This window comes from Pantherophis guttatus, chromosome 5 (assembly GCF_059756535.1).
Source record: "Pantherophis guttatus breed Tessera chromosome 5, ASM5975653v1, whole genome shotgun sequence".
In the NCBI taxonomy this organism is placed as follows: Eukaryota; Metazoa; Chordata; class Lepidosauria; order Squamata; family Colubridae; genus Pantherophis; species Pantherophis guttatus.
In genome coordinates this window covers 81,213,903-82,367,335 of record NC_142067.1, presented here as the reverse complement: position 1 = coordinate 82,367,335, position 1,153,433 = coordinate 81,213,903, and the positions used below count along the sequence as shown (strand labels likewise).

General features: G+C 41.0%; 8 protein-coding genes, 3 long non-coding RNA genes, 1 other non-coding gene and 2 pseudogenes across 24 annotated transcripts; 5 read left to right on the top strand and 9 right to left on the bottom strand.

Moving 5' to 3' along the window:
• Positions 1 to 216,487: 216,487 nt before the first annotated feature.
• NHS (NHS actin remodeling regulator) lies at positions 216,488 to 756,909 on the top strand. 3 transcript variants are annotated; one of them, XM_034434585.3, is made up of 9 exons: positions 216,488 to 217,462; positions 690,249 to 690,401; positions 719,557 to 719,681; positions 722,764 to 722,826; positions 724,896 to 725,091; positions 737,323 to 737,454; positions 738,725 to 741,670; positions 743,119 to 743,245; positions 749,797 to 756,909. In XM_034434585.3, exons 1-9 carry the CDS (start codon positions 217,036 to 217,038, stop codon positions 750,425 to 750,427), a joined length of 4,800 nt encoding a protein of 1,599 aa, XP_034290476.1. In that variant the 5' UTR covers positions 216,488 to 217,035; the 3' UTR covers positions 750,428 to 756,909. The 3 variants fall into 3 exon arrangements, with proteins under 3 accessions (XP_034290476.1, XP_034290485.1, XP_087727536.1); XM_087871410.1 differs by lacking the exon at positions 216,488 to 217,462 and adding an exon at positions 673,271 to 673,441; XM_034434594.3 differs by lacking the exon at positions 722,764 to 722,826.
• Positions 253,628 to 259,910, top strand: LOC117675694 (uncharacterized). Its single transcript, XM_034434618.3, has 3 exons — positions 253,628 to 256,477; positions 257,549 to 259,516; positions 259,728 to 259,910. The coding sequence occupies exons 1-2, from the start codon at positions 254,798 to 254,800 to the stop codon at positions 259,514 to 259,516; spliced, it is 3,648 nt and encodes a 1,215-aa protein (XP_034290509.2). The 5' UTR covers positions 253,628 to 254,797; the 3' UTR covers positions 259,728 to 259,910.
• LOC117675701 (uncharacterized) lies at positions 532,587 to 535,326 on the bottom strand. The gene is made up of 3 exons (XR_004594262.1): positions 535,239 to 535,326; positions 534,274 to 534,323; positions 532,587 to 532,820 (listed from the first exon to the last, which is right to left on the bottom strand). It is a non-coding gene; the product is annotated as an uncharacterized LOC117675701 (long non-coding RNA).
• LOC148113487 (uncharacterized) lies at positions 608,240 to 616,515 on the bottom strand. Its single transcript, XM_087871412.1, has one exon. The coding sequence runs from the start codon at positions 613,364 to 613,366 to the stop codon at positions 612,368 to 612,370; it is 999 nt and encodes a 332-aa protein (XP_087727538.1). The 5' UTR covers positions 613,367 to 616,515; the 3' UTR covers positions 608,240 to 612,367.
• Positions 756,910 to 763,730: 6,821 nt separating the features above from the next.
• On the bottom strand, positions 763,731 to 1,051,965 carry SCML2 (Scm polycomb group protein like 2). Of its 8 annotated transcripts, none has more exons than XM_060686707.2 (13): positions 1,051,830 to 1,051,965; positions 1,027,603 to 1,027,673; positions 1,026,350 to 1,026,584; positions 1,026,039 to 1,026,127; positions 1,019,761 to 1,020,004; positions 1,003,294 to 1,003,547; positions 1,002,277 to 1,002,391; positions 1,000,848 to 1,001,051; positions 999,308 to 999,490; positions 991,363 to 991,476; positions 978,288 to 978,560; positions 976,218 to 976,381; positions 763,731 to 763,864 (listed from the first exon to the last, which is right to left on the bottom strand). In XM_060686707.2, exons 1-13 carry the CDS (start codon positions 1,051,963 to 1,051,965, stop codon positions 763,760 to 763,762), a joined length of 2,187 nt encoding a protein of 728 aa, XP_060542690.1. In that variant the 3' UTR covers positions 763,731 to 763,759. The 8 variants fall into 8 exon arrangements, 6 of the variants coding, with proteins under 6 accessions (XP_060542690.1, XP_060542688.1, XP_060542691.1 ...); XR_015728262.1 differs by lacking the exon at positions 763,731 to 763,864 and adding an exon at positions 971,327 to 974,423 and having other exon boundaries at positions 976,218 to 976,413; XR_015728263.1 differs by lacking the exons at positions 763,731 to 763,864; positions 1,051,830 to 1,051,965 and adding exons at positions 971,327 to 974,423; positions 1,041,762 to 1,041,859 and having other exon boundaries at positions 976,218 to 976,413; positions 978,288 to 978,557.
• Positions 767,442 to 770,971, bottom strand: LOC148113486 (uncharacterized). Its single transcript, XM_087895641.1, has one exon. The coding sequence runs from the start codon at positions 769,314 to 769,316 to the stop codon at positions 767,442 to 767,444; it is 1,875 nt and encodes a 624-aa protein (XP_087751767.1). The 5' UTR covers positions 769,317 to 770,971.
• Positions 819,361 to 819,485, bottom strand: LOC117676533 (U6atac minor spliceosomal RNA). Its single transcript, XR_004594437.1, has one exon. It is a non-coding gene; the product is annotated as a U6atac minor spliceosomal RNA (small nuclear RNA).
• LOC148113485 (uncharacterized) lies at positions 823,315 to 825,212 on the bottom strand (annotated as a pseudogene).
• Positions 898,660 to 1,001,366, top strand: RAI2 (retinoic acid induced 2). 4 transcript variants are annotated; one of them, XM_087871408.1, is made up of 5 exons: positions 898,682 to 899,089; positions 956,536 to 956,731; positions 961,477 to 961,656; positions 963,856 to 965,939; positions 967,894 to 968,591. In XM_087871408.1, exon 4 carries the CDS (start codon positions 963,961 to 963,963, stop codon positions 965,581 to 965,583), a length of 1,623 nt encoding a protein of 540 aa, XP_087727534.1. In that variant the 5' UTR covers positions 898,682 to 899,089; positions 956,536 to 956,731; positions 961,477 to 961,656; positions 963,856 to 963,960; the 3' UTR covers positions 965,584 to 965,939; positions 967,894 to 968,591. The 4 variants fall into 4 exon arrangements, with proteins under 4 accessions (XP_087727531.1, XP_087727534.1, XP_087727530.1 ...); XM_087871404.1 differs by lacking the exon at positions 961,477 to 961,656 and adding an exon at positions 1,000,579 to 1,001,366 and having other exon boundaries at positions 898,734 to 899,089; positions 967,894 to 968,026; XM_087871407.1 differs by lacking the exon at positions 961,477 to 961,656 and adding an exon at positions 955,543 to 955,741 and having other exon boundaries at positions 898,734 to 899,089.
• Positions 1,051,966 to 1,054,637: 2,672 nt separating the features above from the next.
• Positions 1,054,638 to 1,064,385, top strand: LOC132710480 (uncharacterized). The gene is made up of 7 exons (XM_060686714.2): positions 1,054,638 to 1,055,907; positions 1,057,204 to 1,057,289; positions 1,061,476 to 1,061,549; positions 1,061,698 to 1,061,903; positions 1,062,458 to 1,062,552; positions 1,062,833 to 1,062,918; positions 1,063,199 to 1,064,385. Exons 1-7 carry the CDS (start codon positions 1,055,873 to 1,055,875, stop codon positions 1,063,361 to 1,063,363), a joined length of 747 nt encoding a protein of 248 aa, XP_060542697.1. The 5' UTR covers positions 1,054,638 to 1,055,872; the 3' UTR covers positions 1,063,364 to 1,064,385.
• A 16,739-nt stretch (positions 1,064,386 to 1,081,124) lies between these two features.
• Positions 1,081,125 to 1,104,945, bottom strand: LOC148113484 (uncharacterized). Its single transcript, XR_015728264.1, has 3 exons — positions 1,104,877 to 1,104,945; positions 1,100,640 to 1,100,799; positions 1,081,125 to 1,081,219 (listed from the first exon to the last, which is right to left on the bottom strand). It is a non-coding gene; the product is annotated as an uncharacterized LOC148113484 (long non-coding RNA).
• Positions 1,104,946 to 1,105,615: 670 nt separating this feature from the next.
• Positions 1,105,616 to 1,123,728, top strand: LOC132710424 (uncharacterized protein F54H12.2-like). Its single transcript, XM_087871564.1, has 3 exons — positions 1,105,616 to 1,106,072; positions 1,106,188 to 1,106,712; positions 1,123,616 to 1,123,728. The coding sequence occupies exons 1-3, from the start codon at positions 1,105,616 to 1,105,618 to the stop codon at positions 1,123,726 to 1,123,728; spliced, it is 1,095 nt and encodes a 364-aa protein (XP_087727690.1).
• A 105-nt stretch (positions 1,123,729 to 1,123,833) lies between these two features.
• LOC148113483 (uncharacterized) lies at positions 1,123,834 to 1,147,967 on the bottom strand (annotated as a pseudogene).
• A 654-nt stretch (positions 1,147,968 to 1,148,621) lies between these two features.
• On the bottom strand, positions 1,148,622 to 1,150,611 carry LOC148113482 (uncharacterized). Its single transcript, XR_015728261.1, has 2 exons — positions 1,148,977 to 1,150,611; positions 1,148,622 to 1,148,848 (listed from the first exon to the last, which is right to left on the bottom strand). It is a non-coding gene; the product is annotated as an uncharacterized LOC148113482 (long non-coding RNA).
• Positions 1,150,612 to 1,153,433: the final 2,822 nt, after the last annotated feature.

Here is a 1,153,433-nt window from a genome sequence, read left to right as displayed (position 1 = left end):
AATCATGCTAAAATATTAATATTTGTGGATTCAAACCTATACCAGAATAATTAGAATAAATGAAACACATGCTTTCTTATTTCAAATATTTTTGCTCTTTTTGGGGATGGGCAGCAATGGGACTTTCGGAATCAAAAGTTCAGAGGCAGGGGTGAAATTTACTTACCTTTGTTACCGGTTCGTAAATGTGAGCGTGCGCGCATGCTCGCTACGCTCGTGTGCGCCTTCTCCACACATGCACAGAGCCTTCTGCGCATGCGCAGAGGGTCAAAAATGGGATTTGATGACATCCGGGTGGGTGGGCGGAGCCTCCCGCCACTAGCACTACCAGTTCAGATAGAACCAGCTGAATTTCATCACTGAAAGGACATCTTCCATCCTTAGAAGCACTTCATTAGCCCTGCTCAGATGTTTAGCTAAACTGTTCTCTAGGTAGAGAACAAAGAGCATATACATAGGTCTGACCAGTGGTGGGATTCAAATTAACTGGTTCTCTGCCCTAATGACCAGCTGGGTAGGTGTGGCCAACTCAATGTCACCCCTGTCGAGGGGTGCCTCACCTCAGCCAGCCTGTCCTTGCCATGCCTGGCCTTCCCTCACCCCTCCCCTCCCCTCCCAGCCACTCCTTGTCATGCCTGGCCTGGCCTTTCCTACCTCTTACGATCACAATTGAGACCAAAATTTATGTTGCTAAGTGGGAAATTTATTAAGTGAATTTTGTCCCATTTCACAACTTTTATTGTCCCATTTGTTAAGTGAATCATGGCAGTTGTTAAGTTAGTAACATGGCTGTTAAGTGAATCTGGCCTCCCCATTGACTTTGCTTGTTAGAAGGTTGCCAAAGGGAATCACATAACACTGAGAAACTACAACCATCATAAATGTGAGATAGTTGTCAACCATCTGAATTTTTATCACGTGACTATGGCGATGCTGCAATGGTTGTAAGTGTGAAAAACGGTCATAAGTCACTTTTTTCAGTGCCATTGTAACTTTGAATGGTCACTAAATGAACTGTTGTAAGTCATGGATTACTTGTACAAAAATACAAACAACTTCTCTGCTTGCAAAAAGCTGCCCTAAATACCAATCATTAGATTAGAAATGGGGGATTACACACTGAAGATCAATGAGTCACAGCCATCATGAAAACCTAAACCATTCTGTCAGAATACTTTCCTTTTCATCAGCAATACCTGCAACCCAGAGTTACAAATCAGGCAAGGTGCCAGAGCACCGTGAGGAATTAAAATAGTTAAAATGCAATGATAACTATCGGCAGCTAACTCTTGCTCATAAAGTGAAACCCTTTAGTAGAGAGGTATTTAAGCTCTCCAGAAAGTGGGTGGGCATACTTGGGCTTCAAAATGCTGAGCTAAAGAGACAAATTAACAAAGTATATAGGGCACCTAGGTTCGAGTCTCTGCCCTCCCAAGCTTGTCAGGATCACAATTAAAGTAGTACATGCCACAGATATCTAAATAAACTTCAAGCCTGGTGCCATGTTACTAAGCCTTATTATCATGAGAGAAAACTAAAACAAATTGGAAGGAGGATCCACTTATTATCAGTGGGCAATCATGTGCTTTGCCCACTCCAAAGCAAGGCAAGAGACTCCTGTCCCAAAGGTGCTTTTTCAAGAGGCAACTGGACTTTCTGGAAACCAAGAAAGTCCAGTTGCCTCTTGAAAAAAGCACCTTTGGGACAACCATGACCTGGATGACTGAAGAATCCCCATAGACAAGAGACTCCTATGCTCAGTGAACTGACAAAGCACCCTTTTCCACTCAGGAGAAGCAATCCTTAGATCCATTTCCACTACTTAAAGATACCAGCTGGTCTCACTCACTTCACAAGATATCCTAAGGAAATCATCCAGATTTAAGGAAAGATTGTATTGGAGGTAAGAGAGAAAGACTCAGCTTAAAAAAGATTTTTTTTAAAGGATTAACTTGATCAGGCAGGCAGCGGCAGTCCAAAAACTTTACCTCATCACTTTTTTATCAATTGGGGGGGGGGAAAGACCTACCAAAGCCCCCCTTTTTTTGGTAACAAACAAACAAAGAAGCCAAAGACTAGCCAAATCGCTCCATTTAGAGAAGATTACAGATCCAGGGAAGAAAGAGGCCTGTGATCGCCCCCTGCCACCCTTAATTGGGGACAGAGGAGGCAAGTAGTGGCCAGGAGGGGATTCAACCATGTTGGAAGTACATCCCAAAAGGACAGTGCCAGGAACAATTAAAACAGTGTAAAAGGCTTAAAACAACCCTTCCCCTTAAAAAAAGTCAAGCCCTGGAATAAAAGTACCAGCAAAGGGGGAAAAAAAAAACTCCAGAGAAGCCGCTCGGGCTATAGAAAGTCTGGGTGTATTGCCAAGAACCATTAAACAGCTGTTACAATGTAAGAAAGCTTAACCCTGGTGTCGGCAACTTGTGGCCCGAGAGCTGCATGCGGCTCTTTGACCCCTCTCCTATGGCTTCCTGCTGACCCGGTTGTGCAATCTGCTCTCCACTCTGAGAAGGCGCAAGCCTCCTTTGCAAAGCCATGTGGCTGAAGCGACCCTAGCATTTTCTCCACACTGCCCATGACTGGCTGCTTTTTGCGATTCCGCGTCCTTCCCAGGCAGCTCAGCGCCAGCCACAGTCCCCTTCATATCAGCTCAGGAAGGAGGGGAATGGGGAGGAGCAGCACAGCAGTTGCTGTCATCAGATGCAGGGAGGGAAGAGCTCCACCTCTCCTGTGCAATGTGGCTCTTCTGCACTGTGCAGGCTCTCCTCTGCTGCACAGCAATCTCCTGCGCAGCATGGCTCTCCTGTGCTGCGTGGATCTCCTGTGTTGCACAGGAATCTCCTGTGCAGTGTGGCTCTCCTGCTCTGTGCATGACTCTCCTGCACAGCGTGGCTCTCCTGTGCAGTGCAGGAGAGCCACACTGTGCAGCCGGCTACTCACCTCACTGTGCAGTGGCGGCAGTGGGAGGAGGAGTCACCGTCCTTGCAGCTGCAACTGTGATCCCGGCCCAGGAGGGTATTTGGTTTGTGTGTGCGCATGCGTGCAAGAAAGAGATGAGAGAGAGAAAGGGGGAGAGAAAGAAAGATAGAAATGAGAAAATGATGGAGGGAGAGAATGAGAGGAAAAAGAGAGAAACAATTGAGAGAGAGAGAAGGGGGGAGAGAGTGGGAGAAAAATGAAAGAGAGCTGGAGGGAAAGAATGAAAGAGAGGGAAAGAGAGGGAAACAAATGAGAGAAAAAAGAGGGAGAAAGAAAGGAAGGAAGAGAAAGAAAGAAAGAGGAAGGAAGGAAGGAAGGAAGGAAGGAAGAAAGAAAGAAAGAAAGAAAGAAAGAAAGAAAGAAAGAAAGAAAGAAAGAAAGAAAGAAAGAAAGAAAGAAAGAAAGAAAGAACTCCCTCAGACCTATGATGAAAGCAGTGGCAAGCTAGATCTCTTGCCAAGAAAACTGCAGTTTGCCAGAAGGCACGAATTGGAAGAAAGTCTGATTAAAAAAAAAAAAAAGGAAATAACAGAGGTGGCAAAAATGCATCTGAAAATAAGATTATTTATAATTTTGGATAATGTATTATATTGTCAAACTCAAAAGAAATCACAATATATATGCTGTTGCTGTTAGTACAATGTTGCCAGCTTCTATCAACTTAGAGTTCACTATGAAAAGATTAATGAGAAGCAATTTCCCACAATTAATAACTTTATTTTGGATTTGCTATCGTATTCAATGAGAAAGAAAGAAAAAGAAAGAGGGAAAGGGAAGGAAGGAAAGGAAGGAAGGAAAGAAAGAAAGGAGGAGGGAGGGAGAGGAAAAAGAGAAAAACAGAAATGAGATGGAGGGAGGGAGTGGGAGTGGGAGTGGGAGTGAGTGAGAGAGAGAGAGACAGAGAGAGACAGAGACAGAGAGAGACAGAGAGAGACAGAGAGAGAGAGAGAGACCCATTTCCCACAGAAAACACTAAGAGCCATGTAACCTGGGTAGGCGTGGCTGGGGCGGTTATGAGCCTGGGTGGGAGTGACATTGAGTTGGCCATGCCCACCTAGGTTTTGTGGCTTCTGGTGTTTTCTTTTCTGTGGGAAACAGGTCCAAATGGCTCTTTGAGAGTTTAAGGTAGCAGACCCCTGGCTTAACCAAAGAAGCAGTTTCTGAAAACACTTAAGCAGGGCAGTAAAGATAAAATGGATTAGGCTAGAAATAACACACAGAGGCACCTTCCTGCCTTCCTGACAGGATTAACACGTTAAGGTGGGAAAAACAAAAGGCTGTTGGAAGGAGATTTCTTCCAACAGCCAGTTCGCCGAACTGGCTGAATCCCACCATTGGGTCTGCTCCTTCATCTTAACTGCCACAGGCCTGAAGATGAAACATCTTTGTATTTGCTTGAATGTAACTACAAGTCTCTTCATGATCTAAGACCCTTCTTAAGCCCTTATTTCTAGATCAATATTAAAACAATGCTTCATTAGCTGTTGTTGTTAGTTGCGAAGTCATGTCCGACCCATCGCGACTCCATGGACAACTTTCCTCCAGACCTTCCTGTCCTCTACCATACTCCAGAAACCATTTAAGCTCACGCCAACTGCTTCAGTGACTCCATCCAGCCACCTCATTCTCTGCCGTCCCTTTCTTCTTTTGTCCTCAAACATTCCCAGCATTAGGCTCTTCTCCAGTGAGTCCTTTCTTCTCATTATGTGGCAAAGTATTTCAGTTTCATCTTCAGGATCTGGCCTTCTAAAGAGCAGTCAGGGTTGATCTCCCCTAGGACTGACCGGTTTGATTGCCTTGCAGTCCAAGGGATTCACAGGAGTCTTCTCCAGCACCATAGTTCAAAGGCCTCAATTCTTTAGCGCTCAGCCTTCCTTATGGTCCAAGTTTCACAACCATACATTGCAACTGGGAAAACCATAGCCTTGACTATACGCACTTTTGTTGGCAGGGTAATGTCTCTGCTTTTTAATATGCTGTCTCTGCTTTTTAGTATGCTGTCTAGCTTTCCTCCCCAGGAGCAAGCGCCTTTAATTTCTTGGCTGTAGTCCCCATGTGGAGTGATCTTGGAGCCCAAGAAAATAAAATAAAATCTGTCACTACCTCCATTTCTTCCCCATTTATTTGCCAGGAACTGAAAGGGCTGGGAGCCATGATCTTAGTTTTCTTAATGTTGAATTTCAAGCCAACTTTTGCACTCTCCTCCTTTACCAACATCAAGAGGCTGTTTAGTTCCTCTTCACCTCCTGCCATTAGAGTGGTATCATCTGCATATCTGAGGTTTTTGATATTTCTTCTGGAAATCTTAATTCCAACGTGATTTATCTAGCCCTGCCTTTCTCATGATGTGCTCTGCATATAAGTTAAATGGGCAAGGTGACAGTATACAGCCTTGCCAAACTCCTTTCCCAATTTTGAACCAATCAGTGATTCTGTGTCCAGTTCTCATTTTTGCTTCTTGACTCGCATATAGGTTTCTCAAGAGACAAATAAGGTCTGGTACTCCCATCTCTTTAAGAGCTTGCCACAGTTTTTTGTGACCCACACAATCAAAGGCTTTAGCATTTCATTTCTTTTCATTTTCATTTTATTAGATTTATATACCGCCCTACTCCTGAAGGACTCAGGGCGGTGAACAGCCAAAGAGATAAAACATACAGACTACAAAATTTAAAAGACAATATAAAACCCAATTAAATCGTTTGGCCCGAAACAGATTAAAATACCCCTAAGATTGTAAAACAGATTTAAAATTTACAATTAAAAAGATAAGTTAGGCCAGGCCAGCCTGTTGAAATAAAAAGGTCTTGACGGCACAGTGGAAGGTGCGTAAATCCGGGATCCTCCATATCTCCGGGGGGAGCTCATTCCAGATAGCAGGTGCCCCCACAGAGAAGGCTCTCCCCCTGGGGGCCGCCAGTTGACACTGTTTGGCCGACGGCACCCTGAGGAGCCCCTCTCTATGAGAGTGTACTGGCCGGTGAGAGGCTACTGGTGACAGCAGGCGGTCCCGTAAGTACCCAGGTCCTAAGCCATGGAGCGCTCTAAAGGTGGTAACCAAGACCTTGAAGCACACCCGGAAGATCACTGGGAGCCAGTGCAGCTCGCGCAGGAGAGGCGTTACATGGGAACGCCACATCGCTCCCATAACCACCCATGCAGCCGCACTCTGCACCAGTTGGAGCCTCCGGGTGCTCCTCAAGGGGAGTCCCATGTAGAGAGCATTGCAGTAGTCCAGACGGGAAGTGACGAGGGCATGAGTGACCACGCGTAATGAGTTCCGATCTAAAAAGGGATGCAACTGGCAGATCAGGCAAACCTGATAAAAAGTCCTCCCGGCCACAGCCGTCAAGTGCTCTTCTAAAGACAGCCACAAATCCAGGAGGACACCCAAGTTGCGAGCCCCCTCCGTGGGGGCCAACAACTTGCCCCTGATAGTCAGTGATGGCACCAACTGACTATATCAGGATGCTGGAAACCACAGCCACTTGGTCTTGGATGGGTTTAGCCTGAATCTGTTTCTCCCCATCCAGCTCCACACGGCCTCCAGGCACCAGGACATCACTTCAAGGGCATCATTGGGGTGGTCAGGGGTGGAGATGTACAGCTGAGTGTCATCAGCGTACTGATGGTACTTCACCCTGAAACCATGGATGATCTCACCCAGTGGCTTCACATAAATGTTGAACAGAAGGGGCGAGAGAACCGACCCCTGTGGCACCCCACATATAAGGTGCCTCGGGGTCGACCTCTGCCCCCCTGCCAACATAGACTGTGACCAGTCAGAGAGAAAGGAGGAGAACCACTGCAACACAGTGCCTCCCACCCCCAACTCTTCCAGCTGGTGCAGCATGATACCATGGTCGATGGTCAAAAGCCACTGAGAGATCTAATAGGACCAGGACAGAGGAACAACCCCTGTCCCGAGCCCTCCAGAGATCATCAACCAACGCGACCAATGCCGTTTCCGTGCTGTATCCAGGCCTGAAGCCCGACTGGAACGGATCCAGATAAACCGTTTCATCCAGGTACTGGGGAAGCTGTTGCGCGACCACACTCTCAACAACCTTCGCCACAAAGCGAAGGTTGGAGACTGGACGATAGTTTGCTAACACTGCCAGGTCCAGGGAAGGCTTCTTGAGGAGAGGCCTCACCACCGCCTCTTTCAAGGTGGCGGGAAAGTCACCCTTACTCAACGAAGCATTTATAATCTCCTGGAGCCAGCCTCATGTCACCTCCTGAGAAGCCAGCACCAACCAGGAGGGACACGGGTCCAATAAACATGTAGCTGCATTCAATCTACCCAGAATCCTGTCCACGTCTTCGGGAGTCACAGAGTCAAACTCTTCCCAGATAACATTCTCAAGACCTGCCTCCATCATCCCTCCTGAATCTACCCAGTCAGAGTCCAAGTCTTCCCGAATCTGGGCGATTTTGTCATACAGATACTGGACAAAGTCCTCAGCCCTTCCATAATCAATGAAGCAGAAATAGATGTTCTTCTGGAACTCCCTAGCTTTCTCCATGATCCAGCATATGTTGGCAATTTGATCTCTAGTTCCTCTAGCTCTTCGAAATCTTGCCTGTACTTCCGGTAGTTCTCGGTCCACATACTGCTGGAGCCTAGCTTATAGGATTTTGAGCATAACTTTGCTAGCATGTGAAATGAGTGCAATGGTGCACAGTGGTACTCCAAAATCAAACTTGCCTAATATTCTGGTTATCTTTTGACTTCCTATCTTAGCATTCCAATCTCCCATCAACATAATTTTTTGGTTTTAATTCTAACAGGTGTTGTAGGTTCCTCATAGAACTGGTCAACTTCAGCCTCTTCAGCACCAGTGGTTGGGGCATAGACTTGGACTACTGTGATCTTGAATGGTTTGCCTTGGATTTGAACTGAGATCATTCTGTCATTTTAGGGATTGTATTCCAGTAGTTTTTCCTATTCTTTTATTGACTATGATGGCCTCCATTTCTTCTGAGGGATTCTTGCCCGCAGTAGTATACCTGACAGTCATCTGAATTCACCCATTCCTGTCCATTTTAGTTCACTGATTCCTAAGATGTCGATGTTCAGTCTTTTCATCTCTTGTTTGACCACGTCCAGCTTGCCTTGATTCATGGATCTTACATTCCAGGTTCCTATGGAGTATAGAGATTTACAGCATTGGACTTTCCTTTCACCACCAGATGCATCCACAGCTGAGCGTCCTTTCAGCTTTGGCCCAGTCGCTTCACTCTTTCTGGCGCTACTAGTATTAGCCCTCTGCTCTTCCCCAGTAGCATATTGGACAACTTCCGACCTGAGGGGCTCATCTTCCAGCATCATATCTTTTTTCCTTTTGGTACTGTCCCTGGGGTTTTCATGGCAAAGATACTGGAGTGGGCTGTCATTTCCTTCTCCACGGGATCACATTTTGTCAGAACTCTCTGCTATGACTTGTCTGTCTTGGCTGGCCCTCTACGGCATTGCAATAGCTTCATTGTGCTGTGCAAGCCCCTTCGCCATGACAAGGCAGTGATTCATGAAAGGGTTCATTAGACTAATCATTATATCATTATAATTATATCATTATATCATTATATCAAGGAGCCTAGGTGGCGTAGGAGGTTAATGCCTCCTACTAAGGCAGCATTTCACATCCAGCTGCCTGCAATTACTCCGAGTTCAATTCTCACCAGGCTCAAGGTCGACTCAGCCTTCCATCCTTTCTAAGGTGGGTAAAATGAGGACCCGGTTTGTGGGGGCAATAAGCTGACTTTGTATAAAATATACAAAAGTAGGAAGGCTGTTGCTTAACGCATTGTAAGCCACCCTGAGTCTCTGGAGAAGGGCAGCATATAAAAATAAATAATTTTTTTTTAAAAAAAATAAAATTAAAAACTGATCAATATATCAGACCTTATATCCAAATAAGCCTCATCATTTTATGAACCTTCAGTTCGTCAAATCAGGTATGATATTATCTAACTATGGATTTCACAATCTCCCTCTCCTCTCCTCTCCTCCATGTTAAAGCATTTCTCATCTAACTGAACAACACATTGTAAAATATTGATCTATGACATAAAAATACTTGTCATTCATCAGTAGCTAAAGTTATATCTTCAAGTACCTGTTGCTCCCGTCCTGTGCCCAAATCCGTTTGAATAAATCCTGCCTTAGCATCAGCCTATAAGACATTCTGTCTAGAATGCAGGCTAGCATATATTTCCATTGGTAATTTCCTGTTTATATGCCGTCCTCTATCAGGAAGTAATGATCAATTATTTTCTTTATCAAAGTAATGGTAAATAATTTCCCCATGTCTGGGCAGGTGTTCCTTTGGCATTTTGTTGTATGTGTATAATATAGTATAGATTGTATATTCTGTATATATAATTTTAACTTTATGTGTCAGTGGGAGGGGGATGTGTGTAAAGCATAAAAGTAGAAGGCTTTCATCTTAACTTCCAAACAAACCATAGAATATTTGGGCTGTCCAAAAGTTGAGGGTGAAACTCAGCTCAGGTAACTGGAAAATGAATGAAATGGTGGAACTGTACTGTTAGAATAAATAAGCAGAAGATAAAAGAAAGGTAAGAAGCTTGGAAAGAAAAAAGTAATTAAAAAGAAAACATCTTATTCTGTTTTAAACCAGCAACATTTGTTTTACACAACAAACATTTTATTAACTATACCATTCTAACAAATGGAATAAAATAGTGTTTGTCAACACCAGCATGCTGGCTAGGGAATTCTGGGAGAAGTTCACACGTCTTAAATTTGCTGAGGTTGAGAAACATTGACCTAAAACACTAGTATTACCACTTACCATTATATCAATTGAAGAGTTGGTTGTTCCTCTGCTAAATAGCTAACAAATTGGTCAGATTAGGCAAAATGAAAGTTTTCTAACTCAAACAAATGGGATTGCTCAGGCCAACATAAGGAAGAAATGTGGAGGTTGATTTCAGAGTAGGTGAAGGATCAATATCTGTCCATAAATGGTTGCCACAATGCAAGAAGTAAGTCTGGATCTGCTGTTACTATGTATTTTACAGCATATTGCTAATGTAAGGTTACTGAAACAGTATTTAAAAAGAACATAATCAGCTTGACATAGCAGTACTTGGGAGCTAGGGCACTCCCCTTCTTTTAGATCAATAATTTTAGTTTCCCTACAGTACTGCTACAACCATGTGTTTACACATCCAAAAAGTTGAATGAGACTGAGCAAAGGTGGGCCATTTGGGAGAAAGAGGCTTATGCAGTTTGTTGGGCATTGTTAACCTGGAGGCACTTCCTAGAAGGCAGTAAGACCCCTTTTGAAGTCTGGACTGATCATAAAAATCTAGAAGACCTAAAGACCCCAAGGAAACTCTCCCCAAAACAAGTACGATGGACTCAGTACTTTAAACGGCTTGATTTTACTCTACAATACCTCCCGTGGGGTGAAAAACTTTCTGGCAGATGCACTATCCAGAAAACCGCAATACAATAGTGCAAGGTCAGATGTAATCAAACCCATAATACAAAACAATCAACTAGCCGCTAAAGTAGTCACCAGATTCCAGGCAAAACAAGAAACATTGATGGGCAATGACACCACCCAAACTTTTAAACAAGCACTGGCCACTGATGAATGGTTTATCTAGCTGTCCGATGAAAGATGACGTGGCTTGGGTAGGAGGGAAGTTGTACGTTCCAGCCAGCCAAAGACTATGCTTAATGGTAAGGTGCCATGACTCCAAATTAGCTGGACATTTTGGGTTTGTGAAAACTGTACACCTGATTAAAAGACAATTTTGGTGGCCGTCACTAAAAAAGGACATAGAAAGCTATGTAGCTAGCTGCCTCATTTGTGCAGCAGCAAAAAGATGTCAGGTCTATTGCAGAAGGTAGGTGAATCTTCAACACCTTGGAGAGAGATTGTTATGGATTTCATCATAGAATTGCCAAACAGTGAGGGAAATACTGTTATTTGGGTCGTGACAGATCTGTTTTCAAAACAGGCACATTTTATACCCTGCCAAAAGATCCCAACTGCTAAAAGTTTAGCCAAATTATTCCTAATACACATTTATCGACTTCATGGTGCTCCCCAAAGGATCATCTCCGACAGAGGGGTTCAATTCACCTCCAACTTTTGGAGGGCATTTTTGGACTTACTTGATGCTGGCCAGGGGTTGAGCTCATCACATCATCCGGCTACTAATGGAAATTCTGAAATTTTGAACTCGGTATTAGAACAATATTTAAGATGTTTCTTTAATTTTCAACAGGATAACTGGACCGAACTTTTGCCTTTTGCTGAAGTTACGTTTAATAATGCTGTCCATTCAAACACTGGTTTTACCCCTTTTAGAGTAGCAACAGGCCAGGATTTCAGTCCCATGCCTGAAGTACCCACAGAAAAACCCACCATCCCTCACTTAAGGAGTGGATGGATAATTTGCAAAACACGTGGCCAGTGGTTAGATTAGCCTTAAAGGAAGCTAGAGAAGCTTTTAAAATTCAAGCGAACAAGAAAAGGATGGAACCCAAACCTTTTCATATTGGAGACAGAGTATACTTATCTACAAAATTCCTGAAATCATTACAGCCATTGAAGAAACTAGGGCCAAAGTTCATTGGACCTTTCTGCATCACTAGAATCATCAATCCAGTAACAGTTGAACTACTCCTTCCAAAGATGCTCAGACAAGTCCACCCAGTATTCCATATCAGTTTACTCAAGTGAGAAGTAATCTCATCCCTCAGACCACCTGCATCTACACCACCCGTCCCCATCATGATTGAAGATGAACAACACTTTGAAATCAAGGAAATTCTTGATTCTAGGATCCACAGAGGGAAAATCCAATACTTAGTTGCTTGGAAACATTTACCATCAGCACACAATGAATGGGTCGCTAAACACCACCTTAGGGCTCCAATCTTATTGAGAAAATTTCACTCCCAATATCCTAACAAACCTTATTACTATCATGAAATCTTATGTATATTTGTTTTTTTTACAGGTGGACCCTTTCGCTTTCTAAGGAGGGTAGCATGTCAGATCCCTAAAAGTGATACTGCCATTCAATTGGAGGAAGGGGGAGACTTGGATTCAATTTACGAGCATTGCCTGTGTCAACAGATATTTTACAACATATATCCTGGCGCCAAAGAGCCCTGAGATCCTCTTTACCTGGAGGAATTTTTATGATAGCCATGTGGGCTGTTTCACTTTAAAGGGGAACAGTGGGAATGCATGGTTGTTCGGGTTCTCAGGGAAATTGGGAAAGAAAATATCTTCACACTTGTGTATTGGCTAAAATCTGCATTCTGACTTAAAGGGAGGGGTCTCTATTGCTTTATTCCTGCTTGTCTTGCCTAAGGGTATTCAGATTGTGCTTTAGCTGGATGGCTTTCACTTCTGCTTAATAAAAGAATCCTTTTGAACAACCATGTTTCAAGAGTTCGTACTTTCTTAAATTAGAAGGAGAGGCAATCCTTACAGTAGGCTTCCTCTTTGGATTAGGTTCAATTTATGTTTTAAGTCCTTTTTCTCTTTTCTCTTATTTTTTTTGTGGGTCTTTCTGCAGTTCTGTCTCTAATCTTTTAAGCTCATCCTGTAGTAAATTTTGCTGTTTTTTTCTTTCTTTTTTCTTTCTTCTTGCTATATATGTTATTGCTAATCCTCGCATGTATGCTTTTGGTATATCCCAAACATTTTGCACTGATATTTTTCTTTTCTATTTCCTTTAAAGAGTTTCATTTCCTTTTCCATCATTTGTGTAAACTCCTTGTATTTTAGGATGGCTTGATTCATTGTCCATCTCATTTTCTTATTTTGTCCCTTCCATATAACTTTTATGGGGTTGTGGTCTACCCATATATTTATCGTTATATCTACCTCTTGGATGTCTGTTCTCATTCCTGATATCATCCACACCATGTCTATTCTCGACCACAATCGATAACTATTGAAATAGAATATGCATTGGTTTCTTTTTAAGTTTAACTTTCTCCATGCGTTGATCTGTCCCCGTACCTACACACACACACACACAGCCAGTCGAGGGTTAAGGAAACACTTTGGAACGCACCCAGGTCTTATCTTCCACTTGGCAGCGATAGACACACCGTCTGCCAAGTGACTTTATTTTCAAAGTAAAAACAGAAAGATAAATACTCAAGAGTCCAAATGTCCGACACTTTAAATTTTTCTCTCAGCAGTTCCGGACGAGGCTTTAGTGACTATCTAAGGTTTGCTTTGTTCGTCACAAGGATCCTTTGACCACTACCCTCTATTATATAGTCTCTGGGGTGTGGTCCAGTGACTCAGTTCTAATCCCTAGCACGCCTCCTAAGATGCTGCAAACGTTTATCACGCCTTCGGAGGCGTGCGTCCAGGAATGATGTTTCCTCATCACTCTGATTTGAATCAGCTGTCTCTTCTCCCTCGGCCGGCACTTGAGACAATGCCAGAGGGGAGGGGCCTGGAGAGGGAGGCCTGGCTGACTCCTCTTCCTCATGCTCGGAGCTTTCTTCCTCCGATGGGACAGGCTCAGAGGGCGGGGCCACAACACTATCCCCCACCGCAGGGCCCTTCCCCTGGGTCTGACGGTCGGGATGGGGTCGGGACGGGAACTGTTCGTGGAAAGCCCGCACCAGGTCAGGGGCCTGAACGGCAGACGCGTCCACCCAGGTGAAATCCTCGGGCCCGTACCCCTTCCAGGCGATGAGGTATTGGAAGCGCCCCTTCAGCCAACGGGAGTCCCGAATACTGTCCACCTCGTATGTCGAGGCGTCGTCCTCGTCGGCTGCGGCTGGGGGGGCAGGCATCGGCGGGCTCGCGGGGGCCTCAAGGACCAGGAGGGACTGATGAAAAACAGGGTGGAGCCGCATGGAGCGGGGTAGAGTCAATCGGTAGGCCACAGGATTGATGACCGCCTCGATAGGGAAGGGACCGATAAAGCGGTGGGCCAGTTTCCTCACCGGCCGGTCCGTGGGGAGGTGTTTCGTGGACAACCACACCCGATCTCCTACTTCCAGCGGTGGCGTCGCCCGGCGGGCGCGATCGGCGAACCGTTTATAATCCTCTTTCGCCCGGATCAGCTGCCGCCGCACCAGTTGCTGCACCGCCTGCAGCTCTGAGAGGAAGTCCCGGGTCTCGGGAACAGGGGAGTCCATGATGGTCAACGGGAAAAGCCGTGGATGGTATCCGACGTTGGCATGGAACGGGGTCATCTGGGTGGAGGTGTGTTGGGAGTTATTAAAAGCGAACTCCACCAGGGGAAGGTACTCGGCCCAGTTGTCCTGCTGCTGGTTGACAAAACAGCGGAGGTACTGCTCCAGTATGCTGATGACCTTCTCCGTGCCCCCGTCAGTCTCCGGATGGTGCGACGACGACAGGCACACCTGCACCTCCAGCGCGGCCATCAGGCTTTTCCAGAAGCGGGCCGTGAACTGGGCCCCGCGGTCCGAAACCACCCGGTCCGGCAGGCCGTGGAGGCGGAAGATATGTTGCAGGAACAAGCGAGCTGTGGTGCGGGCCGAGGGCAGGCCGCGGCATGGGATGAAATGTGCCATTTTCGTGAGCGCATCCACCACCACGAGGACGGTCGTGTACGTAGCGGACAGGGGCAGGTCTGTCAGGAAGTCCATGGAGATGGCTCCCCACGGTCTCTCCGGTGTCGGCAGCGGCTGGAGGAGTCCAGGAGGGGGGCCGGACGCAGCTTTGGCCTGTCGGCACGTCACACAGGACGTCACGTAGGCGTGCACGTCGTGCCGTACCCGAGGCCACCAAAAAGTCCGCGTCACCAAGTTCAAAGTCTTAAAGAAGCCGAAGTGCCCCGCCGCGGGGTTGTCATGGCACTGGTTCATGACGAGGGCTCGGAGCGGACTCGTGGGCACGTACAGCCGACCCCGGTGTCTGAGCAAGCCCTCCTCCACGGTCCATGGGGACGCGGGGCCGACGTCCGCTCTCCGCTGCTGCGACCAGTCGTCCCGTCGCTGCGCTTCCAGCACCTGAGCCCGCAGGTCCACCGGTTCCTGGACCACAGCCAAGGAGTCCGCTGGCAGCACCGTCCGGGGGGGAAGGGAGTCCTTGGGGCAAAAGTATTCCGGCTTACGGGATAGCGCGTCTGCCCTCTGGTTGAGGTTACTCGGAATGTATGTGACGTGGAAGTTGAACCGGGCGAAAAACAACGACCACCGGATCTGCCGCTGGTTCAACTTCCGGGCCGTGGTGAGGTGCTCCAGGTTCCGATGGTCCGTCCGCACCTCCACCTGGTGTCGGGCCCCCTCGAGGTGATGTCGCCAAGCCTCGAACGCGGCCTTGATGGCCAGCAACTCCTTTTCCCAGATGGTGTAGTTGCGCCGGAAGGGTTGAGTTTCCGGGAGTAGTATGCGCAGGGAAAAAGAGTGCCGCCATCCACCGGAGCCTGTAGCAGCACCGCCCCAATCGCCACGTTGGACGCGTCCGTTTCCACCACGAACGGACGGTGTGGATTGGGGTGCCTCAGGACTGGCTCTGTGAGGAAGGCCTGCTTGAGGACCTCGAAGGCCTGCTGCTGCGGGGGCCCCCACTGGAACGGGACCTTCTTCCGAAGGAGCTGGGTCAACGGCAAGGTCAGGGTGGCGAAGCCCGGGATGAAGGTCCGATAGTAGTTGGCGAATCCCAACAGACGCTGGACGTCCTTCACCCGACGCGGGGGTTCCCAACTGCGCAAGGCCTCCACCTTGCGCGGGTCCATCGCGATGCCCTCTGGGGTGATGATGTGCCTGAGGAACTCTATGGAAGTCTGGAAGAAGTAGCATTTCTCCAACTTCGCATAGAGCTGGTGCTCCCGCAGGCGCTGCAGGACCTGGCGGACATGCTGGAGGTGACTTTCCGGGGTCCGGGAATAGATCAAAATGTCATCCAAGTAGATCACCACGAACTGATCCAGCATGTCCCGGAACACATCGTTCATCAAGTGCTGGAAGACCGCGGGAGTGTTGGTCAATCCGAACGGCATGACGGTATACTCGAAGTGTCCGTACCGAGTGCCGAACGCCGTCTTCCACTTGTCCCCCTCTCTCACGCGCACCAGGTTGTAGGCCCCTCGGAGATCGAGCTTAGTGAAGATCGAGGCCTCCCGCAACCTCTCCATGAGCTCCGGGATCAGCGGCAGGGGGTAGCAATTTCGCACTGTGATGGCGTTCAAGCGCCGGTAGTCGCAACACAGGCGCAAGTCCCCCGTCTTCTTTTTAACGAAGAGGACCGGGGCCGAGAGCGGGGAGGTCGAAGGCCGGATGAACCCACGGGCCAGGTTCTTTTCCAGAAAGTCCCGTAAGGCGGCCAGCTCGGGCTCCGACATGGAGTACAGGCGTCCCGAGGGCAGGGGCGCGTTGGGCATTAGGTCCACCGCACAGTCGTAGGGTCGGTGTGGGGGCAAGCGGTCCGCCTCCTTCTCGCTGAACACGTCAGCGAAGGGTGTCAGCTCCAGAGGCAAGGAGACGTTTGGGGCAGAGACCTCCTGGCCGGCGCAGGTGTGGCGAAGGTGGTCGACACACTGCAGGCTCGGAAACGAGATGGCGTTTCTCGACCACGCCACCTGAGGGTCGTGCGCCCGAAGCCAGGCCATCCCCAGGACCAAGGGAAAGTGCAGATCCGCCGTTACGTAAAACTGGATCGCCTCCTTGTGATTCCCAATGGCGAGGCGCAAGGGCTGGGTAGCGGTTTTGATGGGCCCCGCCACGAGTTCCCGCCCATCTATAGTTTCGACCCTCAACGGAGGGTCCACTGGAACCAAGGGGACTTTGTAATGGGCCACAAAGGCCTGGTCCATAAAGTTCGTGGTGGCCCCCGAGTCCACCAGCGCGTGCGCCTGTAGCCCCTCCGACCGGTTAGCCAACAACACCCGGGTGTTCAAAATCAGGTGCCGAGGGGGCTCACAGTCCACAGCCACCGACTCCGGTGGGGCATGGTCACGTGCCTGACCCAGAGTTTCCCCTAGGTCAGGCCTGGCCCGTTTCCCGGCTGGTCAAGCCGAGACTCCGGAACAGGCTTGAGCGGTCCACTCCGCTTCCGGGGACACGAGGTGGCAAAATGTCCCGCCTCACCGCAATAGAGGCACAACCCCCCTTGACGTCTCCGCATCCGCTCCTGGGCCGTCAGTTGAGGTCTGGCTGCTCCGAGCTCCATGGGATCCTCAGCCGTCGCCACAAAACGCTGTGCGGTCCGGAGCGCTGTCGGTGCGAAACGCGGGGGTGCCGACGCTGTCGATGGTTCTGGAAGAGCCCAACGGGGCCGTCGCCATTGCAGGCGGGCGTCGATGCGCAGGCATTGGGTCACCAGCGCATCGAGGGTCGGTGGCGCCTCCACACGAACCAGCTCGTCCTGCATCTCGTCGGAAAGGCTGTCCTGGAAGGCGTCCATCAGCGCCACCTCATTCCAAGCCGAATCCTGGCCTAGCAGTCGGAACTCTGCAATATAGTCCTGCAGGGGGCGCTTGCCTTGGTGGAGGTCCTTGATGCGCCTCGCTGCCGTCTGCACCCGGAGGGGGTCCTCAAACATGGTGCGCAGGTGTTGTAAAAAGCCCTGAAAGTCCAGGAGCAAGGGGCTATCTTGCAACAACAGGGGCGTGGCCCATCGGGTGGCAGTGCCAGAGAGGGAGCTGATAACAAATGCCACCCAAGCCCAGTCATCCGGAAAATCCTCCGGCCTCATCGCCATAAACAGTTGGCATTGTCCCAAGAAGGCCGGAAACATCTCCTGCTGCCCAGAAAACCTATCTGGCACATTCACTGGGCATCTCGGACGGGGAGGGGGAGGAGGTGGAGCTGCAGGAGCATTTCCCAAAGCAAGTTGGGCAGTTAGCTGTGCTACTTGCTGTTGCAGAAGCTGATTGGCCTCCAGCATCTGCTGTATCTGCTGCTGCAGCTGTTGGTCCATCGTGGGTTAACGATGGAGTATGGGGTGACGAACAAGATGATCTGTCCCCGTACCCACACACACACACACACAGCCAGTCGAGGGTTAAGGAAACACTTTGGAACGCACCCAGGTCTTATCTTCCACTTGGCAGCGATAGACACACCGTCTGCCAAGTGACTTTATTTTCAAAGTAAAAACAGAAAGATAAATACTCAAGAGTCCAAATGTCCGACACTTTAAATCTTTCTCTCAGCAGTTCCGGACGAGGCTTTAGTGACTATCTAAGGTTTGCTTTGTTCGTCACAAGGATCCTTTGACCACTACCCTCTATTATATAGTCTCTGGGGTGTGGTCCAGTGACTCAGTTCTAATCCCTAGCACGCCTCCTAAACTGCTGCAAACGTTTATCACGCCTTCGGAGGCGTGCGTCCAGGAATGCTGTTTCCTCATCACTCTGATTTGAATCAGCTGTCTCTTCTCCCTCGGCCAGCACTTGAGACAATGCCAGAGGGGAGGGGCCTGGAGAGGGAGGCCTGGCTGACTCCTCTTCCTCATGCTCGGAGCTTTCTTCCTCCGATGGGACAGGCTCAGAGGGCGGGGCCACAACATGCGTCTTGCAGGCCTAACTCTTGTGTCATCTCGAAGATTTTTGGAAGTGTTCTTCTTACTTTTTTATTTCTTTTGCTACTTCTGTAATCTTTTTTTTTTTGGATTTTTCAATTGCATTGAAGTCCCCTATTAAACATATATTTTCATAGTCCATTTCTGTTATCTTTTTGTGAAGTCTTTTGTAAAACTCTTCCTGTTTATTATTTGGGGCATATATTGCAATCAGAAGGGTTGTTTCTGGTTTATTGACATCTCTGTCATTAGTATTCTTCCTTATTCATCTGTGTATATTTGTTTGGATTTTAGCGATTCTCTAATATATAATGCTATTCCTCTCTTCCTTTTTTTTATAAAAAGTTTTTTTTATTTTATACACAAACACACACACAAACATACAATGTATTTTTGCTGAACAGAGTATTTGCCTGGTTAAACAGTTTTTAGTCCTTTCAACTAAAATTACAATTTCTATATCTCCTTTTTTGCCATAATATTTAATTCATCTATTTTTTACCAATATTACCCTTCATTTTCATCTCCAATTTTAACCAAATTCCATTTTCCATTCTATTTTATATTCAACCCCTTCACATTATCATCTATTTTTATATCCATCATCAAATTAGTTAATTTTGTGGTGTTACAGTTATTCAATTCTTATAGTAATAGTAAACTCACTTATTTTATGATATACATTTCCTTAAATAATACAGTCCAACATTTTAATATAAATCAATTAATTATGTAGATATCTTTTTCATTTATATATTCAAACAAGAAGAGAAAAAAAATGTAAACGTGGATATTCCATTTTGTTCCATTTTCATACATCAAATAATTTCCCCCATATGTTCCTCCAAACCACATCTTAATCATTTCTACTTTCACCACAATATGCAATTAAAGATATTTCATTTATTAGTTTCCTTAGTTAGATTTAAAAATATTCTAGCTATTTATCCTCTAATCATATAGCTTTCCCCATATATTGTTCCAAATTATCACTTAGTTGTTTCTACACACACCACCATAAACCATTTAAAATATTTCAATTATTATTCCAATTATTTTTCAATTCATTTTCACCATCATATGATTTAACATTATTTTTGACTACAATTCATATTTCAATTCTAGTTATATACATCATATTTCTCTTTCATTTCATTCCTTTTCTCTCTTTTCATTTTCATTTTCATTTTTTCTTTCCCTTTTTTTCCTTTTGTGCTTTAAAATCCTGATCTCTCCTGTTTTGCCCTATATTTCCCATTGTTCCCCTGCTCTTTTCTCTTTTTTTAATTTCACCATTGTTTAGCCCACTGTTTATCCCAGTATTATCATTTTGTATTTCAAAGTCCTGGATTCTTCTATTTTGTCCTATATTTCCTGTTGTTTTCCACTCTTTTTCTCTCTTTTTTATCTTTTCACTGTAAATCCCAGTGTAATCATTTAAGTTCCTTATATTCTTTCTGTTCCACCCTTCTTTCCTTATTTGTCTCCTTCCATCCTCTTTATTTTTTCATTGTTAATCCCAATGTAATCTCTAAAAACCTCCTTTTTATTACTGCTATCCACATGTTCAGTTACTTTTTCATATTTAATCACATTGTCTTTATCTTCTTTATTTTTAGCCTCTGTGTCTTGCTTCTCCGTCTTTATTTCCTTGTCCGCTTGTGTATGCTCAATCTCAATTTTTGTGTCCTCAGATTTTAATCATCTGTGTAGCATTGTTGTTATTTCTCTTATTTCCATTTTCCATGACAAGTACATCAATTTAATCGTTTCTCTAATTTCCTGCACCATTTTATTCTTTTTGAGTTAGTATTATTCCAATTTTAAAAGTTCCATTGTATTCCTTCCCCCTCCTCCCCCAAAATCAAGCCACTTGCAGACAAATAAATCCTCCCCAAAAGTTCTCATGGCTGTTATCTGTAAAGTTCACAATTTTTCAAAACAAAGACCAAGTTGCAATGTTCCTTTTTACTCCTGAAGGTGTCTCTCTGCAATCCACAATTTCCAATTGTCTAACAAGCATCCATTTTATTTCAATCTACATTAACAATCTTAATTAGCTTCTCTTTTTCTTTTTAGCTTTAAAGATATCAAATCAGTTTTATAGTCCAGTCCGAATTTAAACAGTTCTTTTCACTTCTTTTTTCCTTTTTCCTTTTGTTTATACAACACTTCTGTTATAGGGCTTATTGTCCATTCTCTTTTGTTTTTCTTAAGATTCGAAAACAAAAGGAAAAAAAAAGGATCTATTTATTTCTTTCCGATCCTTTAACCAATCTTGGGATAATTTCTCTAGTTTTTAAAAATTTCCAGATTATTTTCCAAATAATTTTGTTCAAAAGTCAATTTTATACCTGGGTTTTTGTCCCTTTAAGATTATGCTTCAAGATCTTCTTTTCTTCCCCCCGTGCTCATTAGGCACCGTTTTATCGCTTAACCTGTGGGTTGGCTGTCACTCACCCAGCTTCAAAAAACTCTGTTCCATTCACCGCTCCTGCTCAATTCTTAGTCCGGTTGCCCCAGCTTCGTGACAACCTCAATGGCTGCCCCCCCCCGCACCGCTGAGTCATAGAGAGTTTCCTCTGACCTTTGAGGAACTTGCCTGTTCCTTTTGGTCTTCTGAGGTGCCTCTCCTTTATCCCCATCCCTACAGGATGGTTCCGATCTGAAGACCCCTCGGTGGCGGTTCGTCACTCTGGGTTTTTGTGAAGCTCATCAGAGCCTGCTAATTCCCCGACTGCCTCACCACAATGCTTCCGGTCAAACCCCTCTCTTCTTTTGATGTGCCAGAGATGAGTACAGCTTCCCGATTTTGGGGTGTTCTAATAGGTTGCCATTTTATTTTTTAATGTGTACTTCTTGGAGGCAGATTATATCCAATTTTAATCTTTGTAGTTTTGTAAATATTTTTATTTTTGTGGGGGAATTCAATCCATTTATGTTAACAGATATCTTAACTTCCTGTTCTGTCCCCGTCTCACACACGCACACAAGCAGACAGCCGGGGGTTAAATAAACTGGCAGACAACCAATTCTTCCAATAAGACGCTTGGCAGCAACCCAGTAGCTGCTTGCCAAGAACTTTACTCAATAAAGTAAAGTCAAGAATTGTCCAGTTCGTAAAATAAATCCAAAGCTGATAATGTTGTTTCCAAAGATGCAATGTGACTCGGTAGTAGTTAGTTTTGTCCGTCACAGAGTCTGAATGGCCACCTCACCCCCTTTTATACCCTGTGGGGTGTGGTCCAGTGACTCAGCCTAATCTCTGGCATGCCTTTTCTTCTGTTGCGCGTGCTTATCTCTGCGACGCTGCCGAGGATCCAGCCAAGACTCATTACCCTCATCACTGTCCACCTGTGGCTGCATGGATGTGCTTGGTCCTGGCCCTATCTCTTGCCCTTCGGCGGACATCAAAGGCATTGCCAGAGAGGAGGGTCCTGGAGAGGGAGGCCTTGCCAACTCCTCTCCTTCACTCTCAGAGTCCTCTCCTGCTGATGACACAGGCTCAGATAACAGAGCCACAACACTTCCTCATCCATCTTTTCACTTATACATAGGTCTTGCCAGTGGTAGGATTCAAATTTTTCCACTACCGGTTCTGTGGGCATGGCTTGCTGGGGTGGCACCTTGCTGTGAGTGACATGAAATTGGCCATGCCCACTCAGTCACATGACCCACCAAGCCATGCCCACCAAGCCATGCCCACAGAACCCGTTAGGAAAATTTTTTGAACCTACAGCTATTGCAGCTTTTCTACATATTTTCTGCCCAGGGTCTGAGGTGGCTAAACTCAGAATCTGTCAAAGGCCTCCTCCTGCATGCTGCCCACTCTCCGTTCCCCCTCCTTCAGAGGCCCCGGCCCTTATTCAATCTCCCCACTTCCTCCCCCATGACCACATCTTTCTTCATCCTTACTTTACCTTCCTCCCATGGCTAGCTGCCAGGGATGGCAAGCCAGGGCTGAGCTATCACTGCTGGGCTCCCCCAGCCTGCATTTGTTTGCCCCCCCTTGTCGCAAGATGCCTGCAGCCGCCGCATCTTTTTTTTGGTGCAAGAAGCCTCCCAGCTGCTGCCTCTTTGCCAGACGGAACTGAGCCAGTAGCGGCGGCTGGCTGCAGGCTTCCTGCACCAAAAACTACCATCCTCCACTTCTTGAACATGCTGAAAAAGAGCTTCAGTCAGTCCTGTCACTACTGTTGCTGCCCTGTTTTTTGCACCAGCTGCACACACACACACCATTGCCTGCTGCACTGGAGGGACCACTCTGAAGGAGGGGAAACGGGGTGATATGTGATGAAGGGAGAGCAGGTAGCATGCAGGAAGAGGCCCCAGGAAGGCCGGAGCTGGGGTATAGCATGTTCCCCGACCCTGCCGAGGCAGGCAGTGGGTGGCAAGTGGGCAGAGGCTCCAGAGCCTCAGGGAATGGCACATCTCTGAGTCCCGGGCCCTGACCCAAGGCAAAGGGCAAGCAGGTGGCATGCTTACCTTTAGTGAGCTGAGCAGAGTGGGCAAGGCACGGAGGCAACTGGCAAGGCAATTAGCTGGGCTGCATGGCGAAGGCAACATATATAGGCTGGGGGTGGGCAGAGTGAGTGTCAAGAAGGCAGGGCAAGTGTCGAGCGGGTGAGCGGGTGGGCAGATGAGGGGCCAGCGAGAGGTGGTATTTACCAGTTTGGTGAACCAGTTAAAATTGCCACTACCAGTTCACCCGAACCAGTCCGAACCATCTGAATACCACCTCTGGGTCTTGCCCTTCTGGTTGTTCTCCTCTCTCTCTGACCTTTTGTTTTTGCACCTTCTTGTTCTGCATGCTAGTTTTCCACCCTCACTCTTTCTTCTTGTTCTAAAGCTTTTTCCTCTGTTTGCAATTCATCTTGACTTTTACTTTCTATCTCCTCTCTACTTTTCTGATCTTCATTTGTCGTGAAGTGCTGTTCAAAAAAATTGTTTGGACATGGCTTCCTGGGTTTGGGTCATGGCTTCTTGTATCGATAGTAACATCACTTGCATATTCTGCATAGAGTTTGACTTCTCCAGGCCTAGCATGGTTTCTATTGATCATTGATTGGAAGGAGATGAGGGCATCAATCAGATTTTCTTTCCTATCTTTGATATGTTTGATGTGCTTGTCATCTCTAATGGTCAAAATGTATTTCTCTAAAATTACAAATACAATAATTATTTTTACGCTGCTAGGGATTTTTTCTCACACCCCCTGGTGTATCTCCTTCAACACTCTATTATAACAGTAAAGATCTACCTACAACTCAATAGAATATATAGAATATATCGGCTATATATGTATATCTTTTAGCCTAAACAATTAATAATTAATAACAAACTGCGAAAGCTAATACTTCTATTGGTTCTATTGATTACTCATAAATCTTAAGTGTAGGTGTCTCTTCTTTCTTCACCCATCAAATTTGTAATCCACACAAAATTTGTCCCCACTGTTGTTATCATTTTTCTGAAAGTCTTTTTGCAGGTTAAAATTTATAATCCACAAAACCCCCCAAACCCATCAAATATTCAAACTTAATTTATGTCCTCTAAATGTTTTAAAAGGTCTTTTGTAATCTTTATAGGTATTGCATCAGTCACTTCACTTTTATATGCACTCTTGTCAGTAGATGGCATTGTTGCTCTTTTTAATAGTAAAACAGCTTCTTCCCAAGCGCTTTAAGTCCCCCCTCAGTCAAAAACAAAGAGGACAGAAACAAAGACAAGATAAGGTCCTTTCAAAGTAATTAGTCTAGACTTTCTACCAGCTTGGTCTCTGTTTCTTTATAGTTATTCTGTAATTCTATTCCGGATCTGTCAATTGCTCCAACCACTTAGTTGCCGCTACTCTCCTGGAGCGGAAATCCTGCTCTGGTCACACTTTCAAACTTTTCTATTGCTATACCAGGGTAAATTCATTGCAGAGAGTTGGAATTGAAAAGTTCTCACCCAGCACTTCCACATTGCTTCTTGATTTTTGCCTTCCTGTCTCTTGCCTAGGTGTCACAGCTTCGGGTCGGCCATGTTGACCGTCTTTTGTTTGTTTTCCCTCTTTTTCATTGTCTTATCAAGGTTCCCTGTAAATTTAGCATAGACTTAATTTGCTTTCTTCTCTTATTATTGTTGCTATGGTTATATTTTGAATTTTTGCATCTTTCATTTTGCTTTTATTCTAACCTGTTTGCTGTCTAGACAGCTTGCTTGGAAAAGATTAATTAAGCACACAGCATTTTTCAGTGTGTTGTTTTTTCTAATATCTTTTTTTAAGAAAAAATTGTCATTAGTGATATGATTCAAGTTTTTAATCAAAGGCATCCAAATGCTGTTTAGCCCAATACAAATCAAATACAGGGCTATAAAGAACTTCAGTTTCCATGAAAATTGCAATTGTTTGTTCCTGTATGATGGGCTTCTGTGGGAAAGAATAGATGGAAGATGGAAGGGAAAACAAACAGGCTTGTTTGCCTTTTAACAAACATGTCTGGATGCCAATTGACTTTCCCTGTTTTTCACAGGACATTCAAATTTCTATCCCAAAATTGTATTATTTGAATATTGAGAGCCAGTTTAGTCTAGTGATTAAGGCACCAGGCTAGAAAGCAAAGACACTGAGTTCTAGTCCTGCCTCAGGCATGAAAGCCAGCTGGGTGAATTTGGGCCAGTCACTCTCTCTCAGTCCAACTTACCACACAGAGTTGTTGTGGTGGGAAAAATAGGAGGAGGAAAGGGTATTAGGCATGTTTACTGCCTTGAATTATTTGTAAAAATAATAAAGGTGGAATACAAATAAATAAATTCCGTATTTTTTGGAGTATAAGATGCTCTGGAGTATAAGACGCACATTAGTTTTTGGTAAGGAAAACAAGAAAAAAAAATTCTGCCTCTGCCTACCAGCATCCATTGGTATTCATCTGGCTAGCGTCCTTGCAGCAAACAGCAAACACTCTGGTCAGCTTTAGCATGTTATCACAGCCTGATTTAGCATGAGCAGCTGATTGGTGGTTGGATCAGCTTCCTGGAATACCACCAATCAGCTGTTCAAGGCTTCAGGGATTGCCACAACCCATCGCCACCTCCGCGCATCGAGTTTTTAGCCTCCGTGTGTTGTGTTTTTGGCCTCTGGACACCCCATTTTAGACCTGTTTTAGGCTGTGGGGATCACCACAGGACATCGCCACTGATCGCCGCCTCCGCGCGTTGCATTTTCAGACTCTGCATGTCATGTCTTCGGTCTCCGCATGCCCCATTTTTGGCCTCCGTGCATTGCATTTTCGGCTGGTTCCAGGTGGCAGGGATTACAGCTGATCCCCACCACATGGAACCAGTCAAAAATGTTATGCAGGGAGGCCAAAAATGGGACTTGTGGAGGCTGAAAATGCGACACGCGGAGGCGGTGATCAGCGGCGATCTTTTGCCACAGGACCTTGTCCATCAGCTAATTTTCCTTGCAAACAGTTCCTATTTTGCAAATAATTTCTTCCTTGCAAATAGTTTTTCCTTTGCAAACAGTCCTTTAAATGTGTTCTTCCACCACAAATGAAGCACCGCCTCTGTTGCTGGGCTGTAATCTGATATTTTCTGCTGCTACATTTCTCTTTGCAGACAGCCAGTCTGTGGAACTTTCTGTTGCTCTTCTCTCTTTGCTCCTTGGGCCCCCACCTCAGGAATTTCTCCTTGTGGCTTTTTCTAAAATTGTTCTCCTCAGCAATCAAGCAAGCCTTTAAAGCCTCCAAACATAATTCCTGCTCTGGTTTGCACTCAAATACTGCAGAAACAATGTCCCACATTTCATCCAGACTGTTTAACACCAACAGCACTTTCTGAGACTCAGGAAACTTCATTCCACACTTTTCTAACTCCACAAACAAAGCTTGCATTTGTACAAAATGCTGTTCCACAGAATCATGTGGTTCAAGCTGGGCTCTATAATTTTCTTGATAATTATACAATATTGCATGCTAACACACTCACATGCACACTTCTTAACTTCAGCCAGACTTCATTTGCAGTCTTTAAATCAGCTACATTGATAAATTGTCTATCTTCTAAACTTAAGATGATATAAGCTACTGTTTTATCATTCTGCCTCTGATCTGCAGCTGCTAATGGTGCTTGTGTCAGCATTCCAGAAGAACCCAACTCCAATTAAAAACTCTGAGACAGGCATTTTCTCAAAATTCCAATTTATTAAAGTAGGTTTAGAGGCACATCTGGGAAAACCCGAATCTGAGAGTTCTGGGTTTTCCCTCAGAAAATCAACATCCCAAATCCAGCCCCTGCACCCCTCAGTCCGTCACTTGGCCCAATCACCATCCATCTCATCTTGAGCCACCACTTCAACCACTCCTCTTCCAGATGCAGGAACAACCTGACCTTGACCGAAAAGAAAAGTGCTATTATGTCTAACTACAAATCCTCTACTAAATCCCCCCTCCTTTCCCAAGCACAAGAAAGTGGCAGTGTGGAAGCTTCCGGTGCTAATATGGCTTCCAAAGCTGACAGCCTGGGGTGGATTAACAACAATATCCCACAGCTCCTTAGCCTTCAGGAAAAATTCCATCTTTGCAGCCCAAATTATATAATTCTTCTGTCCCAAACAAGGCAGAGAGCTCTCAAATTCAACAGCAGCCATTCTAAAGCTTTCTCTGCTTTGTTTCTCCTTTTAAACACAGGCAGTCTCTCAGCTTAATTATAGTTCAGTCTTTCTATGTGCACTGGGCCCATAACCTGTCAGAGTTTGTTGCAAAATCAAATCCAGAAAGCACACACAGGTAAACTGAATCAGCAGGATTTATTAACTTCTTTATATACATAATAACACATGAAGTAAATTTACAATACCAACAGCAGAGTCTTCCAACATGGTAGAGAGGAGAGATTGTTTTCAGTTCCAGCAGTTCAGAGCAGACTAGTTTGCTAGACTCAGAGCACAGAGTTTAAAGCTGCAGAGCCACGCCCAGGCTCCTTCCAGTTTCAGTTTCCAACTCAGCTCCCATTGGCTGATCTGTTGCCATACCTATTCATTGGCTGACCTTGTTACTATGTCTTCCCAGTCATGAATATTCTGACAGAAATGTTGGAGGCAGCACTACTATGTACATTAATTTCCTGAATGAAGTGCTTTATATAAACTGAACTCCAACATATTTTGGAAGTCTTATGTGTTTATGATAATGAAATAAGTTATGCTGTCAACATTCCTGTGGTTTTTGATAAGAAAATAATGCATTGAAACCTGTAATAAAATTCATGAGGCCAATGAAAGCAGACTAATACAGTATATAAAGAATTTGTCCTTCAAGGGCAAACAGTCAGACAATAAATGCTGAAGTGTTTATGATTGCTTGACTTATCTCTTTTCATGCTCAAAATTTCAAATTGCTTAAATTGGAATATTATGCCATTTTGGAATTCCCCTATAATATAATGTAATTGGCGTGTGTGTTTGTGTGTGTATGTATGCATATGTATATGTATATAGGAAATATTTTTTTGCATCCTCTAGACCAGTGCCAACCTTTTGGGCACCAGGAACCGGTTCCATGGAGAGAGGTTTTTTGTGGCCTGGAAGGGGTATGGTTTCATGTGCTGCCTGCATCCTGTGGATGGGACTTTGCTTGTTTGCACGGCCCAGTTTCTGGCATGCCACAGACTGGTGCTGGTCCATGGACCGGGGGTTGGGGACCCCTGCTCTACACAACATGGGGATTAAGAGAAATGAGCATCACAGAAGAGATGAAGAAATTGAAGTAATTACTAATGAAACTGCTTGTACGAAATCTACTGTCAACTCGCAAAGCATCCTTGGCTTGCTCTTGAGTTGCCATAGGCAAGGGGGATGGGAAAATAAACTTTGCAGCTGCAGCAAGGTAGCACGTCAATCAAAACAAATGCACATTCCAGCCATATCTCTGTCAAGGCTGTCTGCAGAGTTACCCACAGTGGCCGGACGGAAGTGATCTCTACAACCCGCAAAATTGCTTCATTGGAGAATGTGACTGATGACACACCTTGCGGGGAGGGGGGAAACAGAGTCAGAATTGGAACATAAATTATGTGGGGTCAGAGTTGGTTTCACTTGGAATGTGCCAACATGAAGCTCCTAATAAATAACTGGTTTTCTTTTGAAGCTTGGCTCAAGGCTCATGATTTAATTATGGCATCTGTCAGAACCCTGACAGCAAGCCAACTCTCTCAAAACTATCCAAAATAACCAGGACTCCTGAGCCCCAGGCTCTCCAGTTGCTCCCCGACCACTGGGGTGCATTGAGAGATACTCAGGCTACCATGGCAGAGGGCAGACTATCTGAAGAGAGCCTGCTGCAGGTGACCCAGAAAGAGGTAGAACTTGCCTCCACCCAGAGACTTCCAGGACCCAGCAGCCCAATCGAAACTGGAGTGCAGCCCTGCCTGACCATCAAAGCCAAGATGCATGCCCGAGTTACTGAAGCAAAAAGGGATGAGTATTGCTGGAAAAAAATCCCTAAAGCAGCTGAGGTCGAGTTCCCCCACCCTAGCGCCCAAGGATGGAGAAAGCCCCTGAGCGAGCTAGGAAGAGTAGAATGGATGTGGGACTGGGCACAGGCCAGGCTCCCAAAGCCCCTGACAGAACCCTTGGGGAGATCCATAGAGCAGCTGAGGGAGGAATTTGACTGAGCCACCCTTCGTGATGAGGGGGCGTTGTGCCACCCAAAAGAGAGGGGGGTTGCAGCTGAGTCCTTTGAAGTGAGGAGACGCAGACAGGAATGCAGCCCCCCTTCTCCACCCACCAGAAGGAGAAGGAGCCCGAGGCTTCAGCCATTGCCTCCCCCATGCAACAGGCAAGTCACCAGGGCAGACAGCCCCTCCCCTCTCTATGAACTAGAGCCAAGGAAGACTGCCAGCCACATCAAACACAGGCTTACAGGCAGGGCCGGATTTAGGTGAAAAGAGGCCCTAGGCTATTCCACTTATGAGGCCCTTTCACCTATAGTGAAAGTGTAATTTTAATTTTGCTAACAATTTGAATGTAGGGAATGTAGGCCCCTCTTGATCTTGAGGCCCTAGGCTGAAGCCTAGTTAGCCTATAGGAAAATCCGGCCCTGCTTACAGGGGCCAACATGAGGAGGGAGGAGCAGTGCTGAATGAACTACCCCAATTCAGGGGGAAATTCGATAGGGACTCAGATCAGCTGGCTCTATTCCTTGACTTGGCTGAGATCCATCTAGAGCGCTATGGACATCTCTAACTATGCCACATAGCCATGGTGAATACCATTGCCGAGGTGCTAGAGGGAGAAGCAAGGGAATGGCTAGCAGCCCTCCACAAGAGGAGAGCCCCCACAACTACAAGATGTAGACGACTTCCTACAACAACTAGAAGCCAGATTTGAGGACGCAAAGAAGGATCCGTACACAGAAGATGAGCTCCGAAACCTAAAGCAGAGAGGGCGACCCATTAAGGAACACATCAGTGAGTTCAGGAGAGTCATGGGGAAGCTACCCTCTTTGCCAGAGTGGCTGTCAGTTCATTTTTTCAGAACAAGCCTGGATAAGCAAATTACCCAGGTGATCACCTATTGGGACATCCTGAACCGACTCTCTGACTGGTTCTGAGTAGCCATAAAGGTTAATGGCGGATTGTGTGCCAATGACATGAGAAAGCAATCAGATACCAAGGAGAGAAGACAACAAGAATGGAGACCACCTGGCCAACAGGAAGCCACAGCACCATAGCCGGCCCCAAAATCAACTCTTCAACAAAGCCAACTGAAATGCTACAGATGCAGAGGGATAGGCCACATGGCATCAGCATGTGCAACCCTAGCCCTGAAACCAAAGCCAGAGCCACCACCCAGGGCACAACCAGAACGAGGCCCCAGGCATGCCACTGACATGTCCCAAAAAGCCCTTGAGGCCGCAGAGGTCCCTCCCTACCCAACCAAAGGGCGGGGGGGATTCCAAACAATGATGACCAGTCACTGGATTCTTGTGACAGTGAGGACCAAGGCAAAAATGACCCAATGGTGAGTGAACTGATCCACCCTTTCATCTTCCTAATATGCCTCACAGCCCTAAAAACAGGAACCCAGGGGACTTTTAAAGCCCTAATAGACTCAGGCTGCACTAGATGTTTGATCAACCTAACCACTCTCCTGAAATTAGGATTAGACCGAAAAGACTGGCCCACCCGATCAGGTTTGAACAGGTTGATGGGTCCCTATTGGGGGTAGCCTATGTCACCCACCTGACCGAACCAGTGAAGCTAGAGCTAGCAAATCATTGGGAAGCAATTCAATTCGTAATAGCCCCCAAAATAACAGACATGGTCATACTGGGGGTCTCCTGGCTAGACAAGTGGGGCCCGACCATCTGGTGTGCAAGGAGGCTGAGGAGAGTAAGGGGACCCCAACCCCCTCCACACCAGCAAATAGAAGCATCCCCCACACAGGGAACCCTCCCAAAGACCCTAACAGAACAAATGGCAGCCACCTCTGACAAAACCCCAGAGGTTGAACAGATCCCCAGAGAATATCAGGACCTCACGGAAACATTCAGCATGGCCAAGAGCAATGTCCTACCCCGCCATCGTAAAACAGACTGAGCCATCAAAATCATCCCCGGAGCAAAACTACTCAAACCCATGCCATGGCGCCCTGTGAAATGCAAGAAATGCACAAATACATAGACAAAAACCTAACAAGGGGGTTCATAGAGCCAGCCAAGCCATGGGTCACAGCCCTAGTCCTATTCAGAAGAAAAACAGACAGAACTATAAGATTATGCATGGATTTTAGAGGAATAAACTATGTGTGAGTACACAATCTATACCCCCTCCCTCTCATGAAGGACATGCTATCTCACCTAGCCAAGGGAAAAGTCTTTACCAAATTAGACCTCAGGGAAGCATACTACCGAGTCCACACAAGATGAATGGAAAAGAGCATTCAACTGCCCCCTAGGGAGCTTCTAATTCAAAGTGATGCCTTTCAGACTGCAGGGCCCCCCGGCGGTGTTCATGCATTTATAAACAAGGTGCTGCATGAGCAACTCTATAAGGGGGTCCTTAAACAAGTCTGCTGGGCTCAATACTTCAACTGGTTTGACTTGGTGCTAAAGCGCATCCCAGGGGGGGAGGAACTTCCTCGCTGACACCCTCTCCCAGATGCCCCAGGACAAATGCGAACGGGAGGAGATAGTATATGCCATCATCCAAGCAGCCACCCAAGTGACCACAAGATGACAAAGTTGCAACCGGCAAGATCAACCTGCAAGCGATCTAACCATGAAACTCAAAACTGAACTGCTAGCAGACCTCTGATTCTGTGACAAACAACACATCTTGACAAAAAGAGATGACCTAGCGTGGAAGGGGATGAAACTCTACATCCCAGAATCCCTATGCACCCTAATCCTCCAGAGGAGCCATGGGGTTCATCAGGCCACTTCGGGTTCCTAAAGACTCTACAACTCGCGGAATTGCTTCATTGGAGAATGTGACTGATGACACATCTTGGGGGAGGGGGGGAAACAGGGTCAGAGCTGGAACATAAATTACATGGGGTCAGAGTTGGCTTCACTTGGAACATGCCAACATGAAGCTCCTAATAAATAACTGGTTTTCTTTTGAAGCTTAGCTTAAGGCTTATGATTTAATTAGAGTATCAGTCAGAACCCTGACATCTACAAAATATCATAGAATATCCATAAATTTGCACTTTAATTCTGGAGCTTTTTGACTGAGCACATTTTTCTTGTTAAGAAAAAATGATGGACAAAATGTAGTGTGTGTGTGTGTGTGCATGTATGGCATGTGTCTAAAATATGAGCTAAAAATAAAATTGTATGTACAGGCACATTGTAATAACTACTACAATGAACTGTACACATTGCACATTAAAGGCAAGTTCTTTTTTTAAATATAATTTTATTAAATTTTTATAAAAGAAATGTTAAAAAATAAAAATACACATTTTGGAAGAAAAAAGTAAGAAAAGTAAAAAGTAAGCAAAAAAGTGCAAAAAAAATAGGGAAGGAAAAAAATAGAATAGAATAACAGAGTTGGGAGGAGGCGGGGCTGGCATCGCGACGGGATGACGGAAAGTTTCGGGGCTACAAAACTACCGCCGATATCTCTACCGCTGGATGGTCCAATTTGGACCTCACTGTCCTGCTGAGACAGTGATAGAGGAGGGCACATTCTGCTGATCCCAGGGACACTGCAAAGTCCCTGGTTGATCCAGGAGGAACTCTTTCTTCCGGCGCTGAAGAGGCAGCCATTAAGCTGCTGAAGTTGGGACAGCCCTGAACAGAAGAGAATGAGTGAAAGTGTTACGATCTGGTGAGAGTTTTTTAAACTTGATTTTAAGAACATGTCAGCATCTCAGCGCTGGCATAGAGAGGAGAGAGATAAGCTCTGAACTTTTGCCTGCTAAATCCCTTTGAAGCCGGGTTGTCGTGGAAATGAGGAGGGGGGAGACATTCCTGGGAAATGATGAGACAAGAAGTCTGGAGAATGACTTGGAAGATAGCCAATGAGAAGCAGAGATTTGGGGATCAGAAAAGGAGGGATTGGAGGGCAAAAGGTCAGTCTTGTCCGCATCAAGTCATGATCCGGTTGCTGTGCTCAATTAAAGAAAAGATTTCCTTAAAGATTGGCAGTTTGAAAATTCATTTATTTTGAGATAGCATCGAAGTCTGACAGAACACCCTGAAGAGCAAATGTAACTAGAATTCAATATAGAAGTAATTTAGTGGCGGAATTGAGCTTGAATTTAAGTTAATTTTCCTAAAATATAAACTATTTCTACGTGTGAATGCCAGTGGAAAGTTTCATTTTAATTTGGGCTGGACTGGATTGGAAAGGAGATTCACTTTTCTATCTGTTTAAATACTAAATTTTTGATTCATTTTGAGTTTATAAATTTTGGAATTAGCTTTGTCATTTTTATTTTTGGTTGATTTTTACTTTTTAACTTTTTTTGTTTGTTTTATTGTTAATTGGAAATAGAACAAGGAGAAGTGGAAGAAATAAGAGACATTGCCATCTAGTGGATTGAAACATTGTATTTTCTTCTTGTTTCTTTTAACTGAGGGGAAAGGGGAAAAAAGTAGCAACTGTGTTATTTTTCAAGGTCAATTGGCCAACTCATAGATAAAATTTAAAAGAGCATCAAAGAGTGTCTACAAGATTGTTTATACAGGTGCTCTGCTGGAAAAAACATTGCTGAAAGGTGATTAAAACTGGAAAGGAGAAGATAACAGTGATTCTGGAAAAGAGAGCTGTTAAACCAAGTGCGGCACAAGAAAGAGATTTGGGGGTGGAGCCTGACAGCCTGATGAGCCGGTAAGAGTTTTTCCCGGCTCCGGAATAGTGGGCCGATAAAATTTATCATCTAATTAAAATGGACAGAAAGTTGTGAAGGTCTGTTTATGATTATCTGGGCCAACAGCGGAGGAAAAAAGAGAGTTGTCTGGGACAGTGAAAAACCGATAAAAAGTGTTTAAAGTGTGGGGCCTAATCGCTGTTGTTGGAATGCCACAGAAGAATGTTTGGAATTGTTTTTAGACAGCAGCTAGCTTCAAGGAGTGATTAATAACTCTACAACCTCACACAGTTAAGCAGCCGATTTTATTACGGACAAAAAAGAAAAACAGGGAAAAAAAAAAAACCACCCGCTGGAAGCAGAAGGTTTATTTGATTGTTGCCCAGGCTTTGAAGAGTTATGCCACCGAAAAAACAAAAAGGTGTTAGCAAATATAAGTGGCAATGTATCCATCCTTCAAATCACACCGCGGCACGATTAAAAAGACAATCTCTGGGTGAATCAGAGCAAGAGAGCTCAGAAAGTGAAACAATAATGGCGGCGAAAACTGGCTCACAGCCAGCAACAGTTGATGAACTCAGAGAAATGCTGACTAGCACTAAAGAAGCAATATTCAAAAGAATGGATGATTATGCAGAAAAAGTTGACAAGCACATGGACCAATTAGCTATAAATATTAGTCATAATGATAAACAGATTAAGTTTCTTAGAGTGGAAACTGACCAATTAGGGAAACAAATGAGGCAGTTTGAAGAAAAGCACTCTTTGGAGTTTGATGAGCATGAGAAAAGGCTGATTTCTCTGGAAGATCAAAGCAGAAGATCATCAATACGAATTCGAAATTTACCAGAGATGACAGGAGAGGATTTGAGGAAATTGATCCCACAATGGTTTAAAGAAATAATCCCTAATTTGGCCATGGGAGAAGAGGACATTGAACGTGTCCACAGAGTGGGCGCTTTTAGAGCTGGATTTCGCCCCAGAGACATTTTGGTAAAATTTTCTAATTATTATAAAAAAGAGCAGCTGATGATGAAACTGAGGTCGTTAGCTGTGCTGAAGTTTCAAGGATCTACAATTCAAGTTTATAACGATCTTTGTTACCAAACAATTAAGTGGAGGCGCAGCATTAAATCAATCACTGAAGAGCTCAAGAGAAGAGAGATAAAGTACGCATGGGGATACCCAGTATTTATGAGGTTTATGTATGATGGGAAACAATATAGGATTACCTCTTTGGAGCAAGGAATTGAGCTACTTAAAAGTCTGGGGCTGGAATTCCAGGACGATGCTATTCCTAAAAGTGCCAATGGTGGAGGAAGAGGAGCCACGGCAAGTGGGAAGTGAAATTGACAAGACTGAGATGATAAATCTGTAAAATATTAATACTAGAAGGCTTGCTGGTTCTGGACTGTGGGCTTCATCTCCCCCCCTTTAAGGGCTGGAGCATTAGGCTACTGGGGATTTAGTGGGGGGAAAAGAGTTTGGGGAGATTTGGGGGTGGGGGTGGGGAAGGGGGGTAGGTTATGTGGGTTATTTAGTTGAGGTTGTTTTGTGTTTTCTTATATGTTGGTTTAAGTTAAAGTGCACAAGGGATCGTAAAGAATTTGTATCTGCTGAATATGGATAAAACTATAAGAATTACAACACTCATGTCAAAGGTTTGGGGGCAGTAGTGAAAAGGAGGAGAATCGAACAATTGTTAAACAAGGAAAGATCTGACATCATTTTCTTGCAGGAAACTCACCAGGATAAGGAGGGAGTAAAGGAAGTGCGTTTGAAGTGGTCACTCCATTATGAAAAGTCACTGGGGACTTAAAAAAATGGGAAGGCCATACTGATTTCTAAAAGAACTGGATTTATTATGGAGAGTATAAAAAAAGATGGGCATGGTAAATTTATTATGATTAAAGGTCAAATTGAAAGTATAAAATATACGTTGGTTAATGTTTATGCCCCAAATGCGGGACATAGAGAATTTTTTTTAGAATTGTTTAAAGTAATAGAAGAATTTAAAGAAGGACATGTCATTTTAGGTGGAGATTTTAATATGGTTATGAATAATAGATTGGACAGGACCAATCCCACAAGTTCTGAAAGGAGGAATAATATCACCATTTTAAATAAATTAATAAAAGAAAAAGATTATGTGGATGGGTGGCATTTTCTTAAAGGTGGGGAGCCTGGCCCAACCAGAGACCTGGTTGGGCCCGGAGGGAGGGGTCCCTCTGGTAGAAATGTGCCCACCAGGCTTCCATGCATTCCATCAGCTGAGGTCACAGGGGAGGGGTGGGGGAGTAGCGGTTGTTATTAGAGAAGGCCTTAGGCCGAGGGAGGCCACTGTCCCTCAGACGGCTGGCTGTGAGTCTCTCCTCGTGAAGTGAGGTCATGGGGTTCAGATGGGTTTGCTGATCACGTACCTGGCTCCCTGCCACGTGGCAGCAGCTCTGCCCGAGCTTCTCAATGTTATCGCCGCGGTGGCAGTTGATACCCCCAGACTTATGGTCATGGGGGATTTCAACCTGCCGTCCATGGGTGAGTCATCTGAGGTGGCTCGGGAGTTCATGGGTTCCATGATGGCTATGGACCTAACCCAGTTAATTCATGGCCCTACACACATGGGGGGAAACACACTGGACTTGGTTTTTGTCTCTGGACAGTGGCTGAGTGATCTCGAGATAGGGGATATAGTCATCGAGCCCTTGTCATGGTCGGATCACTCTCTCCTTCGCCTTGACCTTCGAACCACTGCACCCCGCCGCAGGGAGGCGGAACCGACAAGATGGTACCGCCCCAGGCGCTTGATGGAACCTGACAGGTTCCAGATGGAGCTTGGGCCAATCCCTGAGGTTCTGGCTCATGCCTCGACTGGAGACCTAGCGGCCGCCTGGGATAGGGCGGCCGCTGGAGCTCTGGATCGAGTCGTGCCTTTGTGGCCTCTGACCCAGTGCCGATGTCACCTGGCTCCTTGGTTCACCGAGGAGCTAAGGGAGATGAAGCGCTGGAAAAGACACCTAGAGAGTACTTGGAGGGCCAGTCATGCTGAATCTGACCGGACACTGGTAAGATCTCATATTAAGAATTACTTAGTGGCGATAAAAACAGCAAAATGTACTCATTTTGCTGCTCTTATTGCGTCATCAGATAATCGCCCGGCTGCCCTGTTTAGGGTGACCCGCTCCCTGCTCCACCAGGAAGTGCGGGAGGACCCCTTGGAGGGAAGAGCCAAGGATTTTGTTCAGTATCCGCATGACAAAATCACTCAGATTCGGGAAGATCTGGACTCCGACTGGGTAGATCCAGCGGGGATGATGGAGGCAGGTCCTGAGAATGTTATCTGGGATAAGTTTGATCCTGTGACCCCTGAGGACGTGGACAGGATTCTGGGTAGACTGAATGCGACCACATGTTTGTTGGACCCGTGCCCCTCCTGGTTAGTGCTGGCTTCCTGGGAGGTGATGCGAGGCTGGCTCCAGGGGATTATAAATGCTTCATTGGGTGAGGGTGTCTTTCCCACCGCCTTGAGACCTCTCCTCAAGAAGTCTTCCCTGGACCCGGCAGTATTGGTTAACTATTGTCCAGTCTCCAACCTTCGCTTTGTGGTGAAGGTTGTTGAGAGTGTGGTTGCACGACAACTCCCCCAGTACCTGGATGAAACGACGTATCTAGATCCGTTCCAGTCGAGCTTCAGGCCTGGGTACAGCACAGAAACGGCATTGGTCGCGTTGGTGGATGATCTCTGGAGGGCTCGGGACAGGGGGTGCTCCTCTTTCCTGGTCCTGTTAGATCTCTCAGCAGCTTTTGATACCATCGACCATGGTATCATGCTGCACCGGTTGGAAGAGCTGGGGGTGGGAGGCACCATACTCTCCGACCGGTCGCAGTCTGTGTTGACGGGGGGGGCAGAGGTCGACCCCGAGGCCCCTTATATGTGGGGTGCCACAAGGATCAGTCCTCTCACCCCTTTTGTTCAACATTTATGAAAGCCGCTGGGCGAGATCATCCATGGTTTCGGGGTGGAGTACCATCAGTACGCTGATGACACCCAGCTTTGCATCTCCACCCCAGACCACCCCAACGATGCCCTTGAAGTAATGTCCTGGTGCCTGGAGGCCGTACGGATCTGGATGGGAAGAAACAGGCTCAGGCTCAACCTATCCAAGACCGAGTGGCTGTGGTTTCCGATGTCCCAATATAGTCAGCTGGTGCCATCACTGACTATTGGGGGCGAATCATTGGCCCCCACAGAAAGGACTCACGGCTGTCTTTAGAAGAGCACTTGACAGCCGTGACCAGGAGGATTTTTCATCAGGTTCGCCTGATTTGCCAGTTGCATCTCTTTCTAGATCGGGACTCCTTACGCATGGTCACTCATGCCCTCGTCACCTCCTGTCTGGACTATTGTAATGCTCTCTACATGGGGCTCCCCTTGAGGAGCACTCGGAGGCTGTAACTGGCGCAGAGTGTGGCCACGCGGGTGGTGATGGGAGCGACGTGGCGCTCCCATGTAACACCTCTCCTGTGCGAGCTGCACTGGCTCCCGGTGGTCTTCCGAGTGCGCTTCAAGGTTTTGGTTATCACCTTTAGAGCGCTCCATGGCTTAGGACCTGGTTATTTATGGGACCGCCTGCTACCACCAATAGCCCCCCACCGACCAGTACGCTCCCATAGAGAGGGGCTCCTCCGGGTGCCATCAGCCAAACAATGTCGACTGGCGGCCCCCAGGGGGAGAGCCTTCTCTGTGGGGGCACCTACTATCTGGAACGAGCTCCCCCCGGAGATACAGAGGATCCCGGATCTGCGTACCTTCCATCGCGCGCTCAAGACCTTCCTATTTCATCAAGCCGTCCTGACCTAAGTCTTTCCCCTTTTTAAATGGAAATTTTAAATCTGGTTTTAAATTATTGGGGTTTTAAATTTGTTCAGCCAAATTATTTAATTCGTTTTAATCTATTTTAAATTTTGTATTTATATGTTTTATTCTATGGCTGTTCACCTCCCTGAGTCCTTCGGGAGTAGGGCGGTATACAAATTCAATAAAATAAAATAAATAAATAAATAAAAATATTCCAGCAATTTTATCAAGAGTTGTACAAGGGTAAGGAGGTTAAGAAGGATAGAATGGAAGCTCATATTGGGAAATATATAAAAAGGGGTGTGGAAACGGAGCATAAAGAATTAATGGAAAGGAGTATATCGCAAAGGGAAATTGCAGAAGTAATTGAAAGTTTAAAGGTGGGTAAATCTGGGGTAGACGGATTAGGAACAGAATTCTATAAAACATTTAAAACATTATTAGTACCGAAATCATTAAAGCTGTATAATGCAATATTAGAAGGGGAAAAGATTCCAGAATCATGGGAGCAGTCGTTAATAATATTAATACTTAAACCAGATAAGGATCCGACGCTCCCTGACTCGTACAGACCAATATCATTAATAATCAAGATGCAAAAAATTTTTCAACTATTTTAGCAAGAAGAATGAATAATTTTATAGGTAACTATATAAGGGAAGATCAATGTGGATTTGTAATGGGCCGTCAAATGCATAATTTGGTTGGAAGAGTGCTAAATGTAATTCACGAGATCAAAAATCTAAAGCTTAAAGCGGGGATATTAGCGTTAGATATCTTTAAGGCCTTTGATGTGTGAGCTGGCAGGCATTAAAGATGGTAATAAACAGAATGGGGTTTGGAAAGAAATTTAAAGGCGTAATAGATCAATTATATTCTCGGAACTCTGCCTTAGTGGTAGTGAATGATGGAGTTACAGACAAGATACAACTCGCCAGAGGAACAAGGCAAGAGTGCCCACTCTCACCTGTCCTATTTGTATTGGTTATGGAACTTTTGGCCAATGCATTAAGAGATGACAGGGAGATAGAAGGGATAGGTAAAATAAAACTAAATATGTTTGCTGATGATACATTGTTAACAGTTAAGAATATAGTGGATAAGATGGAAAGAATTGGATGGCATCTAAAAGAATTTGAAGAAATAACTGGATTAAGAATAAATTGGTCAAAATCTGAGTTGATGCTGTTTAATTACACTAATAGGGAAGAGAAGGATTGTGAAGGGAAGCAAAGCGAAATGAGAATTAAAGATCATATTAAATACCTGGGAGTTAGAATTACAAAAAATTTGGAGAAATTAGAAAAGGAAAATCTAGGCAGCTTAAAGAAGGAGATTTTGGAAAGTTTGAATAAATATAAAAGGTTGAATTTATCATGGTTTGGAAGAATTGCCTTAGTAAAAATGAAGATTTTAGCGAAGATCAATTTTGCTTTTAGGATGCTACCAATAAAAATATCAGAATTAGAGTTAAAGAGTTGGCAGAATATACTGAACAACTATTGTAACGGGAATAAGAAAGCGAGGATAAATAAAAAAAAGTGGTATCTAAGCCAAAAAAAAGGGGGTTTAGGACTCCCAAATATTAAATTATATTATGTCGCTAACAGGCTTAGACATGTTATAGAGGCAATTTTAGGAATAGGGGAATTGGAATGGTTGGAAGATAAATCTAAAATTAAAACCAAATTAGAATGGAAGTTGGAAAATATATTTTTTATGGAAGGTGGAAAGAAATGGGCTGAGAGCATAAGCAATCTTTTCCTGAAGTTTCATTGGGAAATTTGGAGTAAATATAAAGGGAGGTTGCTTCCGAAGAACTCTCCATTATCACCAGTAGTAATTTTGGAAAAGTTCCCAGGAAATTTGAAGAATAAAGTGAATGAAATTTTAAAAGAGAAAAATAAAATGAAATTAAGGGAATGGTTAGGAGGAATGAGGACACGTGGGGAATTGGAAGAGGTTCTAGGAGGAAAACGGTTGTCTTGGTTAAATTATAGCCAAGTGGAACAATGGACTAAAAATTGGATAAGAGAAAATGGAGAGTGTAGAGAGTTAACGAGGCTTGAGGAATTAATTGAAAAAAAATCAAACTGTAAAGGAAGAAAATAAAGGGATAAAAGGCTTAATGAGCGGAATCTATAAAATATTGTTGGAGGAAGAGGAGAGGGGAAATTTAGAAAAGATGGTATGGGAAACCGATTTGAAGATACAAATAGGGCAACAGAGTTGGGACAGAATTTGGCAACAAAGAGTGTTGAGAAATATGTCAGTAAGAATAAAAGAGAATTACTACAAAATGGTATGGAGGTGGTACTTAACTCCGGTTAGATTAAGCAATATGAATCAGCACTATTCAGATAACTGTTGAAGAGGTTGTGGGGAAAAAGGAACATATTTACATATGTAGTGGGACTGTAAATTTGTGCAAAAATTGTGGAAGATGGTGTTTAAGGAGATAGAAGAAATTGTAGGAATAAAGGTAGAAGAGGCACTATTGGAAGATATAAAATGTAAAAAAGAGACTAAAGAATTGATAATAAATTTGTTGACCGCAGCAAGGCTAATGATTTCTAGGAACTGGAAGATACAAGGTGTTTATAATTTGGAAGAATGGTATACGGAAGTATGGGATATTGCCATAAATGATAAATTGACTTGCAATATTAAAGTAAGGAAGGGCATAATGAAGGTAAACGATTTCAATGGAATCTGGAAACAGTTCCTAATATACAGTATGTGTTTTCTGGAGGAAGAGGGATACCACCACCTGAAGAAGCTTTAAGATTCTGGAAGCAGGAATGATCCCGAGGGGTGGGGGTGAAGAGGTTAAAGTTCAGGTAATTGAGAATTCTTTGGTCAAATCCCAAAGCCTCAATATATAGGCCTGAAACTTTGGTCAAGGTTACATATTTGCTTTATGCCAGTAAGGAGTTGCTGAGATGACAGAGAGTATTTTTATCTGAAGAGAGCAGACTGACCCAGACAGATGCATCTTGTTGCTGACTTCTGCTGACTTCTGCATTTAATTTCAAATGTGTGCTATGTATAATTATACCCCAATACATTTGTATTATTTCCTCTTTCTTGATATCTATTGCTAAATGTCTGGACTAAACATCTTTCATTTCCTCTAAGACCAAATATGTCTTAATGCACCCTCGACAAATATCTACGTAGTTTAAAAGTATATAAGTAACGCCTCTGTACACCCTTCGGGGTTCAGACAATTTGCTGTGTTAACTGCTGTTTGAACCTTATGCATAATAAATCTTTCCTGCATTGAAGGGCTTGGTCTGGTCCTGTGGTTTTTTCCTACAACAGGGGAGCACTTGTTGATTGTTTGTATTCTGTATATTGTTATATATTATATATTATGATTCATGTATGTTATGTATGTTAATTTCTTTTTTTTATATGTTAATAATAAAAAAATATGGAAAAAAAAACAAGAAAGAGATTTTGAATGTTACACAGTTGTGGACTTTTAAATTAGATGGAAAGCCTTCCCCTTTCTATTTTCACCTCTCCACTTCTCCAATATTTTTATTTTTAAATTGTTGGAACATACATATATATACATATATACATAATCTGGCTACACGGGAAAGAAAAACTGGACAACTTCCTCACACACCTCAACAGCCTACACCCCAAAATACAGTTCACCATGGAAACAGAAGCTAACAACCAACTTCCCTTCCTGGATGTCTTAGTCTACAAAAATTCCAATGGCTCACTAGGACACACCATTTACCAGAAGAAAACACACACAAACCGCTATCTGCATGCACTCTCACACCACCACCCAGCACAGATCAACTCCATAGCCAAGACACTCATCTCCAGAACAAAACACTTAACTGACGAACAACACCTAAAAACCGAACTACACACTCTCACTAACGTACTAACATCCAACGGATTCCAAAGAAATAAGATTACTAACCTAATCCAAAAAGAAACCCCCACTAAAACCCAAGACAGAGAACAAGAAAACGGCAAAGCCCTCCTCCCATACATAAAAGGCACCACAGACAGAATCAGCAACATCCTCCACAAACACAACATCAAGACAGCATTCTGCACAAACCAAAAAATATCCACCATCCTAAGAAACCCCAAAGACAAAATTGAGTTAGAAAATCAAGGAGTATATGAAATCCCATGCACTGCCTGCCCCACCACATACATCGGACAAACCAACAGAAGAATAAGTGCATGCATTGAAGAACACAAGAACTCAGTTAGAAAAGAGGAACCAACTTCTTCACTGGTCCAACACCTTAAAGCCACAGGACATGATATTGACTTTAAAAAGACCAGAACTATCGCCAAAACTGAACACTTCAGAGAAGCCATCGAGATAGAAAAATGCCCACACAGCATGAATAAACGAGATGAAACCTCCCACCTACCAGCCATTTGGAAACCCGCCCTCATTGACAAACAAGTCCCTAACACAAAGAATGACACCAGACCCACACTCACGAAAACCACACAGGATGTCACCACCACACATCCATGCAAAAAGCAAACCCACATCGATGAAGCACGGCCACAAACCAGAAGCCAGACCACAGCTGCATCATTAGCCACTTTAAATCCCTCCAATCCATACATGAAGCAAACTGACACCTACCATGAAGATGTGGCACGACCACGAACGCGAAGCCAAACAACAGCAATGCAGCTCACCAGCTCAAATCCCCCTGCAACTCAGACTAACACGAGCACAACCAAGCCCCCACCTAAACAGAACACACCCCCATCCAATCAGAACACAGCCAAGCTCCCACCCAATCAGTTCACACCCCCACTAGCAGTTAAAAGGAAGAAACAGCTGCAATCTCACATTGCTCCTAGAAGCACGAAGCTGAAAACACCAGCCTGAAGATGACGAATGAGACTTCGTCGAAACGTCTCCAAGACACTTCCAATTTTACGCAGGAGAAAACCCGAATAACCAAAGACCTACATACAAACACCCGCGAAAACCTCAGAAAACACACACACACACACACACACACACACACACACACATTTTTTTTCTCCCTTTTTTCTTTCTCTTCTTTTATTCCTCCACAATACATGTTTATTTAATTGGATTAAGGCATATAAGAGCCTGAAGAAATTCTTTTTTCCTTTTCTTTCTTTTTTTCTTTTCCTTTTTTTTTTTTTGGCATTTTTCTTACTTACTGATTGGAGATTGTTATTTGAATTTGTTTTTGGCTATTTCATGTGATTGGATTAGGGCACACAAGAGTCTGAAGAGTGTCTATTCAAATGGATTAAGGCATACAAGAGTCTGAAGAAACTTTTTTTGGCCTTTTTTTTACTTACTGATTGGAGATTCTTATTTCAAATTGTTTTTGGCTATTCCATGTGACTGAATTAGGGCACACAAGAGCCTGAAGAGTGTTTTTTCTTTGTTTTTTTCCCTTTTTTCTCTTTTTCCCTTTTTCTTTTTGGTCTTTCCTTGTTTCTTTTTTTATTTTTATTTTTGTTCCTCCTGCCATTTATAAAAACAGATTAGGGTTGAGAAGAACCTGAAGATATTTTATTCTACTGTTTTGATTTGGATTACCTATAGAAATGAGCAAAAAAGCAGCAATTGTTAGCTCTGCTGGATTGACCCCTTCCTCATCACCAGTGGGAGGACAATGATCAATACAGGCAATGATCCAGCAGGAAAAAGAGAAAGAATGTGAGAAAGAAAAGGATGCGACAATGCAGATGATTTTGCAAGGAATACAAGATATAAAATTAAAAATAGAGAAAACAGATGAAAAAGTGGAGAATATACAACAGATGATGAAGAAATTTGAAGACTTGAAAAAATTGAAGAAAAAGAGGAACAAAGAGATAAAAAAATCAGAGACATGGATAATAGATTAGAAGAAGTTGAACGTGATAGAAGCAGCCTAGGATGGGAGATGGATAAATCAGAATTTTACTTAAGATTTCAAAATGTGAAGGAAGAAAAAGGAGAAAATTTGGTGGAAAAAATGATAGAAATTCTTGCAGGAGCTCTAGAAATTTCTAAAGAAAAAATGTCGGATGGCGTTGATGAAATGTACCAAGTATATACTAGATATGCAATGAGAAATAGGCTACCAAGAGAAGTCCATATAAGATTTACTAAAAAATAAATTAAAGCACAAATATTGCAGATTGCAAAAGAGAAAGCATTGCAATACAAGGGTAAGGAAATTATGGTGCTGAAGCAAATACCAAGAAGAGTAAGAGAATTGAGAAGAGAGTATCAATTTTTGACAAAAATATTGCTCCAGAAAGGAGTGAACTACAGATGGCTGATACCAGAAGGATTGGTGTTTACATGGCAAATGCAAAGATTTAAAATAGATTCAATCAATAAAGCTAAAGCATTTTTTGTGGAATATTTAAGAGAAAAAGATGCTGAGCCAAGAAGGGAAGAGATACTGCTCCAATTACAAGAAGAGGATCTAGTGATGATGGAGAAGGAGGAGGGTGCACTAGAGGGTGCAGTAGGAGGTGCCATAGAATATAAAGAACAGTGTGAACTGAGATCCACTAGATCAGCAAAACCTCTATATAAAGTATAAACATGGAGGAGAAAAAATTAATTACAATGAACATAAATGGACTTAATATAGCAACTAAAAAAAGGAAATTATTCCACAAATTGAAGAAATTAAAAATGGATGTAATTTGTTTACAAGAAGTGCATATCAAAAAGCAGCATGAATTACTTTTGGTACAGCCTAAATTAGGGAAATTATTTGCTTCATTGCCACAATGTAAGAAAAGAGGAGTGGTTTTGTATATCAAAGACACAATATTAGCGGAAAAAATTTATGAAGATGGAGAAGGACGAATTCTGATGGTGGAAATCATAGGCAATAATAGGAAAATATTGTTAATAGTGATATATGCTCCTAGCGACAACCAAGAAAATTTTTATAGAAAATTACATATGAAATTAATAGAGCTGGATTATGACAACATTTGTATGATAGGAATACGGAATAGTAGATGAGAAAATGAGACTATAATACACAAAAGACAATAAAACAAAGTAGAAAAACTTTGCCAAAATCCTTTTTCAAGATGATAGAGGAAATAAATTTAAAAGATATATGGAGAGAAAGAAATGCAAAAAACAGACAATACACTTTTTATTCTAATAGACATTTATCATGGTCCAGAATAGATATGATATGGTTGACAATGGACTTGACCTCAAACATAGAAGAAATAGCCATAGAGGCTAATACCTGGGCAGACCATTATTGAATGACGGTGAGATGGAAAGGACAAAGGAGAAGGTCTAGATGGACTCTAAATACTACAATATTAAAAGAAAAGGATTTTCTACAGAAAATGGAGAAAGAATTAGCCTTTTTTCCCAAAGAAAATAGAAAAGAGGATACATCAATGCAGAATCGGTGGGACACTATGAAAGGCTATGCCAGAGGCCTGATTATTGACTATACAAGAAAAAGAAATATTAAGAAAAGACAAGAATATAAAACGTTAGAGGATGATTACAAGAAATTTGAAAAAGAACTGAAGAAGTTCCCACAAAAAAAAGACATTAAAATGAAAATGGACACAATCAAACATAAAATGGGATTACTAGAGAAAGAAGATTTAGCACAAAAAATCAGGAATGCTAAAAAGAAATATTTTGAAGATGCTAATAAACCAGGCAGATGGCTAGCATATAAATTGCAAATAGAAAGGGACTCAAGGAAAATATCTAAAACAGCTAATAGTTGAGCAAGGACAAATTAGATTTGGAAATGAGGAGAAGAAAAACATTGTACTAGACTACTATAAAAAACTATATGAAAAAGAAAAGATAGAAGGGGAAAGTATTAAACAATATTTACACAATGGACTTCTGGTGGCACCATAGACGTTGATGGTCGCTCCCTTCGGAGCGCTAGCCCCGCGATTGCGTTAAAGCCGCTAGAACAGTGAAAATCAGCTGTCTAGCGGCTTGGAAATTTTCCCCTCGGGAAAAGGGGGGAAAGAGAGCAGCCGGGCGTGGGTAGAGTTCCCCAAGAGCCTTAGGAGTAATTCTGGGGCTTGGAGGATGAGAGCTCCCTGGAAGCCCGACTGAGCTCCGGATCCAGGATTTTTCTGCTTAAGCAGAACAAGACACCATGACCACCCCTGCAATCAACATTCAGCTTTAAAAATAATCTCAAAGCAGGCAGAACAGAAACAGGAGTCCTAGCAACTGCAAGTACTGAACTTTAACTCTGTGTCTATATTTTTTCCTTCGAAGATTTTTAAAAAGGAAAGGAAAAATGGCACCTGAACTGTAACAGGGCATGGAAAAAGTGAAAGTTATAGTGAAAGTGATTGTTAACATCGTTAGCGCTTTAAAGGCTGTTTAAGTGTATTGGATTCTATACTAAAGAAAGAAAGATTTAAAGTGGAAAGACTACAATTTGGACTCTAAATAAACTATAATACTTATAAAAGACCTAAAAATAATTGGACTTACTGATTTGGTTGCTGTAAGAAGTATAAACTGAAAGTTAAAAATGGCTTCTAAGCAAATAAAATCTGGCTTTAAAAGTGCTGGAGGATCGCCAGCACAACCATCAAAGCTACAGTCTTTCTCTACTTCAAACCCACAAATATTGACTTTGGAAGCTCTACAAGAATCTTTACAGGAGGCTTTTAAGCAACAAACCTCTGTTTTAGAGGGGAAAATTAAGGGAGTGTCTGATGAGATGGCTGAAATTAAGGAAGTTATTCAAACTCGGAATAAGGAAATAAGAGAAGATATAGTAATGGCATTTCAGGGTCTGGCAAAACATATTGAATTGTTGGATGAAAGAGTAGAAGAAATTAATCAGTCTAATATAAATTTGGAAAATAAAATGGATGAAGTCCAGACCAAGGTGGATAGGGCAGATGATGAAGTGGTGATGTTACAATATAGAGTGATGGAGTTTGTGCTGAGAGTAAGAGGTTTGAGAGAGCACAATCAAGAGAACTTGAGAGAGACTTCCGGTTTCCCTGTCTTCGGCGACGGTGGCGCCTTTTGAAGCTCCGCCAGCCCCGCCGCCTGTAGAGCCGCTTCGAGATGAAGAAGCGGCTCGAAAACTTCAAAATCCACCGGATTGAGGAAGTAGAGATCGCAGGGCACAGGTCGAGCCCCTGTAACCCCCCAGGAAAGTTTCTGGGGAGAGAACAGGCGTGGCTCCCTCCCAACCTGCTGAAACTCCGGGCGACGTGGGACGATTCTGCTTTTGCAGAACAAGCCGGCTGCAGGAAACTCAAAGCGAAAAGAACCAGCTTTAATAAACAGCGAAATTACCTGAATCCTGAAACTTGGAAATGCAAGTATTAGCGCTTTGTTGACTTTTTAATCTGAGAAAAATGCGAATGAGTGAAAGTGCTTTGAAAAAACATGGCGCTCAGCCTTAGAGTTAACGAGCCAGCGAGTGTGGATTGGTGAAGTTATCTTGCTTTGTTACAAAGTTTCCAAGTTGCTACAAAGTTGCCTTGTTTGTAATAAGAGAAACAAGTGGAAAATTTCTCCCTTTTCAATACTTGACTTTGCTTTACTTCAACCTTTATTTGATCAAATCTGGGGGACATTTTTAGAAGTCTTTGTGCAGGAGGGAAAGGAAAAGGAACTTCCCTCTTTAGAAAAACTAGATCAAGTGGCAGGATGGCTTCAAAGAAGCAGGAAGGGAAGGCAACAGGGGGGGGATCCCCCACACACAAACATGAAACGCAGCTTCCCCCTGCTCAACAGCTACAGACTCAGAAAAAAGAATTTGATGTGGGAGATTTAAAAGAATTTATTTCTAAAACTTTGGATGATAAATTTCAAAAATCTCAACAGGAGATAGATGATAAACTTCAAAAATCACATCAGGAATTTATGCAGGAAATTAATGAAGTTAAAGATATGATGAAACAGAACCAAAACAAGGTGACCAAAAAAATATCAGAAGTGGCATCTGGCCTGGCAGAATTTATTGGGAAAGTTGATTTTAAAGTTGAAGAACTTAAATCAGAAGTTAATGTTAAGATGAAAGACAATGATTATAAAATTGCTGATGTTGACAATAAAATGCAAAGAGTTGAAAATGAGATTGTCATGATACAATTCAGGGCAATGGAGTTTGCTATACGGCTTCGAGGAATTCGAGAGGAGGAAAGACAGGATTTGAGACAAGTTTGTTCTGAGGCCCTGGCCAAGATTCTACAAGTTAATCCTGATGTGGTTTTTCACAAAATAGATAAAATTTACAGAGTGAACTCCTGGGTGGCCAGACAAAGACCTAGAGATGTGGTCATATATTTTACAGATAGAGAAATAAGAAATGATATCCTGCAAAAATCCTTTTACACTTCTGTACAAGTGGGGGGCTCACGAATTGGAATTTATAAAGAATTGCCTCCTAAAATGCTGAAAGCTAGAAAAGAATTTGGCTTTCTTGTTAAGGAATTGCAAAATTTACAGATACCTTTCCGGTGGGACGCACCAGTTGGCATAATTTTCAGATACAAGGGAGAAAGATACCGTTTGAATACCGTGGAGAAGGCACAGCACTTCTATACTACTATTCTTAAGGAAAGAACACCATCTCCATGTACATCTACAGTTTTGGAGATTAAAGAGAGTGAAGAGAAGCAACCTCAACGAGAATTGCAAGAACAGTCTAAGCAGGAATTAGAGGAAGTGCAAGGTGCAGAAGGAGGTTTTCTGGATGAGCCCTTGCTGGAATCTTCTCCAATCTTGGACCCGGTTCGGATGATTGAAGTTAAGGATCAACGTATAACTCGAGCTCAATCTAAGTTACTTAAACAAAAGCAACAACAACAACAGGAAAGACAAGACAAGGAGGCAGTTAAGAGTACTGCACAAGAGACTGGAGCCATGGGGGGAGCGAGATCGAAGCTTTCGGATGACCTTCAATTATTTTGCTCTTTGCTCCAGAAAGAGGGTGATGATGTTTAAGTGTTTATCTTGGAATGTTAATGGGTTGAATTCAGCACAGAAAAGGAAGAAATTATTTACATATTTGAAACAATTTAATAATGATATAATTTGTTTACAAGAAACGCATATCACAACTCAAGATCAAAAATATTTGATAAACTCCAAACTAGGAACACATTTTATATCTTCAACTTCGCAAAAAAAGAATGGTGTGGTTATTTATGTAAATAAAAAGTTAACAGCTAAAGTTATAGAAACAGATGAAGATGGTAGGTTTGTAGCAATTGAATTGCCTACAGCAAATGGCCAAATTCTTCTGATTGGAATTTATGCTCCCAATCAACAACAGGACTATTTCTATAAGATGTTACATACTAAAATATTGCAATGGGATTACAGATCTATTTTAATTATGGGAGACTGGAATGGAGTAATCGACTCTAAATTAGATAAAAAGAGTTTGGCAAAGTCTAGGATCAGATTACCACAGACCTTTTTTGACATGAAAGAAGATATGGAACTAAAAGATGTTTGGAGAATACATAATCCAAAAGAATTGGACTATACTTTTTTTTTCTGACAGACACAGATCCTTCTCTAGGATTGACTTTATTTTGTTGACAGATGATTTACTTGTTAAGACAAAAAGAACAAAGATTTTTCCAAGAACTTTGACTGACCATAGCCCAGTATGGATAGAAATTGAGATGGACAAGGTTGAGAGACGTTCTTGGAGATTAAATGAGAATTTGTTTAGATATGAAAAAAATACAACAGAACTTAAAAAGCATTTGAAAGAATTTTTTGAAATAAATTTGAATAAAGGTACCCCAATTGAAATTGTGTGGGATGCAAGTAAAGCTTATATGAGAGGGGTACTTATCTACATGAACTCTAAACATAGACTGTTCTGACAAAAGAAAAGATCTGAACTGGAAATAGAAATAAAGAATAAAGAACAGTTACTTATTAAAAATCCAACAGATGAAAGAATACGTAGTGCTATAAAACTTTTGAAAGACCAATTTCAAATGCTTATGGCGGAACAAGTTGCAACAAACTTACAATATGCGAAGCATAACACATTTTGTAACGCTAATAAACCGGGCAGATGGTTGGCTTACACATTGAGGAAAAAACAAAGTATACGGACTATTGATAGTATTGATATTGGAGGGAAAGAAATCTTTCAACAAAAATTAATTAAAGAAGCCTTTGTGGACTATTATACTAAATTATATGCTAAAGAGGAGGTGCAGAATGGACTTATAGAAAAATATTTAAACGACAAAAGAGTTACAAAAATTACTGATCAACAAAAGGAAAGAATGAATTATCCTATAACAGAGGAGGAGATAATAGTAGCAATTAAACAGTTAAAAACAGCCAAAGCTCCTGGCACGGATGGTTTGACCGCAGTGTATTACAAAACTTTGCAAGCTGAAATGGTGGAACAACTTAGAGATTTATTTTGCAATATTCAGCAAGGGGGTAAAATACCCCCATCATGGACAACAGCTTACATATCTTTGATACCAAAAGAACAAATCGGTCCTAAAAAACCAGAGAACTATAGACCAATATCTCTTTTGAATACAGATTATAAAATCTTTGCGAAAGTACTAGCCAACAGGTTGATGCCAGTAATTCAAAAGGTGATTCATGATGATCAAGCGGGATTTATCGAGGGCAGATACATGAAGGACAATGTAAGGCAAGTAATAGATTTATTGGAATATCTTGAGAAGAATAAACAGATTCCTGCAGTGCTGGTCTTTTTGGACGCAGAGAAGGCCTTTGATAGAGTGGATTGGAATTTTCTACTAAAGACTTTAAAAAAGATGGACTTTGGGGATCAATTTATACAGGCGATTTCAGCAATTTATCAAGAGCAAAAAGCACAGATCATTATTAATGGAAGTCTGACAACAGAGTTTAAAATTGAAAAAGGAACAAGACAGGGATGTCCGTTGTCCCCACTTTTATTTATTTTAACACTAGAAGTCTTGCTAAATACAATACGGGACTCTAATATCTTGAAAGGTATAAAGATTAGGCAAGAGGATTACAGAATAAAGGCATTTGCAGATGATCTGGTTGTTACCCTATCACAACCAATGGAATCAATAATCTTGATGAAGGACATTATACAAGACTATGGTAAAGTTTCAGGTTTTAGACTGAATCCAAAAAAGACTAAAATGATAGCTAAAAACATGACACAAGATCGTAAACATGAGCTTGAAAGGAGGGCAGGTTTTGAGACTGTACCTAAGGTAAAATATCTAGGAGTTCAGGTTGCAGAATCAAACATGAAATTGTTTCAAAATAACTATGAGGTGTTGTGGCGAGAGGTGCAGAAAGATATGGAGACTTGGAAAAAACTGCAACTGTCTCTACTTGGAAGAATAGCAGCAGTTAAGATGAATATTTTGCCAAGATTTCTTTTTTTGTTTCAAATGATTCCGGTGCTTAAAAGTGATAAACAATTGAAAGTTTGGCAATCTGGAGTGAATAAGTTCGTCTGGAACGAGAAGAAGCCGAGAGTGAAATTGAAAATTATGCAAGATGTTCCAGAAAGAGGAGGTCTTAAACTTCCAAACCTACAGCTATATTATGATGCAGCAGCTTTAACTTTAACAAGTGATTGGTTTGGAAGTAAAAAGGCTGGAATGCAGAAAGTTTTGATCTTCAATTTGGATGGCATGCTTACTTATTTTATGATGACAAAGTTGATAAAGTATTTAAAAGTCATATACTTAGGGACTCTTTGATGAGAGTTTGGAAGAAGCATCGACTCAAATGGGATTATAAAATACCGCTATGGCTGGATCTTGGTCATACTTTGTGGAATACAAATATAATGTCACTCGGGGGGTTTTTATACAAAGAGGTTCTTTTTACAGATGCGGGCAGATGGCAGCTGAAGACATTGCAGACACTGTTGGACGAAGGGATTAATTTAACTTGGTTACAATATAATCAATTACAATTGAGATGGAAAGAGGACCAAAAAACTGGTATTATGTTGCACGAGGAAGAATTGGTTAGACATATAAGAGAGAAAGGTCCAATGCATATCAAAAGGCTTTATAATGTTTTGCTAGAAAGGGACTCAGAAACCGAATTAGTTAAAGACTGTATGATTAAGTGGGCACAAAATTTTGAAGAATCAGTGATGTTGGAAACATGGGAAAAAATTTGGGTTCAGAATGTTAAATTTACACAGTCGCAGAACCTGAGGGAAAATTTCTATAAAATGTTTTATAGATGGCATTTAGATCCCAAAAAGTTGTTATGTATGTACCCTAATGTTCAGCCAAAATGTTGGAGATGTGAATGTTTGGATGCTACGTATTATCATGTTTGGTGGACCTGTAGGAAAGTTAAGGCTTTTTGGATAAAAATTTGGTGGGTCATGCAGAATGTTTTGAAGAAAAAAATTCAATTTTCTCCACAACTGTTTTTATTGGGTATAGTTAAGGGTTTTACATTGGGTGAAACAAAATTGATATTGTATATGATAACAGCAGCAAGATTGTTGATAGGTAAATACTGGAAGAATGAAGCTTTGCCCACTATCGAGGAATGGACTTTGAAGATGGCCAGTTTTGCAGAGATGGCGAAGATTTCAGCATATTTAAAAGATTGTTCACAAGAGACTTATGAATGGGAATGGAAAAGGTGGATAGAATATGTTCAGAACAAATATCAAACTAGAAAGTATCAAATAGCTTTTATTTGAAAATAATGTATTGGAAATATTTTAATGTAATGAGGTAAAGAGAAAAATTATACAGGGGAGGGAGGGGTTCAAGTTTATATATAAGTGTTATATTAAGGGTTTTTTATGAGTATGAGTATATTATAGGGAAGTCTGGGGGGAGGGGAGGGTTAGGGAGGGTTAGGGTGGTTGGGAAGTTTGGGGGGGGAGGTGGAGGGGGAAAAGGGGTGAAAATGTAATTGTAAAACTTTTGCAATAAAAAAAAAAAGAGAACTTGAGAGAGATCTTTGCAGAGGCTTTTGCAAAGATAACTGGTGAACAACAAGCAGATCTCTCATTGCAAATTGACAAAATATATCGTGTTAATTCCTGATTTGCTAGACAGAATCAACTGCCAAGAGATATTGTGATTTATTTTACAACAAGGAGGACCCGAAATGAAATTTACAAGCCTTTTATAAAAATAAACTTCAACTGGCAGGACAAGAGGTTTTAGTACTGAAAGAAATTCCTCCAAAAATGTTGAGAAGCAGAAAGGAGTTTGCTTTTTTGGTGGATGAACTTAGAAATCGACAGATTCAGTTTAGATGGGATGTTCCAGCTGGACTGGTGGTGAACTACATGGGAGAAAGGCATCGCCTTAACACAATTTGGAAGGCAAAAGATTTTTTAAAAAAAATATTTTATTGATTTTATTATATATACATAAAAATATAATAACAATTCTATTTAACATTGGATATGCAGTGTTTATACATAATTACATGAAAAAAAAAACTGGTGTCACTTATACTATATATTTCTAATTGGTTTCTGTACCTTTTTCTCCTTCCTTAATTTTATCATTCATCCATTCGTACCACCTTCCCCACACAGTATAGTAGTATGAATTCTCATCATTATTTATTTCATGGGTTAATTTACTTATCTCTGCGCAGTCCAATATTTTCCTAATGATAAGTTCTTCCGGTGGTGGGTCTTTCTCTTTCCAGTATTGTGCATATGCCAGTCTAGCAGCTGTAGTTATGTGAATCAGGAGATGAACCTTTTCTTTTCCATACCCTTTCTTTACTATTCCCAGGAGAAATATTTCTGGTGTCAATTCAATATCTTCTCCAATTATTTCTTGCAACCATCTCCGAATCCTACTCCAATATCTTTTTGCCTCGGGGCATGTCCACCACATATGAAAGAAGGTGCCCTGGCTATGACCACATTTCCAACAGTTTGGATGCATATTAGGAAACATCTTTGCTAATCTAGCAGGTGCTAAATGCCACCTGTGGAGCATTTTGTAATGGTTTTCTTTATATGTGGCAGCTCTTGTCAATTTGTAATTTTTGTTCCACGCCTCTTCCCATTCATTAAAGTTTAGACTATGCCCAATATTTCTCTCCCATGCTGTCAGTTGATTTCTGGCTACATCCTCGGCTCTCTCTTCGTCTAATAAATAGTTATATAGCTTGGCCAAAGCTTTTTTTCCTGTTCCCATCAAAATTTTGTCTATTCCATTATATCCTAATTCTAAACCGTATTCATCCTTATCTCTCTGGTATCTTGATTTTATTTGCAGATAGGTCCACCAATCTAGAATTATACCTTGATCTCTCAATACATCATTTGATTTGATATTTCCTCCTCCGTCCACAATGTCTTTATATCTGCACAGTTTCTCCATTCCCCATCTATTGGGGTAAATCAATGCCTCCACCGTGGAGAGCCATTTTGGGACTTTTACATAGTATCTCTGCCTAATTCCCGTCCATGTTTGTATTAAGGAGTCCCTAATTTTATGTCTATGGAAATAGGTTTTCTTTTTCTTCTCTGTGTCCCATAAATAAGCGTGCCACCCTTTCTGTAAGTCGTGGCCTTCTAGAGTTAGAATTCTCTTATTTTCCAGAGTGACCCATTCCTTTATCCATATTAGTTTGGCTGCCCTATAGTAGATTTCCCAATCTGGGAGTCCGAATCCTCCCATGTTCCTTTTTCCCTGTAAGATTTTAAGAGAAATCCTCGGTCTTTTCCCCTCCCATACAAATTCCCTAATATTTTTATTTAATTCTGAAAAAAATTTCTTTTCTAAATTTATTGGTATATTCTGATATAAGAATAAAATTCTGGGGAGGATATTCATCTTAACTGTGGCAATTTTGCCTATAAGTGACAGTTTGGTTTTCCTCCATCTGTCCAAATCTTGTTTCATTTTGTTAATTAGCGGGATATAATTGTCTTCCTTTAGGGATGAGCACCTTTTAGTTATCCAAATTCCTAAATACTTTATCTTTTTGGCAACTTGCAGTCCCAGAGTTCCTTCTATCTCTTTCTGCTGCACCTCAGTTACATTCTTAGTTAATATTTTGGTTTTGGATTTGTTCAATTTAAGGCCTGCCACCTCTCCATATTTGCCCAACTCTTCTAGTACTTTTTGCCCAGATTCTATTGGGTCTTCTAATATTAGTGCCACGTTGTCCGCAAACGCTTGCGTTTTATAGACCTCCTTCCTAATTTTTAGACCTTTGATTTCCTCACTCTTCCTAATTTTTCATAACAGAACTTCTAGGACCAAGATGAATAATAACGGCGACAGGGGACAACCCTGTCTTACCCCCTTCTTAATCTGAAATGTTCTTGTCCTATCTCCGTTTACTAAGATGCTCGCCCTCTGGTTATTGTAAATAATTTTTATCATCTTTTCAAAGTTTTGCCCAAACCCCATTATTCTAATTTGTTTAATCATAAAATTCCAATTAACATTGTTGAATGCCTTTTGGGCATCCCAAAAAACTAAGGCCATCTGCTTTTCGGGATGCTCTTCATAGTACTCTAAAGTATCTAAAACAATTCTCAAATTGTCTCTAATTTGTCTCCCCGGGAGAAATCCATTTTGGTCTTTATGGATCCAGGCGTTTAATATTTTTTTTGTTCTTTCTGCCATGATGCACATAAATAATTTATAATCTGTGTTTAGAAGCGAAATTGGCCTGTAATTTTGGATTTGTCTTAGGTCGGCACCTTCTTTTGGCAGTAGTGTAACATGAGCTTCCCTCCAGGAGTCAGGAATTTTTGAGCCCATCAAAACCTCATTAAAAATTTCGATTAATTTGGGTTGTAATATTTCTTCCAATTTTTTGTATATTTCTCCTGGGAATCCGTCCGGGCCTGGAGCTTTATTGTTTTTGAGTTTAGAGAGGGCTGTTTTAAGTTCTTCAGTTGTTATCTTAGCATTTAACATCTCTCTCTTTTCCTCAGTTATTTGAGGGAGCTCAGCGTTCATCAAGTATTGATCTATTTTTTCCTCCAAGACCTGCTCTTCTTTGTATAGGGCTTCATAGTATTCTCTCGCTCTTTCTAATTTGTCTTCTTCTTTATTTAAAAGATTGCCCTCAGCATCTTCTAGTATCTGAATTGTCCCTTTTTCATTTTCTTTTTTTAATTTATAGGCCAGCCATCTGCCCGACTTATTAGCATTTTCAAAATAATACTGTTTTGTTCTTTTTATTTTTTGAGCTAGCTCCTCTTGATCCAAGATGTTTAATTTATGTCTCCACATCAGCCAGTTCTCTTTTGCTACTTTATCTCTGGGATTTTCCTGGAGTTTTCTTTCTGCTTCCTCTAAATGTTTAGTGAGGTCTTCCCAGGATTTTCTTTTTACTTTGTTTTTATATGCTGAATATGATATTACTACCCCTCTTAGATAGGCTTTCATTGTATCCCACACTATTTCGAGGGATGTCCCTTGGTTTCCATTTTCTATAAAGAAGGTCTTTACTTCTTCTTTCAATTTTTCTACACACTCGTTGTCATTCAGTAGTTTCACATTGAACCTCCATCTCTGGTTTTTCTTTCTCTTTGCATTTCTCCATTTTATTTCCAAGGGGTTATGATCCGCCCAAGTATTTGGGCTGATTTCTCCATTTCTATTTCTAAGCCCAGCTTCCTGGTGACCCATGCCATGTCTATTCTCGACCATGACTGTTGCGGGTTAGAATAGAATGTATACTGACTTTCACTTGGGTGTAAAGTTCACCATATGTCAATTAGGTTCATTTCCTCAACTAAATCAGAGAATGCTTTCGGTAAAGTTGCCCTTTTATTTTTATTAATTTTATTGCTTTTATAGTCTTTGTCTGGGTCCACAATTCCGTTAAAATCACCTATCATGCAAATTCATTGTATTCCATTTTTCCTAATTGCTCATGAAGCTTTTGAAAATATTCTCCTTGTTTTTTATTTAGGGCATAAATGCCCACTAATAATATTTTGGCATTGTCTCTCGTAACTTCAACCATAAGGGTTCTTCCCTTTGTATCATTGTATTTCAGTTCTGCTTCGATTCCTTTTTTAACATAGATTGCTACCCCACTCTTTTTTTCCCCTGCTAATGAGGTAAATAATTTACCATATTTTTTGTACTCAAGACATTTACCCTCATCCTTTTTTATATGAACCTCCTGTAAGCAAATTATATCGAGATTTTGTTTTGCTAGCTTTGTAATTTCCTCTTTTTGCTTTCATTTAGTCCATTAACGTTTACTGAAATTAGTTTCAGATCATCCATTTCTGTTTTCCTTGTCTGGTCTTAGTTTCTATTTGTTCTTACAGCTCTTACTGGTCTCGCTTTTTTTCCCTTGGCTTCTTCTTCGGTCTTCTTCTCCTCTGCGGTTCCTTCCTTGATGTCCCGTTGCTGTGCGGTCCCCTCTTCCAGATTTACCACTTCTATTTCCTCTCTGCTACTATGTTCTTCTTCTGCACCTCTTAACTGATCGAGAAAATCTTGCGCAGTGCTCAAACTGTCTATTTTTATTTTCCTCCCCTGCCAGGTGATTTGCATCCCTTCTGGCAGGAGCCATCTAAATAATATATTCCTTTTGTTCAGTTGCACCGCTAAAAATCTGTAATCCTTTCTCGTCTCCCTCACTCTTCTTGGAACCTGTTTTAGTATTATCACTTCTTTTCCTCTGTAAGTTATTTGTCCTTCTCTCGCCATATTATACAGGATGTCTTTTACTTTTTTTTCTTGCGAACCTAATATGAACTTCCCTGGGGAGCCTATTCCTCCTTGCATAGTTTGTTTGGACTCTATAGACATCGTCCAGTTCTCTAATAATCTCGTGCTTATCCTGTTGAAGTACTTCCGCAATCAATTTGGCCATCTTTTCCCCCAAATCCTCCTCTTTATCTTCTTCAACATTCTGGAAGCGTAGATAGAATGATGCCCTATCTATCTCCAATTGGATTAACGAGTCTTCAAGTTCCTTGTTTTGGGTCGTCAGTGTCTGGTCCATCATATCCAATTTCTTCTCATTTTGTTCTATTCTTAACTCTACCTTCTGAATTCTCTGTTCATTGTTAGAGATTGAGACTTGAATCTCGTTCATCTTTTGGTCTAGTTGGTGGATATCTGATTTTAATTCCGTGTGATTGCTGGACATTTTTTCCTGCATAGCCATCATCGTTTCTTGGATTAATGTCAAAGTTGATTGCACCGTTTGTAGTGTTGGTGTTGCTGTGGCTTTTTCTGTTTTTGATAGTCCTTCCGTAGACTTTTGGGTAGCCGGAGAGGTCATGGTTATGGTGGGATTCGAGGGGATTTTTTTCCCTGTTTTCAGAATAGTTGACGACATGCTCGTTATTTCTTTCAAAATTATTTTTTGTTCTTTGATTATTTTCTCAATGTTTCTCCAGATTTTCATGCACTGGCTGCCACCTCTTTTTATACCTCTTCAAAAATGAATAGGATTTATTTATCAGTTGATTTCAATTAATCACTCTATATCACTTCCAATCAATTTCTTAAAAATATAGCCTAAGATAATTTATACTTTTATACATAGTTGATTTGTGTTTAATTAATGTAATACTAATAAGAATTCATAATACTTAATTCAATCCCTCCTGATTTTCTTTAATAACTTAAATGACAGTGCTACCTAAATAAATTACAGTTATAAACTTAGCTAAATATCTTATATCCTTCTTCTTCTTTTTTTTTTCCTTTAGGATAATTTTAAATAATGATACTTTTAAAATAGTTTTTAAAAAAGATTTAAATAGTTTTCCTTCAAACTCCTATATGACTATATACCAATGAATTAATTAGCTGAATACTGTAATTCTTATATTACTAAATATCGATAAGTTAATATATAAAATATGCAAAGTTACTATAGGTACAAGTAAGTATACTTAGATAATTAATTAAATGAATGCAAATCAAATATCACTATATAAGAGTATATCTTGTAAGCAAGGAAAAGTCAGGACTTAAATAACCTAAAAATTAACAGTTCTTATTAATAACACTATTACTATGCAGAAGGTCAGAAAGTTAAGGACAGCGTTATCAAAAGTAAAAAGAATAAAGAGGAAAGTTATCAGGTTGCAATAAGGGACAAATGGTATTTTCCACAAAGATAAAGTTTTTTGATTTTGGTTTTTTTTTTCTTTTCACTCAGCCATCAATCTCCTCCAAGCCTTCCTTAGCCACAGCCGAAGCTCTATGATAAATCTCGCAGCTAGATTGTCTCTGTGCCTGTCCTTTTCAGTTTTTGCTCTGTCAGGCTTCTTTAATGGCTGGACTTCCTGTTCTCTGGTACAGGCAAGTAAGGTCCGATCTCCAGCTTAATTCACCTTCCTGCTATGGCCAGCAAATGAGGAACAAAATTTTTCTGGGTTCTTATGTGTTCCTTGCTCTCTGTGTCCACCAAACCTCTTTTTACGCAGGCAGTTTCAGCGTCCTTGGTCTTTCCTTTTCTGCGCTGGCTAGACGAGCTCTGTGCCTTAGCAAATTGCTCTCTGATCTCCGGCGCCGCTTGTTTCCACTCTGAGCCCCTCGCGCTCATCTACGCCGACCCCTTTTTGATGTTCAAATCCACATAGGCAGGGAAAGTAAGTTTCGATCACACCACTGCAACCTCTGATCTTCCTTGCTTCCCTCTAGTTGTCAGCTACCACAGCTTCAAGTCAGCCATTGAGAGGCTGACTCACTCACGCTGGTTTGACAGAGCCGCCCGGTTTTTGCGAGAAGTGCTTGCACTTCACTTTCTCGCTCACCCGACTCTCTCTATTGTCTGCGAGGCTCTCCAGGTCCCGCGCCCCCGAAGGGATCCCCAAACGTGGTGACAGGCAGTGTTGAGGAGTAGCGATCTCTAACTCAGCACCATATCGCTGCAGCTCACCAACCGGTAGTCCGCCATCCAGAAATTTTTATACTAATGTATTAAAGGCTGGATGCCCATCATCTCCGGAAATGAAGGAGAAGAATAGAAGAGCTGGCAATACAGGGACAGAAGGAAAGTAAACAGCCAGAAGCTGCAGCAGAGACATCGCTTATTGAAGAAGATTTATTGCAACTTTTGGGCACCGTTCAACCTTTGGAAGTAGTAGAAAAAAGAGAAGAACCAAAAGATCAAAGACAGACTCAAGCTGCAGCTAAATGAAGAGAACAAGATTTAAAGACACAGCAAACCCAAATGAAAGTTCAAGAAGCTACAAAAACAGAAGCAGTGGGAGGAGCAAGGCCAAAGAAAAAGGTGTGGGAGGATCTTCAGCTGGTGCTTCAGAAGCTTCAAGGTGCCACAAATGGCAACTAAATTTCTGACCTGGAATGTCAATGGTTTAAATTCACCGCAAAAGAGAAAGAAAATATTTCACTATCTGAAACAGTTTAAAAATGATGTAATTTGTCTACAAGAAACACATATTAGAGTGACAGACCAAAAATATTTGATAAATTCAAGATTGGGAACACATTTTGTTGCATCTGCTCCAGAGAAGAAAAATGGTATAGTTATATACCTAAAGACAGATTTAACAGCCAAACTAATTGACACAGATGTTCAAGGAAGATACATTGCAATTGAATTTCTAATAGAAGGAAAGAAAACACTTTTAATTGGAGTATATGCTCCCAATCAACAGCAAGAAAAATTTTATAAGCTTTTGCATACCAATATAATACAATGGGATTATAAATCGTGTATATTAATGGGTAATTGGAATGGAGTACTGGATTCTCAAAAGGACAAAAAAGGATTACTTCAAAATACCCAAAATCGTGCAAGATTGCCTAAATCTTTTTTTGACATGATGTATGATATGGAGCTGAGAAATATCTGGCGAGAGCGAAATGTTAAAAAAAAGGATTTTACTTTCTTTTCTGATAGACACCAATCTTTTTCTAGGATTGATTTCATACTAAACACTAATGATTTTTTTTCTAGAGTGAAGAAGACGAAGATATGCTCAAGAACTTTAACTGATCATAGCCCGGTGTGGATGGAATTAGAACAGGAAAAGGGAGCTAGAAGGTCTTGGAGGATAAATGAAAATTTGTTTAGATATGAGGAAAATGTGAAAGAATGTAAAAAACAAATGAAAGAATTTTTTGTTATGAATATATATAAGGGTACACCTAAGGAAATGGTTTGGGATGCAAGCAAAGCATATATGAGAGGAACCTTAATACATTTGAATAATAAATATAGACATAGACAAGAAAAGAAATGGAAGGACTTAGAAGAGGAAATAAAAAAGAAAGAGCAGGCACTTATATTGAATCCAACAGATAAGAAAATAAAGGAAACAATACATTTGCTGTGACGGCAGTTCAGCACGTTGATGGCAGATCAAGTGGCAGCTAACTTACAATATGCTAAACATAATACTTTCTGTAATGCGAATAAACCAGGTAGATGGTTAGCTTATTTGTTAAGGAAAAAACAAAAGCTACGTACCATAGAAAAAATAGAATATAAAGGTAAAGGGGTATATCAACAAAATATGATTTCAAAAGCCTTTTTAGAATTTTATACAAAGTTATATGCTAGTGATACAATTCAAGGTAAAGACATAGATAGATATTTACAGGAGGAGAATATTCCTGTAGTTACACCAGAGCAAAGGGAAGGACTGAATCAACCAATAACTTCGGAGGAAATTATTTTAGCAATTAAACAGTTAAAAGGGGGTAAAGCTCCAGGCACAACTGGATTGACAGCTGTTTATTATAAAAATTTGCAGTTAGAAATGGTAGAACCGCTTAAGGAATTATTTAGTAAGATTCAAGCCGGAGGAGATGTACCCCCATCCTGGAGAACAGCTTTTATTTCATTGATTCTAAAGCAGGATCAAGATCGTAGTCAACCCAAAAATTATAGGCCAATATCGCTTTTAAATACTGATTATAAGATTTTTGCTAAAATATTAGCAAATAGCTTAATGATAGTTATGCAACAAAATATTCATAATGATCAATCTGGATTTATAAGTGGGAGACAAATGAAAAGTAATGTAAGACAAATTGTAAATTTATTGGAATTTGGAAAGAAACAACTAAGTCCCTGCAGCGCTTATTTTTTTGGACGCGGAGAAGGCATTTGATCGATTGAATTGGCAATTTTTACTGAAAATAATAGAAAAGATGCAGTTTGGAGAGTACTTTACACAATCTATTAGGGCAATATATCAGAGACAAACAGCACAAATAATAATTAATGGTGGTTTAACAGAAACGTTTAAAATTAAAAAAGGAACAAGACAGGGGTGCCCTTTATCACCACTATTATTTATTTTAACTTTGGAACTTTTACTGAATAAAATACAAGGGTCAAATAAAATAAAGGGAATTAAAATTAGACATCATGATTATAAACTAAGAGCATTCGCAGATGACTTGGTTGTTACTTTAACTCAACCAGTACAATCAGTTACAGGTTTAATGGATATAATTAGCCAATATGGACAAATGTCTGGATTTAAAATAAATAAACAAAAAACAAAGATAATAACTAAAAATATGACGGTAAAGCAAAAAGAAGAATTAGAAAGATTAACAGGATTTGAAATAGTAAAAAAGGTTAAATATTTAGGGCTATATATCACAGCTTCAAATGTAAAATTATATAAAAATAATGAGTTGTTATGGCAAAAAATACAGGAAAAAAATGGAGAATTGGGGAAAATTACAATTATCCTTGTTGGGAAGAATAGCAGCAATAAAAATGAAAGTTTTACCCAGGTTTTTATTTTTGTTCCAAATGATACCAATACTCAAGAAAGATGAAAATTTGAGAGAATGGCAGAAGGGTATTAATAACTTTGGGCAGGGAAAAGACTGAGAATAAAGTTAAAAATAATGCAAGATATATGCGAAAGAGGAGGTCTTAAAATGCCTAATTTAAGATTATACTATGAAGCAGCTGTCCTATCAATAATTAGTGATTGGATTAATTCAACAGAAGAAAGAATATTGAATATTGAAGGATATGATTTGTTATATGGTTGGCATGCTTACTTATTATATGATAAGAAGGTGGATAAGACTTTTAAAAGCCATATATTAAGGAATGCCTTGTTACGAGTTTGGAAAAAGTATCAATATAAGTTAAATTATAAGATACCTATTTGGGCAATACCCAGACATGCGATAGAGAATATAAGTATAGAACAAAAGCAAGAGGTGATTACCTATAAAGAGCTTCTTAAAATGGAAAGGGGTACATGGCAGTTAAAGTCTTTAAATGCACTAAAAGAAGAAAGGATAATTCAAACTTGGTTTCAGTCTGGACAGTTGCAAGCCAGATGGAAAGAAGATCAGAGAATTGGTATCATGCAGAACAAGGAAAATTTGATAAAGCAAATTAGAGATCAAGGCCAAATGCATATAAAAAGATTATATAATATGTTGATAGAAATAGATTCAGAAACGGAATTAGTTAAGGATTGCATGATAAAATGGGCACAAAATATTCAGGAACCAATAATGTTGGAAACTTGGGAAAAAATATGGGTTAGAAATGTGAAATTTATGCAAGCACAAAATTTAAGAGAAAATTTTTATAAAATGTTTTATAGATGGCATTTAGATCCTAAAAAGTTAGCTTGTATGTGTCCGAATTTGCAATCTAAGTATTGGAGATGTGATTGTGATGATGCCACTTATTATCATATATGGTGGACTTGTAAAAAAGTTAAAGCATTTTGGATTAAAATATGGTGGATTATCCAAAATATTCTTAAAAAGAAGATAAAGTTTACTCCACAGTTGTTTTTGTTGGGTATAATCACAGATTGTACGGTTATAGAGACTAAATTGATCTTAAATTTAATAACTGCAGCTAGACTTTTGGTGGCGCAATATTGGAAGAAGGAAGACTTGCCTACTATTGAAGAATGGACATTAAAAGTAGCGAATTTAGCAGAAATAGTGAAAATTTCAGCTTATTTGGAAGATCACTCAAAAGAAAGATATATATTGGAATGGAGGAGATGGATCGATTATATTCAAAATATCGGACTAAAAAGTATCAAATAGCTTATGAATGAATAGAAAAATTAAGAGTATTCACATGTAGTTAAGTAAAAGGGGAGTTAAAGTGTGAAGGGGGGGATAGGAATCCATAGTTAGTTAGCTTAGTTTAGTATATGATTGTCAATTGTTTTACCCTGTATTTTGTTCTGGGAAGTTCGGGGGGGTGGGTGGTTAAGGAAGGGAGGGGGGATGGGGAAATATTTGTAAAAAAATTTTTTTGTAAAACTTTTTAATAATAATAAAAAAACAATATTTACACAAGGCGAACTTACCCCAGATTCCAAAAGATGTTGAGATGATGCTAGAAGGAAATATAACAATGATGGAATTGACCAAAGCAATTAAAATACAAAAAAGTGGGAAGGCACCAGGTCCAGATGGACTACCGGCGGAATATTATAAGACTTTATAGGAATCCCTGAGTTTCCCATTATTAGAAGTTATGAATGAAGTAATGTTAAAGAAGGAAATACCCAACTCATGGTTAGAAGCATCTATTACACTTATTCCAAAAGAGGATACCGACCTACAACAAGTCAAAAACTATAGGCCTATATCTCTGCTAAATTCAGATTATAAAATCTTCGCTACAATACTAGCAGAAAGATTTAAAAGATACTTAAATAATTTTATACACTCGGATCAAAATGGATTTCTGCCGAAAAAGCAGATTAGGGACAATTTGAGGATAATTCTGGATACTTTGGAATATTATGAGGTGCACCCAGAAAAGCAAATGGCTTTGATGTTTTTAGATGCACATAAAGCCTTCGACAATGTGAACTGGCGATTTATGATATTACAATTGAAACAGAAGGGCTTTGGAGAGAAATTTGTTCAAGCTATAGAAGCTATATATTACAAGCAAATAGCAAAAGTAATGATAAATGGAGAGCTGACAGAATTCATTGAAATACAAAAAGGAATGAGACAAGGTTGCCCATTGTCACCACTGTTGTTTGTGTTAACATTAGAAGTACTAAACAGAAACATTAGAGAAGAAAAAGGAATAAGAGGAATGAAAATTCAAAACCAAGAATATAAATTGCAAGCATTTGCGGATGACCTGGTGTTTATTTTGGAAGATCCACTTCAATCTATAAATAAAATGATAGATAAAATAGGAGATTTTGGGAAGGTGGCAGGCTTGAAAATAAATAAAGATAAAACGAAGATTTTGACCAAAATATGTTAAAAAAACAGAAAGAAGAGTTGGTGGAAGTATCAAGGATGCAGGTCACGAACAAGATCAAGTATTTGGGGATACATTTGACAGCAAGATGTGGTACTCTTAAGGAGAATAACTATGATAAGCTTAAACAACAAATAGCAACAGATCTGGCAAAATGGGAGAATTTGCATTTATCATTGATAGAAAGAATATCAACTATTAAAATGAATATATTGCCCAGACTCTTATATTTATTTCAGACAATTCCAATAAGTTGGGAAAAAATATTTTGAAGATTTAAATAAAATTGTATTAAAATATATATGGCAGGGTAAAAAGGCAAGGATAAAATTAAAATTGTTGCAAGATGTTAGACTAAGAGGAGGTTTTGGTTTGCCGGATTGGGAATTATATTATCAAGTTTGTAATTTGATGTGGATTAAAGAATGGATAACGTTAAGGAATATCAGATTGTTGACTTTAGAAGGACATGATTTGTTGTTGGGCTGGCACGTTTTTATATGGTAAAAATGTACAAAAATACAGGGTTATTTTAGAAGGTATAGGATATGAGGATCGTTGTTATTAAATTGGGAGAAGATCAAACAATGTCATTATTTAAAAATTCCAGTCTGGTTATCTCCCATTGAAGCAGTTTCACACTGAATAACATTTAGAAAGGAACAAATTGTCAGATATAGTGAATTATTAAATGAAAAGGGTGAACTTAAGTTGAAGCAAGAATTAGAAGAACAAGAGATTGAAATGGATTGGTTTTCATATATGCAAATACAGTCTAGATATGATAAAGATTCTAAAATGGAGAGTTTTAATAGTAATTTGACGAATTTAGATAAAATTTTAACAGGTTCTGATGACTATGTAATTAAAAAACTGTACGGTTACTTATTAGAAGTAAAATTGGCAGAAGAACAAGTTAAGGAAACAATGGGGGAAAATGTTGGTCATGGGATTGATTTAGAGAAATGGGAAAAACTGTGGTCGCAGAATTATAAAATGACAATGTCAACAGCATATAAGGAGAACTTGTATAAGATGTTTTACAGGTGGCATTTACCCCAGCGAGAATAGCCAGAATCTACAAGAATAAATCAGAGAAATGTTGGAAGTGTCATCAGACTCCGGGTTCATATTACCATATATGGTGGACATGTGCAGAAGCTAAAAGATATTGGACTAAAATCCACACATGGCTGGAAAAAATGATAAAGAAACACATTGACTTTAAACCAGAAATATTTTTATTAGGGATCTTACCAGAAACATACAATAGAGAATTGAGATATTTAATTGTGAATGTTTTAACGGCAGCTAGAATTGTATCTGCTAAAAACTGGAAAGGAGAGAGATACCTACGGATGACGATGTTATTAAGAAAATTTTGGAGTGTGCTGAAATGAGTAAATTGACATTTGAAATTAGGGAACAAGAAGATAAACAATATTATTTGATATGGGATTTATTTTATCAATGGTTAGACAAGAAAGCATGGAAATGAAATATGAAACATGAAATGGATAAAATAATAAATCATATAAAGAGGGGTTTATTTCCCTTATGGAGGATAAGCTACTGTCAAATAATTTGTAAATGAGAATAATAATGTAATAAACTGTTAAATAAGAAAATGTGGATAGAGGATTAAGCACAAAAGATTTGTAATCGATCAATACACTTTCTGTAATTGTAATGGATGATAATTGTTTTATATTTTAAGTTTTGTTTAAAAATAAAAAAAATGGGAAAAAAAAGAATAACAGAGTTGGAATGGACCTTGGAGGTCTTCTAGTCCAACCCCCTGCTTAGGAAGGAAACCCTATAGCATTTCAGACAAATGGTTATCCAATCTCTTCTTAAAACAGTGTAAGAGTGTTTACAACTTTTGGAGGCAAGTTGTTCCACTGATTAATTGTCTCCAGTCCCCCAATCATCTTTCTTTCTTGAGTCGCAACATCTTTTTTACATCGTGGTGACCAAAACTGAATGCAGTATTCCAAGTGTGGCCTTACCAAGGCATTATAAAGTGGTATTAACACTTCACATGATCTTGATTCTATCCCTCTGTTTATGCAGCCTAGAATTGTATTGGCTTTTTTGGCAGCTGCAGCACACTGCTAGCTCATTTTTAAATGATTGTCCACTAGGACTCCAAGATCCCTCTCACAGTTACTACTATTGAGCGTGGTACCACATATACTGCACTTGTGCATTTTGTTTTTCTTACCTAAATGTAGAACCTTACTTTTTTCACCATTGAATTTCATTGTGTTAGATAGTGCCCAATGTTCAAGTCTATCAAGATCCTTCTGCATTTTAAGCCTATCTTCTGGAGTGTTGGCTATTCCTGCCAGCTTGGTGTCATTTGCAAATTTGATGAGTTCCCTATCTATCCCCTCGTCCAAGTCATTGATGAAGATGTTGAAGAGTACTGGGCCTAAAACAGAGCCTTGGGGTACCCCACTGCATACTTCCCTCCATGTAGATGCAGTTCCTTTGAGGACTACATGTTGATTGCAGTTGGTCATCCAGTTATGAATCCATCAGGTGGTAATGCTGGTCAACCCACATTTTTCTATCTTACCAAGTAGCATGTTACGGTCTACTTTATCAAACACCTTACTGAAGTCCAAGTAAATTATATCGACAGCATTCCTCTGGTCCTCTAATTTTGTCACTTTGTCAAATAATGCAATAAGATTAGTCTGGCATGATCTGTTTTTGACATGCTGGCTTTTGGTTATTACTTTGTTTTCTTCTAGGTGTTCACTGATTCGTTGCTTGATTATCTTTTCCAGAATCCTCTCTGGTATTGAGGTCAGGCTGACAGATCTGTAGTTTCCTGGATTTATTTTTCTGCAAGACAAAGTCGCTCAGACCCGGACAGGATTAGACTCTGACTGGGCAGGATCCGACCAGGAAGTGGGAGCTAGTCTTGAAGGCAACATCTGGGTTGACTTTGACCCTGTTTCCATTGATGAAGTGGACAGGATTGTGGGTAGATTGGGGGCCTCCACATGATTGTTGGACCCTTGTCCCTCCTGGCTTGTTACGGCAACCAGAGAGGTGACTGGAGACTGGATCCAGGCAATTATCAATGCTTCTTTGAGAGATGGGGTCTTCCCCGCCGTACTTAAGGAGGCGGTGGTTCGACCCCTCCTCAAGAAGCCTGCTCTGGATCCAGCCTCCTTGAACAACTTTTGTCCCATCTCCAACCTTCGCTTTATAGCGAAGGTTGTTGAGTCTGTGGTGGCATACCAACTTCCACAATTCCTGGAGGAAACTGATTATCTGGTCCCATACCAATCGGGCTTCAGGCGTGGGCATAGCACTGAAACGGCATTGGTCGCCCTGGTGAATGATCTCTGGTGGGCCCGGGATGGGGGGTTTTCCTCCATTTTGGTGCTACTTGACCTCTCAGCAGCTTTTGATACCATCGACCATGGTATCCTGCTGTGACGGCTCCGGGGGTTGGGGGTGGGAGGCACTGTTTTACAATGGTTCCCCTCCTATCTCTCGGGCCATATGCAGTTTGTTTGGGCAGGAGGTCAGAGTTCCTCCCTGAGGCCCCTCACCTGTGGGGTGCCGCAATGGTCAGTTCTCTCCCCCTGCTCTTTAATATCTACATGAAGCCGCTGGGTGAGATTATTTGTAGTTTTGGGGTGGGGTATCATCAGTATGCTGATGATACCCAGCTCTACATCTCCACCCCAGACCAACCCGGGGATGCCCTTTCTGTGATGTCCCAGTGCCTGGAGGCGGTACGGGTCTGGATGGGTAGAAACAGGCTCAGACTCAACACCTCCAAGACTGAGTGGCTGTGGATGCCGGTATCTCCTGATCTAGCTGCCCCATCAGTTCAGATGGGAGGGGAGTCTCTCGCTCCCTCTGGAAGGGTTCGTAATCTTGGCGTCCTTCTTGATTCTCGGCTGTCCTTGGTGGAACATCTGACGGCCATGACAAGGGGGGCTTTTGCACAGGTTTGCCTGGTACGCCAGTTACACCCTTTCCTAGACAGGGATGCCCTCCGTACAGTCACTCATGCTCTCATTATTTCTCGGTTTGATTACTGCAATGCCCTCTACGTGGGGCTGCCCTTGGGGTGCACTCGGAGGCCGCAGCTGGTCCAGAATGTGGCCACGCGGGTTGTTATGGGAGCTTCTCGTTACTCCCATGTGACACCTCTCCTGCGCGAGTTGCACTGGCTGCTGGTTGTTCTTTGGATCCGCTTCAAGGTGCTGGTTCTTACCTATAAAGCCCTTCATGGCATGGGCCCGAGATACTTGCAGGACCACCTCCTACCGGCCTCCCACTGCCCTGTGCGGTCACATAGGGCTGCCCTCCTCTGGGTACTATCAGCCAGACAATGTCGGCTGGTGGCCTCCAGGATGAGGGTGTTCTCAGTGGCTGCACCGACCCTCTGGAATGGGTTACCCATCGGGTTCCGGATGGCCCCCGACCTCCGCACTTTCTGCACCGACCTGAAGACATGGCTGTTTCAGCGAATTCCCTGATCTGCTACGAGATTTTTATTTTGTTTGGGGTTTTTATTGGCTGCTTTTAGGATTTCTATTGTTATATGTTTTAATTTTGTACGCTGCCCCGAGTCATACGGGAAGAGGGCGGCATATAAATTTAATATAAATAAATAAATAAATAAATAAATAAATAAATAAATAAATAAATATCCCCCCCCTTTTTTTTGAAGATGGGAACTACATCAGCTCTTTTTCAGTCCTCTGGCAGTTCCCCGGTGCTCCAGGATCTTTGAAAGATATAATTCAGTGGTTTTGAGCTCATGTCTACCAGTTCCTTCAGAACCTTGGGGTGTAATCCATCTGGTCCTGGTGATTTGAATTTGTTTAGGGTGGACAGGTGCTTACTTACCATTTTCTTCCCTATTTTGATTTGTTCTCCTAATCTGTTTTTTGTGGTGCTGAAAAGAAAAGAAGAAAAGGAAAGGAAAAGAAAAGTTATAAAGGAGCAGCTTCCACCTTTCTTAACAGCAGTTACAAAGTACATTTATGTTTTAGCCTTCTTTCTATAATCTACCCTATCTAATGATCAAACCTTAAATCACAAGTCCATTTTTTTAGCAAAAAGTCAAAAATGGGTTTCCAGTCACTAGTAAATGTAGTTATTGCCCTTTCTCTAACCAGCATATCTAAAGCAAATTGTATTACTTCTGTGTACAGTAGACCATTATGCATAGTGCACTTATTATTAATTGTCCTAAATTTACAAACAATGAAAGTACCACTTCCAGTTAAAAATCCAAATGGAAACCTCAAAATCTTATATTTTGCATGATGGTTCTATTAGCAAAATGTCAAATATATCCATTCCTCTATATGATATAATGCAAGTTCCTGTTTTACAAAACTGACAGAAAATAATAGCTAGTAGTTTAGTTGAATAGTTGAATTTGCTATTTTCTTCAGCTTTAAAAACAGCATTTAACACTGCAATAAAAAATGATGACCAGTTACTCATGGATCTCTTCAAGATTTTTAAATACTAATATCAAAAATTTTGCTTCTATTTGGATTCCAGCTAAACATGTTTCATTAAGGAGGGAAAAGCTACAAATGCTACATTTATTATTTATGGTTTATAGTTTTATTTGTTGAATTACCAACTACCTCAGATGTCCTGTACATATGATATTACAGGTTGTCCTCAACATATGACCATAATAGAGCCTATCTATTACTGTCATAAATCATAAAATGGGTCACCTACATAACCAACTCAATTTTATCTAGGATACTTGAAAATATATAACTGTTATGTGGAAACTGGGAAACAATCTGTGCATGTGGTAAAACAGATAAAATATTGTATTTCATAAGATCTCTTGCTCTTATTGAAAACACAGTGATATATATATATATATATATATATATATATATATATATATATATATATATATATATATATATATATATATATATATATATATATATATATATATATATATATGTATATATATGTGTATGTAAGTTTTCACGGGTATGTATGTGTGTATAGTTAATATTTCGGGTTTCTTCCCGTGTAATTGTGGATATATCCCTAAAAGGGTAGAAGCGACGTTTCGGCAGAATCCCATCTGCCATCATCAGGCTTATGCCAGTAGTCATTTTGCACTAACTGACGTTGGAATTTCAAATCTGGTGCTGGTATTCTGGGATGGCTCCACCTTTTCATTCTGATTGGTTGGGAGTCCCAGTATGTGTTTATTGGCTTGGCTTCGGGTGTATGGTCGGTTTTTCTCCACTAGGTGGCAGGGCTTTATCTTTGTGGCTGGTTTGAATATGATTTGGTTGGGATTTTTTTTGTGCAATGTTTGGTCCATGTTCCACATATGGTGTCAAGATTCGTCTATCTATGAGAGCAGGTTTCCAAATAGTAGGCAGACGTGAAGTGTCATCCCGTTTATTCATGCAATATGGTCTTTTTTCCATTTCTATTGCTTCTCTGATTATCCTGCCATTGAGATGTTCTATTTTTGCAACTGTTTTTGTTTTATTAAAATTAATGTTGTGTCCTGTTGTATTTATATGTTGAACTAATGATGATGTGTGTTCTTGCTTTTGTATTGAGTTTTTGTGTTCCTCGATGTGCACACTCATTCTTCTGTTGGTCTGTCCAATGTATGTTGATGGGCAGGAAGCACATGGGATTTCATATATGCCTTGATCTTCTAATTCTATTTTGTCTTTGGGGTTTCTCAGAATGGACGATATCTTTCTATCTGTGCAAAATCACATTCGTCATCTTCTGGCTGAAGTTTTCGGTTTGGTCCTTATGGGCAAACTGTGTGATCGTAACTGATGTTTTTGTATGAAAAGAGGCAAAGGTGTATTCTGATTGGTCGACAGTGTTGTTGTATTCTGATTGGCTGATGCTGTAGTTGTATTTTGATTGGGTGGAAGCGCTGTTGCTTGGTTGTGGGTTAATGGATAAGTTGTGCTGGAAATGGTGGCAACACAGGCATTATGATGAATCTTTGATCTATGGTTTATATTTTGTGTTAAGATTCGTCTGTCTATGAGAGCAGATTTCCAAATAGTAGGCAGACGAGAAGTGTCATCACGTTTATTCATACAGTATGGTCTTTTCTTGTGATACACAGGAAATGCCTGTCACCCAGAAAATAATTGACAGAGAGTTGAGAGATAAGACAAGAATACAATTTATTAATTATTTCTTTGCAAAGGTCCCCCTCAAAGTGAGAGAGCGAATTACCATTCGTTCTCACCATCTTTTATACAATTTCAGGTTACACCTTACAGGATACAAGCATGTCCCTTGAGTACAATTCCAGACTTTATATAACAGATAAACACATGATATTCCCATTATGGAAAGTACCCATAACTCCAGTATATAAAAATACCCCACTTAAAAATATTGCTTATACATGTAATATTAGCATATGCGCACTTCCCCTTCTTAACGAGGTCAAGCTGACCTGAACATACTTCCTCCTAAATAATCTCAAGACCACAACTTCCTCCAAAAACACAGGAACCACACGATTCCGTTCTCATGCTCCTTAAACTGTCAGCTAAATTATATAATCAGGTTATACAGAGTAAAATAAAGCCTTAACATGATTTTAAAATGGCGTAACTTAGGCTATATTGTTTTACAGGAATAATCCTAATTTCTTTATTTCTCACATTTCTCTATTTCAATGGCCTCTCTGATTATTCTGCCATTGAGATGTTCTATTTTTGCAACTGTTTTTGTGTTATTAAAATTAATATTATGTCCTGTGGCATTTATGTGTTGTACTAATGATGATGTGTGTTCTTTCTTTTGTATTGAACTTTTATGTTCCTCGATGCGCACACTCGTTCTTCTGTTGGTCTGTCCAATATATGTTGAGGGGCAGGAAGCACACGGGATTTCGTATATGCCTTGATCTTCTAATTCTATTTTGTCTTTAGGGTTTCTCAGAATAGACGATATTTATTTTATTTATTTATTTTTCATATTTGTATACCGCCCTACTCCCGAAGGACTCAGGGTGGTGAACAGCCATAATAAATACAAATACATATAGAAGTTAAAAACTATTAAGAAACAGATTAAGTAATTTAGGCTCAAAGATTAAAAACATCCAAATTTATCTAAAGAGGTTTAAAACCCAATTTAAAAGCCAGTTTAAAAGCCAATTAAAAAGGGAGAGTTAGGCCAGATTAGCTTGTTGGAATAGAAATGTTTTCAGGGCACGGCGGAATATGTGTAAGTCTTGGATGTTTCGTAACTCCGGGGGAAGCCCGTTCCAGATGGTAGGTGCCTCCACAGAAAAGGCTCTCCCCCTGGGGGCCGTCAGTCGACATTGTTTGGCCGACGGCACCCTGAGGAGTCCCTCTCTATGGGAGCGAACTGGTCGGTGAGAGGCTATTGGTGGCAGGAGGTGGTCTCGTAAGTACCCTGGTCCTGAGCCATGGAGCGCTCTAAAGATAGTAACCAAAACCTTGAAGCGCACCCGGAAGACCACTGGGAGCCAGTGCAGCTCGCGCAGGAGGGGGGTTACATGAGAGCGCCACATTGCTCCCATTACCACCCGCGCAGATATCTTTCTATCTGTGCAAAATATGGTTTTGATGTTGGGTCTATGTAGTATTTTGCTAATTTTATCCGTTGTTCCATATATATATATATATATGTGTGTGTGTGTGTGTGTGTGTGTGTGTGTGTGTGTGTGTATTTCTCTTTTTTTAATTTTAAAAAACAAACTTTATTAAATTTAAAAATATTAACAACAAAAAAAGAAAATACACAAATTTTCTCAATCATAAAATTACATTTTCAATCCACAATTACACTAACAAACTAAATACATGTGATTATATAAACACATATATACAAATATACAAACAGTGACTTATTTACCTATTCTATTTATCTGACAGTGCATTCCTTATTGCTTGAATTTCCCCTAATTCTTCTCTTTACCCTTTTTTCCTTTGGTTTATCCATTTATACCATCTATTCCATACTATAAAATATTTTGAGTCTTCCTTGTCTTTTAATTCTAGAGTTAATTTATCCATTTCTGTGCATGTATAAATTTTTTGAATTACTTCCTGATCTGTTGGCATACGATCTGTTTTCCACAATTGTGCTAATGCCAGTCTGGCTGCCGTAATTATATGTAGTGTTAAATATTTTATGTCTTTTCTAATATTCCTTTTTATCACGCCTAATAAGAAAACTTCTGGTTCTAATTCAATTTCTTGATCTATTATTTCTACTATCCATGTTTTTATTTTTTTCCAATATTTCTTTATTTCTGGGCAAAGCCACCAAACATGGAAAAAAGTACCCTGAACTTGTTTACATTTCCAACAAACAGGATTTACATTCGGGTACATTTTCGCTAGCCTCGAGGGAGCTAGATACCATCTGTACCACATCTTATAATGGTTCTCCTTATGTGCTGCCCATTTTGTCATACTATAATTATTTTCCCATACCCTCTCCCATTCTTCTAACTGTATATTATGCCTGTGTTCTTTGCCCATGCTGTCATCTGTCCTTTAACCAGTTCTTCTGCCAAATCAAATTCTAATAAGTATTTGTAAATTTTTGAAATTAGTTTTCCTTCCTTGGATTCTAATAATTTATCTAATCTGTTTGGTTTTGGGTCTATTCCTCCCTCCTCCTGGTCTTTTCTGTATCTTATTTTTATTTGTGAATAGGGCCACTAGTCTTTTAATATTTCTTGTTCATTAAGTTCTTCCCTTGTTTTCAATACTCCTTGTGAGTCTAATATTTCTCTGTATCTTAACAGTTTTTGTTTTACTAATAAATTGGGATGAGTTATTGCTTCTATCGTTGATAACCAGCCAGGAACTTTCATATAATATTTGCTTTTTATCTCTTGCCATATGTCAGTTAATGATTTCCTAATAATATGGTTATTAAAATGCTTGAATATTTTATTTCTGGGACTCCATAAAAAGGCATGCCATCCCTTCATTAAATCGTGACCCTCTAAATTTAATAATCTTTGATTTTCCAGGGTTACCCATTCTCTAATCCATGTTAAACTTGAGGCTTTATAATATTTTTCCCATGCTGGGAGTCCAAATCCGCCTTTAGTTTTGTCATCTTGTAATATACTTAATTTAATTCTTGATTTTTTCCCCTCCCACACAAATTTTGTAGTTATTTTATCCAAATTGCTAAAAAAATTCTTATCTAATTTTATTGGGATTGTTTGGAATAAATAAAGGAGCCTTGGCAGTATATTTGATTTTATTGCTGCAATTCTCCCCAACAATGACAATTTTAATTTTCCCCATTTTTCCAAATCTTCTTTTATTTTTTGGACCAAAGGTCCATAGTTATTCTCTTTTATCATTGTACTTCTGGCTGTCATATTTATCCCTAGATATTTCACTTTTTTGACTACTTGCAATCCTGAATCTTTTGCTAATTTCTCTACCTGTTTTGCTGTTATATTTTTTGTTATCATTTTAATCTTCTCCTTATTAATTTTTAGACTGGCTACATTTCCAAATTCCTCAATTTCTTTTATTAATTTGGGTGTTATTTTTATTGGCTCTTCTATGAAGAAGACAAGGTCGTCCGCAAAGGCTTGGACCTTGTATTCTTCTTTTTTTACTTTTAATCCTTTTATTTCTTTATTTGACCTAATTCTGATTAGCAAGTTTTATTGCAAGTCATGATAAAAAGTAAGGGCGACAATGGGCAGCCCTGCCTTACTCCTTTATTTATTCCAAAGAATTTTGTTGGGTCCCCATTTACTAATACACTAGCCTTTTGATTCTTATATATTGACGATATCATTCTTGTAAATTTCTCTCCGAATTTCATATTTTTAATTTGGTATGTCATAAACTGCCAATTAACTTGGTCAAATGCTTTTTGTGCATCCAGAAATATCAGTGCTACCTGTCTTTCTGGATGCATCTCACAGTATTCTAAAACATTTATTACCATTCTTATATTATTTTTTATTTGTCTTGTAGGCAAGAAACTGTTTTGATCCTGATATATTCTATTATTTAGTATTTTTTTCATCCTATTTGCAATTATGCCCATAAAAATTTTATAATTGGTATTTAATAAGGAGATCGGTCTGTAATTTTTTATTAATGTTGTATCTGCTCCCTCTTTTGGTATCAGGGAAATATATGCTTCCCTCCATGTATTTGGTAACTTTGCCTCTGTCAATGCCTCATTATATATTTCTAATAGTATCTCATTTAGTGAGTCCCCTAAACTTTTATAAAACTCCATTGGCAGGCCGTCGGTCCCCGGCATTTTTTTGTCTCTTCAATGCTTCTTTTAACTCCCCCATAGTAATTTCCTTATCTAATAATTCTTTTTCTTCCTCTGTTAATTTTGACATCCCTTCCCCACTTAGGTATTGTTCTATTTCCTCTGTTGTTACTTCATCTTTCTCATAAATCTCTTGATAGTATTGAATTATTATCTCCTTTTTCTTCTCTAAACTCTGTTGGATTATACCCTTTTTGTCCTGTAATTTCTGAATTGTTCTTTTTTCCTTCTCTTTTCTCAACCTATATGCTAGCCACCTCCCCGGCTTGTTTGCTTGCTCAAAGTAATTCTGTTTTATGAATTTCAATGTCATTGCATATTTCCCCTGTTCTAATATGTTCAAATTGTGTTTCGCTGCCATCCAATTAATCCTAATTTGTTCATCTCCCGGATTCTCTTGTAATTTTCTTTCCCATTTTTGAATTTCTTCTAGTGCTTTATTGTAATCTTTTCCCCTCTCTTTTTTCCATTTTGCATTATAGGCTATCGTCAAGCCTTTTACATACACCTTAGTTGTGTCCCATAAATTTTGTAGGGAGGTGTGCTGTTTTGTGTTTTCCTTATAGAACAATTCTAATTCCTTCTCCATGTACTCCTTATATTCCTTTTCTTTCAAAATCTGTGTATTCATTGTCCATCTACTTTTTTTTCCTCCACCGTCCCTTCCATGTTAACATTATTGGGTTATGATCCGCCCATTTATTAGACAATATTTCTACTGATTCTATTTCTGGCATCAATGTATTAGTAACCCATGCCATGTCTAACTTGGACCAGGACCTATGTGGGTTTGAATAGTATGTAAAATTTTTAATTTCCGGGTTATAAAATCTCCAACTGTCTACCATATTTAACTCTTCTACCAAGTCTTTAAATGTTCTAGGCAGTACATTTTTCTTACTTTTATTTCTCTGACCACTTTTATAATCTTTTCTTACATCCATAATCACATTAAAATCACCGATCAAACATACATTTTCCATTTTTTGTTCTATTATTTTCTCATGCACATTTTTATAAAATTCTAATTGTCGGCTGTTTGGAGCATATATAACCATCAATAAAATGTTTTTACCATTGACCTTCAACTCTATCATCACTGTTCTCTCTATCATGTCAACATATTTTAAATTGCTATCTATTCCTTCTTTCACATATACTACAACCCCTCTTTTTTTCTCCTCCACCAATGCTGCATATGCTTTGCCTAGTTTCTTATATTGTACATACTTTTCATCTTGTTTTCTTATGTGTACCTCCTGGAGGCACACAATATCTGTTTTTTGTTTCACAATTTTTCTTAAGATTTGGTGTCTTTTGGATGGTGAATTGAGACAGTTTACCTTCAAAGATAGAATTTTTAGATCTTGTTCCATTTCTTAGTGGTTTTCCTGTTGTTTCTTTTTTGTTTCTTCCTGTTCCTTTCCCCCCTTGTTTGTACTCCTTCTTCCTCTTGAATCTCTCCTTCTTCCTCTTTTTCTCCTTCCTTTGACACTCTTTCATGCTCTCGTTTCTGTTTTCCTCTGGTGTTTCGTCCCAACTCCTCTTTACTATTACTTGTTGTTTCATTACCCATCACTTGATCATGTAATTCCCTTGCTTTGCTTTGTGTGCCCACGCTTATTTTCTTTCCCAGCCACGTTACCAGCATCCCTTCTGGTGTTATCCATCTAAAAGGTATATATCTCTTGTTTAGTAACGTGGCTAAGAACCAATAATCTTTCCGCATCTCTCTTATTCTTTTAGGGATTTGTTTCAGGGTAATTATTTCTTTATTCCTGTAAAACATGGGATCATCCTTTGTTATTTTATATACAATGTCTCTGACTTTCTTTCTCACAAATCGTATATGTATCTCCCGGGGTAATTTGTTTTGTTGAGCATAATTTGTATGGACTCTGTATACTTCGTCCAATTCATTTATTATTTAGTCCTTCTCTCTTTGGAGGGCATTTGCTATCATCTCCGCCATTACTAACATTAGATCCTCTTCTCTGTCTTCAGCCACATTTTGAAAACGTAAATAAAATGCAGCTCTTTCCATCTCTAATTGCGCCACAGTATTTTCTAATTCTTTATTTAGTCCCATCATTTTTAAGTCTAAAGATTCCAATTTTTCTTCAGTCAGTTCTGTTTTCTTTTCTATGGCTATTATCCTTTGGTCGTTTTTTGTTATAATTTCCAGTATCGAATCCATCTTTTCATCTATCTTCTGGAAATCACTCTTTACCTCTCTCTTAACCTCGTCCATGTCCTTCCTGATTTCTTTGTGTTTCCTAGTCATAAACTCCTGCATTTTAACCATAGTCTCTTGTATTGTCATGAGTGTGGCCTGCATTGTTGGCATATTTAATACAGTCGGCTGCTTCTCTGATGAAAACATTCCCTCTAAGGTCTTCTGTGTCACTGGGGAGGCCGATGGTCCAGCTAGTATTGATGCGGTTTTCTTCCCTGCTTTCAGCGTCGTTGTGGTGGTACTAGTCACCTCCTTAAGTATTCTGTATTGTTCCACCAATATCTTATCTACCTTCTCCCAAATCACCATCCAAATTCTATATAGCTTCTTTCTTTCTCTACTTTCCTTTTTTTTTTTTTTGACCTCCAACTATATTGGGCTGCTTCATTCCTAATTTATTTTTATATATTCAATTCATTAATACTTTTACAATTTCTCCAAAATCAACACGCCTACCTATTAATCGATCAATTAATCAGTCAATCTATCTATTGTTCAATCAATTAAATAGTAAATACTTAATTACTACTATATAAATATTAAACTTGAAATGACAAAATAAGCACTTAAATAATATCTAATACTTCAATAATTAAATAATCAATACTTAATTATAAAACAGTTAGTAACAATTGCTATAAATAATTATATATATGAAATTTTGCAGTTATAAATAATTCTAAAAGATATTCTAAAAGATATTTATAGGTTATTTATAAGTTATAGAATATGTACTGTTTATATTTCTATAACGTTTCAATTAATTTACTACAAAGTCAATAAGAATAAATATGAAAGGACTAACAGATTACTGTAGATGTATGATTATATCCAGAGGAAGAGGGGAAAAAGGAATAATGATATATTATCATGAGTTCTATATTATTATTATTATTATTATTATTATTATTATTATTATTATTATTATTATTATTATTATTATTATTATTATTATTATTATTATTATTATTATTATTATTAATATTAATATTAATATTAATATTAATATTAATATTAATATTAATATTAATATTAATATTAATATTAATATTTCTATACCACCCTTCTCCTGCAGGACTCAGGGCGGTGTACAGCCAGGATAAAACATAGCATATAAAATTTAAAAACATTTTAAAAAACAATTAAATAATTTTGGCCTGAATTTAAAACAACCCAATTAAAACCAAAATTCGATTAAAAAACAGAGAAGATGGGATCAAGCCAGCCCAGCTAGATGGAACAAGTGTGTCTTCAGGACCCGATGAAAAGTCCGGAGGTCTGATATTGTGCGTATCGCTGGGGGCAGGTCATTCCAGAGGGCAGGTGCTGCCACAGAGAAGGCTCTCCCCCTGGGGGTCACCAGCCAGCACTGCCTGGCCGACAGCACCCTGAGGAGGCCCTCTCTGTGTGAGCGAACCAGTCAGTGGAAGGCTATCGGCGGCAGAAGGCGGTCTCGCAAATACCCTGGCCCTAAGCCATGGAGCGCTTTAAAGGTGGTCACCAACACCTTGAAGTGCACCCGGAAGACCACAGGAAGCCAGTGCAGCTCACGCAGGAGAAGTGTTATATGTGAGCACCCCATCGCTCCCATAATCCCCCATGTGGCCGCGTTCTAGACCAACTGCAGCCTCCGGGTGCACCCCAAGGGGAGCCCCATGTAGAGAGCATTACAATAGTCCAGGCGGGAAGTGACGAGTGCTTGAGTGACCGTGCATAGGGAGTCCCGATCCAGAAAGGGATGCAACTGGCATATCAGGCGAACCTGATAAAAAGCCCCTCTGGCCACGGCCGTCATATGCTCTTCTAAAGTCAGCCGTGCATCCAGGAGGATGCCTAAGTTGTGAGCCCTCTCTGTGGGGGCTAGTGATTCACCCCCAATAGCCAGCGATGGCACCAGCTGGCTATATCGGGACACCAGAAGCCACAGCCACTCGGTCTTGGAAGGGTTGAGTCAGAGTCTGTTTCTCCCCATCCAGGCCTGCACGGCCTCCAGGCACTGGGACATCACTTCAAGGGCATCGTTGGGGTGGCCTGGGGTGGAGATGTACAGCTGAGTGTCATCAGCGTCCCCAAAGCCATGGATGATCTCGCCCAGCGGCTTTACATAAATGTTGAACAGAAGGGCTGAGAGGACCGACCCTTGTGGCACCCCACAAACAAGGCGCCTCGGGGTCGACCGCTGCCCCCCTGTCAACATGGATTGTGACCGGTCAGAGAGGTAGGAGGAGAACCACCGCAGGACGGTGCCCTCCACCCCCAGCCCCTTCAACCGGTGCAACATGATACCATGGTCGATGGTATCAAAAGCCGCTGAGAGATCTAACAGGACCAGGATAGAGGAACAACCCCTATCCCGAGCCCTCCAGAGATCATCCACCAACATGACCAATGCCGTTTCCATGCTGTGCTCAGGCCGGAAACTGGACTGGAGCGGGTCTAGATAGACAGCTTCATCCAGGTACTGGGAAAGCTGCCGCGCTACCACACTCTCAACAACCTTTGCAACGATGCGAAGGTTGGAGACTGGACGATAGTTAGCCAAAATAGCTCGATCCAGGGAGGACTTCTTGAGGAGGGGCCTCACCACCGCTTCTTTCAAAGCGGCCGGCAGGACCCCCTCACTCAGAGAAGCGTTAACAATCCCCTGGAGCCAGCCTCATGTAACCTCCCGGGAAGCCAGTACCAACCAGGAGGGACACGGGTCCAATAAACATGTGGTCGCGTTCAGCCGTCCCAGGATCCTGTCCATGTCCTTGGGAGCCACAGGATCAAACTCCTCCCAGATAACACTCTCAAGACCTGCCTCAGTCATCCCATCCGGACTTACCCAGTCAGAGGCCAGACCTTCCCGAATCTGAGCGATCTTGTCATACAGATACGGCACAAAGTCCCAATTGTTGTATATTTTTAGAAAAGTTTCCGGTATCTCTTCACTGTAACCTTTTTTTCCATTTCTGATTTCCTTTCCGGCTTAGAATGTTTCAATCTGCACAGTCACACGTAAGTGTTTCTTACTTTGCCAAACAACCTCTTTCTTTCCATTGGGGCAGCTAAAAAGCGGATGAATGTAGTGTCCAATTCCTTTCTCAATCCAGCTATTCAAACAAGCCTCTCTCCACATTCTATTTTTTTGTATATTAGCGTTCAGTCTTTTAATTTTTGCGTCTGGTTGAAGTTCGCCCTCTTCCTTTTAACTCTCCTTGTCGTTTGCTGCCCGTTTAAATTCTGAGTTTTTCTCTTGCCCACTGCCCCTCCGAAAATCACCTTCTCATCTTCGGTCTCCCACAGAATAAAAGTATTCAAATTATTCTCAGTCTGCTCACACCACCGGTCTTTGCATCGTACTCACTATTCTGCTTCCCGTTGGTCTCTCTCGGGGCATTGGGCCTCTGAGTCAGCCGCGCCGGCCAGCTTCTTCTAAGTTCAGAATGAGGGTCCTTCTTGGTGTGGTAGGAGATCACACCTCTCCTCGTCTCCTCCAAAGATTCCCCTCCTTACTGCCGATCTCTCCAGGACCAATCTTCACCCAAAAGGGCTCCAAAAACTTAGAAATTTGGCACTGGGAACAGAGCGCTTCTTTTCCCATGCCGCCATGACCCTACGTCACTACTGGAAGTCTGTATGTATGTATTTCTCTTTAGCCAGGTTCTTCCTACGTAAACCAAGATTTTTATGCAGCCCTAGTTCAGTGAAATCACAATCCACTAGTTTCTAGGCTTTTTTCAGGCAGCCAGCAAGCACCCTGCTGCTCATTGGGAGACTAATCTTGGTTTACGTAGGAAGAACCTGGCTAAAGAGAAATACACATAAAGGCATATTTTTCTGGATTATTTTTTTTCATCCCAAAGAAGGGGAAAAAACATCCTAAAGGAGAAAAAGAAGCAGAGACTCAGGGCTAAAAGATGTTTGAAGATAATTGGGGACAGTGCCATCCCATGTAGCACTGAGAAGAATTTAGCAGCCAATCTGAATGGAGAGAACACATGAAAGACAGAATAAATTGGGATAAATAGCCATTCTCACTGGTGGCCATCTATGGTGCAGGGGTGAAATTCACTTACCTTCCCTACTAGTTTGTAAATGTGTGCATGCAACGTCTGCACATGCGCAAAGCCTTCTGTGCATGCGCAGAGGCTTAAAATGTTGCAAAAAAGCAACGTCATGATATCTGTGTGTGTGGGCAGAGCCTCCCGCAGCCGCTGCTACTGGTTTGCCTGAGCCGGATAGAACTGGCTGAATTTACCCCTGCTATGGTGTATATAAAAGCTCAGGTTTTTTTCTCAACCTTTGCTGTGTCTGCAACATCTTGCTTCAGCTCCTATCAAATGGCTATGGTTCCTTGTCTATATATTTGATTCAACCAACTCAATGCTCCTCTTCCAATTTCATTTTCAAACTCTCTATGGAAGTTTCTTTTAGCTGTGAATGAACTTCTACATTCTCAGGTGCTACATCTCTTCATATAGTTTACTAGGAAGAAATGATAAAAGCATGGTGAATATTTAACAAAACCCTATCTTTGGCCTATAGTAACATTGTAGGTATGGTTAATGAGTCAATGTGTTATTTTGAAAGGTTAATTAACTATGTCCTTATTTTTTTAAAATCAAAATAAATCTGGATTATAAAACTTGCTAGCCATTTTTCTTTGCAATTTTGTATGATTCAATCTTCATGTGTGTACGTGTACCTACATGCAACCAGACACATACAAAGAGAGAGTCAGCAAATCTGCTTTAAATGAGCACAAATGGTAAAAACAGTTTAGCTAGAGGGTAAATCAACAGAACAAAAGACCCCAAGACTTTATTTCACTTCTGAACATATTTCTAATTCCCTTTCCAAACTTACATTTCATAAAATAAACTGTCGTGTATCAGGAATGTAATCAAGTCTGGGCAGCTGGTTTGGGATTATAGTTTAGCTGCTCTGTCTTTTGGCAATGCAACCATAGCCCAAGCCATATTGTAAGAGGTAAAGGAAATTGCAAGGGCAGGTTAGAAGACTCACCCCCACAATGGTAACTAAAGCGGGTGGTCCCTATGGCAGGACCACATTTCCTGCTTTCTCCACAATCCTTCACAAAGCCCTGTGGAATTCAACATTGAAGAATGAATGTGATGAATATGAATCTTCTTCATATACTTCTTAGCTGGAGCCTAAGCCTCAGCCCAGAGAGTCTGGGAAGGTTAGTGGAACATAAAACTACCCTGTGCTGTTTTTGGCAAGGATATCATATTTTCTATAAAGGTTTGTGCTGCTTTCTCTTGATATGTTACAGTATTCTATCTCTCTTCCCCATTTTTCTGATATTACCATATTAATCATCTTAGAATATATGGTCTCTGACTCAGCAGTCGATGTGTAACATAGAGTGTGGCAAGTGGAACCTCTATTATTATTGTTGTTGTTGTTGTTGTATTTACCTGGGCTTACTGCATATTCAGCATTTGGCCTTGAGCCAGTTTCTGCTCCTTATTTCTTTCTTTACCCATTTTCCATCTGGGTTGACATAAGAAGAAAGATGAAATGGAGTTTTCAAAAGTTATGCAGCAGAGGCATGGTTCAGTCAAGAATTGCAACACCTAAGTGATACAATTCTCCCCCACCCACCCATTTCCTTGTGTTGATGTACTCTGTGATTCCTGACATTGCTGTAATAAAATAATTGCTTTACTATACAGTAAATAAATAATACAGTAAATAAAGTAGTATAGTAAAGTAATAAATCCCTTTCATGGATTACTGCCTTGTCACGGTGAAGGGGCTTGCGTAGCTATGAGTTATGCCATTCAGGGCCACCCAAGATGGACAGGTCATAGCAGAGAGTTCTGACAAAACGTTATCCACTGGAGAAGGAAATGGCAACCCACTCCAGTATCTTTGCCATGAAAACCCCATGGACAGTTCCAAAAGGAAAAAAGATATGATGCTGGAAGATGAGCCCCTCAGGTCAGAAGGTGTCCAATATGCTACTGGGGAAGAGCAGAGGGCTAGTACTAGTAGCACCAGAAAGAGTGAAGCAACTGGGCCAAAGCCGAAAGGACGCTCAGCTGTGGATGCATCTAGTGCTGAAAGGAAAGTCCGATGCTATAAAGATTTTTTTTCTCCATAGGAACCTGGAATGTAAGATCCATGAATCAAGGCAAGCTGGACGTGGTCAAACAAGAGGTGAAAAGACTGAACATCGACATCTTAGGAATCAGTGAACTAAAATGGACAGGAATGGGTGAATTTAATTCAGATGACTGTCAGGTATACTACTGTGGGCAAGAATCCCTCAGAAGAAATGGAGTAGCCTTCATAATCAATAAAAGAGTAGGAAAAGCAATACTGAGATACAATCCCCAAAATGGCAGAATGATCTCAGTTCGAATCCAAGGCAAACCATTCAATATCACAGCAATCCAAGTCTATGCCCCAACTACTGGTGCTGAAGAGGATGAAACTGACCAGTTCTATGAAGCCCTACAGCACCTTATAGAATTAACAACAAAAATGATGTCCTTATCATCATGGGGGATTGGAATGTTAAAGTAAGAAGCCAAAAGATAACCAGAATAACAGCAAGTTTGGCCTTGGAGTACAAAATGAAGTAGGGCACAGGCTGATAGAATTTTGTCAAGATAATACAATGGTCATAACAAACAGTCTTTTCCAACAACCCAAGAGACGACTCTATACATGGACATCACCAGACGGTCAATGCAGAAATCAGATTGACTATGTGCTCTGCAGCCAAAGCTGGAGAAGCTCTATACAGACAGTAAAAACAAGACCAGGAGCTGACTGTGACTCAGATCATGAGCTTCTCATCCCAAAATTTAGACTTAAATTGAAGAAAGTAGGGAAAAGCACTAGGCCACTCAGGTATGAACTAAATCATATCCCTGATGAATATACAGTACAGGTGACAAATAGATTTAATGAATTAGATCTGATAGACAGAGTGCCTCAAGAACTATGGACGGAGGTTCACAACATTGTACAAGAAGTAGCAACTAAAACCATCCCAAAGAAAAAGAAAGGCAAGAAAGCAAAATGGTTGTCTGAGGAAGCTTTGCAAATAGCTGAGGAAAGAAGGGAAGCGAAAGGCAAGGGAGAAAGAGAAAGATACACCCAGTTGAATGCAGAATTCCAGAGAATGGCTAGAAGAGATAAGAATGCATTCTTTTCTTTTTTTGAACAAATTTTTTTTTTTAAAACACATAAACATACAAAAATCTTTTCAGAAAGAGCCATTGATCCAGTCATAAGTAGGTACAATTACTAATTCCTCTTTAACAAAAGCTTTTCCCAAATCCCCACTAATTACCATAAAAAAAGAAAAAAAAGAAAAAAAACATTTTCTTTCTAACATATTTTTTTACACAAATCAATTACCTTCTATTATTTCACCACAAATCTTAATTTTCAAATAACACAACTTAATTTTCTCTAACATTATTGCCCTAAATTCTATCTGAAAAAAGAAAAAATTCTTAAAACCCATTACACTAATCTTAAAATCCTTAATTCAATATCATTTCAATTTCTTTTCCTTTTAACATGGATGGATATATTTTAAAGACATAAATCAACAAAATATTTATGCAGTATTTTAACTGTTAGTATTTATCATCTTCATTTTACTACTTATCTCCGCTTAACCCTTTTAATCACAACATAATCTTTCATTATTAGTATCAGTTCTACCATGGTCATCTTTATTTCTAAAAGTTTATCCCAGTATATAATCTTCCTCTTAATCATCCTCTTTTGGCTGTTAATCACAGCATAGTCTTCTTAGGTTTTACTGTTATTTCCAGTATAATAATAGTTTTTGCTATCAATCCCAGCATAATTATTTTTATCATTACTGTTATTCCCAGTATAATCATCTTGTTTTGCTGTCAAACCCAGCATAATCTTCTTAACATTTTACTGTTATACCCAGTATAATTCTCTAAATTTTGCTGTCTGTCCCAGCATAATCACCCCTTTTTTTAATTTTACCATCCATCAATACATTACTTGTTAATATTCAATCACATTATCATTATCATCTTTATAACAATTTAACATTGAGGCTTAGTTCTTACTCCAAACACTTTCTTATATAAATTAGTAAATTTCTGTTAATATATTCTATTCCTCTCATATTCTTACTTTTTTCTTTATTTCAGTTTTTTACATATTATATCAAATTCTTCTCATATTCATATTCATTTTTATTAATCTATAAAAACCTCCCTTTTATTATTACTGTCCATCTATACCTTGCTTTATTTTTAATCACATTGTTTCTATCTTCTTTTTTCCAGCCGAGTGTATATCATTCCTCCTTTCCTTGTCTATAACATATATTCCATTTCAGTGTCAATGTTCACAATTTAATTCTCCATATATCAATTTAGTTATTTTTCTTACTTCTATTTCAAACAAATCACATCAATTTTTTTCTTTTGTTCCTGCGCCATTTAACTTCTTTTGTTCCTGCGCCAATTAGTCCAATTATAAGAGTTCCATCATACTTTCCCTTTTTTTCGACACAGTCAAATTGTCTGCAGACAAAGAAAAAACAGCTCCATCTCCAAAATCCCATGGTTGTTATCTGAAGTATTCACAATGTTCCCAAACAAGAAGTCAGTTACAATGTTTCTTTTTAGTCCAGAAGGTGTCCCTCTACAATCCACAGTTTCCTTTAGTCATGCAAATCACCATTTTGTTTCAATTATATAACATTCCAGCCCAATTCTCTCCTTCTTCTATGTTTTAAAAGTAGTAATTCTTCTTTATCTTCTTTTCTTTAAAAGTCTAATTCAAATTTAAAGTTGTTCAATTTTGAACCAAATCTCAATGTTTATTTTTCAAATTTAATCTATTCAGATATCAATTTTCAATTGGATCTTTTTCCTTTCTTTTAACAATTTCATCTTAATATCTTCTATGCCCCTTAGTTCTGCAGCTGCTGATTTAAAGCTTACAAAGTCTTACAAAGTAAAAAGCCATTACTCCAAGTGTTGTTTCAAGCCTGGGGTGGTTGTCACTCACCCGGCTTCAAAAGGTATCACTCTTTTCCGCTTTCCTCCTGCACATCACTTGGTTTGTCCCAGCTTCGTGGCAGCCACTATGGCTGCCGCCCCCACCGCCGACTCACAGAGAGCTCCCTCCAACCTCTGAGGAACTTGCCCATTCCTCTAGTCGTCCGAGGTGCCTCTCTTTCATCCCCATCCCTGCAGGATGATTCCAGCCTGAAGACCCATTGGCGGCGGTTTGGCAGCCCGCTATTTCCCGACTGTCTCGCCGTGACATCAAACCGGACATCCAAAAGAATGCATTCTTAAATGAACAGTGCAAAGAAATAAAAGAAAACAATAGAATAGGGAGGACCAGAGATTTCTTCAAAAAAATTGGAGATGTTAAGGGAATGTTTCATACAAAGATGGGCATGATAAAGGACCAAAATGGCAGGGAGCTAACAGAGGCAGAAGAGATTAAGAAGAGGTGGCAAAATTACACATAAGAACTATACAAGAACAAGCTTAACATCCCTGATAACCATGATGGGGTGGTCACTGACCTTGAGCCAGACATCCTAGAATGTGAAGTCAAATGGGCCTTAGGAAATCTAGCAGAGAAGACAGTATTCCAGCTGAGCTATTCAAAATCTTAAAAGACGATGCAGTAAAAGTGCTACAATTTGCCAGCAAATTTGGAGAACTCAACAGTGGCCACAGGATTGGAAAAAGTCAGTTTACATTCCAATTCCAAAGAAAGGCAATGCCAAAGAATGTTCAAACTATTGCACCATTGCACTCATTTCACATGCTAGTAAGGTTATGCTTAAAATCCTATAAGCTAGGCTCCAGCAGTATGTGGATCAAGAACTACCAGAGGTACAGGCAGGATTTCAAAGAGGCAGAGGAACTAGAGATCAAATTGCCAATATACGCTGGATCATGAAGAAAGCGAGGGAGTTCCAGAAAAACATCTACTTCTGCTTCATTGACTATGCTAAAGCCTTTGATTGTGTGGATCACAACAAATTGTTGCAAGTTCTTAAAGAGATGGGAATACCAGACCATCTTATTTGTCTCTTGAAAAACCTATATGCGGGTCAAGAAGCAACAGTGAGAACTGGACACAGAACCATTGATTGGTTCAATATTGTATATTGTATACAGTATACAGGCTGTATGTTGTCACCCTGCCTATTTACCTTATATGCAGAGCACATCATGAGAAAGGCAGGGCTAAATGAATCAAAAGGTGTTGGTGACCACCTTTAAAGCGCTCCATGGCTTAGGGGCGGGGTACTTACGAGACCGCCTTCTGCCACCAATAGCCTCCCACCGGCCAGTACGCTCGCACAGAGTAGGCCTCCTCAGGGTGCCGTCCGCCAGACAATGTCGGCTGGCGACTCCCAGGGGGAAAGCCTTCTCTGTGGTGGCACCCACCCTCTGGAACAACCTCCCCCCAGAGATACGTACAATAACAGACCTCCGGATTTTTTGTCGGGTCCTGAAAACCCATTTATTTCAACTAGCTGGGCTGGCTTGAGTTAAATTTTAAATTGATTTTAAATTGGGTTGATTTAATTTACGGCCAAAATATTTAATTATTTTAAACTGCTTTTAAATTTTGTGTGTTCTGTTTTTTTTACTTTGGCTGTTCACCGCCCTGAGTCCTATTTGGAGAAGGGCGGTATAGAAATAGGAACAAATAAATAAATAAATAAATAAATAAATAAATAAATAAATAAATAAATAAATAAATGTTGAAATTAAGATTGCCAGGAGAAATATCAACAACCTCAGATATGCAAATGATACCATGTTAATGGCAGAAAGTGAAAAGGAACTAAAGAGCCTCTTGATTCAGGTGAAGAAGGAGAGTGCAAAAGTTGGCTTGAAACCTCAAAAAGAAAACTAAGATCATGGCATCCGGCCCTCTCAATTCCTGGCAAATAGATGGGGAAGAAATGGAGGTAGTGACAGATTTTATTTTCCTGGGCTCCAAGATCACTGCAGATGAGGACTGCAGCCAAGAAATTAAAAGAGGCTTGCTCCGGGGGAGGAAAGCTATGGGAAATCTAGATAGCATACTAAAAAGCAGAGACATCACCCTGCCAACAAAAGTGCATATAATCAAGGCTATGGTTTTCCCAGTTACAATGTATGGCTGTGAAAGTTGGACCATAAGAAAGGCTGAGTGCCAAAGAATTGAGGTCTCTGAACTATGGTGCTGGAGAAGACTCCTGTGAGTCCCTTGGACTGCAAGGCGATCAAACCGGTCAGTCTTAGAGGAGATCAACCCTGAGTGCTCTTTAGAAGGCCAGATCCTGAAGATATAACTCAAATACTTTGGCCACCTAAAGAGAAGGAAGGACTCACTGGAGAAGTGCCTAATCTGGGGAAAGATTGAGGGCAAAAGAAGAAGGGGACGACAGAGAACGAGGTGGCTGGATGGAGTCACTGAAGCGGTAGGCATGAGCTTAAATGGACTCCAGAGGATGGTAGAGGACAGGAAGGCCTGGAGGAATGTTGTCCATGGGGTCGCGATGGGTCGTACACGATTTCACAACTAACAACAACAATGTTAGATAGGGTGAATGAGGAGCCAGGAGCCAAGTCGAAGTGAACAACAACTCTTTAATGTACAGTGAGAATCCAGCAACTTTACAGTCTAACAGCTCTAGCCAATGATCTTTGAGCTTTTTCCCGCTCTAATTTTCCCTCCAAAATTAGATACATAACACTTCTCCTCTCCCAGAAGGCATTTTACCAACTATTTACATATGTAATCATGCAAATGGCTAGGGTGTTCCCTGATTCTAGTTGACCTGCGCAATTCAGTTTGAGGCGGAGATTTGGGTTGGTCGGAGGGACCCTTTGTCTCTCCCAGCCCAGCCAATGGAACCTCCTGGAATTTCTTATGGGTGTCACACATTTTTGATGGCCCTGGCTTCTTGTGGAGGTGGCAGTGGACACCGAAGTCATCAGGTAAGGCTTCCGGCCCTTTTGGGTTTGAGTTAGCTGTTGGATTAATGATTGGTGAGTCAGGGACTGGATTGTATTTGTTGTACTCTGGTTTGTCGAGCTTTGCCTGGGCAATATGCTTTCTTAGCTGATCAGTATGCCTTCACCATACCTTCCCATTACTAACTTCCACAATACATGATTGGGACCCAGTGATTTCCCGAATATGCCCAAGGGACCCTCCACATAATTCCTTGCGAATACAGCGGACCCTATGGGAAAACTCCTGGTCTATTTTCGGCTTCCATATACCCCTCAGGGGAGTAATTGGGATGGAGTCTATCTAGGGTGCAGCAGAGTCATTGACTCATTAGGAGCTCCTCCGGGCTTCTTCCTGTTGCCATGCATGGGGTAACATGTTGTGCCGCTAGAAAAGTGTCAATCCTGGCCTGCCAATCCCCCAGACCAAATCTGGCCAAGGCCTCTTTGGCCAATCTGACCATCCTTTCAGTTTGATCATTACTGGCTGGATGAAAAGGTGCCGTGAGGGTGTGTCGGACCCCTATTTCAGCCAAGTACCCCTCAAATTGTGTTACCGTAAGTTGAGGCCCATTGTCCGAGACCAGGGTGTCTGGTAGGCCATGTGTGGTGAATAGCCTCTGGAGTGCCTGAACTACAGCCTCCGCAGTGGTGGACTGCAATAGGATAACGTCCAGCCACTTAGAATAAGTGTCCACTACGATCAGAAATGTTTGGCCATGGAATGGTCCCGCAAAGTCAATGTGAATGCGTGACCAGGGTGCTCAGGGCCTTTCCCACTCTTTGGTCTGGGCTACCAGGGGAGCTGGGTGAGACTCTTGACAGGGAGTACACTTAGCCACCCATTCAGCAATACAATTGTCCATATTAGGCCACCATACATAGCTTCTCGCCAATCCCTTCATTCTAACAATACCCAGATGGCCAATATGTAATGTAGCCAATACTGTTTCTCTTAGGCAAGGCAGAATTATGACCCAGTCCCCCCATAGTAAACAGCCCCCGTGCGTAGACAGTTCATGTTGTTTACAGACAAACAGTTTGAATTCCCTGCCAACAGGGCCGTTCGGCCATCCCCTATGCACCCAGCTAATAACAGTTCTCAACACAGAGTTTTTAGCAGAGGTCCTCACAACTTCAGCAGAAGTGATACGGCCAGAGTCCATATAGTCAATAAGCAAAACAGGGATGCTTGGAGTCAGGTCTTCCAGCAATTCCAGCAGCGGGCACCTGCTGAGAGCATCGGCATGCCCAAGGCTCCAACCAGATGGATGGACAAGTCAGTATGAGTAGGCAGCCAGAAAAATAGCCCACCTAGTAAGACGGGGGGACATGGTCGCCAGGGTGGGGTGATCCCCAGCCAAAAGTCCTAGCAGGGGTTGGTGATCAGTAACAAGTTCAAAAGTCCTTCCAAACAGATACTCATGAAATTTTTTAACCCTGGTGACAGCCACCAGTGCCTCCCTGTCCATCTGGCTGTAATTTCTCTCAGCATTGGACAGGGTGTGGGAGAAATAGGCGATGGGGGCTTCTAATCCAGTCGGCAGTCTGTGACTCAAAACAGCCACAATGCCAAAAGGGGAGGCAGTTCATTGTGTTGGATCAGGAGGCTGTCAGCTGAAAGAAGTCTTTTGACAGCTGCAAATGCCACGGCTTCCGCCCTACCCCAAACCCACAAAGACTTTTTGGCCAATAGTTTGTGGAGTGGTTTGGCCACTGTGGTTTTATCTTTCAAGAAAATAGTATAAAAGTTTAAAAGTCCCAGGAACACCTGCAATTCCGCCTGGTTCGTTGGGGTAGGTGCGTTGCAAGTAGCCCGGACTTTGCTCTCTGTGGGGTGGATACCAGCCCCATTGATCTTGTACCCTAGAAACTCAACTGTGGGAACAGCAATCTGGCATTTGTCCCTTTTAACTTGTAGCCCTGCATTCCTGAATATAATTAGCACTCCCCTCAATCAGCTGTTCCTCATCTGCTGTGGTAACTAAAACATCATCAAAATAGGGTACAACTCTCGGCAGTCCTTGCAACAGGCGTTCCATGACACTTTGAAGCAGTCTGGGGGCAACGCTAACCCTGAATTGCAACTTGGTGCACTTGAAGGCACCTCTATGTGTTACTATAGTCTGTGCTTCCACGGTGCCGTCATCTACCGACAGTTGCTGGTACACCTGCGCAAGGTATAACTTAGCGAAAACCTTGCCGGGACCCAGGGAATAGAGTAGGTGTTGCACAATAGGGACAGGATAGGTGCTCTGTTGTAGGGCTTTATTGAGGGTGCACTTATAGTCGACGCATATGCTCACAGACCCATCAGATTTAATTGGGGTGACTATCGGGGTCTCCCATTTTGCACGGTCCAGCTCCTGGTCTATCTTAGGTTTAAGCGCAAATGGCACCCTCCTCGCTTTCAGTCTAATGGGGGCTATCTGGGGGTCCAGATTAAAAGAAATAGGAGTCCCCACATACTTGCCAAGGTGGTTGTCAAAAACATCCTGGATTTCACGGAGCAGGTCGTCCGTCAGGCTGCTGGTGATGGAATGGATACCAGTCACTTCCATGCCCAGGGTCTTGAACCAATCAAGTCCGAGAAGGCTTGGCAGATATTCGCTAACCATGGTGATTGGCAACTACTCATTGAACTTGCCGAATTTCACCTGGAATGTCCCATAGCCTTCCACAGGGATGTGATTACTCTGGTAATCGTTCAGTCTTAGACGCTGACATTTCAGCTGGTGTTTCTGCAATTTTGGAATGGCTGCCTTTAGTTTGACCCAGGACATGATTGTGATAGATGAGCCAGTGTCTATCTCCATTTGGCATGACGATCCCTCAATCTTGACTGTCACATGCAGCTTCTGCTCCAGAGATGTGGTAGCCTGGCTGATGCGAGTCTGGAATGCCTCGGGGGGGGGGGGTAGAATAGGCGCTTCTCCTCTGAAGGTTGTCCCTGTCCCTCTTGGGGGGTCGTGGTTGGCCATCCTGGCTGGTAGACATTCGCTGCCTGTGATTGGACAGTTGAGATGCCCTGCAGACTCGCGCCAAATGCCCTTTCTTATTACAGCGCCTGTAAATGGCATCTTTGAAACGGCATGTCTGTCTCTGGTGAAAACCCCCACAGCTAGCACAGCTCTGCTTCTGGTCATCATTATTGTTCTGCCTCTTGCTTTCTGTTTTGACTACTTCTTTCTCACTTTCTTCAGCGCTGTCGGGTTGAGATGATTCAGTATGGATGGGGGTGGATTTTTGTGTCACCTGGGGTGGCGGTTGCCACTGCAGAGACTCTGCTTATTCGACAATTCATGTGCTCTGGCTTCATCTAGGGCAATGTGAAGGGTGAGGTTTGTCTTGGCCCGCAGTTGCCTCTGGAGGCGAATGTCCTTGACCCCACAGATTAGTTGATCTAGGAGAATATCATCTAGATCATGGTACTCGCAATACTTGGTGGCCTTGCATAGCGCTGCCACGTATGTATTTATCGACTCGCCATCCCTCTGGAGTCTTTGCCGGAACTTGTAGCACTGAACGAATTTGGATGGCAAAGGGGCATAGTGTGTCCTCAATGTGGTCTGCAGGACCTACCAGGGTACAGACTGCACCGGTGTTGGCTCTGACAGTGATTCGGCTGTGTCAAACATTTCATGGCCACAGTGGCTCAGGAAGAGGGCTCGCTTCCAATTGTTGGACAGCCCTTGGAGGTCATTTGCTTCAAGGAAGCATTCAAACCACGTCATGTACAATCCCCATTTTTCTTTCGCGGGATCGAACGGCATTGGCGGTGCGAAGGTGGACATTGCTCTGCTGTGTTCGGCTCATGCAGATTTTCCCACCTGGCTGGATTCAGTTGTCAGCTTTTATTTGCTCAACCTGTCTACCTCAATCCCACCTTCGTCGCCAGTGTTAGATAGGGTGAATGAGGTGACAGGAGCCAGGTCGAAGTGAACAACAACTCTTTAATGTACAGTGTGAATCTAGCAACTTTACAATCTAACAGCTCTCTTTATATAGCTACTTGCCAAGTGTGTTAGCCAATGATCATCGAGCTTTTTCCCACTCTAATTTTCCCTCCAAAATTAGATACATAAAAACAATATTTATTATTTTTATATAAGCCCCTTTGTGAAAGTTTTTTGCTTAAAGACAAATGCTATGAAAGGGTTGACAGTACAGTGAAACACATGCATCTTTGCTTGCCTCCATTAGGTAAAGATGCATCTAATAGAAGATGAGATGATTATTAAATATGCCACACTTGCAGTCAACCCAGGTAACTCAATTTACAGATCAAAGAATCCATTGTCTGTTGAAGGCATCTAATAATGTTGAATACTGAATTATACTTTTGGAAGAGTTTCCTCTTTCCCCAGGGCTTGAGCTAATTACTCCATTTCTTCCATGTATCCATTTTAAGTGTAAATATTATGTGAAATGCAAAATTCTGCAATAAGAACTGAACTGCAGCCAGAATTATTGCCTGCACTATGCTTATATGAAGTTTCTCAAACATTGTGGTAATGCAAAACCTAAAGTAATACATGAACCAAGTTTCAGCCCATTATGAAAAAAACCTCTCCAATATTTAATTGAAAGAAGCCTTGTAACAGAAATAATCATACCACTTATTAAAAGATATGTAACTTTCATCATGCTTTCTTGAGTCAGGCTTTACATTTCAGCAACACCAGTGGTGATCACATTTGCTTTTGCTCTTATCAGCAAATAAGTTTTTTAAAACTTTATTTCATAGGTTAGACACTTAAAATAGTGAGTGAAAACATTAACCCTATCATTTGCACAGACAAAACAAAAATTAAGCTATACTATTATGTGCCAATCAGGAAATCACTAGCCACCAAGGACCACCCCACAATTGTAATGGTGGTATGATTGCCTATGGTTTTCATAGATGGCTTGACTCAGAGATTTAGCTGTCTCTTAAAATGTGTTCTAGACTTTGTCTGCCAAAGGCTGCTATGGAGAAGAAAAAGAATGTTTTGGTATTGCTATCTGCACGTACCTGATTAGTGTTTTTTTTAAATGCAATTTTCCCCATTTGCTCTTGACCTGATCCCCATGGTATCAAAACCTACTATTTGAGAACCCCTGTTCCTACTTTAATGGCTTGAGATAAATAACAAATCATCCAATTTTGGGGACATGCACATTGATACTAGATTATACAGTTGGTTTTCATTAAATCAATTCTGGCTTTCATTGGAGAGCTTTATTGCAATGTATGCTGCTGACTTAAGATATAATGTATTCCCAGATACTCTTATTTTTAGCCACATTTTTTTAATTAAAGTAGTTCAGACATAACCCAAAAATAAGGAAAGTCTTATGAGGTTTTGAGCATTCTTAAAAAATTCTTCTCATTCATACTTAATTTAAACTTGAGCAGTAACCAGCTTTGACAGGGACAGAACACAATGTAGCTGCAATTATTTTCTTTTGAGCTGTATGTTCTCCCTTTATCCTGGAGATATTTCTTAGACTTAGTAAGTCCCCTCTTCTGCTTATAATACTGTATTTTCATATTTATACCATCACACATTCTAAATGTAAATTCATGGGCAAGTTGAAGCTTGCAGAACATGTACATTTGGCATCAGAAATAATCACAGAAAGGAAAAGTAATATTGGATAACCATGTGATGGTATTAAAAGTATATCTGGACTGGATAATTATAGGATATAGAGGATGTTATGCTATATAAGTATTTGTTTTATATCTGTTGGTCAGTAGGGACATATGGCTATTTTTAGTTTTATATGCAATTGCCTCATCTCTGAGCTATTAGGACAGTGGGTAGCAAATAAAGTATTTGCAGCCTATAGTACAGTGATGGTGAACCTTTTAGACACCTAGTGCCCAAACTGCACACGTGCATGGCTAAACTGAAAGGTGCATGCACATGTGCAAATGCACGCATGCGTGGAAATGCATGCATATGTGGAAATGTGTGAATGCATGCATGCACAAACATGTGCATGGCTATAGTATTTACAGTTCAACATATCTGGGGAGTACCAGACTGGGAAGGTTTGACTGAGTCCTTGATCCAACCAGTTTTGTAGCTCAACCAGATCTTGAGAAATTGCTTCAGTCAGGCGATAGAGAAATGAAAGCACTAAAGAGAAGATTCAGATTAAAAGCATCATAGTTTGAAAGCTTGTAGCATTTAGGTGCATTCTAATAAATTTATTGCCCTATTTATTTATTCAATTTCTATAGTCAACCATCTCAATAAATGACTAGGTGATTTACAATTCAAAAAATATATTACAATTAAAACACTAAAACATTTTAAAACAATGAAAACATCCAAAATAAATGCATATAACAGTTGAGATACTTTCCCAGTTAGCAATACAGCTAGGGAAGGGTGCCCTTGATGCATTCAACACTCCAGGCTCAGGAACATGGTCAGGTTTTTAGGGCCTTATGAAAGGCTAACAGGGTGGGGCATTCTAATCTGTGAGGGAGGTTGTTCCATAGAGCAGTGGCCACTGCAGAAAAAGCCTGTCTTGTCTGTCTAGTCCCCATCAGCCAATTGGTATATTTACTGTATGTCCATAGCTTGTCTGTCTGTCTGTCTGTCTGTCTGTCTGTCTCTCTCTCTCTCTCTCTCCATCCATCCATCCATCCATCACCTATCACTCCTCCTCCTCCTCCTCCTCCTCCATCATCTCATTTTTCAAAAGCCTGCTTGATCAGAATATACTATGAACTTAACATTTAAAAGTTTATATAATGATGAAACAATCTCATATATTAAAAAGCAGTTATGTTTTTTTTATTAAAAAGTTTTACAAAAAAGAGAAAATTCCCCCCCTGTTCCCCCCACCCTTTACCCCCCTTCATCCCCCCCTCCCCCCCTGACTTCCCAGAGCAAAATACAAGGTATTTCATTTAGTCAAACATAAACTAGATTAATCTACTTATTCTCAAAGTACTACCTCCCCCACTGAAACCTTAACTCCACTATCGATAACCAAATACTTCTAATACTAACAGTCATTCATAAGCTATTTTTTAAAAAAAATTTGATTTATATGCCGCCCTTCTCCGGAGACTCAGGGTGGCTTACAATGCGTTAAGCAATAGCCTTCATACTTTTGTATATTTTATACAAAGACAGCTTATTGCCCCCACAAACTGGGTCCTCATTTCACCTACCTTAGAAAGGATGGAAGGCTGAGTCAACCTTGAGTCTTGGAGAGATTCGAACCAGCAGAAATTGCAGGCAGCTGTGTTAATAACAGGGTGCATTAAACCACTGTACTATCAAGGCTTTATATTTGATATTTTCTTGTCTTGTTCTTATTTTGAATAGTCAATCCATCTTCTCCATTCCGATACGTATCTTTCTTGCATGTGGTCCTTCAAATACGCCGAGATTTTCGCCATTTCTGCTAGGTTTGTTACTTTCAATGTCCACTCTTCAATAATAGGCAAAGAGTCTTTCTTACAATATTGGGCTACCAGCAGCCTAGCTGCTGATATTAAGTTCAAAATCAATTTAGTCTCTAAAACTGTAGTTATACTCAATAGAAACAATTGAGGAGTAAATTTTAACCTTCTTTTCAAAATGTTCTGCATCACCCACCAAATTTTTATCCAAAATGCCTTGATTTTCTTGCAAGTCCACCATATATGGTAATAGGTTGCATCATTACATTCACATCTCCAACATTTAGCTTGCAAATTCGAGTACATATATGATAATTTCTTAGGATCTAAGTGCCATCTATAAAACATTTTATAAAAATTCTCTCTCAAATTTTGTGCTTGCGTAAATTTAACATTTCTGACCCAAATCTTTTCCCACGTTTCCATCATCACTGGTTCCTGAAAGTTTTGTGCCCATTTAATCATACAATCTTTAACCAATTCAGTTTCTGAGTCTATTTCCAGTAATGCATTATACAACCTTTTAATATGCATCTGACTTTGATCTCTAATCTGTTTCATCAAATTTTCCTCATTTTGCATAACTCCAATTTTTTGATCCTCCCTCCATCTAGCTTGGAGCTGACCATACTGAAACCAAGTAAAAATTATCCCTTCTTCTTTTAATTCATCTAGAGATTTCAATTGCAACTTGCCCCTTTCCAAAAGAAGAAGCTCTTTATAAGTAATCACCTCTATTCTTTGCTCTGTGCTTATATTTTCTATTACATGTCTGGGGTTTGCCCATATAGGTATCTTGTAGTTCAGTTTATATTGGTACTTTTTCCAAACCCTCAACAATGCATTTCTAAGTATATGACCCTTAAACACTTTATCCACTTTTTTTTCATACAACAAATAAGCATGCCATCCATATAACAAATCATAACCTTCTATATTTAACATTCTTTCTTCAGTTAAGTTGAACCAGTCACTAATTTGCGATAAAGCTGCAGCTTCATAATACAATCTTAAATTAGGCATTTTAAGGCCTCCTCTCTCACGTGTATCCTGTATAATTTTCAGTTTCACTCTTGGTTTCTTCCCAGCCCAAATAAAAGTATTAACCCCTTTCTGCCATTCCATCAAATTTCCATCTTTTTTAAGCACTGGTATCATTTGAAACAGAAATAAAAACCTAGGTAGTACATTCATTTTTATTGCTGCTATCCTTCCCAATAGTGATAGTTGTAACTTTTTCCATTTTTCCATTTCTTTCTGTACTTTTTGCCAGAGAATTTCATAATTGTTTTTATACAATTTCATATTTGAGGCTGCAATATATACTCCTAGAGACTTAACCTTTTTAACTACTTCAAACCCCGTTATCCTCCCTAACTCTTCTCTTTGAGTCACATATAGATTCTTAATTATCATCTTTGTCTTGTGTAGATTTACTTTAAATCCAGATACTTTACCATATTCAGCTACCAAATCCAGCCACTTCTATAAGTTGAGATAAAGTAAGAACCAGGTCGTCTGCAAACGCTCTTAATCTATAATCCTGCTGTCTAATTACAATTCCTTTTATTTTGTCAGACTCACGTATCTTATTCAGCAAAACTTCTAAAGTTAAAATAAACAACAGTGGCGACAATGGACAACCCTGCCTCATACCTTTCTCAATTTTAAACACATCTGTTAAACCTCTATTGATTATTATTTGTGCTGTTTGTTCCTGATATATTGCTCTAATTGAGTGTATGAAATACTCCCCAAAGTGCATTTTTTCTACTATTCTAAACAAAAATTGCCAATTCAATCAATCAAATGCTTTCTCTGCATCCACGAATATAAAGGCTGCAGGGACCTGGTTATTTTTCTCCAAATATTCCAATAAGTTTATAATTTGCCTAACATTACTTTTCATCTGTCTCCCTTTTATAAAACCTGATTGGTCATTGTGAATAATTTGTTGCATAACTGGCATTAGTCTATTCGATAATATCTTAGCAAAAATTTTGTAATCCGTGTTCAGAAGTGAGATTGGCCTAAAATTTTCAGGTTTGGTACAGTTTTGGTCTTCCTTTGGAATCAATGAAACAAAAGCTGTTCTCCAAGAGGGTGGGACTCCTCCCCCTAATTGAATTTTACAAAATAGAGTTTTAAGCGGGTCTACCATTTCAAGCTGTAAATTCTTATAATAAACAGCTGTTAGTCCATCTGTTCCTGGAGCTTTCCCTATTTTTAACTGCTTAATTGCCGCAACAATCTCCTCCGAAGTTATTGGTTGATTCAATCCTTCCCTCTATTCCGACGTTAGTTCCAAGATATTCCCTTCCTTTAGATATCTATCTATATCTATACCTTGTATTGAGTCACTAGCATATAGCTTTGTATAAAATTCCAAAAAAGCCTTTTTAATCAAATTCTGTTGGTAAACTTCCTTACCTCTATATTCTATCTTACTAATGACTCGTGCTTTCTGTTTTTTCCTCAACATGTAGGCCAACCATCTACCTGGTTTATTGGAATTACAAAATGTATTATGTTTAGCATATTGTAAACTAGTTGCCACTTGATCAGCCATTAACATATTGAATTGTCGTAGTATGTTTATTGTTTCTTTTACTTTCTTATCTGCTGGATTAGATATAAGTATTTGTTCTTTCTTTTTTATTTCTTCCTCTATCTCTTTACGCTTCTTCTGTTGTTTTGATCTATATTTATTATTCATATGTATTAAGATACCCCTCATGTAAGCCTTACTAGCATCCCAAACCATTTCTATAGGAGTACCCTTATTCATGTTAATAACAAAAAATTCTCTCATCTGTTTTTTAAGCTCCTTTACATTTTCTTCATATCTAAATAAGTTTTCATTCAACCTCCAAGACCTTCTTTCTCCCCTCTCCTGTTCAAATTCAATCCAAACTGGACTATGATCAGTTAAAGTTCTTGGAAATATCTTCGTCTTCTTCACCCTGGAAATAAAATCATTTGTGATTAGTATAAAATCAATCCTGGAGAAGGATTGATGTCTATCAGAAAAAAAGGTAAAATCTTTTTCCTCCAGGTTAAGTTCTCTCCAGATATCTCTCAATTCTATATCTTCCATCATATCAAAAAAAGATTTAGGTAATTTTGCACATACTGCAGTCTTTGATAAGCTTTTTTCATCTTTCTGCGTATCAATTACTCCATTCCAGTCGCCCATTAGTATAAAAGATTTATAATCCCACTGTATTATTTTAGTATGTAAAAGTTTATAAAACTTGTCTTGTTGCTGGTTAGGGGCATATATTCCGATAAGAAGCATTTTTCCAGACTGTGTCAATAACTCAATTGCAATATATCTTCCTTGATCGTCTGCCTCAATTAAGTTAGCTGATAGTCCTTTCCTTACATATATAACTAGTCCATTTTTCTTCTCTGGCGCTGAGGCCACAAAGTTTGTACCTAATCTTGAATTTATCAAATATTTTTGGTCTGATAATCTAATATGTGTTTCTTGTAAGCAAATAACATCGTTGTTAAATTGTTTCAGGTAATGAAATACTTTCTTTCTTTTTTGTGGAGAGTTTAGGCCATTAACATTCCAAGATAGGAATTTAGTTGCCATCTTTAGCCTTTCGAAGCCTTGCGAGCACCAGCTGAAGCTTCTCCTCCACTTTACTCTTCGGCCTAGCTCCCCCCACTGCTTCTGTTTTTTGTACTACTTGAGATGAATCTTGAGATTGTTGCCCTTTTGGTTGTTGTTGTTGCAATTTATAAGTTGCTCAGGTCAATCGTTGTGTTTTCGGCTCTCCATTCTTAGGTGGTTCCAAGGTTGGGGGTAAACCCCCAAGATCCAAATCTTCTTCCATAATAATTCCTCCAGCTGCAGCTTCAGCATAAGTTTGTATCTGTTTTCCATCTTTTCCTTGTTGTATCATCTCCATTTTCTTCCTCCCCCCCCCCCCGGTGAGGGTGGGTATCCAGCCTGTAACACGTTTACATAAAAATCTTTTGCCTTGCAAATTGTGTTTAATTGGTATCTTTCTCCTTTATAAGTCACTATTAGACCAGGTGGAACATCCCATCTATATGCCACCTATTGATTTCTCAGCTCATTAACCAAAAAGCCAAAGTCTTTCCTGCTCCTCAGCATCTTTGGAGGAATCTCTTTCAAGACCACCACCTCCTGCCCAGCCATCTGAACTTTATTATTGTAAGAAGCTTGTAAAATTTCATTTCTGATCCTCCTAGTTGTGAAATAAATCACCACATCTCATGGCAGCTGTCTTTGTTTTGCCAACCAGGAATTAACCCTGTAAATTTTGTCAATTTGGAATGCCACATCTTCTGGTTTTTCTTTAATTATCTCTACAATAGCATCAGCACAAATGTCTTTTAAATTTTCTTTGCTATTTTCCTTCAGGCCTCTCAGTCTCAAAGCAAACTCCATAGATCTGTATTGTAACATTACCAATTCATCATCTACTTTTTCTGTTCTAGTCATAACATCACCCATTTTGCTTTCCAGATTTAAATTGGCTTCATTAATTTCCTCAACTTTCCCATCAAGCTGGTTAACAAGATTTGAGAGTCCTGATACAGCAAAAACAATGTCATCTCTTATTTTATCATGCTCCTTTGCAACTGCTCCCTTGATCGAACCTATATCTTCCTCTATTTTCTTAAATTTCCCTTCAACAAGTAAAGTTAAATTGTTCATTGCTTCTCTCATTGCTATTGCTTGATTGTTCATGGCTTCTTTCATAGCTTCCTTAAAATCATTAAGTGCTGCTTCTTGACTCTGGGTCTGGCTCTGTGAATCAGCCAGAAATTGCGCTTTCTGTGTCACTACTGACACAACTGGGGAGCCTCCCCCTCCTTTAGAAACTCCTGGTTTCACTTGCTTAGAAGCCATTTTCTTCCTTTTTTTCCTTCCCCCCCCCCTCTTTTCTTTGAAAGCGACAAAGTCTTTAAAGATGTTAATTTAAAGTCTCTGAGTTGCCAGACAAAGTAGTTTTTTCCCTTTGTTCTCTTCCCTCCACAATCTCCGTTCCCAGCAGTTAATAGGCAGCTAATCCACTCTCCCAGTGCAAAGTTCTCAAACACTTTTGTTTCAGGCTTTCACTTTCAAAGCCCTAACAAAGACGCCATCTTCCTCCTTCAGCTCAGGATTCAGATCGAAACAAAGTAACTTTGGAGTTAAGCTCTGTATTTTTAAGGCTTATTCTCTTGTTTTCAGCTCTGTCTGCGCTTGGGATCAGTCAAACTCCCGTTTTAAAAGCAGGATCGGATCGCAGCTTCTCGCCCTGCTTTTGCAGGGTTGTCCTGGCTCCGGAGCTTCTTGGCAGGCTGACTGAGGAACTCTCACCCTCCAAGCCTCTGGAAATGATCCAGAGAGCTTTTGGGGGGGGGCTCTACTCTCGCCCACCAGCTCTCCTCTCCTTCTTTTCCCGAAGGAGAGTTTTTTCAGCTGTTTGACAGCTGATTTGCGCTGTCAAGACGGCTTTTACGGAGACACAGGGCTGGCGGTCATAAATGACCATCCCACGGAGCCTGCAGTGCCAACAGGAAGTCTCAAAAATCAGTTATGTTATATTCAGTATTTGTGAATAGGACTGAAAAGAAAACATTGTGTTGAAGAAGGAAATTTTGAAAGTAATTAAATGACCAGAAGAAAATGCTAAATTTTATATAAGTTTAGGAAATTCTTTAGGAAGAGACAATACTGTGAATACTGTGAATCCACAGCAGAGGCTTCCCTCCTCCTCCTCCGCTCCTCCTCCTCTTGCAACTCCCTGGCCAGCTGTGGCAGGGCTGAGAGGGTGCACAGGAAGTGGGGAGGGGGAGGAGGAGGGAAGCCTCCACCGTGGGTTCGTTCGTTCCTCAGCCAGCCTGGATTTTCAAAAGGAAGAAAGAAAAATGGGTAACAAAAAACCCCAAGGAGAGCACACAAGGCTTTCCAAGAGAGTCAGAAGGGACACAGAGATGTGGAGCAAGAGAGAGCGAGAGATACACAGCAACAAACTTAGAGAGACACGGGGGGGGGGGGGAGAAAGGGAAGAGAGGGAAAGAAAGAATGAGAAAGAGAGATGAGGGAGAGGGGGATGAGGGAGATAGAGAGAAAAAGAGAGAGATGAGAGGGAGGGAGACAAAAAAAGAAAGATGAGAGAGTGAAAGAGAGAGAGAGAGAAGGAAATGAGAGAGGGAGGAGAAGATAGAGAGAGAGGGTGATAGAGAGGGAGAGAAAGAAAAAGAAAGACATGAGAGAAAAGGAAAGATGAGAGGGAGAGGGACATAGAGAAAGGGAGATTAGATAGAGGGAGAAAGAGATGAGGAGGGAAAGAGAGAGAGAAATACCTATTTCCCATAGAAAACACGGGGAGCAACAAAATCTGGGTAGGCATGGCTGGGGGGGTAATGTGACTGGGTGGGAGTGAGTGACATCGAGTTGGCCATGCCCACCCAGGTTTTGTGGCTCCCTGTGTTTTGTTTTCTGCGGGAAATGGGTCCAAGTGGCTCTTTGAGTGTTTAAGGTTGCAGACCCCTGGTCTATGACAACTTGACGCCACTAGCTGATGCGGCCAGCAGGGGGTGACCTTCTTGCCACTACTGACTCCTTGCTGCCAACTTGCTACCACCATCTCTTTGCAGGACATCTCAACACCATAAATTTGCTTCAAAGACAACTCACTGAGGGCACTGGATGGAGAGCCGAGTGGGTGGACCGTCAGAGGAGAGCAGCGATGAACGGGACTTGTCAGAGTTTCTTGCAAAAATCAAATCCAGAAGCACACACAGATAAACTGATTCAGCTGGATTCATTAACTTCTTTATATACATAATAACAGATGAAGTATTTACAATACCAATATAGGTTTTTCTTCAACGTTGTAGCAGTTACAACACAAGGCAGGAGAGAACAGTTAGCTTCATTTCAGCAGAGCACACATACACACAGGTTTCAGTTTCTCTTTACAGAATCAGAAGCTGCAGACTAAGACATGCCCTGGCTCCAGTCTGTCTTAGCTCCCAATTGGCTGACTTAGTTGCTATGCCTATTCATTGGCTGACCTTGTTACCATGTCTTCCCAGTCATGAATATTCTAACAGGACTGTACCGGATGGGAAGCGAAATTTGAATTGCATTCAAATCTTTGCCCATCAAGCAGATTACAAAGGTTGCAGCTGCATTTAGCTGCGGGTCTAATGCACTATAGAAATGAGGCTGCATGGACAGGAAAGTTTGGAGTCCAACCTGAAAAAAACCCTCATCTCAGCATTACTCTTTTGTTGGCTTTGGGGGGGGAACACTCTGCACATGACCAGAAGCACCATGAAAACACTCCGCATGTGATCAGAAACACCATGAAATCATCTACCTGGCTTTGGACAGAAAGCACTCAGGACATGACCAGAAACACTATGATTTCCTGGCTATCCTGCAGAGTGCTTTCATGGTGTTTCTCTCATGTGCAGAGTGCTTTTCCCCAATGCCAGGTGGGTGATTTCATGGTATTTCTGGTCACATGGAGAGTGATTTCATGGTGTTTCTGGTCATGTGCAGAGTGATTTCATGGTGTTTCTGGTCATGTGCAGAGTGCTTCCCCTTCAAAGCTGACACAGATGCTATGAAAAGAATAATGCTGAGATGAGGGTTTTTTTTTCAGTTTGGACTCCAAACTCTCCTGTTCATGCAGCCCTATTTCTGTAGTGCACCAGACCCACAACTAAATGTGGCTGCAAACTTTGCAATCTCCTTGATTGGCAAGGATTTGAATGCAACTCAAAACAAGCCTTTTTAGTTTTTTTTAAAAAAGCTGACATCCCACCCTATTGTTTCCAAAGCTGCCCTTATTTTCAGAGCAAGTTATACATTAAGTATAACTTTAAAAAAAAACTTGCAGGGCAGTGGGGGCTTGCTGCTTGCGTACCTGGCTCCCTGCCGCGTGGCAGCAGCCCTGCCTGAGCTACTCGACGTGATAGCCACGGTGGCAGTTGATACACCCAGGCTTATGGTCATGAGTGATTTCAACTTGCCATCCGTTGGTGAAACGTCTGGGATGGCTCGGGAGTTCATGGCTTCCATGACGGCCATGGACCTGACCCAGTTAGTTCATGGCCCCACTCACGGGGGGGGACACACTCTAGACTTGATTTTTGTCTCTGGCCAGTGGTTGAGTGATCTTGTTATAGGGGATATAGACATGGAACCCTTGTCATGGTCAGATCACTCACTCCTTCGTCTGGACTTTCGTACCGCTACACCCCGCCGCAGGGAGGCGGTCCCAATTAGATGGGTCCGCCCCAGGCGCCTGATGGATCCTGATAGGTTCCAGACGGAGCTTGGGCCAATTCCTGATGATCTGGCACACGACTCGGCCGAGGACCTGGTAGCTGCCTGGGATCGGGCGGCTGGTGGGGCCTTGGATCGAGTCGTGCCTTTGCGGCCTCTGACCCGCTGTCGATCCCTCGCGGCTCCTTGGTTCACCGAGGAGCTGAGGGAGATGAAACGCCGGAAAAGACGCCTAGAGAGCGGTTGGAGGGCCAGTCGCGCTGAATCTGACCGAACACTGGTAAGGTCGCATATTAAGACCTACCTAGTGGCGATAAAGACGGCAAAGTGTAATTACTTTTCCGCCTCTATTGCATCATCAGGGAATCGTCCGGCAGCCCTGTTCAGGGTAACCCGCTCCCTGCTCCATCTGGGAGCGCGGGAGGATCCCTTGGAAGGCAGGGCGGAAGATTTCGGACAATACCTGTATGACAAAATTGCTCAGATCCGGGGGGACTTGGACTCTGACTGGGTAGATCAGGGCAGGGTGACGAGGAATAGTCTTGAGAATGTTATCTGGGAGGAGTTTGATGCTGTCACTCCCGATGATGTGGACAGGATTTTGGGGAGACTTAGTGCGGCCACGTGTTTACTGGACCCGTGTCCCTCCTGGTTGGTACTGGCCTCCCGGGAGGTTACACGAGGCTGGCTCCAGGGTGTTATCAACGCTTCATTGAGTGAGGGTTACTTCCCCACGGCCTTGAAAGAGGCGGTGGTGAGGCCTCTCCTCAAGAAGCCGTCCCTGGATCCGGCAATATTGGCCAACTATCGTCCTGTCTCCAACCTTCGCTTTCTGGCGAAGGTTGTTGAGAGTGTGGTCGCGCGACAGTTTCCGCAATTCCTGGAGGAAACATCCTATCTGGATCCGTTCCAGTCTTGTTTCAGGCCTGGGCACAGCACGGAAACGGCATTGGTCGCGTTGGTTGATGATCTCTGGAGGGCTCGGGACAGGGGTTGCTCCTCTGTTCTGGTCCTGTTAGACCTCTCAGCGGCTTTTGATACCATCGACCATGGTATCATGCTGCACCGGTTGGAAGAGTTGGGGATGGGGGGCACCGTGTTACGGTGGTTCTCCTCCTTTCTCTCCGACCGGTCGCAGTTCGTGTTGACAGGGGGGCAGAGGTCGACCTCGAGGCCTCTTATATGTGGAGTGCCTCAGGGGTCGGTCCTCTCGCCCCTCCTGTTCAACATTTATGTGAAGCCGCTGGGCGAGATCATCCGTGGCTTTGGGGTGAGATACCATCAGTACGCTGATGATACTCAGCTGTACATCTCCACCCCAGGCCACCCCAATGATGCCCTTGAAGTGATGTCCCAGTGCCTGGAGGCTGTACGGATCTGGATGGGGAGGAACAGGCTCAAGCTCAACCCTTCCAAGACTGAGTGGCTGTGGTTCCCGGCATCCCGATATAGTCAGTTGACTCCATCACTGACTATTGGGGGCAAGTCTTTGGCCCCCACAGAGAGGGCTCGCAATCTGGGAGTCCTCCTGGATACACAGCTTTCCTTGGAGGAACATCTGACGGCTGTAACCAGGGGGACCTTTTATCAGGTTCGCCTGATCCGCCAGTTGCGGCCCTTTCTTGATCGGGATTCCCTGTGCACAGTCACTCATGCCCTCGTGACCTCTCGCCTTGATTACTGTAATGCTCTCTACATGGGGCTCCCCTTGAAGAGCACCCAGAGGCTCCAACTGGTCCAGAACGCAGCAGCGCGGGTAGTGACGGGAGCAGCATGGCGCTCCCATGTAACACCGCTCCTGCGCGAGCTGCACTGGCTCCCAGTGGTCTTCCAGGTGCACTTCAAGGTGTTGGTTATCACCTTTAAAGCGCTCCATGGCATAGGGCCTAGCTATCTCTGAGACCGCCTGCTGCCACCGACGACCTCCCATCGACCCGTGCGCTCCCACAGAGAGGGCCTCCTCGGGGTGCCATCAGCCAAACAATGCAGGCTGGTGACCCCCAGGGGGAGGGCCTTCTCTGTGGGGGCTCCCACCCTCTGGAATCAGTTGCCCCCTGAGATAAGGAGAATCCATGACCTCAGTGCCTTCCGCCGTGCCCTTAAAACCTTCCTTTTCCAACAAGCCGGGCTGGCCTAATTCTTTTTAAGTGTTTTTAATTGTTTGGTTTATTGTTTTAACTAATGGGGCCAAATTTATATATATATTTTAACTGTATTTTAATATTTGTATTTGATGTTTTTATTTGGCTGTTCACCGCCCTGAGTCCTCAGGGAGAAGGGCGGTATACAAATTCAAAAATAAAATAAAATAAAATAAATAAAGTGGGGGCTTCCCATTTTGATACCCCATCCCATTCGCTTCCCATCTGGTGCAGCCCTGCCCATCACTGCTCTCCTCTCACAGCCCACTCACCTGCCCATCCGGCTCTCTATTCAGTGCCCCCAGCGAGTTATTCCTGCAGCGAATTTATGGTGTTGAGATGCCCCACGAAGAAATAGTGGCAGCGAGTTGGCAGGAAGAATTCAGTGGTGGCAAGAAGGCCTCCCTCTGCTGGCTATGTTAAGCTTGTAGCATCAAGTCCTCTCATTCCATAAAAATATACAATCAACATGGATAAGATGTATTAATGTGCATTGGACATTTTTGTGCATTGAACAAGAGAGCCACAATTATAATTACTCTGACCTAGTGGTAACCAGATATATACACCGATAATTTTCTGTACATGATACATTCCAGACTTCTTTCTGTCTAGATCTGAAGTCCCCAAACTGTGTGCTGGGACACCCCAGTATGCTGCAGCACACTCACAGGGATGCTATGGGATATTTCCCCACTGTTCTGACCTAAGCTTCCTTAGAAAGTATAAAGCACAATCTTAATTCCGGCAAAACCTCTTTTATTTACACAGCTGTTAATTATTGTCATTCACGGTCCACAAGGCTTCACAAACAGTCTTTCAGGGGAATGTTTATAAACACCCACCTTATTTCCCTTGGAATGCTGCCAGAGAACTAATTGCCAAATGCAGGGCAAGGCCAAACTTGGCACAGAGTCAAACCGAACTTTTCAAAGTTTGAACCGACCAGCTGAACTAATTGTTTCCTGCAAAAGCTCACATCCCATTCGCTCCTCTTTTATATCTTATGGGAGGGGCCAATCATCTCCAAGCCTTACTCCCAAGTCGACCCTGTTTTCTTAATTGTTCTTGTCTTCTGGCAGCTCTGCGCATGTGCACACTAGGAACAGGCTTCCCCTGTTCTTCTGCATCACTGATGTCAGACTCTGGAGGCTCCAGAGACTCCGGAGGCAGCACGTAACTATCAGATGGCCTTGGCCTCCTCTCTGCCTCCATTGCAGAACCCTCATCCGAGCTTTCCCCAGCCCCCAGGACTGGCCCAAGATCCTCCCTAACCTCCTCACTGTCCGACTCTGCTGCCAGCTCTGCTGGCCACTGGCGGGCCACAACACCCACTTAGGACAGTTCCATTTATTAAGAAGTAAAATATCCTGCTAATGTTAGTTTTCCTGCTAATGTGAGTTTTCTGTGACTGGAATCACTATGAAAAAATGAGACACAAAGTATGCTGTGAACTGAGAAAGTTGGGAATTTCCAGTCTAATACCTGAGTAGCCTTATGTGTTTCACTCCAAATACTTCCTAGTGTCCTAAACATTGCATAATTCATCACTACATAACTTATTCATGAATATTGTTTGGAATGCTGATGTTAAAAACAAAAGAAAGCACACTGTAAATATAGATCTCTAGGGCAGACCTTTTCTGGTACTCAGGGCAGTGGTGGGTTCCTCCCGGTTCGGCCCGGTTCTGCCGAGATGGTAGCAGTATGATGTCATCAAACCGGTTCTGCCCCCCCGTCCCCACTCCCCCTGCCCCCCCACCCCCCCCCACCCACCCCCCGCATTATTCTTACCTTTTATTTGGCCCCACCCCCAATCTATTACTGCCTCCTGAGTCCCAGCTGATGGTAGAGGGAAAAAATCTGTTTAAACTCTTGCTGCAGGGCTTCAAAGGGCCACCCTAAAGCTGATCAGTGTTAAAATAAAACAAATGAGTAGACCGGTGCCTGCAAAAATACATCAGCAGATCAGTGCCTGCAAAAATAAATGGGTAGATCGGTACAGCCTGGTAGACCAGTACCTCTGCTAAATCCTAAATAATTGTCACATGACCATCAAGGCCATGCCCACAAAATAAGCCACACCCACAAAATAAGCCATGCCCACAGAACCGGTAGTAAAAAAATTTAGAACCCACCCCTTAGTCAGGGCTTATACATATAAGCTGTTCTGAGGGATGAACAACTGAGCAGCCTTAGGGCCCTTTCAGGCCTGCCACCATTCAAAACTCAAGAAAGAAAACCCACAACTCCATTGATTTAGAGAAGAGGTACTTTTACTAAGTTTGAAATAATAGCAGTGAAAGCAAGGCAAGATGTGATTCAAAACACACAAAAGTTACAGATCACCCCAAATCCCTCCCCCCAGGGTCCAGCACTGAGAGTCCAATCAACATCCAGTATGATGTTGTGAAAAAGCTCATCTTTAGATATTTCTCCCATCTGGAGTCTCAGGACGGTTGGCCTTGACAGAGTGTAAACAACTCCACTCAGCAGCGGCATACTTCATGAGTGCAAACCTCCCTTTCAGTTCTCATGGGACTACTACACACCAGCTCACTTCCCCATCCCAAATGCATGAGGCCCCCGTCCCCATTACTATGGCAGCTGATAATGAGCATGCTGAAGAAACCCATGCTAGAGATCTGGCTGATAGGCCCTTTCTCAAAGGAGTGCCAGCAGATTGCATCAATATGAGGGCTTTCTGTTCTACACTTCAAAAACTCAGAACACTACTAGATAGCAGCAAAGAGTTTTTTGTTGATCTTTGCTGCTCCCTGGTGGTCTACCTGTCCTACTATGCCCAAATTGTCTATTTTCCTTGATTCCTGTCAATTTATTTATTTCACCCACATCCAAGTGAGGTAAATGCCTCACTTCCTCTTTTAGCACTGCAGTAGTCCATCAGCAAGATAGCTAAAGCAGCAAGTCTCCCTGTGTTTACTTGGGCCAATGTGGTCACCAACTTGCCAGTCTTGTGGAAATCATAGGTGTACTACTACTCATAGTTATACAGTATTTAAAAATGTGTTAAGGGGGGGGGGAAGGCTGTGGGTGTGTTCAGTCAGGGTCACTGTGTTTTCAAGTGAGCTATAGTTCTCTAGAATGATAAGATTCTTCTTTAGGATCCTTGCAGATTCCTTGTGTTAAGACAATCAGGTAACTTGTTATCAAGTGATGCTGTTGTCCCAATTCCAACCCTGTCTGAAGATACGTAAGTTGGTTGCAATGTTCTCATCTAGGAAACACATGGTAATGTTAATAAGAATTTTAACCAGGATTAAACATTTTGCTCAGGGATTGCAGTCTTTATGTTCCATGGGGAGTATTCCCAACCATTGCTTCCTCCTTCCTTCAAAAGAACAATATTCCCTGATATTCTCATGACTGACCCTCTCCCTTCTAGCTTTTAGAAGCCAATTAAAACATGTTTTTTTTTTATATCAGGCCTGGGAGGCTAAAATGATGTATTCTATTCCATTTAGCAGTATAAGTTGTGTTTTATTTGGTGGACTTGATTCCTGGTGCTACATGTTGCCATCTGTTTCTCTATATTGAAATTATGGCAAATTGTGGGTCCACCAGTGGTGGGTTTCTCCCGGTTCTGCCCGGTTCCGCCAAGCCGGTAGTGGTGACGATATGATGTCACCAAACTGGGTTTTGGCCCCTGCCTCCCACAGCCCGCCCCCGCATTATTCTTACCTTTTATTTGGCCCCACCCCCAATCTATTGCTGCCTCCTGAGTCCCAGGTGATCGGCTAGAGGGGAAAAAACTGTTTAAACTCTTGCCGCGGGGCTTCAAAGGGCCACTCTACAGCTGATCAGTGTTAGTAGAAAACAAATGAGTAGACCAGTGGTTCCCAAAGTGGGCAGTACCGCCCCCTGGGGAACGGTGGGATGCCTTAGGGGGGCGGTAAGAGGCAAGGGGGCGGCAGGGGGGCACTAGAGGCAAAAGGGGGCGGCAGGGGGGTGCTAAGTGGCAAGGAGCGTGGCCCCCACCCTTTGGCCTGTGCAATTACCTCCTTGCAAGCAAAGAGCAAGAAAAAACAACTCCTTTCAGCTTCAGCATAGGCTAATTAGCCCGTTGATTAGATCGGCCTCCTGACTTTCAACTGATTTGCTCAGGGCTCTGCTGCTTGCTGCAAAGAGCTAAATTGCTGGAGCAGATTTTTTTTTCTCCTTGTGCAAATCAAGCTGAAAACGAAACCAAAAGTAAAGCAGGCTGTTGGCTTTGCTGTTTGCTGCAACGTTGGAAAATTAGGCAGAGGCAGATTTCTTTTCTTTTTCCTCACCAAAAAAGGTAGGTGCAAACAATGGGAAATTTAGGGCAAAAGAGGAGAGTTCAAGATTTTAAAACGCAAAAGAAAAAAAAGCTCTATTTAACTAGGGAATTGTAATAATTGAGATACTATTGTATATTGTGTTGAAAGCAGAAATGGTTAAGTTGTGGTTTGGAGGAATATATGGGGGAAATTATTTGGTTTATTATTATTGGTAAATATAATTAACTGATTTGTAAGAAATTGGATTGCATGGAAATAATTGGAATATTTATGTTCATATTGATTAATATACAAAAAAGATAGTTATATAACTAATTGATTTATAGTAAAATGTTGAATTTGTATTAAACAACTGTAATATTACATAATTAACCAATGTGAGGATGGATATAAAAATAGATGACAATGGGAAGGGGTATAATATAGAATAGAAGGAAAAAATTGAATTTGATTAAGCTTAGAGATGAGGATGAAGGATAATATTGGGTTTTTTAAAAAAATAGATGAGGAATAAATATGGCAAAAAGGAAATATAGAAATTGTAAATTTAATTGAAATGACTAAAAACACTGTTTAAATTTGTGAACCGGCCAAATACTCTGTTCAAAGAAAATACATTGTATGTTTGTATGTGTGTTTCTAATTATTGTTATTTATTCATATTTGTTCTCTTTTATTCTTTAAAGTTTAACAATTCATTCTTTATCTTAATATCTTTATATTTGTTTGGGGTTGCCTTTCTTCCATTTCATCTTTTTTATTGTACAGCAATCTTTCTCCTCAAACTCTATTGCTGTATTCATTTTCAATTTTATATTTTTCACCATGGAGTCCCCATTCTTTCTTTCATTTATCAAGTAAATTTCTCAAAATTTCCCCTCATCTTTTTAATTATTAGCAGTATATTTCATCTTATTCCATTTTTATTATTGAACCCAGTGTAATCATCTTTATCTTTTTTTCAATTATTTCCTTCTCAATATTATTTCCTTGTTTCTCTTGCTTCTCATTCATCTTTTCTCTTTCTTTTTTTTTTTTGCAAGCTAACCAATTCTTTGCTTCTTTATTTCCCTTAAATGCCTCCCTTACTTTTTGAAATATGTCCCTTAGTGTCTCATATTCATCCTCCCAGTTCTCCATATTTTCAATTTTAAAAGGCTAGGATTTTTAAGCTTATTCTTTTCATTTACATATGTGTGTGTGGGGGGGGTGCTTTTCAAGGAGCCACAAAAGGGGCTGAGAGCAGAGTCATTCTGACAGTATCTTTTAAAATTGCTTGGAAGACCCATTTTTTCCCTAATAATAATGGTTTGTATACTTTGGAATAAAACATATACCTGGAAAAAGTATTTGCAAAACTTGGACAGAAGGAAAAGAAAGGCAGGACTGGACTCATTATCAGTAGCTAGTTAGTTCATTGTTATTGTCATATATAAATGCCTCATCCTTGAATGAAAGAAACACATATCCACAGAATGTCAAGAGTTAATTCTTTCTCTCCTTCATAATGTATTCCTCACTAACCACTCCCCACTCCTAACCCCGCCTTCCTGGTATAAAAGATGATGCACTCTCATTCTCCTTGCTTTCTTTCTGCAATCACTTTGTAAATAAAGAATGCCTTCTGTAAATAAACTATCTTCTGTTTGAATAACAAGAAGTCTGGATTTATTATTGAGTCTGATCCTCAAATTATGGCAACAATCTGGTAGCAGAGGATGGTTGGACTGACTCAATAAATAAACAAAAAGATGCCAAAGAAAGAAAACTCCAGAAACAAAAGAAAAAGACCCAACACCAGGGCACACACCAAAGAAATGGAAACAGATCAAGAAATAACCAACGAAACTACAGTTAAAATGACAGAAGAATCTGAAAACCTTACCACAGACGACGAAAAGGTAATCGATGAATCCAGCGACCAAGAAGCGAGCGAGACAGAAAACAACTCACTCAGACTAGAAATACTAAGACTGGTGAAAAGCCAAAAAGACGACAAAAATCTCATCGCGAACCTCCAGGACATCATAAAAGACAGCGGAGCAGCGAGAGAAAAATACATCAACACATCAGAACTGAAAGACCACGAAACGGTGAGCAAATTACCCATAGATGAAAATATGGCCAAGGAAAAGACTAACGATACTGCGCAAAATTTTGAATGGCAGCCATCTTGGATTTGCCAGCCCGCCAAAATGACTGACCCAGAACCAATCAGAAAGCAGAGTTTGAAATGGCTGGTGCAAAAAACTCTACACAACTTAAAAAATAAAGAAGAAAAATTCTACTCATCAGAAGAATCCGATACAGACACCGAAGAAACATCAACTGAACTACAAATCAAAGCAGCTATGAAAACCCTCTTCACAGCCTTCGGCCCAAAGTTAAAAATCACTAAAGAATCAACAAAAGTATCTAAAACAACCAATCAAATAATAAAGAAAAGGCAAACTACATGATCCAATGACGAGGACACAGAAACGAACACACAAGTGTCCCAGCATCGATTAAAGCCTACTCCGATCCGATCGACAAGAGCGCTAACGCCCGAACCCAGAGAGCCTTGCAAGTACTCGCCCACACTGCAGACGCTTCCGGGAGCCAGAAACCTCAGCCGAGGCGACTACAATGAAAAGAAACAGAATCCGATCCACACCTGGACACCCAAGGTCGAGCCAGAGAGCGAATCATCGGAGGAGGAGCACTACGAGACCCTTCCCCGACAGCTTCAGGAACGAAATGATCAACACGCATGCGCAAATACACCCAGACGAACTTAGAGACAATAAGAAACAGAGGGAACCATTCAGACTGATTGCGAGTATTCCTACACCATTCTGCAATTACCAGCATATACAGGACCATGGACAGCCACCAGCTGTAAGTAATGCAACTAATAACATTGGAAATTTGCCTAATGATTTCCCAAAACTGAGAGTAGACGGTGTTAACTTACAGGAATGGAGTCAACAACTCCAGCTTGTTTTCTTAAAAGAAAACTTACTGTTTTTCATAACTAACCCTCCTAAAAAACCATGGACACTGAAATTGGACTGCCTACACCACAGAGCCTTTTATTTACTAATCTCTAGTATCTCACCTGCTATTTATCATAGTATTAAACATAACTTAACTATCTCAGAAATAATTCATTGTATGTTTAAACTATTTCATAGTGAAAGTGTGGCAACCACAACTAGAATGTCTAAAAACTTTTTCTCTGCCAGGATAAAACCTGGCACTACTATAAGTGAACATTTATTGTTACTAAACACTACCAGAGCAGAACTTCATTTGAGGGGAGAAATAATATCTGACCAGACAATGAAAAGCGTTATTATTAATTCATTAGATTCATCATGGGATAACTTCATATCTCATCTAGACACAATTAACTTGCGCTATCTATCTATAGAGAGTTTGTCAAACAGATTAATTGCTGAAGATAATTTGAGAAGGAGTCGCTACAGTGCACATAAAGAACATAGACAGATAAAAAGGGTAGTATTCCAAGACAGGCATCAAGACACAATAGAGTGTTATAACTGTGGGTCTAAAGAACATTATAGGAGAGACTGTCCAAGACCTCCTAGAGAGAGACAAAGACTTGACACAAGAAACAGATATCATGATAGACAGTCATCCACTGATAGATATAGACACAGAAATTCACCAAATTTTAGAGAACATAGAGGGGGCAGAGATAACTCAAGAGACAGGAAGTCAGGATCCTTATACGGAATAGATAAACACACAATAATCAAAAATCAAGAATCAAAAGACAATGCTTGGCTCATTGATTCCGGGGCAACAAATCATACAACACATGATAAGAAAATATTGTCTTCCTTCGTCGAAGATAAATTTCTAATAAAGGTAGCTAACCAAGAGGAAGTCCAAGTTGTTGGAAGAGGAAATGTAGAATTACCTGGTCTAGGGAAAATAGAGGGGGTACTATTAATACCCAAAATACCTCACAACATTCTCAGTGCAGTAAAGCTAAGCAGGGACTCACACGTAAATATAATATTTTCAAAGGGAAAGGTAACTCTAGAAAGAAATAAAATGAACATAGGTAATATAATTACCAAAGAGGACCTACCATACTTATTCACAGAAGAAAAATGTTTACACAACATTAATTCAAACATAGAAACTAACACTAACACAGAAACAGAAAATGATATAGATAGTGACAATGAAGAACATGAACCAAAACATGATGATGAAACTACACCTGACAACAATACACACTTAAACAGAAAACCCATAATTGGAAAACCAATTCATGATGAATGTGCACATATATTACATAGAAAATTAGGACATGCCAGTTTTCCTGTGATACAGAAAATGAATGAACATGCAGAAGGTGTTAAAATAAAAGATTGTAACAATTATCTGGAATGTTCAGTATGTAAATCTTCAAAGCTGAAAACTATGCCCAGACCCAAAAAGGCAACAAGGTCATCAAGTCATATTTTTAATTTAGTGCATATGGATCTAGTTGGCCCATTAACTCCATCAATTACATACAAAAAGCGATACTTTCTCACCATTGTAGACGACTTCAGTCGTTATGGTTTTGGTATGAATGCTTGGTTAACGTACTCAAGACTATGAATTTCAATGCTACAACGGCAGATAATTGTTTTTTTGTCAAAAGAGAAGGTGAATCATTAGAATTTGTATTAATTTATGTGGATGACATTTTGTACATTGGCAAACATAAAGATAAGAAAGATATTTTTGTAACAAAACTGGGGGAACATTTCTCACTAAAGTCATTGGGGAAAGTAAACAAATATCTTGGAGTACACATCAGCAAGACTGAGAAAGGATTTAGTTTATCACAAAAGGATAAAATAATTGAGCTCTTAAACAAATGTAATATGAATAATGCAAAAACTTGTGACACTCCAATGCAAACTGATTTCATAAGAAATATGAATGAATCATCTCCTGAATTTAATGACAATACACTTTACAGGTCAGTTATCGGTTCTCTTTTATATATTGCTAATTGGACCAGACCTGATATTGCTTTACCCCTTAATTTATTGTCTAGATATGTCAGTAAACCTTTAGTCTATTATTGGGAAGCAGTTAAAAGAGTATTGAGATATTTGAAACACAGTTTAGATTTCTGTCTTCTATTAGAACCAAACAACATTAAAGAGCCTATTCTCACTTGTTACGCTGACTGGGCTGGTGACACTAAGAGTAGGAAGAGCACTTCTGGTTATGTATTCTTCCTAAACAACTGCCCAGTCTACTGGTATACCGGGAAACAAAATTTGGTAGCCACTTCAACAACTGAAGCAGAATATATTTGCCTGTCAAAAGCATTTAACAACCTCATATGGTTCAATGACTTATTGACTAATGTTTGGAAGAGCCCATTACTACCCTTCATTATACATGAAGATAATAAAGCTGCAATAGAAATATTGAGAGCAGATGCTATTGGACAAAGGTCTAGGCATATAGATATCAAATACAAACATGTAAGACAATTATCTGTAAATGGGTTCATCAAAGCTATTCATTGTGACACTACAGAACAAATAGCTGATATATTGACTAAACCTTTGCAATCCAAACAACATAAGTATTTAACTTCTAAATTGTGTATTCAATATTGTCCTAATTCTGAGTGTAATTATTGTTGTGTATCGAATCGGCATTTAGAGGGGGATTTGTCATATTTAAATGCCTCATCCTTGAATGAAAGAAACACATATCCACAGAATGTCAAGAGTTAATTCTTTCTCTCCTTCATAATGTATTCCTCACTAACCACTCCCCACTCCTAACCCCGCCTTCCTGGTATAAAAGATGATGCACTCTCATTCTCCTTGCTTTCTTTCTGCAATCACTTTGTAAATAAAGAATGCCTTCTGTAAATAAACTATCTTCTGTTTGAATAACAAGAAGTCTGGATTTATTATTGAGTCTGATCCTCAAATTACGGCAACAATTATCAGTGACTCCCACTGATTCTAAACTCATTTTAAGACTGGGATTGGTGACTACTGAAATTTAAGTATTCAACATTGGTCTCAGAAATCTTTGATTTGAACTTTGATTTGAACTATGGCAAGAAAAATCATAAAATGGGGCAAAACTCACTTAACCATAATAATTTCTAGATATTTTAAGTGTAGAGAATTCAAGTGTTGAGAATGACCCATTATTTCGTCTCTTTTTCCGCACCAGGTACCACTATTTGATTTCTTTTCATGTTATTCAAATAACAACAGAAAATCCAATACAGTTCAGTATGAATTGGTTTTCCAGTCCTTCCTTGATGCACTTTTTCACATTAGTTATCTAGTTTAAATGCCAAAGAAAAATCCATGATATATTTTTCAGACCTTTGGAGGATTACACTGTCAATTGTTCATACTGCTCAAGCAAAACTAATAGGTGTGAATTAAGTTTTAGCTAAAGAATGGAGCTTTAATTCCAGATGTCAATTCTTTAAACTTGGACTTCTGGAATTAAAAGGCTCTGGATTAAATGGTACTCCAGACAAAAGATGGAGGAGAGTATCTTGCTTTTAGACATGATAATAGCTGTTTAGAAAGGTGAGTTATGAGCTATTTTTACGTCATCAGAAATTTAATTTATTACCTGTTAAAAATGCAAAGACAAGGAGTACAAGGAACAAATAAAAGACCTTCATATTGGGGTTGGTTCTGGACCAAATCTTACTTGTGGGACAGAAACCAGCTCTCAGCCCTCTTTGTGACTTCTTGAAAAGCATCCCCCCCCACATGCTACACCACCTTAGGAGGCAGGGGAGGGCTGCAGGTTGATCCCAAGGGGGTCTGGGGCTACTGGTCTACCAGTTAAAAGCCTGGTAGACCAGTACCTCTGCTAAATCCTAAAGAATTGTCACATGACCATCAAGCCATGCCCACAAAATAAGCCACACCCACAGATCCAGTAGTAAAATATTTTAGAACCCACCCCTGGGCTCCACCATCTTATTGTAATGTACATTGTATGTTTTAACATAATTGTATTCTGGTTGGGATGTATACCACACACTCAGCTTCAACTAGGAGACCAATAAAACAAATTCATGAAATAGCTCAACTAGCTATTTCATCTCATCTAGCTTCTCATCATTTACATTTCTGTGGGGTCCCCCCCCCCTAAAAAACCACTTTCTGGCTTGGATTCTCAGCATAAATAATTTCACACAAGCATATAGAATAGAATAATAGCGTTGGAAGGGACCTTGGAAGTCTTCCAGTCCAATCCCCTGCCCAGGCAGGAAATCCTATACCACTTCAGACAAATGGTTATCCAATCTCTTCTTAAAAACATCCACTGTTGAAGCATTTACAACTTCTGGAGGCAAGTTGTTCCACTGATTAATTGTTCTAACTCTCAGGAAATTTCTCCTTAGTTCTAAGTTGCTTCTCTCCTTGATTAGTTTCCACCCATTGCTTCGTGTCCTACCCTCAGGTACTTTGGAAAATAGCTTGACTCCCTCTTCTTTGTGGCAGCCCCTGAGATATTGGAACACTGCTATCATGTCACCTCCATTCCTTCTTTTCATCAGACTAGACATACCCAGTTCCCGCAACCATTCTTTATATGTTTTGGCCTTCAGCCCCCCAATCATCTTTGTGTCTCTTCTAGAGTCTCAACATCTTTTTTACATCATGGCGACCAAAACTAAATGCAGTATTCCAAGTGTGGCTTTACCAAGGCATTATAAAGTGGTATTAACACTTCATGTGATCTTGATTCTATCCCTCTGTTTATGCAGCCTAGAACTGTGTTGGCTTTTTTGGCAGCTGCTACACACTGCTGGCTCATATCTAAATGGTTGTCCACTAGGACTCCAAGATCCCTCTCACAGTTACCACTATTGAGCAAGGTACCTGTGCATTTTGTTTTTCTTGCCTAAATGTAGAACCTTACTTTTTTCACCATTGAATTTCATTGTGTTAAATAGTGCCCAGTGTTCAAGTCTGTCAAGATCCTTCTATATCTTAAGTCTATCTTCTGGAGTGTTGACTATTCCTGCTAGCTTGGTGTCATCTGCAAATTTGATGAGTTCCCCATCTATCCCCTCATCCAAATCATTGATGAAGATGTTTAAGAGTATTTTTTTTCCCTTTTTTGAAGATGGGAACTACGCCAGCTCTTTTCCAGTCTTCTGGCAGTTCCCCAGTGCTCCAGGATCTTTGAAAGATATTATTCAGTGGTTTTGAGATCTCGTCTCCCAGTTCCTTCAGAACCTTGGGGTGTAATCCATCTGATCCTGGTGATTTGAACTCATCTAGGGTAGACAGGTGCTCACTTACCATTTTCTTCCCGATTTTAACTTGTGTCCCTTATCTGTTTTTTGTGGTGCTGTTTTTGATAGGTTGAACTCTTTTTTCCCTTTGTGTAAAGGCAGATGGGAAAAAAAAGTTAAGTAGTTCTGCTTTCTCCCTTTTGCTTGTCACCTTCCACTTTCTCCCATCAATTGTTTCCTTGACGTTTTTCTTGTTTTTAACATGTTGGAAGAAGCTTTTTTTTGTTATTTTTGACTTTTGTCGCAAGCCATTGTTCATTGTGAGCCTTAGCTTTCCTCACTTCATCTTTGTAGGCTCGGGCTATTTGTTGATATTCTGTTTTAGATATGTGTCCCTCTTTCCACTTTTTATACTTGTCCTTTTTGTCTTTCAATTTGTCAGAGAGTTCTTTATGCAGCCATGCTGGTTTCTTTTGAGAGTTATTTTTTTTCTTCATTGGTATTGTGCTAGTCTGGACTTTTATAATCTCATTTTTCAAAATTTCCCAAGCTTCTTGAGTTGTTTTCCCCTTGAGGATTCTCATCATGGAATCCTTCCCAAGCTCTCTCTAAATTTATTGAAATTATCTCTCTTAAAGTCCAAGATTGTAGTTTGACTTTATTCTATTGCTTGTGCTTGTATAATGTTGAATTCCAATATTGCATGCATATATAATTATAGAAAAACTGAGTGCAGTATGTGAACCTAGTTATTGTTGATTGAAAACATGGTTTATGGCACAGTGAAGATAAACTGCAGCTTTTTCAGAAATCTGTGATTAAATAAGCCATGTCTTGGTATAGTATTGAACTCAGTTACACAATTTGTGGACTTGATGCCTCCTCCTAGATGTACCATCCTGCATCCCAAAAACCTCTATGGAGATATTCCTTGGGGTCATCTCATGCTGAAATTTGGCAAGTGACTCCACTGATAACAGTTAAAAAAAAATTATACAGAAAACTTGTCATGATTTCTTTCCCTCATCGGATTTTGACTTTTTGTTTTTCTAGGTGTTTGAAATCTGTACTGTGTTAGACCCTATTACAGTATGTTTTATTTCTTGGCTGGGTTTTGTTCTTAACCTTTAAAAAGTTAATTGTATGTTGTAATGCTGAGAGTTTATTTTTTTAAAAAAAAACCTTGGCTTTCTTATATGCATTTATGTTTTCTAATCATGTCTGGCATTGTTCTTTTTTAGGTATTTGCATTAGATTGCATTTATATTTTAAAACAACTACATAATTTATAAATACAAATAATAACCCAATGGATGAAAACTGAATTTGTCTCTCCAATTTCATTGTCGGCATTTTAATTGGTTGATAATTAACTCATATCCCAGCATGGAGAAGCAGTCATGAGAATTGTTTCAAACCCAAATGTAGACAGTCTATAATCTATGAAGAGCTTTCTGGTAAAAAATTTGTGAATGTAGGCCAGTAGCCCCCAAAAGTTTGAGCACCAGGGACCAGTTCCGTGGAGAGAGGTTTATCCACGGACTGAAGGAGGCATGGTTTCTTGTTTACCTGCCCCAGTTTCTGGCATGCCACAGACTGGGGCCGGTCCACAGACTGGGGGTTGAGGACCCCTGATGTAAACAGTCTGTAATCTGTGAAGAATTTATTGATGAAAAATTAGTGGTGGTAGCATGATGAAAATTTCTTTAAGGTCATTGGCCTATTTCCTGACTCTTCCAAAAGGAATGGGTTTTGTGGATTTCTTTTAAAGCAGATGTATCACTTCCCAACTGGGCCTCTTCAGCAATAGGAAAATCACAAAGTACAGTGCATTTTACTGCTTCCCAAACTTTTCAGAATTGCTTAGTTTTTATTTGGGGATAATAGTATCCTTACAGTGCTAAATGAGGGATATCAGTCCTCTCATGTTCAGGTCTAAAAACTTCCTTCCTAACCCACAGAAGTGAAACTCTTTATGCTCTTATACAAAAGGCATCTATCTTGCTGCCGAGAGTGTCTCACTCATAGGCATAGCCATCTCTTCTACAAATAAATCCAAGGTGGTCTTTTCCTTTCCAAAGAATTCACAAGCTGTAATTACAGAGTGCACTGGGTCAAACTATTTTTCTTTTGACTTGGCTTAATGCAATGTACGAACACAGCCATGTGTGGCATATTTAGCAAACCAAGATTAAGACAGTCAGGTTTAGCATAATGCATCAATCCACTCAGTGTTTCTTTTCAGGGGTATGGGAAATGTCAGGAATCTATGGCCCTGTGTATGTTGATGAACTACAACATCTTCTGCTCTCTGTATGAGATGAAGTGATTCCCATATAGAAGAAGTAGGGAATTGTGGCACTTTATGTGGTTTAGAACATAAATGTAACATGGCTGCACTCCCTTTTGCCTGACTAGGGTCAAACCCTGTTCATTTCTTTGCCTAATCCTATTAGAACCTAATTCACCTTCCATGCTTCCAGGGTCACACCTCCCCAATCCCACCTAAATCAAAGAATAGAGGGCTTGCTGACCCCAAAGACAACCCTGATAAGAGAATTGCAATATAGTAACAAGGTAAAAAACTATAACATGGTTGTAATGGGATGTGTGAATGACTTTGAGGGAAAAGGGGAAGAGATGCTGCCTAGGAAACAATCAAACAAGAAGGTCAGAAGCCACAGTCACTTACCATATTTTTCAGAGTATAAGACACACTCCCCCCCATAAAAGAGGCTGAAAATTTGGGTGCGTCTTATACTCTGAATGTAGATTTTTCAAAAAAAATTTCAGCCCTAACAAGCCTTGCCTGTTTTTGCCGCTTTCAACCCAGAAAAACAATTCTGGGATATCTATTTGGAGAAATTCGAGTGTTTCTTACTTTCAGATGACCAGGGAGGCATCTCAAATGATAGAAAGAAAGCATACTTTCTATCTTTCTGTGGGGATGAGGTGTTTGAAACTGCTAAAAATCTCCTGGCACCTCAGAAATTGCACACAGTGCCTTGGGATATTCTCCTAGAAAATTTGAGACACCATTATGCCCTAGCACCCTCCTCTATAGCAAGGAGGCATGCTCTCCATCATAGGAAACAAAAAGAGGGGGAAACGATAAATCAGTATATTGCTGCCCTCAGAGCTCCTGCCCTATACTGTGATTTTGAACATCTAGAGAACACATTATGAGACAGATTAGTCTGTGGCATCAGAGACTTAAATCTGCAACACCACCTGCTAACAAAAACAGTTCTCCCTCTCCAATTAGCTTTGGACGAGGCTAGAGCTGCTGAGCTCTCTAATAAGTCTGCCTCAGAAATGCAAAAGACTATTACCCAAGTTCCTGCCAAAATGGAGGCTGTGCATTCTGAGGCAACTGACACAGAGGGGAATCCAGTGGAAGAAGAGGAGGAAGACGTAAATTGCCTCAGCCATCCCAGAGACAGAAAAGAAAACAAAGACAAAATAACAAGCCATATGTCCTGCCTAAGCTGTGGAGGACAGTACATGAGATCTGCAAATTCCGGAATGCAGACTGTCTGAGATGTGGTAGAAAGGGCCATTTAGCCAGAGTGTGCAGAGCCACACAACCAATCTCAAAACTCATAGAGAGACAAACTAAATTTAAGAAAAATCAATTCAAAAGTTACAACAGGGACGAGGACTGCTACACTGTAAACTACGATAGCTACCTCCCTGAAAATATAATTGGAAATGCAATTGGAAACAAAAAAGGTAAGATTTTTGTCACAATCCAATTTGAAGGCTCTCCATGTAAGATGGAGGTAGACACAGGGTCTTCTACGTCCCTGATGTCCCAGCATACTATAAAAAAACTAGTCCCTAACTTTTCCAAAACAAGTATCAGGCCAATCTCCACTGAATTAAGGGACTATCAGGGCAAACTTATCCCCATTCTGGGCACCTCCCCTTTCAATGTTCAATATGGCACTTTTCAGGCCTTCTTCCTACCATTATTGTGGAAGAACAGCGATCCAGCCTCTTAGGGTTGGAGTGGTTTCATTCCCTGGGCCTTTCAATTTCTGGTATACATCACGTACATGAGCCCCTTCTTACTGACCTCATTCAGGAATTCAGTGATGTATTCACCAGTAGCCTGGGTAAGTACAGGGGGAAACCCCTTTCCTTTAATTTAGACCTGCAGGTAGCCCATATACGATTTAAATCTAGACGGGTCCCCTTTGCATTAAGACAGAGAGTAGATACTGCTCTAGACAAATTAATAGCCCAAGGGGTACTAGAGCCTGTAGACCATTCCAAATGGGAGACTCCCATTGTCACACCAGTTAAGCCAGATGGTTCAGTTAGAATTTGTGCTGACTATAAGTGCACATTAAACAAGGCTCTTCAAAATTCAGCCTATCCGGTGTTAGTCGTGCAACACTTGCTTCACTCATTAGGCCAAGATAAAATTTTTGCTAAATTGGACCTAACCCAGGCCTACCAGCAAATTCCAGTAGATAAAGCAACCTCAGAAGCACAGACCATAGTGACTCATAGGGGAGCTTTCAGATGCAATAGGCTCCAGTTTAGAGCCTCGGGAGTCCCTGAGATCTTCCAATCCTTAATGGAAAGGATCCTCCAGGGAATCTCAGGGGTTGTCCCTTATTTCGATGATATCCTCATAACAGCTAAGGACATCGCCCAGTTAAGGGATCGCCTCAGAACTGTATTAACGCAGTTTAAAAGAACAGGACTCACACTAAAACAAGAGAAGCGCAAATTAGCAGTCACTGAAGTAGAATTCCTGGGGTACAGGATTGATGCCTCCGGTCTACATCCAACCAAGGCTAAGGTCGGAGCCATTCAAAATGCCCCTACTCCACAAAATAGAATAGAGTTACAAGCTTTTCTGGGCCTTCTGAATTTTTATAGTTTGTTTTTACCACACAAGGCTTTGTTAGCTGAGCCTTTACACAGTCTCCTAGATTCCAAAAGACCTTGGTTGTGGGGTTCTCGAGAAGAAGCCACTTTTAAGGCCGTAAAAAATCTTCTCACCTCAGACAGCCTTCTGCTTCAATATGACGAACAGCTTCCTCTAGTTTTGACTTGTGATGCCTCTCCTTACAGCATTGGAGCTGTTTTAAGTCATAAACTACCTAACTGTCAGTGCTTCAGCGCTGGCATAGAGAGGAGAGATAAGCTCTGAACTTTTGCCTGCTAAATCCCTTTGAAGCCCGGTTGTCATGGAAATGAGGAGGGGGGAGACATTCCTGTGATATGACGAGACAAGAAGTCTGGGGAGTGACTTGGAAGATAGCCAATGAGAAGCAGAGAATTTGGGATCAGAAGGGAGGGATTGGGGGGGCAAAAGGTCAGACTTGTCCGCATCGAGTCATGATCTGGTTGCTGTGCTTGAATAAAGAAAAGATTTCCTTAAAGATTGGCAGTTTGGAAATTCATTTATTTTGAGATAGCATCGAAGTCTGACACTAACGATTTAGAAGTGCCCATTGCATACTTTTCAAGAACTCTGTCTCCAACTGAACAAAATTATGGGCAAATTGACAAGGAGGTGTTGGCATTAGTTACAGGTGTCAAACGATTTTATGCCTACCTGTATGGGCGCCACTTCACCAAGCCATTACTAGGAATACTTTCAGGGACCAAGCCAACACTTCCTATCCTTTCTTCTCAAATGACAAGGTGGACAGTATTCTTAGCTGCTTACAATTACACATTAGAACATTGCCCAGGCAAACACCTGGCTCATGCCAATGCCCTGAGTAGATGCCCTCTTCCCATTGCGGCTGAAGACCTTGCTCCTGCTTGCACTGTTTTACTAATTGAGGAGATGCCAATTCCTCTCAATGCTAGAGACGTGGCACTACATTCAGCCAAAGATAAAGTCATCTCAAGGGTATTGGATTGTATTAAGAGAGGGTGGCCTTCTGAACCAGTGTGGCCTGAATTCAAAACATACAAGGAAAGGCAACTTGAACTGTCTGCAATGAAGGGATGTTTGTTATGGAGACATAGGGTTGTCATTCCTGCCTCACTGCAATAGCAAATTCTAACATCACTACATGAAAGCTATCCTGGGATAGTCAGAATGAAGCCCTTGGCCAGAAGTTACCTGTGGTGGCCAAAATTGGATCAAAACATCAGTGACTGGATGTCAGGGTGTGCAGACTGCCAAGAATCATGACCAAATCCCCCAAGAGCACCCCCAACTGAATGGGACAAACCAAAGGCTCCTTGGTCTCGAATTCACGTAGATTTTGCCGGCCCTTTCCAAGGACACATGTTCTTAATTGTGGTAAATGCATATTCCAAGTGGGTGGAGGTCAAACGTATGTCATCTACTACTTCTGAGGCCTTGACCACAGCGATGCAAACCCTCTTTGCTACCCATGGTATACCAGATGTCCTGGTATCAGATAATGGCCCCCAACTGGTGTCTGGGCCCTTTGAGCTATTCCTTGCAGGACTGGGCATCAAACACTCACTCACAGCCTCTTTTTTTCCAGCTACCAATGGCCAAGCTGAGAGAGCTGTCTGCTCTGTAAAAGAAGCTCTGGCAAGAATGGGGCTAGGAAACTGGAACTCTAAGATTTCAATATACCTCTTGATGCAACACGCTATCCCTTTTCCCAGACAAATCAAAGCCCAGCCAAGCTTCTGATGGGAAGGTGAATAAAAACTAAATTGGACAAACTACATCCAACATATTCCCCAGACACTGCCAAGATTAACACTTCTGGACTCAGAACTTTTAAAACAGGGGACCACATATATGCAAGGAATTACTCAGGAAGTTCCCTATGGCTTCCTGGCATAGTTACCCAAGTCTTAGGCCCCAGGTCATACATAATTACCCTGGGGGATGGAAGAATTTGGAGAAGGCATATAGATCAACTTAGGGGTAGACATAATGAACAAACCAACTTAGCTATCCCTATTAACCCATCAAACCAGCCAGATAAAGGGTTTCTTGCAGATCAAGCAACTGAGCTGAGGTCGGAAGTCGAGGACTGGGATGCAGCTCGATGCGAGGGCAACTTACCGGGTCTTCGAGTCTTTGTTCCAGTGATAAAACCTCCACTAGCTGATGAAGAACCTACTTCCACTTCTTCAGGACCCTCTTTGTCTGCTTCCTCTGCTCTCACCTACATCCAGTGAACCAGGAGTCCTGCAGAGGTCCAGACGAGTCAGGAGGCGGCCTGCCTACCTCGAGGACTATGTATGTGCCCTCTATTGATGGAGGAATGCTGCGTCCCAGGCTTCATGTCGGTCTGCAGAAGCTGCTGCATGCTGATTGGTTATTTCGTTTCTGGCGTGAGTATATAAGTAGCTGTCAAAATGCTGACAAACGCTGCTCCTGTTAGCCGAGCAGCCTCACTAGCCGCCATAGCTAGCGAAAGTGTTAACCACACTTGTTAACCAATAAATCCTGTTAGCTTTCAAAGAACCTGTCTTGCCTCAGTCTGTTCGTCCCTACCAGGACATAACAATTAGGGTATTCTGATAAAGTGGGACCTTCCTGTGAAAAAGGAGAACCTCAAGACCCATCTTACATTCCTTTTTATAGTTAACACAACAAAGAAAATGCAAGAGGAAAGTTGATTGGATAGGATAAAAGTAACCTCCCCTTTGCATATGAAATCAGTTATATGTAATCAAACATTTTACATATTTGCATTTCATAATATCACATATGTTCATTAAAATGATGTCTGATATCAGAAGGGGTGTAAATTGTAAGGAAAAAGGTTGTTTAGAGTTCATAAAAGAGATAAATCAGACCCCAATTTGTACTAACAAACTTTTTCTTATCTGGAGATAGTCTCCAGTCTGTTTATCTTTTCAGTTTAGGAATGTTAAAAGCTATTCCTACATTCTAGTCTGTAATGAGCCTGAACATCATTTTAAAAGAAAGAAAATGAGTCAAATTAAAATACAAAATAATTATGTTAAAAACACAAAGAAAAATATAATATAACTATGTTAGCCAACAAATTACAAAGTCCCTATCATGTGCCCCCATAATCCCCCTTTGATGCTAAAGGGCAAATAAAAGATGCCCTTTCAGGAAATACCTGTTTAAAATATTTAGTTGTGTTAATTGAAAAATAAGATTTGTTAATGATTTGCTTTAATATGTGACCGGAGCAAGAGCTTTGTTTTGAAAAGATGTGTTTTATATTTTTGCTTTAAAAATAACAAAAAAAATATTATTATTTTTAAAAAAGATGCCCTTTCAGAATCACCCAAAAGAAAATAACGCAAAACAAAAGCCTAAGGCAGGGGTGTCAAACTCTATATCATTGAGGGCCACATCAAGGTTATGTTTGACTTTGGGGGGGTCAAGTGTGTGGCCATGGGGTATGTGGCCAGGGTGGGCATGGCCAGGTCAACGTCACTGATGTCAAGGGCACCTGTGGCGGCCCAAGGGCTCTGCCAGAGAAAACTGACTCCCAAGCTCCGTTTTTGGCTGCGATGGTTTCCTATAGCCCTCTGCCAGTGAAAACGAGCTCGGGAAGGCTGCATGCAGCCCTTGCGGGCTCCATTTTCAGCTGCAACAGCCTCCTGCAACCCTCTGCCAGTGAAAATGAAGCTCAGGAGGGCCATGTGCAGCCCTCCCATGCTTCATTTTTGCTGGCAGAGGCACTACAGACCAGTCCTTCACTTTTTCCAGAGTGGCCCCATGGGCCAGATCTAAGTACCCCGTGGGCTGGATCCGGCCCCCAGGCCTTGAGTTTGATACCCCTGGATTAAGGAATTTGGACCAAAAATATCAGGAACCAAATGTGCAGAAGTGTCAATTTGGAAAAGAAGGAATAGAAGCCTTGTGGAAACCTGCTCACAAAAATGGCATAATACAGGGCAGGAACCCTGAGTAAGAAGAAACAAAAAAAAAAAAAATCCCTAATATATCAATCAAAATAACAAACACCAAAATGGTGCCAACTATGTCAAGGCAGATAACTAGGAACAAATAAAATTCATTTTAAAAAATGAAGGAAAAAGAGGTGTCAACACATACAACAATATAACACATGGCCTAAGTTAAAATGACAAAAAACAAAAACAAAAACAAATCCCCTTACTCTTGTAATAGGCAGAACAACTAGAAGTATTCAGTGCAGAAACACTTCCTATATGTGCCAATAAAAAAATCTAGGGCTGTGTGGTTCCAAATATCAATTAGAGACACAGAGGAGATTCCAATTGGTAGTATCCTAATAACATTAAGAATAATATGTATAAAATAACACTGTATAAACAGCAGGGTTATCCAAATTTAACCCTCCTTTGGAGCTGTTTTGATTTTTCAATGCGGCAGAGACATTAAAAATCCAATTTCAATATGTCATATTCACAACAAAAATGACCATTATTGGAGAGATGTGCAATATACACAAGAAGAATAGATCTTCCTGAGTCATCCTAGTGACTAAGAAATAAGATGCATTAAGAAAAAAATGGGGCCATGAAGAGTTAAGAAACTTCTGACAAAAAGGATTGCCCTCCATAAGTGGTATACACATTTGAAATCAATCAGAATAGAGCTGAAAGGGACAGAGGTCTTCTAGTCAACCCCCTGCTCAAGCAGGAGACCCTATACTGGGGGGTGGGTGGGTGGGTGTCAAACTGGATTTCTATGAGGGTCAAGTGTGTGTGTAAGGTTTTATAAAGTAGTACTAATACTTCATGTGATTTTGATTCTATGCCTCTGTTTATACAACCAAGGATTGTATTAACCTTTTTGGCTGCTGCTGCACACTGCTGGCTCCTGTTTAAAGGATCGTTTACTAGGACTCCAAGGTCCCTCTCACACTTACTGTTTTTGAGCCAGGTTTTGCGCAATCTGTAGTTGTACCTTTGGTTTTTTCTGCCTAAGTATAAAACCTTGCTTTTCTCCACATTAAATTTAATGTTGTTGGATAGGGCCCATTGTTCACGTCTGTCAAGATCTTTTTGGATCCTGAGCTTGTCTTCTGCGGTGTTGGCTATTCCTGCTAGCTTAGTGTCATTTGCAAATTTGATGAGTTCCCCTTCTATTCCCTCATCTAAGTCATTTATGAAAAGTACTGGCCCTAAGATGGAACCTTATAGTACCCCACTGCTTACTTCCCTCCATTAAGAACTACTCGTTGAGTAGTTTGTCAGCCAGTTACAAATCCATCTGTGGCGATGCTGTCCATCCCACATTTTTCTAGTTTACCAAGAAGTACTTCGTTGAATTCCTTCCTGAAGTCTAAGTATACTGTGTCCACAGCATTTCACAGCATTTCACTTAATTTAATCATTTTGTCAAAAAATGAAATAAGATTGGTTTGGCATGATCTGTTTTTAACAAACCCATGCTGGCTATTAGTTATAACTTTTTTTGTTTCTAGATGTTCACAGATATGTTTTTTGATTATTTTTTCCAGTATCTTCCCAGGTATTGATGTTAGGAAGTTTGGTCTGTAGTTTCGTGGTTTGGTTTGGTTTTTCCTTTTTTGAAGATGGGAACCACATCAGCTCTTTTCCAATCCTCTGGTAGTTCCCTGGTGCTCCAGGATTTCTTAAAGATATGGTGCAATGGTTCTGGGATAACATCTGCCAGCTCCTTCAGAACTCTGGGGTGTAATCTGTCAGGTCCCCGTGATTTATATTCATCAAGATCAAACAGATGTTCTCTTACCATTTTTTTGCTTATTTTAACTTTTGTTTCTAGTCTGTCTTTTACAGTTATGTTTTTGGTAGGTTGGGCTGTAGTTTCTTTTTGTGTGAAGAGTGATGCAAAGAATGAGTTAAGCAGTTCTGCTTTCTCTTTGCTGCCTGTTACTTCCTTGCCATCTTCTCTCTTTAGTGGACCTACTTTTCCTTGACTTTTTTCTTGTTATTTATATGTTGAAAGAAACTTTTTTAAAAATTATCTTTTACTTTTGTTGCAAGTCTTTGTTCATTGTGAGCCTTTGCTTTCCTGACTTCATCTTTGCAGAATCTAGCTATCTGCTGATATTCTGCCTTAGTTATGGGTCCCTCTTTCCATTTTTTCTACTTGCCCTTTTTGTCTTTTAGTTTATCAGAGAGATCTTTGTGCAGCCTTTATGGTTTCTTCTTGGATTTCTTGTGTTTCTTGTTCAGTGGTATTGTGTTGGACTGGGCTAGGTGAGAGGGTATTTTAATAAAAAATTGCCTTCAAAGTCAATAGGTGACCTTGATGTAATATTGCCAATCTTGTTTATCATGTTCCATGTTATGCAATCTCTCTGTGCTATGGAGCAAGAAATCCTTTTGTAAAAGAAAATATAAATATAAGGTTAGTTTTCCCCACAAGTAAATAACCTGTTGTGACCGAGGCCCAAGTACTGATTACCAAACACAATTCAGTCCTGAACAAACTTATTTTATTAAAACAACTGAGAATTAATTCATTCTCAGATTTAATCCAAAACAAATTATTCAGCCTTATAACCAACCTTTGATGTCTTTGGCAACCTGCCAAAGGCTTTTCTTGGCAAAACCCCCACAAAGTTCAAGAGACGCTAATAAGAAGCACTGGAATCAACGTTGCTTTTCTACAAAGAACCCAATGGCTTGTTGTTGCTCTTTTAAGCCTTATGGGAGCGGCCAATCATCTTCTGGCCTTATTCCCGAGTCGTCCTTTTTGTTTCAGCTGCTCTTGCCTTCTGGCAGCTCTTTGCATGCGTGCACTAGGAACAGGCTCCCCCTGTTCCTCTGCCTTTCTGCTGTCTGCCTCTGGAGGCTCTGGAATCTGCGCATCGCTCCCAGATGGCCCTGGCCCCATCTCTGCCTCCTGTTAAGGATATTGTTGTGTTACCAACCAGCAGAGTAAGTGCACAGAGAAACGGTACTGAGAGCAATGAATACAATACATACAAACTGGTTTAACAAAGCTTTTACTTTGTAGTGAAAAACAATTGCATAGTCTTTTAATCAATCCAAGTCTTTAGCCATTCAAATCAGTCCGAAGTTACAGATATCTTCTTACCATACAAACAGCAGTAGGTAATAAACAGCAATTCAACGCTGGTAACAAATCACGATGGTAGCAGATCCATCCACTTCTTCACACACGACAGTAACAGTTCCAACCAACAAGTCAAGCAATAAGTCAAGCAATGATGAGAGCAGGTCCAACAATGACTATAGTTCGGCTTCCTTCTTATATACAATTTACACTAGTAATTATACACTTAAGATAAGTGAAGTCAGCAGTGCAATGACTCAACAGTACAATTAGGATAATTGCAGTCAGCCGTTAGTCAGCAGTCAGTTACAATGACCCATCAGTACAATTACTCAGCATTACATCTTATTTTTTTTTTTGTTTTAAATTTTTTATTAAATTTTTTAAAATAACATTACAAACAACATATACAATACTTCACCCTGTGCTATACATAAGAAAGGAAGATTTGGTTCTTCGGATATATCCTCATGATCGCCAAAATCCACGTTCTCGGGGTACAGGTACCGAAGCATCCAATTTTCCCAGCGCATAGTCCACAAATGGTTTCCAAATTTTCCAGAAAATATCTTCTTTATAGTCACCATTTCTAATTTTAATATCGCATGTCATTTTATTGTTTAAAGCTAATTTCCACATTTCACAATACCATTCTTCTATTCTAAAATTCACATCTAATTTCCAATATCTGGCTATTATAATTCTACCCATTATAATCATAATTCTAATCAATTCTTTCTCATATTTTGTTGGTTCTATTTCCTTAATTATCAACAGTAATATAGTTTCTGGTCTCAATATTATTGCTTTCCCCATCATTTCAAATATCATTTTCTCCAATTGTTGCCAAAACTTTTTAACTTTATCACATTTGTACCACATATATTCCGTTGACAGTTGCAAAACAAAATGGCAACTCAGAGCTGAAACTCCGAGGCTAGGAGGGAGATGTTTTCAACATTTTCAAGAGTGTGGGGGTCAATTAACCATCCACAGACCCCCCTCCCAGCAAGCTGAGGTATTTTCGGGTCAATAGAGCTGTGGATGGAGCCCAAGGATAAAACCCAAGCCAAGCCCGAAGATCAGCTGTTTGTTGATAAAAAGACTGAGGGCGGTGCGGAGGATGTCAACATCAAAGCCTGGCTGTCATGACCGGGTCAACCACTGAGTCTAATACAGCTGATGAAATGGTTGGCGAGACGGTGGCAACATCAACTCAGGATAGGGTGTTGATAATGTTGCCTGGGCTAATAGGCGCTGCATGTAGCAACACGGCGGCGATGATGTCTATGGCAAGGGGGGTTACCACAATGGTGAGGGGAATGGCGCTAATGGCAGTGACGGCAACACCAGGAGGCTGCAAGGAAGCCCTCGTTAATAGAGGAGAGGGCAATGCTGCAAAGGCTATAAATGCTTGGATCCCTTCAACCTCTAGGGATCTGTTGCACTCCTCTTTCTTGAAACTCTGAGGACTTATTAAACTAATTGAACTAAGTAACCTGAGCAAGGTGATGGATAGGGACTGAGGATTACGAACTGGAGATGATGACTTACTCTCCCCCTGAACTGTCCCTCTCTGTCCCTTTATCAGATCTAGGTCTATTACGACCACTCAGCATTAACTTGCAATCTTAGATCGATCTGCAGCTTTATTTACCACCTATTCCCCAAGATTACCCTGATTATTTAACCCTAAATACTTTGTCCAGTGGCTCTGCCTTACTTTTTTGATCTAATCCTCGGCCATCGCTGATATCAGGACTGGAGGAGATACAGACATCGAGAGTCTTGGATTATGGGGAGATAGACCACCTTCTCTTTGTTTGTTTCAAATGGTTTGGTCGCTGTGAGAGGACGACCCTTTGAGACCTCTACCCCCACCTCCTTTGGATGGACTTACTACAACCACAAGACTTCCCATTGTCGTGAGAGGGCGATGATGTTCCGATGTATTGACATTTGTAACATACTGGTCTTCCTTTAACATCTATTTCCTCCCTTATTTTAAATTACCTGTCTTAACCATCTCTAACACTCTTAGAAAAAAATGATCCTTCATCTCCTTCAACTCGCTCCTATCTTTGATGTATTCAACTGCGGAGCTCCTTGCACTGCGAGATTCCCTCCTCTCGCATGTCTGGCCCTCTCAGTTATCAAGGGTCGCCCTTTAGGACGGGTTTTGGAACCCCGAGAAGTGGTTTGCAAAAAACCGACGGCTTTGGGGTTTTTTAGATAAATCTTTAAGTTCTATTTTAAGGGGTTCTGGGAGGGATTGTGGGAATGGATCTGGAGGGATCCATAAATCCACTGAAAGGGGTAATGGGTCTGATGATCATGGTGGGGATGATGGGGACAGAAATCTGACAAGGATGCAGGGGGATGAAGCGATGGGCATTAGTATAGTAAGTGGGAGGGGCAGATATGACGGCTGCAGGGGGCCATATTATGTTTCGGGAGTCCGCACTCGTTGTTTACGAGCGATTGCCCACTCCGACCCCCAAAGCACTGCTCGTTTCCTGGGTTGTTCAGAGTCTCAGACCCTGGGTCTACGGCTGATGTTATGTAATGCCAGGTCAGTGGTAAATAAAGCCCCCCTCATTCATGATCTTATTTCAGAGGGGGGTGCTGACCTGGCAGGAATTACGGAGACCTGGTTAGGCTAGGAGGGAGGAGTTCCCCTTGTGGAAATGTGCCCGCCAGGTTTCCATGCATTCCATCAGCCAAGGACTCAGGGAAGGGGTGGGGGAGTGGCAGCAATCATTAGAGTAAGTCTTTGCCCGAGGGAGGCCACTGTTCCTCAGATAGCCGGATGTGAGTCCCTCCTTGTGAAGTGGGGTCAGGGGATTCAGATGGGCCTACTGATTGTGTACCTGGCTCCCTGCCACGTAACAGCGGTCCTGCCTGAGCTGCTCGACATTATAGCCGGGGTGGCGGTGGAAACCCCCAGACTTATTGTTATGGGGGATTTTAACCTGCCATCCGCTTGTGAGATGTCGGAGACGGCTCGGGAGTTCATGGCTTCCATGATGGCCATGGACCTGACCCAGGTAGTTCAAGGCCCCACCATCACACTCTGGACTTGATTTTTGTCTCTAATCAGTGGCTGAATGATCTAAGAATAGGGAATATAGACATCAAGCCCTTGTCATGGTCTGATCATTCTCTCCTTCACATGGACTTTCAAGTCACTTCTACCCACCGCAGGGAGATGGAACCAACCAAATGGTTCCATCCCAGGCGCCTGATGGACCCTGAAAGGTTCCTGATGGAGCTTGGGCCATTTCCTGAGACTCTGGCTCACGACTCGACTGAGGACCTGGTGGTCGCCTGGGACAGGGCGGCTACTGCGGCCTTGGATCACGTCGTGCCTTTACGGCCTCTGACCCGATGCCGATCTCATCTAGCTCCTTGGTTTTCCGAGGAGCTGAGAGAGATGAAGCGTCGGAAAAGATGCCTGGAGAGCGATTGGAGGACAAGCCGATCAGAATCTGACCGAACACAGGTGAGATCTTATATTAAGACCTACCTAATGGCGATAAGAGCGGCGAAGTCTAGCTACTTCTCCACTCTTATTGCATCTGCAGAGAACCGCCCAGCCGCGCTGTTTAGGGTGACCCGCTCCCTACTTCAGGTGGGGGTATGGGAAGATCCCTTAAAGGGTCGAACTGAGGATTTTGTACAATTCCTGCATGATAAAGTCGCTCAGATTCGGGAAGGCCTGGACTCCGATTGGGTAGATCCAGGGGAGGAGACAGGGGCAGGTCTTGAGAGCGTTATCTGGGAAGAGTTTGACTCTGTGACTCCTGAGGACGTGGACAGGATTCTGGGCAAGCTTAACGCTGCCACATGTTTATTGGACCCGTGTCCCTCCTGGTTGGTACTGGCCTCCCGGGAGGTTATACGAGGCAGGCTCCAGGGGATTATAAATGCTTCTCTGAGTGAGGGTGTCTTTCCCGCTGCCTTGAAAGAGGCGGTTGTGAAGCCCCTCCTCAAGAAGCCTTCCCTGGACCCGGCTATATTATCAAATTATCGTCCAGTCTCCAATCTTCGCTTTGTTGCGAAGGTTGTTGAGAGTGTGGTGGCGTGACAACTACCCCGATACCTGGATGAAGTTGTCTATCTGGATCCATTCCAGTCGGGCTTCAGGTCACGATACAGCACGGAAACGGCATTGGTCGCGTTGGTGGATGATCTCTGGAGGGCTCGGGACAGAGGTTGCTCCTCTATCCTGGTCCTATTAGATCTCTCAGTGGCTTTTGATACCATCGACCATGGTATCTTACTGCACCGGCTGGAGGGGTTAGGAATAGGGGGCACCATGCTTTGGTGGTTCTCCTCCTTCCTCTCTGACCGTTCGCAGTTTGTGTTGGCAGGGGGGCAGAGGTCGACCTCGAGGCACCTTATTTGTGGAGTGCCGCAAGGGTCAGTCCTCTCACCCCTTCTGTTCAACATTTATGTAAAACCGCTAGGCGAGATCATCCGTGGTTTCGGGATGAGTGTTCATCAGTATGCTGATGACACACAGCTATACATCTCCACCCCAGACCACCCCAATGATGCCCTTGCTGTGATGTCCCGTTGCCTGGAGGCCGTGCGGATCTGGATGGGGAGAAACAAGCTCAGACTCAACCCCTCCAAGACCGAGTGGCTGTGGCTTCCGGCGTCCCGGTATAGTCAGCTGGTACCATCACTGACAATAGGGGATGAGATCTTGCTCCCCACAGAGAGGGCCCGCAACTTGGGTGTCCTCCTGGATTCACGGCTATCTTTAGAAGATCATTTGACGGCCGTGGCCAGGGGTGCCTTTTATCAGGTTCGCCTGATCCGCCAGTTGCGTCCCTTTCTGGATCGGGACGCCTTGCGCACGGTCACTCATGCCCTAGTTACCTCCCGTATGGACTACTGTAATGCTCTCTACATGGGGCTCCCCTTGAAAAGCACCCGGAGGCTCCAACTGGTCCAGAACGTAGCCACGCGGGTGATTATAGGCCCAGCTCGTTACGCCCATGTAACACCTCTCCTACGCGAGCTGCACTGGCTCCCGGTGGTCTTCCGGGTGCGATTCAAGGTGTTATTTATCACCTTTAAAGCGCTCCATGGCTTAGGACCTGGGTACCTATGAGACCGTCTTTTGCCACCAATAGCCTCCCACCGACCAGTTCGTTCTCACAGGGAGGGACTACTCAGGATACCGTCAGTCAAATTATGTCGACTGGCGACTCCCAGGGGGAGGGCCTTCTCTGTGAGGGCTCCAACCCTTTGGAATGAACTGCCCCTGGAGATACGGAATATCCCTGATCTCCGTGCTTTCCGCCGTGCCCTCAAGACCCTGATGTTCCAACTGGCGAGGCTAAACATATGAACATGTGAATGATTTTTTAAATGTGATCTAATTCTGGGTTTTACTTAATTGACCAAACTAAGTAATAATTTTAATTAGCAATTTTATGATGTTTGTGTGTCTATATTTTTCTTGACTGTACACCGCCTTGAGTCCTACGGGAGAAAGGCGGTATAGAAATATAATAAATAAATAAATAAATAAATAAATAAATAAATAAATAAATAAATAAATAAGTCCCTAATTCCATATCACATCTCCAACATTGTTTACTAATTTTATTATCCATCAATGACAATCTTAATGGAGTCAAATACCATTTCCAAACAACCTTATAATTATGCTCTTTAATCCTTACAGATAAAGTCTTCATAATTCTACTCTTCCAATTCACATTCCAATCTAAATCTGATATTTTAATATTAAGTTCTTTTTCCCAATTCAACTTCATCACTCTTTGTGGTTTTCCATCAAAATTTATAATCTTATATATCTTACTAACGAGTCCCTTTAGCCTAATTTCATCTTTCATAATTTGGAATACTAAATGTTCAAATTCAGTTTTACTTCTACTTATCGAACAATTGTCCCTTACTTTCTTAGTCCATTTTTCTATCTGTATTTTTTCAAACCAGCCTAAACCCAATTTTTCAATGATTTCTTTTTTCCTCATTTCATTTTCTGAAGTTTTTAACCAATCTATTATAATTTGTATATTTTCATCTTGTCCTCCAGCAGCCCCTTTTTCTTCTGGTGTTGATGTTTTTGCATATGTTCCACCCATCTTAAGCATTTGATTTTTTATCTCTGTTATGTCCTCATACTTTACAATCAATCCAAGTTCATGTAAGTATGACACTGCATCTGTTTCCAAAGTAATTATTTGCATTCTTCCTTTATAAAAAAATTTTAGTTGCTGTGGTGGCCTCCAGTTATATTTAATTCCGTTGTCTCTCAGAACCTTTGTAATTGGCTTCAAAAAAAATCTCCACGCTCTTTCTTCTCTTGATATATCCAGAAAGACTTGAATAATTTTCTCCTCAAATTTCAAAGCTTCACCCATCTCTCTCACTTTCATCATCACTTCCAGTTTGTCACTAAGATTTGCAAATCTGACAAGTACATTTCTATTTAAGCCGTTTTGTCTTTTATACCCAATTCTAAAAACACTTGCCAGATTTGTTGCTGTAAATGTGATTTGTGTATCCAGGTCATTGAGCCATTTTAAAACTCGTTGTTTCAAATTGTCCACTTTTTCTTCTTGAATTCCTCGAATAATCAAATTATATTTCCTCGCTTCTTCTTCCAAAAGACAATTTTTTTTATCTTGTTGTTCATTTTTAAAAAAGATTTCTCCAATTTGCCAATCTATCTTTTTTTTTTATTGAAAAAGTTTTTCAAATACAAATTTTCCCCCCCTTTTTCCCCCCTCCTCCCTAACCCCCCCCCCACCATCCCCTCCCCCCTGTGGCTTCTTCATAGTAAAACCCAAATTCATAACAGATTATATAATACTTTACCATCCCCTTACTCCATCCCTATATACTGACCCTTTCTTTCTAATAATATTATTATATCCCCCTTATATTATACATTTCAAAATGACATTCTACTATAACATTATATAATAACTCCTAATTTAACATAATAATATTATTATATCTCCCAGTTTAGCAATTTCTACTCATAATCTACCCTTTTTCTACCCCCCCATACATATATCTCTTAAATCAAATCTTTTATGTATATTAATATAACATTTCAAAACAGCCTTCCGCTATAAAACTATATAATAAATCCTAATTTAACATTTATTCGTCTACCCATTTCCTTCACCCCCATCGATATATCTCTTAACTCAAATCTTTTACATATATTCGTATCTAAACGTGATATCCCTTTTCTTAAACTAAACAATCAATAAACTAACCTGTCTCCACCCACTTTCCTACAAGACAACCATACTTAATAATTCATAATATCTTTATTCTTCTGCCCACACCACTAAAAAATATTCCCTTATGTAAATAAAATCCTCTTAGAAAAGACTTTAAACTTGTAGTCCATATAATATCTTCTGTAATGTCTTTCAGCTGGATTGTTAACTCCATCACCCATGTTTGGGTAACATCACATCCTAATTCCAACAGTATGTTCGGTATCTTCAATTACCATCTGCCCCCATCAATAACGAATATCTTCAAAAAAAAAAAAAAAAAAAACCAACAACCACCCGAGTGACTTTATATTTGTATTCCATATAGTGTCTATAGAGGTGTCTTTTATCCAAATAATTAATTCCAACCACCGTAATAGGGTAACAACCAGATCATCTGCGTGCCCCAAATTCATAGTTCTCTCGCCTTGTAGCTCAGCATAAACGTAGTATATTTATCCAAAAAGAAAAAAAAAGAAAGATAGTTCCAATCCATTCAGTTTAAGGCCCTTTTCACATCCCAAAGTACAGCACTGCAGAAGTCTATCGCTCTCCTCAGGATAATATAAACCAATACTTTGCCTCAGCTATCTTTTCATGTATTCAATCATCTCTTAAATAACTGGCATTACACTGTTGTTTAGTTTAAAATTTTTTGTTTTTTGTGTGACCTGCTTCTTCTTTTCTTGACTTTTTGTGGGTTAGATCTCTGTCCTGATTTCCTTTCTATAAATTGTATATCAACTGTTTGATTTTCATGCTGATCTATAACTTGATCTTGTTGGTTTTGCTTTTGTGGTTTAAATCTCCATTCTGGTTCTGTGAGTTTTATATCAACTGATTGATTTCCGTGCTGGTCTGTAACTTGGTAAGTCATCACTTTAGAATCCAGAGCCGCCTCTTTTGTATTTATAAATGATCCAGCTGAGACCTCTAAAGAAGAATCTGGAAGCGGCTCATCTACAAGAACCTCTGTAACTTGTTGTTTTTCCATTACCTCCACCTCCTTTTGCTTATCTTGAATTTCTATCTCTTGTTGGTTTTGCTTTTGGAGAACCTTGTAGTAAAATTCTTCCGCTTTTTCAACAGTATTTAGCTGATATCTTTCTCCTTGATATCTCAATATTATACCAACTGGAACATCTCACCTGAATGAAATATTTTGTTTCTTTAGCTCAGTCACCAAAAATCCAAATTTCTTTCTATCTTTTAGAATCTTAGGCGGCAACTCTTTATATATCCAGATCTTTCTTCCATACAGTTGTAGAGTAGAATTGAAAGATTTTTGCACAATATCATTTCTTATTTCTTTATCTGTGAAATAAATCACCACATCTCGGGGCAATTGCCTTTGCTTTGCAATCCAAGAATTTACTCTATAAACCTTGTCAATCTTGCGAGATACCTCCTCAGGATGAACCTTTAAAATCCCGGCCAGAACTTGAGCAGATATTTTTCTTAAATCATCTCTATTATTTTCCTGTAACCCTCTCATTCTGACCGCAAATTCCGTGAGCCTGTATTGCATCATTGTAATTTCTTTTTCAATTCCTTGCTTTATATCTTCTGCATTGTAAGTCTCATGACCAGCTTCCTTTTTAAACTTTACTTCTAAACTTTTGTCTTGAATATTTATCAAATCATTTTCAATTATTTGTATTTTATTGTCCAAAGTATAAATCTTGTTATCAACTTCCTCCATTTTAGACTCTAATAACTTGATATTTGTATCCATCTTTATAACAATTTCTGAAAAAGCATTAGTCACTGTTACAATCTTTTGTTGCAAATTATCATACTTTAGTTGTATCATTTCTTTAATTTCTTGCCTAAATTTTTCAAGTTTCTGGTTCACAATCTTGTGATATCTTGCCATTTCCTCCTGGAGAAATTCTTTTAAATTAAAGCCATTCTGCTGAGTCTGTAAGCTCAGAGCTTGTTCACATAATTGCAAATGGGGGAACACCCCCCCCCACTGCTTGTTTGTCAGGCTTTAATAGTTTTAACGCCATCCTGCCACACAAACTCTTTTTAAAAAAAGAAAACTTTTCCCCAAACAAGATCAAGTACAAATCTCCAAGAAAAAAGGAAACTTAAAATAGATATTTTTCTTCCAGATTCTAACCAGCACTATTTACTCCGCTACTTTGTAGCTTGTTACCGAAGGACTCTCACTTTCGGCTTTCTTCTACTTCCCAAGCCTCAGCAGTCGCCATTTTAAAGTTTTTTTCTTCTTCACTCTAAAATGCCTGTAAAATCATTAAGAATACTTGCGATTTAGGGTCCCAAGTTCAAATCTCATCTTTTTAAATTAATCCATCTGTTAGTTTCATTGATTGATCTGGTTCCAGCGCCTAGCTCTGCAAAAAGGCAGAGTTCTCCCGAAGCCCGGAGCAGCGGCGAGCGGGAATAGGGAGCCACAACCTGCTCGTCCCCAAGAGTAAAAAAAAACTCTGAGGACTTCGCAGAGGGCTCTACCTGCCCTCGCCTGCTCTGACTCACATTTCCATCAGGAAATGGAGTTTTTCAAGCCGCCTTTCAGGTGTAAAGGCGGCTCTTTACAGGCATTGGGGCTGGCGGTCTCAGAGGACCGTCTGGCGGCAGCGGAAGCCAGATCGGAAGCCCCGATCTATCTTTACATCATGTGCATGAATCTGCTCAATTTCATCTTTAATTGTTGTCATTTCTACTGTTTGCTTTGCAAAATTTTCATTCATTTCTTGCTTCATTCTTTTAATTTCCAATGTCATATTATCCATACTATCTGACAGTCCTGATATCTTTTCACTAATTTTAGTTAAGGCCACAGCAACTTGTTGCATTTCTAAAGATTGTTGGGTCGCCATTTTTTAATAAGTTTTTAATTGTCCACTTTTGCCAAGAGGGTCTTTAATGAAGATTAAGGGACAGCAATTCCCAATTGAAGCTGAGACAGCTTATTATTGCACTCAAAAGGGCCAACAATAAAAGTTTATAGTTCTCAATTCAGCTTGCGTAATTTCCTTTAAAAAAAAACAAAACCTAACATCCGTTGGAAGGCACTGCCCAGAAACGTTTTGCCGCTTCGACTCAGGCACTTTCACAAACAAAAGATCAACTTAAAATTCACATATTCTTCCAAAAAAAAACCCCTTTCCACCTGTCTTTTGATGTTCCATGCCTTTACCCCACAGCAAAAACAAACACAGATCACGATAATAATGAGAACACAAGGCAGCTATTTGCTCCAAATACACAATCGCGACTGCCTATCTGGTCACCCCTCACTCCTTCCACTTTCCCACACTATGAAAGGCTTCAAAATTCGAGTGGTTCAGGGTGACCTACCGATTCCAAAGTCAGTCTGCTGGGCCAGTAGCTCTTCCGATACAATTTATAAAATTTTGGCTCTTATCGGTGCATTTCAAACACTTTAATCCACATTTGTCTTCTGTAAAATGCCCTGCGAAGTGGAGAAAACGTCCTCACACCACCATGGCCATAACCACGCCCCAGTATTACATCTTAAAGTTACAGAATACATTTAAAGTGATAGAACACATATATTGCCTGGACAACTTGTTAGGCTTGCACCATATCCTAACATTCTTCCCTTTAGACAGACTAATATATACCTGTTCAAATTCTCAAGCCATAGCTTTCGCAACACATTCTATGTTTAATTGCACCCTGCGCTTTGGTGAAATTATCAGCAATATTGTTTTCAGACATACAATATTCTAACTGAACCATATTACTTTGAATACTCTGATGAAAGTTCAAATAACGAATATCAGTATATTTCGATCTTGTCTTAACTGCTAAATTTGTTGCCATTTTTATAGCAGCTTGGTTATCCTCATAAATTACGATAGGATAATCTACCTTTAATCCTACATCAATCATTAATTGTTTATAATAAATTAAATCAGTACATACTAGTGACAAGCATGAAAATTCTGCTTCCATAGTGGATAAACTAATATGTTTCTGCCTTATTGACTTCCATCCTATTAAACAATTACCTAACATTATCGCAATACCTGATGTAGACTTTCTGGTGGTCAAATCAGTAGCGAAACTAGCATCAGCATATGCATTCAGTGTAAGATCACGGTTAGGTTCTAAATATAATGCATAATGCATTGTCATCTTTAAATATCTCAATATCCACTTTGTGGCTTGCCAATGCCTATCTGTTGGCTCTGCATTATACCTTTCTAATTGGTTTATGGTTTATGAAATATCAGGTCTCGACCAATTGCTAAGATACGATAGACTCCCTATCAGCGATTGATAGATCTCATTACTAAATCCAGGACTTTGGATTTCTTCATGTTGAAAATCCTGTGCCATAGGCGTTTTAGCTGGCTTACATAGCTCCATGCTATAGCGTTTCAACATCTGACTAATCTTGCTAGCAGTTTATACCCTCTAGCTGTTTGAACAATATCAAGACCTAAATAGTGTCTAATATGTCCCAAATTTCTAATTTTGAATTTCTCTTGTAACTGTCTAACAATATCCATTACTTCCTTGTCAGTTTTAGTTACAACTGCTATATCATCCGTGAACAATAGCAAAAATGATACACCATTATTCTCTCTTTTAAAGAGACATTTGTCTGCTACACCTTCCTGAAAACCAATATTATACACTGGTTCCATTCAAACCCTGATTGTTTTAAACCGTAAAGGCTTTTATTTAATTTCCTACAATCAGTACGATCGTTTGTTTTCACTCCTAACGGCTTCCTCATATAAATGGTATGTCTTAATGGAGCATGCAAGTATGCCGTCTCCACATCTATATGATTAATAATATACTTATTCTTTGCTGCCCACACTAGCATAGTTCTTAATGTGCTAGCTCTTAAACTCGGAGCAAATACCTCATCAAAATCTTTCTCCATTTGAGCAAAACCTTGAGCTACAAGGCGAGCTTTATGGGTTACTGTCCCATCTATTCCTTTCTTTACTTTATACACCCATCAACAACCAATCAATTTCTCTCCAGGTGGTAATTTAACATCCTCATAAACACCTAATTTAGTGAATGAGTTTATTTCTCTACTCATTGCATCCTTCCAAGCATTTTGCTCTTTTTCAGGATACATCCTGATATCCTCATAACTTGAAGGTTCTATGTTAACCTGACAAACTACGATTGCTTTATACCTATCAGGTGGATGTCTTTCCCTACTGGATTTCCTAGGTAATACAGGACTCATTGCAGATGATTCAGTTTCATCCTCCCCTAAAACTACCTCCTCTTCTTCAACCTTAATAGATGATTCTACATCATCTATAGCCTCATCAGGAGTATAGTTACTCATTTGATGCTCAATGCTAACATTATTGTCATCCTGTCTATAATCTGCATGCTCAAGTTTCTCCCATCCTTCGTGCTCTAGAAATTTTGCATTTGCACTACAGTATACGCTAGTAGTTCCCTGTGCCCAAAATCTAAAAGACCTATGGTTTGAATCATAGCCTACGAAAAACATTTTTCTGGCTCTTTGTTGTTCCTTCCTTCTCACAGTAGATGGAATATGAACCCAAGCTGGGGCTCCAAATGTGTGTAAGTAACTAAGATTTGGTTTCCTCCCATGCCATAATGTAAATGGTATTTCACCAGTAGATGAATGTACCACGTTGTTTAATACATGGTTAGCACATATAACAGCCTCACCCCATAATGTTTCAGGCAAACCAGAATCTGCCAACATTGTTCTAGTCATAGCTTGTAATGTTTGACCCCTTCTCTCAACATAAGTGTTGCGTTGTGGTCTATACGGTGCAGACCATTTATGCTGTATTCCTGCCTCTTGCAAACACTACTCTAACCTTTGGTTAGTGAATTCTGTACCATTATCTGTTACTAAGCACATTACTTTATACTTCTGTTTCCTTTCAACAAATCTCAGCCAGTTATTAATATGCTGGAATGTTTCACATTTCATTTTCATAAGATAACAGAATCCGTACCTAGAGTAATGGTCTACTATGCTCAGAATATAGCAGGCACCTCCAATACTGGGTTTCTTGGGTCCAATCAAATCTACAAACATGACTTCTAATGGCTTTTTGGTTTTAAAACCATTAAAACGATTTGCTGGTGTTACCTTACTCTTTTGCTGATTACAGGCATTGCAATTTAAATACTTACTACATGATTGTAGTTTTATACCTTCAGATAGCTGAACTGTTTTCTTTAACAACCTGAAATTTATATGCCCTAGTCTTCGATGTAACAGATGAATACATTCATCATGTGGTTTATCATTCCTGTACACCGATTTAGAATTTGCCACTAATGCTGGGTTTTCTTTTAGAATAAATAAATCATTTTCTAATATTGCAGTAAGAACCTTTCCATCTTTTTTGATTATACATTTATCATTTCTAAACGTTACTGTAAACCCAACTTGCAATAATGATTTAACAGATAGCAAATTATACTTTAACCCAGGAATATATAACATAGGCAATGGTTCATTACTAAATGACCAACGTGCAACACCCTCACCAGCTACCTTAACCTTCCAACCATTTGCTAATCTAACTTGTTGGTTACTCTTATTCATTTTTACAAAGTTGTTTCTATTCTTAGTAATGGATTGAGAAGCACCACTATCAACAACCCACCAATCCTGGTTAACATTAGTTGTTGAACTGGATATAGCTAAATTACAACCCTTCTTGGGTCTATTATTATCCCTAACAGACATTTTCTTATTCTTACAATACTTAGCTATATGCCCTTTAGCCCCACAAGCAAACATCGTTTTACAACATAGACAGTTGAATACATTTTGTCTTCTTTTGGTTGGTTTACTCTCAACTGATCCCTTTCTTGTCTTCTTCTGGATTCTTTTAATAACCTACCGGTTACGCCAGCCAATGTGAAATCATCTCTTGTCAAAACCTCCAGTGAAGAAACATAATCATCATAACTATCATCCAAAGAAGAAAGAATTATATAAAATTGCTGTAGTTCCAAGAAAACAAGTTCCTTTTCATGCAGCTCCTGGAAAATTCTGGTCATGGATTCCAAATGAGCCATCATATCTCCTCCTTTAAGAAGATGTTGCTTAAACAATTTCCATGTGAGATTTATATGAGCACCCACAGTGTCACGAACATATAGTCTCTTCAACTTGGTCCAACACCTAGCAGCAGACTCTTTGCCACAAATATGAACAAGTTGCTGGTCACTCAGTGTCAGTCCAATTATGCAAAGAGCTCGTTCGTTGTCTCTGGCAAATTTGGCTAATTTCTTCGCATCTTCATCGTCATCAGGATTCCATGTTGTTACATCCGGTGGATTAATTACTACGTCCCAAAGTCCTTCTCTATGCAGAAGTAGATTGCATTTTGTAGACCAGGATACATAGTTTGTTCCATCCAAAGCAGGTCCAACAATGACTATAGCTCAGCTTCCTTCTTATATACAGTTTACACTAGTAATTATCCACTTAAGATACATGAAGTCAGCAGTGCAATGACTCAACAGTACAATTAGGATAATTGCAGTCAGCAGTTAGTCAGCAGTCAGCTACAATGACTCATCAGTACAATTACTCAGCATTACATCTTAAAGTTACAGAATACATTTAAAGTGATAGAACACATATATTGCCTGGACAACTTGTTAGGCTTACACCATATCCTAACACCTCCGATGCAGAGTCCTTGTCTGGGCCTTCCCCTGACTCCAGGACTGGCCCATTGTCCTCCCCAGCCTCCTCACTGTCTGACTCCACTGCCAGGTCCGCAGGCTGCTGGCAGACCACAACACTATCCCTCACTGCAGGGCCCTTCCCCCAGGTCTGACGATGCAGATGCGGCCGTGATGGGAATTGATCATGGAATACTTTCACCAATATAGGTGCATCCATGGAGGTTGCATCCTCCTTTTAGCCACCAGGAGTCCCGAATGCTGGCGACCTCATACTCAGGTGGTTCATCTCCGTCACGTGGTGCTGGCTGGGTACAGTCAGATTGGTGGAACGGACAGCCTGGCCATTCTAGGACAAGGAGGGATCTATGGAAGACTGGGTGAACATGCATTGAGTGTGGCAATGTCAGGCGGTAGGCAACCGGGTTAATAACCATCTCAACAGGGAACAGACCAAGGTACCAGTGGTCTAGCTTCCTGACTGGCCAGTCTGACAGAAGATACCTGGTTGACAACCAGACCCAATCCCCCACAGCCAATGGCAGTGTCACCCATCGAGATTGGTCCGCGACTTTTTTATAGTCCTCCTTGGATTTCTCTAGATACCATTGCACCAATTGATGGATGGCCTGCAACTCGGACAGATGGTCATTAGCCACTGGCACAGGGGGATCGAATTGTGTGAGGGGAAAGAACCAAGGATGATATCCCACATTAGCCAGGAAAGGGATTGTTTGCGTGGAGGTGTGTTGCAAGTTGTTGAATGCGAACTCTGCTCCTGCCAAATAATCCAATCAATTGTCTTGTTGCTGGTTCATGAAGCAGTGCAGGTATTGCTCCAGAATGCCGATAACTTTCTCAGTCCCGCTGTCAGTTTCTGGATGATGTGCCAATGACAAGCAAATTTTTACATCCAAGATTTTTACATTTTTACATCATCTGCCCTTTCCAATACTGGGCTGTAAATTGAGCCCCTCAGTTCGATATGACCCTATTAGGTAGACCATGCAGCCAGACAATGTGTTGGATAAACATGCGGGTGGTGGCGTGAGCCATCGGTAACCCATGACATGGAATGAAATGCACCACCTTCGTCAGCATGTCCACCACCATGAACATGGTCGTGAATCCAGAAGATGGAGGCAAATCCATCAAGAAGTCCATGGAAATGGCACCCCAGGGTCTCTCTGGTGTTGGCAATGGCTGGAGCAGCCCTGGAGGGGCTCCCATTGCTGACTTGGCCTGTCAGCAGCGAACACAGGACATGACATAAGCCTGGACATCGTGTTGCAATCAGGGCCACCAAAAAGTGTAAGAAACTAGATTCAGTGTCTTAAAGAGCCGAAGGATTATCATGGGACTGTGACAAGATAAATCCCCGGAACAGCCCCACTAGCATGTAGAGCCTGTCTCGGTACCACAAAATTCCTTGTGAAACGTCCATGGAGAGGCAGGCCTTACCTCTTTCTTCCATTGCTCCACATAAGCATTGTGCTGCTGCATTTCCCGTATCTGAGCCCGTAAGTCCACTGGTTCCTGAACCACGGAGAAAGACTCTACAGGCAACACTGTCCGGAGTGGAAGCGGGTCTTCAATGTGGGAATACTCCGTGAGAGCGCATCCGCCCTTTGGTTGCGACCACTGGAGATGTACATAACACAGAAATTGAACCGGGCAAAGAAGAGGGACCACTGAATCTGCCGTTAGTTCAGTTTCTGAGCGGTCTGTAGAAACTCCAAGTTTTTATGGTCCATCTGGATTTCAATTTGATGCTGGGCCCCCTCCAGAAGATGTCTCCAAGCCTCAAACACCGTCTTAATGGCCAGTAACTCCTTCTCCCAGATGCTGTAATTGTGCTTGGAAGGGATGAGCTTCCGCGAATAATATGCGCAAGGGAAGAGAGTACTGCCAGACGTGTGAACCTGGAGCAACACCACACCAATAGCAACATTTGATGCATCTGCTTCCACCACAAACAGATGGTGGGGGTCAGGATGCTTCAAGATAGGCTCCTTCATGAAGGCCTGTTTCAAGGCCTGGAATGCCTGCTGCTCGGAGGTACCCCACTGGAACGGGACCTTTTTTTGCAGAACCCGAGTGAGGGGCACGGTCAAGGCAGCAAAGCCAGGGATAAAGGTCCGATAATAGTTGGCAAACCCGAGGAGGTGCTGTACATCCTTCACTCGCCAATGAGGTTGTCAACTACGCAAAGACTCCACTTTGTTCGGTTCCATGGCAATGCCCTCGGGAGAGATGTGATGCCCCAGGAACTTGATGGTGGACTGGAAAAACTGGCATTTCTCCAGTTTAGCATACAGATGATGCTCCCAAAAATGTTTCAGGATCAGGCAGAGGTGCTGTTGGTGGCTCTCCAGGGAAGGAGAGTAGATCAGATTGTCGTCTAAATAAATTATGACAAACTTGTCCAAGAGGTCCCTAAAAATGTAATTCATGAAATGTTGGAAGATGACAGGAGCATTGGTCAGCCCAAACAGCATGACCATGTACTCAAAATGTGCCAAACTTCCATTCATCCCCAGGACAGATCCGAACAAGATTATAAACCTCTCGTAAGTCCAATTTAGTGAACACGGTAGCCTCCTGAAACAGTTCCAAGAGTTCAGGAATAAGGGGCAGAGGATACCAGTTGTGCACTGTGATGGCGTTTAACTTGTGGTAGTCACAACAAAGATGCAAGTCTCTGGTCTTCTTTTTCATGAACAGGACCGGGGTGGACAATGGCGAGGATGAGGGCTGGATAAAACCCTGAGCCAGGTTTTTGTCCACAAAGTCCCATAATGTGGCCAACTCAGGGTCTGACATCGAATACAAATGCCCCACTGGGAGTGGTGCGTCTGGAATCAAATCAATGGGGCTGTTATATGGCCAGTGCAGGGGCAATTTGTCCTCCTCCTGCTCGCTGAAAACATCCACAAAGTCCTCGAGGTTGGAAGGCAAGGACATCCTGTTTGGACCCAGCAGCTGGCCTGCACAGACTTGGTGGATGTGGTGCACACATTGCAGGCTCAGAAAAGAGATGAAGTTCTGGGACCAATAGATCTGCAGGTCGTGTGTCCGGAGCCAAGCCAAGCCCAAAACCACAGGAAAATGCAGGCATATGTGGATGATCTAGTTTTCATACTGGAAGATCCATCAGAATCAGGACCAAAGCTATTACAGGTACTTAGGGATTTTGGGAGAGTAGCAGGATTATTAATTAACAAGGAAAAAATGAAAATATTAGTTAAGAATATGATGCAGCGGCAGAGATGTCAGTTGGAGGGACTCCTGGGGATGCAGACAACTAATAAAATAAAATACTTGGGAATTTGGTTGACACCAAGGTGCTCTTCGGTAAACAAAGATAATTATGTTCCCCTTTATAATCAGACAGTCAGAGATTTGGAGAGGTGGAAAAATTTACAACTATCTCTTATGGGAAGGATAGCTGCCGTCAAAATGTACATCCTCCCCAAATGGTTGTTTTTGTTCCAAACTGTCCCGGTAAGTCTGGATAGGGAATTCTTCAACACCTTGAACAGAGTTATTTCTAAACTATTTGGCAAAGTAAGAAGTCAAGGATTAAGTTTAGGATGATGCAGGAACCTAGACATAGAGGGGGGTTTGGGCTCCCAAATTGGGAGCTTTACCATCAGGCAGCCATTCTGATATGGATGAAGGACTGGATTGCCTTGAAAAGGAGGCGGCTATTGGCGGCAGAAGGCCACGGTCTTCAACATGTTTGGCACCACTTTTTATGGCCAGGAAAGTCAACCTGACCGAGGTATTTTGGCAATCATTATTTATGTAAGACCCTAGGGGATACCTGGGAAAGACTTAGGAGAAAGTTGTACCTGAACACACTATGTTGGATTTTGACTCAGGAAGCCCTGGTATACCCGACGTTATACAAAGGAGAGAAGGTCTTCACCTATGAAGACATTTTGGATACTCAGGGCAGACTGAAGACACGGGAACAACTGAGGTCGGAGGGGTATAATATAGACTGGTGGGCCTACACTCAAATACACTCAAGATGGAAGAAAGATCAGGAGATCTTTCTCCTGAAGGGATATATCATGGGAAACAAGAATTGGATAAAATATTATTAGCTAATGACAGGAAAGTTTTATCGAGATGTTATTCTTACCTATTATCATTGAAAGTGGGGGAGACTCCATGATTGCCTGGGGGCGAAATATAGGTTATTCATTGGATTTTCAAAAATGGGAGGAGATTTGGCTTAAAAATTTAAAATTAACTATGACATCCTCTTATAAAGAGAATATTTGTAAGATGGTTTATAGATGGCACCTACCTCCAGCAAGATTAGCTAAAATGTTCCCCGGGACATCTTCACAGTGCTGGAAATGTGGGCATAGCAATGGAACTTATTTCCACCAATGGTGGACATGTCTGCTGGCAGCTAAATATTGGATGAAAATAAGACGATGGTTGCTTGAAATTACACACTGTAGAGTGGAACTGAAACCGGAAACCTTTTTGTTGGGGGTTAGACACGTAAATATTGGATCGACTAAATGGTATCTGATGCTGCACATAATCACTGCAGGGAGACTGGCATTTGCACAAGAATGGATGAGGATCTACCAACGGACTCAAAAATAATCTATAAAATAATGGAATGTGCGGAGTCCAATAGATTTACAAAACTGATCAAGGGTAAAAGAGACTTAGATTTTTATAGTAGTTGGAACATGTGGTATGATTGGATCCAGAAACGATGGGAGAGTGACAAAGGATAATGCTGGAGTATAATTATAGATGATGGTATAATTATGGTAATCAATAAGTATTGGAAATGTAAATTTGTATATAAGAATCTGTAAATATTTTCGATTTTTACTTTCTGATTATTGGTGTATATATACATGGACATTTTGGTGATGTTACACCGTGATAGAAAAACTATTATATATTTGTCTTTGTTTTTTCATTTGGTTTTTTTTTTTGAACTATAATAAAAAATTAATAATAATAATAAAAAGAAGCACTGAAATCAACGTTGCTTTCCTACAAAGAACCCAACGGCTCGTTGCTGCTCTTTTAAGTCTTATGGGAATGGCCAATCATCTTCTGGCCTTGCTCCCGAGTCATCCTTTTTGTTTTAGCTGCTCTTATCTTCTGGCAGCTCTTCGCATGCATGCACTAGGAACAGGCTCCTCCTGTTCCTCTGCCTCTCTGCTGTCCACCTCTGGAGGCTCCGGAGTCTGCGCATCGCTCCCATATGGCCCTGGCCCCATCTCTGCCTCCGATGCAGAGCCCTCGTCCGGACCTTCCCCTGACTCCAGGACTGGCCCATTGTCCTCCCCAGCCTCCTCACTGTCTGACTCTGCTGCCAGGTCCGCAGACTGCTGGCAGACCACAACATAACCTCACAATCTGTGACCCACAGGGTTCTGCAAGTATTCCCTGGAGGTTCACTTGATGGAGTTTGTCTAATTTAATTTAATTTAATGAAATTAAATATATGGCAGTGCAGCAATGGCAATCTTGTTGTAGCTGAAATGATGATCAATCTATAGTCATCAGCAGGAAAATAGTAACAAGTCCTATGCCATTGCCTAGATGTTGCTAGCAGTTTTTCTTTGGGAACAGATACAGAAGTGGCTTATCAATGTCTTCCTCCTAGGGATGTGGGGGATGGAATAATCAGCTCCAAATCACCCAACCAGCCCTCATGGCCAAAGCAGGATTTGAACTCACAGTTCTCTAGTTTATAGCCTGTGGCAATAACCATGAAACAAATTGGGTCTTTATAAAGGTTTCCCTTCCCCTCCTTGGCTCCAAGGAAATAGAAAACAAGATGAGCACATGCATTAAGCAGCAACTAATCACCTCTGTTGCAGTAGCAAGGAGTTCCTAAAACACATGCTGAATCAGATGTTAAATAAAATTTCATAGGATTGTTCCTTTGGCAAGAATGCCCTCAAATGCATTATTAAGGATAAATCCAGAGTAAAATGCAAAGGAAACTCACTGAAGCTTGACACACACACACACACACACACACACACACACACACACACACACACACACACACACAGAAAGAGAGAGGGGGAGGGAGAGAGAGAGAATGAATCAGAGTTGGATGGGACCTTAGAGATCTTCTGGTCCAACCCCCTACTGAAGCAGGAAACTGTATCCATTTCAGACAAATGTTTATCCAATTTCCTCTTTAAAATCTCAAGTAATGAAGCACCCACAGCTTCTGGAGACAATCATCCCATTGATTACTTATTCTCACAGGCAGGAACTTTTCTTTAGTTCTAGATTGGTTCTCTCCTTGATTAATTTCCAGCTATTGCTTATTTTTCTGTCTTTTACTACTTTTAAGAACAAGTTGATTATTTCTTTTATGGTAGCCTGTTAGATATTGGACAAAGGCTACTACATTTATTAAACTAAACATACCTAATTCCTGCAGACCAGAACAGGCAAAGAGAAACTGCCTCTTTTTTTTTTTTTTTTTTGGTATTGTGAGGGAAAGCAGATGTCAGATGCCACAGTTCCCCTCCCTTCTCAGGCAAATGTGAGCAAATAAATAAATAAATAAAAGGTTAAAAGGAACAGAACAGAAAAGAATGCACCCTGCTTTCCTAGTCAGATACAATTTCAAAGCAGAATGAGAGTTATATTACCTTAAATATTCAGTCCAGCAGTTAATCTTAACTACACCCCTTCAGTCTTTTGCAGAAAGAAATGACACTCAAATATTACCAAGGTATAGAAAAAAATCTCCAAAACAATCACCCACAAACACAACGCAGATTCTTCTTAATGTAACAAAGAGAGAATAGAAAATAATTCCTTCAGAAAAGATCTCAAATATTATGTAACCAGTGAGTTAGCCTGAAAATAATAAAATCACAGACACACAGAAAAATTTCAAAACAAAACATTGCAAAATATTGCAATATAACAGGTTTCTTACATTCACTTTCATTCTTCCTTCTCTGTCTCACACATTCTGGTTAGAAAAGCTTGGGGGCACTGAATGCATTTTTCTTCATGGAGAGGGGTAATGATTAAAAGAGATTTTCCCTCTATTGTCACCCTCTTCCAAATTAAATTGTTGGAAGAAATGTCCATCTGGGTTCCAAGTGGGGAGAAAGACAGTGGAAACATTGTGGCTGTTTGGAAAGATGGTTTAAAGGTGGACAAGACCACATGGTTTGAGGTCCTGGGCAAAAAAGCACATGAGAGAGAGACAGTGGAAACATGGTGGCTGTTTGGAAAGATGGTTTAATGGTGGACAAGACCACATGGTTTGAGGTCCTGGGCAAAAAAGCACATGAGAGAGAGAGAGAGAGAGAGAGATTTATACCCTCCGTTGGGCTTTGAGTTTGAGCTTGTATTCTGATTGGTTGCCAGACTCCCATGGGGTGGGGGTCTTAGCTAACTTTGTAGGCTGTCTGTGTCCCAGGCTTGTTGAGCCTTGCTGGGTTATGTAATCTTCCCAGGTGCCATGTGCCATGTGGTGAGATGGGTAGAGGGCTAATCCTATCATGTGCTGAGGGCGTGTCTTAATTCCATCACCCTGGAGTTGAAGGGGGGGGCAGGGAGCTGCAGGGTATCAACTTGAGTTGCCATAGGCCAGGGGGGATGGGAAACCAGCGAAATGGCACAGCAGCCAAAGACGGATGCACATTCCACGCTTATCTCTCTCAAGGCTGTATCCCAGGGTTACCTACAGCAGCTGAAGGAGAGTGACCTATATAAAGTGGCGCAAACCTATAAAATCAGGCGGACAAACACCAAGCCCTGCAATGGCCATTCCAGGTGGGGGAGAAGGTCTACCTCTCCACAAAATACCTGAGATTAAAACTCCCCAGCAAGAAACTGGGGCCAAAGTTTATGGGACCATTCCCCATAGTAAAGATCATCAACCCAGTCACAGTGCAATTAAAATTGCCCCGACTGCTAGGGAAGATAACCCAATATGCCATAGTACCCTCTTAAAACCCGTGGTTGGATCAACCCTGAGGCCATTACTCCGTGAACCCCTGGACCCCATGGTCATAGGGGGCCAAACCCATTACGAGATATGGCGAATCCTTGACTTGAGGTGGCACAAGAGACAACTCCAATACTTAATCAAGTAGAAGGGCTACCCCTTATCAGAGGCATCCTGGGTAAAGAGTAAGAACATCCAGGCTGACCGCCTCATAGTGAAACTCTACACAGACAACCCAAACAAGCCGGGGGGGGGGGTTGCAACCCTGAAATCTATACCTGTATTCAAATTGTTTTTTTGCTTTGCACAGGTTGCCTTCAGGGGAGCTGAATGTTAACTTGCAAAGCATCCCTGGCCTGCTCTCAAGTTGCCATAGGCCAGGGGGAATGGGAAACCAGCGGATTGCCAAAGCAGTCAAAGACAGATGCATATTCCACGCTTATCTCTCAAGGCTGTATCCCAGGGTTACCTACAGCAGCCGAAGGGGAGTGACCTCTATAATCCACGAAATTGCTCTGTTGGCAAATGTGATTGATGACATACCCTGGGGGGGAGGGGGGAAACAGGGTCATAATTGGACCGTACAGTAAATTACATAGGGTCACTTGGGAACATGCCAACATGAAGTTCCTGATAAATAACTGGATTTCTTTTGAAGCTTGGCTCGAGACTCATGGTTTAATTAGGGCATCGGTCGGAACCCTGACACAGGGAGCTGCTTTGTCTTTAAAACATGTTTCTCCTTTTCTCATCCAGGGAAACATTCTGCCTTTTTAATATTTCCTAAAATATTTCATTCTTCTAGGAGAAGGGTGCTAGCTTCCTTCAATAGGAACCTAAAGAAATGAATAACTTTCTATGAATTTTCTATAGATCAACTATCAACCTAACTCATTAAGTCCCTCACACAAAATAAAAGATCAGAGTTTTGCAATCAGATAATCTTATTGCATTCTTTGACAAAGTGATAAAATTAGTGGACCAGAGGAATGCTGTTGATATAATTTACTTGGACTTTAGTAAAGCATTTGATAAAATAGACCATAACCTACTACTAGATAAAGTAGAAAAATGTGGGTTAGACAGCATCACCACCAGATGGATTTGTAACTGGCTGACCAATCGTACTCAATGTGTAGTCCTCAATGCAACTGCATCTACATGGAGGGAAGTATGCAGTGGAGTATCCCAGGGCTCTGTTTTAGGCCCAGTGCTCTTCAACATCTTCATCAAAGATTTGGACGAGGGGATAGATGGGGAACTCATCAAATTTGCAGATGACACCAAGCTGGCAGGAATAGCCAACACTCCAGAAAATAGGCTCAAGAAACAGAAGGATCTTGACAGACTTGAACATTGGGCGCTATCTAACAAAATGAAATTCAACAGTGAAAAAAGCAAGGTTCTACATTTAGGGAAGAAAAACAAAATGCACAGGTACCGTATATGTGGTGCCATGCTCAATAGGAGTAACTGTGAGAGGAATCTTGGAATCCTAGCGGAAAACCATTTAGATATGAGCCAGCAGTGTGCAGCAGCTGCCAAAAAAAGCCAACACAGTTCTGGGCTGCATAAACAGAGGGATAGAATCAAGATCACGTGAAGTGTTAATACCACTTTATAATGCCTTGGTAAGGCCAAACTTGGAATATTGCATTCAGTTTTGGTCGCCACGATGTAAAAAAGATGTTGAGACTCTGGAAAGAGTGCAGAGAAGAGCAACAAAGATGATTGGGGGACTGGAGGCTAAAACATATGAAGAACGGTTGCAGGAACTGGGTATGTCTAGTTTGATGAAGAGAAGGAGTAGGGGAGACACGATAGCAGTGTTCCAATATCTCAGGGGTTGCCACAAAGAAGAGGGAGTCAAACTATTCTTCAAAGCACCTGAGGGTAGAACAAGAAGCAATGGGTGGAAACTAATCAAGGAGAGAAGCAATTTAGAACTAAGGAGAAATTTCCTGACAGAACAATTAATAAGTGGATGCCCCAACACTGGAAGTTTTTAAGAAGATGTTGGATAACCATTTGTCTGAAGTGGTGTAGGGTTTCCTGCCTGGGCAGGGGGTTGGACTAGAAGACTTCCAAGGTCCCTTCCAACTTTGTTATTCTATTCTATTAGAGTTCTCACCTTTCATCCTGGCCAGGCATAAAACTCCACAGTGTCTCTCAATCTATTTCTCTCTTGTGTTGCACTTACATATACTTTCATCTCTCCATTCCATTGGATTATTCCCATTCTTTTTAACACATTCTATTGTCCTTCTAATTACTAAGAAAAGGCTAACTCTTCATTCACTGAGGGATTGGGGTTTGTCAGCACTTTCATTCACACCAGACATAAACAATTTCCAAATACTTCACCCAAGATTTTCTCCAGGCAAAGCAATCATTATTATTTTCAGAGAACTTTTTCACAAGCCAATGGGCTTCATTTTCCTTTTTTTAAAAAAATAAAGGCTTTTTGTTTTATTATTAGAGGGCCTGTCCCCCCAGGTTTTAAAAATGAATCCACACAAACACACATACACACACAATTTAACAACTTTTCCAGACCTGTGGAGGTTTTGTCCCTTTAAATTTCCACTTTTTCTTTCCTGGGGCAACTTGTGGCTTGTTCTCCAGGCAGTGGGGAAAATGGATGGAGTGACAGAAATGTGACTGGGGCCCCTAACCACTGCTTACCTGTTCCCCACTGCTTTAAACCAAGCTGTCAGCCTCTGCTTTTACTGCTTTGGCTGCCATAGGAACCAGGAGGGGGGAGAGCTAGGGAGCTTGGGGGGTGGGTGGGAAGCATGCTGGAGGAAGAACAAAACCTTGGAGGAAACAAAACTGAATCCTTGAAGTTGCTATCGGGTCAACCGTCGTGGCATTCCTGATTGATGACGCTGCCAGACGTGCTTCCACCTGACCCTGGGAGACCTTTGGATTGGATGATTTATGATGGACAGTGGGAGGGGATGCTTTCTATATGCACTTTTCATGCCTATTGCTTTTAATTTCAGCTTAGCCGTGGTTGCATTCACTTCATTTCTAGTAAAAGTACCTTTCTCTATAAAACATGGAGTTTGGGTCATTCTTTCCTGGACTTTGAAGGAAGCACACCTGACATTAAGCTGAAATTCATCTCCAGCCATCCCAGATAACCACCGAGGGGGCTGACAACAAATTATGTCGGACCAAGAGAGTGAAGAAGACCAGATGGGAGCATCTGGTTCTATGATAACTACACTTCAAGCAGAGAAAGAGGCTGCAGAATGGTTGGAAAAACTCCGGCTGAGAGAGGAGCCTGAGGAAGCTAGATGGTCGAGAGGAGTAGGAAGATTGCCGGACCTGGGGAGGACCCCCCAGGGAGTAACCAGCTCCAGACCCCGCAAGAGAGAGACAGTGTGGCTGCAAGAGCAAAAGGAAAGCCTCATGATGGCGCAAGCGTTACAACTCCTCTGTGATGTTGAAGAAAGCCAAAAAAGCCGTGAGACTTATGGGTTCCCTGTGGAGAAGGGAGGAGACTGTCCCAGGGGGGATCCAGAAGAGACAGCCTGTGGGGGAGAAGAAGAGGAAGCTGGGGAAGGAACATCTCAGGCTTCGGGAGTTCAAGTGGGGGATTCAGCAGCCCAGGGACCTCCAGCCTTGCAGGCCCCACCCCGCAGGCGTAAATAACCAAAAATTCCCCCCCCTAACCGGAAAATATGATGGGAATCCAAAGACATTGGGGCTTTACTTGACCCAAGTGTGGAACCACATGCAGGACTGGGGGGAGGACTACATATCAGATGCAGCTCGAGTGAGATACGTGATGAACGTCCTAGAGGGAGTAGCCACTGAATGGATGGTGGTCCTCCACAATAATAACTCCCCCTTGCTGAGGAACTACCACCAGTTCATGGGGGCTCTTAGGAGGCGGTTTGAAGACCACCTAGCTGAACAGAAGGCGAGACTCAGAATGAAGGGCATCCAGCAGGGCTGGAGATCAGTGGCAGAATACACACAAGAATTTTGCGAGCTGGCACCCTACATGACAGGGTGGTCAGAAGCGGCTCTACTGGAGAGTTTCAAAGATGGGCTGAATGAAGAAATATACAAGGACTGTAGAGGGCGGGGGGTCCCCGAAGACTTGCAGAGTTGGTACGTAATAGCTGAGGATGTGGAGATCGAGCTGGCCCGAAGCCGACTCCAAGCAGGCTGTGCAGGAGACCCGTCATCCTCCTTCTAGTGCAAAGGAGCGCCAAGGGCGGCCGCGGGGAGAGCGGAATTCAAACCCAAATTGAAGCCTTTCACCTGCTACAAATGTGGAAGGGAAGGCCATCGGGCTGCAGAATGTTTCTCCAAGCCAGTGCCAAAATCTACCGGCTCGGGCCCCAAGAAGGCCGACAAAGCGCTCGCAAAAGGCCGCAACACCGCCCTGAAAGGAGAAGTTGTTGAGTTCGCTCTCCGAAACAAGGGTGAGTTGGGAACTCCGACCACCGCAGACAACAGCAGGACGGACTCTGACTCTGACTCCGATGATCTGGTGAGTCAAACAGAGGACCCCATGCTTGTCCCCATAGAAATAAGGGTGCCGTCCACAGGGAAACATGGCAGATATTAGCCCTATTAGACTCTGGGTGCACCAGGTGCATAGTCAGCCCGAAAGTGGTGGAGAAACTGGGCCTGAGGCTAAAAATGTTAAAAAGGCCCATTGCGTTCTGTCAGTTGGACGGATCGATTGTAGGAGGGGGCCCGGCCAGCTTTGTGACCGAACCTATTGAAATGCAATTGGGAGATCATGTAGAGAGCCTCAGATTTATTGTGGCCCCTGCCATGGAACGACCCCTAATACTTGGACTGCCCTGGCTCCGTAGATGGAACCCACGAGTTAACTGGAGAATGGGGATCCTGCGTATTCGTACCGGAAAACCGAGACTAGAAAGGGAAGAAACCCCCCTTGAGGAAGGTATAGAACCTGAAAGAGCGGAAGTGGCAGTAGGCCACATTGAAAGAGAGGAGAAGATTCCAAAAGAGTATTGGGATCTCCGTGAAGTTTTTAGTGAAAGGGCCTCGGATGTGCTGCCTCCCCACAGAGCTATGGATTGTACCATTGAAATACTCCCTGGGGTGAAGCTCCGTAAGCCAAAAATCTACCCTATGACCCCTCGTGAACTAGGGGAATTGCAAAACTTCATTGATGAAAACCTAGAACGGGGTTTTATCCAACCAGCCAGACCAAAGGTGGTGGCACTGGTATTGTTCCGAGAAAAGAAGGATGGCTCCTTTCGCTTGGTAGTTGATTATAGAAATCTTAATGCTATTTGCATAGAAAACGTTTACTTTACTTTACTTTATTCAAATTTCTATACCGCCCTTCTCCTTTCGGACTCAGGGCGGTGACCCCCTACCACTCATGAAGGACATGCTATCTCACTTAGGAAAGGAGAAAATCTTCACTAAACTTGACTTATGGGAGGCATACTACTGAGTGAGAATTAAAGAGGGGGATGAATGGAAGACAGCATTTAGTTGCCCACTTGGATGTTTCCAGTTTAGAGTGCTCCCATTTGGACTACAGGGAGCCCCTGCTGTGTTCATGCAATTGATTAACGAAGTACTGCATGAGCACCTGTACAAGGGGGACCTGATCTACTTGGACAACATTCTTATCTACTCAGAGAACATGGACGACCATGTGAAGTTGGTGCAAACGGTCCTGAAAAAACTCAGGGCTGCTGAACTATATGCCAAACTTTCTAAGTGTGAGTTCCACCAAAGCAAAATTAACTATCTTGGGTATTGCATATCACATGAGGGGATAGAGATGGACCCTGGAAAGGTTCAGGCCATATTGGAATGGGCCGCCCCACGCACCCGCAAACAACTACAGAGTTTCCTGGGATTTGCGAACTTCTATAGACAGTTTATCCCCTTGTTTGCAAAAATTGAGCTGCCAATAACAAATCTTCTGAAAACTAAAAGTGAGGCAAAACCAAGGCCCTCACGACCTCTTGAATGGACTATGGACTGTCAAGCGGCATTCGAAAAGTTGAAACGATTGTTTGCTGCTGAACCAGTCCTCAAACATCCGGACATAGAAGAACCTTTTGTAGTACAGGCTGACGCGAGTGACGTGGCCTTGGGAGCAGTACTTCTGCAGAAGAACGAAAAAGGGGAATTACAACCCTGTGCTTACACATCCTGTAAATTATCAGAAACCAAGAGAAGATGGGCCATATGGGAAAAGGAAGCTTTTGCAGTGAGATGGGCATTGTTAACATGGAGAAAATTTCTAGAAGGAGCAAAGCACCCTTTTAAAGTTTGGACTGACCATAAAAACCTGGAGGCGTTGAAAACACTGCGTAAGCTGTCGCCAAAGCAAGCTCGTTGGGCCCAGCACTTCAACTGTTTTAATTTCACTCTACGATACCTTCCTGGTGGAAAGAACTTCATGGCGGATGCACTTTCCAGATTGCCTCAATACAACAACACCAAGGAGAAAGTGGTTTGTCCTATCATCCCTTCGACACAACTAGCAGCGCCAATGACTACCAGAGCACAGGCAAAGGCCGATCCAACCCTCTCAGGCAAGTTACTTCAGAAACTGCAAGAAGCCTTGAGAACTGACGAATGGTTTAAAACCCACTCAAATGAATGTACACTCCGTGATGGTCTAGCTTGGATTGGGGCAAAATTGTATGTTCCTGCCAGTTTAAGAGTAACAGTGTTACAGTACGCTCATGACGCCAAAGTGGCAGGGCACTTTGGATTTGTTAAAACTCTACATCTCGTTAAAAGACAATTTTGGTGGCCTGCACTCAAAAAGGACATAGAGGCATATGTAGCTAGTTGTCCGGTGTGTGCCTCGGCTAAGAGACCTCCGGGGAAACCGCCCGGTTTACTTCAGAGTGTGGCAAAGCCGAATGCCCCTTGGAAAGAAATATCCATGGATTTTATTGTGGACCTACCAGAAAGTGAAGGCTGCACCATCATTTGGGCAGTAATGGATTTGTTTTCCAAACAAGTGCATTTCATCCCCTGTTCTAAAATCCCTTCAGCTAAAACCCTTGCAAAATTGTTTATTCATCATGTTTACCGATTACATGGGGCTCCAAAACGTATAATTTCTGACAGGGGTGTACAATTTACTTCCAACTTTTGGAAGGAGTTTTTAAAGTTGATAGGCTCTGCCCAGGGGTTAAGCTCCACCCACCACCCCCAGACTAATGGGGCTTGTGAGAGAACCAATGCCGTGTTAGAACAGTACTTGAGATGTTACGTAAATTACCAGCAAGATAATTGGGTGGACCTATTGCCATTTGCAGAGGTGGCGTACAATAACTCCATACATAGCAGCACCGGATTCACTCCGTTTAAGGTAGCATCTGGTCAGGAGTTTGTGCTGATCCCCGAGCTACCACAGGATAACCCACAGAACCCCTCTTTGATTGAGTGAATCGAACAGCTACGGGGTACTTGGGCAGTAACTCGAAAAGCTTTAGATGACGCACACCGAGCACATAAAACCCAGGCTGACAAAAAAAGGTCCCCGGCACAAGTGTACCAAGTGGGTGACAGGGTTTATCTTTCCACCAAATATTTACAGACTTCCCAGAAATCAAAAAAGCTTGGACCCAAGTATGTGGGTCCTTTCCGAATGACTAGACTCATAAACCCAGTAACAGTTGAATTGAAATTGCCAAAAATTCTGAGACGAATCCACCCTGTATTTCATGTCACCTTGTTGAAACCAGAACACTTGTCCCTTTTGCGTCCGGACCAAGGTTCTTCCCCAGTCCCCATACTGATAGAAGGGGAACAACATTTTGAAGTTAAGGAAATTCTAGACTCTAGGAAACACCATGGTAAAGTGCAATATCTGGTGGCCTGGAAACATTTTCCTTTATCTCAAGCTGAATGGGTGAATAAACATGATGTCCAGGCACCCAGGAAAGTACAATTGTTTCATACCAAATACCCTGATAAACCATAATTTCTGTGTTGCATTTTTTTCTCTTCCCTGTTTAGGACTAACATCTCTTCTGCAGAGGGGCCGAACGTCAGCCTCCGCTTTTACTGCTTTGGCTGCCATAGGAACTGGGAGGGGGAAGAGCTAGGGAGCTTGGGAGGTGGGAAGCGTGCTGGAGGAAGAACGAAACCTTGGAGGAAACAAAACTGAATCCTTGAAGTTGCTATCGGGTCAACCGTCGTGGCATTCCTGATTGATGACACTGCCAGACGTGCTTCCACCTGACTCTGGGAGACCTTTGGATTGGATGATTTATGATGGACAGTGGGAGGGGATGTTTTCTATATGCACTTTTCATGCCTATTGCTTTTAATTTCAGCTTAGCCGTGGTTGCGTTCACTTCATTTCTAGTAAAAGTACCTTTCTCTATAAAACATGAAGTTTGGGTCATTCTTTCCTGGACTTTGAAGGAAGCACACCTGAGAAGCCCAATTTAATTTGTTGGCTGGCCAAACATGTCAACAATTTTTTTTTCTTTTGTTGCCACTATACACAATTTAAGGGCAATTTTGCAATGATTCTGGATTGCTACTAACAATTAAAAATAGCTGAACATGCCAATGTTTTTTTTTAATTTCCAGAATCCCATAAAACAGTCATAAGGTGAGCATAGTTTATTATTTAAAGGTACCTTCAAATGATCATACATGTGCACACAATTTTTAACAAGCCCTGTCTCTTTTTCTATTCAATTTAATTTAATTCAATTCCAATCCTGCTAGCTTCAAGAAAATTATTATAGAGACAGATGAACAGAACAGAAGTCACATCCAATTTACCTGAGTATTCAATATACCAAATTTCCCATTCAGACAGGATAAACTTATCTGCTAAACCGTGGGTGGGAAGAACAACAAAACTTTTCTTTCTTCATGACTTTCCATGACAAGTGGGCCAAAATTGTTTTATGATCCAGGAGATTTCAGTCTTTCCAGGATCAACTAATGAACTTTATTCTGCTCATTAGAATCTCAATTAGTTTTACGACTTACCTCTCTTCATAGTCAACTAGTGCACTTTCCCTCAATCATTAGAAACTGAAAGAAAAGTAAACAAATCAACACTCACCAAATTTATTTTGAGTAAACTTCATCTGGATGGATGCCTGTTCAATCTTTCTTTTAGTGCCCCTTTATAATGATCTTCCTTAAAAAGGTCTTTTGCATCTCCAACAGCAGTCTCTTGAACCTCACATAAAAACTAATGTTCCCGTTGCCTGGGGAAGGTGAAAAATGCCCCCCCCTGAAGTTCCGGAAGTCCGGAAATGGGCCCATTTCTGGCCTTAAGAGGACTTCCAAAACTGAGATGAAGCCGGTTTTTGCCCTCCCAGAGGCTCAAGGAAAGCCTCCAGAGCATGGGGAGGGTGAAAAACGGGCCTACCAGAAGTACAAGAAGTCTGGAAATGGGCCCGTTTCTGGCCTCCGAAGGCCTCCGGAGCCTGAGGGCAGCCGTTTTTGCCCTCCCAGAGACTCAAGAAAAGCCTCCAGAGCTAGGGGAGGGCAAAAATGCCCCCCACCATGGTGCAGGTTGCTAAAATTTTTGAATCACACCCCTCATGCGCATGAGTGGGTGGGCGGTGGGTCATGGGAGGGTCGTGTGCACATGTGTGGGTGTGGGTGTGCACATGCATGGGGTGTGCATTGCATTATGGGGTGCATGTTTTTGGCACACAAAGAGAAAAAGGTTAGCCATCACTGATATATACAGTACAGAATCATTAAATTTTGATTAATTTTTCTCAGGAAAGGATCATGTCTGTCTTCTTGGCTTTTTTGACAACCAACCCCAAGATATCTGTGTGTGTGTGTGTGTGGGAGAGAGAAAGAGTAGTAGTAGTAGTAGTAGTAGTAGTAGTAGTAGTAGTAGTAGTAGCAGCAGCAGCGGCAGCGGCAGCAGAAGCAGCAGTAGTATACACATGTGTAACCCATTCACACTTAATGTGGCAATCTCCAATATATTTTAACAGGAGTTGGCAGACCTAGACTGACAAGGAAAGGAAACATTTTTATTTCTATATTTATAGTTTCCTGTAGGAATGAACAGGTAATAAGAAAAAAGTACTATGCCTGTAAGATGAACATGAACTATGCTCCTTTTTTTTTTTTGTGGCCATGTTTTAAGCCTATGTGTGATATTCAGCAAACAACATTTTAAGATTTGGTGGATTTTAACAAGAACATCCTTTAGGGCAAACTATTTGCTTTTAGTTTAAATTTCATTTTGGAAATAACAAAGTTTGCAGATCCAAAGTATCCTTCATGTGACCTAATAAAATGAACACGAGTTTTATTATTCTCAGTATGGTGGATATTTTTTAATTGGTGATTATTATTCCTTTCATTCACAAATATTATTTTTGTATTCAATATTGTTAGCTGCCTTGGATAGCTTGGTAGAAAAATAAGGTATAAATTTCTTATGTTTTCTTTTTTAAAAACCTACACTTAATAACAATGCAATATGTTAGCTTTTTCCTAATATGAACTCAGTTATTATGATTTTATAAACCTGTGATTGTGATATAAAACCTACTTGTGATTCTGATTAATCTTTGATTTAAAATGTATGTGTATTAAACAAGCTGTGTAGTATGCATGTGGATTTAGGGAATATCTTAAAGTGCTGGTAGAAGATTTTCATATATCAAGATGATATCAGGGTTTTTATGAAATTGCCATTTTATAAAAAGGGGTTGTTAGTGATTTTCTGTCTCATGACAATCTGTGTGCATCATTAGCAATACCTCTGTGCAGTGCAGGGGAACCTCACCGAGGTATATGAGAACAAACTAATCCGAACTCCCTATCTGATTCCTAAAATAGTCTAAGAATTCTCTATTTCCTATTTTAGGCATGCTTAGTGGTGAATTTCAGGATTGGCAAGAAATTGAACTAAGTGAACGTAAAACCTTTTCTGGTTTTATTGGTTTTCTTCTTCTTCTTGGTCATTTCAAATAAAAATAATATTTTTCATCTCAATAAACTACTGAAAGTTTTCCTATCAAAATATTGATGTACTTTTTCATATTCCTGTGTAGGTTAGTAGGCATGGACAGATCTCAAGTGTTCTGGGATACAATGAACACAAATATCTGTTAATATTATAAGGACAAAGTAGCCAAAGGGCATCCTGTAATGTCAAAATACTAAGTATAATATTATTAGCTATTTAAGTGGATTAACTTTGGCTATGAAAGTGACAATTGGTTGTCAAAAACTCAAATTTATTTTAATAAATTGAATGGAGTAAATTAAAAAAAAATCAGGCTAATTAATGGGATGCTGCAAATATACAGTACCAAATAGTTACCCTACTTTTTTTCCTGAAAGGAAAAGAGGCAGCTGATTAGCTACTTCAATTCTCTAAACTAAGATCTTGTCTCCACTGTTACCTAGCATGTCATAGACATGGTAACATCTTTTTTCTGCCATGTTCATATGGTGTGTGGTCTCTTCAGGCCATAAATTAGATCGTCTTGATGTGTCCTTAGCTCTTCTGAGGTCCAAGAAGAGTTTCCTTTTATTCTAATACAAAAAAGAAAAAGAAAAAGAAAAAGCAGTTTCGAGGTGTATAAAATCTTTTAGGCTTTGTCAATTATTACATCAGAAGTAATAGAAGGATGATTTTATTGAAGGTGCCAGTAAAAGCAGAATAGCAATTGGAATGGCATATTTCATACTAGTTTAATTTTAAACCAATTTAGGGAAGAATGGAGATTAGTCATAGGGAAAAACTATCCATGTTAGGCAAGCATATGCAATTTGTGGGTTGGATTATTTCTTTTTCAGCTAAGACCACAAGATTCAACAGTTACAGCATATTGCAAAAGGCATGAGTATGTAATTTAAAAAACTGAATAGAGTTTATACAAAATTCAAATTTCTTCATTTTAGTGATACAATTTAATGCAGAGGTTTTCAAAGATTTTAGATGACGGAATTTGTTTTGTTTTATATAGATAGATAGATAGATAGATAGATAGATAGATAGATAGATAGATAGATAGATAGATAGATAGATAGATAGATAGATAGATATAGATATAGATATAGATATAGATATAGATATAGATATAGATATAGATATAGATATAGATATAGATATAGATATAGATATAGATATCATGGAATACCTAGCCAAGAGGCAAAGCTCTAATGATAGAAAATTATCTGCATTCCTTGAATGGATTTCTTCTTTTTTTTTGCCCTTAGCCTTTTACAGAATTGCATCAAATTCTCATGGAACCCTAGGGTTTCATGAGACACAATTTGAAAAACTCTGATGTAACGCATTGGAGAGTCCTTAACTGCATTTTGGAAAATGTGAAAAGAAAAATTTGATTAAAACTTATCCGTATCAAACAGTGAGAAAAGTCTTTTTCTGCAAATATAACTCTGATCAATGTGGTCAGAGAAAAGGAAGGCCCTCTCTCTGGGATCTTAAATGCCTAAGTTAATGAATATTAACAGAGGACATTAAAATTGTTTCACATTTTTATTAGTGGCACTTTTGAGCTTTAATGATGGAACAAGATATTGTGGTGTTGTGCTCTATTTCATGTTATTCCATCTCTCAGAGTTCTTCTGGCTAACACATCTGGAAGAGCACAATGGGTGGAGTTTTCTTAACAGATCATCCCTTAGGAGTTAATTAAAATGTAAGAAGTCTTGGAAGCTACAGATTATTGGAAGCTACAGATTGCTCTGTTTTTTATTTCACTTACACCATGGATATCATGATACAAATATGCACAGAGACCACATGCTACTCATCACACCTTCTCTGAAATTCTCCTGATTTTTAAAATAAATTTTAACAGCAAACCCTGTCAACAAATGGGAACTGATAGTAAAAAAGTAAGAAAACATTTCTGTGGGCCATTAGCCTAAAATCATATAGAATAAAATATAGCCTTGCAACTGACAATTGTGAGAAGAGTTTGTGGAGATTATTTTGCGTCAGTCCCTACAAATCTTGTGAACAACACAAAATGAGATGAAACATCTAGAGAGCAAGGCAGAAGCAGGTTGGAAATATTGAGAAAGGTGGTTGATGGGTGACTCTCCAGCTCCATGTAGCATTTTCCAGCATGAAATCAATCTTTTGTGCCTTAATTTGTGGTTTTACTCTTCCAGAAGCAAATCCAATTTTGATCTGTTTGTAAAGAATGAATAGGAAAAATTACATTTATTTGTAATACAAATAAATATATATTGCAAACAAATATTTTAGGGTGCTACAAAAAAAGCAATAGCAATAGCACTTAGACTTATATACTGCTTCACAGTGCTTTACAGCCCTCTCTAAGCAGTTTACAGAGTCAGCATATTGCCCCCAACAATCTAGATCCTCATTTTACCCACCTCAGGAGGATGGAAGGTTGAGTCAACCTTCAGTCGGTGAAAATTGAACTGCCGGCTGTCAGCAGAAGTAGCCTGCAGTATTGCATTCTAGCCACTGCACTACCACAGCAACAGGTTTTTTGGTATCTCAAAGTTGTTGATGATGATAAAGAAAATTGATATTACTGTCACTGCAATCACCTGGATAGTCTCATATGTATCAGTGTTTCTAGACTTCCTTTAATTTTATTTCTGACTTTTTTTCTCTCCTTCTTTGTATTGAAAGCAATTAATCAATAATGGCTTGATACACTACATCTTCAAACTTACTTGCTTCAAAATGTTAGACCCCATTACACATAAATAAATCTTAGGGATTTATATTCTCTTACAAGGTAAAATGGAACCTTTTGTAAAATGAACAGTAAACACTGTTATATAATAATGGTCCTCTCAGTGTAGAGTTAATCTTAGGCATCACCACCCTCACAATGGTAGACCTTGATTTACAACGGTCATCTAGTGTCAGAATTACAACAGTACTGGAAAAAGTGACTTATGACCATTTTTTCATAGGTATGACTATTGCAGCATCCCCAAGGTCATGTGATCAAAATTCAGACTGTAGGCAACTGGCTCATAGTTATGACGGTTGACATATCCCGGGGCTATGTGATCACCTTTTGTGATTTTACAAGCAAAGTCAATGAAGAAGCCACATTCACTTAACAATTACTAACTTAATAACTGCAGTGATTCACTTAACAATTGTAGCAAGGAAGATTGTAAAATGGGACAAAACTCACTTAATAACTGTCTCACTTAGCAACAGAAATTTTGGCTCAATATTGGTCATAAATTAGAGATTTCCTGTAATTGTGCAGTTTAAGATTTTAAAGATAGAAGGGTTTCAATAGTGATTGCTTTATGCAAGATATTTTTTTCTAACTGAAAAAACGTTCATGAAATAATGTAGGTCTTGGATGGACTTGATCCTTAATTTCATATACAATTATTTTGTGTTTTACTTAAAATTCTAATCATTTTTTAATTTGATAGTTTGATGGTTTTTATATTCATTACATTAATATATAATAAACATGTCACTAGAACATCAATAATAAATCATAGCATTCCCTATTATCCCTATCAGTAATCCCTACTAACCAAGGAGAGAAGCAACCTGGAATTAAGAAGAAACTTCCTAATAGTGAAAATAATTAAGCAGAGAAATGGAAGTTGTGGGTGCTTCATCATTGGAGGTGTTTAAGAAGAGACTGGACACCACTTGTCTGAAATGGTATAGGGTTGGGCTAGACAATCTCCAAGATTCCTTCCTGTTCTGTTCTGTTCTGTTCTGTTCTATTCTATTCTATTGAATTAGAATCAGTATGATTTAATGGGTAAAGCTTTATAAAGTATATTATAATTAAAAAGCCCTATTCTAAGAGTGACTGGTCCAAGGTCATCCAGCAGGCCACCTGCCAAAAGCAAGACTAGAATTCCTGTTTCTAGCATGATGCCTTAAACCAGGACATCTAAATGGCTCTTTCAATGTAGAATTAAAGCAGAGCCCTAGAAAATAACATGCCATGTTAGTTTTTATCTCCTCCTTTTGGAGTGTATTGTGCATGTGCGCGCATACAGCATGCGCCAAAAGGAGGCTTGGGAAGGTAAGTAGAACAGTGGAGAGATCAGCTGGAAATCCTGCTTTCTAGCGAAGCTAAATTGTGCGCCACAGCTGATCCCACCCTCACTTCCACTTACCTTCCCAAGCCTCCTTTTGGTGTGTACTGCACATGTGTGTGTGTGTGCAGAGCACGCATTTGGTGCACACTGTGCATGTGCACTCAGCACACATTTGGCACACAGTGCACATGCGCAGCCAGCGAACCAGTAGCAAACCGGTTCGGATTTCATCACTGATTTCTACCCCTGGTGTGGTTTTTTTCCTGTTTGGGAGAAAAAGAGATAAACTCCTAAGTAACTCTTTATGGTTGAGCATTTCACTACTGTTACTGCAGATATAGCCAGATACTAACTAGATAGCTCTAATTATATGCAGATGACTTATATGCATTACAGTATGTGAAGTTCTCTTCTGGCTTTACTTAGCCTTCTAATATATTCCCTACTAAGTTAGTGGTTGCTAGTATCTTTCCCACCCAAAATGAAATTTATTTTCAGTTTTATGCTGCTGGTGGTATTATTCTAAGAATAACTCAAACATTGCTACATTGTATAAACCTAAAACAATTAGCTGAAATTCAAGAAACACATGGGGAAAGAGGGATTTTGGAAATAAAGGTAAATGCTCCTGATTGTAAATCACTATGCTAATATGAAGCCCTATTGAAATATTTATTAACAACACACATAACATCTTGGTTTTGTCAATTATGCTGTATTTACATGCTATATGTATGTAATAGAAGCAGAACTTGATTAAGTTGCTTTCACACTCTGCTACTTGCTCAGACAAGAAGTTCCAAACATGTGTTCAAGAAACCATTTTAATATATTTTATTATTTGAATGTAGCTTATAATATTTTAGAATGATTCACACAATTAGTTAAATCCTAAATGTATTCATATAGATCAGTGTTTCTCAGTCTTAACAACTTTAAGATGGGTTCCATCATGCCGTCTATGAAATTCTAGGAGCTGAAGTCCACATATTTTAAAATTGATGAAGTTGAGAAATACTGATATAGATAACCAACTCAGAAAAAACACCATCCATGGATAAATTGATATTATTTGATGTAATGGTTTATATTATTGTTTGTGTCCATTGCAATTATAGGAATAATAGCAACTCGATTAGTAAATAGACCAAATAACACTTTATAATATGTTTTGCAACCTATGATCTATAGAATGAACACAGACTTGTCGACAAAAGTGTGCCAGTAGCAGAGGGGAACTTTCAGTCTGCTTCCACTATTTCACCTGTTGAAAATCATATTTCTGTTTTTTTCCACCACTTTGGCTAGAAAGACCAGATCTTGGTTTTTCCACCGTTAATGGCACTGAGAAACTAACTTTTTGAGCAAAGATGCTAGAAGGATGTTGATTCTCAAAATCGTGCTAAAAATTACAGGATTTCAAATATATATAAAATGTGTGTGTGTGTGGGTACAGTATTGTTCAAAAGTGTTAGGCAGTTGTGCAAAAATGCTGTAAATTAAGAATGGTTTTAGAAATAAGTATTAATACTTTATCTTTATCAATTTAGCAGAAGAGAAATCCAAATCAAATCAATATTTTATGTGATTACCCTTTGTCTTCAAAACAGCATCAATTCTTACACTTGCACAAAGTCAGGGATTTTGTAGGATTAGAGTTAGGTGTATGATTAACCATTATACCAAGCAGGTGCTAATGATAATCAAATTCATATGTAGATTGAAACAGTCATTTACTGAAACAGCAACAGTTGTGTAAGTGGCTTAAAATTGGGAGAGGAACAGCCAAACTCTGCTACTAAGGTGAAGTTGTGGAAGACAGTTTCACGTCACAGATCAAACACCGTGGCTTTATAGATAAAGCCGGTTTGACCTGTTAAGACCCAAGGCCTTAAAATTAAAAAGAGTAAAATGAGACAGAAAATTAAAATTTATCTTAATTTAATTTAATTTATCGTAATTTATCTTACATACTTAAGCATGGATAAGTCTGTCAGGGCATTTATTAATCCTATGTTTGGCTCTGGGACTAATTACCCTGGTTTAGAGGAGGAGATGAATCGAGGCTTATTCCTTGTTGCAATATTCCGAAAAGAAACGCGAGGAAGGTTTCTAATAAAACTCATTTATTTGTTATAAAGAAAATAAAAACACCTCACTAACTAAGAAAAGTTAATTGTTACATTTTGGCAAGCGAGGTCTCTTGCCGGTCCAAAGCCGGACCTTGCTGGCAGGAGAACAAAGGAAAAAAGTGTGAAGGAATGGAATGTGGGTGGATACGGAAACACGTAGCTTACTGATAAGAAGTTGGCAAAGCTACGGAGAGTCTGACAGTCCAGAAATAATGAGCTCAGCTGGTAAATAAAATAACGCAGTGACAAAGTCAGTAGGTTCAGAATAGCTTATTTTACTTCGTGATGACTTAAAAACTAGCTGACAGTGTACCTAGGATGAAAGTGTCATTGTTTCAATAGCATCTGAAAATGATTGTACCAATACAAATAAATTTCCTGGCCTTTTTATTGCTAAACAACTACAGCATTATATTTCTGGCATTTCTCCTAAGTAGAAAAATATTTGTTAGGACAGAGTTAGATTAACTCATCCAACACATTTATCTGATCATGGCTTAGGACCTGGCTATTTACGGGACCGCCTGCTGCCACCAATAGCCTCCCACCGACCAGTACGCTCCCATAGAGAGGGGCTCCTCCGGGTGCCGTCGGCCAAACAATGTCGACTGGCGGCCCCCAGGGGGAGAGCCTTCTCTGTGGGGGCACCTACGATCTGGAACGAGCTCCCCCCGGAGATACGGAGGATTCCGGATCTGCGTACTTTCCGTCGCGCGCTTAAGACATTTTTATTCCATCAAGCTGGCCTGACCTAAACTTTTCCTCTTTTAAATGGAATTTTAAATTTGGTTTTAATTTATTGGGGTTTTAAAATGTCTCAGCCAAATTTATTTAATTAGTTTTATTTCTATTTTAAATTTTGTATCTATATGTTTTATTTATGGCTGTTCACCGCCCTGAGTCCTTCGGGAGTAGGGCGGTATACAAATTTAATAAAATGAAAAATGAAATGAAAATGAAAATGGGAGCTTTTCAGCATGGCCTCTGCCCTACTTGGTTCAGAGAAACTCCTAATCTGTATTTTGGCTGGCTGAAGGAGATTGTATGGTGGATATGGGGTCTTCAGGGAGAAGCAGATCCCTGCCCCCCAGTGAACCACTGGCAGATCCCCAGTTCTCACTTAAAAAGTTGGTCTCTAGCCCCAAAGTACCCACTTTTTTTCTTGCTGAAAGCTGCTCTTAGTCTTTGAAAACCATGCCAAGAATCACAGACCAAAAAATATATCTGGAATTGGTAGACATCATGACAAAAAGTATGTTTAATTTAATTTACATTCAGTCAAAAATAAATTTAGTTTATATTACATGATTATCCAGTCATGCATTTAACAAATTTCCCTTTTAGCCATTTTAAAAACTACAAATTGTTAACAACTGCTGGAGATCTCTGTGCTATTCCTAAAACTTCTAAGGCTTCTATTCCAGTTTTCCTGGTGGGTGGCAATAGGAGGCACAATGTGTGGTCACTATTCTGCCAATTTTCTTATCAAAGCCTTTTGTGTTGCTTATGGAAGCAACAACAAAAGGAAGAACAAGGGCAAGAGTTTTAATTTTATTCTGAGAACTTAATGTTTAAAATGGTGGGCAGGGAATCTAAAATTCATATTACAAGAGCTGCCTTCACCAAAAAGTGATTAGAGTAGAGTAGAGTATAGGAAATGCTTGTCATATAAGAGGCATCTTTTATGAACCAGTTGTGGGCACATAAGTAACTTTTGATTATCAATGATTTTAAAGAAACGTATAGGAAATGAAAGGAGGATGTTGTTGAGGAATTCGCAGAGCAACCCTTGAATAGCAAGGGTGTGCATATGAAAGCGATTGAGAGTAGTTACTAAATAACACAGCCAACACAGAGATACATTGAGTTGTGTTTACTTTCAGGAAATAGTAATAAGGTACAGTCCAATAAACAGTCCAGATCATACACGTATAAAGCAGTAGATATCAAACAATAGTCCAGGGATAATAACAAAATCTTCTTACCAGTCATTGTAGTCATATATATTAACAGTTCTTCTGTATTTGCAAACAGTAGCAAAACACAGCAAAAATATCAGCAAAGAGAAGTAAAGAAAAACAAACCAGGTTTCTAGCTCCCTCTTAAGGACATTGCCTACAGAGCTAACCAACCAGGACACAGTATGATGCAATACAGCAATACAGCAGTCTTAAAGCTATTATTCATGGTTTATATATTGCCAACCCAACAAGTTAGGTAAAATTGTTTCCTAACATTCTCCCCTTTGGGTAGGATACCTTACCTTACATTCTTAACCCATAGTTATCACAACACACTTTGTGCTTAATTGCACCCTGAGCCTTGGTGAAATGATCTGCAATATTGTGTTCAGTCATGCAGTACTCTAATTGAATCAAGTTACTTTTTACACACTGTCTAATGCAGTGGTTCCCAAACTTTTTCAGTTCACTGCCCCCTTGGTACTCATCCTCAGTGCCCCCCACCCAGGGGTGGGTTCTACTTACCTTTACTACCGGTTTGCAGCAGGACCACACACACGCTCTCACTTCACTTGCGCATGCACACGGTCTTCTGCACATGCACAGAAGCGTTTTGGTGATGTTGGGGTCGGTGGGCGGGCCCTCCTGCCAGTTTTACTACCAGTTCTATAGAACTGGTGAGAACCGGGGCAACCCACCACTGCCCCCACCCCCACCCCCTATAAATAGCATTGTTTGGAATAGCAGTTTGCACGACCCACTAAGGAAGATAGTAACAGTAAAATACACAGAATACAGCCATTTTTTGGCCTCCTGAAGCCTTGCCCCGCATGTCCTGTTTTTGTGAAAAATGGGCCCATTTGTCACAAAAACAGGGTGCACAGAGCCTTTGGGAGGCCTGTAGGCTGCTCCAATACAAATCTATCCCTGTAACAAAAATAGCTAACACTATTAGTTAACACTAAAGAAATCTCCTGAATCAACCAATCTAGAGCAGTGATTCTCAGCTGGGGGTTCCTTTTGAATTTGCTGACCACCAGCGAGTGGGAGAAAGCAATTTCACAGAGGAGGGGATGGAGAGGGCTGTGGGATGAATTCACACCCATTCCCAGACCCCCTTGCGATCAGCCTGCAGTCCTCCCCTGCCTCCTCAGGCAGTGGAGCTGGAGGGGGTGGGGGATGCTTCTCAAGAAGTCACAAAGAGGGCTGAGAGCTGGTTTCTGTCCCACAAGTAAGATTTGGTCCAGAACCAACCCCAACATGAAGGTCTTTTATTTGCTCCTTGAACTCCTTGTCTTTGCATTTTTAACAGGTAATAAATTAAATTTCTGATGATGTCAAAATAGCTCATAACTCACCTCTTCTAGACAGCTATTATCATGTCTAAAGGCAAGATACTCTTCTCCATCTTTTGTCTGGAGTACCATTTAATCCAGAGCCTTTTAATTCCAGAAGTCCAAGTTTAAAGAATGGACTTCTGGAATTAAAGCTCCATTTTTTAGCTAAAACTTAATTCACACCTGTTAGTTTTGCTTGAGAGTGTGAACAATTGACAGTGTGATCCTCCAAAGGTCTGAAAAATATATCATTGATTTTTCTTTGGCATTTAAACTAGATAACCAATGTGAAAAAAATGCATCAAGGAAGGACTAGAAAGCCAATTCATACTAAACCGTATTGGGTTTTCTGTTGTTATTTGAATAAAATGAAAAGAAATCAAATAGTGGTACCTAGTGTGGAAAAAGAGACGAAATAATGGGTCATTCTCAACACTTGAATTCTCTACACTTAAAATATCTAGAAATTATTATGGTTAAGTGAGTTTTGCCCCATTTTATGATTTTTCTTGCCATAGTTCAAATCAAAGTTCAAATCAAAGATTTGATAGTTCAAATCAGAGATTTGATAGTTCAAATCAAAGATTTCTGAGACCAATGTCGAATACTTAAATTTCAGTAGTCACCAATTCCAATCGTAAAATGAGTTTAGAATCAGTGGGAGTCACTGATAACAATGAACTAACTAGCTACTGATAATGAGTCCAGTCCTGCCTTTCTTTTCCTTCTGTCCAAGTTTTGCAAATACTTTTTCCAGGTATATGTTTTATTCCAAAGTATACAAACCATTATTGTTAGGGAAAAAATGGGTCTTCCAAGCAATTTTAAAAGATACTGTCAGAATGACTCTGCTCTCAGACCCTTTTGTGGCTCCTTGAAAAGCACCCCCCCACACACACACATATGTAAATGAAAAGAACAAACAAGTCATTCTCTAACTTTGCAGTAACACTTGTACTATCTTTTTCTATCAAACATTTATCTCCCCTAAATGTTACTATAAACCCAGCTTTTAACAATGCTTTAACAGATAGCAGATTAAATTTTAGTTTAAGTACATACAACATAGATAAATGCTCATTTATACATGAACAATATGCAGTACCTTCTCCAAATACTTTCATTTTCCATCCATTTGCTAATGATACATGTTGTTTACTCTTGGTCATTTTACTGCACACTGCTGGCTCCTGTTTAAGGGATCGTCCACTAGGACTCCAAGGTTCCTCTCACACTTGCTGTTTTTGAGCCAGGCTTTGTGTAATCTGTAGTTGTATCTGCCTAGGTATAAAACCTTGTTTTTCTCTGCATTAAATTTCATGTTGTTGGACAGGGCCCATTGTTCAAGATCCTGAGCTTGTCTTCTGGGATGTTAGCTATTCCTGCCAGCTTAATGTCATCTGCAAATTTGATGAGTTCCCCTTCTATTCCCTCATCTAAGTCAGTTATGAAGATATTGAAGAGTACTGGGCCTAAGACTTTGAAGTACCCCACTGCTTCCTTTCCTCCATGTAGATGTAGTACCATTAAGGACTACTTGTTGAGTATGGTTGTCAGCCAGTTACAAATTCATCTGGTGGTGATGCTGTCTATCCCACATTTTCTAGTTTACCAAGAAGTAGGTTGTGGTTTACTTTGTCTCTCTTTCAAATTTTAAGATATTGGTTGGATTATAGTCTATTGCTTGTGTTTGCATTATATTGAATTCCAGTATGACATGGTCACTCTTGCCCATGGTTCTGGCAACTTCAATTCCCTCTTTCACTTCCTCTCTATTAGTAAGAATTAGGTCCAGTATAATTTTTCCTCTAGTTCCCTCCTCCACATTTTGGATGACAAGAGGTGAGTGCAATATGTTTTTTATAGATTTCTATATTTTATCATGTTTTAGTTGTATTTTTGTTTACCTGTTATATGTTGTGTAGACTTTCTTAGATGAAATGGGCAACCATTCAAATTGAGTTCATAATAGTAATAATAAAATCACCATCACACAATTGCAAAATTGCATCTGCCTATCCGAGGTGGACAAACATGTCAAATCCAATCTAATCACTGGCTAACTATGCAACGAACCATAATAATAATATTGCACTAAATGAACATGACTTGAAACAAAGCAAGTTTCTCATGTTTTGATCCTAATTTTGATCCTCTTTGATGTGGATGTGTTTGTTAGAGATAGATCAGAGGCCCCAAATACCTGAATGGAATTGATAAAGCAGTGAGCAAATTCCTTAGCAAAGCCAGCCATTAGAACATTGGGATTAAGCTTGCCCCCACCTCCAGCCATTATTGATATTTTTTGTAATTTTTAAAAACTATTTTCATCCAAACAAAAGTCATAGGTTGGTCTGGTTTTGCTAACCACCTTATTCTCAGAGGGTGTCTGAAAAAAAGCTAGAGAAAATCTAAGGTAATAGGAATGTAGCTCTAGTTTTGTTTTTTTGCACAAAGTATTTATTGGTTTGTTTGCTGTATGTCATGCCTTTCATTCAGGTACCCAAAGTGATGTACATAGTACAATACTCCCTCCTCCCCTTTTTTCTACAACAATTCTGTAAAATTCTTGGATTAAGAGAGAAATGAGCTTTCACACAATCAGCTTCAGTGGTCAAAATAGACTAGAACCTGAGTCTGCCTACTACGACATCCCAAGTACTACACTAGATTCTCAATAAAAGAGTATAGGCAGAACATAAGATTCACACTGCAGGATTCACACATCACAGTAAACAAATCAACTATATTGTGGATCCACAATCTACGAATCCAGTGAGAGCAGATCAGATAGCAGGCACTGATGTGCAACACCAGTTCATGCATTTATCAGGAAACTTACATTTGCATTTCAACCAGAAGAGTTTTTTTCCTGGACAGATAGTTCTCATTTAGTGACCATAATTATTCTTTTTTTAAATAAGTTTTTTATTTATTTTCCATTAAAAACATATATAAACAATCCATTTCTCCTTAAACAGTGACCATAATTATTCTGTCAATTCTGTCAACATGACCATTCAGCAAAGCGGTCTCTAAGTGATCCCTGTGTTTATTATTCAACTCTAGCCTTTCTTTCCTTTACAGACCTGTAGAGGTCACAAATGCAAGGATTAATTGCAAAGTTACTTTCATCACCATCATAAATGCAAACTGTCACTAAATGAGGCAGTCATTAAATGAGGCTATCTGTAATGAGACAGAGAGATGGATAAATGTTAAGCGATGGTGATCCATCAAGTCAGAAGAAATTCCTGTGTTCCATAATTATGATATCCTACAAAACCTAATACAAGGGGATGTGTTAATAGAAAATAGAACAGATACTTCCTGAAAACTATGGTAATAGTTTAAAGTTCTTCAAAATACACTGAGAGGATTATGATGGAAGGAAAGTTTTTACTGATCATATGGTAAATCTCTAAATTATCCCTACAATCACCTGTCTGAATATTTGCCTAATAATGTTGCCTTATCTATTTTTATAACAGCAGATAGTATACTTCCTGCACTTTTGCTTGTGAGCTAAATCTTTCAAACTCCATATGTCATGACCAAAGACTTGTCAATGCCGCCTCCAGACAATAGAAAACATGCTCTGGCCTGCTCAGATTCTTCTTTATTGCAGGCTTAAGACGCAATTACCATAACACAAGCGGGATCTTCCCTTGCTAGCAGACAGAATTACAGAACAAGATCTGAAGTCCCTAAACATAACGTTGCCTCAACTGTTAACAAAATAAAGTTCATATGTCTGATTTTAATGTAAACAACATTAGTGCAAACATAACCATAAGGAAAAGAAAATGAGTCTAACATTTAACTTGGCTTTAACATTGCTATATTGATCATACAGAAACCTCAAACTATAGTTCAAATCTACATGCTTATCTTCTTTCTTTATAAACCAGTGGCTAATTAAGCCCTATCAGGGATAGGATAGGATCAGAGGTGGATTTCACATATTTTTACCACCAGTTCGCCCCACGCGTGCTTGCTTCATGCACGCACGCACCTTCCACGCATGCATCCAGCCTTCCGCACATGCGCTTTGCTCATGTGCATATGCCTTCTGCGCATGTGCCCGGCCTCAAAAATGTGGCTAAAAAGGACGGCATAGCGCCAGGGCGGGTGGGCAGGCCCACCCGCAATCACTGCTACTGGTTCGCTCAAACCAGTCCAAACCGGCTGAATACCACCACTGGATAGGATAGGATTGGATTTCTTTATTGGTCAAGTGTGGTTGGACACACAAGGAATTTGTCTCCAATGCATAAGCTCTCAATATACATACAAACAACAAAGTGATAAGTCATAGATCATAAATCAGAAGATACAACAACAATTGATAAATCATAATATACCAATAGGAGAAGATAGTAGGAAAGAGGTGAGAAAGATGAGAAGATAACAGCATGCTTACCTTATCAGTTATATAAAGCATGTGGAGAATGATGAAAATACTTTCATTTATCAAAAAAGAATCAAACTGGCTGGTCACCAGGTGTCATTTAGTTAAAAACAATGCCCAGATCCATGCATCAGGCTCAAGGATTGTTTGATTAATCACAACTAGTTATAGAGGAATTCTGAAATATTCAGTGTGACCCTCAGATAGTGTTCAAAAATGTTCACCATATTCTAATTTTTGTAATGGTTACATATGTTAAGTGAAGTTAATCATATTTTTTATACCCAACTAAATTTAAATTATATTTTTATGCTGGCTCTACTCATTTCTTTGGACAGTGGACTCTAGCATTCCTCCAGAGATTGTCAATATAGGTACATACCTGCTTTTAAGCAAATGATTGCTTAAAGTATTGTCGGAATCAACCATCAATACACAGTGATGGCTGATTCAGACAATACTTTAAGCCAGTGGTTCTCAACCTTCCTAATGCCGCGACCCTTTAATACAGTTCCTCATGTTGTGGTGACCCCCAACCAGGGGTGGGTTCTAATTTTTTTTTACTACCGGTTCTGTGGGCGTGGCTTATTTTGTGGGCGTGGCTTGGAGGTCATGTGACTGGGTGGGCGTGGCTAGCTGGTCATGTGACCAGGTGGCCATGGCTATGTGTATAGGGACTACTCAGAGGGCTGAAAAAAGTCATTTCTGACAGGTCCTCACACTTTTGACTGGTCCTCACACTTATGACCATTCTCACATTTATGCCTGTGCAGCATTCTTAACAACCGTGTCACTCATTTCACAACTGCTTCTCTTCACCATGGTGACAAGATAGGGCAAAAACATAAATTGTGAGGACAGTCGTAAGTTCGAGGACTGGTCAAAAGTGTGAGGACCAGTCAAAAATAACTTTTTCAGCCCTCTGAGTAGTCCATATGCATAAAAGGATACAGCAATAGAGAGAGATGAAGGAAGGGAAGGGAAATTAGAGTAGGAGTGAGGGTAAGAGAGGGAGGAAGAGAGGAGGGCAAGGAGAAAGGAAGAAGGAAAGAAAAGACAGAGGTGGTAGGTTTGAGGAGAAAGATTGCTGTACAATAAAAAAGATGAAAGGGAAGAAAGCCAACCCCAAACAAATATAAAGATATTAAGATAAAGAATGAATTGTTAAACTTTAAAGAATAAAAGAGAACAAATAGGAATAAATAGCAATAATTAGAAACATACATACAAACTTACAACGTATTTTCTTTGAACAGAGTATTTGGCTGGTCCACAAATTTAAACAGTTGTAGGAGGTTAGCACCCACCCCTTTCCTAGAAGAATGAAATATTTTGGGAAATATTAAAAAGGCAGAATATTATATTTCCCTGGATGAGAAATGGAGAAGCATATTTTATAGACAAAGCAGCTCCCACCTTCCTGCCCCCCACCCTTTGTTAATGGGCCAGAGGCAGAAAGTCAATCCTTTGTCAAAGGACATTTGCAACACAATAGCAACAGAAACTAACACAATGGGCCCCATCAAGCCATGTGATCCTGTCCACCATTAAAACATCTTTCCAAACAGTCTCCATGTTTCCAGTGTCTTTTTCCCCACTTGGAGCAGAACCCAGAAGGATATTTCTTCCAACACAGTATTTAGTCATTTCAATTAAATTTACAATTTCTATATTTCCTTTTTACCATATTTATTCCTCATCTATTTTTAAAAAAAACCAATATTACCCTTCATCCTCATCTCTAATCTTAATCAAATTCAATTTTTCCCTTCTATTCTATATTATACCCCTTCGCATTGTCATCTATTTTCATATCCATCCTCACATTGGTTAATTATGTAATACAGTTGCTTAATACAAATTCAACATTTTAATATAAATCAATTAGTTATATAACTATCTTTTTTTGTATATTAATCAATATGAACATGAATATTCCAATTATTTCCATGCAATCCAATTTCTTACAAATCAATTAATTATATTTACCAATAATAATAAACCAAATAATTTCCCCCATATATTCCTCCAAACCACAACTTAACCGTTTCTGCTTTCAACACAATATACAATTAATAGTATCTCAATTATTACAATTCCCTAGTTAAATAGAGCTTTTTTTCTTTTGTGTTTTAAAATCTTGAACCTCCTCTTGCCCTAAATTTCCCATTGTTTGCAGTTTTGTACCTACCTTTTTTGGTGAGGAAAAAGAAAAAGAAATCTCTCTGCCTCATTTTGTCAAGTTGCAGCTAAGACCCTGCTTTCGCTTTCTCTTTTCAGCATATTTAGGGGGAAAAAAACTTGCTCCAGGAATTTACCTCTTTGCAGCTAGCTCTTTGAAGCCCCATGGCAAGAATTTAAAGTTTTTTTTCCCTCTAGCCATCAGCTGGGACTCTGGAGGCAGCAATAGATTGGGAGTGGGCGGGGTAAGCGAACGGCGACCGGGCGATCCAACAGAGGCAGAGGGTGAGGGTGAGTGAAGGCGTGGGGGGGGCGAGAGAGGGCTTTGGCGACCCCTGTGAAATGGCCGTTCGACCCCCAAAGGGGTCGCGACCTCCAGGTTGAGAACCGCTGCTTTAAGCAATCATTAGGTTGTTTGGTTTTGACTTTGTGAACCCAATTAATATATGTGCAAAGATGACATGAAAGACTTTGGCTCATCATTTTGCTAACCTTTCTACTGAAGTAAATTATTCATGATCCACATTTTGTTCTATAAAACACTGTTGTGGCATGAACACCAGATGTTACTGTTTAAATCAGAATTCTCCAACCTTTCCAGTTTTGCAGACTAGGGGGGAGGGGATGGTTCCGTGCTAGCAGTCAGCAAGCGTACACATGCTTGCAATTGCATTTGCATAAGTGGCGTGCATGTACATCAGCTGCTCATACAAATAGAGTATGCATTTGTCCAGTACTCACACGTGAGGATGTGAATGTGCACCCATGCACTCGCCCACCATTTCCACAATCCGGTTGCAAACAGCTCATGGCCCACTAGTGGGCTGTGTCCCAGAGGTTGGAGACCCCTGGTTTAAATGTTTGGAATATTTCTTCTCACTTTAGAAATGGGGTATTTATTTTTAATTTTGAAATATATTTTATTTTTTTTAAAAAAATAACTGCAAATCTGTACTTGGGTGATTTGCAATTGTTACATGATTGTTCTGCCCTGTTTTTTTCTTTCCTTTTCTTTCCTTTTATTTTAGTACCTTTAACTTTTTTTTTTTTTTTACTCTTGGCAACTACCTAAACAAATCCCTGCAACTTTCTTTGCAAGTGGTTTGCCATTGCCTGCTTCCTAGGGCAGTGTGTGTGTGTGTGTGTGTGTGTGTGTGTGTGTGTGAGAGAGAGAGAGAGAGAGAGAGAGAGAGAGAGAGAGAGACTAGCCCAAAGTGATTTTGTGCGCCCAAGGTGGGACTAGAATTCATGATCTCCTGGTTTCTAGCCTGATTCCTTAACCACTACACCAAACTGGGTCTCTTTCTTTTTGTTACTTATTTAATATTCAAATCTACATGCCACTTTAATTGCCAAGTCTTTTATGACCTTGTTTTCTTAGACTATAAACCTTACTTCAACTTCCAAAATTCTCAGCAGTGGCCACAATTTTTAACAAATTCTGTGAACTAGCCATTCAGCTAGAGGAGAGTTTGATACAAAAGAGCTGCTCTGATTTTATAAGAATACATGGTATTTGTCATTTTTTCCTCAAAAACCTATTACATTTTGAGTTATACAATAACATAAAAAGAGAGGAGGGGAGAGAGGGAGAGAGAGGGAGAAAGAAAGAAAGAAAGAAAGAAAGAAAGAAAGAAAGAAAGAAAGAAAGAAAGAAAGAAAGAAAGAAAGAAAGAAGTTGAGAATCATCTACTACTTCCTGAAAACTTGCATTTTTATTTATTTATTTATTTATTTATTAAATTTTTAATATTTTATTATAACACAATATGACAAACACATAACATACAACATATAAATATATCCTCTTTTTAACCAATGTTTCTTAGTGGTCTTCTTTCCGTTTTGTACCTTCCCCCCCCCATATTTCTCTTACTATTTCATTTTCTTCATTGTCCCTTTTTCTTTGGTTACATTGTATTTTCTAACACTAATAGCCTTAATTTCTATATATTTGTTATATACATATTTTACATTTTTAGATTCTCCCTGTATATATTATTCTTTATTTCTAGTCTCAAGCCATTCATACCATTTGTTCCAAATTATGTAATAATCTGTCTCTTCTTTTTCTTTAATTTCTTTTGTTAATTTGTCCATCTCGGCACATTCTAAAACTTTTTCTATCACGTCTTCATCTGTTGGTGTCTTTTCCTGTTTCCAATTTTGTGCATATGTTATTTGTGTGGCTGCTATGATGTGTAGAATCAGATATTTTATTTCTTTGGTGTATGTTCTCATGAATATTCCTAATAAGAATGTTTCCAGCTTTCTTTCAATTGGTTGGTCTATTATTTTTTCTAGCCATTTCTTTATATTTGTCCAAAATTTTTTTGTTGCCGAGCAGTCCACCATAGATGGTAATATGTTCCATGAGTTTTCTTACACTTCCAATACGTTGAGGTATTATTTGGGAACATCTTTGCAAGTCTTGTCAGTGGAAGATGCCATCTATAAAACATCTTCAGCTGATTTTCCTTGTACATCGCGGATAATGTTAGTTTTGAATTTACTTGCCACATTGTTTCCCATCTCTCCAAATTTATTGTATAATCAAAGTTCTGTGCCCATTTAATCATTGTGTCTTTCACTATCTCCTCTTCCATTTTGTATGGCAATAAAAATTTATATATCTTACTAATTAGCTTCTCATCTGTCCCTAGTACAATTTTGTCTAATTCATGTTGTTCTCTTTGTATTTCATATGTTTTTGTACCTTCTTTATATTTAGATGGAATTTGTATGTCCACCAGTCAATATCTCTGTTTAGATCCAGTTCAAATTCTTGTTTTGATTTCAGTTTTTCTTGTTGTTTTATTACATCTCTGTATCTTATTATTTTATTTAATTCTGTTAAATTTGGGTGTTTTAATGCTTCTATTGGTGAAAGCCAAATTGGTATTTTTGTATAGTGCTGTTTTTTAATTTTCAACCAAATTTGTAGTAATGCATTTCTTAATATATGTCTTTTGAAATAACTATGTATTTTGTATTTTCCATCCCAAAGGAATGTGTGCCAACCCACTTGTAAATCGTGCCCTTCTATTGCTAATATTTTTTTATCCCTTAGTTCTATCCATTCTTTTAGCCAAGTTATGCCAGCAGCTTGATAATATAGTTCCCATTCTGGGAGTGCTACTCCCCCTCTGTCCTTTGTATCCTGTAAGAGTTTGAGTTTAATTCTTGGTCGCTTTCACTGCCATATAAATTTGGCTGTTATTTTATTTAGTGTTTCAAATAACTTTTTTTCCCAATTTTATTGATATGACCTGAAATAGGAATAACAGTTTTGGCAAAATATTCATTTTAATGGTGGCAATCCTTCCCAATAATGCTATCTGTAAATTTCTCCAATTGTCCAAATCTTTCTTAATCTGTATTACTATTTTATCATAATTATCTTCTTTGATTGAGGAACTTCTTGCCGTTAGCCAGATCCCTAGGTACTTTATTTTCTTGGTTACTTGAATTTGTGTATTGTTTTTCAAATCTTTTTCCTGTTTCTTTGTAAAATTTTTAGTTATTAATTTTGATTTATTTTTACTGATCTTATGTCCCGCTACTTCTCCAAATTCTTCTAATTTCTTAATTAATTTTGGTCCTGATTCTAGCGGTTCTTCTACTATAAACACCAAATGGTCGGCAAAGGCCTGAACCTTATATTCTTCTTTCTTTATTCTTAAACCCTTTATTTCTTTATCTTTTCTGACATTCTTCAAGAGCATCACCAACATTAATATATACAGAAGTGGAGAGAGTGGGCATCCCTGTCTTACCTCCTTTGTTATGCCAAATTGTTCTGTGGTATGGTCGTTCACAATTACTCTTGCCATTTGTTTTGTATAGATTTTCCCTATCATTTTTTCAAATTTTGTTCCAAATTGCATAAATTTTAGTTGCCCCATTAAAAATTTCCAATTCAAATTGTCAAATGCCTTTTAGGCATCAAGGAAAACCAGTGAAGCTTGTTTTTCTGGGTGTGATTCATAGAATTCTAATGTGTTTATTATTATTCTCATGTTATTTTTAATTTGTCGGCCTGGCAGGAATCCATTTTGATCTGGGTGTATATAATTATTCAGAATTTTTTTGATTCTTTCCTCTATAGTTGCTGCGAATATCTTATAATCGGTGTTTAGTAAGGAAATTGGTCTGTAATTTTGTATTAGATAGTGATCCATATCTTCTTTGGGAATAGTGGTAATTGCCTCTGTCCAGGTTGTCGGAAAGCTAAATGTGAGAAGGGAAAAGATCAACAAAGAAGTATAAAATAAGAATAAACACATATCTTTCTTTCTATCTATCTATCTATCTATACATAAGTATAGTAAGTAAGAAAGTAATGTATTAATTTTATATTTAATTATTGTATTGTTATTTTACTGAGATTGAAAGAGTGGAATGGCATAGAGTATAAATAATTATTGAATGAATGAATAAGACATTAAGTGAATCATAGTAGTATATAAAGAATAAATAGAATTAGAAGAAAAGTAATTAAATAAATTGTATTGATTAAATATACTGTAAATTAATACTTAACTATACTGTATAATAGATGAACTCAGATTAAGTTGACATATATAGAGAATATAAATTAATGGTGTGTGAGCTAAAAAAAAGAAACAAAGAAAAATTGTTTTTGAATAAGTAAAAATTATAGAAATATGTGTATCTTTTAAAAAAAGAATCAAGGATTAATAATTATATGATAGTGTGGAAAAACTTTACACAAGCTTTAAAAATGTCAACCACAACAACTATATCTAAAACAGGGAAAAAGCCAACTACAAACCGTATACCTATAATGGCATCACCACTAAATCAGAGAACAATAGACAATATGATAGGAAAAGAAAAACAAAAAACAAAAATGACAGTAAATAGTATGCAAAACATGTTCCAGATGATTCAAGAAACCCTATTAAAAACACAAGAGAAAATTGTGGATAATCGTGAAGAAATGAAAATATTCCATACAGAAATTAAAAATGAAATTGGAGAAGTAAAAGAGGATATTAAAAATATGAATGATAAAATTGGGGACATTCAACAAGCAATAACAGAAAATAAACAAAGAATTAAAAAAATGGAAACAAAAATAGATCAAGTAGAGACAAAAATGGAGACAATGGAGCAGAAATCTCTCCAATTAAATAAAAAATTATCAGACTTGATAGCAATGTTGTAAATGGAGAAAGCCTCGTATTTCCTGTGCTTCCAAAACATAGCAGAAGAGAAAGATGAAGACCTGGGAGAAAAGATGGCGGAAATAGTGTCAGAAATAATACAAAGAGATAAGACAGAAATAAGAGGACAAATAGACGAAATTTACCGTGTACATACTAATTATATAAGAAGACACTGATTGGTGAGGGAAGTACATATTAGATTTACAAAACGAACAACTAGAGATGAAATATATAAGAAATCACGAGAAGAAATCACTGACTTACAAGGGCAAAGAAATTATAAATTTAAAACAAATAGCACAAAGGATTAGGAACCAACACCAACAATATCAATTTCTAACAATTCAACTAATTAGGTACAAAGTGATGTTTAGATGGCTGACACCAGACGGGATTTTAATAACATGGCAAGACAAAAAATATAAAGTAAGTTAGTCAAATTATTATAAATACCCTCTGCCTTACAATCTTTATCATATCTAGAATGTATTTGTGTATAAGAAAACCAATTCATCTTTAAACCTTGTTCCTCCAATTCTTGCTTTGATTTGAGGTTACCCTTTTCATTCAATATTTCACTATATCTAACAATTTGTTCCCTTCTAAATATTATTATGAAAATGCTTCAATCATTGATAACCAGACTGGAATTTTTAAATAGTGTTGTTTTTTAATCTTCTCCCAGTTTAATAACAAAGCTTCACATATATAATGTCTTCTGAAGTACCCCTGTGTTTTTGTTCCCTTGTACCATAGAAAAGCATGCCATCCCAAAAACAAGTCATGTCCTTCTAAAGTCAATAATCTAATATTTCGTAACGTTATCCATTCTTTAATCCACATCAAACTTGTCGCGTGATAATAAAGTTCCCAATTAGGCAAACCAAAACCTCCTCTTGTTCTAGCATCTTGCAACAATTTCAATTTTACCCTCGCCTTTTTACCCTGCCAAATATATTTTAACATTATTTTATTCAAATCTTCAAAATAATCTTTTCCCAATCTAATTGGAATTGTCTGGAACAAATATAGAATTCTAGGTAGTATATTCATTTTAATTGCCGATATTCTCCCAATCAATGATAATTGTAAATTTTCCCATTTTGCCAAATCTGTCCCAATCTGTTGTTTGAGTTTATTATAATTGTTGTCTTTAAGTGTGCTACATTTTGCTGTCAAATATATCCCCAAGTATTTAACCTTATTTGCGACCTGAATCTTTGATATTTCCACCAATTTTTCTTTTTGTTCTATTAAAATACTTTTTGTCAAGATCTTCATTTTGTCTTTATTAATTTTCAAACCTGCTACTTTCCCGAATTCTCCTATTTTATCTTTAAATACAATTATTGAAACTAAAGGATCTTCAAGAATAAAAACCAAGTCATCTGTAAACACTTGCAATTTATAGTCTTCCCTTTGAATTTCGTTCCTTTTATCTCTTTTTCTTCTCTAATCTTTCTATTTAGCACTTCTAATGTTAATACAAATAACAGAGGAGACAGTGGGCAACCTTGTCTTGTTCCTTTTTTTATCTCGATAAACTCTGTCAATTCTCCATTTATCATTACTTTTGCTGTTTGTTTATAGTATATGGCTTCTATTGCTTGAATAAATTTTCTACCAAAGCCCATCTGCTCCAATTGAAGTAACATAAATCACCAATTGACGTTATCAAAGGCTTTCTGAGCATCTAGAAATATCAAAGCCATTTGCTTTTCAGGATGTGCCTCATAATATTCCAAATTATCCAAATTATATGTCCAGAATTATCCTCATATTGTCTCTAATCTGTCTTTTTGGCAGAAACCCATTTTGATCAGAATGCATAAAATTATTTAAATATCTTTTAAGTCTTTCTGCCAATATTGAAGCAAAAATTTTATAATAAGAATTTAGCAGGGAAGTAGGCCTATAATTTTTGATTTATTGTGGGTCTGTGTCCTCTTTTGGAACAAGTGTAATATAGGCTTCTGACCATGACTTGGGTATTTTCCTCTTTAACATAACTTCATTCATAACTTCTAGCAATGGGAGACTCAACGATTCCTGTAATGTCTTACAATATTCTGCTGGCAGTCCATCCGGGCCTGATGCCTTCCCAACCTTTTGTTTTTTGAGTGCTTCAGTTAATTCCATCGTTGTTATATTTCCTTCTAACATCATTTCCACGTCCTTAGGACCCTGGGGTAAATTCGCCTTTTGCAAGTATTGTTTAACATTTTCCTCCTGTATATTTTCTTGTTCATACAGTTTTCTATAGTAATCTTGTATAATCTCTTTCTTCTCTTTATTCCTGAATAAAGAGTTGACTAACTTAGATAAAATTTTAATAGGGTCTGATGACTATGTAATTAAATAATTGTATGGTTATTTATTAGAGGTAAAGTTGGAAGAAGAACAAGTTAAAGAAACAATGATTGCATGGGGGAAAAATTTTGGTTACGGAATTGATTTAGAGAAATGGCAAAAACTGTGGTTGCAAAATTACAAAATGACAATGTCAACAACATGTAAGGAAAATTTGTATAAGATGTTTTACAGGTGGCATTTACCCCCAACAAAAATAGCCAGAATGTTCAAGAACAAATCAGAAAAGTGCTGGAAATATCATCAGACACCGGGCTCATATTACCATATGTGGTGGACATGTGCAGAAGCTAAAAGATACTGGACTATAATCCACACATGGTTGTAAAAAATGATAAAAAAAACACATAGACTTTAAACCAGAGTTTTTTTAAATTAGGGATTGTGCCAGAAATATACAATAGAGAATTGAGATATTTGTGAGTGTTTTAACAGCAGGCAGAATTGTATTTGTGAAAAACTGAAAAAATGAGAAAATACCAATGCAAGATGAAGTTATTAAGAAAATTATGGAATGCGCCGAAATGAGTAAATTGACATTTGAAATTAGAGAACAAGAAATAAACAATATTACAAGATATGGGATTTATTTTATCAATGGCTAGATAAGAAAGCATGGAAATGAACTATGAAACACGAAATGAATGTTATAAATATAATATTTGAAAATAATTTTTATGAAGCGGTAAAGCCATAGTTAAATAAATGATAAATGAAGATGCTTATTTGTTTGACAACATGAGAAATTAAATAATTAGTAAATTTTGAATATGGAGATGAAGCCCAAAAGATTTGTAACCGACCAACACACTGTTTGAAATTGTAATGGATGATGGATTATGTTTTACGTTTTGTTTAAAAATAAAAAAAAATTCAAAATATATATATAAAGTAGCTACACTAGAGAAAGCAAGAGAATTTTACAATCTGCACTTTACACAGGAAGATGAACAGGAAAGTAAAGAAGAAACAGAGAGCAAAAGCCAGGAAGAAGAGCAAATAGAAGAAATGGAGTGAGAAAGAGAAATAAGAAAGAGTCAGGAAAAAGAACGAGGGGAAAGAGAAGGGATGAAAGTAAGAATATGGATGGAGACAAGGATTATAAAAAACCAACAACAGTAGGCAATGGAAGAGATAATCAAACTTTTCTCAGTAAATATAAATGGACTAAATGCACTAAAGAAGAGAACACAAACATTCACAAAATTACAAAAATTGGAAGCAGGCGTGATATGTCTTCAAGAAGTACATATTTAAAAAGGATATCAAAAATTATTAGAGAATCCAAAATTAGGAAAACTATACACATCATTGATACAAAAAAAGAAAAGTGGAGTAATGGTCTATGTAAAAGAAAGGATAAAATCAAAGCTAATCTATGCAGACGAGGAGGGTAGAATCGTAATGGTAGAATTAGAAATGGAGGGGAAAAAATCATTATTAATAGTAATATATGCCCCCAACAAAAACCAACACAAATTCTTTAAAAAAATACCCAGTAAAGTAATAGATTCAGACTATGAAAATATTTGTCTAATTGGAGATTATAACGCTATAGTAGATGTTAAAGAAGATCATAAGAGCAACAAGAAAAATTTTAAAAAAGAAAGAAATATTACCAAAAGAATTCTTTAATATGGCATCGGAATTAAAATTGAGAGATGTATGGAGGGAAATACATGAAGACGAGAACCAATATACATTCTACTTCTACCCAGACCAATCTTGGTCCAGAATCGACATGGCCTGGATGACTGCAGATATTCAGACAGGTTTAGAAACAATAGAGATAGGGGTAAATGAATGGGCGGACCACAATCCAATAACCATAAAATGGAAGGGACAAAAAAGATTCAGGAGATGAACAATGAACATATGTAGAGATAAAGAGACAAACAAATGCTAGAAAAGGAATTGGAATTATTTTTCACAATAAACAAAAAATAAGATACCTCTTTACAAAACATCTGGGACACGACAAAAGCATATATACACAGATTGACAATTGCGTATATAGGGAGGAAAAACAAGGAAAGGAGACAACAGCAAGAAAAATTATATGAAGAACTAAAAAAAGCAGAAATCAAATTACAGGAAAATCCCCAAAATAAAAAAGTAAGAGAGGAATGGAACATATCCAAACATAAAATAAATCTGATAACTCAAAAGGAAGTAGCCCAGAAAATAAAAATGGCAAAACTAAATTATTTTGAATTTGCGAACAAAACTGGTAGATGGCTGGCATACAAACTGAAAAAAGAAAAAGATAAAAGAATGAAAAGAATGATATACCAACTCAAAGATGAGAATGGTAATGCAGTATAGAAGAGAAGCTAAAAAGAAAATTATTCAAATTTATCAAATTTATATAATTATCAAATTTTTCAAATTTATATAATCAGAAAGAAATAGAGGAAGAAAAAGTTAAACAATATATAGAAGGATTAGAAATGAATAAAATTACAGAAGAACAAAAAGAAATATTAAATAGACCAATAACTAAACTTGAATTTAAATTGGCACTGAAAAACAAACAAACCCAACAACAATAAAACACCTGATCCAGATGGGCTACCGGTGGAAATATATAAAAACTCACAGGAAATATTGGGAGAAATAATGCTAGAACTATACAACAATGCTCTGGAAAATGAAAACTTGCATTTTTAAATTGTATAGAAATTCACATCCATGCTTTATAGGAAAGCTAACAGATTCTAAAATGTAGGAAATCTGCATGTATGTGTAATTCAGATTCTTAAACAGTGATCACCTGTGAACTAGCACTTTCAGTACAGTGTTGTCACATATACAGGCTGAAGACCAAAAGGAGGGGATGTGCTTTCAAAAGCATTGCTTAATATATTTCCAAAGTTACTTTTGCCATGTTCAGAGCACTTTAAAAGAGAAGGTATATCTTCTCTTCTTATGTGAAGAAGAAGGTATATCTTCTCTTCTCTTCACTTTAAAATAGAAGGTATATCTTATCCTATACTTTAGAATGGGCCAATGTAACTAGATCTACTAGTCATCATCTTCAATTTATTTTGAGTTACTGCTTGGATTGACCATTCTGTATACATTTTTTAATTTTAGAATTACTATATCTGTACTAAAAGAATCCATACAATCATTAGATGGCAGAAGAGTTACAGAAAATCCTTAATTCTTTCTACCCTTAAAGTAATTTTATCAAATTTGACTTTGGGTACTTTGTATTTATTCAATAAACTATAGCTATAAACTACCCACTGTTAGAATGAGTAGACATCATAAAATTCTAACACTTTGTCTAATGAATCCAGTCTGTATCTTTTTTCATTCCAGTTTACTAATATTCCCTCATGTATCAACCATCTAAAGTTTACATTATATTTGATCAGCTTCACAATCAAAAATTGATATTGTTTCCATAGGTCTCTTACTCTTCTGGGAATCTGTTTCAGGACCACAATTTCTTTCCCTCTATATTGCAATGGTTCATCTCTTGCCTTTTTAAGTATTTCATCTCTTGTTGATTTTTTTGACAAATCTCACATGTACCTATCTTGGAAGTTTGTGTCTTCTCACATATCTCGTATGTATTCTAAATATTTAATCTAACTCTGCATCCATCTCTTGCTTACCTATCTTTAAAGCATCTGCCAACAACTCTGTCATCATATCTGGAAGATCTTCTTTTTCCTCTTCGATATTCTGAAATCTTAAAAAGTAGGCCAACTTTTCCATTTCCAACATTATTACCGTGTCTTCTAGCTCCTTATTTGTTTGCATTAATCTTTGGTTAATTTCATCAACTTTTTTCCTCTGCTTGTTCTGCTTTCTCCTGATTTTCTGAATCTTTTGTTCATTTTTTATTATTTCCCTATTCTTACATTCATGTTATTTATCTTTTCCTTCATCTCTCCCATATCATTTTTCATCTCGTTGTGATTTATCGTCATGGCCTCCTGTATGGATTGAAACATCATTTGTATCTCTTTTTGGAATGTATTCATTTTCTCTTGTTGTAACATGGTATCTATTGATCTTTGATTTGATGGACTAGAGGCAGCTGCTGATGGTGTGGACCAGTGGTCACCAACCACCAGTGGTCCACGAGAAATTTTTGGTGGTCCGTGGTACACCCGGGTATAGGAGGTGCTCCGGGATGAGCAATGGCCAGTCCTGTGACTAGAGCTCTGGAAAATGGGACTGGCCAGGCAGCTCATGGTGGGGCTGTAAATCTCCACCATAGAGGGAGGTTCGTGCAACTTGCAACTTTGCAGCGCAGCCCTCGCTGGCTGGAATGAGGTAATAGTGCAAGGGGGTGGCAGTGCAGGCGGGCTGAAGCAATGGGTGGTGGCAACTCTGGGCTGTTTCTTCCCCTTGCTGTAGCTTCCTGTCAGCTGAACCCACCAGTGGCTGTCCCCACCATTCGCCCTGTCAGGGCACTGATTAATCCCATGTTTGGCTCTGGGACAAATCACCCTGATTAATTAGAGGATGGATCGTGGCTTCCTCCAAGTTGCAATATTCTGAAAAGAAAACCCGAAGAAAAGTTCTCTAATAAAACTCATTTATTTGTCATAAAGAAAATAAAATACCTCACTAACTAAGAAAGATAATTGCTACATTTTGAAAGTAATTCGGGCCGGCTGCTTTTCACAGCAACCGGCACTCCTGGCATGAAAACAAAGGAAAGAGTGTGAAGAAATGTGGGTGGATGGACATGCGTAGTAGCTTTTGATAACAATTCTTGGCAAGGTACAGAAAGTCTGACAGTCCAGAAATATTTATTTATTTATTTATTTATTTATTTATTTATTTATTTGTTTGTTTATTATATTTCTATACTGCCTTTCTCCCGTAGGACTCAAGGCGGTGTACAGTCAAGAAAAATATAGACACACAAACATCATAAAATTGCTAATTAAAATTATTACTTAGTTTGGTCAATTAAATAAAACCCAGAATTAGATAACATTTAAAAAATCATTCACATGTTCGTATGTTTAGCCCCACCTGTTGGAACATCAGGGTCTTGAGGGCACGGCGGAAAGCACGGAGATCAGGGATATTCCGTATCTCCGGGGGTAATTCATTCCAAAGGGTTGGAGCCCCCACAGAGAAGGCCCTCCCCCTGGGAGTCGCCAGTTGACATAATTTGACTGACGGTACCCTGAGTAGTCCCTCCCTGTGAGAACGAACTGGTCGGTGGGAGGCTATTGGTGGCAAAAGACGGTCTCATAGGTACCCAGGTCCTAAGCCATGGAGCGCTTTAAAGGTGATAACTAACACCTTGAATCGCACCCGGAAGACCACCGGGAGCCAGTGCAGCTCGCGTAGGAGAGGTGTTACATGGGCGTAACGAGCTGCGCCCATAATCATCTGCGCGGCTACATTCTGGACCAGTTGGAGCCTCTGGGTGCTTTTCAAGGGGAGCCCCATGTAGAGAGCATTACAGTAGTCCATACGGGCTAGGGCATGAGTGACCGTGCGCAAGGCGTCCCGATCCAGAAAGGGATGCAATTGGAGGATCAGGCGAACCTGATAAAAGGCACCCCTGGCCACGGCCGTCAAATGATCTTCTAAAGATAACCGTGAATCCAGGAGGACACCCAAGTTGCGGGCCCTCTCTGTGGGGAGCAAGATCTCATCCCCTATTGTCAGTGATGGTACCAGCTGACTATACCGGGACGCCGGAAGCCACAGCCACTCGGTCTTGGAGGGGTTGAGTCTGAGCTTGTTTCTCCCCATCCAGATCCGCACGGCCTCCAGGCAACGGAACATCACAGCAAGGGCATCAATGGGGTGGTCTGGGGTGGAGATGTATAGTTGTGTGTCATCAGCATACTGATGAACACTCACCCCAAAACCACAGATGATCTCGCCTAGCGGTTTTACATAAATGTTGAACAAAAGGGGTGAGAGGACTGACCCTTGTGGCACCCCACAAATAAGGTGCCTCAAGGTCGACCTCTGCCCCCCTGCCAACACAAACAGCTGGAATGAGGTAATAGTGCAAGGGGGTGGCAGTGCAGGCGGGCTGAAGCAATGGGTGGTGGCAACTCTGGGCTGTTTCTTCCCCTTGCTGTAGCTTCCTGTCAGCTGAACCCACCAGTGGCTGTCCCCACCATTCGCCCTGTCAGGGCACTGATTAATCCCATGTTTGGCTCTGGGACAAATCACCCTGATTAATTAGAGGATGGATCGTGGCTTCCTCCAAGTTGCAATATTCTGAAAAGAAAACCCGAAGAAAAGTTCTCTAATAAAACTCATTTATTTGTCATAAAGAAAATAAAATACCTCACTAACTAAGAAAGATAATTGCTACATTTTGAAAGTAATTCGGGCCAGCTGCTTTTCACAGCAACCGGCACTCCTGGCATGAGAACAAAGGAAAGAGTGTGAAGGAATGTGGGTGGATGGACATGCGTAGTAGCTTTTGATAACAGTTCTTGGCAAGGTACGGAGAGTCTGACAGTCCAGAAATAATTAGCTCAGCTGGTAAATAAAAGAACGCAGTGACACGCCCTCCCTTCCCAGTCACTCCTCGCCTGGCCTGAGAAGGGAAGGGCGGGGGATGGAGTTTTGCTCCATATTCCAGAGCAGGAGTGAAGCTTCATCTCTTGCTAGATCTCATTGCTATTTCTTCTGGCCCTTGTTGGTGCTCCGTGTACCTTGGTCTCTCGGAGAGATACTTGACTTCCTCTCAGCCCCAAGACACTGGCTGGCCCATGAGATGAGAAAGAGAATGGGAGAGAGAGAGAATCAGAGAGAGAATGAAAGACAGAGAATGAGAGAGAGAGAGAGAAAGAAAGAGACAGAGAGAATGAGAGAGAGAATGAAAGAGAAAGAGAGAATGAAAAAGATTGGGAGGGGGATAGAGAAAGAAAGAGGGGAAGAGAGGTGAGAGAGAGAGAAAGAGGGGGGAGAGAGAAAGAGAGAGAGAATGAAAGAGAGAGTGAAAGAGTGAGTGAATGAGCGAAAATGGGAGAGGGATGAGAAAGAGAGAGTGAGAGAAAGAAAGAGAGAGAGACAGAGACAGAGAATCAGAGAGAATCAGAGAGAATTAGAATGAGAGAGAATGAGAGAGACAGAGACAGAGAATGAAAGAGAGAGAATCAGAGAGAGAGCGAATCAGAGAGAATGAGAGAGAGAGAGACAGAATGAAAGAGAGAATCAGAGAGAGAATCAGAATGAGAAGAGAGAGTGGGAGAGAGAGAGAGGGAGAGAGAGAGAAAGAGAGGGGGAGAGAGAGAATGAGAGAGAAAGAGTGGGAAAGAGAGAGAGGAAGAGAGAGGAAGAGAGAGAGAGAAAGAGAGGGGGGAGAGAGAGAATGAGAGAGGGGAGAGAGAGAGAAAAGAAAGAGAGAGGGGGAGAGAGAGAGAGAGAGAGGAGGGAGAGTGCTGAAGGACACCATCCTGTTACTGGGAGTCCAGGTGCTTCAGCAAGCAGCGCGCTGGATTCGTATTAGTGGTCTGTGGGATTTAAAATTATGAACTTGGTGGTCCCTGAGATCCAAAAGGTTGGGGGGCCCTGCTATGGATGATGCTTTCTTTCCTATTCTAGTTAAGTTTGGAACACTTGTCATTTCAGCATCTACTATTAATTAATATTTTAAAAAGAGAGGCAATCTATTTAATTTGTTAAAGGGAGAAAAAAAACAATAATCCAAAACAGCCCACAAACTCCACAATGCCTCACATATCCAATAGACTAAGAAACCAACCAAAAATCCAATTCTTTCAATCACCAATCATTCCTCAATGTCAGTTATATTTGTAATCCACAGGGTCAGTCCACAAAATCAGTCCAGCAGGAATGTACAAAAAGAAGAGAAAAAAGAAGAGAGAGAGAGAAAAAGACTTCTTTGGAGACAACAACTATTTCTTTGTCTTCTGTCAAGTAATATTTATAATCCAAAAGGCCCACCAAATTCCCCAATGTTCAATAATCCAGTAATCCAAAATGTGTAGCAGATCAAAAAGCCATTTCACTTAGTTTCAAAACAAATTCAAGCTATTCCACTGTTTCAGTCTATCAAGAGTATTTATAATCCACAAAAGTTCAGAGTTTCAATATGTTCACTGTCTCCAGACACCAGGCAAAACAACTTTGCAGCTGTTGTTCCATTTGTCTTATTATTATCTAAAACAGTCAGGATGTTATGCCTTCTTCCCACTTATGTATTTTCTGGCCAGTAGGTATCAATCTGGCCCTTTCTCTCCACTTTTACAGCAAACTTTAAAAATCCCAAAGTTTATTTCTCAAGAGTTCATCTGCTCAGAGTAGCAAGAAAAAAGAAAACATTATCCATGTCCTAAATGATTTTTTATGTTGTTAAAATGACCAGTCCAGTCTTTCCCTTTACTTTAAATTTTTACTTCCCATTAACATTCTGTCTCTTTTGTTTTAGATCTGTCATTGGCTCCAAATCTCACTTGCCACTGTTCTTTTGGAGGCAGAAAAAACAGTCCCTTCCTCCTTCTCCATAGGGTCCCACTTTTCAAAAACTGCTTTTTGGGGAAATTAGTTTCACGGTAGAAATTAGAAAGCTCTCACCCAGATCAAATCCACTGCTGCAAAATCATCTTTTCGTGTTTCCTTCATCCCTCCTTGGTCTGGACGTAATGGCCATTCTCTCTTCTCCCAGTCAGAAAGGTTCCTTTGGTTCAAGCGAGGAGACTGCCATCCCCTTGCGATCAACAAAGGGTCCTCCGTGGCTTCCGGTTTGGCTTCCGTCATCACTAGACAGTCTTTTGGGACCGCCACCCCTGCCGCCCGTAAAGAGCCGCCCTTACAGCTGGGAGGTGGCTCGAAAAACTCCATTTCCTTAAGGAAATGTGAGGTGAGCCGGCGAGAGCAGGGCTCTCTGCGAAGTCCCCAGAGTTTTTTTTTTACTCTTGGGGAGGAAGCAGGATGAGGCTCCCTATCCAGCTCGCCACTGCTCCGGGCTTCGGGAGAACTCTGCGCTTTGCAGAGCTAGACGATGTGACCAACCTAATTAGTGAAAACTAACAGATTGCTTGAATAAGCAGGATGAAATCTGGATTTGGGACTCTAAATCGCAAGTATTTGTAACAACCCTATGATTGATTTTAAGAATGAAGAAAGAGTGAAAAGGGGAAAAAAAGTTTAAAATGGCGGCTGGCTGAGGCTTGAGAAGAAAGCTGAAAGCGAAAGTCTTTCCGTTTGAATGGTTTAATATGTTACAAAGTATCTGAAGCAATAGTGCTGGCTACAAGAGAAGAGAAAAATTTCTGTTTCATGCTTCTTCCTTTCTTAGAGACTTGATATTGATATTGTGTGGAGAGAAGACTTTTTCTTTAAAAAGAGTCTGTTTGTGTGACAGGATGGCGTTAAAACTGACAAAGCCAGACAACCAAGCTGTGGGGGGGGGGCTCCTCCATTTATAAATCACAAGAGCAATTTTTGAGCTCGCAGATGCAGAAGAATGGTTTTGATTTAAAGGAATTTGTTGTGGAGGAGTTGGCAAGACATGATGAGATTATGAACCAGAATCTTGAAAAATTTAGACAGGAAATTAAAGAGTTGGTTCAACAAAAGTATGATAACCTGAAGCGATATATTGTAACAGCTTTGAAAAGCTTCTCAGAAGTAATTCTAAAGATGGATAAAGATATTAATTTAGAAATAGAGTCTAAAATGAAGGAAGCTGATTATAAGATTCATAATCTGGATAATAAAATACAAAGAATTGAAAATGATTTGACAATGATTCAAGAAAATAGCTCAGAAGTAGAGTCTAAAATGAAGGAAGCTGATCACAAGACTTACAATGCAGATAATATAAAGCAAAGGATTGAAAATGAAGTTACAATGATGCAATTTAGATCCATGGAATTTGCGATCAGAATGAGAGGAATACAGGAAAACAACAGTGAGGACTTGAGAAAGATGTCTGCTGAAGTTCTGGCTGTGATTTTAAAGGTCAGCTCTGAAGAAGTATTCTGTAAGATTGATAAGGCCTACAGAGTAAATTCTTGGGTGGCAAAGCAAAGACAATTGCCTAGAGATGTGGTGATTTATTTTACTGATAAAGGAATAAGAAATGATATTGTGCAAAAGTCTTTTAACTCCACTCCATTCCATGAATGGAATGAAGATCTGGATATATAAAGAGCTGCCGTCCAAGATGTTAAAAGATAGAAAGGACTTTGGATTTTTGGTGACTGAGCTAAAGAAACAAAACATCCCATTTAGGTGAGATGCTCCAGTTGGTATAATATTGAGATATCAAGGAGAAAGATATCAATTAAACACTGTTGAAAAAGCGGAAGAATTTTACTACAAGGTTTTTAAAATGGGTCCAACATCTCCACGTATGTCATCAGTGTCAGGAATACAGGAGGGGGATAAAGAAAAGCAAAATGAACAAGAGATTGAAACTCAGGCTAAGCAGATGGAGATGGAGGTAATGGAAAAACGACAAGTTATAGAGGGCTTTTTGGATGAGCCGCTTTTGGATTCTCCTTCAGAGGCTATAGCTGGATCACCTATAAATATAAGAGAGGCGGCTTTGGATTTTGATTTGATGTCTTATCAAGTTAAAGACCAGCATGTAACTCAATCAGCTGATATACAAGTCCTAGAAAGGCAATCAGGGTGGAGATCTAAACCACAACAAGTTAAGAAAAGAAGAAGCAGTTTCTACAAAACTAAAAAATTTTAAACTACAATTCTTTTTTAGCCAACAGATTAATGCCAGTTATTTAAGAGACGATTAAATATAATAAGCGGAATTTATAGAAGGCTGTTACATGAAAATATAGCTGAGGCAAATTACAGACTTATACTATTTTGAGAAGAATAACAGATCTCTGCAGTGCTGGTGTTTTTGGGATGTGGAAGATGGCCTGTAATTGAGCGGATTGGAACTTTCTATTTTGGACTCTCTGAAAAATGGATTATGTATATGTGGAGCTATAAGGCAAGAGAACTATGGAATTGGGGCATGCAGATGATCTGGTTGTTACCCTAACGTGGTTGTCGGAATTAATAATCTAGATAAAAGGCATTACAGAAGATACCATATGGAATATAAATATAAAGTCACTCAGGGTTTTTCTTTTCATATACAGAAATACTTATTAATGATGGGGGCAGATGGTAATTGAAGATACTGAATATACTGTTGGAGCAGGACTTGATGTTACCCTAACATGGTCGATGGAATTAACAATCTAGTTGAAAGACATTACAGAAGATACTACATGGAATACAAATTTAAAGTCATTTGAGGGTTTTATTTATATATGGAAATATCTTTTAGTGATATGGGCAGAAGAATAAAGATATTAAATATATTATGTATGGTAGACCTGTAGGAAAGTGGGTGAAATAAAATTGATATGGTACAAGGTGATAGGTAACGTTACTGATTGCTTAGTTTAGCAAAAGGGATGTTATGTCTAGATATTAATATACTTAAAAGATTTGAATTAAGAGATATACGTATGGGGGTGGAGGAAATGGGTAGATTATGAGTAGAATAAATGCCAAATTAGGATTTATTATATAGTTTCATAGCCGAATGTTGTTTTGAAATGTATAGTATATGGGGGACATAATAATAATGTTAGAAAGAAATGTTTAGCACATAGGGGGTGGTGTAAAAGGGTGGTAAAGTATTATATAATGTGATATTAATTTGGATTTCATCTTGTAGAAGCCATGGGGGGGAGAGGGGGAGGGGGGGTTAGGGAGCGGGGGGGGAAAGGGGGGAAATTTGTATTTGAAAAACTTTTTCAATAAAAAAAACCAAAAACAAACAAAAACAAAGGGTCCTCCCTCTCTTCGACTCCCCTCCAGGGTGACTTTGGCCCATAGGACCTCCTGGCAGATAGAAATCAACTGGGTTTCATGGAGCCCCGCTAACCTATATCCATCTCACTGCAACGCCAACTGGAATTCAATACAAATGAGGGACAGGAGAGGAGAAATAGAATACAAGAGGCAAGAGGAACCAACAAAAGAAGAAAATTCTCACACAATTACAAAAATTAAAACTAGATATAATTTGTCTCCAAGAAGTTCATATTAAAAAATAACACAGTAAACTATTGGAGTATCCCAAAATTGGGAAATTATATTCTTCATTAGTGCAACAAAAGAAAATAGGGGTGGTTTTATATATTAAGGAAACAATAAATGCTAAACAAATTTACATAGATGAAGAAGGGAGAATTTTGATGGTGGAGGTAGTAATAAACCAAAAACAGATATTCCTGATAACAATGTATGCACCAAACAACAAGAAGAACTTTACAAAAAATTACATAAGAAAATAATTGAAATGTATTATGAGAATATTTGCACGGTAGGAGACTTTAATGCAATTATAGATATAAAACTTGACTACAGAAGTAGCAAAATAGGCAAAAAAGTAAGGAAGACCCTTCCTAGGACTTTTTTCAAAATGGCAGAAGAATTATGCATACAGGATATATGGAGAGAAACAAATCCAGGGAAGAATCAGTATACATTTTATTCAAATAGACACCAATCATGGTCTAGAATCAATATGATATGGATGTCACCGGAATTAAGAGCATATGTGCAAGAGATAGGGATAGAAACAAACATATGGGCTGATCACAACCCAATAAAAGTTATTTGGAAGGGACAAAAGAAAAATTTGAGATGGACGTTGAATCAATCTATGCTAAAAGATAAAGAATTTATACAAACAATAGAAAAAGAAATGGATTTTTTTTCAAAGAGAACAGAAAAGAAGAGACTTCACTATAAAATGTATGGGATACAGCTAAAGCATACATCAGGGAATTAGCTATAACTTATATAGTGAGACAAAATAAGAAAAAGAAACAATATCAAAAGACATTAGAAGAAGAATACAAAAGATTTGAACCAGAACTACAAAAAGAATCACAAAAGGGAAATCTAAAAAACCAAATGGAAATAATAAAACACAAATTTAACTTAATGGAAAAAGAAGAACCGGCACAACAAATTAAAAGAGTAAAACAAAACTTTTTTTGAAAATGCTAATAAACCAGGAAGATGGTTAGCATATAAGTTGAAAAAGGAGAAAAGAGAAGAAACTGATAAGTAAACTGCACAATGAGAAAGGAACTCTACAGTATCAAAATGAGAGTAAATAATCCAGAATAATCCAGGAGTTCTATAGAAAACTATACAACCAAGAAAAAGTGTCAGAGGAAAAAATAATGCAATACCTGGAAAAAGCTGAGCTACCAAACATGCCTGAAACGGTGTAAACTATGTTAAATGAAAGAATAATGATGATGGAATTAATAGAGGCAATTAAAAGACAAAAGAATAACATATCACCAGGACCAGAGGGTCTACCAGCAGAAGTTTATAAATATTTACAAGATGCATTAAGCCCGTTAATGTTAGAGGTCTACAATGAAGTTTTGTTAGAAGCCAAAATACCAAACATTTGGACGAAAGCAAACATTACTCTAATCCCGAAAGAAGATTCGGATTTAACACAGATAAAGAATTATAGGCCAATATCACTACTAAATTTAGACTATAAAATATTTGCTTCAATAATAGCAGAAAGACTGAAAAGATTTTTGAATGAATTTATACATTCAGACCAAAATGGATTCTTACCTAAAAGACAAGTAAAAAAATAATGTGAGAATTATTTTAGATACATTAGAGTACTATGAAGTGTACTCAGAAAAACAAATGGCATTTGATAATGTAAATTGGCAATTTATGTTACAACAATTAAAGTGCATGGACTTTGGCAAAAGGTTTATAAATATGATTAAGACAATATATTCCAAACAAATGGCAAAAGTGATTGTGAATGGGGACTTGACAGAGAACTTCAATATAAGAAAGGGTACAAAACAAGGATGTCCATTATCCCTATTACTATTCATATTAACATTGGAAGTGTTAAGCAGAAGTATTAGACAAGATTTAGATATAAATGTATGGAAATAAAAAAAAAGAAAAATACAAATTACAAGCATTTGCTGATCACCTGGTAGTTATTTTAGAAGAACCACTAGAAACTGGCCCCAGGTTAATAGGAAAAATTGAAGAATATGGAGAACTTGCAGAATTGAAAATAAAGAAAAATAAAATATTAGTTAAAAACTTCACAGATAAACAAAAAAAAAAAGAATTGATAAAGAAGATAGATCTTCAGGTAGTCAAGAAAGTACCTGGCCAGCAACCATCAAACTCCCTAGATATTATCCTCCAGGATGACCCGCTGGACTGTCTTCCTGACGGCTTATAATTATAAATTAATCTATCATCCGGGCAAGGATTTAGGCCATGCTGATGCCCTCAGCCAGTGCCCCCTCCCTACTGCTGTGCAGGATCCTTCTCTATGACTTTCCTGATAGATAACCAGCAGTTGCCAGTGACCTCCGCTGATATCGTGAGGTACACCTCTAAGGACTGTATTTTGACCCAAGTGCTAGACTGGATGAGAAGGGATTGGCTGCTAGAGCAGATTGGAGCCAAATTCCAGCCATACCAGATGAGACAGCATGAACTTTCGATGCAAAGGGGCTGTCTGCTTTGGGGTTTGAGAGTAGTGGTTTCTTCAAAATTACGGGAGCCTATTTTAAAAGCATTGCATGAGGGGCACCCAGGTGTAGTTAGGATGAAGGAATTGGCCCAGAGCTATGTTTGGTGGCCAAAGCTAGACCAGGCCATTACTGAGTGGGTAGCCAGGTGCCTGGGTGCCAACAGGCACAGGCGGGTACACCTCGTTCCCCCATTAGGGAATGGGAGAACCCCAAGGCCCCATGGTCTAGGCTGCACATCGACTTTGCCAGCCCATTTCAGGGACATACCTTCTTAGTCGTGGTGGACGTGTACTCTAAATGGGTCGAGGCAGTGCTAATGTCCTCCACCACGTCTGAGGCTGTTGTCAAAACCTTGCAAAGATTATTCATGACCCATGGCTTACCGGATGCAATTGTCTTGGATAACAGCCCCCAGCTGACCGCTGGACTTTTCCAAAACTTTTTGGCCAGACATGTGATCAGGCATGTGTTGGTGGCTCCATGTCACCCTGCTAGCAATGGCCTAGCGGAACGAGCGGTACACTCAACGAAAGATGCCCTGAGTAAATTGGGCTCAGGAGACTGGCAAAGTAAAATTTTCACCTATCTCCTCGCCCAACACACGACGCCTTGTCCTGCAACTCTCCGTAGCCCAGTAGAGCTCCTAATGGGCCACCGGCTTCATGTAGACTCGGACCAATTGCATCCTACTTATTCTGAGGAAAGGCCCTTGGATTCCTCTAGCCAGACCTGTGCATTCCAGATAGGGGACTGTACACAAAGAACTTGTGGGGAGACCCAAGGTGGGTGCCTAGCCAAGTAATAGAGGTAACCATCCCCTGCTCATACAGGGTGGAGCTGAGTGACAGTTGCATATGGAGGCAGCATATAGACCAGCTGAGACATCGCCGTTTCCCTACATTGGAATCAACATTAGGCATGGCTTGCTCCGAGGTTCCACTGACAATTAAAGCCCAGATGCAAGATGAGACCAAAGACTGGGGGCTCCAGGCCGAAGCCAACCCAGTAGAGGACCTACTGCAGGTCTCACCATCGTCTTCACCGAATTATCATCCATTGGAGCTCATGGCACAGTCTCCAGGAGTTCTGGAGGTCCCAACAAAAGATCTGCCCAATCCAGCAACTTTTACAGAACTCCGCAGATGAGGGAGGAGCCGGAGATGTCTGGCATACCTAGCCAATTACACCTGCGCCATCCAGGAGGGGAGGAGGGTTACGTTCTGCCTGGCAACCCATGGCAATACTGATGCTCCTGATTGGCTGTCCTGCCAGCAACCACCTGGCAGGAAATAACTGTTCACTGATTGGCTCGCTGTTTGACAGCTCGAATATAAAAGAGCTGTCAGAAGGTGAAAAGCCGGCTTGCTTGCATGTTGTTAGCTCAGAGCAGGTCCACCATTAGACTGTTACTGTTAGCAATAAATGGTTGTTAATCTGTTAACCCTGTCTTGCCTCCATCCTTACCTGCCCTGTTCTAAGAATAGAACACTTACTATTGTGAAAGCAGAGAAAGGAGAGATAAAGCATTTTCCCTGTCCTTTTCTGTTGCTCATTTTATTTAATGTGTTTGCGAATGGTCAGATACTTTCTCAGTAGCTTTCTCTTCTTTTCCAGATTACAATTGAAACAATATGCAAAACAAATGGGAATTAAGTAATAAATAATTGCCTCCAAAAAAAGAATGAATGTCAAATTGGAAAAAACAATTGATGTGATGGTGTAGGAGAAAATATAATCCATTCATATATCCTTCTGAAAGAAAGCCAAACCAAAGTGTGTCAGTAAATAGTTCCCTGTAATTTACAATTGAACTGGTTCAATCTCATGGTATTATTATTATTAGTATTTTCTCTTATACCCACTCAAATGAAGGTGGTAAATCATATCTAATACTCCATACCTCCTATGGTATGTGGAGGTCTTGAAATTGCTTAATTGTTAAAAATGACTGTGTAAAAAAGAAATAATTAAACAAATTGATAAAATTTCTGGCTTTATTTTATGTTACTGGCCAAGAATAATTCTGCTGGGAAATGAACTATTTGGCAAAGCATACACCGAAGTTATATAATTATTTATTATTAAAAGCTCAACCATAAATGGCCTCAAGTGGTAGAACAAAGGACCTCCAAAATTAGCATGACTCTAGAAGAATTAGCATGATAGTATAAAAGTACATAATAACTCCAGGTTTCATTAATGAAACCTGAAGCTTTTATTTTAGGTATGATGAATAAGTCAATTGAAAAACAATTTGGGTGCTATTCCTTTGCATGGTGATGGCTGCAAGGATTGTACTTGCCAAACACTGGAAAGAAAAACAGATGCTGACTATTGAAGAATGGATTTTGAAATTGACTGAATTGGCAGAGATGGTGAAATTAACTACTTTGATTAGAGATAATGGGCTAGACAGCTTTAGAGAGATTGAAAACCATTTGTGGACTTTCTATGTGCTAAATATAATAACAGATGGTTAACAGAGATTTGAAGATTAGTATGTTTTGTGTGTGTGTGTGTGTGTGTGTGTGTGTGTATCTTTGTATGTATGTATGTAAAAGGGGAGGAGAATTTATTGCTTTTTCTTTTCTTTCAGCACTCAGCCAGGGTTGATCCTACATGTTAAACATTAAATTTAATTGACTACTTTTTCCTCTTTTTTTGTATATTTTTTGTTGCTGTTCTTGTTAAGGTTGAATGTATATTTTTGCTTCATTTTGTTTCTTTGTTTTACTGTTTAAATTTAAATTATAAATAAAAAACAAATAGAAAAAAGAATAATAAAAAAAATACATATAATAACACACAAGATTTGACTGTTTTAATGTGAATAAAGTAGGAATCATACAGAGTCAGCTACATGAACTCTAAAGGACCCTCTCTAGTCACATTATTATAAGGGAGAAACGTGCTTGTTGGATATTATATTAAAATCAACTAAACCGCATTAGTGGTAATATATCTTCTGATGAGACCTAGCTGTCATGGAAGGACAGCCATATGGAAAACATCTGAGGGGCCTCACTGTCAAATACACAAAGACAGGCACAGGAAACAAAGAGTCACTTATTACCACTTATTACCCAAGGACAGCAGTAAATCTCCCATTAGCAACCACAGCATTTAAGGAAAAGTTGTGTAGCTAAGATAATCTTATAAACTAGCAAGTAATGGTTTAGTAATTAGGATGTACAAATTATCAAATGTATGTTAACCATATATGGAAAACTGTATGAGCTCACCAAATCTTAACAAATATATGTTAACCATATATGGAAAACTGTATGAGCTCACCGAATCCTTTGCCTTAGAAATGTATAAAAACAGTGGGATCAGGGCTCTTCTTTGTTCAGACTTGCAAGAACCAAACTGCCTCTGAACCTTGCGCAAATAAACTGCATCTGGCTGACCCAGGAATGTTGTTCAGTCTCAATTTTTCCACAACAGTTTAGTTTCCTTAGACAGTATGTTTAACAGTCACAGCTGATGGAAGTCATCATCTATTAAATCAAAATCTTGACACATAAACAGTCCCACTTTTTTGAGCTGGAAAAGAACTTCTATCATTATAGAAGCCTTGGTGGTGCAGAAGACTAAAGTGCTGTTAAGTAGCACCAGCTGCCTGCAATTACTGCAAGTTCAAATCTCACCAGGTTCAAGGTTGACTCAGCCTTCCATCCTTTCGAGGTAGGTAAAATGAGGACCCGGATTGTGGGGGCAATAAGCTGACTTTGTATAAAAAAAGAACACCGCTTGGGGGGGGGGCGAAAGCCCTACTAAGCAGGTATATACAAAAGTATGAAGGCTATTGCTTAACGCATTGTAAGCCGCCCTGAGTCTCCAGAGAAGGGCGGCATATAAATCGAACTAATAAATAAATAAATAAATAAATAATCTATTGCTCTCATAGGCTCAGCTAGTTCAAATCTCACCAACTTAACTGCAGGCCTCATTTTAAGAAAGGGCAGAATATTTGAAGGCAGTGTTGGAAGAAATATCCATCTGGTTCAGTTCCAAGCAGGGAAAAAGACACTGGAAACATGGAGGCTGATTGGAAAGGTGGTTTATTGATGGACAGGACCTCATGGGTTTGGGGTCCTGATGCAGTTGGCCATATGGAGTTGAGAATGAGAGTTATTTATACCTTCTCTTGGACCTTGCCCTTGAGCTTCCTGTTCCTGTGCAAGAAATGTATTCTATTGGCTGTAGTCAGATTCCCATGGGGCCATGTGGGGTTATGTTTGTCTGAATCAAGTTTGGTTGAAGCCTGGAGGGTGATGCAATGTCCCCAGGTGATTGTGTCATGCGGTGAGCTCTGCTGATAGATAATCCTATTATGTCCTGGATGGTCATGTCTTAACCCCATCACCCTGCAGCTGAAGGTCTTTTGTCTCTTGCAGATAGGCTGGCCCAATCCTTCTTAATGGGCACCAAATATCTGCTGGTGGCAGGAAGCTGGGGCTGAGTTTCTGATTCCCTTAAGATTTCCATTTCTCTTTTAGGGGAAATATAATATTCTGCCTTTTTAAATATTTCTCAAAATATTTCATTCTTCTAGGAAGGGTGACTTCCCTCAGCAGGGATAGGGTTAGACAACCATTTCCATGATGAAAACAGAGCAATTATTAAATCAGTTTCTAGGAACACAGTACATTATTTAAATTTCATATTATATAAATATGAAAATATGAAGATTTATATTTAACTTACAGACCACCACATTCAAACAACTTCCAGTGACTTACACAGTATATAACAAAAATTAAAACATCCACAGTATGATTGAAACGACAACAAATAACTCCCCAGCTAAAAGAATAATATAAATGGGTAAAAAACAGAAAAGTGATAGATGACACAATGCTTAAATTAAGAGAAATAGCTTCATTTTTAATATTTTCCTAAGGAATCAATAATGAGGGCACTAACCTGAATTCCCTCAGGAAATAAATCCAATTATTCCATTGGTGCCAACACAGAAAAGCTTGTAGCTTTGGTCTTTATCAGTTTGGAAAAGTGGGGCTAAAAATAATTTTACCATACGAGAACTAGTGAGTTGGGCTGATTCTAGTGGGAGCTGGCAGTCACTTGCTCTTTAAGATACCCAGAGGCCAAGCCATAATGAGCACCTTAAATTGGACCCAAAAAGTAATTCATAACCAGTGCAAGGCCTGCAGAATTGATGTTCCCAGTGGTGGAAGCCTATGAGTAGATGGGTTATTGCATTTTGGACCAGTTTGTAATTTCCAAGTAGTCTTTGTTAGAAAATTACTGTGAGTAATTTCCAGTTTAATCTGCATCCAGTATGTCCAAATCAAATCAAAGCAAATACACATACACCATTCAACTCAGCTAGCAAAAATATATATAACTTCATCAACAAACATGTACAATTGGCAAAATGAAATGATGGCAAGAAAAAGAGAGTAACAGAGGTAATTATTTACATTATATCTATTTATCAATCAAAAAGCACAGAACTTTCCAGAACAACTAGAAACAATACTGTGGGTAATTATCATGGACAGACCCAGAGTGAATGCCATTTTGTTTTTCTATTTTTAATTGAAAACAATTTTCCAGTTATAACAATATCAGAATAGAAAAAATAGGACACCAGCGTCCTGCCTCTGTTTTGCAGAATGAAAGAAACAATCCAACAGTATTTATTTATTAAATGTATTGAATTGTTTTGCCACACATCTCACTGATGCAAGGGCAGCCCCATATAAATGGCATCACAGTAGTCCAATTGGGTGATAATAAGGGCATGAATGATTGTAGCTAAGTAACATTGCATATTGAGCACTGTCATCCAGACGGCATCTTAAAACAATGTTTTACTTATGTTTATGATAAAAACTATTAGGGAACATTGAGAGTTTAAGTTAAGCCATAATTGAAGTTGATTCAGCTATTAGAAATTGGGGGGGAGGCGTCTAATCCAAAACACATAGTGGAATTTACTTTAATCCACCAGCATCAGGGGTGAAATCTAAAATTTGTTACTATCAGTTCTGTGGGCGTGGCTTGGTGGGCATGATGGTAATGTGACTGGGTGGGCATGGCCAACTTTTTTTTTTTACTTTTAAAAGCATTTTTTCTACAACCTTAAGAGGTTGTAGAAAAACCTCTACAAGGCTTTTAGAAGCCTCTGACGATCAGGCAATTCAGTTGGGATCGCCAGAGGCTTTTAAAGGCTTTTTTTTTTCTACAACCTCTTCGGCCGAAGAGGTTGTAGAAAAAATGCTTTTAAAAGCCTCTGATGATCCCAGCTGAGCCACGTGATCATCAGAGGCTTTTTTTTAACTTTTAAAAGCATTTTTTTCGGTTGAAGAGGTTGTAGAAAAAATGCTTTTAAAAGAAAAAAAAAGCCTCTGATGATCGCACAGCTCAGCTGGGTATTGCGGGGGGGCAGGGATTTTTGCTACTGGTTCTCTGAACCACCCGCCGCCATCGCTACCGGATTGGGCGATCTGGTCCGAACCGGGAGCATTTCACACCTGACCAGCATCCATTATTAGGCACAAAGGGAGGGGGGGTGTCATACACTTCATGACACCATTGTGCAAATGGCACAAATTGCATCATTTGTACAAAACATCTGGAAGCATGAGACATGGAGACATGTGAAAATTCATAGAATCATGGATTGCCCAGTTCTAAAGTACATACATTCATATATACTTAATTTGTACATACATTTGTTGTTTTTAATACAGTGAAAAATAATAATATATTTTTGGCTTTGACTTACCTTATTGTGTGAACCTAGCCATTTGTGTAGTACAGTGATACCTTTCTGCAACTGGGAAACCCTAAGATGGACCCATAGAATTCAAATGGATTTTTCATCTATGGTACTGAGTAGACCCAGATCTGTGTTGCTTCAGCAAGGTTGTGCCTAATGTGCCATCTGACATATGTTTGCACAAACATGTGTAACTTAAAGGTAAATAATGATTTTATGGCTAGGGGCTGCTGAGGTGTGGCAATGAAGAGCTACTTGGGCCATGGCACTAAGCAAATATAGTCATTACAAAGGAAGGGTTGTCTTTTCTGTGGGAATTATGTAAACATACTGTTAAAGTCTCAGCTCAGCTTTTTTACTTTTTTGAAAAAGGAGAGCCATTTGCCATCAAATTAGAGGAGGCTGGATGGCTGCCAAAAGGGACTGGAGCACAAGGCTGTGGATGTGGTCCCAGCATCTACTGATGGAAGCAATACAATCTGCAAGTTACTGTGATAAGCAAACTCTTGTGGGAGGCATATCTATGATAAATTCCTAACTGCATAAAATGTCAATGATTAATTAGGAATTACGGCTTTCAAATACTATATCTTTCTGGGGACATTTCCTGGGCAATTCCAGACATCCATTTCCTGTTGGCAATTGATCCTGCAAATTGATTAATGTACAAAAGGCTTTATAATCTTTTATTATATATATACTTTAAAAAGATTTTTGTGGCCCCTTAAAGCAATTTATTATCACTTGTGTTTTTGTGCCAGAAAACTCTTTGTTGTTTTTCTTGCTGCTAAAATCTAACAGTGTTATCTCTCTGGAAACAGTTTTATTGTACTTATTAGGACCTATTGTTCTGTGTTCCAAAATTCCTAGAACAACTTAGTGTATCAAAAGTATATCCACATTATAGAATAGAAAAGAATAGAATTCTTTATTGGCCAAGGGTGATTGGACACACAAGGAATTTGTCTTGGTGCATACGCTCTCGATGTACATAAAAGAAAAGATACATTCATCAAGAATCATAAGGTACAACACTTAATGATAGTCATAGGGAACAAATAAGCAATCAAATCATATTAGGAAACAGTCAATATATATTGTAAGGATACCAGCAACAAGGTTACAGTCATAAGTGGGAGGAGATGGGTGATAGGAACAATGAGAAGATTAATAGTAATGCAGACTTAGTAACTAGTTTGACAGTGTTGAGGGAATTATTTGTTTAGCAGAGTGATAGCATTCGGGGAAAAAACTGTTCTTGTGTCTAGTTGTTCTGGTGTGCAGTGCTCTATAGCATCGTTTTGAGGGTAGGAGTTGAAACAGTTTATCTCCAGGATGTGAGGGGTCTGTAAATATTTTCACAGCGCTCTTTTTGACTCGTGCAGTATACAGGTCCTCAATGAAAGGCAGATTGGCAGCAACTGTTTTTTCTGCAGTTCTAATTATCCTCTGAAGTCTGTGTCTGTCTTGTTGGGTTGCAGAACCAAACCAGACAGTTATAGAGGTGCAGATGAGAGATTCAATAATTCCTCTGTAGAAGTGTATCAGCAGCTCCTTGGGCAGTTTGAGCTTTCTGAGTTGGTGCAGAAGGAACATTCTTTGTTGTGCTTTTTTGATGACGTTTTTGATGTAAGGTGTCCATTTTAGGTCTTGAGATATGGTAGAACCTAGAAATTTGAAGGTCTCTACTGTTGATACTGTGTTGTCTAGTATTGTAAGAGGTGGTAATATGGGAGGGTTTCTCCTAAAGTTCACCACCATTTCTACGGTTTTGAGTGTGTTCAATTGTTCTGGTCGCACCACGAGGCTAGTTGTTCAACCTCCTATCTGTACAAGGATTCATCACTGTCTCGAATGAGACCAATCACTGTTGTGTCATCTGCAAATGTCAGTAGTTTAACAGATGGATCATTTGAGATGCAGTCATTGGTATATAGAGAGAAGTGGAGAGGGCACACAGCCTTGTGGGCCCCCTGTGCTAATTGTACAGGTATCTGATGTGATTCTGCTTAGTTTCACCTGCTGCTTCCTGTCTGTTAGGAAGCTTATGATCCATTTACAGGTGTCTTCAGGTACCATTAGCTGTTTTAGCTTAGTTAGAAGAATGTCTGGAATGATGGTGTTGAATGCTGAACTAAAGTCTACAAAGAGGACCCTTTGGAGATTCAAGATATTGTAGGATGTAGTGCAGAGCCATATTAACAGCATCATCTGTTGATCTATTTGCTCGGTATGCAAATTGCAGGGGGTCTAACAGCAGATCCGTGATGGTTTTCAAGTGAGACAGCACTAGCCTTTCAAAGGTTTTCATAACTACAGATGTTAGAGCAACTGGTCTGTAGTCGTTCAGTTCCTTGATGGTGGGCTTCTTCGGCACTGGGATGATAGTAGAGTGTTTGAAGCAATAAGGAACATAGCACATCACTAGCGATTTGTTGAAGATTCGGGTGAAGTTGGGGACCAATTGGTCAGCACAGACTTTTAAGCAAGAAGGAGTTACCTTGTCTGGGCCTGGAGCTTTTCCTGGCTTTTGTCTGTGAAATAGGTCTTGCATTTCCTTTTCTGTGATCACTAGGGGTTGTGAACCCAATGGGATGGGGTCAGTTGTAGGAGGCTTGGCTGTTGTTAGTGTGTCTGAGATGGGGGTTGTGGAGATAGGTGGCTGTAGTTTCCTTTCAAACCTGCAGTAAAACATGTTCAGGTTAACTGCCAGTTGTTGATTTCCTTCCTTGATTTATTATACTTATTTAGTGAGATTTAATTATCTATTGCTTAGATTTATATTCTCCTTTTTTTCTAAGAGCTCAGGGTGGTTTATGTGGAAATCCTTTTACTTTTCATCCCTGCAAAACAGTTCAAAAAGGTTGCTTGGGTTAACTGCCAGCCAGTGATTTTCTAGGCTGAGGATGGGCTTGAAGTTGAATGTCCTCAGCCTTATCTTCTATATACCTTTTAGTATTTTGAAAACAAACAGAACATCACTAGTAGCAAAAGTAATTTAAACTTCCTGTCAAAAGATGAACCTCTCAAAAGAAGGGATTTATGACCTGAGTCATGAACAAATCACATTCAAATAATTTCAAAACTCAGGAGGCATGGATGTTTGTTGCAGTCTTATTATTTGGCTGATGACCTGGTGTGGTAGAAAGAAGTTGGGACTACAAGTATCAGAACTCTCAACTAGCTAGGTGGGAATTAGAGATTGTGATTCTGGAACTCTGATTTCAGGAAGAAGATATCACTGAGTTCACTCTCCTTGGGCTGAAACTGGTAGTCAGCTAAACATTTACCCCATTACTAGTGGGGGTACCTGGGGACCTGGATACTATCGGTAAGTGGGGTCAATCAGGTTTTGGATGTTAGATATCCAAGAAATTGTAGAGTTCTAAGATAGACTACTAAATTAAAGGCCATGGAAACTATGGAAATCCAATTCAAGTGGAGGGCATTTTAAATTCTTTTTAATTCCATTGAAGAAGAGGAGTTAATTTTCCTTCACTTATATCTGACCATTATTCAAGCCATACCCTTCAGCAGTAAGAAGTTGCAGTCTCATGTTCTTCTGATGGTTTTGGATCCAACTCTAATGTTCTTGGGCATGATAACTGAGGTTTATGCATACAAGAGCACAAATCAGGTGATTGTTAATTCCTCTCCTAGGTATTTAGTTTTAACTCTGATTGGATTGCAGCCTAAACCACAAAGATATTCCTAGGGGGAAAATCCTCCATCATCAGTCTTTTATGCATGCTATTTTAAATGCGCGCGCACCTCTTGCTGTCTTTATGAACCCCATCTTGCAAGAGGTGTTTTGCTTTAGCTGTCAAACTTTTAAAGGCTTCCCTCCTCTACCTTCCTTCCGTTTTCTTCCTATTGCCCATTGATGGTGCATTGGCACACAGCGGCTGCTCGGAATCTGCAGTGACTCCATGCGGTCATGAGGGGGAATACCTCTCGCTTTCTCTTTTATGAGATCGCGGGTGTCTCTCCCTGCCTGCCTGCTCCTCCTCACAAAAGCTTTGGGCGAATTCCTTTCTCCGGGTTTTCAAGCCATCTTTTAAAAATCCATCCCGTTCTCTCGCGTTGAAAGCTGGAGCTGTGTCGGGAAGCAAGAGGCGAGAGACAGAAGGAGGAAGCTTGCAGAGAGCAGGGAAAAGAGGGAAGGAGGGAGCGATTAGGGAAGCAACCGATAAACCGGCGGCGAAGGTGGCTGGGGACGCGGCGCAGCGGTCGCTTTCCAAAAGCGAAAGGATCCAGGCGGCGAAGAAGATCGCCATGGGGGAATAACGCGCCTGCCGATGCCGGCTGTAAGCAAGTGAAGGGTTTGGAAGAGGCGGTGGAAGCAGCCGCCGATCCCGCAGTCTGGTTGCAAAGAGTCCGGACAGTGGAGGCTGGCGGCTCGGACTGCTGGCTTTTGGGCTGGGAAGGAAGAAGCGGGCGGGGAAGCGGCGACATCCACACAGAGTGTGACGCCGCAGGCTTTGGTCATGCCCTTCGCCAAGAGGATCGTGAAGCCCCAGAGGCTGTGCCGGCGGCAGCACATCGCCTCGGTGCTAGACGAGAACTCCGGAGTTGAGCTTCCTCAGCCAGTGAGCTTCCGAGGAGAGCCCGGGGAGGCGATGGACGAGCCGGAGGAAGAGGTTCCGGCTGGGCTGGCTGCAGCGTTGCCCGCCGAAGGAAAGGAGAACCAGGAGGCAGCGGCGTTGATGCTTTTGGATCTATGCTCGGTCAGCAATGTGGCTCTCTCGCGGATCCTCCGGCAACTCTCCGATGTGGCCAAGCACGCCTGCACCCTTTTCCAAGAAATCGAGAGCGAGATCCAGCTCACTCACCGCAGGGTCCAGGCGCTCCACAGCCGGATTGGCGGCGTCCAAACCATTTTACACAGTTTGGATCCCAAGCAGGAGGCAGTGCGTAAGTGGAAGACACCTTCTTCTCCCTTCCTTCTCCTTGAGGCGACCTCGGCGCTGGTTCACCTTAACCTCCGCTCTTTTTCGTATGGCTCTTAAGGGGAATCGCCTGGGAGGCAATCTGTGGATGGCTGTTGGCTGTCTTTTTCCTTCGCTTTTTCAGAATGGGGAGTAGAAGCGAGATTTGCTCTGATGGGTGAAATGCTGGTACCAAGCGGGTGGTGGTGGTGGAGTAGGCGCGGAAGATAAAATGGTGCTGTTTGGGCATCTCGGGGAGGTGTGGCCCTGAATCTCTGAACGCGGCTATTCCCGATCTCTCCCCCCCCCACCCCCACGCCGCCTTTCTTTCTGCTGGAAAAAGATGCAGCTTCGGCAGACGAAAGTTTTCCCCTCTGCGGGAAGTGCAGATGGGACAGATTCGCCGACACGGGGGGTAAAGGAAGGGGAAGGTTCCTGGGCCGAGATGAACTGTGCGGAAAGTTGATTGGGGTGTGTGCGCGCCTTTGATTTTAACGAGCCATTTCTGTCAAAAAGGGCTTTAGGGCTGTTTTGGTTTCTCAAGCGATTGCCGGAGAAAACTCGGTGGGTGGCATGGAGATGAGTCGTGGTTCGCCTTTCAGGCATCCCCCAGCTCGTCCTCCCACCTGCCTCGAGTCCGCATCCTCGAGTTCTCGGTTCCAGCCTTGAAGAAGAGCCGTTCCATGGGCTGGATTAGAAGGAGAACGAGTGATCTCCCTCCCCCCGGCCCCCCTGTGGAAAACGGCGCGGCGATGCGCGGGAGACGCCTAACGTGCTGGGAGGGGATCAGTCGCTGATCTCATGCGGAAGAAGGTGAAGCGCGGGGGGCGGGGAGAGGAGAGACAGAGGAGTCCCTGGCTATAGCTGCAGGGAAAGGAACGGGGGGGGGGCATATGGGGCAACCTGCATTCCGCCACCCTAGATTTTGCAGCGATCTGCGTGACCCACTTTTCCGCGGCTGAAACTGGGGAATGAGCAGGGGGAGGCCCACATGGTGCATGCGTGAGAGAGGCGTGCGGCGCAAAATGGGGGTCCGCTCCCTCTCCCTCCCCTGAACCGACAAGGTGACCATTCTGCAGTGATAACAGACGAGCCTCCGTGTCTGCCACTTCTCGGAGAAAGGGGTGGTGTTGCTAGCTGGTGATAGTGAAGATCTAACGGAGGGCGCGGGGAAAGAAGGAAAACGTTTTAGCGCAGATTTTCCTAGCCTATGCCTGCAAATGACTGGGTTTCCTAAACCCAAACCAGCACGCCCAGTCTCTGGAGGACACTGAGTTTCCCCATCCTTGTCGGCTTTGCAAGCGGTCATCCGCCACTCATCTAGTCCAACTGCACTGCTTTAAATGGATATAATCTGAAGGAATACACAGTATTAAAAAACAACCTATAAATAAGCAAACAAATTTTAGCTTTGGTTGAAAAATGACAGATGGATGGGCAGGACTTGATGGCTAGAATCTATGGATCACACACTCAGGGATATGATGTAAAAATATCTAGGTTAAGTCTTAGCTCAGCATTCTGAAGTCTGCTTTTCTATTGGCGAGAATTCTAAAAATTATACTCCAACAAGAGGAGGCATCAGTTTTGAGGAAAGCTGGAGAGGTTTTTCTCTTCAACAATATCAGCCTTCCCTGACATAATGTTTCTGGATGTAAAAGAAAGAAACATGATTCTATTAGTTGGAGAGTACGAAAGTTGTTGGGCAGGTCATTTAGAAGCACTAGATTGGGGGAGTAATATTAGGGGGGTTATGGATGTGTCCTGTCTTGCATGTAATTCTCTCGCTCTCTACAGTCCCTCAAGAAAGGATTTTTATCCATCAGATCTTCACCCTCCCAATTTATCCTTTGAAATTCTCAACTAATTTATGGTTAATAGTCATCTAGAATGGATCATTCACTGATTTGGGGTGACTGGCTACTACTTAAAAGAGTAAACACTGAGATTGGAATAGTTTTTATGAAGCTAGTGTTCTTCAAACAGCATCTTTCAGTACTTTTAGGCAACTGGATTTACAGTCTAGCATATTTGAAAAATGGGGAAAACTAGATTAGAACCCCAGATTAGAACTTTGGTTGAATTCAAGGTTAAAGAAGCATTACAAACAACAATGTTGGATCTATGAACTTTATGGTATTCCCCATCTTAGTCTTTGACAGTACTTATGTATAACAAGCCATTATGATTCTCTACCTATTTAATTTCCTTGTCTGCTTTCAAAGAACTTGGTGCTTTGAGTTCAGTAAATACACAGTACAGATATTGAATATTCTCTGCTGAAAGTATCTACAGTATCTGCAAGACCATAAAGGGAATTATTACTATACCTGTTTGTTATGGAAGGAGCTGTGTTTCAATAATAGAAGATTTGCTTATCAGGATAGTTAGTTCTTGTCATTTCTGAGAAGCAGGTTTGATTCATTTCTACAGTTTCTAGGGATACTGCCTCTGTCCTGGAAAAGGTGAATTTTATTTATTCCTCACATTTACCTATAGCTGCCTATCTTATAAAAGGTGACTTTGTCTTATCTGGCATGTGGCTGTTTATGCAAATATCTAGATTTAGATACTAAAGTTATCTTTTTGGTGATTTGACTTTATGCAGTTCAAAAGGCATATTCTGAAGATGAGATGCAGTGAATTTGGTAAATGGTTTTAGGCTACTTAGCATCTGGATGAGTGGTGGGTTGGAAATCCCACATGTGTTTTCTCTTATTTCTTTATTTTATTATAAAATAATAAAATAACAGCAATTGCTTACAACAGCAATATAAGTAGTATGTCAGCTGTTGAGGTCCACCACGGAGAAAATGTGGGAAATAGACACATTAAACCCAATATCAGGAAGAATTTGACAACAGTTTAAGGAAAGTTTATATTTAAAGATGGAATGATGTGTGGTGAATGTGATGTTGTGGTGAAGGCCTATATCAGGAAGGCCAACTTCAAATACAACATTTCTCTATGCAATTTTGCATCTCTCTTATTCTCAGTTCAAAAGATTAGCACAGTATTAAAGGATTGGAAGAGAAAGTGCTATGCATGCTATCTTGAATTCCTGAAGGAAAGGTGGAATACAAATCTAACAATGGCCTGAAAGTTAAGATCTGCAGGAAATGCCCACTTTGAAGATCTCTTGATCTCAGATCCTGTTTTTCTTGGATGTGTAGAAGGATCTTCTCATTACTCTTAGGTTATGAGACCTATTTTTTTGAGTGATAAATTTGGGTCCCAAGCTCTGAATGCTTAGATAATGCAAGGAGATACAGGTAATCCTTGATTTATCAGCCCAAAATTTCTGTTGCTAAGCAAGACAGCTGTTAAGTAAATTGTGCCCCATTTTAGTTATTAAGTGAATCATTGCAGTTGTTAAGTGAATAATCAAGTCATTAAGTGAATCATAAAGTCGTTAAGTGAATCTGGCTTCCCCCATTGACTTTGCTTGTTGGAAGGGTACAAATGGTAATTACATGACCCCAGGACATGCAACTGTCATAAATACATGCCAGTTGGTAAGTGCCTGAATTTTGATCACGTGACCAGGGGCATGTTGCAACAGTTGTAAGTGTGAAAACCGATTATTAGTCACATTTTTCAGTGCTATTGTAACTTCGAATGTTGTACGTCGAGGACTATCTGTATCTCCTTTGCAAGGTTTTGATTTTAGTACTTACTTTAATGTCAATGTTAGCCTATGTTTTAAACTCCTTAATGTTTGGGGGTTAGAAGTTAGGGTCATTGTCAGCAGCTTTGAGTGTTCAATATACCAACATATAGCAATAGCATTTAGACTTATATACTGCTTCACAGTGTTTTACAGCTCTCTCTAAGTGGTTTACAGTCAACATATTGCCCCCAACAATCAGGGTCCTCATTTTACCAGCCTCGGAAGTATGGAAGGCTGAGTCAGCCTTGAGCCTGGTGAGATTTGAACTGCCAAACTGCAGTCAGCCAGCAGTCAGTACATGCATTCTAACCACTGCGCCACCAGGGCTCTTAATAAGAGGAGATTTACTTCCCAGGTTAAAAGAACAAGAACAATAAATAGTTATCAGTCTATTCACTGAAAAAGGAAATGGAAGGCAAATTATTAAGCACATAAATAAATAAATTCATAATTTCTCACCATGGATTTATTAACTTTTTAAGTTTCTAATAAGAATTCTCCACAGAAGCCAATGAAGAAAGTGGAAGTCAGGATGTGATGCCAAGATACCTGAATATGTTCAACTATTTATGTTTATGTTTATGTTCCATATCCTAACCCTTCCAAGACTGTGATAATTTCAGATGCTGTTTTTCTAACATACTGACACTTCTTCATCGTGTAGTGTCAACAAGTTAGCGTCAATATGTGACAATATTTTCAGTGTTTTTTTATGAGAAAAAAATCTGCTAGGGAGAAAGAGATCCCATGATTATAGAACCAAGATGCTTTTTGATCTAATAAGTACTAGGATCACTGTCTGGAAGCCAACTAATTGTCCTTCAGACTTGAGCCCTTGAGGCCACTGGTTTCAACTTGCATAGTTCTAAGTACTAGTTATAATCTAAAATATCTGGTGAGCACAAAATTAAAAAAAAAACCACCTCTACCTAGACCATGTGCTGCTTCAAACCTCCATAAACACACATTTTCTGCTGAACTTGCTGCAGCATAATGTGCTCTTATATTCCCAAAAGCCACTGAGAAATAATGTTTTTAATTAATGCTGCAAATTTAGCATGTGTAGACACTCATTTTGTAGGGGGGAAAAGTGTTGTTTATTAAGCCATTAGATTGCCTTGCAGTTGTGAAGACAATTGGTGCTGTGACATTCCTAATTGCAGCACAGCAAGGATGCTTGTAAAGCTAAGAAGTGCTATATCTGGGCTTCCCCCTCATTCTGAAAATATACTTAGATTCAATTGGAAATAATTAACTCCATCCCGGCACAAGAGAAACAACATGACAAAGAATTTACACAGCACAGAATCAAGAGTTGGAAAGGGCCATTGAATTCAACCTACTGCTTAATGCTAGAATCCAAATTAAACCTTTGGAGTCTGAGCTTGATTGTTTGCTTGCAGACATTTCATTATCTGACTAGGTAACATCTTCAGGGCTGGAAGGGAGCAGGGTTTGCTCTTTGTTTATATTTGGTGACTTGCTCTGTCAATATTACTGGGGTGTGTGGTTTTCTCCTTGGTAGTTCTTTGATTAGGCTGTTTTATACTACTGATTTGCTAATAGTACTTGATTGTTTTGTTATCTGAGTATTGATTGCTGATAGGAAATTTTCTGATCTTTTGTTTCCTTTTTAGCTTTTTCATTGTTTCTTTTGAATGTAAATATTGTTTATCTCTATGTACCTATTGATGGCTGATTTGTCTGAGTACAAACCTTCCAGGAATTCGCTAGCATTTTTTTATTTAATTTGGCCTAAAATGCTCAGTTTCCCAGTTGAAACTGTTAGATCGGCGCAGGAATGGAAGATGCGACCAGCTCGTTACATTAATAACTTTATTTAGAAACAGTAGCAAGACTGGCTGCGCGCTGCTGGAGCTCTCCTTATATTCGCTCCAGCAGTCGCACCTCCCCTGACAGTGATTCAAACTTTCCCGCCCGATGGCTGGCAGCCAATCCGGGCGGATGTCCTTATAAGGACATAACACTCCTCCCCTCTTAGTCCGAAAACAGTCAATGTTCATCAATCAAAGTCACGTAATCACGCAGATACGTAGGACGCCTTGGCACCCTAGTTGACCTGCGCAGTCTCACTTCTTCCTCGTCCCCAACCCGGACGGACGGGGCACCTGTGTCTCCTGGTTCCCTCCCCGGAACTGGGCTCGGTTCGGCTGGCGAGTGTGCGGGGTCACCCTCAGCGCCTCCGGCCGGACCGCAGACCTTGGATGGCTGGTTCTGGTGGTCTTCCTCCTGGCCTGTGGATCTATCGTCTCGTTGAGGCTGCTCGGTTCCGACCCGGGAAGAGCGTCTGAGTCTCGGTAGGTCCCAGGCTGTCACTTGCTCCTCCCCGGTCTCCCGGGCACTGCGGTTCGGCTGCGGTTCGGCTCGTTGTCGTCTGGGGGGTGGTTCGGATCGGTGCCCTCGGGTCTGGTCTGCCAGCGGTGGATGGTGTTGGCTCGGGTCGTGCTGTCCGACCTCGCAGGGGTGGCGCAGGTCCCCTTGGTCGGGCTGGCGTTGGCCTACCCCGTCGGGTCGGCGGTGGTCAACCTGGTTGGGATGTCGTTGTGGGGCTACCTCCCCGGGTCGGTGGAGGTCTCCCCTGCCGGGGTGGCGCAGGCCTCCCTGGCCAGGTTGTTGTCGGCTTTCCCTTCGCCCTAGTCCCTGGTCTACCGCAGGTTGGTGGCTGGGGTCATCTGGGCTGGGTTGTTGTTGCCGGGTTGTCTTCTGTGCTGGGCGGGGGTCCCTCTCGCCGGGGAGTTGTGTGCCACCCTCACCCATAGGCTGTGGTGTGCCCACCTCAGATGGTCCCCGGTCTACTTGCCTGTAGTGGAGGTCTCCCTGGCAGGGCTGTCACTGATTGCCTTTGCCGGATGGGTGCGATGCTCCCTTTCGGGGTATGTCCCGGTCTACTCGTGGGCTGTTTTGGTGGTCCCTCGCCCTGTCGGGCCGGGTGCCCACCTCGCTGGGTTGGTGTTGCCATCCCCCATGTGGCTGGCCCCAGTCTACTGCTCTGGACTGTCGGTGTGTTAGCACCTGGTAGTGTGCTTGGCCGGCCTCGTCAGGGTGGCGGTGGTCTGCCTCGCCGGGGGGTGTGGTAGGCCTACCTCGCCGGGGTGTCATAGGCCTACCTCACCAGGGTGTTGTAGGCCTACCCTGTCGGGGTGTTGCAGGCCTACCTCGTCGGGGTGTTGCAGGCTTACCTCGTCGGGGTGTTGCAGGCCTCCCTCGTCAGGCTGGTTTTCTTGCGCTCCCCCCACCTTTTCCGGAGCTGGTCAATGTGACGTCTACAGACCTGTCCATCTTCCAGCTCCACGGTGTAGGACTTTGGGCCGGTTGTGCTGTCTATCTTCCCCTTCAGCCACTTAGGAGAGCCGTGGAAGTTTAACACGAAAACCGAATCTCCCTTGCTGAAGGCGCGCAGCGGGCGGCTGGCCGTTGCGGTCACTTCTGAGCTGTATTGGGGGTGCAGCCGGTCCAATGGTGACCTCAACCTTCTGCCCATCAACAATTCGGCCGGGCTCTTGTGGGTGGTGGCATGCGGCGTGATGTGCTGGGTGAGGAGGAATTTGTCTATTCTTTCCTGCCAGTCGCCCGTGCCCATCTTGGTGAGTGCCTCCTTGGTGAGTCTCACCATTCGTTCCGCTTGTCCGTTCCCAGCCGGCCTGTACGGGGCGGACAGGGCATGGTGGATGCCCAGTCCTGCCAGGAATGCCTCCATGGCCAGGGATGTGAGTTGGGGACCGTTGTCGGAGACCAGCACATCCGGCAGTCAATGGGTGGCGAAAAGGCGGCGCAGGGCCCGGATCATCGCTTCCGTTGTGGTCGATGCCATGGGTACCACCTCGAGCCACTTGGAGAAGGCATCGACGACAATGAGTAGGTGGCGCCCTTGCATCGGACCCGCGAAGTCGATATGGATCCTCGACCAGGGGTTGCTGGGGGTCTCCCACTTCGCTGTTTCGGCTTGTGGTGGTGCTGGGCGTACTTCTTGGCACGGGTCACATCTGGAGACCCATTCTTCGATGTCTCTGTCCAGTGAGGGCTACCAGACGTAACTCCGTGCCAGGGCCTTCATGCGGACGATGCCGGGGTGCCCTTTATGTAATGTCTCTAGCGCCCGCCGTTGCAGAGTGCTTGGAATCAGCACCCTGTCTCCCCATAGCAAACAGCCCTTCATTGTGGACAGCTCCTTCTGCTTTCTGACGAATGGGCTGAACTTTTCCTCCGTCTTCTCAGATGGCCACCCCCTGAGGACCCAGGACTTCACTTGGCGGAGTGTGGGGTCCTTTTGGGTGTGGACGGCCACATCTGCGGATGAGACTGGACAGCTGGCGTCGTCGTCTATGTGGAAGAGGTGGAGCGTGGGGGCTGGGTCTTCTACTGGATCCTTCAATGGGCATCTACTCAGCGCGTCGGCGTTTCCTATGGCTGTGCCTGGCTGGTGCACGAGCCTGTAGGAGTAGCCGGCTAGGAAGATGGCCCATCTTGTCATCCGCGGGGACATGAAGGTCGGGGTGGGTTGGTCGCCTGCGAGGAGCCCCAGGAGTGGCTTGTGGTCGGTTACTATGGTGAAACTCCTCCCGTAGAGGTATTCATGGAAGCGTTTCACTCCTGCAACGATGGCCAGGGCTTCTTTGTCCAGCTGGCTGTAGTTGCGTTCCGCGCCGGACATGGTCTTTGAGAAGTAGGCTATTGGGGCTTCGGAGCCGTTGGGCAGTTCGTGGCTGAGGACTGCCCCCACCCCGTAAGGGGACGCATCGCAGGTTAGCTTAATGGGGAGTGTCTCATTGTACTGGATGAGGACGCTTTTGGAAGTTAAAAGTCCTTTCACGGCCCGGAATGCTGCTTCATCTTCTTGGCCCCACTTCCAGGAAGCCGCTTTCCCCAGCAGGCGGTGGAGTGGCTCAGCAACTATGGCTTTCTGTTTGAGAAACATTGCATAGAAGTTAAGCAATCCAAGGAATGCCTGAAGTTCCGTTTTGTTTTTGGAGCTCGGAGCTTCATGGATTGCTTTCACTTTTGATTTGGTGGGGTGGATGCCAGTGCTATCTATGAGATAGCCCAGGAACTCGACTTCCTGTACTCCTAGGATGCATTTATCTCTCCTGACTCTCAAGCCCTTGGCCTTGAAGCGCTGCAGGACAAGCCTGAGCCTTTCAAGGAGTTGTGCCTGTGAATCTCCGGAGATTAGTACATCGTCAAAGTATGGCACCACCCCTGGAACGCCTTGGAGAAGGCGTTCCATCATTGATTGGAATATGCCGGGGGCAGCGCTGACTCCAAACTGGAGACGGTTGCATTTAAATGCCCCCTGTGTGTGACTATTGTTTGTGCCTCCGCCGTTTTTTCATCCACTGGCAGTTGCTGGTAAGCCTGGGCCAGGTCCAGTTTTGCGAAAATTGAGCCAGTTCCCAGGGAATGCAGCAGATATTGCACCACTGGGACTGGGTATGCGCTCTGTGCCAACACCTAGTTGATGGTACAACGATAGTCGGCGCAGATGCACACAGACCGATCATGCTTCAGTGGGGTCACAATGGGGGTCTCCGATGAGGCATGATCGATCGGTTCCAGGACGCCCTGGGTGATCAGCTTGTCCAGCTGCTCGTCTACTTTTGGCCGCAGGGCAAATGGAACCCGGCGGGGCTTCAGCCTAATTGGGGTGATTCCCTTGTCCAGATTAAAGGAGATTGGCCTCCCCACAAATTTCCCCAGTTTACCATCGAAGACTTCTTTGAACTCTTCGATGAGGTTGTCGAGTTCATCCCTGCGAATTTGATGGATGCCTCCGATGGATAGCCCAGCGGCTTAAACCACTCCACTCCTAGCAGGTTCAGTCGGCTGTTCTCCACGACTGTGATGGGAAGCTTGCCTTGGAACTCGTTGTAGGAGACTCGGATGTTTGCTCTTCCTAAGACTCCGATGGGGTTTCCCCCAAAATCGATGAGCTTTGAGTGTAGTGGCTTCAGGTCTCGTTTGCTGATGCTGGGTTGCAGGCGCTTCAGCTGGTGCCAATCCATAATGGAGTAGACCGAGCCCGAGTCTACCTCCATTGAGCAGGGTGATCCCTCCACGTGGATGGTCACATGGAACTTGGTGGCATTGTCCGAGTTTGTGTGGGCGATGGTCGTCTGGTGGACTGCTCCGCTCCGGGGAAATTTGTCGTCTCTGCGTCTAGATGGGCCAGAGGACCGTTTGGATGATCTCTGGTATTCTTTCAATTTTCGCGGGGACGGTGGCTGGAGGGTTCTGGGGCTGGTTCCTTGGCTCTGCAAGCTTCGGCGATGTGACCCCTTCTGTTGCAGCGTCTGCAGGTCGCATCTCTCCACTTGCAGGTTGCCCTGGCATGGTCCCCTCTGCAGCTGGCACAGCGCTCCCCCTTGTAACTTCTTTGAGCGGTTTCCCGCCTTGGGGGTCTGCATACTTTGTGGACGGTGGACTCCTCCTCCTCCTCCGATCCAGCTGTGGACTCCTCAGTTGATGATTGCTTTGTGGTGCGAATCTTGTGGATTCCCTTTGCTCTGCTTACCGCGGCTGCCGCTTTCTCTGAGATTTCGGATGCGGTGGCTTCCTCCACCACATCCTTGAGCACGAGTTTCTTCCTGCTCAGGAATTTCTTTTGCAGGCCTCTGTCCCTCATGCCGAAAACCACGCGGTCAGCAATGGCGTTGTCCACATGGTCAAATTCGCAGCTGGCTGCGATTTGGCGCAGGGCGGCCACGAATTCTTTGATGGTCTCACCTTCCTTCTGATCCCTCTGATGGAAGGTGAAACGGTTCGCCACTGGTGTTCCTGTTGGGGCATAATGGTCCTCCAGGATCTGCAGCAGGTCCGTCCATGGTACTTCTTCGATGTCTCGTGGTGCTACGAAATCGATGGCCATATCGAGAACTTCGGAGCCGCAGTTGGCCAGGAAGATGCCCTTTTTCCGGTCATCGTCGGCATCCCTGATGTTGTTGCCTCTCAGGTATTGCCGAAATTTGACCATGTAGGATTTCCACTTGTCCTTCCCTGGGCGGAAAGGAGCAAGGGCTGGCAAAGTGACTTCAGCGGATGCCATGCTTTCGGAAATGCCTACTGGTGGTTTCAGGTGCCGGTGTCTTGGTCTTGTTGGCTTGGCGCCACGAGGTTCGTCTCTTGCTCTAGTCCTTCGTCGCCAGTGTTAGATCGGCGCAGGAATGGAAGACGCGACCAGCTCGTTACATTAATAACTTTATTTAGAAACAGTAGCAAGACTGGCTGCGCGCTGCCGGAGCTCTCCTTATATTCGCTCCGGCAGTCGCACCGCCCCTGACAGTGACTCAAACTTTCCCGCCCGATGGCTGGCAGCCAATCCGGGCGGATGTCCTTATAAGGACATAACAGAAACTATGGCAAGGTCTTCAATATATTGTGAAATTCATGAATTTTCATCATGTCCTTGGATTGCTATCTCATGGATGCTCTTTGCTAGTCTTCTGTCTTTATGTTCTAAATAGTGGCTGTTGTAGTCCTTATACTGTACGTTGTAGATGACTCCTGTTTTTTCTACTTGGGACACTGGGTCTTTTTTTCCACGTATGGCAGTATTATTTTTTTCATAGCTTGTATTGGTTGTGTTATAGTGGATTGGGTGGTCAGATACTTTTTGGTAAAGTTGCATGAGTATCTATTTAGTTGAAAGGTATTATATAGGTGGTCTGTTTCTTTTTTCTAATGTTTGGGTTGCTGCAGTGCACTTGTTCTCATTTGAATAACATTCATACATAGGTCCTCTTGTCTTAGGTTGGATTGTTATTTTTGTAGTGGAGCATTTGTTTAGTAGGTTGGATTGTTATTTTTGTAGTGGAGCATTTGGTTAGTATGCTTTTCCTCTATTGATGAAGAGATCCAGGAAGAGTAGTATGTTGTTGTTTTCTTCTTTTGAATTTTCTTCCTTTGAAGATGATGGTTGTTTCCTGTATGTTCTCTAATTGTTCCTTTTTTATTATGACAAAGATGTTACCTACAAACTGGATCCATACTTTTGTTTGGGAGTCTTCTATTTTCTAGATGCTGCATTACAGTCTCTGCTATGAATACTTAGAATGATGAGCCTATAAGTGTTCCTCTGATTTGTTGGTAGATTTGTCCATCAAATTAAAAGTAGGTGGTAAGGTAGAGGCTGATTTCTCTCTCCAAAGTTTAACATTTCCAATTTCTTCCATCTCTGCTCATAAAATTTACTTTCTAGTTCTCTGTTCTGTGAACTAGTTCTCTTGTTCTTTAAAAAAAATAAGGACAACTTTATTAAAAATTTTCAATTAAACAAATAAAAAATAACAGAAACTGATAATTGAAATACAAGAGAGAAGAATGAAAGAAGAATCAAAATCAAAAGTGCAGAAGGAAGAAGGTAAGGAAATACAAATACATTATTTCTGATTTTCTTTTACAACATACATAAGTATAAATATACATTAAACTCTTACTCTAGGTTTATTTTTCATTTTTCTATTATCTGCCATTTTTTCTAATCATCAGATCCATATGTCATAACTTCATTTTTTTTCTGTTTCATGCAAAAACTTCAAAAAGATTTCCAATCAAGATTAAAACCAACCAATGGCTTTTCTCTGATCAAGGTTGTCACTTTTGCCAAGCCAGCCACTCTCAATTTCACCATCCATTCTTTCACAGTAGATATTATAAATTCTTTCCATTGTTGCGCTAGTGATGCCCTATTGTCATACATAAAAACGAAGTTCCATAGTTTTTTTGAACTGTATCCATCAATCCCAAAAGGAATATTTCTGATTTTAATTGTATATTAGTTTTTTAAATCTTCTGAATTAATGTATGTATTTGAATCCCAAGTTATTTACCTTTTTTACATGCCCACCAAGCAAGATAAAAAGTCCCTCGTGTTTTAATTTCCAGCATATATTTGAGATACATTAATACATTTTAGACAATTTTTCTGGTGGTAAATATCAATGGTGCATCATTTTATCTATGTACGATAAATCTACGTATGTTTTATCTACGATTTTAACACAAAATCAGTTTCAATCCTTTCATCCATGTATTCTCCCATTATTCTATTTATGTATTGTAACCAAAGTTTTTAGCCCATTTGATCATACATTATGTTAGATTTGTGGATAGAGAGACAGGAGGCAAGCTTCAACAACAGCTCTTTATATAACAACTATCTACAATCCAGCAGCTAGCCTCTCTGACAGCCAGCCCTTTTATAGGGAGCTGTCAGGAGTCTAGCCAATCACATTCAAGTAATTTTCCTGCTTGAAAAATGGACCAGAGGGAAGACTATTGTTACCAATATCTAACACACCTCCCCTCTTGATTTGAACCAACTATTTACATACGTAATCACGCAGATAGGTGGGGCGTTTGCTGGCTCTACCTGACCTGCGCAGCTCAGTTATCGTGGCGGCAGTGGGCTGAAAGGGAGTTCCTGTTGCTGCCTCTTGCTCCGCCCCTGGAAAGTCCTGGAACTTTTCGGGTGGGGCCTGGATGTCTACGAGAACCGGTTCGTGGGAGGAGCGTCGCTGGATTCCTGGCTCATCTGGTACATCCTCCAGTTCCATCGGGCTTGAGTCTGCTAGGAATGGATTAGAGTTAGATTCCTGCTCTATTGTGTCTTTGGAGATCTCTGGGCTGATACAGCTTCAAATCTGATTGATTTGTCGTCTCCATAGGTGCCCATCATGTAATCTTACTATGTAAGATTTAGAGCCTGTGATTTTTTTCGATTTTACCCGGTAACCACAATGGTCCTTCGGCAAAGTTCTGGGTGTGAACCAGGTCCCCTATGTTGAAGGTTCTGGTGGAGTTTTGTGTTTTTGTTGTTGTTTCTGGGCAATAGTTGGGGTGTACGTGGTCAAGTAGAGACCTGAGCCGGTGGCCCATTAATAGTTCTGCCAGGCTCCTTCCTGCTACCACACTGGGTATTATGTGTTGATACAGGAGAAATTTATCTACTCTTTCCTGCCAGTCCTCGGGTGCCAGTCTGTCTAATGCCTCTTTGGCTGATCTAATGGATCTTTCAGCCAGGCCATTACTGGCCAGATGAAAAGGTGCTATGAGGGCATGGTGTATCCCTAGTTCTGTTAAGAACCCCTCGAATTGTGTAGCGGTTAGTTGTGGCCCATTATCTGACACCAAGACATTGGGTAACCCATGAATGGCGAACAATTTTCGGAGGACCTTGATTATGGCTTCGGCCATAGTGGTGCTCATTAAAATGATTGCCATCCATTTGGAATAGGTGTCCACAACTACGAGGAAGGTTTGGCCATGAAAGGGGCTGGCAAAATCAATATGGATCCTCGACCAGGGGACCCGGGGACATTCCCACTCTTGGGCTGGTACTACGGGGGGAACTGGCTGTGACTCCTGACAGGGCGGGCACCTGGCTACCCACTCTTGGATCTCCCAATCCATATTCGGCCACCACACAAAGCTTCGAGCTAGGGCTTTCATCCGAACAATCCCCGGATGGCCCTCATGTAATGATTTTAACACAGAATATCTTAAACTCTGTGGAACAATTACCCCATAGCAAACACTCCCCTTGTGAGGATATTTCATGCTGCCGATTGGCAAACAGCTTGAATTCTGCCCCGAATGGACCCTCTGGCCACCCCTTCCACACCCAGTTCAATATAGTTTTGAATGTTGTGTCCTTAGCCGAGTGCTTGGCCACATTAGTGGAGGTTACAAGGCTAGAGTCCAGGCAGTCTATCAAGAGGACGGGGAGTCCTGGGGTTGGGTCGTCCAACAAGTCCAGCAGCGGGCAACAGCTGAGGGCATCAACATGCCCCAATGTTCGTCCAGGCTGATGCAGCAGTTTATAACTGTAGGCGGATAAGAATATGGCCCACTGCGTAAATCGGGGTGACAAGGCCACAGCAGTCAGTCGATCCCCAGCCAAGAGTCCCAAAAGTGACTTGTGATCCGTAACCAAATCAGAATCCCTCCCAAATAAGTACTTGTGGAACTGTTTCACCCCGGCCATTGCAGCCAGCGCTTCCCTGTCCAGCTGGCTATAGTTCCTCTCCGCACTAAACAGTGTTCTGGAGAAATACGCGATTGGGGCCTCGGTTCCATTTGAGAGGTGGTGGCTCAACACAGCCCCCACGCCGAACGGGGAAGTGTCACACACTGGTACCAACGGCAGGGTGTTGTTGTACTGGATTAGAAAACTGTCCGTGGACAAGAGGCCTTTTAACACCGAAAAAGCGGCAGATTCTCTAGGTCCCCAGGTCCACACACTCTTTTTGGCCATGAGCTTATGGAGCAGCTCAGCAGCCTTATTCTTTAGGAAGACACTGTAGAAGTTGAGCAAGCCTAGGAAGGCTTGCAACTCCATCTGGTTCCGTGGAGTGGGGACTTCCCGAATTGCCCTGACCTTACTGTGGGTCAGGTGTATTCCCTCCCTGTTTATCTGGTAGCCCAAGAATTCAACTTCTGGGACTCTGATCTGGCATTTGTTGTCCTTGACTCAGAGCCCCACAGATTTGAATTTTTCCAAAATTTCCCGTAAACGGGATTTCAGTTCAGTTCATTGACGGTGATTAATACATCGTCAAAATAGGGCACCACCCCGGGGATTTTTTGCAATAGCCTTTCCATGAGACTCTGGAAGAGGCCCGGGGCAATGTTAACACCAAACTACAGGCAATGATATTTAAATGCACCCCTGTGCATAACTATGGTCTGTGCCTCTGCAGTAGCACCATCTACCGGCAACTGCTGGTACGCCTGCACAAGATCTAATTTTGCGAAGAGGCATCCAGGGCCTAAGGAATGCAAAAGTTGTTGAACTATGGGCACCGGATACGCGCTCTGCTGGAGTGCCTTATTTATTGTGCACTTGTAGTCTGCACAGATGTGCATTGACCCATCACTCTTGACCGGGTCACTATTGGGGTCTCCCACTTTGCGTGGTCTACCAGTTCCAGGATTTCCTACTTTATCAGTTTTTCCAATTCCTCGTCTATCCTTGGTTTAAGGGCAAGGGGGACTCGGGACTTTAATTGGATGGGGGCAATCTTGGGGTCTAGACTGAATGAAATGGGGGTGCTCATATACTTGCCTAGCTCTGGATTAAATGAATATCTCTGAATTCATCCTGGAATTCCCGAATGAGATCATTGGTCCAGGAACAGGCGATGGCGTTGATGCCAGTTATGCCGAGACCCAGGGCTTCAAACCAATCAAGCCCAAGGAGGTTCAGAAGGTTGCCTCCGATGACGGTCAGGGACAGGTTCCCCTGGAACTTGTTGAACTGCATCTTGAAAGAACCGCAACCAATGACGGGGATTTGGTTCCCCTGATAGTTGCTGATTTTCAATGCTTAGCAATCTAGCTGTGTTCTCTGGATGCCGGGAACTGCAGATTTCAGCGCTTGCCATGAAATTATGGTGACCGACAAGCCCGTATCGATCTCCATGTCACAGGATGAGCCCTCGAGTTGGATAGTGACATGAAGCTTCTTCGTGCAGGGTGCGCTTGTTTGCCCTATTCTGGTTTGATAGTTAGTTTCAAGGGTCTTTGCACTGGTAGATTCGCGCCTGGGCTTCCAGGCTTCCCGCCTTGTAGGTCTCGGACCTTCTGTTTTTGGTGCGTCGGGACCAGTTCACGGGTAAGCGGGCAGGCTTGCTCAACAGACCTTTGCCAAATGCCCCTTGTGCTCGCAACGGAGGCAAATGGCATCTCTATAGCGAAAGGACGCTCTCGGGTGCTGACCCCTGTAGCTGGCACATGGTTGCCTTTAATTTTCTTGTTCTGTGGGTCTTTTTCGGTCAGTGCAGTATATTTCGTCTCCGCTTCCGTCGTCTTCCTCTTCGTTGTAGAGGTTTTCATGTACCATGGCCATTGGCTTTGCGGCTGCTGGGACGGTGGCCAGCTTCTGGAGTGACTTGGCCGCTCTGTTCGACGACTCAGTTGCCCGAGCGTCGTCAAGCACAGCCTCCAATGTCAGATTCGTTTTGGCCAAGAGTCTCCGTTGGAGTTGGAGATCTTTTACGCCACAAATGATCTGATCAATTAAAATATCGTCCAAGTCTCTGAATTCGCAATGAGCAGCGGCCTTCCGGAGCGCTGCGATGTATTGATTAATGGATTTGCCATCCTGCTGTATTCTATGCTGGAATTCATAACGCCGCACTGTTTTTGATAGTGCTGGGGCATAGTGCATCTTGAGTGCATTTTGTAGCACTTGCCACAGTACCAACTGTACCGGTGTTGGCTCAGATAGGGCTTCGGTGTTGTCGAAGACATCGTGCCCACAGTGGCTCAGGAATAACTCTCGCTTTCGGTTATCCGGCAACCCAAGGAGATCATTCACTTCCATGAAGCACTCAAATCTGGTCATATAAGTGCCCCACTTCTCCTTTGCCGGGTCGAATGGCATTGGTGGGTGAAATGCCATAATTCTTGCCGCACTTCATTCTGCTTGAATTTGGCACGCAAAATAGCTACCGTTCACTATTTGCCACTGGGCTAGATTGTCACGTTGTCAGCTCTTTTTGGATTCTCCGTGTCTCTCAGAATCCCACCTTCATTGCCAGTGTTAGACTCGTGAATAGAGAGACAGGAGGCAGGCTTCAACAACAGCTCTTTATTTAACAACTATTTACAATCCAGCAGCTAGCCTCTCTGACAGCCAGCCCTTTTATAGGGAGCTGTCAAGAGTCCTAGCCAATCACATTCAAGTTATTTTGCCGCTTGAAAAATGGACCAGAGGGAAGACTATTGTTGCCAATATCTAACACATTATTTCACTTGTTCATCTTTTATTTCAAATTTCAATAATAGTTTGTACATTTTAGCAATAGCATATTCATGTAATTCTATTTCAATTTCCATCGTACCTTGTTCAAAACCAAAAGCCCTTTTATCTACTTTGAATCTTTTTAATATATTTTATGTCATGACATCATAAAGGCATTTTCAGACACAACCTAAGTTTATATTTATTTCATACTCTCAATATGGCATGTAGAGTAGAGTAGAGTAGAGTAGAGTAGAGTAGAGTAGAATAGAATAGAATAGAATAGAATAGAATAGAATAGAATAGAATAGAATAGAATAGAATAGAATAGAATAGAATAACAGAGTTGGAAGGGACCTTGGAGGTCTTCTAGTCCAACCCCCTGCCCAGGCAGGAAACCCTGCACTACTTCAGGCAAATGGTTATCCAACTACTTCTTAAAAATTTCCAGTGTTGGAGCATTCACAGCTTCTGGAGGCAAGTTGTTCCACTGATTAATTGTTCTCACTGTCAGGAAATTTCTCCTTAGTTCTAAGTTGCTTCTCTCCTTGATTAGTTTCCACCCATTGCTTCTTGTTCTACCCTCAGGTGCTTTGGAGAATAGTTTGACTTCCTCTTCTTTTTGGCAACCCCTGAGATATTGGAACACTGCTATCATGTCTCCCCTAGTCCTTCTTTTCATTAAACTAGATATGCTTTAAACTTATATGCTTTAGCCTCCAGTCCCCTAATCATCTTTGTTGCTCTTCTCTGCACTCTTTCTAAGTCTCAACATTTTTTATACATTCTGGCAACCAAAACTTAATGCAGTGTTCCAAGTGTGGCTTTACCAAGGCATTATAAAGTGGTATTAACACTTCATGTGATCTTGATTCTATCCCTCTGTTTATGCAACCCAGAACTGTGTTGGCATTTTTGGCATTTTTTGGCAAAAAATGATTTTTGAAATCTACATTAACCTTAACTTTGTCATACCATAAATAACCATGCCACCCAAACCTTCAGTCATGCACTTCTAGTTGCAATCTTTTATTTTTCAGTGCCAGCCACTCCTTCATCCCAAACTAAACAAGCTGCAGAATACAATATCAAATCAGATAGACCTAAGCCTTCTCTATCTTGAATGTCTTGTGACACCCTGTTCTTAACTCACCTTGCCACACAAATTTAGATATGTCTTTTTGCCATTGTTTAAATGGTACATCTGTTGTCAAAGCAAAAATAACATTCTAGGGAAAACATTCACCTTAATCATAGAAATTCTCCCCCAGCAATAACAATTGTAGATTTACCTATCTTGACATATCTTTTAAATCTTCATTCTGTATTCTATCATAGTTATTTTGAAACAACATACTCAACAGCTGTTTCTTCCATTTGTTGATTCAAATATGTCAAATTAACACTCAAGTATTTTACACAGTATATAGAATAACAAGGTTGGAAGGGACGTTGGAGGTCTTTTAGTCCAAACCATGCTTGAGCAGAAGACCTTATACTATTCCAGACAAATGGTTGTCCAATCTCTTCCTGAAAATCTCTAGTGATGGAGCATCCACAACTTCTTGAAGCAAGATAGTGATGAATTTTCTCGCTATCAGGAAATTTCTCCTTAATTCTAGGTTGGATCTTTAATGTTCTTACATCTGTTACTTCTTGTCCTGCCCTCAGATGCTTTGGAGAGTAGGTCAACCCCTTCTTCTCTATGACACACTATATTTCATTTCTGATGCAAGCAGGAATTGCTTATGTGTTTATTTATGGGATCAATGTAAAGATCGTTTCTTCTAAAATGTTTACTTTCAAATCTGCTAGAAAAGTTGATGTTACATTGAATCTGCTTTATGTTTGTCTCAATAGATCAGCATTTACTTTTTCATTTTCTCCATGGTTTACAGAAGTATATTCAAATTGGCTTGACATAACAGTAATTTGGATAAGATAAAAGACCTTTGTGGCCTTCACTTAGTGAAAAGTTGAAGAATACAATCCCATAAATGGAAGCAAAGGCACTAATTGCCCTCAGGATCTAGCTAAGCCTTTCTCTGACTGTCATTCCAAAATGGATTAAGTTTACAACTCACAATATATTTGCAGGATACTAGGTAGAGCAGGATTGGTATATTCTGATGGTGTTGTAGTTTAGGTTTTAAGCCTGCATAGTTCATGTGGTTCATGATTTGTTTGTGTGAATAGATAATATAGCTCCATCTAGTCTAAATTATTTTTCACCAAATGGAAGAAACACCTGTTCAGTACTTCTATCTATTGATGTTTTCTGACTAATCTAGCAGGATGTTATCAGGAGGGGAGCATGTTAATGCAAATAAAATAATTCTGATCAAATCAGTTCGGATCAAACAATATAACTTAAATAAGATAAAATCTGTACTTCACTCTGGATATATTGTTTTGCTTGTATACAGAGTTCTCAATGACCATCAGTAAATTATACAGTAGGGAAATGATAATTTTATAATTGGCCTGGTTTGAAGAATACTTGAAGTCATATATGAATTATTTACTTTGCCTCCTGAATGCTACTATGGATCTCCTTCTACCCCAAAATAACAATCTCCTGAGTTAGATTAGGTTGATAGAGACTATAATATAGTACATGCATGATCTAAAACGTAGTCTGTTTTATTTAGTTTTTTTTATTATTATATTGAATGAACATCCTACTGTGATTTGTCAAAAGTGCTTTATTGTTTAACATATTGTGTTCCCTGGTCAATGATGGGTTATATAGTAAAATGGTATTGGTTCTCTTAGTGTAGTTGTCTCTTCCTGAAGTTGTGCTCAAAATTATTTTATTTATAATTTTAATAATAATTCAGTCAATTTACAGTTCACCTATAGCCAAAGAGCCAGTATGGTCTAGTGCAGGTGTCAGCAACCCACGGCTCCCTGTCGTGGCAGAGGAATGAAAGAGCTGTCGCCCTATCACGGTGATGTCAATGGCTGGAGTCTTAGTGTGGGAGCGAAGCGTCCCTGCACTTGCCTTTGCGCGAAACAGCATTCTGCCTTTGGTACATTTGCTGTTGCTGCCTCCATGGCCTGCCTGACCTTTCCGCAGCACAGTGAAATTTAACATGCTTCACAATGGGGGAGATGGGGTCTCCTCCTCCTGCAGCCACAATGCGACCCTGCGTTGTCATCGGCTTGCTCTCCCCTCCCGGATGTCAGTTGCTTTTCCTGCAGAGCTGCCGGTGTTGTGATGCCTCGCCTCCCCACCAGCTGCTCCTGGGCTCGTCAGCCTCCAGATGTCAGATTCCCACCACTCAGCACCCGTTCAGGGGTTCCTTCCCCCCCCAGAGAGAGAGGGGGAGGGAGGAAAAGAGAGAGAGGGAGGGAAAGAAGAGAGAGACAAGAGGCACAGAAACAAAGAGAGACAGAGAGAGAGACAGAGAGAGACAGAGAAAGAGAGAAGGAGAAAGATAGGGAAGAAGGGAAAGAGAGAGAAAAACAGAGACAGAGAGATAGAGAGTGGGGAGGAAAAGAGAGAAAGAGGGAGTGAGGGAGGAGGAGGGAGAGAGAGGGGGGAAGGTGAACAACATTTTTACAGAACTAAAAATACATTGAGGCTTTTGAGGCGAGTGGCCAGCAGGCGAGGCCGGGTGTGACAAGAGGTGGCTGGGAGGGGAGGGTTTAGGCATTGCAAATAATTTAACAACCGGTTCTCTGCCCTAATGACTGGCTGCATAGGTGTGGCGGGTGTGTGTGTGTCTTGTGACTGGGTGGGAGTGAGTGACGTTGAGTTGGCCACACCCATCCAGGTGTTGTGGCTCCTTGTATTTTCTTTTCTGCGGGAAATGGGTCCAAATGGCTCTTTGAGTGTTTAAGGTTGCAGACCCCTGGTCTAGTGGTTAAGGCACCAGACTAGAAATCAAGAAACTTTGAGTTCTAATTCTAATTTAGACATGAAAACTGACTGGGTGACTTTGGGCCAGTCACTCTCTTTTAGCCCAATTCATCTCACAGAGTTGTTGTTATGGGAAAAATAGAGGAAGAAGGAGTAGTAAGTATGTTCGCCACCTTGAGTTATTTGTAAAAATAATAAATGTGGGATTAAAAAAATATTTAAAAACAGAATCTCAGGGTGAGGTTTATCGCAAACATTAAACCAGTAATTAAAAAAATTAAATCACTAGAATCCTAATAGGTGATAATTAAGTAAAATTAAAAACAATGCTAAAATATTGTTTATAGAGAGAAATATAAAAATCAACAACTGCTAGAAGTATATAATTGTGAGAAAGAACAATACTGAGTCAACTGGCAGAAAATCGTATAGTATAGTAAATTAAAGTGTTTGAGAAGTTTAAAAAGAGGTTTTACTTGGCACATCAAATGAAAAGAATAGATGCCAAGTAGACATCTCTAGAGAGGTTATTATTCTGCAACTAGTTTTTGTTTTTGGAACTGTTAGCCCAATGTTCAACTGAATGTAAAAAATCTGTTGAATCAGGCTGGAGGCTTATCTAAACCAGTAATTGGCTCCCGTACACATCTATTTACAGTATTTCTATCCTGCTCTAGTCCCAAAGCACTCTGGTGTTATACAAATACAAAGAACATTATAAACAATACATGCTTGTAGACTTTAGATAAGTTCTCAGAAAATTCATACCACTAAGATCCTACCACTTGCATGTATCAACAACCAGCATGTAATTATGTAGTGCTTCTGCTTCTAATTATTGGAATATTCCATCTTTCCCTTTATCTTGCATTACTTCCCATTACACCTGGGTGACAAGTCTTTCTCCCCAGCTTTGCTTCCTATTCACTCATTTTTCCACAAATGTTAATGCTGTAAAGCTGATCTGAACACCAGTGTTTCTAGACTCTTTGTGCTACTATCCTACAGGTAGTCCTTGACGTATGACCACAACTGGGACCAAAATTTCCATTGTTAAGCAAGACAGTTAAGAGAGTCTTACCCAATTTTATAACCTTTTTTTCCATGGCTGCTAAGTGAATCACTGAAGTTAAGTGAATCACTGAAGTTAAGTGTTGTTAACGTAGTTGTTAAACAAATCCGGCTTCCCATATTGAATTTGCTTGTTGGAAGCTGGCTGGAAAGGTTGCTAATGGTGATCACGTGACTCCAAGATGCTGCAACCATTGTAAATACATGTCAGTTGCCAAGAATCTGAATTTTGATCAAATGGCCATATGGATGCTGTGGTGGTTGTAATTGTGAGTACCAGTTATGTCACTTTTTTCAGTGCCATTGTAACTTTAAGCAGTCACTAAACAAATGATTGTAAGCCAAGAACTACCTGTACAATAAATCAAGAGTTAAAGGCCTGAATGCAGGTTCAAGGAACTAAGATGAAGGTAAAATAGGCTGCTGAACTCCATGTATAGCAAAAAACCTCAGATTAATTCCAAACTGGGTTTTAAACTTGCATAATAAATCTTTTTAAAACCAGTTTATTTCCTATTTTCTAACAGTGCTGTACTTCATTTGTTTGTAGGAACAGCATGCAACTTTAAAAAGCTGAAGCTTGCCAGTTATAAAATGTGGCAGTCAGCAATAAAAATGAATTGCTGCACAAAAATTAGATTGAAAATCATGCAGAGACATTTTAAGACAAATATAAACATTTATGGGTCCTATGTATTTATGCTATCTGATAGATAAGCTTAGCTTATTTTTTATTTTATTTTAATTGTAAGTTCTTTGGGTATTGATTCTATATACTGTATATTGGCTGATAGGATAAAAGAACAAAATATTAATAGGTATAATCAGACTTTTTTTAAAGTTTTGCATGCACAGACAGACAGTGACTCTGATATCTTAGATTCTTTCTTAGAACTGGCATGATCCATTTGGAGCTCATTTCATTTGGTGCTCATTTCATATTGACTTGCTTCTAATTGTGCATTGAAATTGTTTATGAAAATTGTGCATTGGAGTTATATATGAAAAGCTATACAGTAGAATAGGGGTGAACAATTTTTTTGAGGTACTTTTGGTTGCTTAAAGGATGGGGCCACAACACACCAGTAGGAGACAGATTTGGAGGGAACTGAATATTTTCACTGTTTTTTTAAAAAATCAAAGACATGCTTATTTTGGAACACAAACTTCAGTTTTCATTTGTTTCCCGTCATAAAATACTGTGTTTCCCCGAAAATAAGACCCAAACATAAAATAAGCCCTAGCATGATTTTTCAGGCTGCTCATAATATAAGCCCTACCCTCAATTAAGCCCCAGTTATGATTGTCAGCCCAATGGATGCATTTACATTAGTACGTATTGTGGTTGCCGAGGGGGTTTGGTCAGCTCCACGTCACTCATGTCGGGGGGAATAAGATTTCTTCACACACACACCCTTACCTTCATTTTACCTGAGCAATTGCCGCTTGGCTCTTTCAGTGATTGCAGAAAGGAAAGAAAGTGCCTCCTCAGCCATCCATTTTTCCCTGGATTGATTCCAGAGGCCGCCACTGTCACCGCCTGGCCAGCCCCAAGGCCCGGCTGCTTTGTGTACTTTCTCCTTCCCTTCTTCCTCCCCCGCTCTTCTGGCTGCTTTATTTCAAGCCCCCTGGGCTTTCACAGACAACTGTCCCCCAGGGATGGAGGGTTTCTCATGGGATGCGATCAAACTTCCAATCCCAACGGACCTGGTGGGCATGAGCTCTCATGACCCAGAAAGGGGAAGGAGATGGTGGGGGCTGTGGGAAGATGTATTATTTTGTGCCTTCAGGCTGCTGAGTGCCAGCTTTTATGCCTACTCGATGCTGCAGGTGCAGGGCTATGGGCTGAGCCCAGTGCTCTTCAGGCCCTGGCCCTGGTGGGCGCTGCAGCTCTCATGCCAGCTGTGTGAGGCAGGCATGGGGCTGCCCCTGGCTGCCTTTAGCTTATACCTCACCTGTGGCTTCTCTGGCACTGGCTGCTGCCACCATCTCACCTTCTGCCTGGCATGCCACCAAGTTCCAGCTGCTGTCCAGCAGCCTCCACTAGGCACTGTCCCAGCATAAGAAGCTGGCTGTGTGCAACCCGGTGATCCACAGCCAGTCCAACTACCTCCTGCTGGAGCTGCCCCACGCGCCCTGCAGGCTGGGAGGCGCATGCCTCCCCTGCTCTGCGCAGCTTCGGTGGGTGTTTGGCAGGCAGAAAGAGGCAGCTCCACCCCCTGTCACCTGCCTTGACTCACCTCGTGGTGGCAGCACCGGCCCACTGGACGCACTGTGCAGCTACTTGTCCTGTTGCAGCCGCAGGCAAGCAGACAGTGGGATGGAGAGGGCTGGCCTGGGGGTAGCAGTTTCCCCACTCCAGCTACTGATGGACACCATTGGCCCTCGCACACTCGCCGCTTCCTGTACATGAAAAAAAGAAGACATCACCTGAAAATAAGACCTAATGGATCTTTTAGAGCAAAAATACATATAAGACTCTTTCTTATTTTGGGGGAAACATGGATAACTATTTTTAGCAGTCTTGTTTAGGTGGGGCTCCAAGGACTACAAAAAGGAGAGTTGAGTCCATGTGTAGTCCTGGGACTACATGGTGTTCCCTTCTGCTATGGAGAGATTAAGTATAATGGCCATGAATTTCTATTTTCTGTTTTGCTTTTTACAAGTAGATATGTAAATAAGTCAACAAAGCTGTCTGCAGTGCAAAAGCCATAAAATGAATGTTAGAAGCTTTGGCAAGTACACGTATACCACTCATCACAGTGCAATCTGAAAAGCGCAAGTTTGCACTATATAATTTTGCTGATTTGTTTTAGTTTTAGTATGACTAATTGGAAATCCTTTGCATTGTATTCTGGAAAAGAAAGAAAATCAGACACACAGCTCACAATTTATGGCTTATTGTTCTTTGGTGATGATCACTCTTTCTATCACTAATCAATCCCCTGGATCCCTCCCCCACCCACCAATCTTCATCTTTGCTCCATCTGTGCCAGCTACAACTCCATGTTTGGACAAATCAGTGCAGATTCCTTCACTTTTTAACAGTCTCTGCCAATCCCTGACTCAGCTTTTGACTAGAGGTAGAGGAGCTGATCTTGTGATGCATTGGGAAGCCAGGCTCTGCAATTCACCCAGCTTCAGATGACCACCCAAAGAGTGGAAGCAATATTTGGGCCAGTTTGAGCCTGCCAGACCACCCTGGATTAGATTTTGTTATTGCATTTTTCTAGACAGGCCTGTATGTAGTTACACAGCCTCATTTTCTTAAGTACTTACATTCAAACATATCATTTTCTCCTTTAAAGTGCTTATTCCAAACAAATATAATTTATTTAGTTATTATGACATTGTGATTTTAAATAACATCACATTTATTGTTTTAATCTAGAAGCTCTTTATCTGTGTCTCTTTGTGTTTCTTATAATCTCTCCCCTCCCCTCCTCTCCTTCATATAACTCATTGGCATGAATACTTTAGAGATAAATCATGTATAAAAGATGAAGATTTAAATGCTTAATTTTGGGGGCAAATAGTTTAAAGTAGTAGTCCCTTTCTTCCTTAAAGTCTGATGTAATCTGTGTATGAGAGTGTGTAATCAAGACAAAATCAAAAGCAACATTTAGCATTTCCCCCCCATACAATGAAAAGTGATCTGAGGAAATGTACTCTACCCTTGATGTTTTATAACTCTGGATTGTATTGGGATGCACTAAATTAGAGAATCCATGTGCATTACACACTGTTCAGTATGAATACTCCAAATGTCTCAGGAAATGAATGATTAAAAATAAAGCACTTGATCAAATAATCTGGGAAGTAATTATTTGTTCAAAAAATAATTGGTCTTTAGAATTAGGTGATTTTGTGAAATATCTGTCTTCAGGCATGCAGAATACCTGTCATTTAAATGGTTTATGCAATGTGATGCAAGTTGGGGTGGGATTCAGCCTGTTCAGACCAGTTCAGGCGAACCGGAAGTTAATTTTAATTTGGTTCGCCGAACCGGTTGTTTCAAGTACTGGCTGACCCTGCCCACCCCACCCCTCCTCTCCTAAGAGTCTCCACGCAGCCTGTTTTGGATGCCAGGTAAGTGCAGGGGCCGCACTTAGGCTCTGGGAGGGCAAAAAATGGGCTTACCAGAAGTTCCAGAAGTCTGGAAATGGGCCCGTTTCTGGCCTCAGTAAGGCCTCTGGAGCCCGGAGAAGGCCATTTTCATCCTCCCAGAGGCTCGAGGAAAGCCTCCGGAGCCCGGGGAGGGCAAAAAATGAGCCTACTGGAAGTACTGAAAGTTCAAAAATGAGCCCATTTCCAGCCTCCGGAGGGCCTCTGGAGCCCGGGGGAGGCTGTTTTCGCCCTCCCGAAAGCTCGAGGAAAGCCTCCGGAGCCTGGGGAGGGCAAAAAACGAGCCTACTGGAAGTACTGGAAGTTCAAAAATGAGCCCATTTCCGGCCTCCGGAGGGCCTCTGGAGCCCGGGGGAGGCTGTTTTCGCCCTCCTGAAGGCTCAAGGAAACCTTCCAGAGTCTGGGGAGGGTGAAAAGCCTAACAAGTGCGATGATTCATTTAACAACTAGGGCAAGAAAAGTCATAAAGTGGGTCAAACTCACTTAATGAATGTTTCACTTAGCAACATAAATTTTGGGCTCAATTGTGGTCATAACTCGAAGACTATCTGTAATTAAACGATTAAGTTCTATTTTGAGAAAATATTTGACTATCACTTTTCCATTACAAATGTAGTCCCCTTTTCTGATATGGCTTACGTTACCTTTTTTCCATATTTGTTTCAGTTTCTGGGATTGAAAAAAGTCTCTGCAATATTTACATCTCCATTGCCTTGAGAGAACTGACTAATTTCAGTAAACCAAAGTAACTATGAAATACAGACTCTTTTTTTTTTGGTGCCATTTAGTTAGTGGAAATATTTCCCCCTCGGCCTTGAATAATGTTGAGAATAGAGTGGGTGTAGTTGTTTAATAGTCTCTGAGTATTAGAGGGGGGCATATGCCCAGATTCGTCTGGTGCGTCAGTTGCGTCCCTATTTCGACCGAGATGCTCTACGCACAGTTACTCATGCACTAATCACCTCCCATCTTGACTACTGTAATGCTCTCTACCTGGGGCTGCCCTTGAGGACCACTCGGAGGCTTCAGTTGGTGCAGAATGCGGCCGCACGGGTTGTGATGGGAAGGTCCTGATACTCCCATGTTACATCCCTCCTGCGCGACTTGCATTGGTTACTGGTTGCCCTCCGGGTGAGATTCAAGGTGCTGGTGATGACCTATAAAGCCCTATATGGCTTAGGCCCAGGATATCTGTCAGACCATCTGCAGCCAGCAACAGCTTCCCATCGCCCGGTATGTTCTCACATGGAGGGCCTTCTCCAGGTGCCGTCGACTAGACAATGCCGGCTGGCGACCCCCAGGGGCAGAGCTTTCTCTGTGGGTGCACCCACTCTTTGGAATCAACTCCCCCTGGGGCTTCGGTTGTCTCCTGACCTTTGCACCTTCCGCCGCGAATTAAAAACATGATTGTTTACATCGCCCAACTTGGACTGAGGGGGTTTGATTATTTTAATGGGTTTTAATATATGTTTTAAATTTATATTTATACATTTATGTGTTTTGTATGTATTTTATGTTTCATTGGGTTTGTTTTTATTGTTTTGAGCCACCCTGAGTCTATGGAGATAGGGCGGCATACAAATCACATAAAATAAATAAATAAATAAATTTCTGGAATGGGGAGGGGTTGAGAGCAACAAATCAGCCTACACAACTTCTATATGATAAAATGCATAGTGATTTCTCCATTGTTCCACATATGTGCTGAAAGTACCTGGAGGCAGAACATTTTTCAACTATATGTTGTGTTACAAGATAAGGAATCCAAACTAAAACCTCTGGATGTTTTTGGTATGAAGTTAGAAAACAGAATTACATCCCTGAAGGTATATTAATTTTGTATTTGAAATATTTTTAAGGCTTAAATATTGCATCAAAATCAGCAAAATATGTTGCATTGTTTTAAAGCAGGAGAAGAGATAACTGGCATTTTAATAGATGTTTTTATTCTCTACTATTGTATTTGTAGAATGGTTTATGAAAAATGGATGAGAGGTAAGATTCTGATCTAATTGTAGTCCTCCCCTTTTGTTGTGGACAATTCCTGAGAGTGAAATTGTGAGGTGAACTGATCTCAGATATGCCATCTGAGGGACCCTGTTTAGCCAGTGTTTCTTCTAGTGATTTTGTTCTCTGAGCCACTGAATTTATAAAATATTATGTTAATGAAAAGCTAGCAAGCAAAATGACAGTTTCAACTATGGTCTCTTTCCAGTAAAGCTCTGTTTCTAACCACCCATGTCTCCAAGAAGCATTCTAACGAAACAAAATAGTTCAATGTATTGGTTAGATAGAGGAGTATTTTGCACAGCTAGAAAGGGGTGGAGATCAGAAATACCTATAGTAGTTTGCCTTCTGGTGAATGGGTATTTTGTGATTGACCATGCTTTTTTTCTGTGTTGGAAGCATGAGGTGCTTCTGTAGTGAAAGGATCAGCTGGTGAAATCACAATTGCCCAGGTGATGCCAAGTTGGGGGCTCCTTTCATGTCTCATAAAGTTGCCCACTGAAGTGGTACCCATCTACTTACTCATGGTCACTTGATTTCAAACTGCTGGAGCAAGTGATGAGAGCTCATCCAGTCAAATAGCAGCAACTGGGTTTCGAATGTGAGCCTGCTGATTGTCAGCCCAACGTCCTAACCATATGGGAGCCACTGCACTCCTCTATTAACCATGCTTATCACACAACATACTCTGTCCCAAACACACTTGGAGACTTCTGTCTTAATGCTTTTTAATTGTACCTGTCTCATCACTTTAGACCAAGTTGAAAGTTGTACCTTATACAATATATAAATTAGTCACTGGAATGTAGGTTTTTATAATTCTTCATTCTGCCAAAGAACTGCTAAAGCAAGATCCTGGTTGCCGAAAGCATCTGTATTCAAGCAAATAGTGGCCTTTGGTTATCAATGGGAAGACTGAGTCTGAAATGATGGAGTGAACAAACCGAGAAGCAGTGGAACCAGACACAACATGTTCCTATGTTTACTGAAATTCAGTCTGTACATCTGGTTCTGAATTGAAAATTATATCTCATGTAAATGAACTTTAATAGAGGAAATGAGAAAACCCGCAAGCATCAATAAGAGTATATATAGATATCTGAGAGTTGGCCTTAGATAACTTCATACAATTTTCTTGGTGTAGAGGTAAAAATGTTTTGTCTTTCAAGTGGCAATAATAAAGGTTTAGTTTTTAAATATCCATGATTACATGTCCTAACAGCTTTGTATATATAAATGGGACATTAGAATGAAGATTCCCCCTCCCAACAAGCAAGTTAATTTTTGATTGATGACAGTAACTACCTCTTGAGGATGAACCAAGTGCAGTAGTTTTCCCAACAATGGAACAGAACTCTTCCAGTTTCCCCATTAGAAAAAAAGCTGAAATGGCCTATGCTCTGCAAATATTACAGATCACATGTTCAGAATTAATTACAGTCATGTTGAGATGAGATAATGTCATGGGAGCTGATATAATTTAAAAATAGTGATTAAAAGCTTAATCACTAATTTAATAAAGATCTCCTATGTTAGATAGCTGCTGGGTGCTAGGGCTGCTTTTTAAACCTCAATGCGGTCCAAAGCAACCACCAAGGTCTATAATCAGAGATTCAGAGGTGCAAATAATAGAACTGAGAACAGTAGGCTTAAAGTTTTCCTTGCATTTTAGAAAATACACTTTTGTTTGCAACCCACCATTATTTTTAATTTATCAGTGTGGTCCTTCTACAAATCGTGCAGTTGTGATGTGGACAATGTGACTTAACCCTGTCACCAGCATTATGTCTGCAAAGGGACAGCCACCTTTCTGAGTACCCCTCTTTATTAAAATTAAGTAGAATACATATACCAAATCGTAACTTTCATCATATGTGATTAAAAAGTCAAAGCAATATAATTTGCCATATGGATGAATAAACTTATACACAGACCAGCAATGATGCCATTAATTCTTTCTCTTACCAACAAGTACTTGTGCCAACAAAATTAACAAATATGTGAAAAGAATTTTATAATAATAAAACAAAAGAAGTAACTATTAAAAGTACAGTATAGTTTAAGCCAACAGAGAAAATGCACAGTCAACAAATAGTCTAATAAATACCTGGCTAAAATCAGTATTAGAAATGTATTTAATTCCCTTCCTCCCTGTATTTAAATGCATTTGCATTGCTTCCCCTATAATAGTGTCAGCCTCTTTTTCTAGTTTCTTTTTATACCACAACTTTTCCCATCATTTATTGCTTAATCTGTTAAAACTCTTTGATATATAAAAACAAATATTTAAATTAGTAACAAGATCCTGACAAGTTGCACTCCTCAGATAGAGAAGAAACTAGGTAAGAGCATGTCTAGGTTTTCCATTGTTATTAGGGAAAAATGGAAGATATTATAAAAAACACAAAAATACATTTGCAAGGTAAATCTCTAGAGCAGTGGTAGTCAACCTTTTTATACCTACCACCCACTTTTGTATCTCTGTTAGTAGTAAAATTTTCTAACTGCCCACCGGTTCCACAGTAATAATGATTTATAAAGTAGGGAAGTAACTTTACTTTATAAAATTTATAAAGCAGAGTTACAGCAAGTTAAAGCATATAATAATAATTACTTACCAAATACTTTATGTCGGACTTTCGCTAAATTTGGCAGAATAAATCTTTATAAAACAACTTACTGTAGTTAAATCTATCTTTTTATTTATACTTTGCATATATAGAAGCATGAAGTCTGATGAAATTACATTTAATTAATTAAATTATTAATGAGATCCCTGAGGCTGATGCTGCAAAACTAAATACTGGATATCTGGCTCAATTTTTGTAAGGAACAAACGAAGGTCTCCTCTTTCGGAAATATTCAGGTGGTTTCTTTCTTTGGTCATAATATGATTAACAGCACTAAAGCCTGATTCCACAAGATATGAGGTAGGGAAAGGTATCAATAAACTGAATATCATTTTCCACATATTTGGATATAAGTCAGGCATTTTTTTATTTTTTTTATTTTTTTATTTTGCCATAGGTTTTCATATCCACCACTATCGAATTTATGTTTACTTTCTTCATCATATCTAATTTCTAACAGTTCTTGGCAAGTTGTATCAGCCCCTTCAATATTTGCGGTAAAAGGATTTTTCATCCAGTCATACACCTTCAATTTCAAAATATATTCAAATCGTTTTTCCATGTCCAATTTAAGTTCATTGAGGTGGCTACTGAACCTGTCAATATCTTCTGGAGTTACATCATCTTTTATAGATGATAATTCAGGAAACTGATGAAATTCTCTCTTCAATAGATTATAACGAAGTAGTTCAAGTTTGTCAATAAATAATGACACAATACTTTAGCAACCTATAAGAGTTTTATTAACTCCTTGAAGCTGCAAATTGACATCATTAAATCTCATGAAAATATCTGCCAAATAAAAGGCATCATTCTTTACTGTTTTTAACTGTTGACACAGATTGGTCTCATTATGACTTTCAAAAAATTGTATGACACTATCATATAATGCTACAAAACAAGCCTTTGACAGCCACCGAACTTCTGTGTGCAAAAGTAACGTAATAAAATCTTCATTATTGTCCTGGCAAAGCTGTTGAAACATTCTATTATTTTTTGCATTGGATTTGATCTTGTTTATGGCTCGAATTATTATAATTAATGATGAATGGAGACTTGTACTTAGATGTTTTCCTACAAGAAGTTGTCTGTGCACCACACAATGAATACATAAAAGATTTGGCACTTCTTCCTTCAAATAAGCAACAAATCCACGATAGTGATCTACCATTGATGGTGCTCCATCAGTAGCGCATGCAACAATATTATTCAAAGTAATATTTTTATGGCTCGAATTATTATAATTAATGATGAATGGAGACTTGTACTTAGATGTTTTCCTACAAGAAGTTGTCTGTGCACCACACAATGAATACATAAAAGATTTGGCACTTCTTCCTTCAAATAAGCAACAAATCCACGATAGTGACCTACCATTGATGGTGCTCCATCAGTAGCGCATGCAACAATATTATTCAAAGTAATATTTTTTGTAAAGTATGATTTCACAGTATTAAATATAGATAATCCTCTTGTATCTGTAATGAGATTTATTGCGAATAGCCTTTCTTCTCATAATGTATTGTTTTCATCAAAATAACGTACATATGCCATCAATTAAGCATTATTATCTGCAATGGTAGACTCGTCCAATTGCATGGAAAATGAAGAGTTTTGGAGAATACTTATAAGTTTTTTTTCAACATTAACTGCCATTTCTTCAATTCGTTGCTTTACTGTGCTATCGCTTAGGGGCAACGTTTTTAAAATCTCAAGTATATCCTGATGCATTACTGTTAAGATAAATTCTTTTATAGAGGGTATTATTACAGTTTCTCCAATATTATAGCTTTTACCACTTTTTGCAATTAATCGTGAAATGCGATAAGCGGCAATTAATCGATCTTCGTTTGCAGCATGTTGTTTCTTAAATGATGCAACGATTGTTGAATGATTTTGAAATTTTTAATATATTTCCTGAAAATATTCAATGGGCTTGTTCTTATCATTTGGATGCTTTGTAGAAAGATGTTCTTGCAATCGACTTGGCTTCATTGCCTCATTGGATAATGTTTTATCACACAATAAATACATTGGATGTTGTTTATTTCCAACAGATTCTATGAAACCCATCTTCAGATACTCTGGCAAATAGCCACGAGCGTATTTCTTTTTTTGAGACATGGGCTCACAATATTCACAATATTTTGTTTGAAGCTGTAGGTACGTGCTCACTCTCACAAATCTAACTGCGTACTGACCAGTGCGACTGCAAATAAAAGAGCCTGCGCCGTGTATCATCTGAGCATGCCTCTCGCGCATTGTGGATTGGGTTTGGGGGTGGTGCCGGCTACCAGCTCTGCTTGTCTGTTACAGCTGGGTGGTGTGGGGGGGAGATGCATGAGCTATTCTGGGACGAGGCTCTTTTGTTTCTGGTTGCACTATAGTGCCATTTAGTTCCACTTACGTAACGTGAACTAAACTTATGCCCGGGTGATACAAATAGTATATTTTCAGAAATTTAAATTGTCACGGGGGATTTTATGAAAACCTAATGAAAATGTTTTTAAATAATTCTATGAAAATTTTTTAAAAAGTCAATTAAATTTAAAAAAAAGGAAAGTGCTTCAGTATCGGACAAAACCCCTACCGCCCACCATGAAAGCTGGAACCCTCACTAGTGGGCAGTAGGGACCAGGTTGACTACCACTGCTCTTGAGCCTAGCTATGGATGTGATCTCCTCCTAGTGGGATTTAAGAACATTTTAATAAGAGCAGAGTCACATTTCCTGCACCACATGCAATTCTGGTGCTTGCTTTTCTGTTTTTCAGGCAGATAAAGGCTCTTCTATTTGCCTAAGGTTTGTTCATCTGATATCTTAAAGACAGTCTTCTTAGTGAGATAGAAAGTACCATCATGAGTCACATTGGCTGTTATGGGCCATTGCCCTGTGTTACCGAAAAGCATTACAAAATAAATTTAAACCAAGTTATCGGAGAAACTCACAGTCCATCACATTTCAAATAACATTCAATCAATTGTGTATAAATGTTTGAAATAGTATAAAGATCTTTGTAGCATCATGCCTAACTTTTTTTAAAGAGAATATAATGATAATTTTCAATAACTATCCAAAATAACTGAAATCTGCAACAGGAGTAGACTCTCAGGTTGTGAAGTTTAGGTGCAAGGGTACAGAAATAAGTCACTTTCTCATTTGATTCATCTACTTTTTCTTCTTTACACCAAGTTGGAGAACTTAATCTGCCCAAGGGATGAATTTTCTGCACATTGCAATAGAACTATGTCAGGGGTGGAGTTTTGGAATGGTGAAGCACCATCCTCACCACTTCCATTGTCATCCTTTTGCTCAAATGGAAAGTTAGAATCATCCCTTCATTTGCAGGCTGGGAACACTCCATCATGCATAAGTAGTCCATGCTTTGCACAGTATTAGATGTAAAAGAACAATGCATTTCTGTGGAATATAGGTAGTCCTTGACTTATGATCACAACTGAGCCCCCATTTTTGTTGCTAAGTGAGAGAATTGTTAAGTGGTTTCCCCCATTTTAAGTCTTTTCTTGCCCCAGTTGTTAAGTGAATCACTGCAGTAGTTAACTTAGTAATATGTTTGTTAAGTGAATCTGGCTTCCCTATTGAGTTTGCTTGTCAGAAGGTCATGAAAGGTCATAATACCGTCATAAATATGAATCAGTTGCCAAGCATCCAATGCTTGCATCCAAGTATCAGTAGCTAAGCATCCAATGCTTGCAACTGAGATGCTGCAATAGTCATAAATGTGAAAAACAGTCATGAATTACTTTTTTCAGTGTTGTAACTTTGAATGGTCACTAAATTAACTGCTGTAAGTCAAGGACTACCTGTAATAATAGTAATAATAATAATAATAATAATAATAATAATAATGATGATGATGATGATGATGATGATGATGATGATGATGATGATGATGATGGGCTGAGCTTCATTTTGCAAGTTAGAGAACTATTTGTATTAATGCTTTTATTATAAATGAATTGTTTGAGAAACAGATTCCATTCATTTGCATTCTAAGTACAGATAGTCCTTGATGTATGACCACAATTGAGCCCAAAATTTCTGTTGCTAAGTGAGACATTTGTTAAGTGAATTTTGCCCCATTTTATGACCTTTCTTGCCCTAGTTGTTAAGTGAATCAGTTCAGTTGTTAATTTAGTTACACGGTTGTAAAGTGAATCTGGTTTCCCCATTCACTTTGTTTGTCAGAAGGAGATCACATGACCTCAGGACACTGCAACCGTCAATACATATAAGTCAGTTGCCAAATGTTTGAAGTTTTTTTTTTAAAAAATAATTTTTTATTAAATATATTTCAACTTTTACACCATGTTTCCATTCTTTACAGCGTTCCACTACCAGTATTACTCATATTTACGTACTTTCCAATTTTCATAGATTGATATTCTATATATTCTATATTTACTTAATTATATCAATTTACTTCAGGGGTGAAATGCTCCTGGTTCCATCCGGATTGCCAATCCGATAGCGAGGGCGGCTGGCGGTTTGGAGAACCGGTAGCAAAAATCCCTGGCCCCCCCATGCCCAGCTGAGTCGCACGATCATCAGAGGTTTTTTTTTATTTTTAAAAGCATTTTTTCTACAACGTTTTTGGCCGAAAAAATGCTTTTAAAAGTAAAAAAAAAGCCTCTGATGATCGCGTGGCTCAGCTGGGATCGTCAGAGGCTTTTAAAAGCATTTTTTTCTACAACCTCTTCTATAGAAAAAATGCTTTTAAAAGCCTCTGACGATCCCAGCTGAGTTGCCTGATCATCAGAGGCTTTTAAAAGCATTTAAAAAAATGTTTTAAAAAGAAAAAAAGCCTCTGATGATGAGGCAACTCAGCTGGGATCGTCAGAGGCTTTTAAAAGAAAAAAAAGCCTCTGATGATGAGGCAACTCAGCTGGGATCGTCAGAGGCTTTTAAAAGCATTTTTTTACAACCTCTTCGGCTGAAGAGATTGTAGAAAAAATACTTTTAAAAGCCTCTGACGATCCCAGTTGAGTTGCCTGATCGTCAGAGGCTTTTAAAAGCATTTTTTTTACAACCTCTTCGGCTGAAGAGGTTGTAGAAAAAAATGGCTTTAAAAGAAAAAAAAAGTTGGCCACACCCAATTTTCTGTTCCGTAGTTTCTTCTAGCCAATTCTTTATTTTGACCCAGTACTTCCTAGCTTTTGGGCAAGTCCACCACATATGGAAGAATGATCCTTGTTTGCAGTTATATCTCCAACATTCCGCCGATCTATTTGGAAACATTTTGGCCAATCTTGCCAGAGGTAAATGCCAACGATAGAACATTTTGTATAGGTTTTCTTTGTAGGAAGCTGACTGTTAATTTTCCCATAATTTTTCCCAGTGTTCTAGTTCAATATTATAACCAAAATTTTTAGCCCAAAGTATTTTCATAACTGTTTTCCTCCTCCATTTTAAATCTTAAAAAATAATTATATATTTTAGATATCATTTTTTCCTATGTCCCCTGTAATATTTTATCCAATTCTTGTTCTTTGTAGAAGCCGTATTGTTCTCAGTCACGGAGGAAACGCCGGTCACTAAAGGGTTACAACCAAGCCAGTAGCTCTAGGACCGAGTCCACCAACAAAAGAAGCCCCGCCTCTTCCTGTATCCAGTTTTTAGACTCGGTCCGGTAGAGGACAGTCGTGTCTGTTAGTTCTCTCTCTCATTAACTCTTTGTGGGGGAGTTATTTGGCCATTGCTGGCTTATTTCTACTTAGTTTGCTCCTTTCTGCTCAAATTGCTGGAGTTTTCTTCAAAAGTGGCTAAACTTTATTGGAATCAGCTGGGGAGTGCTAGAAACGCTCCAGTGGCCCTGAGCAGCCCTGCAGCAACGCCCACGTGCGTTTTGCATCGCCCTATCTTTTGCAGCACTTTCAAAGGATTTTGGAGGCTTTTGGAGAGGTTTCCCTGCCTCCTGTTGCTGTTGGAGGATTCTGGCTGCTAACTTCTGGCGCGAAGGCTTTTCCACGCCCAATTTTGCCACGCTGTTAAGCCCTTTGGCTAGTGGCTATTTCCTGCCTCCTGAGTAATCTTCCTGGCTCCTGGATTCTACTCTGCTTCTCTCCTGGCGCAGTGAGTTACCTGAACCTCCAATTATTCCCTGTGGGTGCATTTAAGGGTGATTTCTATCCTTTGCATTTATTCTGAGCTGCAAAAGTAAATTTCTGCTTTATCATGGCTGATGCTAGGAGCAATAAATCCCAAAGCAAAGGAAAAAGGGGCCATTCTTCTGATCCTAAAGAAAGTTCCTCAGGGGATTCTGTTCCTCCCAAGGCAGCCAGAGTTTCTACTAGATCCACTCACTCCAAGAGTGCTAATATTGCTACATCATCAAGAGAAGAGACCAGGAGGCATAAGGCCATGGAAAAGGCCTTTCAAAAAGCTGCTTCAGAGGCCTCTAGAGTTTCATCTCCTTCTGTGGGGCCTTCTAAATCTCCTGCCTTCCCTACTTCCAATGTGGCTGTTCCTTCTTCCCAAATTCAAATTGAACATGATTTTTCTCCTGATCAGTCTACTCTGGGTGAGAATGTAGCTGCTGATGCTTCTTCAGTTTTTCCTGCTGCTAGGCCTCTATCTCCAATTGTTTCTATTCAGGCCCCCCCAAGGCAAGAATTTCCTGAGGCTCAAGCCCAAACCTGCATTCAGGGGTCTGAGGCTCCTGTAAATTTAACTCCTGCCCTAGCTGAACTTGTTTCTGTTTCAATTAGGCAGGGTATTGCTGAAGGCCTTCAGCAAAGGGCCTCTTCTGAGGCCTCCAGTTATGTGAGTCAGCAGAGTCGTTCTGTGAGGGCCCAGATGGTTGCTGATCCTGTGCAATGTGAAGAAAGGGCGGATTCCCCGGAAAATGCAAGTCAAGGTTCCCTGTCTGAGGGGGAAATTGCCCCTGATCAAGATCTCTCGGAGGATGAAGGCCTTGAACCAGACCAGCCTTCCTTCATTGGTCTCTTCAAGCCTCAATTATTCAGATCCCTTCTATTTAAAGCTCAAAATGTTACTGGCCTGGGAATTTCTTCTACTCCTTCCTCTCAAGGGGCTTCTACACCATCTTCTCAGCATCCCTCTTCATCATTATTATTTCAGGAACCTTCCATTCGTGCAGAGGTCGTTCCAGCTCCCAAGCTGTTTTCTGATGTCGTTCAAAGACAGTGGTCTTCTCCTAGTTCTGGCCCGGTTCCCAATGGTCTAGATAAAAGATTTTATAATATGGCATCTGATTTTGCTAATATTCTTCAAGTTCCTTCTGTAGATGCTCCCATCGTCGCCCTCTCTTCTGCATCTCCTCTTACTGGTCCGTCAGAGGAATTCCTGCGCCCTGAAGATAAGAAGTTGGAACGCTCCTTGGTCAAGGACCACCAGGCCTCTGCTTGGTCAATTCAGGCCTCCTCGGCAGCTTCCTTTTTTAACAGGGCCTCCATCCTTTGGCTTCGCCAATTACAGGAAAGGCTGCCTCCTTCTGATATGCGATCTCACCAGGACATCAACAAGATCCTAGCTGCTGTTGAGTTCTCTGCTGATGCTACTCTGAATGCGGCAAGGTTTTCAGCTAAGGCTATCGGGGCTTCAGTCACTTCTCGTAGGCTCCTGTGGCTTCGTCAGTGGCAGGCAGATGTTCGGAACAAGTGGAGACTGGCTTCAGCTCCTTTCTCGGGGAACTATCTCTTCGGCCCAGCCTTGGACCCACTCCTCATCGAGACGAAGGATCATCGCAAGATTCTGCCCGCCTTATCGAGAAGATCTGATCCTCGTCAGCAGGGTTCCTTTCGAAGCCATTCCTTTCGCTCCGACTTCTCTTCCTTCCAGTCCAGGCCTCAGCGGTACCCTCAGCCCAGGGGCGGACAACAGCAGGATTTCCAGGTCAGGCAGGGGTCCCGTTTCCCTCCCCGCAGACCCTTCAGGGGGGGTAGGGGGCGTCCCTTTCGCAGGTCCCGTTAGTTCTCCTTTTCCTATCTCTGACTCCTTAATTGGAGGTAGGTTAGCATTTTTTGCTGACCAATGGGATTGTTCAGTTTCAGACCCCTGGATTAGACGTACTATTAGGTTTGGGTTGACCCTTGAGTTCTCTTCTGTTCCCCCTGACTTGTTTGTCAGGTGCCCTGTCTCTCATGTCAGGTCCAAGAGGGTTCTGCTAGATGAGGCTATTCAACACCTTTTGGAGATTAGGGCTGTTCAATGTGTTCCCCTAGGGGAAGTTGGCCAGGGATTCTATTCCCGTTTGTTTCTAGTTCCCAAGGCTTCAGGAGGCTGGAGGGCCATATTGGATCTTAAATCCTTGAACCGATATATAGTCTATCGTCGGTTCAAGATGGAATCCCTCCAGACCATTCTCCTTTCGATCCGTCCAGGTGATTTTTTGTCTTCCATCGATTTGACGGAGGCTTATCTCCATGTGCCCATTTTTCCGGACCATCGGAAATACCTCCGTTTTTGTTATCGGGGTAGGCATTATCAGTATAGAGCCCTTCCCTTTGGCCTTTCCTCAGCTCCTAGGGTCTTTACAAAGATCATGGCTGCCTTATCGGGCCATATGAGATCTTTTCCTGTTAGAGTTTTGTTTTATCTAGATGATATTCTTATTTTGTCTAGTTCTGAGGTTAGGGGTAATGAGGATATTCAGGTCACCCTTCAGACCCTGCATTCCCATGGTTTTTTGGTTAATCGTTCTAAAAGCAATCTAGTTCCCTCCACGTGCATTCAGCATTTAGGGGCTGTTATTGATTCTGTCAGGTTGCAGGTTTCCCTTTCTCAGAATCGTCAGGACAGCGTTGTTGAGCTGGTAGGTCAGGTTAAGGCCTCTCGCTCTTTTTCCCTCCTGGGGCTTTCCCGCTTGCTAGGGAAAATGGTTTCTGCCTTCGGGATCACTCCCTGGTCTCGGTTTCATAGCCGGGAACTTCAGTGGTTTTTACTTCCGTTTCAACGGTCTCGCAGGAGCACGTCAGAGGCCAGAGTCCCCTTGACTCCTCAAGTTCTCCGGTCCTTGGCATGGTGGACCTCTCCGGCTCTTGCTCAGGGATGCCTGTTCAGAGTGCCTCAACGCGTGAGCATCACCACGGACGCGAGCCTCTTCGGATGGGGGGCTCACCTGGGGTCTCAGCTGGCCCAAGGGCAGTGGTCGGTCCAGGAGAGGGGACTTCACATCAACATCTTGGAGCTCAGAGCCATCTTCCGAGCTCTTCGCAAGTTCGCTCCTCTCCTTCGAGGTCTGGATGTCTTGATCAGAACAGACAACGTAGCTGCCAAGGCCCACATCAACCGGCAAGGAGGGACCCGCTCCAAGGCTCTCATGAGGGAGGCATCTCGTCTCTTCAGGTGGGCGGAGAGTCACTTGGCATCCATCCACGCCTCTCACATCTCAGGGTCAGCAAATGTTCAGGCGGACGCTCTCAGTCGATCGGTGGTGGACCAGACGGAGTGGAGCCTCGATCCACTTCTGTTCCAGGACATCGTGCATCACTTCGGCCTTCCAGCAGTGGACCTCTTCGCGTCCGAATCCAACCACCAGCTTCCGAGGTTTTACACGAGATTTCCTGTCCCGGGAGCCGAAGCTGTGGATGCCTTGATCAGCCCGTGGCCTTGTGGTCTTCTTCTCTATGCTTTCCCATCTCTTCCCCTCATCTCCAGGGTCATCAGGAAGCTGTTGCAGGAACAAGCCGAGCTCATCCTTCTGGCTCCCTTCTGGCCCAGACAACCGTGGTTTGCGGATCTGATGGCTCTCTCTGTTGCTCCCCATTGGCAGATCCCGGCCGACAAAATATCTCTGTGGCAGGGCCGTCTAGCTCATCCAGACTCTCAGTGGTTCCGGCTGACCATCTGGAGGTTGAGCGGTTCCTCCTGTCCTCAGCCAGGGTGCCTTCGGAAATAATTTCTATGATCCAGGCCTCCCGTCGAGGATCAACGAACCGTATTTACAATGCCACTTGGATGGCCTTCTCTGCCTGGTGTCGCCGTAAGAAGGTCCTTCCTACTGCTGCTTCCATTCTTGACATCCTGGGCTTCCTTCACGATGGATTCATTTCGGGGCTTTCTCCCAATACCCTCCGGAGGCAAATCTCTGCCATCTCATCTATCCTCACCTGCAGCACCGCTGAGTCGGTGTCCACTCATCCTCTCATCCGTTCATTCCTCAGAGGCGCAACCAATCTACGTCCTCCGGCTGTTCATCGGTTTCCCACCTGGGACCTGAATAAGGTTCTGTTAGCTCTTACTGGTCCTCCTTTTGAACCTCTCCGGGAAGTCTCGCTGAAGTTCTTGTCTTTTAAGGCAGCCTTTCTAGTGGCTATCACCTCGGCTAGAAGGATCTCGGAGTTGGCTGCCCTCTCAGTTCGCCAGGATCTCTGTATTATTCATCCTGATCGAGTAATTTTGAGATTGGATCCAGCTTTTATTCCAAAGATCAATTCAACTTTTCATCGTTCTCAAGAGATCATTCTTCCCAACTTCTGTCCTTTCCCCCGTCATCGCTTGGAGACTGTGTGGCACAAGCTTGATGTTCGTCGGGCTCTCAAGATTTATATCTCCAGGACTTCTTCCTTTCGTCGCTCCGAGGCTCTCTTTGTGTCTTTCCAACCCCAGTCCATGGGGTCAAAGGTTTCTTCTACTACCTTGGGTCGATGGCTCAGGGCTTCCATTTCTTTAGCTTACGAAGCTCAATCGTTGCCAGTGCCTCGTGGTGTTACAGCCCACTCTACCAGGAGCGCGGCTACTTCGGCTGCCTGGTCTACCCAAGCTTCACTCGAGGAGGTCTGCCGAGCCGCTACTTGGACGTCTCCATCTCCATTTATCCGGCATTACCGGTTGGATGTTTATGCATCGGCGGAAGCCTCCTTTGGAAGACGTGTGCTGCAGCGGGTATCTTCCCAGGACCAGGAGAGGCGCCGGCCTTCTCCCTCCCAATAGGTACACGGGCTTTGGTATATCCCTTTAGTGACCGGCGTTTCCTCCGTGACTGAGAATGAGCGTTGGTCTTACCTGATACGCCACTTCTAGTCACTAGGAAACGCCGGTCACCCCCTCCCAATTGGTCCGGCACCTCTCGTGCTGGCTTTTGGCTGTTGACAGAGGGGGGTGGGTCCTGGGGATTTTTTACCTTTCCTTTATTTTTCTACAGACACGACAGTCTACCTTTCGTCCTCGTCTCAAACTGGATACAGGAAGAGGCGGGGCTTCTTTTGTTGGTGGACTCGGTCCTAGAGCTACTGGCTTGGTTGTAACCCTTTAGTGACCGGCGTTTCCTAGTGACTAGAAGTGGTGTATCAGGTAAGACCAACGCTCATTCTAGGTCTTCTTTGTATCTCGTCCGAATTTGTAGATATGGCCACCAATCTATCTCTATTCCTTGGCATTTTAACTCTTGGTTAGACTTTAATCCTCCTGCTCATCCAATATCTCTTTATACCTTACTATCTTATTTAGATCTAATACATTGGGATAAATCATTGTCTCCATAGTTGACAACCAGATTGGAATTTTAATATGTTTTTTCTTGATTTTCTCCCAAATATATAGCAGGGCATCTCTCACTTGGTGTCTCTGGAAATATGAGTGTGATTTGTTTTTCCCTTCCCAGATAAATGCGTGCCAGCCGAGTTGCAGATCATGGCCCTCTATTGTCAGTATTCTTTTGTTTTTTAGATTTATCCAGTCTTTTAGCTATGTCACAGCTGCTGCATGATAATAGAGTTCCCAATCTGGGAGTCCAAAGCCTCCCTTATTTCTACTATCCTGTAGAAGTTTTAATTTTATTCGGGATTTCTTCCCTAGCCAAATAAATTTTAGTATTACTTTGTTTAATTCTTCAAAAAATTTCCTTCCTAATTTTGTTGGTACAGTTTGGAAGAGGAATAAGATTTTAGGTAATATGTTCATTTTGACTGTAGCAATTCTTCCAATTAGTAATAGTTGTAATTTCACCCAGTTATCCAAATCTTTTTGTATTTGTTGTAATAATTTAATATAGTTGTCCTCTTTGATAGATGAGCATTTTGCAGTCAGCCAAATTCCAAGATATTTCACTTTCTTAACTGTCTGAATTCCCAATTTCTCTTCCAATTCCTCTTTCTGACTATGGGTAAGGTTCTTAACTATTATCTTTGTCTTCTCTTTATTTATTTTAAGCCCTGCTACTTTGCCAAATTCTTCTATTTCTTGTATTAATGTTGTTCCTGTCTCTAGTGGGTCTTCTATAATAAAAACCAAATCGACAGCAAAGGCTTGTATTTTATACTCTTCCTTTTTTATTCTCAATCCTTTTATTTCTTGCTTTTGCCTAATATGTGTCAGTAGAACTTCTAATGATGGGATAAATAAAAGGGGAGATAGTGGGCATCCCTGTCTTACCCCTTTGGTTATGTTAAATTTGTCCGTTATTTCCCCCGTTTAATATTATTTTTGCTGTTTGGCTGGAATATAACGCCCTGATCATCCCTATAATTTTTTCTCCAAAGTTCATAATATTTAATTGATTAATGAGGGACTGCCAATTTAAGTTATCAAATTTTTGCGCATCCATAAATATTAGCACTACTTGCTTCTCGGGATGGGCTTCATAGTTTATTGCTTGTGTAATCTTTCTTGGTATCTACTACTGCATTGAAATCTCCTATTAGGCATACATTTTCCTGTTCTGATTTTATTATTTTCTGGTGTAATTTGTGGTAAAATTCCTTCTGATTGGTATTTGGTGCGTAAATTATTGCAAGCAACATTTGTTTTTGACTTGTTATTTCTATCAATAAAATTCTTCCCTCTTCATCAGCATAGATCTGTTTCAATTTCAACCACTCTTGTATATACTGCTATACCCCTCTTCTTTTTCTGTGCCAGGGCCAGATGGAGTTTTCCTAATATGGGAAATTCTAAAATACTACCATGTTGTTTCTTAATGTGGACCTCTTGTAAGCAAATAATGTCCACATTTTATTTTTTAAGTTTTGTTAACATTTGTTTTCTTTTAGCCGGAGAGTTCATTCCATTGATGTTCATTGATAACAGCTTAATTTCTTCTTCCATCTTATTGTTTATGTGTAAGTTTCAGTTCTCTCTTTGTTCTTATCTCTCTTTGCGCTCTTGTCCTTGCACCTTCTCTTTCCTGGCATTCCATTTCCTTCCATTCTCTTACATCTTGGTCTGACTCTTTTTCTTCTAATTGCTGTTCTTCTTGGCTTTTGCTTTCTATATCTTCTCTACTATCTTGTTCTTCATTTGCAGTTAGGTAGTGTTCATAGAATTCTTGCACCTTGTCCAAAGTGTCGATTCTAAATTTCTTTTCTTGCCATGAGACCAGCACACCTTCAGGAATGAGCCATTTAAACATTACCTTATATTTAACCAGTTGTGAGGATAGAGAATGGTAGTTTCTTCTTTGTTCCCTGACCCTTCTTGGGACTTGTTTCAGGGTTAAGATTTCTTTTCCTTTGTAAATCAGTGGCTCATCTCTTGTCCTCCTATAGTCTTCATCACTAGTTGTTTTCCTTGCAAATATCACATGGTCTTCTCTTGGCAATTTATGTTGATGTGCATAATTAATATGGATTCTATAGATCTCATATATGTCATTTTAAGTCTCTTGTTTACTTTTCTGCAGAATGTCGGCTAGCAGTTCTACCATGAGATTTAGTAGGTCTTCTTCCTTGTTTTCTATTACATTTTGGAATCTCAGAAAAAAAGCTGATTTCTCCATTTCCAGGTGGACTATTGCCTCTTCCAGATCTCTATTCGCTACCATCAATTTTTGGTCCATTATTTCTAATTTCTTTTCTGTTTGTTCTGTTCTTGCTTCCACTGTCTTTATTTTCATTTCTGGAAATTGCCTCCTGTATCATTCCTATTCTATCATTCAGTTTACGGATGTCTCCTTTCACCTCCCCCATCTCGCTCTTCATTTCTTCATGATTTTTCATTATAGACACCTGTGTTTTCATTATTATTTCTTGGATCATAATAAGGGTCAACTGCATGTTCTGCTGACTCAATGAAGAGCCTGATTTCTTGCCACCCAACATATTTTCTATTGAGCATTGTCCCGATGGGGAGGCTATCATTGTTGTTGTTGTTTTTTCCTGTTTTCGTAATCATCGTCATACTTGTCGTTTTCAGAATCCTAAAGAAGAATCAACTACTATTTACCTATCAGGTTTCTACTTCTCTTATACCCTGTTTCCTCCCAAAATAAGACATCCCCTGATAATAAGCTCAATTGGGCTTTTGAGCGCATGGCAATAGGCCAAGCGCTTATTTCAGGGTTCAAAAAATATAAGACAGGGTCTTATTTTCAGGGAAACACGGTATATAATTTCCCTAATCTAGACACTCTTCATACATCAGTTGTTATTTGGAATTAGATAATATATAGTATATTATATTGATATACCTACAACAATGACCACGTTATCCGTAATATAATATAATCCCTAATATATTGTAATCTAAGATTAATAATGTAGTCTAGAGATTCTGACTATTGATATAGATAGCAATCTAAATCTAGTTTTCCCTTACAACCATAAAGTTACAAATATTATACAAGTTTTAAGAGTTATGCTTTAGATATATATAAAATTGTAAAGTTAAATGTAAATTTTTAATATTTTATAAATCAATGCACTGCTATACAGTGTATTTGTAGATATTTATAGAGTAATATATAATATTCTCTTTTAAGTTAATTCTTTATAATATACATCAGTGTATATAATGAGTCAGTAATGTCAGTCAATAATGAGCCACGACCAAGGACCAGAAGCCAGACCGCAGCTGCATCATTAGCCACTTTAAACCCCTCCAATCCATACATGAAGCAGACTGACACCCACCATGAAGAGCTCGCACGGCCACAAACACAAAGCCAAACAACAACGCAGCTCACCAGCTCAAATCCCCCTGCAACTCAGACTAAGCTGAGCACAACCAAGCCCCCACCCAAACAGAACACACCCCCAGCCAATCAGAGCACAACCAACCCCCCATCCAATCAGAGCACAGCCAAGCCCCTAACCAATCAGAACACACCTCCACCCAATCACAACACAGCCAAGTTCCCACCCAATCAGCTCACACCCCCACTAGCAGTTAAAAGGAAGAGACAGCTGCGATCTCACATTGCTCCTGGAAGCACGAAGCCGAGAACACCAGCCTGAAGATGACGAATGAGACTTCGTCGAAACGTCGCCAAGACACTTCCAATTCTACGTGGGAGAAGACCCGAATAACCAAAGACCTACATACAAACACCCGCGAAAACCTGAGAAAACATATATGTATATATATATACATATATATATGATTCTCAGTCTAGCTTTTATATAAACACTTATACATATATAGAGATAAGAGTAGATAGCATATATACAAAATAGCTATAAAGTTATATCTGGTTTATATCTGGTGGACCAATGAGGTCCACCAATATTTGGAGATAACTGACAAATTCTTTGTCCATTTCTATTGCTATTGTATCAGCTACTCTTCGTCTCTTTCTAAAATGTCACCCTCCTCCTATTTAGCACAGTCTCTATCACTTCTCCACTTCACCATCTCTATCAAAAACTTCTTATAGGAATTCTCTTTCCAAACCGCAAAGATTCGTCACAATCCCAGTCCAAATGCTTAGTCTATCCTTAAGATTTCCAAGAAATACCAGCTCAGACCTTCAATCACTCCTTCCTCTCGATCTGTCAATATCAGTATCCATCTTCTCAAGCCTCCATTCCCACCACTAAATCGCCACTTTTTTTCCACCTTGGAGACTCACTTATCAGCAAATGTAGTTTGTAGGTCTCAAGATCTCAGAGGGTCAATCAGGATCAATCAGGTATCCGATTTGAGTTCATCAATCTCCACCAATATTTCACGCTGCTTCCCTCTCTTCTCTTCCTACTCCATTCAGACAGGCTGTCACACCTCTGGATCCGCCATAAAGGCTGATCTCTTTCGCGCCGGATTCAAGGGGTTCCTGTAATGGGAGATCACTCTTCTCCCCGTTACCCCTGGAGCTTCCCCTCTATATTGCTGGTCCCTCCAGGATCCAGCTTCGCCCATAAGTGCCTTCAAATGTGAAAAATCGGGCAAAAGAAATGGAGCCCCGTTTCATTCGCACCGCACCCCCACGACATCACCCTGGGACCTCCAAATGTTTGAAGTTTAATCACATGATCTGCAATGATCGTAAGTGTGAAAAATGGGCATAAATCACTGTTTTCAATGCAGTTGTAACTTCGAACACTAAATGAACTGCTGTAAGTCAAAGACTACCTATATAGGAAACCATACCTAAGGTGGAACAACATTTCTAGGTGCAAATACACAGGTCAGGCTTTTGGCATGAAAAAAGAATTGTCTGAGGAAAAGAAGCCATTTGCTGTTCTAATGTATTACTATTTTATTTATTCAATTTATCAATTTATTCATTCAATTTATTTATTCAATCTTTCAATTCTAAAAAGTAAAAAGTAAAGTACCAGGCAGGGAAAGCTGGCCAATTGGACTGTTTACAGTGAACAAAATCTCATTTTGAGTATTTGGCTAGTAGTCTCAATATTATTAAAGGATGAAAAAGCAATATTAATTCTGGCCAACATTTAAAACATTGTTTAGATTTACCTTGAATATAGAAGAATATGAGAAAAAATCACTGAAGAGTTACGTTTACTCAACTTTCTATTCAAAATTTTGTTCTCCTCCTATGTCTACAGTACTTGCTTCCTTTTCCGTTTATTAACTTGATTAAAGCATAAATTAGTTTTTACAAGTAGCTTTTAATTTGTCACAAGAGGTCTCCCCCCCGGCATGCATTCTCAACTATGTTCCCTCAAAATTGTCATTTGAGGCAGGATCTCTTCCCCCCTGAAAAGCAACAGTCCAAAAATTGCATCCAATGAAATATTTTGCAGTTTTTTCCCTCCCCCATTCCTGCAGATAGGAGGACAAAATATCTTTGAAATGCAATCAAGTAAGAGAAACAGTTTTTAATATGATGTTTGTGTGAGATATTGGTTCTTTACACAGTTTAGGAAGCTGGACAGAGCAGACTCCTTGGCTTGCTAAGAATAAAATTGGCACGGGGGCTATAATAGGTTGCATGGGGTTCCTTCCTTACAGTAAGCACACAAGAGGTGGTATTCAGCCGGTTCAGACTGGTTTGGGAGAACCAGTAGTGGAAATTCTAACTGGTTCGCCAAACTGGCAAATACCACCTCTGGCTGGCCCCACCCCCGCTCGCCTGGTTGCCAGTCACCCCCACCTGCCTGCTCGCCTCACCCACTCTGCCCACCCCCATCCTATATATGCTGCCTTCGCCATGCAGCCCAGCTATTCGCCTTGGCTCACCTCCATGCCTCTCCTGCTCTGCTCACCAAAGGTAAGCATGCTGCCTGCTCACCCTTCACCTCAGGTCGGGGACCAGGGAGGTGCCATTCCCCGAGGCCCTGGTCGGAGCCTCCACCCACTCGCCATTCGCCTTGGCCAGGTAAGGGAACGAATGTGCCATTTCCCATCTCTGGCCTTCCCCGGGCCTCCACCTGCATGCCACCTGCTCACCCTCTGCCTCTCTCACCTTCGTCAATGCCTTGGTGGGGGTCCCCAGCTTGGCTCGGCTGGCGAGCCTCCAGCTGCAGGTAGTTTTTGGCTGCCTTCCCAGCAGCTCTGCTGTGACACTGTCCCTCTGGTGCAGTAGGCCGTTTTCCTGGCCGGGTCTGGCCGTGAATGGCAGGCAATGGGGTGCACGTGCACGGACGGTGCGAAGAACAGGGCAGCAACCGCAATGGCGGTGATGGGACTTCTTCAGGCCTCTTTTTCAGCCAGTAGTTTTCAGCACAAGAAGCCTGCAGCCACCACCTCTTTTTTGGTGCAAGAATCCTCTTGCTGGCTCGGTTCCAGCTGGCAAAGAGGCTTCTCATGCCGAAAAAGAGGCGGTGGTTGCAGGCTTCTTGTGCCAAAAACTACTAAAAACTACAGGCTGAAAAAGAGGCCTGAAGTCCCATTGCTGCCATCACTGCCCTGTTCTTCTCGCTGGCCATGCATGTGCACCCCATTGCCTGCCGGTACGTGTGTGTGGCCGCACCCCATTGCCAGACACGGCCAGGAGAATGGCCTGCTGCACCAGAGGGATGGCATCGCAGCAGAGCTGCTTGGAAGGCAGCTGGACTGTGGTGTCCCTTTAAGGTACTTCAATGTGTGGGGGGAGGGACCATAAAGGGACAAGCTGCAGGAGCTGCCTTTTCTGCCAGTTCTGTGGGCATGTCTTGGTGGGCATGGCCAGCTCGATGTCACTCACAGAAAGGTGCCGCCTCACCAAGCCATGCCCACCAAGCCACGCCCACATTAGAAAAATTTGAATCCCACCACTGAAGCACACCTATATTAATTGCCTTGTTTCTAACACTAATTCAGCTTTGTTAAACTAAGAAGGATTGAATCTGATTAGAAAAATAAACCTCTCTCTCTCTCCCTTCTCTCTCTCTCTCTCTGAAGAGAATGATTTACTCCTTCCTTGTCATTGCAAGAAAGATGAAGTCACAAAGAATTATGTGGGATTCAGATGATGCATTTCATTTGGTTTTAATAGTTGTGGCCTTGACTTCCGGTTTGCTTCCTGCCGACGAAAGACGGTCCCGTTTTTGGACCGCCAGCCCCGCTGCCTGTTAGAGCCGCTTCGATCCAGAGAAGCGGCTCGGAAGTTCCCAAATCCAAAGGATTTGTGGAAGAGAGTGGGCGAGAAGCAGGTTGAGCCTCTGTGAGCCCCCAGACAGCTGTTTCTGGGGAGGAAACAGGCGCGGCTCCCTTTCAGCTCGCCGAGACTCCGGACAGCGTGGGACGAGTCTGCCCAGCGCAGAGCAAGGCGGCAGGAGCAACCTCTCTATTTAAACAAAGTAAACTCAAATAACCAGGGGGAGATAACAACTTGAACCTCGAAACCTCGAAAATGCAAGTATTACTACCCCTACGATTCAAAGTAGACGCGTGAGTGAGAGAAAGTTGCTTGAAAATGGTGCCCGGCTTCAGCGTTAACGAGCTGAAAGTGAGAGTGAACTAGCAATGTTATTTCAACTAGCTATAAAGTTGCACTGTCTGTAACAAGGAGGAAAAGAAAGGAAAAATTCTTTTAAAACAAACCTGATCTTGCTTCAATTTTAATCTCATCCCCAATCTGATTAAACCTGGGGGAATTTTTTAGAGGACTTTGTGGTGGTGGAAAAGGAAAAAGGATCTCCTTTTTTGGAAAAGCTAGCCTACGTGGCAGAATGGCTTCTAAGCAGACCAAACAGGAAGGGAAGGCGGCAGGGGGGGGGATCCCCCACACGTAAACCTGAACAGCAGCCTCCCAGCCAGCAGAGCCAGAAAAAAGAGTTTGACTTTGAAAGTTTAAAGGATTTTATTACTCAGGCTCTGGATGAGAAATTTGAAAAATCACAACAGGAAATTAAGCAGGAGATTAAAGAAATTAAAGAGGTGGTGCAAGAGAAATATGATAAGGTGACTAAAAAATTAATGACAGTGGTGTCTGGATTGTCAGAAGCAATTATTAAAACGGATGCTAAGGTGGAAGAATTTAAATCAGAAATGAATGTTAAAATGAAGGAAACTGATTATAAATTTTTTGATGCTGATAATAAAATGCAGAGATTTGAAAATGAAATTACAATGATGCAGTTCAGGTCCATGGAATTCGCTATAAGGCTGAGAGGCATAAAAGAGAATGATAGACAAGACCTGAGACAGATTTGTGCTGATGCTCTATCTGTGTTGTTAAAGATTAGCCCTGAAGAGATTTTTTACAAAATGAATAAATTTACAGAGTGAATTCGTGGGTGGCCAGACAAAGACAATTGCCTAGAGATGTGGTGATATATTTCACAGACAGAAGAATGAGAAACGATATTTTGCAAAAGTCTTTTCTCTCTGCTGTGCAAGTGGAGGGAACTCAGATTGGAGTTTATAAAGAGCTACCACCTAAGATGTTAAAAGATAGAAAAGATTTTGGATTTTTAGTGAATGAATTAAAAAAACAACAAATTCCATTTCGGTGGGATGCTCCAACTGGCATAATCCTGAGGTATAATGGAGAAAGATATCGATTAAACATTGTTGAGAAGGCAGAACAATTTTATTCTAATGTTTTTAAAGAGAGTTCACCATCCCCACGTACACCTACTGTGTTGGAGATAAAGGAGAGTGATAAGGAGAAGCAACTTCAGCAAGAGATGGAAGAGCAGCTTAAGCAGGTGGAACCAGAGGCAGCAGAAATGCAGGGAGCTACAGGAGGTTTTCTGGATGAGCCCCTGCTAGACCTTCCTTTGAAAATTGTGATTGAACCACCTAAGACTACAAGAGAAGTGGCTTTGGACCTAGCCCGGATGTGTGAAGCTAAAGATCAGCGTGTAACTCGAGCAATTTCTAAGCAACTTAAAGAAAAGCAACAACAGGAAAGGCCCAAGCCACAACAATACAAGAAGGGAGTCAAGAGTAATATACAAGAATGTGAAGCAAAGCCGAAGACTACCAATTCGGAAGATATTCGGCAATTCTGCTCGTCGCTTCAAAAAAGTCTATATGACGATTAAGTTTTTATCTTGGAATGTGAACGGACTAAATTCACCACAGAAAAGGAAGAAATTATTTACATACTTGAGACAATTTAATAATGATATAATTTGTTTACAAGAAACTCATGTTAGAACACAAGATCAAAAATATTTGATAAACTCAAAATTAGGAACACATTTTATAGCCTCAAATTTGGAAAAAAAGAATGGCGTGGTTATTTATATAAATAAAAGACTGTCAGCTAAAATTATAGAAGCAGATGAAGGTGGTAGGTTTATAGCAATTGAACTGCATACAGTAAGTGGCTTAATTCTAGTGATCGGAATTTATGCTCCTAATCAACAACAGGATAATTTTTACAAAACTTTGTATTCTAAAATACTGCAATGGGACTATAGATCTATTTTAATCATGGGAGATTGGAATGGAGTAATTGACTCTAAAATAGATAAAAAGAGTTCTGCGAAGTCAGACTTTTTTTGATATGAAAGAAGATTTGGAATTAAAAGATATCTGGAGAATACATAACCCAAAAGAATTGGACTTTACTTTTTTTTCAGATAGACAGATCCTTTTCTAGGATTGATTTTATTTTACTATCAGCTGATTTACTTGTAAAAACAAAAAGAACAAAGATTTTTCCAAGGACTTTAACCGACCATAGCCCAGTATAGATAGAAATTGAGATTGGAAAGACTGAGAGAAGATCATGGAGATTAAATGAAAATTTGTTTAGATATGAAAAAAATATAACAGAACTTAAAAAGCAGATGAAAGAATTTTTTGAAATGAATTTGAATAAGGGTACCCCTATTGAAATCGTGTGGGATGCGAGTAAAGCGTATATGAGAGGGGTACTCATTCATATGAACTCTAAACACAAATTGAATCGACAAAAGAAAAGATCTGAAATGGAAGCAGAAATAAAGAATAAAGAACAGTTACTTATAAAAACCCAACAGATGAAAGAATACGTGGAGCTATAAAACTTCTGAAAGATCAATTTCAAATGCTCATGGCGGAACAAACAGCAACAAATTTACAATTTGCGAAACACAACAGATTTTGTAACGCTAACAAACCGGGCAGATGGTTGGCTTATACACTAAGGAAGAAGCAGAGTACACGGATTATTGATAGTATTGATATTGGAGGGAAGGAAATTTCTCAACAAAAATTAATTAAAGAAGTTTTTGTAGATTATTACAGTAAATTATATGCCAAAGATGACACACAGAATGGACTTATAGAAAAATATCTAGAAAATAAAAGAGTTACAAAAATTACCAATCAACAAAAGGAGAGAATGAATTATCCTATAACAACCGAGGCGATTATTGCCGCAATTAAACAATTGAAAACAGCTAAAGCTCCTGGGACGGATGGTTTAACTGCAGTGTACTATAAAACTTTAAAAGCAGAAATGATTGAGCACCTTAAAGATTTATTTTGTAGTATACAACAAGGGGGTAAAATACCCCCATCATGGAAAACAGCTTATATTTCATTGATACCGAAAGAGCAAATAGGTCCTAAAAAACCTGAGAATTTTAGACCAATATCTCTTCTGAATAATGACTATAAAATATTTGCAAAAGTATTAGCCAACAGGTTGATGCCAGTTATTCAAGAGGTGATTCATTGTGACCAAGCAGGATTTATAGAAGGCAGATACATGAAGGACAATGTAAGGCAAGTTATAGATTTACTGGAATATCTTGAGAAGAATAAACAGATCCCTGCAGTGCTGGTCTTCTTGGATGCGGAGAAGGCCTTTGATAGAGTGGATTGGAATTTTCTATTAAAGACTTTAAAAAAGATGGACTTTGGGGATCAATTTATACAGGCGGTTTCAGCAATTTATCAAGAACAAAAGGCACAGATTATTATTAATGGAAGTTTGACAACAGATTTTAATATTGAAAAAGGAACAAGACAAGGTTGTCCGTTATCCCCATTGTTATTTATTTTAACACTAGAAGTCTTGTTGAACATAATACGGGACTCGAGTACCTTGAAAGGAATAGTGATAAGGCAAGAGGATTACAGAATAAGGGCATTTGCAGATGATCTGGTTGTTACCCTAACACAGCCGATGGAATCAATAATCCAGATGAAAGACATTATAAAAGATTATGGTACAGTATCAGGATTTAGATTGAACCAGAAAAAAACTAAGATGATAGTTAAAAATATGACACAAGATCGAAAACACGAACTTGAAAGCAAGGCAGGTTTTGAGATAGTACCAAAGGTTAAATATCTAGGAGTTCAGGTTGCAGAATCAAATATGAAATTGTTTCAAAATAATTATGAGGTGTTGTGGCGAGATGTACAGAAAGATATGGAGACTTGGAAAAAACTGCAGCTGTCTTTACTTGGAAGAATAGCAGCAGTTAAGATGAACATTTTGCCAAGATTTCTTTTTTTGTTTCAAATGATTCCGGTGCTTAAAAGTGATAAACAATTGAAAGAATGGCAAAGTGGATTGAATAAGTTTGTCTGGAACGAGAAAAAACCGAGAGTGAAACTGAAAATTATGCAAGATGTTCCAGAAAGGGGAGGTCTTAAACTTCCAAACCTACAATTATATTATGAAGCAGCAGCTTTGACCCAAGCAAGTGATTGGTTTGGAAGGAAAAAGACTGGAATATTGAATATAGAAAGTTTTGATCTTGAATTTGGTTGGCATGCTTACTTATTTTATGAGAACAAAGTGGATAAAGTATTTAAAAGCCACATACTTAGAGACTCCTTGATGAGAGTTTGGAAGAAGCACCGACTCAAATGGGATTACAAAATACCGCTATGGCTGGATCTTGGTCATATTATGTGGAATACAAATATAATGTCACTCAGGGGGTTTTTATATAAAGAAGTTCTTTTTGCAGGTGCGGGCAGATGGCAACTGAAGACTTTAGAAACACTGTTGGAAGAAGGGATTAATTTAACTTGGTTACAGTATAATCAACTTCAATTGAGATGGAAAGAGGACCAAAAAATTGGTATAATGATGCATGAGGAAGAATTGGTTAGAAATATAAAAGAGAAAGGTCCAATGCATATTAAAAGGCTTCATAATGTTTTGTTAGAAAGGGATTCAGAAACTGAATTGGTTAAAGATTGCATGATTAAGTGGGCACAAAATTTTGCAGAACCAGTGATGTTGGAAACATGGGAAAAAATATGGGTTCAGAATGTTAAATTTACAGTCGCAGAATTTGAGGGAAAATTTTTATAAAATGTTTTATAGATGGCATTTAGATACTAAGAAATTGTCGTGCATGTACCCTAATGTTCAACCAAAATGCTGGAGATGTGATTGCCTAAATGCCACATATTATCATGTGTGGTGGATTTGTAAGAAAGTGAAGGCTTTTTGGATAAAAATTTGGTGGGTTATGCAGAATGTTTTGAAGAAAAAAATTCAGTTTTCTCCACAATTGTTTTTATTGGGTATAGTTAAGGGTTTTACATTGGGTGAAACAAAGTTGATATTGTATATGATAACAGCAGCGAGATTACTGATAAGTCAATATTGGAAAAATGAAGCTATGCCTACTATTGAGGAATGGACTTTGAAGATGGCCAGCTTTGCAGAGATGGCGAAGATTTCAGCATACCTAAAAGATCGCTCACAAGAGACTTATGAATGGGAGTGGAAAAAGTGGATAGATTATGTGCAGAATAAATATCAAACTAGGAAATATCAGATAGCTTTTAACTGAAAGTATTATATAAAGATAGAAATATTTGAATTTTGTGAAGATGTGAAAAATATACAGGGGGTGGAGGGTTTCAAGTTTTATAAAAAGGGGATTTTGATTTGGATTATATTCTGTGGAAGTCCGGGGGGGAGGGGTGGGTTAGGGTGGGTTAGGGAGGTTAGGGAGGGTTGGGGGGGGGAATTGGGGAGAAAATGTAATTGTAAAACTTTTTCAATAAAAAAAAAATAGTTGTGGCCTTGAGTTACAGTTCAATTTCATGCATATCTATTCAGACGTAATTTCCCACTGAATTTTGGAGGATTTATTCACTTGAACTATAGGTGTGTGTAAGTAAGATTTAAGCTTTAATATCATGAATTATTTTTTCTGGATTCTCCTAAACCTCCCTGTATGATCTAAGGAGACAGGTAAGTAGCTCAGAAGGCAATCTGGTAGTTTATTGGTCCTTCCCAAATGTATGTTACGAGGGTGTTTTGGTTTTTTTTATGAAGAATGTAACCTATCTAGGAAACAAAGCATATCTGTATGGATGTCCAATGTCAAATTATCATCAAACCTGGAAGAAGATTTAATATAACCAAAGCAAACTCCAATCTTTAAAAAAGCATTTAATAAGAATGGAAATATTGTTTGCTTTAGAAAGATTTATGGGGATGACATAATTCTCTTTGCCTTTATCTACTCACCTGTTTTTCCTCAGGGATACTATCAACTTTTACTAGCTGTTCAGAGGCAACAATATAAATTCAACAGACAAATTTCACCCCCCCCCCCCAAAAAGGCTAAAAAATGCTTCTGAAACATATGAGTCACCACTTTTATATAATACTGAAGCTTAATTAAACAAAAAGATAACATGATATCTGATAATAAATTCTTGCAGCATCACATTTTTTGTAGCTGGATAATTGACAGGATTAGGAAGATACCATCATAAAATGATTCATTTGAATTCCCCAAATGGGCACCCCCTTGCTTCCTTAAATCCAAAATCAAGCCCCCAAAATAACAATAATAATCTTAGTAAAATAATATTTTGATTAAAAAATAAAGCAAAAATATAATTATACGATGTTACTTATCACAATATCCTTAATTTAAAAGACAAGCTCAAATTAGTTAATCAAATTTAATATTTCATGTATAATGTACTGTATGTGAATCAGTGGTAGATTTCAAAATTTTTTACTACCGGTTATGTGGGTGTGGCTTGGTGGGCATGGCATTGCTTGGTGGATGTGGCTTGGTGGGCGTGGCATGGGAAGGATACTGTAAAATCTCAATTCCGTCCCCAATCCAGGGGAAGGTTACTGCAAAATCCACATTTCCTCCAGATCAGCTGGGACTCAGGAGGCAGAGAATAGATGGGGCGGGGGCCACTCAGAATTTTTACTACCGGTTCTCCGAACTACTCAAAATTTCTGCTACTGGTTCTCCAGAACTGTTCAGAATCTGCTGCAACCCACCTCTGATTGTGAATGTATTCAGGGTAATGATGGTTGAAAAGTAGAATCTTTTAATTTATTCCGATTTCATAATCGTTGTGAACTAGGGTGTACGTATTGCTGTCTACTGCAGATTATAATAATTAGCATTTCAGTAATGCATCAGAGTGTTCCACGAGAATGGATGAATTTTACTCTGATTTGGATGAATTTTATTCTGAATTTTACTCTGAATTGAACATGGTAATATAGGCAGATTAGTGATTTGGTAGGAAAGCTGATTTCAGAACAGAAGTGAATAACTTACATTGGAATAGCTAATGAATTTATGACAATGATCTAAGTCGGACACTTCCTGATTAGCTGATCTGTCAGGTCTACTCAGGAATAAATCCCCTTAAAGGCAATAATAGTTTTCACAAATTAGTGTGCCCAGCATTGCCATCTTAAACACTTGCAAGCAGCTCATCCTAGAAAGCAAAAAAAAAAAATTGAAAAAATATCAGATTCTCCACATTTTTCATACAGCCTCATAATTTTATGTTTATAGTAGCCCTGCATTTTCAGATTAACTTTAAAACTACATATATTATACTGATACGAATGCATACACATGAGAGCTTATTTACTGTATTACTCTGCTGTGGAAAATTCCAAACTGGAGCTGAAGAGGCTCCATTTTTTGCAGTGTTATTAGGATACAAATGAGGAACCTTTATTTTACTGCTGATAACAATGCCAGACACCTGGGATTCCTGATACTTTGTGGAAGTGCTGTGATGAAAGCATGTTTGTTTGGGTGTCTGACTCAATTTCCTTTTAAATAAAGATAAATAGCTTTTTAAATGGAAACAAATGGACATTACAGGGAGAAGCATGAAAGATTCATTTAAAAATGCTATTGGTGATCAGAAGAACCTTGGATGTTTGTGCAAAAAGAAAAGGGATGAAAAATATGCAGGAAGGAAAAAGAAGCTTTCTTACAGCAAGTCATAAAATGAATTTCCTTTGTTAGATTGCTTGTGCAATATTAAACAATATCCAGGCCCTTTAAGGATGCAATACTGTTTTTAGGATGGCCTTTTTTTTTTTTTTTTTTACTAATTTCCCTGATGACAATCCCTTCCACATCATGGAAAACCTGCAGACTTTTTGGAGTAGAATGAGAGACAATGTGGACAGCTGCAAGGAATAGAAATCGATGGGAGAACAAAAAATGGACTCAATGCAGCTATGATGAATATCCTCTATTTCTGGTAGTGGAGAAAAAAATATTTTCTGTTCAAAAACTGTCTTGCCAAGATTTAAGATTGGTTAGCTTTTGTAATAGGTTTTGTATTGAAAAGATAGGTACCGTATTTTCCGGTTTATAAGACGACGGAGCGTATAAGACGACCCCCGACTTTTCCTGTTAAAATATAGGGTTTGGGCTATACTCGCCGTATAAGACTACCCATCTTCCAATGCACACCAAATAAAAATTTAAAAACATCAACTGGCTCACCCACAATGTAAAAGCAGCTGTGCTAGACCCAAAATGGCCCCTGAAACAAGCAGGAACCTCACACAGCCATAAAAAGCCCAAAAAAACACTTTACATACACACAACACAACACAACATTGTGGCTCACCCACAATGTAAAAGCAGCTGTGCTAGACCCAAAATGGCCCCTGCAACAAGCAGGAACCTCACACAGCACAAAAAGCCCAAAAAAACAACTTTCACACTTTACACACACAAAATTCCACATACATCTTTATGAGATTTTGTGTGTTTGTGTAGTTAGAGTGAAACACTACAGAAACACACTAAATCTCAGAAAGCTGCACAAATATTATTTTATTTTATTTTTATATGAAAACTACATTTAAAACTTCCTAAACTTTAAATGGCTAGGTCTAAAAAAGAACAACTAAAAGAAACCCCAATTAACTATTTTTTTTAAAGCTCCCAAAGGGGAAAAAATCTTACCCAATAGAACAGGGGTTTCCAACCTTGGCAACTTTAAGACTTGTAGACTTCAATTCCCAGAATTCCTCAGCCAGCTTTGTTTTGATGGCTGAGGAATTCTGGGAGTTGAAGTCCACAGCTCCTTGCCTGCTTGATTGCAGGCAGGGAGTTGCTTGCTGATGGGATGGATTCAGGCAAGCGAAGCAAGGCAAGCGTTGCGACTAGCAGCTAAGGTAAGCAAGCTGGAGGGGGAAAACTTTTCCTTTTACATGGCTCTGACGATCCCAGCTGAGTTGCCTGATTAGCAGGCAACTCAGCTGGGATCGTCAGCGCTTGGATCGCCAGAGCCATTTAAGGCTCGTCAGAGCCTTTCGGGCTGGTCTGCCTGGTTACAGGAGAACGACACCCGGCGTATAAGACAACCCCCGACTTTGGAGAAGATTTTAATGTGTTAAAAAGTCATCTTATATGCCGGAAAATACAATAAATGTTAAATCAATGTCTGATGTCAATAATGGATTAGCTAGGAGGGATTTGAAATTTAATCCAGGCAAAGGAAAATATTTTGATGAGTGGTATAGAAGATCAAACAAGAGACGTTTCTGCTAATAGTGGAAAGAATCATGCTGCCCTTCAAAATTCAAATTTTTAACTCAGGTTTTGACTAGGAGCCTAAAAGCCTAAGTTTTGGCAGTCACTCAGAATGTGTTTGCCAATTAACATAGCTGTACCTTTTATTTAAGATTTTTGCCACTGTGAGGCATATCTAGGTAACAATTTGTTTGAACTATGTCATGACAACTTCAGTTTATTTTGTGGTTGAATTGAAAATGTTGACTGTAATCAAAAAAGACTTCTTAGAGTTTTGAAAAGATAACAAAGGTCCCAGACAATCTCAATTAGTTGCCTTCCAGATGTTTTAATCTCCTTCTCCTTCTCCTTTTCCTTCTCCTTTTCTTTTCCTTCTGCTTCTCCTTCTGCCATATCCATCATCGGACGTTGGTGATCATGTTGACAATCCTATTTTTGTCAACAGCCGCATGAAAAAGTGCTGCTGTGTTTTGTCCAAACCAGTCCCTTAGGTCTTGAAGCCGTGATGTTCTTCTTCTGCCAGGACCTCATTTGCCTTCAATCTTTCCCTAGATGATTAAATGAAGGATGCCATATTTTTCTGGGTGTCGCATCACATGTCCAAAATATTCTAACTTTCACTTTTTAATGGCTTTGATGATTTCCCTTTGCTTTCCCAGATGGCTTATCACCTCCTCATTAGTGATTTTGTTAACCCATCTTATATGTAACAGCCATCTGTAAATCCACATTTCAAATGCTTCTAGTTTCTTCAAGTGGTTTTCTGTCAGAGACCAACTCTGTACTCCATAGAGCAGGATAGAAAAGATATAACATCTGACAAGCCTGATTTTCAGTCTTAGGCTTATGTCGTGACTGCAGAAGACCTTTTTCATTTTGAAGAATGCTGTTCAAGCTTTCTCTATCCTTGTTACTTCACTGATCATGTCCCAGCTTTCATGTAAATTAAAACCAAGGTATGTGATCAGTAGTGGGTTTCACTTACCTTCGCTACCAGTTTGGAACTGTGAGCAGAGCGTCTGTGATGATGGTGGGTGGGCGGAGTCTCCCACTGCTGCCACTACCAGTTCGCCTGAACCAGGGTGAACCGGTAGAAACCCACCACTGTACGTGATCCTTTCAACCTTTTCTAGTGGTATTCCTTCCGAATTTATCAGTGGTAAATTAATGGGTTGTTTGCTGATGACCATGATCTTGGTTTTTAAGGTGTTAAGCTTCAAGCCATATTTTTCAGATATTTCTGAGAGTCTGTTGAAGAGGACCTGAAGGTCTTCATGCTTACTGGCAAGCAGAATTGTGTCATCAGCATATCTTAAATTGTTGATCTGAACACCATTTACTTTGAGGCCAGCATCAATGTTTTCCAGTGCTTTGTTGAAAATTGACTCAGAGTAGAAAGGGAACCGGAAGCACCGCAGCAAGACTAACTGGAAAAATAGTGGGCTCCGATGAGCTCCGCGAAAATCCAGCCAGACGAACCACTGTTGGGGGGTCTTCGGACCGGAACTGTCCTGTAGGAATGGTGAAGAAGGAGAAGCATCTTGGAAAACCAAGAGGAACAGGCAAGTTCCTCAGAAGATTGGAGGCAGCTCTTTGGATCAGCAGCGGGGGTGGCGGCCGTTGTAAAATGACCACTCTGAAGCTGGGGCAACCAGACTAAGTTTTTGTGCAGGAGTGGTGTTTGAACAGAGTGCTGGTACCAGGTGAGTGATTGGCCAACTCACAGGTAAAAGAAAATTTCGAATTGGATTAAAAGGTGTCCCGGAGATGAAATGAGTGGCTAATTGGCACTTGGGAAATTCTATGGAGGGAGAAGAACAAAGAGGAGGCTAAAATACTAAAGCCCAAGAAAGTTTTTGTATCTATAATTGGATTTGGAGAAACTAAAAATAATAAAAGAAAAGAACCTGAGGAAAAGTATTTTTTTATGTGGATTTAAATATTTTTGACAGCTTTGACATTTAGTTGGTTTGAAAATGTTGTGGATTTGGGAGAGACATCTGCTGGCTGAAAGAAAGTACTGCAATATTGACTGGAAAGTACAGCTGTGACCTTGACCACTAAAAGATAATTTGGAAACTGTGAGAATCTTTAAGGAGTATCTATCTTTCTACATTGCTTGGTCTCGAATCTCAATGGCTGTGGAAGATACAAATATTTAACTTGGAGTGGACTGGATAAATACTTAAATTGGACATTATTTGAAAACAAAAAGAGACTATATGGATTTTAAATTTTAATTAATGTGACATAATTTAAAATTTTTAACACTTTCTTAAATTGGCAATATGGAGTCTTGGATGTGTGAGGAATTAATTGAGATGTTAAAAAATATGTGTGAATCATTAAAGAGTAATAAAAAGTCAGAAATTTTGCTGGAACACATAGAACAAGAAATAGGGAAGAAGGTGGCAGAAGATAGCATAAATGAGGAGCAAGAAAATAATATTGAAGGAAAAGGAAATGAATGCAAAAAGCAGTTAGATGATTTCACTGGGATTTACAGTGGCAAAAAAAGAGTAGATGGGGAACATCTCCCAAAAAAGAATCAATCAAAAGGCAAAGAGGGAAATAGTGGAAAGAGATTAGGAGAAAACATGGGGAGAACTATTTGAATAATATATCTAAAAGTGAGAAAAAGGAGTCAGAAGAAAAGATATAATAAATATAAAAAGAAAAAAAGAAGAAGAAGAAGTTAAGAGAATGGGAAAAAAGGAGAAAATTATCAAGAAGTGGAATTTTGGAGAGACAATGAGAAAATGGTTAAAGAAGGGAAAATCAGTGGAAAGGAGGAAGGGAAACAAGTAAATATTAGTAAATTTAAGGGAATTGTATTAATATTATTAATCGTGGATAGTTAATTAAATTAAAGGGTTTTAATGTAAGATTTGAATATGATGATGTATACTGTTTATAGTAAAACAGGACAGCAGATGAAATGTGAAATGGTAATTTGGTTTAATTTTGAAGACAATTTTAATTAAGACAAAGTTAAAAAGTGGGATGGGGATTTTGAGAAATATATTCTGTAATGGAGAAATAAGATAATTAATTGATGTTATTGTAAGTGATTAGGAATTAAGGGTGGATAGTGATACTGTTTATTTATTATGTATTAAGAGAAATTAAAGAAGCATGGAAAAAGAATATTATGGCTGAAATTGGAAATATGTAAAATGGACTTGGGAAAAAAAAAAGAATAATATGGTAGAAGTTGAAATAACAAGATATGGTGAAAAATGATTATAAGATGTGACCCGGTCAACACTCTTCATAAAATATGAATGATGAAAGAACATTTTTAATAAAACTTGTTTACAAAAAAAAAAAAAAAGAAAGAAAGAAAGAAAATTGACTCAGAGTAGATATTAAACAACAGCGGAGACAGTCTGACCCCTCTTCGTATTTCTGCATTATCTGAGTATTTTATGTTTTAAACTGCCACTATCCATATTCTATGCTAGATCCAGTTTAGAATGCAGGTGAGAATGTTCGTAGTTGAAGTCTCATATATTGGAGTAAATCAGTGTGAGAAAACAGCCCTAAGGATGCAAGTGAGGACTTAGATAATTACTACACTCTTATTGAGAGACTGATTTGAGTCTCCAGTTCGGGTCAAGCGATTACTAACTATACATATAAACGTGCTTATAGATGGCCTATCTGGCTATTATGATAATTCTTTGTAACCTGATTGAATGTTTTCACTTTTTCCTTGATGTGCATTTGAATACCAGTGGAGTATGCAAAATAAAAGAATAAAAAATGAGGTGTTGGTTTTCCAGAGATTCCCACAGTTAAGGGAATTTGTCTGTCATTTGTATGACCTTTCTTCTCTGAATTGCATGGCCTGATTTTAATATGGGCCAAAAAATAAAAGATGACTAGTCTAAAACTCCCTATGGCACAGTAGGGGACCTATGTAAGTGAATAATAAGCAGCAGAAAACTGTTATGAACCTTGAACTCTCTTTGTGGTTTAAATGACCATCTAACATAACTTTTCCAAGTAGAAGAGGCTGTTTTACAATCGTTTCCTTCATAGGAAAAGCTATGCCTGTTGAGAAATTTATGTCAGGAATTCTGAAACCAGAGTTGATTTTGCACATACAATAGAGGGCACTAATTATAGACCCTGAACATGTCTAGCCTCCAGAATAGGAATAATAATCAAAGCTACTAGAATCCAAGAACAGTATTTTCTTTCTGTGGTTAACAATCCTGATTTGTTGGTGGTTTCCTGTATATATGGTAGTGCTTTTTTTTAAAAAAGCCACACTAATTCAGTATGCTTTCCTCCAACCATATTCTTGGAGAACATTTCAAGATATTAGCTACCCTACTTAAAATCACAGACTGGTGGCAATACTGCTGCAATTTACCAGAAAGTCTGGACTGCTATTCTTCCTTAATGTAGGTTTACGGCTCAAATATCCAAAGTTTTATTTAAAACAGGAATTCATGTAGTAGCTGCCAGACAAAAACTTGGATGGGAATAAAGAGACAAATGACTGCAAATCTGCATGGTTCCTGTATAAACTCTTCGTTCTTCTGCTAAATCCAGGATTGATTAATGTTTATATTTTTACAAGAGGATCATTTAAAAATAAATTCTAAGAAAAAATTGGGGGCTGCCTGGAATTTTACTGGGAATGGTACAGAGACTTTGGAAAAAGACAAAGACAAATGGGCAAAGGCTTCATCCATGCTGGTAATAAAAAGGGCTTATCCATCATTACATATTTTCCTCTCTAAATATGCAGCCACAAGAATATCTACTATAGTGCATTGCTGAATCACATGGAATGGCATTGGGGGCCCAGAGGCCAAGTCAAGCTCTTATATTCATTGGATGGGCACTTTGGAATGTGTTAGATTGGGCGATGGAAGAGACAGGACTCAGTGCTAACAGTAACAACAGCTCTTTAGTAGATTGGTGCAACCCAGCAGCCGGCTCGTCTGATTGCTTGCCCTTTTATAGGGAACTGTCAGACCAGTCGGCCAATGGGGTTTGAGTATTTTCCCTCCGGATTGGCGGACCTGAGTGAAGCCTATGACCACTCTAATTCCATATGCAACAGAATGTTTATAGATGATGTTAACTGATGTTCACATGGTCAACAGCCCCATGAAGATATAAGTTTGCAAACTGATTCCTATATGGACTCTTCATTAAATAAAATACTACTTATAAATAGTAAGAGGATTGCATGCAATTTATATGTAATCTACAACTTAGCCGACTCAAAGAATTGAAGGCAATGTCTCTGTTTTTGAGGGCTTACCTGTTCATATTTAGAAAGTCAGAGAAGCTGAAAGAGAAGGTTGCAAGTGGAAGGAATTTTGGAATTGAGGTCTGTTCCTCCAGTGCAATGAGGGATTTTCCCCTTCCCTCCATGCTGGGAGGAAAAATTCTCCTGCATGTCAGAGGAACAGACCTCAAATCTGGCCAAAATGCTAGCAAATGCCAACATTCTTTCAGTCATTTTCATTGGTAGGCCTGGAAAAGAGCCCAGGCATTCTAAGAGTGGTAGGATGCCTGGGCTCTCTCCTGGTGCACCGCTTAATCACTTGCATGGTCATTTATTGACCCTAACAAGGAGAACTGGGATTGCAGTCATTGAGCAAAGTAATTACGTGACATTTTGCTTAAAGACTGCTGTACTCAATAACCAAAATTCCAGGCCCAATTGTGGTTGTAAGTGGAGGACTGCTGGTAGGCGGCATATACAGTATTTCCACATAGAAAGCTTGGAACAGTTTTTTTTTTGTAGTTTGTGAGCTGTGTTATTCCATATGGAAGTACACTGTAGTAATTTGGTGATGTGTAAGTTTGTCCATCTGCCTGTCTAAATATTTGTTTACTGGAACTTTAAGACAACATTTCTGGCTGGGAATTCTGGAGTCCTGATACATCTGACATACCAATTAGACAAAGTGATACTGAAGACTGTAGCCTGTCATGATGCTCAATGGGATTCATATTCATGCTATAATTTCTTTAACCAACAATCAAGCTGATGGGGGAATTCTGGGAGTTGTAGTCCACAAATCTTAAAGTTGAAAAGGTTGAAAAATGGGTCTAAGCCAAATAAATGTGGTTTTAACATACATCTCCCACATACATACACATTGTTCTTTGTTCATATTATCTGACTCCTGTTTCTTTTCTTTTGATCTGTCAGCATTCAGTAATCTTGATACTTTGTTCTTAAAATCCCCAAACCAAGCAGCTTTCACATGACTGAACAATAACTGATATCTATTCTGACATTAGATTGGAAGGTTTTAAAAAACTACTATTAGCACAGCTTTTGCATTCTAATAATTTCCCATAGCCATGTCTTTCCTAAGCTTTGTTAAGATTGTCAAAATAAAGCCAACTTTTAAAGTACTGATTAATGCACACTATACTTGGCATTAAGCTCAGGATTCTAGATTTTTAATCACAGCGGGAGTCATAGTTCTAACCTACTCCAATATCGGTGAAGGTTTTTTTTTTAAAAAAGCCTTTGGTCTGTATTTTCACCATCATCTTCAGGGTTATGTAAATTTAACTTTTTTGAAGTTTTACTCTATTTGATGTGTAAATGGGTAGGAAGAAAATTAGAAGCTATTAGAATTCCCTCTAATGACATTCTCGGGGAGAAATTCAGAACAGTTTTATATATGTTATCTTGCGAGGTTGTGAACAACATCAAATAAGCCTTTTTGAATGGACAACTTGTGGGGAGCAGCCAAGAGTCACCATTCTCATTTCAGAGGGAGATAGCGATAGTTAAGTAAGCTTAACTATCAGCAAGCAATTGTCACATTATATCACTTTGTAAATAAGCCAAGTGTCAATTCCAGTTGATCTGCCTTGTTCCTTTGCCAATGAGAATGGCTAAGCAATCTAGGGATAATCCTTCTGTAGTTTGTTTGTTGTTCACAGGCAAACTGGCTGCTTTCTCCTAAAAGATAGTCAAAAGCTATGGTAGAATTTTAACTCTTCTGCAGATTATGAAATAAATAAGCCAGAGTTCCTAGTTTGTATGTAACAATTAGCACACAGTTAACTAAGAGGTGAAGCCATGGTATTTTCACTCCTCAACGTTAAATTAGCATCACAATAGTAAAATAAAGTAATAAAATGTTTTGGTATATAGCTGAAATTTTGCATGATTGCAGAATATAATAAATATATACATATAAAATTTTAATATTCTAGAATGAAATGTTGAGATGAGATCCCATGAGAGTAATGTGATGGTCTAATGATTGCACTAAGATGCCTAAGCTTTAAAAAAAATGGCTGATCCCTTAAGTCAGCGGTTCTCAACCTGGGGGTCGCGACCCCTTTGGAGGTCGAACGGCCATTTCACAGGGGTCGCCAAAGCCCTCTCTCCCCCCCCTCGCCTTCACTCACCCTCACCCTCTGCCTCTGTTGGATCGCTGGTCGCCGTTCGCTTACCCCGCCCACTCCCAATCTATTGCTGAGTCCCAGCTGATGGCTAGAGGGAAAAAAAACTGTTTAAATTCTTACCGTGGGGCTTCAAAGGGCCGCCCTACCGCTGATCTGTGTCAAATGAGTAGACCGGTGCCTGCAAAAATAGAAAAAACAGCCCCTTTCAGCTTCAGCATAGGTTATTTTATTTATTTTATTTATTTGTTTTAATTTGTATACTGCCCTTCTCCTGCAGGACTCAGGGCAGTGAACAGCCAGAATAAAACAGAACACACAAAATTTAAAAACAGTTTTAAAATAATTAAATATTTTTGGCCGCAATTTAAAACACCCAATTAAAATCAATTAAAATTAACCAAAGCTATGGGATCAAGCCAGCCCGGCTAGGTGAAATAAATAAGTTTTCAGGGCAATTAAATTTCAGGTTAATTACCATAAGTTGATTTGATCAGCCTCCCAACTCTCAGCTGATTTGCTGTCAGCTGTTTTGCGGAGGGCTGTGTTGCTAGCTAGCTGCAAAGAGGTAAATTGCTGGAGCAGATGTTTTTTTCCTCCTAGCTATGCTGAAAAAACAAAACTGAAAGTAAAGCAGGGTCTTTTCTGCAATGTGACAAAATGAGGCAGAGAGAGATTTCTTTTTCTTTTTCCTCACAAAAAAGGTAGGTGCAAAACTGCAAACAATGGGAAATTTAGGGCAAAAGAGGAGGTTCAAGATTTTAAAACACAAAATAAAAAAAGCTCTATTTAACTAGGGAATTGTAATAATTGAGATACTATTAATTGTACAGTATATTGTGTTGAAAGCAGAAATGGTTAAGTTGTGGTTTGGAGGAATATATGAGGGAAATCATTCAGTTTATTATTATTGGTAATATAATTAATTGATTTGTAAGAAATTGGATTGCATGGAAATAATTGGAATATTCATGTTCATATTGATTAATATATAAAAAAGATAGTTATATAACTAATTGATTTATATTAAAATGTTGAATTTGTATTAAACAACTGTATTACATAATTACATAATTAGCCAATGTGAGGATGGATATAAAAATAGATGACAATGGGAAGGGGTATAATATTGAATAGAAGGGAAAAATTGAATTTGATTAAGATTAGAGATGAGGATGAAGGGTAATATTGGTTTTTTTTAAAATATAGATGAGGAATAAATATGGCAAAAACGAAATATAGAAATTGTAAACTTAATTGAAATGACTAAACACTATTTAAATTTGTGAACCGACCAAATACTCTGTTCAAAGAAAATACATTGTATATTTGTATGTGTGTTTCTAATTATTGCTATTTATTAATATTTGTTCTCTTTTATTCTTTAAAGTTTAACAATTCATTCTTTATCTTAATATCTTTATATTTGTTTGGGGTTGATTTTCTTCCCTTTCATCTTTTTTATTGTACAGCAACCTTTCTCCTCAAACCTACCACCTCTCTCTTTTCTTTCTTTCTTACTTTCTCTTCCCCCCCTTCTTCTCCTCCCTACTTCCTCTTCCTTTCTCCTTCTCCTCCTCTCTTCTTCCCTCTTACCCTCACTCCTACTCTAATTTCCCTTCCCTTCCTTCATCCCTCTCTATTGCTGTATCCTTTTATGCACATGGACTACTCAGAGGGCTGAAAAAGTGATTTTTAACTGGTCCTCGCACTTTTGACCAGTCCTTGAACTTACGACTGTCCTCACATTTTACGTTTTTGCCCTATCTTGTCACCATGGTGAAGAGAAGCAGTTGTGAAATGAGTGACACGGTTGTTGAGAATGCTACAATGGGCATAAATGATGACCAGTCATAAGTGCGAAGACCGGTCAAAAGTGCGAGGACCTGTCAGAAATCACTTTTTTCAGCCCTCTGGGTAGTCCTTTTGTGCACATGGACCACTCAGAGGGCTGAAAAAGTTATTTTTGACTGGTCCTCGCACTTTTGACCAGTCCTCGAATTTACGACTGTCCTCACATTTTATGTTTTTTGCCCTATCTTATCACCATGGTGAAGAGAAGCAGTTGTGAAATGAGTGACATGGTTGTTAAGAACGCTGCACGGGCATAAATGTGAGGATGGTCATAAGTGTGAGGACCAGTCAAAAGTGCGAGGACCTGTCAGAAATGACTTTTTTCAGCCCTCTGATTAGTCCCTATAGTATACACATAGCCATGGCCACCCGCTCACATGACCTCCAAGCCACGCCCACAAAATAAGCCACACCCACAGAACCAGTAGTAAAAAAATGTTAGAACCCACCCCTGGTTGGGGGTCACCACAACATGAGGAACTGTATTAAAGGGTTGCGGTGTTAGGAAGGTTGAGAACCACTGCCTTAAGTGGACAAAGTGGGGTCTTTAAAAAGTAGAAATCAACTAACAGGTGCTTTTTTATAATTAAGGCAAAATACTGTAGACTTCTGCCCACTGTTTTGATTTGTAGATAATTCATCTGTTTCAAAAATCTGCCACTAATTTTTTTTTAATGGGGAAGCAAAACAAAAAAGAAATAATATGTTCTCTCAATTAAGATTTAATGTTATCATTCTTGCATGAAACCTTGCAAAATTTTATTTTTTTGGGCAATGGCTAAAATTCAGATCAGAAATCAGAAGGAAACTTTTGCAATTTTTATGACTTTAAGTCTTCTTAAAATTTTAAAGGAAATTTATATTTTAATAAGTGAGATGATTTCTAGTTTAACACTCAACGTTCCCATTGGAATTACGAGTTCTTAATTTAGCTCTTTCTGTATCTGTCTCCTCAAGTGAGTGGCTGCCCGCCCCGTGTGCGTCTTTGCTGTGCTTTGGCTGAGCCCGGGGGCTTGCTTGAGGAGAGTGCCCCGCTCGTGCGCACCCTCCTGGCCCCGCCACAGCCAGCCAGGGGGTCGCAAGAGGAGAAGGAGGGGGAAGAAGAGGAGGGTCACCCGAAGGGAAGCTTCCATCGCAGCTTGCGCTCATTCCTCGGCCAGCCCGGATTTCCAAAAAGTTGCCAAGAAGAAAGAAAAGGAGTAGCGAAGAGCCCCAAGGAGATCGCGCCGGTTTGCCCAACCTTGGCTTTCTGAGAGAGAGAGAGAAGAGACACAGAGACAGAGAGAGATACACACACACACACAGAGAGAGGGGGGGGGAAGAGAGGGAGAGAGAGAGAGACAGAGAGCGGGAGAGAGGGGGCAGAGAGAGAGACAGACATACAGAGATACAGACACAGAGAGATACAGAGGGGGGGAGAGAAGGAGAGAGATAGATACACAGAGGGGGGGGAGAGAGAGAGACATAAACAGAGAGAGAGTGCAATACAGAGAGGGAGAGAGGAGAAGAGATGGGAAGAGTAAGGTGACCAGACGTCCCGCTTTTGGCGGGACAGTCCCGCTTTTGAGGAATTTGTCCCGTGTCCTGCGGCGTTTCAAAAAAGTCCCGATTTTTCATTCTGCCTCCTCAGTCCCGCTGCCTCTTGAGCCCCAGCTGATGGCTAGAAGAAAAAAAAACTGTTTAAACTCTTGCCCGGGGCTTCAAAGGGTCGCCCTACAGGCAATCAGTGTAAAGAGTTTTTTTTCCCCCTAGCTAAGCTGCAGAAACGAAACCGAAACCAGGATCTTTGGTGGAACGTGACAAAATGAGGCAGAGAGAGATTTATTTTTATTTTTATTTTTCCTCACCAAAAAAGGTAGGTGAAAAACTGCAAACAATGGGAAATTTAGGAGGAGAGTTCAAGATTTTAAAACACAAAAGAAAAAAAAGCTGTATTTAACTAGGGAATTGTAATAATTGAATTGAGATACTATTAATTGTATATTGTGTTGAAAGCAGAAATGTTTAAGTTGTGGTTCAGAGGAATATATGGGGGAAATTATTTGGTTTATTATTATTGGTAAATATAATTAATTGATTTGTAAGAAATTGGATTGCATGGAAATAATTGGAATATTCATGTTCATATTGATTAATATACAAAAAGATAGTTTTATAACTAATTGATTTATATTAAAATGTTGAATTTGTATTAAACAACTGTATTACATAATTACATAATTAAACAATGTGAGGATGGATATAAAAATAGATGACAATGGAAAGGGGTATAATATAGAATAGAAGGGAAAAATTGAATTTGATTAAGATTAGAGATGAGGATGAAGGGTAATATTGGTTTTTTAAAAAAAATAGATGAGGAATAAATATGGCAAAAAGGAAATATAGAAATTGTAAATTTAATTGAAGTGACTAAACACTGTTTAAATTTGTGAACCGGCCAAATACTCTGTTCAAAGAAAATAAATTGTATGTTTGTATGTGTGTTTCTAATTACTGCTATTTATTTCTATTTGTTCTCTTTTATTCTTTAAAGTTTAACAATTCATTCTTTATCTTAATATCTTTATATTTGTTTGGGGTTGGCTTTCTTCCCTTTCATCTTTTTTATTGTACAGCAATCTTTCTCCTCAAACCTACCACCTCTCTCTTTTCTTTCCTTCTTACTTTCTCTTCCCCCCCTCTTCTTCTCCTCCCTACTTCCTCTTCCTTTCTCCTTCTCCTCTCTTCCACCCCCTCTTACCCTCACTCCTACTCTAAATTCCCTTCCCTTCCTTCATCCCTCTCTATTGCTGTATCCTTTTATGCATATGGACTACTCAGAGGGCTGAAAAAGTGATTTTTAACTGGTCCTCGCACTTTTGACCAGTCCTTGAACTTACGACTGTCCTCACATTTTACGTTTTTGCCCTATCTTGTCACCATGGTGAAGAGAAGCAGTTGTGAAATGAGTGACACGGTTGTTGAGAATGCTACAATGGGCATAAATGATGACCAGTCATAAGTGCGAAGACCGGTCAAAAGTGCGAGGACCTGTCAGAAATCACTTTTTTCAGCCCTCTGGGTAGTCCTTTTGTGCATATGGACTACTCAGAGGGCTGAAAAAGTTATTTTTGACTGGTCCTCACACTTTTGACCAGTCCTCGAACTTACGACTGTCCTCACATTTTACGTTTTTGCCCTATCTTGTCACCATGGTGAAGAGAAGCAGTTGTGAAATGAGTGACATGGTTGTTAAGAATACTGCACGGGCATAAATGTGAGGATGGTCATAAGTGTGAGGACCAGTCAAAAGTGCGAGGACCTGTCAGAAATGACTTTTTTCAGCCCTCTGGTTAGTCCTTTTGTGCATATGGACTACTCAGAGGGCTGAAAAAGTTATTTTTGATTGATCCTCGCACTTTTGTCCAGTCCTCGAACTTACGACTGTCCTCACATTTTACGTTTTTGCCCTATCTTGTCACCATGGTGAAGAGAAGCAGTTGTGAAATGAGTGACATGGTTGTTAAGAATACTGCACGGGCATAAATGTGAGGATGGTCATAAGTGTGAGGACCAGTCAAAAGTGTGAGGACCTGTCAGAAATGACTTTTCAGCCCTCTGAGTAGTCCCTATACACATAGCCATGGCCACCCGGTCACATGACCAACTAGCCACGCCCACCCAGTCACATGGCCTCCAAGCCACGCCCACACAATAAGTCACGCCGACAATGGTGTCCTTCTTACCAATGTTAAAATCTGTTCACCTTACCCTATACACATAGCCATGGCCACCCGGTCACATGACCAGCTAGCCACGCCCACCCAGTCACATGACCAGCTAGCCACGCCCACAAAATAAGCCACGCCCACAATGTCCCTCTTTACCAATGTTAAAATCTGGTCACCTTAGGGAAGAGAGATACAGAGATACAGAGAGAGGAGAAGATAGGGAGAGGGGGAGAGAAAGATACAGAGAGAGAGATACAGAGAGAGGGGGAGAGAGACAGAGAGATACAGATAGGGAGAGAGAAGGAGACATACAGAGGGAGGGAGAGAGAGAGAGAGAGAGAGAGATTTCAAATGGGTTTTGTGGTTCCTGGTGTTTTTAACAACCAGTTCTCTGCCCTAATAACTGGCTGGGTAGGCATGGCTGGGAGGTCATGTGGCTGGGTGGGAGTGAGTTATGTCGAGTTGGCCCCGCCCACCCAAGGTTTTGTGTTTTCTTTTCTGTGGGAAATGGGTCCAAATGACTCTTTGAGTATTTAAGGTTGCAGACCCTTGCTCTAGAGGAAACAAATTCAAGTTTGTAGATCTAATGTTCTGTGTATATAACCCACTCTGTTATCATTTTTTGATTTGATGTGGGTAATCTATTGGATGTAAATGACTTAAACATATCTCTCTTTAGGGATTTTCTAATTCTTGTATCAGAATAGTATGTTAAAAAATTAAAGAAATGTAATATCTTAATTTTGTTATAACAGTACCCAGAATATGTTGATTGGAACAATAATCTGATCTTTACACCATCCCAAGCAGAACTAAAGTTAATTTAGCATTTCTAATCAGGAATAGTATGTAAGGCTCTACTCTACTCCTTTTACAATTATGTAGAAGAGGGAGTTTTAGTTATTGCAACACTGGTTAAAAAATATTCATCTTTTGAATTTGGAAGTTGTGGATCCAAAATGCAGAGGCGTGGGCAGTTATGCTACAACATGCTTTGCTTGTGAACTGCCTTGGTTACCAGTAAATTTCCATATGCAATTCAAGGTGCTGGTTATTCCTATAAAGTCCTTCATGGCAGGGAGTTGCTTATCTGAGGATTCATCTGTCTTCCATGGTCCTGCCTATCTGAAACTATCAGGCAGAGTTATATGCCCCAGGTCTCTTCCATTAAAGACTGTCATGTGATGGAGTTCAGGAAGTGTGCCTTTTCTGTAAAAACATCTGCCCTTTAGAGCAACCTCCATCTAGAGATTTATGTGCTCCACACTCTCAGTTTAAAAGAGCTTTTTTAAGCTGGGTTTTTTCTCCAGGACTTTGGCCAGAGATCTTGTCTCATTATATAGATTGCTGTTATTCTGTTAATCATCTCTACTTTTGCATTTAAGGAATTTTTGTTTAGAACTTGGACAAGAACCTAATTTCTACAATGATTTTGACAATCTGAGTACTCCTGAATTTAAAATGAATAGCCAGTGGATTTCCTTCTCAGACCCAATTTACAGAAGTGGAAGCAATCAAATATAAATAAGATTGAAGTTAGAACTTTCCTATGATAACCTAAAGCAGGGGTCCCAAACCCTGTTGGGGGGTTGCCAGAAACTGGTCTGCAAAAAAAAGCAAAGTCCCTTCTGTGGGGTGCAGGCAGCACATGAAACCACATCCCCTCCAGTTCATGGAAAAACCTCTCTCCACAGAACTGGTCCCTGGTGCCCAAAAGGTTGGGGGCTGCTGACCTAAAGGAATAGAAGGTGCATTATATAATAAATTGTAATATTTTCCTGAAATATTAGAAAACAATTATCTAAATAACTGGAAGTATTTGGATATACTAACCAGAAATTTTTATTTCAAAGTATGGAACACAACATTCTCATTCAAATGACTAAATTCCAAAGGCATAATTTCTATTTTTGATTTAAATGGGTTTCCTTTAAAAAAAATGTTTATTTCTTTAAAGAATAGCATAAAATGAAACCAAATGAACCTTGATTTCATTTTAAATTAATATTTCTCTGCCTGAAACCCCTATCTATTATCAATATATTTTCTATTAAATATAATTTGTATAATGTTATGTGTAGAATCTACCAAGAACTGCATTTTTAAAAACTGAATAATGTTTAAATGGTATCATTTAAAGAAGAGACTGTGTTAATTTGAAATAAAAAATCCTTGATAAGCCTTTTTAATAGAAAAGTTAAAATTTGATTTAAAATTATACTCTATTTATTTAGTTATCAATATATTTCAAGTAACTGTTGAAGATTATGCTATTTTAACAGTGTTTATCAGGAAATATATCTAGTGACAAACTTAGAACTGCAGTCTGACTAAATGAAAATGCTGTGTTTGAGCAAGCACATACAATACACAATGTGCTTAAATAATGATTCTAACTAAAATCTATATTTGTTTTGCAATAATTACACTATATAATACATTAATATAGGTCAGAGAGTTCATCCCTGCATTGCAGAATACATCTGAGACTGACATTCAGTGCTAGATATAAACTTTGGATTTATTCTTCATTTTCTGTATAACTATTGAGAGCTTAAACTCAGAGTCCTACTTTGCATTTACCTTATTCGGTTATAGTTCGGTGATAATGAAATGGAACTGCATTCCTGGATATATTACTTGCATCCCACCACTCTACTCATGTTGAGAGAAGTGTAAACAGCATCAATTATTCAGTTCATTAAGAGATGTGTGAAAAGTGCACATACACATCCTTTTGGAAGATGCAACCCCCTGGTGTTGTGAATTAAGGACTAGGCCTACTCATACTTTAAAACGGATTTGGAAGGCCTACTCCAAAATGCACAGGGAGAATGAGCATATGATTTCTTTAAAGCTGTCAGACTTCTTTTTTTTTCAGGCTTCCTCTTGGGCCTTAAAACTGACATAGCTATTTAAAAAGCAAGCCTTTAAAATAGCCATGACTCTTCAAATTCATATAGAACTCTTAAGGGAAAAAATTTCTATTTTAAGAGAGATTACATTTGCATTCCAACGTGTTTTATGGGCATGCAGAGCCCTACAAAGCAAATTTCTGAATGACTCTTCAACCGTAGAGAATATTGTCTTCTTCTTTGTGGGTCTTTGATTATAATTCTGTCACAGTTCACCATTTGCTAAATTTGCTCTTATAGATATTCAGAATTCTGTTTGTCTATACCTTTAATGGGGAATCTGTGGCCTTGTAGATACTGCTGAATTTCATCTCCAAACATTCTTACCTGTGGGCATACTACATGGATTTCTGGGAGTTGGTAATTCAAAGCAACACCAGGTCTCTATACCTGATTTATACAGTAATATACATTCACAAAGTATTGTATGAAATGTTCAACAAGCCTTTCTCAAGAAGGTACTATCCAGAGGTATTTGACTTCTTTCCTCAGATTTCCATAGTTCCAGAACCAATTCCTTTTGTAAGGTTAGCTTAGTTATGGTATGATTGGAAAACCACAGTACGTACAATTTATCTGACATGCTGAGATTCTGCTGGTGGGCAGTGCATTTCCCTGTTCTTAGGAACTCCTGCCTTGCCTTATCTCCCAAACTTCAGTTGTCCCAACTGGTCTTTCAAGGAGGAAATAGCTTTTCAGATCTCTCTTGTGGGAACACATATTCATGGGATATGTTTATTTTGTTCAGGTATGAGGGGAGTTTTCTTACTCCATGATGTGCTTAGAATGGGGTCCTTTGCTCTTTATTTTCAACATTTTGACTTTGGCAAAAATGAAGATGATTGTCATCTTCAACCTGCTTTTGAGCAATTAAGACTTGAAATGGTGATGGTGCAGCTGCTCCTTAAATTCCCAAACATCTTGAGAATGCCAGGATGAGAAAAATTCAGCATGTATTGACTTGTATTACTTTACTACCTGAGAAAATATGGCCTGGTGTTCCTCTTAGATTGTGTTACTATTCCCTTAACTTGCATATGGTAGTATTTATTCTACTTTTGCTGTCTGAGAAGACTTGATGTTTTTGATAATTACCAGTGATCCAAGAAGTCTGTAGCATTTTCCTTTTATGGAGTATATTCAGCAAAGCTTGAATCCCCTCCCCACTTTTCCTCTGTTATTATATCCAGTCTGGTAGCTGAAATGCTATATTTTGTCCATTTGACTCTTAGGGGAATGTCTTGATCTAACCTTGGTTCAATTATTTTAAAATGTTTTGATATTAGGAAACAAGGATTGTTTGAAAAAGCTGGAAGCTTACAGTACAATAGTTTAAAGCTTTTCGTTCTAACTTTTCTGCTGAAAGTAGGATCATTTCCGCATGGCACGGTTTATACTTCCTGTCTTCCCCACTATTTGTCTTCATTCCTTCACTCTATAGAGCAGTGACAATGGAAACTCATGATGAGGTACTCCTCCCAGAAAAGAATGTCATGGATTCAGCACCCTATTCTCTGAATCAGTGAAAACAAACTGACCACAAGCTCTGTTCAACAATGTTGTTACACATAAAACTCCAACTTTCTTCTGTTTAACATTCAATTTTTTTGTAAATCAATTTTTCCAGAAACTTCTGTTTGAAGACTAAATGGAAACTCTCTCAATTCCCATATAGAAAAAGCAAGTGAGGAAGGAAATGAAATGTACCTTTTTATTCTTTTTCTGAATAGAAGAAACAAACAAACAAACAAACAGATTTGAGCAGCTGGAGGAGAGGCATTATCACTATAGGTCTGCCCTAGAGGGCATCTTGCTTCCTTAATGCTAGCAGGCCAATTGTTTTCCCATGGAATCTGATCCTCATCCCTATTTAAAAATGTTCCAGTGCTTCTCTTTTAGGTAATTTAAATATCTGAAGATAAAATTTAAAGAGAGGGTTCCAATTACTTGATACCTTATAAAAGGAGAGCTCTGTTAGTAGCCAAAAATCAGGAGTCTGGTAACCCTTCTTTTGACTAGCAGATTTTATTAAAATAAATCAACCTTATTGCAAAGCAGAAATGTTTGTAAGCTTGCCCTTTTGCATATCTAAATTGGTTTCTCTTTGCTAGCTCTTGAATATTTTTTCTCCTGTCTTTGAACTGCCTTCCTTCCATAGTCCAGAGTTGGGACTTGGGGATCCTCATCTCCTTTCAAAGTCAACTTTCCCCTTCTGTTTAACAGGTGAAACTACTGTCTGCTGAACCATACTTGACTTTGCTTTACTTGATAATCACCCAAATCTGGCTGAAAGGAAGGAAAAATAAGTGGCCAGATGTGTGCACAAACAAAAGAAAGAAGAAAAAGCTGAGGCAGTGCAGAGAGGAAAAATCTTAGGGTTCATCTGTCAGTTTTTGCTATTAATGCTGGATCCTGGAAGTAAGATTTTTAAAAAATTGAACCTGTGTGCTCTCCTCTACAATCCTATCCACACAGAAGAGAGAACATGGAGGCTTTTTAAAAAAGCCTACAAAAAAAAAAAAAAGAATAGTGATAGAATTCACTGTATGAGTTCCTGCTCTTCTTTTACACATGAACAGTTTTTCCAAAGAATAGACTGATCTCTAGAAACATTCTGTTGGTAAATAGATATAGCTTTAGACAGATACCATTTGAAGTTGAGCAATAAGTAGAAGTGTAGTGAAAATAAAAATATAGCTCTATCAGGAAGTTCCTTGTAAAGTGTTCAATTATTGTTAATATATAACTATATATTATATAGTTTTGCTGCAGCTTTAAAGAAACATATCAGAGAGTAAAGTCCATTGAATTGGGTATGTATTTATGAATAACAATAGGATAGCTTTATATCTCCACATCAGGGGTGGGTTCTACTTACCTTTACTACCGGTTTGCAATGGGGCTGCGCGTGTGCTCTTCTGCGCATGCGCAGAAGCATTATGATGATGTCGGGGTTGGTGGGCGGAGCCTCCCACCAGTTTTATTACCGGTTCTATAGAACCAGTGCGAACCGGGGGCAACCCACCGCTGCTTCACATAGTTGCTACATGGTTATAATTGTAATTTATTCTTGTTTGCTCAGACATAATATCAAGTTAAGGTTAATGGCACAACCTCTAATGTTAAATGCACTTTGATTTGGCCCATAAAAGTATTTGGTGTTTCTGCAGGCAAATCTAAGGCATTTGAGAAGTCCTGCTGAAAACATTACTCCAAAAACACCTACAGATAAAATACTCGGGAATGTCACTGATTTTTATTTCAATCAAAAAATATGATTTATTCCTGGAGCATTTCATTCAATATGAATGCCTTCATTGCTCTACAAGTCTTAGAAAAATTAGTGATATGTTTAGAAGATAAATGTAAGAAATCAATTAAAGGCAAGAGAAACAGGTACTGAAATGACTGTTCTAAAAACAGATTTTAATGAACATAATGCAAAAATAAGTCTGATCAAGGCTACAGCCACCAACACACTTCTAGGCATAGAGCCTTGCTGCAATCAAGTCAGTGGGGCTTACCAATGAGAATACACAAATAAATTGACTTGTACCAACTTTTAAAAGTATGGGTGAAATAGAGAACCTGCATGTATTTTCCTAGAATCACACAAATGTATCAATAAAACTTAACTTCTGTATCATGAAATGTGTAATTCTTCTAAACTCCTAAGGCTCCTTTTGCCTAAAAAAAGCTTTATATTGCTGTTAGATGTGTCCTAGAGCTTTTTAGTGACACAATTGGAATGAATAATGTTCCTAATTATTAATCCATTAGAAAAGCAATTTCTAATAGATTAATAAAATGACATAGCAATGACCACAATGTATATTGTTGATAGGGCTATTCGTACAATACTATGTATGGTTCTGGGTCATCCCAAGAATCTTCCCTCTGAAAAAAACTTAACAAGATTAAAGAGGAGTCATAAAATTATGGAAGATGTCATGAAAACAAAGACCTTTCTCTCATAGTTTTGATTCATGATTTATAATGCTGTCATAACTTAGTCAAATTACCTGTATCAAACACTCATATCTCTATGATACCTACAAAGCCACTAACTTGGCTAGTGCTAAAAGGGATAACATCATACCATGGATTTCAGGTGCTGGGACAAAAAATTAGAGATTATGGTGTCTGTGCTATTTTGCTGAAGTTCAGCTAGAAGTTGTTAAAATCTAAAGGTTCAGCTATATGAATCTTCTATAGTGTAAATATTCTTTATGATGAAAATAAGTTTCTCTCGGGATTCACCAGTTGGCATTGCAGGACGGATATGGGATAGTGGAGCTCCACGGAGCACTATGAAACCCAACCAATACCTGCTTGCCAGGAGACCCTATGGCAGCGGTTCTCAACTTGGGGGTCGCGACCCCTTTGGGGGTCGAACGGCCATTTCACAGGGGGTCGCCAAAGCCCTCTCTCGCCCCCCCCACGCCTTCACTCACTTCACTCTCTGCCTCTGGTGGATCGCCGGTTGTTCGCTTACCCCGCCCACTCCCAATCTATTGCTGCCTCCTGAGTCCCAGCTGATGGCTAGAGGGAAAAAAACTGTTTAAATTCTTGCTGCGGGGCTTCAAAGGGCCGCCCTACAGCTGATCAGTGTTAAAAGAAAACAAGTGAGTAGACCGGTGCCTGCAAAAATAGAAAAAACAGCCCCTTTCAGCGTCAGCATAGGTTAATTACCATAAATTGATTTGATCAGCCTCCCGACTCTCAGCTGATTTGCTCTCAGCTGTTTGGAGGGCTCTGTTCAAAGAGGTAAATTGCTGGAGCAGATTTTTTTCCCCCTAGCTATGCTGAAAAAGCGAAACTGAAAGTAAAGCAGGTTCTTTGCTGCAACGTGACAAAATGAGGCAGAGAGAGATTTCTTTTTCCTCACCAAAAAAGGTAGGTGCAAAACTGCAAACAATGGGAAATTTAGGGCAAAAGAGGAGGTTCAAGATTTTAAAACACAAAAGAAAAAAATTACATTTTTTTTCAATTACTAGGGAATTGTAATAATTGAGATACTATTAATTGTATATTGTGTTGAAAGCAAAAATGGTTAAGTTGTGCTTTGGAGGAATATATGGGGGAAATTATTTGGTTTATTATTATTGGTAAATATAATTAATTGATTTGTAAGAAATTGGATTGCATGGAAATAATTGGAATATTCATGTTCATATTGATTAATATACAAAAAAGATAGTTATATAACTAATTGATTTATATTAAAATGTTGAATTTGTATTAAACAACTGTATTATATAATTAACCAATGTGAGGATGGATATAAAAATAGATGACAATGCGAAGAGGTATAATATAGAATAGAAGGGGAAAATTGAATTTGATTAAGATTAGAGATGAGGATGAAGGATAATATTGGTTTTTTAAAAAAATAGATAACGAATAAATATGGCAAAAAGGAAATATAGAAATTGTAAATTTAATTGAAATGACTAAACACTGTTTAAATTTGTGAACCGGACAAGTACTCTGTTTAAAGAAAATACATTGTATGTTTGTGTGTGTGTTTCTAATTATTGCTATTTATTGCTATTTGTTCTCTTTTATTCTTTAAAGTTTAACAATTCATTCTTTATCTTAATATCTTTATATTTGTTTGGGGTTGGTTTTCTTCCCTTTCATCTTTTTTATTGTAAAGCAATCTTTCTCCTCAAACCTACCACCTCTCTTTTCTTTCCTTCTTACTTTCTTCCCCCCCTCTTCTTCTCCTCCCTACTTCCTCTTCCTTTCTCCTTCTCCTCCTCTCTTCCTCCCTCTCTTACCCTCACTCTTACTCTAATTTCCCTTCCCTTCCTTCATCCCTCTCTATTGCTGTATCCTTTTATGCATATGGACTACTCAGAGGGCTGAAAAAGTTATTTTTAACTGGTCCTCGCACTTTTGACCAGTCCTTGAACTTACGACTGTCCTCACATTTTATGTTTTTTCCCTATCTTGTCACCATGGTGAAGAAAAGCAGTTGTGAAATGAGTGACACGGTTGTTGAGAATGCTACAATGGGCATATATGATGACCAGTCATAAGTGCGAAGACCGGTCAAAAGTGCGAGGACCTGTCAGAAATCACTTTTTTCAGCCCTCTGGGTAGTCCTTTTGTGCACATGGACTACTCAGAGAGCTGAAAAAGTTATTTTTGACTGGTCCTCGCACTTTTGACCAGTCCTTGAATTTACGACTGTCCTCACATTTTACGTTTTTTGCTCTATCTTATCACCGTGGTGAAGAGAAGCAGTTGTGAAATGAGTGACACAGTTGTTAAGAATGCTGCAAGGGCATAAATGTGAGGATGGTCATAAGTGTGAGGACCAGTCCAAAGTGCGAGGACCTGTCAGAAATGACGTTTTTCAGCCCTCTGAGTAGTCCCTATACACATAGCCATGGCCACCCAGTCACATGACCTCCAAGCCATGCCCACAAAATAAGCCACACCCACAGAACCAGTAGTAAAAAATTTTAGAGCCCACCCCTGGTTGGGGGTCACCACAACATGAGGAACTGTATTAAAGGGTTGCGGCATTATGAAGGTTGACAACCACTGCCCTATGGGGTCAAAGCCACCCTGGAGGGGTGGTGAAGAAAGGAGGTACGCTTTGTAGATTGCAAGGAAACAGCAATTTCCTAGCTTGATCCGAAGAAACCCTCCTGATTGGCAGCAGAGACGACAGCCATTTTGGCAACACCAAAGCTGTGACAACCGGGACAAGAAGATTATGAGCTGGAGTGGTTTGTGGACAGATTGGAACTGGGTGAGATGACATTCAGTTTCGATAGTACAGATTTAAACCCAAATAAAAAAACTCTTTAAAAAAGACTCTCCAAAACACTAACAAAGCGGTGATTTAACACACGAGGAAAGATTAGAGACGCAAAAGTGAACCCAACTTTTAATGGAAGACTATGAAGCTTTAAAATATAGAAACCCCAGACTGAAACTTGTAGTAGTGTGAAAAGTGACTTAATTTGCAAATAACACATTGATTACTGGAAGTATAAAGAAAAGGGAATTTTTTTCCCCTCAATCTTTTTGACAGTCAGCTGTTCTATCTTTGCTTTGTTTAATGCTGGAACTTAGAGTGGGGGTACCACCTACTGGTGAAAGAAGGTATTATACTAGTACACGGTGGGAAAAGACCTTGGCAAGTGAGGATTAATTGATAATACAAGAAAAACAAAGAGAAGAAAGGAAATAGTGAAATGCAAACAACACCTGGAAGGCCTTTTATTCTGGTTCCATATCTACTGATGTTTGGCTGCTTGGAAGTATTTAGTGATTTAGTGAGCCTTTTGAAGATTTTTAAGGCAAGGTGGACTATAATTAACAAGAAACATCCTTTTTAAAAAAAAGCTTTTTATTAATAATACAAAATAAAAAAAAACATTGGACATAGATATGACATCACTGGTTCCAAACATCTTCTGTCACTTTACAATAATATTAGTACTCATATAAACATATAGTTCTTAAGCTTTGTTCACTATTTAAGCATAATATGATATGGTATTAATACTTTTTCCCTTATTTCTGTATATTTATTTATCTCTTAAACATACATTTATCTATAATAACGTCTATATTTTTGTTCTAACACTATACATTTGTCTTGGCTACCCTCTTGTTATCTATCCAATCGTAAAATTGTTCCCAGATTTTATAGTACTTAATTTCACTTTTATCCTTGAGTTCCAAAGTGAGTCTGTCCATTTCTGTGCAGTTAAAGATTTTCAGTAATATTTCCTCTTCAGTTGGAATATCTTTCTCTTTCCATTTTTGAGTGAAAGCTATTCATGCCGCTGCGAGTATATGCAATAATAAATAATTTGTATTTTTCTTATATTTTCTTTCTATAATTCCTGATAAGAAAAATTCCGGTTTGACCTCTGTTAGCAAAATATGGAACAGATAGTTTACACTTTAAGAGTTCAAAATATAGAAGAGAATAAAGAGAAAGATCTCCCAAAAAGGCTGATGAAATACTTAGATTAAATAAGTGTGATGTAAGAAGTTACAAGATCCCAAGGGAGAAGCATGAAAGATTTACCAAAAAGTCAATAACAATTGAAATTCTAAAAAGGGCAAGAGATGATGGATAGATATAGAATACTTCTTAATATGATGGCTATTTTATTAAGAGTTACAAAAACAGGTAGAAAGTAGAAATTGGGAAAATAGTATTATGTATACTGATATATAATAGAATACATTATAATTACCATCTATACACAAATGTTAGAAATAGAAAGATTATGATTATGTATATCTAAATAATAATATTATTATTAGTATTGTGTATAACGTATATCAACCTAGACAACACACTGTTCACTAAGTACTTATGGATGTAAAAGAATACACACACACACACACAAATAAGTTTCTCTCATGAAAGTTCTGTTTTTTTCTACATTAGAGTTTGGGATTGGGATTTTTTTGTCTGGCTTTGGTTTTTGGGAAGTATGGGTTATTTGAAAGTGTCAGTTTCCAACATATTTTTAAATATAGTAGTTTTGGAAAGACCATCCTAATTGGTGCTTCTTGCCTATAACTTCCTTTTCTGAAGAACTGGGTGGACTACCATGTATTTGCTAAGAGTTTAGTGTTGAAATTCTGTTCTTGTGGGAGGACAACTGTTGCCAGGCTTCACTGCTAACTAGAGGTATTTCATTATCATAGATGGGAAAGAAAAGTTACAGCTTAGCAACACTGACAGACAATTCATTGATTTATAATGTAAAATTATTGAACACATTAGCTAGGAGAGGGTTAGCATACAAGTGCTTTATTATCCAGACCAAGGCTTTAAAATTACTACCATGTCTTTTATTAAAACTCACCAAAAACCAGTTTTATCTATGGAACATCAAGAATGTGTTAATTCCTCTGAAATAAAGTTTCACAGTATGCCAACAGGAGATGCAATTATTTTTGCATGTATTTTGCAGATGAGTAAGCAGCATAAATGCCTTTTCCGTGGTGATATAATCAATTATAGGCAGCCCTGTTATTTCTGTGTAAGACTATTGACTCTCAGGCTGGTGCTGTACATTGTATGACAACAATATCCATTTGTCCAAATAAAACCCACTAAAGTTCAGGGACCTCACTCATTTCAAGGATTTTGATTCTTCTCAGTCAGTCCATAAGTAACAAACTAGTCATTTATTTAGTTCATACAAATGTGCATTGCTAGAAACAGATGAATTAAGAAAATAAAGAAACCTATTTTCTTCTTGAGATATTTTGTTTCTTTGACATTCTGTATTAGCTCAACCTTGATTATTAGTGATGAATCGACCAATGCAATTCGTTGCACAAAATGAATAATCCCCAAAAATCAAAAGTTTGGAGCATAGCAGAACAGTGGAATCCAGAGGCTTTCCTTTTATAAGCATTATCTTCCAGGTGCAATGATGAAATTGCAAAAATAAAAAATCAGGAATAGAAACTGTTGATAGAATGAGGAGCTTAAATTTGGTAAATGAATGTGATTAGATGTTTGTTACATTAAAAAGAGAGAGAGAAAAGGAACATTAACATTATCTATTTTAATACTATTCTGTATTTTCATTAACATTTAATACATGAATTGTATATTTTATAGTGTATATGAATCTAAATTTGACAACATATTTTCATCCGTATCTAGATAGACATTTCTTGAAGAAATTCTTAGAATCAGTTATAGAAATTCTTGACAAAACAAATTATATCAAAATCATGACATATGTAAAGTCTGCCCTTATGTACCTGTACCCTAGTGTCTGACACAAAAATGTAAATTGTGGGTTTTGTGTTATGTTTCATAACTTCCCTTTCCCAACTCCGTGTTTCATAACTTCCCTTTCACTATCCCAACTCCATGGATGCCTATGGAATTAGAGTAACATTCCATCTATTTTAATATGGGGTTTTGGTTGTAATGTATACTGATCTGTTGAAAGTGCCTTTTCACTCAATAACTGGTTTATGTTAACTTTTGATCTGCCTGTTTTTCCCCAAATAGCAAACATGAACAGTAGCTATATTCTTTATAGAATTTAGCGGTGAGTATCGTCATTTGTACAAAATTAAACACCTTTAAATCCAATTATATTTCTTATTGTTTTCTGAATATATTTTTCAAAAGTACATTCCCAACATATTTTCATAAGCAAATCAAGCTGTACAAAGTATACAACTGTAAAACATGTTATCTGTTAATACACTACAACCTCATTTCCCCCCAACATTGGGCTGCTCTCTTAGTTCATCTCCACTGGTGTTTAGTGGGCTATTCTAGAATGAATCCCAGTGATTACTTTATGATTGATTGACTGACTTATTGATTGATTGATTATGTGCCATCAAGTTGGTATTGACCCTTAGGAACCACCTAAGTAGATTTTCTCCTAGTTCTCCTGTCTCTAACCTGGTCCTTCAGGTCTTTCATTCCTTTATGATCCATTTAACTGACTTGTAGTCTTGTCTTGATGGCAAAAGCCTAATGTGAAACTGGAACATTCTCAAGAAAGAGCTACCAAAACTATCTTGAAAGAAAGGTATGAGAACAAAGGACTAGATGCTGTGTGCAACTTCATTTGTTTATGTGAATCCAACTATAACATTCTGTTTTTCATCAAAGAATTTGATAACCCTTCTTTTCTTATGAAATACATCATATCATAGTGGGTGAATATTATGAGCCTGGGGACCATCAACATTTACTCTGAAAGTTATTTTGATAGCAAGGTGGCCTCCGAAAAGTGTCAGGCAATATCATCGTGTCCTGTACATTTTTTTTCTTCTCTTGTTTTCTTTAAAAATGCCTTGCTTTCTCAATAAGAAATTTACATTTCCCAACCTTGCACTTAAATTTATTTTTTCCAATATTTCGCAGTGGTAAATCAGGATGAGACATAATTATTGGCCACATATGCCAATCAAGAATTAATTTCATCTCTTACTATTAGAATATACAGTATTTATCTCTGCCATGAGTGCCTAGGTCTTGATTTAATTTCAGCTCTAATCCTAATCCCTTCCCTTGCTTCTTCTATTTAAAAGGGAGTCACTGTAGCTATGGGGTAGTGAAGTCATCACATTTGCATTCTACTAATACTAAAATTGTGGGGAACATGCAAACTTGAATGAATGTTTAGAATCAGATCCACCAAACTATTGCCTGATAAATAAATTACAGAAAACCTATGAAAGGTAACATCTTCCCAGCATCTCCTACCTTTGAGTTTGAACTTTGTAAAGTCTCCCTGTTTTAACTTCCTGTTTCCTCATCTCTGGAAATTATACAGTTTTAGATGGAATTTACATGATAATGAATTACAGTAATTGTATTATTTCTTATCAGTTTGATTTTCCCCCCAACAAACTGTCTGCAGAGTTGGTATGATTATTCATGCAATTGAATAATTGCATGTGCAAATAGGAAGTATGGTAAATTCCAGCTGCAGTTAACAAGTTTCAGTGTGCAATCACAATATTTGCAGGTACCTAAATTTTTTTTTTTTTTTAAGAGAAAGCTTGAATAAAACAAATTAGAAAGGGGATGAACCTTTATAGCAGATCATGTTTTACACCTCAAATTGCAGCATTTCCAGTAAATGGGTCTTAGTAACTCCTGGAAATACTACAGCCTGTAATTCAGAAAAGGAATTACCAGTTAGTAGATGTAGCTGTGGATCTATTATCAGCTGGGTGCTAAGCAATTGGGTGCTTAACTGTGGTTTATTGAATAAACCACAATTAGCTGAGTATACACAATAAACTGTAAACCATAATTAATAAGCCACTAAGTATCAAAACTATCATGATTTGTGAGTAAATAATTTAAAAAATCCATATCTTTAATCTTATCATATCTCAGCCTTACACCCTACAAATGGCCTTGGGTATATATATCCTATGCAGGCTGAGAAAACTCAGGAATTTATGGGAGGGTGACTTAACCTCATATGTCCTTTTGAAGGAAAAAAAGTTTCATATATTATCTACCGTGTTTCCCCGAAAATAGGACATGTCCCAAAAATAAGGCCAACCCTGATTTTTGGGGTGGGCATAAATATATGTCGTCCCCCCAAAATAAGCCCTCCAGCAAGCATGGCCGTTTTTGCCATGGATTGTGGCCACTTTTGCAACAGGAGGCCAAGCGATGCACCCCATGTGCCTCGCAGCGGCCTTCCGAAGGTTACTGTAGCAGCAGCTATCCACAATTTTTTTACCCTTATTTCGTCTCGACTGTACTGGGCCATGTGGGTCAGGATGAAATAAGGATTAAAAAATTGTGGATAGCTGCTGCTATGGTACCTTAGGAAGGCCGGTGCGAGTCTCCTGCTGCAGAAGTGGATGCGCCCGAGGAGCACTTTTGGGAGAGAAGGCAAAGGGGAAGTGATCCCTTGCAAACTCCCGCCCTGCTCCTGCCTCTCCGCCGGGTGACTCCCAGCAGCCCCAGATGCCCAAAGCCCGTGCCCGCCTGGCTCCCTTTTCCACGGCTCTTTATTGAGGAGGGTGGGGGAGAAGCGAGAGGCATGGAGCGAGACAGGGCTCCCTCTTCTTGCTGTCTCTTTTCCGCCTCTTGCCAGGCATGGCAGGGTTTCCTGTCCCTGCCCCAATTGGATGCAATTTGGGGATGGCAAGTGGGGAGGGGTGAGACTGGGGAGACGTGAAATGTGTCTTACCTGCCTTGTAGCTCCGTGCATGTCTTGCCGTTGTCTGCAGGCAAACACATTGTAGGGTAAAAGAAACCTTGCGAGTTCAATCAAACTTCTCGAATTCGCGAGAAGTTTGGTTTTACCCTACAACATGTTTGCCTGCAGACAATGGCGAGACATGCGACAGAGCTATAAGGCAAGTAAGATGTGTGTCTCGTGTCTCCCCGGCCCCTGGCAAGCGGGGGGAAGAAGAGGCGGCAAGATGCATCTTGCTTCTCCCCCGTCCCACATGCCACTCCTCAATAAAGAGCCGAGTGCTGTGGAAAAGGGAGCAGGGCGGGCGCAGGCTTTGGGCATCTGGGTTGCCTGGCAGAGAGTTGGGAGTGGGGCAGGAGTTTGCAGGAGAGAGGGATGGATGGATGGATGGGAAGCGGGCAAGTGCCCAGCGAACAGCTGATGAGCGGCTGTGTTGCACTGCCACACAGCAGAAGCCATGAGGTGGCCATGCTCGCTGTCTCCTGCACCCCCAAATAATAAGACCCCCCTGATAATAAAGCCAACCCCTTATTTCGGGTTTCAAATAAATAAGACAGGGTCTTATTTTCGGGGAAACATGGTATATATATAAAAGCAAAATACGACTCACGCATCATCACAAAATCTCCAGAACCGTAAAGCCTACAAACTTGAAATTTGCCACGTATGTTCCTCTTGGCTTCTCAGTGCTCACTGAGAAAGGATTTTTCGAAATGACCATCAGAGCATTAGTATTTCCTATATTATTATTAACATGCTCAGATGCTAAAGAGTTCTACTCCCCCTCCCCACCTGAAAAGAAATCTGTTCCTCCCCACTTTTATTTATTCTGACACTGGAGCCCCTCCTCAGGGAAATTAGGAATAACCTGGCAATTAAAGGACTTAAAGTTCAAAGGCAGGAATTTAAAATACAGGCATTCGCGAATGATCTCGTCTTCATTTTAGAAGACCCTTTGGAGTCGGGCCCAGAGATGATAGAGATGATAGAAGAATATGGTAGAGAGGCTGGGTTAAAAATGAATAATGATTAAAACCAAGATATTGGTCCAAAATATTCCAAAGATGCAGAAGGATATACTAGAACCTAGATTGGATGTTCAAATTGTAAATAAAATCAAATATCTAGGAATTTGGCTAACAGCCTGATGCTCTACAATTAAGGAAGACAATTTTGTTAAACTATATGATCAGACTGTAAAAGACCTGGAGAAGTGGAAAAATTTACAGTTGTCTTTGATGGGACGGATAGCAGCAATCAAGACACATGTTTTGAATATTGCTGGAAACGTGGGACATATTTAGAGGGAAATTTTATACCAAGATCCCAACCTGGTTCTCAGCAATAGAAGCGATGACATACCCAACAACTCTTAAACAGGATAATATTCTTAGATATAAAGATCTTGTGGATGCCCAAGGGATATTAAGGTCTAGGGGAGATTTGGTTGATAAAGGAATTAAGCTAGATTGGTGGACCTATGCTACAGTTCAATCTCGTTACAGGAGAGATAGAGATAATTATGGGATATATGTGATGGAACAGAGCTTTGATAAAATATTATTGGGAGAGGACCATAAATACATAACCAAAATGTATGTACAATTGCTTGAGCGAATGATAGGAGAGGAGGTTGTAAAAGACACTATGATTGCCTGGGGGAGGAATTTTGGGTACTCGATCCCCCTAGAAAAATGGCAACAAATGTGGGGGGAAAATATTAAAATGACTGTGGCAACGTCTTTCAAGGAAAATGCATATAAAATGTTGTATAGGTGGCACCTCCCACCAGCAAGAATTGCTAAAATGTTTCCGGGTGCATTAGAGTTATGTTGGAAATGTGGGAAAACCAGAGGTACATATTTCCACTAATGGTGGACTTGTATAATGGCAAAGAAGTATTGGAGAAGGATTAAGAATTGGATTAAGGAAATTACTAATGTGGACCTCCAATGGAAACCTGAGATATATTTACTAGGTATTTGCCCAGAGGGGCTGAGCAAGAAAAAATGATATCTCATTCTACATATTTTAGTCGCAACTAGAATAGTGTTTGCCCAACAGTGGAAAGGAAAAGAGATACCAACTAGTGCCCAAATTATAAACAAAGTATTAGAGTGCGCTGATGCGGATAGAATGATGTATATGTTGAAAGAAAAAGAGGATTCTGAATTTTTTCAAAGTTGGGAGAGTTGGTATCGGTGGTTGAATAAAAGAATTGAGATGAAGTGAGGGTCTATGTTAATATGAAGAGAGATATACTTATGTAGATTGAAAGATAATTGTATGAAAATCACATTTGGGGATTACTTACCTTATTCTGTGTTGTGGGCATAACTATTTATTAATGAGGGCAGGAACAATATCTGCCGGAATAGAGGTGTTTTTTTTATGTTTAGTGTTATGAATGGGGGAGGGAGGGAGGGAGGGGAATGTATGGTTTTTGTTTGTATGTATAAATAATGTTTCTGATTTGTGTTGATTATAATTTGAAAAAATTAATAAAATGTATTTTTTTAAAAAAGAAATCTGTTCCAAATGCAAAACACAAGCAGAGGAGAGGAGTTTCCATTTTACTTTCACAGCAGCAAACGGGATAGGATAGGGGAGGCTTCTGTGGTGCAAGGCTGAGGGAGAGAAGGGGATAGGATAGGGGAGGCTTCTGTGGGGCAAGGCTGAGGGAGAGAAGGGGATAGGATAGGAGACGTTTCTGTGGGGCAAGGCTGAGGGACAGAAGGGGGATAGGATAGGCTTCTGTGCAGAAAGGCTGAGGGAGAGAAGGGGAGAGGAGAGGCCGATCATAATACTCATTAATTTTCAAGCTGTAAGTGTTGATTTATCAAGTCCGATCACATAGTTTTGTAGCGGAGTACGGGTATTCAGCTAGTAATTCTATAAGACAAAGAAACATACAAACAGAAAGTTTCCTCAATCTTGAATGATCTGAAAAGTTCTGAAAAGTTCTGAAAAGTTGATAAACCCAAAAGTATCAGCATGACAGAAGGAAGAATATGTTGACATTTAGAGATGATACTCCTGTCGAAAATTATTGATGAAAAGACCTACAATAAGTTAAAACCTAATGGATTCATGATGCCACAACTGTATGGACTATCAAAAACACATAAGCCTAGAATGCCCGTCAGACCCATTTTAGCTATGTCAAGCTCTGATTACCATCAAGTTGCACCATGGGTCCATGACATCCTGGTGCCTGTAAGAGAGAAGCTAATCAAAACAACAGTGAAGGGTTTGTTTGAGCTTGCTACCAAGTTGAATGTCCTTAATGTACAAAATGATATCATGTGTTTGGTGGACATTCAGTCCCTTTTTACGAACGTACCAGTTCATGAAATGGTTGATTATATATGCAGCTTAGTGGAATCTAACCGGACACCAATTTCTATACCGATAGACATCTTAAAACAGACAGTGCTACTCTGCACAGAAAATGTTCATTTCCATTGTTTTGGTCAGTCCTACCAGCAGATTGATGGGGTTTCCATGGAAAGCCCTCTGAGCCCAATCCTAGGGACTTTTTCATGCATATGATTGATTCACTGTCAATCATATATCTCGGTTGTCGTATTATAGATGCTATGTGAATGATATGTTGATCTTTTGTCCATCAAGACAGACTATTGAAGACTTTGTGTATCACTTAAATAGCTGTCATTCCAACCTAAAAGTTACCATTGAGTATGAAGTTGATGAACAGTTGCCCTTCCTGGATATACTGATCATCTGAAGGAGTGATGGTTCTATCAAAAGAATGGTGTACAGGAAGCCGACATGGTCTGGCCAGTATTTGAACTTTTCAAACTTCACACCAATCAAGCATAAATGTGTACTGGTACAGACACTGTTCACACAAGCACATCAGGAGTGGGTTCTACTTACCTTTACTACCGGTTCACAATGGAATCGCTCGTGTGATCCTGAGGGGGTGGGTGGGGCCTCCCACCATTTTTACTACCAGTTCTTGCGAACCGGTCCAAACCGGGGGCAACCCACCACTGGAGCACATTGAATATGCACTGCGGACTACTTAAAAGAAGAACTGGAATTTTTTAACTCAAACTCTTTGTTCAAATGGTTACCCAAGCTGCTTCATTGACAGACACAGCAAAACAAGAGACACAAAGCTGACAGTTTCAACTGCCAGTAAAAAGAAAATATTGAGTTGCTGTTTAAGGGGGATCAAATAGCATGCCTGACGACCCAACATTTAAACACCTTAATTGAAACATTCAGTATGGCTGAGCTTTATGTACTTCATCAAGCCCAAAGGCTACAGCTACCATCAATCAAGGAAGCACAACCTATCAGCGCCAAAGCCCATTGTATTTACTAATTTGTTTGTCATTGCAGAGACAATTACATTGGCAGAACTGATAGGTGCCTGGCTTTCAGAATGAAGGAGTACTTTCAGAATGAGTTGAATGCACTTTCGGGCATTCACCCAACCAACAGAAAACTAAAAGCAATTAAGGAAGCCCCACTCCAACCAACAAGACAGAACTTCAGGCATTCCTAGGCCTGTTAAACTTTTATAGTATTTTTCTGACACAGAAGGCAACAGTTGCTGACCCGCTCCACCAATTGCTGGACAAAAAGGTGGAGTGGACCTGGGGACATAAAGAAGCATCTGCCTTCATAGCTATTAAAGAACTTTTAACTTCAAATCACATCCTTGTACAATACAATGAGATTTTGCCCCTCATTTTAACCTGCGACACCTCCCCTTTTGACATCAGAGCTGTCCTCAGCCACTGGATTCTAAACGGAAATGAGGCACCAATTGTGTTTTACTCAAAAACATTAACAAAAGACGAACGGAACTACAGCCAGCTGGATAAAGAAGCACTAGCTGCAGTAGCAGGGGTCAAGCAGTTCCACGAGTACCTTTACAGAAGGGATTTCGAATTAATAACAGATCACAAACTACTACTCGGCATTATCGCAGGAGACCGACCAACCCCAAACATATTGTCATCCAGAATGATGAGATGGACTGTCTTTTTAGCTGCTTATAAATATCTCCTTGTCCATCGGCTGGACAAAACCATTAAGGAAACTCTTTTCCACACATGGCCAGCCAGACATTGTGGTGTCAGATAATGGGCCCCAGTTCACGGCAAATCAATTTGAGATTTTCGTAGCAGGACAGGGAATCCGCCAAGCCTTGTCTGCACCAGGACATCTGGCCACTAATGGTCAAGTGGAAAGGATGGTGCGATCCACCATGGAAACACTAGCATGAATGGGCCCCGGGGATTGGCAAGCAAAAATCAATAAACTACTATTAGTACAACACATCACCCCAAGTGCCACCACACATAGAAGTCCAGCAAAACTTTTAATGGGCTGGAAAATAAGATCACAACTGGACAGGCTATACCCACACTACAATGCAGAAACACCAGTGGATTCGACCAACAAATGCTGGTCATTTGGAGTGGGCCAGCTAGTTTATGCCCATAATTATATGGGTGGCGTGACATGAGTATCGGCCAAAATAGTCCAAATTACAGGTCCCCGGTCTTACTGAGTAGAGTTAGAGGACAGTAAAATCTGGAGAAGACAAATTGACCAATTCTGGGGATGATTAACACAAAACTACCAAAAACAAATACAAACAGAACCGGCCCTAACAACTAGAGACACTGGAAACCAATATAACCACACTCCAACCGCATACTCAAGCCTGGAGAGTACATGCAATCACTTATCTGAAAAACCAGGAGTCCAGTGAAGTGTCTCTGAGGAAGTTGGGCTGATGGAGCCAGCCAGGTCGTAAGATGACTTTGGGGCACTTTCACAGGCAGACTCGGGAGCAGTAAAAAACCTGCCTGCTCAGACCACAGCCGTGGGACCAAATGAGCTGTGCAGGTCTGGTCGCACCCACCAAAGCCCCGCCTACTTACGTGACTACATCCAATGAACCCCAATGATTGAGTAACATCTTTCCAGGAGGGGAGGGGTGTTGAATATTCAATGAGGAGTGAAGTCTGACGCAAGACTTTCCTCATTGGTTCATTTTCCAGGTGGGAAAATGAACGAGTGTCAGTGGCTGAATTGCCGGGCAACTCCCTGTTAAAGGGAGCTGCCATGGCACACGTTTTACACTTGTTTTACCGGAGCTGAAATAAAGCGCTGTTCCACTCACTGAATGTCCTGCCTCTTCATTAAAACCCCATATGTAACAGTTTCGCCGAAGCAGTTGCCATCAATCAATTGAAGTCAACTTTGTCTGTGCAGAAACAACTGTATGTCAATCTACACCTTCCGTGAGCGTAAGGTTTGTCATGGGCTGGTTTCTGCATATGTCACATGTTTTACTAATGCTCTCACTAGATCTTATGTTCTATGTCACTTTTAACTGTGTTATTGAAAGTTTGGTATTGATGAGTCAATACAAAATGCTTGCATTTACCACTGTTCATTTTTTAACTGTATTGTTTAAATTATTAAAGGGGACTAACTGTTTTAAATATTATAATTTTGATTCACAATAATTAGTTTCTGCCAAAGGAACATTCTTTCGTAACATCCCTGCATTCTGTTAGGGTGGTTTTCAGCACTTTGATGAATGGAGTGTTGCTTTGACTGATTTTCTTTTAGCTGGTGTATTGAAATTTGATTCTCCGATGGTAATGGTGGTCTGTCAACACTCTATCTCTGTGGAACACAACCCAGCTGCAAGCTGCAATTAGCGGCTATCTGTTCTTAAATAAATAGCTTTGGTTTCTGTCTCTAAACACCTGGTTGTTCATAATGTAGGGTTCTATTACTTCTTTAATTAATTGTGCTCTTATTTTACAGCCTGTCACATAGTCAATATTGGGAAAGAAAAGAACTTGAAATCAATAAGCAAATTGTGTCAGGTATTTTGTAGGTGTGTTTTGCATTATGAATGTGGGATACTGGATGGTTAGCTAAAGAATTCTGGAAGCCCACACATCTTTTAAATTCCTGAGGTTGAGGAATATTGGTATAATTTAATAAGGGGATATCCAGGACAGGACACAAAATGTAGAAAACCTTCCAATCAGAGTACAGTAAATTCTTTCAATTCCTCTGGATTACAACATGAAAAAGCAACAGATTGAAATTACATATGATTCTGCAGTATGTCTCTTTGTCTAGAAATTCCTCTGAATTACAGTAGAATTACAATATAGCAACCATGCTGGCAAGAAATTTGGAATTTAGTTTGAAAGGGACAAACGGGCACTGAACAAATAGGGATAAATGTACAATCATGGAAGTTTACAACCCCCAATAAGATATATTCTTCTAAACTGACTGGTTCCTTATATATGTGAAATAGGGGAATCATTTCAGATCCACTGATTTCATCATACACAAAGAAAACTTTCAATTTTCAAAAGGCAGAACAGTTATGCTGAGAAGTGAGCTATTAGACTAATGTAGATGAAAACTGGTGAACAAAATGTAATCTTGAAATCAGCCTGATTCTAGCATGCTAGGACCATAAATAGCAGAAAAGAGGGAGTCTGATGGATAATAAGAAAGTATAAAACTAATGTTATTAATCTATGCATCTAAAATTGTAAGGTTCAATTGCTTCATAGGCTGTCGTTGCATTTCAAAATGCATGTAAAAATTCAGTGGCTGCATGACTATGGGCTGACTATGGTGAATAAACATTGCCTTTTAATAAATAAGCTGGTAAATTTTTACAAAAGAGATTTTTTTTTCCTCCTGTAATCTCTCTTGTGCTGTATTCCAGCCTTCCAAGTCAGTATTGGATGTAAACATATGAAGCTGTATTATATTAAATTACAATAAGTGAAATATTAAATAGTGGTATTTACAAACTATCATTAGCTTTTAGGGCTTTGGAAAGCTTTGGGGGAGGGGGCTGTAGACTAGGCTATACTTTTATTTTGTTGAAACCATGGGGAATTGGCTGGTGACATTCTGAGACCAACATTTTTTTGTTTGTGTAATGAGAAATACTTTAAAGCACTGTTAAGCCTTAGCAATTTTAAAATGGACTTCATCGCACTGAATTGGTTTAGGAGACTTCATCTCATGCTTGGAGATGAATGGCATGGCTGGTTGGGGAATTCTGGAGTTCTGGGAGATGAAGTCCATCTTGCCAAGGTTGAGAAACACTGCTTTAAAGCATGAAAATAATGTCTTTTCATTTGCCTTTTATTTTCCTGAATAGAGATAAAGGATCTGATTTTTAGGAATATTTTGTAAGGCTTAACACATTGATTTCATGTATTAATTTTCCCCAGATGATGATAATAATAATAATAATAACAAAAACAACAACAACAACAACAACAATAACAATAACAACAACAACAATATGGGCAGTTCCAGTGATATGCTACTCAGCTAGAATCATCAACTGGACTTTGGCTGAACTGGAAAACGTGCAAACTTTTGAATATGTGCCAAGCTTTACATCCACAAAGTGACATCAACAAGTTGTACCTGCCAAGAAAAATAGGGGTCAGAGGGCTATTGCAAATTCATCAAACTGTAGAAGAAGAAAAACAAAATTTGAATGATTATGTGAACCAAAGTACAGAAAAATTGCTGCAGGCTGTGAAAACAGAGAATATTATAAAAACAACAGAAACAAAGGCAGAATATAAGGAAAAACAACTGGATGACAGATTAAATTGATGGAAAACCAAAGTTTGCATGGACAGCACTTGAAAAACATTGAAGGAAAATGTGATGACAACCTTATATGGGCATGGCTTAAGATGGGAACTATCAAGAAAGAAACTGAAGGTTTAATACTGGCTGCTCAAGAAGAAGCATTACAAACTAATGCCATGAAAGCGAAGATACAAAATTCCACTGACAATCCAAACTGCTGACTTTACAATGACAAAGTCAAAATGGTTTCACATTTAATATGTGAATGCAGCAAAATTGCACAAACTGATTACAAAGCTAGACACGACTGAGTTGCTAAATTAATTCACTGGTCATTATGTAAAAAATACGACTTACCTGTATCCAAAAAGTCATGGGAACGTAAAGTGGAAAAAGTTATTGAAAATGAGAAGGTGAAGATCTTGTGGGACTTTCGAATACAGACAGATCGTCATTTGGAACACAACATGCCAGATATCACAGTTGTCGAAAACTGAAACGTACAATTTATTGATATCGCGGTACCAGGAGATGCCAGAGTCGAAGAAAAAGAACTGGAAAAAAATCACGAAATATCGTGACCTGGCTATAAAAACTACACGGCTATGGATGAAACATGTAACAGTGACACTCATTGTCATCGGTACCATGTCCAAGAATTTTACAAAATACATCAAGAAATTGCAGCTTCCTGCAATAACACCAGCGGAACTGCAAAAAACTGTGCTACTTGGAACATCGTACATTTTAAGAAGATACTTGGTTGATACCTAGGATGCTGGCAGCAACCCGTATCAACCATCAGCGCCAATCAATGTTATTTGTGATACATCTTTAAATGTTGAGTTGACTGAGTTTCATGTTTAATGAATAAAAGATAATGATGATGATAATCATCATCATCATCATCATCATCATCATCATCATCATCATCCCCAGTGAGTCACTACCTTGATGTGGTTGTGGGGCTTGTGTGCTCTGAGGAAGATGAGAGCTATGTCAGAGGTTCAACCATACTGGACAGGTCTCATCAGAGGAATCAGATAAAGAGTGTCTCTCCCATAAAAAATATGGTGAGATGTAAATTTCAGAAAGCCATACCGGCTTGGATGTCACCCGAGTTAACAAGGTCCGTGCTAGATATTGGAGTTCCTGGATATCTGGTGAAAAATGGGCTACAGGACTCAGGACTGTTGGCTGAGCAACCAGGGCCAGCAGCTGCAGAACTACTGGAAGAAAAAGTGTTTACCCATCGCAAATATACAGTGATTGAAAACAAATAATGATCTGTTATTACAGAGCAAGCCCAAGAAAAAGAGGATATTTGAAAAGAATGCACTAGTTCTGGAAAGAGCAACATCCAGAATCAGAAATAACAAAAATCAACGCAAACTAACGTCAATGTATAATACGAAATTCACAGATGCAGAATTGGAAGAACTGCAAAGGTTCATCAGGGCAAAGAAATCAAAGCCTTGCCAGAAATAATTCAGAATGTAGAGGCAAACCAGGGAAAGTTGGTAGTAGAAGAATCCAACAGAGATATACAATTGTTTTCATTTAGAAACCAGGCATCCACTCCTTTGTTACAGGAAGAACAAAACTCTGTAACGAAAGAAGTAAAAGAACTGAAACAAAGAATAACTGAGCATCTAGAACAGCACAAAAACATCAGAATAAAGCTGCCTGCATTGAAGCTTGTTCCAAAGAAACAGCTAGCACAAGCGTTAAAAGATGCAAATATTGCAATATCAAGTATAAGCACCAACTCTGCATGAAACAAACCAACTAATGTACAGCACAGATGAAGTTATAACTGAATACCTGGATTGCAAAATCAATAGAAAAGAAACAAAAACTAAACAGTCCAAACTCAATGGAGGAAATACCATCAAGGCAATGAACTCCTGGGCAATTCCAGTTATTAGATACACAGCTGGAATAGTGAATTGGATTTAAGCAGAACTAAAAGCAATGGATAGGAAGACCAGAAAAATAATGCCTATCCCAGAATAAAAAATAATTGTTTCATATCCTGTTACAACATTTGTGTAGAATTTATGTGTGGATTTTCACTTGGTCATTCTATAACATTTCATTGGTTCTTTGTCCATTCTCATGGGCCTGCCTGTATGTTTGGGATTATTCCTGCATTATTCCTGACTTCCTGCATTATTTCAGTTTCAGTACATAGACTGAAGTTCAGTATTTTCCTTGCAAGCATGAATTCTTCCTTGGAGTCCTTGGTGCTTTCTGAGCTTGTCTGTTTGCTTGCAGATGTTTCATTACTTGACTAGGTAACACCACCATCAGTTCAACCATCTGCAACGGAGTTCAGAAAGTATCAAGGACTCTATAGTTCAACCCTGAGCTACAGATAGTTTTTTCTATTGGTATGAACTCTTCCATCAATGATAACAATTGGTCCAGATGCTAATACAGTGCCAAATCTTATCACCTCCATGCTTGACAGCAGTATGAGGTGGTTATGGAATGCAGCACTTGGTTTTTGCCAGACATAATAACATCCACCTAACCACCAGAGGTCCACTTATGATTCATTATCCACTGATAAACTTGATTGATAGAAGAATAAATGTTCTCAGGAATCAATCTTTTTAACTTGTTGTACTCCCATGAATTCCATTTTTACCCAGTTACCCGAATCATCACTGGGATTAGCCTCCCACCCCCACCCCCCTAGGTGACAACAAACACTCAAATCAGCCATTTAATGGACTCTATCCCGCTCTGAGTTCCCCAGACCTACTGGCAAAATTTCATCTTCTGGGTGTTCCGAAAGAGTGTCAAAGTGAGGGGTCCTGTCTAATTTCTGGAGGGAAGATGTTCCAGAGGGAGGGAGACACCATGGAGAAGGCCCTTCTTCTGGGTTCTGCAAGATGTGCCTCCTTGGGGGACGGTACTCACAACATTCCTTGCCTCCCTGCTCTAGTGGGTTGGGCGGATTTGACCGGCAAGAAACGCTCCCTCAGATAATCTGGTTACAAACCATGAAGGGCTTTAAAGATGACAACCAGCATCTTGAATTGCACCCAGAAGGAAATCTGCAACCAATGCAGCTCTTGCAGGAGAAATGACACATGTGTACACTGAGGCTTTATTAGTAACATGTTAAATTAGTAACATGATTGTTAAGTGAATCTGGCTTCCCCACTGACTTTGCTTGTCAGAAGTTTGCAAAAGGTGATCACATGACCCCAGGACACTGCAACCTTTGAAGATAAATATAAGTCAGTTGCCAAGCATCCAAATTTTGATCATATGGCCATGGGGATGCTGCAACGGTTGTGTGAAAAATGGTCACAAGTCATCATCATCGTCATCGTCGTTGTTGTTGTTGTTGTTGTTATTATTATTATTATTATTATTATTGTTGTTGTTGTTGTTGTTGTTGTTGTTGTTGTTATTATTATTATTATTATTATTATTATTATCCGGGGGCTCCCCTTGAGGAGCACCCGGAGGCTCCAGCTGGTCCAGAATGCGGCTGCGCAGGTAATTATGGGGGCGACGTGGCACTCCCATGTAACACCTCTCCTGTGCGAGCTGCACTGGCTCCCGGTGGTCTTCCGGGTGCACTTCAAGGTATTGGTTCTCATCTTTAAAGTGCTCCATGGCTTAGAGCCCAGGTATTTACGAGACCACCTTCTGCCACCGATAACCTCCCACCGGCCAATCCGCTCCCACAGAGAGGGTCTCCTCAGGGTGCCGTCGGTCAAGCAATGTCGACTGATGATCCCCAGGGGGAGAGCCTTCTCTGTGGGGGCACCCGCCCTCTAGAATGAGCTACCCCCAGAAATACAACTGATCCCGGACCTCCATACTTTCCGCTGAGTGTTGAAGACCTTCTTATTTCAGCAAGCCGGGCTGGCTTAAAATTTTAATGGGCTATTTTATGTGTAAAGGGTTTTAAAACTGATCTAATTCTGTTTTAATTTATTTTAATTTTTATACTGTATGTATTTTAATTTTGGCTGTTTACCGCCCCGAGTCCTTTGGGAGAAGGGTGGTATACAAATTTAATAAACCTTAACCTTAACCTTATTATTATTTCTATGCCGCCCACTCTCCGAGGACTCTGGGCGGCTTACACCAAAGACAGTATACTAAATAGCACATTGCCCCCAACAATCTGGGTCCTCATTTTACCCACCTCGGAAGGATGGAAGGCTGAGTCAATTGTGAGCCGGTGAGATTTGATCCGCTGATCTGCTGAACTAGCAGTCAGCTGAAGTAGCTGCAGTATTGCACCCTAACCACTGCACCATCTCAGCTCCTAGAACGGTCACTAAATGAACTGTTTTAAGTCAAGGACTACCTGTATGTTTCCCCCTATATTATAGAAAGTGTTTGTGTGTGGGGTGGGTGGGGGGAATTTGCAGGCAATTCACATCTACACTTGCTTTTTTATATGTTGCAACAAAAATTCTAATCTGAAATACTTGTATTCAATCAGATTCATGTCTTATGGTTTGCTTATATCCCAAGAATTTTAGTTCTTGGGAGAAATACCCCTAGGGTGAGGAGCAAAGAATGAAACGTGTTCAACATCAGGACACAAGTACAAAAAGTCAGGATTTGCACTGCAATACTCTGAAATCTATTTTGTCATTTTTATGCCATTGCAACCTGAACATGATGCCTGTGATTCTTGGTACTCTATTATGAATTTTGAAAAAAAAAAAAAAAAAAATTAAAATCACAGCCATATCCTTTTAGTGTATCTTTTAAAAAATAGTTGTATGATTAATTCTTTTAAGGATTGGAATGTTCTCTTTAAAATGCTTTGATGTTCAAACAACAGAATCACCATAGGGCAAAACACTCCGAAAAAGCTGAACTTCCGGGTTCTAGAGCACATGCGTGCCTGATGATCAGCTGGCCGGTGCACATCCACAGGCCAGTTTTTCGCACTGCTGCACGCATGAAGGGATCACGCTCTGGAAAAGCTGAACTTCCAGGCGTGCATACGCACCCAACAATCGGCTGGCACATATGCGCAGACTGGTTTTCGGCACTGCCACATGTGCGAAGGGCAGCTGATTGTCACACATGCATGTGTGCCAGAAACCTGGAAGTCAAACAGGCAAGGCTCGGCGTGCTGGGCAACATGGCTTCGCGTGCCACTTTGGGCACACATACCATAGGTTCGCCATCATGGATATAGTGTCTTTAACATATGGAGCAACGAGCTACTAACAAGCTACTACTCTTTCATAATATACATGAAAAAGTGAGGATAAAATAAGATAAGTGAGGATAAAAGGACTTATTCGGCAAGTTCTAAAGTGGAACTAACATTTAAAAATCATTTAATGGGATATAAATGTTATGTATTGAATGTATATAGTTGTGTTAAAATGAAACTAACCTTTAGATGACCCTAACTGTTCTGGAGGGAAATTTAAAACATTTATATCTATTTCTATTTATTTCTATTTATTTTATTTCTATACCGCCCTTCTCCCGAAGAACTCAGGGCGGTGTACAGCCTGATTAAAAGCACAAAGACAGACAAAATTTAAAAATAATTAAAAATATTAAATGATAGGCTCAATTATAAAACCCCAAATTTAAAATACCATATTTAAAAACCAATTAAAATCTTTACATTGATAGCCCAGCCTGGCGGAACAACAAGGTTTTGAGGGCACAGCGAAATACACAGAGATCAGAGATTTTACGAATTTCTGGGGGCAGTTCATTCCAAAGTTCATTCTGGGTGGGCTTTTTCTAGTTCTATGATTGGTTAAGGCCCTGTGAGCCTAGAGCCATGATGGCAAACCTATGGCAAGCATGCCACAGGTGGCACGTGGAGCCCTCTCTGCGGGCACACGAGCCATTGCCTAGCTCAGCTCCACTGCGCATACGCAATCACTTCCCACCAGCCAGCTGATTTTCGGGCCTGCCCTGCAAGTGGCATGCATGGGGAGACCTACCTTTCTCCTCACTTCCTGCTGCCTGTGCCTTCCCAGATCTCCGGAGATTCCCCTCCCAGCGATGTTTTGGAGGTGAGGCTTTTTTATTTATTTATTTATTTATTTATTTATTTATTTGTTTATTTATTTATTTATTTTTCATATTTGTATACCGCCCTACTCCCGAAGGACTCAGGGCGGTGAACAGCCATAATAAATACAAATACATATAGAAGTTAAAAACTATTAAGAAACAGATTAAGTAATTTAGGCTCAAAGATTAAAAACATCCAAATTTATCTAAAGAGGTTTAAAACCCAATTTAAAAGCCAGTTTAAAAGCCAATTAAAAAGGGAGAGTTAGGCCAGACCAGCTTGTTGGAATAGAAATGTTTTCAGGGCACGGCGGAATATGCGTAAGTCTTGGATGTTTCGTAACTCCGGGGGAAGCCCGTTCCAGATGGTAGGTGCCCCCACAGAAAAGGCTCTCCCCCTGGGGGTCGTCAGTCGACATTGTTTGGCTGACGGCACCCTGAGGAGTCTCTCTCTATGGGAGCGAACTGGTCGGTGAGAGGCTATTGGTGGCAGGAGGCGGTCTCATAAGTACCCTGGTCCTGAGCCATGGAGCGCTCTAAAGATAGTAACCAAAACCTTGAAGCGCACCCGGAAGACCACTGGGAGCCAGTGCAGCTCGCGCAGGAGGGGGGTTACATGAGAGCACCACATTGCTCCCATTACCACCCGCGCGGCCGCATTCTGGACCAGTTGGAGCCTTCGGGTGCTTCTCAAGGGGAGCCCCATGTAGAGAGCATTACAATAATCCAGGTGTGAAGTGACAAGGGCGTGAGTGACCGTGCGTAACGAGTCCCGATCCAGAAAGGGATGCAACTGGCGAATCAGGCGAACCTGATAAAAAGTCCTCCTGGCTACGGCCGTCATATGCTCTTCAAAAGACAGCCGTGAGTCCAGGAGGATGCCTAAGTTGCGAACCCCATCTGTGGGGGCCAACGACTCGCCCCCAATAGTCAGAGATGGCGCCAACTGACTATATCGGGATGACGGAAACCACAGCCACTCGGTCTTGGATAGGTTGAGTCTGAGTTTGTTCCTCCCCATCCAGATCCGTACGGCCTCCAGGCACCGGGACATCACCTCGAGGGCATCATTGGGATGGTCTGGGGTGGAGATGTACAGCTGGGTGTCATCAGCGTACTGATGGTACTTCACCCCAAAACCACGGATGATATCACCCAGCGGCTTCACATAAATGTTGAATAGAAGGGGCGAGAGGACCGATCCTTGTGGCACCCCACATATAAGGGGCCTCGGGGTCGACCTCTGCCCCCCTGTCAACACAGACTGCGACCGGTCAGAGAAAAAGGAGGAGAACCACTGTAGAACAGTGCCCCCCACCCCCAACCCTTCCAACCAGTGCAGCATGATATCATGATCGATGGTATCAAAAGCCGCTGAGAGGTCTAGTAGGACCAGGACAGAGGAGCAACCCCTGTCCCGAGCCCTCCAGAGATCATCAACCAATGCGACCAATGCTGTCTCTGTGCTGTACCCGGGCCTGAATCCCAACTGGAACGGATCTAGATAATTCGATTCATCCAGGTACTGAGGCAGTTGTCGTGCAACCACACTCTCATCAACCTTTGCAACAAAGCGAAGGTTGGAGACAGGACGATAATTTGCTAATACAGCTGGATCCAGGGAGGGCTTCTTGAGGAGGGGCCTCACCACCGCCTCTTTCAAAACGGTGGGAAAGACACCCTCACTCAAAGAAGCATTTATAATCTCCTGGAGCCAGCCTCGCGTCACCTCCCGGGAGGCCAGTACCAACCAGGATGGACACGGGTCCAATAAACCCTCCCGCTGTTTTGGGAGTCAAAGGCTTTTTTCCCTCCTCCTAGCTGTTTTAGAAGCTTTCCCCCCACTCCCAGCTGTTTTGGAAGCTTCCCCCCCTGCTATTTTGGGAGGCAAAAGCTTTTTCCCCCCCTTCCAAGTCGTTTTGGAAGCTTCCCCCCCCACTCCCAGCTGTTTTGGGAGGCAAAGGTTTTTTTTCTCTTCCCCCCAGCCGTTTTGGAAGCTTTCCCCCCCCCCACTCCCAGCTGTTTGGGAAGATTCCCCCCCCCTGCATTTTTGGGAGGCAAAGGCTTTTTCCCCCCCTCCTAGCCGTTTTGGAAGGCAAAGGCTTTTTTTCTTCCTCCCAGCCGTTTTGGGAGACAAAGGTTTTTTCCCCCTTCCCAGTCATTTTGGAAGCTTTCCCTCCCACCCCAGCCATTTTGGGAGGTAAAGTCTTTCCCCCATAGTGCTGTTTTGGGATGTGAGGCCAAAAGTGGGGGTTGTGTGCACATGTAGGGGTCGCATGCACATGCGGGGGAGTCACACGCATGTGCAGAGGGGTGGGGCATGTGGGAGGGGCATTGCATTATGGGTGTGGGCACGTGCATGCGCACAATAGCATGCACACGCACGCTTTTGGCACCCAAAGGAAAACAGGTTAGCTATCACTGGCCTAGAGTATAAATAACAGGCATTTGCCTGCAGTTCTTCAGTTCCCTTTTTGAGTCAATAAATACTGTTTCAGCTATGCTGGTATGGTTCTTGCCTACTGAAGCCCACTACACAATAGTGGTGATGAAGGTGGGATTTTTCAGGGGAGAGGGCTGCTGCTAACCAAGAGACTGAAGTCACTGGGTGATAGGCTGGGTAACGAAGCCACAGCAGGACTAGTTCTCACCTCCATCTGCCAGTAAGCCACACTGGAGGGATGCTGAAATCACTGGGTGTCAAACCAGGTAAAAAGCCCTGGTGGGACGATGCTCCTTGCCCTGCCTGCCAGTACGAGACACTGGAGGCACAGATGCATCTGAGGGATCCGTCCCCAGGACTCCTAAGTGCAGCCTAGCTCCACCCGCAGTAAGACAGGCATTAACCAGCACCACAAGGGCCTTCTCAAAATGGCTAAACTGGGAAGACTCAATGAGTTCGACATTATTCATCTGGAACAGTGGAGCTCATATGTCTCCCGAGTAAACAACTATCTCTGGGCTAACCAGATCATGGACGATGGTCTGAAGGCAGCAATCCTGTTATGTGTCTATGGACAAACCATGTTTTATATCGCTGAAAACTTGGTAGCACCGGCAAGCATAGAGACAGTGGCCTATGCAGATCTCAAGAAAAAATTAAAGGAACATTTTGAGCCTAGACTCTTGGTCATCATCCGGCACCATGCATTCAAGCAACAAGAACAGAGATCTGGGGAATCTGCAGCAGAGTTTGTGGCAGCTCTTTGCAAAGCTTTGTGCTAATGTGAGTTCCCTGATCTGGAAGACTGTCTCAGAGATAGGCTCATTTGCGGCCTGCGTAATAGTGAGTAACAGCAGTGCTTATTCCATGGAGAAACTGACTTTCCATGATACGTTGAAGGAAGTCATGACAGATGAGGCTGCTGGAGGGGCCATGAAGACACTCCGGCCACCAAAAACACATACCAGTCCCACAGCGATCCATCAAGAGACCACAGAAGGCTTGGAGGAGGTCAGTGAGAGTGACAAAATCAACTGCTTGCAGAGAGAGACACCCAGATGGCCACACTCTACAGAGCAAGTAACTTCCCCACAGAACTGCGCAAGCTGCAGGGGACAACATGAAAGAACAGAGTGCAGATTCCGCAAAGCTATATGCAAGGGAAGCAAGTGCACATTGCCAGAGTTTGCAGAGGTCGTCAGGGGGAAATGAAACCTGTGACTCAGCAGCACAAGTGGAAAAGGCCCCCAGGACAGAACCAAGTTGAATACTGCTCGGGAAGGCATAGCATCCAATGCAAAGGGGCTCAATGCTCCATCAAAGAAAAGATAAAACTCCAACTAAAACTTCAAGAGGTCCTGTGCTCCATGGAGCTTGATACTGGATCGGCTCTGTCCATTATATCGTCCATGATTTTAACCACATTTGCAAATGTAGCCGATGGCGAGTCTCGCTCAAATAATCAAATTTAGTGCTAACGGACTTCCAGACTCACCGTGTTCCTGTTAAGGGGCTAAGCTACCATTAGGGTACAATTTAAAGAGTTTGAGGATCTCCTGAGTGTAGTGGTCATAGAGAGGCCATGCACTAGCCTCATAGGACTGGACTGGTTCAAGGCCCTGGGCATCAGGGTAATGGGCATTCTTGTTGTGGCTCCGTTACCTGAGCCTGTGTCATCGGCAGGAGAGGACTCCGAGAGAGAAGGAGAGGAGTTGGCAAGGCCTCCCTCTCCAGGACCCTCCTCTTTGGCAATGCCTTTGGTGTCTGCCGAAGGGCAAGAGATAGGGCCGGGGCCAAGCATGTCCATGCAGCCACAGGTGGACAGTGATGAGAGTAATGAGTCTTGGCTGGATCCACGCCAGCGTCGCAGAGATAAGCGCGCGCAACAGAAGAAAAGGCGTGCCCGAGATTAGGCTGAGTCACTGGACCACACCCCACAAGGTATAAAAGGAAGCGTGGTGGCCAGTCAAACCTTGTGACGAACAAAGCTGAAAGCTTCCCCGCCATTCTGCATTGCCGGACTTTTGCTATAGACTTTGCTGGATTATCTCTGGACTTGATTGACTCTGTAATTATTGAGCTGTTTCTTTTGATATACCAGAAGCGGAGAGAAGTTATCTCTCCTCTTCATAAGTAATAAACTCTTGGCAGGCAGCCACTAGGTTGTTGCCAAGTTCCGTTATCATAAGGAAAAGGATTTTGCCGGCTGGTTTAGTCTTTAACTCTTGAATGTCTGTTGGTGTGTGTGCGTGTGGGACGGGGACAGAACAATTCTGCTTGCAGTTTGGGATAAGCGTAACACCAGGGTTGTTCCAAAGTATTATGGAATAAACACTGAAGAACATTCCTGGCATCTGCCCGTACTTTGATGACATCCTGATCACAGGGGAATCAACGGCAGTCCTGGTGGAACGTCTCTGCGCAGTACTCCAACGTTTCCATGAGGCAGGCCTAAAACTCAAGAAGGAAAAGTGGCAGATAGACATAGAAGCCACAGAATTCCTGGATTTCCCATCGATGCTGCCAGAATCCAGCCATCTGAAGCAAAGCTAAAGGCAATTCAGCAAACCCCCAAGTCAAAATCCAAGGGGGAGCTTCAAGCATTCCTGGGCTTGCTCAATTTTTACCACTCTTTCTTACCACATAAGGCTGCCCTGGCAGAACCGCTACATCGCCTACTGGACAAAAAAGCACCCTAGGTCTGGTCAAGCACTCAAGACAAAGCGTTCAAGCTGGTAAAATCATTGCTATCCTCGGACTCTGTACTAGCTTATTTCAACGAAACCCTACCAGTAACACTAGCCGGTGATGCTTCACCATACGGCATTGGGGCAGTACTAACCCACAGCATGCCAGATGGTAGAGAGGCTCCCATCATATACTATTCCAGAATGTTATCATCAGCTGAAAGGAACTATGCCCAGATAGACAAGGAAGCCTTCACCATAGTGGCTGACATTAAGAAGTTCCACGATTTCTTATATGGAAGAACCTTCACCATCTTTATGGACCACAAACTTCTGCACAGGTCCTGTCACAGTGAATGCTATGATGGTCCATTTTCATGGCTGCATACTCATACCGGCTAGTCCACAAGCTGGGCAAGGAAATGGCCCATGCCAATGCTCTTAGCCGATTGCCTCTACCGCAGACTGAGCTGGATCCGGCCCCAGCTTGTCGTATTCTGGTGATCCAGGACCTGCCTGAAACAGCCCTACATGCAGGGGATGTTGCAGCATTCTCAACTGGGTGTTAAGGGGATGGCCTGGTCAGGCCCTGAGTTCCAGCACTACGCTTCATGGAAAAATGAACTGTCAGCCCACAAATGAACTGTGCGGCAGCAGGATCATCATTCCACCCAGTCTTTACTTCAAGGTGCTGGATTCCCTACATGAAGGGCACCCAGGAATTGTTCAGATGAAGGCTCTAGCCAGGAGCTATTTGTGGTGGCCAGGCCTGGATAAAGACATTGAGATTCAAGTAAGGAGTTGCCAGGCCTGCCAAGAAACCCAACCAGAGATGCCACAAGTACCTGTGCACCGCTGGGAGACCATGAACACCCCATGGTCTTGCATGTACATTGACTTTACAGGTCCTTTCTAGGGGCAGGTGTTCCTGATAGTAGTGGACAATTATTCCAAGTGGTTGGAAGTGGCACTAGTCTCATCAACCAGAGTCATCTGAGAGTTGCGCCAGCTGTTTGCCACACATGGTCTGCCAGATGTGATCATGTCCCAAAATGGGGCACAATTCACAGCAGAAGAGTTTCAGTCATTCCTCAATGCCAACATGATTTGGCATCTAACATCAGCTCCATTTCACTCTGTGACCAACGGTCAGGCTAAACGAATGGTCAGGACCACAAAGGAGGCACTCAAATGAATGATGACCTGGAATCACTGCCTGGCGAACTTTCTCCTGTGTCAATACACGACTCCCTGTACAACAACAGGTCGCAGCCCAGCGGAGCTGAGGTGGGGCTGCCAGCTCACCACAAAGCTCGACCAATTTCACCCAGACAGAATAGCGGCAGAGACGGGTCAGCTAACCCCCCCTCCCAGGTACTTACAGCTGGGTGACTTGGTCTGGGCCAGGAACTATGGGAGTGGGGCACCTTGGGTGGCAGCAAAAGTAACTAAGGTACTTTGTCATACGAGGTTACTCTGGGGGATGATCGTACAATCAGACACCACATTGAACAGTTACGGCATCGGCAGGCCCAGCCAGTCCTGGATGAGGATCCCAAGATTTTATCAGACCCAAGAGAAAACGCTTTTCCTCTGAGTCTGCTTACACCACCCATGGCCACCTCCGGAGAAATGGAGGTACCCAGGGCTATAGAGCCGCTGCCACTCATGGGTGACCAAAATGGCCATCAAGACTCTGTCCAATTGGAGATGGACAATACTCCAATTCTACGGGACTCTCCAGTAACATTGCGGCGGTCCACCAGGATCCGTGGGCCCTCAGCCTATCTCAAAGACTATGAATCTTGAACAGACTGAGGATAAGAACTACCCTAGGGGGAAGGGTGTTATGTATTGAATGTATATAATTGTATTAAAGTGAAACTAACCTTTAGATCAGGGATCTCCAACCTTGGCAACTTTAATCCTGGAGGAGTTCAACTCCCAGAATTCCCCAGCCAGCAAAGCTTCTGGGAGTTGAAGTCCGCCAGATTTAAAGTTGCCAAGCTTGGAGACCCCTGCTTTATATTACCCAACTGTTCTGGAGGGAAATTTAAAACATTAATATTTGAGTGGGCTTTTTCTAGTTCTATGATTGGTTAAGGCCCTGTGGGCCTAGAGTATAAATAACAGGCATTTGCCTGCAGTTCCTCAGTTCCCTTTTTGAGTCAATAAATACTGTTGCAGATTTGCTGGTCTGGTTCTTGCCTACTGAAGCCCACTACACAATAATAAATTTGCTTGTTTTTCATATTTGTACAAAGCATTATATGATCTCCCACCTTTTCTTCAATTTGCTGCCTTCCCTGAAAACATTATTTTTTGTATTATAGTCCTTTGTGGTCTTGAAAGCCACTCACATTGCAGGATAGGATCTCTTTGTAAGATCTCTGTATGGTAACTTCTGCAAAGTTTTGGAGTCAGAAAGTGCGAGAATATATAGTGGTGGTATTTATTGCTTGCACTGTTTTGACCAAAGAGTAACCTCGTCACATGTATATATGATGTAACAGTACATTTTATGTATAAAGGAAAAAGAAACAAAGTGCAGTTTGTTTAGCTGTAAATGTGAAAACCCCCCCAGCAAGTTCTAGCAGAAGTATCTATTGTCGAAAGTGTATCTAGTATATCTAGGCTTTAAGTCATCAATCAATAGGCAGGGGTGACTGAAGCAGAGTGAAACAATCACTCCATGGGAAGACACTGATAGCTTTTGGTGTGTTTTTTTGATTGATATACTTATTATCTTTCTTCCATGGCATGGCATGACAACATAGTACTCGCTCCAAGTTTTGCCTCTGTGAAGTTGGTGGAACTCAGAAGCTTTGTGGCCCAAACTCACACAATGAGTTTCCATTATTTGTTTGTTTGATTCCTGTCTTTGTTAGTTTTACAAATACGTCAAGGCAGCAAACATATCCAGCATACCTTCCTCTTCCTATTTTCTCCACAACAACAACCCTGTGTGGTGGGATGGGCTGAAAGAGGGTGACTGGTCCAAAGTCACTCAAATGACTTCCATAGTTAAGGTAGGACTTGAACTAATTTGTCTCCCTTTCTAACCTGATGCCTAAACCAGGGATATCAAACTCAATTTCCCTGAGGGTCGCATCAGCATTATGGTTGCCCTCAAAGGGCCAGTAGTGGGGTCACTGTGGCTGGGTGGGCATGGCCAGCTTGACACTGCTCATTGGGCGTGACTGATTTGGGCCAGCTGGGTCAGGATGGAACAAGTCACACTGGCTAATTCAACATGGGGACAATTTGGTGCCCCATAAGCTCCTCGCCTCCCCAAACTGCTTGCAGGCAAGCACATGCCCATGCATGTGCACACATGCGCACGTGCACACACACACATACACACACACCGCATTCCAAGTTTGGGGATTTTATCCACAGAGGAAGGAGAGGGCCTTCCCCCCAAGCACAGGCATGATTGGCAATTTGTAAGCTCAGATGTGGATAAAAGTCTCCAAGCTTGGAGTGTGTCTGTGTCTGTGTGTGTGTGTGTGTGTGTGTGTGTGTGTGTTTGTGCATGTGCACAGCACGCCATAGGAGACATTCTTTTCCCAAGCCCAGACATCATTGGCATTTCCCTGTCTGGTGCCCCCTCCCAGCAAAGCAAGAGGCGGAGGATGCTGCTGCTGCTGCTGCATGTGGAAATGCGGAGGAGAAAGTTTGCAGGAAGCATTTTCCTCTGGATCCAAATTCTGCCTTGACAGATCTCTGGAGAGCAAGAGGAGGAGGCCAGGGAGCAGTGTTCCCTGGTCCTGCACAAGGGAGCCTGGCCCTTCTCGAAAGGGAATTCACATTTCCAATTGTGCGTAGTAAGGAAGTTGGCTTGTTGGAGCAGCCTTCCCTCACGCAGCTCCCTGCCACTCCCTCCTCCTCTCCAGAGATCTGCAGGGGAGACACATTTGGAGGGCAAGGTGCAGCCTTAATATTGGCCACTTCTACCTCTCCAAGCCCCCCCCCCCCATTAAACATACCAAAAAGAAAACATAGTTAAACCACTAATTACAGCTCTTCAAATATTTTCTGGAAAAAACACCTTTATTGATGTTGGAAGGAATAGCAAACCTTATTAAGGAACTCTTAACAGAACTGACTAGTTTGCAGCCAGGTGTTTGGTACAGACCTTGCCAAGGTGATTTTAATAACTCAGGAAGGGATAGGAAAACCCACCAAAGTGGTGGACTACACTTGTTTTGCCCTATGTTGATTCTCCTCTCCAGTAGCAGCCCATCGATTTTAGAACTGCATGGTCACAAAGACCAGCCTTCAGCCTCCCGATCCCTGCTGATAGAGAAACCTTCTTGCATTTTGGCAACAGTCAGGTCACACACCTGCAACTAAAGCAAAAACCCGAATGCAGTGGACCAGAAGGTAGCCCAGCCACCATGCCCCTCCCATTGCTTCTTCTTGGCCCCTGCTGCTCTTCACCATAGCCAGGGCTGGACTTGCAATTACGTCCTCCTGCTTCATCCTGCAAAGAAGGGCTTACCCAGTGCCCTTACCCGCCACCATGCTGAGAGCCCCAACTAGAGGCTGAGTGCTCCAGTCTGGTCCTGCCAAGGAAGGGGGTGGCAGCTGAGGCTACACCATGTCTCTTCGGCTGAGGTTCATTGGGTGACCCCCTCCCCAAGCCTGGGTTACTTGCCTCTTGTTTAAGATTTTGTCAGGATGCTCAAAGGCCACCCCAACTTTATTATGGAATTTCAAGGTTGGAAAGCAGAGGGGCAGAGTTGCGTTTGTAACACCAGCTGCGCCTGCTGGAAAGCCTTCTGCTCCCCCCCCCCCCAGCTACCTCCTTTGGAGCTTTCCTGACCATGACTGCAGCTCTGTTGGAGAAGGGGGAGAAAGCGCTGTGTTTGTAGCACCAGCTGCAGCTGCTGGAGCAGAGGAGAAGGAATGGTAGGGGTATGGTGCTGCCTTCTGGCCCACTGCATTTGGGGTTTTCCTTTGGTTGTCGGCTGGGGTGGGTTGAGGCAGCAGGAGCCAGTTCCTTGCTATTATCTCCAGGGTGGCCCTATGGGCCAGATCTAAGTACCTCACAGGCTGGATCTGGCCCACTGGCCTTGAGTTTGACATATCTGGACTAGACCAAACTGATTTTCAAAGGTCTTAGTCTATGTAGGACTGACAGAAAGAGTCTCAGCTTTTCATATTGCAATGCTGCCCTCTAGAGGCCACCTGGAGCTTTGCAATTCAGATATGACAACTATGCTACCCCTATATCACACTGGGTCTCAGTTGCTTTTGTGTAATAATTTTTTGCCTTTGGTGGACAAAGCTGCTTATAACTCATGGCTTGGCCTTGGAAATTAGCATAGAATATGATTGCTATATTGAGGTAAGAATTATCAACCTAACCTGGTGCATCTTCCATGACATTGAAGAGATTTGCCCCTCTGGTGCAGGAAAAAATTGATTTTGTGGGAGGAAGCTAGACAGAATTTAGTGGGATACTACTTATCTATGGTGGTGAAAATTGCATTAAAGCAAGCTTCTCTTTACTTTTGTCAGAGTATGACTATTCATAAACTGGAATAGATCAGCCAATAAATAGGCATAGCAACTATAGCTGTACAACATAGCTGACTAGCCAATGAGGGATGTTTGGGAGCTGAGACAAACTGGAGCCAGGGCAGGGGTGGGTTCTAAAATTTTTTACTACCGGTTCTGTAGGCATGGCTTATTTTGTGGGCATGGCTTGTGGGGGTAATATGACTAGGTGGGTGTGGCCAACTTTTTTTTTTACTTTTAAAAGCATTTTTTTCTACAACCTTAAGAGGTTGCAGAAAAAAATGCAAAAAAACATCCATAGATACACTCAGAAGACATTTAATCACCCCCCTTCTTTCTCCCCCCTCTGCATACCCAGCGCCCTATTACAGCCACCGCCTCTGGGTCCCGACTCCCGGCCGGAGAGGGTTGCACGTTCATTCCAGCAAAGGTTTCAGCAACTCTCTCCGGCCAGGGAACATAACCGCTTCCTGGCTCATGCATTTCTTACCGCGCCTACTTCCCCACCAATAGATCTCCATGAGTGAGAAGCTGCGCTCTCCTCCGGTCCTCCTGGGGCAGCTCACCTCTCCGCTGGCAGCTTCTCCTTCTCCTGGCTGTTCCAGGAGCAGCCTGCCTGTTACCTGGCAAGAACGGCCTGCCACCACAGCCTGCCCCGCCCTCTCTGCCCCGGCAGTTGCTCCTGGTGCTGCCGGAGAAGCGGCAGCATGAGAACCGCTCTTGCTGGGGGCAAGGGGGTGGCGGTGGCAGGAGCAGCAGGCCAGGGCTTTCCTTTCCCCCTCCCGCCCTCCCTCCAGAGGCCTGGGGCTATGCCAGAAGTCTGCTCGGGCAGGGAGACAAGAAAGCCCCGGCGGCCCATCCTTGCCACCACCGCCCCCTCGCCCTTGGTTGCAATGGTTCTCTCACAGGAGCAGCTGGCAGGGGAGAGGGGATGGCGGCAGGCTTCGGCAGCAGACAGTTTGAGACGGCTAAGAGGCAACGTTCCTCCTCCTGCCAGCCTTGAGCTCAGCTCCGGGCAGTGTCCCCCCAGCCATACCTGGCTTCTCCCTGCGGCGTGGATCCCAGGCAGCACAACTTCGGGGCCTTTCCTCATGGTGGCAGTGATGAGGCAGGCAGGTAGGCAGGCAGAAGGGTGCATGGGAGCGACTGATGGCAGCGCTCCTGGCTGGCAAAGGGAGGAGTCCCGGGGCTGCATGCATGCAATGACGGTGGGTGGGGTAAGCAAGCAGCGACCGGGCCGGGAACCGGTTCGAGGGCATGGCCAGCCAATCTTATTACCGGTTCTCCGAACTACTAAAATTTTTTACCACCGGTTCTTGCGAACCGGTGCAAACCAAGAACAACCCATCTCTGAGCCAGGGCATGTCTTAGTCTGCAGCTTCTGAGTCTGTGCAGAGAAACTGAAACTAGTCTGCTCTGCTGAAATGAAGCTTAATTGCCCTGTATAGAGGAGGCTCTCTTTGTATTAAGCTCTGAACGCTGAAGCTGCAAACTTCTCTCTTTGCTGTATTCTGCTTGTGTCTTGCTTGTAACTGCTATCAGATAAGAAGAATCAATATTGGTATTATAAATTCACTTCATGTATTATTATGTATATAAAGAAATTAATGACTCCTCCTGCATCAGTCTGCCTGTGTATGCTTTCTAGATTTAATTTCTGCAATAAACTCTGACAACCTTTAGAAGAAAGTACTATTATTCCTCAATAGAAGATGTACCTTGATCAGAGTCTTTCTCACCATCATCTGGTGCATTTCATTTTTTGTAAGTAAATAAGAATGGTTGCTTTGAAATTTGAAGATATATATTAATATATACAATTTGTATTAAAATTAGGTTCTTCCTTTTATTTTTTTCCCTTTTCTTCAATGATTACTTTGATAACTTTCCATTCTATTTCCTACCCATCTGAAGATATTCATCTGGATAATGGGGAAAAAAAGAACTATCCTACCTGTGCTGCATGGACTACAGAAATCTCTTCCAAGGAATCATGCCTCCTTCCTCCCTGATTGAATGAATGTAAATAAGAACACACAATCCTGCTTTTACAGAAGTAATTTGAGGCAACTGTTGTTATTGCTTATTCTCCTTCTCTTGCTCCTTATCCAATGATTTTTTTATTGTTTCATTTTTGTTCTAGGTCTAGTCAGTTCTTTTGGATAAAAAAGATAAAAGCTTATGATGTTGGCCATATTCATCTAGGTCTCTCATTTTTTTCTTGTGTCATGGCTCATATTATTGCAAAATGTTTAAACATGTCTGAGCGTGTTGAAGAAACAAAGTGTTGCTGCTGCTGCTGCTGCTGCTGCTAATATCTGCCTATAGTACAACTCAAGTTGGTGGTGTGCAAATATTTTGGTATGTTAAACTATAAAATCCTGCAGCACGTTTTCTTCTCTGGCAAGTGATCTGTTTTTCCATTTTAAATATTATTCTTCTCTACAGAAACCAGTGCCTGTCTTTTTTCATTCTGAATGTCAAAGGGCCAAATATTGCACATTACGTTCTGCTCACTTAGAGACTCTCCCTTACTTGTATAGGGTGTGTGTGCAAGGTTTAAGACTGCATTTCCCTGAAGGAAAGCAACTTGTGAGACAATCGTGATTTTGCCATCTTCATCTTGGATCAACAGAGCAAATTATATAGTGTAAAGTCTGTCATCCAAGCACTAAATCATGTTATGTGAGCCAACAAAGAATTTACAGTAAGTGGTAAGCAAAGTAGATTGTTATGGAATGAAGGGACGAAACAACATTCCTTGTCAGACAGAGACAGAATTTTATTTGCAAAGGTTCAGTGCATTTTTGATTCTCGCAAAACTGAACAAAGGATGTTCTGATTCCATGGTTTTTATACATTTCTAAGACAAAGGATTCAATGATCTCATATCCTCTCCATATACAGTTACATTAATTTGTTAATTACATTATACTTTACCATCCGTTTTCCCATATATGGTTAATCATTGCTTTCTAGTTTACAACTTTTCCTTAAGTGCTCTTAGTTGCTAATGGGAGATTTACTACTGTCCTTGGGTAAGTTTATTTGATTAAGTAACTCTTTGTGATGGCTACGCCTAAGATGTGGTTGGATATAAAGCTGACCTCCTCCCTGTTGCATTTGAGCTAGTGACTTTTTACTTATGCTTTCTGTAGTTTTATGTAAACCATCCATGTGCTGACTACATGGTTTTAATATTATGCTTTTTAAATGAGCCACTTAGACCCATTTGGAAATTGAATAGCATACACATTTTGTTCAAATATATAACAAACAATAAAGTTTAGTGTGAAATTCATGGAATTAAGCATGCATTCAAAATGAGAGCCAATCCGGTTGGGGGTGGGTGTTAAGGCACCAGACAGAAAGCAAAAGACCATGAATTCAAATCCTGCCTTAGGCATGGAAACCAGATGTGTGACTTTGGGCCAGTATGATTAGGGGACTGGAGACTAAATCATATGAAGAATGGTTACAGGAACTGGGCATGGCTAGTCTAGTGAAGAGAAGAACCAGGGGAGATATGATAGCAGTGTTCCAATATTTGAGGGATTGCCACAGAGAGGAAGGGGTCAAGCTATTTTCCAAGGCACCTGAAGGCCAGACAAGGAATAATGGATGGAAAGTGATCAAGGAGAGATTTGACCTAGAAATAAGGAGAAATTTTCTGACAGAGAGAACAATCAACCAATGAAACAACTTGTCTTCGGAAGTTGTTTGAGCTTCATCACTGGAGGTTTTCAAGAAGAGATTGGACTGTCATTTGTCAGAAATGATGTAGGGTCTCCTGCTTGGGGGGGGGGGGTTGGGGGTTGGACTAAATGACCTACAAGGTCCCTTCCAACTTTGATAATCTGTAATCTGTAAACCTCTCTCTCAGCAAAACTCACTTTACAGGATTGTTGTTGTGGGGAAAAGAGGAGGAAGAAGGAGCATTAGGAATGTTTATTGCCTTCAATTTTGAGCTAATATTTTTTTTAAAAAAAACCTTGCTTTTATTATTTATAAAAATAATAAAGACAAGAGATTTTTTTAAAAAAATCTCAAAATGGCTCAAAATCTTAAAACATCTTTAAAAATATTGAATGTTGCCTGGTCTGTGTAATTTATTCTAAAGCTATTTTATACATATCTATTTTTGAAATACCCTCCAGAAAGTTCAATATCCAGTATAGTCTGGGCTAAGGAGTATGGTAAATGTTGTACCCACATCTGGAGGCACCAGAATAAAAATAGAATGGAATGGAATGGAAAACAGAGTTGGAAGGGACCTTGGAGGTCTTCTAATCCAACCCCCTGCTTAGGCAGGAACATTACACCACTTCAGACAAATAGTTATCCAACATCTTAAAAATTTCCAGTGTTGAATGCATTCTTCTGATTTGAAATTGGGACCACAGGGAGTTCAATGAGACTTCTCTGATTTTTAGGATTGTAACCTTAGCCTTTAGATGCTTTGCTGGATTGCATTTATTGGTATAAACTGGAGTTCGGACTGAGATGTTTTTATTTCCTGGATACACAAAGAGAACTATTGGAATGCCAATCATGGTCCTGTGTAAGTGTTTCAATTGCACAATTGATTGGTTAGTTTCCTTACTTGTCAGAATGGCTGCATCACTGCATTTTGCTTCTTGACTTTGGAATCAATTACCTCTTGAAATGTTTGGAATATGAGCACCAGTGATGGAATAAGGCTGTTAAAATATTTTTTTTTCCTGGAGCTTTATGAAACTACAAATACTATTATTGATTGCAATACCTGATGCCAGTATAAATTATGGTGCTGGTTTAGTTGATGTTTATGAAATGACTCGTTTTGCAACCTAACAAAATTAAGGGAAACTGACATGATCCACAATTAAATCAAATGATCTCTGGCAATTATAAAGATTCTAAATTAATTCTATCAAAACAAACAAGCTTCTATCAATAGCTATCCATATAATTATTTTAAAGATAAAGAACATTGCTTGATCCCCCAGATGTCAAGTTCCTTATGTAAAACTCTGCTTATTTTTCTCTCCCTCCTGTCCTTTCTTCTGTGATTAAAACCACATTTTTATTTGTGTCAAAATTAGTTCACAAGTTAGAAGAAGTCATAATATAGATTGGATCCTATTTCCTAAGTGGTTGTCATCAGCTAATTCCTTTGTTACAGCTTTTAGTTATATGGGATTATGAGTGTATTTATGATTAATGGGAATTTTAGATTCTTTTATTGTTTGAATTTTAATTTGGACTTCTTGTTGTTTATTGCTGTGAGCAGCCCTGAGTCCTTGTGGAGAAAGGGCGGCATATAAGTCCGATAAATAAATAAATAAATAAATAAATAAATAATAAATAAATAAATAAATAAATAAATAAATAAATAAATAAATAAATAAATAAATAAATAAATAAATAAATAAACAAACAAACAAACAAACAAACAAACAAACAAACAAACACAAATAGTTACATATGGGTCTTATTTGCACACTTGCATGACTTTTGAGAAATATCTTGTCAAACAGGTTAACATTTAGATGTGACTTTAAACGTCAGATATATTATTAATGAGAAGGGCTTTTTTTGTTAAGTGTTCATTAAGGAATTCTGGGGATTACTGCCATATTTAGATTTGAACTGCTTTAATTTTACAACTGATTGTTTTTAAAGTATTGTGTAAAATTATCCATATTTTTAATTGGAATTGAATAAGACATATAAGAAGAAATGTTTGAAACTATAGTGCACCTGTAGAAAATATGGTAGTTAATTTTAGATGAAAAGAATCAGCATTCTTATTCTATTGAGAACTTTATTTGCCTAGAAAGTGTAACATCCTCTTTTTTCATCTGGAATAGATTCTTTCTTTTTGGATTTTAATTTAAGAAAGGTTTCAATAGCCTGTGCATATGTTCTTTCATCTTAGGTTTTATGCTGCTTTATGGTTTTCCTTTGATTCATTTGGTTAGCTATTGGAATACATTATATAAGTACATTCATCTACATTGTATATTGACAATCACTTGTATATATGAATATATACACACACTGTATCCTTCAGCTACTTCTAGTCAACTCTGTACATCATAAAAATAGGGTACTCCCCAAAGCACTTAGACTGAGACCCACTATTTCCATTATCTTGAAAGTTTCCCTTGAAAATCAATCTGTGTAGGATTGTCCTGCTTATGTATTAGGAAAAGTAGAAATGTGCTAGGTATCGGATATCACGGATTGTGAAATAGATTATAAGAATGGAATAGAGGAGGACTAAGTAGCAGTGGATTTATAAGGAATGTAGAGATGGCAGGGGAGGTTGTTGTTTGTTTGTAAAATTTATATTGTGCCTGTAGTTGGCCTACATAGCAATGCTTCTTCCAGTTTTGTCACTACAGCAGCTTTATAGTATGACTGGTATAATGTCACCTAGTGACCATTTGGAGCTGAGTGTAATCTTGAAACTAGGTCTTCACAAGCCCAGTCAAAACCTTTTAATTATTACAGAATCCTAACAAAATGATTCTTGAGGGAAACTTCAGGGAAAGAGCAGAGTTGCCATAAGGAGATGATAACAATAATTACTCTCCCTTTGTCCCTTGCCCACAGTGTTTCTAGCCATCTGGAATTGTTGTTCCAGAGCCTCTTTCTAGACAGATCATGTTTTATACATATTGACTTATATTATAAAATGTTTATATCCATGAACTATGTCTTCTGTGCCAAAAGCATGCATCCCTTTGTTGCATGGCCTGTGTGAAAATAAGGTTGCCATGGATTTAACGACCTCTTAAATACTCTGTTTTGCTGTGATATGAAGGACAATCCAAATGTTTACTTACAAATAAACTCCAAGTTCAATAGAATGTAGTTTGCATTGTGCGAAAGGGTAAGACTTTTGCTATGGACAATTCTCATTCTCTCACACTTTGTCTCTCTGACAAAGAGAGACAGAGCTTGATATGGGTAAGATGTACAGTGAGAGACACTATCTTGCTAATGGAAAAAGAGACATAGAAGTTGGACACTGTGCTAGGCTATGGGTGAGAAAATGACTCTTTTATGGATGCAAACTTACAGGATGGGTGGGATTTAGGGGTGTGTGTGTGTTAGTGAAGCAGAGAGCAGGGTTTGAAGATGAATTAGAATAGAACAGAACAGAACAGAATTCTTTATTGGCCAAGTGTGATTGGACACACAAGGAATTTGTCTTCGGTGCATAAGCTCTCAGTGTACATAAAAATACATTCATCAAGAATCATAAGGTACAACACTTAGTGATAGACATAGGATACTAAATAAGCAATCAAAATTATACTAGGAAACAAAATAAAACAATATAAATCATAAAGGCTGCGGGGATTGCCACAGCACATCACCGCCAATCGCCGCCTCTATGTGTCACATTTTTGGCTTCCATCCTTGTGTTTTCGGCCACTGCATGCCCCATTTTTGGCCTCCATGCGTCACATTTTTGGCCAGTTCCAGGCAGTGGGGATTGCTGCTGTCACCGCTGATCCCCGCCACCTGGAACCAGCCAAAAATGCGACACGCAGAGGCCAAAAACGGGGTGTGCGGAGGCCGAAAACATGACACGCAGAGGCCAAAAACATGACACACAGAGGCGGTGATGTGCTGTGGCGATCCCTGCAGCTTGGAACAAGTCTAAAATGGGGCAGGTGGAGGCTGAAAATGCAATGTGCGGAGGCTGAAAATGGCTGAAGGGTAGGAGCTGGTGGATGGGCGGGGCTTCGGCAACATTCGGTGTATAAGACGCACCACAATGTTCATCCACTTTTAGGGAGGGCAAGTACATCTTATACTCCAAAAAGTACGGTACCCAGTTCAAGCATATTTGAAATGTGGTTTGCTTAACTATGCTTTAGCTAGGTTAACCCAAGTTGTCATAAATCATATGTTAACCACAATGGCTGGGTTCCTAAAACATGTTAAATCAAATCACATAATTTAGTAAGTTGGATAAATCTATGTGGTATTTGTAATTCATATTTTTATATCTGATTAGGGTAACCCAGAACCATTTGCTACCCATGTATCTTTCAGATAAGTAATGAATGTTTTTGATAGGTCTATGGAGCACTTTGCTTCCTGAATGAGTAGTGCTAGAAATTTGCCCTTCTCCAAAATGATTGGTCTTCTAGTTTTCAGTTCTCTATTAGTTTAAGAGAATAACTACCATATGTCCCCTCCTTTCATTAGACCACTTGGTCATTTTTTTTATTTCTAATGATAAAAAAATCCTGATATTTGGAACATCTTTGCAAGGATAATGAGCTTGATGCCCAAAGCTGGTCAATAAAGAGAGATCCTTGGAGGCGTGTCCTAATAGAAGGATAAATTTCCTCTCTTACAAGCATTAAGCTTTCAGTGGAAAATAACTGTGGTTTTGAAAAGATCGCCAGAATCTTGCAGGCCTTGTTCTTTCTGTTCCACCATGAGTTAATCACTGGATTACAGGAAAATCCCTGAGATAAAGACTGATTTGCAAGAATTGTTTGTCTAACGATGATTTTATGAAAGGGAACCCTTTCCTTAATTGGAGAATCTTCTTGGATTCACTGTTGATTATAGACTGTTGAAGGTTTATTGGAACTAGGAATGTATCTTGGCTACAGTTAAGAGTCAAAGTTCAGGGTAACACTGCATAAACTTGGCAGGCTACTTTGGCTAAAAACATGCAATCTATTTCCCCAACACTGCCGAGCTCTAACAATTAGTAATACATTACTTATTTAGTTTGGACTTCGTGGCACTGAAAACTATGAAACTTTTTGAAGTGCAATAGAGGAAATGATTTACAAAAGAAATCTGATATGGTTGTAAACAGTTCAGTGTATTACTGTGTTCTGAAGTCACATCTTATCCCTTTTATTGCCACTGCAGTTATATAATAAAGAATTGTGCTTACATAGAAGAATTACCCACAGATTAAACATTTTTCAGCTAACCATATCCCTGGTATACTATAGTTACTGGCTTGGGAGCCTTATACTGGACAAATACCTGTGCTATATATGTATTTGCTCTGTGCCTCTCAACACTTGCAAAGATAGCTGTAATAAGTCTGCACCATTGCCCAACTGAGATAGAAGGGTACGGCATCAGCACCTGTTGCTACCTGTAGCAGCCTTGCAAAATAAAAAAAAAAGTGGATAGAGTAGGAATACAGCTGTCTGATACAAGGTGAAAAAATACAAATAACCACTAGGTGGTAACAAAAAGTTAGAGATTTATGTGTTTCTTTAATGCCACCTAGTGGTTGTATGAATTTATGTAACTCTGTTATAGCCTTAGAATATTTACTGTACCAATAACTAGACAGAATAATTCAGGATTGGTCTGATTGCAGCCTGAGTGGGAAACTAGTTGGAAGTCTCACCTTTGCCTTCGTGAACATTATGACTGAATAACAGATAACATGAATAACACTAATGTTTACTAAATGCTAAACATTCAATAGCATGTTGGATAGATTGATTAAATATAGATGGTCTTCAATTTACAAATCCAAATTGGGACCAGACTATCTGTCATAAATTAGTGCAATGTAAAGTTAGTCATCACATGATTAGACCTGATTTTATGACCATTTAACACAGTCGTTAAACAAATTACCATTGTCATTAAGTGAATCAAGCAGTTATTAAGCAAATCCATTTTCTCCAAATTGACTTTGCTTGTTGGAGGCCAGCTGGGAAGCTTGCAAATCACAATCATGTGATCACAGGATGCTGCAACTGTTATAAATTCAAGCAGATTACCAACCACCTGAATTGTGATCATGTGACTGCAAGGTCGATGTGACAGTTGTAATTTTGAGGATAAGTTGTAAGTCACTTTTTCAAGATTGTTGTAAGTTTGAACTATTGCTAAACCATGATAATTTATGCTGAGGCCATATTGAGGATTACCTGTAGTGAGATTTACTAACTGGAAGGAGTGGTGGCAGAAAATAAATGTGATCTATCACATTACATGACAGCATGTATAAAATATACATAGGATAGAATTTACAGAAATGAATTATTTTAGAAAGACAAATTAAATACAGTCTCCCAAGCCTTGGAATGGATAATAACAAGCCCCAACAGTATAAGATTTGGTTTTATTTTGGCATTGTCTCTGGATACAGATCTCTTGTTCTTTTATTGTTCTGGTTTTTTATAGTGTAAAGCACCCAGCAGCATTGGTTAGGCATTTTTTAAATGTAAGTCATACATAAGATAATGAAAGAGAGATTTAAGATACACAAGATTTGATATGAATCTGAGTCCAACCTGTGTTGCTTCAGACTGACTGCAAGGCCCACAATTTGAACTAAGAATCGAATCCAAATCCCTGTGTGGAAATCACTGAATTTCACATTTACTGTAATAGGAAATATAATAATATAATAATATATATTATCATATGTATAATATTTTGTATAAAATAATTTTATGTTTCTCTAATTTGAATAGATTTTCAGAAATAATTCTGGTTTATGATAATGTGACATGTTTTAATTTAACCCACCTACAAAGAAATCTTTATTGGTACCCTTGGAAAGGGTACTGTTAGGAGAAATCCTCAAACAAATTGGGCCAAGTGCTATGCTGATGATACCCTAATCCAGTGATGGCTAACCTTTTTGCCATCGCCTGCCAAAAGCAGGGAAGCACGGGTGGGGTCATACACATACATGCCCATACCCATAAATGCGCCCCCCCCACGCATGTGCGCGCAACACCCCCCCCGTGCTCCCCCCGCTTTTGGCATGCAATGACATGATGGGCCCAGTTAAAAAAAAAAAAATGCTCGCGTGCCCATCAATATGGTTCCGCGTGCCACCTGTGGCACGTGTGTCATACATTTGCCATCATGGCCCTAATCCATTTCTCTATACCATCTTTGAATAATGATTAAATTAATGGAGAAAATGAGGATAATAAATCAAAATCGAATCCAGAGAAGTTGGAGGGTCATAGTTCTGGAGGGATAACTAATCTCCATGTTCTCAATGGTGTCACACTTTCTCAAAGTAAAGAATTACACACCTGAGGATTTTTCTAGATCCATATCTTACTCTGATTTCAAAGACTATGACCAGGAATATATTTTGGTTGACACGCTAGCATAATTTTCTGGAAGAAAGGGACCTTAAAGCTGTCATGTAAATATGGGCACTCTCCATGCATGACAATCTAGACATGAAGTACATGGATGTTCCTTAATATCAAGTAAACAATTTTTTTTTTAAATACTTTATTGAATTTTCCAATTTTTTAAAAAGACAATGTACAATCTCAATCTTGATCCGAGGTACAGTGTTTACACATTTCATGAATCAAACATTGGATGGATTCCATCCATAACTATACGATATACCATACAATTCTATACAATTCTCTACATTTCTATACAATTAAGTCCATTTCAGGTGTCTAACAAATCATAGCCTATTATCATATTTTTATCCTATTCTTTAACCAGTTATACCAAATTCCCCATACTTCGTAGTACTTAGAATTCTCTTCATTTTTTAGCTCGCTCATCAATTTAGCCATCTCTGCGCACTCTAGAATTTTATTTATTAATGTTTCCTCAGAGGGGGTAGAGTTAGATTTCCAGAGTTTCGCAAAGGCTAATCTAGCCGCAGTAATAATTTGAATTGCCAGTTGGGTTTTATTATTGTCGAGACCATCTTCAATCATACCTAAGAGAAAGGATTCCGGGGCCAGGGCTATCTCCTGTCCCGTTATTTCAGAGAGCCAGAGTTGAATCTTTAACCAAAACTTTTTGGTCTCAGGGCAAGTCCACCAAAGATGATAAAAGGTGCCGACCGTCTTTCCACATTTCCAACATAAAGCAGAGGAATTTGGGAATATTTTGGCCAGCCTGTCCGGGGCTAGATACCACCTATGCAACATTTTGTAGTGATTTTCCCTGAATGTTGCCGATTTCGTTATTTTGAAATTCCTGTTCCAAGCTATCTCCCAGTCATTGAAATTAAGGCCATATCCTAAGTTTTTCTCCCAAATGCTTAGCTGATTTTTAGCTATCGTCTCTGCTCTATCCTCATCTAATATAAAGTTATAGATTTTCGATAACATTTTCTTATCTGGTCCCCAAATAATTTTATCAAAATATCCATATTTCATTTCAATACCGCATTTATCTCTATCTTCTTGAAATCTAGACTTAATCTGGAGATAGTTCCACCAATCCAGGTTAAACCCCTGGTCCCTCAATACTTCCAAAGGTTTGAGCTTCCCTTCTTCATCCAAGATATCCTTATATGTGCCCAATTTATAATTCCCTCTCCTATTTGGGGCCACTAGAGCTTCCATAATCGACAACCAGCTAGGAACCTTGGTATATATCTTCTGTCTAATTTCCAGCCACGTACGAATCAGTGTCTCTCTAATTTTATGTTTATGAAAATAAGTTTTCCTCCTATCCTTTGTATCCCAGAGGTAAGCGTGCCATCCTTCAAGGAGATCGTGTCCTTCTAGTGTCAAAATTCTCCCTTCTTGTAATTTGATCCACTCCTTTATCCAAATTATTTTTGCCGCCTTTTGATATAATTCCCAGTCAGGGAGCCCAAACCCTCCCAAATTCCTTTTCCCTTGAAGTGTCTTAAGAGAGATCCTCGATTTCTTGCCCTCCCACAAAAAATTCCTGATATGTTTATTCAAATCCAAAATTTTTTTTTTATCTAGTGATATCGGTATATTTTGAAATAGAAATAAAAAATTAGGTAAGATATTCATTTTGATCGCCGCAATTTTACCAGTCAGGGACAATTTAAGCCTCCTCCACCTATCGAGGTCTTGATTAATTTTCTGCAATAAGGGAATATAATTATCATCTTTTAATGAAGAGAGTCTCGCAGTAATCCATATTCCCAAATATTTTATTTTCTTAACTGCCTGGAGGCCTAATAAATCTTCTAATTCTTTCATTTGTAGGTTTGTCATATTTTTCACAATTATTTTAGTTTTGTTCTTATTAAGTTTAAGGCCCGCGACTTCTCCATAATTCTGTACTTCCTGCATTAATTTTGAGCCGGTGTCTAATGGGTCTTCTATTATGAAGGCAACGTCGTCCGCAAAAGCCTGGGTTTTAAATGTTTCCTTCCTGATCTTCAAGCCTTTGATATCTTCATTCGCTCTAATCTTTCTAAGTAAGACCTCTAGTGCTAGAATGTAAAGTAAAGGGGATAGGGGACATCCCTGCCTGACTCCTCTTTGGATCTGAAATGTCTGAGTTCTGTCTCCGTTCACTAATATATTTGCCCTCTGATTTTGGTAGATATTCTCTATCATCCTCCTAAAGTTAGTCCCAAATCCCATTAAATCTATTTGATTTATCATGAAAGTCCAATTCAAATTGTCGAATGCCTTTTGGGCATCGACAAACATTAAAGCCATCTGTTTTTCAGGGTGTTGTTCATAATATTCAATGGTATTTAGGACTGTTCTCAAATTGTTTCTAATCTGTCTCCCTGGGAGAAAACCATTTTGATCCTTATGTATCCATCGGTTTAGAATTTTCTTGAATCTCTCCGCTATTATAGTCATAAATAATTTGTAATCTGCGTTAAGCAGTGAGATAGGTCTATAGTTGGAGATCTGCTTCGGGTCGGCACCTTCTTTCAGGATGATAGTCAAATACGCTTCCCTCCAGGAGTCTGGGATTGTTATGCCAGCAATAACATCATTTAGAATTTCTAACAGTTCCAGTTTCAGGGCATCATCAAATTTTTGATATAGTTCCCCGGGAGACCATCAGGGCCTGGAGTTTTATTCTTCTTTATTTTGGATAAGGCGGTTCTTAACTCCCCTATGGTGATCTTTTCATTTAACATTTCCTTTTCTTCTTCCGAAATTTGAGGAAGGTTGGCTTCCAACAAATACTGTTCTACCTTGTTTAACTCAATTCCTTCATTTTTGTAAAGACATTCATAAAATTTTCTTATGCTTTCTAATTTGTCTTCTTCCTTCGTCAACAGGATGCCCTGTGGGTCTTCTAAAGCTAGTATTTGGTTTTTTTCCTTCTCTTTTTTTAGTTTATACGCCAACCATCTCCCCAACTTGTTAGCATTCTCGAAACAATAATGCTTAGATCTTCTTATTTTTTGAGCCATCTCCTCCTGGCCCAATAGATTCAATCTATGTCTCATCAACAACCACTGTTGTTTTGTCGCCTCATCTCCCGGTCGTTGCTGTAGTTCAACCTCAGTTTGTAATAATTTTTGAGTAAGTTCTTCTCTACTCTTTCTTTTTTCCTTATTTTTAAAGGCAGTATATGAAATGGCTACTCCTCTGACATAAGCCTTCATGGTGTCCCACACAATTTCTTTGGCTGTCTCTCGATTCCCATTTTCTAAGAAGAAGCGTTTGATTTCTTCATTCAATTTGAGTGTGAACTCTTTTTCATTTAGGAGATTGGTCCTTAAGCTCCATCTCTGTTGTATTTTCTTCGCATCATGGGACCAACTGATTTCAAGGAGCTTATGATCTGCCCAAGTATTGGTGCCCATGTTAACTTTCTTAATTTCTAATGCCAATTTTCTAGTAACCCAAACCATATCGATTCTGGACCAGGAGTTCTGTGGGATGGAATAAAATGTAAATTGTCTGTCCTGGGGGTGTAAGGTACGCCACATGTCAATTAGATTTATCTCATCCACCAAATCAAAGAAAGTCTTTGGTAAGGGAGATCTTTTATTCTTTTTGGTTATATCACACTTATAATCAAGCTTTGGATCTACAATTCCATTAAAATCCCCTAGCATACATATTTCAAGATGTGCCCAGTTTGCCAACTGTTCCTGCAGTTTCCTGTAGAATTTCCCTTGTTTTTTATTCGGTGCATAAACCCCTACTAATAGCAGCCTAGAGTTACCTCTCATTATTTCAACTATAAGTATTCTCCCTTTTCCATCTTTATATTTACATTCTGCCATTATTCCTTTCTTAACATAGATAGCGACCCCCCTTTTTCTTTTCTCAGCTAGTGAGGAAAATACTTTACCAAATTTACAGTAATTTAAATAGTCAGCTTCATCTTTTTTTATATGCACCTCTTGGATGCAGATAATATCGGGATTTTGTTTCACCAATTTCGACAATATTATCCTTTTTTTGTAATCATTTAAACCGTTCGCATTTACCGATAAGATCTTGGTATCGTTCATTCCTAAAATTGGTTTCTAGTCTCTTGTTCTTATTTACCTTTTAAAGTTACTGCTCTCACTGGTCTTGATTTTTTTCCTCTTTCCTCAGTATCCTCCTTTTTCTTCTCCTCTTCTATATCTTCCCTAGTAATTTGCTCTTGGGAGATCTCTTCTTCCGTATTTACTATCTCGTTATCCTCCTTACTGGTTTGTTCCTTCTCTCCTCCCCTTAGTTGTTCTAGAAAGTCTTGAGCATCACTTAGACAGTCAATTCTTATTTTCCTCCCTTACCAGGAAATTTGCAATCCTTCTGGCAGAAGCCACCTAAAAATTATATTTCTCCTGTTTAGGTGATTTGTCAAGAACCTATAATTTCTCCTCCTTTCCCTCACTCTTCTCGGAATTTGTTTCAAAATATTAATTTCTTTTCCCCCATAGGTAATTTTTTCCTCCCGGGCTATATTGTACAGAATGTCCCTAACTTTTTTTCTAGCAAAATGCACATGGACCTCTCTGGGGAGTCTATTTCTTCTTACGTAACTTGTCTGAACTCTGTACACCTCGTCAATCTCACGGATTATTTCCTGCTTGTCTTGCTGCAGAGTTTCTGCAATCAACTCCGCCATCTTATCACCTAAGTCCTCATCTTTATCTTCCAGGATGTTCTGGAAACGCAAGTAAAATGAGGCCTTGTCCATCTCAAGTTGGATCAGCGCGTCTTCTGTTTCTTTGTTTTGTGCCGACAAAGTTTGGTCCACTGTGTCCAGTTTTTTCTCATTTTTTTCAATTCTTTGTTCTGCTTTTAGAATTCTATTTTTGTTACTAGCTATAGCAGTTTGGATCTCATTCATTTTAAAATCAAGAGCATGGATGTCTGATTTTAATTCGGAGTGACTATTCAAAAGTTTTTCTTGCATCGCAAGCATTGTTTCTTGGATTGACTGAAGAGATGTTTGTACCGTTTGCAATGTAGGAGTTACAGGGGGTTTGTCTAGTTTCTGGAGACCTTCCGCTGATTTCTGGGTGGCTGGGGAAGACATCGCTAAGGTAGGTATAGATGTCGCTTTTTTACCGGTTTTTGCAATTGTGGAGGTCAAACTTGCCATTTCTTTCAGAACCGATTTTTGGTCTCTTATTATCTCCTCTATCTTTCTCCAAATTCTCATCCAGTGGCACTTGCCACGTTTTCTCTGAAGAGCTTTCTTAGACCTTTATTTCGCTCCTTTATTGGTCCTCTCTACACACTCAATAAATTCCAATTAATACTAAGTTCTAAATTTCTAAGTTACTATAGTAGGCTGCTATAAAGTTTCCAGCAATTAACAATCACTAATTATATAATTATATAATTCTCCTCTAAATAGATAAACAGAATATCAATACTAGTCAATTAATCACTTAATAAAATCTAAATTCAATCTTAGTAAAGAGTAAGTAATATAAGTAAATTGTTAAAGGCTAGCAGTACACGTAATTATTTTAAGTTAATAAATTCTAATTTCAAATCCTAATAGAGAGTATTGATATAGATAAATACAAATAGATATTCTAAATTATATAAGTTGACCACAATGAGTTAATGAGTTAATAAATTCTAAGTTCAGATCTTAATAAAAGTTGAATATAAATAAATATAATAGATATAAATAGGTATAAATAGATTACAATAAATAAATATAAAATCCTATATAATAATTTAATTAGTAGGATACAAATCCGAGTTCTTGTATATGATCAAACCCTATTTTTTTTCTTAACTAGTGATAATTATAGAAATCTAAGTTCTCATATATAATCGACCCTTTTTTTTTTTTTTTGGTATATATCTATAAGATGACTTAACAGGTCTAATTAATATTAATGATAAAATTAGAGGGAGAAACAGAGTTCACTTATTAATATCACAGATACTCAAGAGAAGGATAAGGGAAATATAAACATATAAATATGTGGGTATAAGTATGTTGTTTTATAGTATTTATAGTATTTACGGGGTTATAGAGTATAAATAGGAGATCTTCAGTTTCCCACTTTGCTGGGCTCCAACGAAACTCAATGGTAATAGTCTCTGCCAGAGTGTCTTCTTGTTCAACCACTGCTATTCCACTCTTCCGGATCAATGGGCACACTTCCTGTTTGCTGGAAGCCTCAAACAGCTAGTCACTGTATTTCTCCTGCTTTCTTCCACTCAATCACAATACAAAAAGCCAGCCACACCAATGGTCTTTCCTTTTTCCTTTACTCTCTCGCCACACCGCTCCCTCCAGAGCTCCTTACAGATGCAATCCACTCCCCCCGCTTTCTCATCTGCTCTTCGGCTTGTCGGATCGCCAGGAGTGCAAGCTGCTCTACCCTCTCTGTCGCTGCCTCTCGCCGCTCCGAGCACTCCTCTCCCGACTCCACCGATCCCCTCTCTGCCGCACGATCATAGGTATAGGGAAATAGGCTTAAATCTGTCACCGCACCTCCGATCTTCTTCTTAGCTTCCCGTCTTTGTTGGCTATTGCTGCTTCGCACCCGCCATCAATGGCCGGCTCACCGCATTGGCTAGACAGAGCCGCCTGGTCCAGCGAGAGGTGATCGCACCCACTTCCCGCTTGCCTGGCTTCCTCTTTTGCCCGCAGGGCTCTCCGGGTCCCGCGTCCCCCGAGGGGATCCCCAAAACGCGGTGCTAAAAGGTGTTGAGGAGCAGCGAGCTCTCACTCAACACCCTGTCACTGCAAATCACCAACCGGAAGTCCAAGTAAACAAATTTTACTTTGTAAAGAATCCAGCAACTCGGTTGGTCTTGCAAGAACTCAGAAAAAGCACAACAATGCAAAAAGCATTGCCAATTTGTTTCGGAGAGACAAAATACTAGTTATTGCCTTAAATCCCTATTAGCTTGGGTGCAGGTTACTCAAGAGAAGTATTTCTTTCTCTAAAATTTCCTATGTCTTTCTCCTTGCTCATTGATGTCATCTGGAACCCTTATTTATATCAAGACAAAAGCCCAAAAGAAAGCAAATGTCCTTTGGTCCAAAGAATAATTACTCAAAGGATCTATGCTTTTTGCCAATTAATTTGCTATATATGCCTTGTGCAAACAGATTCTTGTTTGTGATGATCATCTATCAGATTCTACTTTAACCAGTGTCTAAGATTTGATAATTGATTATCTTTCTTTATCCATTGTATTTGTTGAAGTTTTAAACCCATTATCTATTTGGTGGAATCTGTCTTTCACCCTCTTTTAGTTTGGCACAAATCCTATAGATGGCAAATGCAAAGTTCTCTCTTCATTCAAATATAATTTTGCTCTCATCATGAAGTACAATTTGTTTTAGATTCTGTCCAAAGTTCAACTGAGGCTTTATAGTGGAGTACATAGAGCCAGGGTGGGAGGAAATAAATGATGTGGGAAGGTTCAAATTCAACTGCATATCAGTAACTACTATGTTTGCAATGGTTGTCAAGGGGAAGGCAGGAAATAATCTGTAGATTCCCATGCAGTTCTTTCTGAAATGGTTTTCAAGAGTGGAGATTAACTTTATTTTAACTTGACTCCTTTAAGAGAAGCCTTTTTTCCCCCTTTGCTGTGGTTGACTGAGTGAAAACTGATTTCTATGTACATTGCATGTTGTTGCTGGTGCTACTCAGAGCCCTCTAATCTGTAGTGAAACTGGCAGAAATCAGGTCATTTTAAAGGCATTGTTGCTTGGGAGAGCAGCAGAAAAAGGAGGAGGGGGCACTGGTGCTTTTCTTCTTCCTGAGGAGATAGTACAGGGAGACACAATTTTTGTCATGTACAAAGTCTAGTATGCTTTATCAGCTATTATCCTTGTCATCTTCTTTTTTCATCTTTCTCACCTCTATCTTCCCCAGTATCTTCTCCTGTTGGTATATTATGATATATCAATTGTTTGTATTTTGTGATTTATGATTGTATCTTATGATTTATGATTGTATCTTATGATTTATGATCTATGACTTATCACTTTGTTGTTTGTATCAGTGGTAGGTTTCAAAATTTTTTGCCACCAGTTTGGTGGGCGTGGCTAGGTGGGTGGGGCATGTGACTGAGTAGGTGTGGCCAACTTGATGTCACTCACGCCCACGCCCACTCAGTCACATGACCCCCCCACCTAGCCATGCCTACAGAAAAAGGTAGGAAAATTTTTGGAATTTCCACCTATCTACCCCCGCCCTCCCTCCCTTTGCCAGTGGCCCCCGTTTCCCCTTCTTTAGCAGCCCTGGCCCTAGTGCCACTTCCTCCCCCCCCACCGCCTCTTTGTTCAGGCTGCTTACCTTTCACGGTGGCCGGTCCAGAGTCCAGAAGGCAAGCTGACTGGCATTTTCGGTGGCCCCCAGCCGGTCACCACTGCTGGAAAGCAGTTGGCAAAGAAACCTCTTTGAGAGCCTCTTTGTGGCTGCAGCAGCTAGCTGCAGGCCACCAAAAAGTACCAGAGGTCATGGAAAAAGCTGCTGCCATCACCGCCATGTTTTTCACGCATGCGCATCCCATTGGACTTGCAAGGCAATGGGATGCACGTGCGTGAAGAACATGGCAGTGACGAACATGGCGGGCGGGGTGAGCGAGCGGCGACTGGGGGACCGGTTCGGGGGCATGGACAGCCAGCCATCACTACTGGTTTGGCGACCTTGGCCAAATTTCCGCCATGGTTCGCACGAACTGGTGCAAACCGACTGAATACCACCTCTGGTTTGTATGTACACTGAGAGCTTATGCACCAAAGATAAATTCCTTGTGTGGCTCCTATCTTAGACTGCTGGAGGCATTTTTTTCTCATCTACCCCCTAGGTTCTCCACTTCATTGCCATTTTGGTAGAGCTGCATAAAAAATGGGAGACCTGGCTGTTGCGGAGATGTTGACTTTCATTACACCTGACCGGTGCTATCCAAGGCCTTGCTGACTGTTACATACACTTATTTAGCACTCTTTTGAAAGAATGCTAGACCAGGGTTTTAAGAAATAGGACTAGACTTCTGGTTGGTGCTGCGGCGATTCAGACAGGGAATTAGCGGGGCTCCTCAGAGCCCCGTGAAAACCCCGTCTGTTAAGCCACCACCGGCAGGTCTGTGGACCTACCCTGTCCTGTAGGGACAGGGGGTTAAGAGAGGGACCCCCTCGGATGGCCAAGAGGATAGGGCAGGTTCCTCGGGGCCGGAGGATTGCCCTCTGCGCCGCTGCCGGTGGATGTGGCAGCCATGGCGGCTGCCCTGAGACCGTGGCAACCGGAACGAAAGGATGCGCAGGAGGAGAAGTGGAGAGCAGAGCACAGAGTTTGAAAGCTGGGTGAGTGGACTTCTGCCCAAGCGGGAACTGCCCATAAATGCTGGATTATAATAAGTGTGCTCCAGCCTTAACAGCGGCTGAGAACTATTGGGGCAAAAAGACTCAAATGAATGGTGGAAGGAAAAGACCTGTTGATGGATAGTGTCAATTACCGACTTCTTGGAAACGATCTCACTACAGATCTGGTTTTTCTTTTTTTGTGGCTAAATGAGAATGGATTATGTTTGAGAGAGGAAAGAGAAGAGGAAATAAATACGCTTTTAAAAGCAAAGACAAAAGACAAACAGAGATGGACAAAATGGTTGCCAGCTGAGAAGTGAAAGTGTAAATTCCAGACTGCTTGTTACTTGAAAGAGAAACTTTGTTGCTTGTTACTTAAAGTGGATTATTTTGAGAAAAAATTCAGGAGGCTTGACTTTGGATATATAATCTGTTTATTGGAGGATTTATTGAAGATCAGAAAGAAGAAACTAAATGGAATAATGAAAACTGAACTAATAAGCATGGTAACAAGAGAAAAAGGGCGCAGCAATAAAAGAAGGACATGATGATACTATATATGGAATAGCTAATTCAGAACTAATTTTATAGAATTTATAACTTTAATGACATTGAAATGGAAAAGAAACATACTTAGACAGATTGGAGAAAGAAAAAAAAGGAATATATTATGTAACAAGATAACAAAATACTATAGTTTGATTTAAATGGATGTAATGGTGTCTGGGTGTTTGATGTCTGAATAACGTTAGGAGATATTCCTTCTTCTCTTTGTTCTTTCTCTATTTCTTTTTTTTTTCTTATTTTCTCCTTTGTCTTTTTTTCCCCCTCTACTTTTTCTAATTCTTTTTTTTATCTCTTTTGTTATATTTCTATTCTCTTTCTTTTCTTTCTTTTTGCTTTTTTCTTTTTTTATTCTAACTATTATTAATATTGTTACTATTCTCTCTCTTTATTATTATTTTTATTGAAATTGACTTTATAAATATACAAATAATTTGACTAGAAAATAAGAGTACAAATGATTGAAAAACATGATTTCTGGATGTTCTAATGCTTTTTTAAATTTTGAATCTTTAATAAGCTCTATTTACAGACCTAATAATTTTGAAGAAAATGTTTTTCAAGGTGCTGGATATTAAAAAGAACTATTTACAGACTTAACAATTATAGAAAATTGATTTTAAAGTGACTTAAAATGTTGTTACTTATAGAAAATAAGAAATAAGCATGGAATGAGAGAAAGCCTAGGAGAGAATAGGAGTTAAGATATTTATTGATATGCATTCTTATTTTAAATTAGTAAAAGATATGGAGGAGAATGGATCGAAAAATAAATATGGGTAATACATTGTGAATTAATTTGAAGTTAAATAACTGAATAAGAGATGTAGGAATGGAGGAAAACATAAAGCTGGACAATAACTAAAATAAAATGCTATGAACCAGCTAAACAAATGAAGTTAGGTGTGGAGGGAAGCATGATTCTGGAGAACAGTGAAAGCAAAGCTGTGATCCAGTCTTACAAATAAGGTAGGAGTGGAGGAAAGCATCATACTGGAGAACAGTTAAAGCAAAGCTGGGAACCAGTTAAAAATAAAAATAAGAGTTAGGAGTGAAGGAAAACACATGCTGGAAAACAGTTAAAGTAAAGCTGTGAACCAGCCAATAAATAGAGTTAGGAGTGGAGGAAAGCATACGCTGGGTAACAGTTAAAGCAAAACTGTGAACTAGCCAAAAAATAAAAAGTTAGGAGTAGAGGAAAATATATCTGGAGATCAATTGAAATAAAGTGGTGAACCAGTTAAAAATAGAGGTTGGAGCGGAGGAAAGCATTGCTGGAAAGCAACTATTTGAGTTGCGAATCAGTTTCATAATAGATCTAGGAGGAGTGAAGGAGATAACGTTGGTGTGCAGTTAAAACTATATTGTGAACCAGCCTAAATAAGTAAGGTTAGAAGTGGAGAAAAGCATCGCTGGAAAGCAGCTGATTAAGATGTGAACCAGCCAAAAAATAAACCTAGGAGGAAGTGGAGGAGATAATACTGGAGAATAGTTAAGCCAAACTATGAACCAGTTAAACAAATAGAGATAGAAGTGGTAGAAAATACTGCCAGGAAATAGCTATTTAAATTATGAACCAACTAAATATCAGACTTAATAGTATTTGAGAAGAAGCCTGAAGTAAATAAAATAAAGTATTTTGGGAGTAACAAATTATAGATGGAAATGTTGATTGATTTTGACTTTAAGAGAGGAGGAAAATATTCTTTGTCAAGATCATGGATACTAGCTGCCATTTAAGAGAAGTAGAATATAGATTTGATGTAATGGGTCTTAGGAATGAGGAATATATATGAAATATTGATTGTTAAAATGACAAAGATTTGGAATGGTGTCTATTTGGAAATAATTATTTAGAATTTTGGGTGATATAGTAGAATGATAAATGTTTAGAATAAGACTTTTTTTTCTTTTTTCTTTCTTTTTTTTAAAGATGTAAATGGATAAAATTTGGAACAAAATTGGTTGAGGGAATGTGAGTAATTGTACCTATTTTATACCAGATCAAATCCTTGCTCTAAAAAGATGTATTTTATGTTTTATGTCTAAAAAAATAAATAAAAAAGAAAAAAGAAAGAAAGAAAGAAAGAAATAGGACTAGTGCTTTCAAGATCAGTGCTACATGGAAGATCTTTCCTTTAAATGTTAACTACCTAGCAGGATATAAGCAGCATGCCTTCTTGGAGGTGATGATGTTATCCATTGCCATGTCCGACTCTTGGCAATTCTGTGAGCCAGGTCTCTCCATGTCTTCTCGTCTTTCACTAGTACTTGAGTTGTTCTTTGTTCTGGCAGAAATCAGCTTTGATGGTGCTTCTTGAAGGTAGGTTTTGCCCTTTGCAACCTTCTTCCTCTTGAGATCTAGCAGTTCCTTTCTCTCCTGGACTTCCAAAAAGCTCTGTTTAACCTGGCTTTTCCCACAAGCCTTGAGGAAGTATGAGGGTGGAGCTTAGTGAAGCACTGAAGTTGTCCCCCACCCTCACTTGAGATATGTGGAGATGTGTTGTGTTTGGGGATGCAAAGAGATTTTTTTAAATGTTTTTATTGCTTTATTGTGTTTGTGAGCAGCTCCACCACAGGTTAAGGCGAATACTCTAACCTGATGGTGGTTGACTCTTAGAAGAAACACAGCCAGGGAAATCCCCAGTCACTTTCCTTAACTGGCCCCACTTTAAAGTGGTAAAAATTAGCACCATTCACAGGGCTAGATTCTGGTGTAGAGACTTGGAAACTGCCCTTGACTCAGCTCCTGGTTTCTCCTACAATAGATGGAGAGAGAAGACAGATGCTTAGCTATCAGGGTTAAAAAAAAAAACACCTCTGTAGAAGGATGTGAAAAAGGTTCAGGGATATTATAGCATCAGATGACTAAATCAGTGGTGGGTTGCTCCTGGTTCGCACTGGTTCACAGGAACTGGGAGTAAAAATTTGTAGTAGTTCAGAGAAACGGTAATAACATTAGCTGGCCACGCCCCCGAACCGGTCCTGGCCCGGTCGCCGGTCGCTTACCCCGCCCACCTCATCAGAGGCTTTTTTTTTAAAAAAAACTTTTTTTAATTGAAAAAGTTTTTCAAATACAAATTTTCCCCCTTTCCCCCCGCTCCCTAACCCCCCCTCCCCCTCCCCCCATGGCTTCTACAAGATGAAATCCAAATTAATATCACATTATATAATACGTTACCACCCTTTTACACCACCCCCTATGTGCTAAACATTTCTTTCTAACATTATTATTATGTCCCCCATATACTATACGTTTCAAAACAACATTCGGCTATGAAACTATATAATAAATCCTAATTTGGCATTTATTCTACTCATAATCTACCCATTTCCTCCACCCCCATACGTATATCTCTTAATTCAAATCTTTTAAGTATATTAATATCTAGACATAACATCCCTTTTGCTAAACTAAGCAATCAGTAACGTTACCTATCACCCTGTACCATATCAATTTTATTTCACCCACTTTCCTACAGGTCTACCATACATAATATATTTAATATCTTTATTCTTCTGCCCATATCACTAAAAGATATTTCCATATATAAATAAAACCCTCAAATGACTTTAAATTTGTATTCCATGTAGTATCTTCTGTAATGTCTTTCAACTAGATTGTTAATTCCATCGACCATGTTAGGGTAACATCAAGTCCTGCTCCAACAGTATATTCAGTATCTTCAATTACCATCTGCCCCCATCATTAATAAGTATTTCTGTATATGAAAAAAAAAACCCGAGTGACTTTATATTTATATTCCATATGGTATCTTCTGTAATGCCTTTTATCTAGATTATTAATTCCGACAATCACGTTAGGGTAACAACCAGATCATCTGCATGCCCCAATTCCATAGTTCTCTTGCCTTATAGCTCCACATATACATAATCCATTTTTCAGAGAGTCCAAAATAGAAAGTTCCAATCCGCTCAATTACAGGCCATCTTCCACATCCCAGAAACACCAGCACTGCAGAGATCTGTTATTTTTCTCAAAATAGTATAAGTCTGTAATTTGCCTCAGCTATATTTTCATGTATCAGCCTTCTATAAATCCCGCTTATTATATTTAATCATTTCTTAAATAACTGGCATTAATCTGTTGGCTAAAAAAGAATTGTAGTTTAAAATTTTTTAGTTTTGTAGAACCTGCTTCTTCTTTTCTTAACTTGTTGTGGTTTAGATCTCCACCCTGATTGCCTTTCTAGGACTTGTATATCAGCTGATTGAGTTACATGCTGGTCTTTAACTTGATAAGACATCAAATCAAGATCCAAAGCCACCTCTCTTATATTTATAGGTGATCCAGCTATAGCCTCTGAAGGAGAATCCAAAAACGGCTCATCCAAAAAGCCCTCTATAACTTGTCGTTTTTCCATTACCTCCATCTCCATCTGCTTAGCCTGAGTTTCAATCTCTTGTTCATTTTGCTTTTCTTTATCCCCCTCCTGTATTCCTGACACTGATGACATACGTGGAGATGTTGGACCCATTTTAAAAACCTTGTAGTAAAATTCTTCCGCTTTTTCAACAGTGTTTAATTGATATCTTTCTCCTTGATATCTCAATATTATACCAACTGGAGCATCCCACCTAAATGGGATGTTTTGTTTCTTTAGCTCAGTCACCAAAAATCCAAAGTCCTTTCTATCTTTTAACATCTTGGGCGGCAGCTCTTTATATATCCAGATCTTCATTCCATTTATTTCTAGAGTGGAGTTAAAAGACTTTTGCACAATATCATTTCTTATTCCTTTATCAGTAAAATAAATCACCACATCTCTAGGCAATTGTCTTTGCTTTGCCACCCAAGAATTTACTCTGTAGGCCTTATCAATCTTACAGAATACTTCTTCAGAGCTGACCTTTAAAATCACAGCCAGAACTTCAGCAGACATCTTTCTCAAGTCCTCACTGTTGTTTTTCTGTATTCCTCTCATTCTGATCGCAAATTCCATGGATCTAAATTGCATCATTGTAACTTCATTTTCAATCCTTTGCTTTATATTATCTGCATTGTAAGTCTTGTGATCAGTTTCCTTCATTTTAGACTCTACTTCTGAGCTATTTTCTTGAATCATTGTCAAATCATTTTCAATTCTTTGTATTTTATTATCCAGATTATGAATCTTATAATCAGCTTCCTTCATTTTAGACTCTATTTCTAAATTAATATCTTTATCCATCTTTAGAATTACTTCTGAGAAGCTTTTCAAAGATGTTACAATATATCGCTTCAGGTTATCATACTTTTGTTGAACCAACTCTTTAATTTCCTGTCTAAATTTTTCAAGATTCTGGTTCATAATCTCATCATGTCTTGCCAACTCCTCCACAACAAATTCCTTTAAATCAAAACCATTCTTCTGCATCTGCGAGCTCAAAAATTGCTCTTGTGATTTATAAATGGGGGAGCCCCCCCCCACAGCTTGGTTGTCTGGCTTTGTCAGTTTTAACGCCATCCTGCCACACAAACAGACTCTTTTTAAAGAAAAAGTCTTCTCTCCACACAATATCAATATCAAGTCTCTAAGAAAGGAAGAAGCATGAAACAGAAATTTTTCTCTTCTCTTGTAGCCAGCACTATTGCTTCAGATACTTTGTAACATATTAAACCATTCAAACGGAAAGACTTTCGCTTTCAGCTTTCTTCTCAAGCCTCAGCCAGCCGCCATTTTAAACTTTTTTTCCCTTTTCACTCTTTCCTCATTCTTAAAATCAATCATAGGGTTGTTACAAATACTTGCGATTTAGAGTCCCAAATCCAGATTTCATCCTGCTTATTCAAGCAATCTGTTGGTTTTCGCTAATTAGGTTGGTCACATCGTCTAGCTCTGCAAAGCGCAGAGTTCTCCCGAAGCCTGGAGCAGCGGCGAGCTGGATAGGGAGCCTCATCCTGCTTCCTCCCCAAGAGTAAAAAAAAAAACTCTGGGGACTTCGCAGAAGGCTCTACCTGCTCTCGCTGGCTCACCTCACATTTCCTTAAGGAAACAGAGTTTTTCGAGCCGCCTCCCAGCTGTAAGGGTGGCTCTTTACGAGCGGTGGGGGTGACGGAAGCCAAACCGGAAGCCGAATCTTTTAAAAGCATTTTTTTCTGCAACCTCTTTGGCTGAAGAGGTTGTAGGGAAAAAAAATGCCTTTAAAAGTCTCTGGCGATCCCAGCTGAGTTGCCTGATCGTCAGAGGCTTCTAAAAGCATTTTTTTCTGCAACCTCTTAAGGTTGTAGAAAAAATGCTTTTAAAAGTAAAAAAAAAAGTTGGCCACGCCCACCCAGTCAGCTTAACCCCCCCCACTGCCAAGCCACGCCCACAAAATAAGCTACACCTACAGAACTGGTAGTAAAAAAATTTAGAACCCACCCCTGGACTGGATGATTGGTATAGTGGGCACTCCATTCCCCCCAAAAATAATACAATTAATCATTATTCCAAATGCCACCATGTTTTTACATCAGAAAGAGTTGTATTATGAAATCATTTTGACATCATCAGTTTGTTACTGAAGCTGCTACCCACATATTTCACCCTTGCCTAACTTTAAAAATTATTAAGCAGAACCTTTGGGGTAGCTATTAATTACACCTAAACAAGGGAAAACTGCAAGATAGACACCCCAAAAACTTCAGATGCCTGAGCTACAGAGTTCTTTATCTTTGCATAGGAGTGATAGGCATTGTAGTTAATTGAACTCATTTATTCAGTCGGACAATGTTGCAGTAGATGATTTGTTAGAACTCTCATTAGAACCAATTAATTACTTCAGAGGGTAAATAGTTTCTGAGCACATTTTAACAGAAACAAATGGAATATTTATATTGAGTACTACTCATGAGAAAGAAGAACATACTACATATCTCTTCAGATGGTATTTTGGATAAAGAATTTTGAATATATTTGCAGCTTGGTCTGTTCTGACATTCTTAACTGGCAAAGGGTTACAGCAACTATGCCAATGTAGAACAAGAAGCCAACTCGGTCATCCTTAACTGGAAGCATTAAGTTAATTATTGAAGAGGCTTGATCAAGAGTTTCTTGTTTTTGGCCTGTGTCTGGGATACACTGTTGTATGCGCTTTGCCTAGCCAGTCCTGCCAGCTGCTAGCCTGAAATGAAGTTACATCCAAGTCATTAACTCCCAAAAGGATAACAAGTAGAGTTGAGTATAGCTGAATGGGGTAGCCTCCTGCCAGGCTTGGCCTGGAATTAGGCCACACTAAGAAACAAATCAAACCATTGTCTACTTGAATGAACTGACTGGCAGGGAAAAAGAAAGGAAAACAACCTATTTAAAAAAAACAGATTGATCTGCCTGGAAAAATCCCACTATTTCACAATTGCTAGGAATGCTACAGAGACCTAGCACATGGAAGCCAACGGCTTGATCTATTAGACCAGTGGTTCTCAACCTGTGGGTCGGGACCCCTTTGGGGGTCAAACAACCCTTTCACAGGGGTCGCCTAAGACCATCGGAAAACACATATTTTCAATGGTTTTAGGAATAATTTTATGGTTGGGGGTCACCACAACATGAGGAACTGTATTAAAGGGTCACAGCATTAGGAAGGTTGAGACCCACTGTATTAGACAATGCTACCATTTCAAGAATCAAGGTGACTGTTGTCCAAGATGTCTGGAGCAGAGGGCACTGATGGTGATTGCTTCTGAAGGTTTTGCTTGGATTGCTCTCTGTCCAATATTAAAGCAGCATGTCTTGCTCAATATTTCATTCAGAGAATATACTGGAGATGACAGCTGGGTTACAGGCAATTTTGAATAGACATTCATTAACATTCTATACTGTACATCCAGTTCATAAGGGTTACTTCTTATTAAGTGGCGGTAGCATTATGGGTTAGTAAAATAACATGCAAATACTCTATAACAGTGACGGCAAACCTTTTTCTCATTGTGTGCCGGAAGTGTGTGTGTGCGCGCACAATAGCGCATGTGCGTGCCAGCACCCATAATGCAACCGGAAACCCCACCATGCGCATGCGCACATGATCCCCCCATGCTCCTCCCCATGCATGTGCCCCACATTGCGCATGGGCACCCCAGCACATGTGCTTCACCCCCCCCCATGCCCCGTTTTGGGCCTGGAATGTCATTATTGCGAGGCAGGGCTGTTTGGCCCAACCAATTCTTGCTGTGTCTGTACGCAGTGGGCTTTCTGGTGAGCTGACGAGGCTGCGCGGTTACCACAGCGGTTTGTAAAGCTGGGACTCAGCCTGTGGGCCACCAGGTCCGGAGCCGGAAGTACCTTCTTCCTATCACTCAGCCCTTGCCTTGGGCTGACTTTTTCCACATTCAGCCCTGAAGGGTAGCAGACTCTTCCACTCTGCATATGCTCAGAGGCAGTCTACAGTCCTCTGGATCCAAGTCTTGGCGTTGAAAGAAAAGCGAATTTCTGAAAGCAGCAGATTGATCGGGTGCGACGGGGCAGCGGCAGCAAGGATAGGCGGTCTGGGGCTTCCCTGTCTCCCCACTTAAGTGGGCTTCTGGCATAGTCCCAGGCCTCTGGGGAGGGAGGGAGGGAAGTCCCAGCCTGCTGCTTCTGCCACTGCCACTGCCTCGCCCCCAGCAATAGCGGTTCTCATGCTGCCATTTCCCCAGCAGCATCAGGACCAGCTGGCAGGGCAGAGAGGGCAGTGAAAGACAGCGGCGGCAGGCTGTTCGCACTGGCTAAGAGGCAGAGGCTGCTCCTGAAACATCCAGGAGGAGAAACCGCTGGTGGGGAGGCGAGCTGCCCCAGTAGGACCGGAGGCTGGCATGGCTGGATGCTGCCCAGAGTGCGAGGTGGGCAGGCCGTTCATGCCAGCAAAGGTTGGTGCAACCCTCTCCCGCCAGGGAGCATGACTGCTTCCTGGCCGGTGCACCTCTTACCGCTTACTGCGACCGCTTCCCCACTCAGGGATCTCCATGAGTGAGGAGCTGCGCTCTCCTCCGGTCCCCTGCTAAGAGACAGAGGCTGCTCCTGGAACAGCCAGGAGAAGGAGAAGCCGCTGGCGGGGAGAAGAGCTGCCTCAGGAAGAGAGGGTTGCACCAACCTTTGCTGGAATGAACAGCTCCAGTCCTACTCTCTCTCCCTCCCTCCCCCCACCTCTCTCTTTTCCTTCTGAAAAATTGATTCAGCAAATAAGCACCCCGGTCCTGATCTCTCCTGAGTAGCCTTCAGACTTGAACACACATTAATTTACAGGCACCTCTACTTTGAGCAACCCTATCCAGGCACTGGTGGGTGGGTAGGGGGGATCTGCAGAGAGTTGAGGGTTAACTTTTCAGCCCCCCCATCCCGCGATCCAAACCCAACTGGCTTATCCGCGTCCCGAGGACACACATACACACCCTGCGCTCAGCAGCCACTTCTACCGGCTTCGCCTTCTTGTGCCCCACCTGAGCCATCTGTTGCAAGCCGAGGAGGATGTGGGGCGACAATCATGTCCCTGTCTCGAAGTCCCCTCTCCATTCTGGATGGGTTTCATAGCTGAGCCAATGCCGGGGAAGAAGCAGAAGGGCGGCCGGAGTTTCTCCTTTTCCATGTCCTGAAATCTTTTGAGACTAAACTAAAACTGATACCTGAAGAATCTGAATCTCTCTCTCTCTCTCTCTCCCCTACCCCCACTCCCCCTCTCTTTTCCTTCTGAAAAATTGATTCGGCAAATAATCACCCCAGTCCCGATCTCTCATGAGAGATTTAAGATTGACGGGCTGAACCGCAGGCGGCATGGCACCCCCACCTGACCCCCGCCACCGAGCCAGGCTCTCCGGCCACCACAGGGGGAGGTGGCGATGCCTAAAGTCCAGGGGACTCGTGAGACTGGTGGAGTGAGCCAAGAGGGTTTCTCAGCCCTGCTTTGATGGTGGCCCATCCCCCCCACCCTCACCGGCTGCTGGTCCGCCAAAGCCCCACCAGCTGCACCTGCTCGTCCAGTGGCTCCCAGCAGGAGGAGCCCAGGCAGGGCAACAGAGACCGCACATTCGGAGGTCTCTGTCAAGACTCTGCTGCCACCACCCACACATACGCCTCCCCCCCCCCGGTGACCCATTTTGCGCCTGGAAAGGCTCCTGCACCAACTTTGCCAGCACAAACAGTCTGCCACCACTGCTCCTACTCCTCCTGCCAGCCTCGAGCTCTGGGCAGCATCCAGCATGGCCATTCACGCCAGCAAAGATTGGTGCAACCCTCTCCAGCCACTTCTTCCAAGGAAGCATGACTGCTTCCCAGCCAGCACACTTCTTACCGCTTACCACACTTTCCTCCAGTCCTCCTGGGGGCAGCTCACTTCTCCTTCTCCTGGCTGCGAGGGGTGAGGGGGCCAGAAGAAGAAAAGGAGCAGAGCTGCTGGCTAGGCTGGCACTTTCCTCTCTCCCCGCCTGAGCGGCCCCAGCTTCCAGCAGGAAAGGAGGGAAGCCCCATGCCACTATTCCTGCCGCCACCAGGGAAACGGGAACCCCCATTGCCAGAGGCAAGGGGGTGGCGGCAGCAAGGACAGGCAGGCCGGGGCTTCCCTTCCTCCCTGACAGAGGCTTGGGGCCATGCCAGAAGCCCATTCGGGTGGGGAGACAGGGAAGCTCTCAGCTCCAGTGGCAAGAGAAGCCACCAGATCAGAGAGGGCAGCAGCAGGCTGTGGCAGCAGATCGTTTGGGCCAGGTAAGAGGCAGCGGTGGCTCCTCATCCTCCTGCCAGCTTCATGCTCCAGGCAGCATCCAGCCAGCCATGCCTGGCCTCCCCCTGCGGCAGCCCATGTGGATCCCAGGCACTGCAGCTTTGGGGCCTTTCCTCATGGTGTCGATGACAAGGTAGGCAGGCAGGCAGGCGGATGCAGGGGAGCGACTGGGGGAGCGCTCCTGGCTGGCAAGGGGGTGGATGCCCTGGGGCACGCATGCGCACTGGCCAGCTAGTCTTCTGTTTACTGGCTTGCATGTATGCGCGACAATCAACTGGCCAGCTGATCTTCCGGTTTCTGGCACTGCCATACACGTGAAGGTCAGCTGATTGTTGCGCGTGCATGCGCACCAGTAACCAGAAGACTAGCTGGCTGATGCGCATGCGTGTGCCAGAAACCTGGAAGAGGAATGGGCGACGCGTCGTGTGCCAGGTGAAATGGCTCTATGTGCCATTTCCGGCATGCGTAGTTTCGCCATTACGGCTCTATAATATAAATTAGATCAGAATCACACATTTGCTGATACTGAAGAGAAGCACATTTATCAATGTGGTGTTGTTTTAACATTTCAGCTAAAGTTCACAAAAATCTTTTGACCATGGAATATTGGGCATGGTAAATTATTATTCACTGAGAAATTTGAGGCTGCAGTGCAACTCACTCTTGTTGGGGATAACTGACTCTGAATTCAATAGTCAGTTCTCACAGAGTCAGCTTTTCACAAACTCACACTATAGGTGAAATCCTCAATCCTTGGATCTGAAATTCCTTATTAAACTGGATTTGCAAAACTGTATAAGAATAAAAGATTCTGCACAGCAAAAGCCTTTATATAAAATGCCCTTCTTCAGGAAAATCATTTTGAATCCCCCTTTTTTGCTTACCATGTAAGAGAAAGCTTGTTGTAAAATGAATATGCCCTGCTAATAGAAATTCTTACATATCTTTAAAAAGTACTTGTTTAATTAGTAAGACCAGTTTTAATAAAAGCTTTAATTGATATGGTTAATCTAATTACATATACACACTCTAATATAGAATAAATGATAAATGAATGATTCACTTCTTGCCTCTCTCTTTTCTACTGCCTAAGGTAGATGGTTTGTTCTGTCTAAGGGAAACGCTGGCCCTGGTGTTGAGATATTTTCTGAAACAAAGATCAGGACCATGAAATGCCAAATACAGGTAGTCCTCAATTTACAACAGTTCATTTAATGACAGTTCAAAGTTACAACGACACTAAAAAAAGTGACTTATGACTCTTTTTCACACTTACAGCCTTTGTAGCATTCCCATGATCATGTGATCAAAATTCAGATGCTTGGCAACTGGTTCATACTTATGACCATTGCTGTTTCCCAAGATCATGTGATCATCTTTTGACAAGCAAAATCAATGGGGAAGCTAGATTCATTTAACAACCATATTACCAACTTATCAACTGCAGTGATTCACTTAACAACTATGGGAATAAAGGTCATAAAATGGGGCAAAATGTCTCACTTAACAACAGAATATTTGGGCTCAATTGTGTTCGTAACTCAAGGATTGATTACCTGTAGATACTTGATATCCGATTCTTTCAAATGTGTGCATTTTCTCTTTGGCAAACATTTATGGGTTTTGCATACAAAGTTATATGGTGAGATCATGAATATTTATTAGCATAGATTAGGATGATTAATTTCCTCCATCTGGAAAACAATTTCAGTAAATTAATAAATGCAGGTTTGTCAGGCTTTATAGGAAATAAGGATTCGGCCAAGATAGAAAGTTAATATAAGGGCATGTATTCAAATAATTCATATATTCAAAAATTCATCTCATGGTAATAAAAAGGATTTGAAAGTCCATTCCCAAAGTCTACTTATTAAGTTCTGAAGATTCTTGGAGGACAGGCAAAATCTATGAAGCCTAAATGGCAAATGTTTCATCCTTGGAGAAGAAAAGTGGATTTAGACAAAGTTTTGAAAGTTTTAGGACTCATTAAGTATGAAAGCTTTTCGAAATCAGTTTACCTAAACAAGTCTTGCCAGGAAAGCCTTATATTTTTTATATACATACATACATACTGGATAGTGTGTATATGTATACTGGATAGTGTAACGGTTAGAATTCCGACTTTGATGCAGGAGACCAGGGTTCAAATCCTGAGTGATAACAACTTTGAGCAAAAAAATGCTAACACTTCTCCTGCCTACTTCAAAAATATGAGAGTGACATAAATTAGGAGAATAAAGCTGTCTTGGACATCACCAGGATTAAGAAGATCTGCATCAGATGTTCAGGAATCAGGACAATCAGATAATAAGTAGGCTACTGGAACAAACCATTCATGGACAAGACAATAGAACCTGGAAATCAAACAGCAGTATACCTAATGAGAGAGGATATATGAAAGGTTTGAGAAAGCTATGGTTGGACAGAAGACCTGCAGCCACAAAAACAGCTAGTTACCCAGTGCTTCAATATAGTGAAGAGGAAGCTGTTCTCACAACTTGAGATAGTCCAACTGTATATTATATCCCATATTCAAGAAGACCTGGAAGAAAAACTGGGTGTGCAGCCAATCCCTGAAAATGGAATGTCAGTTTCACCTTTTCCATTACAGAGTACAACAGCTGATATGAGGCATAAGATCATGGATAAACTAGGTACAATCAACACTTGGGGTGAGTTACCAAGCTCAGTGGAGATGTACCATCAGAAGTATAACAATAGCTTAGATTTATATACCACTTCACAGTGCTTTACAGCCCTCCCTAAGTGGTTTACAGAGTCAGCATATTGCCCCCAACAATTTGGGTCGTCATTTTACTGACCTCGGAAGGATGGAAGGCTGAGTCAACCTTGGGCCTGGTGAGATTTGAACTGCCAAATTGCAGGCAGCTGGCAGACAGCAGAAGTAGCCTGCAGTACATACATTCTAACCACTGTGCCACTGTGGCTCTAGAACAGTGGTTCTCAACCTGGGGGTCGCGACCCGTTTGGGGATTGAACGGCCATTTCACATGGGTCGCCAAAGCCCTCTCTCGCCCCCCCACGCCTTCACTCACCCTCACTCTCTGTTGGATCGCCGGCCGTTCGCTTACCCCACCCACTCCCAATCTATTGCTGCCTCCTGAGTCCCAGCTGATGGCTAGAGGGAAAAAAATGTTTAAATTCTTGCCGCGGGGCTTCAAAGGGCCGCCCTACATCTGATCAGTGTTAAAAGAAAACAAATGAGAAGTGCCTGCAAAAATAGAAAAAAACAGCCCCTTTCAGCTTCAGCATAGGTTAATTACCATAAGTAGATTTGATCAGCCTTGAACTCTCAGCTGATTTGCTCTCAGCTATTTTGCGGAGGGCTCTGTTGCTAGCCTGCAAAGAGAGGAGCAGTTTTTTTTCCCCCTAGCTATGCTGAAAAACGAAACTGAAAGTAAAGCAGGGTCTTTGTTGCAACGTGACAAAATGAGGCAGAGAGAGATTTCTTTTTCGTTTTCTTTTTCCTCACCAAAAAAGGTAGGTGCAAAACTGCAAACAATGGGAAATTTAGGGCAAAAGAGGAGGTTCAAGATTTTAAAACACAAAAGAAAAAAAGCTCTATTTAACTAGGGAATTGTAATAATTGAGATACTATTACTTGTATATTGTGTTGAAAGCAGAAATGGTTAAGTTGTGGTTTGGGGGAATGTATGGGGGAAATTATTTGGTTTATTATTATTGGTAAATATAATTAATTGATTTGTAAGAAATTGGATTGCATGGAAATAATTGGAATATTCATGTTCATATTGATTGATATACAAAAAAGATAGTTATATAACTAATTGATTTATATTAAAATGTTGAATTTGTATTAAACAACTGTATTACATAATTACATAATTAACCAATGTGAGGATGGATATTAAAATAGATGACAATGGGAAGGGGTATAATATAGAATAGAAGGGAAAAATTGAATTTGATTAAGATTAGAGATGAGGATGAAGGGTAATATTGGTTTTTTAAAAAAATAGATGAGGAATAAATATGGCAAAAAGAAAATATAGAAATTGTAAATTTAATTGAAATGACTAAACACTGGTTAAATTTGTGAACCGGCCAAATACTCTGTTCAAAGAAAATACATTGTATGTTTGTATGTGTGTTTCTAATTATTGCTAATTATTGCTATTTGTTCTCCTTTATTCTTTACAGTTTAACAATTCATTCTTTATCTTAATATCTTTATATTTGTTTGGGGTTGGTTTTCTTCCCTTTCATCTTTTTTATTGTACAGCAATCTTTCTCCTCACACCTACCACCTCTCTCTTTTCTTTCCTTCTTACTTTCTCTTCCCCCCTTCTTCTCCTTCCTACTTCCTCTTCCTTTCTCCTTCTCCTCCTCTCTTCCTCCCTCTCTTACCCTCACTCCTACTCTAATTTCCCTTCCCTTCCTTCATCCCTCTCTATTGCTGTATCCTTTTATGCATATGGATTACTCAGAGGGCTGAAAAAGTTATTTCTGACTGGTCCTCGCACTTTTGACCAGTCCTCGAACTTACGACTGTCCTCACATTTTACGTTTTTGCCCTATCTTGTCACCATGGTGAAGAGAAGCAGTTGTGAAATGAATGACACGGTTGTTAAGAATGCTACAATGGGCATGATGACCAGTCATAAGTGCGAAGACCGGTCAAAAGTGCGAGGACCTGTCAGAAATCACTTTTTTCAGCCCTCTGGGTAGTCCTTTTGTGCACATGGACTACTCAGAGGGCTGAAAAAGTTATTTTTGACTGGTCCTCGCACTTTTGACCAGTCCTTGAATTTACGACTGTCCTCACATTTTACGTTTTTTGCCCTATCTTATCACCATGGTGAAGAGAAGCAGTTGTGAAATGAGTGACATGGTTGTTAAGAATGCTGCACGGGCATAAATGTGAGGATCGTCATAAGTGTGAGGACCAGTCAAAAGTGTGAGGATCTGTCAGAAATGACTTTTTTCAGCCCTCTGAGTAGTCCCTATACACATAGCCATGGCCACCCAGTCACATGACCAGCTAGGCATGCCCACCCAGTGACATGACCTCCAAGCCACGCCTGCAAAATAAGCCACGCCCACAGAACCGATAGTAAAAAATTTTAGAACCCACCCCTGGTTGGGGGTCACCAAACATGAGGGACTGTATTAAAGGGTCGCAGCATTAGGAAGGTTGAGAACCACTGCTCTAGAAGATGCCAATAGAACCCACACAACAATCCCTTCTACCAAGATAACTCAAACCAATGAACTGACATGCTACAGCCTCTGTAATCCTCGATATGCTTGACTGCACAATCAAGAAGAACAGCAGTACATATCCCCCCTGGAAAATGAGGTTAGAGACTAAGATCAAGAAAATTTAGAGAGAGATTAGTGAACTGGTGGAAGTTCAGAAAACTGTGAGGATTAGGGATAAGACCCGGCCACTGAAAGCTTGACTTTTGAAGTTTGAAGTCCATCATATTTACTGATGGAATTGATCAACAACGTGGACTGCATGTATGTGCAGTGTTATTCAAAATCTGAAAGAATAATGTTTATTTGTTTATTTTTTATGTTATTTCAAATTTATATACCGCACCTTCTCCCGAGAGACTCAGGGCGGTGTACAGCCAGATAAAAAACATATAATACAAACATTAAAAACAATTAAAAAGATCTATATTAATTTGGCCCCAATTTAAAATAACAAACCAATTAAAAATATTTAAAAAATATATTAAGCCAGCCCAGCTTGCTGAAAAAAGAAAGTTTTAAGGGCACGGCGGAAGGCACCAAGGTCTTGGATTCTCCTTTTCTCAGGGGGCAGCTGATTCCAGAGGGTAGGTGCCCCCACAGAGAAGGCCCTCCCCCTGGGGGTCAGCAGCCTACATTGTTTGGCTGATGGCACCCTGAGGAGGCCCTCTCTGTGGGAGCGCACAGGTCGGTGGGAGGTCATCGGTAGCAGCAGGCGGTCTCGAAGATAACTATGTTCCTGCAAGATAACATTTGAAATAACATAATTCCAGCTATACTAGGAATATGAAATCTGTGGACTACATTTTCTTTATTATTATTTTTTGTCTGTGTAAATAAATTACATTCAGATCCAAGATGCATTTCTATATGTGGAGAGTACAGCCATTGGAATAAACAAAGTCTATGGGCATTCATTGCTTATTTTTTTGATTATTTTAATCTAGCATGATATAGTGTATCTTCTGTCCTGTTGATTAGGACAGAAGATATACTACTGTCAACTTAAAGCTTCTCAAAATCTTTAATTATCGGAATTAATTATGGGAAGTTCAAACTATGAAACCAACCTTGTGGTAAGATGGATGGTTAATTAATTAATTAAAAATATTTTCACCAAGTTCCAAGACAGAGCAGGACAGATGTTTGACAATTCCAGGTTTTTGTAGTAGTGGCAGAAAAAGCTGATTTAAAATGTCATTTGAAAATCTTATATTTTATTATAAATCCAATCTACAAAATGTTATATATCTGTGAAACTGAGAGAAGAGGGAAGAATGTAATAGATCTGAACAAAGTTGATCTACTCCTGTGGAATAGAGTTGAGGAATATATGCAAGAAATTAAGAAGTATCAATTTAATAATAAATGAAAAGACTAAAATGTCACAAAGTATGAATTAGTATAATCTTGTTACGGTTATATTTAAAAGTACAAATCCATATATTGATGATAGCTGCATGTTATTTTCTAATTAATTGTACTAATGGAAGATTCAGAGAGGAGTTTGGAGAAAAAAATATGCAACTTTCTGAATGTGGTCTGGGGGGAAATCTGCTACTTGGATGGATAAGAATGAGATAAGGCAACAACAAAATGTGATTGGGCCCTTTGGAAATCTAATAATAAGTGAGAATGATGATTGGTGAATATCTGCTTAGAAAATCTTTATTTTGAATGCAGAGTTTTAAGACTATGTTTATGGCAAAGGAGTGTGTGTGTGTGTGTGTGTGTGTGTGTGTGTGTGTGTGTGTGTACACACACACACATCATGACAGAGCACATATATTAATATCTTTATTATCAAAACAATGTTTTATTTTCAAGAACTCTGTAAGTATCCAAGCAAAGATCTTCTTGTCCAAATTGTATATTATTCTAAGGCTAACTTTGGAATTAGAGTTCTTCATTCAGTCTCCAAGAACAACTTCCAGTTAGGAGTTTTGCTTATCCAAAACAGTATTCTATTTCCAACAATTTATTGTTTCAATATATTCAAATAGAAATGTAAGCAACAACAACATGAAAATACATTTCATTACTGATACTCTGCAGAGAGCACAGGATTTATGAAGCCATCCAGGAAAAACAAATATATACCTTTAATGAAACAAGCTTATGAGTTTTCAATATCCCATGGTGTGATCCACTTTCAAAGAGACCTGTAGGTAGTGTCAAGCAGGGGTGAGTTCTAAAAATTTTTACTATCAGTTCTGTGGCTTATTTTGTGGGCGTGGCTTGATGGTCATGTGACAATTCTTTAGGATTTAGCAGAGGTACTGGTCTACCAGGCTTTTAACTGCTTGCAGAGCTGTACCAGTCTACTCATTTGTTTTTGGAGGCACTGGTCTACCCATTTATTTTTGGAGGCACCGGTCTACTTATTTATTTTTGGAGGCACCGGTCTACTCGTTTGTTTTTGGAGGCACCGGTCTACTACCACACTGCCTTTTACCACTGATCAGCTGTAGGGCGGCCCTTTGAAGCCCCGCAGCAAGAGTTCAAACAGTTTTTTTCCTTCCAGCCGATCAGCTGGGACTCAGGAGGCAGCAATAGATTGGGGGTGGGGCCAAATAAAAGGTAAGAATAACGCGGAGTGTGGGGGCAGAACCGGTTCGGTGATGTCATATCGTCACCACTACCGGCTCGGCGGAACTGGGTGGAACTGGGAGGAAACCACCACTGGTGTCAAGCATAGGTCAGCTATGTAGGATCAAAATAGTTGAAAATGTTCCTGAGGACTGATAAGCAATCTGCACAACAATAATAGATATAGTAATGCGTGTGGAATTACTTTCCCAGTTTCTCTGTTTTTGTTTTACTGTTTAATTTGCCCTTTGCTATGAATGATAGCTTTGGTAAACTGGAGGCAGAATATTTTCAGAGAGTGAAATAGCTAGGAGATATGCAGAAGTCACACAAAAGGCAGTTACTTTATCCATTGCATTGGAAAAGAGACAATTACATGTCATCTAAAATCAATTATCACTAAGCTTTGCTGATTTAAAACATACATGGAGTAAAGATGGCAGTTTTGACAAGGTTTGCTCTGCCTGTGCAAAGGGGAAGATTGCTGTTATAGTGGCAAACCATATGTCAGTTCTACTTAGCTCTTTATTTAAAGTTATTTCTTTATTCAGGTTCAAGAGAAGAATGATAAAAAGATTTATTTAAATTATTTTGATTTAAAGAAACCAATAGATATTTGTGTGGTACAGTAGACAAATCATGTCCCTGTTTCTGAATGTGAGGTGTATAGGTAGGTGAGGTATATAGGTAGGTAACTTAATTCTCCATATATTTTTCTTATGGGAACATTTTTTTGTATGTCAGCATGCCCAGTTTCTGTCCATGTTGATCTCTGTAAAAAGAATTTGGAAGAGACATAGTTGTACCAGAGGAATATTATACCAGAGCAGAGGGGCAGTGTGTTTTGTATCTTGACTAAGCTGTTTTGTCAGAAAGGCATGCTAATACATACTATAATCTTGGGATTGTACGCTTGAGAAAATAAACTGCATAGTGGCATAAATAGTAATTCTCTTTGTAATTAATTTTCCAAGCCTTTTGGAAATTGACAGGTAGCAATTTTTATTGAGATTTAGGCCACTATAGGATACTTTCTAGGTCAGCTGCTACACCTAATTTTTTGCTTCTTAAATAACATAAAATGTTTTGGAGAGTAACAATATAGAATAAGCCTGCAGAGCATGAATTTTGAGAAGAATTCTTTTCAACTGCTTTAAAAGCAGTAACCATAAATTTCCTCGTGGATCCTGACTTGTTCTTTCTTTGGCCAGTTTCCCATACCACATTTGGTTCTATTCAATTCCGTTTTCAGAGAAACTGAAATTCACTTATCTTCTGAGTGAATTAGGATAAGATTAGTAGGACGAACAGTGCTTGATAAGTTTCAGTATGCACAGCTACATGTATGCTACTTCTGCTCCCAGTTCACATTTCTTAACATTTATGAATGTGTGATGTGATCTGTCCTTCTAATTTAGCCACAAACATCACAGAATTGAAACAGGAAATACTTGAAGAGACAATGTCATATAAATCTACTTCAGATATTATACAAGCTATTTACCAGACAATGAAATGGATAAAGATGCTAACTCCCTCCCTCCATCCTGGGTTTCTTCACCTGCTTTATGTGCAAGATGAAGTTCTGAAACAGTTAGTCTGCTTTATCGATGGAGTGAAGATAATGGAAGAATAAAGATTAAAAACCATGTAGAGGGATTCCATGGATAAAAGAGGTTCTTTGTTTCAAAAGTTCATCTTGCACATGAGAGAAGTGTTGAAAATGTGATTCATGAAGGGGCAGCTAGCACAATCTTTTTCTTTTTCTCTGCATATTACATTAACTTTTTTTAAAAAAAATATTTTAATAGTTTTTTTAAAAAAACAAACAAAAACAGATATTTACATCTTCTTTTCAACATCTTCACATCAGTAATCCATATTTATACATTTTCTCTTTCTTATCTTAATATTTCTTTTATACATATATTTCTAATATATCATATATATACCATTATAATATATTCTATTATTCTAATTATTTTATTTACATTTGACATGAACATGTACCTAATTTCCTTTCTACAATTTTTATTTTTTCCCATTTATTTCTATATTCCTCCACCTAATTTAACCATTATTTAGTCTTCCTTTGTCCCCCCCCCTTTTTTTCCCTTTTCCTCCAACCATTTATACCATTTCTCCCAGACTAAATAATATTCTGTTTCATCTTTTTCTTTTTCTTTTTTTGCATATTACATTAACTTTTAGAATGCTCATCAGGATTATACAAGATGGATTTAGATGTCATATTAAGACATGATTTGATAAGTCATAATGGCTAGGTTCAGGCAATATGCTACCCCTATATCTTGGCTTAGAACAGGGGTGTCAAACTGGATTTCTTCAAGGGTCGGATCAGCATTGTAGTTCTGCATGGGCTGGCATGGGGATGGCAGGGAGTGGGGAGAGGAGATGGGACGGATGCTTCCTGCAGCACCCTGCTGTCCAAAATGGGTTGGGTGGGGCCTGCGTGGAGTCCCCTCTGCCCCATTTTTGGCCTGAACAGACTCCTGCAGCACTATACTGAGCAAAACAAGGTGCAGGGGGCCACACATGGCCCCCCCACACCTCATTTTCACTCTCCATGGCCTCTTGCAGCACTCTGCCAGCCGAAAATGGGCCAAAAATGGGCCGCGCAGAGGCCTCCCAAGACCCCCATGCGGCCCATTTTCAGCCAGCAGAGTGCTGCTGGAGGCAGGAGAGGCCAAATACAGGCCATGCAGGGGCAGAGTGCTGCAGGAGGCCATGGAGCCTGAAAATGGGTTGTGGGGAGGGGGGGTGCTCACATGGCCTGTTTTAGCCAGGCTAAAGGACCAGTCCTTTGATATTTCCAGGGCAGCCCCATGGGCCAGATTTAAGCACTCTGCAGGCCAGATCCAGCCTGCGAGCCTTGAATTTGACACTACTGGCTTAGAACATCTATTTCAAAACTCAAGCACAATGGGAAATGGGAAATTGAATTTCTAGTTTTAACAACATTCATTCTAGCAGCTTTGGTTGTTTTGGGATCTAAATGAGATACTGCTTGTTATGTCCTTTTAAGGACATCCGCCGGGGATTGGCCAGATCCACCGGCAGGAAATTCAAATAGCTGTCAGGGGGCGGTGCGACTGCTGGAGCAAATATAGGGAGAGCTCCGGCAGCGCAGCACCAGTCTGTTCTTACTGAAATAAAGGTACTGAATGGACCCGAGCTGGTCGCGTCTTCTTTTCCTGCGCCTGATCTAACACTGCTTACTTGTCTGGTCACAACAGAAAGAGCTTGTCCCTAGCTTGTACCTAGAGACAGACTGTCTCAAAGGTAGGTCCACATGAAGGAACACCTTGTCACAATGGTGTGATAGGCTTATTAAAGCATATTTTATTTCAGTTGACTGTTGGACCGTAAGATGAATGAGGATAACCATCTATTATTATTTACTATGAATGCATTGTTTTTAAATCACAGATGTTAAATTAGAGAGAATTTTTGTCATTTGGAGATCTATATAGTCACTTGGAATCAAAAACAACTTGATGGCAAATAATCAATAGTTAATTGACTGATTGCTCTTTGGTTTGTTGTTCTGTTTGGTGCCAAAATCAGTCAGAGTAGACAATTCTACTATCTTATTCAAGAAATACGGTAAATGAATACATAACTCACTACATAGCAACTACATTTAGTTGCTATTCCCAGAATTTTTCTTTCTCTACCCACGCTCCTACCTTTTATCAACAGATCTTATGTGGATCTTAACAGAGTAAATTTGAATCAGGCAGAGTTGCAAACCCCACTTCATTTCATATATATGACAAACTGAACTAGATTGGAGTAGTTAAATGAACTTTGAAATATTGTCTGTTGCTTGCTGATTTTTTTTAAAAAAAAACCCAATTATGATGGTACTGAATTGCCTGGAAATGGATATTTCCAGTCAGCATCCTGGGTGTTGGTTTCTTTGTAGTGAGCTTGCTTTGCATGGCTGGACTTCTCTCAAATGGTTGAAATGACATGCTGCAAACTGACAGCATAGGGACATGCATGTGAGTCTCTTTCTGCAATGCAGCTGCTTCATTGGACAGTGCTAAGGTAAAACTTGGAATCTGCTCTTGTGCCACTGGCTGTTCGGTATGCAGTGAAGAGAAATTAATTCATGGATATCAATGCTACAGCCTCTGAAAGGTTCTCAGATATTGGTGTTAATATATATCTTCAGAAGTCTCAATTTATTTTAAAAGCATACAGTACAATGGCCACAATGACTTCACTCCCTAGCAATGTGAGGAGCCGCTACCACCACTACCTAAGCCCTCCCTGTGTCTGGGAGCCAAGCCGAGTTGAGCGGGAGCCCCTAAAGCGAAACGTCCCTCCTTTCCAACCACCGCTGCCTGTTGGCCCAATTCCCCGATGCAATTCACAGAGCCACGAAGGCCAGGAGGAAAGAGAAGGTGAGTCTGCTGAGAAGGAGGAGAAGGGCATGCGGCTCTGCAATTTGCAATGGGGAGAAAAGCATTTTCAGGTGGCAGCACTGGCTGCATGCCCCATTTTTGGATTTGGGGAGGGGATCACAGTGGTGCCGCCTGAAAGTGCTTTTCTCCCCATTGCACATCACAGAGCTGCTCGCCCTCCTCCTCCTTCTCAGCAGACTCACCTTCTCTTTCCTCCTGGCAAGATCTGCTGCCTGAAAGCACTTTTTTGACCTCCACACACCCCACTTTTGGAATCGGGAAGGGGATCATGGGTCTGCCACCCAAAAATGCTTTCCTTCCCGAAAACAGGGTATGTGGAGGCCAAAAAAGTGCATTGTGTTTCAGGCGGAGGATCTGGCCAGGAGGAAAGAGAAGGCGAATCTGCTGAGAAGGAGGAGGAGGGCGCGCAACGGGGAGGAAAGCATTTTCAGGTGGCAGCCCTGCAATCCCCTCCCTGAATCCAAAAATGGTTCCCAGTTCCCCGATGCACATTGCAGGGCAACCGGCCGCCACCTGAAACGCAGCTCTTCAAATTGCATTGGGAAATTGGGCCAATGGGCAGCGGTGGCTGGAAAGGAGGGATGTTTCGCTTTCGGGGCTCCCACTCGGCTCGGCTCCTGGGTGAGGAGAGGGTTTAGGTGGTGGCAGTGGCGGCAACTCCTCGCATTGCTGGGGAGTAAAGTCATTGCAACCATTGTCTGCCCTGAGCTGCCCACTGGGCGGCCAGAGGGGTGACCAGCCGTGAACTGTGGGGCCTGCCTTGTTCGCCGAAGCCGCCGGGCAGATTTCCCCCCAGACCATCTCGAAGAGGTTCGTTCCTCAGGCAGTGCCCTGACCCTCCCCCCAGAGCATGTGAAGGGTCTCTTTGGGGAAAGTGAGTAGTCCCTGCAGATCGCAGGAGCACTCCGATATGTTTTCCGGAAAGAACTTCTCAGTAATCGATGCCTCTTTCCCAGCTGAGTCTCTGAGGCACCTCTTGCTTGCAGGAGGAGGAGGAGGGCAGCGTAAAGCAGCGCCACCTTAAACCAAAGCCTCTGAGTAACTGGGAAAGAAAGCCGCACTTCCTACAAAATAGAAAGGTACCATAATCCAGGCCAAAGAAGGAAGAAAACCAGGCTTTCAACGCCTACGGCTATAGGAAGATGGGGGCATCTCAGGAGCGGAGCCTTGGGTGTCAAGTCCCTCTTCTGCCCCCATGAAAATCATCCCCAACCCCATTCACTCCAGTTAAATGCGCTTAGAGTGATAGGGTTTGTTTTATACGGATAAAAAGATCTGTGCTGCTTGTTATCAAAATCGAGTAGAAGTGAGGATGCAGCTGATCCTGATCCTGCCTCCTGGTAGGCAGAGGCAGAATTCTTTTTTTTCTTGTTTTCCTCCCCCAAAATTAAGGTGCGTCTTATATTCCGAAAAATATAGTAATTCACAAAAGTAGCAACAGATGTACTTTCACATTAGTTTGAAATAAGGTTATCTAATTGGATTGATTGTATAAATAACTATGGAAGTGAAGGTGTTTGCTTTGACATTAAGCAAAAATATTTTACTTCTTTTAATTGCAGGCACATAGACTTTTCATCTCTCTGTTCATAACCCTAAATGGAAAAGTGGTCCTGCCCTCATATCATGCAGGATACTGAGTAATGTGTGAACAAAAAACTGAATTAGATGTTCCTTTGGCCCAGCGGTGAAATCCACTTACTGTCACTACTGGTTTGGGAGTGTGAGCGCGTGTGCCTCTTCTGCGCATGTGCAGATGGTCAAAAACAGGACGTAATAACATCCTGGCGGGTGGGCGGAGCCTCCTGCCACCAGCGCTACCGGTTTGCGCGAGCCAAATAGATCCAGCCAGATTTCACTGCTGCTTTGGCCTGATCTAGGACAAGCCTTATCAGATCTTGTATATGTTCATTCAAACATCATGTTGAATTTCATAGGACTATCTTTTCATACTATACACATGGATGGATTGCTCATGAAGACAAAAGCAGTTTATACTCAGGTTGTTATGAGAATCTGATCTGCTAGCTCTTTTTACCATTTCTTCTCCTCTTCTTTGACAATTAATTTTCACTGGTGTCTTCTCTACTTTTGGAAAATCTTAACACTGAATTTCTAACTGACACGAAGCCAATTCTGTAAAATCTACTTTATGGTTTGTTTCACCTTTAATTTATTTCCATTTTACCCAGCTTTCTCATAAAAGTACTGTAAAATTAGTATAAATGAACACTTATAATTCCACTATTTAAATTTATTTCTAGGCTGTTAAAATTGGTGCTAGCAAAGAACTAAGCCAGAATGTGTATGAATATCCTAAGATCACTCATTATCAGTTTTAGCTATGGGTCCACTGGACTTCCTCTCATCTTCACTGCTTTAATGAGACTAAATAATGTCCCCTAATTTTTAGTAGTAAATAACATAATAATAAGCATAGTCAAAAAAAATTAATGGGAAGTGGTTAACTAGTCATAGATATGAAATATGCAATTAGTTTTGTCCTAAAAAGTTTATTTATCAAGAAAAATTAACAAGAAATCTCTGTTCTATCATTCAAGCAAACTAATATCGTAGATTATATTTATAAGAAAAATACCTCTAAAATATGAACATATTTTTGAATGAATCACATTTTTAAAAAGACATTGAAAACATGCAACAAGGAAAAGGGAATATTTGTAGCTCCTTAAGAGACTAACTGTTGTGAAAGTTAGCTTTAAAAAGAAGATATTCCTTTGTTTTACTACTACAATTTAAGCATATTCAGAATAAGAAGTTAACAGTGTATGCCTATGAAAGTGAAATATCCAACCTATTGGTATAATTATGCTTCATGGAAGCACTAATCATTTCATTGTTTCTGTATACCAATTTTATTCCCACTAGCAGAATAGGTATCTCCTACTCTATTATCAGTATTTCTGTGCCAAAATAACTTACTTTTTTTTTATTGTGTATGTACATGTTTTCTTAATGCAAACATCTTTTTGTTAATTCAGAACTTTTGCTATTAACTGAAATTGGTAAATTGTATGTGTAAGATCATAAAATTAGAGCCTAGCGTGAGTTTGAAGTTTCCTGTGCATTTGTAAGAAGTAGACATTCCTTTGCCCTTAATAGCTAGGACTTTGAGTTGGTGTCAGCTGCCTATCTTTGCGTTCTTTGAAGCTCACTAGCAACTGCCATAACCAGAGGGGAAGAGGCATTTGAGAGAGGAAGAGTGCTGGGGATGTGAAAGAATGTTGTTGGAAATTGGGGAGTATGGACACTAACAGGAACCAGAGGTGCCAAATCAAGCCATCTTCCTGCCTTCAAGGACGCCTGGCCCTGGGAAAGGAATTTATAGCAGCACCTGAGGCACCAGGTTCCCAAAACATCAGAACAAAACCTAATTGAATTACTTTCACAGGGGGGAGGGTTTTGGACATTGGGGATTGCTTTCAATATATGATTTTCACACGATTTTTCCTCAGAGCTTGCCTCGCTTGCATTGCACTCAGCACCTCTAGTAAAAGTACCTTTTCTCTAAATCTAACACTATGGAGTCAAGGGTCATTCTTTCCTAGGGAGCAGGCTCTGGCCAGTCTGCCAGTTGGATCAGAGTGGGTCCAATGTTAATATAGTTTAGACCTCTGGGAGACATTGTTGGTCAGACTCAAATGCAGCAAAGACAATGGTGATGAATATAAACATGAAGCACTAAGTAAGGTATATCATAAATATATTTATAGAGTCTCATCTTCAAAATTTCTGGAAAGCAGCACTGAATGCTTGTAGAAAATACATTCATTTTTTTTAAAGTGTGAGAAACTTTCATATTAAAATAACAGTGTATGCAATACAAACCTCATATTATTAATTTGACTATGTGCAAGACAGAATGGACTGTAACCTCCATAATCCTTTGCTAGTGATTCCATTGGCTAGGACTGAGGTAAATTGTCCTGAAGTCTAGGGCAGAGGTTCCCAACCCCCTGGTTATGAACTGGTACCAGTCCATGGCCTGTTAGGACCAAGCCACAAAAGCAGCAGGCAAGCAAGTGAAGTTTCATCTAAGCGTGCCTGGGATCTAGATTGCACACAAAATTCCCTCCCCAGGTCTGGAAAAATTATCTTCCATGAAACCGTTTCCTGGTGCCAGAAAGGTTGGGGACCAGTGGTCTAGGGTATCCTTCAATAAATTGGTTCAGTCTAGATCTCTTGGGACTATAACATAACTATTCTGCAGACTTAGCATTTGGGGAGCCAGAGTACACATCAAAATGGAAATGCAGATTTAAAGGCAAGTTTACTCCAGTTTAAGTGAAGTAAGGATGAGGATAGTTCAGACATTTTGCTACTTTAGGTAGTATAATAATGATATACTTCAAACCATTCACCTATGTAAATATACATGGTAGCCTAACTAGGCAAACTGTTTTGTTACACAAAGCAGAAGAATTCATAAGTGTCTTTTTTGAAACCTTGCAGGAAAAATTCAACCACAATGCAAGTGACAGCTAAAATAGGAAATAAATATTAAATAATTTTGTAATTCCTAAATGTGCAGCCTACAGCAACTGTTTTACTTTACCTAATAAAAGGAATGGCCATGGGAGGGATAATCTTAAGAGCAAAGTGAGTTCCTAGGTATAATATATGGAAACAGCAACCTTCCCAATTTGGCTTACATTTAGGCATTCATTTTATGATGGTTATATAGAGTGGCATTGAAGCCCAGTGACAAATAATTCCAGAAGGAATACAGTATAAATTTTGGAAGATTAAAATTTGCCCTTTTATTTATGCATGAGAAATGGGTTGTGTCCTTTAGTGAGATTATGGTGGTTGTGATTGTGTGATCAAAGCCCCACCCCTTTTTTCATAAGTTATAACCCATGAAAAGGAAAGGCCTTTGATCTCACAGTCATGGCTGTCATCTTGACTTTTTAAAATGCCTCACCACTGAAAATTTTGCCCTTCCTTAGAGCAGCAAAGCAGCTCTACCCACTTGCGAAGAAGGGCTGTTGCCTATTTAGGGCAAAACATATGTGTCACCGACAGAGAATACATTTGGCCAGCAGCTCTAAGCAGACTGTCTTTGATAGCTGCTTGTTTCTTTTTCTAGTAAAACTAATGCTTTGCTACATTGTTGATGGCTTTTTCTTTGTTTTCTTTTTTTAAAAAAATAGAACTCGTCTGACCAGTTAATATTCTTCCTTTGAAGACATAAATAGAAATGCAGCCAAGTCCTATTTTTAGTGTGGAAGGGAAATGCCATCCTCTCTTTTTCCCTGGTGACTTATTTTTCTTTTAAAGCCGAATCTTTCTGACATGAGGTTTGTAAGGTACAAAACAGAATAGTGTTTTCTTTTGTCCTCGGTTTTCCAAATGTTTGAAAATGAGAAGACCAAATCAAGGAAGTCTGATTTTTTTCCCATGAACCAGTTATGCCAAGCAGGTGAAAAAATAAGACTTATACTATAACTCCATTGGATGGCCACTATCAATTGCGTGATTAGCCTGAAAAAAGATAAAAAATACCTTATATCAGCTAGAAAATAAAAATCAAACCAAACTAGCATCCATAGAGAAAAAAACAGTGAATCCCAATGCAACATGTGGAAGCCTGTATGTCTTGGTAAAGCAGGTATGTCTTTATCACATGCTTGCACATGTTTGCATATGAACACAGATACACATCCTTCATTGCTGTATGCATAGCACCATTAATCTATGACTTCCAGAAGCAAGGCAACTTGATTAAGCTTTGGGATGCTGAGTATTTTAAATGTAAACTCTTCTTTCAATTCCTAAAATAAGCTCTCTCTCTCTCTCCATTGTCATGGGATCTCTACATTTGTACATGCTATGATTAAAAATAAAGATTTGCTGGACCAGCTGTTCCCACATGAGTCTGATTCTGAGAATGGGTTTTCTACAAAGACCAGGAGCATAATCTAAGATTTTCCCCATTTGCTTGTAGATAAGCCTCTTTTACTTAACCTTCCTGATTTCCCTTAATATTTGAGGATGATGGTAATAATTGTCTGCTTTATATGAATGCTGAAGCCTCAATTCAATAACTTGGCTGGAGGCTCAAAAGTATATAGAAAAAGAAAGAAAGGGAGCAGGTTTCTCTCAGATCTCTTTGGCATAGTGTGTTTAAGTTACACTTTTAAGAATAATTTGGACTGCCTTATTTAGGTCACTAAAACAACTATTGAAAGTATTGTTCTTGGTTGGTGCTTGGTCTGACTGATTAATGGGTAGTCTAGTTCTGTTGCTTTGGAACAGAATTGCACCAGATGGTATGCTGAATTAACTGTGCATGCCTCTCCCTTCTTTCATTATACTATAAAAGAAAACTGTTGTTTCACTGTTCTATAAACTGACTCAGCCCTTAATGAGATTCCCTGATTGCTAGTTGGTTCCTTCCTGTGTCCTTCCATCTCTAAGCAATTTCATGTAATTTAACAAATGTCAACTTTCAGGGATAAGATCAACCATGCTCTCAAGCATCTTTGGCCTACTTCTTCTGGCTGAGCTGGTAAACTTGTATCCAGACAATACCATTTCAGAAAATAAGGGATTTTCAGGACCCAAGGGGGTTGGAATGAGGGAGAAGAGAGAACCCTGCATACCACACACCACGCCTGCCCCCGAGATTGCAGATACTATTTGTCTAGATCACATTGTTACTGACACTGAGTTTTCAATATTTAGAGAATATTTTTGATTGGCGACACAATCATTTAAACCTTATTTGCAATCTGCATAGGCTATCCCAATGATTTGTCTACTCATGAATATAGCTGGGTTTCCCTAAGATTCTCATTTAAAATATTTACAGTGTGGCAAAGCAGCCTGATTAGCTTTGAATTATTTTATTTTATTTTATTTTATTTTATTTTATTTTATTTTATTTATTATTTTATTATTTTATTATTATTTCATTTTATTTATTTTATTTATTATTTTATTTTATTTTATTGATTTTATTATTTTATTTTATTATTTTATTTTATTATTTTATTTTATTGATTTTATTATTTTATTTTATTTTATTGATTTTATTATTTTATTTTATTTTATTATTTTATTTTATTATTTTATTTTATTTTATTTTATTTTATTTTATTTTATTTTATTTTATTTTATTTTATTTTATTTTATTTTATTTTATTTATTTTATTTCTGTAGCGAGCAATCTCAACAAATGACTCTGGGCAGCTCACAATTCAAAACAGCCTTCATGAAATTTTACTGGTCAACAGACCTATAATTTTTCCAGGTTGGCCAGAATTCAAGCAAAGTTGCTTCATGGACAGAATAAGTGTAGCCAACCTAACTCACACAAAAATCTTGCTACTCAGAAGTATGTAACATCATTATAAATAAGGTAGTTAATGGTAAAGCCAACTTTACTGATTTGTTTATCTAATACATTTATATGGCCACCCACGTCATATACATGACAAAAATAAAAACAAAATAACCAATAATTAAAAACAAACAACACAATATAGCATTGTAGAAAGTTAGCACCCACCCCTTTCCTAGAAGAATGAAATATTTTAGGAAATATTAAAAAGGCAGAATATTATGTTTCCCTGGATGAGAAATGGAGAAGCATGTTTTAAAGACAAAGCAGCTCCCACCTTCCTGCCCCCCCACTCTTTGTCAATGGACATAATCTGCAACACAATAGGACCCATCTAGCATCAGAAACTAACACAATAAGACCCATCTAGCAACAGAAACTCACCACATGGCACCTGGGAAGATTACATCAGCCAGCAAGGCTAGCTAAAACCCCCATCCCCTGGGAGTCTGACAACCAATCAGGATACTCTTCCTGGGCCCCAGGAAGTTCAAAGGCCAGAGAGGGCATAAAACCCGGGGACTCGCAGCCCCTTTTCTGTTCAGGAACTCAAACCATGTGATCCTGTCCACCATTAAACCATCTTTCCAAGCAGTTTCCATGTTTCCAGGCTCTTTTTCCCCACTTGGAGCTGAACCCAGAAGGATATTTCTTCTTACAGCATAAAATAGCAACTGAGAATAATGGAACACCTCACAAGCAATATAACCCCAAAACAGCCTTGCTTCTGTGATAGAGTTCTTTAAATGGTTCTTTAACCATCTTTCTGAAATTAATGATAATTGTGCTATTCTGATCTCCATGCAGATTATATAAACAAAAAACAGAATACAGAATACAGAAAACAGAATTATATAAACAAAAAATAAAGTACAGTCTATAGCCAGATTCTGCAAGATACCTGCAATGTTTTTTTCTTTGCTATATAAAATTTGATGTTGGGTACAATAGATAAATTTGTACAGAGGATTTTCTTTGTATTCACCTTCGTAGTAGCTTAGCTGACACCAAATTAACTTAAGGACTCACGATGACACAAAATATGGATGGTGTCAGCAGGCTGGCTATCATCTGGGATGAATCCATTAATGAATCCATTAATGAAGCTGATAAAAACGAGATAGATCAAGAAAATTAGCAATGGATGCATATGGTTTTTTTTTAATGTTTTAAGAACAGCAACGACAAAAGTATGTGATTTCTTTCTTAATTAAGTTGTGAAACTACAACGGCTTTGTGCAGAAAAAGAGAATTATATTTACATGTGAGCTGACTTTTATAGTGGCACAATTTCTAATTTTGAAACACATTTCTGGATTGAAAATTCCTTTCTTTGCAATTCTTTGCCTGTTTTCCTTAATCATTTTTTTGCATCTGATTCCAGTCTAGGGACTTGAAGATAGAACTTTACCCATCTTATTGAGAACCTGACTCAGAAGGCGGACAGATCTCAGGTTAGATTTGGATTTTTATTCAGGGCAGTGGAAATAAGATCTGGAATTGATAACTAGTACTAGCAGTCATTTCTCATGAATGGGTCATTCCCTGCAGAGTTTATCATAGCTCCTCCCTGCCTCAGGGATGCTGAATCTATTCAGGTTATGCAAATCAGCTAATGGATCTGATTGGGTTTCAGAGAGAACTTGTGATTGTCCTTGAGACTCAGATCATGGTTTTATTGAGGCCTTAGGCACCACTTGGAATAAGAGGTCAATACCTGCCTTGGCCTGTGTAATTCTTTCTGTGCCCAGACTCTATGGGCTCTCCTGGTTTACAGAGGCTCTCTAGAGAATAATTTAGCAGAAGAGCCTATACCAGTTCACTTGAAGAAACACGCACAGCCTATTATAATACAGCTTTCTTAAATGCACACTGTACACATTTTTAAACATTTTTAAAGGTGACCTTATTATTTGCTTCCTGCCTGTGACCAAGTCCTCTTTTTGATTTATAGCATTGCTGTTTCACAATTTGTTCCTTTTTTATAACAATAAATACTGTATATTCCACTTTTATTCTCTCTCTCTCTCTCTCTCTTTTGCAGTGTTCTAAGGCATACTCCTTTTTTCTAAATGTGAAAAATAACAAAAAGGCAGATTCTGTTAATTGTATTTTCTCAGCTCTGCAATTGAGAAGCAAATTAATACAACAAATTAACCATATTACTTTGCAGCAAATAATACAGAGGCTGCACTTATTACTGTTACTTTGACACAATGATGGTTGGATGGATATCAATATATCTAATATCAACTCTTGTTTTATCTAACTAGAGATGATAGTGTTATGTATGTATCTATTTTGTGCGGGAAATTCAAATGTACAGTGAATTCTGATTGGTTCTTGGTCGCCCCTGAAAAGTATATAAAGAGGGCTGTTGCCTGTGTTCCTTTGCTGAAGTCTCACCCTGAATTAAAGAGCTGTTGTTACTAGCCTGCTTGTGCCTCTCGTTATTCCCGCGCTACAACATTGGCGACGAGGATGGATAAAGGCCACAAGAGGCAAATCAAAAAGAGCTTGGAGTTTCAGCCAGGGTGATTAGCGAACATGGAGACATGGCATGTCTGCCTACGTTCCGCCAAAACCCTTCGACCCGACCCGAGAGAAGTGGGGATCGTATCTGACCAGGTTCGAGTGTTCCCTGGAAGCGAGCGAAATGCAAGGGCTCTCTGTGAACAGAAAAAGGGCTCTGTTCTTAAGCCACTGCGGGCCAGACGTATTCGAGATGGCCGAATCCCTCTGCGAGCCAACCCCAGTCCAGACGGTTCCCTGGGACGTCCTTCAGGCCAACCTGAGAGCCCACTACGCTCCAGTTCCGTCTAAATTCGTTCAGTGCTACAAACTCCGGCAACGAGTTCAAAAAGAAGGAGAACCGGTCAGTGCTTATGTGGCCGCGCTTCGAAAAGCCGCAACACATTGTGACTACAGAGACTTAGACGACGCATTGCTTGAACAACTGATTTGCGGGGTTTGAGATACCCGGTTACAAAGGCGTCTTCTAGCCAAGCCAGACCTAACGCTAGCCAGCGCGCTAGACGAAGCCCGAGCACACGAGGCATCAACGAAAGCTTCAGAAGCGCTGCAGCAACCCAGTTCAAGCAAAGATGGGCCGAAAACAGCCCCCGTCCACAGAGAAGAGGTGCGAACCAGCACAGAGGAAGAGTCGGACGAGGACGTCTTCCATACAGAAAAGAAATCAAGCGAACAAACCCGCCGACACGAGAACTGCCCTAGCTGTGGCGGGGATCATGAGAGACATTCGTGTAAATACAGAGAAGCCATTTGCAGGTGTTGCGATAGAAAAGGCCACCTAGCATGAGTTTGCAGAGCTCAATTTCCACGTAGTCGAAAGCCACGTGACTACTGCGACCAACCAGAACCGGCTCGTTCAAAACAGCTAATCAAAGATGACGGCGCGAGAAAACGGTGTGAACCTCAAAAGCGGGAGACCTACAGCACGAGAATCGGCCAAGCCAGCACAACCGACGAGGAAAAAGTCTACACGAAAGTAGAAATCGATGGCAAATCGTGCGAAATGGAAATCGACACCGGGTCTATGTTATCGATCATGTCCTGGTCAACACTCAAGGCACTCCTGCCCAAGCTTCAGAAGAACCAGCTGTCCCGTCAGAAAATCCGCCTACTCGACTACCAGGGAAACCGAGTTCCCGTTGAAGGCGTGGGCACGTTCCGGGTCACCTACGGTGAGTTCCAGAAAGAGCTGCCCCTGACCGTCGTTAGCAAGCCCCTACCAAGTCTACTGGGCATGAAATGGTTCCGGGCCCTCGGCATGGGCTTCACGGGCGTTCACAGCATCAGCGGATCATCACTTAAAGAAACCCTGCTCCACGAGTTTCGGGACGTTTTTGAAGAGACTCTAGGCAAGTACATGGGGACTCCTATATCCTTTAATTTAGACCCCAACGTAGCACCAATCAGACTGAAAGCAAGATGGGTTCCATTTGCTTTAAAGCCCAAAATTGATGCGGAGCTCGACAAGCTCATTAAGCAAGGAGTGCTGGTTCCCGTAGATCAGGCTAAATGGGAAACCCCAATAGTCACGCCAGTCAAATCGGATGGCTCAATTAGAATTTGCGCCGACTACAAATGTTCGATTAACAAGGCATTGCAGCAGAGCGCCTATCCGGTGCCGATAGTCCACCATCTACTACATTCCCTGGGGCCTGGCAAGCTATTCGCAAAACTAGACCTTGCGCAGGCGTACCAGCAACTGCCACTGGATGACGCTACGGCAGAATCACAGACAATAGTAACTCACAGAGGTGCCTTTAAATGTACCAGGCTTCAGTTTGGGGTCAGCATCGCCCCAGGACTCTTTCAAAGCACAATGGAGCGCCTTCTACAAGGCTTCCCAGGTGTCGTCCCGTATTTCGACGACATTTTGATTAGTGGCCAAGACGAGACTCAGTTAGGGCAGAGGGTTAGACAAGTCCTAACGAGGTTCAGAGAAGCGGGACTTAAACTCAAGCGAACAAAATGCAAGATAGCGGTTCCATCAGTGGAATTCTTAGGCTACAGAATCGACGGCATGGGCATTCACCCCACTGAAAGCAAAGTTAGGGCCATCCAAAGCGCTCCCATCCCCAAATCAAAATCCAAACTGCAGGCTTTCCTGGGCCTTCTCAATTTCTATACGATGTTTCTGAAACACAAAGCCACCGTTGCGGAGCCTCTGCACAGGCTCCTTGGAAAAAACGTTCCGTGGGTTTGGGGCAAGCGAGAAGCGGCCGCATTCAACGCAGTAAAGAGACTTTTGTCTGAGGACAGTTTCCTCATCCAATACAATGCCGAACTACCTCTAGTATTGGTCTGTGACGCTTCCCCCTTTGGTGTAGGCGCGGTTTTAAGCCATAGACTGCCGAATGGGTTAGAGGCGCCCATCACCTATTACTCTCGCACTTTGTCTAGTGCTGAAAGAAACTATAGCCAGCTAGATAGGGAGGCACTAGCGGCTGTAGCTGGGGTCAAAAAGTTTCACGAGTATTTGTTTGGCCGCACTTTTGAACTTATTACGGACCACCAGCCTCTTTTGGGACTTTTGGCTGGTGATAAACCAACCCCGGCTGCCCTTTCCCCCCGGATGACCAGATGGTCCATTTTAATAATAATAATAATAATAATAATAATAATTTTATTTCTATACCGCCCTTCTCCCGAAGGACTCAGGGCGGTGTACAGCCTATTTAAAAACACAGACAAAACAATGATATAAAATTTAAAATAATTAAATAAGCGGCTCAAATTTAAAACCCCAATAAATTTAAATACCCCAATTTAAAACTATTGTGTTGATAGTCCGGCCTGGCGGAACAACAGGGTCTTCAATGCGCAGCGAAACACCCGGAGGTCGGAGATCTTACGAATTTCCGGGGGCAGTTCATTCCACAGGGCTGGGGCTCCCACAGAGAAGGCCCTCCCCCTGGGCGTCGCCAGCCGACATAACTTGGCTGATGGCACCCTGAGGAGGCCCTCTCTGTGGGAACGAACTGGTCGGTGGGAGGCTATTGGTGGCAGAAGACGGTCTCGGAGGTACCCGGGTCCTATTTTCTTAGCCACGTACTCGTACAGACTGCTCCACTGGCCGGGCAAAACTTTAGGACATGCTGACACCCTCAGCCGATGCCCCTTGCCCGAATTGTTGGACAGCCCGATCCCGGAAGCCCCAGTTTTACTGCTTGACATTGTTTCCCTGGGCCCCATTTCTTCAAACGAGGTGGTGAGGGTTTCTGCCAGAGTCTCTGTTTTGCGCACTGTAATGGGCTGGGTAACGAGGGGTTAGCCTACCAAGGTGGGCGGTGGTGACTTGCAATTGTACTTTAACAAAAAAAATGAACTGTCAATGTTGGGGGGTTGCTTGTTGTGGGGAGACAGGGTGGTCATTCCTTCGCAGTTAAGACACAGAGTTCTGGAAATGTTGCATGAGGGACACCCTGGTATTGTTCGCATGAAAGGCCTTGCTCGTAGTTATGTTTGGTGGCCACATCTCGACCAAGATGTCACTGAGTGGGTGGGGAAATGCAGGCCCTGCCAGGAGTCCCGCCCAGATCCGCCCATAGCTCCCGTTCATGAATGGGAAAAACCAAAAGGGCCATGGGGGAGGATTCACATTGATTTCGCTGGTCCGTTCCACGGCCAGAACTTTCTTATTATTGTGGATGCATATTCTAAGTGGCTCGAAATTGCCCTAATGCCATCTACCACTTCTGAGGCCGTAATCAAAGTACTCAGAAAACTATTCGCAACACACGGGTTGCCGGACACCCTGGTATCCAACAATGGGTCCCAATTCACAGCAACTCAATTTGAAGGCTACCTAGCCGAATTAGGCATAAGACATGCATTATCTGCTCCTTTTCATCCGGCTTCTAATGGCCTTGCAGAGAGATTTGTAAGAACGGCCAAAGAAGCTCTTTCCCGGCTTGATGTAGGGGACTGGCAGGCTAGAATAGATGAGTTCTTAGCGGTACAGCACGCCACCCCATGCCCCACTTCGGGCCGCAGCCCAGCCGAGCTCTTAATGGGCCGAAAGCTAAGATGCGTTCTTGACCGACTGCATCCCAATTACTCCCCCGATAGCTTCAAGGGGGAAGGGGGAGGACTAAGACAATTCCAAGTAGGAACACCAGTTTTTGCTAGAAGTTACAACAATGGGCCCTTATGGGTAGAGGGAACCATCGTAGGAATGACCGGCCCAAAGTCATATACAGTCGATATAGGGCATGGTAAAATCTGGAGGAGGCATATAGATCAATTGCGTAAACGTTTACAAAACGAAAACTCATGTCCTAACTTTCAAGGTCTTCCTGACACAGCTACCTCAAGCCCAAGTAAGCCAGAATACTTATCTGGCAACCCTGAGTTCCAGCGCCGCCCCAGCGAGCCGACACTCCCAGCCGGAGATAACCACACCTCTGGAGAAATCCAGGAGGTTCCATTGGTGGAGCCGGGAGAGATGGGAGGTCCTTCCGACCGGCTCGACATCTCACCAACAACTGAACTGTGCAGGTCAACCAGGATTAAGAAACGCCCTGGTCACCTGCGTGATTTTGTATGTAAATACATAAATAGATGGAATAAGTGCCTTCTGGGAGTGGAGGGGTGTTATGTATGTATCTATTTTGTGCGGGAAATTCAAATGTACAGTGAATTCTGATTGGTTCTTGGTCGCCCCTGAAAAGTATATAAAGAGGGCTGTTGCCTGTGTTCCTTTGCTGAAGTCTCACCCTGAATTAAAGAGCTGTTGTTACTAGCCTGCTTTTGCCTCTCGTTATTCCCGCGCTACAACAGATAGAGTGAGTAGAATTTGCTTTCGTGCTTTTAGCATACCCTTTTAAGTTGAATCTCTCCCTCTCCCTCTCCCCCTCTCTCCTTTCTGTTTGCTATTTCTACCCCAAGCAATTATGTTGGTTTAACAGGGAAGATCCCAGCAACCTCTGCCATCTGGCATGTGGTTGACTTTTGTCACGGATGTTAGTAATAGATAACATTTTAAGTAAGAGGCTGATTGGGTCTTTGCTTTTCTGACAGGCCTCTGTTGGCAAGAGCAGAATTCAGATTTAGTCCCTCATAACTTTGGGGGCCTCTGTGCTTTAACAACCACTGCAAAGAAAGAGAGCTACTAGCAAGGGTGAAATCTAAATTTTTCTCTACTGGTTCTGTGGGCGTGGCTTGGTGGGTGTGGCAGCGGAAGGATACTGCAAAATCTCCATTCCTACCCCACTCCTGGGGGAAGAATATTGCAAAATCTCCATTCCCAACCCCACTCTGGGGCCAGCCAGAGGTGGTATTTGCTGGTTAACAGTAACCGAGTTGGAAGGTACCTTGGAGGTCATCTAGTCCAACCCCCTGGTCGCGCAGGAGACCTGTACTAGGGATTCGAACCGCCGAACTGCCGACCTTTCTGATCGACAAGCTCAGCGTCTTAGCCAGGCATAGGTTCTCCGAACTACTCAAAATTTCCGCTACCGGTTCTCTAGAACCTGTCAGAACCTGCTGGATTTCACCCCTGGCTATTAGTGAATAATCCTCTATGAAGGGCTTACAAGTCTATAAACGTATTTAGAGAGTGAAAGCTGACAATGAATAGGAATGATACTCTTACAAATTGTGGGAAGAAATATCCTTCTGGTTCAGTTCCAAGCCATGAGAAGGACACTGGAAACATGGAAGCTGATTGGAAACATGGTTTAATGATGAAGCAAAACCACATGGGTTCTGGGCAGCTGACCACATGGAGTTGAGAGTGTGGGGTTTTTTTATACCTTCTCTTGGGCTTTGCACTTAAGCTTCCTGTTCCTGTGCAAGAACATGTATTCTATTGGCTGTTGTCAGACTACATGCAGCCATGTAGGGGTTATGTAGGGGTCATAGCTGGCTCTATCAATCTTTTTGGACTGTTGCCTTCTGGCAAAAGATACAGAACAATTAAAACTTGGATCACATGTTATCTGAATAGCTTTTATCCCAGAGCTATAATTACACTCAACAATGAACTAAAGGGCCACCATCAGTGAGCTGTTGGACAGCATTACTTGGTCTGTTGTGTGGATGTTTGGGTGGTTTAGGGGTGGGAAATTTGTGGTGGGTGGGGGTGTGTTTGGGGATTGTTATGTGTGTTGGACCTGGTCTTTGGGTGTTAAGTGAATTTCGTTGTATGGGTATACTGTATATACACGTACAATGACAATAAAGTTGTTGTTATTATTGTTATTGTTGTTGTTGTTGTTATTATTGGCAAATCCTAGGTGTTTGTTTGAGCTAAGTTTGGTTAGGTTTCTGAGGGTGATGCAATGTCTGAAAGGATGTTGGGTAATTCTTATTGTGGCTTAATGGCTTTGTCCTGGTTTGGCTCTTGGGTGAGGGTATTTGCTTCTGAATAGAGCTATCTAGTTTTCAATAAGCTCTTTATCTCTTAAGTGCTGACATCTGCTGGGGGCTATTAAGGAAGGTGGGGGCTGCTTTCTGTCTCCAAGAGTATGTTTTTCCATTCCTCCTCTAGGGAAATATAGTATGTCTTTTTTAATATTCCTCAAAATATTTCAGTCTTCCAGGAGAGGGGTGGGTGCTAACTTTCTACAGAATCAAATATCAGAAAGAACATTGTTGTCTAAATTACAAATTATAGCAACATTCTTTTAGATCAAGTGTAGTATAATACAATCTCTATACTCCTGCACTTTCAGACTTCAATGTGAAGTTCTTCATCTTGTTCTCATCATCCTAGATTTACAAGATGTTTTTAAAAATCCTACAGGTTTGCCTGTAGTTTTCTTACCTGTTACTAAGTTTCCATTTTGTTGATATTGTTAGATCGGGCGATGGAAGAGACAGAACCCAGTGCTAACAGTAACAACAGCTCTTTATTCATAGATCGGTGCAACCCAGCAGTCGGCTCGTCTGACAGCTTGCCCTTTTTATAGGGAGCTGTCAGACAGGTCGGCCAATGGGGTTTGAGTATTTTCCCGCCAGATTGGCAGATCTGAGTGAAGCCTATGCTCACTCCTATTTAATATGTAACATCCGAGACTTCCTGTTTGCTGCTGGCCGCCGCCAGACGTTCCTTTGGGATCGTCAGCTTCCACTGCCTGTCAGAGCCGCCTTCACAACGGAACGGCGGCTCGAAAAAACTCCGTTCCCATGAGGAAACGGAGATAGAGCCGGCAGGGGTGGGTAGAACTCTCTGCAGAGTCCCAAAAGTTTTTCTTTTACTTTTGGGATGGAGCGGATGAGATGCCCCATATCCCCAGCCGCTGCTCCGGGCTTTGGGAGACCTCTGCTAATGCAGAGCCAGGCGTCAAAAGCAAGCCTGCGAATTTGACAGATTACTCAAAGAAAATGTGAGCTGGACCTGTAATACTGAAGCGCAAGTATTTTACTTATCTTTTAAAAATTACTTAGGAGAATAGAGGAAGAGAAAGAGGAAAAAAGTTTCTTTTTAAAATGGCGTCTGCCGCGGCTGGAGAAGAGTTTGAGAGGGAAAGTTCTTCCGTTTTTTATTATCACAATGTAGCGGAATAAATACCACTGGCTACATTTGTAGACAAAACTCCGCTCCTGTTTTTGTTTTTCTCTTTTTCCCCTGGAGGATTGTTGCTGGCTGGAAGTCTTTTGTCTTGTTTTTTTTTTTTTTTTTCTTCTAACAAAGCCTGCTTAGGCGGAAACATGGCACTGAGGCTTGTGAAGTCAGACAAGCAAATAGGTGGGGGGGATTCCCCCACTAAGAATTTAAAGGAACAAGTTTTAACTCTTCAGTCCCAGAAACCTGATTTTAATATAATAGAATTTCTCTTAGAGGAGATTGAAAGAAGGGATGAGATTGTGAATCAGCAACTTGAAAAATTTAAGCAGGAAACTAAGGAATTGGTGAAATCCAAGTTTGACTTTTTGCAGCAAAAAATTTTAAAAGTGTCAGAATTCATGATTCGGTTGGATACAAATACTAATTTACTAGAGTCAAAAATGGATGAAATTCAAGATAAATTGGACAATAGAATTCAAAAAATTGAAAATGATTTGTTAAATATTCAGGATTATAGTTCAGAAGAAAAATTTAAAATGGATGCTGACCAAAAGTCTGGTAATGTAGAAAATCTGCAACAGAGGATTGAAAAAGAGGTTCTAAAGATACAATATAATTTCACAGAATATGCAATAAGACTTAGAGGTTTGCAGGAAAATAACAGAGATGACTTAAGGAAAATATCTTCTGAATTTCTAGCTGGGATTTTAAAGATTCAACCTGAGGAAGTGTTTTGTAGGATTGACAGAGCTTATCGAATAAACTCCTGGACTGCCAAGCAAAGGCAATTGCCTAGAGATGTGGTAATCTATTTTTCAGATAAAGAAATTAGGAATAAAATTGTGCAAAATTCCTTCAATTCTAATTTGCAATTGTATGGAAGAAAGATTTGGATTTACAAGGAACTCCCACCTAAGATATTAATGGAAAGGAAGAAATTTGGCTTTCTGGTGTCTGAGTTAAAAAGGAGAAATATTCAATTCCGGTGGGACGTCCCAGTTGGTATTATATTGAGATATCAAGGAGAAAGATACCAGTTAAATACTGTTGAAAGAGCGGAAGAATTTTATCAAAATAGGTTGAAAATGAATTTAACGTCTTCAGATATAATACAGGATAAGCAGAAGGAGCTGGAACTAAAGACAGAGACTGTACCAGATAAATTGCCTTTGGATTTATCGGATACCCCAGCTGGATTATCTACAAATTTGAGAGAAGTGCCATCTGATTTTAATGTGATGACTTATCAAGGCAAGGACAAGCATGGAAACCAATTAGAGGATATACAAGGGATAAAAAAGAAATGCGAGACACAAAAAATTAGGATGGAAGTCAAACCCACAAAAAGAAAACAAAAAAAGAAATAGGTTGTACAAAAATAGAAATTTCTAACCCAAGCAACAGTGAAGCCAGTGATTTTAAAATATGAATGATTATGTGAAAACATAGAGGAGGCGACATATTGGTCAATATCATCCTGAGGATAGTGGCCGATCTCTGCATTGCCGTAATTTTGGGACATGGAAAGAGCCTCAAATTGATGGTTTTGAATTATCTACTTTGAAACTTCTTTTTGTGTTGATAAATATATTATAATTATCTTGAATTATAAGGCAAGAGAATCACATTGGGACATGCAGAAGATCGGGTTGTTACCCAATACGATGATGGAAATTAATAATCCTGATGAAACCCACAATTATTATTATATGGAATATAATTATAATGTCACTCGGGTGGTTGTTTTTACTTTTATATATATAAGAAGATGTTTACTACTGATGGGGGCAGATATGATTGGAGATCTTGAATAAACTGTTGCATCAGCAAGCTATGTTACCCTATTATGGATGTTGGTTTTAACAATCCAGTGGAAAGACTTCAAGAAGATATTATATGGACTATAAATTTAAAGTTATTGTCTTTTCTTTTTTTATTTAGATATAATGGAATATATATATATATATATTTTTAAGTAGTGTGGGCAGTGAATTAAAGATATCAAGAATTGTTGTGTATGGTAAATTTGTAAGACAGTGGGTGAATAAGCTAGCTACAGACTGATTAGTTTAAGAAAAGGGATTTTTAAGTGATACATTTAGGGGAGTGGAGGAAATGGATAGAGTGGAATAAATGTTAAATTAGATTTTATGGGGAGCCCGCTTTGAAATGTTATTAAAGTAGGACTTATCGTATAGTTTTAAAGTGGAAGGTGGTTTTGAATTGTTGCAATAATGTATAGATATAAAACACTATTATGCTAAATTAGAAGTTATTTTATAATAGTTATAGTATAATGTGTTTGTTTTTTTTTGTTTTTTTTTCTCTTCTTCTTTTCTGAAATGTATGGATAAAGGGGGATTTATAATACTTTTAGTAAGTAAAGGTCAGTATTTTGAGGAGGGAGTAAGTAATCTGTTATGAATTAGGGTTTTTTTTTGTTACGAAGAAGTCACAGGGGGGGAAGGGTGGGGAGGGGGGTTAGGGAGGGGGGGGAGGGGGGGAAAAAGGGGGAAAAATTTGTATTTGAAAACCTTTTTAATAAAAAAAAATATGTAACATCCCTCCCCTCCTGAACAAAACATAGTCCAATCAAAACATTATTTACAAACGTAGTCACGTAGGTAGGTGGGGCTTTGATGAGCCCTAAATGACCTGCGCAGCACAGTTGTTTCTTGGGCGTCGGTCTGAGTGGTTGGATCTATGGTTGGTTTAGTACTCACCAATGGAAGCTTTGGGATTTCGTCATGAGGTGTGGTCGGAATCTCTAGGCTCAGCCTATCCGGGAGTCTGCGCTGGAGTCTTGGTTCCTCAGGTGGGTATTCCCATTGTACAATCGGGTTTGAGTTATTGTTAGACAATTGTTATTTTGTGTCTGTAGGGAGCGGCCTCTAGTCAGGTTGAACTGTCTCTGGTGGTTGTAGCGGTGAGTTCTCAAGACAGCCTCTAAGTGCCGTCGCCATAATCTACTGTCCTCCAGCTCAACTTTGTACAAGTGAAGGCCAGATATTGCTACCACAGTGGCTGGAATCCAGAGGGCCCCTCCGGCATAGTTCTGGGCGTATACTCGGGCCCCCATATTAAATGACCAGATTTTTCCTGTTGAGTCGGGAGGCATTTCTGCAATATAATTTGGGTGCAAATGGTCTAATTGTTAATGGATTCTCCTTCCCATGAGGAGTCCAAAGGGCCCATTCTGGACAGACCCTCTTTAGCGGATCTTACCATCCATTCAGCCTGCCCATTACTGGCCAGATGAAAGGGGGCCACAAGGGCATGCCTGATGCCGTGCTCTGCCAGGAATAGTTCAAATTGGTCGGCCATAAATTGAGGCCTGTTGTCCGAGACCAATACATCGGGAAAGCTGTGCATGGCAAACAGTCTCCGGTGCACATGGATGACTGCATCAGCCATGGTGGTAGACATTAAGAATATCTCCAGCCACTTTGAAAATGCATCAACCGCAATTAGGAACATTTGGCCTTTTACTGGTCCCGCAAAGTCAATATGCACCCAGGACCACGGCGCATTAGGGGTCTCCCATTCCTTAGCCAGGGCAGAGGGGAGTGCCAGTCTGGATTCCTGACACGGTGAGCAGGTGGTGACCCAATCTGCTATTTCACGGACCATATTGGGCCATCAGACGCAGCTCCGGGCCAGGGCTTTCATCCTGACTATCCCAGGATGTCCCACATGTAAGACTTCTAGCACAGCACATCTTAATCTGGGGGGGTATGACAACCCTCTCCCCCCACAACAGACATCCCTTTAACACAGACAGTTCATTACGACGCACATAATATGGTTGTACATTACCTATAAGTGGACCACCCGGCCACCCCTGCCAGACATAATTCATTATTTGCATTAAGTCTATATCCTTAGCCGAGTATCTTGCAATTTCGGCTGTGGTAATCGCCCCAGTGGCAATGTCCTTGATGAGGAGAACCAGGCAAATGGGGGCAGGGTCTTTGATCAGGGAAGGCAGTGGGCAGCAGCTGAGAGCGTCCACATGTCCCAGGGACTTTCCGGGCCAGTGTATCAGCCGGTAGCTGTAAGCAGCCAAAAAAATAGTCCATCCGGTCATTTTGGGGGACAAAATTGTAGGAGTGGGGCGGTCTCCGGCCAATAAACCCAGGAGAGGTTTATGATTGGTGACAAGCACAAAGTCTCTGCCATCCAGTTAGTCGTGGAACCTCCAGACTCTGGTGACTGCACCCAGCGCTTCTCTGTCCAGCTGGCTGTAGTTACGCTCGGCGGAGGACAGGGTCCTGGAGTAATAGGCAATAGGCTCCTCATGGCCATTGGGCAGTTGGTGGCTAAGGATGGCACCAACCCCAAAAGGGGAGGTATCACAGATTAGCACCAATGGCAGAGTCTCACTATAGTGGACTAACACTAGTCCACTTTTGTCTGAAGACAAAAGATTTTTTACTGCTTCAAAAGCAGTGGCTTCAGCACAATCCCTGATCCAGGAAGCCTTTTTTCCTAACAACCTATGTAGAAGTTCCGCCACAGTTGCCTTTTGAGCCAGGAACATGCTATAAAAATTAAGCAACCCCAGGAAGGCTTGCAATCCTTTCTTATTCTTGGGGGTGGGTGCCTCTTTGATTGCTGTTACTTTGCTTTTAGTTGGGAATATCCCGGACCCATAGATCATGTATCCCAGGAATTCTACCCTAGGCACAACAATCTGACATTTTTCGTGCTTGATTTTAAGTCCGGCTTCCCTGAATTTGGTGGAACGGTTCTCAAACAGTCGAAAAGAATTGTTTTGTTGGCAGTGGACACCAGGATGTTGTCAAAATAGGGTACTACCCCAGGAATACCCTGTAACAGACGTTCCATGATACTCTGGAACAGTCCTGGTGCCACGCTCACACTGAATTGTATCTTGTGACATTTGAACACACCCCTGTGCGTGACAATTGTTTGAGCTTCAGTTGTGCTGTCGTTGACTGGCAACTGTTGGTAAGCCTGTGCCAGGTCGAGCTTAGTGAATGTTTTTCCTCTCCCCAATGAATGAAGCAAGTGTTGAATGATGGGAACCAGATAGGTGCTCTGTTGTAAGGCCTTGTTGATGGTACATTTGTAGTCCATGCAGACACAGACTGAGCTGTCAGCCTTGATAGGCGTGACTGTAGGGGTTTCCCACCGGGCATGATTGACATGTTTGAGGGTTCCCTGGCCAATTAGTTTATCCAATTCTTTGTTGATTTTAGGTTTGAGAGCAAGGGGGATCCTTTGCGATTTAAGCCTAATTGGGGCAATTTTGGGGTCTAGGCTGAAAGAAATAGGCGTTCCTTTATACTTGCCCAGGCCATTGCTGAACATATCTTCAAATTCTTGGATGAGGTCATCTGTGTCATGGTGGTGGATGGCATTGATTCTGGACACCCCCAGTCCCAGGGTCTTGAACAAGTCTGAGCTGAGGAGGCTTGGTAGTGCTCCGCCAATGACAGTTAATTTTACGGGTCTGGAGAACTCCCTAAATCTGACCCGGGAGATTCCGCTCCCCATGTCAGGGATGCAGTTTCCCTGATAATCTTTTAGTTGTATTCTCTGGGGATTTAGGTCTCTCTTTTTAAGGCCAGGCACTGCCTTCCGGATTGTCCCCCAGGACACAATTGTCAAAGATGAGCCTGTATCAATTTCCATGTCGCATTGCGAGTCCTCTATCTGCATGACAACATGTATTTTCTTTGCCTTAGAGGCACTTGTTTGTCTGATATTGATATTTAATACGGGGCCTTTTTCTCTGTTAGCTGTTCCTCTCTGTGCCTGAACTTCCAGGATGCTGGCTTCCATCAGTCCGCTGGTGTGGTGATGTTGGGCTGCTGTCATGTGCGGAATATGGTGGGCTGGCTAGCATGGCAGACCCTAGCGAGATGCCCCTTGCAATCGCATCTTTGGCACATGGTCTCTTTATATCTGCATGCTGCCCTGGCATGCTTGCCCCCACATCCTGCACACAGTGGCTGTTTTTCTTCTGTGTTTGGATATCACTTCTTTTTCTCTCTCTGATTGTAGCCGGCAAATGTCATTTTCCTCTTCCGATGATTCAATTAACTCATCGCTCTCCTGGTGGACTGTGGCGCAAAGTCGTGGTGCTTCCCGCCTTTTGTAGTGCTGCCGCAGATTTGTGTGAGGATTCTATTGCTCTGGCCTCATCGAGCGCTATGTGTAGAGTGAGGTTAGGCTTTGCTAACAGCTGCCTTTGCAAGCTAATGTCCCTCACTCCACTGGTGAGCTGCTCTAGCAACACATGCTCCAGCTATCTAAACTCACAGTAGGCTGCGGCCTTCCTCAGTGCTGCCACATAATGGTTGATGGATTCGGCTTCCTCCTGCAGTCTGCTATGGAATTCGCACCGACAAACGAACTTTGATTGTACTGGAGTGTAGTGTGCTTGTAGTGCATTCTGGAGATTGGCCCAGGGCACCGTCTGCACAACGGCTGGTTCGACGAGTGCCTTAGCTGAGTCAAACACCTCATTTCCGCAATAGCTGAGAAACAATGCTCTTTTCCAGTTGTCCGATAGTCCCAAGAGGTCATTTGCTTCCATAAAACACTTGAACCTGGTCATGTATGAGTCCCAATTGTCCATGGCTGGGTTGAACGGAGTTGGTGGGGCGTGAGCAGTCATTGTGACGGCTGATGCAGTTCAATCATGGCAGTTTTAGCTGGTTGATGCTTGCTGGTGCTTCCCCCTTCCGTTGGGACTATGATCTAATTCAACTCTTTTGTGTACTGCTCTTCCAATCCCACCTTTGTCGCCAGTGTTAGATTGGGTGATGGAAGAGACAGGACTCAGTGCTAACAGTAACAACAGCTCTTTATTAGTAGATCAGTGCAACCAAGCAGCTGGCTCATCTGACTGCTTGCCCTTTTATAGGGAGCTGTCAGATAGGTCGGCCAATGGGGTTTGAGTATTTTGCCGCTGGATTGGCAGACCTGAGTGAAGCCTACGCTCACTCCTATTTAATATGTAACAGATATATTTAGAATATTTATTGTTAATTTAATTTATAAAATTAGATTTAAGATTGAGTAATATTTATATTGTTTGAATTACATGGTGTTTTATAGATTTCTTTTTGGATTATAATGGCCTCTTTTAACATTCTGAATAGAAATACATTTCTCTCCCTAGCCTCTCAAATATTGTCTTTGTCTTTCCTGCTTCTTGCAGTGGACTTGTTTAAAAAACAACCATTGTTTGTTTCTTCATTTGGTGAAAGAATCTGGTCTATGTTTGGTCATATTACCAAACATAGACCAGATTCTTTCACATGCAGCAGAAGATGCAGGAATATGCAGTAAGCAAAATGCAAGAGGTGTCAGAGGTTGTCTGGTGCAGAGACATTGCCACCATTTTGCAGGAGGGATATGTTTTGCAGAATCCCAGAATGCATCACTGGCCCAAATCCCTGAAGATGTTTTATATTCTGCAACATTTGAAAGCACTTTTCCAACATAAAAAGGGGGAAATTTTCACCAAACACTTTTATGATTTTCCACATTTCTGTATATCTGTGGTGAAAACTTCTGTGAAAACAAATTAGGTCTTTCATTTCACTTCTATTGTTATGCAGGAATTAGCAGCATGAAATTTAATCATTAAATCTGGGAGCACTGTAAATTGTAGTCCATTGTAGTCTATTGTAATATATAAAGTCATAATTTATTAGAAGAAAAAAAAGAAAAAAGAAGGAAAGCTGACTCTTAGATATTGAATACAAAATGGCTATTGTAGTCATATGGAGATGGCTCCAACTCCTCCTTCAGATGAATTAATACAGTGTCAGTATCCACGGGGGAGTTGGTATTAAAACTTGTGTCATAGTGCACACTTCACCTCTTAGGTACTTGTGTGTGTCAAGGTACTTGTACATAGTGCACACTTCACCTCTTAGATACTTGTACACTGTCAAGTACAAAAGTGCAGTGTTCCATAGGGACATCACAGGACATATTTTAGTGTTTACAAATCATTGTGGTTAGGCTATGGAACTGTGATAAATTGGTGGATAATAACATAGACTTTTTAAGCCACTTCTGCCTGATGCTGAATCCATTTTTTGCAAAAAAAACAGAGTGCGCAGAGGGTTTGGGAGGCCTGCAGAGTGCTCCTGGGGTCTGGGGGAGGGCAAAAACACCCCCGTTTTTGTGAAAAATGGGCAAAATTTCTTTTTGCAAAAACAGGTGCATTTTTGCCCTCCCCCCAGCCCCTAGGAGCACTCTGCAGGCCTCTCAAACCCTCTGCGGGCCCCATTTTTTAGTACAGTACAAGATAAAAACACTCCAGCCTCAACTTTTTGCTTATACACATTAATATATAACTAGCCATTTCTATAATGACAAATCTATCTAATCAATAAAACCAAAGTCAAAGTTTCATTTTTTTATCACAAGCACAAAATCCAGAAGTGATACCCAAGTGAAAAATGTACTTTTTCACATATTCTCCTCTTTGGATAAAATAATAAATTTAACCATTCCTGCTTTATCTTCCTTGCTATAGAAATAGTATGTGCTGTGTTCCAGTCTCCTCTCTGGTCCGCTCCCCTATTAGACGTCGAAGAAGCAGAGACGCGTTCTGATTGGCTGACCATCTGACAGCTCAGCATAAAAGAGCTGTCACACGGGAGCACCTCAGCTGTTGTTGTTAGCTGAGCAGCCACGGGTTAGCTATCTCTGTTAGCTTTAAATAAACCTGTTAGCCTTTGAATTAAGTCTTGCCTCAGTCTGTCTGCTGCTGTTCACGGTACTTAACAGTATGTATTTCTACTAAATAACTTTGATTCAGTTTCAGATAATTCTTCTATACGCAGTTCAGTGTGCTGTTTATTATTTAAAGTATGGTACATGGTTACAACAGGAGCCTCCTTGCCAAATTAAATCTGTCCATCCAGTCCAAATATCTAGAGAGGGTCTGCTGAGCCTCCCCCTCCTCAGCTACATGGTTAAGGGCTGGCTAAAGTGATTTCCCCATGATATGGAAATTGCCCACCCCCCTCCAGAAATACAAGTAGCTCCCATTTGCTTTCTCTAATACTATGAACATGCTTCTATTTCAGTATGTCTTTGGTGTGAGCAACCATTATTTTACATACTACTGTTATATTAAAGATTTGGTCATTGAAATTTAGCTGTTGTTTTTATTCCATTACACCTCATTGTTTGGGACAGTTTGTAAATAAGCTTATGTCCTCAAATGGAAAGTAAATGTCTGCTGATCAGTAGGCTGGCTGACCAGAAACACTGCCATTACTGCCTCCTCCATGTCTGCTGCCTCCGCTGGGAACATTGGAGCCTTCGCAGCTGAGCAGCTGATTGGCGGTTGGATTGGCCTCCAGGAATACCGCTGATCAGCTGATCTAGGCGGAGGGGATTGCCACCACCGTTTGCCACTGCCGTTCGCCATCACCAGTGGTGGTGATAAGCGGCAGCAATAGGCAGCAGCAGCGAGCAGCAGCAATAGGCAGCAGTGGCAATAAGCAGTGGTGACAGGCGGCAGCAATTCCCGCCACCTAGAATAGCTGATCAGTGGTATTCCTGGAGGCTGATCCAACCGCCAATCAGCTGCTCGGCAGCAAAGGCTCCAGCGTTCCCTGCCGCTGCTGCTGCACCAGCCGTTCTCCTCCCTGCCACAATATTCGCTCCATAAGACACACAGACATTTCCAACCACTTTTTGGGGGGGAAGGGCATCTTATAGACTGAAAAATACGGTAATATAATATTTCACATTAATTAAGCTAACATTCAGTGTTAAGGTGACTAAAATATGTGTTTTGCCATTTATCACAAGTGGTAAAATCAGATGGGGACAGAGTGCTTCTCATTGGCCATTTCAGGCTGATACTGCTGTAGCCTCTGTCTCTCAGCCCTGGATCAACCTCTTCTGCTGCCATTCTGCTTGTGTCCTAAAATGTTGATCATAGCATTTCTGGGCCAGGAGGCAATTAGCATTGCACTGTACTGCTAGTCTGCTGAACAAACAGGACTTTCAGTGCTTTTACTGGAAGAACCACACTAGTTTTGCAAAAGATTGCAATCATGGAAAGATGGGACCAATCTCACCCTCATTGTTGCTCCCAAATAATACATGAAAGAATCTAGAAGCACTAATATCTAATGAGATCCAGTTTCTTCTAGTGCTTAAAGCATCAGGCTAGAAGACTGTGAGTTCTAGTCCCATTTTAGGCATGAAACTTGGCTGGGAGACTTTGGGCTAGTCACTCTCTTTCAGCCCATGATGTTAGACGCAGACAACAAGCCAGTTAGTAAGCTGCTGTTGCAACCAATGGAGCAACAGTTAATTGGTTTTTTTTTTAAATCAGATCCTGCACTATGAGAAAACACTAGGAAGAAAAAAAAACTGGGAGAATAGAAAAAGCCAGTGGATTTTTTTTCTTCTAGTGTGTAGTGCCTGATCTGGTGGTTTATTTTTATTTTTTTTAGTAATCTTATTACTTGGTCTTCTAATTATCTTAGTTAAGTGAATAGAGTGTTGCATGAGGGATAAGCTTCACATCTTCTGATCCTTCCTTGTATCTACTCTGAAAAGAATCTAGCAAACTGATTGGAAATGAAGCCTACTGCAATCAAAGCTTTCCCAGGATATTTGTTCTGGTTTTCTTTCGACTCCTACCTTACCTTTAATCTTTGTTTAGGTGAAGACTCTTATGCTACCTCTGTACCTGGATTGCAAAAACAAACATCTTTTGTCCTCATAACCATAATAAATGTTTACAATGGCTTTCTCAAATGTGCATCTTTCTTTTAGATCCTTAGGTCACTTATCTTAATTATTCTCTTTTCCCCTATGATTTGATGCCTTAGGTTATATCAGCTATCAGCAGTCAATTGTCAGGCTTTGTTGTATTTTATTTTTCATTGGAACCTTAGCCTGTGGTTTTGGTGAGAAAAAAGTTTGCTTGCACTTGTCATGATATATATTGGGCTGACTCTGTTTAAGTACTGGATGTAGGTTTGCATAAGGTTTAGAAGCAGAAGAACAAATCTCTTATATTGTTTTGATCACTAGAGAAAGTCATGCATGATTGAACTTACATAATGTTTACACCTGGAGAATAAGATAATAGCACTTGCAAGAAATAAATATCCATTAAATACAGTAAGAATAAACAGTTTTGGGTTTTTAAGGTATCTGATTTTCATTCTTCACATTGTTGTCAGTTAATTAAGAACACAGAACAGAGTTATGAAATCTGGAATTTATCCAATAGGATGTTGTGTTTCTTGATTATAGAGAAAGGTGTGAAACTAGTTTCTCAAAATTAAATGCATTCAATATTGGTTCAATTGTTAGATAGGGTCAGGCAACAGTTCCTTGAGGACTTGAAAAATTAAACAACAGAAATATCCTGGCATCTTTACTTAGCCCATACTTACCCTCAAGATTTGTGTGATTGACTTTTTGGCAACTGTCAAACTTATACTAGAGTTACAAGAAACTGTAAGCAATTTGAAATCATACATCATCTCTTGCTTGAATTAACTCTGTGAAAGAACCTTTTCCCATTTTTCCTCTGCAGCAGAAATAGCTTGCATTCTAATGCAGTCTTTAAAAATATCTCTATCCTTGATGGAGCAAAAATACTATTTTTCATCAAGTATCACCTAAGGTGTTGTCTTAGTCAGCAGATCATCTATGTGGGATTTCTTTCAGAAAGTGTTTAACAAAGATCAAGAGATTCTGTCTGCCAATTTGAAATGTGTAAATATTTACTTATTCATTATACCAATATATATGGCCACTCATCTCACTAGTTGGAAAGATTAAAAATGGAATAAAGTAATAAAATATAACAAAATAATACAAGAACATGATGGTACCCAAGGGCAATTTAACTAAATATACTGCTCAAAAAAATAAAGGGAACTGTCAGGTATGCTTCCTTCAGTATCCAGGAAAGGAAAACCCAAACTCAAGCATTTTGAAGAATTTAGTACTTTTACTGAATATGAAATGAATAGCAACCCAGTTAAAGCTGGAAGTGAGCAAAACGCGCGAAATGCATCTACTAAGCTTCTCCCCCCACCCCCCCGTGTTCATAAATCATCAGCCAATCCAAAGGTCTTCCAAAGGTCAGGTGGCAAAACGTCTGGCAGCGTCATTCATCAGGAATGTAGGGCAGTTAGTCAGCCGTCCCCTTTTGAAGATTCAGTTTCGTTTCTCACGAAGTCCCATCCTACAAGGAAAAAAACACCTCCTGCTCCCTTCCCCCCCCCTTTGCTCCATAACTAATCCCTCCCCGTTTCTTATGGCAGCTGAAGCAGGCAAGCTGAGGCTGACATTCGGGCCCCCTTGCAGAAGAGACATTAGTCCTAAATAAAAGGAAAGAAAAGAGAGAGAAACAGAATATATACAATAATTATGGTTTATCTGGGTATTTGGTATAGAATTGTTGTACTTTCTTGGGAGCTCGGACATCCCGTTTATACACCCATTCAGCCTGAGATAAAGGAAAATGTTTCCAGGCAATCAGATATTGGACTTTACCATGGTGTTTTCTAGAGTCCAAGATTTCCTTAACCTCAAAATGTTGCTCCCCCTCTATGAGAATGGGAATTGGAGGGGTGCTTTGATCAGCCCTTAGGGGAGATGAGTGTTCAGGTTTCAATAAACTAACATGAAATACAGGATGTATTCGTCTCAAGGTTTTTGGCAATTCCAATTCAACTGTTACTGGATTAATCAGTTTAATCACACGGAATGGTCCTACATACTTAGGCCCCAGCTTTTTGGACTTCTGGGTGGTTTGTAAGTATTTGGTAGACAAATAGACTTTGTCCCCCACTTTATAAATGTGAGCTGGGGACCTTTTCTTATCGGCTTGCGCCTTATGAGCCTGGTGTGCCTCATCTAATGCCTTCCGAGTCACTGCCCAGGTGCTCTTTAATTGTTCAATCCAATTCATCAAGGAGGGATTTTGGGGATCATCCAAATGATGATGGGTACAAAATGGGTACAAAATCCTGGCCCGATGCGACCTTAAAAGGGGTGAATCCGGTGCTACTGTGTACAGAATTGTTATATGCCACTTCTGCAAATGGCAACAAGTCTACCCAATTGTCTTGCTGGTAATTTACGTAACACCTAAGGTATTGTTCGAGCACCCCATTGGTTCTTTCACAAGCCCCATTTGTCTGAGGGTGATGACTGGAATTCAACCCCTGTGCAGAGCCTATCAATTTCAAAAACTCCCTCCAGAAACTGGAAGTAAATTGCACACCCCTGTCAGAAATTATTCTTTTCGGAGATCCATGTAGTCGGTAAATCTGCCGAATAAACAGTTTTGTGAGGGTTTTTGCTGAAGGGATCTTTGAGCAAGGGATGAAATGTACTTGTTTGGAAAACAAATCAGTTACTACCCAAATGACAGTGCAGCCCTCACTGTCTGGTAAGTCCACAATAAAATCCATAGATATTTCCTTCCATGGGGCGTTCGGTCTAGCCACACTTTGCAGTAATCCAGGGGATTTTCCTGGCGGTCTCTTTGCCGAGGCACATACTGGACAGCTAGCCACATATGCCTCTATGTCCTTTTTAAGTGCAGGCCACCAAAATTGTCTCTTAACAAGATGTAAAGTCTTGACAAACGCAAAGTGTCCTGCGGCCTTGGTATCATGAGCATATTTCAATATGGTTGTTCTTAATGTGGTTGGAACATACAATTTCGATCCAACCCAAGCTAGTCCGTCACGAAGTGTGCATTCATTCGAGTGGGTCTTAAACCACTCGTCAGTTTTTAGCGCTTCTCGTAATTTTTCGAGTAAATCCCCCGAGAGTTCTGGTTCGGTTTTACTCTGCGTTCTGGTAGTGACAGGTGTTGCCAATTGCGTTAAGGGGATCATTGGTTGAACCACTTCCTTCTTTATGCTGTTGTACTGCGGCAATCTGGAAAGTGCGTCCACCATGAAATTTTTCCCCCCAGGAAGGTAACGTAGAGTGAAATTGAAACGCTTGAAATGTTGGGCCCAGCGCGCCTGTTTGGGTGATAGTTTGCGTGGTGTTTTTAATGCTTCTAGATTCTTATGATCAGTCCACACCTTGAAAGGGTGTTTCGCCCCTTCTAAAAATTGTCTCCATGTTAACAGCGCCCATCTGACTGCAAACGCCTCTTTCTCCCATATGGCCCATCTCCTTTCCGTCTCTGATAGTTTACGGGATGTGTAAGCACAGGGTTGTAATATTCCATTCTCATTCTTTTGCAAGAGTATTGCTCCTACGGCGACGTCGCTAGCATCAGCTTGTACTACAAAAGGTTGTTCCATGTCGGGGTGTTTGAGCACAGGTTCAGCTGCAAACAGTCGTTTCAGTTTTTCGAAAGCAGCTTGACAGTCCATAGTCCATTCTAGTGGTTTCGAGGGTTTGGGTTTTACTTCCCCTTTGGTTTTTAACAAGTTTGTAATTGGCAGTGCGATTTCCGCAAAAGAGGGGATAAATTGTCTATAAAAATTAGCAAATCCTAATAAATTCTGTAATTGTTTACGGGTGCGTGGTGCGGCCCATTCCATCACTGCCCGGACCTTTTCCGGGTCCATCTCTATTCCCTCATGCGATATACGATATCCAAGATAGTCGATTTTGTCTTGGTGGAATTCACATTTAGAAAGTTTGGCATAGAGTTCAGCTGCTCTGAGTTTATTCAAGACCGCTCGAACCAATCTTACATGGTCGGCCATGTTGTCAGAATAAATTAGAATATCATCCAAATAGACCAACACCCCCTTATATAGGTGCTCATGCAACACTTCGTTGATCAACTGCATGAATACAGCCAGGGCCCCCTGTAGTCCAAAAGGGAGTACTCTAAACTGGAAACATCCCAGTGGGCAATTAAATGCTGTCTTCCATTCATCTCCCTCTTTTATTCTCACTCGGTAGTATGCCTCTCTTAAATCAAGTTTGGTAAAAAAAATTCCCTTCCCTAAATGGGCTAACATGTCCTTCATGAGTGGGAGGGGATAGACATTTTCTACGCAAATGGCGTTCATGTTTCTATAATCAACTACTAATCTGAAGGATCCATCTTTCTTTTCGCGGAACATTACTGTGCTGCCACCTTGGGTTTGGCTCGTTCGATGAATCCCCGTTCTAAGTTTTTGTCAATAAAATTTCGCAATTCCCCCAATTCTCGAGGTGTCATGGGGTAAATTTTTGGTTTGGGAAGCTTCACCTCTGGGAGTATTTCAATGGTGCAGTCAGTGGCCCTGTGGGGAGGCAGAGCATCCGATGCTTTTTCGCTAAACACTTCCTTGAGGTCCCAATATTCCTTTGGAATTTTCTCTTCTCCCTCAATATAGTTAATGGCTACTGCCGCCCTTTCTGGTCTTATGTCATCCCTCAGGGGGGGTCTTCCTTTCCCGGAGTTGGTTCTGCTGTGAGGATGCGTAGGACCCCCGTTTTCCAATTTACTCGTGGGTTCCATTTGCGAAGCCAGGGCAGTCCTAGAATGAGGGGTCTTTCCATACCAGGGGCTACAATAAATCTGAGATTCTATACATGGTTCCCCAACTGCAATTCAAGGGGTTCAGTCATAAAGCTAGCTGGGCCCCCTCCTGCAATCGACCCGTCTAATTGACAAAATGCAATGGGTCTTTTTAAAGTTTTTAGTCTCAGTTCCATTTCCTCCACTACTTTGGGGCTAATTATGCACCTAGTGCACCCCGAGTCCAACAGGGCTAACAATTGCGCATGAGCCCCTGTGGAGGGCACTCTTATTTCTACGGGAATGAGTAAGGGTTCTTCCGTGTGACTCACCCGATCGTCGGTGTCAGAGTCGGAGTCCGTCTCGCTGTCGTCATCGTTGGTCGGAGTTCCCAACTCACTCTGGTTTCGGGGAGTGAACTCAACGACTTCTCCTTTCAGAGTGGTGCCGCGGGTTTTGGTGGGTATTTTGTCGCCTTTCTTTTGGCCGGCCCCAGAAACTTTTGCCGGTGGCTTGGAGAAACATTCGGCAGCCCGGTGACCCTCTTTCCCACATTTGAAACAGGTGAAGGGCTTTGACTTGGGTTTGAATTCGGTCTTCCTGCCAATCATCTTGGGTGCCCCCTTATGGTGGAAAGAGGATGACTGGTCCCCCATCCGCCTGCCTCGGAGTTCGCTCCGTCTCAGCTCGATCTCTACGTCCTCAGCTACTATGTACCATCTATCCAAATCATCGGGGACCCCCATGCTTCTGCAGTCTCGATATATCTCTTCATTCAGCCCATCCTTGAAACTCTCCAAAAGAGCCATTTCTGACCAGCCTGTCATATAGGGTGCCAGTTCACGAAACACTTGGATATACTCTGCCACCGGCCTCCGGCCCTGCTGAATGCTCTTCATTCTGAGTCTCGCCTTTCGTTCAGCTAAATGGTCTTCAAAATGCCTTCTAAGGGCCCTCATGAACTGGTTGTAATTTCTCAGCAAGAGGGAGTTGTTATTGTGGAGAACCACCATCCACTCAGCCGCTACTCCCTCTAGGGCATTCGCAACGCTTCTGACTTTAGCCGCCTCTGTTTCGTAGTCCTCCCCCCAATCCTGCATGTGGTTCCACACTTGGGTCAGGAAAAATCCCAAGGCTTTAGGATTCCCATCAAACTTCCCAGGAAGGGGGGGGGATTTTTGGCTTTTTACGTCTGTGGGGGGGGGCCTGCAAGGGTGGGGTTCTCTGGCCGGCTGCATCTCTCCCTCGAGCGGCCAAAGCCTGGGATGTTCCCTCCTCAAACTCTTCCTCTCCCCTGCAGGCTGCCTTTTCTGGCTCCCCCCTGGGGTCTGCTTCCCCCTTCTCCACAGGAATTTCAAAAGACTCACAGTTTTTCCTGCTTTCTTCCACATCACGGATAAGCTGCAAGGCTTGGTCTATCATGAGACGTTCCTTCTGCTGTTGCATCCACACTGCCTCCTTTTTACGGGGTCTGGAAGTCATCACTCCCCGGGGGTTCTCCCCCCAGTCCGGCAGTCTCCCCACTCCTTTGGACCATCTAGCTTCCTCCGGCTCCAAACGGAGTTTTTCCAACCATTCTGCAGTTTCTCTTTCCGACTGGAGGGCGGTTGAACTCGCTGCCCCATCTTCCCTTCTTCATCACTCCCTCGATCTGACGTACTTTGGATTTTCAGTCCCCTCGGTTTTTGTCCGGGATGACTGGTTGTGACTTCCAGCTTAATGTCAGGTATGCTTCCTTCAGTATCCAGGAAAGAAAAACCCAAACTCAAGCATTTTGAAGAATTTAGTACTTTTACTGAATATGAAATGAATAGCAACCCAGTTAAAGCTGGAAGTGAGCAAAACGCGCGAAATGCATCTACTAAGCTTCTCCCCCCACCCCCCCGTGTTCATAAATCATTAGCCAATCCAAAGGTCTTCCAAAGGTCAGGTGGCAATACGTCTGGCAGCGTCATTCATCAGGAATGTAGGGCAGTTGGTCAGCCGTCCCCTTTTGAAGATTCAGTTTCGTTTCTCACGAAGTCCCATCCTACAAGGAAAAAAACACCTCCTGCTCCCTTCCCCCCCCCTTTGCTCCATAACTAATCCCTCCCCGTTTCTTATGGCAGCTGAAGCAGGCAAGCTGAGGCTGACAGGAACACAAGCAGAAGACATCCGAGATCTGAATGAATGAAATAGCCTTATTAAATACTTTGTTCTTTACATACAGTAGTTTATGCACTGTTCAAACAACTAAAGGGAACACAAAACTGAGCAGCATCCTGAGCTCCAGTGTTGTGACATCCTGAGTCCTGAGCTGCAACATCCTGGGTAATTGGCTGGGTGTTGTAGTATCCTGAGTTTTAGTATTGTAATATCCCGAGTTCTGTGATGTATTGTCTTGAGCAGATGGCTGTGATGCAACATCCTGGGCTTTGGTTTGGCTCCGAGTCTGAGGTCTTGTCATGTGCTCATGGCGTGTGTTAGTTTGCTTTGTGTGGGGATCGGAGGGGGGCGCAGCAGCTGGCGATGCCGCCGCGGTCCGGCTCCTGGATGGTGGCTGCATTTCATCTATAGGATGGGATTGGGTTTGAATCTGGTGAGGATGATTGGTGGTGGCATCATGTGTTATCCTGTTCTGTCCCCGTCTCCACACACACATAAACACAGTCAGCCGAGGGTTAAGAAAGCACTTGGCACGCACACAGGTTGTTATCTAAAACTTGGCAGCTATACGAGCATCGACTGCCAAGGGCTTTACTTCATCAGATAAACAGAAAATACATACAAATTGCAAATAGTCCAGTTCCAAACAAGAAAACTTTCGGCAGCTTTAAGCATTGTTCAAGTGACTAGCCAGAGTTAGTTTTTGTCCGTCACAGAGTCTTAAATGGCCACCACACTCTCTTATACAGTCTCTGGGGTGTGGTCCAGTGACTCAGTTATAATCCCTGGCACGCCTCCTTAACTGCTGCAACCGTTTATCACGCCTTCGTTGACGTGGATCCAGGAACGACAGATCACCTCCCTCGCTCTCATCGGAGGCACCTGGCTCCTGACTAATCTCCTCTTCCTCGGCCGGCACTTGAGGCAGTGCCAGAGGGGAGGGGCCTGGAGAGAGAGGCCTGGCCGACTCCTCTTCTTCATGTTCGGAGCCTTCTTCCTCCGATGAGATAGGCTCGGAGGGCGGGGCCACAACATATCCTGGGTCTGGTGTCAATGTTTGTGGCTGGGGCTCGTTTGTTGACTAGGGCTAGTTTCCAGATGTCTGGTAGGCGGGAGGTATCGTCACGTTTATTCATGTTATGGGGGTATTTCTCTATTTCGATGGCTTCCATAATTATTCTTTTGTTGAAGTGTTCAGTTTAGGAGATTAATTTGGTTCCTTCAAAATCAATTTCATGTCCTGTTGTTATAAGGTGCTGGAAAAGGGAGGAAGTTTTTTCTTCTTTTCTGACTGCATTCTTGTGTTCTGCAATGCGTGCATTTATTCTCCTATTGGTTTGTTCAATGTATGTGGCTGGACAGATTTTGCATGGTATTTCATAGACTCCTTGGTTTTCTAGCTGGATCTTGTCTTTGGGGTTTCTTAAGATGTTGGCTATTTTTTGGTCAGGGCAGAAGGTTGTCTTGATGTTGCGTTTGTGGAGAATTTTGCTGATTTTATCTATGGTGCCTTTGATGTAAGGGAGGAAGGTGATGCCGTTGTCCTGTTCTGTGTCTCGGTTCTTGGGGGGGGTTGTCTCCCTTTGGATTAGGTTGTTGATTGTGTTTCTTTGGAATCCTTTGGAGATTAATATGTTTGTGAGAGTGTGTAATTCAATTTTCAGGTGGTCTTTGTCAAATGAGAGTCTTGGCTATGGAGTTGATCTGTGCAGGGTGGTGATATGATTGAGTGTTTAAGTAGCAGTTTGTGTGTTTTTTTTTCTGGTAGATGGTGTGTTTACTGAGACACCTGGTCTACCCCAACATGTGGGAGGGGGCATTCTGTAAGCCCAAGTCTCCCTTTATTTCTTTATCAGCAAAATATAAATTTGGTATAAAATGGTTTGTCGTGAATGTGACTGTTTGAGGGCTCCTGGGTTGGAGCTGAAAGGCAAAAGGGAGCAGAATGCCCCCTCCCACATGTTGGGATAGACCAGGTGTCTCGGTAAACACTTTATACATACATATATACATACATACATAAATACATAAATACATACATAGCTCAAAAAAATAAAGGGAACACAAGCAGAAGACATCCGAGATCTGAATGAATGAAATAGCCTTATTAAATACTTTGTTCTTTACATACAGTAGTTTATGCATTGCTCAAACAACTAAAGGGAACACAAAACTACTTATGTAACGAACAAAGTATTTAATAAGGCTATTTCATTCATTCAGATCTCGAATGTCTTCTGCTTTATTTTATTATTTTTTCTTCTGCTTTTATATTATTTTATTTTTTTGAGCAATATATATATTATATTAAGTCATACTCATATTAAGACCTATTTAGTGGCGATAAAAGCAGCAAAGTGTGATTACTTTTCCGCTCTTATTGCATCGGCAGATAATCGCCCAGTCGCCTTGTTTAGAGTGACCCGCTCCCTCCTACATCAGGGAGCGCGGGAGGACCCCTTGCAAGGGCAGGCTGAGGATTTTGCACAGTATCTGCACGATAAAATCACTCAGATTCGGGAAGGCTTGGACTCTGACTGGGTAGATTCCGGCGGGGTAGCTGAGGCGGGTCTCGAGAATGTTATCTGGGATGAGTTCGAATCTGTGACACCTGAGGACATGGACAGGATTCTGGGGAGGTTAAACGCAACCACATGTTTATTGGACCCGTGTCCCTCCTGGCTGGTACTGGAGATTATGCGAGGCTGGCTCCAGAGGATTATAAATGCTTCTTTGGGGGATGGTTTTCTGCCGCCTGCTTTGAAAGAGGCGGTGGTGAGGCCCCTCCTTAAGAAGCCTTCTCTGGATCCGGCTGTTATGGCTAACTACCGTCCTGTCTCCAACCTTTGCTTTATTGCGAAAGTTGTTGAGAGTGTGGTTGCGCAACAGCTCCCGCAGTACCTGGATGAAACCGTCTATCTAGACCCATGCCAGTCCAGCTTCAGGCCTGGGTACAGCACAGAAACGGCATTGGTCACGTTGGTTGATGATCTCTAGAGGGTTCGGGACAGGGGTTGCTCCTCTGTTCTGGTCCTATTAGATCTCTCAGCGGCTTTTGATACCATCAACCATGGTATCATGCTGCACCGTCTGGAGGGATTGGGGGTGGGAGGCACCGTGTTGCGGTGGTTCTCCTCCTATCTCTCCAACCGGTCGCAGTCTGTGTTGGCAGGGGGGCAGAGGTCATCCTCGAGGCACCTTGTTTGTGGGGTGCCACAGGGGTCGGTCCTCTCGCCACTCCTGTTCAACATTTATGTGAAGCCGCTGGGTGAGATCATCCGTGGATTTGGGGTGCAATGTCATCCGTACGCTGATGACACTCAGCTGTACATCTCCACCCCAAACCACCCCAACAATGCCCTTGAAGTGATGTCCCAGTGTCCGGAGGCCGTGTGGGTCTGGATGGGGAGGAAAAGGCTTCGACTCAACCCTTCCAAGACCGATATAGCCAACTGGCGCCATCGCTGGCTATTGGGGGCGAGTCATTGACCCCCACAGAGGGGGCTCGCAACTTGGGTGTCCTCCTGAACACACGGCTGTCTTTGGAAGAGCATATGACGGCCGTGGCCAGGGGGGCTTTTTATCAGGTTCGCTTGATACGCCAGTTGCGCCCCTTTCTGAGTTGGGATTCCTTATGCACAGTCACTCATGCTCTCGTCACTTCTCGCCTGGACTACGCTAACACTCTCTACATGGGGCTCCCCTTGAGGAGCACCTGGAGGCTCCAGCTGGTCCAGAATGCGGCTGCGCAGATGATCATGGGAGCGACATGGCTGCGCTGGCTCCCAGTGGTCTTCCGGGTGCGCTTCAAGGTGTTGGTTCTCACCTTTAAAGCGCTCCATGGCTTAGGGCCAGGGTATTTATGAGACCACCTTCTGCTACGATAACCTCCCACCGGCCAATACGCTCTCACAGAGAGGGCCTCCTCAGGGTGCCATCAGTCAAGCAATGTCGGCTGGCGGCCCCCAGGGGGAGAGCCTTCTCTCTGGGAGCACCTGCCCTCTGGAACGAGCTACCTCCCGGAATACGGCTGATTCCGGATCTCCGCACTTTCCGTAAGGCCCTGAAGACGTTTTTATTTCAGCAAGCTGGCCTGGCCTGAATAGGTTTTATGGGTTAGTTTTTTAATTGTATTGCTAGGGGTTTAAAATTGGGGCAGCCATTTAATTTAATTTATTTTTAATTATTTCAACTTTTATATTGTATGTTATTTTAATTCTCGGCTGTTCACCGCCCTGAGTCCCTTCGGGGAGAAGAGCGGGATATAAATTTAATAAATAATAATAATAATAATAATAATAATAATAATAATAATAATAATAATAATAATAATAATAATAATAATAATAATAATAATAATAATAGATATGTATATTTGTCTTCTTAAGTTTTCGCAGGTGTGCATATGCAAAAAATTAAAATCTCGGGTGTTTTCCCACGTCATTATAAATAAGTTGGTTAAAATATTTAAAATCCTGGTTAAAATCCCAGCTTAAAATCAGAGCTAGGAGCTCTAACAGCTAGGAGGAGGAAGCAGGAAGAAAAACTGTTGTCCTCCAATCGGAACACAGAGTTGCAGGCTAGCCAGCATACGTCAGCAGCAGCAAATATAGATAAGCGACAGCTCCAGCCCCGCAACAGAGAACCCATAGCTTCTACATGAAACAGAGTCTGAAGATGACAGGGTTGTGAGCCTGTCGAAACGTTGCTTTAAGAAAAACTTTTAAAGTCACTGGTAGGATTTTAGCTGAGGTTTTAAAGGACCTTGCAGAGTGCTCTGTAAGGATTTTTAGAAGATTTTAAGCTGGGATTTTAACCAGGATTTTAAATATTTTAACCAACTTATTTTTAATGATGCAGGAAAACATCCGAGATTTTAATTTTTTGCGTATATGTATATGTATACGTATACGTATATATATAATTTTTTGCGTATATGTATATGTATACGTATACGTATACGTATACGTATATGTATATGTATATATATGTATATAATACTGTCCATTTTGAATACGTAGTGGAAAGAGGAAACTTGAGAGTTCACAAGGTTGATGCTATTGCTTGTATGCTATGTCCTGGATAGAAAGAAGTGAACTACCAATAAACTTTTCTGTCATCCTTACCACTTTCTGCACTGCCTTCCTGTCTGAAGCAATAATGCTTCCAAACTAGACAGTAATGCAATATGACAGGATGCTCTTGATTGTCTCTCTATAGAAAATGGTAAGGATAGGGGAAGGAAGATGAACTTTTCTTATGTGACACAGAAAATGCAGGCCTACCCTGATAGCTGCACATCCAGAAACTAGATGCTGCTAATCACCCACACAGGTGAATCATTAATACATAGAGGTGTGTTGCTGTGCCTGCTTTTTTTGAAATTGACAATGATCTCTTTAATTTTTCCTACATTTAAAATGAAGCTGTTTTTGTTACACCAGTTCACTAAACCTTCTACTTCCTTGCAGTAAGCACCCTCGTCATCTTGAATAAGGCCCACTACTGTTGTATCATCCACATACTTCACAATATGATTGGTGGCAAACCTAGCACAACAATCATGGGTCAACAGGGTGAACAACAGCGGACTTAGGACACAGCCCTGAGGAGAGCCTATGCTCAAGAAAATGGTGTGAAAAATATTAGTCCCAACTCACATACTGTATATTGGGTCCTATCAATATGAAAATCAAGAATCCAGTTGCACAAAGGAGTATTAAAGCCTAAAAGGCCTAGTTTATTTACTAGATGCTGAGGGATGATTGTATTAAATGCCGAACTGAAGTTGACAAACAGCATTCGCACATGAGTGTTTCTTCTTTCCTCTAAGTGTGCCAAGCTCAGATGGACAACAGAAGAAATAGCATCCTCTGTAGAGCAATTTGGACGGTAAGCAAACTGAAGCGAGTCAAATGCTAGAGGGAGGCAGGATACAATAATGTCCTTTATCAGCTTCTTAAAACATTTCATTATGATGGATGCAAGTGCAACTGGATGGTAATCATTGAGACCTGTAATTGTAGACTTTTTGGCACTGGCTAAATAATTGCCGTCTTAAAACATAATGGGACCACTGCTTGCTGCAGTGAAAGATTGAAAATATCTGTGATAACACAAGCTAACTTGTCTGCACATTCCCTAAGAACACGCCCATGGATATTATCTGGGCCTGTTTCTTTCCTTTTTTAAAAACAATTATTATATTTTTTTATTATTATTTTTTAAATATACATCCATATTGTGTGTGGACAGAGTTGGTTCTGGGTATCATTTATATTAATCTAATTCGCAGTAACAATATTAGTAATCTCTATCACATTTATCAAATTTAAGTAATCCTCATTATATTATTTAAACATACATAAAACATAAAATGCCTAACTCCTCATTTCTATCTTCATCTATATGTTTCTTGTTCAATCTAAACATTTCTCGATTATGTATAGGCAAAGTTAGTTCTGGGTATCATTCATATTAATCCAATTCACGCTAACTTTAGTAATCTCTATCACATTTATCAAATTTAAGTAATCCTCATTATATTATTTAAACATACATGAAAAAAAAGCCTAACATCTGTAATCTTCTAATCTTTCTATCTATTATTTTTATTCATTCTATAACAATTTATATTGTAATATTTCCCTTATCTAATTTTAGTTCTGCCTCTTTCATCTTACAATCAGGTTACTTTAATATTTAAAGGGCAATTATTTCTATCCATCATCTCTTCTCCTCTTTAGTGCTTCAATTCTTATCCATTTTTTAATTCGCCTCCCACACTCCTCATGTTTGTCTCTATCTTCATCTATATCTTTCTTGTTCAATCTAAACGTTTCTCCCAGTACAATCTTATACTGACAATTCTTCCAGATATCTGCCCATGTCCCAATCTCCTTATCAAAAGTATCTTCCTATCTCTCCAGTTGTTGATTTGTCTGTTTTATTTTCTTCGGTCTTTCTCCCTTTATCAGCTGATATGTCAGTCCTATTTTTTGCTCCAGTCCTTGATTTATTTGTTGATATGGCCAATCCATCTGTTCTCTCCACTCCTTTTGCTTGCCATTTATCTGGTCTTCCTCTTTGTCGAGCTGTTGCTTCATTTGCTGGTTTTTCTAATCCATATTTTTTCCCTGTTCATATTCAGTTTGCTGGTTTAAGTAATCCATTTCATCTAGACTTTCTGTTGCTTCCACCAGTTCATGGGCAGTTTGATCTTTGTTCATTGTTCTTTGCAAAATGTTTTCCATTTTCTCATCCATACCATCAATAAAATCCATAATATTTTGGAACAATGAAGTCATCCCATTAAAAAGTCCTCTCATTTCCCCAGCTGTTTAAACTCCAGTTATAGTAGCAATAAAAGTGAAATAAACAATAAAGCCACAATCTAGTTCAGAAAGACTCCAAATTTCCAATCATTAGTAAATGTGGTTCTCCTCTCAAATTTCCATGCTGCCTTTTTTCCAGCAGATATTTATTTCACTCAAAATCTATTTCTTTCAAAACAAAGTCAATTATTTAAATGAGCCAGTTCCAGCATTTACTCAATACTCTGATAGTTCAAAGTATTTTCCAAGTTGTTTAAGTCTGCTCTGTGTTTTTAGTCTTTTATTCTAGCTTCCCAGAGTTCTCTTTTTGTAATTTTCCAGAAGTCTAGGAGTCACTTTTCCCTTTGTCAGTAGATGGCACTCTCAACTTACTTTTCAGCATAGATCTCTCTATCAAAAATATTTTCTTTCACTGCTTAAACAGTAATATTTTTGAGAACCTCTTCTCTAGGATTTTTTTGTTTTCCTTGGGGTAATTTTTAAAGAAATGAAAAATCATCTCATCCAGAAACAATCTATGTTCACTGTTCTCTTTGCTCCTACATTTTCTTAGGTGTTCTGGCTGTCCCCAGCTTCATGTCAGCCATGTTGACTGCTGCTGCTCCTCATCTTCGGATGAGGGGGATTTTCCAAGTCAGGGAGGAGAGATGCGGCTCTCCTTGACCTGCAAGGTGCCCCGCTTTACTTCATCACCCTACAGGGTGGCTATGGCTCCTTTCAGAGCCCTCCGATGGGGAGAGCTCGGAGTGGGGCCACAGAGCTCATGGACCTTGTCTCCGACACCACCAAAAGCACAGCTGGAAGTCTCTGTGCCTGTTCCTTTCCAAATGTTAACTTTCTGCAATGTTCTCGGACAGAGGTAGTATCAAAGCTAAGCACTTTCTCATCAGGATGGGGCACAGCTTTCCTCGCAGGAGTGCTATTTGATGCCTTGAATCTTCCAAACAATGTATTCAGCTCATTTAGAAAGTCTGTGTTGCCCTTGCCATATGATGGCGCTGCCTTATAGTCTGTAATGGCCTGGATGCCTTGCCACATACGCCTGGTGTTCGTCGGGTCCTGAAAAAAGTTCTGAATTTTCTAACTATGGGCTTGCTTTGCTCTTTTTATGGCACTTTTCAAATTGGCTCTAGCAGTTCTAAGTCACAGCATATTGCTGGATTTAAAAGCCACGTTCTGTGGTTTCATCATCTTGCAAACCTCATATGTCATCCATGGATTTTCATTCTCCCTCACAACAATGTTTTTAAGAACACAGATATCCTCAATGCACTTTTGAATATATGTAGACACAGTGATGGCATACTCCTCCACATTTATACATTGGTTATCTGTTGCCACTTCTTTAAACATGCCCCAATCCATGCACTCAAAGCAATCTTGTAATCTCTCCACCCAAACCCTCATCTGCTTCACTGTTATCAGATTAACAGATTAACAAAGTTGGAAGGGACCTTATGGGTCATCTAGTCCAACCCCCCGCTCAAGCAGGAGACCCTACACCATTTCTGACAAATGGCAGTCCAATCTTTTCTTGAAAGTCTCAAGTGATGAAGCTCCCACAACTTCCGAAGGTAAGCTGTTCCATAGGTTGATTGTTCTCACTGTCAGAAAGTTCTTCCTCATTTCTAGGTTGAATCTCTCCTTGATCAGTTTCCATCCATTATTCTTTGCCTGGCCTTCAAGTGCTTTGGAAAATAACTTGATCCCCTCCTCTGTGTGGCAGCCCCTCAAATATTGAAACACTGCTATCATGACTGCCCTGATCCTTCTCTTCTCTGCTCAGCTATATTTATTTATTTATTTATTATATTTATTATATTTCTATACTGCCTTTCTCCCGTAGGACTCAAGACGGTGTACAGTCAAGAAAAATATAGACACACAAACATCATAAAATTGTTAATTAAAATTATTACTTAGTTTGGTCAATTAAATAAAACCCAGAATTAGATAACATTTAAAAAATCATTCACATGTTCGTATGTTTAGCCCCGCCTGTTGGAACATCAGGGTCTTGAGGGCACGGCGGAAAGCACGGAGATCAGGGATATTCCGTATCTCCGGGGGCAGTTCATTCCAAAGGGTTGGAGCCCCCACAGAGAAGGCCCTCCCCCTGTGAGTCGCCAGTCGACATAATTTGACTGACGGTACCCTGAGTAGTCCCTCCCTGTGAGAACGAACTGGTCGGTGGGAGGCTATTGGTGGCAAAATCTGAATCTGACTGGACACTGGTAAGAGCTCATATTAGGAATTACCTAGTGGCGATAAAAGCAGCGAAATGTAGCTATTTTGCTGCTCTTATTGCATCATCAGATAATCGCCCGGCCGCCCTGTTTAGGGTGACCCGCTCCCTGCTCCACCAGGAAGCGCGGGAGGATCCCTTGGAGGGTAGAGCCGAGGATTTTGTTCAATATCTGTATGACAAAATCGCTCAGATTCGGGAAGATCTGGACTCCGACTGGATAGTCTCAGGGGGAGGGACTGGGGCAGGTCTTGAGAATGTTATCTGGGATGAGTTTGATCCTGTGACCCCTGAGGACGTGGACAGGATTCTGGGTAGACTGAACGCGACCACTTGTTTATTGGACCCGTGTCCCTCCTGGTTAGTGCTGGCTTCTCGGGAGGTGACACGAGGCTGGTTCCAGGGGATTATAAATGCTTCGCTGGGTGAGGGGGTCTTTCCTGCCGCCTTGAAAGAGGCGGTGGTGAGGCCTCTCCTCAAGAAGCCTTCCCTGGACCCGGCAATGTTGGTAAATTATCGTCTAGTCTCCAACCTTCGTTTTGTGGCGAAGGTTGTTGAGAGTGTGGTTGCGCAACAGCTCCCCCAGCACCTGGATGAAACGACGTATCTGGATCCGTTCCAGTGGGGCTTCAGGCCCGGGTACAGCATGGAAACGGCATTGGTCGCGTTGGTTGATGATCTCTGGAGGGCTCGGGACAGGGGCTGCTCCTCTGTCCTGGTCCTGTTAGATCTCTCAGCGGCTTTTGATACCATCGACCATGGTATCATGCTGCACCGGTTGGAAGAGTTAGGGGTGGGAGGCACTGTGTTGCGGTGGTTCTCCTCCTTTCTCTCTGACCGGTCGCAGTCTGTGTTGACGGGGACAGAGGTCGACCCCAAGGCCCCTCATATGTGGGGTGCTGCAAGGGTCGGTCCTCTCACCTCTCCTGTTCAACATTTATGTGAAGCTGCTGGGCGAGATCATCCGTGGTTTCGGGGTGGAGTACCATCAGTACGCTGATGACACCCAGCTGTACATCTCCACCCCAGATCACCCCAACGATGCCCTTGAAGTGATGTCCCGGTGCCTGGAGGCCGTACGGATCTGGATGGGGAGGAACAGGCTCAGGCTCAACCCATCCAAGACTGAGTGGCTGTGGTTTCCGACGTCCCGATATAGCCAGTTGACGCCATCACTGACTATTGGGGGCGAATCATTGGCCCCCACGGAGAGGGCTCGCAACTTGGGCGTCCTCCTGGATTCACGGCTGTCTTTAGAAGAGCACTTGACAGCCGTGACCGGGAGGATTTTTTATCAGGTCCGCCTGATTCGCCAGTTGCGTCCCTTTCTGGATCGGGAGTCGTTACGCACGGTCACTCATGCCCTCGTCACCTCCCGCCTGGACTATTGTAATGCTCTCTACATGGGGCTCCCCTTGAGGAGCACCCGGAGGCTCCAACTGGCGCAGAGTGCGGCCGCGCGGGTGGTAATGGGAGCGACATGGCGCTCCCATGTAACACCTCTCCTGCGCGAGCTGCACTGGCTCCCAGTGGTCTTCCGGGTGCGCTTCAAGGTTTTGGTTACCACCTTTAAAGCGCTCCATGGCTTAGGGCCTGGTTATTTACGGGACCGCCTACTACCACCAATAGCCTCCCACCGGCCAGTACGCTCTCATAGAGAGGGACTCCTCCGGGTGCCGTCAGCCAAACAGTGTCGACTGGCGGCCCCTAGGGGGAGAGCCTTCTCTGTGGGGGCACCTACCATCTGGAATGAGCTCCCCCCGGAGATACGGAGGATCCCGGATCTGCGCTCCTTCCGCCGTGCTGTGAAGACCTTTTTATTCCATCAAGCGGGCTTGGCCTGATCTCTTCCCTTTTTAAATACGTAAATTTTAATCTGTTTTTAAATTATTGGGGTATTTTAATTTGTCTGGGCCAAATAATTTAATTTGATTTTATCGGGTTTTTAAATTTTGTGTATTTATGTATTTTATTGTTGGCTGTTCACCGCCCTGAGTCCTTCGGGAGTAGGGCGGTATACAAATCAAATAAACTAACTAAACTAAAAGACGGTCTCATAGGTACCCAGGTCCTAAGCCATGGAGCGCTTTAAAGGTGATAACTAACACCTTGAATCGCACCCGGAAGACCACCGGGAGCCAGTGCAGCTCGCGTAGGAGAGGTGTTACATGGGCGTAACGAGCTGCGCCCATAATCACCCGCACGGCTACGTTCTGGACCAGTTGGAGCCTCTGGGTGCTTTTCAAGGGGAGCCCCATGTAGAGAGCATTACAGTAGTCCATACGGGAGGTAACTAGGGCATGAGTGACTGTGCGCAAGGCTTCATCCAGAAAGGGACGCAACTGGTGGATCAGGCGAACCTGATAAAAGGCACCCCTGGCCACGGCCGTCAAATGATCTTCCAAAGATAACCGTGAATCCAGGAGGACACCCAAGTTGTGGGGCCTCTCTGTGGGGAGCAAGATCTCATCCCCTATTGTCAGTGATGGTACCAGCTGACTATACCGGGACGCCGGAAGCCACAGCCACTCGGTCTTGGAGGGGTTGAGTCTGAGCTTGTTTCTCCCCATCCAGATCCGCAAGGATATATTTGCCAGTAATATGCCAGCTATATGCCAGTTCCTGTAACCATTTTTCATATGTTTTACTCTCCAGTCCCCTAATCATCCCGGTTGCTCTCCTCTGCACATTTTCTAGAGTTTCAACATCTTTTTTTATAGTGTGGTGACCAAAACTGGATGCAGTACTCTAGGTGGGGTCTTACTAGGGGTTTATAGAGTGGTATTAGTACCTCACTTGATCTTGATTGTATCCCTCCGTTAATGCAATCCTAAATTGGCTTTTTTGGCTGCCGCTGCACATTGCTGGCTCATATTTAGCTGGTTGTCCACTAAGACTCCAAGATCCCTCTCACAGTCACTGTTATTAAGACTGGTTTCACCCAGTTTTAGTTTTTCTTACCTAAGTGTAGGACTTTACTTTTCTCTACATTGAATTTCATTTTGTTATATAGGGCCCAGTGTTCAAATCTGTCAAGATCCATTTGGATCTTGAGCCTATCTTCTAGGGGATTGGCTAATCCTGCCAGTTTAGTATCACCTGCAAATTTGGTAAGTTCCCCTTTTATTCCCTCATCTAAGTCATTTATGAAGATATTGAAGAGTACTGGGCCTAAGACGGAACCTTGTGGCACCCCACTGCTTACTTCTCTCCTTGTAGACTTAAACCAATTAAGGAATACTTGTTGAGTACTGTTTGTCAGCCAGTTGCAAATCCATCTGTCCCACTTTTTTTTTTAAACAATTTTTTTTTATTTTTTTTAAAACACATAAACATACAAAAATCTTTTCAGAACGAGCCACTGATCCGGTCATAAGTAGGTACAATTACTAATTCCTCTTTAACAAAAGCTTTCCCCAAATCCTCGCTAATTACCATAAAAAAAAAGAAAAAAAGAAAAAAAATCCTAACATATCATTTTACACAAATCAATTACCTTCTATTATTTCATCACAAATCTTAGTTTTCAAATAACACAACTTAATTTTCTCTAACATTATTGCCCTAAATTCTATCTGAAAAAAGAAAAAATTCTTAAAACCCATTACACTAATCTTAAAATCCTTAATTCAATATCATTTCAATTTCTTTTCCTTTTAATATGGATGAATATATCTTAAAGACATAAATCAACAAAATATTTACACAGTATTTTAACTGTTAGTATTTATCATCTTCATTTTACTATTTATCTCAGCTTAACCCTTTTAATCACAACATAATCATTTCATTATTAGTATCAATTCCACCATGGTCATCTTTATTTCTAAAAGTTTATCCCAGTATATAATCTTCCTCTTAATCATCCTCTTTTGGCTGTTAATCACAGCATAGTCTCCTTAGGTTTTACTGTTATTCCCAGTATAATCATCGTTTCTGCTGTCAAACCCAGCATAATTTTCTTAATATTTTACTGTTATACCCAGTATAATTCTCTATGTTTTGTTGTCTGTCCCAGCATAATCACCTTGGTTTGCTGCTTATCCCAGCATAATCACCTTTTTTTAAAATTTTACCATCCATCAATACATTACTTGTTAATATTCAATCACATTATCATTATCACCTTTATAACAATTTAACATTGAGGCTTAGTTCTTACTCCAAACACTTCCTTCTATAAATTAGTAAATTTCTGTTAATATATTCTATTCCTCTCATACTCTTACTTTTTTCTTTATTTCAGCTTTTTACATATTATATCAAATTCTACTCATATTCATATTCATTTTTATTAATCTATGAAAACCTCCCTTTTATTATTACTGACCATCTATACCTTGCTTTATTTTTAATCACACTGTTTCTATCTTCTTTTTTCCAGCCATGTGTATATCATTCCTCCTTTCCTTGTCTGTAACATATATTCCATTTCAGTTTCAAAGTTCACAATTTAATTCTCCATATATCAATTTAGTTCTTTTTCTTACTTCTATTTCAAACAAATTACATCAATTTTCTTTTTTTGTTCCTGCGCCATTAATTTCTTTTGTTCCGGCGCCAATTAGTCCAATTATAAGAGTTCCATCATACTTTCCCTTTTTTTCAACAAAGTCAAATCGTCTGCAGACAAAAAAAGAACAGCTCCATCTCCAAAATCCCACAGTTGTTATCTGAAGTATTCACAATGTTCCCAAACAAGAAGTCAGTTACAATGTTTCTTTTTAGACCAGAAGGTGTCCCTTTAAAACCCACAATTTCCTTTAATCATGCAAATTGCCATTTTGTTTCAATTATATAACATTCCAGCCCAATTCTCTCCTTCTTCTATGTTTAAAAAGTAGTAATTCTTCTTTACCTTCTTTTCTTTAAGAGTCTAATTCAAATTTAAAGTTGTTCAATTTTGAACCAAGTCTCAATGTTTATTTTTCAAATTTAGTCTATTCAGATATCAATTTTCAATCGGGTCTTTTTCTTTTCTTTTAACAATTTCATCTTAAAATCTTCTATGCCCCTTAGCTCTGCAGCTGCTGATTTAAAGCTAGGGGTCTTACAAAGTAAAAAGCCATTACTTCTCTTCTCTTCTCCTCTTCTGCGCATGCGCAAGATGGCGACTTCCCTGTGATCCCGGTGATCCTGGGGGGATGATTATGGCTCCAGGGGGCCTTTGGAGGGCTGAATTTCGATCATTGCACCCCTGGCCCAGCTGGAGGAGTGTCGGGGCTCTCTGTTGAGGGGTCTCCGGCTTCTCAGAGTGTCCTTGAGGCTCGCTGAGACCGTAGGACGGCGAGAGCGGCCCGAAGGAGGAGGGGCGGTGGCAGACTCTCCATGCGAAGGTGGCAGAGCCAGGATGATGGCGTCAGCGCCGCGGCGGTGGCAGCGTGCGGCACCCTCGCCGGGATCCTCGCCAGCCCAATCCGCCCTGGACATGTGCTAGGGGCGGAGGGGGGGCGAGGTGAGGGCAGGGAGGCTGGCGGCGGTGGCGATGCTGGCGGCGTGGAAATGGCAGCCGCCGGGACAAGGAAGAAGCCGCCACAGTTTGGAGTGTGGGAGCGTCGGAGAGGTTGCTCGCTTGTTGTGTTGGATCTCCTGGGTGACCGTGGGGCGTTGTTTGGCCCCTTGGTCGTCCCAGAGACCTCCATGAGGATTTATGGAGGCTGGGCGAGGCAAGCAGCATGGTCACAAGGAAGATCTGGGAGGGGTTGGGGAGAGCTGGACTATGACTGAGGGGTTCTCCCCCTGTGGCGTTTGTTGCCTCTGCTCTCCTTTTTCACCCCCATCCCCTTGAATGTGGTGATGCCATGCTGCGTATGCCTGCTGAACAATCATCTCCGGGTCTAGGTGCCATCTTGACCTCCCCGGAGTTAATGACGGTTATGATCTCCGCTGTTTGAGCCTGTTTGGACTATGTGGACTGACCTGATCCCATTCTTCCCTCCATTGAATGGAGGTTTACATCTGGGGATTCAAGTCTTGGTGGAGTGGGTCTATAGCTGCTGTCTCAATTCCGGCTTTTTGGACAATCGTGGTTGACCAGCCGCCGTGAGAGGGGGGCTGGGTCACCCTCTGCCGGATCGAAACAGCATTTTACTCCTGCCATTGCCGTGAGAGGGCAATGAGGTCCCACATGCTCCATTGGAATTCTATTGAAGTCCGGCATTTCACTCCTTCTGACTGTGATAACATCAAATTGGCCCCTGGCTATTGGCCATGGACTATCACCTCCCTTTGATGTTCAGATGTACTTGGTGAATGACCTTCGTGCCCTGCGAGATTCCCCCCTCTCGCAGGTCTGTCCCTCTTCGTTATCGAGGGCCTATCTTGATGACGGGCATTGGAGCCCCGAGAGATGGCATGCGGCAAAGAAGAGTTTGAGGGGTTTTTTAAGTGGGTTTTTTAGTGGGTTTTTAACAAAAATTTTAAGGGGTTCGGGGGGGATTAGGGTGGGTTCTGGGGAAAATCCACTGGGTTCAAGACCAGCCTCAGCGAAGGGCTACGACACTAGGGACGTAGAACCGGAGGTCGGGGAGGGGGTTGGAGTTCGATTTAAAGAGGGCTGTTCCATCAGTATAGTGAGTGGGAGGGGCAGATATGGCGAAAGCTGGGGACCACATCATGTTCAGGGAATGCGCACTCGCTATCTTAGAGCGATTGCACACTCCGGTCCCCAATGCTTTTCTCGTTCCCCAGGTTGTCCAGATTCTCAGGGCCAGAGCCTTCAGCTGATGTTATGCAACGCCAGGTCCGTTGTTAATAAAGCCCCCCTCATTCACGATCTTATTCAGGAGGGGGAGGCGGACCTGGCGGGCATTACGGAGACCTGGTTGGGCCAGGAGTGGGGAGTCCCCCTCGTGGATATATGCCCACCAGGCTTCCATGCATTTCATCAGCCGAGGGCTCAGGGCAGGGGTGGGGGGGTGGCGGTTATTATAAAGGAAGGTCTGGATCCAAGGGAGACCACTGTTCCACAGATAGCCAGATGTGAGTCCCTCTTTGTGAAGTGGGGTCGTGGAGTACAGATGGGCTTGTTGGTCACGTACCTGGCTCCCTGCCACGTGGCAACGGCCCTGCCAGAGCTGCTTAACGTTATAGCCGAGGTGGCGGTGGACACCCCCAGACTTGTCATCATGGGGGATTTCAACCTGCCATCTATCGGTGAAACGTCTGAAGTGGCTCGAGAGTTCATGGCTTCCATGACGGCCATGGACCTTACTCAGTTAATTCATGACCCCACTCACACAGGGGGACACACTCTGGACTTAGTTTTTGTCTCTGGTCAGTGGTTGAGTGGCCTTGATATAGGGGATATAGCCATCGAACCCTTGTCATGGTCTGACCACTCGCTCCTTTGACTGGACTTTCTAACCACTGCACCCCGCCGCAGGGAGGTGGGACCGACCAGGTGGTTCCGCCCCAGGTGCCTGATGGACCCTGATAGGTTCCAGATGGAGCTTGGGCCATTTCCTGAGATTCTGGCTCATGACTCGGCTGAAGACCTGGTGGCCGCCTGGGATAGTGCGGCTGCTGGGGCCTTGGACTGAGTCGTGCCTTTGCGGCCTCTGACCCGGCACCGAACTCACCTAGCTCCTTGGTTCTCTGAGGAGCTTAGGGAGATGAAGCGCCGGAAAAGACGCCTGGAGAGTAGTTGGAGGACCAGCCGCTCCGAATCTGACCGAACACTGGTGAGGTCTCATATTAAGACCTACCTAGTGGCGATAAAAGCGGTGAAAACTAGCTATTTTGCCGCTCTTATCGCATCATCAGATAATCGCCCGGCCGCCCTGTTTAGGGTGACCCGCTCCCTCCTCCATCTGGAAGTGCGGGATGACCCCTTGCAGGGTCGAGCTGAGGATTTTGTGCAGTATCTGTATGACAAAATCGCTCAGATTCGGGAAGGGCTGGCCTCTGATTGGGTATGTCTGGACGGGATGACTGAGGCAGGTCTTGAGAGTGTTATCTGGGGGGAGTTCGATCCTGTGGCTCCCGAGGACATGGACAGGGTCCTGGGATGGCTGAACGCGACCACATGTTTATTGGACCCGTGTCCCTCCTGGTTGGTACTGGCTTCCCGGGAGGTGACACGAGGCTGGCTCCAGAAGATTGTTAACGCTTCTTTGAGTGAGGGGGTCCTGCCGGCCGTTTTGAAAGAAGCGGTTGTGAGGCCCCTCCTCAAGAAGCCCTCTCTGGATCCGGCTGTTTTGGCTAACTATCGTCCAGTCTCCAACCTTCGCTTTGTTGCGAAGGTTGTTGAGAGTGTGGTGGCGCAACAGCTTCCCTGGTACCTGGATGAAGCTGTCTATCTAGACCCGCTCCAGTCCGGCTTCTGGCCTGGGCACAGCACGGCAACTGCATTGGTCGCATTGGTGGATGATCTCTGGAGGGCCCGGGATAGGGGTTGCTCCTCTATCCTGGTCCTGTTAGACCTCTCAGCGGCTTTTGATACCATCGACCATGGTATCATGTTGCACCGGTTGGCGGGGTTGGGGGTTGGAGGCACCGTTCTGCGGTGGTTCTCCTCCTACCTCTCTGACCGGTCGCAATCTGTGTTGACAGGGGGGCAGCGGTCGACCCCGAGGCACTTTGCTTGTGGGGTGCCACAAGGGTCGGTCCTCTCGCCCCTTCTGTTCAACATTTATGTAAAGCCGCTGGGTGAGATCATCCGTGGCTTCGGGGTGGAGTTCCACCAGTACACTGATGACACCCAGCTGTACATCTCCACCCCAGGCCACCCCAATGATGCCCTTGAAGTGATGTCCCAATGCCTGGAGGCCGTGCGGGCCTGGATGGGGAGAAACAGGCTCCGACTCAACCCCTCCAAGACCGAGTGGCTGTGGCTTCCGGCGTCCTGATATAGCCAGCTGATGCCATCGCTGGCTATTTGGGGTGAATCACTCGCCCCCACGGAGAGGGCTCATAACTTGGGCGTCCTCCTGGACGCACGGCTGTCTTTAGAAGATCATTTGACGGCCATGGCCAGGGGGGCTTTTTATCAGGTTCGCCTGATACGCCAGTTGCGCCCCTTTCTAGATTGGGACTCCCTACGCACAGTCACTCAGGCACTCGTCACTTCCCGCCTGGACTACTGCAACGCTCTCTACATGGGGCTCCCCCTAGGGTGCACCCGGAGGCTCCAGCTGGTCCAGAACGCGGCCACGTGGGGGCTTATGGGGGCGACGAGGTGCTCCCATGTGACACCTCTCCTGCGCGAGCTGCATTGGCTCTTGGTGGTCTTCCGGGTGTGCTTCAAGGTGTTGGTGACCACCTTTAAAGCGCTCCATGGCTCAGGGCCGGGGTATTTACGAGACCGCCTTCTACCACCAATAGCCTCCCACCGGCCAGTACGCTCACACAGAGTGGGCCTCCTCAGGGTGCCGTCCGCCAGACAATGTCGGCTGGCGACCCCCAGGGGGAGAGCCTTCTCTGTGGCGGCGCCCACCCTCTGGAACAACCTCCCCCCAGAGATACATACAATAACAGACCTCCAGATTTTTCATCAGGCCCTGAAAACCCATTTATTTCAACTAGCTGGGCTGGCTTGAGTTAAATTTTAAACTGATTTTAAATTGGAATTGTTTTAATTACGGCCAAAATATTTAATTATTTTAAACAGTTTTTAGATTTTGTATGTCTTGTTTTTACTTTGGCTGTTCACCGCCCTGAGTCCTATATTGGAGAAGGGCGGTATAGAAATTTAAACAAATAAATAAATAAATAAATACTCCAAACGTTGTTTCGAGCCTGGGTTGGTTGTCACTCACACGGCTTCAAAAGGCATCGCTCTTTTCCGCTTTCCTCCTGTACATCACTTACCCGGTTTGTCCCAGCTTCGTGGCAGCCACCATGGCTGTCGCCCCCCCACCGCCGACTCACAGAGAGCTCCCTCCGACCTCCGAGGAACTTGCCCATTCTTCTGGTCGTCTGAGGCGCTTCTCTTCTATCCCCGTCCCTGCAGGACGGTTCTGGTCTGAAGACCCATTGGCGGCGGTTCGGCAGCCGGGGTTTTCGCAGGGCTCATCAGAGCCCGCTATTTCCCCGACTGTCTTGCCATGACGTCAAACCGCTATCCCACTTTTTTCTAGCTTATGAAGAAGTAGGTTGTGGTCTACTTTGTTGAATGCCTTGCTGAAGTCTTAAGTATATAATGTCCACAGTATTTCTCTGGTCTACTAATTTAGTCACTATGTTGAAGAATGAAATAAGATTGGTTTGGCATGATCTGTTTTTAACAAACCCATGCTGGCTGCTAGTTTTTACTTTACTCGTTTCTAGGTATTGGCAGATCTGTTTTTTTATTATCTTTTCCAGTATCTTCTCGGGTATTGATGTTAGGCTGATTGTTCTGTAGTTTCCTGGGTCTGGGTTTTATATGCTAGGATATGCATCGCTGAGAGTTGGTCAGAAGAGTCCAGTTCAGAAGAGCCCATAACAGAGGTTGTATTCAGCCGGTTCTGACTGGTCCTGGAGAACCAGTAATTTGAGTAGTTTGGAGAACTGGCAAATACCACCTCTGACTGGCCCCGCCCCCCCATCTATTCGCTGCTTCCCGAGTCCCAGCTGATTGGCTGGGACTTCTTTTGTTGCCCTGCACACAGAGCTGGAAAGCAGGTTAGTGGGGTGGGAATGGAGATTTTACAGTATCCTTCTCTTCCCCTAGAGTGGGGTGGGGTGGAAATGGAGTTTTTACAGTATCCTTCCGCTGGAGTGGGGTGAAAACGGAGATTTTACAGTATCCTTCCCCTGCCACACCCACCAAGCCACACCTACCAAGCCACGCCCACAGAACCGGTAGTAAAAAAATTGAATCCCACCACTGGCCTATAAATACTATCATCTATGTTAGTCTGTTTATCAAGGAGGGTGAATTATCTAAACTGGAATAATGTTTGCTTTTTCTCTGATTCTTACTGCAGTAGTAGGGACTTAGGACAGGCACTAGTTGGTGCTTTTAATAGGATACAGTGTTATCAAAAGGCATGGCTTGGTGGTGAGAAATAATGGTCTTTAGTGCGGAAAAGAAATGTATTAAGCAATGTGGATTCAGTGGCTCAGATCCAGTTGAAAACAAGGGTCTCATCTTATTAAGCCTTGATCCATATGTGATTGTGATATATCAGTGATTTCACTGCAACTGCTGCCATAAAAGGATAACATTTCTTTTCTTCCAAGAAAAGGAACTGCTATTTTTATATGATTTTTAAAAATATGATGTAGCCTTCCTTAATTTGTTTGTATAAATGAATTCATCTGCAGTACCTCTTTATTTACTAGGTGAGATTCTCACAGTTAAATACTTTTCTTAGATTTCTTTTTTTGGTTCACCAATTTATCTCTTAGATTTATTTATTTAAGATGTAGATTGTATCTTTTTAAAGAACAGGTCATATTTATGAAGTATGAAGAGACTACCATGTTTCCCTGAAAATAAGACCTACCCCGATTTTCACGCCTACCCCTATTATAAGCCCTACCCCCCAAAATAAGCCCTAGTTAAACCTCACCCACTCTGTCCCACCATCTGTTTGCCCCAGCCACAATGGGGCAAGAGAGTGCACGGCACCACCTTGACCATCCCACAAACTCTGCCATTATCAAAATGGATCCCGGGTGCTGCGCTGCAATGGAGAGACGGGAAGTGGAGTGAGGGGAGGAGGAGGAGGTGATGAAGGAGAAGTGGGGAGAAGAAAAAGGAGAAGTGGTCGAATGAGAAGCCGGGCCATCCTGGCCAGCCAGGCACTGAAGCACTGCCACTGCTGCCACAGCAGAGTCCGTGTGCATGCCTGCCACCCATTCACCCCACTTCAGCCATGCTCTCCATGATGCACTGCAGCTGATCTGAGGCACGAGTGAAACCTGAGTCGCCTCATAGAGTGGGACGTTTTGGGATGTCCAGCTTTCTTTCCTGCTCTTCCATAGAGGAAGAGAAAGCCACAGAGTGCAAGCTGCCTCCAGAATCTGTGTCAGGGTGAGAGTGAGAGAGAGAAGCTGATCGTTGAGGCTCCAGCCAGCCCCCACCTGCCTGCTGTATTCCCTTATTCAGGGCAGGGATAGAAAAGAGGCAGTCTCTGCTTGCTCTGCCCCCAGCTCTCTTGACAGTGGTGGGTTTCACTTACCTTTGCTATCAGTTTGCTCACACGTGCACTACTTCTGCGCAAGTGCAGAAGCTTCTGCGCATGCACAGATCATATTTGATGACATCCGGGCAGCGGGTGGAGCCTCCCGCCACTGCTGCTACCAGTTTGCCCAACCGGAGTTGCCCAACCCACCACTGTCTCTTGACATTCAGGCCACCTTGCGGTGGCAGCACCAGCATCAGACAGAGGCATGAGGGGGAGGCATGCAATCCAGCCTGCCAGACATGCTGCAGAACAGCCTGTCCTGTCACAGCCATGGCCATGGCCACAGGCAGACAAAAACAGATGGGGCAGAGTGGGCAGGCGACCACGTGGTGCATCCGGTTGGATCATGTACCTGCCCCCCTCACACTTTTTCCTCCACCTACTGCTTGGAGGGCCAGGCCAGCAGTCACAATGCTGTGTCAAGGGGCCAGCAGGCTGCATCTGCTTCCTGTGTGCCTGGGGGAGGGGCACCCGGCCAGGCTGAGCCTTGTGATTAAAAAAAAGACATCCCAAAAAATAAGCCCTAGTGCTTATTTTGAAGCCCCCCCCCAAATATAAGACCAGGTCTTGTTTTCGGGGAAACATTGACCTTTTAATTTTTTGCTTAACATTAGGAAAGATATTTCAACACAGAACTGGGAACATTTGGTTTATAAGCAAATGTGTCAAAATAATCTAGATATAAAGGCAACGCTCAATAAAATATAAAAATTTACAACCCTTGCATCAGCTCACACTCCATAGTAAGAATAGTTGAACCTCAAAGGCCCAGCATAAAAGTTCCGTCCTCACAGATTCAAAGATAGATGCCATGAACCTTTGGGAACAAAATGGTTCATATCTCTTGCCACCCATATGTGGGGAGCTATGATCTGATTATAGGGCCACAAATGACTTTCAAAATACTCCACCATATCTTCAGAAAGAGAGAATGAGTTGATGATTTCTTCAATTTTTTGAGACGGAGAAGAAATTTTGTAACAATTCTTTAAAGGTAGCCTCCTCCCTATCAGTGATAGCTCCTAAAATGTGGGATGGCAGGGAGATTGCAGACATGAAACAAGAGATTAATGAACTTTTCTTGGGTAGCTCATATTTCAATAGGCTTAGACTCCGCTCATTAGAATTTTATCAAAATCATCTTCTAATTTTTTTTTTCCAAAATAGATTTCTTTCATCATGCTGAATGGAAACTAATCAGGGAAAACACAGAGATTTTCCTCTTTCCAGCACTGGTTGGTGAGGCTGCCTGTGCTGCACAGAACTCTGCATAGGGCCTTACTAATCCAGAATAGAAATCATATGCCCAATTTTTCAGGACATTGACAAACGTTTTGAAATCTTCCCCTGGCAGAAACAATTTAAAATGCCAATTACATTTAACCTGACAAAGAAAAGATTAAGGGAAAACATGATAGCCACCTTCAAATATCTAAAATTCTCTTGTGTGGAAGCGGAAGCTGAATTTTTCTTGATTGGTCAAGGCAGAATTAAAATCATCAGATAGAAACTGCAAGAGACATGATTTTGATTAAACAGGATGAAAAGCTTCCTAACGGGGGAATACTTTGCCTGAGGAAATTAAGGGTCTCCTTCACTTAGGGGTCTTAGTGATGAAGCTGAACCGTCAGATGTGCAGTAGCTTCATCCTGCATTGAATCAGAGGATTGGACTGCATGATGTCCAAGGTACTTTTTAACTTTATGACTTTAGGATCAGATAAAAAGCAGAGAAATTTAATTGTAATGTAAGTCTTTTTTTGTGGATATTTTCATGCAGGCACACATAACAAAATTCCTACAGTTAAGTCACTAGAATATTCTTTTTTAATTGCCCATATCTCCAGAATACGTTATCCCTTGCTAGGTCATGACTATGGTACTATCATGACTATGACATTTTGGTACTGATATTGAAAAAGTGTTCTAAAATCTAAGATCTAAAAAAAAATTCCTCAAGGAAATATACGGATATCTGGGATAGGATTTCTTTTGGACTATTGGAACAGAGGACGGGTAAATTATAAAGATCTCTTCCAGTTTTACTACATACTTACAGTCATGTCGCTTTCTTATAATGTTATAAAAGTGGATTGTCATTACCTTCTTCTGTGATTTTTTTTGTTTCATTGTTTTAAATGTCCAATTTAGTCCAGGAATCCATGATGGTTTCATTCAAAGCACTAAGCAGCTCCATTCTACTCCACTTTTTGAATTCAAACAGGATTGCTCAGAGTTGCCACCTAGAATGTATTTAAAAAGATAATTTCATAGAGTTTGAATACAATGGAACTATATGTGCATTTCTTTCACTAGTAGTAGGAAGAATGGAGAAAATTTCTCATATCATGTTAGAATATAGACAATTGCTTGTTATAACGGAGAAATAGGGATTGAGGCAGAATTGTAAGATAATATCCCAGAGGGACTTCCGGTGGCACCGCAGGCACCAAGGACGCTCTTTTCTTGAGCACCAGCCCTGCGATCTCGTAAAGCCGTTAGAACAGCGCAAATCAGCTGTCTAACAGCTTGGAAACTCTCCCCAGGAAAAGGGGAGGAAGAGAACAGATGGGCATAGGTAGAGCTCCCCAAGGAGCCCCAGGAACAATTCTGGGGCTCGAAGGGTGAGAGCTCCCTGGAAGCCTGACAGAGCTCCGGATCTGGGACGTTTCTGCTTCAAGCAGAAGAAGACACCGCGACCACCCCTGCAAACAATGCTTGGAATAAACACCATTCGGAAACAGGCTGAGCAAACTCAGGAGAGATTAGATCTGCAAGTACTGAACTTTTAACTCCAAATGTGTATTACTTCCTTCTGACTTATTAAGGGGAGAAAGTGAAACCAAGATGGCAATTGAGCTTTAATGGGGCATGAAAGCGAAAGTTAAAAAGGAAGTTTCTTTTAGTGTTGGCAGCCCCTGTTCAAAATTAGAGATTTGTGCTTTAAAAAAAAAGGAGAAGATCAAAGATTACAGCAGCGATTTTTTAAAAAAGGACTGATTTCTGGATTTGGTGGATTTATTGTTCTGGCAGCTGATTAAATTTAAATTGGAAATTAAAAGTGGCTTCAAAACAAATTAAGGCTATTGTCCCCAAAAGTGCTGGGACTTCGCCAGCTCAAATGTCCAGATTGCAATCTCTCTCTGTTCCAACGGAACCAACAATATTAATATTTGAAATGCTTCAGGAAGCCCTCAAAACACAAGCCTCTGTTACAGAAAAAAAATTGCTTCAATGTTTCAGGAGCAAACTCAAGAGGTTGCTGAAGAGATAGCTCACGTCAAAGAGACTATTCAAAAACAAAACCAAGAAATTAGAGAAGATATTATCTTGGCAGTACAAGGATTGGCAGGACATATTGAAGCAATAGATGAAAAAGTGGAAGAAATTAAGCAGTCTAATGAGAACTTGGAAAATAAAATGGGGGAGGTCCAGGACAAGATGGAAAGAGCGGAGGCTGATGTGATAATGATACAATATAGAGACATGGAATTTGCTCTGAGAATAAGAGGCCTCAAGGAAAATAAGCAAGAGAATTTGAGAGAGATCTTTTCAGAAGCATTTGCACAGATAATGGGAGATCAAAAAGCAAATTTTGGCACTTCCAGTTTGCTGTTTGTTGCTGCCAGACGTTCCTTTGGGATCGTCAGCTTCCACTGCCTGTCAGAGCCGCCTTCACAACGGAACGGCGGCTCGAAAAAACTCCGTTTCCATGAGGAAACGGAGATAGAGCCGGCAGGGGTGGGTAGAACTCTCTGCGGAGTCCCAAAAGTTTTTTTTTACTTTTGGGACGGAGCGGATGAGATGCCCCGTATCCCCAGCCACCGCTCCGGGCTTTGGGAGACCTCTGCTGATGCAGAGCCAGGCGTCAAAAGCAAGCCTGCAAATTTAACAGACTACTCAAAGAAAATGTGAGCTGGACCTGTAATATTGAACCGCAAGTATTTTACTGATTTTTTAAAAAAGAAATTACTTAAGAGAGAGGAGGAGAGGAAGGAGGAGAAAAAAAAGCCTTTTAAAATGGCGTTGGCTGGAGGAGAGGCTTCCGTTTTCTATTACTACAATGTAGCGGAATAAATACCACTGGCTACATTTGTAGACAAAACTTCGCTCCTGTGTCTTTCTCTCTCTTTTTTTTTTTTCCCTTGGAGACCTGATATTGTTGTTGATTGGAAAGAAGTCCTTTTTTCTTGCTTTTTTTTAACAAAGCCTGCCTGGGCGGAAACATGGCACTGAGACTCATAAAGTCAGATAAACAAGAAGGGGGGGGGGATCCCCCCACCAACAACTTAAAGGAACAAGTCTTAATTCTTCAGTCTCAGAAACCTGATTTTAATATAATAGAATTTTTTATAGAGGAGATTGAAAGAAGGGAGGAGATTGTGAATCAGCAATTTGAAAAATTTAAGCAGGAAATTAAAGAATTGGTGAAATCTAAGTTTGATTTTTTGGAGAAAAAACTCTCAAAAGTGGTTAATGGTTTTACAGGATTTATGATGCAGTTGGACACAAATACTAATGTACTAGAGTCTAAAATGGAAGAAATTCAAGATAAATTGGACAATAGAATTCAAAAAATTGAAAATGATTTGACAAACACTCAGGATAATAGCTTAGAAGAAAAATCTAAAATGGATGCTGATCAAAAGTATGGTAATGTAGAAAATCTGCAACAGAAGATTGAAAAAGAGATTTTAATGGTACAATATAATTTCACAGAATATGCGATAAGATTAAGAGGTTTGCAGGAAAATAATAGAGAGGATTTAAGGAAAATATCTTCTGAATTTCTAGCTGGGATTCTAAAGGTTCAACCTGACGAAGTGTTTTGTAGGATCGACAGAGTTTATCGAATCAACTCCTGGATTGCTAAGCAAAGGCAATTGCCTAGAGATGTGGTGATTTATTTTACAGATAAGGAAATTAGGAATAATATCGTTCAAAATTCCTTTAATTCTAATTTGCAATTGTATGGAAGAAAGATTTGGATTTATAAGGAACTCCCACCTAAGATATTGATGGAAAGGAAGAAATTTGGTTTTCTGGTGAATGAGTTAAAAAAGAGAAATATTTCCTACAGGTGGGACGCCCCAGTTGGTATTATATTTAGATACCAAGGAGAAAGATATCAGCTAAATACTGTTGAAAGAGCGGAAGAATTTTATCAAAATAGGTTGAAAATGAATTTAACATCTCCAGGTATAATACAGGATAAGCAGAAGGAGCCGGAAATAAAGGTAAAATTTCGAATTACAGAGACTGTACCAGATGAATTGCCTTTGGATTTATTGGATACCCCAGCTGGACTATCTACAAATTTGAGAGAAGAGGCATCTAATCTTAATGTGATGACTTATCAAGGCAAGGATAAACATGGAAACCAATTAGGGGATATACAAGGGATAAAAAAGAAATATGAGATACAAAAGCAAAACCAACAAGACCAATCTACAAAGCAGAATAAAAACCGACCAGATGATACATATTTTGTAGAAAGGGAACCAGGATGGAAACCAAACCCACAAAAAGAAAAGAAAAAAAGAAATAGGTGGCATAGAAATAGAAATTTCTAAATCAGGCAACAGTGAAGCCAGTGATTTTAAAATATGATCGATTATGTGTAAATACAGAAGAGGCGACGTATTGGTTAATATCATCCTGAGGTTTGTGGCAGATCTCTGCATGGCCGTAATCTGGGGATGTGAAACGAGCCTTAAACTGATGGATTTGAATTATCCACTTTGGAATTTCTTTTTGTGTTGATAAACATATTATATTATCTTGAATCACAAGGCAAGAGAATTATGCTGGGGCATGCAGAAGATCAGGTTGTTACCCACTACGATGATGGGAATTAATAATCCTGATGAAACCCACAATTATTACTATATGGAATATAATTATAATGTCACTCGGGTGGTTGTTTTTACTTTTATACATATAAGAAGATATTTACTACTGATGGGGGCAGATATGATTGAAGATCCTGAATAAACTGTTGCACCAGTGAGCTATGTTACCCGATTATGGATGTTGGTTCTACCAATCCAGTGGAAAGACCTTAAAGAAGATACTATATGGATTATAAATTTAAAGTTATTGTCTTTTCTTTTTTTTTATTTAGATATAATGGAAAATATAGACATATATTTTTAAGTAGTGTGGGCAGTGAATCAAAGATGTTAAGAAATGTTGTGTATGGCAATTTTGCATGATAGTGGGTGAATAAGCTAGTTAGTAGATTGACTAGTCTAAGAAAAGGGATTTTTAAGTGTTATACTTGGGGGAGTGGAGGAAATGGATAGAGTGGAATAAATGTTAAACTAGATTTTATGGGGAAGGCCGCTTTGAAATGTTATAGTAATATATATAGAAGATTAAATGTTAAAGTAGGACTTATCGTATAGTTTTAAAGTGGAGAAGTTATTCTACAATGTCATAGTATAATGTCTTTTTTTTTTTCCTTTCTTTTCTCTTTTTTGATATGTATGGATAAAGGGGGATGTTATAATATTAATAATATTTTTAGTAAGTAAAGGTCAATATCTAGAGGAGGGAGTAAGTAATCTGTTATGAATTAGGTTTTTTTTGTTATGAAGAAGTCACAGGGGGGATGGGTGGGGAGGGGGGGTTAGGGAGGGGGAGGGAGAGGGGAAAAAAAGGGGGGGAAATTTGTATTTGAAAACTTTTTCAATAAAAAAAAAAAAGCAAATTTTGAATGGCAAATTGACAAAATTTATCGTGTCAATTCATGGGTGGCCAGACAGAAACATCTACCAAAAAACATTGTAGTTTATTTTACAACAAGGAGACTACGCAATGAAATCCTACAAGTCACTTTTAAAAATAAACTTCAAGTGCAGGGGCAGGAGGTTTTAACATTGAAAGAAATTCCTCCCAAAATGTTGAGAGCCAGAAAGGATTATGCCTTTCTGGTGGAAGAATTGAGAAACCGTCAGATACAGTATAGATGGGAAGTTCCAGCTGGTCTAGTGGTGAATTATTCAGGAGAAAGATATTGTCTCAATTCAGTGTGGAAGGCAAGAGATTTCTATATCTATGTATTAAAGGCTGGATGCCCACAGCCCCAGGAAGCTAGAAGGAAGACGGAAATAGAGGGGGCAAGAAAGGGGGAGAAAGAAGAATTGTTGGCACAGGCCCAAAAGGGTGATTTGATTATTCAAGAAGAATTAATACAATTTTCGACTGTTCAAGCTTTGGAGATAGAAAAACCTAAGGATCAAAGACAGACTCGAGCGGCAGCCAAGCGTCAAGAAGAATTAAGAGTGCAGCAACTTCAAATGATTCAAGATACTACAATGGAAGAAGGAAGACTTGCCTACTATTGAAGAATGGACACTAAAAGTAGTGAATTTAGCAGAGATTGCCAAAATTTCGGCGTATTTGAAGGACCATTCAAATGAAAGATATATATTGGAATGGGGGGGAAATTGTTGTAATGATTGTTAAAACTTTTTAAATTAAAAAAAAAAAAAGATAATAGTCCAGAGAAGCAACTTTTACAGCTCAGGATATTCTTCATTGAGATTTATTTGCTACCAATAACATTCTTTCAAAAATTGACCAAATTACAGACTCAGATAGCTTTGGAAGGGTAGAGAGAAAGAGAGAGAGAATTGCCAACATTATTGTCAAACTTATCATTTAGGGAATAAGGTGAGAAGGCCTCCATGAGATGAGCTGATTTTATTCTGACAAAACTGAGAAAAAATTGAAATAAAAGTCTTTAATCATGTCTCTGTATATAGCATCACAGAGGGCTTTCTATTGCACACCATTTTAAAATCCTGGGTTGCCCTAATAAAGTTACCCCTTGAGTATGAATTTTGACTTTTTTTCCACTTTGGCCACCAGAGCTGGCTTGACTTTGCTCTAATATTCTTTATCAGCTCAAATCAGGCATGCTTTAAAGTAATCAGCTATTCTTGTTTTAGAAAACTCCAAATTTTAGTGCAAGGTAGCATAATTAACAGTAACAGTAACAGCTTAAGACAGGTTCTTAGCCAGGACAAACTAGCTTCCTGTACAATTAGTAAATTAAAATTGACTGAACTGGTAAGACAACCATGTGTTAAAATTATGGCCAGCATCTGTTCTCTATTATTGCAGCTTGAAATCGAAGTAAACAAATATAGATTTGATCTTGCCTAGTACTTACTATTCTTGTTATTCAGTATTCTTCTTTTTTCAGCAAACTATCCAAGATGATATCTCTGTGTAAATAATGTCCTCCAGGTTAACAGTACCAATACAACCCAGTATGTTTCTCCACTTAAATTACTGGCCTGTTTAATTTATTTTTTCTTTGATATTGACCAATTTATTTACTTGCTTTCTCATGCACACACAGACATGAAATATACTTTCTCTCACGCATACACACACCCAGTGCTGATATGAGTTGGCTGCTTTTTGAGTGCCTTTCTTTTATGCTCTTCAATTATTTTACACATATCTTCTGAAGTTGCCATTTATCCATGCCCAAACTAATCTCTTCCTTAGTGACCAATAAAGAAGACTTGACTATAAAAGAAGAAAATCTGAAAAAAGAGGGATCTGGTAAAATGGAATCTGAAAAGAATAAACAAGCCAAAACTCATAATAATTCCTAGAGGTTATCTAAATCCATTTTAATAAAACCTCAGTTGGAATGTATCCTGCAATGCAAGAAAGGTCAGCCAAGTCCATGACCAACATAGCTACCTACTAGGGTCTAGGAAGCTGTACAAGCTAAGGCATCCTTGGGGAAATAAGTCTGTTCTAATAAGGAGAATCAAAAGGAACCCGGCTCTTGTAAGAATGAGTGTCTGATGATAAGAAAGAATGCAAAATAGAATTTGAAGAATAGGTGGCAAAAATATTTATTAAGGGGAACAATAAGAACCTTAAATTATTCAAAGCAGATAATCAGCTAGAGAAAGTCTGGTCCAAGAGATGACAAAGGAGTAAAAAGGAAGCTCCAAGAGGATGTAGAGATTGCAGAGAAATTACATTCTATTTGTCAAAGCAAGTAAGAGCTTAACAAAATGAATTCTTTGCAACTATATATAGAATAAATATCTGAGCCTGCATTGATTTTCCCAAGAATGGAATTGGAGGAAGTGGAGTAAATTGAATAACAAGAGAACACATTCTTGGACATTTAGAGAGACTTTGCAATAACAAACACATAAGGCATCCACCCGAGACATTTTTTTTAGAAAACTGAATTTATGTAACTTGTCTTCAAATTGGGCTAAAACAACTGGAAGCTAGCCAATGAATTATAAGGTACCCAGGAGAGAAACGGGAAATTATAGGCTAGTTAGTTTAACATTAACATTTAACATTCTAGACCCATGATGGCGAACCTATGGCATGCGTGCCACAGGTGGCATGCGGAGCCCTCTCTGCGGGCACACGAGCCATCGCCAAGCTCAGCTCCACTGCGCATGCGCAATCGCTTCCCGCCGGCCAGCTGATTTTCGGGTCTGCCCTGCAAGTGGCATGCATGAGAAGACCTACTTTTCTCCTCACTTTCTGCTGCCTGTGCCTTCCCAGATCTCCAGAGATTCCCCTCCCAGCGATGTTTTGGGAGGCGGGACTTCCCCACCCCCAGCCATTTTGGGAGGCAAAGGCTTTTTTTGCTCCTCCCAGCTGTTTTGGAAGCTTTCCCCCCATTCCCAGCTGTTTTGGAAGCTTCCCCCCCCCCGTTGTTTTCGGAGGCAAAGGCTTTTTTTCCCTCCCCCCCACCAGCCATTTTGGGAGGCAAAGGTTTTTTTCCCCTTCCCAGTCATTTTGGAAGCTTTTCCCTCCACTCCCAACCATTTTGGGAGGCAAAGGCTTTTTTTCCCTCCCCTCCAGTCGTTTTGGAAGCTTCCCCCCCCTGCTGTTTTGGGAGGCAAAGGCTTTTTTCCCTCCCCCCCAGCCATTTTGGGAGGCAAAGGCTTTTTTTCCCCCTCCCAGCCATTTTGGAAGCTTTCCCCCCCACCCCAGCCGTTTTGGGAGGTAAAGGCTCCCCCCCCCAGTGCTGTTTTGGGATGTGAGGCCAAAAGGGGGGGCTATGCGCACATGCAGGGGTCGTGTGCTCATGCGGGGGGTCACACACATGTGCAGAAGGGTGGGGCATGCAGGAGGGGCATTGCATTATGGGTATGGGCATGTGCATGCGCATGATAGCGTGTTCGCGCATGCTTTTGGCACCCGAAGGAAAAAAGGGTAGCCATCACTGTTCTAGATGAATTGGTAAAAACAATGAACAATGAAAAAACAACTGACTACATAGAGAAAGGGCATCTCTGTTCTAGATTTCAGTTTGGCCAGATTGTGGCCCATCTGGAATTGCTCTCTTGAACCATAACCTATGTGTTTTTCACTTCATATACACTTCTAGTAAAAAGTGTTTGATAAGGAACTCTCAAAAGCCAACAATAGAGCTATAAAGATGCATAGACACATGGCTGACTGGAGTATTCTGGGAGTTGAACTCTACAGGTCTTAAAGCTGCCAAGGTTGAACACCCCTGATCTAGAACCTGTTGGTTATTCTGGGTTTCAGCTGAGGCAAATTCTGGATAGCCATATAGGGTAAGAAGGGTTTTAATGAACTTCATCCCTTTCTACCCTTTTCTACATCCACCCAATAAAGTATGTGATGTTTGGTATTAGGAAAACTATTACAGTCTTAGGTGTTATTAATCATACAATCAGGGGATTCAAAAAGAGTTGGAGATAAGCTGACTGTAAGATCCTAACAGTTTTTACGATTAAGTGGCCCTAAATTGAGGCCCATTTTTTTCATATCAGCCTTAATTTCCCATATCAGCCAAAATTACTATTTCCATCCTCGCTCATAGTAGGTTTGACATTGCTTACTAACTTTACTGCAATTTGAATACCTCTTTTTCGTTACTCCTTTATATGAAGTTTGTGCTTGGTTTTTACTGCTTGTATTTGATTTTTATGTTTTGGAAGAAGGAAATAGCAAAAACATTAACGCCCTCATCAGTGACTTAGTTTTATTTGAGTGTTATGTTGAAAAACTCTTCAGATAATTTCTGGAACAGTGTGTAACAATATAAATTGGCAGTGTCTTTTGGCTGCCTGTGTATACAGTATCACAGCTGTGCTCAAGTATAGTTGTATCATTGTCTATAGACGACCTGGGCATTTTACAGCCCATAGGCTACATCCTTCAACTGTCCCTATCCAGCCCATATGAGGTCAATCAGAAATTAGAAATCAAATGTAAATAAGTGTATGTCATGTATGCAATGCAACTTCATTGCTTTTATTTTGTAGTTGATTTCTATTTTTTTTTAAATTTAGGCATGTGTCTGAGTGTATATCTATGCACCTTCATAGCCCTACACAACCGTCCCAGTTTCTCATCATGATCCTTGGGAAATTGCCCATCCCTGGTCTATAGTAATGTGCATAAAAGCAGGTGGGTGGTGTTCAGGCCTGTTATTGTTTTCTGGAGAAAAGTAAACAGCTATTTATGTATTTATTTATTTATTTATTTATTATTCGAATTTCTATACCGCCCTTCTCCTTTCGGACTCAGGGCGGTGAACAGCCAAAATAAAAACATTTATACATAAATACGATTAAAAATAGATTTAAAATAATTAAATTTGGCCCATAGTTTAAAATTTATCAATTTAAAATCCATATCAAAATTTAAAACCAACCATAAAATCATAAAATCAAGAGAGACCGGCTAACTGAAAGAGATGAGTTTTTAGGGCCCGACGAAAGGTCCGGAGGTCGGAGATCACTCGTATCTCTGGGGGTAGATTGTTCCAAAGGGTAGGTGCCACCACAGAGAAGGCTCTCCTCCTGGGGGTTGCCAGCCGGCATTATCTAGCCGACGGCACCCTGAGGAGGCCCTCTCTGTGGGAGCGAACTGGCCGGTGGGAGGCTATTGGTGGCAGAAGGCGGTCCTGTAAGTACCCTGGCCCTAAGCCATGGAGCGCTTTAAAGGTGATCACCAACACCTTGAAGCGCACCCGGAAGTCCACCGGAAGCCAATGCAGCTCGCGCAGGAGAGGAGTCACATGGGAGCGCCCAGTCGCTCCCATAATCCCCCGCGCGGCCGCATTCTGCACCAGTTGGAGCCTCCGGGTGTACCCCAAGGGGAGCCCCATGTAGAGAGCGTTACAATAGTCCAGACGAGAACTATCCAGTTACAATAGTCCAGACGAGAACTATCCAGTTTCATTACCAAATTTCCTACTAGGGACTTCTCAAGCAGGACTCTAATATATATCTCTGTAAATGAAAAACCAATACCAAACCATAAGTGGGAGGGAAGACAAATGCCAGGTCAGCTGTTTTGTTTTGAAAAACCTGCTTCCTTCCTTTTTTGATTAGAGCTCAGCAAGCTGTTACAATTATTGTTGGTGGGGGGGGTTGTAAAGAGAGAAAAAAGAAAGAAAAAGGCCAAGTTCAGCTCCTTTCACTGTCTGACTAATGTCAGAAGGATTTACCAGCTCTGGGGGGTTTGTTTAGGGGGATTGACTGATTTATGGGAGACAATGATTGGATGGTACTATGGTGTAGAGCAGCAGGAGACAGGAACATGACTGATGAATTGATGCAGTCATGAGCAGATGGAGGGATCAACCAAGGAAACAAAAATAAAGCTGCAACTAGCATATTATTATTAACTGGGGGTGAGGTGGGAGGAGAGGGATGGGACCCAGTACAGGGCCTGGGAAAACTTGCAGGCTACAACTCTATAGAGTTTATCTTTGTGTAGAGATAGTGGGAATGCTTTGTCAGTGGGAGGGAATGCTGTCCTAAGCTTATCCAGATGGCAGAATTTGCAGAAATGAAAGAAATATTTAGAACTCATATGCAGAATTGTTGGGAACTGGTGTTCTAATTTTGCTTCAGTGATGTCACAAATTTGAAATCTTATTGTTGGCAGAGAAATTTTTGATGGACTCCAGCAAGATCTTTAAGAGGAACCTTCTGACATGAAGGTTCCGAAGGCTTGTATTCAGACAAAAAGCACATCACACAGTGGGAAGATGCTCACATACCACCAGGCTGTGAGCATGAACAACATTTTTAATGTGGAATATATTGCATATGATTAATAATGTAATTATAGTATATTGTCATTAAAAAGGGGGGAAGAGGTTTAAATACTAGTCACACTGTGCTCATGGATGTGTTAGAGCACCAAACCACTGGAAATCTGAGAATTCTTTTCCATTCTTCTATCTGAAGGGCTCTTCAAAACTTGTAATGCTATATAGAATTTCTATCTGATTTTAGGGATATTATACTGGCTTCTTCAGAATATTTGGGCTTTTTTCAGTAGAGAAGATGTTATACTGCCCTAATTTCTCTGCCTGAAAAATATGATGTGCACCAATTTATTGATTTGTAACTAATTCTTTTTTTTTTTTAATTTGATTTATATGCCGCCCTTCTCCGAAGACTCAGGGCGGCTTACAATGTGCTCAGCAATAGCCTTCATCCTTTTGTATATATTTATACAAAGTCAGCTTATTGCCCCCACAACTGGGTCCTCATTTCACCTACCTTAGAAAGGATGGAAGGCTGAGTCAACCTTGAGCCTTGGCGAGATTCGAACCCTGCAGTAATTGCAGGCAGCTGGTCTTAATAAGCTTAATAACAGGGTGCCTTAAACCCCTGTACTACCAAGGCTCGTCTTCAACAAGTTTGATTGAGTCTGTAAAATATACATTCCTGTCCCTTTTTATGGGATAAGTAATAGAAACATAGATATAAAATATATATTTGTATATTGTCTGCTAGTCTCAATTTACTTTGAAATGTGAAGTATATACACTTTTTCAGAATTTTAAAAATATGTATTCCAATGAAACCTATATTTTTATATTTATTTATATGTTTCTATGTGATGATTTCTAAGTTGTCTATGCATTTGGAAGCCCAGAATTAATCTGGGCCTGGCTGATCTCTATAAGGAAGCAGGTATAAACCAGGATACTACTTGGATATTAGACCACCAAAAATACTACGCTGTAGATGCACTGGAAAGTTGAAAAAACCTTCCAGAAGAAACTACCTCTATTTTGTTGCCAATAAAATTATATGGATATCTTGATTAAGGGCTCAACTTTAACTTAAGAGTAGATTTTAAACAGTAAAAGAAATCATAGGAGGAGAAAAACTGCTTCTTTTAGAGAGTTGTTGATGCCACTTGGAGGTTTATCTGTGCTCTTGGTGTCACTAGAGTAGTGCAAATGGGTGTAGAGCCTTCTTGGCTGCAGGATGTTTTCTGCCCTGTGTCCCTTCACTGTTGAAGACAGGCACAGGCTGTTGAGGATGACTCTGTGTTGTCTACATCTCAAAGTGAAGTGCAAATGATTCCTGTAGTCTGCAATTTTTCTGGAAATCCGTTCATACTCCCACACCTTTCAAAAGGTGTTCATTCCAAAGTGCATCTCCAACAGCCTGTGCCTGTCTTCAACAGTGAAGGGACACAGGGCAGAAAATATACTGCAGCCAATAAGGCTCCATAGGTGACCCTGAGGACACAAATAAACCTCCACATGGCCTCAATGTCTCTCTAAAATAATGCAAATGACCAGCTGTCTGCAAGAAATATAAATCCTTCCATTCTCTACCATCTAGTCAGATCTGAAGAAGCTTCTTGCATGAGAAGCAAAACGTCTTCAAAAGAAAAAACAAGAAAGTCCAGTTGCCTCCTGAAAAAAGCACCTTTGGGACAACCTGACCTGGATGAGTGAGAATCTCCATAGATATTCAGGTTTTAAACATTAGAGGTCATTTGAGTTACACTTTATCTCTGAGGGGACTCATGAGAACAGCCCTATGTGAGTCCAACAAATACATTTACTTTAATGGGAGACTTTAGTATCTCCATTTCAGAAGTGTATGATAAAACTCCCATCATTCTTAGCCAATAATAAGGATTCTGGATTGGAGGAAAGCTGTGTAGTTAAAATATGAAGTTGTAGACTACAATCAACACCCTGTGTTTCTATGGAATGCTTTTTATAAGAAAAAAACAAGCTTTTTTTTTCAAGGAAACTCAAATTATGAGTACCTTGTTTAATGCCCAGTTGGTGTGAAATTATGGAATTTCATGAGTTCTCTTGATTAAACTCCATGTATGAATACTGGAACTTAAATAGATATGGACAACCTGAGGCACTAAGGCTGCCTGTAGATTCAAATTCTTTTTTCTTTTTTAATTTCTTTCTTTATTTTAGCATGCTCTGACGATGATTGCTAGAAATGCAAGGCATCTGCTGTGGTTTTGAATTTATTAGATTTTTCTTTTGTACAACTCAGAAAAATGATGACATAAGCCCATGATGGCGAACTTATGGCACACGTGCCACAGGTGGCATGTGGAGCCATATTAGTGGGCACGCCAGCTCAGCTCTGGGGCGCATGTGTGCGCCGGCCAGCTGATTTTCGGGCCTTCTGGGCCCACCAGAAGTAGGGAAACAGGCTGTTTCCTGCCTCTGGAGGGCCTGGGGGCGGGGTGGGGAAGGCCCGTTTTCCTTTCTTACCTGGCTCCAGATCCTCTCTGTGTATCTGGGAAGGGCGAAAACACCCTTTCCCACTCCCTTGGAGGCCCTACGGAGGCTGAAAGGGCCCATTTCCCGACTTCCGGTGGGACAGGAAGTGACTTTTTTCCTGTCCCCAGCCTCCAGAGACTCCTAGAGAGGCTCCTAGAGATTCCTAGAAAGGTTCTGGAGGCTGGGGATAGCAAAAAATGTCACTTCCTGTTCCACCGAGAGTTGGGAAATGGGCCCTTTCAGCCTCCGTAGGGCCTCCAAGGGAGTGGGAAAGGCTGTTTTCGCCTTTCCCAGATAGACAGAGAGGATCTGGAACCAGGTAAGAAAGAAAAACGGGCCTACCAGGCCATCATGTGCCAGGAGCGGGGGGGAGGGGGTTGCGCACGCATGCGCGTGGGCATGTGCACGCATGACCCTCCCCCACCCCCCTCTCCTGGCACGCGATGGCAAAAAGGTTAGCCATCACTGACATAAGCCCTAAAATAAACATAGGATATTAGGACAGTTAAGTAGAAAAACAATATCAAATCAAGTCCCACTCCTATGTGTTATGTAGTTACCTTCACCCATGTTTTATAGTCCTCAGCTTTCCCACTAAATGTTGAGTACAATCTGAGCTTGAAAAATTTTCCCATCTTCTTTTATCAAAATGTGGGGTTTTCTCTAGGTAGACATAATGCCCTGAAAACTATTCTTTTTTTTTTTTGGCTCCCATTCTTGGTTCTTCTCAAATCTTGGTAGGCTGAAATGCAGCATATAACGATATCTCTGTTTCTTAATCTTGGGCATATAGAGGGCTTTCTTTTCAGGATCTTTCAGTGCATACTTCTTCCATTACTTCTCATTGCAAACCCACTAAAATATAAACATCTTTTTAAAAATGTTTAGTATTTAGTTATTTATGCTATGTCCCCTATTTTCACACAATGCAGCTCCTCTCTAAGATTCCTCATTAACTGCTAATTCTTCCTACTTCCACTTGGAAAAAAGTCCATATTTTATTAATAGTCAAGTTTCTTTGTTTCCTATAAACACTTATTTTTTCTTAGACAGTTTTCTCAAAATGTGATACTGCCATAGTAAGTGCTGTTCAATTTTTTTACATGGTTTCCTTCAACAATCAGATTTGATAGTTTACAATCTCAGTTATTCCCAGTCAGTAGATTACATTTTCTATCAATCACAGCCAACATTGTCAAATGCTGTCTTACAATAAACAGTTTATCACGTTTACCTTCCTTTTCTTCATTCTACTTTGCAGAAGAAAACTTAGTTATTGTAGTGATAGTAAAAGTTTTTGCAGTGTGAAATCAGTAGGAGAAAAAAATGAGACTCTGGAATTATGGTTTTAGGGATCTTGGAAAGGTGATTTCTAGGTAGGGTAACTCTACTGTTGAGTTTTCTCAGTGGTCTACTTCATTTAGAGAAGAACAAAAATAAAGATGATGTTATAATTTCATGGCTTTTTGTATTTAAAAAAATCATGACTGATTTTTTCCATTAGAATAACAGATGTGAATATACCAGGTTTCTGTTCACCATATTTCATGGTGTACAGGTAATCCTCAAGTTACAAATGTAATGGAGCCCTGCCAATTACATTCATAACCTGAGGATTCATAGGAGTGAATCACTTAACTTGAACATGATCACTCTCTGCTTTGGTAACACATTTGCTAATTGAATGCCTGGTTCGTTTAGTGCACGAGGTATCTCGGTGGGGAATGCCATGGGGGTCCTAGTGCTTCTGACCGCTCAAGGCCTCCCCCAAACCACATACTTCCACCTCCATCCTGCCCAACTGGATCACTTACCTTACATAAATCTCAATCAATGGAGCTGTCTCCTCTCCAGCCTCTCTACCACAGTTTTGCCTTGAGCAAAGGCTTGCTGAGGACTGCAAGGATGAGAGATTGCATGCTTATAGGCTCTGGTCATCTTTGCAAAAAGCCTTTGCTGATGAGAACAGAGCTTGGGAGGAGTGTATGCATCCCTCTAGGCCTCCATTTAGGGTGGCAAAGGGCTTTCCTCAAGGCTATTGCTGATGAGAATGGAGCTCGGGAGGGGATCGTGTGTCCCTCCGGACCTCCATTCTCATCAGCAAAGGCCTTGAAAGCCCTTTGCTGCCATAAACAGCCTCCCTGGCTTTGTTCTCTGATTTAACATTTTTATTGAGTTATAAGATAAAATAAGATTTAAAAATATAAAAGTAAATAGGGGAACAGTGGAGAAGAAGAGGGGGAAGAGAAGTGAGGAAGCGTAGAAAAAAAGAAAAAGAAACATTGACTTCCTACACTCTCTGTTGCAGTAAAATAAGGTATTAACATCAAATCACAACTTTTTGTTTTTTCATAATAATATAAACAAGCCATTTCTATAAAGATCTATCAATCTAATCGGTAAACCACAAAATCAAAGTTTCATTCTTTTCCACTTCAAGCAGAAAGTTCAGAAGCAGTCTCCATGTGGAAACAAAAGTACTTATATTCTTTTCTTTAATCAAAGTGGTCAGTTTTGCCATTTCAGCCAACTCCAACAAATTCTGCAACCATTCTTCCATGGTAGGAATTGAAGTGTCCTTCCATTTTTGTGCATACAATAGTCTTGCTGCTGTCAACATATATAGTAACAAAGTTCCAGATTTTTTCTCCAGGTCTTTTTCCATAAGGCCCAAAAGGAAAAATTCTGATTTAATCTTGTCAGTGATTTAAGAGCTGACCAGTTGCTACGATGATGCAATGACGCACTGATGTAATGATGGGAATGAGTCAGCAAGGTTTTTAGCTGTTATATCTTTAAGAGCCTGTATAATAAGAAGAGGCCCTGTTAGGGTGTCTCTCTCTCACCATGTGTTCTTTCCTGCTGTAATTTACTGATTGTTTGACTTCTGCCTATAGTACGTGTATATATAGTATATATTCTTTTGTAGATAAAACCACTGTTTATTACAAACCTCTGTTTGCTGTTATTGCTCCTGGGTTGTCTCATGTAGTAAAACTGTGCACACTCTGACACATCTTTATCTCCATTTTCAAAATTTTCTGAATTAAAATATGAATCATACTCCAAAAAACTTTTGCTTTACCACATGTCTACCATAGATGATAAAAAGTCCCTTTTTTACTTTCCAACATTTTTACTTACTTCCAACATTAATTTGACATACCTTTATACATCTTAGATAACTTATCTGATGTTAAGTATCAATGATACATCACCTTATAGAAATTTTCTTTTAGATTATAATTTAATGCAAATTTTAAACCCTTCATCCACATATTTTCTCATTGTTCAAGCGTCACATTATATCCAAAATTCCTTGCCCACTGAATGTTACAATGTTTTTACATGTTCATTTTAGTAATTCAATTTCAATAACATTTTATAGATCTTAGCAATAATATGTTCATCATTGCCGCATAATAAAGTTTCCAATTCATTTTTAACACTTTCAAATTCATAGCACTTTATATCCAGTTTAAATCTTTCTTTCAGTTGTTGATAAGTAAACCAATGGCAAACATAACCTTCTGATTCAAGTTCTTCCCTCGGCTTTAATATTGGGTCATCAGAATTGAAAGATAAAATTTTACCGTACATCAACCAGTCTGGCTTTGCCACCATTTCTTTTCTTAAAAACGCTTCCTGCGGTGACACCCAAAGGGGCAACTTCATAGAGAGCCTTGTTTTATATTTATTCCAAACTCTTAGTGTGGCACATCTAACAAAATAATTATTAAATTCAACATTAACTTTACTTTTATCATACCATAAGTAGTTGTGCCATCCAAACCTTAATTCATGGCCCTCTAATTCAAGTAACCTCTTATTCTGGAGGCTCATCCACTCTTTTGACCAGGCCAGACAGCATGCATCAAAATACAATTTCATGTCTGGTAGACCCAAACCCCCTCTTTTCTTAGTATTTTGCAGTAGCTTATATATAATTCTTGGTTTTTTTCCCTTTCCATATAAATTTAGAAATATCCTTCTGCCATTGTTTAAATGGATTGTCAGTTGTAAGTATTGGTAACATCTGAAATAAAAAAAGCATCTTTGGTAAAATATTCATCTTGATTACAGAGATTCTACCCAATAATGATAAGTACAGTTTATCCCATCTTTGTAAGTCCTGTTTAATATCCCTCCAAAGGGGGATGTAATTGCTTTGAAACAGCTTTATATTTGTATTTGTTAACATAACCTCTAAGTATTTCACCTTTTTCTCATCCCTAAAACCCAACTTTTTGTTCAATATATCACTGTCTTGAGAAGACATATTCTTGATCAGCATTGTTGTTTTCTGTTTGTTTATTTTGAAACCTGCCAAAGCCCCAAACTCATTTAATTTCCTCATCAAATATTGTATTATGATCATTATGATATTGTAACTATTCAATAATATTTAAGACAGTCCTCACATTATCTCTTAGCTACTTTTTCAGCAGAAAGCAGAGTCTGCTTGGTCTTCATGTATATATATACCTGTAAAATCTTCTTTAGTCTTTCTGCCAAAATGGCAGCAAAAAGTTTGTAATCTTTGTTTAATAATGAAATTGATCTATAATTCTTTGTAACATCTTGACCCTTCTTTGGTTACAATATAATGTTGGCTTCTTTCCACATCTGGGGTATCTTTCCCCCCTGTAGTATATCATTCATTGTGTCCTTTAGTGGTTGAAGAAGTTCATCCTCGAAGCACTTATAATATTGTCTTGTGAGACCATCTGGGCCTGGGGCTTTGCCTGGCCTCATTTTTTTAATGGCTTCTGATATCTCAAAGGCAGTTATTGGGTCGTTCATAAATTGTCCCTGGATTTGTAATAGTTTAGGCAACTGTTGTCTTAAAAGATATTCATCTATTTTTGACATATCTATCTCCTGTCTTGTATACAAATTTGAATAGGAATTATAAAGGACTTTTTAATAAGTCATCTGTTAATTATCAGTTATTACATTCACAGATTTTTCCAATCATTGTCTTTTCCCTTTCTTTTCTTAATTTATATGCCAACCATCTACCTGGTTTATTTGTAAACTTGAAATGTCTTTGTTTTGTGTAGTTCAATTTTGTTTCTATTTCCTGTACTGTTAACATAGATAATAGTTGCCGTAACAATTTAATATGGTGTAAAATTTTAGAATCCATAGGTGTCTATTACAGCTGAATTTCTTTCTGTCTAATATCATCCAATATCCTTTGCATCTTTTCCTGGGATTTTTTTTCTTCGCTAAGCGATTGTGCTGTATAAAATAACCCCTCATTACCACTTTACTAGCATGCCATTCTGTCATTAAGATTGTCCCTTTACCCAAATTATTTTCAAAGTACTCTTGCAGTTTCTTTTTACAGTCTTTTACAATCCTTTCCTTTTAATCTCCATTTTCATTTAATCTCCAACTGAAACTTGAGCTCTTTCCTCTTAAAACCAAATGCACAGGATTATGGTCAGAGAAAGGTTTAGGCACAATGTCCACTTTCAGAATTTTATTTGCGAGATTTTTAGATATCCATATCATGTCAATCCTTGAAAAAGATTTATGTCTTTCAGAAAAGAAGGTATATTCTCTGACCTCTCCATTTTTGTATCTCCATGAATCTATTAACACTAGGTTGTCCATCATCTCAAAAAAAGTCTTGGATAATTTCTGTGAGGGTTTGACCCCTTTGATGGATGTTCTGTCCAAAACTGGTGTAATCACTCCATTCCAATCCCCCAACATAAACCAGTTTCTATACGAGAAGGGCAGTAATTGGTCCATTAAATGTTAAAAAAAATTGCTTCTATCATCATTTGGCCTATACATGCCTATGACTATTGATTTTATTCCATTAAATTCAATTTCCACTACTACAAATCTGCCATATTCATCTGCTATAAATAGCTTGGATTTAAACTGGGGTTTTATATATAACAACAAACCTTGGTTCACAGCTAAACTTAAGCAGCTACGTCATTCCAAAGAAGAAGCCTACAGAAAAGGTGATAAAATGCTATACAATCAGGCCAGAAAGGTATTAACAAGGGAGATCAGAGCAGCAAAAAGAAGCTACTCTGAAAAGCTAAGGAATCAGTTCTCAACAAATGAACCAGCAAACATGGAAAACTCTTAAAAATATCACTGGCTATGGCAAATCTCCTTTCCAGGCTGAAGGAAATCAGCAACTGGCAGATGACCTGAACATGTTTTACTGCAGGTTTGAAAGGAAACTATAGCCACCTGTCTCCACAACCCCCATCTCAAACACACCAACAACAGCCAAGCCTCCTACAACTGACCCCATCCCATTGGGTTCACAACCCCTAGTAATCACAGAAAAGGAAGCACAAGACCTATTTCACAGACAAAAGCCAGGAAAAGTTCCGGGCCAAGACAAGATAACTTGTTCTTGCTTAAAAGTCTGTGCTGACCAATTGGCTCCCATCTTCACCCGTATCTTCAATAAATCACTAGAGCTGTGCTATGTTCCATCTTGCTTCAAACCCTCTACTATCAGCCCAGTGCCGAAGAAACCCGCCATCAAGAAACTGAATGACTACAGACTAGCAGTTACTCTAACATCTGTAGTCATGAAAACCTTGGAAAGGCTAGTGCTGTCACACTTGAAAACCATCATGGATCCGCTGTTAGACCTCTTGCAATTTGCATACCGAGCAAATAGATCAACAGATGATGCTGATAATATGGCTCTGTACTACATCCTACAACATCTTGAATCTCCAAAGAACTACACAAGGGTCCTCTTTGTAGACTTTAGTTCAGCATTCAATACCATCATTCCAGACACACTTCTAAGTAAGCTAAACCAGCTACAGGTACCTGAACAAACTTGCAAGTGGATCATAAACTTCCTAACAAACAGGAAGCAGCAGGTGAAGCTAAACAGAATCGCATCAGAGACCTGTACAATTAGCACAGCCCCCCCCCAAGGCTGTGTGCTTTCCCCACTTCTCTTCTCTCTATATACCAATGATTGCATCTCTAATGATCCATCTGTTAAACTACTAAAGTTCGCAGATGACACAACAGTGATTGGTCTCATTCGAGCCAATGATGAATCCGCATACAGACGGGAAGTGTGACTGGAAAAATCTAGAACTGAACACACTCAAAACAGTAGAAATGGTGGTAGACTTTAGGAGAAACCCTTCCATACTTCCACCTTTCACAATACTAGACAACACAGTATCAACAGTAGAGACCTTCAATTTTCTAGGTTCTACCATATCACAAGATCTAAAATGGACAGCTAACATCAAAAACGTCATCAAAAAAGCACAACAAAGAATGTTCTTTTTGCGCCAACTCAGAAAGCTCAAACTGCCCAAGGAGCTGCTGATACAGTTCTACAGAGGAATTATTGAGTCTGTCATCTGCACCTCTATAACTGTCTGGTTTGGCTCATGGTAGGTAAGTATCACCCCTTCCAATTTAACCCAACAAAATAAAAATTTTCTCTGCTTCAGGATGTTTTTCTCAAGATTCTGATAGGAATTTCCTTCAAGATAATAATATCTATATTTTCCATTTTCAGTCTGTGTTTAAAATCCAGCAATCCAGAAACTGATCCCCTGTTATTCTTCCTGCAAAATGAACTACAACATCCCTTGGTAACTTTCTCATGGCAGCAGATCTGAAGTTTATTCTGTATATCTTGTCTAAATCAATTTACATTTCATTTTTCTCTTTATTAATGAACAGAGCTAAGGCCTTCACCATCTTTAATCTGATATCTTCTCCTGGTTGTTCAGGTATTCCACAAAATCTTAACTGAAATTCTTTAATCTGAGCTTCCAGAGTTGTTATCTCTTCCAATAAAGCTTCACATAAAGAGTTTGTCTTCTCCAATCCATGCTTCATACAATCTATTCTGGCTTTCACCTGTTTCATATCTCCTTTCAGACATTGGATTTCTTCCCAGAGTTCCCTAGCTAGTGAATCGAACAGCTTCTAGCTTTATTCTGACATTTTGAATATGCTCATGAGTTTATGACATGTAGTCATGCATAAATGACTTTAAGAATTCTATATCTCCTGATAATTTTCTAATTTCTCTGTCTTCTTTCTCGGCATCATCTTTTTGAGTTTAAAATTACAAAATTTAGGTTTTAAAGTTAAAAGTTTCAGATTTATTGGCTTGAAATCTATATTACACTGGGTTTAATAAGACTAATAATGTTCTTAAAAGACATTAGCAATAGTATAGTCTTTTGGCTCCCTCTTGTGGTGAATCAGCACTATTATATAAAAAAGCCTCAAAAGTTTTTTACAGCTTTATCACAGATAACCACAGATGATCAATCAGAAGCTGTTAAAAATGAAACTATTCACCCTCCTTCGCAGCAGTCTCCACACTTCATACAGAGAGTTCTTGTTTAAACTCTGAAAACCAAATCTGTAAAGTCAGCTAATGATATAAAATTCTCTGAAAGATTTAAGCCAAAAATTACAAAAATAATTTCAGGAATAGTTTTCACAATCCTTTAGTTTCAAGTTATATCAGGCTTCTCTGTCTGGCTGGAGTATCTCAGTTCCTCCATCTCACCATCTTAAATCACAAGGCCTCAAAAATGATGATAATTCCACAAAAAAAAAGGAAATGGCAGACTGCAATTAGAGAAAGCCTCTTTTAGCATGAAAGGTAAATATGCAAAAAACAAAAACAAAAACAACCCTAGTGCCTAAGAAGCAGTGGCACCTTTTATTGTCCCTTTAAAATGGCTGATTCTTGGACTTCCGGTTGGCACTGCAGGCTTTGTGGATGGTCTCCTTAGACCACCAGCCCTGTGACTTTGTAAAAGCCGCTTTGACAGCGCAAATCGGCTGTCTGGCAGCTGAAAAACCTCCCCTTTGGGAAAAGAAGGAGAGGAGAGCCAGTGGGTGAGAGTAGAGCTCCCCGAAAGTCCTCTGGAATAATTCCAGAGGCTTGGAGGGTGAGAGCTCCCCATTCAGCCCACCAAGAAGCTCCGAAGCCAGGACGACTCTGTGTAAGCAGAGCTAGAAGCCGCGATCCGATCCTGCTGTCAAAAAGTGAACCTGATTGATTACAAGCGCAGGCAGAGCGGAAATAGGAGAACAAGCCTTAAAAGTAACAGAGCTTAACCCGGAGTTACTTTGTTTCGAACCGAATTTCTTTGAGCTGGAGGCTGAAGATGGCGTCTTTGTTATGGTTTTGAAAGTGAAAGTCAGAAACGAAAGTGCTTATTGAGAACTTTGCGCTGGGGGAGTGGATTAAAGCTGCTGGGAAGTGAGAGCTTGTGGAGAAAAGACTATTTTGCCTGATAAATCAGAGACTATAAATTACAAGCATTTTAAAGTTGTTCAAGGGACTTTGTGGCTTTGAAAAAAAAAGACCTTTTTAAAGGAGAAAAAAAAAGATGGCTTCTAAACAAGTTAAGCCAGGAGTTGTTAAAGGAGGGGAAGGTTCCCCAGTTGTGTCAGTGGTGACACAGAAAGCACAACTTCCGGCTGATTCACAGAGTCAGGAGGCTGCTCTCAATGATTTCAAAGAGTTTATGAAAGAAGCCATGAATAATCAAGCAACAGCAATGAAAGAAGCTATGAATAATCAAGCCACAGCAATGAATAATTTAACAGTACTTGTGGAAGGGAAATTAAAGAAAGTTGAGGAGGATATAAAATCAATTAAAGAAGTGGTTGCAAAAAAACACGATGAAATAAGAGATGATATTGTTTTTGCTGTATCAGGATTGTCAAAACTTGTTATTCAGTTGGATGAGAAAGTGGAAGAAATTAATGAAGCCAATTTGAATTTGGAAAGCAAAATGGGAGATGTCATGACCAAAATAGAGAAAGTTGATGATGAATTGGTAATGTTACAATGCAGGTCCATGGAATTTGCTTTGAGACTGAGAGGCCTGAAAGAAAACAGCAAAGAAAATTTAAAGGATATTTGTGCTGATGCTATTGCAGAGATAATTAAAGAAAGACCAGAAGAGGTGGCAAGCCGAATTGATAAAATCTACAGGGTTAACTCCTGGTTGGCAAGACAAAGACAGTTGCCAAGAGATGTGGTGATTTATTTTACAACCAGGAGAATCAGAAATGATATTTTATAAGCTTCTTACAAGAATAAGGTTCAGGTGGCTGGCAAGAAGTGGTGGTTTTGAAAGAGATCCCTCCAAAGATGTTGAGAAGTAGAAAGGACTCTGGCTTTTTGGTAAATGAGCTGAGAAATCAACAAGTGGCATACAGATGGGACGTTCCAACTGGTCTAATAGTGACTTATAATGGAGAAAGATACCGGTTAAACACAGTCTGGAAGGCAAAAGATTTCTATGTTAATGTTTTAATGGCTGGATACCCACCCTCACCAGGGGGGAGCAGAAAGAAAATGGAGATGATACAACAAGAAAAAGATGGAAAGCAGATACAAACTTATGCTGAATTTGCAGCTGGAGGAATCATCACGGAAGAAGATCTGGATCTTGGGGGCTTACCCCCAACTCTGGAACCACTCAAGAAGGGAGAACCGAAAGCACAACGACTGACCTAATCAACTTATAAACTTCAAGAACAACAGTTAAAATGCAACAATCTCAAGATCTATCTCAAGAAGTTCAGAAAACAGAAGCAATGGGGGGGGCGGCTAGGCCGAAGAGTAAGGTGGAGGAGGATCTTCAGCTGATGCTTATGCGGCTTTGAAAAGCTAAAGATGGCAACTAAATTTCTATCTTGGAATGTTAATGGCTTAAATTCACCACAAAAAAGAAAGAAAGTATTTCATTACTTGAAACAATTTAACAATGATGTTATTTGTCTGCAAGAAACACATATTAGGTTATTAGACCAAAAATATTTGATAAATTCAAGATTAGGTACACGCTTTGTGGCATCAGCGCCAGAGAAGAAAAATGGGTTAGTTATATATGTAAAGAAAGGATTATCAGCTAATTTAATCAAGGCAGATGATCAAGGAAGATATATCGCAATTGAATTATTAACACAGACTGGAAAAATGCTTTTAATTGGAATATATGCCCTAATCAGCAACAAGACAAATTTTATAAATTTTTACACACTAAAATAATACAATGGGATTATAAATCTTTTATATTAATGGGTGACTGGAATGGAGTAATAGACACACAGAGAGATAAAAAAAGTTTATCCAAGATTTCAACACGTGCAAAATTACCTAAATCTTTTTTTTATATGATGGAAGATATAGAACTGAGAGATATTTGGAGAGAACGCAATATGGAGGAAAGAGATTCACCTTCTTTTCTGATAGACATCAATCCTTCTCCAGGATTGATTTTATACTAACCACAAATGATTTTATTTCTAGGGTGAAGAAGACCAAGATATGTCCAAGAATTTTAACTGATCATGGTCCGGTTTGGGTGGAATTTGAACAGGAGAGGGGAGAAAGGAGGTCTTGGAGGTTAAATGAAAATTTATTTAGATATGAAGAAAATGTGAAAGAGCTTAAAAAACAAATGAAAGAATTTTTTGCTATTAATATGAACAAGGGTACCTCAATGGAAATGGTTTGGGATGCTAGTAAGGCTTATATGAGGGGTACGTTAATACATATGAATAATAAACATAGACTAAAACACAAAAGAAGCGGAAAGAGATAGAGGAAGAAATAAAAAAGAAAGAACAATTACTTATACTTAATCCAGAAGATAAGAAGGTAAAAGAAACAAATATATTACGAGGGCAATTTAATATGTTAATGGCTGATCAGGTGGCAACTAGCTTACAATATGCTAAACATAATACATTTTGTAATGCCAATAAACCAGGTAGGTGGTTGGCCTACATGCTGAGGAAAAAACAGAAATCACGAGTCATTGGTAAAATAGAATATAGAGGTAAGGAAGTTTACCAACAGAATATGATTAAAAAGGCTTTTTTAGAATTTTATACAAAGTTATATGCTAGTGACTCAATACAAGGTATAGATATAGATAGATACTTAAAGGAAGGGAATATTCCAGAATTAACGTTGGAACAGAGGGAAAGATTGAATCAACCAATGACTTCTGAGATCATTGCTGCAATTAAGCAGTTAAAAACGGAAAGCTCCAGGAACAGATGGATTAACAGCTGTTTATTATAAGAATTTACAGTTTGAAATGGTAGATCCGCTTAGAGCTTTATTTTGTAAAATTCAATTAGGGGGAGGAGTTCCACCCTCTTGGAGAACAGCTTTTGTATCATTGATTCCAAAGGAAGATCAAAATTGTATTAAACCTGAAAATTTTAGGCCAATTTCACTTTTGAACACTGATTATAAATTTTTTGCTAAGATATTAGCGAATAGATTAATGCCAGTTATGCAACAAACAATTCATAATGATCAATCAGGTTTTATAAAAGGGAGGCAAATGAAATATAATGTTAGACAAATTATTAACTTATTGGACTATTTGGAAAAAAATAACCAGGTCCCTGCAGCGTTCATATTTTTGGATGCAGAGAAAGCATTTGATCGACTGAATTGGCAATTTTTGTTTAAGATAATAGAAAAAATGCATTTTGGGGAGTATTTTATACATTCAATTAGAGCAATATATCAGGAACAAACAGCACAAATAATAGTTAATGGAGGCCTAACAGAAGTCTTTAAAATTGAGAAAGGTACAAGGCAGGGTTGTCCCTTGTCGCCATTGTTGTTTATCTTAACTTTAGAAGTTTTGTTGAATAAGTTACGTGAATCTGATAAAATAAAAGGAATTGTAATTAGACAGCAGGATTATAGATTAAGAGCGTTTGCAGATGACCTGGTTGTTACTTTATCTCAACCTATAGAAGTAGTTCCATATATGTTGGACATAATAGGTAAATACGGTAAGGTATCTGGATTTAAAGTAAATCAACATAAGACAAAGATGATAATTAAAAATATGTCTATATCTCACAGAGAAGATTTAGGGAGAATAACAGGGTTTGAAACAGTTAAAAAGGTTAAGTATTTAGGAGTATATAGCCTCAAACACGAAACTGTTTAAAAACAATTATGAAGTTCTTTGGCAAAAAGGACAGAAAGAAATGGAAAATTGGAAAAAGCTACAACTATCATTACTGGGAAGGATAGCAGCAATAAAAATGAATGTTTTACCTAGGTTCTTATTTTTGTTTCAAATGATACCAGTGCTTAAGAAAGACGGAAATTTGTTGGAATGGCAGAAAGGGGTTAATACTTTTATTTGGGGTGAGAAGAAACCAAGAGTGAAACTGAAAATTATACAGGATGTACGTGAGAGAGGAGGTCTTAAAATGCCTAACTTAAGATTGTATTATGAAGCGGCTGTTTTATCACAAATTAGCGACTGGTTTAACTTAACTGAAGAAAGAATGTTAAACATAGAAGGCTATGATTTGTTATATGGATGGCATGCTTATCTGTTATATGAAAAATAAGTGGATAAAGTGTTTAAGGGTCATATACTTAGAAATGCATTGTTGAGGGTTTGGAAAAAGTATCAATATAAGTTAAACTATAAGATACCCATATGGGCAAATCCTAGACCTGCAATAGAAAATATAAGTATAGAGCAAAAAACAGAGGTGATTACTTATAAAGAGCTTCTTCTTTTGGAAAGGGGTAATTTGAAACTGAAATCTTTAGATGTACTAAAAGAAGAAGGGATAATTTATACTTGGTTTCAGTATGGTCAGCTTCAAGCTAGATGGAGGGAAGATCAAAAAATTGGTGTTATGCAAAATGAGGAAAATTTGGTGAAACAGATTAGAGATCAAAGTCAGATGCATTTTAAAAGGTTGTATAATGCTTTATTGGAAATAGATTCAGAAACGGAATTGGTTAAGGATTGTATGATAAAATGGGCACAAAACTTTCAGAAACCAGTGATGATGGAAACATGGGAAAAGATTTGGGTCAGAAATGTTAAATTTACGCAAGCACAAAATTTGAGAGAGAACTTTTATAAAATGTTTTATAGATGGCACTTAGATCCTAAAAAAATATCATGTATGTACCCGAATTTGCAAGCTAAATGTTGGAGATGTGAATGTGATGATGCAACCTATTATCATATATGGTGGACCTGCAAGAAAATCAAGGCATTTTGGATAAAAATTTGGTGGGTGATGCAGAACATTTTGAAAAGAAGGTTAAAATTTACTCCTCAATTGTTTTTACTGGGTATAATGATGGACTGTACAGTATTAGAGACTAAATTGATTTTGAACTTAATATCAGCAGCAAGGCTGTTGGTAGCACAATACTGGAAGAAGGACTTTTTGCCTACTGTTGGAGAGTGGATACTGAAAGTAACGAACTTAGCAGAAATGGCGAAAATCTCAGCGTATTTGAAGGACTATACACAAGATTATATTCAAAATAAGTATCAGACAAGAAAATATCAAATAGCTTATGAATGAATGTTAAGTATTAGAAGTATTATGTTATCTATAGTGGAGTTAAAGTTTCAGGGGGGGTGATCTGTCCCTGTCCACACACATACACAAACACAGCCAGCCGAGGGTTAAGGAAACACTTTGGCACACACCCAGGTCTTTATCTCCAACTTGGCAGCGATTTACACACCGTCTGCCAAGTGCGTTTATTTCCACAAAACAGAAAGATAAGATACTTAGCGTACAAAAGTCCAATCAGAATAATATTCCTCTCAGCAATTTCCGGACGAGGCTTTAGTGACTATTTAAGGTTTACTTTTGTTCGTCACAAGGATCACTGGCCACCACCCTCTATTATATAGTCTCTGGGGTGTGGTCCAGTGACTCAGTTCTAATCCCTAGCATGCCTCCTGAGCTGCTGCAATCGTTTATCACGCCTTCGGAGGCGTGCGTCCAGGAATGATGTCTCTCCCTCGCTCTCATCCGAGCCACCTGTCTCCCTGCTAATCTCCTCTCCCTCGGCCAGCACCTGAGACAGTGCCAGAGGGGAGGGGCCTGGAGAGGGAGGCCTGGCTGACTCCTCTTCCTCATGCTCGGAGCTTTCTTCCTCCGATGGGACAGGCTCAGAGGGCGGGGCCACAACAGGGGGATTTAGTAGTCTGAGGATAGATAGATTAATTTAGCTTATGATTGTTAATTGAAATACCCTGTATTTTGCTCTGGGAAGTCTCGGGGGGGGGGGAAGGGTGGGGGGGAATATTGGGGGGAAAATTCTTTTTTTTTTGTAAAACTTTTCAATAATAATAATAAAAAAGGTTGATTCTTCCATAGTAAACTTGCTCGGTTGCCCTGCCCCAGCCAGGGACTCACCCTATTACTTCTTTTTCTTCCAGAAGCAGTCTGAAAGTGTCCGGTTTCCCAAGGGAGAAAAAGGGTCGATTTCAAATGCCTTCTCCTATCCCAGAGGGGTTTCTTCTGGCTTAGAAAACACTCTAACCCTTGAACTCTGGAGGGTCTGTAGCAGAGGTGGTATTCAGCCAGTTTGCACTGGTTTGCGTGAACCATTGGCGGAAATTTGGCCAAGGTCGCCGAACCAGTAGTGATGGCCAGGTGGCCATGCCCCCCAAACCGGTACCCCGGTTGCTGCTTGCTCACCCTGCCCACCATGTTCGTTGCCGCCATGATCTTTGTGCATGCGCATCCCATTGCCTTGTAAGTCCAATGGGATGCACATGTGCAAAGAACATGGCAGCGATGGCAGCAACTTTTTCTGTGCTTCCATATTCCGTGAGACAGCTGCCCCTGCCCCCCACACCATACCAGCCTGCCTCCCCTACTCCCTTCTCCATGGCCCGCAGCCCTGCCATGTTTCCCTGCCTTTCACGGAGCCTTCCAGGTGTCCCCATGGCCAGCTTGCAAAGGCAGGAAAGCGGGCTTGGCCACGGGGACCACTGGGAAGGCTGCATGGAAGGCAGCCAAGTGCCACAAGTCATGCTGTCAGGTGTGCCTCCTTTCAGTACTCAAGAAAGAAAAACCCCGACTCCATTTTCATAGAGAAAGGTATTTTTACTGAGTATGAACCGAACGCAACCAAAGAAAAGGTCTGAGGCAATAGCATGAAAATCACATATAGAAAGCATCCTTAAAACCCTCCCCCCAATCATCCAGTCAGGATTATCAAATTAACATCCCCTCCAGGGGTCATGTGGGGTGCAACTTCCGATGGTGCCATTCTCCTGGTATGCCACGACAGTTGACCTTGAGTGATTATCAGCGCTCTTCCCAGCTTCAGAGAAAATGCGGAAGAAAACTTTCTCCCCGCTTCTTCACCAGCTCACTTCCCCCCTCCCAGACATTCAAACAGCTTCCCCCCTCCCCTCCCCCCCAGTACAATGGCAGCCGAGCAAGCAAGCAATAAAAAGGCAGAGGCTGACATTCGGCCCTCCTGCAGAATAGACATTATTCCTACAAGAAAAACAGAATAAGGGAAAATACATAATTACATAACCAGGAACATGTATACAGCTGCAAGATTAAGGTTTATCAGGATATTTGGAATAAAATAATTGCAGCTGCTTCGGAGCCGTAACATCTCGTTTATTTACCCATTCAGACTGAGCTAAAGGGAAATGTTTCCAGGCCACCAAGTACTGCACCTTACCGCGATGTTTCCTTAAATCCAATATTTCTTTAACTTCAAAATGCTGTTCCCCTTCAATGAGTATGAGGACAGGAGGAGGTTCTTGGTCCAGATGCAAAGGGGACGAATGCTCTGGTTTCAGCAAACTGACATGAAACACTGGATGAATCCTTCACAAGGTTTTAGGCAACTCTAATTGCACTGTAACTGGATTAACTATGCGTATGATAAGGAAAGGACCTACATATTTGGGCCCAAGTTTTTTTGACTTTTGGGTAGTTTGCAAGTCCTTGGTGGAAAGGAAAACCCTATCTCCTACCTTATAATCCCTACCCTGAAGTCTTTTCTTATCAGCTTGGACTTTATGAGTTTGGTGAGCCTCATCCAGGGCCTTACGTGTTACAGCCCAAGTACCACGTAGCTGTTCAATCCATTCAGACAAAGAAGATATCTGTGGGTTTTCCTGAGGTAACTCCGGGATGGGCCCAAAGTCTTAGCCGGAGGCTACCTTAAAGGGGGTAAACCCAGTACTGCTATGTATAATTATAGGCGACCTCTGCAAACGGCAACAAGTCCACCCGGTTATCTTGCTGATAATTTATGTAACATCTAAGGTATTGTTCCAACACTGAGTTACTTCTTTCACAAGCCCCATTGATCTGAGGGTGGTGGGCGGAGCTTAACTCCTGGGAGGAGCCTAACAACCCAAGGAGCTCCTTCCAAAAGTGGGAGGTGAACTGGACCCTCTGTCCAAGACTATTCGCTCTGGAGCCCTGTGTAGTCTGTATACATGTTGGACAAACAATTTAGCCAGAGTTTTAGCTGAAGGGATCTTGGGACATGGGATAAAATGCACTTGTTTAGAAAACAAATCAGTAACCACCTGAATGACTGTATTCCCTCCACTTTCGGGCAACTCAACAATAAAATCCATGGAGTTTTCCTTCCATGGGGTTCCCGGCCTGGCTACACTCTGAAGCAACCCAGGTGGTTTCCCAGGAGGCCTCTTTGCTGAAGCACATATGGGGCAGCTTGCCACGTAGGCTTCTATGTCTTTCTTCAGCACCGGCCACCAGAATTGTCGTTTAACTAAATGTAATGTCTTCACGAAGCCAAAATGCCCAGTGATTTTAGCATCATGGGTATATTGCAATACTGTCCCCCTCAGGCTGGTGGGGACATACATCTCGCCACCCAGGCGAGACCCACCCGAAGTGTACACTCATTGGAGTGGGCTAAAAATCACTCGTCAGTTTTTAGTGCTTCTTTTAACTGCTTGCTCAAGTTGCCAGACAAGGTTAGATCTACTTTTGCCTGGGCTATGGTAACAACTGGTGCCACCAGCTGTTTCGAGGGATGGATTACTTCCTCTCGAATGCTATTGTATTGAGGCAGTCTCGAGAGGGCATCTGCCATAAAGTTCTTCCCTCCAGGAAGGTAGTGCAGGGAGAAATTAAATCGGTTAAAGTGTTGGGCCCAGCGGACTTGCTTAGGCGACAGTTTTTGTGGCATTTTTAAAGCCTCTTAAGTTTTTGTGATCAGTCCACACTTCAAAGGGGTGCTTCGCCTCCTTCCAGGAAATGCCTCCACATTAACAGCGCCCAACGAACAGCAAAAGCCTCCTTCTCCCATATGGCCCATTTCCTCTCGGTCTCAGATAATTTCTGAGAGGTATAGGCGCAGGGTTGCAAATTCCCCTCAACATTTGCTTGGAGTAACACCGCCCCAATGGCCACATCGCTGGTGTTGGCCTGAACAATAAATGGGGCTTCCATGTCAGGATGTTTAAGGACCGGGTGCTCGCTTAGGCAGCATATATACTAAAATTGGAACGATACAGGATGTTTAAGGACCGGTTCAGCAGCAAACAGGCGTTCCAGTTTCTCAAAAGCCGCCTGACAGTCCATAGTCGGCTCAAGAGGCCAGGAGGATTTTGGCCTCGCCTCTTTCTGTTTTCAGAAGGTTAGTAATCGGTAAGGCAATTTTTGCAAATGAGGGGATGAACTGTCGATAGAAATTAGCAAAACCCAGGAAACTCTATAGTTGTTTGCGGGTGCATGGGGGATCCCATTCCAACATGGCCCAGACCTTTTCTGGATCCATTTCTATCCCCTCATGTGAAATGCAGTACCCCAGATAGTCAATTTTAGTCTGGTGGAATTCGCATTTTGATAGCTTAGCATACAGTTCAGCCGCTCTAAGTTTTTTCAGGATGGCTCTCACCAGTTTTACGTGGTCGTCCATGGTCTCGGTGTAAATAAGAATGTCATCAAGGTAGACCAGCACCCCCTTGTACAGATCTTCGTGCAGTTGATCAGTTGCATGGGGCTCCTTGCAGTCCAAAAGGGAGCACCCGAAACTGGAAACATCCCAGCGGGCAGTTGAAGGCAGTTTTCCATTCATCATCTTCCTTAAATTGAACTCTATAATACGCCTCCCGCAAATCCAGCTTAGTAAAAATCTTCCTTTTGCCCAAGTGAGCTAGCATGTCCTTCATGAGGGGCAGGCGGTAGACGTTTTCTACGCAAATTGCATTCAAATTCCTATAGTCAACTACCAGGCAATAAGACCCATCCTTCTTCTCCCGGAATAGGACTGGGGCGGCTACACGTGGCCTAGCCGGTTCGATGAAGCTGCGTTTTAGGTTTTTATCAATAAAGTCTCGTAGTTCCCCCAACTCCCAGGGGGTCATGGGGTAGATTTTTGGTTTAGGGAGTTTTACCCCAGGAAGGATTTCTATGCTACAGTCTGTAGGCCAGTTGGGGGGGGGGGAGCAGCACATCTGACACCTTTTCACTGAGCACCTCCCGGAGGTCCTGGTACTCTTTTAGGATCTTTTCTTCCCCCAAATGTGGTCTGTTGCAGTCGCTGCCCCCTCGCTCACCACTTTGGCCATGCAATAGAGGTTCTCCCCTCTCTTCCCTTGTTGATTAGAATGGATGCGCAACATGCCCGTTTTCCAATTTATACACGGGTTCCATTTTCGGAGCCAGGGCAGCCCAAGTAGGAGCGGTCGTTCCATGCCAGGGGCCACAATAAAACTCAGAGTTTCTAGATGATCCCTCATCCTCATCTCAATTGGTTCAGTTACAAAATGGGCTGTCCCCCCCAGCTACCGATCCATCTAGCTGACAGAATGCGATGGGCCTTTTCATCATTTTTAGTCTTAGAACCATCTGTTCCACAATGTCCAGGCTGATGACACACCTGGTGCATCCCGAATCTAGAAGGGCTAGCATCTTCCCATGGGCCCCAGTGGATGGTACCTTTAGTTTTACTGGGATGGTCATGGGTCCTCCCTTCTGACTTACTAGGAGGTCCTCGTCGGAATTGGTTTCGGTTTCGCTGTCATCGGAGAGGGTCGGAGTTCCCAACTCACCCTGGTTCAGGGGAGCGAACTCAACAACTTCTACCCCTTTTAGGGTGGCTTCGTGGGATTTCACGGGTGCTTTGTCAGCTCTCTTCCCTCCATTAGGGGGTCGCCTTGGGTCCAAGCTTAGAGAAGTACTCAGCTGCTTGGTGTCCCTCCTTTCCACATCTGAAACATGCTGAGGTTTCAGCTTCGAGCCTGCCGGTCCCACTGCGGCCTTTGGAACCCCCTTGTGGGATGAGGAGGGTGGTTAGTTCCAGGTGCACCCACCGTGGAAACAATCTCTGGCCAAGTTGATCTCCACATCCGCGGCCAGCACGTACCAACTCTGCAGATCCCTAGAGGCCCCTCGGGAGCAGCAATCCTTGTAGACATCCTCATTTAGTCCATCCTTATAACTCTCCAGCAGGGCTATTTCTGACCACCCTCTCATGTAGGGTGCCAACTCGTGGAACTCCTGGGTGTACTCCGCCACTGATCTCCACCCCTGATGTATGGACTTCATTCTAATTCTCACCCTTCGCTCGCCTAATGGGTCCTCAAAGCGCTTTCTGAGGGCTGCCATGAATTGGTCATAATTCCTCATCAGAGGGGAATCTTCATTATGGAGTCCCACCATCCACTCAGCTGCCACCCCTCCAGGGCTCTGGTAACGCACTTCACGTGTGCGGCATCTGAGGGGAAATCCTCCCCCCAGTCCTGCATGTGGTTCCACACTTGGGTTAAAAAGAATCCCAGTCCTTTCAGATCTCCCCCGTATCTTACTGATAATAAGGGAATTTTGGGCTTGCTTCGCCTCCGTGGCAAGACCTGCCCAGCAGAGGGGCCCTGGGCTGCAGCAGCTGCTTGAGTTCCGGAGGCCTGAGCTATCTCTTTCCAGCCTTGGTCTCTCTCTTCCACACAAGTAGCAGCCTCCGAAGGGTGAGAATTAGAATGAAGTCCATACAAGGTCTGAGGCAATAGTCGCAAAAATCACATATCAAAAGCATTCTTAAAACCCTCCTCCCAATCATCCAGTCAGGATTATCCAATCCACATCCCCCCAGGGTCATGTGGGGTGCAGCTTCCGATGGTACCATCCTCCTGGTATGCCAGGACGGTTGACCTTGAGTGGTTATCAGTGCTCTTCCCAGCTTCAGAGAAAACGCTGAGGAAAACTTTCTCCCCTCTTCTCCACCAGCTCACTTCCCTCCTCCCAGACATTCAAACAACTCCCCCTCCCCCCGTTACAATGGCAGTTGAGCAAGCAAGCAATAAAAAGGCGGAGGCTGACATGCGGAGCATCATGCGGAGCATCATGCGAAGCAAATTAAAGGCGGCCTGCCTCTCTCTCCCACCCCCCACCCCACTTCCCTTTCACCTTTCTTTAACACGCCCTGCTTCTGTCCCCAAACCTCAGGAGGCAGCCACTCCCATCCTCACAGCCTGTGGAGGAAGAGTCCTCCGTGCTGCAAAGCCCTTGAGGGGGCAGCAGGAGGGGGAAAAGAAAATTCCCCTTCCACTGCCACTGCTGCCGCCGCCACCGCCACCTCTGCCTCTTCCTTCTGTCTGCCACAAGCATCGCCTTCCCAGCAGCAGATGGGAGGTGGTGGCTGCGGCTGACTTGGGATGGAAACACAGAGAAACACCCAGTGAAGCAACTGCCTTTTCCTCTCCGACTTCTGTTAGCAGAGAGAAGGAAGAGGCAGAGGTGGTGGCAGCACCAGGGGCAGTGGAAGGGGCCAATTGCTTCACAGCCAGTGTGGCTGGCTCTCCTCACAGTGCCACCACATACACAGAAGGATGTCTCCCTTGAGAGGCTTCAGAGGCCGAGTCTTTTTTTTCCCCCTCCTGCTGCCACCTCGAGAGCTTTGTGGCACAGAGGACTCTTCCTCCACAGGCCGCGAGGACAGGAGCGGCTGCCTCCCGAGGTTTGGGGAGGGAAGCAGGGCATGTTAAAGAAAGGTAAAAGGGAAGCCGGGTGGGTGCTGGGTGGGGTGGGAGAGAGAGGCGAGCCGCCTTTAATTTGCTTTGCGTAACACTGGTGTGGCGGGGCTGAGCTGCCACTTAGCACAGTCCTGGGGAGGGGAAAGAGAAAGCATCCCTGAGCGGACGTAGCATTTCGGCGAGGCCTTGCTGGACCTCTGCAGGGTAAGGGCAGCAGCAGCAGGAGCAGCCAAGGCGATGAGCGCTGTTTGTTGTTCCTTGCCACACTGTAAAAAGCAACCCTTGCCCCAAAAAGGTAGCAGTCCAATTAAAATAAGAGGTGTACCCGGCATCCAACATCAGGGATGGTCGTTTCAGCATCTGTCGGAAGCTGGAGGCTCTTTTTTTTGTTCGCTCTGTCTTCCTTCTTCATGCAAAAAAAAAAAAAAGCCCAATCTGATCTTGAGCCAAATGTCATTGCAAACAATGCTACAAAGACCACAACCCTGACAGTAGACATGGCTTCAGAAGACGCTTTGAAACAGCACAGCAATCTAGTGCTGGAAGGGATCTTGGAGGTCATCTAGTCCAACCCCCTGCTACAGCAGGAAACCTTACATTGTCTGGATTATTTTGGTGCCTTTAACAGAGAGGAAAATTGCCAGAAAGGAGAAGGCGTTTACTAGGACAAGACTGCCATGCAGAGGAAGGCAGAGATAGTCCTTGACTTGTGACCACAATTGGGCCCAAAATTTTGGTTGCTAAGCAAGAGCATTGTTAAGTGAGTTTCACCACATTTTACTCAATCCATGACCTCTTCTGGCTCTAACAGTCATGTGCAAGCTAGAGAAGAACATCTGAAGGTGTGTGTGTAATGTTCTAATGTACTGAAGTTATAGTTAAATGTGTGGCAGAAAGTGGACTCTGGGTGTGTTTTTCCAAATGTAGTAAGTGAGGTTGAATGTGTATAGTGTCAGCGTTGCAACGCTGCCATAGAGAGAGCAGAGGACAGCGAAAGATAAACTCTGAAACTTTTGCCTGCAAAATCCCTTTGAAGCTTGGTTGTCGTGGAGATCAGGGGAGGGGGCACATTCCTGAGAAATGACGGGGAAAAGAAGTCTGAAGAATGACTTGGAAGACAGCCAATGAGAAGCAGAGTCTTGGGGGTCGGAAAGGGAGGGATTGGGAAGGGATTGGGAAAGGTCAGTCTTGTCCATGCGGAGACATGATCCGGTAGCTGAGCTCAATTAAAGAAAGATTTCCTTAAAGATTGGCAGTTTGGAAATTCATTTAATTTTGAGACAGTAACGCAATCTGACAGACGGACAAGACTCACCTTTCCCAGCCAAACTGGCAAACCTCCAGCCCTCCAGCTCCTTACCAGATGTTTGGACGGATTGGAGGCACGGGTCTGAAGCCATGGCAGCAAGCCAGCTCTCTACTGAAAGTCTGCTTCAAACGGCTGTGAACCAGCCACCCCTCCCTACTCCAGCCAGCTTGGATGCAACGGGGCCTCCTCCTCCCCCAGCAAAGCTGCAACCCCCTCCCCCCCGCCACAGGATTACCAAGGACAGACGATCGTGCTCCAGCCCAAGAGAAGAAAAAATGATGAACCTTGGTGGACTTTGCCAATATCTGCAGTAGCTGAACCATCAAGGCCATGGGAGGAGATTGCAATGGACTTCATAGTCGAACTGCCGAGGAGCAGTGGAAACACAGTGATCTGGACTGTAATAGACCTGTTCTCCAAACAGGCGCATTTCATACCCTGCAGCAGACTACCCTCAGCCTGCCAATTGGCCAAACTGTTCATAAAACACATCTACCGCCTGCACGGAGTACCCAGAAGAATCATCTCTGATCGAGGGGTCCAGTTTACAGTGAAGTTCTGGAGGGAATTCCTTCGATCCATAGGATCATCCCAAGGCCTCAGCTCAGCATTTCACCCAAGCACCAATGGGGGGGGGGCGGAGAGATTGAATGCCATGGTAGAGCAGTACCTGAGGTGCTACGTTGACTACCAACAATCAAACTGGGCGGACCTCTTATCGTTTGCTGAGGTCGCATATAACAATGCTGTCCACAGTAGTACAGGACTAACCCCATTTAAGATAGTGAGTGGCATCGATTTCGTCCCCATGCCAGAGTACCCGAGGGAGCCTCCTTCCTCAGTTACCTTGACCGAATGGATGGCAATGCTAAGAGAAACCTGGGAGAATGTCAAGAGGGCGTTAGACAAGGCAGCACAGTCTTATAAGAAACAAGCAGATAAGCACCGAGACCCCCAGAGACCATTCCAAGTGGGGGGAAAAGTCTACCTCTCCACCAAGTACTTGAGACTCAGACTCCCGACCAGAAAACTGGGGCCGAAATTCATAGGGCCATTTCCAATAGTAAAAGTAATCAACCCAGTCACAGTACAATTGCAGTTGCCCCGGTTACTAGGGAGGATACACCCGGTTTTTCACAGTAGCCTCCTGAAGCCGGTGCCCCGTGATCCCCCAGGGCCCTTAATTGTTGGAGGCCAGACCCACTATGAAGTGTAGCGGGTTCTTGATTCGAGGTGGCACAGGGGGCGCCTCCAGTACTTAATTAAGTGGAAGGGCTACCCCTTGTCAGAAGCTTCCTGGGTGAAAAGCACAAACATCCAAGCTGACCGCCTCATAGCTAAATTCCATGCAGATCACCCGGACAAACCAGGAGGGGGTGGGGTAACCCCTCGGAGGGGGTGAGGTACTAAACTTGTTATTTATTTCACGCAGGCCCCGCTGGGAGACTGAAGGGAGAGGGGCCGGATGTCAGCGTTACAACGCTGCCATAGAGAGAGCAGAGGACAGCGAAAGATAAACTCTGAAATTTTTGCCTGCAAAATCCCTTTGAAGCTTGGTTGTCGTGGAGATCAGGGGAGGGGGCACATTCCTGAGAAATGATGGGGAAAAGAAGTCTGAAGAATGACTTGGAAGACAGCCAATGAGAAGCAGAGTCTTGGGGGTTGGAAAGGGAGGGATTGGGAGGCAAAAGGTCAGTCTTGTCTGCGCGGAGTCATGATCCGGTGGCTGAGCTCAATTAAAGAAAGATTTCCTTAAAGATTGGCAGTTTGGAAATTCATTTAATTTTGAGACAGTATCGCAGTCTGACATATAGTTTTATTTTTTTATTTTTTTATTTTATTTTATTTCGAATTTATATACCGCACCTTCTCTCGAGGGACTCAGGGCGGTGTACAGCCAGATAAAAACATACAATACAAACATTAAAAAACAATTAAAAGGATATATATTAATTTGGCCCCAATTTAAGATAACAAACCAATTAAAAATTAAAAATATGTTAAAAAGTATCTTTAGAAGAGCTCTGTGTGTGTGTGTATGTGTGTGTGTGTGTGTACATACACATACAGTATATATATAGTAGATAATGTATCTTTTTGTGTGCCTATACACTCTCTATACTATGTAATATGTATGTACACATATGGCGTATATACATAGGATTAAATAGTATATTTTGGATGTTCAGTAGTAATATTGTTGTTTTGTCTGTGTTTTTAAATAGGCTGTATACCGCCCTGAGTCCTTCGGGAGAAAGGCGGTATAGAAATAAAATTATTATTATTATTATTGTTATTATTAATAAACTCCTCGTTCGAGATCTTATAGACGAGGAGGACGCGGACCTGGCTTGTATCACTGAGACCTGGCTGGGGCCAGAGGGCGGTGTCCCTCTCGTGGATTTGTGTCCCCCAGGTTTCCAGATACTACACCAGCCACGACTCCAGGGGAGGGGTGGAGGAGTGGCGGTAGTTATTAAGGAAAGTCTTAGGCCTAGGGATGTCACTGTTCCTCAGGTTGGCAGGTGTGAATCCCTCCTTTTGAAATGGGACCCTGGAGTTCAGTCTGGGCTGTTGATCACGTACCTCTCCCCCAGCTGCGTGGCCCCAGCCCTGCCCGCACTACTAGATGTCTTAGCCGAATTGATGGTAGAACTCCCCAACCTTTTAGTTGTGGGAGATTTCAACCTGCCATCAGCCGGTGAGTCATCTGAGTTGGTGCGGGAGTTCATGACCTCCATGACGGCCATGGACCTGACTCAGATTGTACAGGGCCCAACTCATATTGGAGGACACACACTCGACCTTATTTTTCTCTCTGGACAGTGGATAAATGATCGTGGGGAGGGGACTTTATCTATTGACCCTCTGTCATGGACCGATCATTCCCTCCTTAGACTCGACTTTTCCTCCGCCATCCCCCATCGCAGGGGTGCGGAACCAGTAGGATGGTTCCGCCCCAGGTGCCTGATGGAACCCGAAAGTTTCCTGATGGAGCTTGGGTCATTTCCCGCCTCCTTAGCCCACGATTCATCTGAGACCCTTGTCGCGGCCTGGGAACAGGCTGCGGTGGGGGCCCTGGATCGAATCGCGCCTTTGCGGCCTCTGATATGACGCAGATCCCGGGTGGCTCCTTGGTTTACCGCAGAGCTCAGGAAAATGAAGCATTGGAAAAGATGCCTGGAGGGTGGTTGGAGATCCTCCCGATCCGAGTCCGACCGAACACAACTAAGAACCCATATTAGGTCTTATCTTGTGGCGATGGAAGTGGCGAAATGTAACTATTTCGCCACTCTCATTGCATCTGCAGAAAATCACCCAGCAGCCCTGTTTAGAGTGACCCGCTCCCTCCTCAATCAGGGAGTGAGGGAGGATCCCTTACAGGGCCGTGCTGAGGACTTTGCACAGTTTCTGCAAGATAAAATCACTCAGATTCGGACCGGGTTGGACTCCAACTGGACAGAGTCCGCTGAGGTGACAGGGCCTAGTCTCAGTGGAGACATCTGGGTTGAGTTTGAGCCTGTTTCATTGGATGACGTGGACAGGATTATGGGTAGGCTGGGGTCCTCCACATGCCTACTGGACCCTTGTCCCTCCTGGCTAGTTTTGGCAGCCAGGGAGGTGACTGGAGACTGGATCCAGGCTGTTGTCAACGCTTCACTAAAGGAAGGGGTCTTTCCCGCTGCACTCAAAGAGGCGGTGGTTCGACCCCTCCTCAAGAAGCCTAGCCTGGATCCTGACGTACTTAGCAACTACCATCCAATCTCCAACCTTCACTTCTTAGAGAAGGTTGTTGAGTCCGTGGTGGCACAGCAATTCCCTCAATTCCTGGAGGAAACTGACTACCTGGATCCTTACCAATCTGGTTTCAGGCGTGGCCACAGCACAGAAACGGCATTGGTCGCCCTAATAAATGATCTCTGGCGGGCCAGGGATGGGGGTTGCTCCTCCATCCTGGTCCTTCTTGACCTCTCAGCGGCGTTTGATACCATCAACCATGGTATCCTGCTGCAGCGGCTCAGGGGGATAGGGTTAGGAGGCACTGTTCTACAGTGGTTCTCCTCTTATCTCTCGGGTCATCTGTTTGGGCGGGGGGGTCAGGGATCCTCCCAGAGGCCTCTCACTTGTGGGGTGCCTCAGGGCTCAGTTCTCTCCCCTCTGCTCTTTAACATCTATATGAAACCGCTGGGTGAGATCATCCATGGTTTTGGGGTGAGGTATCATCAATATGCTGATGATATCCAGCTTTACATTTCCACCCCTGACCACCCTAGGGATGCCCTTTCCGTGATGTCCCACTGCCTGGAAGCGGTGCGGGTTTGGATGGGGAGGAACAGGCTTAGACTCAACCCTTCCAAGACTGAGTGGCTGTGGATGCCGGCATCCCGGGATCTGGAGGTTCCATCCTTAATGATCGGAGGTGAAACCCTTGCTCCCTCCGATAGGGTCCGCAATTGGGTGTCCTCCTGGATTCTCGGCTGTCCTTAGATTACCATCTGACGGCCGTAACCAGGGGGGCCTTTGCACAGGTCCATCTTGTGCACCAGTTGCGCCCGTTCCTAGACCGGGATGCCCTTGCCATGGTCACTCACGCCCTTGTTACCTCTAGGTTGGACTACTGAAACATCCTCTACATGGGGCTGCCCTTGGGATGTGTCCGGAGGCTTCAGCTAGTCCAAAATGCAGCCGCGCGGGTAGTTACGGGGGCATCTAGATACTCCCGTGTAACACCTCTCCTGCATGAGCTGCACTGGCTACTGGTGGCACTCCAGATACGTTTCAAGGTGCTGGTGCTCACCTTTAAAGCCCTTCATGGCCTAGGCCCGGGGTACTTGCAGGACCATCTCCAGCCAGTCTCCCATCGTCCTGTGCGCTCTCACAGAGTCGGCCTCTTCAGGGTGCCATCGGCCAAACAATGTCGGCTGACAACCCCCAGGGGGAGGGCGATCTCTGTGGGAGCCCCGACCCTCTGGAATGGATTGCCCACTGAGCTCAGGACAGCCCCCGACCTTCTTTCCTTCCGCCGCGAGCTGAAGACGTGGCTCTTCCATCAATTAAACTGATCCATTTGGGGGTACACTGGTATAATTTTAAATCGTTTTTAACTGGGTTATTGATTTTAATTTTGTATTGTATTGTGATTTGTATTGAAGTTATCATTTTGTAAGCCGCCTTGAGTCCCTAGGGAGAAAGGCAGCATATAAATCGCAATAAATAATAAATAAATAAATAAATAAATAAATAAATAAATAAATAAATAAATAAATAAATAAATAAATAAATAATAAGGAAATTGTATCTCGTAGAGGCCTTTGAGGTGAGGAGAGGCCAGGTACCCTAACCCTAACCCTTGATGTGAGTGATGTCAAGTTGGCCACGCACACCCTGTCACATGCCCACCCAGCCATGCCCACTGTTATGTCCTTATAAGGACACCCGCCTGGATTGGCTGCCAGCCTCGGGCGGGAAGTTTGAATAGCTGTCTTAGGGGCAGTGCGTCTGCCGGAGAGAATATAAGGAGAGCTCCGGCAGCGCATAGCCAGCCTTGTTACTGTTGCAATAAAGTTACTAAATGTATCGAGCTGGTCACGTCTTCCTTTCCCTGCGCCTGATCTAACACTGGCGACGAAGGACTAGAGGAGAGAACCTGAACAAGACGCGGGCACGATCGCCTAACCGAGTTGAAGTCACCCAACCACAGCATCCTACAGAATGGCAACCCCGCAAGCACCGATCGCTTCGCTGAATCCATTCGACCCGGCAAGAGAGAAATGGAGGTCGTACATGGTCAGATTCCGGCAATTCCTCCGAGGAAACGGCTACAGAACCTTGACGATGAATGCAAGAGAGCCCTATTCCTGGCCCACTGTGGCTCTGACATCCTAGAGATGGCCATCGACCTCGTGGCGCCCAGAGATATTGAGAAGATGTCCTGGAGTGACCTGCAGGAAGTCCTGCAGGAACACTACGCACCCACAGGCACCCCGATTGCAAACAGATTCACCTTCCAGCAGAGGAACCACCGGGAAGGTGAATCCATTAAATAGTTCGTGGCAGCACTTCGTCAAATCGCTGCCAATTGCGAATTTGACAATGTTGATAATGCCATCCGGGACCGCATCGTCTTCGGGATGTGGGATATGGGCCTCCAGAAGAAATTCCTGAGCCGCAAGAGAATTCTCAAGGAAGTCCTCGAAGAAGCCACAGCCGCTGAGACTTCCGAGAAAGTGGCCGCCACAATCGTAAAGGCAAGAGGGATCCACAAGATCCACAAGTTGGGCCCAAATTCCTCTGATGACTCCGCCACGCCATCAGAATCCGATGAGGAAATGGCCATACACAAGGTTTCCCGCCCCCCCCCCAGGCGGGAAAATCCCCAACATGGCGACTGGGGGGAATGCTGTGGCAGTTGCAAAGGTGACCACCCCAGGGCAAACTGCAGATGGAAGGACGCGACCTGCCATCGTTGCCTGAAGAGGGGACACATAGCCGAAGCATGCAGAGCAACAGATCCAGCCCCAGAACCACCCAGGCCAAGATTCCGCGAAAATCGCAGAGACACCCAGAGGACATCCAAATGGTCCTCAAACCAGTCCAGGTGCGGGGACGACGAATATCCTCACAACAGAGCAGAACACCAGACCACAATCGCCCACACAAGCGATGACGGTGCCACCAAATTCAACGTGACACTGCTGGCAGAGGGGTCACCATGCACAATGGAAGTAGATTCAGGCTCCATCTACTCCATTATGGACTGGCAACATCTGAAGCGCCTAAAGCCAGCCTGTGAAAAGAACCAGCTAAAGCCCCTGAGGTCGAGGCTCGTGGATTTCAGCGGAAACCCCATCGGTGTCCTGGGCAGAACCACACTCCACATCGCCTTCAAGGAATTCCAAGGCAAACTTCCCATCACAGTCGTGGAACACAGCCGACCGAACCTGCTAGGAGTGGAGTGGTTCAAGCCACTAGGGTTATCAATCGGAGGCATCCATCAGATCCAGAGGGACGAACTCGACAATCTCATCAAAGAGTTCAAGGAAGTCTTCGATGGTAAGCTTGGGAAATTTGTGGAAAAGCCAATCTCCTTTAATCTGGACAAGGGAATCACCCCAATCAGGCTGAAGCCCCACCGGGTTCCGTTTTCCTTACGGCCAAAAGTAGACGCTCAGCTAGATAAGCTGATCGCCCAAGGCGTTCTGGAACCTATCGATCATGCTTCATGGGAAACCCCCATTGTGACCCCAATGAAGCATGATGGATCTGTGCGCATCTGCGCCGACTATAAGTGTACAATCAATAAGGCGTTGCCGCAGAGCGCATACCCAGTCCCAGTGGTGCAACATCTGCTGCATTCCCTAGGGACTGGCTCAATTTTTGCCAAACTGGACCTGGCCCAGGCTTACCAGCAGCTGCCAGTGGATGGAAAGACAGCAGAGGCCCAAACGATAGTTACTCACAGGGGAGCATTCAAATGCAACCGTCTCCAATTTGGAGTCAGCGCTGCCCCAGGAATCTTTCAATCAATGATGGAATGCCTTCTCCAAGGCGTTCCAGGGGTGGTGCCGTACTTCGATGATGTTTTAATCTCCGGAGATTCCAAAGCACAACTCCTTGAAAGACTCAGGCTTGTCCTGCAGCACTTCAAGGCCAAGGGCTTGAGAGTCAGGAGAGATAAATGCATCTTAGGAGTCCAGGAGGTCGAGTTCCTGGGCTATCTCATAGATGGCACTGGCATCCACCCCACCAAATCAAAAGTTAAAGCTATCCATGAAGCTCCCAGCCCAAAAAAACAAAGCGGAGCTTCAGGCATTCCTTGGATTGCTTAACTTCTATGCAATGTTCCTCAAACAGAAAGCCATGATTGCTGAGCCACTCCATCGCCTGCTGGGGAAAACGGCTTCCTGGAAGTGGGACCAAGAGGAGGAAGCAGCATTCCGGGCCATCAAAGGACTCTTAACATCCAAAAGCGTCCTCATACAATACAATGAGACACTCCCAATCAAGCTCACCTGCGACGCATCACCATACGGGGTGGGAGCAGTCCTCAGCCATGAACTCCCGAATGGCTTAGAAGCCCCAATAGCATATTTTTCCAAGACGATGTCCAGCGCGGAACGCAATTACAGCCAGCTGTACGTCTACGGGAGGAGCTTCACCATAGTGACCGACCACAAGCCACTTCTGGGGCTCCTCGCAGGCGACCAACCAACACCGACCTTCATGTCCCCGCGGATGACAAGATGGGCCATCTTCCTAGCTGGCTATTCCTACAGACTCGTGCACCAGCCAGGCACATCCATTGGGAACGCCGACGTGCTGAGCAGATGCCCATCAAAGGACCCAGTGGAAGACCCAGCCCCCACGCTCGATCTCTTCCACATCGACAACGATAACAGCTGCCCAGTCTCATCTGCAGATGTGGCCGTCCACACTCAAAAGGACCCCACACTCCGCCAAGTTAAATCCTGGATCCTTAGAGGGTGGCTGACGGAGAAGGCAGAGGAGAAATTCAGCCCCTTTGTCAGAAAGCAAAAGGAGCTGTCCACCATGAGAGGCTGTTTACTGTGTGGAGACAGAGTGCTGATTCCCAGCACTCTGCAAAGAAGAACGCTAGAAACCTTGCATAATAGGCACCCCGGCATCGTCCGCATGAAAGCCCTGGCACGGAGTTATGTCTGGTGGCCATCACTGGACAGAGACATCGAGGAATGGGTCTCCAAATGTGACCCGTGCCAAGAAGTATGCTCAGCGCCACTCCAAGCCGAACCAACGAAGTGGGAGACTCCCAGCAGCCCCTGGTCAAGGATCCACATCGACTTCGCGGGTCCGATGCAGGGGCGCCACCTACTCATTGTCGTCGACGCCTTCTCCAAGTGGCTCGAGGTGGTACCCATGGCATCTACCACAACAGAAGCGACGATCCGGGCTCTACACCGCCTCTTCACCACCCATGGGCTGCCGGACGTGTTGGTTTCCGATAACGGGCCCCAACTCACGTCCTTGGCCATGGAGGCATTCCTGGCCAGACTGGGCGTACACCATGCCCTGTCAGCTCCTTACAGGCCAGCTGGGAATGGACAAACTGAACGGATGGTGAGACTCACCAAGGAGGCACTAACCAAAATGGGCACGGGCGACTGGCAGGAAAGAATTGACGCCTTCCTCCTCACCCAACACATCACGCCGCATGCCACCACCCACAAGAGCCCAGCTGAATTGTTGATGGGCAGAAGGCTAAGGTCACCATTGGACCGGCTGCACCCACAATACAGCCCAGAAGTGACCGCAACTGCCAGCCGCCCACTTCACGCCTTCAGCATAGGAGATCCAGTTTTTGCATTGAATTTCCACGGCTCTCCAAAATGGCTGAAGGGGAAGATAGAAAGCACAACCGGCCCGAACTCCTACAGAGTGGAGCTGGAAGATGGACAGGTCTGTAGACGTCACATCGACCAGCTCCGGAAAAGGTGGAGGGAAGTAGGACCAAACCAGCCTGGTGAGGTAGCCTTGCAACACCCCGACGAGGTAGGCCTACGACACCCCAACGAGGTAGGCCTGCGACACCCCATCGAGGTAGACCTGCAACACCCCACCAAGGGAGGCCAACAACACCCAGATGAGGTCGGTCTACCAGACCCCGACAAGGCAGGCCTACAACACCCCAGCGAGGTGGGGAGGCAACGACCCGACCAACCAGGGCAGCGGCGTTCCAGGGAAGTAGACCGGAGACTTTTCACCCAGGGCGAGCCCCGGCCACCTGGCTGGGGCAGCAGACGGGCCCAGAGCATGGAGGACTGCCAACCAAGGGCAACAGTAGACCCGGGACTGTCCGAGGAGGGCACACCACAGCACGCGGGTGAAGATGGCACACAACACCCCAGTGAGGGGGACCTCCATCCATCCAAGAGGGCACCCCAGCAACAAACCCCAGCACGGAAGACCCCAGCCACCGACCTGCGGTAGACCAGGGACTAGTGCGAGAGGAAAGCCTACAACAACCTGGCCAGGGAGGCCAGCGTCACCCCGGCAGGGGAGACCTCCACCACCCCGCAGAGGTATCCCCACAACAACAACCTGACCAGGATGACCACTGCCACCCCCACAGGGTAGGCCAATGCCAGCCCGGCAAGGAAGGCCTCTGCCACCCCGACCAGGGGGGCCTGCACCAGCCCAGCGAGGTCGGACTACATGACCAAGGTCAACACCGCCCACCGCCGGGGGACCGGACCCGAGGGCACCGATCTGAGACATCCCTCCGACAACGGGAACCCGAACCACAGCCGAACTGCTGAACCCGGGAGACCGGGGAGGAGCAAGTGACAACCAGACACTTACCGAGACTCAGACGCTCTTCCCGGGTCGGCGACAAGCGACCGCAGCGAGACGACCGATGCACAGGCCAGGAGGAAGACCATCAGAACCAGCAGTCCAAGTTCCAAGGTTCGGCCGGAGGCGCTGGGAGGGACCCCGCACCCTCGCCAGCCGAACCGAGTCCCGTTCCTGGGAGGGAACCAGGAGACACAGGAGCCCCGTCCATCCAAGTCGGCATCGTCGAACAAGTGAAAGTGCGCAGGTCAACTAGGGCGCCTAGGCATCCCACGTACCTGCGCGATTACGTGACTTTCATTGACTTTGAGTGACTGTTTGCTAACTAGGAGGGGAGGAGTGTTATGTCCTTATAAGGACACCTGCCCGGATTGGCTGCCAGCCTCGGGCAGGAAGTTTGAATAGCTGTCTTAGGGGCGGTGCGTCTGCCGGAGAGAATATAAGGAGAGCTCTGGCAGCGCACAGCCAGTCTTGTTACTGTTGCAATAAAGTTACTAAATGTATCAAGCTGGTCATGTCTTCCTTTCCCTGCGCCTGATCTAACACCCACCAAGCCACATGACCACCCAGTCACATGACCACCAATCCATGCCCACAGTCACATGACCACCAAGCCACATGTACCAAGCCAGCCACGCCCACAGAACCAGTAATAAAAAATTTGAAACCCACCACTGGTCTGTAGGGGAGCTGGAAGCTCCCCTTCCTTCAAAGGTGGGAGTTTCTCATCAACAAAGGTCTTGAGGAAAGCCATTTGCCAGTGTAAACGGAGGCCTGGAGGGATGTGAGTGCCCCTCCCAGCCTCCATTCTCATTGGCAGAGGCCTTGAGGAAAGTCCTTTGTCTCTGTAAATGGAGGCCCAGAGGGATGCATGCCTGCCTCCTGGGCTTCGTTCTCATTGGCAAAGGCCTAGAGGAAATCCCTTTGCTGCAATAAACAGAGGCCCAGAGCAGTTGTGAAATGTAAAATTTGTTATTACCATTTCTGTGGGCATGGCTTGGTGATGGTGGTGTAATGTGACTGGGTGGGCGTGGCCAACTTTTTTTTTTTTTACTTTTAAAAGCATCTTTTCTACAACCTCTTTGGCCGAAGAGGTTGTAAAAAATGCTTTTAAAAGGCTTTGACGATCCCAGTTGAGTTGCCTGATCATCAGAGGCTTTTGTTTTCTTTTAAAAGCATTTTTTTGGCCGAAGAAAAAATGCTTTTAAAAGTAAAAAAAAAGCCTCTGATGATCGCGCAGGCATGCGGGGGGAAGGGATTTTTGCTATCAGTTCTCCGAACCACCTACCACCATCGCTACCGGATTGGGCGATCCAGTCCGAACCAGGAGCATTTCACCCCTGGCCCAGAGGGACACAGGCATCCCTCCCGGCCCCTGTTCTCAGTGGCAAAGATTTTTTGCAAAGGTGGCAAAAAGCTTTGCAAATTGAGGGAAGGTTTTGGCGTTTCAGGCCTTCCCCCCATTTACAAAGGCTTTTGCCACAGATCTCATCCAGGCCTCCATTTGCAGAGAACAGAGGCCTAAAGTACCATGAGATCAGTAGCATGAGATCTTGCGCTACTGATCTCGTATTGTCTTGCAGTACTTTATGCCTCCATTCTTTGCTATTGCACCATAAGCCTGAAGCACCAAAACATTCCAAGAAATGCACTAGTTCTTCTCAAGGAGAGTATCCACAGGCCCAGTGCCTGTGGAGACCTGGCAGTGGGGTGGGAATAGGCAGAACGAATGTTGCAGTGCCTCTGCAGTCATTTGTAAGGATGAACACTTTGTACAGTCAATAAGTGAACTGTTGTAACTCTAAGATTACCTGTACTTCTTCCATTTGAAATCTATCTTAAACAGTCTTTGAGGTTTAATATGGCTTTCTTATAGCTTTTTGAAAAGAAAAAAGTTTCCTTCTGGATTCTCTGTGTTCCCCCCTGGCTCTTCTCCAACATCTGCCCCATGGTTTCTGTTCTTCACATACCAAAGCCAGTCATGGATAGACTATCAATATGTACCTATCTTTGTATGCATTGACTTTTTTTATATTTTTGGTTTGGTGTCTGGACAAGCAGGATCTTTCAAGTAGTCACAATAGCAAAGGAAGAAATTCACATTCAGAATTTCTGTGCAGGCCATAGGACCAAATACAGCCCCATGAAATGCAGCAAAAATTTAGGATGTAAACAGATGTAAAACACATTAAAGAAGAAATATGAACCTTCAAAATATATTCTGTTTCTATTTCTTCGTAAGCTCATTCCCCTAATGGGGAAACCTATTAGATCACTTAGGATTATAAATGTTGTCTGATAACTGCATAAACTGCATTCGGACCATTTCGGACCAAAAGGATTTTTTTTTACTTTTAAAAGCATTTTTCCACTGAAGAGGTTGTAGAAAAAATACTTTTAAAAGTAAAAAAAAAAAAGCCTCTGTTGATTGTGCGGCTCAACTGGGCATGGGGGGTGGGTGGGTGGGCAGGGATTTTTGCTACCGGTTCTCCAAACCACCTGCCTCCATTGCTACCGGATCGGGCGACCTGGTCCAAACTGGAAGCATTTCACCCCTGATTTTCCCCCTTTCTAATTTCTACCTCTATTCTAAGTCTTGATAGCACAAATCTTATATTAGTAGGTATTCTATTTCTATTCATCATCTCTTGCCCATTTTAGTATTTCAATTCTTGTTGATTTTTTGGCATTTTTGGAATTTTGTATCTCCATGCATCATTCATATTTGATCTAAATGTTTCCTCTTTCTCTTTTTCTACCTCTCGCTGCCAAACCTTCACTACGCCTATACTCAATTCAGGAATGTCTTTCTGTTTATCCAGTTTTATTTTTTGATCTCTTAATGTATAATCTACTGATCTATTTCATCCATTTTAATTGTCTCTTTCTTCTCCTTGTCTTTTTGATTCATTTGTTGTTTTATCTGCTCTATCCTTTCCTCTGTTTTTTTCTATTTCCTGGATTTCCTGTTCATTTTTCATTGTCATTTGCTGAGCATTTTCTGGTCTCACAACTATATCATGTATCAAATCCTTTATCTCCCTGTGGTTCTTTATTATAGTTTCATGAATACTTTGAAACATCAATAATATTTCTTTTTGAAATACACTTATTTTTCTCTGTTGAAGCATTTTGTCTTATTTTAACAAGTCAAGAAGTTACTCAATAATCTACCAAAATCCCAAACTCTCAGTTGTATGTAACACTAAAAAGCCAATATTAAAACAATTTACTCAGTCCCAAAAATTATTCCTCAGGATGCACAATATTTATAGTTCTTTATAGTCCTCAACCAGTCAGTTTACTTCTTCCAAGTTCTCCAATAAGTCTTTTTTTAAAAAATTCCTTCTTTCGCCTCTTTATGCAGTTATCAGACAACATTTATAATCCTAAGTGATCTAATAGGTTTCCCCATGTCTTCGTAAGCCACATAGTCAACTCTTTAATTTCAATGATAATTCCAGGTATTTGTAAGCCACTCTACTTAGCAAGTACTCTACTTAGAGCACTCTACTTAGAGTCCCTTGGACTGTAAGGTGATCAAACCAGTCAGTCCTAGAGGAGATCAACCCTGACTGCTCTTTAGAAGGCCAGGTCCTGAAGATGAAACTCAAATACTTTGTCCACCTAATGAGAAGGAAGGACTCACTGGAGAAGAGCCTAATGCTGGGAATGATTGAGGGCAAAAGAAGAAGGGTATGACAGAGAATGAGGTGGTTGGATGGAGTCACTGAAGCAGTCAGCATGAGATTAAATGGACTCAGGGGGTGGTAGAGATGCAAAATCTGCCCAGCCACATACATTGGACAAACCAATAGGAAAATAAGTGCACGCATCGCAGAACACAAGAACGTAGTCAGAAAAGAAGAAAAAACTTCCTCCCTTTTCCAGCACCTTAAAACAACAGGACATGAAATTCATTTTGAAGGAACCAAATTAATCTCCAAAACTGTACACTTCAACAAGAGAATAATTATGGAAGCCATCGAAATAGAGAAACACCTCCATAACATGAATAAACACGACGATACCTCCCGCCTACCAAACATCTGGAAACTAGCCCTAGTCAACAAACGAGCCCCAGCCACAAACATTGACACCAGACCCAGGATAACACATGATGCCACCACCAATCATCCTCACCAGATTCAGACCCAGTCCCATCCCATAGACGAAGTGCAGCCACCGTCCAGGGGCCGGATCACGGCGGCATCGCCAGGCTGCTGCGCCACCCTCTGATCCCCACACAGGGCAAACTAACACACGCCATGAGCACATAACAAGACCTCAGACTCAGAACCAAACCAAAGCCCAGGATGTTGCATCACAGCCATCTGCTCAAGACAGAACTCAGGATGTCACAACACTAGAGCTCAGGATGCTACCACACAACCCATTACCCATGTTGTTATAACACAAAAGACTAATGGGCACATAGCTAGGACCTCGCCCACACAGGATGTTATGAAACAGCCGACTAATCTGCAAACATCAACTCCATCAACTAGTCAAGATGTAACAACACAGCCAACCAACCCACTTACAACAACGAAGTCAGCACCCCACACCTCCCCACCAGTATTTATAGAGAGATGGCAGCTCCGATCACGCTTTCCTCGCACAAGCAGGAAGCCGAAGACACCAGCCTGAAGATGACGAGTGGGACCTCGTCGAAACATCGTCAAGATACTCTCTATCTTACACGGGAAAAGACCTGAATACACCAAAATTTGCATATATGCAAATACCAAACGCCTAGCCGACAAAGACCACCTGAAAACTGAATTACACACTCTCACAAACGTATTAATTTCTAATGGATTCCAAAGAAACACTATCACCAACCTAATCCAAAGGGAGACACCCCCCAAGAACCAAGACACTGAACAGAACAATGACATCCCCCTCCTCCCTGACATCAAAGGCACCACAGATAAAATCAGCAAAATTCTCCACAAACAGAATATTAAGACAGCCTTCTGCACTGACCAAAAAATAGCCAACATCTTAAGAAACCCCAAAGATAAGATCCAGCTAGAAAACCAAGGAGTCTATGAAATACCATACAAAATTTGCCCAGCCACATTGGACAAACTAATAGGAGAATAAATGCATGCATTGCAGAACACAAGAATGCAGTCAGAAAAGAAGAAAAAACTTCCTCCCTTTTCCAGCACCTTAAAGCTACAGGACATGAAATTGATTTTGAAGGAACCAAATTAATCTCCAAAACTGAACACCTCAATAAGAGAATAATTATGGAAGCCATTGAAATAGAAAAACGCCCACATAACATGAATAAACATGATGATACCTCCCACCTACCAGACATCTGGAAACTAGCCCTTGTCAACAAACGAGTCCCAGCACCCACAGACAGAAAAATCTACACCCCAGAAGCCAGACACACACACCCCGAGACCTCCAGCCAAATCATATTCCAGCCAGCCACAAAGATGAAGCCCTGCCACCTGGTGGAGAAAAACCGACCATACACCCGAAGCCAAGCCAATAGACACAGACTGGGACTCCCAACCAATCAGAACGAAGAGGTGGGGCCATCCCAGCAAAGCAGACTACCAGCACCAGATTTGAAATAGTAACGGCAGTTGCTGCAGAAGACCCCTTGCATAAGCCTGATGATGGCAGATGAGATTCTGCCGAAACTTTGCCTAAGTGCTCTCAATCTTACACGGGAGAAGACTCGAATACACCAAGACTTGCATATATATATATGTATGTATGTAAAATTATATACAAAAAAACCCACTACATCAAATGGGATCTCAACTAAGCTTGAACTATGACCACATGGGACTTCCATAGAGAGAATTTAGAATGGAACACTTCCAGAAAACTGAATACGCCAAGGAGCTTCACATAATTACAGTATAGAGAACAGTGGAGAATTGTGGAAAATGATAAACACTTCTGAAACTAGATCAGATTCACATAAAGTGCTCTGGAAGTATGAGAAAACATCTGAAAAATCAGCAGCCGGAACATTTAAAAGGAGAATAAAGTAATTATGAAGAAAAAAGATGAGATGTTGTTTTCAAAGAGAATGATGGAGGAGTTTTAAAGAGTAGATTGAAAGACTTCTTGAATTGGATCTGATCCACAGGCTGGAGGCAACTCTTGTACAAGAAGTCAACTAAGGCATAATTTTTTAAACAATGAACAAAGCATACAAAATACAGTATTTTTCTTCCCTTGAGTTCTTATCCATAGGAAAGGAAGATTCCTATTAGAATTTCCTGTATCTAGTTATCCATGTGCTGTGTAAACAAAAAGATTGGGTATGGGGCAATCCTATATTATTCATAAAATAACTGTTCCACTTTTTGCTAAATCACTTTACAGAAACTGAGCACTTACTATAGTTTTGAATTACATTTACCTAATGGATCCTTGCCACAATCACACAAAAGTACACTCTTTGGGCAGAAGTCAATGTGAGCATTCCAGTGACAGTCTATTTTGTTTTGCCACTCTGTACAATATATTAGATCAGATACCTATTTACTGAATGTTACTGCTGAAGAGTAGACTTGATGAACCATCACCAACTAATATTTGATTTATTTCTACATACATTATGCCAATTTGATGTCTTTAAGTAATAGCTTTAGCTACCTTTCATCTTCCCATCTGTGGTTTTCTTTTCTGTTAAATGCCTGTGGAAATCTTCCAGTAATGCTTTAAAATGTTCAAGTTAAACATGTATCTTGGTTAGGAAGCTTTCTTGTGTTTTCATGCGTGCAGCCCCATTCAACAACTTTTTGAGATCAAACTCAGCATAAAAATGCTAATACTCATTCTTTTCCATTGAAACATATCATGTAGACTTTTGGCATAAATATAAATACATGACAAAAATTATGTAGAGATATGAATATTTTTTTTACATCAATGATTTTGAATTACAATGTTAAGACAGTTCTTAGAATAGTAGCTATATTAGTCTGCTGCAGCACTATCAATAAATAATCTGTAGCACTACTATATTTAATATGGCATAAGCTTTGGTGCATCATAATCTACTTCAGTGTTTCTCAACTTTGATAACTTTAAGATCTGTCGACTTCCATTCCCAGAATTCCCCAGTCAACACTAGTCTACTTCATCAGATCTAAAATACATCAGAAGAGCAGGTGAAAGCCATGGCCAGGAGGACATTTATCCACCTTTAGCTGGTTTGCAAGTTATGGATTCCTTTCAAATCAAGATTTATCAAATGTATAAGGCTCCCCGACTCCAAAAGGATTCTGGAATAGGAGATGCTGAAAATGTACTCATTCTTTTACTGTCTCTTTATTGAATATCTCATTTATCACTTTATCTGGGACTCCCATGGAGGCTACTTAGAAGTGCACAATGTTGCTGTTTGTTTGATGATAGGCCAGACTTAGTCTTGTCATATAATAATTATGGGAGCTGCATTGCCTATCAGTATGCTTTGATATGCTATTCAAATGGCTAATTATCATTTATATTTATATGGCTTCAGCTTGGGGACATTTGAGTAGCTTGTTTCAGGTAAAATCTGCCTGTTCTCTGAATGCAAACTGTGTCTTCCTGATGACAGTTTCTCCCATCAAGATCTTCCTTTGAGGGGCACAGAACTGGATTTTCTCTGGAAGATCTCATTTTTAAAAAAAAAACAGCCTGCCTTAGAAGTGGGAGTGGTCTCTTCCCTTGTGATTTTCCAAAATATTACTAAAACATGGCTGTTCTGGAAACCTGAATGGAATGGAATGGAATGGAATAGAATAGAATAGAATAGAATAGAATAGAATAGAATAGAATAGAATAGAATAGAATAGAATAGAATAGAATAGAATAAAATAGAATAGATGTTGTCTCAGTAAGTATGGCGTCACCTACTGTATTATATTACCGTATTTATACTTATATTTGTTTATGTCTGCGTATACTTACAAATAATTACAATTGAGATGCTTATTTAGATAATTATAGTATTATTATTGTTGGTTGCATAGTCAGTCAGAAGTTGACTGGATTTGGCATTTTTATCCAGCTATTGAGTCCCAAGGACATGGGATAAGCAAATATTTATATCTGATGGTGTTAAAGGTATCATTGCAGGATGCATAATTATGCTTATAATACTTGGAATCTGCTAGTGAAGCACTATGTAAATTTCATAAATAAAGAATATTGGCTATCCAAAAAGATTAAGTTCACTTATATTAGAATGTGGCTTTCATGGCATTAAGATCATCCCATAAAATTATCCATATGCAAATCCTTAAATGAGTAACATTTCAGTCCTAGTATCAGAAAAATATCCATAAAGGGAACCCAGATTTATACAAACATGTCTTTTGTGACACTAAGGTCATATGGAATCTCTCTCTTTCTCTGTCTCTCCCTGCCTCCCTCCCTCCCTCCCTCCCTCTCTCTCCATACACACATACTCACAATTTCTGAAAATTTATGAATTTGGGAATGAGAAATGACCTTGAGAAAGTCTTTGATTTTAACTTCTAAACCAATGGTGCACTCAATCACTTAGAACCTACAATATATTTTTTTCTCTCAGCCAGACTGCTTTTTGAAGTTTGTTTATATGTCTACTCAACTGACAAGTTATGAGACTTCTTTCCCCTATTATTATGTTCTTTAGTACACATCTTAATTATTGGACAGCCTCCAAAGTCTCTTTTCTTTTGAGCAGTATTCCATCAAGGAGAAAAACTGCAGATAATAGCCCTTAAGTACAGCTAAAGGCAACATGATGTCTGCAAAGGCATACTTGTGGCTTAAGTCTTGGATGATTTCATTTAGTGTTAGGAATATTGGACTAAAAAACATTTTTTTAGTCATTTTACAGGTCATTTTACACCACTGATAAGACGTCTCCAAACTAAATCTCAGATGTACCCATAGTGATTTGAAGCAGAAAGATTGTTTTCCTAATTTCTGCAAACTTTGAAAAATCTACAATCTAGAGTTAAAACTTGTACCCTTTTGGGGTATCTAAATTTTAGTCAGTGTTTCATAGGCTATAATTTGCCAGTTGGAGTAATAGTTACATAATAACCATACATATTAGGGCAGACTGCCACAACCTAATATCAGTCAGATGGTCTTTGACCAAACATATTAGGAAAGTTGGCGTCCAGCATTTTTGGGAGTCCAATTAAGGTAGGATGAGTTTAAACTTGGTTGACACATTTATGTAGCTTCTCCCTTCCATTGTTCCTCAGGTTTCAACATTTGTTATCATCTTAATCTAAGAAGTGACTACAGGAATTCTGGTTTTCTCAGCTTTCTAGTTGATTCATTTTGAAATTGAAAGAGGCTGAAGCTTGGTGTCATGCTCTCCACCTGATTTATAGTTTCTGGAGAATTGTTAAGTTACTGTGAGGAAATCACAGTAACTTGATTAAAAGGATGAAGAGGAAGCAAATGACATCTTCACTCGTGACTCACATGCACACATTATGTCTAGGTGAAACTGTAATCTTTTTATTTTTCTAAGTGAGAAAGACAGTAAATGCATTTCAGAGCAGAAATATCCAGTTAGTTGTTGCAGTTTTATTATGAACAAGGATTGTTTAGAGAACTTATATTCTGGTCTTTTTCATGGCTTGGGGCTAAACTATTGTTATGAAACAATATCCCACACAAAGCATTGTTTAAAATGGTCTAGCCACCTAGCCTAAAAAGGATCATTGACCAGAGCTAGTTTGAGGAATAAGTAAACCAAAAAATACTCTATCTTTTCCAGATTATCAAAAGGTTGTTAGATGTGATCAATTAAATTAATTTGCTTTAATAAATTAAATTAAATGTGAATTATGCCTAATAGTTCCTGGTTTGTGGTTACTTTCTTTGTGTGTCTTAAGAAGTGTTCACATTTCTTTGCATCTCATATTCTAACATGAGATTCTAACATATTCATATTCTAACATATTCTAACATGAATCCACAACAATCTACAAACAAATGGGAATTGCACAATGGCACAAATACCATTGAAAAGTTTATTCTTTTGTCACCTGATTGTTGTGATTACATGGGAAGCATTCACCCACGGATCCTAACAAGATCATATCTGGGTTTTCTGTTCCCACTGAGCAGGTATCAAAGTAGCACATAATTTACATGGTGTTTGTCTTTAACTTATAAAAATCTACCAAAAAAAGCATCTGATACATTCACATTACTGGAGTTATATGAACATAGCTAAAAATGCAGTTTTTTAAAGGAACTGCATAAAGGAATTATGATACAGGTACAATGTGCATATTTATGCATGCTCTGAATCACCTTTCAAATCTGGGTCATCGCACAGCCCTTTGATGATTACAACTTGTTCTAAAGAGTTTTTTTTAATGGGGAGGAATCCACTAAATCAGGATGCTGCTTTAAAAATCTGCAGACAGAAAAGTAAAGTGAGGTTGTACTTAATTGCATTGTTGATCTTTGCCGCATAACTATTCAGGAGCCCTAATGATTTAATTAGAAATTAAATTAAACCAACATGATTGCTGGAATAGATATTATAGGGCCCCAACCCTTGCAGATTCTGGCACCACAGGACAAGCACTTTTTACATAGCTTTCTTCTGTCATCTGTTCTGGCCTCAAGTTATGTTTAGTTACAAACTAAAGACTGAAATTTCCTTGCTGGAATTGTGTAACCTATTCTTCATCCTGAAAACTGTTCTGCTTAGAGTTAGTCTATCTTGCCCACAAGTTCCTTTTCAAAATTTCACTTTCTCTTGCTCTTCAGGTTGTCATTTACCACCTGACCTGCATGTAAATGTTTTGCTTATTCTAACTCTGAGTAATTTCTGTTGTCTTAGTCCTGCTTGTTTTTTTCAGACTGAACATTTCCTCTTTGCAATACTTGAGAATCTCTCTCTCCCTTTCCCCCTCTACATGGATGAGAGTAATATTTGCCTGTTGCTAAGCAGCAATATTTCACAACATAGAATGTCAGGCTTTCTACAGAACTGGCATTAATGATTTTGGCTGCATCTGTATTATGATACAGCTTGCATGGAGCTCACAAGATAAAGCTTTTTAAAAGCCAAATGCAAAAGCCAACTTCAGGAACTCCTTCGCCTTTTTTTCTCCCTCATCTGATCTTAGGGAGGGCAGGTTTAAACTACCATGTTATTAAAACCTTCTGAGCTTTAAGCAACAACACTACAATTGGCATTCAATGGAAACAAACCAGTTAAAATTCCCTCAGGGAGACAATGCTTTTTATGTACCAACATAGCCAAGTGATGCTGGAGGTTGGATTGGTTTTGGAATTGTTCATGGTGCCAGAATATTGGGATTCAACCAACACAGAGAACAATGAAGAAGTGGACCAGTTTTAGAAAACACTGGGTGATATGTTACTGTTACTATTATTTCTCACTATGTAGAAACAAGAACTCCTGTGATACTTAATGCTTAAAGTATTGGACCAAGGCTGGAGAGCTCCAGATTCAAGTCCACTCTTAGTCTTGGAATCCTACCTAGGCCAGGCATTTTCTATTCCTCACAAAGTTGCTGGTATGGGGGTAAAATAAAGTTAAATCCTCGTGGAAATCATCTTGAATTCTTGAAGAAAAAATGGGAAAAAACTGATGAATAATGAAAACCTCACAGAAAGGTTTGAGGCGAGAGAGTTATTTAAGCAAGCTTTAGATATATCTGACTGCTTTATTATCTACTTTCAAAGAACAATAGATATAATCTGTTAATTTCATCTGGGTGAAAAGGGGGGTATAGGATGGATCTATATATATAAGTGTAATTTATTTATTTATATCCCAGCTTTATTGTTTTTGCAAATAACTCAAGGCAGCGAACATAACCAGTGCCATCTCCCCCTCCCCCAATTTTCCCCACAACAAAAACCATGTGAAGTGGATTGGGCTGAGAGTGAGTGACCCAAAATCACCCAGCTGATTTCAAGGCTAAGGTAGGACTTGAACTCATGGCCTGCTGCTTTCTAGCTGGTACCTTAATCACTAGATCAATCTGGCTTTCCTATATGCAATCCTGTATTGACAATAAGCTTTAGAGCATAGTCAGATTTGGGCCTCTTGTCTAGAGCAGCATTGATGGGCTTGCTGGCTGTGCCACTTCATCTGATAGAGATCTGATAGGTTTTCTAATCCTGGTATTTCTTTGTGCATTATTGGCATAATAATGGAATAATGTGCAGTGCACCCATGTTATTGTGAATGGCCCAACACTGTCAGCATACTCTTTTATTGTGTTTCATGGATCCTGGATAGCTAGTATGTCACTTTTATAGTTTTGGCTGTATTAAGCATAACTATGGTAGTGTGTATGAAATACTATTGGGGTATCTCCAGCCTATCAGAACAGATGGCAGTATCTAGATGGTCTTTGTTAATTTCAGAAAAGTTAACCAAGATTAAACATAGTTAGTACTTGCATGGAGTATTCTGGAAATTCCAGGTCTCAGGGAAAAAAACAAAACAAACACTGGAAGAAGGATGAGGCAAAATAATTCCATACTATTGACAAACAACAACATAGACATATCCATTCAGTAACTAAGAGTCAAGCTCTACTCAAAAATATTTTGTTTCTATCTAAGCTCAGTATAATATGGATGACTATATAAATTGGACAGAAAACTTAGGCTTCCAACCCAAAAATGGGAGGGACACCTTTGATATCATTCTGTAATTTGGGACTATTCAGTATGTTTCTGGTTCCATTGTCCCAAAGGTGCTTTTCTAAAAGGCAACTGGACTTTCTTGGGGGTTTTTTCTTTAAAAATGTTTCACTTCTCATCCAGGAAACTTCTTCAGTTCTAATTGACTGGTGAGGAATGGAAGGATTCTTTGCAGTCATCGAATCATTAGCACTCTGAGGGTCGGTTGTTATCTCTCTGAGAGTTATTGAGGTCACTTGGGGGTTTATCTGTATCGTACTTGATCTTACTTGAATTACTTGAATCAGGGTGCAAATAAGTGTGGAACTTTCTTGGGACTGCTGAATAATGACTTGACACAAGAAATATCCTAAATAACATAGTACAATTTTAAAAGGTGGGCTGGTTTTAGTAGCAACTAGATAACCTATGACCCATTGGGTCATTCTTCTTTCCACATATAATATAGGTTTGCACAATTTCCCCTTGTCTTATGGCCCTCAGGAGACCCCTGATGAAGCAGTCTCATCCTCCTCTTGATTCATGGAACTGCCTGCCATTTTGTCAGCTGCCCATCTTTGCTTTTTTTGAGGCTCATTAGCAACTGCCATAACCAAGGGGAAGGGGGCATCTGTGAGGAGAAGTGTGTTGGAGGTATAAAAGAATGCTGTGGGAAATTGGGGAGTATGGACATTAAGAGGAACCAGAAGTGCCAAACGGAGCCATCTGATGAGCTTCAAAGACACCAGTCCTGGGAAAGGAATTTATACCAGCACCTGAGGTTCTGAGTTCCCAAAACATCAGAACATGATCTGATTGGATTGGTCTCCCAGGGGGGAGAGTTTTGGACGTTGGGGATTGATTTCAATATACGATTTTTGCACAGGTTTTCCTCAGAGCTTGCCTCATCCATGCTGCACTCAACATCTTTAGTAAAAGTACCTTTTCTCTAAATCCTATGGAGTCAAGTGTTGTTCTTTCCTAGAGAGTAGCTGAGGCCAGTCTGACAGTAGGCAAGCTCTGCTGTAGCAGTCAACCAGGAGGCCAATGTCTACTGAGATGACTAAGCAAAAAATGACAAGCCACGAAAGTGGCCTGGAGGAGGCTGGAGCTCGCAGTCCCCCCACCAAACCGCATCACCCCAAAGAGGAGCTTGAATGGCTGGGGAACATGAGCATTGGCAAGGAAGCCCTGAGGCCCCAGTGGCTGCTAACCCTGAGGGTGAAGTAGGAGGATGTGGAAGAAAAAGCCCTTGGCATGACGTACACCTGGGGAAGCCACGGAGCCAGGAGCATCACAGAGATTCGGGTGAAGAGGAATTCCCAGGGGAGCTGGATGAACAAGAAGACCTGATTGAACAAGCCCAAAGGGTGTTGAGAAATGCCTTTGGGAACTGGCAAGCCAAAGAACTCCTCGCCCAGCTAGCAGAGCCTCAACCCCCACCACAGCCAGTGGGAGATGGGGCCGTAGTGCAGGCAGCCACAACAGGAGGAGTGGCAGTCTCACCTGGATCTATCCCAGCCCAGGCAACTCCACTACCAGCTGCTCAAGTGGTACAGCCCTTCCCCAAGGGGGAGGCCTGTCCTCTGGAGAGAAGGGATGCCAAGACCTCCTGCCCTGGTCTTAAAATACACAGGAGACCCAAGACAACTGAGGTTTTTACTTGCCCAAGTGTAGAATTATATGCAGGAGTAAGGAGCCGACCTGGTCACCAAAGCATCTTGGGTCCAGTGCGTGACCATGACTCTGGAAGGCACCACTGCAGAGTGGATGGTCTCCTTCCACAATGATAATGTGCCACTGCTCCGAAGCTTTGACCAATTTATGATGGCCTTGCACAAGCAATTTAAAGACCCACTTGCCCAATGCAAGGCCCAAACCCACATCAAAACCATCAAATAGATGGCAGCATACAACCAAGAGTTTCGTGAGCTGGCATGCCAGCTAGCCAGAGGACATCCTAATAGAGTGCTTCCAAGATGGGCTCAACAACAATGTATACAACACCAGCATCTCACAGGGAGCCCCCTACACACTCTACCAGTGGTACATGCTAGTTGAAGAGGTGGAGATAGTCCTGGCTCAGTCCTGAAGCCAAAACACCAATGGATGGCACCATTCTCCCCCTCTGGTGAAGGTGGAGGCCCCAAGAATGCCTGTATGCAACCTCAGCCCCCAAATGCCAACCTGTCGGATGCTTCAAGTCTGTGAAGGAAGGGCACTGAGCTGCCGACCAAAAGGACCCCAAAAACTGGCAGCAACACTGGAAAAAAAGCAGGAAAAACCACCCAAGGCCCCACAAGATGGCATTAGAATGAGTTTAAGTCATTGAGTTCTCCCCTCCTGGCTACAGGGAGTGGGGAACTCCAACAACCTCAGAGAGAAGTGACACCGAGTTGATGATTCCCTAGTAAGTCACCCAGTGAATCTCGTCACCATCTCAGTTGAGCTGAAAGTGCCATCACTGGGTGTCCAGGGGAAGACCTTGGCCTTACTGGACTCAGGTTGCACCAGATGCTTGGTGAGTCCTGAGGTGGTGGAAAAATTAGGGCTCTGACAGCTAAGGGTACCCATAGCATTTTGCCAGCTAGATGGGACCATGGCCATGGGAGTCCTGGCTCACTTTCTAATGGAACCAGTGGAGATGAGGATGGGTGGCCACTAGGACACCCTGAGTTTAATTTGCTTCTGGGGATGGAGAGACCCCTCTTGCTGGGGCTGGAATGGCTCAAAAAATGGAATCCCTATCTGAACTGGTGAAAGAGATTGTTAAAAATTTGGAGGGGGGATCTGAGAAAGTACACTAAACTTTCAAACTGTGAGTTCCATAAAGACAAAATTGAATACTTGGGATTCCAAATCTTGCAGGAGGGGGTGGAAATGGACCCATAAAAAGTTAGGGCAGCCCTGGAATGGGCCCCTCTCGCAAGAGGAAACAACTCCAAAGTTTCTTGCGGTTTGCAAATTTTTACTGACAATTTCTTCCCACTTTTGCCCAAATCACCTGTCCATTACAAACCTTCTGAAAATGAAAGGGGAGGGAAAACCCAAGCCTCGCCAACCCTTGAAGTGGACTATGGAATGCCAAGCAGCATTTGAAAAGGTCAAGTGGCTGTTTGCAGAGTAACATGTGCTAAAACACTCAAACCCAGAGGCCTCCTTTGTAATCCAGGCAGGTGCTAGTGATGTGGCTGTAGGGACTGTGCTGCTGCAAGAAAACACCCAGGGAACCCTTCAGCTCTGTGATTACACCTCCAAAAACTTAACAGACACAGAATGGAGATGGGCAGTCTGGGAGAAGGAAGCCTACACAGTTCAACGGGCATTGCTAACTTGGTGACACTTCTTGGAAGGATCTAAACATCCCATTTGATGTGTAGACAGATCAGGGGTGAAATGCTCCCAGTTCGGACCAGATCGCCAGATCTGATAGTGATGGCGGTGGGTGGTTCGGAGAACCGGTAGCAAAAATCCCTGCCCCCCCCACCCATCTGAGCCACGCAATCATCAGAGGCTTTTTTTTATTTTTAAAAGCATTTTTTCTACAACCTCTTCAGCTGAAAAAATGCTTCTAAAAGTAAAAAAAAAAAAGCCTCTGATGATCGTCAGAGACTTTTACAAACATTTTTTTACAACCTCTTCGGCTGAAGAAGTTGTAGAAAAAATGTTTTTAAAAGAAAAAAAAAGCCTTTGATGAGGCAACTCAGCTGGGATCGTCAGAGGCTTTTAAAAACATTTTTTTTAATAACCTCTTTGGCTGAAGAGGTTGTAGAAAAAATGGTTTTAAAAGTTTTAAAAAAAAAGTTGGCAATGACCTCGCAGTCACATTACCTCCCACCAAGCCATGCCCACAGAACCAGTAGTAACAAATTTTACATTTCACCACTGGGACAGATCACAAGAACATAGAAGTTTAAAAAATCCCATGGAAGCTATCGCCCAAGCAAGCTCGTTGGGCACAGTATTTCTTTTTTTTTTTTTATTGAAAAGTTTTACACATATTTTCCCCTCCTTTCTCCCCCCTCCTGCCCCAACCCTCCCCCCCCCCGGACTTCCCAGAGCAAATACAGGGTATAGCATTTAACAGACATAAAAAAAACATACGCTAACTATCTATAGATTTATCTCCCTCTTGCACTTTAACTCCCCTTGTTCATATCTAAATATAACTATTTAAACCAATTATTGCTTGAAAGTAATCAATCCAACTTCGTTCTTGTCCGTTCTTCAATAATAAGCAAATCTTCTTTCTTCCAGTATTACACAATCAGAGCCCAGTTACAATTAACCATCACATCTCCAACCCTTACATATATTAACACATTAACAAAATATTTTAACCAATCTCAAATAAAATATATTGTAAAAACCTTATTTTTACTTTTTACCCCATAAACTTATACTGATTCTTCCTGGAAACATTCCTTACTTAACAGCTTTGCATAAACTTATTCATCTTATTCTCTACAAATCCACTACGTATAATCAAATACCATCTTCACTATTTAATATCTATAAAAAATATTGTAAAAACCTTCCCTCAACTCTTGCACTACTTGTATTTTCTTTATAACCCACAAGTTTATATTTATTCTTCAACAAAACATTCTTTAATATAGCATTAATGTAATTTAAATTAAAGTATAAAGGTTTAAGTAATATCCTTCTTCTAACCCATAAACTTATATTAAATTTATTTATTTATTTATTTTTATTTATTTATTAGATTTTTATACCGCCCCCTCTCCCGAAGGACTCGGGGCGGTGAACAGCCAAAGTTAAAAACATACAATATAAACAATTAAAATACGTTTAAAACAGAATTAAATCTAAAATGGCTCCCCAATTTAAAATGCCTTACCCATACCCCTATAAAAAGACGAATTTAAAATTTAAAAATTTAAAATTTCCACATTTAAAAAGGGGGAAGATTTAGGCCAGGCCAGCTTGATAAAATAGAAAAGTCTTAAGCGCGCGGCGGAAGGTGCGCAGATCCGGGATCCTACGTATCTCCGGGGGGAGCTCGTTCCAAATCATAGGTGCCCCCACAGAGAAGGCTCTCCCCCTAGGGGCCGACAGCCGACATTGTTTGGCCGACGGCACCCGGAGGAGCCCCTCTCTATGGGAGCGTACTGGCCGGTGGGAGGCTATTGGTGGTAGCAGGCGGTCCCGTAAATAACCAGGTCCTAAGCCATGGAGCGCTTTGAAGGTGATAACCAGAACCTTGAAGCGCACTCGGAAGACCACCGGGAGCCAGTGCAGCTCGCGCAGGAGAGGTGTCACATGGGAACTCCATGTCACTCCCATCACCACCCGCGCGGCCGCACTCTGCGCCAGTTGGAGCCTCTGAGTGCACCTCAAGGGGAGCCCCATGTAGAGAGCGTTGCAGTAATCCAGACGAGAAGTAACGAGGGCATGAGTGACTGTGTGTAGGGAGTCCCGATCTAGATAGGGACGCAACTGGCGGATCAGGCGAACCTGATGAAAAATCCTCCCGGACACGGCCGTCACATGCTCTTCTAACGACAACCGTGAATCCAGGAGGACACCCAAGTTGCGAGCCCTATCCGTGGGGGCCAATGATTCGCCCCCAATAGTCAGCGATGGCATTAGCTGACTATATCGGGACGTCGGAAACCACAGCCACTCGGTCTTGGATGGGTTGAGCCTGAGCCTGTTCCTCCCCATCCAGATCCGTACAGCCTCCAGGCACTGGGATATCACTTCAAGGGCATCGTTGGGGTGGTCCGGGGTGGAGATGTACAGCTGGGTGTCATCCGCGTACTGATGGTACTTCACCCCAAAACCACGGATGATCTCGCCCAGCGGCTTTACATAAATGTTGAACAAAAGGGGCGAGAGGATCGATCCCTGCGGCACCCCACATATGAGGGGCCTCGGGGTCGACCTCTGCCCCCCTGTCAACACAGACTGCGACCGGTCGGAGAGAAAGGAGGAGAACCACCTTAGTACGGTGCCTCCCACCCCCAACTCTTCCAACCGGTGCAGCATGATACCATGGTCGATGGTATCAAAAGCCGCTGAGAGATCTAACAGGACCAGGACAGAGGAGCAGCCCCTGTCCCGAGCCCTCCAGAGATCATCAACCAACGCGACCAATGCCGTTTCCGTGCTGTATCCAGGCCTGAAACCCGACTGGAACGGATCCAGATACGACGCTTCATCCAGGTACTGGGGAAGCTGTCCCGCAACCACACTCTCAACAACCTTCGCCACAAAACGAAGGTTGGAGACTGGACGATAATTAGCCAATATTGCCGGGTCCAGGGAAGGCTTCTTGAGGAGGGGCCTCACCACCGCCTCCTTAAGGGCGGCGGGGAAGACACCCTTACCCAATGAAGCATTTATAATCCCCTGGAGCCAGCCTCGCGTCACCTCCCGGGAAGCCAGCACTAACCAGGAGGGACACGGGTCCAACAAACATGTGGTCGCGTTCAATCTACCCAGTATCCTGTCCACGTCATCTGGGGTCACAGGATCAAACTCATCCCAGATAACAGTCTCAAGACCTGCCTCCGTCACTCTCGCTGGATCTACCCAGTCAGAGTCCAGACCTTCCCGAATCTGAGTGATTTTGTCATACAGATACTGAACAAAGTCCTCGGCTCTTCCCTCCAAGGGGTCCTCCCGCGCTTCCTGGTGGAGCAGGGAGCGGGTCACCCTAAACAGGGCGGCCGGGCGATTATCTGATGACGCAATAAGAGCAGCAAAATGCATACATTTTGCTGCTTTTATCGCCACTAGGTAAGTCCTAATATGGGATCTAACCAGTGTCCGGTCCGATTCAGAAAGACTAGCTCTCCAACTACTCTCTAGGCGTCTTTTCCGGCGCTTCATCTCCCTCAGCTCCTTGGTAAACCAAGGAGCCAGGCAAGATCCGCGCCGGGTCAGAGGCCGCAAAGGCACGACTCGATCCAGGGCCCCAGCGGCCGCCCTATCCCAGGCGGCCACTAGGTCTCCAGTCGAGGCGTGAGCCAGAACCTCAGGAATTGGCCCAAGCTCCGTCTGGAACCTATCGGGTTCCATCAGGTGCCTGGGGCGGTACCATCTTATCGGTTCCGCCTCCCTGCAGCGGGGTGCCGCGGTACGAAGGTCAAGGCGAAGGAGAGAGTGATCCGACCATGACAAGGGCCCGATGACTACATCCCCTATCTCAAGATCACTCAACCACTGTCCAGAGACAAAAAGCAAGTCCAGTGTGTTTCCCCCAGTGTGCGTAGGGCCATGAATTAGTTGGGTCAGATCCATGGCCGTCATGTAAGCCATGAACTCCCGAGCCACCTCAGACATCTCACCCACAGACGGCAGGTTGAAATCCCCCATGACCATAAGTCTGGGGGTATCAACCGCCACCGCAGCAATAACGTTGAGTAGCTCAGGCAGGGTTGCTGCCACGTGGCAGGGAGCCAGGTACGTGATCAGCAAACCCATCTGAACCCCATGGCCCCACTTCACAAGGAGGGACTCACAACCAGCTGTCTGAGGTACAGTGGTCTCCCTGGGCCTAAGGCCTTCTCTAATAATAACCGCTACTCCCCCGCCCCTCCCTTGTGACCTCGGCTGATGGAATGCGCGGAAACCTGGTGGGCACATTTCTACCAGAGGGACCCCTCCCTCCGGGCCCAACCAGGTCTCCGTAATACCCGCCAGGTCCGCTCCCCCCTCCTGAACAAGATCACAGATGAGGGGGGCTTTATTTACTACGGACCTGGCGTTGCACAACATCAGACGAAGGCCCGGGCCGTGAGGATCTGTGCAACCTGGCAAACGGGTAGAGCCTTGGGGGCCGGAGCACCCTACCGCTTGGAGACAGCGGGTGCGTGCTCCCTTAACATGATATGGCCCCCTGCTCCCGCCATATCTACCCCTCCCACTCACAGTACTGATGGTAAAAACACAGTCCGAACAAGCTCGACCCCCTCCATTGCCCCCGGGTCCCCCACCCGCCCCGCCGCGCGTCGTGGCCGGGCCCGACCCTCCCCTTGGTGGGTTATCCCCCAAACCCACGCCCCTAATTCCAATACCTCCCCCCTCCCCAAACCCCTTAAAAGGTTAGACATAGACAATTTTAAAAAAACCCCGCAACCCCCTCTTTGCGACATGCCACCTCTCGGGGTTCCAAAGCCCGTCATCGAGGTAGGCCCTCGATAGAGTGGAGGGCCAAGCCTGCGAGAGGGGGGAGTCTCGCAGACCAAGAAGCTCCGCTGCTGAGTACAGTTTGGTCATAGTGGCTCGCCATGACCATATCCTAAGGGTCCTAAAAGGACAGGGAAGAAGGTAGGGAAGTGGGGAATCTCACACATAATTCACAGGACCAAGTCCACTGTCCCCTCACAACAGAGGACACAGTCACAATCCACAACGACCACAATCCAAGGGGGAGAATCGATCCAACCACCCTCTCACGGTGATTAGGTCAGCTGGTCCGCCCCCATTTGTGGTGAAGTGGCAGCAATAGAGTCAGTACATCCAGTGTCCAGGGATCAGGTCCAAAAAACCGCCCTCTCACGGCAGTTGGTCCGATGGTCGGGTCCCCACCGCTGGTAAAGTGCTTATGTGTGAATACATCCCGATTCAGCCCTCAGGAGGCCCCAACACCAGGCCACCCTCTCACGGTGGCCAGCTGGTGTCCAGCCCCCTTAGCCGAAGGGATGCAGCTATGAACCGACCTCCAATTTTCCATAACCCTCTCCACAGTCAGGGGGTTCAGCTGGTAGTGAGAACATAGCGGAAGTGAGTCCCACAGGCTAAAGTTGGTCCCAGTGGGCCCGGTCTTAAAAGGGAGCGCTGGGGAGAGACAAATGAGGCGGAAGTGGGGCAGTTGTTTCAAGTCCCCAACCCCCCGCACAACCACAGTTTGAGGCCGCCTAAGGCCTGGGAAAAAAAAGTCAGACCAGGTCCTTTTCGCCCCAGCCATGGTTGCAGGTCTCCCGGTGTTATTTAATTCTCGTTGGTTCGTTGCCCCCCCAACTCCTAAACTCCAACTCCAGCTCCAAGGGGGGGGGTCGCCAACGCCCTCCGATGATGATCTACACTATCCATAACTTTTACATCCACAATATTTTTCTTTTAACCCATCAGTTTATATAAATTCTTCAACAAAGCATTCCTTGAAATATACTTCAAGACAAAAGTGAAAGTTTGGTCAGTGGCCCATAACAATTCAAACATAACATTACTTAATATAACTTTTCAGAACAAATCATGTCCCTAAATATAAGTAAATCATTCCACTATAACTTTTCAAAACAAATCATATCCCGAAATACAGATATAGTCATTCATTTTCACTATTACTATCCTCCCCAACAAGGAGGGTTATAATTTTTCCATCTCCATTTTTTCCTGACTTTTTTGCAAACCTTCTTCTTCAGTCTTATTCCTCCACCTTCTTTTATTTTTATAAATTCTTGAATTTTCAACTGAAGTTGCTGTACCTTACAATCTTGTTCTCTTCGCAAAGTAGTTCCTTTCAGTAAACACACCTCTTTAACTGCGATTGAGAGTCCATTTTTGTAAAAAGGTTGTAAAGTTCCACTTCGAATCCTCCTCCTTATATTAGAAATCCCAACGCCTCCTGACAATTTTCCAGTTGACAGTATCAAAGCCTCTGGAGAAATCTCTCTCAGTATTTCCTGGTTACGCTCCTTCAAACCTCTCAGCCTTTCCTACTTAATTTGAAAAACATCCATTCCATTTTCCAAAGGCACATTAAACTGGATTGTTTCTCCCACCTCTTCATTCAGCAGCTCACTATTAGTTGGCATCTGAAATACCGATACAGTATCTTCACTTGTATCTTTGTTGCGAATTTGAGTAAAATCCTTCTTGAAAAACCCTTCCATTCTTTCTTTTTTTTAATTTTGATTTATATGCCGCCCTTCTCCGGACACTCAGGGTGGCTTACAATGCATTAAGCAATAGCCTTCATACTTTTGTATATTTATACAAAGTCAGCTTATTGCCCCCACAAACTGGGTCCTCAATTTACCTACCTTAGAAAGGATGGAAGGCTGAGTCAACCTTGAGCCTGGGGAGATTCGAACTTGCAGTAATTGCAGGCAACTGAATGTTAATAACAGGCTATTAGTCTGCTGTGCCACCAGGCTCTTTTCTTTCCACTCTAGAGCAGACCTAGATGAAGAGATCTACGTGAGAGGCCCTCCAGGATTCCGACAGCAAGAAGGGGATACCTGGTTCCTAAACAAAAGTCTTTATGGTCTGAAACAGTCTGGTTTAATGTGGTACTTATGTCTTACTGACAAACTAAATTTAATGGGCTTTATTAAGTCCACATCTAGGCTCCATTCTTTCCACTAACGCGGAGGTAAATGATTCTAAAGTTTCTTTAAAAAGATCCACAGTCAGTATTTTATGTATTTTATGTATTTACTGATGTATATAATGGTAAGCCTTCATCACTTTCAAAAAAGCCAGCCATTTTTTTTCTTCCCAATAAAACTTTCACTTTATACTTTTCCAGCAACTAAATCAATTATTCCAATCCTTAAGTGGTACAAGTCTTTTTTTTTTTTTTAGAAATAATTTTTAAATCCTTCTCCTTTTAAAATAAAATCCTCTTCTTTTAAACAGGGGCTTTCAACACAACATAATACTTTGTATCTAACTTTCACTTCTTCACGCCCCGTTGGAATCAAACGCCATCTTACTTTCCCTTTCTCCCATAGAAATTCAGAGGGAAGTGATAGACTTTTCGGAGTTAAAGTTTAGTACTTGCAATTTTAGTTTCTCCTGTATTTGCACTGCCAGCTTTCAAGTCCAAAATCTTTTTTAAAATTGAGTTGCTGGGGTGGTCGCGGCGTCTAGTTCTGCTTGAAGCAGAAACATCCCGGTCCGGAGCAATGACGGGCTTTTCGGGGAGCTCTCACCCTTTAAGCCCTAGATTTAAAAAGAAACCTGGGGCTCTTGGGGAGCTCTACCCACACCCATCAGCTCTCTTTCCCCCCTTCTCCCAGGGGGAAAGTTTTCAAGCTGCTAGACAGCTGATTTTCGCTGTTCTAGTGGCTCTAACAGAATCCCGGGGCTGGCGCTCACAAAGGAGTGTCTTTCGGCGCCAGCGGAGCCACCGGAAGTCTTGGGCACAGTATTTCAATCATTTCAACTTCACTCTGTGCTACATCCTGGGGGGGCAGGATTCCTAGCAGATTTCCTATCCCAACTGCCACAATACAACAGTGCTTGACCCAAAATCATCAGACCAGTCTTCTCCTCTAACCAATTAGCAGCAGCAGTAACCACAAGGGACTAGGAAAAAGTCAAATCAGACATTCCCTGCAAACTGCAAAATGCTAGATAACCTGAAAGCCATCTTAAAAGATGACAAATTGATAGTGGCCCATAAAGAACAATGTACTTTCAGGGTCAGACTAGCTTGGACAGGGGCAAAATTTTATGTCCCTGCCCCCCTGCGGGAGTTGGTTTTACAAACTTGGTGTAGGGTCTCCTGCTTGGGTGGGGCATTGGACTAGATGCGTGTCCTTACCTTTCTCCTGCAGCTGGCTGCCAGGGAAGGCAAGTGCCCAAAAGTTACCGGAGCTGCTCTCCTTCTTGAATGTGCTGCCATCGCCACCCTGGTCCATGCGCCAGCTGCACAAGCACACACCATTTATTTCATTCATTCATCAGTGGCAGGTTGAGTGTGCACTTGCACAGCCAGCATTTGGAACAGGGCAGCGATGGTGGCAGCACATTTCAGGTGCTTGCCTTCCCTGGAAGCCAGCCGCAGGAGAAAGGTAAGGACACTCTGTGTGGCGAAGGGAGAGTGGGCAGCGGCTCTGGGGCAAGTTGGTGTCGGGGAATGGTGCATTCCCCGACCCAGTTGAGGCAGGCAGCAAGCAGGCAGCCACTCCAGGGCCTTGGGGAATGGTGCATCCCTGGGACCTGGCCCCCAACCCAAGGTGAAGGGCGAGCGGGCGGCGAGCGGGTGGCGAGCAGGCGGTGGCTCAAGGGCGAGGCTGGAGTTGGGGAATGGTGCATTCCCTGACCCGGTCAAAGCGGGCGGCAGCTCCAGGGCCCTGGAAATGGCACATCCTGGGCCCTGGGCCCCAACCCAAAGCGATGGGAGAGCGGGTGGCGAGCGGGAGGCAGAATAGAAATTTAAAAAGTTTTCCTACTTGGTTCTGTGGGCGTGGCTTGGTGGGGAGCGTCTTGTGACTGAGTGGGTGTGGCTGTGACATTGAGTTAGCCATGCTCACTCAGTCACAGGACACACACCCCACCAAGCTACACCCACAGAACCGGTAGGGAAAACTTTTAGATTTCACCCCTGCAGTCATCCCTATCACATCAGCAGGCATTTGAGTTGCACCTTCATCCTTTCCTCACTAGCCACCTCATTAACAGATTTCAAATTTCAGCTAAGTTCTAATATCAATGGCTGCTTGCTTGTTGCGCCTTGCCACCAGCTGATTGGGCAGAAAGGTCAGAGAGAATGGGCTAGAGAACATTCTGTAAACTGGCCCATTTAAGTTACCTTAGTTTATTAACTGTTGCCATATACTTTCCAATTTTGCCGAACTGAAGGTTACAAACAGACAGACATTAAGAGTTTTAGTAGATATAGATTATTAGTGTAACTTTTCAGTTACTCCTTTAAAACCGGGGAATAGAGCTAGTGGGGGATGCAGCTCTTATGTTGGTATCAACCACTACTTTTTTGCCAGAACATTGGGGATGCCAGCAGAAACTGGCAGTGGGTGAGTCACCATTTGGTTTTGAGATGACTTTGGCTTCTCCAAGACTTCTGAAAGAATCTGGACTTAAAGGCATAACTTTTTACACTTGAAAGATTTTCTAATAACTAATTGACTTGATTTTTTGTTGGAAGACAGCCAGAGGCTGAAAGAGATTAAAGCTGTTAAAAATGAGATACTGATATAGCTGAAATCCTATTACAGTTAGGATACAAGATTCCTTTAGCAATATTTTAGCCCCAAAAGCCTCTCTCCGATAAGTGTTCACAAATATTGCTAGATTTTTTTTTCCTATTAAGGAAAAAGGGCACTTACCATGAAAGAACAGGCAAAATCCTACCTGTTGAAAGGATATGGCAGACATGCTTTATTTCTATACTGTTAGGAAGAGGGTAATGTAAACTATGTATGTGGCTTTCCGCTGGCCATCAGTATCACTTGACTAGGAAGAAAACTTAAGGATAACACCATAATTTGTTTTCTTTCTCCTACTACATTATTTTCTGTTATTTAGCTCTTCCTGATAAAACAGTGCACCCCAAATGAAGAGTCACAATGATTCTTTCCTGACTCTGCTAGGGACAATATTTTAATCATGCTGCACCATTTACACATCAGTTCTTGCGTCCCAACAGCTCTGCCTAAATATCTTCACCGATGATCCAATACTCAGAATTCTTTGTCATGCATCAAAGGTTGTCTTGTCTTAAAATTAAATATATGTTGGGTGACTACATTTGATTACTGCTACATTCCAAAGGCTTTTTTTGCTCCAACATCAATCTTGTCTTGTGATCTAAATAGTAGAGACAGTTATTTCCTGATCAGATGAGTCATTGCACAACTGTGCAAAGTTGCATTATGTCAGTGAAACTTTTTGTAGCATAAACATTAAAAATGACTTTGTGTGTGAAATGAAAGTGAGTTCCAAAGATCATTTCTCCACCTAACAGCATGGTTAATTAACTGAAAGATTAAATATCAATTTTGTGAAGAGATACATTTCAAAGGTTAAAAAAATACATGAACTGGAGGGGGTTAGTGTGATCCACAAAGTATTCTTGTTGCTGAAATTCCTTTCTGCCAACTAAGACCATTTTCAGGGGTTGACTCTGCTGGCAGAACAGAAAGTTACACTAACAGAAGAACTGAAATAGCAGTTTTAAAAAAGAGGTTAAGGTAAGGTGACCAGACGTCCCGCTTTTGGTGGGACAGTCCTGCTTTTGAACAATTTGTCCCGCGTCCCGTGGCATTTTAAAAAAGTCCCGATTTTTTGAAAGAATGCACGACAAGGTAGGGAACGGCGCAGTGGTGGGTTGCTCCCAGCTGCCTCCTGAGTCCCAGCTGATGGCTAGAGGGAAAAAAAACTGTTTAAACTCTTGCCGCGGGGCTTCAAAGGGCCGCCCTACAGCTGATCAGTGTTAAAAGAAAACAAATGAGTAGACCGATGCCTGCAAAAATAGAAAAAACAGCCCCTTAAAGCTTCAGCATAGGTTAATTAGCACAAGTTGATTAGATCGGCTTCCCGACTCTCAGCTGATTTACTCTCAGCTGTTTTGCTCACGGCTCTGTAGTTGCTAGCTGCACAGTGCTGGAGATTTTTTTCCCCCTAACTATGCTGAAAAAGCGAAACTGAAAGTAAAGCAGGGTCTTTGCTGCAACGTGGCAAAATGAGGCAGAGAGAGGTTTCTTTTTCTTTTTCCTCACCAAAAAAGGTAGGTGCAAAACTGCAAACAATGGGAAATTTAGGGCAAAAGAGGAGAGTTCAAGATTTTAAAACACAAAAGAAAAAAGGCTCTATTTAACTAGGGAATTGTAATAATTGAGATACTATTAATTGTATATTGTGTTGAAAGCAGAAATGGTTGTGGTTTGGAGGAATATATGGGGGAAATTATTTGGTTTATTATTATTGGTAAATATAATTAATTGATTTGTAAGAAATTGGATTGCATGGAAATAATTGGAATATTCATGTTCATATTGATTAATATACAAAAGAGATAGTTATATAACTAATTGATTTATATTAAAATGTTGAATTTGTATTAAACAACTGTATTACATAATTACATAACTAACCAATGTGAGGATGGATATAAAAATAGATGACAATGGGAAGGGGTATAATATAGAATAGAAGGAAAAAATTGAATTTGATTAAGATTAGAGATGAGGATGAAGGGTAATATTGGTTTTTTTAAAAAATAGATGAGGAATAAATATGGCAAAAAGGAAATATAGAAATTGTAAATTTAATTGAAATGACTAAACACTGTTTAAATTTGTGAACCGGCCAAATACTCTGTTCAAAGAAAATGCATTGTATGTTTGTATGTGTGTTTCTAATTATTGCTATTTATTCATATTTGTTCTCTTTTATTCTTTACAGTTTAACAATTCATTCTTTATCTTAATATCTTTATATTTGTTTGGGGTTGCCTTTCTTTCCTTTCATCTTTTTTATTGTACAGCAATCTTTCTCCTCAAACCTACCACCTCTCTCTTTTCTTTCCTTCTTACTTTCTCTTCCCCCCTCTTCTTCTCCTCCCTACTTCCTCTTCCTTTCTCCTTCTCCTCCTCTCTTCCTCCCTCTCTTACCCTCACTCCTACTCTAATTTCCCTTCCCTTCCTTCATCCCTCTCTATTGCTGTATCCTTTTGTGCATATGGACTACTCAGAGGGCTGAAAAAGTTATTTTTGACTGGTCCTCGCACTTTTGACCAGTCCTTGAACTTACGACTGTCCTCGCATTTTATGTTTTTGCCCTATCTTGTCACCATGGTGAAGAGAAGCAGTTGTGAAATGAGTGACACGGTTGTTAAGAATGCTACAATGGGCATAAATGATGACCAGTCACCAGTGAAGACTGGTCAAAAGTGCGAGGATCAACTTCCGGTTTGCTTGCCGCCGGCGAAAGACGGTCCCGTTTTCGGACCGCCAGCCCCACTGCCTGTAGAGCCGCTTCGATCCAAAGAAGCGGCTTGAAAATTCCCAACTCCGAAGGAGGAAGAGGAAGAGAGTGGGCGAGGAGCAGGTCGAGCCCTTGTGAACCCCCAGACAGCTGTTACTGGGGAGGAAACAGGCGCGGTTCCCTTTCAACTCGCTGAGACTCCGGATGGCGTGGGACGATTCTGCCTAGCGCAGAACAAGTTGGCAGCAGCAACCTTTCAATTTAAACAAAATCAATTCTAATAACCAGGGGGAGATAACAACTTGAACCTCCAAATTTCGAAACTGCAAGTATCATTATTTCTGTGATTTAAAGTTGAAGTGTGAGTGAATGAAAGCGGCTTGAAAAATGGCGCCCGGCTTCAGTGTTAACAAGCTGAAAGTGAGAGTGGATTCGCAATGTTATTTCAACTAGCTACAAAGTAGTGCTGTCTGTAACAAGGAGGAAAAAGAAAAGAGGAAAAATTCTTTTAAAATAAGCCTGAGCTTGCTTCAATTTAAATCTTATCCCCAATTTGATTAAACCTGGGGGAATTTTTTAGAGGACTTTGTGGTGGTGGAAAAGGAAAAAGGATCTCCGTTTTTAGAAAAGCTAGCCTACGTGGCAGAATGGCTTCCAAGTCTAAACAGGAAGGGAAGGCAGCAGTGGGGGGATCCCCCACACATAAATCTGAGCAGCAGCCTCCCAGCCAGCAGAGCCAGAAAAAAGATTTTGATTTTGAAAGTTTAAAGGATTTTATTACTCAGGCTCTGGATGAGAAATTTCAAAAATCACAACAGGAAATTAAGCAGGAGATTAATGAAATTAAAGAGGTGGTGCAAGAGAAATATGACAAGGTGACTAATAAATTAATGACTGTGGTGTCTGGTCTGTCAGAAGCAATTATTAGTATGGATGCTAAGTTGGAAGAATTTAAATCAGAAATAAATGTTAAAATGAAGGACACTGACTATAACATTTCTGATGCTGACAATAAAATGCAGAGAGTTGAAAACGAAATTACGATGATGCAGTTCAGGTCCATGGAATTCGCCATAAGGCTTAGAGGTATTAAAGAGAACGATAGACAAGATTTGAGACAGATTTGTGCTGATGCTCTGGCTGTGTTGTTAAAAATCAACCCTGAAGAGATTTTTTACAAAATGGATAAAATCTACAGAGTGAATTTGTGGGTGGCCAGACAAAGACAATTGCCTAGAGATGTGGTGATATATTTTACAGACAGAAGAATGAGAAATGATATTTTGCAAAAGTCTTTTCTCTCTGCAGTACAAGTGGAGGGAGCTCAAATTGGAGTCTATAAAGAGTTACCACCCAAGATGTTAAAAGATAGAAAAGGTTTTGGATTTTTGGTGAATGAATTAAAAAAACAACAAATCCCATTTCGGTGGGACGCCCCAACTGGCATAATTTTGAGGTATAATGGAGAAAGATATCGATTGAACACTGTTGAGAAGGCAGAACAATTCTATTCTACTGTTCTTAAAGAGAGCTCACCATCCCCACGTACATCCACTGTGTTGGAGATAAAGGAGAGTGACAAGGAGAAGCAACTTCAGCAAGAGATGGAAGAGCAGCTTAAGCAGGTGGAATCAGAGGCAGCGGAAATGCAGGGTGCTACAGGAGGTTTTCTGGAGGAACCCTGTTAGAGCCCTCTCCAATTGTGACTACAAGAGATGTGGCTTTGGACCTAGCCCGGATGGCTGAAGCCAAAGATCAGCGTGTAACTCGAGCAATTTCTAAGCAACTTAAAGAAAAGCAACAACAGGAAAGACACAAATTACAACAATATAAGAAGGGAGCCAAGAGTACTACACAAGAATGTGAAGCCATGTGGGGAGCAAAGCCGAAGACTTCGGAAGATATTCGGCAATTCTGCTCATCGCTTCAAAAAAGTCTACATGATGATTAAGTTTCTATCTTGGAATGTGAATGGATTAAATTCACCACAGAAAAGGAAGAAATTATTCACATATTTGAGACAATTTAATAATGATATAATTTGCTTACAAGAAACTCATGTTAGAACACAAGATCAAAAATATTTGATAAACTCAAAATTAGGAACACATTTCATAGCTTCAAATCTGGAAAAAAAGAATGGTGTGGTTATCTATATAAACAAAAGATTGTCAGCTAAAATTATAGAAGCAGATGAAGGTGGTAGGTTTATAGCAATTGAATTGCACACAGTAAACGGCCAAATTTTAGTGATTGGAATTTATGCTCCTAATCAACAACAGGATCATTTCTACAAAACTTTGCATTCCAAAATACTGCAATGGGACTACAGATCTATTTTAATCATGGGAGATTGGAATGGAGTAATTGACTCTAAAATAGATAAAAAGAGTTTGGCGAAGTCAAGGATTAGACTACCACAGACTTTTTTTGATATGAAAGAAGATTTGGAACTAAAAAATATTTGGAGAATACATAATCCAAAAAAACTGGACTTTACTTTTTTCTCAGATAGACACAGATCTTTTTCGAGGATTGACTTTATTTTATTATCAGCTGATTTACTTGTTAAGACAAAAAGAACAAAGATTTTCCCAAGAACTCTAACCGACCATAGCCCAGTGTGGATAGAAATTGAGATGGGAAAGACTGAGAGAAGATCATGGAGATTAAATGAAAACTTGTTTAGATATGAAAAAAATATAACAGAACTTAAAAAACAGATGAAAGAATTTTCTGAAATGAATTTGAATAAGGGTACCCCTATTGAAATCGTGTGGGATGCGAGTAAAGCGTATATGAGAGGGGTACTCATTCATATGAATTCTAAACATAAATTGAATCGACAAAAGAAAAGATCTGAAATGGAAACAGAAATAAAGAATAAAGAACAGTTACTTATAAAAAACCCAACAGACGAAAGAATACGTGGTGCTATAAAACTTCTGAAAGATCAATTTCAAATGCTTATGGCAGAACAAACAGCAACAAATTTACAATATGCGAAACATAATACATTTTGTAATGCTAATAAACCGGGCAGATGGTTGGCTTATACACTAAGGAAGAAGCAGAGTATACGGACTATTGATAGTATTGATATTGGAGGGAAGGAAATTTCTCAACAAAAATTAATTAAAGAAGTTTTTGTAGAGTATTATACCAAATTATATGCTAAAGATGACACGCAGAATGGACTTATAGAAAAATATTTAGAAAATAAAAGAGTTACAAAAATTACCAATCAACAAAAGGAGAGAATGAATTATCCTATAACAGCTGAGGAGATTATGGTTTAACTGTGGTGTACTACAAAACTTTGCAAGCAGAAATGGTTGAACATCTTAGAGACTTATTTTGCAACATACAACAAGGGGGTAAAATACCCCCATCATGGAAAACAGCTTATATCTCTTTGATACCGAAAGAGCAAATAGGTCCTAAAAAACCTGAGAATTTCAGACCAATATCTCTTCTGAACAATGACTATAAAATATATGCAAAAGTTTTAGCCAACAGGTTGATGCCAGTTATCCAAGAGGTGATTCATGGTGACCAAGCGGGATTTATAGAAGGTAGATACATGAAGGACAATGTAAGGCAAGTTATAGATTTATTGGAATATCTGGAGAAGAATAAACAGATCCCTGCAGTGCTGGTTTTCTTGGATGCGGAGAAGGCCTTTGATAGAGTGGACTGGAATTTTCTATTAAAGACTTTTAAAAAGATGGACTTTGGGGATCAATTTATACAGGCGGTTTCAGCAATTTATCAAGAACAAAAGGCACAGATTATTATTAATGGAAGTTTGACAACAAATTTTAATATTGAGAAAGGAACAAGACAAGGTTGTCCGTTATCCCCACTGTTATTTATTTTAACACTAGAAGTCTTGTTGAACATAATACGGGACTCGAGTACCTTGAAAGGAATAGTGATAAGGCAAGAGGATTACAGAATAAGGGCATTTGCAGATGATCTGGTTGTTACCCTAACACAGCCGATGAAGTCAATAATCCAGATGAAGGACTATGGTACAGTATCAGGATTTAGACTGAATCAGAAAAAAACTAAGATGATAGTTAAAAATATGGCACAAGATCGAAAACACGAACTTGAAAGGAGGGCAGGTTTTGAGATTGTACCAAAGGTTAAATATCTAGGAGTTCAGGTAGCAGAATCAAATATGAAACTGTTTCAAAATAATTATGAGGTGTTGTGGCGAGATGTAGAGAAAGATATGGAGACCTGGAAAAAACTGCAGCTGTCTCTACTTGGAAGAATAGCAGCAGTTAAGATGAACATTTTGCCAAGATTTCTTTTTTTGTTTCAAATGATTCCGGTGCTTAAAAGTGATAAACATTTGAAAGAATGGCAAAGTGGACTAAATAAGTTTGTCTGGAACGAGAAAAAGCCGAGAGTGAAATTGAAAATTATGCAAGATGTTCCAGAAAGGGGAGGTCTTAAACTTCCAAACCTACAATTATATTATGAAGCAGCAGCTTTGACTCAAGCAAGTGATTGGTTTGGAAGGAAAAAGACTGGAATATTGAATATAGAAAGCTTTGATCTTGAATTTCGTTGGCATGCTTACTTATTTTATGAAAACAAAGTGGATAAAGTATTTAAAAGCCATATACTTAGAGATTCCTTGATGAGAGTTTGGAAGAAGCACCGATTCAAATGGGATTACAAAATACCGCTATGGCTGGATCTTGGTCATATTATGTGGAATACAAATATAATGTCACTCGGGGGGGGGGTTGGTTATATAAAGAAGTTCTTTTTACAGATGTGGGCAGATGGCAACTGAAGACATTAGAAACACTGTTGGATGAAGGGATTAATCTAACTTGGTTACAGTATAATCAACTTCAATTGAGATGGAAAGAGGACCAAAAAATTGGTATAATGTTGCATGAGGAAGAATTGGTTAGACATATAAAAGAGAAAGGTCCAATGCATATTAAAAGGCTTTACAATGTTTTGCTAGAAAGGGATTCAGAAACTGAATTGGTTAAAGATTGCATGATTAAGTGGGCACAAAATTTTGCAGAACCAGTGATGTTGGAAACATGGGAAAAAATTTGGGTTCAGAATGTTAAATTTACACAGTCGCAGAATTTGAGGGAAAATTTTTATAAAATGTTTTATAGATGGCATTTAGATCCTAAGAAATTGTCGCGCATGTACCCTAATGTTCAACCAAAATGTTGGAGATGTGACTGCTTAGATGCTACATATTATCATGTTTGGTGGACTTGTAAGAAAGTGAAGGCTTTTTGGATAAAAATTTGGTGGGTCATGCAGAATGTTTTGAAGAAAAAAATTCAATTTTCTCCACAATTGTTTTTATTGGGTATAGTTAAGGGTTTTACATTGGGTGAAACAAAGTTGATATTGTATATGATAACAGCAGCAAGATTACTGATAGGTCAATACTGGAAAAATGAAGTTATGCCCACTATTGAGGAATGGACTTTGAAGATGGCCAGCTTTGCAGAGATGGCGAAGATTTCAGCATATCTAAAAGATCGCTCACAAGAGACTTATGAATGGGAGTGGAAAAAGTGGATAGATTATGTGCAGAACAAATATCAAACTAGGAAGTATCAGTTAGCTTTTAACTGATATAAAGATAGAAATATTTGAATTTTGTGAAGATGGGGAAAAAATATATTGGGGATGGAGGGGTTCAAGTTTTATAAAAAGGGGATTTTGATTTGGATTATATTCTATGGAAGTCCGGGGGGGAGGGGTGGGTTAGGGAGGGTTAGGGAGGGTAGGGAGGTTAGGGAGGGTTGGGGGGGGAAATGGGGGGAAAATGTAATTGTAAAACTTTTTCAATAAAAAAAAAAGTGCAAGGATCTGTCAGAAATCACTTTTTTCAGCCCTCTGGGTAGTCCTTTTGTGCATATGGACTACTCAGATGGCTGAAAAAGTTATTTTTGACTGGTCCTCGCACTTTTGACCAGTCCTCGAACTTACGACTGTCCTCACATTTTACGTTTTTGCCCTATCTTGTCACCATGGTGAAGACAAGCAGTTGTGAAATGAGTGACACGGTTGTTAAAAATGCTACAATGGGCATAAATGATGACCAGTCATAAGTGAGAGGACCGGTCAAAAGTGCGAGGACCTGTCAGAAATGACTTTTTTCAGCCCTCTGGTTAGTCCTTTTGTGCATATGGACTACTCAGAGGGCTGAAAAAGTTATTTTTGACTGGTCCTCGCACTTTTGACCAGTCCTCAAACTTACGACTGTTCTCACATTTTACATTTTTTGCCTTATCTTATCACCATGGTGAAGAGAAGCAGTTGTGAAATGAGTGACATGGTTGTTAAGAATGCTGCACGGGCATAAATGTGAGGATGGTCATAAGTGTGAGGACTAGTCGAAAGTGCGAGGACCTGTCAGAAATGACTTTTTTCTATACACATAGCCATGGCCACCTGGTCACATGACCAGCTAGCCACGCCCACCCAGTCACATGACCTCCAAGCCACGCCCACAAAATGGTGGGTGTCCCGCTTTAGCAATGTTAAAATCTGGTCACCTTAGGTTAAGGGAAGAGAGAAACTGCATTATAGCATATTAAAACTGGACCAGTTAGGGTGATCTGAGGGAGTCCTTGCCACACCTGTAGTTAAAGGTTGCTAAGAGTATCCCCTCATTTTATTCATATTTTTTCAGGTTAGATGGTATTATTCTGCTAACTCAAGATAGCAAACTCCCTCAATTATTTGTTTGCCCCACAGAGCTAGCTATGGGCGAGTTCTTTAGTGATTTCCAAACACTAAATTTAATGAGGAAAATGATTAAATAATATTTTTAGTTAAATTAAAATTATTTTCCAAGCCCTCTTTATGGTAACATAGATACACAGATAAAGACTACCTCTCTCCTGGTGGTTCTAGGTGCTTTTCATTCTAAAAAAGCTAGAACAATTAAATAAAAGAATATAGCAATGTGCTTGGGGAGAGGGATGAAGCATACAAACAGAGCAGATAGTTGATTACCTTGTAAGACCTTATTCAGGTAAAAAAAGGGAATTTAAATGCTGGTTACAGAAGTTGAACAGGTGGTTATAGAAGAGGCTACCTTTCATAGATGTGTCCTTATTTGGGCACTGTCCTTTCTTGAGAAGCTGGCTTGATACTCACCTGGATATCCCTTTGGAACCAGCTCAAGTCATCTTTCTCCCAGCTATTAGGATAGCAGGTTTTACTTTTTAAATTCCCTGTACCATTCATTAATTAGTATTGTTCAAAATGTTTTAATTAATTATTTTCCCCACTGAACTCTGGTTGAGCATATTAAAAATAAAATAAGCAAATAATTATTAACAGTGGATAATAAATCAAAGGATAACTCTGTCATTACATATGACATACGGTAACAATATTTCAATGGAAAGGATACTTGGATTCAGTCACTGCTTCAGCGGTGGCCATTTTTAACTCTGTGACTTGCCTGTGCTGTTTGGGGTTAGGACATGCAATTTCCTGAAGTTGGCTTTTTTTTTTTTGTCACGTGGCCAAACAAGATCCAGTGATTTTTGCAGCCGGTGGGGCACTGAGGTTTTGTTTTGTTTTTTTGATGCTGCGTGGGCTTGAGGGCTAGTGCTAGAATTGAGTGCTAGAATTGCTTCTTGTAAGTATTTTAAAATATTTTTTGTTATAGTACTGTACTGTTTGTTTCAAAGCACTTTGAGAACTGCTCTGCTTTTTAAGTACTGTACTTTGCAAACTATTGTGTTTGTAAGTACAGTACTTTACAAAGATAAAGTTTGTATGCATTTGTCTTGAAACTGCTTGTAGAAATGCTAGCTAGCATCTACACAAAGCATTCCAAAAAGTGTGCTTCCTTGCTTTTATTTTGGAGATTAGTGTATATTACTGTAGTTTGTATATTTTAAATTTAAATTGCCTCCAGAAGTTGTTGGTGCCCCCTCAGTGGAAGCTTTTAAGAACAGACTGTTTGACTTTTATCAGAAATACTCTCGTGTGAGAGCAGTGGTTAAACTCAAGGTCCCTTCCATCTCTGTTGCAAGCCAAGAGTTCTGTAAGTCCCTCCCCCATCTCCCTCTGGGTGCCTGGCTGGAGACTTTTAAGCTAATTAGTGGCAAGTGGTTTTTTTTAAAAAAAAAAAAGCAACTGCAGTCAGAGAGTTCTGTAAATTATCACTGCACCTCCCTCTGGACAGGTGTATGAGGAAGCTTGAGCTGACTAGCAGCAAGTAGTTTTTTTTAAAAAAAGCAACTGCAAACGGAGAGTTCTGCAGGCCTGCTTGGAAACAATTTAGTTCCTCAGCTCAAAGCTGCAACCGAAACAGCTGATGTTCAGTTAATAATGGCAGCGATCAATTAACGAATCGGAGGAAATAGTAAATCAGATCTTCATTCATGTAATGACACATTTGATTCAATTAATGAATTTGATTTTAAAAATTTGTAAAATTGAGTCTTATTCATTTGACAATTTTTTTGATTTACGAACCTAATGGACAGGCTCCATTAGGTTCGTACCTTGAGAACTACCTGTATTTGTAGACTGCACTATAGCAACATGAAGATTCTAAACAGAAAAATCAAATAGAAAGTAAAATGGAACCACAGTATTTTCCTAACCATGTATTTACACTCAGATGTAACAATTTTTTTTTATAATTTTTTTTATTTATTTAAAACAATACATCAAAAAAAAAAGAAATAGTCAAACAAATGATTGCAACAGGAACTTTGCATGATATTTACACTTTCTACGGTATGTAGGCTTCAGTCAGATTTAACATATATTAAACATAATCCTGGTTATACTTGACTTTTTGGGCGTCTGTTGTTCAACCAAACGTACCATTTGTCCCAACATTGGAAATATACGGAGTCCTTTTGATCTCTCAATGCTTTAGTCAGTCTGTCGGCTTCCGCATAATCCAAAATTTTCTCCAAAATCAAATCTTCAGCCGGCAGGTCTTTCCCCTTCCAATGTTGGGCGAAACATATTCTTGCTGACGTGGTGATAAATACACACAAACACCATATATTTGTGCCTATGTTGTCTGGCCTGATGTTCAGTAGATAGTACTCTGGTTTCAGAATTAGGTTATAACCTGTGATTTCCATGATCCATGCCTGTATAATTTTCCAGAATTCAGTCGTCCTGGAGCAGGTCCACCACCTGTGGAAATAGGTGCCAATCTCCCCACACTTCCAACAGTTTGGTGAGAGATTTGAATACATTTTAGAAAGACGAGCAGGTGAAAGGTGCCATCTATACAGCATCTTGTACACATTTTCTTTGTATGATGTTGCCCACAGGAATTTCATATGTTTAAGCCAGATTTCTTCCCATTTGGTCAAATCAATTGGATAGCCAATATTTCTCCCCCAGGCAACCATAGAGTCTTTAACTATTTCATCCCCTATCCAATAGTCTATTAAAAGTTTATATATCTTATTCTGTTACACTTTATTATATTTATTCTATACACTTTAACAACAGAATAATAAGAGAAGCCATCGAGATAGAAAAACGTCCACACAGCATGAATAAACGAGATGATACCTCCCGCCTACCAGCCATTTGGAAACCCGCCCTTATTGACAAACGAGTCCCTAACACAAAGAATGATACCAGACCCACACTCATGAGAGCCACACAGGATGTAACCACCACACATCCACGCAGAAAGCAGACTCAAACCCACACTGATGATCAGGCACGACCACGGACCAGAAGCCTGACCACAGCTGCATCATTAGCCACTTTAAACCCCTCCAATCCATACATGAAGCAGACTGACACCCAACATGAAGAGATAGCACGGCCACGAACACGAAGCCAAACAACAGCAACACAGCTCACCAGCTCAAATCCCCCTGCTACTCAGACTAACCCGAGCACAACCAAGCCCCCACCTAAACAGAACACACACCCATCCAATCAGAGCACAGCCAACCCCCCATCCAATCAGAGCACAGCCAAACCCCCAACCAATCAGAACACACCTCCACCCAATCAGAACACAGCCAAGCTCCCACCCAATCAGTTCACACTCCCACTGGCAGTTAAAAGGAAGAAACAGCTGCGATCACACACATTGCTCCTGGAAGCACGAAGCCGAGAACACCAGCCTGAAGATGACGAATGAGACTTCGTCGAAACGTCGCCAAGACACTTCCAATTTTACGTGGGAGAAGACCCGAATAACCAAAGACCTACATATATATATATATATATATATATATATATATATATATATATATATATATATATATATGTAGGTCTTTGGTTATTCGGGTTTTCTCCCGCGTAAAATTGGACATATATATATGTTTTCGTAGATTTTCACGGGTACAGGTATGCAAGTTGTGGCATATTCCGGTCTTTTTCCGTGTAAGATTGAGAATATCTTGGTGACATTTCGACGAGGTCCCACTTGTCATCTTCAGGCTGGTGTCTTCAGCTTCGTGCCTATGTGAGCAAAGCATGATAGGAGATGCCGTCTCTCTATAAATACTGGTGGGGAGGTGGGAAGTGCTGGCTCTGTTGCTGTAGGCGGGTTGGTTGGCTGTGTTGTTACATCTTGATTAGTTGATGGAGTTGATGTTTGCAGATTAGTCGGCTTTTTCGTAACAGCCTGTGTGGGTGAGGTCCTAGCTGTGTGCCCATTAGTCTTTTGTGTTTTAACGACCTGGGTAATGGGTTGTGTGGTAGCATCCTGAGCTCTATTGTTGTGACATCCTGAGTTCTGCACTGCAGCATCCTGGGTAGTTGGCTATGATGTCATCAACTCCATCAACAAATTGCTCCATTCCCAAGTGCCACCATAGGCACCCAAACAGCCCCTTGGCGCAGTGCAGATAAACCTGAGCATGGAGGTAGAGGCAGGGAGAGACAGTCAATCCGGACATGCTCCATGGCTGGCTGTGCCTTTAGCGATTAGCTCCATTTCAAAGTGTGCCATTTGCAAGCAGATGAAGCTTCGTCTCCCTCTGGGCGAAAAGTGTGCAGTGAAGCCAGGCAGAGGCAGAGGCACCGGGGGGGAGGGGGGTGAAGGAGGGAGGTGATCCAATGCACTGCCCTCTCTGTCCCACCATCTCTTGGCTATCTTGCAGCCACACAGGGCAGGCTCCTGCACAGGTCATCGGGATCACCTACCTCCCCCCTCCCCTGTGCCTCTGCCTCCACCTGCTGCTGGTGCTACCAGGCAAGCCTCCTGCGAGCTTCCCATGAGTCAGCCAGCCATGCAGCATGTCTGGATTGACTGTTTCCCACTGCCTCTACCTCCATGCTCAGGCTTATCTGCACTGTGCCAAGGGGCTGGCGGGCTGTGGATGCTGCCAGACACCATCAGCCCCCACATGCTCGCGGGTCTCTTGTGCTGGCCATGCCCATCCCCTTGTCTTATTTTTCGGGTAGGGATTATATCAAGCCCATCCCAAAAAATCAGGCGAGGGCTTATTTTTGGGGTGGGTCCTATTTTCTTTTTTAAAACTTCCAGTGTTGCAGCATTCACAACTTCTGGAGGCATGTTGTTTCACTTATTAATTCTGTCAGGAAATTTCTCCTTCATTCTAGGTTGCTTCTCTCCTTGATTAGTTTTCATTCATTTCTTCTTGTCCTGCCTTCAGGTTCTTTGGAGAATAGCTTGACTACTTCTTCGTTGTGACAACCCCTTAGATATTGAAGCACTGCTATCATGTCACCCTTAGTTCTTCTTTTCATTAAACTAGACATACCCAATTGCAGCAACCATTCTTTATATGTTTTAGCTTCCAGTCCCCTAATCATTTTTGTTGCTCTTCTTTGCACTCTTTCTAGAGTCTCAACATCTTTTTTCACATTGTGACAATCAAAACTGGATGCAGTATTCCAAGTGGGGTCTTTCCAAGGCATTATAAAGTGGTATCAACACTTCATGTGATCTTGATTCTATCTCTCTGTTTATGCAGCCTAGAACTGTGTTGGCTTTTTTGGCAGCTGCAGCACACTGCTGGCTCTTATATAAGTGATTGTTCGCTATGACTTCAAAATCCCTCTCACAATTACTATTATTGAGCTAGGTACTACTTATACTATACCTGTGAATTTGGATTATCTTGGCTAAACATAGAACCTTACTTTTTTTTACCATTGAGTTTCATTTTGATCAATAGGGCCCAATGTTGAAGTCTCTCGAGGTCATTCTGTATCTTAAGCCTATCTTCTGGAGTGTTGGCTATTCCTGCAGCTTGGTGTTGTCTGCAAATTTGATAAGTTCCCCATCTATCCCCTCACCTAAATCAATGATGTAGATATCGAAGAGTACTGGGACTGACTTCCGCTTGGCTCCATGAGCTTTGAAGATGCTCTTTTATGAGCGCCCGATCCCCGGTTCCGTAAAAGCCCCAGAACAGCCGAAAAACAGCTGTCTGGAGGCTTGGAACCCTCTCCCCGGGCAAAGGGGAGAGAGAAGAGTCGACAGGCGGAGGTAGAGCCCCCCCAAGTGCCCTAGGAGAAATCCTGGGGCGCGAAGGGTCTGGGCTCCCTATTGAAGCCTGTCAAGCTGCTCCGGACCAGGGATGATTCCGCTAAAGCGGAGCTAGAAGCCGCGACCAAAATCTGCTGGGGGAAAAAAATGAGGGGACTTTTAACATCTTTACCTTGATTGCAGACAGAGCAAACCAGGAGAAAAAAGAAAAAAAAATTGCAAGTAACACTTTAACTCCGTTTTAAAATGCAGAAAATGGCGCCTGAGGGCAGGAGGAGGAAGCTACAAGGGAAAGTGCTTGTTACGCTTGTTAACGTTTGCAACATTGATACAGCTACTGGATTACATTTTAAGAGAAAGTTCTAAAGTGGAAGTGCCTAGGAAAAGAATTTGGTACTGAGGAAAAGAATTTGGTATTGCTTTAACTAAAATTTTGCTCTTATACTGTGTGGAAAATAGTTGGAATTGTTGACCTAATAGCTGGATAAATACAAAGTGGCTGAAATATGGCTGACAGCAGGGCTGGTGAATCAGCAAATTCTCAAGCTGTAACTGTTAAAGCTTTTCAAGAACTTCTAGAATCCTTTAATTCTGCGCTTTTGGATATAATTGAAAGAGCTTTTTCAAAAAACATCTTGGAAAATTATAAGGAATCGTTAGATGGGCAGCAGAAAATTTTTCAGAAGAGCCTGCCCTTGGAAGATCGAGAGGCTGTTAGGACTGAAAGGCAGGCTGGCACAGCTGAAACAAAGAACTGGGTAGACGCTTCCATTCAACTGATAGAAAAGCAACAAATAGACTCTCTATTGCAAGCTGACAAACTTTATGGCAACAAATTTTGACTATATGAACAAAGGAATGGATTGAAGGACTATACAAGCAAGAAGAGTCGAAATGGAGATCTCAAATTAGAAAAAGTGATTTCAAGAAGAGAGCGAGTATTTCAGAAACATCAACCTCAAATCAACATTTTAAAATTTTCAAAAATAAAATTGGGGGGAATGTTGAAAGAATTAATAAAAAAAGGACTGGAAAAAATATAGAAAGAAGAGAAGAATAGAAGATTAAGCATTTGCTTTTTTTTCTCTTTGGGGAAGGAAGATTCTAGTAATAAACTGAGAAGTTTAATTATATTGGTATTAAAGGCTATTTTAGGGATTGAAAATTTGAAAGATATCTTCCTGTAGATTTTGAAATCTGCATTTGGCAAATATGTGTTTCAATGGTATTAAGAGATTTTTAAAATGTTTAACATAAGATTATATTATTTTAAAAGATATATGAGATAAATTGTGTAAGCTTTCAGGATGCCCAACTTTTTGAAGCAAAGAGGATTAATGTTAAATTCAGAATTCTATTACAAAACGATAATTAGTTTTGGATAGTAAAAGGGCTGCTTTCTAAAAAGTTAGAGGTATTAACATTGGTTAATTGAAAACTTGAAAGATATCCTCTGGTAGATTTTGAAATTTGTATTTGGTAAATAAGTGTTTTAAAGGTATTAAGAGATTTTTAAAATGTTTAACATAAGATTATATTATTTTAACAGGTATATGAGATAAAATGTGTAAGATCTCAAGATACCCAATTCTTTGAATGAAGAGGATTAATGTTAAATTCAGAATTTTATTAGGGAGTAATGTTCAAAAAGAATGATGTTCGAGGGTATGGAAATGAAATTTACTTATGACTTTTACTGTTTGTAATATTGCTAAAGTATTGGATTATACATCAAGAAAAAGTTTTTTTTATAATTAGGATGAATGAATTTAACGTAATTGGTCTTGAGGATTTATAAAAGGGAGGTTGATGAATTGGAGCAAGGGGAGTTAAAGAACGTGTGGGAGTTTTGAAATTTATAATTAGTTAGTTTATTTTAGCATATGTTTGTTAGATGCTATACCCTGTTTTTGCTCTGAGAAGTCAGGAGGGGGTGGGGAGGGTGGGATAAGGGTTGGGATGGGGAAAAAAAGTGATGAATAGAGAAATGTTTTAACAGAAGAAAGTATCTACGATTAGAATACAGGAGTTGCTCAGATACTAAAGGAGGAGAATATTTCACAGCAAAGAAGTTAGAAAGGAGAGAGGAGGAGTGGGTAGGAAGAGGAGAGGGAGGGAGAGGAATGGAAGAAGGAGAGGAGGAAGGGAAGGGGACAGGAGTAGGAGTGAAGGCGAGAAGGGGGAAAAGAAGAGAGAAGTGGGGGAAAGGAAAAGGAAGTAGGATGAGGTAGAGGAGGAAGGAGAAAGTAGGAGAGAAGAGGAGGGAGGGAAGGGAAAGAAAGGAGGTGGAGAAGAAGGTTTGTTGTGGAATGAGGGAAGAAAGAGAAGAAGAGCAACTCCGAATGCAATTAAAATGTCCTACTTTAATGCTTTCTTTAAGGGAAACATGCATTTATTATATATAAGAAAATGTACACTTTCTATTATGTGGGGAGGGGGAAAGGGTGGGGGGGAGAAAATTGTTTGTATTTCTTATGAAACTTTTCAATAAAAAAAAGAGTACTGGGACTAAGACAGAGCCTTGAGGTACCCCACTGCACACTTACCTCCATATAATTGCAGTTCCATTGAAGACTATATGTTGAGGGTGGTTGGTCAGCCAGTCCATTAGTTTTGTCACTTTGTCAAAGAATGAAATAAATTTGTCTGGCATGATCTGTTTTTGACAAACCCATGTTGGCTTTTGGTTATGAGTCTGTTTGCCTTGCAGATTCGTTGCTTGATTATCTTTTCCAGAATCTTTCCAGGTATTGATGTAAAGTTGATAGGTCTGTAGTTTCCTGGATTCATTTTTTTCCCTTTTTGAAGATGGGAGCATCAGCTCTTTTCCAATCCTCTGGTAGTTCCCTGGTACTTCAGGATCTTTAAAAGATATGGTTCAGTGGTTCTGAGAACATACCTCCAGTTCCTTCAGAACCTTAGGGTGTAATCCATCTGGGTCCTGGTAATTTGAACTTGGTTGGGGGGGACAGGTTCTCTTTTACAATTTTCTTGCCTATTTTAAATTGTTAAATATTGGATTAGATTCCACTCAGTTCAGACAGGTTTCACTGATAGAATGAAGCATTTAACTCTGTCCCATTAAAGTTAATTGTATAGTTTTAGTAATGTTGTATTGCATCCCTTAGCAGAATATCAGACTTCCTGGGAGCAATCATTCAGTGTTCTCACTTGTCATAAAGATAGAGATATGTGAGAGTTCTTTGGACACAACCACATCATAGAAGACAACTTTCAGACAATGAAAATATTCATTGTAGCTATGTATCAGCTAACCTGCTGCTTGCTGCCATGGACAAGGGGGGAAGGGTCAGTGGAGAATCTTTCATCGCAGCTTTGCAACTACGGTCTGGGCTTTGCTTATCTCTCCAAGGTCATTTCTTCTAGCTTTGTATGCAGTAGCCCTCCGGTTGCCTAGCTGCAAAGGGGTTGGGCTCTACAGTTTGTTTCAATTTGCTGTTGTCATGTACTTTACCTCAGATCTTGTCTGAAACTTATTGCTTTCAGTTTGTTCCTAGTAGAAGTAGTTTTCTTTGAATCTATGGAGCCAAGGATTTTTCTTTCCTAGGAAATGGACTGAGGCAGCCCTAACATTATGTAGCGCACAGCTTTCCTGTTGCCCTGGATTAACTCCACCCTCCTAGACTTGCAAGTTGATATAGCCATGTAAATAGTTTTGTTGGTTAGTCCTTATAAAAGTCTTAAAGTTTGTAAAGTGGCACACTACCTTTTCCTCTCACCAAAAATGCTTGGGCTTGTTGAGATTAATGCTGCCTAAGTGTGGTTGTTCCTCTGGTTGCTACTAAGCTCTAGACCAGCGGTCACCAACTGGTGGTCCGTGGACCACTGGTTGTCCATGAGAAAATTTTGGTGGTCCGCAGAAAAATTATTTGCATTTTTTATATTGCACTAAATCAGGGGTCCTCAAACTACTATATGTACAATGAATGCTTGTGTTACTGCAGAGAGTCTCCCCTTTGGGGTCTTTTTGTGTGAGTCAGAGGGGGGCAGAAATTCCAACTTGGGATCTGCTTCAGCCTCCTGGTGCAGGGTTTTGGGCAAAGGCTGGAGGGAAGTGCTGCTGGTGGTGAAGAGCCAGAGGGCCTTGTTCCAGTGGGACTGTATCATGGCCTGGAACTGGCTGACCATCTCAGCCTGGTGAGCCTCCAGGCGCTGGTACCTGGCCTTGCACTCCCACAGGTCTTCCCTCTGCTTGGAAAGCCTATACTCATAGTCCTCAGTGAAGTGCTTCTGCTGAGCCGCCTTCTCGGTCAGATCCAATTTGAACTGAGCCAGCTAATTTGCCAACTCTTTCTCATGGTGGCTGCTTAGCTCCAGCAACCTCTTCCTGTTGGGGCCCTAAGGAGCCCAGGTGGGCAGGCGAGGAGTGGCTGTGAGGGAAGGGGTGAAAAGAGGGTGGCGAGGCACCCCTCGACGTGAGTGACATCAAGTTGACCACGCCCACCCAGTCACATGACCACCTAGCCACGCCCACCCACCCAGTCATTAGGCAGATTATATTAGTGGTCCATGGGATTTAAGATTATGAATTTAGTGGTCCCTGAGGTCCGAGAGGTTGGTGACCCCTGCTCTAGACCATGCTCTACCAAGTTCCAGGCAGGAATTGCATCACAATGGGCTGCTTATCATAACTTGTGGTCCCAGTAGTTGACTAATAGCTCTCTTGTTTGCTGGTAATATTCATACATTCCTATTTCTTGCTTCCTGGTCTGCTTGATTTCTTCTTCTCTTTCTCCTACACACTTCTGTAAGCTAAGGATCTGGATGGGGTGAGGCTGCCTATGGATATCAGCACATTTCTCTTCATATGCATACATTTTATTAAAAGTTTTACAAAGAACATAAAAACTTAAAAAAATAATAAAGAGGGGAAGGGAAGGGTAGGAAAGGAAAGGAAAGGAAAGGAAAGGAAAGGAAAGGAAAGGAAAGGAAAGGAAAGGAAGCAAAAGTTCAGGAAAAAAAGGAAATAGAATAAGCTTCCAATTTGCAACAAATATAAGTACAATTACGCAATTATCCCTATGATAACACAAAAACTCACTTTTTTCTATTTTTCTATTAGCCAGGGTTTTTTCCTAATAAACAAAACCACAACTCAATGCATTTTTATTCTTCCATGTAAAAAGTTTATAAGGGGTTTCCAGTCTGCAATAAGAGTTTTTTTTTTCTCCAATCAAAGAAGTTAATTTAGCCATCTCCACAACTTCCATCATTTTCAGCAACCATTCCTCCATTGTGGATAGTATCGAACCTTTCCATTTTTGAGCATATCTCATTGCAATGGTCATATACAAAAATGAAGTTCCATGACCTTTTGAGTTGTTTGTCCATTAGTCCAAAAGGAAAACTTGTAGTTTCAGTTGTACTTTACTAATTTAAATATTTTTAATTCATATATGTATCCATGTCTCAAATCTATTGACTTTTTTTACACACCAAACATAATAAAATATCCCTTCACATTTCCAACAACAATCTTTGGACATTCTAGATACATTCTCTGGTGATATATCAGTTTGTAAAACTTCTTTTTAAGATTAAAACATAATGTAAATTTCAACCCTTTCAACCCTATATTTTCCCATTATTCCAGCTGTATATTATAACCAAATTTTAAAATCCATTTCATCATACATTCTTTCACTTCTTCTTCTGTCGCATATTTCAACAAAAGTTTATGATGATGGTAGATTCTAAAATTGTCAGGGTGTGACTCAATTGCTGGATTGTGGTAAGTAAACTGTGAGTGGAGAAGGAATGAAGGAAAGAGGCCATCTCAAGTTTCTGGACTGTGGACTTTTACTGCTTTTGAGAGAGGGGATGAGCTGAGCCTATCCTTAAGGAAGTGGTATAGTGGAGTGCATTTCTGCCTGGCTGCAGCTGCTTTTCCCAAATGCAGACAACAAGCTGAGCTTCCTATCCTTAGAGGGCAATATTTTCTCTTCCGCAGCCTCTTCTCTCTTCTCTGACCTTGTTTTTCCTAAATAACATCTCGGTATTACTTTGAATCCTGTCCAAATAGAATATCTAAACTAAAAAAAAATCTATTATTTTCTAGATTATGACTAAAATTCTTGAAATAAGTATATACTTAATTAGTTGATGAATTAATGCCACACAGAGAAGCAGAATCTAAAAATCAATATGAGGTTTTATGGTTTCAAGCTTAAGATATTAATTTTTCTTTCCTTTTTCTAAACAATTTTCAAAGCTTGCACTGCTCTAATATATGGTAACTTATTGAATAATTATGCTGTTTCCCAACCTATGTAACATAATTATGCTAGATTAAATATAAATGTAAATTAACACTAGATAAAGGCACAACCCTTTGGATTAACTGGGACTGCTGCAGCTTGACATCTGCTAGATACCCTGTTTTCCCCAAAATAAGACATCCCCTGATAATAAGCCCAATTGGGCTTTTGAGCGCATGGCAATAAGGCCAAGCGCTTATTTTAGGGTTCAAAAAAATGTAAGACAGGGTCTTATTTTGGGGGAAACGCGGTATTATAAACAGTTTGTTGTAGTTTAAGGATAGTATTTTTGCCACTTTATTTTACTGATTGTTTTCTTGTTATTTTAATTTAAACTGATTTTAATTGTTCCTTGCTTTGTGATGTACTTCTCATTGTTGGAGTAGGACCAATTTTGTATAAATAAAAGAAATAATAAGCAACAAAGTGAGATTTTTGAATGTCTTTTACATCCATATATATTCATTTATACAGTATTTATATCTCTATCACTAGATTTTTCCTATTATAGTTTGTCTACTACATTTTAGTATATCTTTAGGTGTTTTATGTCCCACATTACCTATATGATCATCCTTCCAATTGAAAGCAAGGTTTCCACTCTTATCTCAAGGATTTCTTTTCTTCTGAAATTGTGTAGTTAATCTACATGTTTGGATGTAGGCGTGGAAGTAACAACTTTTTGGAGAAGAAGATATATGTTTCCTTTGTTTTTCCTATGAAAAGAAAAGTGCTATTCTTTGAAGTGTGACCTAAATTCTAGCATTCCTTAACTTCATACCAACAACTTTGGAAAAATCTTGATCTGCGGAAAACATGAACACACTTTGGACAATGTGTGCCCTGGAACATGATCTGATTTCAGGTGTTTCTTTTGAGTTTGGTTGTAAAATAAGTGCAGAAATTTAGAAATAAGAATAATGCATAAAACTGGTTTACTATAATTTATGGAAATCTTTGCCCCCAAACTGAGACTACAGCCAAGCCAACACTCAGAACAAATATTTTCTCATAGCTCTAAACTCATGACTGTGTCTTTAATTCAACATTTGAATGAATCATCTTTGTATGAATTACACTAAGGCTTCCATGACGGCCATGGACCTGACCCAGTTAGTTCATGGCCCCACTCACAGGGGGGGGACACACACTGGACCTGATTTTTGTCTCTGGCCAGTGGTTGAGTTGTCTTATTATAGGGGATATAGACATGAAACCCTTGTCATGGTCAGATCACTCACTCCTTCGTCTGGACCTTCGAACCGCTACACCCCGCCGCAGGGAGGCGGACCCAATTAGATGGATCCGCCCCAGGCGCCTGATGGATCCTGATAGGTTCCAGACGGAGCTTGGGCCAATTCCTGAAGATCTGGCACACGACTCGGCTGAGGACCTGGTAGCTGCCTGGGATCGGGCGGCTGGTGGGGCCTTGGATCAAGTCGTGCCTTTGCGGCCTCTGACCCGGTGTCGATCCCTCGCGGCTCCTTGGTTCACTGAGGAGCTGAGGGAGATGAAATGCCGGAAAAGACGCCTAGAGAGCAGTTAGAGGGCCAGTCTCGCTGAATCTGACCAAACACTGGTAAGGTCGCATATTAAGACCTACCTAGTGGCGATAAAGATGGCAAAGTTTAACTACTTTTCCGCCTCTATTGCATCATCAGGGAATCGTCCGGCCGCCCTGTTCAGGGTAACCCGCTCCCTGCTCCATCCGGGAGCGCGGGAGGATCCCTTGGAAGGCAGGGCGGAAGATTTCGGACAATACCTGTATGACAAAATCGCTCAGATCCGGGGGGATTTGGACTCTGACTGGGTAGATCAGGGCAGGGTGACGAGGAATAGTCTTGAGAATGTTACCTGGGAGGAGTTCGATGCTGTGACTCCCGATGATGTGGACAGGATTTTGGGGAGACTTAGTGCGGCCACATGTTTACTCGACCTGTGTCCCTCCTGGTTGGTACTGGCCTCCTGGGAGGTTACACGAGGCTGGCTCCAGGGTGTTATCAACGCTTCGTTGAGTGAGGGTCACTTCCCCGCCGCCTTGAAAGAAGCGGTGGTGAGGCCTCTCCTCAAGAAGCCGTCCCTGGATCCGACAATATTGGCCAACTATCGTCCTGTCTCCAACCTTCGCTTCCTGGCGAAGGTTGTTGAGAGTGTGGTCGCGCGACAGTTTCCACAATTCTTGGAGGAAACATCCTATCTAGATCCGTTCCAGTCGGGTTTCAGGCCTGGACACAGCACGGAAACGGCATTGGTCGCGTTGGTTGATGATCTCTGGAGGGCTCGGGACAGGGGTTGCTCCTCTGTTCTGGTCCTCTTAGACCTCTCAGCGGCTTTTGATACCATCGACCATGGTATCATGCTGCACCGGTTGGAAGAGTTGGGGATGGGGGGCACCGTATTACAGTGGTTCTCCTCCTTTCTCTCCGACCGGTTGCAGTTTGTGTTGGCAGGGGGGCAGAGGTCGACCTCAAGGCCTCTTATATGTGGAGTGCCTCAGGGGTTGGTCCTCTCGCCCCTCCTGTTCAACATTTATGTGAAGCCGCTGGGCGAGATCATCCGTGGCTTTGGGGTGAGATACCACCAGTACGCTGATGACACCCAGCTGTACATCTCCACCCCAGGCCACCCCAACGATGCCCTTGAAGTGATGTCCCAGTGCCTGGAGGCTGTGCGGATCTGGATGGGGAGGAACAGGCTCAGGCTCAACCCTTCCAAGACTGAGTGGCTGTGGCTCCCGGAATCCCGATATAGTCAGTGGACTCCATCACTGACTATTGGGGATGAGTCATTGGCCCCCACTGAGAGGGCTCGCAATCTGGGAGTCCTCCTGGATACGCAGCTGTCCTTGGAGGAACATCTGACGGCTGTAACCAGGGGGACCTTTTGTCAGCTTCGCCTGATCTGCCAGTTGCGGCCCTTTCTTGATCGGGATTCCCTGTGCACAGTCACTCATGCCCTCGTCACCTCTCGCCTTGACTACTGCAACGCTCTCTACATGGGGCTCCCCTTGAGGAGCACCCGGAGGCTCCAACTGGTCCAGAACGCAGCAGCGCGGGTAGTGACGGGAGCAGCATGACGCTCCCATGTAACACCGCTCCTGTGCGAGCTGCACTGGCTCCCAGTGGTCTTCCGGGTGCGCTTCAAGGTGTTGGTTATCACCTTTAAAGCGCTCCATGGCATAGGGCCTAGCTATCTTCGAGACCGCCTGCTGCCACCAACGACCTCCCATCGACCCGTGCGCTTCCACAGAGAGGGCCTCCTCAGGGTGCCATCAGCCAAACAGTACAGGCTGGTGACCCCCAGGGGGAGGGCCTTCTCTGTGGGGGCACCTACCCTCTGGAATCAATTGCCTCCAGAGATAAGGAGAATCCAAGACCTCAGTGCCTTCCGCCGTGTCCTTAAAACCTTCCTTTTCCAGCAAGCCGGGCTGGCCTAATTTTTAAAGTGTTTTAAAGTGTTTTGTTTATTGTTTTTAATTAATGGGGCCAAATTTATATATATTTTATATTTATATATATATTTATATTTATATATTTTAACTGTATTTTAATATTTGTACTTGATGTTTTTACTTGGCTGTTCACCGCCCTGAGTCCTCAGGGAGAAGGGTGGTATACAAATTCAAAATAAAATAAAAAATAAATAAAATAAATATAAATATATGAATCAGTTCCAACTCCCTAAATAAATGTGAACTTTGACATACAGTTTATAATAGATTAGCTCCGTGGATTGGTTTACTGAAATAAATACAAATCTCTGAGCATATCTGAAATATTCTGCATATTTGATATCCATAGTGATATGGAATCAGACAGATATGCATGGTATAATACAATTGTTTTAAAAATACATTTGGATAGGATTTAGAATAAGCACATTTTATTTTGAATGTTGAGAGCATGTGAGCATGTCACAAGTAATTTCCCAAAATGCCATCATGGAAATTTGTTGTGAAACATCCTTCCCGGGGGGGGGGGGTATACAATTTCTGCTATTTGATAAGACCTCAGAACATTTCTTAGTATTTCATCTCCCTGCATATTGTCTTTTCTGTGGGTTTGTTGCTGCATTTCTAGCCCTCTTCCATTTTTATTTTCTAAATTTGGTTTTAGGGCCCCAAGCAGGGGTGAAATGCTCCCGATTCAGACCTGTTCGGCCAAACCAGCAGCGATGGTGGCCGGTGATTCGGAGAACCAGTAGCAATGGCGGCACAAGGCTCCGCCCACCCAGTTGTTGTTACTTCCTGGTTTTAACCAAGAAGTAACCTGTTTTTTACCCTCTACTCATGTGCAGAAGGGTTTGAGCATGCACATGCACGGCGTGTACACTTCCTAATCATTTGGGAAGGTAAGTAGATTTCACCCTTGGCCCCAAGGTATTGCTGAAAAAAAGCAGGATGTTAGAGACTAATGTGTTTAGTGTGCCAGCTTCCTACTTCATTTTTTATTTCATTAAAACCGTCTTCAAAAAGCATTTTAAAAGTCAATTCAGTAGGAAAGCTGCATGTGTCAAGAAAGAAATTCATGACTATCACATTGGGAATTTCAAGGTTAAACCACATATCAAGGGTCCCATTTTCAGATAATTGACTTGCATATCCATACTTGAATGAAAAGCCCTTTTATGTACCAGTACTAAAAATCTTTTTGCTTTGGACTAATGGGCACTCTCATGTATCAAGTATGTAGTTTAAACTTTGAAATGACTGAAAGTGGTTATTACCTGTGAAAATCTGTTTTGGACCTATATTTATGATCTGGACAGACTTTAGGAACAGTGCAAGGGCAATTTTAAAGAGTCAGGAACAACTAGCACATATGTGCGAGGGGAACCTTACCTTTACTTACCATTTACAGATTTAGATAGTTAGTTAGTTAGTTAGTTAGTTAGTTAGTTAGTTAGTTAGTTAGTTAGTTAGTTAGTTATTAAATTTGCTTGCTGCTCATCTCATCACAAGGTGACTCTGGGCACTTACAAGGTGTAGACATTGCTATTAAATGCCTAGTCTTCTGATAGACTGTTCAAATATTTATCATATATTGAAACATAATTTTATATTCTTTATCTGTCTTGTACCTTTATTAGACTTGCTTGTGTCCAGGACAAAGTGTCTTTAAAACCTGAGCCCTTCTTATATTGCTAATCATATCCTAAGTTGCATCAGCAGATGAATAGAATCAGGATCATGTGAAGTATAAGTACCGCTATATACTGCCTTGATAAGACCACACTTGGAGTATTGTGTCCAGTTCTGGTCACCATGATACAAAAAGATGTTAAGACTCTGGAAAGAGTGTAGAGGAGAAAGATGATTAGGAGGCTGGAGGTTAAAACATGATGAACAGTTGCAGGAGCTGGGTATGTCTAGTCTTATGAAGAAAACTAGGGGGTGACATGATAGCAATCTTCCAATATTTGAGAGGCTGTCACAAAGCAGAGAGGGACAACATATTCTCCAAAGCACATGAAAACAAGACAAGAAGGAACAGTTAGAAATTTATCAAAGGGAGATCCAACGTACAACTATGGAGAAATTTCTTAACAGGGAGAGCAATTAATCAGTGGAATGGCTTGCCTTCAAAAGTTGTGGGTGCTCCAACACAGGTTTTAAAGAAGAGGCTGGACAGCTATTTGTCTGGAATGGTATAGGACCGTGTTGGCGAACCTACAGCACGTGTGCCACAGGTGGCACACGGAGCCATTTCTGCGGGCACGCAAGCTGTCACCCTAGGTCAGCTCCACCGCACATGCGTGCCTCCCACAGGCTAGCTGATCTTTGGGTCTCTGCCATGCATGCAGGAGATGCACGCACGTGCCCATGCCGCCCCTCCCTCCCAGGAGTCTCCACGCAGCCCGTTTTGGATGCCAGGTAAGTACAGGGCTCGTGCGGAGGCTCTGGGAGGGTGAAAAACGAACCTACCGGAAGTCTGGAAACAGGCCATTTCTGGCCTCTGGAGGCTTCAGAGAGGCCTGCTAGGCCCAAAATGGGGCATGGGGGGTTGTACACACATGTATGGAGGGGTGGCGGAGCACGGGGGGTTGCGCACATATGAGCAGGGAGGTGGGGCAGTGCGGAGGGGGTTGTGCGCACATGCACAGGGGAGCGGGCCGTGCATGGGGGGCATTACATTATGGGTATGGGCATGCGCACACGTTTTTGGCACCCAAGGAAAAAAAGGTTAGCCATTACTGGTATAGGGTCTCCTGCTTGGTCAGGGGGTTGGACTAGAGACCTCCAAGTCCCTTCCAACTCTGTTATTCTGGATTTTGTATTTTGCTTTATCAGCCTATAGAAACTTGGAAAGATTCAGATTTAGAAATACCATATTTTAGGAAATCTGTATTAATGGCTATTTCCTGTATTTAGTATATTTCAAATCATAAAATAAGTAAAAATAATATAGAAAATGTTCATTGGGGAAATATTTATATGTATGGGAGAAGGCTAGTGCCTCAAGCCCATTCCATAGTTATACAAGACATAAAGAGTAATATTTTCTTTCCAGTTCAAATACCAAAACCAGACTCAAAAATATTTTTTTAATCCATAGGAATACTTCTGATTTTGGAAATATTCTTTTCTTGAAGGAAAAATATATTTGACAGTCCTTAGTTTCATATATACTTAACTAAACATTTCCAAAGATGGATATTGATTCAGCCAAACTATGAAGGTGTGGAAATGGGGGACAATATAAGATTAAAAATTCAAGTATGTATGATGAAAGAATTCTTACACTGTTTGTTGTGGGATCCAGTGTCTCTGTCTCTGTTTTCTTTCCATATCCTATTAAAATATAGTTAGCACTGTAATGGGTTAGGATTGTATGTCTTGCTGAGTAGCAGAAAAAAACTGAATGGATTACCAAGGAATTCTACAGATATTTTAGGACAACAATAATGTTCTGACCAGTGGTGAAATCCAATTTTTTTACTACCAGTTCTGTAGGTGTGGCTTGGTGGGAATGGCAGGGAAAGGATACTGCAAAATCTCCATTCCCATCCCACTCCAGGGGAAGGATATTGCAAAATCTCCATTCCCATCCCACTCTGGGGCCAGCCAAAAATGGTATTTGCTGGTTCTCTGAACTACTCAAAATTTCCACTACCGGTTCTCCGAACTGCTCAAAATTTCTGCTACCAGTTCTCCAGAACCTGTCAGAACCTGCTGGATTTCACCCCTGGTTCTGACAGTCATCTGGCCATCTGTTAGCATAAAGAGTATGGTATAAAGAAAATCCTTTCTAAATTTAAATTTTAGTCTATTATATGTCTGTGTTATTGGATAACTCAATTTAGTTACTGAATTAACTTATTTTCTAGGTTTGTACAAACTCGGTTTACTATTTAAAAGAAAACCAAAGTTCTACACATGCAGACATTAGGCTGTTAGGGAATCTGGTTAAGGGTGTTGTATAATACAATCTGCCAGAAATAAGTTGAAGGGAGATGTTACTAAGATTATACAGGCAGTGTGATAGGAGAGCCACATCACATTGGCTCACTCACATCTATGCAGTGACTGGATCTGGCAAAATTAGACATTGCTTGATTCTCTATGTCACACTAAAGGACATGACATGACCCCACACCAGAGGTGCTACCCCTCCCTGAACACCCCATATACCCCAACTGTCACTCAGCTCAGCTTTTAAGGGCAGCTTATCCCACTTTGGTCCCCCACCTGTCACTCAGCTCTCACCTGTGGCTCCCAGTAGTTATAGCAAGCGCAGTGACCACACCCCGGGCAACAGCTTCGACAGGCTGGCCAAACCAGGTTGAGGGTAGCTGTCGGGTCATTGACCTTCAGTGAGATAGGGACTTGTCTATCCCGAGCATGTTTCCAGCGGATTGACAGATGAAACCTACCAGAATAGGATAACAGTCATGAAGGTGCTCTCTGTAAGCAACATGATACGCTAAGAGCAACGAAGGAGCATGTGTGGATACACTGGGAATTGTAGCCGTGGACCTGCACACATGCAGCTCACTTCTAATGGTCGTCTCCTTGCTGAGTGGAGCAACAGTTGGATTTGGCATCTACCTGAGTGACTGAGCAGCCCTCTTTAGCACTGCACTGCTCACCTATGTAGTAAGAGGAAGGGGCTAGAAAAGGTGCCCTAAACATTGTTTGCTTCACAGAACCCTGGCCAGCTTACCGCAGCTGGAGGGGATCCCATTTCATGCAGTCAAACAATAAAACCTCAAATAAAGCGTAAGGTGACACCACTCACTATTGGCACATAGTACGTATGCACGCTTCAAGACAACCCCTCAGCAGATCAATCAGAAAGAACAGCCCTGGTCACCAGAGAGCTCGCAAGATTTAACATCGATATTGCGGGCCTGTGTGAAACTTGTCTAGCCAATGAAGATCAGCTCACAGAAACAGGAGGCTGTTACACATTATTTATTTATTTATTTATTTATTTATTTATTTATTTATTTGTTTGTTTGTTTATTTATTTATTTATTTATTTATTTATAGCACAGCAGCTTCACTAGCAGAAGATTTTGACAACCAGAGCTGCAATTAGAGGGAAATGCTGAGAAGGACTGGGAACGCTTTTGGGATATTGTGCACTCTTCTGCACTAAAGGTTCTTGGACCCTTACACAGGAAACAGCAGGACTGTTGATGAAAACAATGGAGAGATCAAGGCCCTACTTGCTGAAAAGCACCACCTTCACTATGCTCACCAGAACGACCGATCATCAACAGGTAAGAAAAATGCCTTCAACAACATTCGCAGGACCGTACAGAGCAAGCTATGCAGGACTCCTGGTTGAGTGTCAAAGCAGATGAAATTCAGAAGTTTGCTGATAGAAATGATGCCAAACGGTTCTACGAAGCTCTCAGATCGTTGTACAGCCCTCAGCTCTCAGGGAGCTCCCCTCTACTGGACTCAGATGGTGCAACTCTCATTACTGAGAAGACTCTGATTCTACAGCATTGGCCTGAGCACTTCCAATTCATACTGAACCACCCATCTTCCACCAATAACAAGGTGATTGACAGAATGCCCCAGGCAGATATCAACTACAGCCTGGACGTCCCACCATCAAAGACTGAAATCCTAGAGGCCATCAGCCAGATGTCCAGTGGCAAGGCCCCAGGACCTGATGCGATCCCAGTGGAAGTCTATAAGGATGGTGGTGCAATGCTTGTTGACAAACTTACTCAGCTGTTCCAGTCCAGTCCATCAAGGATCCATTCTTCAGGAACTGAAAGACACGCCCATTGTACATCTCTACAAGAGGAAAGGGAATCAGTCTGCGATAATCATAGAGGAATATCATGCTTTCCTTTGCAGGCAAGATCCTTGCACGAGTGTTGCTGAACTGCCTAACTGACCCTGGAAATAAACCCTGGAAGAGGGTTTATTATCTGAGACAGTACGTTTTCTGCAAAGAACGTAGCACTGTGGACATGATCTTCGCAGCCCGACAGCTCCAAGAGAAGTGTCAAGACTACACACTGATTGGAATATTTTCGAAAGTACCTCTGCAGACTTAGATGAACTCACACATACTGTAACATCATATGTCAGCTTCTGTGAAGACCTATGTGTACCGACCAGGAATCCTGAGAATATACAGTAACAACAAACCTTGGTTCACAGCTAAACTTAAGCAGCTACGTCGTTCCAAAGAGGAAGCCTACAGAAAAGGTGATAAAATGCTGTACAATCAGGCCAGAAATGTATTAACAAGGGAGATCAAAGCAGCAAAAAGAAGCTACTCTGAAAAGCTAAAGAATCAGTTCTCAACAAATGAACCAGCAAACATGTGGAAAACTCTTAAAAATATCACCGGTTATGGCAAACCTTCTTCCCAGGCTGAAGGAAATCAACAACTGGCAGATGACCTGAACGTGTTTTACTGCAGGTTTGAAAGAAAACTACAGCCACCTATCTCCACAACCCCCATCTCAGACACATTAACAACAGCCAAACCTCCTACAACTGACCCAATCCCATTGGGTTCACAACCCCTAATGATCACAGAAAAGGAAGTGCAAGACCTATTTCACAGACAAAAGCCAGGAAAAGCTCCAGGCCCAGACAAGGTAACTCCTTCTTGCTTAAAAGTCTATGCTGACCAATTGGCTCCCATCTTCACCTGTATCCTCAATAAATCGCTGGAGATGTGCTATGTTCCATCTTGCTTCAAATGCTCTACTATCATCCCAGTGCCTAAGAAGCCCTCCATCAAGGAACTGAACGACTACAGACCAGTTGCTCTAAAATCTGTAGTTATGAAAACCTTTGAAAGGCTAGTGCTGTCTCACTTGAAAACCATCATGGATCCGCTGTTAGACCCCCTGCAATTTGCATACCGAGCAAATAGATCAACAGATGATGCTGTTAATATGGCTCTGTACTACATCCTACAACATCTTGAATCTCCAAAAACCTACGCAAGGGTCCTCTTTGTAGACTTTAGTTCAGCATTCAACACCATCATTCCAGACATTCTTCTAACTAAGCTAAATCAGCTAGCAGTACCTGAAGACACTTGTAAATGGATCATAAGCTTCCTAACAGACAGGAAGCAGCAGGTGAAGCTAAGCAGATTCACATCAGATACCTGTACAATTAGCACAGGGGCCCCACAAGGCTGTGTGCTCTCTCCTCTTTTCTTCTCTATATATACCAATGACTGCATCTCAAATTATCCATCTGTTAAAACTACTGAAGTTCGCAGATGACACAACAGTGATCGATCTCATTCGAGACAATGATGAATCCGCATACAACAACTAGCCTCGTGGTGCGACCAGAACAATCTGAAACTCAACACACTCAAAACCGTAGAAATGGTGGTAGACTTTAGGAGAACCCCCCCCCCCATACTACCACTTCTTACAATACTAGACAACACAGTATCAACAGTAGAGACCTTCAAATTTCTAGGTTCTACCATATCTCACGACCTAAAATGGACACCCAATATCAAAAACGTCATCAAAAAAGCACAACAAAGAATGTTCTTTCTGCGCCAACTCAGAAAGCTCAAACTGCCCAAGGAGTTGATACAGTTCTACAGAGGAATTATTGAATCTGTCATCTGCACCTCTATAACTGTCTGGTTTGGTTCTGCAACCCAGCCCCATCACTCTGCTAAACAAATAATTTCCTCAACATTGTCAAACTAGTTATTAAGAATGCATTACTATTAATCTTCTCATCATTCCTATAACCCATCTCCTCCCACTTATGACTGTATGACTGTAACCTTGTTGCTGGTATCCTTAATATTTATTTTGGCTGTTTCCCTATGACTATCATTAAGTGTTGTACCTTATGATTCTTGATGAATGTATCTTTTCTTATGTACTCTGAGAGCATATGCACTAAGACAAATTCCTTGTGTGTCCAATCACACTTGGCCAATAAAGAATTCTATTCTATTCTATTCTATTCTATTCTATTCTATTCTATTCTATTCTATTCTATTCTATTCTATTCTATTCTATTCCATTCCATTCCATTCCATTCCATTCCATATCTTCGTGGATCTCACCAAAGCTTTTGACACTGTCAGTCACGAAGGTCTGTGGCGCATCATGTTGAGGTTTGGGTGCCCTGATAGATTCATCCTGATGGTACATCAGTTCCATGGCGACTCATGTTCTGGACGGAGAAGCTTCAGAGGTCTTTCCCATCACAAACGGTGTCAAGCAAGGGTGTGTGCTCACACTGATCCCATTCGGCATAATGTATTCAGCCATGCTATCAGACGCCTTCCAGAACAGTTCCTTGGGAGCCAGCCTGAGATACAGGACCAATGGAAAACTGTTCAACCTGCAAAGACTCCAGGTTGTCCCCAAGATAAAGGAGACTGTGCTACGAGACCTCCTTTTTGCTGACGACTGTGCCCTATATGCTGGATCACAGCAGGAAATGCAAGCCAGTGTGGACAAATTTCCAGCTGCATGCAACAACTTCGGCCTCCACATCAACACAAAGAAGACCAAAGTGATACACCAGCCACCTCCGAATGCCCAACCCCAAGAGCCCATCATCACAGTAAAGGGACAAAAGCTGAAAGCAGTGGACCAATTTACATATCTTGGCAGCACCCTTTCCTGTTCAGTGACAATGGACATTGAGGACAACTGCAGAATCACCAAGGCAAACTCTGCATTTGGCAGACTACTGACCAACATGTGGGACCACCATGGAATAAGCCTTGCTACAAAGCTCAAAGTCTACCGAGCAATAGTGCTAACTACCATGATGTATGCCAGTGAAAATTGGACTGTATACAGGAGCCACGCTAGGCAATTGAACCACTTCCACATGACCTGCCTCTGCAGACCTCTGAGGATCCGGTGGCAGGACTAGGTGCCAGACACAGAAGTCCTCTTGAGAGCAGGCCTGCCATCAGTTCACACCCTGCTGATCAAAGCCCAGACATACTGGGTAGGCCATGTCACAAGCATCTACCGCATCCCCAAACAGCTCCTCTATTGTGAGCTGTCTCAAGGAAAGCGGTCGCACGGGGGACAAAAGAAGCAATATAAAGACATGCTGACAGCCTCTCTCAAGTCCTTGGATATCAACACCACCTCCTGGGAAACCCTGGCACAAGATTGATCAACATGGCGCACGTTGATCCACCAAGGCTGCCAGACATTTGAAGACAGAAGGACAACTATAGCACAAGAGAAGCGAGCACTCCACAAAGCCAGAGCTGCAAATGCTGCAGTAGTAGTGCCCACACATGTCTGCCCGACATGTGGCAGAACATTCTGTGCCTATATAGGCCTTACCAGCTACCTGCAGACACACTGTGTACAGCCCACAACTCGTTAGATGTCAAGGTTGTCTTCAAAAATGATGGACGAACAACATGTCACACTAAGTGAACCACCACTAGGATTTGTGAAAAACCTTGGTTAAGTAGACTATACCCGAAGACAGTGAGTGACCTTTTATCCTTAGAATGGGCTGTAAGGAGATTTCTAATACTTTAGCAAGAAGAAATAATTGATTATGTTATCCATTTTGTCACATTTTGTTGTGAAGAGAGCAAAGTGGGGCTAACCCATGGAGTCCTACAGTTCTTCCACAGAAATATTTAAGTAACTCTACAACTGAATGCCTAGCTCCTTTTAAATATATTGGGCATGGGACACACAGGATGTAAATCTTATGCTGTCTTGGAATGATGGGGTTTAACACATTTGGACTGTATCAAGTTGACTAGCGCTTGATCAATTGAATTAAGTTAGTGTAAGCTATACCTAGATCCATACATATCCATACTTACATTTCAGCAGGGCTGTCAAAATCTGGATTGCCAGTAGATAATAGTAAAGAGGTACAGAAAATCTAAATCTTTGCCCTACTACCTAGTAAGCATATGAATTTTTGCAACCCAGATCTGATAACTTTGAAGTTGCAGCAAGCTGACTAACAGAATCAAACTACAGGAGCATAAAAATGTATAAGAAGCTAACTAAAATATTCAAATTAAATGATGCATCAATTCCCAGGGTGGAAAAAAACAAAATAAAACTGAGAAATAATATTCCCAAATGCCAAGGATTCCAAAATAACCACTGATAAAGACTCAGCTCATTGTAATTAAAATTATCACTAGGGAGCATACTGTAAGATTTGTCTGAATTAAAGCTTGCTATCAGAAGATGGGATGTCAAGAAGAAATAATCAGGCAAATTGGCATCTTGACATTGCTTTTTTGAAACAAAAAACAACTAAAACCTGATAGCTGTTAAATTTAAAGAAATTAAACTATACATGTGCATACACCAATCCTCATCATAATGGCTTTTACCAAAATATTTATAAAATTTGTAGTGATGCTGCAATGAACTACCAACCCTTTCTGGGGTTCATTCCCCCTTTTCTCTGCCCTATGATGTTTAAAGTGAGGTACTATATTTGAAAAAGAAAGTATAGTAGTGTTCCTCTGGGGGATTGCTTTGGTTTCTTAAATCCTGTTTGCAGTGAAGACTGCTTTTCCTTTAAAATATTTCTGCTCTTTCCCGTTATTTCTGAAAAAAAAAAACCTCCAGTATTTATACAAGGTAGTATTCAAAGATAGTTCATTGCAAAAGTGTTTATAATTCATTAGCCATTCCTGTCTGCTCAGAGTAATATATTTTCCATTAACAATAGAAAAACAATGTTAGATAAACATCTTAGTGAGATGAAGCATGAACTTTGAATAATTTATTATTGTTATATTGTATACTTTTGTACATAGCTGATGTATTATTAATCCATATTACATTTTCCACAGGTCTTTCAGATATAGATATCTTTCTTTTCACAATTAATTTTGTTTATTGTTTTTAATTAATGGGGCCAAATTTATATATATATATTTTAACTGTATTTTAATATTTGTACTTGATGTTTTTACTTGGCTGTTCACCGCCCTGAGTCCTCAGGGAGAAGGGCGGTATACAAATTTAAAATAAAATAAAAAATAAAATAAAAATAAATTTTAGTATTGATATGTTGATTGAAGGTGGTTTCCCCAAAATTACAACATCGAATATATCATATTTCTAATGCTTTTTTTTTTTAATTCCCCACAACTTCTGAAGGCAACTTCTGTTCCATGGGTTGATGATTCTCACTGTCAGAAAATTTCTCCTTATTTTATTTATTTTATCTTGGTATCAAGATGGCAACCAAGGCAGATGCATAGCCACGCTGCTGGGATCCTGAAGGAGAGACAAGTACCAGTAACCTAATTCAGAGATAGGAGTAGAAGCAATGAAAATAACCCTAACCCTAACCCTAGGAATCTACAAAGTAGCAGCAAAAGGATTCGGACAAATAAGACCCCAAAACCTAACCTCCAGCTGCCCACATGGGAGTCATCCCAGAGGCTCTGCGACTCCAAACAAACTAATAGAAAAGGGCAGAATGCAAGCCGATCTGCAGCTATCTAGCGAGGAATCGGCAAACTGGAGTAGTTCCTCAACACCAGCCATCGGTGCGACAAATCCCCACTGGAGACCAAAAGAAGGAAGCTGAGGCTAGCTGGAAACATCAGAGAGGCCCCTGACACAAAACAAATGGCATGACAATTCCGTACTGGAGGCTATCAGGGAGGGAAGCTGAGGCAATCCAAGGAGTCACTCCAGCGAAAAGTAAGCAATAAAACTAATTAATGGCAATAAACAGCTGGGAAGCCAGAGAGTGAGCCAGGCTACTGCTACAAAGGGAGGCCAACTTCCTGAGAGCTGACGAGGCGAGCCCCATGGAGGGAAAGCTCCCACTGGCTGCTCTGAAGAACCAAGCCACATAAAAAATAATAATAATAACAAAAAATAAAATAAAAAATAAAATATTTTTTCTTTAAAAAGCCACAACTTTAACATACTAACGCCTCCACAGACAATCATGACTGGTAAACACTCCACTGCCAAGCCCCCACCCAAAAAGAAGGGGACTGCGACCAATGAGTCTTATGACTCCTGCATGTGCTTTGGGATGAAGCATTTGAAGAAGATGAGAGTACGCCCACTACAAGTGTTTGGGGTTAACCAAAGGTGTAACCCAGTTTCTTCAATCAGCATCACTAAAAACCTCCCAGTTTGCCTTTCCACTATTTTGCCCATTCTGCAAGCCCAGACTTGACAAATTTATTGTTTTGCTTGAACGGGTGGACACTTTGGAAGTGCATCTAGCATCCCTTGAAGAAAAGGACAAAATACAGAAAAGTGAACCACCAGTATCCCGGAATCACGACTTAGCTCAACAATCCAAGCCACAGGACATCACCAATCCTGTTAGTAACATCTCCATCCTTATCAAAGATGCGATTGAACATGAACAGAAGCATCCCAACACTATCCTATTTGCACTGGATGACACCAACGAATCCGACGACATCATAAAGATTCACGACATCATCAACAACTTCCAGGCATCAACCATCACTCCCAATGAAATCATCAATGTTTCCCATGATGGCCCTGAATTCAAGAACAGTGATGGCTCGGCTTCCGGTTCTGGTCGCCGTCGTCACCAGATGGTCTTTTATGACCGCCAGCCCCACCGCCCATAAAGAGCCGCCTCCACAGCTGAGAGGCGGCTCGAAAAACTCCATTTCTTTGAAGAAGCGTGAGGAGAGCCGGCGAGAGCAGGTAGAGCCCCTGTGAAGTCCCCAGAGTGGGTTTTTTTTTTGCCTCTGGGGAGGAAGCAGGATGAGGCTCCCTATCCAGCTCACCGAGGCTCCAGGGGGCAAGGGGAACTCTGCTCGTTGCAGAGCTAGACGACGCGACCAACGTAATTAGTGATTTATCAAAATAAACAGGGTGAAATCTGGATCTGGAATCCAAAACTGCAAGTATATATATTAGCCCTGTGATTGGATTTAAGAATGAAGAAAGAGTGAAAGTTTAAAATGGCGTCCGGCTTTAGCTGCTTGAAAAGAAAAAAAAAAGCTGAAAGCGAAAGTGGACTTGCCTGATTGTTTCAGTATGCTACAAAGTATCTAAAATAACAGCGCTGGTTACAAGAGAAGGGAAAAGTTTTTTTTTTCCCTTAGAGATTTGATTAACTCTGAGAGGATTTTATGCTGGCAAAAAGGGAGAGAAGACTTCCTTCTTAAAAAGAATTGGTCTGCGTGGCAGCATGGCTTTAAAGCTAGATAAGCTAGACAACAAAGCTGTGGGGGGGGGTTCCCCCACTTATAAGTCACAAGCGCAGTTTCTAAGCCTGCAGACTCAGAGCCAGAGACAGGAGATTGATTTTAGAGACTTGAAGGAATTTATTATTGCGGCTCTAATGAAATAAGATGAGGTTATGGACCAGAAGTTTAAAAAATTTCAACAGGAAACTAAGGAGATGGTTCAAGAAAAGTTTGACAAAATGAAGTGAGATATTCTGACAGTTTTGACTGGCTTGTCAGAAGTAATTGTTCAAATTGATAAATTAATTTAGAAATAGAGTCTAAAATGAAGGAAGTTGATTATAAAATTGATAATCTGGATAATAAAACGCAAAGGATTGAAAATGAAGTGACAATGATGCAATTCAAATTTATGGAGTTTGCTGTAAGATTGAGGGGGATAAAGGAAAACAACAAAGATTTGAGAAGGATTTGTGCTGATGCTCTGGCTGAGATGTTAAAGGTTAACCCTGAAGAGGTCTTGTCCAAGATTGACAAGACTTACAGAGTGAACTCTTGGGTAGCAAGGCAAAGGCAATTGCCAAGAGATGTAGTGATATACTTTACAGATAGAAGAATAAGAAATGACATTTTGCAAAAGTCTTTTGTTTCTACCTTACAAGTGGATGGAAGGGAGATTGGGATTTATAAAGAGCTGCCGCCTAAGATGCTAAAAGATAGAAAGGATTTTGAATTTTTGGTGACTGAACTAAAAAAACAACAAATTCCATTTAGATGGGATGCTCCAGTTGGTATAATATTGAGGTATCAAGGAGAAAGATATCGACTAAATACTGTTAAAAAAGCGGAAGAATTTTATCTCAATGTTTTTAAAATTGGTCCAGCATCTCCACGTACTTCTTTGGTGTTAATACAGGAGGGTGATAAAGAAAAGCAAAATGAACAAAAGATTGAAATCCAGTGGAAGCAGATGGAGATGGAGGCAATGGAAATACAAGGAACTACAGGGGGCTCTTTGGATGAGCCGTTCCCGGATCTTCCTTTAAAGGCTAAAGGTGAATTACCTAAAAATACAAGAGAAGTGGCTTTGGATCTTGATCTGATGTCTTACAAAGTTAAAGATCAGCGTATAACCTGATCAGTCTACAAACAAATTCCAGAAAAACAACAACAGCAGAGGTCTAAGCCAGCACAAGGCAAGAAAAGAAGCAGGTTCTACAAAACTAAAAATTTTTAGAATATCTCTTTTGAATATGGATTATAATAAACTTTTGCAAAACTATTAACCAACAGACTATTGCCAGTTATCTAAGAGTTGATTCTGGAATTTTCTGGAATTTGTTTGTAGACTGATCGGGTTATACGCTGATCTTTAACTTTGTAAGACATCAGATCAAGATCCAAAGCAGGATTTATAGAAGACAGACACATGAAAGATAATGTGAGGCAAATTATAGATTTATTGGACTATCTTCAGAAGAATAAACAGATCCCTGCAGTGCTGGTGTTTTAGGCTGTGGAGAAGGCCTGTAAGCGAGTGAATTGGAACTTTCTATTACAGATTTTAAGAAAGATGGATTATGTCTACGTTGAAGGGAATAGCTACGAGGCAAGAGGATTATGGAGTAAGGGCACTTGCAGTTGATCTGGTTGTTACCCTAACATGGTCAATGGAACTAATAATCTAGATGAAGGACTTTACAGAAGATATTATACGGAATATAAATATAAATATACAGTCACTCGGGGGGGGTTGTATATAGAAGTACTCTTCAATGATGGGGGCAGATGGCAACTAAAGACATTAAATACACTGTTGGAAGAAGGATTTGATGTAATTGTTTAGATGTTATGAATTATTATATATGTTGTGGGAAAGTGGATGAAACAAAATTGATATGGTATATGGTGATAGGCTAGGTTACTGATTGTTCAATATTGGAAAAGGGATGTTATGTTTATTATAGAAGAATGGATTCTGAAAGTGGCTAGTTTCGCAGAAAAGGCGAAGATATTAGCATACATTAAAGTCTGGACCCAAGAGATTTATGTATGGGAGTAGAGGAAATGGATAGATCGTGTGCAGAATAAATATTAAATTAGGAAGTATCAGATAACTTTTAGTTTAATGTTGTGTAGAAATGTATAGTATATAGACCCTCAGGACCCAGGCCTTCGGCTGATGCTGTGCAATGCCAGGTCCATAGTAAATAAAGCCCCCCTCATCTGTGATCTTGTTCAGGAGGGGGGGTGCGGACCTGGCAGGTATTATGGAGACCTGGTTGGGCCAGGAGGGGGGTGTTCCCCTCATTGAAATGTGCCCGCCAGGTTTCCAAGCATTCCATCAACCGAGGTCACAGGGGAGGGGCGGGGGGGTAGCGGTTATCATTAAAGAAGGTCTGAGACCGAGGGAGGCCACTGTTCCTCAGACGGCCAGCTGTGAATCCCTTTTTGTGAAATGGGGTCATGGGGTTCAGATGGGTTTGTTAATCACGTACCTGGCTCCCTGCCACGTGGCAACATCCCTGCCCGAGCTACTCAACGTCATCGCCGCGGTGGCGGTTGATACCCCTAAGCTTATGGTCATGGGGGATTTCAACCTGCCGTCCGTGGGTGAGATGTCAGAGATGGCTCGGGAGTTCATGGCTTCCATGACAGCTATGGACCTGACCCAGTTAATTCATGGCCCTACCCACACAGGGGGAAACACACTGGATCTGGTTTTTGTCTCTGGACAGTGGTTGAGGGATCTTGATATAGGGGATATAGTTACTGAACCCTTGTCATGGTCAGATCACTCTCTCCTTCGTCTCGACTTTCGAACCGCTGCACCCCGCCGCAGGGAGGCTGAGCCGGTAAGATGGTTCCGCCCCAGGTGCCTGATGGAACCTGACAGATTCCAGACGGAGCTTGGGCCATTTCCTGAGGTTCTGGCACGCGCCTCGACTGGAGATCTGGTGGCCGCCTGGGATAGGGCGGCTGCTGGTGCTCTGGATCGGGTCGTGCCTTTGCGGCCTCTGACCCGGCGCCGATCTCAATTGGCTCCTTGGTTTACCGAGGAGCTGAGGGAATTGAAGCACCGGAAAAGACGCCTAGAGAGTAGTTGGAGGGCCAGTCTTTCTGAATCTGACCGGACACTAGTAAGATCCCACATTAGGAATTACTTAGTGGCGATAAAAGCAGCGAAATGTAGTTATTTTGCTGCTCTTATTGCATCATCAGATAATCGCCCGGCCGCCCTCTTTAGGGTGACCCACTCCCTGCTCCACCAGGAAGCGCGGGAGGACCCCTTGGAGGGTAGAGCCGAGGATTTTGTTCAGTATCTGTATGACAAAATCACTCAGATTCGGGAAGATTTGGACTCCGACTGGGTAGTCTCAGAGGGAGAGACAGGGGCAGGTCTTGAGAATGTTATCTGGGATGAGTTTGATCCTGTGACCCCTGAGGACATGGACAGGATTCTGGGTAGACTGAACGCGACCACTTGTTTATTGGACCCGTGTCCTTCCTGGTTAGTACTGGCTTCCCGGGAGGTGACGCGAGGCTGGCTCCAGGGGATTATAAACGCTTCGCTGAGTGAGGGTGACTTTCCCGCCGCCTTGAAAGAGGCGGTGATGAGGCCTCTCCTCAAGAAGCCTTCCCTGGACCCGGCAATGTTGGTAAATTATCGTCCGGTCTCCAACCTTCGCTTTGTTGCGAAGGTTGTTGAGAGTGTGGTCGCGCAACAGCTCCCCCAGCACCTGGATGAAACGACGTATCTGGATCCATTCCAGTCGGGCTTCAGGCCCAGGTACAGCACGGAAACGGCATTGGTCGCGTTGGTTGATGATCTCTGGAGGGCTCGGGACAGGGGGTGCTCCTCTGTCCTGGTCCTGTTAGACCTCTCAGCGGCTTTTGATACCATCGACCATGGTATCATGCTGCACCGGTTGGAAGAGTTGGGGGTGGGAGGCACTGTGTTGCGGTGGTTCTCCTCCTTTCTCTCTGACCGGTCGCAGTCTGTGTTGACGGGGACAGAGGTCGACCCCAAGGCCCCTCACATGTGGGGTGCCGCAAGGGTCGGTCCTCTCGCCTCTCCTGTTCAACATTTATGTGAAGCCGCTGGGCGAGATCATCCGTGGTTTCGGGGTGGAGTACCATCAGTACGCTGACGACACCCAGCTGTACATCTCCACCCCGGATCACCCCAACGATGCCCTTGAAGTGATGTCCCGGTGCCTGGAGGCCGTATGGATCTGGATGGGGAGGAACAGGCTCAGGCTCAACCCATCCAAGACTGAGTGGCTGTGGTTTCTGACGTCCCGATATAGTCAGTTGACGCCATCACTGACTATTGGCCTATCACTGACTATCATTGGCCCCCACGGAGAGGGCTCGCAACTTGGGCGTCCTCCTGGATTCACAGCTGTCTTTAGAAGAGCACTTGACGGCCATGACCAGGAGGATTTTTCATCAGGCTCGCCTGATTCGCCAGTTGCGTCCCTTTCTGGATCGGGACTTGTTACGCACGGTCACTCATGCCCTTGTCACCTCCCGCCTGGACTATTGCAACACTCTCTACATGGGGCTCCCCTTGAGGAACACCCGGAGGCTCCAACTGGCACAGAGTGGGGCCGCGCGGGTGGTAATGGGAGCGACATGGCGTTCCTATGTAACACCCCTCCTGCGCGAGCTGCACTGGCTCCTGGTGGTCTTCCGGGTGTGCTTCAAGGTTCTGGTTACCACCTTTAAAGCGCTCCATGGCTTAGGACCCGGGTACTTGCGGGACCGCCTACTACCACCAATAGCCTCCCACCGGCCGGTACGCTCCCATAGAGAGGGGCTCCTCCGGGTGCCGTCAGCCAAACAATGCCGACTGGCGGCCCCCAGGGGGAGAGCCTTCTCTGTGGGGGCACCTACTATCTGGAACGAGCTCCCCCCAGAGATACGGAGGATCCCGGATCTGCGCACCTTCCGCCGCGCCTTAAAGACCTTACTATTTCACCAGGCCGGCCTGGCCAAATTTTCCCCCTCTTTTATAAAAGATTTTTAAAATTTTAAATATCTTTTAGTATTTTATATATTCAATTTTAAATTGGTTTTAAAAGTTTGGGGTTTTAAATTTGTCGGGGCCAAAATTATTTAATTTGATTTTATTCTATTTTTTAAATTTTGTATTGTATGTGTTTTTATTGTTTGGCTGTGCACCGCCCTGAGTCCTTCGGGAGTAGGGCGGTATAGAAATCTAATAAAATGAAATGAAATGAAAAATATAAGGGATAGAATACTAGAATGTTAGGATGAAATGTATACTACACAGGGGGTTGAGTAGATGGGCGGTAAAGTATTATATAATGCGATTTGGATTTGGATTTCATCCTGGGGAAGCCATGGGGGGAGGGGAGGGTAAGGGAGGGTTAGGGAGGGAAAGGGGGGAAGGGGGAAATTTGTATTTGTAAAACTTTTTCAATAAAAAAAAAAAGAACAGTAATGGCTCGGTGGCTCCACGCTTCTGCAGTCATTTGCAAGAGCGAAACCAGCAAACACAAATTCATTTTCACAATAAACTCACTTGCCAAAAGCTGCACAAGCCATAGGAAACTTCATTCGTGGCCTGACCTATCCATACTGCAATGTGCCTGTGCCCACGAGCTCCAATCAGAGCTCAAAAGGTGCCAGGACTAAGGAAAGACTGACCTGTACATAAACTACCATGCTGACTGTATCAAATGCAAGATCAGTGGCCCGTGGCCCAACAACCGCTCCCCCTAAACCAAAATTAGGCATGCAAGCCCCCAACTTCCTCCAGGTCCACCCCTACAGGCCTAAAATGCAAGCTAATTAATGCAAGAAGTCTCTCAAACAAAATGCCCGAATTCCTCCTTCTAAGTGCGGCTCTATTCTACCTTATTTTTGTCTGTGAGACATGGTTGAATGTATCCTTTCCAGACTTCTTTATTACAGTAAGTGACTATCACATTTTCTGGTCTGACCGTAATAATCATAGAGAAGGTGGTGTTTCTATCTTCTATAAAAAGCCCCTAGGTCTGAAAAAGATAAATGTTACACAGGAGTTTGCTCTTCCTGAGACCATTGTCTGCGAACTGTCCCTAAATATCACAGTTCGTTTCTTACGTTATAGAGCCCCCGATTACAACCTTGGTCATACGAACAAGCTAACTGCACTACTAACGTGGGCAGCTTCCTGCCCATACCCCCGTATCTTTCTTGGTGACCTCAATTTGCCACTTATTAATTGGACCCTAAACGAATGTACAACTGAACCTATACATGCAACCCTGTACAATGCTGTTACAACTCTGGGGCTGGAACAGTTGGTAACAAGCAACACTAGGCTCAACAGTTGCTTAGATCTCATCTTCTGCAATAACTTAAACTCAATTTATAGCCTACAAGTTAAAGAACCTTTTTCCAACAGTGATCACAGCATGATTGATTTTTGTCTCAATTTGTGTCCTTGCAAAGAAGGTCATAATAATGGGACTCCAAATTATAACTTTTAAAAAGCCAACTATGATCTCTTAGCTGCTGACCTCACCTCTTTTGATTGTCACCTTCTGTTCACAGGTTGTAATACTGCAGAAGACCATTATAACATTTTTTTTGCTTGAAGTCAATCGAGTCATTAATCAATACATACCTAAAATAACCCCTAAAGCCCATAACAATAAGAAAGTTACAATCCAAGAAAAAATATCTGGCGAGAAAACAAAACCGGCTATGTAGCTAACTTTAAAAACCACTACAAAGCCTTATGCTGCCAGATAAAGGCCGAATGTACCAACCACCATTGCAAACAGGAGGAAGAGCTGCTAATCTCAAATCCTCCCGAGCCTTCTATAATTTTGTAAACGCCAAACTTAAATACTCGAAAACTATCTCACCCCTAAAAAGGCCTAACGGAGAAGACTGTAACGATGAAGCTGCTAAGGCCAACCTCTTCAATATGTTCTTCAGTTCAGTCTTTGTCGACAGCAATGGCTGCTGCCCCCCATTTCCTAGTCATACCACAATAAATTGTAACGATCTACTACATATTGATTTTGCAGTATGTAGCATTGAAACTGTACTATGTAACCTAAAGCCATCTCTGTCTATTGGCCCTGATGGATTATGTGCTTTCTTTTTGAAAAAGCTTGCCACTGCCCTAGCTGAACCTCTATGGACAATCTATGAGGTATCCTTCAGAAGCAGCTCCTTGCCCAATTTATGGTCATTAGCCACGGTTATACCTATCTTTAAAAAGGGAGACCCCAGTCTAGTAGAAAATTACAGATCAATCTCACTGTGTTGTGTCATCTGTAAAGTTATGGAATCAATTATAAATCAATCCATCACCTCCACTTAGAGACAAACAACCTGCTATCTAACAAGCAGTTTGGTTTTAGAAAAAAATTGTCCTGTAATCTGCAACTCCTACACTGTAGAAACATTTGGAGCACACATCTTGACCAGGGTAAAGCAATATAAGCAATTTATATAGACTTCTGTAAAGCCTTTGACTCAGTGGTGCATGACAAACTACTGTTGAAACTTAAGTTTTTACAGCATCTCCAGATCCCTGCACAAGTGGATAGCCACATTCCTGTCCAAAAGTGCCTGACTAGGTGGCTCAGTGGCTAAGACACTGAGCTTGTCGATCAGAAAGGTCGGCAGTTTGGCGGTTCAAATCCCTAGTACAGGTCTCCTGCGTGAGTAGGGGGTTGGACTAGATGACCTCCAAGGTCTCTTCCAACTCTGTTACTGTTAAGTAGTCAAAATAGGGAGGGCCCATTCAAATCCAGCACCTGTTAACAGCGGTGTTCCTCAAGGCAGCATTTTAGGACTCACGCTCTTTTTGCTTTACATCAGTGACATATGTGATCATATGTGATGTCCCAGTGCTTGGAGGCCGTGCGGATCTGGATGGGGAGAAACAGGCTTCGACTCAACCCTTCCAAGACCGAGTGGCTGTGGCTTCCGGAGTCCCGATATAGCCAGCTGGCGCCATCACTGGCTATTGGGGGCGAGTTATTGGCCCCCACAGAGAGGGCTCGCAACTTGGGTGTCCTCCTGGATGCACGGCTGTCTTTAGAAGAGCATATGACGGCCGTGGCCAGGGGGGCTTTTCATCAGGTTCGCCTGATTCGCCAGTTGCGTCCCTTTCTGGATCGGGACTCCTTACGCACAGTCACTCAGGCACTCATCATTTCCCGCCTGGACTACTGCAATGCTCTCTACATGGGGCTCCCCTTGAGGTGCACCCGGAGGCTCCAGCTGGTGCAGAATGTGGCTGCGCGGGGGATTATGGGAGTGAGAGGGCGCTCCCATGTGACACCTCTCCTGCGCGAGCTGCATTGGCTCCCGGTGGACTTCCGGGTGCGCTTCAAGGTACTGGTTACCACCTTTAAAGCGCTCCATGGCATCAGACCTGGGTATTTGCGGGACCGCCTTCTGCCGCCAATAGCCTCCCACCGGCCAATACGCTCCCACAGAGAGGGACTCCTCAGGGTGCCGTCAGCTAGGCAGTGTTGGCTGGCGACCCCCAGGGGGAGGGCCTTCTCTGTGGCTGTACCTGCCCTCTGGAACGATTTGCTCCCGGAGATACGGAGGATATCAGATCTCCAGGCTTTTCGCCGTGCCCTAAAAACTTTTTTCTTCCATCAAGCAGGGCTGGCGTGAAACACCCCCCCCCCCCCGTTTTTGAGATATTAGATTTTTTAATTGTTTAATGGGTTTTAGTTGTAAGGTTCTTAATGTTTGGCCAAAGGGTATAGTTCTTTTAAATTTTTAAATTTTGTATTGGGTGTTTTTTACTTGGCTGTGCACCACCCTGAGTCCACTGGGAGAAGGGCGGTATACAAATTTAAATAAAATAAAATAAAATAAATAAATTAAAAGCAGCTGTGTCCTCTTCGCTGATGATGTAAAATTATTTAACACCACTGACAATGCTGCTGCCATACAAAGCGATCTTGACTATGTGTCTGAATGGTCACGTAATTGGCAACTCCAAATCTCAAATAATAAATGCTCTGTCCTACACATTGGCAAAAAAAATCAGAACACCAAATACAAGCTGGGCAGAAACAATCTCGTAGATGACCCTCACTATGTCAAGAACCTAGGAGTACTCATCTCAAACGATCTAAGCCCCAGAGCTCACTGTAATATCATTGCCAAAAATGCATTAAGAATTGTTAACCTAATCTTGCGAAGCTTCTTCTCTAGTAACTTTGTATTGCTAACTAGGGCATACAAAACCTTTGCCTGATCAATTCTTGAATATAGCTGAACTGCCTGGAATCCACACTGTATATTCAGACATTGTCACTATTGAGTGGGTCCAGAGGTATTTCATGAGAAGAGTACTCCTCTACTCACAATAGAATCCCTTATGCCACCAGATTTGAAATTCTGAGTAGGGGCAGGGCCAGCTGTCAAGGGGGAAAGCTGTGTAAAACGGCACTCTGGTTTGGAGAATCACTTTCAAAGCTATTTTCCTTCAGTCGGCGGACTCTTTGGAGTCCCAGATCATTTGGAGGGGGAATCAGAAAAAAGGGGCGCCCTGCAGTGCAATTCTTGGTGGCAGTCAGGATAGCAGATGGCAGGAAATCCTCAGAGAAGCTGATCAGGGATAGAAGATGGCTCACAATGGTCGCCGTGAAGAAATGACATCAGAGAGCTGGACAATGATAGTTGTGGACTAGTAGGACAATAGAGAGATGAAGCTGAGCTAAAGCGATCTTGGCATCTTCTTGCGGGTAAGCCGGGCGAAAGACCTTCCCGGAGGATTAGCAAAGAGGGAAGAGGAAAAAGGAGGCCCCAGGAATGGGGAAATTTTCCCCAAAACACAATGGCAAACGGCAAGTTTAAGACTTAAAAGAGGCTATTTCAATGCAGGAGACAACATTGGAGAAGTGAGGGGGGAAAGTTAAGGGAGTATCTTGCTATTATTGATAATTTGATATTATAAAACCAGTCAATTTAAAGTTTGAGAGTGAGTGTGCTGACTAATTGGAGATTATGGACATGTTGAAGAGTGAGTGATGGTTGAGTAATATAACAAGGAGCAAGGGTGACACCTACTGGCCAAGAGAAGAAAAGCTAATTCAAAGGAATATAAGAGCTACATTTAAGAATTTGTTGCTAGCTAACTTATAAATTGGGGAGATCCTGTGCATAACTTTGACTGTGACAGAACTTGTGAAATAGTGCTCATTTAGAAACAGAGAAAACACTACAAGGTGGTGGTGATATGGGACACTTTTAAGAAGACATTACCTCTATGAGTACTTTTATGATTACTACTTTTTTTTTTACTATTTGATTACTATATTTTTTCTATCTAATATATTAAGTAATGACAGCATTGATATTGTTTATGATTTAATTATAAATTCTGTTATTAATTAATTGTTGATATTGTTGGATGTGCTAGATCAATATATTGGAAGGGTAGATTAATATAAGGATGCTAAATTTAAATGACATTTAAAAACATAGGATATTGAGTGGAAGTGGTGAATTTAAGTACTGAAAATTGAATTGTGGAATTAATAATAGCTGGAGTGTGCTAGAGAAATACAAGAGGAATATAAGGAAGTGGGGAGGTTGGTGTAAAGTGGTTGCAAAGATGAGAAGCATTCCTAATTTGACAAGAATTGGCACAGGGAAAAGGCAGGGGGTACAAACTACGACAATGGAACTGAGTCCAACAGGGCAAAGGTCCATCGAGGAAATAATGCAAAAGGAAAGGTCCAATTCATTCAAAGACTTACAACAGATGTTTCAGGCAATGCAGAATGTTATGCTAAAAAATCACAAGGACTTGAAACTAGAGATAGGAGAAGTAAGGAGTGATACGGGAGAATTGAAAGAAAAGATGAGATCAATGGATGATAAATTTGAATGCTTCCAGCAACAAAAAATGAAAAATGAGCAAAAACTACAGGAAATGTAGGAGAGAATGGGAAGGGAAGAAAAAAGAGTGGAAGACATGGAAGAAAGACTGATACAAGCCAATAAAGATCTGGAACTGTTGGCTATCCATTTAGAAACAGAAAAGGCAAACCACTTCCTGTGATTCCAAAACGTGAGGGAAGAAAAGAGTGAGGACCTTCCTGAGATGATGGCGGATTTATTGGCGGGTGCACTAGGAATCGGGAAAGAGGAAATGATCAATGAAATGGATGAAATCTATAGGCTCGATACTAATTATGCACGTAGGAACAATCTACCCAGAGTAGTGCATATTAGATTTATAAAAAAATCAATATGTGACGAGATCCTCCATACGACCAGAGAAGACCCACTGGAGTTTAGAGGAAGGCAGCTGGTGGTGCTTAAACAGGTTCCCAGAAGGGTAAGAGAACTACGACGACCCTACCAAAAGCTAACATTCAAATTGACAAGAAAAAAATGTAAATTTCCGATGGTTGATTCCAGAGGGGATTATGGTATCCTGGGGTGAAAAAAGGTTGAAACTGGACACAGTGGACAAAGTAGAAGAGTTTTATAGACAGAATTATGGTAATGAAGAGGAGGTGGAAGAAAGAGAAAGAAGGGAGGATAGAGAACTAAGAGGACAGTCACCAGAGAAGAGGGAATCTCAAAGTAAAGAGAAAGGTAATGGGAAAGGAGAGACTGTAGATAATGGGAAAGATGATGATGGTGGACACAAAGAATACAAAGAAGTCAGACAAATGAGGACAACAAGGCCTAAATACAAGTAGAGGTGTACAAGAGGAAATATCAATCTTATCTGTAAATGTTAATGGGATAAATGCTCTAGGAAAAAGGATTTTTTTTCTAATAAATTGTATAAGATGAACTTGGATATAATAGTTTTGCAAGAAACGCACATAAAAAAGCAACATCAGCATCTATTAAAATATAATAAGCTAGGGAATATGCTTATATCCTCATCACAGCACAAGAAAGGGGGAATTGTTATGTATGTAAAGGATGGAATTTTGGCTAAACAAATATGTAAAGATGAGGAGGGTAGAATATTACTAGTAGAGTTAACCTTGAACGAAAGAAAAACGATCTTGGCTGGAATATATGCGCCAAATGAGGGTCAAAAATTATTCTATAAGAAATTGTTAAACAGGAGATTTAGAATATGATAATATGTGGATAATTGGTGATCACAATGCGATTGTGGATAGAGAACTAGACTATAGGAATGATAGATCAAAGAAAAGTATCAGAAGAATATTACCTAATATATTTTTTAAATGGTGGAAGAACTGAGTCTAAAAGACAATTGGAGGGGAAGAAATGGGAACAAGGAACAATATACATATTACTCTGGCAGACATCAATCTTGCTCACGAATTGACATGGCATGGGCATCAACAGAATTAAGTTTAGAAATTGAGGAAATTAATATTAATACAAATTCATGGGTAGATCACAATCCTATTATAATTAAATGGAAAGGACAAAAAATAAATAAATAAGGAGGTGGGCCCTAAAAAAAACAATTCTAAATTTTAAAAAATTTAAATTAAAGATGAACAAATGAGCTTGTTTTTTCAAAGTAATAAAAAAGGGGATATGAATAGTCAAAATCTGTGGGATACGGCCAAAGCTTATATGAGAGGAATAGCAATAACATACATGGCTAAAGATAATAAACAAAAAAGGCAATGACAGAAAAATCTAGAGGAGAAGCTTAGCAAATTGGAGAAAGAATTACAGGAAGAACCAAAAAAAGCAGGAATTGAAACAGCAATATAACTAAACATAAATTGAATATCATTGAAAAGGAGAGTATGGCGCAGCAAATTAAAAGTATCAAACAAAACTTTTTTGAGAATGCAAATAAGCCAGGACATTGGTTGATTTATAGATTAAAGAAGCAAAAGGAAAAAAGTCAAATTAGTAAATTATATAATGAGGAGGGAGAAGTAATATGTCAAAACGAGGGGAAGAAAAGGATGGCCTATGAGTTTTTAAAAAATGTATATGAGGATGAAGGAAAGATAGAGGAAGGTAAGATATTGCAATATCTGCAAAAAATAGGACTGCCAAAAATTCCAACAGAACATAAAGACTTATTAAATAATGAGATAACAGCATTTGAGGTACTGTATCTGAGGCCATTAAAAAACAAAAAAGTAACAAAACACCAGGTCCTGATGGGTTGCCGTCAGAAATTTATAAAAATCATCAGGAAATTCTAGGCCCATTGTTAGTAGAGGTATACAATGACGTAATGGATGAAGCTAGGATACCTACATCATGGAGGGAAGCAACCATTACACTGATTCCTAAGGATAATTCCGATTTGACTCACATCAAAAATTATAGGCCGATATCTCTATTAAATTCAGATTACAAAATTTTAAGGCTTAAAAATAAGGAAAGAAATTTTTAAAGTACAGGCATTAGCGGATGACCTTGTCTTTATTATTGAAGAGCCTGTGAAATCTGGTGTTAGGCTGATGGAAGTGCTGGAGAAATATGGGGAAGTAACAGGCCTAAAAATTAATAAGGGAAAAACGAAAATAATAATTTAAAATATGACTGAAAAGCAAAAAAAATAAAAAAATAAATAGAATTGGAGGAAAAAATAAATATTCAGGTAGCAAAAAAAATTAGATATTTGGGGATTCAATTGACGGCAAGATGCACTACACTCAAAGAAGATAATTACGATAAGTTAATGGCACAAATTAGGTCAGATTTGGAAAATTGGGGAAAAATACAGTTATCTTTAACGGGTAGGATAGGTACCATTAAGATGAATATTTTACTGACTTCCGGTCGGCACCACAGGCTCCGTGGACGGTCTTTTAAGACCGCCAGCCCTGTGCCTTTGTAAAAGCTGCTTTGACAGCGCAAACGGGCTGTCTGGCGGCTGAAAAACCTCCCCTTTGGGAAAAGAAGGAGAGGAGAGCCGGTGGGCGAGAGGAGAGCTCCCCGAAAGCCCTCTGGAATATTTCCAGAGGCTTGGAGGGTGAAGCTCCCCAGTCAGCCCGCCAAGAAGTTCTGAAGCCAGGACGACTCTGCGAAAGCAGAGCGAGAAGCCGCAATCCGATCCTGCTTTCAAAAGTGAGTTTGACTGATTACAAGCGCAGGCAGAGCGGAAACAGGAGAACAAGCTTTAAAAGTACAGAGCTTAACTCCAAAGTTATTTTGTTTCAAACTGAATTTCATTGACCTGGAGATTGAAGATGGCGTCTTTGTTATGGTTTTGAAAGTGAAAGCCAGAAACGAAAGTGCTTATTGAGAACTTTGCGCTGGGAGAGTGGATTAGCTGCTTATTAACTGCTGGGAAGTGAGAGCTTGTGGAGAAAAAAAAAATACCTATCCTGCCTGATAAATTAGAGACTATAAATTACAAACATTTTAAAGTTGTTTAAGGGACTTTGTGGCTTTGGAAAAAAAAAGATCTCTTTAAAAGGGGGAAAAATGGCTTCTAAACAAGTGAAACCAGGAGTTGTTAAAGGAGGGGGAGGTTCTCCAGTTGTGCCAGTGGTGACACAGAAAGCACAACTTCTGGCTGATTCACAGAGTCAGAGTCAGAGTCAGGAGGCAGCACTTAATGATTTTAAAGAATTTATGAAAGAAGCCATGAATAATCAAGCAACAGCAATGAAAGAAGCTATGAATAACTTAACATTACTTGTGGAAGGGAAATTAAAGAAAGTTGAGGAGGATATAAGTTCAATTAAGGAAGTGGTTGCAGAGAAACACGATGAAATAAGAGAAGATATTGTTTATGCTGTATCAGGATTGTCAAACCTTGTTATCCAGCTTGATGGGAAAGTTGAAGAAATTAATCAAGCCAATTTAAATTTGGAAAGCAAAATGGGAGATGTTATGACCAGAACAGAGAAAGTGGATGATGAATTGGTAATGTTACAATACAGGTCCATGGAGTTTGCTTTGAGATTGAGAGGCCTGAAAGAAAATAGTAAAGAAAATTTAAAAGATATTTGTGCTGATGCTATTGTAGAGATAATTAAAGAAAGACCAGAAGATGTGGCAAGTCAAACTGATAAAATTTACAGGGTTAATTCCTGGCTGGCAAAACAAAGACAGCTGCCAAGAGATGTGGTGATCTATTTTACAACCAGGAGGATCAGAAACGATATTTTACAAGCTTCCTACAAGAATAAAGTTCAGGTGGCTGAGCAAGAGGTGGTGGTTTTGAAAGAGATCCCTTCAAAGATGCTGAGAAGTAGAAAAGACTTTGGCTTTTTGGTAAATGAGCTGAGAAATCAACAAGTGGCATACAGATGGGACGTTCCAATTGGTCTAATAGTGACTTATAATGGAGAAAGATACCGGTTAAACACAGTCTGGAAGGCAAAAGATTTCTATGTAAATGTTTTAAAGGCTGGATACCCACCCTCACCAGGGTGGAGAGGGGGGGAAGGAAGAAAATGGAGATGTTACAACAAGAAAAAGATGGAAAACAGATACAAACTTATGCTGAAGTTGCAGCTGGAGGAATTATCATGGAATTGGATTTTGATCTTGGGGGCTTACCTCCAACTTTGGAACCACCCAAGAAAGGAAAGCCGAAAGTACAACGATTGACCCGATCAACTTATAAACTTCAAGAACAACAATAAAAAAGGCAACAATCTCAAGATTTATCTCAAGAAGTTCAAAAATCAGAAGCAGGGGGGGCTAGGCCGAAGAGTAAGGTGGAGGAGGAGCTTCAGCTGATGCTCATATGGCTTCGAAAGGCTAAAGATGGCAACTAAATTCCTATCTTGGAATGTCAATGGCCTAAATTCACCACAAAAAAGAAAGAAAGTATTTCACTACTTGAAACAATTTAACAATGATGTTATTTGCTTGCAAGAAACACATATTAGATTATCAGATCAAAAATATTTGATAAATTCAAGATTAGGTACACATTTTGTGGCATCAGTGCTAGAGAAGAAAAATGGACTAGTCATATATATAAGGAAAGAACTATCAGCTAATTTAATTGAGGCAGATGATCAAGGAAGATATATTGCAATTGAATTATTAACACAGACTGGAAAAAATGCTTTTTATTGGAATATATGCCCCTAATCAGCAACAAGACAAGTTTTATAAATTTTTACATACTAAAATAATACAATGGGACTATAAATCTTTTATATTAATGGGTGATTGGAATGGAGTAATAGACACACAGAAAGATAAAAAAAGCTTATCAAAGATCTCAACACGTGCAAAACTACCTAAATCTTTTTTTGATATGATGGAAGATATAGAACTGAGAGATATTTGGAGAGAACGTAACGTGGAGGAAAAAGATTTTACTTTTTTTTCGGATAGACATCAATCCTTCTCCAGGATTGATTTTATACTAACCACAAATGATTTTATTTCCAGGATGAAGAAGACCAAGATATGTCCAAGAACTTTAATGGATCATAGTCCGGTTTGGGTGGAATTCGAACAGGAGAGGGGAGAAAGGAGGTCTTGGAGGTTAAACAAAAACTTATTTAGATATGAAGAAAATGTGAAAGAGCTTAAAAATCAAATGAAAGAATTTTTTGTAATTAATATGAATAAGGGTACTTCCATGGAAATGGTTTGGGATGCTAGCAAGGCTTATATGAGGGATATGTTAATACACATGAATAATAAACATAGACTAAAACAACAAAAGAAGTAGAAAGAGATAGAGGAAGAAATAAAAAAGAAGGAACAATTACTTATATTTAATCCAGGAGACAAGAAAGTAAAAGAAACAATAAATATACTACGAGAGCAATTTAGTATGTTAATGGCTGATCAGGTGGCAACTAGCTTACAATATGCTAAACATAATACATTTTGTAATGCCAATAAACCAGGTAGGTAGTTGGCCTACATGTTGAGGAAAAAACAGAAATCACGAGTCATTGGTAAGATAGAATTTAGAGGTAAGCAAGTTTACCAACAGAATGTGATCAAAAAGGTTTTTTTAGAATTTTATACAAAGTTATATGCTAGTGACTCAATACAAGGTATAGATATAGATAGATACTTAAAGGAAGGGAATATTCCTGAATTAATGTTGGAACAGAAGGAAGGATTGAATCAATCAATAACTTCTGATGAGATTACTGATGCAATTAAGCAATTAAAAATAGGGAAAGCTCCGGGAACAGATGGATTAACAGCTGTTTATTATAAGAATTTACAGCTTGAAATGGTAGAACTGCTTAGAGTTCTATTTTGTAAAATTCAATTAGGGGGAGGAGTCCCACCCTTTTGGCGAACAGCTTTTGTTTCACTGATCCCGACGGAAGATCAAAATTGTACTAAACCTGAAAATTTTAGGCCAATTTCACTTTTGAACACGGATTATAAAATTTTTGCTAAGATATTAGCGAATAGACTAATGCCAGTTATGCAACAAACAATTCATAATGATCAATCAGGCTTTATAAAAGGGAGGCAAATGAAATATAATGTTAGACAAATTATAAACCTATTGGAATATCTGGAAAAAAACAACCAGGTCCCTGCAGCGTTCATATTTTTGGATGCAGAGAAAGCATTTGATCGATTGAATTGGCAATTTCTGTTTAAGATAATAGAAAAAAATGCATTTGGGGGAGTATTTTATACATTCAATTAGAGCAATATATCAGGAACAAACAGCACAAATAATAGTTAATGGAGGTTTAACAGATGTGTTTAAAATTGAGAAAGGAACAAGGCAAGGTTGTCTTTTGTCTCCATTGCTGTTTATTCTAACTTTAGAAGTTTTGTTGAACAAGATACGTGACTCTGACAAAATAAAAGGAATTGTAATTAGACAGCAAGATTATAGATTAAGAGCGTTTGCAGATGACCTGGTTGTTACTTTATCTCAACCTATAGAAGCGGCTCCCTATATGTTGGACATAGTAGCTCAATATGGCGAAGTATCTGGATTTAAAGTAAATCAACATAAGACAAAGATGATAATAAAAATATGTCTATATCTCACAGAGAAGATTTAGGGAGAATAACGGGATTTGAAATAGTTAGGAGTATATATTGCAGCCTCAAACATGAAACTGTTTAAAAACAATTATGAAATTCTTTGGCAAAAAGTACAGAAAGAAATGGAAAATTGGAAAAAGTTACAACTATCATTACTGGGAAGGATAGCAGCAATAAAAATGAATTTACTACGTAGGTTTTTATTTTTGTTTCAAATGATACCAGTGCTTAAGAAAGATGGAAATTTGTTGGAATCGCAGAAAGGGGTTAATACTTTCATTTGGGCTGGGAAGAAACCAAGAGTGAAACTGAAAATTATACAGGATATACGTGAGAGAGGAGGTCTTAAAATGCCTAATTTAAGATTGTATTATGAAGCAGCTGCTTTATCACAAATTAGTGATTGGTTTAACTTAACTGAAGAAAGAATGTTAAACATAGAAGGTTATGATTTGTTATACGGATGGCATGCTTATTTGTTTTATGAAAAAAAAGTGGATAAAGTGTTTAAGGGTCATATACTTAGAAATGCGTTGTTGAGGGTTTGGAAAAAGTACCAATATAAGCTAAATTATAAGATACCCATATGGGCAAATCCCAGACATGCAATAGAAAATATAAGTATAGAGCAAAAAACAGAGGTGATTACTTATAAACAGCTTCTTTCTTTGGAAAGGGGTAAGTTGCAACTGAAATCTTTAGATGAATTAAAAGAAGAAGGGATAATTTATACTTGGTTTCAGTATGGTCAGCTTCAAGCTAGATGGAGGGAAGATCAAAAATTTGGTGTTATGCAAAATGAGGAAAATCTGGTGAAACAGATTAGAGATCAAAGTCAGATGCATATTAAAAGGTTGTATAATGCATTATTGGAAATAGATTCAGAAACGGAATTGGTTAAGGATTGTATGATAAAATGGGCACAAAACTTTCAGGAACCAGTGATGATGGAAACGTCGGAAAAGATTTGGGTCAGATATGTTAAATTTACGCAAGCACAAAATTTGAGAGAGAACTTTTATAAAATGTTTTATAGATGGCACTTAGATCCTAAAAAATTATCATGTATGTACTCTAATTTGCAAGCTAAATGTTGGAGATGTGAATGTAATGATGCAACCTATTATCATATATGGTGGACCTGTAAGAAAATCAAGGCATTTTGGATAAAAATTTGGTGGGTGATGCAGAATATTCTGAAAAGAAGGTTGAAATTTACTCCTCAATTGTTCCTATTGGGTATAACTACGGACTGTACAGTATCAGAGACTAAATTGATTTTGAATTTAATAGCAGCAGCTAGGCTGTTGGTAGCGCAATATTGGAAGAAGGACTCTTTGCCTACTATTGAAGAGTGGATGTTGAAAGTAACAAACCTAGCAGAAATGGCGAAAATCTCAGCATACTTGAAGGACTATACACAAGAAAGATACGTATCGGAATGGAGAAGATGGATTGATTATATTCAAAATAAGTATCAGACAAGAAAATATCAAATAGTTTATGAATGAACGTTAAGTATTAGAAGTATTATGTTATCTATAGTGGAGTTAAGGTTTCAGGGGGGGAGTTAGTAGTCTGAGTTTGCTCAAAAGTGGAAAGAGAAAGATAAAGAACAATAGTTGTAAAGAAGTATCCAACTATTGTTGTAAAGAACAATAGTTGGATACTTCTAAAGACTGGGGAATGGGAAAGACTATGTAGATCAGGGGTGGGAGAACAGTGGCCCTTTTATGATTAGTGGACTGAGCATGCTAGCTCAGGAATTCTGTGAATTGAAGTCCACAAGTCATAAAGGGACTATCTTTCCCCATCTCTGGTATAGATGAAGAATTTTGGCTCAGGATGTAAGTAAACCAGCCCAGCTAGCCAGAAAACTATATTCTATTTCCCTCTGTTTTCTGTCTTGCTTTAACAGATATTCAAGTTCAGTGTTCATTGTGTGTGTGTGTGTGTGTGTGTGTGTGTATACAAACAGATAGTCCTCAACCAATGACCATAATTGAGGCTGGAATTACAGTTATAAGTCTTTGCAGATGTAAGTTGAGACATCACACAACCAAATCCAATTTTTTGACATGTTTTGCAGCATTGTTAAGCAAACACCATGATCATAAGTAAATGCAGCAGTCATCAAATACTATGGTTGTTAAGCAAATGCTGTGGTTATTAAGTGAATCATTTTTCCCCAGTGGGCATTTTTTCCTGGAAACTGGAAGTAACCACTGGAAACCAGCAAAAAAAAAAAATCACAAATCACAATCACATGACTGCACAATGCTGCAAACAGCCATAAAGGTAACTAGTTGCCAAGAGTAAAAAAAGATGGCCATGTGACTATGGAGGTGTGTATGTGCAGCCTTTGTAACTTCAAAAATGAGTCATAAGCAGCTTCGGGGTGGGGGTCCATCATAATTTCAAAAGGTTACTAAACCAATCATAAGTCAAGATCTACCTGAATTCTGTTAACTCTTTGTCTTACTGACATCATACCGCTGTTTTCCTAATTTCTGATTTTGCTATGTAGGCATGTGTCCATGGATTTGAAGAAATTTCCTTACAGTACAAGAGATACTGTGACCAAGAGATATTGTGATTTACTTTACAACAAGGAGGACCCGAAATGAAATTTTACAAGCCTTCTATAAAAATAAACTTCAACTGGCAGGACAAGAGGTTTTAGTACTGAAAAAAATCCCTCCAAAAATGTTGAGAGGAGTTTGCTTTTTTGGTGGATGAATTTAGAAATCGACAGATTCAGTTTAAATGGGATGTTCCAGCTGGACTGGTGGTGAACTACATGGGAGAAAGGCATCGCCTTAATACAATTTGGAAGGCAAAAGATTTTTATACTAATGTATTAAAGGCTGGGTGGATGCCCATCATCTCCAGAAATGAGGAGAAGAAAAGAAGAGCTGGTAATACAGGGACAGAAGGAAAGTAAACAGCCACAAGCTGCAGGAGAGACATCGCTTATTGAAGAAGATTTACTGCAATTTTTTGGCACTGTTCAACCTTTGGAAGTAGCAGAAAAAAGAGAAGAACCAAAAGATCAAAGACAGACTCGAGCTGCAGCTAAACGAAGAGAACAAGATTTGAAGACACAGCAAACCCAAATGAAAGCTCAAGAAGCTACAAAAACAGAAGCAGTGGGAGGAGCAAGGCCGAAGAGAAAGGTGCGGGAGGATCTTCAGCTGGTGCTTTAGAAGCTTCAAGGTGCCAAAAATGGCAACTAAATTTTTGACCTGGAATGTCAATGGTTTAAATTCACCGCAAAAGAGAAAGAAAATATTTCACTATTTGAAACAGTTTAAAAATGATGTAATCTGTCTACAAGAAACAGATATTAGAGTTACAGACCAAAAAAATTTGATAAATTCAAGATTGGGAACACATTTTGTTGCATCTGTTCCAGAGAAAAAAAATGGTATAATTATATACCTAAAGACAGATTTCACAGCCAAACTAATTGAGGCAGATGTTCAAGGAAGATATATTGCAATTGAATTTCTAATAGAAGGGAAGAAAACTCTTTTAATTGGAGTATATGCTCCCAACCAACAGCAAGAAAAATTTTATAAGCTTTTTCATACCAAAATAATACAATGGGATTATAAATTGTGTATATTGGATTGGAATGGAGTACTGGATACTCAAAAGGACAAAAAAGGATTACTTCCAAATACCCAAAATCGTGCAAGGTTGCCTAAATCTTTTTTTGACGTGATGGATGATATGGAGCTGAGAGATATCTGGCGAGAGTGAAATGTTGAAGAAAAGGATTTCACTTTCTTTTCTGATAGACACCAATCTTTCTACGATTGATTTCATATTAATCACTAATGATTTTTTTTCTAGGGTCAAGAAGACAAAGATATGCTCAAGAACTTTAACTGATCATAGCCCACTGTGGATGGAATTAGAACAGGAAAAGGGAGCTAGAAGGTCTTGGAGGTTAAATGAAAATTTGTTTAGATATGAGGAAAATGTGAAAGAATGTAAAAAACAAATGAAAGAATTTTTTATTATGAATATGCATAAGGGTACACCTATGGAAATGGTTTGGGATGCAAGTAAGGCATATATGAGAGGAACCTTAATACATTTGAATAATAAATATAGACGTAGACAAAAAAAGAAACGGAAGGACTTAGAAGAGGAAATAAAAAAGAAAGAGCAGGCACTTATATTGAATCCAACAGATAAGAAAATAAAGGAAACAATAAATTTGCTGTGAGGGCAGTTCAACATGTTGATGGCAGATCAAGTGGCAACTAACTTACAATATGCTAAACATAATACTTTCTGTAATGCGAATAAACCAGGTAGATGGTTAGCTTATTTGTTAAGGAAAAAACAAAAGCTACGTACCATAGAAAAAATAGAATATAAAAGTAAAGGGGTATATCAACAAAATATGATTAAAAAAGGTTTTTAGAATTTTATACAAAGTTATATGCTAGTGTTACAATTCAAGGTAAAGACATAGATATTTACAGGAGGAGAATATTCCTGTAATTACACCAGAGCAAAGGGAAGGACTGAATCAACCAATAACTTCAGAGGAAATTATTTTAGCAATTAAACAGTTAAAAGGGGGTAAAGCTCCAGGCACAGATGGACTGAGAGCTGTTTATTATAAAAAATTGTAGTTAGAAATGGTAGAACCGCTTAAGGAACTATTTAGTAAGATTCAAGCCGGAGGAGATGTACCCCCATCCTGGAGAACAGCTTTTATTTCATTGATTCCAAAGGAGGATCAAGATCGTAGTCAACCTAAAAATTATAGGCCAATATTGCATTTAAATACTGATTATAAGATTTTTGCTAAAATATTAGCAAATAGGTTAATGATAGTTATGCAACAAAATATTCATAATGATCAATCTGGATTTATAAGTGGGAGACAAATGAAAAGTAATGTAAGACAAATTGTAAATTTATTGGAATATTTGGAAAGAAACAACCAAGTCCCTGTAGCGCTTATTTTTTTGGACGCGGAGAAGGCATTTGATCAATTGAATTAGCAATTTTTACTGAAAATAATAGAAAAGATGCAGTTTGGAGAGTACTTTACACAATCTATTAGGGCAATATATCAGAGACAAACAGCACAAATAATAATTAATGGTGGTTTAACAGAAACTTTTAAAATTGAAAAAGGAACAAGACAGGGGTGCCCTTTATCACCATTATTGTTTATTTTAACTTTGGAACTTTTACTGAATAAAATACGAGGGTCAAATAAAATAAAGGGAATTAAAATTAGACATCATGATTATAGATTAAGAGCATTCGCAGATGACTTGGTTGTTACTTTAACTCAACCAGTACAATCAGTTACATGTTTAATGGATATAATTAGCCAATATGGACAAATGTCTGGATTTAAAATAAACAAACAAAAAACAAAGATAATAATTAAAAATATGACGGTAAAGCAAAAAGAAGAATTAGAAAGATTAACAGGATTTGAAATAGTAAAAAGGTTAAATATTTAGGGGTATATATCACAGCCTCAAATGTAAAATTATATAAAAATAACTATGAATTGTTATCGCAAAAAATACAGAAAGAAATGGAGAATTGGGGAAAATTACAATTATCCTTGTTGGGAAGAATAGCAGCAATAAAAATGAACGTTTTACCCAGGTTTTTATTTTTGTTCCAAATGATACCAATACTCAAGAAAGATGAAAACTTGAGAGAATGGCAGAAGGGTATTAATAATTTTGTTTGGGCAGGGAAAAGACCGAGAATAAAGTTAAAAATAATGCAAGATATACGTGAAAGAGGAGGTCTTAAAATGCCTAATTTAAGATTATATTATGAAGCAGCTGTCCTATCAATAATTAGTGATTGGATTAATTCAACAGAAGAAAGAATATTGAATATTGAAGGATATGATTTGTTATATGGTTGGCATGCTTACTTATTATATGATAAGAAGGTGGATAAGACTTTTAAAAGCCATATATTAAGGAATGCCTTGTTACAAGTTTGGAAAAAGTATCAATATAAGTTAAATTATAAGATACCTATTTGGGCAATACCCAGACATGCGATAGAGAATATAAGTATAGAACAAAAGCAAGAGGTGATTACTTATAAAGAGCTTCTTAAAATGGAAAGGGGTACATGGCAGTTAAAGTCTTTAAATGCACTAAAAGAAGAAAGGATAATTCAAACTTGGTTTCAGTATGGACAGTTGCAAGCTAGATGGAAAGAAGATCAGAGAATTGGTATCATGCAGAACAAGGAAAATTTGGTAAAGCAAATTAGAGATCAAGGACAAATGCATGTAAAAAGATTATATAATATGTTGATAGAAATAGATTCAGAAACGGAACTAATTAAGGATTGCATGATAAAATGGGCACAAAATATTCAGGAACCAATAATGTTGGAAACTTGGGAAAAAATATGGGTTAGAAATGTGAAATTTACGCAAGCACAAAATTTAAGAGAAAATTTTTATAAAATGTTTTATAGATGGCATTTGGATCCTAAAAAGTTAGCTTGTATGTATCCGAATTTGCAATCTAAGTGTTGGAGATGTGATTGTGATGATGCTACTTATTATCATATATGGTGGACTTGTAAAAAAGTTAAAGCATTTTGGATTAAAATATGGTGGGTTATCCAAAATATCCTTAAAAAGAATATAAAGTTTACTCCACAGTTGTTTTTGCTGGGTATAATCACAGATTGTATGGTTATAGAGACTAAATTGATCTTAAATTTAATAACTGCAACTAGACTCTTGGTGGTGCAATATTAGAAGAAGGAAGATTTGCCTACTATTGAAGAATGGACATTAAAAGTAATGAATTTAGCAGAAATGGCGAAAATTTCAGCTTATTTGAAAGATCACTCACAAGAAAGATATATATCAGAATGGAAAAGATGGATTGATTATATTCAAAACAAATATTGGATTAAAAAGTATCAAATAGCTTATGAATGAATAGAAATAGAAATATAAATAGAAGTATTTATATTTAGTTAAGTAAAAGGGGAGTTAAAGTGTCAAGGGGGGAATAGGAATCCATAGATAGTTAGATTAGTTTAGTATATGATTGTCAATTGTATTTTGTTCTGGGAAGTGTAGGGGGGGGTAAGAAGGGAGGGGCGAGGGGGAAATATTTGTAAAAAAAATTCTTTTTGTAAAACTTTTTAATAAAAAAAAAGAAATATTCTTACAGCTTTTTTTATTCAGTATTATATTTTGCATATAATAGGGAAGCTCCTTTTACTGAACAACAAACTCTCTGCTCTGTGGAAGATATTTTTTAAATATAGATTATTGAGGAAGATTGGAGAAATTTATTTATTTATTTTATTTATTTATAAAATTTGTATGTCGCCCTATTTCCAAGGACTCAGGGTGGCTCACAATGACAATCGACCAAGCGACTGTTAAAAACAACAAATATACACGAAAAAATAAAAAAGTTTTTAAAAAATTTAAAATATACTACCCCATCAGTCCAGGCCGGGGGACATAAATAGCCAGGTTTTCAATTCACGGCGGAAGGTGCGAAGGTCAGGGGCCAACTGGAGCCCCAAGGGAAGTTGATTCCAAAGGGTGGGGGCGTTCACAGAGAAGGCTCTACCCCTGGGGGTCGCCAGCCGACATTGTCTAGCCGATGGCACCCTGAGTAAGCCCTCTCTATGAGAGCACACAGGGCGATGGGAAGTTGACGCTGGCTGCAGGTGGTCCGACAAGTAGCCTGGGCCTAAGCCATGAAGGGCTTTATAGGTTAACACCAGCACCTTGAAATTAGGAGAGAGAGAAGCCCAACTGCACCCAAGAGGCCTACCCAAGAGACTGGAGCCCATTGAAGTAAGATGAGTGGAGAGCAAAACCAACTGGCAGAGAACAAAGAGGTAATTGAGTGGGGCCACCCACAGAGCAAGGAGGAAAATCAGCTGTGGGGAGGAGAGGCCAGCAGAATGAGGGCAGTGCAACAACCGGCAGGGAACAAAGAGGCAAGCCAGTGAGACAGCAAAGCAGGGAGGAGGAGAAGAGAGGAGAGGCAAACTTGCGGTGGACCATCCAGGCAGTCCTGTTTGCTGGTGGAAGCAGTGTGCCAGTGTGACAGACCAAATGGGAGCCAAATGGCTCCAGAACAAAAAGCAGTGGCAGCGCAGCAGGGAAGAGAGCCAGCATCAAGGAGAATTGCAGTGAGCTAGAGCCTGAGAGCAGTGCAGAGAGCAATGGGGAAAGAAACAGTGGAACTGAGTGGCAGGCTGAGTGGAGCAGACCAGACAGAGGAGCTGAGCCAACCAGAAAGCTGAATGGTAGGCCAAGAGAGCTGACAAGAGCAGAGACAAGGCTGAAAAGACCCAGCACCAAAAGACAGAATTGAGCTGGCAGCGAAAACGACAAGAGGCCGGAGCAGCGAACAATAGAAATGAAGGCAACAAATTAAGTCACAGGTCCCAATAGGCAGAGAGGGTTTAACAGGTTTAACTGTAACAGAGTTGGAAGGGATCTTGGAGGTAATCTAGTCCAACCCCTGCTCACGCAGGAGACCTGTACTAGGGATTTGAATCGCCGAACTGCTGACCTTTCTGATCGACAAGCTCAGTGCCTTAGCCACTGAGCCATCTACCCTGGTAGAGAATAAAAATAAATACAGGACAGAAAATAAAAGATACATAAATAGACAAATAATAAGGACAAGAGTGAAACATTAGAAATCAAGGAAGAACAAGATCAATCAAATAAATAAGGCAAACCTTAAATAATAAGGTAGAAAGGAATTGGAGCCCAAAAACTTTTTAAAATATAGGGAAGAAAGGGATAAATGAAACTAACAGTAAGCAAGTTAAATAAATTACAAGATAGAAAAATGAGCATGAAAAGGATAGGAAAAAAAACATAATTTTTTTTACCCTTAAAAGAACCAGCAAAAAGAAACAAACTCATGGAACAGGTGATTGATACTATTGTGGTATGCAATATATGTTCCATGTATGTGGATATGCCCAAGAACACCCAAATTATACATGTATTAAATGTAAACTATGTGAAGTACTAGAGGAAAAAGTAAGGGATCTAGAGGCAACTCTAGCCAAACTCCGACCTACGCAAGAAAGCTATACCCAAATCGAATCAAATAATGAATAAATAACTGCCAGAGGATTTGACCCTGCTGAAAAAAACAGACCCAGGAAACTATAGATCAATCAGCCTAACATCAATACCTGGGAAGATACTGGAAAAGATAATAAAAAAACAGATCTGCCAACACCTAGAAACGAGTAAAGTAATAACTAGCAGTCAGCACGGGTTTGTTAAAAACAGATCATGCCAAACCAATCTTATTTCATTCTTCAACATAGTGACTATGTTGACCAGCAAAATACTGTGGACATAATATACTTAGACTTCAGCAAGGCATTCGACAAAGTAGACCACAACCTACTTCTTCGTCAGCTAGAAAAAAGTGGAATAGATAGCTTCACCACCAGATGGATTCGCAACTGGCTGACAAACCATACTCAATGAGTAGTCCTTAATGAGTCTAAGTCTACATGGAGAGAAGTAAGTAGTGGGGTGCCACAAGGTTCTGTCTTAAGCCCAGTACTCTTCAATATCTTCATAGATCCATCAATATCCTCACTTAGGTGAGGGAATAGAAGGGGAACTCACCAAATTTGCAAATGATACTAAGCTGGCAGGAATAGCTAACACCCTAGAAGATAGGCTCAAGATCCAGATGGATCTTGACAGACTTGAACACTGGGCCCTATCTAACAAAATGAAATTCAATGTAGAGAAAAGTAAAGTCTTACGCTTAGGTAAGAAAAACCCAAAACACACCTATAAACTGGGGAAAACCAGGCTTAATAGCAGTGACTGTGAGAGGAATCTTGGAGTCTTAGTGGACAATCAGCTAAATATGAGCCAGGAGTGTGCAGCGGCAGCTAAAAAAGCCAACGCAATCCTAAATTGTATTAACAGTGGGATACAATCAAGATCAAGTGAGGTACTAATACCACTCTATAATGACCTAGTAAGACCACACCTAGAGTACTGCATCCAGTTTTGGTCACCACACTATAAAAAAGATGTTGAGACACTAGAAAAAGTGCAGAGGAAAGCAACCAGGATGATTAGGGGACTGTAGACTAAACATATGAAGAACGGTTACATGAACTGGGCATGGCTAGTCTAGTGAAGAGAAGGACCAGGGAGACATGATAGCTGTCTTCCAAAACTTGAGGGGCTGCTACAGAGAGGAGGGGGTCAAGCTGTTTTCCAAAGCACCTGAAGGCCAGACAAAGAATAATGGATGGAAACTGACCAAGGAGAGATTCAACCTAGAAATGAGGAGGAACTTTCTGACAGTGAGAACAATCAACCAATGGAACAGTTTGCCTTCGGAAGTTGTGGGAGTTTCATCACTTGAGACTTTCAAGAAAAGATTGGACTGCCATTTGTCAGAAATGGTGTAGGGTCTCCTGCTTGAGTGGGGTGTTGGACTAGATGACCTATAAGGTCCCTTCCAACTCTGTTAATCTGTTATAAATCCTTGGAGGAAGACAAATTGAGGTATGTCACATATAGAAGGAAACACAATAATCAAAGAAAGAAGTAGCATACATCTAACAAACCCCTACTGCTCAATCTAACCCAACCAGAAGCAGCCCCATTAAAATAGGGCAATCGATTTCTCCCCCGGATGAAAATACGCAGACCCACAATGTCCCCCTCCAAGAAAACATGTAGACACCTAGAAAAGAGACAGCATCAAATATCCCTTTAAAAAGTCACATCAACAAACACACCTGAGATAAACATAAAATCACTCCCTTAAAAAAGGAAGGTGAGTGTTGGTGATAGGAGATTCTATTCTCAAAGGAACAGAACCAGCCATCTGCAGACCAGGCATACAATCTAGGGATGTATGTTATCTCCCTGGAGCAAAAATCAAAGATGTGGCTGAGAACCTAACCAGAATAATTAGGCCCATAGATTACTACCCTTTCCTCCTCCTTCACATTGGAACAAATGACACAACAAAGAACCTGAATACAATAGTGAGAGATTATAAGCAACTAAGCAATAAAGTTAAGGAGCTAGGAGCACAAGTAGTATTCTCATCAGTACTCCAAGTGAAAGGTCAACACCCATTGAGGGAAAAAAGAATTCTAGAAATAAACCACTGCCTTTTAAAGGGTTGGTGTCACCAAGAAAACTTTGGTTTCCTGGACCATGGGCTGCATTACTTTCATGAAGGATTCTTGGCAAGGGATGGGCTGCACCTCACGAAAACAGGGCAAAACGTACTCAGAAAAAGAATGGCCCAACTCATCAGAAGGTCTTTAAAGTAAAATTGAAAGGGGAGAGTGGCCAATCTTTAGAATCTCTAGAACACAAAACCAATCATAAATCCCAAGAAAACAAATCAAACAATGAGATAGGGAGTGATGAGAAAAAGAAAACCTCAAACAACAATTAGGAGATGCAGGAAACATACCTGCATAAAAGTCTTAAATGCTTATATATAAGTGCTCAATGCTTGAGGAACAAACAGGATGAACTAGAAGCAATAGTACACAAGAGCAGGTATGACATAGTTGCCATTACAGAAACCTGGTGGGACAAAACCCATGACTGGAATGTGTTGATTGAAGTGGTTCGGGAATAATGAGAGGCACAAGCAGGCTAGTGACAACAGCTCTTTAATATACAGTGAGACTTCAGCAAAAACTCAGAGGCTGCAGCCATCCTTATATACAATCCTGGAGGGACTGTCAGCCAATCAGAAACTTAAGCAGATTTGAATCTCCCGCTGAAAAGTATCAATACATAACATTGATGGATGGATAGAAATTGTTCAACAAAAGAAACAGTTCAACAAAAAGAGGAGGTGGAGTTGCACTTCATGTAAGAGATCACTACATAGCTACAGAAATGCACATAATCAAAGATAAAACCCCTCCAGAATGTATATGGGTCAATATAAAAAGGAAAAAAAGTGATATTGCTATAGGTATATATTACAGGCCACCCAACCAATCTGAAGAAGTAGATGAACTCTTTGCCAACCAGTTAACAAATGTATGTAGGAAGCATACCACAGTAGTAATGGGAAACTTTAACTACCCAGATATCAACTGGGAGACTAACTCTGCAGCGATTCCTAACCAGCCTAGCTGACAACTTTGTCATTCAAAAGGTAGAGGAGGGAACTAGAAGTAAAGCTATACTGGATCTAATTCTTATTAATAGAGAAGAAGTGGGAATAATAGAGGGAATTGAAGTTCCCAGAACCTTGGGTGAAAGTGACCACGTCATACTGGAATGCAATATAATGCAAACACAAGAAATAAAAAATAATCCAACCAATGTCTTAAACTTTAAAAGAGCTGATTTAAACAAACTCGGAGAGAGCCTAGGAAAGATTCCATGGATTAAAATCCTAAAGGGGAAAACAATTACAAGAAGTATGGGAGACTGAAAAATGTAATCATAAAGTCCAATTCAGCACAATACTACTGAAAAAAAAAACAAATTCAAGAAGAAACCAGTATGGCTGCACAAAGATCTCTCTGACAAACTGAAAGACAAAAATGACAAGTACAAAAAATGGAAAAATGACACTTAAGTAAGGCTGATTATCAGCAGAGAGCCAGAACATGCAAAGATGAAGTCAGGAAAGCAAAGGCTCAGCTTGAACAAAGATTTGCAACGAAAGTCAAAGATATTTTTTTTAAAAAAAAGCTTCTTTCAACATATTAATAGCAAGAAAAAAGTTAAGGAAACAGTAGGTGCACTAAAAACAGAAGATGGCAAGAAAATAACAGGCAGTAGGGAGAAAGCAGAGATGCCTAACTCATTTTTCACACCAGTCTTCACGCAAAAAGAAATTATAGCCCAATGAACAAAAAAAAACTACTGTAAAAGACAAACTAGAAATAAAAATTAAAATAAGCAAGAAAATAGTAAAAAAACATCTATCTGACCTTGACGAACTGTGACTTGACAGATTACATCCCAGAGTTCTGAAGGAGCTGGCAGATATTAACTCAGAACCATTGTACCATATGTTTCAAAAATCCTGGAGCACCGGGGAAGTACCTGAGGATTGGAAAAGGGCTGATGTGGTTCTCATCTTCAAGAAAGGAAAAAAACAGACCAGGGAAACTACAGACCAATTAGTCTAACATATATTCCTGGGAATATTACTACTAATAATTAGTAGTACTAAAACACTACTAATCAAGCTGAAGGTAGACGCAGAGAAACCCACTAAGTTTATCAGCATTTTTTGCAGTGGGAGTTCTTTCTGGGAAAATTTTCAGCCAAATTGTCTTTTAATCTTCACTTTCCCTGCCGCTGATAAAACAGCTATCCTGGGCTAGAGGTTGTCCTTAGAAAGAACTAGGATTTATTCCCGTGTATATGTTTTTAAACAGGGACAAGTTGTGGCCCCTTAGACTATCCTAGTGGAGAGGAAAGCAGGACTTCAACCAGGAGGACCATGTGAAGAAGAAAAAAAACCGGAGGCCTCCGTGAAATGCATTGGGCTTCCCAAGGCAAGATGGTGGAGTGGCCGTCGGCTTGTGGAAATGATCGGACAGGGCTAAGGCTCAGGGCATTCTGGAGGGCATTCGTTGTTTGCTGGGATACCTCAATATGTGGCTCCTCACAAGCCATCAGTAGAGTCCCTAGAGCACTCCCAGACTTGCTTCAATTTTATTCAACATCTTTTGAAGCTTAGACCATTTTTTATTGTTGCTCAATATATTAATTTTATCTTGGGAGGATGCGTATGTGTAAATGTGTGAGTGTGTTTGATGGATTGAAATTTAAATTATTTTAGAATGGAAGGGGTGGGTTTGGAGTGGCTGGAATTAGGGAGAATGAGGGAGCCGGGGGCAGGGAATGGAGTCCCCTCTGCTGAGTGTGCAAGCAGAAGCAGATGGAGGCTCAGATATGACCCCCGGTTTGGTATGAGTGGGATACCTTGCCTGCGGGGGAGGAGGGGGGCTGCTGAGGTGGGAAAGGGGATCTCTGGGGGGGATGGAGACCCGGAATATTGCGGTTATGACTGGGAGAGGTAGATATGGCGGGAGCCAAGGGGTAGGCCACTCTCGGGGAACTAGGACTCGCTGCCTCAAAGCGATTACTTGTTCCGGCCCCTCTGGTTTTGGTTCATCGGGTTCACCTCGTATACCTGGTGACATGGGATGTCAGGGCTCTGGCCTCAGGCTGCTGCTGTTTAATGCCAGGTCTGTTGTTCACAAGGTTCCCCTTGTTCGGGACCTAATCCTAGAGGAGGAGGCTGACCTGGCATGTATAACTGAGACCTGGCTGGGCCAGGAGTGGGGTGTTCCCCTCTCAGAGATGTGCCAAGATGGGTTTCAGATATTGCATCAGCTGCGACTCCAGGAAATGGGTGGAGGAGTGGCAGCTATTGTCCAGAAGAGTCTCTGTCCTCACAGAATCCCTGTCCCGGAGGTTGTTAGGTGTGAGTCCCTCCCTCTTGAGGTTGGACCCAAGGGTTCAGTTGGGCCTGTTATTGACGTACCTGCCTCCCAGCTGCATTACAACAGCACTGCCTGTGCTGCTAGAGGCAATAGCCGGGTTGGCGGTGGAGTTCCCCAGGCTTATGGTACTGGGGAACTTCAACCTGCCGTCACTTGGCGAATCCTCAGATGTGGCTCAGGAGTTCATGGCTTCCATGACAACCATGGACCTCACCCAAGTAGTTCAGGGTCCGACCCATAGGGAAGGACACACGCTTGACCTAGTGTTTCTCTCGGGGTAGTGGAGACAGGATCTGGAATTAAGGGGTATAGATGCTTCTCCCTTGTTGTGGTCAGATCATTTCCTGTTGAGGTTGGACTTTAAGACACCATTCCTCCATCGCAGGGAGGCGGAGCCAATTTAGTGGTTCCACCCCAGACACCTAATGGACCCAGAAGGGTTTCAGAAGGAGCTTGGGGAGATACCTGACTCCCTTGTCCACAGTCCGGCCGAGACCCTGGTGGCTGCCTGGAATAGGGCAGCATGTAGGGCAGTGGTTCTCAACCTTCCTAATGCCACGACCCATTAATACAGTTTCTCATGTTGTGGTGACCCCCAATCAGGGGTGGGTTCTAAAATTTTTTACTATCGGTTCTGTGGGCGTGGCTTATTTTGTGGGTGGTCATGTGACTGGGTGGGTGTGCCTAGCTGGTCATATGACCAGGTGGCCATGGCTATGTGTATAGGGACTACTCAGAGGGCTGAAAAAAGTCATTTCTGACAGATTCTCACACTTTTGACTGGTCCTCACACTTATGACCATCCTCACATTTATGCCTGTGCAGCATTCTTAACAACCATGTCACTCATTTCACAACTGCTTCTCTTCAACATGGTATAAGATAGGGCAAAAAATGTAAAATGTGAGGACAGTCGTAAATTCAAGGACTGGTCAAAAGTGCGAGGACCAGTCAAAAATAACTTTTTCAGCCCTCTGAGTAGTCCATGTGCACAAAAGGACTACCCAGAGGGCTGAAAAAAGTGATTTATGACAGGTCCTCGCACTTTTGACCGGTCTTCGCACTTATGACTGGTCATCATGCCCATTGTAGCATTCTTAACAACCATGTCATTCATTTCACAACTGCTTCTCTTCACCATGGTGACAAGATAGGGCAAAAACGTAAAATATGAGGACAGTCGTAAGTTCGAGGACTGGTCAAAAGTGCGAGGACCAGTCAAAAATAACTTTTTCAGCCCTCTGAGTAGTCCATATGCATAAAAGGATACAGCAATAGAGAGGGATGAAGGAAGGGAAGGGAAATTAGAGTAGGAGTTAGGGTAAGAGAGGGAGGAAGAGAGGAGGAGAAGGAGAAAGGAAGAGGAAGTAGGGAGGAGAAGAAGAGGGGGGGGAAGAGAAAGTAAGAAGGAAAGAAAAGAGAGGGGTGGTAGGTTTGAGGAGAAAGATTGCTGTACAATAAAAAAGATGAAAGGGAAGAAAGCCAACCCCAAACAAATATAAAGATATTAAGATAAAGAATGAATTGTTAAACTTTAAAGAATAAAAGAGAACAAATATGAATAAATAGCAATAATTAGAAACACACATACAAACATACAATGTATTTTCTTTGAACAGAGTATTTGGCCGATTCACAAATTTAAACAGTGTTTAGTCATTTCAATTAAATTTACAATTTCTATATTTTCTTTTTGCTATATTTATTCCTCATCTATTTTTTTAAAAAACCAATATTACCCTTCATCCTCATCTCTAATCTTAATCAAATTCAATTTTTCCCTTCTATTCTATATTATACCCCTTCCCATTGTCATCTATTTTTATATCCATCCTCACATTGGTTAATTATGTAATTATGTAATACAGTTGTTTAATACAAATTCAACATTTTAATATAAATCAATTAGTTATATAACTATCTTTTTTGTATATCAATCAATATGAACATGAATATTCCAATTATTTCCATGCAATCCAATTTCTTTTTTTTTTTATTGAAAAAGTTTTCAAATACAAATTTTCCCCCTTTTTTTCCCCCTCTCCCTCCCCCTCCCTAACCCCCCCTCCCCACCCATCCCCCCCTGTGACTTCTTCATAACAAAAAAAAACCTAATTCATAACAGATTACTTACTCCCTCCTCTAGATATTGACCTTTACTTACTAAAAATATTATTAATATTATAACATCCCCCTTTATCCATACATATCAAAAAAGAGAAAAGAAAGGAAAAAAAAAAGACATTATACTATGACATTATAGAATAACTTCTCCACTTTAAAACTATACGATAAGTCCTACTTTAACATTTAATCTTCTATATATATTACTATAACATTTCAAAGCGGCCTTCCCCATAAAATCTAGTTTAACATTTATTCCACTCTATCCATTTCCTCCACTCCCCTAAATATAACACTTAAAAATCCCTTTTCTTAGACTAATCAATCTACTAACTAGCTTATTCACCCACTATCATGCAAAATTGCCATACACAACATTTCTTAACATCTTTGATTCACTGCCCACACTACTTAAAAATATATGTCTATATTTTCCATTATATCTAAATAAAAAAAAAGAAAAGACAATGACTTTAAATTTATAATCCATATAGTATCTTCTTTGAGGTCTTTCCACTGGATTGGTAGAACCAACATCCATAATCGGGTAACATAGCTTACTGGTGCAACAGTTTATTCAGGATCTTCAATCATATCTGCCCCCATCAGTAGTAAATATCTTCTTATATGTATAAAAGTAAAAACAACCACCCGAGTGACATTATAATTATATTCCATATAGTAATAATTGTGGGTTTCATCAGGATTATTAATTCCCATCATCGTAGTGGGTAACAACCCGATCTTCTGCATGCCCCAGCATAATTCTCTTACCTTGTGATTCAAGATAATATAATATGTTTATCAACACAAAAAGAAATTCCAAAATGGATAATTCAAATCCATCAGTTTAAGGCTCATTTCACGTCCCCAGATTACGGCCATGCAGAGATCTGCCACAAACCTCAGGATGATATTAACCAATACGTCGCCTCTTCTGTGTTTACACATAATCGTTCATATTTTAAAATCACTGGCTTCACTGTTGCCTGATTTAGAAATTTCTATTTCTATGCCACCTATTTCTTTTTTTCTTTTCTTTTTGTGGGTTCGGTTTCCATCCTGGTTCCCTTTCTACAAAATATGTATCATCTGGTCGGTTTTTATTCTGCTTTGTAGATTGGTCTTGTTGGTTTTGCTTTTGTATCTCATATTTCTTTTTTATCCCTTGTATATCCCCTAATTGGTTTCCATGTTTATCCTTGCCTTGATAAGTCATCACATTAAATTAGATGCCTCTTCTCTCAAATTTGTGGATAGTCCAGCTGGGGTATCCAATAAATCCAAAGGCAATTCATCTGGTACAGTCTCTGTAATTCGATATTTTACCTTTATTTCCGGCTCCTTCTGCTTATCCTGTATTATACCTGGAGATGTTAAGTTCATTTTCAACCTATTTTGATAAAATTCTTCTGCTCTTTCAACAGTATTTAGCTGATATCTTTCTCCTTGGTATCTAAATATAATACCAACTGGGGCGTCCCACCTGTAGGAGATATTTCTCTTTTTTAACTCATTCACCAGAAAACCAAATTTCTTCCTTTCCATCAATATCTTAGGTGGGAGTTCCTTGTAAATCCAAATCTTTCTTCCATACAATTGCAAATTAGAATTGAAGGAATTTTGAACGATATTATTTCTAATTTCCTTATCTGTAAAATAAATCACCACATCTCTAGGCAATTGCCTTTGCTTAGCAATCCAGGAGTTGATTCGATAAGCTCTGTCGATCCTACAAAACACTTCGTCAGGTTGAACCTTTAGAATCCCAGCTAGAAATTCAGAAGATATTTTCCTTAAATCATCTCTATTATTTTCCTGCAAACCTCTTAATCTTATCGCATATTCTGTGAAATTATATTGTACCATTAAAATCTCTTTTTCAATCTTCTGTTGCAGATTTTCTGCATTACCATACTTTTGATCAGCATCCATTTTAGGTTTTTCTTCTAAGCTATTATCCTGAGTGTTTGTCAAATCATTTTCAATTTTTTGAATTCTATTGTCCAATTTATCTTGAATTTCTTCCATTTTAGACTCTAGTACATTAGTATTTGTGTCCAACTGTATCATAAATCCTGTAAAACCATTAACCACTTTTGAAAATTTTTTCTCCAAAAAATCAAACTTAGATTTCACCAATTCTTTAATTTCCTGCTTAAATTTTTCAAATTGCTGATTCACAATCTCCTCCCTTCTTTCAATCTCCTCTATAAAAAATTCTATTATATTAAAATCAGGTTTCTGAGACTGAAGAATTAAGACTTGTTCCTTTAAGTTGTTGGTGGGGGGATCCCCCCCTTCTTGTTTATCTGACTTTATGAGTCTCAGTGCCATATTTCCGCCCAGGCAGGCTTTGTTAAAAAAAAGCAAGAAAGAAAAAAAAAAGACTTCTTTCCAATCAACAACAATATCAGGTCTCCAAGGGAAAAAAAAAGAGAAAAAGACACAGGAGCGATGGAAGCTGACGATCCCAAAGGAACGTCTGGCAGCGACAAACAGCAACCCGGAAGTCGGATGCAATCCAATTTCTTACAAATCAATTAATTATATTTACCAATAATAATAAACCAAATAATTTCCCCCATATATTCCTCCAAACCACAACTTACCATTTCTGCTTTCAACACAATATACAATTAATAGTATCTCAATTATTACAATTCCCTAGTTAAAAAGAGCTTTTTTTTCTTTTGTGTTTTAAAATCTTGAACTCTCCTCTTTTGCCCTAAATTTCCCATTGTTTGCAGTTTTGCACCTACCTTTTTTGGTGAGGAAAAAGAAAAAGAAATATCTCTCTGCCTCATTTTGTCAAGTTGCAACAAAGACCCTGCTTTACTTTCAGTTTTGTTTTTTCAGCATAGCTAGGGGGAAAAAAATCTGCTCCTCTCTTTGCTAGCTGCAACAGAGCCCTCCGCAAAACAGCTGAGAGCAAATCAGCTGAGAGTCCGGAGGCTGATCAAATCTACTTATGGTAATTAACCTATGCTGAAGCTGAAAGGGGCTGTTTTTTTCTATTTTTGCAGGCACCGGTCTTCTCATTTGTTTTCTTTTAACACTGATCAGATGTAGGGCAGCCCTTTGAAGCCCCACAGCAAAAATTTAAATGGTTTGTTTCCCTCTAGCCATCAGCTGGGACTCAGGAGGCAGCAATAGATTGGGAGTGGGCGGGTAAGCGAATGGCGAACGGCGATCCAACAGAGGCAGAGGGTGAGGGTGAGTGAAGGTGTGGGGGGGGGTGAGAGAGGGCTTTGGCGACCCCTGTGAAATGGCCGTTCGACCCCCAAAGGGGTCGTGACCCCCAGGTTGAGAACTGCTGGTCTAGGGCATTGGACCGGATTGTGCCTTTGTGACCTCTCAATGGCAGTGGATCTAGGAAAGCTCCCTGGTTTACCGAGGAGCTCCAGGAGATGAAGCGCCAGAAGAGACGTCTAGAGCGACGCTGGAGGACCAGTAAATCTGAATCTGACTGAACACTCTTGACAGCCTTTATTAGGACTTATTTAGTGGCGATATGGGAGGCAAAATGCTCACATTTTTCTGCACTTATTGCATCGGCAGATTCTCGCCCAGCCGCCCTATTTAGGGTGACTTGCTCCCTCCTTAATGTAGGGGGAGCGGAGGAGCCCTTGCAGGGTAGAGCTGAGGAGTTTGTGCAGTTTCTGTCGGATAAATTCACTCAGATTTGGATGGACCTGGACTCTGGGCAATACTGACAGAGATGACGGGGTCGGGTCTTAGTCCTATTGTGTGGGACGAGTTTGAGCCAGTGACTCCTGAGGAAGTGGACAAGGCTGTAGGTGCGATGAGTTCCTCCACCTGTTTGTTGGACTCGTGCCCCTCCTGGCTGGTTTCAGCCAGCAGGGAGGTGACACGAGGCTGGCTCCAGGCTTTAATTAACGCGTCCTTGAGGGAGGGGTCCTTCCCGCAACCATTAAAGGAGGCGGTTGTAAGGCCCCTCCTCAAAAAGCCTTCCCTGGATCCAGCAGAATTAAAGAACTTTCAGCCAGTCTCCAACCTACCCTTCGTGGGAAAGGTGGTAGAGAAAGTGGTGGCACTTCAGCTCCTGCGGTCATTGGATGAAACAGATTATCTAGACTCTTTTCAGTCTGGCTTCAGGCCTGGCTACAGCATGGAAACTGTCTTGGTCACACTGACCACTGATCTCTGGCGAGCCCAAGATGGGTGTCATTCCTCTATCTTGGTGCTACTTGACCTCTCAGCAGCTTTCGATACCATTAACCATGGTATCCTTCTGGGACGATTAAGGGAGTTGGGAGTGGGAGGCACCGTGTTATGGTGGTTCTCCTCCTATCTCTCTGGTTGGTCACAGTCGGTGTTGGTAGGAGGACAGAGGTTGACCCCCAGGCCCCTGGTTTGTGGGGTGCCTCAGGGCTCAGTCCTCTCTCCCCTCCTATTTAACATCTACATGAAACTGCTGGGTAAAATCATCCGACGATACAGGGTGGGGTATCAGCAATATTCTGATGACACCCAGCTGTATATCTCTATCCCACGTCAGTTCAGTGATGCAGTGGATGTGATGTGCCAGTGCCTGGAGACTGTGAGGGTCTGTATGGGAGTCAACAGGCTCAGACTTAACCCAGACAAGACCAAATGGCTGTGGGTATTGCCTCCTAAAGACTATGTCGATTGTCCATCTCTGGTCCTGGGGGGGAGAGAAATTGTCCCCCTCAGAACGGGCTCACAATCTGGGTATCCTTCTAGGCTCACAGCTAAGATTAGAGCAACATCTGACAGCTGTGGCTACGGGGACTTTTGCACAGGTTTGCCTGGTGCACCAACTGCGACCCTACTTAGATCAGTAGGCTCTCCTCACAGTCACTCATGCCCCTGTCACCTCATGGTTGGATTATTGCAACGCGCTCTACATGGGGCTACCCTTGAAAAGTGTTCGGAGACTACAGTTGGTCCAGAATGCAGCCGCGCGAGCTATTGTGGGTGCTCCTAGATACACCCATATTACACCAATTCTCCGTGAGCTGCACTGGCTCCCTATTGGTCTCCGGAAACAATTCAAGGTGTTGGTTATTACCTTTAAAGCCCTACATGGCTTAGGGCCAGGCTATCTTTGAGACCGCCTTCTACCGCATAGCTCCCAATGACCGGTAAGATCCCACAGAGTTGGTCTCCTCCAGGTCCCGTCAGCTAAACAATGTCGGCTGGCGGGCCCGTGGGGGAGGGCCTTCTTTGTGGCTGCCCCAGCTCTCTGGAACCAATTACCTCCTGAGGTCCAGACTGCCCCCACCCTATTGGCCTTCCGGAAAGCGGTGAAGACCTGGCTTTTCCGGCAGGCCTGGGGCCATTGATCTTGCTGCTGCAATCTTGCGAGACCCAGCCATGAATGGAGTGTATGGGTTTTTAATGTTTTTTTAAAAGCAACTTTTATGGTATATTGTTCGCATTATTTTTTGTTGTAAGCCACCCAGAATCCCCAGGGAGTTGGGCAGCATAGAAATGCGACAAATAAATAAATAAATATTCTGGAAAAAATAATAAAAAACAGATCTGTGAACAACTAGAAGCAAATAAAGTGATAACTAGTAGCCAGCATGCGTTTGTTAAAAACAGATCATGCCAAACTCTTATTTCATTCTTTGATAAAGTGACTAAATTAGTAGACCAGCAAAATGCTGTGGACATAGTATACTTAGATTTTATTAAGGCAAAGTAGACCACAATCTACTTCTTGGTAAGCTAGAAAAATGTGGAATAGACAACATCGTCACCAGATGGATTTGTAGCTGACTGACAAAATATACTCAATGAATAGTCTTTAATGGTACTACATCCACATGGAGAGAAGTAAGTAGTAGGGTACCACATTGCTCCGTCTTAGGCCCAGTACTCTTCAATATCTTCATAAATGACTTAGATGAGGGAATAGAAGGAGAACTCATCAAATTTACAGATGACACTATACTAGCAAGAATAGCCAACACTCCAGAAGAAAAGCTCAGGATCCAAAAGATCTTGACAGACTTGAACAATGACAGACTTGAACTTGACAGACTTGAACAACATGAAATTTAATATGGAGAGAAACAAAGTTTCACACTTAGGGAAGAAAAACCAAAAGTACAGGTACAAATTAGGCAAAACCTGGTTCAAAAATAGTAACTGTGAGAGGGGCCTTGCAGTCTTAGTGGATGATCACTCAATCATGAGCCAGCAGTGTGCAGAGTAGCCAAAAAAGCTAATACAATTCTTGGTTGTATAAAGAGAGGCATAGAATCAAAATCATGTGAAGTATTAGTACTGTTTTATAAAGTCTTACTACAACCGCACCTGGAATATTGCATCCATTTTTCATCACCACATTACAAAAAAGATGTTGAGACTATGGAAAAAGGAGCTTGGAATCCTAGTGGATGATCACTTAAACATGAGCCAGCAATGTGCAGCAGCAGCTAAAAAAGCTAATAGAATCCTGGGTTGTATAACCAGGCATAGAATCAAGATCAGGTGAAGTACCGCTTTATAAAACCCTAGGTCAGGGGTCTGCAACCTTAAACACTCAAAGAGCCATTTGGGCCTGTTTCCCACAGAAAAGAAAACACCGGGAGCCACAAAACCTGGGTGGGCATGGCCAATTCAACGTCACTTACTTCCACCAGCCACATCTACCCAGCCGGTCATTAGAGCAGAGAACCAGTTATTAAAAAACACCAGGAACCACAAAACCCTTTTGACATCTCTCCCTCCCTCCCTCCCCCCTCTCTCCCATTCTCCCCCCTCTCTCTATGTCTCTCTCTCTCACCCCCCTCTCTGTATCTCTCTGTCTCTGCCCCGGCCACTTCTCCATCACCCACCATTGCCCTTAGCTTCTCAGGCCAGGCAAGGAGTAACTGGGAGGGGAGGGCAAGGGGCAGGGCCAGCCAGTGGTGGGATCACCCAACAGGGAGCCACAGCAGAGGGCCCCAAGAGCTGCATGCAGCTCTGGAGCTGCAGGTTGCTGACACCTGCCCTAGGTAGACCACACCTGGAATACTGCAATCAATTTTGGTCACCATACTACAAAAAAGATGTTGAAAAAAATTCAGAGAAGTGCAACTAAGATGATCAAAGGCCTGGAGACTAAAACATATGAAGAATGGCTGTAGGATTTGGGTTTGGCTAGTCTAAAGAAAAGAAGAATTAGGGGTGACATGAGAGCGACATTCCAGTATTTGAGGGGCTGCCACAAAGAAGAGGTCAAATTATTCTCCAAAGCACTGGAGGGCAGGACAAGAAATAATGATTGGGAACTGATCAAAGAGAGAAGCAACCTGGAATTAAAGAGAAACTTTCTAACAGTGAGGACAATTAACCAGTGTAACAACTTGCCTCCAGAAATCATGTGCATTCCATCACTGGATGTTTTTAAAAAGAGTCTAGACCCGTGATGGCAAACCTATGGCATGCGTGCCACAGGTGGCATGTGGAGCCATATCGCCTGGCACGCCAGCTCAGCTCCGGCACGCATGCATGCACCGGCCAGTTGATTTTCGGGCCTTCTGGGCCCACCAGAAGTAGGAAAACAGGTTATTTCCTGCCTCCAGAGGGCTTGGGGAAGGCCCATTTTTCTTTCTCACTTGGCTCCAGATCCTCTCTATGCATCTGGGGAGGGCAAAAACAGCCTTCCCCACCCCCTTGGAGGCCCTCTGGAGGCCCTAAATGGCCCGTTTCCCAACTTCCGGTTGGACAGGACAGCCTCTCTAGGAGTCTCTGGAGGCTGGGGACAGCAAAAAACATCCTGTCCAACCAGAAGTTGGGAAATGGGCAATTTCAGGCCTCTGGAGGGCCTCCAAGGGGGTGAGGAAGGCTGTTTTCGCCCTCTCCAGTTGCATAGAGAAGATCTGGAGCCAGGTGAGAAAGAAAAACAGACCTACAAGGCCATGGCGTGCAAGGAGCAGGGGGGAAGGGGGGTTCCCGTGCACATATGTGGGGTGGGGCGCATAGAATTAAGGGTATGGGCACACATGCGCACGAACCTCCCCTGCCCCCCCTTCCTGGCACGCAATGGCAAAAAGGTTAGCCATCACTGGTCTAGACAGTCACTTATCTGAAATGGTATAGGTTCTCCTGCTTGAGCAGGGGACTGGACTAGAAGACCTCCAAGGTCCCTTCCCACTCATTCTATTCTATATTCTACTCTACTCTACTCTACTCTACTCTACTCTACTCTACTCTACTCTACTCTACTCTACTCCTATTCCTATTCCTATTCCTATTCCTATTCCTATTCCTATTCCATTCCATTCCATTCCAAATATCTAGCAGTTCAAGCTATTAATGGACACCTGTGATTTTTAAACATTTTTTCTCAAGTTTGGTCCCTCACATTTTTTATTGCTCTTGTTGTTATTTATAACACTTCCCTTATTAACACCCATAGTTCCCATCAGGAATAGTTATTTGTCATGCTGGATGGAAATGATGGGTGCTATAGTCAGACTACCAGAGGATGCCAGTTTGGGAACTGACAATGCTCTAGTTCAGTGGCAAACCTTTTTGCCATCACGTGGCAAAAGCAGGGGTTGCACAGGGGGGTCGCATGTGCATGTGCCCACACCCGTAATTCAATGCCCCCCCCCCCACATGCCCCTGCGCTTCCCCCACTTTTGGCATGCGATGGCACGATGGGCATGGTAGGCCCGTTTTTCACTTTCTCCAGGCTCCAAAGCCTTTCTAGGAGCCTGGGAAGAACGAAAACGGCCTTCCTCATCTCCCCAGAGGCCCTCTGGAGGCCAGAAATGGCCCATTTCCTGACTTCCAGTGGGACCGGAAGGCCCGTTTTTCACTCTCCCCAGGCTCCAGAGGCTTTCTAGGAGCCTGGGGAGGGCAAAAACAGCCTTCCCCACCCCTCTGGAGGCCGGAAACGGCCCATTTGCCAACTTCCGGTGGGACTGGGAGGCCCTCCGGAGACTGGGAACAGTCAGTTTTCTGACTTCCAGTGGGCCTGGAAGGCCCGAAAATCATCTGACCGGTGTGTGCATGTGTGCCAGAGCTGAGACAAAGCAACGCTCACATGCCCACTGATATGGCTCCGCATGCCACCTCTGGCACGTGTGCCATAGGTTTGCCATCATGGCTCTAGCTGATCCTGCCACTTCTTCCTCCAATGAGGAATTCTTTCCAATTTGGTATTAAAATGTTGAGACAGATGTTAATAAATGCGCCTTCAGAAGAAAATATAATAATAAATAAGCTCTCTCCAAAAATTAGAAAAACAACAAAAGGATTCTCTTACATCAGTAGCTTTTGTTATAGTATGTTATTTTGTGGCCAAGCATGCTATAAATACAGATTTTAAAATAAAATGACACTCTTAGTGTTGAAAGAAATGAAATCTACCATGATAGCTAAGAAGGAGGTAGGCATACCTGGACAGAGTGGAACTGGCTGATCTAGTTGTTAATGCATCCTGACACTTTCATAAATTAAGTAGCAAGGCTTTTAAATAGCAGTCAAGCTAGAGATTGGCTCCATTATACCCTCTCTGTCTACTGTCTTAAATTATTTGAAACTCAGAGCCAGATCATCTACATAAGCAAACAGTCAGTGTGGGATCCAACTAAGAGAAGAAGGAAGCAAAAAACAGAGGCGGAAGAAAGAGGAGGCAGAAGGAAGAAGTCAGTAGGGAAGGAACTGAACACATATGAGCAGGAGCAGTGATGGGATTCAAATAATTTAACAACTGGTTCTCTACCCTAATGACCAGCTGAGTAGGCGTGGCTGGGTGGTCGTGTGGCTGGGTGGGCATGGCCAATTTGACGTCGCTGATGTTGAGCGGCACCTCACATGGCCTCTCCTCCCCACGCCTGGTCCCGCCACTCCTTGTCACGCCTGGCCTCATCTCGCAGGGCGGCTCACCTTGCCTGGCCCCTCACCTCAAAGGCCTCAACAAGATATAATTTCCCTCTCTATTTATTTATTACTACTGAACATTCAAAATACAGTATTTAATCCTATGTATATATGCCATATGTGCCTAGTACATTTTGACACTGTTGATCCCCTCTCCCTAGAGTGAATTGTTATTTTTAAATAAATACTGTAGCAGTAAATTTAAACATTACAGACTGCATATATCCAGTACATATCCAGAGTGGCATCTGTGCAGTGGAGTCAAGAGTATCAAAATAGTGGATGCCACCAGGGACATCAAAGTCTTGTGAGTTCTTAAGAGTATATTTGCTAGAAGTAGAACCATAAATAGTATAAAAACAGTATAACAAGAAGTTAGAAAATAAAACAAATTTAACATTGTACAAATGCAGGAAAACAAAAATTTAAACCATTCAGTTTTATAATTTAAATCACATTTCCACCTTCAGAATATCAGGTCTTTTTAACTAAAAATCACCATATTTCAAAGTCATTAAGAGTCAAGCATTACACAAATTTAATATAATATTTTAATAAAATATATCTTAAATTCTGTTGTTACTTTAAGTGATAAAGATGACTCCCCTAATTTCTGAGCCATTTTATTCATATTTTCTCTCGCAATGTCTTGGAATAAGACATTAATTTTTAATACTATTTTATTTATTATTCCTCTACTTGCTGTAGTTTTATTCTGCTTTTCAAACAATTGTCTCCCAACGCTTGTTACATTTGTGGAAACATCGACACACACACACACATACACACAGATACATAGATAGTCAGAATATAAGTTTTAAGTGTGAAAACCATGCTTTTAAAAGATAACCAATATTGTACGAACACAAGCCAAGATTTATATCTGAAGTGAAATGCACAGGATCTCATAGTGATTTCAGGAGCAAAGAATCACAGATTGAACAGTTTATTGGTTGAATAGTTTATCTGTAATCGAAAAGGAGCTTCTAAAAGTGATGGCAAGGCAGGAAAAAGGGCCTTTTCAATTATGGTGTTCCTGAACCGCTTTTATAATCATTCTTTGAGAGCAAGTTCTTTGTATTTTCTCAGGATTTTTGTTTTTTTAGCAGTTTTATAACTTTTACTAGTATTTCTATTTTCTATTGTCTTGTTTATTATATTTTTATTGCCATTATAGTTTCTACTGATTTTTGCACTTGTGCTCTTTAAAAATGTTGCTTTAATACCATGCAAACTTTATGCAGAGCAGGATACTAAAGAATAAATCATTTGTGTAAGTGGTTTTATTTGTATGCTGCCCAGTCATTTCGAGTGAGATTAGAGGGAGGGGCAGGCAGGCAGGTGTGTGTATGTGTGTGTGTGAGAGAGAGAGAGAGAAAGAGAGAGAGAGAAGAGAAAGAGAGAGATGCGGGAAGGTAATGGACCTGAATGCTCTCTCCCCTTGTGTGTAAAATCAGTGGAGGACGGGGCGGTGGGAACCTTCCCACCCTAAGAAAACACAGAAAGATCAGATTCACCTTCGCGGTCTCGATCCCAACCATTTGTTGATATCCTTAAAAAATGCAGATAAGCCAGCCTCGCTCATCCGGTGAGCTCGCAAGGAGCTACAGGATGAAGTTCACGGCCCCTTTTTTCCAGCCTGTCCTGTGAAGGCCAGACTAGTCACATCCCGGATATAGAGACCCTGTTATTTTCTCTCCCAGAACTGAATCACACTTGGCCAGTTTGGGTCTGAATCCCCTCAGCTTGCCGGGGCTTCCTTGCAGAGAGGAAGGCGGGAGGAGTGCTGCGCAGTGAAGCAGCAGCATGGCTGGGATTGCTGCTAAATTAGCAAAGGACAGGCAGATTGTGCAAGGGCTGGGCTCCAACTCTAAAGCCATGGAATACTTGAACTATGACTCACATGCTGAGGAACGAATGTTTGGAGGCGGCCAAGCTCTCAAGACCCCTCTTTCCCTGCCACTGCACCTTATCTGGGCTATAAAGACTCGGCATCCAACAAAGGGGCCAGATGGGGGGTCTTCCTCCCCTCCCTCTTTTGGGCAGATTTAGAAAGAAAGGGCTGGGAACTTCAAGCCAGGTGCTCCCCACAGCCCCCGCCTTGCCCATCCCCACCAACAGCTCTGGGGTGGGCAGCAGTTTGGTTTTCCCAGCTGGCTGCAACCCCTGATCTCTGCCTGTCCTTCCCTTCCTTCCATGGCTGGTGGCAGAGTGGAAGGCGAGCCAGGGCTGAGCTGCCACCACTTGGCCCCCTCCCCCTGTCCACATCTCACACACACCCGCCTGGACTCTCTGCAGCTGCTGGGCCTCACCTGCCGTGGCTACCAGTGGGCAGGGGGCAGCTAGGGACTGTGAAGCTTCGCTGTCCACATCGCCCCACCACCAGTTGGCCCTCACCCTCTGGCCCATACCCTTCAGCTGAGCATGGCAGGCTCAGAGCGGGTCTCCCTCCCCCGCCATTAGTCTTACCTTCACGGGCAGCAGCAGTGAGCAGAGTGGTGCAAGTCCTGCAGGCTGGAATGTAAGGCCAATGGCGGAGGAGGGAGAACTGCTCTGGGCCTGCTATGCTCAGCTAAAAGGCATGGGTGGACAGCAGAGGAGCAACATGGGTGGCACAGCCTTGCACTCCCTGGCCACCCCCCACCTGCTGGCAGCTGGGGCAGGTGAGTCGCCTCCTCCCCAATCCCCCCTGACAGCTGGACAAACCTAGGCAAAAAGCTAGCCAATGAGGAGAGGGGTGAGGGGCAGGGTGGGGCCAATTAATGGTGGGATCAGCCAGTTCACCAAACTGCAGAAACAGTTAGCTACTGGTTCGGGTGAACCAGTGCAAACTGGCTGAATCCCACCACTGGGCAGGAGGGGAGAAGGAGAAGGTAAGAGAAAGCCATTGAGAGTCTTTCCAGTTTTGCAGCCATATAAATCAAATGAATGGGTGGGAATTAGCAAGGGAACAAAGAGAAGACATGTGGTACAGCTCCTCTTTAAAAGAGTTTGACTAGCCCCGTAGAAGTGATTGGTGTTTCTGAGCTTCATGTTGTGCAGTCAACTGAAAGTCACTGTTACTATTTTATTGATGGAATATAAATTCTAGTTTGAAGATGATTGCTTAAATGTCTTCTTTTTTTTAAATTTGGAACATGATCGTAGGAATTTCTAACTAAAAATGCAAGGTTATCATTTTTTTAAATTAAAAAGTCTTTTAACCATTTACAAATACAGTTTAGTAATTGAAAAGTAGAATTTCAGAAGAACCCCAAGAGACCACTTTAAAGCTGCTCTTTAAAGCTATAACATTCCACAGTTGTCATGTTTTAGTATTATATCCCATTGTTGTAGATGTTATGCCATGTGGAGACTATCAAGTTTGGAAAGGCCAGAAGTGTGTACATATCCATTACAGTCCAAAGAAGTTATACACAATTAGCAGAATAATAAATAGTAGATCCACTGCTTTCCCATAAACAGTCATCCTTTAATCACAGGCAGGAAGCCAATCGGAAACTTGAAACGTAAGTAAAGGTCAAAAGTTAAAGGTCACCTCCGTAATAGTTGAATTAATAGGCCACGTAAGGTTGAAAGCAGTGGTTAGAAACAGCTGTCTCCCAGCTGTGAGAATAGAGAGATCAAAGACAAATGCTTTACAGCTGGTGGTTTCACAATGTCTCAAGGCAATCAAGATACAGTAAGTTGAATACTAGGAAAACCTCTACAAGTTGCCTTCTAGAGAAATAGTAGCTCATCAGAGTGGGAAAGTTGTTTAGGAAACATAAATTCAAATAACTTTATATGGATCATACTTTTTGTTATGGGTCTTGCTTTAGGGTCAAACAGCATATTATTCCCTAAGTAAAGATAGATGTGAGGAAGGAGAAATAATTTGGGGAAGAAGGATGGGAATCTGAGAGGGGGGATTTCTTACCTAGACTATTGTTCTTGTCTAAATTACACTGTTCCTATAACTCCCCCGACCGTTCAAAGTTACAATGGCACTGAAAAAAGTGACTTATCACTGTTTTTCACACTTATGATTGTTGCAGCATCTCTATGGTCACATGATCAAAATTAAAATGCTTGGCAACTGACTCATATTTATGACCATGGCAGTCTCCTATGGTCACATAATCATCTTTTATGACCTTCTGACAAGCAAAGTAAATGGGGACTAACAAATATCTCTTAACAAATTACTTAACAAATTATTTAACACTTAACAAATATCTCACCTAACAACAGAAATTTTGGACTCAATTATGGTCGTAAGTCGAGGACTACCTGTAACTGCTTTTTTTATGCAATGTCCTTGTATATGATCTTTGTCTCATCCCAGCTAATAACTAAGCCTAAAGTTATCCTCTGATATCCATTATTTCCCACTTCTCCTATAAGACTTGTTGCATTACTTTCTTCATCATCAGTTGTTGTTGACACAGTCAATGGTGGGGATCTGCTAGCCCCTGTTAGTTGCTCAAACTGATGTCTCCCCCATTTTGAAGCATTCCTGGTTTTTTTTTCTGCCTGGAAAGAAGTTGAACGAAAACCAGATGTGTTCCAGAAGACACAGATTTATCATAACTGATTTGCTGAACTGAACAAAAAAATTAGATACCAGTTCTGTTGAACTGGTGTGAACCGGCTGAATCCCACCACTGACAAAAGGCTATCATCTTTATTATGTCATCCCCAGCCATCTTAAAATGATGAATTTTAAATCTTAAAATGTTTCATTCATTCTAGGAGCTTTCCTATTTGACAATCATTTCATGGCACATATAACTTCCACCTCAAATGCCAAAGGTTCTTTTTCACATGTTTCATGTGGAATGCAATCTCATCTACTTTTTTGTGAAGATTTTCCATGTATTATTTACCAGTGGGTTTCTTCCCCCCCCCCCCACATTATGTTCCATTGTTGACTTCTTGCTCTTTATGACATTGACATAGGATTAGAACGTTCATATTCTGTTTCATTTTCTTAAACAGATTCCTTGTTCTTTCCAATCTGATTAGATGTACCTCCCTTCTCTTTTTTCTGTTGTTGGAAATTTAAGTTATCTAGGTTTCCTAGGTCTCATCTGACTTTTGCCAGTCTTATTTTTTTAGTTATTTCTGTGGCTTTGTTTGAAGGCTGATGTGTTCTTTATTTTCTTCTGATTCTTGTCATGTGACTTCCAGCTAAATAATTTTAGATCCCACAATTCCATGTGTTTTCTATCCACTAGATCCAAGATGGCGAACCTATGGCACTCGTGCACGAAGTGGCATGCAGAGCCATGTCACCTGGCACGCATGGCGTTGCCCATTCCTCTTTCTGGTTTCTGCTGCACATGCACGCGCGACAATCAGCTGGCCTCTTTGTGTGCAGCAGTGCCGGAAACTGGAAGAGCTGGTCTTCTGTTTTCCTGCGTGAGCATGCATGCTGGCCAGCTGATCGTCATGCGCGCATGCACGCCAGAAACCCAGAAGAGTAGCTGGCCGGCATGCATGCTCGCGCCGGAAATCAGAAGTTCATTTTCGGGTGCATGCTTGCACCCTGGGCAGCTACTCTTCCGGGTTGCAGCCCAGACAAGCGTGCACACGCGCTCACTCCCTTTTCGGTGCTCGCCATTACCGCACTAGATATAGGCCTCTGAGAAAATATAAAATTGAGGTTAGAAATTTTTTCAAATAGATTTTAAGCCATATTTCATTTGAATTAGATATTTTCTAGTCTTTTTCAGTCAGATGACAATTTCTGGAATTCCAGCTCTTAATCTGAACCACAGTGAGCCCCCAGCACTGTTTTGCAACTTAATGTAGATTTTTTTTCCCATCTGATGTTACATATAATATATCTGATTATGTTGTCTATTTGGGGACATCCAGCTCTAAAGCTGTCTTTTGTATGTGGAAATTCAACCAGTCAATAAATCAGAATAGAATTAGAAGGGACCTTGAAGCTCTTTTAGTCCAACTCAAGCAGGAGACCCTATACACAGGTGGCATGTGGAGCCATATCTGCAGACATGCGAGCTGTCACCCTATGTCAACTCCACCACACATGCGTGCGCGCCTTCTGCCAGCCAGCTGATTTTTGGGTCTCTGCCGCGCATGCGGGAGACACGCGCACATGCATATGCCGCCCCTCCCAGGAGTCTCCATGCAGCCTATTTTGGATGCCAGGTAAGTACAGGGCTCATGCGGAGGTTCTGGGAAGGCGAAAAATGGGCCGACTGGAAGTCCAGAAATAGGTCGTTTCCTGCCTCTGGAGGCCTGCTAGGCCCAAAACGGGGTGTGGGGGTCACGTGCACATGGGTGGGGGAGTGTGGAGGAGTTGCATGCACATGTACAGGAGGCAGGGCAGCATGGGGGGGTTGCACTTGCATTCACAGGGGGCGGGGCATGCAAGGGGGGCATTGCATTATGGGTGTGGGCATCCGCGCGTGTGCGTTTTTGGCACCCAAGGGAAAAAAAGCTAGCCATCACAGCCCTGTAGTATTTCAGATTGGTGGCTATCCAGTCTTTTCTTAAAAGCCTCCAATGATGAAGCACCTACAACTTCTGAAGGCAAGCTATTTTACTGGTTAATTGTCCTCACTGTTAGGAAGGTTCTTGTTAATTCCAGGTTGCTTCTCTCCTTGAGTAGTTTACATTCATTGTTTCTTGTCTTGCCTTCTGGTGCTTTGGAAAATAAGTTGACCTCCTCTTCTTTGTGGCAGCCCCTAAAATACTGGAATACTGCTATCATGTCACCCCAGTTCTTTTCTCTATACTGGCCATATCCAATTTCTGCAACCATTTTTAATATGTTTTTGTCTCCAGGCCCTTAATTATCTTAGTTGCTCTTCTTTGAACTTTTTCCATAGTCTCAACATCTTTTTTGTAATATGGTGATGAAAAGTGGATGCAATATTCCGGGTGTGGTTGTAGTAAGACTTTATAAAACAATACTTATACTTCACATGATTTTGATTCTATGCCTCTCTTTATACAACCAAGGATTGTATTAGCTTTTTTGGCTACTGCTGCACACTGCTGGCTCATGTTTAAGTGATCATCCACTAGGACTGCAAGTTACTGTCTTGCAGTACTGTTTTTGAACCAGGTTTTGCCTAATTTGTATCTGTACTTTTGGTTTTTCTTCCCTAAGTGTAAAACTTTGCTTCTCTCCATATTAAATTTCATGTTGTTGGATAGGGCCCATTGTTCAAGTCTGTCAAGATCTTTTGGATCCTGAGCTTTTCTTCTGGGGTGTTGGCTATTCCTGCCAGTTTAGTGTCATCTGCAAATTTGATGAGTTCTCCTTCTATTCCCTCATCTAAGTCATTTATGAAGATCTGGGCCTAAGACAGAATCTTGTGGTACCCCACTGCTTATTTGCCTCCATGTAGATGTAGTACCATTAAGGACTACTCGTTGAGTACAGTTTGTCAGCCAATTACGAATCCATCTGGTGGAGATGCTATCTATCCCACATTTTTCTAGTTTACCAAGATTGTGGTCTATTTTGTTGAATGCCTTGCTGAAATCTAAATATACTATGTCCACAGCATTTCACTGGTCTGCTAATTTAGTCACTTTATCAAAAAATGAAATAAGAGTTTGTCATGATCTGTTTTTAACAAACGCATGCTGGCTACTAGTTATCACTTTATTTGCTTCTAGTTGTTCACAGATCTGTTTTTTTATTATCTTTTCCAGAATATTCCCAGGAATTGATGTTAGACTGATTGGTCTGTAATTTCCCTGGTCTGTTTTTTTCTTTTCTTGAAGATGGGAACCACATCAGCCCTTTTCCAATCCTCAGGTACTTCCCCGGTGCTCCAGGATTTTTGAAAGATATGGTACAATGGTTCTGAGTTAATATCTGCCAGCTCCTTTTTAAATTATTTTTTCCAGTATCTTCTCAGGTATTGATGTTAGGCTGGTTGGTCTGGGACTGGAGTTTTTCCCCCTGTTTCCTAACTCTAACCTCCAGTATTTCTCAGGTGTTCCAGGATTTTTGAAAGATATGGTATAATGGTTCTAATATAACATCTGCCAGCTCCTTCAGAAGTCTAGTATGTAATCCATCAGATCCCAGTGATTTATATTCATCAAGATCTCTTACCATTTTCTTGTTTATTTTAATTTTTATTTCTAGTCTGTCTTTTACAGTTATATTTTCAGTAGGTTGGACTGTAGTTTCTTTTTGTGTGAAGACTGATGCAAAGAATGAGTTAAGCAGCTCTGCTTTCTCTCTACCGCCTATTATTTCCTTGCCATGTTCTTCTTTAGTGGACGGATTGTTTCCTTGACTTTTTTTCTTGTTATTTATATATTGAAAAAAACTTTTTAATTAGCTTTGACTTTTGTTTCAAGTCTTTGTTCATTCTGAGCCTTTCCTTTCTTGACTTCATCTTTGCAGATTTGGGCTATCTGCTGATATTTTGCCTTAGTGATATTTCCCTTTCCCTTTTTTGTACTTATCCTTTTTGACTTTCAGTTTATCAGAGAGCTCTTTGTGCAGCTATACTGGCTTTTTCTTGGATTTCTTGGTTGTTGTTGTTTTTTGAGTGGTATTGTTTTTGGGATGGGCTTTTATTATCATAGTTTTCAGAGTTTCCCATGCTTCTTGAGTTGTTTTCCTCTTTAGGATTTTTATCCATGAAATTCTGTGTAGACTCTCTCTGAGTTTGTTAAAATCAGCTCTTTTAAAGTTTAAGACACTGGTTGGATTATATTGTATTGCTTGTGTTTGCATTATATTGAATTCCAGTATGACGTGGTTACTCTCACCCAAAGTTCTGGCAACTTCAACTTCCTCTATTACTTCTTTATTAGTAAGAATTAAATCCAGTATAGCTTTTCCTCTAGTTTCCTCCTCTATCTTTTGGATGACAAAGTTGTCAACTAAGTTGGTTAGGAATCTGTTCGATCACCCACTTGCTGCAGAGTTCGTCTCCCAGTTGATATCAGGGTAATTAAAGTCTCCCATTACTACTGTAGTATGTTTCCTATATACATTTGTTAATTGATTAGTAAAGAGTTCATCTATCTCTTCTGCATGATTGGGTGGTCTGTAGTATACACCTATAGCAATGTCATTTTCTTTCCTTTTCATATTAATTCATATGGATTCTAGGAGGTTTTCATCCTTGGTTTTGTGTATTTCTGTAGAAATGTGGTGATCTTTTATATATAATGCAACTTCACCTCCTCGTTTGTTAGCCGTTTCTTTTGAATAGTTTGTATCCTTCCATCAGTACATTCCAGTCATGAGTTTCATCCCACCAAGTTTCAGTAATAGCAACTATATTATATCTCCCTTCATGTACTAATGCTTCAAGTTCACCATGTTTGTTCCCTAAGCTTTGAGCATTAGTGTACAGCAGATGTGTCACATGCTGGCCACGCCCACACCCAGTTTAGCGTAGGGGGAAAAAGTCCCAATACATCACATAATGCTGCTGTGACGACATGAGTTTGACACCCCTGATGTACAGGTATGTGAGTCCTTTATGGGTCTTGAGTATGTTTCTTAAATCTCCTACTTTGTAATTGGGATTCCTTCCTTTCCATCACTCTCTACTTCATTATGTTTTTCTTTTTTTTCTTTCTTCTTTTTCTTTACTCTCTACCTCCTTATGTGATTGGTTATCTAGTGGTTTTTGCTTGGAATTAGGTTCGTAATCTCTTGTGATTGTTTTAGATTCATTGTTGTATCATTGATTCCCATGTATTAGAGAAGAAAGGAGTAGTAATCTGTGGGGTTAATTATTTTAGTAAGGTACTCAATTACATCTTTGATTTTTGCTCCAGAGAGACAATATATACCTCCCTAGATTGACTGCCTAGTCTGCAGACTATAGTTTCTGTTTGCCTAAGAATTGAATTTCCTATCACCAATATTTTTTTCTTAGGGAAGTCTGGGATACTATTCTTCCTGTCACAGGAATGCTGAGTTGTGCCTCTTTTTAAGAAACTATCGATAAATGCTCTTTTGGGGTGTCTGCATATTTTCTTCCAGGGGCAAACTATGAAAGCAATTGTCCCGTTCCAAAGGGGGTCCATTGGAGTGGGCTTGGGTAGATAGTAGGGGCTTTGCTCTTAGTTGTTGTTTATTTCTAAAAGTGACATGTTTCCATTGGTCTTGCTCTTTAGGTACATATGTAGGGTCATTTTTTATGGAACCTGTTTTTTCTCTATTGTGTTTAGTTTGGGTGTATCAGTTTTCTTCTTTATGTTCTTTCATGGGGTTATTTTTTTTAGAAGCTTTTTGTTCCCTATTGTGTTTTATTTTGGTGTAGTCTTCTTGTTTAGGTTGGGATTTCTCACTTTGTTCATTGAGTTTTAGAGTGGCGAGAGTTGTCACTAGACCCTTTACTTTTCTACTAGTTTGAGTCTTCTGTGGGCATAAGGTGAAACATATGACACACTTTGCAAGTCACTATAGTATCAGTCTCTATTTCCATGACTTTTTTTCTTTGTTTGTTAAAAGATTAAAAATATTTTTCCTGTTGCAAAGTGTCAGTTTACAATAGTTTATAAGAGTTCTTGCCCTTTTGTTTTCTGCCTTAAAAACTTCATCACTATCTTCCCTGTTTTGAAGTGTCTGTCTCTTTTTCCGTAGTTTATTATTTTCTTCTTATTTCTCTCAGATTGTTAAAAATTTAAAAATTTCTAAAGAATTAAAATAGTAGGCTTTTTAAAAAAATTTAATTACATTTTTATTTAAAATATTTATTAAAAATAATTTTTAAAAATTGAAAAAGAAATTGAAAAAGATTTAAAAATTGAAAAAAAAAGATTTAAAAATTGAAAAAAAAAGATTTAAAATTAAAAATGATTCATGAACCACAACTCATTTTCTATGCAGAAATCTATCAGTCAACCCTCTCCATAATTAGGGGTTCCCAGTCCAGATTTTCTATATGTTTTCGATACAGGTTTCTCTCTGACTCTTGCATTAAAGTCACCAATAAATACTAAAACATATTTTTTGGTGCTTGATCTAATTACTTATTATGTTCTTCCATAGAATTCATCAACAACTTCTTCAGCATCTGTCATGAGCACATATACTTATATAATTATGAAAATTAAATAGCCAACTTTGAATATTGATGAAAATTAGTGATTTCACAGGTCAAGTGGAAAAGATGTGTGCAGATATAGAATAGTAGAAAGAACACATGCTTTATATAATTGTCATTAATGACTGGATTTGTACCTAATAGCTTCTTTCATGTTGTACTGTTAAATTTACACTTTATCACTGCTTTAATTTCATTTAGTTCATGATTCCAGTCTCCTTGCATTATCCTCACATTAACCATTTTACTGACAACATACAGTAAATACTAACTGGCTGGGGTTTACGTCAAACTGGATTGTGGAATTTGAGTTTTTCTAGCCCCACTCTAATAATTGCACCAAATTTGAATCAGTATATCCACGCCAGTGGTGGGTTCCTCCCGGTTCAGCCCGGTTCTGCCGAGCCGGTAGCAGTGACGATATGATGTCACCAAACCGGTTCTGCCCGCCCCCTGCGCCCCCCCCCATTATTCTTACCTTTTATTTGGCCCCATCCCCAATCTATTGCTGCCTCCTGAGTCCCAGCTGATCAGCTAGAAGAAAAAAACTGTTTAAACTCTTGCCGCGGGGCTTCAAAGGGCCACCCTACAGCTGATCAGTGGTAAAAGGCAGTTTGGTGGTAGATCAGTGCCTCCAAAAACAAATGAGTAGACTGGTGCCTGCAAAAATAAATGGGTAGACCAGTGCCTCCAAAAAAAATGAGTAGACCAGTGTCTCCAAAAACAAATGAGTAGACCGGTGCCTGCAAAAATAAATGGGTAGACCAGTGCCTCCAAGAACAAATGAGTAGACTGGTGCCTGCAAAAATAAATGGGTAGACCAGTACAGCTCTGCAAGCAGTTAAAAACCTGGTAGACCAGTACCTCTGCTAAATCCTAAAGAATTGTCACATGACCATCAAGCCACACCCACAAAATAAGCCACACCCACAGAACCGATAGTAACAAATTTTAGAACCCACCCCTGATCCACACACGTACAAACTCTTCTAGTCCAACAATTATTTCTGGAACTGGATAAAGACTATTGAATGAAAAAGTGGAGCATGCCTATTATATACCTTAAATTTCTTCAGCTGATCAAAACCCTTAGATAATTTCATTCTCTACCAGCAGATTAACTTCTTGCTTGTTGAAGGTGATGGATTTGTGGTATGCTACCACTGGAATATATCCACTTCAGAAAAGAAAGTGTAGCTGAACAGAATCTCTAACATGAAATGTAAATTGAAATTCTGGGTTTATCTCTTGTTCTTGATCCAAAGGGATATTTGTATTTCTTAATCAGTAGACATAGCTCAAGACAAGAGAATAGGGTGGAAACTCTTTTTCCCATTCACTCATATTTCTTTATCCATCCATTAACTTTTATTTGATCACAGAACTTCTAACAAAGCAAAACAGTGTTACAATTCACATTCCCTTTCTTGTGAAATCAGTTTCTGTAGAAATTGTACCTGATCATATACTTCTTTGCAGTCTTTCATGGTAGTCTCACCCTCAACCCTATTTCTTTCTAGTTGACTGGTTGTGTATCATTTGCACATCAAAATGTAAAAATGCACCAAAAAAATCGAAGCAACAGAGAATGCCAAGGGAGTCTCTAACTAGTTTTATTTTCAAGTAATTCTAGCTTTCAAAAGGTAATGTATCATTTACTCTCTACTGACCTGTTCTCATAAAGAAAGCGGCTAATGAAAGACTTCTTTGTATGTTAATACAGTAAGTACAGACTAAAAGATTTGATAACATAACCATTAAAAGATTCTGTAGACCAGAACGGATCTTGCTTTATTTTCTGCTGCATAGAGGACTTCTTATAATGATATGCTGCATTCTATTCATTTGTACAAATGATAAAACTGTTTCAACTTTACAAATAATTAGTTGTATGGATACTTAAAATATAGTGAGACTGTTCACAAAATGAGATAAACATAAATATGAAGGAAGCCTTTGCCTCAGCTAGAGGGAAAAAAAGGCATCTGCGAGCATTGCAAGTATCAAAAATTATACTTGAAGGATTATATTGGAACTAATAGACACCATTTTGAGTGTTAGCCCCAGTGACTACTTATTTTTATAGCAGATTGGTCCCATGTATCTTGCTTATACATGTTATGCAAGGGTCCCCAACCCCCAGTCCATGGCCCAGCATCAGGCCGCAGCATGTTCAGAACCAGGCCATGGAAGTGTTGGGCAAGCATGCACGCAGATATGTGCGCAAAGCTGCATTTGTGAAAGTAGTACGTGTGTGAAACCAACCCCTTCCCCCCCACCACCTCATTGCTGCCTCCACCGGTCCACTGAGCTGGAAAGGTAGGGGACCACTGTGCTATGATATCTAAGTGATAAAAAGTATAGGTAACTACTAGATGGCAGCAAAGACTTAGCCCATCTGTTCCACTTTGCTGCAATCCATTGGTCATCTGAAGTTTTGAAGTCTAGATATGGTAACTCTAGAAGAGTAAAAAATGAGGCATAGAGTTAGCCTTGGTTTTTAGATAATTGCAGCAGCTTGTGATAAAATTCTTAGGGTGGGAATCCAGTCTCAGTGACAATTAAACAATAAGAAGAAAGGAGATATGGGAGTCTTCATAACTCCTGTCATTCCACCAAGCAATATCAATAAACATGCTTGAGTAAGATGAAGGCACTTGGGGAGACAGTTGGATTTTATCATTTAAATTATATACAAAGAGAAGATATCTGCCTTTTATATTTTCCACTGTTCTAGTTTACTTTGTAAATCCAACTTCACCCTCAATAAGTGCATTCTGAAGCATGTTGCTTTCCTGTTTATATTTATTTCTTTTGATAATTTTGCCAATATGAAATGCTTATGTTTTACTTTCTAAGTGTTTAGAAAGTTTAGTGGGCCCTACTCTTTTTAACCTTTATATAAATGATATCCCAGCACAGCTGGATGATCTTCTGACGCACAGCCCCCAAATAGGCTCTAGATTTATTAACGTATTAATGTATGCCGATGACTTAGTGTTGTTTTCTAGAACCCAAATAGGAATGAGGAGACTTCTTGACAAGCTCACACGTTACTGTACTGCAAACCACTTGACTATAAATGTAGCTAAATCAAAAGTTTTAGTCTTTGGCAATAAGAATAAAAAGCACAATTGGCAGATTAATGACACAAAAATTGAGCAAGTTACCCAATATACTTATCTTGGAATTGTTTTTTCCAGTGCAGGAGGTTGGACTCCGCACCATCAATACCTTTCTCAAAAGGTCAGAGCAGGAGCAAGCCTTGTATCCAAATTAAGTAAACGAATCCAACCAACCTCCATTTTACTTCTTCGTAAAATCTTTCAGGCTAAACTTGTTCCGATCATGCTCTATGGTGCTGAAATTTGGGGTCTTACAGAGGCCTCCATATTAGAGAGAACTCAAAATAATTTGTTAAGGAGGATGCTTGGGGTAAACAATTCCACTTCAGCTGCAGCCGTCAGAGCTGAATTGGGACATTTCTCACTGTACACCTATACAATCACTAGGGCGGTAGCCTACTGGCTAAAAATGACCCAGATGGATGCCAGCAGACTCCCTAAAATATGTCTAGAGGAACAGCAGTTTTCAAATCCTCAAAGGTATTCCTGGCTAACCCGGCTGTCAGAAATATTGAACCGATATGGTGTAGGGTTCCCGTTGTGTGACACACTGAACCAAGTTAAACAACGGATTAAAGATATACATGGGCAAATGAACATGGCAACCCTTTCAACTAATCATTCCCTTAAACTGCTGACAGCAGTTAAAACAACTTTCACTCTGGAAAAGTATTTACATTTAGAAATGCCATCAGTGGAGAGACAGTTATTTGTTAAGTTTAGATTCGAACTTCTAAATACCAACATTAGATTCGGCCGTTATCGGAAAATCCCGTATGACAAAAGAATATGCATATGTGGGGTAAACATCGTGGAGGACACGGCGCATATAATATTCGAATGTAGTCTCTATCAAGAAGTAAGAAAACAATATCTGTCCCCAATTATAAATAAATTTCCCCCTGGAATATAAGCCAAAAATTAGCATTTCTGTTGAGGGCTGACTCTCCTCCCCTGGTAAGAGCGATCACTCGATACCTTAAAAGAATGACGGCAATACGAGCCAGTTATATCAAAAAAAAAAAAAATCGATTGTAAGGAAGATGAGCTCAGTTAGAGAGGAGCTATCCAATTTGGGTTATCTAGTCTTGGCAACTTAGCTATTGAAATTTGATATTGTAAAATTTTAATGTCATCTATCATATATTTTTAGATTGCTATTTTTGTAACTGTTTTATCTTTTTCCCTTTTTCTTTTCTGTTTTGTTTGAAAAGGCCTTCAGGCTATTCAATAAACTATACTACTACTACTTTCTAAGTGTTTAGTAAAATTTGATATATAATTGAAATTTGTAAACCAAAGCCAATAGAAAAATTTAGTTCAAGATTATATAAATAAAAAATGAAATTGTTAGCGAAAGTAAATTTCAGAAATTGGCTATGTGTTTTGTAACACATAAAATCATAAATTACTCTTGACATTTTAAGGAAAATTCCATAGATCCAGATAAATAAATCTTTAACTTAAGACAAAAATGCTCCTTATATGTTGAGTTTTTTATCCTGGCTTTCCTGTGGCAGAAAGGTTGGATGTCAAAGATGAGGATGAAGATGAGGAGTTGTTACATATTGCATTAAGTGATGGCTTGTTTTAATTATGGTTAGCTGAATAAGCTAAAATACTCTGCTTAGAATAATATATAAGACAGTGATGGCGAATCTTTTTGGCACCGAGTGGCCAAACTGGAACGTGTGTGCATGTGTGCACCAGTATGCCGGAAACCTGAAGACCAGCTGGCCGGTGCGCATGCCTCTTTTTTGGCTGTTTTTTGGGCCATTTTCAGGCCATTTTGGGAGTGTTTTCAGGCTGTTTTTCGGGCCTGAAAAAAATGGCCTGAAAAAGGCTCGGAAAACAGCCTATTTTGGGGGGCATTTTCTGGCGCTCCAGTGCCCACAAAGACCAGCTGGCCATGCACGCCAGAAACCAGAATAGCAGCTGGCGATGGCGCATGTGCCCACAGAGAGGGCTCTGCGTGCCACCTCTGGCACACATGGCATAGGTTTGCCATCATGGATATAAGAACTGTGGAGAGTGTTGATAGGGACACTTGAGGCACAGATCAAGAGCTATACCAAATGGCATTTCTACTGGCTCTGCCAATTAAAATAGTGCATACAGGCGGTCCTCAATTTACAACCACAATTGGGAGCAAAACTGCTATCACAAAGCAATGCAATCATTAAGTGGGTTACACCCAATTGTACTACTGTGGTTGTTAAGAGAATATGGCTTCCCCTATTTATTTTGCTTATTAGAAACACCCTTGTCCCTGTGAAGGTCACAAATAACTATCATATGACTCAAGGCTGCTGCAATCTTCATAAATACATGCCAGTTGCCAACTGGATAGGAGCCTGGATAGCTCTGCGGACAAGGCACTGTAATTTAACACCAGCTGTCTGCAATTAAAGTAAGTTTGAATCTTGCCAGGCTCAAGGTTGACTTAGCCTTCCATCCTTTCTAAGGTAGGCAAATTGAGGACCCAGTTTGTGGGGGCAATAAGCTGACTTTGTATAAAATATACAAAAGTATGAAGGCTATTGCTTAACGCACTGTAAGCCGCCCTGAGTCTCCGGAGAAGGGCGGCATATAAATCAATTTTTTTTAAAAAAGTGCCTGAATTTTGATAATGTGACTGCAGGGATGCAGAAATAAACAAACTAAAAAGAAATTGGACTTTTCCTGTTTTCTGTTTTAAAAGGGAAGGCAAGCAGGAAAAGACTACGTTTGATGGTTATTTTTAAAGATTGGCTCTACATTTCACAGTAATTTTCAGATGGCTGTCAACATTATGAGATTGTTCTTTCTCATTTATGAGCTGATGAAAGCAAAGCCAAAAAGCCAAAATGAACATATTTACGTTACAATCTTGCACAGCAAGATGAATTAGGCTGTGAGATGCAGTTTTGTTATTATCACACAGAAGACTGGAAAGAATAATTTTCATGACTGTTTTTCACTTCTAGGATCATTTGGTTAAATTAAATGATTGTGTGAAAGTTTTTAATGACAGGTGTTATTAAGTAAACAGCAGCTACTAGACGAACTCTATAGCCCTGAGATCAACAAGGACCTTTAGATTTCTTGAGATAATTTCTTTCTCTGCATATACTTCTTTAGTGACCTGAATCTCTTTCAATGTCCTATATCTGTCATACACACACAAATACACATACAAATACACACCTGCAAACACAATTTTTTTTTTTACATTCACTAAGCTTTTTTATACCACAGGTTTGATTCTGCAGTTCAGATTTTTTCCCATTAGAATTGTGTGCAGAATTCTAACAACAATGGTGCAAATAAAAAATATGTTGAGAATGTAGAAGGAGTACAGAGAAAAACAACAAAGATGATTAGAGGGCTAGCGGCTAAAACATATGAAGAACAGTTGCAGGAATTGGGTATGTCAAGTTTAACATTTTTTCCATTTACTTTGCCTGCAAAAGACACATATCACTGATAACTGCTCCTGTTAACAAACTTTATACTAGACAATACTTCTGCAGTTACAGGTAGTATTTTCCTCCTTGTCAATGAAGAAATGAGTCTTCTATAGTTTCTTCTAAGCCAGGGATGTCAAACTCCTGGCTTGCGGGCTGGATGCATCACGTGCGGGCCATGCCCACTCCCGGTTTAGCAAAGGGGAAAAAAGTCACAATATGTCACGTGACAATGTCACGCCACAAATTTGACACCCCTGTTCTAAGCCATGTGCAATGTTCTCACTGACAACGGTTCTGCTTATGTAAACTACAGTAGTATTATTTTCTGATATATTTTCCTTTATATCAACTACCTTTATCCTGCTACAATGCAGGAAATCTTTTGAAGTTCTATACTGGACCAACACAGCTGTATCTGGGCTGTTCCTGGTTCAACAATTTGGATTAAAAAAAGATGTGCTTGGTTTTAACATGGAGCAAGAGACATCAATTACCTGCATTAGTGCTGATTACACCACTCTAATAGCCAAAAATGCTAAGGTCCTGCAATAAAGGAACACTGAAAAAATGGATTAATTTTAAATATAAAAAAGACTTGACTACAGGTGTTGTTCAGTTGCTAAATCATGTCCGACTTTTTGCAACCCCATGGACCATAGCATGCCAGGCTCTCCTGTCCTCCATTTTCTCACAGAGCTTGCCCAAATTCATGTTTATTGCATTGATGACAGCATGATCATATCCTCTATCATCCCCTTCTCTTTTTGTCTTCAATCTTTCCCAACCTTAGGGTGTTTTCCAATGAGTCCTTTCTTCTCATTAGGTGGCCAAAATATTTGAGCTTCAGCTTCAATATCTGTCCTTCCAAAGAACAGTCAGGATTTATTTCCTTTAGGACCAACTACAGATAGTCCTTATTTAATGACCAGAATTGGATCCAGAATTTCTATTGCTAAGTGATGCAGTTGTAAAGTGTGACCAGGTCTTTGGGAGATGACATGAGGCCCCCAAGTTGTCTTCCTTCCTCTAAATGACAATAAGTTATAGCAAACCCCAAGCTTCTATGCTTCTACTGTCATCCTTCTGATGAGAGAATAAGGAATTCAGAAGCTTTTTGCTTCAAATTGTAAGGATTAAATCATGTCATTTAACTGAGCTAATTGTAAAACTAGTAGGCTTAATTAAAGTTGGCCAGAGGGGTTATATGATTCTCCCAACAAGCTGAACTGCAAACAGATAAACAGGAGTTCAAAGATGTAAGAACTTCCAGTGAAAACATTTATTGCAGAAAAAATAATGAAACTGTTACAAAATAGTCCTAGCAACTGCTATATATCAAATGCAAGACCTTTTTTAAAAAAGGTAAAATCCATGTCCAAAGTCTTGCAACACTGTTGCAAGCTGTGGTGCCTGCTGGCATAACGGCAAAGGCTAGAAGTCAATTCATTTTTGATAGGAGATTAGGTTCCCACCAGTCCTTTGTGTTGAAAATGGCCTGAGCTGGCATCAGACTCTTTGCTTGTAACAGTGAACTGGCTCTTACACTCTCCAGGTGAGTTGTTTTTAGTCTTTCAGGAGCAAAGCAGGGATAAAAACAAGAAACAAAAAATAAAAACACCAAATCAATTTGAAATTTAAAGTTTCCACAAAGGCCCTGTCAGTGTATAGAAAGAAATATTTTCTGGCTAGTTTTCTGGTGTTTTGAGAAACATACATTGATAACTGGGTGAGGAGAAATCCCTAACACCCAAATTAGGAAAAATATGTTCCATGGCCCCAGAATGGTGATTAACTTGGGAAAAAAAGTTGAAGAACTGCTATTTAACATTATTTGAAAACAGTGTTTCTTTACAAAAATAATTGAGAAAGTAGAAAGGTAGGGATTCTTTTTAAATATGTGGGGGGTGGGGTGGGGGGAAGAGTTGTCCAAGTTAGCCTACTGTGTTATGATGTTAAAAATGAAATCTGAAATTGAGAGTGCTGTCAGGTGTGCTTCCTTCAAAGTCCAGGAAAGAATGAGCCAAATTCCATATTTTATAGAGTAATGTACTTTTACTGGAAAATGAAATGAACACAACCAAAGGAAAGCTGAAACTAAAGCAATAGGCGCGAAAGTTGCATATAGAAAGCATCCCCTCCCACTGTCCATCATCAATCACCCAATCCAAAGGTCTCCAGAGGTCAGGTGGAAACACGTCTGGCATCGTCATCAATCAGGAACGCAATGACAGTTGACCCGATAGCCACTTTGGTGATTAGGTTTCGTTTCTTCAAAATCCACCAGCTTGCTTCCCTCCCCCACGCTCTTCCCCCCCCCCGTTCCTTATGGCAGCCAAAGCAGAAAGTTGGAGGCTGACATTCGGCCCCTCCAGAGAAAAGACGTTAGTCCTAAATAGGGAAAAGGGAAGGAAGGGGAAAAAAATAAATTGCAATATAGGCTTATTAAGGCTTATCAGGATATTTGTCATGAAACAACTGTACTTTTTTTGGTGCCCGGACATCACGTTTGTTCACCCACTCAGCTTGAGACAAAGGGAAATGTTTCCAAGCCACCAAATATTGCACCCTACCATGGTGCTTCCTAGAGTCTAGAATTTCTTTGACTTCGAAATGTTGCTCCACTTCTATCAGTATGGGAACTGGAGGGGAATCTTGGTCCAGTCATAAAGGGGACAAGTGTTCTGGTTTCAACAAACTAACATGAAAGACAGGGTGTATCCGTCTCAACGTTTTTGGCAATTCCAATTCAATTGTTACTGGATTAATAAGTCTAGTGACCAGGAAAGGACCCACGTACTTGGGTCCAAGCTTTTTTGATTTCTGTGAAGTCTGTAAGTATTTGGTGGAAAGATAAATCCTGTCACCCACTTTATACACATGTGCCGGGGACCGTTTTTATCTGCTTGTGTCTTATGCTCTCGGTGTGCATCATCTAGGGCTTTTCGAGTTACAACCCAAGTGCTCCGTAACTGTTCGATCCACTCAACCAAAGATGGGTTTTGTGGGGTGTCTTGTGATAACTCGGGGATTGGCACAAAATCCTGACCAGATGCTACCTTAAACGGAGTGAACCCGGTGCTGCTATGGATAGAGTTGTTGTATGCCACCTCCGCAAATGGCAATAAATCCACCCAGTTGTCTTGCTGGTAATTTACATAACATCTCAGGTACTGTTCTAACACAGCATTGGTTCTCTCACAGGCCCCATTAGTCTGGGAGTGGTGGGTGGAGCTTAGTCCTTGGGCGGAGCCTATTAACTTTAAAAACTCCTTCCAAAAGTTGGAAGTAAATTGTACACCCCTGTCCAAAATTATACATTTTGGAGCTCCATGTAATCTGTAAATATGACGAATAAACAGTTTTGCAAGAGTTTTTGCTGAAGGGATTTTAGAGCAGGGGATGAAATGCACTTGTTTGGAAAACAAATCCGTTACTGCCCAAATGACTGTGCACCCTTCACTTTCTGGTAGGTCAACAATAAAATCCATGGATATTTCCTTCCAAGGGGCATCCGGTCTTGCCACACTCTGCAGCAAACCAGGTGGCTTCCCCGGAGGTCTTTTAGCCGAGGCACACACCGGACAACTAGCCACATATGCTTCTATGTCCTTTTTGAGGGCAGGCCACCAAAACTGTCTTTTAACAAGATGTAGAGTTTTAACAAATCCAAAGTGTCCGGCTGCCTTGGCATCATGAGCGTATTGTAATACTGTTAGTCTTAAACTCTCAGGGACATACAATTTAGCCCCTATCCAAGCTAGACCATCACGGAGGATACATTCATTTGAATGGGTTTTAAACCATTCGTCAGTTTTTAAGGCTTCTTGTAATTTCTGTAGTAGGTCACCCGAAAGGGCTGGATCGGCCCTCGCCTGTGCTCTGGTAGTCATTGGCGCTGCCAGTTGTGTTGAAGGGATGATTGGTTGAACCACTTCTTTCTTGGTACTGTTGTATTGAGGCATTCTGGAGAGTGCATCCACCATGAAATTCTTTCCACCAGGAATGTAGCGTAGGGTGAAATTAAAACGGTTGAAATGCTGGGCCCAACAAGCTTGCTTTGGTGACAGTTTACATGGTGTTTTCAATACCTCCAGATTTTTGTGATCAGTCCAAACTTCAAACGGGTGCTTTGCTCCTTCCAGGAATTGTCTCCACATTAACAATGCCCATCGCACCGCAAAAGCCTCTTTTTCCCATATGGCCCATCTCCTCTCAGTTTCTGATAAGTTACGGGACGTGTAAGCACAGGGTTGTAATTCCCCTTCTGCGTTCTTTTGCAGGAGTACTGCTCCCACAGCCACGTCGCTCGTGTCTGCTTGTACTACAAAAGGCTCTTCCATGTCTGGATGTTTGAGGACCGGCTCAGCAGCAAACAGTCGTTTCAACTTTTCAAAAGCTGCTTGACAGTCCATAGTCCATTCAAGAGGTCATGAGGGCCTTGGTTTTGCCTCACCCTTAGTTTTCAGAAGATTTGTTATAGGCAGAGCTATTTTGGCAAATGAGGGGATAAACTGTCTATAGAAATTCGCAAAACCCAGGAAACTTTGTAATTGTTTGCGGGTGCATGGGGCGGCCCATTCCAATATGGCCCGAACCTTCTCAGGGTCCATCTCTATCCCCTCATGTGATATGCGATATCCAAGATAGTCAATTTTGCTTTGATGGAACTCGCACTTAGGAAGTTTGGCATATAGTTCAGCAGCCCTGAGTTTTTTCAGGACCGTTCGCACAAATTTCACATGGTCGTCCATGTTCTCTGAGTAGATAAGAATGTCATCCAAGTAGACCAGAACCCCCTTAAACAGGTGCTCATGCAGTACTTCGTTAATCAATTGCATGAACACAGCAGGGGCTCCCTGTAGTCCAAACGGAAGTATTCTAAACTGGAAACATCCAAGTGGGCAGCTAAATGCTGTTTTCCATTCATCTCCCTTTTTAATTCTCACTTGGTAGTAAGCTTCCCGTAAGTCAAGTTTGGTGAAGATTTTCCCCTTTCCTAAGTGAGATAGCATGTCCTTCATAAGTGGTAGGGGGTAAACGTTCTCCACACAAATCGCATTTAGGTTCCTATAATCAACTATCAAGCGAAAGGAACCATCCTTCTTTTCTCGGAAGTACACCGGTGCCGCCACCTTTGGTTTGGCAGGTTTAATAAACCCCCGTTCTAGATTTTTATCAATAAAGTTTCGCAATTCCCCTAATTCTTGAGGGGTCATGGGTAGATTTTCGGTTTAGGAAGTTTCACACCTGGGAGTATTTCAATGGTACAGTCCGTATCTCTGTGGGGAGGCAGTACATCCGAGGCCTTTTCACTAAAAACTTCACGGAGATCCCAATACTCTTTTGGAATCTTCTCCTCCCCTTGAATGTGGCCTACTGCCATTTCCACAGTTTCGGGCCCTGACCTGTCCTCTGGAGGGGGGTTTCCCTCTCTAATCTCAGTTTTCTGGTGCGAATATGCAAGACCCCTGTTTTCCAATTAACCCGTGGGTTCCATCTACGGAGCCAAGGCAGTCCAAGTATGAGGGGTCGTTCCATGCCAGGGGCCACAATGAATCTGAGACTTTACGTGATCCCCCAGCTGCATTTCAATGAGTCCTGTCACAAAACTGGCTGGACCCCCTCCTGCAATTGATCCGTCCAACTGACAGAACGCAATGGGCCTTTTTAGCGTTTTTAGTCTCAGGTCCATCTTTTCCACCACTTTCGGGCTGATTATGCACCTTGTGCACCCAGAGTCTAGTAGGGCTAATATCTGCGCTTGTGTCCCTGTGGATGGCACCCTTATTTCTACAGGGATGAGCATGGGGTCCTCTGTGTGACTCACCGGATCATCGGAGTCGGAGTCCGTCCCACTGTCGTCGTCGGTGGTCGGAGTTCCCAACTCACCCTTGTTTCGGGGAGCAAACTCAACGACTTCTCCTTTCAGGGTGGTGTCATGGGTTTTTGCAGGTGTTTTGTCGGCCTTCCTTGGTCCCAAACTGGTGGTCTTAGATACTGGTTTGGAGAAACATTCGGCAGCCTGATGTCCTTCCTTCCCACATTTGAAACAGGTGAAAGGCTTTGACTTTGGTTTGATTTCCGCCTTCCCTTCGGCCACCTTAGGTGCTCCTTTACGGTGGAAGGAGGATGACGGGTCTCCAGCACGCCCCCCTCGGAGTCAGCTTCGGGCGAGCTCGATCTCCACATCCTCAGCTGCTATATACCAACTCTGCAAATCTTCGGGGACCCCCCGGCCTCTACAATCCTTGAATATCTCTTCATTCAGCCCATCTTTGAAACTCTCCAGGAGAGCCGCTTCTGACCACCCTGTCATGTAGGGTGCCAGCTCACGGAATTCTTGGGTGTATTCTGCCACTGATCTCCAGCCTTGCTGGATGCTTTTCATTCTAAGTCTTGCTTTCCGTTCAGCTAGGTGGTCTTCAAAACGCCTCCTAAGAGCTCCCATGAATTGGTCGTAGTTTCTTAGCAAGGGGGAGTCATTATTGTGGAGGACCACCATCCAGTCAGCTGCGGCTCCCTCTAATACGCTCATGACGCATCTCACTCGAGCGGCATCTGATAAGTAGTCCTCCCCCCAATCCTGCATGTGGTTCCACACTTGAGTCAAAAAATATCCCAAGGTCTTCGGATTCCCATCATATTTCCTGGTTAGGGGGGGAATTTTTGGCTTTTTACGTCTGCGAGGAGGGGCCTGCAAGGCTGGCGGTCCCTGACCTGCTGCATCCCTCACTTGAGCTCCCGAAGTCTGAGATGTTCTTTCCTCAGCTTCCTCATCCTCTCCCCCACAGGCTGTTTCTTCCGGCTCCCCCCTGGGGCCGTCTCCTCCCTTCTCTACAGGGAACCCATAAGACTCACAGCTTTTCCGGCTTTCTTCAACATCACGGAGGAGTTGCAATGCCTGTGCCAGCATGAGGCTTTCCTTTTGCTCTTGCAGCCACACCGCCTCTCTCTTATGTGGTCTGGAGCTGGTTACTCCCTGGGGGGTCCCTCCCCGGTCCGGCAGCCTTCCTACTCCTTTCGACCATCTGGTTTCCTCAGGCTCCTCTCTCAGCCGGAGTTTTTCCAACCATTCAGCAGTTTCTTTCTCTGTTTGAAATGGAGGCATCGTAGAGCCAGATGCTCCCATTTCTGCTTCTTCAGCTTCCTGATCCGACATGATCTGGATCACAGTCCCCTCGGTGGTTATCCAGGATGACTGGAGTGAGTTTCAGCTTAATGTCAGGTGTGCTTCCTTCAAAGTCCAGGAAAGAATGAGCCAAACTCCATATTTTATAGAGTAATGTACTTTTACTGGAAAATGAAATGAACGCAACCAAAGGAAAGCTGAAACTAAAGCAATAGGCGCGAAAGTTGCATATAGAAAGCATCCCCTCCCACTGTCCATCATCAATCACTCAATCCAAAGGTCTCCAGAGGTCAGGTGGAAACACGTCTGGCATCATCATCAATCAGGAACACGATGACGGTTGACCCGATAGCCACTTCGGTGATTAGGTTTCGTTTCTTCAAAATCCACCAGCTTGCTTCCCTCCCCCACGCTCTTCCCCCCCCCCATTCCTTATGGCAGCCAAAGCAGAAAGTCGGAGGCTGACATGTGCTTTCTTATTGTAGGAAACTCATTTTCTGATTTTAATTTTTTATCATAGCAAATTAATCAAAGAAAATGTATCAACAATATAACATAGTTTCAAAATTAGTAATGGTTTTAAAAGAAAAAGGATTAATAAAATAATAAAAGCCAGGTTTAACCAAATCTCTTCTATCTTTGCAGAAAGCTGTACTGTTATGCTTCCCGAGAATCAGATGTTAACACCATTTGCAATGGATAAGTTTTATATCATTCTTGAGGGACAGTTATCAAGCTCCAAGCTCAATAAGATCAATTGTAAATCAAAACTCTTGTCTTACATCAACCCAACAATACTTGCTCAGCAGGAATTTGTTTCATGTTCAGGAACAGATTTTTTTTATAGCTGATGAATCAAGCCTGTTGTTTATTGCCTTATTCAGTTCTATGATGCTTTTACATGAATGAAAAACTTCTAATTATTTACTAAAATAATGTGAACATGGAGGTGGTTGTTTTGAAACGCAATAAAGCATATAACTTTTGCAAAATTCAGCTGAGTTGTCATATTGACTAATCTGTAGCTCCCACCCTAAAAGATAATAAAACTTGTATCCTTTTTACCCCTAGTATGTGCCCTGTTGTTTCAATCTGGCAGAGTTGGCGCAATTAAACAATGCCACCTATTGGTGCCCTGGAAGCATGCCTTCTCTGTGTTCATCCCTGTCGTCTGGAATGAGGTTCCCCTGAGATTTAAATGGCTCCCACCCTGATGGTGTTTGAAGGACCTTAAAAACCTGGCTTTTTGCCTAAGTTTTGATGAGAATGACTAATGCCCCTTTCTTGCTGTCTGTTCCCTTTTGGGGTTATTTTCTTTGCCATTCTTGTTCTGTCTTGTGCTATTTTTGTGGAGGTTTTTCTGTTCTTTGTTTTTAAATGTTTGGTATATACAGTTAATAAATTATTATTATGAAAATAAAAAGCAGGAAATTCATTGCAACCTGTTAACTACAGCACCCCTAGAATTGGAAGATTAAACCTAAGCAAACTGCAGTGTAGTCTAATTATACTCCTGTTAGAAGAACTTCCAATAGTTCAGTGCTTTGAAATTAAAAATAATAAGTTGTGGCCATAGTGACAGTATTTATTACTGCAAATAATAAGGGATGAGATGGTAATTGATGCATGTTTTCATAACTTAATATTTTTGACATTAGAAGAAATATCCATCAGCCAGATTCATCATATTTGTACTAGATCAATGCATAATCAAGTATTTGTACAGACCTTTTTAAAAACAATTTAATAGCAGTTGATTAAAATCATTAGAAAATACTCCTTGTTGATTTTAATACTGCATGATCAAAGGCATCATACAAATTTCTGAATTGGGGGATTTGTCTTTTAAGCCAAAATCAATTCTGATCCAAGTTTCTTGTTTTTTTAATAGCATTTTTATTATGAATGTTGATTTATAGTAGTAGAAACCAATTCAAAAAAAATTAGAAAAAGAAATAGAAAGGAAGGAAGGAATACAATGAAGAGAATGAAAATATACACATAAAAAGTGACTTTCAATCTTCATCACAACAAGTATAAACATTTAATAAATCTTCACCCACTATAAAGTTAAATAGATATCTTTTCATCCCATATCCCATCCTTTATCTATAAGCAAGTCCATAAAACATCAGTCCTGGTGACAGCAAAAAGTCTATGTTTCATAGTGCAAAACATTGCAAAAATGTCTTATTTTAATCTTTTTTTTTAAAACAAATTTTATTTCATAGTCAGCATACATCATATACACTTAAACAAAAAATCAATCATATATATATATTTTATTTCCCCCCTCCTATCCCAACCCCCACCCCCCTCCCCGGACTTCCCAAAAGAAATACAGGGTAAAAACATTTAACAAACCTTAATAAAAAACCCCACAAACTAACTATCTATAGATTTATCTATCACTTGTACTTTAACTCTCCTTGTTCAAAGCAAAATATAACTTTTCTTGCTTAAAGGTAGTTAAACAAAACCAACTTGTTCCTCCACAGAATAACATTAATGTTAAATTTAACATCCAAAAGAAAGTTTCTTTTTTTTAATCCATTACTTGAAGTAATTTTTAGATATAATCCATCCAATCATAACCATACAGATCATATCCTTAATAAAAATTAATCATGTCTTAAATACCAATACAATCATAAATAAAGATTTTTTCAAAACCAAACAAATCATATCCTTAATAAAAATTAATCATGTCTTGAATACCAATACAATTATAAAAATTCACATTTATATAACAGTTGAAACATCCAGTCATAAGTAAAAAAAAATTTTCAAAACCAAACAAATCATATCCTTAATAAAAATCTTGAATACCAATACAATCATTCACCATGTTATCCTGCCTAACAAAGAGGAATAAAATTCTTCCACTTCCATTTCCCCCTAGTTTTTTCCCGAGCCTTCTTCTTCCGCTTTATTCCACCATCTTTTATTTCTACAAGCTTTTGTGTATTCAACTGTAATTTTATCTTCCAGTCCTGTGCAGCTCGCAAAGTAATTCCTTTTAAGAAACACACCTCTTTAATTAGGATTAAAAGTCCATTTTTATAAAGAAATTGTAATGTTCCATTTCTAATCCTTCTTGATATCTTGAAAATCCAAGCTTCTCCCAGCACTTTTCCTCTCATCTGCATCAAAACCTCTGGATAGATCTCATTCCATATCTCCGGATTAACCTCCTTCAAGCCCATCAGTTTATTCATAATTTGGGAAACATCCTTTCCATGTTCCTCAGGCGCTTTTACTTGAATTACTTTTCTTCCTCCTCTTTCAACAGTGCAACTTTATTATCAATTTGAGTAATAAACTTCTCAAAGATCTCATCCAGTCTTTCCGTAAATGATTTTTGCCATGCTTCCAAAAAATCCACTGTCAGTGTTTGTACACTTGCTGAATTCTGTGCTGAGAAACCTCCATTCTCTTCAAAAATCTTTGCCTCTGCCATCTTTTCTTATGCTGCAAACTTAAATTCTCTCTTCATTTAGCAAAGCTTCAAAGTACTGACAGCTATAACAACCTTAACAAGCGCAAACAAGCTTTAACAATCACTTTCTTCTTAAACTTCCGTTCTCTATCAGCGCCATTTTGGATCTCTTTAAAACTTTCACTCGAATCTGAAAGGACTCATTATTCATCAGAGTTAAAGGAAAGAAAAATACTTGCGAGAAGCTCTCCTGTTTTGTTCTGCCTGCATAAAAATCAATCCTTGAAATCACTTGTTTTGCAGGGATGGTTGCGGCGCCTTGTTCTGTCAGAGACGGAATCCTGAGTCTGGAGCTGCTTTCCAAGCGTTTGGGGAGCCCTCACCCTCTGCACCTCCAGGATTAATCCTGGAGGTTTTGGGGGGCTCTACCCTATACACCTGAGCACTCACCTCCCACTCTTTGCCCGAGGGGGAAGTTCCAGTCGCCAAAATGGCTGATTTACGCTGTTTTGGCGGTTTTACAGATCCCAGGGTTAGGAGCTCACAAAGGAGCTGCAGCGGCACCGGCGGTGCCAGCGGAAGTCCCTCCAAAAATGTCTTATTTTAATCTTGATCAAATAAACCAATGTTATATTCCTTCCTTTTATTTCTTTTTTTTTTTACATTTTTTTTATTTCTCATAAACATATTTAAGTGTACAGTATCTTATCCATCATTAATCATTGATCATTCATCTTATCCTTTAACTTTCATTTTTATTTGTTCAGGGCTGCTCTTTTACCATTTCCTCTTCTCTGTTTTTACCTTCCTTTTATTCTAATGGTCTTAATCTTTGATTCAATCAAATATTGTCATAGGATTTGATTTCTTTTCAATCCTTCTTTATCTTATTGCACAATTTCCTCAATGCTTTAACAAGTTTCTTTTGTAGATCCAACAAGAAAACTTTTCAAAGTTATTGTTCCAAAGATCTCTAATTGCTCTAAGATAATTAATATTCAATTTCTAAAAGTGATTAGAAAATTAAGTATGCAGTCTTAATGTTCTTTAAAAGTCTCCACCGTGTTTGTATGCAAGATGGCTAATTCCATCATCTTCCAGTGCTGAAACCTAAAGTCAACCTCTATCCTTCAGAATCCTTGTTAGGAGCAGATGTGCAGAGTGTATGTGAGCAATCTCCTGGCCTCTTGGAAAGGTGCAAGGAACCGGTCTTATCACCGATTCCTCGGTCTTTGCTGTATTCATTGGCTTCACTTCTGCAAATCTGTCTTCATTTATCATATCTCCCCTCCCCTGATCCAAAATTCTCACTGCATTATTAAAGTTCATACCTGTTACTACTTGTAACTGCACATCCAGTCTTTATTGTCTCAGATTTCCATGCTGGACCAAGTGAAAAAAATTAAAAGTTTAATCCAATTAGCCATAACATTTCATTCATTGTGTATTTTCACAACCCTTTGTTCTTGTAGCACCTGAATATCATTGCAGCATGCTAAAGAGTCAACTACTTTTGGGTTAATAAGAATGTTTGAGGCACTATCCTGAATAAAGATAAGTGTAAATTCTCCTAATTCTGCATTAATATTTCTAGTATAGACTGAAAAGAAATGAAGATTAAATAAGGCATTGCACTCTTAAATTTTTTTCTCATGATGTTAAACAAATGTAGATTAATATTATTTTAACAGCAACTATTAAGGTTCTGCTGATAGATCAAGAAAGTTACTGTGGTTCTGAATACATTATTTATCTGTGCACTATAGCCCTTGCTTCAGAAGATAGCACTAACAATGACGCATTTTCAAATATATAGAGGAAAAAGCTTTCAACTAATTTTATTGAAAGAATAAAACAGGTCAGGAATGAATATTAAATGAATTCCTGGCTATCTTGCAAAATGGTTTGGCCTACTTAGAAATAAACAAAACCAAAGAGAGCCTTGCTTCTTCACATTCTGATTTCTTCAGGGAAGATTGCTCTGTCTGGATTATAGGTTCAACTAGATTCTATAAGCCATCACTTGGTGTATGTTTGTGCACATATACATACAGTACACACACACACCCATAAACAGTGCAAGTAGCGGAATAAACTATACTGCTATCTTAACACTTCTATTATGTAAGCTATGTGTTTAAGATTAGGTCATTGCAAACTCTTCCCAACAACACATGAAGAAGAAAAAAATAATGTGTTTGCTTACTTTTACCAGACAGAATATGCTACCCACCTGGGCTTCTTCTCTCTGTGTCTATGAAAAGTTACTTATACAGATACAATTTTATACAAATTGACTTTTGTGCTGCAGAATAGGTTATAAACAAATAGCAAACCAATCATAGCAAATAGTGCATTTGTTGCCCAATAATCAAATAAAAAATATTTGCCAAAATTCTCTTTAATCACTTTCACCAATAAAGGGAAGCTGTCTGCTCCTAATGTGAATTAAATGTTATCAAGTGAGCCTCAGACGCAGAATTTTCATTTTAATTCAATTTTCCTAGAGTTTATGTTTTTCAGTGTTTGCAATATAATAACTGCTTTTGTTTGGTGCAAATATTAAGGTAATTACTAATTTCCTTAGAAAGAAGCATTAAGTTGGCTCCATGGACATATTTATTTCGTAGGTAACATAAAACTAGGGAATTTCTTGCACTACAACAAGCATGTGGAATGGCACCAAGTGACAATAGATGAATATAGTGAACTGCATAAAAGAATCAAATGAAATCAGAATACTTGTCGAGTAGGAGCTTAATTTTCACTATCATTTTCCTTCCTCAAGGAGAAACACATTTTAATCATGTCTGAAATTTCATCCAAGGCTCTAATCTGTGGTGGATTTTGCAGACTTGTTTCAAAAGTGTTAACCAGTGTTGGTTTTATTTTAAGATACAATTGCTAAAATGTAAAATTCAAAATTGGTTTTTCACTTTTTCCTTTCATGAATTTTGTAAAGGAACCATATTGATAAGATCGAAAGCAACAGTATTCAGTAGCACCTCTTAGTTTTCACTTCACTTCCATGTAGATTTGCTCTTCAGAAAAACTCAGAGTAGATTGCAAGTAATTATCAATTTTGTTGCCAAAGATGTTAGGAAAAATACATACCAAAGTTGAATTACTCTTCATTACTTTTCTTGAATTTGAAGAAAGAATTTGGTTAATTTTGGGATGCTTATAATAAATGTAAATATCTAATTTATTTTTTCTTGTCATCACAGCAAGAATATTTGGTATCTTATCTAGGGCCCATTGTCTGGTTCCTGAAGTTATTTTTCCCACTTCTGGATTGATTATAGATAAAATGCAGCCCTATTGTTAGTAATACACACTTATTTTTTTGTTTTGTTTGTTTTCTCGCTTTGAAGGAAAATCAACTTAGATGATATTTCAGCTCTTTAAAACATTACAATGACTTCCTAAAGAAAATATACATCAGGCACTTTTTATTTTTCAGTGGCAAGATTTTGTTTTTGCTTTATCTGGGGAAATAGCTAGATGTTGAAACAGGAGTTTGATAATGCTAGATATATTTAGGAAAGGAAGGAGTTATGCATCCAGGGGACTTCGTGTGTCTGTGCTTAAACAAGGTGACATATTGCCAGTTAGAAAAGGTTTCATTTCTTGTCCTCCATTCTTGATTTCTTCTTAGAGCAGAAGATTATTTAGCACAAGGCAGGAAATGGCTTTAGAGCTGCAATTACAAACCTTTTAAGAAATGTTCATCTCTGTAAGCTTCTAATTTCTTTCTGTTGGGAAGTCTATATCTAGGTCAAATTCTCCAAACTTCTGTCTCAATAATCTAGATTAGGCAAACAAGAAGTGTTTAGCTGACCTGTGCCAAGAGAATGATAGTGGGTGTATGCCTCTTTGTTCATTATTTTGAACTTAATGGCTTGCATTACCATTAAACATTTTTATGTAGAAGGCTACCTGGCTATGATTACGTAAAAGGATTTATATATTAGAGAAAAGCCACATTATTTAATTTCAGCTTTGTGGAACAATTATCAGTAGAGGTGCCAGAAGATTACTTAATAACCTCATGGTTTTTAGGTGATGGGCTTCTACTGATTTTGTCTTCTCTCTCATGTGGTTTAATATTCTCATGAGGTTCTGGATGCGGCTGTATGTAAGTGATGGATATAAGGTAGTTCCAGTATAGAACCAGTATCTATAATCTGGATGTTCTGTCCTCACTACACATTAGGCTGTGTGCAGCTTGACATGCAGCTAAACCCACCTATCCTCCAATAAAACAGACTGTGCACGTAGATCTGAATGCTTTATTGAAAGAACAGGATATGGTGAAACTGGGAAAAATAAGGATACATACAATGAGAACTAAATACAAGATAGACAGTATTAAGTTACCGCTGAACATAACAATTAATAAATACTCACCAGCGATACTGTCAGGTATGCTTCCTTCAGTATCCAGGAAAGAAAACCCCAAACTCAAGCATTTTGAAGAATTTAGTACTTTTACTGAATATGAAAAGATAGCAACCCAGGTAAAGCTGGAAGTGAGCAAAACACGCGAAATAGCATCTACTAAGCTTCTCCCCCCCCCCCCGTGTTCATTGACCCTCAGCCAATCCAAAGGTCTCCCAAAGGTCAGGTGGCATCACGTCTGGCAATGTCATTCATCAGGAATGTAGGGCAGTTGGTCAGCCAGCCCCTTTTGAAGATTCACTTTCGATTCCTGGGAAGACACGTCCTACAATAGATAAACACCTCCTGCACCTTCCCCACCCTTTCGCCCCCCTTTACTAATCCCTCCCCCGTTTCTTATGGCAGCTGAAGCAGGCAAAGCTGAGGCTGACATTCGGCCCCTCTTGCAGAAGAGACGTTATTCCTAAATAAGAGGAAAGAAGAGAGAGAGAAACAGAATATATACAATAATTATGGTTTATCAGGGTATTTAGTATAGAATTGCTGTATTTTCTTGGGAGCTCGGACATCCCGTTTATTCACCCATTCAGCCTGCGATAAAGGGAAATGTTTCCAGGCTATCAGATATTGGACTTTGCCATGGTGTTTCCTAGAATCCAAAATTTCTTTAACTTCAAAATGTTGCTCCCCCTCTATGAGAATGGGAATTGGAGGGGTGCTTTGGTCAGCCCTTAGGGGAGACGAGTGTTCAGGTTTTAATAAACTAACATGAAATACAGGATGTATACGTCTCAATGTTTTTGGCAATTCCAATTCAACTGTTACTGGATTAATTAGTCTAATCACACGAAATGGTCCTACATACTTAGGGCCTAGCTTTTTGGACTTCTGGGTGGTCTGTAAATATTTTGTAGACAAATAGACTTTATCACCCACTTTATAAACGTGAGGTGGGGACCTTTTCTTATCAGCTTGCGCCTTATGGGCCCGGTGTGCCTCATCCAAAGCCTTCCGAGTCACTGCCCATGTGCTCCTTAATTGTTCAATCCAATCCATCAAGGAGGGATTTTGGGGATCATCCTGTGGTAACTCAGGAATGGGTACGAAATCCTGGCCCGACGTGACCTTAAAAGGAGTGAATCCAGTGCTACTGTGTACGGAATTATTATATGCCACTTCTGCAAATGGCAACAAGTCTACCCAATTGTCTTGCTGGTAATTTACGTAACATCTCAGGTACTGTTCTAGTACCCCATTGGTTCTTTCACAGGCCCCATTTGTCTGAGGGTGGTGACTGGAATTTAGCCCCTGGGCGGAGCCAATCAATTTCAAAAATTCTTTCCAGAAATTGGAAGTAAATTGCACCCCCCTGTCAGAAATTATTCTTTTCGGAGATCCATGTAGTCGGTAAATCTGCCGAATAAACAGTTTTGCAAGGGTTTTTGCTGAAGGGATCTTTGAGCAAGGGATGAAATGTACTTGTTTGGAAAACAAATCAGTTACTACCCAAATGACAGTGCAGCCCTCACTGTCTGGTAAGTCCACAATAAAATCCATAGATATTTCCTTCCATGGGGCGTTCGGTCTAGCCACACTTTGCAGCAATCCAGGGGATTTTCCTGGAGGTCTTTTAGCCGAGGCACATACTGGACAGCTAGCTACATATGCCTCTATGTCCTTTTTAAATGCGGGCCACCAAAATTGTCTCTTAACAAGGTGCAGAGTCTTGACAAACGCAAAGTGTCCTGCGGCCTTGGCATCATGAGCATATTTCAATACGGTTGTCCTTAATGTGGTTGGAACATACAATTTCGATCCAACCCAAGCTAGTCTGTCAGGAAGTGTGCATTCATTCGAGTGGTTCCTAAACCACTCGTCAGTTTTTAGCGCTTCTTGCAATTTTTCGAGTAAATCCCCCGAGAGTTCTGGTTCGGTTTTACTCTGCGCTCTGGTAGTGACCGGTGTTGCCAATTGTGTCAAGGGGATCATTGGTTGAACCACTTCCTTTTTGATGCTATTGTACTGCGGCAATCTGGAAAGTGCGTCTGCCATGAAGTTTTTTCCACCAGGAAGGTAACGTAGAGTGAAATTGAAATGCTTGAAATGTTGGGCCCAACGAGCCTGTTTTGGAGATAGTTTGCGTGGTGTTTTTAATGCTTCTAAATTTTTATGATCAGTCCACACCTCGAAAGGGTGTTTCGCCCCTTCTAAAAATTGTCTCCATGTTAACAACGCCCGTCTAACTGCAAACGCCTCTTTCTCCCATATGGCCCATCTCCTTTCCGTCTCTGATAGTTTACGGGATGTGTAAGCACAGGGTTGTAATATCCCGTTTTTATTCTTTTGCAAGAGTATTGCTCCTACAGCTACGTCACTGGCGTCAGCTTGTACTACAAAAGGTTGTTCCATGTCGGGGTGTTTGAGCACAGGTTCAGCTGCAAACAGCCGTTTCAATTTTTCGAAAGCGGCTTGACAGTCCATAGTCCATTCCAGTGGTTTCGAGGGTTTGGGCTTTACTTCCCCTTTGGTTTTTAGCAAGTCTGTAATTGGTAGTGCGATTTTTGCGAAAGAGGCGATAAATTGTCTATAAAAGTTAGCAAACCCTAAGAAACTCTGTAACTGTTTACGGGTGCACGGTGCGGCCCATTCCAGTACTGCCCGAACCTTTTCAGGGTCCATCTCTATTCCCTCATGCGATATACGATATCCAAGATAGTCGATTTTGTCTTGGTGAAATTCACATTTAGAAAGTTTGGCGTAGAGTTCGGCTGCTCTGAGTTTCTTTAAGACCATTCGTACCAACTTTACATGGTCAGCCATATTGTCAGAATAGATCAGAATGTCATCCAAATAGACCAACACCCCCTTATACAGGTGCTCATGCAATACTTCGTTGATCAGTTGCATGAATACAGCCGGGGCTCCCTGTAATCCAAAAGGGAGTACTTTAAACTGGAAACATCCCAGCGGGCAATTAAATGCTGTCTTCCATTCATCTCCCTCTTTTATTCTCACTCGGTAGTATGCCTCTCTTAAATCAAGTTTGGTGAAAATTTTTCCCTTCCCTAAATGGGCTAACATGTCCTTCATGAGTGGGAGGGGATAGACATTTTCTACGCAAATCGCGTTCATGTTTCTATAATCAACTACGAGACGAAAGGATCCATCTTTCTTCTCGCGGAACATTACTGGCGCCGCCACCTTGGGTTTGGCTCATTCGATGAATCCCCGTTCTAAGTTTTTGTCAATAAAATTTCGCAATTCCCCCAATTCTCGAGGTGTCATGGGGTAAATTTTTGGTTTGGGAAGCTTCACCCCAGGGAGTATTTCAATGGTGCAGTCGGTGGCCCTGTGGGGAGGTAGAGCATCCGATGCTTTTTCGCTAAAAACTTCCCTGAGATCCCAATATTCCTTTGGAATTTTCTCTTCTCCCTCAATATGGTTAATGGCTACTGCCGCCCTCTCTGATTTCATGTCGTCTCTCGGGGGGGCTTCCTTTTCAGGAGCTGGTTCTGCCGTGCGTATGCGCAGGACCCCCGTCTTCCAATTTACTCGTGGGTTCCATTTGTGAAGACAGGGCAGTCCTAGAATGAGGGGTCTTTCCATGCCAGGGGCTACAATAAATCTGAGATTTTCTACATGATTTCCCAACTGCAGTTCAAGGGGTTCGGTCATGAAGCTAGCTGGGCCCCCTCCTGCGATCGACCCGTCTAATTAACAAAATGCAATGGGTCTTTTTAAAGTTTTTAGTCTCAGTCCCATTTCCTCCACTACTTTGGGGCTAATTATGCACCTAGTGCACCCTGAGTCCAACAGGGCTAACAATTGCGCATGAGTCCCTGTGGAGGGCACCCTTATTTCTACGGGGATGAGTAAGGGTTCTTCCGTGTGACTCACCTGTTCGTCGGTGTCGGAGTTGGAGTCCGTCTCGCTGTCGTCATCGTTGGTCGGAGTTCCCAACTCACCCTGGTTCCGGGGAGTGAACTCAACGACTTCTCCTTTCAGGGCGGTGCCGCGGGTTTTGGTGGTTATTTTGTCGCCTTTCTTGTGGCCGGCCCCGGTAGTTTTTGGTGGTGGCTTGGAGAAACATTTGGCCACCCGGTGACCTTCCTTCCCACATTTGAAACAGGTGAAGGGCTTTGACTTGGGCTTGAATTTTGTCTTCCCGCCAGTCATCTTGGGTTCCCCCTTACGGTAGAAAGAGGATGACTGGTCCCCCATCCGCCTTCCTCGGAGTTCGCTCCATTTCAGCTCGATCTCCACATCCTCAGCTATTATGTACCATCTATCCAAATCATCGGGGACCCCCATGTTCCTACAGTCTCGATATATCTCTTCATTCAATCCATCCTTGAAACTCTCCAAAAGAGCCATTTCTGACCAGCCTGTCATATAGGGTGCCAGTTCACGAAATTCTTGGATATACTCTGTCACCGGCCTCCGGCCCTGCTGAATGCTCTTCATTCTGAGTCTCGCCTTTCTTTCAGCTAAATGGTCTTCAAAACGCCTCCTAAGGGCCCTCATGAACTGGTTGTAATTTCTCAGCAAGGGGGAGTTGTTATTGTGGAGAACCACCATCCACTCAGCAGCTACTCCCTCTAGGGCATTTGCGACACTTCTGACTTTAGCCGCCTCTGTTTCATAGTCCTCCCCCCAGTCCTGCATGTGGTTCCACACTTGGGTCAGGAAAAATCCCAAGGCTTTAGGATTCCCATCAAACTTCCCAGGAAGGGGGGGGATTTTTGGCTTTTTACGTCTGCGGGGGGGGGCCCTGCAAGGCTGGGGTTCTCTGGCCGGCTGCATCTCTCCCTCGAGCTGCCGAAGCCTGGGATGTTGCCTCCTCAAGCTCTTCCTCTCCCCCGCAGGCTGTCTCTTCTGGCTCTCCCCTGGGGCTTGCTCCCCCCTTCTCCACAGGAATTTCAAAAGACTCACGTTTTTTTCTGCTTTCTTCTACATCACGGAAAAGCTGCAAGGCTTGTTCTATCATGAGACGTTCTTTCTGTTCCTGCATCCACACTGCCTCTTTTTTTTGGGGTCTGGAAGTTGTCACTCCCCGGGGGTCCTCCCCCCAGTCCGGCAGTCTCCCCACTCCTTTCGACCATCTGGCTTCCTCCGGCTCCAAGCGGAGTTTTTCCAACCATTCTGCAGTCTCCTTTTCCGACTGGAGGGCAGCTGAACTCACTGCCCCCATCTTCTCTTCTCCCTCACTCCCTCGATCTGACATTTTTTGAATTTACAGTCCCCTCGGTTTTTGTCTGGGATGACTGGATGTGACTTCCAGCTTAATGTCAGGTATGCTTCCTTCAGTATCCAGGAAAGAAAACCCCAAACTCAAGCATTTTGAAGAATTTAGTACTTTTACTGAATATGAAAAGATAGCAACCCAGGTAAAGCTGGAAGTGAGCAAAACGCGCGAAATAGCATCTACTAAGCTTCTCCCCCCCCCCGTGTCCATTGACCCTCAGCCAATCCAAAGGTCTCCCAAAGGTCAGGTGGCATCACGTCTGGCAACGTCATTCATCAGGAATGTAGGGCAGTTGGTCAGCCAGCCCCTTTTGAAGATTCACTTTCGATTCCTGGGAAGACACGTCCTACAATAGATAAACACCTCCTGCGCCTTCCCCACCCTTTCGCCCCCCTTTACTAATCCCTCCCCCGTTTCTTATGGCAGCTGAAGCAGGCAAAGCTGAGGCTGACAGATACTCTGTATTTGGGATGTGGGTTTGTCCTTGGATGACCATGTGCTACAGATTAAGGTGGATTCTTCTTTGTGCTTCTGCCTTCTCCAAATGCTAAAGGAAATGGAGTCTGGCTTCCCAGTGTGCACTTGGTTTGAGAGTGTAGGCTGATGGGTAATGGGGTGAGGTCAGCTTCAAACAATATAGTTGGTATTTTGTCCCTCCAGCCACTAGATGGGGCTAGAGAGCAACAGCAGTATATAAAGGTTATATGCTGGGACATGACATTGGAAAAGAAATAGTAAGGACTTCCGGTTTCTCTGCCTTCGGCGACGGCGGTGCCTTTCGGAGCTCCGCCAGCCCCGTCGCCCGTAGAGCCGCTTCGTTACTCAGAAGCGGCTTGAAAGCTTCAAAATCCTAAGGATTGAAGAAGTTGAGATCGCAGGGCACAGGTTGAGCCCCCGTTGTCCCCCAGGGAATTGTTTCTGGGGAGAGAACGGGTGTGGCTCCCTTCCAACCTGCGGAAACTCCGGGCGACGTGGGACGATTTTGCCTTCGCAAAACAAGCCGGCAGCAGGAAACGTAATTTGAAAAGAATCAGCTTTAACAAACAGCGAACCTATCTGAACCCTGAAACTTGGAAACGCAAGTATCAGCGCTTTGTTGACTTTTCAAACTGAGACAAATTTGAGTGAGTGAAAGTGCTTTGAAAAAAACATGGCGCTTAGCCTTAAAGTTAACGAACCAATGAGTGTGGATTGGTGAAGTTATTTTCTGTTACAAGTTTCCAAGTTGTTGCAAAGTTGCCTTGTTTGCTATAAGAGAAGCAAGTGGAAAATTTCTCCCTTTTTAATACTGGACTTTGTTTTACTTTAGCTTTTAATTGATTAAATCTGGGGGACTTTTTTAGAAGTCTTTGTGCAGGAGGGAAAGGAAAAGGAACTTCCCTTTTTAGAAAATCCAGACTACGTGGCAGGATGGCTTCAAAGAAGCAGGAAGGGAAGGCAGCAGGGGGGGGATCCCCCACACATAAACAAGAAACGCAGCTTCCCTCTGCACAGCAGTTACAGACCCAGAAAAAAGAATTTGATGTGGGAGATTTAAAACAATTTATTTCTAAAACTCTGGATGATAAATTTTTAAAATGTCAACAGGAGATAGATGATAAACTTCAAAAATCACATCAGGAATTTATGCAGGAAATTAATGAAGTTAAAGATATGGTGAAACAGAATCAAAATAAGGTGACCAAAAAAATATCAGAAGTGGCGTCTGGCCTGGCAGAATTTATTGGGAAAGTTGATTTTAAAGTTGAAGAATTTAAATCAGAAGTTAATGTCAAGATGAAAGACAACGATTATAAAATTGATGAAGTTGACAATAAAATGCAGAGAATTGAAGATGAAATTGTTATGATACAATTCCGGGCGATGGAATTCGCCATACGGCTTCGGGGAATTCGAGAGGGGGAGAGACAGGATTTGAGACAAGTTTGTTCTGAAGCCTTGGCCAAGATTTTACAAGTTAATCCTGATGTGGTATTTCACAAAATAGATAAAAGCTATAGAGTGAACTCTTGGGTGGCCAGACAAAGACAACTGCCTAGAGATGTGGTCATATATTTTACAGATAGAGGAATTAGAAATGATATCCTGCAAAAATCTTTTCATACTTCTGTACAAGTGGGGGGTTCACGACTTGAAATCTTTAAAGAATTACCTCCTAAAATGCTGAAAGCCAGAAAAGAATTTGGTTTTCTTGTTAAGGAACTGAGAAATTTACAGATACCCTTCCGGTGGGATGCACCTGCTGGGATAATTTTTAGATATAAGGGAGAAGGATATCGGTTGAATACCGTGGAGAAGGCACAACACTTTTACACTACTATTCTTAAGGAAAGAACACCATCTCCACGTACATCCACAGTTTTGGAGATTAAAGAGAGTGAAGAGAGGCAATTGCAAGAACAGTCTAAGCAGGAATTAGAAGTAGTGCAAGGTGCAGAAGGAGGTTTTCTGAGTGAGCCCTTGTTTGATTCTTCTCCAATTTTGGATTTGATTCAGTTGACTGAAGTTAAAGATCAACGTATAACTAGAGCTCAATCTAAACTACTTAAACAAAAGCAACAACAACAACAGGAAAGACAAGACAAGAAGGCAGTTAAGAGTACTGTACAAGAGAGTGGAGCGATGGGAGGAGCGAGATCGAAGCTTTCGGATGATCTTCAAGCATTTTGCTCTGTGCTCCAGAAAGAGGCTGATGACCTTTAAGTGTTTATCTTGGAATGTCAATGGGTTGAACTCAGCACAGAAAAGGAAGAAACTATTTACATATTTGAAACAATTTAATAATGATATAATATGTTTACAAGAAACGCATATTACAACTCAAGATCAAAAATATTTGATAAACTCAAAACTAGGAGCACATTTTATATCTTCAACTTCGCAGAAAAAGAATGGTGTGGTTATTTATGTAAATAAAAAGTTAACAGCTAAAGTTATAGAAGCAGATCAAGATGGTAGGTTTGTAGCAATTGAATTGTTTACAGCAAATGGCCAAATTCTTTTGATTGGAATTTATGCTCCCAATCAACAACAGGACTATTTTTATAAGATGTTACATACTAAAATATTGCAATGGGACTATAGATCTATTTTAATTATGGGAGACTGGAACGGAGTAATTGATTCTAAACTAGATAAAAAGAGTTTGGCAAAGTCTAGAATTAGACTACCACAGACTTTTTTTGACATGAAAGAAGATATGGAACTAAAAGATGTTTGGAGAATACATAACCTAAAAGAATTGGATTACACTTTTTTTTCTGATAGACATAGATCCTTTTCTAGGATTGATTTTATCCTGTTGTCAAATGATCTACTTGTTAAGACAAAAAGAACAAAGATTTTTCCAAGAACTTTGACTGACCATAGCCCTGTATGGATAGAAATTGAGATGGATAAGGTTGAGAGACGCTCTTGGAGATTAAATGAGAACTTGTTTAGATATGAAAAAAATACAATAGAACTTAAAAAGCATTTGAAAGAATTTTTTGAAATAAATTTGAATAAAGGTACCCCAATTGAAATTGTTTGGGACGCAAGTAAAGCTTATATGAGAGGGGTACTTATCTACATGAACTCTAAAAATAGACTGTTCCGACAAAAGAAAAGATCTGAATTGGAAACGGAAATAAAGAACAAAGAACAGTTACTTATTAAAAACCCAACAGATGAAAGAATACGAAGTGCTATAAAACTTTTGAAAGACCAATTTCAAATGCTTATGGCGGAACAAGTTGCAACAAACTTACAATATGCGAAGCATAATACATTTTGCAATGCTAATAAACCGGGCAGATGGTTGGCTTACACATTGAGGAAAAAACAAAGTATACGGACTATTGATAGTATTGATATTGGAGGGAAAGAAATTTCTCAACAAAAATTAATCAAAGAAGCTTTTGTGGACTATTATACCAAACTATATGCCAAAGAGGAGTTGCAGAATGGACTTATAGAAAAATATTTAAATGACAAGAGGGTTACAAAAATTACTGATCAACAAAAGAAAAGAATGAACTACCCTATAACAGAGGAGGAGATAATAGCAGCAATTAAACAGTTAAAAACATCTAAAGCTCCTGGTACGGATGGATTGACCGCAGTGTATTACAAAACTTTACAAGCTGAAATGGTGGGACAACTTAGAGATTTATTTTGCAATATTCAACAAGGGGGTAAAATACCCCCATCATGGACAACTGCTTATATATCTTTGATACCAAAAGAACAAGTTGGTCCTAAAAAACCAGAGAATTATAGACCAATATCTCTTTTGAATACAGACTATAAAATCTATGCGAAAGTATTAGCCAACAGGTTGATGCCAGTAATTCAAAAGGTGATTCATGAGGACCAAGTGGGATTTATTGAGGGTAGATATATGAAGGACAATGTAAGGCAAGTAATAGATTTATTGGAATATCTTGATAAGAATAAACAGATTCCTGCAGTGCTGGTTTTTTTGGATGCAGAGAAGGCCTTTGATAGAGTGGATTGGAATTTTCTACTAAAGACTTTAAAAAAGATGGACTTTGGGGACCAATTTATACAGGCGATTTCAGCAATTTATCAAGAGCAAAAGGCACAGATTATTATTAATGGAAGTCTGACGACAGAGTTTAAAATTGAAAAAGGAACAAGACAGGGATGTCCGTTGTCCCCACTTTTATTTATTTTAACATTGGAAGTCTTGCTAAATACAATACGGGACTCTAAAATTTTGAAAGGCATAATGATAAGGCAAGAGGATTATAGAATAAAGGCATTTGCAGATGATCTGGTTGTTACCCTATCACAACCAATGGAATCAACAATCCTGATGAAGGACATTATACAAGACTATGGTAGAGTTTCAGGTTTTAGACTGAATTCAAAAAAGACTAAAATGATAGTTAAAAATATGACACAAGATCGTAAATATGAGCTTGAAAGGAGGGCAGGTTTTGAAATTGTACCTAAGGTAAAATATCTTGGAGTTCAGGTTGCAGAATCAAACATGAAATTGTTTCAAAATAATTATGAGGTGTTGTGGCGAGAGGTTCAGAAAGACATGGAGACTTGGAAAAAGCTGCAACTGTCTTTACTTGGAAGAATAGCAGCAGTTAAGATGAACATTTTGCCAAGATTTCTGTTTTTGTTTCAAATGATTCCGGTGCTTAAAAGTGATAAACAACTGAAAGTTTGGCAGTCTGGTGTGAATAAGTTTGTCTGGAACGAGAAGAAGCCGAGAGTGAAATTGAAAATTATGCAAGATGTTCCAGAAAGAGGAGGCCTTAAACTCCCAAACCTACAGTTATATTATGATGCAGCAGCTTTAACTTTAACAAGTGATTGGTTTGGAAGTAAAAAGACTGGAATATTGAATGTAGAAAGTTTTGATCTTGAATTTGGATGGCATGCTTATTTATTTTACGACGATAAAGTAGATAAAGTATTTAAAAGTCATATACTTAGAGACTCTTTGATGAGAGTTTGGAAGAAGCACCGACTCAAATGGGATTACAAAATACCGCTATGGCTGGATCTTGGTCATACTTTGTGGAATACAAATATAATGTCACTCGGGGGGGTTTTATATAAAGAGGTTCTTTTCATAGATGCGGGCAGATGGCAGCTGAAGACATTACAGACACTGTTGGATGAAGGGTTTAATTTAACTTGGTTACAATACAATCAACTACAACTGAGATGGAAAGAGGACCAAAAAACTGGTATTATGTTGCATGAGGAAGAATTGGTTAGACATATAAGAGAGAAAGGTCCAATGCATATTAAAAGGCTTTATAATGTTTTGTTAGAAAGAGATTCAGAAACGGAATTAGTTAAAGATTGTATGATTAAGTGGGCACAGAATTTTGAAGAACCAGTGATGCTGGAAACTTGGGAAAAAATTTGGGTTCAGAATGTTAAATTTACACAGTCGCAAAACCTGAGAGAAAATTTTTATAAAATGTTTTACAGATGGCATTTAGATCCTAAAAAGTTGTCATGTATGTACCCTAATGTTCAGCCAAAATGTTGGAGATGCGAATGTTTGGATGCTACGTATTATCATGTTTGGTGGACCTGTAGGAAAGTTAAGGCTTTTTGGATAAAAATTTGGTGGGTCATGCAGAATGTTTTGAGGAAAAAAATTCAATTTTCTCCACAGTTGTTTTTATTGGGTATAGTTAAGGGTTTTACACGGGGTGAAACAAAACTGATATTGTATATGATAACAGCAGCAAGATTGTTGATAGGTAAATACTGGAAGAATGAAGCTTTGCCCACTATCGAGGAATGGACTTTGAAGATGGCTAGTTTTGCAGAGATGGCGAAGATTTCAGCATATTTAAAAGATTGTTCACAAGAGACTTATGAATGGGAATGGAAAAGGTGGATAGAATATGTTCAGAACAAATACCAAACTAGAAAGTATCAAATAGCTTTTATTTGAAAATAATGTATTAGAAATATTTTAATGTAAAGAGACAAAGAGGAAAAATTATACAGGGGGAGGGATGGGTTCAAGTTTATATATCAGTGTTATTAGTTATGAGTACATAATAGGGAAGTCTGGGGGGGAGGGTTAGGGAGGGTTAGGGAGGATGGGAAGTTTGGGGAGGGGGGGTGGAAAAAAAAAGGGGTGAAAATGTAATTGTAAAACTTTTGTAATAAAAAAAAAAGGAAAAGAAATAGTAAGATAATACATGGTTATGAAAGAAGATGGAAGTACTGTTTGTTGTTTTTGTTACAAAAAATTAGAACATCTAGGAAAGCATTGATCAAGGAGGTGACATCGAAACTATTCTAAGTCAACTTCTCCTATACAAAGGTAAAGTTGCAACCTAAGGGTGCTGAAAGAGCTTTTGTTACCAGGAACTCATTGGTTCTTTTATGGTATGTTATATCTTTCACTCATTTTGGTTAGTGCTCCCCCTATATTTCCTTCTGGATAAGTTAACCACTTTCTAACTTATCCTAGTACCTGTAAAATAATTCCTTTGAAGCTAGTCCAAATACAGATTTTTGGCAGCACTGTACATCAGATTACTTTGGAAGCAAAATGGTGATAATTAAGTTTCAAACTCTATTTAATGTGTGTCTTTTCCTGCTGGTAGCAGCATCATAGCTGATTTTCTGGATAGGCTCTGATCTTCTGGGTATGATTGCAACTAGGGTGAATGACTTCATTGGCTGCGTGTTGTAGGCCATCTCAGGAATGTTCTTCCACCTTGGAGACTTCCTTCATATCTACTCCAGTTGGCATTTGTTAACATATGTTGGGTGGATGGGGAGTGTGTTTATTTTACAGTATATATACAATAAACATTTTATTTATAGCTTAAAGCTACTGTTTTTATTTGGAACAATCCAGAACTCATCCATTTAGAAATATTTTTTTTCTCATTTTCTTGGAAAACTTGGAAAACTTAGAAGAATTATTATTGGACCTGAGCTTACTAGGAAAGCAAAACAATAGAGATTTCAAGTATTCTTTTAAGTCATCAAAGAGCTATTCCTACCCCTATCTTTTCTATTGCTGTAGTATGGAAAGTAAATGAGTAAGGTTACTGTTTGCTGTTCTGATTAAGAGATTGGAAGAGATTAGAAAGACACAGTACTTGGGTTAAGTGGTTAACCCAGTGGTGGGTTTCTACTGGTTCGCCCCAGTTCAGGCAAGCTGGTAGTGGCGATTGTGAGCTCCGACCATCAACTGGGCCCTCCCGCCTGCCCCTGCACTATACCTACCTACAGTATATTCCTTCATTTTTAGCCCATCTGATAGGTGCTGCAGAGTGGATTGCCATGCCTCAACTGTTCTGAAATGCAGTGTGCTTTTGGTGCATGTGCAAAGCGCATGCGCAAAGCGAACCGGTTGTAACACCAGTTGAAACCAACCACTGGGTTAAACCATGTGATATCAAGAAGGGGAACCAGAAGTGTGGGTAGATATTTTTGCAAAATGTAGGCAAGGACTTGAAAGGACTGGTTTGCTGCAAGAAAAGGGAGCAAGATGCGGGTCAGCAAGCGCACGTGTCGGGATGACTGACTCAGGCTGCAATGCCAGACCACCAGTTGCACTGCTTGCCTTCCTCCAGCTGAGTGCTGGTGTAACCGTTTCATGCAGATCACTCAAATTCCCACGCAAGGAGAGCACTGCTGGTCTGCCTGGGGCTGGCTCAGGGTTGAACCAGTGGTGAAATCCATTTTTTTAAAATTACTGGTTCTGTGGGCGTGGCTTGGTGGGTGTGGCAGGGGAAGGATACTGCAAAATCTCCATTCCCACCCCATTCTGGGGCCAGCCAGAGGTGGTATTTGCCAGTTCTTTGAACTACTCAAAATTTCTGCTACCAGTTCTCCAGAACCTGTCAGAACCTGCTGGATTTCACCCCTGGGTTGAACCCCACTCAATCCACCCACCCATCTCTTAGAAAGCCAGCTTGGATTGCAAAAGCATCCGGATGCCGGGCCGGCAGCTGCATCCAGACTTCCGCCTGCACAGAAAGCGATGGATGGAAATTAATCAAGGAGAGAACAACCCAGAACTAAGGAGAAGTTTCCTGACAGTGAGAACAGTTAACCAATGGAATGATTTATCTCCAGAAGTTGTGGGTGCTCCAACACTGGAAATTTTTAAGAAGAGATTGGCCAATCATTTGTCTGAAATGGTATAGGGTTTCCTGGTTGAGCAGAAGGTTGAACTAGAAGACCTCCAAGGTCCCTTCCAACTCCATTATTCTGTTACTTCTTGCACCCCTCTGATCTCTCCTACATTTCATCAGTTCAGTTTGCAGATATGATTGGGGTTCTCATCTCCAAAGAACAGTATGAATAAGAAGTGAAGCCTCGTGGCTATTGGGAGATTTTCTTAAAAAGCAACAGAGTGATCAAACTGGGCTGTTGTGTGCTGAAAAATGTGGATAATTATTTTCCCTTGCAGGTAGTGTGTGTGTGTATCTGTATGGTTTTTTGTGCCACATGGCTGAATAAAATGTTTCTGTGCTAAAGGTCAAATAAATTGTAATATTATTAATGGGCAGTAATCATAGAACTGTGCTTTAAAAAAATACTTGGATTCTGCCATTTGTTTTTCTGTTTTGCACGAATGTTTGACAAGCATTCCAAATAATGATATAGATGTTGCCTCAAGTTTGGCACTTTTTGCATAAGTAATAGCTAGATATGTAATGTATGTGTCAGGCCCCAGGTTTGTTTCTAGGAAAGAATGATCTTTGACTCCATAGGTGTTAGAGAAAAGATACTTTTACTAGGGAACTGGGTGCAGCACAAACAAAGCAAGCTCTGAGAAAACCAGTGCTGAGAAATCCACCAGTGTGGATTGGTTCCTCCACAAACAGCCATTTGAGTTTCTCCAATGTCACCTGGCATTCCATAGTCCCGGTGATTCCCCATCCATAATTCAACTAGCTCCATTATGAAATGTGCCCGAACCCCCTGAGCCACAGTCCTGTCCAATTGGCAGAAAGCTATGGGCACCATCAGCTGTTTGTATCTTGGGTCCCAATTTCTCCACTACTTCTGGGCTCACCATGCATCTGGTGCAACCTAAGTCCAATAGAGCCAACATCTTCCCCTGGGTGCAAAGATGGTGGTACTGTCAGTTCAACTGGGATGGTAATGGGATTCACATGGCAATTTACCAGGGGGTCATCATCAGAGTCCATCTTTTCCGGGGTGGTCAGAGCTCTCCAGTCTTCATAGCTGGGGTGGGATGTGGGTGCTATGAACTCAACAACTTCAAGCCCTTCTAATGCCGTTTCATGGGAACTTGCTGTTCATTTTCCCGCCTTTTTCCTTGCATTGCCACTGGGTTTTGGAGTTGCTTTGGCAGCTCAGCATTCCATTGCTCAGTGCCCCTCTTTTCCACAGCTAAAGCAACCCAGACCTTGTGCTTTGGGCTAAGGTCTTGGCTTGGCAGTCTCAGGGGCTCCTTCTTGTCCAAGGGGAAGAAGTGGTGCCACCCAGGTGCATTGCAGTTGTGGGATGTGGCCAGATCGATCTCCACTTCCTCAGCTAGCATGTACCTCTGACAAAGGGTGTGGAGGGCTCCCTATGAGATGCAGGTGTTGTACACATCATTGTTGAGCCCATCCTGGAACTACTTTATCAGAATGTCTTTGGGCCAGTCAGCTAGCCAGCACACAAATTTGTGCAACTATTGGTTGTAGGCAGCCACCATTCTCCAGCCCTGGTTGATGGTTTTTATGTGGGTGCAGGCCTTCTGCTGAGCCAGGGGGTCTTTGAACCACTTCTGCAGGGTTTTCATGAACTAGTTGAAGTTCTGGAACTCTGGAGCATCATCATTGTGTAGGGAGACCATCCACTCCACTGTGGTGCTTTCCAGGGCCATAGTCATGCATCTGACCCAGACTGCCTCAGTGGCCAGGTCTGCCCAAATTCCTGCATATAATTCCACACCTGAGCAAGAAATAACCTCTAGTTGCTTCTAATCCTCCTCCATACTTCAGTCTGAGGGCAGCTGGTCTCAGAGCTTCCTGCCTTGAGGGAGGGGCACACTGGCTGAAGAGGCTGCACTGCTGGCGATACTGCTGGTTGTGCTTCCTTGAGCTGGTGCTGGCCCAGGAGGGGCTGGTGGCCCTGCAGCTGCAGCCACCTGGATTGTCGCTCTATTTCCCATTTGGTTCGGAATGACTCGGGAGGGGGCAGCCAGTTGAGCGAAGACCTCCTGAGATCGATGGTTCCCAAATGCTTCCCTCAGCAGTCTCTGGGCTGAGTTCATCATGTCCTTCTGGGCTTCTGGTTCCCATTGGGCATCTCCCTCATCCCAGCTGGCATGCCGCTCTCATTGCCTGAGATCCTCTCCTCCGGCTCTTCCTCCCTCATTGTCAGGGTGACAGTGGTGGGATTCAAATAATTTAACAACGGTTCTCTGCCCTAATGACTGAGTGGGTGGGCGTGGCCAACTCAACATCGCTCATGTCAAGGGGCACCTCACCTTGCCCAGTGTCTTCTTGCCACTCCCAGCCCCACCTCTCTCCTCCCAGCCACTCCTTGTCATTCCCAGTCTTGCCTCGCCTCATCAGGTCTCTCCTCATCAGGTGGCTCACCTCATCTGGCCCCTCAGCTCACCTCCCGGCTGCTCACCTCACTTCCTGGTCACTCGCTCACCTATCTGCTAACCATATCAACTGTACTTACTCGTTTGTAGCCAGATAAACTATTCTGTGACCTATTTATTTTAGCAATGAAATTTTCTATTCCCCAAATTCTTTCATCTATTGATCCCTCCCCCCTTGATGTACTGATTTCTACTCTCTAGTTTTAAAACTGAAGAGAGTTGTACTTGCTTCGGGGTTTGCATATCACAGGTTGCCAACACTAAGCAAAAGTTGATGAATCTCTGGGACAAATTAAAAACTAATTTTCATATTTGGTACATTATATTTGTCCCTGAAACAATTTTATGCAAAAATTTTATACAAAATGGAATTGCTTGAGAAACTCTGACTCCAAATTACTTGGGTTTAAATCTGATTTAAATGAACCTAATCCATCTCCATGATTCAGGTATTAAAGATCTACACATCTTTCTTTAGTTGATCAACCATATCCTATTATTACAATCTATTAAAACTATACAAGTAGTCCTCAACTTACAACCACAATTAGGAGCAGAACTTCTGTTGCTAAGTGAAGCTGTCATTAAATGAGTTGTACCCAATTTTATGACTTATTTTGTCACAGTTGTTAAGCAAACCGCCATGGTTGTTAAGTGAATTCACTTTTCTACACTAACTCTGCTTGTTGGAAGCTAGTTGAAAAGGTCACAAATGGCAATCATTTAACCTCAGGACACTGCCACCATCATAAATATATGCTGGTTGCCAAGTGCCTGAATTTTGAGCATATGACCGCAGGGATTCCGCAATGGTTGTAAGTGTGAAGACCAATCTTAAATCACTTTTTTCAGCACCACTATAACTTTGAACAGTTGCTAAGCAAATGGTTGTAAATGAAATACTCTTTGTCTTCCCCTGAGGATAACTTTTGCCCCTGTCTGTTTATAGATACTTAATCCCCATTGCACCATCCCATTTCTTAGAATAATATTCAAACTATTAAGAACTCATAACTGCCTAAAAAGGACTTCCAGCTGATGTTGTGGTGAGATTGGATGCAAGGAGCTAAAGCCACCCTGTAGGAGTAGTGAAGAAAAGAGGGGCACCCTGCAGGTCGCGGAGAGCCGCAACTCTCTTGCTTGACTGAGGCTTCTTCCCTTTCACCCTCAAAGAGAAGAGGCAGCCATCATGGCTGCCGTGAAGATGGGACACCCAAGGCCACAAAGAAATGTGCAGGAGCGGGAGAACCACAAGTGTCACGGTGAGACTGGCTGGAAAATAGCGGGCTCCAATGAGCCCTGCGAAAATCCAGGCAGACAAACTGCTGTCGGGGGGGGGGGTCTTCAGACCGGATCCGTCCTGTAGGGATGGGGAAGAAGGAGAGGCACCTCTGACGATCAAGAGGAACAGGCAAGTTCCTCGGAAGGTCAGAGGAAACTCTTGGACCTAGCGGTAGGTGCGGCAGCCATTGTGGCCATCATGAAGCTGCGGCAACCGGAATAAGTTTTGTGCAGGAGCGGTGATTTGGATGGAGTATTTGTACCAGGTGAGTGATTGGCCAAATCACAGGTAAAAAAGAACTATTTTAAAATTTTCAAAAGAAGTCCCAGTGAGGAAATAGCAGCTAATTGGCATTGGGGAATCTTAATGGAGGGAGAAGAACAAAATGGAAGTTAAAGCATTAAAGCCCAGAACAGAGCTTGATATTTGGAGTAAAAATTGGATTTGGAGATATTAAAATTATTATAAGACAAAAAACCCGAAAGAAAATAATTTGTGAACAAGAGTGGACATAATTTTAAAAGTTTTGAACTTTGAAGGAAGAACAAAGAAAAATTCAAAATAGAAAAGCCCTGTAAAGAAATTTTTTTCAATTGGATTTGGATTTGAGATTGGATTTTAAACTGGAATTTGGGATATATAAAATCAAGAAGAGAAAGAAGGAATTTGAAAAACATTTGATAAGTGGACGTAACACAAATTGGATATTTTGTGACTTTGTTGATTTAAAACTTGTGGATTGGAGAGAGACATCTGCTGGCAGAAAAAAAGTACTACAACGAACAATTTGAAATCTGGAAAAAATTACAGTGACGTTGAGCTACAAGAGCCGTGAGAGGTTTGAAGGAGGATTTGTTTTCTTTTAAGTTGTTTGATCTCGACAACTAAAGGAGGTGGGAAATAACAAAACTGTAAATTGAAGTTAAAAATAAACCAGAGTGTCAAAATGTGGCAGGAACTAATTGAGATGGTTAAAATGATGCGTGTATCATTTAATCTGGATAGAAAACAAGGAATTGTGTCAGAACATATTCAATTTTATAAAAAGACTAAGAAATAGAAGCAAGAAAACAGCACTGAAGATAAAGACATTGATGATGAAAAATTAAATGATTACATTGGGAGTAACAATGAAAAAAAGAGAAGGGATAGAAGTAAACAACCTAAAAAAAAGAAGCAAACTAAGGGAAGAAAAGGAAAGGGGAAAAGGCTAGAGGAAAATATTTTTAATGATTACACTGGGATTAACAGTGGCAAAAATAGAAAGGATAGGACGAAGCAAGAGAGAAAAGAAAAGAAAAGGGGAAAGGATTAGGCACAAAAAAGTTAAATGATTACACTGAGATCAACAGTGGGGAAATAAGAAAAGTGAGAGGAGAAAGGGGGAATAGACCAGATGGGAGCTAAGGGCAAACTAGATGTGTAAAGCACTTAAAAGTCAAAGGAAGGATACAGAAGAAAAGACATAATAACTATAAAAAGAAGAAAAAGAGAAAATGAGAAAATGGGATAAAGAGAGGAAAATTTTAAAAGGTGGATTGGTAGATGGACCAAGAGAAAATTGTTAATAGGAGTAATTAATGGAAAGGAGGAAGGGTAATATGATATATATTTATAGGAATAAGTGAACTGTATTATTATTAACATTTGTTATTGCAATATAAAATATATTGTGTAATATGATTGGTAGAATGAAAAAAAATAAGGGAAAGGAGGAAAGGAAATAAATTGAATTATGATGATGTATTTAGATTGATATCAATAGAAATTAAGAAAAAGAAGATGATTAAGAGATTAAAATAATGTTTTTATCTGGGAAAGGTGGTGTGAAAAACAAATCTGAAGAAATATATTGTTTTTGATAAAATGGTAAAATGATTAATAGGGAAATAAGAAATGATAAATTGATCCACCTTGGAAAATAATTGATATTAAGAGACAAAGGTGAAATATCAAACTATATGACTATGTTTAAATTAAAGGGTTTCAATAGAAAAAAAGGAAATAAGAGAAAACAAATTGATGATAATTTACAAATGATGTGATTCTGAGAAATATATGTGATAAATGGAGAAATAAGATAATGAAATGAAATAAGGTTAAGATTTGAGGTTAGGGCAGATGCCAATACTGATTATATATTAAATATTAAGTAGAGATGAAAAATAAAAAAAGTAGGGGGGGAAGAATATTGTGGCAGAAATTGAAATAAATAAATTTTATTCTGGAAAAAAATTACGAAGAGGATGGGAATTTAAAATATTATATTTATGTTATAAGCTGTATAAATCTTGACTCAGTCAATATTCATTCAGAAAAAAATGTATTGTTTGTTTGTATGTTTGTTTGTTTTAAAAAATAAAAAAAAATTAAAATGTGCAGGAGCGGTGTAGATGAACAGTGACTGGAGCTGGGTGAGAAGATTCTTTTTTTATTTAGACCCTATCTTTAAAAGAAAAAAAAAAAAGAAAATCCAGGAAAAGAGACTCTTAGAACTATTTCTTAAAGTGGTGAACAACCCGAAAGAAAGAAACTAAGGGGAGAAAAGCTAAAAACCTTTTAAAACAGAGAAAATTGGATTTTTAAATTGGGTAGGCATTGTTTTGGAAAGGCATTATAAAATTCTGGAACTATCTACTGGAATAGCTGACTTTGTTTCCATAAATTGAATTTATTTATTTATTTATTTATTTATTTATTTGTTTGTTTGTTTGTTTGTTTATTTATTTATTTATTGTATGGCTGGTCACACACAATACTAAAACACTTCATTTTTACAGGTTAAAACAATTTAAAAAAGAGCAGTAAGAAAACCTAAGAGGAAAACAGAAACAACATTTCACAGTTTAATGTTGAGTTTGGAGATCCAGTCAATAGCTGTCGTTGTTACGCGGAGAAAGTCCCTAAAATTTCCTGGATACCTTCTGTTAGAGCATTCCCTCACCATATATTGGATGGTCTGTCGGGGGCCCCCACAATCGCATTGTGCTGAAGGTGTCTTTCCCCATTTATACAAGGAGTCAGCACACACCCCATGAGTCGTTCTAATTCTATTGTATGTCACTCATATGTGTCGGGGTAGATTAAATCCTGGAGGTATACTATTAGGATTAATGTGGTCAGAAATATCTTGGGGGGAATAGCTACTCCACGCTTCCATCCACTTTTGTGTGGTGTTCTGATGATCGGCCAGCAGTTTAAGCGCTGTCAAGAGTGGTGGGTTTCTTGACTTTAATCAGCATTTTAAGAGATCAGGAATGTAGCCATGAATGGGTAGAGAGAAATTTAACAGGATCTTACTATACTCCCAATGAGAGCTTCTTGTCGTCATAAGTGCGGGGGAAGTATGTGACTAAGAACTGGTAGCCAGTAACTAGGTGTAGATTTTATGCACCCAGTAATTAGCCTCATTGTATGGTTGAGTTGAACATCAATAAGTCCTGTATGTGAAATGTTTATCCATACAGGTGTGCAGTATTCCGCTGCAGAGTAGCAAAGCCCGAGGGCTGCACATCGAAGAGTTGGGGCTGAAGCTCTCCAAGTTGTTCCGCATAGTTTTTGTAGAATGTTATTTCTGCTGTTAACCTTGGCAACCATATTCTGAATATGTTTTTTAAAAGACAGAGTCCTGTCTAAGGTGACCCCCAGATATTTTGATGTTGCCTCATATGGGAGCAGTTTATTGTTTAGGTATACATTGAGTTCTCTTTTTGCCAATTTGTTGTTAAGGTGAAAACATGATGTAACTGTTTTACTTATGCTTGGGATTAACCTCCATTGGTGGAAGTATGTACTCAAAGTTGTAAGGTCGGCTGTAAGTATGCCTTCTGTAGCTTCGATGTCCTTGTAGCTATATGCTAATGCCAGGTCATCAGCATAAGAGAACTTTGTTGATAGCATGTGTGGTATATCGGAAATATATAAATTAAATAGAGATGGGGCCAGCACGGAGCCCTGAGGGAGTCTGTTATTCAGATATCTGTGCTTACTGATTTTGTCACCCATGATGACTTGAAAGGTCCTTGCTGAAAGCATGTTATTTATTAGGCGGCCCATAGTCCTACAGGGGACAGCATGGAGGAATTTGCTTAATAGGCCCTCCCCCCATACTGTATCGTATGCTGCTGTGAGATCCACAAATACAACAGATGTTTTCAATTTATTCTGATAGCTGCTTTCAATATGGCTTGTAAGACTAAGGACCTGATCAACACAGCTCCGATAAGATCTAAACCCAGCCTGTTCAACCGGTATTTGTTCGTTAATTTTCTGTCTGATTCTGTTAAGTATCAACCTTTCAAGTAGTTTATAACAGACACTTTACAGAGCAATGGGACGATACTTTTCTGGCTTATTGCTTTCTTTTCCAGGTTTTAATATGCCGATTACCTTCGTTCTTTTAAATTCTGGAGGGAGCTTACTGGAAGTTAGAATATCTGTATAAAATTTTGCCAGCCATTCTCTTGTGCGAAGTCCAGAATGGATGCTAAATTCTGGCATTACTCCATCAAAACCAGGAGATTTTCCAGCTTTGACATTCTTCAAGGCAGTGTCTATTTCAGCTGCTTGGAAGGGTATTCCTGGTTAGGCAATCCCAGAGTTTTTAGATGCTTTAATTCTCTTTTCACTAGTTTAGTATGTTTCTTATAATGGGATGGTCTAGTTAAGTTGACAATTCGAGTTGCTACTTGATCTGGAGTAACCTCTTGTTGTTTACATTGAGCTGGTTGGTCTCCTCCCAGTTTTCTCAATAGGCTCCATGCCTTCCTGCTTGAATGTTTAAAATCTAATCCAGACATAGTTTGTTCCCATTTCTGTCTACGCGCCAGGTCAAGATTATGAAGAAGTTCATCGGCTATCTCAGCATCATCATTCTCTAAAAGTTTTTGGTACAGGTTTTTGCAAGTTTCATTTCATCCTGGGATATATTCCTTGCGGAAGCCATGTGGGATGGATTTTTTAGCCGATGACATAATTGCTCCAACAAAGCGATAGTAGCTGTTACTAATTGCCAGAATACATCCTATTGTGTTCTCAAGGTCCATCATGTACTTTTCCCAGTTAGCCTTCTTCAGGTTCCACCTTGGTCGAGGTATAGATCTAATAATAGGTATCTTTATTCCTGTCTTAATGATGACAGGTCTATGTTGGCTATGAGGGAACGTTGGTAGCACTTGTTGAGAGGCAGGTATAGGTTTGGTATTATCTTGTGTAACAAAACATAGGTCTGGGTTACACTCTTTCTTCCATGCAGTTGATTTAAAAGTGCCTCGATCTTTAGCATCAAAAACTAGGTATAGATTGTTCTGCTCTGCCCATTCGCAGAGGGTCTCGCCATTACTATCATTAAGCGTATATCTCCATTGAGTATGATGGCTATTAAAATCTCCTATGTAGATGCCCGGGTGTGGAATCCTTGGAAGAACTGTGTTAGGCCAGGAGATAGAAGGGGGCTTATGTTGTGTATATGTTATGTTAGGTCTTTTTAATATTTATACTCAATAAAAATTATTTTTTCAAAAAAAAGAAAAAAAAGGGGGCTTATAGATGTTCATGACTTGGGTATCTCCAATCTTAGTTGTGATAGTATAGATGTTATCCTCACTGCTTGTTTCCAGTAGATATGCGTTTTCAATGTTATTACACACATATGTTATCAGACCATAGGATTGATGAAAAATAGCGCCTAAGATGTCATATCCAGGTATTCTTCCTCTGCTTTTAAGCTAATGTTCATTCTCAATGCATGTTTCCTGAATCACAGCCAAATCAACATAGTTTTCAAGTAGTAGTTTGGAGACATGTTCGCATTTTGATCTACTATTGCCTTCGATGTTAAGTTGCATATATATATTGAACTTCCAATATTCCAAATCATTTTAGCATTGGTATTTGTTATTTCTGTTATTTCTGCTGTTTCTGCTATTTTTTTGGTACTTAAAAGGTCCTTAAAAGGACCGTGGGATTGTGTGTGAAGCCAGGAGATCCTCGCGGATGTCTGGCTACCAGTCCATCTGTTACTCATTTAGCACCACCCAGGAGGCACGTGTGGCTTAAGGGTTGCCACAGACATGAGTAACTTTGCCTCCCATAAATTGAACTAAAATTGGATTAATCAATTTATCAGACTTAAAACTATGCTGAAACCCAAGCTGAGGGCGCCATCTGCTGGTGAATGGAAAATATACCATACCCCTACAAGCCTGGGAATAAACAACATTCATCTGGAGGACTGTGGTGATACTTATTGCTCTATAACTATTTACTTTATGATTACTGGAGATTCTATTGTGAGAATAAAGAAGACTCTTAAGTAAAGTAAAGTGACTTTTGATTTGTGGAAAGCTGCCTGGGCTATTTAAATGGAAGTGATTAATAATCTTGAGATGTAAAGAACTATGATTATTGAACTTTCTGAGGAGGAACACTGAACTTGAATATTTTGGGGGCTATTGAGTAAGAGCGAGACATACTAAACTAAGATAAGATGCCCCACCAGGGGGAAATGAATGAGATTTCAAAAGAAATGGCATCGATGATTACGGACACTATGACAAAATCACAGAAAGATAAAGAACCTATTGCAAGCGTAGATGGGAAAATAGAAAATATCCTACAACTGGTAATGAATGAAGATCAAAGAGTCCAGGAAAGAGAGAGACATCAGAAAGAATGGAGGAAAAGATAGAACAGACAAACCAGCAATTAAAGCAAGAAAATGAGAAAGAGAAGAAAATAAAGATAATAATGACCAAGGGAAAAGTACCTTAAGAGATTCAAAAACGGAATCTAGGATAACCTAGAAGATACTTTTGAAAGGGAGATAGGGGTGTGGGTGGACACTCTGGAGACCTGGCAGCTTAGGAGGATAGAGATGGGAGAAATATTCAGACTGAATGGTGAAGACACACATGCTGATAGAGACAAAGATCCAAGAGAGGAGTATGGAGGCAAGCTAAAAAATGAATAAGAATTGAAGTATTAAAATGGGCAAGAGATTATGGATAGAAAGGAATTTTTTTCTTTCTTTTTTTTCCCTAATATAATGATAGCCTGATTAAAAACCAGAATAGAGGTAGAAATAAGAATATACATCTTTATATAAAGCAATAGTTAGATGGAAAGATTGGAGGTTAAAAGATGGTACTATTAGGTATGATTAAATAATAGGATGATTGGTGCTAGAATGGCATACTGAGACTTTAAATAACCAAATAATGAAGGACTATGTCTTGATATAAACATGTCTATTAATGCTAGGATTAGTAATGGTGGCCTGACTAGAAGCTAGAATAGAGGTAGAAATAAAAAATAGGGGGAATATTAGCAGATACAATTTTTTAAAATAGAATATAAGTAATAACTAGATGGAAAGATTAGAGGTTGAAAGATAGTATTACTATGTATGCTTAATATCGTTGACTTTAAAATGGAACATTGAAGTATTGAATAACTACTCTAAAACAGACATGTATATTAATACTAGGCAGAAGTGGGCTGCTACCAATTCGCACGGGCTTTCTGGAACCAGATGTTACTTTTCTGAGCAGTTTGGAGAATCGGTTGTTCGAAGAAATATTTTCCCAGTTTACAGGGTTAATCCTGCAAGGAATGCAGGAAGGAAAGATTCTAGTGTGCCTGTATTTCTAGCCTAATCCTTATCTTAACTGCCGCCCTTGCTGCTTTAAGTGTTTTCAGAAACCGCCCAGACTTTATGTCTGTAGCTGAGCATCTCTGGAGTCCGTGTCCCCCCACCCCGCCCCATGAGTTTTTTGCGGTATTTTTTTATTCCTGGGACTAGGGTTGCCAGATCTGCTTCCAAAAAATAGCGGACAAGCGGGGGGGGGGGGGTGTTAAGTAGTAAAAAAATAAAAAAAATTACAATTAAATTATATATTTTCTTACAAACATTTTAACACGTATTAAAATAATCACTTCAAAACTTTACTTAAAATTCAAAACATCAAATATATTATAATAATATGTAAAATATTAAATTACATTTTACTTTGCTGTCATGTGTATTTTTTATTTGACTGCGCAGCTTTGAACAATTCTTTGTGTTTAAGGAATAATTCTTTAATTTCAGTACAACTTTGAGAAATATTAAAAAATATACAAAGTTCACTTCAAACTGATGGTACAAGCAGTCAGTTATGTTCGTCAGTCCATAAATTTCCAATGACGCTGAAAATTCATTCAACGTTTGCATTTGATACCGGAATTGATGCACAATACTGGAACAGTTTCAGTAAACTCGAAGCTGGCTCTTTCCTGAAAAAGTACGTCCATTTATCAAGGGATGAATCGCCCTGCAAATGAACATAAACTTCTTCTAAGGCAGAAATTTCATCGAAGAGAGTGTTGGGTGGAAGTTCTTCTTGCCATGGTGATAATAACCAGATGTTCGTCATTTCTTCTAAAGTTGGAGGATTATTGCGATCAATTAGATTGAAACAACTTAGCATCTCGTATACTGAATCGGTGAAATTATACCACTTTTCTAGGTATGCAATGGCTCTTTGATACACGTTGATGGCTTCTTTCTTGAACTTTTGCACGGCATTCTCAGACAAATGTTTTTTACATAAGGCAAATAAAACTTTCATTCCAAAAAACTGCTCATCGTATTTTTTTTTTGCAAAGAATCACGCAGCTTACACATGATAATGTGAAGATCACATGCAAGAATTTTCTTGCTTTCCAGCTTCAGTAGGGTGTCTTGCATTATTGACATGAAGAAGTGCGTGAAATATAAATACAATTCTGAAATTGTTGGTTCATCGTCCTTTGCGAGTTCATTTTCCTGATCCGAAATAAGGTTCCAGATAACCTTATGGCACTCATCAGATCCAAGAGAAATAAAATACGATTTTAGAGGTATCCAGTTTAAAAGAAGTCTTTTGACCGCTTTAAACAAACTTAACCAACGTGACATTGCGCAAAACTTCATGGAATTCTGACTTGCAAAACTCAAAAAATGATTTCAACTCTTCTCGTTTCTTCGCAGAATTCGAAAATTCGGCAAAAACCTTCAGCACTACATTTTTGATATCAAAAGATAACTGCTTTAATGCATTTTTTGCGCTGTTGTGTAAAATGTGATTATTGCAATGAGCAGCTACAATATTGTCATTTTCCAGCAATAATTTTTGGTAAACAGATTTGTTCACTCCATAATTGACCAATGCATTATCTGCTGAGTAAGCTGAAACATTATTTATTTCCAATTCGTTATCACTAAGAACTCGACACAGCTGATTTTTTATTGATGTAGAATCTTCGAAAGAATCCTCATAAAAGTCTAAAATTTTCACACACAGTCCTTCTTCACAAGTAAAATATTGTGCAACAACGGGATACATTTTGCAATTTCCCTTGTTTGATGCGTCAGTGGAGAGAGAAAATGGAATTCCAGTTTTAAGATCATTGAGAACCAACTCAATAGAAAAAGGATACAAAATCTCATTGACAATAGCTGATGATTTGGTTCTTCCACAAGACATCTTTTTTACAATTTCTGAATCATCAAAAATTTGCTTCATTAACTTAATACCGCAATCTTGAGCCAGGAAAGAAATATGGTATTTGATCCCATGGTAAGTTTCAGCCATTTCAGCTACAGTCACTTTCTCACTGAAAGAGGAGTCTTTAACAATGAAAAACGAATTGATTCGCTTGTTGCTGGAAGCTATTTTCTCCTTATCTAAATGATTTTTTGTGCTTGCATGCTGTGTGACAGCTTTTATACCATTATATTCAATTGTGAATGATTTCTGCCACAATTTACAGTAGGCCGTCGTATTTGTTCTGTCGGTTTCATTGTTGGTAATCCATGCAAAAGTAGCTTCCCAGTCTTTGGTGTATTTGCACACTCCTCTCTTTTGTTTTAAAGAATTCGAAATCTCGCCACTGTCACTCTCATCACTCAACGCCATTTTAGGTCAGTCAACACAAGCTACAATACATTTTAAAAATGTGAACTGTACATAATTTTATAATATATTTTTATTTTAATCTCATCATTAATTTTTTCGGAGAATCGAGTTCAATGGATATTCGGTCTTTGTCTCATTCTAACATGAAAAAAGAAGACAAAACGCGATTCTCCTATCCTTATTCTCTTAGACTGTACAGCTTTAGATTACGTACCATTTCATCATAAAGCTTTTGAATAAAAAAAATGTCCACTATTTTGTGAAAAAAAATAGTGAACATAATGTGAAAAAAGCGGACTGTCCACTCAAATAGTGGACACCTGGCAAGGGTACCTGGGACTTGCACGGCTATTGACATAGCCATAGAAGAAATGACTGAGAGACAGAAGGCAAGCTTGCCATCATGTCTGATTTTTTTACTACCTTTCTGAGGGCATGTGATTTTTCCTTATATCTGATGATTACCTGAGGATATCTTGTGAGGTGAGTGAGACCAGCTGGTATCTTTAAGTGGTGCAAATGGATCTAAGGATTGCTTCTCCTGGGTGGGAAACTGCTTTGTCAGTTCACTGAGCATAGGAGTCTCTTGTCTATGGGGATTCTTCAGTCATCCAGGTCATGGTTGTCCCAAAGGTGCTTTTTTCAAGAAGCAACTGGACTTTCTTGGTTTCCAGAAGATGATGTCAGCATTTAAGAGATAAAGAGATAGATAGTTATATTCATAGGCAAAAATTCCCTGAACAAAGGCAGAATGGGATTAGCCCTCACTCAAGATGTTAATTTGTCTCTTTAGCTCAGCATTTTGTAGCCCAAATATGCTCACCCACTTTCTGGAGAGCTTAAATGACCTCTCTACTAAAGGGTTTCACTTTATGAGCAAGGATAACTTGGCTGCTGATAGTTACCCTTGTATTTTAACTATTTTAATTCCTCAATGTGCTCTGGCAACCTGCCTGATTTGTAACTCCAGATTGCAGGTATTGCTGAGGAAAAGGAAGGTATTCAGACAGAATGGTTTAGCTTTCCATGATGGCTGTGACTCATTGATCTTCAGTGGGTATTCCCCCCATCTAATGACTGGTATTTAGGGCAGCTTTTTTGCAAGCAAAGAAGCTTTTTGTATTTTTGTACAGGTAATCCTTGATTTACAACAGTTCATTTAGTGACCATTCAAAGTTACAAGGGCACTGAAAAAAGTGACTTATGACTGTTTTTCACACTTACGACCATTGCAACATCCTCACACTCATGAGAGGGCAGGCGAGGCGAAGTGCCCCTCAACAAAAGTGACATCGAGTTGGCTACGCCCACCCAGCCACTCATTTTGGCAGAGAACTGGTTAAAAAACTTGCAACCCACCACTGATACTAGGATTATATAAGTTTGATTAATGCAACAAATATTGTTATTATTATTATTGCTATTTGTATCAAAATGAATTATACCCAGAGGCCACACTGTTCATGTGTTGATATTGATGTATATTTAAAAATAAAAATCTAATAAAACTTTTAAAAAATATAACTTCATAAAAAGGAGAAAAAGAAAACAGATTTTTCTTTTCATACGTTATGTAGATATGGGAGCACCTTGGATATAAATTCAATTTTTATAACCCCCTATTATCCAATGAGCACATTGATTAACAAAATTAATCATTAATAAATACAGTGGATTTCGGGAAATATTTCCAATATATGAAATATTAATTATTAGCTTGATTAAGAAATAAGTGCTATGAATTGCAAACACCATACATACAGAGTACATTATATAAATTTAGCATTTTCACATCAGCTGTATTTTCCAAAGATATAATGCCAATTATAAAGATTATGTTTCACTGAGCGGCTTCATTTGAGAAATGATTCCATACCACAAATTCACCTGTTTTGAGCAAGTTTGACTAAATACAAAGATTATTGCAAATTTTGCATGTTGTGTTTTTTATTTGATAAATTACTACCTAAAATAATGATAAACAAGGCAGAGTTTAGCTAATTGTTCTAAGAAAAAAAATCTTTTTTCCCCTGCTTTTGATAAACAACCATTTTGCAATATCATTTCTTGGTTTTTCTCTACATTTTCTTATCCCAATTTTCTCTATATATTTTTACTTTATTTCTTGTTAAAATAAAGTAGTTTTAATTTCTATTATTGAAAGAGATAGCACCTTCTTCATAACTAAAGACCCATCAATTATTTATCTGGAGGAAAACTGTATGCCCATAAAATGTCCTCTCCCACAGGGAATCATTTCTTCTGACACTGGCCAGGCAGGCAAGTGGCCTCCCGGCCAGTTAGATGAGCAGCTGGAAGGCCAGGCTCTCCTACACTCACTGGTATTTAAATGAAAGCGAAGTATATATAGAATTGCTCCCTAATATTTGCAATAAACATTTAAAGCTTACATTTGGATCTCATCTGATGAAATGGCCAAATTTCACACAAATTGCACTTCAAAAATCCCCCAATTTAAATATGATTTGATGGTACTGTATAACAGTACTGCAAAAACTGGCCGGGATTAAATTAGGGAGGCTGTGTGTTGAAAATGCAGAGGTACCTGGGCTTCGTATTTTGCCACATAACTGCAGAGCTCTGAAACGCATTGAAACCAAGAAATGTGAAGATTCCCAGCGGCCCAGCCTCCTCAGCCTGGAGACGAGACTGGGCTGAGCCGCCTCCATTTCCTCCACCAAAGGATGCTGGGAGACAAGGAGACATGGGGGGGACACAAGGGGGTGATGGCAACGAAGCGACGTGGAGCGCAGTACCTGAGATGGCGTTGGTGTCCAGGCGCACTGTCTTTGGCAGCTGGAGAGGCTCCTGAGGATGTGCAAAGACATGCTTGAGGAGCTGCTTGGGAATCTCAAAACTGCCGCCACTGCCACCACCTCCAATTCCCAAGTGAGCCCTGCTTTCCAGGGCCAAAGGGACACTACCCCCTCATCCTTAACCAGCGCTGGGAGCCCGGTCAAAGCCGATGTCAGACATATCAGCCTCATCCGAGGCTGCCGAGCAAAGCGAGCCACCTAGCAAGGAAAGGCCATGTGAGGTGAGGAGTGGCTGGGAGGGGAGGGGTGAGGTGTGGCCAGGCATGGTGAGGCATGCTATTCAGCCAGTTCATCGAACTGCACAAAAAATTAGCTACTGGTTCTACCAAACCAGTGCAAACCGGCTGAATCCCACCACTGCAAGGTGAGCAACCACTGAAGTTTTGGAGTTTCTTCACCGAGGCTCCCATCTCCCAGGTATTCAGCTCTGTCTTTAGAGTGATGGACTTTCTCTGGGGCACCCCCACAGGCTCCAGCTTCCTCCAAAACACTTTCATGACTTGACATCTTTTGCTCAGTCCACTTGGTATATATTTGTCTTTAGGTTGACCGTTACAGCAGAACTTGGTGTGTGTGTGTGGTTTTAGATTAGATTAGATTAGATTAGATTAGATTAGATTAGATTAGATTAGATTAGATTAGATTAGGTTACGTTACGTTACGTTACGTTACGTTACATTACATTGAGTTGGAAGGGACCTAATCTACTTTATTTTCATATTGTTTTGTTAATTTAAGAAAAATGGAAAAATGGTGGAACAACTTAGAGATCTATTTTGCAATATTCAACAAGGGGGTAAAATACCCCCATCATGGACAACAGCTTACATATCTTTGATACCAAAAGAGCAAGCCGGTCCTAAAACACCGGAGAATTATAGACCAATATCTCTTTTGAACTCCGACTATAAAATTTATGCGAAAGTATTAGCCAACAGGTTGATGCCAGTAATTCAAAAGGTGATTCATGACGACCAAGCGGGATTTATCGAGGGTAGATACATGAAGGACAATGTAAGGCAAGTAATAGATCTATTGGAATATCTTGAGAAGAACAAACAGATCCCTGCAGTGCTGGTTTTCTTGGATGCAGAGAAGGCCTTTGATAGAGTGGATTGGAATTTTCTACTAAAGACTTTAAAAAAGATGAACTTTGGGGATCAATTTGTACAGGCGATTTCAGCAATTTATCAAGAGCAAAAGGCACAGATTATTATTAACGGAAGCTTGACAACAGAGTTTAAAATTGAAAAAGGAACAAGACAGGGATGTCCGCTGTCCCCACTTTTATTTATTTTAACACTAGAAGTCTTGTTAAATACAATACGGGACTCTAATATCTTGAAAGGTATAACGATAAGGCAAGAGGATTACAGAATAAAGGCATTTGCAGACAATCTAGTTGTTACCCTAACACAGCCAATGGAATCAATAATCCTGATGAAGGACATTATACAAGACTATGGTAAAGTTTCAGGTTTTAGACTGAATCACAAAAAGACTAAGATGATAGTTAAAAATATGACACAAGATCGTAAACACGAGCTTGAAAGGAGGGCAGGTTTTGAGGTTGTACCAAGGGTAAAATATCTAGGAGTCCAGGTTGCAGAATCAAATATGAAATTGTTTCAAAATAATTATGAGGTGTTGTGGCGAGAGGTGCAGAAAGATATGGAGACTTGGAAAAAACTGCAACTGTCTCTACTTGGAAGAATAGCAGCAGTTAAGATGAACATTTTGCCAAGATTTCTTTTTTTGTTTCAAATGATTCCGGTGCTTAAAAGTGATAAACAATTGAAAGTGTGGCAAGCTGGAGTGAATAAGTTTGTCTGGAACGAGAAAAAGCCGAGAGTGAAATTGAAAATTATGCAAGATGTTCCAGAAAGGGGAGGTCTTAAACTACCAAACCTACAGCTATATTATGATGCAGCAGCTTTGACTCTAACAAGTGATTGGTTTGGAAGGAAAAAGACTGGAATATTGACCTGTTATGTATTTTTATCATGTATTGCTAATAAATTGAAATGTATCACCAAAGACAGATGCAGCAGCATTTTTAAATAAAGTTGATTAAACACACTTGAAATTTAATTCTTCAGCTCCAATGAGGTAGCTTATTTTGTATTACATAACTGCCTATCAAGTTTACTTCTTCCATCCTTAATTTAATTAATATTATTCTATGCTTACAGCAAGCCATAATTAGCCATTATGTTTGAACTATTATTTCTCCATGCCATCTAAAGTATAGCAATTTACAATCCAACTTTGGTTGACAACTTCAAAACAAATATTTGCTGGATTAGGTGTAATAAGGGAGGAACAAGAAATGTGTGAGTCTAGAAATATCAAATACTAATGCCAAGTCCTTAATTTCTTGAGTATTTCAAGGGAATTCTTGTTGCATTTGTTGCATTTCTTAACTTCCTCTTTTACCACTTCAGCTGTCAAGGGATTTATAGAAACACAGTTGTCAAATATGCAGTTTCTAATATGGAAACAATAATTAAAATGTATCAAAGCAGAAGTTTTAATATATAATTTCATTTTAGCTCACTGAAAACTATATTCCCTTCCTACTTTGAAAATAGGAAGGGAATATAGTTTTCAGTGAGCTAAAATGAAATTATATATTTCATTTTATAAATTTATAAATTTAGAGCAGCCTTCCTTAAGCAAATATGTGCAGATATGTTGAAACACAATTTTCCTTATTTCTAATCAATATGGACAGTATCATTCTGGGAAAGGCTGCTATAGACTACTTTTATATGGATATCATATGCTTTCCTATTGACCTTTTAACTAGCAGCCTTTGATGAATGAAAATTGCTTATTAGGCCCTGTTGTTTATAACTTATGATTAATGATTGTAACTATGATTATGACCTATGACCTATTATTTGCTGTTGTGTCTCAAATGCACTTCTGTGTTTGGAGACAGGATTGACAAAAGTTAAAGCAAGAATCTGTATAGCATCTTTAAATCTCTGGCTAAAGCTTAACTTCTTTGCACAAGGCCTTGCTCCATTAATCTTCCAAGACAAATTCTCCTCGTCATGGATCAAGGCTGTCAAATCCAACTTTGCCAAACTAGGCTTCTCCTCAGCCTCAATACTCAAGTTGGACTACGACCAAGCAAAACAAACCTTGCGACAAAGGGTAGACGACATTGAAAGGCAAACTGACTTAGGGAAAGCTCCAATGTTTCTGGCTCCAGACACCATTAGATATCCCAGCTATCTTAGCCAGTTGGAGTCGGCAAACCATCGGAAAGCATTTTCGCTCGCATGGTGCCATGTACTTCCATCGGCCATACTGTTTGGCAAATATAAAAAGATACCATTGACTGAAAGACTCTGTTCCTGTGGCTCAGGAGAGATGGAGACGGTTGATCACATACTCCTTCGATGTTCGCTTTACAAAGAGATTAGAAAAAAAATATACATCCTTCCAATAATTGCTAGGTATCGTGGCCATTCTGACACTGCTTATCTCCAGTGGCTGCTTAAGGATGAACAGTCCATAACTACAGTGCAGGTGGCTAGATTCTGCGCAGCAGCACTGGGGATTCGTCAGAAATGTGTCTAATCCACCATAGCTATTTTATACAACAAATATGGCAAATCCTTTGCACTGCTTATTCCTTTCCCTTTTGGTATTAAACTGACTACCGGCCTCACAGTTTGTGGATTGTAATTTTAATATAGTTAGACAATGTGTAATTGACAGACTGGAATTTATCATAGATTTTATCTGTTATTTATTATTTTATTCTAGAATTTTTAATTGGATATTCACTGAGTGTTTTTATTTGTTCTGGTCTCTGGTCTATGACTATAATAAACTGAAATTGAAATTGCTGTTACTGTGAGCTTATGCACACAGTAATATTGTGCATAATATAGGAGGTAATATGACTGAGTGGGCGTAGGCAACTTTTTTTTTTTAACTTTTGAAATCATTTTTTCTACAACCTCTTCGGCTGAAGAGGTTGTAAAAAAATGCTTTTAAAAGCCTCTGACGATCCCAGCTGACTTGCCTGATTGGCAGAGGCTTTTTTTCATTTTAAAAACATTTTTTCTATAACCTCTTCGGCCAAAGAGGTTGTAGAAAAAATGCTTCTAAAAGCCTCTGATGATCCCAGTTGAGCCACGCGATCATCAGAGGCTTTTTTTTTACTTTTAAAAGCATTTTTTCAGCCAAAGAGGTTGTAGAAAAAATGCTTTTAAAAATTAAAAAAAAAAGCCTCTGATGTTTGCGAGGCTCAGCTGGGCATGTGGGGGGGGGGGGGCAGGGATTTTTGCTAATGATTCTCCAAACCACCCGCCTCCATCGCTACCGGATTGGGAAATCTGGTCCGAACCAGGAGCATTTCACTCCTGCTTTCATGCATATATTGTGTTAGAATTATTGATAAAGGGCTGATGGTATATTCATGCTTATTTATTTGCTTAATTACTAGAAAGAATCATAAATAGAATAAACTAAAGGAAAGCTTTTCAAGCTTTCATTCTTTAGAAAGCAGATAATAATCTGGCTACTTGGACTGAACTTGGTGATTGATGTTGATTAATGATGGCATTGGGTTGTTCTTTGGAAGTTTCTGATACCTGCTGCAACTGAGATCTTGGCAACCAATAAAATTAGTATAGTGATGGACTACGATTCTGTTTTCAAGAAACAAGTTCACTGTTCTGAAGTCTGAATAACAAATGTTGGAAAGAAGCATGGAACAAATTATTTGGTTAATATACAGGGAGAGGAAAAATGAGTGCTCCATGAAAATATCATTCTTCCCTTTTCTTCTTGCCTGTTTGCACCCACAACTAGTCAACAAAAATTGTGATTTACATTTTCAGTGCAGAGTAATTGCACTGTGTATGTCTACTGTATAAGTAATTATGGATGGCCTATTAACAACAATTAATGCTGTCTTGATAGCCATTCTGGTAATGTAGAAGTGGACAATTAATTCTGAAATAAGAATATGCCTGGGAACCAACCTGTGGTTGAAGCTGAAATGAATTTTCATGAGAAAAGTCCTTTAATACAGAAATGGCAGGGATTGGGGGGAGTGCAGGTATTACTGTGTTCTACACATAGTTGTCTACATTTCCTAATGGTACCCAGGAAATTCTTAGAACAAACAAAGGATTATATGAGAAGTGGAATCTATTCCCCTTTTCTGATCTGCACAATAGATTTACCTGAGCAATTACTCTCTACTTTTGCAAAATCAGTTCTAAAGTATGTGTTTTTCTTTTGTGCTTTTTTTCTTGCTTTTTAAAACTTCATGTGATTTTTTTTCTTTTTGTTCGATATCATGAAGATCAGGACTTCAGTGCTCTGAGTAGAACACAATAAATAGATTTGGTAGGCTCAAATTATGTTGCTTCTGAAGCATTCTGATTAGAAAATGTTGTGCTGTCAAAATCCTTCTGATTTGAGACTGAAGTCTAGGATTGATTTTCTAATTCTTTTTGAAATCTATTTTATTGCCACCTCTAAATCTATAATTCAGATTTAATTATTACAGCCCTATATGGCCATTGGAAAAACTATTGCTTTAATTATGCTGGTCTTTGTTGTTATTGACATATTGTTATCCTTCATCATCATCATCTTGCCTGTGATGCTCATTGCTTTTTTCTCTCTCTTATTTATCTCTCTAATATAGTGATCATCACTTTTCTCAAGCCAAGGACCCCTTTGGATTAGAGAAACTGTCAGCCCTGGAGGCCGTCTTTTTCTCTGGATCTTCAGGGCTGCCACACTTGGTGCTGTGGGAAATTGGAAGGGGGGATTGCATCAGGGGTGGGTTCTAAATTTTTTTACTACCAGTTCTGTGGGCATGGCTTATTTTGTGGGCATGGCTTGATGGTCATGTGACAATTCTTTAGGATTTAGCAGAGGTACTGCTCTACCAGGCTTTTAACTGCTTGCAGAGCTGTACCGGTTTACCCATTTATTTTTGCAGGCAGTGGTCTACCCATTTATTTTTGCAGGCACTGGTCTACTCATTCATTTTTGCAGGCACCGGTCTACCACCAAACTGCCTTTTACCACTGAGCAGCTGTAGGGCGGCCCTTTGAAGCCCCACGGCAAGAGTTTAAACAGTTTTTTTTCTTATAGCCCATCAGCTGGGACTCAGGAGGCAGCAATAGATTGGGGGTGGGGCCAAATAAAAGGCAAGAATAACGCGGGGGGTGGTGGGGCAGAACCGGTTCGGTGACATCATATCGTCACCTCTACCAGCTCGGTGGAATCGGGCCAAACCGGGAGGAACCCACCACTGGATTGCATGGAGTTGTAGAGCTATCTAGGCATAACAACATTCTTTTCTCTGGAAGTCAAGGATGTTCAGCCTGCATCTGGAGTGGCGTGACTGGGAGATATCTCCAGTTGGAACAGTGGATTGATTGGACCATGTGGGTGCAGGGAAAGGGACTTTGACTTTCCTTTGGGTGGGGAAAAACCAGAAGCTTTCAGAGTCAGGTTTTCCCAGATGTGCCAATATGACATCTCTAATAAAATGGAACTTTGAGGAACTTCTAGCCTTGGAGTCTTATTTAGGTGGGGGTGTTACTTGGAACCCTGACAGAAACTTTAAGTTCAAAGATTTCTTCACTGTCAACTGTAAGTTAATTAGGTATGCAAGTAGACATCAGTTTTGTCTTGATATATAATAATAATAATAATAATAATAATAATAATAATAATAATAATAATAATAATAATAATAATAAAAAATCACCTTTTTATTTTTATAAGTTTTTCTATGTCTTTTGTCTTTTTTCTACAGTTAGTTAACGAAGTAAAATCTCAGCTTATTAGTATTTCATCCTTCAGGTTTAATTCCAGCTATAACTTCTTACAGTCATGCTATTCTTAAATTTAGTGCACAATTAAACCAATGTGAGGACAATATATAAAATGTCTTATTTCATTTCCTATTCTGAATCACTTTATTTCACTACCTACAGTATGCCTTATTCATTGTAAAATTTCTTCAGAACAATAGTCAGGCATTCTGGTATACACATTATCCATAATATATTTCACATTATGGCATCATCTATTTGACCAAAGGTGTTTAGTCTGTGAAGCAAAATAAACCACCTCTTGGTATCGTATTGTACTTAGCATGGTAACTAACTCCTCCCATGTCTCTCTGCTTCTTATAGAATCTAGAGGGCTTTTATTTGCCAGGAATGGCTTTTGAAAACACACTGCATAGTTTCTCCTAGTGCTCCTTGTTTTCACTACAGTTAACAGCCCATCATTTATGTTCATCATCACCTATTGCCATCTAGTGGATATTAAGTAGATAGTGCAGAATAAAACCAGTCATTTCAATAGTAGCAATAATTTTCATTGACAGTTACTAAAATAATACAAAGTTAGTCATATTACTTGGGCCCTCTAAAAGGATCTTTGATGCTTTTAATGAATCACTGACTTACTCTGTTTGACTTTTTCCAAGATGCGTACATGCTGGATGTAGGATGTGTCAATTTTTCAACTTTCAATTTACAAAGATTAGGGGTGCTCAAAAGTTGTGACATGCCTTGGGGATCGTAAAGATATTTTGGTTACTTTAATATAATTTAGATGTGCTTGGTAAATAACTACATAACTACACTTTTCAGACCACCAATTCTCCAGCAAACAATTCAAACCAGCAATTCCCCAGTACCATCAACGAAGAACATTATTCTGTGTACAGTGAATCAGGTGGAAGATACCTTTATAATTTCACTCTAGAGAAAGGCTCAAAAACAGGAAAACCTGCTCAAGTGATTGCATTTCTTGAAGAAGAAAGGCATTGACAAAAGCTTGAAGGCCATTGGAGGAGATTCTACAAATGTTAATACTGGCTGTGAAGGTGGTGCCATGCACTAGATCAGGGGTCTTCAAACTATGGCCTGCAGGATGGATACGGCCCATCAAAGCAATTTATCCGGCCCATACATCATTCAGAAGCTCCTTACCTTCTTGCTTAACCAAGGCTGCTCATTCAAAACTAAACTAAAGTGCAGTTGCTGTGTGTAAAACTCACCTTAAATCAACATAGCCAGAGAGGAGCAGAGTGCTGCACTTTCTAGACACCACTGGAGCAGAATGAGGGGGGGGGATGGGATGTCTCCCCCTCCCCATCTCCTTTCAGCCTTCTCTGAGAAAAAAAAAGGGTGAGGGAGGGGTCTCCCTCCCTTAATGAAAAAAAACCCTCCCAGCCAAGCCAGATCTCCCAATTGGCCGCCAGTGACCTGGATGGGACTGACACATTTCCTGGGGCCGAGTGCATCCGTGATCAGTCTGCCGGGTGAGGGCTTCTGCCTCATCTACTTTTTTGTGACTGCTCTTGCCAGAGGAGGTGGTTGTCACTTTAAAAATTGACTGAAAAAGGAGCCCCTGTTTGGCTTCTGAACAGCCACGGAGGCAATGAGGTGGGGAGGGAAAAGAGATACCTCTTTTGGGGCTCACCCACTCCCCGTCACCCCCTTGTGGACACCCCTGCCCAGCGTGTCTGGGATTTAATCAGCAGGGTGTAAACTGATGATAGGCCTGCTCTGGAGAGGACTTCTGTGTCTGGTACCTTGTCCTGCCATCAGATCCTCAGACGTCTGCGGAGACAGGTCATGTGGAAGTGGTTCGATTGCCTAGCATGCCTCCTGTATACTGCCCAAGTCTCACTGCCATACATCAGGGTAGTTAGCACTACTGCTTGGTAGACTTTGAGTTTTGTAGCCAGGCTTATTCCACAGCGGTCTATTAGTAGAATTAGTAGTATAGAAACAGGATGGCTAACATAGCTAGGGACTAAAGGAAGTGTTAACACATTGCTGTATACTTTCTGCTTTAGATCTGCCTTTCTTCTTTCCTCTCAACTATTTCAATCTGTTATTCTTCAGCTGCTATTTGGTTGTTCCTCATTTCCTTCTCTCATGGTATTCCCATTCCTATGAGTTAATTGCAAATTAAGACCAGCTATGAAATCCTTTGCCTTTGCATCACTCACAATTTATCTTCTGTTTCTATATATTAGTTTAGTTTAGTTTAGTTTAGTTTAGTTTAGTTTAGTTTAGTTTAGTTTAGTTTAGTTTAGTTTAGTTTATTAAATTTCTATACCGCCCTTCTGCCGAAGGACTCAGGGCAGTGTACAGCCATGTTAAAACACACATAAACTCACAAAATTTAAAAACAATTTAAAACGAATATATTAAATTTGGCCCACAAAGTTAAAAATTGAGAAACAACCCAATTTAAAACTCATACTCTAGGCCAACCCGGCCTGTTGGAACAACAGGGTCTTAAGGGCACGGCGAAAGGTATGAAGGTCGGGGATCATACGAACAGGTCGGGGCAGGACATTCCAGAGGGCAGGTGCCCCCACAGAGAAGGCTCTCCCCCTGGGTGTCACCATTCGGCATTGTTTGGCCGACGATACCCTGAGGAGTCCCTCTCTGTGGGAGTGTATTGGCCGGTGGGAGGCTACCGGTGGCAGAAGGTGATCTCGTACATACCCAGGTCCTAAGCCATGGAGCGCTTTAAAGGTGGTAACCAGCACCTTGAATCGCACCCGGAAGACCACCGGGAGCCAATGCAGCTCATGCAGGAGAGGTGTTACATGGGTGTGCCGTGTCGCACCCATAATTACCTGTGTGGCCGCATTCTGGACAATTGGAGCCTCCGGGTGCTCTTCAAGGGGAGCCCCATGTAGAGAGCATTACAGTAGTCCAGATGTGACATGACGAGGGTGTGAGTGACTGTGCGCAAGGCATCCCGGTCCAGAAAGGGACGCAACTGGTAAATCAGGCGAACCTGATAGAAAGCTCCCCTGGCCACAGCCGACATATGGTCTTCTAAAGACAGCAGTGCATCAAGGAGAACACCCAAGTTGCGAGCCCTCTCTGAGGGGGTCAGGATCTCGCCCCCAATAGTCAGCGATGAAGCTAGCTGGCTATATTGGGATGCCGGAAACCACAGCCACTCGGTCTTGGAAGGATTGAGTCTGAGCTTGTTTCTCCCCATCCAGATCTGCACGGCCTCCAGGCACTGGGACATCACGGCTAGGGCATCATTGGGGTGGTCCGGGGTGGAGATGTACAGCTGAGTATCATCAGCGTACTGATGGCACTTCATCCCAAAACCATGGATGATCTCACCCAGCGGCTTCACATAAATGTTGAACAGAAGGGGTGAGAGGACTGACTCTTGTGGCACTCCACAAACGAGGCGCCTCGAGGTCGATCTCTGACCCCCTGCCAACACAAACTGCGTATGGTCAGAGAGGAAGGAGGAGAACCACCGCAACATGGTGCCCCCCACTCTCAACCCCTCCAATCGATGCAGCATGATACCATGGTCGATGGTATCAAAAGCTGCTGGGAGGTCTAATAGGACCAGGACAGAGGAACAACCCCTGTCCTGGGCCCTCCAGAGATCATCAACCAATGCGACCAATGCCATTTCCATGCTGTACCCCGGCCTACTGGTACGTATCTAGATAGACAGCTTCATCCAGGTACTGGGGAAGTTGTTGCGCCACCACACTCTCAACAACCTTCGCCACAAAGCAAAGGTTGGAGACTGGACGATAGTTCGCTAATACAGCCGGGTCCAGGGAAGGCTTCTTGAGGAGGGGCCTCACCACCTCCTCTTTTAGGGAGGGAGGGAAGAACCCCTCACTCAACAAAGCGTTAATAATCCCCTGGAGCCAGCCTCGTGTGACCGCCCGGGAGGCCAGCACCAACCAGGAGGGACACAGGTCCAATAAACATGTGGCAGTGCTAAGCCTACCCAGAATCCTGTCCATGTCCTCAGGAGTCACAAGGTCAAACCCCTCCCAGATAACATTCTCAAGACCCACCTCCGTCACCCCATCTGAATCTACCCAATTGGAGTCCAAGCCATCCCGCATCTGAGTGACTTTATCATGCAGGAATTGCACAAAATCCTCAGCCCTACCCTGCAAGGGGTCCTCCATCGCTCCCAATTGAAGGAGGGAGCAGATCACCCTAAACAGGGCTGTTGGGCGGTTCTCTGCAGACGCAATAAGAGCGGAAAAATAATTTGATTTTGCCGCTCTTATCGCCACTAAATAGGTCTTAATGTGAGAGCTCACTAGTGTTCGGTCAGATTCGGAGTGGCTGGACCTCCAATTGCTCTCCAGGCGTCTTTTCCGGCACTTCATCTCCCTCAGCTCCTCGGAAAACCAGGGAGCCAATTGAGATTGGCACCGGGTCAGAGGCCGCAAAGGCACGACACAGTCCAAAGCTCCAGCAGCCGCCCTATCCCAGGTGGCCACCAGTTCTTCAGTCGAGTCGTGAGCCAGAGCATCAGGGAATGGCCCAAGCTCCATCAGGAATCTATCTGGGTCCATCAAGTGCCTAGGACAGAACCACCTGGTCGGTTCCGACTCCCTGTGGCAGAGGATAGCGGCTTGAAAATCTAGTTGAAGGAGTGACTGATCTGATCATGACAAGGGCTTGGTGACTATATCCCCTATTTCTAAATCATTCAACCACTGACCAGAGACAAAAATCAGATCCAGAGTGTGTCCCCCCATGTGAGTAGGGCCTTGAACTAACTGGGTCAGGTCCATGGCCATCATGGAGGCCATGAACACCCGGGCTGCTTCAGATATTTCACCGATGGATAGCAGGTTGAAATCCCCCATGACCATAAGTCTGGGGGTATCCACCGCCACCCCAGCTATTACGTTGAGCAGCTCGGGCAGGGCCGCTGCTACGTGGCAGGGAGCCAGGTACGCAATCAGCAAGCCCATCTGCACCCCACGGCCCCACTTCACAAGGAGGGACTCACATCCGGCTATCTGAGGGACAGTGGTCTCCCTCGGACAAAAACCTTCCTTTATAATAGCCGCCACCCCCCTGCCCCTACCTTGAGCCCTCGGCTGATGGAATGCGCGGAAGCCTGGTGGGCACATTTCAATGAGGGGAAACCCCCCCCTCCATGCCCAACCAGGTCTCCGTAATACTCACCAGGTCCACTCCCCCCTCTTGAATAAGGTCATAAATGAGGGGGGCTTTATTTATCACGGACCTGGCATTGCACAACATCAGCCGAAGGCCCAGATCCTGAGGATCTGTGCAACCCGGGGAACGAGAGACGCGTTGGGGACTGGAGAAAGAATGCAACTAGACATGCTTAACCCCTCCCTTACTAATCTGCACACTGAACTTCTGTGATTGCAGAGTTTGAAGGGAAAGGAAATTGCCATAGAAACTGACAGAAAACTGACTGCAAGGTCATGAAAACTCTAGAATCACTTAATCAGAGCATGAAGACATTTTCATGTCTTAGTCTATAGCTATATTCCATATTGAAGAGCCTTTCAGGAGATAATTGTTCATTTTATACATTTAGGCAGATATTGAAAAGGGCAGCATAAACAGCCATTAATGTAGTGGGATGGGCAGTGATGGTTAGGGTTTGGAGAAAAATGTGTAAGTATATCATAATCCTATTTATGCAGAATAGAAAATGCTGTACTTTTGTCAATGTTAGTGGAGGATTCAATTGCCAATCTAGATGGTTTCTGAAGATGTCCATTTTGTTCGTAGCTGAAGTCATTTGTATCTCCTGGACACAAATCTCAGATATTGTGGAACTCAGATACCCTTATCCACTTTGCAGTCTTGCTTTGACACAAAGAGCTTTGTAGATGGGCTTTCAGATGCTGTTATATCTAGTCCAAAGGAGATGTGTGAAGTAACATGTGTTATATTAAGAATATGTTCTCTTGCATCTAGGTGAGAATGAAATCTATAGTTTGTCATTAGAATCCCACTGCTTTTAAGATTCCCCCCCCCAATATTACTGATTATGATTATGGTTTATTATGAAGAGGTGTAGATAGTATATATATTTGAAAAAGCAATGGAAAATTGGGTTTATTTTAAAAAAACAATTGGAATTGAGAAATAGAAATGAATGACTTTAATGCTATATACTGAATTGTAGTAATATATTTGATTGTAATATTTGGATAAGCTGATAAAGGAAAGAAATGGAAAAGGGAAGGAAATGGGTTATATATGTAAAATTGTATGAATACTAATATCTATAATTGGAATAGTAGAATCTTGGGAAAATATTTGAAATTATATTATTTTGTGAAAAGGGAGCATTGGGAAAAAATATGAATAAGATGATTTAGAGTTAGGATTAGGTTTTAAAAAAATAATTGACTTTAAATTAAATGGTTGCAATTTGGAAAAATGTAATGAGAGTGGGGGGGAAGAAAAATTGACCAACATTAATGATTAGGGCAAATGGTAATATTGGTTATATATCAGAAGTAATAGAAGGAAAATAAAATAAAAAATTAGAGAGAAAGAATATTATGGCAAAAAGTGAAATATATAAATTGTGTTGGAGAAAACTAAAAGCTGTACAAATTTTGACTCAGCCAATACTCTGTTCAGAAAAAATGTATTGTTTGTTTGTGTGTGTGTGTTTTGAAAAAAAAAATAAACTTTTCTAAAAAAACCAAAGATTTCCCCCCCTAGCTGGCTAGTTGTGTATCAACATAGAAACAAGCTGAGAGAATTTCTTAAAAGTGTTGGTTGGGGCACATTAAAGCAGAGGAGCATTAATTATCTTTTCTCCCATGTATTCTCCCCACACAGTTTACAAGTGAATGCTATAAATCGGGATTGTTATTGCATCATATATGTTCTGACCTTCATATCCAGTATAACTGAAACAAACCCCAAAGCTGCTATTTGATAACTTTTTCCCGCATAAGAGTGAATCTTCCTGCCTAGAAAAGCTAACATGACCAGGAACGGTAGAATGAACATTTCTGTATGTATAAATGAAGTTTGCACAGCTAATTTGATCTTGGCAGAAGATGACTTTTTCCTTCTGGTACGTACAGTGTTAGGTTGACAAAAGAAGAACAAGACCAATTTTAATGGAATGTTGACCAAAGACTTCAAGTAAAAGTCACAGATTTTCTTTCAAGCAGGCTAAACAAAGGAAAACAATTCAGGAGCTTTGAACATCAACTTTTAATACCTCCAGCTGGTCTCTCAAGTTACAGTGGATTGTAGGAATGGCATAGGCTAAAACCAGGAGTCTATGACTTGGACCAGTGGTGGCCCAAGGATCGGGTGAACCGGTAGTGGCAACAGGAGGCTCCACCCACCTGCCCGGACGTCTCTGCGCATGCGATGCAGAAGTGTCGCGCGCGCACACCCACGAGCAAACCAGTAATGGCCGAAATTGAAACCCACTACTGCCTTGGGCCAATCACTTTCTCTCAGCTCTAGGAAGAAGGCAATGGTGAATACTTCCAAAAAACTTGTCAAGAAAACTACATGAACTAATTCAGGCAATCACCAGGTGTATCAATGATTCCAAGGCACAAACAAATAAACAAAAATATGTAATATTAGAGACTTAGAACAACTACAGAAAAATAATTTTAATGCTTTTAAGAACCAGAAAAAAATCCATTATTTTATAAAGAACACTATTCAAGTTTAATGTCCCAAGAAACAGAAACATAAAGAAAAGGTAAAAGTAGAGATTTAGATAAATCTGCTTCTGTACAAGAATAATCTGAATAAAAAGTTAAATTCGTAATGATTGTATTATATTACCCTACCTAAACTATGACTTTCAGATATATTAGAAGTTACTTCCAGAAAGTTTTAATTCCATGCTTGCCGATAGTTTGAGCAATTGTTATCCCAAAAAATTCTGGAGATTACCAGGCTGGGAAAAATTGTATCACAAACCTCTAAGTTATGTAGTATGGATAGTAATATCAAATGTCAATTAGAGAGTCTTAATACAGTATTGATTGGAGCTTAAACGAATACTCAGCATTGAGGAAAAACAACAAATCATTTTTCCCCCAGTGTTACTCCCAACCCAGCCTTTATTTTTTCTGAACAACCAGAAAAATCAGGAAATAAAGATTAGATATTTATTAATACCTTGTTTTTATAATACAATATAGTCTTATAATACATTATACGTTAATTGATTACTCAATAATCTATTGAAATGCAACAGGTATTGACCTTTTATTAAATTAATGTTGGCTTTCTGCTTCCCGTGTGAAAAAGGGGACAGCCACTAGCAGAAAAGGGAGAGTGCGAGGTTGGTGCTTCTGGGTGCCACAGAGGCTTTATAACATCCCATTTACTCATGTGAGAGGCAGTCAAAGGCTTCCTTCTCTCAGGGAACACCACCCTCATTCAGATTCCCCGCCTCCCTCTGGTGGCCCTCAGCTGAGTGTGGCTGCCCCACCAACTGAGGAGTGAAGTGGACCTGCTTCGGCGACACCACCCCAATGGAGCCATTGAACCTGCCTCCAGAAGTTGTAAGTCGAGGACTACTTGTAGTCATGGGCAGAAGCCGCGGGCTGCACATTGACCTCAAACCAGACCATTAATTTCTAAGTTTTCATTGCAGTCTGTGCCCAGCGAGCTTCCTAAATTAAGTGAGTTGAATAAACTGTGATCAAACTAACCAAAGGAAAACTTAACTTAGGCCATATTGCAACGTCTGCCAATAGAAAGGGTCTGCACTTGAAACCAAGGTCCACACTCCGAAACACCTTGAAAGCAAGGAATGTGATGGGTGGAAGAACGCGAGAATCAACACACACATCCTCTAGCCTCCAATGGTGAATTAAGGAGGGATGTAGAAGGATGGCCTTTTTTTCTCACCAGGCTCACCTCCACCTAGGGAGAGGCAAGTGGGAAACGATTCCCAGCGGCCCAGCCTCCTCAGCCTGGAGACGAGACTGGGCTGAGCTGCCCCCATTTCTTCCACCAAACCAGAAACTGGACACTGGGAGAGAAGGGGACACGGGTGTGTGTGTGTGATGGCAATGAAGCTACATGGAGCGCAGTACCTGAGGTGACATTGGTGCCCAGAGGCACTGTCTTTGGCGGCTGGAAAGGCTCCTGAGGATGTGCAAAGCCCTGCTTGAGGAGCTGCTCGGGAGACCCGAAACTGCCACTGCCACCACCGCCAATTCCCAAGCGAGACCTGCTTTCCACGGCCAATGGGGCATCACTCCCTCGGCCTCGACCAGCGCTGGGAACCCAGTCAAAGCCAATGTAGGACATATCAGCCTCAGCAGAGGTGAGCATCCAGGAGACGCCGGGTGAGGTAAGGAGTGGCTGGGAGGGGAGGGGTGAGGTGTGGCCAGGCATGGTGAGGCATGCTATTCAGCCAGTTCATCGAACTGCACAAAAAATTAGCTACTGGTTCTACCAAACCAGTGCGAACCAGCTGAATCCCACCACTGCAAAGTGAGCAACCACTGGGGTTTTGGAACTTCTTCACCAAGGCTCCCATCTCCCAGGCATTCAGCTCTGTCTTTAGAATGATGGGCTTTCTCTGGGGCATCCCCATAGACTCTGGCTTTCTCCAAATCACTTTCGCGACTTGGCATCTTTTGCTCAGTTCCCTTGGTAGACATTTGTCTTTGGGTTGACCATTACAGCAGAGCTTGGGGTGAGTGTGTGTGTATGGTTTTAGATTAGATTAGATTAGATTAGATTAGATTAGATTAGATTAGATTAGATTAGATTAGATTAGATTAGATTAGTTAGATTAGATTAGATTAGATTAGATTAGATTAGATTAGATTAGATTAGATTAGATTAGATTGAGTTGGAAGGGACCTTGTAGGTCTTCTAGTACAACCTCCTGCCCAAGCAGGAGACCCTACACCATTTCTGACAAATGGCAGTACAATCTCTTCTTGAAAGCCTCCAGTGATAAAGCTCCCACAACCTCTGAAGGCAAGCTGTTCCACTGGTTGATTGTTCTCACTGTCAGAAAATTTCTCCTACTTTTTACATTGAATCTCTCCTTGATCAGTTTCCGTTCATTATTCCTTGTCTGGTCTTCAGATATCTAGGAAAATAGCTTGACCCCTTACTCTCTGTGGCAGCCCCTCAAATATTGGAACATGCTATCATGTCTCCCCTGGACTGTCTCTTCACTATACTAGCCATGAAGAGTACTTGCAACCGTTCATCGTATGTTTTAGCCTCTAGTCCCCTAATCATACTGGTTGCTCTTCTCTGCACTTTTTCTAGTCTCTCAACATCTTTTTTATAGTGTGGTGACCAAAACTGGATGAAGTATTCTAGGTGTGGTCTTACTAAAGTTTTACAGAGTGATATTAGTACCTCACTTGATCTTGATTGTATCCTTCTGTTAATGCAACTTAGAATTGCATTGGCTTTTTTGGCTGCCACTGCTGGCTCATATTTAGCTGGTTGTTCACTAAGACGCCAAGATCCCTCTCACAGTTACTGTTATTAAGCCTCGTTTCACCCAGTCTATATGTGTACTTTTAGTTTTTCTTGCCTAAGTGTACTTTTCTCTACATTGAATTTCATTTTGTTAGATAGGGCCCAGTGTTCAAGTCTGTCAAGATCCATCTGGATCTTGTGCCTATCTTCTAGGGTGTTAGCTATTTCTGCCAATTTAGTATCATCTGCAAATTTGGTAAGTTTCCCGTCTATTCCCTCATCTAATTCATTTATGAAGATATTGAAGAGTACTGGGCCTAAGACAGAACCTTGTGGTACCCCACTGCTTAATTCCCTCCATGTAGATGTAGTACCATTAAGGACTACTTGTTGAGTATAGTTTGTCAGCCAGTTACAAATCCGTCTGGTGGTGATGCTGTCTATCCCACATTTTTCTAGTTTAACCTCTTGAAATAAGATTGGTTTGGCATGATCTGTTTTTAACAAAGCCATGTTCATGATGTGACTAGAACAATCTGGAACTGAACACACTTAAAACTGTAGAAATGGTGGTAGACTTTAGGAGAAACCCTTCCATACTTCCACTTTTCACAATACTAGACAACCTAGAGACCTTCAAATTTCTAGGTTCTATCATATCGCAAGATATAAAATTGACAGCTAATATCAAAAACGTCATCAAAAAAGCACAACAAAGAATGTTCTTTCTGCACCAACTCAGAAAGCTCAAACTGCCCAAGGAGCTGCTGATACAGTTCTACAGAGGAATTATTGAGTCTGTCATCTGCACTTCTATAACTGTCTGGTTTGGCTCGGCAACCCAACAAGACAGACACAGACTTCAGAGGATAATTAGAACTGCAGAAAAAACAATTACTACCAATCTGCCTTTCATTGGGGACCTGTATACTGCACGAGTCAAAAAGAGCACTGTGAAAATATTTAAAGACCCCTCACATCCTGAACATAAACTGTTTCAACTCCTACCCTCAAAATGACACTATAGAGCACTGCACACCAGAATAACTAGACACAAGAACAGTTTTTTCCCGAATGCTATCACTCTGCTAAACAAATAATTCCCTCAACACTGTCAAAACTATTTACTAAGTCTGACTACTATTAATCTTCTCATCGTTCCCACCACCCATCTCCTTCCACTTATGACTGTATGACTATAACTTTGTTGCTTGGATCCTTACAATTTATATTGATATTGTTTCCTGTTTGCATATTTGTACCCTATGACTATCATTAAGTGTTGTAGCTTATGATTCTTGATGAACGTATCATTTATTTTATGTACACTGAGAGCATATGCACCAAGACAAATTCCTTGTGTGTCCAGTCACACTTGGCCAATAAAAAATTCTATTCTATTCTATTCTATTCTATTCTATTCTATTCTATTCTATTCTATTCTATTCTATTCTATTCTATTCTATTCTACTCTATTCTGTTGGCTACTAGTTATAACTATTTCTTTCTAGATGTTCACAAATCTGTTTTTTGATTAATTTTTTCCAGTATCTTCCCAGGTATTGACATTAGGTTGGTTGGTCTCTAGTTTCCTGGGTCTGCATCCTCCCACTACTTTTTTTTTTTGAAGATGGGAACCACATCAGCTCTTTTCCAATCATCTGATAGATTTTTAAAGATATGATACAATGGTTCTGAGTTAACATCTGCCAGCTCCTTCAGAACTCTGGCATGTAATTCATAAGATCCTGGTGATTTATAGTCACAAAGGTCAGACAAGTGCTCTGTTACCATTTTTTTTGCTTATTTTAATTTTTATTTTTAGTCTACCATTTTTGGTAGGCTGGTCTATAGTTTCTTTTTGTGTGAAGACTGATGTAAAGAATAAGTTAAGCAGCTCTGCTTTCTCTCTACTGCCTGTTACTTCCTTGCCATGTTCTCTCTTTATTGGACCGCCTGTTTCCTTGACCCTTTTCTTGCATTATATTGAAGTCCAGTATGACGTGGTCCCTTTCACCTAAGGTTCTGGCAATTTCAACTCCCTCTATCACTTCTTCTCTATTAGTAATAATTAGGTCCAGTATAGTTTTTTCTCTAGTTCCCCCCTCTACCTTTTGGATGACAAAGTTGTCAGCTAAATTGATTGGGAATCTTTTCAATCTCCCACTTGCTACAGAGTTTGTCTCCCAATTGATATCAGGGTAATTAAAGTCTTCCATTACTACTGTGGTATGTGTCCTACATTCATTTGTTAACTGATTAGCAAAGAGTTCATCTATTTCTTTTGCTTGGTTAGGTGCCCTGTATTATACACCTATAGCAATGTCATTTTTCCCCTTTTATATTGACCCATATGGTCATCCTTGGTTTTGTGTATTTCTGTAGAGATATAGTGATCTTTTATATACAACCTCCTCTTTTGTTAGATCTGTTTCCTTTGAATAGTTTGTATCCTTCCATCAGTACATTCCAGTCATGAGTTTCATCCCACCAAGTTTCAGTAATGGCAACTATATCATATCTGCCTTCATCAGTGGTGAAATCCAAATTTTTTTACTACCAGTTCTGTGGGCATGGCTTGGTGGGCATGGTGTAGCTTGGTGGGCATGGCAGGGGAAGGATACTGCAAAATCCCTATTCCCTCCCCACTCCTGGGGAAAGGATACTGCAAAATCTCCATTCCCATCCCACTCTGGAGCCAGCCAGAGGTGGTATTTGCCGGTTCTCCAAACTACTCAAAATTTCCACTATCGGTTCTCTGAACTGCTCTACCAGTTCTCCAGAACCTATCAGAACCTGCTGGATTTCACCCCTGCCCTTCATGTATTAATATTTCATGTTTACCCTATTTGTTGCCTATACTTTGAGTGTTAGCATATAGGCATTTGAGTCCCTTATTGATCTTGAATATGCTTCTTATATCTCCTACTTTGTAACTGGGATTTACATCCTTTCCATCTTCTCTATTTCATTATGTTTTTCTTTTTTTAGGTACATATGTAGGGTAATTTTTTACGGAAGCTGTTAGTTCCCTATTGTGTTTGTTTTGGGTGTATAGCTTTAGAGGAAAGAAGAGTGGAATATATATTGCATAAGTCCAATTTCCACAGACTTGAGGTTATCTGTATACATGCTGAAATTCCCCCTTGCTGCCACTAATGCTGCTGCAGCTGCTTCTGATTCTCTCTTGCTTCTAGAGTTAGGCTGAGAATGGATGAAAGATGAGGTAGAATCAGGTAGCTAGCTGACTTCCATTATGCAACTGAGTCTTATAAAGGATGTTTAGTGCTGCCTGGTGTCAACAACAGGGATGGGTAATTCTCAATATAAGGTCCAGCGTTACCCAAGGAGAAGATAAGCAGGTATGGAGGAGAGGGGAGAAGGGATGCCCATGGCCACAAACAGGCTGGTTAGCTATTTAATAGGCCTTGCTTTATGGCTGCCTTGCTGCTGAGAGGTTATGGCTATATACTGAGCCCATAGCTGAATTATTTTGCAGAGAATTAGAAATAGCATCATTTTTACACATGTCTTTTGAAATGCTGGAGAATGAAACATTGGGGAGGGGGGGGTCTTGTGGAACATTGCTTGCTGTGTGTTAGTAGATGGTTTATTTTCTGCTCTTGTTGACCAAGCGGTTTTGTTGCAATATCTTCACATTTCAACTGGAATTTTAACACAACTCCAGAAAAATAAACATTAGATGCAACTTCAAGAAAGGATCCATTTGTAGACAAACTTACACAGGGCTAGCATTTGGGGTTTGGGTGCCCAGTTTGCAGTACCAACCATTAATCTGATTGAAAAAGCCCACCCCTTCAATGTCCTGATCTTCAAGAAAAGGTGGTAAAATGCCAGCAGCTTTATGTCAGGCCTGAATCTTTGTGTAAAACTGCAGGGATTCTGATTTCTATATCACAAATTCAGTGCATGACTTCACCGCAAATAGCTTCCATTCATAATCCCCCTCAACACCCCCCCCCCACACACACACTACTGGTTTTGAGTTGGAATCATATTCTGACAATGTCATATTCCAAGAAGGAAGGTGGGACAGGAAGTGGGGGGAGATGGGTTGCAGTTTTAATGCAACAAGGCATTAAAAAAATCAACCCACTCACCCTAGGGACTCTTTTAATTTGGGAAAGATGACACTTCCCCTCAATCCAAGAAAAAGATCATTTCCTTTGCCTTTTTAACAATAAAGTTGGATGGTTCTATCTGCAAGGTTGGACTCATAATGAGGTTAAAACAATTAGGGCTCTGTGGATATCCTGGGACCTTTTGAGAGTGCAGTTTTAGCAGAAGTGCTGCAGTAGCCTGAGAAGAAAAGCATTTATGATGCAGTACTGATCAGCCCTTGTATGGCCAAGTGGTGGAAGCCGGAACTTGGATGATCCCATTTTATTGGTCAGCTTGGAATGATCAGAGTAGCAGCTTCAGCCTTTTTAGCAAGTGAATGAAATGAAGACTAAGAAAGAGAGTGAGATGATTAGCCGTGACATCATTTTTAACTAATTCCTTACACAGCTGGGAAGTGAAGTTAAAAGGAAAAGCTGCAATCTCTGGGTGACTCTAAGAATTGAATGGAGAATTTAAATGACCAGGAGTTTCGCCAAACGGTAATAAATTTTCTTTCCTATATAGATCACTCCTTGCATAATCCTTTATTTATTCTGATTAAAACAAATATTATACCATGTTTTCTTTCTTAAAAGTAATATTTGATGGTGTTGTTTGGGAAATTTTCAAAATGTTTTGCATTGTATTTTAAGTTTTATCTTAATAGAATGCAGAAGCTGCAGGAGCATGTTGCTGTTTTCTGTCTGATTCTCTCATTGCCTGCAAGAGTTTAGTATGCAGCATTTCTGCTTGCTGGCAAGGTGTGGAGATGCAGAAGCTGCCAGCCACTAAGAGATATTTGGCACACAGCTGTACTTTTCAAATGACAGAAACAAGAGAAGAGAAAAGAAGAGCAACTGCAGTTGAAAATCCATCACAAATGGAATTGTATTTGCTGTTTTGTATTTTTTTTAAAAAAGAAGAAGATATACCTCCTTCCCCAAAACATAAGGTATCATCAATAAACAAGGAAAAAACATTTTCCTGATTTCTAATCTTTTGCAAGATGAATGGTAAAAATCTGTTATTAATACTATACTCATTCTTTATTTCCGATTCAGTTATCTTTCTCTCTCCCCCAATTCCAACATTCATTTCACTAAAAAACATCACAGGTGAGACTTTTTGGCCATCCTGCACTCGTAAGGTATTTCATATGCTTGCTTCCCCCAACACTCCATCTCCCCCCCAAATAATATCCATTTTGGAATTTTTCCTGAGATCATTATAAATATGCCCTACAGAATGGAATGATTGTGCCAAGATGGTGGGCATTTACAATATAATTTTAATATTTCTGCTATTTTTGCTGATTGTTCATCATGAGTCTTATTTTATTTTTTTTACATAATATAAGCAGCACAAAAACTGTAAAATATGGGTAGAGTTAGTAGAAATCATATCTTTCCCTCTTTCTGAGGGACATTCCCCCTTGCTTCTTGCTCTGCAAAAACACAGAGCTGGTTGATGGAATATATATGACAACCTTGTAATAACATTTAGGATGACAGCAACAAGTAAGAAGTTAATCTAAGAAAGGTTCCCCCCCCTCCCTTTTCAAGTATGCAAAGATGTACAGGCAATGAAAATCAGTGGAAAGTAAGAAACCGGTGACTAACACAGTAAATGAGAGATCTCTGCCTTTCCAGTTTACAAAATTTCAGGAAAAACTGCAAAATCCATTGCAATCAGTGAATCTGCTTGGGACGCAGGTTGGCTTTGCAGTGATTGCAAAAATCTTAGTGGCTATAAAGAATTCTTCTGTCTACATTTTGGTGCATTGGAAGACAGAATGGGTGCCACCTAATTGTTCTCCTATCTTCAATTGCCCTGGAAAGATGAGAACAATTATTTTTAAGTGGTCAATTCACTTAAATTTAGTTGCAGGTTCTAAAAACCATTCCATCCAGCTATATGCTTAGTCATCATTGGTGCCTGTATTAGAAAGAATGAGAAAGGGAGGAAGGGAAATTGGAATGTGTATTGGTTAAATGACAACAAATCTGCCTAAAAATGGAAGGAAACTCAATGGTTTCTGGAAATCTTTTACCCTTATAATATAATGTAATGTAATATTCTTTTTCTTTCTTGCATAAACTGATCTCGACTAAAGAGATTTTAATTTCCTTGGAATTGGTATATATTTAATTTATAATTGGCAGGTTGCATACATAAATGAGGTAATTTATGTTACGAGTGCCCAATATGACAAATTGAAACATTAATATAGATATAATGGATAAATGTCATAAATATGAAATCAGTCTTCCCAGCAAAATGACCTCTAGACATGTTAGGTGTGCAAACTTCTAGAATCACCAATGAATGGTCATTTGACTGGGAATTCTGCAGCGTTTAGTTCCAATACATCTGGAAAGCAATAGGTTTTGGAAGGATTCATTAATAACTAGTTATGTTGCAACCATAACTCTGTTTTGATATTAAAGTAGTCCTATAACCACATAAGATGAATTCATTTGTCTGAACAAATGAATCATGTATACTATCTGTAACTGGTATTCTTACTATTTAAGATAATTTTAGCATTGATTGAAATATTTTAAATTTGTTTTTTTCTGTCCCTGTGGCTAAAAATAATCAGAAATAGAAAGTATGTTTTGTGTGTGCGTGGGTCCATGTGTGCTATGGGTATGGTTGACACAAGTTGAAGTGGTATTGAAGCAATAACATGGAAATATGGGCAATCAATTATTCATACTTGGTCACTGGTGATAATTTGCTGTCTCAAAAAAAAAAAAAGTCATTTCAGACCATAACCTTTTAGATGGATGTTACAGGAGATATGCAATTTTAGAATATAATTTAAGACACTGAATAGCTTTATATTGAAATATTATGGGTGTTTTGAGATCCAACAATTTTTAGGACAAATTTAGGCTTGCTAACTGGAATTTTTCTCTTTCTCTCTCTCTCTCTCTTTCTCTCTCTCTGACTCTTTCTCTCTTTCAAACTCTCTGAATCTCTCTGTTTTTCTCAATCTGTTTTTCTCTTTCTCTCTCTCACTCTCTTTCTCTCTCTCTCTCTCTCTCTCTCTCTTTCTCTCTGTTTGTGTGTGTGTGTGTCTTGTTTCTCTCCCTCCCTCTCTCTCTCTTTCTTTCTCTCTCTCTGTCTCTCTGTGTGCTGTCTCTCTCTTTCCCTCCCTCCCTCTCTCCTTCTATCTCTTTCTGTCTCTCTTTCCCTCCCTCCTTCTTTCCTTCTATCTCTCTTTCTGTCTCTCTCTTTCTCTGTGTCTGTGTCTGTCTCTCTCTCTCACTTTCCCTCTCTGTCTCTGTCTCTCTCTGTGTGTGTATGTCTTGTGTCTCTCTCTCTGTCTCTCCTTTCTCTTTCTGTCTTTCTGTCTTTCTCTCTCTCTTCCTCTTTCTGTGTGTGTGTCTCTCTGTGTCTATCCCTCTTTCTCTCTGTCTATCTCTCTTGCTCTCTCTCTCTCTGTCCCTCTCTCTTGCTCTCTAACTCACTCACTCTCTTTCTCTCTGTTTCTCTTTCTCTCTCCCCCCCTCTCTCTCTGTCTCTCTCTCCCTCTCTGTCTGTCTATCTCTCTGTCTTGTCTCTCTCTTTCCCCCTCTCTTTGTCTCTCTCTTTCTGTCTCTGTCTCTCTTTCTCTTTCTATATATATATATATATATCTGTGTGTCTATCTCTCTTGCTCTCTGTCTCTGTCTCTCTCTCTTTCTCTCTTTCTCTCGGGCTCTCAGTCTCCTTCTCTCTCTCTCTCTCTTTTTCTCTCTCTGTGTGTGTCTCTCTCTGTGTCTCTTGTGTCTCTCTTTCCTTCTCTCTTTCTCTCTCTGTCTCTTGGTTTATCTCTCTCTCTCTGTCTCTCTCTGTCTTGTCTCTCTCTCTTTCCCTCCATCTCTCTCTTTCTCTCTCTGTCTCTCTGTCTCTTGTCTCTCTCTCTCTTTCCCCCCTGTCTCTGTCTCTCTCTTTCTCTCTCTCTGTCTATCTCTGAGTGCATGTGTATCTATCTCTCTTTCTCTCTTGCTCTCTGTCTGTCTATCTGTCTTTCTTTCTCTCTGTCTTTCTATCTCTTTCGCTCTCTCTCTGTCTCTCTCTGTGTCTTGTCTCTCTCTCTTTCCCTCCCTCTCTCCTTCTGTCTCTCTTTCTGTCTCTCTCTCTCTCTTTCTCTCTCTCTGTGTATCTCTTCCTCTCTCTCTGTCTGTCTCTGTGTCTGTCTCGCTCTCTCACTTTCCCTGTGTGTGTGTGTGTGTGTGTGTCTTCTCTCTCTCTCTCTCTCTCTCTCTCTCTCTCTCTCTCTCTGTCTATCTCTCTCTCTGTGTCTATCTTCTGGAGGCAGGGAAAGTAAAAAACGGATCACTTCTCCTGCCTCCAATAGCACTCTGTAAGCCAAAAATGGGTTAAAATGGGCCATTTTTTGGCCTCCTGAGGCATCTGTGCACCCCATTTTTCACCTCCCCCCCTCAAGTAGCACTCTGCAGGGCGAAAATGGGGCTGTTTTAGCCCATTTAACACTCCGCCGGCCAAAAATGTTGGTCTTACCTTCCAGTTCCAGTTGCGAACGTAAGTCCTGTGCTCGGCCGAAGGGTGGGGGCCGGCGGGCAGGTGGGGCAATGTGGACTGGGCAGCCTCATGGTCCTGCACGGGCTGGATTAATGGCTTTGGTGGACCATATGCGGGCCATAGTTTGAGGACCCCTGGTTTAGCCATTACTGTAGGCATGGATGACCTATGAAAGGTCCCACCTACTGGGATGTTCAGTGTGAAATGATATTGAAATGAGCTTTCTTTGGGTAGAGTAGCATGCTCCCAGATATGAAAGTGAGCGCTCCTGTCATCATCTTCTGAAACATTGTTAAGTCTGGACTTTTAGGAATATCTTCAGAGGTTAGATTATAGTGGTAAGAAAGATGTGGCACTTGGATGTTGACCTGAAGTATAATAAGATTATTTATCAATTATTGATTAATGATGTTTTATATTATTTATTTTATTTTATTACCATTACAATTATGGCTGACTGTAAATTGTGTAAAATAAGAATGGATTGAAGCAAGATATTTCTTGCTGATATTTCAGTCTCCTGAATTGAAAGGCAACCAAAATTTCTCCTTATTTCCAGGTTGAATCTCTCCTTATTCAGTTTCCATTATTCCTTGTCTAACCTTCAGGTGCTTTGGAAAATAGCTTGATCCCCTCCTCTCAGTGGCAGCCCCTCAAATATTGGAACACTGCTATTATATTTCCTGATCCTTCTCTTCACTAGACTAGCCATGTCCAGTTCCTGTAACTGTTTTTCATATGTTTTAGTCTCCAGTCCCCTAATCATTCTGGTTACTCTTCTCTGTACTTTTTCTAGAGTCTCAACATCTTTTTATAGTGTGGTGATCAAAACTGGATGCAGTATTCTAGGTGTGGTTTTACTAAGACTTTATAAAGTGGTATTAGTACCTCACTTGATCTTGATTGTATCCCTCTGTTAATGCAGGTTAGGATTGCATTGGCTTTTTTGGCTGCCGCTGCACACTGCTACTTCATATTTAGCTGGTTGTCCACTAAGACGCCAAGATTGCTCTCACAGCTACTGCTATTAAGCCAGGCCTCTCTAAGCAATTTACAGACTCAGCATATTGCCCCCAACAATCTGGGTCCTCATTTTACTGACCTCAGAAGAATGGAAGGCTGAGTCAACTTTGAGCTGTTCAGAATCAAACTCTTGGAGTGAACAGTGAGTTAATCTGCAGTACTGCATTCTAATCACTGTGCCACCATGAGTCTTCTATCCCATGTGGTATTTCAGAGTAGTCTTCTACTGGTCAGCCAAGAACCATGATCCACAATCATGCATCCAGTTTTGGTCGCCACGATATAAAAAAGATTTTGAGACTCTAGAAAGAGTGCAGAGAAGAGCAACAAAGATGATTAGGGGACTGGAGGCTAAAACATATAAAGAATGGTTGCTGGAACTGAGTATGTCTAGTCTGATGAAAAGAAGGAATGGAGGTGACATGATAGCAGTGTTCCAATATCTCAGGGGCTGACACAAAGAAGAGGGAGTTAAGCTATTCTCCAAAGCACCTGAGGGTAGGACAAGAAGCAATGGGTGGAAACTAATCAAGGAGAGAAGCAACTTAGAACTAAGGAGAACTTTCCTGACAGTTAATTAGAACAATTAATTAACAATTAATTGTTAATAAGTGGAACAACTTGCCTCCAGAGGTTGTGAATGCTCCAACACTGGAAGTTTTTAAGAAGAGATTGGATAACCATCTGTCTGAAGTGGTGTAGGGTTTTCTGCCTAAGCAGAGGGTTGGACTAGAAGACTTCCAAGGTCTCTTCCAACTATTCTATTCTATTCTATTCTATTCTATTCTATTCTATTCTATTCTATTCTATTCTATTCTATTCTATTCTATTCTATTCTATTCTAATCTAATCTAATCTAATCTAATCTAATCTAATCTAATCTGAAGTGCTTTATCATTTTGTTCAATTAATGAAACCATTTTGACTCTATCTAAGTCTGTTAAAATCCTCACTGCTAGAGCTATAAAGGAGAAAATGGTTTGGCTTCCCTATTGAAATCCCAAAGCATATTTAAAAGCAAATAGACAATACTGTGTTTTTCACTCTGAAATAACCTTTGAACAGGAAAGGGAGAATTACACCTTCATAATTTACTTTGGAGTTTATGAATTGCACTTACTGGAAAGGTATTGTAATTGAAGGAATATAACACTTCTGTTGTGTTGGTTAATCTACAGCACCCATTCAGTACTTGCTGCTGTAATGATCAATTGCAAGATATTGTCCTTGAAGTAGTTTCTTGATGTAAAATTCAGTTAAGCATACCACGGGATAGGTGTGATCTGCTGTTATAAGTTTTAGTTTCTGTAGACAAATTGTTGAAATGTATTGCATGAAAATTCATGGAGGAGAGAAAAGTGCTCAGAGTCCTGTTGTGGTAGATGAGTGGCTTTATTCAATAGAGATAGGATAGAGATGATAGATAGATAGATAGATAGATAGATAGATAGATAGATAGATAGATAGATAGATAGATAGATAGATAGATAGATAGATAGATAGATAGATAGACAGACAGACAGACAGACAGACAGATAGACAGAGACAAGAATCTATTATAATAGAAGGAATCGAGCTGTCACTATATAGTGGGAATAGGTTTTTGAGAACTCTCCATCTGAATATTCACAGTACTGCAAAATAATTAGCTTTGTTATTTGCTATAGAGTTTAATGATCCTAGTAAGATGCAACACTTAGGGACTAGTCAGTAAATTAAGTAAGACCTGGATGTGCTATGGAATAGTTAAAAAATGATTGGGTTGTCCTATTCCAGTTCTTTACAGCTGATATTCTGGTAAAAATACTTAGTTGGCTATAACTGAGCACTGTGCTAATTTATCAGGGATGCTAAAAAGTATGTGGATCACTGAATGGGTGCTGGTTTTTTAATCTTAATAGCAAGTGCTTCAGATGCAAAAGTTGGAAAAACAGAGATGGTATGATGCTTTGTGAGTAACCCATACTGAAACTTTGAGCACTTCAGTAACATGTAACTCCCATTAAAGCAATTTTTAAAAAATACAATCCTGGTAATACTTGATTTATAACAGTTTGTTTAGTGACTATTCGAAGTTACAACGGCACTGAAAAGTTTTCACACTTATGAACTTTGCTGCATCCTCATGGTCATGTGATCAAAATTTGGATGGTTGGCAACTGGTTTATATTTATGACAGTTGCTCTGTCTGGGGGTCAGGTGATCCTCTTTTGCAACTTTCTGACAAGCAAAGTCAACAGGGAAGCCAAATTCACTTAACAATCATGTTACTAACTTGACAACTGCAATGATTCACTTAACAACTGTGGCAAGAGAGGTTGTAAAATGGGACAAAAGTCACTTAACAAATGTCTCACTTACCAGTAGCAACATAAATTTTGGGCTCAATTGTGGTTGTAAATTGAGGACTACCTGTATATTCTTTGTTGTCAAATCTTGCAACTGTGTTCTCTGAACAGAGACTAACACTCCTGGAAACCTAATACATTTGAACCCTTGCCATGTCCAATGGATCAAGGGTTTCAGTGATAAATCTTGTGATTTTAAACATTCATCAAATAGATAGAAATCATAATACAAGTTAACAAGTGTTTAGTTTTAAACAATGAATCTATAAATGTCTAGAGCAGTTCAGCAATTTTGCAAAGAAGGGATTAGCATAAAGGTGCATAAATTAAGTTCGTTAAGCAAGCAAATATTCAGATTTATAAATGAGTTTCCCAGCTGAGTTATCTTGTTGCAAGAATAGTTTTTTGGGGACATGGTTGCCTCATTATCTACCAACAATCCAATAAAACTGAAGTGAGTTCTGACATTACAGTGACTTTGCTGAAATTCTTCAGAATCTCAGGTTTGGGAAACATTGTATTATTCCCCTGCTCCTTGTTTGTGCCAGCATTTCTATTTGATCTCTCAGCAGTTGTTATGAGTAAGCCAGGATCTAAGAAAAGTGGCTTTCAGTTCCTCAGAGTGATCAAAGTCTCTTCCCAGAGCAGTGTGGTTTTTTTGGCTCTCCTATATAATAAACCGAAAACCTGCCATTTAAAATGGCAGCCTCCAATTCCTTCTAGAAAAAAGAAGGATGGGAAAGTTCATGGCAGAATATAAAGCAGATGAAAGTATAGGTGAACTTGAGTTCATTTACTCTAGCTTTTGATGAGGAGGAAGCATGAAATGGTGCAATTTTTCCGCATGCAAGCCTAAAAATCTTTGGTAGGTCACATGTCTTCAGCAGCCCTGGGTATTATGCTGGAGTTCTTTTAGACAATTTTCCTGTTTTGCTTATTAAGCCATTTTGCTAGACAGATTTGCTTCTACATGTATCAGAACAAGGCTCATGGAGTGAATAGTGCAGCACATGCATTATTGATTATTTCACATGTATATTAATAGATAAGCCTGTAGCAGTATTTCACACTCTGCCCTGTCCTGATGCATTAGAATCAGTGAGTAACAGAAGTTTTTTCTTAGAGAAATTCTGTATGTGCTTGTAGGTATGTGTATGATATTCAATGGTATGTGAATTCAGGTGTATATCACACACATATTGTACATAGTAAAGTAAAGTATAAAACAAGTAAAGTAATAACTAGAAGTCAGCACGGGTTTGTTAAAAACAGATCATGCCATACCAATCTTATTTCATTCTTCAATATAGCAATTAGCCCAGCAAAATACTGTGAACATAATAAATTTAGACTTCAGCAAGGCATTCTATCATTGGACCCAACCTACTTCTTGGTAAGCTAGAAAAAAGCGGGATAGATAGCACCACCATCAGATGTAACTGGCTGACAAACCATACTCAACAAGTAGTCCTTAATGGTATTATATCTACATGGAGGGAAGTAAACAGTGCGGTACCACAAGGTTAGGCCCAGGATTCTTCAATATTTTCATAAACAATTTAGATGAGAGAATAGAAGGGGAACTTACCAAATTTGCAGATGATACTAACCTGGCATGAATAGCCAACACCCTAGATGATAGGTTCAAGATCCAGATGGATCTTGACAGACTTGAACACTGGGTCCTATCTAACAAAATGAAACTAAATGTAGAGAAAAGTAAAGTCTTATGTTTAGATAAGAAAAACCAAAAGCACACCTATAAACAGGGGGAAACCAGGCTTAATAGCAGTGACTGTGAGAGGGATCTTGGAGTCTTAGTGGACAATCAGCTAAATATGAACCAAAAAAGCCAATGTAATTCTAAGTTGCATTGCATAAGAGGAATACAATGAGATCAAGTGAGGTACTAATACCACTCTATAAAGCCTTAGTAAAACCACATCTAGAACACTGTTTCCAGTTTTGATCACCACACTATAAAATAGACATTGAGATTCGAGAAAAAGTGCAGAGAAGAGCAACCAGGATTATTAGGGGACTAGAGGCTAAAACATACGATGAACGGTTGCAAATACTCTGCATGGCTAGTCTAGTGAAGAGACGGTCCAGGGGAGACATGATAGAAGTGTTCCAATATTTGAGGGGCTGCCATAGAGAGGAGAGAGTCAAGTTATTTTCCAAAACACCTTTAGAATAGAATAGAATAGAATAGAATAGAATAGAATAGAATAGAATAGAATAGAATAGAATAGAATAGAATAGAATAGAATTTTTTATTGGCCAAGTGTGATTGGACACACAAGGAATTTGTCTTGGTGCATATGCTCTCAGTGTACATAAAAGAAATGATATGTTCATCAAGAATCATAAGGTGCAACACTTAATGATAGTCATAGGGTACAAATATGCAATCAGGAAACAATATCACTATAAATCGTAAGGATCCAAGCAACAAAGTTACAGTCATACAGTTATAAGTGGAAGGAGATGGGTGGTGGGAACGATGAGAAGATTAATAGTAGTGCAGACTTAATAAATAGTTTGACAGTGTTGAGGGAATTATTTGTATAGCAAAGTGATGGAGTTCGGGAAAAAGCTGTTCTTGTGTTTAGTTGTTCTGGTGTGCAGCGCTCAATAGTGTCGTTTTGAGGGTAGGAGTTGAAACAGTTTATGTCCAGGATGCAAGGGGTCTGTAAATATTTTCACAGCCCTCTTTTTGACTTGTGCAGTATACAATTCCTCAAGGGAAGGTAGGTTGGTAGCAATTGTTTTTTCTGCAGTTCTAATTATCCTCTGAAGTCGGTGTCTGTCTTGTTGGGTTGCAGAACCAAACCAGACATTTATAGAAGTCCAGATGACAGACTCAGTAATTCCTCTGTAGAACTGTATCAGCAGCTCCTTGGACAGTTTGAGCTTTCTGAGTTGGCGCAGACAAGGAATAAGGTAATGGATGGAAACTGATCAAGGTGAGATTCAACCTAGAAAGGAGAAATTTTCTGACAGTGAGAACAATCAACCAATGGAACAGCTTGCCTTCAGAAGTTGTGGGAGCTTCATCACTGGAGGCTTTCAAGAAGAGACTGGAATGACATTTGTCAGAAATTGTGTAGGGTCTCCTGCTTGGGCAGGGGGTTGGACTAGATGACCTACAAAGTCCCTTCCAACTCTGTTAGTTTTTTAGTGCACTTGTAGTTGAAAAGCTAATTCTTGCTTGGTGATTAGCAAAGCACAATTACTTTGGGAAGTGACTCAACATTTCTTTTCTGTGTTTAGCTGCCTATTTGAGAGTTCTGCTGTTCCATCTGAAACCTTTATTTCTTTAAGCAATGTAGGACATGGAATAAAAATGAAAGCAGGAGAAGGGTTGATTTTTTTTTTTTTTGTCTATTTGTTTTCAGAAAAGGCTTATGATGGAGCTTCTGAGGAATTGAACTTTCTGGGATATGTTTTGTAAATAAACAGGTTTATGTTGCCATTTTGGCTCCTCCATTTTAAAAAAAATCATAAGTTGCAATCAAGAGAAGTTTTCAGTATAGAAAGGTTATGGCAGACAATGGTATGCATACTGTGTTTGTGTACTTATATGTAAATGATGGTACAGAACTAGCTCCTTGATAGGTGATTCAAAGTGAAAATGCATTAGCAAGATGGCCCAACATCTCAGTTTGTTTGTTTACTTATATAAGACAAAATGATGCACTCAATTTAAATATCAGTTTGGTGTAGTGGCTAAGGTGCTGGTGTAGAAACCAGGAGTCTGTGAGTTTCAGTCCAGTCTTAGACATGAAAGTCAACTGGGTGACTTTGGGCCAGTCATTCTCTCTCAGTCCAACCCACCTCACAAGGTTATTGTTATGGGGAAAATAGGAGGAAGGAGATTATGAATGTTCACTGCCTTGAGTTATCTATAAAGTTTATTACTTATAAAATAATAAAGGCAGGATAAAAAATTAATTAAATAAATAAATCTGGATGGTTACCAACCAGTTTGCAATAAATATTATTAAAATCCTTCCCAAAAGAAATTTAAGATATCGTTGGAAATAATCCAATGAAAAAAGAAGAAGAAAATAAGGAGCAATCATACGATATACTGTGCTCACAATATACACACATACATATTAGGCTTCTGTAACATTCAGATCCCAATGCTTCAATAAGAAGCCATGTCTTAAACAATAAGTGTTCTGTCCCCGTACCACGCACACACCCAACCAGCCAGCCAAGGGTTAAATAAACTTTTCAAACACTCAACGTCAGTGATAAGGAACTTGGCAGCAACTCCATGGCTGCCTGCCAAGAACTTTTAATCCGATAACATAGACAAAAATACACACAGTTTGAATAGTCCAGTTTGTAATTAAATCCACAGCAAATAGGCGTTGTGTCCGAAGGTGCAAAGTGCCTCACCAGAGATTAGCTTTGTCCATCACAGAGTCCGAATGGCCACCACACTCCCTTTTATAGCCTGTGGGGTGTGGTCCCGTGACTCAGCTTAATCTCTGGCACGCCTCCTTTTCTGCTGCGCACGCTTGTCTCTCCGACGCTGGCGTGGGTCCAACCACAATGTTTCTTCGTCACTATCCAACGGCTCGGAAACACCTGGCTCCTGGCCAATCTCTTCTCCTTCGGGAGACACCTGAGGCATTGCCAGAGAGGAGGGTCCTGGAGAGGGAGGCCTGGCCGTCTCCTCTCCTTCATGTTCGGAGCTTTCTTCCTCCGATAAGATAGGCTCGGAGGACGGAGCCACAATAGTAAGTAGATTCAGTAGGATCCCTGGTGTGGGATTTTGTAAGAAGATTATCTTACAGATCATACTGAATATTGTAGCACTTCAAAGTTCCATAAAATATTGTATCATTTTTATTAGAATGATTTTATTATTTGTTTGGCAGCTATTGAACACCAAAAAAATTGTTATTGCATTCTTTTTATTGTTTCCTTATTACATGTGAAACTGAAAAAAGAAATTACACATTTCCCTGAGATTATACAATAAATTCCTGGTTGTCAAATTGTCCAATGAGTTGATTCATAGTAAAGGGCTTACTACCTTGTGTCCTTCCTTCTGTGTCTATGTATATGAGAGAGGGAAAGAGAAAGAAAAGGTTAAATGATAATGAGTTTTCACCCCCACCCCAACTTCCTGGTAGCTTCTGCTGCCAAACTTTAGCCTCCCTTAGGTGGTTGAGTGGTGGGTTGTGAGCAGGCCAAAGATCAGTGTGCCCCGATGGGATGGGTGGGAGACATAAGTGGGGGGGAGGGGTTGCATCATCCCTGAAATCAGTCATAAGGGTAAACAACCATGGAGGCAACATAGCTGCCATAACTTTGAAATTGGATCATAAGAAAGCTTTGGGTGGATCTGTCATAACTTCAAATGATTGCTAAGCAACTGGTCATAAGAGGATTACCTGTATCCATCTACTACTTAAGTACTTTTTAGGTATACCTATTTTTTATTAAGAGTCTTAACAACAATAATAAGAACCAGTGCAAAGTAGAACAAGAAAGGAGAAAGAAAACAGGAGAAATAAAAGAAATGCAAAACAAAACAAAAGGTAACAGGAAGGTAAAAAAGAAAAACTGGAATAGTAAATAATGTAGTAAAAAAGTATAAAAAGATATAAAGAAGTGGCTTCTGATCTTTGCAGCAGCTCTAAGTACAATTACATTTTAACTTCTCTTTCTAAGCTTACATCTTGTTTCTCTTCTTTCTAGCCTTCCTAATCATCAAAATTTAACTCCTATGGTCTTCTAAAGGGGCTCATTTTTTATGTTCATTTTTTATGCAAAAAGCCTATAAGGGGTTGTTACTTGAGTTTTATTGACACTGATGGGAAACAGTCATCCATGATTTCAAATAAGAATTGTTCTCAGCCCCTTTAAGAGACCATACAAGTTAAATCTAAAACTCTCCATGTGCAAAACAGGGTCTCCAGTTCAGTTTCTGCCCATCAGTCTATTTTTCTCTGGCTATGGATTCAATTTCTTTTCCTCTTGTTACAATTTATCCTCATCTAACTTTAAAAGTTGTTGTTGTTTATACTTTTTTAAATTAGTATTTAGTGACTGGAATTTTTTTAACAAAACCTTCACCAATGCTCCTAATTAAGAAATAGGTATGTACTATTACTGTTTTGAAGTACTTGGGTTTGGCCATCATGCATAAATGGGTGCATAAGTCCTATCAAGATCTAACCATATATTATTTTTAAAACATACCATGCTGTTTATTTTACATTAACCTATCTGTATTGAATCATGAGAGTGTTAGGGAAATGGAAACAATAACAAGTCAATGGCTGGCACAGTTTTCTAAACCATTTTTAAAAGAGTTTTTAACAACACTGGTATTTATTCAATATGCCAGATTTCTATTCATATAATCAAAATGTAATACTCATCTATTAAATGATGTTGAGATATTTTAAGTTTTGTAGTTCTCTCATATGTCAATTATGTTTTATAGAATATTGTGTGGTTTTGTTTATTGTATAGTTGTATCTTTTAATCCTGTGAAGTGTCCAGAGTCATTTTCAAGTTGGGCAGTGTAGACATATAAATAAGCAATTGGTGTGTGATAATTTGATTTACACCAACACTTATATAACCAGACAGTTATATCTGTATGGCTTAGGATAGGAATTTAGGATAGAAAATGCTCAATGTCATCCATTCAGGAAAAATTGTCGACCTCAGAGTTTGGTTGATATGATACATCTGTCCTTTGTATGAGGCACAATAAATGTAATTTAAAAAAAAAAGTCAGGTACTTGATTTAGGCTTTCTGTTATATTTCATGCACAGTTTGCTGATGCAATACATAGATGCTTAGATGTCTATGGAGATTCTTAATCATCCAGAGCATGATTATCCCAAAGGTGCTTTTCAGTTGCCTTTTGAAAAGCACATTTGGAACATAGATGCTTGGAACAACAAAAGACTTTTGGAAGACCAAAAACCTGATTTCCAAAATAAAAATTGTATTTATCTACTTGTATCTCACCTTTATTATTTTTACAAATAACTCATGGAAGTGAACATACTTAATACAGTCAGTCCTGAACTTATGACCACAATTGAGCCCAAAATTTCTATTGCTAAGCAAGATACTTGTTAAGTGAGTTTTGCCCCATTTTACAACTTTTGTTGCCACAGTTAAGTGAATCACTGTAATTGTTAAGTTCATAGCAAGGTTGTGAAGTGAATCTTGCTTCCCCATTAACTTTACTTGTCAGAAGGTCACAAAAAATGATCACATAACCCCAGGAAACTGCAAAATATGAGTCAGTTGTCAAGCATCTACATTTTGATCATATGACCACGGAGTTGCTGCTATGGTTGTAAGTATGAAAAATGGTCATGTCACTTTTCTTCAGTGCTGTTGTAACTTTAAATGGTTACTAAATGAACAGTTGTAAATTGAGGACTACCTGTACTCCTCTCTCCTCCTATTTTTCCCATAATAAAAAGCCTGTGAGGTGGGTTGGGCTGAGAGAGAGTGATTGGCCCGAGGTCACCAAGCTGGCTTTCACAGCTAAGGCAGAATTTGAATTTACGGCCTCCCAGTCTCTAGCCTAGTGCCTTAACCACTAGAGCAAACTGGTGTCCTAGAGCCTCCCTCATCCTCAAGGCACCCCATGCTCTATTTAACAACCCACACCTTTGTTTCACAGTTGCATTAGGGAGAGTAGGGATGGGGATCATTAAGCAAGTCCATTTCATTTAACAGCCATCACCATTGGCAACTTTAATGGGCAGGTTCCATTATGATTATAAATCGAGGACTACTTGTAGATAATTTGGAACATTTTGACAATCCCAAGAAACTATCTTCAAATCTTCCAGGCACCAAAGAATCATCTCATGCTCCAATATAACTACTCCTCTCTTTATATATTGTTAGAAAACTTTATTGATTATTCTTTAATCTTAACTAGTGTTATTGTCACACCTTTTTCCCAAAATGCTCCTTGTTTCCCTTAACGAAATACTTATTTCTGATTCCATATTTAGGTTCACCTGGCCTATTTTATTAATTTTTATTACGTTAGGGACTGAATAAAATGATATTGTTGGGGATAATTTAATGTTAGGGATCTTAAAAGTCCTGATTGCTTAGCAATAGTCTTTCTTTCTTTTTTTTCAATTTTCTTTTTTATTTTCAAATTACATAACAATAAACATTTTTTAACAGTACTAGTCTACAGCAATAGTCTTTCTACTTGGCTGTGTCATGCATTTCTACAAAAGTCTAATGTGATTAGGGCTTCTCTGAAACATATTAATTAGTGTATTAATTCAGTCTATGTTGCTTGGTATTCATGTGTCTTATATATGGTAATATATATATGGTAATATTTTTGGCCACCTACAACATTCACCCATTATAGATTTCTAGACATATGGCCACTATATTATTCTATGCAGAATATGCGTGAGATAGCATGCTTGTATCAGTTTCCGATTGGAAATCTGATTTACAAATTCCAATCATATTTTTTTCACATTTTATTTACGTTTTCTTTGGAGTTTGTCTAAATTCAGTCACAAAATGAATTATCCTAATCTAACCTATGCCTCCCACTAAGTCCATATTTTGCATTAATTTGTTCCAGTTGTGTTATGATGCATGTACATCCCCTTGTCCTGCCAATGTAGCCAGCCCCAAATGGTCAGAGTTCCACAATTTCTGCAACATCAGCAACATTATGTTTATTGATTAATAAATTCACTCATTGCTAGACCTTGTAAGCCTTGGTTTTGTATTCTGACAATGGAATGGCATTCCATTCTTGGAATGGTTCTTATTCATGAAGATGTAACACCATACTATCTCTAAAGAGAATCATGAAAAGAATACAATTATGGAAGAATATGATGAAGAACCATGAATGAATGAGATCACTGGTGAATGGTAGAAATATATTCTAGGAAACTTGTTCAGTTTACAAACTATAAAATATATTTAACTGGTGAAATAATGAATTGAAAATAAAATTGGGTGATTTATCAGATTCATAATATAAAATTATGGCACTGTATACATAAATAATAACCAAAGATAATGTAATATTTGTTATGTTTTGCTTAGTTTCTCCTTCTGTTATATTCATAGTTTACTTAAGCTGAGTTTCTTTAAAATTCAGATTTGCAAAATACACACACACACATATTTGTTTTTATTTTTATGACCCTATAATAACTTTTATGGGAGTGGAGTTGGGGTGACTGAATGGAGCTTAGCATTTACTGGCTGGATGCCCTTCCTGACGCCTAAGCGGAGTTTGCAGCATATATTTTTTCTTTGCGCCCTGATAAAGAAACATCTGTCGCTGCCTAGGATTGGGCCATTACTGGGAATCTCTTTAAGTATCTTCTTCATTTGTTTCTACAGCTGTCTCAAACCTGGATGCAGAAAGCAAACTGAATGTGTATTATCATGCCCCTTGGCATCAGGAGAGAAACATTTTCCTTCCTTCCACCAGACCAGCATGTGTAGAGGAGCTGCATCGCCATGCCAAGCAGAATTTGAGAGCCTTGAGGAAGGGTAATTTTTATTTTTGTATAATTTACAAAAATCCAAATACAGGTAGTCCTTGACTTACAACCATTCATGTAGCAACTGTTTGAAGTTAAAGTGGCACTGAAAAAAAATGACTTAATTCTGGTGATCAAAGTTATGACCATCACAGCATTCCCAGGATCACATGATCAAAATTTGGATGCTTGGCAACCGACACATATTTACAATGGTCACAGCAGCTCTGAATCAAAAGATCACCATTCGTGACCTTTCCAGCTGGCTTCCAGCAAGCATAGCCAATGGGGGAAGCCAGATTTGTTTAATGACCACATGACTCACTTAGCAACTGGAGTGATTCACTTAACAACCATTGGCAAAAAAAAGTCATAAAATCAGGCATGACTTACTTAACAACTGCCTTGGCTAGCAACAGAAATTCTGGTCCCAATTGTGGCTTTGAGTTGAGGACTACCTGTTTAGGTTCCAGAATAATAAATGAAATAACTGCATTTCCTGTAATGGCATATTAATTCACCTTTACTTTCATCAGCTATCCTTCATTAGTTAGTCCAACAAAGCCAATGTAGGTATGACTAAATCTTGAACATTTTTATTTTTTTTAATTCTGGGAAGGCTGCAAAATATAGGGGAAAGCCAGTTTAGGTCTTTAATTTTCCTCTCCTCTCATTCTTACATTAAAATGCATTTCCAGTCAGTTTCTCTTTGCTACCAACAATGTATGAATCATTGTTTTTCTGCCTAAAAACATACTTGTACTACAGTTCTACAAAGCACTGAGTGCATCACTTCGCAAGAATGTAAATTTGAAAACCAGTTGCTTTTAATTTTTTTTAATTGTTTAAGTCCATAAACTATGCATTAATCTTGCAGGAACTTTGATAAACTGGTTAGGAAAAAGAAAACATTGTCATTGGTTACAGTCAACAATTCAATCAAATTAGAGAAAAGCCATCCACACAAAATTCATCTGTAGTAAATTAAGTCATATCATGTCACCTTCACATCAAGCTAGCTCTTGGGGGTTTTATGAACACCATGTAGCTATCTTAGAACAATATAATAGTTTGCCATTGTTTTAGTTCAGTGGTGGTTTGCACCGGTTCGCACCGGTTCGCAAGAACCATAGTAAAAAATTTTAATAGTTCTGAGAACCGGTAATAAGATTGGCTGGCTATGCCCCGAAACCGGTTCCCGGTCCGGTCGCCATTCGCTTACCCTGCCCACTCCCAATCTATTGCTGCCTCCTGAGTCCCAGATGATGGCTAGAGGGAAAAAAACTGTTTAAACTCTTGCTGCGGGACTTCAAAGGGCCGCCCTACAGCTGATCAGTGTTAAAAGAAAACAAATGAGTAGACCGGTGCCTGCAAAAATAAATGGGTAGACCCAGTGGTGGGATTCTACTTCGGTAGAACTGGTTGTTAAGTAGTTAAGCCAGTGGTTGCCAAAGTGGGCGGTGGGATGCCTTAGGGGGGCGGTAAGAGGCAAGGGGGTGGCAGAGGGGCGCTAGAGGCAAAAGGGGGCGATACGGGGGGCTAAATGGCAAGGAGGGTGGCCCCCAACCTTTGGCCTGTGCCTTGCAGCAGTTACCTCCTTGCAAGCAAACAGCAAGAAAAAACAGCCCCTTTCAGCTTCAGCATAGGTTAATTAGCACGAGTTGATTAGATCGGCCTCCCGACTTTCAGCTGATTTGCTCTCAGCTGTTTTGCGCAGGGCTCTGTTGCTAGCTACAAAGAGTGCTGGAACAGATTTTTTTCCCCCTAGCTATGCTGAAAAAGCAAAACTGAAAGTAAAGCAGGGTCTTTGCTGCAACATGACAAAATGAGGCAGAGTGAGTTTTCTTTTTCTTTTTCCTCACCAAAAAAGGTAGGTGCAAACAATGGGAAATTTAGAGCAAAAGAGGAGAGTTCAAGATTTTAAAACACAAAAGAAAAAAAGCTCTATTTAACTAGGGAATTGTAATAATTGAGATACTATTAATTGTACAGTATATTCTGTTGAAAGCAGAAATGGTTAAGTTGTGGTTTGGAGGAATATATGGGGGAAATTATTTGGTTTATTATTATTGGTAAATATAATTAATTGATTTGTAAGAAATTGGATTGCATGGAAATAATTGGAATATTCATGTTCATATTGATTAATATACAAAAAAGATAGTTATATAACTAATTGATTTATATTAAAATGTTGAATTTGTATTAAACAACTGTAATATTACATAATTAACCAATGTGAGGATGGATATAAAAATAGATGACAATGGGAAGGGGTATAATATAGAATAGAAGGGAAAAATTGAATTTGATTAAGATTAGAGATGAGGATGAAGGGTAATATTGGTTTTTTAAAAAGACAGATGAGGAATAAATATGGCAAAAAGGAAATATAGAAATTGTAAATTTAATTGAAATGACTAAACACTGTTTAAATTTGTGAACCGGCCAAATACTCTGTTCAAAGAAAATACATTGTATGTTTGTATGTGTGTTTCTAATTATTGCTATTTATTCATATTTGTTCTCTTTTATTCTTTAAAGTTTAACAATTCATTCTTTATCTTAATATCTTTATATTTGTTTGGGGTTGGCTTTCTTCCCTTTCATCTTTTTTATTGTACAGCAATCTTTCTCCTCAAACCTACCACCCCTCTCTTTTCTTTCCTTCTTACTTTCTCTTCCCCCCCTTCTTCTCCTCCCTACTTCCTCTTCCTTTCTCCTTCTCCTCCTCTCTTCCTCCCTCTCTTCCCCTCACTCCTACTCTAATTTCCCTTCCCTTCCTTCCTCCCTTCTCTTCCTTCCCTCTCTCTCCTTCCTTCTTCCATCTCTCTTCTCCTTCCTTCATCCCTCTCTATTGCTGTATTCTTTTGTGCATATGGACTACTCAGAGGGCTGAAAAAGTTATTTTTGACTGGTCCTCACACTTTTGACCAGTTCTCGAACTTAAGACTGTCCTCACATTTTACGTTTTTGCCCTATTTGTCACCATGATGAAGAGAAGCAGTTGTGAAATGAGTGACACAGTTGTTAAGAATGCTGCACGGACATAAATGTGAGGATGGTCATAAGTGTGAGGATCAGTCAAAAGTGCGAGGACCTGTCAGAAATGACTTTTTTCAGTCCTCTGAGTAGTCCCTATACACATAGACATGGCCACCTGGTCACATGACCAGCTAGCCACGCCCACCCAGTCACATGACCTCCAAGCCATGCCCACAAAATAAGCTATGCCCACAGAACCAGTAGTAAAAAATTTTAGAACCCACCCCTGTTTTAGTTCATTGTTTTCTCAGTTTTCCAGTCTTGCCTACATCTTGGTATTTCCTGGCACTCCTTCCTCCCAACATTCATCAGGCCTAAACTCTTGTTTAACGTTTTTCAAGGTAAGCTTGCTTAATTATTGTCTTCTGCTAAGGCAATAAATTAAGATAAATCCCCCTCTCCCATTAAGTATACATATACCTGTGGGTTTAGATTTTATTGTTATTGATAGGAATAGTTGATAGGTTCCACTTTTGAATTCTTTAAAAATTATGTCATCCTTAGATATTAATATAAATAACCTGTTGTTTTTCTAACATTTCAGAACACTAACAATAGCATATTGAAAATATGTGTAATTGCTTTAAAATAATATATTAAATAATTTCACAACAAATAGAGGGTGAGACTTATTTTAATAGCATTGCAAATAGCTAAAAGGAGAAATATTATAGTGATAGTAAAATTATAACAGAGCTCTCAGGATATTAGTTGTTCTCTTTTAGATAAATTTTATCTTCTTCTGCCATCTTGTGGTCGGGAAATAGCTCCTTAAATAAAGAATGTAAAACAAAAATATATTAAGATCAAGACTTTAATATAGCGAGAACCTTTGGAGAGCGACATGCAGAAGTGGGGCTCTGCTGAATAATCTAATTAAAAACCAAAAAAACAAAACAAAACCCCAAACATGCACAGAATTGCAACCACAGGGGGGGAAAAGTGAATGGAGCAAAAGGCTGGACTTTGGAAAGAAGAAAAATCTTGGAAATCAATCATTTATTTGGATGCAAAGTTGATTCTGGTGAGTTCTGCTTTGTAGCGTAATCAGACTGCAGTTCCTTTGTTCCTTTGTTCTCCTGATGACATTGAGAGAATACCAGAATTGACAAAGTTTTTTAGCATCGAGAAAATTTTCTTTATATAGACTGAACTGTTTTTCTTCAATATTGACTGCATAGTTCTTTTTACCATTAACAGAGCATGCTTATATAAACATAATTGCAAAGTGAATACAGATCTCATTGCATGAATATTTTTTTCCTCACTCTCTTTCTCTGATAAATGAAGTGCAGATCTGTTTTCTTTTTCTTTATCTCTCTGCATATTTATAAGGATTTGTAAGGATTCCAGTCTTTATATTGAATGATCCTGAGAAAACTGACTGAACATTTTAGAAAGTTGTTTACAACTATTGTAAAGTTTTACAGCAGTGTTGTACTTTTTTATTACCTAGATGGTAAATTACCTAGATTGCCCTGAACTGCTTTTATTGCCAATTATCATTCTACCTTCTTGTGTGGATTACAAATAGACAGAGACTGCAATATTTTTTTTACAATATTTTTAAAGTCGCTTTCAAAATGTTTTGAAATACAAAACTCTTGTGGACAGGGATAAATTTTCAAGGCAGGGAGTAGAGCAAAGTATCTCCTAAAAAATAGCCTGAGACTTCCAATAAAAAAGAAGTACATATTACTTTATAAAGGGCCAAGAACTCTTATAAATTCTTAAATTTTTAAAATGTCTGCATTTCTTTTTTTTAAGAAAAATCCCTTTTCAAATTTTTTAATTTTTTTCAATTTTTTCGTTCATATTTTAGCCTTTTTTCAACTCTTAAATAATAATTTTTAATTTTATTTTTTCCCAATTTTTAAATCTTCAATTTTAATTTTTTTTTCAGTTTATTAGAAAATTCTTTTCAACTTCCAGTGGCAGTGTCGCAGCAGTGCGGGGGAAGAAGAACAGTCTCTGTTCTCAAACCCTGAATTTTTCACATTTTGGGGACCCTTCGGGGCACAAAAAGCCTGGAGGGCATTGCAGACTAGAAGGGAAGTCTGGAGTGTGGCGAAGTGAAGGGCGATCACTCATTGCATGAATGGACACCCCTGTCAAATCAACGTGAAAGTGTCTGATAGCTTGCTATGGTGGACCTGAGGCTGCGATAAGCCAGTGAGTACAGGGAGGAGAAGATTTTTACAGCAGACAGTGTCATTTTAAAGTGATTGATTACTCTGAAACCGCAAAGTTAACAATCATTTTGAAGAGTGAGTCCTGCTTCTTATGGTTTAAAAGATCTCCAGTGGAGAGAGCAAGCAGCGATTTGGCAGGAGTAATGAGTCAGCACAATACATTCAACCATTAAGGTGGTGATGAGGAGGAAGAGTGTTTAAGATAGCGGTGTTTCGGCAAGACAGTGGATATCTGGTGAGAACCGAGAATTGAAGGAAAAGAGAAAGCTAAAGAGAAGAGAGACTTGGCATATTACAGCAACAGGAAAGGAAAGGAGAAGAAGAAGCGAGGACAGACATTGGAGCGACTTGATGGTAAAAGAAGCTTAGGTGGATGAGTGCACGAGCTGGAAAGAGAAAGGAAAGAACTCTCCGCTTTAATTGAATTTTTGAACAAAAGAACCAAAGGAAATTGAGATGGAATAAAAGTGAAGGAGGGGAAAAATTGACTTAAGAGACTATAGAAAAGGTATAATACTATATATATAACTGAGGCACAAGAGACTTGGGAGAAGTAAAGAGCTGGAACCTCTTTACTTGTAAGAAGACATAAAGATCTACACTCCTCTAAAATTAGCTGTTTGAATTTTGCACTTAATGTATATTCACAATTCTTTAGTGATTAATTGGTTAACAAATTAATTAAGTAGCTTTAAATATTTAAGATTTAAATATACTTATATTTGTTATTATTTCATTAATTTCAAACTTTATTAAGTAACATCATTGATAGAAATTGTATTTCATAGAAAGTTAAAGTATATTTATAGATACTCTGAATACCATACTTTGTATAAATTGATAATTATAATTATAAATTAAAATTAATTTGAGATATATATTTAATTGACTCTCAATATTTACCCCAACTCTAACTTCTAACCTTGATCCAAATTTCTATACGTATATAGGCTTGTTTATTGATTTAAGATAGTTTGATTAATTAACATAGAATATTGGTATAACTATATATATCTGTATATTTACATTTATATATTTTTGGATAGTTAATTGTTATATATGCTGAACAATTTGCTAGGTTGGATCAAGAACCAGAGATAGTTATTCTTAGCTACTTATAGTGAAGGTGATTAACTAATATTTAATAATTAAAAAAATAAGGGTTTAAAAAGGGGGAGAGGAAAATAATAATAATAAACAAATAGATAGTAATTGGTGGATGATAGTGTGGAAAAACATCTATAAAATACTGGGAGAGCAAAGTAGAATATTGAACGAGATAACTAGTCTTACAACAGCAACCTTAAAAGCAGGGGGGAAAAAACGGCATCAAACCCAACAATAATGATGGCTTCCCCTTCAAACCAATGGTCGACAGAGGGGTTATCAAAGATGGAAAAGGCTAACATGGTCCCAAGTATGCAAACAATGCAAACCACCCTGACATTGATTCAGGAAACAATGGTAAAGATGAAAGAAACTATGTCCAATAACCATGGAGAAATGAAATTTGATATTCAAAAACTAGATAATAAAATGAACTCAATCCAGGAAGCAATTCAGAACAAAAAATAAAAATAGTAGAGGCCAAAGTTGAACAAACCGAAAAAAATTTGGATCTGGTAGATCAGAAAACGATGGCATTAAATAAAGACTTGAAGACTCAGTAATCCAGTTAGAAATGGACTGGGCATCATTCTATCTGAGATTTCAAAATGTGATAGAGGAAAAAGATGAAGATCTAGTACAGATAATAGCAGAAATCATAGCAGAATCTTTACAGAGGGACAAACAAGAAATTATGAATGAAATGGATGAAATATATCGAATCCAAAGGAACTATGCTAGATGCCATAAACTACCCAGAGAGGTCCATATTAGATTTGTCCAAAAGAGGATCTGGGATATATTTTATAACATTACCCGAGAAGAACCTATGATTTATAAGGAGAAGGAAATTATCACACTGAAACAAGTTCCCAGAAGGGTTCGAGAACAATGTAAGGACTATCATTTCCTGGCTCTACAATTGAATAAACAAAACATTATGTTTAGGTGGATATTCCCGGAAGGGATGCTTGTCTCATGGCAAGGTAAGAAGATAAAAATCAATAGCTTACTGATGGCATAAGATTTTTTTGACCAATTGATGTGAAACGAAGAGGAGCAGAGTAGTAAGGAGGAGGTGGAGACCATAAGCCAAGAAGAAGAAGTGACACAACATCAGGAAACTAAAGGAGGAGTCTGGGAAAAGAGAAACAAGGAAGGAAAAAAAAGCCAAGAAATAAGAGATAGTAAAACAAGAATCCAAAGAGTTACAAGGGCTAATAGATACTAACACCCGGTAGATAGACAAAAGAATGGAAGATTTGAAACTCATATCAATAAATGTTAATGGACTAAATGCAGTGGCAAAAAGAAGACAAATATTCACAATGTTAATTAAACAAAAAGCAGACATAGTATGCCTCCAGGAGGTACACATTCGAAAGCAGGATGAAAAATACTTGGAATACAATAAACTAGGGAAACTTAGCATTGGCAGAGAAGAAGAAGAAAGAGGTGGTGATATATATTAAGGAAGGAATAAAGGCTACCCAAATTTATATGGATCCAAAAGGAAGAACTTTAATGATGGAAATAAAGAGAGGGCATACACTAATTCTGTTGGTAGTTACTTATGTGCCTAACAAAAACCAGGGGGAATACTATAAGAAATTACATGAAAAGATAATTATGACAGGCTATAGGAATATATGCATTGTGGGTGACTATAATGGGATAGTGGATACCAAAAAAGACTATGCCAGTGACAAAAAAAACCCAAAACTTTTTTTAATATGATAGATGAACTAAACTTGATAGATATGTGGAGAACTCTACATCCAAAAGAAAATAAATATACCTTTTACTCCAATCCCCATGCATCTTGGTCCAGAATTGATGTGATGTGGATGACTAAGGAACTAGGTTTAGAAATAGAAAAAATTGAGATTTCCCCAAACACGTGGGCAGATCACAATCCCCTTGATATAATATGGAGAGGTCAAAAAAAAAAAATTAGAAGATGGATGCTAAACCCCCAAATCTTAAAGGAAAAGGAACATATTAAAAAGATAAAGAAGGAATTGATGTTATTTTTTAAAGAAAATAAAAAACACCACACTTCTTTAATAAATTTATGGGATACCATGAAAGCTTATATAAGGGGAATAACAATAACTTACAATGCAAAGAAAAATAAGGAAAAATGGAAGCAGTATAACATTCTATTGGAAGAAATTGGAAATTTGGAGAAGTGACTCCAAACAAAACCAGGAGATGAATTAGTTAAAGAAACTTTGACCCTTGCAAGACATAAAGTAAGTATATTAGAGCAAGAGGAGATCGCAAGAAAGTTAAAATATTTTAAACAATTTTATTTTGAACACGCTAACAAAATTGGAAGATGGCTGGCTTATAAATTGAAAAAAGAGAAAGAAGGACAGATTGTCCAGCAATTAGAGGATGAGATGGGGAATACACAAAACAACAAAGAAGAAAAAAAGAAAATAGTACAAGATTACTATGCGAATCTTTACAAACAAGAGAAAATACCAAAGGATAAAATTGATAATTATTTACTGGAAGAAGGGATCATACCACTAGAGGAGGAAAAACGGGAATTTGACGTCGGACAATCTAGCAGTAGAAAACCATAGAGAACAGTGTCAGAATAACTGATTTGCAAGACTTGGAAGTCTGTGGAGGCTGAGTATTAAAGAACTCTAAAGAACGTTATTTATTTGATATTTGAAAAAGGGGGGGAGAAAAGAGGAAGAACCCCATCTTCACAATAATTTTGACACTGGTTGCAAACTGATATATACACATACATATATATTCTTCTCCTGTTCCCTGTCAAAAACCCTCTTGTGTCACATATAGATATATTCTACTAATTGGTAAACTAACAAAGTAATTAATAAGATCTCTTTACTCATAATTCTGTATAAAATAGTATTTACATTTTTATTATACCTATAACTTAACTATATATTTATCCACGTTTATAGTATTTAATAATAATAATAATAATAATAATAATAATAATAATAATAATAATAATAATAATAATAATAATAATAATTTTATTTCTATACCGCCCTTCTCCCGAAGGACTCAGGGCGGTGTACAGCCTATTTAAAACAGAATAGACATCAATTTAAAATAATTTAAAAGTATTAAATAAATTTGGCTTAATTTAAAACCCCAAAAGTTTAAAACATCCAATATAAAATTATGTTGCTAACCCAGCCTGGCGGAACAATAGGGTCTTGAGTGCACAGCGAAATACCCGGAGGTCAGAAATCTTACGAATTTCCGGGGGCAGTTCATTCCACAGGGCTGGGGCTCCCACAGAGAAGGCCCTCCCCCTGGGTGTCGCCAGCCGACATGACTTGGCCGATGGCACCCTGAGGAGACCCTCTCTGTGGGAGCGGACTGGTCGGTGGGAGGCTATTGGTGGCAGAAGACAGTCTCGAAGGTACCCGGGTCCTATGCCATGGAGCGCTTTAAAGGTGGTGACCAACACCTTGAATCGCACCCGGAAGACCACTGGGAGCCAGTGCGGCCGCATTCTGGACCAGTTGGAGCCTCCGAGTGCTCTTCAAGGGGAGCCCCATGTAGAGAGCATTACAGTAGTCCAACCGGGAGGTAACAAGGGCATGAGTGACTGTGTGCAGGGCGTCCCGGTCCAGAAAGGGCTGCAACTGGCGAATCAGGCAGACCTGATAAAAGGCCCCCCTGGCCACGGCCGTCATATGCTCTTCTAAAGACAGCCGTGCGTCCAGGAGGACACCCAGATTGCGAGCCCTTTCTGTGGGGGGCAGAGATTCACCCCCAATAGTCAGCGATGGCACCTGCTGACTATATCGGGATGCCGGAAGCCACAACCACTCGGTCTTGGAAGGGTTGAGTCTGAGCCTGTTCCTCCCCATCCAGACCCGCACAGCCTCCAGGCAGCGAGACATCACATCAAGGGCATCGTTGGGGTGGTCTGGGGTGGAGATGTAAAGCTGAGTGTCGTCAGCGTACAGATGACACTTCACCCCAAAACCACGGATGATCTCACCCAGCGGCTTCACATAAATGTTGAACAGGAGGGGCGAGAGGACCGACCCTTGCGGCACTCCCCATGCGAGATGCCTCGAGGTCGACCTCTGTCCCCCTGCCAACACAAACTGCGAGCGGTCGGAGAGGAAGGAGGAGAACCACCACAGAACGGTGCCCCCTATTCCTAACCCCCTCAACCGCTGCAGCATGATACCATGGTCGATGGTATCAAAAGCCGCTGAGAGATCTAATAGGACTAGGACAGAGGAGCAGCCCCTGTCCCGAGCCCTCCAAAGATCATCCACCAATGCGACCAATGCCATTTCTGTGCTGTACCCCTGCCTGAAGCCTGACTGGCACGGATCCAGATAGATAGCTTCATCCAGGTGTCGGGGAAGCTGTCGTACCACCACGCTCTCAACAACCTTCGCCAGAAAATGAAGGTTGGAGACCGGACGGTAGTTGGCTAATTCAGCCGGGTCCAGGGAAGGCTTCTTGAGGAGGGGCCTCACTACCGCCTCTTTCAAGGCGGCAGGAAAGGCACCCTCACTCAGAGAAGCAGTTATAATCCCCTGGAGCCAGCCTCGTGTAACCTCCCGGGAGGCCAGTACCAACCAGGAGGGACACGGGTCCAATAAACACGTGGCAGCACTAATCTTACCCAGAACCCTGTCCACATCCTCGGGAGCCACAGGCTCAAACTCCTCCCAGATAACATTCTCAAGACCTGCCCTCGTCTCCTCCCATGGACTCATCCAATCGGAGTCCAAGCCATCCCGAATCCAAGCAACTTTATCGTGCAGGAATTGCACAAAATCCTCAGCACGACCCTGCAAGGGATCTTCCCGCACTCCCCCCTGAAGAAGGGAGTGGGTCACCCTAAACAGGGCGGCTGGGTGGTTCTCTGCAGATGCAATAAGAGCGGAAAAATGGTTAGATTTTGCCGCTTTTATCGCCACTAGGTAGGTCTTGATATAAGACCTCACCTGTGTCCTGTCGGAATCGGATTGACTAGTCCTCCAAATGCTCTCTAGGCGTCTTTTCCGATGCTTCATCTCTCTCAGCTCCTCAGAGAACCAAGGAGCCAATTGAGATCGGCATCGGGTCAGAGGCCGCAAAGGCACGACACGGTCCAAAGCTCCAGTGGCCGCCCTTTCCCAGGCGGCCACCAGCTCTTCAGTCAAGTCGTGTGTCAGAGTCTCAGGAAACAGCCCAAGCTCCGTCAGGAATCTTTCGGGGTCCATCAGGCGCCTGGGACGGAACCATCTGGTCGGTTCCGTCTCCCTGCGGTGGGGGAAAGCGGTAGGAAAGTCCAGGTGGAGGAGCGAATGATCTGTCCATGACAAGGGTTTGATGTCTAGATCCCCTCTACCAAGATCATTCAACCACTGACCAGAGATAAAAATCAAGTCCAGAGTGTGTCCCCCTATGTGAGTGGGGCCTTGAACTACCTGGGTCAGGTCCATGGCCGTCATGGAAGCCATGAACTCCCGAGCCACCTCTGACGCCTCACCCGCAGATGGAAGGTTGAAATCCCCCATGACAATAAGTCTGGGGGTATCAACCGCCACCCCGGCAATGACGTCGAGTAGCTCGGGCAGGGTCGCTGCCACGTGGCAGGGAGTCAGGTACGTGGTCAGCAAACCCATCTGCACCCCACGGCCCCACTTCACACAAAGGGACTCACATCCAGCTATCTGAGGAACAGCGGTCTCCCTCGGACAAAGACTTTCCCTAATAATCATTTATCAGGTAGCATAGTATTTATTCATATTTATCTATTTATATTTAAGCTACTCATATATATTGCTTTTATTAGATAGTACAGTATTGATATTTATAAGTAGGCACTGATTTTTCTAAACTTATTATTCTTAATTGTTCTTTAGGTGATTATCTTGCTAATTAATTAATTATTTATCAATTCTAATTGTAGGTAATTATTTATACAAGTTTGATAATATTAATTGAACTGTGTTTTTTTAATAATTCATTAATAAGTGCTATATCTAATTAATTATCCAATCGATCTAAGATAGGCTTTAGTAAGTTTTTAAAACATTAGACAAGAGTCAAGAGACAATTGTTTTATGGTGTTATTGGTTAAGTGAAGAAGTCATTGAGGCCAGTTAAAGAAGGTCAAGGATAGGAACCTAAGGAAGAGACTTTAAATAAACAAACCTCTCTTACTTAACAAGCAAGTAACTTAATTAGGATTCCAAGAAGTAACTAATAGTGGAAAACAGTGGCAAGTGCCACTGAATGATTATTTGGAGAAATATTGAGAAAATAATAAAAGAACAAAAGTCAATCTTGAAAGAAATGGCAAGTATGACTTCAACAATCCTGAAAACCAGTAAAAAAGTACCATTCAATCCTACCTTAGCAATGTCATCCCCAGCTACTCAGAAATCATTAGAAGGCTTGCAGAAAATAGATAAACCTCCAACAACCCCAACATTACAAACTGTACAGTCCTCTCTGTCACTAATTCAAGAAACTATGTTAGCGATGCAAGAGAAACTGCTAAATAACCACTCAGAATTAAAGTTGGACATTCATGTGCTGGACTCAAAGATGAATGAGATCCAAGCTTCAATCGCTAATAATGAGAAAGAATTCAAAAAGCAGAACAAAGGATTGAACAAAATGAAAAGAAATTGGATATGGTAGATCAAACTTTTTCGATGCAGAATAAGGAAATCGAAGATTCATTGATAAAACTTGAAATGGATAAGGCCTCATTCTACCTCCATTTTCAAAATATCTGTGAAGAAAAAGAAGATCTGGGTGATAAGATGGCTGAGTTGATTGCGGATGCTCTCCAGCAAGACAAACAGGAAATCATTAGAGAGCTTGACGAGGTCTATAGAGTCCAAACAAATTATGCGAGAAGGAATAGGCTCCCTAGGGAGGCCCATGTAAGATTTGCAGAAAAAAAGTGAGGGACATCTTATACAACATAGCGCGAGAGGAACAAATCACTTTCAGAGGGAAAGAGGTGATTATTTTAAAACAAGTACCAAGAAGAGTGAGGGAAGGAAGGAAGAATTATAGATTTCTGACGAGTCAATTGAATAGAAGAAACATAATTTTTAGATGGCTCCTGTCTGAGGGGATGTTAATCTCATGGCAGGGAAGGAAAATTAAAATTGACAGCTTAAGTGCAGCACAGGACTTCCTAGACCAGCTAAGGGGGGCGGGGAAGAGGAGCAAAATAGCAAGGAGGAAATCGAAACGGCAAACACAGAAGAAGAAACTTCCCAAGAACAAAGTACAAAGGAAGATATAGAAGAGGAGAAGAAAAGAGAAGAAGAAGAAGAAAAAGGAAAAAAAACTAGACCGGTAAGAGCAGTAACTTTAAAAGCAAACAAGAACTAGGAATTAGACACAAACATTAGGAATGAATGATATAAAAATCCTATCTCTAAATGTCAATGGCTTAAATGATTATAAAAAGAGGAAGTTAATGCTGTCAAAATTGGTAAAACAAAATCCGGATATAATATGCATACAGGAGGTCCACATAAAAAAAGAAGAGGCCAATTTTCTGGAATATAATAAATTCGGCAAAGTATTTGTGTCCTTAGCAGAGAAAAGAAAAAGGGGGGTTGCTATGTATGTCAGAAGAGGAATAGAGGCAGAACTAAAATATAAAGATGCTAAAGGGAGAATCCTAATGATAGAGGTAACGAGTGGTAACTCTAAAATGATGTTGGTGGGGGTGTATGCTCCGAATAAAAAACAGGGACAATTCTATCATAAATTACATGAGCAGTTAGGAAAATGGGCGCATAATGAAATATGTATGTTAGGCGACTTTAACGGTATTGTAGACCCAGACAGAGATTATAAAAGTGGAAAAATTAAAAAAAACAAAAGGACACCTTTACCAAAAAGTTTTTTTGATTTGGTGGATGAATTAAACCTAATTGATATGTGGCGAACATTGCATCATTCTGATAGACAATACACTTTTTACTCGAACCCGCAGAATTCCTGGTCTAGAATAGATATGGTATGGGCCACCAGGAAACTAGGATTGGAAATTAAGAAGGTTGATATGAGCACAAATGCCTGGGCAGATCACAAGCTCCTCGAAATAAACTGGCATTATTTGAATAAGAGAAAACAACAGAGATGGAGATTACAGACGAATTTACTGAATGAAAAAGAGTTTATATTTAAACTGAATGAAGAAGTAAAGTGCTTTTTTATAGAAAATGGTAATCAAGGTACGGCCAAAGAAACTGGGATACTATGAAGGCTTATGTGAGAGGAGTAGCTATATCGTATATGGCATTTAAAAATAAAGAAAAAAGGAAGGCTAGGGAGGCCCATACCAAAAGGTTAGAAGAAGCGGAAAATAAACTACTGCAAAACCCAGGAGACGAGGTGGCTAAACAAAAGTGGATGATGGCGAGACATAGGCTGAATATTTTGGATCAGGAGGAGATAGAACAAAAAAATAAAAAGAACAAAGCATTACTACTTTAAGAACGCTAATAAGTCCGGAAGGTGGCTTGCATATAAATTAAAAAAAGAAAATGAAAAAAGTCAAATTCTTGCATTAGAAGATTCTAAGGGTAACCTTCTGACAAAGGAAGAGGATAAATTAGAAAGAACAAGAGAATTTTATGAAGCTCTTTACAAAGAGGAAGAGATTGAGCCAGATAAGGTGGAACAATATCTGATGGAAGCTAGTCTACCTCATATAACAGAAGAAGAGAGGGAAATGTTGAATAACAAAATTACAATAAAGGAACTCAAAATTGCTCTTACTAAAATTAAAAAGAATAAAACCCCAGATCCAGATGGACTCCCAGGGGAAATTTATATAAAATTTGACGAAGCATTGCAATTAGAATTATTAGAAATCTTTAATGAAGTTTTGGTGGGTACAAGAATCCCAGACACATGGAGGGAAGCGTATCTCACACTCATATTGAAAGAAGGTGCCGATCCGAAACAAATTGCAAATTATAGACCCATCTCCTTACTAAATTCAGATTATAAATTGTTTATGAGTATAATAGCGGAGAGGGTGAAAAAAATCTTAAACCTTTGGATCCACAAAGACCAGAATGGATTCCTTCCAGGGAGACAAATGAGGGATAATCTGAGAACGGTATTAAATGTTATAGAGTATTATGAGCAACATCCCGAAAAGCAGTTGGCGCTAGTGTTTGTGGACGCCCAAAAGGCATTCGATAACCTGAATTGGAGCTTTATGGTCAATCAAATTAATTTAATGGGATTTGGGACAAATTTTAGGAAAATGATTGAGAATATTTATCACAAACAGAGAGCGAGTATACTAATAAATGGGGACAAGACTCGAACATTTCAGATTCAAAAGGGAGTAAGGCAGGGGTGTCCCCTATCCCTTCTACTTTTCATCTTGGCATTAGAAGTGCTACTTAGGAAGATTAGATCTAATAAAGAAATCAAAGGACCAAAGATTAGGAAAGAAATTTTTAAAACGCAAGCCTTTGCAGATGACGTGGCTCTAATAACAGAAGACCCATTAGAAACTGGCCCAAAATTATTACAGGAAATACAGAAGTATGGAGAAGTTGCCGGCTTTAAACTTAATAAAACAAAAACCAAAATAATAGTGAAAAACGTAACAGAAGCATATAAGAAAGAGTTGGAGGAATCATTAGATCTCCAGGTAGTGAAGAAAACAAAATACTTAGGAATATGGATAACTTCGAGGTATTCATCATTAAAAGAAGATAATTATACCCCACAATTACAAAAAATACACCAGGATTTGGATAGATGGAAAAAGCTAAAATTGTCTTTCACGGGTAAAATAGCAGCAATTAAGATGAATATCCTCCCCAAAATTATATTTCTATACCAAAGCATACCGGTGAGTTTAGACCAAAAATTCTTTCTAGATTTGAATAAAAGTGTTAGGATTTTTTTATGGGAGGGAAAGAAGGCGAGGATCTCATATAAGATATTGCAAGGGAAAAGAAATATGGGTGGCTTTGGACTCTCCGATTGGGAAGCTTACCAAAAGGCAGCTAAATTAGTTTGGATTAAGGAGTGGGTCACATTGCAAAATAGGAGAATTCTGACCTTAGAAGGTCACGATTTACAAGAAGGATGGCACGCCCATTTGTGGGACCCAAGAAATAAGAAAAAAATCTTATTTTCACAAACATAAAGTAAGGGAGACCCTTATACAAACATGGGAGGAGATTAGGCAGCGGTTCTATGCCAAAGTACCAAATTGGCTTTCTATTATGGAGGCCCTGACTTCTCCAAATAGAAGAGACATTTTAAAATTGGGCACATATAAGGATATATTAGATGAAAATGGGAATCTTAAATCCCTGGACACACTGAGAGACCAAGGCTTTAACCTAGACTGGTGGAATTATTTACAGATAAATTCAAGGTACCAGAAGGATAAGGATCAATATGGCATAGAAGCAAAGTATAGAAATTTAGACAAAATTATGCTGGGGGTGGAGAAGAAAATGTTAGCAAAAATATACAATCTTCTATTAGATGAGGACAGGGCAGAGGATATAGCCAGAAACCAGTTAAGTATCTGGGGAAAAAACATTGGATATAGTTTAAATTTTAATGATTGGGAAGAGGACTGGAACAGAAATTATAAAATGACTAAAGCGGCAACATACAGGGAAAATCATTATAAGATGCTCCACAGGTGGCACCTAGCGCCAGCCAGATTAGCGAAAACGTTTCCTAATGCTTCAGTAACTTGTTGGAAGTGTGGAAAGGATGTTGGCACCTTCTATCATATGTGGTGGACCTGCTCAATAACAAAAAGGTTTTGGTCTAGAATTCGAAATTGGTTACGGGAAATAATCGAAGAGGAATTAGATTTATCCCCTGAAATATTTCTTTTGGGAATAATCAGGGATGTGTTTACTAAAGATAACATTCAACTTATAATTCATATTGCAACAGCGGCCAGATTAGTGTATGCGAAATTTTGGAAAGAGAAAACCATACCACCAGAGGAAATATTAATAAATAAAATTTTAGAGTGCACAGAAATGTCAAAACTAACGAAGGAGCTAAATAACGATGAGAAATCAAAACACCATGTGGTATGGGAAAAGTGGTATGAATGGTTAAACAATGGGATAAAATCATGATGTCAGGGTATGCTTATTTCTTGCAATTTAAGTGTGAAGTATACCTGATGTATATTTTGTAAACATGTACAAACACTGCACTTCTGATTTTAGTAGAGATTTGATGTTTTTAACCATAAAACTAATAAAGTATATTTTAAAAAAAGAAAAAAGAAAAACGGGAATTGTTAAATAAAGGAATAACACCAGAAGAACTGAGAGGAACAATCCTAAGACTTAAGAATAACAAGACACCAGGACCTGATGTCCTCCCAGGGGAAGTCTATAAAAATCTGAGTGAAATTATAGAACCAGTGTTATTGGAACTTTGTAATGAAGCATTATATGAAGCAAAAATTCCAGAATCATGGAGGAAGGCATACATCACCTTAATTCCGAAAGAAGGTACTGATAAGAGTCAAATTAGAAATTATAGACCAATATCCCTTTTAAATGCAGATTACAAAATATTCATTAACATAATAGCAGAAAGACTGAAAAGAGTATTGAATGAGACTATACACCCAGATCAAAATGGTTTTCTTCCCAATAGACAAATAAGAGATAATACAAGAATAATAGTAGACACCCTGGAATATTACGAAGCTCATCCAGAGAAACAAGTGGCCCTTGTTTTTCTGGATGCCCAAAAGGCTTTTGACAATATAAATTGGCAATTCATGATTAGGCAAATTAGGCAAATGAAATTGGGAATTAAATTTGAGAAAATGATAGAGGCAATTTATAAGACACAAAAGGCAAGGGTAATAGTAAATGGGGATATTACCAACACATTTCAGATAACTAAGGGTGTACGACAAGGGTGCCCATTGTCACCGTTGCTCTTTATTTTAACATCAGAAATATTACTAAATAGAATCAGAGCAAATCGAGAAATAAAGGGAATGAAAATTAAAAGAGAAGAGAACAAGGCACAGGCCTTTATTATTTATTTATTTATTATTTATTATTCAAATTTCTATACCACCCTTCTCCTTTTGGACTCAGGGCGGTGAACAGCCAAAATAAAACATTTATACATAAAGTACGATTAAAAATAGATTTAAAATAATTAAATTTGGCCCACAGTTTAAAATTTATCAATTTAAAATCCATATCAAAATTTAAAATCAACCATAAAATCATAAAATCAAGAGAGACCGGCTAACTGAAAGAGATGAGTTTTTAGGGCCCGACGAAAAGTCCGGAGGTCGGAGATTACTCGAATCTCTGGGGGTAGATTGTTCCAAAGGGTAGGTGCCACCACAGAGAAGGCTCTCCTCCTGGGGGTCGTCAGCCGGCATTGTCTAGCTGACGGCACCCTGAGGAGGCCCTCTCTGTGGGAGCGAACTGGCCGGTGGGAGGCTATTGGTGGCAGAAGGCGGTCCCGTAAGTACCCTGGCCCTAAGCCATGGAGTGCTTTAAAGGTGATCACCAACACCTTGAAGCGCACCCGGAAGTCCACCGGAAGCCAATGCAGCTTGCGCAGGAGAGGAGTCACATGGGAGCGCCCTGTCGCTCCCATAATCCCCCGCGCAGCTGCATTCTGCACCACCCGGAGCCTCCGGGTGTACCCCAAGGGGAGCCCCATGTAGAGAGTGTTACAATAGTCCAGACGAGAGGTGACGAGTGCTTGAGTGACTGTGCGTAGGGAGTCCCGATCCAGAAAGGGGCGCAACTGGCATATCAGGCGAACCTGATAAAAAGCCCCCCTGGCCACGGCCGTCATATGCCCTTCTAAAGACAGCCGTGCGTCCAGGAGGACGCCCAAGTTGCGGGCCCTTTCCGTGGAGGCGAGTGATTCGCCCCCAATAACCAGCGATGGCATCAGCTGGCTATACCGGGACGCCGGCAGCCACAGCCACTCGGTCTTGGAAGGGTTGAGTCGAAGCCTGTTTCTCCCCAGCCAGACCCGCACGGCCTCCAGGCAGTGGGACATCACTTCCAAGGCATCGTTGGGATGGTCTGGGGTGGAGATGTACAGCTGAGTATCATCAGCGTACTGATGGAACTCCACCCCAAAACCACGGATGATTTCACCCAGCGGCTTCACATAAATGTTGAACAGGAGGGGCGAGAGGACCGACCCTTGTGGCACCCCACAAATAAGGCGCCTCGGGGTCGACCGCTGCCCCCCTGTCAACACGGATTGCGACCGGTCGGAGAGATAGGAGGAGAACCACTGCAAAACGGTGCCCCCCACTCCCAGTCCCTCCAGCCGGCGCAACATGATACCACGGTCGATGGTATCAAAAGCCGCTGAGAGGTCTAACAGGACCAGGATAGAGGAGTAACCCCTATCCCGAGCCCTCCAGCGATCATCCACCAATGCGACCAATGCCGTTTCCATGCTGTACCCAGGTCTGAAGCCGGACTGGAGCGGATCCAAATAGACAGCTTCATCCAGGTACTGGGGAAGCTGTCGCGCCACCACACTCTCAACAACCTTCGCAATAAAGCGAAGGTTGGAGACAGGACGGTAGTTAGCCAAAACAGCCGGATCCAGGGATGGCTTCTTGAGGAGAGGCCTCACCACCGCCTCTTTCAAGGCAGCCGGCAGGACACCCTCACTCAAAGAAGCGTTGATAATTCCCTGGAGCCAGCCTCGTGTAACCTCCCGGGAAGCCAGCACCAACCAGGAGGGACACGGGTCCAATAAACATGTGGTGGTGTTCAGCCGTCCCAAGATCCTGTCCACGTCCTCGGGAGCCAGAGGATCGAACTCCTCCCAGCTAACACTCTCAAGGCTTGCCTCAGTCATCTCGTCTGAACTAACCTAGTCAGCGGCCAAGTCTTCCCGAATCTGAGTTATTTTATCATCCAGGTACTGTACAAAGTCCTCAGCTCAGCCCTGCAAGGGGTCCTCCCGCGCTCCCAGATGGAGAAGGGAGCGGGTCACCCTGAACAGGGCGGCTGGGCGGTTATCTGATGACGTGATAAGAGCGGCAAAATAGCTAGATTTCGCCGCTTTTATTGCCACTAGGTAGATCTTAATATGAGACCTTACCAGTGTCAAGTCGGATTCGGAACGGCTGGCCCTCCAACCGCTCTCTAGGCGTCTTTTCCAGTGCTTCATCTCCCTCAGCTCCTCGGAGAACCAAGGAGCTAAGTGAGTTCGGTGCCGGGTCAGAGGCCGCAAAGGCACGACCCGGTCCAAAGCCCCGGCAGCTGCACTATCCCAGGCGGCCATCAGGTCATCAGCCGAGTCGTGAGCTAGAGTTTCAGGAAATGGCCCAAGCTCCATCTGGAACCTATCAGGATCCATCAGGTGCCTGGGGCGGAACCACCTGGTCGGCTCCGCCTCCCTGCGACGGGGTGCGGCGGTCAGAAAGTCCAGTCGAAGGAGCGAGTGGTCAGACCATGACAAGGGTTCAGTATCTATATCCCCTATATCAAGGCCACTCAACCACTGACCAGAGACAAAAACTAAGTCCAGAGTGTGTCCCCCCATGTGAGTAGGGCCGTGAATTACTTGGGTCAGGTCCATGGCCGTCATGGAAGCCATGAACTCCCGAGCTACCTCAGAAGTTTCACCGATGGATGGCAGGTTGAAATCCCCCATGACCACAAGTCTGGGGGTATCAGCCGCCACCTCAGCTATAACATTGAGGAGTTCGGGCAGGGTCGTCGCCACATGGCAGGGAGCCAGGTACGTGATCAACAGACCCATCTGCACCCCACGATCCCACTTCACGAAAAGGGACTCACATCCGGCTATCTGAGGCACAGTGGTCTCCCTCAGATCAAGACCCTCTCTTATAATGACCGTCACCACCCCGCCCCTGCCCTGAGCTCTTGGCTGATGAAATGCACGGAAGCCTGATGGGCACATCTCCACGAGGGGAAACCCCCCCCTCATGGCCCAACCAGGTCTCTGTAATACCTGCCAGGTCCGCTCCCCCCTCCTGAATAAAATCACAAATGAGGGGGGCTTTATTTACTACGGACCTGGCATTATACAACATCAGCCGGAGACTCGGGCCCTGAGACTCTAAGCAGCCTGAGGAACGGGAAGAGCTAAGGGGACCGGGGCACGCAATCGCTCGGAGATAGCGAGCGCGGGCCCCTACAGGATACGGCCCCCTGCTCCCGCCATACCTGCCTCTCCCACTCAGCATATTAATGGAGAAGCCCTCAATAGAGGGCATTCTAACAGTTCCTTCCCCCAGAGTCCGTACCCCCTATGGCACCATTAACAGCCGGACTGGCCATCCCCCGTGGGTTCTCCCCCAAACCCACACAACCCCCCCACCCCTTATTTACACTAAGCCGCTCCACACCTCCCAGTTCGTGCCCCTGTGCCAAGCCTGACCTATCACCCTCCCTCCCCACCCTCCTCCCCAAACCCCTTAAAAATTTACACAAAGACAATTTTAAAAAGCCCCTCAGCCCCCTCTTTGCGGCATGCCACCTCTCGGGATTCCAAAATCCGTCATCGAGGTAGGCCCTCGATAACGTGGAGGGCCAAGCCTGCGAGAGGGGGGAATCTCGCAGACCAAGAAGCTCCGCTGCTGCGTACATCTTGCCGCAGGGATGGGATGACCGTCCCCTAAAGGGTCCATACAGAAAAGTCCGAGGGAGAACATAAAAAAGACAGGAGCCACAAAAAGATTCAAGACCCAGTCCGCTGTTCTCTCACAGCAGAGGCCAAGTCCGTCTCCAGGTCGACACAGTCCAAGGGGGGAGGAGGGATAAATCATACCGCCCTCTCACAGCGGATTGGCTTGATGGTCTGATCCCTTTACTGGTGAGATGGAAGTAATGGTTCAACTTGCACTCTTAGCACCCATAATATAGGTCCAAAATCCGCCCTCTCACGGTGGATGCGATGATCCGTCCCTCTGCCAGCAAAGTGTAAAGTGCAGGTGCCGAATGATGGTACAACAGAAACAGTGCAGCACCCAGGATATAAATCCCCAATCTGCCCTCTCACGGCGGTTTGTCCGATGGTAATTCCCCTGCCAGCAGGTACAAAGTGCAGAATGCAAATAGCTAATGCCATCCCAGCTCAGCCCGTGGGGCCCAGAGCCCAAGCCACCCTCTCACGGTGGTTAGGCTCTTGGCTGGTCCTCTCAGCTGGTGGGATGGAGTCATATACCAGCTCCTGTTCAGATGATATGGTATTTATCATTGAGGAACCTCTGGAATCTGGCCCTAATCTAATACGAGAAATAGAAAAATATGGGGGACTATATCAGGACTGAAAATTAATAAGAGGAAAACCAAAATGATAGTTAAAAATTTAACAACAATTCAGAAAAAAGAATTAGAAAAGGAAATGAATTTACAAATTGTTAAAAAAATTAAATATCTAGGGATATGGTTAACGGTGAGGTGTTCGTCCCTAAAGGAGGATAACTATATGGTTTTGGTCCAACAAATAAAGAAGGATTTGGAAAAGTGGGGAATGTTACAAATACTGCTTTTAGGTGACAATCAAGATAAATATTCTACCTAAACCACTGTATTTATTTCAAACAATCCCCATACCATTAGACGGAAAATTTTTCAATTTTCAATTAAGATTACTACTAAATTTGTCTGATCAGGAAAAAAGGCAAGGATAAAATTACGCTCTCTCCAAGATAGTAGAAGTAGAGGTGGTTTTGGACTATACCACAAAGCAGCTACGTTAGTTTGGATAAGGGATTGGGTTAACTTAAAGAACAGAAGAATTTTAATGCTGGAAGGACACGATCTACAAAAGAGGTGGCATGCTTTTTTGTGGGATAAAGGGAATAGGATACACTCATATTTCTACAGACATAAAATAAGAGATGCATTGCTACGAATTTGAGAAGATACAAAGAAGAAACAGTATATGAAAATTCCCAGTTGGCTATCTACTATGGAAGCTATGATCCACCCCAACACATTAGATACCAGCAACATGCCTAAATACTCAGAAATCTTACACAAACAGGGAAAGCTTAAAAATAATCAGGTATTATGAGAACAGGGATTACTCATTGATTGGTGGCCATACTTACAACTGCAATCCAGACACAAGAAAGATGTGGAAGAATATGGAATTGACATGGAACCAAAACAACTAGATAAATTGCTGATTGGCCCCAAAAGAAAATTAATATCCAAATTATACAACTATTTATTAGAATTTGATAGAGCAGAGGAGGTGGTGAAAGAACTGATGATTGCATGGGCTAAAAATATAGGACATAGTATAGCCTTAAATGATTGGGAAACAATCTGGAACAAAAACTACATGTTAACAAAATCAGTTGCCTATAAGGAAAATCACTATAAAATCCTCTACTGTTGGCACTTAGCTCCAGCAAGGCTGGCTAAAATGTACCCAAACCTAAGCCCCAAGTGCTGGAAATGCAACCAACATCAAGGTACCTTCTTTCATGCCTGGTGGCTATGCCCCAAAGTGAAAAAGAATTGGACCAAAATACAAGGTTGGCTACAAGACTTAATAAATTGTCAAATTGAACTAAATCTGGAAACATTTTTCCTGGGAATATTAAAAACTAAATTTGATAAAAAAAATAAGATATCTGATCCTACATATAGTAACAGCAGCAAGAATTGTGTTCACGCAATATTGGAAGGAACATAACTTACCACCAGAGGGATTGATCATTCAGAAAATATTTGAATGTGCTGAAATGAATAAACTAACTTTAGAATTAAAAGAAAAAAAATGATTTGGAATATTATGCTGTTTGGGAAAAATGGTATAGATGGATAGACAACAGAAACAAAAATAGGTAATATTCACAAGGAAGTTGAGGATGTATATATATGTATATAATGTATATATTACATGAACTGTTAATCCAAAGTATATAAAAATGACACTGTCTGATTATGTATTAGAATCATGGAAAAGAAAAACTACAATAAAAATTATTATATATAAAAAAAGAAAATTCTTTTCACTTTTTTTTCAATTTTTAAATTTCTCAACTAAACATTTGAAAAAAATTCTTTAGAAATTTTTAAATTCTTAATGTTCTGAGAGGAAAAAAATAAAAAAACCGCAGAAAAAGGGACAGAGACTTAAAACGGGGAAGATAGTTATGAATTTTTCAAGACAGAGAACAAAAGGTCAAGAACTATCATATACTTTTGTAAACTGACACTTCGCAACAGGAAAATATTTAATTTTTAGAATTTTTTTATTTTTTGAGCAAACAAAGAAAAAAGTCATGGAAATAGAGACTGACACTATAATGACTTGCAAAGTGTGTCATATGTTTCAGATTATGCCCACAAAAGATCCAAGCTATGTATGTATCAAATGTAAACTACTTGAATTACTAGAAGTAAAGGATCTAAAGGCAACTCTAGCTCCTCAGAAAGTCAATGAACAAAGTGAGAAATCCCAACCTAAACAATAAGACTACATCAAAATAAAACACAATTGGGATCAAACAGCTTCTTAAAAAAATTAATGACCCCATATATGAACATAAAGAAGAAAACTGATACATCCAAATTGAACACAATAGGGAACAAACAGCTTGTGTAAAAAATGACCCTACATATGTACCCAAAGAGCAAGACCAATGGAAACATGTCACTTTTAGAAGAAACAACAACCAAGAGCAAAGCCCCTACTATCTACCCTAGCCCACTCCAATGAAGCTGAACTGAACAATTGATTTCATAGGTTTCCCCGGAAGAAAATATGCAGACACCTATAAACAGCATTCATCAATAGGTTCTAAAAAAGAGGCACAACCAACATTCCTGTAACAGGAAGAACAGTAGAACAGACTTCCCTAAGAAAAAAAAATGAATATTGGTGATAAGAGATTGAATTCTTAAGGGAACAGAAACTACCAGGGGTGAAATCCACTTACCTTCGCTACCGGTTCGCAAATGGGAGTGTGCGCATGTACACACTTACTTCATTTGTGCGCAACACCTCTGTGCATGCGCAGGACCTTCTGTGAATGCATAGAGCATCAAAAATGGGATGTGATAATGTCTGGGCAGGTGGGCAGAGTCTCCCACCACCGGTGCTACCAGTTCTCCCGAGCCAGATAGAATCAGCTGCATTTCACCACTGGAAACTATAATCTGCAGACTAGCCAGTCAATCTAGGAAGGTATATTGTCTCCCTGGAGCAAAAATCAAAGATGTAACTGAATACCTTACCAAAATAACCAACCCCACAGATTACTAGCCCTTTCTTCTCCTACACGTGGGGATCAATGACACAACAATGAATCTAAAAACTATCACAAGAGATTATGAACAGCTAGGGAAGAAATTTAAAAATTAGGAGCACAAGTGGTGTTTTCAGCTATACTTCCAACAAAAGACCAACATCCATTGATGGAGCAAAGGATTTTAGAAATGAACCACTGGCTTAAAAACTGGTCAACAAAATTTTGGCTTCCTAGACCATGGTCTGCATTACCTACATGAAAGGTTCATGGCAAGGGATGGAGTGAAGCTCATAAGAACTAGAAAGAATATATTTGGAAAACAACTGGCTCATCTTATCAAAAGGGCTTTAAACTAAAATTGAGGGGGGAGGGGGGCAATCTTCATGATCTTTAGAACCTAATTCCAAGCAAAAACCACTAGATACCCAATTATATAGGGAGGAAGGAAGTAAAGAGAAAAAAGAAATAAAAAAAAACATAATGAAGTAGAGAGTGATGGAACGGATGGAAATCCTAGTTACAAAGTAGAAGGTATAAGAAACATACCCAAGACAAATGAAGGACTCAAATGCCTATACACTAATGCTCAAAGTTTGCTCTTTCTAGTTCTTATGAGCTTCACTCCATCCCTTGCCATGAACCCTTCATGTAGGTATCATTCAAGCAGCCCACAATTCCTTCTATACTTTTTAGAATGAAGCCCTTTCTGAGCACCTTTTCAATATTTCCAATACGGGTCTTTTGCTCAGACAAGGTGTGCCCACTCCTGAAACAGTGTCACCAAGGGGGAACTGTTGCTTTAAATCCAGGCTGCAACAGCCCTCACACTGCTAAACCTGAGGCGGCTGCAGCTGAATTGACCCTGAGAAGGCAAAAGAGTGATATACAAACTCTGTTACCCACAGCTGCAGAAACTGCTGAGGATGTGCCAGAAGAAATGCTGATTGACCTATTTAATGCATTGCCAGAACCTGAGCAAGTTAATATTATTCAAAGATTGGATGATCTAAAAGAGGCTCTGACAACAACTCAATCTACAGCAAAGCCTTTATTTAATCTTTAATTTTTTTTTGGAGCACTTGGGAACTATCAGATGATTGGAAAAGAGCCGGTCTGGTTCCCATCTTCAAAAAAGGGGAAAAAAGCAGACCCAGGAAGCTACAGACCAATCAGCCTGACATCAATATCTGGGAAAATACTGGAAAAAAAATAATCTTAGGCCCAGTACTCTTCAATATCTTCATAAATGAGTTAGATGAGGGAGTAGAAGGGGAACTCATCAAATTTGCAGATGACACTAAGCTGGCAGAAATAGCCAACACCTCAGAAGACAAGCTCAGGATCCAAAAAGATCTTGACAGACTTGAACAATGGACCCTATCCAACAAAATGAAATTTAATGTGGATAAAAGCAAGATTTTACACCTGGGCATGAAAAACCAGGTACAAGTACAGATTAGGTGAAACCTGGCTCAAAAACAGTATCTCAACCATCCAACTAGTGAACCCAGAATAAGGAAACACTCTCAGGAGCTTTGAAATCCCGAAAGCAAAACTTTATTGTATACACCACTTTGGTATTGAAGAAACAAAACCAATTTTGGTTTTCCCATGCAAAGGCTTGCCTAGTTAAACAACAGCTTCCTCTTCTCCCCACCCCTGAGTGATCACATTGTCCAATTATGAGATGTCCTTTTGTTATGGGAACAATCCATCTCATTCTTGAGCACCTGCAGTGGTGACCTTGATGGTTGCCAAACTCTCACGATCTCCGCATACGTTCTCAGCATTTCATTTCCCCTCTTCCCTCCCCCCCTCAGTTCATTGGCAAGTTGAAAAGCATTAAGGTTTGAAAGAAACAAAGTGATTCAATCTTGACATACTGTGAGAGGGACCTTGGAATCCTAGTGAAGGATCACTTAAACATGAGTCAGCAGTGTATGTCAGCAACTAAAAAAGCTAATACAGTCCTTGGTTAAATAAACAGAAACATAGAATCAAAATGAAGTATTAGTACCGCTTTATAAAACCTTAGTAAGGCCACACTTGGAATACTGCATCCAGTTTTGGTCACCACATTACAAAAAAGATGTTGAGACTTTGGAAAAAGTGCAAAGAAGAGCAACTAAGATGATTAAAGGCCTGAAGACTAAAACATATGAAGAATGGTTGTAGGATTTGGATTTAACTAATCTAGAGAAAAGAAGGACTGGGGGGACATGATAGCAGTATTCCAGTATTTGAGAGGCTGCCACAAAGAGGAGAGGGTCAATTTATTTCCAAAGGCACCAGAGGGCAGGACAAGAAACAATGGATGGAAACTCATCAAAGAGAGAAGCAACCTGGAATTTAGGAGAAACTTCCTAACCATGAGGACAATTAACCAGTGGAACAGCTTGCCTTCAGAAGTTGTGGATTCTTCATCACTGGAGGTTTTTAAGAAGAGACTGGACGGTCACTTGTCTCAAATGGTATAGGGTCTCCTGCTTGAGCAGGGGGCTGGATTAGAAGATCTCCAAGATCCCTTCCAGGTCTATTCTGAATTTGCTTTCTATATTTCTGTAAATATTCCATCAGTTCCTGTAGTTATTCTGAGTTGATGGCTTGAGTGCACTTTTATACCTTCTAGTACTAGAGAATTGAATGTTTCCAAAACCCAATGTCGTATGTAATGAAAAATATATATTATACTTCTAGTGTACTATTATTTTAAAGTGGTTTCTCAACATATAATTACATTCAAGTTTGTCTTAAATATTTTGCATCAATTGTAGAACAATTTTATTCTCTGGAGAATCTAAGTTATAATATGGCAACTTCATTTCCTACCATATGGGTTTTATTGATGGTAGATGCTGAATGAATGAGAACAAATGAAAACAGAATTTGTGTGGTTTTTTCATGCATGTTTTATTTTTCAGAGATGTAAGTTAGTTTCATCATAATATCCAATAAAAAACAAAGAGTGGAAAATTAGTTATTGCTGAAGAGTATAAGCTAGCATTTGTGCTATTGAGTCAGTTTTTAATTCCTGGTGACTGCCTGGACAAATCCTTACAGTTTTCTTGGCAACATTGTTTAGAACTAATTTGCCATTGTCAGGTTCCTCAGGCTAAGGGAGAGTGACTGGTCCATGGTCACCCAACTGGCTTTGTGATCAAATGGGATAGAATTCTCAGTCTCCTGGTTTTAGACTGATACCTTAACCACCACATAACATTGGCTTTATCACTGAGGCACCACTTTTTTTAGAAAATTCCACACTTTTCATTAAAAAATATAATGTAGGAGTTTAGAGATAACTCCCAATTAAATATCTGTGTTTCTGCCATGAATTCGTTCAGAAGCTTCCCATTCTCCATAACTGTGCCATTTATAATATGATCATTCTGAAAGACAAAAATATATTGACAGAACTATGTATAGATAGTTGCTGCATGTAATTCATCACTGTGTAATTACTTTGCAGTGCATCTGGATTGGATCTGGATTCAGATATTTTTTTTCAGGAACCTATTTTTAAATGTACAGTGTATCTTGCTGAACAATTGTCTTCTTATTTCTTACAGAGCACCAGGGTAATAACCGAGAACAAAAAACTGTGAACCAAACTGTGGTAGCTCCCCCATTTCCCTCTTTTCCTGTGATCCACACTAAGAAGAAAAAAGAGACTAAGGACCATCACTTGCTAAAAGTAAGTTCTCCCTTGTCTTCTTAATGCATTTATGATGTGTTAGCACAGCTTGGGTTACTAGCAACTTATCCAGGCAAACATCTTTATCTTAAATGTCAACTAATAGGGGAAAAAATTGCCAGGAAATGCCAGGAGAAATAACATCTGCCAAGCCTCTGTTACATTGTTATTAAAAATATAAAGGTGAAGCCTAATTATCAGTAGATTACAAAATGAACAAGAATTATGTGGTACTCTTATCTCAATTTCCTGCTATGTTTTTTTTAAATCAAGCCACAATTTTTTTAAAAAAATGTTTACTCTTTATCTTGGTCTCACTATAAATTCTAAATTTAAATAAAAGACATTTTTTAGCAGATGGGTAATCATTTATGTCAGTCAGAAGAAGCCTATGCTAGGATATATGCATTTATTTCTGATAATAATTGTCAATAAAGCAATAACATGAGTAGTTCTATCGCAAAATATTCGTGCTGGTATATCAACTAGAGAAAATGCCATCAAACAATCTTTTATTTATTGATTGATTGATTGATTGATTAGTTTCTTCTAAACTATAATCCTTCAAGTGGGTGGTACTACAACTCAGAAGTCAAATTTATACTAAATATGGCAAAATAAAAATTGTAGTAGTAATACAGACCACAAGACACCATGTTAGAAAAGGCTGCTTTCATTACATTTCAAATTATATAAAAACTCACTGAAAGAAAGGGTCTTGTTACTCTAGGTAAGTATTTCTCAACCTTAACAACCTGAAGATGTTTGGGCTTCAACTCCCAGAATTCCCGGGAGTTGAAGCCCAAACATCTTTAAGTTGCCAAGGTTGAGAAACACTGACCTAGGTCATCCAAACTTTTCAAGCATCTACAAGAATGGAGGGGGTAGTGAGGTACCATGGGGTTTTGCTTTGTATCACATGACTGGGATATTTACATGAGGAAAGAGGGGAAATGAACTGTGCATCATGAAGTTGTGATGTAAATTCAAATCTCTTGTACTTGTATCACTGCACTGTAGAACCAGGTGCTCATTTTTTTTCATTCTAATGAAATTTCAGCTTGCTGTAGATAGCCCTATCTAATCAGCTGGCTCACTTTGCTTCTGGAGGGAAAGTTCTCTGTTCGGTTTTATAAAACTGTTGATGAAAAGCACTGGACACCATCCAAGATTAGATGGAGTACACATTTTTCTTGTCTCCTGGAATACCTTTTTCCTGCAAGTTGTTTGAAGGATAGCAGTTTTCAGCAATAAAAGATGTCCCCACCTTTGCCAGGTTTTAAAATGGTAAATGCAATGTCCCCTGGTTTTCGGTTTATCAGGTGACCTATTCCTTCACGTGGAATTTAATTTCTTCTGGCTGACAGTCTGAATTACATGCTTTCTCTTTGGCATACTGTACCCTCTTTCCCCCCCCCCCAAAAGAAATATGTACATCTCTTTCAAGAAAATAGAGCCAGCATATAACAATTATTTCCCCTCACTGATAACAAATTTTTGAATCAGAAAAAGAGTAACTGTGACATGTTTTGTTGTACATTTTCACAGGACTCACTTTCACTTACATTGTATAGCATCTAATTACAATAAGTGATTTAACACTGCATCTTCATATTCACATACTAGCAAGTTCAGCACATGTATACTAATGATTTTCATAATTTTAGAATAGGACCTTTTGGTAATATTAAAAAATTCCTTTATAAGTGGCTGTCCACCCTGTGCTTGAGTGAAGGGAAGCTATCATTTAATGAATGAACAATGTTGAACAATTTTTATTGTAGTTGAAGAAGGCTTTACATCTTTCCATAATATTCTCTTCTCAAACCATCTTTCATGCTGAAAGATGCTAAAACGTGTATCCCGTTTCGCAGCTCATTGATTGTTTCTTCTTTCTCCAAACTGGTACCCTCCAAATTTTTGAATTATCACTGCCATCATTCTCAGCCATCATGGCCAATTTCAATATTAAGTCAGACAATGTTATTACTGATGTTTCTACATCATCTGTAGAATGTTTCATGAATACTGTACATACAATATGAAACAAATTAATATAAAACAATAAGGACAACATTATGAAGAAAAATTAAAAGTTGTTTTAATGCTGCAGTGGGTTAACTAGCTCTTTATAAATTATACATGGTTCCATTTCATCAGAAGAAATTCCATGATTAAATTAATTGAGATTAATAGGCAAAAGTTGTTGATCTGATACTTCCCATACCCATTTCCATATTTGCTGTTGTTAGTTGTGAAGTCGTGTCCGACCCATCGCGACCCCATGGACAATGTTCCTCCAGGCTTTCCTGTCCGCTACCATCTTCTGGAGTCCATTTAAGGTTACACCTACTGCTTCAGTTCCATCCAGCCACCTCGTTCTCTGTCATCCCCTTCTTCTTTTGCCTTCAATCTTTCCCAGCATTAGGCTCTTCTCCAGTGAGTCCTTCCTTCTCATTAGGTGGACAAAGTATTTGAGTTTCATCTTCAGGCTCAGGCCTTCTAAAGAGCAGTCAGGGTTGATCTCCTCCAGGACTGACCGGTTTGATCGCCTTGAAGTCCAAGGAACTCGCAGGAGTCTTCTCCAGCACCATAGTTCAAAGGCCTCAATTCTTTGGCGTTCAGCCTTCCTATGGTCCAACTTTCACAGCCATACATTGCAACTGGGAAAACCAGTTTCTATATAGTATGACCTAAAACTCAGAAACCAGAGGAAATTGAATTAAATAATCAGTGAATGGTTTCCTGCTGTAAGGATGGTATTGTCAACTTTCAAAGAGCTTGCATGGGAAAAATCTACACCCATGATTTTTATGCCCATTAACATCCTCCATGTAGCTAACCACTCTGTCTTAAATATGCAGAAATTAAGCAGCATATTATAATTGATAAACAGGTTCTCATGATAAAAACTTTATAGATTTATATTATTTATTTCTCACAGGAACAGAATGCAATGAAGAAACTTTTTTAATGCTACACCATGCATTTCAGATGTACTTTGATCAAAAATCATAGAAACATTTGTTGTATGTGTTAATTTTTAATCATTTCCCTCTCCCTCCACATTTCATATTTATAGTTTTATAGAACCCGCTCGTCTTCCCCTACTGAGTGTTGCCACATGACCCCATGGAGTAAAAAGGTATTGGAAAATAACCGAATAAAACCTCCTCATACAATCTGTCCCTTTCACTCCCTAACTTTCTTTGCTACTCTTTTGGCTGACTAACTTTGTTGTCTTTATTTCATGCTCATATCAACGAAGACCATTAACTTTTTTTCATCCACCATACCAATTTGGTGTTAGGTTTAATAGCTGATGAGCAAATTTCTTTTTGTTGATTAGTTTTAAATGCCTGAACTAAATTTGTATATAGCTGGGAAAAAATAGATGGCGATCTTGGAAAACTACAAGAATGTATCCAATGATATTAATGCTACAGCATGGACCTAGTCAAAGGACTGTTATCACTGCTATTGTTTGCTGAAGAGCAACCCTGGCAGACCGTCAGAGATTGTAGTCAGGTCATTTCACTCTCTTTGTCCAAAAGACATTGTTATGCAGGCGAGGTATTGGTCACAAAATGCAAGCTAATGCAAGCTATAGGGGACTTTTTTTTTGCATGCACCAACTTTTTAGCTCAGAGGTTACCTAGGAAACAAAGTCTTTTGTGCTTGTAGTTTATATGAACTATTCATGGCTGCTATGAACAGCACAAAAGCTGGAAAGAAAGAAAATGGCAATGTTTTCCTAACCTAGAGATGGACAGAAATATCTTCTAAGAAGACGGGGCCCTTTTACATTTTTATGTATAATATTACAGGCATTGCTGGCAAGGTAAGAACGTAGCTTGATATAAATTGGATAAATCACTGTGAACTATAGCCTTCAGCATAGATGTTGGGGGTTAAGAATGATTGTAAGTCTATTTTGTGCCTTCAGTAGGAGTGTTGAGCAGCATATTTTTGACAAAAATAAAGTTAACTTGATTGTGGGTCTTAGTTATAAAAAATAAAAATATTTAAATGCTCTGATAGACTTAAAAAATGCAAAAAATTAAATCTTGTCCCTTTAACAAAAACTAAAAGAATGAAATGCTTCCGAATAAGCAAAAGGGCAAAATATCAAGTAGTCATCAGAACTGACACTGAAAATTGAACTTAGGTAATAGACAGACTTCAGGATGACTTCTTCCAGTCTCTAGAGTATGATGATTGATTAAATGAAAAATATGCACTTTAAAAAATGGGAAAAGCTGTATTTATCATTCAAGAAACCATCATTTTTTAGTTCTCTAGATATTGTCTAGATTGTTCTATTGTTTTACTTGCACATAGTAAAGCAACAAAGCACAACAGTCCTTTCTTTCTTTCTTTCTTTCTTTCTTTCTTTCTTTCTTTCTTTCTTTCCTTCCTTCCTTCCTTCCTTCCTTCCTTCCTTCCTTCCTTCCTTCCTTCCTTCCTTCCTTCCTTCTTATTCTACTCTTTGAGGTAGTTGGTATCTTACTTCTTTATCTTTTGTCCCTTGTTTAAATTATTTGTTCTGAATTACCACTAGCTGTTAGATATTCTAAAGATCCTGGTTCAAACTTTGCTTCTCAATTTTTCTTTTGATATCCAGTCTTTATTATTAGATGGCTGTGTTCACATGACATATTTAATCTGGTGACCAAAACCCCATTTTCTGGTTTAACACTGTATTATGGACAATAAATTAATCAAATGAACCAGGTTTGTATTTCGTAGCAACTAACACCAACCCAGAGTTAACATTATTTAAGCTCAGGTTCTGTGATTGCAACTACCAGATCTTAACTTGACATGGTTAAGTATGTCATATGGACAGAGTGAATGCAACACCTTTGACTGACTTTAAATCCATAGCTCAGTATTCCTATGTTTAAATTCTGTTAATTTCAGAGAGACCTTACTTTGAAGTAAAATCAGGTATTTTAAAAATACAAAATATGTATTTCTTTCAAAATATATAGAGCATGAGATCAGTTCATAAGGCCATGCTGAAGTTCTACTGAAATCAATGCTGCAGGTTGTCAATCATATGTAAATTGTTCATTTCTAAGTCTATATGCAAACAACATGAAAGAAAGTTCTTCTAAGTTCCAAGGAACTTCCTTCCTTTTTTTTTACTTCCAGTTCTTACTATTTTTTTGTTTATGCATGGATGCTAATTTTGATTGTATTTATTTACAGTCCCACCATCCTTCGGAGGAAGAAGATACAGATATCATGTTAGGGCAGAGGCTGAAAAATCCAATACATAATATACCTTCTACACTGGATAAACAAACAAATTGGAGCAAAGCACTACCCCTCCCAACTCCAGAGGAGAAAATGAAACAAGATGCCCAAGTGATTTCCTCTTGTATTATCCCCATCAACGTCACTGGTACAAATCTTTTGTCCTTTTTTTTGTTGTGGTTGATTTGAAGGAGTTTTAATCACTTATTTTATTGCAGTAAATATTTCTCTAAATATAGATTTTTACAATTAACAAATGTATTTATACATTTTATTGACACACACACCCCATTTTAGCATAGGGTAACATTTGGCAACTTACAATCATAAAAATGTATCTATACATATACATTATATACATACATACCCGTGTTTCTCCAAAAATAAGACCTGGTCTTATTTTCTTTTGTGCCTCAAAGACATCTTTATTGTCTGTGAGCCAGGGGTCTGCTGGTAGTGCAGCTTTCAGCGTCGCTGTCAATTTGTCCCAGCTGGGGTTGGGTGGCCACCTAGTCTGGCAAACCAGGTCTTATTTTCAGAGGATGTCTTATCTGCTTACCTTAGGACCACTGTGTTGTGATCCAGGCCCAAGTAGGTAGTAATCGACGCAAGCAGTTCCAAAACAAGCAGACTTTATTAGAACAGCTGAGAATTAACTCATTCTCAGCGTAGTCCAAACTAAATTAAAACAAACTCTTCATAACACAAATTCTTCAGTCTAATCACCAACCTTGGTATAATTAGGCAAACTGCCAAAGGCTTCTCTTGGCAAAAGTTCAAAAGCAGAAGAGAAAAGTGCAACAATACTATCAACGTTGTTTTCCAACAAAGAGCCCAAGAGCCGTTGCTGGTCTTTTAAGCCTTATGGGAGGGGCCAATCATCTCTTGGCCCTGCTCCCGAGTCGTCCTCTTCGCTTTAGCTGCTCTTGCCTTCTGGCAGCTCTTCTCATATGTGCACTAGGAACAGGGTCCTCCTGTTCCTCTGCCTCTCTACTGTCAGCCTCTGGAGGCTCCGGAGTCCGCACATCACTCCCTGATGGCCCTGGCCCCATCTCTGCCTCCAATGCAGAGCCCTCATCTGGGCCTTCCCCAGCCTCCAGGACTGGCCCATTTTCTTCCTCAGCCTCATCGCTGTCCGACTCCACTGCCAGCTCTGCAGGCTGCTGGCGAACCACAACACACTGCAGCCAGGGCTCCCATGCCCCGACACCTGTTGCGCTGCTACCTGACTTTTTCTGCAGCCACTCACAGCTGCTCATGGACAGACGCCACATGGCACATTGTGCCAGTGTGACTTCTTGTGGCAGGATGCCGCATACTCGCAGGAGGCCATGTGGCACATTGCACCAGTGCCACTGCTCACATCAGGAGGCTGCATAGTGTGTTGTGCCATTGAGCGAGCATGTGAGCTGCGGCACCAGCACAATGCACCATGTGGCATCCGGCCATCCGGCTACAGTAGAAGTCGGGCAGTGGCACTAAAGAGGCATGGGAGGCCTGGCTGCAGCAGTCCTAAGGTAAGCTGGTGCAGGGCACATAGAGGAGCTCCACCCCCCACCCCTGCCCTAGCTTAATTTTTACGCATGTGCCTCACCCCACCTGATACAACCAGACAGTGGGAAGTAGTGAGTGGAGTTTTAACTAGGGCTTATTTTTGAATAGGGCTTAATTAGGTGCACACATAAAAATCAAGCTAGGGCTTATTTTCAGAGTAGCTCCTAATTTTGAGGAAACACAGTATACATTAAGACGTAAATAAATTAAAACCAAACATTAAAATTTAAGGACATGTGCTGGGGATGGAATGAGGGGAGGTGGGATCTGTTGTTAATCAACCATCTCCATTGTGCTATTCCCCCAAGCCAACTAGCAGAGCCATGACTTTAGGCCTTTACGAAAGAATAGGAGGATATATATAAGTATAAGATTTCTTTATTTTTATTTTTTTGATATCTTTAACATCTATTAAGATAGTAATGAGCCCCATTAAATTCAATGAGAAAGACTTCACATTAAATTTCTGTATTGTGATTATCCATGGACATTGATGCTGATGCTGCTATAATTGGATTAGAAAGGCATAGTTGAATTCAGCAGCCTTTTACACTACATGATAATCATGTTTGTTATGTGCTGTAATAAAACAATGCAATATTTCTCACCAACAGCATACGGTATGAGTCATAAGTGCTATAGCAAATTAATAGCATTTTAATATTTGCTTCAATGCCTTTCATAATTTTTTTATTTTATTTTTTTATTTTTATTAAATTTGTATACCGCCCTTCTCCTGCTGGACTCAGGGCAGTGCACAGCCAAAATAAAAAACATCCCAATACAAAATTTAAAATTTGTTAAAAGAATTACACAACTTTGGCCCAAAATTTAAAACATCCCAACTAAAACCCATAGACAATTAAAAATCTAACATCTCAAAAGGGATTACGCCAGCCCTGCTTGGTGGAAAAGAAAAGTTTTTAGGACACGGTGAAAAGCCTGGAGATCTGGTATCATGCGTATCTCCAGGGGCAAATCGTTCCAGAGGGCAGGTGCTGCCACAGAGAAGGCCCTCCCTTGGGGGTCGCCAGCCGACACTGCCTGGCTGATGGCACCCTGAGGAGTCCCTCTCTGTGGGAGCGTACTGGCCGGTGGGAGGCTATCAGCGGCAGAAGGCGGTCTCGCAAATACCCAGGCCCTATGCCATGGAGCACTTTAAAGGTGGTAACCAACACCTTGAAGCGCACCCGGAAGACCACTGGAAACCAATGCAGCTCATGCAGGAGAGGCATCACATGGGAGCGCCCCCTCGCTCCCATAATCCCCCACATGGTCACATTCTGCACCAGTTGGAGCCTCCGGGTGCTCCTCAAGGGGAGCCCCATGTAGAGAGCATTGCAGTAATCCAGGCAGGAGTGCCTGAATGACTGTGCGTAAGGAACCCCGAACCAGAAAGGGACGCAGCTGGCGAATCAGGCGAACCTGATGAAAAGCCCCCCTGGCCACAGCCGTCACATGCTCTTCTAAAGACAGCCATGCATCCAGGAGGACGCCCAAGTTGCGAGCCCTCTCCGTGGGGGCCAATAACTTGCCCCCAATAGCCAGTGATGGCACCAGCTGCCTATATCGGGATGCCGGAAGCCACAGCCCCTCGGTCTTGGAAGGGTTGAGTCGAAGCCTGTTACTCCCCATCCAGATCTGCATGGCCTCCAGGCACCAGGATATTACTTCAAGGGCATCGTTCGGATGGCCTGGGGTGGAGATGTACAGCTGAGTATCGTCAGCATACTGATGGAACTCCACCCCAAAGCCACGGATGATCTCGCCCAGCGGCTTCATATAAATGTTGAACAGAAGGGGTGAGAGGACCAACCCCTGTGGCACCCCACAAACAAGGCACCTCGGGGTCGACCTCTGCCCCCTGCCAACACCGACTGCGTCCGATCAGAGAGATAGGAGAACCACCGCAGAACGGTGCCCCCCCTCCCAACCCCTCCAACCGGCGCAGCATGATACCATGGTCGATGGTATCAAAAGCTGCTGAGAGATCTAACAGGACCAGGATAGAGGAACAACGCCTATCCTGAGCCCTCCAGAGATCATCCACCAATGCGACCAATGCCATTTCCGTGCTGTGCCCAGGCCTGAAGCTGGACTGCAGCGGATCCAGATAGACAATTTCATCCAGGTACCCAGGAAGCTGTCGCGCCACCCCACTCTCAACAACCTTTGCCACAAAGGGAAGGTTGGAGACCGGACGGTAGTTAGCCAAAACAGCTGGATCCAGAGCAGACTTCTTGAGGAGGAGCCTCACCACTGCCTCTTTCAAGGTGGGTGGCAAGACACCTTCACTCAAGGAAGCATTGATAATCCCCTGGAGCCAGCTTCGTGTAACCTCCCGGGAGGCCAGCACCAACCAGGAGGGACACGGGTCCAATAAACATGTGGTCGCGTTCAGCCGCCCCAGTATCCTGTCCACGTCCTCGGGAACAACAGGGTCGAACTCCTCCCAAATGACATTCTCAAGACCGGCCTCCATCATCCCGTCTGTACCTACCCAGTCAGAGACCAAGCCTTCCCGAATCTGAGTGATTTTATCGTGCAGATAGTGAACAAAATCCTCTGCGCGACCCTGCAAGGGATCCTCCCGCACTCCCAGATGGAGGAGGGAGCGGGTCACCCTAAAAAGGGCGGCCGGGCAGTTATCTGCTGATGCAATAAGAGCGGAAAAATAGTTAGATTTTGCCGCTTTTATTGCCACAAGGTAGGTCTTAATATGAGACCTCACCCGTGTTTGGTCGGATTCGGAGCGACTAGACTTCCAACTGCTCTCTAGGCGTCTTTTCTGGCGCTTCATCTCCCTCAGCTCCTCAGAGAACCAAGGACCCAGGTAAACTCGGCAACGGGTCAGAGGCCGCAAAGGCACGACTCGGTCCAAAGCATCAATGGCCACTCTATCCCAGGCGGCCACCAGCTCTTCAGCCGAGTCATGAGTCAGAGCCTCAGGAAATGGCCCAAGCTCCATCTGGAACCTATCAGGATCCATCAGGCGCTTGGGGCAGAACCATCTGGTCTGTTCCGCCTCCCTGCGGTGGGGTATGGTGGTTAGAAAATCAAGCCTAAGGAGGGAATGATCCGACCATGACAAGGGCTCAATCGCTACCGCCCCATCTCAAGATCATTCATCCACTGCCCAGAGACAAAAATCAAGTCCAGAGTGTGTCCTCCCGTGTGAGTGGGTCCATGAATTAATTGGGTCAGGTCCATGGCCGTCATGGAAGCCATGAACTCCCGGGCCACCTCAGACGCTTCACCGACAGATGGCAAGTTGAAGTCCCCCATGACCATAAGCCTGGGGGTCTCCACTGCCACCTCGGCAATCATGTTGAGTAGCTCGGGCAGGGCAGCCGACACGTGGCAGGGAGCCAGGTACATAATCAGCAAGCCCATCTGCCTCCTTTGTCCCCACTTCACCAGGAGGGACTCACATCCAGCTATCTGAGGTACAGTGGCCTCACTTGAAATGAGACCTTCCTTTACAAGAACTGCCACCCCCCCGCCCCGCCCCGGGACCTCGGCTGATGGAATGCATAGAAACCCGGTGGGCACATCTTAACGAGGGGGACCCCCCATCCTGGCCCAACCAGGTCTCCGTAATACCTACCAGGTCTGCACCCCCCTCCTGAACCAGATCACAAATGAGGGGGGCTTTATTTACCACGGACCTGGCATTGCACAGCATCAACCGAAGGCCCAGGGCCTGAGGATCTGAACAACCCGGGGAGCGAGAAGAGCATTGGGGGCCGGAGCATGCAATCACTCGCAAGTAGTGAGTGCGTCCTCCCCTAACATAATGTGGCCCCCTGCTCCCACCATATCCGCCCCTCCCACCCACAATGCCGATGGAAACACCCTCTCCAATATAGGAACTAGCCCCCCCCCAACCCCCCAGACACTTGTGGGTTGCCCCCCAAACCCACCCTGGTCGTACATATTACATTCTCCCTCCTACCCCTTAAAAAGCAAATTAAAAACGAGTACAAAGAACTTTTAAAATCCCCAACATCTTCATGCCACCTCTCGGGATTCCAGGACCCATCTTATGCTCCAAGGCCAAGAGTATAGGAATAATATTCTAATTGATGTGTACAATTTATTTTAAAAATCCCTTCACTTATTAGAAATCTTCTTTCCATATATTATATATGATACATAAAAAGAGAGAAAAAGACAGGAATTTGCAATACAATATGAAGTCAGAATGAAAATCAATGACTAGTAACATTTCTGAATTAGCTGTATTGGCTCATTGGTTTCTCATCTCATTCTATAGATTAAACCAAAAATAAATCTGTCATGAAGAGTAGACTAATCTATTCATTTAGATCTCAAAAGGTTCTCTGTACACAGTATTGCCTCTGAGCAGTCATGTAGGTTTCCATATCAGTACACAATAAAATAATAATAATGTCAGAGTTAATATACTATTTAACATACAGTATGCAGGTGAAACTCAAAAAATTAGAATATCGTGCAAAAGTTCATTTATTTCAGTAATGCAACTTAAAAGGTGAAACTAATATATGAGATAGAAACTCGTTACATGCAAAGCAAGATAGTTCAAGCCTTGATTTGTCATAATTTTGATGATTATGGCTTACAGCTCATGAAAACCCCAAATTCACAATCTCAGAAAATTAGAATATTGTGAAAAGGTTCAATATTCTAGGCTCAAAATGTCCCACTCTAATCATCTAATTAAGCCATAACACCTGCAAAGGGTTCCTGAGCCTTTAAATGGTCTCTCAGTCTGGTTCAGTAGGAATCACAATCATGGGAATGACTGCTGACCTGACAGTTGTGCAGAAAACCATCATTAACACCCTCCATAAGGAGGGAAAGCCTCAAAAGGTAATTGCAAAAGAAGTTGAATGTTCCCAAAGTGCTGTATCAAAGCACATTAATAGAAAGTTATGTGGAAGAGAAAAGTGTGGAAGAAAAAGGTGCAGCAGGGATGACCGCAGCCTGGAGAGGATTTTCAGGAAAAGGCCATTCAAAAGTGTTGGGGACTTTCACAAGGAGTGGACTGAGGCTGGAGTCAGTGCATCAAGAGCCACCACACATAGACGGATCCTGGACATGGGTTTCAAATGTTGTATTCCTCTCATCAAGCCGCTCCTGAACAACAAACGTCAAAAGCGTCTTACCTGGGCTAAAGACAAAAAGAACTGGTCTGTTGCTCAGTGGTCCAAAGTCCTCTTTTCTGATGAGAGCCACTTTTGCATCTCAAGGACCCAGAGTCTGGAGGAAGAATGGAGAGGCACACACTGCAAGATGCTTGAAGTCCAGTGTGAAGTTTCCACAGTCTGTGTTGATTTGGGGAGCCATGTCATCTGCTGGTGTTGGTCCACTGTGCTTCATTAAGTCCAGGGTCAACACAGCCGTCTACCAGGAGATTTTGGAGCACTTCATGCTTCCTTTTGCAGACGAGCTTTATGGGGATGCTGACTTCATTTTCCAGCAGGACTTGGCACCTGCCCACACTGCCAAAAGTACCAAAACCTGGCTCAATGACCATGGGATTACTGTGCTTGATTGGCCAGCAAACTCACCTGACCTGAACCCCATAAAGAATCTATGGGGCATTGCCAAGAGAAAGATGAGAGACATGACACCGAACAATGCAGAAGAGCTGAAGGCCGCTATTGAAGCATCCTCGTCTTCCATAACACCTCAGCAGTGCCACAGGCTGATAGCATCCATGCCATGCCGCATTGAGGCAGTAATTGATGCAAAAGGGGCCCAAACCAAGTACTGAGTACATATGCATGCTTATACTTTTCAGAGGTCCGATATTGTTCTATGTACAATCCTTGTTTTATTGATTTCATGTAATATTCTAATTTTCTGAGATTGTGAATTTGGGGTTTTCGTGAGCTGTAAGCCATAATCATCAAAATTATGACAAATCAAGGCTTGAACTATCTCGCTTTGCATGTAATGAGTCTATCTCATATATTAGTTTCACCTTTTAAGTTGCATTACTGAAATAAATGAACTTTTGCACGATATTCTAATTTTTCGAGTTTCACCTGTATACTGATAAGAACCAGTAGCATAAAGATGCCCCAGTTGCTTGCCAAAAACAATCAACAAAGAGCATACCAATGCTTTTTTTTTTTTTTTTTTTAAAGAGGCATTAGGCTTTTCAAGTCATAACCACTAGACGTAAATTTTTTGAAGAGCCACTATGATTCCTCTGAATCAACTCCTCAAAATATCAAAGCAACCACTGGAAGCTTGATATGCTTTGATATATTTCAAGTATATCAAAGTCTTACCAAAGGTCTTTGGGAAATGAAGGATCTCCCTATCACCATTGCCCACAATAAATTGTTTGCTTGATGCTGTGAGCAATAACAGATCCACCATTGAAGCCCATTAGGGATATCCCAATTAAAACAACAATATGGCAGATAAATTTCTGGTATCATCATTCAGGAGAGTAGGAGAACTAATGAGAAGTGATTCATAAACATTCCACATAGATAGGGTGTTCCTATAAGTAAGGTTCCCGAGGTAAATTCACACCTCCATATATTTCAAGAAATCATGCTAAATAACTGTTGGCCAATCCCATCATGCCCACACAGTAAGAAAACCAACTACATCAAGAAAACAGCAAAAAAACCAACCACATATGAATGATGACGGTCCCAGTGATGTAGAATTGCAAGATGGCTACATGGGCAGCCAATCTATTGGCCCATTTCAAATTTACAAGTAGGCTTTATCAGGTGTGACATTTGGCTATGCTACAGAAAGTATGGTAATAAATTCCTAAACCAACGAGAAGGAAATCTGCTTTGATATATCTGTAGTATCTCTTCCATTGACTGAAAGCTTGGACTCACTATGACATTTTCTTCTGTAAGAAGAAAGACTCACTTACAAAGGAAACAAACAATAAAAAAATAAAGATGTTAGTACAGGTTTTATACAGTTAGTAAAGAATGTTATTATTTATAAGCCAAAATCAACATTGCTTATGTTCAATATTTATTATTATTATTATTATTATTATTATTATTATTATTATTATTATTATTATTATTATTATTATTATTATTATTATTATTATTACTATTACTATTACTATTACTATTACTATTACTATTACTATTATTATTTATTATTATTTATTGAATTTGTATACCACCCTACTCCCAAAGGACTCAGGGTGGTGAACAGCCAAAAGGTAAAATACATATAATACAAATGTTAAAAAACCATTAAAATACAATTAAATAATTTGGCCCAGAAAACAAAATTTTAAAACACCCCAAATTTATAAGACAAATTTAAAATTTAAAAAAGTTTAAAAAAGAGGTTAGGCCAGGCCGGCCTGCTGGAATAGGAATGTTTTGAGGGCACGGCGGAAAGCGCGCAGATCTGTGATTCTCCATATCTCTGGGGGGAGCTCGTTCCAGATGGCAGGTGCTCCCACAGAGAAGGCTCTCCCCCTGGGGGCCACCAGTTGACACTGTTTGACCGATGGCACCCTAAGAAGCCCCTCTCTATGGGAGCGTACTGGTCGGTGAGAGGCTACTGGTGGCAGAAGGCGGTCTCGTAGATACCCCAGTCCTAGGCCATGGAGCGCTCTAAAGGTGATAACCAAAACCTTGAAGCACACCCGGAAGACCACTGGGAGCCAGTGCAGCTCGCGCAGGAGCGGGGTCACATGGGAGCGCCACGTCGCTCCCATAACCACCCGCGCGGCTGCATTCTGGACCAGCTGGAGCCTCCGGGTGCTCCTCAAGGGGAGCCCCATGTAGAGAGCATTGCAGTAGTCCAGGTGGGAAGTGACGAGGGCATGAGTGACCGTATTTAATGAGTCCCGATCCAGAAAGGGACGCAACTGGTGAATCAGGCGAACCTGATAAAGTGCCCTCCCGGCCACAGCCGTCAGATGCCCTTCTAAAGACAGCTGTGAGTCCAGGAGGACACCCAAGTTGCGAATCCTCTCCATGGGGGCCAAAGACTCGCCCCCAATAGTCAGTGATGGCACCAACTGACTATATCGGGCTGTCGGAAACCACAGCCACTCATCTTGGATGGATTGAGCCTTAGTCTGTTTCTCCCCATCCAGATCCGTACAGCCTCCAGGCACCAGGACATCACTTCATTGGAGTGGTCCGGGGTGGAGATATACAGCTGAGTGTCATCAGCGTACTGGTGGTACTTCACCCCGAAACCACGGATGATCTCACCCAGCGGCTTCACATAAATGTTGAACAGAAGGGGCGAGAGGACCGACCCTTGTGGCACCCCACATACAAGGGGCCTCGGGGTCAACCTTTGCCCCCCTGCCAACACAGACTGCAACCGGTCGGAGAGAAAGGAGGAGAACCACCGCAACACGGTGCCCCCCACCCCTAACTCTTCCAGCCGGTGCAGCATGATACCATGGTCGATGGTATCAAAAGCCGCTGAGAGGTCTAATAGGACCCGGACAGAGGAACAACCCCTGTCCCGAGCCCTCCAGAGATCATCAACCAATGCGACCAATGCCGTTTCCATGCTGTACCCAGGCCTGAAGCCCGACTGGAACGGATCCAGATAAGCCGATACATCCAGGTACTGAGGGAGCTGTCATGCTACCACACTCTCAACAACCTTCGCAACAAAGAGAAGGTTGGAGACTGGACGGTAATTAGCCAACACTGCCGGGTCCAGGGAAGGCTTCTTGAGGAGAGGTCTCACCACCGCCTCTTTCAATATGGCGGGAAAGACACCCTCACTCAAAGAAGCATTTATAATCCCCTGGAGCCAGCCTTGTGTAACCTCCCGAGTGGCCAGCACCAACCAGGAGGGACACAGATCCATTTTTTTTTTTAATTTGATTTATATGCCGCCCTTCTCCGGAGACTCAGGGCGGCTTACAATGTGTTAAGCAATAGCCTTCATACTTTTGCATATTTATACAAAGTCAGTTTATTGCCCCCACAAACTGGGGGCAATTACCTACCTTAGAAAGGATGGAAGGCTGAGTCAACCTTGAGCCTGGTGAGATTCGAACTTACAGTAATTGCAAACAGTTGGTGTTAATCACAATGCTTTTAGTCTGCTGAGCCACCAGGCCCTTATAAATAAACATGTGGCAGCGTTCAGTCTACTCAGTATCCTGTCCACGTCTTTGGGAGTCACAGAATCAAACTCTTCCCAGATAATATTCTCAAGACCTGCCTCCATCCTCCCCCCTGAATCTACCCCGTTGGAGTCCAGGTGTTCCCGAATCTGAGCGATTTTATCATACAGATACTGTACAGAATCCTCGGCTCTACCCTCCAAGGGGTCCTCCTGCGCTTCCTGAAGGAGCAGGGAGCGGGTCACCCTAAACAGGGCGGCCGGGCGATTATCTGATTTATGCAATAAGAGCGGAAAAATAGTTACATTTTGCCGCTTTTATCGCCACTAGGTAAGTCTTAATATGAGACTTTACCAGTGTTCGGTCAGATTCAGACCGGCTGGCCCTCCAACCGCTCTCCAGGCGTCTTTTTTGGCACTTCATTCCTTCAATATTAGGAATATTAAGAATATTAGATTGAATAATTACTGAAGGGAAACTCCCTACAGAGAAATGGCAGTTTCTTTTGACCATGTCCAGAAAACATTTTGGTTAGGATAGTGTGTGCAGCAAAACCATATACAGCTGCTTGAAGGCTGATGAAGTGTGTTCCCATTGAATGCTTTGCCCATGATCAAAATGCCACATTGAATTATCTGCAATGCTTTTAGATATTCTCCTTAAGCCTATCCTTTGTAACTACACAATGCATTAAATGTTTTTCTGCTTTGGTACAACTTTGTAATGCATCAGGTTTTAGTGGGAATACTTATACAACTTAAACTATTATTACCCTACCATTATAATTACTGTGTGTGTTAGTACAACAGTACATTTATTTTTTTATGAATTTTCTATGCCACTGCACTCCAAAACAGTGGCATTCTCAGTAAATCACAATGTTGTAAAAATGATAATGTAAAATGACGTGTGCAATGATATTGTAATGCAAGCCCCATCATTATGTATTTGTATCATAAGTCATGATATATGTGGACATTTTGTCACATCTTACCTCCCAGTCCCCAACAGATGATTCCTGGCAGGTTACAATTAAAAGCAAAAATTGATAACTAATTATAAAACAATTCAGAATAAGCTAAATATAGTATTGCACAATGGCACCTAGTCCACCTAGTTAGTATTCTTGACAGATACTGAGAGTACACATTTTTATTAGAAATGGAGGATGCTCTAGAAAACTCTGCCAGTTGGAGGCAAAATATTTGTTAATTGATTGACTCTTTTTTTGTACCTAGGAATCAATGTCAAAAGATTCAAATATGACATCAATCTGAATGATATTTTATATGGATTAACATATGGAAAATCCAAAAACAGTTGGATTTGTCATAGTATCTTAACCTCCTTATTACATATCAGCAATGCATAGAATCTTTCTTCCCTCCCCCCCCCTTTTTTTAAGTAATTTACAACTGAAAATTTTTTGATCATCCTCCTGAATCCTAATTTTCATTTTACACATATCAGGGCCTCTAGAACATAATAATCTTGAAAAACATTTCAGTAAATAGTCCTTATAAGGAGAGTAGCTAACTTCCTCTCATTCCTTTCACTTCCTTCTCTCTTTTGTGAGGGTTAGCTGTGGTATGCATTTTTTTAACAATGTTAAAGTCTGTCTTCTATTTATTTTCAGGCATAATCTGAAAAGTTCATTTGACCCAATGTGGTCTTCCTGTCAAAACCATTGTTTATTGTTTCTAAAAGCTAATGACACCTATTTATGAATCACAGGAGTTGGTTTTGACCGAGAAGCTAGTATACGCTGCTCACTTGTTCACTCCCAATCCGTACTGCAACGAAGACGGAAACTGAGAAGGAGAAAAACCATCTCTGGCATCCCCAGAAGAGTCCAACAAGAAATAGGTGGAGTATAAATAAAATCTTTCCTAGCTGTTGTACTGTCTTAATGCAACTCTAGCTTGCTTTCAACGATTTTCCAAATTCCTGATTCTGGTTTCAAGTATGATGCATTTAGTATGTTTTATTTGTTTCATATTTTTTGTAAATATTGCCACCCATCTTTATTGCTCCTTACAGAATCAGTCTCAATGTGTTTAGGTGTCACTTAGTAGTACAGATATACCGCTAGCTCACATTGTCTAAATACAATCTTACCTGATTTCTGTTGAATTGTATTCTTTTAGTTTGCTCTATACATCAAAAGTAAGTAGTTTAAATTATTTTTCCTTGTAAAAACCTAACAAATGTTTCCTGATAATGAATATGCTGATAAATTGCCACAGACCAATTTATTTAGAAGATCTATTCCAGTGATGATGGTATGTGGGAAAAAGTTTAGGAGACTGGGCCAAAAGACACTGTCAAGGAACGGATAAGATAAGAGACAGCAGACTCCACAATTTGATAGAGGACAGGGCAAAAGGCTCAGAGGAGATTCTCCTTAGTTCCTTGGACTGTAAAGGAAACTTTGGGAGGGGAAGAGATGTACTTTCAGACTTGCAAGATTCTGTCAATGTAGCTTTACAACAAAGTAGAACTAGCTCTTCTGTTTCTGATTCCTACTTGGATTATGCTGACGATTCCAGACAGTTGTACACATATTATCTGTTCTGAAAACTTGATCAACTAGTTTTCCCCCCATTTTTATGTATTATTTTTTCTCTTAATTGCTAAATATTAAGTTCATTCAATTAGACAAATTCACTTTTTTCTTACACTGAACTGTCACAGTAGTAACTAGATTAAGGTCACTTAAGCTTGTCTTGTTAAAGAATCAATATTCTTCTATTATGGCAACAACTGAAAGATCAGGCTGGCATAAAACTAATCAGCTCCTTAATTTCAGATGCATATGATTTGATTATTCCTTTGCAAGTATGCATTTTGAGTTTGCACAGAAAACACCACTTGGGAGGATTGCAGTAATAGATTAATATTCCTCTGTTCAGATTAGTTTTTCTCTTTAGGGTCAATCTTGATAGTGTTAAGCATTGCTATGTGAAATATCTAGTGTGAAGATAGCAACTGTTTTTATTTTAATTCTACTTTGTGAAAATTGGCATTAGCAAAACTAAAATCTACCTTGTGAACTTTTTAGGCCAATGTCAATGTCATAATTTGTTAGCCAGTTGAAAGCTGTGATGACTCACAAAATTTTATCTATGTATTCTAGATTCTGATGAATCACCAGTAGCAAGAGAACGGAATGTCATTGTGCATGCAAATCCAGACTTCTCTAATAACATCAACAGGAGATCAGGTACCCGAGACTCTGAGTGCCAAACAGAAGATATTCTCATTGCTGCTCCATCCCGGAGAAGAATACGAGCTCAGAGGGGTCAAAGTGCAGTAACTTCACTGTCTCATTCAGCTGGCAACATATTGGTGCTGACAGATAATGGTGATTCTATGTTTACATCAATGAGCAATCGTGTTCGATCAAGGAGTCTTCCTCGTGAAGGTGCTAGAGCCAATGAAAAAGATCACAACAATGGTACCAAAATTTCAGCATATGAGGCAGAACACTTTTTAACAAATCAAGAACGAATCTCCGCAAAGAATAAGGATGCTATTAATAACCATTGTTCACAGGAACACCATCCCAGGGGCTTAGCTTGTTCCCAGCGTTTTCATAGTCCAGATCATAACTCAAATGAAAGAGGGAGGTCAAGGTTATCAAGGATAGTAGATTCTGGAAGTTGTGATATTTCTTCAAATTCTGATACCTTTGGAAGTCCAATTCACTCTATTTGCACAGCTGGGGTTCTTCTCAGCAGTCACATGGACCAGAAAGATGAACATCAATCATCCAGTGGAAACTGGAGTGGAAGTAGCTCAACATGTCCTTCCCAAACATCTGAAACAATTCCTCCTGCTGCTTCACCTCCACTGACAGGTTCTTCACACTGTGATTCAGAATTATCCCTGAACATTGCCCCTAATGCTAATGAAGATTCAAGTATTTTCATAATTGAACACTACAGTGAACATAAAATTAGAGGCCACAGGGCAAGTTCTTTCACTTCTGATGTACTACATGACCCTAACAATAGCATCACAAGTGACAGTGAGTGGAATTATTTGCATCATCATCATGATGCATCCTGCCATCAAGATTTCAGCCCCGAACATCCCAAGACTGATAGTCTGGGCTGTCCGAGTTTTACAAGCATGGCCACTTATGACAGTTTTGTAGAGAAGACTCCATTGGATAAAGCAGAGACTAGCTCACATTTTTCAGTTGATACTGAAGGCTACTATACCTCCATGCACTTTGACTGTGGACTCAAAGGAAATAAAAGTTATATTTGTAACTATGCAGCTGTGGGCTCTGAAAATTGCCAGAATGCAAGTTTTGCTTCCAATCTCACTCACTGTAATTGGCAAGATTATATGGATCATAGGAAGCAAGGAAAACCAGGCATATCTCTAAAGAAACCAAAGGTGAAGCCAGCCCCACCAAAACGCAGTTCATCTTTAAGGAAATCTGACACTAGAACAGATATTTTGGAGAAGAAAGAACCAAAGATAAGTAGTGGGCAGCAACATATGCCTCATACTTCCAGGGAAATGAAGCTGCCCCTCGAGTTTGCAAATACACCTTCAAGGGTAGAAAGTACTAGCCTGCCAAGTAAACAGCAACCTTCCTGGAATAATCAGGATGAAAATGACGTAAAGGGCCACCCATTTGATTCCATGGACATTGCATCATTTAAAGATGAAGGTGCTGAACAATCTCACTATGCAGATCTCTGGCTTCTAAATGACTTGAAATCTAATGATCCCTATAGATCTTTATCTAATTCAAGCACTGCTACGGGTACTACGGTCATAGAATGCATAAAGTCACCAGAAAGTTCTGAATCTCAAACATCACAGTCTGGATCAAGAGCCACCACTCCTTCTCTTCCTTCTGTTGAGAATGAGTTTAAATTGGCATCCCCAGAAAAACTGGCTGGTTTAGCTTCTCCTTCAAGTGGCTATTCCAGTCAGTCAGAAACCCCAACATCATCATTTCCAACAGCATTTTTTTCTGGTCCCCTATCCCCAGGAGGGAATAAAAGAAAGCCAAAAGTACCAGAAAGGAAATCCTCATTACAACAACCTTCTTCTAAAGATGGCAACATATTTTTAAACAAAGACTTAGAACTTCCGGTTATACCTCCTACTCATCTTGACCTAAGTGCTCTTCATAATGTTTTGATTAAACCATATGCTCCCAGACCCCAGCTGCATGCTTTTAACAATAATAAATCAAATATGATAGAAGAAGTACTGAATTCTAATTCTTCACCAGCTCTTGCTATTACACCTTCAGTGCTGAAGTCAGTACATCTTCGATCAATTAATAAGCCTGAAGAAAGGAAACAGAAAGACAATCCAGATTTTCTACCCATTCAAGAACATAGTTTGGTAACTGCTATTTCTTCATGCAAAATGAAACCACGTGTAAGTAAGAAACAAGTGTCACATCAGTTCTTCATGGAAGATGCCATAGTGTCTTATATAAATCCCTCCCCAGTACAGATAAGCCCAGAACAACTACTAGGAGAAGATAGTTTAACCTTTAGTGAAAGAAATATCTGTCAAGAGAATCTAAACTCATTAGTAGAGGGTGTTCCAGCAGCTAAGAGTGTACCAGATCAAATACATTCAGTACATGGGATTTTGCTAGAGTATACAGCTAATAAAGCTTGTGGGTTTTCTGAATTTCCACAAGGCACAACAGTTTTTCCAAGTAATCTTAAAGGCAAAATTACTTGTGGATCGGAACAGAATAAGAGCATTAACCCCATGCAGTCTCCATATGAATTACCTGCACACTGTGAACAAAAGTCAAAATATGAACCACTACATGAAGATATTCCTCGGTCTGACTCCTTAACTTGGGGAGCAGATACTTGTTATCAGCTGAAGCATCAGCTTGATATAAGCCAACTTGATGACAAAGTGCCTGAGAATATCAATTATGAACCAGAGATCTCAAATATAGATTCTCTAAGTGAAAAATACTCTGAAAATGATATCATGTCAGGTATTCCAACCAAAAGTGCCTCAGATGACAGTGATAGCAGAGCAGCTGAGACACAAGAAACTACAGAAGATGATACCTTAAAAGGTTAGTTCTTAATTATTCCTACATTTCTAATGGTAGCACCTAATGCTAGAAATAATGTTATTTGTTCGTATTAATGGATAATTTCCAGAATTCCATTAATTTCAGTGAAACCCTAACATATTGCACTAATAGATGTATGATTCTTCGAAGAAATATACAGCTAAGTCCTTGACCTATAACCATTCAAAGTTACAACAGCACTGAACAAATAGTTATTATGACTGGTTCTTGGGATTCAGCCATCCCAGCACCCTCATAGTCTCATGATATAGGACAGTGATGGCTAACCTTTTTGCCATTGCGTGCCAAAAGCGGGGGGAGTGCAGGGGGGTCACGCGTTCGTGTGCCGACACCCATAATTCTATGCGCCCCGCCCCCCATGCATGTGCACGCGACCCCCCCATGCTCCCTCCATTTTTGGCCCATGATGGCACAGTGGATCCGGTAGACCTGTTTTCACTCCCCTCCCCAGGCTCCTAAAAAGGCTCTGGAGCCTGGGGAGGGCGAAAATGGCCTTCCCCACTCCCCTGGAGGCCCTCCGGAGGCTGGAAATGGCCTGTTTGCCGACTGGTGGACCCAGAACGCCTGAAAATCAGTGTGCCAGAGCTGAGCTCATGTGCCCACCGATATGGCTCCGTGTGCCACCTGTGGCACGCGTGCCATAGGTTCGCCATCACGGATATAGGAGCTTGATAACTGGTTTGCACTCACAACCAGTTTTGCAATACCTTGTGATCATGTGATTGCCATTTACAACCTTCTCTGCTGCCTTCTATAGAAAATCCCCCACTCTGTGTTTGCACTGTGTTTGCACTCATGCACGCTCCCTAACCTGTACTACCCCGCTCACATATTCTCATGCACTCTGTTCAATCCAAGCTATGCCTCTCTCACACTCCCTCGCATCTTTCTGTGCCCACCCCACCAATACACGCTGCACCTCTCATGCACCCTCTCTGACCTTGAACTATGCTTTTCTGGACTCCCCTTGCTCTCTTCGTCACCAAGTTGCAGCCATTGACCTGCCTGCTGACCTGAGGTTTACAATTTCCTGTCATCTTCCCCACTGACTTTGGCTGTGGGAAGCCAGCAGGAAATTACCTTGCCTAAAAATTGAGGGATTTGACTGACAATGGCAATTGGGACTGCAGGGATTGCTGTTGCTAAGCAATGCAGTTAAACTTTATGACTGCATTGGTTAATGATGGAAAATTCCACTCCCAAGCACTGTCATAAACCAAGGACTATCTATGTGTGTGTATACATAAATCTGCAATTCCTTTTAATTTTCAGACACAAAAGGGCTCTTTATCATTAATATTAATTTAACAGTTTATCCAATATTTAGCTCTGATTCTTATATACCTAATTCCATTAATTAAGGAGACTATGTAATCAAATTCTGGTACCTGATTCTCAGCAGTTTTTTTTTATTGCTTTTTTTGAAGAATCTTTTGTGAGTGATGATTCTATAATCTCACCCATAAATGAGGATTCTCAAATTGAAGTAGAAGAGTTTTTGATGTCTCCAAATAAACCGCGAACAACAGAGGATCTGTTTGCAGTAATTCACCGGTAAGTTAAAGTTACCATAACTGGAAACTGTACTTTTTATTGTCATAATAGCAATTTATTCAACATAATGGTGATAAAGTGCTTGTTTCAGAAACTTTATTTTTCAGTCCAGACCAATATAACTATTTCTATAGTTTAAAGTAGGAATTGCAGACCATCAGATAAGTATGTTGTTTCAATGAAAACTTAAGGGAAATGCTCCTTAGAAACTGCTTTGTGAAAGCGAAATGAAGTGGCCATATTCCCACCTCATTTCTCCCTACTGCAAGTGCCAGTAGAATGTGCAAAACCCCAAACTGAAGAAAATATCAGGGAAGTTGTTTCCCACTCAAATAAAGCAGGGATACAAGTTTAATGCATGACTTTTATATGAAATATTTTATTGATTGATTACTTGATTATCTGCCATCAAGTTAGTGTCAGCTTGGACCAACCACACAGACGGACTTTCTCCAGAATGATCTGTCTCCCTCACCACCATGTTCTATACACCATGTTCTATGGCTTCCCCTCCTATGTATAGGTTTTGCATAGACCAATGGGATGTTTTAGAATTCCAATTTTCATATTAAAAATATTCCACAGCTTGATATAGTTGAAACATTCAAAGACCTTCAATGTCTCAATGAACTATATATTATTGACTTCTTTTTGGTATTCTTTGACTTTCCCATTAATGTCTCTTGTTTCCTGTTTCTTGTTCAAGGTAGCTTGAACATCTGCTATCGCCTTTTCCTATGTAGAGTTCTAATTTGTGTCGAGTGATCTTAAGCATTATTTTGCTAATATGTGAAATGTAGCATATTGTACAATATTTTGCACAATCTGTTAAGTCGCTTCTTTGATATTGATATGCAGACTCATGTCTTCCAATCTTGGCCACTATGTCTTTTTCCAGTTTCACTGCCATAGTTTAGGTAGAATCTTTACTGATTCTGCTGCTGCTTGACCTATTTCCTGTGGGAATGTCTTTGCTGTTTTAATTGAGTTTTTCTAGCTCTTTTTACCAATAATATAGTCAATTTTATTGCTGTGTACTCTGTTTGACAAGGTCTATGTACATTGGCTTTTTGTTGTTGTTGTTGTTGAAGACTATGTAGTAATGAAAAACATCACTGGATTGGCAAAAACTGGTACCATTCTTCCGCTTTATTTCTATTTCTTGTGCCATGTAGTCCAACTACATTTTTCTCTTTGCTACTTACAACAATGAGTTTTCAGTTTCCAACCACAAGCAGTATCGACTCCTTGCATTTTCTATCAATTTCAATTTGAACATGAAGATAAATCTCACCAACCTCTGGTTCTTTTACATCAGTAATTGGAGCATAACTTGGATAACTATTATAGCAAATATTTTTTCATTAAGTCTAACTGATGCTATTCAGTCATTGACTCTTTTTCCTAATTCATTTTTTATTTACAATTTTCCTTTCACACCATACATATTTTGTGGTCAGTGTATTGACTGGGTCAATGTCAGGGGTGAAACCTAAAAATTTTTGCTACCGGTTCTATGGGCATGGCTTAATTAGTGGGCGGGGCTTGGTGATAAGGTGACTGGCAGGGCGTGGCTTGTTGGTCAGGTGGGCGTGGCCAAGTCAATGTCACTTCTTTGTCCTTTTTTAACCTACAAAACACAACACAACACAACTGGCTCACCCACAATGTAAAAGCAGCTGTGCTAGACCCAAAATGGCCCCTGCAACAAGCAGGAACCTCACACAGCCACAAAAAGCCCAAAAAACCAACTTTCACACTTTACACACACAAAATTCCACATACAGCTTTGTGAGATTTTGTGTGTTTGTGTAGTTAGAGTGAAACACTACAGAAACACACTAAATCTCAGAAAGCTGCACAAATATTATTTTATTTTATTTTATTTTTATTTTTATATAAAAGCAGCTAAATTTAAAACTTCCTAAACTTTAAATGGCTAGGTCTAAAAAAAGAACAACTAAAAAAAACCCCAATTAACTATTTTTTTAAAGCTCCCAAAGGAGGAAAAGACTTACCCAATAGAACAGGGGTCTCCAACCTTGGCAACTTTAAGACTTGTAGACTTCAACTCCCAGAATTCCTCAGCCAGCTTTGCTTTGCTGGCTGAGGAATTTTGGGAGTTGAAGTCCACAACTCCCTGCCTGCTTGATTGCAGGCAGAGAGATTCATTGGTTGCTTGCTGATGCAATGGATTGCAGGGATTACAGAAAGGCGTTGCCACCAGCAGCTAAAGTAAGCAAGCTGAGGGGGGAGGGGGAGGGGTTTTTGCTACCAATTAGCAGGCAACTCAGCTGGGGTCGTCAGAGCTTGGATCGTCAGAGCCATTTAAAAAGAAAAAACTTTTTTTCTTTTACATGGCTCTGGCGATCCAAGCTGAGTTGCCTGATTACCAGGCAACTCAGCTGGGATTGTCAGAGCTTGGCTCGTCAGAACCATTTAAAAGAAAAAAAAGGCTCTGATGATCGCGCGGGTCAGCTGGGCATGGGGGGCGGGGGCAGGGATTTTTGCTACCGGTTCTCTGAACTGCCCGCCACCATCGCTACCTACTCACCCAAGCCAGTCCGAACCGGGAGCATTTCACCCCTGGTCAATGTCCTTTTTAAACAATGTTAACAATAATAATACAAATAAGTATACATAATTCTAATCTTCCAACTTCACCAATACCATTCTCTCTTTATAATTCTTTATTGTTTTTTCCATTAATACGTTTAAACCTAAATAACATTTATTTGCACCATTTATTTGTTATCCCCTACTAAGTCATTAAAATTTAATATTTAAAAATTACTCATTATTCCGCCATAATTTCAATATCCCAAATGTCTAGGACTACTAATAAGGCCAAATATTTTTTAAAAATTAATCAATCCTAGGATTATATCTTAAAATCCGCACAATTTCTAATCCTTAAAAGTTTGAATTCACAATATATTTTAACACACTGTTAATATTATAAACTTCCATCTTCTAACCTTAGCTTATTTTTAATTATAATGAATTCTATTATCTATTAGTATATATACTACCATTTTCCCTATTTGTATTTTCTACTTTTTCATTTTATTAATATATTTTATCACTATCCCTCACCTCTTAATCTTTTTGGAGTTCCGTCATTTATTCCTCTCTTTTGGAATCTTATAACTTTTTTGATATTTTTATACCCACTGAGTATTCCCTTTGGATTGCCCTTTATCTCTTTCTGCTGTATCATTTGAGTACCCATCCATAAATCATTCTCTTTTTTTGAAGATATTTTTCTTTTTTTCTCTAAACCTTTCTTTCTTTCTTTTTTTTTGTGAAGAGATTTCCCTTTTTTTCCTCTGTTCTATTATAAACTTTTAAGGAATTGTCTATTTGATTCCTACTTATCAATCCTTTCTCTTCATTATCTTTGTCTTCTTGCCTCTCATTTTGATTTTTAATCTTCCACTGCCTCTTCTAATTTCTCATCTGTTTTCTGAATATCATATTCATCTTTTCCCCCAGTTGTTGAGAAGCATCTATACTTATTTCTTTATCTTTAGACAATCACCTTGTCTCCTTATTGTTCTTTATAGTTTTATGCATGCTTTTGAGCATCAAAATTATGTCTTCATATCCCTCTTTTATCTCCTCATGGTCCATTTTATAATAATTTGATAAAAATGACTCAATGGTTCCAATGTCTTAGTGTTTAAAAACTCCAATAGAGCCAATTATTAATAAGATTTAGTCAATCCCATAGTTATACTTCCAAGTCCCCTAAATTTATCATCTTTAAAGTTCTTTAATATTTTACAGCCTTTTGATTTTCCAATTATTTATCTTCCCAATTGTCCAGATTTTAAAGTCTTATTTAACTTTTCTTCTTTTCTCTTTTGTTCTATCACCTTTCTTCTTTTGCCTCATAGAATGTTCTATCAAAAGGCATTAATAATCCTGCAAGTCCAAGTTAATCCACTAGGTTTCCTCCTATCTTTCAAATCCACAATCCAATAACCGGTTTCAATAGAGTTTAATTATTTGCAATTTAAATTTGCAATTTAGTTCATTTAAAAAATCTTCAAAAAAGAAAAGAAGCTCACTGAGTATTTCAAAATATCCAAATCATCTTCTAAAATAGGATCAAGGTCAGGCCGCCTTCCAAGTGCTAATTACTTTCTTCTGTTATGTGTATTAAACATAATACATTTTCATTGAAAATTCTCCCACTGTAATGCTCCTCTTCTTCCAGTAGATGGCTCTCCTATTCCCAATCCCAATTCCATACTTAAACAGTATGTCAAAAACAGCTGATTCTCTGATAAATCCAGGGGGTTTAAAGATACAAATAAGAAAGGTTTCTCCCAAAAATCATCTTTCAGATTGTTTAAGCTTTTTTTCCAGCTTTCTATATTTTAAAACTTTCTTTGGGCATTTCTTTCGCCTGTTAATTTTCAGTCTTTAATCTTCTCCGTGTGTCTAATCACCACTTCCTTAATGCTTGGAGTATTTTTTGAAATTCTTGTACTTAAGTCTTTAAAGTAAGGGTTGGAAGTTATCTCACCCAGCTTCAATGCTCTGTCCATGGACTGCTCCAGCACAACTCTTCTGGTCCCGGTTGTCCCAGCTTGTGACTAGCCAAAAATGGCCATCGTCCCTGCTGCCACTCAGGAGAGCTTGCTTCGGACCTAATGAGGAAATTGCAAGTTCCTTGTGGTCCATGAAGTGCCTCTCCTTTCTTTGCCACCCCTACAAGGCAGCTTGGACCCTGTAGGGTCTCCCGACAGCAGTTGTCAGCTACATTTCGCAGAGCTCATCAGAGCCCACTATTTTCCAAACCATTCTCGCTGCAATGTCAACCGGAAAAGGGCCAATCATTGACACTATTGCATGCAAATATTGTCTTTGCCATATTTGTAGAATAGAATAGAGCTGGAAGGGACCTTGGAGGTCTTCAGCCCCCTACTCAAGCAGGAGAACTTATACTATTTTAGATGATTGTCTAGTATCTTCTTAAAAACCTCCAGTAATGGAGCATCCACGATTTCTGAAGGCAAGCTGTTAACACTGGTTAATTATCCTCGTTTTTAAGAAGTTTCTCCTTAATTCCAGGTTGCTTCTCTCTTTGGTTAGTTTCCAACTATTGTTTCTTGTCCTTCCCTCTAGTGCTTTGTAGAATAATTTGACCCCCTCTTTTTTGTGGCAGCCCCTGAAATACTAGAATACTGCTATCATGTCACCCCTAATTCTTCTTTTCTTTAAACAGCCAAATCCAAATCCTGCAGTCATTCTTCATATGTTTTAGTCTCCAGGCCTTTGATCATCTTAGTTGCTCTTCTCTGAACTTTTTCCAAAGCCTTGGCATCTTTTTTGTAATATGGTGACCAAAATTGGTTCCAGTATTCCAGGTGTGGTCTTAGTAGGGTTTTATAAAGCTTTTCTGATTAAATCAACACTGTTCTTTCTTTTTTTCATAATGTAATAAATAGTAAGAGTGTATGATTGAAAGTGGCCAATTTCAGTTCATTATTATTAGATAATGTCTAAGATGTCAATATGTAGCTACTTCATTTGTCTCTCATTGTCTCTCAGGGTGTTGAGCTTTCCCATGTTCATATTCCCTACATTCCATGTTCCCAGTGTAATTTTATTTTTGCAGTTTTGGATTCTTTTCCTTCATAGCAGCCTCAGCAGCTTCAGTTAGATGTCAAGAATGATTTAATCTAGTCACACCATAAATACTTTTAGTACTTCAAATGATCCTCGCTCATGCTGTATAACATGTTCAGTACCATTTAGCCTGACAGACCACCATCTGACACTATAATGCAAATCACTTTATAGAAACTATCCATGTGATTTTCTTGGTAAAATATAGAAGTGACTTACCATTGCCTTCTCCTGCACAGTATGAATTGATGCTTTTACCATTGTTGCTAAAGTAATCAGCCATTTCTAGCATCTTCCCATATCTCTGCTGACCAGTATAAGCCCTGTCTCATTTTACCTGGGCACAGTTAGGATGACTTTCATGGGCAACCCTATAGTGACCTTGATAGATCTGACATTTTTTAAAAAAATCTTGTAATTGTAGTGATCCAGATATGTCATCATAATTTGCATATCACAACTATCATATATTACTGGCACCAGATTTGTCTTGGTCCAAGCTTTTTTTATTGCTTTGCAATATTTCCTAAATTATCAGGGTGGAGGGAAGCCACAATATAACTAAATTCTATTTCACCAGCCCTGGTCTTTTAGTTTTACAATTTTTTTTATTTCGCTTTCCAATTTAGACAATATTGTCAATTCTAATATCTGGAAGGTAGAGCCCTCATTTTCATGGATGATAAATTAGGTTTTTAGTTATGTAGTTATTAATAGTGCAGTAAGGGAGTTCTATGATGAGATCTGATTTAAATTTCTGGACCTAAGCAATGGACCCCAAAATGCTATGCCATATACATATAACATATAATTATATCAAATTTTATTATGTGTAATTAGATAAATGCACATAGGTATGAATATTTATGTTTCAGTACCATGAATATTGAATATAATTCTTTTCATAACAGGTCAAAAAGGAAAGTGCTCGGAAGAAAGGATTCTGGAGACCTTTCTTCAAGGAACAGACTGAAAGCTTCATCTAGTAGTAATAGTGTGTCTTCTGTCAGCAGCACCTCACCTGTTACTAATATTCCCCTCACTCTGACCAGTGTGGGAAGTCCAGCATGCAGCCAGAGGTCTCCTGGACCTATTTATCGGAATGCCAAAAAGTCCAGTACATCAAATGAGGAATTTAAACTACTGCTCTTGAAAAAAGGTAGTCGGTCTGATTCTAGCTATAGAATGTCAGCCACTGAGATACTAAAGAGTCCTATTTCTCCCAAATCTCCTGGAGAACTAATTGGGGATACTCTTCAAACTGCAGATGAACCCTTCCAAGCCTCATCAAGAGCTGAGGCATTAGCTCCTCACTCTCCTTGTCCCCCGAGGATAAACGTAGAAGGGTTTTCTTCCAAAAGTTTTCCCACATCAGCATCTTCACGTGTAGGACGATCACGAGCACCTCCAGCTGCAAGCAGTAGCCGATACAGTGTCCGCTGCAGATTATATAACACCCCAATGCAAGCCATTTCAGAAGGAGAGACAGAGAATTCAGATGGGAGCCCACACGATGATCGATCTTCTCAAAGCTCAACATAAGTTGCCTAAGGGTCTGAGCACAATTCTGACTGTTAAATGGGGGAACTCTGCATTTGATAAGCTCATTTCACTTTAAAAAGCCTATTCTGTAGCAGTCAAATATCTTACAAGGCAATATGTGATGCTTGAAAATGTTAAAGAGTGCTGAAAGATGGGGTTAAATGATCTGTAGGTATTTATTACGACCCATTTTCTATGACTAGAAATATATGGTTAACCTTTAATTCCTCCCCCCCCCCTTTCCACCCTCAGTGTAAATTTATCCAGTTTTCTAGATTCCTTTTTTCTCTCCAGAAACATAACATTACTGTTGTGCTTCCCTAGGGGTAGCAAACATAAAGTTGGTGACGAATTAGTATTTTTTTACATTAAAATGAATTGAAACAAAATAGAATAGACAAAACAAATGTAAATTTACGTATTTTTGATAAGCAAATGTAAATAAAATTATTGCAGAGAAAAATGTGGTGGGTGACAAATGAAAACTATCTTATATGATAACAAAGGATAAAGATATGGTAATGACTGTATTCTGTGAATACAATTTTCAGATCAAGTTTATTTACATATCAATCACTACCACTATTAAATAATTGAAGCCTCTATCATGAATTTAACACTTGGATTAGTGGAATTCCTATTAATAAAAACTATGAAATTAAGTGATATCTGAATTTCTTTGACAATGTCATTCCAAGCAAGCTAATTTTAAAATGAATTCTTTGAAAAGAGGCTAGTTGACAAATACTACAATGTTTATAAACCAGGTTTTCTGCTCTGGCTTCCCCCTCTTAAGAATTCTGAGAAGTGTAGCTATGTGGAATTTTTTGGGTATATCAAAAATTGTGTCACTTTTGACTGATTTCTTCACTTGTCATTTAAAACAATTTTAAAGTTCTTTAAAGTTTGTTGCCATTTTCATTTCTTTATTTAGTTTCTTTCCTTGTCACCCTCCACTTCTTTACATACTGCAGTTCTCTTAGGAAATCTTTGTGTTGGTTTTCAGATTTGTGTTGGATGGTCTTCTCTGCATTTGCTGCACGATGATCTAATAAAAATATTATTTCTTAAATACTTATAAACAAGGTATTGCTCTGAACATGAGGACTGCAAAGAAACTACAAAAGTAGAAACATTAAAGAAAATCTAAAAAAGGAATCTAAAGCTCATATAAATAGCCGTAGATTTAAAAAATGGGAAAGAGAAGTTTTAAAATAAAGGAAAATAGACAATCAGCCAAATATTCATTTGTTATTAGAACAATAGAAGAAAAATGAAATAGAGGAAAATGAGGTTTACTAAGCAATAGTATGTTAACAACATACAAAATATGAAAAATATATGCAAAGATCTGCCTTAAAAGTCAACTTACAATTGAAAGAAACTAGCATTAATCATCAAAATCCAAATAGAACAGTGAATTTTAAAAACTAATTAGATACATGATAGACACATACAAATGCGCACGCGCGCACACACATACTGAGAAACTCTGAGATACTAATAAAACCTGGTACTATTCTAAGACAAAATCTTTTAAAGTGACATTTTGGGATGGCTCAGAGATTGAGAATTTAATACTAAATTAAAAGGTTTTTTAAAATTTAAATTTGAGCCTTGAGTAACTGAATCCTAGGCTATGCTCATATCCCATTTATTCCATTTTAGTTAGTGTATCCTGAAATTTGATGAACCTGCTAAAATTAGCTGTATTTGAATAAATATATTAAGAATTGCACTATTATGCAGCAGTCTTCAACACTGCAATTTAGCAAATATTATTGAAGTTCAAACATTTTTATTCAATTAAACAATTTGCCTTCCATTTCCTTCTCAGTGAATAGATTGATAACGATTTATTGTTCCTGTTTTTTTAACCTGGAAATCAAATCTCCTCTTATTAAGAGCTGTGGTGGTGCAGTGGTTAGAATTCAGTACTGCAGGCTACTTCTGCTGACTGCTTGCAATTTGGCAGTTCGAATCTCACCAAGCTCAGAGATGGAAGGTTGACTCAGCCTTCCATCCCTCCAAGATCAGTAAAATGAGGAGCCAGATTTTGGGGGCAATATGTTGACTCTGTAAACTGCTTAAAGAGGGCTGTAAAGGACTGTGAAGCGGTATATATTTATTTATATGTGAAAGTACCTACATCTGCAGTTCTCTAAGAAAATCCTTAAATTGGCTTTCAGATTTCTGTTGGATGGTCTTCTCTGCAACTGCTGCAGGATGATGATGATGATGATGATGATGATGATGATGATGATGATGATGATAATAATAATAATAATAATAATAATAATAATAATAATAATAATAATAATAATAATAATAATAATAATAATAATATGTTTGAGTAGTTATAACCAAGGAATTGCACTGAACATGCAGACTGCATAGAAACTACAGAAGTAGAAACATTAAAGAAAAACTAGATTTTTAATCTTACCCAGTCATATTATACCATATAGTACAGTACATATAATAACTCTTTGCATACAGTAGCTAGTATAATCCATAGTATTCCAGCTGCAGTCATGCCTACTGCAATATGCTTGTAATGACAAATTTTATTTGCATGAAGAGAATAAATTTGTTAAGTTATTACAAACTCAGGAAAAATAATTTAATTTTTTTTAAATTACAAAACAAAATCCCATTTATATCAAGATCTTTCTTTACTGCTCCTTTACTCTCATAGGAATGCCAAAATTCTGGATTTCTGAGTTGTGTTTTATAGGCTAGCAATACTTTACTATAGGGCTGGAAATTTAATCAAGACGTTTTTCTTTAAATTGGGACTGTGTCAATCATCAGTAACATTTATACACTGCCTTAAATTGCTCATTCCATAACAGCTAGACAATAATTTGATCTGGTTATCTGTAGATTTGGCTCATTACTTGTATAGACCACTACAGACCACCATGAGCTCTGCCTTTAGTTCTCCACCTATCGATAATGTATCCATCATTTTTATCTGTTTCATAGGTTTGCTGTGAGGATCAAATGGGAAAGCTCTTTAAAAGAAAGTTGTGTAGGCTACAAAGGTGATTAAATAGTGTGATTAATATTTCTCTTATGTGCAAGCTATTGAAAAACAATAAAATATATTGCTTTTTAATTCCTTTGGTAATGGCATAATTGTCACGTTGTCCATCATCTTGTAGATTTAATAATTCAGTGTTTCAGTTCTAACAAAGAACTACAATTCCCAGAGTTCTTAGGGGAAGCCATATCCAATGAACAGGTATGAGAGCTATAGTGCCACCATAACTATTAGCATTGGTGTTTGGAATGAAAAACACATGTAAAAAGGACAGCAGAAATAACATTTTAAAAAAAACCTTTTAAGAAAAAATGTTAGGTATCCAGCTTTTTCTATGATATTTGGCACTTAATATGGCCAGTGATTATAGTTGTTTCATACTACTATTACAACTAGATTGTTGGGAAACCTAGCAATGCTCTGATAAATAAAACAAAATTAATTTCATGTTCATAGCTTAGTAACTATTAAGCATGCAACAAATGCTATTGATTCACGAATAAACTGTACAATAATAATTCAATGAAGCTTTGTATGGACAACATTCATCCTACCTGAATATTTATAAAAACGACACTGAAAAAAATAAGAACTAGGCATATGTATGCATTCTTTATACATCTCATAAACATGGAATGGGGAAAGTCTCTGATTCATATTGCTCAATTACATTCTATCTAGATTTTATTAAAATTGTTTACAATACTAGGAAAGGAGTCCATAATAGATGGGGTGCAGAAGAAATCAGAGCAAATATTATGACTAACTGAAAGCAGGGGAAAGCAGGATTACTTGAAGTTGCTTGAAGTTTTTTGTTAGAAGACCAAAAGCAAAAGTATGCTGATGGATCAAACTACAGTAGGGATTTTTAAAAGTCATCTCAGATATAATCTTTTCCCAAGATATAACACAATAGTTTGCCATGTGTAACCTGCTCTAAATTGAATGATTTGAATCGGGTTGTAAAATGCAGTGTATCAAACTGGAGAACTAATTAAAGCAGAATTTAGGAAGAAAGATTTTGAAACTATTTCGGGATGAAATGTATCCTCAAGCTCTGACTAAGTCCAGTAACTGATTTAAGTAAGTAGTCACTAGTAGAGAAATGTAGCTCCTGGGGAAGGTGGCTTCAAACAGACATAAATTCTTGTAGGAATCTAGGAAAAGTAAAAATCAGGGGAGGATTATTTCTTACAATGCTCACAATAAGTATGAGAACATTAACTTTAAAATTGAGCAAATTATTGCATATATTCAAAATTAACTATTTTTTCCTTTGAAAAGGAAAAAGTGATAAAATGATTGATAAAAACACGCAGTATTTAGGACCAGGGAGACCAAATTTCTAAGTATCCTCTGGTTATGGTAGCTCAATTGTTGACTTTGGGCTGATCAGTTTCTTTCAGTCCAACTCTCTGAAAATATTGAGTACAATGCCTTGAGCTCCTAAATGAAAGGCATGGTAGAAATATAACAAACAAATGATATTAATGTGCAGTAATTGTAACTAACTAATGAAAGCAGAATTTAGGAAGAAAGGTTTGAAACTATTTTGAGATGAAATGTATTGTCAAGTTTAGTTTAAGCCCAGTAACTGATTTAAGTAGGTAGTCACTGGTAGAGAAAAATGGGGAAGATGGCTTCAAACAGATGTAAATTCTTGTAGGAATCTAGGAAAAGTGAAAATCAGGGGAGGATTATTTCTTACAATGCTCATAGTAAGCAATGAAAATACTTACAATAAGTACTAGGTTGTCAAAAAGGAAGTGAAAGAGAATGTGTTGGAGGGAGAGAAAGATTAATGTCACTTTTTTTAAAAAGTCACACAATTGGTATGCAAGGTCTAAGTGCTGTTTAAGATCACTTTCCCTAAGATTACAAGAGCTATTTTACTATTTGATTTGAAGGTTGATTATGTCTCTTAATGCTAAAGTGAGAGATCATCAATTACAATGCTTTGATGTTATAGTCAAATTCAGTACTATTCTCATTTAGGACCAGAATGCTAAATCTGTTCAATAAAAATGCTACATAAGGTATATTAAAAGTTGAATTGGTTTGTTCAAAATACAAGACCTATAAGTGTCATCCAGGCAATTTATGCAGTTATTGGTATATCAAACCAGAGTTCCCCAACCTTTTCAGCCTTGTAGAGCAGCGGGGGGGAGGGGGGCAGGCATGGTTCTGTGTGAGTGGCCAGCAAGCCCACATGCACACGCAGTCCATTTGTGCGAGCGGCGGGCACACATGGTAGTAGTGGGCTGCGCCCTGGTGTTTGGGGACCCCTGTATCAGATTCCATATAAACATTACAGATTTATTCCGCTGAAGCACAGAATTTGAATGAGAAGGCAGATAAATAATTCTATGTGATGCTCACAAAACTATCACAACCTCTTACTTTGTTTACAAAAAAAATCCGTAACAAAGCATTTCTATTTTCTATTTATAACAATAAAGCCCAAGTTATGATGGATTATAAATCTACTTTAAAAAACTATTTTTGTTATTATTTGCTAACTCAGATTGAGCACTCTGTTACAGGCATCTGAAGTTCTGATGCTTCCTGTCAAATCAGGCAGAAGCAAAATTTACCATATAGAATATTAATATCCATTAACAAAGTGATATTATGTGATAACAATGTGAGCAACTTCTGCTGATAGAGTGTTCTGATAAAAATTATCAGAGACCACAATTACCTAGGAATAAGCTTCACTGAATACAGTGAGATTTATGTAAATGTTTATAAGGTTGTGCTGCACAAGTAGGATGTCTTCAGAACCCTCCAAAGAAACAAAGCTTAACATCTCATCTTGAAACAGAGAATAAACCTAGAAACATTTCTAATTTATGAATCATAATGATAACTTGTGATTCTGTTGTTTGCACTGATGTTTCAGAGTAAGTTTTGAAGTTAGGCACTTGTTCATTTGGTAACATTTTCTTTTGTAATATTTTGGCAGCATAGAGTATTGATTAATTGTAGAAATAAAGCATATGTGTGCATTTGCCAAAGGTCATGCTGATAAGAGTGCATTTGCTGCAATTGTGGCAGATTTAAAGAAATATCTAGGTTATGACTTAAAAGTTTAAAAACTAATAAAGGAGGTTACAGTGTAACTATTTTGGTACTAGCACCAGTTCATGCTGGCAGAAAAGACAACGGTTTATGGACTTGCATCCATTTTGTATTTTTGTAATATTTGTAAATAGAACTTTTTAAATTGTTTCTTTTTGTAAAATGTTTTCAAAGTTTACATTAAAACCAAGCCAGTTTGTATATTTTAGAACTGTGCAACACTTTAAGTCTTGTATTTATTTTTAGTAAAACAGTGACAGTTTCAGTGTGAATCCCCTCTAAAATGTGTCAGAAAAAGGTCTGATTATCTAGGAAATGTGTATAGAAACTTTAAATAAATGTGACTGCAATTAAATCACTCTGTTTTCTTTATTTACCATCGGTCAACAAAACAAAAGTTCCACTGGCTCATTGTCTACTGGATGATACAGATGCCTCTGTGATAGCTATGAACAGCATATGAATGAGTGAACTGTTAATTATTTTTGTTCTCATACAGCTGATATGTAAAAAGTATAGCTTCTCTTCACCTAGAAATGAAACAATAAACAGTCACCAAGAGGATGATTCTACTGACATAGCACAGTAAAACTGCTAATGTAATATGATTATTAAATCAACAAATATCAACAAAAATCAGAATTAACACTGACTCATAAGAACAATAACTCTTGCCTATATACCAAAGCTCAGATAATGAGAATTACAATTAAGCTTTTTGTACAGGAAGATAAAGTGACAGACAGCACTGAAATTTCTTTGGATACTCTGGATTGGCAAATGGTAGAAGAAAGAACAAGGGGATCTGTTGTTCTAGTATTACAAGTAGGGAGGAAAAGGGGAGGGAACCCACCAGTTAAGGACTGTGTGAACTGCCACTCAGATTAAATATTGTGGCCAAAGTGAAGGGAGGACTGAAATTGGGGGAAGGATTTAGTAGGCCAGCTTAATTTCCAGGCATGTCCGAAATAAACAGCTGGACTCCTATGCTGACTCTCCTGTGTCCCTGCTGAGAAATACTGCATACTTTGCTACCATGAAAGCCAGACTTTGCTTTCATACTGGTGATTCAGAATTTCAGCCCTGCAAAGCAAAACTGCTGTTTTGCTCTGCCTGGTGTTCAGGATCCCAGTATCCTTTCCCTTTTTTAGCAGCCAAGTGTCAGAAGAATCTGATACTTCATTATAGGTAGTCCTCAACTTACAACCATTTGTTTAGTGCCCATATGAAGTTACAATAGCACTGAAAACAGTGGGTTATGGCTGGTTTTCACACTTAACAACCATTGCAACATCCCCATATAATCAAAATTCATATGTTTGACAACTGGCACTTATTTATGACAGTTACAGTGTCCCAGGGTCATGTAATCACCTTTTGCGACCTTCTGATAAGCAAAGGCATTGGAGAAACCAGATTCACTTAACAACTGTATTATTAACTTAAAAACTGCAGTGATTCACTTAACAACTGTGGCAAGAAAGATTATGAAACGGGGGCAAAATTCCCTTCCCAATTGTCTTGCTTAGCAACAGAAATCTTGGGCCCAATTGGGATCATAAGTAGAGGATTACCGGTACAGGGCAAACTTCCTGCTGATCTGCTTTTAGGAATTATTGTGGTTTATCATAATCTTTAATTGGTTACTCTCAGGGGGGAGAGGGGGTTACAAGACTCTTCTACAAGCAAAATAATGATTGAATTTGTTTAATGTTAAAAGGTAGGATAAAAGCATTAAACAATATCCTATTACACAGGCTATGCTTTACACAAACAATGGTAGAGAATTTGCCCAAGCAACAGCCGCTATGCTCTCCCTAAAATGGAGACAAACAATTTAATAGTATAATTGAATTATATATTTAAAAAATGAGAAGTATTCATATTGTTCCCATTACTTCATTTTAGAAAGTAAAGAACAACATGGAACAACATGGAATAACAGAGTTGGAAGGAACTTTGGAGGTCTTCTAGTCCAACCTCCTGCTCAAGCAGGAGAATCTATGCCATTTCAGACAAATGGCTGTCCAATCTTTTCTTGAAATCCTCACGTGATGGGGCATAAGTAGTGATTATTACAAATTATTTATCATAATTCTGGCATCAGAAATTATTTTAAAATACTGCAAATGTTATTTTAAATGCTTTTTTATTATTAGAGAACACAAATTGCACACTTGCTACCTTTCTCTTCCATAGGACATGCGCATGCGCAAGATGGCGACTTCCCTGTGACTCCGGTGTTTCGGGGGGGTGATTATGGCTTCAGGGGGCCTTTGAAGGGCTGAATTTCGATCGCTGCAGCCCTGGCCCAGCTGGAGGAGTGTTGAGGCTCTCTGCTGAGGGGTCTCCGGCTTCTTAGAACGTCCTGGAGGCTCGCGGAGGCTCACGGAGGCTCACGGCTTGTGGAGACCACAGGACGGTGAGAGCGGCCCGAAGGAGGAGGGGGCGGCGGCAGACCTCCCATGGCGAAGGCGGCAGAGCCAGGAAGACGGCGTCAGCGCCGCGGCGATGGCGGTGATGCGGCACCCTCGTCGGGATCCTCGCCAGCCCAATCTGCCTCCTGGACATGTGCTAGGGCGGTGAGGGGGGCGAGGTGAGGACGGGGAGGCTGGCAACGGTGGCGGCAGCGATGCTGGCGGCGTGGAAATGGTGGCCGCCGGCTCAGGGAAGGAGCCATCGCAGTTTGGTGTGTGGGAGTGTTGGAGATGGTGGCAGCTGCTTACTCGTGGCGTTAGATCTCCTGGGTGATCGTGGGGCGTTGTTTGGCCCTTGGTCGTCCCAGAGGCCTTCATGTTGATCTATGAAGGCTGGGCGAGACGAGCAGCATGATTATAAGGAAGATCTGGAGGGATGGGGGAGAGCTGGACCATGACTGAGGGTTTTTCCCCCCTCTGGCGTTTGTTGCCTTGGCTCTCCTCTTTTCCCTCCCATCATCTCCTGGACTAGGTGTCATCTTGACCTCCCTGGAGTTTTTTTGACTGTTATGATCTCCACCGTTGAGCCTGCCCTGGACTATGTGGACTGACCTGATCCCATTCTTTCCCTCCATTGAATGGAGGTTTACATCTGGGGATTCAAGTCTTGGTGGAGTGGGTCTACAGCTGCTGTCTCAACTCCGGTTCCTTGGACGATCGTGGTTGACCAGCCGCCGTGAGAGGGGGGCTGGGTCACCCTTTACTGGTCCGAAACAGCATTCTTACTCCTGCCATTGCCGTGAGAGGGCAATGAGGTCCTATGTGTCCCATTGGAATTCTATTGAAGCCTGGCATTCACTCCTCTTGACTGTGATAACATCAAATTGTCCCCTGGCTATTGGCCATGGATTATCACCTCCCCTTGATGTCCAGATGTACTCGGTGAATGACCTTTGTGCCCTGCGAGATTCCCCCCTCTCGCAGGTTTGGCCCTCTTCGTTATCGAGGGCCTATCTTGATGACGGGCGTTGGAGCCCGGAGAGATGGCATGCGGCAAAGAAGAGTTTGAGGGGTTTTTTAAGTGGGTTTTTTAGTGGGTTTTTAACAAAAATTTTAAGGGGTTCGGGGGGGATTAGGGTGGGTTCTGGGGGAAATCCACTGGGTTCAAGACCAGCCTTAGCGAAGGGCTGCGACATTAGGGACGTAGAACCGGAGGTCGGGGAGGGGGTTGGAGTTCGATTTGAAGAGGGCTGTTCCATCAGTATAGTGAGTGGGAGGGGCAGATATGGCGGAAGCTGGGGACCACATCATGTTCGGGGAATGCGCACTCGCTATCTTAGAGCGATTGCACACTCCGGTCCCCAATGCTTTTCTCGTTCCCCAGGCTGTCCAGATTCTCAGGGCCAGAGCCTCCGGCTGATGTTATGCAATGCCAGGTCCGTTGTTAATAAAGCCCCCCTCATTCACGATCTTATTCAGGAGGGGGAGGTGGACCTAGCGGGCATTACGGAGACCTGGTTGGGCCAGGAGGGGGGAGTTCCCCTCGTGGATATATGCCCATCAGGCTTCCGTGCATTTCATCAGCCTGTTACAGGAAAAATGACGGACTAGAACAAGCTCTTCAGTGCAGGAAATAGTTTATTTGCGCAAGGTTCAAACAGTCCAAAGACAGCGAAAAGTCTGAACATTGATGGCTGATTTCAACCAGATATTTATACAGTATAAAGACAAAGTTATTACGAAGAGTGCAACATTTCACACGTAGAAGTTACCCTTTAATCTATCTCTAGGAAAGACATAACAGCCTGGTTCCCACAGGCTCAGATTCTCAGCTCCGGAGCTCAAGACATAATAAAAGAGGAGATAAAGGGGCTCAAAGGCGCCTCAAGAGCAGTAAAGAGGACAGTAAGGGAAGCAGTATTTCTTCTCTAAAATCTACATGACATTTGGGGTGTAATAAACATTTAAACAACAGGATATATCTGTTTAGGGTCAGTTTGCCCTTTTACAATGCTGTACCTACGTCAAATACCGTTTGTCAATTCAGCACCTTGGCACGGAAGAGGCACTTCTGCCTTGACCAAAGATTTGGATTTCTAATATTTGAGTTTTATCCCAATATCGAATCTTAGCCTGGCTCATACCCCCCCTTTGTGACTCATCTGAGATAACCAGACGAGTCACACCTCTAAGTCCTCTTCCTGCTGGAGCCTTTTATAATCCCACATAGCCATCACCTGAGCAGTAGTCTTACGTTCCACCAGCAAGGATAGACTTTTAGAGATAGTTTTAACAAACAGAGGTAAAATACATGGGAGAAAAATACACCCTGCAGCTATTAATCCTACCAGGCCAAAAATGGCCTGCAGGCCAGGTAACTTTGGCCACCATCCTGAAAACATATCCTGTAAATTAAGGCCTTTCCACGTCTGGACTGGCACATGAGCTATTTTAACCATTTTGTCTGTTATTTCCTTAATAACTTTTCCGCTTTCATCAACTTCTATACAGCAGTTAGTCAAATTAAACTTTCCACATACCCCTCCTTCCTTAGCTAACAAATAATCTAAAGCTAATCTATTCTGCATAATATATGTCCTTGATTTGACACTTTCCCTAGCTAATTGAGTAAGACCTTTTACAGTTTCATTGGTAATGATTTCAACCACCGCTTGCAGACGAATTAAACGGTTCAGAATGTATATAGGGGTCCGATAGCCATACATGCCATCTTCCGCCCATGTAGCCGGTCCATAAACCTCAATAATTCGCTCTGCAGGCCATTCTTCACTCCCCCAACTACGCTGGTTACCTCCAACCCTAACTTTTCCTATTGCCGATGTATCTACATGCCTTCTTTGTCTTAAGTTTCCCACCTCATCATATACCGGGACATCTAACACCTGTCGGGTTTTAAGGGGAAGCAAAAAGAATCCAGGTCTAATTAATCCCAAGACACAGGCTCCACACCAGGATTTAGGTAGGACCCCGTATGCCATCTTACCACATATCCAGTATAGCCCATCAGGAGCCAGCCATTCAAGGGTCTGATTATCTGGATCCTTTAAAAAGGATAACCCGTTTACTTTAAACAAGGCCATTTCATCAGGTCCCTCTGTGGCATTTGCTCCTGACCACCATACCTTACTTTCCCATTTTCCTGTACATATGAGGTTTCCCACCTGATAACAGCCTGGCACAATTTTTCTCTGAAAACAAACATTCCCTACCAAACTAGTAGTCAAGGTCCAGTCTCCATCCTTACCCTTATTATATGACAGATTACCCTTATAATCCATTTCTAAGACTTTGGAATAATTTAATTCCTGGGCTTCCCATGGCCATTTTTCTCCCATGTTAGTTCCTCCACAAACAAAACAATTTGATACATTCAGGGTATGGGCTATGTCTTCGGCTAATTTGACAAAGGTATTTGTTACATGACTAGGAATTTCAGGTACATTCAACTTCTCCATTTCCAAATAATATGACCAGAACAATCCTTTCGTATCCTGTGTCGCTCTGGTAACTTTAGTGACATACCATCGAAGGGTTACAAGAAGATCCTTTCCCTTCGCATAGATCCCTAATCCATAGTCCTCCTTCCATAATTTTGTCGGGGTACATGTAATCTTTATAGGGTTACATTGGTTTCGTTGACAGTTACTACTAGCTACCCCGTTTTCCAGCTTACATCTTTGAGAGCCCCCTGGCTGATCTCCCGTCCACATAACTGCACAAGCCCAGTATGGACAATAACTGTATGTGTCCCAATCACTACATTCTCCATGCTTTCAGCACATATACTTTTTGTCCAACATATCACTTCTTTCCCATTCAAATGTCCCACATGTTGACTTCCACACATCACAGTTACGATTGATAGCTAAACAGGCATCAAATGTTATCTCTACTGGCTTTCCTAAATGTCTAAACTCCGTCTTATTTAAAAGTTCTTCTCTCCCACAATCTGTTGTGTATATTGACATCTCATAAGTAGTGATTTGCTTAGCTTCTGCAGGGTTGTAACATTGTACCTTATCATTCAACATACACATGTGATATATGGTATTATTTACCTGACAGGTTTGGGGTTTATACTCCCCACACCCGTCAGGCTTCTGAGTGTGATAGATCAAAGTTTTAGAAACCCGTGTTCCCTGCAATGTTGTGCGTATGCATGGGTCACAGTTCTCCTCACTCACCGCTTCTGTCATGGGAATGTCTAGTTCACTTCGTAGTCTCATTACCCATCCGCTCATCCATAATCCCAGTCCAATGATTACCATATTCTGCATCCTCCCGGTCCTTTTTGTTCTGATCCCTCAATGCTCTCTCAACGGTGGGGGTAACCTTAAGTGTATAATAAGATGTCTTTAACCCTATCACCAAATAGTGTTCTAGTACTTCTTCTATGATCTTTATGTCACACTCAAGCAAACACCCTGTACATAAAACACAGTCTATACAATGAGCGCAACAACAGCACTCACATCCACAATTGCAGAACCAACACATTGGGGAAAAAAATCTTAATACATTCAGAAATCGCCCCTTTGCTTATTACAATCAAGATTTCTTTAATAACTAAACAGTTTATACTGAGTGGGTGTTCAGGAGCAGATCCGGGCAGTTAGGAATTGGAGTAGCTGGTGCCGTGATGTTCCTTGGTCATCCACAAAACCACTGTTTATACCTGTAAAACACAATAATCGACAGAACCAATATCCCCAATCCCCAACACACCCACATCCAATTCTCCTCCCACATGGATCCTTTGTTCTTCAGTCACTTGTCGTTAATCAGTTTCCAAAAGAATACGACAACCCGGGTATGTAGTTCACTCTTATGATCCGTTGAGGATCCCCACAATCGACCACACCTCCAAGTATCCTATATAAAATAGAAAAAAAAAACTATTTTTGAGCACGCTTGAATGTAAGCTTAGTAGGGTTTTGTTTATCCACGACCACTTTCCAGCCAGTTTCTGCTGCCGCCTTGACTCGTGTCCAATGGATCCATGACTTTGATTCTGCAATCTTAATAGCAAGGGGAGAAGTCATAATAACAGTAAAAGGTCCCTTCCACCGTCCTTCCAGTGGCTCTTTCTTCCAATGTTTGACCCACACTTGATCCCCTGGTTTAAACGGATGACAATGGGTTATTAACCGGGGGGGCACTTGTTCCATCACGTATCGCTGAAGCCTCTCGACTTGCTTATTAAGTTCTTGTACCATTTCCATATTCCTTTATGCCCCAAATCTGGCCACCCTGCCAAGTTTCTCCTTAACAACCCTGGCGGTCGTCCATACATTAACTCATATGGCGATAACTTGTGCTGGCCCCTTGGTGAGCTTCGAATGGCATACAAGGCTAGTGGTAGAGCATCTGGCCATTTTAAATGACTATCTGTACAAATCTTAGTAATCCTTTCCTTCAGAGTCCTGTTCATGCGTTCCACACATCTACCTGCTTCTGGCCGAAAAGAACTGTGAAACCGCCACTTGATTCCTACCGCCTTTGCAACTGCCTGGTTAATATGATGGACAAACTCGGGACCATTATCCGAAGAGATATGACTAGGAATTCCAAATCTGGGAATTATCTCTTTCAATAATAGTCTTGCCACTTCCCGTGCCTGTTTGGTCTTTGTTGGAAAAGCCTCAGGCCACCCTGTATACATATCCACCATAACTAATAGAGCTCTGAACAATCCACATCTAGGCATATCAGTAAAGTCTATCATAATATAATCCATGGGGATGTATGACCGGGGTATGGCACCAGGGGGCAGTAAGGGCCCTTGTCTTGGGTTAACCTTAGCACATGTAACACACTTTGCAACAGTTCCAGCAGCGACTCCGGCCAGCCCATTGATGTAATAATCTCTTCCTAATGCCAATTCTAAAGCCGTCTTTCCCATGTGTGTTGTTTCATGGGCTAGGCGTACTAGTGTCCATGCCATTGAGGCTGGTACGAAAATCCTCCTGTCTGGTAATACATACCACCCATCTTCAACCTGAGCTTTTAAATCTGTCACTGCTTTCACACTTTCCTGTTGCGTATATGTTGGTTTAATTTCAGGGGGAATAACCCCTAAATCCATTGCTACACAGACAGATAAGTCGGGCAAAGGCCCCTCTTGCTTCGCCGCTTCCCTTGCTTCCACATCCGCTGCTCTATTCCCTATAGCTACCTTATCATCTCCTCTTTGATGTCCTTTACAATGCATCACTGCTACTTTCTTTGGTTTATTTACAGCTTCAATCAGGCGGCTAATAAGATGTCCATGCAAAATACTTTCCCCTGCTGAATCTCTAAACCCTCGTTCCTTATAAACAGCCCCATGTGCATGTAAAGTAAGGAATGCATATTTACTATCGGTCCACACATTCAATGTTTCTCCCTTGGCCCTTTCTAAGGCACGTATCAATGCCCACAACTCAGCCACCTGTGCACTATGTCCACTTCCTAAAGGTCTGCTTTCCACCACTCCTTCATCATCTACAATGGCATATCCAGACACCTGATACCCATCTACAATGTAACTGGATCCGTCCGTGTACCAATTGAACTGTGCATTGGGTAACGGGATGTCCGTTAAATCAGGGCGGGTGGAATAAACTTTATCTAATACTTGTAAGCAATTGTGTTGGGTATCCACTTCCGTTGGCAATAACGTAGCCGGATTCAACCTATTGGACATTACCAAACGCCCCTGGGGGTTCTCAATCATGATTGCCTGATATTTTGCCAATCTCTGCCCACTAATCCATAAATGTCCTTTAGCATCCAAGACGGACTGTACCGCATGGGGAGAGTGCACATTTATTGGACAGGAAAAAGTAAGTTTATTACAATCCTGAATTAATTCTGCAATTGCAGCCAACACTTTCAAACAATGCGGCCAGCCTCGTGCCACTCCATCCAGCTGTTTTGATAAGTATGCTACTGGTTGTTGCCAACTTCCCAACGGTTGAATAAGCACCCCCACTGCAATATTTCTACTTGTGTCTACATACAAATTAAAAGGCTTCTGCAAATTCGGTAAGGCTAACGCCGGCGCCTAAGTCAGCGCAAGTTTTATATCTTTAAAGGCTTTTTTCTGTTCTCCCCCCCACTCAAGGGGTTCTGTATTGGCGCCCCTGGTGGCTGCATACAAGGGTGCTGCCATCAAAGCAAAGTTGGGGATCCAAATACGACAAAAGCCAGCCAACCCTAAAAAGCTTCTCAGTTGTCTCTTTGTTCTAGGTTCGGCCAGCATCAAAACTGCCTGTTTCCGCTCCGGTCCTAAAGCCCTGTGTCCTTTCTCAGTATCATAACCCAGATACCTCACCCTCTCTCTCACCAGTTGAGCTTTCTTCCTTGATACCCGATACCCACACTCGAGTAGCAAGTCTAACAACATTTTAGTATTATTCCAGCATAAATCCTCTGTCTGTCCTGTCACTAAAACATCATCAACATATTGTAAAATTGTGTCCCCCGGTTGCTGAGGCATGTAATACTGCAGGTCCCTAGCCAGCGCTGTTCCAAACAATGTCGGGGAATTTTTAAACTCCTGTGGCAACCTAGTCCATGTATATTGCATTTTTGTGCCCGTATGAGGGTTCTCCCACTCAAAGGGGAACAGCGGCTGGCTTGATGGATGAATAGGAATTGTAAAGAAGGCATCCTTCAAATCAACTACAGAAAACCACCCCGCCTGGGGTGGGATTAAATTTAACAAAGTATATGGATTAGACACGGCCGGGTGTAAGGTAACTGTTCGGCTATTCACAAATCTCAAATCCTGGGCCGGGCGAAAAGACCCGTCTGCCTTTTTAATCAGGATAATTGGGGTATTCCATGGGGATTGAGTAGGCACCAAAACACCCGCTTCCAAATATTTCTGTATACTCTCATAGATAGCATAGATCGCTTCCCATGAGACGGGACGTTGCCTTATTCTTACTGGCATTGCTCCCGGTTTTAGCTCAACCACCACTGGAGGGTGGTGTGCTGCAAAACCTGGTGGATTGTCCTCTGCCCACAAACCCGGCACATCAAACATCCTCCACTTTTCCTCCTTTTCCTTCTCACCGACCTGTCTCTCTATCATCAACCTCCAAATTTCCTCCGGAGAATGTCTTATGGTCATTTTCTGACTGCCTTCATCAAAAGAAATTGTTGCCCCTAATTTGCTCAGCAGATCCCTGCCTAGCAATGGAATAGGGCACTCAGGGATATACAAAAATTCATGTTGGATTTCAGCTCCTTTAAAATCACACATCACAGGCTTTAGGACCTGCCGTCCCATAATCTGTCCTGATACCCCCTGAACCTGGATTTTACGTGATCCAGGGGCTGCAATTTGCTTATTTACAACTGATCTACCTGCTCCTGTATCCACTAAAAACGTTGTCTGCTGGCCCCCTATCCTCATTGTAACCAACGGCTCAGGCGGGGGTTCTTCCAAGCCTGGTCCCCGTCAATCTGACCACACCATGTCTGCCAATCCAATACTCTCTGCTTCTCTTGGTCCGGCACCCCCTCTAGCTCCTCTACCAAAGCCTCGTCCCAAGCCTCTTTGTCCAAATCCTCTATTCAAGCCCCCTCTCATTCCTCGTTCTCCCCTTCTCCCTGCAAACTGCCCCCTCATCCCTGCTCCAAATTCAGGTCTTCTCATCATCCCTCTAGCTCTCATCATCCGTCTGGGGCATTCTCTTTGCCAATGGCCTTCTCCTTTACAATAGGCACATTGGTTAGGACCCAGGGGTGTCCCCGGGTTGGGGTCGAAACTCATTCCTCCCTGTAGTACTACTGCCAATAACTCAGCCTTCTTTTGCATTCTGGCATCTCTCTCCTTCTTTTCCACCTTATCCCTATTGACATACACCTTCCGTGCCAATTCCAACAATTCCGTCATGTTCTTCCCTAGTGCTCCTTCTACCCGCTGCAATTTTCGCCGTATATCCTCATAACTTTGAGCTATAAACCTTTCATTCAACATCCGCACATTATCCCCCTGCCTTGGATCCACCTGTGTATATAACTCATACGCTTCAATCAATCTTTGCAGGAAACTCTCCGGGCTTTCATCCGCACCCTGCATCACTAGAGATGGCTTGGACATATTTACTGGGGGCTTCCCTGCTCTTCTAAGACTTTGCACCACCAAATTCTGATATTCCCTCAAACGTGTCCGGTCCTGTTCCTCCTTAGGGTCCCAGCCCGGATCTATTTCGGGCGCCCGGACCAACACCTCCGGCTGCACATCCGCATCATTTGGCAACATCTCTTTCACACACTGCCTAACTGCCGCTTTCCACTTCTCTCGTTCTTCCGGAGTTAACAGAGTGCGTAACAACTGTTGTACATCCTGCCACGTTGGATTATGTGTTAACATAATAGTTTGAAACAGGTCCGCCATCTCAGTGGGCTTAGTAGTCAGTGGCCCATAATGTTGCTTCCAATTTAAAAGATCAGTAGTAGTAAACGGCACATATTGAAAAAGGGGCTGACATTCCACCTGCCCCTGCTGGTTTACTATTATCTGATCCACCTGACACAAAGGCGCTGTAACTTCTTGCTTGCTAGCCTTCAACTTCGCTGTTACTGCGCGAGTTTGCACCCCCACCTGCTCTCCTCCTGTTGCTTCCTTCAACCCCTTATCATCCCGATCTTCTCCTTCACTCCGACTACCTTCTTCCAGCGAGGGAATTTTCCTGATTTTCGGTCTAGCCCCAGGATCGCTCATGCATCTCTGATTTCCACCTCCCTCTCCTCCTACAGCTCCCGGCAACTGCTGCTGTTGGTCTGGGGGCTGCGCTGGGGGCTGCTGCTGCACTGGGGGCTGCTGCGCTGGGGGCTGCTGCTGCCACAATGGAGCATACGGTGGGGGTCTAACTAACTCCTCCTCATCTTCTGTCAATACTTTTCTCCTTCTTGAATATTCCTCTCCTCTTTTTGCCTGGGTTTTTTCTTGCTCACTTCTCCCCCCTTCTCTCCCCCCTTTAATTTTTCCGCCAGATCTGGATACACACAGCCTGACCATTTCAGCCTGACACTGCAGCAAATCCTCAGCTTTTTCTGTTAGGGCTCTCGCCCATTGATCAATGTATTGAAATTGATCAAGATATTTATCCTGATTTACTACAATCACCCCCCACAACTTATCCACCGTTTCCTCCCTTAATGATCCCTGCGGGGGCCACCCTGTCCCCAATAATGGCCACACATGCTTACATAAAAATTTTAATCGCTCCTTTGATCCTTTCGGATAGGAAGGGTTGCTGAAATACTTGTCAAAACCTTTTAACATGCATGCCAAAGGAGTATTTGGCACGCTCTGAGCCCCTCCCATCTTATCGCACTGCCGTCGACTCGTAGCCCTGGAGACTCACGGCCACTAACAAGAAATGCGATGACTTAACCACCCACACAACCTGACACGGACTTCGTTAGGGTAGCCTACCCCGAGTCCAAGGGAGTGATCAAATCCCTTCTTCTGCCTTCAAAAGAGGCAGGTACAATACTCCTTTACAATATACTCACTTAAAAACGCTCCCACTCCGTAGATTCCTGGCCAGGAATTTGTTCAGACCACCTTTCCTGCACCGCAGGGTTCTTGGACTCGATCAGAGCACCGTCGGGCCCACAGGGTTATCGCGGCTGTCTCCCGGAGATGTATCTCCGTGGCGCCTGGAGAATGTTCAGGAGCGACCTCCCGATGGTCCCGAGGGGTCGAAACGGTCCTCAGCGAAATATCGCCTTGCACCTAGTCCTGCCGCGGTCGCCAGGTGTTACAGGAAAAATGACGGACTAGAACAAGCTCTTCAGTGCAGGAAAGAGTTTATTTGCGCAAGGTTCAAACAGTCCAAAGACAACGAAAAGTCTGAACAGTGATGGCTGATTTCAACCAGATATTTATACAGTATAAAGACAAAGTTATTACGAAGAGTGCAACATTTCACACGTAGAAGTTACCCTTTAATTTATCTCTAGGAAAGACATAACAGCCTGGTTCCCACAGGCTCAGATTCTCAGCTCCGGAGCTCAAGACATAATAAAAGAGGAGATAAAGGGGCTCAAAGGCGCCTCAAGAGCAGTAAAGAGGACAGTAAGGGAAGCAGTATTTCTTCTCTAAAATCTACATGACATTTGGGGTGTAATAAACATTTAAACAACAGGATATATCTGTTTAGGGTCAGTTTGCCCTTTTACAATGCTGTACCTACGTCAAATACCGTTTGTCAATTCAGCACCTTGGCACGGAAGAGGCACTTCTGCCTTGACCAAAGATTTGGATTTCTAATATTTGAGTTTTATCCCAATATCGAATCTTAGCCTGGCTCAAGCCGAGGGCTCAGGGCAGGGGCGGGGGGTGGGGGTGGCGGTTATTATAAAGGAAGGTCTGGATCCAAGGGAGACCACTGTTCCACAGATAGCCGGATGTGAGTCCCTCTTTGTGAAGTGGGGTCGTGGAGTACAGATGGGCTTATTGGTCACGTACCTGGCTCCCTGCCACATGGCAACGGCCTGTTGTGGCCCCGCCCTCTGAGCCTGTCCCATCGGAGGAAGAAAGCTCCGAGCATGAGGAAGAGGAGTCAGCCAGGCCTCCCTCTCCAGGCCCCTCCCCTCTAGCATTGTCTCAAGTGCCGGCCGAGGGAGAGGAGACAGCTGGTTCGGATCAGAGTGATGAAGAAACATCATTCCTGGACGCACGCCTCCGAAGGCGTGATAAACGTTTGCAGCAGCTTAGGAGGCGTGCTAGGGATTAGAACTGAGTCACTGGACCACACCCCAGAGACTATATAATAGAGGGTGGTGGTCAAAGGATCCTTGTGACGAACAAAGCAAACCTTGGATAGTCACTAAAGCCTCGTCCGGAACTGCTGAGAGAAAGATTTAAAGTGTCGGACATTTGGACTCTTGAGTATTTATCTTTCTGTTTTACTTTGAAAATAAAGTCACTTGGCAGACGGTGTGTCTATCGCTGCCAAGTGGGAGATAAGACCTGGGTGTGTTCCAAAGTGTTTCCTTAACCCTCGACTGGCTGTGTTGGTGTGTGTGTGGGTACGGGGACAGATCATCTTGTTCATCACCCCATACTCCATCGTTAACCCACGATGGACCAACAGCTGTAGCAGCAGATACAGCAGATGCTGGAGGCCAATCAGCTTCTGCAACAGCAAGTAGCACAGCTAACTGCCCAACTTGCTTTGGGAAATGCTCCTGCAGCACCACCTCCGCCCCCTCCCCGTCCGAGATGCCCAGTGAACGTGCCAGATAGGTTTTCTGGGCAGCAGGAGATGTTTCCGGCCTTCTTGGGACAATGCCAACTGTTTATGGCGATGAGGCCGGAGGATTTTCCGGATGACCGGGCTCGGGTGGCATTTGTTATCAGCTCCCTCTCTGGCACTGCCGCCCGATGGGCCACGCCCCTGTTGTTGCAAGATAGCCCCTTGCTCCTGGACTTTCAGGGCTTTTTACAACACCTGTGCACCATGTTTGAGGACCCCCTCCGGGGGCAGACGGCAGCGAGGCGCATCAAGGACCTCCGCCAAGGCAAGCGCCCCCTGCAGGACTATATTGCAGAGTTCCGACTGCTAGGCCAGGATTCGGCTTGGAATGAGGTGGCGCTGATGGACGCCTTCCAGGACAGCCTTTCCGACGAGATGCAGGACGAGCTGGTTCGTGTGGAGGCGCCACCGACCCTCGACGCGCTGGTGACCCAATGCCTGCACATCGACGCCCGCCTGCAACGGCGAAAGCCCCGTCGGGCTCTTCCGGAACCATCGACAGCGTCGGCACCCCCGCGTTTCGCACCGACAGCGCTCCGGACCGCACAGCGTTTTGTGGCGACGGCTGAGGAGCCCATGGAGCTCGGAGCAGCCAGACCTCAACTGACGGCTCAGGAGCGGATGCGGAGACGTCAAGGGGGGTTGTGCCTCTATTGCGGCGAGGTGGGACATTTTGCCACCTCGTGTCCCCGGAAGCGGAGTGGACCACTCAAGCCTGTTCCGGAGTCTCGGCGTGACCAGCTGGGAAACGGGCCAGGCCTGGCCTAGGGGAAACTCTGGGTCAGGCACGTGACCATGCCCCGCCGGAGTCGGCGGCTGTGGACTGTGAGCCCCCTCAGCACCTGATTTTGAACACCCGGGTGTTGTTGGCTAACCGGTTGGAGGGGCTCCAGGCGCACGCGCTGGTGCACTCGGGGGCCACCACGAACTTTATGGACTAGGCCTTTGTGGCCCATTACAAAGTCCCCTTGGTTCCAGTGGACCCTCCGTTGAGGGTCGAAACTATAGATGGGCGGGAACTCGTGGCAGGGCCCATCAAAACCGCTACCCAGCCCTTGCACCTCGCCATTGGGAACCACGAGGAGGCGATCCAGTTTTACCTAATGGCGGATCTGCACTTTCCCTTGGTCCTGGGGATGGCCTGGCTTCGGGCGCACAACCCTCAGGTGGCGTAGTCGAGAAACGCCATCTCGTTCCCGAGCCTGCAGTGTGTCGACCACCTTCGCTACACCTGCGCCGGCCAGGACGTCTCTGCCCCAAACGTCTCCTTGCCTCCGGAGCTGACGCCCTTCGCCGACGTGTTCAGCGAGAAGGAGGCGGACCACTTGCCCCCGCACCGACCCTATGACTGTGCGGTGGACCTAATGCCCAACGCGCCCCTGTTTAGGGTGACCCGCTCCCTCCTCCATCTGGAAGTGCGGGATGACCCCTTGCAGGGCCGAGCTGAGGACTTTGTGCAGTATCTGTATGACAAAATCGCTCAGATTCGGGAAGAGCTGGCCTCTGACTGGGTATGTCCGGATGGGATGACTGAGGCAGGTCTTGAGAGTGTTATCTGGGGGGAGTTCGATCCTGTGGCTCCCGAGGACATGGACAGGGTCCTGGGACGGCTGAACGCGACCACATGTTTATTGGACCTGTGCCCCTCCTGGTTGGTACTGGCTTCCCGGGAGGTGACACGAGGCTGGCTCCAGAAGATTGTTAACGCTTCTTTGAGTGAGGGGGTCCTGCCGGCCGCTTTGAAAGAAGCGGTTGTGAGGCCCCTCCTCAAGAAGCCCTCTCTGGATCCGGCTGTTTTGGCTAACTATCGTCCAGTCTCCAACCTTCGCTTTGTTGCGAAGGTTGTTGAGAGTGTGGTGGCGCAACAGCTTCCCCGGTACCTGGATGAAACTGTCTATCTAGACCCGCTCCAGTCCGGCTTCCGGCCTGGGCACAGCATGGAAACGGCATTGGTCGCGTTGGTGGATGATCTCTGGAGGGCTCGGGATAGGGGTTGCTCCTCTATCCTGGTCCTGTTAGACCTCTCAGCGGCTTTTGATACCATCGACCATGGTATCATGTTGCACCGGTTGGCGGGGTTGGGGTTGGGGGGCACCATTCTGCGGTGGTTCTCCTCCTACCTCTCTGACCGGTCGCAATCTGTGGTGACAGGGGGGCAGCGGTCGACCCCGAGGCACCTTGCTTGTGGGGTGCCACAAGGGTCGGTCCTCTCGCCCCTTCTGTTCAACATTTATGTAAAGCCGCTGGGTGAGATCATCCGTGGCTTCGGGGTGGAGTTCCATCAGTACGCTGATGACACCCAGCTGTACATCTCCACTCCAGGCCACCCCAACGATGCCCTTGAAGTGATGTCCCAGTGCCTGGAGGCCGTGCGGGCCTGGATGGGGAGAAACAGGCTCTGACTCAACCCCTCCAAGACCGAGTGGCTGTGGCTTCCGGCGTCCCGATATAGCCAGCTGATGCCATCCCTGGCTATTGGGGGCGAATCACTCGCCCCCACGGAGAGGGCTCGTAACTTGGGCGTCCTCCTGGACGCACGGCTGTCTTTAGAAGATCATTTGACGGCCGTGGCCAAGGGGGCTTTTTATCAGGTCCGCCTGATATGCCAGTTACGCCCCTTTCTAGATCGGGACTCCCTACGCACAGTCACTCAGGCATTCGTCACTTCCCGCCTGGACTACTGCAACACTCTCTACATGGGGCTCCCCCTGGAGTGCACCCGGAGGCTCCAGCTGGTCCAGAATGCGGCCGCACGGGGGATTATGGGGGCAACGAGGCGCTCCCATGTGACACGTCTCCTGCGCGAGCTGCACTGGCTCCCGGTGGTCTTCCGGGTGCACTTCAAGGTGTTGGTGACCACCTTTAAAGCGCTCCATGGCTTAGGGCCGGGGTACCTACGAGACCGCCTTCTGCCACCAATAGCCTCCCACCGGCCAGTACGCTCGCACAGAGTGGGCCTCCTCAGGGTGCCGTCCGCCAGACAATGTCAGCTGGCGACTCCCAGGGGGAGAGCCTTCTCTGTGGCGGCGCCCACCCTCTGGAACAACCTCCCCCCAGAGATACGTACAATAACAGACCTCCGGATTTTTCGTCGGGCCCTGAAAACCCATTTATTTCAACTAGCTGGGCTGGCTTGAGTTAAATTTTAAATTGATTTTAAATTGGGTTGTTTTAATTTATGGCCAAAATATTTAATTATTTTAAACTGCTTTTAAATTTTGTATATACTGTTTTTTACTTTGGCTGTTCACCACCCTGAGTCCTATTTGGAGAAGGGCGGTATAGAAATAGGAACAAATAAATAAATAAAAGCATTCATCCAACTGTCAGATACTAATATCATCCTCATACACATAAAAACAAATCATACAGCTGCTTCTAAAAAACCTAATTTATACTTCAACATTTCTCCAGTTACAATATCTACACCTGCTATCTTCCCATTTTTTCAGTATTCTTCTAGTGTTTATGACTTCTTTTTTTCATTAGTTTTCCTTTGAGGCTATAGCACCCATTTCAAATCCACTCACTGACATAATTGTATTAGTACATAAGCACTATTATCCCCATACAAATCAGTAAAACACTCCTTTCAGCATTCTCTCACTTTATTTTCAGCACACACATACAGGAGCCCTGCACGATCGCAACCTAACTAGTTTGAAGTATGGGCTGTGAAAAAAATCCCAAGACACTAAAGGGCACCATAAACAAAGAGAAAGTTTGGAAACCTCTGGACTGCATTTTTTTCCTACTATTTCTTTCTCCCTATTCACATTATACAATATTTTTCTCTGATTCTCATTTTTGTAACAAAGAGTCCTTCATCCTGCAGTGGATAGACAATGGCTAAAATGATGGTGCTCATCCATTGCTTCTTTCAGTTCATCATTCCACCCAGCATCTTTTTTCATATTTTGTATCAGTACATAATTTCACACATAATTATGTCTCGTTCTATAATTCTTTTTATAATGATGTTCCAGGCAATTTTCACAGCATCTTTCCTTACAACCACTTCCTAGTTATTGGGCTGGGAGATTAATTTGTTAATGTTTGCTCATACAGGACTCATATTTTCTTTTCTTGCACTAGTTCCTGTTTTCACTTTAGTTTTTTTAGTTTAGTGTTTTCCTTTTCTTCATGTCTGTTTTCCCAAGATTCATTATAGACATAACTAAAAACTGTCTGTTCCACATTCAGAATTTCTCAACTTCTTTGAATCCTTCACAAATTATTTCATTGTTTCATCAACATTGAAACAATATTTTAAAATGTATATTATTATTATTTGGCATTGTGCTTGAACCATATATTTGTAACAAAGACTTGTTTTTCTAAGCAAATACTCAATAGTCACCATTCTCATTTAGATTTATCATAGATTTGGTGCTTTTGTTGATTCTTGCAAATAATGCTGGATCTCATGGATACTATTCTGATATACTGTAGTAAGTTGAAATTAAAGTTTGTGATCAAGATACCATACTGTATCGTACCATACCATACCATAACCATAACCATAATCATAACCATAACCATAACCATAATAACCAATCATAGCCATACAATAAAGGACCTTAATCAAATTAATTGTACCTATTATTAATATATATATATTAATTAAGAAGTAAGAAAAATATATACATATACATATAGATATACATACATACATACATACATACATACATACATACATACATACATACATACATACATACATATATATATATATATATATATATATATATATATATATATATATCTTTTTCTTTTTTTGTAGGCTTTTATGTGCATATTCTTTCTAGCCAGGTTCTACCTATGTAAGCTAAGTTGTTCTTCAGCCCTAGTTCTGTGAAATCTCATTCACAAGTTTCTGGGCTTTTTGTATCCTGCTGAAAAGCAACAACTCTGTGCTGCAATTTGGGAGACTCAAATAGCTATTTCTGCCTTATAAGGCGTCATCAGTGAGCCACACCCTCTTCTCAAGTATCCTCCCTGTAAAGGTACAATGTGTCTTTTTCTTTTTTCGTAGGCTTTTATGTGCATATTCTTTCTAGCCAGGTTCTACTTACATAAGCTAAGTTGTTCTTCAGCCCTAGTTCTGTGAAATCTCATTCACAAGTTTGTGGGCTTTTTGTATCCAGCTGAAAAGCAACAACTCTGTGCTGCAATTTGGGAGACTCAAATAGCTATTTCTGCCTTATAAGGCGTCATCAGTGGGCCACACCCTCTTCTCAAGTATCCTCCCTGTAAAGGTACAATGTGCTGTTAAGTATAAGATTTAGCTGGGATCATCAGAGGCTTTTAAAAGCATTTTTTTCTACAACCTCTTCGGCCGAAGAGGTTGTAGAAAAAATATTTATTATTATTATTATTATTATTATTATTATTATTATTATTATTATTATTATTATTATTATTATTAATATTTCTATGCCGCCCACTCTCCGAGGACTCTGGGTGGCTTACACCAAAGACAGTATACTAAATAGCATATTGCCCCCAGCAATCTGGGTCGTCATTTTACCCACCTCGGAAGGATGGAAGGCTGAGTCAACCTTGAGCCAGTGAGATTTGATCCGCTGATCTTCTGAACTAACAGTCAACTGAAGTAGCTGCAGTACTGCACCCTAACCACTGCGCCACCTTGGCTTTTAAAAGTAAAAAAAAAAAAGGTGGCCACGCCCACCCAGTCACATTACCCCCACCACCAAGCCACGCCCACAGAACAAATTTTACATTTCACCACTGAGGTGATTGGCCCCTCCCATAGGAAACAAAAGAGGAGCAAACAGGGAGGGGGCTTTAGCAGGAAACAATTCGTTCATTCCGTGACTCTGAGAAACTCTGTGCCAAGTTTTGCCCTTTGCCTCGTTTGGAAGCAAGTTACATGACAGTTTGCCAATCGAGATAAGGTGTATTGAGAAATATTCCTTCGAAAAACTGTTTGGACAAACCTTGCTTACTGTGAATGAAAGTAATTCACAGTCGTGTAAATAAAAGAGGCTTTGCCGGGACCAATTCCTGTTGCCTGCTTTTTAAGGGAGCCTTAATATTATCATTATTGTTATTACCTTTAACAATATTCACTTTTAACTGAAAGCTATACTCTTGGTAAGTTAGGTACTCTTCACCACAGAATATAAAAGCAGCATTTTTTTCTTTTATGTTTTTTCTTTTATGTTTTAATATGCATATGAAATTCACTCACAGCAAGAATGAATAATGAATAGTTTAGAAATGTTCTATGTAAACTCCTGCTGTTTTAATTCAGATGCTTCCACAGATTTCATGCATTAAAGAATAATCTTACAAGACACAATAGCTATTTTCCTTAAAACACTATCTTTCACACCCATGCAAAATAAGATGCCTAAATGGAGTTATTTGATTAAATTGATTTCATATTATTATTCTGGTCCCAACTTAAGTTTATATATGTGTGTGCCATTCTCAGTATACAAAATTAAAATCCAAAATACTATTTGAGATTGATTATATAACTAATGTAACCAAAATGCCATAGATTAGATTAAATCAGAATTCAGTTTAAAACAGAGCTGCAACTGTAACAAAATATTTGCCAAATCTTCACCTATACCATGATAAGGTACCATGCAAAATACTTTATTTTGTATTTAAAGCAGCTACAGGCATTATGCTGTAAAAAACCTGTTTTCACTACCCTTTTGCCTAAGGTGATCAGACGTCCCACTTTTGGCGGGACAGTCCCGCTTTTGAGCAATTTGTCCCGCGTCCCGCGGCGTTTTAAAAAAGTCCCGATTTTTCATTCTGCCTCCTGAGTCCCGGCTGCCTCCTGAGTCCCAGCTGATGGCTAGAGGGAAAAAACCTGTTTAAACTCTTGCCGCGGGGCTTCAAAGGGCCGCCCTACGTTGATTAGCTCGGCTTCCCCCTCTCAGCTGATTTGCGCAGGGCTCTGCTCTTGCTAAATTGCTCAGCAGTTTTTTTTTCTCTTTGTGCAAACCAAGCTCAAAACGAAACTGAAAGTAAAACAGGCTGTTGGCTTTGCTGTTTGCTTGCAACGTTGGAAAATTAGGCAGCAGATTTATTTTCCTTTTCCTCACCAAAAAAGGTAGGTGTAAACAATTATTTAGGGCAAAAGAGGAGAGTTCAAGATTTTAAAACACAAAAGAAAAAAAAGCTCTTTTTAACTAGGGAATTGTAATAATTGAGATACTATTAATTGTATACTGTGTTGAAACCAGAAATGGTTAAGTTGTGGTTCGGAGGAATATATGGGGGAAATTATTTGGTTTATTATTATTGGTAAATATAATTAATTGATTTGTAAGAAATTGGATTGCATGGAAATAATTGGAATATTCATGTTCATATTGATTAATATACAAAAAAGATAGTTATATAACTAATTGATTTATATTAAAATGTTGAATTTGTATTAAACAACTGTATTACATAATTACATAATTAACCAATGTGAGGATGGATATAAAATAGATGACAATGGGAAAGGGTATAATATAGAATAGAAGGGAAAAATTGAATTTGATTAAGATTAGAGATGAGGATGAAGGGTAATATTGTTTTTTTAAAAAAAATAGATGAGGAATAAATATGGCAAAAAGGAAATATAGAAATTGTAAATTTAATTGAAATGACTAAACACTGTTTAAATTTGTGAACCAGCCAAATATTCTGTTCAAAGAAAATACATTGTATGTTTGTATGTGTGTTTCTAATTATTGCTATTTATTCATATTTGTTCTCTTTTATTCTTTAAAGTTTAACAATTCATTCTTTATCTTAATATCTTTATATCTGTTTGGGGTTGGCGTTCTTCCCTTTCATCTTTTTTATTGTACAGCAATCTTTCTCCTCAAACCTACCACCTCTCTTTTCTTTCCTTCTTACTTTCTCTTCCCCCCACCCTCTTCTTCTCCTCCCTATTTCCTCTTCCTTTCTCCTTCTCCTCCTCTCTTCCTCCCTCTCTTACCGTCACTCCTACTCTAATTTCCCTTCCCTTCCTTCATCCCTCTCTATTACTGTATCCTTTTATGCATATGGATTACTCAGAGGGCTGAAAAAGTTATTTTTGACTGGTCCTCACACTTTTGACCAGTCCTCGAACTTACGACTGTCCTCACATTTTACATTTTTGCCCTATCTTGTCATCATGGTGAAGCGAAGCAGTTGTGAAATGAGTGACATGGTTGTTAAGAATGCTGCATGGGCATAAATGTGAGGATGGTCATAAGTGTGAGGACCAGTCAAAAGTGCGAGGACCTGTCAGAAATGACTTTTTTCAGCCCTCTGGTTAGTCCTTTTGTGCATATGGACTACTCAGAGGGCTGAAAAAGTTATTTTTGACTGGTCCTCGCACTTTTGACCAGTCCTCGAACTTACGACTGTCCTCACATTTTACATTTTTGCCCTATCTTGTCATCATGGTGAAGAGAAGCAGTTGTGAAATGAGTGACATGGTTGTTAAGAATGCTGCACGGGCATAAATGTGAGGATGGTCATAAGTGTGAGGACCAGTCAAAAGTGTGAGGACCTGTCAGAAGTGACTTTTCAGCCCTCTGAGTAGTCCCTATACACATAGCCATGGCCACCCGGTCACATGACCAGCTAGCCATGCCCACCCAGTCACATGGCCTCCAAGCCACGCCCACACAATAAGCCACGCCCACAATGGTGTCCTTCTTACCAATGTTAAAATCTGTTCACCTTACCCTATACACATAGCCATGGCCACCCGGTCACATGACCAGCTAGCCACGCCCACCCAGTCACATGACCAGCTAGCCACGCCCACAAAATAAGCCACACCCACAATGTCCCTCTTTACCAATGTTAAAATCTGGTCACCTTAGTTAAGTAACATCAGCTGCCTGCAATTACTGCAAGTTCAAATCTCACCAGGCTCAAGGTTGACTCAGCCTTCCATCCTTTCGAGGTAGGTAAAGTGAGGACCCGGTTTGTGGGGACAATAAGCTGACTTTGTATAAAAAGGAACACCGTTTGGGGAGGGGGCGAAAGCCCTACTAAGCAGGTATATACAAAAGTATGAAGGCTATTGCTTAACGCATTGTAAGCTGCCCTGAGTCTCCGGAGAAGGGTGGCATATAAATCGAAACAAAAAATAAATAATAAATAAATAAATACGTTTGTGAGAGTATGTAATTCCGTTTTCAGGTAGTCTTTGTCGGCTAGGCATTTGGTTCTGGAGATGAGAGTCCTGGCTACAGAGTTGATCTGTGCAGGGTGGTGATGTGATTGTGCGTTTAAGTAGCGATTGGTGTGTGTTTTTTTCCAGTAGATGGTGTGTCCTAGGGAGCCATTGGGTTTTTTGTAGATTAGGACGTCCAGAAAGGGGAGTTGGTTGTTAGCTTCTAACAAATCAAACAATTTTCTGGGAGTTTGGAGGGCTACAAGATTTGTATGGTCAGTCCAGACCTCAAATTGTTTTTCTGCACCCTCCAACAGATGCCACCAAGTTAGAAGGGCTCATCGCACCATGAAAGCCTCCTTCTCCCATATCGCCCAGCCCCTCTCTGTGGGTGTAAATTTCTGAGAAGTGTATGCACATGGATGGAGTTCATCCTGCATATCTCATTGTAATAATACTGCTCCTACGGCCACATCACTCACGTCTACCTGTACTATATATGGTTGAGCTGGGATGGGGTGTTTAAGTATAGGTTCCTGAGGAAAGAGTGCCTTCAGGGTTTACTGGAGGACCAGTAAATCCAAATCTGACCGAACACTCTTGAGAGCCTTTATTAGGACTTATTTAGTGGCGATACAGGCGGCAAAGTGCTCATATTTTTCCGCACTTATTGCATCCACTGATTCTCGCTCAACCGCCCTATTTAGGGTGACTCCTTAATGTAGGGGGAGCGGAAGAGCTGCTCCCTCCTTAATGTAGGGGGAGCGGAAGAGCCCTTGCAGGGTAGAGCTGAGGAGTTTGTGCAGTTTCTGTCGGATAAAGTCGCTCAGATTCGGATGGACCTGGACTCTGATTGGGCAATACCGACCGAGATGATGGGGGCGGGTCTTAGGCCTATTGTGTGGGAGGAGTTTGAGCCAGTGACTCCTGAGGAAGTGGACAAGGCTGTAGGTGTGATGAGTTCCTCCACTTGTTTGTTGGACCTGTGCCCCTCCTGGTTGGTTTTGGCCAGCAGGGAGGTGACACGAGGCTGGCTCCAGGCTTTAGTTAACACGTCCTTGAGGGAGAGGTCCTTCCTGCAACCATTAAAGGAGGCGGTTGTAAGGCCCCTTCTCAAGAAGCCTTCCCTGGACCCAGCAGAATTAAAGAACTTTCGGCCAGTCTCCAACCTACTCTTTGTGGGAAAGGTTGTAGAGAACATGGTGGCACTTCAGCTCCTGCGATCATTGGATGAAACGGATTATCTGAACCCTTTTCAGTCTGGCTTCAAGCCTGGCTACAGCACAGAAACTGCCTTGGTCACGCTGATGGATGATTTCTGGTGAACCCGAGATGGGGGTCATTCCTCTATTTTGGTGCTACTTGACCTCTCAGCTGCTTTTGATACCATTGACCATGGTATTCTTCTGGGATGACTAAGGGAGTTGGGAGTGGGAGGCACCGTGTTGTGGTGGTTCTCCTCCTATCTCTCTGGTCGGTCACAGTTGGTGTTGGTAGGAGGACAGAGGTCGAACCTGAGGCCCCTCGTTTGCGGGGTGCCTCAGGGCTCAGTCCTCTCTCCCCTCCTATTTAACATCTACATGAAACTGCTGGGTGAAATCATCCGGCGATACAGGGTGGGATATCAGCAATATGCTGATGATACCCAGCTGTATATCTCCACCCCCCGTCAGTTCAGTGAGGCAGTGGATGTGATGTGCCAGTGCCTGGAGGCTGTGAGGGCCTGGACGGGAGTCAACAGGCTCAGACTTAACCCAGACAAGACTGAATGGCTGTGGCTACTGCCTCCTATGTCGATTGTCCATCCTTGGTCTTGGGGGGGAGAAATTGTCCCCCTCAGAACGGGCTCGCAATCTGGGTGTCCTCCTAGACTCATGGCTAAGATTGGAACAACATCTGACAGCTGTGGCTAGGGGGACCTTTGCACAGGTTCGCCTGGTGCACCAATTGCAACCCTACTTGGATCAGGAGGCTCTCCTCACAGTCACTCATGCCCTTGTCACCTCACAGTTGGACTATCGCAACACGCTCTACATGGGGCTACCCTTGAAAAGTGTTCAGAGACTACAGTTGGTTCAGAATGCAGCCACACGAGCTATTGTGGGTGCACCTAGATACACCCACATTACACCAATTCTCTGCGAGCTGCAGTGGCTCCCTATTGGTCTCCGGACACAATTCAAGCTGTTGGTTATTACCTTTAAAGCCCTACATAGCTCAGGGCCAGGTTATCTTCGAGACCGCCTTCTAGCTCCCAGCGACCAGTAAGGTCCCACAGAGCTGGTCTCCACCGGGTCCCATCAGCTAAACAATGTCAATTGGTGGGCCCGCAGGGGAGGGCCTTCTCTGTGGCTGCCCCGGCTCTCTGGAACCAATTACCCCCTGAGGTCCAGACCGCCCCCACCCTATTGGCCTTCCGGAAAGCAGTGAAGACCTGGATTTTCCGGCAGGCCTGGTGCCGTTGATCTCTTGCGAGACCCAGCCATGAAATGGAGTGTATGGGTTTTTAATGTTTTCTTATAAAAAAAATTTTTTTACGAAATATTGTTCGCATTGTTTTTTTTTTTTTTTGCTGTAAGACGCCCAGAGTCCCTAGGGAGTTGGGCGGCATAGAAATGCGACTAATAAGTAATAAATAAATAAATCACTTGAAACTGATAGCTATCCAGGGGACAGTTAAATGTTGTTTTCCATTTGTCCTCTGGTTGGATACACATCCAGTAATATGCCTCACGCAGGTCCAGTTTTGTAAAGATTCTGCTGTTTGCCAAGGTGGCAAGCAGGACTTGCATCAATGGCAGAGAGTATAAATGCTCCACACAAACAGCGTTGATATTGTGGAAGTCTACACACAACCGTAGACCACCGTCCTTCTCCCTAAACAGGACCGGAGCGGCCAAGTGTGATCTACTGGGTTAAATAAAACCTCTAGCCAGATTTCTGTCGAAATAGCGCCTCAATTCCTCCATCTCCTTCAGTGTCATTGAATACATACGGAGTTTTGGCAGTTTGGCCCCAGCGATCAGTTCAATAGTGCAATCCATCGACCTATGAGGCAGTAATACCTCACACTCTTCCTCACTAAAGACCTCTGCCAAATCCCCGTACATATCAGGAAAAACCCCAGCCGCGAGGCTTGGGTTCTGTTGTGCCCTCTCCCTCCCAGGTGTTTGTTGTTGACTAGGCGGTCCAGCCCCAAGGCCAGTCTGAGCTTGCGATATCCTCCTCCCACCAGATAGTGGGCTCCCATTTATCCAACCACACTAATCCCAAAATGATGGGCTCGATCATTTTGTCAACCACTATAAATTTAATGTCCTCTTGGTGCCTTTCTATTTCTAACTGCACAGGCTCAGTAACATGTGTTGCGGGGGCACCCTCCAAGGTAGAGCCATCCATTTGCTCAAAGGTGATGGGGTGGCGCAATTTCATCGTGCAAATCCCCAACTTCTCAACCAAAGTCTATCAGATCAAGAGTGCAACTGGAGTCTATCAACACGCCCTGATCCACTCCCATGGACGTGCGTATGTTTCGTATGGTCACTCGTATGATAAAGGGTCGAACAGGGTTGCTCACCATCAGGTCGTGGGGATCCTTGTTCTTGCTGTCGCTGGACGTTGTATTCCCTCATCTGGGGGGCTGCCAGCTCCTTTGGTAGGTGTGTCAGCCTCAACAGGTGGTGTTTGTGAGGCTATTCTGGACCATTCTGGAGTTAGTTTCAGCCATTCTCTAACCTTGTTTCCTGGAACCCCAGAACGTTGGGCCGGTTGTTCTTGGTGGTAGTATAGGACAATCCAGGGCTCGGTGACCTTCCTGATTACAATGGAAGCAGCAGAATGAAGGCCTCCCAACCTGTCCAATGTTGGTAGTCCCTATGAGTTGTAGGCAGCAAATAGAAGAAAGTGTGTCCATACCCCATCAGCATCCCCCCGGACTCGAAATTCCCTCAGTCCAACATCCATTCTATCGCAGCCCAGAACCATTCAGCCAAATGGGGAGGTAGAGCCCAATAAACACATGCCTGTCAAAGATCATGGTACAGGCCCATATGGAACTGGTGCACGAGGAGACATTCAGGCCATGTCTGCAGCCTGCTTGTGGTCTTGGGGAACTCCTTTACATATTCCTTCGCAGGACGGCCCCTCTGTCTGAGTGCAACCAGTTCCCCCTCAGCCACCTAGGCCAAGGACTCATCCTCGAATCTCACCCGTAAGGCCTCCAAGAAAAGGCCTACATCTGTCAGTTCCCTAGCATGGACACTATGTAAGTCTGTGACCCAATCAGCAGCTTCCCCTGTTAACACAGCCGTGATTGCCATGACCATCACCCATTGAAATGGGTAGCAACGTCTATATACATCCAGATAACTAATAATCTGACTCAGAAATAGGGCCACACAGTCAGAGCTTTCTTCAAATGAGGTCTGTATAGGGGGTGGACCCCAAAGAATATGCTGAGTCCAAGGCCCCAGATGCATAAAATGTGCCTGGTTCAAAGCGCTGACCTTTGGGTCTCTACTATCTGGTATTGGGTCCTCTACTTTCTCCTCTGCTCTACATCGTGTGGCCTCGACTCTCTATGAGGGACACAGTCAGCCCCTCCCATTACTGCTCCCAGCGAAGACTTCTGGATGCCATTGGCGTGCTGTTCTGGAGCCCAATGTCAGCCTGAGGGCTTCTCCACTCTATGTTTTGGACTGGCTAAGTGGAATTGTTGCTCAGACCCAGGGACACCCTGCCAGGTCCCTGATGGCTCCATTCCCATCGCGCATGGCTGCCATGATGGTGCATCCCTGAAACTGGCCTCCCCAAACCTGTCTCACAAGACATCCATGGTGTTGGCCCCGGGCCCTGTGGAATAACTCCACTCCCCCTCTTCATCCTCTATCCACCGCCTCTCTTTCCAACCCTGGAATGGAGCTCCAGGAGGGGGTGTGTGGGTGCCCTGGGGCCACCAGCTTCTGTGATAGCAGAACTGTGTCACCAATGTCCAGATGATGAGAGGCCACTGCCAGCAGCATGAGTCTCCTTGCCATCCACCGTGCCTCCACCAGGTTGAGTCTTCTGCTCCTTGGTTTATACCACGGGTTGAGCAACGTCTTCCTTGGCCACTGGAATTTCCAAACCCCCTCCTCCTCCTCTACACTTTCTGACTCCTTCACGTCCTCCACGAGGGTATCCATGCCTTCTGCCATAACCAAAGGTTCACCCCACTCATACCTTGTACTTTGTAGAGAGAGGAGCACCGACTTACTCTCAGCTTGCTTGGCCATGCCTATGCTGAACTCGCACCAATAACTTGAACACTGGAAACGTGGTGAATATGAATTTATTTTAGCTACAAACCAGCTACAAGGCAAACTGAGCTTTACAAGTTTAAAGTCAGCACTGAGAGCTTCCGCCTTTCAGCATCCCTTTTCAAAGCATAGCCACGCCCCCTAATTACACAGGCTTGCAGCTGTTCAGCAGCATTAGTTAAATGAGCCGCTCTCTTGTTGCTCTCTGCCATGTCATTCGGCAGCAGCTCACTCCCTAACACCATCATACCCGTGCCACCATCACCACCCGTGCCGCCAAAATCTGTTGCTGTTATTGATGTCTCCCCCTGTGCCATTGCCATCAGGTTTGTCGCATGCCATTGGGCATTTATTAGCAGCTTTTGTGTTGAGCGGCAGATGCAGCGGATTCAGCTCGACAGGCAGAGCCCCCCATGGCAGCAATGAACAGGGCAACCTAAGCCTCCCCCTGGATGGCACAGGCACCTGCTGTGGCCTTATTATCCATGGCCTGGCTGGTTCCCCAGATGTGGACACCCCCTCCCTCCACTGCTGATAGACCTGCCACCAATGAAAGCCACATTTGACGGGGACCCGAAGTTGGCATTCTTCCTCAACCAGATGTGGGCTCACCTGGATTGCTACATTCAATTTAATTTAATTCAATTTATATGCCGCCGAAGACTCAGGGCATCCAGCCTGGCAGGATGGTGAATGCCATAGCTGCCAATCTAGACATGGTGATGGTGAATGCCATAGCTGCCAACCTAGAGGGGGAAGCTGCAGAGTGGGTGATGAGACTCCACAACAAAGACACGCCAGAACCTGAGAACATCAATTCTTTCCTGGAGGAGCTGAGAGCCAGATTCAAGGATGAGTCTCAAGCTCTGCAGGCTGAAGCAGAAATCCAAGACCTGAAGCAAAAGGGCTAGTCAGTGAAGGAGTATGTTCGGGAGTTCCACAGAATGGCCAGCAAATTGAGGCAGTGGCCAGAGCTGCTGGTCTAACACTTTAAAGAAGGCCTGGACCAAAGTTACTACAGGCCTACATCTACAGGGAAGTCCCTGAGTAAATCTATAAGTGGTATCAGATGGCCATAATGCTGGACCTCAAACTAAAGCAGTAGAAGAAGCGCTGCATGCCTGAACCGAAAACCAAGCAAAGCCACGGAGGATGCCAGTTCAGTCGATGTCCCATCACCACTCCGCCCATGGGTCCTCCCTTGCCCACTGGTCCTCCCCCCATCAAGTGCTTCAGATGTGGCCAGCAGGGCCATTGAGCCACTGAATGCCTGGCACCCACACCCCAGCTGAGAGCAACCCCAACCGTATCATCCAAGCTAAAAAAAGTTGCTGTGGAAGGCTCGGGAGAAATCAAGCTTGGCATGTCAGGCTGTTGAGGTCTCCTCCCCCTCAACTGAGGGAGAGGGAACTTCGGCTGAGAGAGTCCAGCAGCCCGTCTCCTATGACAGCAAAGATGAGGGTGAAGGCAACCTGATGGTAAGTGAAGCCATCTGCCCTTTTGCCATCTCCACTAAAATTGTGGTGCCAAAGTCAGGAGTTCAGGGAGAGGTGGATGGCCTAATAGACTCAGGCTGCACCCATTTCTAATTAGCCTACTGATGGTGCTGAAACTAGGGATGCAAGCGAGAAGACTATCCCAAACTATGAGCAATCACTGATAGGAGGGTTTCCCACAATGCACCTTACTGAGCCAGTGTGGCTAGAGATGGGCCAACGTTGGGAGATTAGCCGATTCATCAGAGCAACCGCCAGGGACCCAGCTAATCCCCAAAGAATACCGGGACTTAGCGGGGATGTTCAGTGAGAAAAAATGTGACATGCTACACCCCCCCCCCCGCCCCACCGACTGTGGTATCAAGATCCTGCCAGGCACGAAACTCCCCAAACCAAATATGTACTCCATGAAGGAAATGAAGGAACTGAGGGAGTACATTGACAAAAACTAGCCAGAGGCTTCATCCAACCAGCAAAATCCCGTGTGGTCACTCCTGTACTATTCAAGGAGAAAAAAGATGAGACAATGAGATTATGCATTGATTTTAGAGAGATAAATGAAGTTTGGGTGGAGCACATGTACCCCCTCCCTCTAATGAAGGACATGCTGGTCCATCCAGCAAAGGGGAAAATCTTCACCAAACTAGACCTGAGGGAGGCATACTACAGAGGATTAAAGAGGGGGATGAATGGAAGACTGCATTTAGCTGCCTGCTGGGGAGCTTCCAGCTCAAAGTAATGCCGTTTGGGCTCCAAGGGCCGCTACAGTCTTTATGCAACTAATCAATGAGATATTGCATGAGCATTTGTACAAGGGGATCCTAGCAGGGGTGAAAAGTTACCGGTTTGGATGAACCGGTAGCAGCGGCTGTGGGTGGTTTGGATAACTGGTAGTGGCAGCAGCGTGAGGCTCCACCCACCCGCCCAGATGTTGTTACTTCCTGGTTTTAACCTGGAAGTAACCTGTCTTTTACCCTCTGTACATGAGCAGAAGGCTTTGTGCATGAGCAGAGGGTCCAAAATTGCACATAACTCATGCACGTACTTCCGACCCGGTAGAGAAGGTAAGTAGATTTCACCCCTGGGTCTTAGTGTACTCGGATGACATTGTCATCTTCACTGAGACAATGGAGGAGCACATCAAATTGGTCTGCCAGGTACTGAAAACGCTGGCCACAAACCTATATGCTAAATTGTCCAAATGCGAGTTCCAACTTAACTACCTAGGCCCGTGATGGCAAACCTATGGCATGCGTGCCACAGGTGGCACATGTAGCTATATCAGTGAGCATGCAAGCTCAGCTCCGGCACACATGCGCATGCTGGCCAGCTGATTTTCGGGTCTTCTGGGCCCACCAGAAGTAGGGTAACAGGCTGTTTCCTGCCTCTGGAGAGCCTGGGGGAGTGGGGAAGGCCTGTTTTTTGCTGTCCCCAGCCTCCAGAGCCTCTCTAGGAATCTGAGGAGGGCAAAAACGGCCTTTCCCAACCCCTGGAGGACCTCCTCCGGAAGCCTAAAATGGCCTGTTCAGTCCCACCAGAAGTTGTCAAACGGACTGTTTTTGGCCTCCGGAGGACCTCCGGGGGGTGGGAAAGGCTCTTTTCACCCTCCCCAGACTCCTAGAGAGGCCCTGGAGGCTGGAGACAGCAAAAATGGGCCTTCCTATCCCACCGGAAGTTGTTAAATGGGCCATTTTCAGCCTCCAGAGGACTTCCAGGGGGGTGGGGAAGGCCGTTTTTGCCCTCCTCAGACTCCTAGAGAGGCCCTGGAGCCAGGTGGGAAAAGAAAACTAACCTACCGGGCCATCACATGCCAGGAGTGAGGGAGCGGGGAGGTCATGCTTGTATGCACAGGCGGGATGCATAAAATTATGGGTGTGGGCACATGCACGTGCGACCCCCCTGCCCCCCCTCCTGGCATGCAAAAAGGTTAGCCATCACTGACCTAGGCTATTAAGTATCCAGGGAGGGAATAGAAATGAACCCATGAGAAGTAAACACTTTGGTGGTGCAGTGGTTAGAGTGAAGTACTGCAGGCTACTTCTGCTGACTATCGGCTGCCTGCAATTTGGCAGTTCAAATCCCACCAGGCTCAAGGTTGACTCAGCCTTCCATCCTTCCGAGGTGGGTAAAATGAGGAGCCAAATTGTTGGGGGCAATATGCTAACTCTGTAAACAGCTTAGAGAGGTTGTAAAGCACTGTAAAATGGTATATAAGTCTAAGTGCTATTGCTATGGCTAAAAGTCATCCTGGAGTGGCAACCCCCTTGAAATCGCAAGCAACTGCAAAGCTTTTTGGAGTTTGCTAACTTCTACCGGCAGTTCATCACCTCCTTTGTCAAAACAGCCCTGCCGATTACTGAACTGCTAAAGACAGAGAAGTGGGGGGGGCAAACCATGGCCCAACCAACCCCTAGAGTGGACTGTGGAGTGCCGGGGGGCATTTGTGACGCTCAAATGGCTTATTTGCAGAGGAACCAGTCCTAAAACACCCTAACCCCGAAGAACCTTTTGTCATTCAGGCCAGTGATATAGCCATGGGGGCCATTCTCCTCCAGAAAAACAAAGAGGGGAACCTTCAACCATGCGCCTATACCTCCAGAAAACTCACCCACCCTGAATGAAGGTGGGTGGTGTGGGAGAAGGAGGCTTTTGCAGTCCATTGGGCACTATTAACCTGGTGGCACTTCCTAGAAGGGAGCCAAATGCTGTTTGAAATATGGACTGATCACAAAAATCTGGAGGCCCTTGGGACCCCTCAGAAACTCTCTCCCAAACAAGTTCGATGGGCGCGGTCTCAGAGTTCTGATTTTCTTGGGTTCATTAGTCAGAACCTTGACAACAGTAATATCTTTACAATACAATAGCCTCAATAATACAACAAATATCATTGCAAGATTAATTAGAAGTTGCTTTTGAAATAAAAAGTCAACAACTCTTGACCACTTTATTCCAGAGAAAGAGAGACAGTTACAATTTTATAGACTCTTTGAATTGAGGTGAAATTTTTTATGGAAATCAATCCTTTGGCTAATGTTGGTGCTCTGAATATTTCCAATTAAAAAAATAACAGAAAAGCATTTTTGCCTTTTTGAAAGAATACTTCATTTTATTGTTATTTCAACTTTAAATTATTGAAATATCTTAAGCTGTATATTGTTTGTAGGTTTTGATGGGTAGAAAATTAGTGTATGAACACTTTAAATAAATAATAATAATATGCTTCTAATATTGTAAGCATAGAATGTCTCTTGGCTATAATTGTCAAGACAAATTCAGCTTTTTACTATCTATCAAATTGTCCTACAATATAATCTACAATAAATGTAATATAAACTATGTCTATAGAAAGGTCTATGATAGATCCATTCAAATTTTATCCCTATGGTAATTGCAAAAGTGTATTTTTGCATTATACTTTTAGTTATTAAAGTATTCTACCATAATACTTTATTATCTTAGAACATCATTGAAGGAAAGAGAAATTGCCTGATACCCCAGAGAAATCTTTGTGTGTAGATTTTCACTTCTCAAACCAGTCCACTGTGAAATCAGTTTCACCAGACAGCATGCGATAATGACATCCCACAGGCATTTCATCTATCTTTTTCCTATCTTCAAAGCTGATCATTAAGTTGCCGAATTGCTTATATCAGGATTTGACCAATAAAACGGAAAAGCAGCCATCTTTTGCTGCTGAAACATTTGCAAACACACTAGTTTTGTCCTGGAAAAAAAGATAATTTTGAGCACCTAGTAGATCATTGGTGAACTGTGTTTGTCTCTTAGAAGTAGCACAGACCAATTTAATGCCATTTATATTAGCATATAACTAACTATGATGATGTTACCTTGTTTGGGTTGTTTCTTATTTCTAGGATCTTACCCAATAACTCCAAACACAGGATGCAGTGAACCAATGCTCTTTATTGATCAATGTTTCTGTTACAGGTATTTGGCTGGAAGTGACCTCTGGACTCCTGGACCATGCCTTAAGTACCTGGGGGGGCAGAGCTGAGGTAAGGAGGGGTCAGGGGAGGATCTAGGTGGATGTGGTGTTAACCCTTATCATACCTGGGATGGGCAATGTTGGGCATTTATACATAACAAATCCCCCTCTAAATGCCCAGCAGTTGGACCTGCTTGTGTGTTTTGTACCCGTACCCCTAATTTAGACGTAAGGTAAGCATGTTGTTTGCTGGGTAGGGGTTTGGTCAGGATGTCTGCGGCTTGCTCGGCGGTCTCAAAATGTACAGCCTTAATAAAACCAATGTTCGTTAATTCTCTGACATGCTTGTGCTTAATGTCTATGTGTCTGGACCTTTGGCCTACTGCTTCTGCCATGGATATGTCTATGGCTGCCTTATTGTCCTCATGGATTACTATCGGGTAGGCCGGTTCGGTCCATATGCTGGTAAATAGATCGTCAAACCATGTCAGGTTATTGGCTGCTTTGGAGAGGCAGATGTACTCTGCCTCAGCTGTGGAGGTGGCTACCAGGTTTTGTTTTCCGGTGTACCAGTGTACTGGGCAGCCGTTGATGAGGAATACGTAGCCGATGTGTTCTTCCTACTTTTTGTGTCACCTGCCCAGTCAGCGTCTGCGTAGGAGGTTAGTATGGGTTCTTTGGACATCTCTGGTTCTAGGTTCAGGCATGTGTCCATGCTGTGTTTTAGATATCTGAGCACATGGTTTACACCCTCCCAGTGATACATCTTTGGATCGCTGACATGTCTGGATAGCAGGTTGACTGCCAGGAGGATGTCTGGTCTAGTCCAATTAGCTATATACAGCAGTGACCCAACAACAGACCTGTAGAGGGTATTGTCCTTGAAGGTCTCGCTTTCCTCATTCATGTGTTTCAGGAAGTCAATATGTATTGGCGTGTCACATGGCTTGGCTTCCTTCATGTTGCATTTAATTAACAGGTCCAGTATTTTCTCCTTTTGAGAGATCTTAAATCCTTTCTGAGTTCCATCAATCTGGACACCCAGGTATTTGTTCACCTTTCCCAGAGTCTTTAGTGCAAAATGTTTCCCCAACTGGTTGGCAAACTCGTCACACTTTTGTTTATGCTGGCCACAGTACAAAATGTCATCCACGTAGATGAGTACTTACTCTATGGATGTGCCCTCTCTCCTGATGAAAAAGCACAGGTCAGTGGAGGTGGCTGTGAACCCCATGTCCTTAAGGATCTTTGCTAGGCACTCGTACCACCTCTTACCGGCCTGTTTCAACCCATGCAGACTTTTGTTCAGCGACCACGTGTCCTCCCCTTGTGTGTTTCTCCTGGGGATGCCCTGACAAAGATCTCTTTATCTAGCTTCGCGTGGAGGTAGGCTGTCTGCACGTCGAACTGGTAGACTTCTAACCCTAAGATTGTGGCTATTACAAGAGCGCTTTTCACACTCTCTGCCCTGACCGTGGGTGAGTACGTGTCAGTGTAGTCCTCCGGGTACCTCTGTGCAAATTCTTGTGCTACTAGCCTAGCTTTGTACAGTTTCTTATTGTCCTCTAGCTCTTTGATTTTGAAGACCCATTTAGTCCCAATGGCTACTTTGTTCTCTGGCACTCTGGATGGGGTATACACGTTCAACTCTCTCAGGCTGTTCATCTCCTTATCTATGGCCTCCTCCCATCTGTCCCTTTCCTCTCGTGGTAACTTAAGGATGTCCTCATAGGAGTTGGGTGTTGTGGTGCCTGTGTGTATTGAGAGTATGTAATCGTCGAATTTCTTTGATAATTTGTTTCTGTTGTGTCTTATGGGCCTGCTGGGTATTGTTTCTGAGTCGTGCATGTGTTGGGCTTCCCTCTCAGTGAGTGTATCTACTTTTTCCCTTAGGATGGGATGGTTCTCTTTCCATTCTTTGGTGGTTACACCAAAGTTAAAGCATTTTGGTTTGTCTTGGTCCCTGGTCTGGAAGTCTACCCTTTTTATTGGTCTATTCTCCCTGCGACTTGATGAGCGGTCCCTTCTCAGGCTGTCCTCCACTATCAGCTTGTTGGATAATGTCTCTAAAGAGAGGTGCTCTATGTTGAGACTATCCAGTTGCATGATAAAGTTCTCCCAACTGGGGTCTAGAGAGTTTATGATGATGCTTTTCATGCTATCATCAGAAATGGTTTCCCCCCTTTGTATGAGTTCTGCCCTGGTGGCGTTTAGCTTGAGTATATGCTCCCCCATGGGTGTCCCTGCCTTATGCCTGGCTGAGTAAAATTCCCTGGATATTTTGGTTGTAGTGGCAGCACTCTTACTGTAAAACAAATTAAATATTGTTAAGTGGCGGCCAAGACTGGGGTAAATGCTGGGTGACAAGCTAGACATTAACAGATAGTAAGTGGTGCAAACAGTCAGTCTCAAAAGTCCATGGTTTCTTTGGTGGGTCATCAAATAAGTACAACATATTTTCTTTTAGAAAAACAATTTGCAGTTGATGGTTCCACTCCAAAAAATTGGAACCATCTAATTTCAACTTGTGATTGTCAGCAGTAAAAGTTATGTTACTTACAGTCTGGTGCTTTCCATGGTTCTTTATGTGAGTGAACTCACAATATGCTGGGGGAATGCTTGTTGCCAGTCTGAACTGACTTATCTTTATGTTCCTTGTACTTATCTCTATGTTCCTTTCTCTTCCTGTAGGTGGCGACTGGGCATGCGCGAGGCTCATTTCGCACCGGAGATCGTCTGGTGAGGAGCTCCTTGTTGCTGCTCTCAGGCCTAGGCCTAGGCCTGCCGGTGGGAGGCTGGGCTCGCTCCTGGCGGGCCCGTAGCCCTCCCTGGACATCGGATGCCATGGCTGGGCCCCTGCATCTTGGGCGAAGACTGGAAGAAGGCGAGGAGGCGAGGCGATCGCAGGTCGAGGATCCCTGGAGACGGCGGCGGCGGCAGTCGTAAGTCGAAGATCTCCCGGATTCGGTGGTGCAGCGGCGGCAGCAGCAGCAGCGGCAGAGGTGGATCCTGGGCGACGCTGGAGAACCTCCGGATGGGTCAGGAAGCCTGGTGGAGGCCGCATGGTTGGTGAGTCGTTGTTTCTTCTTCTCATTCTGTGGCCTAGGGAAGTTGGTGCAGTGGGTGGCGAGTGCGAATCCTGCGGATATTCAGTTCTGCAGGCGGCCGGGTCTTGGGTGTAGTTTTTGGGGTGCGTTGTCCCGCGCGGTGTCTGCTGGTGTGCTGCAAGGGTTCCGGTGGCTACCCTGCTGCTCTTTTGGGGGTGCTGAGCATCAGTTTGTTTCTTCCTGGCTGCTGGGGGCTTGAGTGCTGAGCCGAATGCTGCAGCCAGGTTTTCGATCGTTTCGTCTGCTTCGGGCTTGATGGGTGAGCCCCTGCAGGCTTGTGATCTTGCTTGGGTGCTGTTTTGGGGGTCTTCTCCAGTGACCTCTGGACTCCTGGACCATGCCTTAAGTACCTGGGGGGCGGAGCTGAGGTAAGGAGGGGTCAGGGGAGGATCTAGGTGGATGTGGTGTTAACCCTTATCATACCTGGGATGGGCAATGTTGGGCATTTATACATAACATGGGTAATGAAACGTCTGTAAGAAAACAAACAAGTTCAGAGAATACCAAGGACCCTCAATGCCATTTCTTCTAACCATCTACTTGCTATTTTGGGGCATATTATTTTTCTCTTTTACCGTAGGATTTTTCTTTTCTTTTTTATACATAGGAAAGAATTTGTTTGATCTGAACATCTTAAATGAATTTGTTTTCATTTCAATTAGTTTGAAAAGAAGTTTAAGCCATTCAATTGTCATTATAATTTAGTTTCAGCATTAGGTTTGAATCAAAAGTTTAAATCAAATCAGATTATATAACTGCATTATAATCATTCATTATTTTTAATCTTGTTTAGCCTATCTCATTCTAGTAACCTGAAAAAATGTCTATTTTATATGCAAAGTGTATTGCATTGTTTATATATGTCTGCATTATGTCAAAAATAAAATTGAAAGAAATAAAATATATTAAACAATCACACATGCAGAGTATTTTTCAAGAGGTGTATATTACTATACTAATAAAGGCGAATATTTGTAGCTCAGGGTTGACATGAGGGGTCCTTGGTGCTCTCTGAGCTTGCTTGTTTTCTTGCAGAAGTTCCATTATACCCAAATTAAATAATGTCATCAGTACTAGTAAAGAGTACTGTTTGCTGCCTGTCAAGGACCACTCGTGTATAATAATTTTCATGATAAGAATGTATTCTAAATTGGAAAATCATACTAATTTAATCTGCATCTACTCATGGTCCAATCTTTTCTAAATGTTAATTCCTCTAACATACTTTTTTTTTTAATTTGATTTATATGCCGCCCTTCTCCAGAGACTCAGGGCGGTTTACAATGCGTTAAGCAATAGCCTTCATACTTTTGTATATTTATACAAAGTCAGCTTATTGCCCCCACAAACTGGGTCCTCATTTCACCTACCTTAGAAAGGATGGAAGGCTGAGTCAACCTGGAGCCTTGGAGAGATTCGAACCAGCAGTAAATTGCAGGCAGCTGTGTTAATAACAGAGTGCTTAGACCACTGTACTATCAAGGCTCTTTTGAGGCTTTCTATAGAAGAATATTATATCTTTTGATCTAAAGGAAACTCAATATGACTACAAAGCATTTGTTACAGTGTTATAAACAGGACAATCTATGGCCTGAGGAAAAAAACAAAAACTGTTTTATCTTAAGTTCTCCTCTAGGGGGGCAGCTTTGGCAGAAAAAGCTCTTTCTTGGACCCTACCAGACACAATTCTTTAGCCAAAAGGATCCGGAATGTGCCCCTTCTGTCAGAGTAAGGGTAGAGGGCCAATCTCACTGAGGTGACACTGTTCCTCAGATAACTTGGCCCCCTGCCATAAAGCTGGTTAAAACCTTTTTTGGTTTTCCATCCCCCTCAGAAGACAAATTCAGGATCCAAAAAGACCTTGACAGACTTGAACAATGGGCCCTATCCAGGGATGGGTTCTACTTACCTTTACTACCGGTTCGCATCGCACCTGCATGAGCTCTTCTGTGCATGCGCAGAAGCTTCTGCTCATGCACAGATCACCTATGATGATGTCCGGGTCAGTGGGCGGAGCCTCCCACTGGTTTTACTACTCGTTCTTGCAAACCGGTCGGAACAGAGGGCAACCCACCACTGAGACAGTCCCTCAAGTAACCTGGACCCATGCCATGAAGGGCTTTAAAGGTGATTACCAACACGTTGAATTCAGGGGTGGGTTCTAAATTTTTTTACTACTGGTTCTATAGGCATGGCTTATTTTGTGGGCATGGCTTGGTGGGGGGGGGTTAATGTGACTGGGTAGGCCTGGCCAACTTTTTTCTTTTTTTTACTTTTAAAAGCATTTTTTCTACAACCTTAAGAGGTTGCAGAAAAAAATGCTTTTAGGAGCTTCTAACGATCAGGCAACTCAGCTGGGATCGCCAGAGGCTTTTAAAGGCATTTTTTTTTCTACAACCTCTTTGGTCGAAGAGGTTGTAGAAAAAAATGCTTTCAGAAGCCTCTGATGATCAGCAACTCAGCAGGGATCACCAGAGGCTTTTAAAGGCATTTTTTTTTCTACAACCTCTTCGGCTGAAGAGGTTGCAGAAAAAAATGCTTTTGGGAGCCTCTGATGATCAGGCAACTCAGCAGGGATTGCCAAAGGCTTTTAAAGGCATTTTTTTTCTACAACCTCTTCAGCTGAAGAGGTTGCAGAAAAAAATGCTTTCAGAAGTCTCTGGCGATCCCAGCTGAGCCATGCGATCATCAGAGGCTTTTTTTTTACTTTTAAAAGCATTTTTTTGGCCGAAGAGGTTGTAGAAAAAATGCTTTTAAAAGTAAAAAAAAAAGCCTCTGATGAGGTGGGCAGGGTAAGCGAGTGGCGACCGGGCTGGAGACCGGTTCAGGGTCTTGTGAACCGGTGTGAACCGGGAGCAACCCACCCCTGGCCCTATCCAACAAAATGAAATTTAATGTGGAGAAAAGCAAGGTTTTACACCTGGGCAGGAAAAACCAAAGGTACAAGTATAGATTAGGTGAAACCTGGCTCAAAAACAGTAACTGTGAGAGGGACCCTGGAGTCCTAGTGGATGATCAATTAAACATGACTCAGCAGAGTGTGGCAGCAAACCGAAAAGCAAATACAATCCTTAGTTGTATAAACAGAGGCATAGAATCAAAATCATGTGACATATTAGTACCGCTTTATAAATCCTTAGTAAGACCACACGTGGAATATTGTATCCAGTTTTGGTCACCATACCACAAAAAAAGATGTTGAGGCTTTGGAAAAAGTACTGTCCTGGCCTAGGCTCCCTTAAGAAGCAGGAATTGGTCCTGGCAAAACCTCTTTTATTTACACGACTGTGAATTACTTTCATTCAGTCAGCAAGGTTTGTCCAAACAGTTTTTCAAAGAAATATTTATCACACACCTTATCTTGTTTGGCAAGCTGCCATGTAACTTGTTTCCAAAGGCAGAGTAAGGCAAAACTTGGCACAGTCTCTTAGAGTCACGAACTGAACTTTCCACTCTTGAAACAACTGAATGAATGAATTGTTTCCAGCAAAAGCCCCCTCCCCATTCGCTCTTCTTTTGTTTCCTATGGGAGGGGCCAACCATCTCCAATGTTTTACTCCCAAGTCAACCCTGTTTTCTGAGTTGTTCTTGTCTTCTGGCAGCTCTGCGCAGGTGCACACTGGAAATGGGCTCCAGCTGTTCCTCTGTCTCGCTGCTGTCTATCTCCCTCTGTGCCTCTGACACAGAGCCCTTGTCCGAGCTTTCCCCAGCCCCCAGGACTGGCCCATGTTCCTCCCCAACCTCCTCACTGCCTGACTCTGCTGCCAGCTCTGCCACAACAAGTACAGAGAAGAGCAACTAAGACGATTAAGGGCCTGGAGACTAAAACATATGAATAATAGTTGCAGGATTTGGGATTAGCTAGTTTAATGAAAAGAAGGACTAGTGGGGACATGATACCAGTATTCCAGTATTTGAGAGGCTGCCACAAAGAGGAGGGATCCAATTTATTTTCCAAAGCACCAGAGGGCAGGACAAGAAACAATGGATGGAAACTAATCAAGGAGAGAAGCAACCTGGAATTAAGGAGAAACATCCTAACAGCAAGGACAATTAACCAGTGGAACAGCTTGCCTTCAGACATTGTGGATGCTTTATCACTGGAGATTTTTAGAAGAGACTAGACAGTCACTTGTCTGAAACAGTATAGTATCTCCTGCTTGAACAGGGGGCTGCACTAGAAGACCTCCAAGGTCCCTTCCAGGTCTATTCTGATTTTGCTTGCTATATTTCTGTAAATATTCCATCAGTTCCTGTAGTTATTCCGAGCTGATGGGTTGAGTGCACTTTTATACCTTCTAGTACTAGCGACTCCTTCATGGATTACTGCCATGTCGTGGCAAAAGGCTTGCATAGCTCAATGAAATTATGAGCTATGCCGTGCAGGGCCACCCAAGACGGAAAGGTCATAGCTGAGAGCTCTAACAAAATGTGATCCACTGGAGAAGGAAATGGCAACCCACTCCAGTATCTTTGCCATGAAAACTCCATGGACAGCACCAAAAGGAAAAAAGATATGACACTGGAAGATGAACCCCTCAGGTCAGAAGGTGTCCAATATCAGCGTTCCAGAAAACCCCAACTCTTAAAAACTCTTTTTTTAACTTTTAAAAGCATATTTTCTACAACCTCTTCAGCCAAAAAATGCTTTTAAAAGTTAAAAGAAAACCTCTGATGATCACGCGGCTCAGCTGAGATCATCAAAGGCTTTTAAAAGCAAAAAACCCTTTTTTCTTTTAAATGCCTCTGACGATCCAAGCTGAGTTGCCTGATCGGCAGAAGCTTTTTAAAAAACCTCTGCCGATCAGGCAACTCAGCTGGGATCGTCAGAGGCATTTAAAAGAAAAAAAGGGCTTTTTTCTTTTAAATGCCTCTGATGATCCCAGTTGAGTTGCCTGATTGGCAGAGGCTTTTTAAAAAAGCCTCTGCTGATCAGGCAACTCAGCTGGGATCGTCAGAGCCTTTTGAAAGCATTTTTTTACAACCTCTTCGTCGAATTTTGCTTATTCTGTCTGTGGTGCCTTTTATGTATGGGAGGAGGGCCTTGCCGTTTTCTTGTTCTCTGTCTTGGATTTTAGTGGGGGTTTCTTTTTGGATTAGGTTGGTGATCTTATTTCTTTGGAATCCATTGGATGTGAGTACGTTAGTGAGGGTGTGTAGTTCGGTTTTTAGGTGTTGTTCGTCAGCTAAGCGTCAGTTTGCGAAAAGAGCTGTCAGAGACGAAATCTATAGAAGAACGAGGGATGACCAGTTGATCTATAAAGGAAGAGAGGTTATAACTCTTAAACAGATACCAAAGAGAATTAGGGAGAAAAGAAAGGATTACCAGTTCCTCACAACACAATTAATAAAAAGTAAAATAATGTACCGCTGGCTGGTACCTGAAGGTATATTAATAACATGGCAGGATAAGAAAATAAGGATAGACATAATAGATAAAGCCCAGGAATTTTATGAATGATATATAGAGGAAGAATTGGATAGTAGAGAAGAGTTGGAAACACAAAGCCAAGAGGAGCAACAGTTAGAGGAAAAGGAACTAGAACAAGATACGAGAGAGAGAAATGAGATAGAAGCCCAAAAAAGAGAAGGAGCGAGGACAAGAAAGCAAAGGAAAATGAGACAAAGGAGAGGAATAAGAGCAATAAATAAGTAGTGGAATGGAGGAAGAAGTGAAACTATTTTCGGTCAACATAAATGGATTAAATTCACTGATAAAAAGAAGATAAGTAATTGTTAAACTCCAAAAAGATAATATGGACATTATATGCTTACAGGAGGTTCACATGAAAAAGGGGAAAGGTAACCTTCTAGAAGCCCCCAAATTAGGTAAACTATTTTCGGCCTTAGTGGAAACAAAAAAAGGAGGGGAATTGCAGTTTATATAAAAGACTGGTTAAAACCCAAACAATTACACGCAGACCAAGAGGGAAGAATGTTACTGATTGAAATATCAATAAAACAAAAAAGAATATTACTTGCAGTCATATATGCACCACACATTAAACAGAAAGAATATTACAGTAAATTACACAAGCAAATTATAGAATTGGAAATGGATAATATATGCTTACTAGGGGATTTCAACACAGTGGTTGACCCAAAAAAAGACTATAAAACAGGAAGTAAAAAAATTATGAAACGAGAACACTACCAAAAACTTTCTTTGACATGACCTGAGAGCTAAGTTTAAAAGACATTTGGAGAGAAATCAACCCACAACAGAACCAATATACATATTTCTCCAATCCACATAACTCATGGTCTAGGATTGACATGGTCTGGATGGATCCAGAAACAGGAAAAAATGTAGAGGAAATAGAAATAAAACTGAATACTTGGGCAGATCATAATCTGTTAATAATTAAATGGAAAGAGGAAGAAAAAAGAAAAAAGAGATGGACCATGAATCAAAGAATAGTGAAAGAAAAAAATTATGTTCAATATATGGAAAAAGAACTAGTGTTTTTTCTAAAGGAAAATTGGAATGAACAGACAACTATTCAAAATCTGTGAGACACAACTAAAGCTTATGTTCGGGGTCTTACACTGGCATATACAATACAAAGAAATAAAAACAAAAGGAAACAATATACAGAATTGCAAGAGAAATTGGGAAAATTAGAATATAAAATGCAGAAAGCACCTCTAAATGAGGAAATTAGGGATGAAAAAGATATAATCAAACATAGATTAAATCTAATCACACAAGAAGAAATAGCCCAAAAAATTAGATTAACCAGACAAAACTACTTTGAAAACCCCAATAAACCAGGGAGATGGTTTGCCTACAAAGTAAAAAAAGAAAAAGAAAAGAAACTAATACATCAACTTGAAGATGAAAAAGGGATAACACACCATCAGAAGGAAGAAAAAGAAAATATAGCAGTACAATATTACCAAAATTTATATAGTCGGGAGAACATAGAGGAAGATGACATTAAAAGATATCTACAGCAGAGAAATCTCCCAACCCTACCAGAAATAACAAAAGAAACATTAGATGAAAAAATAATGATGTTAGAATTAAAAAGGGCAATTCAAAAACAAAAAAGTAATAAAACACCGGGTCCAGATGGAATCCCAGCAGAATTTTACAAAGAATTACAAAAACTATTGGAGAACCTACTATTAGCAATATACAACAAAGTATTAGAGAGAGCCACGATACCAAAATCCTGGATGGAGGCACTGACAACCTTAATTCCCAAAGATAATGTGGAAAGAAAAAAATCCAAAATTATAGGCCAATCTTGCTGCTGAATGTCGACTATAAGATATTTATGACAATAATGGCAGAAAGGATGAAACATATACTAAATGAAATCATACAACCAGACCAGAATGGATTCTTACCCAACAAACACATAAAAAATAATATAAGAATGATAATGAATACATTAGAGTATTATGAAATACACTCAGAAAAGCAAGCAGCATTGATATTCCTTGATGCACAAAAAGCATTTGACAATTTAAATTGGGATTTTTTAATTTTTATTTTTTTTTAATTTGATTTATATGCCGCCCTTCTCCGGAGACTCAGGGCGGCTTACAATGTGCTCAGCAATAGCCTTCATCCTTTTGTATATTTATACAAAGTCAGCTTAACCAACTAGTAGCAATGAATTTTGGCGAGAAATTTATTAGAATGATTAGAGCAATATATTTGAACCAGAAAGCAAAAATAATATTAAACGGAGAAACAACAGTAGGCTTCAGTATAACAAAAGGAGTTAGACAGGGAACTTCCAGTAATGATGTCACGCTGTAGTGGGGCAAACGAGCAGGGCTCCGCTTGTTTGTACCCGATTTTCTGTGTTTTTGAAGATTTTTTGGCAAGTCGGATCTTGGAGGGATCAGTGAGGTGGAGGGGTTTCTTCGGAGTTTGAACATGGAGCAGTACGAGCGCCCATTTGGCAAAAACAGCTCTCTGGATACACATGGAAGAAATCTGCTTGAGAATGGTGGATTCAGAGGCATGATGCCCCAATGATTTGTACAGGGAGCAAATAGTGGAAAGCAACTTGAAGAACCGGAGAGAGTACATTTTTGGTACTAGAAGAAACTTTATATTCTTGGATGCTGTTGTTGGGGGGTAAGAAGAGAAAGTGTCGGCTTTGAAGGATACGTTGGAGGCAATAGATTAAAATCTGAGCTACAGACCACGAAGGTGACTGTGGAGTTTTGAATAAAGAAGACATCTTGCATCTTGAAGGATGGGGTGAAAAAACTCTTTAAAAAAACCTCTTGTGTCTGTTAACACCTAATTGAAGAAATTGAAGAAAAACTAAAAAGAAACATTCAGAACTCTTTATATGTATATATATCTATACATCAACTGAAGTATTTATAATTAAATATCTATATCTGTACTTATTATTATATATTTAAATATCTATATCTGTACTTATTATTATATATTTATTATATAAATATATTTAGATATATTTATATTTAGATTATTATATTTATTTACATATACTGAAATACTTATAATTTGTATTAACCCATATTAATCACTGTTTATTTATATACTCAGAAATTCAGTTCTGTATATTAATATTAATATAAATATATCTTCACTTAATTGTAAGTGAACAGAGTAATAAATATAGGAATATTGAAATACATTTAAGGTTGCTAATTGTAATGGTAATAGAAGTCTAGGAAGGAAGGAACATATTGATGAATTATTGATTACTATTGATTTATATATTAATATATTAATAATCACTAATCAAATATTAATTGTTTATTAATCAATTGATTGTTAGAAATTGGAATTGACTTAATTAAGGGTTATATTATATTATACTAAGAGATTATTGGGGAACATTATAACAACTATAGGGAAGAATATAAGGAAAATATGGAAAGATAGAGATTGGAAGAGAGGAATAAAGGAATAAGGTTGATTATATGATACTGTGGAAAAACTTTTTTAAGAATATCAAAATGACAAGACAACTACCACAGTCACCAAAATGGGGGGGGGGAGGAAATAACTTCAATAACAGCTTCCCCTTCAGGATCAAAATCAACAGAAGCCATGTTGTGAGGTGAAAAATCTGGCTCTACTGTTAATTTACAACATATGCATTCAACCTTATTAGCAATACAGGAAACAATGTTAAAAATGCAGGAGGTCATGACAACTAATCACGAAGATATTAAGAATGATATGGGAGAAGTAAAGGGGGAGATACAAAAGCTAGATGATAAAATAAGTACAATGCAGGAGATGATAACTAAGAACAAACAAAAGATAAAGTCGATAGAGGTTAAAACGGAACATATGGGGAAAAATGGATATAGTAACAAATAAAATGGTGACAGAACATAGGGAACTGGAAGAAGCCATAATAAACTTGGAGATGGAAAAATCAATGTTTTATCTCCATTTCCAAAATATCCTGGAAAACAAAGAAGAGAATCTCCCTGCACTGATGGCTGAGCTACTAGCAGAACCATTGCAAAAAGGTAAACTGGAAAATGAAATTGACGAAGCATACAGGATTCATATGAACTATGCATGGAGGAACAGACTTCCAAGTCTGTTCGTCCATGTTAAATTTGTTAGGAAAAAAATAAGAGATGAAATATATAGCAAAACGTGAGAAGATTCACTGATGTACAATAGAAAGGAGATTACAGTACAAAAACAGATTCCAAAAAAGAGTAAGAGAGCAAAGACAGTGTTATCATTTTCTCTCTACACCAGCGGTTCTCAACCTGGGGGTCGCGACCCCTTTGGGGGTCGAACGGCCATTTCACAGGGGTCGCCAAAGCCCTCTCTTGCCCCCCCCACGCCTTCACTCACCCTCACCCTCTGCCTCTGTTGGATCGCCCGTTCGCCGTTCGCTTACCTCGCCCACTCCCAATCTATTGCTGCCTCCGGAGTCCCAGCTGATGGCTAGAGGGAAAAAAAACTTTAAATTCTTGCCGCGGGGCTTCAAAGAGGTAGCTGCAAAGAGGTAAATTCCTGGAGCAATTTTTTTTCCCCTAGCTATGCTGAAAAGCGAAAGCGAAAGCAGGGTCTTTGCTGCAACGTGACAAAATGAGGCAGAGAGATTTCTTTTTCTTTTTCCTCACCAAAAAAGGTAGGTGCAAAACTGCAAACAATGGGAAATTTAGGGCAAGAGGAGGTTCAAGATTTTAAAACACAAAAGAAAAAAAGCTTTATTTAACTAGGGAATTGTAATAATTGAGATACTATTAATTGTATATTGTGTTGAAAGCAGAAATGGTTAAGTTGTGGTTTGGAGGAATATATGGGGGAAATTATTTGGTTTATTATTATTGGTAAATATAATTAATTGATTTGTAAGAAATTGGATTGCATGGAAATAATTGGAATATTCATGTTCATATTGATTAATATACAAAAAAGATAGTTATATAACTAATTGATTTATATTAAAATGTTGAATTTGTATTAAACAACTGTATTACATAATTAACCAATGTGAGGATGGATATAAAAATAGATGACAATGGGAAGGGGTATAATATTGAATAGAAGGGAAAAATTGAATTTGATTAAGATTAGAGATGAGGATGAAGGGTAATATTGGTTTTTTTAAAAAAATAGATGAAGAATAAATATGGTAAAAAGGAAATATAGAAATTGTAAATTTAATTGAAATGACTAAATACTGTGTTGGAAGAAATATCCTTCTGGGTTCTGCTCGAAGTGGGGAAAAAGACACTGGAAACATGGAGACTGCTTGGAAAGATGTTTTAATGGTGGACAGGATCACATGGCTTGATGGGGCCCATTGTGTTAGTTTCTGTTGCTATTGTGTTGCAAATGTCCTTTGACAAAGGATTGACTTTCTGCCTCTGGCCCATTAACAAAGGGTGGGGGGCAGGAAGGTGGGAGCTGCTTTGTCTGTAAAATACGCTTCTCCATTTCTCATCCAGGGAAATATAGTATTCTGCCTTTTTAATATTTCCCAAAATATTTCATTCTTCTAGGAAAGGGGTGGGTGCTAACCTCCTACAACTGTTTAAATTTGTGGACCGGCCAAATACTCTGTTCAAAGAAAATATGTTGTATGTTTGTATGTGTGTTTCTAATTATTGCTATTTATTCCTATTTGTTCTCTTTTATCCTTTAAAGTTTAACAATTCATTCTTTATCTTAATATCTTTATATTTGTTTGGGGTTGGCTTTCTTCCCTTTCATCTTTTTTATTGTACAACAATCTTTCTCCTCAAACCTACCACTTCTGTCTTTTCTTTCTTACTTACTTTCTCTTTCCCCCCCCCCTCTTCTTCTTCTCCCTACTTCCTCTTTCTCCTTCTCCTCCTCTCTTCCTCCCTCTCTTACCTTCACTCCTATTCTAATTTCCCTTCCCTTCCTTCATCCCTCTCTATTGCTGTATCCTTTTATGCATATGGACTACTCAGAGGGCTGAAAAAGTTATTTTTGACAGGTCCTCGCACTTTTGACCAGTTCTCGAACTTACGACTGTCCTCACAATTTATGTTTTTGCCCTATCTTGTCACCATGGTGAAGAGAAGCAGTTGTGAAATGAGTGACATGGTTGTTAAGAATGGTACAATGGGTATAAATGATGACCAGTCATAACTGCGAAGACCGGTCAAAAGTGTCAGAAATCACTTTTTTCAGCCTTCTGGGTAGTCCTTTTGTGCACAGGGACTACTCAGAGGGCTGAAAAAGTTATTTTTGACTGGTCCTCGCACTTTTGACCAGTCCTCGAATTTACGACTGTCCTCACATTTTACGTTTTTTGCCCTATCTTGTCACCATGGTGAAGAGAAGCAGTTGTGAAATGAGTGACATGGTTGTTAAGAATGCTGCACAGGCATAAATGTGAGCTTGGTCATAAGTGTGAGGACCAGTCAAAAGTGCGAGGACCTGTCAGAAATGACTTTTTTCAGCCCTCTGAGTAGTCCCTATACACATAGCCATGGCCACCCGGTCACATGACCAGCTAGCCCTGCCCACCCAGTCACATGACCTCCAAGCCACACCCACAAAATAAGCCACGCCCACAGAACCGATAGTAAAAAAAAATTAGAACCACCCCTGGTTGGGGGTCACCACAACATGAGGAACTGTATTAAAGGGTCGCGGCATTAGGAAGGTTGAGAACCACTGCTCTACATAGTTATTAAAATACAGAGTGATGTTCCGATGGCTCATCCCAGAAGGGATGTTGATAACCTGACAGAAGAAGAAATTCCAATTGATACATTAGAAAAGGCTCAGGAATTCTATGACTATTACATAAGTGGGGAAGACGAGCAAGACATCAGGGAGGAAGGAGAAAGTAAAAGTCAAGAAGATCAGATTTTGGAGGAAAAAATTGTAGAACAGGACATGAGATCATAAGGAAGTAGAGCGTCAAGTGAGAGAAGGAGCCAGAACTAGAGCACAGACCGAGAACAGAGCAAGGAGAGGACCGAGACCAATAGATAAATAATAAGATGGAAAATGAAATAAAGTTGCTGTCATTAAACATAAATGGCATCAACTCAGCTACTAAACGTAAACAAATATTATCAAGATTACAAAAAGAAAAAATGGATATCATCTGCTTCCAAGAGGTACATATTAAAGAAAAGAATAGCAAGCTCATAAAATGTCCTAAATTAGGGGAATTATTCTCGGCGTTGGCACAAAATAAAAAAAGAGGGATTGCTGTACATATAAAAGATTGGCTAAATCCTAGGGAAATATTTAGTGATAAAGACGGAAGAATCTAATAATGGAAATAAGTACAAATTATAGGAAAATTCTGTTAGTAACAATTTATGCACCAAGCACAAAACAAGAAAAGTTCTATAATAAATTACATAGGAAAATAATGGAATTAGATGGTGAAAATATTTGTATAATAGGGGACTTCAATGGAGTGGTAAACAATAAATTGGATTATAAGACAGTGAAAGAAAACAAAAATAAAAGACGAGAATTTCCAAATGCATTTTTCGAAATGGCAAAAGAGTTAAATTTAAGTGACACATGGAGACAATTAAATCTACAGAAAAAGCAGTACATCTTCTTCTCTCATCCACATATCTCATGGTCTCACATAGATATGGCCTGGATGAACCCAGAATTGATCAATCACCTAGAAGAGATAGATATAATGCGGAACACCTGGGCAGACCATAGTCCCTTAGTATTAAAATGGAAAGGTAGGGGAAAAAAGAAGAGATGGGCATTAGATCAAAGAATTATAAAAGAAAAACTTTATATTCAATGGAAAAGGAATTAAAAATGTTTTTTAAAGAGAATAGGAATGAAGATACTACAATACAAAACTTATGGGACACTGCCAAAGCTTATATGAGGGGGATAACTATTGCGTATATGGCGAGGAGAAACAAGGAGAATAAGGAACAACAAACGTCAACATTGGAGGAGTTTAAAAAATTAGAACTATCCCTTCAGAAAGATCCCCAAAATGTGGAAATTATAAAGGAAATACAGCTAATGTAACATAAAATCAATATATTACAACAGGGAGCAATGATAAGGAATATAAAATTGGCAAAACAAAATTACTTTGAATCGGCAAACAAACCAAGAATATGGCTTGCCCACAAATTGAAAAAAGAAAAAGCTAAAAAATTGATACAATATCTACAAGACAAATAAGGAAACTTGCACAATAAAAAGCATGAGAAAAAAACATTGTTCAAAATTGTTTTCAAATACTATACAGTCAAGAAAATATTAAAGAAGAAAATATCATAAATTACCTTCAGGAGAGGAATTTGCCAAGTATAACAGATGAAGATAGGGAAGTGTTGAATGGTAAAATTATTTTAACAGAGTTAAGAGAGGCAACTAAAAAACAGAAAAATAACAAAACACCAGGGCCAGATGGAATTCCGGTGGAAGTATATAAAAAATTTCAGGAATCTTTGGAAGAAATTATGTTGGATATATACAATGAGGTATTAGAGAAAGCCAAAATGCCAAATTCGTGGATGGAGGCATATATAACATTAATCCCAAAAGAAAGTACTGATAATCAATTTATTCAAAATTATAGGCCAATCTCGCTGTTAAATGCCGACTATAAAATCTTGGCAACAATAATAGCAGAGAGATTAAAAAAGATATTAAACAAAATTATCCATTTGGATCAAAACAGGTTTTTACCCAAACAACAAATTAAAAACAATGCAAGGATTATAATGGACATTTTAGAATACTATGAGGCCCACCCAGAAAAACAATTGGCAGTAATAATGGTAGATGCACAAAAGGCGTTCAACAACTTAGAAGAGCCTGTAGTACAGTGGACTAAAGCACTGTTATTAACAACTGGTGCTTGCAATTACTGCAAGTTCAAATCTCACCAGGCTCAAGGTTGACTCAGACTTCCATCCTTTCAAAGGTAGGTGAAATGAGGACCCAGATTGTGGGGGCAATAAACTGACTTTGTATAAATATACAAAAGTATGAAGGCTATTGCTTAACGCATTGTAAGCCGCCCTGAGTCTCCGGAGAAGGGCGGCATATAAATTAAAGCAAAACAAAAAACAAAAAACCTTGAATTGGCTGTTTTTAATAACTCAATCAAGATGAAATTTGGCAAAAAATTTATAGAAATTATTAAGGCAATTTATTCAAATCAGACAGCAAAAATTATGATCAATGGAGATCTTACAGAAAAAGTCAATATAAATAAAGGGGTCAGACAAGGCTATCCATTATCTCCCCTTTTATTCATCCTTTCATTGAAATATTATTGGCGCAGGTAAGGGGAAATAGGGAAATAAAAGAGAAGAATACAAAACACAGGCTTTTGCAGATGACATGGTATTTATAATAGAGGACCCCTTGGAAACAGGAGAATTACTTCTACAAGAAATAGAGAAATTTGGAACAATAACAGGCCTGAAAATAAATAAAAACAAAACAAAGATAATTACTAAGAACCTCACACAAGGCCAAAATAAGAAATTAGAGGAGAAACTAGGAATTCAAATTGTCACAAAGGTAAAGTACCTGGGCTAACAGCAAGAACTTCCTCAATAAAGGAAGATAATTACTTAAAATTATTGCAACAAATTCAAAAAGATTTAGAAAATTGGGCAAAATTACAAATTTCTTTGATTGGAAGAATTGCCACGATAAATATGAATATCCTACCCAAAATTTTATATTTATTTCAAACAGTACCTATAAAATTGGGGGAAAACATTTTTGACAGATTGAATAAAATTATTAGTCAATTTATATGGCTAGGGAAAAAGCCCAGAATTAAACTAAAAATGTTACAAGATGCCGGAAGTAAGGGTGGCTTCGGCCTTCCAGATTAGGAACTTTAAATCTAAAAAATGGAAGAATTTTAACAATTGAGGGGCATGACTTACAGAAAGGTTGGCACGCCTTCATCTGGGATGGAAAAGACAAAGCCCATAAGTACTTCCAGAGGCATCAAGTGAGGGAAGTACTGCTAGAAACTTGGATGAAAATTAAAAGAAACTTTTATTCAAAAATCCCAAGATGGGTGTCGACAATGGAAGCCTTGGTCTACCCCAATTTAATTGACTTTAATAAAATAGTAACATATAAGGAATTGTTAGATGGACTAGGGAATTTGAAATCTAGACAAAAATTATTGGAAGGAGGAATTAAAATTGATTGGTGGCCCTATTTACAAATTCAAACAAAATACAAAAAGGATTTAGAAGTATATAGATTCCAAAATGACCAACAAGAAATAGATAAAATATTAACCAGGACCGATGAGAAAAAAATCACCAAAACATATAAATGTCTCCTCCAATTCAAAATGGAGGAAGAAATGGTAAAGGAAACGATGATAATTTGGGGGGGGGGAAATGTGGGTATAATATTGAATTAGAGTATTGGGAAAAATTATGGGGAACAAATTATAAGATGATGTTGGCCGCCTACAAAGAAAATATTTATAAAATGTTTTATAGATGACATTTACCCCTGGCGCAATTGGCCAAGATATCCCCAAAAAACTCACCACATTGTTGGAAATGTAACCATCAATACGGGACATATTTCCATATGTGGTGGACATGTCCCAAAGCAAAGGCATGCTGGTTAAAAATTAAAAAAATGGTTAGAGGAAATGACAGAGGAAAAAATTGCTATGAAACCCGAACTATTTTTGTTGGGAATTATAAAAGAAAAGATTAGAAAATAAATTTATTACCTCATACTCCACATAATCACGGCCGCCAGAATTTCATTTGCACAAAGCTGGAAACTATTTACTCCATTAAATACAATGATTATAAAGGTGCTAGAATGTGCAGAAGCAGATAAATTAACAATGGAACTTAAAGACTGAGAGGAAATGATTTATTACAAAATGTGGAATAGATTAGTTGCTGGAGAAAGAGAAGATATTATAGAGGAATCAAATACTTAATGTGTAATAGATATGTATATATTGTAGTGAATATATGAATTAGTAGTAATATATAAAATGTATGTGTATATAGTTGGTCAAAAGACAAAATATATATTACCAAAGACGTCAGTATCGGAAAGCTGTAAAAATGTAACAAAGATGTTAAAGATGTAAATGCTGAACAAAAATTATTTTTTTTAAAAAAAGGAGTTAGACAGGGATGCCCCCTATCCCCTCTGTTATTTATTCTTTCAATAGAGACACTGATGCAACAAATTAGAAAGAACCGGGAGATTAAAAGACTAAAAATTAGAGAACAAGAATATAAAGTACAAGCCTTTGCTGATGACTTGGCATTTATTATAGAAGAGCCTTTAGAGACGGGATTAATACTACTACAAGATATAAATCAATTTGGCAAAGTGGCAGGGCTTAAAATAAACAAAGAGAAAACTAAAATATTAACCAAAAACTTAAGTAAAAGACAAAATTAAGAATTAGAGGAGAAAATGGGAATTTTAAGAGCCAAGAAAATTAAATATCTGGGAGTATGGCTATCGGCAAAATGTAGTATAATAAAAGAGGACTTCCGGTTGGTGACCTGCGGTGACATGGTGCTGAGTGAGTGACCATCGATCCTCATCACCGTCAGTCACAGTGTTTTGGGGATCCCTTCGGGGGCGCAAAGCCCAGAGAGCTTTGCGGACGAAAGAGAGAGCCAGGGGAGCGAAAAAGTGAAGCGTGATCACTTTTCACAAGACCGGGGCGGCTCTGTCAACCTAGCACGCGTGAGTCTGCTTGTTAATGGTGGACTTGAAGCGGCGGTAACCAACAACAAGATGGGAGATCGGAGATCGGAGATCGGAGGTTGCAGTGGCGAAGTGGGACTACCATACCTTCCCTAGTTCGTGAGCGTGATATTGGAGGAAGGGGCTGGTGAGCTGGGGCGAAGATCTTATGGAGCAAGTGGCGACTGGATCTGAGCGAGAATGAGAGGAGTGAGAACGAGAGGACCCGACGAGCCAGCAGAGAGGAGAAAGCGATCACTAAGATTTTTGGCATAAGAAGAGGCTTGGTGTCAGGTATGCTTCCTTCAAAATCCAGGAAAGAAAGACCCAAACTCCATATTTTATAGAGATTAGTACTTTTACTGAATATGAAATGATCGCAACCCAGGTAAAGCTGGAAGTGAGCAAAACACGCGAAATAGCATCTAGATAGCATTCCCCCCCGTGTTCATCATCCATCATCCAATCCAAAGGTCTCCCAAAGGTCAGGTGGAATCACATCTAGCAACGTCATCCATCAGGAATTTGTGACGGTTGGTCTAACGCCTCCTTCGTTTCCTAGAAAGACACCTCCTGTGCTCTTCCCCCCCTCGCCCCCCTGACTGGTTACCCCCCTCCATTTCTTATGGCAGCTGAAGCAGTGAAAGCGGAGGCTGACATTCGGCCCCTCTGCAGAAGGGACGTTAGTCCTAGATAGAAGGAAAAAAGAGAAAGAGGAAACAAAATATATACAAGAATTAAGGTTTTATCTGGATATTTTGTATAGAATTGCTGTACTTTCTTTGGAGCCCGGACATCCCGTTTATTTACCCATTCAGCTTGAGACAAAGAGAAATGTTTCCAGGCCACCAGATATTGCACTTTACCATGGTGTTTCCTGGAGTCTAAGATTTCTTTAACTTCAAAATGTTGCTCCCCCTCTACGAGTATGGGAACTGGAGGGGAGCTTTGGTTAGCTCTTAGCGGAGACGAGTGTTCAGGTTTTAGCAAGCTAACATGGAATACAGGGTGTATACGTCTCAGCGTTTTTGGCAACTCTAATTCCACTGTTACTGGATTAATCAATCTAATTACATGAAATGGACCCACATACTTGGGACCAAGCTTTTTTGATTTTTGGGAAGTTTGTAAATACTTAGTGGAGAGGAAGACTTTATCACCCACTTTATAGACATGTGTTGGGGACCTTTTTTTATCGGCTTGTGCCTTATGGGCTCGGTGTGCCTCATCTAACGCTTTACGAGTTACTGCCCAAGTGTTTTTTAATTGTTCAATCCAGTCCATCAAAGAAGGGTTTTGGGGATCATCTTGCGGTAGTTCGGGGATTGGTACGAAATCTTGGCCCGATGCAACCTTAAATGGAGTGAAGCCAGTACTATTGTGTATAGAATTATTATATGCCACTTCTGCAAATGGTAATAAGTCTACCCAATTGTCTTGTTGGTAATTTACATAACATCTCAGGTATTGTTCTAAAACCCCATTGGTTCTTTCACAAGCCCCATTTGTTTGGGGGTGGTGACTGGAACTTAGCCCTTGGGCAGAGCCTATCAATTTCAAAAACTCCTTCCAGAAGTTGTAAACTGTACACCCCTGTCCGAGATTATTCTTTTTGGAGCTCCATGTAGTCGGTAAATCTGATGAATAAACAGTTTTGCAAGAGTTTTTGCTGAAGGGATCTTTGAGCAAGGGATGAAATGTACTTGTTTGGAAAACAAATCCGTCACCACCCAAATGACAGTACACCCTTCACTCTCTGGCAGGTCTACAATAAAATCCATAGATATTTCCTTCCACGGGGCATTCGGTCTAGCCACACTTTGAAGTAATCCAGGTGGCTTCCCTGGAGGTCTTTTAGCCGAGGCGCACACTGGACAACTAGCGACATACGCCTGTATATCCTTCTTGAGTGCAGGCCACCAAAATTGTCTCTTAACCAAATGTAGCGTTTTAACAAATGCAAAGTGTCCTGCTGCCTTGGAATCATGGGCATATTGCAATACTGTTACTCTTAACTTGGCCGGAACATACAATTTCGCCCCAATCCAAGGTAGTCCATCACGGAGTGTACATTCATTTGAGTGGTTTTTAAACCACTCATCAGTTTCCAGAGCTTCTCGCAATTTGTTAAGTAAGTCTCCCGTGAGTTCTGGTTTGACTTTTGCCTGTGCTCTGGTAGTTACTGGTACTGCCAATTGAGTCGAGGGGATAATAGGCTGAACCACCTCCTTTTTGATGCTGTTGTACTGAGGCAATCTGGTAAGTGTGTCTGCCATGAAGTTCTTTCCACCAGGAAGGTAACATAGAGTGAAATTGAAACGATTGAAATGTTGGGCCCAACGAGCTTGCTTTGGGGACAATTTACGTGGTGTTTTTAATGCCTCTAAATTTTTGTAATCAGTCCAGACTTCAAAAGGGTGTTTCGCTCCTTCTAGAAATTGTCTCCAGGTTAACAGGGCCCATCTCACTGCAAAAGCCTCCTTCTCCCATATGGCCCATCTCCTTTCCGTTTCCGAGAGTTTACGGGATGTGTATGCACAAGGTTGTAGTTCCCCTTTTTCATTCTTTTGCAAGAGTATTGCTCCCACAGCTACGTCGCTGGCGTCAGCTTGTACTACAAAAGGCTGTTCCATGTCTGGGTGTTTGAGTACTGGTTCAGCCGCAAACAGCCGTTTCAATTTTTCGAAAGTGGCTTGACAGTCCATAGTCCATTCCAGTGGTTTCGAGGGTCTGGGCTTTACTTCACCTTTTGTTTTTAGAAGGTCAGTAATTGGCAGTGCAATTTTTGCAAACGAGGGGATAAATTGTCTATAAAAATTAGCAAACCCCAGGAAACTCTGTAACTGTTTGCGGGTGCGTGGTGCGGCCCATTCCAATACTGCACGAACCTTCTCAGGGTCCATTTCTATCCCATCATGCGATATGCGATATCCAAGATAGTTGATCTTGTCTTGGTGGAATTCACATTTAGAAAGTTTGGCATATAGTTCCGCAGCCCTGAGCTTTTTCAGGACAGTTCGCACCAATTTGACATGGTCGGCCATGTTCTCAGAGTAGATAAGAATGTCATCCAAGTAGACTAGCACCCCCTTATACAGGTGCTCATGCAATACTTCGTTGATCAACTGCATGAATACAGCAGGAGCTCCCTGTAACCCAAAAGGGAGTACTCTGAACTGGAAGCATCCCAGTGGGCAATTAAATGCTTTTTTCCATTCATCCCCCTCTTTAATTCTCACTCGGTAGTACGCTTCTCTTAAATCAAGTTTGGTGAATACCTTTCCCTTCCCTAAATGGGCTAACATGTCCTTCATGAGTGGGAGGGGGTAAACATTTTCCACTCAAATAGTGTTTATATTTCTATAGTCGACCACCAAATGGAAGGAGCCATCTTTCTTTTTGCGGAACATCACTGGTGCCGCCACCTTGGGTTTGGCTCGTTCGATGAATCCCCGTTCTAGGTTCTTATCAATAAAGCTTCGCAATTCCCCTAATTCTCGAGGGGTCATGGGGTAGATTTTTGGTTTGGGAAGCTTCACCCCGGGGAGTATTTCAATGGTGCAATCGGTAGTCCGGTGGGGAGGCAGCGTGTCTGAGGTCCTTTCGCTAAAAACTTCCCTGAGGTCCCAATATTCTTTTGGAATCTTCTCCTGCCCTTCAATATAGTCTAATGCTACTTCCGCCCTTTCTGGTTGTATCTCGTCCTTCACGGGTAAATTTTCCTTCTCTGGGATCAGTTTTGCCGTGCAGATGCGCAAGACCCCCGTCTTCCAATTTACCTGTGGGTTCCATTTTCAAAGCCAGGGCAGTCCAAGTATAAGGGGTCTTTCCATCCCAGGGGCCACAATAAATCTGAGATTCTCTACATGGTCTCCCAACTGCAATTCCAGGGGTTCGGTCATAAAAGTAGCTGGGCCCCCTCCTGCAATCGATCCGTCTAACTGACAGAACGCAATGAGTCTTTTTAGTGTTTTTAGTCTTAGTCCCATTTCCTCCACCACTTGGGGGCTAATTATGCATCTGGTGCACCCCGAGTCCAACAGGGCTAACATTTTGGCATGGGTCCCTGTGGATGGAACCCTTACTTCTACGGGATTAGTAGAGGTTCTTCCGTATGACTCACCCGATCGTCGGTGTCGGAGTCGGAGTCCGTCTCACTGACGTCATCGTTGGTCGGAGTTCTCAACTCACCCTGGTTTCGGGGAGCGAACTCAATGACTTCTCCTTTCAGGGCGGTGCCGCGGGTCTTGGCGGGTATTTTGTCGCCTTTCTTGGGCCCGGGGCTGGCAACTTTTGGCACTGGTTTGGAGAAACATTCGGCAGCTCCGTGTCCCTCCTTCCCACATTTGAAGCAGGTGAAGGGCTTTGATTTCGGTTTGAATTCTGCTCTCCCCCCCCCCGGTCTTCTTGGGTGCTCCCTTATGGTGGAAGGATGATGACTGATCCCCCGTACGCCCTCCTCGGAGTTGGCTTCAGGTCAACTCAATCTCCACATCCTCAGCTACTATGTACCATCTCTGCAAGTCTTCGGGGACCCCCATACTTCTGCAGTCTTGATATATCTCTTCATTCAGCCCATTAAAACTCTCCAACAGAGCCATTTCTGACCATCCTGTCATATAGGGTGCCAGCTCACGAAACTCTTGGATATACTTTGCCACAGGTCTCCGGCCCTGCTGGATTCCCTTCATCCTGAGTCTTGCCTTACGTTCAGCTAAGTGGTCTTCAAACCGCCTTCTAAGGGCCTGCATGAACTGGTTGTAATTTGTCAATAAGGGGGAGTTGTTATTGTGGAGGACCACCATCCATTCAGCTGCTAATCCCTCTAGGGAGTTCGTGACACATCTCACTCGGGCGGCATCTGATACGTAGTCTTCCCCCCAGTCCTGCATGTGGTTCCACACTTGGGTCAGGAAAAACCTCAAGGTTTTCGGATTTCCATCATATTTCCCAGGTGGGGGGGAATTTTTGGCTTTTTACGTCTGCGGGGGGGGGCCTGCAAGGCTGGGGGTCCCTGGCCGGCTGCCCTCCCTTGAGCAGCAGAAGCCTGGGATATTCTTTCCTCAGCTTCTTCCTCTCCCCCACAGGCTATTTCTTCTGGCTCCCCCCTGGGGTCTTCTCCTCCCTTCTCCTCAGGAAACCCAAAAGACTCACGGCTCTCCCGGCTTTTCCTGCTCTCTTCCACATCACGGATAAGCTGCAAGGCTTGTTCCATCATGAGGCATTCCTTCTGTTCCTGCATCCATATTGCCTCTTTCTTACGGGGTCTGGAGCTGGTCACTCCCCGGGGGGTCTCTCCCCAGTCTGGCAATCTCCCAACTCCTTTCGACCATCTGGCTTCCTCAGGTTCTAGCTGGAGTTTTTCCAACCATTCTGCACTTTCTCTCTCTGCTTGGAGGGTAGCTGCCGCGGAACTCACTGCTCCCATCTGGTCTTCATCACTCCCTTGGTCTGACATAATTCTAGTCTCTTGGGTTTTTGTTTTTTTTCCCAGATAACTGGAGGGACTTCCAGCTTAATGTCAGGTATGCTTCCTTCAAAATCCAGGAAAGAAAGACCCAAACTCCATATTTTATAGAGATTAGTACTTTTACTGAATATGAAATGATCGCAACCCAGGTAAAGCTGGAAGTGAGCAAAACGCATGAAATAGCATCTAGATAGCATTCCCCCCCTGTGTTCATCATCCATCATCCAATCCAAAGGTCTCCCAAAGGTCAGGTGGAATCACATATGGCAACGTCATCCATCAGGAATTTGTGACGGTTGGTCTAACGCCTCCTTTGGAGAATAAGTTTCGTTTCCTAGAAAGACACCTCCTGCGCTCTTCCCCCCCTCGCCTGACTGGTTACCCCCCTCCGTTTCTTATGGCAGCTGAAGCAGTGAAAGCGGAGGCTGACATTTGGTGGGCAGAGGAAAGCAAGAGACAAGAACTTTGAAGTATTCTTATTTCACTGTTTATTGCCATAGTCTGATTGGAGAGCGAGCAACTGGGAGAGAGATTTGAGCGTCCTAGAAGAACAGGAAGTGCAGCCATTACAAGGACTACCCAGGAGACAACGGAGAGGCTGTTGTGGGACAATCTAGCAGCAGAAAACCACAGAGATCTGACAGAATAATTGTGTGGAGGCTGAGTATTAAGAACTGCAAAGAACGTCTTATATTTGACATTTAGAAAAACGGAAGAAGAATCCTATAGCCACAATAAATCTGACACTGGTTAGAAATTGAAATAATTTTATATATATATATATATATATATATATATATATATATATATATATATATATATATATATATATATATATATATATATATACATACCTTGGATTGCTGGCAAAACTCCCTTCTTTGAGATATTTATACATCCTACTAACTGATAAATTATTAAATTAAATTGTAAGACTTCTATACTTATATCTTGGTGAAAAATAGATTCTACCCCTTTATATATATATATATATATTATATAGTTTTATTGTACTTATAACTTAATTGTATACCTCTCTACACCTATAGTACTTATAGTATTGACTTATATTTATCTAATTCCATATATATTTATATATCTATATTAATTTATTGCCTAGATAGTATAGTACTGATATTTTTAAGTAGTATTTTTAAGTAGGCACTGATATTTCTAAATTTATTATATTTAATTGTTTCTTAGGTGATTATCTTGTCAATCAATATTTATATATTTATATTAACATGATTAACTTATAGTATATTAACATAATATTTAGTATTGATATTTTGATATAGATATTGATCCTTTACACATAATATATTAATTGTTTATGCTTACATGTGATTATTTTGTTAGGAATTAATTAATCAATTAATTAAGAAAGTTAATTCATCATTCCATTTAAACATTTTCTGAACTTTTATAGTAGGTATTTAATTACATTGAATTTATCATATCTATTTAAGTTATTAATAGACTTAGGTTAGAATTAAGTAAAATTTTTATATTTAATATTTAAAGGTATAATTTGATAATATGGGACCAGATAGACAAAAGAGATTGCTGTTTGTTGGAAACGTTAAACTATTCTACTATATCAATTGGGAAATTAAGTATTAACTATAACTTTTTAAGAGTCTATTGGGAATAAATAAAGGAGGTTAACGATTGGAGTGAAGGAAGAGCCCCTGAACAAATAGTGGCAAGTGCCACTGGATGATTATCTGGAGAAATATAGAGAAAATAATAAGAGACCAAAAATTGACTTTGAAAGAAATGGCAAGTTTGACCTCAACAATTGCAAAAACTGGTAAAAAAGTGCCTCCAATCCTGCACTAGCAATGTTGTCCCCAGCTACCCAGAAATCAGTAAAAGGTCTGCAGAAAACAGATAAACCCCCAGTAACCCCAACGCTGCAAACGGTACAATCTTCTCTGCTATCAATACAAGAAACTATGCTTGCGATGCAAGAGAAATTATTGAACAGTCATTCCGAATTAAAGTTGGACATACATGTACTAGACTCTAAAATGAATGAGATTCAAATCTCTATTGCCAGTAATGCAAACAGAATCCAAAAAGCAGAACAAAGGATTGAGAAAAACGAGAAGAAATTGGACTTAGTTGACCAAACTCTGTTGGCGCAGAACAAAGAAACGGAAAACTCCTTGATACAACTCGAGATGGATAAGGCCTCGTTTTACCTCCGATTTCAAAACATATTGTTAGATAAAGAAGAGGACCTAGGGGACAAGATGGCCGAGTTGATCGCGGAGACCCTCCAACAAGATAAGCAGGAAATAATTAGAGAGATTGACAAGGTATATAGAGTGCAAAAAACCATTTTGATCCATATGTATAAATTCATTTAACAACCTTTTCAATCTATTCACCATTATTGAAGCAAATATCTTATAGTCTGCGTTCAGCAATGAAATCAGTCTATAATTTTTAACTTGAAAAACTGGTTAGATGTCATGACGTAAGTGGCAGCGCCTTAATCATATGAGTGCTGCAAAGACCACAAGGGCCTCTTCCATCCTTATCAAGGGGAGTGCTAACCTTCTCTCCTTTCATACAACACAGCATCCGTCCCATCTCGAGACATCACTCCAACCACTCCTTCTCCAGATGCAGGATTGTCCTGACCTTGACCGAAAGGAAGAATGCTATTTTGCCTAAATACATTCTCTCTACTAAATCCCTCCTCCTACTTTCCCACACATGAGAAGTTGGCAGCATGGAAGCTTCCGGGGCTAATATGGCTTCCAAAGCTGACAGGTGTCTGTGTCATCACCCCACCCCCACCCCCATGAAGGAAAAAACACACCCTGGAAAATAAAATAGACAAAACACAAAATAAAGGGTTTATGCATTGTACATCAAACCGTTTAACCCCCTTTCCCCACTCCAGGAGGACCCTTTGGCTTCTCAGGAAATTTATCATGAAATTGTTTTACTAGTCTATCAGCTTTCACATCTCAACTTTTCACCCAAGTAGCTTCAGCCAAAGGGTACCCTTTTTCCAGTGTACCAAATACTGTAACCGACCCCTGTGTAATCTAGAGTCAAGGATTTTCTTAACTTTATAATGAGTCTCCCCTTGTACTATCAAAGGCGGGGGGGGAGCAGTTAGTAAGGGTCTTAAATTAAATCCTATTGCTGGTTTCAATAAGCTACTGTGAAATACTGGGTGCACTTTCCCTAATATGCAAGGGAGGCTAAATTGGACAGTTACAGGGTTGATCACTTTCACTATAGGGAAGGGACCTATGAATTTTGGTCCAAATGTCTTGCTAGGTAGCCTCAATCTTAGGTACTTAGTTGACAAATACACCTTATCTCCTATTCAAAAAGGCGGCTGGAGAGACCTGTGTTTGTCTGCCTGGGTTTTATATCTCTCAGCTGCTTCTGCTAGAGCTTTTTTAGTATTCTCCCACTCTTTTTGCAATGAAGTTATCCATTCTGTTAGGGACATGGAAGTGGGTGGTTCTCTAGGTAATACAGGCATAGGCACAAAATCCATGCCAGTAGTTATTCAAAAAGGAGTCAACCCTGTACTACTGTGTACTGCATTATTATAAACCACTTCTGCGAATGGTAATAACACCGCCCAGTTTTCTTGTTGATAATTTACATAACATCTAATGTATTGTTCCACCATTGTGTTTGATTTTTCAACAGATCCGTTAGTAGTCAAATGGAAAACTGAGCTAAGCCTTTTTTTGTTTGTTTGTTTGTTTAAGCTTAAAATAAACAAAGAAAGAACTAAAATATTAACCAAAAACTTAACTAAAAGACAACATGAAGAACTAGAGGAGAAAATAGGAATTTTAAGAGCTAAGAAAATTAAATACCTGGGAATATGGCTATCGGAAAAATGTAGCACAATAAAAGAGGATAATTATAATGTGCTGCTAAAACAAATACAAAAAGATTTGGAAAACTGGAATAAATTACAGCTTTGGCAGAATTATTGAAATTGGCAGAATTTCAATAATCAAAATGAATATATTACCCAAATTGCTATATCTTTTCCAAACAATACCGGTAAAATTAGAGAATAATTTTTTTGAACAAATAAATAAAATAACATCCAAATTTATATGGGCAGGGGGAAAAACCTGCATCAAATTTAAACTTTTACAAGACAGCAGGAACCACGGGGGTTTCGGCCTCCCAGACTGGGAGCTTTACTACCAGGCAGCCACCTTGACATGGCTGAGGGATTGGATTCAACTTTAAAAACAAAAGAATATTAGCATTAGAAGGACACAACCTCCAAACAGGTTGGCACGGTTTTCTCTGGGAAGGAAAAAATAAAACACATTCATATTTCCAGAGACACATAGTAAGGAACTCCCTGTTTAAAGTCTGGGTAAAGATTTTAAAAAACCACTATACAAAAATCCCAAACTGGTTATTGACAATGGAGGCAATGACATACCCAAATACAATAGATCTCAATAAAATGGTAAGATATTCAGAAATCTTAGACAAAAAAAGGAGAACTAAAATCAGTGTAAACGTTGAAAAAGCAAGGAATAAATATAGAATGGTGGCCTTATCTACAAATTAAAACAAGACTTTAAAAAGATCAAAAACAATTTGGCATACATGAGAAACAATTGGAACTGAATAAAATTTTATTAGGAACGGGGGGAAATGATTACAAAATTATACAATTTTTTACTAAGATATAAAATGGAGGAAGAAGTAGTAAAAGAAACAATGATTAGCTGGGCTAGGAACCTTAGGCATAACATAAGAGTTAGATAAGTTTTCTGGAAAAGAACTTCTCAGTAATCAACACCCTCTTTCCCAGCCGAGTCTCTGAGGCACCTCACTTGCAGGAGGAGGAGGGCGGCATAAAGCAGCACCACCTTAAATGCTGGTAGGCAGAGGTAGAATTCTTTTTTTCTTGTTTTTCTGCCCCAAAATTAAGGTGTGTCTTATACTCTGGTGTGTCTTATACTCCGGTGTGTCTTATACTCCAAAAAATACAGTATTTTTTTTAAAAAGGAAAGCTGAGCTAAGCCCCTGGGATGACCCAATGGATCTCAAGAACTCCTTCCAGAACTTAGCAGTAAATTGGACCCCTCAATCTGATATCCTATGGGATGGGATATCAGATCCCATCTGATATCCCATATCCCATGGGATGGGATATCAGATCTCCATGGGATCCCATGTAACCTGTAGATGTGCTTCATGAAAAGTTTTGCCAGCTTTTGGGCAGTGGATACTCCATTATAGGCAGTGAAATGTGCTTGTTTGGAGAATAAATCAATGACAGTCCAAATCACTGTGTTTCCTCCATTTTCCGGACATTCAACGATAAACTCCACTGCAATCTCCTCCCAGGGTTTGGTGGGTTCGGCCACGGTTTGGAGAAGCCCAGGGGGCTTCCTTGGTCTGGACTTCATGGTGGCGCAGGTGGTGCAGCTTTTAATATAGTCCTCTACATCAGCTTTCATTCTTGGCCACCAAAATTGTCTCCTAGTCAAATGGAGGGTTTTTAAAAATCCAAAGTGGCCCCCTAGTCAAGAATAATGACCCCTCTTTAGCACCAGGAGTCAAATGCTGCTGGCACATAAATCTTACTCCCCTTCCAAGCCAGGTCTGTCTGGTTTTCCTCGAACCAAGAACCGGTTGAGAGCGCCACTTTTAGCTCTGCTGTCAACTTGTCTTCAGGGAGGTCAGAACCACGGCATGTTTGCGTTCTAATGCAGGCTTGGGCTGCTGGCTGAGTCTCTGAGATCATGGCATGAACTATATTTTCTCATCAGCTGTCAAACTGGGGCTTACGGGAGAGAGCATCAGCTAATAGGTTTTTTCCCCTCAGAATGTATTTCAGGTTGAAGTTAAAGCATTTGAAATACTGAGCTCAGCGAACCTACTTGGGGGAACCTTCCATGGGGTCTTCAGTGTCTCGAGGTTTTTGTGGTCAGTCCACACTTTGAAAGGCTCCTTAACTCCCTCTAGGAAGTGTCTCCAGGATAGGAGAGCCCATTGCACCTCAAAAGCTTCCTTCTCCCATACTGCCCATCTGTTCTCAGTGTCCGTTAACTTTTTTGATACATAAGCACATGGCATTAGTTCATTTTGGGCATTCCTTTGCAGTAGAATAGCAGCCACCACCACATCACTTGCGTCAGCCTGGACCACAAATGATTTATTCACCCTGGGTCAGGGTGCTGGAGGATTGACTCCACTGTGAATGGGCATTTTAATTGTTCAAAGGATTTTTGACAGTCCATTGTCCAAGCTAGGGGTTGCCTAGGTTTTGGCTTGGTAGGAGACGGATCTGTTTTTAGTAATTCCATCAAGGGGAGAGCAACCTCAGCGAAGGAAGGGATGAATTGTCTGTAAAAATTTGCAAACCCCAGGAAGCTTTGAAATTGCTTACGGGTTCATGGGAGTTGCCAGTCTACCACCGCCTTTACCTTCTCTGGGTCCATTTTGATTCCTTGAATCGACACTCTGTACCCCAGGTAGTCCAAGGACTCCTTATGGAACTCGCATTTTGACAGCTTTGCATAAAGTTTGGCCATTAGGGGTTTTTCCAGTACTTGCCTGACTAATTTGATATATTCTTTCATATTTTCACTGAATATAAGAATGTCACCAGGTAAACAAGGACCCCCTTATACAGTTGCATGAAGACTGTGGGGGCCCCTTGGAGTCCAAAAGGCATGACCCAGAATTGTAAGCTGCCCAGGGGGCAGTTAAAAGCAGTCTTCCATTCGTCTCCCTCCTTTATGCAAACCTGGTAGTAGGCTTCCCTTAGATCTAACTTGGTGAAAATCTTGCCTTTTGACAAGTGGTTCAGCAAGCCTCTAAAGTCAATGCATAATCTCAGGCCCTCATCTTTCTTCTCTTTAAACAATATGGGGGCAGCCACCCTGGATTTCACAGGCTCGATGAATCCTCTGGCTAGGTTGATGTCAATGTACTTCCTCAACTCGATCATTTCAGCAGGCATGATGGAGTACATCCTGGGTTTTGGTAACTTGGCTCCCAGTTCTAATTCGATGGCACAATCCATGGGCCAATGAGGGGGGAGGAGGTTACATTCCTCCTCGCTGAATGCTTCGGCTAAGTGTCTATATACCTTAGGAATCTGGGGTTCGCTTGAAGGCCTGTCTGAACAAGCAGCTGCTGTTTCTGGTAGCTGGCCCTTATTGGTAGGCTGTTCCTTGGGAGGAAGGGCAGTGGGCCGACACCCATTATGATTTTCCAGTATCCATCTTCCCATTTGATGGTGGGGACCCATTTGTCCAGCCAAGCCAGGCCCAGTATGACAGATTCTGACATCTTTGAGGTTACTATAAATTGTATAAATTCATGATATCTTCCAATTTCTAATCTAACCAGTTCTGTAATATGGGTGGTGGGGACCCCTCCAATTAATGTCCCATCCACCTGGTGAAATTTAATTGGGCGCTTTAAAGCTGTTGTTCTGATCCCCAATTGTTCAACAATTGACAGTCCAATTAAACATTTGGTGCAGCTGGTATCTATTATTGCTGGCAGATCTCCTTGCTTCCCTGTTTCTGGCATCACGTTTCACTTTAATTGAAAAGGGGGGGGGATGAGTGAATTCACCATTGGGTCTTCATCTCTGCTAGCCTCATTGGGAGGGGCTTCTTTGGCCAGAGGTTCCTCACTCTCTTCAGTGGGGAGGAGAACCTTTACGGCTTGTTTGGTGAATCGACTGGTGTCTGTGGCCTTCCTTGGAGCCCTTCTGCCTCGAGTGGCTGTGGCAGGACATTGTTGTGGAACTGGGGCAGGGGCCAGGCACTCAGAAGCTCGATGTCCTGGTTGTCCACACCGATAATATTTAATAGCCCCTGCTGGTTGAGGGGGAGGTGACTCCAGCCGGCTTTGAAAGGGCCATCTAGCTAAAGCTCTCCAAGGAGGCTTCTCTGCTGGGGTTTTGTGGTGGGAGTGAATTTCTCTGTTTAGAGCTATGGACATGGTATACCAGTCATGCAGTTGCTCAGGCACCCCCTGGACCCCACAGGCTGTTCTGACTTCTTGATCAATGGTCTCTTTAAAATAGTGTAGTGTAGGTCCAGCCAATGCCCCAGGTTCCCTGCGACCTGTCTAAAGTCCCATACAAATTCTTTTACAGGTCGATTACAGCTCCTTGCTTCATCACCTTTAGTGTGGCTTCATTTTCATTTATTCGATCTGGGTCTTCAAATCTGGCCTGGAGCAGCACAACAAACCCATCGGCATCATTTAGTTCCGCAGCACCCTCATTGTACAGCTGGGCTATCCATTCAGAAGCCTCCCCGTCATTCATCCTGTCAGAAATCTCTGATACCAAGTCCCGGACTGACTCGTATTGGTCTCCATACTGATCTACATGAGCCCAGACCCTGCTGAGGAAGTAAGCCAGTTTGGTTGGCATACCATCAAAGGTTGATCTGAAGCGGGGTGGCATTGGCCTCGTGGGTTGATTGGGCCGGGCAATGGGTGGCTGAGCTGGAACATGTGGTACAGCTGCTGCTGGTTGCTGGACTCTAGCCAGCTGTTGGATTAGCCCCCCCCCTGTGGTGCCAGGATCGTTGCGCCATATTGGGGCCATGGGGATCCCTGGAAAATTGGAGCTGACAATGCTGGATACCACTGGTACTGGACCCACCTCTGGCTGGGATAGAATCCCAGCCTGGGGGTATACATTCAGCAGGAGGTAGCATAAAGGTAGGCTAGTGAGGGGCCCCCGCAGGAGGGGTTTGCATTCCCCATGCTGGCTGCAGCTGATGTCTCCCAGCTGCAGGATGGCCATGCTGCGCTGATCTGCTTGTTTCGCCCCTGGCCGGGTAGAGAGGTGCCTGCGCCCTGCTAATTCCTCTGCCAGGTCCTGGATCAGGGAAGGTGAATGTAGGTTGCACTAAGTTCCATCTCACTTTAGGAGTTTGGGAGACGGGTGCATAACTTCCCACTTCTATCCATTCAAAATGCTCAGGGAGCCCAGTTAACGATTGGCTTTGCATTGGGGGCAACAGGTTGCAGTCCTGGGAGTCTCCGGATCCCATAGCTGTCCCTCTTCTCCACTCTGGCTCATGGGTCGACTTCATTGGGCTGGGAGCAGCACTATATCCAGGCAGTCTCTCCTCTGGTCCCCTTTCTGGAGTTGGGTCAGACTGGCAACTTTTTCAGGAATCCGACTCCTTAGGCCAAGCACCTAGCCTTCGGGCCTCCTCTGCAGCCTCAATGGCTCACACCATTTCTTCAGAAGGAGAAAGCAGGGTGTCGATAAATCCTTGAGTATCCATCCCCATGGCCTCCTCTGCGATCTCTCCTTTCTCCTCCATTTTCACTGAGTCTTTGCACCACCCGAGGTTTAGGTAAATGCTGGGGCTCAGCACCCCCAACAGCCCCCTTTCAGGGTGCCTTTATGCTTTGAGGGGGATTTGGATTAATGTCAGCATTCCAAAAAAAACCCAACTCCAAGTAAAGACTCCGAAGGAAGAATTTTTCAAAGTTCTATTTACTAGAATAGGTAAACTGGCACATCTGGGAAAACCTGAATCTGAGAGGTTCAGGTTTTCCCTCAGTAAATCAAAACCCCCAAAACCATCCCCTCACTCCTCAGTCAATCACATGCTCCAATCAACCGCAGTCCCATCTCGAGACATCATTCCGACCACTCCTTCTCCAGATGCAGGATCGCCCTGACCTTGACCGACAGGAAGAATGCTATTATATCTATAGACAACCCCTCTACTAAATCCCCCTCTCCTACTTTTCCACACATGAGAAGGTGGCAGCATGGAAGCTTCCGACCTAATATGGCTTACAAAGCTGACACTAGGGAGTTCCAGAAAAACATCTACTTCTGCTTCATTGACTATGCTAAAGCCTTTAATTGTGTGGATCACAACAAATTGTGGAAAGTTCTTAAAGAGATAGGAGTACCAGGCCATCTTATTTTTTGCTAAATTCCCAGTTTAAATATGGGCTGAGGTGAGACAATCGGTACAACACTATTTTATTAACAAACGGCAGAACTGAACAAACAGCAACAAAACCCTGACAGCATTTTTATATGCCGGCTGTCAAACCCAGGGCCAGCAGCACCCGACAAGGCTTGAGCCGTATGGGGGCAATTTGTGGATCTAAATTAAGCAAAATAGGGGAGCCAACATATTTACCTAATGATTCGCTGAATACATCAGCAAATTCGGTTGCCAGGGCAGAAACATCATCAATAGCTGTGGAGTGGACACCTGAAATGGCTAATCCTAAAGAGGCAAACCAATCTAACCCCAGAAGGCTTGGAAGGGACCCATGCACAACAATCAAGGGCAGACGGCCAGTAAACCCATCCTTCTCCACCAGGAACTGGCCCTGCCCTATGATAGGAATGTAATTTCCCTGGTAATCACGAAGTTTCACAGGGCAGGGTCTGAGTTGCTGTTTACGAAGAGATGGGATCAGTCACTTGATAGACGACCAGGAGATGATGGACTTCGAAGATCCGGTGTCCACCTCCATCTGACAGGGCGAGCCTTCGATCTTGACGGTCAGGAATAGTTTGATGCTCTCAGCGCTGGCCGGGTGGGTGGTCACTTCTGTGATCCGGTGACCCTGGAAAATAGCGAAACAATCTTCTGGAGATGAACAACGTGGCTGAGGGCCAGAGGCGGCTTTGCGAACAGAACGGCAGACCTTTGCGATGTGGCCCTGCTTTCCGCAATGATGACAAATCACGGAACGAAATCGACAAGTCGCCCTAGGATGGGCATCCCCGCAGCTGAGGCAAGATGCCATAGGTCACTTCTTCGGAGGCAGGCTTTTCACTTCCACTGAGGATACCTTCAGGCGACTGATGTCAGCTTCCTCATCAGAGGTATCATCGGATGCGACGTCCTGCATATGAACAGCTGCGGTCTGGCCAGCGGGGGAATAAAATTTACATATGTCCACAGTGGACTTGTCAGACATTTCATATGCTTGGGCTTCTTCAAGAGCAGTTGGGAGATCTAAAGTTCTCTTCCCCAATAGTCGTCTCTGTAATCTAACGACTCTGACCCCACACACCAGCTGCTCCACCAAGGCATCATCAAGATCTCTAAACTCACAGTCCAGGGCAGCGGTGCGGAGACGAGCCATGTATTTATTGATAGACTCCCCCTCCTCCTGTAACACTTGTCGCAATTTAAAATGGCGGGCAATGCGGGAGGGGGCTAGGGCATAATGGCTTTTAAGTTTCTCCCTCAGCACGTCCCAGGAGACTGTATGCACAGGCTGAGGAGTGATTAATGCCCTAGCAGTCGCAAACACCTCAGGCCCACAGGAATTTAGAAAGTGAGCCCTCTTACGGCTGCTAGATAAATCGGTAAAGTCATTAGCCTCCAGAAAACATTCAAACCTCTCCTCATAGGCATCCCAAGTCTCGGCATTCGAGTCGTATGGGGCGAATGTAGGCGGAGCCATACTCCTTTGACAGCAAGCCAGATGGGGAGAGTGGAAAGAGGTTCGTTGCTGAGTCCACACTTCGTCGCCAGAGCTAAATTCCCGGTTTAAATATGGGCTGAGGCGAGACAATCGGTACAATACTATTTTATTAACAAACGGCAGAACTGAACGAACGGCAACAAAACCCTGACAGCGTTTTTATATGCCGGCTGTCAAACCCAACCACCAATCAACTGGCACCTTTTCTCCCGCCCTTGTGGCTGCTTCTGCGTCAGCCAATCAGGGAACGGCGCCTCCGTTGTTAGGCAACGTGCCGAACACAACATTTTTCTCTTGAGAAACCTATATACGGGTCAAGAAGCAACAGTGAGAACTGGACACGGAACCACTGATTGGTTCAAAATTGGGAAAGGAGTTCGGCAAAGCGGTATACTGTCGCCCTGCCTATTTAACTTATATCCAGAGCACATCATGAGAAAGGCGGGGCTAAATGAATCAAAAGTTGGAATTAAGATTGCCGGGAGAAATATCAAAAACCTCAGATATGCAGATGATACCACTTTAATGGCAGAAAGTGAAGAGAAACTAAAGAGCCTCTTGATGCGGGTGAAGGAGGAGAGTGCAAAAGTTGGCTTGAAACTCAACATTAAGAAAACTAAGATCATGGAATCCGGCCCACTCAATTCCTGGCAAATAGAAGGGGAAGAAATGGAGGTAGTGACAGAATTTATTTTCCTGGGCTCCCAGATCACCACAGATGGGGACTGCAGCCAAGAAATTAAAAGACACTTGCTCCTGGGGAAGAAAGCTATGGCAAATCTAGATAGCATACTATCTAGCAGAGACATCATCCTGCCAACAAAAGTGCATATAGTCAAGGCTATGATTTTCCCAGTTGCAATGTATGGCTGTGAAAGTTGGATCATAAGAAAGGCTGAGCACCAAAGAATGGAGGCCTTGGTGCTATGGTGCTGAAGAAGACTCCTGCAAGTCCCTTGGACTGCAAGGTGATCAAACCGGTCAGTCCTAGAAGAGATCAACCCTGACTGCTCTTTAGAAGGCCAGGTCCTGAAGATGAAACTCACATACTTTGGCTACCTAATGAGAAGGAAGGACTCACTGGGAAAGTGCCTAATGCTGGGAAAGATTGAGGGCAAAAGAAGAATGGGACAACAGAGAATGAGGTGGCTGGATAGAGTCACTGAAACAGTAGGCATGAGCTTAAATGGACTCCAGAAGATGGTAGAGGACAGGAAAGCCTGGAGGAATGTTGTCCATGGGGTTGCGATGGGTCGGACATGACTTCTCAACTAACAACAACAAAAGTACTAGAGATTCATGAAAAACTTTTAAGAAATACTACAAAATAGTATTAATATTTTAATTAATATTACATTTCTTTGCAATGAGAGTAGCAGCATATAAATTTAATAAATAAGTAGAATTTAAACCTGCTGTTATGATGGATAGCCTCAGTCAAGAAGCAGTTCAAAGTAAACATCTCTAATAAAAGCTATAATTTTTAGAAGGTAGAATATTTTTTCTATGTTTTGGCTCCCAAAATTGTGATAAAAATATGAACATTTTAAATATTAAATTTTAAAATTTTAAAATATTAATAACTTTTTAAATATTAATAATTTAAAATATAAATATTGCTGATAAATAAACAGTAATCTTACAATTTTCATAAACTTTTTAAAATTAATTTCCTATTTTTTGTCTGATATGGATCCATGTAATTGATTCTAAATTAAAATGTAACCATCATCTTCTAAGGCCCTTGGGTAGGACTTGATAAGTAGATTAAAAATGCCAAATCTAGTCTAAACATCTAACTGCGGGGAAAATAATAATGTATTAAACTTGTATGCCAAACTTTTAATGACTCCAGAAGGTTCACAACAATCAAATAAATTACAATAAAATCAATAAAGATAAAAAATGGCAAGCACACCAAACCAGATGGAATGAAATGAGGTGTCTCATTTTCCCTAGGCTGGGTATTAAAATTTCAGTTTCATGCTCAAGAGCAAAACAACCCATTTGACTATATATCATATTGTGTTCTTCAGTTGATTTTTTTAAAATTTAATATATTGCTACAGATTTAAATCCATAACTGCATGTGAAGTATCAGCTATTCTGTTCAGTTGTTGCTAGCGATGTCTTCAATCATGCACCAGCTATTGATTTTGGTAAATATTCCAAATAGACTTTTCTAAAGAATCCAATAATTCTCCAGCCTATCTTTCTTACAAGTTAGGACATTGCACCACCTTTCTAGGGAGTCTAACCCTAACCTTCAATTTTTGTGCAGTTCTTTGACTGTGTTGAATCTGATAGACATAAAATTGCATTTCTGCTTCCCAGCTATCCACCAGTACAACTATACCAAAAATTGAACTCTCAGTGGACTCTTACTATTACACTGACTATAAAGTGAGTTTAAAATATATGATAATGGCACAATCATAGACAAAATGCCAAGTTTCAATGTGGAAACATGCAAATATTTCTGCCCGCTACAATTGAGAGAATCTTTGTGGATCACAATAACAATAAAACATCCATGGTACAATTACAAAGCAATAAACAATAAGCAGTCACAAATAATCAAACTACTGACATAATAATAAAAAACCACCAAAAGTAATGTAGGCAGATGGTGACATCTATAAATCAAAAGCTTTCTTAATAACTTTGTCAGAGTTTGTTGCAAAAAACAAATCCAGAAGCACACACAGATAAACTGATGCAGCAGGATTCATTAACTTCTTTATATACACAATAATACATGAAGTAAGTTTACAATACCAAAAACAGATTCAGTTTCATTTCAGCTCAGATCAGCAGACAAGTTCACACAGACTGCTTAGTTTCAGTTTCAATTTTTCAGAAGCTACAGACTAAGACACGCCTTGGCTCCAGTCTGTCTCAGCTCCCAATTGGCTGATTTAGTTGCTATGCCTATTCATTGGCTGATCTATTCCAGTTTATGAATATTCATACTCTGACACTCCTCCTCAAATTACCTTAATATTCTTCAGATACCTGTATTTGAAGACCTACATTCACAGTTCCCTTCAAATACCTGAGAACTCTTTTACTGTGATACATCCTTTGCAATGAAACAAAGATCACCCACAAATGTTAATAGTTGGCAATCCCCACCTTTTAATTTTCCAGTGTATATGCTGTTAGAAAAGTTTTTAGTTTAGGTTGTAGAGGTCAATAAGATCTTGGAATGTCCCAGCAGCTACAATCAAGCCAGATTTCTTTTATCAAGAAAAACTTTTTTTTATTTAAGAGCCTTCTCTGTGAGGGCTCCAACCCTTTGGAATGAACTGCCCCCTGAAATACGAAATTTCCCTGATCTCCGTGCTTTCTGCCGTGCCCTCAAGACCCTGATGTTCCAACAGGCGTATGGTGGGACAGGTAACAAATAAAATAAAATAATAAATAAACACGGGTCCAGCTAGATAATCACTGAAGGGCCCTCTTTGTTCTTAATATTGTAAGAGAGAAATTGCTTGAATTATATTCAGAACACAGGCAGGGACATTCCTTTTCCAGGATGCTTACTTCAAGGCCTCTCAGTTGTCACAGATAAGAACAGTCTACGTGATTTACACCTTGAAGGTCAAAGTAACAGAGATGTCCACTTTGTTGTTTCAACAAAAGATAATTTGAAAAATATGCTTCAGTAACTTTTTAGAAGAATTATTATAACTGTTCTGCAAACTCAGTAATTAGGAAATGTCAATAAAAAATGATAAATGTATAGGACCATATGAATTGCTGACTCCACAGAGTCCTTTGTTTGAAACTGTATAAAAGTTCTGAGTAGGTAATCATATGGCGTTCAGACACTTGATAGCTATATCAGGATCTGATCCTTTATTGCAATAAATAATTAAACTGATTCTGTCTGCCCTAATTGGGATGTTTCTTAATTTCTCATCTCCACAACATCTCCACAACAGGCGGGGCTAAACATATGAACATGTGAATGATTTTTAAAAATGTTATCTAATTCTGGGTTTTATTTAATTGACCAAACTAAGTAATAATTTTAATTAGCAATTTTATGATGTTTGTGTATCTATATTTTTCTTGACTGTACACCGCCTTGAGTCCTACGGGAGAAAGGCGGTATAGAAATATAATAAATAAATAAATAAATAAATAAATAAATAAATAAATAAATAAAATCAATAAACTATTTACATTTTAAATGACAGAACATTGTATCTTGGTCTTTATTAATTTCTGAGGTAAATGTGCCTAGAGCATAATCCCTTCTTCTCTCTTTTCTCCTGTGTGTCTCCTCTGTGTCTCCTGTGTCTCCCCAGTGTATGTGTGGGTAAAGGGGGTCATATTTATAGACTGGCTAAGCCACTCCCCCTTCAGTCCCTTAGACAAAATGGAGGGAAAGTATAAACACAAAACCATCCTTCCAGCATAGACAGTGTGGTTCAGTGGCACTGTTTCAGATAATTATCTGACAATTCCCCTTCTGACAGTGAACTATACTGTCAACCAAAGTCAAAATTATATATACATGCAATTAAAATGACAAACATAACTTCTTACACAAATATAAATGCTGATCCTTAGCATGCTTTGTAAGTATGTCAGCAGTTTGTTCTTCTGTTTTCCATATTGCACCTTTCAATTAATTTAATTATTTTTTCTTTTTGCGAAAGGCTAAACACCTTTTCAGTTTGAGTTATGTGAATGCCCAAGTATCTATCTACTTGACCTAGGGATTTTAAAGTAAATTTTCTCCCTATAATTTCTGCAAATTTATCACATGTGGCTTTGTTTGGCCCTATGTAAAGGAAATCATCCACGTAGATTAATATTTTTTCAAAAATATTGTGTGCCCTTTTTGTAAACAGGCATTGGTCAGCTGGCGAGGTGGTGAAACCTATTGACCTCAGTAATTTGGTGAAGTGTTCATACCGCATAAGACCTGATTGTCGGAGACCATATAGGCTCTTTTGTAGTTTCCAAGTGGAGCCCTCTTTTCCTTCAAAACCGGGTGGCTCCTTGACGTAAATGTCCTCTTTCAGATCAGCATGCAGATATGCTGTCTGGATGTCAAATTGAAAAACTTTTTCACCTAAGGCTGCTGCAGTTGTTAAGGCAGCTTTTACCATTTCAGGTCTGACGGTTGGTGAATAAGTGTCCAGGTAATCACCCGGGTACCTTTGGGCATACCCTTTGGCCACTAATTGGGCCTTGTATAACAGTTTGTTACCTGACATGGGTTTAGCTCTAAAAACCCATCTTGTCCCGATAGCTCTTTTGCCTTTGGGTACCTTGGCAGGTATGTATACTTGCATTTGCTTAAGGCTGTTCATTTCACAAAGCATGGCTTCTTTCCATCTTGCTTGCTCTTCTTCATCGAATTGAAGAACATCTTTGTAGTTCTTAGGCACTGTGGTCACAGAGTTGATAGAAGCGATAACCCCTTCATACTTCTGTGGAGGGATCCCCTTGTTTACTCTTTTGGACCGTCTTACTTGGTGCCTTTCACCTTCGTCTTCTTCTTGTGATGACATGTCAGCATTGTAACCCCTCTCAGATTTTAGAGGTCTTTTGCCTCGGGCACTTGGGGAAGTTGAAGATCTTTCCTTTGACGTTGAGGTGAAGATGGGACACTGGATGGAGATGATTCTTCAGATAGTGCTTCTGGTTCAGGTGGAGTGTCAGATGAGTTTCTTTTATTGCGTTGCATTTGCGGTGATGGTTGCTGTTACTGTTCACCATCATCGTTTGTAGGCGTGATAGGCAGAATGTTTTCTTCATTTTTGAAGTAGACACTGGTGTCATTGCAATGAATTCTCCCCCAGCTTTCATCTTGTTGGAAGTTGGCTGACCTGGAGACAACAACTTTATTTCCATCATCTAAAAACTTATATGCTTTTGTGCCAGGGGCATATCCTATGAATATCATTTTCTTTGAATTTGGTCCCCCTTTTCTTTTTAGTTGTTTAGGGATATTCACCCAGGTGTGTATATCGAAAATTCTTAGATGGGATAATTTGGGTTTTTGCCCATACAACATGTAATATGGGGTTTGGTCGAGAGTTTTTGACCATGTTCTATTAATTATATAATTAGCACAGAGGACGGCTTCTCCCCAGAAGGCTCTGCTTAACTTAGCGTCCACTATTAAACAGTTCATTATAGTTTACAACAAGCCATTACGTTGTTCAACGACACCATTTTGAAAGGCGGAAAAAGGTGCCGTTTTGTGGTGCCTTATGCCTTTGCTTTCAATCCAATTTTGGAATTTGGTGGACATAAATTCTGCACCACGGTCGGTCTGCAATTCAGCAATGTTTACTTTATATTGAGTTTTGACTAAATTATAGAAGCCTTTTGAATTTCTCGAAGGCTTCAGCTTTGTCTCTCATTGTATAAACGTAGCCGTAGTGAGTATGGTCATCAACAATCGTTAGGAAGAAATGCTTCCTGCCCAAAGAGGCCGAAAAAGGGCCAACTATGTCCATATGGACCAGCTGAAACATGCTGTTGGCACGGCGTTTCGCAATTTTGGACCTATTTGCTTCCTTACTTTTAGCTTCTTTGCAGCTAGCACAGTCTAGGTGTGCTTTACATTTTTTAAGGTCTAAACCCTCAGTAAATAGGGGCATCTTGTCAATTACCTGGAAACTGAAGTGCCCTAGCTTTCTGTGTACAATATGAACGTACTTACTATGAAGTGGTTTTCCCTTAGAGGGCGCTTTGTCACTGACCTTTTTGTTACCTTGAGATGTTTGAGATTCAATAACATTTTGGGTAGTCATTTTATCTATCTGCGCTCTGGCTTCCTTCTGCCCATTGCTCCACTGCTCTAGAGCCTTGGGTTTAACAAGTGGGATTAGGTACGGCAAATCATTAAACAGTTTTAAACTAGCAACAATAACATTTTGTTTTGTCACATGACCACCAGTTTCCTATATTAATACCATTTTCCCTGCATAACTTTGTGCTACTCAGCAAGTTATTGGTTATCTGTGGTACAAACAGTACTCCCTCAATATCGCCAATCCCTTCAATATAAATTGTTCCCACTCCTTCAACAAGTACATTGGCACCTGTGGCAACTTTTACATTACATATTTTATTCTGGAGGCTTTTGAAGAGGTTTCTATTGGAAGCTATGTGCTTACTTGCCCCAGAATCAATCATCCAATAATTATGTAAATTGGTGTTAATCTCTTCATTATTCAAATAAGGGATAATATTAACTTGGTGGGCTCTACCACTATCTTTATGGTTATTTCCCTTGTGATAGCTTTTCTTATGTTGTTTCTTGCTAGTTGGCTTATAACTATTGTTTTTGGGGCATTCATTTTTGAAGTGCCCTTGTGTGCCACAGCTATGACATTTAGGAACTGTATTGGCCCTGTCATATTATTTGGTCTCCTAATGGGTCTTTGGTTTCTTTGTTGGTATGGAGCACGATCCTTACGTCTCCTATCCTCATCTATGAGGCGCCCAGAAAGATATTCCACATTTAGGAGTTCTGGAGCCAAACCATCAATAGTTGTAATAAATGTATCCCAGCTATCATCCAGAGAGCTGAGCATTATGCTGACTAAAGATTCCTCTGATACATTGTGGCCACGTTGAATTAAATCAGCCTTCATCCCTTTTAATTTTGCAATATGCTCACTCATATTGCTGCCTGGTTTGAGTTTTGTCCCATAAAAATTTATTGATAACCTTGTTGTGGTGCCCACATTTGTACTTTGAAAGTGATTATTTAATTTAGTCCATACTTGTTGGACTGTGAGACCATCAGGTATACTAGGGTATAGGGCTGTGTCAATGGCTTCTAGTAGTATGCTATAAACCTTTTTGTGCACCTGTTCGTCCTCAGCTGACCAGGGCATGGCAGGTGGGTTAGTTAACATATATAAACAATTTTGCTTCATGAGCACCACCTGGACCTGCTTGCATCAGTCCAGATGGTTCTCCCCATTTAATTGTAATTTTTTGAACCCCTGGGGCAAAGCAGGAGTCAAAAAATGCATTAAATTATTATTTTCAGGCTTTTCTGGCAGCCATTGCTGACCAGAATGCTGAATGTCAACACTCCCTATAGCAGGCATAGAAATAGCTGTAAGAAATGCTGTTTTTAGAGGTTTTTCACACTGCGCATGTGCAAGGTCCTCAGTGCAATGCAGCTGTGCAAGTCTCAGTCCTGGCTGGAGCTCAATTGGGGAAGACGTCTTCCTTTGGGCTCCCAAAGAAGGCCACAGCGGGAGTCCCGGTCTACTGGGTTGAGCCGGAAAGGCTTGAAGATCATCAGGAAAAGCCAGTTGGGCCCGAAGTCCTGGAAGATGCAACGAGGAGGCTTCGGAAGATTCCCAGGGCCTGTCGATCGGCGCGGGACAGCAGGCGAAGAGCTCTGAAGCTGGCAAACCTGTTGGAGGGCGAAGACCTCGGATGGAAGATGCCAGCTGGCATGCTGTCATCGGCAGAAGAGGATTGGCCATATGTATGAGGATCTCAGCTGGAGGTCCTCCGAAGAACATCTGGGTCGGTGATTCTTGCTGCGGTGGTGCGCAGTATGCCTCAGGATCGCGTGAGCCGCCCACATCAGGTTGGATAGCCAGGGTTGCAGCCTCAGCCATATTTTTAAAAGTTTTTACTATGGCGCTGCAAGCGGTGACTAGAGAGTTTATGGCTTCATGTAAACTAGTTTGCCCCTGGGTTGTTTGGCTGGGTGGTCGTGTTGGTTGCCCCTGCAGCATGCATGGGATAGTCAGGGTTGGCAGTCCCACTGCTGTTGGTGGCAGCTCGTAATTAGTTGCTCCCATTAGCTGTTTTTTATTAATGGGGTTTATATTAGTTGTTAGGCCTTTGGCCTGTTGGTGGATCATGGGCGTCGCCATTTTGGATCCTGTAACAACAGGAAGTGGTGAGGCTGCCATTTTGTTTTTCTGCTGAGCTGATGCAGGTTCTGTCAGAAAATTTAAAGGGGCAGGTTCTGAGAGAAAAAATTTTGCCGCCTTTTCTCTGGCATAATGGTTTACAGGAGTCTCTGAGGTAATTGAGGCATTTGTTTTTATTGCCTTCAACATATCTCTTGATTTTTGGAGGTCAGATAGCCTCTTTGTTATGAGGAGATTAGTGAGGGATTCATTTAAGTCATTTTCCTCAGTTAAAGCCTTTAGGATACTGTATCTGGACTTTGCTGCTTCTTTGGGGTCAGGAGTTGCTTCAAGCAGAAGATCATAAGGGTATTCTTTTGCTGTTACTTTGCCAGTATTTTCCTCATAGTGAGAGGAAAAGTCAATTAGGGGCCTTTCAAGACTTGTGGCTACTGACCTGTATCCTGCAATTCGCCCACTGGCTCCTTTTTCAGCATAGTCTTTAGCTTCTTCATCAGAGCTGTCAAAATCATCTGTTCTGCTGGTCGCATTTGTTTTGCAGTTTTCTTGATGCTGGCTAGCCATCTGAATCCTCCGGGCTCTGGTTAATTCCGGGGATTCACGGGTCCAAGTAATTTTCTTTTTAGTGACCCCTTTTATTTTAGATGACGTATGTGAGCTTGCTAAAGATCATTAGACCACAACCATCCTCTTGCTATCAATTTGTTAGAAAAGTTTTTAGTTTAGGTTGTAGAGGTCAATAAGATATTGGAATATCCCAGCAGCTACAATCAAGCCAGATTTCTTTTATCAAGAAAAACTTTTTTTATTTAAAATCAATAAACTATTTACATTTTAAATGACAGAACATTGTATCTTGGTCTTTATTAATTTCTGAGGTAAATGTGCCTAGAGCATAATCCCTTCTTCTCTCTTTTCTCCTGTGTGTCTCCTCTGTGTCTCCTGTGTCTCCCCAGTGTATGTGTGGGTAAAGGGGGTCATATTTATAGAGTGGCTAAGCCACTCCCCCTTCAGTCCTTAGACAAAATGGAGGGAAAGTATAAACACAAAACCATCCTTCCAGCATAGACAGTGTGGTTCAGTGGCACTGTTTCAGATAATTATCTGACATATGCAACCATCAACCTTGCAACTCTTAAACCCAAGACTCTTCAAACATATATTCCAGTGGTGAAATCCATTTTTTTTTACTACCGGTTCTGTGGGCATGGCTTGGTGGGCATGGCAGAGGAAGAATACTGCAAAATCTCCATTCCCACCCCACTCTGGGGCCAGCCAGAGGTGGTATTTGCCGGTTTTCCAAACTACTCAAAATTTCCGCTACTGGTTCTCCGAACTGCTCAAAATTTCCGCTCCAGGTTCTCCAGAACCTGTCAGAACCTGCTGGATTTCACCCCTGATATATTCCAATTCCTGGCTGACTGCTTCAGCCCATAAATGGCCTTGTTCAATTTATACACAGTTTAGGCCTTTTACTTCAATATCCTGGTGCTTGAACCATGTAAATTTCTTCCTCTAATTCTGCATTGAGGAATGCAGTGGTTATGTCAAAGTGACAAATTGTATGGCCATGTGCCACTGCCAATGCTAGTGCAAGTCTTATGCTTTCACTCTTTACAGTTGGCACGAATACCTCATCATAGTGCACATTTTTCAACTTTGAAAAACTTCGTGCCACTAACCTTGCTTTATATTGTACCTCATTGTTAGGTAGTACTTTCTTCTTGTATACCCACTTGCATCCTACAGCTTTGCTACCCTGTGGCAAAGTCATAGATGTGAACACTTTATGTTCATCCATGGATTTCATTTCCTTGTCCATGGCTTCTTTCCACTTTTCTTGTTCAATTTTAGGTAATACCAATACTTCCTTAGAGTTCCTTGGCTCATACCATACATTACATATTTTAACTTTACTAGCAGAATACCTGTCAGGTGGAATCCCCTTGTTCCATTGCTCTGACCTGCGTGGCATTGACTGCTCCTGTGCTTCAACCCTCTCTTGCTTCATATCTTTTTCACCTTCTCCTCCCTGAATGCTACACCATCACTAAGTGAGTTACCATCACTAAGTGGATACTGTCACTAAGTGAATCATTCCATAAATTTGCATCAATTCTTTTCCAATTTTACTCTGTAAAGCTAGCAGACTAGGAAATCTCTATTTTCTTGCTCCCATCATTAAAACAATAGCTTTTTGATCCTGGCTCATAGCCCATAAACCTGAGCTTTCCAGCCTTTGGTTATCCCTTTCTTCTGAATATGGAATATGCACCCACACATTACTTCCAAAAACTCTTAAATGTGCCAGAGATGGCTTTCTCCCATATAGCACTGCATATGGAGTATCATTAATTGATGAACTCCACAGCCTATTAATTAAATAATTAGCAGCCAACATGGCTTCACCCCAATATGACCTGCTCAGACCAGAATCCTCCAGCAGTGAGTCCTTCATAGTTTGTAAGACTTCATTTTGCCTCTCAACAACACCATTCTCAGCTGCTGTGTACAGATTTGTGCATCTGTGTTTTATTCCCAACTGTCCCAACCAGTGTTGAAAACTTGCTGACATGAATTCTGAATCTCTGTCAGTCTGCAGCTGATATACCTGCTGTTTATATATTCTTTCTATGAAGCTTACCCATTGCTTAAATTTGTATAGTACCTCTATTTTACTCTTTAGTTAATAGCAGAACCCAAACCTGCTGTAGTCATCTACAATGACCAGTCCTTCCAAACTGGCTTGCATTGGCCCAATCAAATCTGCATGTACCAGCTGTAGAGTTCTTGTTGTCCGCCTTGTGCTACTTTTGCTTACTGGGAATGCTTTGGACTTTGATGATTTGCATAATGCACAGTCCAAATATGCCTTACATTCCTTTAAATGTAATCCTTCTGTAAACTGTCGCATTTGTTGCAAAACTCTGAAGCTAGCATGGCCAAGCTTCCTGTGCAAGAGATGAACACAGGAATCGTGTTCCAAATGTTTATGCACATTTAACCTTTTGTCCCTGCAACACATAAAGATTATCCTCTTTTATGCCCTATGCACATACATTCCCATTTCTCTTTATGAGACACCTTCCATTTACAAATGTGGTCTCAAATCCTTGCTTGTCTAAACTAGAGACACTCAGCAAATTATGCTTCATTTCAGGCACACATAATATATCATTAAACCTTGTTTCCAAATATGGAATTTGCACACTGCCTCTTCCAATGACTTTAACCTTCTGGCCATTTGCCAAGGCTACTGCATTTCCAGCAGCTAAATCCATCCTGTAAAAAAATTTAGAATTATTAACAATTGTTTGACTTGCCCCACTGTCAATCAACCACTTGTCTCTGTTATTGCAACAGCTAAATTTTGCAATAGCAACTTGTCCATCTTGCAATTTTCCTTGCAAACAGTTCCTGTCTTGCAAATAATTTCTTCCTTGCAAACAGCTTTTCTTTTGCAAAAGGTCCTTCTTTAAATGTGTACTTTCACCACGAATGAAACACATCCGTTGTTGCTATTCTTTTTGCTTGCAAAGTCTTTGCTGAGCTGTAATCTGATATCTTCTGCTGCTACTTATCTCTTTGCAGACACTTTGTCTGTTGCTAGGGTCTCTGCACTCTGTGGAATTTTCCATTCCTCTCTTTCTCTCTGCTTCTTGGGCCCCCACCTCAGGAATTCCTCCTCATGGCTCTTTCTATAATGGCATTTCTGCTCCTCAACAATCAAACAATCCTTTAAAGCCTCCAAACACAACTCCTGCTCTGGTCTGCATTCAAATACAGCAGAAAAAATGTCCCACGTTTCATCAAGACTGTTTAACACTAGCAGCACCTTCTGAGACTCAGGGAACTGCATCAGTGGTGGGTTCCTCCCGGTTCGCACCGGTTCTATAGAACCAGTAGTAAAATTGGTGGGAGGCTCCGCCCACCAAACCCGACATCATCAGAATGTTTCTGCGCATGTGCAGAAGAGCACGCATGCGAGTGAAGTGAGCGAGCACACATGGCCCCAATGCAAACCAGTAATAAAGGTAAGTAGAACCCACCCCTGAATTGCATGCCACACTGTTTCAACTCCACAAACAAAGTTTGCATTTGTACAAAATGCTGTTCCACAGATTCTCCTGGTTGCAAACGGGCTCTGTATAATTTTCTTGACAACTGAACAATATTACATGCCGGCACACTAACATGCACACTTCTTAATTTCAGCCAGACCTCCTTTGCAGTCTTTAAATCAGCTACATTGATAAACTGATCATCTTTTAAACTCAAGATGATATAAGCCATTGCTTTATCATGCTGCCTCTGATCTGCAGCTGCAAAAACCTGTGGTGGATTAATAACCATATCCCAGAGCTCCTTTGCCTTCAGGAAACATTCCATCTTTGCAGCCCAAATAATATAGTTCTTCTGTCCCAAACGAGGCAGAGAGCTTTCCTTAACTTCAACAGCAGCCATCCTGCAGTTTCTCTTTTAACACAGGCAGACTTTGTGCTTAATTATAGTTCAGTCTTCTGTGTGCTCTGAGCCCCTAACCTGTCAGAGTTTGTTGCAAAAAACAAATCCAGAAGCACAAACAGATAAACTGATGCAGCAGGATTCATTAACTTCTTTATATACACAATAATACATGAATTAAGTTTACAATACCAACAGCAGATTCACAGTTTCATTTCAGCTCAGATCAGCAGACAAGTTCACACAGACTGCTTAGTTTCAGTTTCAATTTTCTGCACAGACTCAGAAGCTGCAGATTAAGACGTGTCCTGGCTCCCGTCTGTCTCAGCTCCCAATTGGCTGATTTAGTTGCTATGCCTATTCATTGGCTGATCTATTCCAGTTTATGAATATTCATACTCTCACAAACTTGTGTTTCTAATGATTTCCTAAAATCTGACAAGTTAGCAATTCTTTATATTTCAGAGAGCAGGTATCTATATAGAAGTGTGTGCTGTATATTGTACGGTATATGTATATTATGTCTGAGAAGTATTTATTTATTATTTTTAAGAATATTTATATAACTCTGGGCAGCTTACAGAAGTATACCCATGCGATGTTTAACTAGGGTTTACTAAACAAACTACAATTTCTTTAATGTTCCTGATGTTTTGGCAGACCTAATTAGATTATCATAGAAAGTAAGATCCAAGAGAAGGATCTTCAAAATCATCCATGGAATTAATACCAGTGTGATACACAGGAAATACCTGTTATCTTTTAAAGAGGATACAGAGACTAAAATAAGCATTGGACAGAGTTTATTTACTTTGCAAAGGGCCTTTCTCTCTCTGGAGGAGAGGAAAGACAAAAAAACAACAAATTACACAGGTTTTTATAGTCTTCAGGATACATCAGAATACATGTCAATAAAGTCCCTTGGGAATCAGTTTCAGATCTTATATAACATATGTAGTACATGATTCACCCTGGAAATTCCCCAATTCCCAACAGAAATACCCCTCAAAAACATCAATTGCGTACTTCCTTTTCCTAGAACAGACAAACCTCAAAACAATCCCATTTCAGAACATCAGCTTCCATCAAAACAACTGCATGATACATATTTCCTTCAAGGTAATCATTTCAGAAAATCCTTATTTTTTGTCTAGTTATATAATCAGGTTATACAAGGTAAAATAAAACCTTAATATGATTTTAAAATGGCGTAGCTTAGGCTATACTTTTTACAGGAATAATTCTTATATTTCTCATAACCAGTGATCAAATTGCACACACACACACACACACACACACACACTATTTACACATATTGTTTACACAATTAAACTACTTGAGGTGATTGCCATAATATACAAACAAACCTGAAATTCTACCAAAAAAAAAAAACCTTCACCTACAAAGGATGTCCCTCCCTTGTTTAGGCATGATTTTCTCATAAGGAAAAGCCCAGATAAGACTGCAACCTGGCATACTTACCATCTGCAGAGTTATCTAAATTCTTTGTATTTCTTAAAGACAAGAAAAAGGATAATTCGGAACAAACTTGTCCTCAGCATTATAATATAATTCTAAAATAGTTGTCTCAGTAACACTATCAAATGATTTTAGTTAGCCTTAAAAGATAAAAGCTTGAAAGCATCTGTCAAAATAGCTTTCAACCTTGCTAAAAAGTTGTATCTAAATATTTATTTATTTATTTATTTATTTATTTATTTATTTATTTATTTATTTTTGAATTTGTATACCGCCCTTCTCCTTAAAGACTCAGGACAGTGTACAGCCACATAAAAACATAGACTACAAATATTAAAATACCATTAAAAGATATATATAAATTTGGCCTCATAATTAAAAACAGTAATAAACCAATTGAAACATTTAAAAAGTGTTAGGCCAGCCCGGCTTGCTGGAAAAAGAAAGTTTTAAGGGCACGGCGGAAGGCACCGAGGTCTTGGATTCTCCTTATCTCTGGGGGCAGCTGATTCCAGAGGGTAGGTGCCCCCACAGAGAAGGCCCTCCCCCTGGGGGTCACCAGCCTACATTGTTTGGCTGATGGCACCCCGAGGAGGCCCTCTCTATGGGAGCGCACAGGTCGATGGGAGGCCGTCGGTAGCAGCAGGCGGTCTCGAAGATAACTAGGTCCTATGCCATGGAGCGCTTTAAAGGTGATAACCAACACCTTGAAGCGCACCCAGAAGACCACTGGGAGCCAGTGCAGCTCCTGATGCTTCCTGTTTGCAAAGTTAACTGCCTTTTCTAATTCATTAGTCCCCAACCATTTTACTGCATAGCTGCATCAGATTCAATCAGACCAGTTAAATAGAAAAATAAATAAATAAACTACAAACAACTTGTTACATCAATATTATTAATCAAAGAGATTATACATTCAGTTTTAAAGAAGTTTCACACTGATTTTTATGACATTTGTTGGGTCATATGTGTTTATATATTGACATTTACAATGGTACATAATGTTTATAACATTTATGTAAATTCATAGCCTGCTTTATCTCAGAGATTCAGAGTTGATATCAGGGAAATTTGATCAGATATTAAATCTTCTCTTAAATATATGTTATTTATTCATTCATCATAGCATACTTTGATCCACTTCAGTCATTAAGAGAGCAAGTGGCTCACAGTTACTAGGATTTAAGGAGGGTGAACAACAATAACTGAGGGGAATATAGTCAAAGTTTTAGGTATTGTACACAACTGGCCTCAGCTGTCATTTTATTATCTATTTTTTATATTTTACATTATTAGATTGTGTTTGCTATTTTAATTAGCAAGAGAAAGAGAGGATTATCATAGCATTTTGCCACATGGACTAAGATAAGGTTAAATTCTTTAGCTAAGATTTAAAAACTAAAATAAAGGTCAAGATATCTGCATGTTGGAACAGCTGAGTAACATCTGAAGACAGTTTATATAATTTGTAAATAGTGTGTTTTGAGAAACAAATCATCTGCCAAAGAATGTGTTGCTGTAGAACTTTCTTGTTGACAGAATGTCAGATGTGAAATCATTGCAGAGGTGTGCATAGTTATGAAAGAAATATTGTATAATTGATTCATTTACCTTAAAAAATTGCACCTCATTCTATTCTACAACTCCTTCACTACACTGTTCAGTCAGATATTTTCTGACTGAAATTTTGCAGGTTGGCTGGAATCCAAACAAATATTTTTTTTAAGAGCTTCATATATTTGCTTTCCTTCTGATCCTAAAAAAAATTATTTAGATCTTTCCTTAGGGACATGGTTGTATCCAGGCTGTATAAAGCAGCATTCACCAATTCATCCTCCTAGGGTATTGAACTACAAATATCATCATTCCTAATCATCATGGGAATAGTAGATCACCTATGTTGAGGACATGAAATTAAAAGAACCAGGAACACTAGAGTTCACATTAATATTTAATAATACTTCCCTCTTAATAAGATGAAAGCAGACAAATGTGGATGTTTAAAGACAAGATGTGATGTGAAAATCCTTTCATATTTTTCAGAAAACAGAAGTGCTGAGCCAATTTTTAAAATCCTTTTTATAGGATAGCCAACAAGCCAATCTGCACATCCCTTACAACTTCATGAACTTCCATTATAACTTTATCATATGGGAATACCACTAGTATGACAATATACAAGGCTCTTCTACTCCTGATGTATGTCATTTTATTGTTTCTTATCTAGCAGAATGCTGGTGTAGGCATGAATGAGAGTCCTCATGTGCAAAGTGTTCCCATAGCCCATAATTTAACAGCTATCATTTGGTAAGCTTCTGCTCCTTTTTGTTAATTTCATGGGTAAATTGATATTTTCCCCTTATGTCAACAATAGGTATTCCAGAAAATTGTAAAAGTATTAATGGCTAGAAATAGTTATAGAAACTGCTATAAAAATGCTCATATATCACATTTTATACTTTACATGTGGTTTAAGCACAAGCTTGGCCTAGAAACTCATAGGAAGGTAGCATTTGCCCTTCTTTGGTGGTGCGTATATGAGAAAGAGCACACCAGTTTGATCTTTTCCTTGCTGTCTTGAACATTCCTGCTATCAATCACATCTTCCACTTGAAAATCTATAAATTCTAGCAAAACAGAACAGAATGTGCTGATTGGCCAAATCCCAGTCACCTTGAAACTCCCTGAATGATTCTTCTTTCAGTCCAGCTCACCCTCTAAGGGCTGTTCTTAGCTATAAATGTGACAAGAAAACAATACTTCAATTTACTCATTCTTATGATAGTAAAGTAAGTAACTGATATATCAAACCTTCTGGAAATTTTTGTACCCCATGGTTGACCAAATAGATTTATTTAGGCTAGAATTCCCACCACAGTACTCTCTAAATATTTTGAATTATAATCATCATGTAATTTTGTGAGGCATTGGATAATAGTAAATTCTTAACTGTAAAAAACTGAGGTCTCCTATATCAATTTTGTTGGCCTCAAATACTATAAATAATGTAAAAGGTATATGATCTGAAAGTCCAAAAGTTAAACCATAATATGTAATTGTGTGTTGGTGGCATTGATTCCTGTCAACTACCTGGACAAGACATACAGTTTTCTTTTTTTTTCTTTTTTAAATATTTTATTAGTTTTAAAAGTAAAACAATGGACATTGCTCAACATCTCTGGTTTCTAACATTTGCGTCAAATTCAAGTTAATAAGTAATATATTCTTTAATCTATATACAAATTTACATATCTCCTATTTCATTATATATCAAGTATACAGGAAGTATATTTTACTTCCTAAACAGCTATACATATATTTAGTAAACCTATATTACATTCACAAATTCAATATACCTTGATATATTGATATACATTGATATATACATTTCCAGACATTCATTATCCCTTGTTTTTGGCATTCTTCCTCTTATCTAACCAATTATAAAATTTATTTCAGACTTCATAATATGTTGATTCACTTTTGTCTTTGAGTTCTAAAGTAAGTCTGTCCACCTCTGCACAGCTGTAAATTTTGTGTATTACTTCTTCTTCTGAATTTTGTGTATTACTTCTTCTTCTTCTTTACACTTTCATTTTTGAGGAAATGCTCGTTTTGCCATGGTAGGTATATGCAATATTAAATAGATTACATTTTTGTCATATTTGCCATCTGTCATGCCCAGTAAGAAAAATTCCGGCTTGACTTCTATTTTGAACATTAACATCTCTTCTAACCAGCTCCTTATTTGCTGCCAAAAACTTTTTGCTTTTGAGCACTCCCACCACATATGGTAGTATGACCCTAGATCCGCCTCACATTTCCAACAAATTGGGGAGTATTTTTTACTAATTCTTGTCAATCTTGTGGGTGAGAAGTGCCACCTGTAAAACATTTTATACAGGTTTTCTTTATAAGAAGCCGCCAGTGTAATTTTGATATTTTTTCCCCACAGATTTTGCCAATGATCCAAATTGATACTGTACACAAAATATCTACTCCAAGTTATAATCGTCTCCTTAACTTGTTCTTCAAGCATATCTTGTTCCAATAAATAGTGATACAATTTTTATGGCCTTTCCATCTGTGCTTAATAAAATTTTATCCAGTTCTGATGGTTCTAATTTTATATCCTGCTCTTTTTTATCCTTCATAAATTTGGATTGTATTTGTAGGTATATCCAGCATTCTAATTCAATTCCTTCTTCCTTTAACTTCTTCCTTGATTTTAATTCCCCGTCCATGTTTAGTAATTCTTTATATGTAATAGCCCTTCCCATTTTGAGAAGATTAGGATATGTGAGCATTTCTACTGTCGATATCCAATTGGGGATGTCTATTTAATTACTTCTTTTGGTCTTGATCCAAAGACCTTGATCTAAAGTAATGCCTTTGGAAATACTGATGGACCTTATGCTTCTCTTCCCAGATGATAGTGTGCCACCCTATTTGAAGGTCATGTCCTTCTAGTGTCAACAGCCTTCTATTTTTGAGGTGTAGCCAATCACTTACCCAAACCAGGGTTGCAGCTTGCCAATATTTTTCCCAATTTGGAAGTCCAAATCCTCCTCTTTCTTTTGCATCTTGTAATAATTTTAATTTAATTCTTGGCTTTTTGCCCTGCCATATAAATTTTGCTATAATTCTATTCAAATTTATAAATGAATATTTTTTGAGCTGGATTGGTATACATTGAAATAAATATAAAACTTTAGGTAGCACGTTCATCTTAATCATAGCAATCCTCCCCATAAAGGAGGGTTGCAGTCTTCCCCATCTTTCTAAATCAATTTTAATTTGATCAGTTAGTCTATCATAATTCTCCTCTTTAAGCATCACACATCTTGATGTCAATTGGATCCCTAGGTATCTAATTTTTTTAACTATTTGAATATCAATTTTTCCCTCTATATCTCTTTTTTGCTCCTCCGTCATATTTTTACTAACATTTTTGTTTTATCCTTATTTATCTTTAAGCTACTACCACCAGTAGCCTCTCACCAACCAGCCTACTACCACCAGTAGCCTCTCACCAACCGGATTGTGGTCCACCCATGAATTTGTGTCGATTTTGATTTCCTCGATTTCCAAATCAAATTCTAATGATACCCATGCCATGTCAATCCTGGACATGTCTGCCCGAGTAGAAAGTGTATTGTTTCTCTTTCCCATTCCTTTCTCTCCAAATATCCCATAGAGAGGGGCTCCTCAGGGTGCCGTCGGCCAAACAATGTCAACTGGTGGCCCCCAGGGGGAGAGCCTTCTCTGTGGGGGCACCCGCCATCTGGAACGAGCTCCCCCCGGAGATATGGAGGATCCAGTCCTGCGCGCTTTCCGCCGTGCCATCAAAACATTTCTTTTCCAGCAGGCTGGCCTGGCCTAACCTCTCTTTTAAACTGTTTTTTAAAACTTTTAAAATTTTTAAATTTTAAATTTGTCTTATGAATTTGGGGTGTTTTAAATTTTGTTTTCCGGGCCAATTATTTAATTGTATTTTAATGGTTTTTTAACATTTGTATTATATGTATTTTATTTGGCTGTTCACCGCCCTGAGTCCTTCGGGAGTAGGGCGGTATACAAATTCAATAAATAATAATAATAAATAAAAAGCTGGCTACCTCTCCATATTCCTCCAGTACTTCCATCAGCCGTACACCAGATTGCATTGGCTCTTCAATGATAAAGACGAGATCGTCTGCAAATGCTTGTAATTTAAAATTTTCATTTCTGATCTTCAAACCTTTAATTTGGATATCTTCTCGAATTACTCTATTCAATGCTTCTAACAATAAAATAAACAGTAGTGGCAATAGTGGACAGCCCTGTCTCGTATCTTTCTGAATTTGGAAGTTCTTTGTTGTTTCCCCATTAATTACCACTTTTGCTTCTTGTTCCGAGTAAATTGCTCTGCACATCCTTACAAATTTTTCCCCAAATTCCATATATTTTAGTTGATTTAAAATAAATTCCCATTTAACATTATCAAATGCTTTCTGTGCATCAGCGAATATTAGTACCATCTGTTTTTCATTGTGAAGCTCATAATATTCTATGATATCTAATATAATCCTAATGCTATTTCTTATATATCGTCTGGGCAGAAAGCCATTTTGATCAGAGTGGATAAAATTTTCTAACAATTTTTTAAATCTTTCAGCCATAATTGTCATGAAAGTTTTGTAGTCCGAATTCAATAGAGATATCGATCTATAGTTTTTTACATATGTCAGGTCAGAATTTTCCTTTGGGATCAGGATAATTGTCACTTCTTTCCATGAGGTTGGAACGTTTGCCTCATTTAAAACATCATTATAGACTTCTAACAAAATAGGGCTTAATATTTCCTGATGATTTTTGTATATCTCTGACGGCAATCCATCAGGACCTGGGACTTTATTTATATTTTGCTTCTTGATTGCCTCTAATAATTCTAATGATGTTATGTCTTTATTTAATATCTTCTTACTTTCTTCCGGGACTTTGGGCAATCCCGTTTTCTGAAAATATTGTCAAATCTTATCCTCCCCTGTCTCTTCCTTGTCTTCATATAATTTTTTTAAAAACTCATAGACTACCATTCTCTTCTCTTTATTTTGGTACATTAATTCTCCCTCATCATTGTGTATCTTGCTAATCCATCTTGTATCCCTCTGTTCCTGCAATCTATATGCTAGCCACCGTCCCGGCTTATTCACATTTTCAAAAAAATATTGTTTGGTTCCCTTTATTTGTTGGGCCAACCCCTCCTTCTCAATAATATTTAATTTATGTTTAATTTATCCTATTTGTTGTTTTAGCTCTTGTTTTTGTGGCTCTTTTTGCAATCCCTTCTCAACTCTGCTCAATTCCCTTTCTAAACTTTTTGTCTTTGTTTCTTTTGTTTATTTTCCTTGCCATATACTCTATTGCAATTCCTCTCATAAAAGCTTTCGCAGTATCCCAAAGATTTTGGTTATTTGTATCCTCTTTTTTGTTGTCTTGAAAAAATAAGCCTATTTGTTCATCCATTCTCAATTTGAACTCATTCTGATTTAAGATTGCCTTTTTCAAAGTCCATCTTTTAATCTTCTTTTGCCCTCTCCATTTAATTCCAATAGGATTGTGGTCCGCCCATGAATTTGTGTCAATTTTGATTTCCTCGATTTCCAAATCAAATTCTAATGATACCCATGCCATGTCAATCCTGGACATGTCTGCCCGAGTAGGAAGTGTATTGTTTCTCTTTCCCATTCCTTTCTCTCCAAATATCTTTGATACCTAGCTCCTCAACCATTTGAAAGAACGTGATGGGCAATATCCTTCTAGTACTTTTCCTCCTTTTGTCACTCTTATAATCTAGATCTCTGTCTACTATTGCGTTGAGGTCTCCAATTATGCAAATGTTATCATATTCCAATTCTTCAATCATATTGTGTAATTTTTTATAGAATATCATTTGGCCCTCATTCGGTGCATATAATCTCACCAAAATTATTTTCTTCCCATTTAATAGAATCTCCATTATTAATATTCTGCCCTCCTCATCTTTACAGATCTGTTTTGCTGGGATTCCTTCTTTGATATATATCGCAATTCCATATTTTTTTTTGTTGAGATAAGGCTGTAAACATATCCCTCAGTTTAGGGCATTTTAATACCTGTTGATGTGACTCCTTAATGTGTTTTTTCCTGCAACACTATTATATCTAAACACATCTTACTCAATTTGTTGAATTTTTCCTCTTTTTTTTTTTTATTGAAAAAGTTTTCAAATACAAATTTTTCCCCCTTTTCCCCCCTCCCTCCTCCTCCCTAACCCCCCCTCCCCACCCATCCCCCCCTGTGACTTCTTCATAACAAAAAAAAACCTAATTCATAACAGATTACTTACTCCCTCCTCTAGATATTGACCTTTACTTACTAAAAATATTATTAATATTATAACATCCCCCTTTATCCATACATTTCAGAAAAGAGAAAAGAAAGAAAAAAAAAAGGAAATTATACTATAACATTATAGAATAACTTCTCCACTTTAAAACTATACGATAAGTCCTACTTTAACATTTAATCTTCTATATATATTACTATAACATTTCAAAGCGGCCTTCCCCATAAAATCTAGTTTAACATTTATTCCACTCTATCCATTTCCTCCACTCCCCTAAATATATCACTTAAAAATCCCTTTTCTTAGACTAATCAATCTACTAACTAGCTTATTCACCCACTATCATACAAAATTACCATACACAACATTTCTTAATATCTTTGATTCACTGCCCACACTACTTAAAAATATATATCTATATTTTCCATTATATCTAAATAAAAAAAAAAAAGAAAAGACAATGACTTTAAATTTATAATCCATATAGTATCTTCTTTGAGGTCTTTCCACTGGATTGGTAGAACCAACATCCATAATCGGGTAACATAGCTTACTGGTGCAACAGTTTATTCAATCATATCTGCCCCCATCAGTAGTAAATATCTTCTTATATGTATAAAAGTAAAAACAACCACCCAAGTGACATTATAATTATATTCCATATAGTAATAATTATGGGTTTCATCAGGATTATTGATTCCCATCATCGTAGTGGGTAACAACCCGATCTTCTGCATGCCCCAGCATCATTCTCTTGCCTTGTGATTCAAGATAATATAATATGTTTATCAACACAAAAAGAAATTCCAAAATGGATAATTCAAATCCATCAGTTTAAGGCTCGTTTCACGTCCCCAGATTACGGCCATGCAGAGATCTGCCACAATCCTCAGGATGATATTAACCAATACGTCGCCTCTTCTGTGTTTACACATAATCATTCATATTTTAAAGTCACTGGCTTCACTGTTGCCTAATTTAAAAATTTCTATTTTTATGCCACCTATTTCTCTTTTTCTTTTCTTTTTGTGGGTTTGGTTTCCATCCTGGTTTCCTTTCTACAAATTGTGTATCATCTGGTCAGTTTTTATTCTGCTTTGTAGATTGGTCTTGTTGGTTTTGTTTTTGTATCTCATGTTTCTTTTTTATCCCTTGTATATCCCCTAATTGGTTTCCATGCTTATCCTTGCCTTGATAAGTCATCACATTAAAATTAGATGCCACTTCTCTCAAATTTGTAGATAGTCCAGCTGGGGTATCCAATAAATCCAAAGGCAATTCATCTGGTACAGTCTCTATAATTCGATATTTTACCTTTATTTCCGGCTCCTTCTGCTTATCCTGTATTATACCTGAAGATGTTAAGTTCATTTTCAACCTATTTTGATAAAATTCTTCCGCTCTTTCAACAGTATTTAGCTGATATCTTTCTCCTTGGTATCTAAATATAATACCAACTGGGGCGTCCCACCTGAATGGAATATTTCTCTTTTTTAACTCATTCACCAGAAAACCAAATTTCTTCCTTTCCATCAATATCTTAGGTGGGAGTTCCTTGTAAATCCAAATCTTTCTTCCATACAATTGCAAATTAGAATTGAAGGAATTTTGCACGATATTATTCCTAATTTCCTTATCTGTAAAATAAATCACCACGTCTCTAGGCAATTGCCTTTGCTTGGCAATCCAGGAGTTGATTCGATAAACTCTGTCAATCCTACAAAACACTTCGTCAGGTTGAACCTTTAGAATCCCAGCTAGAAATTCAGAAGATATTTTCCTTAAATCATCTCTATTATTTTCCTGCAAACCTCTTAATCTTATCGCATATTCTGTGAAATTATATTGTACCATTAAAATCTCTTTTTCAATCTTCTGTTGCAGATTTTCTGCATTACCATACTTTTGATCAACATCCATTTTAGGTTTTTCTTCTAAGCTATTATCCTGAGTGTTTGTCAAATCATTTTCAATTTTTTGAATTTTATTGTCCAATTTATCTTGAATTTCTTCCATTTTAGACTCTAGTACATTAGTATTAGTATCCAACTGTATCATAAATTCTGTAAAACCATTAGCCACTTTTGAGAATTTTTTCTCCAAAGAATCAAACTTAGATTTCACCAATTCTTTAATTTCTTTAATTTCCTGCTTAAATTTTTCAAGTTGCTGATTCACAATCTCCTCCCTTCTTTCAATCTCCTCTATAAAAAATTCTATTATATTAAAATCAGGTTTCTGAGACTGAAGAGTTAAGACTTGTTGCTTTAAGTTGTTGGTGGGGGAATCCCCCCCCTTCTTGTTTATCTGACTTTATAAGTCTCAATGCCATGTTTCCGCCCAGGCAGGCTTTGTTAAGAAAAAAGCAAGAAAGACTTCTTTCCAATCAACAACAATATCAGGTCTCCAAGGGAAAAAAAAAGAGAAAAAGACACAGGAGCGAAGTTTTGTCTACAAATGTAGCCAGTGGTGTTTATTCCGCTACATTGTAGTAATAGAAAACGGAAGGACTTTCCCTTTCAGCCTCTCCTCCAGCCGACGCCATTTTAAAAGGCTTTTTTTTTCCTCTTTCTTTTCCTCCTCTCTCTTAAGTAAATTTTTTTTAAAAAATCAGTAAAATACTTGCAGTTCAGTATTACAGGTCCAGCTCACATTTTCTTTAAGTAGTCTGTTAAATTTGCAGGCTTGCTTTTGACGCCTGGCTCTGCATCAGCAGAGGTCTCCCAAAGCCCGGAGCAGCAGCTGGGGATACGGGGCATCTCATCCGCTCCGTCCAAAAAGTAAAGGAAAAACTTTTGGGACTCCGCGGAGACTTCCGGTTTGCTGTTTGTCGCTGCCAGACGTTCCTTTGGGATCGTCAGCTTCCATCGCCTGTCAGAGCCGCCTTTACAACGGAATGGCAGCTCGAAAAAACTCCATTTCCATGAGGAAACGGAGATAGAGCCGGCAGGGGTGGGTAGAACTCTCCGCGGAGTTTCCTCTTGATAGGAGAATTTAAGCCATTAACATTTACTGATAGAAATGTTATTCCCTCTTGTACATTTCTACTTTTGTCTGGATCTTGTCGCCCTTGTCTGTCTAATTTCTTTGTATTCTTTGTGTTTTCTTCCATCATCATATCCTTCTGTATCCATTCTTCCTTCCTTCCCATTTCCTTTTTCCTTTGTTGGAGCTACTGTCGTATCCAGTGTCTGTTCTTTTGCTTCACCTTCTTCTCTTAGTTCTCTTTCCTCTAGTTCATTATCACTACCAAAATTTTGCCTATAAAATTCCTCCGCTTTGTCTATTGTATCAAACCTGTCTTTTTTTCCTGCCAGGTTACCATAATACCTTCTGGTATCAGCCATCTAAAGTTAATGTTTAATCGTGTTAGTTTGGAAGTTAGAGTTTGGTATGGCCTCTTAGTTCTCTCACTCTCCTGGGGACTTGCTTTAGAACCACCAGCTGTCTCCCTCTATACTCCAACAGATCATCCCTTGTCCTGTGCAGTATTTCATCACAAATCGACTTCTTCACAAACCTAATATGCACTTCCCTTGGTAGATTATGCCTCCTTGCATAATTCGTAGGGATTCTATAGATCTCGTCCAATTCATTCGCCATTTCCTCCTTGCCAATTCCTAGAGCTCCCACCAGCAAGTCCACCATCATCTCTGGTAGATCTTCACCTTTATTTTCCTTTACATTTTGAAAGCGCAAATAATGGTTCGCTTTTTCTGTCTCTAACTGGATAAACATCAATTTGAGATCTTTATTGGTTTGTATTAAATTCATATTCATTTCATCCACACGTTTTTCTTCCCTTCCCATTCTTTCTTCCATCTCCTGTAATTTTTGCTCATTTTTCATGATTTGCTGCTGGAAGCATTAGAATTTACCATCTATTGATTTTATCTTTTCTTTGAGTTCTCCAGTATCGTTCCTCACTTCTTTTATCTCTCTTTTCAGATCTTCATGGTTTTTTAACATTACATCTTGCATGGATGGCAACATTAATTGTAAGTCATGGCTGAAAGATTAAAAAAATTACTAAATGAGTTTATACATTTGGATCAAAATGGCTTCTTAAATTTGTCTTAAAAAGACAAATTAGAGACAATATGCAAACTATATTAAATACATTAGAATATTATGAACTACACTCAGAGAAACAAATAGTGTTGTTATTTTTAGATGCACAAAAGGCGTTTGACAACGTGAATTGGCAATTTATGATAAAACAGTTGAAAATGATGGATTTTGGAGACAGGTTTATAAATATGATCCAAACTATATATAGAGACCAAGCAGCAAAGGTGATGATAAATGGTGAAATGAAAGAGAAAATACATATTAGAAAAGGAACAAGACAAGGATGCCCTTTATCTCCATTATTATACATATTAACATTAGAGATTTTAAATAGAAAAGAGAGGCAGGAAAGGAAATAAAAGGAATGAGAATTTAAAAAGAAGAATACAAACTACAAGCATTTGCGGATGATTTGGTGTTTATCATGGAAGACCCAATAGAGACAGCGCCAAAATTATTAGAACAAATAGAAGAATATGGGAAAGTAGCAGGTCTGAAAAACAATAAAGATAAGACAAAAATATTAGTCAAAAATATGAGAGAAAAGCAAAAGAAGGAGATGATGGAGAAACTGTACATTGAAATTGTGAAGAAAGTGAAATATTTTGGCATCTATCTGACATCAAGATGTGCAACGCTCAAGAAAGACAATTATCACAAACTGAAAAAACAAATTGAAATAGACCTGGAGAAATGAAGAAACTTGCAATTATCACTAATGGGAAGAATACATTAATAAAAATGAATGTATTACCAAAAATATTATTTTTATTTCAAACTATACCAATAAAACTGGAGAAAAAATATTTTGAAGAGTTGAAGAAAATAACGTGGAAATATGTGTGGCGAGGAAAGAGAGCAAGGATTAACATAAAAAAGCTACAAGATGCAAGAATTAGAGGTGGGTTTGGCCTTCCGAATTGGGAATTGTATTATCAAGTGGCAGCGTTAACATTGATTAAAGATTGGTTTTAATAAGGAATACAAGACTATTGACATTGGAGGGTCATGATTTACAACTGGCATGCCTTTTTATGGTACGGGAAACAAAGGATACATGGATATTTCCAAAGACATTATGTAAGAAATGGTTTGCTATCAGTGTGGGAGAGAGTGAAAGAAAAACATTATTTGAATATTCCAATGTGGCTTTCTACAATAGAAGCGGTGACATACCCAAATATTATGAACATGGGTAATATTGTTAGATATAAAGACATTTTGACAGATTGGGGAGAACTGAAACAAAAACAAGAGCTAGAGAGTCAAGGGATTGAGATAGATTGGTACACAAGACTGCATATACAATCAAGATATGAAGCAGATCGTAGATAATATGGCTTTAACTTGGGGAAATCAGAACTGGATGAAATATTGACAGGAACAGATGAGAAAATGATTAAGAAATTATATAATTATTTATTGTGTATTAGACTAGAAGATGAAGTAAAAGAAACAATGATAGCATGGGCAAAGAATTTTGGATACACCATAGAATTGGACAAATGGCAACAACTTTGGGAAAGAAATTATAAATTAACAATGGCAACAGCCTATAAAGAAAACCTGTATAAGATGTTTTATAGATGGCATATGCCACCAGAAAGATTAGCTAAGATGTTTAAACAAAAATCAGCTAAGTATTGGAAATGTCATCAGCTGCTATGCTATCATACTATCATATGTGGTAGTTGTGTAAAGAAGCAAAACAATATTGGGTGAAAATACAAACATGGTTAGAGGGAATGTTGCAGCAACATGTAGAGTTAAAACCAGAGATATTCTTATTGGGAATTTTTCCAGAGAATTATAGCAAAGAAGATACATATTTGGTTATTCATATAATAACAGCGTCTAGAATTGTATTTGCACAAAACTGGAAAGCAGATAAAATTCCATTGGAAGGAGAAATTATAAAGAAAATTTTAGAATGTGCAGAAATGAATAGATTAGTATTGAGAATAAAAGATAAAGAGGAGTCGATGTATTTCAAGACATGGGGTATATTTTATGATTGGTTAGAAAAGAAACATGAATAAGGACATAAGAGATAAAATAGATAGAGAATAGATGGGAGAAAATAATTAGAAAAATAGATACCCAGCTGGTATCAGCCATCTAAAGTTTACATTGTATTTAATCAACATTGTAGTCAAAAATTGGTATTGTTTCCATAGGTCTCTTACTCTCCTAGGGACCTGTTTCAAAACTACCAATTGTTTCCCCTTGTGTTGTAATGGTTTATCTCTTGCCTTGCTAAGTATTTTGTCTCTTGTCGATTTTTTCATAAGTCTCACGTGTACTTCTCTTGGAAGATTGTGTTTCCCCACGTAATTTGTGTGTATTCTAAAAATTTTGTCAATCTCTGCCTCCATCTCCTGTTTACCAATCCCTAGAGCCTTTGCCAACAACTCTTTCATTATGTCTGGTAGGTCTTCCCCTTTCTCCTCTACTATATTCTGAAATCTGCGATAGTGGGCTGCTTTTTCTGTTTCCAACATTATCACAGTATTTTCTAGTTCTTTATTTGCTTGTGATAGTAATTTGTATCATCAACTTTTTTTCTGCTTGTTCTGATTTCTCCTCTAATTTCTGAATCCTTTGCTCGTTTTTTGTTATTGTTTGCTGAAAGTTTTCAAATTTTTCATCCATATTTTGAATTTTTCTTTCATCTCTCCCATATCGTTTCTTACTTCCCCTATATCTTTCTTTCTTTCTTTCTTTCTTTCTTTCTTTCTTTATTTATTAGATTTTTATACCGCCCCCTCTCCCGAAGGACTCGGGGCGGTGAACAGCCAAAGTTAAAAACATACAATATAAACAATTAAAATATGTTTAATGTTTATGTCATTATGATTTTTTGTCTCGGCCTCCTGCAGTGACTGGAACATTGTCTGCATTTCCTTTTGGAATGTACTTGATTTCTCCAGCTGTAGCATACTCTCTATTGACCTTTGATTGGATGGACTTGAGGAGGCTGATGATGGTGTAGAAGATGCCTTCTTCCCTATTTTAGTTAAATTTGAGGTGCTTGTCATCTTGACTGCTTATATTAAACCCTTCTTTCTCTTCTTTCCCCTATTTATTAAGTAGCAGCAAGTATACCCACCTGCCCTACTGACAGCTAAGGGCTATTAGCCAAGGCTAACCACCAAACAGCACCCCAACATTTCAATATCCCATGTGTCAAATCAAAAGAAAGACAAATCCAATTCCCTCCAATTAAATCAATCTTCATTATCTCAGTATCTCAGTCAATTAAATTTACAATCCACAAGGCCCGCTGGGCATTGACAAAAGCTTGAAGGCCATTGAATGAGATGCTACAAATGTTAATACTAGCTGTGAGGGTGGTGCTATGCACTAGATAGAGATCAAGTCAGAGCATCCACTCTGCTGGAGCTGACTGGTCTGAAGGTGTATATGAGACACCTTTGATGTGCAAAATGACAACAGCAGAAATAAAGAAGTTCATTGACAAACCAATGCAAGTACCACAGTGGCCCTGACATGCCCAATCAATAGAGAAATGTGTGAAACAGGTCACAGAGGCAGCAAGCAGAGTATATACATATGAGAAATATGAGGGTTATATCAGAGGCCAAGAAGCAAGTGTTGTCAAAGAACAAATCAAAACAAGACTTGATGAAACTAGTTTAAATATTTTTGTAAGTCAGATAATTTCTTTCTGATGTTAGTTTATGATTGCATGGATTATTCTCTGCTTAGCTAGATAAGATTCATGCAGAAAAAAACTTTATTTTTTGTAGCACAAGGTGTAATTTTCAGAAGATAACGTTAACAGTATTTGTAGGGTATATGATTAGACGTGGATTTATCATACCAAGCTAAATGTTGTGCAATATCAAAAATAACAGCAGATTTGAATTCTTGGTGTAAAAACACATATTTTTAGAATTCCTCACTGAAAAATGCAGAAAATTAATTTTCATCTCATTAAATGACACACCCTAACATGACATTTTACTTATATTCTGGTTATATGTTATAACCAAAAGCCAGCATGCATTTGTCAAAAACATCGTGCCAAACAAATCTTTCATTTCATTCTTTGACAAAGTGGCTAAATTAATGGACCAGAGAAATGCAGTGGACATAGCATATTTGGATTTCACTAAGGCATTTGACAAAGTAGATCACAACCTCCTTCTTGGTAAGTTAGAAAAATGTGGGATAGTAGCATCACCACCAGATGGATTTGTAGCTGGTTGACAAACCATGCTCAACAAGTAGTCCTTAATGGTACTACATCTACATGGAGGGAAATAAGCCGTGGAGTACACCAAAGTTACATCTTAGGCCTAGTACTCTCCAATATCTTCATAAACAATTTAGATGAGGGAATAGAAGGGGAAATCATCAAATTTGCAGATGACACTAAGCTGGCAGGAATAGCCAACACCCCAGAAAACAAGCTCAGGATCCAGAAAGATTTTGACAGACTTGAATACTGGGCCCTATCCAACAAAAAGAAATTCAATGTACAGAAAAGTAAGGTCTTACACTAAGGGAAGAAAAACCAAAATTACAGGTACAGATTAGGCGAAACCTGGCTCAATAGAAGTAACCGTGAGAGGGATCTTGGAGTCCTAGTAAATAATCATTTAAATATGAGCCAGCAATGTGCAGCAAGGTCCCTGATATTCTATGTTCTAATATTTTACATAACAAATTGGGTCATATGTTGTACTTATTGCACATGTAGCTAAAATACAGCAATTTATACTTTTTTACTTATCAAATAAATAATGTGATTTAAGTTACCTAGTGGTAATAAGTACAGTTAAACATAGCAATGAGTCATTATAGTGAATAGCACATTTGCATTTAGTAAATTTAAATGAAGGAAATGCCTTGAATATTTATTTTCTAAATAAATAGAGGGGAAAGGAATGGGGTGTGGGGGAGAATCCAATGCTGTACCATAGCAATGCTGCAGTTGCTATGGCAGCAAAAATACTTGAGTCTCTTTTATCACCTTTGCCTTCCTCAAGCATGCCCCTTTTATATCACTTAGGCTGTAATCCCACGCCCACTTATCAGAAAGTAAGCCCTACTGACCTCAATGAGGTTTAGCTGTGAGTACAAATTTATTGGATTCTTCCATCACAAACAATCAGTAATAGCAATATATTTCCCTGGAGTTTCTTTTTGCTGAAACCATATCCATTTTTTCATTATGTGTTTATTTTAGAATTGTCTTTTATGCTATATGCTGGTTCAGGAATTCTGGGAGTTGAAGATCACAGGTCATAAAGGGGCCATAGTTCCCTATCCCTGATCTAGAAACTTAGGCATATCTACATCAACAACCAACAATCATATACATCTATGTAGGTTTGTCATTTGATAAAACTAAACTTCTCTATATTACAAAAATCTTAACAAACTGTGGAAATAAAAAGTAATGTAGTTTCTGAAATGAATCCTGTTAAAATCAAGTATATAAAACATAAATATAAAACAGATAGCACCCATTCACAATTACCTAACTTTTTTAAAAAATTTGATTTATATGCCACCCTTCTCCGGAGACTCAGGGCGGCTTACAATGCGTTAAGCAATAGCCTTCATACTTTTGTATATTTATACAAAGTCAGCTTATTGCCCCCACAAACTGGGTCCTCACTTGGCACCAATCTTTGCGTTTATGACAACAAACGCACTGTGAAATTGATTAAGATCTGGTCAGTTTCAAACAGCAGCTGCCTGGGAGGTTTTAATCAACTAAGGTCACAGAACTGAGTTTGTTGTAGTTAGACACTTTTTAGGGACTTCTGCATGGTAGAGAAAAGCAGCCAGAAAGAGCATGTTTAAACTATCTCTCTGCCCTCCAAGGGAACAAAAAAAGGGGGGAGGGGAGATTGAATCATGCACAGGCCTGACCATGTACCTGAGAACTTTAAATGAGATGACAGCCACCAGCAATCTTCACAATGCCTCTGTGTCTCTTTCAGTCACCTAGTTCACTTAGCAACTATTTCACCAAAACCAATTGCAGACACCGAATGAGGATTACCTGTGCACATTATACAAATCTATTATGCGTTACTGGAAGACTATATTCTGTTAGGGATCAATTAAGTGACAAAAATTCACATGCTATTTCTCAGGTCTTGATCCAGTAATTCTATTCAATTTGCTTTCATCTCTTTCCATTTTATATGACAACTCCCCTCTTTTTGGCCTAAATCCTTGGATTCAGTTCAAAGCCTTACCACCAGTTTTCATTTTCAATCCATGCAACTGGTTTCTGTCAGTAGAAAACTAGTTTTTCAATTTGTTTGAAATAATTCAATAAAAAAATTTAAATTGAATGAACAAGGATAGGGTACCCACTGTGGGCTGCAGAAATCTAGATGACCACTAGATAAAAAATATAAGAAATTCAGAAAACATTAACTCCTTGCTGGCATCTTATGCCTAGACATTTGCTAACTGGATCTGATAACCCAAAACAGGTTGTTTGTGAACTAAAATAGTCTTACAGTACATACATGGAAAGCAGAGGTGGTATTCAGCCGGTTTACACTGGTTTGGGGAAGTGGTAGTGGCGATTTGGCCTGGGTTGCCGAACCGGTAGAGACTTCTGGCTGGCCACGCCCCTGCCTAGTTGCCTGGTTGCCGCTTGCTCACCCCTTCCTGCCACTCAATGCTCACTTGCCCCTTCCAGCCGCTAGACGCTCGCCCTGGTCACCCCCGCCCTATATATGTTGCCTTTGCCACGTGGCCCAGCTAATTGCCTCGTCAATTGCCTCACCGATGCCCACTCAGCTCAGCTCACCAAAGATAAGCAACACATGCCGCCCACTTTGGGTCAGGGGCCAGGGCCCCAGGGATGCACCATTCCCCGAGGCTGGGTCAGGGAACGTGTCACTCCTCAGCTCCAGCCTTGCCCCAGAGGTCTGCCTGCTTGCTGCCTGCCTCAGCCAACCAAGACAACTTCTATAGAAAGCTACATAAGAAAATAATTGAATTGGACTATGACAATATTTGTATGATGGGGGATTTTAATTGTATAGTAGATGAAAAATTAGATTACAATACACACAAGGCAATAAAGCATAGTAGAAAGATACTTCTGAAATCTTTTTTTTAAATGATAGAGGAAACAAATTTAAAAGATGCATGGAGAGAAAGAAATGCAAAAAATAGGCAATATACTTTTTATTCTGACAGACATTCATCATGGTCTAGATTAGACATGATATGGACGACAATGGAACTGACTTCTAATATAGAAGAAATTGAAATAGAAGCAAATACCTGGGCAGATCACAATCCAGTGACCGTGAGATGGAAAGGACAAAGGATAAGATCTAGATGGACTCTAAATAATACAATATTAAAAGAAAAGGATTTTGTACAGAAAATGGAGAAAGAATTGGCTTTCTTTTTTAAAGAAAACAGAAAAGAGGACACATCGATGCAAAATCTTTGGGATACAATCAGGGCCGGATTTTCCTATAGTCTAACTAGGCTTCAGCCTAGGGCCTCAAGATCAAGAGGGGCCTACACAGTGGTGGGATTCTGCCAGTTCTTAAATTGCTGGCTCGCCCCGCCCCTTGCCAATAAATAGTGGCGGCGGGACGGGGCGAGCCAGTAATTTAACGAATGGTTTGGTGTTTTTTTAATTTATTGGCCTTGCAGCAGTGGTGGGTTGCTGCTGGCTGGCCACGCCCCCGAACCGGTCCCACTCGCTCGCCCCAGCCGCCCGACGCTCGCTCGCCCTGCCCCCTCCACCCAGTCACTCCTCACTGATCCTGTGTGGGTCCTTCCTTGCAGCTTGCCTGCCTGAAATACTGCGCCTGCCAGGTAAGCCTGCGAGTTGTGGCCTACCTAGCTGCCCCTGGCCCCCCTCCGCCCCCACCATCCCAACCTGCCTCCCCTACTCCCTTCCCCACAGCCCGTAGCCCTGCCATGGTTCCCTGCCTTCCAGGCTGCCTTCCAGGCTGCCTTCCAGGCTGCCTTCCAGGCGTCCCCAGCTTGCCATCCACCCCCACCCCACTTCCCTTTTAGCTTTCTTTAATGCGCCCCGCTTCTCTCCCCAAACCTTGGGAGGCGGCGTCCTCCACGCCGCAAAGCCCTCCAAGCAGCTGCAGGAGGGGAAAAGAAAAAAAACCCCTTGGCTTCTGAAGCCTTCGAAGGTGTGTGTGTGTGTGTGTGTGTGTGTGTGTGTGTGTGTGTGTGTGTGTGTATGTTTGACTGCACTGAAGTGAGCCACGTGAAGGGAGCCCGCTGGGTAACAACGCCAGCTGCGATCGCTGCTGCCTCCACCTCTGCCTCTCTCTGCCAACAGAAGTCAGAGAGGAAAAAGGAGCGTTTCTCCGCATTTCATCCCAAGTCAGCCGCCCTCACTGGAAACACAGAGAAGCGCTCAGCAAAGCAACTGCTTTTTCCCCTCCGACTTCTATGGAGGCAGAGAGAAGGAAGAGGCAGAGGTGGCAGGATCGCGTGGCTCACTTCAGCATTGCCAAACACACACACCCCTTCAAAGCCTTTTCTTTTCTCCCCCCCCTCCTGCAGCCACCTCGAGGGCTTTGGGGAGGGAAGCGGGACACGTTAAAGGCTGGCTGAGGAACTCTGGGAGTTGAAGTCCACAAGACTAAAAGCTGCAAAGGTTGGTGACCCCTGCCCTAGACCACTTTAGGAGCAAAGTGGTGGGTTTTGCTGGCATTTCAGGAGGAAGGGGAGGGAGGGAGGGAGGGAGAGAGAGAGAGAGAAATAGAAAAAGAGACAAAGGAAGAGACAAAAAAAGAAAGAAGGAAAGAGGGAGAGAGAAAGAAAAGAGAGAGAGAGAGAGAAAGAGAAAAAGAAAGAAAGAAAGAAAAAGAGAGAGAGAAAAGAGAAAGAAAAAAGACAAAGAAAGAGGAAGGGTGAGAGAAAGAGAGAAAGAAAGAAGAAAGAGAAAGAAAGAGGAAAGAAGGGGGGAGAGAGAGAGAAAGAAGAGGAAGGAAGGACCACAAACCCTGGCACTGTCCTGTTTCAAAGAAGACACTTTGAAACAGGACAGCAATCTAGGGCTTGGAAGGGATCTTAGAGGCCATCTAGTCTAACAAATATTTTGTTCTAGATTCTAATCTAAGAATGAGTAAAAGATTTGAAAGTGGTGCTTGCAAACGCAAGAAAAAGAAGCTACAAGAGTATGAGGCAAAGAAGCTAACACCGATTACTGCTTACATGCATGTGCCAACTAATACTACTCAATTGGAAGCAATGCAGCACTTTGTATGTGAGGACACAGCCGTTGCACCAACTCAAAGTGAAAATATGGAACTAATTCAAGAGCAACTTACTGAACACGAATATACAAATGAGCCACAAGAAAATAATACGAATATTCAGAATTTTTTTCAGACACCTAATGAGAAACACCATGTTCAAGATGTTGCAAATTTAGATAGTGATGTCAAATATATGTCTACTGTAACAGATGTTGGCTTGTGGACAAATTTATCGCAAAATGATGTATCATATTGGGTAGAGAAGGGCCCTTCTCAAGTTCAGTATCACTGTGGACCATTTTTAAATTCTAAGCGAGAATATAAGAATCAGTCCAGATTTTGTACAAAAGCAATTTTTTATTCAACAAAAGCCAATGGAGAAAAATATACCCTAGAATGGCTTGTGTACTCTCCCTCAAAAGGCCGCGTTTTTTGCTTTGTTTGTCAACTCTTTCCAAATATTGCATCTTCTGCAACAGCATTAACTTCTGAAGGGTTTAATGATTGGAAAAACCCTGCTATCATTCAAACTCATGAAAATTCGGAAAATCATAGGAATGCTATGTTAACATACTTAGCAAGAGCAAAAGGGAAAACTTTAACTTCAAAGCCAGAGGAAGAAATAAGAAAAGAGCAGCAATACTGGCGTTACGTTATAGAAAGAGTTTTCGCTGTAATTTGCACTCTTGCAGAGCGAGGCTTACCATTTAGAGGAGACAATGAAAAGTTTGGAATTCCAAATAACGGCAATTACTTTGGTCTTCTAGAACTAGTAGCAAAATTCGATCCATTTTTAAGAAATCATATCGATCGATATGGAAATACTGGCTCAGGAAAACCTTCATATCTGTCTAAAACTATATGTGAGGAAATTATTCAACTTATGGCAAATAAAGTGAAAGACACAATTGTGGCAGAAGTGAAAAAGGCTGGCTATTTTAGCTTTTCAGTAGATTCCACTCCTGACATATCTCATACTGATCAGTTGACCTTAATTATTAGATACGTGTCACCTGAAGACGATTTGCCAACTGAGAGATTTTTAACTTTCCTTGAGCTAAAAGATCACTCAGGGGAAAGCATAGCTGATTTAGTATTTAACTATATCACTACTGAACTTGAAATTGATTTCAGAAAATGCCGAGGACAATCTTATGATAATGCAGCCAATATGGCTGGTAGATACAATGGTATGCAGCAAAAAATTATCGAAAAAAACAAGTTTGCAAGATTTGTTCCATGCGCTGGTCACTCTTTAAATTTAGTAGGTCGTTCAGCTGTTGATTGTTGCCTTGATGCTGTTAATTTTTTTGGTGTTGTGAACAAAGTTTATATCTTTTTTTTGTCTTCCACAAAAAGATGGGCAGTTCTGAAATCACATTTGAAACCTCATTCTAAAGTGCCTAAATATTTATCAGACACTAGGTGGGAGGCACACGGAAAAGCTACAGAAGCTATTTTAGAAAATTACAATGATATCACCGATGCACTCAATTATTTACATTCAGATAATAATACAAAGGGTGATACTAGATTGAGGGCCAACAATCTTTTAGAGAAGATGGAAGAATTTGAATTCGTGTTTATGCTCCATTTCTGGAATCGAATACTGAGACATTTTTCAAAAGTAAATAAAATTCTTCAAAGCCCTAATATTTTACTTAGTAGTTGTGCAGATTGGTACAGGTCACTTTTGGATATTTTACGTGGAATTAGGGAAGATTTTGATGCACTTGAGCAACAAGCAAAAAACATGTTGCCAAATACTGAATATAGAACCCCCAGAAGGATAATAAGAAGTAAAAGGCAAGGGAATTACGAAAATTCATCTGACCCTGATGCCTTAGACAAACTCTCTTCAAGAGATAAATTTAGGATTAAATCATTTATTCCTATATTAGATGCACTAGAATCAAATTTAGGAAGAAGAGTTTCTGTTTATGATGATGTAGTGAAAATATTTTCCTTTCTTGCCGATCTTACATTATCAAAGGTAGAACTTCAAAGAGGTGTTGAGCTGTTAATGCAAGAATACCCAGAAGATGTCAACCAAAATCTTACTGAAGAACTATTTCATTTCCATACATATGTGAGACAAACGCATAAGCCTTCAAAAAATTCCACATTGTCGCATACAATTACTATTCAAAGAAAATATTCAAGTGGCCTTCCCCAATGTGGAATCAATCTTATGGCTGTTTCTCAGTTTAATAGTCACTAATTGTACTGGAGAAAGGTCATTTTCAAGACTTAAAAATATCAAAAATCAATTAAGAAGCACAATGACCCAGAAGAGGTTGTCTTCATTGAGTATTTTGTGCATCGAAAATGAGACCCTCAGAAAAATAGATTTTGATGAACTTATAGAAGAATTCTGTGTGAAAAAGTTTAGAGAGAAATTCTTCTAATCTACTATTTCGTTTTAAATGTATACTTGGATTGAATCAGTTCTTAAATAAAATAACTATTAACATAAAATTTAATATGATATACATATCATACATACATTGATATTTTCTTTTTTGTGATCTGGATTTTGTTTGAATAAAGTTCCATTTTTGGTTTAGTTTAAGACTTAAAATTCATAATAATTCATACTTAAACTTTAAATGCGAATTATTATGAAATAAATTTATCTAAATTGAATTTGGTTTAATCTTCAATGTATTGAATATATTTAATTTAATTTGATAGAAAATATGATAATTTTTATTGCGTATTTTATTTTTGTAGTCAAAGATTTTCATTATTTGAATTTTGTTTCTTTGTAAATGTTGTGTGTTATGTTTGATTAGTTATTGTTACAAGTACTATATATGGTGCTGAGAATAAATGTCCAAATAAGTGTTCTCAACTTTTTTTTATTTATTATCCGTGCCACATTTTTTATAAAGGTTAGTACCAATCACAACATGTTTCATTTAACATATTGATATATATCACAGTAATGATGTATTTTATTATCTCTCATGTAATTTACAAACTTAAAAATGGGACATGAAAGGGGCCTCATAAGTGGAATAGCCTAGGGCCTCTCTTCATCTAAATCCGGCCCTGGATACAATCAAAGCTTATATTAGAGGTCTGATAATAGACTATACAAGGAAAAGAAATATTAAGAAAAGACAAGTCTATAAAACACTAGAGGATGACTACAAGAAGCTCGAAAAGGAGCTTCAGAAATTTCCACAAAAGAAGGATATCAAAATAAAAATGGATACAACTAAGCATAAAATGGGATTAATAGCAAAAGAAGACTTAGCACAAAAAATCAGAAGTGCTAAACAGAACTATTTTGAAGATGCCAACAAACCAGGTAGATGGTTAGCATACAAACTGAAAAAAGAGAGAGAATCAAGAAAAATAACACAACTAATGGATGACCAAGGGCAAATTAGATTTGGGAATAAAGAGAAGAAAGAAATTATACAAGATTATTGTAGAAAACTGTATGAACAAAAAAATATAGAGGAGGAAAATATTAAACAATACTTGCAAAAGGCGAATTTACCCCAGATTCCTAAAGATGTTAAAATGATGTTAGAAAGAAATATAACAATGATGGAATTAACTGAAGCATTTAAAAAACAAAAGATTGGGAAGGCACCAGGTCCGGACGGACTGCCAGAAGAATATTATAAGACATTACAGGAATCGTTGAGTCTCCCATTGCTAGAAGTTATGAATGAAGTTATGTTAAAGAGGAAAATACCCAAGTCATGGTCAGAAGCATATATTACACTTGTTTCAAAAGAGGACACAGACCCACAACAAATCAAAAATTATAGGCCTATTTCCCTGCTAAATTCTGATTATAAAATTTTTGCTTCAATATTGGCAGAAAGACTTAAAAGATATTTAAATAATTTTTTACATTCTGATCAAAATGGTTTCTGCCAAAAAGACAGATTAGAGACAATATGAGGATAATTCTGGACACTTTGGAATATTATGAGGCACATCCTGAAAAGCAAATGGCTTTAATATTTCTAGATGCTCAGAAAGCCTTTGATAATATCAACTGGTGACTTATGTTACTTCAATTGGAGCAGATGGGCTTTGGCAGAAAATGTATTCAAGCAATAGAAGCTATATATTATAAACAAACAGCAAAAGTGATAAATGGAGAATTGACAGTCTATTGAGATAAAAAAAGGAATGAGACAAGGCTGTCCACTGTCTCCTCTGTTGTTTGTATTAACATTAGAAGTGCTAAATAGAAAGATTAGAGAAGAAAAAGATATAAAAGCAATGAAAATTCAAAAGGAAGAATATAAATTACAAGTGTTCGCAGATGACCTGGTTTTTATTCTTTTTTTTTTTTTGATAAATTTTTTTAAAATTTTTTAAAACAAAATCAATAAATAAAATAGAACACATCTTTTCAAAACGAAGCTTTTGCTCCGGTCACAAATTGAAACAAATCATTAACAAATCTTATTTTCAATTAACACAACCCAATATTTTAAACAGATATTTCCCTCAAATCTATTCTATATAACTATACCATTATACCCAAAAACCTGTCACTTAAATCTTAAATCCTATCCAGTTAACAATTCATATTTCTCTTTCATTTGCTTAGACGGATATTTTGACAATATAAATCATAGAATTATATTAGACAAATTAAACATTCATTAATTAATTATTATTAAACCTAACATGCATTTTATCTTAACTATCACTCTCAACATGCACCTCCTTGTTTTGATCATCCCACCTCTTTTTATTATCTTTGATGTTAAACCAATCATTTCTATTTCTTGACTGTTGATCACAGCATAATCGTTTGTTTTAGCTATTAAATATAGCATATTTTTATTTTTTGGCCATTACCCAGCATGCCCTTTGTTTGGTTGTTGAACATAGCATCTCTATTTTTGTTTTTGGGCTGTTACACGGCATATTAAGTTTCATTTTGGCTGATACCGAGCATGACCGTTTGTTTGGTTGTTCTATACAGCATATTATAACTTTTTCACTATTAAATACAGCATGTTCATAGTTGGTTTAACAATCTCTACTTAAACCTTTCTTTGTTGTTTCCCTACATCTATGCATTGCTTTTCGTTTAGTCATATTTTTCTTTATCCTTTTTCATAGCATTCATAACATTTTAACCTTGAGACATGGTTCTTGCTTAAAACATATTTTTAAGTATATTTTTAAATTCCTTTTACCATTTTCAATTAATCATATTCAACCTTATTTTTTATCTTGACATCTTACCATTAAAACATAGTTCTTGCATTAAACATATCTTTACATGTATTAATTAGTTTCATTTAACAATCTTAATTTCTATAAAAGCCTCCCTTTAATTTATTACAATCATCTTTACTTTATTTTATTTTTAATCACATTATCTTCATTTCCTCATCTGCAAACATAAATTTCCTTTCATTTCCCAAGTTTTTAATTTTATTCTCCATAAGTCCAATTAAATGTCTTTTCATATTTTTATTCTGGATATAATGTATCAAATCTCTTTCTTTTAAGGCTGCGCTTAATCCTTCTTCTATTCCTGCGCCAACATTCAAATTATTATTTGTTCAACTGTAGGAGTTCCATTGTAGATTCCTTTTCTTTTCACCAAAGTCCAGCTGCTTGCAGTCAGGAAAGAAACATCCTCCTCCACAGTTCAGCAATTTTTTTTCCCCCTGTGGAGCTCAAAGTTCTCATAACAAAGGGAGGTTACAAAGTTCCTCTTTACTCCAGATGGTGTCTCTCTATAATCCACATTTCCCATTAGTCATGCAAGACTCCATTTTATTTCTTATTATATAACCATCCACTTTATTTTCTCCTTTTAGTTAAAAAAGTATCAAATCTTCTCCCTCCCCCTTAATCCAATTCAAATTTTTTAAGTGTTTAGTCCTTTTACCATATCTCTAAATTAAGTCTCTTAGTTCTGTTCCAAAATTAGTTGTTTCTCGGGTCTTTGCTCTTTAAAGTTACAGTTTAAAAAATTTCCAAAGCCCCTTTGTTGCTTAGTTGCTGTTTTAGGCTAGGGGTCTTCTAGTTACTAATATAGGTCCAAACATTGTTACAAGCCTGGGCTGTTGTCACTCACCCGGCTTCAAAAGGCTCCGTTTTACTTCGCTTTCCTCCAGCACTTTTCTTGCCCGGTTGTCCCAGCTTCGTGGCAGCCACCATGGCTGCCACCCCCCCCCCCCGACTCACAGAGGGTTCCCTCTGACCTCTGAGGAACTTGCCTGTTCCTCTCGGCGTCCGAGGTGCCCCTCTTCTTCCCCCATCCCTGCAGGACAGGTTTGGTCCGCAGACCCATCGGCGGCGATTATGTAGCCAGGGTTTTGCGGGACTCATCAGAGCCCACTATTACCCTGACTGTCTCGCGCGACGTCAACCGGAAGTCCCCTTTCTCTCTCTCTTTCATTCTTTCTCTTTCTCTCTCTTTCTCTCTTTCATTCTCTCATTCTGTCTCTTTCTTTCTCTCTCTGTCTCATTCTCTCTTTTTCACTCTGTCTCTCTTCTTTCATTCTCTGTCTCTCTGTGTGTCTCATTCTGATTCTCTCTCATTCTCTGATTCTCTCTTTCATTCTGTCTCTCTCTGATTCTCTGATTCTGTCTCTGTCTTTCTCTCTCTCTCTCTCTCTCATTCTTTCTTTCTTTCATTCTTTCTCTCTCTCCCCCTCTCTCTCATTCTCTCTCCCCCCTCTCTCTCTCTTTCATTTCTTTCTCATTCTCTCTCTCCCCCTCTCTCTTTCTCTCTCTCATTCTCTCTTTCTCTTCCCCCTCTCTCATTCTCTCTCTCTTTCTCTGTCCCCACCTCTCCCCCTTTCTCATTCTCTCTCTCATTCTCTCTGTCTCTCTCTGTCTCTCTCTGTCTCTCTCTCTCATTCTCTGGGACTGAGAGGAAGTTAAGCGTCTCCCCAAGAGACTGAGGTGCATGGAGTACCAACAAGGGACTGGCCATTGCTCATCCTGGAGCAGCTCCTCCACCCTGGTGTGCTGCGGACCACCAAAATTTTCTTGCGGACCACTAGTGGTCCGAGGACCACTGGTTGGTGACCAGTGACTTAAAGCACAGGGTATCAGAATTCATAATTTGTTGAGTTATTTCTCTGGGATTTCGTTTTCTATTTTGGGGTGGGTTTTTGGGGGGGGGAGAGAAGGAATTAAAATATTTTATGCAAATGCAGATTTCATTTAATATTCTTTAGCCATTGCCTGAATCTGAATGGTAACAACTCTCAAAATACCCAGGTAATGCAGTCTTCAAGGATCGCATACAAGTGACATAGATTTTTATAGTATATAGTTGCTACTATTCAGATTTTTTTTCCTCTTAGTCTAACATTTTAATGTTATGATTGGAAACTGTTTTCCTCCTATAACATTTGGTTTTAATGTACCCTGATAGGCTTGGACTTTAAAGTGATTGGAAGAGTTAACAATATACAGATAATCCCTGAGTTACGAGTGTTCCCTTAGTGAATGTTCGAAGTTATGTGATAAGAACCCCTTAGCGTTTACAAACAAGTCCCAAAACTATGAATGTTGCAGCACCACAGCAGTTGTTTGCCCTTATGAACAACCACAGAGGCTCTGAAACATTCGTCCTGCCTATTCCCCTCCGCTCTGCACTTTGCCAGCAAAACGGAGCGTTTCCATCCATTATTCCTTGTTTGGCCTTCAGATGCTGTGGAAAATAGGTTGACTCCTTCCTCTCTGTGACAGCCCCTCAAATATTGAACCTGTCAGCTTTTGAAGCCATATTAACACCGGAAGCTTCCACGCTACCAACTTCTTGTGCTTGGGAAAGTAGGAGGGGGGATTTAGTAGAGGAATTGTAGTTAGACATAATAGCATTCTTTTTTTCGGTTAAGGTCAAGGTCATGGAGGAGAAGTGGTTGAAGTGGTGGCTCAAGTGGCCATGTGATGGACTGAGGGGTGCAGGGGCTGGATTTGGAATTTTGATTTTCTGAGGGAAAACCCGGAACTCTCAGATTCGGGTTTTCCCAGATATACCTACTTTAATAAATGGGAACTTTGAGAAGATGCCTGTCCCGAAGTTTTTAATTGGAGTTGGGGTTTTCCAGAACACTGACAGAAACACTGCTATCATGTCTCCACTGGTTCTTCTCTTTATTAAACTAGCCATGCCCAGTTCCTGTAACCGTTCTTTATATGTTTTAACCTCCAGTCTCCTAATAATCTTTGTTGCTCTTCTCTGCACTCTTTCTAGAATCTCAACATCTTTTTTATAGTGTAGTGACCAAAATTGGATGCAGTATTCTAGGTGTGGTCTTACTAAGGCTTTATAAAGAGGGCACATTTCTTCTGAATGACTGCATTATCTAGGTAAACCCCTATGATCATTATCTTGGAGCAGAAACCCCAATGAAATCAAAGAATCATACTTATTTTCAACTGATTGGAAGCAGAGGATGATACTTACACATATTGGAATTAACTCCTCCTGATTTCATACTCAATTTGGTATTCACATTTTTGGGATAGAGAAACATCCACTCCTAAAATCACATCTGCCCTAAATTTGTTTCTAGTTTAAGATAGGCTCCTGTTGTAAAGTCTGGCAATATGCTTAAGCCAAAAATGAACCAAAACGAAGACTTAAACGGAGGCTTGAAAACCAAAGAAAACAGACTTTATTCTTTGATCAAAGTTAAAGTTCTGGGTAAGAAATTCCAAGCACATGTACAAGAGACATGGAAGAAAAATTCTACAAAGCATGACACTGCTTCGTGTCCTCTCTTATACCCACAGAAGTCTTTTTAGTATTCTTATTACTCTAGTCATATAATCTAACTACATTATAAAAGTCAGTCATATAATCTAATTTACGATTTACATCTTCCTGTTTATCTTTTGTTATCTTTTCCTCCTTTTGTCTTCCTAATTAGCAATTTTGTCCCCTATTATCAGGAACAAAAGGTGTGTGGATTGCTCTGGTAATTTGAGATAGGTGAGCCAAGAGATAAGTGCCAATTCCTGGAGGAAACGGGGTGGCATTTTATGGAAGAAGGAAAAGGATTTATGGAGGATTTAGATCTTAATGCAGGAAGGATGCAATTGATTGCAGGCATATGTTCTTACAGATGCTTAACAATTAAAAGGAAATACTTTTACAGCAGCATAACATATATATATGATCGTACCTGCCTGCCACCGAAGGGCATCTGGTTCAATGGCGCTGTGGCTCTGGTGCCACGATCTCCCATGCCCTTCCCTCACAGGCCAGGCCAGTTTGGGGAAAGGCAGGGGAAGAACTCTGATGCCACGATCTCCCATGTCCTTCCATCGCAGGCCAGTCTGGCTTGGGGAAAGGCAGGGGAAGAACTCTGGTGCTACGATCTCCCACACCCTTCCCTCGCAGGCCAGTCTGGCTTGCGGAAAGGCAGGGGAAGAGCTCTGGTGCCACAATCTCCCGCGTCCTTCCCTCCCTCCGTGTATGCATCTGTCTACCCGCCGCTGGTATCACCCCTCCGCCAGCTCTCCCTCCCCTGCCCACCTGCCAGCCTGCTTACCTTCCATGGCAGCTGGTCCAGAGTCTGGAAGTCAAGCTGACTGGAGTTTTCAGCAGCCCCCAGTCAGCCAAAAAGTACCGGCGGAAAAAGCTGCTGCCCTCATCCCCATGTTCTTTGTGCATGTGCATCCAATTGGACTTGGAAGGCAATGGGATGCGCGTGCACAAAGAACATGGCGGCGACAAACATGGCAGCCAGGGCAAGCGAGCAGTGATCGGGGAACCGGTTCAGAGGCGTGGCCAGCCAGCCATCGTTACCTGTTCGGGGACTAATCTATCCATTGTTTGTTTTGTATTTTTTAGTACCATTTTGTCAATGAGCAGCTGATCTTTTGTTCCTCTTGATATTTTGTAATTTCCTTTTTGTTCTACTGGGTACAAACTGTTTTCCATCAGATGATTGAATTCTGAATTCGCCAATACTCTTGTAAAAAGTTTGAATGTTGTTGGCAGACAAGTAATTGGGCGATAGTTGCTTGGCTCTGTGCCCTTTTCTGGATCTTTCATTATCAAGTATGTTCAACCAGCTGTTAACCATTCTTCACTTGTTGCAATTTGAAGCATTTCATCAAATTGAGTGGCCATGCGATGATGGAGGCTGGTCAGGTGTTTTAGCCAGTATCCATGCAGTTCATCCAGGCCAAGTGCACTCCAGTTCCAGTTCATGTGGTTTTGAATCTTTTCTGTCAGCATTTTCACTAGATCACTTAACTCTATACTTTCGAGTTATTGCACAGAAGGATCTATATGTTGGTTTCTTCCACTGGTTGTTCAGTTTGTTCAGGTGTTGGAACAATTTCTTCAGCCTGTTCATCATTGTTGTTTTCTTTTTAGCCAATGTTTCTAGATGTTGCATTTCTGCATCTGTAAAAACTTTATTATGGATGATGAAATGTCTTTGATCCATTAATCATTGTTCAATTATGTTGCTTTCTGAGTGTTTTTCCTTCCACAGTTGCATCATTCTTTTTCGAAATCCCCTGCCTGTTGGTTCTGCCTGGTAGTAACATTTGATGATTTCTCAATTTTTTTCGGTTATCCAAGTTTTGTGCTTTTGCTCCAGTCGCTTTGCAGTTGCATGCCCTAGTTTCCCAGTAGTAACAACTGAGCCCTGTAGTAGTAGTAGTAGTAGTAGTAGTAGAAGTAGTAGTAGTAGTAGTAGCAGCAGCAGCAGCAGCAGCAGCAGCAGGGGTGAAATGCTCCCAGTTCAGACCGGCTCAGGCGAGTAGGTAGCGGAGATTGAGGCTAGTTTGCCGAACCAGGAGCAATGGCTGGCTGGCCATGCCCCCGAACCGGTCCATGGCCTGCAGTTCTGCCATGCTTCCCTGCCTTCCATGCTGCCTTCCTGGCGTCCCGGTAGCCAGCTTGCAAAGGCAGGCAAGCAGAAGCCCACATGGAAGGCAGGCAAGTATGGCAGGGCTGCGGGGAAGGAGCTAGCACCTTACTCACCCCTCCCCCCCACACTCAAGCAGTGGCTTCCCTGCTCAGCCCCGACAAGCTATGAATCCATAGCAATGGGGTTGTTTTGTTCGCCGCGGTGGTGCTTCGGTAGGGCAGGTGGACATATTCATTATAGTTGTCAGCTGCAGACGTACGCCTGCCCACCCGAAGTACCACCTCAGTGAACAAAACAACCCCATTGCGCTGCGCCTCCTTCTGCAGCCAAACACGTCCAGCCGTGTGTGCCCTTTCCTCAAATGGGCTGTGCATGGGGCACTTGGAGAGAGAGAGAGCAACTTCTATTTGTGTGTGTGTGTGTGTGTGTGTGTGTGTGTGCAGGAGGGAGGGAGGGAGGGAGCTATCTGAAGCCAAGGCACCCAAACTTCTGGCAGCCGCGCGGGCGGCTTCTGAGCAGCCCTAAGTCAGCCAGCTCACTTGACCTACTCCCTGAGTCTCGCCATCCTCCTCACACACACCCCAAGCAGCGGTAGACTCTGCGGGACAACAGGACCTCTCATTTTTCCCACAGCACAGCGTACGCTTGCTACCTCTGCTAGTCTGCTTGCAAGCAATGATCTTCTCTGCTTCTCTTGGAATGCTGGTGTGGGCACCATGAATGCATAGTTTGTTGGGGCTGAGCAGGGAAGCCGCTGCTTGAGTGAGGTGGGAGTGGGGGTGAGGAGAATGGCAAGACTCAGGGAGTAGGTCAGGTGGAGCTGGCTGCTCAGAAACTGCCCCTGCCGCTGCCAGAAGTTTGGGTGCCTCGGCTTCAGATTGCTCCCTCCCTCCCTCCCACATACACACACACAAACAGAGGTTGGAGAGCTGTCTTGCTCTCTCTCTCTCCAAGCGCCCCATGCACAGCCCATTTGAGGAAAGGGCAAGCAAGGCTGGGCATGTTTGGCTGCAGGAGGAGGCCCAGGTGAAGGCGGCTTTTTCAGCAGCATCCCCCTCCCCTCTTTGGATCGCCCTGAAAGGGGGAGGCTCTGCCTTTGCAGAAATGGTGTGGGCGGTTTGTATGGTGGGGGGGGGATGCGCAGCTCTCCGGGATGAAAAGCAGGGCAAGAGAAGGCTCCAAGAGTCGCCTGGGTAGTCAAGCCAGAGGGAAACTCAAAGCATTGGGGGCTTCAGAAAGGCAGAATGTGCTTTTGTGCAGCTCCTGGCTTCTGTGACATTCTGTGAAAGACAGAATGTGCTCCTGTTCTGTGTCAGAATGTGGAGCTCCTGGCTCTAGTGGTGAGTGACATGAATGACATCAAACTGGCCATGCCCACCCAGTCACATGACCACCAAGCCAAGCCACGCCGCACCAATCTATCTTTGTCTTCTTCATTATCCATCTCTCTTTCTTGCTTCTCATTAGTCATTTCCTTTTCATCTTCAGTGCATTCTAGCTCTGTCTTTGCCTCCTCAGATTTTGATTTTCCATGCAAATTTATAATCATTTCTTTTATTTCCAAACACATCGTCTTTATCAGTTCATTAAGTTCCTGTTCCATTTTATTCTTTCTGGGTTGAATTATTTCAGTTTTAAGTCGCATTAAGGTCCCTCTTTTATAATCATCAAAGTCTATCCTCTTGTAGGCAAAACGTATCCTCCTTAGTTCTCGCCAGTTATCTTTTTAAAAGTTCAAGGTTTTATTTTTTTCCCCTCATTTCTTCAAAGATTTTCTCAAAGTGAACAATTCCATGTCATGCCCTTCCTTCTCCTGCAAATGTCTCTCCACAGTTCCACTCAACTAATTAACAAATCACCATTGTACTTGTAATCAACCTCCATTTTTACCGAGTCATAAAAGAGAAAAAAGCCAGTTTTCACATCTTCTTTCACCTTTATATATCACCAATCAATTTATAATCCAATCCAAATTGAATCCAAGTTCCAGATTTATATTTCCATTTATCTTTTTTTTTATTGAAAAAGTTTTACAAAGACCAATTTTCCCCCCTTTCCCCCCCATCCCTCCCTAACCCCCCCAACCCTCCCCTCCTCCCATGACTTCCCCAAGGTGAAATGCGTCCACATTGTATTATATCATACTTTACCACCCCTCTATTCTCCCCCCTGTGCACCATACATTTCTACATAACAATAAGCTATATTGCCCCCTATATACTATACATTTCTACACAGCATTCAGCTAAAAGCTATCTGGTACTTCCTACTTTGATATTTATTCTGCACATAATCTATCCATTTCTTCCATTCCCATACATAAGTCTCCTGAGTCTGGTCTTTTAAATATGCTGATATCTTCGCCATTTTTGCAAAACTGGCCATCTTCAAAGTCCATTCTTGAATTGTAGGCATATCATCCCTTTTCCAATATTGACCAATCAATAACCTAGCTGCTGTCACCATATACAGTATCAATTTTGTTTCACCCACTGAAAAGCCCTTAACTATACCCAATAAAAACAATTGAGGAGAAAATTGAATTTTTTACTTCAAAACATTTTGCATAACCCACCAAATTTTTATCCAAAAAGCCTTTACCTTCTTGCATGTCCACCATATATGGTAATATATAGCATCTAAGCAATCACATCTCCAGCATTTTGGTTGAACATTAGGATACATGCATGACAATTTCTTAGGATCTAAATGCCACCTATAAAACATTTTATAAAAATTTTCCCTCAAATTCTGCGACTGTGTAAATTTAACATTCTGAACCCATATTTTTTCCCACGTTTCAATAACTGGTTCTGCAAAATTTTGCGCCCATTTTATCATACAATCTTTAACCAGTTCATTTTCTGAATCTCTTTCTAACAAAACATTATAAACCCTCTTGATATGCATTGGACCTCTATCTTTTATCTGTCTAACCAATTCTTCTTCATGCAACATTAAACCAGTTTTTTGATCTTCTCTCCATCTCAGTTGAAGTTGATTATACTGTAACCAAGTTAGATTAATCCCTTCTTCCAACAGTGTGTTTAATGACTTCAACTGCCATCTGCCCCGATCATTAAAAAGTACTTCTTTGTATAAAACCCCCCCGAGTGACTTTATATTTATATTCCGTATGATATGACCAATATCCAACCACAACGGTATTTTATAATCCCATTTAAGTCGGTGCTTCTTCCAAACTCTCATCAAGGAGCTTCTAAGTATATGGCTATTAAATACTTTATCCACCTTGTTTTCATAAAATAAATATGCAAGCCAACCAAATTCAAGGTCATAGCTCTCAATATTCAATATTCCAGTCTTTATCCTTCCAAACCAATCACTTGCTTGTGTAAACGCTGCTGCTTCATAATACAATCGCAGGTTTGGAAGTTTAAGACCACCCCTTTCACGAATATCTTGCATAATTTTCAGTTTAACTCTTGGCTTTTTCTCATTCCAAACAAACATATTCACTCCTTTTTGCCGTTCCATCAAGTGTTTATCATTTTTAAGCACCGGAATCATTTGAAACAAAAATAAAAATCTAGGTAGAACATTCATTTTAACTGCTGCTATTCTTCCAAGTAGAGACAGCTGCAATTTTTTCCAGGTTTCCATATCCTTTTGTACCTTTCGCCACAACACCTCATAATTATTTTGAAACAGTTTTATATTTGAATCTGCAACTTGAACTCCTAGATATCTCACCTTTGATACTATTTCAAAGCCTGCCTTCCTCTCCAATTCCTTCTTTTGATCAACTGTCATATTTTTAACTATCATCTTGGTTTTTTTCTGATTCAGTCTGAATCCTGATACCATACCATATTCTTCTATAATGTCTTTCATCTGAATTATTGATTCCATCAGCTGTGTTAGGGTAACAACCAGGTCATCTGCAAATGCCCTTATTCTATAATCCTCTTGCCTTATCACTATTCCCTTCAAAGTGCTCGAGTCCCGTATTGTATTCAACAAGACTTCTAGAGTTAGAATAAACAACAACGGGGATAACGGACAACCTTGTCTTGTGCCTTTTTCTATACTAAAATTTGTAGTTAAACTTCCATTAATAATAATTTGTGCTGTTTGCTCTTGATAGATTGCTGAAACCGCCTGTACAAACTGATCCCCGAAGTCCATCTTTTTTAAAGTCTTTAATAGAAAGTTCCAATTCACTCGATCAAAGGCCTTCTCCGCATCCAAAAACACCAGCATTGCAGAGATCTGTTTATTCTTCTCAAGATATTCCAATAAATCTATAATTTGCCTCACATTATCCTTCATATATCTGCCTTCTATAAATCCTGCTTGATCATGATGAATCACCTCTTGAATAACTGGCATTAATCTGTTGGCTAATACTTTCGCAAAAATTTTATAATCCGTATTCAGGAGAGATATTGGTCTAAAATTTTCCGGTTTTGTAGAGCCTGCCTCCTCTTTCGGTATCAAAGAAACAAAGGCTGCTTTCCATGAAGGGGGTATTTTTCCCCCTTGTTGTATGCTACAAAATAAGTCTTTAAGATGTTGAATCATTTCTGCTTGTAGAGTTTTATAGTACACCTCAGTTAAACAATCCGTTCCTGGAGCTTTAGCTGTTTTCAATTGTTTGATGGCAACAATAATCTCCTCAACTGTTATTGGTAGACTCGTTCTTTCCTTTTGATCACTAGAAATTTTTATAACTCTCTTTTCTTCTAAATATTTATTTATAAGTTCATTCTGTATATCATCTTTGGCATATAGTTTAGTATAATAATCTAAGAAGGTTTCTTTGATTAGTCTTTGTTGATATACTTCCTTCCCTCTATACTCAATACTACCAATAGTCCGAGTACTCTGCTGTTTCCTCAATGTGTAAGCCAACCACCTGCCCGGTTTATTGGCATTGCAAAATGTATTGTGTTTCGCAAATTGTAAATTAGTTGCTGCTTGTTCCGCTGTAAGCATATGGAATTGTTCTTTCAAAAGTTTTATAGTTCCTTGTAATTTTTCATCTGTTGGATTTTTTATCAGCAACTGCTCTTTTTTCTTTATCTCCCCTTCCAGTCCTAATCTTTTTCTTTGTCGATTTGATTTATGTTTAGAGTTCATATAAATCAGTACCCCCCGCATATACGCCTTACTCGCATCCCAGACAATTTCAATGGGGGTACCCTTATTCAAATTCATTTCAAAAAATTCCTTCATGTGTTTTTTAAGTTCATTTACGTTCTTTTCATATCTAAACAAATTTTCATTTAGTCTCCAAGATCTTCTCTCATTCTTTCCCATTTCTATTTCTATCCATACCAGGCTGTGGTCAGATAAAGTCCTCGGAAATATCTTTGTTTTCTTTGTTTTTAAAAGTAAGTCAATCGTAAGTAGAATAAAATCAATCCTAGAGAAGGATCTATGTCTGTCCGAAAAAAAAGTAAAGTCCAATTCTTTTGGGTTATGCACTCTCCATATATCTTTCAATTCCAAATCTTCTTTCATATCAAAAAAAGACTGTGGTAATTTAACACATAATTTTGCGAAACTCTTCTTATCTATTTTAGGATCTATTACTCCATTCCAATCTCCCATAATTAAGATAGATCTCTAGTCCTATTGTAGTATTTTAGAATGCAATAGTTTATAAAAGTTTTCTTGTTGCTGATTAGGAGCATAAATTCCAGAGTTGGACCATTGTCTGTAAAAAGTTCTATTGCTATATATCTTCCACAATCATCTTCTTCTATAATTTTTGTTGACAGTCTTTTGTTTATATAAATCACTACACCATTCTTTTTCTCCGAATTTGAAGCTATAAACTGTGTTCCTAATCTAGAATTTATCAAATATTTTTGATCTTGTGTTCTAATATGAGTTTCCTATAAGCAAATAACATCGTTATTAAATTGTCGCAAATAGTGAAATATCTTCCTCCTTTTCTGTGGTGAGTTCAATCCATTCACATTCCAAGATAAAAACTTAATTATCATCTATAGTCCCCTGAAGCGATAAGAGCATTTGCTGAAGTTGCTGTTCCAAACTAGTAGTCTTCGGCTTAGCTCCTCCCATGGCTTCGGATTTTTGTGCTTTACCATTGACTCCCTGTTTATCTTGTGGTAGCTTAGAGCTCTGGTGTTGTTGTTTCTCTAGAAGTTGTTTGTAAGCTGCTCGAGTTATATGCTGATCTTTAGCAGTATGCAGCATCAAGTCAAGATCCACTGCGACTTCTCTTGTATTTTTAGGTGGTTCACCTAAAGGCTCTGAGGGAAAATCCAGCAAAGGTTTATCTAAAAAAACCCCTGTTGCTCCTTGTATCTCCAATGTCTCCATCTCCATCTGCTTCCTCTGCTCTTCAAGCTCTTGTTCAAATTGCTTGTCTTTCTCACCCTCCTCCATAGCTAACACCGAGGAAGTACGTGGAGATGCTGCATCATGTTTAAAAACATTAAAATAAAATTCTTCCGCTTTTTGAGGAGTATTTAATCGATATCTCTCTCCTTGGTACCTCAATATTATGCCAACTGGAGTGTCCCATCTCAATGGAATTTGTTGTTTCTTTAATTCAGTCACCAAAAATCCAAAATCTTTTCTATCTCTTAGCATCTTAGGTGGCAACTCTTTGTAAATCCCAATCTCTCTTCCATCCACTTGAATAGTAGAAATGAAAGACTTTTGTAAGATGTCATTTCTTATTCTTCTATCTGTAAAATATATCACCACATCTCTAGGCAATTGCCTTTGCCTTGCCACCCAGGAATTCACTCTATAGACCTTGTCTATCTTGCATAAAATCTCCTCAGGGTCAACCTTTAACATTACAGCAAGAGCATCAGCACAGACCCTTCTCAAGTCCTCTCTATTGTTCTCTTTTATGCCTCTGAGTCTTACTGCAATCTCCATAAATCTAAATTGCATCATTGTGACTTCATTTTCAAGCCTTTGTGTTTTATTATCAACATTGGAAATTTTTTGATCAGCTTCCTTCATTTTAGATTCTACTTCTGAGCTAAGGTGTTCCACTTTCTTATCAATCTGGACCACTACTTCTGACAAACCAGTCATAGCTGTCAATATATCCCGTTTCATCTTGTCATACTTTTCTTCAACCACCTCCTTAAATTCCTGCTGAGACTTTTCAAATTTCTGGTCTAAAACTTCATTTTGATTCTTCAGAGCCACAGCAATAAATTCCTTCAAATCTCTAAATCCAGACTCTTGTGTTTGGCTCTGTGTTTGCAAACTTAAAGGCTGCTCTTCTGGCTTGTGAGTGGGAGAGCCCCTCCCCCCCAGCAGCTTTAGCTGGCTTTGTCTACTTTGAAGCCATTCTTCCACGCAGCCTGATTCTTTCTAAAAAGGATATCCTCTCCCCCTTTCCACCACAAAAACCTTTCAAGAATTTCCCCAGCTTTAGTCAAGTCCCAAGGGAGAGGAAACAAATCAAGTCACTTTAAAAAAAACTTTTCCCTTTTCTTCTGGCCAGCGCTGTTACTTTTTTGTTACTTTGTAGCGCAATGAACTCAAACAATTCCACTTTCGCTTTCAGCTTTCCTTATTGCTAAAGCCGGGCGCCATTTTAAAAGAACTTTTGCTTTTTCTCAGTTACTAAATTCATTCACAGGGCTAGTAAAAATACTTGCGGTTTGAATTTCAGGTCCAGATTCCACCCTGCTTATTTTTAAAAATTTTCTTGGCTATCACTCATTTCATTGGTTGTATCGTCTGGCTCTGCTAAAGGCAGAGTTGTCTCCGGAGACCGGAGCCTCAGCACGCTGTATAGGGAGCCTCACCCTACTTCCTCCCCAGAAGCCGAAAAAAACAATCTGGGGACTTCGAAAGGGGCTCTACCTTGTCACGCTGGCTCTTCTCCCGATTCCTCCGGATCGTGGAGTTTTCCAAGCCACCTCTCAGCTGTAGAGGCGGCTCTTTACGGGCAGCAGGGCTGGCGGTCTTAAAAGGACCGTCTAGCGATGACAACGGATCCAACCGGAAGTCTACATTTCCATTTATCAATCACTTTTAAATCTTTATTCTTTATTCGGGTTCTTCTATGGCGCGCTTGTCATTCTCACTTTCTCTTTCCATCTGCCATCTCCCCTCGTCGCTATTTAGCCGCAATTTCCATGCCGGGATAATTTTAGTAATAGCTTAATAGTTAAAAATATTTAGAATTTTCTTTTTATTGTCTGTGGGTTGACTAATCACTCACCCAACACCAGCACTCTGTCCAAATCTTCCCTCCTGCACATTGCTTGCTCCAGAGGCTCCAGCTTCATGGCGATTCACTCTGATCGCCACCCGCCACCCCCCATCACCGGCTCGGGGAGAGTTTCTCGGGCTATCCAAGGGACTTGCCTGTCCCTCTTTAGACACTGAGCTGCCTCTCTTTCTTCACTGTCCCTGCAGGACAGCTTCGGTCCAAAGACCCCCCCAGTGTTGGTTCATCTGGCTGGTTTTTGCCGAGCACGTCGGAGCCCGGCATTTTCCCAGCCAGTCACGCTGCACCGCTTCCAGATTCTCCAAATGCTAAAACTTTTAAATGGCTTGGGATCTAAAACTGTAGAAGACCCCTCCCCAATTATCTTCCAATTCATGTTTTAAGGACAGCTAGAAAAAGGCTTCTTGTGGACCCAATTCACTGTATAGTAATTAGCACATAGTCTTCTCAGCATCTTATCCTAGAATGCTTTACTGGTATAGAAAACTGACCCCCATCCCTCCAGGCTGAAATGGCAACCAAATACCACTTACTTATATGAGCATTTACCAGTAACAGAATAGCAAGAAAATGACTCTTACAGAACTACCTGCTGTATTTTGTCATTCTTTTATATGTTGGATTTCTCTTGTTTTTATTATCTTATTCCATAGGACATGATTTTATTGTTTTCATTTTGAAAACAATTCTGCTATTTCAGAAGAAGATGTTGCTATTAATTTTGCCTCAACATGTGGAAGCATTTGGTGAACTTTGTCTAGCCTCAGAAACTATTAGAAGCAGGGATAGTTTATACTTGGATGGGAAATCCTTCCTAGGATCTTCCAAGGTTAAACATTTGAGCTGAATAAAGCATCCCGGGAGAAGCAATAGCAAATTATCTGTGTACTATCATGAAGAAAGCTGCTTGTTATATCAAACCTAGTGTTGGAAGAAATATCCATCTGGTTCAGTTCCAAGCTGGGAGAAAGATGCTGGAAACAACATGGAGACTGACTGGAAAAAAGGGTTTATTGATGAAGGAGAACCACCAGGGTTTGTGGTTCTGGTGCAGCTGACAAAATGGTTGAATGAATGGATGGATCTTTATAGGTTTCTGTGACTTTGAAGTTTGAACTGTTCTGGGGGCTTCTGTTCTGAAAGTGTGTTGGGTAGTTCCTATTGTGGCTAATGGCTTTCATCCTGTGTTGGATCTTGGATGAAGGGCTGCTTTTTAATCCTACCATTCTGCTTTTGATAGCTGTTAAACTTTGCTGCAAGGAATGTCAAAATATCCTGTCTTGAATGGATTACCAAATATGCATTTCTAAAAGCTGGCCTCCTCGTTTCTGCTTGGGGGCAGGGAGACTGGTGTTGGTTTCTGCCTCCCTTAAGATTTTTTTCCATTTCTCCTTTAGGGGAAATATTCTATCCTGCCTTTTTTTTAATATTTCCCAAAATATTTCATTCTTCTAGGGTGGGCTTTCCACACAGGTTTGAAGGAATCGTTTTCATCAACGTTGTCATTATTGCAGAATTGCTCTGACACTAAATTGACTTTTCCTTGGAAAATTATTGATTTTTGAATTATTGAACAATCCAGTGTGAAGAAAATTTATAGACCTCTTTCTTTTCACTGAAAGAATGCTCAAGGACAGCACTGGCTGAATGCACTGGCTACATCGGGAGCACCCCTATGAATGCACAATGTATATATGTATAACCCACAGATTCACTTGTGGAGAATTATCTTTATGAGCGTATATTGCCATGTACACACAGAACTTCTGCATGGTGAGTGGGAATCATGACAACAGATTGGATTACCAGCAGAAAGCACATTGCAGCTGGGGAAGAACAGTCTAATGATCTCAACTGCATGAAAAGATGAAAACTCATTTATATCACAACTACAGTAAATCCATTCTATAGCAGGGAAGGAGAGGAAAAACTCTTTTTATTAAATTAAATTTGGAATTAAATTCCAAATAAATTATAACTCTTGTGTAAGATTAGAGAAAAAATATTGTGAAACCATTAGTGCTAGAACATTGAGATCTGCTTGTTTACTAAATACATCTCCATCTATACACAACCTAGGGATGGAAAGTCTATAGAAATGCTCAGTCATCCAGGTCATGGTTGTCCCAAAAGTGCTTTTTCAGGAGGCAACTGGACTTTGTTTTCCTTTCCTCTGGAAATTTGGGATGAACACCCTTATTGTACCATATGACTGTCACTGGGTGTTGTGCCCTGTGATTCTTGACTTTTTATGTACACTGAGAGCATATGCACCAAAGACAAATTCCTTGTGTGTCCAATCACACTTGGCCAATAAAGAATTCTATTCTATTCTATTCTATTCTATTCTATTCTATTCTATTCTATTCTATTCTATTCTATTCTATTCTATTCTATTATTCTATTCTATTCTATTCTATTCTATTCTATTCTTTGAATGGTGTGGGAGTAGGAATGGATTTCCAGAGGAAAGGGGAAAAAATGCAGACTGCAGGAACCTGGAGCACTACTCGGATGACCCTGAGGACACAGATAAACTTCCAAGTGCTTCAACAACCCTCTAAAAGGATGCAAATTACCAGCTGTCTGCAAGGAATATAAATCCTTCCATTCCTCACTATCCTGTCAGAGCTGAAGAAGCTTCTTGGATGAGAAGCAAAATATCTTCAAAATAAAAAATAAAAAATAAGAAAGTCCAGTTGCCTCCTGAAAAAGCACCTTTGGGGCAGCCTAGGGATACATAGTTAACTGAGCATTCAGAGAGGTGTTTCATTATAAGCATATCTATATAAATATTAATATAAAGAACCTATAATCTGATAGTTGCATTAAGTATCTGTAGCACAAGGAATTGCACATATCACATTTCTTTTCCCTCAAAAGGTGTGTGTATGTTCCCACATTTAATAAACCTTGCAACAAGCCCTAAAACAACCAATTGTGCAAATCTTCTTTGATAGGACCTTGCTACTGCAATTTGACCTTATTTTATTTCGATTAGCCTGTGGTACATAAAAGCACAGTTCCAGGAAATAAGGGAGCAGATGCAAGTTAATTGAATAAAAGAACTATGCTGCTTCCTACTGGAAGAGAGCATGCGCACAACTGGCCCCCCACTATTTCATACACACTTCCTTGTGAAATGTTAAAAGTCTTTTTTTTTTTAACAAGGAAGATGCAACATCCATAGGGGAATAGGGAGATGGTCTGCTTGGGTATAATCCAAAGGATGTTCATTTAGTTAGGCAGACTTATATCTATACTGCATCTACATGTATGGCTTGAGTGCACTTGCAGGCAAGGGAAGAGGGGAAAATGGTGTGATGTAATAACCATTTTAATATTCCTTTTAAAAGATCTATATTGATTTTCCAACTTATTATTGCCCAATATGTATATAGGTTTTTATATACAATACAGTATATAAAAATGGACAACCCTATACACAATTTTATTAGAAGGTCTCAACAGCAGAAAAAGGACCAGGGCTAGAAGTGAAACTGTTCTTCATACCTATGGTGATCCAGAGTATATTTGCTACATTTACAGTTTTCTAATTTAATGATGAATACATATATTCCGTGGGTACAGCACGGAAACGGCATTGGTCGCGTTGGTTGATGATCTCTGGAGGGCTCGGGACAGAGGCTGTTCCTCTGTCCTGGTCCTATTAGATCTCTCAGCGGCTTTTGATACCATCGACCATGGTATCATGTTGCGCCAGTTGGAGGGGTTAGGGTGGGGGGCACTGTGTTGCGGTGGTTCTCCTCCTTTCTCTCTGACCAGTCACAGTTTGTGTTGGCAGGGGTGCAGAGGTCGACCTTGAGGCGCCTTGTGTGTGGGGTGCCGCAAGAGTCGGTTCTCTCGCCCCTTCTGTTCAACATTTATGTGAAGCCGCTGGGTGAGATCATCTGTGGTTTCGGGGTGAGGTTCCATCAGTATGCTGATGATACTCAGCTGTACATCTCCACCCTGGAGCACCCCAATGATGCCCTTGACGTGATGTCCTGGTGCCTGGAGGCCGTGCGGATCTGGATGGGGAGAAACAGGCTCAAGCTCAACCCCTCCAACAGCCTTCGAGTGGCTGTGGCTCCCGGTGTCCCGATATAGTCAGTTGGCACTGTCACTGACTATCGGGGGCGAGTCATTGGCCCCCATGCAGAGGGCTCGCAACTTGGGTGTCCTCCTGGATACATGGCTGTCTTTAGAAGAACATGTGACAGCTGTGGCCAGGGCGGCTTTTTATCAGGTCCACCTGATTCGCCAGTTGCGTCCTTTTCTGGATCGGGACTCCTTACGCACGGTCACTCATGCCCTTGTCACTTCCCGCCTGGACTACTGTAATGCTCTCTACATGGGGCTCCCCTTGAAGAGCACCCGAGGCTCCAATTGGTCCAGAATGCGGCCGCCCGGGTGATTGTGGGAGCCATGTGGCGCTCCCATGTAACACCTCTCCTGCGTGAGCTGCACTGGCTCCCGGTGGTCTTCCGGGTGCGCTTCAAGGTATTGGTTACCATCTTTAGAGCGCTCCATGACTTAGGACCTGAGTATCTACGAGACCGCCTTCTGCCACTGGTAGCCTCCCAGCGGCCAGTATGCTCTCACAGAGAGGGGCTCCTCAGAGTGCCGTCGGTCAAACAATGTTGACTGGCGGCCCCCAGGGGGAGAGCCTTCTCTGTGGGGGCACCTGCCCTTTGGAACGAACTGCCCCCAGAGATATGAAGGATCCCAGATCTACGCACCTTCTGCCGTGCCCTCAAAACTTTTCTATTCCCACAAGCCGGGCTGGCGTAGCTCTTTTAATTGTTTTTAATTCGTTTTTTTAAAAGGGTTTTTTTTAATCAATATGGGCCAAATTTGTTTAATATACTTTTAAATTGTATTAAATTTTATATTTTTATGTTTTTATTTTTGGTTGTACACCGCCCTGAGTCCTTCGGGAGAAAGGTGGTATATAAATTTAAATAATAATAAAATAATAATAATAATATAACGATGTATTCTTGAATTCCTTACAAGGCGAATCACTTGAAAAACTGGAAGAAATCAAAGTATTGATGATGCTCCTACAACTGAAATCATTGCTCCAGAGGAAGTAGTAGAGCATATGAACCCCAAGATAAATTTTTCAGATGCAGACCCTAATGGTAACAGAGCTCAGCCCATTCCATCAAAAGCTACAGCAATTGGAAGTGGGTGGGAAAAAGGGAGGAGAATGGTCACATGACTACTGTGAGTCCACTGCTGCCTTATTATCAGTATCATCAGTAATGTTGAGCTCCCTTGAGAACATCCAAATAAATTTGGGTCATTCTCATTTAGACTCACTACATCTAGGCTGCAATAAATGGCAGAAAACAGAATTTTCTATTATTTTTTCTGCCTTCTACTGGTTGGATTTCAATCCAAATATGATCAGCCTAATTTCTTGCTTTTGTTTCTTCATAAAAGGAAGGAAAAAGAGAGCAAGAACAGGTAACAATGGGAACCCTGGCAGGTTTTCTCTTTCTTGGCCTCAAGTCATCTGCCTTCCCTGTTTACATTGTTTGGAACAAACTACTTTGTTCCAAAAGTTTGCTTCTGCTTCTTGATGGATTAAGTGAAGCCACCTTAAAATCCAGCTAGTTGCTGCAATATGCTCAGTAGCAGTAGCAGTAGCAGCTGGTCAGACTTCTATTACCCTATTTATTAATTCCTTTAGTAGCCATATTAACAGTATTTTTCTGTATTATGCTGAAGTTACCGTACTCATATAGACATACAAAATATTGTTCCACCTAACCACCTTTCGAAACTGAAAACTGGATTTTCACCAATAATTAAGAAAACAAATGTTCACATTTACATATAATTTAAATATCCTTTCATAATCCCTGACAACAATTATCTGTGCCCCAAATGCCTAGCATTTTTTTTTTAAATTTTGATTTATATGCCGCCCTTCTCCGGAGACTCAGGGCGGCTTACAATGCGTTAAGCAATAGCCTTCATACTTTTGTATATTTTATAAAAAGTCAGCTTATTGCCCCCACAAACTGGGTCCTCATTTCACCTACCTTAGAAAGGATGGAAGACTGAGTCAACCTTGAGCCTTGGAGAGATTCGAACCAGCAGTAATTGCAGGCAGCTGTGTTAATAACAGGGTGCTTAGACCACTGTACCATCAAGGCTGTTGTACTAGAAATGTTACTGCTACAGTATCTTTATCTCAATAGACTATACCAGTGATGGTGAACCTTTTTGGTACTGAGTGCCCAAACTGAAACATGTGTGAAACATGCCAGAGTGCCTGAAATCCACACCAACTGGCTGGCGTGCATGCCTGTTTTTTGTCTGTTTTCAGGCCATTTCTAGGCCATTTTTGGGGGCAAAAACAGCCCCAAAAATGGCCTGAAAATGCCCCCAAAAACAGCCTGAAAATGCCCTGAAAAACACTGAAAATGGCCTGAAAACAGCCAAAAAACAGGCCATTTTCAGGCAGTTTTTGGGGCCATTTTCCAGCACTCCGGCACCTGCGAAGACCAGCTGGCTGGCACACATTGGAACCCGGAAGAGCAGCTGACGACAGTGCACGTGCCCAGAGAGGGCTCTGCGTGCTATCTCTAGTACGTGGGCCATAGGTTCGCCATTTATTTATTTATTTATTGAATTTCTATACCGCCCTTCTCCCGAAGGACTCAGGCGGTGAACAGATTAAGATTTCATATACATATAATAATAATAATAATAATTATATATATATATATATATATATACACACACAGTAAATAATAAATTGAGTCAATTTGGTGTATCTGCTAAGATCTTGGCATAGAATTTAGATGTTTATGCTAGCCCTGCTTGTTGAAACGTCTTCAGGGCACGTCGGAAAGTGCGAAGATCTGGGATTATTCGTATTCCAGGGGGTATTTTGTTTATGCTAGCCCTGCTTGTTGAAACGTCTTCAGGGCACGTCGGAAAGTGCGAAGATCTGGGATTATTCGTATTCCAGGGGGTATTTTGTTTATGCTAGCCCTGCTTGTTGAAACGTCTTCAGGGCACGTCGGAAAGTGCGAAGATCTGGGATTATTCGTATTCCAGGGGGTATTTTGTTCCAAAGAGTAGGTGCCCCCACAGAGAAGACTCTCTCCCTTGGAACGACTAGACAACATTGTTTTAATGATGGTACTATGAGTAGGCCTACTCTGTGAGAGCGTATTGGTTGGTGGGAGGTTATCGGTTGTAGCAGGTGGTCTCGTAAGTACTCAGGTCCTAAGCCATGGAGCACTTTAAAGGTAAGAACCAACACCTTGAAGCACACTCGGAAGACCACCGGAAGCCAGTGCAGCTCACGTAGAAGAGGTGTTACATGTGAGCGCCATGTTGCTCCCATAATTACTTGCGCGGCCGCATTCTGGACCAGTTGGAGCTTTTGGGTGCACTTCAAGGGGAGCCCCATGTAGAGAGCATTGCAGTAGTCAAGTCGGGAAATGATGAGGGCTTGAGTGACTGTGCGTAATGAGTCCCAGTCTAGAAAGAGACACAATTGGCGAATCAGGCGAACCTGATAGAAAGCTCCTCTGGCCACGGCTGTTATATAATCTTCTAAAGACAGTCGTGCATCCAGGAGGATGCCTAAATTGCGAGCTTTCTCTGTGGGGGTCAATAACTCATTGCCAATAGTTAGTGATGGTACTAACTAGCTGTACCGGGATGCCGGCAACCACAGCCACTCAGTCTTGGAAGGGTTGAGTCGAAGCCTGTTTCTCCCCATCCAGACCCGTACGGCCTCAAGGCACCGGGACATCACTTCAAGGGCATCATTGGGGTGGTTTGTGGTGGAGATGTACAGCTGAGTGTCATCAGCGTACAGATGACATTGCACCCCAAAACCACGGATGATCTCCCCCAACGGCTTCACATAAATGTTGAACAGGAGAGGCGAGAGGACCGACCCCTGTGGCACCCCGCAAGTGGTTGATCTCTGTCCACCTGTCAACACTGACTGCGACCTGTCAGAGGTAGGACGAGAACCACCGTAATACGGTGCCTCCCACTCCCAGCCCCTCCAACCGGTGCAGCATGATACCATGATCAATGGTATCAAAAGCCGCTGAGAGATCTAATAGGACTAGGATAGAGGAACATCCCCTATCCCGAGCCCTCCAGAGATCATCAACCAACGCGACCAATGCTGTTTCTGTGCTGTATCCAGGCCTGAAGCCAGACTGGAACAAGTCTAGATAGACAGCTTCATCCAGGTACTGTGGGAGCTGTCGTGCCACCACACTTTCGACAACCTTCGCTAAAAAGCGAAGGTTGGAGACTGGACGGTAGTTTGCTAAAACAGCCGGATCCAGAGAGGGCTTCTTAAGGAGGGGTCTCACCGCCGCCTCTTTCAAGGCGGGAGGTAAGAATCCCTCGCTCAGAGAAACGTTAATAATTCTCTGGAGCCAGCTACGTGTAACCTCCCGGGTAGCCAGCACTAGCCAGGAAGGGCATGGGTCCAATAAACATGTGGTCACATTCAACTTTCCCAGGAAACTTTCAGGTTTCCTAACCTGTCCACATCCTCAGGAGTCACGGTATCAAACTCATCCCAGATAATGTTCTCAAGATCTGCCCTCGTCATTTCATCCGAATTAACCCAGTTAGAGTCCAAGCCTTCCCGAATCTGAGCGATTTTATCGTGCAGATATTGTGCAAAATCCCCAGCTCGTCCTAGCAGAGGGTCTTCCCAGGCTCTCAGCTGGAGTAGAGAGCGGGTAACCCTAAACAAGGTGGCTGGGCAATTATCTGCCAATGCAATAAGAGTGGAAAAATAGTTACATTTTGCCGCTTTTATCGCCACTAAGTAGGTCTTAATATAAGATCTCACTAGTGTTCAGTCGGATTCGGAACGGCTGGTCCTCCAACTGCTCTCTAGGTGTCTTTTCCGGCGTTTCATCCCCCTCAGCTCATCAGAGAACCAAGGAGCTGGGTAGGTTCGACGCCGGGTCAGAGGCCGCAAAGGCACGACCCGGTCTAAAGCACCAGCGGCCATCCTATCCCAGGACGCTACTAGGTCTTCAGCCGAGTCATGAGCCAAGGTCTCAGGAAATGGCCCAAGCTCCATCCGGAACCTATCAGGATCCATCAGGCGCCTGGGGTGGAACCATTTAATTGATTCCGCCTCCCTGTGGTGGGTTGTAGTGGTCAGAAGGTCAAGCTTAAGGAGAGAATGGTCTGACCATGATAAGGGTTCGATGACTATATCCCCTATATCTAAACCATTCAGCCACTGGTCAGAGATAAAGATCAAATCCAGAGTGTGTCCCCCCGTGTGAGTAGGGCCATGAACTAATTGGGTCAGGTCCATGGCCGTCATGGAAGCCATAAACTCCCGAGCCCCTTCAGACGTTTCACCAATGGATGGCAGGTTGAAATCTCCCATAACCAGTAGCTTAGGAGTCTCAACCGCCACCTCAGCTATTACATTGAGGAGCTCAGGCAGGGCTGCTGATACGTGGCAGGGAGCCAGGTACGCAATCAACAGGCCCATCTGTAACCCATAACCCCACTTCACGAGGGACTCACATCCGGTTGTCTGAGGGACAGTGACTTCCCTAGGGTCAAGACCTTCCTTTATAATGACCGCCACACCTCCACCCCTGCCCCGAGTCCTTGGCTGATGGAATGCGCGGAAACCTGGTGGGCATATTTCTACGAGGGGGACCCCCCCTTCATTGCCCAACCAGGTCTCTGTAATACCTGCCAGGTCCGCCATCACGGGGCTATACTATGATTTTTTTAAAAATTCCACCTGAAAAAACTATATGATGTTAATATCACCATGGCCCATTATGTGACATTTTCTAAATGTCACTGTAGTTTGCAGGCTTTGTGTTTTTCTGCTGTATTTTCATATCTAACAAAATAGACCTATTAAGTACATAGTATATACATGGAGTATATGGGTCTTTAAATGAAGACTGTTTTTATCTTTTTTTGCTGACCCATTTGATTGTAATAAATGATATTTATAGATTTAAAGCCTGAAATTCAATTTTCCAGAGTAATCATGCAGAATTTAATACAATTTGAATATAAATTGCATGGATTATAATAATAATGTTCTTTTAATATATTTTTTAAAATAAAATGTTATCAAAAACAAAAGGACAATTCTGAGCATTTGGCTTCTTTTTCTTGTGCTATGTTCAGCAGTGCAGTGAGGTAATAGATTCATAAAGATGCAATGTGCCTAGGGATGATCAGGGCATCAGACAAAAGGTTGCCCACCTTCCAGCCTCAATTTCTCAGGAACAGACATGACATTTCAACTGTATATAATTTTGTTTATAACAAAATACCATGTACTACCGGGGTCATTTTTACACACATTATGTAGTCTTATATATGCTATTTGGATCACTCTTTATGTGCTTCATAATATAATGTCATGTGCCATCACCATGACATTAGCTGCTAAGCACAATAAATATAACTCTTCTGAAGCTGGTACTGATTGTAGGAGCTGTCGCAGATTGTTCCAGCATATTCTGAGATTTCAAACATCAGTTTAGGAGGATTTTTACGTACACAGCTGGAAAAATAATAAACTGATGAACTAATCCATATCTGGACTGTTAAATGAGACTCATTAATTTATAGATATGATTTGCACATGGAACCAGACATTCAGACATTTTCTGAAAAGTACCATATATAATCACATTAGAAGAACGGTTGCCAAAAAAACAAAAAACAGGCTTTAATACTGTAAAATACTTTAATACTGTTTAACACTGTACTACCAAGGAGCCTTGGTAGTACAGTGGTTTAAAGCACCCTGTTATTAAGACCAGCTGCCTGCAATTACTGCAGGTTCGAATCTCGCCAGGCTCAAGGTTGACTCAACCTTCCATCCTTTCTAAGGTAGGTAAATTGAGGACCCAGTTGTGGGGGCAATAAGCTGACTTTGTATAAATATACAAAAGGATGAAGGCTATTGCTTAGCACATTGTAAGCCACCCTGAGTCTCCGGAGAAGGGCGACATATAAATCAAATTAAAAAAAATAAATAATACAAAGCAGTACAGATTTAAAATAGTATATTTCTTTTATGTACATTGATTCAGAAGTCACATTAGACTTATAGTACTCTTTAAAAAAATGCATAGGACTATACCTTAGACAAAAGTGCGACATCACCATTGAAGTTACCTTATTTTGAATCCACTCATGAAGCCATGTGTCTTTCTTTTCATATTGTCTTTTGTTACAACTCTTGACTTTCTAACATGATTTATAATGAATTGTATAGTTTTTGGTGCTGCTCAGTTTTCAGTTGATAGTAGTTCCAAAAATATTTCAAAAAATGTTATAAAATGCACCTTGATTATTAACATATATCACAAAACTGTTCCATTTATCTGAAAGCTTTAGAAGAGATCTACAAAACTGAACAATGAATAAAGGGTGTTTGGATAAAAGAGAAAGCTTTCTCTCTAGGATTATCTAATAAAGACATAATTAACAGGAATGATACAATTGTTAAATAATGTGGATTTAAGGAAAAATATTATTACTTTCAGCATGTAGTTTAAATTAGAAATGAGAAATGTTTGACCTCCAGAAATTCTACCAGCCATATCAATATCGTCAACAAAAGGAATAGTGTTAAAGTTTATACTGTTCTATAAAGTTTCTGTAAGGGTGGTCCACAAGTAAATCTTTATAGGAGTGTAGCCAGTTATATTGAAACTACTTTCAGAAACCTTTACTTTTTATGTTCCTTGAGATTCTTCAAATCAATTGATTATGAATTGACTGTGGGTTATAAAATTAAATTACATCTAAATTCTGTTGCTGAATAACTGCTTATGACAGAAATGTACAATAGTGCTTAAAATGTGTTTTCCTATTTGGTACATTTCACTTATAGCACTAATTGATATCATAAATTCTATACTAATTATTACCTAAGCCAAGGACTGCTAGAAGTGCCTGGTTACATACAGGCATGGGCATCCACTTATGAAAAAGAATAGTTTTCTATTAAATTTTCCCAGCAGTTTACAACAGTATCTTTTTAAAAAGGTGAGACAAGAAAAAATATTAGAAAGTTATGTTGAAATAATCCATGGAGCAAATAACATGTGTACCCACAATATGAGCACACAAATAAATGCAGTTTAGATGTTTGTACCAGAAGTTGTGACATAATCACATTATCTGCATCAAGACATACATTTTGTCACTTTAGTATCATTGCTGAAAACTTTCCATGTGCTTTAGAAAGGGAAAGAGAGGTAAACCAGAAGAATTAGAATGCTGATTAGCCATCCCAACATTACCTGAACAAAATGGATCAATTCCATAAATCATTATATTAACAAAGTTTGCTTCCTCTAGAGCAGTGTTGGCGAACCTTTTCGGCACGGGGGCATGCAGGTGTGCATGTGCTGGAAACCGGAAGAGCAGCCATCCGGTGCTTATGTGCACACTGGGAAGATGATCTTCCGGCACGCACATGCGCACCAACCACCTGGTCTTCTGGCTTCTGGCGCATAGACACACAAACACCAGCTGGCCAGTGCGCATGTGGATGCAGGAAAGCAGAACATCATCTTCCCGGTGGGTGTATGCGCACCGGGCAGCTACTCTTCTGGTTTCCAGGCTCCCGTGCGCTGGCCGGCTGGCTGGCATGCCGGAACCCAGAACAGCAGCCACCTGGTGCACATGCATGCGTTGGGAAGATGATCTTCCGGCTTCTGGCACACATGTATACATAAAGACCAGCTGGCTGGTGCACATGCACGAGCAGAAAACTGGAACATCATCTTCCTGGTGGGTGCATGTGCACCAGGCAGCTGCTCTTCCGATTTCTGGGCTCCCACATGCGTGAAGACTAGCTGGCCAGTACGCCAGAACCCGGAAGAGCAACGGGTGATGGCTCGCATGTCCAGAGAGATGGCTTTGCGTGCCATTTCCGGCACACGTGCCATAGATTCGCCATCACAGCTCTAGTCTCAGTTAAATTAACTTTTTCTTACTGTTTAGTAAACACTTTAAATAAGCAAACTTGCCCACAGCATAGGAATTTATGAAGAAATCTAGAGCAATATTCTCCTCATGCTAGATTGTTTCCAATTGTCATAAACAGAACAGTGTCACATGCCTTGGAATTCAATTCCCATTATTATATCCTTGGTTACCTCTTTGTTGATGATGCAGTCTGCTATTCAAGTGTTTCCCAAAACATTGTATTGTGCTATAAATATTAGGAAAAGCATTTTCGTCTTCGGTTTATTAAAACAAAAAAACTTCCTACAGATGGCTTTTCTATTAGTTGAATGATGGCTATCAGCCACTCATTTATCTTCTGGACTGCATTGCAGCCTAAGCTCTCTAGCTTTTGACTCTTTTCAGACTTCCTAAGATGTCTTTCCTGTCCTTAAATTCCTTATATGAGTTTAGATTTATAACTTTCCACTTTATTAATAAAAGCAACAGAAATATTGCATATCCTTGTGAACAATTTATGTTCAACTTACATTGAACATACAACTTAAACGTACAGCTTAAGTCATGTGAAAGTACCATTTATGGTCTTTGCTACAGATCATCCACTTTTTAATAATTTTTACGTGATAAAATTAATATACTTCAACATTTTTGCAGTTGTTAAACATGTTGTGCATGTTTACATTCCTAATTATTTTTACAAATTATTAAGTACTGTTGAAAGAAATATCCATCTGGTTCAGGTCCAATCTGGGACAAAGACACTGGAAACATGGAGGTTGATTGGAAAGATGGTTTAATGATGAATAGAACCACCAAGCACATGGTTCTGGGTAGCTGACCACATGGAGTTGAGAGTGGGTGGCTTTTATACCTTCTCTTGGGCTTTGCACTTGAACTTCCTGTTCCTGTGTAAGAACATGTATTCTGTTGGCTGTTATAGGGGTCATAGCTGGCTATGTAGGTTGTCTGAGCTAAGTTTGGTTGTGCAAGCACACACCTTTTATTTCATTCATCAGTGGCAGGTTGGGTGTGCGCTTGCGCAGCCAATGCGTGGAACAGGGCGGCAATGGTGGCGGCACATTCAAGAAGGAGAGCGGCTCTGGTAACTTTCGGGCGCTTGCCTTCCCTGGCAGCCAGCCGCGGGAGAAAGGTAAGGACATGCCGCGTGGCGAAGGGACAGCTGGCGGAAGCTCCAGGGCAAGGCTGGTGTCGGGGAATGGTTCATTCCCTGACCCGATTGAGGCAGGTGGTGAGCAGGCGGTGGCTCTGGGGCAAGGCCAGAGTCAGGGAATGGTGCATTCCCTGACCCGGTTGAAGCGGTCAGCAGCTCCAAGGCCCCGGGGAATAGCGCATCCCTGGGCCACCCCCGACCCAAAGCGAAGGGAAAGCGGGTGGCAAGCAGGTGGCAGAATAGAAATTTAAAAAGTTTTCCTACTGGGTTGTGTGGACATGGCTTGGTGTGGGGGAGTCTTGTGACTGAGTGGACATGGCTGTGAATGACATCAAGTTGGCCATGCCACTCAGTCACAGGGCACACCCCCCCCCACCAAGCCACACCCACAGAACCCGTAGGCAAAATTTTTAGATTTCACCCCTGGTCTAGAGTCCTAAAAATAAGTCAGTAAGTGTAATTACAATGATTCATCCTACTAAAACAGAATTTACACTAACTTTAGTTTATAAATTATCTTGGGTTATATTTTCAAGACATTAAGGAAAGTAGCAAACATCCCACCGCTGAGATGGTTTGACATTGTTTTGGTAGTACAACACATCATGGAATGATTAGAGGTTGATGAAATTAGATAGCACTGGCAACTTATCCTAGTGATTTTTAAGGCAACAAATCCTTCGCTCACATATATGGGCCATTCCAAATAAAATATACGACCTCTGGGTACCCCTACGGTGACCATCTCCAACTTTATAGCCATTTCTCTTTATTCTGCTCCGCGGTCGTTCCCCTTTTTTTCCTGGGTTCTTTTTCTCTCCGTCCACTCGGTCCCTTCTCAGAACACCAGCAAAAACACACAATCCCGCCTTCCTCTTCCTCCCTGGATCAACGCCACTTTTCGTCGCTCAACTGTCTCTCGGAGATGTATTTGCCTGGGAGAGGACGGGAAAGGGCCCCTGCGCGCCTACTGCCTGCGCGCGCCGCGCAGAGGTCGGTGGCGCGTGCCAGCTCCCGCTCTAGCCTTCGCCTCTCCCGCCGGTGGCAGGCATGCGCCCTAGCAACCCACCACCAATTTGGAGGCGGGCACGCGCGCCTAGGTTCTTACTGCCCTGCCCCGCCTCTCTTCCCGCCCCAGAGGAGTGAGAGAAAGACTGAGGGAAGTCAGGGCTGCTCAGACGTCAGACCGCAGCGGCGGCGACAACAGCAAGAGGAGAAGAAGGAGGAGAGGAAGACGGCAGGGGTGGGCAAAGCAGGACGGGGAAGGACGCCTGGTAGCGGACGTATATTGGTTCCTCCTTGCCAACCCGGAACCGCTGGCAGAGCTTGACAGATACGTACGCTGCTAGGACACGGACGGAAGGAAGGGAGGAGGTCCGTCATCTGCTCCAGCTGCAAGAGGGGAGAGAAGGCAGCAGCTACTGCTGCTGCTGCTGCTCTGCTAGCGAGGCTGCCCGGTCCACTGAAACAGCTAAAACCCCAGGCGAAGAAGCAGAGGTAAGGAGCTTTGAGATCGGAAACAAATGGGGGACAAACTCCGGAGCTACAAAAGAGAACTGGGAGATATGTCGCCGCCTCTGCCTCTGCTGCCGCCGCTGTTTTCCTTCCTTTCCCAACGCCTCCCCCTGCCGCCGCTGTGCGCCGGGAAGGGAGGAGAGCTGAAGGTTAAGTCAGGCGGAGCAGGCGCTGGTTTGCCTGCTGCGAGGCCAGGGAGTAATTTGGTGCTGAACTGGGTAGACCCTGCAGGGCGGAGTGGTGGGCTGCCCGTGGGTGACAGGTTGCTGAAGCTCAGGGCGGAATGAACATTCCAGCTCCGAGCCAGATATGTCTGTCTCCTCTTCAGAGGATGCTCACTAGAGACCCGGGAGATGAGAAGGCAAAACTGTTGTGCATTTGTGTGGGGTTGGATGAAACCATGGTGGACGAAGGCCTTGCCCACTGTAATTCAAACTCATCTTCATCCGATTGGTCTGGGAGGAGGAGGCTAAAATTGTTGTGAAGCATCCATTTTGCATATGATGGGTCTGGGTGCCCTGAAGGAGGGCAAACTATGTAATTTTCAGAGGGATGCTTTGGAAACCTCCAACTAACTGCCTGTTCTCTAAAGAGTCTTCCTTTGGCAGACATTGCTGTGAAGTTGTATTTTTGTCAAATTATTTGGAGAAGGAAAGGGGGTAAACCTAGTTTGTCTTTCACAGAATCTGACTTTTGATGTAGTCCCAAATTAGATCTGAAGTATCTACATACGTTTTCCAAGAATGGCTCTTCTATGTGACAAACAGCATAGAATGAGGAAAGAAAAGAAATCTAAGGTGTAACTTTAAAATATGACCATTATATAGCTTTTACTGAAACACTGTATCTAATAAACTACGTTATGGTACATAATTATATTGTATGTTTCTATGATTATGCTTTTATGGTAAAAAGTTGAACCCGTGAATTTGGATCTACTTGTGTTTGCCCTCCCCCCCTCCCCAAATGAATGTCTTTAATAAAATAATGGCTATTGTTTCTCTCTCTGCACTGAAAGAGGCCTGGATATTTAGTGAAATGAAATCTGATTGCATTTGCTGTTTAGGGTTAGAAATGTTGCTAAACAGCTGCTGCTTTGTGTTTCAATTGCTGAGGTCCCAGGAGTGGGTTTTGGACAGGCATGGTTTGTAAACAATGAAGTCAGGGAGACAGGGGTCAAGTGTAGATTTATGGGTCCATAGATCTCCTGCTAAATTTTGTAAAATAATCATTTGAAAAGATAGTAGAATATCACAGAAATGTATTTTTAACATCTAACATTTTACCATTAGTAACATTTCCTTTGAATTTGAATTCATAGTTTTTCAGAATAAAAATTACTTTAATTTCACCTCTGGTTCATTTGTTTGTTTTGGACAAAGTAATTGTACATTTTTGTTTTCTTATATTCATGGATTTAATGTTCTTTATTTTGATTATTGAAGCATATGTAAACACAAGAAAATATTTTTAATAATATACTACTTTGCGTAATAAATATTGCTGAAAAATAAACATTGCATTTATCACATTTTAGTTAGTCTTTTTTAAAACTGTATTATGTTCTTTTATTTCTAATGGTATGCATTTGCTTTTTTAAAAAATTAATTGCTTTTAAGAAAAAATATTTTAGGAATATCTTGTACTAACCTTTTTCCTGCTATATTATATTTTCTTTTTGAAACATTTTAAAATAAGAATAGTACTTAGCACTAGATAGACTTATTTTAAAATCTTTCAAAAAGAGAACATAATAGGACCCATATGTTCCCATTTTTAGCACATCTTGCTTGCTATTTTTGTTCACAAAAGTATATTTGGTTTGTTTGGTTTTCCATATTATATATTCAGGTATGGAGATAAGAGTTCTTTATCTGTAAAATAGAATATTGGAGATGAGCACAGGAAGATCTACTGGATCCAATAGAGCCTGACAAGTGTTTATATAATAAAAATATGTTTTATCAGACTTGTGATAGTCTGGAGGAAACAGCGAACTTAGTGTTTAATATCTGTACTAGAGATCTACAGTCAATGATCTCACTGAATTGGCCCCTTAAGACCAAATTAAAAAATGTAAATATAAGAGAGTCAGAAGTTGAAGTTGTGGTCTTCAACCCTTCATAACAATGAAAATGTGTCAAAAAATCTGGGGTATTTCTATTGCAAAAAATAGCTAATTGAAGAATAGAGAGGCCAATAGAAATTAAGTAAGAATACATATCATTGTCTCTTCCAGAGAAGGAGAAATGCAAAGGATTTCACTTACACTTGAATCTTGAAAATAGTTGCAGCTTATATGCAATAGCATATTCTATTATCAAGGAAGAAAACAATTATGTTAAAATTCTTACAATGCCAATAAAGAATAGGGCAGCTCAAGAATAAATTATATTAGATGAGGATGACCAGGAATTTCATTTGCCTTGAGTGAAATCAAAGTGCTTCCACTTCTAAGCATGCAATAAGTACCCAAGACTAGATAAGAATTACCACAATAAAAAATATCCTTGGAACTGGACAATTAATGTTTGGTTACAAGGATAGCCATACAGTTTTGGAAAATGACTTCAAGTTTCTCTGTGAATCAAGGCTATGCCCAAGAAATAATGGAATAAAGAAAACGAGGCATGCCCTGAATTATGAGCAACTGCTTGATTGTTAACTTGACGCAGTGGTGGGTAGTGGCGGCGGTGGGAGGCTCCGCCCACCTGCCTGGACGCGTACACGCAAGCACATACGTGCCCACGAGCAAACATGTAGCGACAGGTTTTGAAAGCCGCTCCTAACTTGACCGTTGTGTAGAAACACAGCCTAGTCAGTGCAAAAAAGGCTACTGTTATTCTTATGGCTGTCCTGCCACCATATACCCTGTTAGAAAGGTGATAACTTTTCAAATTTTCCACTTCATAGCTCTGAATCGGCCAATCTAAGGTTTTTATGTCTGTTTATTAGCAGTGTGGCTGCTCTGAATCAGTTACACATGATAAAATGCTATTTTGGGAAGTCCCTATTAGATTATAATTAGAAGGCATCAATCTTAATGCATGGAGATAAGAGATGAACAATCAAAACATTGTATTCCTAATGTCACTAACTTTATCAGCTGGAACTACTACTTTTCAGAAGAAGAAACTGACAACATTAAAACTTTGAGTCTAAGTTTCTGAGGAATGTAATTAATATAAGGAATGTAATTAATGTAATCAAGTATTCAGCATCAAAATGCAGAAATCCATCTTATCTGAGTTCTTTAATACCAAAAATGCCCATAATCTATGGGAGTTGGTGATATTTTATTATTTAGTTATTTATTATTAATTATTATTATTAATTTAATTTGTATATCGCCCTTCTCCCAAGGGGACTCAGGGCGGTGAACAGCCAAAATTAAAATACATACAATACAAAAGTTAAGATAATTAAAAAAGATTAAATCAATCGGCCTCCCATTTTAAAACCCCAAGTCTATAAAATTTAAAAAATCCCATTAAAAACCCTTTAGGCTAGGCCGGCTTGCTGGAATAAATAAGTCTTCAGGGCCTTACGGAAGGTCCGGAGGACCGGGATCAGTCGTATTCCAGGAGGTAGCTTATTCCACAGGGCGGGTGCCCCCACAGAGAAGGCTCTCCCCCTGGGGGCCGCCAGCCGACATTGCTTGACCGACGGCACCCTGAGGAGGCCCTCTCTGTGAGAGCGTATTGGCCGGTGGGAGGTTATCGGTAGCAACAGGCGGTGTCGTAAGTATCCTGGCCCTAAGCCATGGAGCGCTTTAAAGATGAGAACCAACACCTTAAAGTGCACCTGGAAGACCACCGGGAGCCAGTGCAGCTCGCGCAGGAGAGGTGTTACATGGGAGCGCCACGTCGCTCCCATAATCACCCGCGCGGCCGCATTCTGGACCAGTTGGAGCCTCCGGGTGCTCCTCAAGGGGAGCCCCATGTAGAGAGCATTGCAGTAGTCCAGGCGAGACGTGACGAGGGCATGGGTGACTGTGCATAAATTTGAATTTATTTGTCACCCAACTCTAATGAAGTTTATAGTGAACAACTGGATTTTCAAAATAACATAAGGATAGTGACTGATTCTTTCTTTAAATAAATAAAACTGACCCCAATTAGGCTTAAACTCAATTAAAAACCAGCTAGCCTTTATTGATACACATTTATTTAAGATGTTTCTATTTGCAAAACTATAAATATATTTGAGGAATTCTGTGCAGCAAAAATATACGCTACAGTAATTATTGTACATAAGCCAGTATGTGCAATCTTTGATATGTCTGCTATGTAGAGACTTGACCCTCATGACTGATGGTTTCATACAAGTGGTCCTTGGTGCTCTCTGAGTTTGGTTGTTTTCTTGCAAATGTTTCATTACCTAAACTAGGTAACATCAACATGTTGGATAATGAAATGCCTGCAAGAAAACAACCAAGCCTAGAGAACACCAAGGGCTCCTCATTTCAACTGGAGCTACAAATATTCTCTTTTATCAATTTCATATGAATGCTTGAGTTCCATGCCATATGACTTCAGCAGATCATGCACTTTATTAAATTTCTCCCACATTCTCTTTTTAATAATAATTAAAGCATTTTAATGCAGAAATAACTTCTGTTTTTATGCATGAGAATTATTTGTAACAATAGGTCTTTTCCCTAGGTTTCTTTTGGTGAGGCGGATTCCAAATTAAAGCAGAAGTGATGCTGTTTAAAACAAAAGATAAATAATAAGAAAGATTATAGATGGCCACTTTGGATCCCCACTCCAGTGTCTGTCCATTCTCAATATAGATGTTCAATAGGGGAAAAATTATTAAAAATGACTGGTGGTTTGTCTCTATGTCTGTCACAAGAATGGTGATGTTTTTTATCCTATAGAGAATTTAATAAGGGTACATTTTGGCAGGAGTGGCAGTGTCTAAATTAAAAAATTACCGCCTGGATTCTGCAGAATCTGTTTCTATTAGCAGGTTTCAAGAGGAACAGGAACTTTCGTGATTTCAAATCACCAACTTTTACCTGGATTCCAAATATTACCAGTCAAGATTCATTTCTATAGCTATTTCATTTCTCCCCTTTAAATATATATATTTTTGTAGGAAAAAGAAGCAGTGATAAAACATATGAAATGTACTGTACGGATTGATACAGTATTGTCATTGGTTGGACAAATTCCAAAAATTCTGTAAATGAAACAGGATGTATAAAAAGAGCTTCTTTTAGCAGAGCTAAAATGTCTTTGCATAATTAAAGAATGTGTGTAAAAATGAGAAATTTCAAACAAGGGAATATATTAATTACTCAATTTCAAACATTAAGTTAAAATACGTCAGTGACATGTATAAATAACTAAGAATTATGTCCTATGGAATTCAGCTGGGATTCCTTCTGACCATACTTGTAAATTAGATTTGCAAGAATACAAACTCTTAAGATTTAGGATTGCCTTTGTTTACACGACTAAATTTCCCCCCAAAAATCAATTGATTCAAAAAGAAAACCATGTAGGTCCCAAGCAAATCGTCTTATAATGGCACTATTGTTTACAAATTATGTGTGTTTGTTTCCTGTGCTGAACAGAAATAAAAAATGAAATTACTTTGAGTAGGTTTGTTTTTAGGCTAGATTGCATGTGTTGTAATTTACAGTTTGGTTTTAAAAAGCTACTTTTCCTTCTTTTCCTATGCCTATACCAAGTTGTTACTTGGTACTGAAAACTTTTGTTCTGATTTAAAAACATTATTTGAAGACTCTGTATACTTAGTAATTGCTAATATTAATTTAACATTGATAAAATTGTTTTTTAAAATAATTTTTAAAAGTACATTGCATTGGCTATATATTTCATGTAAGGGCCAAATTAGGCTCTTGAAGGATGGTAGAATATTGCTATACAGTATGCTTTCTGTGGAAAAATTCCACAGATGTCATCTGAAGAAGACTTCAGTTTTTTAAGGATCAGGTCAGAGCAGGAATGTGGATTAATACTGGAATACTGGAAGGGATAAAAGCATATTGGGTGGATAAAAGCTCAATCTAGTGACATACAATCAGTGGTGGGTTGCCCCCGGTTCGGACCGGTTCGCAAGAACTGGTAGTAAAACCAATGGGAGGCTTCGCCCACCACCCCGGATGTCGTCATAGGCGATCTGCGCATGCGCAGAAGCTTCTGTGTATGTGCAGAACAGTGGTGGGTTTCAATTTTTTTTACTACTGGTTCTGTGGGCGTGGCTTATTTGGTGGGCGTGGCTTGGCAATCGTGTGACTGGGTGGGCTGGCTTGGCCATGTGACTGGGTGGGCGTGGTTTGGCGCTCATGTGACTGGGTGGGCGTGGTTTGGCGCTCATGTGACTGGGTGGGCATGGCTTGGCGCTCGTGTGACTGGGTGGGCATGGCTAGGTGGTCATGATTCTAGTTCTCCCTATGAGGATTCCCCCATCCGGACCTTTTGCAATCCCCCAAAGGATCAAAGAAACCAGATTCCATACAGCTCTGAACCCTTAAGGCAAACCAAATACAAGTGGTCCTCGCTTAATGGCTGGTTGCTTAGCAAGTGTTCTAATTTACAACTGACCTCCCCAGAGCTACTTGACTTGTTTTTGGAGTTTTGACAGCCATGCACACACACACACACACACACACACACACACACACACACTTATGACCAGTTACAACATCCCACACAGTCATGTGACTGAGGTTTTCTATGTTTTCTGCCAGTTTCTAACAATTCCTCCTGGTTTCTGGTTAAAAATGGACTTAATAACCACAGTGTTCGCTTAATGACCACAAGATTCACTTAACGATCATGGTATTTGTCTAACCCAGGGATCTGCAACTTTAAACACTCAAAGAGCCATTTTTCTATTTTTTTTTAAACAGGTATCTCTCTCTATCTAGACCCGTACCAGTCGGGCTTCAGTCAGGGGTACAGCACAGAAACGGCATTGGTCGCATTGGTTGATGATCTCTGGAGGGCTTGGGACAGGGGTAGTTCCTCTGTCCTGGTCCTATTAGATCACTCAGCGGCTTTTGATACCATCGACCATGGTATCATGCTGCAGCGGTTGAGAGGGTTAGGAATAGGGGGCACCATGTTGCGGTGGTTCTCCTCCTTCCTCTCTGACTGCTCGCAGTTTGTGTTGGCAGGGGCGCAGAGGTCGACCTCGAGGCGCCTTGTGTGTGGAGTGCCACAAGGGTCGGTCCTCTCGCCCCTTCTGTTCAACATTTATGTGAAGCCGCTGGGTGAGATCATCTGTGGTTTTGGGGTGAGGGTACATCAGTATGCTGATGACACTTAGCTGTACATCTCCACCCCAGACCACCCCAATGATGCCCTTGATGTGATGTCCCGCTGCCTGGAGGGCTCCCCTTGAAGAGCACTCAGAGGCTCCAACTGGTCCAGAATGCGGCCGCGCGGGTGATTATGGGTGCAACCTGTTGCGCTCATGTAACACCTCTCCTGTGCGAGCTGCACTGGCTCCCAGTGGTCTTCCGGGTGCGATTCAAGGTGTTGGTTACCATCTTTAGAGCGCTCCATGGCTCAGGACCTGGGTACTGGGTACTTCTGCCATCAATAGCCTCCCACTGACCAGTTCGCTCCCACAGAGAGGGACTCCTCAGGGTGCCGTCGGTCAAATTATGTCGGCTGGCGACACCCAGGGGGAGAGCCTTCTCTGTGGGAGCCCCTGCCCTTTGGAACGAACTGCCCCCAGAAATATGCACAATCTCTGACCTCCGAGTTTTTCGCTGTGCCCTCAAGACCCTGCTCTTCCGACAGGCAGGGCTATCTTTGTAATGGAGTTTTAAATTTGGAGTTTTTAAATTTTGGGGTTTTTAACACATTTTGGCCGCAAATGTAAGAATTTTAATAATTTTTAAATTTAATTATGATGTTTGTATTGTGTTTTTACTTGGCTGTGCACCGCCCTGAGTCCTTCGGGAGAGGGGGGTATAGAAATAAAATTATTTTATCTTATCTCTGTCTCTCTCTTTTCTCCCTCTCTCATCTTTCTTCCTCTCCCTCTCCCTCTCTCTCATCTCTTTTTCTCATTTTTCTCATCTCTTTCTTTCTCCCTATCTCTCTCTCTCTTTCTCATATCTCTCTCATCTTTTTCATTTCTCTCATCTCTTCCTTTCTTTCTTTCTTTCTCTCTCCCTATCTCTCTCTCTCATCTCCTCTCACTCATCTCTCTCATCTTTCTCTCTCTCTTTCCCTCCCCCTGTCTCTTGTCTCGCTTTCCCCCCCCCCCTGTGTGTGTCTCTTGTCTCTTTCTCTCTCTTTCCCTCCCTCTGTTCTGCCCCAGCTACAGACCCCAAAGAATGCAGTACACACTGTACAAATCTTACAAATCTTAGTTTACTAAATTAAATCAGTCTTTTTCAAATAAAGGCTGTTAATTAACTTTCTTAACAGCCTACAAGAATCCAAAGAATAAATAATCGTAATCTTACTATGGTTGGCAGAAAGCCCAGAAGCAATTTGCAGGAAACTGATAAGAGAACTAAGATCAGGACACGAAGGAGAGTGAACGAAGTTGTTCCCTGCAAATTGCCTCAGTTGTCATCCTTCCTTAAATAGGCTAAGGGAGTGGCCAATTAGCCCCAAGCCTTACTCTCGAGGAGACCCTCTGCTGAGGAATCACTCCTGCCTTTTGGCAGCTCTACGCGCCCGTGCATCAAGAAGAGGCTCCTCCTCTTCCTCCTCTTCACTTATGGGAGCTTCTGAAGGCCCTGGCTGAATCCCTGCCTCTGGCACCACATCTTCTCCAGCCTCCTCATTGTCTGACTCGAGTGCCAGCTGCACAGGCTGCTGGCGCAGCACCACACCAGCCTCCTCGCTGTCGGAATCAGCTACTAGTTGCACAGGCCGCTGACAGGCCACAACACCCTCCCTCCCTTTCTATCGGGGGGGGGAGGGAAAGGAACTCCTGAACTGGTGCTGGGTGGTGGGAATCTGACGTCCAGAGCCACGTACTGAAGACCAGATGGGGGCAATCCCACAAAAATAACACATCTCTTTTTCTTTTTTCTTTTTTTTAAATAAACTTTTATTGAATTATATTCTAGTACAATACAAGTAAAATCAGTTAGACAGTCTTACTTTATATACAAATTGGATACATTTTTTTATTATAGTGTCTCATAATTTACCCATTTATTCTAATATTTACACTATCTCTCATCCCTTCTTTATGTGGTCTTCCATCCAATTATACCAAAGTCCCCACACCGTACAGTATTCCGAATCCTCTTTCTCATTTATCTCATATGTTAGTTTGCTCATCTCGGCACATTCTAAGATTTTCTGTATTATATGTTCTTCTAGTGGTGTCCCCTTTCCTTTCCAATGATGTGCGTATACTAATCTAGCTGCTGTGATGATATGTATAATTAAATATCTCTTTTTTTTCTCATATTTTCTTTTTAGTACTCCCAGGAGAAAGGTTTCGGGCGCCAGATCTATTTTTTCTTCAATTACTTCTTGTATCCAGTTTTTGGATCTTTTTCCAATACTTTATCACTTCGGGGCATGTCCACCACATATGAAAGAAGGTACCCTGATGGTAGTCACATTTCCAGCATTTAGGGCTTATGTTTGGGTAAATTTTTGCTAGTCTAGCAGGGGCTAGGTGCCATCTATATAGCATTTTGTATTGATTTTCTTTAAAAGATGCTGCTTTTGTCAATTTATAATTTATATTCCGGTTTTTTTCCCACTCATCCAAATTTATACTATGACCGATGTTTTTTGCCCACATGATCATTTGCTCTTTTACCACCTCTTCTGCCCTGTTGTATTCTAATCCATTTGTTCCCATCTCTATTCCAAATTCCTCCTTATCTTTTTGATATCTCGATTTGATCTGCAAGTATGGCCACCAGTCGATGTGGATGCCCTGATCCCTTAATAATTCATTAGTTTTAAGATTTCCACAGCTATCTAAGAGCTCTTTGTACCTAAACGTTTTGTCGATTTCTAGCGTGTTGGGGTATATCATGGCTTCCATTGTTGAAAGCCAGTTGAAACCTTTGTTGAAACCTTCATATGTTGTTTTTGTCTAATTCCCTCCCAGGTTTGTATTAATGTATCCCTTATCTTGTGTCTGTGGAAGTATGGTTTTTTCTTCTTTTCCTTGTCCCATAAGTAGGTATGCCATCCTCTTTGTAGGCCATGCCCTTCCAGAGTTAAGGTTCTTTTATTTTCTAGGGTGACCCATTCCCTTATCCAAACTAAGTAGGCCGCTTTATGGTAAATTTCCCAGGCTGGGAGTCCAAAGCCTCCCCTGCTTCTATTATCTTGTAGTGATCGAAGTGAGATTCTAGGTTTTTTCCCACCCCAAATAAATTTCCTGGTAATTTTATTCAGTTCTGCGAAAAAAAAATTTATCTAGAGTGACCGGTGCGGTTTGGAATAAATATAATAACTTGGGCAGGATATTCATCTTTATTGATGCATTGTTGGGATTACCATGGATTTTTCGGTTTTAGATAGTCCTTCTGTCAATTTTTGAGTTGCGTGTGAGGCCATAGTAATTGTGGGGTTTGAGGCAGTTTTTTTTCCTGTTCTTAACACTGTTGTGGAAAGACTTGTCATCTCTTTCAGGATCCTCTTTTGATCTCTCACTATCCTTTCAATGTTCCTCCAAACTATCATCCACTAAAGTTACCTAATTTACTTTTTCTTATTCTCCTTATCTATCGTTATCTTAATTTCTAGTATTGCTAAACGTGTCCTTAATCATGTCTAAAGAAAGCTTGTATCTATAATTCTATACCTTTTATTTCCTTATCGCTTATATTTCCTGTGTTTCTTATGTTTTGTTTTCCCTACAGAGAGATGAGCTCACCATCAGAAATTATCCTATAATCTTAAGAGAAAATCTTCAATTTTTGTACAATAATATCTATATTTAAACATATAAAAAGCAAGTTAATCAATATATATTAATTAATATCTAAATCTAGGTCTCAATTTATCTACTTAGCTTATAATGAATTAATTATGGTTATAAATAGTTAATTCAATTAATCTTATCAAAAAAATTCTTAAGTTTCTATGCAATAAGATATATTTATAAACATATAAAAATAGAGTTATCAACTATTGTTTCTATATTTCAATTACTATTCAATTATTTGCCTATTAAAATATATGATATTAAAATATATAAGCTATATAATCATTATCAATTTATTACTAATTAATAATAAAAAGTGGGGGGGAGTCACAAAGAGAAAAGCAAGAATAAGGTACTTTATCTTTATAGATCTGTTCCAAGGGGCAAGTCCAGAGTTCTTTCACTTTATTTGTTGAAGTTCGTTATTGTTTTTTGTTTTCAGGTTTTTGGGTTTTTTTAATGGCTTTTTAGCACAATTTCCATTCATTAATCCAGTTCAGTTCCAAACCTTTTAAACTCGGATGTTTTCAAAGTCCTCGTTCTGCTTCTCCATTCTAATACAGCAATTTCTCCGATTAATCCAAGTTGTTCAAATATACACTCGATGCACCTTTCTCAATTCCGTTGGACGCTCCTCTTCTACAGCCTGCTCCTTGTAATGGCCGTGCTTCCTGCTTCCTTCCTTTCCAATCTCAAGCCAAATCACTGTTTACTGGTCTCTCCGTCAATTCTCTCCATAGCAGCAACACTTCTTCCACTATTTTTACTCACAGAGACCCACTGATCTTTCTCCTTGTGCCTCCACTGTGGTAGAACAATCTCCTTATTCTCCCGTGCCGTCCTGTCGGTTCAGCTTGTCAAATCTTTCTCCTTCCATCCAGTCGCCGCTCAGTTTCCTTTTGTGAGTCTTCTCTCCCGATAGGACCGATCTCTCTTCTCCGATTTTCTAGGTCTCTGCGGTAATCAGGGAGAAAGGACTCCACTCCTGACACTGCCTCCACCGATCTTCTTCACTCCCTGGCTCTTTGCTGACTTATCGTGGCCTCGGGTCCGCCATTGAATGACAGTCGCAATCGTGCTGGGGTTAACAGAGGGGTCTCGTCGAGTGGGGAGCGCTCGCCCCTCGCTTTTCTGCTCGCCTGACTCCCTCTTTAGTTTGCAACGCTCTCCAAGCTTTTGTGCCCCTAAAGGTCCCCCAAAACACAAAGAAATCCGGGGTTGGGGAGCAGAGATCGCTCTCCTACCTCTGTAACGCCACGAGTCACCAATCGGAAGTGAAAATAATATTTGCGTAACCCAGGGTATTTGCCTAACCCAGGGGTCTGCAACTTTAAACACTCAAAGAGCCATTTTTCTCTTTTCTTTTAAACAGGTATCTCTCTCTTTCTGTCTTTCTCTTTTCTCCCTCTTTCCCTCTCTCATCTCTTTCTCCCCCTCTCTCTCATCTCTTTCTTTCTTCCTATCTCTCTTTCTTTCTCATCTCTCTCTCATCTTTTTCTTTCATTTCTCTCATCTTTCTTTCTCCCTCTCTCCCTCTCTCTCATCTCTAACTCCTCTCTCTCTCATCTCTCTGTGTGTGTGTGTGTGTGTGTGTATGTGTGTGTGTCTCTTTCCCTCCCCCCTCTCTGTATCTCTTGTCTCTCTCTCTCTCTCTTTCCCTCCCTTCCTTTCTCTCTCTGTCTGGGGGGGGGAGGGAAAGGAACCTCTGAACTAGTGCTGGGTGGTGGGAATCTGACGTCCAGAGGCCAACGAGCCATGTACTGAAGACCAGATGGGGGCAATCCCACAAAAATAACACATCTCTTGTCGCTTGAGCACTTCTGGTTAGGAGGAAGTGTATGTGCCAGAGTTCATGTAATGCTATGAATGAGTTGCACAATACTCCAAAAATCAAAAGAACCTGGCTTTGCTTAACTTTAGTATGAACCACCAAAACTAAATCGTTCTTTTAAAAAATGGGGAACTTCTATTTTTATGCAATATTCAAGATATTAGAGCAGACAAGGCAAGAAATTCTGAACAACATGGGTAATTTAGTTCACATTCTGTGCTATTTTTTAAAAAAATAAAAAGATTACATAGCAACCCCTCTGCCACAATTAACATTCCTAAATATACTTTCTTGAGAATAATCTCAATAAACCGAGGCCACATTTTTTTCTGAACAACTACATTGTCTAGGTCTGTGATGGCGAACCTATGGCACACGTGCCACAGGTGGCACATGGAGCTATATCAGTGGGCACGCGAGCGTTGCCCTAGCTCAGCTCCAGCATGGAGAGCGTGGGGGGTCATGTGCACATGCAAGGGGGTGGAGTCCATTGAATTATGGGTGTAGGCACGTGTGCATGCAACCCCCCCACGCTCCCCATGCTTTTGGCACACGACGGCAAAAAGGTTAGCCATCACTGGTCTAGGTGAACCCCTGTGATCATTATCTTGGAGCAGAAATCCCAATGAAATCAAAGAATCATACTTATTTTCAACTGATTGGAAGCAGAGGATGATACTTACACATATTGGAATTAACTCCTCCTGACTTCATACTCAATTTGGTATTCACGTTTTTGGGATAGAGAAACGTCCACTCCTAAAATTACATCTGCCCTAAATTTGTTCTTAGTTTAAGACAGGCTCCCGTTATAAAGTCTGGCAATATGTTTAAGCCAAAAATGAACCAAAACGAAGACTTAAACGGGGGCTTGAAAACCAAAGAAAACAGACTTTATTCTTTGATCAAAGTTAAAATTCTGATTTTTTTATTACTCTAGTATATAATCTAACTACATTATAAAAGTCAGTCATATAATCTAATTTACGATTTACATCTTCCTGCAGTGTTTATCTTTCGTTATCTTTTCCTCCTTTTGTCTTCCTAATTAGCCACTTGGTCCCCTATTAACGGTACAAAAGGTGTGTGGATTGCTCTGGTAGTTTGAGATAGGCAAGCCAAGAGATACGTGCCAATTCCTGGAGGAAATGGGGTGGCATTTTATGGAAGAAGGAAAAAGATTTATGGAGGATTTAGCTCTTAATGCAGGAAGGATGCAATTGGTTGCAGGCATATGTTCTTACAAATGCTTAACAATTAAAAGGAAATACTTCTACAGCAGCATTAGATATACATACAGGTGAAACTCAAAAAATTAAAATATTGTGCAAAAGTTCATTTATTTCAGTAATACAACTTAAAAGGTGAAACTAATATATGAGATAGACTCATTACATGCAAAGCGAGATAGTTCAAGCCTTGATTTGTCATAATTTTGATGATTATGGCTTACAGCTCATGAAAACCCCAAATTCACAATCTCAGAAAATTAGAATATTGTGAAAAGGTTCAATATTCTAGGCTGAAAGTGTCCCACTCTAATCAGCTAATTAAGCCATAACACCTGCAAAGGGTTCCTGAGCCTGTAAATGGTCTCTCAGTCTGGTTCAGTAGGAATCACAATCATGGGAATGACTGCTGACCTGACAGTTGTACAGAAAACCATCATTGATACCCTCCATAAGGAGGGAAAGCCTCAAAAGGTAATTGCAAAAGAAGTTGAATGTTCCCAAAGTGCTGTATCAAAGCACATTAATAGAAAGTTATGTGGAAGGGAAAAGTGTGGAAGAAAAAGGTGCACAAGCAGCAGGGATGACCGCAGTCTGGAGAGGATTGTCAGGAAAAGGCCATTCAAAAGTGTTGGGGACTTTCACAAGGAGTGGACTGAGGCTGGAGTCAATGCATCAAGAGCCACCACACATAGACGGATCCTGGACATGGGCTTCAAATGTCATATTCCTCTTGTCAAGCTGCTCCTGAACAACAAACGACATCAGAAGCGTCTTACCTGGGCTAAAAAAAAAAAGAACTGGTCTGTTGCTCAGTGTTCCAATGTCCTCTTTTCTGATGAGAGCAACTTTTGCATCTCATTTGGAAACCAAGGACCCAGAGTCTAGAGGAAGAATGGAGAGGCACACACTGCAAGATGCTTGAAGTCCAGTGTGAAGTTTCCACAGTCTGTGTATCATCTGCTGGTGTTGGATCCACTGTGCTTCATTAAGTCCAGGGTCAACGCAGCCGTCTATCAGGAGATTTTGGAGCACTTCATGCTTCCTTCCGCAGACGAGCTTTATGGGGATGCTGACTTCATTTTCCTACACGCTGTTCGGACACTCCTCAGAATGGGATACGATCACTCCTATTTGCACAGCTGAGTGTCAATCAAATCCCTCTAGAGCTGCATCCACCTCACTTCCTGCTTCCTCCTCAGACTTTTTCACTCAGCCATTGCAATAGCATCGAGTGTCTGTTCTCTTGATTACATTTCGTTTTTAATTTAGTTTTACTTTACTGAATTGGCTAAATATTATTTATTTACTGTTTAAAGGTGCTGCGCTTCGTTTGCCTTCGCTTGGAGAGGTTTTAAGCGCGTAGCGGCGGTTCGGGGCTCCGGCCGCCGCTTGCGGCTTGGCTTGGCTGGCGCTTTAATTTTAACTATTTTTCCCGCCATTTGCCGCCATTGCCGCCATTTTGCTGCCAGTCACTTTGCGAGGCTCCGGTTTGCCTTAGTGGCCATTTGATCGATCGGCTTGAGTCCCTGCCGGCTGGCATACTCATCAGCTGTCTTGAAAATTGTGACTGCTCCCTTTGCTGCAGCTTCAGTCCGGCCGCAGGCGCTTTGTTTCGCCTGGCTTAGGACTTTGGAAATTCGCCTCGCGGGCCGCCATTTTGGGCCCTGATCATCGGCACCACTTTTGGATCTCCGAGGCCATAGTGACCTGGGCTTTGGTTTCCAGGGTCGCTAGATTGCTGGCAGGTGGGGACGCTGTCCTGCTCGTACCTGCAATTCACAACGGCCTGCAGAGGGGTGCCTGAAAGTTCCAGGGAAGTACATATTGCTTAAATTAATTTACATTCTTAATAAATAAAAAAAAAAGGAAAAAGGGCCGTTGCCTTGTTATATTGTTACACTGATTTTGGTTGTAGATACTTAGGGTATTTATTACAAATAAAAAATAAAAATAAAATTAAATTAAATAATAATAATAACAGAGCATATATATATATATTACAATTTATATTGCTAATATTCAATCATATATATAGAATTGATAAGTTTCTATTTACAATTAATTAATTAATAATTCATTGGGGTGATTGATCATGGATGACAGGGAGGAAGGTGCCCTTTCTTCTGATATGGACAGGAGTCCCTCTCCCTCCCCAGTACCTTCCCCTAGACAGCTCAGGGGGAAGAAATCTAAGGCTTCCAGGCAGACAAAGTCCTCCAAATCTGCCACAGCAGATAAAGATGCCCAAAGGAGGCATAAAGCATTAGAAAAGCAGTTTGCTAAGGCTAGGCAACGGGCCCAGGACCCTGGTCAAGGACCAATTCCTGAAGGCTTGAGCCATGAGGTGACCTGTGAGCGCTCGGCCTCTCATAATGTAGAATTGTTAGCCAGTGGTCTGAGGGAGGATGGACCATCAACCTCTCAGGAGGCTCCAATGTCTGCGACTAATCAGTCAAGGGCCAGTGTTAGGTCCCGCTCCTCTAGTTTTGCAAGCCATTTTTCTCAAGCTTCTAGTCCAGGCCCTGAAGCTACCTTTACACCCACTGCAGCCGGCCTCCGCCCTGAAGCGGGCCCAGGGTTCCCTCAGCCTGTGGATTTTCAGTCCTTTTTTACTCAGGCCATGTCACATATGTATCAAATGGGGTTGCAACAAGCCACTGGTGCCTTCCCGGCTCCTACGTGCCCTACTACTTCTGCCTTTTCCATGCATCCCCCTGGTGCACAACATCAACAGCAATCTGTTGCCTGTAGCCTTGTGCCTGAATCAGCCTGGGAGGACGATTTCCTAGATGACTTTGAGATGTCAGAGGATGAAGAAGAGATTCAGGACAAGCCGGCCTTTCCGGGTCTATTTAAGCCTTCTCTGTTTCGCTCTCTCCTACGCAAGGCAAAAGCTGCCACTAATATGGATTCCACGCCTCTTCAGGGCTCCTCTTCTTCTACTCCATCTGGTCCCAGTAGTAACTTGTTCAATTTACCTCAACCTGATGAGGATTTTGTTCCCTGCCCGGATCTTTTCTCCCAGGTTGTTCAAAAGCCTTGGGACCGCCCCGCCTCGTCGTCAGGTCCGAACTCATTTGATCGAAAGCTCTATGCTTCGGCTCCTGCGCTGGATGCCCTTTTGCAGTTGCCTACAATTGATGATCCGGTGGCGAGTCTCACATCGTCTTCCATCCTGGTAGGTGAGGCGGGGGATGGCCTCAAGTTTGAGGACAAACGGGCCGAAATGGGTTTTCGCAAAACACACCAAGCGGCGGCTTGGGCCATTCGTGCTGCAACCTCTTCATCATTTTTTAATCGGGCGTCGCTGGTGTGGTTACGTCAATTGAAGGACAGACTTCCCCCGGAGGATGCACGATTACAGCAGGACCTGGCCAAACTGGTCGCAGCTGCTGAATATTCAGCCGACGCGTCCTTGGACGCAGCCAAATTCGCTTCCCGGGCCTTAGCTTCGAAAGTGTCTTCAAGACGTCTCTTGTGGCTCCGTAACTGGAGAGCTGACGCCAAGTCCAAGTGGCGCTTGACTGCGGCCCCTTACAAAGGCCCTGCCTTATTTGGCTCATCCCTGGACTCCGTGTTGGTCGAGAATAGGGATAAGAAGAAGGTGTTACCCACGTCTTTCCGACGCCAGGAGAGGCGCTATGTACCTTATAATCGACTGCCCTTTTGACAAGAGCAAGGCGCCGGGGGCGCCTCTTACTACAGATCTTCGCAGTCTCAGTTCCAGTCAACTTCGGACAGGGCGCCCTTTCGTGACCGCGGTCGCCGACAATCCAACTTCAGGCGACCTTTCAGACAGTCGGCGGGCCGTTTTTCCAGGCGCGGTAAGTGACTCACCGCCTCCGGTCCCAATCGGGGGCAGGCTCCAGGCATTCTCTCACCTGTGGCCAACTACCACCTCGGATGCCTGGATTGTCCAAACTGTCACCGAAGGGTTACGTTTGGAATTCACCACCATGCCACAGGACTTTTACTTTCAATGCCCTTGGCCACTTCACCCGGAGAAGCGATCTCTGCTGTTACTCGAAATTCACCATCTGTTGCAAATCCAGGCCATAGAACAGGTTCCATTAGGTCAACTCAAAACCGGCTTTTATTCAACACTATTCCTGGTACCGAAATCCTCGGGCGATTGGAGAGGCATTTTGAACCTTCGACGTCTCAATCAACACATCTTGTACCGTCGGTTCAAAATGCATTCCCTCAAGTCTCTGCTGGGCTGCATTCGTCGGGGAGATCTGATGCAATCTGTAGATCTAAAGGAAGCGTACTTGCACGTCCCCATTCATCAGTCGCACAGGAAGTTCCTCCGGTTTGTGTTTGGAGACCACCACTTTCAATATCGGGCTATGCCATTCGGCCTTTCGTCCGCCCCGAGGACGTTTACAAAGTTACTAGCAGCAGTAGCGGCGTCGCTCAGAGAGGTTCCGGTTCGTCTGGCATGTTACCTCGACGACATTTTGATCCTGTCGTCTTCTCCCGAACAGGCGACCCAGGACCGGGAGCTAGTACTTCAGTCCCTTCAAGACCACGGGTTCACTTTGAATCTTGCCAAAAGCCATCTTGTTCCCACATCGAGTATCCTTCATCTCGGAGCAACGATAGATTCGACGCTGTGTGTGGTCTCCCTATCTCCTGACAGACAAGCCAGCATTCGGGAACTGACATCTCAAGTCTTACTACACCGGACTGTGACCTTACTGTCTCTCTCCCAGCTTCTCGGAAAGTTGATATCTTGCATAGACATTGTTCCGTGGGCGCGTTTCCATCTTCGTCGCCTCCAATGGTTCCTGCTCCCTTACCAGAGACAAGGTCGAGCGGAGTCTCTTCTCAAGGTGAAGGTTCCAGCTCACGTTCGCCTTTCCCTGAGGTGGTGGCTGTCTCCGGCCCTCAACAAGGGTTCCCCCTTTCTGGAACCAGCTCGGATGGTGTTGACCACGGACGCAAGTCTGCGAGGCTGGGGGGCTCACCTCGACCGTCAGCTAGCCCAAGGTGCCTGGTCGTCGGCGGAAAAGCTGCACAATATAAATTGGCTAGAGCTCAGAGCGGTCCGACTCGCCCTGATACACTTCAAATGCCTTGTCTATCGTCAGGACCTTCTGATTCTAACGGACAATGTGGCCACCAAGGCCCATATCAACAAACAAGGAGGGACCCGCTCCTGGACACTAATGCAGGAGGCGGAGCGTCTTCTGTCATGGGCGGAGCTCCACCTCTCGTCGATAAAAGCCGAACACATCTCGGGGACTCTCAATCGAGAGGCAGATTGGCTCAGCAGAGACCAAATAGATCACGCCGAGTGGAAGTTGGACCCCGGCTTGTTCCAGGACCTGTCCAGGAGGTTCGGCCGTCCCCTAGTGGACCTGTTTGTGACGGCTCAGAACACCCAATTGCCGAGATTCTTCTCCCGCTATCCATGTCCAGCAGCGGAGGGGCTGGATGCTCTTCGGAGTCAGTGGCCCCGGGGCCTTCTTTATGCTTTCCCTCCCCTTCCTGTCATCTCCAAGGTCGTGCGGAAGGTCATTCACGAACGGGCGAACCTTCTACTGGTAGCACCGTATTGGCCCCGTCGAGAGTGGTTCGCCGACCTCAAGAACTTGTCGGTCGAGCCACCGTGGAGGATTCCACCCGACAAAATAGTACTAACTCAAGGAGCCATCCGTCATCCGGAACCAGAATGGCTTCGATTAGCCATGTGGCATTTGAGCGCATAAAGCTCATCAAGGACAATCTGCCTGACGATGTTATCTCCATTATTCAGGCAGCTCGAAGACCATCAACAATTCGTATTTATAACGCCTCATGGACTGCCTTCACGAGATGGTGCGATCATCACGTAGATCCCACAACGGCTTCTGTTCCGGACATTCTGTGTTTTCTGCATGCGGGATTCTCCAAGGGCTTGGCTCCCGCAACTCTACGCCAACAGGTGACGGCTCTGGCGACTGTCCTGTCAGGAGACTCTCGTGTTCCTTTGTCTCAGGACCCTAGGATCCGTTCCTTCCTCCAAGGGGTCTCAAACTTGCGGCCTCCACCGATTCACCGCTACCCCACTTGGGACCTTTCCTTGGTGTTGCAGGCCCTGACGGGTCCTCCGTTCGAACCCATCGCTTCGTCCAGTCTACGCTACTTGTCCTTAAAGATGGCCTTTTTGTTGGCAATAACTTCAGTGCGCAGAGTATCCGAAATTGCTGCCTTGTCCATGAGGAGTGATCTCTGCATCTTCTATCCTGACCGGGTTGTCCTACGACTCGACCCGGCCTTTGTTCCTAAAGTGAATACTCGCTTTCATCGAGCCCAAGAACTCGTCTTGCCTAACTTTTGCCCGAACCCGCGTCATCCTGCTGAAAAGCGGTGGCATACTTTGGATGTGCGACGGGCATTGAGAAGATATCTTAAAAGGACTGCCCCTTTTCGAACGACTGAGGCTCTGTTGGTGTCCTTCCTTCCCTCTTCCCTGGGCCAGAAGGTTTCTTCAGCTACAGTAGGCAGGTGGCTCAAAGCCTGTATATCCAAGGCATATGGCTTAAGAGAGGCCCCTGTCCCGGGTGATATACTGCCCCATTCTACTCGTAGCGCCGCAACCTCTGCGGCTTGGGCTACCCAGGCTTCGGTAGATGATATTTGCCGGGCGGCCACATGGTCTTCCCTTTCATCCTTTGTAAGTCACTATAGGCTGGATAAGTTTGCTTCTGCAGATGCTGCCTTTGGCAGAAGGGTATTACAGGCTGTAATCTCTCCCCAAGTCCAGTCTACGGCTTAAGTCCCCCCCTTCTTCTCTAACTTGGGTATGTCCCATTCTGAGGAGTGTCCGAACAGCGTGTAGGAAAATGGTTGTTGCTTACCTGAACGACCCTTTTGTACACGCTGTGAGGACACTCCGTCCCTCCCTTTTTCTTGGCCGTGCCTGGCTTTGGTGGAGGTCTGCTTTTTCTCCCTCTGTAGCTGTCTGCTTCCTGTGGGTCTTCCTTATGGAGTTTCTCGCGGTCGATCCTGCTGCTATTGAACCAAGTTGTCTTCGTGAAAAGTCTGAGGAGGAAGCAGGAAGTGAGGTGGATGCAGCTCCAGAGGGATTTGATTGACACTCAGCTGTGCAAATAGGAGTGATCGTATCCCATTCTGAGGAGTGTCCTCACAGCGTGTACAAAAGGGTCGTTAAGGTAAGCAACGACCATTTTCCAGCAGGACTTGGCACCTGCCCATACTGCCTAAAGTACCAAAACCTGGTTCAATGACCATGGGATTACTGTGCTTGATTGGCCAGCAAACTCGCCTGATCTGAACCCCATAGAAAATCTATGGGGCATTGCCAAGAGAAAAATGAGAGACATGAGACCGAACAATGCAGAAGAGCTGAAGGCCGCTATTTTTTTTTTAATTTGATTTATATGCCACCCTTCTCCGGAGACTCAGGGCGACTTACAATGCGTTAAGCAATAGCCTTCATACTTTTGTATATTTATACAAAGTCAGCTTATTGCCCCCACAAACTGGGTCCTCATTTAACCTACCTTAGAAAGGATGGAAGGCTGAGTCAACCTTGAGCCTGGTAAGATTCGAACCTGCAGAAATTGCAGGCAGCTGTGTTAATAACAGGGTGCATTAAACCACTGTACTACCAAGGCTATTGAAGCATCCTGGTCTTCCATAACACCTCAGCAGTGCCACAGGCTGATAGCATCCATGCCACGCCGCATTGAGGCAGTAATTGATGCAAAAGGGGCCCAAACCAAGTACTGAGTACATATGCATGCTTATACTTTTCAGAGGTCCGATATTGTTCTATGTACAATCCTTGTTTTATTGATTTCATGTAATATTCTAATTTTCTGAGATTGTGAATTTGGGGTTTTCATGAGCTGTAAGCCATAATCATCAAAAGTATGACAAATCAAGGCTTGAACTATCTCGCTTTGCATGTAATGAGTCTATCTCATATATTAGTTTCACCTTTTAAATTGCATTACTGAAATAAATGAACTTTTGCACGATATTCTAATTTTTCGAGTTTCACCTGAACATACATACATACATATATTACAATAGAACAAATGTCTATAGAATAAAGTTCTCCAGCGCGCTGCTTGGAGAATCCAAATGTTGGGTTATTCCTCATCTTGTTCGCTAGACTGGGTGAATGTTTCTTTAAGAAATGTCCTTGGCCACTCCTCCTTCGCTCGGCTGAGCTCCAGTTTATTCATTCAGTGAATAAAGAATTCAGTGAGCGAGAGACTGGTTTTTTTCCTTGGCTCTAGCGATCAGGCTGAAGATTTAAACCTTTATTTGGATTTTCCAAACAATTTTTTCTCTACCTTTTGTGTGGATTGTCTTCAAAGTCTTCTCAGCTGTTCATCGGACTTCCTAATTCCCTCAGCTGCTGGCGGTGGGTGAGTTGCTCCTGGACCGCCAGGCGGGCTCCTCCCTGTCATTTACTACTTGCAGCATCCTCGGAGCTATACCTTTTGAGGCATCTCCAAATGATAATTATTGCTGTCGGCGGGTGTGCTGGTTTCCGGCTCGCCGGTAAAGCCACCACCGCCATCCACACCGCTCCTACGATTTTCGAGGTGGCCGGGAGTCCCTGCCTGTCAGTAAAGTGGCAAACTCCTTCCTTTGAAAGCTTCACTGCTCTGGGAGGGTTTTACAACCTTGCACGCTCTCCCTTTGGGCTCTGCACCTTCTGCGGAGGTGCTGAGCGGCAAAACACGAGCTGCGCGTGCCATTTTGAGAGTGAAATTATTGCCGCCCACCATTTTGAACACTAACGGCTAACCGCAACAGCAGGGAGCGCAATTTGACATCAGCGTTTCTCCACTATCCTGTGTGGTCTGCCTGTGAGGAGCCATGGATCCTTCCCTGCCTCTGACTATTGAGGAGCCCTGCAAAGCGGCTTTTAGTGGTGTTTTGACATCTACTCAGCCTTACCTGTATCACTTGTTGTGTCCTGTGATTGATTCTGACTAGCCTCCAACGGCCTAGCTGACTGGCATCTCCTTTCTGCCATCTGCATTTTCCACTCGTTTTTTTCCCAATATATATGTATGTATGTATGTATGTATGTATGTTTGTATGTATGTATATATGTATATATGTATATTAATTATTACTATTACTATTCGAATTAATGCAGTCCTACAACATAAACTTACCTTCTGGGGTACCTCGTCTCGATGGTGGAATCTGATATTTCCTCCGACCTCAAACACTCTTACAGCCCTCCTGAGGCCAAAAAACGTTCCAAAGCTCCTGCCAAGAGCTCCAAACATCGAGCTACTAGGGCACGTTCTGCCAGCCCTCATCCCACCAAGTGTTGGGCGGCAGCTGACAAGGCTGAGGAGAGGAGGCACAAAGCCTTCAAAAAACAATATCTTCTTGCCCAACAGAGGGCTCAGTCCTCCAACCGTCAAATGTCTCCTGACAAGCCTTCGCAAGCATTACAGGAACCTCCTCCTGTTGCCACCCATAGTTCAACTGAAGTCGCTGTCCTCCGGGAGTCCGCTTTTCCACCTGCTTCCTCAGGAACCAGCACTCACGCTTCTCATCATCAGGGTCGTCTCATTCCAGAGGCTACTTTCACCCCGACTGCTGCTGGCCTCTGTCCCGTTGAAGGCTTACAACCAGTGCTCTCTCGAGATATCCAGGACCTAGTGTCTCAGACAATCTCTAGGATCTTGACATCAGGTCCTCAACAAGGTCTCCATGGTCATCACATGCCGGCTATGCATCCACCTTTACCTCAGGCATATGGCGATCTGCATCGTGGTTATTCATATCAGGCGGAGTCTCTTCTCACCAAGGACTCCATGTGGGATGAGTAGGACCCTGAAGAGATTGAACTGTCTGAGGACGAAGACCTTGCTCCCAATAGGCCTTCCTTCAGGGGCTTTTCTGCCCTTCCATGTTCAAGTCCTTGCTCCACAAGGCTAAACTTACCACAAATATGGGCGTTTTGAGCACACAGTCATCACAACAAGGGGACCCTCAACCCCATGGCGACTTGTTTCAGCTGCCCAAGCCTGAACAAGACTTTATTCCATGCCCTGAACTGTTCATAGAGGTAGTCCAAAAGTCATGGACCCAGCCGGCTTATATCTCAGCTCCAAACGGCCTGGATAAAAAGTTGTATTGTTCGGACCCTACCTTACAAAATTTGATCCAGCTGCCTACAGTGGATGCCCCTGTGGCTCAATTAACATCTTCTTCCGTCATTTCCAACGATGTGTTAGATGGCCTCCGAACGGAAGACAGGAAGGCTGAACTTTCCGTAAGACACATCAGGCGGCAGCCTGGGCCATCAGGGCGGCAACATCTACAACCTTTTTTGCTCACGCATCTCTTTTTTGGTTGTGCCAAGTGCAAGAGCGATTACCACCTGACGACAGTAGGCTCCACCAAGACATAAATAAAATAGTGGCAGCCACTGAATATTCGGCAGACACATCCTTGAATGCGGCCAAGTTTGCTTCTAGAGCACTTGTTTCTACCGTCACCTCTCGGCACCTCCTTTGGCTTCGCCATTGGAGGGCCAATCTAAAATCAAAGTGGAAGTGGCATCTGTTCCCTATAAGGCTTCCTTTCTCTTTGGAGATGCTCTGGACCCGATACTAGTAGAGGATAAGGATAAACGTAAAGTTATGCTGTCCTCCTTCAGACGACAGGATAGGAGATATGCTCCTTATTCCCAGAGACAGCCCTTTTGGACTGAATCCGGACCCAGCGGGTCCTATTTTCCTAGACAATACTCCCAGGGCTTCGACCGGTCTTCTGACAGACCTGCCTACCGGGATCGGGGCAGAGGTCAGCACAACACCAGATGACAGTTCCGTGGAGTGGCCAGCCGATCATTCAGAAAAGGGGCCAGTGATTACCATGCAAATCTACCCATTGGCGGTCGTCTCATCCATTTCTTATGCCAGTGGGAATCTTCCACGACCAACGCTTCAGTCCTCCAAACGGTGAGGTTCGGCCTCATGTTGGACTTCCTCTCCAGCCCTCAGAACCGCTTCATTTAATGCCTGGTATCGGGCAGTCCGGAGAAGAGGTGACTGATGGACACAGAGGTCCAACATCTACTTGACATCTGCGCCGTCGAACCTGTGCCTGTGGAACAACAGGGCTCCGGGTTCTATTCGCTCCTCTTTCTCGTGCCAAAGTCTTCCGGGGGCTGGAGGGGGATCTTGGACCTAAAGGCCTTAAACAAATTCGTCAGGTATCATCACTTCAAAATGCAGTCCCTCAAGTCGATCCTGCAGGGCATCCGACAGGGGGACTTTATGACATCAATCAACCTCAAGGAGGCTTATTTACATGTCCCAATTCGTCCTTCTCATCGATGATTCCTGAAGTTCGCCTACTCAAACCGGCACTTCCAATATCAGGCCATGCCGTTCGGCCTATTGTCTGCCCCTTGGACTTTCACGAAACTGTTAGCGACGGTAGCTGCCTCCGTACGACAGATCCCAATCAGAGTTATGTGCTACCTGGACGACATAATAATTTTGTCCTCCACACGGGATCTGACTGTAGTCGAGCTGCGGACCGTGTCCCGTCTCTTACAACAGCATGGGTTTTCCCTGAATCTAGACAAGAGTCAGCTCCTGCCCACCACCCGCATTCTTCACCTTGGAGCTGTCATAGATACAATCAGCAGCCATGTATTCCTGTCTCCCGACTGGATTCGCAGCATAAGATCACTAGTGACTCAGGTGCTGTCACTCAGGTCCGTTCCCCTGATCACATTGTCCCAATTGCTCAGCAAACTTAATATCATGCATCGCAATTGTTCCATGGGCCCGTCTCCACAGCTGCCCAATTCAGTGGTACCTTCTGCCTTACCAGAGGTCCCGCCGGGCCAGTTCGAACATCAGGGTAGTCCTCCCGGCTGCAGTCTGCTTGTCCCTCAGGTGGTGGCTCTCGCCAGCCATAAGGAAGGGCTGTTATTTTCAGAAACCCATCCAGATTACCATCACGACGGATGCAAGCATGTTCGGCTGGGGCACTCACCTGTGGTCGTCCGTCACTCAGGGTTGCTGGTCATCACGGGAGTTACAACACGACATAAACTGGTTGGAACTATGGGCAGTCCACCTTGCCCTTCGTCATTTCCAGACCTCTGTGATGGGGCGTCACGTGCTGGTCCTCACAGACAATATAACAACAAAAGCGCACATGAACAGGGAAGGCGGAACTCATTCAAGACAAGGCCCAGACGAGGCGACAAGGATGCTGAATTGGGCAGAGAAGCATACTCTGTCACTGACAGCGGAGCACATATCCAACGCGGACAACATCCAGGCGGATTGGCTCAGCCGGACCCAAATAGATCAGGCGGAGTGGCACCTTCATCTGTCACTGTTCCAGGACTTGTCGAGGAGATTCGGTCTCCCAGCTGTAGAACTCTTTGCTCACCCACTGAATGCGCAACTGCCCTGCTTCTTCTCCCGGTTCCCCTGTCCCGGAGCGGAAGGTTGCGACGCATTTCAAAGCAAGTGGCCCCCAGGGCTCCTCTACGCTTTTCTCCCTCTGCCGCTCATCCCAAGGGTGATTCGCAAGATGTTGGCGGAGAAACTGGACCTCCTCCTGGTCGCTCCCAATTGGCCGCGTTGGTCCTGGTACGCGGATCTCTTGAACTTGTTGGTGGAATACCCCTGGCAAATCCCCCAGTGACAGGATATCTCTCAGTCAGGGGGTCATACTGCACCCAGAACCTCAATGGTTGCAGTTGACCGTCTGGCGTTTGAGAGGATCCTCCTAAGAAAAGACAACATCCCAGCGAGTGTGATTCACACCATGCAATCCGCCAGACGCCCTTCTACAAATTGTATCTACGACGCCACCTGGCACTCATTCTGCTCCTGGTGCTCCAGGACACATCGAGACCCTATGACAGCGTCTGTCTCTGATGTCCTTGTGTTTTTGCAGGATGGTCTGAATAGGGGGCTCGCCCCTAACACTCTGAAGTGACAAGTGGCAGCCTTGAACACTATCTTGTGTGTTGACAAGGATCGGCCTTTGACCCCCGGATATGAATTTTCTTGAGAGGGGCATTCAATCTCTGGCTGGCTACAATCCACCGATATCCCATGTGTGACCTTTCACTGGTCCTTAACGCTCTGATGTCACCTCCATTTGAGCCTCTAGCGTCCATTTCCCTTCGGTTTCTGACACTCAAGGTCACCTTCCTTGTGGCGATTACATCGGCCAGAAGGGTCTCTGAACTTGCAGCGTTGTCAGTGCAGGTCGACCTTTGCATCTTCCACCCTAACAAAGTGGTACTCCGAATGGACCCCTTCTTTCTGCCCAAGGTAAACTCTTGGTATCACCAGGCCCAGGAGCTGGTTCTCCCTGACTTTTGTCCGGACCCTAGCCACCATCTTGAACAGCAATGGCATACCTTGGACGTTAGGAGGGCCCTGCGTCAGTACATCAAGCGGACATCATCATTCCATAAGTCTGAAGCTTTGTTCCTGTCCTTCAATCCATCTACGTTGGGCAGGAAGATCTCATCGTCCACGATTGGTCGTTGGATTAAGGCCTGCATCGCGACAGCGTATCGCACCCAGAATAAACCACTGCCGGGGAGGATCTTGCCTCATCCCACGAGAAATGTGGCCACCTCAGCTGCCTGGGCTACCCAGGCCTCCATCAAAGACATCTGTAGGGCTGCTACGTGGACTTCCTTGACACCGTTTATTAGACACTATAAGATTGACTCCTTTGCCTCGGCTGAGGCATCCTTTGGACGGCGTGTGCTGCAGTCGGTTCTTACATCTTCCACCCAGGATCGCGCAACCGCCCTCCTGTCATCTGACTAGCTTGGGTATATCCCAACATTTGGATTCTCCAAGAATCCTCCAAGAAGTGCTGGAGAACGGACATTGACTTGCCTGAACGTCCCTTCTCAGCGCGTGCTGGAGAATCCAACCCACCCCTTCGGCTGCGTTCTGTGGGGCTGGGTGGTTTCCTTTCTTTGGTTCTGGCAGCACCACCATCTCTTTGTCTTTGTGAATAAACTGGAGCTCAGCCGAGCGAAGGAGGAGTGGCCAAGGATGTTTCTTAAAGAAACATTCACCCAGTCTAGCGAACAAGATGAGGAATAACCCAACTTTTGGATTCTCCAGCAGCGTGCCAAGAAGGGACGTTCAGGTAAGTCAACGTCCGTTTCTATTTATTTATTACTATTCCCTTCACTATAATTTAGAGCTCTGCCCGGGGATTATGGTGAAATCAAGCATAGATCTGTAGATGCAAAGATGCTTTTCTAAAAGGCAACTGGACTTTCTTTGTTTTTTTTTCTTTGAAAATGGTTTGTTTTTCATCTAAGAAGCTTCTTCAGTTCTTGGATGAGAAGCCAAAAAGTATCAGAGGAAAAAATTGCTGCCTTCATTGCCATGTTCTTCGTGCATGCGCGTCCCATTGGACTTGGAAGGCAATGGGATACGCGTGCGTGAAGAACATGGCAACCAACATGGCGACCGGGGAACTGGTTCGGGGGTGTGACCAGCTGGCCATCGTTACCGGTTCAGCAACCTTGCCCAAATTTTTGCCAATGGTTCATGCAAACCAGTGCAAACCGGTAGCAACCCACCACTGGCGCAGAAGCTCAGCGCGTGCGCTCGCTTCGCTCATGCGCGCAATCCCATTGTGAACTGGTAGTAAAGGTAAGTAGAACCCACCCCTGCATACAATTAATGTTTTTAAACAGTATAATAATTTACTATGTTTTGTAAATCTTTGGTTAAACACTGATTACTTTAATTTGAGGGAGTTTGGGGCAAAGTAAAGATATTTCATTTTCATGCAATTAGTAATGGAACATTGATTGTATTACATTGAATTAATATTTGTAAAGGAGATCATAAGTAATCTCAAATCAAGTTCTGTAAATGGATTCTATTTTCATGATCAACATTAGGCTGCCATATTGTGGCAATTGAAAAATTTCTCCCAGGTGCAATTTTATTACTATGTAATAAAATAAAATCTCTGTCTCACTTACTAAAGGAGGGGACAGTATCTAAAATCTTTGAATTATGAAAATATATCTGCCCAAAAGCATTGATTATCTCTAACTCAATAATCTACATACTAATTCAGCATGTAGTGATATTTTATATTACTTAAAGCAGGGGTCCCCAACCTTTTGGACTTCAGGGACCACCAAGTTCATAATTTTAAATCCCACGGACCACTAATACAAATCCAGAGTGCCGCTTGCTGAAGCGCCTGGACTCCCAGTGACAGGATGGGATCCTTCAGGCACTCTCCCTCCTCTTTCTCTCGCTCTCCTTCTCTCTCTCTCTCATTTTCTGTTTCTCTCTCTCTCTCCCTTTCTCTTTCTCTCTCTCCCACTCATTCTCTCTGATTCCCTCTCTGTCTCTTTCTTTTTCTCTCTCTTTCATTCTGTCTCTTTCTCTCTCATTGTCTCTTTTTCTCTTCCTCTTTCATTCTCTCTCTCTCTCTCAGTCTCTCTCTGATTCTCTCTCTGTCTCTTTCATTCTCTCTCTCATTCTGTCTCTCATTCTCTCTGATTCTCTCTCTCTCATTCTTTCATTCTCTCTCTCTCTCTCTTTCTGTCTCTCTCATTCTCTCTTTCTTTAGATATTTTTTTTAATTTTTTTTTTAAAAATCATAAAACACATCTTTTCAAAATGAAGCTTTTGCTCCAGTCAGAAATTAAAACAAATCATTAACAAATCTTTTTTTCAATTAACACAACTCAATATTTTAAACAAATATTTCCCTCAAATCTATCTATATAACTATGCCATTATCCCCAAAAACCCGTTACTTAAATCTTAAATCCTAACCAGTTATCAATTCATTTTTCTCTTTCATTTGCTTAGATGGATATTTTAACAATATAAATCATACAATTATATTAAACAGATTTTTATTTTTTAGCCATTACCCAGCATGCCCTTTGTTTGGCTGTTAAACACAGCATATTAATTTTGTTTTTTGGCCGTTACACGGCATATTAAGTTTCATTTTGGCTGATACCCAGCATGACCATTTGTTTGGCTATTAAATACAGCATGTTCATAGTTGGTTTAACAATCTCTACTTAAACTTTTCTTTGTTGTTTCCCTCCATCTATGCATTGCTTTTCGTTTAGTCATATTTTTCTTTATCCTTTTTCATAGCATTCATAACATTTTAACCTTGAGACATGGTTCTTGCTTAAAACATATTTTTAAGTATATTTTTAAATTCCTTTTAGCATTTTCAATTAATCATATTCACCCTTATTCTTTACCTTAACATTTTACCATTAAAACATAGTTCTTGCATTAAACATATCTTTACATGTATTAATCAGTTTCATTTAACAATCTTAATTTCTATAAAAGCCTCCCTTTAATTTATTACAATCATCATTACTTTATTTTATTTTTAATCGCATTATCTTCATTTCCTCATCTGCAAACATAAATTTCCTTCCATTTCCCAAGTTTTTAATTTTATTCTCCATAAATCCAATTAAATCTATTTTCATATTTTTATTCTGGATATAATGTATCAAATCTCTTTCTTTTAAGGCTGCGCTTAATCCTTCTTCTATTCCTGCGCCAACATTCAAATTATTATTTGTTCAACTGTAGGAGTTCCATTGTAGATTCCTTTTCTTTTCACCAAAGTCCAGCTGCTTGCAGTCAGGAAAGAAAAATCCATCACCACAGTTCAGCAATTTTGTTTTTTCTGTAGAGCTCAAAGTTCTCATAACAAAGGGAGGTTACAAAGTTCCTCTTTACTCCAGATCGTGTCTCTCTATAATCCAAATTTCCCATTAGTCATGCAAGACTCCATTTTATTTCTTATTATATAACCATCCATTTTATTTTCTCCTTTTAGTTAAAAAAGTATCAAATCTTCTCCCCCCCCCTTAATCCAATTCAATTTTTTTAAGTTTTTAGTCCTTTTACCATATCTCTAAATTAAGTCTCTTAATTCTGTTCCAAAATTAGTTGTTTCTTGGGTCTTTGCTCTTTAAAGTTACAGTTTAAAAAATGTCCAAAGCCCCTTTGTTGCTTAGCCGCTGTTTTAGGCTAGAGGTCTTCTAGTTACTAATATAGGTCCAAACGTTGTTACAAGCCTGGGCTGTTGTCACTCATCCGGCTTCAAAAGGCTCCGTTTTACTTCGCTTTCCTCCAGCACTTTTCTTGCCCGGTTGTCCCAGCTTCGTGGCAGCCACCATGGCTGCCACCCCCCCTCCGACTCACAGAGGGTTCCCTCTGACCTCTGAGGAACTTGCCTGTTCCTCTCGGTCGTCCGAGGTGCCCCTCTTCTTCCCCCATCCCTGCAGGACAGGTTCGGTCCGCAGACCCATCGGCGGCGGTTATGTAGCCAGGGTTTTGCGGGACTCATCAGAGCCCACTATTACCCTGACTGTCTCGTGCGACATCAACCGGAAGTCCCCATTCTCTCTCTCTTTCATTCTTTCTCTCTCTTTCTTTCTTTCATTCTTTCATTCTGTCTCTTTCTTTCTCTCTCTCTCATTCTCTCTTTTTCACTCTGTCTCTCTTTTTCATTCTGTCTCTCTGTGTCTCATTCTGATTCTCTCTGATTCTGTCTTTCATTCTGTCTCTCTGATTCTCTCTCTGATTCTCTGATTCTGTCTCTGTCTTTCTCTCTCTCTCATCCTCTCTTTCATTCTTTCTTTTTCTCTCCCCTCTCTCTCATTCTCTCTCCCCCTCTTTCTCTCTCTCTTTCATTTCTTTCTCATTCTCTCTCTCCCCCTCTCTTTCTCTTTCTCTCCCCCTCACTCATTCTCTCTCTCTTTCTCTCTCCCCCTCTCTCCCCCTTTCTCATTCTCTCTCTTTCATTCTCTCTCCCCCTCTCTCTTTCTCTCTCTCTTTCTCTCTCCCCCTCTCTCCCCTTTTCTCATTCTCTCTCTCTTTCATTCTCTCTCTCATTCTCTCTGTGTGTGTGTCTCTCTCTCTCGTTCTGATTCTCTCTCTGATTCTCTGATTCTCTTTCCCTCTCCCATCTCATGGGCCATCTCATGTGTCTTGGTGCTGAGAGGAAGTCAAGCATCTCCCTGAGAGACCGAGGTGCACGGAGCACCAACAAGGGCCGGAAGAAACGGTTGCAAGATCCAGGAAGAAACGAAGCTTCGCTCCCACTCTGGAATATGGAGTGAATCCCCACCCCCCTCCCTTTCCCTTGCCAGGCGAGGAGTAACTGGGAAGGGAGGGCGAGGGGCGGGGACAGCCATTGGTGGGTTCAGCCGAGAGGAAGCTAAAGCAGGGGGAAGAAACAGTGCGGGGTTGCTGCCACCCTTTGCTTCGGCCTGCCTGCACCACCACCCCCCTTGCACCATTAGCTCATTTTGGCTGGCGAGGGCTGCGCTACAAAGTTGCAAATTGCACAAACCTCCCTCTACAGCGGAGATTTACAGCCCCACCATGAGCTGCCTGGCCAGTCCCATAGTCCAGAGCTCCAGTCAGAGGACTGGTCGTTGCTCATCCTGGAGCAGCTCCTCCACCCTGGTGCACCGCGGACCACCAAAATTTTCTCGCGGACCACCAGTGGTCCGAGGATCACCGGTTGGTGACCAGTGACTTAAAGCACAGGGTATCAGAATTCATAATTTGTTGAGTTATTTCTCTCGGGTTTCGTTTTCTATTTTTGGGTGGGTTTTTTGGGGGGGGAGAGAAGGAATTAAAATATTTTATGCAAATGCAGATTACATTTAATATTCTTTAGCCATTGCCTGAATCTGAATGGTAACAACTCTCAAAATACCCAGGTAATGCAGTCTTCAAGGATCGCATACAAGTGACATAGATTTTTATAGTATGTAGTTGCTACTATTATTCAGAATTTTTTTCCTCTTAGTCTAACATTTTAATGTTATGATTGGAAACTGTTTTCCTCCTATAACATTTGGTTTTAATGTACCCTGATAGGCTTGGACTTTAAAGTGATTGGAAGAGTTAACAATATACAGATAATCCCTGAGTTACGAGTGTTCCCCTAGTGAGCGTTCGAAGTTATGTGATAAGAACCCCTTAGCGTTTACAAACAAGTCCCAAAACTATGAATGTTGTAGCACCACAGCAGTTGTTTGCCCTTATGAACAACCACAGAGGCTCTGCAACATTCGTCCTGCCTATTCCTCTCCGCTCTGCACTTTGCCAGCAAAACAGAGCGTTTCCATCCATTATTCCTTGTTTGGCCTTCAGATGCTGTGGAAAATAGGTTGACTCCTTCCTCTCTGTGACAGCCCCTCAAATATTGAACCTGTCAGCTTTTGAAGCCATATTAACACCGGAAGCTTCCACGCTACCAACTTCTTGTGCTTGGGAAAGTAGGAGGGGGGATTTAGTAGAGGAATTGTAGTTAGACATAATAGCATTCTTTTTTTCGGTTAAGGTCAAGGTCATGGAGGAGAAGTGGTTGAAGTGGTGGCTCAAGTTGGGCCGGATGGTGATTGGGCCATGTGATGGACTGAGGGGTGCAGGGGCTGGATTTGGAATTTTGATTTTCTGAGGGAAAACCCGGAACTCTCAGATTCGGGTTTTCCCAGATATACCTACTTTAATAAATGGGAACTTTGAGAAGATGCCTGTCCCGGAGTTTTTAATTGGAGTTGGGGTTTTCCAGAACACTGAGAGAAACACTGCTATCATGTCTCCACTGGTTCTTCTCTTTACTAAACTAGCCATGCCCAGTTCCTGTAACCGTTCTTCATACGATTTAACCTCCAGTCTCCTAATAATCTTTGTTGCTCTTCTCTGCACTCTTTCTAGAATCTCAGCATCTTTTTTTTTTTTTTTTTTAATTTGATTTATATGCCGCCCTTCTCCGGAGACTCAGGGCGGCTTACAGTGCATTCAGCAATAGCCTTCATACTTTTGTATATTTATACAAAGTCAGCTTATTGCCCCCACAAACTGGGTCCTCATTTAACCTACCTTAGAAAGGATGGAAGGCTGAGTCAACCTTGAGCCTTGGAGAGATTCGAACCAGCAGTAAATTGCAGGCAGCTGTGTTAATAACAGGGTGCTTTAAACCACTGTAGTACCAAGGCTCTTTATAGTGTAGTGACCAAAATTGGATGCAGTATTCTAGGTGTGGTCTTATTAAGGCTTTATAAAGAGTGGTATTAGTACCTCATGTGACCTTGATTGAATCCCTCTGTTAATGCAATTTAGGATTGCATTGGCTTCCAGATTGGTGCAGGAGACCTTCCAGACCCAAAACGGGGCGCGAGCGGGCGCATGTGTGAATCCCCAAAATGCAATGTGAGTGCCCTCCGCACATGCGCCCCACCCCCCACGCATGTGCATATGTCCCCCGCATGTGCCCTGCCCACCATGCATGCGCGGCAGAGACCTGAAGACCAGCTGGCTGGCAGGAGGCGCACACACATGCCTGGTGGAGCTAGGCTGGTGCGACGGCTGGTGCGCCAGTTGATGTGGCTCCGTGTGCCACTTCGGGCACGCGTGCCATAGGTTTTCCATCACGGATCTAGGTTGTTGGCTATTCCTGCCAGCTTAGTATCATCTGCAAATTTGATGTTTCCATTCTATTCCCTCATCTAAGTTTTATGAAGATATTGCAGAGTACCGGACCTAGGATGGAACCTTGTGGTACCCCATTGTATACTTCCCTCCATGTAAAAGTAGTACCGTTAAGGACTACTTGTTGAGTACGGTTTGTCAGCCAGTTACAAATCTATCTGATGGTGATGCTCTCTATCCCATTTTTTTCTAGCTTACCAAGAAGTAAGCTGTGGTCTATTTGTCAACTTCGAACTGAACCTGACTGCAACCATCTTTCTGTTCTTCAGTTGCCATACAGAGTGGGAAGGGGAAGGAGGTTGGAATGCATTACTAGACACAACAAAGAACTTTCTCCTGAGAATCAAGGTCATCTCTACTGGCAACAGATAAGGTTCAGAAAGGAGTGCCTGAAGAGCCCACCAATTAACCCAATTGGCTAACGTGACCTGTGACACTAGGGGATGGGGTTATTTCCTAGTTTAATTATATTGAAACCACGGGAAAGATTTAGATTTGGCTTTCCATTGAAGCTGTGCCGATATGATGTACTCATTAAAGAAGACCTTTGAGAAAGACCCAAGCCTCAGAGTTCTAATTTGCTTGAGTTCATTTGTTGGAGCCTTGACATTAAGCCAAATCTCATAAACCTACCCTGGGGTCCTGAGCCCCTACCGCCCTCCCAACAACAACAGAGGGATGGAAAAGACTCAGGGAAGATTGGAGATGGAGAAGACGGAGGAAGCAACCAGTAAACCTAGCACTGACCCAGCCAGGGCAACCCACAGGCAAGTTGCTCAAGTGAGGTGGCCCTCCCACTGGTGGCCAGGCCAAACATTTGTGTGGAAAGGACCGAGAAGCCAGTGACGCAGGAGGAAGTGAGGACTTTTACCAAACAGGTGGGTGCCCGGCACAAGTGAATGCCAAAGGCCACTTAAGTTGAATTTCCCCGCAGGTCCCCTTGGTCTCCAGCAGCTCTTGTCCCAAGATGGAAAGCAAAGAAAACCGCCGAGTGGAGTGAGCACAGGGAATGGAAGTACCTGACTGCCCTTCATGGCTCATTGGTAGAGTGGCTGAGGGAGAGGTTTGACCACATGGAGATCCAAGGAGTGGAGCCAATGCGCAATTGGACCACCCATGGTGACAGCGGATTCACCGGCTCAGCTGCTGCTGACTTGCCGGTGTCAACCCAACCCCAGTGGCACAAGCTGCCAGTCTGCCTCCCCAACTAGCCAGGATAGCAAGTCCAACCCAAAGGCAGAGCCCCCCTCCCCCAAGGCAGCAGCAGGTTCAGCGGGGCAACCTCAGCCTCCTCCTGGATGGCACGGGAACTCACCGTGGCCTTAATATTTGGTTCTCTGGTTCATGGGCACCACCTCCTCCTCCACAAGCAGTCCCTCCACCAATGAAGGTCACGTTTGACGGAGACTTGGAGAAATTGGTGTTCTTCCTCAACCAGCTGTGGACCCACCCAGATCACTACAGTCCAGCCTACCCATTGGATGTGGCGATGATGAATGCCGTGATCGCCAACCTAGATGGGAAAGCTGTGGGGTGGGTGAAAAAACTCCATAATGAAGATATATCAGAGTTGGGGAACATTGAAACTTTCATGGGGGAGCTGAGTGTCAGATTTGAGGAAAAATCCCAAGCCTTGCAAGCAGAAGCTGAAATCCAAGACCTAAACCAGAGGGGCTGACCAGCAAAGGAACATGTACAGCAGTTCCGCAGAGTGGCCAGCAAACTGAGAGACTGGACACACTGACTGTGGGTCTAATGTTTTAAAGAGGGCCTGGACTGAGAACTACTACAGGCCTGCGTTTAATGAGGGGCCCCTAAGTGAATCTGTGACTGGTACTGGATGGCCATAGTGATGGACTTTGAACTCAAGCAGTGCAAGCGCAGCGCACCTGAATCAAAGCCTGAGCAGACGCAAGAGGTTCACCAGTTCGGACGTGGACCTGTCGCCATGCTGCCCACTGACCCCCCTCCTGCTCCGGCCTGAGCCCCCATCAAGTGCTTCAAATACAGTCAGCAGGGTCATCAAGCCACTGAATGCCTGGCTCCACCCCAGCTGAAAGCGATCTCAGTCGCATCATTTAACCCAAAAAAGCCACAGTGGAAGGGTCGGGGGAAGTCAAGCTTGGTATGCCAGGCTGTCAAGGTCTCTCCCCCACCTTTGAGGGAGAGGGAACTCTGGCCAAGAGGGACCAGCAACCTGCCCCCCATAACAATGACGATGAGGGTGATTCGATGGTAAGTGAAGTCATCCACTCCTTTGCGATCCTCTCAAAAATTGTGGTACCAAAGTCAGGAATCCAGGGAGGTGGATGCCCGAAAATACTTGTGTTGCACCAGGTGCTTAATCAGCCTACCAATGGTGCTAAAGGTAGGGACCAGAGTGAGGAGACTGCCCTGAGCCATGAGGTTTGAGCAGGTAGATGGATCACTGATAGGAGGGTCCCTTGCAATGCACCTCACTGAGGCAGTGCAGCTATAGATGGGCCAACATTGGGAGATCATCCAATTTGTAATTGTCTGGAAGATGACAGAGGCAGTGATCCTGGTACTGTCCTGGCTAGACAAGTGTGGCCCAATGATCTGATGAGAAGGGGAAGAGAGAAAGATGAGGCTAGGAAGAGGCCTTCTCCCTCTTCAAGGCAGCCAGAAGGGAGGAGTTATCCAGCACCGGGTGGAAACTGAAGGAAACAAGCTCCTTAAAGCAGCTTCAGAGCAACTGCCAGGAGCTCAGCTAATCCCCAAAGAATACTGAGTCCTAGCAGGGGTGTTCAGTGAGAAAGAATGTGACATGCTACCCCTTCCCACTGCCCCACCGACTGTGCCATTGAGATCCTACCAGGCACAAAGCTCCCTAAACCAAAAATGTACTCCATGACCCCAAAGGAAATAAAGGAGCTAAGGGAGTACATTGGCAAAAACCTAGCCAGAGGCTTCATCCAACTGGCAAAATCCCAGGTGGCTGCTCCCATACTGTTTAAAGAGAAAAAAGATGGGATGATGAGACTGTGCATGGACTTTAGGGAAATAAATGGAATGTGTGTGGAAAACATGTACCCCCTCCCCCTAAAGTGGGTGCCGGCAACCTGCGGCTCCAGAGCCGCATGTGGCTCTTTGATCCCTCTCCTGTAGTTCCCTGATGACCCGGTCACGTGACCTGCTCTCTACCCTGAGACACTAGCCCGACCTGGTCGCACGACCTGCTTTCCACCCTGAGAAGGCACGAACCTCTGCAGAGCCGTGCGGCTGAAGCACCCCTAGCGTTTTCACTGCCCACGACCAGCTGCTTTTTGCGATTCCATGTCCTTCGCGGGCAGCTCAGCACCATCTGCGGTCCTTTTTGTGTCAGCTCAGGGAGGAGCAGCCACTGCCGCTGGATGCAGGGAGAGAAGAGCTCCGGCTCTCCTGTGCAGTGCAGCCAGCTACTCGCCTGAGCATGCAATGGTGGCAGTGGGAGGAAAAGTTGCTGCCACCGTGATCCCGGCCCAGGAGGATATCCTGGTGGTGTGCGCACACATGCGCGGGGGAGAAAGAAATGAGAGAGAGAAAAGGGGAGAAAAAGAGAGAGAAATTAGAAAATGATGGAGGAAGAGAATGAGAGAGAGGAAAGAGAGAAACAAATGAGAGAAGGTGGAGAGAGGGGGAGAGAAATGAGAGAGAGCTGGAGGGAGAGAATGAGAGAGAGGGAAAAGAGAGGGAAACATAAGAGAAAGTGGAGGGAAAGGAAGAAAAAGAGAGAAGAGAGAGAGGGAAGAAGAGGAAAAAAGAGAGAAAAACAGAAATGAGAGGGAGGGAGAGAGACCCATTTCCCACACAAAACACTGGGAGCCACAAAACGTGGGTAGGTGAGACTGGGGGGTCATGTGACTGGGTGGAGTGATGTTGAGTTGGCCATGCCCACCCAGATTTTGTGGCTCCCAGTGTTTTCTGTGGAAAACGGATCCAAATGGCTCTTTGAGTGTTTAAGTTTGTAGACTCTTCCCCTAATGAAAGACATGCAAAAGGGAAGATCTTCACCAAGCTAGACCTGAGGGAGGCATACTACAGAGTGAGGAACAAAGAGGGGGATGAGTGGAAGACTGCTTTTAACTGTCCACTGGGCAGCTTCCAATTCAAAGCAATACTTTTCAGGCTCCAAGGGGCCCCTGCAGTCTTCATGCAACTCATAAACGGAAGTGCTGCATGAGCAGCTGTACAAGGGGGTTTAACTATACTTAGATGACATTCTCATCTTCATTGAGACGATGGAGGAGCACATCAAATTGTTCCGCCAGGTACTAAAGAAACTCCTGGCTGTGAGCCTATTCACCAAGCTATCCAAATGTGAGTTCCATAAGACCCACCTCGACTACCTAGGCTATTGAGTACAGAGCAAGGGGGGTAAAAATGGACCCAAGAAAAGTCAAAGCCATCCTGGAGTGGCAACCCCCTTGAATTTGCAAGCAACTGCAGATCTTTTTGGGGGTTGCAAACTTCTGCCGGCAGTTCACCTGTGGTGAAGCAGTGGTTAGAGTGCAGTACTGCAGGCTACTTCTGCTGACTGACTGCTGACTGCAATTTGACAGTTCAAATCTCACCAGGCTTAAGGTTGATTCAGCATTCCATCCTTCCAAGGTCAGTAAAATGAGGACCCAGATTGTTGGGGGCAATATGCTGACTTTGTAAACCACTTAGGTCTGTAAAGCACTATGAAGCAGTATATAAGTCTTAAGTGCTAGTGCTATTGGTATCCCCTCTTTTGCCAAAACAGCCCTGCCCATCACCTAACTGCTAAAAATAGGGAAAAGGGGGGGGGGCGATCATGACCTAGCCAGCCGCTAGAGTGGGCTATGGAATGCCAAGGAGCATTTGAGATACTCAAACAGCTATTCATGGAAGAACTGGTCCTAAAGCAAGTCCTAAAACCCTGAGGAGCCATTTGTGATTCAGGCAGATGCCAGCGATGTAGCCATAGGGGCAATCCGCCTCCAGAAGAACAAGGAGGGGAACCTCCAACCATGTGCCTACACTTTCAGAAAACTCACCTACAGCAGTCAAAGGTGGGTGGTGTGGGAGAAAGAGGCTTTTGCAGTCTGTTGGGCACTATTAACTTGGTGCCACTTCATAGAAGGAAGCCAAGTGCTGTTTGAAGTATGGACTGATCACAAAAATCTGAAGGCCCTTAGGACCCCACGGAAGCTCTCTTGCAAACAGGCTCAGTGGGCGCAGTACTTTAACCGATTTGATTTTACGCTGAAATAAATCCCAGGAAGAAAAAACTTCCTAGCAGATGTCCTGTCCCAAATGCCTCAGTACACTAGTAAGTGTGAAGAGGTGGTCAATGCCATCATTCCCATCCCCCAGGCAGCGCAAGTCACTATGAGGCAACAGCCTCGGAGGTGATCGAGTGAACCAGGGGAAGAACTAACTCAAAAGCTCAGAGCCGAGCTGCAAACAGACCCCTGGTTTGAGACAACCAACAACTCCTGACCTTCCGAGACAGATTGCCATGGAAAGGTCCAAAATTGTACATCCCCAGTACCCTTTGGGTTCAAGTCCTGAAAAAAAGCCATGACTCCAAGCAAGCCGGCCACTTTGGATTCCTAAAGACGTGGCATCTGCTGCAAAGACAATTTTGGTGGCCAACAATGAAAAAGAACATTGAAAGCTATGTAAAAAGCTGCATGACATACACAGCAATGAAAAAAAGATCTGGGAAACCCCCAGGATTGTTACAACAAGTGGCCAAACCATCACAACCCTGGGAGGAGATAGCAATGGACTTTATTGTGGAACTCTCAGAAAGTGGAGGAAACAGTGTAATTTGGAAAGTGACTGATCTTTTTTCAAAACAGGCTCATTTCATCATCTGCTCCGGTCTCCCTTCAGCCCATAAACTGGCTAAGCTGTTTCTGAAGCACATTTACTGACTACATGGAGTCCCAAAGAGGATCATATCAGATCAGGGGGTCCAGTTTATGACCAAATTCTGGAGGGAGTTCGTAAAGTCAATTGGGTCCTCCCAGGGGCTTAGCTCAGCTTTCCATCTGAATACTAATGTAATGGCGGAACGTATGAATGCAATGATAGAGCAGTACCTGAGGTGTTATATAAACTACTAACAAACCAATTGGGCTGATCTGCTACCTTTCGCTGTGGTGGCATACAACAACGCTGTACATAGTAGCACAGGCTTCATGCCTTTCCAGGTGCCATAGGGATGGACTTTATCCCAATGCCTCAGTTCCCACAGGAGCCCCCTTCCTCAGTAAGCCTGACTGAATGGGTAGACTCCCTGCAGGAGGCTTGGGGGAATGTGAAGCGGGCACTTCCTAAAGCCACCGAGATGCAGAAAGAGCAGGTAGACAAAAGGTGAGCTCCCCAGAAGCCATTTCACATACGAGAGAAGTTTACCTCTCTACCAAATACCCCAGATTAAAGCTGCCAAGTAGAAAATGGGGTCCTAAATTTATAGGATCTTTTCCCATCATAAAAATCATTAATCTGGTCATGGTACAACTGAAACTCCCATGCCTGTTGGGGAAAATATACTCAGTTTTCCATAGTAGTCTATTGAACCTGGTAATAGGTTTAAAGCTAAGGCTAGTAGCTTGGGAAGTCCCAGGCCCCATCGCAGTGCAGGGAGAGACTCGTTACAAAGTAAAAAGAATCCTAGACTCTAGACCAGTGATGGCTAACCTTTTTTCCTTTGAGTGCCAAAAGCACGCACGCGCATGCTATCGTGCGCATGCACATGCCCACACCCATAATGCAATGCCCCTCCCACATGCCCCGCCCCTCTGCACATGTGCGTGACCCCCCCCCCCCGGATGCACGCACAACCCCCCTCCTTTTGGCCTCACATCCCAAAATAGCTGGGGGGGGGAAGCCTTTACCTCCCAAAATGACTGGGGGGGGAAGCTTCCAAAACGGCTTGGGGGGGGGAAGCCTTTGCCTCCCAAAACAGTTGAGGGGGGGAAGCTTCCAAAATGGCTGGGAGTGGGGGGGGAAGCTTCCAAAACGGGTGGGAGACGGGAAAAAAGCCTTTGCCTCCCAAAACGGCTGGGGGTGGGGGAAGGGGGAAAGCTTCCAAAATGGGTGGGAGAGAGGGAAAAAAGCCTTTGCCTCCCAAAACGGCTGGGGGGGGGGGAAGCTTCCCAAATGGCTGGGAGTGGGGGGAAAGCTTCCAAAATGGCTGGGGGGGAAGCCTTTGCCTCCCAAAACAGCTGGGAGAGGGGGGAAAAGCCTTTGCCTCCCAAAACAGCTGGGAGAGGGGAAAAAAGCCTTTGCCTCCCAAAACGGCTGGGGGAGGGTGGGAAGCTTCCAAAACATCTGGGAAGGGGGAAAAAACTTTTGCCTCCCAAAACGGCTGGGGGTGGGGGGGGGAAGCTTCCAAAATGGCTGGGAGTTGGGGAAAGCTTCCAAAACGGCTGGGAGGAGGAAAAAAAGCCTTTGCCTCCCAAAACATCGGGGGAGGGGCAGGGAAAAAAGCCTTGCCTCCCAAAACATCCCTGGGAGGGGAATCTCTGGAGATCTGGGAAGGCACAGGCAGCAGAAAGTGAGGAGAAAGGTAGGTCTCCCCACGCATGCCGCTTGCAGGGCAGACCCGAGAATCAGCTGGTCAGCGGGAAGCGATTGCGCATGCGCAGTGGAGCTGAGCTAGGTGATGGATCACATGCCTGCAGAGAGGGCTCCGTGTGCCATCTGTGGCACACGTGCCATAGGTTCGCCATCACGGCTCTAGACTGTACAATGGGAGATTACAGTATTTAGTATAGTGGAAATGCTACCCTATTTCAGAAGCTACCTGGATGAAGAGTCAGAATGTGAGAGTAGACAGGCTGATCAGACAATTCCATGAGAAAAATCCCGTTTACAGACAAGCAAATGTGGCTATTATTTGAAAAAAAACCATACAATCCCTAGCTGAATTTTTTTAAAAAAATTGATGAAATGATAACGGTTGCAAAAAACATTCAGATACAACTAACTGTAGAAAAATCAGATCCACAAAAGGATTTGATCCAAAGTAGAAAATTTGATGGTAGAATAAATATAGATCTTACAGACTTAGTACTAACTGAGTGGATTATACATGCATCCTGAATTTCAAGCATGCATTATTTTACAATACCAGAAAAGTGATTGAGTAGAGAAGTAATAAATTAGTTTTCCCTAAAAGGATTGGAGGAGTTTGGGTAACAGATTTATATAGTGTGTCAAATATTGTGTCAAATATTAAATCTATCATATTGGAAGACAACTTCATTTGGATTCTTTTGGGTAGATCCACTTTGGAGAATGGCCTTATTACATTTAATCAGAGAGCAATTGATGTAAGAGATGGTGTTAAGAAACATACATGGATATTTGATCCAGGACAGATCAGTGTTAACTGTTGGGAAGATTTGGGATAGATAAGAAGCTTGTGGTAAGGTTTCTCTGAGTTAATTGCAATAATAGTTTGATAACAGAGGGTTTTGAAATTTTAATCTTGCTTTTTTTAATTATTCTACCTATTAATTTTATCATTAATATAGTAGAGAGATGACAGGTTAATATCTGTAAATAGAATTAATAGTTTAAAAATGTTGGGGGCCTGTTTTTCAAGGGGTAGGAAATTCATATCACTGTAATATATTTATCAGTATTCAACTAGGGAAAATAATGTGTGTATATGTGTTAGTGGTTTTTTTAATCATATCATTCTTGTCCATTGAAGATGCAACTTGAAGATGCAATCCCAATTTGCTGTGAAATAAGTTGAAACTAACAAAAAATAAATGGCATCTGCCATTTGTTATTATATAGTCTATTTCAGGGTTCCCCAATCTTTTCAGTTTTGTGGCCTGGTAGGGGGAACAAAGAGGGGATCCCCACTCAACACGGCCTGGAAGTGAGCCTCCCCACTCACACGGCCTGGAAGTGAGCCTCCCCACTCATGCAAGCAGCGGGCCGGGAATCATCCCCTCTACCCCCCCCCCACTGGGCGGCAAAGCCAAAAAAGGTTGGGGAACTCTGATCTATACTGTACAACAGACATTTTGATTTTAATGTAAGATGTAACAAATTCTTCAGTGTCTGGCCCAAAGTCACCTAGTGAGCTTTCATGGCATAGATTTGAACTTGGGTATAATAAACTATGTTTATTATACTGCCTCGCAATTTTGTCCCAAAGCTAGGAAGTAGGCAGGTATTTGATTAAATGTCATACTAAAACGCCAGATGAAAACAGATTGTGAGCATTCATTTGTAGTTTAAGTATGTTTAAATAGGCCATCAGCTATTATTGAAACAAGTTTACAATTTACAGTTATACCATATGCTTAGAATTCTACATATAGATACAGATTTTGGAAATATTGAACATCTTCAGTATCAGAAAATTAATGTATATTGTCAGATAACTTCAGCTGTTGGAATTGTTGACTAAAGTGTAGGATATTAAGAAAGTTTTGACTTATCATAAAATAAAAAAAATATTTTGTGTCCCAATATTTTCATTGACATTGTTTATATCACATCCAGTTCAATTGCTTGTATAATATACTGCATGAATTTTTGATATGGGAAGTACTTTATATGAGAATGGGTCTCAATTTTTTTAGTTGTTTCAATGTAGCATAAATTCAGTAGATATCTTGTTGCCTGCAAGAGATTGCTGTACAGGTCAAATTAAGCTACATATCTTGACATTTTGCAGGATATGCAGTAATAACCTGCTATACATTATATACACAAAGCCTCAATGCCTGCTGTACACTAATAATAAACCTGTTATAGCAAGGCTTTCCAAAATAATTATCTTGTATAAAAGTACAATATTAGTAAAGAAGAAAAAGAATAGATGAACAGGATTCATTTCATGTGATTTCATTTCATTTCATGCCTTTTAAAATGTCAATGTCTTCTTTTTTAAAAATGAAACATCTGATTTAGTAGATAGGACAGTAGCTATATACACTGATAGTAACTTTTATCACAGTTTTGAGAACTTAGCTTATTGGCTTAAAATAGCATGTGTGTGTGTGTATGTGTGCACACGGGCACAAGTCTTCAAGTCAGTCTTGAAAAAACTGCTTGGCTTTAATTCCTTTCTCATTTACCATATTCAGCTGTTTGTTAATGTGAAGAAGTAATTAACTTCAGATCACAATAATGTGAGTTCTGTAGCCTACTATTCTTGTGACAGGACCATCCTAAATAATTGCAGGGCAGTTGTTAACTTTCAATTGCAGCAGGATGACTCCAACCCCTGAAAAGCTGAATTTATGCCCCTCTTCTCAAAAATCCAGAGTTCTGAAGTAATTGTATAGTTTGCCAATAGAAAATCACTGCTATTTCTTTTCTCCTGCTAAGAAAAGAGGGATAGAACATCTTGATAGAATGTATGGCAGCCTACACTTGCTGGCAATAGTAGATTCTTACATGTTGCTATTAGTATGGACAGAAATCTGGCTTTTCTCACCTCCCTTGGGCAAAAAAAGCTCACTAGTTTTGTTTTCTTTTTTCATAGATTCTAACAGAATTCACAGGTGTTTTAGCCCAATACCATAACATTTTCCTTGATTATGGGCATATATTTATTCTCAGGGCTGCATTAAACATCATCAACTCTTGCAGTATTTGTACCCTGAGAGCTAATAATATGTACTATTAATTATTAATAGGGTGAGTTGCATAAAAGCCAATAATTACATCAGCGATGAAAAAGGAAGGTTTCTCCTATTACTGAAGCAAAACTATTAACATGTATTATAGTTTAGTTTCATTTTCTTCTTTTATTTCAGATTGGTTGGAGAAATTATGTCACTGCATAATCTATTTTGTCTTTCAAGTAAGACTATATTAAAGTCAAATTATCATCACCACCATCATAACCACCACTGTTTTAGTTGATGATTATAAATGGGAAAGATATATAAATCTAAATGCATAATTGCACCTAGACTCTGAAAGAAACACAAAATGTTTGTTAAGAATAGTATTCATAGTTATAAATTAATAATTAATAATAAATTATGTATAATATGCTTTAATTCAAAGTTTAAACACTGCTAATTTTCTGTGATACTGAGCACAGAGGAACATTTCAATTTAACTTGAAACTCAGTGTATTTTAGGCACCCTGTTTAAAAATGCACTTTTTAATTTGATATTAATAATCTACTTTTTAAAATATTGCTTTATTTAAAACATTCTAGGGTTCCCTGAAAACAGTGGGAAAGTATTTGGCCTACTTTTTCTTCTTAGCAGGTCATAATTGTTTTTTTTTAAAGTTTTTTTTTATTTTTTAACACACAGACAAACACACAAACAATGTATTTTTTTCTGAATAGAGTATTGGCCAGTTCATAAATCTAAACAATTTTTCAATACAATTCATATATTCCCTTTTGCCATAATATTTTCCCTTCTTTTCCCTTTTCTTTCTTTTTTTTTTTTTTGAATCCATATTGCCTATTCATCCTATCTTTAATCTTCACCAAATTTCATTTTTCCCTTCATCTCTATATGAAACCCCTTAAATTTAAAATCTCATTTAACATAATTCCTAATATTACAAACATACATTTAATATGAAAATAATAAACCAGAACATTTTATGCCATACATTTTCTTAAATCTTATTCCAAGTAATACAGTCCAACATCTTAATAATAATCAATTACCTATATAGCAGTTTTCCCTAATTAATCTTATTTATATTTTTAGAACTTGTCCTTTTATAGAGTCCAATCATGGAATTAAAAATATTCCAATTGTTACAGTTTCTCTAATTTTAAGTAAAGCATATTTCTAGAACTTATTTCATTCATGCATCCATTAGTTTTCCATTATTTTAAACATAATTATTGACGGAGAAACTTGAAGGAACAAGCTTCATAGTAGAAAAGAAAAATTATTATTATTTTTTTTTGGCAGTTTGGTTTGCAGTTTTACTTTCTGCTAATATCTTAAGGAACATTGTTTCCTGAAGTGGTCATTTTGATGCGTTGCTGCAACCTTAAAATTTTGCATTGCATTTTTTTCTGTTCAGTTCACTTATAACCTGTGTTTTCTAATTGTAAACCCCCCCTAAGGAAAGGGGGCACTAGAATATGCTCTGGTTTTTCTATTGTATCATTTTTCTGTGCTTAATGTATAGTGCATACCAGTAGTGGGTTCCACTTCCAACCTTCACTACCGGTTCGGAACTGTGAGTGAAACTGCGAAGCATAACTGGCAGTTAGATCTCAAGACCTATCTTTTTTTTTTTCATGAAATGATTTATTGAAATATTTCAGTTACCAGTCAGGTCCAGTTTGCTAAATTCTATTTATGCTGTTCTTCAGAGATGTCCAATCAACTAAGAAAATCATATTTTTAAAATGAAAGTATACTTATAGGAATAGCAATGAAAATAAATGAGTCATTTGAAGTGTCTGTGAGCATATAAAATATTAAGAGCATATCTGTGATTTAAAAATGTGGCAGGTAATTATATTTGTTAGGTTTCCTGTGAAATTATAGTCATCATAGAAAAATCCTATGATAGACATACAGAAAGTATAGCATTGTTCCCACATAATCATGAACAATTCTGGCATGATTGCTTGTTCAGTGTTTAGCAATAATGTGGATGTAACTTATTCATGTTTTTTTGTTATACTAGCTGTACCCGGCCACGCGTTGCTGTGGCCCAGTCTGGTGCTTCCACTGGGCTAAAAGAATGAGGCTGAAGTTCCAAACTCTCCACGAACATTTGGTGGGCGTGGCCAACTCGACGTCACTCACTTTCATCAGTCACATGACAGCCCCCGAGCCACGCCTGTGCAGCTGGTGATTAGGGCAGAGAACCGGTTGCTAAAAAACAATGGGAACCACAAAATCCTCCCTCTCTGTCTCTCCCTCTCTCTTTGTATCTCTCTATGTCTCTCTCTCTCCCCCCCTGTATGTCTCTGTGTCTTTCTCCCCCTCTCTCTGTATCTCTATCTCTCTCTCTTCCCCCTCTCTCTCTGTCTCTCTCTGTCTCTCTCTCTCCCCCCTCTGTGTCTCTCTATGTCTCTCTCCCCCTCTCTCTGTATCTCTCTCTCTCTCTCCCCCCGTATCTCTCTATGTCTCTCTCTCCCCCCGCTGTATCTCTGTCTCTCTCTCCCCCTCTCTATCTCTATGTCTCTCTCTCTCCCCGCTCTCTGTATCTCTCTCTGTCTCTCTCTCCCACCCTCTCTCTCTGTATCTCTGTATGTGTGTCTCTCTCTCCCCCCCGTCTCTCTGTATTTCTCTATGTCTCTCTCTCCCTCTCTCTCTGTTTATCTCTGTCTCTGGCCCGGCCTCTTCTGCATCCCCCGCCATCACCCTTACCTTTTCAGGCCAGGCCTTTGCAGCTCTTCGCACCACAGCAGAAACTTGGGGGCCCCCTCCGTCCTCCCTACACAGATGTTCTCTGGGGGCTCGACAGGGAGATGCATAGCAGGGAAAGGAAGGGAAGGGAGGGAGGGAGGGGGTGCGGCGGGGGTTCGAGACTGGTTTGGGGCTTCCCACCCGAAGAAAGAAAGCAGCAAAGCCAGAGCCATGCACACCCCACTGGACCCCTGCTGCACAGTTCTCCTTTCCCGCCTGCCAAGGGCAGGGGAATGATTGAATCCCCCACTCTTCCAGGCGAAACGAAGGAGGGCCGACCATCCTCCCTCCTGCCCATTTCCGCCCCCCGAAGCTTCCCCGGAGCCCCTTTTCTGCCAGAGGTCGAAATTTTCATGTAGGCTCCGTGAACTGCCAGAGTGCCCACCTGGGAATCAAAGATGGCAGTGGTCAAAGGCGATGCCGAGGCTCCAGTTTCCTCCATCTCCCGCTCACCGACCGGATTCGCATAGCACCAGTTAGCGGCTGGTCTTTCTGACCTCGGGGCCCATGGTAGCACTGGGCCAGGCGCCAGGTGAGGGACGGAGGGTTCCCACTCGGCAGACCCAGGCAGCCTCGTTGCCAGGTGTTCTTTGGAGGGAGCCCCGAGAGCGGCTGGCAAAGGGGATGGGCAGCAGCAGCGGGCAAAGCTAGTTCGCGGAGTGGCCGGAGGAGGGGGAGGTCAGAGCCAGGCTCGGGCGGGCCCCGCCCAGCCCTAGAAGCGCCGGCTGCGAGGGCTTCCTGGCGGGGAGCCGGCTGCCTACCTGCCGAGCCTGGTGGCAGGATATGGCCCTCGGGAGTCTCTGCCTTCCAAATGCGCAGTTTCTTGGAAGCAATATGGAGAGTCTAAATATAAGGAACAGAAATCTGTTGAGCGTAATCAGGGCTGGGAGGCTGCCATGTTGGTTTTACGTTCAGCAGGTGGCGCTGTTTTTCAATGTTTGTCAACGTTTGTCAATGTCTTTCAATGTTTTCCAATGTTTTTCATGTTTTTACCTGTCACAGGTGTGACATGTATATAATATACAGTCATGGCCGTAAATGTTGGCACCCCTGAAATTTTTCCAGAAAATTAAGTATTTCTCACAGAAAAGTATTGCAGTAACACATGTTTTGCTATACACATGTTTAATCCCTTTGTGTATATTGGAACAAAACCAAAAAAGGGAGGAAAAAAAGCAAATTGGACATAATGTCACACAAAACTCCAAAAATGGGCTGAACAAAATCATTGGCACCCTTTCAAAATTGTGGATAAATAAGATTGTTTCAGGCATGTGATGCTCCTTTAAACTCACCTGGGGCAAGTAACAGGTGTGGGCAATATAAAACTCACACCTGAAAGCAGATAAAAAGGAGAGAAGTTCACTTAGTCTTTGCATTGTGTGTCTGTGTGTGCCACACTAAGCATGGACAACAGAAAGAGGAGAAGAGAACTGTCAGAGGACTTGAGAACCAAAATTGTGGAAAAATATCACCAATCTCAAGGTTACAAATCCATCTCCAGAGATCTATATTTGCCTTTGTCCACAGTGCGCAACATTATCAAGAAGTTTGCAACCCATGGCACTGTAGCTAATCTCCCCGGGCCTGGACAGAAGAGAAATATTGATGAAAGGTGCCAACACAGGATAGTCCAGATGGTGGATAAGCAGCCCCAAACAAGTTCCAAAGCAATTCAAGCTGTCCTGCAGGCTCAGGGAGCATCAGTGTCAGCACAAACTATCCATCAACATTTAAATGAAATGACTTCCGGCGGCTCCGTAGGACGTTGAGGACGCTCCCTGGGTGAGCGCTAGCCCCGTGACTTTGTTAGCCGCTAGAACAGCAAAAAATCAGCTGTCTAGCGGCGAAGAACCTTCCCCCTCGGGAGAAGAGGGGGAAGCGAGCAGCCAGGTGCAGGGTAGAGCTCCATAAGAGCCCTAGAATTAATTCTGGGGCTCGAAAGGTGTGAGCTCCCCAAGAACCTGGGAAAGCTCCAAAGCCGGGACGCCTCTGCCAGAAGGCAGAGCAAAACGCCACGTCCGCCCCTGCTACCAATTGATACAAAGTGAAAATTGAAGCAGGCAGAACAAAGACAGGAGACTACATAATTGCAAGTACTTATACTTTAATTCCTTTGAACATCGTTTCTTTTCGAGCCTCTAAGAGCGGAGCTGGAGTGGAAAGGGAGGGGAAGATGGCGCTGGCTCGTTAAGACAAAGAGACGAAAGTGAAAGTTAAGAAGAAAGTTGTTACAGACTTGTTAACTCATTAATGCCTATCAGTTAACAACTCCGCTTAAAACTTTTTGGATTTAATCTTATATCTTGGACTTTGGAAATCAAAATTTAAAGATTTTAAAGATTTTCTGATTTTTCCTCGCTGGCCATAAGAACTTTAAGAACTGTTTCTGAGACTGTGTGATTTTAAAATGGCTTCAAAGCAGACAAAATTGGTGCTGCCTAAAGCAGGGAGTGCGGGAAGTTCCCCAGCTCAAACTAGCAGGTTGCAAACTTTATTGCCTCCAGCAGATACACAAGCTCAATTACAACCACAATTGCAACCACAAGCACAAATGCTAACACTTGAGATGTTTCAGGAAGCCATGAAAGAAATTAAAGAAGGTTTTAAAGAGGACATTGCATTTGCATTTAAAGGAGTCTCAGAACAAATGGAAGAAATGAAGGACATAATTAAGACAAGAAATCAACATATAAGGGAGGATATAGTTCTTGCACTCCAGGGACTGGCAAAACATGTTAGTCATGTAGAAGATAGAATTGATGAGGTTGTTCAAGCCAATGAGATTTTAGATTGAGGAATCACAAACTAAGATTGACAAAACAGAAGCTGAAATGTTGTTGACACAATACAAGATGATAGAATTTGCTGTGAGAATAAGAGGCTTGAAAGAAAATCCTAAGGAAAATTTGAAAGAGATTTTTGAAGATGCTCTGGCACAGTTTATAGGAGTGCCCAGAGGTGAACTTGAATGGCAAATGGACCAGATCTATTGTGTTAATTCATGGGTAGCTAGACAAAGGAAACTACCAAGAGATGTTGTGATTTACTTTGTCACCAGAAGGATTAGAAATGAGATTTTACAAGCTGCCTATAAAAATAAGTTGCAAGTTGCAGGACAAGAAGTTGCAGTATTTAAAGAAATACCACCCAAAATGCTGAAATCCAAGAAAGAGTATGCTTTTCTGGCAGATGAGCTGAGGAATCGACAGATACAATACAGATGGGAAGTCCCAGTTGGATTATCGGTGGACTATGCAGGAGAACGATATCGTCTCAATACAATATGCAAAGCAAGAGATTTTTATAGTAACATACTAAAGGCTGGACAACCACCAGTGCCAGGAGTTAAAAAAGCAAGAGAGGTGACAGAGGGAAGGAAAGAGGACCTGCAGAAGCAATTGGAAGGCAGAGCTATGAGTATGCAGGAGGAGGTACTGCAACTTTCAAGTGCTGTCCAAGCATGGGATATAGCTGAAAAACAAGAAGGCAAAGATCAAAGACAAACCAGAGCAGCTACTAAACGTAAAGTTGAAGAGTTAAAAAAGTTACAAGAGCAGGCTTTATCACAAGAAGTGAATACTGGTGCAGAAGCTGTGGGAGGGGCGAGACCCAAAAGAAAATTCCAAGAGGATTATCAAGCGGTTCTTGCCAAGCTTCGAGAGTCTGAGGATGGCTTCTAGGTTTTTAACCTGGAATGTTAATGGTTTAAACTGACCACAAAAAAGGAAGAAAATATTTCACCACTTGAGACAATTTAAAAATGAAATAATATGCCTGCAGGAAACACATATAAGGACAACTGATCAAAAATATTTAATAAATACAAAATTGGGAACACATTTTGTTCATCAGCCCCAGAAAAAAAGAATGGAATAGTGATCTACTTGAAAAGAGATTTGACGGCTAAATTAGTTGAGGCAGATCAACAAGGAAGATTCCTGGCAATTGAGATAATGATAGAAGGAAAGAAAACACTCTTATTGGGGATATATGCTCCTAACCAACAACAAGAGAAATTTTATAAATTGATACATACAAAATTACTACATTGGGATTATAATTCATGTATATTGATGGGAGATTGGAACGGAGTGATAGACCCTGGTATTGATAAGAAAAGAATAGTACAATCTACTAAATTGCGATCCAGACTGCCTAAGACTTTTTTTGATATGATGGAGGATATGGAATTAAGAGACATTTGGCGTGAACGGAACTATAGAGAACAAGATTTTACATTTTTTTCAGATAGACATCAATCCTTTTCAAGAATTGATTTTATATTAATTACAAACAATTTTTTTTCCAGGGTAAAGAAGATAAAGATTTGTCCCAGAATTTTAACTGATCATAGTCCAGTTTGGATGGAACTGGAGTGTGGGGAAAGATCTAGGAGATCTTGGCGGTTAAATGAAAACCTTTTCAGATATGAGAAAAATGTAATAGAATGTAAAAAACAAATGAAGGAATTTTTTGTTTTTAATATGAACAAGGGAACATCTATGGATATGGTATGGGATGCTAGTAAAGCATACATGAGAGGAGTTTTGATAAATATGAATAATGCATATAGGCGTAGACAGGTGGAAAAAAGGAGGGAATTAGAAGAAGAGATCAAGAAAAAAGAAAGGGTGTTAATTGATAACCCAGGGGATAAGAAAATCAAAGAAGAGATCAGTCTATTACGTGGGCAATTTAATATGATGCTTTCAGACCAAGTGGCAACCAATCTACAATATGCTAAACATAATACTTTTTGTAATGCAAATAAACCAGGTAGATGGTTGGCACACATGCTGAGGAAAAAACAAAAATCTCGTACCATAGAGAAAATAGAGTACAAAGGTAAAGAGGTGTATCACCAAAATATGACTAAAAAGGCATTTTTAGAATTTTATGCAAGACTGTATACTGCAGACAAAATACAAGGTGCAGAGATAGAGACATATCTGGATAGACAGAATATTCCTATAGTTACAGAGGAACAAAGAGAACGGTTAAACCAATTAATAACAGAGGAGGAGATCCTCTCAGCAATTAAATAGTTAAAAACTGGTAAGGCTCCTGGCACGGATGGATTAACAGCTGTGTATTATAAATATTTACAACTGGAGATGGTTGTACCTCTTAAAGAATTATTTAATAGAATTCAGTTGGATGAAGGGGTACCACCTTCATGGAAAACAGCTTTTATTTCGTTAATTCCAAAAGAAGATCAAGATTTGACACATCCCAAAAATTATAGACCCATATCATTATTGAATACAGATTATTATTATTATTATTATTATTTATTGAATTTCTATACCGCCCTACTCCCGAAGGACTCAGGGCGGTGCACAGCCATGAAATAAAACACATAGATATACAAAATTTAAAATCGAATAAAATGAATTAAATAAATTTGGCTGAATTAATACCCAATTTAAAATACCCATATTTTAAAATCCATTAAAATTTAGAATTTACACTTTAGAAAGGAGGAGATTTAGGCGAGGCCAGCTTGATGAAACAAAAGCGTCTTCAACTCGCGGCGGAAGGTGCGCAGATCCGGAATCCTCCGTATCTCTGGGGGGAGCTCATTCCAGATCGTCGGTGCCCCCACAGAGAAGGCTCTCCCCCTAGGGGCCGACAGCCGACATTGTTTGGCCGACGGCACCTGGAGGAGCCCCTCTCTGTGGGAGCGTACTGGTCGGTGGGAGGCTGTTGATGGTAGTAGGCGGTCCCGTAAGTAACCAGGTCCCAAGCCCAATATTATAAAGTAACCAGGTCCCAATATTATAAAATATTTGCTAAGATATTGGCAAATAGGTTAATGCTAGTAATGCAAAAAATGATTCATGCTGACCAAACTGGTTTCATACAAGGTAGACAAATGAAAAATAATGTAAGACAAATTGTTGACATATTGGAATATTTGGAAAGGAATAACCAAATCCCTGCGGTGCTTATATTTTTGGATGCGGAAAAAGCTTTTGATCGATTAGATTGGCAATTTTTATTGAGAGTGGTTAATAGGATGCAATTTGGGAATTGCTTTAGGCAGTCCATAAAAACAAAATATCAGGAACAGACAGCTCAGATAATTATTAATGGCAGTTTGACAGAAACTTTTAAAATTGAAAAAGGTACGAGGCAGGGATGTCCCTTATCGCCATTATTATTTATATTAACTTTGGAATTGTTGCTAAACAAAATACGTAATATAGATGAGATAAAGGGAATCAAAGTTAGAGACTATGAATATAAGGTACGGGCATTTGCAGATGATTTGATTATGACCTTAACTCATCCAGTGGAATCAGCAAAGGTTTTGATGGATATAATAAAACAGTATGGTCAAGTATCTGGGTTTAAGATAAACATTGGAAAAACAAAGATGATAGTTAAAAATATGACAACAAATCAAAAAGAGGAGTTACAAAGGGTAACGGGATGTGAAATAGTTAAAAAAGTTAAGTACTTAGGAGTTTATATTGCATCTTCTAATGGTAAATTGTATAAGCATAATTATGAACTGATATGGCATAAAATACAAGTTGAAATGGATAAATGGAAAAAATTACAACTGTCCTTGTTGGGTAGAATAGCAGTTATAAAAATGAATGTTTTACCTAGGTTTTTATTCCTCTTTCAAATGATACCAATACTGAAAAAGGATGCCAACCTGGAAGAATGGCAGAAAGGTATTAATAAGTTCGTATGGCAAGGTAAGAAACCAAGGATAAAACTGAAAATAATGCAGGACATACGAGAAAGAGGAGGATTGAAAATGCCAAATTTAAAATTGTACTATGAAGCAGCTGTTTTATCAGCAATTAGTGATTGGATTAATCTAACAAATGGAAGGATATTGAATATATAAGGGCATGACCTGGTCTATGGTTGGCATGCTTATTTAGTGTATGAAAAAAGGGTGGATAGAGCATTTAAGAGTCATATATTGAGAAATGCTTTATTGCGTGTCTGGAAGAAATATCAATATAAGTTAAATGAAAAGATACCTATATGGACAGCACCCAGGCACGCAATAGAGAATACGAGTATAGAAAGTAGACAGGATGTAATTACATATAAAGATATTCTCATTATGAAGGGAGGTATATTAAAATTAAAACCTGAGAATGTGTTGAAAGAGGAGAAAATAACTCAAACTTGGTTTCAATATGTACAATTACAAGCCAGATGGAGAAAAGACCAGAAAACTGGTGTTATACAAAGTGATGAAAATTTAATTAAACAAATTAGAGACCAAAGCCCAATGCACATAAAAAGATTGTATAATATATTAATAGAGATGGACTCGGAAACAGAGTTAGTTAAGGACTGTATGATAAAATGGGTGCAGAATTTTGAACAGCCAATAATGATGGAAACGTGGAAAAAATATGGGTGACAAATGTGAAATTTACCAAAGTGTAAAATTTAAGGGAGAACTTTTATAAAATGTTTTATAGATGGCATCTAGACCCAAAAAAGTTATCTCGTATGTATCTGAATGTACAACCAAAATGTTGGAGATGTAATTGTGAGGATGCCACTTATTTTCACATTTGGTGGACATGTAAAAAGGTTAAAGCATTTTGGATTAAAATTTGGTGGATTTTACAAAATATTCTTAAAAAGAGGTTGAAATTTACACCACAGCTGTTTCTGCTGGGTATAGTTACGGATTGTACAGTTATAGAGACTAAATTGATTTTGAACTTAATAACTGCAGCAAGACTGTTGGTGGCACAATATTGGAAAAAGCAAGATTTACCTACAATCCAAGAGTGGACAATGAAAGTTACAAACCTAGCGGAAATGGCAAAAATCTCGGCGTACTTGAAGGATCATTCAAATGAAAGATATTTAAGAGACTGGAGAAGATGGATAGATTATATTCAAAATAAATACCGGAATAAGAAATTGCAGATAGGTTATGAATGATTATATAGATATTTGGTGTGTCTTTAAGTAATAAAGCTAGGCGGGTAATTAGGGAATTGAAGGAACAAGAGATGTGGAATGTTATAATTATTTAGACTAGGATTGATTATGATTGTTGAAGGTTATACCCTGTAATTTGTTCTGGGAAGAGGAGGGGGGAGGTTGAGGTAGGGAAGGGGGGGGAATGTGTAAACTTTTTGTAAAACTTTTCAGTAAAAAAAACAACAACATTTAAATGAAATGAAACGCTATGGCAGGAGACCCAGGAGGACCCCACTGCTGACACAGAGACATAAAAAAGCAAGACTACAGTTTGCCAACATGTACTTGAGTAAGCCAAAATCCTTCTGGGCAAACGTCTTGTGGACAGATGAGACCAAGATAGAGCTTTTTGGTAAAGCCCATCATTCTACTGTTTACCGCAAACAGAATGAGGCCTACAAAGAAAAGAACACAGTACCTACAGTGAAATATGGTGGAGGTTCACTGATGTTTTGGGGTTGTTTTGCTGCCTCTGGCACTGGGTGCCTTGAATGTGTGCAAGGCATCATGAAATCTGAGGATTACCAACGGATTTTGGGTTGCAGTGTAGAGCCCAGTGTCAGAAAGCTGGATTTGCATCAGAAATCTTGGGTCTTCCAACAGGACAATGACCCCAAACATACGGCAAAAGCACGCAGAAATGGATGGCAACAAAGCACTGGAGAGTTCTGAAGTGGCCAGCAATGAGTCCAGATCTCAATCCCATTGAACACCTGTGGAGAGATTGCTGTTGGGAAGAGGCGCCCTTCCAATAAGAGAGACCTGGAGCAGTTTGCAAAGGAAGAATGGTCCAAAATTCCGGGTGAGCAGTGTAAGAAGCTTATTGATGGTTATCAGAAGCAACTGATTTCAGTTATTTATTCCAAAGGGTGTGCAACCAAATATTAAGTAAAGGGTGCCAATGATTTTGTCCAGCCCATTTTTGGAGTTTTGTGTGACATTATGTCCAATTTGCTTTCCCCCCCCCCTTTTTTTTGGTTTTGTTCCAATACACACAAAGGGAATAAACATGTGTATAGCAAAACATGTGTTACTGCAATACTTTTCTGTGAGAAATACTTAATTTTCTGGAAAAATTTCAGGGGTGCCAACATTTATGGCCATGACTGTAGGTATATAAAAACATGCCCATAGTTGAATGCAACGTTATGTCAAAATTTGAAAGCAATCGGTGAAGAACTTTCGGAGATGTGTGGTTATGTACAAATGGACATTTACATTTTTATTTATATAGATTTATGTTCTGCTTTTCTTCTGACAATCATTGGCATCTTCATGATAATAACTGTGTAATATACCAGATGGAGCACTTCTGTAAAATTATATCCAAAACACTGCATAACTATATTTTACAGTAACTTTTATAAGCTAAAGTTATCTATTACATAAAGGAAAAGAGTTATCATTGTCATGATGGGTATCCTCTTCCACCTATACTTTTTTCAACAATTTTTATGAGATGTAATTCTGTAGTAAAATAGAAAATTAAATCAGCTATCCTCTCAACAAATCCAGTACAATGGATATGATGAGATATCCAAATTTTAAAAGCTTCCTGTAACCCCCAACCTAGATATTTCTCCAATCTCTCCACAGATTTGGAGCAGAGGTGGTATTCAGCCGGTTTGCACCTGTTCAGGGGAACCGCTGGCCACGCCCCCGAACCGGTAACCCGGTCCCTGCTTGCTCACCCTGACCACCCAATGCTCGCTTGCCCCGCCTGTCAGCCCGTCCGCCCCGCCACTGTTTGCAGAATCTAGCCACGTACTTCTGCTCACCGCTGCTGGCAAAGGTAAGGCTGAAGGGCATGGGCCGGCGGGTGGGTGGGGTAGGGCAAGCTGGGGGACGGGTGATACCAGCGGCGGGTGAACCGATGCATGTGGGGAGGGAGGAGAGCATGTGTTTCCCCCAGCCGGCCTAGCCTGCGAGGGAAGCACGAGGGAGATCCTAGCTGCAGCTTACTCATGAGCAACATTGGCCAGGAGAGGCAGGGAGAAAGGCCAATGGTGCACAGGAGTAAACTGAGGCTCCTAAGTGGGGAGGGTCGAGCCTCCCCACTCACAACATCTTCGCGTGAGGGCATCACTGGCAGACGTTTCCTGCATCAGGAGGTCCGTGCTCTTCCTGCTGCTGCTCGGCCTCCTTGATGCATGGAGGCAGGAGGCAAAAAACATAGAAAACCTCAGTCACATGACTGTGTGGGATGTTGTAACTGGTCATAAATGTGCGTGTTTGTGTGGTGCACGTGCACGTGCACGCGTGCACACATGGCTGTCAAAACTCCAAAAACAGGTCAAGTAGCTCTGGAGAGGTCAGTCATAAATTTGAACACTTGCTAAGCATCCGGCCATTAAGCAAGGACCACTTGTATTTGGTTTGCCTTAAGGGTTTAGAGCTGTATGGAATCTGCTTTCCTTTAACCCCTTTGGGGGATTGCAAAAGGTCCAGATGCAGGAATCCTCGTAGGGGGAACTAGGATCATGACCACCTAGCCACACCCACCCAGTCACATGACCATCTAGTCATGTGACCACTAAGCCACGCCCATACAGTCACATGTCCAAGCCACGCCCGCCCAGTCACATGACTACCAGGCTACGCGTACAGAACCGGTAGTAAAAATTTTTGAATACCACCACTGGTTTGGAGCATATTTAAAAAACTTCAGAGCAAAAGAAGTAGTCCTCTCTAATATCACAATATCATGATGATAATTTTTCAACATGCACAATATCATGATATCAGAGGATATATTATATACAATTATATGGAATGTCATTATAAAGTAAGCACTGATCCAATGTCGCTTAGGAATGTGTAGCAGATAAACTTAAATATTACCTCATTAAATGAGCAGCTACATAGAATGTCCAGAAGATTAAGGGAATTAACATCTTGGGCTGCATGGCCCTAGAAGTTTTATGAAATTAAGTTCTTTATTTTTTACAAACATATCATATCAATGTGTAAACAGTGTGGCCCCTGGGTGTCAAACATTCTAATACAAATAAAACTAGTAAAATTAATCATAATTATTAGACTCAATCAACTTATATATTTCTAATAATGATACACAATTATAATAAGTTGCAATCTGTCATTATTCAATTATTCCATGTTTTCTTATTGTTACTTTTGTTTTATTATATAAAGGAGCATACACTAATATTCCCCCTTCTCTTATTTCTATCACTTTTAATCATATCACCTTTTAGTAAAAAAATATTTTCTTTCTATCCTACCTAACTTCTAATCATGTCACCCTACCTAAAAAAAAAGAAGAGAGAGAGAAAAGAAAAAGTAATTCAAAACAACAACAGAGAAGAAAAATCATCTATCCATTGTGCCTTGCCCGCTTCAATACTTTAATTGCAATGCTTTTTTTTTTTTTAACTTGCCTCCCAAATTCCTCTCCTGAAGCTCTTTCTCTGTCAGAATCTGCTTCTTGGCTATTCGATCTAGGTATTTCTCCTACCTCTACCCTCTTCCACTGCCTAGTTCTCAAAATTTCTGCCCAGGCCCCTATCTCTCTTTCAAACGTCTCTTCCAACTCTCTTAATACATTTTCCCCCTGGTTTAATTCATCAATCACTGTTATTCCCATTGTCTCCTCTTTGTCTTCTTCTTCCTTCGTTTCTTCTGCTGACTCCTCCCTTTCCTGGGCATCTTGTTCTTTACTCATCATCCCTCGTATGGCATTTTCCATTTTTTCCATAATCTCCTTAAATCCTTTCTCCATGGTGTTTTTTGTGTTTTGGAAGAGTAACACCATCTCCTTCAAAATTCCACCAATTTCTGCCTCATAAAGCATCTTGCTTTATTTTTAAAAAATTCAACTTTTGTCCAACAATCCAGTCCTTAAGAGTGCACTAGTCCTAGTTCTTTATATCCCATAGGTAAACAGTCAGTTCCATTTAGATAATCCCAAATTATCCAAAGCCTCTTTACATCCCCTTTACAGGTTCAATCTTCTAGCATAACATTCAGCGGCCCCTTTAGTTAAGAAAGCCTACTTATATTTGGGTCTCCAGTAGTCATAGGGTAGTTAAAAGTAATCCAATAGATATTTTAATAGTCCTTCATGTAGATATTCCCAGGCTTGTAATTTTTCCTTTCATCAGTAGGTGGCACTCTCAGCTTAAATTTCAGTATTGCCACTAATCAAGTGTTCTTTTAGTCGTAGAACAATTATAAAAGCAGAATAAGTTTTGTTAGTAAATTATTCCAGCATTTTAAAATGCCTTCCCAGTACCACGTCTTCCCAATTTTCTGTATATTTCAAAGTTTGTTATTTTTCTCTCCTACGCCCCTCTGGTAGTTTCTCAGAATGCTCAGACACCACTTTTACAGATAATTCCGAGCAAATAGTTCTAAATTGTTCCTTGGGGTTGAATTTAAAGCAAAAGGAAATCCTCTCCCCCAGTTCCAGTCACTGTTCATCTACTTCATTCCAGCACCAGTCTTAGATGTTCATCGGTTGTCCCAGCTTTATGGCAGCCATCTTTAGCTGCCTCTTCTTCTTGCTGTGGCTTGAAGTGTGTCAGCACTTCAACCTGCATTTACTCTAGTGCTGACATAAGAAGGAGAAGCGAAGGCGTCTGGAAAGGGACGTTTGACTTTTCACCTACTTATTTTCCCTGGAGATAATATCCCCTAGGAGATGAGATGGGAGGGGGGAAATTCCTTTGAGCTGGAGTAGATTAGGGGTAGAATGACTTGGAAGATGGCCAGTGAGTGCAGGGGAGTGGGGAACAGAAAGGGAGGGTTTTGGGGCTGGAAGTCAGTGTTGGCTTCGTTTGGAGTCGGGTTAGAATGTTGTGCTTAATAAATAGGAGTTTTTCTTCAAAGACTTTGTTTGAAATGCAATTTATTTGAGACAACCTCGAAACTTGACACCCTGGGTCAGACAGGAGAGCTGCGACTCTCCTCGACCTCACAGGCTGCCCCTCTTTGCTTCATCACCCCTACAGGGAGGCTTTGGCTCCTCTCAGAGCCCACAAACAGGGAGAAGTCAGCACAGTGAACGCGGAGACCTGTTCACTGTGTCTGAAGGTGCCGCGACGTCAACCAGAACAGAAGTTATATGAAATTATTGAGTTATTGTGTTTGTTACAGTGTACCGCAATATCATAGTATATCTGATACGTTTTGCTCATAAAATCCTGTTCTCTGTAAATCCTCTATTTTTTAAATTGGTTGGCCAGAAGGATAAAAGGCCATTTGAGTTATACTTGGTCATTGGTGTCACACAGAGTATGATTAATTAAGTTGCAAGATACAAAAAATCCTAATGGTATAGTGACTTTTTAGAGTAAAGCAGGATTTAAATGCTTCAGATATATTGTACTAGTTGTACAGATGTGTCCATTTATTAGTACTTGCCCAAAAGGGCTGTGCAATTTTTTTCAAAAGAGGTTATTTGGAAACTAGAGGAGCATGTATACTAACTGGTAAAACAGCCATATTTTGCAACTTAGTAGCTGTTTTAGCTATCTCTGGAAGCCTATGCATATACAGCTACTTCACTCAGCTGGGAAAAAATACAGAGTGATTTAAGATAGACAGAAACAAAGTTATCAGTCCAACACAGGTTGGCTGAATGCCCATAGAGATAGTCCTTGCTTACAACTTGTTCTTTAATGACCAAAGTTACAATGGCCTCAGAAAGGATGCTTTACAGTCCATTAAAGCACTTCCGACCATAGTGAAATATCACACTTATCCTTCTTCCCCACAATCACATGACAACATTTCAGGTTGTTTGTTTTTAAAACTGTTTGGGAAGTATCTTTTGGTCATATGATTGCTATTTACAATCTTCTTTGCTGGCTTCCCCAGAAAGTCAGTGGGGAAACCAGCAGGGAAGGTTGCAAGCTGCTACCTTCTGTCAGCTGGAAAGTTGGTGAACAGCATTATTCTGAAGGCTAGGAAGATTTATAGGTTTTAGAATGATGGCATTCACTACCTTTCCTGCACTCTTCTGTTCTGAAGGCTATAAAGATGTCTAACCTTCAGAATGACTATGTTTGGTAGCTTTGTAGCTAGTGAACTTGATCATTCATATAATAGCGTGGAAGGCCCCTTCTCCAAATTACATAATTTGGAGAAGGAGCCATTCAATGATCATAAGAATGAGATCCATCTGCTGGATGACACAGCATGGCTTTGTAGGAAAACCATGTCTTCATCAGCTGGGTGCACCTGCAGCTGCAGAAAAAGGCAACAGTAAGGAGACCTAGGCATAATAGGGTGGGAAGAAGACCTTCTCCCCAGCTCTATGCTTAACAACCCATGCAATCACTTAATGACCACAGCTGGGAGAGTCGGGATTGCAATCATTAAGCAGAATGGTCATGTGGGCATCTTGCTTTATGACCACTTTGCTCAACAATAGGGATTCTGGTTCCAACTGAACCTGTACTCTACCTTAGACTATGACTTTAAATTTTCTGTCTGAGAACTTACTTATAAATTCTATTGTTATTGTGTCACTTCATTTATGAATAATGGCTGCTAATCATCTTTATTACATTACAGCCTTTTTTGGACAATGCTTTTTCGTACATGTTACAAATTTATAATGAGAATATTCATTAATGACAACTGTCATTAAAAAGAATAATATGTCAATCCAACAAGACACACTTATTCTGCATCTTCATATATGCAAGTTCAATAATGGCCTGGACAGTTCATGATGGATTTATATTAAGTTAGGTAAATAGTTGTTTATAAAACCACAGTGTTTCTCTTTTCATTAAGAATGTAATTTGATGAATATGTTGTGTGTGTGGGGGGGGGGTACATAATTAATTATAATATACAGACAGAAGGAAGGACAGAAGGTATGTCACTAAATTTTTTTCAATAAAATATCAACTTACATTTAATCATTATAATAAGGATATTTGTTGTGTTTTTCATCATTTTGCACGCTCTCTCTACACACACACACAAACTGTGAGATTTATTTTAATGATATATTGCTCTGGCTCACTTGTTTTCTCTTAGTTTTGGTTTTCTTTGCCTCCTTCTATCATTGGTTTATTGTGGAATTTGACCGTTTTGCTTACTAAGAGCTTGAATCATATTAACAGTATATTGATATAATGTTGGATTTGGGGAAATTTTTTTTCCTAAAGGCTATAAAATCTAATGAGCAGATGGATACAAAACATAAGAAAAAAATTGTATTACTATGTTATATTGTTGCTTGGCTAAGACAGTTAAGAAACATCCTTTACTGAAATTAAGAAGGTAACATTACTTTTTAACAAAAGATATCAGATAATACTAGTAGCAGTATTAACATGATATATTTTATGATGAGAATAATTTGTGCATAGGGCTTTAAGTATGAGCAGACTGCTATGAGAAGTAAAAAATGTTGATGATTTACAATAGAAAAAGGTTTATTTCTGACAACTTGTAGTTAAGATAAGTTACATCAGAGTACATACCATATTTTTCGGAGTATAAAACGCACTCCCCCCCCCCTTTAAAATGAGTGAAAATTGTGGTGCATCTTATACACTGAAAGTTGCCAAAACCCTGCCCACCCACTGGCTTCCACCCTTTGGCCGTTTTCAGCCTCCACATGTCGTGTTTTCGGCCTCCACACGCCCCGTTTTAGACCCATTCTAAGCTGCGGGTTCGCCACAGCACATCGCCGATGATTGCCGCCTCTGCGTGTTTTCAGCCTCCACACACTCCATTTTTGGCCTTTGCACGTCACATTTTTGGCTGGTTTCAGGCGGCAGGAATTGGCGGCAATTCCCACTGCCTGGAACTGGCCAAAAATGTGACGCGTGGAGGCCAAAAACGGGGCATGCAGAGGCCGAAAATGCGACGTATGGAGACTGAAAACGTGATGCACAGAGGTGGCGATCCCGGCAGCCTGGAACGGGTCTAAAATGGAGCATGCGGAGGCCGAAAACACGATTTGCGGAGGCCAAAAATGTGACGCACAGAGGCGGCGATAGGCTGTGGCTATCCCCACAGCCTGGAACAGCTGATTGGTGGTATTCTGGGAGGCCGATCCAACCGCCAATCAGCTGTTCATGCTAAATCAGGCTGCGATAACATGCTGAAGCTGACTAGACTGTTTGCTGCAAGGACGCTAGCCAGATGAATACCGATGGATACTGGTAGGCAGAGGCAGATTTTTTTTCTTGTTTTCCTCCCCAAAAACTAATGTGTGTCTTATAAGATGCACTCCGCAGCGTCTTATACTCTGAAAAATATGGTAGCTGCTTTGATATTAAGTCTTGAAGATTTTATAAATAAAGACTTTGTATTTGTATGTAGTTGAATAGCTCTAAATGGAAGAGATGCTGTGCAGTGGAGTATCAACATTTGTAAATTGTTGAGTGTTATGTCTACTATGGGGGCTATCACTTAATGCTATCTGAGCATATTCCAAAACAGGTTTAAGGATATTGGCAGGCAAGCATGATGTGATTCTTTTACTGTAAATAAAGTTTCCAAACCAGAATGAATAATTTTATCATGAGTTATTTTAGGGGTGTTGTTGAATGTAAATAGTACAGCTGCTTCCATAAATCACATGATACCATTATATGAAGCTTTGTTTAAAAGTATAAACAAAACGTATAAACAATGCATTATTGCTCTGCAGTAGCATTTTGTATAGCTACTTCAGTCTTTAAATTATCTTTGTTTATGGCTTAGTTTAAGTTCCCCAGGACTCTTCATGTAACACTCCAGAGATGTATGTTCTCTGTGTAAGTATATATACTGTACACATGCCTAGGACATTGTGTGATTAAAAGCTCTGCCCCCCAAAGCTAATAAAGCAGTGTTCTATTTTGGTGATAGGAACCCTTTTAAAAAGTTGCAAATGTTATTTTAAGCAAAGGATTTATGCATTGCTTAAAACATGTCTCTGTTTTGCAGACCAGATAGTGTTGATGTGGATACTTTGGGCAGCCTGGAGATAAAGTGGATGTCAATTACAGCTATGTAAGCTACAATTCTGCAAAGCTTCAGAAATCCTATATAATGGAGGAACTATATAAGGACACACAAAACCTACCCATGGATATTACCACTTCACCCTCTGCTATTGCTAACAACAAATTAGAAAGTGGTGTAGCCCAGCTGATAACAGCCGAAGCCTGGAATATCAATTCGTCAGATCTGATGAAGAAAGCACTTTCACCACTTGTAACTGTGCCTGCTCCATCAATATTAACACCACCAGCAGAATCCCAAAGTGGGGTTGCTCTCAAAGTAGCTGCCACAGTGCTTCAGCCAATTTGTTTAGGAGACAGTCCTGTGGTTCTTCCCATACATTTGCAAGTAGCAGGAAGCACCACTCCTCAGATTGCTCCCAATAGTAATACTCCATATGTTATGACCACCCAAGGCCCAGTCCCATTGCCTGTTCTTTTAGAGCAGCATGTATTTCAGCATTTAAATTCTCCATTAGTATTACCTCAGAATTCACCATGTGCTCCCAGTTCCATTCATAGCAATCTGTTCCAAAGTTCTGCTACTCCTATTGGACAACCCCAACTGTTGGATCAAAAACCTTCCAATCCAACTCAAGATTCTGTCCTGCCCCCTGTATTTCAGACACCAGGATTTGCTGCTGTGTTACAAGACCTCTTTCCTACTCAAGGAGCTTTGAGCTCTTTACCTTATCAGCCACCTCCAGAATGTCCTCTCCCATCTCAGCCCTTCAGTTCTCCTTTGTCTCCATTGGTTCCCCCAGCCACCTTATTGGTGCCATATCCTGTGATTGTGCCTTTGCCAGTCCCAGTCCCAGTCCCCATTCCCATTCCCATCCCAGTTCCTCATGGCGTTGAATCTAAGGTTAATTTAGACTACTCCAAACCAGCTGCTTCCTTTGTTTTGCATTCATGCAAAGGTACCCAGACTCCTTTGGAGAAGGAAGAAACTAAACTGTGTGATTTTATCCACCCCAGAGGAATTTCTCAATTGAATCGGCACACTGTCATTAAGATGAGTAATGAAAATGAAGTCCTTGATCTTTCTATGAAAACAGCTCCTTTTCTTAAGGAAAACTATGTTAATTGCCAGAATGCCCCCAATGATAGTGCTTTGGACTTGTCAATTACTTCTTTTCGGAAGGTGAACAATATTGAGACAACAAACTTGAATTGTTCTGGGTCCATGATAGATGAAACTTCTCATTCAGTGGCAGATAACCCTCATGAGATCCCAACCAAGGCTGAAAACAGAGTGATCAGTTCCAGCTCGTCTGAACTCCTAAGACAACAGTCCAAATGGCTGGTGGATCAGAATAGTATTGCAACTTGTGAACCCACAACTGGCAATAATATAGAAATTGTGAGTACTTCACAGACAGCCAAAGTGATAGTTTCTGTAAAAGATGCAGTGCCAACTATTTTCTGTGGTAAGATTAAAGGCCTCTCAGGGGTTTCTACTAAAAACTTTTCCTTCAAAAGGGACATGCCTCAGGACTCAGGGCTGCAATGTTATGATGTGAAGAATCAGCCTGAAGTCCAGGATAATGCAGAAGCTCTTAGAAAACCTATCAAAAACAGGAGTGTCAAGTTAAAGAAAATGAACTCGCAAGAAATACACATTCTTCCTATTAAAAAGCAGCGACTTGCAGCCTTTTTTCCAAGAAAATAATTTATGAAGCTTTAGAATGTTTTAAGGTATAATTATTATAAGTACTGTAAAGAGACTGCACTTCATTTTAAATTATATTCAAACTTTAAACTATATTTAAGTTATTTCAAGATGGAAGATTAAAGAATGGGTGGGGTACAGAAGACAGAAGAATATATCTTGATATATCTTTCCAATGCAATGCTTCCGTCATCAGCATGTTTTGTTCCAACTTTTCTTTAAAGTAAATAAAAAGCAGCATATTTTTCAAGTGGATCACACATTTTCAGCTTTAATGGAATATAATGAATGAGCAAGTCAGAGGAGTAAAAGCTATTTCACTGCCATAAAGTGCTTTGATGATGTAATTCTAAACAGTAAGTAGAATGGAACTTTCAGAATAAATGTTTGTGTTAGCATGGTTGCATTTCATATTCTTATAAAATGCATAACTTGAAACTGTATTATAGGTAGTGTATTCATATTTATTTGTATCATTTTTCAGATTGTTGGGTTATTTACCCATTTTAAATCCTTGGTGCTCTTCCTCCATGTATAGTAATGATATACTTTAAACAATCTTTATTGAGACAAAATTCTATTACCAGTACAGGCAATCCTCGACTTAGATCACAATTGAGCCCAAAATTTATGTTGCTAAGTGAGAAATTTGTTAAGTGAGTTTTTCCTCATTTTACGACTTTTCTTGTCATATTTGTTAAGTGAATCACTGCAGTTATTAAGTTAGTAACATGGTTGTTAAGTGAATCTGGCTTCACCAATTGACTTTGCTTATCAGATGATTGCAAAAGATGACCATATGACCTTGGGACACTGCAGCCATCATAAATATGAACCAGTTGTCAAACATCCAGATGTAAACCATGTGACCATGGGTATGCTGCAACAGTCATAAATGTGAAAAATATTCATAAGTCACTTTTTTCAGTGCCATTGTAATTTTGAACAGTCACTAAATGAACTGTTATAAGTGTCAAGGACTACCTACAGTATATTAATCTTATAGCAATGATTTCTCTAGCAAAAATGGGTCAGTCTAGAAGAAATGCTTAAAAGGATGTAGAGGTAGACCTGGAGAAATGACGGGCCACAATGATGGTTCAAAGTTATGACTAACACCACAAAACTACATACAACTGTTTCAAAGTTATGACAGTTACAGTGGCCCCATGATCATTCACCCTTATGACAGACCACAGGGACGCTGCTTTATTCTACTGTACACTGCATCCTGAGCCACTATATTGATAATAATTTTGATATTTTTGAAAGGTAACAAAATATGTAATACAGTGGAACTTGAAATGTAAGTCTGACACTGGATTTAACCACTTAATCTCTAACTCATACAAGCATGACATCCTAGAGGCTTACAAATCCTAATGGAGTCCTAGTAATTTGGAGAGATATTTCTAGTTATGTACCTTGTTTTTCAAATGAGGAACATTTCTGAGCATACATAGGTAGAGTGAAGGTAGGACCTTGAATTTTGGTAATGAAATGGATGGGTAAATGACTGAGTCAGTGGTTAATGACCTCTGATGGATCCTACTTGTTATGAAGACTCTGATCCATTTTTGAAACTATTCTAGAATGGGAAGACAAAAATTACTTCTTGTATTCTTTGTATTTGGAAGGAGCTAATCAATGGAGCTTTTTAGAATAATTCTATCTTTTATACTGGAGTCACAGGAAAGTTGGAAGAAATATTGTATCTGTCTAAATCTTGCATCTATGAAGCATTATGAATATTATTAGACTGCTAACAATACATTATTCATACAATATTCATAATGCTTCATAGATACAAATCCCTCATGCTTATTTTCAGTTTGGTTCTACATTCAGGGATCTTACTGATGAACTTTTTCCAATTGTTCATTCTATGATTATGGTTTTGAGGGTATGACTATGGTCCTGGATCAATGAAAATATTGGCATATTTTTCTCTTGATTTAAGCAAGTTAACTGGAAAATAAATGGACAGAACCAAGTCTTTATTATAGGACTCTTAAAAGGGATATCATTCACTTTAACTTGAAGTCTTTCTTAAACTACAATTAGAAAATCAATAATATTAAAAAATTCTACTTTGTAAAGTATTAGTGCATGTGATTGTAATAAAACTAATCAACAGATAAATTATGGCTGGCTCACTATGGTTGGCTTTTGCCTTGGTTTGAACATGAAAATAGTAGCCACAATTGATTTTCTATCTAAATCCACATAGAGAAAAGATATGGTCTTATACTATATTTCCGTTGGACTTCTGTATGACTTATAGTACTATTGATTATACTATCTTTTTAGGTCTTCTTGGTGGGATAGGAACTTGGGAGATTATGAACATAACTCATGGTATGTTAACTTCTGACACCTGGAGGATTGAGTTCGTTGTGCATTTAAAGAGGAACATGACATAATTGGAAATTTCATCCAAGAGGTTAAGTGAATTTTCATTACTATGCAGATAACATGCAGTTCTGTACATTTTCCTTATCTTAATTTGAAGATGATGTAAGATTTGAAACATTGGTGAAATAGCATTGATGAAATATTGTTTGAAATTCTGGTGGAAATCTTTTTTTAACTAGTGCAATTCTTCTTTCTATGAAATGTTTATTTTAACTTTGGTTTCTTGGGTTTTGATTTTATTATTTTGTATGCACTAACCAAAATCTTGCAGTCAAATAAAATTAATTTTAGCTCCTTTTAATGTGTTGAAGAAGCAAAATCATGTGCAAAAAACTTTTATCATAAATGATAATAAAAATTATGTTGCTTCTTTTATCTATCACAGTAAGTGCAGGCTAAACTACTCAACTACCAACATAATGAAACTATAAATCACATCAAATTACAGTGCTGTTTATAGATGACTGCATCCATTAAGACACTCATATCATAAAATGTAGTCAGGATTTATCAATTTACATTATTTTTGTTGGGATGGTGCCACTCCAATCTTGTTTCACATTAAAAGAAGCTATTACTTTTTTTTTATTGCAGCCATTGAACTGGAAAGTCTTAGATTTCTTCTCAATATGAAATACAGAATTCACACTTATTTATTGGGCAGGAAGGGGAGGAATCAAGTAATAGGAACTCAGATTTGCTTATGACGAATTTGCACATACATATTTGCTATATGTACATGGGCATGTTTTTAGCAAAAACTGATACTGCAATTTTCCTAATACTACTGTAAGATTGATCTACAGATTTGAATTCAGACATCTATTTGCTTTTCCATGATATAAAAGCTACTGTGTGATTTATTTTGTCTGAAATAATGTCACGGTAGAACACAGTATTTTTTTTTTCTTATGTACCAACTGTTCATAATTTGGTATGGGGTAAATGGCTCAGTAACTAGAATTCCTATGATAAATCTAAGATATAAACATAACTGAGGAAGATAAAAATTGCACAGAACTATATGGACATTTTACATCTGGGCAATCGAATCTCTCTTCTAAAGAACCTTTCAAAAACTAACTGAGCATTTTTTTTGATGTTATAATCTGAAAAATTAGTAATGTTTGAATTATAACAATAGTACTAGAAGTTGTTTCTAACATTTGGAATCTACAGCAGTTTATCTAGTTTTGACATCTAATGAGATACCTAAAGAACATTTTCATTCTGTACCTAGCAATCCAAAATCCTTGCTGAACATTCTAATTGTTTAGTAGGTTGGTTTTCCCAAATCCCCATCACTGCAGTGGTGAAATCTAAAATTTGTTACTACCGGTTCTGTGGGTGTGGCTTGGGGGGGGTAATGTAACTGGGTGGACATGGCCAATTTTTTTTTTTACTTTTAAAACCATTTTTTCTACAACCTCTTCGGTGAAGAGGTTGTAAAAAAATGCTTTCAAAAAGCTCCGACGATCCCAGCTGAGTTGCCTGATCAGCAGAGGCTTTTTTTTAAAAGCTCTGCCAATCAGGCAACTCAGCTGGGATTGTCAGAGGCATTTAAAAGAAAAAAAGGGGTTTTTTTCTTTTAAAAGCCTTTGACGATCCCAGCGATCATCAGAGGCTTTTTTTTTTTTTTTACTTTTAAAAGCATTTTTTCGGCCAAAGGGGTTGTAGAAAAAATGCTTTTAAAAGTAAAAAAAAAAAAGCCTCTGATGATTGTGCGGCTCAACTGGGCATGGGGGGGGGCAGGGATTTTTGCTACCAGTTCTCCGAACCACCCGCCACCATCACTGCAGGATCGGGTGATCCGGTCCGAACCAGGAGCATTTCACCCCTGCATCACTGTATACCTCTAGTGTTATACCGATAGTCTGTTTTCTTTTATCTTTTCATTGGTTTGTAGCTAAAGAATTCTACAGAATCCATTCTGAGTTGATAAATGGGACCACAGGTGTTGGTGACACCTCTGGTCCCAGTGACCGACTCAGATTGTATCCTACAAAATTATCCTGGGACACGTATATTTGCCTTCATTTGCAAAAGAATTCTGCTAGCTGAACTATTGTCTTGATTACATCTTAATGCAGTACAAGAAGGCAGCAGATACTATTTTGACCCATTTTGTTTTCATTTCATTATCAACTGATTACATCTTTACTTATCATATGGTTCATCAGGACAACAGGGGAATTTAGAAAAACTACTGCTATCCACTGAAAAGCACTATCCACATTTGCAAGAGGCCTAAGTCTTACTGTTTGAACATCATTTCAGATTGCTGGAATTGTTCTTATTCTCAGAAGGAAATCTAGTTTTAGGCTTAAGAGTAGTAAAGATCATTAAGACTGCTTCAGCAAAAACAGTGCAGTGTTTTGTGCACTGCTTTATTGGGATGGCTGTTTGGCATTCCACTCTGTACTGTAGGTCATGCAAAATATAGCAAATTCTGGGGGAATCAAATGCCTTTGTTTTGGGACAAGTATTCTGTGGGCAGACAACAAACAGTTGACTTACAGGTTTAGTGCTATTTATAGTGCTTGGAAAAAAACTCCTGGAAGCATTATGACTGAACTTAGGACTTTCTGTATGCAAATAATTTGCACTTGAACTACCTTCTCTTCCTGTCATTTCATATGTGCTAATAAAAGGACAGTTGGAATGTTCCAATTTATTTTGATTTATATTCTGCCTTCCTTTCAGGGCTCTAAGCAGTATGGACAGCATTCTCTTCTCTAATGTTTGTAACAACAATCCTGATTAAACAGTGACTAAACCTCTCTGGTCCCAATCAACACCTTCAGCACCACACTGCATCACCTGAACCCTACACTTACAAGCATGTTAAAAATTCAGATACTTCATGAGAAGTATATCACCATACTAAACTTGTGTGGGGTCTTTAGAAGTTCTTTATTTTTAATTCTGGAATAAGCAATTGATAAATAGACTGCTCTCTAGATTTTATTCTTGCCTCTTCTGTGGATTCTTCTAAATTCTGTGGATTATGCAAAAAGAGCATTCAGAATTTTTTTAAGCACTTGAATTATTTAATTTGATAACCATTACAACCATCAGTTGTATTGATGGTTTATTTCCATTTCAAGTATCCACATTCAACCTAGATGATTCTATTTTTGAAAGAAGGTGATAATCTACAATATGTTAACATCAGTGTTTAAAATTTAACTTAGATTATTTCTGTAAATATTAGATCTTTTCAAACCATGTACATTATATTAATCACAGTATATTTTAATTGATGTATTAGTAACTACCAAACATGGTAATGAGTCAGTTACAGATTTAAGACATTGCATAACAATAATTGACAAGTAAACATCAAGAAACTTTTATTTTCTCTTTAGATGAGGACATCCAGTTGAAAATAATGAAAAATATATCTAACTTAATTTATATCACATCATATGCAAAATTAAAATTTCAGAAACAATTTCTTGTTCCATATAAAGGCTTGTATACATGTAGTATACATTATTTGCACTATTCAAAGACATATTAGCAAAATGAATAAGAGAAACCTCATGGTTTAAAATATTGTGTTTATGTTTTATAACCACTTTTAACATATAAAATTCCTTGAATGACATTTGTGACATTTTGTCTGCAATCCAGTACAGAAAACAACTAGATTCTTGCAAGATTATTTTAATACAATTTTAAAATACCTTTTAACAGTGTCTAAAATAAGTTATACTAAATGTCCTATTTAGTATTAAATTTGATTGTTTTCTCCCACTGCCAACACATCCTTCAACTCTCTAAAACAGGGCTGTCAAACTTGCAGCCTGTGGGCCGGATGCGTCATGCACTGGCCATGCCCATGCCCAGTTTAATGAAGGGAAAAAAGTCATGATATGTCACGTGACACCGCTGTGACAACATGAGTTTGACACCCCTGCTCTAGAACAAATTTATGAAGCATATAGATGCAAGATGGAGAACAAAAAAAATTCCCATGGTACCAGTGGAAAGTTCATTGGCATAATATATGTCACCCTTAAAAATCACAAACACAATTATATGCCAAATACAAGCATGAGATAAATAGGTGTGTTTATGTAACTTTTTCTGAGAGAAATAGGTATCAAAAGATATGAAAGATATCACAGCTATTACAGCTTATTTTTAAATACCTGAGCATATATAAATAACTGCAACGGTTAAAGAAAGTTATATATTGGAGCTGTTGTACACTCTTATGACAAGCAAAGTTTGCTGATATAATATGAATGCCAGAAGTTCATCAGAAAATAGGACATCACCAAAGTGATTTCATTTAAATTCAGTTTCAGTCATTTAAAGGAATACATTGCTTCAAAAACAGTTTGCAATTTTGCCCTTTTAGCTAAACCTGAGTAATTAGTGTATTACTAATAAATACATTAATACACAATAAACAAGGTATTTTTAAACAACAAATGTGTATTTTAACTAGAATTTTTTTCCATATAAAAAGGCAGTAAGAAATATAAAAACTACATTTCTTTCAGGCCTATATCTTTTCTAGCAACAGTTTGACAAACGGAACGCCTGATCCTCTATTCAACAAAAGTACATAAATTGTCCCTGATATTATATTGGCAGTGACGGCAAAGTATTTTATTATCAGCACTTTTTGTAACTTACAGATAGAGCACCAAGATTCAGATGAATTATACACCCAAGTGTAATTCAATTCCTTTGTTAAAAGAGGTTACTGACTTTTTCAATATCTGAAAGATTAGAGAGGCAAAGTAAAAAAAGACATTCAATATCACCTCTCCCCCATCATCCCATTCTTTTCCAGATATTTTCCCAGAATAAAATGGCTCAGCGCAACATGAGAATTCAGGAATATTGCATAGTACCCCAAGTTGCCCTGTATGAATCTGTCCATCAATTATTTCTTCTTCTCCCTTCCCCTTCTCTCCATCCCCCTCCATGAAATGAGAAACAAACCAGACAGGCATTAATGAACAGTATGAGGACACATACATCCAGCAAACACCATTCACACGCAGTGAAAGGTGACTGAAGATAAAGTTTTGCAATTAATTAGAAACTCTACACATGCTGAAATCCTTCTGGATCCTACACAAGATGGTGGGTTTTATTGTGTTCCTTCCTGGTGGCATAAAACCATATTTTAGAATGCAAAAAGAAATCTGTTTAGGCAATTATCTTCCATAATTCATTAAGTTCCCACCAGGGAATCCCAACCCTATGTTCTACAGGAAAAAATGTGATTGGTCTTAGGACACAGCTTGATGGTATATCAACACCTATAAACTAAGGATAAAATGTATAATGCACATTTTGTTTATGATTTAAAACAAACAAAAAACCTGCAGGTTTATCATCTGCCACAGTGCAAAAATATCTTTAAAACACACTCTTTAAAAAACCTTCAATACTGTGTACAAAATATATATTTATACACACACACACACACACACACACACACACACACACACACACATAAATATACAAGTGCATGAACATATGTTTATGCTAGATGGAATGTTTCAATACAATGTTTCTTATATCGTTGTAAGCAAACTGAAAGTTATTTGCTCATTTGGGAGTTGGCTGCTCAAATCAGCCATAAGAAGTTACTTCTTAAAAAAGAAATTTTCTCCTTAAATTGTCAACATACACTATAAAAATGTATTTTCATAATTTAAGTTTGAAAAAAAAAAGAGCTTATTTGTTTTTTGCACACAACATAAACTTACAATACAAGTATATGGCTATTTTTTTAATGAAAATTTGCTTCAAATAAGATATGTATGTGATTATATTAATTAAAGAATTAATCAATTAAAAATAATACTTCCCTCACCCCAGCATAGAAATTCAGCCATTTTTGAAAAAAACAAAACAAAACAAAACCCTGCACATTTGATTTTTTTAAAAAACATAAAGATCCTTTGGAATTCAGCTGTTTTGGTTCTGAATGAAAATGCATCAGCTGAAGCTGAAGAGGTGAGAATGTTGCAGCTTCTCATATAAATACTCTTAGCACTACTTCCTCCCTGCATATTTTAAAAAGTTATTAAATACAATGAAACTTTTAACATTAAATCCCATATTTAAGAAGTATCTGTAAAACAATGCTGATTTACGATATTTCTTTCTGATTAGACTAGTAGAAACAATATACTGGAAATTTCTTTGTGAGCTTTGTGAGATTTTTTGATCCATTTGATCAGGCAAAGTTTCAGCCCTATTGTTCTCTTTTTGAACCTGTCTGGTTGTCGACTTAAAATGCAACACTATCACTGTGCATTCACTGCCTAGAACTTTCTTTGCTTAAGTCTTTCTATATGATAACATAGTTTTAATGCTGGGCCCAGTTTCAGACCCATATACTTCATTATCATATCACTCCTCAGTAACAGAAGAGCCTTCCCATCAATTTCCTGTGAGGAAACAAGATGACAATAATTAATGACTAGTTTTAGAATAAGAATATTACTCTAGACTGACACAACATAACTCTCTCTCCCACATTGGTAGTACAGTGGTCTAAGGCACCCTGTTATTAAGCTGGTTATTAAGACCAGCTGCCTGCAATTACTGCAGGTTCGAATCTCGCCAAGGCTCAAGGTTGACTCAGCCTTCCATCCTTTCTAAGGTAGGTAAATTGAGGACCCAGTTGTGGGGGCAATAAGCTGACTTTGTATAAATATACAAAAGGATGAAGGCTATTGCTGAGCACATTGTAAGCCGCCCCGAGTCTCCGGAGAAGGGCGGCCTATAAATCAAATTTAAAAAAAACAAAAACATTATCACCTTTCCAAGAGAAAAACAGAAATTCAAATCTGAACAGCTTGGAAATTTTCACTGACAAATATTCAGAATTTATATTATAAAAATTACAAATAATAATTATATGTATACCATGTTTCCCCAAAAATAAGACCCTGTCTTATATTTTCTGAACCCTGAAATAAGCACTTGGCCTTATTGCCATGCGCACAAAAGCCCGATTGGGCTTATTATCAGGGGATGTCCTATTTTGGGGGAAACAGGGTATTACAATTTCTAATTTATTTACAGAATCAGTTATTCATATGGAGAGCTGTAGTATGACTCGAAGTAGGCAAAACAACTTTGGATCTGATATGGTTACACCATCCATTTCCTTAACACAGAACATGGAGCTTTAGGACCTTGTCCAGATCTTGTGACCTAAGGAAAAAGTTTACCCAAGCCTTTGGGGACAGAGACCCCTCATGTCATTCCATCTAGTTTTTCAACTTGCCATCTTTTATCTTTAAACTGTTTAATTATAATTTTTTTGTTTGTGATTGAGTTGCCCAAGTTCATTGGGAATCAGGTGACATACAAGTTAAATAAATAAATAAATACTGCAACACCTTTAAGTAGGAACAGCAAATGTTACATACCAAATGAAAAGCAAATTTATCTGCTTTGAATCTGCAGAAGCCTGAATCTGTGCTCTTTCAGTTCTCATTTTTGTTTAAACGATTTATTTTACTAGCTGTCAGAACAGCACTGAATCCATCTCCATGTTGGTGATGGATAAACATTTAACACTTTTTTGAAGGTCAAGATATTAGTGGCCTGAAACATCTCCAGACCCCCAGGTCTTCCCAACCCACATACATCATATTCCTCTTTGACCTTTCTAATGTGAAGAACACCTGATTTCTGATTCTGATGGGGGAAGCAGCATCTGGAATTTGACAATCTGGTTTTCTTTTTTTCAATCCTGTCTTTAATCAAGAGAAGTTTTAATAAATTATTTGCCCCATAACATTATCCCAATGACCTTACTCACATATGATACCAGTTTAGAAAACAGAACAAATAGGTAAACTAATTGGAATCCATTTTAATCCTACCAAATTCTTCAGCAGAACAGGAAGAACATTTCACACATATCAAGTTATGTTTTCCTGTTCTAAGATTTTTCTCTGTATATTTTTGTGTAATTACTAATAGTTTCCCCCAAACACTGCAAGAATTAATGAGACATCAGGAATAATTTTTTGTTTAAAGATAATTCTGTTTCAGGAAGTACTTAACATTGACACAAAACTCTTTTCTAGTGCAAACTACAGTGGTGGTTTTCTGCTTTCAATACTGTTTTGGAGGAAAAAAGCCTATTAGATTTCAGGAATATACTAGAATTTTTTTTATTTTATGTGATTCTAGGCACTATTAAAAATAAGTTTTACTTTACTTACATGTCTCCTGAAGAGTTCGACATGGGGTGCTAATGCCTGAGGATCTGCTTCTTTTACAAATTGCATTACTTCATCAATTGACCATGTTGAAGGGTCTTTGCTGAAGAGATGCGAAGATTCCTGTTTTAGTACACTGAGTTCAGGTCCTGTTTTAGAACTTGCAGCTTAAACACACAAAAGGATGAAACTGAAGAAGCTGGAGAAATAACCAAGGCATTTTGAGGATACATGCACACATTTAAATAGTTTTTATAGTTATTGGTAAATAGAAAACAACCATCCCCCATTATTTTCCCATTTTATGAGCGTAATCTGAAAATATCTTGCTACTGTTAATGCAGTGATGACTTATACATTACACACACACACACACACACACACACACACACACAAATATCTTTCCCAGTCTGGTGGCTTCCAAATGTTGGCTCCCCAAATTCCTATTATGACCACTTTCAAGAATATCAGTTGAACATTCTGTAAATTATTTTAGCACATCTGGAGAATACTTAGTTAGAAAGGCCATGATAGTAGCTTGTTTCTGTTAGTAATTAATCATACATGTTTATTTTTAAAACTCCTCTGTATTGGATTTTCCTTCAAGGAACAACATGTATAATAGCATTTATAAAACAAAGCAAAATTGTTCATTTTGGCAAAAATAATAGATTATGGTTTGATTTATGTTGTGATTCAATTAAGACATAGGGATTACCTCAAAGAGAAATCCAGAAGTAGAAAATAGACAAGTATAATATCTATGTCAGTGGTGGTTTTCAAATTTTTTTACTACTGGTTCTGTGGGTGTGGCTTGGTGGGCATGGCATGGCTTGGTGGGTGTGGCTTGGTGGGCGTGACAGGGGAAGGATACTGCAAAATCTCCATTCCCTCCCGATTCCTGGGGAAGGTTACTTCAAAATCCCCATTCTCTCCTCACCCCACTAACCTGCGCTGGGAAGGAATCAAACTCCCCCCTCTTCATTTCCCCAAATAAAACATTACTCATAAGAAAAGTCTCCCAGAAAAGCAAGGAAAAATCAAGCTGCTAACAAAGGAACCTGCCTGAGGCTCATTTCACATTCCTGCCAGCTGCATAAAGGAAACTTTGTAAGAAGAAAACAGCTACCAGTGCTTAGAGATAATAGAAAGTGGAAGCCGGAAGTTCAGCTACATTTACGAGCAGGCAGAAAACTCATTCAAGGCAGGATATTTCACAATGAAAATTGCCCAAACCTTTTTAGAAACACAAAGCCCATGCTGCATAAACCCCAAAACTTCAAAAACATAGAACCATATAAGAATCCCTCCTCTTATCCAGTTTGTTGTTCAGCTGATCCAGAAACGAATTGCTGAATGCCACTTTGCGTCTGCAAGTAAAAACCTCCTTCCAGCAGCTGCTTCTTGGCTTTTAAATTTAAAGCGACAGCATCTTTGTTTCCTCCCCCCCCCTTCTTCTTCTTTGCCAAGCAATCTCCCGGCTGAAAAGCAAGCCCTGATTTTTTCCTTCTAGCCGATCAGTTGGAAGGCTTCTTGGCTTGTCAATTTAAAGTGATGGTGTCTTGTTTTTTCCCCCCTCTTCTTTATCAAGCGATCTCCCCACTGAAAAGTTAGCCCTGATTTTTTCCTTCTAGCCAATCAGCTGGGAGACTGGGAGGCAGCGAATAGATTGGGGCGAGGCCAGGCAGAGGTGGTATTTACTGGTTCTCTGAACTACTCAAAATTTCCACTACCGGTTCGCAAGAACCAGTCAGAACCGGCTGAAACCCACCTCTGATCTATATGATTTCTCTTCTTTTCCTTCCTTCCTTCCATCCATCCATCCATCCATCCATCCATCCATCCATCCATCCATCCATCCATAAATGCTAAATTAATAACCCACAGCCTTTGCCAAGTAAGGATGTCAGTAGAGCAAAGTGAAGATTCTGGTTTGAATATGTCTGCTAAATTTGTTGACACCTTTTATAAACTTAGAATAATAAAGTGCTTTTAGAGCCAGTTTTATGAATATATATATATATAGATGTGCACACAAACAAAGCATGAACTTTTAGAAAAGCTCGAGAATACCTTCAATCCTCTGTTGCAATCTCTTTCTGGCAACTTCACAATAACTTTTGTTCCCAGTAGCACTTGATAATTTCTGTAGATTTGGTACCGTACTTGAGGTAGCAGATACTGAAGGAAGAGAATGCCTAAAATAGGCTTTGTTCCCTGAGGTATGATATTCAGTGGAATTCTGATTGTTAGAACTTGACAGGGTGACTGAATTAAGTGCAGAATCCATTGAATTCTCAGCAAAGCTGTGCTCTTTGGATGTTTCTTCATTTGGCAGGGTTTCTGCTATACAGAATTTAACACAACCAGATTATTAGTAAAGTGATATCTACTATAAAGATTTTATTGAAAAATTTGCTTTAATATAAACAGTCCCTACTTAAGAAAACTTTACCAAGATGAATAGGTTAACAACTCTGCAGGGAATATAGTATTACTAACTATCTAACTTTACTGGCCACTCTGTCATTTGAATCAGAAAGATTACAGTAATTTTGGAAAAAAAGGAAAAAAGGAAAATACTGAAAGAGAAACACAAAAAAACCTGATCCAATTTATCAAATTTCTTGACATTGATAGTGAGCTGTCTAAAAGGTGAAGAAATAAGTATGGATTGTCATGCTGAAGCCAAAGTTTAGAAAAGGCATTTTTGCATGCTGTGCAAACTATCCCACCGATTTAGACAGCAAAAGAAACTCCTGGGATTATTTTTTACCAAGAATATAACTTTACTGAAGATTCCATATGGGCACAGAAGTAGAAAAGCCAGTTCTAATGATGTCATACCAAATAGCATAGGAAAACTTTCCCTTTTCCCCCTGGATCTTCCATTGTCCATTGTCACCAATCATTTACACTTGCTTTGTTTTGGGAATGGTCTGTCTGCCTCAGACGTTCCCAGCCGGTCATCTTGGGCTGTTGGGTCTATCTCAGGCTTCCAGATGGCACATTTGCATTCTAAATCCCCCCCCCCCAGCCTGCCTTACATTCCAATGCCTTCCCTCCCGCTCCAATTACTGTTGCCTGGTTGTGAGCGGGGCTGAGTCAACCATGACATGCCGACCCTCCAAAAAGCTGATTAATCCTACAAAACAAACACGTATTATTATACCATGATCTCTTTGCAACTAATTAATCTATTGGGGTCAGTCCGGGTACCTAACATGAAACCTCTGCATGACGGCATGGACATTTGTTGCCATCACCCATTCTGCCTCTGCCAAGGGAAACTACTTCCATCAGACTAAGTATTGCAACTTCCCCAAGTATCCCCTTGACCTCAAAATGTCTTTCTCCTTGTATCCATGGAGGAGGAGGTTCAATGGTAAGCTACAGAAGGGCTTTAACAAACTACAGTGAAACACAAGGTGAATGTGCCTGAGTTTTTTTGGCAATTTCAATTCCACCGTCACCGGATTCACAATCCGGATAATAGGGAAATGACCTACCATATTTTTCAGAGTATAAGACGCACTTTTTTTCCTCCTAAAAGGGGCTGAAAATTTGGGTGCGTCTTATACTCTGTAGCTTTTTCAAATTTTTTTCGGCGCTAATGAGTGAAGCACTCTTCCGCACTTAGCCTGCTTTTCTCATTGCTTCTCTCTCTGAAAATCAGCTGTGCTTTAGAAGCTGTTTTTTATCCCCAACACTCAAAACCAGCAAACTAATGTGCTGAAGCTGACTAGACTAAGGACCCTAGATGAATACTTGGTAGGCAGAATTTTTTTCCCCTATTTTCCTCCCCAAAAACTAAGGTGCGTTTTATACTCTGAAAAATACGGTATGTACTTAGGCCCCGACTTCTTGGAGGGCTGCCCCAAGAACTTAATGGAAAGGTACAACTCATCCCCTATTCTAAACTCCTTCTAAGGTGCTCTCTTCTTTTCTTGTCAACCTGTCTCTTCTGCACTCTCCTTGCTGCTTTTAATGCTTTGCGCACTATGGGCCAGATGGTTTTCAAAGTACTTATCCACTCAGCCAATGAAGTCGACAAAGGGGGTCTCCTGAGGGAACTCTGGCATAGGCACGAATTCCACACTGGTGGCCACTCGAAAGAGGGTAAACCTGTACTGCTATGTACAGAGTTATTGTATGCCACCTCAGCAAAGGACAGAAGTTCAGCCCAACTGGCTTGTTGGTAGTTCACATAGCATTGAAGGTACTGCTCCAGGACTGCTTTCGCGTGTTCACAGGCTCCATTTATTTGAAGGTGATGGATGAAGCTTAGAACCTGGGAGGAGCCTAACAAACTCAGGAACTCATGCCAAAACTTGATATGAGATTATGCGTTTCACAATGCCATGTAGTCAGTACAACGTGCTGTACAAAATGTCTAGTTAGGGATCAAGCAGAAGGGATACTCAGGCACGCCACAAAGTGGGCTTGCTTAGAGAATAAGTCCATAATGACCGAGATCATAACCAACACTCTCCAGCAGTTCCCTAATAAAGTCCATAGATATCTCTCTCCAGGGGGCCATGGGGTTGGCCACCGTCTGTAACAGTCCTGGAGGTTTACTGGGCAGCCTCTTCATCGAAGCATACACAGGATAGCTGGCTATGTAGGCTTCAGTGATGGGTTGCCCCCGGTTCGGACCAGTTCGCAAGAACCGGTAGTAAAACCAGTGGGAGGCTCCGCCCACTGACCCCGATGTCATCAGGAAGCTTCTGCGCATGCGCAGAAGTGAGCGCATGTATGCAGCCCCATTGCAAACCAGTAGTAAAGGTAAGTAGAACCCACCCCTGGTGTTCTGCCCCAGCTACGGATCCCAAAGAACACAGCACACACAAACTCTGAACAAAACTTAGTTTACTCAAATAACAGTTTTAGCAAATGCCGGCTGTTAATAAAGCGTTCTTAACAGCCTGCCAGAATTCCACAGATAAGATAGTCAGAGTCTTACTCGAGTTGGCAGAAAGCCCAGAAGCAAGGTTGCAGAGACATCCCAACATGATGATTAGCGAACTAAAGTTGTTTCCTGCAGCTTGTTACCAGCTGCATACTTTCTTAAATAGGCTAAGGGAGTGGCCAATTAGCCCTAAGCCTTACTCTCGAGGAGACCTCCTGAGGAACCACTCCTGCCTTTTGGCAGCTCTGCGTGCCCGTGCATCGAGAAGAGGCTCCTCCTCTTCATCATCTTCACTTAAAGGAGCCTCTGGAGGTTCTGAAGGCCCTGACTGAATCCCTGCTTCTGGCACCACATCTTCTTCAGCCTCCTCGCTGTCTGACTCGAGCGCCGGCTGCACAGGCTGCTGGTGCAGCACCACACCAGCCTCCTCGTCATTGGGATCAGCAACAATCTGCGCAGGCCGCTGGCGGGCCACAACACCTGGTAGGTTTCTACATCTTTCTTTATCCGTGGTCACCAAAATTGTCTGTTTATGAGATGAGATGAAGGGTTTTTACAAATCCAAAATGCCCCGCCACCTCTGCATCATGGCTCCATAGCAGTACTAAGGTTCTCTGGCTCAGTGGGATGTACAGTTTGCTCCCCATTCTTGCCAGTTTGTCCGTTAAAGACAGCTCACCTTTGTGTGGTTGGAACCACTCATCCCCTGCCAAGGCTTCTTTTAGAGGTTGCGTTAGGTCTTTAGTCAGCGGTGATGGCAATGCTTCCTGCTGTTTCTTGTTTGGAAGGAATGATGGAATTGACAACCTCTTCTTGTGAACTGTGGCATTTGTGGGAGAGTATCTGCCAAGAAATTTTGTCCTACTGGTAGATAGTAGAGGGTGAAGTTGAAGTGGTTGAAATATTGGGCCCATCGGACCTGTTTGGGAGGCAGCTTTCCGGGAGTCTTCAATGCTTCTAAGTTCGTCCACACCTCAAAAGCAATCCTACTGCCTTCCAAGAATTGCCTCCAGGGTTAGGAGAGCCCAGCGGACCACGTAGGCTTCCTTTTCCCAGATAGCCTGTCATCTCTCAAGACTCCGAAAGCTTACAGGACATGTATGCACATGACAGCAACTCTCCTTTGGTGTTCTTCTGGAGCAGCACAGCCCCCATGACCATATCATTGGAATCTGCTTGTATCACAAAGGGTTCGTCTGGGTCATGGTGCTTTAGGATCAGTTCAGTGGTGAAAAGACGCTTTAGTTTCTCAAACCCACTTCAGGGGTCATTTGCTTCCCCTTTCATCTTCAATACATTTGTGATCAGTAGGGCTATCTGACTAAAAGTGGAGATGAATTGGCAATAGAAGTTTGCAAAGCCGAGAAAACTCTGCAATTGTCTGGTTCATGGGGGCTCTCACTCTAATATCGCCCAGACCTTCCTGGGATCCATCTCTATGCTATCTTTAAAAATCTAGTACCCTAGGTAGTCTAGGCTGGTTTTATGGAAATCACACTTGGACAACTTTGTATAGTTGCGCCCTCCTCAGTTTCTCAACCACCGCTCTGACCAATTTCACATTCTCCTCCTTGGTTTCAGTATAGATCAGTGGTTCTCAACCTTCCTAATGCCGCGACCTTTTAATACAGTTCCTCATGTTGTGGTGGGTTCTAAATTTTTTTACTACCGGTTCTGTGGGTGTGGCTTATTTTGTGGGCGTGGCTTGGAGGTCATGTGACTGGGTGGGCGTGGCTAGCTGGTCATGTGACCGGGTGGCCATGGTTATGTGTGTAGGGACTACTCAGAGGGCTGAAAAAAGTCATTTCTGACAGGTCCTCGCACTTTTTTTTTTTAATTGAAAAAGTTTTTCAAATACAAATTTTTCCCCCTTTTTTCTCCCCCCCTCCTCCCTAATCCCCCCTCACCACCCATCCCCCTGTGACTTCTTCAGAGTAAAATCCTAATTCATAACAGATTATATAATATAATATTTTACCATCCCCTTACTCCATCCCCCAAATACTGACCCCTTCTTTCTAATAATATAATTACATCCCCCTTTTACCATACATTTCAAAGTAACATTCTACTATAACATTGTATAATAACTTCTGATTTAGCATAGTAATATTATTATAACTCCCAATTTAGCAATAATCTGCCCTTTTTCTCCTCCCCCATACATATATCTATATATTAATATAACATTTCAAAACAACCTTCCAATTTAAGACTATATAATAAATCCTAATTTAACATTTAATCTTTTGTGTATATTAATATAACATTTCAAAGCAGCCTTCCCCTATAAAACTATATAATAAATCCTAATTTGACATTTATTCAACTCTATCCATTTCCTCCACTCCAATATATCTCTTAAACATCCCTTTTCTTAAACTAAACAATCAATAAACTAGCCTGTCTCCACCCACTTTCCTACAAAATTACCATACATAACAATTCTTAATATTATTATTCTTCTGCCCACCCTACTAAAAAAAATATTCCCTTATATAGATAAAATCAATGACTTTAAACTTATGGTCCATATAATGTCTTCTTTGATGTCTTTCCACTGGATTGTTAACTCCATCACCCATATTAGGGTAACATAACATCCTGATTGCAACAAAATGTTCAAAATCCTCAGTTATCATCTACCCCCATCAGTAATGAATATCTTCATGTATATAAAAAAAGAAAACAACCACCCGAGTGACATTGTAATTGTATTCCATATAATATCTGTAGTAGTGGCTTTCTTCAGGATTATTAATTCCCACCGTCATAGTGGGGTAACAACCAGATCTTCTGCATGCCCCAGCATAGCTCTCTTGCCATATAGCTCAGCATAAACATAATACATTTATCAAAAAAATCCCAAATAGATAATTCCAATCCAACACTTTAAGGCCCTTTTCACATCCCAAAATTACGGCATTGCAGAGGTCTGTCACTCTCCTCAGGATAATATTAACCAATACTTCGCCTCAACTATCTTTTCATGTATTCAGTCATCTTTTAAATAACTGGCTTCACTGTTGCCTAATTTAGAAATTTTTGTTTTTGTGAGATCTATTTCTTTTTTTCTTGACTTTTTGTGGGCTTGATCTCCATCCTAATTTCCTTTCTACAAATTGTATGTCAACTGATCGGTTTTCGTTCTGATTTATAACTTGATCTTGTTGGTTTTGCTTTTGTGACTCATGTTTCTTTTCTATAAGTTGTGTATCAACTAATTGATTTCAATGCTTGTCTGTAACTTGATGAACCATCACGTTAGAGTCCGATGCCACATCTCTCTTATTTATAGATAATCCAGGTGAGGTATCTAAAGAATCCAAAGGCGATTCATCTACAGAAGCCTCTGTAACTCGATATTTTTCCTTTATTTCCAACTCCTTCTGCTTATCTTGTGTTGTGCATAAAAATGTTGAACTCATTTTCAAAAATTTTTGGTGAAATTCTTCCGCTTTTTCAACAGTATTTAATTGGTATCTTTCTCCTTGATATCTCAATATTATACCAACTGGCGCATCCCACCTAAATAAAATATTTCGTTTTTTAAGCTCAGTTACCAGAAAACCAAATTTCTTTCTTTCCAATAACATCTTAGGCGGTAACTCTTTATATATCCAAATCTTTCTTCCAAACAATTGCAAAGTAGAATTAAAAGATTTTTGCACAATATTATTTCTTATTTCTTTATCTGTAAAATAAATCACCACATCTCTAGGCAGTTGCCTTTGCTTTGCAATCCAGGAATTTATTCTATAGACTCTGTCAATCCTACAAAATACTTCCTCAGGGTGAACCTTTAAGATCCCAGCCAGAATTTCAGAAGATATTTTCCTTAAGTCATCTCTGTTGTTTTCCTGTAATCCTCTCAGTCTAATCGCATATTCTGTGAGATTATATTGCATCATTAAAACTTCTTTTTCAATCCATTGTTTAATATTTTCTGCATTACAAGTCTTATGATCAGCTTCCATTTTAAGTTTTTCTTCTAAGCTATTATCTTGAATGTTTATCAAATCATTTTCAGTTCTTTGTATTTTATTGTCCAAATTATCCTCAATTTCCTCCATTTTAGACTCTAATAAATCAATATTTGTACCCAACTTCATAACAATTTCTGAAAAACCATTAGTCACTTTTACAATCTTTCGTTGCAAAGTATCAAACTTTAACTGCACCATTTCTTTAATTTCCTGCTTAAATTTTTCAAAGTTCTGATTCACAATCTCATCCCTTCTTACAATCTCCTCCAAGAGAAATTCAGTTATATTAAAATCAGTTTTCTGAGTCTGTAGGTTTAGAGCTTGTTCATATAGTTTATAGATGGGGGAATCCCCCCCCCACTGCTTGTTTGTCTGGCTTTGAAAGTCTAAATGCCATATTTCCACACAGACAAACTCTCTTTAAAAGAAAAAGAAAAGCAAAGAAAGAGAAAAAAAGCTTCTTTCCAAACAAGATCAATATCAGATCTCCAGGAAAAAGAAGACATAAAAGTAGAGCTTTTTCTTCAGTTGTAGCCAGCAGTGTTTATTCCGCTACTTTGTAGCTTATTAAGAAACGGAAGGACTTTCCCTTTCAGCCCCTTCTCAAGCCTCGGCAGTCGCCATTTTAAAAATTCTTTTTTCCTTCTTCAGTAACTTTTTTAAAATAAATGAAAATACTTGCGATGCAGGGTCACAGGTCCAGATCTCATCCTCTTTAATTCATCTGTTAGTTTTCTTTAATAGGCTTGTTCTCGTCGCCTGGCTCTGCAAAAAGGCAGAGGTCTCCCAAAGCCCGGAGCGGCGGCGGGGGAAATAGGGAGCCTCATCTGCTTCGTCCCCAAAAGTTAAAAAAAAAAACTTTGGGGGCTTCGCAGAGAGCTCTACCTGCCCTCGCCGGCTCTATCTCACATTTCCTCATGGAAATGGAGTTTTTCGAGCCGCCTTTCCATTGTAAAGGCGGCTCTTTACAGGCGATGGGGCTGGCGGTCCCAAGGGACCGTCTGGCAGCGACGAGGAGCAAACCGGAAGCCTGGTCCTCGCACTTTTGACTGGTCCTCACACTTATGACCAGCCTCACATTTATGCCCATGAAGCATTCTTTTTTTTTTTATTGAAAAAGTTTTCAAATACAAATTTTTCCCCCTTTTTTCCCCCCTCTCCCTCCCCCTCCCTAACCCCCCCTCCCCACCCGTCCCCCCCTGTGACTTCTTCATAACAAAAAAAAACCTAATTCATAACAGATTACTTACTCCCTCCTCTAGATATTGACCTTTACTTACTAAAAATATTATTAATATTATAACATCCCCCTTTATCCATACATTTCAGAAAAGAGAAAAGAAAGGGGAAAAAAAAAGACATTATACTATAACATTATAGAATAACTTCTCCACTTTAAGACTATACGATAAGTCCTACTTTAACATTTAATCTTCTATATATGTTACTATAACATTTCAAAGCGGCCTTCCCCATAAAATCTAGTTTAACATTTATTCCACTCTATCCATTTCCTCCACTCCCCTAAATATATCACTTAAAAATCCCTTTTCTTAGACTAATCAATCTACTAACTAGCTTATTCACCCACTATCATACAAAATTACCATACACATTTCTTAATATCTTTGATTCACTGCCCACACTACTTAAAAATATATGTCTATATTTTCCATTATATCTAAATAAAAAAAAAGAAAAGACAATGACTTTAAATTTATAATCCATATAGTATCTTCTTTGAGGTCTTTCCACTGGATTGGTAGAACCAACATCCATAATCGGGTAACATAGCTTGCTGGCGCAACAGTTTATTCAGGATCTTCAATCATATCTGCCCCCATCAGTAGTAAATATCTTCTTATATGTATAAAAGTAAAAACAACCACCCGAGTGACATTATAATTATATTCCATATAGTAATAATTGTGGGTTTCATCAGGATTATTAATTCCCATCATCGTAGTGGGTAACAACCCGATCTTCTGCATGCCCCAACATCATTCTCTTGCCTTGTGATTCAAGATAATATAATATGTTTATCAACACAAAGAGAAATTCCAAAATGGATAATTCAAATCCATCAGTTTAAGGCTCATTTCACGTCCCCAAATTACGGCCATGCAGAGATCTGCCACAATCCTCAGGATGATATTAACCAATACGTCGCCTCTTCTGTGTTTACACATAATCATTCATATTTTAAAGTCACTGGCTTCACTGTTGCCTAATTTAAAAATTTCTATTTTTATGCCACCTATTTCTCTTTTTCTTTTCTTTTTGTGGGTTTGGTTTCCATCCTGGTTTCCTTTCTGCAAATTGTGTATCATCTGGTCGGTTTTTATTCTGCTTTGTAGATTGGTCTTGTTGGTTTTGTTTTTGTATCTCATGTTTCTTTTTTATCCCTTGTATATCCCCTAGTAGGTTTCCATGCTTATCCTTGCCTTGATAAGTCATCACATTAAAATTAGATGCCACTTCTCTCAAATTTGTAGATAGTCCAGCTGGGGTATCCAATAAATCCAAAGGCAATTCATCTGGTACAGTCTCTATGATTCGATATTTTACCTTTATTTCCGGCTCCTTCTGCTTATCCTGTATTATACCTGAAGATGTTAAGTTCATTTTCAACCTATTTTGATAAAATTCTTCCGCTCTTTCAACAGTATTTAGCTGATATCTTTCTCCTTGGTATCTAAATATAATACCAACTGGGGCGTCCCACCTGAATGAAATATTTCTCTTTTTTAACTCATTCACCAGAAAACCAAATTTCTTCCTTTCCATCAATATCTTAGGTGGGAGTTCCTTGTAAATCCAAATCTTTCTTCCATACAATTGCAAATTAGAATTGAAGGAATTTTGCACGATATTATTCCTAATTTCCTTATCTGTAAAATAAATCACGTCTCTAGGCAATTGCCTTTGCTTGGCAATCCAGGAGTTGATTCGATAAACTCTGTCAATCCTACAAAACACTTCGTCAGGTTGAACCTTTAGAATCCCAGCTAGAAATTCAGAAGATATTTTCCTTAAATCATCTCTATTATTTTCCTGCAAACCTCTTAATCTTATCGCATATTCTGTGAAATTATATTGTACCATTAAAATCTCTTTTTCAATCTTCTGTTGCAGATTTTCTGCATTACCATACTTTTGATCAGCATCCATTTTAGGTTTTTCTTCTAAGCTATTATCCTGAGTGTTTGTCAAATCATTTTCAATTTTTTGAATTCTATTGTCCAATTTATCTTGAATTTCTTCCATTTTAGACTCTAGTACATTAGTATTTGCGTCCAACTGTATCATAAATTCTGTAAAACCATTAACCACTTTTGAGAATTTTTTGTCCAAAGAATCAAACTTAGATTTCACCAATTCTTTAATTTCTTTAATTTCCTGCTTAAATTTTTCAAGTTGCTGATTCACAATCTCCTCCCTTCTTTCAATCTCCTCTATAAAAAATTCTGTTATATTAAAATCAGGTTTCTGAGACTGAAGAGTTAAGACTTGTTCCTTTAAATTATTGGTGGGGGAATCCCCCCCCCTTCTTGTTTATCTGACTTTATGAGTCTCAGTGCCATGTTTCCGCCCAGGCAGGCTTTGTTAAAAAAAAGCAAGAAAGACTTCTTTCCAGTCAACAACAATATCAGATCTCCAAGGGAAAAAAAAAGAGAAAAAGACACAGGAGCGAAGTTTTGTCTACAAATGTAGCCAGTGGTATTTATTCCGCTACATTGTAGTAATAGAAAACGGAGGGACTTTCCCTTTCAGCCTCTCCTCCAGCCGACGCCATTTTAAAAGGCTTTTTTTTCCTCTTTCTTTTCCTCCTCTCTCTTAAGTAATTTTTTTTAAAAAAAATCAGTAAAATACTTGCGGTTCAGTATTACAGGTCCAGCTCACATTTCTTTGAGTAATCTGTTAAATTTGCAGGCTTGCTTTTGACGCCTGGCTCTGCATCAGCAGAGGTCCCCCAAAGCCCGGAGCAGCGGCTGGGGATACGGGGCATCTCATCCGCTCCGTCCCATGAAGCTTTCTTAACAACCATGTCACTCATTTCACAACTGCTTCTTTTCACCATAGTGATAAGGCAAAAAACGTAAAATGTGAGGATAGTCCTAAATTCGAGATCTGGTCAAAAGTGCGAGGACCAGTCAAAAATAACTTTTTCAGCCCTCTGAGTAGTCCATGTGCACAAAAGGACTACCCAGAGGGCTGAAAAAAGTCATTTCTGACAGGTCCTCGCACTTTTGACCGGTCTTCGCACTTATGACTGGTCATCATTTATGCCCATTGTAGCATTCTTAACAACCATGTCACTCATTTCACAACTGCTTCTCTTCACCATGGTGACAAGATAGGGCAAAAAGGTAAAATGTGAGGACAGTCGTAAGTTCGAGGACTGGTCAAAAGTGCGAGGACCAGTCAGAAATAACTTTTTCAGCCCACTGAGTAGTCCATATGCATAAAAAGATACAGCAATAGAGAGGGATGAAGGAAGGGAAGGGAAATTAGAGTAGGAGTGAGGGTAAGAGAGGGAGGAAGAGAGGAGAAGAAGGAGAAAGGAAGAGGAAGTAGGGAGGAGAAGAAGAGGGGGAGGAAGAGAAAGTAAGAAGGAAAGAAGAGATAGGTGGTAGGTTTGAGGAGAAAGATTGCTGCACAATAAAAAAGATGAAAGGGAAGAAAGCCAACCCCAAACAAATATAAAGATATTAAGATAAAGAATGAATTGTTAAACTTTAAAGAATAAAAGAGAACAAATATGAATAAATAACAATAATTAGAAACACACATACAAACATACAATGTATTTTCTTTGAATAGAGTATTTGGCCGGTTTACAAATTTAAACAGTGTTTAGTCATTTCAATTAAATTTACAATTTCTATATTTCCTTTTTGCCATATTTATTCCTCATCTATTTTTGTAAAAAACCAATATTATCCTTCATCCTCATCTCTATAATCTTAATCAAATTCAATTTTTCCTTTCTATTCTATATTATACCCCTTCCCATTGTCATCTATTTTTATATCCATCCTCACATTGGTTAATTATGTAATATTACAGTTGTTTTAATATAAATTCAACATTTTAATATAAATCAATTAGTTATATAACTACCTTTTTATATATTAATCAATATGAACATGAATATTCAAATTATTTCCATGCAATCCAATTTCTTACAAATCAATTAATTATATTTACCAATAATAATAAAACAAATAATTTCCCCCATATATTCCTCCAAACCACAACTTAACCATTTCTGCTTTCAACACAATATACAATTAATAGTATCTCAATTATTACAATTTCCTAGTTAAATGGAACTTTTTTTCTTTTGTGTTTTAAAATCTTGAACTCTCCTCTTTTTCCCTAAATTTCCCATTGTTTGCACCTACCTTTTTTGGTGAGGAAAAAGAAAAGAAATCTGCCTGGCTAATTTTTCAACTTTGCAGCAACAGCAAAGCCAACAGCCTGCTTTAGTTTCAGTTTCATTTTTCAGCATAGCTAGGGGGAAAAAAATCTGCTCCAGGACTCTTTGCAAGGAAGCAGCAGAGCCCTCCGCAAAACAGCTGAGACCAAATCAGCTGAGAGTCGGGAGCCGATCTAATCAAGGGCTAATTAGCCTATGCTGAAGCTCCGCAGGCCAATAAAATTACAAAAAGACACCGAACCATTTGTTAAATTGTGGCTCGCCCACCCCTCGCCCACCACTATTTATTGGCAAAAAATAGTGGTGCGGAGGGGAGGGGCAAACCAGCAATTTAACAAATGGTTCGGCTGAACCCCCTAGAACCGGCAGAATCCCACCACTGGCTATAGGGCAGCCCTTTGAAGCCCCACGGCAAGAATTTAAACAGTTTTTTTTCCTCTAGCCATCAGCTGGGACTCAGGAGGCAGCAATAGATTGGGAGTGGGCGGGGTAAGCGAACGGCCAGCGATCCAACAGAGCAGAGAGTGAGGGTGAGTGAAGGCATGGGGGGGCGAGAGGGCTTTGGCGACCCCTGTGAAATGGCCGTTCGACCCCCAAAGGGGTCGCGACCCCCAGGTTGAGAACCGCTGGTATAGATTAATATGTTATCCTGGTACACCATTCCACAAACTGATCCAAACATTTCAGTTCCACTATGCCCATTGACAGCATAGCAATGACCCTAAGCAAAAAGATCCAGAACATCCAGGCCCTAGAATGAAAAAGTTTTTTTATCTTTACTGTAAGTGAAGATAATTAAAATTCAATTACCTTCAGATGGGTGAGTTTCAGTTCTTAGAAGCTTAGAAGACATGGGGACAGGATAAGGGGGTGAATCCTGAGAATACTGCTTTGCACTTCTACTGTCTGATATTTGTTCTTTTGCTATGTAATCAAAAGGGATTAAGGAGTTATAAATGCATGCAATAATTCAAATGAAAATACACTTAAAGCTCCACTTTACTAAGATTTCAAATTTCTATGGTAGCAAATTTAGAAATAGTTTAGAATCACTAGATACAACATTTGCCAGTGTAGCAGTCACGACAGGTTCAGGAAAGCTTCTCTAGAGACAGATTTGGAATACAAGATAGATGGGTGAAGGATCACCTTAGTTACTGTAATAGTACCTGCCTCATTAACCTTTCCATGGAAAATGCATATTTAATTGTGATGCAATTCCTTCTGTCCATGTATTTTTCTATAGTATTTCCCAATTTCCCAATTTCTCAAAGCATTCCCAATGAGTAATTTAATTATGAAATTAGAAAATAAGAAATCATAATTCTTTATTGGCCAAGTGTGATTGGATACACAAGAAATTTGTCTCTAGTGCATAAGCTCTCAGTGTACATACAAACAACAAAATGATAGGTCATATATCATAGCTCATAGTTACAATCATTAATCATAATATACAACAAGTGAAAAATCATAGATACCTTCAGATGAGAAATAAATATATCACTTATACAAAATTCTTGAAATTCTGTCATCTCATGGGACCTTGGAAATACGGCTTTTCTGTGGCTTTCCTTACCTTATAGAACACCCTCCCCTCCAGTGATTCAGCAAGCCCCGACCCTTGTAGCTTTTCAGAAGGCCATCAAGAAGGCCTGACCTTTTACTGAGACAATGGGATGGGACAGGACAGGATAGGATGGAAAGAATGGAATGTGGTTAATTGTAGCTTGTTGTGGGCATCCTAAAGGGATGATTAAGGCACAAGGTTTTTGTTTGATCTTTTTACTGTTTTATTGTTTTATGGTTGTTTGATAGTTACTAGTTTTAGTGTTGTGAGTTGCCCAGAGTTGGGCAAGATGGAAGACCATATAAATATTTTAAATAAATAAATAACAGTAGTTGCCAAATTGTAACTACATTTTTAATTAGATTATTTCTAAGAAAAACATATGCACTTTCAATTTTTTTTTTTTAATAGAAAATCTAGGTAAAATAAAATACATTTAAAAATACTGTAAGGCTATTTGATGATTGTAATGAAAATTCCTCTCCATAATTTAAAGGCAAAATATAGTTATAATTGAAGCCTCTTGTTTATGACAGCATTCAATCAATCTCAAACATATACAAGATAGTATTGCATTGACCAAAATGTGAAGATCCCAAATACTGCTTTGAAAGAATGTCTTTTCTGCTTTTTGTATAGCGTATGTGGAATTAATTAATCTTGTTTCCTTTCAATTCTAATAGAAATCTTAATATATTTAAAGTTCACATAACTGTAGTTTAACTGAGAACCAAGCATTTAACAAGATACTTAAGGCTGTAGTCCTGCTCAATATGAATCCTGATCCGAACGCAGTACGTTAGGTGGTTTTTAATTTACCTGAAACAGGACATAACTAATTCATCCAGCTTCTAAATCAAAATTCTAATATACGAGGATCCCAAAAGTCAGGCCCCATAGGCCAATCACAATATTAATGGTATTTTTTCAAAGAATATTACTGTGCTTAGGAATGTTTAAAAGTCATGCATGAAACAAGTAAGAATGTATTTAGAAGTAAATATAATGTTATCATAGTTTATGATGGCGGCCGTTGGGACAGCACCGAGAGAAGTCAGCCTGGTCAAATCATCTGCTGTGGAGAGTGAGAGGAGCTCGCTGGTGGCTTATCATCTTGGAATTGCTGCGGATGGGAACCCTGTAAAGATCTGGGAACCTGGGAGCAACGATATGAACTATAGGATTGCTGGAAGACCTGAAGGAGACTTGGAAGGGCTGGATGGCCACGGACTAGTGGCTTGTTTGTTGCCCTTATTCGGTCTCTCTTTCCCCTATGGCCTGGTTTCAGGCATTATTTGGTCATCTGCCATCTGGACTATTTCCATCCGCCGTGAAGAACTCTCCCTTGGCTTTGAAGAACCCTCCCTGGATCCATCTTATCCTCTCCTTGTTACCATCTTTAGTCTGCCCCCCTCGTCTTGGCTCTATATTCCATCTCATACCTTTTAGCCGTAAGGAGAGTTCTTGGCCTTTGGATTGTGGGTACTGCGGGAGCCTGGTTCACTATTGCCGTTCTATTACCAGAAGTGATAGTCCATCTTTTTAATGCCAGCCACCGTGAGAGGGTGGTTTTGGCGTTTTTTATCCTCTGGTTTCTTTTGAATGGCTGAGACTCCTTTTCACTGCCGTGAGAGGGCAGTGGATTCCAGATGACCCATACCCAAAGGCTCTGTATTTTCTCTCCGGGACCATTTTACTTGACTATCATGATTGAATCCCCGGGCATATATTATCCTTACCCCAGGCTGTTTTCGGATGTATTCAGCGGCCGAACTTTTGGTGTTGCGAGATTCCGCCCTCTCGCAGGTCGGGCCCTCCACACTATCGAGGGCCTACCTTGATGATGGGTTTTGGAACCCCGAGAGGTGGCATGCAGCGAAAAGGAGGCTGAGGAGTTTTCTATCCAAATTTTTAATTAAATTTTTAAGGGGTTCTAGGGGGGGAGGGTTGGATTGGAACTAGGGTTGTGGGTTTGGGGGATAACCCACTGAGGGTGGGACCAGGCCCGGCTGGGGGCCATGGCACGGGAGGCGCAGGGCTCCAGGTCGATGAGGGGGTTAGAATTTGTAACGATGAGGGCCAGTACATCAGTATTGTGAGTGGGAGGGGCAGATATGGCAGGAGCTGGGGGCCAAACCTGGTTGTGGGAGTGCACGCCCGCTGTCTTCAAGCGGTGGCGCACTCTGGCCCCCAAGGCTCCTCTCGTTCCCCAGGTAGTCCAGATTCTCAAGGCCCAGACCTTCGGCTGATGTTATGCAATGCTAGATCCATAGTAAATAAGGCCCCCCTCATTTGTGATCTTGTTCAGGAGGGGGGAGCGGATCTGGTAGGAATTACGGAGACCTGGTTGGGCCAAGGGGGAATGTTGAAATGTGCCCTCCTGGTTTTCGCGCATTTCATCAACCGAGGTCACAGGGTAGGGGCGGGGGGGCGGTTGTTATAAAAGAAGGTCTTGGTCCGAGGGAGGCCACTGTTCCTCAGATTGCCGGATGTGAGTCCCTCCTGGTGAAGTGGGGTCATGGGGTACAGGTGGGCTTGCTGATCACGTACCTGGCTCCCTGCCACGTGGCAGTGGCCCTGCCCGAACTGCTTAACGTTATAGCCGGGGTGGCGGTTGATACCCCGAGGTTTATGGTCATGGGGGATTTTAACCTGCCATCCATCAGTGAAGCATCTGAGGCAGCACGGGAGCTCATGGCTTCCATGATAACTATGGACCTGACCCAGTTAGTGCATGGCCCTACTCACACAGGGGGAAACACTCTGGACTTGGTTTTTGTCTCTGGTCAGTGGCTGAATGATCTCGATATTGGGGATATAGTGACTGAATCCTTGTCATGGTTGGATCATTCTCTCCTTCGTTTTGACCTTCGAACCGCTACACCCCGCCGCAGGGAGGCGGAACCGATGAGGTGGTTCCGCCCCAGGCGCCTGATGGACCCAGATCGGTTCCAGACGGAGCTTGGGCCGTTTCCTGAGGCTCTAGCTCACGGCTCGACCAAAGACCTGGTGGCCACCTGGGACAGGGCGGCTGCTGTAGCTTTGGATCGGGTCGTGCCTTTGCGGCCTCTGACTCGGCGCCGATGTCGCTTGGCTCCTTGGTTTACCGAGGAGCTGAGGGAGATGAAGCACTGGAAAAGACGCCTGGAGAGCGGTTGGAGGGCCAGCCGGTCTGAATCTGACCGAACACTGATAAGGTCTCATATTAAGACTTACCTAGTGGCGATAAAAGTGGCAAAATGTAACTATTTTTCCGCTCTTATTGCGTCATCAGATAATCGCCCGGCCGCCCTGTTTAGGGTGACTCACTCCCTGCTCCTTCAGGAAGCGCGGGAGGACCCCTTGGAGGGTAGAGCTGAGGATTTTGTACAGTATCTGTATGATAAAATCACTCAGATTCGGGAACAGCTGGACTCTGATGGGGTAGATTCAGGGGGGAGGATGAAGGCAGACCTTGAGAATATTATCTGGGAAGAGTTTGACTCTGTGACTCCTGAAGACGTGGACAGGATACTGAGTAGACTGAATGCTGCCACATGTATATTGGACCCATGTCCCTCCTCGTTGGTGCTGGCCTCTCAGGAGGTTACACGAGGCTGGCACCAGAGGATTATAAATGCTTCTTTGAGTGAGGGTGTCTTTCCCGCCGCCTTGAAAGAGGCGGTGGTGAGACCTCTCCTCAAGAAGCCTTCCCTGGACCCGGCAGTGTTGGCTAATTACCGTCCAGTCTCCAACCTTCGCTTCATTGCGAAGGTTGTTGAGAGTGTGGTAGCACGACAGCTCCCTCAGTACCTGGATGAATCTGGATCCGTTCCAGTCGGGCTTCAGGCCTCGGTACAGCACGGAAACAGCATTGATCGCGTTGGTTGATGATCTCTGGAGGGCTCGGGACAGGGGTTGCTCCTCTGTCCTGGTCCTATTAGAGGCTCAGCAGCTTTTGATACCATCGACCATGGTATCATGCTGCATCGGCTGGAAGAGTTGGGGGGGGCACCGTCCTGCGGTGGTTCTCCTCCTTTCTCTCTGACCAGTCGCAGTCTGTGCTGGCAGGGGGACAAAGGTCAACCCTGAGTCCCCTTGTATGTGGGGTGCCACAGGGGTCGGTCCTCTCGCCCCTTCTGTTCAACATTTATGTGAAGCCGCTGGGTGAGATCATCCGTGGTTTCGGGGTGAAGTACCACCAGTACACTGATGACACTCAGCTGTACATCTCCACCCCCGGACCACCCCAATGTTGCCTTTGAAGTGATGTCCCGATGCCTGGAGGCTGTACGGATCTGGATGGAGAGAAACAGACTAAGGCTCAACCTATCCAAGACCAAGTGGCTGTGGTTTCCGACATCCCGATATAGTCAGTTGGTGCCCTCACTGACTATTGGGGGCGAGTCGTTGGCCCCCACAGAGAGGGCTCGCAACTTGGGTGTCCTCCTGGACTCACAGCTGTCTTTAGAAGAGCACTTGACGGCTGTGGCTGGGAGGGCATTTTATCAGGTTTGCCTGATTCACCAGTTGCGTCCCTTTCTGGATTGGGACTCGTTAAATACGGTCACTCATGCCCTCCTCACTTCCCGCCTGGACTACTGCAATGCTCTCTACATGGGGCTCCCCTTGAGGAGCACCTGGGGGCTCCAGCTGGTCCAGAATGCGGCCGCGCGGGTGGTTATGGGAGCGACGTGGCGTTCCCATGTGACCCCCCTCCTGCACAAGCTGCACTGGCTCCCGGTGGTCTTCCGGGTGCGCTTCAAGGTTTTGGTTACCACCTTTAGAGCGCTCCATGGTTTAGGACCGGGGTATCTATGAGACCGCCTTCTGCCACCAGTAGCCTCTCACCGATCAGTACGCTCCCATAGAGAGGGGCTTCTTAGGGTGCCGTCGGTCAAACAGTGTCGACTGGCGGCCCCCAGGGGGACAGCCTTCTCTGTGGGGGCACCCGCCATCTGGAACAAGCTCCCCCCGGAGATCCGGAGGATCCCGGATCTGCGCACTTTCCGCCGTGCCCTCAAAACATTCCTATTCCAGCAGGCTGGCCTGGCCTAACCTCTCTTTTAAACTGTTTTTAAATTTTTTAAATTTTAAATTTGTTTTGTAAATGTGGGGTGTTTTAAATTTTGTTCTCTGGGCCAATTTATTTAATTGTATTTTAATGGTTTTTTAACATTTGTATTATATGTATTTTATCTTTTGGCTGTTCACCACCCTGAGTCCTTTGGTAGTAGGGTGGTATACAAATTAAATAAACAAACAAACAAACAAAATAATAATAATAATAATAATAATAATAATAATAATAATAATAATAATAATAATAATAATAATAATAATAATAATAATAATAATAATAATAAGCAGCAAGAAAAAATCACAAAGTACCGGGACTTACAAATTGAAGTTGAGCGACTGTGGAAAAAGAAATCGTGTGTTGTCCCGATTGTAATTGGAGCCCTCGGAGCAATACCCAAAGGGCTACCCCGCTATTTAGAAATTCTAAATTTGCCGGACTTGAACATTTTGACTCTACAAAAAACTACCTTACTCGGAACAGCTTACATCCTCGGACGATACCTTAACAGTTCCTAGGTCCTTGGTTAGGACTCGAGCTGCTGAGCTATTAACCAGCCTCAAAGGCTGTGAATCTCACTAAAGATTAACCAATAAATAATAATAATAATAATAATAATAATAATAATAATAATAATAATAATAATAATAATAATAATAATAATAGTTTATACAATCAGGTGTCTATGAGATCTGAGTTTTAGAATCCCATATATAATTCAGGTATAAAACAATCATTTTGGGCACCTGCTCGTATCTTAGTAAACAGTAACTGGCCTGTCTTCAATGAATGATCCTTGCAATCGTCATCCTAATCATTATGACTTGAGTGGGTGATGAATAATAGAGATATAACCGTCCTTTTCTTTATGCAAAGGACTATGATATGCTCAGTGACCCATTACTGTGAACAGATTTCTTTCTGAATTTCTCCTATTTTCACACAAGGTTGACACTCAGTCAAATTGAACTGGGAAAGGATTGCTGGGAATGTGGTGGAAAAGCTGTGAAGAAGCATGTGCTATGCTCAAAAAACATAGAAACCCTCTGCACTGATTTCTGGGTAGTATATCATACCATTACAATAGTTTATCTTTCCTATATGTTTTGTTCCATTTTGGTGAAGAATAAAAAGATTATGGACCCTAATAATCAAAATTTCTAAAGCGTAAATTGGAAATAGATGCACTAATTTCTTCCACTAAATTCTTTGCAAATGTTATTTCATGCTAAAACCACCTTTAGGGTTTTTTCCACTTCATGTTAGATAATGAAAGTTCTAGTTTTTTAAATTCACCATTAATTTTGAAAAGAAACGAAATTAGTCTCTTTCCATTGGACAAGACAAGTCAGCTTCCAAGCTGTTAGATTTCGCTACGAAGCAGGTGATAAGTCTTTAACTGTCCTAATTTTGACTATCTCCACTGAAATAGACTAAATCCTTGCTTGATGGCCATAATGCTAGTGGCTGTTTGGTCATTATAGCATATACAGTACAGCTAGAAACCAGCATTGCACCTGACACGACTGACTCTAAGCAAGTAAGCAATGTGAAATCAGGACTATGTAAGCTGAGCACTTAAACACATAAAGATCTATACATACTTATTTCAGATTGTGCCAATAGCTATAACATGCATATTCTGAATCCTACTTTCCACTTTGAATATGGATTGGATTTGTAGTCCTAATACAGTGGTTTTCAGTATACCTTACTTTTAATTCTACAATGAATGGCAACAATGGCTGACCTTTTTGGGCTCAGAAGCTAAGTAGGGTCAATCCTCCTTGGTATTTGACATCAGACTACTAAATACCATGTCTGCAGAATACACTGGGAAATAAAACTACCTGAAAAAGCTTCTGAATTGTTGCCAAAAAATTACGTAAGCATGTCCTGTAAGTCAAAATATACTTTAAAACTTTAGAACTTGTAATTACACATGTGTGGAAAAAAGCAAAACTACCTAATTTTTAAAATTCTTACTAAATCACTGTGCAGTATAATTCAAAATGATTATTCTACTGTTTTGTTTCTTGCTTGTTTTGTTTCTAAATATAAACCATCAATGCTAAAATACACAAGAAGTAAGACAAGGAAAGGAACTAAAGTAATCAGAACATTACCTGATTTGTTTCTATCATGTTCAATGGGACTATGTGCATTTCCTATGTAAGGACTAAAGGGCTGGCTACTGAAAAGATTATCATACTGTAGGCTGTGGCAGAGTTTCTCCAAGAAGCGCAGAACAAAAGATGCACTATTCACAGAAGGAAGATTGATGGCATGTTTCTCCTCATCAAAAGAGGCTGTCAGTAAAAAGATTTTTAAAAATACCAATATTATTACATACAATGAAATATCACCAGTGCCTAACAGAAGCTATCTCCCTTTTAATGAATCCTAGGAATAAAAAGAAGGCAGCAGTTTTTGTACTTTTTCTCTACAAGAGGTTTTGGACCATTTGCAGTATCTCTATGCTAATCAATGTGCATTTGTTTTGCCAAGTTTGAAAAGCACATTTTTAAAAGCTATTAATTTTCAAGAATGCAAAGAGTTCATAGGGCTCCTCCCTATCTATCTGAAAATATACATTCCTTTGGGATATTGGGAATGATTAGGAGCACCAGCCCATTTCTACTGCCCTATGGCCAGTACTGCAAATCTGAAACTATTTGTTTTATATTTGGGGATGGATGGGCAATTGATTCCCAGCCTGGAAAAGCACAATGACCAAGACTGAGAACTCTTGTTCCACTGTCATGATATTAAACATTAATTTGAAATCAATGTGTCTTCTAGAAGATTCAATTTAATAATGTTAGATATAAGGTGTGATAGCTTAACCACAGAAAACTGTCTCATCTGGCATTAATATAATGTAATAAAGTAAGGCAGCCTTTTTTTAAATCCCAGAATTATAAACAGGCATCCAAATGACTGCTTTTGCTAGAAACAAAGTGACAAGGAGCAATTCTAATTTAGAACTAGAGAAATATTGACACTATAAGGCAGACAGCAATTATACCTATGTAGAATTCTGACTTTTCCAAAACAGCATTCAGCTAAAATATAAGCTCATTGTAGGAAACAGAACACATTCACAGTTTTGGATCAAATATTTTCATATAAAGCAAAAGGAATAGAGGTGCTTTTGCTTTTAAATTATAACAGAAAATATTTTTTCTGATTATTATTTTGGGAGATATGACAAATGTAAGACAATTTAAATATAACTTATTTAAGAATAAAGAAAGTTAGAGGTTCCGTCATTACCAAGCATATAGAGTTTTTATTGGCTTTCAAAATATTGATTCTGCTGTCTGAGTTTTTTTAAAATACTGATTTATTGTGGTTAGTTTACAAGAATCATTGACTAATTTTATTGCATATACAGTTAACAACAGGCCAGAAGTCTGCCTTATTCTCCATGTCAACATTACAAATGAGTTTCACTCTTCTTGGATGAGAAGCAAAACATCTTCAAGGAAAAACAAAGAAAGTTGCCTTAAAAAAAGCACCTTTGGAACAACCATGACCTGAATGAATGAGAATCTCCATAGACATTCTTAGCAGAAAATAAGCCAGAGTTGCTGATTTGTTGTTCACAAATGCAATCTATGCACAAAGTTGAAGTCTAAATATAAATCAGAAAAAATAATGTACCAGTAATTATCTCTCCAGCATGATGCCCAGCCCTGAGGAATCCAAAGACAATTTTTGATTGATAAGCACAATCTACACAAGCTTGGACAGCCTGCTGAAGTACTACATTCACAGGACCTGGTCCAAAGTGATCAGGAAGCTGCTGAATTTTCTTTTTATCAAGATGAGGCCCAGAATTTCCGTGCTTGTTAACATAGACACAAACTGAAAAATAAAACAAAACACAATGTAGAATTCATCTTTATCTACCTTCTTAAAGGCATCCCAGACATAAAATTTAGGTTCTGACAAATGAACAAATAAAACTCATCTTTTTCTACCATTTTTCTTACCCAAGAAATTCTTGCTTTAATTTTCAACACCAAAAGAACTGGAATCCCAAAATTTCACTTACAGGGTACATTCAGATGAACCATAATGTCCACCTTGAGTACATGTTCACATTTATTGCACTTCTAATCCTGTTTGTTTGCTACATTTTCCAGAATTAAAGAGAAAATAGAATCCCTTCAATCTAAACTATCAGTCTTCATTTTGTTCTCCTTTATCAAACATCTGCTCCCCTCATCCCTCCCCAGAGATTTGACTTCCAAAACCTTACAGGGAGTATGCAAATATTTTGTCAAAATTATATTGAATGCATTGACAGCATAGAATCTTGAAAAAAGTTGTCTACAATTTAAAGCAAAACAACTAAACAGCTAGACTAAAAAAGAATCAAAGATGCCAAACAATGATTAGCAGTGGGAAAGAAATTATTTCTTTCTGCTCTGGGTAGACTAAAATAGAAAGATAAAAAGGTTGTTTAGAAAAAATGATATAGGGACAAGGATAATAAAGGTACACATAGCCAGGAAATACAATCAATGGGGATAAAAAAGAAAAGGGAACTTTGAAAGCAAATTATAGAAGTTGGAAGGAACATGCAAGAGAGTAAAAGAAAAATGTGGAAAAGTCACTTAGTAGTTGCACAGAAATTTAGAAAACAAGAAAATAACTCTGAAAAAATAAATTATTATCAGGAAATCAGACATAGAGAAAATACACAGATATACTAAAGAAAGTTAGATGAATAATGCTATTTTCTCCCAAAATTTTCTGCTGATCCTTAGTGAAATAGAAAATAATGCCACAGAAGAAACTAGCAGATTTCCAAAGATGCACAACCTGAGTTCCATTTAACAGTATAATTAAAAATATAAAACAGTATAATGTTTAATACACATCGGCGCTTGCATAAAGTATTGCTTTAAAAATTGATAACACATATTCAATATTTTTCAAATTGATGTAAAATGGGAATGCGTATCCAGTGCAAAGCCTCATAGCTACTTTCAGACTTTCTTTTGTGCTTCTAAAACACTGTAGTACCTTAGAGTAAATCATCAGAATTTCACCCCGTGAGATTTTATTAAATAGATAAATTTACCTGTGGAAATAACAGCTGATGTACCAGTGATAGCAGGTGCCTCTCTGAGGCTGCTATTGTCGACTTTTGCAGAAATAGGAGAAAAGGCGAGGTATTGCATTGCTATGTTTTTTTTCTGTTGAAAAATAATATATTTTATTACATTAAACATATTTTTGCATATAGTCAAATCATATTTAGGTCAATATCAGTTGACACAAAATTCTGATATTGAATGCTGTCAAACGAGCATAAAATATGTTGCTGTAAATTTAGAGTTTATTCCTGATCTGAGATTCTCCAGAAGAGGCAGAAATATGATCTCAGCTAGAACTAGCAACTAGATGAGAGCTTTCAGAAGCCAGGCCATCACATAAAACGACAACCAGCCCTATACTGAAAGAATCTTTGGCAGATTTAGCCAACTGTTATAAATATCTGCCTCAGCAAATTTTTAAAACTAGAGTGTATAAATATAGTAAATGTCCTTTTGACCACTTATAGAAACATGCTTGTAGAATGCTTATAAACATGCTTATAAACATGTTTATAGAAACATGCTCATCTATGGGACCACTATTCTATTCCAATTTTCTTTAAATACCTCCCACTGAAAGGAAGTTTCACTAAGTTAAAATATTGTGTGTGTGTGTGTGTGTGTTTCGTATAAAATTGATCAAGTTTAATTTATCTGCATTAAAGAAACAAGGAGACAAAGAAAATATGAAGACTTGGGGGGGGCAGTCACTTTCGGATTAAGAAAAATTAGTAGCTCAGGAAGACAGATTTTAAACCCTGGCAATTTAAGACCAAGTAAATATGCCAATGCTGTTAACACATTAAAATAATAAAATCTGTAATTTACAAATCATATTCTGCATTTGGACAGCAATAGAACACTTTGGAAACAGCTTTCAAAAATAATAAATCTAGGAAAAATAGATTTGGTAAAGAAACTTTCACACATGGGGCAGGAGAATGCAAGTTATTAATCAATAAAACAGACTAATCACACATATGATAAAAATTTATACTAACTTTTCTTCCTGGTTTTAAGTCTTTTTTCCTTTTTTTGAGGTTTTCCTTGTGAGAAATGTTTTTGACTACCGGAATATTTTTAGGAGACTGGACTTTCCTAAGGACGGTGGATGGAGCCAGTGGTTTTGCCCGAGGGAGTTTCCTGCCTCTGGCAGTTGGAACAGGTGAAGCTGATTTCGGTGGAGACTGCATTGAGCTCCGAGTTCCTTTGGAAGGAGAGGTCTGTGCTTTGATATTATTCTTTGTGCTAGAAACTGTGGAAAGACACATGGACCATCTTTATGGATTGTTAAAGTAATATCCAACCAAAAGGATCCTCAAATATTTTTTTAAATTCAGTAATATTTTAAAAGAGGTTTACAATCAATCATGAATTAATTTTTGACTAACTTATTTTAGCGCATGCTCTCAAAAGCCCAGTTGGGCTTATTACCAGGAGATGTCTTATTTTCAGGGAAACAGGGTAAGTGAAATGAACCTGACTGGATCAAGAGAAACTGTGGAGGAAGGAGGACAGTTTTAGCTTTTCTACATCCATAGTATTTCCTGTCTGAAAGAAAGCCTCACATTAGCAAGGAGGCTTTGTTATGTGCTTTGCACATTTATTTTGTCAAAAAGTGATGCAATGAGGTTAGCAGCAGTGGTGAAATGTAAAATTTGTTAGTACCGGTCCTGTGGGCATGGCTTGGTGGTGGGGTAATGTGACTGGGTGGGCGTGGCCAACTTTTTTTTTTAACTTTTAAAAGCATTTTTTCTACAACTTCTGCCAAAGAGGTTGTTAAAAATGCTTTTAAAAGGATTTGACAATCCCAGCTGAGTTGCCTGATCGTCAGAAGCTTTTGTTTTCTTTTAAAAGCATTTTTTTTTTTTTGCTTTTAAAAAGAAAAAAAGGCTCTGACGATCAGGCAACTCAGCTGGGATCGTCAGAGCCTTTTAAAAGCATTTTTTCTATAACCTCTTCGGCCGAAGAAGTTGTAGAAAAAATGCTTTTAAAAGGCTCTTACAATCCCAGCTGAGCTGCGCAATCATCAAAGGCTTGCTTTTTTTACTTTTAAAAGCATTTTTTCAGCCGAAGAAACAATGCTTTTAAAAATAAAAAAAAAAAAGGCGTCAGATGATCGCGTGACTCAGCTGGGCATGGGGGGTGGGGCAGGGATTTTTGCTACCAGTTCTCCGAACCACCTGCCACCATCGCTACCGGATCGGGCGATCCAGGCCGAACCGGGAGCATTTCACTCCTGATTAGCAGGCACTTTAACAATTAAATACATATAAATAATAAACAATGATAAGATTATGCATTACTAAATACATTTCTTTTATTCCCACACTACTAATTAATTACCAGCATGCATTTTACACTTAAGTTGCTGTTTAATATGTTTTGTCTTTTTATTTAAAAATAAGACAAAAGAAATACTTCTTATTGGTATGTAGCATTTAGATGGGATCTATAAAGTTGACTCAAGCAGAACTTAACCCTATATAATCACCTTGTATAATTTGACATTAGTTTTGACAAATTAAAAAATGATTAACAATAATTAGCCCACTTTGCTTGAAAGTCAGCAATATTTATAAAATAAGTACCGATAAGTACACAAAACATGTAGGGACAAGAAGTACAAAATAAGCAAAATGAATAAACATAACCCTTAATAGTTCTATCAGTTTTAAAAGTGGTTATACAAGACAAATCAATACAGCAAATATTCAAGTAATTATTACACTATGCAGATACACACAAATACATCTCAAGAACAAAGCAATAAATCTGTTTGAAATACCGTAAGACTGATTTCTTTATAACATATCTGGTAAATACATATCTGGTTCACATTTATGTGAAGCCGCTGGGTGAGATCATCCAGTGAAGTACCATCAGCACGCTGACGACACTCAGCTGTACATCTCCACCCCGGACCACCCCAATGATGCCCTTGAAGTGATGTCCCGGTGCCTGGAGGTCGGATCTGGATGGGGAGAAACAGACTCAGGCTCAACCCATCCAAGACCGAGTGGCTGTGGTTTCCGACATCCCGATATAGTCAGTTGGTGCCATCACTGACTATTGGGGGCGAGTCATTGGCCTCCACGGAGAGGGTTCGCAACTTGGGTGTCCTCCTGGACTCACGGCTGTCTTTAGAAGAGCACATGACGGCCATGGCCAGGGGGACTTTTTATGAGGTCCGCCTGATTCACCAGTTGCGTCCCTTTCTGGATCGGGACTCATTAAATACGGTCACTCATGCTCTCGTTACTTCCCGCCTGGACTACTGCAATGCTCTCTACATGGGGCTCCCCTTGAGGAGCACCCGGAGGCTCCAGCTGGTCCAGAATGCGGCCGCGCGGGTGGTTATGGGAACGACGTGGCGCTCCCATGTGACTCCCCTCCTGCGTGAGCTGCACTGGCTCCCGGTGGTCTTCCGGGTGCGCTTCAAGGTTTTGGTTACCACCTTTAGAGCGCTCCATGGCATCGGACCGGGGTATTTACGAGACCGCCTTCTGCTACCAATAGCCTCTCACCGATCAGTACGCTCCCATAGAGAGGGGCTCCTCAGGGTGCCGTCGGCCAAACAGTGTCGGCTGGCGGCCCCCAGGGGGAGAGCCTTCTCTGTGGGGGCACCTACCATCTGGAACGAGCTCCCCCCAGAGATACGGAGGATCCCGGACCTGCGCACGTTTCGTCGTGCTCTCAAAACTTTTTTATTTCAGCAGGCTGGCCTGGCCTAACTCTCCTCTTTTAGATTTTTAATTCGTGATTTTATAAATTGGATGTTTTAATCTGTGTTTCGGCCAAAATATTTAATAATTTTAAGGGATTTTTAATATTTGTATTATCTGTATTTTATCTTGGCTGTTCACCGCCCTGAGTCCTTTGGGAGTAGGGCGGTATAGAAATTTGATTGATAGATAGATAGATAGATAGATAGATAGATAGATAGATAGATAAATAAATACCAATTGTTAAAAGTTATATAGTATGAAGATGTATGGGTTACTGTTGTATTATTACTAGCCAGATTATTGTAAAGTATCAAAAGCTGTTAGACCAACAAATTTCAAAACACAAAGGAAACAATTTTCAGTGTCAAAAAAGTATATGTGATGAACCAGGGCACGGCACAGAGATAACACAAACAACTGGCAGTTCAAACCGATCCTTTATTGCTCCAAATTTCCCCAAACGCTCCCACATTTCTGGCAAGTCCCAGAGCAAAGTGATAACAAACCCCCACACAAACCTCAAATAGCCTCTGGCGGCAATTAGTCCAGCCCAGGGCTGTCTTCACCAAGGCTGCACAGCAATAAATCCAAATTTATTTGGCAAATCAAGGAGTTCAGGAAGCAAAAGATCCAGGTAATTAGTCCAGAATGCCAGAAGGAATGCAAGGACTCTTGGAAAGTTCAAACACCAGCATGCAACGCTTCAGGAACTCGGCATTTGTTCCCGACAAATGCCCACAGCGTCTCCTTAAGTCTCATTCCCCAGGTATGCCTTGTGAAGATGGGCGGAGCACTCTTCCCCCAAGTAGCTATTCACACATTCTCTCCACTCTCCGAGCCCTTGGATCAGGAGGGGGTGGTCCTTGCTCCTCACCTGAGTTCTGTCTCTCATGTTCATCCTGCCTCTGTTCCTCCCTGCCTACAATCTGTCCTAATCCTGAAAGTCTCTGGCCTTCCCCATTTTCTTCCGAAGACAATGAAGCCGCCCCCTCAATCTCTGTCACTCAGGTTGCAACTCGTCTTCCCCCACAGATTCAGGCTCCAACAGGGGCATGACAGTATAGAAAGACATGTTTCAAACTTTTACACATACATATTTGCATTTAATTTCCCTTCAGGGATTGCTGTGTACAGCATATTTGCGTATATCTGTTCTTAACGTACAGATATAATAAATCTCCTAAAATGCCATATAGTTTCTTTTTCCTAATATGTATGTATGTATTCAAAAAAAGAAAATTATTATTATTCTCTCTTTTTAAATACATATATATATATATATGTATGTATGTATGTATGTATGTATGTATGTATGTATGTATGTATGTATATATTGTTTTAAAAAACGATAATAGCATAATGATATTACCAGCAGATAAAGGCAATGCAACAGTAGTAATGAACACAGTGGACTATGAAAAGAAACTGTCTGACTTAACTTCAAGACGCCACATATAAACCCATAAACACAGACCCAACAACATATCTAGAAAAAACCACGAAGATAAAGATAAAATCAAGTACTATAAGTAAAGAAATCCAACAAAAAATTATTCCCAGAGAAAAATCATCAAAATGCCCAAAACTGTATGGCCTCCCAAAAATACACAAAGATGGAATACCTCTCAGACCCATAGTAAGTTCCATAGGCTCACCTTTACAAAATCTAGCCAGATATTTAGCAAAACATCTTCAACCTTACGCAGAATCTGCTGCTTCATATGTACAGAACTCATACCATTTCATACAAATAATAAAAAAGCAACACATAAAAGAAAGTGACCTTCTTGTAAGCTTTGATGTTGTATCACTATTCACACAAATACCTGTCAAAGAAGCCCTGTCATCAATTAAAAACAAATATCAACTACCAAAACATATCACAAACTTAACAGAACATTGTTTATCCAACACATATTTCATACACAGAGGACAGAGATATAAACAAGTAGAAGGTGCACCAATGGGATCACCATTATCACCAGTCATCGCTAATCTTTTCATGGAAGAATTCGAATCCAATGCCTTAGAAAAAACTGTTAACAAACCAAAATTATGGCTCAGATACGTTGATGACACCTTTGTGATCTGGCCACATCAAAGAGATAAATTGGAAAACTTCTTAGTATATTTGAACAGCCTCCATCCCAAAATAAAGTTCACCATGGAGATAGAATCAGAAAACCAGTTACCTTTCCTCGATGTATTAATTTATAAAAAATCTGATGGCACCTTAGGACATACCATCTATCAAAAGAAGACACATACGAACCGCTATCTCAACGCCAAATCACACCACCATCCAGCACAAATAAACTCTGTTGCCAAAACATTAACCACAAGAACTAAACGTCTGGCTGATGAAGCACATTTACAAACAGAATTATATACACTAACTAATGTACTGACATCAAATGGGTTCTGTAGAAATAAAGTCATCAATATGATCAAACATACAACACCAAGACAGAATAAAAAACAACAAGAGGAACAAAACAATGGGAAAGCCATCTTGCCCTATATAAGGGGAACAACAGATAAAATTAGCAAAGTACTACATAAACACAACATCAAAACCATATTTTGCACAGATAGAAAGATATCGTCCATTCTGAGAAACCCCAAAGACAAAATAGAATTAGAAGATCAAGGCATATACGAAATCCCGTGTGCTTCCTGCCCATCAACATACATTGGACAGACCAACAGAAGAATGAGTGTGCGCATCGAGGAACACAAAAACTCAATACAAAAGCAAGAACACACATCATCATTAGTTCAACATATAAATACAACAGGACACAACATTAATTTTAATAAAACAAAAACAGTTGCAAAAATAGAACATCTCAATGGCAGGATAATCAGAGAAGCAATTGAAATAGAAAGGAGACCATATTGCATGAATAAACGGGATGACACTTCACGTCTGCCTACTATTTGGAAACCTGCTGTCATAGATAGACGAATCTTAACACCATATATAAAACATAAACCAAACATTACACAAAAAAATCCCAACCAAATCATATTCAAACCAGCCACAAAGATGAAGCCCTGCCACCTAGTGGAGAAAAACCGACCATACACCCGAAGCCAAGCCAATAAACACATACTGGGACTCCCAACCAATCAGAATGAAAAGGTGGAGCCATCCCAGAATACCAGCACCAGATTTGAAATACCAACGTCAGTTAGTGCAAAATGACTGCTGACATAAGCCTGATGATGGCAGATGGGATTCTGCTGAAACGTTGCTTCTACCCTTTTAGGGATATATCCACAATTACACGGGAAGGGTCTGAAATGTTGTTCTAGCAAATCAGGGGAAAGTTATTTGCATTTGTTGACTTATGAGGGGAAAAAAGGAGGGGAACAAAGTGGAATGTAAACTGTTAAAGCAATTTACATATTGTCTATAGCAGAGGTGTCAAACTCAAGGCTCACAGGCCACATCCAGCCCACAATGTGGTTATATCTAGCATGCAGAGCCACCCTAGAAACAGTGGACAGACCAGCAGTGCCACAGCCCAGCCCAGGTCAACCTGGCGCTGATCTACAACCTGTGGTGGCCATCTGGGCCAGAACATGGTCAGCCTTAGATCCGTGAGGCTGCTCCTGCCCTGCCCCCTGGGCATGTGCAGAGGCAGCAAGCGCACATGGGGCCGGGCGTTCCCGGGGACCATCTTGCCCCACAGGCTGACCATGTTCTGAATGCTTCCCTTTCACCCAGGATGTGGGTGCTTGCCGCCTCCTGTGCACATGCCCAGTGGTTGGGGCAGAGGCAGCAGAATGGTCTCTCACTGGCTGTAAGGGGCTGTGTGGGTTGGATCTAAGGCTGACCATGTACCAGCCCGGATGGCTGCTCTTCCTCCTCCTTTCCTTCTCCAAGTTATTTCCAAGTTCTGGCATGTGCATGCATGTAAGTTTTTAATTCCCAGATCTTTGAATAGTCGGTGCTAGAGATTTACTGCTGGCAATGAGCGCAGGTTGATTGGTGCTGGAATTTGGCGGAAAGAAGGGGGTGCCTGAATGTGGTTTTATTTTATTTTTCTGGGGGGGTCAGGGAAGCCATGTAGGCCCCTCAAGGCGGGAGGGAGTGGAGGACAGACTGGAAATATGCAAAGAGAATGGGGCAGCTCCCATTCATTTGTGGTTCATAGGTGGGAGGGGCGAGCAAACAAACAGGGAGTTTTTTGTTTCTGTTTCTTCTTTTTTTTAATTTGCCATGGCTGCTTCTGGGCCTCTTGGCAACTTTTTATGTCCTTCGTCCCAAGTTCATTCATGGGGGGGGGGAGCTGGGGGAGGAAATTGAAATCGGGGAAGAGGAAGGAAATCTCTCGTAGAAGGGGGTGTCTGTATTTGGGGAGGAAATTGGAATATGCAGCTGGGGGAGAAGAATCAGCATTGGTATTCTTGAATTGTGAGCTCTTAGGAAAGTATCCCCTCCTTGTCTGTTGCAAACAGCCATTTCCAGTGGGGGAAAACAGGACAAAGCAGACTGGGGAAAATATTTTCCTTTGCTATATTTCAGTCTTAATTAGATCATGGCAGGGTTCCTACAGGAGAGCCCTCTTAAGGATTATATATTAATAGAAAAGCAACTAAGGTACCTCTGTTCCTAAATGCTAAAGCTGTTGCACATAAAAAACAGAGGAGCTCTGGTCAACTATCAGAGCCACCATTTTGACAGTTTTGCTGTACTGTTGTCTGTGGTCCCCCACTAAATATAAGCATGGGATAAACTGAGCCTGGTTTGTTCTCAGTCTTTTAAGTAGCCGTAAAATACTAGCAAAAGTGGCATTTGATCACAAGGCAAGGAGGCATCGAGAAATGTTTCTCCTTTTACATTTGCACATCCAAGAAGGAAAGGAGAAAGGGAAAGACAAGAAAAAGAAGGAAAGAGGGGAAGAGCAAGGAAGAAAAAAGAAGGAAAGGGGAAGAAAGAAGAAAGAAAGGAGCAGGAAGAGGGAAGAGGGAAGAGGGAAGGAAAAAGGAAGGAAGGAAGGAGGGTGGGCGGGAGGAAAGGAGGGAGATTAAAATAAGAGGGAGGGAGGGTCTGAGGGAAGTTCTGCTTTACCACTTGGCCACCAGCAGCCCTGCTGCCCTTTTGCCATTCCCTTATCCCCTTCTCCTGACCTCTCCTGGTGGTCTCCCATCCTATCGCTGAGGATGCTTTGGTTACAAAACTGGGTCTCTTCGCAAGGAGTGGGACTGAGCCTCCCTCTGACCCACATACTTTGCCCTCTCACACACACCATAAGCAACCTGGCCAAGGAGAGTGAGTACAGCAGCAGTAGTCTTGAGGAGGAGGTAAGTGCAACCAAGCACCCCCTTGGGGAAGCGTGGCTGGGCTGGGCTGTGAGGTCCTGGTGCCCTCAGTCAGTTTGAGGACTGACTGGACACTTACCCTCTGCTGCCCTGAAAGGGACGGCGAGGCTCCTCTGGTGTACAAGGGTTTGGTGCTCGCTATGCTCTCGCTTTCCTCCACTAGAAACAATGGATCCCCCCAGTTCCGCCCAGGCCACCACAGGCATCCCTCACCATGAGCAACATAGACCCTGGCCACGCCCCCTCACCATGCCCATCCCCCCCTCCCGTGGTCAACAACTCTGATGCGGCCCTAAATGAAATAAAGTTTTACACCCCTGGACTATGGGCTCTATTAACAGTGACCATGAGTCCCCTAGTTCTACTTCCTTCACTCTGCCTCTAGGATAAGAGCAAATGTTAGAGGGGTCAGAAATTTAGAAAGCATTGAAAAGACATGCAAAAAAATTCAGCTACCGACCAGTACCTGCAGACAAATTTTTCCCAAGGAAAGAACAGGAACTAAAAATCCTAAAACAACAGGATTACTTTAAAAGAATATGTTTTAAAAAGTCAATGTATTAAAAAGAGAAAATGGCACATCTCTTTGAAATTAATACAGTGTCTAGATATGTAGCAGTCTCTGTTTATGTATTATCAACAATCCCAAAGAACAACTTAAATTTTAAACGTTTTAAATTGAAATTGCCTGAAATTACTAAGGCTATTAATGCAGCCTCCAGAAAACACTAAACTGGTACACAAGGGTGCAGAGTTTCAATAGCACAATATTGTGTTATTCTTTAAATTAATGTATAATATCAAGCAGGATGTATCAATCCCTTGGCTTTCCACTAAGGAGATAAGCTATATTTGCACAATTGCCTTTTAAATGACTTTTAGTTGTTCTGTATTTTAATGTTCTGATATGACCTTTTAAACTGTTCTTTGTTAATTCTACTAGCTAGCTTTATATCTTGAAGAATATCATACCCATATCTCATATGATCACAAGCTATTTATATGAGTCCACACCCAAAAAAAATTCTACATATTGGAATATTATTTTTATGTATTACTTTAAGATCCATATTAAGATCATTCAATACAACCAGCATAAACTACCTACTTCTATTGTCAGTTAACATTCCATCTGGGTACAGAAGATTGGAAAAGAAAAGAGACCCGGTTGAGTCTGCCTTACAAATAGCTCCATTTAATCCATTTCTTGAATTTTTAATACAGCTAATATCTAGGTTACAAGCATTCCCTTAGCGACCGTTTGAAGTTACGCAATAAGCGCCCCCTAGCATTTGCGAACAAGGCCCCAAACTATGAATCTTGCAGCACCACAGCAGTTGTTTGCCCTTACAAACAACCACAGAGGCTCTGCAACATTTGTCCTGCACGTTGCCAGTCGAAATGTAGCTTCTGAGGGGTGGATCTGCCCCTCAGAAGCTCCGTTCAGGCATCCAGAGGCTGTACCTGGCATGTTGCTGGCCGAAATGGAGCTTCTGAGGAGTGGATCCGCCCTTCAGAAGCTCAGTTTGAGCATCCAGAGGCCTCCCCTAACCTGTTGCAGGCCAAAATAGAGCTTCCAGGGACCAAGGAAGGTCCGCAGAGGGCCGAATGGTGCGTCAGAGAGCTGGATTCGCCCCTCAGAAGCTCCATTTCGGCCAGCAACTTGCTAGGCGAGGCCTCCGGAGGCCCAAACAGAGCTGCAGAGGGGCACATGCAGCTGAGGCAGGAGAGGAGACTGCTTGCTAGATCTTCACAAGGTAAGTGACTCGGTGTAGCAGGTTGGGGGGGTGGGAAGCAAGTGTGGGGAACATGAGGTATTTCAGTGGGACGGGGAGGCCTTGGGTGGTCTTAGGCAGATGGCCTGTTCCATCAGTAGGCCCCCACATGGCCTTCCCCACCCTGAAATACCTCATGTGCACTTAACGAGCCTCACATTCGTAACTTGAGGACTACCTGTAATATTGGTTGCTAAACAGACTACAATATTTGTTTAAGAATGTGTGCCTGACTTCAATTGATTTTACTGCCCTTACTTTTAAAAATGCTTATATAATGTACTCAGCATGAAAAAAATATTCCAAATAAATAAATGGTTGAGCAGTTCAACTTCTTTATTTCATTTGAATACAGTTAATTGACAAATTGGACAAACGAAAGTTCCCCTCTCTCATACATACCATATTTTTCGGAGTATAAGACGCACCTTTCCCCCCCAAAAAAAGTGTCGTGTTCCTCCAGCAGCCTGCAGACCTGGCAGCGGAGTCAGACAGTGAGGAGGCTGGGGAGGACAATGTGCCAGTTCTGGAGTCAGGGGAAGGCCTGGACGACGGCTCTGCATCAGAGGCAGAGATGGGACCAGGGCCATCTGGGAGCAATGCGTGGACTCCGGACCCTCCAGAGGCGGACAGCAGAGAGGCAGAGGAACAGGAGGTGAAGAGCTGCCAGAAGGCAAAAGCAGCTGAAGCAAAAAGGACGACTCAGGAATAAGGCCAGAAGATGATTGTCCACTCTCATAAGGCTTAAAAAAGAAGCAACAAGTCTTTGGGTTCTTTATAGAAAAGCAACATTGATTCCAGTGCTTCTTATCAGCGTCTCTTGAACTTTGGGGGGGGGGGGGTGTTTGCCAAGAAAAGCCTTTGGCAGGTTGGTGACATCAAAGTTTGGTGATAAGGCCAAACAATTGGTTTTGGACTAAAGCTGAGAATGAATTAATTTTCAGCTGTTTTAATAAAATAAGTTTGTTCAGGACTGAATTGTGTTTGGTAATCACTACTTGGGCCTCGGTCACAACAGTTTGCTTTTCTACCAAAAGAGGCTAATTGCCAACAAAACTTTCTCACGATGGAGCAGCTCCCTGTCGAGAACGCACAGCTTCAGCAGCAATTAGCTTTGTTAGCTGCACAGATGGCTCAGCTCCAAGCTCCAACTGCACCCCCTCCCCGTAGAAAATGTCCCGTTTCTGTGCCAGACAAATTTGATGCCAATCAGGCCATGTTTCCTGTTTTTATGGGACAATGCTAGCTTTTCATCAGTCTGAGAACTGAGGACTTCCCCACTGACCGGGATAAAGTGGGGTTTATAATCAGCTTGCTCTCTGGCTCTGCAGCTTGCTGGGCCACACCCCTGCTGGTCCAGGCTAGACCTCTGTTGGATGATTTCAGAGGATTATTGGAGGAGTTGCAGGATGAGCTGGTCCAGGTTGATATCCCTCCGACGCTCAAAGCGCTAGTCCATCTGTGCCTTAAGATCAACGCCCAGTTGCAGATACGGACCAGTCGCCATGCCTGCCAGGAGACCCAGGTGGTACCAGTTGTGTGTGAGACCCCGGCTCCACAGGAGGAGCCCATGGAAATAAGCACAGCCAGACCCTGTCTGTCGGTGAAAAAGAGACAACAATCAGGGGGGTTGTGCTTGTATTGCAGGGAACCCGGGCACCTGGCCGCCTCTTGCCCCAAGAAGTGATGAGGAGAGTCAGTGCCTGGGCCTGCCCCAAAACTACAGAAAACCCTGTTGGGAAATGCCCCAAGTCCGATCTAGGGGAGACCCTGGGTTGGGCGCATAACAACACCAAGTCACGCCCAGCGGGCATGGAGCCCAAACCCCCCGGCACTTGATCTTGGTGGCAAAAGTGTTCTTGTCCAATAGTCTGCAGGCGATTCTGGCTCACGCCTTGGTTGACTCCAGAGCTACAACTAACTTTATGGACACAGCATTTGCAGCCAAATATGCAGTCCCTAAGAGTCCAGTGGATCCTCCTATGCTTGTGGAGACCACTGATGGCCGGGTGCTTCTGTCTGGTCCTATTACGGCTGCCACACAATCCTTGTGCCTGGCCATCGGGTCTCATAAGGAGGCTATTGAGTTTTATATTCCCTCCGGCCTGCATTTTCCCGTGGTTTTGGCCTTGCCTTGGCTCCAGACACACGACCCGCAGATCTATTGGTCCCAGAACTTTATCTCTTTTCCGAGCCTGCAATGTGTGAACCACACCCACCAAGTCTGCGCAGGACAGCTGCAGGGTTCAACCAGGGTGTCCTTGCCTTCCAATCTCGAGGATTTTGCTGATGTTTTCAGCTAACAGGAGGCAGACCAATTGCCCCCGCACCAGCCATACGACTGCCCCATTGATTTGATTCCGGACGCACCACTCCCAGTGGGGCCTTTCTATTCGATGTTGGACCCTGAGTTGGCTGCATTATGGGTCTTTGTGGACAAAAACCTGGCTCGGGGTTTTATCCGGCCCTCGTTGTCGCCATTGTCCGCCCCGGTCCTGTTCGTGAAAAAGAAGACCGGAGACTTGCGGCTTTGTTGCGACTACCGCAAGTTAAATGCCATCACAGTGCATAACTGGTATCCTCTGCCCCTTATTCCCGAACTCTTGGAACAGCTTCGGGAGGCTATCGTTTTCACTAAATTGGACTTGTGAGGGGCTTATTTTTTTTTTTAAACAAGTTTTATTGGTTTCCCCCCCCCACATTCACCCACATCTTGGCAAAAACTGTAATTGAGTAAAATGTATCTGAATTTGATTAATTCTATAAGATAAGATATAGCCAATACTCTGTTCAAAAAAGAGAAGGGGCTTATAATCTTGTTCGGATCCATCCTGGGGATGAATGGAAGACAGTGTTCGGCACCCGTTACAGACATTTTGAGTATACGATCATGCCATTTGGGCTGACCAATGCTCCTGCCGTCTTCCAACATTTCATGAATGACATTTTAGGGACCTCTTGGAAAATTTTGTCGTAATTTATTTAGACGACATTCTGATCTATCTCCTTCCTGGGAGAGTCACCAACAGCATTTCCGTCTGGTCCTTCAACGTCTTTGGGAGCATCTGTATGCTAAACTGAAGAAATGCCAGTTTTTCCAGTCCACCATCAAGTTCCTGGGGCATCGCATGTCTCCAGAGGGCATTGCCATGGAGCCGAGCAAGGTGGAGTCTTTGCGTAGTTGACAACCTCCTCAGCGAGTGAAGGATCTCCAGCGCCTCCTCGGATTCGCCAACTATTATCGGACATTTATCCCCGGCTTTGCTGCCTTGACCGTGCCCCTCACTCGGCTTCTGTAGGAAAAGGTCCCATTCCGGTGGGGTATCCCCGAGCTGCAGGCATTCCAGGCCTTGAAACAGGCCTTCATGAAGGAGTCTATCTTGAAGCATCCTGACCCCCACCATCCACTTGTGGTGGAAGCAGATGCATTGGATGTTGCTGTTGGTGCGGTGTTGCTCCAGGCTCTCACGTCCAGCGGTACCCTCTTCCCTTGCACATATTATTCGCAGAAGCTCAACCCTTTCGAGAGCAATTACACCATCTGGGAGAAGGAGTTACTGGCCATTAAGATGGTGTTTGAGGCCTGGAGACATCTTCTGGAGGGGGCCCGGCATCAAATTGAAGTCCGGACAGACCATAAAAACTTGGAGTTCCTACAGACCGCCTGGAAACTGAACCAATGGCAGATTCGGTGGTCTCTCTTCTTTGCCCAGTTCAATTTCCGCGTTAAGTACATCCCCAGTGGTTGCAACCAAAGGGCGGATGCGCTCTTGCGGAAACCGGAGTATTCCCACATCGAAGACCCGCTTCCGCTCCGGACAGTGTTGCCTGTAGAGTCTTTCTCCATGGTTCAGGAACCAATGGACTTACGGGCTCAAATACAGGAAGCGCAGCGGCATGATGCTTACATGGAACAATGGAAGGAAGAGGTAGGGCCCGCCTCTCCATGGATGTTTCAGAAGGAACTCTTGCGGTACTGAGACAGGCTCTATGTGCCGGTGGGGCCGCTCCGGGAACTTATCTTGTTGCAATGCCATGATAATCCTGCAGCGGGCCATTTCGGCCTCTTTAAGTCACTGAATCTAGTTTCTCACACCTTTTAGTGGCCCCGATTGCGACACAATGTCCAGGCTTATGTCACGTCCTGTGTTCACTGCCAACAGGCCAAGTCGGCAATGGGAGCCCTTCCAAGGCTACTCCAGCCATTGCCGACACCAGAGAGACCCTGGGGTGCCATTTCCATGGACTTCTTGACGGATTTGCCTCCATCTTCTGGATTCATGACCGTGTTTGTGGTGGTGGACATGCTGACAAAGGTGGTGCATTTCATTCCATGTCGTGGGTTACCGACGGCTCGCGCCACCACCCGCATGTTTATCCAACATGTTTTCTTGCTTGCATGGCCTACCTGATAGGGTTGTATCAAACCGAGGGGCTCAATTTACAGCCCTGTTTTGGAAAGGGCTGATGATGGCCTTGGATGTAAAAATCTTGCCTGTCATCGACACATCATCCGTAAACCGACGGCAGGACTGAGAAAGTTATTGGCATTCTGGAGCAATACCTGCGCTGCTTCGTGAATCAGCAACAAGACAATTGGTCAGATTATTTGGCAGTAGCAGAGTTCACGTTCAAAAACTCGCAACACACCTCCACACAAACAACCCCTTTCCTGGCTAATATGGGATATCATCCTCGGTTCTTTCCCCTCACACAACTCAACTCCCTGGTGCTGGCGGGTAATGACTATCTGTCCGAGTTGCAGGCTGTCCATCAGTTGGTGCGACAGTATCTAGAGAAAGGCAAGGAGGACTATAAAGGAGTTGCGGACTGATTTCAGCGGGAAACGTTGCCATTGGCTTTGGGAGATCAGGTCTGGTTGTCCACCAGGCATCTTCCGTCAGACCAGCCGGTCAGGAACCTAGACCACTGGTACCTTGGTCCATTCCCTGTTGAGGCAGTTATTAACCCGGTCACCTACCGCCTGACCTTGCCATGCTCGATGTATGTTCACCCCGTCTTCCATAGATCCCTCCTTGTCCCAGAACAGCTGGCCTGTCTGCTCTGCCAATCTGACCATACCCAGCCAGCACCAAGTGACGAAGATGAACCACCCGAGTACAAGGTCGCCAGCATTCAGAACTCCCGGTGGCTAAAAGGATGGTTCCAGTACCACATTGAATGGAAGGGATATGGGCCGGAGGACTTCACCTGGGAGGATGCAACCTCCATGCATGCACCTATATTGGTGAAAGTATTCCATGATCAATTCCCGTCACGGCCGCATCCGCATCGTCAGACCTGGGGGAAGGGCCCTGCAGTGAGGGATAGTGTTGTGGTCTGCCAGCAGCCTGCGGACCTAGCAGAGGAGTCAGACAGTGAGGAGGCTGGGGAGGACAATGGGCCAGTCCTGGAGTCAGGGGAAGGCCCAGACGAGGCCTCTGCATCAGAGGCAGAGATGGGACCAGGGCCATCTGGGAGCGATGCGTGGACTCTGGAGCCTCCAGAGGCAGACAGCAGAAAGACAGAGGAACAGGGGGAGCCTGTTCCTAGTGCACGCATGCAAAGAGTTGCCAAAAGGCAAGAGCAGCTGAAACAAAAAGGACGACTCGGGAATAAGGCCAGAAGATGATTGGCCACTCCCATAAGGCTTAAAAGAGCAACAACAAGCCGTTGGGTTCTTTGTAGAAAAGCAACATTGATTCCAGTGCTTCTTATCAGCGTCTCTTGAACTTTGGGGGGGGGGGGGTTTGCCAAGAAAAGCCTTTGGCAGGTTGCCAAAGACATCAAAGGTTGGCGATAAGGCCAAAGAATTGGTTTTGGACTAAAGCTGAGAATGAATTAATTTTCAGCTGTTTTAATAAAATAAGTTTGTTCAGGACTCAATTGTGTTTGGTAATCACTACTTGGGCCTCGGTCACAATAAAAAGAGGGTGAAAATCTGTGTGTGTCTTATACTCCAAATGTAGCCCCGCCCAGTTTCTCAAACGGAGGTTTCAGAGGCTGAAAAAAGCATCAGAAACAAAGTTTCAGAAAAGAAGCCCCCAAACAGAGCTTCGGAAAAGAAGTCCCCAAACAGAGCTTCAGAGGCTTTTTTTCTGAAACTGTTTCTAAGGCTTTCAGAGGCAGAAAAAAAACAAAAAAAAAAGCAAGGCACAGAGCTCACAACCAAGAAACCTGTTGCTAAAATTCACCTATGGGAACAATTGATTGGGAGTATTCCGGGGGAGGGTATTCCCCCTGCCAATCAGTTTTTTTCTTATTTTCCTCCCCAAAAACTAAGGTGCATCTTATAGTCCAAAAAATACAGTACATAAAAGAGGAGAGAGAATGGCAGTAGGTAAGCTAAGCGATTGTCATTTCTTTTTGAAATTATGGTTTATTAATGTATATGGATCCCTGGCATACCTAAACCAATATAGAAATTCTTACAATATAAAGCTGCATTTTATATAGTAAGCTGCACCAAAAGTGAAGGTTAAATGATTTTTAAAATCAAACCAGAGAAATATGTTTTTGTTGCATTTTATGGTATTTAGAATTTCAGAATATACACCATAAAGATGGAACCTTAAAAGCTTAATCAATCTTGTTAAACACAAACCACACAATTTTAATGCATAAAGATTCTTACCACTTTTTCCTGGTGGCTGTAGTGCATCCCCTGTTAAATCACACCATCCAACTGGAAAAATATCTCGAGAATCATATTTACACCAATAGTCAAATGCTCCACGCCAACCATCAAAGGTTATAAAAACTTCATCTCCTCTCACATCCGCAATGGTTGCAGGACATATTAAATAAGGATTTTTTCTGTCTATTGCTTCTAGCTTCATTCCAACCTTTAAAAGGTTTTGAGAAGGCTTTGGAGGTTCCTATCAAAATAAGAGAAAACAAGCAAATATATGCATCTGAAGCTTTTACTTAACCAAATTGTTACACATTTCTTATTTATGCTCCAAAGTATTACAATTTTTCCACCCATATCAATTTCTCAAGTATTCTTTTCTCAAAATGTCAAAAATTATATGCATTGAAGTTTTTTACATGAGCATAAAAAAAACCCCATGAATATTTTTACATTTTTGCGAATGCAATAAAGATTATATTAAAGCTATTATTAAAGGGACCTGTCAAACAATACAAAGTTCTATTATTTTATTAATGAAAAAGTTATTAGAAAAGCAAAATTTTCAAATATACCACTTTCAATGTCAGAACTATGAATAGATCATTTACAATCTCTAACATGATACAAAATAGTGTGTTTGTAAACTAGCAGGAGACTTTAAGACAGCCATTTGATACTTGAATAATGTGAATTTAATAGTTGTTCAAGTGACAACTTAATACTAGGAGTTTTGTTCTTTCTTAATCTTTTTGGTTAAGTTCAGTGACTAGAAACTAATATTTTCTATTAACTTAAGTTATTAAGTTATATCTGCCTAATTTCTAAATCAACAGTTTCTTTTTTATATAAAGGTAAGTATATATGATACTGGCAATATGTGAAAAGCTGGCATTGTATAGAATGCCTAGGAAATCTATAGAACTGGTAGTAACAAATTTTACATTTCACCACTGGGCTGCAACATAACAAAATTGACAAAAGTGAAGGGGATCTGAATACTTTCTGAATGCACTGTAGTTTCCCTAGGCATTATACAGATTGACAAGAATTATTTGGGAAAGGTATGAAAAAAGAGTCATGAAAAAGGTTACCATTACAGTTAGAGTTAACAAACCCTTGTCTAATCTTTTTTTATTTAAAAGATGTAAATGAAAATGAAAGAATGCAAAATAAAGTACAGGACTTTGTTACCAAAAAAAAAGAAAAAGACGAATATTAAATGACTTACTGCAACAAGGAAGGCTAGAATGGCATTTTAGCAGGAGTATTTTATAGTTTGCCAGTTTTCCTTTTGGCATTGCATTGAATGCCTAGGAAATGTATGAAATATTAAGCATGTCAGCCCTGAAGCTGGCCTGACTGAGGCCATTTTGAGACTTCAGTGCTAACACACTGGAGAAAAGGGACGGAGGGGGGAATAGAAATAGTTTGGCTTTGTAGTCAAAACAAAGTATTTTCTCTTCGGAACCAAGGGTATTCCTGCAGGTGCTCAGAAGGAGGGGACTGGAGTCACCTAACAACTGGATAGTATCCTGATTGGACCATGTGACTGATTGTTTTGAGAAAGTGAAAAACTTTTACTTTTAATTGGGTGAAAACTGTGGGAATAGTCAGAGTCAGTTTTCACCACCCTGTGCCAATATGACATATCCAATAAACTTATTCTTTGAGGAATTTACCTGCCTCAGTTTTGTTTGCTATGGGTATATTACTTGGAACCGACAAAGCATTTCATACTTTGATGTTTCATTTTTAGCATTTTATAGATTTCCTAGGCATTCTATAAGATGCCTAATTTCACACATTGAAGGTAACATATACAGTATATCACAGAAGTGAATACACCCCCTCACATTTTGTAAATATTTAAGTATATCTTTTCATTTGACCACACTGAAGAAATGACACTTGGCTACAATGTAAAGTAGTGAGTGTACAGCTTGTATAACAGTGTAAATGTGCTGTCCCTTCAAAATAACGCAACACATAGCCATTAATGTCTAAATTGCTGGCAACAAAAGTGACTACACCCCTAGGTGATAATGTCCAAATGGGGCCCAAAGTGTCAATATTTTGTGTGGGCACCATTATTTTCCAGCATTGCCATAAACCACTTGGGCATAGAGGTCACCAGAGCTTCACAGGTTGCCACTGGAATCCTCTTCACATGACGACGTCACAGAGCTGGTGGATGTTAGAGACCTTGCACACCTCCACCTTCCGTTTCAGGATGACCCACAAATGCTCAATAGGGCTTAGATCTGGATACATGCTTGGCCAGTCCATCACCTTTATTCTCAGTTTCTTTAGCAAGGCAGGGGTCATTTTGGAAGTGTGTTTGGGGTTGTTATCATGTTGGAATACTATCCTGCAGCCCAGTCTCCGAAGGGAAGGGATCAGTATGTCACAGTACATGTTTGTATTCATGGTTCCCTCAGTGAACTGTAGCTCCCCAGCAGCCGGCAGCATTCATTCAGCCCAAGACCATGACATTCCCACCACGCTTTACTGTAGGCAAGACACACTTTTCTTTGTACTCCTCACCTGGTTGCCACCACACACGCTTGACACCATCTGAACCAAATAAGTTTATCTTAGTCTCATTGGACCACAGGACATGGTTCCAGGAATCCATATCCTAAGTCTGCTTGTCTGCAGCAAAAAGCTTGCGGGCTTTCTTGTGCATCATCTTTAGAAGAGGCTTCCTTCTGGGACGACAGCCCTACAGACCAATTTGATGCAGCATGCAGCGTATGGTCTGAGCACTGACAGGCTGACCCCCCACCCCTTCAACCTCTGCAGCAGTGTTAGCAGCACTCATACGTCTATCTCCCAAAACCAACCTCTGGATACGATGCTGAGCATGGGCACTCAACTTCTTTGGTCAACCATGGCGAGGCCTGTTCTGAGTGGAACCTGTCTTGTTAAACCGCTGTATGGTCTTGGCCACCATGCTGCAGGCTCAGTTTCAGGGTCTTGGCAATCTTCTTATAGCCTAGGCCATCTTTATGTAGAACAACAATTCATTTTTTCAGATCCTCAGAGAATTCATTGCCATGAGGTGTCATGTTGAACTTCCAGTGACCAGTATGAGAGAGTGAGAGTGATAACACAAAATTTAACACACCTTCTCCCCCTTCACACCTGACACCTTGTACCACTAACTAGTCACATGACACCAGGGAGGGAAAACGGCTACTTGGTCCCATACGGAAATTATCATTTAGGGGTGTACTCACTTTTGTTGCCACCAGTTTAGACATTAATGGCTGTGTGTTGCGTTATTTTGAGGAACAGCACTGTTATACAAGCTGTATACTCACTACTTTACATTGTAGCCAAGTGTCTGTCAGACCTGGAAGCCATCTTTTACATTTGGGCCTTCAGGCCTGCCACATATTCTTCTGTGGGAAAATGGGAGGGCGGATTGCATAGAGTATGGGTGTCAAAATAACATTCCTTTCTCAGAGAGTCAAGGACCCTTTGCCCTGGCACCTGGAGTTGGATGACTGGGAGGTGTGTCCAGTTTGGACGGTGGATGATTGGACCATGTGATGGACATAAGGGTGCTGGACAGGGACTTGAACTTTCACTTGGGTGGGGAAAACTTGGAAACTTTCAGATTCGGGTTTTCCCAGATGTGCCAATATGACATCTTCAATAAAAAGGAACTTTGAGGAAACTCAAGCCTTGGACTCTTCTTTCGTTGGGGGTGTTACTTGGAACCCTGACAGTGTCATTTCTTCAGTGTTGTCACATTTATTTATTTTAATTTATTTTGTATACCGCCCTTCTCCCGAAGGACTCGGGGCAGTGAACAGCCAGGAGATAAAATACAGAAAATACAAAAATTAAAACAATATTAAAAAACCAATTAAATTAATTTGGCCCACAGTTAAAACACCCCCATATTAAAAACCCATAATTTAGCAATTTAAAATTAAAGCAACTTTAAAAATATGGTCAGGTCAGCCCTGCTTGATGAAACAAAAACGTCTTTAAGGCACGGCGGAAAGTGCACAGATCCAGGATCCACCGTATCTCCGGGGGCAACTCGTTCCAGAGGGTCGGTGCCCCCACAGAGAAGCCTCTCCCCCTGGGGGCCGCCAGCCGACATTGTTTGGCCGACGGAACCCTGAGGAGCCCCCCTCTATGGGAGCGTACTGGTCGGTGGGAGGCTACTGGCGGCAGAAGGCGGTCTCGTAAATACCCGGGCCCTAAGCCATGGAGCGCTCTAAAAGTTGTAACCAATATCTTTAAGCGCACCGGGAAGACCACTGGAAGCCAGTGCAGCTCACGCAGGAGAGGTGTTACATGGGAGCACAGAATCGCCCCCATCACCACCTGCGCGGCCACATTCTGGACCAGTTGGAGCCTCCGGGTGTTCCTCAAGGGGAGCCCCATGTAGAGAGCATTACAGTAGTCCAAGCGGGACGTGACGAGGGCACGAATGACAGTGCGTAAGGCATCCCCATCCAGAAAGGGACGCAACTGGTGGATCAGGCGAACCTGATAAAAAGCCCCCCTGGCCACAGCCGTCATATGCTCTTCCAAAGGCAGCCGTGTATCCAGGAGGACACCCAAGTTGCGAGCCCTCTCTGTGGGGGCCAACGACTCGCCCCCAAAAGTCAGCAATGGTACCAACTGACTATATCGGGATGCCGGAAGCCACAGCCACTCGGTCTTGGATGGGTTGAGTCTGAGCCTGTTTCTCCCCATCCAGATCCGCACGGCCTCCAGGCACTGGGACATCACATCAAGGGCATCGTTGGGGTGGTCCGGGGTGGAGATGTACAGCTGAGTATCATCAGCGTACAGATGACACTTCATCCCTAAACCACGGATGATCTCACCCAGCAGCTTCACATACATGTTGAACAGAAGGGGCGAGAGAACCGACCCTTGCGGCACCCCACACACAAGGCGCCTCGAGGTCAATCTCTGTCCCCCTGTCAACACGAACTGTGACCGGTCAGAGAGGAAGGAGGAGAACCATCACAACACGGTGCCCCCTATCCTCAACCCCTCCAGCATGATACCATGGTCGATGGTATCAAAAACCGCCGAGAGATCTAATAGGACCAGGACAGAGGAACAACCCCTGTCCCGAGCCCTCCAGAAATCATCCACCAACGCGACCAATGCCATTTCCGTGCTGTGCCCAGGCCTGAAACCCGACTGGAACGAATCTAGATAAACTGTTTCCTCCAGGAACCGGGGAAACTGTCGCGCCACCACACTCTCAACAACCTGAAAAGATACATGAAAAGATATACTTAAATATTTACAATATGTGAGGGAGTGTATACTGTATAACATTAGCAATTCTGATATCATTAGTTTTACCATTGATGATTTTGAAGCATTATTTGATAATATGGATGTGGTGCCAATTTCTACCTTAATTCATGTATTTTCTGTTAACTAGCCATTTGACATTTTATCTCTACTACTCTCTATCCTAGTTATACTCAGTACCTTTGGTGCATTGTTTACTGTAGATAATGTGAGAATACTGAGCAGTCCCAATACCTTAATCCCCAGAAATCTGAAAGTTTACATAATCTACTGTTCCATTTGCCATTCCTTGGCCCAGAACACTCCTTCCATTTACAAGGTTTGTTTTGCTTGTTATATAAGATTTTAAAAATTCAAATTAATACAGCAATATTTTATTCAGAGTACAAAAAGCATAACTGACTATCCTTGACCTTGGAACAAGATATAAATTGACTGTATAAGAAATAAATTATATTTTTAAAATTAATAAATGGTTTGGAAACCATTTATTTATTTACAGTGAATTTATTATGTAAGAAAAATATTCCTAGACAGAACTATATGTACAATGAACATGTATTTAATATTTTAAAGAGTAAAATTAAAGTATCTATAGATTATATACATGCTCAAAGCAATGCTTTTTCACTCTCACTCTATATTTATTAAATTGGATTTATATAGGAACTTTCAGATATCTCTAGTTAAAACATGAAGAGAAATTATCAGGCATATTTCCCATATATTTAATATGTTCTGATTTGTAAAATGCTTCTGATTTGTAACTTGCTTCTCAATTTATAGAGAAGCTCAGCACCATGAATGAGATTTTGTCTTGAATTTGCTACATATAACGTAAGTCTAATTTCTTTTATAGTTTATATGGCACTTGCCAATAGTTGACAAAAGATTGATGTCTATTGTAATCACAGTTTGGGCTTTCTGTGCTACAGTAGATAACAGAACACAAGGGACTTCTCAGCAACCAAGCTTCTTACCTTCTTAAAGAATATAGCAGGTGCCATTTCAGCTCCATTTAGGGTTCTTAGGAGGAACATTGGCCAAGAGGATGCATTCATCTGGAATCCTAATTTGACAATAAATATATAGTGGATATGATTTAAGACAAAAGGTAGAGTGGAGATAGGGGTAGAAGCAAAGCATGGTTGATCCATCACCAGTGGAAAGCACTCCTAATACAATCTATAACATTATATCCATTCTTTTCTCTTGATTTATGACTATTTCATTGTTGGTTATTTCAAAAAATGATCCCTGTAAATCACACTATTGAATTATGTTTCCTTACCCAAAGGAGGCTGAAGCATTCCTCCTTTCTTTTCACACGTTCCAATTTGCTGTATATCAGAGGAATCCACTAGCCTCCAGAAATCATTTTTATTGTCACTTCCATCAAGACGGAGCCTTAATCTAGTACCTGAGATTCCAATAACTGTAGCTATACACACAGAGGTAACATTCCGGGGGTCGTGAGCTTCCAACTTCATACCCACTTTGAAATCATTGCTAGGGGGAATCTTAGACTACAAAAGGAAAGATAACAAAAGGTTTACAATATAGTTTAACAATATAGTAGTTTAGTTTTCTAGATAGTAAAATATGGGAAATTTAATAAATGAGCATTGAATGAACATCTAAAAATGAGCTAGCTGACATCACACTGGTTTCATAATTATACAAATGCATCTTTTAACATTTCAATAACAAATCAAAACATACAATCTAAATTTACTTCATGATATTCATCTCTCTGTGCAATAAGCATTTAATACTACTTTGTATTTTGATACATCAAACAAGGTGATTGTTATTTCCTACCACATGAAAAGAGGCTGTAACAGTGGTGAAATCTAAAATTTGTTACTACCGATTCTGTGGGCGTGGTTTGGTGGGGGGGGGGTAATGTGGGCTTGGCCTTTTTTAAAAAAAACTTTTAAAACCATTTTTTCTACAACCTCTTCGGCAAAGAGGTTGTAAAAAAATGCTTTCAAAAGGCTCTGACGATCCCAGCTGAGTTGCCTGATCGGCAGAGGCTCTTTTTCTTTTAAAAGCCTCTGCCGATCAGGCAACTCAGCTGGGATCCGTCAGAGGCTTTTAAAAGTATTTTTTCTACAACCTCTGAAGAGGTTTTTAAAAGCCTTTGACGATCCCAGCTGAGCCGCGCAATCATCAGAGGCTTTTTTTTTTTTTACTTTTAAAAGCATTTTTTCAGCCGAAGAGCTTGTAGAAAAAATGCTTTTAAATTTTTTTTTTAAAAAGCCTCTGGTGATCACGTGGCTCAGCTGGGCATAAGGGGGCAGGGATTTTTGCTACCAGTTCTCCGAACAACCCGCCTCCATCGCTACCGGATCGGGTGATCCGGTCCGAACTGGGAGCATTTCACCCCTGGGCTGTAAGTCTAACAGTAATGCTTCTTATATTAGTAATTCTTACTAACATGAAGTGCATACTACATTGAATGCTACACTTGTAAGTAAGGCAGTTCGACAGTTTACAAACACATTAATTTTAGGAGTGGTTCTTAATATTTTAAACTATCACCTGTCTGAAACACTGTGAAGGGGCAGCTACAGACCCAGTTTCTTTCAAGTAGTTGTCCCAGTTAAAATATTCTATGAAAAAAATGGAAATATTTAAAAATTAAAACAGCAATATAAATACTACATAAATATACGTCAAGCTATAGGAATGTAAATAGAATCTTAAGGAATTTCCAAAAATGTAAAAATATTTTTCCCAAACATGTTAAAAATAATTATAACAATTGTAAAAAATGCAATTTTTAAATTATCTTTTTAACCTGCACTGAATTTACTTGCTATGTTGTGGCATATAAATTATCAAATTAATTAATTGAAATTATGGTACATGAATGTTATTGTAGTCAGCTTTTTCCCAGAAGATTCTATCTCAAAGAAACAGTGCATTGAATGTGACCTTTTAAATATAGGAAAGTTCTAAAAGTGGGAATTCAAATTAAAGCATGCAAGACAGATGGTTGCCAAGATTCTTCACTTAATATATCCAGCAAAAGTGAGCTCACCATCGCCCTGATAACTGGTTCCGCTATCACTACTCTTAATGTTTGGAAGGTTTCCAAATATCCAATTGCAGTATAAACTGTCTATAATGTTATTTTTTTATCCTGAAGTACAGGACATTCAAGTATTTGAGGAGTGCATGTATATTCCCAATCTTCTCTTCTAAACACTAAACCTTCCAAAACACTTTAATCTGTCCTCAAAAGATTTAATTTTTTTTAGTTCAATGATCCTCCTCACTGCCATTCTTTGAACACTTCTTAAAAGATGCCTAGAACTGGACATACAATAATCAAGTTGTGATCTGATCAAAGCATCATGTAGTAGAATTAGTACTTTCTGATTATTTGAAAATTGTACAGGTAGTCCTCACTTTATGATCAGCTGCTTAGCAACAGTTTGAAGTTACAGGGGACCTCCTCAGGACTACTTATGACCCAGATTTGAAGTTCTGTTGGTGTTGTGGTCCACCAGCAGCCTGCGGAGCTGGCAGCAGAGTCAGACAGTGAAGAGGCTGGGGAGGAACATGGGCCAGTCCTGGAGTCTGGGGAAGGCTCAGACGAGGGCTCTGCATCAGAGGCAGAGATGGGGCCAGGACCATCTGGGAGTTATGCGCGGACTCCGGAGTCTCCTGAGTTGGACATCAGAGAGGCAAAGGAACAGGAGGAGCCTGTTCCTAGTGCGCGTATGCGCAGAGCTGCCAGAAGGCAAGAACAGTTAAAACTAAAAGGACGACTTGGGAGTAAGGCCTGGAGATGATTGGCCCCTCCCATAAGGCTTAAAAGAGGAGCAAAGGCACTTGGGCCCTTTGCAGGAAAGCAACGTTGTTAATTCTGTTCTCAATCAGCATCTCTGTTTGATTCTGGACTCCATGTGGCTTTGCCAAGTAGGTTTTTGGCAGCATGTCAAGAGAGATAAAGGTTGATGATTATCTCAAAGGACTTCTCCCGAAGGACTTTTTGCAACTAATTGAGACTCAGCTGTGAATGAACGTAATTCACAGCTGTTGCAATGAAAGAGGTTTTTGGGACTACTCAGTGTTTTAATGACTCAGGAAGCCTAAGTCACAACAGTTGGCTCCCCTCTCCTCCCCACAGTCACATGATTGCATTCTGGGCACTCAACAATAGGCCCTCATTTACAGCTGTTTGCAGTCATGTAAAACCAGTGTTTACTTCTGGTTCCAGCAAAAAATGCCCATTGGAGACAGTGTATTCTCTTAACTACTGCCACATTCGCTTAACTATGACCACAACAATGGTTGTGAAATCAGGCATAGTGACATGGTGACCCACTTAACAACCACCTTAATTTACAACCATAATTCCAGGCTCAATTATGGCTGTAAATTGAGGACTACCTGTACATGAATAAATTTAGTCTAAACTTACATTTATCTTTTTAGCACTAATTATTTAATATATGATGTTTTGATACTTTATATATTGGAGGAATATTTGTACAGAAATAAAAAGAAACACTGTTTAATGAGTTAACCTAGTATAACAGCTCAGATATTATATAGTAATAAAAACTGGGTTGAGAGCATTCTGCAGAAAAAGACAAATTTACAAGATTTATCTAGATTTATTCAATGCAGTTATACCCCACAAACAGGGGTGGGTTCTACTTACCTTTACTACCGGTTCGCAACGGGGCCACACACACCGGCAATTCATCCGGGATTATCAGAGACTTTTAAAAGCATTTTTTTCTACAGCCTCTTCAGCCGAAGAGGTTGCAGAAAAAAATGCTTTTAAAAGCCTCTGAGGATCAGGCAACTCAGCTGGGATCGTCAGAGGCTTTTAAAAGCATTTTTTTCTACAACCTCTTCAGCCGAAGAGGTTGCAGAAAAAAAAATACTTTTAAGGGCTTCCGGTTGGTGCCATCGTCGTCACTAGACGGTCTTTCAAGACCGCCAGCCCCCCACCCGTAAAGAGCTGCCTCTACAGCTGAGAGGCGGCTCGAAAAATTCCATTTCTTTGAGGAAACGTGAGGAGAGCCGGCGAGATCAGGTAGAGCCCCTGTGAAGTCCCCAGATTGTCTTTTTTGCTTCTGGGGAGGAAGCAGGATGAGGCTCCCTATCCAGCTCGCTGAGGCTCCGGACTCCGGGGGAACTCTGCACGTAGCAGAGCCAGACGACGCGACCAACGTAATCAGCGAAAGTCAAAAGATTTATTAAAAATAAATAGGGTGAAATCTGGATCTGGAACTCAAAACTGCAAGTATTTATAATAGCCCTGTGATTGAATTTGAGAATGGAGAAAGAGAAGAGTGAAAGTTTAAAATGGTGTCCTGCTTTAGCAGCTTGAAAAAAGCTGAAAGCGAAAGTGGATTTGCCTGACTGCCTCAGTACGCTACAAAGTATCTTAAAGCAACAGCGCTGTCTAGAAGAGAAGGGAAAAGTTTTTTTTCCCCAAAGTGTCTTTATGTTCTTTCTCCCTTAGAGACTTGATTAACTCGGAGAGGATTTTGTGGTGGTAAAGGGAGAGAAGACTTTCTTCTTAAAAAGAGTTTGTCTGCGTGGCAGAATGGCTTCAAAGCCAGACAACAAGGCTGCAGGGGGGGGGTTCCCCCACTCATAAGTCACAAGAGCAGTTTTTAAGCTTGCAGACTCAGAGCCAGAGACAGGAGATTGATTTTAAAGACTTGAAGGAATTTATTATTGTGGCTCTGATGAAACAAGATGCGGTTATGGACCAGAAATTTGAAAAATTTCAACAGGAAATTAAGGAGGTGGTTCAAGAAAAGTATGACAAAATGAAGCGAGATATTTTGACAGTTCTGACTGGCTTCTCAGAAGTAATTGTCCAGATTGATAAAAAAGTGGAAGAAATTAGTTTAGAAGTAGAGTCTAAAATGAAGGAAGCTGATTATAAGATTTACAATGTGGATAATAAAATGCAAAAGATTGAAAATGAAGTGACAATGATGCAATTCAAATTTATGGAGTTTGCTGTAAGACTGAGGGGGATAAAGGAAAACAATAGAGATTTGAGAAGGATTTGTGCTGATGCTTTGGCTGTGATGCTAAAGGTTAGCCCTGAAGAGGTTTTGTCCAAAATTGACAAGATTTACAGAGTGAATTCTTGGGTGGCAAGGCAAAGGCAATTACCCAGAGATGTGGTGATATACTTCACAGATAGAAGAATAAGAAATGACATCTTGCAAAAGTCTTTTGTTTCTACCCTACAAGTGGATGGAAGGGAGATTGCAATTTATAAAGAGCTGCCGCCTAAGATGCTAAAAGACAGAAAGGATTTTGGATTTTTGGTGACTGAACTAAAGAAACAACAAATTCCATTTAGACGGGATGTTCCAATTGGCATAATATTGAGGTATCAGGGAGAAAAATATCGATTAAATACTGTTGAAAAAGCGGAAGAATTTTATCTTAATGTTTTTAAAATTGGCCCAACATCTCCACGTACATCTTCAGTGTTAGGAATACAGGAGGGTGATAAAGAAAAGCAAATTGAACGAGAGACTGAAGTCCAGGGGAAGCAGATGGAGATGGAGCCAATGGAAATACAAGGAACCATAGGGGGCTTTTTGGATGAGCCATTCCCGGATCTTCCTTTAAAGGTTATAGGTGGACCACCTAAAAATACAAGAAAAGTGGCTTTGGATCTTGATCTGATGTCCTACAAAGTTAAAGACCAGCGTATAACTCTATCAGCCTACAAACAAATTCCAGAAAAACAACAACAGCAGAGGTCTAAGCCAGCACAAGAAGAAAAGAAGCAGGTTCCACAAAACTAGAAAATTTTTGATCAATATCTCTCCTGAATATGGATTATAAAATTTTTGCAAAATTATTAGCCAACAGATTATTGCCAGTTATTCAAGAACTGATTCATGATTAAGCAGGATTTATAGAAGACAGATATATGAAAGACAATGTGAGGCAAATTATAGATTTATTGGACTATCTTGAGAAGAATAAACAGATCCCTGCAGTGCTGGTGTTTTAGGACGTGGAGAAGGCCTGTAATCGAGTGAATTGGAACTTTCTATTATAGATTTTAAGAAAGATGGATTATCTGTACGTTGAAGGGAATAGCCATGAAGCAAGAGGATTATGGAATAAGGGCATGTGCAGTTGATCTGGTTGTTACCCTAACATGCTCGATGGAATTAATAATCTAGATGAAAGACTTTATAGAAGATATCATACGGAATATAAATATAAAGTCACTCGGGGGGGGGATTATATATAGAAGTACTCTTCAATGATGGGGGCAGATGGCAACTAAAGACATTAAATACACTGTTGGAAGAAGGATTTGATGTGACTGTTTAGATGCTATAAATTATTATATATGGTGGACCTGCAGGAAAGTGGGTGAAACAAAATTGATATGGTATATGGTGTTAGGCTAGGTTACTGATTGTTCAATATTGGAAAAGGGATGTTATGTTTATTATTGAAGAATGGACTCTGAAGGTGGCCAGTTTCGCAGAAATGGTGAAGATATCAGCATACATAAAAGACCGGACCCAAGAGACCTATGTACGGGAGTGGAAGAAATGGATAGATAATGTGCAGAATAAATATTAAACTAGGAAGTACCAGATAACTTTTACTTGAATGTTGTGTAGAAATGTATAGTATACAGGGGATAGAATACTAGAATGTCAGGAAGAAATGTATACTACACAGGGGGTAGAGTAGATGGGCGGTAAAGTATTATATAATGTGATTTGGATTTGGATTTCATCCTGGGGAAGCCATGGGGGGAGGGGAGGGTAAGGGAGGGCTAGGGAGGGAAAGGGGGGGAAGGGGGAAAATCTGTAGTTGTAAAACTTTTTCAATAAAAAAAATGCTTTTAAAAGCCTCTGAGGATCAGGCAACTCAGCTGGGATCGTCAGAGGCTTTTAAAAGCATTTTTTTTCTACAGCCTTTTCAGCCAAAGAGTGGCCAAAGAGTTTTAAATGCTTTTAAAAGCCTCTGATGATCCCAGCTGAGTCACGCGATCATCAGAGGTTGTTTTTTTTTTTACTTTTAAAAGCATTTTTTTTTGGCTGAAGAGGTTGTAGAAAAAATGCTTTTAAAAGTAAAAAAAAAGCCTCTAATGATTGTGCAGCCCAGCTGGGCATGGGGGGGGGATGGGGGGGATTTTTGCTACCAGTTCTCCGAACCACCTGTTGCCATCGCTACCAGATCGGGTGATCCAGTCCGAACTGGGAACATTTCACCCCTGCTTCAGATCAGTGGTGAAATCCGGCCGGATCTATCTGGCCCATGCGAACCGGTAGCCCCAGCGGCGGGAGGCTCCGTCTCATCATTACGTTCCATTTTTGATCCTCTGCGCATGCTCAGAAGGCTCTGCACAGAAGAGGCGCATGAACAGGTAGCGAAGGTAAGTGGATTTCACCGCAGCTTCAGATGAAATGGAACTACAGCAAGACAATCTAGAATTTTGGAGAGTCACTGAAGCAAAAAGCTGATTGGAATATTTGAGAATAATTCTCATTAGAAGAGAATAATTCTAATGCTATGTGAGGACACCAAGTCAAGGAAGGCTACCCTAAAGCCACCAAAATCTGCAATAATTTGCATGAAATTTAAGATAGCTTTTTCAGTTCAGTAAGCACAAGGCATTTTACTCTGTAGACATGCATATATCACTACCAATGGCTTCTGAAAATTTTTAACAAATATGAAAACCACAATCGAAAAGGGCAGATAATTCATGAAAAACAAAACAAAACAACAATAATAATAATATGCTGCCACCTAGTGTTTCTGATGGGTAGGTCTCCTTCAACTGTCCTTAACTCGTGGTGTAATTTTCTTGGCAATTATACCAAAGTTAGATACCAGAATAACTAAGAAGTTTCTTAGCAAGAAGCTGAAGTTCTTCCAGAGGGATTTAAGGTTTATTCAACAATAGAGCATTGACGTTTGTATTGTTTCTAAGCATGCAGTGAACCACAAATGACAACAATTGTATACTGTGCAAATCCACCTCATGGATTTACTCATGGGTAAGCAAATTGTGTGAGAACAAACTTTATGTTTTATAATTTCATATTTTGAGAATAGGAAAGGAAATAAATCTCATTCTGCAATCCAGGTAGTCCTTGGGTTACAACCAACCATTCAAAGTTACAATGGCAGTGAACGAGTAGTTCAGTAGTTATGACTGATCCTCGAAATTCCAGCAGTCACAGCACCCATGTGATCACATGATTGCAATCTAGGTGCTTGACAATCAACTCATATGTATAACTGTTGAACTGTCCTGCAGTCACGATTGCAATTTTTGGCTTCCCCACAAGCTTCCCACTAGTAAAGTCAATGAGAAACCTGCAGGGAAGGTCACAAATTGCTCTGATAAGTCTCCCCCACCTATGCACCTCCCCTAGCCCCTCTTGCACTTGCACTACATCAGCCACCCATACACCCTCCCAAGCCACTCTGCACGTAGCACTGCACCTCCCTGGATAGTTGCATTCTCTCTCCCACCTGGCAATCACACCCTTGCACATTCTCCCCAAGTCTTGCTGCACTCATGCCACACCTTCCCCATCAATTGTGCCCACTCCAAGCCACACAACACTTATGCCACACCTCCCCAGCCACTCATTTACTTTCTCCCATTTGGCAACAGCCTGCTGCGCTCACACAATACTGTTCCTGAGCTTCAATGTGCTCCTTCCACACCTCCTTGGCCACTCGCACACCTCCTTAGCCACTGAGGCACCTTTTCCACCAAGCAGCAGCACCCTCATACACTCTCCTCAAGCTTTGTTGTGCTTGTGTCATGCTTCCCTCACTTAATGATGGCACACCAGGAATTGCAAGAATTGCTCTCCTAAGAGATGCAATTATATTTATGACAGTGTCACTTACTCATGGAAATTCTGGTCATTGAGTTGTGCATCTTGCTCTAGCAGGAGGAGTGCAGGCCGGGGACTCAACGGCCAGGGAAGACAGGATTTTAGGGTGCAAAGGAAGAATGGGCGATCTCCCCCTCTCTCCTCCATCCCACTGCAGGGCCGCCACGGAGCTCACACAGGGCAGCACGACCGCTGGCAAAGGGGACCCTGGCAGGCCGGTGGCAGGGGAGGTGCTCTGGAGATCTGGGCCAAGTTGCTGCATGCCAGGTAGGAGCAGCCTGGTAGGGCTGCTGAGAGCAGCACAGGCAGGATGGCGAAGACCTCCCACGAGGCCAGCAGAAGCAGCAGGTGCAGCATGCCCAGCAGCCAGGCAGAAGTGGGGGAAACAAATTCCAATGCGCCGCACAACTTTTATTTATTTATTTATTATTATTCATATTTCTATGCCGCCCAACTCTCCGAGGACTCTGGGCGGCTTACAACAAAGACAATATGAACAATATACAATAAGAGACGTTTAAAAAAAACCCGTACACACTGCTCATGGCCGGATCTCGCAAGATCGCAGCGGCAAGATCAATGGCCCCAAGCCTGCTGGAAAAACCAGGTTTTCACCATTTTCCGGAAGGCCAGTAGGGTGGGAGCAGTCCAGGCCTCAGGATGTAGCTGATTCCAGAGAGCCTGGGCAGCCACAGAGAAGGCCCTCCCCCATGGACCCACCAGCCGACATTGTTTAGCTGACGGGACCCGGAGGAGGCCAACTCTGTGGGATCTTACCGGTCACTGGGAGCTATGCGGTAGAAGACGGTCTCGAAGGTAGCCTGGCCCTAAGCCATATAGGGCTTTAAAGGTAATAACCAACATCTTGAATTGTGACCGGAGACTGATAGGAAGCCAGTGCAGCTCATGGAGGATTGGTGTAATGTGGGAGTACCTAGGTGCACCCACAATAGCTCGAGCGGCTGCATTCTGGACCAACTGTAGTCTCCGAACACTTTTAGAGCGCGTTGCAATAATCCAACCGTGGGGTGACAAGGGCATGAGTGACTGTAAGAAGAGCCTCCCAATCCAAGTAGGGTCGCAATTGGTGTACAAGGCGAACCTGTACAAAGGTCCCCTTAGCCACAGCTGCCAGGTGTTGCTCTAATCTCAGCTGTGGGTCAAGGAGGACACCCAAATTGTGAACCCATTCTGAGGAGGAGAGCTTCTAACCCACCCCCCAGGGATAAGAATGGACAATTGACATGGTCCTTGGGAGGCAATACCCACAGCCACTCGGTCTTGTCTGGGTTAAGTCTGAGCCTGTTGACTCCCATCCAGAGTCTCACAGCCTCCAGGCACCAGCACATCACATCCACTGCTTCACTGAAATGATGCGGGGTGGAGATATACAGCTGGGTATCATCGGCATACTGCTGATATCCCACCCTGCATCGTCGGATGATCTCCCCCAGCGGTTTCATGTAGATGTTGAATAGAAGGTGAGAAAGGACTGAGCCCCGAGGCACCCCACAAACGAGAGGCCTAGGGGTCAACTTCTGTCCTCCTATCAACACCGACTGAGACCAACCAGAGAGATAAGAGAAAAACCACCGTAACACGGTGCCTCACACTCCCAACTCCCTTAGTCGGCCTAGTAGGATACCATGCTCGATGGTGTCGAAAGCTGTTGAGAGGTCAAGTAGCACCATGATAGAGGAATGACCCCCATCACGGGCTCGCCAGAGATCATCCATCAGCGCGACCAAAGCAGTTTCCGTGCTGTAGCCAGGTCTGAAGCCAGATTGAAAAGGGTCCAGATAATCCGTTTCATCCAATGTCCGTAGGAGCTGAAGTGCCACCACTTTCTCTACAACCTTCCCCACAAAGGGTAAGTTGGAGACTGGCCAAAAGTTCTTTAATTCTGCTGGGTCCAAGGAAGGCTTCTTGAGGAGGGGCCTTACAATCGCTTCCTTTAATGGTTGCGGAAAAGACCCCTCCCTTAAGGAAGCATTAACTAAAGTCAGGAGCCAGCCTCGTGTCACCTCCCTGCTGGCCAAAACCAGCCAGGAGGGGCACGGGTCCAACAAACAAGTGGAGGAACTCATCGCACCCACAGCCCTGTCCACTTCCTCAGGAGTCACAGGCTCAAACTCATCCCACACAATACGACTAAGACCTGCCCTGGTCATCTCAGTTGGAATTGCCCAATCAGAGTCCAGGTCCATTCGAATCTGAGCGACTTTATCCAACAGAAACTGCACAAATTCCTCAGCTCTACCCTGTAAGGGCTCCTCCACTCCCCCTACATTAAGAAGAGAGCGAGTCACCCTAAACAGTGTGGTTGGGCGAGAATCAGTGGATGCAATAAGTGTGGAAAAATGTGAACATTTTGCCGACTATATCGCCACTAAATAAGTCCTAATAAAAGCTCTTAAGAGTGTTCAGTAAGATTCAGATTTACTGGTCCTCCAGCGCCGCTCTAGACATCTCTTCTGGTGCTTCATCTCCTGGAGCTCCTTGGTAAACCAGGGAGCTTTCCTGGATCCACTGCTCTTGAGAGGTCGCAAAGGCATAATCCGATCCAGTGCCCCAGACTCTGCCTTATACCAGGCAACAACCAGGGTCTCTGCCGGGCTGTGGACAAGGGAGTCAGGTATCTCCCCAAGCTCCTTCTGGAACTCTGCAGGGTCCATTAGGTACCTGGGGCGGAACCACTTAATCGGCTCCACCTCCCTGCGATGGGGGAGTGGTGTCCTAAAGTCCAACCTCAGCAGGAAATGATCTGACCATGACAAAGGAGAAACATCTATATCCCTTAATTCCAGATCACGTCTCCACTGCCCTGAGAGAAACACCAAGTCGAGTGTGTGGGTCGGACCCTATGGGTCGGACCCTGAACTATTTGGATCAGGTTCATGGTTGTCATGGAAGCCATGAACTCCTGAGCCACATCTGAGGGTTCGCCAAGTGAGAGTAGGTTAAAGTCCCCCAGCACCATTAGCCTGGGGAACTCCACCGCCAACCCGGCTACTGCCTTTAGTAGCCCAGGTAGGGATGTTGTAACGTAGCTGGGAGGCAGATATGTCAACAACAGACCCAACTGAACCCTTGAGTCCAACCTCAAGAGGAGGGACTCACAACCGACATTCTCCGGGATCCTTCAAGGGCAAGGACTCTTACGGACAATGACTGCCACTCCTCCACCCCTTCCCTGGAGTCGCGGCTGATGCAGTATCTGAAACCAGTCTGGGCACATCTCTGAGAGGGGAACAACCCCCTCCTGGCCCAGCCTCGGGGTTAAAGAATGAAGTTGTGGGGAGAGAAAAGTGAGGGGAAAAATAGTCGCCTCCCAAATCTCCAAAGGATGTGGAGTTGAGATTTGGCTAAATGGTCAGTGCGCCATTACCAAATAAAAGCAGACAGGAGGATATTCACTCTTGTTGCTTCTCTCCCTGTCTGTCTGTCTCTCTGCCTGTCTTCTCCGCCGTGTCTTACCTGACTTCCAGCTCCTGCCATGCCGCCGAGGGGACAGCAATGGGAGTCCCATCTCACTCCATGCGTCTCACCTCTCCGCTGCCCTACCCCTCCCCATCTGCCACACCCCCTTGCCGGCCCAGATCAGCAAGCCAGATTTGGGAAGCTGAATGTGGTACTGCCACCCGGGAGGAGAAGAATGTCAGAAATGGCTCTCTCACAGCGCGTCCTCTCTCTTCTTCTCCCGAATGGCAGCAGTGCGTCCGGCTCACCACTAAGGGGTGTGTGAGCTAGGGTTTGCGGGAATGGCCTCTGCAAGGCCGTTCCACATGGATGGCAGGGGCGTGTGGGGCATGTTTCCTTCCTTTCCACCTTCGCCCCCCCACCTCACCTTGTGCTGTTTGCATGGGAAGTAACAAAAAAGCTGCTACGATTACTGGAGGCAGTGGCCTGAGCAGCACTGGCAAAGCAGCCGGTTGGCACTCCGGGGCCGAGGTTTAAGGATAAGACCCCCAATAATAAGGCCAAGGCCATATTTTGGGGGTCAAAAGAAAATAAGACCCTGTCTTATTTTGTGGGAAACAGGTTATGTCATAATATATTTGTGTGTACACAAATGTACAGGCTGAGCTGGCAAAGAGATAGTTCAGGACATTATATGTTAATAAAAATCGCCAATATATTGTCTGAAACAATTGAATGGTATAGTCTTGAACAATAGGTATGGAAATCCCAATATTTTTCTCTGTTAATTTCCATAGTATTGATATGTAAAGAAGCTACATCTATTGGATTGATATTAAGCTCAGCTTAGCATTTATTATCAGTGATAATGACCTCAACTCTTTAATGATAAATCTTGCTTAACTCCATGAAGGCTACCTCTACAGGTCTTCCCCACTATTGCAATAACTAACAAATCCAGCTAAGATTGAGGCAAGATGTAGTTCTGATAAGAAGTATTCTAGTAACTTTTGCTGAAGCTCCACACAAAATACTACAACAATAAAGGTCCTGTGGCCTGACATAAGGAATCACAACTATGAAAATGCTTGAAGCTGATCGACCTGTACTTACAAGAATGATTAAATGTTAGCATGAAATATACTGGAGAAAAGGATTTATAGGCATAAGTAGTATTCAGACAAAAGCAATGCTAAAATAAAAGACCTAATGTTAAAGATTTATCTTATAATCCATAAACAAAGTACGATAAATTGTGAGTAAATGGTAACTTTATATAATAATTAACCAAAACTGAAATACTTTCAGATTTAATTAAGTCTATTGGTTTAAGTTTGCTTTTAAAAAGTCTGCATACACCAAAATGTTATCCAACAATTGGTTCCTTGACAGATTGCTGTTGCCATGTCTTTCTTTTTTAATAGACTTGAAATCTAAAATAAACATAATTGTACACATTGCCATATACTTCTACCAATATCATTCTATACATTTATAGAATTCTATTAATATATCATACAGAATTCTATTATTCTCAATAGGATTCATTTCTGGGGAAATTGATACAGGATTTGGGCTTAAGTTGGCAACATAAAGAATATTTCAAAATATTTGAAATCTAAATTGATTCTCAATTAAATCTACATTCAGTTAGGTTTATTTCTAAAATGAAATCTGGCAATAAATCTAGCAATGCATTGACGTTTAAAAACTCAAAGGGTAATTCAAAAAAGCAAGCACTTTGACAAAACAAAGGCAAATACTTTCAGTAAGTATTATGTAATAAATTATAATCACAATATGTTCTCTATAATTATAATAGTGATTTCAGCTTAAGCACATTGTGCAAAGTACTAAATACTATTCTACATAATCCTTTTGTATCCAGTGTTATATAGATACCAGGGACACTTACTAAACAATATGCAGAAAAAATTACCTAATATGACCTTTGGCTTATTAACCAGGCAAAGAAGATTAGAAGATGCTAACACAAAATAGAACAAATACTTAAAAAAGTTATTGAGCAACTCATTGTAGACCATTCATTTAATGCACAACTGATTATCAGATGAAACCTACATGGTTAGAAGAAAAAAGAAGCAATGGCAGTAAGATTACCAGTTCCATTCAAAGTCACAGTTGCTGAATAGATGATACAGCTAGCGTGGATAGATATTCTGGCATTGGCAGGATGAAAAAGGGTAGCTATTTCCCTCCCTGGAAATTTCATCGAGCACATTTCTTCACTTGATATTACCGAGCATTTTTTATTTCAACCCAGGAAGATAAATGAGAAAAAGCTTTTTGACATCTATATGTACTGCAGAAGAAACAAGGATGATTACATCTTCCAGTACTATGTTTTTACAGTATGGAAATAATGTAAATAGAATAAGTAGTTAATTCAGACATCATAAGAGGCAGAAGATGACAGATTTTGGATCTCTTACAAGCCAGTGCGTTAATCATAAACAGTATTTTAATATATGTAAAGGCTGAATTATCCTATTACTGTAATTGACTCTACGGTACAGACATCAGCGCTAACTATACCGTATTCCCAGAATGTGAGCTCATAGTATAATTTAGAGTATCTTGATTTTGTTAAATAATGAAAGAAATATTTGAACAGAATTATATGCATATGGTACTTTTGTGAGCTTTGTGAGTTTTTATTGATACTCTTGAATATAAGACATGACATTAATATAAAAAACAACTTAGAAGGCTTATCAGATGTTTTAAAATCAGATATTTATGGAAAAAAATTCTACCAAGTTATTAGACTGGTGCAGAACTTCAGAAAAGGCAATTTAAAGCATGTCCAGTAGCTCGTGTTGACATTTCCTTAAACCAAATGATTTTTCATTTATCAGCAATAGCTATACAATCCCAGAAAAAGGTACAACTTGTTTAAGCAGCTGCCAACAGTTATTAAATGAAATCATTGCAAAAACTTTCTAGTTTCAAATCCAGTTTGCCTATTTATTTGATTGCAAATTAATTTAATAGAACATAATTTAAAGACTTTTGCACATTAAATTTGCAATTTTATGAAAAAGTATTATTTTCTTTCACAAATTAAATTGTATCTAGCATATGCCATTAAATATTTACCCAACCAGTTTTTGTTTTTCCCATGATCTAAACATCAAAATTTGAGTTCAGAAAAAAAGTTGTTTATATCAATACTGTAGCTATTCTGCAAACATCTACATCTCTTTTTCATGAAATTATATTACTAATTGTCAAAAAAATTCCCAGTTTAGGAATTAGGAGTACCCTTAGAATTTATTAAACTCCTGAAAATAAAGTCAAAATTTAAATGTCTGGAAATTGTGACTTCTAGTGTTAATGTTCCCTTTTACTATCTTATTGTTTCAACTTTACCTGTTTTCCCCATGGTTAAAAGTCTGGTCCTCCCTGTCACAATAAAAATACAAATGTTGCCCGAAAAGTTCACTCTTCTGTTTCAGTAGAATTGTTTCCTGTAAAGCAGTAATACAATAGATTAGGAAGAAAGCACACACACACACACACACACACATTTATTGAAGGAATCCTATTATTTCTAACCATACACACACACAGTACACACAAACACACATACACACACACAAGTAGAATTGCATTTATATTAGGATATTATAGTACCGGTAATTATAAGTTCAATGCTAGCACCATTTAACATTACATAGAAATTGACATTATTTGCTTTAGTTTGTTTTTACTTTAGCACATATACAATATTGTTTGTTTGATTTACATCATAAAACAGTTGCAGCAATAAAACTGTAAATCTATCATTTTATTTACTGCACAAGTACATCCAAGATAACTGGTCTTAAGTCAGTTAGATCTCTTTTATTTCTGTTGTTCCACTTAAATAATGATATTTATTGCTCCAACCTTTCTGAAAAGTGCAATCTTGATAAATGATTGAAGGTACATATTTATACCTTTTATCAATAATCAATTAGGTCAAAAACTGATGATGACTAAGGAACAAAATTAAACACCATTTGCCATTTGTCTATATGAAATTTGCTGAAATAGAAATATGAATGCAATAATCCACAACATCTTTTATGGTCTTTATACCTTGAACTAATAATGTTCAGTAATTCTGTATATGTTACTTAGAGATTATTGCTGCTAAATTATATATAACATATTGCAAGATAAACAGGGATATACTCTAAAATGACCTAACTTGCTGAAACACTAAGGAACATTCATTCATTCACAAATAACAAGTTTTACAGAGTTCAAAGATTCAGATACAAATACAAATTTTCTATATTATTTAATTGTGGTATAAATTATGTACTAATTTAAATTTTTTCAAGAATTGCATATATATGAATACATGAACAAATCCTTGTTCCCAGTCTTATAAAATTGCATAGTACATTTAGAAAACTAAAATCTGATCAAATTAATCCTCATAAAATATTTGAGAATCAGCTAGAATGGTTAAAATATGAAACTTGAAATGTTTAATTTGGTTATTCCGCATACTGGCATAATAAAATGAATAAGAATATTTACTCTTCATGTTGGCACTAACTTTCAACTCTCACACTTATGGATTTTAGGGGAAAAAAATAAATTTTAAATGTCATTTTGACAACCTTTAAAATTGAAATACATTGTATACAGATTGTAATAAAAATCATTATTTCTTCTTAAAAAATGAAATTCCCTAGGATGATCATGTCTGAGCAAATACCGGAGTAAACATTAATGTATTTATGTATTTTAGTTTCAAAAGTTCACGTGCAAAAATGCTAACATGAGAATATTTGTAAAAATATACAAATATACAAATAATAAAGCATACTTTTCTATGAAATTAAGTTAAGAAATGAAAATCCATTTCAATAAAAGGAAATAGGAGCTACTATAAAAAGCTGTTGAACTCAAACAGATTTCAAAGCTATCTTATAAACTGAAAGGTGATCCGAGTCATCCTCTTTATGAGCAGTCAACTTTAAACCACTTGTGTTTATCTTTCTATTGTTGTTTTTCTAGCCAGCAGCAGATTACACTTGCTCCTGTAATAAAAATTCCAGTTCAATAGTGATTATATCTCTCTAAGCCACTGAAGTGCTGGAAAAACATAAAAAGAATTCCAGCATTTCAGACAAGTGGATATCTAGACAGAGACAAGATTGTCAACTAACAGAGATATCCCATCCAAAGGCAAGGGTTGGCGATCAACATTGCCAATAACCTATTTCATAGCCTATAAAATTCAGCCCACAAATTCATCCAGAATTCTAGATCTAATGCTGAAGATTAGGAAATCATTTATGTAGCAACTTTCTAAAATAAAGTACAATGGGCAAAAATGTACCTGCCTCATCATATATTGAAGATACAAATTTTCCAAAGATGGGGATTAATTTCTCTTCCAAAGAGAATTTTCCATTTCAGATTCAACATAGAAAAACCACTATTCTGATTTATATTATTATTACAAATCATAATTACATGTCAGTGCATCTACAACACAGCATTAATTATTCATGTTGCTATTTCCTTCCTCTTCTCATTTATTCATTAAAAATCTAATACATTATTAAATACATCTCTTGGGCTTTGTTTACAAATTGCCACAATGTCACATACTGGGGCCATGTATTACCACGGGTATTTTTACCCTTAATTGCCAGAAGAGAGAACAATTATAAAATGTCAACCTGAAAGTACAATTTTAATCAAATGAATCTATCTCTAATAATATAGAATAACATAGAATAACTGTATCAACTGTTTTGTCTAAATTCAAGATTTCAAAATTAACAAAGAGGAAATTTGACCACTGCTATATTTTAAAGAGCTATGTGCCTTTATATGAGTTAAGTAATTGAGTCAGCTTCATAGTTTTATAAGATAGGATTTATTTTGCCTTATTCCAGGATGATAAATGATTTAAAACTTGTTTTGACTGAGGAATAAAAAGCAAAATACTAGCTAAACTATTAATTTTAAATTTGTAATATTTTAAATTAGCCAATTAACATTTATCACAGTACATGGAAGAAGGAATGCAGGCAAGAAATTTTAATGATAAATAGGCCTTAAGTATCATTTTTAAAATATGCCGGATTACTACTTTAATTATCAAATGTTATATTTCACATTGGAAGGTGAAGTGGTTATTTATACAATTGACTATAAATTCAACTGCAGCAATTTACAGAAAAATTCATCTCAAGCAAAATGATTTTGGTAATTAGACAAATTAATGACATTGCTATTTTATTTATTGATATATATTTTTTAAAAAAGTTGAAAATATGTGTACCCATAATCTTTTTCCATTCATAGTTTAGTATTCTAAATTACAGTGATCTTAAAGAACATGATTAGAAGGAGCATTCCTCAGACCAAGAAAAGAAGTAACATTTATTCAGAAGTAGATAACTAAACTGCTTTGTGAATGGTACAATGCACAGAATTTGAACAAACCATACCTGTTCAAATTGCTTTTTTGCCATGGTACTCACTGATTTGTAGTGATGAAATCACTTTCTTACCTATGCCTTTCAAAAAGTTACTTTAGAGGGGGATAATTTTGTAAATACATTTACATCAGGGGTGAAATGCTCCCAGTTTGGACCGGATCAGCCGATCCGGTAGCGATGATGGCTGGTAGTTCGGAGAACCGGTAGCAATGGCAGCTGGAGGCTCCTCACCCGCCTTAGCCTCTGCAGCCCACTGGCCCCTCTTGCCCTTCTCTTTCTGAGTGCAGCGCTTCTGCTTGTTGGGCCACTTCCCTGCAGCGCTTCTGCTGGTGCCAACATGCAAGCCTCCCATGAGGAAAAAGAGGGAAAAAGCAAAGCGGCTGGCTGCAGAGCTGCCAGCTTCAGGAAGTGGCCCAACAGGCAGAAGTGACGCGCCCAGAAAGAGATTCCGGCCTTGCCCCGCCCTCTCACAACCTGCTCTCCCTTTGCTTTGGGTTGGGGGCTGGGGCCCAGAGACGCACCATTCACTGAAGCCCCGGAGCTGTCACCTGCTCACAGCCTGCCTCAACCGGGTTGGGGACTGCACCATTCTCCGACACCAGCCTTGCTGCAGAGCCGCCGCCCGCTTGCCCTTCGCCACGCGGCATGTCCTACTCCTTACCTTTCTCGAAGGTAAGCGCCCAAAAGTTACCGGAGCTGCTCTCCTTCTTGAATGTGCCGCCACCATCACTGCCCTGGTCCATACGCCGGCTGCGCAAATGCACACCATTTATTTCATTCATTCATCAGTGGCAGGTTGGGTGTGCAGTTGCGCAGCCGGCGCATGGACCAGTAAACAGAAATGGCTTTACTAATAAAACACTCTAGGAAAAAAGCCCTTAATTGCAGGGATCAAGCACAGTTCTTACCTTTTCCCACATGCTACATAATAGTTTGAATCGTCATGTACTATTTAAACTAGAAGTGGGAAGGAGTTTTTATATTGCACTGAGACTAGGATTATTTTTCTGAAGGAGAAACCCAAAATACATTTACATCAGGGGTGAAATGCTCCCGGTTCAGACCGGATAGCCCAATCCGGTAGTGATTGCAGCACGGGGCTCCGCCCACCCACCCGGTTATTATTACTTCCTAGTTTTAACCAGGAAGTAATGTGTTTTGTACCCCATGCACATGCAAAAAAACAGCAAAAAAAAAAAAAAAGGCTCTGACGATCACAGTTGAGCTGTGCGATCATCAGAGCCTTTTTTTACCTTTTAAAAGCATTTTTTACAACCTATTTGGCCGAATAGATTGTAAAAAAAAAATAGTTTTAAAAGTAAAAAAAAAAGATTGCGCACCACAGCTGATCACCACCCCCACCTCCCCACCCCGTGCGCACTGTTCTACTTACCCCATGCCTCCTTTTGGTCTGTATTGTGCGTGCATGCACCTCGCATTTAGTGCGTGGTGCGAGCTGTGCATGTATGCACGGTGTACATTTAGCGCGCAGCATGCATGCGCAGCCAGCGAACCAGTAATAAACTGGTTCAGATTTCACCAGTGATTTACATTTGTTGTTTTCAAAAAGCTCTAGATCTTTCATTTAACCATTTTCATGATAGTGCTTCATATCATGAATAAATTGTAAACTTTTTAAACAATAATTTTCTACACCATCAATCCAATCATATAAATTTAGTTAGAATTAAAGCTGCAGTCCTTTGAAACAAATTTCTCTTACAAGCATTTTATATAAGCAAATAAATATTTATAAACTCTGTATAAAATATTTTTATTGCAGAAAAATATAACTACTGAACTAAACATTCCTAGATGTGTTAAAATGAAACAATTTTTAAAGACAAGCTACAATAGACAAAAAAAAATGTATCAATTATTGCAGGCCAAATTATAATTTGTATATCCTAAATCTTTAGGATGTTGTTTCCTCTTGTAATACAACTCCTCGTCTTTGTTTATTCTTTAAAAAGTTTTTCACAAACCTAAAATAAAGCCAGGTTTACTTTATTACAAGCAGATACTGCAGTTGATGTACCTAAGCAGATGAGTAACTTGAATATAACACTAATAACTCTTACAAGAATGAAATAAATCACCCCTAAATATTTAAAATTCTTGTACTCCAGTTGCAGACATTTTAATAGTAACAGTCATTTCTGCTTTCTTATGCGCTGATAGATCTTATCCCAAAGCGGTTAGCGCCCCAGCCAGGAAACGCAAAAACCGCTCAGCGCTAAATTGTTTTGTTATTTTAAACGGAGCCCTCCTAATAGCAAATCTAGTCTGATATTTCACTAAAACACCAAATCTGACAGTTTTGACTGATCGCAAAAGGCACACCAGTCTAATCACCTAAACCTGAGTGAAAAGACTGGACATGTGCAGGAGGTGTGGGCGTATCCTAGCTGTAGAGGAAGTTTGAGTGGCACCCAGGCTGTCCAGTAAGACTGAGAGTATCCCCAATCGGTGGAATGTCGGAGCAGCGAGGTGGAAAATGAAGATTCTCTTTTGTACCACCTGCAAATGGATAAGCAAGTAAAGGGGGAAAATACAGTAATTAACTCAGGGGTGAAATCTAAAATTTGTTACTACCGGTTCTGTGGGCGTGGCTTGGGGGGTAATGTGGGCGTGGCCATTTATTTATTTATTACTTTTAAAACCATTTTTTCTACAACCTCTTCGGCTAAGAGGTTGTAAAAAAATGCTTTCAAAAGGCTCTGACGATCCAAGCCGAGTTCCCTGATCAGCAGAGGCTTTTTTAAAAAGCTTCTGCCGATCAGGGAACTCAGCTTGGATCGTCAGAGCATTTAAAAGAAAAAATGGTTTTTTTTCTTTTAAATGCTCTGACAATCTGCCAATCAACTCAGCTGGGATTGTCGGAGCATTTAAAAAAAACAAAAAACCCTTTTTTTCTTTTAAATGCTCTGACAATCCGAGTTCCCTGAAAGCCTCTGCTGATCAGGGAACTCAGCTTGGATCATCAGAGCATTTAAAAGAAAAAAACCTTTTTTTCTTTTAAATGCCTTTGACGAGCCGCGCGATCATCAGAGGCTTTTTTTTTAACTTTTAAAAGCATTTTTTTGGTCGAAGTTGTAGAAAAAATGCTTTTAAAAGTAAAAAAAAAGCCTCTGATGATTGTGCGGCTCAGCTGGGCATGGGGGGGGCGCAGGGATTTTTGCTACCGGTTCTCTGAACCACCCGCCTCCATTGCTACCAGATCAGGCGATCCGGTCCGAACCGGGAGCATTTCACCCCTGAATTAACTCCATATAACTTATCTTCCCCTCAATCAGCCATGTATACTGTATGCAAACATATATAAGAAAACTGAATGCAACTAAATAGAGCAATTGATTGATGGACATACATGCAAATTCAGTCGAAATATAAAGAAGATACAGAATTATATGAAGTACAGAACGAACAACATGAATTGGATAAAATTATACAAGGGACAGAGGAGAAATTAATTAGTAGGATATATAAATTTTTACTACAATATAAGATGGAAGAGGAAATAGTTAAAGATACAATGATCAAATGGGCAAAAAATTTTAATTATACAATAGAATTGGAGAGATGGGAAACAATGTGGCAAATAAATACAAAATTAACCATGTCTGCAGCATACAAGGAAAACCAGTTGAAGATGTTCTATAGATGGCATCTACCTCTGGCTAGACTTGCGAAGATGTTTCCGAATAAATCTCCAGTATGTTGGAAATATAATAAGAGCTACGGAACATATTACCATCTTTGGTGGACGTGTCCGGCTGCAAAAGAATTCTGAGCTAAGATTAAGAAATGGTTAGAAAAAATAATAGAGCAACCTATAGATGGAAAACCAGAGACATTCTTATTAGGAATATTTACATAAAAATACACCGAAGAAATAAAATATTTGATTTTGCATATTATAACAGCTGCATGCATATCATATGCACAAAATTGGAAAAGGGAAAACATACCAACAGAAGAAGAATTGATTAAAAAAATCCTAGAATGTGCTGAGATGGACAAATTAACAAAAGAGCTCAAAGAAAAGGAAGATACAGAATATTATATAATCTGGAATAAATGGTATAAGTGGCTAGAGACTAGAAATAATGGATAATAAAACTAGGGGTGAATTTGAAAATGGAAAGAATGAATATGATACTGTATAGAATGTATAAAATCAATATGATTAAGAAGTATAATGTAATTAAAAGAGAAAGGGACAAGAAGAAAATGAAATAGTATAAAGGGAATTGGGGGAGAATGTAAAGATTAGAAGATGACCATCACAAAATAGCTGTAAAAAGAGTGTGTGTGTGTGTATGTGTATATATATATACACATGGTGTATATGGTGCTTGGTGTTTGGCATATTGTGTTATAATAAAAAAATTTAAAAAATTTTAAAAAAGAAAACTGAACGGACTTGGGCAAGTCATATTTGCAGGCCCACAAAAATCAGGTATCTTTTCATCTTGTGTGATTTCTACTCATTTTTCATAGCTAAACTATAGATCAAAGAGTTCATTTCTTTGCATTGATTTGCTTTCTTCTAAACACATTACTACTGGAATATTACAGCAGCAAACTGCATGGATAAGAATAAAGGGAAAGATGCTTTCTTTAACATAGAAATTGCTGCAATAGCAGAATTAATTACTAGTAATTCAACCATTATAGAGCTGGAGGGAATATCAACAGTGAATTAGTTAAGTTCCATAGCCATATTATTTCCTATCCTTTTTTTAAAAAGGTAAAAAAAGCTATTTTTATGCCTTTATCCCAAACATATTGCTTTTACCTTAATGCCATTTTTAATGTATACTTTAATGGGTATAAGCTTCAAAAGTTATTCAAACTTTACAAATTAAATAAAGGTGTTTAGGACCCAAATTTGGAGAGACCATGTTCTTATAGGACTAAAATTTAGAAAAACTGTATCAGTACTTTGATTACAAATGTTTTTAAGTTTTCCCTAAATTCTTTTTAGCAGCTGAAGAGAAATTATAAGGATTAACTGATGTAACTCAGCCACTGCGTACCTACTGGCAAAATAATATGGATTTTCATCTAAATTACAATTTTGCTGAAACATGTTGTATTAACCTTACAGAACTTTTACATTTTAAAAAAAACCTTATTTTTTATTAGATTTAGATTAGAATATTAGATTTTTATTTAAAGTGATTATCCGTACAATCTTACATACTCAAATGTACTCAAGATTTTGTGCAAGGAAAATAAAACATTTTGAGGAGAGACTAGCTACTGTAATTTGCAGACATAAAAAGTGATTCTATGTATTATTACATACAAATATTTCTCCCTGTGTTCAATGGGACTTGCTCCTCGGTAGGTATCTTCAGTATTAAAACCATACAGTGTAATGTTTTGCATGCTTACTCAAAAGTAAGCTATCCTAAATTGTATTGTTTGCACCCTTGGTCAAAATTCATAAAGAAAATAGACATAGGTTGAAACTGTTTCTTGGAAGAAATGAATGGGATCAGAAGTCTATTATAGCCAACATACACACAAACCCAAAGTAATAAATTTCCTGAATCTTCCTGTTTCTAGGCTCAAATTTTGCACTAGAGAAGCGTTGTGTTTCTCTGTTAATATACCTTCCACTCGTCCTTAAGGCTCTTTAGGCCAAGGCCAAGCCTTATTGATTTCGGAGAAAGATTGGCCTTCATTTACAAGACGAGAAGCAGCAAACACCGCACCCAACTCATCAGTTACCAGAAGCAAAGAAAGTGCATCTATTCTTTGGGTGACTTTGCCCGACCAAGCAAGATAAAATAGTTGCCGCAGCAACAGCCGGTCCACGAACAAGTGAGTTTTAGACATCGCTCGCATACAATACTGTACTTCATGTCAAAGAAGAGGAACGGGAGGAGAGTCCTCAGCCAGAGGAAAGCTACATCTCGAAGAAGTGTGTCCACGTCTACGCTACTGTCAAAGCACATCCAAGCAAGCCAAAAAATAAGCGCCAATTCAAAATGCGCGCGCGCGGGGGTCAAAATAGTGCAGAACTGCCGTGAACAGCTTTAGTCCTTGAGCGTTTAGCCCGAAAAGATTGGGGAGGGGGACTCGCCTTTGCCCCCTTTCAGTGCCCACGGTTATTCCCGCCCTACTAAAGTGAAATGCTTGTTAAGCAGCATGCCCTACAGAAAAGCCAGCATCGTTACCAAATTTAGCCAAGGCTAAATGCGACAGCTGTGCTGGCTCAGCTCTGGTCAGGAGGCGTCAGTCGCTCCTCTCCTCCCCTTTCAAATAAAACCGCGCAGCATTCAAAGCGCAGAACTGCCGGTCCAGAACCGGCTCTCCGGCCGACCTCCACCTATCGGTAGTACGGCTTTCCAGAGAGCGCGAAAGCGGGAGGGAATGAGACCTGCCATGCCCCCTGGCTAAATGCAGTGGTGAGTTCCCCTCTCGCACCTCCTCCTGCCCCTCCTCAAGGAGGATTGCAACGTTTCCTCTCTTTCTTTCCTTCCTTCACCTTTTGATCATCAGAAAGGTGGAACTGAAGATTTAACTGAGGAAGGGAGAGCGGGATTATAAATCCACTCCGACCCGTTAAAGTAAACAACCAAGGACGAGGGAAGGTAGCGCACGCCCCAAACTGCCCCAAGACCCAAAGGGAGGGTGCAAAAGGCCGAGAAGAAAGAGGCAACTCGGGAAAACCTGAAGAAGAAGAGACAGTCGCCTAGAAGACTAGTTGGGGGAGGTGGAGGATGAGAATCCGGAACAAGTCACCCCGACCCCGCAAACACCAAATACTTGGCGAGAGGTGGAGGATGACTGCTGATCTGACATCAGCGTTTTTCCCTTCTCTGCTCGCGTTTTAGAATGCGGAACCTGGGAGATCCCGCAGCAGAAAGAGGAGAAAGCGGCGGCGAAGGGGGGAGGCGGCTCCAGCTCAGCCTGCTTTTCTCCCTCTGAAGGCAAAAACGCTCGGAACTCTGGAACCGGAGGCACTCACCGAACTCGAGGAAGCCCCGGACTCGTAGCACGCCGGGGGCTCGGCTCGCCCTTCTGTCAGCTGCGCGGTGCCGCCGCCGCCGCCAAGATTCACGCTGTTGCTGCCGCCTCCGCCATGTTCCCGGGGCGTCGCGCATGCCCGGCAATGGCCCTGGGGGCTTCCTGCGCCTTCGTGTTTTGTCTTCGCGGCCCCCTGACGAGGGGCGGAGGGGACTGGTGACAATTCAGTCATTGCTGCCACAGTTGCCGTTATGCTAATGGCTCGCGACAGCGAGTTGGGGGCTGTTCTCGAGCACGCCGCACCACTCGTCGTGCACTTGCTGTTTATACCGCTGCAATATGCTTCAAGTGGCCGCCGAAACCCCACTGTAGTTGTCCCGAAACGATATAAATGTAGGCTTTCTCTGAATAGAATTGATCTTGAATTGACAGATAATATTGGGTATTTATGTGCTATTGTGTTTTGCAAGTTAGAAAAATGAACGGTGCAAAAATGAAACAATGTGCAAATCGCATTTGTAATCTGTCTGAAATAAATAAGCTGTTAAACATGCGAAAAGAGATTGTCAAAGATCCAGAAACAGGAGAAAGAAAACTGCATGTCAGAATAAACACGGAATTGCCAGGAAGAGAAACCAAAGCCAAGAAAGACAAAGTTCTCAGGAAGAGGTTCAACAAAGAATATCAGAGAACTTTTAGAACAAAGAGTATTTAGAACAAAGAGTAATCTCATCTGCAATGAGATTAAAAATAAAAAGACACAGAAAAATAAAATTTTCCAAAAGAGGTCTGGAGTAAGAGATTCTAACTACAAACTGATATGATGAACAACGCTAAAGAACAGATAGTCCTCAACTTATAAACATTTGTTTAGCGACTGTTCGAAATTACAAGGTCACTGAAAAAGGTGACATCAGTTTTCACACTTATAACCGTTGCAGTATCCCCATGATCATATCAAAATTTGGGTGCTTGGCAAATAGCATGTTTATGACAGTTGCACTGTCATGTGATCACCGTTTGTAATCCCTGTTGGTTTCTGACATTAAGCAAATCTGGGAAGCCAAGAATCTACAAGATTCACTTAACTGGAGTGATTTAGTTAACAACTGTGGCAAAAAATATTGTAAAATGAGGCACATGTTTTACCAAGAATGTTTCTTTTTTCAAACTATACCAATCATGACAACAGACATATCTTTTAAACAATGGTTAAAAGGATATTTCTAACTCTGTGGCAAGCAAAAAACCAAAAATTAAATATACCGGTAAGTTGATTTAGGATGCTAAAGAGAGAGGAGAATTGGCTTTACCTGAGCTGAAATTATATTTCGAGGCATGATGTTTGGTTTGGATAAAAGATTGGATAATTTAAAAAAATAAAAGGCTACTGGAGCTGGAAGTTGAGATTTGGGTGGAACAGTTGCTTATGGCTTGAGAAATTAAAAGTGAATGTAGCATTTAAGAATCATTTTGTAAGATATGCCATATTGAGTTTGGAACAGACATAAAGTATGGTTATTTCGTAAATTGCCTTTATAGGTCTCGCTCAAGCCTTTTTTTTTGAAAGGAAATGATTATTAAACAACTATGAATGATATATAACTGTGATGGCAAACCTATGGTGCGCGTGGGCACATGAGCTGTCGTCCCAGTTCAGCTCCACCACGCACGTGCACATTCCTCCCACCGGCCAGCTAGTCATTGGGTCTCTGTTGTCCATGCATGGGGGGCGGGCAGATTACATTTTGGGGGTTCGTGCATGCATTGGGCACTCAGGACAGAAAAGGTTAGCCATCACTGATATATACTGATTTGTTGTTTGTGTTGTGGATCTTAGACTTAAAACTCAAGAAAAAATTATAAGGGAATATAATTGTCATTAGTCTACATATTTGCAATTGTCAGAAAGTTTAAAAAAATTGCAGACTAAAAATGGAGTTTGAAGAACAATTATGTAGTAATGATGACCATCTTATTGCAAAAGTATATAAAATGTTGAAGTTTAATTTGAAGATTATTTTGTGAAAGATTGTATTGTCAAATGGGCTAAAAATATTGATTACAATATTATGTAACAATACTTTTTTCCACCTTTGATGGACATGTAAGGCTAAGAAATTTTGGAAACAGACACTAATGTTGGTTCAGAAATTTTTGAAAATGAACCAATCCTGAAAACTGACATTTTTCTTTCAGGAAGGTAGATAAATGGTAAAAAAAATATGAGACTTTGTTTTTATATATGATAATGGCAGCAAGGTTGTTATTTGTCCAAAGATGGAAAAGAGAACATATACCCACAATGTAAGAATGGATTGTGAAGAGCTGAAATAGCAAAACTGACACCAGGGATAATTTGTCTAAATTTCATGCAGCCTGCAGACTATTGTTATATTTCTTACAAGAGAAAGAGAAGAATCTTTACTTTGACTTTGGGATTTGGAGGTTAGATTAGGTTTGACTAGAGAAATATTGTTTTTTAAAATATTTACACTCATTAATTTCCTATGTTCCTATGTTTTAGATGAAATTAAGGGGAAAACATTTTTAGTATATTGGGGATTTTAGTATGTTGTCAGTACTTTAAGATATTTTATAAATTGATGTTATTTGTTTAAAATTAAAGAGGTCTTTATATTATCTCTCTTTAAAGAACTCCAAGGACATTATTGTTATATTTGTATAATTTTTGTCATTTTTGTTATTCTCCTTCCCTTTTTCCTTTATTTTAGTTTGCATTTATGTTTGTTTGATGTTTGATGTTAAAAAAATTATATATTAAAATTGTGTATTAAAATGTGCACTAAAAAGTAGATGGTATTAGATATTATTGAAATATATTTCATTGACGTGGGAAAGGATTCTTCCGGACAAGTTGTTGCAAAAGACGAGGGATGGGTAAAAATGAAGGAATTCCAATCAAATTTTATTTTTTATTTTTTGCTTGCCTATCTTCCTCATAGAGGGAATTATTAATCTGGGGGATTCACAATCCTGAGAAACATTTTCAAATGTATAAAGTAACAAGATAATCCATGACCTGTTGGCTCATCATTTCAGAGATATTTCTTTACCCAAACAGAGAAACACAGACCACAAGCAACCAAAAAGCCCATTGGGAATGGGAGCAACTTTGAACTTCCTGATGACTTTTACATTGTTTCCTTGTGGGAAGCTGGCAATGAGCATTAGGAACCTTCCTTCCTTCCCACCCACCTCCTCTCCCCTTTTTCTTCCCTCCTTCCTTCCCTCCCTTTCTCTTCCCTTTTCCTGTTCCTTCTTTCTTCCTCTTTCCTGCCTTCCCTCTTTCTCTCCCTCTTCCTTCCTTCCCTTCCCCCTTTCTTCCTCCATACCTTCCTTCCTTCCATTCCTCCCTCCCCCCATTCCTTGCTTCCTTCTCTCCCTTCCTGCCTCCCTTCCTCCATCTCTTTCCATCTTCACTCTTCCTCCCTCACTCTTTCCCTCCTTTGCTCCCCCTTCCTTCATTCCTTTCCCCCTCCTTCCTGTCTTCCTCTCTCCCTTGCTTTCCCTTCCCAATACGCAAGGCAGTGGCTTCCTTTCTCTTACTCTTCTCTTACTCCTGTTTCCTTTTCTTCTCTCCTCTTTTTCCCTTCCTTTCTTCCTCCCCTTCCTTCCTAACTTCTTTCCTTCCTCTCTCATTTCTCCCTATTCATTCATTCCCTCCTTCCCTCCATGTTCCTTCCTCCCTTTCCTCCTTCCTCCTCTTCCCAGCATGCAGGGCTGGCTGTTGCCACATGGGTGAGGAGAAATGGCGTGTGAGCACAGAAGGAGTGAACCATTTCTTCGTTGTTTTCCCTGCAAAGTTCCCACAAGCAAGGACTTTGCTAGTGAGAAGATGGCAAGGAGCATTGGTGCATCAGCATTTCTATCAAGACCTTCTGGGTTCCCCATCAATTTATGGGAAGCTGTCAGAGAACATTGAAAATGAGAATCGCATCACTGTGGCTGACTGCAGCAGTGCACTGGTGCTGAAGCAGCAAAAAAACCCCAAAACCCTAAAATTTCATTCCCTCAGGAGTAATGGATCCGGCATTCTACAAGTTAGCTCATTTGAGGTACCTTTCTTGACAAACTTTTGCCCTATGATGCAATGATTCATCCAAGTGAAGATTACAAAGTGTCAAACAAACATGAGAATTTTATTAGTATATAAATAGTAACGGATGTTGCTATGTTCTCACTGTATTAAAAGAATCAAAGTTCAGGGAATACATGAAATGTTAAATGTAATTGTAATGATAGAAAAATTTACGACTTGTCAAGTGCCTTGCAATCATGTGATCTCCATTTTCAATCTTCTCTGCCAGTTTTCCCCAAATGTCACTGGCAGGAAAAGTTGCAAGCAGAGGACACATTGGGTTTGAGATGTTTCCCCAGCACACCAAGGGAATTTCTCCTCCCCTCTGTGCAGGAGGGAGAATCCTCCCACAACATGGAGGAACAGAACTCAAATCTGGTGAAAACTCTAGCTAACACCATATTCTGAGCCTTTCCAAATGAGGGGGTTTGTTAGAATTTTAGTGAACACCATCGTTTTCATCCCTCCAAAGGGAAAAAGGCTAGTGAATGTCAGAGTTCTGAGCCTTCCAGAACAATGGCATTCACTAGTGTTTTCACCAGATTTGAGATCCACTACACCAAAGGGTTTCCCTTTTATGTTGTCAGCTAAAATTTGTTCTACACCTGACATTTCTTCAATAACATCTTTTGTACATAGTCTGTCCTTGGAAGCAGACATCACTGGAGATTTTTAAGAAGAGATTGGACAGCCACGTGTCTGAAATGGTATAGGGAGGTTGGACTAGAAGACATCTAAGTCCTTTCCAGCTCTATTCTATTCAAACATCATTACTGACATTTTTTATATTGTGGCTACAATTTTCTGATTCAATTCTTCAAAAATCTCTCAGTATTTTCATTGTTGGAATAATTTGCAACATTTAGCAAGGATGTAAATCTTTCCTCTACCTAAAATCTTTGTCTCCCCTGGTATAGTTTTTTTTTAATCATCAAATTACTTTGTTTTGTCCAGCAAAACCCAAAATAGAATCTATTTCCCATGAGAAACTGTTCACTTTTTAAAATTAATTCAAAATTACTGTAAAACTTTAAATATTCCAATTCCCTTGGTCCATGCGTAGCTTTCTAAGATTAATTTTTTATTTAGTATTTTGCTGTTTATTTTTAGATACTTTAAATTCTTAAGCTCATACATTTGTTTTTTCATTTCAGATTGAAGGCAGACTCGCCCAGCATTTTCAGACTGGTTGGTCTGTGTTACGAGGATTGATGGATCAGGCCCAATGAAGAGACTTGAGTCATCAGGTTAAATATATCTCTTTTATTTACAGGTTCTGCACATCATCACTGGTTACATCTGGAACTGAACAACATGGAGGATTGTGCCCACCTTTTATACCTGTGGGCGGGGATTCAGGTAAGGAGGGGTCTATGGGAGGAGCTGACCAGGTGGGTGTCTGGGTTAACCCCTGCACTACTGAACTGTAACTGACCCTAGGCACGGGAAGGGCATTTATACCTGACAAATCCCCCTCTAAATGCCTGACCTGTGTCTGTAATCCTGACTGACTGTGTGGTACCTTGAGGCGAATGTTGAGCTTGGAAACTAAGTGTGAGTGTTGTTTGCCTTGTAGAGGTTTTGTGAGTATGTCTGCGGTCTGTTCTTCTGTATCACAGTGTATGGCCTTTATGAAACCGATTCTGGAGAGCTGTCTCACGTGTTTATACTTTATGTGCCTTGACCTTTGCCCTACAGCGTCGGACATTGATATTTCTATGGCGGCCTTGTTATCCTCGTAGATATTTATTGGGTAAGCTGGTTCTCTCCACACGCTGGCGAGTAGGTCGTCGAACCAGATGAGATTGTTGGCGGCTTTGGAGAGGCATATGTACTCGGCTTCAGTGGTCGAGGTTGCCACCAAGATTTGTTTACCAGTGTACCAATGCACCGGACTGTTATTTAAGTAGAATATGTACCCAGACGTGCTTTTCTGGCCTTTGGCGTCTCCGGCCCAGTCAGCATCAGCGTAACATGAGAGGATGGGTTCGTCGGATTTTTCAGGCTCTAGTGTTAAGCATGCATTGACACTTTGTTTCAGGTATCTTAGCACCCTTTTCACCGCGTCCCAGTGGTATGTGGTGGGTTTGCTCACGTGCCTGGACAGTAAATTAACGGATAGAGCAATGTCTGGCCTTGTCCAGTTAGCGATATACAGGAGGGAGCCTATGACTGACCTGTACAGCGTGTTGTCTCCAAATTCGGGTGATTCATCATGCATGTTTTTTAGGAAGTCCGTCTGCATGGGTGAATCACACCCCTTGGCGTCTGCCATGTTGCACTTATGGAGTAACTCTTCTATTTTCTCTTTCTGTGACAGTTGGAAACCTTTTGGTGTTTGGTTGACTTGTACCCCCAGGTATCGGTTTATCCTTCCAAGGTATTTTAGAGTGAAATGCTCGCTCAGCCTGCTGGCGAAGGTGTTGCGGTTTCCTTCGTGCTTGCTGATGTATAGAATGTCATCCACGTAAACTAGGATGTATTCTGGCGAGTCCCCCTCTTTCCTGGTGAAGAAACAGTTGTCGGCTATGGTCGCCGTGAATCCCATAGACTTCAAGGCCTCTACCAGGCATTCGTACCAGCGTTTGCCTGATTGCTTTAGCCCGTACAGGCTCTTGTGAAGTAACCAGGTGTCCCCTCTGTTGGTTTCTTTGCTGTGGGGGGCTCTGATGTATATCTCTTTGTCTAGTTTGGCGTGCAGGTAGGCGGTCTGCACGTCGAATTGGTGCACCTCCAGCCCTAGCAGGGATGCGATGACGAAGGTGCTTTTGACGCTCTCTGTTCTTACGGTGGGCGAATAGGTGTCTGTGTAGTCCTCCGGAAACCTTTGAGCAAACCCCTGGGCAACTAATCTTGCTTTGTATAGGCTTTGGCCACCCTCTAAGTTCTTGACCTTGAAGATCCATCGGGTGCCTATTGTGTTCTTGCCCTCTGGGACTTTGGTGGGGGTGTATACCTCTAGCTTCCTCAGGCTGTCCAGTTCTTTGGCCATGGCTAACTCCCACTTTGCCCTCTCCCCCTGGGGTAGTCTCAGTACCTCTTCGTAGGAGTTTGGCGTAATGTGGTTCATGTGCACGTGCATCACGTAATCATTTAACCTTCTTGGCAGTTGGTTTCTGGTTGACCTGACGGGTCTGGTTACTGTCTGCTCAGTGTCATGCAGATGTCTGGCCTCTCTTTGTGTCAGTGATTCGACACTTATCTTGGGATGGTTCTCTTTCCATCCCTCAACCTTGATGCCTTGGAGATTGGGCTTGGGCCTGCTCCCTTCCTGTTTACCCACTGTCTCGTTTTTGTTTTGAGCTTGCTCAATTGGACTATCCTCTCGCTTGGTGGGTACCTCGTTTAAGTGTATTCTGGACCAGTTGGCTTGTTCATGGAATGCTGCTGTTCTAGATACCACGAATCTATTATTGCTGTCCACAAACCTGAAGCCCTTGGTCCCTGGTTCGTATCCCATAAACCTCAGTCTTCTGGATACCTTATCCCCTTTCTTGCGCAACTGTTTGGGTATGTGTACATCAGCGGTTACGCCGAATACGTGTAAGTGTGCTATCTGGGGCTTCTTGTTATACATGAGCTCATATGGTGTTTTGTCTATCACACTGGACCATGTTCTGTTAAGTGTGTAGTTGGAGTAGACCAGGGCTTCAGACCAGAAGTGTTGGCCAATGCCCGCGTCCTCTAAGGTACACCTGACCATTGTTTGGAGCGTGGAGTTCCGTCGTTCTACGACCCCGTTCTGACAGGCAGAAAACGGGGACGACGTAAAGTGAATCACGCCTTTGGACCTGAGCCAATGGGAGAAGTCCTTGGATAGAAACTCAGATCCTCTGTCGGTCATGATTTGTTTGATCCGGGTGTTGTTTTGAGTTTCTACTTTTTTGTAAAACTCCTTGAATTTTTGGAAGGCCTCATCCTTTTTTCTTAAGGTATAGACGAAGCCATATCGGCTATAGTCATCCACTATAGTGAGGAAGTACCTTTTCTTATAATTTACGGATGGCCTTAGGGGCCCTACCAGGTCCATGTGTACTAAGTTGAATATTTGTTTGGCAGCACGTAACGACTTCTTGGGTCTGGGTTTTACCTTTAATTTAGAACACTTGCACACCGAGCACTCGAGGTAGTTTTCACAGTTTTTTATTTTGGTACCCTCGGTACAGTTGGCCATTTTCTGGACCACGGGAAAACTGGCGTGCCCTAGCTTCCGGTGTAGCAGGTGAGCACAGTCGTCATGTATGGGTTTGCCTATTGATGGGCCCCTCTGTGTGTGTCTGTTGTGTTGTGTTCCTTGTGTCGTGTTATTATCGTTATCTACCTCTCTCCTGTCTACCTGTTCCCCCTCAGTCCTGTCCTGGTCAGTGTCCTCTGTGATCTCTGAGCTGGTATATATGCTGTGGGTGTCTTTCTTGCAGAAAGTTATGTAAGGTAATCCTTGGTTGACGGTTACTCTCCCTATATCTTCCCCTTCCTTGCTAACTTTGACATTACCTTTGGTAAAAGTCACCTCAACTCCTGATTCCTTGCTGAGCTTTACTGCGGCTAGGATGTTGTGGGGTATCTCCGGGACTAGCAGTACCCCCTCTACTTCCCCTATGCCTGGCAAAGTGACTGTCCCCTTGCCCGTCACTCTAACCTGGTTTTGGTCCGCAACTTTGATCGAAAAATCCTCCCTCTTAAATGATGAGAGTAGTTTCTGATTGTAGGTGGTGTGGTTGGAGGCTCCTGAGTCTAGGAGCCATGAGCTGGTGTCTATGTCTTGATGTGCGGTGTGTGCGTGCTCCCCTATCCCGTATAAGGATCCTGTCCTACTGTCGCGCGAGCTATCTCTGTTCCCTCTCCTGTCCCTGGGATTGGGTGAGTCCCTGCGCCTATATCTTTCTTCAGATGTGTGTCTCTCCGTTTGTCTGTACCTATGCTCTGGCCTGCCCCTCTCCCTATAGTTCTTGAGGCAGTCCCTTTTGATGTGTCCCCTCGACCCACAGATGTTGCACTCTGGCGTGTTGTGCTGTTTCTCTTGAAAGGCTACTCTCTTCTCACTCTTATGTTCTCTGGGAGGGCCGGGGCGGCTTCTCCTCAGGTTATCCTCCGCGATCAGCTTGTTGGATAGCTTCTCCACGGATAGCATTCCCAGACTAACGGTGTCTAAGTGTGTTAGAAAGTTATTCCATGAGTGATCTAAAGAGTTAATTATTACGCTCTTCATGATCTGGTCGGAAATAACTTCTCCCCTAAGGTGTAGTTCTGCTCTGGTACCGCTTAAGGACACTAGGTGCTCACTCATGGGGGTCCCTGGCTTAAGTCTGGCGGAGAAGAAGTCTTTGGAAATTTGTGTGGTGGTGGACACACTCTCACTATAGAACAACCCAAACATTTTCCCTATAATTTCTGATACTGTGAGGTTATGGCCAATACAGTGGTAAATTGTGGGGGATATGCTGGCAATTAAAAGATAGAATGCCCTGTGGTGCATGCAATCCAGCTCTAGAGTCCATGGCCTCTCTGGGGGGTCATTAATAAAATGAGACATATTTTCTTTCAGGAACACCACCTGGAGCTGCTGTGACCACTCTAGGATATTGCCCCCATCCATCCTCAACTTGGGAAAGTCTACTGGTAAGTTCCCAGCACTATTTGTAAAGTTACTTACTGCTGGCTGCTGTCCATGGTTCCTTATGTGTCTATAGCAGCAGTAAGGCATGGGAACGCTTGCTGGTAGTTTAAAAGTCCCGCTTTGTAATTTTTTTCTCTTTTCTTCTTCTAGGCGGAAGAGCGCATGCGCGAAGTCCATTTCAGCTCCGCCGTCGCCAAGGAAGGACCTGTTCGTCGCGGCTCCGCTGTAGAGGCCTCTATCGGTCGGGTAGGCCTCGGCTTCGGTCTTGGGGGTCCAGGTGTGCTCCGGAAGGCGTCGTCCAGCAGCTGCTTCTCCGGAATGAAGATCCTGGCGGCGCTGAGGCTCCGGCGATGGCTGTAAGTAGCTGCCCCAGTCCATGCGGTCCGGGGTGTGTGGCCTGGGCGATCGGAGGCGCGGTGTCCCTGGGGTGCGTAGGCGGGCTGGCGGGCTGGCACGGGCGTCGGTGGCTCTCGGGTGGGTGCTTCGTTGTCCCTCTCCTCGCCTTCCTTTCTGTTTTGGCCTCTCCGGTTTCTCTTTTGTGATTTTGAGGCCTGGGCCGAAGGTGGCGGCAAGGGTCTTCATGGCCCTATCGACTTGCCGCTCGCTGGGGGTGTACCAGGGGTCCGAGTCTGATTCTGTCCCCTCCCCCCGGTCACTTTCTTCATGGTTTATGGTCCGGCATTTTTCGCGCGCCGGCCATTTTGAATTCTGGCTGCTGATTGGTTGGGGGTCGGCCATCTTGTCCGACCACGTGGACAAAGATGGCCGCCGTTTCAAATTTTGAGCGGGGCTTCGGGGCTCGGTGGCCGTTGGGGGTGCCCTTTTGGGCGATCCACTCACCGAGTCCAGCTCCTCGAGTTCGGAGTCCGATTCTCCTTCGCTCCTTGCCACCTCGCGGTCGATTATGAAGCTCCGCAGGTCGGCAAGTAGGTTCTTGTCGCCGGCTCGCTCCTCCAACAGCTGCAGGACGTCGAGTCTCAGCTTTTCCTCTTCTTGGTCGTCGTGGTGAGTCCTTTTCCCTTTCTCGATCTCCCCCTTTTCTTCCATCGCGGTGGTTTTGGGGGAGGTTGGGGTTCCTACCTTCCCTGGCGAGTCCGATGGGTTGCTTTCCCGTTGCTTCGGAGGTGTCGCCATTCCGCAGGTAGGTATGGGTCCTTGTCTTGTGGTTTGGTGTCTCTGGGTCTTACCAACCATCCTCTGCTACCATTTTGTTACGAGGATTGATGGATCAGGCCCAATGAAGAGACTTGAGTCATCAGGTTAAATATATCTCTTTTATTTACAGGTTCTGCACATCATCACTGGTTACATCTGGAACTGAACAACATGGAGGATTGTGCCCACCTTTTATACCTGTGGGCGGGGATTCAGGTAAGGAGGGGTCTATGGGAGGAGCTGACCAGGTGGGTGTCTGGGTTAACCCCTGCACTACTGAACTGTAACTGACCCTAGGCACGGGAAGGGCATTTATACCTGACAGTCTGAAGGTCTTTAATGGTTTAGAAGTAGTTAATGATCAATTTCCAAAGTGATTAGAAAGTGATATTTGCAAACCTAGTGTCTTTTAAAAGTATCTGCTATGGTTATAAGGAAGACAGCTAATCCTGTCATCTCTTGATTCTCAAACTCACGGGAAACTACTGTCCTGCAGTCTCATAAGGAACAGCTGCCTGGAGCACATGTGGGTGATCTCCCATCTTCTCCTTATCCAGAGATGTTCCAAGGAATCAGAAAATACGACTTCAGCAACAGAGTGGTCAATGCCTGGAATGCACTACCTGACACTAGTTTCATCCCAAAACCCCAAAAATTTTAACCTAAGACTGTCTACTGTTGACCTCACCCCATTCCTAAGAGGTCTGTAAGGGGCGTGCATAAGAGCACCAGTATGCCTACCATCCCTGTCCTAATGTTTCTTTTATTTGTATCTCTTTTATGTATTCAATTCATGCTTATACTTATATATGATTACCTAATACGTTCTTTTTTTTTTTTTTTTTTGCTTTAATTTATATGCCGCCCTTCTCCGGAGACTCAGGGCGGCTTACAATGCGTTAAGCAATAGCCTTCATACTTTTGTATATTTATACAAAGTCAGCTTATTGCCCCCACAATCTGGGTCCTCATTTTACCTACCTTTGAAAAGATGGAAGGCTGGTGAGATTTGAACTTGCAGTAATTGCAAGCAGCAGATGTTAATAACAGTGCTTTAGTCCACTGTGCTACCAAGGCTCTTGACAAATAAATAAAATAAAATATAAATAAATAAATAGTCATTGGCAATAGAAACAGCACTTAGATATACTACCCCATTGTGCTTCACAGCACTCTGGGCAGTTTACAGTGTCAGCATATTGTCCCCCACAATCTGGGTCCTCATTTTACTGACCTTGGAAGGATGGAAGGCTGAGTCAATAGTGAGCCCAGATGGGATTGACCTCCAGTCTGCGGGCAGAGTTCTCCTGCAATACTGCACTTTCATCACTGTGCTACCAAGGTTCATTAGTTCCTTGGTCTTTGTCACAGTTGGCAGCTCCACTTTCTCAGAGTCATCCTCAGTACAACTTATAACCATAATTGAGTCCAAAATTTCTGTTCCTAAGAAAGACAGTTATTAAGTGAATTTGCCCCATCTTACAACCTTTCTTGCCATAGTTAAGTTAGTAACAGTTGTTAAGTGAATGGCTTCCCCATTGACTTTGCTTGTCAAATGTTGCAAAAGCTGATCACATGACCCTGGGACACTAAATATGAACCAATTGCCAAGTATCCGAATTTTTATCACATGACCATGGGGATGCTGCAGCAGTCATAAGTGTGAAAAATGGTCATGTTATCTTTTTCAGTGCCGTTGTAACCTCAAATGACCTATTGTAAGTCAAAGACTATCTGTACACTACAACTCCTGGAAGTCTCCTCCACTGTGGGGATACCATTGTTCTTCCATCATTGTGAATGTAATAATTAGACACCCCAGCATCACTGTGCAAAGTCCTTGCTACACCACCATTCTATGTTCTGCAGCCCTGCCATGACCAGCTGACCTTCACTGTCTTTCTACTACTACTGATGAGGTGCAGCTGACCTAACTCTAGGCAAGCAGCTGCTAGCCACACCAAGCCTTCTTCCTGACACCGTTCTCCAAACAGCATGTGCCATTCTTGTGATGCTTTGGAAAGCCTTCAGAAAGTTTGGAATGATTGCTGAAAGAATGGTAAGCAAGGACTATCTGAATGATCTAAAGTCCTTTCCATCTCCTCATTGGTTATTTCTGCTTTAGTTTCCAGAATTTCTATTTTTTCTTTATTCTGTTTAGGTTCTCCAGTTATTTTTTCTACAGTATTCACTAATCTTATTTTCCATAGTTACTTCTCTTCCAACCGTTTTTCTAAAGTGGTCAACTTTTCTTCAACCACTTTAACTGATGCAATAACACTATTCCTGATTCCTTAAGCATTTTTTGTAAAGTGTTTAGATTAATCCCTTCTTCTGCTATTTGCTGAACTTCTGTAAATGATCCTTCCTTGTTGCGATGTTTTTCTTGTGGTAGCCATTTTTCTCTATTAATAATTTTGTAACCCAGAAAAGAGAAATGGGACCTGCGTGACTCAAAAGAAACCATTTCTAAATAAAATATATAAAATATTATACTTCTGAGCAAACTATTGTGACTAACTTTTATGTATTTTATCAGCTGCCAGCTGTAAAATTATTTTACTTTTGAAACTCACTACATACATATAACTTTATAAATAAGAGAAATGGTAGACACATCATTTCAAATATATGACTAAAGGATTTTGAAGAAGTAAAATTCATGAGAGCAGAAAGCCAAAATTTTTTTATGCTTTATACAATTGATGTAAATTTCAAATTTGTATATTTCAGCAATGGGAATCCATAACCTCCATATATTTCAGGAAAACATAACCTCTGACATAATCCCTGACCTGGAAATTTAAAAAAGAAAGATATAACGACAATAGGAGGGGAACAAATTCCATATATCTCATATATTTACCATAGTATGACGTGGTAAAGGCAATCCTTGACTTGTTTAACCAACATTCAAAGTTACGACAGAACTGAAAAATGTGGTTTACATTCACAGTCAGATCCAGCAGCTTTGGCTTGGTGCCTTACTGGCGTTCTGTCATCAATTGGGGAAGGGAGGGGGGAACAAATGGGCAATAAATCTGTATAACTTTATGATGGGAAATTGAGAGGGGGAAGTGACAGTTGAGGAAAAACAGAGTGGATTAGAATCTGGTTCATGTTGGTGTACTGCAGTGGTGGGTTTCAAAAAAAAATTATTACCGGTTCTGTGGGTGTGGCTTGGTGGGCATGGCATGGCTTGGTTGGCGTGGCTTGGCTTGGTGGGCAAGGCAGGGAAAGGATACTCTAAAATCTCCATTCCCACCCCACTCCAGTGGAAGGTTACTGCAAAATCCCCATTTCCTCCTGATCAGCTGGGACTTGGGAGGCAGAGAGTAGATGGGGCGGGGCCAGTCAGAATTTTTACTACCGGTTCTCCGAACTACTCAAAATTTCTGCTACTGGTTCTCCAGAACTGGTCAGAACCTGCTGAAACCCACCTCTGATGTACTAGAATCTTCAAGGCTGTTTGCCCTGAGAGTGGAATTTCACCAACCCAAACACCTCAGTGTTTCCCATAACATCTTGGCGGTACCAGATTGGCTACACATGGACAGATCAAGGGGGGAGGGCTAGGGAGACCCAGGGGTCTAATTCTATATTAGCGCATGGGAACTTTAGATTCCACTTGACTCTACTGCAATCAGCATCCCTTAGTAAAAGTACCTTTTCACTTCAACCAAATGGAGTTGAGAGTCTTACTTCCCTAAGAGATCTGTTGTGGCCCGCCAGTGGCCAGCAGAGCTGGCAGCAGATTCAGATAGTGAGGAGGTTGGGGAGGAATGTGGGCCAGTCCTGGAGTCTGGGGAAGGCTTGGACGATGGCTCTGAGTTGGAGGCAGAGAGGGGGCCAAGGCCATCTGGTAGTTCTTTGCTGCCTCCAGGGTCTCCGGAGTCTGACATCAGCGAGGCAGAACAGCATGAGCCTGTTCCCAGTGTGCACAGGTACAGAGCTGCCAGGAGACAGGAACAATTAAGAAAACACTTACTTGGGAGTAAGGTTTGGAGATGATTGGCCCCTCCCATAAGACATAAAAGAGAAGCGAACGGGACGTGAGCTTTTGCAGGAAGCAATTAGTTCATTTGGCCGATTCAAGATTTGAAAATTCTGTTTGTGACTCTGTGCCAAGTTTGACCTTGCCCTGCGTCTGGAAATTAGCTCTCTGGCAGTGTTCCAGATGAGATAGGTGGCTGTTGATAACCTTCTTCTGAAAGACTGTTTATCAAGCCAATTTATCAAACTGTAAATGAAAATAATTTACAGGTGTATAAATAAAAGAGGTTTTGCGGAACTAAGATTGTGCTTTATACTTTCTAAAGAAGCCTAGGTCAGAACACATTGAGGCATGTCTGACATTAAGCAGAATCTGCAATTGTGGTCAACCTGGAGAGGACATCACCTCTACCATGGGAATCATACATACAATGTTGGCTCAAGGGAGCAATCAGGACCGGAAGCTGATGCCCCAGCGGAACGAATGGGAATTTCTGAGCTCCAGAAATTCCCGCCGATAACCCCGCTACCGGACGATCCATCTCGGACCCTGCAATCTAGGTTTGACTGAGGTAGTGTGGAGCATGTCCTGACGATCTCAGGGGCATCGCAAAGCCCCTGATTGAATCCAGGAAAGCTCCTTTTCCAGTGGCGGGGTAGCAGCCATCAAAGCTGCTGAGGCTGGCGCAGTTTCAGGGAGAGAGAAGGAAATGACAGAGGATCGGATCGGTGAGAGCTTTAATTTTTAAACAATACAGAGAACACCCTGAGGGGATAATGGACTTGGAGATTGAGAACAAGATGAGATAAGCGGCGAATTTAAAGTGAAAAGTTTTTTTTTCTCTATTCTATTTGACTACTTAGTGAGAAGGACTTAATTGTTTTACTTTCACTACTGATTGAGACTGGAATTGACTTGAGAGAGAGAAAGATAAGTAAGACATTTACATTTTGTCTTTTTAAAATAATTGGTGGACATTGGCTGGTGTATTTAAACTGAAGCTTTCCTCTTTTTTTCTTTTCTTTTGAAAAACTTTTCTTTTTATTTTTTCTTGGCAATTTTCTATTCATTTTAGAAGAAAGACAGGAGAGTGTACAACATTGCCACCTGCTGGAAAAGAAACTTTGTGTCGAGTCCTACCGGAGCTCGCCATCAATGGAGGGTGTGGGAGGAAAAGGAGTGGAGATAAGCAGCCGCAGCGAACACACAAATAGTTCCTGGATAGCAGCATTCAGGGCGATGATTGATGACGTTGCTGGGCCTCTCCGATTCTGCTGTCCTCGCTGCTCTGGTGCTCGCAGCTGTTACTGTTAAGGGAGTGGGGGGTGCTTGATTGATAATCACCGGATGTATGTTTAAGGGGCTGAGTTTTTGTTAAATAGCACTGTGGTGTGATTACACCCAGCGCTGACTTTGAACCAAAACACCGACTTGTACTTTACTTTTGACTGCAAGCTTATCATTGCCAAAGTAAACCCTGATTCTCTGTGCGTTACTGGTGATTATTTCCTATCGCAGTTCTGAACGAACGACAAGCCGAGAGAAAGTCAGCGCTTGGTTCCTTTTCGCAAGAGGTGAGGAGTCCCTGTGGCTTTGCAGCAAAGGGGGATATGGCAGAAGGGACAGCCTTGGAAGATCAGAGAGCGGGGTAGAGATGGATCCCAGAAAAGTCCAGGCAGTGCTTGAATGGCAGGCCCCTAGAACCAGAAAGCAATTGCAGAGCTTTCTAGGCTTTGCAAACTTCTATCGGCAGTTCATTCCCAGATTTGCTGAAATAGCCCTACCACTAACGGATCTGTTACGGACCAAACCGGCCACGGCTAAACCAAAGCCGGGACAAGCATTGACGTGGTCGTCAGCGTGTCAAATGGCTTTCGAGCAGTTAAAAACACTCTTTGCTCAAGAACCAGTACTCAAGCATCCAGACCCAACGCAGGCATTCATAGTCCAGGCAGATGCTAGCGACGTGGCTGTAGGAGCAGTACTCCTACAAAGAACACAGCAGGGAGGGTTACAACCTTGTGCCTATACGTCTAAAAAGTTAACCACGACAGAGCGGGCATGGGCGATCTGGGAAAAAGAGGCATTCGCGGTCCGTTGGGCGTTGATGACATGGCGACATCTCTTGGAGGGGGCGTCTCATCCTTTTGAGGTATGGACGGACCATAAAAACTTAGAAGCCTTACAAACGCCCAGGCGACTATCTCCCAAACAGATAAGGTGGGCACAATATTTTCAGCGTTTCTCTTTCCGGTTGCGGTATGTTCCTGCTGGGAAAAACTTCCTGGCTGATGCGCTGTCCCGGATGCCACAGTATAATAGCAAGCGAGAGGAAGTGATAGAACCTCTAATTGCACCTTCCCAAATCCTATTAAGACTTACAGAAGTAGATGGTCACTTACGTACCGAGTTTAAAACAGCTTTACAACAGGATCAATGGGTAATCCAAAACCCCTCTATGGTTAGCTATAATGATGGAATAGCGTGGAGGGAGAATAGAATATATGTTCCAGAACTTTTACGGAACGTAGTGTTATGCAGGTGCCATGATGCCAAGTCAGCAGGCCATTTTGGGTATTTAAAAACTCTACACCTTGTGAGGAGGCAATTCTGGTGGCCACGAATGCGTAAGGACATAGAAACATACGTAAAAGGTTGCACAACCTGTGCAACCGCCAAACCCTGGTCTGGACGACCGTTAGGACTATTACAGACAGTTGCGAATCCTAGCAGGCCTTGGGAAGAGATCGCTATGGATTTCATAGTCGATCTCCCCCCTAGCCATGGCCACACTGTAATTTGGACGGTGGTAGATCTGTTTTCGAAACAGGCCCACTTTGTGCCATGTAAAAGCATACCATCCGCGCGACAATTAACCGAACTCTTTTTACAACATATCTATCGTCTCCATGGAGCACCTAAGAGGATTATATCCGACCGCGGTGTTCAATTCACCTCTAAGTTTTGGAGACGATTTGTCCGTTTAATTGGGTCCTCTCAAGGGTTAAGTTCAGCATTCCACCCAAGCACTAATGGGGCGGCTGAACGGGCCAATGCCATGGTCGAAAGATATATCAGATGCTACGTTTCTTACCAGCAGACGAATTGGTCAGGACTCCTGCCTTTCGCCGAAGTGGCATATAACAACATACCTCACCGCAGTACTGGGTTCTCCCCTTTCCAAGTAATATATGGCCGAGAGTTTTCAGCCATTCCAGAGTTAGATCCCCCTATGACAGACGGTGACACGCCACGCGGTTGGGCCAATAAAATTAGTCATGTATGGCCAAGTGTAAAAACAGCATTACAAAAGGCAGCAGACGAGTACAAAAAATATGCAGACAAGAAAAGAGCTGATCCCAAACCATTCCGGATAGGAGACAAAGTATACTTATCTACGAAATACCTTAAACTCCGACTGCCCAGTAAAAAATTAGGACCTAAATATATAGGACCATTTCCCATAACACAAGTCATCAATCCCGTAACCGTAGCTCTTAAACTTCCCCCTCTGTTCAGTAGGATACATCCCATATTCCATAGCAGTTTGGTGAAACCGGTGACGATAGAAAGGCCAGGTACCTCGACTACTCCACCGGGTCCCGTGCATACCAACCAATATGAGATAGATCGAATATTGGACTCCAGGGTTCGTAGGGGGATGTTACAATATCTTGTGCGGTGGAAAGGATATCCTATAACACAGGCCTCGTGGGTGGCAGCACCTGATGTTCACGCTGCCCGATTGATACAACGGTTCCATCGGAAATACCCAGACAAACCTAATACAGGATCGTAACAGTGACTAACATTTGTATGCTTTCTATTTATCGGTGAGCTCCCGGTAGGGGGGGCCGCCTGTCGAGTCCTACCGGAGCTCGCCATCAATGGAGGGTGTGGGAGGAAAAGGAGTGGAGATAAGCAGCCGCAGCGAACACACAAATAGTTCCTGGATAGCAGCATTCAGGGCGATGATTGATGACGTTGCTGGGCCTCTCCGATTCTGCTGTCCTCGCTGCTCTGGTGCTCGCAGCTGTTACTGTTAAGGGAGTGGGGGGTGCTTGATTGATAATCACCGGATGTATGTTTAAGGGGCTGAGTTTTTGTTAAATAGCACTGTGGTGTGATTACACCCAGCGCTGACTTTGAACCAAAACACCGACTTGTACTTTACTTTTGACTGCAAGCTTATCATTGCCAAAGTAAACCTTGATTCTCTGTGCGTTACTGGTGATTATTTCCTATCGCAGTTCTGAACGAACGACAAGCCGAGACTTTGTTTGCATGTTTATTCAAGTAGCAGTTTGGAGCTACATTCTAGTCAAAATAAAGAGGCTGTTCTGCAAAGGTGATAAGACTGGTGAATATCTGAGAAAGTGGCTTATCTGTATTATTTATACAGATGTCTTTGCTGGCACTATTTGAAGCTGAAGCAGAAGTCTTGAAATACTATAAAAAGACCTTGACTCTTTTTGGAACTGCTACTTGACATCTTTAACTTTTCCTTTTAATATGGTGGTTAGACCAAATATCATTCTCTGTATGCTTTCTGAATATTAAAAGGACTATTTCTTCTATTTTTTCCTTTTTAATTATTATATTTTTAAACTTTTTTTTTTGCTTCTAAAATTTTGACATAACAGTATTGGATTAAGGCAAGCAAGAGCCTGAAGATTTGTTGTTTTTCATTTTTGTTTTTTTATGTTTATTTTTATTTTTGGTCTCTTCTTTTTCTTTTTTCTTTTTCTTCCCTTCCTATATTTAAAGGATTAAGGTTTGGAAGAAACTGAAGATTTTGAATTGATTGTTTTTCTTTTTCCTTCATTTTTTCTTTTTTGAATCTTTTATTTTTTCCTTTTTTATTGCTTTTCCACCTGATTGGATTACAAAATGAGTAGAAAAGTAGCGACAGTGGGAGCCACAGCAACTACACCATCTTCTTCACCATCTGGAGGCCAACGCTCCATCCAGGCAATGTTGCAACAAGAGAAAGAGAAAGAATCATCAACACAAATGATCCTACAAACACTTCAAAGAATGGAACAACAACAACAAAGGATGGAACAGCAACTGTTGAAGACAGATGAAAAAGTTCAGAGGATGGAACAACAACTGCTTAAAACAGACGAGAAGGTGGTCAATATACAACAAACAATGTCAAAATATGAAGAAAGACTGGTCAAGTTAGAGGAAAAGGATGATCAAAAGGAAGAAAAAATGAAGGAAATTGAGAATAGATTGGGAGAGGTAGAACAAGGAACATCTGGCCTAATTGGATGGGAGATGGACAAAGCAGAATTTTACTTAAGATTTCAAAACGTGGAAGAAGAAAAAGGGGAGAATTTAGCTGAGATTATGAATACGATGCTAGCTGACATCTTAGAAGTTACTAAAGAGAAAATGATGGAAGGAGTTGATGAAATTTATCGAGTTTACACTGGATATGCAATGTGTAATAAGCTCCCAAGAGAAGTACATATAAGATTTACTAAGAAATCAATCAAGGCACAAATTCTTCAGGCTGTTCGTGATAAGGCCTTGAAATATAAAGGGAAAGAAGTGACAAGTTTGGGACAAATTCCAAGAAAAGTCAGAGAGTTAAGAAGAGGATATCAATTTCTGACCAAAGCTCTGCTGCAAAAGCGGATCAACCAGAGATGGCTGTTTCCAGAAGGAGTAGGCCTAACATGGCAATTCCAAAGATATAGATTAAATACAATTGATAAAGCAAGAGCTTTCTATGAGGAAGTCCTTAAAGAGAAAGAAGTAGATATGGAAGTTGAAACTCAAACAACTGTAGTTCCAATAAAGTTCACTGAAAAAGAATTGAGAATGTTGGAAACAACAGAAGGAGCGGTTGGCAGAGTTGTGGAACATAAGGAACAACATGAAGCTAGATCGACTAGAGCAACAAAACCTATTTATAAAGTATGAATATGGAAGAAAGGAAATTAATCTCAATAAATGTAAATGGATTTAACTCAGCCAATAAAAGAAGAATAGTATTTCACAAGTTAGAAAAATTAAAATTTGACATAATTTGTTTGCAGGAAGTGCATATTAAAAAACAATATGAACAACTATTGATTCAACCAACATTTGGCAAAACTTTTTTATCATTGGCACAAAGTAAAAAAAAGAGTAGTTGCTTTATATATTAGAAATGTATTAATGGCAGAGCAGAAATACATTGACCCAGAAGGTAGAATTTTGATGGTGGAAATAATTGATAATAATAAAAAAATACTTTTAGTAGCAATCTACGCTCCTAATAACAATCAAATTGACTTTTATAGAAAACTACATAATAAAATAATTGAAATGGAGTATGAGAACGTCTGCATGATGGGATACTTTAATGGAATTGTGGATGAGAAACTGGACTACAAAACACACAAAATAACAAGACATAGTAGAAAGGTATTGCCGAGAACCTTTTTTAAAATGATAGAGGAAGTAAACTTGAAAGACATCTGGAGGGAGAGAAATGGGAAAAATAGACAATATACTTTCTACTCTGATAGACATTCATCTTGGTCCAGATTACATATGATATGGACAACAATGGAATTGACCTTGAATATTGAACAAATGAAAATAGACACCAACTTATGGGCGGACCACAACCCGGTAATTGCTGTTTGGAAAGGGTGAAAAGGTAGATCTAGATGGACATTAAATAACACAATATTAAAAGAGAAAGATTTTATACAGAAAATGCAACGAGAGCTAGATTTTTTCTTCAAAGAAAATAAGAAAGAAACATCGATACAAAATTGATGGGATACAATGAAGGCCTTTGCCAGAGGACTAATTATAGATTATACAAGGAAAAGAAATATGAAGAAAAGACAAACTCTTAAAATATTGACAGATGATTATAAAAGATTTGAAAAGGAACTCCAGAAAGATCCATATAAGAAAGATGTAAAAATTAAAATGAATATTATAAAGCATAAAATGGATCTATTGGAGAAGGAAGAATTAGCTCAAAAAATAAGAACTGCCAAACAGAATTACTTTGAAAATGCAAACAAACCAGGCAGATGGCTAGCATATAAATTGAAAAAAGAAAGAGAATCAAGGAAAATAATACAACTAATTGACCATCAAGGACAAAGTAGATTTGGAAATAAAGAGATGGGGAAAATAATACAAGAATATTATACACAATTGTATAAAAAAGATACAATAGAGGAGGATAAAGTGGCAAGGTATTTACAAAAAGCAAAACTACCACAGATTCCCAAGGATGCTGAGGAGATGCTGGATGGAAATATAACGATGATGGAACTAACTGAGGCAATTAAGAAACAGAAGAATGGAAAGGCACCAGGACCAGATGGACTGCCAGTTGAATATTATAGGACATTACAAGAATCTTTATCGATCTCACTACTGGAGGTTATGAATGAAGTAATGATAAAAAAGGAAATACCCCAAACATGGACTTAGGCTTACATTACATTGATCCACAAGGAAGAGACAGACCCACAACTAATCAAAAACTATAGGCCTATATCCCTGCTAAACGCAGATTATAAAATTTTTGCTACAATATTGGCAGAAAGACTTAAGAGATATTTGAATAACTTTATTCATCCTGATCAAAATGGATTTTTGCCAAAAAGACAAATTAGAGATAATATAAGAATAATTTTGGATACTTTAGAATATTATGAAGCACATTCCGAAAAGCAGAAGGCTTTGATATTTTTAGATGCATAAAAAGGCTTTGATAATATGAATTGGTGATTTATGATGTTACAAATGAATGAGATGGGCTTTGGAAAGAAATTCTGCCAGGCAATTGAAGCTATATACTTTAAACAAAAGGCCAAGGTATGATAAATGGAGAATTGACTGACTTTATTGAAATAGAAAAAGGCACTAGACAAGGATGTCCATTGTCCCCATTATTGTTTATATTGACATTGGAAGTCTTAAATAGAAATATAAGAAAAGAAAAAGAAATAAAAGGTATGAAAATTCGGAAAGAAGAATATAAGTTGCAAGCTTTTGCAGATGACCTGGTCTTTATTATTGAAGAACCATTAACCTCAATAAATAAATTATTAGAAAGCATTGGAGAGTTTGGGAAAGTAGCTGGTTTGAAAATTAATAAAGATAAGACAAAGATAATGACTAAAAATATGTTGAAAAAGCAAAAAGAAGAACTGATGGAGATTTCAAAGATCTAGGTCATGAACAAGGTAAAATATTTGGGGATACAACTGACAGCGAGGTGTAGTTCTCTTAACTTATTCTCTTATTTTCTTAAGGAAAATAATTATAATAAGGTTAAGCGACAAATAGGACAAGATTTGGAAAAATGGGGAAATTTGCAGTTATCTTTGATTGGTAGAATTGCAACTATTAAGATGAACATTTTGCCTAGAATCTTGTATCTTTTCCAGACAATTCCGATAAAACTGGATAAGGAATTCTTTACAGAATTGAATAAAATGATACTGAAATATATTTGGCAAGGGAAAAAGGCAAGAATAAAAATTAAGTTGCTACAAGATGCTAAAATGAGGGGTGGTTTTGGTTTACCCAACTTTGAACTTTATTATCAAGCAGCTAGTTTAATGTGGATCAAAGAATGGATACTATTAAAAAATACCAGATTATTGGTATTATTGGAGGGACATGATTTGTTGTTGGGATGGCATGCCTTTTTGTGGTATAAAGGAACTAAAATACTGGGGTATTATAGAAGACATAAAATAGGTGAAGCCTTATGGTTGAACTGGGAGAAGATTAAAAAACATCATTATTTGAAGATTCCGGTCTGGATATCTACAATTGAAGCTTTCTCATATCCAGTGACGTTTAAAGGGGAACAAATTATAAGATATAAGGAATTATTGGATGAAAAGGGTGAACTTAAATTAAAGCAAGATATAGAAGATCAGGGATATACTGTAAAATGGATTGGTTTTCATATATGCAAATACTTTCTAGATATCGAGAAGATCTCAAACAAGAAGATTTTTATAATGGTTTGACTAATTTAGATAAGATTTTAATGGGTTCTGATGATCATGTAATTAAAAAGCTATATGGCTACTTATTAGAGGTAAAACTGGAAGAACAACTTAAAGAATCAATGATAGCATGGGGGAAGAATTTTGGTTATGGTATTGATTTAGAGAAATGGCAAAAATTGTGATCACATAATTACAAAATGACAATGTCTACAGCATATAAGAAGAATTTGTATAAGATGTTTTACAGGTGGCACTTACCCCCGACGAGGATAGCCAGAATATTCCAGAATAAATCGGAGAAGTGTTGGAAATGTCATCAGACCCCAGGATCTTATTACCACATGTGGTGGTCATGCGTAGAAGCAAGAAGATATTGGACTAAGATATACACGTGGTTGGAAAAAATGACAAAGAGACATATTGACTTTAAACCAGATATATTTTTATTAGGGATCATACCGGAGACATATAACAAAGAATTGCAGTACTTAATTGTGAATCTTTTGACAGTAGCCAGAATTGTATTTGCTAAAAACTGGAAAGGAGAAAAGTTACCTAATGATGAAGAAATTATTAAGAAAATGATGGAATGTGCTGAAATGAGTAAATTGACTTTTGAAATAAGAGAGCAGGAAGATAGACAATATTATTTGATATGGGAATTGTTTTATCAATGGATAGAGAATAAGAATTGGAGATAATTATGATAATTATGATATAAATGGATGTTGAAATTTTGGAAATAAGATAGCATGTTTAATGATAAATTGAAGAGAGGAGGAGCACAAAAAAATATCACCGACCGACATGCTGTCTGTAACTGTCTGGAATGATAATGTTTTTATGTTTTGTTTGTGTTCTTAAAAAAAAAATAATTAAAAAGGGAGCAATCAGGAAGAGATTGAATGCTGCTGGAAGCCTTCATCCTGGGCTGGTTCTCTCTGAATGGAGAAGAAACATAGAGAGCTGCAGTGACTTGCCAAGACCCAGGGCACTGCACAGAGATAACACAAACAGCTGGCAGTTCAAACTGCCCCTTTATTCCTCCAAAGCTCCCCAAACGCTCCTATGTTTCTGGCAAGTCCCAGAGCAGAGTGAGAACAAACACACACAAAAACCCCAAGCAGCCTCTGGCTGCAATTAGTCCAGCCCAGCGCCATCTGCACCAAAGCTGCACGGCAATAAATCCCAAATGTCTTTGGCAAAACAAGAGTCAAGCAAGGAGTTCAGGGAGCAAAAGATTCAGATAATTAGTCCAGAACCCCAACAAAGATTGCAAAGACTCTTGGCAAGTTCAAACATCGGCAGACAACACTTCAGGAACTCAGCGTTTGTTCCCAACAAATGCCCCTCCCCACTCCATCTCCTTAAGTCTCATTCCCCAGGTGTGCCTGGTGAAGCTGGGCAGGGCACTCTCCTCACGTGTGGCCTGCTCCGTCTGCACTGATCATGCCTTCTCTGCACACTCCGAGCCCTTGCATCAGGAGGGGGTGGTTCTTGTTCCTTGTCTGAGCTCCGTCTCTCCTCCCTGCCTGCAGGCCTTACTACCATACTTTTCGGAGTATAAGACACACTTCCCCCCCCCTAAAAGAGGATGAAAATGTTGGTGCATCTTATACACCGAATACATCCATTTTTGGCCTCCTGAAGCCCCGCCCTGCGCATCCCTTTTTTGCGAAAAACGGGCCAGTTTTTTGCAAAAATGGGATGCACAGAGAACCCTGCAGAGTGCTCCTGGGGCCTGGGGAGGGCAAAAATGTTTTTTTCCTTGTTTACTTCTTCGAAATCTTGTTGTGTCTTATACACCAGTGCGTCTTATAGTCCAAAAAATATGGCAATTCCGAACAGCCTTGCCTGGACTGACTCGGCCCTTCCCCAGTTTCCTCCAAGGCCAATGGAACTGCCCTCTCACTGTCAGTTCTTGTTCCAGCTCATATTCTGCCACAGATTCAGACTCCCACGGGGGCATGACACCCAGGTGGTTTCTGGGCATCAGAAGGAAGGAGGACTGGGAAGAGAAACCTGTGGGGCAGTAGTGGGTTTCAAAAATTTTCTCTACCGATTTGGTAGGCATGGCTAGGTGCAGAGGGCATGACTGAGTGGGCATGGCCATCTTGACATCACTCATGCCCACACCCACTCAGTCACAGGACCCCATCCCCACCTAGCCATGCCCATAGGAAAAGGTAGGGAAATTTTTGGAATTTCCACCTATCTACCCCCACCCTCCTTTCTCCAGTCGCCCCCGTTTCCCCTCCTTTAGCAGGCCCGGCCCTAGCCCCGTTTCCTCCCCCACCACTGCCTCTTTGTTTGGGCTGTTTACCTTCCACAGCAACTGGTCCAGAGTCCAGAAGGCAAGCTGACCAGAGTTTTCGGCAGCCCTCAGCCAGCCACTGCTGCTGGAAAGCGGCTCGCAAAGAAGCCTCCCAGAACTCTTTGGGAGCCTCTTTGAGAGCTGCTTTGCAGCTGCGGCAGCTAGCTACAGGCCACCAAAAAGTACTGGAGGTAGCGGAAAAAGCTGCTGCCATCACCGTGGTCTTCACACATGTGCATCCCATTGGACTTGCAAGGCTGTGGGATGCATGTGCGCAAAGAACATGGCGGTGACAAACATGGGGTGCGGGGTGGAGAGCGGTGACCAGGGGACCGGTTCGGCAGCATGGCCAGCCGGCCATCGCTACCAGTTCGGCTACCTTGGCCAAATTTCTGCCAACAGTTCGAGTGAACCAGTGTGCACTGGCTGAATAACACCTCTGCTTTGGGGGTGACATTTACTTGTAGAAGCTGCCACCAAGAGCAGAAGTTGGGGATGAAAGAACAGGAGGAGAAGGAGATGGGCAGAGAGCATGGCCAGACCAACTGGATGATGGAGCAAGCCGTCAAGTATATGCAGGGGTTTTCAAAAACCTCAAGGCATGCAAAGCCCTCACCTGAACCTCCCAGCCAGATGATCAGCCATGTCCAGCCTCAGTGACTGATGGGGCAGCTGTACCTACCGCAGCAGGCAACAGGGAGGCTGGATCTCCAGCAGCAGCAGCCCCCGCAGCCCCAGCATCTGGAAGGGTGATCCAATGCAGGGACCTCACAGGGCTAGTGCCAGCAAGGAGCCACAAGACCTTACCACAGGGCCTGAAGTTAGACAGAGATCCTCAGCAGGAAAAAATTGAAAGGAAGCTAGATATGCTCTCATCTTGAATAGCATCAAAGGGATGGTAGACCGCTTAAAGGACAGGAGTATCCGCTTCCAATTTGGAGCATTTGGAAGCCATTCGACAGCACACAGATCAATCTGCCCACCTCGGCAGTGAGGTGACCTAAGGAAGCTAGGATTGCTCTCCTGGTATTCCAAGGTTAAGTCTGTTCATGCAAATTCTGAGAGTGATCTGTTGTGTTTGCAATGAACAATTTATCTTCTTTATCTTTATCTTTATCTTTATTTGATTTATATACTGCCGTACTCCCGAAGGACTCAGGGCGGTGAACAGCCAAACGATAAAATACATGAATACAAAATTTAAAAATAGAATAAAACCGAATTAAACAATTTGGCCCAGATAGATTTAATTTAATTTGGTGGAAGATACTTTGTTGACTTCCAAGGAATCTTTAACATTTTTATGTTCCCCTCTCTTTGCTTTATCAGAAGATAGTGAATTAAGAGAGCTGTGGCATTTAAGAGACCTGTAGTTCTTTAGCTATTACTTTCTCTCTTTGCTCCTTATTAGCGTACTTGTTCGGAGTGGGAGATTTGACTATTACAGAAGCTTTTGTGTGAGTAGAAGGTCCTTGCTTTTGAAGAAAAACAGCTATATCTCTTTTCAATGTCTCCTATTCATGTTTTATGGCTGTAAACTACTCAACTATTGACGTAACAGTATGTGCTGAGGAGGCATTGTTTTGCCATAAACTCAGTTGAATTTTTCCCATGGTAGCCTCTTTATGTTCTGATCTTTCTTGTTATTTTTGGACTTCCTTTTGACTCTCTTGCAACAGATACCCGGGTTGGGTACTTGTAATGGTGACTGGCTATCATTTTGCTCTTCCCCAAGAAATGAGGAAAGATCTAATTGTTGTTTTGCCTGCTCTGTTTGGAGGTTCCATTCTAGTGCTCCAAATTTGTTAGAGGTGAGGGAGAGAATTTGTTTTACTTACAGTTCTCTTTTGTGCAAAGTACTCCTCAATTCTTTGCTGTTTTGCAGAGTTTAAAGGAGGGAGAAACACTATGGCGTTTCTTTCTTTTCTCTGTAACTATCAATTCCAGGCAAAATCCGTTATCTGCGTATTTGACTTCATTATCATCTCATCCAAACAAAGTTAGTTAAGTAAAAATAAGTCCAGTAAAAGTTCTAAAAAGCTAATTATATAATAAAATAATAAAACTAAGCGAAGTTGCTGTAAATGTGTGTTGCTGGGCTGACAGCTCAGGCAGCAATCGCATTAAAATCAATGATATTTACCTTGGAAAATATACATGGGACTATAATCTAAATTATTTAAATTTACACTATTTACACTAATCATATTTTTAGAAAATTATTAATAACTAGTGTGAATAATACCAATGTGGCTAAAAACTTTTTAAGAAAGTCAGCAGGACATGCAGAAACTGAAATATAGGTTAAAACAATGTTATCAAACATTTATTATAGTTTTATTATATAACAATTTCTTTGTATAATGTTGCAAATGTAATTCTTAAGTCACAAAAGTGCATATATAGTATTATTTATATAAACATAAATAATATGTATTATAAACATAAATTCTGAATTTTGTCAAGCTAAAGGTCTGTTTTTATAGTCAAATGTTTCTTGCTATTTTACAATATAAAATAAGTTTGCCTGTTTTAATGGACCTGGTTGTAGTTAACCTGGTACATTTTATAAATAAGACTTACTGGTAAGTGAAACAAATAAAGGTTAATATAATCTAATAATGATTTTGAAATGGTGCATAATTGTAAACTTTTAGGAAAAATGTTAAGCTTAAGAATTCCAACATTAAAAACTCATGAAAATTGTAGTGACTTCTATGTTCTGTAAATTTGAGAAAATTAGCAAATACTGATATCAAATTTCCTCCAAGTAGAGGATAGCGTGGAATGGGGTAGAATGGACAGAGAATAAGACATCCACTTTTCATTAGGCTTTACCGCAAACAGCATCAAATTTAAATTTAAATTGTTAAAATTGTAATTTGATTTCACTTCTTTCTTGTTATTTTGTTTCATTATGTCATTACTTTTAACTTTGATTGGGAGCCTCACAATTGGAAAATGTCTGAGTTTCTCTAGATCCATAATCAAACATTTTCATTTCTATTTAGCTACAGACTGAAATTTTGATTATTCTTTTTAGCCAACGTAATAAAAAATGGTTGTTTTCACAACAAAGTAAAACTATAAATTTTCAATATGAAGGTAAATCTTCAATTAGTACATTACAAAAGTTTAGTATTATAAAAACCAAGACAGAATTATTTATCATTGCTCAAAGAATATCTCATCTGTCCATTCTTTTGATTGAAGGTCCTGAAAGAAATATGAAAAAAGTCACCCAACAATATTTCACAATGAATCCTGCTTTGGGTTTTAATGTCCTTATTCCATAAGGCATTTATTTATTTTATTTGTTAAATTTATTTGCTACCAATCTCACTTTGGGATTATGGTAAGAAAAAATTAACTGAATTCATATTGGGGTTTTTTTTGTAAAAGTTTTTTTTTTTTATTTTTTACACAAACACACAAACAAACATATAATGCATTTTTTCTGAACAGAGTATTGGCCGAGTCATATATTTATACAATTTTTGGTCATCTCCAACACAATTTATATATTTAACTTTTTGCCATAATAATCTTTCTCTCTAATTTTTATTAACCAATGTTACCCTTCACCCTAATCTCTAATCTTAATCAAATTCAATCTTTTCCCTTTTTTCCCTCCAAGTTAAAACCCTTAACTTTAAAATCTCACAACATTATGTAATTCCCCATATTTCCCTAAATTCCCTTATTTTAATCACAAATATTTTTCTTTGTCAACTTTTCCAAATATTACAATCCAATATCTTACTAAAAGTCACTTAAATATATAACATTACAATCATTCATTTCTTTTCCATTGCTTTTTCAAATATATATATGATATCTTCTTATTAAACAATAAACCAAATTACTTTGCACAGTACATTTTCTTAAATCTTAAATCCAATTTTCAATTACTTTTTCAAATATATAAATTTATACCACTTCAACAATATCTTCACTTCTAATTTCTGATTTTTTAGTTAAATTCCAAAATTAGGATTAAAAATGTTTCACTTAATACAAATTCCATAGTTACAGTTAAAAATATTCCAACTATTACAATCTCATATATTAAACTTATTTGTGTTATTAAATCTTATTTCCATTCATTTATAAATCAAGGTAATTATCCATTGCTTTATACTTAATTTAAACAAAATTAATTTTCATCTTAAATTCCAATATTCTAATTAATTTCATTATTACAATTAAATACATTCCAAGTACCGTATTTTCCGGCGTATAAGATGACTTTTTAACCCAGGAAAATCATCTCAAAAGTCGGGGGTCATCTTATACGCCGGGTACCCGAATCTGAGTTGCTGGCGCTGACCGATGACACTTTGGGAGCGCTGGCAACATTGAGGGGAAGCTGTACTCCAAATTAGTTCCAACCTACAAGAGGTGCCAGGCAGTGCGCGGCCCACGAGAAAGGAACGCGTCCCCACTCTACCCCAGAATTCGGGTCACCTTCCTTTCTTTCCCAGCAGTCCACGGTGAAAGCGGCGCCGCGGTCGACCTGCGTCTCCATTATGAGAAGCTCCATGCGACTTCGCATGTCTCCGCCCCAGTCGCGCAGCTCTCGCAATCCGCTCACCGGAGGAGCCATGAAGTGCTTGCACCGCCTTGCCAGATCTTCCTCGTCCTCCTTTCCCCATGGCTTTTCCGGTTGTAATTGCTGCTGCTGCTGCCACCGAGGCTGCTCCTTCATCTCCGCCCGCCGCACCAGACCCAGCCCGGCCAGCACCGCCGTGGCTCCCGCAATACAAGCGGATCGGCACCTGGGCTCGCAGGCGAAGGATGGGAGTGCGCAGCGCACTTTCCTGGCTTGGCGCTGATCCGGACAGCTGCAGAAGGAACTGGGCACTGGCTATCATGTCTTTTCTGCTGTGGGGGATTCGGCACCTGGGCTCCTGGGGTTTAAGCCTCCGGGCCAGCCCGTGCTGCTCCAGGATGTTCGCTTCGGGCTCCTTGGAATCGCTGCCGGGGGGTTCTTCCCATTGGGGCGATGGTGGGTGGCAGCGATCGGCGTCGCTTGGACTGCGGGAGCCATGGCGAACTCCTTCCCCACGAGGTATTGCTCTGCATTTCACCACCTCTTCCAGGCTCGCAGCCACCCACCATCGCCCCAACGGGAAGAACCGCCCGGCAGCGATTCCAAGGAGCCCGAAGCGAACATCCTGGAGCAGCGCTAAGTTACCTTCCGGGGTGGAGGGGTGTGTGTGGAAGAATAGGTGAAGCTAAAACGGCTTTCTCGTTCATCCCGGTGTCAGGAGAAGCGGCTTGAGGGGCGCCCGAGCTTTTAAGATTTTAACCTGGGCTAATCGGGTGGGGGAAAGAAGTGCTCTAGTCTGCAAACGAGGCAGGATCTTGGGTTTAAAGGGGGGGGCAGAGAAACTTTCAAGGCAGTTTTCTCTCAGCCAGAGGTAGAATCTGAATGGGAGAATATGGGCGTCACTGCGTGGATTGCATTACTTCGCTCATTTCTGGAAATATCCCTGCGCCCCTTTTCGCCTCCCGGAATTATGTGGCTCCCACCCACCCCACCCCACAACAGATCTGCGTGAGAGGCCAGAAAACTGTGGGTTTCGTGTGTGTGTATGTAACAAAAGGTGCAGATGTCTTTCCCCCCCGTTTCTTTCCGGCTGCAGCCTTTCTTCTGAATCGAGACCTCTTTTAAAGCTCCTTTTTGATAAACCCCCCTTGTGCCTCTTCTCCGGGTTTCTTGGTAACTGGGATCCGCTACACGTGCAAAACGGAGTCCCGAAATGGCTCTCCCGAGGTTGCCCGCTCTCACCATTACTGCAGCCGTCCGGATCGGCGCCAAGCCAGGAAAGTGCGCTGCGCACTCCCACCCTTCGCCTGCGAGCCCGGGTGCCGATCCGCTTGGACTGCGGGAGCCACGGCAGTGCTGGCCGGGCTGGGTCTGGTGCGGCGGGCAGAGATGAAGGAGCAGCCTCGGCGGCAGCAGCAGCAGCAATTACAACCAGAAAAGCCATGGGGAAAGGAGGACGAGGAAGATCTGGCAAGGCGGTGCGAGCACTTCATGGCTCCTCCGGTGAGCGGATTGCGAGAGCTGCGCGACTGGGGCGGAGACATGCGAAGTCGCATGGAGCTTCTCATAATGGAGACGCAGAGCCAGGTGTGCAAGGTGCTGGCCCAGGTCGACTGCGGCGCCGCTTTCACCGTGGACCTCCTTGGAATCGCCTTGGAATGCTGGAACCAGCTGGTTGCTGCGCGGAGCTTCCCCCAGGCATCCAGGGAGATATTACCGACGCTCTGACTTCCCCAGACCGGTGGAGCTCGCCATCAGTGGGGGTCAGCTGGGGAAGTCGGAGCGTCGGTAATACCCCCCTAGATGCCTGGGAGAAGCTCCGCTCAGCAGCCAGCTGGTTCCAGCATTCAGCAGCATGCAGCCTTGACTAGATCGGCACAGCTTTCTGTCAATGTTGTCGGCGCTCCTGTAGCATCATCAGTCAGTGCCAGCAACTCAGATTCATGAAGCTGTGCGGATCTCAACAAGGCTGCATGGGTGAAGGAAAAAAACCTGGTACAAAATAACCCTCTTGCCACTACACGTAGCGTAGCCCATTACCTTTCTCTACAGTACAGCAACAATACATACAGTACAGCAACAGTACATACAGTATAATATACAAATATAACAGTCAAGACCCCATCATGGCTCCACCAGCAAGAAGAAAGAAATATGAAGCCAGTTTTAAACTTAAAGTTGTAAACTTTGCCATGGAACATAATAACTGTGCTGCTGCAAGGCAATATGGAGTAACAGAAAAGATGGTTCGGGACTGGAAAGCAAATGTAAAAGCATTAAAGAGTATGCCAAGGGGTAAGTGTGCATTAAGAAGAGGCACCCCACATTGGCCAGAACTCGAAAAACATGTAGCAGACATGGTGAATGAGCATCGCCAAAACGGTTATGTAGTGACATGAAATAAAATACGTTTGCACTTCAGTGGGCCAAATCTAACTCAGATCACAGCAACAGATTTAAGGCCACTGTATCCTGGTGTACTAGATTCTTGGAAAGGCATAAGCATTTGAATTAAAATTACCATATTGAAATCAAATCTGATGTTTTTTAATTTTTATTTGGTGTGCATTGGAAGAGGGGTAGTCTTATACGGCGAGTATAGCCCAAACCCTATATTTTAACAGGAAAAGTAGGGGGTCGTCTTATACGCCCAGTCGTCTTATACGCCAGAAAATACGGTATTACAATCTCAACTGTTGCATTTTCTAAAATTCATTATATTTAGAAATCTTACTTCAATTCATTTTTTATTCTAAATGTATACAACGTATTTCTCTTTTCCCTTTCCATCAATTATTTCTTTCTCCCTTTCTTCCATTTTCTTTTTTTATTTTCTTCTTTTTCTCCCATCTTTTTTTCTCCATTTTAAAATCCTGAACCTTTCTGTTTTGCCCTGTATTTCCCATTATTCTCCATTCCTTTTTCTTCTTTCTTATTTTCCCACTGTTAATCCCAGTGTAATCATCTAAACAATTTTTGTTTTTCCTATTCCCCCCTTTTTTCTCTCCTTGTCTCTTTCCACCTTTTCTATTTTTTCCATTGTTAATCCCAATGTAATCTTTAAAGTTCACCTCTGTTACTAAATTTATCTCTTTTCTCCCAGTTCTCCTCTCCTCATTATTACTACCCACATGATCATTTAATTTTTCATAATCAATATCTTTTTCTTTGTCTTTATCTTTATCTTCAATCTCACTTTCTTGCTTCTCATTTTAATTTCTTTATCCACTTGATTGTGTTCTAACATGATTTCTGGTTCATCAGGTTTAGGTTTTCCATGCAGCATTATAATCATTTCATTTAGTTCTGTTTTCAATGATATACACATTATATTAATCATTTCAATAAATTCCTGCGCCATTTTATTCTTTCTGGGTTGTTGTTATTCTAGTTTTAACTTTTGTTGTAATCCAACTTCTTTGATTATCAAAGTCGAGCAGCTTGCAGACAAACACTCCTTAAAAGTTCCCACTGCTCTTATCACTACAGAAGTCCTTCTCTTGTCTTCAAAATAAAAGTTCAATGTTGTAATATTCTTTTTCCGCCTATAGAAATCTCTCTCCAATCCACAATTCCAATCAACAGCCTAAAAAAGTATCCATTTTGTTTAAAATCCATGTTACCAATCTTTGCCAATTTTCCCTCCTTTTTTATTTTGTATTTCCCCGAGTCAATTTAAAGTCCAAATCCAAATTCCAAAAGTTTTTTTTTTAATCTTCTATTACAGGGCTTTAATTTTAAGTTTCTCTTTGTTCTTTCTTCAACAATCAACAGAGATCTTTTTAAATTCTTTCCAATCCACTTCCCAACCTCACCCTCCCTAACCCCCCCTAACCCTCCCCTCCCCCCCGGACTTCCACAAAATATACTCCCATCAAAAAAAAAAAAAACCCTTTATATAAAACTTGAACCCCTCCATCCCCCATATAATTTTTCGTCTTCACAAAGTTAAAATATTTCTATCTTAATATAACATTTTCAATTAAAAGCTATTTGATACTTCCTGGTTTGATATTTGTTCTGCACATAATCTATCCACTTTTTCCATTCCCATTCATAAGTCTCTTGTGAACAATCTTTTAGGTATGCTGAAATCTTCGCCATCTCTGCAAAACTGGCCATTTTCAAAATCCATTCCTCGATGGTGGGCAAAGCTTCATTTTTCCAATATTTACCTATCAATAATCTCACTGCTGTCATCATATACAATATCAACTTTGTTTCACCCTTTGTAAAACCCTTAACTATACCCAATAAAAACAATTGTGGAGAAAATTGAATTTTTTTCTTCAAAACATTCTGTATAACCCACCAAATTTTTATCCAAAAAGCCTTAACTTTCTTACAAGTCCACCAAACATGATAGTATGTAGCATCTAAACAATCACATCTCCAAGATTTTGGCTGAACATTAGGGTACATGCATGACAATTTCTTAGGATCTATAAGGATCTAAATGCCATCTATAAAACATTTTATAAAAATTTTCCCTCAAATTCTGTGACTGTGTAAATTTAACGTTCTGAACCTAAATTTTTTCCCATGTTTCCAACATCACTGGTTCTGTAAAATTTTGTGCCCACTTAATCATACAATCTTTAACCAATTCAGTTTCTGAATCCCTTTCTAACAAAACATTGTAAAGCCTTTTAATATGCATTGGACCTTTCTCTTTTATATGTCTAACCAGTTCTTCCTCATGCAACATAATACCAGTTTTTTGGTCCTCTTTCCATCTCAGTTGAAGTTGATTGTACTGTAACCAAGTTAAATTAATCCCTTCGTCCAACAGTGTCTCTAGTGTCTTCAATTGCCATCTGCCCGCATCTGTAAAAAGAACCTCTTTGTATAAAACCCCCCGAGTGACATTATATTTGTATTCCAAATAATATGACCAAGATCCAGCCATAGCGGTATTTTATAATCCCATTTGAGTCGGTGCTTCTTCCAAACTCTCATCAAAGAGTCTCTAAATATATGGCTTTTAAATACTTTATCCACTTTATTTTCATAAAATAAATAGGCATGCCATCCAAATTCAAGATCAAAGCTTTCTATATTCAATATTCCAGTCTTTTTCCTTCCAAACCAATCACTTGCTTGAGATAAAGCTGCTGCTTCATAATATAACTGTAGGTTTGGAAGTTTAAGACCTCCTCTTTCTGGAACATCTTGCATAATTTTCAATTTCACTCTCGGCTTTTTCTCGTTCCAGACAAACTTATTCACTCCGCTTTGCCACTCTTTCAATTGTTTGTCGCTTTTAAGCACCGGGATCATTTGAAACAAAAAAAGAAATCTTGGCAAAATATTCATCTTAACTGCTGCTATTCTTCCAAGTAGAGACAGCTGCAGTTTTTTCCAAGTCTCCATATCTTTCTGCACATCTTGCCACAACACCTCATAATTATTTTGAAACAGTTTCATATTTGATTCTGCAACCTGAACTCCTAGATATTTAACCTTCAGTACAATCTCAAAACCTGCCCTCCTTTCAAGTTCGTGTTTACGATCTTGTGTCATATTTTTAACTATCATCTTAGTTTTTTTCTGGTTCAGTCTAAAACCTGATATTATACCATAGTCTTGTATAATGTCTTTCATCTGGATTATTGATTCCATCGGCTGTGTTAGGGTAACAACCAGATCATCTGCAAATGCCTTTATTCTATAGTCCTCTTGCCTTATCACTATGCCTTTCAAGATATTAGAATCCCGTATTGTATTCAACAAGACTTCTAGTGTTAAAATAAATAACAATGGGGATAACGGACAAGCTTGTCTTGTTCCTTTTTCAATATTAAAATCTGTTGTCAAACTTCCATTAATAATAATCTGTGCCTTTTGCTCTTGGTAAATTGCTGAAACCGCCTGTATAAATTGATCCCCAAAGTCCATCTTTTTTAAAGTCTTTAATAGAAAATTCCAGTCCACTCTATCAAAGGCCTTCTCCGCATCCAGAAAGACCAGCACTGCAGGGATCTGTTTATTCTTCTCAAGATATTCCAATAAATCTATTACTTGCCTTACATTGTCCTTCATATATCTGCCCTCAATAAATCCCGCTTGATCATCATGAATCACCTCTTGGATTATTGGCATCAGCCTGTTGGCTAGTACTTTTGCGTAAATTTTATAATCATTATTCAGAAGAGATATTGGTCTATAATTCTCCGGTTTTTTAGGACCTACTTGCTCTTTTGGTATCAAAGAAATATAAGCTGTTTTCCATGATGGGGGTATTTTACCCCCTTGTTGTATATTGCAAAATAAGTCTCTGAGTTGTTCCACCATTTCTGCTTGCAAAGTTTTATAATACACTGCAGTCAAACCATCCGTTCCAGGAGCTTTAGCTGTTTTTAATTGTTTGATTGCTGCTATTATCTCCTCCTCTGTTATAGGATAGTTCATTCTTTCCTTTTGCTGATTAGTAATTTTTGTGACTCTTTTATTTTCTAAATATTTTTCTATAAATCCATTCTGCATATCATCTTTAGCATATAATTTGGTATAATAATCTACAAAAGCTTCTTTAATTAATTTTTGTTGAAAAATTTCTTTCCCTCCGATATCAATGCTATCAATAGTCCGTATGCTCTGCTTCTTCCTTAATGTGTAGGCCAACCATCTGCCTGGTTTATTGGCATTACAAAATGTATTATGCTTTGCATATTGTAGATTTGTTGCAACTTGTTCCGCCATGAGCAGGACAAATCTGGTCCGAAGACCCCTCGACAACAGCTTGTCAGCCCAGGACTTCACAAGAAATCAGAGCCCGCTATTCCCTGACTGTCTCGCCGCAACCCTTCTGGTCTATATCTGAATTCATATTATTAATGGCCAGGTTTTAAACGCCATTTTAAAACGCTAGAGAACTAAAGTACTTTTTTGATTGAATCACTTATGAAAACTTTCTACAACCAAAAAAACCAAAAAAGAGCTGGCAGCAGAGTCAGACAGTGAGGAGGTTGGGGAGGAACATGGGGCAGTCCTGGGGGCTGGGGAAAGCTCAGACGAGAGCTCTGCGTTGGAGGCAGAGAGGGAGAAAGACAGCGAGGCAGAGGAACAGCTGGAGCCCATTCCCAGTGTATGCATGTGCAGAGTTGCCAGAAGACAAGAACAACTCCAAAAGCAGGGTCAACTTGGGAGTAAAGCCACACATTGGAGGTGATTCAGGGTTGAAATGCTCCTGGTTCGGACCAGATCGCCCGATCCAGTAGCAATGGCGGCGAGTGGTTCGGAGAACTGGTAGCAAAAATCCCTATGCCCCCCCACATGCCCAGCTGAGCCGCGCGATCATCAGAGGCTGTTTTTTTTACTTTTAAAAGCATTTTTTCTACAACCTCTTCGGCTGAAAAAATGCTTTTAAAAGTTGAAAAAAAGCCTCTGATGATCGTGCGCCTCAGCTGGGATCATCAGAGGCTTTTAAAAGCATTTTTTTCTACAACCTCTTCGGCCGAAGAGGTTGTAGAAAAAATATTATTATTATTATTATTATTATTATTATTATTATTATTATTATTATTATTATTATTATTATTAATATTTCTATGCCGCCCACTCTCCGAGGACTCTGGGTGGCTTACACCAAAGACAGTATACTAAATAGCATATTGCCCCCAACAATCTGGGTCGTCATTTTACCCACCTCGGAAGGATGGAAGGCTGAGTCAACCTTGAGCCAGTGAGATTTGATCCGCTGATCTTCTGAACTAACAGTCAACTGAAGTAGCTGCAGTACTGCACCCTAACCACTGCGCCACCTTGGCTTTTAAAAGTAAAAAAAAAAAAGTTGGCCACGCCCACCCAGTCACATTACCCCCACCACCAAGCCACGCCCACAGAACAAATTTTACATTTCACCACTGAGGTGATTGGCCCCTCCCATAGGAAACAAAAGAGGAGCAAACAGGGAGGGGGCTTTAGCAGGAAACAATTCGTTCATTCCGTGACTCTGAGAAACTCTGTGCCAAGTTTTGCCCTTTGCCTCGTTTGGAAGCAAGTTACATGACAGTTTGCCAATCGAGATAAGGTGTATTGAGAAATATTCCTTCGAAAAACTGTTTGGACAAACCTTGCTTACTGTGAATGAAAGTAATTCACAGTCGTGTAAATAAAAGAGGCTTTGCCGGGACCAATTCCTGTTGCCTGCTTTTTAAGGGAGCCTTAATATTATCATTATTGTTATTACCTTTAACAATATTCACTTTTAACTGAAAGCTATACTCTTGATAAGTTAGGTACTCTTCACCACAGAATATAAAAGCAGCATTTTTTTCTTTTATGTTTTTTCTTTTATGTTTTAATATGCATATGAAATTCACTCACAGCAAGAATGAATAATGAATAGTTTAGAAATGTTCTATGTAAACTCCTGCTGTTTTAATTCAGATGCTTCCACAGATTTCATGCATTAAAGAATAATCTTACAAGACACAATAGCTATTTTCCTTAAAACACTATCTTTCACACCCATGCAAAATAAGATGCCTAAATGGAGTTATTTGATTAAATTGATTTCATATTATTATTCTGGTCCCAACTTAAATTTATATATGTGTGTGCCATTCTCAGTATACAAAATTAAAATCCAAAATACTATTTGAGATTGATTATATAACTAATGTAACCAAAATGCCATAGATTAGATTAAAACAGAATTCAGTTTAAAACAGAGCTGCAACTGTAACAAAATATTGGCCAAATCTTCACCTATACCATGATAAGGTACCATGCAAAATACTTTATTTTGTATTTAAAGCAGCTACAGGCATTATGCTGTAAAAAACCTGTTTTCACTACCCTTTTGCCTAAGGTGACCAGACGTCCCGCTTTTGGCGGGACAGTCCCGCTTTTGAGCAATTTGTCCCACGTCCCGCGGCGTTTTTAAAAAGTCCCGATTTTTCATTCTGCCTCCTGAGTCCCGGCTGCCTCCTGAGTCCCAGCTGATGGCTAGAGGGAAAAAACCTGTTTAAACTCTTGCCGCGGGGCTTCAAAGGGCCGCCCTACGTTGATTAGCTCGGCTTCCCCCTCTCAGCTGATTTGCGCAGGGCTCTGCTCTTGCTAAATTGCTCAGCAGTTTTTTTTTTCTCTTTGTGCAAACCAAGCTCAAAATGAAACTGAAAGTAAAACAGGCTGTTGGCTTTGCTGTTTGCTTGCAACCTTGGAAAATTAGGCAGCAGATTTATTTTCCTTTTCCTCACCAAAAAAGGTAGGTGTAAACAATGGGAAATTATTTAGGGCAAAAGAGGAGAGTTCAAGATTTTAAAACACAAAAGAAAAAAAAGCTCTTTTTAACTAGGGAATTGTAATAATTGAGATACTATTAATTGTATACTGTGTTGAAACCAGAAATGGTTAAGTTGTGGTTTGGAGGAATATATGGGGGAAATTATTTGGTTTATTATTATTGGTAAATATAATTAATTGATTTGTAAGAAATTGGATTGCATGGAAATAATTGGAATATTCATGTTCATATTGATTAATATACAAAAAAGATAGTTATATAACTAATTGATTTATATTAAAATGTTGAATTTGTATTAAACAACTGTATTACATAATTACATAATTAACCAATGTGAGGATGGATATAAAAATAGATGACAATGGGAAGGGGTATAATATAGAATAGAAGGGAAAAATTGAATTTGATTAAGATTAGAGATGAGGATGAAGGGTAATATTGTTTTTTTAAAAAAATAGATGAGGAATAAATATCGCAAAAAGGAAATATAGAAATTGTAAATTTAATTGAAATGACTAAACACTGTTTAAATTTGTGAACCAGCCAAATATTCTGTTCAAAGAAAATACATTGTATGTTTGTATGTGTGTTTCTAATTATTGCTATTTATTCATATTTGTTCTCTTTTATTCTTTAAAGTTTAACAATTCATTCTTTATCTTAATATCTTTATATTTGTTTGGGGTTGGCTTTCTTCCCTTTCATCTTTTTTATTGTACAGCAATCTTTCTCCTCAAACCTATCACCTTTCTCTTTTCTTTCCTTCTTACTTTCTCTTTCCCCCACCCTCTTCTTCTCCTCCCTATTTCCTCTTCCTTTCTCCTTCTCCTCCTCTCTTCCTCCCTCTCTTACCGTCACTCCTACTCTAATTTCCCTTCCCTTCCTTCATCCCTCTCTATTACTGTATCCTTTTATGCATATGGATTACTCAGAGGGCTGAAAAAGTTATTTTTGACTGGTCCTCACACTTTTGACCAGTCCTCGAACTTACGACTGTCCTCACATTTTACATTTTTGCCCTATCTTGTCATCATGGTGAAGAGAAGCAGTTGTGAAATGAGTGACATGGTTGTTAAGAATGCTGCACGGGCATAAATGTGAGGATGGTCATAAGTGTGAGGACCAGTCAAAAGTGCGAGGACCTGTCAGAAATGACTTTTTTCAGCCCTCTGGTTAGTCCTTTTGTGCATATGGACTACTCAGAGGGCTGAAAAAGTTATTTTTGACTGGTCCTCGCACTTTTGACCAGTCCTCGAACTTACGACTGTCCTCACATTTTACATTTTTGCCCTATCTTGTCACCATGGTGAAGAGAAGCAGTTGTGAAATGAGTGACATGGTTGTTAAGAATGCTGCACGGGCATAAATGTTAGGATGGTCATAAGTGTGAGGACCAGTCAAAAGTGTGAGGACCTGTCAGAAGTGACTTTTCAGCCCTCTGAGTAGTCCCTATACACATAGCCATGGCCACCCGGTCACATGACCAGCTAGCCATGCCCACCCAGTCACATGGCCTCCAAGTCACGCCCACACAATAAGCCACGCCCACAATGGTGTCCTTCTTACCAATGTTAAAATCTGTTCACCTTACCCTATACACATAGCCATGGCCACCCGGTCACATGACCAGCTAGCCATGCCCACAAAATAAGCCACGCCCACAATGTCCCTCTTTACCAATGTTAAAATCTGGTCACCTTACTTTTGCCTTATGCTTCAGGGAACAATACTGCCAAAAACACATTCTTGTGGCTGTGCTGTGGCCTGGTGTGTTTAGCTAAACTTTAGCTTGACTTTAGGTAAGTCAAGCGGAACATAGAATTTGTTGCTTTCGTTCAGTGGCTAAGATGCTGAGCTTGTCAATCAGGTCGGCAGTTCAGCGGTTCGAATCCCTAGCACTGCATAACTGAGTGAGCTCCTGTTACTTGTCCCAGCTTCTGCCAACCTACCAGTTCGAAAGCACATAAAAAATGCAAGTAGGAAAATAGGGATCACTTTGGTGGGAAGGTAACAATGCTCCATGCGCCTTCAGCATTTAGTCATGCTGGCCACATGACCACGGAGACGTCTTTGGACAGCACTGGCTCTTTGGCTTAGAAACGGAGACAAGCACCGCCCCTAGAGCTGGAAATGACAAGCACACATGTGCGGAGGAACCTTTACCTTTACCTTTACTAGTATACACTGTAGTAGATCTTGTCTGCGGTTTCAAAAATCTGCAGTTGATAAACATTTTTTGCACCACAGGAGTTTCTAATGCATCATTCTGATTCGTCGTTTTGTGCATGTGTACAAATACACATCTAGCCTCCACCCCTGCAATGTTCCACTAAATTGACCTTGTATGAGCATCTTTTTCCTGCGTGTAATTTCCTCTACACTGTGAACAAGTGTGCAGTGGTTTCCGCAGTAGGAACCCTAAGCAAGAAGAGCTTTTCTGACAGCCTGTATTGAGGAACATCTTGGTGGACAGAGTTTGAACTTGATTCCCTGATGGAACATAGCATCAAATTCAAAAGGGAGATACAGACTGCCTTGCAATTCTGTAAAAACACATACTAGGCTTTGCAAAGCAAGATAAGGCAAAACACCATCCCTTTGCATACATCCATCACAGCAACACTGATTTTTTGCATGTTGGAGGAGGCAGTGAGGATTGGGCCTCCACTGCTTCTTTCTTGTGTTCTTTATAAAATAATCTTATTTCTGCTTTTTTGTGATTTGGGGGATTATCTTTCAGGGCTCCATAGGTTCAGAGTCTTGTTCGTTATGGTTCCACAACTGTATGCTACAAATAATAAGGTCTGCCTTTAGTGTCTTACATCTCTGATAGGCACACACACTCCCCTTCTTTCTCTTTGATATAATTAACTACAATAGGGAACCTGAAGAAACCTGGAAACATTTACTACAATGCATTTATTAGAAGTCTATTTCCACCTGATGCTTTGGTAACAATCAACATGCTTGGATTAAGAAAGACTAAACTACAGTAGAAATTGAAGGCCTGATCAGGATAATTGTTCCTAATTGGGTTTTTTTGTTAGGTTTTTTTCCCCTTCTTAATAAAGGAATTGTAATAGGATGCAAATCTGCATTTTGTAGTCATACATACTATAATACATTTGTGTTCACATAGTTGTATATATTTATTGATATTGATAGTCACTTTTATTTCCTAAAATGCTTGTTTAATTTTTGGCAGTGGTTTGCTCTCCGAGCGTGTCAAATGTTTTGTTACCTGACTAAGTAACATCATCAGTGGGGCTTCAGTAGAAGTGTCTTGCTGACTTCTACAATTGAGGACAAGACACTTCTACCGAAATCCCACTGATAATGTTACCTAACCGGTAACAAAACGTTCAGGAACTAAATGGCAAACTCAAGAGAGCAAACCACTGCCAAAATCTAAAACCCAAGCTACGAGTATTTTCTAATATTTCAATGCTTGTTTAGTCTTCGGCCATGAATTAAATAAACAGAATAAAAATGATTGATGCATGTTAATGTTATACTCTAGAACTGTTGGGAATCTTTTTCCTTAAAAGCTAAAATTTATCATTATTTAGCTGATATACAACTGAGTTATGGATGTTAGCCCATTACTGATTTCAAACAGAACATCAAAAGTGTGCATGCCTTATCTCCTGAAGCTGAAGGCTTTTTCCTTAATCACAGATGGAGATAATGATCCTTGTATTTCAATTTCATTTGGAAACTGGCTTCCTTTTTTTAATCATAGAAGAAATGATAGATTTAAACAGCTATGTCTGAAGTAATTGGTGAGCCATTTTTAAAATCTGGAAATGTATTGTACAATTCTATATTATATAGACTATATTCTATATTGCCTAGTGTAAATTGCAAATTTTAATAAAAAGTATGTTTGTGTTTGTGAATCTATATCTATTTCTCAAAACAGAGAAAACTACCATTGAGAAGACTACGGAAAGACACAGCTTTCTATATCACGCAGTGGCCAACAATGAACATATGGAATGTTCCAAAGTCTAGACGGATGATCTATCCTTTTCAATGTTTCTTAGCAATTTATCTATAAGGTATGCTGCCTTATAGTTAAAATAAGATGTGTGACCACAACATAAAAATACTGTTGTATAGTCTCAAGATGTGTATAACAAATTATATAGCACTAGCAATTTTATAGTCAACACAGGATTGACATCTTCATTGAGCCATCTACTGGACTCTAAGATCCCTTTCCTGATCAATCACTGTCAGTTTATATCCCATTAATATATTACAGGTTGTCCTTGACAGACAACTGCAATTGTGACCAAAATTTCCATCGCTAAGCAATGCAATTATAAAGTGCTACAGCACTTAGCAATGGCAATCTTTGCAGTTCCAGTTGCATGAACAATTAGATAAATGGATCTGCAGAATCCTTAAGTCTTTCTCAGTAGTTTGATCAAACTGATTTAAATTATATATTTTACAAAGAAACATTGTTGCCTTAATCATTTACTTTTCCTCCAGTTTTTACTACTGTACTGTTTTACAGAAATTAAATGTATTTCTGTAATTTATGTACATGTAATTATGTAAATGTAATTAAATTTATGAATTAAATAGCTTTATTTATTACTTACATTCTCTTCATTATTTAGAAGAGAATAACATATTTGGACCTTCAGAAACAAGATCCCTCCACTTTTAATTCTGATGGGATCCCAAAGAGACCCAGAGTGGAATTTGGCAGTCCTCTTAGACTTGCAGCTCTTGCTTGAAGAGCAAGTGGAAGTTAAGGCTAGAAAGCCTTTGCATACCTTTGGGTAGTGTGCCATTTACACCAATTCTTGGATTGTGAGGCCCTGCTCATGCCTTTGTAACCTCTTGTTTAAACTACTGTGATGCACATGGGGTTGCCGCTGGAGAACTTTCAGAAACTTCAAATGCTGCCAGATATACTACACACATAATATCACTTCTCTGTGGCTGCATTAGTTACCGGTGTGTTTCTGGATACAATTCAAGGTGATGGTTGGTTATCATCTTTAAAATACTACATGACTTGGGACCATGTTACCTGAGGGATTGCCTTTTTCCAAGAATCTCTACCCATCTAGTGAAATGGTCATATTGCAGATCCCATCAGCCAGAGTGCCAGCTGCAGGGACTAGAAGATGGGCTTTTTTTTTTTGCAGTGGTCACTGCTCTACCGAACATCCTTTCAGACATTAGAATGGCCCAAACTGTGTTAGCCTTTCCTAAAGCACTGGAAAACTTGTGTTCCTGAGCCTGGGGTGCTGAATGCATCAAGGACCCCGTTTCCTGGCTGCATTGTTAAGTGGCCAAGCGTCTCAACCACTATGTTTATTTATTTATTTTGGATATTTTTATTTTTTATTGTTTTAAAATGTTTTACAATGTTTTTATTGTCTTAATTATATTTTTTTGTAAGCCACCCAAAGTATTTGACTGAAATGAATGGCATAGAAATTGAATAAACAAATGAACAAACAAACAAACAATTTTCTATTCTTTATGAAGCAATTCCTAAAATAAAATGGAAACTAGTCTATTAGTACATTACAAGTAAGAGTACATATTGTTTTTTTAGTGAGCTTTAGCTCTGCCCCTTTTGTGATATCATCACCCCTTTGGAGGACTGTTGTTTTGAGGAGTTGGTAGCCCTGCCCATTTTTGTGATGTCACTTCCGGACCCCCGCCCTTGGAGGACTTGTTTTAGGACTTCTTAGATCCACCCACTTTGTAACATCATTTCTACCCGCCCTGCCCTTGGAGGATCGTGACATCATAACCCCTCGCCCTCCTGTCTCGCTGTCAACCCCTTTTAAAGGAAGTAGCACAACATCACTTCCGGGGTCCCCTTCCCTCCCTTGGAGGACTGTGATTTCAGCCCATTTTACAGGAAGTAGTGAGGGCTGACTGCTGTTTGAACAGGGGATTGTGTGCAAAAATTAATTTAAAAAGTCTGTTTACACGCACAGCATGGTGGAAAGACTTTATCAGTGTAAATGTAAACATACTAGGAAAGGTTTATCAATGCAAATGTAAGCAAACTATGGCTCAGTTCCTGAGCCAGGGCCCTATTGTAATGCAAGGATTTTGAGCAACATCATGTATTTGTTCTAGGGGGGTGCTTACATTGTAGGTATGTAAACATAAAATGCTATTTTGCAAAAAACATTTTGTATGAATGCTTTGCTTTTCTGAAATGTGGCAGGGACGGTGGCAAAAAGCTGGAAAATATAAATAAAAAAAGGAATTCGGACACCTCCTTTTCTTAGTTCTAAGTTTTTCTACATTATAGAGTGGTTGTAAAAATAAAAATACTATTTTGCAAAAGGCCTTTTTGTACGAGGGCTTTTCTTTTCCGAAAGGGGTCAAGGATAAGAAGCAAAAGGCTGAAAAACAGAATTCTTGAGTGGGATACAGGCGATACATGTAAATATATATATATATATGGGGTAGTTATGTGCATGCTTATTTACAGCAATAGGGCACAGGGCTTGTGGCATGTCCCAGGGGATTAGTGTGTGGGCAGGCGCTGTATACACACGTGTGACAGGAGGGGTTAGGGCATGTTCAGGCCTGTCCCAGGCGTGACCTGATTTTTCAAAAGGCTGATAAAAAGGAGGTCTCTGCAAACACCTCTGCTTAAAACATAGATAGATTTTACTAACATGGATCCTTGCTTCAGAAATAATCAAAATAATGCTAAGTTACAGTCAGAGGCTGATTTATTCGCTGTAAATGTGAGACCTGAACCACCAAAGAGAGCCCGACGTGTTAGGAAAAAGTGTAAAACGTTTAATAATGAGAGTAAGCGTGGCTTGATGGTTAAGATATGTTATTACCGTTTCTGCCAAACAACCAATGGTGAGGGTATGCAGAACATGTAAACCAAAAAAGTTTCATGATTTGAAAATTGAATATATAATGTACTGTATTTCTTCTTTCAGAACAGGCCGCTCATCAGAATACAGGACTTTTGCAAATTGTCAAGACTTGTGTTGTCAAAATTCTCCACCATTGTTTAATGGGTTGCCTGCAAAATGAGGATCAGCTGGATAGAGCCATTGAAGCAAGTGTTGTTAAAAGCATGTGTCTTCAAATATCTAAACCTCAAATTGTATGGACAATTATTAATATTTCTGACAAAATGAATAAATTATATTTCACAAGGGATACCTTGAATGAAGTCAATGCCTGTATAAAAAGTATTGAGAAGTCGAAGGACCCACAGGCATTAATGACAAAGATACAAGAGGAGACCCTGATATCTGTCAAGAGATTGATATGCCAAACTGTATCAGAAATTTATTACAAGAAAATGTTAATGTAAATGGAGCGAATTTCAAATAAAGCAGTTATTGGAAATGTGTTATTTCTGTTCTGTAAAGGGGAATGACTCAAGGATTATATGTGACGCAACAGCATTGGGGTGGGGGCACAGGACTTGTATTTAGTTGAAACTGATAAGAAAGGGGCTAGGCATTTAAATATAGGTGCACATCTCTGTTAACCGGTTGTTCTGTCCCCGTCGCACGCACACATACACACAAACAGACAGCCAGGAGTTAATGAATCAAACAGTCAGGAATTCCTTTAAGATAACAATCTTGGCACCGAACCATGAACTGCCTGCCAAGAGATTTTACTCACTAAGGGAGGTTTTTTCTCCTCAGTCCGATATACCAAATTAATTCCTCAAAGCAAAGAATTGTCAAAGTCCAGTCCGAAAAAATCCAAAAAGAGATTCTAACAGCATTCTAGAAATACGATATGACTTCTGAGCTTTTCAATTTGTTCGTCACAAGGCCTGAATAGCTGACACATCCCCTTTTATCCCCCACAAGGGGAGCAGTGACTCAGCTCAATCTCTGGCCCCCTCATGCCTCTTTCTTTGCTTTGCACGCTTATCCTTCAGACGCTGTCTGGGATCCAACCAAAACTCATCCCCCTCGCTCTATCTGCAGCTGCTCCGAAGTGCCTTGCTCCTGGCATATCTCTTGGCCTTCGGAGGAAACCTGAGGCATTGTCAGAGAGGAGGGTCCTGGAGAGGGAGGCCTTGGCAAATCCGCTCCTTCGCCTTCTGAATCCTCTCCCTCTGTTAGAACAGGCTCGGGGGTCGGAGTCACAACACTGGTAAAGAAGGACTCTTCAGGATGGACCAGACTAATGTAAGTGCTTTTATAACTATTTTAAGGTATTGCAAGGCATATATATATATATACTGTATATATAGGGAATAATATTTATAATAATTGTTTTGTGTTTATTAGGATGATGCTACAGATTCTCAATGCCTAAAAGCATGCTACGGTATTCTTTTTCCTTTTAGCAAGCAAATATTTGCCATGTGTACAATGCCCACAGACTCACAATGGCACAGCTATATTAGGGGTTGCAATGCAAAGCTACAGAATGGATTTTACAAGGTATGGCATTTAATTTGCAGACCTCTATCTTTTCTGTAGCAAGAAGGATACCTATAGGATTCGGTGTTTCTTTCAGACTGGGATGATGATGATGATGATGATGATGATGATGATGATGATGATGATGATGATATGTTTGCTGCATGTACAATGCCCACGGACTCTCAATGGGCCGCACATAACGGGTCACAGGGATGCCACAGTACGAGAGACACAAGAAAATAAAAGGTGTGGTATTTATTTTGCAGACATATATATTGTATAAAAGATATAAGGGGCTTAGGGCCTACAATGAAGTGTCATCACCAAACAATAACTTGTAAGGAAGCCCTCCATTTCATGCTATAGACAGTAGTATTTATTGTAATAAACGTGAGAGCCCGTGTGACTCATAGCAGTACATACCTTTTAGAATGGTGGAATGGACAGATGCGTGACAAATTCCCAAGGAACAGTGCTTCACAAGTTGTTGAAGGTGGTGGGAACCCGCAAGCAAGCACATCACATGCGCCTGTGGAGGACCAGATGTCAGAAACGGAGCAGCAGATAGCCACAACTCATGGATCTGAAGAAATGGAAATGCAAGGTATGAACTGATATTACATACACGCTTTTAGAAAACCGGGCTAGTACGAATTTCCAGTCGACAGTCAATATGTTATATGTACTATAATAAGTAAGAATACTAATCGCTAATTATTTGTGTGCCTACAGATAGACGCAGCAAACGGGTCTGCAAAAGTACCAAGTCCTACTGGATACAAAGCATTCAGCTGAGTTTTGAATCGCAGCAGAACCCATTGTGCAGTGTATGGGATATACAAGGATAGGAAGTTGAACCCCAGCTGTCCACATCCCATGACATACAAGGTTAATTAAAAATGCACAATAATTTCTAAATATGTTTGTTTGTATTCATTAAACAGTGACAGCTCTTCGATATGTTTTTGTTTTTATTTTTTTATTTATTTAGAACTGGCTTGTAAAAAGTCAAAAAGGGGGGCTGAGGAGCAGCATCCAACACTCACATACAGTGACATCTCCAGTGAAGAGTGTGATATGTCAGAAACACAATCAGCAGAGGAATGGGATCCCTTGGAAGATTCCGACTCACTAAGTACACCAGAAGTACCGGTTGTGTACCTGGAGAGAGTTCAAGCATGGCAGAGGGCCCTGCAGCATTACAGAGCAATAGAGTATTATGGACGCTATAGATTTGTAAATATGGAACATGTTTGATCATTTACGCAGGCTATAGATGTTATTCATAATGAGATACAGAATCTTTTGAACCGTATTTCCAGGGATATACGGCCAAACGATTTTGTACAATTGTGGCTGGATGCTGAGGAATTAGGCAGGCCTCTCTTTAGTGTTAAAAGGCCACTCGAGGAGTTAGATGCTGACCAATACCTTAGTTATGTAGAGAGTTTATTACAAAGCAATGCGGAGATCTTATGGAGGAACTCTTTGGAATTAACAGTCACTATTGTTAAAAACCATGAGGGGGGAGGCCTTAGGAAGTTAGGAACAGTTCTATTCAGTAAGATTTTGGAAAAGAAAATCAGAGTGCCATGAAGTTGTTGTGGGGAGGATGAGATGCCCTAAGTGCAAGTTGCTTTGTCACTCTAAGGTTTGTCTTGAAAGACACAAACAGTTGGCGGGAGAAGGAAAAATTATTTGTGAGGATAATGTATTTTGTTCCAGGTGTGGTTTCTATGTACCTGTACCACATGTTGAATGTAAGAAGCTGGCGTGTGGACAGTATGATACCAAAGTAGGTAGCCTGACAGACCATTTATGTTTTCTGAAAAGGATTTTTAAGCCAAATGTTGGCTACCGATACATTGTGTATGATTTTGATGCTGTCAAGAAACAGGGACACATATACCAAACTATGTTGGATGACAGCGATGTTAGGAAATGGGAATGGTATTGTGATAAGTGTCTGGAGGAATTTGTGAAAACATTTGTACAGCCTAAGTTTAAAGGATCTACATTCATCGCTTACAACTCCAAGATTTATGATGGTTACCTAATCCTCAGGCAGCTGATTCGTGAAAAGGTGAAGGTACAATTGTCAACTCAGGGGGGCAAACTGTTATGCATAACCCTACCAATCTTTCATACACATTTTATTGACAGCCTTTCTTTTTTACCCATGAAACTGAGTAAAATGCCTAAAGTGATGGGGTTTCAAGGATCCAAGGGGTATTTGCCAAATGTCAGCTACCGGTACAAAATCAGTACAGATTTTACTAACATGGATCCTTGCTTCAGAAATAATCAAAAGGTTGTATACCCTTCTACATCATGGCCCGAGTCAAGGCTATTCTGAACGACTGCCGTAAAATATGTTGTACAATGTTTGATGAAGACTTACAGTACTTCAGGTCTATTTTATTTGGATGTTGTCTAGCGTGCTGTAACGTATAGGATGCTATAGAACATAAAGATGTGGACGATCTCACCAGATCTTACCTGTCGGGGTGGGAAACGACTAAGAGATGTTCTTTATCGCCTATCCAACGAACCGGCTTGAATAAGTAAAACCCCTGTTATATATCCAAATGTGTAATTCAGGATAACACCGCTAATATCATGATAGGTAATGAATTAATATATTTTCCAGGTCCTGTTCCATGTTATAGCTATAGCAGCAGTGATTCTTTAATAATAAACCTATCAACCAATGAAGAGTCTGCAGAGGATTTCTTAGGTAAATGAAACTAAATTGACTTTTTTACTACAGCCATTGCTGATAAAGTTATATATTAAACGGGGAAAGTTGCTGTTAGCTTTAGTAACGATCTATTTTATATTTTACCAGAAATGGATTTTAGATATAAAAATGACAAGAGTCTGGTTCTTTCAAGAAACACCTCAAGCATACAAAAATTTACAGAGGACAGAAACAATTGTCAGAGCCCTATGAAGCCTGTTAACAGCATGCCTATGGTTGATGTTAATGACAATATTAATGAATCTGTTCTGAAACTTACCGAATACCCCTTTTGTCTAATGGGTGATGTAAAAAGAGACAGGGCAAATGTAGATAACGTTATGGAAGGATGCACATGTGGGTGTATTGGTTGTATTTGTGTGATGACTACAGAAGTTGAAGATGATGATGATGATGGTGATGACCATGAAAGTTATTATTCCAATGGCAAAGTTCATGTTAGTGTACTCTAAATTACAAATAAAAGGATTGTGTTAAAGAGTAAAGTGTGTTTATTGTATGATGTGGATGGAGCAGAATGAAGTATGAAAAAATTCTAAAGAAACTATATTATAAACCCAATTATACGTGCTGCTATGGGAGTGTATATTCACTATATAAGGCTGGCCAGAAGCACGTTAAAAACTTAACATTGAACCATGTCAAGACATGGCTTTCCGGACAAGATGCTTATAGCCTTCATAAACCTGCAAGAATTAACTTTCCTAGGAATGCAACAATAGTTTCTTGCATAGACTGTCAGTGGCAAGCCGATCTTGTGGATTTATCAGGATTTGCCATGGAAAACAACGGCACAAAATTTATTTTAACAGTAATTGATGTGCTATCCAAATATGCCTGGGCTGTCAGCTTATCTAATAAGTCAGGACAGGGGGTTGCTGATGCCTTCCAGAGCATCTTCCAAACAGGAAGTGCCCCCAGAAAGTTACAGACAGGTGCCGGAAAGGAATTCTTAAATAAACCTCTGAAGAAGCTTTTGGTACGTTATGGCATACATCATTTTGTCACACATAGTGAAACTAAAGCAGTGGTTATAGAGAGGTTTAACTGCACTCTGAAAAATGGAGATATTTTACAGCTAAAAACACGCACCGTTATGTGGATATTTTGCTGGCCCTCATTTGGGGCTACAACGATTCTTACCATTGCAGTATCCTGACAGCTCCCAATATGGTAAAGTGATCTAATGAAAAGGAGGTGTGGATGTGCCTATACGGGAAAAAAATTAAAATGAACAGAAAGTTAAAAGCCCTTAAGGTGAGGAACCATGTTAGGATAAAGGGAAAATTTGAAAAGGGCTATCAGCAAACCGTTACAGATGAAATATTTATCGTCAAAGAATGCATTAGGAGGGGGGAAAGGGAGTTATATAGATTAATGAATTATGCAGAGGACCCCTTACAAGGATCTTTTTACCCAGAAGAGTTGCAAAAAATCCGTAGCGACCAAGAACGTGTCTACAGAATTGAAAAAATACTCCGGAAAAGAGGGAGGGGAAAATAAAGAGAACTCCTAGTTAAATGGGCTGGATGGCCAGAGAGGTTCAACAGTTGGGTTAAGGATACTGAAGTACAACATCTTTGATATGGCCGAGTTTTACATCACCCTTCCTAGCAATGCATCAGCAGCAATTTTCCCCAAAAACAAAAATTCTAATTTTACTATTCCATTACCGATACCATTGGACCTTCCAGGGTCATGGGAAGTAGAGTTAGCAGAGATACAGTATCCGCATAATTGGTACACATTAATGTCTCCTGGATATTCTTTGAGAAGTGGGTATTATAACAGCTGTTAGAAAATATGAACAATCTTATATCAAATACCAAGGACAGGCCTAAGACAACCTTACGATTCGGTGGCCCGAAAAATTAATCTTAAAGGAGATGAACCGTATACCATTCTAGTTAGCGGAGAACTTGGACATCTGTTAGGTATGTTCCCTGGCTTCAGCACCTTATATGTTTATACAGATATTGTAGAGCTCCAGATAGTGGGTGACTTCTATGTGCCATTACTGCGCTGTGTGCCTATGCGAGGGCAAGACAATGATTTCATCACAATGACCTATGACTGTCCGCATTATGTACCAGTCAGCAAACATCACATTGATACTGTTACTATAGAAATCAAAACCGACCAGGACAAAAACGTGCATTTTTATCATGGGAAGGTGATTGTCAAGCTTCATTTTAGGCCTCGGAAAAGTGAAGGATGGTTGTAATCAAGGAGCATGGGAGACCTCAAGACTACGTAGCTTACTACAGGGCACAAGCCGGTGGCAGGCTTCTGGGCTTCTGAGGTGCCCCCATTATGTACGGGACAGGTTTAGGGGGTCTGTTCCATGGGCTTTTTTGAAAAGCAATGCCTTTTTTGAGGCGAGGATTAGAAATCATTAAGCCGCATGTGAAATCTGCTGCCAAAAACATTGCCAGAGATATTGCGGGGCACCTTGTATCCCGTGTTGTTGAGAGGGGGCAGGATGGATCAGGGTTGGTCATAGCCTGGAAGAATTATGCATCAGGCCCTCCTATTCCATTTAAAAAGAGAAGACTTGTGAAAAAAAAACCGTCATATCAAGAAGAGACGGTCGCAGAAGAGGAAGCCCTGTGACAAGGAAGACATGTTCTAATACAATATGTCATTTATTCACGCTGCTTCAGAGGAATGTGTTAAATCAGAACTGGATCTTTTTCAACTGGCACCTACACAGATCAGTATTGAAAACAGTACCTATGTCGAGATCTCTCCTTTATCAGCGCTAACACCCAACGCTCCCCTGGAATATTTTATCATGGGACATGGTGAGCATTACACGGATTTAAACAGCACCCTGCTGTATGTGAGTTGCAAGATTGTAAAGGCTGATGGGACACATATTGATGATGGGTCAAGGGTGGCCCTGACCAACTACCCTATAGCATCATTGTTTAACCAGCTGGATGTTACCTTGGGAGATCGGCTCATTACACAGAGCCATCATTGCTATTCTTATTGGGCCGTGATTGAACTGATTCTGAACTTTGGTGGTGATTTGCTGGGTACCCAGTTTACAGCTGGGGTTTTTTACAAAGATGACTCGGACCTCATGGAAAGTACTCTACTGACAGCCACCGTGAACTCCAGTTTCAAAGCGAGAGCAAGACACACAGCTGGTAGTTGTAAATGGGATCTACTTGGGCCTCTGCATAGCGATCTGTTTTTTTCAAGACAGACTGTTAATTAATGGTGTTGATATGAAAGTCAAATTCACAAGAAGCAGAAATGAATTCTGCGTGATGAAGGAAGGCAATGAGAATTACAAAGTACAACTCCTGTCGGCTTCTCTCTTTGTAAAATGTGTAAAAGTAGCCCTGGATGTGTGCCTTGGTCATGCAGAAGCTTTGCTTACTTCCAATGCCAAATACCCCATTGATCGTGTGGGGATGAAGTTTTACAGCATTCCTGCAGGTAGCCTTGTGTGTAATCAGGAAAATCTATTTCTGGGGCAGCTACCTAAACAATTAGTGATTGGGTTTGTGGACAATGCATCTTTTAGTGGGGATTATGAAAGAAATCCGTTCAATTTTCAACACTGCAATGTCAATTTTTGCGCTCTGCATTGTGACGGTGAGCAGATCTCTGCAAAGCCTCTTCAGCCTGATTATGAGCAGGGTCTTTTTGTGAGAGAGTACATGCAGATGGTGCAAGCAACAGGCAAAGGCATGAAAGACAGGCCGCTGTTAATCAACCGGGGTGAGTTTACCTGAGGGTATACTTTGTTTTGACTTGAGTCCTGATCAGGGGTGCTCTGAGCACTATTCTTTGATCAGGAACAGTAATCTCAGAGCCGAAATTAGATTTGCACAGCGCCTCCCCAACAACGTCAATATGATTCTCTATGCAATCTTTGAAAATCTTATTGAAATAAGTCACACAAGGAATGTGCTTTTTGATTATATGTGACTATGGACACACTGCAGCTTCTCCACTTGTTCTCTGGAAATACTGCATTTCTAGGGGTCTACCCTTGTGACCTGCTACCCCAGAGACATATCTCCAAAAGACCTTTTGGATTAATTGTAAATACCCACCCTCACTCTCTGCTTGGTGAACACTGGCTGGCCCTCTACTTTCCATCTCCCGGATATGGCAATTTTTTTGATTCTTATGGGAGCCTTCCGGATAGCCCTGACTTTCCTGGCTCCATAGTGATGTTTTTAGAGCAGCAAGCTGAGAAGTACACATTTCACCAACGTCAACTGCAACACCCCAACGCTGTGACCTGCGGGCAACACTGTGTGTTTTTTCTACTGAACCGGGCTAAAGAAGTGGACTATGGAAATATTTTAAAGATGTACTCCAATGTCAATATTAAAAATGATGAAATGGTAAACAGTTTCTAAAAACTATAAAGGTGGGAAGGGGGCTCAGAGCAGTGGTGAAATCTAAAATTTGTTACTACCAGTTCTATGGGCATGCTTGTGGGGGGGGGATAATGTGACTGGCTGGGTGTGGCCAATTTTTTTTTTCTTTTAAAACTATTTTTTCTACAACCTCTTCGGTGAAGAGGTTGTAAAAATATGCTTTCAAAAGGCTCTGACGATCCCAGCTGAGTTGCCTGATCGGCAGAGGCTTTTTTAAAACTCAGCTGGGATCGTCAGAGGCATTTAAAAGAAAAAAACCCTTCAGTCAAACAGGTTGTAGAAAAAATGCTTTTAAAAGGAAAAAAAAAGCCTCTGATGATTGTGTGGCTCAGTTGGGCATGGGGGGGTGGGCAGGTGGGTGGTGGGTGGGATTTTTTGCTACTGGTTCTCTGAACCACCTGCCTCCATCGCTACCAGGTCGGGTGATCCGGTCAGAACTGGGAGCATTTCACCCCTGGCTCGGAGCCTGTAACTGTCACCAGTGCATGCAGACACGCCTGCTTTACTTAAAATAAAGAAAAAGACTTAATCGTTTTTACTTGTTTCACTGTGTTTTTATTCATTTTACAAATTGAACAAGTTACCAAACCTGAATCTACTTCTAGGATTTAACGTCCGGGGGCTAGAGGGGATGCCTGTAAACAGAGGGTTCTGAGTTCCAAAAGGGGTTGTCATAACAGAAACGGGGCCAGTAGCAGTTTCATCCTTAACAACCAGAGAATCTTTCAGCTTTTCTATTTGCTCTTTAACATCAGTAGAACCCAATACAGAGGTTGGAACATTCATCTCAGCCATAGCATTCATAAAGTCATCCCAGCCTTTAGGTTACCGCTTCTCAGTAGGGGCTCAGTGTTGCAAGGTTCTTTTCACCAAGTCTAAAATATTAGTACCAGGAATAGGGACCCCTTTGTGTAAAAAGGTACCACGAGCATCCCAGGTTGAGACGTCCTGATGCTGCTTCATTTTGTTCAGCAAAAGTTCCACATTTTTCCTGTAATGGGTGCTCACACCCCTTAGGATGTCATCCATTGCTGTGTCCTGCGGAGACGGCTGTGACAGCTGTTCTGGTGATGTTGGAAGTGTCCGAGGTTCTTCCACTGGATAAATGAGATGCAATGTGTCCTTTTCAGACTCATTGTTGTGACCCCGACTCCCGAGCCTGTCCTAACAGAGGAAGAGGACTCAGAAAGTGATGGGGAGGAACTAATAAGGCCTCCCTCTCCAGGACCCTCCTCTCTGGCAATGTCTCAGGTTCCATCCAAAGGCCAAGAGGAACAGCCTGGGATATGCCAGGAGGAAAGCATATCGGAACAACAACAGATAGGGAGCGAGGATGGTGAATCCTGGCTTGATCCCAGGCAGCGCTGGAGGGAGAAGTGTGCGCAGTAACGAAAGAGGCGTGGGAGGGCCAGAGATTGAGCTGAGTCACTGAGCCACACCCCGCAAGGAATAAAAGTGGGTGTGATTACTCTTCAGGCTTTGTGACGGTCAAAGTTAAAAACCTGAGAGTCACATCGCGTTACCTGAAATCTGGATTGGACCTTGGCCAATTCTTGCTTCGTGGATTACTTTTTGCTACTGAACCGGACTGAGGAGAAACTCTCTCTTGCTGACTGTGAGTGAAAACTGACTTGGCAGGCATTTCGCAGTTTACTGCCAAAACTCTGATCTACAAGAGTTTCTAGTCTGATTGCTTAATAAAATCTTGGCAGGTGTGCCTGGTTGTGTGTTTGCCTGTATGGGGAAGGGGGACAGAACACTCATTTTGTCTGGTCAGTCTTTTTTTTTATTATTATTATTAAAAAGTTTTATCAAAGATACAAACATTTTCTCCCCGTCTCCCTCCCACCCCCCTCCTCCCCCTTCCCCCCACCCCCCTCCCCAGACTTCCCAGAGCAAATACAGGGTATAGCATTTAACAATCATAAACTAAAATGTGCTAACATTTTATAGACTCCAAATTCTCCCTTGGTCCTTAACTCCACATAGTTCAAAAACAAACTATAGACATAAACTAAAAAACTAAATTGAATGTTTCATTCATAGGCTATTTGAAGCTTTTTAGTCTGATACTTGTTTTGAATATAGTCAATCCATCTTCTCCACTCCAGTATATATCTTTCATTTGAATGGTCTTTCAAATACGCTGAAATTTTTGCCATCTCTGCCAGGTTCACTACTTTTAATGTCCATTCCTCAATCGTAGGTAAATCTTCCTTCTTCCAGTACTGCGCCACCAAAAGTCTAGCTGCTGTTATTAAATTTAAAATCAGCTTAGTCTCTATAACCGTACAATCTGTAACTATGCCCAACAAAAAGAACTGTGGGGTAAATTTTATCTTTGTCTTTAAAATATTTTGAATAATCCACCATATTTTTATCCAAAAAGCCTTAATTTTTTTACATGTCCACCATATATGATAATACATAGCATCTTCACATTCACATCTCCAACACTTAGGTTGTAAACTTGAATACATACAGGCTAGCTTTTTAGGATCTAAATGCCATCTATAAAACATTTTATAAAAATTCTCCCTTAAGTTCTGGGCTCGCGTAAATTTTATATTTCTAACCCATATTTTTTCCCACGTTTCCATCATTATTGGTTCTCCAATATTTTGTGCCCATTTTATCATACAATCCTTAACTAGCTCTGTTTCTGAGTCTATTTCAACCAGTGCATTATACAACCTTTTTATATGCATTTGGCCTTTATCTCTAATTTGTTTTACCAAATTCTCATCCTCTTGCCGAATACCAGTTTTTTGATCTTCTCTCCATCTGGCTTGCAGCTGACCATACTGAAACCATGTTTTAATTATTCTTTCTTCTCTTAATTGATTCATAGATTTTAATTGTAGTATGCCTCTTTCTTTATAAAGAAGCTCTTTATAATCTCATCTTGTTTTTGCTCTACACTTATATTCTCTATCGCGTGTCTGGGTGCTGTCCACATTGGTAACTTATCATTTAATTTATATTGATACTTTTTCCAGACACGCAACAAAGCATTCCTTAATATGTGACTTTTAAAGGTCTTATCCACTCTTTTATCATATAAGCATGCCAACCGTAAACCAAACCATATCCTTCAATATTTAGTATTCTTTCCTCTGTCAGATTCATCCAATCACTAACTGCTGAAAGGGCAGCTGCTTCATAATACAGTCTTAAATTGGGCATTTTGAGACCTCCTCTTTCACATATGTCTTGCATTATCTTTTGCTTTACTCATGGTCTCTTTCCTGCCCAAACAAAGTTACTAATACCCTTCTGCCATTCCTTCAAATTTTCATATTTTTTAAGTATTGGTATCATTTGAAAAAGAAATAAAAACCTTGGCAACACATTCATTTTTACTGCAGCTATTCTTCCCATCAGAGACAGTTATAGTTTTTTCCACTTTTCCATCTCTTTCTGTATTTTTTGCCACAACGGTTCATAATTATGCTTATATAATTTCACATTTGAAGTCATAATATAAACCCCTAGGTATTTGACCTTCTTTACTATTTCAAATCCTGTTAGTCTTTCTACTTCTTCTTTTTGATTTATAGTCATATTTTTAGTTATTATCTTTGTTTTACCTGCATTTATTTTAAATCCAGATACTTGTCCATATTGATTAATTATATCCATTAAACCTGTAACTAATTGTACTGGTTGGGTTAAAGTAACAACCAAGTCATCTGCAAATGCTCGTAGTTTATATTCATGCTGCCTAATTTTAATTCCCTTTATTTCATCTGACCCACATATTTTACTCAACAAAAGTTCCAGCGATAAGATAAACAATAATGGAGACAAGGGACATTCTTGCTTTGTTCCTTTTTGTATATTGAAAGTATCTGTTAAACCACCATTAATTTTTATTTGCTCTGTTTGCTTCTGATATATTGCCTTAATAGTTTGTGTAAAACATTCTCCAAATTGCATCTTTTCTATTAATTTCAGTAAAAAATGCCAGTTCAATCGATCAAATGCTTTCTCCGCATCGAGAAATATTAACACTGCAGGGACTTGGTTGTTCTTCCCTGTGGTCGACAGGTAAATCCCATTATCGTTTTAAAGAGACAAAGACCGAAATAATCCTGGAACAAAGTTTATTCTTTGCAAAGGGACTTTCTCTCTAAAGTAGAGAAAGACGGAAATAAAACAATTTACACAAGTTTTTATAGTCTTCAGGACATTCAGAATACACGTCAATAAAGTACCTTGGGAATCAGTTCCAGATCTTACATAACATCTTATATAACATATGCAGTACATAATTCCACCCTGGAAATTCCCCAATTCCCAACAGCAATACCCCTCAAAAACATCAATTGCGTACTTCCTTTAATTAATAAGGGCAAGTTAACCCAGGAACGTATTTCCTGCAAAACAGACATCTTCTCAAAAACAGGAATTACACATTTCCTTTCTCATGTTCTTAAATGTCAGCTAAATTATATAATCAGGTTATACAAGGTAAAACAAAACCTTAACATGATTTCAAAATGGCGTAACTCAGGTTATGCTTTTACAGGAATAATTCCTATTTTTCTCACAATCCCCAATTCTCCTCTTCATTATCTTTTATTTCTGTAAACTATGAATATCCTGTAACAGTATAGAAACTCCTCTCCATACAATAGGTAATTTGGTCAATACCATGTTACCACATAAAAACATTAACTTGGAGGGAACTTGTATCCTTAGACATAGAAAATGTAACCCTTCCTCCAAAATCCAAAACTTCTTGTATGAAGGTATATAATTACCAAATAGCTCAGTGCATTGCTTATATAAAAATTCCATTCTATTTGTAAGGCCAATGTATTGAGGAACTATCTCATATGTACGTTTGCACTTGGCACACACCATCTTCAAAAGATGACTTAATACATATCTCAGCTTCCTCAGTGGTGTCTATTAGGGTTAGTGGTGTTTCTATAAAAGAATAACGGTGCTCGAATTCAGTATGGAAACATAGCTGCTACCATGTTATAAGGTAACTAGGCAACACAGCCAAAATCCCCATTCCTATCCACACCTGTAGAATAACAAACATTACCACAAAAAACCCCATTATTCCTAGTGAACTAGCTCCCCCAACATCAATCAATCAAGGAGAACTTACATCCACTGGATATCAAAACATAGATTTACACCAATCAATAATATCTTTCCTCAATACAATCAAAAACACAACAAGAATTATTACCACTCCTAGCCAAATACAAATCTCTTCATAAAACTCTTCTTCCATCCATTGGTCATCAATCGTCTAAAGGTTTGTCATCAAAAAGTCAATTTAAGAGGGTTTGCAGGTTCCGTAGCAACTGTCCTTCCATAAGGCAAAGCCACCAATCCCTTGACTCTGGAATAGCATACCCAAATTTGTTCCTTAGTCCTTACAGCCGATTCAGTAGTCAGCAAAACTTGGAACAGTCCTTTCCACACCAGCTGCAACTTCTTCTCAGTAATGGCTTTTATCGGACCCAGTCTCCACTTTTGTATTCATATGCTTGGAAATCAAGAGGTGGATTCTGTCCTTTTTACCTTAAATGAGAAAAACACTGGGACAGTCCCTGTATATATATTTTCAGAAAAAACATCCTTCAATTCTATCCTAGGCATCTCAACTTTCCCCACATATGGCAATCCAAACATCATTTCATACATAGATATCCCCAGATCTTTCCTAGGACTAGTTCCTATTCTTAATAGAGCTAAAGGCAAACACTTCATTCAAAGTAGTTGAAACTCTAACATTAATTTTTAAACAATAAATGTAATTACCAATCAATTCCTAATTGTTCCATAAGCTTCATCACCTTGGACAATGAAATGTATACCCCTATCACTATATTTGGGTATTATTCGCTCTAATATGATTTAACAATCTTCTGAGCACCTATCTTTACACAAAGAAAGGCTTCAACCTATCCAGTAAAATAATCCACTATTATTATTACATATATCAATGGTCACACCACCAGCATTTCAATGTAATCTACTTAGATTCATTGAAAAGGCCAAATGGTCAAATCTCTACATATTTTTTACATACATATTTTTTACATACACAATGTATTCATTTCCGTACCATTTGTATAACTATTGTATACACACCCCTAGACACATATATGCATATACATTTAATAAAATCAATAAGTGCTTGCGTTCCCCAATAGGTTCCCTCATGCACTCATTCAATCACATTCCACATCACAACTTTAGTAAAAATTCTCACTCCATTTTAGTAATCCATTTCCCATTCACTTACACACCCCTTCATCCACTATTTATATAATATCAAGTTTAGAAGGATCCCCAGCTGCTTTTAAAACAGCTGTGATAATTTCCACCTATCGCAATTCCTTTTACTAAATATCAACCCCCTTTCAATCCAGATTTTTCCAAAAGTATGTAAGATACCATAAGCATAGTTTAAATCAGCATAAATATTCCCTACCTCATTAATTAATATGTGCAATGCTTACAATAAAGCAAAAACCTCACATATCTGCACTGACCATTCAAACGGTAACTTTCCACCTTCCAATATCTCAATAGTGCCTCCATTCACAACTGCATCTCATCCAGTCTCATCCCATTCTCAATTCATTTATTCATAACCACACAATTTCATTCCACATCTTCCCATCTCTCTCTCCTATTGGTCAAGAGAACCAAACTCTCTTGAGACAATTTTAAAAACCTAGCATTTGTGCACCACCTTTTTAGTTCCCAGTTCACATGCAAACCAACATTCCTTTGGCTATACCATCTTCCACTACTACAGACAAGTGGAAATTTTTCCTTAAACCAGGCAAACATAACACTGGAGCAACACTATATTTTTACTTTCTTCAACTCTTCAACCTTCAACCTTTCTTCCAAACAACTTAGTTTAAAATTAACTATCAATAAATCAATAGAGTCTCAATAAATACTCAACTCTCCCCACTTCAGAGGAATCACACCACACTTCTATCAAAAATTAGCTAAACTATTTCCACAAGCTTCAAAGAAATGCAAAGCTTAATCTAAATTCACAAGTCTATACAGACTAACTTACAAGTAACTTCCTAGCTAACCAGACCAAAAGTCATCTTTACCTTTTACCAGTAATTCTTCCCTCAAGGAAACATCCTTTACCTAGACAACACTAAGCTAAAATAACATAGTCAACTATTCCCCAGACTATCCAGTATCTAGTATCTAGAAATCTCCTTCTCAGCATTCAAAATCATTCAAAATACACAGACACAAAAACATAAAAGAGGGTAATAAAAAACTTCAAAAAGCAAAAGAAAATCACCTAATAGAGGTACTCCGGGTCTCTACTCCCAAAAACTTTTCAAACTTTCAATGTCACTTCTCTAAAGCAGAACAGGAAATACATCTGCATAGCTGCCAATGCAGTCAGAAACAATGCAGGATCAAATCACCCATTCGCCCCTCCTTTCTCTCAGACAAACTCAACAAAGGAAAAAAAAATGTGTAAAAGGGAAAACAAACCGCACCTTCCCTCCCCCCTTTCTCACTTCTCTTATTCAGAACAAAAAGACGGGGGAAATATAGAGAAGAAAAATACTACTCCTGTCTCTAATTAACATCGCAAATACCTCTACCTAATCCTACTTCTCCATAGGATCTCTCTCATCTCTCACTTGCTCATTTAAACACTTGCTATTACAACATAACAACAACTACAACAACAAACTCTTGCCACTCACTATTTCAATATACAAAAGGAAATTTCTCAGGGGTTCAACGCACAGGCATTCACAAATATCAGGATCACTTTACCACCCCCATTTAAGGGCTTACCACATACACTCATATTTATTCTGCAATCAGACCTTTTAGTGTATTCCAACGCACACATGCCTTTTCCCTACCAATTAGTCAGCATAAATACTTCAGGGAGCTTTATTATCATTCTCATTATTATTATTTTTTCAAGACAATGAGCTCTATTGCCTAAACAACTCTCATTACACACACATACCATTTAACAACATTTGCAAACCTGGAATAAAACCTGGAAAGGTTCCATCCCTTCAGATACCCATTTCAGTTTTACCCTTGACATCTTGTAGCCCATTCCTCAAGCAGTGGAAAACTTCAGGATGCGGTTTTTAATCAAAAACTTGATTTTGGGCCCTAACCACACCTGTCCTCCACAGCTCCAGACTTAAGCCAAGAAGGTCACTTAATTAGCCAGCACACACATATTACCATCACATCACATTAATCAAAGACAAAATATTCGCATTCAACCTCAGGTAAGAAGAACAATAAACCTTCCTTACCACATTCCTACAGAGTTTTCTGCCTCATCCAAGAACAATAAAGATCTGTATACCAAACTCACATCCCAGAAGAGACAATGCATCTCTCCCAAGCAGATTAAGACCTACTTCTAGAACAAATATCACATCCAAACGTATAATACACTTTTTGCTTTCCAATCCACCAACACTAGACTTTTTTCCCACTGGTGTAATCCTCTCCCAATTCCAGGACACTGTTGCCACATTGCAATCGAAGTTTCACAAAACCTTTTCCTCTTCTAGTCTTGGCCTCATCCCTATTCACATAGACCTTTTAAGCTTCTTTCAACAGAGCAGCAATATCAGTAGTAGCTTCTGTATGTCTGGCCATGATTTCGTCACAAATTTCATTTTCATTAAGGACTCATAAGCTGGCGTTTCAGGAGAAAGACCAGTGTGCTTATTCAAATTGTCCTTAATATTTTCCAGAAACACAGACGGTGTTTCTTCCCACAACTGTTCCACCTCAAAAACTTTTGTTTCTTCCTTGAGGTACAGCTGTCTTAACTCCCTCCATTTGTTCCCGATCAGCTAAATTATTATTATTCCAACCAGGATCAACTAATGGAGACTTAACATCTGCAGCAACGGGCTGAACAGCCCCCACTTGGGTTTTTATCCAAAAAAAACCATAGCTGCCTTTCGAATTTGTGACCTCTCCTCAGGGGAGAACAAATAACCCAATATACACTGTAACTCTGCAAAAGTATACAGATTGGGTCTCAAGAACAAATCCAATGACTCAGACAACTTAATCAGATCCGCTTAGAAAGACGGCATATTTCTTTTATAATCTTCCAGATCAGAAGATGTCAAAGACTCATTCACAAAAGCCGCAATACCATTCAGCATTCCTCTTAAAGGAAACATTCCTTTAGTTTGTGAACATGTAACATGAGGAGAAGTGGATGGATTCTGTTTCACAGTTACTAACAATTCACCCAACTCCTTTTCCAGCTGCCTATATTACTGCCCTGCTAAAGTCTCTTCCTTTCGGCTCCCAGCAACAACATCAATTTCACCCACAACTTGGATTATACGAAGGAGGGGGAGGTGGGCATGTAGCATAAACTAAAGGATCCCAACCTTCCTCTTCTTCCTTCCCATACAAAACTCTAGAACTTCTCGGGGAAGAGGAGTTAAACTACTGAATATGGAACTGAGGTTCAACATATAACAATTGAACTTTCAACTTCTTTTTTCACCAAAACTTTCTTCAAAGCATTGATCCAATATGGGTCTGACTCCCCAAACTTACTCCACCTATAATTAGGCTGTATCAACACAAACGTCAGCCAAACCTCCTTACAATAATTAATCATAGTCACCTTATCTAATACCTTTGTACAAGCTTCCAACCAATCCTCTAACCACTAATGGAGATATGGGGGATGGAGGATATCTCAGTCTCAGCAGCACTTTTCCCTAGTAAAGTCCCCATACTTTCCCCAACCGGTATTACACTAATTATACACACAAATCATACAGGCCATACACACAAACATACACAAATCCAAACCACCAAAAAGAAAACATATACTCACTCCTGGTGCACCGAAGTCTTCAGGAACGTTCCTCTCTGTCCAGGCATTCAGGTCTCTGCCTCAAGGTTCATAGAAAAGCAATTCCGGCTGGAAAGGAAATAACCCCATCTCACTGAAATCAGTGTTATGTGCGCACGCAGGGAAATCCCTTCCAGACAGAATGTTTTCAGTCCCTTCGGGCGCCAATTGTGGTCGACAGGTAAATCCCATTATCGTTTTAAAGAGACAAAGACCGAAATAATCCTGGAACAAAGTTTATTCTTTGCAAAGGGACTTTCTCTCTAAAGTAGAGAAAGACGGAAATAAAACAATTTACACAAGTTTTTATAGTCTTCAGGACATTCAGAATACACGTCAATAAAGTACCTTGGGAATCAGTTCCAGATCTTACATAACATCTTATATAACATATGCAGTACATAATTCCACCCTGGAAATTCCCCAATTCCCAACAGCAATACCCCTCAAAAACATCAATTGCGTACTTCCTTTAATTAATAAGGGCAAGTTAACCCAGGAACGTATTTCCTGCAAAACAAACATCTTCTCAAAAACAGGAATTACACATTTCCTTTCTCATGTTCTTAAATGTCAGCTAAATTATATAATCAGGTTATACAAGGTAAAACAAAACCTTAACATGATTTCAAAATGGCGTAACTCAGGTTATGCTTTTACAGGAATAATTCCTATTTTTCTCACATTCCCCAAATACTCTAACAAATTAACAATTTGCCTTACATTACTTTTCATTTGTCTACCACTTATAAAACCAGATCAGTCATGATGGATCACTTGTTGCATAGCTGTCATTAATCTATTTGCTACTATTTTAGCAAAAATCTTGCAATCTGTATTTAAAAGTGATATCGGCCTATAATTTTTTGGATACGTGTGATCTTGATCCTCCTTTGGGATCAAAGAAATAAAGGCTGTCTTCCAAGACGGAGGTACCCCTCCTCCAAATTGTATATTATTAAATAATTTCTTAAGTGGTTCCACCATTTCCAACTGTAGTTTTTTATAGTAAACAACTGTCAAACCATCCATCCCGGGAGCTTTACCCACTTTCAATTGCTTAATGGCAAACATAATTTCCTCAGAAGTTATCGGTTGATTTAAACTCTCCTTTTGCTCTTTTGAAATTATATAATAATAATAATAATAATAATAATAATAATAATAATAATAATAATAATAATAATAATAATAATAATAATAATAATAATTTTATTTCTATACCGCCCTTCTCCCGAAGGACTCAGGGCGGTGTACAGCCAATTTAAAAACACAAGACACAACAATGATTAAAAATTAAAATAATTAAATAGATTTGGCCGGTTTAAAACCCCAAAAATTTAAAATACCCCAATTTAAAATCATTATGTTGATAGCCTGGCCTGGCGGAACAACAGAGTCTTTAATGCGCAATGAAACACCCAGAGGTCGGAGATCTTACGTATTTCCGGGGGCAGTTCATTCCACAGGGCTGGGGCTCCCACAGAGAAGGCCCTCCCCCTGGGTGTCGCCAGCCGACATAACTTGGCCGATGGCACCCTGAGGAGACCCTCTCTGTGGGAGCGGACTGGCCGGTGGGAGGCTACTGGTGGCAGAAGTCGGTCTCGAAGATACCTGGGTCCTATGCCATGGAGCGCTTTAAAGGTGGTAACCAGCACCTTGAATCGCACCCGGAAGACCACTGGGAGCCAGTGCAGCTCGCACAGGAGGGGTGTCACACGGGCACAACGAGTTGCACCCATAACCACCTGCGCGGCCGCATTCTGGACCAGTTGGAGCCTCCGAGTGCTCTTCAAGGGGAGCCCCATGTAGAGAGCATTACAATAGTCCAGCCGGGAGGTGACAAGGGCATGAGTGACCGTGTGCAAGGCGTCCCGGTCCAGAAAGGGCTGCAACTGGCGGATCAGGTGAACCTGATATAAGCCCCCCCTGGCCACGGCCATCATATGCTCTTCTAAAGACAGCCGTGCATCCAGAAGGACACCCAGATTGCGAGCCCTCTCTGTGGGGGGCAAAGATTCACCTCCAATAGTCAGCGATGGCACCTGCTGACTATATCGGGACGCCGGCAGCCACAGCCACTTGGTCTTGGACGGGTTGAGTCCGAGCCTGTTCCTCCCCATCCAGACACGCACGGCCTCCAGGCAGCGAGACATCACATCAAGGGCATCGTTGGGGTGGTCTGGGGTGGAGATGTACAGCTGAGTGTCATCAGTGTACAGATGACACTTCACCCCAAAACCACGGATGATCTCACCCAGCGGCTTCACATAAATGTTGAACAGAAGGGGCGAGAGGACCGACTCTTGTGGCACTCCCCATGCGAGATGCCTCGAGGTCGACCTCTGCCCCCCTGCCAACACAAACTGCGAGCGGTCAGAGAGGAAGGAGGAGAACCACCGCAGAACGGTGCCCCCTATTCCTAACCCTCTCAACTGCTGCAGCATGATACCATGGTTGATGGTATCAAAAGCCGCTGAGAGATCTAATAGGACTAGGACAGAGGAGCAACCCCTGTCCCGAGCCCTCCAGAGATCATCCACCAAAGCGACCAATGCCGTTTCTGTGCTGTGCCCCCGCCTGAAGCCTGACTGGCACGGGTCTAGATAGATAGCTTCATCCAGGTTCCCGGGCAGTTGTCGTGCCACCACACTCTCAACAACCTTCACCACAAAACAAAGGTTGGAGACCGGATGGTAGTTAGCTAATTCAGCCGGGTCCAGGGAAGGCTTCTTGAGGAGGGGTTTCACCACCGCCTCTTTCAAGGCGGCGGGAAAGGCACCCTCACTCAGAGAAGCAGTTATAATCCCCTGGAGCCAGCCTCGTGTAACCTCCCGGGAGGCCAGTACCAACCAGGAGGGACATGGGTCCAATAAACATGTGGCGGCACTAATCCTTTTTTTTTTATAGAAACTTTATTGAGGTTTTTTACAAAACAAAAAAAATAAAAAAATAAAAAGAGAAAAAGGAAAAACAAACATTCAAACAGAAAAATAAAACACATAAGTATGATAACATTTTCAATTAGTATCGGATGTGCAGTGTTTTAACTATTTACATAAATAGTACTTGGTGACATTTCAACTCACTTTTAACCAATATTTAACACACCTTTAGGTCTTTCTTTCATTTTGTCATGCAACCACTTGTACCACTTTTCCCATACCATATAGTAAACTGACTTCTCATCATTTAATTCATAAGTTAATTTAGTCATCTCTGCGCACTCGAGTATTTTCTTAATTTTAAGCTCTTCTGGTGGATGAGTTTTCTCTTTCCAGTACTGTGCGTATGCCAATCTAGCGGCTGTAATTATGTGGATCATTAAATGTGTCATTTCCTTTCTATATGGCTTCTTTATTATTCCCAGGAGGAAAATCTCTGGTGTTAGTTCAATATCTTCGTCAATTATTTCTTGTAACCACCTCCTAATTTTATTCCAGTATCCTTTTGCTTCCGGGCATGTCCACCACATGTGAAAGAAGGTGCCTTGACTGTGGCCACATTTCCAACAATTGGGATGTATATTGGGATATATCTTCGCTAGTCTGGCCGGGGCTAGGTACCATCTGTGAAACATTTTGTAATGGTTTTCCTTATATGCCACCGCTCTAGTGAGTTTAAGATTTCTGTTCCATGCCTCCTCCCATTCCCCAAAATTTATATCGCGCCCTATATTTTTCTCCCATGCAATTATTTGGTTCTTTGTGACATCTTCAAACTTATCGTCGCCTAATAGATAATTGTATAGTTTTGCCAGAATCTTTTTATTTGTTCCCATCAGGACTTTATCCAATCCATTTGGTCCAAGTTCTAAACCGTATTGTTCTTTGTCTCTCTGATATCTGGATTTTACTTGTGAGTAGGTCCACCAATCTAAAATTATTCCTTGCTCTCATAAGGTGTCATTTGGTTTAAGCCTCCCTCCTTCGTCCAGAATGTCTTTGTATCTGCCCATTTTCTCCCTCTCCCACCTATTTGGGTGGGTCAGGGCCTCCATCGTTGAGAGCCAATTTGGAATTTTTTTGTAATATTTCTGCCTAATCTGAGTCCATGTTTGTATCAAGGAGTCTCTAATTTTATGTCTATGGAAATGTGTCTTCCTTTTCTTCTCCGTGTCCCAAATGTGGGCGTGCCAGCCTTTTTGCAAGTCATGGCCTTCTAAAGTGAGAATCCTCTCATTTTCCAAGGTGATCCAGTCTCTTAACCAAACTAGCTTAGCTGCCCTGTAGTATGTTTCCCAATCTGGGAGTCCAAATCCGCCTATATCTCTTTTGCCCCTTAAAATTTTAATGGAAAATCTCGGTTTTTTCCCCTCCCATATAAATTCTCTGATGATTTTGTCTAATTCTAAAAAAAAAAATTTATCTAAATTTATCGGTATATTTTGGAATAAGAATAATATTCTGGGGAGGATGTTCATCTTAATTGTGGCTATCTTGCCCAAAAGTGATAGTCTTATTTTTTTCCAGCTATCTAGGTCTTGTTTCATTTTTCTAATTAGGGGAATATAATTATCGTCTTTCAGGGTCGAACATCTTGATGTAATCCAAATTCCTAGGTATTTAATTTTTTTGGCAACCTGTAATCCTAATACTTCTTTTATCTCGTTCTTCTGGCTCTCAGTTGTGTTCTTGATCAATACTTTGGTTTTAGTTTTGTTCAGTATAAAGCCTGCCACCTCTCCATATTTACTTAATTCCTCTAATACTTTGGGTCCCGATTCTATGGGGTCTTCAAGGATTAGAGCTACGTCGTCCGCAAATGCTTGCATCTTGTAGGTCTCCTTCCTGATCTTCAATCCTTTTATTTCCTCGTTAGTTCTAATTTTCCGGAGAAGAACTTCTAGGGCCAGAATAAACAATAAGGGGGATAGGGGACAACCTTGCCTTACTCCCTTACTAATTTGGAATGTTTTGGTCCTATCCCCATTCACCAGGATGCTCGCCTTTTGGTTATTATAAATAGATTTAATCATCATTTCAAAATTTGTTCCGAATTTCATAATCTCAATTTGTTTAATCATAAATTTCCAATTTAGATTGTCAAATGCTTTTTGAGCATCAACAAAGATCAGAGCCATCTGTTTTCCGGGGTGTTCTTCATAATACTCTAGTGTATCTAGCACGATTCTCAAATTATCCCTAATTTGTCTCCCCGGTAAAAATCCGTTCTGGTCTTTGTATATCCAATTATTTAAAATCTTTTTCATTCTTTCTGCCATTATACCCATGAATAATTTGTAGTCAGTATTTAGGAGCGAAATTAGTCTGTAATTTTGGATTTGTTTTAGGTCGGCACCTTCTTTCGGCACAAGTGTAACATGCGCCTCTTTCCATGACTCTGGAATTTTATGGTCTAGCAATGCATCATTGAAAATTTCTACTAATTTCAGTTGGAGTGTTTCTTCTAATTTTTTATATATTTCCCCTGGGAATCCGTCAGGTCCTGGCGCTTTATTATTTTTCAATTTGGAGAGGGCTGTTTTTAATTCTTCAATTGTAATCTTTCTGTTGAGCATTTCTTTCTCATCATCAGTTATTTGTGGGAGCTCTGCTTTTATCAAATATTGTTCTATTTTGTCATCCGGTATCTCCTCTTCTTTGTATAGGGATTCGTAGTATTCTCTCACCCTATCCCGTTTTCCTTCCTCGTTAGTCAATAATTCGCCCTTAGAGTCTTCTAAGGTATGAATTATTCCCCTTTCATTTTCCTTTTTTAATTTATAGGCCAGCCACCTGCCCGATTTGTTAGTATTCTCAAAAAGATATTGTTTCGTTCTTTTCATTCTTTGTGCCAGCTCTTCTTGCTCCATGATATTTACTTTATGCTTCCACATCATCCAATTTTCTTTGGCAGCTTCATCTTCTGGGTTATCTTGGAGTTTTCTTTCTGATTCTCCTATATGATTTAAATAGTCTTCCAGGATCTTCCTTTCTTCTTTATTTTTATGTGCAGTATATGAAATCGTGACTCCTCTCAGATAGGCCTTCATTGTATCCCATACTATTGCGCGGGATGTGCCTTTGTTTTCATTTTCCTTAAAAAAGAAGTTTATTTCTTCTTTGAATTTTTGTATACAGTCTTTGTCGCCCAATAATTTAGCATTTAACCTCCACCTCCGTTGGTATTTTCTCTGAACAAGCTTCCATCTAATTTCTAATGGATTATGATCTGCCCAATCATTTGGGTTAATTACAGCTGTTCCGATTTCTAACCCCAAATTCCTACTAACCCATGCCATGTCACTTCCGGTTGGTGAGCTGCGGCAATATGGTGCTGAGTGAGTGATCGCTACTCCTCAACACCGCCTGTCACCACGTTTTGGGGATCCCTTCAGGGGCGCGGGACCTGGAGAGCCCCGCGGACAATAGAGGGAGTCTGGCGAGCAAGAAAGTGAAGCGCAAGCACTTCTCGCAAATCCGGGCGGCTCTGTCAAACCAGCGTGAGTGAGTCAGCCTTTTAATGGCTGACTTGAAGCTGTGGGGAGCTGACAACTAGAAGGAAGCAAGGAAGATCGGAGGTTGCAGTGGCGTGATCAAAACCTACTTTCCCTGCCTATGTGGATTTAAACATCAAAAAGGGGTCGGCGTAGACGAGAGTGAGGGGCTCAGAGTGGAAACGAGCAGCGCTGGAGATCAAAGAGCAGTTTGCCAAGGCACAGAGCTCGTCTAGCCAGCGCAGAAAAGGAAAGTCTGAGGGCGCTGAAACTGTCTGCGTAAAAAGAGGATTGGTGGAGCAAGGAACACATAAGAACTCAGAAAAATTTTGTTCCTTATTTGCTGGCCATAGCGGGAAGGTGAATTAAGCTGAAGATCGGATTTTACTTGCCTGTATTGGAGAACAGGAAGTGCAGCCATTAAAGAAGCCTGACAGAGCAAAAGCTGAAAAGGACAGGCATAGAGACAATCTAGCTGTGAGATTTATCATAGAGCTTCGGCTGTGGCTAAGGAAGAATTGGAGGAGATTGGAGGAGATTGAAGACTGAGTGAAAAAAAAAATCAAAATCAAAAAACTTCATCTTTGTGGAAAATACCATTTGTCCCTTATTGTATCTTGATAGCCTTCCTCTTTATTCTTTTTACTTTTTATAACGCTGTCCTCAACCCCCTGACCTTCTACATAGTAATAGTGTTATTAATAAGAACTGTTAATTTTTAGGCTATTTAAGTCTTGACTTTACTTGCTTACAAGATATACTATTATACACTGTTATTTGATTTGCATTCATTTAATTAATTATCTAAGTATACTCACTTGTATTTATAGTAACTTTGCATATTTTATATATCAACTTATTAATATTTAGTAATATAAGAATTACAGTATTTGCTTGGTCTAGATATATATAATATACTCTCAAGCTATGATATTTTAAATCTTCTATATATATTCCGCTGCTTAGCATTTATAGTATTTATTAGTATTTTTATAGTATTTAAAATTGTAATTGTACTTAAAATCAAGTATTCAAAAATTTCCATTTACAGTATTTATAGTACTTTAAGCATTTAAAAGTATAATATTTAGCCAAATTAATTGCTATATTGATACATTGATTGTGACTTGTTGATTAACTGATATATTGATTGTATAATATTGAACTGTCTAACCCATATCTACTAAGCTAGTTATACTTATTTATAAATTTAGAAGGAAAAATTAGATATAGGAATATATATATATATATATATATATAAATATATATATTTTTTAAAAAAGATAATAGAGGCGCTAACTGGCGAATGAGAATTTGGAGTAACATTGATAGGATAATTAGAGAGCAAAAGAAAATTTTGAAAGAAATGACAAGCATGTCATTCACAGCGGGGAAAACAGGAAAAAAGACTCCCTCTAATCCCACTATAACGACAACCTCTCCGGCGACATAAAAATCAACAGAAAGCCTGGCAATGCAAACTCTGCAAGCATCATTAACCCTGATCCAAGAAATGATGATGGCAATGCAGGAAAAACTGTTAAATAATCATGTCGAATTAAAATCAGACATACATGCATTGGACCAGAAAATGAATGAAATCCAAACATCAATAGTTAATAATGAACAACGAATTCAAAAAGCTGAAACAAGAATTGATCAAACTGAAAAGAAATTAGATATTGTGGATCAAACATTAACAAGTCAAAATAAAGAGTTAGAAGACTCAATAATCCAATTGGAGATGGACCAGGCTTCCTTCTATTTGCGATTTCAGAATGTTGTCGAGGACAAAGAGGAAGACCTAGGTGAAAAGATGGCGGAGCTGATAGCTGATGCACTTCACCAAGACAAACAGGCGATAATTAGGGAGCTGGACGACGTATACAGGGTCCAGACTAACTACGCAAGAAGGAACAAGCTTCCTAGAGAAGTACATATCCGCTTCGCACGGAAAAAAGTTAGATATTCTATACAACATGGCAAGAGACGAACAGATAACATATCGAGGAAAAGAAATAATAATCCTAAAACAGATACCAAGAAGAGTCCGGGAGATGAGGAAGGGATACAGATTTTTGGCCATACAGTTGAATAAAAGAAAGATACTATTCAGGTGGCTTCTCCCAGAAGGGATGCTAATAACCTGGCAAGGAAGAAAAATCAAAATAGAAAGCCTGAGTACAGCACAAGATTTCCTTGATCAGTTGAGAGGTGTGGAAGAAGAGCAGGGTAGCAAGGAAGAACTAGAAACAGCAGTAGTGGAGGAGGAAGCCCTACACCAACAGAATACGAATGAAGCAACTGCAGAGGAGAAGACAGAAGAAGAAGAAGAAGCCAAAGAGAAGAAAACAAGACCAGTAAGGGCCGTAAGAAACAAACAAGAACCAATAATCAGATAGAGGTATAGAGATGAATGACTTGAAGCTAATATCCGTAAATGTCAATGGACTAAATGATTACAAAAAGAGGAGAAGAATATTAACAAAATTAGGTAAACAAAATGTTGATCTAATGTGTTTACAAGAGGTGCACATAAAAAAAGAAGAGAGTAAATGTTTAGAATATAAAAAATTCGGTCAAACATTCGATTCGCTGACAGAGAAAAAGAAGAGGGGGGTGGTAATTTACGTAAAAAAAGGAATTGAAGCAGAATTGAAATTCAAAGATACAAAAGGTAGAATCCTCATGATTGAAATTAAGAGAGGGAATTCCAAGGTATTATTAGTGGGCATTTATGCCCCAAATAAAAAACAGGGAGAATTTTTTAAGAAACTCCATGAACAATTAGTGAAAATGGCATATAACGAAATCTGTATGATAGGGGATTTCAATGGCATTGTGGATCCGGAGAAGGACCACAAGAGCAATAAAGAAAAAAAAAATAAAAGGACAAATCTACCGAGAGCTTTTTTTGAGTTAGTCGATGAATTAGATTTAATTGACATTTGGCGTACCTTGCATCCAAACGATAGGCAATATACCTTCTTTTCAAATGCACAAAAGTCATGGCGGCACTAATCCTACCCAGAACCCTGTCCATATTCTCGGGAGCCACAGGATCAAACTCCTCCCAGATAATATTCTCAAGACCTGCCCTTGTCTCCTCCCCTGGACTCATCCAATCGGAGTCCAAGCCATCCCGAATCCTAGCGACTTTATCATGCAGGAATTGCACAAAATCCTCAGCGCGGCCCTGCAAGGGATCTTCCCGCACCCCCCCGAAGAAGGGAGTGGGTCACCCTAAACAGGGCGGCTGGGTGGTTCTCTGCAGATGGGATAAGAGCGGAAAAATGGTTAGATTTCACCGCTTTTATCGCCACTAGGTAGGTCTTGATATAAGACCTCACCTGTGTCCGGTCGAAATCGGATTGACTAGTCCTCCAAATGCTCTCTAGGCATCTTTTCCGACGCTTCATCTCTCTCAGCTCCTCAGAGAACCAAGGAGCCAATTGAGATCGGCATCGGGTCAGAGGCCGCAAAGGCATGACGCGGTCCAAAGCTCCGGCGGCCGCACTCTCCCAGGCGGCCACCAGCTCTTCAGTTGAGTCGTGTGCCAGGGTCTCAGGAATCGGCACAAGCTCCATCAGGAACCTTTCGGGGTCCATCAGGCACCTGGGACGGAACCATTTGATCGGTTCCGTCTCCCTGCGGCAGAGGAAAGTGGTAGGAAAGTCTAAATAAAGGAGCGAATGATTTGTCCATGACAAGGGTTTGATGTCTAGGTCCCCTCTACCAAGATCATTCAACCACTGACCAGAGACGAAAATCAGGTCCAGAGTGTGTCCCCCTATGTGAGTTGGGCCTTGAACTAACTGGGTCAGGTCCATGGCCGTCATGGAAGCCATGAACTCCCGAGCCACCTCTGACGCCTCACCCGCAGACGGAAGGTTGAAATCCCCCATGACAATAAGTCTCGGGGTGTCAACCGCCACCCCGGCAATGACGTCAAGTAGCTTGGGCAGGGTGCTGCCATGTGGCAGGGAGCCAGGTACGTAGTCAGCAAACCCATCTGCACCCCACGGCCCCACTTCACGAAGAGGGACTCACATCCAGCTATCTGAGGAACAGTGGTCTCCCTCGGACAAAGACTCTCCCTAATAATCACCGCCACTCCCCCACCCCTCCCCTGGGCCCTTGGCTGATGAAATGCACGGAAACCTGGTGGGCACATTTCAATGAGGGGAACCCCCCCTCTTGGCCCAACCAGGTCTCCGTAATACCTGCCAGGTCCGCACCCCCCTCTAAAATAAGATCACAAATGAGGGGGGCTTTATTAACGACCGACCTGGCATTACACAACATCAGCCGCGGACCCTGGGCCTGAGACTCTGCACAACCCAGGACACGAGTCGCGCATTGGGGGCCGGATTGCGTAATTGCTTGTAAACAGCGTGTATGCACCCCCAGCACATGATATGGCCCCCTGCACCCGTCATACCTGCCCCTCCCACTCATTATTTCAATTACACTGCCCTTCCTATCGTCCCCCTGCTCCCTGGTTAAATTTCCTTTCACGACCCCTCTGTTGCAGCCAATCGACCCATCACCCCGCTCAGTCGCTATCTGAACCCCCCCCGGGTCCACTTTTATAACCCCCTCCCTTCCTCCTGGGTCCCCTTAAAATTTTGATTAAAAATTTAGCTAAAAAAGCCCTCAACCCCTTTCTATCTATATCTATATCTTGAATTTTGTCGCCAGTACAACCTAGTATAAAATTCTAAGTATGATTTTTTAATCATCTCTTGTTGATAAACCTCTTTACCTTTATATTTTATTTTCTCTATGGTCCGTGACTTTTGTTTCTTCCTTAACAAGTATGCTAACCATCTACCTGGTTTATTAGCATTACAAAAGGTATTATGTTTGGCATATTGTAGATTAGTTGCAACCTGGTCTGCCATTAACATCTTAAACTGCCCTTTTAGTAAATTAATTGCCTCTTTTATTTTCTTGTCTGCTGGGTTTGCTATCAAAGCTTGTTCTTTTTTTTTAATTTCTTCTTCCAAATCCTTCCTTTTTTCCCCCTGCTTATTTCTATATTTATTGTTCAGATATATCAAAATACCTCTCATATATGCTTTACTTGCATCCCACACCATTTCCATAGATGTACCCTTATGCATATTCATAGTGAAAAATTCTGTCATAAATTTTTTACATTCTTTTATATTTTCCTCATACCTAAACAGATTTTCATTTAACCTCCAGGACCTTTTAGGTCCCTTTCCATACTCCAGTTCCATCCAAACTGGACTATGATCCATTAAGACTCTTGGACATATCTTCGTACTCTTCACCCTGGAAAAAAGATCATTGGTAATTAATATAAAATCAATCCTAGAAAAAGATTGATGTCTGTCTGAATAAAAAGTAAAATCCTTTTCTTCTGGGTTTCTCTCTCATCAAATATCCCTCAGCTCCATATCATCCATCATTTCAAAAAAGGATTTTGGCAGCCGTGCATGCGTTAAGACATTTTGCTTAGGTCCCTTCTTGTCTTTTTTAATAACCAAAACTCCATTCCAGTTCCCCAGTAAAATACATATTTTATAATCCCATTGTAACAGCTTGTAATTTAAAAGGTTGTAGAATTTCTCCTGTTGTTGGTTCGGGGCATATAATCCAATTAGAAGTACTTTTTCTCCTTATATTAAAAGTTTGATTGCTATAAAACTTCCTTGATCATCTGCTTCAATTAATTTAGCAATTAAGTCTCTTTTTAAATATTTAACTATACCATTTTTCTTCTCTGGGGCTGATGCAACAAAATGTGCACCTAGTCTCGCATTGGTTAAGTATTTTTGATCTTTTGTTCTGATATGAGTCTCTTGTAGACAAATTACTTCATTTTTAAATTGTTTCAAGTAATGATTTCCTTATTCTGAATTGAAATCAAATCTTTAATATCAGCCATTTCCTCTGCAATATTCTGCATTTTTTCATCAATCACAGGGGCAATTTTATTCTCTGTAACTTTTAAAGCCCCCTGCAGCATCTCAAGTGTTAAAGTTTGTGGTTCTGTTGGGGGAGCAAGGGTTTGCAATCTGGAGGTATGAGCTGGGGAGCTCCCAGCACTACCAGTTCCTTTAACAGGAACAGTCTTTATTGGTTTTGAAGCCATCTTTCACTTTCAATTTATTTATTTTTTTAATCAGCAACCAGAACACAAATTCCATAAAGCTCAAAAAAAATTTTTTCCAGTCCTTAAATCCTTAAAATCCTCTTTCTTTCAATGCCAGAATTAATTTTAAACAGGGGCTGTCAGCGCTGAAAATGAAACTTTCCTTTTAACTTTCACTTTCCACGCCCCATTAAGTCTCAATCGCCATCTTGTTTCCTCTCTTAATAGTTCAGAAGGAAGTAATACACATTAGAGTTAAGTTTAGATACTTGCAGTCTGATTTCTCCTGTCTTTGGTCTGTCTGCTTCAATTCAATCGATGTTTATTGCAAGCGCTGTTAGCAGAGGTGGTTGCGGCGTCTCGCTCTGTTTGTTAGCAGAGGCGTCCCCAGATCTGGAGCTTTGACAGGCTTCCAGGGAGCTCTCGTCCTTCGCGCCCCAGAGTTGTTCCTGGGGCACTTGGGGAGCTCTACCTATACCTGTCTGCTCTTCTCTCTCCCCTTTGCCTGGGGAGAGAATTTCCAAGCCGCTAGACAGCTGATTTTCGGCTGTTCTAGCGGCTTTACAAGATCAGGGGAGCGGATGCTCATGGAGGAGCGTCTTCGGCGCCAACAGAGCCAACCGGAAGTCTCTGGTCAGTCTTAAATACCTCTGAAGTACGGAATTGTAGAGCTTAATCTTGTCATCCTCACACAAATCAGGTCTCTGAAGAATGGTATGCATCTCGTCATCCAATCGGTTAGTGGCTGTAGCACCCATAGTAGGAGTCCTCTCATGTAGCTGCTCCATCTGGTGTCTCGACATCAAATACATTTTCTCTACATACTCCATGTTTACCGGATTAATAGATTAGTCAGCAATGGTATAGCAGCCCCTAGTAATGGCCCTATAAAACCCCCTGACTGAAGAATAACCTGTTTCTTCTTTTTCAAAGAGAGCTTACTATCACTCAACTTTTTAATACAGTCTTTCTTTCTCTTTAAATTTCGGTATTGTGAAGGCTTCAGAGGCAGGTTATCTTTTAAAGTATTCAGAGCTATTTCGGCTATGGCCCCCACCAGGTCATTATTAGCATTGCATAAGATGGCCTTTCTTTGTTTTGGGCTGGCCTTTACTAAGATTTTTAAATCACCCAAATTCCTGTGCACCCTCTCTGACATCCTGGATGAACTAAGAACTCCTCTGTTAAAACGGTTACTTTTTACCCTTCTTTTTTAGAATGTAAACTACTGGCCATTCCGGAGGGAAGAGGTCTGTTCTCAGCCTAAAAGTTTCTGGAGTAACGGCTGCCAGCTCAACTAAAAGAGAGCCATGGGGCTTGCTAGTGGCATCTTGGAATACTTCTAGAAAGTACCTTGTTAGAAGGTACATTTGTCATGCCAGTGTGACTATTTGCATCTGGTCATGGGGACATCGGAATAGCATCAAATATTTTGCATTTAGAGTTATTGTTTTCATTTTCTTACCTTGAAAAAAGAGGTTTTGAAGTATGAGAATAATGCTAAGGTTTCTGTAATGGACATACTGTGTAAAAGCTTTCTCTATTTACTCACTGTCACCGGCTGTTGCCATGAGATCATCTACCACTGCTAAATTGGTTTGATTCGGAGGAAACAAGTCAGTATCTTCGAAAGAGGTGGGAAGACCCTCCATAAATTTAATATTAGGAAATTTATTAAGCATTTCTTTGTACAGAGTTTGCCAGCAGTTATAAAACCATATAATGTTTTGAGGCTTTTCAGATAATACATATTCACTGTGTTCTAGCATTTGCTTTCTAAAATAAGATTTCCCAGAATTGGAAGGACCGCTTATAATACATGAGAAAGGAAGTAAAAATTGGGCAGTGTTTTTCATCATACTTAATAGCCGTAAGGCAGCGTACAATAATCCTCTGTTTTGAGCACCCTTTTAGAGTTGTCTATAATAAAAGTTTTTCTTATAATAAGAGTTTTTCTTATAATACGAGTTTTTCTGAGCACCCTTGTTTTCAGAGCTCACTGCTTCTTAACCCTAACAATGCCCGGCTGTCGTACCTTGATCTCTTTCTTTTCCACACACTCTGTTAGACAATACTCACCAACCAAATCTTTCAGGCTTTCAAAGTTAACCTTAACATAGTTGGAGCTATTTAACGTTAGACCCTTCACCTTTAACACAGTAGCACCTATTAACAATGCATACCCACAAGTTTTGGGACCCGCCACTCAGTGATGGAAGTGTTTAGAGGAATCTCGCTTGTCAGTTTCCCTAAATAATCACCTAAGGCTGGGGTCCACGCCCCCTCTCTGTTAATAAAAATGACAGAATCGGTATCATGATAGAGGCATCTGTCCCGCAAATGATCCAATAAGTTGTATAATTCTAACTGTGCATAAGCGGTTGTAAAACTGGCAATGAACACATTTGTACATGTCAACTTTGTAGGATGATTTTTAGTGGCTTTCCACATAAAAATGGCTGCTTCGTCATCCACAAATTCGCAGGAGGACACATCGTAATAGGACACAAAAAGATATATAAATAATTCCTCAGGATCTGTCACCACAGACGTAGTCAGATGATTGGTTGCCTGGCCAAATTTACTCCACAATGAGTTTAAAAACAACTTTGCAATCTGCCTTTTAGCAGGATTGACTTCAATACGTTCCCGGCGTAAGCGGACACCCTCCTTTTCATAATCACAAACATAGCGGTCTTTATCTTCTTCTGTTTTGCACCAATCGGGGTACCCACTGGCCCCCTGTTTTTGACGGAGATGCATGTTAATATAGCCTGAATACAAGGTGTTTGTCTTCCTTTCAAAATGCCAAACTTAATAAATCTCTGCAATTCTGTACCCCTTCTCCACAGCGACATTCAATTCTACAGTACACCATGTGCCAGTTAGGGCTCTTTCTTCATCATTGTGGAGGCACTCCGTGGCTTGTTGTTTTTCTGTACAGGTTGCACACAGACTAAACATTAATTTTCCACCTGATTTATGTGGCAGTACCGGAAAGTAGAGGCCCTTGGTGGGTACACTTTAACTTTAGCAAATCCAAAATACTGTTTTATATCCCCAAAATTTTGGTATATTATTTCCGGATGTCCTATTGGGTACAACTTGTTCTTGTTCACAAAGGGATATAAGCTTGTAAAATCATAATATAAGATTTGTTCCCCCTGCTTTGGTTTATAGTACAGACATCTAGCATTTGTTCGACCCCAAAAAAATGCATCTCTGGGATTCAAAGGAGTTGGAAGCTTATTATCTGCTAGAAAACGTTTCAATCCATCGTTGTTCTTCAACATATCATTCCACTCGTGTTCCCAGATGATGCGCACTACATACCCAACACTCTTCAGGTATTCTTCTCTCATCCTAGTGCGTGAGTACAACAGGCCATAGGTTGAATCAAGCAGACTGTTGAAGTCTTGGGCCTTCTGGCATATAGGGCATCCGTGAAAAAAACAACCATAAAATACAAAAGCAGTGGTGACACCATTTTTGACAGCAAACCCATCCAAAATGTAAGTACCTACTTGTTTTTCACTGCCTTGCAGAACATGTTGGATGTTGATTTTCTCCGTATGTGCTATATACAGCAGCCATTGTCCAATTTCCAAATTGGAGAAATCTTTTTTAAAAATGAACAAGATAAAAAAATTTGTCTTTTGGAAGAAGAAGCGAGGAAATATAATCTGGTTATTCGAGGAATTCAAGAAGAAAAAGTGGACAATTTGAAACAACGAGTTTTAAAATGGCTCAATGACCTGGATACACAAATCACATTTACAGCAACAAATCTGGCAAGTGTTTTTAGAATTGGGTATAAAAGACAAAACGGCTTAAATAGAAATGTACTTGTCAGATTTGCAAATCTTAGTGACAAACTGGAAGTGATGGTGAAAGTGAGAGAGATGGGTGAAGCTTTGAAATTTGAGGAGAAAATTATTCAAGTCTTTCCGGATATATCAAGAGAAGAAAGAGCGTGGAGATTTTTTTTGAAGCCAGTTACAAAGGTTCTGAGAGACAATAGAATTAAATATAACTGGAGGCCGCCACAGCAACTAAAATTTTTTTATAAAGGAAGAATGCAAATAATTACTTTGGAAACAGATGCAGTGTTATACTTACATGAACTTGGATTGATTGTAAAGTATGAGGACATAACAGAGATAAAAGATCAAATGCTCAAGATGGGTGGAACATATGCAAAAACATCAACACCAGAAGAAAAAGGGGCTGCTGGAAGACAAGACCCTAAAGGATTAAAGCGGAAGGAAATCTCACCTGCGATGGTTGAACAAAAGAAAAATCATGATGATATAATGGGAGATGGAGCGGATAAGAAATTGAAGGATCTTGAAAAAGAATTGCAGGAAGCTGAGTGCGGGGAGAAGTTACCCTTTTCTCTGAGAGATGAATTTAAGTAGACTGCCCGAAAGAAGTGACCCGGCCATTAGCACGTCCCCTCTCCCCCACTCTCTTTATAGAGGCGGAAACCAATTGAGGATGTGGGGGATGAAGATTGTTTGTTATTTAATGTTTGATGTGTCTTTTGCCCCTTTTTCTTTTTTTTCTTTTTTTTTCTTTTATGTTGAATGTTGTTTGGAATGTGGGAGATTGGTGCTGGGATCTGGGCACAGAAAGGAAGAGGAAGGGAAAGGATTAAAAAAGTTACAGTTTAAATGGGTTTAATAAAAATAATGACATGGAATGTGAAGGGTACAGGGAATCAGATCAAAAGAAGACGATTGGAACTTAAAATTAAAAGAGATCTACCAGATATATTATTTTTGCAAGAAACCCATCAGAAATCTGAAGGCTCAAATAAAATGTATATAAAGGGTATGCAAATTTATGAAAAATCTTTTGGAACTTCAAAAGCTAGAGGAGTTGCAACATTGATATCAGATAGGGTATATTTTGAAAAAGAACAAGTAATCGTGGATGAAGAAGGAAGATATGTAATAATTGTGGGAAATATTAATGAGGAAAAAGTGACACTGGTTAATTTATATCTACCGAATGAGAACCAAAAAGAATTTCTTGAAAAAATAACTAAAATTTTGGAAAGTGAAAGTGTAGGGAAAGTAATTGTGGCTGGGGATTTTAATTTAATTAGAGATAAAATAGATAGTACTAACCCCACTCGTTGTGGAGGAGCAAATAAAATGGGGACCTTAAATAAATGGATGTTTCGAAACGGCGTGGTGGATGCCTGGAGAGAAGTGAAAGGAACTGAAAGAGTGTATACTTTTTACTCTAAGATACATAATACATATTCAAGAATTGACTATATCTTAGTTTCTAAAGATTTGTTGAATAATGTGGATAAGATAGATGTGGGAATTTTTAAGGATTCTGATTATGGAGAAGTTACAATGGAAATAGATTTTAATTTTGAGAAAAAAGGAAGTTGTTGGAGATATGATGAAAAACTGTATAAAAATGAGGAGGATAAAAAATGGATATTTAAAACATGGGAAGAATGTTGGAGATTGAATGATAATGGAGAGGTTAAATTTGAAATTGTTTGGGATGCGATGAAAGCAGTGTTTAGAGGGGAAAGTATCAAGTTATCAAGCAGAAAATACAAAAAATTATAAAAATAAAATTGAAAAAGATAAAAGCCAGATTAAGGAATTGGAGAATCAATTTTTGCTTACTAAAGAAAAAAAAAATTTGGAGGAACTAAATTTGCTAAAAAATAAATTGATAGAAGAAGATATAGAATTGGTAAAAAAGAATATGAGATATTTAAATAGGAATTTTTTTGAATTTAGCAATAAAAACTCTAAATTATTGGCAAGGATGGCGAAAAATAAAAGAGAGAAGAGAGAATTTGGAGCCTTGATAGATGATAAGGGTATAAGATGCTATAAAAAATTAGAAAAATGCGAAGTGGTCAGGAATTTTTTTCAAAATTTATATTCGAAAAAATTAATTGATCGGGAAAAACTGAGAAGTTATTTAGAAAAACATGTTGTGAAAATTGACCAAACATATAAAGACTTGATGGAAGAAGATATAACACAAGATGAGATTAATGGAGTAATACAAAAAATAAAATTAGGGAAAGCTCCAGGTGAAGATGGATTACCTGCTGAGTTTTATAAAGAATTTAAGGAAATAATAATACCAAAATTGCAAAAACTATTTAACGGAATTTTACATGGTGGAGAAGTTCCGTTGTCATGGAATAGAACGGTGATATCTATAATCCCTAAACCAGATAAAGATTTAGAAAGGATTGAGTCCTGTCGGCCCATCTCCTTAATTAATCAAGATGCAAAGATATTTACCGCCATTATAAGTAATAGATTAAGTAGATTTATAGATAGATATATAAGTTATAACCAAGTAGGCTTTGTGAAGGGTAGATACATGAGTGATATTGTCAGAAGAGTATTAAATATTATAGATGTTGCTGAATATAATGCTGATAAAATAGGTATAGTATCATTAGATATGTTTACAGCTTTTGACTCTGTACAATGGGAAACTATTAAAACAATTGTTGAGGTACTAGGTTTTGGTAATAAGTTTATACATGTTATTTCAAAACTGTATCAAAAAAGTAGTGCAAGAGTGAAGGTGAACGGAAGGTTGACAGAAGAGATAAGATTGGAAGCGGGTACGAGACAAGGATGTCCCCTGTCTCCAACATTATTTTTATTAGTTATGGAAATTTTGACTAAAATGATAGAAAAAGATGAAGATTGGAAGGGTATAAGGGATATAAGATGAATCTGTATGCGGATGATACTTTGATTATTTTGAAAGATATAGAGAAAGATTTGAAAAAGATACATAAGCATTTGGAAGAATTTGAGGAAATGACAGGTTTGAAAATAAATTGGTCAAAATCTGAACTATTAATGAATAATAATGGTAAGGAGTGGGAGAATATGCAAGAACAACTTGGGATAAGGATTAAAAAAACATTGAAATATTTGGGCATAACACTTTCACTCAAAGTTAAAGAAATGAAAAAACTACATTATGATGTGGTGATGAATGAAATTGAGAAAAAGATAGATAAATATAAAATGATAAAGTTGTCTTGGTTTGGTAGAATTGCAATGTGTAAGATGATGTTGTTGCCAAAGTTTAATTTTTTATTTGAGATGTTACCGTTAAACTTGACAGAGAAAGATATTGAAGGATATCAGAAGAAATTGGATAAATTTTGCAATGGTGGGAAAAGACCTAGATTAGTGAAGAAAATGTGGTATCAAAATCAAAAGGAAGGTGGATTAGGAATCCCCAAACTACTCAATTATTATTGGGCTTATGCTATTCGGACTGTGGTAAAAATATTTAAAGGTGAAGATAGTCATTGGAGAGATTTAGAATTAAAAGACATCAAGAGATTTGGCTCAACATGGTTTTTAGATAAAGCCAAATCAAAATGTGTAATTAATAGCTATTGGTTAAAGGGACTGAGTAAAATTTGGAATAAATTTGTTAAAATTTTAATTCCAGATATAATTTTCTTAGGGAAGACAATTGAAAATTGGCCGATTAAAACTAATATAAGTCGTGATAGGGTAATGGAAGATGAAAATATACAAACTATAATAGATTGGTTAAAAACTTCTGAAAATGAAAGGAGGAAAAAAGAAATCATTGAAAAATTGGGTTTAGGCTGGTTTGAAAAAATACAGATAGAAAAATGGACTAAGAAGGTAAGGGACAATTGTTCGATAAGTAGAAGTAAAACTGAATTTGAACATTTAGTATTCCAAATTATGAAAGATGAAATTGGGCTAAAGGGACTCGTTAGTAAGATATATAAGATTATAAATTTTGATGGAAAACCACAAAGGGTGATGAAGATGAATTGGGAAAAAGAACTTAATATTAAAATATCAGATTTAGATTGGAATGTGAATTGGAAGAGTAGAATTATGAAGACTTTATCTGTAAGGATTAAAGAGCATAATTATAAGGTTGTTTGGAAATGGTATTTGACTCCATTAAGATTGTCATTGATGGATAACAAAATTAGTAAACAATGTTGGAGATGTGATATGGAATTAGGGACTTATGAACATATGTGGTACAAATGTGATAAAGTTAAAAAGTTTTGGCAACAATTGGAGGAAATGATATTTGAAATGATGGGGAAAGTAATAATATTGAGACCAGAAACTATATTACTGTTGATAATTAAGGAAATAGAACCAACAAAATATGAGAAAGAATTGATTAGAATTATGATTATAATGGGTAGAATTATAATAGCCAGATATTGGAAATTAGATGTGAATTGAAGAATGGTATTGTGAAATGTGGAAATTAGCTCTAAACGATAAAATGACATGTGATATTAAAATTAGAAATGGTGACTATAAAGAAGATATTTTCTGGAAAATTTGGAAACCATTCGTGGACTATGCGCTGGGAAAATTGGATGCTTCGGTACCTGTACCCCGAGAACGTGGATTTTGGCGATCATGAGGATATATCCGAAGAACCAAATCTTCCTTTCTTATGCATAGCACAGGGTGAAGTATTGTATATGTTGTTTGTAATGTTAGTAATTAAAAAAAAAAAAACTAAAAAAAAAAATACAGCAGCCATTGTATAGAGCAAGCAGAATAGCTTTTCTTGCTCTTCTGATAATTATCCAGAGGCGCTAGCACTGTGGTCTCCTTCTTCAAAAACATGAACCAGTACTGGGCCATACAAATAGATGCTAATGTTACATACTGAAAAGGATCAATGAAACGAGTTTCATTCTCTTCAAGAATCACTCCGCCCTTCCCTGTGAAAAACTCCCTTCCTGTCATTTGCATCACTTGCTCCCTAAATCTATTACAGGCCTCTCTCAGTATCTTGATATCTTGCTTGCCATAGTAAGCAAGGTCCTTTTTGAGGTTAAATGCTGTACCTTCATTAGCAGCATGCCATTTCTCAAAGGCATCTCTCTCACCGGGCATCATGGTTTCAGGACTAAAATACTTGGCATCAGGCAATGGACCCACATAATCTTGATTCTCTGCATTATTGAACAAATGTGGAAAATACCCCTTGGATCCTTGAAACCCCATCACTTTAGGCATTTTATTCAATTTCATGGGTAAAAAAGAAAGACTGTCAATAAAACGTACTGTATTTTTCGGAGTATAAGATGCACCAGAGTATAAAACGCACCTTAATTTTGGGGGAGGAAAACAAGAAAAAAAGAATTCTGCCTCTGTCTACCAGCATCAGGATCAGTGGCGTCCTCACTTCTATTTGGATTTTTTTTTTTTTTTTTTTTTATTGAAAAGGTTTTCAAATACAAATTTTCCCCCTTTTTCCCCCCCCTCCCCACCCTCCCTAACCCCCCCTCCCCACCCTTCCCCCCCTGTGACTTCTTCGTAACAAAAAAAAAACCCTAATTCATAACAGATTACTTACTCCCTCCTCAAAATACTGACCTTTACTTACTAAAAGTATTATAAATCCCCCTTTATCCATACATTTCAGAAAAGAAGAAGAGAAAAAAAAAACAAAACAAAAAAAAACAAACACATTATACTATAACTATTATAAAATAACTCTAATTTAGCATAATAGTGTTTTATATCTATGCTTTATTGCAACAATTCAAAACCACCTTCCACTTTAAAACTATACAATAAGTCCTACTTTAATAACATTTCAAAGCGGGCTCCCCATAAAATCTAATTTAACATTTATTCCACTCTATCCATTTCCTCCACTCCCCTAAATGTATCACTTAAAAATCCCTTTTCTTAAACTAATCAGTCTGTAGCTAGCTTATTCACCCACTGTCTTACAAATTTACCATACACAACAATTCTTGATATCTTTAATTCACTGCCCACACTACTTAAAAATATATATATATATATATTCCATTATATCTAAATAAAAAAAGAAAAGACAATAACTTTAAATTTATAGTCCATATAATATCTTCTTGAAGTCTTTCCACTGGATTGTTAAAACCAACATCCATAATAGGGTGACATAGCTTGCGGATGCAACAGTTTATTCAAGATCTCCAATCATATCTGCCCCCATCAGTAGTAAACATCTTCTTATATATATAAAAGTAAAAACAACCACCCGAGTGACTTTATAATTGTATTCCATATAATAATAATTGTGGGTTTCATCAGGATTATTAATTTCCATCATCGTATTGGGTAACAACCCGATCTTCTGCATGTCCCAATGTGATTCTCTTGCCTTATAATTCAAGATAATTATAATATATTTATCAACACAAAAAGAAGTTTCAAAATAGATAATTCAAAACCATCAATTTGAGGCTCTTTCCATGTCCCAAAATTACGGCAATGCAGAGATCTGCCACTATCCTCAGGATGATATTGACCAATATGTCGCCTCCTCTATGTTTTCACATAATCATTCATATTTTAAAATCACTGGCTTCACTGTTGCTTGGGTTAGAAATTTCTATTTTTGTACAACCTATTTCTTTTTTTGTTTTCTTTTTGTGGGTTTGACCTCCATCCTAATTTTTTGTGTCTCGCATTTCTTTTTTATCCCTTGTATATCCTCTAATTGGTTTCCATGCTTGTCCTTGCCTTGATAAGTCATCACATTAAAATCAGATGGCACTTCTCTCAAATTTGTAGATAATCCAGCTGGGGTATCCGATAAATCCAAAGGCAATTTATCTGGTACAGTCTCTGTCTTTAGTTCCAGCTCCTTCTGCTTATCCTGTATTATATCTGAAGACGTTAAATTCATTTTCAACCTATTTTGATAAAATTCTTCCGCCCTTTCAACAGTATTTAACTGGTATCTTTCTCCTTGATATCTCAATATAATACCAACTGGGACGTCCCACCGGAATTGAATATTTCTCCTTTTTAACTCAGACACCAGAAAGCCAAATTTCTTCCTTTCCATTAGTATCTTAGGTGGGAGTTCCTTGTAAATCCAAATCTTTCTTCCATACAATTGCAAATTAGAATTAAAGGAATTTTGCACAATTTTATTCCTAATTTCTTTATCTGAAAAATAGATTACCACATCTCTAGGCAATTGCCTTTGCTTGGCAGTCCATGAGTTTATTCGATAAGCTCTGTCAATCCTACAAAACACTTCCTCAGGTTGAATCTTTAAAATCCCAGCTAGAAATTCAGAAGATATTTTCCTTAAGTCATCTCTGTTATTTTCCTGCAAACCTCTAAGTCTTATTGCATATTCTGTGAAATTATATTGTATCTTTAGAACCTCTTTTTGAATCCTCTGTTCCAGATATTCTACATTACCAGACTTTTGGTCAGCATCCATTTTAAATTTTTCTTCTGAACTATAATCCTGAATATTTAACAAATCATTTTCAATTTTTTGAATTCTATTGTCCAATTTATCTTGAATTTTATCCATTTTTGACTCTAGTAAATTAATATTTGTATCCAACCGAATCATGAATTCTGGCAATTTTAAAATTTTTTGCTGCAAAAAGTCAAACTTGGATTTCACCAATTCCTTAGTTTCCTGCTTAAATTTTTCAAGTTGCTGATTCACAATCTCATCCCTTCTTTCGATCTCCTCTAAGAAAAATTCTATTATATTAAAATCAGGTTTCTGGGACTGAAGAGTTAAAACATGTTGCTTTAAATTCTTAGTGGGGGAATCCCCCCCACCTATTTGTTTGTCTGACTTCACAAGCCTCAGTGCCATGTTTCCGCCTAAGCAGGCTTTGTTAGAAGAAGAAAAAAAAAAAAACAAGACAAAAGACTTCCAGCCAGCAACACTCAAGCCTCCAGGGAAAAAAGAGAAAAACAAAAACAGGAGCGGAGTTTTGTCTACAAATGTAGCCAGTGGTATTTATTCCGCTACATTGTAATAATAAAAAACGGAAGAACTTTCCCTCTCAAACTCTTCTCCAGCCGCGGCAGACGCCATTTTAAAAAGAAACTTTTTTCCTCTTTCTCTTCCTCTATTCTCTTAAGTAATTTTTAAAAGATAAGTAAAATACTTGCGCTTCAGTATTACAGGTCCAGCTCACATTTTCTTTGAGTAATCTGTCAAATTCGCAAGCTTGCTTTTGACGCCTGGCTCTGCATTAGCAGAGGTCTCCCAAAGCCCGGAGCAACGGCTGGGGATATGGGGCATCTCATCCGCTCCATCCCAAAAGTAAAAGAAAAACTTTTGGGACTCTGCAGAGAGTTCTACCCACCCCTGCCGGCTCTATCTCCGTTTCCTCATGGGAACGGAGTTTTTTCGAGCCGCCGTTCCGTTGTGAAGGCGGCTCTGACAGGCAGTGGAAGCTGACGATCCCAAAGGAACGTCTGGCGGCGGCCAGCAGCAAACAGGAAGTCACTTCTATTTGGATTTTGATAACACGTAGCACAGATCTTTTTATCAGTTTAAAACAAATCCTATCTATTTAACTGGACTGGGTAGGATGGGGTAGGGGATGATTTTCATGGGGGCAGTTATCTCAGGAGGTTAAGGAGAAGTCTGCTGTTATAGGGGGTGGGGATCTCCAGCCCTTGCACAAGTTATGAAGGCAGCCATCAGAACTGCTGGAGCTGCTTCCAGGCAGATCCTGGGAGAACTCGGAGGTCTTGGTGGCTAAAGGGGAAGAAGAAAACTTTGGGCATGTTGAGAACACACACACTCTTGTTGCTGGAAGAAGGGGAGAAGGGCTGCTTCTTCTGCAGTCTCCCCGCCCCCCTGTCCTTGCACTTTGTTCCTACACTCCTCCCTCCTCAGCCACCTTCTCCTCCCAAACAGTCTTCATGCCCATAAGGACTCCAGTCGCAGTCGAGGTTGATTCCCCCCCCCGCTCTCTTAAACTGAACAGCACTGAGCAGCTGGGGGGGGCGGTGTGAAGGAGAAATGTCTCCGCTCCCCACAGCCACTTGGCATTTTGACCACCCGAAATGGATCAGCGGCGGCGGCTGCTTTCTCCAAGGATCATTTATCAACGAATCAGAAAAGTAGTGCAGTTCAGTTTCAAAAAGAAAGGGGAGGGGGGGGAACCAACTTCAAACTTCTTCCAGCAACAGGAGAATGTGCTTTCTCAACGTGCCCAGAGTTTTCTTCTTCCCCTTTAGCCACCAAGAAGGAGGAGGGTGTGCAGCTCTGCAAATTGCATTGGAGAATCGGTGAGTTAAACACTGGAAAATTTAATTTAATTTAATTTACTATTTAAATTTATATACCACCCTTCTCCTGAAGGACTCAGGGCGGTGAACAGCCAGAAGTAAAAAACATCAAATACAAAATTTAAAAACAATTTAAAAATAAATTAAACATTTTGGCCCGACAGTTAAAATCCCCCATTAAAAATCCAAATTAAAATGCACAATTGGAGAGATTAGGCCAGCCCGACTTGATGAAATAAAAAGGTTTTGAGGGCCCGACAGAAAGTACGTAAGTCCAGAATTGTCCATATCTCCGGGGGGAGCTCGTTCCAGAAGGCAGGTGCTCCCACAGAGAAAGCTCTTCCCCTGGGGGCTGCCAGTTGGCATTGTTTGGCCGACGGCACCCAGAGGAGCCCCTCTCTATGGGAGCGTACTGGCCGGTGGGAGGCTCTCGGTGGCAGAAGGCGGTCCCGTAAATATCCAGGCCCTAAGCCATGGAGAGCTCTAAAGGTGGTCACCAACACCTTGAATCGCACCTGGAGGACCACCGGGAGCCAGTGCAGCTCACGCAGGAGAGGTATTACATGGGAGCGCCATGACGCTCCCATAATCACCCGCGCGGCCGTATTCTGGACCAGTTGGAGCCTCCGGGTGTTCTTCAAGGGGAGCCCCATGTAGAGAGCATTGCAGTAGTCCAGGCGGGAAGTGACGAGGGCATAAGGCATCCCGAGCCAGAAAGGGACGCAACTTGTGAATCAGGTGAACCTGATAAAAAGCCCCCCTGTCACGGCCGTCACATGCTCTTCTAAAGGAGCCGTGCATCCAGGAGGACACCAAAGTTGCGAGCCCTCTCCGTGCGGGCCAACGACTTACCCCCAATAGTCAGAGATGGCACCAACTGACTATATCGGGACGCCGGAAGCCACAGTCACTCGGTCTTGGATGGGTTGAGCTTGAGCCTGTTTCTCCCCATCCAGATGCGTTCGGCCTCCAGACACCGGGACATCATGTCAAGGGCATCGTTGGGGTGGTCCGGGGTAGAGATGTACAGCTGAATATCATCAGCGTACTGATGGTACTTCACCCCAAAACCACGGATGATCTCACCCAGCGGCTTCACATAAATGTTGAACAGAAGGGGTGAGAGGACCAACCCCTGCAGCAGCCCACATACAAGGTGCCTCGGGGTCGACCTCTGGCCCCCCGTCAACACAAACTGAGACCAGTCGGAGAGGAAGGAGGAGAACCACCACAACACAGTGCCCCCCACCCCTAACACCTCCAATTGGTGCAGCATGATAGCATGGTCGATGGTATCAAAAGCTGCTGCAAGATCTAACAGGACCAGGACAGGGGAACAACCCCTGTCCCGAGCCCTCCAGAGATCATTAACCAATGCAACCAATGCTGTTTCCATGCTGTGCCTAGGCCTGAAGCCTGACTGGAATGGATCGAGATAGACCGCTTCATCCAGGTACTGGGGAAACTGTTGCACCACCACCCTCTCAACAACCTTCGCCAGAAAGCAAAGGTTGGAGACTGGACGATAATTTGCTAAAACAGTCGGGTCCAGGGAGGGCTTCTTGAAGAGGGGCCTCACCACCGCCTCTTTCAAGGCAGCGGGAAAGTAGCTTTCTCTCAAAGAAGCGTTAACAATCCCCTGGAGCCAGCCTCGTGTAACCTCCCAGGAAGCCAGTACCAACCAGGAGGGACACGGGTCCAATAAAGAAGTGGCTGCGCTAAGTCTACCCAGAATCCTGTCCACATCATCAGGGGTCACTGGGTCAAACTCCTCCCAGATAACAAGACCTGTCTCCGTCACCCTGCCTGTATCTACCCAGTCAGAGTCCAGGCCTTCCCGAATTTGAGCGACTTTGTCATGCAGATATTGCACAAAATCCTCAGCCCTGCCCTCCAAGGGGTCCTCCCGCGCTCCCGGATGGAGCAGGGAGTGGGTCACCCTGAACAGGGCAGCTGGGCGGTTATCTGCAGATGCGATAAGAATGGAAAAATAATTAAACTTTGCCATTTTTATTGCCACTAGGTAGGTCTTAATATGAGACCTTACCAGTGTTCAGTCAGATTCGGAAAGGCTAGCCCTCCAACTGCTCTCTAGGTGTCTTTTCCGGCGCTTCATCTCCCTCAGCTTCTCGGAGAACCAGGGAGCTAAGTGAGATCAGCGGCGGGTCAGAGGCCACAAAGGCACGACACGGTTCAAAGCTCCAGCAGCCGCCCTATCCCAGGTGGCCACCAGGTCTTCAGCCGGATCGTGAGCCAGAGCCTCAGCGAAAGGCCCAAGCTCCATCTGGAACCTATCAGGATCCATCAGGCACCTCGGGCGGAACCACCTATTCGGTTCCGCCTCCCTGCAGCGGGGTGTAGCAGTTTGAAGGTCAAGTTGAAGGAGAAAATGGTCAGACCATGACAAGGGTTTAATCACTACATCCCCTATATCTAAACCATTCAGCCACTGGCCAGAGATGAAAACCAAGTCCAGAGTGTGTCCCAGAGTGTGTAGGGCCATGAACTAACTGGGTCAGGTCCATGGCCGTCATGGAAGCCATGAACTCCCGAGCCGCCTCAGACATTTCACTGACGGATGGCAGGTTGAAATCTCCCATAACCATAAGTCTGGGGGTATCAACCGCCATCCCGGCTATCACGTTGAGCAGTTCAGGCAGGGCCGCCGCCATGTGGCAGGGAGCCAGGTATGTGATCAGCAGGCCCACCTGCACCTCATGACCCCACTTCACAAAGAGGGACTCACATCCGGTTATCTGAGGCACAATGGCCTCCTTCAGACCAAGACCTTCCTTTATAACAACGCTACCGCCCCGCCCCTCCCCTGAGACCTCAGCTGATGGAATGCTCAGAAGCCTGGTGGGCACATTTCAACAAGGGGACCCTCCCTCTTCCTGGCCCAACCAGGTCTCCTTAATACCCGCCAGGTCCGCTCCCCCCTCTTGAACAAGATCACAAATGAGGGGGGCTTTATTTACAACGGACCTGGCATTGCACAACATCAGCCGAAGGCCCGGGCCCTGAGGATCTGCGCAACCCAGGGAATGAGAGGAGCATTGGGGGCCAGAGCGCACCACCGCTCGGAGACAGCGGGCGCATGCCCCCATAACCGGATATGGCCCCTTGCTATCGCCATATCTGCCCCTCCCACTTACAGTACTGATGGTATCGCCCTCTCAGTATGGACTCTAACCCCCTCATTGACTCTGAACCCCGCACCCCCCGTTCTGAAGCCCACTGTCAGACCCGGCCTCCCTCTCAGTAGGTTATCCCCCAAACCCACAACCCTCCCCCCCAGAACCCCTTAAAACTTTGGTTAAAAAAGAAGTTAAAAAGCCCCTCAGCCCCCTCTTTGCCACATGCCACCTCTCGGGATTCCAAAACCCGTCATCAAGGTAGGCCCTCGATAGAGTGGAGGGCCAGGCCTGCAAGAGGGGGGAGTCTCGCAGTGCAAGAAGGACAGCTGCCGTGTACATCCAATAAACATAAACATAGATGGGAGGTAAAAAGTCTGGCCAGGGGTATGATGAAGAGTTTAAAAGTACTGGAGCAAGATGGATCTGAATGTCAGTAAGATGGACTCCACTGCCCTCTCACGGCAGTGGGAGGAGTCTGGTGTCATTTCACCAAAACCGGAGGTAAGGATCCAAGCCCTCTCACGGTGGCTAGCCCAGATGGAAATGGCTCAGGAAAGTCAGATGGTCTGTTCCTCCATTGGTGAAAGGCAACAGCTCCCTCAGCTCCCGCATAACAATTGCCCAGACACCCTCCGGCTGGGGCTCAGATGAAAAAGGAGACCGGTTCATAGAGGCAAGATGATATTAAACCCGAGGGAGGAAAGATGTTCAAAAGGGAGAGGGATAACATGCAGCTGGACACAATCTGGAGGTGGATGGCCATATAAGCCAAAACGCGATGCATGGAGGCAATACTTTTGCAAAGCGGGCGTTTCTGCGTGGAGAGGTGTAAGGCAAGGTGCTTGCCGCCCAGACTGCCCCTTCTCCAGACTACCCAGGCTGAGGGCGGTCAGCTTCTACTCCTGGCCCAGGAGATGGATCTGGCCAGGAGGGAAGAGAAAGTGAGACTGCAGAAAAGGAGAAGGAGGGTTGCGAATTGCTTCGGGGAATTGGGGAGGAAAAACAGCATTGCGTTCATGCATCGCGTTTTCTGACATTTTTCTCCCCAATTCCCTGAAGCAATTTGTACAGCTGTGCACCCTCATGAAAATGCTGCGGCGGCAGTTTTCAGCAGGTTCCAAGCAGTACCTTAACCGTTTCCGCGACCCATCTCCCAGCGTGCAACATTGCTCATTTTTGGCAATGTGAGGATCCCCACCACCTGAAACTGCCGGAAAATGCAACACACAGAGGCCAACAACCTCCCAAGGGTGGGGGCCAGTGGGTAGGTGGGGCTACATTCGGAGTATAAAATGCACCCAGATTTTCACCCCCTTTTTTGGGGTAAAAAGGTGCGTCTTATACTCCGAAAAATCCAGTATATGAAAGATTGGTAGGGTTATGCATAACAGTTTGCCCCCCTGAGTTGACAATTGCACCTTCACCTTTTCACGAATCAGCTGCCTGAGGATTAGGTAACCATCATAAATCTTGGAGTTGTAAGCGATGAATGTAGATCCTTTAAACTTAGGCTGTACAAATGTTTTCACAAATTCCTCCAGACACTTATCACAATACCATTCCCATTTCCTAACATCGCTGTCATCCAACATAGTTTGGTATATGTGTCCCTGTTTCTTGACAGCATCAAAATCATACACAATGTATCGGTAGCCGACATTTGGCTTAAAAATCCTTTTCAGAAAACATAAATGGTCTGTCAGGCTACCTACTTTGGTATCATACTGTCCACACGCCAGCTTCTTACATTCAACATGTGGTACAGGTACATAGAAACCACACCTGGAACAAAATACATTATCCTCACAAATAATTTTTCCTTCTCCCGCCAACTGTTTGTGTCTTTCAAGACAAACCTTAGAGCAACAAAGCAACTTGCACTTAGGGCATCTCATCCTCCCCACAACAACTTCACGGCACTCTGATTTTCTTTTCCAAAATCTTACTGAATAGAACTGTTCCTAACTTCCTAAGGCCTCTCCCCTCGTGGTTTTTAACAATAGTGACTGTTAATTCCAAAGAGTTCCTCCATAAGATCTCCGTACTGCTTTGTAATAAACTCTCTACATAACTAAGGTATTGGTCAGCATCTAACTCCTCGAGTGGCCTTCTAACACTAAAGAGAGGCCTGCCTAATTCCTCAGCATCCAGCCGCAATTGTACAAAATCGTTTGGCCGTATATCCCTGGAAATACGGTTCAAAAGATTCTGTATCTCATTATGAATAACATCTATAGCCTGGGTAAATGATCAAACATGTTCCATATTTACAAATCTATAGCGTCCATAATGCTCTATTGCTCTGTAATGCTGCAGGGCCCTCTGCCATGCTTGAACTCTCTCCAGGTACACAACCGGTACTTCTGGTGTACTTAGTGAGTCGGAATCTTCCAAGGGATCCCATTCCTCTGCTGATTGTGTTTCTGACATATCACACTCTTCACTGGAGATGTCACTGTATGTGAGTGTTGGATGCTGCTCCTCAGCCCCCCTTTTTGACTTTTTACAAGCCAGTTCTAAATAAATAAAAAAATAAAAACAAAAACATATCGAAGAGCTGTCACTGTTTAATGAATGCAAACAAACATATTTAGAAATTATTGTGCATTTTTAATTAACCTTGTATGTCATGGGATGTGGACGGCTGGGGTTCAACTTCCTGTCCTTGTATATCCCATACACTGCACAATGGGTTCTGCTGCGATTCAAAACTCAGCTGAATGCTTTGTGATCCAGTAGGACTTGGTACTTTTGCAGACCCGTTTGCTGCATCTATCTGTAGGCACACAAATAATTAGCGATTAGTATTCTTACTTATTATAGTACATATAACATATTAACTGTCGACTGGAAATTCGTACTAGCCCGGTTTTCTAAAAGCGTGTATGTAATATCAGTTCATACCTTGCATTTCCATTTCTTCAGATCCATGAGTTGTGGCTATCTGCTGCTCCGTTTCTGACATCTGGTCCTCCACAGGCGCATGTGTGTGCTTGCTTGCGGGTTCCCATCATCTTGAACAACTTGTGAAGCACTGTTCCTTGGGAATTTGTCACGCATCTGTCCATTCCACCATTCTAAAAGGCATGTACTGCTATGAGTCACACGGGCTCTCACGTTTATTACAATAAATACTACTGTCTATAGCATGAAATGGAGGGCTTCCTTACAAGTTATTGTTTGGTGATGACACTTCATTGTAGGCCCTAAACCCCTTATATCTTTTATACAATAGATATGTCTGCAAAATAAATATCACACCTTTTATTTTCTTGTGTCTCTCGTACTGTGGCATCCCCGTGACCCGTTATGTGCGGCCCATTGAGAGTCCGTGGGCATTGTACATGCAGCAAACACATCATCATCATCATCATCATCATCATCATCATCATCATCATCATCATCATCATCATCCCAGTCTGAAAGAAACACCGAATCCTATAGGTATCCTTCTTGCTACAGAAAAGATAGAGGTCTGCAAATTAAATGCCATACCTTGTAAAATCCATTCTGTAGCTTTGCATTGCAACCCCTAATATAGCTGTGCCATTGTGAGTCTGTGGGCATTGTATACATAGCAAATATTTGCTTGCTAAAAGGAAAAAGAATACCGTAGCATGCTTTTAGGCACTGAGAATTTGTAGCATCATCCTAATAAACACAAAACAGTTATTGTAAATATTATTCCCTATATATACAGTATTTATATGCCTTGCAATATCTTAAAATAGTTATAAAAGCACTTACATTAGTCTTGTCCATCCTGAAGAGTCCTTCTTTACCGGTTAACAGAGATGTGCACCTATATTTAAATGCCTAGCCCCTTTCTTATCAGTTTCAACTAAATACAAGTCCTGTGCCCCCACCCCAATGCTGTTGCGTCACATATAATCCTTGAGTCACTCCCCTTTACAGAACAGAAATAACATGTTTCCAAAAACTGCTTAATTTGAAATTCGCTCCATTTACATTAACATTTTCTTGTAATAAATTTCTGATACAGTTTGGCATATCAATCTCTTGACAGATATCAGGGTCTCCTCTTGTATCTTTGTCATTAATGTCTGTAGGTCCTTCGACTTCTCAATGCTTTTTATACAGGCATTGACTTTGTTCAAGGTATCCTTGTGAAATATAATTTATTCATTTTGTCAGAAATATTAATAATTGTCCATACAATTTGAGGTTTAGATATTTGAAGACACATGCTTTTAACAACTCTTGCTTCAATGGCTCCATCCAGTTGATCTTCATTTTGCAGGCAGCCCATTAAACAATGGTGGAGAATTTTGACAACACAAGTCTTGACAATTTGCAAAAGTCCTGTATTCTGATGAGCAGCCTGTTCTGAAAGAAGAAATACAGTACATTATATATTCAATTTTCAAATCATGAAACTTTTTTGGTTTACATGTTCTGCATACCCTCACCATTGGTTGTTTGGCAGAAACGGTAATAACATATCTTAACCATCAAGCCACGCTTACTCTCATTATTAAACGTTTTACACTTTTTCCTAACACGTCGGGCTCTCTTTGGTGGTTCAGGTCTCACATTTACAGCAAATAAATTAGCCTCTGACTGTAACTTAGCATTATTTTGATTATTTCTGAAGCAAGGATCTATGTTAGTAAAATCTATCTACGTTTTAAGCAGAGGTGTTGGCAAGTGTCTGCAGAGACCTCCTTTTTATCAGCCTTTTGAAAAATCAGGTCACGCCTGGGACAAGCCTGAACATGCCCTAACCCCTCCTGTCACACGTGTGTATACAGCGCCTGCCCACACACTAATCCCCTGGGACATGCCACAAGCCCTGTGCCCTATTGCTGTAAATAAGCATGCACATAAGTACCCCATTTTATTTTTATTTTTTACATGTATCGCCTGTATCCCACTCAGGAATTCTGTTTTTCAGCCTTTTACCTCTTATCCTTGACCCCTTTCAGAAAAGAAAAGCCCTCGTACAAAAAGGCCTTTTGCAAAATAGTATTTTTATTTTTACAACCTCTCTGTAACGTAGAAAAACCTAGAACTAAGAAAAGGTGGTGTCCGAATTCTGTAGGGAATTGAAGTCCATGACATCAGGCAGAATGCAGCAAATTGCTTCCGTTTCTGGTGTCATTGTATCTTCTTCCTGTATGATCTCATTCTTGCTCTGGTCTGTGTTATCTGACCTTCTTCTGAGTGGGGGAAGAGGGAAGAGGATTGTCCAATTAGAACACTGTTGCTTGCCTGTCTTTTTATCTGCCTGTGTAAAACTGTATAAAAAATAAAGCACTTGAGGGACTTCCAGTTGGCGTCGCGGCGACCCAGATGGTGGAATGGCGGGGCTCTTAGGAGCCCCACGAAACCCCCATCTGTTATGCCACCGCCGGCAGGTCTATGCACCTACCCTATCCTGAAGGGACAGGGAGAAAGAGAGGGACCCCTCAGTCAGCCGAGAGGAACAGGCAGGTTCCTCGGGGCCGGAGGATTACCCTCTGCGGTGGCGGCGGCTCAGTGGCAGCCATGGCGGCTGTCTCGAGGCTGTGGCAACCGGGAAAAGTGATGTGCAGGAGGAAGAAGTGAAGAAATAGAGCAAACTGTTTGGAAGCCGGGTAAGTGACTTAACCCAGGCAGGAACAGCACTTAAAAATGGATTTCAAAAAGAGAGCCCCTAGCCTTAAACAGCGGCTACAAACTGTGGAGGCAAGAAGATTTAAAAAGTTATTTGCTGGAGGAAGAGACCCATCTATGAACTACCCTTTTTATTGAATGCCATGGAATCTGTTCTGTCCCCGTCCCACACATGCACCCCCACAGACAGCCCGGAGTTAATAAGCCACACGACAAAGTCTTTGAAGATAAAGCTGGCAGCAACCCAGTGGCTAGCTGCCAATTCAGACTTACTCACACAAAACAAAGATTAGACTGCAAGCGTTCCGATAAAGCAGGCAAAGTTTCAGCAATATAAGGATTAGTCCAAATGCAGTCCGACAAGGCAGGCAGAAGTCCAGTAACGCAGAGATCATGGATTATTTCTAGTTTTTGCTTATCACAAACTGAACCGGCCACCACACCCACATTTATACCCTGTGGGGTGTGGTCCAGTGACTCAGCTAATCTCTGGCACGGCTTCTCCTCTGCTGCGCACGCTTCTCCCTGCACCACTGTCAAGGATCCAGCCAGCACTTATCTCCTTCGTTGCTGTCCACCTGTGGCTGCAGGGATGTGCTTGGCTCTGGGCCTATCTCTTGGCCTTCGGTGTCCTCTGGAGGCATTGCCAGAGAGGAGGGTCCTGGAGAGGGACACCTTGCCAACTCCTCTTCCTCACTCTCAGAGTCTGCATCTGTCGATAGCCCAGGCTCAGGCAATGGAGCCACAACAGAATGGCTGTTAGTTGGAAATTGTAAACTTTGAAATTTTTTGTCATTGAAATGGATTACTTTTGGAGAGATAAAGAGGGAAGAGGTGGTAAGCAGAAATCTTTTGAAGCAACTGGGAAAGCTCAGCGGAGAATTACAGCTAAAATGGAGTCATGCCGTGGAGAAGTGAAAGTTTAAACCTGTGGATTGCTTTTGAATTAACTTAGACACAATGTATCTTGTTACCTAAATTGGTTTATTATGAAAACAATTAAGGAGCTCTAACTTTGGGGATTTTTAACTTGTTTATTGGTGGTATTAAGGAAAGAAAGAAGAAATAAGAAACAAGATGGAATAATTTAAACTATCTAAGTAGAAGTGGCAGAGGAAGCTAAAATGGTTGCCTGTTAAGAAGAAGTGAAAGTGAAAATTGTGCTTGCTACTTAAAGGAGAAACTTTGACTCTTGCTTTCTCAATTGGATTATTTTGAAAGAAAACTAAAAAAGTTTGATTTTAGATGTACTTATTTCATTTTTAGATTACCTATGGATAGTTGGAAAGAAGGAATTAACTGGCCAATTAAAACTGTTGATTAAAGGCGAGGCAACAAAAGGAAAGGGCGTAGAAATGAAAGAGGACATGACAATATCACATAGGGAACAAAAAAGAACTAAACTCTTTAGTCTTTATAACTTTACTGATATTGGAATTGAAAAGAAGGGAGGGGAATTTGGGTAGCAAGATGGAAAATATTACAGTCTGATTAAAATGGATGTAACTGTTTTTTACTGTATGTAATTGATGTTTAAATAATATAAGGAGGAGATTTCCTCTTCCTTCTTTTACTCTCTTTTTTTACTTTTTCTCCTTTTTTAAAAATTTATTTTATCATTCTTTCATTTTATTCCCCTCTTCCTTTTTTCTGTTCCTTTGTGGAATTCTTTTTTTTTTTAGATCCTTTTCGCCATACCTTTATCTTTTATTTTATTTTTATTTTTTTATCTTTTTATTTTTTAT

Bases quoted from the DNA above. Each gene is read 5' to 3' on its own strand.
- NHS (XM_034434585.3), top strand. From the start codon at position 217,036: ATGCCCTTCGCCAAGAGGATCGTGAAGCCCCAGAGGCTGTGCCGGCGG. The intron at 725,092-737,322 runs GTACAAATCTTT...TATGAATCACAG, and splicing joins TATCCCCATCAACGTCACTG to GAGTTGGTTTTGACCGAGAA. The intron at 737,455-738,724 runs GTGGAGTATAAA...TATGTATTCTAG, and splicing joins AAGAGTCCAACAAGAAATAG to ATTCTGATGAATCACCAGTA.
- LOC117675694 (XM_034434618.3), top strand. From the start codon at position 254,798: ATGGCTGATGCTAGGAGCAATAAATCCCAAAGCAAAGGAAAAAGGGGC. The intron at 256,478-257,548 runs GTCAGGCAGGGG...ACGGTCTCGCAG, and splicing joins GACAACAGCAGGATTTCCAG to GAGCACGTCAGAGGCCAGAG.
- LOC148113487 (XM_087871412.1), bottom strand. From the start codon at position 613,366: ATGTCGGATCAGGAAGCTGAAGAAGCAGAAATGGGAGCATCTGGCTCT.
- LOC148113486 (XM_087895641.1), bottom strand. From the start codon at position 769,316: ATGGGAGGGGCTCAGAGCGTGCCAAATACTCCTTTGGCATGCATGTTA.
- RAI2 (XM_087871404.1), top strand. From the start codon at position 963,961: ATGGAGGAACTATATAAGGACACACAAAACCTACCCATGGATATTACC.
- SCML2 (XM_060686705.2), bottom strand. From the start codon at position 1,051,965: ATGCGCGACGCCCCGGGAACATGGCGGAGGCGGCAGCAACAGCGTGAA. The intron at 1,026,585-1,027,602 runs GTGATAGTTTAA...TTCCTTTTGTAG, and splicing joins CTTCACAGTGTTTCAGACAG to TCTAAGATTCCCCCTAGCAA. The intron at 978,561-991,362 runs GTAATTGAATTT...AATTCTGTATAG, and splicing joins TGAAACTCACCCATCTGAAG to CAGAAACCCTGCCAAATGAA.
- LOC132710480 (XM_060686714.2), top strand. From the start codon at position 1,055,873: ATGGATCCGGCATTCTACAAGTTAGCTCATTTGAG. The intron at 1,061,904-1,062,457 runs GTAAGTAGCTGC...TCGATTATGAAG, and splicing joins CTGAGGCTCCGGCGATGGCT to CTCCGCAGGTCGGCAAGTAG. The intron at 1,062,919-1,063,198 runs GTAAGGAGGGGT...ACTGTCCTGCAG, and splicing joins ACCTGTGGGCGGGGATTCAG to TCTCATAAGGAACAGCTGCC.
- LOC132710424 (XM_087871564.1), top strand. From the start codon at position 1,105,616: ATGTCATTTATTCACGCTGCTTCAGAGGAATGTGTTAAATCAGAACTG. The intron at 1,106,073-1,106,187 runs GTACTCTACTGA...GTTTTTTTCAAG, and splicing joins TGACTCGGACCTCATGGAAA to ACAGACTGTTAATTAATGGT. The intron at 1,106,713-1,123,615 runs GTGAGTTTACCT...GGATCCCTTCAG, and splicing joins GCCGCTGTTAATCAACCGGG to GGGCGCGGGACCTGGAGAGC.